Source organism: Labrus bergylta, chromosome 8 (assembly GCF_963930695.1).
Source record: "Labrus bergylta chromosome 8, fLabBer1.1, whole genome shotgun sequence".
Taxonomy (NCBI): domain Eukaryota; kingdom Metazoa; phylum Chordata; class Actinopteri; order Labriformes; family Labridae; genus Labrus; species Labrus bergylta.
The window spans coordinates 13,651,261-14,620,415 of NC_089202.1; the positions used below are offsets into that span (position 1 = coordinate 13,651,261).

The following is a 969,155-nucleotide window of genomic DNA, read 5'->3' on the forward strand; positions in this document are numbered from 1 at the left end:
AGCTGCTGTTACATTTAAACACTCTATCTCTCTCTGTGAGGGTTTATACAGAGTGTGTGTGTGTGTATTTCTGCTGAAAGGTTAAACCCCAATCATAAGATCATAAGGAGTAAACCAGTTCACATTCTGCAGATGATCTAAGGGTAACTGTAGCTTCATTGATTTGAGCTGATCCCAGATCACACACAGAGAAGAGAAAAGGAATGATGACTGAAGGGAAGATAACAACACATTTAAAATTTAACGTCCTTTACACCTTCTGTATCCCCCAGAGATTCACCTTAGGATGAAAGAGAAGTGTAAACAACATAAAATCCAGCAGCTTTTTGTCAACAGATGGTTATAAAAAGTTACTTCCATATAAATATTTGATTTCAGCTCTGAAGCCCAAACATGAGGAGTTCACAAACTCAGCTGCAGTGTTGTGAAGCCTGCATGTTCCCTGCACTCCCTGCAAGCTGCTCACACACGATCACTGACACGCTACTGTAGTATGGATTTCTCATTCACGCGCACACGCGCTGCATCTCCATGCAAAGATGCACCGCCGGCAGGGTGACACTCACATGTGGATCCACAGACGCTCGTGTGGTGTGGCGCCTCCGTTTTGCTTGGAGAAGCAGAAAGAGGCGATAGGAGGGAGGCATGAGGGGAGAAAAAGGCAGGACGGCCAGGGAGGGAGCCAGAGATGGATGGATGGAAGGATGGAAGGATGGAAGAAGGGGGGGAGGGAGGGAGGGGAATTGCAGAGGGAGGCGAGGGAGAAGGAGGGAGGGAGGGCTGGATGGGTAGGCAATGAGAGGGCTGAGTGGTTCTAGTAAATATTTATATTGCAGCATGATACGCACAAGAGTGAAAGGGGGGGGGGGGTGAATGGGGAGATATAGAGCGTCCATCCCTTTATTAATTTTATTCCGGACCGCTAAGTTTAGCATTCAACACGTGTCGCCAGTGATGGAGAGAGGGAGGGAGGAGGGAACGAGAGAGAGGGAGAGAGAGAGGTTGACGGTTGCTAGGTGACGGGGCGCATATACTGAATTTTAACAAAAGAACAGGGAAAGAGGGAGAGGGAGAGAGAGTGTGTGAGAGAGAGAGAGAGAGAGAGAGAGAGAGAGAGAGGAGAGGAGAGAGGGAGGGAGAGAGGTAGAGAGATCGGAGAAATTGAATACATGTAGAAGAGATATATATTTAGAGATATATTTTTCCCCCGCGTGCGTGTCTGTGTGTGCGTGTGTGGTGGCGGCGGTCGTGGCGGCGGTGTTTGTGGTGGTTGAGAGGGGGGACAGCCGCAAAACGGATACCTCAAAAAGGAAGGATGTGAAAAAGGATGGAGGGACGCAGGAAAAGAGGGGGGAAAGGCTGGTGAAAAACAGTAAGTACCTACATTTATTTAAATGATATTTGCAGTGCAGAGGCATTTCACCCCGCGCGCACACACAGAGTCTGTACTGCTGAGATGAATTGCGACTCGGGCAGTGAGCGGGTGCTACGCGTCATTGAGACAGGCATAGTGGGTTCGGGTGTCGGCATCTGGACGGCCGCTGGTGATGGAGAGACGGATGGCCTGGGATGGGGAGGTGGAAACGGCCGGCGCACGGGAGCTTTGACCCCTCTGTCATTGCTGCGCCTGAAAACTCACAAGCCTCTTCTTCGCTTCTTTACGCATAGATTCCTCACAGCAGCCGGCTTAGATATCCAAACCACACACACTTATTTTACCGGCAGTTCAATTAATCATATGGACTAAAGCTTTAGGCTGTGATTTTGTCTGCCAGGATTTTCCCTACATTATTAATAAAAACAGAGTTTGGGTTCCGTTTAAGTCTCCAAACATCGGCGCTGGCTGCAGTTTCCTCCTCACTCTGCTGCGGCTGTATTAATTGAGGTGATCATATCTGTTGATGCTCATTTTCTCAGGCTGCGTGGTCAGTGTTAGAGACTGAGTGTGTGTGTCTGCCTATGTAGCCACAGCTAAACCCGCAAGATTGCCGATCAGTTTTCCCTCTTGATCTATTTATATCCCAATACGCTGATTTTTTTGGGCGTATGGCGGCACACAGTTATCCCTCTGTTGCCACCGAGGAATCTTCCCCAACGGACTGAGTTGCCTCAAACACTCACAGACAGCTGGAACAGGCGGTGTTTTTTGTTGTTGTTGTTGTTGTTGCTGCTGCACGGGTGAAGGAGTGTGTGAGAGACTTCACTTTGTAGGTAGATTCCTAAATTTGCATCCCCTTTGGGTGCGCAGATAACTTTTGTTTTTGCCTTGCAGTTAATACAAGAAGAGGTGAATGCAGGAGCAAAACACACCAGCATAAAAAAAACAAGGCCTCGGTTCATAAGACCACCAAAGAAGAAGCTGCTGCTGTTGACATGTTAAACAAAAAGCACAGTGTTGCTTCACTCGCAGATTTGCTGCAGAGTCCAGAATCAAATACACTGTCCTGCATTGTGAGGCCATTTATCCACATGGAAATTGGAATTAATGAGTTATTTGTTTTTCCATTTCTGTGGGCTGTTTGGTGCCTCTCAGCTGAATTTTCAAGCTGATATCCATTTCAATCAGCTCTTTCACCCACAGGTGATGCTCTCAGTTCAGTTTATAATTTCCCTCTGAATTTTACACACAGGCGAATACTGCAGCAGTGTTCTGCATGCACTGCTGCCTGTGAAGTGTTGCCTTCAGTGTCAGCAAAGCCAATCTGTCCTATAGTTGCCCTGAGAGATCTTTACTGTACCAGCTGTGAGAAGGGGTAAGGAGGGGGGGGGGGGGGATTGATAAGAGAGACAGAAGGTGTGGAGGAAAGGGAGATGAGAGAAGGTGTGATGATGAGGAAGAGGAGGTGGAGGGAAGAAGGCATGAGGGGAGAGAGATTGGAAAGGAAGCAAAACGAAGGGGAGAGTAAAGAGAAGGCTGGCTGGAATTGGATATCAGAAGGGGGACATGGTTGGAAGGCTCAGGAGCCCAGATGAGAGGGAATAGAGTCAACATTTGTGTGCTTGTTGTCTCCAACCCCCTGCTCTTCATCAATTTCACCTCATTGATTCATTGACGTTTGCAGAGAAAACCTCCAAGCTTAGCTCAACCCCCATTTTTGCTCATCGCTTATTTCTTCTGCCAATCCCCCTGTTTCTTCTCGCCTCAATCCTTTCCGTCTCTTCACCCCTGCAACCTGTGACTTCCTCTGCACTGTTTCCTCTTCCCCCTCATTCCTCATTCTCCCTCCTCCCCTTTCATCATATGTTTGATGCAACATTAGTGGATGGTTTCCTCAATCCTGCCGCCCACCGAAAAGCCCCTCTACCACCCTGTGCACCCACTGTTCTTTTTAATACCACTAATTAAGGTAAAGCCCGTTAACACAGAAACATCAATTAGTGTTTAACGAGATCAGAGGCTGGAGTTTTGGAGCGATTACAGTGCTCCCCTTGCCCAACGTTCCTCTCTGGTCTCTACACACAGTGTTGTATTGATGAATGTGTTGCATATTCACTTTGGCCTGCAGCAGTGGTGAGCCAAGAAGTGTGTGCATGTGCAGGCAGGGGGCTGTCATGTGATGCTTGATTAAATATTTCAAAGAATGTTATATTTAAAAAAGGTCTTAAGAGATATTCACAGCAAAACAATTCAAATGGTTTACTAGAAATGTATATTTTCTGTTGTAGCATAGAGCTCATTAGATAAAACCTGTAATTTCAAGACAGAATACCCTCCATTTAAATCAGCAGGGGACACTGTTTATCAAATTTACTATTCCCTGAAATTGAGCACTAAAGTTTAAATTGCACACTTAGGTCTAATGTAATTCATGATTTGACTTAGTTTTTTGAGCAATCAGGCTTCCAAAACCTCTGGGGTTTATTTGTTGATGACTTGATTGGCCAATCGACAGAAAATTGATTAGCACTAATGATTTTTGAATAATCCCTCCAGACATTTTAGTAAAAACAGTACTAAGATGGCAAATGGGCTCTAGTGTGTTCACTGTCACAGTTGCTGGTGTTCTCTGTTTATATTATACACATTTGAGTGTTTTTCAGTGCTATATAATAACACTAAGTATTGCATGTTTTTTAAGGTTTATTTTGTGTTTTTTTTTACAATTCTATTTAGAGATAGGACAGTTGATGAAATTGAAAATCAGGGAACGAGAGTGGGGAACAACATGTGTGAAAGGAGCCACAAGTCGGATTCGAACCCGGCCGCTAGTTTGGAGGACTATAGCCTCCGTGCATGGGGCACGCAAACAAACCACTAGGCTGCTGGCGCCCCTGTGGGGGCATGTTTTGACTGTTCTTGACATTTAATAATCTCAACAATATATAATGGGCTGATGAATCAATAAAAAAAGTACTTGGCATCTCACAATGGATTACTGTAGAGATACAATTTAGTGCAGTACTAGAGACTTCCAAACTTCTGTATTCAAAGAGACAGTTGTACTTTAAAAGACAATTTGATTTGAAAATGATCTGCTAGTCAACATTAGCAACAAACACCTTCTTTACTACTGGTGACACTTCAGTACATTTTTAGTTGATGCGTTCGCTGTCAAAGCTGCAAGTAAAAAGTGACAACTGAAAGTACAGAACACTAATAAGATGTAATAGTCACATTATGACAAGTTGGAGAATAAATAAACATCTTGTTCCGTGAGGGGGAAATGAGCATCATCTGTGTAATTCTTTGACTCCTGTGTCTCAGAAGAAAAGAGGGACATGATTAATTCACAACCTGATCTACAGCGACCTATTACTGGGTTGTGACAAATGACTTTCCACTGAAGAAGTTCTGCTCAAGGTTTCTGCCCTTCAAAAGAAGGTTTTCTTTGCCCCTGTCATCTAGTTCTGCATGAGTATAGGTTTGAGAGCTCGTCTAGACCTGTTCTAAATTGAGGTTACTTCTGTTGTGATTCAGTGCAAAATAAATGTAAGTGATTGAATGATTGACAGGTTTTAATTCTGCTTTAGGTGTGTTGAAAAGGCTTTTTTAAAGACTGAAACATCTTCTGAATTTTTTACCTTAGTGTACTGTAAGGCCAAGTTAATACTTTTTGTTTAATCATGCATTTGCGTACGTGACCAACTGTGTCATGAGTGTAATCGTATATAGACTTGACTTTAGGTGACTGTGTGAAGGTGAAGTGTTACTGAAGGATACCACTAGTGGGCACACCACAGAGCTCAGGCCTTATATACCTGATGTGTGGGATGTAAACAACAAACATGGCGACACTTGGACAGGTTACTATAACGTTTGTTCTGAGATCAGAAAGAAATTAAATATTACCATCAACAATCACCAGTAACACCAGATGATGTCCAGTGTCGGAGCACACCTTTGTCTCTGTCTGCACTCCGTCGGTCCGTTTTCGGTTCAACTTGTGACAATGTTAACTGATACCTTTCAGTGGACTGTGTACGTAGATGTCGTAGTAACAGCATCTGATGGAAAAACAGAGTACTTGTGAATTCTGCTTTTAGTTTTTCATTTTAATGTCAGATATGTATTTAATAAAAAACTATAAAAAAAACGATTTTATTTTTATTAGTTGGACAGTTTCAACTCAGACTTCTAAAACATATCACCTCGACTTTAAAACTTTCATCCAGAGTTCTCCCTGCTGCTGTGTTGACTCTGTCATATCTCCTCTGACTCAACACTGCCCCTCCTCTTAATGTGTATACTGCAACTCGCATCCATGGCATGCTAATCTTTGAGAACATTTAGAGCCGACGCGCCAAACGGACACAGCGAACGCGAGGCAGCCATCAAGCGTAGTTAACAGCAAGAATATTTCTGGTGTAAGGTAGCAGGTACCTTGGTTTTGCAACCCCTGAGGTGAAGCCCCAGGTCCCATCACAGCCGAACTATACACCAGGACTAGCAAAGAGAGTCAAAAACATGGTGTAGATGGAAAGACAGTAACTGATTGAACAAACAGGCAGAGAGAAAGGCATGCTTGCAGATAAGACACATTCATAAACAAAATCACACAGACAGGTATGAACCTGCACGCAGTAGTGAGGGAGAATTTAGCCTGTACACCTTGCACACTTGACTATCAAACAGGTGCACATACACAAACACATACACACAGATACACACAAACCGGAGCCAAAGCCCTGCGGCTTGTTTTGGGAATACAAGTCTGGAGGCAGCTAGCAGGCACACAGCTTCACATGGCTGCATGCAATACACAGTCACACACACTTTCAAAAAATACGTTCAGGCATATACCCATGGGTACGCAGGCACATACACACACATAAACACACACGCTCGGCAAAAAAAATTGAATGGCATATTGCGCACAAACACCAGTCACAGTTTTGGTTGAGAGGGGACCTTGGGACCTGGCCCATGGGATTTGCACACATACAGAGGCTGTACTGTATATATACATTTACGAGTGCACACTACTTATTACGGAGAGAAGAGGAGAAATAAAGAGCATGGAAAGACGTGCACATTTTTTTTTATGCTGCATGTTGCAGCAGTGTTGTTCGCTCTTGATGATGGATGGGGTAGAAAGTGACAGCATAAGTGGTTATTAAAAAGTGGAAATGAGGGCATTTATTAAAACTGTGTTTGCCCGTATCTGCGTCCAATGTCTCATGTCACCCTGGGTTGCTGTGTCATGCCCCCTGATCTGTGAGACAGAATGTAGGGGCAGCTTTGTTTAAAACCCTTTGTCATTCTCTTCTTAGAGAACCTAGCAGCTGGCATTTATAGAAGGCTTTGTACCAGAGTGACTGTGCCAGATTTATGGGTGCAGGTACTGGCTGCAAAGTTGAAGCTGTTTAACTGCCTTATCACTTCTATGTAAAAATATATTTTGCTCTATTTCCTTTCAAGTTTGAATGTGAAATTCCCTCATAAACAGGTGTCGACTATACAGCTGTCACAAATGCAAATATGTGCGTTTGCACCTGAATGGAATTTGCACAGTGTGTTATCTACAGTACAGCGAGGAGGGGAAGACAAGAGAGGGAGAGGGAATGTCAGTACCGAGATGGAAGAAAGCCTCAGATGGAGATAGTTTGATGTTTCTGGGCTCCTGTTAATGTGCTTCATCTTTGCATGTAAATAGCTCCAGCTTCTTAAACAGGCCTTGTGATTCAAGACAGTCTCACAGATCCTCTCCGGGTTTTTGACGGTGAAAAGAACGAAATGTACAATATGCCTGGATTGCAGGTATTCTGACTCAGGGTCGGGATTAATTTGTTCTCAATTCCCCTTGTGAGGTTTCATTATTCAAATTGGAAATTTTTCAACATCCAAGTCTTCTTTAGTCTATCTTTTGAAAGGTGATAAGGAATGAATGCTCTCTTCTCAATTATGTAATAACAATTTCAATCCATATTTTTGAATGAGCCAATAAAAGTCCCCAACCTTGGCAAGATACTGATCAGGCTCATCAAGTTGATTGTTATGTGATGTGCTCAATGTAAACTTTAGCATATTCTTCATCAAAGTCTTCAGCATTGAGAAATAAACACACATATTCACAAGTTATGCACCATGAAGTAACGGGGGGGGGGGGGGGGGGGGAACAAGGACATCAACAGTTGGCAGAGGATGTTCCCTGTCATCTATCTCCAGATATGAAGCCTGCTGATTACAGCACACGGTGATCAATAGGCAATGTCACTATAAAAGACTCTTTTCTGGCAGTGTGTGCGTCTTCATGTATCCCCTCATGTGTTGTTTGCCCTTTGTGTGATTTCAGTCTTAATAGTGTTGACTCATTTTTGAGGGTCTAGTGAACTGCTAATGCTGCATTCATGCCATATTGGCAAAGTGGTAAGAACAGGAATAGCTGTCGTTATCTTTCCAACTTCACATGTTATGAAAAGATAATCAGCCATGCCAAAAACAGTTTAACACTTATTTCGAATAAGCTTGAGCATATGTATTTGATTTTATTCAGATACAGCTGTCACCGATGGCTTGTTTGCAACCAAACAAGCCATCCCCTTGCATTTTTACTTTTGTATTTTCTTTTCTTGTTGCACAAAATCCCATCAGCTAGTCAATTCTGATATGTAATGTAATGTACAGTTCTCTCATTCTGGCTGCTCATAGGTGAATTCTGCACAACGTGGCCATCTCAGACGACTAACACCTCTTTGATGAGATTCTGTTGCTTCATGTGTCAAGACATTGTGGAAAAAAAATACACGAGAAGCCTTTTTTTTTTTTTTTTGCTGTGAGAAATAAACATCACAGGTTTAGTGGGCTTCTTGATTCTTCTGTGTGAAGACAACACGGCAGGGTTTCGACATTCCCTTCACCAACCTTTCACCACCTTATACTCCTGAGGATCCTCGGCTCCATTTAGAAAGCCTTCAGTTGTCCCTGAAACTCCTCTCCCTTTTTGGGATTCTGTCTGCACAGGAGTGAATTTCCTGAGCCAAACTGTTCCTCCAACATTTATAGGACAGGCTGACAGAAGTGTTGTTAACACCTTTGGTTATGAGGGGAGACAGAGCCAAATGTGCTGTGAACGCTGCTCAAACCAGTATACAGCGTTGTAACATAGCAGCGTTCGATATTTTTTTAAGCAGACACAGCCAGGTTTCACCTAAACAACATGTTGCACCTGCTTCTGAAAGACACCAACTTCCCTTTTTTCTCTTATTCAGTATGTTGTCACATGTGTGAGTATGCATGTTAAAATGTGACAGGGTGTGTTTGTACACATTTATGCATCTGTGTGATGTTTGTACATGCATTTCTGCTTGTGTGTGTGCAACTGCTTGTGTGTGACCTTGTGCAAAGGCGTGATACATGTGGGTATCAGTGAAGGTTTCCCACACCAGTTTAATCTGTTTATCCTCTGAATAAGATTGTGAATCATTATCATGCAGAGCTATAGCTGCTTCTATCTGCCGAGAGGCTTCTGCTGCTTCCTAGTTTTTACTTGTTACAGAATGTTTCACCTTACGGGTCTTGAAGGGCTGCAGTGTCGGCTGCTATTCATCTTGCTCTTTTAATTAGTGACTGATTTAGATCTGGCTAGGTGATCCCAGTGTCTGGCCAATCAATGAGGGAATTAATGGAAGCGCTGGTGCAGGCAGAGTCGAGCAGCACGGTGGCTTTGCGACTACTGGCTCGAGATGGGATGAAAAAATAATTCAGTTAATGTTATTGTGTAAAAAAAAAACCACAGTGTTCTGTGCCTTAAAGTGATCCTGCTTAATTCTGAATGTTCCCAGACTTACTTCTACTATTTCATCACATCTGCTGGAAATATTTCATCCAATTTGTAGCTGATTTCAATCTCAAAGCCTGCTTGAATATAAACAAAATCAAAACAACAATCAGCTATGCATTTCATTTATGAATGTACAGTAGATTATGTAAATGCACAGAATGAATGCAGGTTTATTCTCAAATGATTGCTCTGCATTGATAGCGCCAAAGATATTAAAGCCATTTTCCCCAAACCACAAACACCTCACAGTTTCTAGATGCCTGTAAATAGGATGAGCTTTGAGAAATAATTCCTTTTAAAACAAACATAATAAGATAATCCCACCGGTCGTGCGTTGTAAGGACAGCTTGACAGAGGGTTCAGGGAAGAAAAGCAACTACGGAAAACAATTTATATGTACATTAGATCCAGTAAATTATGTGGTATTATAGTCAGCCAGGGAGCAGAGAGGGCCGGCCCAGAAGCAGTGCTGAGGATCTCTGCTCCTCGCTCTAATAGATGCCAGGTGGTTGAGCAGGAGAAATGAAATATTCCCTCTCCTTGGCCAGCCTTAAAGTACGTAAGCGCTTCTATTAAACAAGCATTGGCCTCACAAACTGTGAATCCTCCTTACTATAAAGGCTTATTGAAATAATACACTATCTTACATAAATTGTTCATGCCCGATCCCCAAAGAACAGCCTTTCCACATGAAAGATTCTGACCTGTCTATAGACCGTATACAACATGGATGTAAGGGTTGGCAATATAGAAAAAATATCACCTCATGTTTTGTTATGGCAGGATCACAATCATGATCTTTTCACAATTCTTTCTCATATTGCTTATAAGTTAACAATATTTGGCTGGGATTCAATATTTACTCTAGTCCGGATTCTCTCTCTGTCACTCTCTTTTTCTCCTCTTAGCTTCATCTATTACTGTCCTCTTCTGTGTCTTAGCCTCAACCATTGTATCAAACAGTACAGAGAGGGCTGAAGGCTGCTGTGTGAACTAGGGCTGTAAAGCCGTATGCCCTTCTCGTGAGATGACCGTGGCCCGCTGCAGTATTACATAGTGCTAAGGGCAGGTGACTCTGCATCTAATCTCCTCACTGTTAGACTCTCAGCATACTGTTTAGTTTAGGATGCTCTCTCTTAAGGTTCTTATATATTATTATATGTATATTATTGTTTCTTAAAAAAAGAGGTATAGTCCTTTTTGGTTTTGGTTTTCATTTTCAGACATGAATCCTGCCCCCTTGTGAAGGAAAAGGGGAGGGAAATACAAAATGTCAACACTAAACCTACAGTTTCCAACTGTGTGTGTGTGAAATAAAACAGAATAGCAAATAGTGTGAGCATAGAACTGCAACAGCAAGAAAGTGCACTATAGCCTCGTCAAATTCTAATCCTTTGACGATCTAATATTGTCCTTTCAATCACCCTGACATGGACACAGACTGTTTCGTCACCCAGTGGTTTCTGAAGTGGAGTTTCGAAGCCATGATGGTAATGCTGTTTCAAACTAACTTTGAGTCCACCTACAGTGGACACAGGCAACTGGTTGAGCTGAGCAGGGCCTGTAGCCTGCTGGAAAACAGCTACAACGATCAGAAACAATCCTTATTCAATAAAATCAAAGGGATGGGTTATAAAATCAATTCATCCCCTGTACAGTGTGCGCGGGTGAAGACATGAACTGTTCAGACCGAAACCTTTTTTGCACCAGGCTTTAAACATGTTTATTTCTGCTGTCAAAATGGGCAATTTAATATATCTGCTTGGGCCGTACAGATATTTATGTCTGAACGCTCAGGAGGGTAATAAACCATTTGTAGTCAATGTTTTCTGAATGGATGTGTGCATGTTTGTATTTATGTGTGTGTGTGTGTGTGTGTGAGAGAGAGAGAAGATAGAGTGAGTGCTCTGAATTATTTCTATGTATTTTTCAAACACACATTTATGTTGTTCATGCACCCTGTATCTCTCATAATTCTGTGTGAGCTTGCACTGTCTTGAGGATTAAATGAATGACAGGGGGTGAACAGATAAAACATATACACACTCATACACACTCATACACACACACACACACACACACAAAAGTGAATAATTCAAGAAGCCCAGGCTGTATTACTGAGCAAAGTGAAACAACTGAGGCTTTTATTTTTAACAGCTGATTTTCCTCTCAGGTTATAGGAGTTCATTTTCGAGCATTACTGTAATTACTAGACATGTGTGAGATTGTCTTGAAGCAAAATCAAACACATTCTCCACAGAAGTAATTATGCACCTTGAGCCGAATGCTATCACTTGACATGAGATGTGAATTCAAATATTTCAGGATTTGATTTCCCGTCACTTCTTTTTGTGTCTGATGTGCCAGAAACCACAACGGCGCTTACAACTAAAGCATTTTCTTTTGTTAAGAAATGAGGTCAGGGAATTGTCAGCTCTATACTGAGGCAGGTTCCAGGGTCAGCTTCATCTCATTTCCATCAATCCATGGAGGGAAGTGAAACAAGGAGTGTACTCCCATTTAAGTAATGAAATTTATCTCCTGAATGTACGGAAGTGAAGTCCAATTAATTGACACTGTCTCTTGGCAGAAGTGTTTAATCCCAGCCAATGAAAAAATATTAGAATTAAAGGCAAGATACTTTGAACTTTGGAGTGAGAAGCGTTTTTTTGTGTGACCGCACGGAAATTAAAGGGACTTGAAATGTCAGAGTAAAAAGCTGTTTTACTGTGAAGAGACATCAAAGTGAGATGTCAAGGTGACTGTTTCATTGTGCTCTTGTGAAAGGTTACAAAATACAGAAAGGACAAATGGAGACTGAAAACAGGTGTAATGCAGAGTCAGTAGAGGTTTCACTTACCCCTCTCCTGAAGCACTAGTGTTTATACAACATCATAGTTTTTGAGGCTATAGATATGGTAGGGAATGTGAAGGCCTCAAGGTACAACAATGAAGTTTCATTTCAAAACCTTCCTAAGTATTTCCTTCAACAGAATCACTGAGAGAAGAGAGGAGAAGCCATTTTTATCTTGTTCTTGGATAGGTAACATACCTTTAGATATTTGTTTGCCCCTGTGCAAATGTCTCATATTTGTAAAGCACAATTTATTTGTCACACTCGCTATCAGCAAGCCCCTTAAATTTAACTGTTCCACATAAAAAATAGTGTCACATTAAGGAAAGCGACCGGCTCTGCTCTTATCAGCCTGTGGCATGTGTAATCTATGAATACCGCGTGTTGCTTTTCCCCGTGAGGACTTGGTGTCACAAGGGTTTGATAGATGGCTCAGACTGTGCCACTAGAACGGCTTATGATGGCCACAGCGATCAAGTCCAAGGGAGGCAGCGGCAGCAGAAGCAGCAGCAGGCTTAACTACTGCTGTACAGCCATGCAGTAAAAACACACAGTACTGTACGCCCTGCTGCTGCACGCTGCGCTACTCGCCGATCACTCTGCACACTCTGCACAATGGGAACAAGAGCCGCCGCCTGCCTGGTGGCTCTTCTTCGCAACAGGAATCAAAGACATAGAAAGAGATAGAGAGAGGTTGAAATGAGAGGGAGGAAGTGAGGGAGGGGAGGAAGCGGAGAGTGAAAGAAGTGCAGGACAAAGACTTGTGCGGAGGGACAGAATGGGGTATGGGTAGGGAGGAACAGACAAGGAGTTGTGGATGAAAGAGAGAGGAGAAAGAGGAGTTTGGTGGAAGTAAGATGGTGTATAAATGTATGAATGAATAAATGGATGAATGAACGAGTGACCAAATCAAATGAGTGAGACAGACTGAGTGAAGGAGTGTGTCTGGAAGTTTTCTCTTGAGTGAGTGTGTGCGTGTGTGTGTGTGTGTGTGTAAGCAAGTGGATGAGTGGCTGAACAAGTGCAGCAGGACAGAGAGAGAGAGATAGAGCAAGAGAGAGCGAGAAAGAGAGAGAGTGAGATTGGGAGAGGGAGAAAGAGAGGGAGAGAGGATATGTTTCGTCAGAGAGGACACACTCCAGTGGCTGTGATTGAAGTATGGGCCAATTAACACGAGGAGCATTGAGCTACAGCTGCACTCTTCTCTTCATTCCTCCGCTCCCCCACACTGCCATATTACCCCGCACGCCACGCACACACAAACGGACAGTGATACACTCGCATATATACACACTGTGGGCACCACACTGCGCTGGCACTTTATCTTATCTATCACTATGGTGCAGCAATGGAACCAAGGAAATTACACAGGCTACATGCAGCAGTGTTCTCGAGCACGCTGCAGTCTTAGATGTGGACAAATGGAGGGAAAAAAAAGAAGAGAAATTGAGAGCCTTCTTCAGGGGAGGGTTTTCGTATTCTAGGCACTTGCGGTGACTCATAGAGACACTGCAATTTCTTCTAATGGTTTACAGTAGACTACATATTAGCCTGAATATATTTCAGATGTTTTGTTTGCTGTGAAAAACTGGCCTGGGCTTATTTAGTGCATCTGGTGCCACAGGCAGCAGGTAGCAGGTCCATTACTCTGCATGACAGACTGGAATGAAGCAGCAGAGCCCCGATGTGGAGCAGAACACAACCTCTGAACACTGCACATCCACAACTTCCACACTCTAGACTCCACAGGCTCCCTTTCCCATTCACATCTCCCCAGCAGAGCCGATGCAGCACAGACCTGGCAGGCTGCCTCTGCTGGAGTTCAGAGGGAGAGAGGGGCTCAGAGAGGTGTGGATACCAGCAACCGGCTCACTCCTCTCTTGTGACTCGCTCTTCCAGAGTCACCGCGGGCGCTAGCTGCAGCTGTATCATGTACAGTTAATGGACCAGAGGGGATATGAAACTCCTAAATACTGGGATTATTTTTCTACCATCACACTGACAACCAGAATCAATTTTTCATTTTTTGTTTAGAGGCTATACACAACTTTTTATTCTTCTTTGGTGTTTGCAGGAGTAGCATAGGCTTCAGTGTAATCCTCTACAGAGGACCATACCTTCAAAGTAGCTGATTCGCCTTCAGCAAATGAAAACTCCAAACCTGTTTTTATATTGTTCAAACTGGTGAATAAAATGTTGCATAATCTGCAACCACAGTAAGCATTAATTCCTACAGGTAATCATTTGGAATCACTGTGAGCTCATTATGCAGTGTAAATGAAACGTTAAAGCGCAGATATGACGAGACGTTGACTGATTGAGAAGGGCTGGCTATTTTGGACGAGAGAGAAGAGGCTGGCTCGCCTGCGTAAATGTTTTCTCTCTCATCTTCTTGATTAGCTGTCTCTGTCAGCCGGAGAATATTCCTGCTCTTAAGTGCTCGGTAAATATTCCTCAAGGTGTTTTTAGTTTGCTTCTAACAGTCACTGGCATGAACGCCTGCTTTTGTGCTGCTCAAAATTCCACTTCCTTTGCTTAAGAAGACAAACTCAACAGACTCAGCGGAAAAATAATTGTACCGCAGATACAGTGAGCTTCTCATTACTGAGATCAACAACGTGAAATACAAATACTCTAATGTAAATGTTAATATTATTTCATGATTAAGAAAGCAAATAATTGAAGGTGAATGTGTCTTGACAGATTCATTATAAATCATCAGAGCAAGATCTTTTTTTAATCACAATTTGAAAGGTTTCCACTTCCATTTTGTTGTAGTAAGTGGAGCCATAATAAAGAAAATAATATATTACAATATTATTATAGTAGTGAAGACCTAATTATATGTGCCTTATAGCTATTGTCTAAAATACAATTTCATGTGATGCTAAGATCTAAGGTAACGCTCCTATTAAAGCACAACGTTTAAAAATGACTATTCAAAAACCTGATTCCTTACCTTAAATTCTATTCAGGGCATGATACGACGTCGATGCCCTATTTTGATCTCAAATAAACACATACTGAGTTGTAGGCAGTCTCCTTACAAATAAAAAATATACACTGAACTGAAATAGCAGCTGCTTTAACAACGGGATTGTTTGTAAAAAGAAATGTAAACATTTGCATTTTAACAAAAGATTCATTTATGGTAGAAAAATCAAATGGAACTTATCTTTTTTCCTGACTCCCACTCTCCTCACCCTTCTGTGTGTTTGTGTGTGAGAACACTGTGAACCCCCTCACTGTACGGGTTTTATGATTCGGTTTGCAGAATTGGACCACATAATGATCTGTATAGTATATAGGTATATTTCGATGAGGATTTGATTATAATTGACTTGTACGTTGCTTTATTGCCGTCTGCACTGCTGAGATGTTGCACTTGCATGTTCGATTACAGGAAGAGACACACTGTGCAGGGAAAGTGGATACTGTAGATACTAATACAGCGTGTTCACACTTCCCACAAGGCCCTGTGATGGAAGGACACAACGTAAACACCTCATGAGAGTGAAATACAGAGACAGGCCGAAAAGTAAATGGCTCAGTGCTCAGCACTCTTGAAAAACAGCTCCAAATGATATGATGTACCGTATTCCTGCAGCCTCGTCTCTCGCTCTCTCATTTTCTCTCTCCCGGTCTCTGCGTCCTCCCCATTCCTTCCTGCCACATCTTCCTCGCCTTAAAGAAAACAAAAAAACAACAAAGCGCTGTTTTTCTCTCCTCTCCCCTTCATTATTACCTTCTCCTTTTCCCTCTCTCCTACTAACAGGTCTGTCTCTTCGTATATCTCCATACCTCCATCTCTTTTCTTACCCGTATCTCTCTGTCTCCCCCCTTTTCGCCCTCTCATTCCATCTCATTCCACCACTCTGTTCCTTTTTTCACTGTTGCCCCCCACATCACACACATAGTACCCACACCTAGTCCTGTCACTCAAAGCAGGTTTGGCAGTGTATTTGTTTAGGCCAAACACGTATACACATCCTGGTAATCAATATTTCTTTCCTGCTACTCTCCTCACATGTTTTACGGCACCTCTCCACATCCCTCCCCATCTTCTCTCCTTTTCTCCTTCTTTTTCTTTCAGCTCCTTTCTTTAATCAATCAGTTAGTCAATTACAAGCCATACAAACTACTTGCATTACTTATCTTCAATTCACAACTCTCGACTTCTTCCCTGTACTCCTTTTCTCCCCTTACTATATAACAAACAGAAAAGGTTTGAATGAAGACATGGGAAAATCATGGGGGGGGGGGGGGTTGAGGCACAGTGAAGGAGTGTGACTCTGGAAGGAATATTATGTCAGCTGGCCTCTGTTAATCAATGCGATTGTGTTTGGTACCTGAAGCCATGAAAATTGGGAGAAGAGATGGGGAATATGAAAAGCCCGAGCCGAGAGATGGAGCGAGGAGAAAGTGAGAAGGAAATGGAGAAAGGGAGGGAGGGCAGTTGGCACCAGAAGTAAATTGAAAATGATGTGCTGTGTTTTGTGTGTGTTTGTGTGTGTGTGCAATAAACATATTAAGCCTGCTATCTCTCAGGTAGTCATTATCTTTCTGTTTGGTTGTTTGTGTGACTGTGTGCGCACATGTTTGTGTGTTGTGCATATAACCCTCATATCTCTAAATCATTAAGCTGCACTATGGGCAAAGTGTAGCCATGCACTTATCTAGGAGCATGTGTGAAATTTCAAAGGCTTGCATGCATTTGTCTGTACGTTGCTGCAGCTGTGTGAGGGCGAGTGTGTATACAGTGATCTTAATTGTTGTTATCATTCATGCAGCACAATAATCACCTCCGCCCCCATCTTTGTCTCTGTCTGCTATTAGCTCTCTCTCCCTCTCGCCCTCCTACCCTCTAACGGCCAGTTTCTATTTTCCTCATGTTGTTCTTTCTCAGCCTGCAGCCTAAATAGCAACCATTTCATCTTCTCCAAGTCTTGCTTTCTTTGCCTCTTCTCCATTGTTTTTCCCCTTTACACTTCCACATCGTCCAGTATTTTCTCCAGCCAAAGCCAACTTTTATTACCTGATGATTGAATTCAGAATTCATTACAGTCTTGCCTGTACGCAATCTCTGATGTGGATATTTCTATGTTTTATGTCTTCTCTTGAACTCCTTTTTTTTGCTTAACTGTTACCTCCGTCCTGTTGATTCCATGTCCCCTGTACTGAATATTATTCACACAAAAGAAAAACTTAAGTCTAATCATGTCTCTTCTTCTCTTGCTTCTCCTTTTTCTTCTTCAACTTCTTCCTCTACTACTTGCTGTATCTCTTTCTTTTAGGCACCCTCTCTTAGTGCGATACATATCTGCCTCCCCCCTCGGCAGGTTGCCATGGTCGCCATACCTACTCTCTCTCTCCTATTGGTCCTGGCAGAGTGGGCAGGTCTGGTGGACGCCTCCCCCCACCTCCTGCTTCGGCCCAGCCCGCGGGAGCGTGATGCGGGGGCCATGATGAACTTCAACATTGCCGTGATCCATGCCGGTGCTACGGTGCAGGCGGAAGCTGCAGTGGCGGGGCCAGGGGGAAGGGTGCTTTACCCCGGCTTTGGTCGGGTGTATGGCTCCCTGGGGGAAAGCGTGGTCACCCAGTGGGGCTCTGCTAACGTCATCTGGCTACAGGTTGGAAACTGCCTCCTTAACCTCCTGCTCATTCAGTCTTACTTGAAAAAAGCGAATTCCAATGATGATCATTATTCCTACTCATTCCCATTATTTGAGTTGGAAGGGCAGCACAGCTGACTGAGCTACCTGGGCTGACTGGATACCTCTATTAGTCTCTTTCTTTTCTCCTCTTTCATCATTTCGCAGGTGAATGACAGTAGTCCCAAGACTGTTCTGTCCCAGCTGTGTGAGCTTCTGGCAGCGCGGCCTCTGCAGGGTCTGGTTTATGAAGAGGAACGGCCCCCTCGCACGGCCTGGGGTCCTTTGGCCCCCATGCTGGAGTTTGTCTCTGCACAAACAGGACTGCCCATTGTGGCAGTAGGAGGGGGAGTGGGGCTGGGAAGGATGCCACAGGTAGGAGTTGGGGGATTGGGGTTTGGGCGGGAGTGTGAAGAATGTGTGTATTTCTGTTTTTGTGTGTGTTAGAAAAGGAGTGCAGATGTCCCTGATGTGTGATTGTGTAGGTCCAAATGTGAGGCATGGCAAGGGGAACAATGCTAATAAGTTGTTTGATGTAAATAAATCACAATGGAAGGGTAGCACTATGAGAAAAGTAATAAGGGAGAGCTGCTTAAACTGCCATAACCAGGGAGGAGCATTTACATTAATTTCAGTCCTCGAGCAGATCCCCTTCTCCTTCTACAGTACAAAACTTAATTGGAGCATATGTCCAGTCACCAGTTTCATTATTGGCAGGTGAATCTTCTCTGCTCTAGTATGATCACAATATCTGCTAACAGGGCTAGCAAAGATGTGATGTAAGGCTGCCTGTTGTCTGTCTCCGCTGGTTTCTCCTTGAGCTTTAAGCTCATGTGGTTAAGCGTCAAGCAAGTATTTCTATGATATGCACATTACTGTCATCTTTTTCTCAAAGTCCTTCCAGACATCACTTTTCCTGTTCACGGCTGACATGGTGCATGTGTAACAGACTGTTTTGTTTGTCACATGCCTTTTGATTAATGTGTCCCTTGAGAGTTGCCTTAGTTGCATCAAAGCAGTTGCTGCAGTAATCCGGCTCGCTGTGCAAATACAGCCAAAGCCGTGGCCAGAGAAGTTATACCTCTATGTACCATTTACTAGTTTCTTACTTTTTTTCACACCAAGTATATAAGGAAAGTTCAGTTACACATGTAACACTAAACGAGTTGAACTTTTGTAGCCTAAAATGATGTGTGCGCATTGTGCAAGTAATGTAATGTTACTGGAGTAATGACGTCCAGGAGTACTTGTACCCATCCCTAGCCATAACATCTTACAGTGTCACAAAGTCATGAATCCTCTCTGCGAAGAAGAGGTTTGGGGAAGTGCCGGTGGGATGGAGGGGAAGTTGAAGGTCAGGGTCGCCAATCTGCAGAAACTCTGCAGTGTTTGATCTGTAAATGGCACCAACTGGGGCTGTCACTCTACCTCTGATGTTCCTGGGAGAGAGGCAATGAGCAGACATAGATGTGTGTATGAGTGAATAAGGATGTGGGTGTATGTGTGCTCTGTTTATGTAAAAGTGTGCATGTACCAGAGAAACAAGTTGCACATGCTTTTCACCACCAAACAGGGAAAAACAGAAACAAAAAGCATTGCATGTTGTGCTTACAAATAACTGTTTTCACCATTTACTCTTGAGGAATTAAATTGTAGCACTTTGATGAACTTCCTTTGAAGTTGTACCCTCGCCATCCTCATCCCCTCCCATTCCCTGAACAGACTTTTTAGAAACACTCCCTCCTGGACGTCATAGGAGAATTTAAGCAACAATCCTAGTTGCTTTAGCCCTGCAGCTGCACAAGTGCTGCTTTTCCATAAAAAAAAAAAACTTCAAGCCCCGTGATGTCTCTTTGCTGTGTATAAAATGCAGCAGTCTCAGTGAAAATGTAGTTTGTTACCAACTTACTGTACTGTAGCTGCATTTAAGACAGCACAATAACAGAGTATTCATTTTATTGTGAGATTTAACACCAAATCTGCTGCTCTCTTCCCCTAATCAGGAATCAGGTTCCATCTTTCTCCAGTTCAGCTCCTCTACTGCCCTCCAATTAGAGGTCATCTTTGAGGTGCTGGAGGAGTATGACTGGACAGCCTTTTCCGTGGTGTGTACGCGTCACCATGGCTACCAGGACTTTCTGTCTGTGGTGGAGGGCCTGACGGACGGCTCGTTCATCGGCTGGGAGAAGAAGAGTGTGGTGATCCTGAACGTGACTGATGACCCTGGGGGGGCACGCACACGCAGGCTGCTGAAGGAGAACGAGGCGCAGGTGAGAAAGGGGGGAGGGAGGGGGGAGAGGGGGGAGGAAAGGGGAGGAAGTGCTGCAAGTATAATTGGGGGCCCCCTTGACAAACAGGTGGCTTCCCAGCTTTTTCCTTCCTTCTTCGTCTCTCCCTCTGTCCCTCCGGATCTCTCTCCCCTCTCTCCTCTATCCCTCTGTTCTTCTCTTCCCCTCCCATCTGCCTAGGCATAAAGAGTTCAACGGTACAACAAAAACCACGAGTCAACCTGATGTGCTGGCTGGTTGATGTGCAACATTGCATAAGAGTTATGTGAAACCGGCTGAAGAAGTAAAATCATTTTTATACAGTTTTCTCCTTATTTAACATCAGCAAATAACTGGCAATAGAGAACACCCCGTGCTTCCAGTTTGATCTTATCGTTGCACCTCCGTACAAAACCTAGCCAAGACACATATAAAGACAGACAGAGCCAAAAAAAACAACCACAGGCTTGAATTAGTTTTTTAGTCCAATCTGAAGTGTAAAGAAGGCCAGATGAATGTTGGTGTTGAATACTCTCAACAAGCCTTAGATCCCTCTCCATCGAGTGGACCCCCAATGAAGGTTCACTTTTGTTTAACCTTGTTTTTCTACCATGTTTACACTTTGTGAACTATTCATGGCTGAATCATTCCATCAAATGGCAATACTCAAAACGTTTCGTTCCATTTCGGACATTGTTGTAAACTTGGAGCTCTCAACTAGCCTTTAAAAAAAAAGGTCTGTGTGTTTGAAAATATTCTGCCAACGCACAATGTTTTGCTAGTAATGCTGCAGATCTTAAAATAAATGCTATGTGGAATGACAAAGCTAGCAAACTCCCGCTGCAAAAGACAAGCTTTTTAAAATTTGGATGGTGCATAAAGCAAGCCTGCTTGGTTCTTTCGGTAATTTGAGAGACTGAGCTATGTTAGGGGCAAGGCTCACCTCCCGATGTCCAAATGTTCCACGAAAACAAAGTCCCCCAGGCACTTATTCAAATACCATGTGAATAACATAAAAATAAATAACGGAGGGGTTATGATGTGTTCCTGAAAAAATGTCACCAGCAGCTCTAAAAGTGTAGTGATGTGAAGTCTGGCTATACGAGACTCGTAATGTAACGTCTTTTCATAATTTCTATTCTACCACTTTATCTCTTAACTTGAGTCTAATTTGTCGACCTTCTTTGGAGATATCTATCCATCTTTGATGATAACAGCATCAATCCTTCTTAGAATTTTTGAGAATTAAAAAAAATCCCCAATACAAATTCACATTGATACTGAACAGAATGACTTGTGGTTTTGACTTGTACCTCAGGTGTGTCTCATTCCTACATACTGTATGCCTGATCCCTGACCTGCTCCTCTAGCTTGCTCATTCTTCACTTGTTTTCATAACTTCTGTAAAACTTTCATTCTTACTTCCTTTGCTTCTGTTTTTTTTTTTTTTTAACCATATACTCGCCTTGACACTTCCTTTATCTTGTCTTTTATCCCGGTCACCCTCCTTTAAACCTCCTCTTTGACCCCATGATACCCCTGCTAAATTTTAACTCATCTCTGTGTCCTTACTGGCTACAACATCCCCCACCCCCCACCTCCCCTTCCTGCATTTCTTTGCCTGGAGACAAGCTCACTCTCCTCTGCTGCTTTCCTGTTAACCTCCATCTGTGTTTGGCTCTCTTTCATTCCTTCACTTCATATGTCCATCCCTCTTGCTACATGTCTTTCTGACCACAAACTAAGCTCTGTGATGGCTCAGTTTAGTTTGGGTATCAATGTCATTGCTTATGTCCCAGCATGGCCACTGCAGCTCTGTGTGTGTCCGTGACTGTGTGTATTGGTATCTGTAAGTGTGCGCATGTGTATTCGATTCCTTTGCACTACTTTACTCTGCAAGTGTCTTTGTTAATATAACATACTGCCTGCAGCAGGCTGCCGATTCGCAGTGCTTGCTTTCTAACCTTCTTGCTTCTCACAACAGCCCCCTTCTTTAACATTTCTGTACTAAAGGGCTAATAAATGCTTTTGATTGCTTAGCGATGCAGTGTTTGTTTGCATTACATGCTCTTTATTTCTCTCTCTTTCTCTCCGCCACATACGGTAATGTCCGCTGCATTGTAGACGGCCTTATGCGGGTCTCTGGGTCAATTTCTGCTCAAATCTCTCACTGCCTATCTTTCATTCCATTCCTATTCCAGCTTCTGCTGTGTCAGTATTTCTTCTTCTGCGCTCTGTCTCTCTGTTGTATATTCCTCTCTCTCTCTCTCTCTCCATTTCCTTCTTTAGATATTTTGTGTGTTTATAACTCAGATTCTCTATTTCCCTCCTTAATTCAGTCTCCCTCTCTGTCTGTCATCCTCGTTCTCCGTCCTTCCCTCATTTCTCCTCCTCCTCCCTCTGTCACTCTCATTCCCTGGCTAATTCACTGGAGGTTTATTGGCATACAGACAGGATTGTTTTGCCAAGCCATTACAGTTCAAAATTCAATGAAGGCACAATCCTCAAAATGTGCTTTCAGTCCGTTTCACTGACTCCCCCCCCCCCCCCTCCCCTTCCTCTTCCTTGTTTTGTCCTTCGATTCCCCTTTGTCTCTCTTTTCACAACGTCATTTTTCACGTATTTCGTATTTCTTAATGCTCTCACTATCATGCTTCTTGGGTATTTGTCAGCATTTGATTCCCCCCCCCCCCCCCCCCCACCACCACTGGTCTTTCTGCTCAGCTCAGCTTCATCTTCTTCTTGTCAATCTCTTCCCACTCTCTCCATTTCCCCTCTAACCCCTTAAAGCCCTTTGGTCAATTTCTACTCTCCTCTCTCTCCTCACCCATCTTTACCTCCGGACTTGCAGCAGAAAGCTTGTGCACTGTCTCTGCGCTATCTTTCTCAGTTGTATTTCTCTCGTTAATGTTTTCTTCTCTCTTGCTGGCTTCCTCCAGCCTCGCTCCATCATCCCACCCCTCCTATTTTAAATCTCTCTTATCTTCACAGGCTTCATTTCACCAAAATATGGCATCCTTTGCTTTTCTCTACCATCCCCATCTCCTCTTTTATAGTATATCTTCTGCTTTCCACCTCTGATTAATTCTCTACATCTGCTCATTTAACCCCCTTCCATCTACTCTCTTCTCAAGGTTTTTTCTCCATCCTGATTTAATAACATATGTCAGAGTTTAACCTCTTCCCTCTTGTTTTCCCTCAGGTGTGTTTGGTCTTTAACTCCCCCACCCCCCTCACACCCTCGCTTCCTCTCTTTTCCTGCTCTGCCATTTGCAGTTGTTTCCTTATCCCTTCTCCTTTAACTCCAGTTTTCATTACTCATCACTGTTACCTGTCCCAAGCTCATTACGTAGTGACCCCTATTGTCCCAAAAGAAAACCTGGTTAGCACACATCGTATTCAGCCATGCAGTTTCCCCCCTTTCTGGTACTTTTCTCTCTGAATCATTGCCCCACTCCAATAAACCTTATCACATCAGCTTACAGCTATCTCTCCTCTTACCTCCTTGTTTCCTCTCGATATGGCCTTTTCCATCCAACCTCTTCCCTCCCTGTTCAGGTACACCTCTGCTCCAGCTCTATCTGTCTCCCCTTACTTCTCCCACCCTCTGTCTCTCTCCTCCACGTCTCCCCTGTCCCCTCCTTATCTCACTAGCGTGTATGTGTGTGTGTGTCTCCCCTCATCCCCGTTCCCTCCCTGCCTTCCTAATGTACCTCCAGGTACGTTTGCTGTACTGCTCCCAGGAGGAGGCCGAGATGGTTTTCCGTGCCGCCTGGGCTGCAGGTCAGGCTGGAGCCTCACACATGTGGTTTGCCGTGGGGCCGGCTCTCTCAGGTTTGGGCATGGAGGGCCTGCCTCGGGCTCTTTTTGCCGTGCGGCCCCAGGGGTGGAGGGACGAACCTCGCCGGAGGATTGCTCGGGGTGTGTCTGTGCTGACTCATGGGGCAGTGGCGATGCGAAAGGATTATGGAACCATGGGAGGGCCAAACTTTGTCACCAACTGCATGACAGACGCCAATCAGACCCAGAGACTTCGAGGCAGGATGAGGTGAGAGGGATATGGGAGGAAAAAGGAAAGCTGGGAAAATGTGAGGAGGACGGAAGTGGAAGTTTAAGGTTGTAGGGTAGTTGTCAGGATCCAGGACAAGGAAGTTGTCAGGATCCAGAAAGGTCTTGCGCAAAGGGATGAAAAATGAGGAAAAAAAGAGACAGGATAAGCCAAGGCGTATTCTATTAAATGAGTTGGTTCTGATCCAGACTGAGCTGCAAGGTATATGGGCGGAGTTGGTTGAGTCAGTGTAAGGGAGCAGGCGCAGAGGGGATATCTGAATTTGGAGCTGGCTATCATCCATGCAAAATAGATGTTGTTGGTGCATGTAGTTGTGAGTTGGCGAAATTACCCCAGCATCTGTAGCAAGTGGACCATGTCTCATGTATATTGATGAGGCCACTTTAATATATTCCTCGTAGGCTGTGCAAACAGACAGCAGCACACTCTAACAGGTAGCACAATGGTCCTGGTTATCATCTTAGTTCTTTTTTTTTTTTTTTTTAAAGATTAAGAGGCTGCTGCAAGTTAAGTCAGTGTTAGCTAAACTTGTAGTTTTTGTAAATAGAGCACAGCAACAGTGGGCCAGTTAAAGGAAAATGATAAATGGATACTTCCTTCTTTGCTGATAAACTATCTCAAAGAACAGAAGAACAGATTTTTTTGCACTGCTACCTGCTGTTCACTATATGTAACTACAAGCTGCTGATCCAATGAGGCTTTCTATCACGTAAAAAAAAACAAAAAAAAACTTTCAGGTTTTGTGTTTTTTTGTAGCAATATGACATGAGGAAAACAATTAGAGGGTGTCTCCTGTGTGATTTCAGACAAACTATAGAGATTGCAGCCTATTCTGAGAGTGACAGTTGTTTGACTTCAAAGAGCCTGACGTTTCTGTGTGTCTGATCATTTGTCTGTATATATGGCTAATAGACAAGCCCTCATAGAGGTGTTGTGACTTTGTTTCAAGAGGAAAAAAGCAGGGCAGACTTAGTGTAAAAAAACAACAACAATATGATTTTGATTTCTCCTCATCTCCTCAAACAAAACACGGCTTATTGATTGCTGTAGTGTGTCTTACACTTACTGTCTGCCCTCTTCTTTGGTCTCCATCCATTGCCATGCAGGTATTTCAGCAACATCACACTCGGTGGTCGAGACTACTCCTTCAATGTTGACGGTTATCTTTCCAACCCCTTCCTGGATGTAATTTCCTGGACACCTGGACGTGGATGGGAAGATGTAAGGACATGGCTTTAGTTCTTTATTCCTGCGCTTGCACTCTGAGTCTCCTTTCTAAGAATAATTTCGGTTTACTCATATCATCCAACATATTATTATATTATTATATTTGTGTGTTCAAATGTGTTCATGGGAAACTGTAATGCTGTCCTCTGTGAAGAACTGCAAAGACAAGGCGCCCAAAGCAATTGAACCGGGAGCAGGTTTTATGCTGATTAGAGCAACATTCTTGGGTCTTAACCTCTCCATGTGAGCTTGAGGAGCATATCTGTGCTGCACTGGGATCTGAATAAGAATATAAACCTGACAGTGAGGAGAGTAAGATCCCATGGCTTCATTTTCATGTAAAGTTCACTGTGGCTCCTGGTGCCTGAGGCAAAGAAAAAAATGCTGGCTGTTGACCGTGCTTTGTCTGCTTCCCCTGTGCTGATCAGCTTCTGCTGTCTCTCTAAACCTTTGCTTGATACTAGTAAAGCACACTCAAACTACTGTAACTCAAATGCACACATGCACATGCACACACACACACACACACACACACACACACACACACACACACACACACACACATCAATATTTATAATGCTTCCCAGCTGTTACAAATGAAGATGTACTTATCATTGGGAATTCTGTGCGTGTAGGTGGACTATTAGTCTGGACAAGCAGGTAATGTAAAGGCTTGACCATGTGCCCTGACATATTGTGATTGGGCAATGTTTAAAAATGAATTCAGTCAGAAATCAGTATAAGATTGTATTCGATAAATGTACATATTTTTAAGTCTGTTAATACAACCTCCGTTGTTTGATTCCATGCTTAGAGATGAGGTGGTGGAGAAAATATGAGGCGTTGCAGTTTGTGTTATTCAAATCAAGAGGTTACTGTATAAAATGGGTACAGTCATTTACGTTTAAAATTCCCTTTATTTGACTAATACTGTATTCAGTATTAGATGTATCAGAGGGATCAGAGGGAAATTTGTACATAACCTTTAATAAAGGACTGTAGATTATGTCCGCCATCACTGACATTATTGGAGCGCCGCAATGAATGGTCAGTATATAGAGTAAGACTTTTTTATACTTTATATGCAGATATTGGTGTATGATAATTGTATTTAGACAGGCTTTGAAAATGTAAATCGACCTTTGAATGGACAATGAAAATAATCAATAGCTGCAGCCCTGCAGTCAGGTACATCTAAGCTCACAGTTCATTCTGCAGACAGCAATGTTCTGGTTTTGCTCGGTTTCTCAGCCCTTGCTGATTTGCTGCCTGTTTTTTAAGGATCTTAACTGTAAAATGAAATGCAGATTTAAACAGTTCTGCAGATTTCTGGGTGTCATTACCATCTGGTTGTAGACCATTGTTTTGCGTTTTGAGTGTCTTGTCTACATAACCATATTCACAGTCGAGCAAGCACCAGTACCCCTGGCATGTCATGCATATTCTATAAAGCTGTGGCTTGTTCACAAATCTTGAATATGAGCCCTTTTCACCTGTTGGACATGTTTTCCCTTTAATACGTGGGGATTTTAGCTTGTCAGGTTCGGCGGAGAGAGAGAGATGCTCATTTTCTCAACCACACAGTAGCACCTCCACACCACATGCATAGAGACCCACAGCATCCTCACAACATATACTCTGCGACAGCACATAATCACAAACATTGCACCGTTATAAATACGGATGCACCCCCACATAAGATCACAGACAACATACGCATAAATACACACACTGGTGGTTCTCAGCCTCCTGCTGGTTTTAACAGCCCACCAGAGTCCAGTCTCAGCGTGTCGTAACATGCTGACTCCTGCCATATCTCTCAAATCCCTTTCAATTAGAGGCTCCTGTGCTGGTCCTTCGACTTTGTACAAACCCAGGGTAAAAAAAACCCGCCCACATACACACACATTCCAACACTCAGAACCTACACACAGACATCCACATGTGTGCACACAAATTAGGACACTTAGTTTATGCCTACACATATAGGGGTACACCCTTCTTGCATAAAACCTATTGCATACACACACACACCCCCACAATGAGGATAAGCGTATGTATCTGCCTATTATGCACATCCACGCTGTTGGCTCCCCCTGAATATTTAATGTTCTCTTTACAATGACTGCACCATTACCTAGAGCCCGGGAGCATCCAGCTTAGCTTACTGAAACACTGCAGACTAGTGTTGAAGGTTGTCCAGCATTAGCATGGCTTGTTTCAGCAACAGATGCAGAATACAGAGGTATGTTCCAGGATATTACTCAAAATGAAAGATCATTTATTAATTTTGCCTACAGCTGCCACAGGCTAACATTATATAGTCTAAAATTGTTACTACTAAAACTTTTACTCCAAAGTAGAAAGCTCTCTCTATGCCGAAAATTATTTCAGCAATCGCAAGAGTCTGAAACTGTGATTTGGCTGTTCTTATTCAGACATTTATGTGTACAGGTTTTTTTTCAATAGCTATTTGTCTGATAGTAAGTAGTGTTTTCTTATGTAAGCACTATCTGTTTCCTGTCTGTGTTCCCTGAGTGTAGAGTGATTGAATGTCTGTTGCAAAGCTACGGTCGAAGTGCAGTCAAAATACTCTCATTGTTGCCACCTCATTCTCTTCTCTCTGCCAGCGCATGCACTACACAGACAGGCGGGCTGCAGAAAGCTGCCAACTCTACTTTACCTTACTGACCTGCTTGGGCTCCACTTACATTCATGAGTTCTATATTGTAACTGTATATTTTTAAATCATGTTTTGTTGTTTTTCTATGAGTTTACAGATTCTAGGAACACTTTGCTTTGCATTTGTGCTTCAGATACACGTGGCATCATACTTAGACAAGACTTTATCAGGTGATCATGCCAAAGTGTGTCAAGTTATGCTGCTCGAAGAAGGTTGACTAAAATAAAATAAAATCCCAAACTCTGCGCTGAATCTTTTCAGTTGTGGTTTTGATTTGAGCTGCTTTCAAAATGTCTGAAAGTGCCAGGCACCAGCACCCAACACATGCAGAGTGCGTAAAAGCAATGCAAAAAGAGGATGAAAACAATGATAGGGCTGGAGGGATGTTTGACAGACATTTTCAGGTCAACAGTGGACACAGAGCAATGTTGTCTCCGGACATCAATCCAAAACACATTTAATAAATCATACAGAAAGGACATGTGAAGCCATGGGTATATTCCCTCTGTGTATGAGCCAATTCAATCATTAAACACCTCAAAAGCATTTTCATCAGAATACTCTTAAATTAAATTAAACAAACTCAATTCTATAGAGGCCCAGATTTGACTCTTACCACAGCATTACAGTAACACCTGTTGTTGGTGCAAGCATGAATCTATGAGCGGAGCTACTGTATTTCCTCCTACTCAGAGCTACTACTACTATTCAATATATGTAAATTATTATTATTTTGTTAAATGTGTGATTTGACACTAGGGTAAATGACTAGTACAAACATATCTGTATAACTGATTTAACCCCATCAAACAATGTAGCATTTGAACATGCAAATGCATGTCAGATAATTGCTTCCAGCCTACACCAATGAATATTCAGGACATGGTGTTAAAAAAAAAAAGACAGAGTGGGCACAATTCACTGTATAATACCTATATAGATAATAATGCATTGGGTAACCATAGAATACAGAAAAACTATTTTTAGATTTTCAATCATGGGGCAGGCTGTGGTCTAAAGCGGGCGGCCTGGGTTCACATCCCACCTGTGGCCTCTTTCCCGCATGTCATTCCCCACTCTCTCTCCCTGATTTCTGACTCTATCCACTGTCCCATCTCTCCATTAAAGGCATAAAAAGCCCAAAAATAAATCTTAAAAAAAAAAGATTTTCAATCATCTCAGACACTTCCAGACTATAGATTGTTATACAGAATCGTGTGTGTGTGTGTGTGTGTGTGTGTGTGTGTGTGTGTGTGTGTGTGTGTGTGTGTGTGGTGGGGGGGGGAGAGAGACAAATAAAGCAGTACAAAACACTAATAATTGCAGGCATTTGTGTAGATTATGTCCTGAAGGTGTAAAAAAAAATATATATAGGCTATATATAATGGATGTGTTTGGTGCACAAGCCTGATGTTATTTATTCAGCAGCTACAAATATGAGACCCCTTACACAAAGGTTAGGTTACTCAGCACAACTTTCATCAAAGACGCTTCCAAAACAAATCCAAAGCTTCCGCGCCTCCTCCACACTCTGACAGACAACCACAGTGTAAAAGCCAGGTAATACCAATACCAATGTTTTTGTTTTGTTTTTAACTCACCATCAATAGCTAACAAGCGAGATGATTCAGGGTAGCTTCCCAAACAGCGCCCTCGAGTGAAGCCTCGGTGTTGTGGTGGTGTCTATACAACCGCAAATTAAAACCAAAAACCAGGTGATTTGGGGAATTTGGTCAAACAGCTACTAGTTTAAAAAATGAGAAATGTAAGTGAGACGTAAGTTAAACGTCTGTAACCTCAGCACACCTGTTGGGCCGTGATTCGGTCACACAGCAATCCTTACACAAGCCTAAGTGAGGCCAGTCATTTTTTCAATAACTTTAATTACTAATAAGGTTTTCACAGATATGCCAAAAACCACAAATAGAAGAAATCTCTGATTGTTTTCACTTCCGATATTTCCAGTGCGTGTTGATATAGCCTATATTTTATAGGTTCTTCATAGGTTAGGTCCAGGTTAATATATTGGATCAAGGTACGAAACAATAGATTTGTCCCCCTGTAGTGTTAATAAGAAATGCTATTCAACTGAATTACAGAGTTCTGCGTCACAACAATTGGGCTGCGCCATAGTGGATGCACACATTAAAACGATAAAAAAAAAAAAAACCTTAATTTTAAATTTCGTTTCTTAAGTCAACAAGTCGAGCTGGAGCTCTTAAAATTGTGTGAGAAAGTGTAACAGACACGGAGAATAATAACCGTAATACAGTTGTTTTTGGAGGCTATATTCAATTCTAACTATTGTAAAAAAAAGAAATAAAAAAAAAATAGAATTGTCTTTTATGAATTTGAAATGCTTTGGCTAATAATTTGAATTGTTAGTTTATATGAGAAAACTTTTGGCAACTTTATTTGATGTTGTCATAAACAACAAAACCAACACAACATGTAAAGCCTATAATAATTTAAATGCTGTGAAACCAAGAACATGAGGCCTATAGTCTCAGTCCACCATGCAAAAAAAGACCTATTATGAACTATCAAACATGTCAAGCATGACACAATTCAAACACTCAAAGTTAATGCAACTTCTCATTGAGGTACTGATTTTCTCACACTCTCAAATCACTGTAGCAAAATAGATATCTGTTCCTCAGCAACATTACAGCCAAGTAGAAAGTGTAACATGCAGATGTTTTCAGCGTGAGGAAATATTGTTGATTATTTAGTACTACTTTCTCATTTTTGTTTTGTTTGTTCCCCCAGGTAGGCTGGTGGGAGAACGGTGTGCTGAGACTTCGGTACCCAGCCTGGTCCCGCTATGGGCCATTCCTTAAACCACCTGATGATGCCCAGCACCTGCGAGTTGTCACCCTGGAGGAAAGGCCGTTTGTCATTGTAGAGCTGGCAGACCCTGCATCTGGGACCTGCATCCGTGACTCAGTGCCCTGCCGACGACCCCTTAATGCCAGGTTTGATTTATTTTGGATTTAAGTAAAACCCATAAATGAGAACACATTATTACCTAATTTGAAATGATAATGGTTCATCCAGAAATATTATTTAACAAGTGATAATCAAGAAGATATAATTTTTTAAAATGTAATGGAAAAAGGAAAAAAAGAGTAGCTCTCTCTCTGTCGTGAATGGAGTTCATGAGCTCTCATGATGCCATCCAATTGAGGAGACATCAATCACCTATCAAAACTGTGGTCTTTTCACTCCCCGACCATAATCGATAAGAGACTGCTCTCCAGAGGATCAGCGGAATGACTCAGGGGTCTGGAATCAGATACGGCCACAGTAGAGCTTTATGGTTCATCAGCTTCTGAAGGGATGACAGCAACTATCCAACATTGGTCGATCAGACCTGTCACCAAGGGCTTCACCACAATATTCCGTCATGTGACCATTTTCTCCTTTTTTGCTACCTTTCATTTCTTTCCTCTTGAAATCCATTCAATATTAAGAAGGCACACTTAGATACCTGGCAGTGTGCAATATTTGCTTTTTTTATGGACTCCTTCAAATTTATTAAAATTGTTTTAACTTCTCTTCAATTCTTCCACAGTGCCATTCATGAGGGCGTGGCTCCCATGAAGCAGTGCTGCAAGGGCTTCTGTATTGACATCCTAAAAAGATTGGCCAAGATTGTTGGCTTCACCTATGACCTTTACTTAGTGACCAATGGAAAACATGGGAAGAAAATTGACGGGGTTTGGAACGGCATGATCGGAGAGGTAAGTCATTGTTAAAGTCTGTGTGTGGGGTGGGGGGGGGGGGGGGGGGGGGGTGTTGTTGACTGTGGTTCCGCCTGTCTTCATTTGTGAGCAATGTGTACTCAATATTGGTCCCGTGTCACTTGCCTATGTGTGAAATGTGTTTTTGTGTGTGTTTTTATTTTGTGCCTCTTCATACTTGTGTTGCATTTTCAGTCAACAAGCTGCAATGTAGCATTCCCCAGCCTGTGCTCCAGTGTCCTGGGTGACCAGTTAAACGCTATGTGTCACATCAATCGCTGTGAGAGTTATGGCCACTTAAGCACTGCCAGCAATCGGGCAGCTGTCATTTATTACCCACATACTGAAACGAATGCATACACACACAAATCTGCAGATAAACATTATAAAAGTGAGCAGAAAATGTGGAGTTAAACTAATTAAATGGTCTTATTTACCCATTTGTGTTGATTACAACATGCTCTTGCCAGAACCTTTATGCAATATGTGAATCTGTAGACGCATCCTCATTCAAATAAGATGACACACTTATAAACATTGTCAGACACCCCCTGCCTAGTTGTGATTAGTCCTTGATATTCTCTTGGCATCACTCACTGAAGTTCATGATCCCATAGCAAGAGAGACACAGAAATGCTGGCACACACAAACGACAAGCATGCACACATGCCCACAGATATACTGAGATCGATACAGGGGCTGCTGTGTCACTGAAGCACCCTGCCGTTTCTGTCTTTGTCCCGGAGGGAACTTGCCAAATGCCAGTTGTCACAGGTTCCAAAACAGTTCCACAGAGCTCTTCTGCTTAATCATGTATAACTTGAGCCCGGGCCAGTGGTGTCTGTTGAATCTGTTTTCCCATGCAAAAGGCCAAGTGAATTTTGTTTTCTCAAACTAATGTCTGTCTTTGATCAGATGTTCCAAGCCTGCCATTCTTTGATCAGGTAATCCAGAGACTTGGCAGAGTTGAGGGGAGGGTTGCTTTGCTTTCCGCTTCACTTCATTTTTCTGCTGATTTGCTCTGAAGAGCGGATGTGCCATGTCTAATGTAGATTAACATTTCACTTGTACAATCAGCAGACACAGCAGTTTTCAGGTTTTCTAGATTGTGGCAGGGAGGAGACGTGCCTTAGCTCATTTGGTATGCTAAAGAGATGCACAAGAGACAAGTGTTCAGTATTTGTACCAGATTTAATCCTTGGCCTTTCTCACATTTCCACGTGCGAGCGTACAAAGGGTCAGGGGACACAAATGGCACTTTCTCACTGTGAAACTAATCTATGCAGACTGTAAAACAATGCCACTGTTCATTTAAAACACTACAGGAATCACTCATAATGATATTCCTACTTATTCTCGTCCCCTTTAGGTGGTGTACAAGCGAGCGGACATGGCCATTGGCTCGCTGACTATCAATGAGGAGAGATCAGAGGTCGTGGATTTCTCTGTCCCTTTTGTGGAGACGGGGATCAGTGTAATGGTCTCCCGTAGCAATGGAACTGTCTCACCATCCGCTTTCTTAGGTAAGAAGCTCTGTTTATGCGCGGGCTCCTAGGTGATGTACAGAATCTAATCTAATTGTAAAGTGTTGAGTTTGCATAAAATGCCCCAGTCTTTGGCTGCCGGTCCTTACATCTAGATTAGCTGTTACTTTTTCTAAGCTGCTAGTGTCTTCCCAACTCGTAGTTTTACTCTGTCAGCAGACTCAGGCTCCAGGGAGAGATCACTGTTATTGGCTTATAGAGTGCATTGAGATGATTGTAAAAAAAAATGGAAGAAGTTTATGGACTTCTTGAGAATATGTGTGCTCTTGTGGTCTCTTTTTCCACTGCGCACAAGGCTTATCTCTGTTCATATAGAATATTATAAGCCAGGAAACGTCCCTTTTTTATTGATAATAATGATAATACAGCTATTAATAATTGTTTAATAATGCTATTTCAATCTTTTTCACAGTTCCTTATGCTATGTGTCAGTTTAAATCTTCTTTTTTGTCTCTACATAGAGCCCTACAGTCCAGCCGTATGGGTGATGATGTTCGTCATGTGCCTGACCGTGGTTGCTGTGACGGTCTTCATTTTTGAGTTCTTCAGCCCTGTGGGCTACAATCGCAGTCTCCAGAATGGCAAGAGTGAGTGATGGGTCTAAGCTGTCTTTCTTTCTCAGCCTGATCGATGGCTGCGCGTGCAGTCCATCACTGTTGCTGCACAGGTCAAATGGAACAACTCTGAACTCACTCCTGGACGATGTATAAAAAATATCAAAATGAGTTTTTTTATGTATTAAGTAATAATTTATTTTGTTGTTGTCTGATTGGTCATATTTCACATCAAACGTGCTTGTGCTCATTTTTACTTTTGTACATTATGAATGTGCCATCCTGAATCCTTAACTGTGGGTTCAGGGAAGAGGAAATTATACCTCCAGTGTGAACTGCATCCAAATATCCTCGATATTGAAGCAGCCATTTATTATTCAACAGCATAGTTTGTACCCCTGTGATATTCAGTATGCCTGATGCCTTGGTCCAATACCCTGTCTGACTCGCCTCTTTTACTGCATGATTGCTGCGCTCTACATAATTTTACCTCTCTGTCATCCTCCCATATATCCCTCTCATTCACTCTCATCTCTCTCCTTCCTTTCTCCTTAACTCCGGTCGTATAAAGGTGTTTGAGCCCTCTGAATGGTGATTTGCACAATGCGGTTTAATTATTTGTGAGCTCACGTAGCAGCTGAGTTGAGAGCTGTCAGCCTGGAAACGTATAGTCAGTTATGAGCTTTGGTGTCAAAAAGCCTGCTAGGTATATTCATATGTCGCAAAACCATTTTACAGATCAGCCAGTGAAGTTTCATTTGAACCTGCTGCTTCATCTGCACTCAGACAATGTTGATATGAAAACCCTTCTTCTTGTTCTCTCTCTCTTTTCCCTTTGTCATGTTTTGGCCAGAGTCTGGAGGGTCTACTTTTACGATAGGGAAGTCTGTATGGCTTTTGTGGGCCATTGTCTTCAACAACTCAGTGCCAGTGGAGAACCCCAGAGGAACCACCAGCAAGATCATGGTGCTGATCTGGGCCTTCTTTGCTGTCATCTTTCTTGCCTCTTACACTGCTAACCTGGCTGCCTTCATGATCCAGGAGGAGTACATTGACACAGTGTCAGGCCTCTCGGACAAAAAGGTACCTCACTGCTTGAATGCTGATTAAGTGGGGAAAGCAGGAGGGGAATTAAAGTCTTAGGGTGAGCCAAATCCTGTGCATTTGAATGTTTAAATTGATTCAAGCACAGGAAGTTAGAAATTAATAAAATCTCATTTAGCGTCGCTCAATTACCACAGTTCTCAAATACTTGAATAAGGCAGTTAAGTCCACAGACTGTACTCTTTTAAAGATTTGACTGTGCACACAGTGTTTTAAGTTAGTCTGAAATGTGGACAGAAATAGGTCAGACAGCTCGGTGCACAGCCTGGTGTGTCTCATGCCCCCTTCTGTCTCCCTCTCTCGCAAACCATTGCTCCGCTAGTTTCAACATCCAGAGGAGCAGTACCCACCTCTGAAGTTTGGCACAGTGCCCAACGGGAGCACCGAAAAAAACATCCGCTCCAACTATCCAGATATGCACCAGTACATGGGCAAATACAACCAGAGAGGGGTGGAAGATGCAATACTGAACCTCAAGACCGGGTATGTGTGCTATAGAGCAAGTGTGTATTCATTCCCTGACTTTTACATTCATCTTTGTCTTTCTTCATGTCTTTTTATTTTCCAGTGGCTGATTTTCCATTAAGGCAGGCTTGCAAATTATTGTTTGATAAATTAAGGAAGTTGTTAAAGTCACTTAAACTTTCCTCTGGCAATATAAAACAATATTATGCTCTGCATGACTTTGTTTTTATGCTAGCAAGACACTGAATAACATAATCAAAATGCTCACGTGACAAATTATGAAGAACAGATTTATCAGTTAAAAAAACATTTGACAAGACTCAATTTAGCAAACAGAAATGCCCTGGCATGAAGAATATGTTGGTACTTGGTCTTAGTTTATTGTTTTATACACAGACAGACAGAACAATCTGCTTATAAAATGTGTTAAATGAATTCATTGCCTTTTAACTACCTCGACAAATCAGGACTCTTCAGATTATGTTTCTTGATAAGTGTGTCCCTACGAAACAAAAAAGGATAAGCTTGTCATGATCAGAGTTAACAATTTAAATAAGATTTTTTTTACATGAGAATAGATTCAGAAATCTTTTAAATCAAAGTATCCATCCACACCCATGAAGTTCAAGAACATGCAGTGCCATTAAAATGGTGGAGATTTTTTCTGTGTTGTCTTCTGATGAAATATGATGAAACTAAAAACTCCGACCACAGGCCATAATATAATCTGATTTGACATTGGTTTGCAGTGCAATCTCGCCACAAAGTCATTCTATAAATGTGTGGGAGGGATTGTATCACACAATCTGCTTAAAGACGATAAAGTTGCCAGCTTCTCATAGCGCTGTAGATGTTTAAATTTCCTTCTGTTTATGCAAGAGAAGGATTTTCTCCCTACATTAGGTTTGCTTAAAAACTGTCCTTATATAAAAGGAAATACAATCAAGAGTGGCGATACCGAAACCAATTCACTGCTTTTTCATCAATGCATCTAACAAAAAAATATGTCAGGGTATGGTATATATGCAGGGTTAATGTATTATTTGGTTTTGGTGGAGACATATTTACGATTTTTTTTCTTTGTGTTCTCGCTCTGTCACTAGCAGGCCGTCACACACACCGGCATTCTTTTCAACTCTGAATAACATTTCACATCTTCTGTCACACTTTCTGCTTTTCCTGCACTGATTCTCCCCACCTTTACTCTCGCTCTGCACCTTCACTGCTATTCCCCCCCCACCCCACCCACTCACTGCAAGCAGCATTTCCCTCTTCAGTTTTGTAGTGGAATCTCTATCACCCGTCATGTGTTGGATAATCCCAGTTTACTTCATCCTAAGCTTCTGTCATGATGTATCCCTCCCCTGTGCCTCTACACCACAATTATTACTCAGTGTTAGCATGCACAAAAATGAGAAACTTTTTCTTTTCTCCTGCTGTCTTTTTTTTTTCTTTTTTAGTGCTTATCTTATTCTCTCTGTCAGTCCTCATCTGCCCTCTTATCATACCATTTCTTTTGTCCTCCCCTTTCTTGGTCCATTCTTTCCTCCTCTCAGTGTGTCTCCTCGGTGTGTCTGTATTTAAACTTTATAATCCTCATCACTCTCTGGCTCTATCCCATGTCTTTTCCCCCTGAAGTGTGTAAATCTGCCCCCCCCCCCATATCCCTGTCACTGCACTCTCTACACAGTATAAATTCCCCACCCCCCCCACTCCTCCGCTTCCACCACCACCTTCCCGCTCCCTCTTACTCACACATCTTTCCCTGATATCTGCCTTATTTTATTCTCCTTGTGTCTTCACTCTTTCCGCAAAGCCTGCTTTACTATTCCACCCTTCCTCCCTTCTCTTGTTATGATTTAACTTTTCATGCCCTTTCTATCATTCTCTGTGCCTGTCAGCTATATATTTCTGCACCCCAATTCTTTTCCCAGGTACATCACAGAGAACCACCTTCATACCTCCTTCCCTGTCTCTCCATCCCTCTGCTCCCTCTCTCCTATTAAATGATGAATGAACTCTCTCTTGATCCCTTTACAGGAAACTGGATGCTTTTATTTATGATGCTGCAGTATTGAACTATATGGCCAGGAAGGACGAAGGTTGTAAGGTAAGGACTTACTCACACAGGCACTTGTGCTTACACACTGAGATCAATATATGTTTGCATCTCGATCAGCTTTTTTTTTTCTTTTTTTCTTTTTTTTTTTTTACATCTGCACATTGTCCTTTTTCCAAGGTGATGACCATAGGCTCGGGGAAGGTTTTTGCCACCACAGGCTACGGTATCGCCCTGCACAAAAACTCACGTTGGAAACGTCCTCTTGACCTGGCCCTGCTGCAGCTGGTGGGAGATGGTGAGTACTGTGGGAAGGGGTTGTGAGAAGGGAAAATAATTAGGACAATGGAGGGGCAAAGAGAAGGTTATGGGTAATATGGCAGGAGAAGAAAGCGACAGAGAGGCACAACGCTGAGGGGTGAATGGAGGACACAGGGTAGATGAATAAGAGGATCTTGAGCAGTGGATGGGGGGATTTAAGGTGAACAGAGGGATGGCCGTAAGTTGGTTTGATTGTGACAGAGAGAATAATGGTGTGTAGGAGGGCGCTGGTGTCAAGATGAATATCATCTGTTTGTCTCAAGCATTGCAGATATGATTCTGTTGATCAATGTGCACATGCCCCCCCCCCCCCCCCCCCCCCGTTCTCAGTATTCACAATCTATCCTTTCACTCTCTTTCCTTCTATCCTGCTCTGGCTGTTAAAAAAAAAAAAAAAAAAAAAGGATTTAGTTTTGTGAGTCAACGTTATAAAAAGGATCATCTCAACTTGTGCTGTGACAGATTTACACTCATTGCAGATTAGCTGAGACTGGCACAGAGAGTGAGGAAGTGTGAAAAAAACAACAGAAGAGAAACACCTGAAAATACTCTGAATATAAGATGTGAAAAGGGTGCACTGAAATAAAAAAGGAGATACTGAAAACACATGAGATAATTGAATAATTTTTGTGAACGTTATAAATGTGCTATTTTTTGTCCTCAAACAATTGTGTTTAGGATTAATCAACGGGGAGACGGTTCTGGAGAAAATCTGTTTTTAGCACTAGTTGTCAGTACACTAATTCTTGATTGTCATTTTACACAGTCCGCCACACACATATTATTGTCTCAACCGGATGCTGCTTGTTTGGCTTTTCCTCCTGTTTTAAATAAGCTTTGCTTATGGCGTGGCGGACAAAGCCCTTTAGCTGCTTCTGGCGTGCAGACACTTTAGCTGCTTACACACTGATAATGCCAATTTGGTGCCAAGATCTCTTAAATAAGGCTGGTGTCTGGAGCTGAATTGTTGGACCTGGGAAAGGGTGTGTATGTGTTCGTATAATAACAACAAGAGAGCCCAGACAGCCTTAACATGCTGTGCCTGTTGTTTCCTTTAATTCCTGGTGTATGCCCCTGTCCTTGCTTCTGTTCTGTGTTGCAAAAACCCTAAAACCTCAGCTGTGTATGCAGGATGAATCTAGTTAAAGGGTGGTTTTGAATGCGGAGGGTTGTAGTTGTATGCAGGCATTATTTGAGTGGATTACTTAGGAAGAGGATTAGTTTGTTTGGATGTGGCGGGAGCGAGGGAGGGAGGAGGCTCAGCATGCCCTCAAAGGCTGTATCTCAAAAATCGCCCTGCGGCTCAAGGACCTGGCATCACACCTTTAGCTTTGCTTACCGTGTCACGGTGTTACATCACTGTTGTAACTGGCAGTGTTGAGTAATATCGAGCCGTATAAGAGGATAGAGGGACACTAGAAATGTCCGGCATTGCTTTGTCAACCCTGCGAGTGTATTGTTCTTCTTGTTGCAGTCTCTGCTGATTCATACCACAGCTTTAAAAGGCGAGCCATAGATCTCACTACATCCTGTTTCTTGATAAAGGCAGAACTGCTGAGTAGCAAGATTTCCCTTTTCCCTTTTATCAGATCCTCTACTATTTTTTCTGCATAGTATTGGGATTTTGATTCCAAGAATATATTATTCAGTGAGCAGATATTAGAAAAAATGTGAGAAGCGGGGTTTGCAGCTCTTGGCTGGCAGGCTGTTTTTTTTTTCTTTTTTTTGAAATCTTGCATGCCGAGAGGTTTGTCATGTTGTGATAAAAGGAGAGGATTGTACGGGTCATGGTTTACTGCTCAACAACAACTGTGGAGCTCAGCGTCTCTGAACATGTCTGGCTTCTCGCCCACATCTGGCCCATTGGCAAAATCCAGAGCATGCACAAAGTGACTTGCACATTAGCATATGCACAAATGAAGACACACGACTACAGTTTCATTTATTGAATTATGTCTTTGTTGTGTACGCCAGCTCTGTGTTTGCAGTGTGCCAGCTATACCTGACCTGACCTGCCAGGAATGACAGAGGTGGAGTGTGGATTTGACACACCTGTCAGATTTGGCAGGCTTGAGCTGGCTGTGACTGAGAGGTAGAGACAACTGCCATCACACAGGACTATGAGAGGGAAGAAACAGGGACCATGAGAAAGAGTCAGGTGGTAAAAGAGGGAGCACAGGATGAATCACTGGAAGTCAAATGGCAGGGAAGCCAGGAGATAAGACTTACAGCTTAGAGAAGGGATTCAACTGGGGCTTGTGAAGTGGAGATCAGACATGATTCTACCTATTTATCTTTACCTCTCAAGAAGACACTTGCTGTTTCACATCAGGCTTCTGTTTGGATATACAGCTGCGATTGAATGGCAATCACGGCAACAGTCTTCAATGGGGCAATAATCTGGATTGAATGAAGAAGACCTACGTCTCTGAATGTATGAGTGTATGAGTGAAACTGGAACCAGGAGTTGATACAGGAGTCTGCCAGTGGGCTGCAGCAGTGTGTTCATCTGTTGCTTTAGCTGTAGGCCACAGCTGATTGGCTAATGATGTTCTACAGTAGACACATTAGCTGGATCACACAGATGACTGAGTCTGCCTCATCTAAGCTATGCAAGCACAGCTATTGACGCCACAAATTAAAAGCTAGAGCTTGAGTTTGCGGAGCAGTTCAGTGTTGCGAGTGAATGTGTGACTTTTCAGTTTTTAAACCATGCTTTAGCCATTGGAGCCTGCAGTGTGCAGGTTATTATAGCAGTGTTGCACATCCTGCTGTTGCTGCTATTGTAACAGAAAGCTTTTTCAATACATGTTGCGTTGGAGAGTACTCCTCTTTAATTCCATCATGAATCATACACTGCATCTTCTGGCTGTCCATCACTATGGTTACACCAGCGAACCTCACAGCCAATCTCAGGTTTAGCAGGGCAGCCTGGATTCATTAGGCCAGTGAGATTCTAAGAAATAAGACAGAGTAGTTTGTGAAGTGGTCTTGCCTGGTTGCTGGTAGGTTAACAGATGGGAATCTTGGATCCCTCAGAGCTTACCACCTTGATGGAGATTCCGACTAACTCTCCAGCACAATTAAATGATTAGGATCTTCTGCCTCTGCTCTTTTCCATCCTATCACTTCTCTCTCTCTTCACATTTTCTCTCCTTTCATTCTCTTCGAGATGAAGAGTGTTCCCACTGTTTGTCATAATGACACAATCTCAGCCTCTCGCCCTCCATCTCTGCTTCCCTGGTTGCAGCTTCATCTAACTCCCTATGTCTCTGTGTCTTCTCATGTCCCCAGACGGGCTTGTGGACAGGGAGAGAATGCTGCTCCCTCTCTGTCTTTGTAAAATATTCTTACCAACTTTCACATTACCTCTCTCCCTTTCTTCAACGCTTGCTCAACCTATCCCACCATCTCACTGTGGCACATGGTATCCCTTTCTCCTCCTCTCCCCATTTACTCTAGGTTACAATGTTGAGATTAGGTTGTCAGTGCCATTTTACTTCTCAGTTCTACTTCATTGTTTTAGACTCTCTCTCTTTGTCTCAGTCCCCTTCCTTTTTGCTACTTTGGACACAGCGCTGCTTTTTGTATTCTGGCCCCTGACCTTGAGGCGTCACCTAGATAATGGGAAAGCAGCAACCAATAATGTAGACCTGTGCTTTAGTGCTTATTATTAGCTTGTGTGTCACGTGTCTCTATCTATCTATCTACCTATCTATCTATATTTCTATCTATCGATCTATCTATCTATCTACCTATCTATCTATCTATCTATCTACCTATCTATCTATCTATCTATCTATCTATCTATCTATCTATCTATCTATCTATCTATCTATCTATCTATCTATCTATCTAGCTATCTATCTATCTATCTCACTATCTACATATCTACCCATCCATCCATCCATCCATCCATCCATCCATCCATCTATCTATCTATCTATCTATCTATCTATCCATCCAGGTCAATCCTTCTATCTCTCTATATCAGAGTACAACCATGACATAACCCCAAGCTTCAGTGTCTTTATTTGGTTTTAACCAAATGAGAAATGATCACTTCTCACATCTCTTAACCCTGTATGTCTTGTCTTGCAATGTCAACTTTCCTCTCTACTTTTCTCCCTTTTAACTTTGTCCATTTCCCTTTTTCCTCACCGCTTCCTCAATCTTCCTCATTCCCTCTCCCAATCCAACCCCTCTCCAGATGAGATTGAGATGCTGGAGCGCCTCTGGCTGTCGGGTATCTGCCATAATGACAAAATTGAGGTGATGAGCAGTAAACTGGATATTGACAACATGGCTGGTGTTTTCTATATGCTGCTGGTGGCTATGGGCCTCAGTTTGCTTGTGTTTGCCTGGGAACACTTGGTCTACTGGAAGCTTCGACACTGCATGGCCACCAGTTCTGGCAAATTGGACTTTCTCCTGGCAATCAGCAGGGTAAGTGTTTGTGTCTCTGTGTGTGTAGTATTTTGTGTCCTACCTGAACATATGTTTTGCTAATTGACAGCCTTTCTAAAGTATCTTAGTGCTAAAACATTGCATAGCCACATTTAGTATGTTAAATTATGTGACCCATCAACAGGACTACGTAATTGGATCCAAAATCAGATGAACACTTCCTTTGTAGACACACACATGTGTAGGCATGTGTGTTCCTGTCTGTGTGCCCTTATCTGTTACAGATAGTAAGTGTTAGAAAGTGTGAGGTCCAGGGTCAATTCAATTCCACTCAGTCAATTCGGGAGATTAATTGAAATTCAATTCCGCTCACACCCTGGATATCCTGTTCCTTTGACAGTGACCTTGACAGAAGCAGACTCCACCATATGCACATGATTACTGTAGCTTCACTGATAATCATTTATCTTTTTTCAGTCCTGTGGTTGTAATTTATGCATTTATGTATACAATTTTGCTAACCAAACAATGCACAGCTGTACTATAAATAGGAAGGGATGTTTATCTGAAAAATAGCAATCTTGCATTTCTTTTGAAAACTGGAACTTATTGGATTGCTGTTTTATTTTCATTTTATCCACTCCAGTCTCATTTTACTTCCTCTCAGCCTCTCAAGCACATACAGAAATACAAAGTCTTATGTAAAGTACAATTTCTATTATGAGATTTAAAGTCTACTGACTGTAGACATATGTTTTTTCTTCTTCTGCCAATGTATACCTGCATTTAAAAAAATCAACAAAATCTTATTTTTCATGTCAGGAAATAATGTTTATTTTGTTGCATTGCGTGTTTCTTCAAAAATAAATTGTGAATCGGATTTTCTGTTTGTTTTCTTTCTTCAGGGTATGTATAGCTGCTGCAGCTTTGAGGATGAAACAGCACCAGGTGGAGCTAAATCTTTGCCTACCCATCACCACACTGCAATGGTGACAGTCCCGTCACAGCCACATGTTGTCTCAACATCCATGACCAACCCAGCCATTGCCATGGCGCAACAGCAGCAACCACCACAACAGCAGCAACCGCAGCCCGTATACAAAACACCTCTACCAGGCTCTCCTCCCACCGTGGTGCATTCTGGGACAGCACTGGGTCCGTCCAACAACCCCATTTCTGGTGCACCCCTCCCTTGCTCCACCTTCCTGCCCAGACCAGATCGCAGACTGGCTGTGGTGGATCGTTGGAGGCTGCCCAAATCTGCTACAGCCACCAACCCAATGGCTGTAAGAGGGGCCATCACTGACATGGGACCCTTTGCTCAGAAAGTCCCTCCAAACTGGGCTTCAACTGCTGGAGGGGGTGGGGGACTTGATGGTTATAAAAGATACTATGGTCCCATTGACCCTGAGGGACTGGGGCCCTGCATTGAGCAGCAGGCAGGGTCCCAGACCCCCAAGACTATGCCCAGGGGCCATCCCCAACCTCCTCCAGCCAGTGTGGCCTTCTACTCTGAAAAGGGCATGGACCACGGGGTGGGGAAGAGGGTGGTGGGAGGTGGCAGCGGAAGTCAGGGGAAAGGGGCCGTTAAACCTCTGGGCACTCCCAGACTGCCTCTTAAGAGTCAGGCCCCTCTGCCTCCTACACCCCCGCTGCCACACCCCTCTCCCCCTCTCCCCTCATCCTTCTGGAGGAAGCGCAGGCCCAAGAAGCCCAAAGAGCCTGGAGGGCCACTGTACGAGAACATTCTGCCCCTGGGGCGGAGGGGAGGAGCACGAGAGGGAGTGAGAGAGGGAGGAGGGAGGAGGGCACGCCCCCTCTCTCCCCCGCTCTCACTTCCTGTGCCAGTACCCCTCAGCCCCTCTTACACGCCTCCTTCTCCCTCAGCATCCTTGCACTATACGTCATCATCCTCTTCGTCAACCACCTCATCTACATCCACGTCGTCATCGGCCTCATCTTCTCGCTCCACCTCTCCTACCTTCTCTTACAGCTCCTCCAGGAGCACAAGAGACAGGACTGGAGGGATAGATGGAGAAGATGATGATGACGATGAGGAGCTGACAGAGGAGTCAAGCCTTCTCCTTGGCAGGGGGAGAGAGAGGGAACGCTCAATCATCCGGCCTCGTTCCCTCAGCCACGGGCGCCTACCACCACCCATACCCCCAAGGAAACCGCGCACATCCTGGGGTGACAGAGAAAGAGAGAGGGACAGAGGGGGAAGCCAACTGTCTCAGCTCCAAGAGTGGTGGGCAAGCTGGAGCGAGAGAGAGAGGAGTGGAGCAGGTGGAGAAAGTGAGAGGCAAAAGAGGGAAAAGAAGAGGAGAAAAGAGAAGGAGAAAGAGAAGAAGAAAAAGAAAAAGAGCAAAAAGAGGAAAAAGAGGGAAGAAAGGGAAGAAAGGGAAAGAGAGCGAGAGAGAGAAAGGAAACGGCGAAAGGTGAAAAAAAAGAAGAAGAAGGCACTTAAGACAAAGAAAAGAAAGAAATCGACTGGGGGAAGACGTTCTGAGCCAGAGGAGGGAGATGTAGAGCCAGAGAGGGAAGGAGAGGCAGAGGGAGAGAGGGAAGGGGGAATACAAGACTACTCTTCATTTTCTGCTCAGTATCGGAGCTCATTTGCAGAGAAGGGTCGGGATTCATGGGAAGGAGAGAGGGAGAGAGGAAGGAGAGAGGGTGGAGATGATGGAAATGACAGGGAACAGGAGGACAGCAGCAGAAGTAGAGAGAGGCGCCCTAAGTCCTCACGCCCTCATTCAAGACATCATACCCCTAGTAAGCGCTACCCTAACCTCAACAAACTCCCGGCATCAGTCAAATTTTGGGTTAATGGAAGAGGAGGTGATTCTAATACCCCTCCAACATCCCTTCATCCTCTTCTTCCATCCTCCAAGAGGAGAAGAAGTGGAGGGATGGACAGAGACAACAGTAGTAGACTTGGGGAGCGGCGTCCTTTGTTAATGCATTATGAAAAAGAGAAAGCACAGACAAGAGAAGGGCCGTCCTTCCAGGAGTGGGACTCTGAGGATGATGAGGACGATGATGATGATGAGGAAGAAGAAGAAGAAGAAAGGGAGAGAGTGAGAGAGCGGGTGGAGGAGAGGGGGAGGAGAGCAGGTAGAGGGGCAGTTTCTGAGTCAGAGAGGGACAGGTCCAGGGCAGAGGAAAGCTATTCAGATGAGGGCTCATCAGGGGAGTTTGGTCGTTTCGAAAGATACTGGGAAGGAGGTGCAGGGGGTAGCAGCACTGGAATAGGAGGCATAGGAGGAGGAGGCTGGTTCTTTGGAACCTACCCCTCTAGAGAGAAAGGGGGTAGTATTAACAGCCGGGATGATTCCTTACTGGGCACTCGAGCAGAGGGATGGATTGGTGCTGATTTTTGGGGTTCAGGGCCAGGAGTAGGTTGGGGATCAGGGGGAGGGAGTGGAGGACTCGGCTCACAGTGGCCACCACCTCCTGCGGCCTTCCCTCCTCCAAGAAGATACTGGTCCATGGACAAGATCCCTGTAAAGGGAGATAAAAAGTGGAAGAGTGGTGGAGGGAAGAGCAAGGGGCGTGCAAGGGACAGAGGAGAAGAAGCAGGTCGGGCCACAATGTGTTCCTGTAGCCTTTATCCCCAACCACATCCTTACCCACACCCCCACAGGCGCTCGCACACCTCCCACTCCAAGAGAGGAGCTGCAGTGCTTTCCCACAGCCAGGAAGAGCTTCTCCCCCACTGCCACAGCTTCAGCGGGGGTTCTCGTCCAAAGCCCCTGCCCCCCAAACCCGATCCCAGTCAGGCCAAATCAGGCAGCCAATCTAACCTCAGCCTCAGCACACAGCCCACAGACCATCCACCACAACCCTCACCGTCGCCGCCCCAGCAACCGTCCATGTCTCCCACCTCCCTCCCAATGCCCATCCCGCCTCCCCCCTCCTCATCCTCTGTTTCACCACCAGCAGGGGTGGGGATGTCAGGCCAGGGCCAGGCTCAGGCTTCAGCCAGTGCCAAACTCCAGTATCAAAGACTGCGCTCTGTGCCACAGCCACGAAGGTTCTACTCCCCCCACCTGCCACTCAAAGCCAAGAGCCTGTGCTCACGCCGAGGGTCAGCCCACTTCTCCAGCCTGGAGAGCGAGGTATGACAGGGGGAGAGGAGAGAGGGAGACGTGGGAGCGAGCACCACTGCTACTGATAACCGTGGTACCATTGCAGCAGAACGCAGGGATGACAGCAGAGAATTGGCTGCCTTGGTGTCCATAGGTAATCAATTAGCCACCATCACTGCGGGAACTCACATGGACAGCATTTCTAATGCTAACACTGCTCTGTGTGAGAGCAACGCTAATGCCACCCGCTCAATTGTACGTGTTCTAGTAAGGGCAACAGTAAGACGTCACACAAGGGTGAGCTACATTCGTTTAGATGGTTCCCATGATGAAGAGAGTGAAGGCGAGGCTGCATCACTGGGGACAGCAGCTCCTGAACTTCTACTCCGCTCAGAATTGAGCTTTGTGATGTCATCTTCGGTACTCCTCCCCTCCCCGAGTCACAACTAAGGATAAGAGTAATCTCCAACCTGTGAGTAATGATGTCATATTTGTACACAAACATGCACGAGCACACACACACACACACACACACACACACACACACACACACACACACACACACAGATTTATGCTCGAAACGTCTCCCTCCCTCTGGCTTTGAGAACACATCTTGGTGGGAAGAGGAGAGATCCATCCTCTCCTAAAAAGGGACCAGTGTTTGGTCAACGAACTCTGGCGCCATGTCCACATTGGCTGGTTTTTGAACAGATTGGTGGACTGATTCTTGGTGTCGGAGAGACTGCCCCTCTTTTTTCCCCTTTTGTAAAATCAGTTGGTATGAAAAGCAATGCAGTCAGCTCTCATGCACTCTGTCTGCCTGATCACCTTTCACTGGGCAGCAAGGACAGTGCTGGTTATTTGCCCAGAGTGACCTCATGACAACATCAGACCCATCTAGCTCTACCCCAGGACCATCTATGTGATGTCATGTTTTACTAGAAACCCTTTTAACCAATCAGACTGAACAGGAAACACTTTTTCTCCTCCTTGTTGGAGCTTGTCATGTCACCTCTGGTCCAACCAGAGCTCGAACACAGTTTAAGTATTTGAAAAACAAACTGAACTTTAAAAGAGAAATAACAATAAGAACAAAAAAAACATGTAGCAGTTTTTTTTTATGTCTGTCTTTTCTTTTCTTTCTTACTCAGACGTTTCTCCTCATAACCTCTTTTTTATGCTATCAATATATTTCTCTCACTGTGTTAGTGTTTTAATCAGGAGGAGGCTGGATGTGGCTAGTATTGGAAGTGGGAATGATTAAATCGCAGTGCAAATTTTCCACTCAAGAGCTTCTGAGCAAGAGTCAAGAAATGTATTTTCATAGACAAAGCCCCTTCATCTCTTCCCACATGTGAACATCGCATAAATCACCATCATGTAAGTGAATGAAGGGGATGATTGGTGCAATATCTGTAATTGGCACTAGATGGCTGCATAATATTCAAATAAGCTTTTGGAGACACCGGTGCAAGAGGCTTCTGGTTAGTTTAATAATTGTAGCTACATGATGCTGAGGAAGAGGCATGCATCTAAAACCTTTATTATTTTTATGAAAGTGGCCAGTCAGGATTTATTCAGAGGAATGAAGGGAATTAAAACAAAGTGCAGTGTAATGTAAAAGGTCTCTAAGGATATTGATATTATTATATTTCACTATTACACTGTACCTTGGCTGAATTTATAAGTCTTAGACTGTACAAAGCACAATTCTATATTGTATTTTTCAGACATTTGTGCCACAGTGTAGCTGCACAAATCTACAGGAAATATATTTTAGGTGAAAAAAATGTGATTATGTGTTAAATCATGTTGCTCCTATTGATTACAAAAAACACATAAAGTGCGAGTACCACAGACACTTGTGTTGAGAAAATGATTTTTTACATGAACTATTTCCTTCTGGAAGATATGACAGACTTGAATGCTTTGAGTTCCAATTTTTAGATGCATATACAGTAGCTGAGACTTCAGTAAATGCAGTCAGTAATAACTCATGTTATCAAGATTATTTGATGACTGTTTGACTTTGAGCAATATTCCCACCTTCTATGTGACAGAGATGCAATGGCACATTCGTTTGCTGCTTGCATTGTAATTGTTTTTTCCTTCAGTTTAAAATGAGGTCATATGTTTCAGTCAGAGACAGATGTATCACATCTTCAATGATTTTGCTGGCGTAGCCATTTAATTTGGTCAGATGTGATTAAAATGAACCAGTGAAAGTCCACAGCACCTGGCTCTGGCTGACCAATATGAAAACCAAATGCTATGTGTTCAAGAGAGAGCAGTGAACTGTAGCATTGTACCTCCCGTGAGCTGTGCCAAAAGCCATTTACTGTGTAAACTGTGCCAGTGTTGCCAACATTGCAATGCATACGCCCTCCATTTTCATTAGGTCAACATATACACCTCATTTCTCACACTAAGACCAGCCACAGCCCAGCTCTTCTTCTTTTGTAGTTGAATGTAGCTTTGACATGATGTAGCAAAAGAACACTTACTTTTAGACTTTGTAGCTTTTTGGATGCTGTTGATGATGGCTAGAAGGAGGGGGTGGGGGGGTTGACCTGCTATGTGAGGGACTTGCGCGGTGTTTGTGCATGTTGTCACAGATCGAAGAGTTAGTTGACCTTCTCAATTCCCCTTTTAAGTCCTTTGCCGTTCAGTTGAGGCAGACTGTACTTTTATCTGCACATGGATTGCTTTGTTTCTAGGTCTGCTTGGGGCTATTTTTTAATACAATCTGTGATTTTAAGAGAAATGCTTTTGCCTTTTCCCATCTTTTGGAAAGCCCCAGAATCATTGCATGTTTAGCTGAATGAAACCTCAAAGATTTGTGGTGGGAGGGTTGTGTAGTTCAATTGTAGCAAATGCTTAGGACCCAGGGTAGCCACCTTACAGTGTGGTTGTATGCTCGCTCTACTCTGCACCCCAACAGTGGAAACCACGGCAACAGTTTGGCTGCTTTCTGTGTAGTTGAACACAATCATTTTCAACCAATCAACAGGGCTTAAACCTGGTATGTCATTGAGCATTCTTGATTTCAATTGAGGCGCTAATACTTAAGTCTGTGACTGCATGAACAGAAGTGACTCTTAAAAACCCTCTGGCTTATTTTGTTTATCTATTTTTATTTAATGCTGAGAAAAAAAGAATATATTAAAATATACTATGTTTTTGAGAATGTACCATGTTATACTGTGATTTAACTGAGATATTTTATTGTACTCAATTATCATTTGAATTCTATTATTTATCTATAAAGAAATATATATGTACAAATAAATATATACATATATATACATACAGGTATATATATATATTAGTTAAGTTTGGTATATTTGGAGGAAGTGTTAGATGAAATAGTTTTAAATGTTTAGCTTTGTAGCGATTCTAGACACTGAAATCATTTTTGAATTTCGATTCCTCCTATATGACTGTGAAGACATTAGTGCCTGTGACAAAAAAGACAAGTAAAAGTCTAAACTCTCTATTCATCTGTATCTACTATAGCTATCAGTCTGTCACTCCTCTCAAACTACCTAACATCCGTTTTATTCACTTTCTGCTTTTTCACATCACTATGTTTCTCTCACTTAGTCTGATGTCTCTTTTGCTTTCTCCTCCTACTTTCTTTTTATTGTTTACTTTTTATAAACAAGCTTTTAAAAAATTCTCCACCTCTCCTCTTTTTAATTTTCACCATACGTTGATAACATCTCTTTATTGATGTTCCCATCCATTAAACCTTTGCTTTGTCCTTCGATCACTTCCTTTTTTAAATCCGCTCATTCCTCTGTCCGTCTCTCACTTAGCAAAAAACAGAGACCAGTAGATACTGTGTTCTTGCTCCTTTTGACTGATTGTTGATGATGATGATCAATTAATTGATTGATGAAATAATTAATGAACAATGTTACTATTACTGATGTGACTGAAGTGTGTATCTGACGACCATGCCACTGTAGCAAGTCTGGGCTGTACCACACCACCAGCGAGCAAATGAGGCCACAGTTGCTATGGTGTTGCCATGGCATTTTCATGGCGTTGCCATGGTGTCCTCTGCGCCGCCACCACCTGGTGCCTGCTGGGTAATATAGTACAATGTCCTTCACTTTCCCAAAAGCAGTGGTCACAGATCTGTTATGCTCCCCTCTGCTCAGCCCTGACCTTAATCTTCAGGAGGTGAAATATTTAAAGCTCCTCACTTTGGAGGAGTGCTTAGGGGCAACATGGTGGTGACAAGTCTGCTGGCTGAACTGTTCTAGACTGGACTGGTTTGATTGGAAGTGGCTATGATAAAGAATTGATATGGTGGTGATCAAATAATCTTTCAATAATCTCAAACATTTTTTAGTTTGTGCTGCCCTGCATGTTTTGCATAAAGCTTCATATCACTCCCTGATAGCCTCAAACCAGTCAGCACAGAGGTGGTTTCTGTGTCCATATTTGTGTCATTCTAGTCATGAATTTGTACGTTTTTATGTTGAGAGGATACGAGTCATGTATGAGTATTGCATGTGCAATGATCATGCAAAAAAAGTGCAAACTGCAGCATGATTCTGTTTCGCTCTTCTTCTCTCTCCTTCTGTTTTTCAGAAAAACTCATACACACTCACTTCGCTGTGCATGCATATTTAACACACAATGCGTACATCATTCAGCCAATGATCCTCATCTTCCTCTAGCCATCACTAAGCTGCGATCTAAAGCATTGCTTCAAGTAGTCTGATCATCCCACACAGGCATATGTGTGGCTTTGCAAACATTTGCACACAATGCAGACCACACACACACACACACACACAAAATCCACTCTAATTTTGTGAAATGCAGTTTTTTCTTCTTAAAATTAGTTAAATCACAATCACGGTTCTGCTCCATTTGAGCGTTCTGTCTATCTCCCTTTATTTTCCTGCACTCTGCTTTGCACTGCCTTGACTCTACTAATCTATCAAAAACCTGTTTGTAGGAGCCACATTCAGTTTGCTTTATTGTGCTTGACATGCTCCTATTTTGATTTACCTTGTTGTCCTAATCCGCTTTGATTTATTTCATTTTCTGTCTGGTCCAATATAAATGAACAGTATGAATTGAACAGTCCAGTCCAGCCTAGTGCAGCGTGCTCCAGGCTGGTCTAGTGCCTGATACCCTTTTACAGCCTCCAGTTCATCCCCTCTTTCTGTCAGCCGATTCCCTGGTAAGCAATGCGTGTGGTGCTCCAGAATTCAAACAGGGTCTTCATAGGCTGTTTCGGCCATGAACTATATCAAGGAAACACAGGAGCACCACACGTTGCTCTCGCCAGGTCTAAGGTCTGCATGTTGCACCATGAAAACGTATCCCACCACAGTGACAGGGCACATTTACCCACAGAAACCAGTGTGTGTTTTCAGCTTTGTACAAGGCCCAGCTCTGCTGTAGTAACCTCGCCAACTCTAAAGGCCTACTTACAGGTTGCTAAGGCGGGTTGCTAGTAGGGTGATGTTGCTCCTAGCCCAGACTGGTCTGGTCAATGCCCTAATTTAAATGTGTTAGTTTATTTGACATTGTCTGTCTGGGGTGGGGCTGGAGGGTCAGTGCTGCACTTACTTCCTGAGAATTGCTTCATAAAATCTGATTCTCTTTAATTAATGTCAGTGGTGATGTGTTTCCTTGCAACTTTTTTGTCACAATTTGGATTATAAAAAAAAACGACTTTTAGATGTGTTTGTTCTGTGTTTGTGTGTTTTGAGAGATGTTCCAATGTCTATTCCGAAAGAGATTTGAGTATGGGGTGATACAGATTATCACCCCAATAACATTTTCATTGAAAAAATATACATTTATATTGGTAAAAAATGATTTGCTGACATTTTCCTACTTTTGACCAACATTACTGTCTCTGCTAGGACCACACTGTCGGTGTTCGTCATCGACATACAATCATTTAATCCAGTAGATTTTTTTCAGACTAATGAGTTATGAATACTAGAATTGGTATTGGAACAACTCTAGTGTTTTTGTGTGTGTGTGTGTGTTTCCTTGTATGACACTATTTTCCATACAAGCTATTACCCTGTCAGATCTCCTTCAAAGTAAATTTATGGAGAGCTCAAAGAGTAGTTCCTTTGGCAATCTGACAGGCAGTCCTCTGCCAAAGTTTGTGTGTGTGCATGCTTGCTTGAATATATTTCTCAGAGGTTTCTCAGTTCTTGTCAAACTTTTACTTTGATCTGGCCGGAGCTGACCTAACATAATCCACTTCATTCACTCTCAAAGAGAGACACACACCTAACACTCTGCCTCAACTCTCCACCTCCGCCAACAGCAGCCAAGTTGGAGCTGCCTGACCAGCAGCTCTGTAGCTACTACAACAAACACATCCGTTCAGAACCGAATTTTAAACAGACTTGATCTTGATGTAGCTTCTTGGGAAGTCATCAATAGACCTGTGTTAAAGATATTTACATTTTAGTTTTAGTTTTTTTTTTTTTTACTTTTTGTTTGTTTGTTTGTTTGAATAATCTTTACTATTTCAGAAAAAGGTCAAGTCAAATAGCATTGAAAACACAGAGAGGGATATGGAAATCAGAATTTTTTAAAAGTTATACCTTTACTTTATCGAAAATCTCTTACCTTCTTCCTATAGCTACTTTTACAGTTAACGTTTTCAATGTATAAATACAACTTGTTTCTCTGAAAGCCTGCTCAGCCAAGCATGAGAAACCTCTAAACATCACCTGACACACGATATTCTGTGAGAGTGTTGATGGGGATATTAAATATGTTTTGTTCTGCTCCCTGTGTGCCTGCGATCTGCTAATTAGCCATGCTTTGTCAGTGTGATGGGCTAATGGCTAATTGCATTGTGAGGCCTCTGTGTGTACATGCGGTAATGACTTAACGCTCTAATAAGATCGAGTTACAGGCAGTTGGATCAGTTGGTCTCCCCAAACACTGATCTGAGGTCAGTGTTATGCTTTCCTCTCCAATGGCTATGATGGAAGAGAGGCGTGGATAAACTGATCCTTTATCGCCCGTGTGGGATTTCTATCACTCGCATTGTTTTTGTTTTTTTATTATTCATTATAGCTCACAGTTAGATGCCAGAGGTGATGTCGTTTTTTTCTTAAGCATCTTCATGGATATCAAATACAGGAATGCAATTTCAATTTGATTAGAAAAACATTCCCTCTACCAAATGATTCTCAACAATGCTTTTATCTTGACATTGTAGATTATGTATGGTATTTATTGGTCAGTTGATAAATATCCGCTCCCTGCCCTGCTATCTATCTGTTTAATGCTTTCCCCCACCTGCTTCATTCTCTCCCTTTCTCCCTGCAACAGAACCTCCCGGTCCTCAGTCATTTCTGTTCAAGCTCCACGGTCACACACATAAACAGGCATTCACACACGTACAGTAGGGTGACACACACTCATGAGCAGTGTGTGGGAATGGAAGAAGTGCGCCGCGTCCCTGCTGAGGTGCAGCAGATTGATCCTGTACTGATCTGCCACTGGGTCCCTGGGGATTTGTAACGCATGTCTGCAGCGCAAGGCTTAACACTTTCTATCTCTTTCTTTCTGTCTTTGTCTCTCTCTCGTCCTGTCTATCTGTGGCGGCATGAGCGACGTCTCTTGCTATGCAGCGCAGTGGCCCCCATGCTACTACACCCCTCAGCCTCCATCTTACTCAGTTTTTGCCAATAAGAGGTTCCTTTCACCTTTCTGTTTTTACTTACCTCCAATTCTATTTCCTCAGACTGACTCTGTCATTTCATTTACGCCCTGCTCTTCTCTATCCCTGCTTATCCCTTCCTTTAAGTCGTCGTTGTCCCTGAGGGTTTCCATTTCTACTGCACTATACTGATCAAGTCTTTCACCTACTTTTTTTTGTCCTGTTGTCTTTCTTGTATATGTTCATGAAAATGTAACGTGAAGTTAAATCTATATGTTCATCGAATGCTTTATACTTGTTCATGTACAGTACATGTGGAAGGACAGCACTGTTTCTTTCATCATGTGTGCAGTGCTGCAGGGTTCTACAACTCATCGGCTTGATCTCTGGAGTAGAAAAAACACCCGAGCACCCTTTCATCTCATGCCTTTTTTTTGTCCGAGCTAAACAGCCAATTTCTCGCTTTCTCCACACATGAGCCACACAGGACCACTACCAGGGAGAAATTAACTAAGTGAACCACACCTTATATCGCACTTGTTGTTTGTGTGGTGTTGTGTGTGTGAGAGAGAAGATACCCAAATGTGTCTTTTGGTACTGTTACATGCAGTTCCAACCATGCATGTATGTTTGCATGCTTTTGATTTATGGTTGTAGTTTATAATCTGTGTGTCATTATGATGAGCACAGAGTATAATAATATTGTAAAACCAATTTCCGATGCAAGGTTCTGCAAATTGGTTCTCACAAGGATTTGTGTGGATGTTTTGAGAGTAGCCATGCTGCATCCATCACATCCACCACCCAGCAGAGGAAAAACAAATCACAAATATTTTCTAGATTATTAAAAATATCTTTAGTATTGTATTATTGATCAGTTGAATTATCTGTTTGTACTATACAGTATGTACGCAAAAATTGGCCATCACACTACCCAGAGCTCATGTTGAAATCTTTAAGTCTTCATACCTACAGTGGAAGTCTTAACTGAGGAAAGCAGCAAACCCATAGATGGAATCTGAGATTTAATTTAATCCTAGCTCTCTCTCGCGCCAAAAAGAGAAAGAGAAAAAAAGTTCTATGATAAAAAATGTTGTCTGGTGAGTTGCAGATTTTATGTAAGTCCATTGTTTTTACTTTTTTGTATAACCTTGTGATAGATTTGTCTCTATTTTCCTTTTGCCAGAATGTCAAGTGATAAGAACTGTAAGCCCACAAAGCTATTTATTGTTAAGATAAAGCAGTGACTTCAACAGAAACAGAAGTTCGCTGTGCTGCAAAAATATGTTTAAAGCAATATTACCATCACATCTGGGACACAATAATTATTCATACTACATCCTTGTTTGCCTCCATTTATAGGAGAGAGTGCATGTGTGTGTGCATGTGTGTGTGCCACCAGCCGAAAGGGAATTCATCCTAGAAACAGGGAAGAAGATTAAGATATCCTAAGACTTTACCTTGTTCTCCCCTCGCCTCATTATCCGATCGCCCCTCTTACCCTGATTCTCCTGCCCTCCTGCTTTCATCCTTCCCCTTGAGCATATTTTGTAACAACCTCCTCTTCCTGCCCGCAGCAGTACGAAAGCTTTTCCAGCCTACAGCTGACGCTTTGAGTTCTTGTTAGTATTTTGCACATACTGTGAATAGTAATTCCTTCAGCTCACATGCCTGTTGTGCTCATGTTAGTAGATGATCTATTGGCTTGGCCATGGTCCCAATCTAATTATACTCCAGGCCTGTATCTGCACCTGCAGTGGAATCTCAATCCACTAAACACAAGTATTACTCTACCTAGTTCACAACTGAAGAATTGATCACAACAAATTGTGTTAATTAAATGCAAAGATATATTTGAAAAAAAAGAAAAGAAATAATAATAATGCACTTGTCTTAAAAAAAAAGAAGCTACAATCAACATTTTAATATTAATAATGGATCTATTGCTTTTGTTTAACAGCTGGCTATTTTGATTTTCTTTATTCACTCTCATTGCTCTAATACACAGTTTTTGTGTGTAGCTGTTATACAACGTAGTTTTTTAAGACCTTAAACTGAACTCTGTATCCTTTCTGCTCTGCACCAAAAACAGACCAACACAATTAGCAATTAGTGGGTGAGTGGAGCATTTAGAGCTAAAGAGCAGGATATTTCCCTCAGGAGCTAGTAGAGAAAAAAATAACAGAGATAAAATGAAAGTGATTGTTGGACTTACATTTTTCAGGTGGCCAGAAGCACAGGGCCAACAAAATAATAATAATAATAATCATAACTTTATTTATATAGCACCTTTTAAAAACACAGGTTTACAAAGTGCTTTGACAAACAGCAAGAACAAAGCAAACTAAACCAAACACAGAAGAACATTAACAACAGTAAGAATATAACAGATGCAAAATACTAAGAATAATTAAATACAATTCAACAGAAAAGAACCCAAAGTGCACGATACCCAACAGACATATATAACCCGACCATCACAAGAACCATCATAAGAGCCCAGGCAACACAAGAACCCAACAGCACGAGCTGAGACCAAGAGGAAAATGGTGATGTCAATATGCAAATGTTAAAAGGCAACTATTAGTAAAAAATATTAATTGAATGAATTTAATAGGGTTCCATTAGGGGGAATACTGTGCAGCTTCTGCAACGAAATTAAGTAATGTTCGCCACGGAGCCTAAACAAATACATTAAGTGCACCTGTTGAGCGAATAAACAGGCCAAATTCAAAAACAAAAAGACCCATAAAACCAAAAAAAAAACCTGCAAAAACTGATTATAACTGAATTCTCCATCCCCCTAGGCAGAGCACTGTTTAAAAGGCATGAAAGATATATTCAAAGCTCTGATTCTGAATTATTTAGTGTTTATCAGATGACAAATCAGAGGCAAGACACACACCTTCAGAGAAGAATGTGTCTTGTGCAAGGTCTCATAAACTGCTATGCAAACACAATTAAAAGTTGGTAGGGGGAAAACAATTATATTAACTGATTTCAGTTCTTAGTTTCTCAAGTTATTTTGGTAAAAGTTTGAGCTAAAATAAACAAGTAGCAGACTTTCCTTCATGCAACAGCTTAGAGCATTTAGGGGTATTTGGTGGTTACACCTTGAACTACCACAGGAGCTATGAGCTGCAGGGACGTCAAGGTTTTCAAGCCTGGGGCAGAGTATCATAGCCAGGAGATTTCAGGGGTTCAGCCGAACCTGACAAAAACACCACACCGGTGCTGTATTCCCTGTTGTCAAATTGCCCGGTCACGCCTGGCTAGCATAGAGTTTTTCTGTATGTCATGCAAGAAGTGAAAACTCTCTTTATCATCAATGTTCTAAAGTCTTTATTTCTTAACCTTCAAGTCCTGATTCAGTGTGCTATGTACCATAACAGAGGGGTGACGAACAAAAAGAACAGAATTGAGTAGTACTAGTGGTACAATCCAAAACTTGCCAATGGAATTGCAGAAATAATTGAACCATGCTAGTGTGTAACAAACTGGACTGTAGTGAACTGGAGTGCTTTGGGGCAATAAGTGCCCTTTAAACAAACCAATCCCAGCCCCATCCTTTTATTTAGATCTATGTCACACGTAAACCATGCGTATGACTTTATGTGATGAATTTAAGCAGTATTGGTTGTTGTAACGAGAGGCAGGTCAGCAGTAAAAAATAAATGGAGCCTGTTTTGCTTTAGTATTGATAGTTGTAGGCCATGTTGATAGGCATTGGTTGCCTGCTAAGTGCCTCATCTGACTACTTATAGCATAGCCGACCATTCTTCATTAAAAAGCCGATATGATTACCTCAGACACCACTTCTCCCCTGATTCCACAAACAATAGCTAGGCAAGTCAGTTTGCCTTAATTTCATTGAAGGAGAAAGGAAGCCAGCCAGCCAGGTTGAAGCCTGTGCTTGATACGAGTGAGCGCTCGTTAGACGATAATGGATGCGTGTAATTGGTGAAGTGCTGATTGCTCTCCCAAAAAAAGATCCCATCGCAGGAGAATTTTCTGTTTCATTAAGCCATGGTCAGAAATAATAAGATAGCCATCTGTAGAGAGAGAAAAGGGGAGGGGAGCTAGCTATGGAAAGTGCTCATGATCAGAAGTGGCAGCAACAGCTTCCAGATTCCATCATATTAAGGTTATAATGTAAAGTCGCTTATAACGCACAGATTGTGATTTTGATGTATCCTCCTTTTCCAGTATGCTGTTACCTGCCATACTGGTATCTTCCCTTCTGTCTATGTTTTAGTTCATTGTGCCTTTGCTCTTAATCATGCTGCAGCATCTTTGTGTTTTTCCATTGTTCAGCATGTGCACGTCTTCTTGGTTTACAGCCTTAATGTATCATTTGCTGGCTGCACAGCCGTCTGCTTTTATGGCCCAGAATCAAACAGTGTTAAACATGCTCTGAAAGGCATGCAACATAGACTGATACAGACACTTAAGAGCTACAAGTGCTTACTCATCACACCGCATGGAGAGGAAGTGTTGCGACCCATTCATGTGCTTTGTTTTTTAATGCCCCGATTACTGAGGAGTGGATGGTCAACAACTCATATTTTTCCCCTCTTTCTCTTGACTATGTGAGGACATGTTCCTCATGTATTTGCAACAACAGAACAAGAACATGATTCATTCAAGATAAGACTGATTATGGGCAAGAAAATGAAGTCAGAAATGACTTTCTTGTAGAGAAGGGTCTGCTTTGTTTGAAGGAAAGCACCCTATCATTTCCAATCAGCTGCTTGTTCTGCATGACTAATGCTGAAATGACATATATCATTGTCAGATAGGGCATGTTTTCACAGCTGTTTTTTTTAACCACACGTAATAATGACAGGCTCCAGCACACACACAGACATAACACACATATGCACAATAGCTTGCTCTTATCTTGCTGGCTGACACCATTTTGCTCTCTAACAATCTTGCTAATTATAATTGTTAATTAATTCTCTGCCAGTGTCCTCATCAGGAGACTAATAACCTACATTTCCATTAATTAGACCTTCAACCCTTCGCTCCCTCTACCAGTCTCTCCATCCCACTCCAATCCACCCCTTCGTCCCCTGCCTGCCTTCATCCCCTCTCCCACCTGCTGCATTCGTCGCCCAAGGTTGTCCATAGAGCATGTGCACATACGGAGTGTGATTAATTGTGTGTGAATGTGTGTACTTGTATTACATATTTTTCAGGGACAAACATCTGTTACCACAGTCGCTGAATGGGGACTCATCTTATAATGAAGGACAAACAGCAGGTCTCCACAAAGTATGTTGTAGGGTTCAAGGGACAGTTGTTTTTCTTTTATGGATACATGCCTATTTATTTAATTGCTGAGTTGTGAATGACAAGATTGATGTCATCCTCAAATCTCTAAAATTCACAGCTGAAGCCAGCAGGGGGTTAGCTTAGCTTAGCATGAAGGGGGAAACACCTAGCCTCACTCTATCCAAAGGTGAAAATAAATCAGTCTACCAGCACCCCAAAGCCCACTAATTAACACGTTATAGTAGTCCAGTCTCTGTCAGTTGCCTGGCAACTGGTTCCAGCCAAGAAACAGGCTGGCACATCTCCCCCTGAAAAAGAGCAAGTTGTTGTTTATACAACAAAAGGGATGTAACATGTTCCTCTGTCGCTGTAACAGAGCCAGTTAAGCTGTTTCCCTGTTAACAGTCTATTTATGCTAAGCTAAACTAACCATGTGCTGGCGCGCTAAAAGCAAATTTGACCTGCTTTCGACATGAGAGTGTTAGCAGTTTTCTCTTCTGGCTCTCTGCAAGAAACAAAAGTTGAGCTATATCTTTAAGACCAGTCAATGCAGTGTGTTTCTTAGCGATAAAATTGTGTGTGTGTGTGTGTGTGTGTGTGTGTGTGTGTGTGTGTGTGTGTGTGTGTGTGTGTGTGTGTGTGTGTGTGTCGCCTTGACGGTATGTGGGCAATCAATGGACATACAACCCCTCTCTCTTGAAAACTACTCTTCCCATCAGGCTCAGCTGACCTGGTTTCTGTGCACAGTGGAGCTGTGTTATCATTTCACCATTTGCTCTGATCTCAGAACAAATTGGAAATGCAGTGAACATACTGTTAACTGTTGCAGAAAAGATTAACAGAGATGTTCATTTTACAGGCCTGTTGATCCTTCAGTCATCTGGATCTGCTGCAAACTCCCAAGACTTCTAACGGTTTCTTTCCCGTGTTAGCTCTGCTTAACAAGCCATTTGTTAACTCCTCTGAATCTTTTGTTCTTTTTTCCAGATTGCACGCTCTCTGGTTTCTTTTCCTTTCTTCTCTCCTTCTGGCACTAGAGGAACTGAGGGACAGTTGGCACTTGCTTCTCCATACTGTATCGGTAATGGCAAAATGGCATCTTCTGTCTCATCCGTCCTTCTTCCTCACCCTCTCCTGAGAGAAGTAACCCAGATTTCCAAATGAATCGCTGCCTATTCCCCTCAATCTTTCTCCTCTCTCTCTCTCTCTCTCTTTCTCTCTCTCTCTCACACACACACTCTCTCTCTCCCTCTCTCTTTCTGACTCCCTCTCTCTCTTTCACTCTCTCTCCATCTCTCGCTCTCTATCCATCTCCATCATCTTCTACTTGGTGAAAAGAGAACCAATCTTGGAAAGAGAATACCACCTCTCTATCTCGTCCTCCTCCTCACCCTGCCTCTGGGTTAACGGATATACCACTTCACTTTTCTATCTTTGGTTCCTAGAAAGCTTGAATCTTGCCAAAAGCTTGTTGCTCTCTTTTTTTTTGTTGTAATAGGTTTTTTTCTTTCATTTATTTTGGCTGATCCTTTTCTTCTTACCTGCCATAGATCTGCTGCTGCCTTTTCTTTCCTTCTTTTTCCTTTTTTTTTTTGAGGTGACCAGCTACAGGTGTGACACCTTAGCCTTTCCTTTGAAGTGAGCCAAACAAGGAGAAGAAGAGGGGGAGAGTAAGAGAAAAAAGCTGTCCTTAAGTCACGCCTTTACTTCAAAACCACCACAAATTAAGGTACTGTGTCTTTTTTCATCTTTGCTGTATGGGTCAAAGCAATTTTAGAACATATTTCTTTGAATTATTTATAACATTATTTTACTAAATAGTCAGAACTGTGACTTTTATCATTGTCCTCTTTTATCCTTTTGAGTTCTCCCTGCTTCTTTCCTAAAACACCGTTGTTGCATCACATTTTTAACATGTTTTTAATAGTCTTTTTTTATACATTAATTCTCTGTTGCTGTTTCATTTATCATTTATTAGTATGCAAGAACCTCAACCACAATCCCTCTGTGTAATATTTGCGTTTTGCACTATTTTTTCAGCACACCTGATTTGCTTTAGACATAAACGATGCATATTTTTCTAGTTTAAACTTTACTTCGGTAACGGGACTACTTTCTTATGAGGGCAGGGAGGAAGTCAGGGAAGGATACATCCTCTAATATTGGAGCAGGTGGTGGGGGTGTTGTTAACATGGCAACAGGAGGTACAGTTGACATGACGGCTAGGGGCTGGAGGGGGGTTTGTATTCATAGCTGCGAGGGAGATATAAGGGGCTAAATGGACAGGCAGTATGTGGGACACACAGAGAGTTGCAATAATCGTTTAGCGTCTCGGAGGAGCGTTCTGTCTCTGTGTGTGAATTAACCTCCATGTCTCCCTCATTACACATCTATTTTCTCCATCATACTCATGCGCTCCCTCCGTCTTCCTTTGCACTTCCGGTTCCCTCTTCCTTTCTCGAACTTTCTCTCCTTCACGTCACTCCTCCACCGCTCCCCACCCTAGGTCCCATGTGCCATTAATACAACTCCTGTCTCAACAATGACCCATTACTCTTTTCATCTCTCCCTCTCCTCATCTTCCATCTCCCTGTCCTTGCTTCCTTCACTCCTCCCTCTCCTGCTTTCAAGGTCTCTCTCCTGTACAACTCAATACCCTATCTACTGACGCTCATCATCCTCTCCCTCCCTCTCTCTCTTTCTCTACTGTATCCTCCAGGCATCATGTCCACCCCGGTCTCCCCTCCCCCTTCCCTCTCACCGTTGACACTGGCGTCCCCTACATTGGTGACCTCCCCCGGTGCCTCCCCTCTACCCTCGCCGCTCTCCCCTCCACCCAGAGTGCCCGTGTTCCAGCGGAAGGGAGCGCTCAAACACAAGAGGATTGTGGAGGTGAAAGACCATCAGTTCACAGCCCGCTTCTTCAAACAGCCCACCTTCTGCAGCCACTGCACCGACTTCATATGGTAACACACACAAACACATACACAAGCAGCCCCACATTTTCACAGATACCAACCCTGTCGGTTCATAAGCCGCCTCCTCAGGCATCCCACTACTCCATCTGACTTTGACTTTCGTGGAACGTTTTCTTTCTTCCACCAGCTCGAGCTTCCTGCTGAAGAAACAGCCTACACTGTGTAGCCACCACACTGACCTCATCACATAACCTCACCTCCACATGCAGCCCACACCATACAGGAATTAATTTAGGAACTTTGTGCAACCACATGTAAGAATAACACATACAGTATGCACATCACTTTATTTTTATTTTTTACATGTACAAACTCACAGGGGTAGCAATGTAGGAGGATTTATTCAGATATTAAAGCGTTACTCCATTTATTTAGCAAGTCACTTCTGTAGAGTTGGAACTACTCTAAAGTGTGAGACAGACCTCCTGTGCAAAATCTCCAACTGAAGTTGATATCTGGGAATTTCAAATCTCATAATGCCTGGCAATCGTGTTGCCATTCTGTGCTATTGTTTTCTGTTGAAAAAAATACTTAAGTGTGAAAAGAAAGTTGGAATGGCCAGATCATAACAACAATAGTTAAATTAACTCTAATATCCTGACTATTAGTCTGTAGGACGGAATAAGATAAAATATGCCGGATTGTTTCATTCTTATAATGCTGCACAGTAGCAATTTTCAAAAGATCCTGCTATACTGAGTAAGCTAGAGGACTGTTTTTCAGGCTTTTGGAGGCTCCTGCAGAGCAAGAATAATGATGAATGTGTTCACAGGCTTATAGTACTCATAGTATTTAGTAAACTAGAATTCAGTCAAATCAGTGAAGCCAAAGCATAAAAAAATTTGAATGAATTCTCAAAACAAATAAACGGTTTGATAACTGTTGGATAAATCCTGCCAAAAATGGAAAACTATAAGATGAAGAATGTGTTGTAACAAAGCTGTACATAGATGATATGTTCTTTACCAACTACTCATCTGCAAAGTATTAACAGGTCAATGCAGTGGATAGGATCTTCTGAAAAAAAGAATGAAGTTTAAAAAAAGCATTAAAAATGCTAGTTTCTTACATGTGTGGACCAATTGAGTCATCGTTCTTGTTTGTGTAGACCGTTGACATGCAGGCACCTCACTGGTCATTCAGAAATGCATCCACCAAAGAGACAGTCGTGCATGGAGCTCGTTTCATCTAGTAAAACAGTAGCTGTGTATGTGTGAATCTTTCTGTGTGCAGTGCAAATGTGTGATTGCGTGTGTTGGACATATGGTGGGGGTGTATGTCGGACGCAGGGCGGTGTGTGTGCCAGCAGCCTCTGGGAAGCTTTCAGGACATTTCTCCAACTGGCTGCTGTCTTGGCTGCAGTAGCAGCACTTAGCTCAGGGTGAAAACTATTTTCCTTCATGCAAGATTTCAACCTGGGTGTGGAAGCCCTCGTAGGGATGTTTGGATTAATTAAAGACTAAGGAAAGATGGTTGAAACGTAAATATCTTGTTTAATCAGACACTAAAATGGAATTGGTTGTTCCTTTTATGGCTTTTTTAAATCATCAATTGAATGGGATTTACTCAAAACAAAAATATGTTATCAGTGTCACAGTTAAAAATCTTATTTGTGGAGAGTAAGAAACTAGCCATCCAACTATGTAATTTAGTGTTTGTATACATCATATAGAAACTAAAATATATATATATTCCATATTTTTCCATTTATTCCATAACTTTCTGATTCAGACTTAGTTACTCTTTGGTATTCATTATGGAAATAAGGCAGATCATTTAACCCTATCACAGGAGTAATGGTGATGTCCTTTGGCAAAGTATTAAATGCACAGTTATCGACTACAGACATCAGTTCCAGCTGCCAGAGTAATGGGCAGTAGATGATCTACATATGATCTAATAAACAATATAGCATAGCTAACACTATTATGTTGATAGTATCATGTTTTGTTACTTACCATTCAGTAACTAGTGTCATGATTGAATATCAGCTGGCAGGCCTTCTGCTCAGTCTTCTCAATCTGACTCAGACCACACAAACATACGCATTGTCGTTGTGTGCAGCGCCAGGGTGATGTGAATCAAAATGTGCCATGCCAACATTAAAATAAGATGTATTTTAACAATCAGAATCAGCTTTATTGGCCATGTGTGCTCACACACACACACACACACACACACACAGATAAGACCTGAATAAGTGCATATAATGGTACATTATACATCTATATACTACACTGTCATAGTAGGGAATGCACAGGCGTTACTCATGAATGATGGAAATAATCTGCTCAAGTGTCTCAGTTAGCCATGACAGTGTAACGGTGAGTCAGCATACACCATATCCTGAAACTGAGGCCTCTAAATGCAATCCAGACATCATAAAACTTTGTAACTTTGTATCCATTTTAAAACTTTGTTTTACACAGTTGTGTTTTTCAACTGTAACATGTCAGAAAATGAACCTGAAAAAAGGCCATTGCCAAGACAAGGATTCTTTTTGAATGTGTTGCATTTCTTTTACGTTATTTATTTGTAATTTTATACTCAATGCTAGATCGCCCAGGATGTATTGAGGATTCATATTCTGATGTTTTTTTGAATGGCACCTGTTTTTGAATGGCTTGTGTCAGAAAGATGTTTCAATGCATCATTCAATTTAAAAATGTAGTGAATTCCCTCTGATATCTGTGCAGGCAGCAACACTGCCGATTCCCTTAAACCCATCTCTGGTTCTCTAATGCTCTCTGCTGGTCAAAAATATACATACACCTCATTTTGCCTACAGAGGCTTCTGTTGAATGCTGATCAAGGATCAGATTACCCTCTGCAGCTCTCTCTTTAATTATTACCTAGCCAGATGGTGAACTGATTTTAGATCAGTGATTATGGTCAGTTTTCCTATGAACCCCCGGGCCTCTGCAGGATGATTGTGGAGGAGCTCTTGGCGGCTTCTCGTTCATCTTCTTTTTCTAAACCTCCTAATCAAAACTTGATTCACAGCAGGCAGGCCGCTGAGTGGACTCTTTACTCAATCAATGGCTTTAATTATTCAATTAAAGCTCTAAGGAGATACTGGAAACGAGCCAACACCGCAGTTCTTGAAACAGGAGCATTGTGTTTATGCGTGTGTGTGTGTGTGTGTGTGTGTGTGTGTGTGTGTGTGTGTGTGTGTGTGTGTGTGTGTGTGTGTGTGTGTGTGAGAGAGACAATAATTGAAACTATTCCACTTGACCTGGTCAGCAGTGTGGCTTATAAGGAAAGATACTCAAACTTAATGCATAATTACCTTGTTTATCAAGTCTACACAGGTAGTGGAGTTTGTTTTTTTATTAGACAGACTTTATTCTCTTCCTCTGTCTGCATATCTTGGTTTAAATACAGAATACAATAATGCAGTTGCCCTATCTTAGTCTTGGCAGCATTATCTGTACTCTTCTGGCTGAGAAACAGTCTCACAAGCAAAATATTTCACCTTAAAGAGAAGTAGAGAAGATTGCATTCGTGTCTTAATCCAAGTGCTTTTTTTTTCTCAGGGGCATTGGCAAACAGGGATTCCAATGTCAAGGTAAAGATTAACCAAGTTATTGAATTTTCCTGCAGTGTAAAATCTTTCTTGGATGATTTTCTCAGCATGACTTGACTATTTTGGGGGTGGGGAATGTCTTTCTCTGTCTTTTCTCTAGTTTGCAGTTTTGTGGTCCACAAAAGATGTCATGAGTTCGTGACCTTCACTTGTCCTGGCTCTGTGGCGGGCCCAAATCCAGATGTGAGCAGATGTGTCTGTTTTTCATCCCTTTTCCTTTTTTGTATTCCATTTTAGGCATGATTTACCCCTTCGTCATATTTAGCCATCAGCTAGTTGCCAGTATCACGTGTGCATGACTCATCTGTCAGTCCATACATCCTTGGCATTATGCAGCCTTGTCAGCTGTGTGACGTCTGTGACGTCTGTGACGTCTCGTGTCATGTCATGCTACAAGGCCGTGCAGATGCAAGGAGTTGGAGACAGGGACTGGAGGGAGGGGGGGGTGTGTACAGGTGGAGGGTAGGAGGTACTGATAAGACAGGAGAATTACAGGGGAGAGAGAAAGACTGGCTCAGTTTTCTTCTCTGTTGCTTTCAAAGACATTTTCACTGTTTCCTTGCTGTCCAAATAAACTGCTCCAGAAATGAGGGCACGGGGAACATGTGTGTGTATGGGACTGTTTTAGTGTGTGAGAGTGAGGGGAACACACAAACAGGAAGAGAATATGGGTGACAGAGTTTTTAAATAGCTGCTCAAAGGGACGACAGAGGGAAAACAGTTTGGGAGAAGGTGGTGTGTGGGGTCCAGTGCAGTGAAGAGAGATAAAAATGATTCATCTCTCTCTGCAAAGAATACACACACCTATATGCACACACACACACACACACACACACACACACACACACACACTGATATACACTCAAACACAGCCTTGCTAAGATGCACTCTCATTTATGTCCTCTCCCAGCAGAGAAATCTAATTGGCTTGTCCATGAATACCCTACTCAACATCTCTACTAATCATACCGTGTGTGTGTGTGTGTGTGTGTGTGTGTGTGTGTGTGTGTGTGTGTGTGTGTGTGTGTGTGTGTGTGTGTGTGTTCACTGTCTCTTTCCTATACTCGTTCTAAATGCAGATTGTTTCCGTTGTATTTTAGGACCTGAAGAGTCGACACACATTTAAGGTCCAAACTTACTCCAGTCCCACCTTCTGTGATCACTGCGGCTCGCTGCTGTACGGACTCATACACCAGGGCATGAAATGTACCTGTGAGTTTCACCTGAGTGGGATAAATCTGTGTGTAGTTAGTAGTTGTAATGATCGCGTTGTAGGTCAGTAGGTCAGTTATATATATATATATATATATATATATATATATATATACACACACACACACACACACACACACACACACACACACACACACACACACACACACACACAACATTAAAGTGTTTTCAGGAGACGTCAGTTGTACAAGGAGATAAAAACAGCATTCAAAAATAACAACATACTAATTGATTATAATTATAGGTTTAAAATGAGAGTTCAGATTTTTTTTTCTTAATCAAGACTATAACATTGAAAAGAAAAAAATCTTGTACACTACTCTTGCTGAGCATCACCAGTTTATTAGAAATAAATCACAACGTTTCGGTCCCTCCGAACCTTTGTCAAGTGTTTTATTAGCAAAGTTTCAGAGAGATAGAAACATGTTTTTTTCTATAACATCAGTGATGCTTAGCAAGAGAAGTGTACAGAATTGTTTATTTTCAGTGTGACAGTTTGATGTCCTACTTCATGGGATAGTTGATGAACTGCTCCTCTGTGGTTTGGATCAGGGTTCAGAAATGTGCTGGGTTATGGTTAAGGTTGGGGTTAGTCTATTGGGAATTAATGTAAGTTGATGCTTTGTCCAAAACTTCCCGTTATTAATCAAATTTGTATTTGACTGTCGGATTGAAACCATAGAGAGAGGAAGCATTATGACAGCCTACAAGACTATTTTGGAATCGCCATTTCTTACGACGTATTTTATGATGCATGTTCCATTTTGGCTCATTTGCATGTGTTTTGATGTGTTTGTGTGTGTGTATCTTCTACGATGAGGTTGTGACATGAATGTCCATCGACGGTGTGAGACCAGTGTTCCCAGCCTCTGCGGCCAGGACCACACAGAGAAGAGAGGCAGGATCCACCTGACCATTAAAGGAGAGTCAGAGGATGTCTACGTCACAGGTAAGAAGACAAAGAGATCTTTTTTTTTTTTCTTTTTTTTTTTTAAAACATGATTTTATAGGTAGTAAAGGATTTGTTCCTCCTTTTTCTCTTTGCTATTTATCTTATTTTCTAGTACGGGAGGCTCGTAACCTAATGCCTATGGATCCAAACGGCCTTTCAGACCCATATGTGAAACTGAAACTTATTCCAGACCCAAAGAGCCACAGCAAACAGAAAACCAAGACCATCCGCTCAACACTCAACCCTGTTTGGAACGAAAGTTTCATCTTGTGAGTCCTTGTATACTTAAATCTAATTGAAAGCATCCTGAAAGATGAGGAATAGACTTTTGAATAAAGGTTTGACGGTCCCTGAATGTGTAAAACAGTGTTAAAATGTTGCCCTTAGGTTTCTGATGTTCAGTATATTAGGAAATTTCCCGAGACACCTGGAATACAATCATTCTTGTGTCTTTGTGCATTGTTGTGTTGCTAATACAATAAGCAAACCCTCCCCAGTGATTTGAGCTTAGGTGATTATCTCTCTAGCTCAGTGCGAGGTCACCAATGGGACAGGAGATTGTCTGTGGAGGTGTGGGACTGGGACCGCACGTCCAGGAATGACTTCATGGGAGCGCTGTCATTTGGAGTGAGCGAGATCTTCAGGCGTCCCATCAGCGGTTGGTTCAAACTGCTGGCTCAGGATGAGGGAGAGTACTACAACATCCCTGTGCCAGACCCCGACCTGCAGGTAGGAAACTAGCTACAAAAATAAGCCATCAGTCGGTCGTCAGGCTGAACCATAAGTCAGTGCTGATATTTATATCTCTATCCAACCAAGTGGAGCAGGCCTTTATTTTGTACCTTGAGACTGACCATTTATCCTCGGGCCTTGGCAAGGCCTTTATCGGCTTATAATTCCATCTACATCTAATAAACAGCAGCTGCCACTGCTCACTCTGGGTCAGGAGGATGTTTAACTTACTATTCTATCAAGGGTGGAAAAACCCAGAAGATTAATGTCTGGAGTTGAAGCTAAATAATTAGATAATAAATTATATAGAGTCCCCTTCCTTCTCTGTTACCCACAGTCTCCAGCAGGGTGCATGATTGTTCTGGCTGACTCTGTCCTTAACTAGGGGGTAGGAAGTTTGTTTGTTTGGTGTTCAGGTCTTGTGTGTCTATTGGACTGTGTACCTCCATTCAAAAATAAATCTTTCCACTTTGATTCTCCAGGAGCCGCAGCCAGATGCTATAACCCCCTCTTTGCCTCAAGCGATACCCATCCCGTTGTCTGAAGGGTTCCCAGTGGCCCTGTCTCCTACCCCTGTGCCATCCTGCCAACCTATCCACCAACCGGGCCCAGCCAAAGTAAAAGTGGGCATCCATGACTTTAACTTCCTTATGGTGCTGGGCAAAGGCAGCTTTGGCAAGGTAAACACAGCAGCCACAGAGAGGAAATGTCATCTATTCTACACTCAATCAGCACCTCTCATCCAACAGCTGTAACAGAAATCAAAGAGGCTATTCATGCTTAAGACAACGCAGATTATTCCTGGCTTTAAATGGTTTCCTCTATTGATGGACTTGACCTTCAAGTGGCATTTCATTCAGCAGCTCCAGGATAGAGCAAGGCAGGAGAGAAACACCCTCTTTTATACTAACATGCTCATTGTCTCTCCTACAAATGATTCATTTAACCCTTAGCTTCTTCAGTGCTGTCAGCAGTCGTGAGCTTGGGCTGGCTTCCTACATGACACAAAGACAGGCACAGACAGTCCTCCTGGAGGTGTTCATTTCAAGCAAGCCTCTGCTCTCCATTCTCTCTTTAATTCCCCAGCAGATGAGGCATAATGAAGAGAATGGAGTCTCGAGTCCTCCTTCTTCCTCCTCTGAAATCCCCCTGTGCTGTTTCATAACTGTCAGAGCAGTCTACAGAGGACAGGAGAAATAGACTCGACTTACGTAAGATGTGAGGGGAAAAAATAGGACCCAAGAAAGGAGAGACAGACCCTGGGGCTGCTGACTGAGGGGAAGTGAGGAAGAGAGATAGAAAGAGAGAAAAGGATTACTGTGCAGCAGAAAGTGACAAAATGACCAAAAGGAAATGGGATAACATGAGCGGAAAAAGAGGAGACAGTACATGTGACTGTTCGTGAGATTTGTAATAATCTGAAGGGTGATGTATCCCACTTTTATGGGAGTTAGTTTGAGACCTCGGGGAAGAGCATGAAACAAAGAGGACGGCAGGATTTCTCTCAGTGACTGGGAGCTCATTGATACATGCACACATATACTGTATATATAGAAACACAGCCTCCTTCACAAGCCCCTTTATGTAGTCGCATTGAATTTTGAAGAATGAAACCGAGTAAAGTTCTCTTCCATTCATCACTATATGAAAGTAAAATGAGCTCTCAGCAGGCGAGTGACCATTACAGCACAGCGCTGCGGTTAGACCAGGCAATTTGAAACAGTGTTGTTGTCAGCAGTTTCCATTGCTCTTTACCATATCTTTACCACGCTAAATCCTGGTTCATGCAGCTCTCAGTGGAGGAAATTACAGCATCATTATGTCCACCCATAGCAGCCGATTTCAAAGGAGTGTGAAATAGCCACCGAATGTGTTTTAAATGTCTGATAAAATCACGAGAGCCGCTTTGCGTTTCATTCATGACACAATAATGTGTGTGGAAACCTTCAGATGTGGAGAAGCTTTAATTAAACTCAGCTTCAGTTATTGCACAATGAGATACATGTGCACAGGAATGATCTTTTTCAAGCATCCGTCCGTTTCATGTGATCACTCTTTTCTCTTGCACTACTATATTGTCCTGTGATTATACACACATTTCAATACTGAGCATCTGAAACAAGCTTGGCCTGGCTCTAAGGTTTTCTCTCCAACTTTTCCCAACGGCTTTCTTTTGAGTTCTCATGAGGAGGGTAATGTGTCCCATCTCTATTGTGGATGGAGGATTTGTGATCATCCATGACGAGGGCTGCTCAGTTGAACATAAATTCATAGTTATAGCGATACGAGCATTTACAAGAAACACATTACAAAAGTCTGAATTTATCGCAATAAAATTAGAAAAATAAATTCAAGTAAACGAGCAGTACTTTCAAACTCAGCATGTACATATCATGTATCAGACAGAGCCCTGGTTATAAAGGCCATGCTTTTACACAGTTTTGATGCAGTCAGATGAAGCTAAAACTAGCTATTAGCTACCCTCAGATTAATTGATGTTAAAAATTGCTTTTTGGATTTATTTTTGAATCAGGATGTTCAAGTTTCAAACACAGATATTATTGTGTAAACACATAAAGAAAAGCAGGAGTTCTAGCTATTATGCACTCTTTAATATGAATGTATTCATCCCACTTTATAGAGTCATGATAATACTGAACAATGAAATAGCGCATTGCATATTTTTCTCATATAGAGCAAGCATAATTGAGACTCAGAATACAGTGGCAGAAGAAATCTTATAACTTATAATTCGTTGCAATTTGACGCAGCACAAGTGGAGACCCAAATCATTGCAAATAATCAGGCAAGATGTCAAACATCCAGTGAAATGTCCTTGTGTTGTGTTGATGCAAAGGAATGTAACTGGGTCATTACAACAAGCATGTCAGAATGTGTTATTTATGTTGTGAGTAGAAACTTTCGTGGAGTGCAGCTTGTAAATAACAGTACAGTTATTTCTGTGTAACTTACAAGAAGTTTGAAAAATATGGAATAATCAAACGTATAACATTTCCTAGGTGTGCTTATTCCTACCCCTTGTGGTGCCATTCTTAGGGGGCATAAATAAAGTCACCCATACACATAAACTAGGGGTAAGGGGCTTGTTTGGGATTCGATCCGACTGTCAGCCACGAAATCTCTAAAGTGTTGCAAATATGCCTCAAAAGCACTTCAATTTAATAAAACAGCAGAAGTAGTGTTCTGCTAACTGGAGCACCTTGTCACTCATTACACAATGACCTAAAAAACGTTCAGTACTGGCAGAGTTACTGTACAGTACATGTATCATTCTATCTGGAGCTAGAGAAGAAGCTGGGGGGACAGACACTGTTGATTTTGAACGCACTTTGTGTCAAAGAAATGTTGAAAAAAAACTTTTCCTGGTTTGATGCACAAGCTGCTGTATGCCGACTTTGTGAGGCATTTTTAAAAGAAGTGCTTAAAAGAAGGATTTTTAGCTGTTGCACTCATCCTCCTATTTTTTCTGCTTCCCTTCTGGTCGGTTTAGTGTTGTCTATAAATAGACTTTGTGATTATTTATAGCAGTTAAGTACATGCAGATACTCCTTTAAAATGTAAGAGTAACTTTCTCTCCTCTCTGTGTTTCGTTGCAGGTGCTGCTGGCTGAGGAGCGAGGCAGCGAGCGTCTGTTCGCCGTCAAAGTGTTGAAGAAAGACGTTCTCTTTCAGGACGAGGACACGGAGAGCGCCCTGGTGGAGAGGAGGGTTCTAGCGCTTTCCTCTCGCCCTTACTTCCTCACATCGCTTTACTGCGCTTTCCAAACTGAGGTGTGTGTGTGTGTGTGTGTGTATAGAGGGTACACTGGGATAACCTCCATCAAATTGTCCATAAACCTGCCTGACATTTTGGCAGCGTAGTCCTCCCAGGAGTTGAGTTTTCATTAATAAAATTCAATAATTAGCTTGCTTTCTATAACAAGGCCCTGTGTCCTGGAGGAGAGGTTTTAACAGATTGCTTTTTAATACAGACACAGAGGTGATTATGTATGGAGAGCGGGTATGTCCGTGTGCTTTTCCTACAGGACCGTCTGTATTATGTGATGGAATATGTCAACGGCGGAGACCTGATGTTCCACATTCAGATAGTCGGCAAGTTCAAAGAGCCTCACGCAGCGTATGTAGTCAAAAAGCTCTTTTCTTTTGCCTTTAATCACAGTCCTCATCTGCAGCGTGTCATTTCCAGCCTCTCTCTGTTCTTTTGCATACACACTCGTCTCTTTGCTTTGTTCATTATACACAGTGAGGCATCAAGAAATCATCAACTCAAGTCGAGGCCCCCTTCCCTTTTCCCCGACTTTCTCCTCCCACCAATCTCATCTTTCCATCTACGTTTCCCCCCCTCTGGCTGTTCATCTGATCAATAATCTTTGATCAATCATCTCAAACTAGTTCTTACCCTGTTGCTCATTTCCAGATCTCTTTCTTCATCACTCCGCCTTTCATCTTTTTGGTTACTTTCCCTTTCATCACCCTCTTCAGCCCCATTCCCCTCTATACTGGCTGACAAACCTCTTCTGCAAGATAAAACAACTAGTTGTGACCCCCGTCCTCCACCCTACGCCTCCTCTTCTCTCCCTCTCTCTCCAGGTTTTATGCAGCAGAGATAGCTGTCGGCCTCTTCTTCCTCCACAGCAAAGGCATCATCTACAGGTAAGAGGAGTGGGACACTCGACTAACAAGACCTATAGCTTGGTGCTGTCACCACCCAGCCAACAGACGTGAAACAGATTTATCTGTGTCTCTTATAGCTAATGACTGTTATAAAGATGTTATCTATCAAAATGATTCATGCCATGTGATCTGTCTCCTTTCATCTCAGGGATCTGAAGCTGGATAACGTGCTGCTTGACAGCGAGGGCCACATAAAGATAGCTGATTTCGGGATGTGCAGGGAGGGCATGTTCGAAGGCGATACCACGCGCACCTTCTGCGGCACCCCCGACTACATCGCCCCTGAGGTACCCTGAACCCGCTGCCCTCACTTCATGGTCCTGAACTCCCCTCATTTGTTCCTCAGAGCCCTCATTTCCTCTCGTTTCACCCCTGTCTTCCCCTTTTCATTAGCTTGACCTGTTTTGCATCACTGTAAGACGAGTGAGTTGCTTCGCTGCAGATCCTCTCTTCTCCTCCGTCCTCTTTGACCTTGTCAGCATTTTTGAATAATTAACTTCCCATGATTCTATTAGCAGTGGTGTGTGTGCTTGTGTTATCTGAACGTGCATAGTAATCCCCCCCTTGTCCTTCAGAAACCTTGTATATGCAGTTTTTTTGTATAACTTAAGGTGTAAAGCTCCCCTGAGAAAAACACACTCCTGCAAGCTAACTTAAAATTGTATTTTTAAGGCAAAATTTAGGCTGGAAACAGCTGTTATGGAGGTTAAGGTGTTTTTGATTTGTGCACATTTTTGAGATACAAAACATTATTACTGTATGCTGCATGTTTGCCTTACAAATACTTTAAATAACAATGTATGTGTGTCCCTGTAAAAGCCACAAAGAAATTAGATTTAAGAAAAAACAAAAGGTGATATTCAGTAATTTTTTGGAACTTCTTCTAGACAGCTATAGAGAGAGACAGAGAGAGAGAGAGAGAGAGAGAGAGAGAGAGAGAGAGAGAGAGAGAGAGAGAGAGAGAGAGAGAGAGAGAGACAGAGAGAGAGACAGAGAGAGAGAGAGGAGAGAGAGACAGAGAGAGAGAGAGAGACAGAGAAAAAACAAAAGGTGATATTCAGTAATTTTTTGGAACTTCTTCTAGACAGCTATAGAGAGAGAGAGAGAGAGAGAGAGAGAGAGAGAGAGAGAGAGAGAGAGAGAGAGAGACAGAGAAAAAACAAAAGGTGATATTCAGTAATTTTTTGGAACTTCTTCTAGACAGCTATAGAGAGAGAGAGAGAGAGAGAGAGAGAGAGAGAGAGAGAGAGAGAGAGACAGAGAGAGAGAGAGAGAGAGAGAGAGAGACAGAGAGAGAGAGAGAGAGACAGAGAGAGACAGAGATAGACAGAGAGAGAGAGAGAGAGAGAAGATGTGACGTGTTTCTTTGAAAGTGTAAACCATGCTATGGCACCCCTGGGTATTGACTGGCTTATGTAAACACCCATTGATTCTCTTGCATCTGCCATTTTGGAGGGGATACAATATATTTCCCTAGGGGCTGGGAATTGTTCCCTCGTGCTCCTCCCACCTCCCTTCCTGTAAACACAGGATCACATACACACAAACACACACACAAAACAGGGAAACAAACACATGTAAACACACAAACCCAAAGTCATGTTCTTCTTATTATGAGATCATTCATACATTAACCGCTCACTTGTGCCGTGCTCTCACTTTTTTCTCACACTGCTTTTTTATTTCTGCCTCTTTCCGGCAGCAGCAAATCATCCGAGCTGCCACAGCTTTACTGCCTTCTCTGTCGCAGCTTGTCTACTTTTACTTTCTTATCTCACTCCCCTGTATCCATTTTCTCTCCATGCTTTTCAGATTGTGGCATATCAGCCCTATGATAAAGCAGTAGACTGGTGGTCCTATGGAGTACTGCTGTATGAAATGCTGGCAGGACAGGTAACATTTAATCCGCACAATATACCCGTGAACACAGACGTTAAAGCCTGCAGTACTCGTCCTTTGTAATAACTTCAAAAGACTTTTGAAAGAATTCCATTTCAATATATTTGCCTTTAATTTGCTCTCAGGTCTTTATTGTTCCTTTTTTTCCTCATTTCTCTCTCTCACTTTCTTTTCCCTTCCAGCCACCGTTTGATGGTATAGATGAGGAGGAGCTGTTTCAGTCCATCATGGAGCAGAGCGTCTCGTACCCCCAAAAGTCTCTCTCGTGAAGCTGTCGCTATCTGCAAGGGAGTAAGTTACCACTTCATTTCTTTCTAACTCGTATACCGTTGAGCAAAGACATTTAAGATTAAATTAATTGACATTTTCTCACATTTCATTTCTTAAACATATTAGAATACTATCCCAAAACGCTTAACTGTTCAAACTTTGGACCCTGTAAATGAATAGTTGAATGCCTTTTTTTCTCAATTTGAGAACTGGGTGAAAAATGGAACCACTTTCATATCTGCCAGTTAGAAATCCAGCTAGATCTAGCAGCCATTAGCTGGGCTTAACAAGCTAATGGCTGCTAGAAAAGACTGTAAACAGGGGGACAAACCTGTCTGTCTTCCAGAGAGTCTTAAGCTCACTTAAATTATACCTCCTTGTGTTTTTAGGAAAAATGATCATCTCAGTGGGTTAAACCGAATGACTGTTAAGGAGTACTCCTGCACATAAACGGCCTTTAAACAACATACCGTTAAACGTTGGCTTTTGTCCCGTTTTTTAGAAAACATGAAAACAAATAAGAGAAGATTAAAATATGCTGCTACTATTTGTGATATGACTTGCTACTTTTACTGTTACTATTCTTAAGCTGAGCTAACATGCTTAAAGATTCTTATCTTAACCTCATTGATCACAAATAATATAAATGCAAATGTAAATCCGGGAAAAAAGTAAAGTAAAAGGAATTGAAAAATATTTTAAATTTAGTTTTTGTTTTTTAAATGAGCAAAGCTCTCCATACACATTGATGACATTTACAGCAAAACTGTTTCAGACACAGAAATCACACACCTGTGTCCTGTGACTGACAAGATATTTTTCTTTTCTTTATCCTCTTTTTCCCAAGCTCCTAACGAAGCATCCTGCCAAGCGTCTAGGTGGAGGAGAAGACGCAGAGTGAAGAGATCAGGGAACATCCCTTCTTTCGTTGGATTGACTGGGACCGTCTGGAGAGACTGGAGCTCCAAACACCATTCATACCCAGAACTGTCAGTGGAACAGATGGACTACACAATTTACTGACTTTATTTCTTTCTTTTTCTCTCCTTTCTTTCTTTTTTTCTTTCTCTCTCTCTCTCTTTCACTCTTTCTTTCTTTCTTGTCACTCACCTTTCTACTTCCACTTTCTTTCTTTACTTTATCCTCAGTCTCTCTCAGGACACTTTAAGGGATTTGAAGCTGTCACTTTATGCCATCTGTCTCCTCTCTCTCTAACTCCCACCTGTCCCTTCATTTCCCAGCAATGCATCCGCTCTCTGTCTGTTGGCCTTTTCAGTCCGTCTTCTTTTTCCCTCTTTCAAATGTCCCTGTCCTTACCTCCGTCTCCCCTCTTTTCTCTCTTTCCCCCTCTCTTTTTTGCTGCTATACCTAGAGACAGAACAGTCATAATAGACAGGAGCCTCTGGCCTTTGGGTCCTGCCTACTCCTCCCATATGCTAATATATGTCATCATTAGCCCACCACACACCAGTTTGCAGCCCTGCTGGCAAATGGTGAGGTGAGCTGAGTGAGCTCAGGGGTTAGAGGCCAGTCCCCATTAGCCAAATGAGATTCATATCATGCAGCAGAGCGGCTGTCATACACTGTAAAGGAGGAGGGAAAAGAGGCGTGAGCTGCTTTCTTCCTACAGTAGGTTTGGTAGAGAGATCCTGAGAGAGAAAACGAGGGTGTGGGTGAGAAAAAAGAAACACGGAGGTGGAGGTTTTTTATAGTTTTAACTCTTTTTATGTTAGTCAGGTGGGAGGTAATGGTGTTTGCAATCAGTATTAAAGTGTGAATTTGCATTCTAATCTCCTTCTTCTTGTTCTTTAGTGGCGGAAAAATGGTGAAAATTTCGACAAGTCTCTTCACGGCAGCTCCGTCAGTGCTCACTCCCTCAGACCCAGACTATACTAGCAGCTATAAACCAGGAGGACTTCGAGGGCTTCTCCTTCCTGAACCCAGGACTTTGCCCCCTCGCCTCTCACTGCGGTTTGAAAACGGCTACAACAAGCTCCGCTCCAAGTGGCATCCCCAACTACCCTGTTGTCTCCTTAAATAGTAGTTTTTATAACAGAAGAATCTCAACATGACTATTAAAGACACATCTCATAACCAAATTCTGTTTACATGACAATGCCAAGACACCTTCTTATTTCATGCACTCTCTTTGATGTATGTGTTTAATCTCGATAGACACAGAAAGATGGTATTATTCTGTAGAGCTGCATCCTGAAGTTTTTGTAAGACATTCCTTAACTTGATAGAGTGATTGAAGAGTACTGTAGTATGCACCTGGTAAATGAAACTATTTGCATGCAATGTCTGTAGAATGAAATGCTCGGAAAACTAGTTTTCTATAGCGTAGATGATCGAAGAAGATTTCATGTATAACCAATACAGGCAGTGTATTGAAAACTCTTTCCTTTCTTTTAAATCCCCCTTTGAATTCTCCAGAAGTCAGGTTTCTCCTTTTCACTTTGAAGTCACTAGCCGCTCAAACACATGACTACAAATGTCTCTTAACAGGTTTATTCCACTGTAACATTGAATTTCTGCACAGTTGAGTGATTCTGCGTCAAGCAAGTCAGTTAGTAGCCTCTTTTTCCTTTTTGGTTTAGACTAGCAGCTCAGTCATGTTCCCCTGGCCTGGCCCAACCCCTGGTTTCAAACGTCACACCAGTGACCCCAGATGACCCGCAGAGAGCCTGAAACAACACGGCCAGCACAGTTACTGTGACAGTTAGTGTAGGCTGCAGTGCTGCCCCCCAAGCTCAGGCCCACTCTGCTACACTATTATCACATTACCGCCGCAGATCCAGTTGCATCTTTCTGTTGATCTGTTACTATTTTCTACTCATAACTATAGTCCAATAAGCCCACTTTCTGCAGTCTTAGTAAATGTGCCCCTTTATTGTATTTCCTCTGTCTGAAAGACGAGGCTTTTGCCGGAATGTTGTCATCTATGTGATATACAATGAAGCTTTTTTGCTGTGTAATGACGAAGTCACAGCATTGATTCAGGGGTAATTAAAAGTGAGGCTTACTGGGACTGTTCAATACATGGAAAAAAAATTGCAGCGCTGTCTTTAAACATTATCTGAGCAGTGCAGGTGGCTGCAAACGTCCAGTTTAATAACTCATTTCAGTGCTCCTATCTCACAAACCAGTTGCAGACATATGTTTTAATTTCTTTTAAAGCATCTTTATGATTTGTTTTCTTTATGGATTTTTGCTAACCATAAACTGTTTCCCATCCAGAAGAGCGAGATCACAAATCTCCTTTACGTGTGTGTCACTAGAGCTGTGGCCAACAGTCACTTGTTAGAGCAGTAAGTCTGAGCTGATGTCACAACACTTCAATACAATAGATATGCACTCAATAAAAGATAATACAATAGAGGATTTATGCATTTATGTATCTGTTTCTTGAGCTAACTTCCTGTTTTCATGTGCTGGAGAAAAAAAAAACAAGCATTGAAATAAACACTACTGAAAAAATCATTAACCAGTGACAGCCAAAGTGTTTTTGTGTGAAGCTTCTGAAAAACAAACATGCACAGCCTTTCGCTTTGTCTCCTCCACACGCTTCTCTCTGTCACGCTCGCTCCCTCTTCCTCACTTTCACACATACTCACACTCAGAAGTGCAAACATGTGCACACACAAACACACACTCTTACAAACACACACGCACACACAGACAGAAGATGCTGACCCCTCTATTTACTCTGCTACTGTAGTTGTCGAACCAGCAAAACCACCTCTCAGGCATCTCACTTTCACTGCCTCCTCCTCCTCCTCTTCCTCCTTTCACACTCCCTCCTCCGGTTGGTCCCACCCCCTCCTCGAGCATCATGATGGGATTACTATCCCCACAGAGATCTCAGTTATAACAAGTTGACCTTCACATTAAAATCTCATCAACTCCTCTCTAACTCCCTCCCTCTCCTCTGCTTTATCTGCCCTTCATCTCTCTCCTTCTTCTTCTCCTTCTTCTTCTCTGTTTGTCTTTCCTGTCGCTGCTGCACTGTAAATCCTTTACTGCATTATTTTGTGTCATTCACTATAAATCATGTCAGGATTTACTGTTGTTGCTATTATCTCTGAGATAACCCCCCCCACCCCCCACCCCCTACGCTGGTGTCTGTTGATAAGAGAATCATGTCTTGTTTGTTGCTGCCTCTGCTTTTGTGTTACGATCAAATTCCACGCTCATATTTATAAAAAGATATCACCTTTGTATTTATGTGTCTGCTGACATTGTTCAGGCAGTGAAAGAGGGATGTCATAAAGGGCATACAGGTTTTCTCACATTTGAATTTTTACAGATATCAATCTATATAAGTGTTTCCTCAAAGTCATGCCTCCACATTTTTAAATAACACATATTTTTGTTTTAATACAAAAACATCACTCAAATGTGATTTTTATTTTTATTGTTTCTTTTAACTCATGTGAAGGCAAAATTAAATTAGAAACATTTTTGAGTGTCAGATAAAGGGTCTTTAAAAAAGTAACTCTAAAATATAATTAAAAACATGTAATGACACTTTTTTCAAAAGATACATCTTTTAGTTTTTTAGTTTTTTAACATGATATCCATCTGCTGTCGATAACTTCAACTCTTCAGCCTCACCGTTACTCCAACCTTGAGAGTATTTGACTTTGTATAACTGAACCTCCAGAGTTGCCTGTCAGGAGTCTTTTTTTGTGTGTGTGTGTGTGTGTGTGTGTGTGTGTGTATGTGTGTGTGTGTGTGTGTGTGTGTGTGTGTGTGTGTGTGTGTGTGTGTGTGTGTGTGTGTGTGTGTGTGTGTGTAGTCCATCACTCACTGTCACTGTGACACAATATCATCCCTCTTCTTCACTGCTGCTTCCTCTTCCTCTCTCTTCTCTTTATATCTCGCCTCACTGTCTCATTCACCCCCCCCCCCCCCCCACTCCTCCCCTCCCCTCCCCTCCTCCCCTCTTGCTCATGCCCTGAGGTCAGAGTGTGCTGTAGACTATTGATATCGTTACTAAAAATATAGGATCCCTCCACCAGCGGGCTAAAAATAGAACGAGGGACATGGACCACTAGAGACAAAGGAGGAGGAGAGGGATGGAGAGAGAAAAGAAGACAGTGAGGTTACTATCCGTGCCATTTTACTGACATTCATCTCCTCTGATACAATAATGTGGGGTTAGATTAGAGTGTCAAACTTGATTAAACTCCAGAGAACAGGCCATAGACTCTGGAGTCTGTGTTTGATACTTTATATTGTAAAACTTAAAAATGTAAACTGCAACCCTTCATAAATCTAATCAAACTCAATGCCATCTTTTTTTCTTTCTGACTCTAAAATTCATTCAATTGTACTTTATAGCCATAATCATATGTAGGTACAGTATTGCAAAACATGTAGTAAAACTTAAAGTGTAAGTCAAATAATGTTCAAAATGTAAAGGATTAAATCATGAATTGTTTTAATTATCAATAAAACAAAAAGTTTTTTTTAAATGTTTTTTATAGATGTTAAAAAAGGTGAACATGAAGTAATCTGAAACTATGAAGGAGAAATAACGCACGATGCACATTAAAATGTATTCAGAAATTGCTAAAAAAAACGAATTTTAAAATGTTCTCATGAAATAACTGCGGGGCATGTTATAAAACAAAATATATGTACAGTGCAACATCCAATATATCAGCATTACACTGTAGGCTGCTATAATGATAGAAAACCAATATTTGTTAAAACATACATATGATATGGTCTTAAATAGAAGTTTCGCATGATCCCCCCCTTCTTATCTCTCTCTCACTTTTTCTCTCTCCCTCTTTCTATCTCCCTCTCTCTCTCTCTCCCTCTCACTCTCTCTCGCACCCTCTCTCTCTCTCTCCCTCTCACTCTCTCTCTCCCTCTCTCACTCTCTCTCGCTCTCTCTCTCTCTCTCGCTCCTCGCTGTGTCTCTCTTGTAGCCAGAGTAGCTCGCGCTGAAACCGATCCACCGCAGTACCTCGGACAGATTGAGTGAAAAAGAGAGGAGAGTGAGGGATTTAGAGGATGGGTAAGGGGGCTTAAGGGAAAACACTGAGGATACAGAGAGAGCGAGGAATACAGAGAGAGAGAGAGAGAGAGACCAAAACCCAGCGAGCCTCCTGCTGTGAGCTTTCTTGGCTACTGACGTGTGCGCACGACTCTCGTGGCAGGGTGAGTAATGTTTTCCATTCTGAACAACTATTGTGTGTGTTTCTTGGCTTTTATTGCACCAATGACGCCTTTTCAACCGGAGTCAGTCTTTTATCAATGTTATGTGAATGCGTGTGTTTTGAGGACAGCAGCATTCATAACGTGTCCTCGTGTCGTGTTAGCGTAAAGACAGCCGCACGTCTTACATGAACATTTGAATGCAACCTGAACACAAAGTCGGCCAACAGCTCTTTGTTTTGTCCATTTTATTCTGTAAATGTTGCTGTGTGGGTCGCTCACATGTTCCCTGTTCTGTTTATCATCTCCAAACTCCGCGTGTGAGTGTGTGACAGTGAGGGGGGGCTCCAAACAAGCCAATGCGCACATCGCCGCCTCACTGTCAGCCCTGTGAGAGAGGATCACAGTTGAACATGCGTGTAGTTTTCAGAGAATATCACCTGAACGTTTCACTGTCAGCCCGACTCTGTTAAAATGGTTTCGAGTTGTGTCTGCGCAGCTGAAATGCTCCGAGAAATCATGAGCAAACCCACCCGTTGAGTCACGATATCCACGTTAGTCATTATGAAGTCATTTTTTTCCCACTGAGTGACTCCTGCGTCCCCTCATGAAGGCTCGTTTTTGTTTTTTGTTTTACTGAGACGCTGCACAGTCAAGGTTGGGTAGTTAAACACAGGTGTGGGTGCATACCCGTCCTAGCGCGTCCATGTTGGGTACTCCTTTCATTTTTTTGGGCCAAGGTCTTTACCTGCATTGACTTCAGCTTTCCCCATCTCAAAGACTCACTCTTAAGATCCTTTTTCCTTTCCTTTTGCTTCTTTTTTCTTCCTTTTTTACAGCAGCAGTATCCACATCCTCACCTCCTGTCCATCACTACTTCTTTCTTTCTTTCACCACTATGAGGCTCTGAGGTGATGACAGTCTCTAGATTGTGACAGATTACACAGAATTAGACCTTTTGTCCCCCCTTGTGGCTCCTATCTAACCCATCCGATTGGCTCATTACTTTCTGGGTGAGGAAGCCAAGGGGCCTGTCTCGGAGCACTAAAATGGGATTGTTATCACATATCTATCAGGCAAACCTATTTCTTTTCGCTCAGTCTCAATCCAGAGTTCCTACAGAAGTGGTCACAGCTCTTTGAAGGACTTTCCGGGGATAAAGAGTTGAATTATGTCCTCTCACTTTACGTCTCAATCCATTTTTATAAACCGGCAGCTTGTATTTTGTCTGCTTCCTTGTGTTTTCTTTGTGACGGGCGGCCTCTGAGGGTGCTGTCCGTGGTGCTGAATGAGCCTGCAAGAGCCACTCATCCACAACAACTCATTTCTGCTGTGCTGCAACTCCAATTGATTCCCCCTCTTCTCAGACATCTCCAGCACGTCCTCCAGCTGCTGTGAGGTGTGATTGTTCATCCCAGAGCCCCACTCTTCTCTGCTCTTTGGTCATCTTTGAACCCCCCCCCCACACACACACACACACACACACACACACACACACACACACACACTATGCCTTCGGTCATTTCAAGAAGCTGTTGGTGATTTCATGGAGACTACTTCAAACTCTCTCTATCTTACTGGATCAAGCTTATCCACCGACAGTCCCAAGAGTCAACAGGAGCAGCAACAGAAACAGCCACTTCTGGGCTGGTCACAACCTTTGATTAGAGAACAGAAAGGTAGATAGAAAACGGAGCAGCAACAAACTGAATACAAGTCTTCAGTTGTGCTTTTGTTTCTCCAAATTTGATGGCAGTTCGTATACTTTGTCAAATTGCCATTTGGTCACTTAGATTTTAAATCTTCTATCTGTCCTGTTTGCCTGACTGGATCTTTCCCCTCATTCGTCTGACCAATCAACAACTCCCCGCATACTTCTTCAGCTTTAACATGGCCCAACTAGCCATTTCTCAGAGAATTTCTCTGACGTGTAACCATCTGACTCCAGCCTTGCTCACAAAAGAAACTCTTTTCACTCCTGATGCTCCTCAAAAGACTGAAGCAACTCCTATAGTAGATGTGTCTCACACAATGGCAGTCCATACTAAATCTTTTTTAAAGGCTCCATTTCCCACTAGAATGAATGTCTCTACAACCATACTATTACTCTGCTTTTGGAAGGCTCGGAGTCTTACTAAGAAAGTCCAGAAAAAGAATGAAGTGCTTCTCATGTTTTAGGAACTCATTTGGCATTGACAAAGCCCTCTTATGTGACTGATTAATGTCCATTGTTAAATCAATCAGACACCCTAAACGTGATTGATCCACCTTATTTTTTATGCAAATAGCTCGATTAATAACCGGGGGGCAAGAAGTTCAGAAGTTCAGTGTCTGCTATATTAAAACAAAACATGTGGAGATTATGGATTTTCCGAGGATGATACGAGAATCTATATGAGAAAGATCTGCTCATCTGCAGAGCGTTGAACATTTTTATTAATGAGGGGCCAACCAGCAGGCCACTATGCATATACCAGCGCTGCACACAGTGACATGCAGAGGAAACACACAGACACATTACACACACAGACGCGCACATCTTTTCCAACCTTGTAGCAGCTGTGTTACATCAGCAGGAGAACATGCCTGATTTCCCACGTGTCAGTGACTGTAAGAAGAAGGCGGTGAAGCTCGAGTAGTAACATGATTGCTGCAACTGGACAAGCGCAGAGTGAAAAAACATTCTCCTGCTACAACAAATATCACAAATTTCAATGAACCTGGATAAGACTTTGATATAAAAGCTCCATTTTGCCTCCATAGTTTAGGCAGAACAGTGTGGGTAATGATGGTGGAAAAGTTGTCTTGGTACTCACTCGGCCAAGGTTGTAGTTTTGAATGTCTGAACAGGCACATCACTTTTTGGTCATAATTGGGCTCTTCCGGCCAGTTTTTAAAGTGTCATGTTTCATTTAAAGGGACTTAAATGTACTTTAATAACCTGCACACACTCTGATATACAATATGATTTTCTCAGCAAGCATGGAGCAAAAAGAAGACTTGCAGCAACGAGAGCTGTAATTGTGAACTGAGCTGCTGAAATGATAAGGGTTGGTCCTGTTGTCCAAGCAAGCAGTGGCTAATTTAATGAGCACCATGTTTATAATACTGCATAAGATGGGTGATCTTATTTACATATTGCAAAAGTCAAGTGTATGTGGATTAACAAGTCAGTCAGCAAAGATGAGAAATGGAAGGGCTATACTGTATTGAACAAAACACCAAAACAATGTGAAAGTGAAGCTAACCCTCTTAGAAATAAGGATTTGGGTTGAAACTGCAGATGAGCTGCAGCACAGTAATGATCCTCCTTCAGGAACTCTGGGAAATATTCAAAAATGTGGGTGCAGAGAGAGAGAGAGCCAGTCTTTCCTATGACCTCATATTAAATAATGTAAAATCTCTATGTTTTTGTCTGTTTAAGTTGTATTTGTCTGGGGCTTTTTGCCTTTATGAGATAGCACAGCTGAAGAGAGGCAGGGATTGTTGAGAGAAGAGAGTGGGGGATGACATGCAGCAAAGGGCCGAGGCAGGATTCAAACCTACGGCCGTTAGCCTCTGCACATGGGACACGCGACATAACCGCTAGGCTATCACCATACCAACCGTCATGTTTCTCGTACTAATTTTAAAGGCAAAAAAATGTATATCTCACAATTACCAAGAACATTTTTACACACATTTTATGATGTATTTCACGTACAACCACACCAACAGCAAACTTGAACACCAACATCAGTGTATTTCCAATAGGTTCCATGTTAAAACAGCAGCAACATACGTTAATATATTGTATATTGATGATAAAAGATGAGCAAGTAAGCTTTAAACCTTTCATGCTTCAAATATTAGTCAGCTACATTTCTAAATCATTTTAAAAGTGGGACAAATATAATAGATTAGTTGATGGTTTTTATTTGAGCAGATTTGGGGGTTCTACTTTATTGTACAATAAACAGCATAACTCTACTTAATAAGGGTTATTCTAGGAAACGCAGATCCTGCTCTGTGCTTTCACGTGCCTTTGTTCTCTATTAGTGGTCCAAAATAAGCAGAAGCTGTTAACAGAACAGTCACACAAACACATCACAGAAAGCTAACTTTAGCATGCAAACAGCACGCTCAGAGGACTTGCATAGAAGTCTTTCCCAGCCAAGCAGAAAGACCATGTGAGTCACACAGGACCCCTCCTCCCTGTCCTGATTCGGGTGCGTGTGTGATAATTATCTCTCCGTTTTAGTTCAGTTTAAGTTCTGCTGCTTACCGTGAAGTTATCGTTTCTTGCTCCTCTCTAACCTTTAACAGGATTGGTTGCCACTTGATGTGTCACCAACTTATCTTAAGTAATAACAAGACAGGAGGACGGCCTGTGGCTGCATGTGTGCACATCACATGTATCTTTTCAAATTGCACGTTTCTAATGACCTCCCTCCATGACCCCATCCAAAATTACCTCCATATTTTCTAATGCAATTTTTCACGTGTTATACCTCTTCTCTTCTCCCTCATGCACTGCCCTCCAGATGAGTTCGTGCAGCAGCCGTGCGTTGACCATCCTGTCGACAGTGTTCGGAGCCTGCGGGCTGCTGCTGGTGGGGGTGGCTGTGTCCACAGACTACTGGCTGATCATGGTGGAGGGCATCATCCTGCAGCAGAACCAGAGCATGGAGGTGAAGATGGCGCTGCACTCAGGCCTCTGGAGAGTTTGCTTCGTGGCTGGTAGGAAAACACAACACACATGAATATATAAGAATGAAAGGATGTATGTAGGAGAAAAACTATACATACATATCCAAACAATCATGCTATGTCCACAACATCACAGCGAAAAACACACACAGATTAAACCGAGTGAGAGAGCAGTGAAGGGAGGAACGAGAGAGAGAGCAAGAATCATAGCTGTCACAAAACATGATCGTTACCTGTGAGCAGGACTGCACAGACCCTCACACTTTTTTTTTTCTCTCCCAGATTTGTTTTGTTTCTTCATGCATCACTGACTCTGATCCTAAAAGCAAACCCCCTGAACATTTCATCCTTATTGTTCTGTGAATGTGTGTGTCTGTGTTTCTTCCCAGGATCAGAAAACGGTAGATGTGTTGCATCAGAGTACTTCACTGAACCCGAAATAGAGATCACCACGGAAAACACTGCAAACATCCTCAGTGAGTAAAACATGTAACAGCACATCATCTCCTGTGTCAGAGTCTGCAGTACTGAGGAACTGAACAGTCCCCCTGCTGACCAACTCTGGGTACTGCAATCCGTACATTTTATAGCTGCAGCTACTAATGAATCTGCAGAAAGTGTACGTGCAACTGTTTTGTTGGGAAAACATTTGGATGTTGCAGCTTCTCAACTGTGAGCTTTTCAATGTCCTGTATCACTGTGAGCAAGATCTCTTTGGATTTTGTACTGAGTGTTGGACATAAGACATCACCTTGGACACTGGTTGGATACACTGAAGCTGATTTGTGATGTTTTTAAGGCTAAAAAAGCAATCAAAACAATAATAGATGATTAGAATGCATGATAACTAACAGAATCAGAGATAATACTGTATAAAACTAAGTGAAAAGCAACAGATCATGCTCATAAAAAACATTTTAAAGAGATATACTGGTTAAAGTTTAAATTGAGATAGAGAATTACCCTTTTAAAAGTCTTCTTTAATCCAATTTACTCTTTAAAGGAGACGGAGGGGATGCACTAATGTATTGTGGACACAAAATTCCATCTTAAATTTAGAAAAGAGTGACATTGTTATATTTAGTTACTTTGCTAATAAGTTAATCCCCAGCATTGTCTACTTCTTTTCCTATAATGTTGATGTAACACATGATTTTGTGTTACGCTTCCATCATTCTGTATTTCGCGCTCTGTGCCTTCTATTGAGCATTCTCATAAAATAATAATTGAAAAGCTGAGATTGAGTGATGTTTCTCTGCAACCTTACAGGTTTACAGCCATGTTGCAAGTTTTGCATCACATATGCTGTTCAAAGTTAAGCCTCTGAAGTTGAAAAGTCTTGACACACTTCACCAAATAAAATCCATCTTTTTGAAATGTGTCAAAATAATATAAGAGCAGACCATAATAAGGGAGGACTGCTGCTAAATACTTTATATTACAGATCATTCTGCCTGTGATTGTGTTAACCTAGACTTTATAAGATCCATAGACATTAACATCCACCACGCTCTGCATTTTAAGGTCATCTCTGTGTAACACTGTGACCTCTCCTCCACACAGAGATGGTGAGGACAGCCACGCCCTTCCCCATGGTGTCCTTGCTTTTTGTCTTCACTGCCTTCGTCATCAGTAACATTGGACACATCCGGCCTCAGCGCACCATCCTGGCCTTTGTTTCCGGCATCTTCTTCATCCTCTCAGGTGGGAGCCATTAGTCATGTCGGGCTGTCACTCTGTGATTGATTACAGCGGCCTGATGTGTCCTGTATGTGGAGTCACTCCACCATGGCTCTATTTTTAGTATTTGATGCCAGTGTCAGAAAAGTGAATGGATGTGATTTCAAGGATGAAGGTGAAGGTTGGTTTTCTGACCTTTAAACTTCCTATTTCTAACATTTGTAAGCCTTTATTTGCATTTGAATGATATGGAAAAGCTCAATTATAAACTCCTAACTACCCTTGGAAGGTTTGTCCAGCTTGATTCCCTGCATTAGTGCAGTTTACCTTCTTGAACAGCAGGTGGCTGTAACACTCCCAAGTTTCTCCCTCAGTGCTGACTGTCAGGAGCCAAACTGCTCCTTTTCGCTAAAGGCGGTTTCACTGACATGTTTTGAGAGGGAAGCAGCGCTGCAGAGCTTAGAGGAAACATCAAACAGATTCTGCTGCGGCGGCTCTGACTTGCTATAGCGGGGACCTGCCGATAAAGGGTGTAGCGGAATAATAAGTGTGATGTAACAGGGGGTTATGTAATGTTTATATCCGCTGCTGAAAGTGGCGCAGTGTTTTACTTTATGAGGTATTTTGATAATAGGGTGATAACAAGGGGCAAGTGTATCAAATTGCTTTTCTGCGGTTGGATATTCTGCTGCACTAAGCCTCTCTCGCTCTAAACACTGCTTTACTCACCCCCTCTCACTCCCCCCCTCTCTTTGATTTTTCCATTTCTCCCCCCTCTCTGTAGCTTTCATCACTTTCATTTCCGTCTTACTGCCTCATTCAGAAATGTTTCTATCCGTTTACTGCACGTGTTGAGGTGGTTTTTTTTAATACTTAATATGGAGCCTGTTGTGCTACAGCATTACTGAAACTGTGTTCTTCTGAATATTGTAGTTTTAGGTTGACAGAATTCAAAGGCTCAGAAAATGAACCCTTATTGATGTACTTGCAGGGACCTCATTTCCCACACATCACATTTTCTCTTCCACTTCTCTTCATGTGCACATGCATGTCTGTTTCACTCCATTTCCTGGTGTTACTTATTTAGATAAAGATGTACCTCCATTCAATGACTGACAGCAGCATGCTTTCTGCATCATGCGTGCGTATCAATTTGAAAACAACATAACCTCTCAGCTGTCTATGTAAAGGACGCAGCAGTTTGACAGCCCTGTGGTGCATTTGAATGATGCAGTGAAAGCTAAAAATAATCATATTTGCTGCTAACAGCATGCTGCATCATTTGAATATTGATTCTTCGATGTTGGCCATATGTTCAAACTCATGCATTTAAAATCTCTAAGGCAGCATGGAAGCATGATAATGTACTTAGATGAAGGGGGTTTTAATGTTGTTTGTGATGCTGCCTATGGGGGGAAAGATGCACTCTTTCCCTTTTTGAAATCCAATTCAGAATGTTAACAGGGCTAACTGTATGAGGCTTCTAACTAAATAGTCTGAGCTATTTTAACACATGATTTATTTTCATTTATGTTCTCTTCCTTTCTTTAAAATACGTATTTTCTGTGGTTGTCAGGGAAAATAATCATGAACAAGTTCAGTAGGTCACCAAAATGAGAACTTTTTAAAGAAATATTTTGACCTTCTGGGGATCTGACAGGAATAAAAAACGGTGTTAAAGGAAAATAATGGATTTATTTAACTTCTTATTCAGAGCTGCAAATGTTCACAGACAATTCTGTTTTTTTTTACAATATCCTGCAAAACATTATCTTCTCCAATGGTCAATGGTTACTTGAATCCTGAGAAAGGATGAGTTTAAATTATCAACAACTAAACGTGACCAACATTTCCCCCTTCCTGTTGACATTGTGATAATAATACCTGAGTTACACTTCCTCTGCACTTCTCATGTATATGCTCAAAAGGATTTGTTGCTTGTTAGTTATCATGCTTTGTTTAGCATGAGACTGAGTTTCTCCAGAGAAAGCTGGAGAGGACATTTAACCTGGAGCCCTTCACAATATAAACACACACATCAAAAAGGGAGAGGGGCATTTTAGCACACACCATGTGCTAAAATGCCCATTTTGACGGTACAAATAAACATGTTAAAAGCCTGGTATGAAAACATTTTATTTTAAAATAATAAATCTATTTTGATTTTATAAAGGAAGAAGTATGCATAATTAGGAGCGTGGCTGATATGACTGCAAGAGGGCAGAATGTAGCTGATCACCAGAGGCTTAAGGCCCCCTCTCAGCTCCACTTTGTTTCTAGTTTTACTAAAAGTTAAGTTGAGACAGCATTTTCAATATGGTGACCTCCATCTTTGGGCTTCAAAGTTCTCCTTCAGTAACAAATGGATGATGTCACTGACACTATGTCCATGTTTGATACATGTTTTATACATAGCATGTTATTTTTAAAGAGGTGCTAGCTAAAGTTAGTGTAAGACCATGTAAACTCTGCTATCATATTGAGACCAAGCTCGGGAGTTTGGTGACCAAGCCCTTGGAGTTGTCTTGTTGAAAGCTCAAGGTCATAGATCTGTAGTCGAGCTGTAACATGGACTTGAAACCAAAGCTGTAAGGAGTGAGTTCCCAGATCTCCCCAGAAATACTATAAAGGTTCTCATCTCCTTCACCTTCACTTATCTGTGCGATGTGGGTTTTCTGCACTGGAAATGACCAAAAGCAAGAACCCATCAAGACTGCAGGTGGAAGGCGATCTGAGTTGATTCCTTTATACAGTCAACCACATATGCGCATCAAAGATGAAAAAACCTGAAAATGATTTCTGTTGATGTTGAGACAGTGGTATGAAAAGCAGCAAAAGATATTTTTCAGTGTCCAACTGCATTTGATTTGTTAAAAACGTACAGTATTTAATCAGAGTTAAAACACAGACATTCAAACAACCTTGAAAAATTAAGATAAAGATCTATGAAATTAATTTTTCCGTAAAACTTTGAAAAGGAAGGTTGTTTTTTCTTGTTCCTTCAGGTGTAGCTCCATTCCCGTAACTTTAAAATCCCTGCTCTAGAAAACTGTTAAAAAGTTACTCCAAACTGTTTCTTTGTTACATTTAGATATCATCCATTTATTTTCTGGAAAAAAAACTTTCTTTCAATAAACTCTAAATGGTCTGTGGAACTTCTTTTTTGGAAGGCAAATGTTTCCATTTTTCCAGTAGAAACTCCTATCCGTCTCTTTGCTCTCTCTCACTTCTTTATTAATGTTAGGTTTTTGGAGACGAATAATCCCATCCGTCTCCCTGGGCACCAAGTGCAGCAAATCTGGATTTTTGTTTGATGCCTCTCTCACTCTCTCTTAAGTCATCCTCTCTTCCTCTCTCTTCCTCACTTTCTTTGTTAACTTGCTTTGTGCAGGCCTCAGTCTGGTGGTTGGGCTCGTGCTCTATATCTCCAGTATTAACGACGAGGTAATGAACCGACCCAGGGAGCCTGAGCAGTTCTTCAACTACCACTACGGCTGGTCCTTTGCCTTCGCTGCATCCTCCTTCTTACTCAAAGAGGTCAGTCAGTGTGAACATCTTCTAAAAATGCAATTCATTTTCATTTCAATTGGCAACAGTGTTTTTTTCTTTCTCAGGAGTATTTCTTGCTGTGTGCAAACAGGGTCAATAATTAGGCTATTATGTGAGGAAGCACTTGTTTTGATGCAGATCTGCAGGGTTTCTGTGTTTTTTGTGCATCCATGTGTGCTGCAGTATCATGTGAATCCTCTGCTCATATCCCCTCCTCCTTTCTTCCCTATGCTCATTCTGCCTTTCCCCCCCATCAGCAGCACTGCTCTGTGGTGCAGTGGACACTTCAGTGTGAACTCACCTCCTTCCCTCCTGTATGCTTTCCTTGTCTCCTCGTTTTTTTCTCTTCTAATCTTTTATATGAGATATAAAGAGTGAATGTATCCCTATTTTCTTAATCCTCATTGGTCAAAAACGCATACTTACAACTTTCCACCTTGTACTTTGCTTTAAACACTTCTGACTTTCCCCAATAATCAATTGAAACTCTATTTTATGAAAATATATTAGTCTTTCGTCTTTTTTTCTCCTAATCTCATCCTACTCTGTTTTAGGGGGCCGGCGTGTTGTCAGTATATCTGTTCATGAAGCGCTACGCTGAGGAGGAGATGTACCGCCCCCACCCAGCACTCTACCGCCCCCGTCTGTCAGAGAGCAGCGACTACAGCGGCCAGTTCCTCCATCCAGAATCCACCTGGCCCCCGCCGAAGCGAGGCCGCAGCACCTCCGAAGCCTCTAGCGACATCTCAATCCAGCTCAACCAGGCGCCACCAGCTCCACCCAAAAGCAACCACCAAAAAGGCGGCCAGGGCAGCCCCCCCTCTGGCTCTTCCTCTGCAGGGAGCTACCCACAGTCTGCCGGGAGCTACCCACAATCTGCCGGGAACTACCCGCAGTCTGCCGGGAGCTACCCGCAGTCTGCCGGGTACCCTTCCACCCACACCCTGCCTAGGTCGCACTCCTCACACCCTCAAGGCCAAGCTATGCCCATGGCCATGCCTCCATCACCTGTACCCCCCCCTCACTATCATGCACACATGCACATGAGTGCCTCCCCCTGTTAGGTAGGGGGCGACACAGATCCCACATAATCATGTAGACTGTACATTTAGATGATGGATGGGCTTTGGGCACAGATCACATGAGCTCTGGAACAATAAAAAAGAAGATTTAAGAGATTTTACAGAGACTGTGATGGACAGAAAATAAAAACAAGCTAAAAGTGGAGAAGAAAAATGAATTCAGGTGGTGGAAAAAGTGTTTCCTAGAAAGACTTAAGCTGTGAGGTTGAGTGACAGAGGAGATATAAGGGAGGGAGAGTGAGGCAGGGTGAGCGAGGTGCTGCGGTATAAAACCAAGATGCTGCAGTGCTGCGGGAAATTTGTATGCACACTGATCACTGACGACTGAGGATGCACATAGATTTATACATCCATAATTCATGCCAATACATGGACTATGCTACTTTTTTACCAAAGGGTAAATGTGCTAAAATATATTCGTCTTCTCTCAATTTCTTACATCATAAATCCAGTTTCATAACTAGCAATGTCAAACTAGTATTAATAATATTATTAATTACAAGATATAAGTTAACATTATAGTAATTCTGAATTAAGAACACTGTATATGAATGTTGTTATAAAAAACAGACAGAAGTGGATGATATTCTGTGATATCATAAGAAAATAATAATGATTTACATATTTGTTTAAGAGACACATTTTTAACGTCCTGTACATAAAACTGCACATGAGGACTTGTGTATAGATGTTGTAAATTATGAATGAAGCTTTGGCACAAGTCAAATCAAGAAGACTCATTCTGTCTTGGACAAAGACTCTGCAACAGGCGAAACTACAACCAATGATAACAACACTTTCAACTTTATTGTCCCCAAGGGGAAATTTGCTTTGCAGCCCAGTAAAACCATATGATGTAGAAATCATAGGCACATAGACTGTCCACACCATCCTGAGTGCAGCTGCATGCTGGTTTAGAGGAGGATCCACCTGACACTGATGCAGGGGTCTGATGCCCCCTATTGGCCACTGATCTGCACTGTCGCTGCACCGGCCCTGACCTGCACTTTGTCGTGGTGCAGCACAGAAGAGTTAGTCCAAAGCGGTAGTCCATCCAGAAGATGGAGTGATGGTGAATGTCAGGAGGAGCAAAGACATATGCTTTAAAGACGGAGACTGGATTAACATTTATTTATCTGGATCTCACACAACAAAATATTACATTTGCAATTATTGCTCAAAGTGAAACCCCACTGTTTGTGAAGTGCAGCAAACAATGCTGCTTTATTCCAATGTTAACACTTTGTGTGCATCATGCAGAGGGTTTCTAGAGTATCTGAAAAATGATGTTCTTATGAAATATGACATGGAGCTCTCTTGTGTCTAAGGCTGCAACTATGACTATTTGTGGCATTAACCTATCTGCTGATCATTGCCCAATAGTTACTGTTTATAACATGTCTGAAAATGTTGAATATTCCCAATGTTATCCTCCAATCTGAGATGAGGCATTCAAACGTTTTGCTTTTTAAGGCCAATTTTGCAAAGATATTTAGTATTCCAACATAAATCACAAAGAAAGGCATCAGATGGTCAAACTACAGGAGCATCAGCCAGAAAGTGTTTAGCAAGTTCACTTGAAAATAAGTCAATGTACTACAGTATTGGCAGAATGGTGCTGATTATTTTTAGTTGGCAAAGGTTTATATTATTATCTTTTTGCGACTCCAAATGTCTTTTTTTCAGCTCTCTGTTCCAAAGTAAAAGGCAGGTTGGATACTGCAGACTATCTCAAATATGAAAAGTGATTCCCTCTGATAAAATGCTGCAGCAGGTATCAGGTGGGTCTGAGTAGCACTTTGTATGTAGCAGGTTGCATGAGAGTATGTTAACACTTTTCTGTGCAATTTATCCAATAATAAGATACATTTTCAGATGCTCTAGAAACTAAATGGCCCTTACTAGATGATTTTTTTGAATACCCTGCAGTATCTGAAAGCTGCAGAATATTATTCTTCTCCACACAAGTAGAACCCATGTTTGAAAAACAAGAGATGATTCATATTTTTACTTGCACAAGTTTTTTTTTGTTAGAGTTTGTTTTAAGATATAGATATGTTGATATGATATATCTCTGGAATGAGAATTAAACCAGAGTCATTGTGTAATGGCTGGTTTTCATTATCACTGTGATGCTGCAGAGAGAGAAACACGTTAACATGGGAGGGAACTCCTAAAGACTTGCAAGGTGAATATAGCGTGATGTCGTGAAGATATCATCATGTTTTTATGCAGGGTTCTGTTGAGCAAGCATGTTTTGTTTTTACAGTGTACTGTTTTTGTTTATGTACTCATATTTGAGGTGAAGCCCAGTGTAACTGCAGTATTTAATACTGGCTTTGCTGTTACAGTTAGGGGGTTAAGTGCCTTGCTCAATGGCACCTCGGCTGTAGCTGTTGAAGAAGAAGAATTCCCCACTAATGGACATCTAGACCTGCATCCACCTGTCTAACCGTCAGACTGCTGCTGACTCAATCGTGACAGCTGAGAACTGTTCCTTCTGTTTCTTAATCTGCATAACACATTTCCTACAATCATTTCTTAAACTGAGGTATTCCTCTTTTTTTTGTCTCTGTACTTCTTTTTTTTTGAGCTCTCTACCCAATGCTTCTCTCCTTTGCCCCTACATGAAAATATAGAAGGGTGTAGCTGCGTCTGTTTTTTGCATAAAGACTCGACTTATTGCACATGTCCCCTTCAACAACTACCTTGTAAAGAATAAAAATAGCAAAACAAATGCTTTAAAAATGGAACTGATGCTGTATATCCTGAGTTATATAATTCAAAAGCAATTTTGATAAGATCACTGTTTTAAAAGTGTTGACATCTGTGTCACACTTTCTTAAATACATGAATAAAACTTTCAACATGGGATTATTTCACCCTGCCTGCACTCTCTGGTTATCTGATACTCAATTTACGTCTATATATTTTTATGTTCATGAGTGTAACATCATTTTTATTTTGCAGGTTTTGCTTTTAAAAAGTTTAGCATAATGAAGACGGAATTATTTAAAAAAAAGTAAGCCCTTGTTTTACGTCATAGAGATAATGGTGTTTTTTCTGGCTGGTCTGTGATGGAGGGGATGTTGTAAGTGGGTGCACACTGCACTGCGGTGAACCACTGGGTGTTAACCAGCTCCCTCCTCAGTCACGGAGATCTACCACAGCCTGAGGCCAACCATTGATCAGTGTGTATACGTGTATATGCATTTGTGTGCATGACTGCTTTCGTTGTCATATGTTTGCATGAGGGTTTGCATGAAGGTTATATGGTGTACCATAACAATCACTCAGTCTGAGACTTAAAAAATGTACATTTTTAAGATTAAATTGTGATTTGAGGTAACATAACTTAAAGAAGAGTTTCATGCAGCCATTGTATATAACATCGGGTCTTTGTTGCATGGATTTACTTTTATATTTACTTCTTTAAAAAAGAAATAGGAGAGAAGGATTAAGACATACAGGTGATTTTTTAATACAACAAGGGGAACATAACAGTTATAATCATCAAACTTTAATTAGTATCAGACATATTTATCAGAACCAAACAGAACTTAAAAGTAGGATTTTCAAAGATACTAAAGTAAGCGATATCTGTGTGCTTTTGTGTGCGCGGACAGGCAGATAGTTGGAGGCGAGAGGTGTTACATGGGGAAATCAAACATCCACAGGTCAATAACAATAAAAAGTAAAAGCCTGAGCACTCACTGTCTTACTTCAAAGTGTGTGTGTGTGTGTGTGTGTGTGTGTGTGTGTTTGTGTTTGTGTGCGCCTCCTGATGAATGAAGCCTGACTTCTTCCATTGTGGAAATAAGCGATTCATCTGAGACTTACAGTATGGTTGTTTTGTGGACTCTTTAATAATGTGCCTCTCACTGTGATTTAGTGCATGCATTTCTGTGTTTGCTTCTGCTTCCTTCTTTGTTTGTCAGTGCCTGTGTGTGTGTGTGTGTGTGTGTGTGTGTTTGTCAGTGGGTTGAGTGGATCTCTCTTTTCACCATCACCACTGCTGCATGAAAGACCTGTCACTCTGTATTAGCTCTCTGCAGCTCTCCCTTACTCCGCTCTGTGTATGCGATTGTGATGTGTGCGTGTTTGTGTGTATGTGTGTGTGTGTGTGTGTGTGTGTGTGTGTGTGTGTGTGTGTGTGTGTGTGTGTGTGTGTGATGGGGGGGGGGGGGCAGAAAGAGGTGAAGTGGGCAGTAAAGCCAGTTTTAGAGCTATTGAAGGTCATTGTCCATCAGTTTTGTGCATCCAGACAGCTGTGTGCCACCAGCAGCTCAGCTCTATGTTTATAGCTCTTTGATGACATCATCTACATTTACATTACCTTCATCTATTAAGTAGTCTATGACATTAAAGTCAATTAATTATCACAATTATTATACAGCCTCTGCTAAATATCTAGACAGAAATATTGACCTGTGGATATCTGACTCCATGATTATTAACATCTCTCTCTCTCTCTCTCTCTCTCTCTCTCTATCTCTCTGCAGGGTTGCGATCGTGCTGCATTTCCCAGAACTACCAGCGCGGCCATCATCATCAGCATCAGCATCACCACCATCAACACAGAGGAAACGTGTCCCACTGGCGCTCTATTGATGGCTCCCCAGTTTAAAAAAAAAAAAAAAGAAAGAAAAAAAAAAGATATACATCCGCATCAATAACACATGCAGGCGCACGCGCACACATAATGTATATATAACCTGGTCATGGCTAATAGGTTACTTACAAACGCACAGCCCCAGTGCGCCCGGCACACGCTCCAATAAGCACATCCAGACCAATTCCCTCAATATAAGAGAGAGAGAGAGAGAGAGAGAGGGGGGGGGGGGGGGGGGGGGGGGGAGGGACGGAGGGGAGTTGGGTGAGGGGTTAAACCTTCCTCGTGAACTCGCAGCGCAACATATTGTAGTAGATTTCATGTCCATTCTGACATTATCCGTCATCGTTCACATCAGCGAGGACTTCTTTTTTTTTTTTTTTTTTTGCTGGGATGCGTCAAGTTGCTTGCGTCGCGAGCTCCGTGTGGGAGAAATGTAGATAGAGGAGCAGACAGGCGCGAGCGCTCGTCCAACCGGAGGGAGGGGGAGGAGTAGAGGGCATGGAGGAGGGGGGGTGGGGGGGGGGACGCATTCTCCCCGAGTACTCACAAGCAGCGGCCACATCCTCTGTAGACAAATCCGTTTTTTAGTGACGTGTTTTCTATTAGCCTGTTTATTCTTTTTTTTTTTAATTCACGTTTAAGCCTTTGCCTATAAGTGGCTGATTTGGATTAATATCACTGAGAATCCAGTCCCTCGCGTGATTCTTATTGCCATCAAATCCCATCATCCCTTTTTCTATTTATTTATTTATTTGTTTCTGCCTGGATCGACCCGTTATTCAGCCCATCCAACGTCCACCCCCTATCTTCCTTTTCCCCCTCCATCTCCTCCTCTATGGGAGTGCGACGCGCTGAGAATCTGTGAGATAAAAAAAAAAAAGCCTGCAGGTAAGACCTCAACCAGCTTCTTTTTTTGTTGTTGTTGTCTAATAATCATAATTACACCGTGTCACTGTTGTTTGTACTTTGCAACTTAACGAATCATTGTTCATCCTGTGTAATTTACACGCCACATTGATTTGTTACACGTTGCCTTGTAACTTAGCCCACTACTGGCAGTGCAGACATTGGCAATAGCTGAACAAAAATAAGGATTCTCAGTCCTGTGCCTCTTCTCCGATTTAATGCTGAATGATTATTTTCCCTCCTGTTTTCTGCGGGCCTATAATTAGCGTCTGCAACGTCTAATATGAAAATGAAAGCCTTATAATGACTCGTTTGAAGCTTTCCTTGCTTCCCTTACTGCAGGTGTTGGGACTAAAATATGTATTGTATGTGCTGAAACGATGCCACTATCAAGACTTGTTTGTATGATTGGGTGTCTTTTATGTTTGATCTGTGTCCCAGTCCACTGAGTGTCTCTCTATACCGGCCGCTTGATGCTAGGCGTCCATTTTCCACCGTGTAGCCTCTGCAGGCAGGCTTATGTGTGTAGCTTCCTCTATTAATGAATGCACCGCAGTCTGCATCACTATACTCGAGCTTTGCATGCGTTCAGCCCCTGATCTCTGAACCCGCATGAAGCTTCTGAGACGAAGCAGCTTCTGCTCCTCCGCTGCTGGAGCCCTCATAGAGCAGGGCCAAAATCTTAGCTTCATGTTGGACTTGAGCCACATCATCATCATCATCATCATCATCATCATCATGTTATCTTATAGGAATCATTTTCACTGCCCCCTGTCTCCTCTCACTGGCCAACCTGAGCTCTGTGATCTCACCGATCCAGAGGAAAAAAAGGCACCAAAACATCTGGCACTGAATCAATCTTTCATTTTTCATCACAGCTCAGATTACAGTTGGGCTAAAGGTGGAATGAGATGTGTTGAAATGCAAAGCCTGAAGGAGTGAGGACTGCAGCACTCAGGAGTTAGCCTACCTGTCCACCGAAAGTGAGTTACTGTCTTCACTATAGGCTGCAGCCCATGACAAGTAGCCTCCAACTCTAAACCTTTCCTTTCTAATTTTAACAATCAGATGTGGAATAAAATGTGGTCACTTGCAGTGAGAGAGGCTTAAACCCTCTGAGCGGAGCTTTTGATGCAGGTGTTGCAGCCCTCTATCAGGAGGGGGGCTGTGTTTCCTTTTATAAAAAAAGCACAAGAGTCCATCGGCACCTGCTCCTTTATGTCTGTGATGCAGAACTTTTTTAGCTCTCTCTGCATGTGGGCAGGGTCACAGGGTTGATGTTGAACTTTTTATATTTAAATCATAGCCCCTGTAAGTCAAGTGCTGGTTTCAATATGTGATTTCGGAGGATATTGAATAAGTAGTTGTTTTCTATTTTTTGCAATTGATAAATAGACAATTGTAGATGATAACTTAATTAATCAATGACATTCCTCACAATTTAGTGATTTTGTTGCGCCTTAAAGGGTATGTAAGGTAAATTATGAGCAAATATACATCAAACGTGTGACCAAAAAGTGACCGAAGAGTAACAGTGTCAGCATCATAGCGTTGCTCACTTGTCCATTAGTGATTAGTCAATCTTTCATGGAGGTGTGTCTGGCCCCCTCCATCTGTTGACCACGCCCCCTCAATCCCTCTGCCTCCCACTTAGTAAACACCGTCTGTACTATGTGTGTGATGTGTGCCTGGCCTTGATGATCGTCTCTGTAGATTTTGGATTACTTTCAAAACCCCTCAGCCGGCGCTAAGATCTGCTGTTTACGCTGTAAGGTGACTCATTGCAGTCAATACTGGTGCGTAGCCCACACAGGCTGTAGTTGTTTTTTTTTAGCGCTGGCCAAATGATAATCATCTAATAGACCCGAGCAGTCCAGAACTATTGAAAATAAATTTGGTAGTTCCTCATTTTGTGCTTTGATGTTTCCTGTCCTTTGGCGGTCGGGTCTATTCTTCTCTCTTTCACTCTTTGTTGCTTGAACCTTTTTACACCTGTTATCATCATGTTGTTCCAGTGATTTGCAACCAGACAGCACTTGAGTAAGAGAGTTCACACTTTGCATTAACAGTGAATGGAATTGTACTGATGGGCAGTTGTGCACTCGATGTCGCAGACTCTGCCATCAGTGTGAATGTGGGCATGTAGTTTAAAAGCACTTAGATAAGTCAAAAGACTAGAAAAGCACTATTACAAGTCCAAGTCAGTTTACCATATCTGTTTACAAAGTGTCTTCAGTGACCACTTGTATTCAGATCTCACTTGCCTGCTGCAAATGAAAATAAGTACCCGCATATCATTTATGTTTAAAATGATAAACTATATCATCGTTCTCACTCACAGTTCTCAACAGCGCTACCCTAAGAGGACGTCATGTAAGGGGGTGGTCCTTAATGTGCCCCATGACACATGACAGTTCACACTACTAAACTAATGTGGACTAAAGCGTCCCAGACCACCTCCATATGAGGCCGTCCACTTGTGATTCTCTTAGAAGAGAAGCAAGTCTACTAATATTTAATACCTATTAACATATTATATGATCTCTGCACCAATATCAATAAAAGAAACATTTATGATAATGTGTATGAGTAAATTTGAACCTGCGATTGTGTTATAATTCCAGCTTGGCCTTCATGTGTTGTAGAGGTAACCATGCTCAGGCCTGGTTAGTCCTGGAGCAGTGAGTGCAGGCCAGTGGGGGAATGGGGAGGGGCAACAATCGTGCTTTAGCACGTTATGGGACAACTTTGCCTTTGTGTGAGTGCGCCCTAATAGACTCCTGTCTCAGTGGCTGGGACCCATTCATCAATTAACCTCCAGCTTTGGTGTTTGTAAGTGCTTCACTCAAGTTAGCACAGCCTCTGAGTGAGAGCAGGCGTGTGAGAGCCTGTGATTGAACTGCATGGGTGTCAGTGATATATTCGAGGTAATGTGTCTGTGCAGAGGCGTGCAGCGTAAACATACAGTGGAGAACAGTGCTAGAGTGTCTGAGTGAGCAAACTGGACTGGAGGTACATAATATGTGACCAAAGCCTCTTCAGTCATCACAACAGGCTGGAGGTGTGTGTGGGAGAGAGTCTCAGAAAAGTGTACATTATTAAAAAACTGTTTTTTAATCCGACACTCTCATCTGCAGCTTTTCCCTTTAAAAAAAACTGCTCAGTTATATAATAATTAATAAGTTATATGATTATTTAAATCCAAGCTGCAGGTGCTTCAAGAACATGAAGGAGATCAGGAAGTCATTTGAATAAACAAATTTGACAAACCCGTTAACCCGTGTGTTTGCACTTAAAAGATCAATATAAGGACTAATTAGTTTATTGACTGTAAATCTCAGCAACTTTGATTGCCAAAGATACAAATGACTCAACTCTTGGTCTACCTTTTCCACATTTTCAGTTGTTGTCAGTTGTTATTGGATAAAAATTCTACATCAGAACCTGAGACCAGGGTGAAAGCCTTAAAATAGCTAATAAGCGATGCTTGAGTTGAGGGAAAAGTTGGAAGATTTACAAAACACAACTGTCACTCAGCATTAGTTTAAAAGATTATTAGTGCCCATATATCAGTGCACTAAAAGGAAGACCCCTTGGTGTCATTAAGCCTACCTAAGCTTAGTGACACTAAACACTAAGGCTCTGTGTCCATCTAGCATTTTTTTTTCTGTGAACGAGTCTTTTATTTGTCAATTGTTTCCACTAAGGGCAGAGGGTTTGCAGCAGCAGGCACCCGCTCTGAGAAAAATCGCAGCGCCCGGCATCATTTTTTCCAAGGGCACCACCTTTTTGTGCAGCCAATCCAAGCGTTTTGAGATCAAAATCTTCCAACTTTTAAGGAAGGTCGTGTTGACGTCACCGGTGCCGTTTTCAAAACGTATAATATACCCCTTCATTTTTGTCTCCTACAGATAGTGTGATGTACAACATCCTCCTTGCTCCGCGTCTGATCGAAGCGCTGTTATCATATCGCGGTCTTCATCATTATTAACCTTGTCACCCAGACGAAGTAGGAGGGCAAGTGTAAACATAGTGAATTAAAGACAACGATCTTAAATATAAAACATAGGCAACAGTAAAAAGCAGCGGAGCAGAGTCGGTCATACAGCGGCAGGTCCTTTTCAAGAGACTTTCATAGTGTCAAGACGCAGGTGCAGCACTTTTATTCTGAGCGCACAAGTGCTCCATCAAAGTGCTCCAGAGCGCACAACCTGCACTTTTCTGCCCTGCTAGGGGACAGTGCCTATTTAACCATACAAAATCAATACAATTCAGCATTTTCACTGAGGGCGCGAAAAAAGCCCTCAGTGTCAGCTTTATGGCGCTGCGCTTACAGCTTACTCAGATGAAAACAGTTCACTTTTTGTAACAACGCTACACTTGTCGATGTCACTCCTGCCTTACTGACCAATCAGAATCAAGAACAATCTTACTCGGCTTTTCAACGATACAATTTCCAGATCTAGAGCTACTGCTAATGCCAGGACAGGATTCATTTACATTATTTTCATGATTTCTTCCAATTTCTTCATTGAATAAAGGAAAATATTAAGCAAATGGAGCTATTAAAACCAACCTAACGATCACTACAGAGGGAAGCAGAACTTTAATTTCATAACCTGGCAACAATGAGCACCAGTGAGAAGCGCACTGAAACTGAGGTCGTGGGCACTGCCAGCGCAAAAAGAGCCGTCAATGGACTTGTGTAAATAGGTGTACTTCTAGTGATGAAAGATACAACAGAAAACTCAAAGTATGTGGTCTTTTTCGATTCTCTGATTTTTTTTTTTTTTTTAATTTTTAGACACTTCAAATCCATTTGTGAAGATTATTTCCTTTTTAATATAGGGAGTGAAGGTAACAAAACTCTCGAAGACTGCCTGATAAACACGTTATATCCCATTCATTGAAAATACAAGGAAATGTAACTCCAGGAAGTAACCGCACCCAACAAGTAATAGAACACTAGATGTCAATGGCAGCTAGCCTAGTTTAGCACAAATGAGTATTAATCTTCATTTCTTAACAGAGCAATCAAAGTTTACAATCATTTAATGATACAGATACTTTGGTTCACTGCTTTCTATGTCAAACATACATTTATATTTAAGCACAATAATGTACAATGAAAATACTCCTTCAAGTAAATAAAATGAATTAAAAATGTTCCTTGCTTCTTAGCAAAATACATACAGTGTTTTTTTGAGTTATGCTCAGAGAGGGAGAGATGAGGAGCAGGGTGAAGAGAGACAGACAGTGAGAGGAGAAATAGAAACACAACATAAACTATATGATAAAAACAATATTCTCTCACCCTATGTTTCTTTAAATATATATCTTAAAAACTGAATATATTTCCCAGCCCTACATCATAGAGGACTTTACTCCTCTGTTAATGGGGTTGTCTTAGTGCATGGTGTGTGTATTTAAGCATATGGTTAGGTCTTCCACAGACACTTTATTCTAGGAAACCTTTTAGACCAAGGTGTTTCTGTCACTTCCTACTCTGGCTGTTCAGCTCAGACAGGCAGAGAAATGGTCACTTGCAGTGTGAGGATCTTGTTGGACTCCTGATATAGTCATAATGGCAGACCTGCTTAGCTTAGACATGCCTTTTAAAGATGACCTACTTTATGGTTTTATTGTCATCATTTTGACAGTTGTTGAGGTTTGAGGCTGCACATGTGCTCTCATGCCAAGGTTTTTTTTTTATTGCATGTTCATGTTTTTCCTCTGCACCTGCGTGTGTGTCTGGCATACATGTAAGTGTATGGAGATGCACATGTGAGTGTGCGTGTGTGCCAGCTGTGGGATCTCAGCAATGAGCTCAGGTGTGCAGCCGTTCCTCATGATTAAGGAGAGAAATCCTCTCAGCTACCAGGAGTCACTGCTCTGAATATTAAGCCATGTTTTCTTAATGTTCACTGCTGTCATCTAGCACTCAGAATAGAATACACTGCTTTTATTTTTAGAGCTGTCATTATAAGTAGGCCCAGTGCACATTTTTTCTTCTGGTCAAGCATTAGCTCATATCATTTTCACTTCCTTTTCTCTCCAGGACATCCAACAGTTTATGAAGATTTTTTTTAGTGTAACTTAAACTGAAGATATTCCCACATGCCTACACAGGACCTGTGCTTTTCAAACGTGTGGAAATACTTATTAAAATATGTTATAATTTATTCATTTAGCAGTTTGGTAGTTGATTTATGCAATGAATAGCTAATGGAGCAGCTGCTACAAAATTCAAATCTCCTGTGTGATTTATGGCTGCTTATTCGAACCACAACTCAATGGGTGAGCTTGTATTTTATATGAGGTGTTCTGTCATGCTGCGAATGAGTCACACAGGTAGATCTGATTACAGCTGAAGGTTTCTGACAAGTGAGGGCCTGGTCCTGTAATGGTCCCTCTAGCAGTTAGCTCCTAAAGCTTAGCTCTGGCTTTCATTGCCGTGGTACATGCTGCTTCAGCTGATTGGCCTCTGGCAGGCCCAGAGTCATATGGCTGTTACAAACATGTTATAACGCTATCACAGGGAGGGTTAGTTAGCTCTGGAAAGCTCAGATATATGGACAGGGCAGACATGGTCCTTTTTTCTTTAATTCATCCATTGTGAAACCTGTAATTACCCAACACTTCTAAGCAGCCTTGTCAAATGCCATAGGACTGAATGGCATTTAGAAAAAAGGTGGTGAGGCGGGCTAAACCATACTTCAAAAGGCATGACCTCCACAGAGCTGCTAAAGAGCGCTGCAACGACTTCATTGGACTCTTAGGGAACTCTTTTAAGAATAATCAAAATCAATGCAGCACAACAAAAAATAGTATTTTCTATTCGTCCTTGTCTAAACCTGGTGCCTACATTACCCACAAGCTGACTGCTGAAAGTCAAGTAGGAGATTCGGTTTTGTGATGTGTAAAGTGGCTGTTGAAGCCCCCTGCCTGCTAGCCTCAAGCAGACATAAGGAGCAAGCTGCAGTGAACTGTTAACATGACTTCTCTCTGAGGCCACAACTTTAGTGACGTCACTTTACATGAAGCTCTCTTTGGAGATACGAAAGAGTTTAATATAATTTATTTCACATAGTACACCCAAAGTGCTGTAAACAGACCAGTACACACAATTACTAGCAAGTTAAACAAATTATACATATTTTAGCCCTCTATGCCGGTCAAACGTTATTCTTAAACTGCAACGTAGACAGGGCTGTGACCATGTTGGCTGTAGCTCTAGTTCATGGGTCTGCTCTCCCTGCTCTACCGGGATGTAAAGAAGCACAGTGAACAGATAGCAGCACTTTGGCAGTTTTTTGCTTTAGAAAATGGAGATAAAGATGTATATAGATCTTAGATCATGAAGTACTAGAATGCATTTACAATCTGCCAAAGCGTGAGAGATCATAATATAGGGCTCCAGTACATTCTGTCTGTTGCGGTGTCTATGCTCATACACGGACGCTTCCCCTCCACTTTCGCTTCACAATGGAGCAGGATTCATGGCTGAAAATGAATACCTTGGGGTTCATTAATCCCTAATAAGAACTATATCTTGTTATATGGAACTGCTTTGGATTTTTCCCAACCAACAGGGTGTAAAAAAAACGTTTTTTTGCTAAGTTTGCACAGATAAGGCTCGCACTTTGGATGGCAACACAACAAACATTTTTAACAACCTCAAGAGTAATGTAATAAGAAGAATGAGAAGTGATCAAGAGACAGCATCCTAAACAGTCTGCTGACAGTCAATCAGCAAGCAGATCTAATCCCGTTGTTTTAATTGTTGCTGCCGATGTTATTTTGCTCTCTCTTAGTTTTGCCAAGTCATTTACAAGCCTATCCACACGTGGCTCACCTGTTGTGATAACCAATGGAGAAAGAGACAACTTTATGAAAAGGAGGGAAGTGATGATATCTCGACGGCATTGGAAATTAGGGAAATCTCAGTGTCCTTTCGAGAATAAATAATTGTTTGAAATGAAAACTATCAGCAAGGTCCTGACCTAGGTTGTTATTATTAAAACTTTTTTTAACAGTATAATCATTGATTTCCATGCATGCTGCTTGAAGTGATCTCAGTCAGCAGCTCTCCTCTCATTCTGTGCAAAGTGGTTTGTGTGTGTATGTGTGTGTGTGTGTGTGTGTGTGTGTGTGTCAATGAAATGTTGTGCCAACAACTCTATGAATGAAAATCAAGATTACAGTTAAGGTCCCTTCTTTACTGAATGTCTGTATCATAGAATAATATCACTCTCGATTCTCTTTAAATGAGCTTATGTTGCCATTCTAACCTTTCTATAAAAAATACATAGTCACACAAATTTCTACAATTAATTTAGTATTAAATTGACATATGCACAGAGGCTACTTGTACAAAAGTACAGCTGTAGGAATTCTGCAGGCCTGAAATAGTGCAGAAACACAAGAACCCTTGAAGTCCATATGATTCCAAATGAATATCACTGTGTGAAAACGTGCCTGATGAACACTAAAATAGATTTAAGACACAATAAATCATTATAACAAATTGGTGCAGAAAATGCACACATTTCTATAAAAGTTGAACAGAATGCAGGAAAAGAAATTTGAGGTGCTAAAAATATTCTCGGTGAGACCTCCAGACCAGCTGTTACCTGATGGTGCTAATAGTGACAAATATTTGGACTAGACTTAAGCACAGTATGTGTGCATTTAAAAACATTCTTAAATCTCAAATAAGTTAAAATCAGTAATGATGTGCAACACACCAGCACACAGGCACTTTACCTCCTGTCTCTTTATTACTGGTGTGTTTTGAGCAAAACTGCATAGCCACTTTTTGCATTGTTATACGTGTCTTTGTCAACTAGGTTGTGTTTTGTGGTTCTACATTTGTATACGTGTGTACCAACAACCTGCTGGGGGGCTACAGCTGGAAATCAGCATATGCTATAATCTGGCATATTAACATGTTTATTTTCATTAAAGTGCACTGTCCCTATTTAAATAAATAACAACAATATTAATACATAAGAATGAAAAAAGATTGTGATTAAATCCTGATTGTTATGCGGGCATAAAAAAATCATGATATGATATTTTTTACATATGGCCCACTTGGCATGTCGATGTTAAACTGCAGGGAAAATGGAAGGTCTGCAGTGAATGCCACACTGGGCAACCAAAATTACATTGTTTACCTGAAGACAATTTATTTATAAATTGTGCTCGATTCGGAATTTGAATTTTCATTGAATCAAATAGTTAATAGGTAATACTGGGAACTGAGAACCTGTAGTTTGTTGCAAAAAAACCTAAAAGAATCTGATACCCAGTGGCTTAATTTTTCTGAGATTGAGGAGTTTTGTACTTGTTCTTTATTCAAAATCATTTCATAGACTAAAAATATAAATAACCCAAACTGAACTGGGTAAACAAGTATAGGATAATGATTTGATGTGAACATTTATTTCATAATGAACTTTATACCAATGTGAATATAATTAAAAACGTTATAACTTTACGACTGCATTACAAGTGATTAGTAATCTAGAAAAAATCTACATTCCTGGATTCATTCTCACCGTCTTCCATTCTCAATCTCTGCACACTTATACTAGCAACACCTTCACGACAAGTCAATATTACATTGTATTACTGCAAGTGAACCCCTGTTTCAACCCTAACATCTGGAAGTGTTTGAAGTGAGTGTCACCACCAGTAGTCTCATGAAGTAAACCCTTAAACAGAGACAAAACTGTCAGCCTTTTGTTTAATGTTAACATTACATATATTACAAAGGACTGATTGTGAATTCAGGACAAAAAAGACCCTCTTTAGCCAGACTACCCTACCTTAAAATGACAATATTACCCCTTTCTGACCCCCTCTCTCTCCCTTATTACATTTTGTACAGTCCTTTAGCTTAACTCATTTAGTAAAACTCTCTTTTTTCTTGCCCTCTTGTTCCTTCATGCTCTCTTGAGCTGGTTCCTGTCGTCCCGCTCTTTCTTAATTATTGGTTGAAAATAGAAATTACAGATAATTAAATGACAATTATGATCTCCTACACAGGGGACTTGCTAGGGGGAATAACTTAGTAGGTTATTGTAAAGGTCATTCATTAAATACCGGAGTCAAAGACCACACGCACACATGCACACACACACACACACACACGCACACACACACACACACACACACACACACACACACACACACACACACACACACTTTGCTCGGTTGCTAGGCCTTAGAGATAGCATTATCCCTTCTGGACACGTATTTTCCTCAGGGAAAGGCAGTATGTTGATAGGGTTGGAAGGTCACACTACACACACATACACTCACACGGCCACATTCACTAGTTCTCCTGCACATATGAACCCACAATGTGTAAATAAGCCTCAGATGCACTTGAGAGGAGATCTGCACACACGCATGTAAAACACACCGTCACTTCTTCCATCCCTTGTTCAGTCTCGGAGGCGGCTCTGTTTTGGGTCTCACAATGCAAACAGGATGTAACCTATTTTGATCACGGTGCCATATTGCATCATCAAATATTAACAGACTTGACTGCGCTACATTATGCCTGCTTAATAATGTTTGTGGGATAATATGTGCTGACTTGTTGTTCTATCCTCATGTTTCTTCTTAATCCATCAAGAAGCGGCTTCGACAGAGGGTCTACTTCTCATTCCCTCTACCGTCACTGCTGTTTTATTCCGTGTGTGTGTGTGTGTGTGTGTGTGTGTGTGTGTGTGTGTGTGTGTGTGTGTGTGTGTGTGTCTGGGAGCATCTGTGTCGCCGCAGTCTCACACAATTCTATTGATAGACCATTACCGCACTGGTCTGTCTGTCTGTCTGTCTGTCTGGGTTTCAGAGTTAACCCTCCTGATAGTGGTTTGAAACGTTCCCCTCGTTTCTCTTCCATCTCTGTTCTCTCTCCTCTTTTCTCTGTTTTGCTCTCCCTGCCTCTTTCTCCCTCTATCTCTTGCCCCCCCTCTCGCTCTATGCTGATCCAGACTTTGGAATTCAATGTTGCTATGGTAACAATGTCGGGTTGGTCCTCTCTGCCTCCCCCTCTTACTCCTCTTATTCAGGCTAGATGCAGCACAACTCGCTCTAGAGTCATTCTGTCCTTAGCCTGAAATACAGTCACTTCTGTAATTACTCTAATCGGTATTTACATTGATGAAACATGGTTCTACAGCATTTAATTACAGCATCTTCAGACTGGAATGTAGAGATTATTCATATTCTTGAGCTACAGAAAAGTTATCTGCACTATTTTCATTATGGATCACTTGAGGCTTAAAATGTCACGGCAATGCAGGAGGAGTAGAGAAGGCCAGGGAATCACTAAGGTCACAGTAATGAAGCCTCTGAAGACCATGAATGTCTGCTTTCTTTTGTCATGTCTTGATGACTGCTGAAGATCTCATTTCCATCTGGATAATAATAAAGTTTAGGTGGAGCATGACAAAGAGTTGTTGAGATATTTCATTCTGACTATAAAATGTCTGAGTTGTGGGGTAACCCTTCTCACAAATCTGTGCACATCAAACAGAATGAAGAGCAACATCTGCTTATAAGTGCTTGCATTTAATTAATATCTCACTAGATTTTCACTAACCAAAAGATACTTCTTGGATAGACAGTAACTGCACAGAAAGGCTTAGTATTTGTCTTAGATTTTCATGAAATAACTCCAAAAGTACAAACGCAACAATTTAAGCCAATGGGAACTTTAGCTTCCAACCTCAATAAGCCACTCATGGAACTTCAATCTTTGGCACTTTTACATCTTTTCTTTTATAGCCTTTTACTTTTCATCTGTCTTTTAGTGGACATTAGTCCACTATGTCAACTAATAAAACGTCTGTCTTTTGCTTTACTTTTTTGCAGCAGCAGGGCAGTGACCATGGTTTCAGTTTCCTGCTAGCAGCAGGCGGACAAAGAGCAGGACAACTGCCCAAGCCACAGCCTCCTCCAACAACAGCCTTCCTGTGAGAAAGAAATAAACTGAGAGAGAAAAGGAAAGAGGCAAAAGAGAGAAAAACGAGTGTAAGAAGGGGAGAGGGGAGCAGGTGAAAACAGTCGATGGATGCTGTCCGGATTGAGGGGACAGCACGTTCTTCACTGACGAGGAAAAGAAAGATTTCAAAATGGAGTCGAAGGATAGAAACTCTGCCTCAGGTAAGGGTTAGCTCTTTGAAACCTTCCAACAAATACAGCCAATTTCTTGGGCTTCCAATGAAGCGCAGGAATTCGGATAAGCAATAACGTTTTCTGGGCCTGGACCTCCTTTTGCATGAGCTCATCATTTGTCCTTCACGTATTGCCAGTTCAAGGCGGGATGTTAATAATAAAAATTACACTGCATCTGTTATCTGTAATGCACAGATGTGGCAGGGCAAGTTGTTGTGTAATCAACTATAGTAACAGAGGCGAAACATGGGGTAGACAGTGGCAATAACAGTATGGCAGAACAGCACAATGTGTGTGTGCATGTCTGAGTGTCTTGAGTGCTCGTGTATGTGGAGCTCTTCATGTTTGTTCCCATGTCGTGCCTCCCATGCTTCTGCAATCCCTTAATGAAAAGTAAAATCACACGACACTAATAGTATGGCGCAGCTGATGTCGTGCATGAGTGCAAATTCGTAACTACTTACAGTGCTTTTTCAGAATTACAATATGTAAACAGCTATTTTTTTTTAAGTTGCAATTGCAATTTAAGATGTAAGGACTAGGTTGGAGTTGAGAGAAAACAGCTACGTTTGGATCATTAACAGCATCTGAACACAGATGTCTGTTTACTGAGATTAATATAGCTACATGTGAGACAGTTGCCAATGAGCTTTGGGATTGTATTCACAACATTTGAATGCAGTCAGATGAAACACAAGCTATCTCAGATTTTATCAGGGCCAATTGAGTGATGGGAAAAAAATGCTTTTGGGATGTATTTTAGATTTCAGGAGGGACATATTGAAAAACCCGGATACTGTAAGCTTGCTAAGAAAACATTTAACTGTGGGTATTAATTTATATGCATTCTTTAAGATACGTTTTCATTTATCGCACTTCACAACATTATGGCAATATTGAACAATGTAATTGCAAACTGAATATTCTTCTCATGTTATGCAGACCTGATTTTCAATGAGAAATGCCACATTTCTCAAATATTGCCAGCTCTTAGTAATGTTTCATTCTTTACTAGCAGTGGGCTATTGTTTTTGATATTTACAAATAATCAATTACCTGAAATAAGTTGTTAATTGGGGCAATAAGCTGCAGCAATAATAAATCTGTTAGGGCAGAGCATTGCAATTTGTGAAGTCAACTGTTTTAGAGCGACTAAAAAAGATATCTGGTGTGAAACGCAGATTTTTTTCTGAAGTTCTTTATATAACGTCATCAGTATATTGTAGGGGTGGGAAACACCAGGGCCCCACGATACGATATTGGCACGATACTTGATCCACGGTTTGATATTATTGTGATTTTAAACATTTTGCAATATGATGAGAATTGCGATACAATATACCGTATTTTCCGCACTATAAGGCGCACCGGATTATAAAGCGCACCTTCAATGAATGGCCTATTTTAGAACTGTTTTCATATATAGGGCGCACCGGATTATAAGGCGCATAGAATAGAACGTGTTTACGACTGAACAAGGCTGGGAGATATTGTGAATATATAAATATAAATACGTATAAAACGTAGTTTTATACGTAGTGCATTCACAATAACTCAACGTTGTTCAAACGTTAATGTGCATATTCACAATATCTCCCAGCCTAGTTCAGTTGTAAACACGTAAAAGAAACACAGTCTGATACCGCTAATTCAAACGTTAGTGCATAACTCAACATTGTTCAGTTACGTATAACACGTAAAGCTCACTTTTTCAGTTCATTCCCCGTCCACGAATCCCTCGAATTCTTCTTCTTCAGTGTCCGAATTGAACAGTTGGGCGAGTACGGCATCCAACATGCCCGGCTCCCTCTCGTCATTATCCGAGTCAGTGTCGCTGAGCGCCGTGTACAACCAGTATGGATCAACCAATTAACCAATTGATCCATATATAAGGCGCTCCGGATTATAAGGCGCACTGTCGTTTTTTGAGAAAATTAAAGGCTTTTAAGTGCGCCTTATAGTGCGGAAAATACGGTATTGAAATTTGCAATTGTACTTGCTAACAGCATAGTATGTCCACAAGATTAAATTAAATCAAGAACTGTTTTATCAAATAAGAAAACATTCCCAGTCTATACATCTCACTTCAGTCTTTTTATTTCTACACAATGGGAGTCAAGCCCACGGACTGCCCAACACTAAAAGTAAAACCCTATAAAAGGCTGCACGTTTCAAAATCTGAACTGTTAGTATTTCAGTCTAATCGAACCTAGCTGAACACAAACATGTACGGACGACTGTACAATTGCTGTAATTTTCTACAATGCAACTTGTTCAAAATGATTTGTGAAACCCTTACAGCAATTAAAAATTAAAAAAGCATATTTACTATTGATATAATAAAAAATATCGATACTTGCCGGCCATGAGACAATGTAACTTTGCCCCGCAAAACATCGCGATACCATGCTGTATCGATTTTTTTTCCCACATCTAGTATATAGGGTGTCTTATTATTGCCCATACAAAATCTGTAAGATTTTAGGTGTTATTGAAGGCATTTCGTTACAGGAATCAGTAACAGACTCACTCTTAACTAATAATGACTGTAACAGGTACAGGGTGATCTCATGTTACATCTATATGTGTGTGTGTGTATGTGTGAGAGTGTGTGTTATGTATTCATCTCCAGGCCTTCTCATTCTTAGGGGAAAATGGTGTCAGGGTCATGAATATGGAGTAGATTGAGATTGCAAGGGTGTGATCCATTGTGTTTCACATCAATTGTATCTTGTTAAGCAGAGTCAGCAGAGTCATCCAACTCTCCTCCAAGGACACATCACACAGTCACTTATGCACCTCCCACATCTGCCTCCTCTCTCTCTCTGCTTCACCTCCTCTTGCTCCTAAGAAGCTCACCTGACTGTTCACTGTCTTCTACAGAAATCTTCACTATTTGGATTATTGTGAACACATTTCTGCCAGTATATTACGTTCTTTCTTGCTCTTGAACTCCAAAATAAATGCTTGTCTGTCGGTCTGTCTCTCTCTTTCTCTCTGTTATTCTTCTCTTCCTCAAACCTTCCTCCTCCTATCTTTTCACTCTGAAGGCATGGTGTGTGAGAAGGGGATCCAGATCCTCCTCACCACCGTGGGGGCATTCGCTGCCTTCGGCCTGATGACGGTGGCAATAGGGACAGACTACTGGCTGTACTCCCGTGCCCTCATCTGCAACAGCACAGCCAACGTCAGCCAGGATGATCCCCATGCCAAGGACAAGAAAGATCCTGGGGCGCTCACGCACTCTGGACTGTGGAGGATATGCTGCCTTGAAGGTAAGGTAAAGGTTGTTGGAGGAGATTTGGGTCTATTGGTGGGATTTGGACTGACCAGGTGCTTTGGATGAGACTGTTATATGAGTGAAAACAGCGTGTACTTGTTCAGGACTGGAAGGGAACCCAGGTCGACAAGGGCAAAAGCAAGTGTAGCTCAAGCGCAACAATTTCCTTTCTTGCTTTGAGTAAGATAAATATTGATACATAAATAAGCAGCCAAGGCAAGAGGCCAGTTAGCTTAGCTTACCATAACATTTCAAAACAGGAACAAACATGTAGCCTGGCTCCTTGTCTAGGTAAAATATTTCTATTAATAGCTCTTAAGCTCACGAAACAACATTTTATGTTTAAAAACCTTAAGTGTAAAAACATTAATAAGTGGATGCAAAGGAGGGGAATTTCAAACTGTTAGATAGCTAGTTGCTCTAAATTGTTTCCAGTGTATGTGCTAAACTATTCAGCCAACAGATGAACATATTACTCTGTGGTTAAGCTCTGAATCTCTGCTCTATTTCAAAGCTCTAAAGATGAAACATTTCTGTTTGTTCTCTCTGTGAACATGTGTTCACAAAGAGCAAAGCTTGAAGTTCAGCAGTGCCAGTCAGCCTTTAATTCATCTGTTGAAACTTTGTTTAGAAAGCTGCAGCATAGCTGTAATATCAGTTAGCGTTTGAAGCGGTCACGTGATACTGTAGCGTAAGCCTTACTCAAAACAATCCCATTAATCACTGGGTTTGATTCAAGCTGTGGTCTTTCATTTAATGGCTAAAGTAAAAGGCTCACGTTCACCCTGACTCATACCGTCCTCTCACTCCAATTGGCAGGAAACCTCAGAAACTGGCAGTGGCCATCTTTCGATCCTCAGTTTGTCACTGCAACACAAGCTGCTAATTCATTATACATTACTCTGCCTGGCTGACACTCAACAGTAAAGGCTGGGATGGAGTTAACAGTAAGGCAGCTCCAGCCAAAGGGGTGCTGCGAGTTAGCAGTCTGTGCCTTTGCTCACATACAGACTTCAGTCTCCAGGAAAACCTCTTGGCTTTCCTCATAAAGCATTCAGGCCCATCCTTTGCTTGGTCATTGTACAAAGCTAATTTGTCCTCATCTCCAAGCTCCCTGATAGCAAAGCAGCCAATTAGAGATAAGCTCCAGCCCTTGCAGCACTGCTGCAGTGCACCCCCACCTATTCCCTCCATTGCCTCACTCTTTCAGTCTCCCACTTGCTGCCCCTCTGTCTCACTCCCAAAAACATTTAATCTTTCTCTGGCTTCTCTCCTTCTTCCCCTCCTTGTAGCTTCCTCTCTTTCAGTCATCTCTCTCCCTCTGTGCTGCAGTAAAGCTGATGTCAGTGCCTTGGCATGGCTTAGAGGTCAAGTATCCTTGATGTCTTTGGAGTATTGGGCTAAGAAAGATGCTCAGTAGCTGTGCAGTGATGCAGTGAGGTGTAGCTGGGGTGGATATGCAGGACATGCTAGCTCTAAAAGATTTATGCCCGTGGGTGGGTGGCATATTATGCGAGATGTATCCTGTCCTCCTCTCTAGCTCCTCTGCAGGTTTATTGGAGCAGGGGTTGCTTTGCATCACCTGTCTATGATTTGTTTTCTTTTGGGGTTTCTGATCATTTTTACCAAAGTTCCACAACTTTTTGTAAAGCCCTTTCAGCTCTGACAGCTGTTCACGTGTAGATTCTCGTAGATGTACAAAAGATTATAAAACTCTATGCAAGTTTACATTTAAGTTAAACTTTTTTTGTCATTGTAAATTTCACATGTATACTACCAGAGGCACAAACTCAGCCTTTTTACCTTTGACTTTCAATTATCTATATATGAAATATATTAAGTTTTGTCTTTCTATTCCACACCAGTCTTAATATTTGTATGGACTATTCACCTATATAGTAGCTTATCTATTGCTTTGAACTATTTATGTTGAACATTTTTCCATAACTTGTTGCTAACTCTGTTGGCTTGGTAACTAGTTTTCACACTCTCAAATCAAACCAGAGTGGATACATATTAGAGACAAACCAATTTGTGGAGTGTTTATATACCTCTGCACTGATATAGCACATAAGATGAGAAGATGGCACAGAAGCCAAGGCACAAAGGTTAAGTTTATGTAGCATGCAAGATAGTAGTGGATGGTGATGTAGGGCCCTATCTTACACCTGGTGCAGATCTATGCTCGTCACAAGTCATGAGATACACTGGTGTCATTGCTATTTTATCCAGTTTTCATTTTAATGCACAAGACTGACATTGTGTAAGTAGCAAATACATGTACCCCCACCTTAATAGCACCCATGAGTGTGTTTGCCTTTAAAACCAGGTGTGGCTTATGGGTGGTATATTGCTATCTTGAGGCAGCAGAAAGGGTTCGCGTCATTGACCAACAAAAACATAGTCCTGGTATTTAAAGGATGCATCATGCACTACTGGAGAAAATAGCTGCAACTGCATCAGATTCTCATGATACTTTGCAGCTGCTTCTCACACACACACACACACACACACACACACACACACACACACAGAGAGAGAGAGAGAAGAGAGAGCGAGAGAAAGGTACACCCAACCAGGTGTATTGATACGATGTTGCTGGAACACCTATCTTTAATTGCATTTTTTTTAGTGGGGTTTTCAATTTAGTGATGTATTAATTTTTCTCCATTATTGACACTGGTTAGAAATGTGTATTATGGTTGCTGATAAACAGATGTTGTTGGTAAAAAAAAAAGTATAAACTTCATCCTCCTACTTTTCAAACATGTACAGTTTGCATTGTGTCAAATATGGCAGTAGATATTGGTTAACCTCTATTATTTTCTATTGCCTTTCTTGTTTAGTCATTTATCTACTTTTGTTTCATACATGTTATAAATAAATAAATCAACCAAGCACTATGAATCATTTCAATATGGTAGAGAAAGTACAGTATTTGAGATGCAGTAAGTCATTGCATTGCATTGAAAACGAAAGAAAAAAATTCAAAACGCAGATTTTGTCGAAGCGTCTTTTTGAATGTATGCCACCTGAAACAGTTAGTTGAACCTCTGCCTGATGATGATAACACTGATCCCTGTGGCTCTGACGCCCCCTCCCCCCCTCCCCCCTCTGTACCTCCATCTGTTTCTTTACAGACCAACCTGTGGAGTAATAAGAACAGTTAAAGAGACCAGCTCACCCCACATCTGTCCGTCTCTCCCTCCGTCTGTGTCTCTTCATTCCATCACTTCCATCCATCTCTCTCACAGTCCATCCATCAGTAACAGTGGTGCTGTCATCATTCTGCGTGCCTCCCTCCATTCGTCTGTCTACATGCAAGACCCTGGCGGGTAGTTATCTGTCTGCCTGTGTGTCTGCATTATGTTTCTATTTACATGTCTCTTTGTTTACTATTTGTATCTGCTGTTACTAACATGAATGTGGAGGGACCATTAATGTGTGTTATGTTCTTGTGAGTATGCTCGGATTCAAAGAAGAGATTTTCAAAGAAAGACTTGACTGTGCTCAACTGTCAGTCAGTTTGTCCCTCAGGAGGATATTAGATGCTCTCTTTTCTTATATCTTTGAGTTCTTGACTTTTGCGGTGTCTGGTCACCCCTGTTTCTCTTCTCATATCTCAGGAGTAAAGAGAGGAGTGTGTTCTCAGATCAACCACTTCCCAGAGGATGCAGACTTTGACCATGACGGGGCAGAGTACGTCCTACGTAAGTCAATACCAGCACTACTTGGCATGGATGATGAATGAAGTCAATAAGAGAGGAGGCTGAAATTGTCAAAAAAAAAAAGTTAAAATAACCTTCCACTACTTTTTAAACATTGTGTTTTATTGCTAATTCTTCTGAAGACTCTCTCTGTTAGAAACAAACATGTGACTATGTGCTGCAGAAAATCAGGGGAGCTGGGGTGCCCTAGATTGTGCTCAGTGCCCTGCGGTGATATCTTTCTGCTCTATGATAGGCTTCATGTGTGCCCGTGCATACATAAAGAAAAGCCTGCTTTCTGTTTATTATGGTGCAGAGGCATTTTGTTGGCATTTAGGTGGCATTTTCTCTCCAGTGGCCTAGTTCAGGATGAGTGAGAAGTGTTAATGCGTGCATGTGAGCTCGTTTGCATGTGTGTCTGTGCGCATGTGCGTTGTGCATGTTGAGCATCCTAGTGAAATCACTGAAGGCCACACAAAGAATGTGGCTAAATCCTGTTCCTATAACTCATTTATTCACTAGAAATTATTTAAAGTTGTTGTAGTTAATAGTTCTACCAGTTTTTATTTCTTTTTTATATTGATCTGCATTTTCATTGCACGTTCCAAACTTGGTTTTAGATGTATGAGTTAAAAAAAATTGATTGGCAATTGATTGATTTTTTTTTGGCTGTTTGACTGTAGGCTACTTGAAACACAGGTGGTAAAAAAAAAAAAAAAAAAAGTAATTATATGCGAGCTCCTTGCAGCTAGTAACAGTGCCAGGAAATCGTAATAGGGAAAGCTATTCCTTAAAAAAAAGGGCATTCTCTATTTTGATAACTGACTCACTTACCCTGTAACTAATAAGCCTTTTACTGATATATCGCAAGCACAGTTATGTTAACGCACACATTGCAAATAAAAACATAACACAATCCAACTCCCAAGTCACCACAAAAAGCATTTGTGGGTTTTGCAAAAGATTTCGTCTCTGCAGCGCTGCTTCGGCTAAAAACTTCAAAGCTCAAAGCAGATTCAGCTTCTGTCACCATGGAAACAGCAAGCAGTAGGCTAGGCTAATACACAACTCGTGCTAGCTAACCACAACTTTCCGTTGGCCCGAGGCACACACAGTGTTGACAGTTAGCGTCCTCATGGTTAGAATAAGCAGTCTGTGATAATATCCACTCTCCCCCGTTCCTTATCGATAACATAGATAACGCGGCCCACAGGTAGCTAGGCATGAACTAATTTAAATTCACCGAAACAATTTCCCTGTTTGAAACCTTGACTAGATACTTTTTCGTCTATTTTATCTTGACAGTTTTAGATAAGCCTTTGTTTTTCAAAACGAACGCGAATAAAAACGAACGCCCCAACCAACAAGCAGCAAAAGTCTACCCTTCATTAATTGGGTCACTGGTACGTCATTACGTTAAAAACGCTAAAGTGGTTATGTTACGTTATTTTTCCATGTAATACTATAGTTTAGTGTTTAGTACACGGCTTGTGCTGTAAAAAAATAAGACCACAGAAACTATTTTAAAATGGGCTTTTAATTTCATGATAATCTTAAGAATGATAATTTATAAAGAATTCATTATTTGAAATCCCATTTTGTTGTACACATAATCATACTCTTTATCGTTTCTACTTTTTTATCCATGTTGTTCTGTGTATAGGGGTAGTCAGGGCTTCCAACATCTTCCCAATCCTCAGTGCCATCCTTCTGCTGATGGGAGGGGTCTGCATCGCTGCTAGTCGTTTCTATAAGAGCAAAAGGAACATCATCCTCGGGGCAGGGATTCTCTTCGTGGCTGCAGGTAATATGGAATGCTGTGTGTTGATAAGTGATATATGTTTATAGTTGAGAGGTGGTCTGGAGAATATTACTTACCCGTCAGTTTTGTTTGAGAGTGTCTTGTGTTTAGACTCTTCTCTCAGTTCAATGGAGGTTTTACATTCAAACCTCATTTTGGCAGCTGCCTTTTCTGTGAATGTCACAAGTCATCATGTCACCAGATTTGTTTATAACCACTGCACGTTGGTCTGTCTGAGTTTATTTATCTCCTTAGTAAATATCGTCCTTTTTTTGTGCTTTCTCAGGTCTGAGTAACATAATTGGTGTGATCGTGTACATCTCTGCTGCGCTGGGGGACATCTCTCCAAAGAAGGATGAGGATAAGAAGTGGCAGTACTCCTACGGTTGGTCCTTTTATTTTGGAGGCCTGTCCTTCATCATGGCTGAGATGGTGGGGGTGCTGGCTGTCAACATCTACATAGAGAAGAACAAGGAGCTGCGCTGCCGCTCGCGCACCGACATCTTCAAGAGCACCACACACGCCATGCTCCGTCTGCCTAGCTACCGCTTCCGACGCCGGTCCCGCTCTTCATCTCGGTCCACAGACCCCTCTCGCTCCCGAGACCCCTCACCTGTGGGCGGCGGGGGCAAGAACTTCGGCCTGCCCCCCTCTGCGCTGCTCTCCCAGGGCCCCATCTCAGTGTCCACTTTACCTAACCCCCACTCTCGCTCGCACACAGCCTTGGCAGGAGGTGACATCTCCCTCTACACGTTGTCCCGAGACCCCAAACTGGGGGGTTTGCCCCCCATGTACGGAACGGTGGACAGGGCCACACTCTACCAGCTCCACAACTGCTTTCCAAAGGATGGAGGCGGCGGTGGGGTGATGATGAGTGGTACACTTCCTTCGCTTAAATCCCACAACCCTTCTAATTCTTCCAACTCCAACGCGCAGATGCCCAACTCGGTGGGCTCTGGCCCTCCACCTTTCACCTCGTCCACGGTGGACAGAGAGCGAGGGATGGGGACCCTGGACAGGCTGAAGGGAGACAGGGAGAGTAACTCTAACACCCTCAATAGGAAGACAACGCCTGTGTAGAGAGAGGGGGAGAAGGAAAGCAGAGGAGGAAAGTGAGTAGGAATCAAAGAGGGAAGATAGAGAGGAGCTCTGTGTTGTGAGTCTCAACAAGAAGTAGCAATGAAATGCTAAATCTCTCCCTCCATGTTCACTGTTATTTAGTTGACTCAACCTCACTGAGAGCAAAAAGAAGAAGAGTAATAACAGAGTGATAATAACAACAACAATGAACTTTCACAATAAAACTATTTTGATATTTTAATGTGCTAGAAATGATTTATTTTGTTAATGATCAAACGCAATTAACCTTGGGCTATTCTGAAAATGTTTCACATACTTTCTTTTGTGCAATATAACTGCTAATTTAACCAGATCATCATTAGTGTCAAATTGTTGTTGTAATTATTCTTAGCGTTATTACAGGCTAGCCGTATTCGCAAACACTATAGTTTATAACAAAATACAGATTTCATGTTTTGTTTTTTCACTCTGATTTTAGAACTCGACGACTTTTTACTGTGAAATTCTTCCATGCAAAGCCACTGGGACTGTCAGTGCGCTGCGTGTAACTGTGTCAAGGTGTCAAGCATGAGTGTGCACAATAAGTGGGAGAATGAGGGCCTGTATTACTGTTTTTTAGCCTCATATGATATGATTTCCATTTGTAACATGAAGTCAGATTTGAATACTGTAAATTGTCTTCCAATATTGATACTGAAAGAAATGCAACAATAATGTGCGTGACTGAGACAAACTGTCAAACTTCATTGTCATTATGAGTCTGAGTTTTTCTATTGGCCTCTGTTCGTCTTCTTTCCATTCTAATCAGTGTAAACAGTAGTATTTGTAGCTATAGTCGTGTTGAAGATGTTTGTTCTTGGGCATTAACAGAAACCTCTGGCAGGAGGATGCAGAAAAAAGATGACATAGAATAATACATTTGTACAGATTCAGGTTCAAGTTACTGCCTGAGTAAAAAAAAAAAAAAAAAAACAAGAACTTAATCATCTTTTTCTATGAAGAGTCCCAAAGTGAGACATGCAACTCATTTTGAATGGCAAAAAAACACAAAATGTATATGTGGGTTCTGAGGGTTTAAAAAACACTGCAGATACAAACTTTTGAAAACAAACATGTACATTGTAATTTACGCATACATATATTTGTAAAGTCTATAGATATGTTTTTGCGGGACCACTGTTCAGATACATCTTGGGGCAGGTTTGGATGAAATGTGTGATCCCGGTGCCCCTTAATGGACTATTATTGGGTGGTTTTATCCAATGTGCCACCATTACTCCCCCCCCCCCCCCCCCCCCCCCCACAACCTGCCCAATATGAAGACACATGATCAGTGTTCCCCTCTTTAAAAACTCGACCAATAAAAGAGACAACATCGTAACCTCCCCAAAGACTCTCTTCACTGTGCTTCCCCCCCTGTGACCGCTGAGTCTGGACTCTGATCTGTTTATGTTGATGAGAATGTAAACACATGTAAACACCCCTCCCCCCTTCCCCCCCTTTCTGAGCTGCCCCGAATGACTGCAGATTCGGATGGAAACAATGGACACACAGCTACATGAAACAATGAAGAAACAAAAGAAAAACAACCAAACGCTTCCAGATTCTCTACTTTTTTTTTTATTCTTTGATTTCATTTGAGAAAAAGAAAAATGTGATAAAACTGCACACAGATAGCATTTATGTGGGCAATATGAATAGTATGTAGTTGAGAATAGATATATCTAGACAAATGATTATGGTTTATCTAAATGTGTGATAAACTTACACTGTATTGCACGAAGTTTATAAAAAAAAAACAATAACAGACCTATTTACAGACTTTTGTCTTTTGTTGCTTTTTTGCAGAAAAAGAATGAACCCTCAAATAAGAGCAGGAAGTGTGTGGGTCCTTTATTTTAAGAATGAATGAATCAACGTTTTAATAAGGGAAGTGTAACGACAACGTTGGATCAATGTGTCATTAAAAAAAGAAAAAGGCTCGCTTGTAGTGATGTGAAAATGATGACACTTAACAGAGACGGGGACATTTCTGGGGGCAGCAGGCAGCTGTTCACAACCACAAAAGCTTTAAAAACCAACATCCCACACTACCTCCTCTGAACCAAACAGACAGACAGACATTGTTTAAGACTAGTTGGTGAACAGTTGTGATTTTAGCAGAAACATTATTCCCTCAGGTGTTGGTAAAGACCAAAAAAGCAAAGCTAAAGGACAGCGAATATTGGACTTTAATTGATCAGGTGGACAGAAACACATCTCCAAAAGAATAATGATGTCTTACTGTGACTGCAGCGCATGAAAGGCAACTGTGACGGTTCTGATTGGAACTTGTTTCATAGAAGTCTAAATCAAACAAACAATATCATTCTTAACAAGCGCGCTTTTCCAAATGGTCTTGCATTTATAATTTTACCCAAAGTTCCCCTCTATTCCTGAGAGTGTTTTTTGTTTGTTGTAATATATCTTGGATTATCTTTGACTTCAGTATGCAGAATGAAGTTTCTCTCTCAGCTCAAACTAAAGCCGGGGTTTCAGTTTTATGTCAGAGCATTATTTTACGAGCCACTTCAACAAGCGTGATGTGAAAGCCTAAATCTGTTGTAAGATATCCAAAAAAACTATTATTAATTCAGTTACATTACATTTTGTGAAAAGTATTTATTTAGCTAATTCATAACTGAAAAACATAACAGATGTTTCTGCTCATAAATGTCTGATTACATGTGTATAGTGTAAAAGTAGACATTTTTAATTACAGTCAACAAACTGCAACTGACGTACAGAAGTTGAGAAATTGCGTAAAGTTAGTAAAGTATAAACAAACATTCAAAACAAGTACAGGCAGTGGTCTTCGTAGTTCCTTGAATCTCAAGGTCTCTCGGCTCATCTTCGCATCATGCTGTGATCCTAAATAGACTTCGACCTTCACTGTCAGACCTGAGGCTAATGCTTGCTAATATATGTGTAGTGCCAGATGGGAGGTATCTGCAAAAAAGGATACTAAGAAAAGCAACTTTCAAAATTAATTCAGGGAACTTTTCTGCGACCAATGCCCTACCTGAAACCATCTTTTGTGTTTTTTTTCTGATGAGACCATCTGGGACCTCCTGCATGTTTTTACGTTAAAATGATTAAATTCTGACAAGGTCCCACTGGGCAGGTTTTTTGCTCGTCCTCAGTGTAATGAGGGAGTGAAGTTGGAATACTTCCAGCAAGGATTGAGCTGGAGGAGTCCCTTCAGAGGCAAGAGATGATACTTCTGATGCATTATGGCAGAGGGAAGCAGTGTCACATCCCTGTCAAGGGGCCTGAGATTCCTAACAGAGCTCCTGGACCCTGAGGATTAACACTCAGAAGTGCTCTACCCTGTTATTTTCATACCTTATCCCTCCTACAATATACAAATGGATTTAGAAATTAGAGGCTCATGTTCACTTCAGAGGCCCAATTCTTTTTTAGTTACTGTATACGACATAAAGAATCGTATTTTGGTAATATTTTGAATTACAAATGGGATTCTTTTGTCATTATAGGAGAATTTTTAAAACTCTGCTTCCACTCACAGACTTTCAGTAAGTGTTGTACATCATTTTTAAAACAGTCTCAGTAGAACTATTAACAGCTATATATACAACCAGGATAGTGTGTCATGTGGATTCGGTTTCTGCCCACTGAGAGTTTAAAGTGTGTGTGTGTGTGTGTGTGTGTGTCTCTGTGTGTGTGTGTGTGTGTGTGTGTGTGTGTGTGTGTGTGTGTGTGTGTGCGCGCACGTGCAGGTGGTCATGTAAGTGTATGTGACTGTCTGGATGCCAACAGATTGGGTGTTAGAGTAGTTATTGGGCTGTCTCTGATCTGATCAGGCAGTTGTCTGTGTGTCTGTGCATGTGTGAGCAGGGCGGGGCAGGTGGATGTGGTGTGGAGGAGAGGTGACTGCCACCTTCCCCTTGGAGACAGCAGGGAGCGTGACGCACAGAGGTCAGGGGTGGAGAAACAGAGGAGAGGGCACAGCGATATGAGGATGGGCTGCTGGGGTACATAGTTGAAATTCAAGGATAAGGTTTCTGAACCTCTGCAGTGAAACGCATTACGATGAGCTCGGGTTTAATTATAGAGAGGAGGGTTTCGGGGGGGAGGGGGGTGTTTGGCAGGGAGGTTAGGAGTCGGGCTGAAAATGGGTGAGTGTCAACTTTGAGAGCAGGCTGGGTGTCATGTCAGCGAATAAAAGGGAGGCAATTATTCTACGTCAAATCCCTTTAATGAAAAGCAAACCTGTGGAACATACTGTAAATATATGTGTATTTATTTACTGCAGAGATATTTTACATAAAGTGAGTGGAAACAACACCACAAAAACAGTGACCACTCATTCAATATAAACTCATTCACTCAGATTATGTACAAAGTTGACCTTACAAAGTGAGTCCATACAATTCTCTGATATAAAAAACGGTATTTTAATCACTTCTCACACTCTTTTTTTCATCCAACAAACATTCAGCTGGTGTACTAAAGTAAAACACACAGGTCAGTAATAAATAATGACAACCAAAGCCTCTAGTTTAACAACTAGATTAATATTGACACACTGATTCCTTTCATAAAGCAACATGAGAGGTAATATAAAGAGGATCATCATTTTACTTTATCGCTAGACTGATGGTGATACACATGATGCCGCTTTAGAAACTTGAACTATGAAAAACAATTCCTGCCTGAAATAATTCGATGAAGATTGAACTTACATTAGGAAACAACAATAACCATGGTATGCTACAATAATGACACTGTAATCTAAACTTTCTGTCATGTTACCTTTCATCTTGATGTAGTGTTATTTCAGTAACTGGATCATAAATAACTTGTTTAGGTTCATGTGATAGAATGAGTCATTGAGGAGAAGAAAAAAAGGAGGCTTTGGAAACAAGGAAAAGCTGTCTATTTCCTGTTTCCAACTGAAGGCCTTTGCACACTGAGTCCCTTTTTTTTTTTGACCGAAATCGACTCACGCTAAAAAAGAAATACGATCTCATGTTGTTTCGACCATGTTTGCACACTGACTCTGAAACTTTTCATTTTAATTTTTTTCAAAACGATAAATTTTCTGTGATTTTAATTGACCCAGCCATTAGTGTGTTTGTGTGTGTTTGGGTGGGTGTCCCTACCTCAAACATACTGCAAGCTGCTGTTATGGATCAATTGCTTCGCGGAAGTTGGCATTCTTCTTTTTAATGTATGGTTCCAGTAAAGCTGGCAGCGTATCAAACCAGACCACTGACATCCTGAAATACACCTGGGAGTCATGGGGAGAATTCTGCAGCTCCTTATCAAGAAGATAAAACTCTTCTTTATTGACAGGTGAATCTCTCCTCGCTCTTGTCTTGTTTTCATGTGAGACGGACTCTGTTGGGTTTTTTACATCCTCTTCACTGCTTGATCACTCTGCATGATGAGTGCCAGACATCTTGTCTCATACTGCGAATTTTCACAATTAAGAGAAAACTAAGCGCATCGGACTCAGTGTGCAAGGTGTCTGTGCGTAACTTTTTTTTTTTACAGATTACGGATCCAAAAAAAAAGGAGATTGAGTGTTCATAGGCCTTTTAAGTCATCATAATGTGATTATCAGACATTACCACGTTCCTTCATACAACTCACTAACCTGTTTATTATCGTTACATAAGCAACCATGACAAGTAAACCTTAGTTTACTTACTGTATCTTAGTAAACCAAACCATGCTGTTGAAATATATAAAACATTTTTGCATTTGTCCAAGTCAATATTTAATCTTCACCACTGGTTTGAAAGTTTTGAAAATCACAGACAAATGTGCTCCTGGTACCATCAGATCAGAGAACAGACACTTTGACCTTTTCAGAGGACATGGAAAAACAAAACATTTTGGTAATTAATTTGTCATGTTGATTATTTTTCTTTTTTCATTCTTGGCAGAAACGGGCTCCCATAGTAATCTGACTTAATGCACTGTCTTCATGCTAGCAAAAATGATAGATGTATGCATGACTGTACAGCAGTCTACCAAGCCTATTTGTGACGCATTACGCACTTAGTAAACACAATACAAAACTCAAAATCAGCAGCATCCCTTTGGCTCAATCACTCTATTTTTACTAAAAAAAAAAAAAAAAAAAAACTTATAATAATCCAAAGGTTTTGTTGTGTGTTGCTGATTTCTCATCAAACATTTGTTTAAGACATATTAGGACTCCTCTGACAAACTAAATGCCAAGAGCAAGTAGTCACAGCCCTCAGGATACAGACTTTTCCACTTGCTCTGAAGACATCAAAAATACTATTTTAGCATACGAGTGCTAGGTAGCACCATTCTTGTGTGGAAAGCACTTCTGCCAGGGGCTGAAAGGAAGAGAGAGGAGCATGAAGAGGAAACCTCCGAGAATAAGTATTCCTCCTGCAGAGCCCACACAGGCCACAGACCAGGAGAGCTCGTGGTGTAAAGTAACAGAGTGATCGCTGGACAGCAAGGCCAGCACGGACCGATGGAATACCAGGACTGAGAAGAGAACTAGTACACCTGCAGAAAGAGAGAGAGAGCTATATATATACGTACAGCTGTTTAAAAGAACCACAAAATCATGTAATCCGTCTTCTTGTGTATCCTAGATGTATTCAAGATTAACTTAATTCGTCCCACAAAGTGAGAAATTAGCCTTGGGCTCTTTTCCCATTCTGCAGCCATAAAAGGACAACAATCAACATCATTCACATGACACATAAAACATTATTAAATAAGATTCAGAAAAGTTTTAATTATATAAACATAACATCAGGTTCTTAAAATACCGATGCAGAAACGGAAAGACAAACTTTAGCCCAGTGGCTCTCCTCTCTTATTTGCCATTGTATTTATAATATAGCAATGTGAGGTCTCACCTGACAGGATGAAGCAGAAGGAGGCCGGTTTGAGAAAGAAGGGCACTCCCTTGCTGAGGGACATGGCGATACAAATTGAGCCCATCGCCATCATGGTCAGACTCAAAAGGGCCAAGATAGCTGCCGCTAGATTCAGAGCTGTGAAGGAAAGCAGAAAGAAATACAAATCAGATATACAAGTATGACAATCTACTGTTTATATATCTGTTTCTGTTTATCTGTTGTATACATTCATCTGATTAGCTACTGTGTGAACATTCAATCACAGTCTGAATTGTGTCACTGGCTCCCTTTAATACTGATTGTTTTAGCTTTGAAAACCTGAGCAGGTGCAACCTAAAAATCTGATAAAATGATTTTTTTTTTACTCCTAATCAGACAGAAATTGTTATTATTTAATTCATTAAAATACTACAGATACGAGGTTTCTGAATGGGCTTTGTTGGGCACAAGAAGAAGGTGAGTGAATTTCAACTGAAGCAACATAAAAAGACTGTCAGCTGTTTGATTTACACTTTAAAAGCTTTTCTTCATCCTGCATGGCAGACATTGTGGTTAGTGTGTCACCATTAGATCATTAAATGAACCTGCACATTTAAAACTCCTGTTGTGCCTGAGATGACTCACTCCTCACAGTAAAGACAATGTGTGGGTTGTCAAAGTTGTGTAATTTTTATTCATCACCTATTACACTTTTGATTACAGACAGACAAACAAAACTGGTGAGTAAAAGACACGCTGGCAGCTTTGTTTAGCTCTGCAGATTCACATGCTTACAATGACAAAACTAACATGCTGATTTTAGATAGATAGCACACTAACATGTACACTGTCTTAGTTTATGATCAAATATGCTAACCACAATGGAATCTGAATGTGCAGACCTTAAATTCAATAGTCTGATCAGCAAACACAATGTACTGTATGTGTGGATTTATTTCAAAATGTGTTGTGACGTGCTGAAACTTCACTATTTCAAATGTTCCTCAGGTTTAGAATGACGAATAGGACAGTTTGTTACTTAAAGCAGTTGATACAAAGCTGCCATACGATAATATTATTGATCAGCCGGATTCTGATTTTGGATTGGTTACAAATAAGCTTATTTCTGATCATGAAACTTGCCCTTTAAGTAAATATGATCATTTTTTAGCAGGAAAGTTTAGGGGATCGTTAGGATACATGCTGTAAGAACCTTGAATATTTGTGCAATACCAATAGCAATTGAAATGCTTAAAACAACATCCTATTGTAAATATCTTCAACTGATGTTTGCTAAGGGTTTCTGTCATGGTTTGATTTTTTTCTTGCTGCCTTTTTATAGTAAATGTCTGAGCTCCCTCCCATCAATTCATCAAGGGCCTTTTGTGAACTATATCCATGCAAAAAAAAAGTTTGACCCAAAGATAGAGGTGATTATGCCCAGTGTATTATAAGTATCAAGTCTCAGCCACTAACGTCAACCTGCAATGAAACCAGAAGCTACCAGACAGAAAAGTCAACACATGAATCAGTCCGATCTCTTATGATATTCTTTACAAATAGAGCTGCAGTGGAAGTTAATGGGCTGAAACATGCAAAAAAAAAAACAACAACAACAACAGCACAGTCCTCTCAGCATGTCTTCATTGATAGTAGCTGCTATGAGACCATGTTTGTGAGTGTGTTGTAAGAGGGGGGGGAGAGAGAGAGAGAGGAGTGCAATGTCTCACTCTTATTTGTTGTCTTCTTAAATATGACTGCATTCTCCCCAGAGGTAAAGAATTTGAAGTAGGTGCAGTTGGATTCTGTGGGAAAAGGAAAAGCAGAAAAGATCAGACACACACACACACATGCACACATGGAAACACACACTCCTATGGATGGCTGCTGGCCTCCTGCTATGTGCCTCCTATGCATCCATGCACCCTGTCCTTCCAGGCATCATTTCTATTTATATCCAAGTGTTGAGCATTAGCTGGAAAACTCAGGGACACACACCGCTCCACACACACACACACACACACACACACACACACACACACACACACACACACACACAAACACACACACAAATACAAACACACAGACTGCCCGGCACCGCACATATGGCACCGCGTCCAGAGAGGGTGTGAGACTGCAAAAGACTGAAGGTGCATGTCGGGGGAGAAGGGGCAGATGGAGGATAGATACAAAGATGAAGAAAAGAAGAAGAAGAGAAGCTACATGGGGTGAGTGGAGGATGAAAGGGTAGTGCAGGAAATATGAAGAGGAGGGATAAGTCTGGGGCAGATAGAGGGGTAGCAAGTGAAGGGGAAGAGAGACACAGATGGAGAAGGAGGTGAGGGGAGCAGGAGATGTCAAAAGTGGGAGGAAACACAGAGGCCTTGGTTAATACTGCATTAGACACACACTCTCCCTCAGTCCCTGTCTGTCCCCCTCCTCTCTCTATATTTAGACAAAAACTGTGAAGTAGTCAGATTCCACTTGGCTTCACAGGCGCATAGTGATGACTTTCACCCACTGAATATTTTGTAGTCCAAAAGAGCCACACTGCACAATCTCACACACACAAATATGTTTGTGTCTAAGTGAATTTGCAAACATTTTCTTGGAGCAGAAACATCATTTATCAGCCTACTAATCCTTTTAACACATTATGCGTTCACAGTTTTTTGCTCTCGCTTCCCCTGCCGAGGTTATAATCATTGAGCTGTCATCCAGCAGGCAGAGAAGACGGATAGCTGGTCTTGAGATGACAGGCGCGGCCAGCATCAGCGGCGGCCAGCATCAGCGGCAGGCAGCGTTTTTGCTCGGGATGGGAGCCAGAGGCGAGTAAACAGGGATGTGAAAACAGAGACGCAGAGATAGCAAAAACAGTTGTTTTTCTCCAACATGACAAGCCCACGGCCATCTGCGACAGGGGACATTGGCCAACAGTGTGAGGACGAGCGAGGAAGATTGTCAGAAGCATACTGGCCGCTCTCACACACCAACAAAACCATCTCAGAGGCACAGATTTATATCTGCTATGACAGGAAGATGAATTAGTCCCTGATGCTCTGGTAGAAACTATGTATCTATACATATATAGATTTACATGTATATATATATATATATATATATATATATATATATATATATATATATATTTACATATATATTTGTGAATTGTGATTAATCGCATTTTTTAAATTCTATAACTTTGAATTTTTGAACTGTCTAAAGCTGAGAGTACATTACTTGCTGTTTGAATTCAACCCTGCTTTTATTTTTATATAAGGTAAGGACCAATCTAAGGTTACGACATTAATTTGACCACGGAAAAAGAGAACTGATCAAAAACTAAATGAAAACAGCCAAAAGGAATGGTAAAACAAATGTTTGATGTCAAAAGATTGATATCACTTTTGACTCATCAACTGAGCTGTTTAGAAGTTGTTTTTTTTAAGTGATATGAGACATTTAAAGATGCAGCATTGTCGTTCTTTTCCATCACTGTGACTACAGGGAGACACTGTGGAGGCTTATCCACGGTGCGCCTAAAGGGACAAAATGACGTGATTAATTTCAGACCTATCCAGTTTATATATATCAGATAGATTTAGAGGGATGTATAGGGTCCCTCTAAATCTTCCCACACCTTTATATCTATCTCACTTATTTCTTTCAATAGCTGCCTACTTTTGATCTTTAGACTCGCTTTTTAGACATAAAACAGTCATTGTGCTGTTAACAGATGCTATCCGGAGACTTATGGTCAAATGGAATAAATGTCTTTAGAAAAAAGCTTTCACAACACCGAACACATATTGTATACATCATCGCAATGAACCTCTGGTTTGGCCTTTTTTTGACTGTTTTAACCGTGCATAATAGACACATGAAGGTTTATTCTCTGGTGGGCCCACCGCCCAACAGACCTGTAGTATTGCTTAATATGTAAATTATGTAACCTGAAACTTGGTGATTGGGCAGCAAGTATAGGTGAAAACCTTTAAAATGCTTCTTTACGCTGATGATGTAACAACTGACAAAGATTTTTCTGTATGCTACTACATGTGCAGAACCTGCATGCTGCACTGTGTTGTTACAATAGTATGAATACTGAAAACAGCTTCACTCTGGTCCTGCACGTGCACCGTTTCACAGCATCGTATTTCTTTAATGATTCAATTTGCACATTATCTGTAGGATGACCTAGATACATATGTATGCAGGCAGCTTCACACACACACACACACACACACACACACACACACACACACACACACACACACACACACACACACACACACACACACACACACACACACACACACACACACACACACACACAGCTATCCTCTCTCTATCCCTTTCCAAGATTACACAGGGTGCACATAAAAGAATGCAATATGGCTTTAAATGTGGTGTGCATCAAAAAACACAAATATGTTGCTAAAATATCTCAAGATTGTGTGGGGGGATTTTTTTTGCAAAATAAAATGTTTGTATAGCTTTCCTCAGTCCCTTATGAACGTATTAAAGACCTACAGATGTTTGCATATTCCCAGGGGGGATTCATCATATTAGTTATGCCTTCTCCCTCTGTTTACACATCAGTGGTGAAGGCAAAGAAAAATTGTGGTGATTAACTGTACATGCATTTTCCTTGGTGATGTTAACAACTTCAACCTCTCTATTACACCTTTTGAACCTTTTTCTACTAATTCGCTTTAGTACTGCAGCAGAGTGTCAAATACAAGAAGCCTGAATGTTGACTTGCATGGCCAAGGAATTCATTTTTCAGAGAGATAGACAAAAGAAACAAAACAGACACATCCCCTCCAGAAAGCTCACCTGTTCACCTCCCAGACAGCGCAAGAGCACACAGACAGATGCACACAAACTCACACAGACACACAGCAGCCAGAAAACTCACCTCCAGGTAGCTCAGCTGGGCCGCAGCTCGTCCTCTCCGGGTCTATGTCAGCCACCCACAGGGTGCGGATGCAACCCTTCCACAGGCCATAATGGGCCATCTGGCACGTCTGGTTGCCACTAAAATTCTTCGATTGGGCCAGCTCCACCCAAAACTCTGTCCCCATGCCCAACACTGTCAGGGTCACACCGATGATAGACACAAAGAAAGCCAGCTTGATCTTCCCTTCCTGGCTGTCACTCATCCTGTGGACCCTCCTCTGTCCTCTTGCACCTTTTATTCCTCCCAAACCGCCGGCTTGTCCAGCCCCTGCCACCCCAATGCGGCCCTCCTCATCCTGCTGGACGAAGAAGTTGGACCACATGCTGTAATTAAATGGTCAGGATCGAGGTAGACCAGGGGGAAGGATGGAGCACTTTGGTATATGATTGGAGGGGCAGATAATTGAAGAAAAAATGGAGGGAATTCGGGGAGAGGGGTAGATTTGGAAATATGAAAAAAAAAAAAAAAAAGAAAACCAGGAGACTCAGCGATTCCAATGTATTGTGGTTGAAGGGAAAATTGACTGAAAACAGTCAGAGTAAACAAAAGATCAAGTAAGAATAAGTGGGCTGAATGATGATATAAGACAAAAAGAGAGATGAATGGAGCTAGAATGAAGTAGTGGGCGGATACATTTGGGAAGCTATAAAATGAGATGGCTATGGAGGTGAGGACCAGGAGAGTTGTTGTCTGTTTTACGTCCAGTCCTGTGGAAAAATACAATACGCAAGGATGAAAGAGCAGCCGGCATATGCTTTACACAAGCAAAATCCTTTCATCACCAGGGTAATATTTAATTTCCAACAGCTTTATTGGCATCTACTGTTATCCCTCCCTAAAAGACACACCACATGCTTTCTGCCAACAATAGATAAGCCGTATGTGGTTTCCCTGAAAGGCATGTTTTCCTTCACATGAAGAAACAGTTGGGCTGGATGAGCGGTGCAGGGGTCAAGGTGAACGATAACACCACTGCGCCAGACTGGACCACCTACTCTTTGTTTTTTCCCAGAGGAATTTGCAACAGAGCTCTTCCCTGAGCAGGTACACTTTTGCTGGCATTAACACAGATCCCCCTTTGATCTGAGGGGATAATGTGATGCCACAAATACTTCCCAGCATGCATTACGCGCACCAACAAACACTTTGAATCGGCAGCCATGACTGTCTCATTTTAGGCGAGCATGTATGTGTTTGTGTTCTCCAAACTGTCAGCGAGGGGCCCTTTGGTGCCCCGTACAGGGTGCATGGGAGGTGATAATTCATGTCTGGACCCTCTGACAGACAGGGGGAGGGGGCTGCAGTAATTAACCCTGCCGTGTGGTCCAACAGGTCACGTAGTGGAGGCAGGAAGCCAGCCAGTTAGGAAGGCAGCAGCAGCAGTTGGTGGATCACTTAATTCAGAGCTTTGCACTGACAGCATCACAGGTTTTATATATATAGGCAACGCATGTGAACCCACCAAGCTCAGCACCTTTGTGTACAGTAATTTGTAGAATATGGATATAAGAGGAGTCTAAAGGAATACAATTAGAGTTTGGGCTAAAACAAATCTGATTCATATTATAATAAAGGCCGCAGGTAAAGCATAGGTATGAATAAAAAGTGAAACAACATTCACTAGTATGGGTTGACTGTTAAGTGAAAAGAAGACTGATCTGGAATTACTTTTAATAGTCAGTTTCATTCATTTTGGATTTTTGGAGACTCTAACCATTTTCCCCCCTTTCTTCTTTGTTTCCTTACTGATTTTAATTTTTTTTATTTCCTGTTTATTTTTTATTATTTGTGGAACTCCTGTTGTATAATCTCATACTATTTTGCTTCTTATTATTAATCATGGTCTTCCTCACATTTCTCTATTTCATTTTTATTTTGTAAAGCACTTTGTAACCCTGTTTTGAAAAGTGCTATATAAATCTAATATATATATATTATATATATATACATAATATATAATTATTATTATTATAATTATCATCTAACTCCTGTTTCTTTGGTGTTAATACTGAAAATCTTTGGGTTTTTGGATAATTTGTCTGAAAAATAGAAGTTACTTCATGACATCACCTCAAAGCTTGGATTGATCAACTTTGAAAATGACAGAAAGAGTAAACTAGATTATAATGGTATCTTAATTCTAAATGCATGCCTCACTTCGGTGCTGGGAGAATTTACGAGTAAGGATAGAGCATTCAAGGCCAACCTGCCTGTGATACTTTAAGCTTGTTGGAGACTGTGCTTATGCACGATAAGCTCACCTGCAAGAATGTGTGAAGGTGGGACTAAGCTGGAAGGTAGATAAGACAGGTGTGTAGCCCAGCTGATTATTTGGAGGACACTCATTACTGGACTGCAAGACTAAAAGCCACCAAACTGTTTAATTATTTTCCAGAGAATTTAATGTTTGCTGCCTTGATATGAAGAGAGTATAACTGTAGCACAACGCTCATGGTATACAAATGGTTTATCCTACCTTTGAATTCTTAAAAGTAGATTCAGCTGTTAGTTTAGTAATCATATAAAATAATGTGCAGATCCATTATGATAATTGTCATTATCCCAGGGTTTATGAATAACGATCAATCCTTATTTACAGCCAGCTCAGCACAGAGATATCATCTTTAAAAGAAAATAAATCCTTTCATCGACCAAAGCTTTCTAACATTACCCATGAAGTACACTCCACAAACTTGAACTATAATAAATAATATCACAACTGCAGCTGCTGACGGACAAGTTATAAGTAATAGAATTACAAGCCATGATCAGTTTACATCCATATTAACCAGTGAATGATCAGAGGGGTCAAATCACACTCACTTCCCAAGCTTTGTATAGCTGACATGATCGTTTTTGAGTTTGATAATGCTGCAAAAAAAATTGTTTCAAGTTCTGTGGCAGCTCAAAGGATCACAAGCTTGGACAAACAGTTCATTTTATGTTGGAAAAATGTGGACCGCTCTCCATAATTTAACCACAGACAGCCACATGTGTCACATGTTGGCAGATAATGAACCAAAAAGCAGCTTGACTGCGAAAGAAGAATAAATCTGACCTGTTTGGTGTGTTGTTCAGTTCAGGAGTAAGAGAAGCTTGAAACTTAATAGAGGGGGTGAGCGCTGATGGGAGAGTTAGAGAGGGGGGGAGAGAGGAGGGGTGGAGGGAGGTACGTAAGAGTTATGGAAAGTGAGTGTAACAAGGGAGGGGGGGCTGCAGCCTGGTTGGTTAACACTGTTGTCGATTTAATGTGTGTATTTGCCCTTAAGACTTCACCTACAGCGCATGCACAATCTCCCCCTTTTCATACTCATGCACTAGTTTGTATTTGGAATCAGTGATCAGTGAGGTGCTGCAGGGTGGTCTGATCACATGACCTCAGGCCTGCCAAAATGACTAAAAACATGTCTGTGTCTGTGACAGCTTTACTGTGTGTGTGTGTGTGTGTGTGTGTGTGTGTGTGTGTGTGTGTGTGTGTGTGTGTGTGTGTGTGTGTGTGTGTGTGTGTGTGTGTGTGTGTGTGTGTGTGCAGCCACGTTCGTGCGTGTCTATTTTAGACAGCCACCTGTTAATGACATTAAGGAGGAGCCTGTGTTTATAAGCGAGGGACCAGGACAGCGTTTTACAGAAACACAAGATACTGTGAGGAAAGTGAGAATCTGACAGAGAGAGAGAGAGAGAGAGAGAGAGAGAGAGAGAGAGAGAGAGTGAAAGTGAACTGACAGTGGAAGTAGAGGTAGAGAGAAGCAGATAAAAGAGGGACTACATAGCAGATAAAATAAGAAACTGTAACCCCTAGTTTCGTTCCAAAATGAACAGGGTCCAAAGAGATTTCAGCGAAGATATGTGGAAAGCTTTAGTCTGAGCCCGGCCCTCTGCATGGCTCCTGCACAGTTTGGGTAACATACGTGGCACAACAAGAGAGAAAGGGAAGTGGAGGGGGTGGAGGGAGGTGGGGGTCAGGGGGCAGCAACACTCAGGGGGGAAGGGGAGAGGGGGAAGGGGGAGAGAAAGAGGAGGCCCTGATGGGAGGGAGGCAAAGTGAAAGTGAGTCGGGGACAGTTGAGGAGAGAATTGGAGAAAAGGGACGAACCAGGCTGCAGGCTGTGACAGGAAATTAAACACCTACAATGTCAAAAACAGTCAAGCAAAGTTACAAAGTTATACTTTTTTAGGAGATATTGTTGGAAAGCCACAGTGCAGTAAAAAGATGGACTATCTCATCAGGAAAGAGACATATTGAGCCTATGACAGCCCTGATGAATTAATAAATGTGGAGGAGAGTCATCTGTTTTAATGCACATATGTGGTTCTATTCTTTAAAAATGAATCTGCCTCTAATTACAGCGAAGCCTCTCTCTGCTCCTCCATCACATGAGATTGATAGAAAGTGTCTGCGCACAGTCCGAGGTCATCAATAATCTACAGTATGCTGATGTGAACAATCTTGTCCTCACATCATTCAAGTGGCTCTGTCAGCAGTGCAGATTTCTGCTTGAACTCACTAAAGTGCACACATAGTACCCTCATAGGCAGCCATGCATGCACTGACCACACTTATAGCTGCAAGTGTCTCGTACTGTGGTCACACTGGTTTGGACAACATGACCAATGCATTTTCATTTCTGTTGAACCCAAAATCATTTACTTGTGACTTTTGAGTGTAAAAAAAAAAAGAAAAAAAAAAAAAAAGAAAAACAACGAATGCACCAAATCTGCAATGCATGACAGAAATAAGTTGAGAACCACTGCCTTAATAAGCTTTCAACCGTTGATGATGGCCTTTGTTTCGGGGAAATATCTTGATTTGTTGTAGTAAGAGCAAACGTCCCTGTAGACGCACCAGTGAGCCTCAATGAAAAATGACACATTTTTTATTTAATGTCCTTCACCTGTGGTCTTGTTGATAGGACACACCTAAACATATTTAAGCAGATCTCTCTCTGGTTAATGTGGAGATGTTTTTTTTTGTTTGTTTCAAATCTCTTTTCCAATGTGAGGTTTACATTCTTTAATCTCTCATACACCCTGATGCCATAGGTACACAAAGTACTGCATCCATCCAACCACTGCTGCAGTGTTCTATCTTTCTGAATGAGGATCAATGGGGAGGCACTGCCCAGAATGACAATGACCATTACTAGAGCTTTACATCCACCACTAGAGGGAGGTAATGTATTTACAATGTTCACTGCAGCACGAGGCCTTCAGAGGGCTGCTGTAATAACATTTAACAGCTCTCATGTTAGGAAGCATCGTGTAGAGGTAGGGTCAGTTTGAAATGTTTCTTCTGCTGGACTCGGCCTTAGCAGTCTGGGAGAGCTGCTGTTTTATCTGAGCCCTCGGGGAACGACTGGGAGGAGAGTGCTGCATCAGTGTGGCCTCACTGCGGGGGGTGTGTGCAGCGGGGTGCAGCGATGCAGATGGAGACAGGCAGCAGAGAGCTGACACAGGACATTATTTCATGTCAGAGATTTGTTGCTTTTCTGTTACTGTTTTACAGTAGCTCCCTGTTGGATAAATCCCAGGTGGACACATGGTTTGTAGCTTTTATTGCTGCTGACCAAGACTGTGTGCTCATGTGGACTGACTGGAATATAAGAGGAAAGGCCAGATGAAAAATAATTCCCTTGGTTTTGAAGGTGAAGTAAGCATAGATGCTGCACCATCTTAGGGAGGAGACAGAAACCATGTACATGTACAGTACTGGATGAGATGTAAAATCTATTTTAATTTTCTTTTTAGTCTCCCCCCCCCCCACATCTTTTTATTTTCATAATGTGTACATTAGCCAGCACCCTGATACACAAATAAAAATACAATAGTGCACCGTTCTTCTCGATACCCTTCCATTCTCACCCCTACCCAATAAATAAACCAACAACAACAACAAACGTACAGAAACAAGTAATTATCAAATCAAACTAATTCAATAAAACAAAAGACAGAAAAGCTGGTGTTCTTGCACACACACAAAACCTGCATATTTTAAATAGAAATAAAACACCAAAAGCAAAAACAGCGACAAAGTTATGTAAGCAGTAACATATTACGTGTAGTTGATGGTATACCGATCTTTCCGTACAAACTTGGGGCCTTCACATTTTTCCAAGCTATGTTAACCAAAGCTCTTTTTTGTCTTACAATGATCTCTGCATGTGAGATGTTAGACAAGAGGACTGGATAACAGCACTGTTGAGATGAAGTGTATCTCTGATTAGAAATGTGTTATATCATTTAGATGTTTGGAAAATATCATCATCTTTATTGGCTTTTTCAGAGAAGGGAAATCTTAAAGTTGTGGAGGTGCACTAGCACATGTATCATGTTGCAGTATGAAGTCATGTAATGAACCAGAGGGAGAAAATCACTAGATTAGCTATGGTTTAATGTGTCTACCATAAATGTAATGTTCTGAGTATTTACAGTTTCAGATTTCTTGATATCCCTCATCAATTTGTCTTTTTTATTTATATAAATATTAAAGGTTTATATCATGTATGTTCCTTTGGTTTATATAAATAGTATCAAAAGATTGAATTCCATTTCAATCTGTTTACAGTGACTGTGAAATGTCTCCATCGTTCGGACATTACAATTAACTACAGCTGTGGATAAATCCTGCCATCAGCTGAATGAAAGTGACTGAACATGGCTCCAGTCTACTCTGTTTCCATAATTAACTTGAGAATGACATCACCCAGTGGATTAAAAAAAAAGAAAGAAAAACATGCTGCAGCGAGGTGGGAGTGCAAAAGGAAGGAAGCAAGCAAAACATAAAAAAGGCTTCATGTAAATTTGGTTTTTAATCAACATTTGAAAACATATTGGACAAATGAAAGACTGTGTTTGCCTTTATAAACTAGATGTTGTTTTTTTTTAGGTTTTAAATCATTTAAGAAATCACGGTTTTTTTTCGAGAGAAAAAAAAAAAGAAAAATGACAGTGACACTGAGAAAGCAGGTTTTCAGAAAGTAGGGAGTAACATCTCATAAGTGTTATCAATGACACAATTTGTCTTCAGCGCCATCCTAAGCAAGCAGTTTCAAATGAAAGCAGCCGTACAGTGTGAACATGTGGTCCTCAGAAGAATCAGGGGCAGACGATAAGGGGAAACGAGAGAAAAGCAGGTTTTGTTTCAGTAGTTTAACATCCCAACTAACTAACCCCATAAGCTACAAGAAATCAATCCTGAACAATGAACACTTGATGAAATGAAATGCTTTTACTTGTTTAAATCAGTGATATTCTTTGCCTGCAGTTCTGCTTTGATTTATTCACTTCAAAACGACCTGTTGTGTATAAGGTTTAGTTGTAAATCTGTAGCGTTGACAAGACATCACATCCTTTATGGAGATATTTTTAACCAATCAGGGCAGGAGCTCACAAAAGTTTTGGTTTCACTCTGCAGTACACCACCATGAGCCGTGGGTCTTAGTCATGTGTTTATTTGGTCTTGTCAAAGAGGTGAGATGTTGCACAGAAACACAACCGTGTCCAACACATCTTACATCCCAAATCTGCTGGGAAACAAGGAAAGAATCCAAACTGAAGCTTTCAGTGTATGATAGTGACATTTATAAACATACAGGTATCGTTAATGATGGAAGGGGCAAGCCGAATTTTTTTCTGTCAGCGATGTGACATGTAATAGCATTAAGGCTTTTTGGTAAGGAAGAGATCAATCTTCAATTAAATACCAATCTGTTTGTCTCTCTCCGTGTTCTTCTGCCCTTGAATGAAACCAGGACTAACCGCCGAGACAAAAACCATCTCACCTGTTAAAACGCTGTGCAGAAAAGATGGACACAAAAAAACAGAAAACAAACAAAAAAAAAAGAAGAGAAATCTAACAGGCATTAATGAAAATGTTCCTTCTTGCAGTTTATGTTATTCTGCGGCTGAATACAAGGTGATACTACAGCTCAAATCAGTGAAGCTACAAACAGTATGGGGAACATTGACAGTTAACATTCAGATAAGAGTCCAATAAACAACAGATTCTCAAACATCTCCAACAATCATCCTGAGAGGGGGAGGGGGGGGGGGGCGCAGAATGATGGAAATGCAGGAATGGAAAAAAAGAAAATCAAGTCCAAAAATGAAAAAGAAATCTGAAATGAGGCGTCTCCTCTTGCTTTTCTAATGATGACGGCAAAACTGAAGTGGATGTTACAGCTAATGTGTATCTACATTGGATGGTCAAACAAAAAGGCCCTCATCTTTCTATCCCCCCCCCTCCCCCACACACATACACCTCCCCTGTCACTAATGAACACCTCTGTTTTCTCCATCTCTCTCCTCAATCACAACAGTCCAGATAGTTCCCTACAGCAACTCCTCCCTAATGTACTTAAAACAGGCTACCTCCATTTAAATACAAACCTTAAAGTGTGGCACCCCCCCCCCCCCCCCCCCATTCCCTCCCATAACATGACATCCATGTCTCACAAAGTATAAAAAATGTTGACCCCACCCTGGACCTATTATTACACACATTTCTCAAAAATGATCTCCCTCATCCGACGAGCTACACCCTCACCACCAAAACCTAGCCCCCTCTGTTATGGCCCTGGACATATATTCCTTTTATGCTTTTTCCAATCCCATTTTCTAGCGGCTGGACACTTTCTGAAGGTATTTAAAAGGTTAATTTGATGTTGCCAAATGATGAATACATCCAGATCTACCACATTAATGAGGGGGCTGATTTTAAAATGGCTGGTACAAGTTCCCTCCCCTTAAATTCTCCCCCCCAATTCCTCTTCTCTTCATGCCTCTTCTACCAGAAGTCCCGGCGGTGATAAGCGTCTGGATCGCAGTATTTGGTCACCACCACTCTGTTAGCAAACTTCCTTCCTGTCAGCCCCTGCATGGCCTTCTGGGAGTCAAAGACTGACATGAACTCCACAAAGATCTACAGGTGAAGGAAAAAAAGAAAGTTAACAGTGATGATTAATGTCACTTTTCATGAGGTCTTATTCAAGACACTGAACTAAGTTTGACGACTCCTACCTTGCCAGTTCCGGGCACCTCCAGGCCGTCCACAGGTCGGGGTATCTCGATGCTCTTCACTTGGCCGTACTTGCTGCACTCATCCCTGACGTCCTCAACAATCTCCTCGTATTCGTCGTCATCCAGCAGCTCCTCTGGGGCTACCATGTTCATCAGACACAGCACCTCTGTGGGCAGGCCACCCATCTGAGTCACCGAGCTGTTCAGACCCGGCACCTGCAGCGTCACCGGGGTCTGGTTTATACTTGTCTGGAGGGACAGATACAAAGTTTGGACATGGTTAAATGGGAGATTTAACATAATGCAAAGTCTCTACATTGTCCTTTATTGAATACCTTATTGGCCAAAACATTGGTGAAAAAGATGTCAGACTTTCATTTTTGTATAATGAAATACAACAGGCCTGTCTTTCTGCTTTTAGGTCCCACTGTACCTAATGTTATAAACCCTTTCAAGTATCATTCACATAGATTACATAACATTTTCTTTTATATTTGGGTTTAATTCATCTTACGGTTCACCGACCATTTAAAACTCACTCATGACTTATGCGTATAGTTGTTATGATCAGATTTCCTTTCCCCCCCCAGATGTCTTCCAACTGTTTTAGCAATTCATTAAGAGCTTCCAGCCTCCCACCACACAGCTGTCATCTGTACAGCCAATAGACACTCACCAGGGTGGCGTTCTTGGATCCCACACTGGCTCTCTGCACCAGTAGCTTCTTGTCTCCCAGCTGCATGCCGTTTAGCCCAGCTATGGCCTGTAACGATATCAAGGTTTTTCAAATCACGTTTTAGTCACACAATCTCTTAAAAAAAAATCGCTGATCACAAACATGACACATTAACACTTTTCATATTGCATTGGTTACCTGGTCATTAAGGTTGACATCAACATATTCACAGAATGCGTATCCTTTAGATAAGCCTGTGGCGCTGTCCTTCACCAGGTTGAAGGCCTTCAGGGGGCCAAATGATGTCAGCAGCTCCTTCACCTGAAAAGCGCACAACAAGAGGTTCTAAACATTTCCCCTGACACTCGTGAACAACAGAGCTGAATGTTTAGTAGTGCCATTGGTGACACAACTACATCCCTTCAATCTTGACACAATATCACCGTCTTTTCTTAAACTGTCATTCTGTTAATGTTTTGCTTGTAGTGGAAACTAAATGCAGTATAAATGTTTATAATAATATCAATGTGTGTATCTTTAGACAAGGAATTAGCAGTAAGTCGTGTGGTACATTCACTTTGATTCAGTTTGGAGGCAGAGCTTTTTGATGAAGAAACACTGACCTGGTCATCATTCAGGTAGTTGGGCAAGCCGCCAATGAAGAGCTTGTGAGCCGAGTCAGGCACAACTGTGGACACCACACCTACAGGGGGCACAAAGAGGACAAAAACCAACATAAACTGAGAAGTATCGCGAGCTAGCTGTTGTAGAGAATGAATTATTGATGCCTTATGAATTATGCCACAAGTACATAAGAGTTAAAAACCATTAATTGTCTGTGTACCAGGCACATAGACACTGGGGTTCTCGCTCATGCCCGGCAGTGGCTGGTAATCGTGAGGACGACGGATCTTGAGACTCTGGCCTTGAAATATGATGCCATCAAAGGCCATGGCCTGAGTCGTTTCATCCACTGAACGGAACTACACACAGACGCACTCAAGGGTTATTCAATTCAAACATTCAACATGGTGACCTCGTAATACTTGAAGACAGCAGATGACATTTTCATTAAGGCGGTTATCTCACCTCAAGGAAGGCAAAATTCTTATCCTGGTTGATCTGTACTGCGAGGACAGGGTTTCCAGGGGCCTGAGTAAGACCACCCAAACGCATCTGGGCATTAAAGAAGTCCATCATGGACTCCTACACAGAAGAGAGAGAGGAGCAGATATTTTGATTAATTCCTTTGATAAATAACAATAAGCGTCTCTATGAAGTCCACACATTAAACGATGCTAAATGTTTATACTTCAAAGAAACAAAGGACAGATGCTGTCCTGTCCCTTACCTCTGTGATACCAAATGGGATGTTGCCCACATAGAGCCGACGGGCCTGCCGGGTCATCTGGCTGCCCACTACTGGCACAGGGGTGGGGGTAACAGCCAGGCCATCTGGAGTCATGGTTGGCAGGAGGGCTGTGGCAGGGATCTGGCCTGCAGCTGAAGATTATGGAAAAGGACAAGAAACAGTTAACAGTGTAATTGAGTAAAAAAATTTGACTTTATGTTGCAGATTGATATGCATATGTAGGTATGGTTGCTATAACTACTAAAGGCTGTTAAAAACGAGTCAAATAGAGAAAAATGTTACCTTGCATGGCTTTGTACTGCATGGGAGTGATGTGTTCGAAACCAGGGGGAGGGACATCCCAGTACTTCTTCACCTTCTTCTTCTTCTCACGGTGTGGAGAGCGGCTGCAGGACGTGAAGAAGACAGGTGAATCACACGTAGAACAATCAACTATCTAAAAGATGTGTCTGATTAGCTCAGCAGTAAACTACCAGATCTGCTGATCAGTTTGTCAACTGTTTAACATGATGGTAAAGGGACTAGAGGGAAGAGAAATCCTCATCCAGGCAGGTATTTACAGAGCGAATCAGTAGTACATCAAATCAGAGGGAGGGCATTAAATTGCAGTTCTTGCAATAATGCACAAACTGGCTTTGTGTTAGTTTGCTGTATTACCTTCCAGCATTGTCCTGGGGGAAGCTGGTTGGTGAGCTGAAATGACATTGGAAGGGTTTCACATTTCTCTCAAATCAACCATGACATTCACCAACAATTCTACTTAGAAACATTAACGTCTTGAATTCTATGACCCTAACCGAATACGAAAAGCTATCAGCAGCCTATTCAATGTGTGTGTTTCTAAAAAGCCTGAAATCCTTTCCAGTTCAGGTGACACTGCACTCAGAGAGCCACACAGCTGACATGCCATGCCACTCATCAACCAAAACCTGTAACTAAACATGCAATGAAACCAGAAAGGAAATCCTACAGAATAGTAGAGCAGCTGCAAAGCAGAGGGGTCAGATTTAACATCTTCTGTTCAAGTGCTTCTGATAACATGTTACAAATAGCACTGCAAAACAAGGCGCAAGAGTCCAGAGGTCAAATTCAAAACATTCAAAAAGTACAGAGCTGTCAAGCTTAAAAAAGTCAGAAACGTTGTATACAAACAGTTGTTAAAGGCATAAGTTATTTAAAGCTGTAAAGATGTGCCTTATTTGACTATTTATAACTACATTAACAGATATGCCACATCCTTAACGCTTTCGATCGTGTTTAAAACGTGTCCAAAAGTCAGCATGATTTCCTGAAATCAGAAGGAAAGAACGTGCACATGAATTTTTTCATTTATTTTTCTCAGCCACAAGCCTAAGAAGATTTGACCAAACATGCAGCACAGACGCATCAGCTTGAGACAGACAAACATCCTGCATGGCTGCATGTGCCACAGACACCAGAGGTTATGTGTAAACATAATCTAAAATGACAAAGCATTTCTTCACAACTTTATTAATATAACACTTCCTGATTTTTAATTCAAGCATGGGTCTGGAAATGTTTGTAGACTTATTAATTTGGTAGTCTTGGTGTTCTGTTGTGTATGTTGTTCTGTGTTTAATCATCTGGAATATGACACAGTCTGCAGCAGCTGATGCTTTGGGTATTCAGAGGTTTCTTTCGTAAGCTTGAGGAAAAATTACTACAATGCCATTAGCAAGTGTGAAAGAGGGCTTAGGGAAAGGGATAAAAATAACATCATCCAAAATAGACATTATGAAAGAGTGAATTCCATTTTTACTTGCATAATTTACTGAGCTGAACTACCCCTTCTAAACTCAACCTAAATTGATCATTGTGATCTACTCAGAGCCCCCTTAGAGACAGGTGGCAACATTTGTGAATTTGATCTATTGCTCAGAGTTGCATGTTTATAATAATATTACATTAGACTTGCATAGCACTTTTCTGAACACTCACGTTTAACATAGATTATATGGGCGAAATCAACCAAACATATTGAATAGGTGATGTGAGCAGGCTTGATCGATAGAGTTTAAGTTGGGTTTTTAATCCTCTTATAGATCGGTTTTGTTTCCCCGAATAAATTTGTCAAGAGTCTGAAATTCTCAAGCTCCTGCAACACAGTCGGCAACTGCTTAGTTCATCGGGCTATGTGTCGTCGTACAAAGGGACTAACCTGCGTCTGTGCCTGCGCTCCTTACTGTCCCCACGGCGGTCCCTGCTGCGTCTGTCCCTGTCTCTGCTCCTCCTTTTTCGCTCTCTGCTGCGGCTGCGGGAGGAGGACCTGCGGTGGTGACGGTTCTCCTTGTCCCTTTCAGCTGTCGGAATAGAGAATGGTTACAGAGCATTTAAAACCTCTTAATGAAATGCAATTCACCATTGAGCAATGAAAATACAGCAATTCACTGATACAAACAGTCAAGTGAAAGACCCTTACAGCTAAAAAATCACAATTACTGTGGTAAAATAGTTGCCCTGGAAATTATGAAGACAATGAGCAATGACACCGAGTATGAATCCCTCTGTTCACAAAGTAATAATAGAGATGGTTGTTAAATTAATGCACGAGTTCATTTAAGTTCAATCGAAAACAAAATAATCAAAATGTGCAATGAGGGCAGGCTTACACTACTAAACAACTAGCTTTTAAATATTGTGCCTTGAGATTAAATGTAAATAGAGAGCTTATTGTCATATAAATGTAGTGGCTGATTGGTTGCAAGACCAACTCAGTTAAAAAAAAAACTAAAAGGTAATAGTTAGCAAAGACGGTACAAATGTTTTCTGGACACAACAGCTGCAAAGTATGAATGCTAACTCCCCCAGTCAGCTGGTACAGTCAGGAGGATTACCATGATATAGACCCCCCCATGTTGCAGAACCAATACAAGTACAAGTAGCATTAAATGTTACAGTACAGCCACATCTCTTCTTGAATAGTAAACTTGACGTTACATTTATATGTGACCCTCACGGTGATCAGACCTGAGTGCTGTGGAGAAACATTACATTAGGAGTGATGGGCACTTCAGCTAACAATGTTCCAGTTCATAGACGTATCCTGGGTTGCTCCTATGATGGCGGCAATTACATTCAAACGTCTCGGCATTTTTCCTGTAATTGGCGTGTAACTGATTAATTTACCTTGTTTGTTTTCAGATAGCTGTCTTTCGAATTCGTCAAAGTCCGACATCTCTGGGAGTTGAAGGCTACGACCCTTGCGGCGACTGCGTTGTTCAGTTAGCGACAGCTAGCTTAAGCTAGCAACAAAGTGAACAACACTTAAAAAAAAAAAAAACACAAGTCCCCGCCGATGTAGCCGGAGTAAGTTTGCGTCACCTAGCAGCCTACTTAACAACAGAATTTCCAATAAATATTAAACAGCGCAGACATCAGCAGTGTGGTTTGTATTTACAACGTAACAGACAAAATCATTGAGGAAAAAAAAAAACGTGTTCGCATGCGTTAGCCTGCTAATGCTAGCTAGCCTGTAGCAAAGTCCAGAAGAAAAGGCCTGCTGCTCCAGACGCTCCTCAGCTCGCTGGAGGGCTAGCTAGCACGAAAGACGAATGAATGAGACCCTTTTCAGAACAAAAATGTAAATCCAAGGGGGTCAATGGCCCGCAGTTCGCACTTGTTTGACCCTACTTGTCTAATGTGTAGGCTTTCTAGAGCTTTAAAGCCAAGCGAAACCAATAAAGATTTCGGTATGCCCGCTTTTTTTGCTCCGTCTCCCAGGTACCCCGTGACACCGGAAGTTGATGAATAACAGGTTTCCGGGGGAAAAAAAGAAAGAAAGAAAGAAAGAAAAAGAGTGAAAGGACACTTCGGGTTCTCTGGATGATCTAGACCAGGGCTTCCCAAACTTTTCAGGTCGTGACCCCCAAAATAAGGGCGACAGAAACTAGCGACCCCCCCCCCACTGTTCTTTAAGGTGGTTAGTTAGGTATAATGTAGCGACAGCCACGCACACACTCTAATAAACCTATCCAAAAACTGGGAACACAAAATAATACAACAGCCTAAAAGAATTAAAAATGTCATTTCCATTTCACTTAATGATACTGTCTTATATGACAGTGGACTACTTTTTGTATATTTACAAAAATGGTAAAAATATATATTTATGCATTTTTAATTTTTTTATGGAAGGCATCTCGCGACCCCCCTCTTGGTGGCTGGCGACCCACCTTGGGGTCCCGACCCCCACTTTGGGAACCACTGATCTAGACAAGGCAGTCATTTGCCTAAAACTAGATAAATCTCCTGGCCTAGATGGGCCGAGTGCCAGTTTTTAAAGACCATATTGGGATTCGCTCAGATTGTTATTTTTCTTTTAAGTCTTTAGAGAAGCTACAACTAACTTACCAGTCAAACAGCACGAAACAAGGCATGATCAGACTAATACACTAAACATGTGAAGATAATAGGATTTTAGATAGTCCAATTCACTATGTAACGATGATTCAAAATTACTAACCTGTGTATGTAAGAACAGATTAAAGGGAGGACTTGATCAATTAATAGGCAAAACTCAAACAGGATTTGTAAGCAATAGGTCAATAGGTCAATACATAACAACATAAGACTAGTACAAGACCTTTTAAATTACATTCATCTAATAGAAGACAAAGGATTTATATTAGTCTTCTCCAAAGCTATCGACATTCTCGAACACCAATTTTTAGTTTACAGTCATGAGAATATAAGGATTTGAACCTTCTGTCTTTGTAATTATCTAGGCTATGTGGAGAACAGGAAGTAATTAACCAACTTGCCAATAACACCACAATCTTTCTCATACATTTAGAACACATTCATTAAGTCTTTAAGCTACTTGATACGTTCTCTAAAGCATCAGACTAAACACTCAATCATAGTCAATGTGAAATAATGTCCATACATGACTGTAACCTCACAGAGGCCAACATCACCAACAACTCCTCAGTGAAATACCTCGAAATCCATGGAACCAAAGAAACAACTGTAAGCAAAACCTTACATATACAAAACAAAACTATTAGCTGAATATGTGGCTTCAAAGGGACCTGATTGTATTTGGAAAGGACGACTGAAATGGAATCTTTATCTTTCATTATCAATAGCCATGCCCAAGAAGTTTATAAAAATCATCAAACAATTAAACTTTAATTTTATCTATAAAAAAACCCATCCCATTAAATAAAAAAACAAATAGTAAATGAAAATAAAGGCAAATTTTAATTGGTGTCCTCTCCCCAGATGTTTGTTTAAAAAAACAACAACAGGGTTGTAGAGTTAGTTATAAAATGTAACTTTCAAAATAAAAAATGTCCTGTCAAACTGTCCTTATTTCACATTCAGGTACTGTTTTTCTGGAAACTCACTTACACACTACTTTACAAACTCCTATTTGGATAACAGAAATGTGCTATGTAACAGTAAATCTCTGTAGTTACAGCATTGGATGGATAGAAATGTCTGGTCAATAACCCATCTAATGGATGGCCAGAGATGCTGGTTATCTTATGAAAACTGCTTCAGATACAATATAATCTGCTCATGCAATCAATTTGATAAAGTACTTAAAGCAATTCCCATTTTAGTAAGATTATTAGTTGGAAACATAGGCAAACAGTCACATGTTTTAAATTGATCCATGCTTCACTTTAATGGTCATGATTTTCAGGCTGAGGGACAAATAAACAAAATGCTACACAATCACTTGAATCATAAACTGCACCAATCACGTCCCAACAGAAACTGCATTATGCAATTGTTTTCAGATGCAGACATAAAAAGCTGAGAGCAAAATTTATCAAATAGCCTTAAAACAAAAGAGGTCCGTGTATAAATTCAGAATAATATTTATCCATCCAATGAACTGATAAGAAAAAGATTTAACTGCAGCTTTTGAGATGCTGAAATCCAAACATCACACCATCTGTTTTCCTGTATGTACTCCATGACATTATGGGAGATTTGAAGGACTGGTTCTCACCCAATATCTCACTAATGGACCCTCTCATTGTTTATAGTGTTGTCAGTCTCGTTTCAAAACTTGATGAGTCCAGACAGGCCAGTTTAAAACTATTTATCTGGAGATTTACGTAACATATTGCAATTCAAGGTATTTTTTGTTATTCCAAAATACTAAAACCAAATGGTTTATAAACTTAACATGGTTACACACTCACGGCAATTAGATCACATTCAGTATTTTTCCGCTGAGAAGGAGGTGTGACTACTTCAATTGAATTGCTAAATAAAGTGCTAAAATTAAAGACTTTTTTGCAGCTTAAACATTTCCTGTATTAACACATTTTTCTGAAGCTAAACGAGGTACAGTATCATTTTCTCTCAAATGTTCTGCATGCACAGGTCTCTACAGACAAGCTAAGACATACAGTACGACACCAATCTGGATCACAACTTGAAATCCACCAAATGATTGAAATCAGAATGCATTCATGATATTTGAGCTTGCTATGAACTTGAAGAATGAAAAACATTGTTTCAGTGAGATATACACAGATATGAGACCTAAATATGACATTATTGTTTGTATGAAACACTATCACCTATTATGATTGGTCAAAGTTTGCTTATAAGTTCCACTGCCTCTGAAACTGTTTTCTTCATCCAAAAATCTCAGAGTGAAAACTGTCTTAATGTTCCTGTGTCTGTTTTGTTAGAGACCTCCTCCTCAGAGCCAAGGAAGTGTGGACAACAGGAACGCGAGGAATACAAAGGAGAAATCCTTCCAGCATCTTATCCCATTTTTCTTAACAAGGAGTAAGGTCTTTTTACCTGCTCTTATTGTAAAGCGCCTCGAGAAAACACTTGTTATGAATTGGCGCTATACAAATAATGATTGAATGTTTTGATGGATGTTAAAGCCCAGAGTCTCTGTATTTCATTGTTAAATCTGTTTTAATAAGAAACTTCTATCATTTAAACACAGCAGTAGTACAATATATTTTCTACTGCTCTTAAAAGTTTTAAAGACATGCCTGTTAGCTGTTTTTGGAACTCACACAATGACACTGTATGTGTACTACTGTCCCAAAAGTATCACAAGAAACACAGTGCCAGAAGAATAAAAAGTGACATTTAGGGTATTTTAGTGAAGATCATTTCAAAAACTGTTTCGGTACACAGTGAAACAACAGACTAATGCTGCAGTACTGACAGAACAACAGGTGTTATTACTTTTATTTCACGTCACACACATACAATATCACCAACGTATATTTGTGTATGCCTTTTATTTATTCATTTAAATGAAACAGCTCTTATTGCCGAACTTATGTCACTGTCAGAAACACATTTGCACCACATAATATTGTAGTCACCAGATTGCAATTTATTTCACCACTGTCCTTCTTTTATAGAATTTCTACCCCTCCTTTAGAGCTAAGACAAATGGAGACTTAAATAAGGTAGGTTTCTAGAGTGAAACAGTGATCAACTATTTCACGTCTCAGCAAGGAAATCACAAAAATTAGCATTAAGGCAAGTGAAAACAGTAACGTACAAAAATCCAAGTAGTGCAACACAATTTGAACACACAGAAATCGTGATTGAAAACTACCATAATTGACTAGTATTGGATTGTATTAAAATAGCACACACTTAAAGTGACAGAGGATTGCTTAATTTATAAAACATGTAGACTGAGAGAACTGAAATGATCCAGACAATCAATCAATCAATCAATCAATCAATCAATCAATCAATCAATCAAATAATGGCCGCCAGCTGATCCAGATGTTAAGATCCTAAAGCTCTTTGTCTCTTAATGTCATCGCTGAAACATGAATAAGCTAAATTGGTTGCCCTCATTCAATAATCCCTAACACATAATCCTGATAGCAATGACACAGTGTGATTCGAACAGACATGCAATTTCGCTAAAATCATGTTCTTCCCTTCCCAGCTACATCGGACAGATTGTTGCTATTATTACATTTATTGTTTGGGATTTGCAGAAACACGAAAAATCATTTACAACATGATGACAATAAAATGTGGAGTGACATTATTATTTGAGTGAAGACCAACGGACATCAGACACAGTTTTTCATGGCCAGATCCAGGACACTGAGATGGCATAATATTTCTCCACGCCTGTCCAATAATCTTTGACATGACTGGAGCTGGCCTTGAGCAGAAGAAAACAAGGTGCCTCACTGCTCCTTAAAGTTTCACAGAGGCACCTTCCATTCTGCCTTCTTTCTCCCCTTAATGTCTGAACCTGTAGGATATGGGCAGAAGCAGGTTGTTCTTTTTCAAGGCCTGCACCCTGCTGAGTGTCTCCTCATCCAAAGCAGTGTAGCAGCGGCGGGCATAGTCCAGCAGCTTTTCCTTGGATGGGTCAAACTCACCCACCTCTGCCACCTTCTCTGGGGCCACTAGCAGCATCTCGGCTATGGGTGTGGTGGAAGCCACTGTGTTGCGGTCCACACCATGGATTTGGAAAGCTTTCGACATATTTTTCAAACGCTGGTATGTAAGCAGGATCTTCTTGTAGCGAAACAGCACCCCAGCAGCATCTTTAACTGATGAACAAGCATGTAAAGAGAGTTAGCCTCACCAGTCTTATGACACTGCATGGGGAAATTAGGAAACTGAGTGGCTGAGATTAAACACAAAATCGTTCTCCTTCACTTACCTCTCTGCCGCTCTCGAGGGACTCTGACGACCCGCCTCCTCTTTAACTGATGTCTGTTGCTGTTTATTGTATTTGAAATTACATCTTCCCCCGATATCATATCCTCCTCATCCAGGAAACCCTCCTGCTCCAAGTACTCATCAGATTCTCCCAAGAGTGAAAGTGAATCTAACAAAAATATAAAAAATAATCAAAACCACTAGGCAAAGCCATCGGTAACATTTCCCTTTCCCCCCTTCTACAGTCAATTACAATAGTAGAAAATTGTATGTGTTTTTAATTACCTTGACCAACGTTGCTGTGTCCACTCATTTCACTTATGGATGACCGTGTTACGCTGTTGCTGTTTCCACTGCTGCCCCCGGCTGTGGTACTCGGAGTGCTGTGGCTATGGCTTTGCATGAGGGCCTGAGTTTGTGTGGAGTTGAACAGAGCATTGATGGAGGCTAGCTGATTAGAAAGAGGATTGGAGACATGGTTTTTGGAGGACACCATGGTTGGAGGAACAGACCTTCGTTGGATAAATTGACGTGAGGGGAAATGTTGTGAGTCTGTCTTTTGTTGCTCTGTGAAGACATGATTAAAAACATTTAGCATACACAGATAAACCACAAAAAAGTTGCAAAACTATATTCTAGCATGGCTTTTTTTTTTTTTTTTTTTTTAACTTTTATGTTTTAATCTTATGTTTTTACCAGCTGGATGATCTTCCTCTCTTCTTCCCCTCCAGTTGAATCGTCTAGGATTATAACCTTTAAAAAGGCAAATACCAAGAAGCAAGAATTAGTTTTCCATCATCAGTCATTACTTGTTCTGTTTCAAATCAAAGTGTACTCCAAGTCTTCTTGGACAGGTTGCAAACGCGCACCTGTCCCTTGTCCTCACCATTGCTGTACTGGCTCTGATTTTGCTCCTGTCCCTGGCTCTTTGTGGAAAAGATGAAGCGGTCCAGCTGGCAGCGTAGGAAGTCCCTCTCCTCTTCCAAGTCTTCAATTCTTTTTTGCAGCCAAGAGTTTTTCTCCAGAGAGATCTGAAGCTGGGTCCGCAGGTTAGTGATCACCATGTATGAATTGTTGACTGGGGCCGGGGCAGACGTTTGGGGCGACTCTGCAGGGACAGAAAAGGATATTTGACATATTAATAAATGTTGCGTCAAAACATCAATTACATTAAATGCATTATCTTAAATAATTATTATTAGATAAATTATCATGCATCACCTGATTTGTTTTGTTTTAATTTGATTTCTGTATCTTAAAAATAAGTTAGATGAATCTTTCAATGCAGTATTTATGTGCGATTACACATTTGCACACATGAATAAAATGTGTTCAGTGCAAAGCAGAGTTACTTTCTTTCTGGGTGGTAAGTCTGCTAGAGTTGTAAGTCAAAAAATAATGAATGAATAACAGTAAAAATAGAAACAAAACAATCTTATTAGATAAATGATCATGTATCATCGTTGATCGAATCAAAAGTGAATTATATGCATCTGACAATTACCTTCAAAGTTTTGATCACTCTGGTTGAAGAATCCTTGCTGCTCAAAGTTGCTCTCTTCATAGGGGATGGCAATTTCATAGGTGTCCTCATTCTTGGGAGCTGAACAAAGAAAAAGTCAATTATTGCTGATGTTTGACTTGAAGTGTAAAAACCACATGTATTTGTAGTTCTTTAAAAACCTTACTCTGCAGGTGGAGTGAGCCTGCGTGGCTCTTGGCTGTTGAGGCAGCATCAGTCCTGTTTCCGTCCTCCATCTCACACACCAGACAACCAGAGGAGATTTTTTTATTTAGGGCTTGGAGAGGGCTCACTGGACTGGCTTTAAAAACAACAACAAAAAAACACTATAACACTGTTCAAACGAGTTCTTTACATCTGTTGATTATTATTACGTTTAATAGCAGCAGAGTCACCACCACTTAGGTTTCATGTTTGGGCTATCGTACTTTATGCAAGATCTGACTGCAAAAAAAAAAGTGCCAACATGATTACATAGCTATTTCTCTGGGCATGCACATAAAAAGTTTAACAGTTAAACTGCATGTGTTGCAAACATTTTAGTTTTTCAGATACATGATAATGCAGAGGCTGGATTACGTCAACGTTAGCGCTGCACTGCTTTAGCCTAGCAACACGTTAGCAAGAATTGAGCTACAAATATATAAAATTACAGTTCCATCACTTCTCAACACTTGAGTGTTTAATTCCGTCATTCTGGTATAACACGAATCTCTTGCTAACATTATATGGTGCAGAAATTGTCACATACCACTTTAGGGTTGTAATAACTTAATCGTGCACATGTAATAAGACGTTATTACTCTGTCATATCCCCATTCCCGAGTTCGTCTGCTAGCTAACAAGCTAACAATAACAATTACATCTGTTATTTTTTTTTTGTTTTTTTAAGTGTATTACGTCATTTCCGGATTTAGCGAGATAAAGAAGTAAACTGTTTGATCCAGTCAGAAAATAAATTATTCAAGTAAAAGAAAACTCAAGCTTACAAATATCTTAAATTGCTGTCTTTAAACATTTTTTTTTAAAATAGAAATTATATAGTTCTACTATATTAGTTCTACTTATAGTTCATGATAATAGTCATTTGACAAATCGTGCACCAACATGTCTATCAGCTTTTCGACACATGCTGTCGTTAGTAGAAAAAAAAAAACTGCTGGACAGGTCGAGCAGGTGAGGAAGAGGTGTCATATTACATTGTTAACTTTGTCTTCACAGACCCGACTCAGAGAGACTCAAATAAAACGCACGAACTTCATCATAACAACGTTGGAATTGTGAATCTTCAACAAACCGTGAAGGTAAAGGTAAGCTGGTTTTATTTGATTCATTTTGTAATAAAAAAAATGACTCATTATTTAAAAGATAACTTTTAGGAAGTACGGGACAGGTGTGGCACCTGTTTTGACTGTATGCAGGTCGGTGTGTACACATTGAAAGACAAGCAAAGCCTTCTGTAGTTGACAGCAAATGTAGACTACTTACACTGTGTCGGTTCATGATAACATCTTTTTGGTGTAGTGGAACAAATCACTGGCCTATTGAACTGATCAGCTGAGAAGTAAGCTATCATGAATCGGTTTAATATTTGATGTATAAAGCCAACATAACACCCTCCCCTCTTTTTCAGTGAAATCATGCCACCCAAATATGAGGGCTTATCCCACTGTAAGCTGGCTCTGGTGTTTGCTGTGCTGATGGACTTGCTGGGTGTGATATCCCTGTTGATGGGGGTCTTTGCTCCACTGGAGATCGAAGGCAGAGACTTTGGGGATCTTCTGGTGTACACGGGGGCCCTGCTGGTGCTCATGTCCCTGGCAGGCTGGGTCCTGTGGTACAGTGGCAACATCGAAGGCCTGACCTCCAAAAGGGAGTTGGGGGGAGCTGTGGGTGGAGCTGTGGACCGTCTTGCTCGCTCCTTGAGCCGCAGGATACGGATCCCCAGGACTCACAGCAGCCCAACATAGTGGTGGAGCTCAAATAATTCTCCACAGACTTGGAGCCTTGAAGGACTGACTTTAACCTGGTGGCAGGGAAAATGCCTGAATCAAAGGACTATCGTGGCTGTTTGATGTTCTCTTCAGAAACACTTCAGGTGTGAAGTGAACACACGCCTGGTTCACATGAACATTTCCCTGTCAGTTGTGTTTTTGTAAGACACTGAATGTGTATTCTGTCTTTGTAAAAAGGTGCATGTGGACTACTCAGGATTGTAATTTTGGCACAGCAATAGTTTCAAGTGTTTGAGGATTAAAGTGATTAATCTGGGGTTTTGTTTCTACTTTTACTGTTATTCATTCATTATTGTTTGACTTACAACTCGAGCAGACTTACCACCCAGAAAGAAAGTAACTCTGCTTTCCACTGAACACATTTTATTCATGTGTGCAAATGTGTAATTGCACATAAATACTGCATTGAAAGATTCATCTTCCTTATTTTACAAAAGATACAGAAATCAAATTAAAACAAAAACAAATCAGGACATCCAAATATAAAGCAAACAACTGATGGAGAAAATAAATAATTTCTCATGACAAGCACACACAGTCATCATTCAAAAGATGGGTTATCACATATCTTTATACAGACAGACATTTAAATGTGACTTGTTTTGGTACCACATTTAATGTGAATGAGAAATTGAATATAAATTGCAAAAAAACTCACAATCAATCAAACCAAGTTATGCCCATTGTTAATGCTGCATCAGGAGATAAGAGTCTGATTGTCTTTATGCTGAGAGATCAATACCTGTTTCCAGTTCACAGTAATTCCTATAATATGTAAACAGCAGCTTCCAGAGGTGCCACATTAAGTCAAACTAACTGATCAAAATCCGTATGACAGAAACACCCGTTGCCCCCTTGAAGGAATAAAGATATGTTGTACATATAACAAGGACACTGAATAAAAACAAAGCAGCAGAACCGAGAAATGATATACTTTGAGATGAAGGCCTGTGGTGAGGGTCATCCAGTCCAAAGATAGATTAACAGTATGAATGAGGTGAACAGCATGTTGTATGTTCTTAAGAGGACCCTTTCATGGCTGCCGCACTGAGATGACGGCTAATTCAGTTCCATGAAAGCATCATCTCCAAAGTCGTTTCAAGCATCGCTGGTGTTCGGCTGTTGTCTACTCCCATCTTTATTTTGTCCAGAAAGTGCAGGAGATGAGTGCTGTCAGAGGGCAGGGCTTGGCACAGAAAGTGAGGGATTCTGCCAGATGAACATGTGACTGCGCTCAGACCGTTGAGGTGAAGATTGGGACAACTCAGCTGATTCATCACTTGCATCGTCTCCTGAAAAAGCGTTTAACCCAGTTAGGTACTAATCAAATCAAGCATCGTCTAAATGGTTAAAAAAATGCAGCCCTGAAGCATGAATTCAGACACTATATATATATCAATTCACCCATTCGGAAGTTGATGTAGCCCTCTCCTCCACTGAGGATAAGCTGAGAGGTAGTGACAGTGCCGCTGTCAGGACAGGTGATCAAGCAACCTGCAGGGTAGAGATGATATTAGGGTCACTAATTAAAGTATTTAAATACTCTATGGAGGAACTCCCTAAATCAACAGGTTTATGAAAATATTTGGCACTTGATGTTACAGACAGGTTCTTCTTACCAGGAGCAGCAAAGATGAACCTGACAGCTTGTCGGTGTCCATGGTAACACAGCTGGGCTGATGCAATGGAACAATATGGGATGGAAACAGCTTCTGATGCTGTAGACAATCATTCATATTGTTTATGCATGATATCTGAAATTTAGGGCCAACATTTATACTCTCAATCTAGACTAAACTCACTTATGGATAATGGGATGGAGAAAATGGCCCCGCCTCCAGTGCCCACCCACAGACGTCCAGATATGACTGTTAGAGACGAGATCTGGAGGGGTGAGAGAGAAAGGAAGGCTGCGCCTACAGAGGGAGACAGAAACATGTTGGGTGAGCTGCAGGAAACAGTTAAAGTCCCTATGAAATGACAAATACATTTTCCCGATTCTAATTTCAGCATTCCTGTTTTAAATGGTAATTTATCTGCCTAATATTTTTCAATAAATCATTCACTGAGTATTTTTACATCAAAATAACCTTAATTTCTCGCCCTGTAAAATGTTTCAAATGTCTGATGACTCATCGTGCACGTTTACACATTTTTCGACGAATTAAATAGCTTTGTAGTAGCTAACGATCCAATCCAATACATTTTAACAGTAAGTCCCGCCTTTTATGTTGTGATTGGTTCTATCCTGTTTCAGTGAGAAACACTTCAAGACATGGCAGTGAGACACACTCTCAGTTTAAAGTTCTCCAACAAAAAAACTACCAAAAAACTTTACTTACTTTACTTTTGACATTTACATGTGGGATTTCTAGTCAGTCCACTGACATTCTTCCTTTATTCCAACAATAAGTGTTGCTACTTTATCTTTAGATAGTTGTTCATGATCAACCTGGCCAGTTGATGCCACACAAAGACAGGAGAACAATGTTCAAACAAAAATGTTGCTTATAAAGTTTCTGTTAAAGATAATAAGTAATATACACAGATAAATTGGAATGATTTTTGTTCCCTGAATGAGAAAATTGTAAATAGGAACTCATAAAGGTAATGGGCTTCATGAGCTTAGGCTGTGTTTCATTACATTGTAGGGACATTTTCACTTTTCACTAAAACATCCTTATTTTTAGTACCTAAGGTTTTAGTGACCAGAGCAGTTAAATCGACTTCCTGCAGCGGCCGTCCTGTGGACCAGTCAAACAGTCGGAGGATCGGGTCGAGTCGGCAGGACGTCCAAACACCACTTCCACCAGCAGACAGGAAACGGACCTGCTGCTCACTGCGCTCAGACACTGTGAATGTTTGCTGTGAGGGCAGATTAGGAATTATGATGCTGAATTTTAGGACAAGTGTGGTTATAAGATATACCTAATGATTAGTAGGTATGTCGCCTGTTTCTTACTTCAACCTTCTTGCCGTCAATGTCAACCACGTGCACTTTGTTCCAATATCCCACCCACAGCCGGTTTCCTTTTGCAAGGCAGCAGCGAATGGGCTGCAGAGGGTTTGACCCCAGAAGCAAAATAAAGTGTGACAGTAGATTCCAGCCACCTGTCAATCACAGCATTCATTACAGACACCACTAAACATGAAGTTATGTGAAGCCTGCCAAATGGAGAAACATACTAGAACTGGGACTTAGAACTGGGACATTATCTTGTTGATGAGCAAAATGGATTTCGAAAACAGCGAGCCTGTGCTGATCATATACACTCAGTAACATCTATAATTAGAACTAGAATGGCTAAAGGTAAACCCACTTTTGCATGTTTTGTTGCTGGTGTGGATGGTAGATTCTATAGAGCAATCCAGAGCCTTTATAGATGGCCAGTTGCCTGTGTTGAGATAAATGGTATGGCCACTGGCTGGTTTGAAACACATTTTGGTGTTAAACAAGGGGATATTCTTTCTCCGACTGTTCGCATTATATAAGAATGATTTGGCTCTGAAGATTAGGAAGCTAATTTAGGTGTGTCTCTGGATGATATTAAGTTAGGTATGTTTCTATATGCAGATGATATAGTGTTACTGGCCGAGTCTGAGCCTGATTTACAAAGCATGTTAAATTTAGTTAAGTCCACACAAATAGTGCACTTTAGAAATAAAGGTATCAGAAGAAGCACACAAATATTTAGTTTTGGTTCAGTTGACCTAGAATATTTTGGGCGGATAAATACTTAGGTTTCTTTCTTGATGAATTTATGACATAGGAATAGGATGTCTTGATGTTGATTCTGCAATTCAGGGGGACATGGACTGGGTGCCAGGGGTGCTACTTCGAAAATATGAAATGATCCGATTGTGGAATCGATTAACCAAAATGGCAGAGGACCGAATAAACAAAAATGTATTTAAGTGGAGCAAAAAACATAACTCTCCATGGGCGAATGAGCTTTACTCAATCTTCAAGGAGGTGGATATGACTTATATTGACATGAATAATCTATGCTGTAACATTAACTCCATGAAAGATAAGCTCTTGATCAAGTATGAAGAAAAATGGTTTGAAAACAATCTGTCCAAGCCAAAACTAAGAACATACGTACAGATCAAAAATAATTTTATGCCCGAGTTATATGTAACGTGTCGTTTATCTAGAGGCCAAAAATCCTTGGCTGCACTGTTAAGATCTGGTATTCTCCCTCTGGCCATTGAAGTTGGCCGATTCAAAAATATTCCAGTAGAAAACAGACTTTGTGAGACGTGTGAGTTGGACGAAGTTGAAACGGAGTCCCATTTTCTTTTGCATTGTACAAAATATGATGATTTAAGAGAATTATTGTAGAGTAAAATCAGAAATATTGGGGCGGACAGATGTGCAGAAACTGGAATGGCTGTTTAAGTTTGATGTGTGAACTTGCTAATTTTGTTTCAAATGCTTGGAAAAGAAAACAGGATATTCTGTTAAATTAGTTTGACTTGCTTTTGCTTTCTCTTTTTGTTTCTTGAGAATGAATATAGCTTACCTAGTGCACTCTGATCCGGGAACGTTTTTAATTTATGGTGTCATGTAAGCCCATGCGGGCTGGGCATATGGATGTATGTGTGACACTACTTTGAAGAGGATAAAGAAAGACATTACCTGAAGTGTGTGAGAAAAATGCTAAAGTCCCATCAGCTAAACCAGCGAAGACTTGACCCTGGGAAAACCTGTTACAATGAGTCATAAAAAATTCATATTTTCAAAGATGTGTGGATTAAAACATAGAGATGTCTCAAGAAAGAACTGATCCAAATGCTTCAAAGTGCATCAAACAAAGCCTATACAACTCACGTGAGCGAATGAACACTCTCTGAGAGGGATACAGACTGCAGACAGCGCCTCCTGCCAGCAGAGGCAGAGTGTACCAATATACTGGGAGAAAGAGAAGGGGGGGGGGGGGTAGTTAAGAGTGCTTTGCCAAGTTTTCCACTTAAAGAGCATGTCATTCATTGAAGTGAGCTGCTTATTCAGCAGAGACTACCTTCCTTCCTGAGTTCCAATCCAAACAGTTCCTGCAGAGTCACCTGACAAAACAAGACCGGAGAGATTGTGTCAAAAGGAAAAAGCTTAGTAAGCAGTGTTGATTTCAGAGTGCTTTCAATATATCACAAGTTTGGTTTGAGGGGATAAAAAGAGCACATAATGCATAAGAGAAGTAGGTTGTATGCAGCTGCTGCAGCCCTTTGTGCTGGCACTGACCTATGGGAGGCACAGCACAGATGCAGAGGACGGGAGCTGTGGGAGGGAGGCTGAACTGATCCAGAACTGTGTTGGAGCGTCCTGGATCAATCACTGTAATATCACTGCAGGAGGCAGGGCCCGACACTACCCACACAGAACACTGACAGAGAAGGATGTGGAGTGACATGAATCAACTTGTCCCTAGGTTCACTGTTAGTTATGGCTGAATGGAATTGTAAGTGGTGATTAGAGTTTGGCGAGTGGTGCTATGAAACCAGGATAATAACAGACTTACCGTGGCCTCTCCTGAGATCTCAGGTGTCACGGCAACTGCACAGTTCAGCTGAAGGGAAAAATACGTTCGTTTAAATGCACAGAAGGTCTGACGCACAGGCTGCAAGGTTGTTGTGTTCAAGAGTTTGTTTTTTTCCACAGGGAAAAGAGCTACCTTGGCTGTGGAGTCTCTTTGATCCAAGAGTCTGAGCCGCACTAGAACAGGCACATCTTTAGGCTCGGGGACTGGTTCTTGGGATTCCTTCAGTAATGACAGTTTTACAACGGGATATATTGTTAGGGTTGCAGAGATGTACCTTTCTATGAATGTTAAACTCTCTGTAGGTTTCAGCCGTCTTTCAAGGACAAGTAAGGACGGTTTATTTCAAATAAATGCTGTCCGTTAAATAAACATGCACATATCAGACTCGTATATGAGCCATAGGCTGTACTCTTTTATATTCCCTGTCAGATTGCTTTCTGTGCATGAAGGTGTGCGTTTTCTTCTACCTGTGTGTTGGCCAGTGGTGTGCTCCAGCCATGTATCTGCCGTTTGCCAAGCGATTCCCAAATGTGTGAGCGGATTTCTCTGTAGAGTTCTCGTTTCCTGACACGAGGGGAGAGAGCAGCGGGAGAGGCAGATCTACAGAGAGTGCTTCTGATGTTAATCAGCTTGATTGAGTTTTAGTGATGATTAAATTATGCTGCAGAGTGAAATCGTAAAATAGAGAAGCTGATTCATGAGCGTTATGGAACAAAATAAACACTTTGCTTACTCCACATTTGTTTGACTGACAGCTGGTCTCTGCGGAGGAGGGCGAGTGAGCGATGGAGACATGGCTCGGGGAAATGCAGAAGCAGAATGTGGGATTAAGGGTGACTTGGTCAGGCCCAACAAGCGGTTGAACCTAAGAAACCAAAAAAATATTTTCCATGTTTTACAAAACGTAAATATCTTATAATAGCTTCAGTATGAATTCAAAAACAAGACAACTCTTTAATCTCTGGCATTTAGTTTAACAAGATATAGAAGATACACTTTATTCATCCCGTGAGGGGAAAGTCAATTATTACACACAAACAGGATCCTAAAACATTATAACATTATTTCAGTTTCACCAGACGGCTTCATACCTGCCTTCTCCTCTGTTACACATCTGTGATTTTTAAACTGTTTGTGTGAAATACTTACTTTGTCCAAACACTTGACCTTTTGTCTACGGTGAACCTCTCCTCTTTTGTTGCTCTATAAAAACAATTACAGAAAAGAAAAACATAAAATAAGTTAGGTGGGACAACAACTTGAAAAATGTTGCTTTAGTTTTGACCAAACTCTTGACAAAACATATTCAGAGGTATGTTATATATATGATTTTACATTGAGAAACATTTTCTTGAAGTGTTGCACTATTTGCCAGCACAGTATTTCACTGAGTGATTAACCCCTTCACATCCTTACTCCAGATACACTCAGCCTGTCTGGGGTGCTCATTAACATGTTCCTAGTCAACCTAATGAACTGGAAGATGTTCTACCAGCTGTTGCCTTTCAGCTTGTCTAATCTTTTTCAGTCTTCTGTTGCCACTGTCTCAACTTTTCTGAAAGGTGTTGCTGGCCTAATTTTCAAAATTGGCCTTAAATGTTCCTAAAACATTCCTTAGTTTCAACATTTGATATATTGTCTTTGTGCTATTTCCAATTAATTATGGGGTTTCAATGTTTGGAAAATCATCACATTCTGTTTTTATTGTCATTTTGCACAATTTGGAATTGGGGTTTGTAGTTTGATTCAGTCCTAAGTTACCTCAGAGTCTGACTGCGTCTTACTGCCTCCTGAAGCTCAAACAGACGCTGCTTGTATTGGTTCTTCTCCATCACCACACGAGCCATTTCAGACCGAGAAAACTGGCGCATGGTTATGGGTAAAGTTGCCTGCATGGAGAGAAGTGTGTTAATTAATGGTGTACATATTTCAGTTTTATACATTGTAATTAAAATGCACAGGGCTTGGATTTATAAAAAAACATCTTTGGTATTCTGTATATATAAGAAAGATTGCTTACATCAGGATCCTCAGACTGCCATGCTTCCAGTTCTTTCCGAAGTCTTTGAAAAACAGTGGATAAAAAACACGGACATATTGTAATTGCAGTGCATGTACAAGATAATAGCAGCAATAATTAATGCACTCTGCAAAATGTGAAAGCCTTGACAAAGAATATAAATGGGAAAAACTCTGCACCTCTTGGTTTCCTCTTCCTTCTCCTTCATCCGCCCCTCCAGACGTGAGACCGTTTCCTGCAGAGAGGAAACTTCCAGGTGAAGAGTCGAGCGGTCATCAGTCAGCTCCACCACTCGAGATATTACAGACTTACGGGCAGCTTCTACTAACTCGCTGAAAGACATGAGCAAAGTCCAAGTTGAGTAATAATAATAAAAATCACCTTTGATTTATTGAGAAGAGAGTTACAGGTTCCAAAACTAAATGACAATAAAATCCCCTTCTCCATGATTTGTTTGAATGACGCAGGATGTATTTGGAACTGCACCATCAAACAGTCACACAGGAAGAGTCAGAAAAATAAACTCTGGGACTCACTGGGTGACTTTCAGTTCCTCATACTGAGAAAGAATCTCCTCAAACTGGTCCGTGCTACCTACACAGAAAACAAAATGAATTAAATATTTGAACACACAAGCAGATCAAACTCAGATAGAAATACGTCTAACTGCTGTTATTATTTAGTCTTTAATCACATCCAAAACAAAATGGAATATGGAGGTTGAGAATTGGTAAAAAAAAAAAAAAAGGAAGTGAAACTTCATGAAATGTACAGTATGAGATACTATTTTCTTATACGGGGTATTTATAGTTTAGCACCAGTGCAGATTAAATATAGGAAACAGCCCTCTGAAAGTTACAACGTCTGTGATCACTAACTTTGTGTTTCAGTGCTGCATCACACACTACACAAGCGTTGAAGTAGAGGAATGTGTTAAGTTCTGCTGTTCGATGAATGCTAAGCTAATTGATTGAGGATTAAAAAAAAAATGCTAATTGCTTTATAACTGTAAGATTTGAATCAACCTCTGGTCACTGTGAGGTAATAAATCAGCCATGTTTGATGATGTATTTTTGTTTACCTCTGACACTGGCCCCTTGGTCTACACTCTCCAGGTAATCCCGACTCAGCTCCGATAGCTCAGAGAAAACAGAGTCTGTGTTGCGCAGCTCCCACTCCATACCATCATCTTCCTCCCCCTCTTCCTCCTGCTCCTCAGCTTTTCCCTGCCTTTCTCCTTCCTGCACCACCTCTGCTTCGGGCTCCGTCTCCTCCACCTCCCCGATCTCGTCCTCCAAACTCTTTTCCGAGTCTTTCCTCAGAGGCTCTATGGTGTTTGGTCCGGTTACCGGGGTGCTGCTGATGACACAGATAAAAATAAGGGCATAAGTTTAATTTTGTGCTCTGTATGATCATGTCCATGAAGTAAAGAGAACTTAGATTTAGTAATGGATTACACACTTTTCACTGAAATCTCCAACTGACAGAAATAAGTGAATGCTTTCAGATAATTACCTTGCATCCTTACAGCAGTGGAATTGTCTGAGCTCAGGAGTAGAGCTTATGATGTCATTGACAAAATGATCTGTGGGCTTTTCTGTAATATCAATCCCATTTAAATCCTTTGTTACCAGACCCTCCAAAGTGGGCGGACCAGAATTTGAATGTGGTCTTTGAAGCATCTGCACACAAAAAAATAGAGGAAACAACGATTACATTTTACCACAGACACATTTTATGAAAATGCTTTGAAATGTGCAGTAGAAGAGTGAAGTGAAAATATGTTTACCTTTTCATTAACACTGCTTTCAAAGACTTGGTTGGATGAAAACTCAGCATTCTTGGGACGCAGATGATTCCTAAATCCAACATGCAGTGTCACATAAGAACAAACAGTATCAGTCTGTGGGATTTTCTTACATGTCGCACCACTTTCTCACAGCATTGTTAGCATAACTCTTTTATTTGAACCTTGATTGTTATCCAACACCATCTTAAAACTGCTATAAGTTACCATTTAACACATGTCTTCAGAATCAATTTCAAAGATGAAATTATACCTGTACATATCAAACGTTAACCCAGATATCACATTACAATATCCTCTGATACTTTGTGCAATAATATAGGGAACTTACTTGGTGCAGTAACATAACTTTATGTGCACTGTGTGCATGATAGTCTTTCTTTCTATAACACAGGGACTACATTTGTAACAACTGCAGTTCTGTTTTGACTTCTAAACTGTTTTTAGTTTTAATTAATTATGAACGGTGTGCTCTTTTTTTTTTGGCTCTTCTTGCTCCCTGCTGCTGTAACACTGTAAATGTCTCTGTTGTAGGATGAATAAAGGTTGATCTTTTCTTATCGTATACTGTTATATTTCTGCAATGCTTTGCTATTTTTATGGTTAAGTTAAGAAATGTAAGCTGAGATGTTTGTGATATAGAGACAGGCTTAGAATTATATTTTGTATCAGGTCCATAGAAGCTGTTTTATGGCTCACGATAAATCTGCTGTCATCATATAACGTAATGCTCACTGCAGAGATAACATCATAATAAAAATCATTATACCGGTAGATAAAAGAGTTTTGAATAACCTTAGAGGAGAATCTCTCTCAGAATCTCTTCTCTTTTCCAAAATATCCCGATATGTATGAGCCAGCTAGAGAAGAAAACATCATTGTTGTAAACAATAATGACATATTGTGTAAAAGCAAACAAGTTCTTTGATTAAAAATCAGTATCTGACCTTGTTGTGAGTGTGCTTCAGCGTGCTCAATTCTCTTCCCAGATTACACTTCTGCTCCTCCAAGGCCACCACTGCAAGGAATGAAAACACGTTACCTTTTATTTCAATCTATGAATTGCACTCATTACGGGCACAATTACAACTTACACAATCAGCAGGGAAGAATTAAGCTGAAGTAAATATTCAAATACTCACACTGATCAGCTTGCACTCTTGCTATCTTCTCCAACTCTCTCTCTCTTCGTTCCCTCTCCATTTCCCTCCCCCTCATGGCTCTCCTCTCTTGCTCGATTTGGTCATCTAGCTCTAGATACCTCTAAAGGAAGCACACTGCTGTAACAGGCCCGGACGCATGCAATCACCAATTGACAGTTAATAGATTCACTTAAAATAAATAAAAATTCAGCATTCTTGGGACGCACACCTCCTGACTGTCTTTCCTGAGTCCTCTCTCTGCTTGGTATCTCTGCAGGATTTCTTCTCGCTCAGCTTTCTCCTTCTCTACCTCTTCCTCCTTTTCCCTCAGCTGAGCTTTGCAGGTGGCCAGACCCTCCAGGACCCACACAAATATGGGCACCAACGACTCCACCACGCCTTCACCATGTGTCTCTATAACGGTCTGTGAAAAGGCAAAGCAGCGAAGTGAACACCGTAGAAAATGTATGGCCACATCGACTCAAAATAAACAACAATAATCGATCATGATCTGCTTTACCTGAAGTTCTGAATACAGCTTTCCTGCCTCTTCACTCACAATGTTGGGGTCCAGCTCCACCTCCCCGATGCCACATAGCACTCTCTCACTGCACTCCATCCTCTAATATTTTGCTGTAAAACTCTCTAAAAATGGTTCACCTAGCTCACCAAAGACAAATGATCTCTTAATTCTGCTCGTGGATTCTGTAGCAAAATGTTTCTCTTTGGATTTTACCTCCTAAACAACTAATAAAAGTAGCTCTTCTATCTTTGGAACATTTCACCCATCCTTCACAACTTTCCCCTGGTCCTGTTTGGAGCAGCATATTTTACTGCCTTCAATTAGCAGATTCTGTTCTGCAAAAGCTCATCTGATATCAGGGGGAGTTTTAGGGTCCATCCTGGTAAAGAAAAGAAAAAACAACAAGATAAAATGATAATCAGTCTCATCCACACTGGAGCAGAGTTTAAGCACAAAAGTAGAGTCAACTGATTATGTGCGACACTCAAGTTAAGACATGCATTTTTCTCTCCTTTTCTTCTACACCTACTTAACATAAGCTTATAATTGGCAGATGTGGTCATGTGGTTTTCTGCTATAATCTGTGACTAACTTGGTTTGCTTAACAGGAAACCAAAAACAAAGCAACTACTTTGTAAGGATAAAATTTAAATTCCAATGGTGGGTTTTAAGTCAGAAAATGGACTTAACCGTACATTTCAGATTACAATCAGTCAAACCTTAAAGACTTGAAGGATTTTCTTTTGAGGTGTGATTCTCAGACAGTAACAAGTTTGTTGTGTGTTGCTCATAAGAATAAGTACATCCACGCCCTTGACCTTCCCACAACTAAAGTATCATTACCAGAAGAGCTGTAACAATATGTTGATCATAGAAATCATCAGCAATTTCTTGTTGATTAAAAAAAATGCATTGTTGAAGAGGTTTTCTGGTAACATATACAACATTCTCAGTTGTAGCTCCTAATTGTTAGATTTTCCTTTTTAATTATTCTAATGAAAATGCATAACTTCTGGCTTTGAACTGTTGGTCAGGACTTTCTACATTTTCAAATAGTCCATAGTCAATAAGTGTCAAAGAGGGAGATCGTGATTCCTAAAAGCGGGAAATGATATTTTCAATCAATCAAACTTTATTTATATAGCAGCTTTCAGACAAATTAAATTGCAGTTCAAAGTGCTTAACAAGAGTGCAGAAAAGTTGTTGACAAAAAGTTGTTTATAAAATCATTGAGATTTTGAAATTCTCTTTTTCAACCAACAGTCACAAACCAAAGATATTCTGCATATGATCAAAAAAAGAGAAACAAGCTAATCATTGCATTTGGAATCAATTAATTTCTGTTTTTTTTCTTTAGTGTATCAAATAACTATTTGGTTATCAAGTGAAGTTAAATTGTCCTAACTTAATTTTTAGAATGCAACCTTCAAATTATAAAAGATGTCACCTTAGAATTCAAAAAGCTGTGATGGGAATATTTAGCTTTTTCCTGACATCTTGTCAACATAATGTGCTTTGATCATGAAAACAATCACTGGTTGAAACTACATTGATGAAAACATAATGCGTCCAGGGACATTTTGTAGTCTCAAAGTTAGACTTTGAAGTCATGCTGATATGATTTGCTTTAAAGACCCTGACATTTAACCTACATGTGACACAGTGGTCACTCTATTCATTAGGCCTGAATAGATCAGTATCTTATAAAAGGACAATGTAAAGTGAAACAAACAGAGACCAACAGAACGAGCACCTGTATTTTGTGTTTTTGTGTATTTGCGATTGTACAGCAACACTACAGCCTACAAATGTTTAAAGGGTAAAACATGTAAACACACTAACATGACATCTTAGAAACCGGTTCAGGTCGTATTAGACTAATGTATGTTGTTGGTTTGCTAGAGGCATGAAGCTTGGAAAACGAAACACTTGAATTGTTTGACTGTATAAATAAGTAACATGACTGACAGTGGACACCTTGTGATATCTTGGAAGCAAGTTCACAAAGTCTTAACTTCGCCAAAAAAACAAAAACAACCGAGTCGCTGCGTCGCCCCGCTCCTGTCCTTACAAACTCACCTTTAACTGCTGACTCGCCCGAAACTTTCGTGTTAATTCCCCAAAATAATGACTGTCCAGTCGTTTCTTCAGGGAAAGGGTTCAATTACACATAAACGAGTAAAAAAAATAAGGGGGTGTTGTTTGATTCTGACGTATGTAGAAATGTTCTCACTTTGGCCAATCAGAGTCCCAGCAACTATACGCCTTAACCAATAGACGGGGAGAAGAGGCGGGACTTGGACAGTTTTGTTTTAAGACGGGGAAAAAAAGTTTCCTGAAACTTGAACGTTGACACGTGACCAAAGAGGTTAGTGCCGGGAGTCAGGTGATTCGAGCTATAGACTTTCAGGTCTGATACCTGTCGGTCGAAATACCTCACATACCTGAGAAGTAGATAGTCTGTTTTTCTGCGTCACATGAATGGGAACAAATATCAGCAAGGTTTGCATTATGAACGGTGCATGCAGGTTATGGTTTATTCAGGTGTCAATGCGAGAATGTGAACAAGAGATGACTGAGCCAAATATTATTTTTTATAAAGACATAATTGCTGAACCGCTGTCTTTATTACATAAAACTGTGCAGTAGTAAAATAGTAAATCAATAGTAAGGATTATGTTTACACAGTGACATTGGGAAACAACTCTCATGGTGAATCATGGGAAGCGATGCCGCTGGATGAAGTAAAGTTCGTTTTAATTCCAGCAGATGGGGCACTTCACAAACAACTTTCAGCTCTCCTTTCCATGTAGACTCCTGCTGATGGTTTTGGTCTCTGTGCCTGGACTCAGTGGCCCTTAAAGCTAAGTCATTGCCTTATCACATACTCGGTCAACACAGAGGCTTATAATGTAGATTATTCTATTATTCTGTATTATCTATCTATAAATCACTTGTAAAAAAAACAAACAAATTTTTATCGTAAGGCCTTCTTATAATCCTTGTTTCATCCAGGATGTTTTATTTGTTTTACTGTTAACTTTAACCAATCTTTGTCTCGGTTGTTTCTCTTTTCTCTGTTAATTGAGTGATTGCTGCACTGTTGTTTTATTTTCCATGCTTTTAATAGGATTTTATTGTTGTGTGTTTGTTGGGATTTTTTTTTCTTTTTTCTGTAAAGCACTTTGTGACATTGGTTTTGATAAGTGCTTTATAAATAAACTTTATTGTTATTATTATATTATTATTATAAGGCTCTGGGTCAACGTGCACAGGTTATTTTGCCACCAGCGTTCTGTTGCCAGTAGCAACAGTCCTATGCAGTTTTACCTTCAATTAACCTTCAATTTTTCAGTGAACAAATGTCAATGACCTACGAATGCCCTGGCTCAACTTTAATCTGATGAGTTCCCTACTTTATGGTTTGCCTGTTGTTGTAGTTTGAGATACTTAATTTGTAAATTGGTTTCCTTTAATATCTTGTAGACTTTTAACCAAACTAGAAAACTAGCTATTTGAGGCTTTGTGTTCTTTTCACTTTTATTCGTTCACCCTGTGTGTTTCTTTATCTTTCACTGGTGGGTTCCTAATCTGGGATAGGCTGCTTTATACATAAACCAGCATAATGTTTTCAGTAACATTTGTGCCTTTTCTCAATGACAAGTAACCAGAAATAAACCTAAAATACTGATGGCAAATACAGTACAGGAAAAACAGAAATACTTTCAGCTGAAGGTCCATCAAGTAGCCTAGCTAAAATAAAGTACAGACGCACAGTGCAGGAGATTGGATACCTTTAGAAAATGATTGTGGGCCTACTCGATTATATTGGGTATCGGCACTAATTTAATGGATATTTCATTCTTAAACAATGTTATCAATAATACCTTGTGAACATTTAAGATCTTCTGTTTTATTTGAAATCTTGATCATCAAAGCAACAAGTAACTATCACAGTTTATCAGTTGATGTAGTGGTGTACAGGTGTAGTGGTTAGAAGTAGTGCAGTAGAAGAATTAGAGTAAATTAAAATAAATGGAATATTTATTTCTTGGTAAACAGGAGTGGCATTTCTACACAAGTTAGACAGAAGATTAAAGGTAACAGCAGGATGTGTAATGTGATAGGCTATTGTGCTGACATGAAGTTAAAAGATAGTATTTCTTGTCTGGGTATGGCTATGTTGTTTACCTTTTAATGTTTTTTATACTGTGACTTTTTTAATCACCCTCTCACTCTCTACAAGAATCTCCTTTCCATCCTCTCTCGCCGCTCTTCTCATCTCTCTCTTCTTCTTTGTCAGGAGGTAAAAAGCCACCACACTTCCCACCACCAGCAAACTTAGGGCCAGAATAACAAGTCCCAGTGATAGTAGGTGAGAGATTTCTACTCTGGACTGGTTCAGTTGGTCCCACAGCCCCACGGCTACACAGCTGAAGCCAATGATAGTCCCCCATGAACCAAAGGCCAGCATGCAGGAACCACAGGACAGCTCAGCACCCCCCGTCACCACAGTGATGCCCGCCAATGAGACGACTCCTCCTGGTAAGGTCACTGTGTCAGCTTTAGGGTCATAGGTGACAGTTGAATTAACGTCTGATAAAGCTGATGCGTCAAGTGTCTCCATCTTGGTTGCCATTGTTGGTTTTGATTCTTTAGCTTCTTTCTTCTTCTTCTTCTTCTTCCTTGTCACACCTACAACATGGCACATAGTACTGATTAAAATCTATCCAGTTTTTTATTTCCTCTCATGTTACTTTAAAATTGTGTTATCTTTCCAACTTGTCAATGAGGCTATATGATACGTACACTGACAGAAATCTTCACAAGTAAGAATACATGGCATTATTTTACTACAGCAACATTTCCTTAAAGATGTCTAGTGTCGCATTGACACACATTTTCCAAAACAACCTGAAATATTTAACACCTTATAGTTAACTTTTTGGTTGTCTTAATTAAAGGTCATGAGGCAAATCATAACATTGTAATGTGACATAATTATGTAACATAGGTAAATTAAAAAAAACATTCCAAAGCTCCCTGGATTTAACTTAACTGAATTAACACACTAAGCTCTTGACTTAATTCGAGATAATAATGCATGTGTGTGTAAAAAGTTTTTACTGGCCTCTCTCGTTGTATGTCTAAGATTAGATAATAACTTATGTATTGTAACTTGAGTGCAGGAAACTGTGATTAAGTCATAACATTAAGGCCATGCATATCTTTATCTTTTTATATATTTAAGAGGAATATGAAAGATACGTTACCTTGCTTAAACGAGAAAGTTAGACTGATAAATATGTTATTGCAAAATGAAAACACTTTATTAATATGGATTCAGAAATTCTTAAATTAAATAACATGTACAAAGTAGAGTTTTGCTTACCCCGGTGTTGAATCAGAAGCTTGGATGTCAGTGGAAATAACATTCATTGAAGGTCCTTTATTTCTTTGATGTTATTTATTCTCCAGCTCTAAGTGATGTTAGTGAAAGCCTTAAAATGCTGCTGACTTTCTCTCGGCACAGTGGGTGTCCAAATGGTTACATGGGGCTCATGTGCTGGTACCTTTATCATACATACGACACAACATGAGGCCTCACAAGATGGTGGACACAATTGCCAGGATTGTTGGCATCGTTTGTTTGTTCCTCTCTTTCCTTGTGTTCAGAAGGAAGCTCTTGTCTGTCATTACGCATCATTATAACCCATTACCAGATATTTATCTAAGAGCAACTCCCTTCCTCTTTCCCTCTCTCTTTCAGTCTTAAGTTTTGGGTTGTTTCCCACCAAGGTATTGTTTTGGCTGAGAGTGGATTTTTCTTCTTAAAAGCATTCTCCTGTTTGACATTCCCATTTCTCAGGACACATTTAGTGAGATGCAGATTATTTTGTCATGGGATCTTACTCCTAAAATTTCAGGACTATTTTGGAATATGATTGGGAATGAGGATTAGGAGTTTGCTGCTGTTGTAGAGAACATGTTGAAAATTTCTGTTGCCGTAGCAGCTCATTGGGAAATAACCACCAGTAATCACGCACAGATGGATAAACAGACTTTCATTACAAACTAGTTCCTCATTTCCACAGTATACCCCCTACACGAATGAGTTGGCCTGACCTCCTTTGTTTATACTTAGTGAAGCAGATTTGCGGTATATATGTCAGGGCTGATGTTAAACTGGCTCCCAGGTTGAAGCTTTAACACAGGTGAGATTTATTCTGCCAGTAAATAGGCTATCATGCTGCCAAGCCAACTGGGATGTTGCCAGTGGTTAGTCAGTGACCTAATTACAGCTTTTTAGATGTGTTGAATTCTACTATTGATAAACTCTCACCTCTTACTGACTGCAAAAGCTGTATATATTTAATATATACTGTATGTTTAGCTCTGAATGTTGCAAAGCAAAGTGATGGCTGCTCTAAAGATATTACGAGTGATTAATTGAATCTTGAGCAGCATTATTGTGCTTCAATGCTACAGCCTGTGTTCAGACTTCGACATTATATGGCTCCTCACCTTCTACACAAGTAGAAAGCATTTCCAAAGGGACGACAAATCCTTGCTTGCCCTAGCTCTCGCAATTAGTCGAGTCCAGGGTATAGGTCATATGTCAGGGATTTTTTTGTGGAGAGGAGGGGCTAATTCTATTGGGCATGACTTTCACAGGATGAAGATGATGGTAATTGGCTAAGTGTTGGATTGGGTGGGACAGGGCGGGGCGTTAGTAATCCAATAGATGGACTCACTGAGCATATTTATGGAACAAAGCAAATCCTGACGCACAAATAACACACAAATGATCATTTTACAGTGTAATAAGCAGCATATGAATTCCAATAATGCTGGTTACCTATATGCCTTGTCCTTCTCTCACCATACTTATCTTTGTGCGCATATATTACACAAACTCTGCATATTCCTTTTCCTGCATGCAAAGTCTAAAACAACAGTTAAGACAATCAAGATAATACTTTAAGTCAAGCAGACACAAAGACCTGCCTCATGACTTAAATGTGTCAGCCAACGTGTCATGAAGGTAATTTGATGTGCTGATTACTGGAAGGTGATGGGGGGTGACAATGTGGATACTAAAAAACAGAAAAAGAACCAAAGGCTCAGGACTACAGTACATGGAACTGGGAGAAAAAAAAAAATCAAACCAATTAAAAAAAAAGGCAAATCATGACCGTGCATGTTTATATGAGTCAGAAAGAGACAACACTCTTTTAAGTATTAAATCTAACCTGGGACCAAAAAGGAATTGGGCAGTAAAACATCACTGTGAAAGAAAAGAGGCAATATTACAGCTGAGGTTGGACAGGAAGGAGGTCATGCAACAACAAGGCCTGCAAAGATGATGCAAAGGGGCATACTGTAGGTGGGATTGAAGGTGGAGGTGGGTGGGAGAAGGGAGTTAAACTGCCTGGACAGATGGTAAACTGGAATTAGATGTCAGTGGTCACCTAAACCCATTGAAAGGCCAGCACAGAAATAGCAGTTGTACTGGTGGAGAAGCTGGTTTTTAAAAGCCACCTGTAGATATGTTTACAAAAACATTTCTACTTATCTGTTGAGTCATAATTTTTTATGACTGTTGGACTCAAATACGTCTCAATATGATTAAAAGGTGAACTCAAATAAAACAGTGAAATGCACTGAGCCCAGGTTGATAGATAAGTATTGAGTTATGAAGTCATTAAAAAATACACCTCCACAAAGCACAATCATGTTAATAATATAACAGAGGAATTGATTCAGCACTGTCATTTTTGAGAACTTTCTAGTCTTCAAGACCCAATAGAGGAAATTAGTATCCGGGGGTTCATTTTAGTCTAAAGCTCAGCCACCTTAAATCCCGCATTAACAGAATTATCTCGGTCATCCTTGGTAGGAGTGTGTTTTCCCCTGCCCTCCTTATCCGTCACTGTCTTACTGTCGAGACTCAATCCTCCAGCCATCGCCTGCCCTCACAACACACAGGTAAGCTTTGCTGACATTTTTCATCATCCTGACAGTGTCATTTACTTCGCAATATCAACTCATTGTCATAATTGTCATTGTCAGTTTTTTCTTTCTCAATCACTTGCAATTTACTCTCCAGCATCCACAAACAGGAGAGCTCAAGCTGAGGAACAAAACATTTTGATCACAGAAGAAGCGCAGGTGGCAAAAGAGAAGATAACAACTCAGGTGGCAAAGATTTGCCAGTGAGTTTGTCGGAACTGACATACTGCTAAAACACTTAAAGCAACTACAATGGGGAATTCCACCAGTAGCGCACTATCAAAGGAGATCCTGGAGGACCTGAAGCTCAGCACCAAATTCACTGAGAATGAGATCAGCCAGTGGTACGAGAACTTTCAGAAGCAGTGCCCGACAGGCCGCATATCACCCGAAGAGTTTGAGCAGATTTACACACGTTTCTTTCCTGAGAGCGATGCCAAGAGCTACGCTCGACATGTGTTTCGCTCCTTCGACACCAACGACGACGGCACATTGGACTTCAAGGAGTACATCATTGCGCTGCACATGACCTCCACCGGGAAGACGACCCGAAAACTGGAGTGGGCCTTCTCGCTGTTTGATGTCGACAAGAATGGATACATCAACAAGACAGAGGTGACGGAGATCTGCCAGGTGAGGGTGATGCATGTGTCATGTTGAAGACTACAGCGATAATAATGAAAGGATGAGACGGGCAGTAATGTTATCCACTACAATGTGATTATTTATCAGATAAAGATAATCATTTGTAAGCATTGCTCTTCTCTTTTGGAGATGTTTATCAAAATAGGTTGACAAGGTGCAGTAAAGACAGACATGCTAATTTGATAGTTAGGTTCTTTTGCTCCTGCAGTGTAATCATTTGGTGTCAGGGGTTCAGGCTGTACTGCTACTAAAAGTCATCAGGGAAAAGATGTATTCTAAGCTGTCAAAGCTTCAACAGAAGACAAACTGAGTAATAGGATTACTTGACTTCACCAATCCAATCCAATTGTGCCTCAGTTAGCGCTACTTTTCTCATATAATTTTAACATTTCTTGGATTTGAAGTGTTTTTGAGTTGGAGATGTGACTCCAGGGGTTATTTTTTAAACAATTTTGAGTATTGTGGGTTGTTGTACTGCACAACATTGTTGGGTTTGCACACTCACTTATTTGTCCCTTATAAATATAGCTGCCTTTTAATGTAAAGTGGTGGTCTCTCTAATGTTATGTAGGTCTTAATACTAATCGGTGGCACAATTAGCAGTTCTATATTAGCCTTGACGTCCTGATAATCTCTGTGATAACAGGTTTAGTTCTGATACAATACAGGTAGTCACACTCTTCAGTTAGACTGCTCTCATATTCTCTGTCAGTAGAAACGCTGCAGATAATTCAGTCCAATCCATGTTTTCTTTATCATCCATGTGGCTAACTCTTCTGAATGCAGTTTATTTATATTATTAGCTTTCTAATTGTGGTGGTCCACTGTTTTAATATAATAATCAAAACTCAGTCTGATGTAGGTTCTAAAGTGTCTTATCTTCTGTTTGATGATAGATTAAATTGTAATGTAAGAGGTTTGAATGGACCCGCTCAGCATTCAGCTGGAACTGTAATGGGATTAAAATCCTGGCCAACTGGTCTCTGGTCATATCCACTATGTTTACAGTCACTGTGCAAAGTGGCATTCATTTGAAAGCAAAAAGGTCACAAACACACGTCTAAATCAGAGTCAGTGGAGAGGAAGGCAGGCAGAAACAGATGTTCTATATCTAGAAAACATCATTACATAATTTTTACAGAAACATCATTTAATGATATCTGTTTTCATGTGTAGGTTTGAGATGGGATAAAAATTAGTGAGAAAGGCAGGCTACTTATAAATTAAGTTGAGTATGCTTTTCTGATAAACCTCGATTATTTAAGGGAGGATATAAAACAAATAATTTTTTTTTATGTATTTGTAACTATTTGTCATCTCAAAGAGACACCACAAGAGAGCAGAGGAAGGCCAAGATGAAGGGTGAGCGCAGGCAGGCAGGGAGGAAAAGAAAAGCCATCTTGGTGTTTGGCCTGTGGCCTGAGTCTTGGCACTAATCCATGTTAATCTAGGTGTCTTAAATGTGGGAGATGAGTGCTTCCTCTCTAAGTGGGACACACACTTAAAATCCTGAACCCAAAGTGCACAGTCATTTACAATCTGCTTGAATCCAAGTGGCCCATTGAAGATCAACTCTCTCTGAAAAATGTCACACAGGCCGGATGTGCAGCTGCAGGCTTCTGAATTATTCATTTTGACACAACCTGACCTGTGCATCTTTAATTTAGATATTTTTTAATGCTAATATATTATATATATATATATTGTGTTGACCAAGCACTCAAGGATTGCTCTTGTGGCTGCATTTGGTTGGCAGATCTGCTGTCATATGGGGATTGCAGGGTAAAGTTTGTATGTTAGATTTAATTGTAGGTTACCACTACTAATCCTGATTTAGCTTTGTTTTTGTTTGATTTTCAGCCAAATTGCACCAAGTATACCAGATGTAATACGTGAGGTAGTTGGTGCAAGTACTGTCTTTTTTGCAAAAGAAGGTCCATCAACATCAACTATGCACAAAACACTAATTAACTTGAAATGTATAGTCTTATTCACATGAAGAAAATTAGCTGTTAGCTTACTCAATTGTCCTAAAGGCTAAATGCTACTTTGTATGTTCACATTTGTTTTTACCTGCTGTGCTGTATGTTCCATACATTAATTGTGTAACAGAAATGGGACTGCTTTATCAACGATCTTATACCCAACCCCCTCCTCAGGCCATATTTAAGCTGATCCCCAAGGAGGAGCAAATCAAGTTACCGGAGGATGAGAACACACCCGAGAAGAGAGCCAACAAGCTGTGGTCCTACTTCGAAAAGAAAGACAACGGTGAGAGAGAACGCACACATGGCACACGTGTGTGTACAGTATATGTTGCATCCTGACGTGCAGGGCAGAGCGTTCTTACCCCTATGGATTTATGTTGAGGGGAAGATAAAGTCAGTATAAGCTCTTACTACCTTTCCTCAGCAGCTGCTCCTACATCCTCCAGCAAAGATTATATGCTACAATCAGCTGTTTTGGCTTAATAGCAACACAAGCGGTAAATCCACCTGGAGCAACATCCCCAGTTACAGCATCGCTTTGTGTTGTGCAAGTTTTATTATGTATGTAGTGAAACCTTATGTGACTCCTCTGCATTGCATGCCACTCTCACATAGCACACCCACACAGGAGATAAGAGGGGATTTCTTAGATAAGTCATTATTCAACTACATCTTATATATATGGCTTGATTACTATTTTTAGTTCCTCATGTAACGTCTCTTCTTTATTTTCCCTCACAGAGCGACTGGCTGAAGGAGAGTTCATCAAAGGAGTGATTGAAAACGAAAATGCAATGCGACTCATTCACTACGAACCACTCAAACAATAAAGTCATTCCTGTTTTATCCCCCTCTTCTTCTTTTTCTCTCGTTAGGCTGTTTCCTTTCTCTTAAGCCGCTGTTTTCTCCTCTTTCCCTTCTTCCTCTTTAATCCACTCAACTCCTCTGTGTAAATACTCGTTTCTGCAGTGTCTTGGTCGCAACTAACGTTTCAGTAAGTTTCGTTCCTGTCATGTTATTGTTTAACTAATGTTTGTCAATCATCACGCTAGTCATAGCGTAGTGTTTTAACTGGTCCAGCTAAAGAAGAGTAATGGTGTCTATATTGAGGCAATACATAAACTATATGTATCTGGAGTTTTTATGATAAATATTGTCTTATTAACTACATTTGGAATGATTAAAAGGAATTTGGGCTGTGAAGGAACAAACAGTTTGACAAGTATTAAACAGCTTGTTAGGGTTTTTTTTTACAGAAACTTGACATTTCATAATAGAGAAGTAGCTGGAAAGTGTTGAACTTTATTCACTTTACAATAAATAAAAGGATTTCTCATACATCTGCGCTTTGAAAATCCATTTATTTATCTTTCCCCACATAACAATGGACGTGCCTATGACCATGAAACGTTTTAAATAATATCACAACGTCAGTTGACAAAAATTGCTGCTGTTGGTCTTAAAGTTCTTAATGTTTCAGTTTTATTTATCCCTGACAGTAAATCCAGGATTATCCCAAATGTATAACCTATGTACAGTACGGTGAATGTCGATATCTCTTTGGCTTTATATATTATTGAATGTGTAAGTTCACATTCAACAGAGTAAATACCAGGCTGTGATATCCATTTTGGAATAATTATGTTCCTTAAACTGTAATGTTTCACAGTGCAGCTTCTTTGAATGTACAGTCTGTGGATGCACTCCCCCCACTCCAACCCCATCCCTTAACATGCCTACAGTCTCTCCTCACCCTTATTCCTACTCCATCCCATCCAACTCGGGATTACTGGTTTACACATAATCTTCTGTTCAACATCAGAGAGCAGACTTTTCAAAATCTCTGTAATCTTTCTTTCCCGATGTGTCTATCTTACGGGTTTGTCTTTGCATCTGCAGGGAGAGGCTGTTTGATGAAGATCAGGCCATACATGAATTGAATTGAAATGCTGTCACTGTCAGAAGTTTGATTGATTGTTCCGCTAAAATTAATGAGAACATAATTCATTTTTGCTCTAAAGGGGTCGACTGTTCAGGCAGAAACATCCATCTCATCAATGCAAGAAAACAATAGAAAGAGATAACATTGCATGTTTAAACATAAATAATACAATTATATTAAGGTTTATAATAATTAACACGAAGAGATTATTACTTAAAACCATGAGGCACTGAGAAATACCCAGACGACACGCAGACTTGCATGTCAGTGTGACCTCTACATATATTGTAGTCTTTAGATTTTGGCCTTCCAGTTCAGTAAGTTTCTCCCAAATTCTGTGACAGTCCAGTCATTGAGAGTCAAAGAAAAGAAGAAAAAGATCTTTTTCCTCACACTGAACATCATCCAGCAAGGTTCTTTCACTTTTTCTGGTTTATGGATATAAATGATCCTCTAGCAGGGTGAATCAACCCGGTCCATGGCATCCTCCATCTCATCCATCTCCCTTTCACAGTCTTCACACCCGTCTGGCCCACAACCTCCCACCAAAACCAGCGTTGGTACGTCCCCATTTCCCACTCCGACCACACTGCCATTCGGGGCCCAAGCTACATCGATCATGCCCTCTGGGCACTGCAATAGGCCGCTTACTGAGTAGAGCCCTCCTCCTGTAACGACCTCATCATAAGCCGGAGCATGAGTGGCGGCTCTTGCTTCCTCCAAACGCAGCCTCTGTCTTCGTCGAAGCTCGATGATAGTCTTTGTATAGGAGTTGAGTGTGACCACAGCAGCACCCATACAGCAGCTGAAAGACACCCAGGCCAGACTAGGTGCAGAGAAGATATGTCATTATAGCTTTTGTATTACAACTATTGCATGTGTATACTTGTAAATTACAGGTTTGTTTGCTCTTCGTCGCCAAAGAGGAGCCACGTACGCAAATGACCAGCCGTAGTCCCAGGACTGAGGTCTCCAGTCTTTGGGTCCCACAATGACAGTCATCTGAAATACTGTGGTGAACATCATGTGGGCCACCATCCCAAGAAGACCTGCAGGGAGGATGCAACAAATAAAACAGAGAATAAATCGAGAAAAAACAGATTAATAGACTATAAGATAATTATATTAGGCAATATGTGGTCACGTTAAAGTCTATAATTGAAGGGCAAGCCAATTCTCACCTGATAACACAGTACAGATCGCTGCATATGCATTGATTTTGAGCGAGTGCATCTCTTTATGGGAACACAAGAATTCGAGCCACATCAGCAAAAAGCCCATCCCAAGCAGGCCGATGTATGTAAACTCTGAAACAACTGAGAGCCAGAGCACACCTGCAAGATATGAAGTAAAAAATAAAAAACTGAAACACACATTTATTAACACACACGTGACTGCACATAAAAACAGGTAAAGTAGCCAGAAACAACTCTTTAATGGTTTTTGACTCATACTCTACTCACCTTGTGTCTCTCCTGGTGTTAGATCTATAAAACTTCGACATTTCTCCCCTGCAAACAAAATGTTCAGGAAAATGAAGGGGAAAAAACGATGTTTGTCAGGTTTTGAAAAGGACCTTAAAATGTGTTAAAACACAGATATACAAGTGTAGCTAATACTTTTTGGATGTGCTTTGTGAGTGTGCTTTGTGGAATCACCGTCATTGTGTTTCTCACAGCTTTCCCAGAAACCAGTGTGGAAGTATCTGAAAGCAAACTTGTCTTCTCCTGTCTCCCAGATGTAGTGGACCGCATTGGCCAGCTGCCTCTGTCTGATCTTGGCCAGCTCATCCCTCCTGGCAGGAGACAGGGTACGATTGAAGGGGTTCTGAGTGGGACTCTCTGTTTGACAATAAGAGAACCACATTAGGTACATATATGTGCCTTAATCCTGAAATGGATAATCGATTTGGTAGCATGAAAATTGTTTTTCACCACTTTAGACATAAAAACTCCAATGCATTCATGCTCACAAACATATTTAACATTTGAACCAATTAAGACTTGCATTTCTTCGTAGCGTGCAAGCAAAACCATGTGCACAGGAGTATTGCCGTGAAAAGGCGAGACCAGATACAAAGAAACAACTGATTTACTCTGAAAATAATTAAAACACAAATGTACAACATGTGCATGAACAAGCAGTCACGGAAACAAATGGAAGTGCAAATAAACAGAAGTAGAATTCTGTGCATGTGTATGCACATGGATGATCTATAAAGCCAATTATGATCCCTAACATGGGTCTGATGTTTAACAAAGATTGTTGACACACATATACATGATGGATTCTTTGATATTTTCAAACCTTGAAAAATTAATGCTTTTTAAAGTGCATTTTGCAAACAGGTTTGAGTTAAGGAGAAATGCTGGAGCTCCAGTATGGTCTTTAAAAAGCATTCTGGGATACAAATCACTGCGCATAAAACATGCGCGGGTCGGTCCTCAATAGTGACATGCTTCTGTTCAGATTCGGGGCTGTCAGACGACCACCTTCTCTTCCCATTTACGTCATTTTTATGTAAAATTGTGGAGTAATATCTGCCACAGTAAAGTTAGTTATTTCTATATAAGTACTTAAAGTACATGAGGGGATCAAAGATGTGTCCTTTATGCAGGAAGAGCTGTTAATGTCAGTGTGGATTAAGCGTATCTGTTGACAAATTAAAAAGCATACAGCAGGCAGTGTAAACCTCCCCTCGGTGGGTGAATAAACCTTTGGTAGCTATACTCTCAAACTCCAGAGATTAACACTGAGCCAAAATTAAGTACACTGTGGTCCGAAAGGTATGGGCAAAAAGAGATTATAAAAACACTGAAACCAAGGACAATCAGTTTGTAACAGGTGGAGAAGCATGTCATATTATCCGGTCAGATTATTTTGAGGTATTGGTTCAAAAGTCAAGGCCAAAACTCTGGGATAAGTCAGAAAGCTGCATTTTAAATCTTTACACCATTTGAAGTGATTTATGTCAATAAAACAATACTATCCCTTCTGTCAGGACCTATAACCTGAGCTTGGAGTAACCTCAGTTTGTCTCGAGGCCTTGAACAATTTAAGGTAGAATATTAGCAACTTTTAACATGGACCATATAGCTCATATTTTTGGGGCCTAAATTACTTATTGGTACAAAACATTTCGGAATTGCTCCACTAGATTGCTTCAGTCAGCAGCAGTGAGACCTGTATGGCATCCTGTTTTTTGTGGGGCGGCTGAGGTAGAGTGGGTAGTCTCTTAGCCAGAAGGTTGGGTGTTTGATCCCCAGCTACTGCAGCCACATGTCCGATGTTTTCTTGGGCAAGACACTTAACCCCAAGTTGCTCCTGCTGCTTCAGTGTGTATGAATGGGTTTAGCTAATACTAATGGATACTTAACACAGCAGCCTCTGCCATCAGGGTGTGAATGTGTAGGTGTGACATTCAATTTGTTAGAGTATTTTTTTTAAGTGTACCTTAGGAGTTTTGAGTTGAAATATGAACATGTTGCCACAGATATCAGTCAGCAGGACACTTTTTGGTGTAGCTGTTTATATGCTCACTATGGTTTTATCCACCTGTTCTTAGCAGACAAAGGGACAGCTTTAAACCAAATTAAAGATTAATATTCAGACACACCCCTACTGACTCAGTTAGATAAAACAAAGTTTAGTTTATGTTCTCATTCAAGTTTAGAATTTTCTATTTATACAACTGCATAAATGTCTTTCACACAAATATACAGCATGTATGAACAACACAGGACATATTATTCCACTCAATGTATCTCACTATGATGTAAGGTCACATTTTTATGTACTTTGTTGCTATTTGCATACTTAATATATTCAATGTTAGCTAGAAAACAAAGCTTTTAGAGCTAAATCTCAAAACTCCATGTAACATACCTGGTTTGGAGGTACTAACACCTAAGACTTATGCTCCTGAGTTTTTATCAAAGCATGCTGTTCATTCTCAAATTTAGTTGAAAACTATCAGAAACTTTCTGCCCCCCCTCTGTGTTTATGAGTGTGGAGCTGAAGGACAGAAGTTTAGAAACATTAAAGGAAACAAGTCAGCAGCAGAAATCCCCAAATAACCCTCAAACATCTTGGTAAGATGAAAGACAATGAAATATCTCTGTACCTGTGGTGTAAGGCTCACTGTTGTTCTGACCACAGTTCTTCATTTTGACAGGCGACAGGCAGAGGGGCTTCACCACCTTGTGGGTGCCCTCACACCAATACGAGGTGCAGAGAGCCAGGATGGAGAGAGCCAGAGCCAGAGTGGTCAAGGTCAGGGAGAGCAGGGAGCGAGAGCGACGGGACATACCCTCCAGCATGGCCACGCAGGGGATGGGGGAGGCCAGAGAGAGAGGGAGAGAGGAAAAGGTGAAACAAAGAGAGGGGCGAACAGCACGTGGGGACAGGACAAACGGGACAGAAGGTAGGAGAGCCGTCACAGATGGAGCCGAGAGGGCAGAACAGATGCTTTGGGGAGGTTTTAAGTTGTGATGTGCTGCCAGGTTTAAAAAGAAAACAAAGATAAATGTGATGTAATAGTGAGGGATGAAGATGACTAAACACAGATGACGAAGCAATACTGTAATGCAGCGTGACAGAGATAAAGAGAGGGAGAGAAGGGGGAGAGAGTGGGATGAGATGCTCTGAAGTTGATACACGTGGGAAAGGAAGGACAGATGGGAGGAGAAAATAACAAAAAAGGGGGATTTAGGTGGACGACGGTTTACACTGGGAGAGAAAAGTGGGATGCAAGGACATAACAGTATGCAGGCCAATCAGCATTAGCATGATACCCTGCTATGATCCCTATGGTGAAAGATGTGGCCAAACATCACCTATAGGCCCTCTTGTTACACGTTTTAGAGCAGTGTGGCCACACTGAAGCAGCATATGGTCATTTAAACGAACTGGAATTTATCCATTTAAGTTGTACATCTAAAGAGGGGATAGAGGACATTCTTAAATTCATTACCTGACTATTGAATAGGGCACAAAAAGGACAAAACTACAGCGTCCATTTGTCTACAAGAGTCTCAAAACTTCCTGAGGTTACAGAAGTCCTCCAGCTGTGTTTACAAAGGGGTTGTATGGAAATGGAAATGTTGCATCCAATGCTATGAGCTAAAATAATAACTCCATGCTTCCTGATTAACACACTCAGGCCTGACCCTTCTGCGCATCATGAGCTCAAATGCTGGACCCTCTGCAGGAGACAAGACGGAGAGGGGAGCAAAACAAGAGATTATTTTTATGATGAAATAATGGATAAAACCACAGGTCTAACTGGATTTCTTGTGCACGTAATCCCTGATAGTCTGTTCTAATCTGTTTGTATTAGGTGTGATTTAGTCTTAAATTACATTCTGACCATGTGTGCTGTCTGTCTCTTTCTGTCTTTCAGGCAGGGTCAGCCGACCACCCCTGAGATACAACAGAGCTTTAGTAAAACCAAGAGAAACTAGCACAATCCCTAATCTGCATGAGAAGAGATCCCTGGTGGATGAATAATAATGACAAAAATACATTCGGAAACAACTTTGACATGAAGGGACTGAATAAAACCTAATAAATGCTCAGAGGGAAACCACTGTTGCTGCATAAGGTCAACAGTATCGTAGCTAAAGTCAGTAATCTGTTTTGACTTTTCCATTTCTGTACGGAGATGTTTCACTGCATCTTTAAATCAGATTTTTAAAAAACAAATGTACTACATCCTAAATATTCTCTCCAGAACATATCTCTACAGCCTCTAGATTTTACCCTCTTATTTCTCTGTGATTTCTCTGTGATACCATATTGAGCCACTATGTTATGTTATGTTAATGTGACACATGAACCCCGAAAATGATAAATTGTTCACAGGTTTCTGAGATCAAATCTATTTTGTTTCAGATGCATCAGTATTTTGCATATCTTGAAAAATAAATAGAAGTTCATTCAAAGTCGACATACATCATTCAACCCGCAGTCATATGCAAAACTATTTGAAGGCTGTGTGTTTAATATATGAAAATACTCAGTGAAGTAAATTAAATGTGTTCATTTCAAGGCTGAATGTAAGGTTATCTTGATGTAACATCTAGTTTATACAATTAGGGAAATAGTGAAAAATATCTTCCAGGTAAACCCTAAATAAAATATATTTTATTGGAATATTGGTCCAAAACAAACTGATCAGTTTATTATCATAAATGGCGACTACAGTGGCACTCTGTAGGATGAATTTGGATATTAAGTTTTCCTAAGTTAAATGATTCATCTCAGTTGAAATATGTTGCAGCATCTGTTGAATGAATTCTGAATTAATTTTGAGCTTGAGTTATTTTTTTTTAAATGTTGTTGGCAGTTACCTGCTAGAGTTATTTTCCTTGTCCCTTGTTGTACCTCAGGTCAAACACGAGGTAACTGCGACAGTCGTACAACACTTTTCTCTTTCTCCTTCAATCCTCTGTTATCTCTGCCTTCTCCAAGAGCCCTTAATCAAAAAGCTCCTTAGGAACTTGATTTTAGTTTCTCCATCTTGAGCCTCCGTGTCACTCCCCTCTTCATCTTTCCCCTCTGTTTCTGTCAGCAGAACACCTCCTCCAGGACGAGCGTCAGTGATCCTTACCGCCACAGCCGCACTCCCTCATTTATCCCCACGTCCAGCAGTTAGACGGAGATACTCGACCGATGGAGCGGGTGGGTGTCTGTCTCCACACCACTCTGGACTCTGTTTTCTGTCTTTCTTGGGAATTTATGTCACAAACCCATCCTGAATCGTGTAATCCCTCTAAGTCCATCTGTTCTTGCACTGCCTCCTCTCTTCCAGTGTCTGTATCTTTGTAAAGGTGCTTCCTTTTCAACCCACCCACAAACAAAACCTTCAATTTACCACCACTTTCCACTCCTCCCTCTCACTAATTTGCCATTATTAGTTATGGAATAAATACACTTAGAGGGTGGATAAAAGTGTGAACAAATATAAATCCTCCCCCTCTCGCAAGGATTTGGCTTTGCACCCACGCTGCGTAAAGCCAAATCCTGTGCCCACTAAGTTAATTGTTTATATTTGGGTGCCAAATGTGGCGCCTTGAAAAACAGTGCAAAGACCTTTGCATAGTCACAATCATTTATTTACAATACGTATGTACAAAAACAAAAACAAAAAAACACAGAAAAAAGGCAGACACAAAAAAACATTTGTGCATGTTCGGGGGGGGGGGGGGGGGGGGAGTAGTTTAACCCCAGGCTTGAGATTTACAGTAATGCAGAACCAGTTTCCCATCGCTGCCAAAGCACTGAAAAGGACACATAAAGAGAGAGAGAGACATTTTAATTTATGCTAAATGTTTTTTTTTAATACAGACCTGTGAGAGAAGTTAAATGATCAAATGGAAAATCTGGACTTGCATGCCATTGCTGTTATTTAGGAAGACTTTTAATCAGTGGCAGTAGCATGCAGCTTCTCGCTTATTGCACCCTCTGTTGGTCAAAGCTCCACATGATCAGTCAATTCTATGTACTGAGCAAAGTGACTTTAAAAATGATATAGAATACTTCATTAAAGGCTGACAGACTAACCTCGGTAACAGAGATTAGGGAGGTGTCAAGTGCCAGGCTGGGCTGCTGACCATTTCTAACAAGCAGGTCCTGAGGAGAGCTATAGTGGTCTGCTCCCATCACCCACTTCACAGTGAGTTTGAGCTTTTACCCTCAGGTCATCATTTTAGAGCTCCTGTGAGGAAAACTAAAAGACTCCAGGTCTCATTTGTCCCTGTTGTTATTAATATATTACATAACAATTCGCCCTTAGGTTGCTCTTTTACTGCACATTTGCACACCAACACTTTACTAACTTAGAAGAAATTCCCATTTTGGTATGAGCTCTTGACTTATTGTATTGCAATGTTTTATATTATGTTGTCTGAGTTTTCTTTTAACTTTGTTTTAATTGAGTTTTACTGTGATGTTGAAACACGTAAGTCACAGGGCTTTGAAAAAAGAAGGAATATGTACTTACATCAAAAAGGATCCCTACATCTTGATCTGGTGATGGGGCAAAAGACTGGTTTACATAAATAAACTGAAAAAGAGAGAAAAGCTGTTACACATCAAAATTAAACACCATAAAATGTTGTTTTAGCCATCGACAAGACAAGACAGTGAAAAAAAACCTAATCCTTACCAGCTGTTCAGTGGCTTCAAGTTTGAGGAAGCGGGAGATGAACTGACCAAGGGACTGAACCGTCCTCCCCCTGTCCACTGCCCACTTCTTTGTCTTCATTATAGGAGTATCTCCCACTGCCTTCAACAACACATCAACTGAAAAAAAAAAGAAGAGAAACTAGAAAGTGAAAGTGTTGTTGACACCATCCAAACTGTTAAAGACAAGTTTAAACATGAAGTGGAGGATTTATGGAGAAGTGACACAACAAACTGATTCCTATTATTATTCTGACTGCTATTTCAGTGGAGAAACACAAACTACAATGACGTGCGTCTTCTAACTTGGGAGTGGGTCGTGCAGTTTTATGTCGCTCTATAATGAGCTGGTGCAGAGCAGACACCAATCATTTTGAGCAACCCGACAATTCCCTTTGTGAAATAATTCCTTACTTCATATACTGATATAATCTATTTGATGCCATATGTAAACGTTGAGATTCAATATTGCTTAACATTTGTCTGGTCGTGGATTCACTGAAAAATATTGAGTAGATTATTTAAAACTCTCACAGGACCCGACACCTGTGAGACATGTGAAAGACCCAAACATTTAGAAAACATAATAAATGGATCCTCAGGCATCAACTGAATTGTTAAAAGGTTAAGAATTTACAATCCTACGCTGCAATGATCTTATGATCAAGCTTTAGCTTTGTTATGAACAGTACACAACAAAATAGTTCCTCTACAGTCTCAATGATTGCAAATACAGAGCCATGTTAATGGTTACTACGATTCTGTATGTAGCAGGAATTATTACATTTCTTAATTTATTGAGTAGTATTTATTGTGTACCACAGTGTGTGATTACTTCAAATCTTAAAACCAAGAAATACAAATGAGGATTAATGGTCAGAGTTGAAAGTGTGAATCGCATAGATCCAACGATTGAAACGGAATGTTGTTAATAGAAAGTAAAATGTAAAACTTTTTATAACAAGATATAAACAAACTGAGATGGCAGTCTGATAGTTATGAGCTAACCGCAGCTTATTACTTTAACCTTAATTAACAATAAATATGTACAAGATTGCAACTAGCGTTAGACTAGTATTTAAATAAGTACGGAAAAAATGCAGCTCCATTGAGAAAATCTGCTTTAAATAGCAATAAAATTATATGTTGACTTTACAAAATCTAGCATTAGCTTTCGCCACTCTCCATACCACCAGTACCTTCTTTTTTTTTAAAAGCTAAATGCTTATTGGCTAAACCGAAGAAAACTCGATTCCTATTGGCCCAAATATCTGCCAATTGTCTCACACGTCACACACCCGGAACTACTTCTCATCTGACTAGTAACATTCCTTCTTCAACAACTTTAAAATACTGAATAACAGAGTGAAGTTTAAGGTGTGTTTCAACGCCTTACTTTTTTTCTTCTCTTCGTTCGTCGACGAGTCGTCTGAAGGTGGCTGTGACTCCTCTTTTTGTGTTTCTGTCGGGGACTCAGCATTGTCAGACATCTTCAGCTGACCACTTTCGGGTGGCTGTTGTTCCCACCCCACCTAAACAAGCCAAATGACTCGCGGTAGATGGACAGTTTCTATTGGTCCAAAGAAACGTCAATCTCCAACATGCAATTCTATTGGCTAAGCGCTTCTGTGGAGCCGTGTAAGCAAGGAAAGGCTGCTGAACTTGTGTCTTCTTGGCTACATGCTAGGTTAGTCATAGTTTTGACAAGCCTATTTGGTTTTTGATTATTTTTTTCATAATTAACGCACATTTATGTTGTATATGCTATTTTTATATGAATAATATGTTATGAAACGGGTAAAGGGTTGCATGTTTGTTGGTTTACAATCACACAGGAGGCGTCACCAGTAGTTGAACTTTTTACAGCCTGGGTGAACCTGCTGTCACTTCTTCTCTCAACTGGACCATTCAGGCACAGAAAGTAAGTTAACTTTCTCCTGATTTAGTTTGCTCTTTGCACCCTTTAGCTAAGGCAACTAGTATTTTTTGTCCAATCGTTATCAAAACAAGAAAATCATTCCTTAATTTGGCACAAATCTCAAGGTGGAAAAGTGCAATTGGTGTCACCGAGCTTTATTGTTCAGAGCGTGTGTGCAACTCTAATGTCCAGTTTCCCTTAATCTTAATACTGTTTGTCTTGTGAATTTATCTGAACACGACTTGTCTGTCTTTCCCTGTGACCTTGCTCTTGCAGTGGCAAACCTTGGTAGGCTCGCTTCTGAGGATGCGGTGCTCTTTCTGTGTGACATGCAAGAGAAGTTTAGACCAAACATCTTCCAGTTCAATAACATTGTCAGCAATGCAGCCAGATTGCTTCAGGTAATTAATACTCAACAACAACAATTATTACCTTATACAGTGTTTATAGATTTTAACTTATCTGATCAAATCTCCTTGTACGCTTCTCTCTCTGACAGGCCAGTCGTGTCCTCGGTATCCCCCCAATTGTTACAGAACAGTACCCTAAAGGCTTGGGTCCCACAGTACCAGAGCTGGGAGCAGCAGACCTGAAAGCTCATGCGAAAACTTCTTTCACCATGATGATAGAGGATGTAAAGAAGGAGCTGGATGCCCTGGGAAACCCCAAACAGGCTATACTGTGTGGAATAGAGGCGCACGCCTGTATTGCAGTAAGACCACATAATCATTTCTGCGGTTAATGACTTAAAATCCTTTGCAAACAAAAATTACGATACACAGAGAACCGAAAGTTCTGTCTTATGCTCTTACATGTGCAAAATGCATGATTTAAAGTGCAACTGAATGGATGGGTTTTTGTTGTATTAATTAAAATTATGGTTAGGGTGTTAACATGAAAGATGATTATAGATATTGAGCAAATATGCTGTTTAAGGTTATCTCATATTGTTATTATGTGTACCAGAGTTTCCAGACTCAAACAATGAAGTAAGACCTCTGGTTATTCTTCTCCACAGTGTACAGCATTTGACCTGATTGAAAGAGGAATGGAGGTTCATATCGTGGCTGACGCAGTCTCAGCCAGAAGGTATCTCCGCGATACAGCACTGTAATGACCTAGATTTAAAATATTGTGTTTCTGGATCTTCATACTAATGTGTTACTACTTCTGTGTCTCCCTCCACAGTCAGACAGACCGTCTGTTTGCACTGTCCCGACTGAAGCAGAGCGGAGCTTTCCTCACCACCACAGAGGCCGTTCTGCTGCAGCTAGTCCAAGATGCTAAACACCCAAAGTTCAAGCAGGTGCTTACTGCAGCTGCTTTCTGTTGCACTCATGTTACTCTAGTGTGTGAAGATGTGTCACAAATATGCTAAAACACAAAATGAAGGCAAGATATGATGTCTTGTCAGACTAGTAAGAGACGAGACGAAAGTAGTGCTGTAAATGAATAGTCGGTTCACAGATTGCAGCTTTAAGTTTGCAAAAATCCTACAGTTTTGAAAGCCTGACCATCATGTTACTAATGTTGTGAAGGGTGGTTTTCTTCAGCCACCCATTTAAATAACTTCAATTCCCACTACACGCGACAGGTTAACTAGAAGCAGCCCTCAGCCCCATATGTTTCCCTCCATTGGCTGCCTGTAAAATTCAAACATTAACTACAAGACCATTCTGATTACTGATCACCTTGTTCTAAAGTCCACTTTCTACCTTTCAAATAGTCATTTTATCTATCCCCTGCTCCAAAGCAAATAGCTGTACTGTAGTTTTAAGAGTTCTGGAGGGTTGTCTTATTGTCTTTTTCAAGCAGCGTCTAAAAACCAATTTTAAAGGAAATCAAGTTTATAGATCATTCTTCATATCTTGTATTTTGGTCAGTTTTGGTTTGACTGTCTCTTGAATAATATTTCAGTGTTTCAGAACATGCTAAATACATATAGCTTTACTTTTGTACGTTACAGATATTTTTTATTTGTTTGTTGACAGATCCAGCAGCTCATGCTCCACCCGTCACCTGACACCGGCCTCCTCGCCTTCTTCAGCGCTATGTAGACAGATCCTCACCAGATATTCTGCTCCATAGATACTGTACAGAATATGACTGCTGGCATAAAACTGTTGAAGTGCTTCAATAAAGTGATGCTGCTACTTTAAATGTGTTTCTGCTGTTCTTTTGTATTTCTGTGTCTATTGAGGCCCAAGCCGCAGAAACTGATACTTCCAGTTGTGACCGGCTGAAGAGGTGGGATCAGTTCACAGAGGCGGGTGCAAAGAGTGATGTCACACGGGGGGGAGGAGTGGGTGACGTTATTCTGGTGTAGTCAGAAAGGGAGGGGAAGAAGAAGGAGAGGGAGGGAGGGAGAAAAAAAGGAAGCTCCTCGATAAGTTTTCTGTGTATATTTCTAAGAAGTTACACAAACTTTCACAAACTAAGGGTGTGACTGGAAGCCCTGTGGACATCAACATGTGGAACAGAGAGATCTGTTGACGGGGACGGACACCAGTTTGTCTAAAGCTGTGCACAGCTGATGACTACATCAAATATCAACACTTTTTAAGGCCTTGGGCCTCGAGTGACTGTACAGGTAAGCAAAAACACTGATCTTCCTCATAAAATAGAAACTGTAGGTAGAATATGCAAACTAATACACTGTGATGCAGTTTCTGTGTGAACGTGAAGTTTCCAGGGTAGAACAAAGTGTCTCTGTGTGAACTTGTTGGTTGCTAACTGAGGCTTGTTTTAAGTACAGGAACACAACTGTTTGACAGTGTTACATTAGAGACCGAGGGGGGGGTCCAACAATCTTATGTCTCAGTGTTTGTAATTGTTCAAAGTAAACAAAAAGTGAAAGGCTGTGTTGACCTGTACTTCCTCCATTGATCCCTCAGATCCTGGACAGACAATCAGGAAGACAATGTCCTCAGAGTTGGACTCCAGTCTCACCAGTATCGACTGGCTGCCTCGGCTGGGATTCAGCAGCCTGCGCTCGGGGAGGGAGAGAGGAGGAGGAGGAGGGGAGAGGGAGAAGAGGAAAGATCGAGGGAAGGAGAGAGGAGATTTTTTACCCTCTGTACCAGACCCCTCCCCTTCGAACTCGAAAGGGAAACCCCCTCACAGCTATGCTACTCTCATTGCCATGGCAATAGCAGCTGCACCTGAGAGGAAGTTGAGTTTGAATGACATCTACACCTGGATCAGTGACACTTTCCCCTACTACAGCCGAGCTGGCCGAGGATGGAAAGTAAGATAAATGTAGAACAAACATGTTAATATATCACTAGAGTTCTATAATACTTACAGCTTTATTACAGATGTAAAAGTTGAGATCACCAGCTGTCTCAATATGTCATCTTTTTCTGAATGTATGTGATTCACAGAACTCCATCCGGCATAATCTGTCTCTTAATAAATGCTTCAGGAAGGTTCCTCGGCCACAGAATGACCCTGGCAAGGTTAATTACATTTTATATGATACTGAAAAAAAAAACATGCTTTTTTTATAAGAATTTTCATCATGGGAAATGAATAATACTTAAAGCTTGAAACTGTATTTCTAGGGCTCCTATTGGACAATGGATGGACCTGCAGAAGCCAACCAATTGAGGGCCCCTAAACGTCCTTATCCAGAGGAGGAAGAAGAGAAGCACAGTGTATGGTGTTTTATCACTCGTTTGTTTATTGACCATCAACTTTAATGAATATCGACAAAATGTCTGTTAAAAACCAACCATTGAAAGAAACCGCATCAAGAACAAGTTTTGGATTTTGGCATTTTATCCTTATATTTAACTTTGAAAATTTGAATCTTAAACAATGACTTTTTTTTATAATGGGATAATCAGCCGATTATTTCCATTGATGAATTGATTGGTTTTTAATGGATATACAAAATACTGCATAATACAGTTCTGTTTGCATGTCTATAGATTGTAAAGATGTTATTTGTTTTTGTTATGTCTCCTGGAAAAGTCCTGAAAAGGCCATCATTTCAATAACTTTGAACAGCTTTCCACTGTTATAAAGTAATACTGTGCTATTACAGGTTCCTCTGATAGAAGGTACACAGGCAGAGAGAGGACATTCTCCTCACCAACAACAACCAGCCTCCATCACAGACCTCCATCTACTCAACGTAGAGCCTTTGGGAGCCGTTCATCAACATCTACGTGGTCCTGCCTCCCTCTCTCCTCCCCCATGCAAGGTAGAGTCACTCTCTCCCTCCTCCTTCAAAGCCAGGCGTACTCTCTTAGTGTCGTTTTCTTATAGCACCAAATTGAAAATCTTTGTCTTACAGCAATCATCCCCCTACATGCCAAGTCCAGTGTCCAGTCTCCCTGTCCCTCATCCATCTGCTCCTCCTTCAGCGGAGCTCCCACCAGCCGCCCCCATCACCTCCACCAACTCTTTCCAACCTCCTCACCCACCTTGCTCCACTTTTTCACTCCCCGCTGCCTCTGCTCCACCTCTGTCTGCTTCTCCATCTGCTTCCTCTTTCTCTGATGCCCCTCTCTCCTTTCCTGCTATGTCAGGGCCTGTTTCTGTCCCCACTTTCTCCTGCACCCAGAACTCAGCTCCTGTGTCTGTTTGCACCGTGTCTGGACCCTCTCACCCCTCTGTATGTGTTACTCCTGCATCGCTCAATGCCCCGCCGGCCTGCTCCCTGAACACCTCCACAGATCCTCTGCTGCGTTTCACCTTCGATGAGCTGAATTTACCAGACTTGTATGCATCTTTCAAGTCTATTTTCAAGACCATGCGGGACAGAGGAGGCTCTCAGTGTGAGTTGGATTTACCTGTACCTGTGATTTTGTTAAAAAAGTAAACATTACACACATACATATGTACACCCCTTAATGAGTGATTGTTTTTGTGTTCTTTTCAGCTGATTTTATTCCCCTGACTGGCCTTACCAATGACACTACTCCTCTACACACTCCAACACTTCTACCAATGTCTCCTCACCCTGCCACTGCCCCACCCGCTCAACCTACACCCGCTGCACTGCCTCCACTGCCTCTACAGCCTCCACAGCATCCTGAGACGGAGCGTGTCCCACAATACAGTGAGTCTTAAAGGACCTGGTCAACTACAGACATTTCTTGTAGTAAAAAATAACAGAAAAAAAAAAAAAACACAACAGAGACCAGTGATTACTAAAGTGTCTTTCTTCTCCCCTTAGCAGTGCCAGCAGATTGGTTCAGTAATCCAGATTCTTTGAAGGAGAGCTGCCGCATCGCTAGCAACATCGACTGGGCGAATATCGACCTCTCCGGTCACCCAGGTCTGCAATCTTTTATTAATGGGAACTTTACCCATATGACTAAAGGGATCTTTTTTTTTTTTTTTACCTTGTAGTTGTTTGGATTTATTGTGGTTATTAAGTTATCAGTCTCAGATCTGTAGTTGTAGATTGACCAGAGTAACGCTCAGTATTTACAGGTCATTACTATTTGACACTGAAGTTGATCTGATCTTTCAAGAAAGCCTTTATTTTGCAGTTGATGTAACAACTACAAAGATTTTGTCAGATAAATAATCAATAAACATAAGAATTGCAGAGAGATTTGACAATTGATTGAAAAACCATCAATGTCTGTTGGTCTTGATAACTTCTGTTCTAAAAACCCTCTCTCTCTGTTTGCAGACCTTTTGGAGAGCATGCGGCAGGCGGAGCTCTGCGACTGGGCCCTGGACCCGGCGCTCTTCACCTCTCTATGCGACTCTTTGAACCGCTTCTTCACTCAGAAAGGAATGATCACCTCTGGGAATAACTCCCCTCTAGCTGTTGGTGCTCCTCACTCCCAACAGGTCTCCCCCTTCACCTCAAACCCGCCCCTTACCCTCGCCAGCCTCACTCACCCCTCACCCCTCCCCTATTGCCCCATTCTCCCCCCGGCCAGTGGAGCACAGCCGCCCCGGAGGCCTCTGCAAGGACAAGGATTGCAAAGACCGCAGTTCACACAACCTGCAAACACAACCGGTGAGACACTGACGTTCTGTTTTACATTTACAGCAACTCTTTAGAATAGGTTCACATTCAGAGTATTGTGTCTGCAACACAGCAATATACTGAACTTTATTCTCCTCTCTGACAGATCAGATAGCTATTCATTAGCCCTTTACTCATTTGGATTCTGCAACAGCACTGTAACAAACTTCCACCTTCCCATGCACACACACTCAGGCATGCACACCCACGCACACAGCGCTGTTCACACATTACCACCAACCTCCTGTTATTCCTCTGTTACTAACTCTGATGGCTGGTCACAGGCGACGTCGCCCCACCATCCTGCATCAGTGTGTTACACATTGCAGGCATGGCGTTAACAGGTGTAAATATCCCGCCTTGAACTGGCAATAAAGCAAGAGAAGATCACAATTATTGGGGTGGCCAATCAGATTTCAAGTGGGCCCATGCTAACCCAGATGACCCCTGACCATGCCCCTGCTCACATGCCTTTAACACTTAAATAAATAGCCACTGGTTGCTGTAATCATTCCTCACATCTGAAGAAGGGTGTTAATTATGTGGGACACAATTGACTTTGTGTAGAACTACATATAGAAAAATTAGCTGAAGCTGATTTAGGCCTCAGCGGTTGCAGCTGTTCCTCTGTTTCTTACTATTACTCCACCTAAATTGTATTCTAACTTGGTGCCTTTATCCCTGTGTGTCACAGCCGGGATGCAGCCGCAGTCTATGACCCCTCGACAGCGTCCTCCACTGAGGGGCCTGCACAGCAACAGCGAGGAGATCCAGGATGACTTTGACTGGGATTCTCTGCTCGCTTGACCTCCGCTGTCTGCGAAGAGAAACGATTAAACTGAACATTTCAAGAAAGTGTCTCTTCACAGCCATCTGTACAAGACTGTGCAGGAACTATTCAGCCTCTCAGAGAGTAAGTCTGGGATTAAGCTTCTCTTTTATAATTGAATGCTGTTCTTAAATATTTTTCACTTTAATTCAGATTCATATGCTGTAATCATTTTCATTGTGTATCTTTTGCAAGTTGCGGTTAGGGTGTTTATAATGTTTCATTGCAGAGTTATGAAGCTTGTTCACCAAAGAAAATAAAGGCCAAACATATTGTTGACATAAAGCAATTAAAAAAAAAAAAAAACACACAAATGTGGGATGAAAATGTAAAGCATTAACAACAACGCAAACATGAAACAGGCCAAACAAACCTCCTGTGTTTTTTATTTTATTTCATAAATTCCTTTTGATTTTTTTCTCCATTTTGCTTTTCCAATGTGAATGTTCACAGTCATCACCACACAAAAAAAATCAACCTGACCTGGTAAAAGGGATTTTTTTTCTTGTTGATATAAAATAACAATAAATTCATCAAACTTAATTAAAAAGAACAGCATGGAGCTTGTCGTCAAGTCCCCGTTTTCTCTTTCTTTCATTCATTCATTGAGTAATTGTCTTTTTTAAAGAAGCATCAGTATGTCTCCCTCCCTGAAGGCCAAGAGGGACCAAACCCAGGACAGTGGTGGCTCTGGGACCTCTGTGTACCAGGGATCCCATATGAAATATTTGATCGGGCAAAATAAGAAAAAAATAAATAAACTTCTGATTCATCAAAATAAGATTGGCAGAGAAATGTGTGACCCTTATCATACCTCATTTGAAATCCCAACATTACACTGTATTAATACAAGTGACAATTTTTAAAAACAAAAATATTTGATGTCATTTCTTACTTTCTTTTTGAGAAACTGAAATAAGATCGGACACAAGAAAAAAGAAGACAGATATTAATACATTTACACGGAAACAGGCATTTTCACGAATGCATACTTGCACACTCACAAATGAGCATCACATTCACGCACACATACAGCAATACATCCCATCATTTCCCCCATCGGACCACAGATGTCAAAGCTCTCTTTAGTTTTTCTACAATAATCAGAAAGAAAAAAATAAGCATTTGATTTAAATGGCATCGTCGTGTGATTCTTTTTCTTGTTTATTTGTTCCCAAAAAATGGAAAAAAATAAATTACATTTAACATTAAATTAAATTAAAAGTGAAGAAGTTGAAATAATTTTCACCACATTGTGCCTGAAATGTTAATGCGGGTGTTGCAGTCCGTATCTCAGTCTGGAGTTCATTAAAAAAAACCTTCCTTCATGCACTGGTTTGATTCAGAGATTCAGTGTTTGTCTTCATTCTTGAGGGAGAAAAGAGGAAGAGGCAGGATCAACAGTTTCTCTGTTCAGTTAGTTAGTGGCTATAATCCCCTCTCCCTCCATCTGTCTCTCAGTGCAGTAATGTTAGAACAGAGTAGAGTGACACTACTGAAAAAGCCCCCCCCGCTCTCACAGACTTACCTTCATCTCAAGACAGGACTGAAGAAACGAAACAACATGAAGAACGATACAGAACAGAAGAGAATTAAAACAAGCAAAAAAAAAATAAATAGATCTCTATTTCCCACCCACAAACAACCCAAACTGAAATGAAAGGAACTAAATGTGGAAAATTATTCTGAAATGAAATAATGCTTTCGAAGGGAAAGATAAACATAATTTTTGATTTTTTTCTTTTTTTCTTTAAATATAGAGATGTACACATTTTTCTTTTTAGACACAAAATGTGTTGGGGAGGGGCTGGGTGGATGAAGGGGGCAGCAGGTATGACAGAGGAGGTCCAAACAAGTGAGCAAAGTAGTGGTGACACTTCCTCAAAGAAGAAAAGGGTTGGTGCTTGCTCCCGTTGCTCCTCCTCCTCCCACTGCTCCTCCTGCCCCAATCACACCCCCTGTTCCAGCGGGCCCACCCAAAATCAGCTGCGGAGGCGCTGCACCTCCGGGCCCAAGCAGAGTCGAGCCAGGGGGGGCCATAGGTGAGAGGCTGCTATAAGGTAGGCCCATGGGACTGGCCTGCATCATGCCCATCATTCCTGGACCTCCCATCCCCACACTCATCGACCCCATGCCCAGTCCTGGCTGCACCATGCTCAGCATGGGATTGGTAGGAATAGGACTGGAGCGCAGGCCGCTCAGACCCAGTGAGGAGGGCTGAGGTGAGATGGAGGTCATGGTTGGAGCCACGCCGAAAGGGTTGGAGGAGGCAGGTACTGGAGAAACCCCCCTGCTTGAAATGGTGCTGCCTGGAGTTACTGCAATGCCAGGAGCAGGAGATGAGCCTGAGGGTTGGAAACAGACAGAGCTCACTATGATAACAGTGATTTAATATTTGTTTAAACAAGTTCAATACTCCTCTTCAAAGACTTTCATCTAATCAAAACTTGAGTACGTCAGTTTTTCTGATCTGGAGACAGCATGTAACTCCACCGGTGTGCTTGTTTGGTCATTTTTTTTACTCCAACAATGCCAAACATGAATCAGCTTCAGTTAGTGAAGGGTGAAGCGTTGCTCCTTTTGTGAATCTTATTCGATGATAAGCTGAATTTGTAAATTGGATAAAACAAGACATTTAAAGTTGTTGCCTTTGGCTTCACAAACATGATCGTTATTTTTCTAATGATGTTTGAAAGAGACAACAATCCATCTTTGAAATAATCTAATCACTGATTGTAATTGTGATTCAAAGCCCCAGAACAAACTGTTGCAATAATGTACTCATACTATACTGACTAGCTTTGACAGGTTTATTGTAAAGCTTTACAACTATTACACTGGTTCACAGCAGTTATTTTGAATGACCTATCCTGTACTGTCTGTCATTATTGGATTTGCATTGTCCCACAAAGGCTTTAGGTTAGTGCAACTCAAGGACACAGTATGGCTCCCCTTCAGGTCATCACAGAGCTTTAAATTGTTTTCTGTCTGCTTTCAGTCTGGGTTGTTTTGAAGAACTGACTTTGATCCAGCTAAACTAACTTAATAGTCGGACATTTAGTCTGAACATATTTTTGCTCAGACATTTAATTTGATCGATGTTAAATCAGGTCTGGATTGTATTGTTGAGAAAACCACTGTTAATGATGGTATCTTAAACTGTGGGATAATTTGTACCTACATGGTCCAGAGACCGGATTAGACATTGTAATGGAGGGCAGTTACACAGTTTAAACCATACTGTATATGTAGCTCACCTGTGTTCTGTAAGAAGGGGTTGTGCGCTGAGGATGAAGAGATGGAAGGAGGCGGTGGCTGTTTGGGTTTGGGTTTAGATGACACAAGAGAGTCGAGATCAACGAGTGCTGCGTTGGGGCCGAGGAACGACTCAGGAGTCTTACGAACAGGAAGTGAAGAACCAATCGATGACAGGTCAAAGGGCACCGGTGAGCCTGTACTGTCACAGCCCAGTGCTGGGGACCCTCGTCTCTCTGGGTCTCCTTCAGGAGGGAGGCGCAGAAATATGAAATCAGACACAGACTAGAAAACAATTCATTATTTAAAACAAAGACAAAATAGGAACACATTCCACACAAACTAGAGGAGGATGAAATGTAAGACAAGACAACTGTTGTGTGCGTGAAATTGAAAATCTGTGTGTACTCTATGTACCAGGGTGCACCAGTACCTCAGTGATTATGCGTCCATGTAGCTTTAAGTGTGAGTGTACCTGTGCCATTAGTGTGTTTGGCGGTGCCACTCCAGATGTCAGAGGTGAGAGGGTCAGAGGCAGGGACAATCCCGTCCCCTGCCCATGGGTCTACTGGCCCCCCCGAAGAGGAAGTGCTGGGTGGCACCGGGGGGCCCCAGGGGTCGGCACTGGGGGGAGTCACAGCTACAGGGGAGGGGAAGGAGACGCAGGGGTGGGGAGGGTTAACACAACACCTTACAGGTACAATCCACAATAAGGAGGAAACAGGAAGCTGGGCTGGGTATCAACACTGTTGCTTCTCTCCTTGACCTCTGCACAGGTGACAGGTGAGGTCCACCTTATTACTTTTTAAATATAGAACATCTGAAGCTCAGAGGAGGTAAAGGAGAGATAAAAAGAGGCTAAAAAAAGCACAAAAGGGCAAAGGAGGAGACATCTCTGGTTGAGACACAGCCACAGTCAGTCCTGAGTAGAAACAAGAGGATACAAATCCCTGATTTAGACACAGAGGGAGAATGGATTTAGCATGCTAGCTTTCTGCATTACAAACTGAAAGCATATGAGGGAATGAGAAGACATGACAGCTTGGTGATATGATGAAAACTGAAACAAGGGTGATCTGAAAACAGGAAATGAAACAGTGGAGTGAAGAGGCTTAAAGGTTGAGAGGTCTTTACGTCCTCTTTCATCCAAAGAGCGGGGCATGCTTGTCTTTTGACACTCAGCCATGTGAACATTCCCACCCACCTGATTGGCCACAGAGTTCACATGTAGAGCCTTGAATCTGCTTACCTGAGCTTGCCCAGGGGTCCACGTTGTTAACTCTGTTGGACGTCTCCGCCCAGGGGTCTGGGGGAGGAGCTGCAGTCGGAGGTGCTCCCCCACCCCAGGGGTCAGAGCTTGTTGGAGATGTGGGCGAAGCTACCCCCCATGGGTCTGGGGCAGCAGCGGTTCCCCAAGGACCAGAGGCCGCAGGGGGGGGAACTGTGGGTGGAGGCGAGGGGCCCGCAGAACCCACAGTGGCGGCAGCAGCGGCAGGGGCCCCCCAGGGGTCTACGGCACTCAGCTCCATCAGAGCGCTCTGAGCAAGAGAATATGCCATGGATTAATGTTTCCACAGCTTCACTCAGGACGAAATGTACAGTAAGTACGTATTCACCCACGTATGCAGAGGTCAGGTGCTTTGATAAGAGGAAATTCACAAAACTGAGAAGTAAAAGGACACAAAGAGTTGCAGACCAGATAAAGACATTGAATAGACAGTTTAAAATAACTGCCACACAATTTTGAGTATAAATATTGAACTTTAAAATAAACTACTTTGAATTTATCTTTGATATATTCAAATTGAAAGTTGAGCTGTGACATGCTTTCTTTTCCCAGCTTTTAATGTCACACACACACTTCTTCTGTTCATTATTGCAGAATCTATCATTCAGACTCCAGATGCAGGCTGATTTATGACACCACAGTTAATACCACCAAGACTCTGACAGCATAAAGAGATAATTACAGCTGATATAATCAAAACGTGGACACATACTGTAGATATATCGTATTTCTAATTCTGATCAACTTATCTGAAATATTAAACAGACACATCCATTGATCTACATTAAATGGATGTTTGATGCACTAGCCAGAAGGACAAAGTTTCACAAACAAATCCCAAATTGAAGAGGATTTCTACAATCAGGCGTGTTTTGAAAGCGGAGGAGTAGTAATGCAGTAATCAGTGTATCTCATGAAATGTCAAAAAAAAAGAGTCACGAACATGTGTAATAAAAGGGAGGACACACACCTCCTCAGGTTTTGTCTTCTCTCTCCTGCTCTCCTCGAGGGCCATCTGCAGCCTCAGGTCGTCACCTCTGCGCAGTCTTTCTTCCTGCCAATCACACAAACTGTGATGTCAGCAACCTGAGACCCACAACCTCAGAAAGATTAAGGCTCAGTTTACAAATTGAAAAGCTTAATCGGTGGGAATGGAGGTTGAAAACCTGAATAATTAAAATATGATTACATAAAACAATTAAATCTTTTTTCTTTTTTTTTTAAACACGCCTTACTCTCAACGTTTTTGGTAAGACAAATTGGACCAAAACTTTAGTGCACTTTCAAACAGGAATAATGATCATCCAAAGAAGCAAGGGCACCAAAAAGCAAAACTGAGATGTGTTGTGGCAAGGAGGTTAGGACATGGCTAGGATGTGAATCCCACTGTAATCAAAAAGAAAATCTAAAGTTTAATTGCAGTTTCCACCAAAGCAGCTCTTTAGAGGCAGAGACAGCTGCAGAAGCAGCTGTGGTTACTTTGTTTGTTGACACATGCTGTCAGTGTGATTATTTAATGGAAACTGCTGGTTGGTTTTAATCTGTAAGTGCTGCTCCTGGTAAAACACCGAAGAGGAAAGTACCCGTCCTTAGCTTAGTCTTTAACATAATAGAGTTTCTTTATCATCCAGCCTACCTCGAGCAATAAAAGTTAAAATAACAAAGAGGGTGGAAGTGGACGAGGCTTTACAAAACTACAAACCATTCCTTTAAAAATGACCTGTGCTCTAAGATAAAGTCAATAAGCCACTGTCTTTGATAGTCATGAGTCTACAGACTAAACTAATCTTTTTAGACAGAACATGCAGAAATCAAACCTTTTGTTTACAACAAGCAAAAACTGAAGAAAAAAGAAAAAGACAAACCAGCAGGTAAAGAAAAGTGAACACATCAAGTGAGAATATAATTGAGTGCATGCTGACAGAGACAGGAAGTGAGAGGAAAAAATAATCAGTGTCTTTAAAAAAACAACTAAGTGTTCAATTTAGTAAATGATAATACATATTTTGCCAATGCCATGCAAATTCACCAATTTCATAAGAGTCTGTAATTTCTGTTTGTCATTTCTGTGTGCCAACTTTTATGCAGTTTTACACGTCTTGACAAGGATTTGAAAAGCACCTGGCACTCTTAAGGTTGTAATCACTTTGAAAGAGTGCCACACAGTACAGCAAACTGAATTATGTCGAGAGTATTACAACGACCTGATGCAAATTTGTTTCATGAAGAAGATTTCTTGAGGAAAATCACAAATGAAATATAAGGTGATGTCAATTATCTTGATTGATTGATGTGTGTTTGAGGAATTCCAATTGAAAGAAAGACAGATGACTGGTTGGCCAGTCAGCCAGTCACACTCTCTGCCCCTGACCTTTTGTAGCATCTCTTTGCTGAGTGTGAGAGCATAGCGGAGCTCTGCGTCCTCCAGAGGGTCTTCACTAGTCTGGGGGAGGTCAGGTGTCAAATGGTGAGAGCAAGGCTAGGTGTATGTAGTGAACAATACCTGTAATATACCTTTATGTACATACACAGATGAATTGACTACAAACTTAGCTACAGTTAGTTATAGTTGTGCTTTAATCCTTAGCGTACAGAGTTTCAATATGGCTGTTTCTGTCTTGAATAGGCTGCTTTGTGTTACCTGCTCAGCCTCTTCTTTACTCATGGCCAAAGCAAGCTGGAGCTGCAGATCTTCCTCTCCGGAGCTCTGCGGCCAGGCTTGCTCAGGGTCTGCCCCTCCAGAGTGGGAGCCCACTGACAGGCTGCCCCCCAGGCTGGGTGCTGATGGAGCTGATGAGGCTGGAGGAGGAACATATCAGCATGTGTGGTGTTAAAGCGAAATTGACTCTCAATCACTAAAATAAGAGTGATGAGACCCTTCCCTTGTTTAAAGTAGTGTAGCTTTAACTTTGTGTAGACCCTGTTACGTTAGCCATCTCACCACTGGAGGTCTGTGCCATCTTCTCTTTGGTTTTGAGGGCGTGGATTCTCTCCTCTCGTAGTCTCTCCTCATCTTTCAGCAGTGTCACCAGCTGTTTGGCTTTCTCTCGCACATTCACCCCCTGGAAAAAACAAATATAAAAACACTTAAATGTGCTGAAAATGAAAGCACCATTCAAATACTAAACATTAACTGAAAACATGTAGTCACGTAAGAAGTTGAGTTATCAACAAACCATAAAAACTTTACAGCTGGCTCGGAGGTTTGCACAAGAGGTCATTAAAAGTTTATTAAAGGTTCCTGAATAAATTGCTCATAGCATGTTTGACAATGGGCCCTTGCATTCCTCAACAGTGCACCTTACTCATAAATCACTTTAACTTTCTACAAAGCTTTGTGGACATGGGCGTGTTTGTGTACCTGGTCTTTGCCATCTCTGTCTATATACTGGAAATCCTTGAGGGTCTGAACCGCGTAGATATTCTCTCGGCACTGTTGGGCAACACGTTCTGAACCCGTCTTGATCAGGTACTCCATAAGAGTCATAGCCTGGTAAACATAAATGACACAACCAATGACCAAAAGTATACTCAGTTTTGTCACATTAATAATATGGATCTGATTTTGGATACATCCTGTTGAGAGAGTATCATTACATAACTCTGCATACTGTAATATTTGTTCAACAATTACTCACATCACAGACACACACACACACACAAACCTTGTACACATGTCTCCAGTTCTTGCCGTGATCATTGAGGCGTTTCCACACCATGCTCATGATTTCCGAGAAGGCCACTACATTGTAGGTCAGATCAGCGATCTCTGACATAAGAGAGCTGCTGGGGCCCCACGGGTCATTGGATGTCGCCTCTCTTACCTGGAAAACAACACAGCAAGAGAACAACTTGAATTATCCTCCATCAATACTGTCACTGATAAGAATAATTCAAGTGTGACAAATTAACAATCCACATTGTTCTAAGTTGCAATGCAAACTCAATCATGATAAAAGCTGGAATAATGAATGGATAATTTGATTAAGCCATTATGTGTAATGAGGGGAAAGACTGAAGAGGTGTGTCACAGTAATATTAGATTATTAGCATGTATACTAACTCATTATGTCCTCTGCCCTGCAGAGATACATGAGCTAAACTGAAGCCGTGGACATATGGAGGGTGTGGGTGTAGAGAGGGAGAAAAGCTGAATAAGCAGAGGGACACACAACCTTGATTTCAGCCTCTGAATAGTTGTGGACGATGTTCTTTACTTGTCGCCGTAGCGATGAGGTCGACATGGCAACGGTCTGGCCGTCGAGTTCTGTTGCAATCTGAACAGCAGGTGGAGAAGACGTGTTGTAAATTATAGTTAGTACAAACAGCAGCAGGGGAAAGCACATTGTTATTTCAAACAAAGACAAGTGATAATAACACTATTAAAAAACTGCAAGATGATTAAGAGTTAAAAAGACTGGATGTGATGAATAGGAGAATGAATGAAAGAGGAGACCTTGAGAAGAACAATCAGAGTGTAAAAGGTGGTGTCTGCACCAGAAGTAAGTCTTAAATCATGTGACTGCTCATGCACACCTGTTACACGAGAATGGTGCAGAATAAGGGTCTCTCCTTTTGGTGTGTCTTTGTTTCTTTCTGGCTGGTGAGCCACTCATTCACGGAGCGCTGTGTCTCAGTTTGTGTGTTTCTTCCCGTGGCAACATTGGGTCTGAAACCAACGGCGTAGGGAGACTGAAACTGAGGAGCAAGATTGAGATTAACATTGAGAAAAAAAGAAGCCATACTAATGAAAGAGACTAAATCTAAATCACAACAGACAAAAAAAAAAAAAGGTTAAAGTTAACATGAGTGCTATTTCTAAGGAAGTCATTATTAAATGAGGACAAAGGAGATATTCAGCAACAGAAATCACATGATTTGTTGCTGATCCACACACGGCTCATAGTCAATTTACAATTTATATACTTAATCTTTCTTATCAAATTCAAGGCTCTTTGACTTTAATTCCAGATGAACAGAAAATTATGTTTTTAATGTCCTTGGAATGAGCAGGTAGTGTTAACAGACTTATCCTGCAACGATTAAAGCAAGAAGGATGAAAAACAGTGTGGTTGTTTAAAATATATTTAAAAAAACATCCTTGTGTGACTCTCTTCATTTGATACAGAGGGTTACAAAGATTTAGACGAGTCTCACGTAGCCAAACATTTTAGGACTAAGGCACGCAGAAGAACACGTTAAATTAGTGACTCATTGAAGAGAAAGACATTAATACCTTTGCATTTGAGAAAATCTGAATATCAAGCACAATGGTCAAATCAAGTTATTTGACAGCGTCATGGAAGGAATAACTGATCTCGTTCTGAAAATGTATACAGCAAAAAGCGAAATTAATCTAATCCACGTAAAAAAAATGGCCCTATAATTGCCATCTATGTTACATCCAGTAGGTTGAGAATTAAACAACAACTGATTACTAAAAAACACTTTAAGGGGTCAAAGCTGGTCATGCTTTGAACCCAGCAACACTGGGTAAAGGCTTATTGCTCAACATTACCGGGTAACTGTGTAAGTTTGATGTTTGTCAGCTATCATCAAGAGGTCAAGCGTACAGTGAGCAAGCTACTAACAAACCCTGAACAACTGACAAGAAAATAAAACCTTTGTTTGGTGCAACAAATGAATCCTAACTGGTAGCTGAATTTGACATAAACATCATGAACTGATGCTAGCTGCTGCTGCTGGTGTTCTGGCATGCAGAGAATGATTTTGTGGCACAATATTGGATCCCTCGGTACCTACTAAGCATTGTTTGTATATGATTGCTTGCACAGCAGGCTGAAATGTTGCTGACTAGATGCATCCTTTCACTGCCACAATCTGCAATTTCTCACCAAATAGATCCACGCTCTCTCTCTCTCGCTCTCTCTAAGGCCATTTCACCGAGCAACAATGGGAAGAAACAGTATAAACTCCTCCTTTCATGTGCGCACTTAAGTTTGCTGTCCACACCTACTTTAAGAGAATTCTGTTAAAAAGTAACTATCCAGTTCCAGATTCATCTGTTCTTTAATAACACTAAATTAAGATCACTGCTCAAGTGGTGCATGTTCCTCTCTCTGGATACACAAACTTAGAGGAGATATTCGAGAAGTCAGAAGCATCGCCTGAAGATCTATTTCAAACAAAGAATTATGGGACGAACCAGAGCAGGAAGGTGCAATCTCTTTACGAAGAAAGATGATAATTCAATCTGATCCCTTCATGAACTTTCCTCAAAGTAGGTAAAACAGGCACTTAGAGGCTTAAGTAGGCTGCTACATTCTTTCCCATGGCTCCTGCAGTCCTGTCTGACTCTATACCATCAGCTCTGATATGCAGGACAATCTAAGAGTTAGGGCTGTTTAATTATGGTAAAAAGCGTAATCACAGATATTTTTGATGGATATTGAGATCACGATTATTATGATAACTCGTTGATTTTAAACACAGACATCACGTTCAAAAACACAATAATCATCATATATGAATAAACACACATGTTATTACTTTTATTTTACATTTTATCTATTAATTTGGTCATGTTCTTTTCGTGTCAGGTTTAACATAATCTTTGGCAAAACTTAAAATCAAATCAATGCTTATGCTGAAGACACAAGTTGCATTGAAAATAAACACATGCAGCATGGCATACTTTTCTAAATTAGTAGGTCATACAAATATGAGACCATGTTGCATAACGTGACATTAGGCAACCATTACAGAAGTCAGTACAGACACTCTTGAATCTCTGTACCAAAGTACAGATAACTAATCGCAAACTTATCTCTGATAAGGGACCTCACATGCCTTTCGTGCATCAGGCTTTCTTTTGGGCCGAATGTAATCACAACCTCTGATACACAAGTTTATATGAACCCCATTTCTGTCCTGTTTGACTGGAAACTACACAACCCCTTCATCGTGTACTCTGACAGCCTTACAAAAGACACAGATAACTAGTCCAAGCCAATAAGGACTGATTGTGAATGAACTGTTTTAATGAGATATTTAGTCAACATAACTTGTTCCTGAAGAAGTGAACCCACATCCTGTTATCCTAAACAGAGATACTACTCTCTCTGTCACACCTACCAAGTTAAAGAGAGCACTAAACACTGCCAACCAAACATCCACCTGAAGCTTACTAACAAAAACTTTGACACACTGAAGATTCAGGAGTTAATGTGCAGCCTGACATTACACAACACAAGTAATGTCAGAGCACACTTGAGTCAAAAAGTCTGCAAAAGAGAAGTTTAGAAGAAGAAATAACTAGCATCTGCATCTGTCAGCTTACTTTGGGCACTTAATAAGTAAACTCTGCCACTTTCAGGACACACAATGTGAAGTGTAGTTGAGCACTGTGACAGGAGGGTGAAGTCTAATACAGGTTGCAGGAGGTTGTTACTAGCTCCCAAGTGGCTGTCAAACTTACTAAACGTCAACCAAGAGGTGATGTTCTCGTCACAACATTGAACCCACAGCAGACTGCAGTCGTCATTTAAAGTTAACAGATTAAATAAATCACTTGCTGCTGCTGCTGCTGCTGCTAGAAAAGATTAGCCAGCTAGCTCGCAAGGCAGCTGTTAGCTTGCTAGCTCCTTCCAGTTAGTTCGCATCTGGCAACATGACTGTACAGTCTTTAGTGAGGACACACCCTGCAGCGGGACAACTGTGAACGCACACGCTTGTTTTAAGAGCCAACATGTCAAAAAAAACACAGGCAGCGAACAACAATATATATATATACAAATGAAGTGTGTACTGACCCTGTTGTAGCCTGAATGTACGAGGAGATGGCCGAGCTTCCGCTTCCGTTCTCGACGACAGGAAAGACCGCACCCCCCTGTAGCTTTGTTTTCCTAGGTTGGTAGTAGCAGGCTCATGAATAATGGGATTGATTATTTAAAAAAAAAATATATATATATAATCTAAAGTCCCAAGTGATAGCTGTATAAAAGAACATTTTCAATCCGGAAGAGAGATAATTAAAGTGAGTCACCTCCCACTGTCTCTGTAAGGGGAAGAAATCACATCCTCTTTTCTTGTTTGTTTGTTTGTTTGTTTGTTTTATTTGGATCCCCTAAGCTATTCTTCCTGGGGTCCGCAGTTTGTATTGTGACAATACATTTTACAAATTCACATGATATATTATTATTTTCACACTGCACAAACATTACACAACATTTCTTCAGTAACTAAAAATAATAGACAATTGACATAAATGAACAAAAAAAAACCCCAAAAGAAACAGACAAACACAGAGGCATCCGTCTGATTTACAGCATCTAAGACAGGGGTGGGCAACTGGCGGCCCCCATCAACCCTCAACGTGGCCCTCAGGTCAATTTTTACACATCAATTCATCGGGAACATGAAGAAAACATGACAAAATCTGCCATGAAATCATGAAAACCAGAATTATGTCCATAATTATATTTGATCACTTGCATATGTTGAGTTAAATTGGAGACATAATTGACTGTAATCGTTTTTGTATACTACAATTTGGCCCCCTGGCAGTCAGAATTAAATGAATGTGGCCCTTGCCAACCAAAGTTGCTCATCCCTGATCTAAGACATAACATGGTGACACAAAAAAAAAGGCCCAGTAGTCCTAACAGTACTGACTAAAGTTTCTCTGTAGATAATGTTCTGTAAGACTTCTTTTTAAACTGTATACAGTGCTTTGGTGTTTAACATTATTTGTTCTTACATTGTTCTGTATGTTACTGAACGTTGAGATGCTGATGTTCTTGATTTAGGAAGAGTAAAACAACCTCCCACAGCATGCCTTGTTGGATAATGGTGTGTGTCTGTACTGAAAGATAATCTTCTGTACAAGTTAAAAGGAGTTTTTGTTGTTATCATGTTCTGTAAGAAAACCATGAGTGAATATTATAACCTATGTTTAACTTCCAACCAAGAGAGGCATTCGTGCATCTTACTGACATTTGATCTGAAACCACATGAGAGAGCTACTCGTGCAGCTTTATTCTGGACCAGTTGCCAGTTTTCCTTGAGGAACGCCATGTTTCACAAGTTTCACATCTGGAAAAACTTCCATTAAAATACACCGACTGCTTTCTATCAGTCAAATAACTTTTCATCCACAGTCATGCAGTTTGAGAAAAACCATAACATTTCAATTTTTCCAACATTAACTTATGATCAATAAAATCAAAAGCTGCAGAGAAATCAAGCGTAACTCTATATCCTTAGACCAGTCATCAACCATCTGAGTCAGGGCAGTGGCTGTAGAGTACTTTTCTCTGTCTGCATGCTGAAAATGTGTTATTAAATTATTATTTGAAAAATAAACCTGAATTTGTTCACAGACAATTCTTTCCATTATCTTACCCAGAATTGGTAATAAACTTATTGGTCGACTATTGGAACCAGAGAACGGCTTTCTTTTATCTTTTGGTATTAGGAAAATTTTTGACATTTTCCATGATTGCAAACATTCAAACGGCTTTCATTAAAACATTTGTTTATGATGTGTGCAACCATAGGATCAATTATTGAAGCTATAGGTTTTAGCAGCTTGCTGTCAAGATAGTCAACCCCTGGTGGTTTATTTTCACAATTCATAAGAAGTAATTCCACTTTAGCAACACTGATATTCTTAAATTCAAAGCTTCATGTTTTACTTTCCATTATCTTATTAATTCATTTGTTTGATAGATCAGTCTACTGTGGCTGTGCTGTATTTTTAAGTTTGTCTCTCTTGGTTATGAAATAATCATTTAAATGATTTGCTATGTCTTTTGGTTTAGTTAAAAAATCACCTTCAGTCTTCATATTCGTACAAGTGGATTATTTTATAACCTCAACCTAAACATCCATGTGTGAGCAGTAGTGATGAGAAGTAGCCTATCTTCACTTAAGCACAATTCTGAGCTAGGCTACATGAACTCCACATGATAACTTCCATACTTTTCTTTTCCACTCTAATTCAAGGTATGTAGGCCTATTGAATATTTAATCCACTAATTATTTGACAGTTTTAGTAATTAGACATTAGTATGTCACAGATTAGCCTATACATATAAGGAAACATGTAAAGAAGATACAATTCACAAGAGTTAACTTGTTAGAATTTGAAATTGAATCCCAAATTTCCTCTCTTTTCCCTCTTTTCCCCTCTGGGGATCAATAGAGTATTATCCTATCCTAAATTAGCGACATTTACTTGCCACAAAGTGTTAAAAATTGTACTGTATTACTTCTTGTGGGGATACCCGGGTTCACACTTTGTAACATACAGCCTAGTGGTACACACATGCACCAACAGGAGCAATAGATGTGTGCTACAGGAGAGATGTCAGAGTGAGGGGCTGCATATAGAGGGCCCTTAAACGCTACTGGGTGTATGTTCAAGGGCTCCTCAGCAGGAATTGAACGCCCTCTCCAGCAACCCCACCAATTCCAACACTTTGGTCCAGACTGGGACTTGAACCCTCTGGTTCCCAACCCAAGTCCCTATGGATTGGACTGCTATATCTGAATACCTTTACCAACACTGAAACTAAGACGTGCTAAAAATACAATTCTGATGATATCCTGATAGCTTATTACTTTTGTTTTTATTTTAATTATTTTTTAGACTGTTATTCATCATCTGTTTATTTTAACTGAACATTGATTAGTATTTTTTGATTTAGGGGACATACCACAATGCATCTGGTTTTAATAGGATTTAGGTTTTTATATCTTAACTTTACATGCTTTTAAAATGTTGCCCGAGGTTCAAATGAGATATTGTCATAATCTGAAAGCTGTAAACACTTGATATGTTCTTTAATGTTTTAAGAATCATTAATAATAAATATTATCGGAGCAATCAACCATATTTTGAAATAATCCCTACCCACATGGTTATATTTTCTCTTCATGTTTGTAATACACTTGCTTTAGTTGGGGAGTATAGAGAAAGATGCCATAAAGTTGAAATACCTTTTCTTCTTCATGTAATGTAAACATTATAAATCATAGATTCTCCATGATACTTTTAATATTAGGTGGCTGGTTGATTACCCACAGTGTTTTTCTGTTTGTTTGTGGTCTTTCCTCTCTAATGCAATAGCACAGAACTTCCACAGAGAGGCAATGTTGAACTACCTCCAGCATGAAGTGGAACCAGACTGGCCTCCCTCCTCAGTGGAACCATAAATAAAACCCGGTAAGCCCCGTAGATCAGAACAACACAGTAACAGCTGGCATGCATGTGTGGTACAAGCTCCCCCTTTTATCCAACATCCCTTTATCCTTTTATCTTGGCCCTCTCTCTGGGGAGGAGGGAATGGAAGAATCAGTCCAGTGTGACTCAGGCAAACTATTTAAGTGAAATGCTCTGTTGCACTGCTTTGGAAACACTAATCTCATGTAGATAAACAAAGAAATGCAGGTGATTATGACAGGCATAAAAGCTATTTTGACAGGTGTTGTTCCACTGTTATGTCACAGAGAAACTTTATACAGCATTTCCTTTATGCTCACTGCCTGCCCATGCTCTGCTACAGGACAATATAGTTTTAGTTCACATGTTTCATGAATATGAAAACAAACAAAGACTCCGAATCAAAACTTTAAAATGATAACAGGAATTCAAAACCTCCAACTAGTTTGACATATTGAAGCTCTTAAAGTCATAAAGGAACAAAAACAATGTTTTATGGTTTTAAATCATTTTGAATTCTATTTTGTTGGGTTATTGAGAAAATATTTGTTATTTTAATATGTTAGATAATGAGTTTGTAAATGAGACAGTTCATTAGATCAAACAAAAGGATCCAAATTAACTAACAGATAAATGATACTTTTTGGGACTGAAATCTAGTCCAGGTCAAGTCCATAGATCTCTGTGCTTCTATATGCTGACTTTTACCTCAAACTTATCACATGATGTTCTTGGAGTCTCAATTCCTCTTTCCTGAAATGAGATGAGATGGATGGTTGTTTTTTTTCCTCACTTTTTACCATATTCAACTTGCATAATTTTCTTGTGTACATTTTGTATGTGCAATATTGAAAGAAGCCTGAAACATAACAAACATAAACATAAAATAAGGCTTATTATGGGATTATATGCTAACTCGTCAAAGTCACGTCAGTTTCCTTTAGAATGAAGAAAAAAATACATTAGTTGTTATTTTTAATTTGCACCAAGATTGTATCTTAATATTTATGAAGTTTATTCCTCATATACCCCACCCCCCCCCCCCCCCATCATTTCTAAATAATTGAAGTTGTGAAATTCTTCACTCTGTTAAAAAGTTTGTTATTTCTATCACTGCATCATTCCTACACCACAAACCAGGGAATTGCGCTAATAGTTAAAGACAAACATATCTGGCTTTTGTGAATGAAATATAATGTCACTTGTATTCTTCTTGTTTAATGAGAATAAAGAGATGATAAATCTTTGTTTAATCTCTTTGTTTAACAACTTTAGATCTTATATATTTAAGAGCTAAATAGAGAAGATCATGCTGTCCCTGAAGTGAACAATTCCAAGTTGTCAAAATTACACAAAAATAAAGAAGTGTAACCATAAAGTAAACATTTAAATTTTGTAACTTGCACTCATCTGTCAGCGAAGTAATCCTACAGAGTGTGTTCATGTACATGTGTGCATGGCCCCTGTGTAGCACATGTCTGCCTGTGTATTATGTACACTATGCATATGCGTGTCTTGAACCCTATATTTGTGAATGAAAGTGACACTCTCTTGGCAATCAGTTCTGTGAAAGTGCTGAAAGTTGTATTTTGGTGGTGGAGTTGTTACAGCAGGGGCTGAGGGACCCTGCAGTGCAAGCACAAACATGGAAGTAGGAATTGGTCTACGTCTGACCGCATGATCACAGCCGCGGTTGTAACCCAACCAGCCGTTGTGATAGCAGCCAGTGTTTGTGTTGCATAACATACAGCCATCAAGCCGTTGGCAATAATAGGCCTGTAGTATGTAGTACCAGGGGATATCTGAGTAGACAGAAAGAGGAGGAGGGTGTCGAGACCAGGAGAAGAGGCTTACTGCTTGACTCTCAGCTGGTGCTAAGTGGGAAACAGAACTGGCATGCAGACAGCAAAGTACAGAATAAAGGAATTTAACAAGGTGAGGTTTCAGCTGTTAAATACGTCAGTCTAGGATGTGAGGACATAATATGCACATGGGAAAACATGAAGACCAGAGAGTGGAAGATGAGGGTGGAATGTTTGTCTCATGTCTCAGGATGATGGGGGAAAAAAACCCTGAAGATGGCTGAAACAAGAGAGCAGAGGATGCATTGAGGAAACTAAATGTGGATGGATATATTTATATAAATATCATGTGACAAAAATAACAGGCAGCACAAGAAGAAAGGGCATTACTAGACAATAAAAGGGTCCCCAAGAGGCATGCTTAACTGTACCCGGTAATCCCAGTAAGAGTGTGGGATCATGGTGTACAGCTTGTTGGCCTATTCCGATCATTCCTGCATACCTGTTGATTAAATGAGGAATCCTATACTCTGGAGGATGGCGGGGGGTTTCACTGACTCAGACAAGCTGAGAGGGTGAGAAAGAGAGAGAAAGACATGGAAAGAAAAGGGGGAGGAGGAAAGAAGTGTGTGTGTGTGTGTGTGTGTGTGTGTGTGTGTGTGTGGTGGGGGGGTATATTTATGAAATTGAGTGACAGCTGAGAAGAAAGGAGGCAGGGGGAGCGATGGGTTAATGTGGTCAAGCTGATTGACAGATTGGAAATGGTGGGATATTAACACTGCTGTGTGTAGTGAGAGGAAGGGAGGGGGGATACATGACAGAGAGAGCGAGGTTTGACATGCCTCATAGCTGGTTCACTCATATTTGCCAGCATAGCAGAGAGAAAGAGAGAGAGAGAGAGAGAGAGAGAGAGAGTTGGCACAAGAATAGGAAAAGAGAGGGAGTGAGTTCAGTGTGTGTCTCCTGGGGAGAAGCAAACAGTTAATATCCAGGTCTCCAGTAAACATCTATGAGCCTCCTCTATAAAACAGCTGCTGTGCTACTGCATGGAACCTCGGGGCAAAGGCAAAATTAACAGCTTCAATTGAAGTGAAATTATCAGTCTGACTGAGGACACAGAGTTGAGCTCCAGCACAGTAGCTTGTTGCAGCAGCTTACCAGGAGTGTCAGTCTTTAGATGCTGAACAGAGCAGAGACAAAGTGAACTGAGATCAACCAACAAACAGAAAATGACAGTAAGTATTGCACTTCATCCATGCAAAGACACAACCTCATTCAAATCCCTACATGCAAACTTCAATTAGTCTTGTGAGTTGTTCATAAAATTGTCATATTGTGTTGTAAAAAACAAACAAAACCATTGGAAACATGCATAAACGCAACTTCTTCCTATGCACATGGTTTGGGGTTTTATTTGTCTTATATTTATATACTCCTGCAACTATACTGTATGATGAGATGACATGCAGGTATGACACAAATGCATTGTCCTATTTTATTGCAAAATTACTCCGATGCTGCAAATGTTCAGTAGATGATGTAAGGGAGAGGATTTTCAGCTTGTTATTGGGAGCACTTGCGCTGAACTTCAAATTTGTTAATAGTATTAGCTTATGCAGAGCCCTCATCAGAGTCTCAGATCAATTGTCACTCCAAGTGACATTTTTAAATAGGATTGAATAAATAATCGCCTCTGTTTATAGGGACAAGGAAAATATCGGAATGCTTCTGCTGCTATAAATTGATGCCCCTGTAGTGAGTGATGACTTAATGAATCCATAATTCAAACGGTTATCAGGATCAAATTTAATTGCCGGACTTTTCAATTCACAATAAATTGTATTCATTTCCTTTTGGCGCTCCAGTGGAATGGAGAGCAGCCGGAGAATGTAATAATGTGATAACCTGAACATGTGTTAACAACTGCGTGCAAGAAAGCCAACAGAGTATTAGAATCAAGAGTTAAACATTGTGCTTTGAGTTCAAAACTGTGAAAATGAGTAGACAAACTGTCATTGACAGTATATATTTTTATATTTTACCATGTATATATGTGCATGTAAGTTGATACAATCTTATTTCCCATAAGATTCTCTGTAGAAACGCAGTGTTTCCAGTTTTTAAAAAAACTCTAGGTTGGAAATAGTCTCAGATGCAGCTTTCAATTAATCTGAGTTCTCTTAGTGTCTGAAAAGTTTATGTTCTGGAGATACAAACTGGAGCATCAATGGAGCAGCTAACATTGGTACATTAAGCTTAAAACAGGCCATTATTTATTATTTTAAACTACAGTTGTTTGGGAAATATCTGTGCCAAGCAGCACTCTCAAACTGGTTGAAACCTGCTGTCTTATTTTTGGCTGCACATCAGATCCATTTGTCAAAACTGATATCCATTCATTTTGCAATTTGATGTTGTGGCATTACACAGACAGCATGATGCACCATTTGACTTCTTATTACCATCAAAGAATTCATTTTCAAAATCTATGGAAATAATCAGGCCCATTATTACATTTGTTTGGGGAGGTAGCAGGTATACTTTAATTAAAATCAATGTGGTTGCCCACAAAGCCTAGTTATGCAACATGTGGAAGGTCAAAAGTAAAAATATGTTACCCTCCTACAATCTCTTTATCTTTTGTGTAAAGCTCTGTGTGGTAACAGTTCACAGCCTCACTAATTGGCGGAGGTATGCGATTGAAGATCCGCTTCAAAGGAGTCTTCATAGACGTGACAGTGAGACATGTGTATGACGTTGGAAACTTAATGACAGCGCCAAATGTTCTGATCGACCTGACAAGACTCCATGTTGACGTCTAAAGTTTACTCCATCTATAGAACAACTGAGATCATGTAGGATCTGTAGAAAGTACGCATAATGTTTCTACTAACTTCTATAAGGAATAGGAAAGGGAAGCATGTGCAGAAATGCTCTTGTCCCCCAAGAGAATAGTATCAGTAACATGTATCTGTTGCCATTAATGGGATATATGAGATTTAAAGTTGCAAGTTGCTTCTTTAAGTAGCAGGTTCAGGTAACACGTCATCATGCCTCAGAGTCAAACTTCATTCTGTGAAGATATCCATCTTGAACATCAACACATGCTGCTCAGCCTCTGGATCTCTTTTCAGTTGACACCACTAAGCCAGTCATCATCTTAAGGTATGTGCAAAGACACTAAATATGGTGGATTTGTTTGTGCGTTTGTGTGTGACAGGCTGCAGCAGCTCAGGAACTTGACGAGCGATGTTTCCTGTCGGCACAGTCCATGCCCAGTCTGAAGGTTTCTGAACACTACCAGGTGGTGAAGCTCCTGGGAGAGGGATCCTACGGAAAGGTCATGTTAGCAGTACACAGAAAGAGAGGTTAGTGCAATACTCTAGGTGAAAGGTCAAGGTCTCAAGAGCCTGTTACATCTATTACATATTGCACATAGTCAGTCTTTAGGAGCGTGAGTGTGAAATTTCCGTGCAGAAGTTTAAAATGTTTGATTAAGCTTCCTCTGCTTGATTTCAAATGGAATATCTCCTCATCAGCAGATTTCTCTCTGGCTCAAGTTTCTTGCTAATGAAGAAACTACATATGTATGTTCATGCCGGGTTGGACCAGTGCTGTAGTATAGTGACGAAAGATTTGTCTTTTCATAGTGTTCACTTAACCTTTTGAGCCTCTGCTGCTGTAATGAAGTACTTTACTGCATTCTCTAAGATAGAGTTGCGTCAACTGGGGTGTAGCTGTGTAACAGAGTCGGCCCAAAGGGAGAGTTATATTTGTTCACAGTGTTAGTGATGGGCAACTCTCACATACCATTAATGATGACAGCTTTTTGACAACATCTGATTAGAAGTTGTAGCATTTAGCAAATGTTATCCCTCTTCCTCCAACCCAGGAACCCCTATGGCTCTGAAGTTCTTCCCTCGTCGGACTACCTCTCTCACCTCTTTCCTGCGTGAATATAATCTCTCTCTTTCTTACTGCACCCATCCGTCTCTGACACGGGCCCTGGGGATCTTCTTTTCCACTCCGTCCTACTATGTCTTTGCCCAGCAAGCTGGTCTTTATGGTGACCTCTACAGTGTGATAGTGTCCGAGGTCAGTTTGGCTGATTTGTGGCATGAAAGTGATGTTAAAACCTTGCATGATATGTCCACCAAAGCCTTTGGCAAACTGTTTCTCGTGAATAACGCTTTGAGAGTGTTTTCTATAATTTCAGCAGAAGAAAATCGTGCATTAATGTTTGATTGGGTTGCAACATATCAATACCACCTAGATTATGTTTTTTATCACCACAAAGGCAATTTTCATTAGAATAAACTTCAGATTCCAAAAATGTTTTCGCTACAATATCTGCAACACAACTTTCCCTCCTAGCAACACATGCATAATTCATTATTTTGTTGTCTTGTTTAGTCACAACACTTGGTTAAAGTTAGGGAAAGAATTTGAAAGAAGGAACATTTAATGAAGACCAGAATTGTTCCCTGACCTTGATTGATTGAAAAATGTTGCCTGTTAGCAAAACCCATGCAGTGAAACAAATGAGCAGTATACAAATGTAATTTCGGGAAGGTTGAAGACTGGCAGCTGCAGTACAAACAAATCAGAGTAAACTGCTGCAAACAGCTCAAAAGCTTTGTACTTGAATTCTGCTGTGTGGCCTTCTGGTTATGCCTGCATGGAAAATGAACCTGCTGACCAGGAGCTTTCATTCCTGTCAGCAAAAACTGAAGACATGCTTGATAAAGGCTTTCAGCAGGCCTACTTCTGTGTCACTGCCAGTAACATAAGAGAGTGGTGATAAGCACAAGTGGGAGTACATGAAGTTAAGCAGGGGTTTCAGAGAGTGTCACCAAAATGCATAGTGGCAGAGTTGTTGTGCCAAACATGTACCGTTCTAACAAGAATGCTTTCCATCGGTCATCTGGTGAAATGTGCTGGCATGTTATGGAGAGCCATTTTTTGTTTTTCATCTATAACTCAGGTGGTCTTTCTGTTATAGATTGGGGTTGATGAAGAGTGTGTTCAGAGGGTGATGTCCCAGCTGAGCGGGGCCGTTACACATTTACACTCCCTGGGCTTTGTCCACCGTGACATCAAACCCGAGAACATCTTCCTATGTGACAGTTCCTGCCGTTGGGTCAAACTGGGGGATTTTGGCCTTGCCCGGGCAATCGGCTCCACCGTCCGCGCTGTCTGGTACGAGTCGCCCTTTTGCACTCCCGAGGTCGAGCCTGCCAAGGCAGCTGAGAAGGAGATGGAGAGGAGGGTATGTGAGGGGACAGAAGAGGAGATGGAGGACATTTGGGTGACAGTAGAGCCCTGTATTGACAGCTGGGCCCTCGGTGTGCTCGTCTTCTGCCTCTTAACTGGCTGCTTCCCCTGGGAGGAAAGCACCCATGATGACCGCGGCTTCTGCAGATACAAGGAGTGGTTTGACCATGAGGCTGGAAAGGAGGAGAAGATCAGTGATGGTGAGTGGACTGCTGAGGAGGACAGTTACACAACTCTGAAGGAAAACCACAGGGACAACCCTCGTCCTTCACAGTTTGAGGGCCTCAGCCCACTAGTTATGACCCTTTTAAAGGAGCTCCTCAATCCCCAACCCAAACTCAGAGGAAGCCCAGAGGAGATCTTGAGTTACCTCGGAGGGCCATGGCTGATGGAGACAGAAAGGGAGGAGATGAGGAAGGCAGAGGAGGCAGAGAACGAGGCCAGAAAAATAAGACAGGGGGGAGGAGTCGCAGAGGAGCTGGTGAGGGAAGGAAGAGGGGAGAGATGAACTTTGTCTTTATTATATTTTTTAATATATAAATTCAACACAAATATACACCGTAAGGTGCTTTATTTTTAATACTTTTTTTTTATAAATAGTGTTGCCATAGTGATCCTTTACTTCCTTTGTTATACATATTCCAGAATGTGTGTATGTTGACTTGTGTGTCCTAATGAAAACAATCTTTAGATAAGAGAGATTTTTTGAATACAAGCTGTTTTATAGTGCCTTTAAAAATGTATTAGAATTATTGTCTGAATAAAATAAAATCCTTGTTTTTTGTTAACTTCCTTGTCAACGGGTTTCAAATACAGTGTCAGATTAGCTTTTACTTAAATAATACATAAACATGTGTCTCTTATCGCAGAATAAGGACAAATGGCATTTTTGGATGGTACCCGAGGCTTGGTGTAAATACATTTTCATCATGGAGTCTAATCTTTGAGAAATACCAAAACACTGTGCTGTCAGGTGAATACATAAACTTTCTCTCTCCTATTGTAAGTTCAAGGGCCAGCTCAACCTGACCTCAGTGTTTCTATACTTTGCTGAATGAACATCGATGTTTCTGATGCAGGACAGAAGGAAATCACAAGACATTTTTTATCTGTTGAAGTTATACTGTCAGGAGTTTTTTCACTGATCTTGATCACAGTTTAAGAGTTGCAAGGATGTTTCTTCCCACTGTTTTGTTTCTGTAGCTAAACCAAAGTTATAAAATTAAAATGTTTATCACTCAAAAAGAAGAAAATTATTAATATCAATAACATCAATTCCTTCTGGCGATGCTACAGATTCAGCCTTTAATCTTTGACTATCCAACAGTTGTGTCTGAGTGTGATACTGATGCCTCTCTATGAACTACAAACACAAACGAAAACATCAGCATTAAGATGACTGTATCTGTTTCTTTATTTTTAATGCCTGTCACTGCACCAGGTCAGATTTCATCAGAACGATTTACAACATGTAGACAGGGGGAGCCTCTGTTTACGTTTGCCATAGTTATACTGTTAAAATACAATTAAAAGGTAAGAGGAGGCTTAAGATGAAATATTTTTAAATGTATTGCTGAACACATTGCTTTAACAAGACAGGAACAGCAAAGAGATGAGAGGAAATGCTTTGTCCGCAGGGGACACCAAAATGTATACAAATTTAAGTTCCTCGTAGCTACTCTAATTCCTTTTAACTAAAAACACTAAATTTTGTAATAAAAACATTTAGAAATGTTTTAATAACATGTTTGATAAAGAAACACAACAATACTCATTACCTTAAAGGTTCTTGTATTAATCAGAAACATTTTGTTCTTGTACAGGTTATTTTTCAACAAACATTTCTTTGACATAAAAACATATACCCGATAATGACTTGTATAATATCTTGTAACAGTTCAACATATGTTTGAATCTGTCAAAGTTAGTGACTAATAAACAGTTATTGAGAAAGTATGAAACTGATATATCTGCCTATGGAAAGATATGACATGTTTGACGTGGGGAAGCAACAGGTGCTGCAGAACACAAGACGCACATCTATAATTGGACCGAACAATACAAGCTGATAGTGATACCATCGGGGTCTTCTTCCAAGTTTGTGCGTTGCAGACCCCTCTCACACTACCTGCAGCAGGACACACGTGGTATTTACTCGTACTGCCAACAGCTTAAATGGCCTTTATTCCAATGTATTATTTAGAAACTGGGACACATAATTCATGGACATGCTGACAGTGAAACTAACCTCACGTGAAATCTCCTCATAGGACATGTTGACCTCCGTACTGTTCATGGGGGCCACCGGTGGCCTAGATCTGTCAGAGAGGAAATGACAGTTTGAAAAATCACCTGCAGTCCCCGAAATGATAGCTTTGGTATTGCTTTGAGCAATCTGCCAAAACACATGCAGCGTTGACTTTGCTTCTACTTCAATGATTACAAACAAGAATACATCATGCATCAGACCAACTGAATCCTCAGTTTTAACTTTTGCATTACAGTCTGCTTAATATCTCTGTTTCAATTTGGAGTGGATCCCTGCTGGTAGCAAGCTGCTAATGTGCAGTGTGGTGTGTGTGTTTGTCAGTTGGGCCAGTGCTAACCCCTGCTAAGGGCCACTCCAGATGGGTTTATAAATAGACCCCAGACCAATCTATTTACAAACCGCGCACATCACCACCTCATTCTGACTATCTGCAATTCGCTGCCCTTCAAATGTATTAATCGGGTTGCATTGGCGTCCCCGGGGCCTTAAACGGCACAATCTTATGGAACACAATGACCCATCTCGCCTTGTCTTGCTGATAACTTTTCCCTTTCTTCTGTCATGCCACTTGGGTCGTCTCTTTCCCTTTCATCTTCTCTGGTCAGACCTTCTTCAACCTTTAGAGCCTTTCTCCTTCTCATTCATTCTCTCTCTCTCTCTCTCTCTCTCTCTCTCTCTTTCTCTCTCTCTCTCTCTCTCTCTCTCTCTCTCTCTCTCTCTGAGGACTTTCTTAGGTCACTAGTTACATGAATCAGTAAGTACTTCTTTGGTCTTAAGGTACAGTTAGTGTACTTTAAAACACTCAGTATAATCTGTGGTAACAACTGTTTTCCAGGAAACAGAGACACAAGGCTCATGTGACACTTAATGGAGGACCACAGCCTGATAAATGGAAACACATGGTGCAGACTATAGAGACAATAGAGTGCCAACACAAAGATGCTTACAGAGGTGCAAATCTGTCCATGGTTCGTGAGGACAGATATCAGGGATGATTAAAACAGGAGAAACAAGGACAGCCATACAAACAGACTGCTAATGCTTAATCAAATCTGTGCAATGACAGGAGTTGTGGCTCATTTAATCTTAAATCATGTCAGTGCTTCCAAGTCATGAGAGCCCTTCAACACTTGTGAAGATGAAAGACACACACCCTTTCAAGAAACCCGAAAGGATCAAATCTAAATTTGTAACATCGAGATTCAGATTTCAAGCCGTTATTGAGTGAAGTTCACATTGAATTCAAACATTTCCACCAAACATGAAGGTCTACATGGTGTCACATTCCCTGCCTATAAAGCGTCTCTAAAATTAACTTTACATATCGTTCTGTCTTAAAGGAGTGCTTTGTGTTTGGTAATATAAATGTGTATTATTTAACTCAGGCTGCACAGATAATGGATTGGTGGCAACCAGCTGGAAAATGAAATCTGTGGTAAATTATACCTAGATGGATATATCTGATAAAAGATTTCACCTGTCGAGAGACTGATAGCTGCAAAATCAGATACCGATACCAGACCCAGATTGATGGTCAGAGTGGAGCAAATTAAGAGTTGATATGGCAGAATGTCTGAAATGAATCCCCACAGTGAAGCAAGGGTCACCATGGCCTTATTTCCCCTGCACAAGCAACTTTCTCTGTCACCTGGCTGCTTGATATAGTTTATCTTCTTTAATGGCCTAACCAGGAGTTGGAGTGATGACTTTGATAAAGTAAAATAGACACTTCTGTAAAAACAGAAGCAGTAATAAGCAAAACTGGATATAGTTTGCAACATGACTTGAGTGGAGTTAAGATCATTTTTGTGTTAATGTCAGAGTTCAGTTGGTTTTTCAGTGCCTGTGTGTGTGTGTGCGTGCGTGCGTGTGATGGAATTGTTGACTTTTTAAGGACCAGAGTTATAAAGTAGTTGTGCATTGTGAGGACATTTTGGCTTTCTGCACCACTTCAAAGTGTTGTTATTGCTGGTGCACTGCACCCAAAAAATGATATTAAAGATTTATTTTCTGGGCTTTTTTTTGCCTTTATTTGTGAGACAGGACAGTTGTTAGAGTTGGAAATCAAGGAAAGAGAGAGTGGGGAATTAAATGCCTTTTCATGTTCAGATTACACAAGACCTTGCATCAAGCTGGGCTTCCAGGGTCCAAGGAAAGAATCATAACAAATAGTATACTCACATGCAGCAAAATAAAAGAAAGTGTGTGTGTGTGTGTGTGTGTGTGTGTGTGTGTGTGTGTGTTCATGCTTGCACTGCTAATTTTGGAAGGACTAGGATCTTAAGGTTATGATAGGGTTAGTAACACTTGTAGTGATAAGTGGTTAAGGTAAGAGGCCAGGGGGGAAAGAATCATGACAAAAACACAAAAACTGTGTCTGAGCTTACATTCCTGTCCATGTGAGGACCATAGTTTTAAACCATCATAATGACGACATTTCTCTATCCTAACTTTTTTTAATCAAAAACTTAAAGGACCATTTAGGTTTGGATGTTTAGGGCAAAATTTTACTTGTACTTCCAGGTTTTATTCTTTGTTTATTAAAGAATAATGCAATGATAAAATACATTTTTGAGTCAGTTTATTTTAAACAAATACAAACACATAATTATTTAACAAATATAAGAAGGTACTGTGAGCAGTTACTTGGGTATTTCTCTCATCTATGTGTAATATTGAATCGATATCGAAGCATTTTGATCGAATCGTGACCCAAAGAATCGAAATCGAATTGAATTGTTAGGTCGTGGACAATACAGCTCTACCGGTTACACATTTGTGTGTATGTGTGGTGTGTGTGTGTGTTTGTGTAAGTGTGTGTGTGTTTTCTTGCTCTTTTATTTAGTGTATTTTCTTGCTTAGGAAACTCACAGTACATTAAAGTAAGTAATTACAGCAGTACATTAAAAATACACGCTAGTTGATATTCATATAGCAAAACAAGTCAGGAGTGTGAGGCATAAGTGTGCTGAGGTAAAAAGGAGGTCAGTAAGAGAGTACCGGTATGTATTGCAGAGCCCAAGCATTGGCATGCCCAAGCATTGGCATCCAACTAATAAACAAGTTGAGATATTATCATGTGTTTACTATCTGGCATGTTTTCCTGAACCATTCTGCATTGCTTCATGGCTCTCCAACCCCCTACACCTTTCTCCATTTATCTCTTCCCTTCTCTTTCCTCTCTTTTTCAGTCTTTGCCCCACTCGTCTCTACTTTCCCATGCCAGCGCAGCGTGCTTAGAGTGGCATGTTGATATGGTCAAAGGATTGATTGTGCCTCTTGGCTCTTCTCCTCGTCTCTTTTGCTTACACTGCTTCCATAAGTCAAGCTGTCATCAGGCTTGCCCGGTTGACCTTGTTAGGGACACCCCACAGACACTCACCATGGAGCCCATGTAGCCCCGATATGTCAAGAGGATGATGAGTGTCTCCGTCTTGAGCCTACTAGGCCTACCATATGGTGAGAGCCAGTGAGAGTTTTGTTGTCTGTGACTTCAGTGGAATGTGTAGCAACATTTATATTAGTCGAGTCCATTGAGGCCACTGAAGGGTCAAGTTTAACTCCCAGTGCACTCTAAGTGGTCCCAATCAAAAGGCTGTTTTAAACAAAAGAACCACCGAGAAAGAGGCTCAGGAACTACAGCTTTATTGACACTTACAATTTGAATTAGAAATGCACTTCATATGTGATGGATAGCTTATATTAACTGATAATTACTCACACTAGGCAATCTGTATCGTACCTAAGCACGCTTCACCCCTAAAGTCAAGTTCACTTGACAAGTGTGAGTGCTCCAATCCGTGCTTAAGCGGTGCACTTCCTTGGCCCTGGCACGCTTGGAAGAGGTGTACTTCAGCACAGTACAGTTCATGCAAAACGTGGACAGCCTTCATTATCGACAAATCCCTGAGTGTTATCGCTGTATCTGACTAATAATGACTAAAAATAAGCCACAAAGTCAGTAACGTAGCTGTCCTGTTCTCCGATGCGCGTTCCTTTTATTTTTTTCCGTCCTCTTGTCTTTTAAACTAAGCACGCTTCATAATCCGATAAAGCCATGCATGTGTTGTATTACGACATTATGTACAAGATGCTCACGCCCGGTAAGTCCTGGAGTTGTGTGAGTGCAGGCCAGCGAGGGAATGTCTGTTATCCCTACAGACCAGTGGTTGACGTTGAGCAATTAACTAAATTAAGCAAGGTGTAATCTGGTGCAAAGTTGTTATTTTGAAAGTAATTGTGCTATTTCTACTTTGTTGGGAAAATAAATACAAAAGAGAGTCGTCTCAGCTGAGAAAACTGGATAAGTACTTTGGTCTTATCATGGAACACAAACTTTTTAGGGGTCCACGTGCTAATGCCTGTTTTCATTAGGAGGTAAAACGTGTTTGTAGAAAGCTGTACTCTTAATGTAATATTTCCACTCATTTTACAAATACCATTTTGAAGGCATAACCTGTGAAGGTACAAAATTCACTCAAGGGAATAAATAAAGAAACTGTATTTATTTATTAAATTGTTCCTAATTTAGTTTAACTTTTCAACGGATTTCTTAATATATTTTAAAGAAATTTTAAGAATCTTTTAAAGAAAAAAGTAAAACATGATTTCTGATTTTTTTAAATTCCCCCTTTTTTTAAGACAACTTTCCACAACCCAGATATATCCAACTTAGAATAATATGAAGCTTAATTCACATTGCCACTAGAGAATATTTGGTGTATTTACTTATTAAACCTTCAATCATTTATTTACCTGTTAATAAATCTTAAATTGGCAGAGTAATTGATTAATCAAGTCAGCACTTATAGTAGGTGAACAAACTGTGTTTTGGAAAATCAAGTCATGCATGTTTAAAATGTGTAACAGCTGACTTGATGAGGTGAAACATGTTTAAAAGATGGCAATGTCTGATTATTACTACAGAGATGACATGGGCTGGAGTTGCTCCTGCTGTTTACGTCACAGAACAGCAGTGTAAGAGAAAACCACTGACAGGCCTCACTTAAAAGTATAATGACTCAGCATTAAGTACAGTTTCATCTCATCTCAGTTGCTTTTTTTTTTGACTGACCTCTAGATGAATTGCATGTTGAAGATAAAGAACAGTGCTCCACCTGCTGGTGGTATTAATTAGTACCAAAGTCAGGCTGGAGGCCCACCTTTGTCTGATACCATTTTTGACTACCTTTTATAAGTTGCTTTTTTTCAATTTCAGAGTTTATATGAAAAAAAGTAAAAAAAGAAAAAAAAAAAAAAACAGAAGAAGAAACAAAACTTGTATGTCATTTTTTCTTAAATTAATTCAGTTTTGTGCTGTCTTTACATTGCTCTTTGTGTTACTTTATTTGGAAAGTTCTGTCAACAGTTAGCTAGAGCAAGAGCACCTTCCCTTTTTTGCTGATGATGAAGAAAGTTTTCCCTTATAAGACAGTGAGACATTTATCAGACAATGGAACAATAAATCTTTACTTTAAAAAATCTCCTCAAGATGAGTGTGAACAACAGAAAAACTCTTCACATTACAGACATCAGATAGCAGCTGCCTGCTATTTTCTTTCTATTTTTTTTTAAGCAGAGTAGGACAGCAAAAAAGTGAAAAGAAAGAAAACGATGATGTTAAGGAGAACGGGGAGGAGGGAGGGAGCAGGGAGGAGAGGGAAGGAGGAGAAAGGAGAGAAGACAAAAGATTCATTAAACTAAAGCAGTTGTGGACGACAGCAAAAGTTGTGAGTACCACTTTTTTTCTGCTTCTTGTTTTTTCTTTCCAAAAATTAACACATCATGTTGGAATACTCAGCACAGCATGTGCTCATGCAGAATATTTCCGATCCAAAAATTTTATGACAGGATACTTCCTAAGAGGAAGTTATTAAATAGAAAGTGTTAAATCTTGGTTGATGTTTTCACTTTAGAATTTATAGTTTTATAATATGTGGTTGCATACTGAGTTAAGTATAATCAGTAAAAAAAAACATGTCAATCTCCTAAACAAATCATAAGAGGCATGTACAGCTGAACCAAGAGTTTTCAATGTTTGGCTGCCCTCGATTATTGAAGCAGAAAATGAACCAGTTGTGACAAAATGAACAAGCTAGTGACGATCATACAGTTGGAAAGTAGTAATATGCACTATGAAAAGAAACTTGGAAAAGAATGTGTGTCTGTATTAGAGGAGGGGTGGAGGGGTGCTCAAATAGGGCACAAAAAAAAAACACATTCTTGAGAGAGAACTCACGTCTTGGACTGCAAAGTTACACTGACACATCACGAGAGGAATGATGCAGGGTGGGAGAGGAGAGGAGAGGAAGGAGGAAAACACATTATTAGGGGAAAAGTAATTAAGTGCATTTCCTTATAGTTGCTCTATTACTGCTTCATGTATGTGTTTACAAGCTGTGCAGAGTACGCAAGAACATACCATAGAACAGAATATTCCAGGGTAAAATGACATCAGGCACTACCCCATAAAGATGACAAGTTATAGAAAAACATAGCCAACTTTGTGTTTTCAGCTGGAGCAAAATTTTAAGGAAAACATTACATTGGCATGGAACGTTGTGAGCATTTATATGAAACATGATTAAAGGAAACATAAACAGCACAAAAATCTTGGTGAGGATATTGAACAGTTCCACTCTGTGAAATCATCCTGACTCTTTTCCTCTTCGGTTTCCTCCAGCTCGTAAAGCTTTTACCCCTTACAAGTTGAAGGAATGGGCAGCCTTCCAGTGGTCCTGCTCCTCTGCAGTTTCCACGGTAACGCTGCCAAACAGAACACACAAATCATCTTGTTTAATTATGGTTGAGTCGCCATGTGTTTGTTTTTATGCTGCAATACACTCCCCTCATGTGGTTTCTGTTCCACAGCACTCACAGCTGTAGCCCAAGCCCAGCAAGCTGGTAATGCTCACCTCCTCATAATTCTCACTTCAGATCAGTTCTTGTTGCAGGACATCTGTCAGTCTGTGAGTCACTGTGATGGCTCATCAGTAAGACGGTTTCCCAATCTGATGCTGTTTTCGTTCCTTGTTTTCAGAGAGCCCTGGGGCAACTGCAGCTGCCTTACCAGCAAGTGAGTGACAGTAGAGCGTAAGATGACCTTTGAACTATCTCTCCAGAGGCCACATGACAGACTGGCACGATGTGTTGTGTTCTTCTCTCCTCTTGTCTATATTCCGTGTATTCTCTGTGTCTGCAGACTGCAGAGAGGAGATGTATCCATGCACCAGGATGTACTCAGTTCACCGGCCCATCAAGAGATGTATTGGTGCTATTTGCATCTACAGGTGAACCTTGTTACTGCTGTATGTTTCCCTGTGTCTCAGGGCTTAAAAGCCCAGTGCTGGCTGCAGAAAGAGAGGCATTTGGAGTTGGGACTGCTGTGCCTCTCAGTCAGCGATTGTCTGTTGTCTTTATTATCTGTCTTTATGTTATCATTAAGTTTGAGTAATTGTAATAAATCCCTTTGTTTTGGCTTTGTTAAGGTGTTTAAAGTATTTTTTTAATGGGTCAATGTGTGGATTGTTGTTAGCCCCATAGGGCCACCTTATGGTGGGTCGTAACAACTTCAGTCTTTGTAAAGCACATCAGAAGTAGAATATGAACTCAGAACTGAGAAGAAATACTGACACAAAAAAAAAAACATGACAAGTTTAAGTCCCACCTTAAGGTGTTCATTTAAATCGCTTAAAATTTGGTTGTGAAGTAACTTACATTATTAGCTATATTATATATATATATAAGCTATATTCAGATAACAGGCACAACAAGAATATAATTGTGCTAATGTTAAATATAAAACAGGTAGTTCTGATCGAGTGATTCAACAAGTGGTTTAATGAGTGTGATTATAAAACTGCACTGTGATTTTGAACAATATTTAAAACTCTGTATCTGGATAGCAATGAATGTTTCATAATAATTATGGCAAATTAAATTTTCTGGATTGTAGTAAACCCAAGGACACTATGAAGGAAATGTTTCCTCTTATAACATTTGTACTATTCTATAAAGTGTATCATGAAGACACATATAACTAACAAAGGCGGAGGTGGATTAGTTGTGTTGGTTTGGTTAACGGAATGATTAAAAAAGAAAAAATTCTTTATGCATATTACTGTTTACACAGCTCTGATTATGTTCCACCTATAGTCACTTGTCTTTGACTAAATCACAGTTGTGTTGATATTCAGTACATCCCTTACTCTCGTGTGATATTGTGTAATAGCGTAAATGTTCTTTTTTTAAACTGTCATAAAATCAGGTTTATTTATAACGGAGCAATACTCATGATGCTTTTATCCTGTTTCTGATGCAGCCTTCCTCGTGTCTATGTCATCAACAACGAGATCTGCATGAGGACAGTTTGTGCTCAGGATGAGTATCTCAAAGGTGAGATATTCAGGTGAAACAATCGTCATGTTCGATATGGTACCATGCATTGACTGTGGATAAATATCTGTGTTTCTTGTACATTACAGCCGAAATGTGCCGAGAGTTGTCTGGGTGGCCCAGGCGTGTTGAGAGGTCAACTCATAGGAAACGCTGCCGCAATCGCCGTAGCAACCCTAAAACCTGGGCAAACAAGGCCTAAACAGCGCCCGGGTCGGCGTAATGACCACCAGTAAGGATGGAACCCCCATAGAGACGCACAGCAGGAATGTTGTTATATAAGCAGCCCATGACACCATAAATCCACCACTCAACAACTGGGGGTCTCCTTCTTCCTCTTTTACATATACACACATGTGCTGAGTCATATCTATGTTCATGTATTAGTCTTTGTGTATGAATTCTGAAGGTTTGTCCATTTCATCTGTGTTGTTGGACACAGATCATGTCTTCCATGGTTTGTGATCCATTTAGGGTACTGTAGTTATGGGCCTATATAGCAGCACTGAGTCACTCCATTGTACAAAGAAAGACCCACTTTGTAAGGTACTCATCGACAATCTGGTAGTATGTGCACTTTTGTAACCAAATATACATTTACACACTTATTTTTGTTCAGGAGTTTTGTTTGTTTATTTATTGACTCGTTCACTCTATTCAGGAGGGGGGAAAAAACAGATTAGAGCACTGGTCATGGAGTGATATCTTTATGTTTTTCTTTGCATATTCATTTACCATATACATTTCCATACACATATACATTTTGAATAACAAGTAACATTTGGGAGGGATATATATAATCAAACTGTAAACAAACACTGACACATTGTTCAGGCTTTACACTCACACTATTTCTGTCTTCGAGGGCTCCATCTTTTTAATGTATTTCATGGCTGATTGATCCCTGTTACACAATTACTGTCAGTCGAAAATTTGAACATGGATCATCGAAATATCTCAAAGCCCTAAGTGATGTCTTTTAATTGGACTTTTTTTTTTTTTTTTAAATATCATAAACAAAGAAGAAAAGAAACAACTTTTACCATTTTAACCAGTTGATCATTTTGGCTTGAAATGTTACAGAAATGATGATCCAGACAATATCTATCATCACACACACTGTCGTCCATCACAACATACGTGCATGTGATATCAACGCAGCATGATCCCCCTCCTTTCAGAGCGTAATATCACAACAAAACACTGCGTCAAACACAGAATAGCTTGGTCTCATGTTGAATGGCTCTGAGTCAGAATACCAGAAACAACGTAACACGGAATTAGGTTCACAGTTAGAACTAGTTTGTACAGTACATCATGCTCCAGTTGAAGTTTACGACCTGATCATCCTCTTCTGACACCAAGCTCGGTCCCCATTGAAATTAATGTTTTCAATGCCGGTATCTTGAGATCACTAGTTAATGTTTATCCCCAAGCATCATTTTTTTTAATGACGTTTTATTCATCAAGTTTATCTCAAGTGTACATAAGGCTGAATCCATGATAGCTTATCTATTGATCAGGTCTTGTGTCACCAATATTTTGTCTGGTGCACTTGCCAGTAAAGTTTCCGATGATGAGGTGATTAAGTCTCAATACAATTTCTGCCTCAGTTACAAATTGATTAAAATACAATTTGGTAGGTTGGTAAATATTGGGCGCTCCCTCAACTCAAACCGGTTGTTACATCTGCCAACAAGCTATCCATGCACCCTTGATCTCTAATAAACTTTTGAGAATATTTGTTTTCTCATGATAGCAATCTAACTATCATTTTATCTTGTTATGACAACATTATTAACTTGAAATCTTGAGATATCAGCATTAAGAAAAAAACAAACAGCGTAATCGCTTTCGTATCTCCCTGTACTGATTGGATGGTGCACTTACACAGACTAATTCATTGAGCAGGACGGAGGTCATGACCGAAATGACTCACCAGTCACAGCTTTGACAGCTGTGCTGAGTAGAGATGATATAACATGTACTAAATACTCTGTTTCCCTTTGAGACCAAGATAAAAGCACTTTCTCCTGCTAGCACACTGTAAGATCCTACCGTCCTACTTCCCTGTCTATTTGTACTGATTTACAGTTGAAACAATGTGAAGATGCCAAGGAACCATTCCCAGAGAGACATTGCGTTCCAACAACTACGGCCCCAATTTGACATCTCACTAAAATAACAGTGCGGTAGTTCCAAAACAGCCCAGTAGAGAGCACTGTACATATCTATATTGCAAATCAGCCACAGCTTAACAGGATTCTTCATCATTCAGTGGTAAACTTGACTTCAGACAGAGTTTTAGATTTGAATAATCCCTGCCTTAAATGCAGACTCTATGCATTAATAACTATGTAGACAGACTACACTGCCAGTCAGTGCATAATGTCAGACCCACTGATGGGGACTTGGAGAGCGATAAGCTACAATACAGTACAGGTGACAACATGTACACAACAATGACCAACTATTATATACATTTAAAATAAATATTCTCTGTACATAAAATGCATTTGTTATTATATTTAGATATACCTTATCAGATGTTTCTGAATTCCTCTCCTTTGATCATGTGTCTATGTTGTGTAGTCTACTTTAGAAATGTGCTAATGAAACACAGAGGAGGAGAAAAAGGGCAAAGGCAGAATTCAAACAGAAAGAAAGAAACCAGAGAGCTAGAGAGGATTAACAGACAGCAAGAGGGGAAAAAATAGTTGTTCTAAATTGTTTGAATTAAGACTTGACTGCGAGGTTTGTGTGTGTGTATCTCTGGCTAGGAATAAAAAGCCACAAGGATGGGAATTAAATCTAACCTAACTAGTTCAGGATGTTACCCTGCTTGGCAGAGAGAGATACAGGACCCCATAATGGGGAAATTAAAGAGCAAAAATAGCTGCATACATTTACTGAGAAACAAGAGGGAGAGAAAAACTAAATGCATCTCTCCTCACTTTGGGGATACAGAGTCAAAGTCTCCCCACAGGTCAGAGCTGGCTGTGGTGGCAGGGTTGGATGGAGCTGCTGAGTTGGAGTTACTGGAGTCCAGGTCAAGTAAAAATCCTGGTGGTTAAAGTATAGAACAAATCAGAAACATTATGCACTTTTGGATACAGTATTGTCCCAGTGTCCCTTGTGTCACAAAGCCAGGTGCCTTCAGTGTCATAAAGTGAGGCTTTATTGAGGCCTCTACCAACACAGGATAATGGAAAGCTACATTATTTAACAAAAGGATTCTTTCTGTCATAGTGATGGTAAGTAATCCATTATAACATTGCACTCAAAACAGAGCTTTGGCATGTACTTTCAATCTGCACAACTCCTGAGAGGCAGTAGCTAGTAAGCACTGGGAATCAAACAGCTGTACATGTCTAGAACAATCTGCAGGTCGTATGGGTAACAGTATCTGACGTTTCCCTTCGTTTACGATTTAAATTATCTTCCTAATGAACTTTTTCTAAACTGTACATACAGTTATTAGTGTTGGGTTTTGTCAAATTTCTTAGTCAAGATAATAACCATGCCATTTTGTGATAACAGATCATAAAATTTGGTATATCCACATTATAAGTAAACAATAAAAGGCTATAATGCAGGAGGTACATGACCTCTGCAGTCAACCATAGTGTAGTGTTATGGTGCATTCATGTGGTGTCGGACACATCAGTAAAAAACAGTTTCCAAGTTGTAAATTGCACAGGAACACCTGCTCAAGTCGGAACAACAACTCGGACACTCGGAAAAGAATTAGGTGCCCGACTTCTCGACATAATCGTCATCACTTGGGGGGGCAAAATGTTTTTTGTTAATGTTAACATACTTTTGATTAATTCACGTATTGCACATTAACTTTTTGCTCAAATATAACCTTTAACAGTTACATTTCACTGATCGTCTTCGTAGTATCAACACTTTTTTTTTTTGCTGTCGTTACAGCATTCCGACTTTCCGAACTGAAATCACGTGAACGCACTTGAAGTCGAAAGAACGACTTCCCAACTCGGAAACTTGGACCACCCGAGCAGCACATGAATGCAACATTACAATTACCTACCAGTGTCACTTCCTCCAGCAGGTGGTTGTGTGTTATGATTGGTAGATCTCGATGAAGGGGGAGGGGCTATCTTGCCCCCAGGAGGAGGAGGAAGGAGCCCGAAGCCACCTGAGCTCTGTGGACGAGACCTATCCTTCTTCTTTGATTGCTGGAATACATAAATTAGAAAACAAATAAAAAAGAAAAGCAAGGTTAGAGTGTGTTTAATAAACAAGTTGAAGAATAGCTCATTTGACGACCTATTTGACCAAATCGAAATTCAATGAACAAACATTTTTACAACATTAGGTGTTTGCTCTGGGGACTCCCGTAGAGAAACTGCCCACTGTGGATTTTTCCTGAGAACTACAGTACATATCTTCAAAGTATTTTTTTACTTCAACATTTGCACTACCAATAGGAACGCTGCAGAGACAGAGCTGACCCCACTTGATATAGCAACAACAACGCAGAGGGTTTCTTGGTCAGAGCAGGATGGTTGTCTGTGTGCATAGGTTTCACAAAATAACAGAGTTGGAAAGAATAAATGACAAGTTACGCTTGACTGCATATCTATTTTGCTGTGTTTTAGTCAATTAAGGCTACTTTAATTAGCTTTCTCAAATGTTTAATTAAAAAAGTGCATTCATTCATGTCTTTGACCTATCACCAAAAAAATTAAGTCTGGACCAATCACTATAAATTAAGTCACTCCCAGTTCTTCTTGTATTTGAGTAGGAGCTAAAAGCTGATCCACTCAACATTCTTATACATATTATAGTTCTTCACATTCGCATTACAACTACAGACAAGTTCCTTGGGTTTGAAAATGCATATTTAGATTGCTTTCAGACTCCAACTGGGAGATATTTTATTCAAACCTTTAAAAAAAAAAAAACATTACATGTATGTTAATGTAGCGTTACCCCAATATTGAGAGTAATTGTCTGTCCTTCTTTGAAGCCAAGGTCCAGTTTAGGAGTGTTGTCTGGAGCCTGTGCCTGCTTTGTAAATTCATCATCCTGCTTTACCCACCTGAAAGAGATGAGGAGGGAGACAGGGATTGCAAAGGATTAAAGAGAGGTTTATAGACTAGAATTTAAAAAAAGAAGAAGTTATTTTTAATGACACTCTATGAGATAGCAGCATACTTGAAGTGGTCTTGAAGTGCAACATTGAAGTCGAAGGCATCGCCTCGGTCTCCAAATCCAATGCCAATGAACGCACTGCGGCCTGTGAGGGAACTCAACATGTAACTTAATACACGATATAGTTGACTAAATGATGCTAAACCTCAAAGTAGATTACAGTAACATGCACACTACAATAGACCAATATGTCAAAAACAATGTTTTTTCCTGGAGTTAACCTCTGAGTCAATTTAATTATGAGCATATTGACATTATAGGTTTTGCCAAAAAAATAAAGTTTATCCACCATTGTCATCCTGGATGCGGAGCACAAAGTATCGGCTTGAGTCACTGACTGTTTCCATCGCAATGCCAGGGTACTCCTCCAGCGGTGCTTGGGCAAACAGCTCCCCTGTAGGGCAGAACAAAATCAATAAAAAAAAAAAAAAAAGACTTCAGTGAGAAACAAATATTTTGCTTAATATGCAAGATGGACCCAACTTCTAGGATTCAGATGAAATAAAAAAAAATGTGTCTATATAAGTCATACTTTTAGAACAGGAAACAGATCATTACTTTAAAAAAAACAATTTGTTTTAAAATAAAAAAGCTTGCTTTGACGTGGGCTTGGTCACCTTGGAATGGATGAGTAACAGAGAGGGAGATGGCGAGCAGGAGACTACACAGTGAAATGATTTACAACAGCAGGAGTGCCAGTAAACAATGACATTGGTCTGTCTGCATTGTCACTCCCTCACCAGATATTTTGTCTTCCAATTTCACGTAGGCCACTTTGCCCAGGGCCGTCACACGCATACGTCCCGTCCAGTCAGGAGCATCTAGCTTCCAATCGGCCGCTCTGGGATACAAACACACAAGGCAGACAGGGAGACTGTGTGAAGTAGGCGAAGTGATGACAGAGGCAGAATATGCAAGGTAAACAGGATTCAAGACGGGAGATCTGCTTTTAATGTGCATATAAAAAAAGTGTGTGTTATTGTCATGATTGGTCCAACAATGAGACACATAGTAGCTCTTCGCTTTAAATGTGAAAGAAACGTGACTAAGGCATCAGTCGGGCAATTCACTGAGACCTAAAAGGCTGAATCATTACATCATCACTATTACTCACCATGAATATGGTCACTGGTTAACCAATCAAGTGTCTCATGGGAGTCAGGCCTATGCTACTGTTTGGCTGGTGTGAAATCCACTCATATGCAGCTGGAGCAGGTCAAACTGGAGCACCAGCCAATACAAATGGGGTAAACAATTCAACGTCAACAAACGCCACAACAGTTTCCCAGAATGGGCTCCTAAAATATGGATGTACGAAATGAAATGTCAGGACAACAAATTATCAGCGCATCCCAGCTTGTCATCAAACAGCATCTCCCTCGCCTGAAGTGTCCTTGAGCAACACTTATTGACAGCTTCAGAGACACTGCTCTAATACCAACAACTGAGAGGTCAGATAAACAAAATGTCAATCTGAAATGGGCAGGCTAACCTAAAAGAAAACCCACTTTTTAAAACGGTTTAATCACTATCGCATGACCTGCCACTGGACGATCAGGCAACACGTAAACACACCGACAAAGGAGTGTAGCCAATCCAATTCGTGGTAATGAGCTAACGCAGTGCAGGTGCATCCGCCAACTTAAGTGCACTGTATGTTACTATAGTAGTGACCTTGTAAAATTCACAGCAAAAACAACAAAGCAGGGGAGGGAGGGGGGGAACTACGACCACCGCCGCCTCGGGCTGCGTTAGAAACCCGGGGATGAGCTCGGGTACGTTTGGGTCGCCGAGGCAACGGATCCTAATGGCTGTAGCTGGCGGATGCTGTGTCAGGTAAGCTAGCACGTCAGGCCCCTTCCGCCGTCCTCACCTGATAGCCCGGTTGGATGCTCTCGGTGGGATTCGGTAAACGTTGACCTCGGGTTTGACACAGAGGATCGACTCGTACTGACCCTCGGTCGCCATCTTGACTCTATGCTCAAGTCGTTGCACGCCGGTGGTGGTGGTGACGACGACGACGGTGTGTGTCCGTGCGGCTTTAACGGGCCACGGCTGTGTGACCGTAATACACTGTGTACATGCGCACACCCCGGCGACTGTTTCTAATACTACGATTTCCTTTGCACACTTTTATCAATAAAGGTCGGTTAAAATATCGTAGGAGCACAGTTTGAAGTTAGATAAAATAATGTTAGGCTATTCAAGTTGCAGCACTCACCAAAAAGTATTCGGGGTTCGGGCTTTGGGATAATAATCTTTTATAAATTAGGTGTTAAATCGATATTTCCCCATATTGCAGTGCAGTACGATAGCTGTACCGCTGCTTCAATGAATACCAACATTTTCTGTCCCACATTTATGAGAAAATAAGACCTACTCTTCAAAGATTCGACCTATTTGCAGCAGTTTCCTGAATACATTACAAATGGATAGTTCTAGTTTGATTTTAAGGCAGTAATTCTTTATTTTACATGGCAGTAATGCTTCAGAAACAGAAAGTAGCAGCAATGTTTAAGTGAAAAGCCTTGACAAAACTTGAAAGCTATTTTATGACAGTTTTTTTTCTCAGTTAATTTCATTCTCAGTTTTGGCAGTTGTAGTGAAGGACTAAAACCAACTTTTCTTTTTTCTCTATAAAATGAATGACTTATTGAATAGTAACACGAGGAGGTAATGGGGATGTTTCACAGTCCAAGAAGCTTGAAGGCATCTCTTAAGTCTTCTGTTTCAAGGGGCTGGGGGAAAAAAAAAGAAAGAACCACATTTGTCAATTTGATGTAAATCACAAGTGTTTTCATCATATCCCTTGTCTCTAAGAAAAAGCATGAAATGTGGAAAATCTACCTGTAGGATGCGCTTGAGTTTCCTGGAAAGACGAACAGAGTTCTGGTGCAGCTCTCCCCATGCCTTGAAGCTGCTTTGCTTACAAGCCACAAATGTCCGCCAACAATAGAAGAAATCTGAAGAGGGAGGAAAAACATAATCCTTAATTTCCTCATGAAAAAATAAACACATTTTTGGATGGCTTAATCTTCCTAAAGTTGATCCTAGATAAATCAGAAAAATGTCTATTCTCTCTTTATAATTCTGATATTCAATATTCACTACTCCAATTATTCCTCCACCTTTGTAACTCATGACTGTGATCTGCACCCCGATGTTTTTCAGCATTCTTAATCCCTCTCTTTCACGGCTATCCTCCATATCACAGAAGTAAAGGCGAGAGACGAAGATCCGGAGGCGAAGGTTGGGCAACCGGCTGAGGAACTGGGACAGTCTTGTGGAGCAGTTGGCACATGGAGACCAGGAGCAGAACCAGGTGATAGAGTAGCTGAGCCTCTTCTCTCCAGGGCCTCCATACCCCAATAAACCAGGACACAAGGCCCCCACGTAGCGCAGGAACAGCAGCTTTTGAGTATTAGCAGACAAAAGAAGATGTTATGGATGCATCATTGTTATTTTAAGTCTCTTAACCGAACAAGCCCTTTTAATTTCCCTCCCCCATTTTGCCCTAAGTTACTTACCTCCACATGGCAGCCATTGCGATTGCGGAGGTGACCAAAATCAAAGGTTAAGGTGTCCGGCCCCACCCGTCTTTTGATTACAAAGCAAAGGTATGTCTCATGCCGGCCCTTTGCCCAGCGCATGTTTTTGTAATGGTAGATGAACTTCTTTCGTGGTAAAAGCACACTAAGACAAGGGAATATAGATATACTGTATTTTTAGTGTAAAAGTTGTTGAGGTAAAACAGCAAAGTCCACAACAATCAGCATATACACCTTACCTAAATTGCTCTTCTATGCTCTAAAACAACATTTGTTCACAAAACTTTTGCTCAAGATTTATCAGTCAGCATCTCATCAGTAAAAACGCTGTTCTAAAAAGTGTTGCGGTTTTGTAAACCAACAGCAATGGTTACAGATGATCTCTGTAGAAGTCAGTCATTTAGAGTTTAATGGACACTAGACAAACGCTTTTATTACTTGTCATTCACATGACTCAAATTGAGATCAAGTTTGAATTAAGCTGTGTACCAAAATGAAGGGATGTAAAGTCTGTGGTTAAAAAGCGTGAGTGATGGACACTCAAAAGACAACTAACATTCACTTCTTTTGTCTCACTCTCAGTTTCACAAATGTTAACGAAACTGGGACAGTTGTTCACCGCTCATTAATACTTAACACACTATTAATTGTATTCAAAGATGGCATTGTGGCAAACCTATTAAAAGAGAATTCCAATGAAGAATATTTTATTCTGTTATTTAAGAATCACAATTCAGATAACTACCAGTTTTTTTCTGTTTTTAATAATTGTGTACAAATGTTGACTTCAAGGACATACACAACATATAAATAGAATGTGTTGATTTTGCTCACCTGTCGAGCTTTGTATTCATTTTGAAAGACGCGCCACGTCTTTGTCACTCGGCAGGATGGGTATGAAATGAAGGTAATGAGAAAGAGCGAAAGTGAGTGTGTGTGTGTGTGTGTGGGGGTGTGTGTGTGTGTGTGTGTGTGTGTGTGTGTGTGTGTGTGAGAGTATTTGGGGGGTTAAAAGGAGGGAACTGAGAACATATACCTCTAAACATAAACATCCTGCATACAACAAAGACAGCCTCTGGTTGGTCAGAAAGATATTTCAAAGTTATACAAAGGACAGTGGGCGTTATACAAAAGACATGGCTGGATCACATTTTCTTGCTGCAAAACAAAACAAAATAAAACTAGCAATGAATTTTACATTTGCCAAGTTCTTGTTAATGCAATGATGCATTTTTATTTTTAAATTAACAAAGGTTTTTATAATGATTGCCAAATAATGATTTGCCAAAAGCAAAACCCTTCTTGTTCCATGCAATTAAACATTTAATTGTGGGAGCAAGTACACAACAATGATTTCACTAAATAACCTTAGCGACCACACATGAGAGGACGAGTGTTTGACGTGATTTGCAACCTCTGGAGGTTTTCACAGACGTCAATAAACTGAGCCAACTGGCTGGAACTTTCCAAACACTTAAGACTGATCCAGCCACAGGCGACCTTCACTTTGTTTTTCCCAGATCATAAAAATAAAAACTTCCAGATACCTCCTTACCTTGATCCACAATGGGATCCCCACTGACTCCTCCTGCTATTCAACCTTTCCACCTAGTTAGTCCAACCCCCCCCCCCTCTAGGGCCCCCAGATTTGGTGGAGCCATAGGCGTTCCCAGACCTCGAAGGCCCTGACACCTACTTCTTTCTCTGATCTGGGTTTTCCCAAACTGTGTCAGTGTAGGAGCATAGCTGTAATCGACCTCCCTCACCATACGTGTCTGCTGGAGCGTCCAGCCAGCTGACCGACCACAGTGTGTGTGGATAATTCTCACTCATGAGCCTTTGAACTATCAGACGCTGTCATCTATACTTGCGGAATCAGGATGTGTATTATTCTGCTTTCGTCTTTTCTTTGCTCTGTCTGTTTTAGCTCTGGCCCAGCCTACTTACCCAGTGGCAAAGCATGCAGGCATCCTGCGTTCCCATGACTCCCCTCACCCTCTCATGCACTCTGCGGTTTGGGGAATTCACCGTTCCCAGGGTAGCTGTTTTTGGATCTCATCTGTGTGTGTATGTGTGTGCTAGAAATCTGTATGAGCATGTCATTAACACAGTCTATATGTTTTACATCATCTGGAACAAATCTATCTAATATATCCTATGATTGTGTGGTGCCCCAAAATTTTAAATGATTTGTGTGTGTGTGTGTGTGTGTGTGTGTGTGTGTGCGCCTGCTCTGAGCGACCTCACATCATATTACATTACTCTGACGGTGCACAAAGCCCAATGTCTCTGCACATTTGATCTTGTGCATGTGTCTTTTCTGGACAAGAGGATGATCGAAAGCCAAACTATATGTAACCACTTCCCACCCAGCTCTCCGGGTTTGACCACATTTGACCAAGGTCATCTCACAGTCACACATGAACGCTCACGTGCACTTCCATTCCTTTTTTTTGCACTTACTATGTGTGTCTATGTGTGTGTATATGCGTGTTGTGGAGCAGTACAGTATGGCCAGAAATTCTGGTGCATTTAACCCGTAGTCAGGGGCAGAAACCGGGTGTAGGGAATGCCAAGTCATACTTTCCGAAACCCACCCGCCCACACCCTGCACACGTGCACACGCAAACACTCACACACCGCCATACCGTGCAGACACACAAGACCACAGTCACAAACAGACTTTCTTTCCAGTGTGTGAACTCACATCTGTTTCCTGACAACAATAATAGCTACAGATCAAGCTGGTATACGAGGCTCAGCTAACAGGTGTCTGCTCTTTGACAGTCATGAAGAAATAACCTGATGATGACCAAGTCTCAAGTAAAAGTACAGACTTCACAAGGTGAAAATGACCCCATCACACACTTAACCGTGCATGTTACAGCTTTGTTATGTTGCTGGGTGTCTCAGCTTTTTCATCATAGTTAATTAAAGGACAGTGATTTTCCACTACAGCTCAGAAGATGAAGAGTTTGCAGTAAAGTGTAGGCCTTCATTTGCCTCTTACGATCAGGTGAGATATTCTTTCCCACACACTTTAACATTGTACAAACATCCTGTGATGTTTATCTGTGGCTGCCATTCTGACACACTTGAGGTTAGCAGGAGGTAGATGCGAAATGTGAGCGTGAGGGGCTGCTAACCATAGTAGGGTCAGCCTCAGACTGAGTCCGTTTGCATGAACAATCACATTAACCGGCATTCACCTGCAAACCACACACATTCTTGAGTCAGAGTACCAATGCATGTAAAGTGTCAAAGATTGCATGGCAGGGGAGTTTTGAGATTTGAGTAAAAGTAAATGTGTGATTCAGTTTGCTCTGTTGTACATTCAATATTAGGGCTATATATAGGGCTGCAAACAAGTTAAATCTGCATAAATAGTGTTACCTTAATTTGGATTGCTCCCCCCCCCCCCCCCAAGTAGTTAATACCTAATTTCAGATGTTGTTACCATACTTTTTTCCTAATTTTAACCTTAAAAAAGCATTAAGTTATATGATAAATTAATCATTTTAGTTGAAAGTTGTAATTGATCATTTATACAGCTAACAGTTTCAGAGCTAATGTGTTTTTGAAACCGTTAAATATTGAATTCAGAATTCCCACAGAAATACAAAAATAACACAAACAAGTGGAAGAACAAGATAGCCAAAGAAAAGTGAGGTAGCAGTGTTTTCTGCACACTCATAGACCCACATACTGTACTTTCAGGAGAGTGCAACATCAGCCAAAGAGCAAAGAGAGATAAAAGTGAAGAAATTTTGCAGATTCACATTAACCACACGTACTTCCTGTACAGTGACTCCTACACATTGGTATGGTTTCATGCACAGCATACATTCAAGCCCACGCACCATCAACTGAGGTTGATTAATTGAGACTAGAACCACACTAAAACATCTTTGTCAAACACTTTTAACGTAAATATTTTAATTAGATACAACTGATAAGAGAACACATAACTATGAAGCCTTGAGATGTCATTTAAAATAAACACATGGGGAGAGGGATTGCTTTTTATGTCGTAAACAAAAAGTATGTTCAAACATACAAAACAGCAATCAAAAGTATATAAATACTGTCATAAATAACATACAGTAAATATTCAATAAATTATTTCACACAAAAGCCAAACATGTTGCGGCAATGACACATTTTAAGCAGGGATTGCACGATGTATTGTTCTCTTTTTAGACGCCCCTTTGCATTTTTTCAGAGTCCATCATTAACTAGTCACAGGTCTTTGTAAAACACCTTAGTGAGTGGGTGTCCCAAAAAGCCTCTTTCTGGTGTCTCCAGGTTCATCTCAGTGTCTTCTTCTTCATTAGCCCCCTCCCCAAGCTGTACATAACCTATCTTCCTGAAAAAGGCCTCTGCCACCTTTGATGGGTAGGGGACGTGTGCGTACACTCTATGGGCGCTGTTGTCCCTCTCTCTCTGCTCCAGACTCTGGACAAGCAGCCTGCCCAGGCCCTCCCTGCGGTACCAGCAGCCTGTCACCAACCTGCAGATCCTCCTGATGTGTGCTCGATTCTCACTTTCCAGGAAGATGCAGCCAATGATCTCCCCCTCACAGTCTGCCACCCAGACCTGCCCTGCTGCCTGCTCCCTGTCTGGGGTGACCCTCTCAGTTGACGTGTCTTTGTCTTTGTCCTTGTCCTTGATTCCGATTCTGCGCCTTGGCTGAGAAAAGGGAATAAGATTACTCAGCTGAACATTTGTTCTCTACAATTAAGAGAAAACCACAATGAATTTGAAGCTAACCTTTTTGGTCACTGGGGCTTTTCCACTGATCCTACAATACGGATTCTGCAGTTTCTCATCCTGTGACCCTCTATAGCTGCTACCCACATAGTCCCAATAGGGGCGGCTGCTACCCAGAACCCCTGTGGACCGTGGCATCGTGATCTTGAGATAGATAATTAGCAGGAAGACAGGAATAGCAAGTGCCAGGATAAAAGAATGGACAAGGCAGCGGAGGATTGAGGAGAAAACAGCCAGGATGAAGAGGCAGAGCGGACGGGTAAGGATGTGGAGGATGAGACGGTTTTCTGTGCCCCCGCAGCCCTCCTGCAGCAAAATCATTGCAAGAGAAAAAGGAAAAACATCAGTGCAGTCCTCAATTGGAGTAATGTCTTGAACTTGATCTAATTACACAAACCTTGATGAGGGCTTTGACCATCTCTATGTCGTCCTCCTTCATCCTCCTCATCTCCACCTGATCCAGCCCTAGCCTCACCATGTTTGGGCTCTATGCTGTCATCGACAGTGTACACAGTGACCCTAAAATGCACATTTAAAGGATGTCAAGGGACGATGACATAGCCTTCATCTTTGTGATGACTGACACTAAATCATGAAAAAGAAGAAAAAAAAAACAGTTGACGGTCGAAATGGTTTGGGTAAATAGGTCAGTGTATTTCCAACAATCATATTATGCAATGCTGTGGATTTAGTAAACAGTGAGCCAGTAGTTTCAATGTAACATTACTCCCACGCTGGCACCAAACGACAGACAGACGGGGATTATGGAGGATTTGTAGCACGCATATCACCATTATTGTGTACCTGGATCATGCACGATGCAGTGGGAAGGGAAAAAAACATCGTTTTAAAAATCCTTTTAAGGTTATTACGAACCACTGCGGTCTGTCCTGGCACAGCTAGACCCCCCCCACCTCCGTTTGTGCTTCATAACCCCCACTTCCGCTTAACTTCAGTGGCACTCTGCTCGCATAAATACAATAAATACAAAGTATATTTACCTCTTAAGGTTGAGGCTGATCCCATGCAGGCTCGGTACGTTTTGATTGAATGGCAACAAATGTGATTCTTGCGTAGAGAAAGTATTCAGAATACTAACATGCTCCTTTTCCGTCCCGTTGAACGACGCTTGACTCCACCGTCCACGCCGTTTGCGTACGTGCAAAACCGCACTGCGCAAATGGTCGTGACTGGCAAACGCAACGTAGCAGCGTAAAGTACGCTGTAAATGTGATGACCTGTGCAAGTTTAGTCTTTCAAATCGATGTCATTAAAAAAAACAAACCAGAAAGCAGAAAGCCGAGGAAGAAATGTATTAACGTATTTATTAATAATTACTATTTGCTATTATGAAGAAAGTGGGCCATGTACAATTTATATTCACAAAATGTATAATAAACAAACTGCCAATAACAGTATAATTTTAACTTATATATTTAGGAATACTTCCAAGGTCCATGTACAGCCTATTTGAATGTATAACATTTCTAGCATGTGGCACCATGGGAACACATTTACCGGTATGTTCTCCAACAGTATAAGGAAAACTCAAATTGACTAAAGTGCTACCACACTGAGCCCACAGAGTGAGAAATTGTCTCTCACACACCTTCTTCTTTAGCACACACATTGATTTTAGCTAGAGAACTGCACCTCTTTAGACTTAGGTATGGGTCCATTTCTTCTTGTGTCTTCACTTAAAGTCTGTACTTCTGTATTGTCTGTAGAGTTCACTGACTTTTCCTTGGCCTCCGCAGGTTCACTCTCATATTTCTCCTCACTACTTTGTGAGATCTCTCCATCCCCTCCTCTCTCCATTCTTCCGTCTCTTAAACTACTGGTGCTGACCTCAATTATGACAATTTCCTCTCCACTTTCCAGCTGAAATAAACTGTTCACTGCTCCTCCACCCTCAGTAGCCCTACTACTGGTTGTAGTGCAACCTGCCCCTTCTTCTCCCATCATTCTTCCTTCCCCGTCTATTAGGGCTATCATCTGCATACCCTCATCAGTATCCTGCTCCACCTTGGTCTCACCCCCAAGTTCAAACACCACCTCCTGCCCATGTAAAGGCACCAAACTTTGGTTAGGTGTGCAGGAAAGCTGCAGGCTGGTATCCTGCCCTTGACTGAAGGTGGCACTGGATGGGCCGCTTTCCTGTGCCTCAGTGTGAAAATGAAGAACATAAGACTCACCCTGGCTGCCCTCTCCTGTCTGTGCCTCCACTTGCTTTTCTCCCCCCCATTCACGCAGAAGTGACATCATCCCTCCCTTATCTTCCCCCTTCCCCCCCTCAACTTGCCCATTTGAGTTGAACTGTAACACAAGTGATTTTCCCTCCCCATCCACTCCCGCTCTTGATGCATCTTCTCGAAACTGTAACACATATGACTTCCCACCCTCCTCCATATTGATCCCCTCCTTTGCCTGCCCTTCATTATCAAAACACAACACAAACTGTTTCCCTGTCCTTATTTGCCCCACATGGGAGTGAGGTTTCCTTTCCAGAGTATCGAGCAAAGGAGGAGAACCTGATGTCGTGGCTGCTGTTGTTGCTGGTGTAACCATGGTAACAGTTGATGGGGGTCCTGAGGTGTCCACTGTTTGGGCTGTAGTGGCAGACGATAAAAGAATTGGGACGGTAGTGCAAGTTGTTGACAGCGTAGAGTGGGACACTGTGGATAAAGATGATGGTGGTTGTGTATCTGTTACAGTTTTAGCAGCACTTACAGTCTGTGTGAGACTTGTCATATTACAGTTTGTTCCTGACAGAGCTCCACCTGCAGCCTCACTGACCATAGCTGATGCAGATGTCTGAAGGGCAGCTTTGGGTTTGCGTCCACGTCTGCCCCGAGCTGTCCGGGTACTTTTCCCTAATATGGGCTTGGTCAATAGAGGGTTATTTAGGAGACTTGGTGTAGCAGCATGGGTGTTTGCATTATTATTGTTGGTGAAAATGATCCTGGTCTGTTGTTGCTGTGATATGGTCTGAAACTGGGGTATCTGGGTCTGTGTTTGGTTTAGGACGGGCTGGAGTGTTTGGATTGTCTGAAGCATAGGGAGGGTCTGTGACTCAGTGGCTGGTGGAGAGTTGTTCACTGTGGGGACGAGGATCAAGTTGGACTGGCCTCCATTGTTGGAGGGGCACTGTAGAAGGAAGAAATTTTGGGACAGAGGTGGAGGGGGGGGTGGAGGGGCTGGTGGAGGGGATGACAGAGGAATTAGCTGCAGGCCGCTAACTGTCTGAATCATAAAGTAGTTCTGGGAGGTATTCGGGGGGATATTGAGTGCTGGCTGTGACACAATCAGGCTGCCATGGTTTCCTGAGGTTTCAAGGGTGATGGGGTTGAGCAGGGTTGTGGTGGTTGTTACTCCTCCGACACTGGCATTCACTGCGACTCCATCCTTACCTCCACCACCAGGGCAGGGCAGGGGGACACTGTTGCCATGGGTTCGGATGTGTCTCTGCAAGTAGGAGTGCATGACGAACTCTTTCGAGCAGTATGGGCATTTGAAGTCTTTGCTTGAGGAGTGTGTACGAAGGTGCAGCTGGAGGTTGGAGGAGTGTGTAAAGCTTTTACTGCAGTGGGTGCACTGAAAGGGTCTCTCCCCAGAATGGGTGCGTTCATGCTGCTCACAGAATATAAAAGGGGAAAAAACAGGGAAGACAAAAATAAGAAAACAACCTATGAGACGTGACAGATCAACTGAATTTGAAAAGCTGAGAATCAAGAGTTCATAAATGTACTGACCTGTTTGAGGTTTGACGTCTGCGAGAATGACTTTGAGCAGATGGAGCAGATATGAGGCCGCAGTCCAGAGTGCATTTGACTGTGTCTTCGCAGGCAGCTGGTGTTTTTGAAGGACTTGCCACACTCCTTGCACACATACGGCCTCTCCCCTGTGTGCTGCCGCAAGTGGTACTGGTAGTGAGAGCTCCATTTGAAAGTGAGAGGGCAGTGAGGGCACTGGAATGCACGGACGCCTGTGTGAACCTGGGTAGGATCAAAGTGGAAAGAATTTTCATTTATACATTTTGGCATTACTTTTTCTCATGATCTAGCACTCAATTATATTTATAGCTGAATAACCTATAATTATCTGCAGGGCAGTTTGAGGTTGTTATTTGATAGTAGAATTAAGTCTTGTAAGTGTTCATTTAAGTGAGAAAATTTTGAAGTGCAGTGAAATTCAGCCCAACCCAAAGCCCAAGAGTGATAACCAGGAAGTTATGTCAATGATGCATCAAAAGTAACAGCTGTTACAACTGAAGTGTTCTGCGGCAACAGCCTCTCTGTCAAAGGAGAGTTTAAACTACTGCAACAAAGTGAGGAATTGAGATGAAACGTGTTTATTGCTCTTTGGATACATCTGTTGTAAATTGCATTCATCTGCAGGGTGTGAATCAAACTAAGCAGCTGCAGTCCCTGTGAACTGGAGAAATCATAAATTCTTAGGTGACATAAATCATGAAAACTTAGATCTCAAGCGATTAAGATTTCTCATCTGGAAAATGAACTTGTGTGTATAGTTGTTGCAACAGAAAAGTAAGTCTTACCCTCTGATGGATTGAAAGCAGTGATGACCTCTTGAAGCTCTTTCCACACTCAGTGCAGCGGTAGGGCCTTTCCCCAGTGTGATCCCTCATGTGGTATTTCAGCCCTGATGAACCTTTGAAGGCTTTTCCACATTCTGAACAGCGGTATGGCCGCTCTGTATTTAAGTATTTGAAAAAAAAAAGAAGAAAGACATAAAACAGTATAGTCAGAATAAAGGTCATCTTGAAAGCATTGTAATAATGTTCTGTTGAACAGCTGTATATTCTAATCTCCAGTGTCCCCATGTAAAAGGTATTGTTGTTTCTCTCATGTTAAGACAATGTCTACCTCCAGCAGCAGCATTCTTGCCGGTTGCTGTCTTTTTGGGAGCTTTGGCTGGTTTTGCAGGTTGTTCCTCGTGCTCCTCACCCACAGTGATGATGTTGACATGGATTTCCCTCTGGCCTTCCTGCTGCTTGTCAGCCTGGCTCGGAGAGGAGGGGAGGGGGAGAGAAAGAGAAAGGGAAGGGGGGCACACTATCTCGGCCTCGGCCTCAGCCAGGAGTCTTTGCTCAGGGGTGTGCGAGTGTTGGTGGGTGAGGAGGGAAGAGAGCAGGGGGAAGGAGCGGTCACAAGCAGAGCAGCTGAACTGGGAGCGGGACTGTGATGAGAGCGAGTGCATCTGCCCACAAAGAAAGGTGAAACACAGGAGGGAAGATTGTTTTAAACACAAGTAGATCCCAATTGTTGTGCATGTCAAATAAATAAGTAAATATTAATGAAAGTCTTTCTCACCAGTGAAACATGTCTATTGAGGCCTCCACTGGTCTTAAAGGTCTTATTGCAGTACCCACAGGACAGCCCTGCCCATGTAGCTCTGGCCTCTGGCTGAACGGTCTCTGAGCTCTGAGTCACCTCAGTGAAGCTCTGCAGTAGGTCAAACTGGGCCTGGGCGGTGCCTACATTCTGAGGAAATACAGGAGGACGTCATGCATATCAAAACAAAACATCTTCTCCGATAAAACTGAAGCACTTTGAAGGCTAGGCAGGTCTTTTTTAGATCAATTGAAATTATATTTATCGGATGGTTTCTGTCTTGACCTTGAAGAATACTGTCATTCCAGCCCTTACCAACCAAACAATATTTTTTACTTTACCAAGTAGTCAGACAATAGTCAATTCACAAGAATGAACACCTTTTTTCACTTATTACACTTTGCCTTATGTTGGACTTGTTCACTGATATTGTCTTAGTTCGGCCTTTGTTTTTCCTAAGACAAATCCACTACCATCTTTTTCCAATGTAGCGACTAGAATCGCTTATGCCACATATTAAGGGTAGGGGTGACAGTCATCAGTCAGGACAGCAATAGGCCTATATAAGACGCTGGCTGGGAAGTCTGTAACATACTCTATAACCTGATTACCTCTACTTCTCTTTGTTTTCTTTGTTTTTACTGCAATGTACCAGGGTGTATTCTTCTCTTGTCTTATCACACCGTTCTCTAGTCACATCAACCTGTTTGAACTGATCACTTACTGCATTGCTTCCATCTGTCCCCTCTGTCAGCCCAAGGAGCACCTCCGTCGTGTGTCCATTTTCAGCCACTGTTGTCGTCTCCACCACCTCCTCGAAATCCGCCAGCAGGTGTCCAGCTCCATCCAGCCCATCCCCAACCTCCATCCCTGCCCCATGACCCGCCTCTGCACTAGTCCTGTGTCCCCCTGGAGCCATGTGGATGGCCTGGTGTTCCTCTAGTTCTGTTCGTGAGCCAAAGGTGTGGCTGCAGCTCCCACAGCTGTACAGCAGCACACTGGCCCCAGTATCTGTGCTAAGGTGGACCTCTGTCCCGATAGCCCTAGATGCACACACGTTCTCCCCAGAGGTGAGGGTGAGCTGGGGCAGAAGGCTGGTATTTTGATTAGACGAGGAGGTTGACAAGAACACTTCTTCCATCCCCACCCCGACTCCATCGGATCCTTCCTGACTCACAAATCCCACCATGTCTGTCAACATGGATGACGTCACTTCCTCTGTCCCTACCACCACTTCCACTATCTCATTTCCTTTCAATGCATCCTCCACCCTCTTCCCCTCCTTCCCTCCTGCGTTGAGGTGAGAGTTCTTGTGCAGGGCCAGGTTGGATGAATGTGTGAAGCTGCGTCCACACTCGTTGCAGATGTAGGGCCTCTCTCCTGTATGTATCCTCATGTGCTGCCTCAGGTTGGTGGACTGAGTGAAAGATTTGTTGCACACTGAGCAGGTGTAGGGCTTGAGACCAAGGTGGACATTTTTGTGTCGCCGCAGACTGCTCGAGTTCTTAAAGGCCTTGGGGCAGGTGTCACAGGGGTATGGACACTCTCCAGTGTGCTGGCGCAGGTGATACTGGTAATGAGAACTCCATTTGAAGGTCAGGGGACAATAGGGGCATAAGAAGGTACGCACTCCTGTGTGGACACTCTGATGGACCTTGAGATAGACAGAGAAAGAATTGTGAAATATGTTTCTAATTTGTATCATTTATTTTCCCCAGACACAATGCTTGGTTGTAAAACTACTTAGTTGGACACCTCACCTGAAGCAGAGAGGAGCGTTTAAAAGCTTTGCCACAGTCCTGACACTTGTAAGGCTTATCCCCTGTGTGAGACCTGCGAAGCAAAAGTCACTTTTCAGAAAGAAATCAAATTAATTATATACATATGTGATAAAACCTTTTTAACAAAGCCTTCTGCTTGTGCTTTTAGTTGTGTTAGTTGCTTAGTTGATTAAATTTGTTTTTATTTCTATTTTTTCTTCCTGTAGCACTTTGAGATTTTTTTGCAAAAATGTAAAGTGCGTTACAAATTAAATGTATAATTATTATTATTATTATTATTATTATTATTATTATTAATAGATGTAATACATTATTAGTCCTGGAATAACTGCAATTCTTTTTCACTAAACTGTTTATATAAAAGAAATCAAAGTTGAGCCAATATGGGATCTTTAGACCAATACTGCTAACCATGTGTGAGGGACAGATAAGGCCATAGTCAAGATAAAGTAGTAAATAGGGATTATTAGAGCTAAAAAAAAAAGGCTTGAGACTGGTTTCTGAGACTTATACTGGCGTTCCCCGACCAACCTGCAGAAAAACCCAGAAGAAGAAGAAGAAGTTTAAATAATGTGTTTTTATGATTTTTTTTTTACCTGGCCTGTGTTTGGTGAAACTTTTTGGTCCAAATGTAAAATAATGTTTGCTTTCTATTTTATTTTACTGGCAGCAATTTTTAGTGGGAAATAAATCACAGATTACTACCATGGATTAAAATGTACTTTCCTGAATAGATAACTTCACTGAAGAATTTGGGAAATGATTAAACATATTTAAAAAAAACAATCAAGTGGAAGCAAAATCTGCTCATCTTTGACGCTCTGCTACATTTGCTGCAGACGGTGTTGAAAGTATTGTAAATGATGGATTCGGAAGTGGGCTTTTACTCAAAAATCTATGTGCTCACACAGTTTCTAAACCAGTGGTTCTCAACTTCTGGGTCGAGACCCAAAACTGGGCTAATGTGCGTCTGGGAAAAAAAATATTGGGTCAAAAAGTGTGTGAAGTTCTTTTAATCATTTATGTTTAGGTCAGATTCTTTGTTCCATCACATTTTTTGTACCTTCTGAGGCCCAAAATGCCTACATTTTTTATTCTTATTTTAATGATCTGATATCTGTTATCTGTTGAAGAATATCACAAATTTGGGTAGCAATTTTTTCATGAAGGAGTTAGTGGTAGGTCCTGAAGCTGAACCAGTTGAGAACCACTGTTCTAGACAACCCCATTATTGCATTACATATATGCTGGTACACATAGATCTGTCGTAAACCCACATTGCACCATGAAATTGTTTCTATTATATCGGCAGACCGATTCATAGGTGAAGTTGTAGTTACAATTACAAGGATGGTAATAATGTTTATTCCTGTGTACCGTAGGTGATAGAGCAGAGCAGAGGAACCCTTGAAGGCCTTGGGGCAGAGGTTGCAGCGATACGGTCTCTCATTGTTGTGGCTCCGTTGGTGGTGGGTCAGCCTGGACGACCACCTGAAGCTCTTCCCACAGTCCGTACACTGAAAGGGAAGATCCATCTGCTCCGCTTGCTGGGTTTGCCCTGACACAGATGACGTCACCATGTCTAGAACCACCTCTTCTCCACCCTCTACAACTCCCTTGTCCCCCTCTGACAGCTCCCCTCTTTCTCCATCGTCCTCAGCATCCTCTCCTGGTCCGAGGAGGGACGGGAAAGGAGAGAGGGGGGTGGTTGACTGAGACGGTAAGAGTTCGGCCTGAACCACTAAGGCCACTGAGTTAGCCATCACAAGAGCACAGATGAGAGTATCTCTTAGAAGGAGGTGTGAATCAGTTTTGGTGCAGTATCTGATTTTTCTTTCACCTTTCTGTCGTTCATGATTTCATAAATTCCTTCCATGTAAGCCACGGGGAAGGCCTGCTTTCATCCCAGGATAGGTCTGTCCTGAAGTGAAATGGAAATAAAAATTAAGTATTATAACTTAGAAACTCCGCGTGAGAAGATTCCCTTTTAATGTCAACCCCTCCCTCCTGTGTATGACGCTGCCCCCCCTCCCCTCCCCTCCCTCCCTTCCTGCTGTCTTTCCCCTGGCCGTCAGTCCGGTTCTGTCCGTCCCCGCAGTGCGGTGCTTGCTGGTGACACACACACAGAGGCTCCTGCTGAGGTACAAACCAAACTTCTTTATAAGTGCATAACATAACCGGTCAGCTGTACCAGCCAACAGGAAACCCAACCACACAGAATATCGGTTTTTACAGTATCAACAAAGCAGCTAATGTCTTCATTTAGAGCTAATCTGTCCTCGCTAATGCTGAATAGCGTCATTAAACTGCTGGGTAAGGATGCACATTAATACAGACGGAAGCACTACTCACCGCGTATCTTATACTAATCTTATAGTTATAGTGTTGATATTATGGAAAGGAGCTGGGTACCGCAGTGCTAATCCACACAACCTTAACAATAAACACAGCACAAACTAACAGCAGTTCTCCACCCGATGCCGCCTTCTAAGAACAGCGACGGTGATTGGCCGGTGACTACAATACATGAGCTACTACCATTGGCCGGGAGCTTCTACAGACAGCTCGAGGATTTCTCACCGTACGTTGAAATATTTCTTATAGCTAATTGAAACGGATAGAACCTGTCAGCTTTGTACCTGAACGCAAAGATATTTAAAAAAAAGAAGAAAAAAAACATTATAAAGGCGATTTTACAGCGGAATTTTATCGCTTCTTGGCTGACTTTGACGCACAGGCTTCTGGGTAATGTAGTACATGTTTGTAGTACATATTTGTCAGCGCCTTGACTGCCCTCTGCCCCTGTTGACTTTCCTTGCTAGGTGGATTCAGAGCCTTTTATAGGGCTTTGAGTGGATTATAACAAATGTATCAAAGATATACTCAAATCCATTGTGCACATTCTTTAATATTTATTTCACCAAGGCACATATTTCACATTGAGGCCAATCAGTGTGTGTAAAAGGCATCTTGATGTAACAAAAATAATTTAAACATAATGATATAATAATAGTAAATAAGAATAAAAACTGTATAAAAGTACAAAAAGATAGGAGGCTTGCTCCACCAACACAAAATAAATAGTTCCACCAAGTCACTTAAATAAATAGTCAATACTGTACCAAATACTAGAATAAGAATGAACAAAAATGTATAGTGATAAAATTGGTAAAGTAATCTGTATCATATTGTAGAAAACAACACAATAAACAAAAGTACTGTATACAACAATTTACATTCTTGTACACTTATGTACACATGTACAGAACATAGTGTCACAATACATAGTATTTTAAGGCTTTGGGTGTTCAACTAAAAATAAAACAACCTTTTCTACCCAAAAGCACAGGTTTAAAATCAGCCACCTCACTCATCTAAGAGGCTAATCCCAACAAGATTGTGCAAAGAATCTAATTAGGTTCATCAGTGCTCAGCAACGGGGCACATTCATTCAATTTTACCACAATATTACAAATGCCTCCTCTTTTTAAATGCAAAAAAAAAAAAAAACAGGCAACAAAATAGAAACTCTGCCTGTGGTAAAAAGAAAGTAATCACTTCTCTTTGGCTACTGTTTTGACATTTTCATATAAATGCAATCGCAAATTAACATCATGGATCATTGATTGATACATTAAGACACGGCAAGTAGAAAAGAACATTTACATCTTTAAAATGCTTACTTTAAGGACACTGTGAGAGAGAGTGAAAACCTTGGCAGTCTCAAATGTATGCTACATCTACTGGAAGAATGTTTGGCTAGAGGAATACACAAATAAAAAATAGAGTCAGTTTACACAAAGAGGAATTATCAGAGCTATAGGTTCAGCAAGTGCTACTGTGTTTTTTTTTTTTCATGAGGGTCAGTGATACACAAGACATAAAAGAAGATTACAAAGATGTGAGCAAATAAATTCACGTACAGAAAGTCAGAGTGAAACATTACAACTTCAAATAAATACAATTAAATAAATTATTAAAATCAATAAATAAATAAATACATAAATAACATAGTCATGAACAAAGCCCTTGGAGGAGTTTGGGGAATCATGGTGTTTAACTGGCAGGTTGCTTTAATGCAAATCTTGATGGTTATAACTGGCTGCAGTGTAGTGCATCCTTATTATCGCTGATGGAAAGACACATTCTTCAACACACATGTCATTAGTTGACGTTTGGGCCGATCAAGGCAGGCTATTGACTACAGTGCACATTGACATGCTCCTGATTCCCCCTTTGGCTGAGGCAGGACTCCTCACTGGCTCTGCTGCCAAGCAGTTGTAAGGGAAAGAATGAACGAGCTGGGATCATCATTGTACTGCAGATACTTTGGGTTTGAGGGTGATAAATGCTCTGTATGCCCAGTCACAGAAGAGCTTGAAGTGTTGAAGAAGCTCATGGCTGGACTGCAGGACATCAAACTGGTAGGGAAGGTTAGGGGGGAGGGAGGGGGTCGCCGGGGTCAACCTGGGTGCTTCAACTCTCAGCATCTGTAGGTGCAAAGACAGACAGACAGACAGATTAGAAAGTGAATTGACAGACAATTACATACAGTATATCAATGAAATTCAACAACAACCAAAAGTCAAAAGTTTGGATTACGCTCTTTACCTGACGATGCAGCATGGTGATGAGAGATTTCATCTCCCTGATCATCTCCACCAGCTTAGGCACAGCAGGGTGGTGGTGTCTCTTTGAAACCTTGTTGAGCCACTCAAAGTGGTGCTCATACAGCTTCAGGTCGGCATGTAGCTGAGAGAGTGTGGGCTTCAGCTGGAAAATACACAGACATACTTTAGAGACTTAGCATGGGTGTGGCAAGATGTAACTGTGTGAATAGAGACAGACCAGACAGACAGCATGCACACACATTTACACACAGTTACATTATCAGAGCATTACCTCAAGATTATTGAGGTCATTGGCTGATCTGTTGCTCATTTCTGGCAGAGACCTGAACCTGTGTGGCTCCACGTCTGAGTCAAAAGCGTGCTCCCTCTGAAAGAGAAAGCAAGACATGTTAGTAATTTGCATCAGCGCAATTTTTACTCATCCTGAGACAAGTCACGGCAACATGAGGAAAGTATTAGTCCAGCACCTTTGATTGGGTGATTGTTTTCTGTGCTTAGAGACAGTAGCTCTCAATGACGGGAGTGTGGTTGATCAGGTCAGTGTGAGTTCACCCATATTCAGCCACCCCAAATGTCAACAATGAGAGCAAATGACCTGAACCCACAGGATGTTTTCTACAGGGAGCGAGGATAACAACATATGCAGTGACTAAGAAAGCTCAGAGTTCTACAGACAACACAAGGCTGAAGGGAAACTCCAGGGTCACAGCTATAAAAAGACGAAATGACGCAGGGCTGCTGCCCAGCTAGAGTTTTGTCTTGTAAACTATGTCCAGACAGCAGATGTAGGGTTTATTAAAACCACTAGAGGGAGACAACAACCTGACTGCAGGTCTATGGAGTTCTACCTTACAATTGCAGTTGTGTTCATCAGTTTTGGTTAAAGAGGTATGCCTGATTCAGTAATGAATGGGGGATAAATGAAGATGACTGATGCGTCATTTCCAATCAGTGGAGGAACATAACAGCATTAGAACAACAAGTGCTGACAAATGTTTTGTGTAAACATGTTGTGTGTGCTTAATGCTTCCATAACCTGTTTTTCAGCGTGTTCCTTGCACAACTTTTTATCTTCAGTTGTTTATGTTGTTGTTTTCAGTGATGAATGAACCGCTTTGTCTCCCCACGTCTCTCCATCAGCCTTCATAAGAGCTACCTTATGCTTGCGGTCTAATGTTTTGTCTCTGTTGCTTTTGTCCCCTTCCGTCCCGTTCCTCCCCTACCCTCGTCTCTCTCCCCCTCTCCTCTCCCTCTCCATCCAGGTGCACAAGCGCATACAACATCACGTGCACATGTGCATGCATGCTCACACATACACAGCTGGCTTGTCATCTAGTTTGCTCTCTGATCTCTTCATCTCTTGTGGTTTTTCACTCCATCTTCCTCAGCCTTTAATTCAGCCTCTTATCCCTTCTTTTCTTGCTCTCTCCATCATAGATCATGACCTCACCCCACAGTACTCAGCATCCAGCCTTTTTTTCTTCCTGAATGCAAATACTGGAATGTGATAAATCTTTTTGATTTTTATCAAGTCACTTTGCTGTGGCGACCAAAGGTAAAACACTAAACACCACACCTACAAAACCATGACTATTTACAGATCCCTCAATGCACACACACACACGGCCACAAAAATGCATACACAGAAATGCATGCACGCATATATACATTTGCACAAATACTGTATGCACATTGACACACACACATACTTAGTCTTACATATACAAAGTGGCTTTGGAAAACTTATATAGACCTATGTGTGTGAACACACACATTTCTCTCTCTCTGTGTAAAGCAGGAGTTTCATTGCTTTATGCAGGGACTTTCCATGGATTCACATTCTATTTATCTTTCCTAACCTTGACCTCGCTTTGGTGGAATTCAACACAATATGGAAAAAATAATTAAAAATATACTTTTTCCATTTTATTAAACACTGTCGAATACTGTCTCCAACACTCTTTGATATTACTGTTTTTTCGCTTTGGTTCCGAGGGTTTACTGCAACACAAATGCCAACAGCTTTGTTTTAAAACAACAAACACAGAGTCACACACATTTTGAATACTATCTCCTGGCTAAGACTAGAGAGAGTATGTGGCTATTTTTGATTTAATCGCCTGAACAAAAGAGTTCTGAGATTTGCATAATGCAAAAATAGACTTTGTACCAGTCATGTGAAGTGAAAGATGTCGTGATAAGATCCTGCTTTCTTTTCACCTCTTTCAATACAGTGTTGATACTCAGTCACCACCTGGAGAAAACTCTGTCTTGGCAAAGTTTTTTAAACAGGAATTCAACAAAAAAAGCATTTTGGCCCAGAGATTTCAGTTTTGGCAAATACCAATATAAATAGGCTAAATGCCCTTACACTCCATCTTTACTTCATGTACGTATATTTACATTAACAGTCATGTGAAAGACATGCTTGGCAGTTTTCTGTTAAAATAAACCTCCTAAGGTGTCATGTTGGGAGATAATAAGCTGATTCCTTGAACTTTGCTTTGTACTTCTATCACTTCATACACCTTTTGCAGACTATCACTTATGTGTCTACCCTCCATAGTTTCATTAAACTTGATACTTGATCTCCACTTTATAGAATGAAAGGACTGTCCCTGTCACCAACCTCACTGCTACCTCCACCACCAGAAGTCAGGCGACCTGACAAACTGGGAGTTTGCTGAGTCAGCCACCCCCTCCCTCCCGAGTCTAGTTTGGATTAATAGTGAGATCACTCAGTCAAATCTACCCTGAGTCTTTCGGTGCCCTGAACTAAGCATACAGATGGACTCCAGCCATTCTGTCATCATTGAAAGCAGCTTATGTCAAACTGAATCCCGAGCAAACGCATTCTTGCATCAGCCAATAAGAGTTTCCACAACAGTGATTCAAGAGAGACAGTGTAATGTTACCTAAATGAAAGGTAACATTACCATCCAATTCAGGAAAGGTCAATCAGTGACTTACATCCTCTTTCTCCCTCACAGTGCAATTCAATTAGCAAAGACCTCATCTGCATCTCTTCCTATCAATAGCTGCGATTGGTAATCAGCGTGACGACATCTTCACTCACCAGCAGCTCTTGGGTGATCTTCATTAGATTTTTGGTCTGATTGGACAGTTTATCCATGTCAGAGGGCCTCCGCTGGGGCACAGGAGAGGCCGATGTGAATACAGGCAGCTGGGCCAATAGCAGCGAGATGAGGAGCGAGGAGGAGGAGTCGAGCAGCACTGCAGGGGAAGAACAAAACGGAAGCAATTAGTGGAAACGTCGCTGTCATCTCGCCATAATGATAATGACCTCAGGCCACGGCTGTCAGCTCGTTGCACCATAACATAAACAATAGCTCCAGACTCCAGTGTCAGAGTCATGTTTTCACAGGATGAATGCAAATCATTAAATCATTAAAAAAGGCCGGGCTTTGACACTGAATATCACCATCACTCCTTCACCATAAGCAACGCAATGAATGCTGCTGATTGTCACACCTGCAACTGGATAGGTAGGTGAGCTGGTGGTATAAATTATATAGAGGCAGCCAAGTCGACTCTCTTAACAGTAAGCTCATTCATTCTTCTCCTTTCAAGTTCAAATACAAGGTAGACTAAGTATTAAAAGGGAACCACAGCGGCGTTGAAATGATGAATGCTTGATAATTACAGGTGAACCACAAGAATCGCAGCCAAAATAACACTGCAGGAGCATCTGAGCTCTCTGTCCTTGGGTTAACTTTTACAGTTGCAGAAAAACAGCGTCAAAAGTCAAGTTAAGTTAGAAGGCTAACTTGTTAAGTGCTTAAATAAATACAATCAATTAAGTCTCTACAATCTCTGACAGTAACATACAGGCCAACACGTTGCGTTAAAATAAGAAAAACTGTAAAAGCAAATTCATTATTATTTATGAATGCAATAATAACATATCAATAATTTTCAAACACTTACATTTCATATTGTTTCGGTCCAAGAGCAACAAACGCAGATAAATAAATAAATAGAAAATTAATAAATAAATTGAACTCCGGATATTGTCACGTGCTCCGGTTTCTTCTTCGCACTCGTCAGTCAGAGTGAGGAGGAAAGTTGTCAGGACAGGAGAGGATGAATGAGACAGGACACAGTGATGCCTGAACCACTCACTCACAGACAGGGAGAGTTAGAAAAAGAAGTCAATATCGTCAAACTTTTCTGTCTGTAGTAAAGTTTGAGATGAGCCTTTGGAGTCTTTATGGAGTGCTGACGGTATAAAGAAACACTTAAGACAGTTTGGAGAGAGAGAGATAGAGAGAGGCAAAAGACATGCAGAGAGAGGGATGCGAGTGTGGTAAGTCCAATTTTTGCGCGCAGTGAAGTGTTTAGGCTTGTTTAAAACTTCCTTTATAAAGACGTCGGGCCTATGACACATCGGCAGTGACTCACTTCATTCATAAAAACACACACACACACAGACACACGCTCCCTCTCTCTCTCTCTCTCTTCCTCTCTCCCTCTCCCTCTTTCCTCCTCCCCTCCCTGCTGCCTGTCTCCCTTTGCGAAACTTTAAAAAAAAATGTTCCGTTGTTTTTTTTTCTTTCCTCTATCACTTTCTCCCGTCCTGTCTGATATCTCCAGCACTTCCTCCGTCGCATCCCACTGTACCTGCGCCAATCAGTCCCATCTACCTCTTTTTTTATCTTCCATCTCAAAATCTCTTCCCCCCTCTCCCTCTTTCTGTCTCTATCACTGTAGATGTTTTAAAAAGCCCATTGTTTTCATGGTGTATCAGCATATCTCATGTAACCTTGTATCATTTTAGAGCCTTCGGCTTGACCTGCCCTGGCTGGTGTTCAGTGTCACAGAAAATGTGTCTTTGTTATTGTTTTTTAATTTATGGTCGGGTTATTTGAGACTACACATGCTACATTCCCTGTATTATAGTTAATACGCAAAGCAAACACCTTTTCGCTCCCATATTTCTCTCCCTCCTTTTCTCACCCTTTGCTCTTTTTTTTTCAGAGCCCCACCTGAGACAGCAGCCTGTTATTTCCACTGCACCCCCCCCCCCCCACCCTTCTTATTTTCACTCCTTCTCTCCCTCTCCAGGGTGAAGGAAAGAGTGAGGAGTGAGGGACGGATAGGAGCAGGAGAGAGGTGTTGTCCAGACCAGAAGGGGCCTCTGAAAGTGTTGCATAGAAACAGTGAGTAGAGACACACACATACAGTACACACAACAGGACATTAACACAGACCCACGTTGTAGGTGTAGGGGGTGATTGAAGGGGTCAACCCTGCAGACACACATGCACAACATGCACATGGATGCACACACACGTTGGTGTCGTAGAAAAACACATTGCTATAATGAACCGCCAAAAAGCCACTCACTAGCTCTGACATACACTCAGACATATGCAGTAACATAACTGTCTACTGTACACACATCAACATGATTTCTCACACTCTCTTTCTCACACACACACACACACACACACACACACACTTGTAGAGTGGGGTAGTCTGGAAACACTCTGTCAGGTGCAGTAAAGCGTGGCCTACTACTGCAAAGGGCAAGAATGAGTTTCCAGTGATCACACAGGGACAGTTGATGCATCATACTGTAAACATACTGTACATCAAAAAGAGGTCATTAGGTTCAATGCTCCTGTTTTTTTTTGTATATTTTCAATTTTTGCATAAAACACATGAGTTAAAATGCCAAAATAAAAAGAGCAAAAACTTTGGCAAAAAGACACGTTGCTTTGTTGAAAAAGTTTCTGTATTGCTCAAGACTGAATGCAGGGAAATACACTCGGCTAATAACTTTTGATGTACATGTGACCTAAAGCCAAGGGTGTAGCAAAACACGTCTTCTCTTTATAATCAGTCCCCTTTTTTTTTCTTTGAACCCCAGTCTGACACTTCTGCTTGAGCCAGGAAATAAAAAATGGCCATTGAAAAACATCAATTACGTGTGAAGTTAGAAGGAAACTCTGCCCCCCTTATTCACTTCATATATGAAGACAACAGAAATGCTGTTTTTAAATCGTGATTGTATCTTTTTTTTTTCACTCATTTCTGGTATAATGGCACCTGACTGGAGAATCAGTGCCATACAATACGCTTATCTGAACAAAATCAACGAGTAGTATTTGTTCAACCATGGTGGTTGGTTCATTTGAAATACTTTTGGCTTATTCATATATTGTTAAATATCTTTTTCTATTTAGATGTAGAGACATAGCTCGAGTCTCTGCCACACAAAGGCAGAGATAGTGAGGAAGAGAACGTGTTTTGAGTCTGGGTGTAAGATTAGGAGACCCTCATTCACAGACATACACTCATGGTGCGGTTACAAAATAATTGGTGGTCGGCCTTGTATGCGCACACTCGCACACTCATTCACATATACACACAGAGTTGCCAGTCCGGCGGTGGGCCTACACAGACAAACAAACACCCTTCAAATGATGAGGGCCCGGTGGCAGCGAGTGGGTGGCGGACTTGTTGTGGTTAAAAGGGGTCATACTCTGTTTTCTCGGGTCAACAGTAGAGAAGAAAAGCCCGGTGAGGAGGAACTTAGGAGAAGAAGGAGAGGAAATAGATGAGTGCGGTTGGACGTAGGGAGATATTGACACACTCGCTCTTTTTAATTTCCCACATCAAAGGGCCGTTTGAAGACACAGCTGGGGAGAGAAGAAAAGAAAAAGTGAAGTTAGTCACTCTCCCTCATTCCCTCTCTGGGCTGCGTCTCATGATGGGGGTCTCCTGGGTGGTTCTGAAGCACACAGCCGTATGTTAGGCCATCCGCCAGCACTGATCACTCACACACTATGACACCGGGGTGGGTGCTCTTTAAAGTGTGTGTGTCTTTGTGTGTGTGAATTTGCAGAGATGTCCGTAGGCAAAATAAAAACGGTTACGCATCTTTGTTTAGATTTTTGTTTTTGTGTGTGAGAGAGCGAACACTGCGGCGGTGCATGCTTGTTGGAAAAGGGGGAATCCAGGGTTTGTGTAAATGGGTGTGCATACAGTATATGTGTGTAATTATGGGTATGTGGTGGTATAAGTGCGGTGTCTGTATATTGTGCATGAGCACCAGTGTTTGTGTGTGCGTCTGCTTGTGTGTGTGTGTTTGTGTGTGTGTGTGTGTGTGTGTGTGTCTGTGTGTCTGTGTGTGTGTGTGTCTGTGTGTGTGTGTGTGTGTGTGTGTGTGTGTGTGTGTGTGTGTGTGTGTGTGTGTGTGTGTGTGTGTGTGTGTGTGTGTGTGTGTGTGTGGCCTTCATATGCTACCCATTACATCACCAATCTGTGTAAACCACCATAGGAGGAGAAACAGAGTGAGACACTGAGACTACGACCTCAAAGACATCAGAGAGGAAGGGGAACCTGTGACAGGGCCTGCCAGGCCCCGCTGCCAGACAAACTTTACTCACACTAGTTTCACTCAATCCCTTCATGCTGTACACTAGGTTTCCTGTGCGCCATGGCATGTATTCACACATTATTACACAGGCTTCAAAACATCTGAGTGCCTCACACTCTTTGCTCACCCTTTGCCGGGTTCATAAAGCACTAGATTGCGCAAGTCATTTGCACACAGTCAGAATCTAAATGTTATCTTCTTCATAATTTATGTTTACTGACAAGGAAGAGCTTGAGCAGGAATATATTTTTATACGACATTGACATTTGTTCATTGTTTACTTTAGTGTGATTAGAGTTGTTGTCAGGTTAAAAGAACAAATGCCAAATCAGCCATTTCTGTTTAAGAGGGGTTTTCCCAAAAGTGTTTGCCAACTGCTGTTAATAACCATGTTCAGGTAAATGATAAAGTAATCTTGTAGATTTTAGGGTTAAGTCTCATGTTCTGCTTACCTCAGAGTGTCATGTGCAAACAGTGAATTGCTGGTCGTGACGCAACGCTGCTGCTTCAATGGTAAAAAGGATTATGGGACAAGGAGTCGTAATAAATTCATCATCATATGTTGCACCCTCATTTCCTCTAGGGAATTCCAGCAGGGCCTGTATAAACAAACGTGAAGATTACGTTCAAAGGGAAAGCCAGAAGTCTGACCTATTACTGTTAATATTTGCTTTCCTATAACCGGACACTTTCAAGTTTCCCTATGACCTCCTCTCCCTCCTGTCTTTTTCCTTTCTCCTCCGTCATACCCCCCCCCCCTTCGCATTCTCTTCCAAGTGCATGATTCTGACGGGGTATCCTATCTGGGGAATTGTCATGGTTACCTTACCCCAATTTGTTATTCACCGCCATTATAGCCCCCCCCCCCATTCTCGGCTTGCCCCCTTACTTTAACCTACGTCAGAGAGCAAGTGAGTGTGTAAATAGTTCAGGGGGGGGGGGTGGGGAAAAAATAGTGACACACAGGAGGGGGCTGCAGTCATTGGGCAATAAAATGACGTCTCTAACCTTCTCTTTTCTCATTGTCAATTATCAGTTTAAGAACTGTTATCCTCTTTCAAATAGATATATGACTAGAGACCCTCCTCCCCTCCGTCTCCCCTCTACTCTTTACTTGAGAAAAACCTTAAATGGACGTGATTTGCAAATTAAGCATGCCAATTGCTCACTTCCTTTTTCATGTGAGCTGCCTACTGGGGGCAGATATGGCTGTTGCGCATCTGTTGCTTTGCCTTTTTTTTTTTTATTAGACCATTAAAGGGAGACATTAACCAGCATCATTATTGCAGGTTTCCTCCACTGGCTTAGCTCACAGAGCAGTGCAGAGGGCAGGATGCAGGGATGAAAGGGAGAGCATGAGGCAAACGTCTCTCCCTGCAGAAACTGTGGGAGCGAAATGTTTAAATCAGCCCTCTATTAAACACACATTTACAAGGCTTGTTTGGAAGCCAATCCATGCTATGTGACAGAACACAGTGTTTGTGTGTGTGTGTGTGTGTGTTTGTGCACGTGTGTGTATGTGCGTGCATGTGAGTCAGCCAAAACCCTCTCTCTCTTGCTGACTCTGTGTTGCTCACCTGCTCACGTTTCCTCTCACTCTCACTGCTCCCGAGCAGCTTTAGCGTCTGCCAGTGAGGAAATCTCTGAATGAACTAGTTGAAGTAATAGGTCACAGACAGAGTGTGAGAAGGAGAAGAGGAAGGAGGAGGAGTGGAGGGGGGAGGGGGGGGGGGGGGGGGGGGGGGTACATCGGGAAGCAAGCAGCCCACGCAAAAAGGAACTTTTTACTGTGCAAACACTGTTTCCATCTCCCCTGCTTGCTCCCTCCATCTCAGACGGGTGTTAATACACTTTGAGAGCCCAGGCCTGTCTCAGAGCTCCCGTTCTCTTCTCCGGTTCTCCCCCCTTACTCCTCTCACCGCCATTCTCAGTCGCCCTAAACATTCTTTCCTCTCTTGTCATTGCGTGTCCTGTCTGCATCCCTTTCTCTCTCTCTGTACTCGTCTCTTCCTTCTTTCAGAGTGCCTCCCCTCAGCTCACTGGCCTCAACTCACTGACTTCCACTTACATCCCTCGCTCTTCCTGGTCTCTCTGTTTTCTCCAGTTGCAGAATGATGCACAGGAGGATCAATGAAATGTAAATCAGAGCATATGCAATGAAGCATGTGCACGTCAATGTGATATATCTCTGCACTATACGGAACTAACAGTAAGAGAGTAAGTGTCGTTCCTATTTTGGGTGCATTCCCCACAGTGTAGAATAGTTTTCCTGGAGACGCTATTGCATTTTTGTCCTTTTGTTAGTCTTGCACCGTTTCTGTGGTGAGCTACTACATCTGTGTTTGTGTGTTTGTCTTCGAGTGATGTATACTGTATCAGAGCTGACCACTACTTGCCGGCGCGTCGTGTGTCTGCGTCAGCCAAACACTGAGCCTGTTGTTGTGTTATTCGACGGAAGCTGAGAGCTGCTGACAAATTCAGGGGAAACGGGGAGGGCTTTCTGTGTTGAGTGTGTGTAAGAGGGCAGCGGGTCCTGGAGAGACGACGGGAAAAAAAGAGCAAGGAGAGCGGGAAGACAAAAGGAAGAGGACTTGTGTGACGTCGCAGTTTGCCCCACGGAGGGACTTTGTCAACGTGAAGTGACCTCAGTCACATGGAGGGGGGGGGGGGGGGAGGCGGGACAGATGGACACACACACACACACACACACACACACACACACACACACACACACACACACACACACACAAACAAACGCACAGAAACAAACGCACAGAAACACATATGCTTACGTCTGTTCACTCAACCTTTAGACAGTTCACTCAAGTGTTTAATACAATTTATAACCCCCTGCCCCCTTTAACTTGACATGGCATAGCTGTTACTGTCAACGCTGACGCACATCAGGCCTCTCAATCACTGGCCTTTCATTAAATTAACGCTTGTTACATGCTGACACTCATAAATCAACCTCCCACAACAATGATAGCAGATAACACAACTTATAACAGAGCACATGGGCAGCTGTATTGATTCTACCGGCGTTTAACTGACCACTTCCTGTGCGTCAGCCGTGTGGAGTGTGTAAATTTCATCATAAATAAGAGCAAACACAGGAAAGGAAATTTCATATCCGCATGCTGTCACTGTTTATGTTTTGAAATATCATACGGACAGGGACCGGGAAGCTCCAGACAACAGATTGGAGGCAGAGTGCATTTAAAAAGTGGAAATCAAAAAAGGGCTTCTCTCTACTTTCAGTAGGTTGTGCTTTGACCACACAGGGAAGGGAGGCGGATTCAAGTTCACTGAAATGTCAGCTGTGGTTTGAAGTGACTTTGAAAACATGGCACAAAAGATACACTGTCATTCTCTTTGAGATTGAAATTTATGCAGTCGTCATATCAAAGTATTTTTTTTTTTTTTTTTTTCTTTAAATCATTCTCTTGTGGAAAGAACATTTACCGTAACTGTTTATATAAACTGTGAACCATCTTACCCTCATTCTTCTTGGACATCCTATCTTATCTTTGGACCATTCAAAGTAAGATATGAAAGTAATGTGTTTGCGTGCATTCTTCTTAACCACCATTATCATTATCTCCAGCTGACTGGTCTAACTGCGACAGCCATCTTTTTTCTCGTACATCTGCACAACTTGTCACAATCCCAGCCTCAGTTTTATTTTCCTGACCTTTGTTCATTGTGGGAACTTACAAAGACTTTTTTTTAGTGTGCAGTTAGAGGACCACCTTTTTCCTTGGAGGGCTCTGACTAAGAGGAATGACATGGAAGTTATTCTGATCTCTCTATTCTTGTTCCCAAAGTTTATGTGCACTCTGACCCCCATGCTGTTTCCAATTAGCTACAAACTGCTCTTACGGAAGATATTTAAATGCCTTGCATGTCTCCCTTTATCAATAACAGTCTGTGAGTCAAGGACTAAGAAATGAAAACTATCCAGAATTTTCTATTTTTGGCACCAAGTTCACACACATAACCGTTACACCCTGCCGCAACTGTCTTCTTTAGTCTTCCCCTCCCTTTTCTCCATGGCTCCTCATCCTCTTTCTGTTCTTCAATCACTACGTCCATTCTCATCAGAAGGTCACCGCCACTGGATGTATGAATGGTGTCAGTTGGCCCCGGTGTCTGCCTTGTATTACAGACGCCCTCGCATCTGGCTGGACCCCCGGCAGTGCCAGGAAGCATCCCAGGAATGCAAGGAATGGCCCAGTGAACGATAAGAAGGAAATTCCCCGCAGCAGACTGGACTGAAAGCCCAGAAACAACAGGCGCATTGGACAATCACAGGGGAGAAATGAAAGCAATGACGACAAAAAAGTGTGAGAGAAAGGGATGAAACAGGATGCCTGGACAGTCATGGGTCTAGCAGCAGTGGTGATCCATGTAGGAGCAGAGAGTGATGACAAGAATGGGATGGCATGGGATGAGATGATAGGAGAGAGATGAGATAGTCCCGGAAAACAACAACTCTATTCACACAGCAGCCTTTTTTTTTATCTGACATCAGACTCAGCATTATAAGTTCAAAAGCTGAGTCCTAACCAATTAAACGCTTCCTTGCTGATATTTCTATTACCTAAGAAGTGGCGGATAAGAAAATGCTTAGAAACTAGAGATGTAAGCCATCATACAACACCTTCAAAAGTTTCAAATGTTAGCATTAGCCTGTTCTCAAGGCATTGATTCCCAACCTGGGGTCCTTACCACCTGGGGGGGGGCAAATACTTTTTCTGCTTTGAGGTTTTCAAAAATTAGATTGCCCATATTGACTAAAGTCCTGATAACACACTTACCTGGTAAGAAAAAGTGTGTATTCTGTTGGGAAGGAAAATGTTAGGCTTTTACTAAAAAAGAGACCTGGAGGGCTCCGCTTTTCTTCAATCAAGTAGGAGGGGCTCCATGGGAAAAAGGTTCAGAATCAATCTCCTAGATCACTGTGTTATTAGCCAGGAAATGGCTCAATGCTAAAATTAGCTGCTGAATGATGTCAGCAAATGGGTTATCAAGTTTGTAGTATCTCAGGATTTCCGTTATGCATTATTATTTTAGTTCAGGCCATCGTTGTAAATAAGAATCTGTTCTTAATGACCTGCCTGGTTAAATAAAGGTCAAATAAAAAAATAAAATAGTTGTGAATCAATCAGGAAATTGTGAAAAAATAAGAAATAGTCATATTCCCTTTGTTCATACAATTTACAACCTGAATGTAGCACACTACAGCATATTTAACTACGTATAGTCGAGCTTCCCACCCTGCGGATGATGTCATAGGAAAATGGCCGGCATGTGAATATAGTGAATGACCAACAACAGAGCTGGGATTACAACAAAGAAAGTGATTCCATGGAAGAGGACGACGAACAGAGATAGCAATGGTAAACACGTAGAACAGACTATCACTGAATGGGTGTTTGGCGAGAATGGGGGTCATCACATGGACAGGAAGAGGGCGCGAGATAGAGGCTTGTCAGAGGAAAGGCGAACCTCTTTAATCAGTGGGTGACAGTAAATGGAAAGAAGAGGTCAAGCACACACACCTCTCAGGCATACTTCTAGCTGGATCTTTGACTGACAGCACTCCTTTATGACTCACTGGCCTGACTTTTCTACTGTCTCCCACACGGTGCCATCTGCAGAGGCCTTTAAGCTCACTTTGAGTTCAACGTTGCCAAACCATGATCGAGATTAGCTTCACCTCCGTAGTGACCTAAATCTGACTTTAGGTCATTTTCTACTAACAAGCCAAGTCTACAGCCAAGTTGTCTCACTACCGGTGGTGATACAGGGGCAGCACGTGGCTAATTGTTTTGAGCTCCCAAATTGCACCAAAAGGGATTGGATTACCTACCACCAGGGTAGTTTCCCCCTTCTTGTTTCCCCTGGATTACATCAGAGGATAGACTCCACCGTGAGTAAGCACATACCTCAGAGTCACAGGGGAGGCCAGAAACATACCTAGTGTGTTAGAACAGAATGGTGGATAATCGGATATGGAGGAGGGCAGGAAGTGAACACACTCCTTCCTGTACAAGGTTTTCAATCCCTCTCCAATGGAAAGAAAAGGAGGTGTAACGGTTGATTCCAGGTAATTTAGTTTCTGTTAATGCATGCGAGTGTGTGCATGTGTCCTTGTTGCTTTCTGGCCAGGCTTTTGTTTATTCAGATAAAAAATAACAGCCGATGATGAGGAAATGAAATATTATCTGTATAAAACTCTCCAGGGTGTCTTATCTTATACAACAATCACTCATTCCTGTAATATCATGTTAACAGCATAGACATTAGCCAATTAAATCAACAAAAATGAGGCAATGAAAACATGTTCACACCGCAATCTCTGGGCTTGTTATCTAAAAAAATCGACGCACTGATTGATCTTCAAAGTGGAAAAGCATTCTTGCGTGACACTGCAAGTCTGCTGCACACTGACTGTCCAAGGTCAAATCAATATTGTTAAAGCTTCCAAGTAGCTGGGATAGACTGGAAGCATAGCACATTGTGAGGGGGGTGTAATACATGAGAATTTATTTGCCCTTCATGATGTGGTTGTACAGAACAAATGGGGGTCCGATTTTGCTTGTACATGGACAGTTCTGCCTCGCTCTCTTTTCTGTTTAGATCAAAGCCAGCTACTTTGAATTTGACTGTTCTGAAACGGCTGACACAAGGCAGATAGATGGGTGTGTGAGTTTTGAGGTGAGGCAGTGAAAGGCAGACAAGGAGAGGTAACTGTTTTTTGGTAACTACATTAAAACGAACCCCTGGGAGGTTTGGACGACTGACAGCTGAGGTGGAGCCCGGGCCAGCAAAGCAGGAGGGAGAGTGTTTTCATGTGTTTATGTGTGTGTTTTCCTTCACTACTGGGACTTATATATATGGCTGGAAGGCTGTCTCTCAGATCTGCAGCTGAGTGTAATGGGCCTTCACTTGGGGGGGGGTGTATAGGAACAGGGCCTGGGATGACCTGTGGAACACCCCGTTATCCTCCAGGGAGCAATGCTTTTGAGGTACGCTCCGCCACCACCCTTCACCTCCAATGTGCCGAATCAGTGGAAGGCAGAAAGCCACAGAGTATCCCTGACACTAATATGGAAAAAAGCCTGTTTGGAGCGAATATAAGGGCAAATATTATTCTTCCTGAGCGTAACCACGGCGAGCACCTCTGACCTGGCAGTGAAAGTGCTGAAACAAAAAGCCCAAAGACTTTTTCTACTCCATCAAAGGAGAGCTGCATAAAATAAACATGGCCATCAGATTACCACGCTGAACACGGGGCCACGTTAGCCCATGCCGGCCTCCCTGCCGCCCAACCCCATAGCTCTATGGGAGTTAAGTGTGGGGTCCGCTCAGTCAACACCATGACGCAAAATGGAACAAGCCTCTGACAGAAGCCCCAGGCTGATGGAATAAGGCCCCTACCCACAGGCCCACAGGCCCCCCGGCCCGAGAGAAATATACTGAGCGAGAACCAGAGAGAGGCAGGAAAACAGGAAGAAAGAAGAGGAAAGAAGGGAAAAGATAGATGAAGGCATTTTGGAAAATAGGAAAAGACCTCCAGTTCCAAATTGGTGGCACTGTCCCTGTTCCAAATTGAAAAGCACACACATAAAGCTAGCGCTGCCCCAGAGAACGGGCATTAGCAGGCCAGGACAGACAGCCGCCAGTGGAGAGAAGGCTGAGGCAGGGCAGGGCAAGGTAAGGGTACAGCGGTTGGTGGTGATGGTTGTAGCTGCCAGTGAGACTGCGAGGTTCAGCTGGCCATTCCCTCTAACAGTGGACAGCCTCAGCCCGTTGGATCTGACCTCACAGGGGTTCTTTTATATCCCTGCGAGTGCTCGTGTGCATTGATGTGTAGGTGCTTGCAAGTGTGCACCAAAAAAGTTTGTGTATTTATGTGCGCATTTCACGTTCAGGTGACGTAACCAGGAGAAAACAGATCTGCCCCTTGAGGAGGACCAAGGCTTTTCTCTTGGCCTTTTAGTTATCTCACTGAGGCCCCACTGTACATTTCATCCACCTCAAGTCGTCAGCCACAGTCTGTCGTCTGTCTGCTTCTGACTGATTTCCCTCCCAGCACCTCTGACCTTCTCGTGACTTGTCTCAAACCTCACGTGGATTCCTACTCCCCCGGTCTGTCTTTTTGTCTGTCTGTGACCTAACAGAGATTCCCCTGATCCCTTGTTTCTTTCCGATGCCAGAAGCCATGCACAATATTCCACTCTCACTTTGTTTCAGACGGGAGCTGACTCTCTATGACTGTGTCTCAAACTACCAGGTCTTTAAATGTTTTCAGTCTGAGACCCAAAATTGCTCTCCTTGCCATGTGAGACAAGGGTAAAGAAAACAAATTGAGGTCTCCACTGGTATAAAACAACAAAAAAAACCGGATCCAGCATCATTTGGTAATGATGACTACCTTGGACTTAAATCCTCACAGTTTCCCCTCCGGTTTCCTGATAAAGAATGTTTCCCAACCTCCATCAGTAGCCTTACAGTCCTGGTATTCTGCCTTTTCCCCTGACGTACGACTTGAAAACCCCTCCTTTTACTGCTCAGTTTTAGGATGACGCAGGTACAGGTAAAGTGTTACCAGATAACAAATAGAAACTGAGGGTCATTCCATGCCAGACTGTAGTTTTTAGCATTAGGTGTGAGAGCCATGGGCTTTCTATGGTTCCTGAAAATGACTCCAGTGTGTAACAACAATGAACACAATCACTGTGGTCCACTGGGCCTCACACCAGCAGCATTGCATTACTGTGCTCGCCTCCCTACTGTTCTCCTTTTCTTTTCATCCTTCTCTCTTCTCTCCTCTGACTCAGCTGTTTTGTAGGAAACTCCGTCTCTTTGAAGAATGGAAGAATCTTTCATTACTCGACAGCAGGGGGAGAGCAGGAGATGATAGGGAGAGAATAACTGCCCCATTGTCTTCACGCACACACCCTCCATCCACCAATGATAATTGTGTTGAGCTAATTACAGAGAGCTGCTACAACAGGTGTGGGACTCAGCACCTGGGTAAAGAGTTCTACTAAGTGTGTACGTGTGTGAGTGTGTGGGACAGAGAAAAAGGGATTATGTGTATGACTGCACAACCCTGGGTGAAAGTGTGTATGACATTTTGTCTGTGCCAGTGATTGAGATCACAGAGATCACAGAAAACCGTGTGTGTGTCACATGCTTACTAAACCCTACATGTTACTTAATACCACTCATACATTGGTCACCGTATTGTATCACAGACTACTGTAATATGACACAATCAACATGGACCTATACCAGTCTGAACTCCATCTGTGTTTAATTATAAATCTACAGACTCCATCTGTTTGACATTACTGGAAAGTTGAAATTAGCACACAAACACAGTCTCACTCTCACTCATACACCACATTGAATTTCAAATGAGAGTGATTACAATCACTTAATTGATAAATGTGACCACAGGGAGCCTCCTCAAATGATTCATAATCTATAAGTGGTCTTTCTCAATGGCATGTTTTTTTGATGTCAGTACAGTAAGAAATTGGGGAGACAGAACTGGAGGGAACAGTGATGATGTAAGCAGGGGTCTCTCACGGGACTGATGTTTTCTAAGCTTTTTACCGTAAAGGCCTTCATCCAAGAAGCTGACCGTAACAACGGAAGCCGCTTGGCCCGGCGCCAAGGGAGGAGCCTGATAACTTGAGTTTGCTGAGACGTCATAGAGCTTCACTCTGAAAATAAATAAAGTGGTGAAATGTTTTATAAAGATGTCTGGCTGACTAGACAGTGAAAATGACTGGAAATTACAAATTTGTGTCATTTCAAGTTCAAGTGAAGCTGTTACTCACTCCTGTTGATGATATCACCTGTCTACTGTCTGTTCATGACAGCCTTTATGCTTAATGAGCTGGGTGGTTTATAGGGCTAAGAGATTGCACCACACATGTTAAATGGGAAACCCTTCCAATCAGACCATTGAGTGTGTCACATCAACCAAAGGGAAATTAAATTCTCCCCTTTATGAAGGCTTACCTTGCTCAAGGAAACCTTTGTGTTTGATCGTCACAGTCTTATTTGCTTGCTTGAGTCATGGCCCTATGTACGGTAAAATGCCACCATTAATACAGGAAATGAGAAGATGTCTTTGGAGCAGATTGTAATGTAAGTTGTATGATCACCCCCTTACTCAAGCGATTATACCTGCACACTCATCATTTAACGTCAGAGGGGAATGAGTCCTGCAATGCCACCTTGTGGAATATTTCTTTGCTGTTGAAGTTGAGCCAAGCCCAAGGGGCCCTTCTGTGGGGAACAAGTTGTCAAAGATCAAACAGACACTGCAGGTCTTTCAAACTTCAGTGTTTTATTGGAAACGAGAAGTTAAAAAAACATACATGAAAGCCAATTCAAACAGTCACATAAAGCTTAACACTGTGTGACAGAGACATGAGGCTTAACTTCCTGCTTTAAAACAAATTTATAAAGACATACCAAAGCCAATACATTTCTTTTACTTGAAAATATCTAAATGAATAAATGAATTGATATGGAAATGCCAAAAAAAGAACAACCAGACAACAAAATGCCAAAAGCATATTGAGTGTGCAGTTAGTTTGCTGTTTCTGGTGCAATTTTTTTTTTCTTTTACAAGATATCCTAAGTGATACAAATATGGGCTTCCTCAAAGCCGAGTCCTCTGATTGGCAGGGAGCTCATCCTGGTCAAGTCCCCACAAGAAGGTGCGGAGACGTGTCACTTCCTTTTGGAGCTCAGGACTTGGGATTGGCTGGGAGAGGTCAAGGCGTGGAGTCTCATTTGGCAAGATTAGAGGAGGATGGTCCAGGAAACTCTCAAAGATGTCTAAAAGAAAAAACAACAAGGAAAGACAATTGACTGTGACATATTCACTGATTTTTTATTAATAGCTTATAGCATAGCTTAATTCTCAAGCATGTTTGTTGATAACTGTTTTACCTCCACACAGCTCTGTTCCTGGTGGAGGGACCCAGGATGCTGGTGGGGCTCTGGTCGGACCCAGCTTGTAATGGTCGAGCAGGTGGTGCAACTGAGAAGGGCTTAACAAGGCATGGTCCTCCTGTAGACTGGTCCAGGATGACTGAGAGACGAGACATAATAGAAAAAATGAATGTTTTGATTCCTGGGTTTTGACTAAGAAAACACCCTGCTCATGTGTCTGTGTTACCTGGATTAGTCGAGTCTTGGGAATACACAGGAAGTTGACTGTGATTGACAGTTTCTTCATAAACTCTGAGGCTATGTCACCTAATCCAGCCCCCTGTAGCCAGTCCAGAACCAGGTCCAAGTTTGTACGGATCTGGACCGCTCTGGACCACGAAAACAGCCCATCTAAAAAAAATTTTTAAAAAAAAGAAGTGGGCATGCAAGAGAACAGAAACAAAAATGTGCGATTTTTCAGAAAACTAGAAGGAAACTCTGTTATGAACAATAAGACAGGATACTTTTTATTTATAAAGGAGAACACTTATGTTAGCTGTTTTGGACTGTAATCATGTATCTGTGCTGACACTCATTCTCACTGCTCTATTGAAACAAGCCCCTTATGTCTACTCTTGTGATATAGAAATAATCTGCTTTGACTCGACTTGGCTGTGGTTTAAAAACTATTGCAACATAAACTACTGATTAATGACACTAACTTTACATTTTCACAAGGGCTGCTGGTGAACAAATCATGGGTCCTGCTCCCTCTCACCTCTCTCCAGCAGAGTATTAAGCAAGGAGGTGTTGGTGAAGAAGAAGAGGTAGCCAAAGGTTTGGGAGGTTAGCGGCGGGGACAAACACGCCTCGCGCGACAGCATCAGGGAACACCGATACACTTCCACCAGCCCAGCAACTTTAGGTGGTAAGGCAGACACGTCATCCACCTCTCCTTCCCCTCCTCTTTTCTCTTCTCCCTCTGTATCTCGAGCTCCATCTTTCTCCTTCTCTTCGTTGGAGAATGGATTGGTGTCCAGAAGAGCTGGAAGGAGCGAGTAGAGGGTCTTGGTGGAGAGAAAGGACAAGTACTAGTCAGTTCTTTAAAAAAAAAAAGATATGAAAAATAGGAGTATTGCTCGAATAATTGACGGGGAGTGGACGGATCATGTTGGATGGATTAAGATGAAGAGGATAGAGCACATGATGGAGAGTTGTGAGAGGTGTTTCAACGAATACCATATAGGTTCTAATAAAGTTTTAAATGTAGTCTGTAGTCATTAGCCCCAGAAGATGGATCCTCCTCACTTATATTACCTTATATTAAGGCAGTAACTGCACAATGAGATTAACATTTGTGGTTAAGACTGATATATCTAAACAGCTTTTGGATGGACTTCCATGCTGTTTGGTAAACATTAAAGTCCATCTAAGGATACATTCTAATAAAGTTTCTCAGATTTCTTGCCCTAGAACTAGTATGAAATACCCTGAATGACCACAATACTCATGACTTCCTATTAATTTCAGCTGGTCTTGTTGTTTAATGCCAACATTAGGATATGGATTATACCTGCTGGGCATGTTTTTAAGGTTGTTTTTATTTACAGAAAAGGGAAAAAAGATTAGTGTGGTATTAGACTGCTTATTGAAGACAGTCAGTTTTTAAATGTGCTGTTGATTCACACTTGTCTCCAAGGATGCAAAGCTCAAAGGAAATTCAGGAGCTGCACACAGCTGGAAAAAATTAAAATAAATAGTTGGTGGTTGTGAGAAAGCTTCAGAAACATCTCGGAAAACAGCAAACAATGTAATGAGCCCTAAAAAGAAGACATTTTAATTTCTCTTTAAGAAGTTTAATTTGTGGTGGTTTTCGACATTTGCATTTTGACTGAAATCTGGCGCCACTTATATAAAATAGTAAAGTTTGTATTTTTTTACGTATGCTAACTTGTAGACTGTGACTGTAAGTAGGTACCGTTGTGTATATTGTATGTCGTGTGTGTGGCACAGTATTTTCTTGTTTTTTTGTCCTTTACCTTGGTGAGGTGATATACACACTGTTGGAAGGTGTGCATAATGACATCATCCAGCTGTGCTAGAGCTTCTGAGCAGGTGTCCATGTCAGCTGTTAAAAGTGGATCTCCTGGGGCTTCAGAGAAACAGTTAATAAGATGAATTAAAAATTGTATCCACGTTAAATTCTATGAACTACAAAAGTTCTGTGGTACCTCATTAAACACTCATATCATCAAAAGGAAACATTTTACCCGAATTAAGATAGATAGATTTACTTTATAGATCAAATAAATTTTTCCTCTAGAAATCACTCTCACCTTCAAACTCCCACTCTTTTTCCATAGCCTCAACTTTGACCTGGAAGAAGTTTAGGAGTTCTGTGGCATTTGACATCCAGAACATCAGCGGTCGAAGGTCAGATGATAGTTTCTGGACATTTGGTGTGCTGATCTCACCTTCCTGCTCTGTGGAGCTGCAGACATTCATGTAATGACAAAGTTATTTGAGCTGTAAAAGTTTGTGAACATTCTCCTGTCAGTGTTTTGTTTATGCTTAACAGGGGAAATACACCATGCTGTGAGTAAAAATAGACTCACAGTATGGTGTATTTAAAGTGTAAAAATAGTTTTTGTTACACAACTATATTTGATCCTCTTTTTCACATCAGTGCTTCCATCATACAACAAAAATGTACCAAAGACATAACAGCACAGGCACAAATGTATCATGAATCACTTAGCAGGCGATCTCTAAACAGAGGAAACATGACGTCGAACAAAAATGTTCTTACTTTTGCGTGGGATGCTTATCCCCAAATTCCTTAATGTTATCCTGTAAAGAGAGTTGGAGACAGAGGAGAAGAGAGACATCTCAGCTTAGTGTGGGGGTGGACAAGGGGGAGCAGAGTCTCACCCTGCAGCCAGGACAATTACAGCACATTTTCCAGCAGGAGGGCAGTGACATCAACTCATCCTCGCTCCTGTCCACAACCTAGCAGGCCACAATGAATGGCATATGTCTGTCTAGTTGTCTGGTTTTTCTGTGCGACTGAAGTTGCCATCAAAATCTGCTTATTTGATGTTTTACTGCCAAACTTATTTAATTGTGGTCATGGCCCTATTTTAATGGAAAGGTTCATGGTCCAAATGTTTCCTCGCTCCACAGATTGACCTTAATGCTCAACCCGGTGAACTTTATTATAGTACATGACATGCCAAAGCCTGTATTACATTCTATATTTAGTGTAGTTGTTTCTCAGCTAAGCTGGTGGGAGGGCTCTCGAGGGCGCCATGTCAGTAGTTCCTCTTAGTTGCTTCAGGCTGAAATACCTCAAATATATCGAATTTCTAGATGGATTCGTTTGAATAGTTCACAGAGGATGAACATGGATGACTTTGGTTATCCCCTGGACTGTCTGCTAGCCCAACTTAGAAGTGAAATGTTTGTTGTTTTGAGGTAAATATTGTGATGGTGTACCAGATTTTCCAGTCATTTATGTTCCCTATAGCTCGCATTGTATCAGCTTCATTTCTTTAATTCTGAACCATCATCTCTATAACAATGTCCAAAACTTTGGTTTTATGAACAAGTACCTACAACGCTTAGGCATTTCTTTTAGCCTCCATTATCACATTTCTTTAATTATCAACTATTAGTGTGCTAGAACTAGGTTGGTGAAACATTGTGAACATTAGAGGGGCTTAACATCAACAAGTTAGCATGTTACTGTTAGCATTTAGTTCAAAGCAGCGCTTAGCCTCAGTAAAGGGTTTTCTTACTATTTATTGGAACTTTTTATGAGTTATTACATATCTAACTGTAGAAAAATGACAGTGAGAGAGACTTGAGTGGAAATTGGACGCAGCCAGCAATAGTCCTGGTATTTGTGATGATTCATTGTTTTCCAGCACAAGTATTATAGTATTCTTTATTTTATATTTTATATTTACTCACCCAGACAATTTCTTTAATGAGATTTGCTGACTTTAGTAATATTTGGGGTGTAAGAGCGGGGTCCAGGTGCTTGGAGGCATGATCAATCATGATTGACAGCAGATACGCAGGAGCTAAAGGTCCGCCACAAGAGTCTGGAGAGGAATTTTTGGAGATTATCTCCTAAGAGAAAATGAAGGTAGAAACACGATGTAAGGAAATGCTTCTATGACACCAGATAAATAAATAGTTTGTCAGAGCTTGAAGCTTCTTTGACTCCCTGTCTCACCTGTAACAGGGAATCTGTATGACGGGGATGGAACTTCAGGACTGCCTCTGTAGATCCTAGGTACGTCCTCAGTGTCTCCTGTCTGTCTACCATCCCTGAAGGGCAGCAGGTAGTGGAGACATCAGCCTGCCATGGCAGAGTCAATGCCAGAGGCGGAGCTGGAGTCACACGGGGGTCGCGGTACAGAAAAAGGAAGTGGTTCCCCAAACCAATCACATCCCCTGGCTTCAGGACAGTTTCCCTGTAAAGGGCCACGCCGTTGTGTGTGACTGCGCCTCCTCTGAAGGGCCGCATCAAAGCTACAAGAAATTTGAAATGACAATAAGGTAGACTTTAACAGCAGGTGCACCATGGATTTGGTATGATATGATTTAGGGACTGCTTTTGTACCTTGTCCAGTGGGCGTTTCAGGAACAGCTGAGTTTCTCCTGACCAGTAAGTGTCTGGCCAAGAGGTCAGGAGCAGAGAGAAATGTGTCCACCTTCAGAGGCCTCTTTCCCTTCCTTTCTCTCTCTCGATCCTTCTCCTTCTCTCTCATTGTGGGCTTTCTTCCAAACACATGCGTATGTCCCGCCATGATGTACAAAACAAAATCCTGGGAAGAACACACAGTGGAGGGCAGAGCAAAGTCAGGGAGGTCTGTTATCTTGTAAGTATCACCGTTTACATCAATCTTCCATCTTACAGATGTTAAGTTGAACAGAGGGCGGCTGATAAGGAATGAAGTGTGTCACAGTTTGTGACAATGGAGACCTGTGTGAGGTCATTGTGTGAGATGAAGTGATGTACACAGAGGGGTTTGTTGCTATCGTTGGGTTAATTGTGATGCTCTGGGGCTGTTTTGTGCAGGAGGCTGAATGGGAGAGGCTTGTGGAGGGATGGAAACCCTGATGGTATGTGACGATTGCAAACATGCAGGTATGATGTCATGTGCAGGGTGTGTGCACATATGGACATCCGTGCAATCCTCCACAACATGCCTGTTAGTTCACATATAGTATGTGCACATCAGAGTGTATGATGTTCACAATGTTTGTGTGTGTGTGTGTGTGTGTGTGTGTGTGTGTGTGTGTGTGTGTGTGTGTGTGTGTGTGTGTGTGTTTCTCTTTTTATTTGTTTAAAATAGTATACATAGTCATATGGGTGATGTTTATGAATATTTGTGTTGCGATATCGTCTGCCAGCATGTCTTGCCTTGCTCTGGTCGTAGCCCTGCAGCAATAGAAAATAGGGTCGATCTGTGGGTGGAAGGATTAAACTTTGTGACATCACTTCCAGGTCACAGCTGGAGTAATCCCTCTCGTCCTCGACTGGCTGGTTTGTCCATCCAACCTTTGCTTCAGCTTTTGAAGCTCTAATCTGAAAAAGTTGTTCAACAAATGACAGTTAGAAAACAAAATGTACAATAGGGTCCATTTTTTTCTCACCCTATGATTGTCTGTACCTCTCCTGGCTGTGGGTTGATCATGCTGACGATATTCTTCCTGTCCTGCACCGCTGCATTGTTGTTCGGCCGGTTGCCTGGACCACGTTGGTCTTTACTGACGTGGTTGCCTTGGCGACGCCGCAGACTCAGGTTCATGTCACTGATGCTCCTCCTGAGCTCTGTGTTTCTTCCTCGATGACCTCGCTCACTCTCCTCTGGTCCACCCCCTGATGACATCCTGCTCCGCCGCCAGCGCACACCTGTTGCCCAGACGATCAACAGTCTGTGTTAACCAAAGACATATAATAAACATATAAAATGCTGACATACCTACCTTTTGAACCTTAAATGTACCTTGATAGTTCTCTCCTTCCCTCTCACGCTCCTTCTCCCTCTCCATCTCTTCTCTTTCATAGTCCTCCTTTCTTTGGATTTCAAAGCGCCGTTCAAATCCTTCCTTAGGTCGCCACATGTCCACTAACAACAGGGGACATTCCCATGGGGCAACACTTCTCCGGCACTCTGTCTCCCATTTGATAGCTCCATCTGGCTGCGGGATGGGCTTTCCAATGACATCACACAACAGGAAGTCCTCGGGGCTGTGTTTCTGGAGAACTAGAAGGTAATGGAAGAAAGGGGGATGGGGTGGGGGATAATTATTTTTCCATAAAACTGCAGTTTATTTTATTTCATATTTTTATATTAGGTCATTCCCAATTTGGTTAACAAAATGTAAGCAAATGATCCCTGTAATATGTCACAGCAGAGGTTAAGTAAGAGAGAATCTCATACCTGCGTCATCTGTCTCTTCCCTCTCCCTCTCAGTGTACCGAGTGATGACCTGGGCGATGAGCTGCCTTGCTGTAGAGTGGATGTTAGCCAGCAGGGAGCGGTAGTTGGCCCCGCTTGAGAGGGCATCCCCGTAGATCTTGATCAGGCCGGGGGCAGAGGAAGAGGCAGGAGGGAGGTAATGATGGGAGGATGAAGCAGCTGAATGAGCCCAAACCTCTCTCTCCCTTTCCCCCACCGCCCGGTCCCGGTCGCTGTTGGAGCGCCCTCGCAGGAAGAGATGGGAAAGGCGCTTTGTGCGGGACTGGGGCCCAGCAGGCCGTGGCCTGAGGAAGGCCGGGGAAGGGGATGGGGATGGGGCAGGGGAAGCCAGCGAGGGGGTGGAGGTAGAAAGGGAAGAGGAAGGAGCAGAGGGGGCCTCGTGGAGAGAGGCTGCGTCAGAGCTGGTGGTTGACCTGGGAACAACAGAGGAGGAAAAGACAGATGGAGGAGAGAGGAAGGAGAAAGGAAGGGACCAGTCAGCTGTGAATTATGACTGACAAAACACATACAAACAACAAGGACTAAAATAAAACAAGGAAAGGATACAGGGTTGAAAGGATACTAATGACAGTGGAAGGAAGATAAGATGCAATCAGTACATAAACTGTTTTTTAAACAATTAGTCTTATCAATCACTAAATTCTGCCCTAAACTGGCATGCAAGCTGCGTAAATTGAGGACATATACAGATGACATAGAATCAAAACACAGGTTTTAGAGATCTTCAGACTGACTTGACAGAGATAGCGCTCGGCCAGCGACCCCCTAGCTTGGCAAAGTGTTTCCTCGGCGAGTTGATCCAAAGACCCACAGGGAAATGGAGCTTTCTGAAGCGAGGACTGCCAGACCCCTCCATCTTACAGAGGGAAAGGAGGAAAAGATGCAGAGATTAGGAACAAATGTGTCTTCCCCATTCAAAATCTGAAAAATGTGTAAATTTGACAGTAAACTATAATTGTCGCTTTTCCTCTTATCTGCTTGATCTACCTCCACACTGTAGCAAGGATTGTGTCAACAATGTCAGGATTGAAACAATATAACAATAGCATGATGTCACCATCAAAAAATATCAACAGGATGCTTACAGCAGGTTGTCAACATGATGAAAACAAGAAATTATGTAGTGAAAAAAACATGGGCCCCTGGAAATTGAGGCATGAATTTCCCATCTTTAAACAGGAAGCGTCTTTTGGAGGACTCAGATCCAGCTGTCGCACTGACAGGGAAATACCCTCTCCAGTGGTCAATGAATGTCCATTTACAGTGTTCATTTTACATGAATTACCATCAAAAGTTAGAACATAATGCTTGCAAATGTCATGCTTGTCAAATCAAATACAAAATTGTATTTCTCTGGAAAGTCTCATACTTTGAAGTATAATCCTGACAAGACTTAATATCTTTGTGTTTTTCTGCTCCTTAATAATGCTGTCATGAAATGACAACTAAGGCAGCGTTTTAAGTGTGCGTCTTGTTCTTTATGTTGAGGATGAAATATGCTGATACCATGAAGTCTGCTTTTAAGAATCCGATTTAAAACACTTACCCACAGTTGATTCTGATCCTTCTATTGTAAGCTGATATGATTCTTCCGAAGCTAAATGTAAATATGCAGCTCAAAGCAGCCTTATAGCTTTGCGTATTTCCTTTTTCCTGCGATAAAATTCCATCTTCTTAATCCAAGGCCTGTCACAAATATACTCTAAAGTCTTTATTTCTTAACATCCATTAGGTCAGTCTTTTGTCAACTAAAATATCCTTGTCTCACTTAACCTACAAGTTACGCTCCCTCTCTCTCGCTCTACTTCCCTGCCTCTCTGGGTCTATAGATAGAGAAACAGGCCCATTGTTCTAAGTGACAGAATTTCCTTCCTTTGCAGTGGACAACACCTATATCCTGACTGAGTGAGAGAGACAGCGAGAGATTGGTGGAAAGCAGAGAAGAGTGAATTTACACACACACATGACTTTTTTTTTAGACCTTATTAGGAATATTACATTTGTAAACAGAAAGAAACATTTATACGGTGCTCTGTCTGGATTCAACAGAAACTTGGTGTCACTGTTTAGATTAAGATTAAGATTTGCTTTTATTGGTCCCCGCAAGGGGAAATTCTGTTTTTACACTCTGTTTATCATGCAACACACAAATAGGCTGAAATACACACATACACAAACAGGACCCTAAGGACATGCACTAATGGAGAGATGTCAGCGTGACGGAGCTGCCCACAGCGGGCGCTCCTGAGCTGATGGTGGGGAGGGGATTTGGTGCCTTGCTCAAGAGCACCTAGAGTTTAAAGATATCATAGAGGTCTCATAACTGTGAGAGATTAACAAGAATTTGGCCATATAGATATGAAACTACATTGTGATTTCATTGCGATGCTTTCCAAAGCACACATAGAGAGACCAGTTTGAAGTTTTGCTGAAAGGAGAATGAAGGAAACACATGCAGAGAGACAGGAAGCTAGAGGGAGCAACAGTGACACCTGTGATCTTTGACCTTGTCTTCAGCAGGAAAATGGTTGATGGACAGAGAAAGATGACTGTCACTTGGTCCCAGTCGGGGGGGGGGGGGGACTTTGTATGTCCTAAATCTGAATTTCAAGACCAATCAATACATCAAGAAAGGCCAGTAACCCTTGACCCATTTATACAAAAAACACTGACTTACACTAAACAGAAGCCTCAGTTGCATGTGGAAAAGGCAAAAACACAATACAGGGCAACTGAGTGATGTAGTCACATATAAGAAAGAAATGTTTGATTGCTTTAGTTTTAAAAAAAAGGATAATAAAACTTTTAACACTTTGTTCATCGAAATAAGATACATTTTTGTTTTTATTTTATATATTTGTTTTTTGTTTTTTTTATTTTATATATATATATATATATATATTGTCTGGAAATAGCCATTTTCATTATTGATCATGTTTGTGTTTTGTGTTTTATTCTATTCCGTTAAAACGACAATTATCTTCTTACACAATAAGAGTAGAAGACAGGCTCCAGGCCGTTCAGTTGTTTGTTTTTTTCTTAGTTTTAGAACAATTAACCGGATTTTAGAGGCTCGTGAACTCAGGTTAGGGTGAGACACAGGAAGAATACACGACAACAGGCATCCCAGAATCCTTTGCGGCTCGACGGGGACGGACATCTTTCTGTGGTGAACCGAGGACACATCACGAAGCACCTCAAGGTTAGCTTTGCGTCTCTACTTTTTTACGAAATTCACGTTATATTTGTTGTGTTTTCTCGGTCTGAATTATCCCGTTGTCTTTAAAAAAGGCTGTTTTCGTTTTCAAATGTGTCGAGTATTCTGAGATATTCATGTGATATCAAATCAGCGGCGAGCTAGCGGCTAGCATTAGCAACTCCAACTGGAGACTTCGCTAACTTGTGTAGTGAATATATTCATGTAACAGTTCTTATATTTGTTTTTTTATTAAGAGACCAATCCGAGTTAAATAGCCACCTTCTTGGATTTCTCCAAAGGGTTTCTAACCAATCAATACAGTATCTTGAAAAGCGTAAACAAAGCTTAAAGTAACTCTAATCACAATCCTATTTTTATCTTAGCCAGTAAAGGTGACTCCAGCTGACAAAGTGTTTTATAATCATGTTTCTGCTGTGCATTAATATATTCCCTGCTTTGTTTCAGTCTCGTTGAGTTGAATTGAAGGTCGTAGAGATGGCTGAAAACATTGAGGAGAAGATTAAGTCATACAGGACTGCTCCCTTTGACGCCCGATTCCCCAACACCAACCAGACCCGCAACTGTTACCAGAACTACCTGGGTGAGGAGACCCGGACCTGGACCCGGACCTGCATGTCATTACTCACTTTTAAGACTGTTTAGAAACTGTCAAGATAAGAGACTGAGCTGCCTGACCTTTTTATTGTGTGTTGTGTACAATGTTAACTCACTTTATGTAACATTCACAATGTTTTTCCACTCACTGCAGAACTTGTGTTTGTCATTTAGCGAAACCCTTTTTTTCATTTTTAAAAGCAGCAGCGATTACATTAATATTTAACGGGCATGTTTCTTGTTGTTTAATTAAGAAACATAATTTTTAACCTTTTCTATAAGCTCATATTTCATGGTGCAAATTCATGTTAAGATTGCCAACAGAAGAGAACCTTTAAAAACTGGTCATCGTGTTGTTATCGTGGGCAGTGTCACATTAAGACATGTTGAATATGACCTTCACATGACATTGGCTGTATCAATATAATGTTGTGCATGTTATTCCCCATGTACACCAGTGCACTCAGTATTTGGCGGATCCATCCATCATGATAGCTAATGAGAAGTGGTTGTTACTTTCTGCCTCATCTCGCTGATAAAACAAACTGCAGATCTTAGATAAGGACTGGTTGTACTCTTCAGTTGTCGAAACTGAACACTGTCTTCCTGGTACTGTTTTTCCTGGGATCTCTAATCACTTCTTTTTTCTTTTTTTTACCTTTGATGTTGATCTTAATTGTTTTGTGTTTGGGCTCTAGACTTCCACAGGTGTAACAAGGCCCTGTCAGCAAAAGACCAGGATGTGGCTCCCTGTGACTGGTACCAGAGGGTTTACAAGAGCCTCTGTCCCATGAGCTGGGTAAGTTTGTGTTAGGATTTGGTTCTGATTAGTTTCCTTAGTATGTTCAGGTGTCTTTTGTTTAGGACCGTGGACAATATTCATGCTAAAACCTTGTTTAAGGTGCTATATAGCAAAGGCTGACTGTTGGAGCACTTACAGGGTCCTTGTTTGGCTGTTTTGTGTTTTTTTTTCTTTTTTTTTTCTTGACGCCTCATTTAGTTCTGTGCTTGGCTTTAGATTTTTCCTCTATGCAGTCTGATGTAGTTTGAGATTCTCTGAGACATTAATCTGAATGCATTTAAATCTCAGAGTTGGTAATCAAACCTTTCAATTGAGTTGAGATTTGTATTAGCTGTGAAACTGTTCTAACACATCGTCTCCCAGCGTCAAGAACAAAGGATACCTTAGCATGAGTATATTCAAAGATAGGGCTAATGTTTTCTCTTATCTCTAACAGGTTTCCAAATGGGACGAACAGATAGAGAACGGAAGTTTTGCGGGAAAAGTCTGAAATAGCCGTCCGGTTATAGATCAGGACAGTCCACTCTTGCACATTCTGTTACGTGCACCTATACCTCTGTTGTGTGCCGAAGGACATCTTCAAACAGCTACATCATCATCATCATCTATGTTAAAAACACGCACAACTTTTTAACCTTCATTTAAAGGTCGGAAATTTGCATCGTGTGTCAATTGTCAACATTTCTTGGTGGTAAATCAATAAATAAACGTTGGATTTCATTAAAAGGCTCTTGTTGATGATTCATTACTTTATCATATAGGATTACCTTATGAGGACTTTTTACACACTACACATGGATAACTCATTATTGTCAATCTGTAGCACACTTTTAGTTTGGCTGCTACTGTTGCTCAGGCTGTTGAGTACCGTAACTATTTTACTCTATGAAAACTATTCATATCACAATTGCAAGCAGGGCAAAGGGTCATGGCAGAAATCATACAGATGGGCAAACCTATTGTTAAAGTGGATGTAAAAAAAAATATCCTTAAACTTAATTGTCTCTTTTATTCCAAATCCTCTTTTTATTAATGAATACTACAACAATAATATTTTTTATTTAAGAATGAACCAGTCATCTCATTTGTTGCCATAAAGTTTCTCATTTGCAGATTCAGTCACTTGCTGAGACCTGCAGTAGCTCTGGATGACTGAACAAAGCCTCTGACTATCTTGGTTATTATACTGTAGTGATACACAGTAATCTGAAACATTGTAAACTAAATCTTCTCCTTTGAAAATTATATATTGTGAGAACTAAGTTTTTCCAGAGGGTGGCAGTGTTGTTAGAAAAACGAAATGCCTTTTTATATGCAATACTACAAGTTTACCAGATGGTGGCACAATATCTCCATTGACACTATCTTGTTGAGATAAAAGTCTGTTGATATTCAGTAAGTAAGCATATTGTGGACTTGCATCTGAGTTTTTGGATGTTTCAATCTTCTGAGTCAGTGCTTTGATTTAATGAGTTGCGTGGTGTTACAGTTGGTATGATGGCCAAACATTGGCACATCCATCTTCATTGCACAGTCATAACCGCTATGTGATTATTATCATGTAACCATATCCTTCTCCTCTTTCAGTCTGTCCAGACTTGCCAGAGAGGGTGTGTTCTCATTTTCTGCATTTATTTGAGGATCACATTAAATCCTCCCCAGGCTCTGGTTGTTATTTACAGTCTGTCTCAGCTGTGGCTAAATAAAAAGTTGAATAATATGGAACTTCAAGAGAGTTAAAAATTGCATTAAACAACTTTGATTAGTTTGTGACCACATGAAAATTGAGTATGCCATGTTCAGAGTTTTCTCTTTCAGGTCTAGTGTCAACATGAGTCAGTGGCAAACACTAAACACAAGATGGTACTGCTGCGCCACATTTAAAAGAATCAAACTGCTGAAAACTCAACGATGCATCGTCCCTCTCTCACAGATCTCCATCACCCATTAAATCTTTAGGAGGACTACATTACCACCATGTTGACCCTAAACCACACGAGTACCACCCAAAAAAAATGATTTTAGAGGTAGAAACGCAAACAAGAACTCATGTTAGACACGTTTGTTAAAATCTGAACGTAACAGAGATGTGTTCAAACTTAAAAAAGAAACATTTTGGATTTTTAAACATGACTTAAATGATTTTCAGAATCACAAACACTTTATTGATCCCAGATGGAAATTCGGATCTAGTACAAGCCAGACCTATCGGTAATTAAATAGATTTAGTGAAGAGTGGAAACAGAATTGTTTTTCAAACAAATGTTTTTTAACAAGTCAGGTATATATATATATATATATATATATATATATATATATATATATATATATATAAAAAAAACATTGTTTGTGTACCACTATGGTCAAAATAAACAAGAGGAAGACGCTCCTTGTTGACTAAATCCTATAGGAAGCTACCAGCCTGCAGTAAGAGACAGCTAAATTAACATATATATTGAGTGACTGAAATTTTTTGATTTAAGCATGTGTATTTTCTTCTTGGCAACAGTTCACTACATACACACACGCCACGTATTCTGCACCACAACAGGAAGTGGTTTGTTGTGCGTAACCAAGTGAAGGAGATGGAGAAAGAGTGAGTGCATACCTTTCTTTACACCCCCCCCCCCCCCCCCCCTTTCTGTCTGTGTATCTTTCTTTGTGTATCTATGTTTGCAGATGTCTAATCATTTGAGATGCTCAAGCAGTCCAGGTCACCAGAGGGGATCCTTGGAGACAGCTCGAAAGATCCAGATTGGATGACGGGACAGAGATGTAGAAAGTTGCTTGTGACGACTGAAGAGTGTCGTAAGCACTGAACCTGAATCCCATCTCTCAGTTAGTTCCTCTTTTTTTAGATTTACGTAAGTGCACGTCTCTCATGTCATGTTTCAATGAATTATCTGATTACCAAATGAGCATGGCAGTTCTAGGGAGAGGCCAACAGGGGCCAGTGCCCCTGTAACACTGAGCTTAGTGCCCCCTGTGGCCACCCCTCCAAAAGGAAAAGCCCCCCTCATAACACATACACAGTATTTGACTCACAATCTAGTATTAAATACTGTTACTGAAACAAATATAAATCATGGTATTTTATGTTGTGGTATTTAATGACGTGCGCTTTTATTTGTCATAATGTTTTTGTTTTTTTAAAGCGATAATCTTTATCTATTTTTCACCTGGGTTTAATGTACCCCTCTGACAAAACAACTGGCCCCAGTTTGGCCCCCTCAGTGAAGGTAGTCTAGAACTGCCACTGCAAATGAGACTCTTACGCACAGAAAGGGAAGGAGCTGGACACCTCTAACAGAACTTTTTAATGCAGTGACTAAACATTGTTGTATCAGGGTGACTCTTTTCCTGTCATGACCACGTTTCATATGAGGTCAGATACAGTTTAAAACCCACTTTATTTAGATGATCAGCAAATATGATTCTATAGTTAAAGTAGTAAATTAACAATTGTTCACTTAGTTTTGTCAAAATGTTTATGCTCAGATCTTAACCAGATGTATTTATGTTCTTATTCACTGTGACTTCAGGATTACAGTTTAACTGTTTGATTTAACTAGAAAACAACCTAAAAGTGTTGGCCCCAAGCATCAGGTACAACTGAGTCAAAAATCCCAGTTTTTAGTCATTGATTCAGATGAGTAAATATCAACGTCCATAATAAGGTTGAATAGGTAGATATACAAAAAAAGGAACATATAATCTATACATATAATCTATATGGTACGAACAGGCTTTCCAATTTGAAAATATTTTTTCTTAACAGAGATAATTTTTTCAAGAAAAAGAAAATGAGAAAATGACTAAAGCAGAGAAAAATATTCTATTCAACTTTAAATGCTAACTTGTCCAAGCTTAAACTCGAGTACCTGGCTTCCTGACACCTGTCAATCAAAAACATTCAAAATGTAAAAAGCTGCTGGAAGAATCAAAACAAAGCAGCATCTCAAGTTGCTCTGTAGGGGATTTAAAAATGAGCCTGCAGGGCCTCTCGTATTTCTGGAAAACCTGTCAAATTCCTGACCTGGATTTATGTGGGCTGTGAAGATTAGACATAGTTGATGAAGAATTAGGAGGGCTCTCCATTTGTTTGCCACCCACTGAGCCGGTCTCATGATTTCTGCATGACCAGGCTTTGTATCTGAGCTACGTGCACATTGCCTTTTGTTCTCGCGCCCCCGGCGGCCGGCCGACGGGCCAGCAGCAGCACAGAGACTCCTTTCACCCGAACCGTTTGTTCTTCATCTCTGGTCCGTACTGTACGCCCGCCCGGGCACGTCCCCCCGCTTCAGCTGAGCGGAAATACGCATGCGTCGCTGCCACACACATTACGACACCAGACGAGAGAACCCGAAGTGACTCGGCCGGATGGGAGGTTTGGCGTGCGTCTTTTTACGCACAGGGGAGCTTCCAAACATGAGTAATAGAGAAGTAGAGGCTCTGAGACGTGCCGGTGAAGTTGTATCAGTTATTATAAAAATAGGAATAGGAATGGGGACTTAATAGGCTTTGTATGTCACCAACAAGGGAGGATTAGACTGGTTTACTGGGTACACATAGACTGGCACACTTCGCACATAACGGTAAACAAACATTTATTTGTATTCAATGTATTCAGTTAATGATGAATACTATGCACCATTAACTTCTGTTGTTTGTTTCCTTTAAACAATTTTCCCCAAATGTTAACTCGATGTGTCTAATTCAATTTCAAACTTTTATTGTCATATCATTGAAATAAAAGGTGACTATTACGCGTACTTTAGCATGTTAAAAGTCCAGTTTGTCAACAGCATCACCTGTACGTCGCACATTGTGGGTTATAAAGATAAAGATAAAGATAAACTTTATTGATCCCCCATGGGGGAAATTTTTGCTTTATTTAAGTCTCTTTAGCCAATTCAGAGGCTTTGTTTTGAAGAACAAACAAAAATGAGTAAAGCGACAGTAATTTGGTGAAAAAAGGGAGTTGTATCACTATTTTCTTTAAAATGTATAATTGGAGAGAGCAGAAGAGGAGGGTGAATACGGAAGCAGAGGGAGGGGTTTGCTGTCATTTTGGGCACCGAGTCCTGTTGAACGTAGTGAGTTCAGGAAAGTGCTTCAGCTGTTACAGTGTTCTACAACATCGGAGTTCAGGTCTGTAGGATTTTTAGTCTTTCTCAGTATGACTTGTAGAGTCAGGGTATTATTACAATCTACAGGATCCTGTTCTGATGCTGAAGATGCATCAACTTTTATACTTCAAAAAATAAAACACTTATTGTTCATGTGTTTACTGTTATTTCAGGTTGTCCTGCTGCCTTTCCCCCACAGAGGTGTGTCTCATTAAGGTCTAACAGACCGCTCAGTCTGAGAGGCTTCAGATCTGAAGTTCCCTTCAAGTTTCTTCTGAATATTTGCTAAATCTTCTTTCGAGCAGCTAGGATGGAGCGAATGGAGGATGAGAAGGTAAATATAAATATTACTTACTTCTCTCACTGCTGTTTTAGAAGTGTACTTTTTGAAACTAATTTCAACCCTCAAACCCTTCACATATGATCCTGCTGTGTTTCTGTCTGTCATATTTCCAACTGTTTCCTGAGGAAACAGTGTTACTCTTTTGAAAGTGCTTCTTTTATGCACAGCTTCCGTCTTGTGCTGAACACCTCCAAATAAATGAGAGCGTGTTATTTACGAGTCAGTAAGGCAATTCTGTATTTTTCCTATCTGGCAAGAATAGGAGTTGGTGCTGGTGGTTAAGCACTTCAGGACATGACTAATAGAGGCAGAGTGGGAGACGAGACCGTTTGGTGGCAAGTTTGAACTTGAGCGTGTTGTACTTTCTTGCTTTTTTATTTGTGTTCTGTGTAGATAGGAGGGATAAGGAAATAGCAACACAATGAAGGAAGACGGTGAAGCAAAGATAGTACGTCTTAAAGCACATAAACAGTCCAGAGAAAAGGGACATACTGCTAGTGATAATAGGCTACACTGGGAGTATAATTAGTCAAATTGTGAATTTGATTATGTATCTGATATCTGGAGTGACTTAACATTTGCCTCATGCCACATGCTTTTGAAACCCTTTCCTGTCGGTTGTCTTTTGAAACACACTGCAAGCTGTTCCTGAGTTTGCTGAGTGATTTCTTAACGTCCAAAAGCTGTGTTAATGCGACAACACACCAAGTCATATTTAATATCAGCCTATACTCCAAAAGATATTTGTTTGTTGTTGTCCAAAAGATTCATTTGTTTTTACTGCACTGAGGCAAAAATGACGAATCAATAAAACAGAAGGAGGCAGGAAAAGTATGGAGGGAAGAATGTTTCAAAACTGAGAGAGAGATGCAGTGTGACGTAAATATGGAAGTTAAGTGTTAGAGAAAAGGGATGTGTCCCTGTAGAAATACAGAAACTGCATGTTGTTTGGAACCACACAGCAAATCAGCAGATGAAGAGAGTAGATGGAGAGGTTTAAATTCAATCAGAAAACAGCAGCAACAAAAGATTTGCACTGCACGGTTCTTTTAGTAGCTGTTCTGGAGCTATCAGTCAGATCACATTAACCTAACGAGCAGACAGAGTTTCATAATTACATTGCTTTGTGTTTGCTTGAATGTCCATATTGTTTGAGCAATTAAAACTCAGCTTAAAAAGTTTGAGTGGCAAGTCTGTGCGTTACTTTTATATTTCTAAAGATTTATCAGTAACATTTAGTGTTGATAGGGATTATAAAATATACCATAATACCAACACTCATATGAACCACCTTAAGTAAGTATATTGAGCCACAGTATTTGCTTGACTGGCTGCTAGACAAGAATGAAACAAACACAAATGTACCAGAATGATTTCTTGTCTGTGGATACGCGTGATGCTTCTCATTCAGCCGCCCCCTCCCTTATTAGAGTGAGCATTGTAGCAAGAGGTGGATTAAACATTGCTATAGTCACAATCTTACTCAAATCTCCTCGAGTACAAATGTGCCACACCCCAGACGACCTCAGGTTCCATTATATGACGTGTTCTTGGGATTTAATACAAATGTAGCAGTCATGGGACTATCTTTCAATAACAGATTCAATATGTTAACGTGAACCCAGTCTAGATTGTTGGATCCCTTCTTTCCATATTCTACTGTCTCTCTGTCTTCGATTACCAGAGCTTTGTATTTCCTCTTCATTATCACTTTATCAAAGTTTGCAGCGCTTCCTGCGTCAATGTGTCAGTCCGTTCACATGACTGTGACAACAGTATGTTCAACTCCTTACTATACAGGACAAGGCCATGATGTCCTTCTTACAAACAAACTGTGGCCTGATTACAACTGATTATCACTATCTCTTTGTGACAAAATATTCTATTATCGTGTATTTAAAGTCATTCATTATCACTACCTCGTTCTGACCCCTTTAATTATTTATATTGTCACTTAATGGAACCAAATAGGAGCCGCCGTAGATACCGGGCACTTAAAACACACTTTTAAAAGAAAATAAAAGACCTTATGGTCTCTGTTAAAGGAGGAAAGAACAAATCGTTTGATTCTGGAGATCTGATCATTTTGAACTTGCCTGTGATTCTAAAATAATGATTATAGTGGGGGGAGAGTTTCTGTTTCATGATGTTTGATGTTTGAGGGGTTGGTCCTTTAATCTGTGCAGATAGTGAAACAATGTAGACTTAGACATTGGGACAAATCTCATTGTTCTTGTCTTTGTTTTGACTTTAATGTGATATCATATTAAACTAAGATTTCAGAAACACAGGACAAGATGTAGAAAATACCTTATGTGTAAGCACCTACTAAAAGTGTACCTAGCTGGGGAATGTAGACATAGAGGGGTTTTCAAGTGGGCACCCTCCTTCCTCAACGTTTCGTTGATAAGCCCACGACGTCTCAGGAGGGCTCAACAGTGAATTCTGGCGTCCCAGAAACACCCCCCTCTGTGTCAACCTGGACTGCTACCTTGGGGCCCAGCAGGAGTCTTGCCTCTTCATCCACAGCCACTGGCTGCTTCTCTCTGCTTCCTCCGACATAGCTTTGGTTGCTGCCTTCAGGATCTGACCTCTGATTCCTAGGTCTCTGAGCAACCTCATTGCAGATGTCGCTATGAACCCCCTGCACCCCAGTGTTTGAGTGTTTCACTAGAGTTGAATAGTGGAGTCAGGCTTCAAACAGGGGCAGATTTTTAAAAAACAAAAAAAACACAAGGATTAATATGGACGATTAAAATGGATTACCCTTCATTAATGAGCCTCAATATAAGACATTGACCATTGGACTCTACATACAAATAATTATCTTTACTAAACTTCTTAGAAAGTTTATGTTTGACACTAAAAAGTGATGTAGTCACTGGGTTAGCTGCTAAATCGAAGTGAAACTTTGATTGGGGATTTCCATTTTTGGCAAGAAGCCTACACTTGGTTTACTGGAACATATAACCTCATTTAAATCAATTTCTCACTTCAGGTTTGCCTGGTTGGATACTTTCACATATTGTAAGTTTCTCCCCTCCTGCAGGCCCTGCGTGTAACAGATTAATGTCCACTGTATTAGCTTGTTATTATGAGCTAAGCCAACTTTAATTCTCAGACCAGCAGGGAAAAAACGCTCACAATAGGATTCAGTCTTATTCTCTCAGTGTGTCTTTAGCTCCTTAACTGAGAAATACCTCAGAGCTGCAAATCACGGAGCCAGAGCGGTGTTGTAACACCTAGCTCCCTCACAGCAGTGGTGCAGAGAGCTGAAAACAAGGAGGGAGGGCAGATGTAGAAAGGCTCATTGTGTGGAGTTACCAGTGTCACTATAAACAACAGGAGCTTTGTAGAGCCAGGAACAGGCCACATCCAGCACACACACTGAGGGCATGATTGTACATAAACCCCATCCCACTCATTGTTTGAATTCACCAAAACCATCTGTGTTTTTGTCTCCAAACAGCCAAAGAAGAAGTTGACAGTTTACCTGCTCTACTGTGTATCCACTGCAGTCATTGGCTCGCTGCAGTTTGGCTACAACACCGGGGTCATCAATGCACCAGAGCAGGTGTGTTTGCATGCACGTGTGTGAATGGGTGTGTGTGTGTGTGTGTGTGTGTGTGTTTGCAACATGCTGGCCACACATCTTAATAGTTACTGATGTTTAATGTTTCATTGCTCAATGACTTTGGAAAAACTTTAAAGGAGTGGGCATAAATCCTGGATTAATAAGAGTTGCAAAACCACATCTTCTGTCATTTTCTGATAATTATAATAATGTTCTTATCGTGATCGCTTTTTTGTGAGCACCGAAGTGCTAATAACTATACCGCCCCCAAGTGGCTGTGTCAGGAATTCCCCAAAACACACAAAGTAAAAGCTCTTTAGCAACTACAGTACTACACCTTAGATCAGTGGTTCCCAAAGTGGGGGTCGCGGCCCACTGGGGGTGTCGCGGAACACTGTTAGGGGGGGGTCGCGAGATTCCTTTCAAAACATATAAAAATGGAAAATGGTTTAAAATTGGATATTTCACCCATTAATTTGAAAATATATTCGGTAAAAAAAGTAGTTTCTTAATTACAAAAATAATATGATGGTGCCAGTGTTTTGACCTAGTGCGTCAAATGTGGGGTCCCAGGTATCTATCACCGTCATAATGGGGGTCGCAAGCTGAAAAGTTTGGGAACCCCTGCCTTAGATGATTTACTTTTGTCATAAACCACATACAACTTTTTAAACTCTTTACCACTCTCATCTTTGGTTTTACAGAAACTACGGAGGTTTTTCCAGAATGTGTCCACAGAGCGGTACGGGGAACCTTTCAGCCCAGGAACAAACACCATGGTGTGGAGTTTTGCTGTTGCAATCTTTAGTGTGGGAGGAATGATCGGGTCTTTCTCTGTTGGAGCCATGGTCACCAAATTTGGCAGGTAAAAACATTAAATGTTTTAATGTATGATAGCAGACATTCATTTAACCAAGTTCTTTGAAGGATTATTAAACAAATTCTCTTATCAGAATGTGAGATTACGTTCTTTATTTGGTAAATAAGATAAATCATGTCAGACATTTATCATCAAGTTCAATTACAAACATTTAGAGGGTTCAGACTCGAAAAGATGGTATGCAAATGTATCTATTTATTAATTCATTCATTTATTTGTTGGTTTGATTGTTTTTTGCTACAAATGAAAAACTTTGACTTTGGACAAAACAATATGTTGATGCCACCTAAGAATCCATCCAGGAAGTTATGATGGGCACTATTTTAACATAATCTGCAGGTTAATTGGTAAAATAAATATTTTGTTGCACTGCTCATTCCCCTCAGCAAACTATCCAAACAAATGTTTTTATTGTTCTTTCCTTTCACTAACCTTTCCTTGCCTCTCCTCTCCAGGCGTAAGTCCATGCTACTGAATAACATCCTGGCTATCATTGGCGGAAGTCTGATGGGACTGTCGGTTGTGACTCAGTCTTTTGAGATCATCATAGTTGGTCGGTTGATCATCGGCGTGTTCTGCGGTCTGTGCACCGGCCTGACCCCCATGTACGTTGGCGAGATCAGCCCCACAGCCGTCAGAGGAGCCTTCGGCACCCTGCATCAGCTGGGTGTAGTTATTGGCATCCTGGTGGCACAGGTACGATATTGAGATATGGTGTATGTTTTTTTATTTTGCATTGATTATATTATTGGTGCTTTTGGTATACGGTGGAGCAGAATCTGTGGAGTACTCAAGTACTCAAATCTTCTCCTCATCTAGGTGTTTATAGATTAAAGTCATAGTAATGATCATTGAAATACAGGTGCATCCATACATTTTATCTACTCCATGTTTGTGTTAACAATTTTCAGTTGTTTTCGACTTATTTATCTCATACCCCTAGAGTTGCAAAATCACAAAAATACAACATAGAAATAGGCTATCACAATGACCAACCAATTTTTTTGTTTTTTAAAATCCCATTATTATGGGAATAATTGGATGATAAAAGAATCATTTGTGATCTCGATGAAACAACCAGAAATTACTTCAAGAGAATGTAGTTTACGGGGCGCTGGTGGTGCAGTGGTGCAGTGGTTAGTGCGCACGCCCCATGTATGGAGGCTGTCGTCTCAAGCGGGCGGCCCGGGTTCACATCCCACCTGTGGCTTCTTTCCCGCATGTCGTTCCCTACTTTCACTCCCTGATTTCCGACTCTATCCACTGTCCTATATCTCCATTAAAGGCCCAAAAAGCCTTTAAAAAAAAAAAAGTAGTAGTTTATAAAATGTATGGACCCTTGACCATTTAGGGCTTCCGTTTTGAAAAATAAATGGAAGCAGAAACGACCTCATACATTTCTGATAAATGATAAAAAGGTTTACAGGAGACGAGCTTTAGGACTTTTTTTTAGAGATAAACTGCCCTTACTAATGTGCACCTCTGCGGTTGTGTTTGTTAACAAAAAGAAGACAATCAGAACTATATTTAATGAGTTGCTCTCTGTGTGTTTTAGATCTTCGGTCTGGAGTCTCTGCTGGGCTCAGACAATCTGTGGCCTCTGCTGCTCGCTCTGACCATCCTGCCTGCCATAGTGCAGACCATCATGCTGCCCTTCTGCCCTGAAAGCCCCCGCTACCTGCTCATCGTCCTCAACCAGGAGGAAGAGGCAAGAAAAGGTTAGCTTTAAAACAGTTTACATTACATCAAGAAGACATACAACTTCAATTCTTAAGGTGACTAAATCAAAAATGACTTTTTGTAAGAGTCCCATCAAGCTTTTTGTTACATAATATTTACAACATATATGTTCTCACCCTCTCTTCTCTATTTATCAATCCTGTCTTCCCCCTGTAGCACTGGTGCGTCTGCGCGGCTGTGAGGATGTGAGTGATGACATTCAAGAGATGAAGGAGGAAGGGATGAAGATGGCCATGGAAAAGAAAGTGACCATCGCTGAACTCTTCCGCTCTCCAAACTATCGTCAGCCCATCATTATCGCCATCATCCTGCAGCTCTCTCAGCAGCTGTCTGGCATCAACGCTGTGAGTTCACATCATAATATACTGTATCAAAAAACAGAGTGTTTGCAATGTAATTAACAAGTGTCAGCCAACATGAAGTGATTGGGCAATCTTCAAACATGGCATCTCGTAAATCTTTAAAGGAGCACTCACTGCAAGGATACAAAAGTTTGTGACAACACACAACAAGAGCTTCATCATCGCTTCAGGCAGTGTGAGATTGAGTGGAATAAATTAGGCCACGGAGGGTCAATGGAAAGAGACAACACAGTGGTATTTAATAGGTGTTTGGTTAATGAGGTCATGTAACCCGGCTGACTAAATGTGTAAGCTGTTGCTGCGTCTGACCTGACAATCACAGTTAAGCTGCTGCTGCCTGCCGCTAAAGGCTGCACTATCGATTGAACCAGAGACATTAACATTCATGAGCAATGCCAACGAACACCACAGCAGCTCGTACATAAAGCAACTTGTGGAAGTTTCCTCTGTGTAATTATTTCAAAGGGTTAAAGCTGCATCACATTTTTTACATTACAGAGCAAGTTAGCTTCTTTGAGGTAGCTGTTATGTTTCCACGGCCAACAACCTAAAACAAAAATAGAGAACTGTTCTAATTTTCTCTCATCTCTTCGATTTGCGACAGTTACACATTTACAAAATGTTTAAGTTAGCTAAAACGCTCTGAAAATCGACTGAACACCACCAAACCGAAACTAAACAAAAGACAGACAAACTTAGTTAGTAGTTAGCAAACACAGAAACTAGTTATTCGCGAGCAAACACAGTGGAGCATTGAGCTGCAAGAGTTATTTCTGTCATAATTCTGTTAGGAATTGGTGGCGAACGAAGCAGAAAAGAAATAGAGTAAATATTGGACTTAGATAAACTAGCTAGACATAAACACAACCCAAAATAAATGCTAATGTTGCTGTTTGCCTGCTGAATTTGTAAACTAGCAACTGTTTGCTAACATGCTAGCATTTGCGCTTAAAGTCAATAGCAGTGAGTTTTCGGTTAAAAGCTTGTTGTTTTGCCTCAAAGCAGCAAAAGAATCATTTACTCTGGGTCATTGTAATGTCATATTAAACGTATTTCTTTCACATGAGTAACCTCTCATTTTCTCCCTTTTCAGGTCTTTTACTACTCTACAGGTATTTTTGACACTGCTGGTGTTACTCAACCCATCTATGCCACCATAGGAGCTGGAGTTGTCAACACTGTGTTTACTGTCGTCTCTGTAAGTGGCTGAATGCTTGTTTCTGTGTCTCATTACAAGGCAGCTTTTTTAAATTATGTGATTATTAATACATCTTTTGTTGTTTGGACTCCAGCTATTCCTGGTGGAACGGGCAGGCCGAAGGACGTTGCACCTGATTGGCCTGGCTGGAATGGCTATATCTGCCCTCCTCATGACCATCTCGCTTTCTTTGGTGGTGAGTCATGGTTGAATGATTGATGATGTTTTTTTTTTTATCAGAATAAAAAGTGTCCCCATTTCTGCCTCATTACATCCTTAATCTTTTGTTTTTCTCTCTGAGCAGAAGACAACACCCAATCTGAGCTACTTGGCCATTGTGGCTGTGTTCGCCTTTGTTGCCAGTTTTGAGATGGGTCCAGGTCCCATCCCATGGTTCATTGTGGCTGAGCTTTTCTCCCAGGGGCCCCGACCTGCTGCAATGGCCATCTCTGGTTTCTCAAACTGGACTGCTAACTTCCTGGTGGGGCTTGGTTTCCCTAAACTCGAGGTATGAAGACATTCTCAATAAAATCTTCAGAAGTAGAAGCAGTATGAAGTTTTCATCACTCACAAATATCCTTCTCTTCCTCTCTCAGGAACTGTGTGGTCCTTATGTCTTCATCATCTTCATGGTGCTTCTCATCATGTTCTTCATATTCACCTACCTGCGAGTGCCTGAGACCAAAGGAAGGACCTTTGATGACATCGCTCAGGGATTCGCTTCAAGTGCCGGAAAACCCGCAACACCTCTGGACCCTGAAGCTATGGTGGTCAGCCTGCCAGAGAACAAAGAACCTTCACCCATGTCCCCGACAGAAAAGGTTCCCATGGTGGATCTTCCTCCAGAGAAGCCCTGAGAGAGGAAGAAAGACTTAGTGTGTGACATAGAGAAGAGGGTCCAAGCATATAGATATTATAAGGAGTTATATTTTGTAACTCACAAATGATACAAGAGAAGTGTTGTGTGTTTAGATAAAGCCAACTCAGTGTTTTAACACACACGATTTTAGTTTTTAATATATGTTTTAGAGCACTTTTAAAAAATTACATTGAGTGTTTTTTTAAGGTTGCCTCGTCACAAAATGCTTAAAAAATAGTCAGAATCCCCTGTAGTCCTATTTAAACACAGGTCAAACTTAACTGAATTACTTGTACTTAATATTTGTTGACATTCCCAGGGCTAACTGCACGCATATTGCCATATAAGAGGATCAACATATGTTCAGTGTTAAGTCCCAGGTCCTCAGCTACCCCCAGTGTTTAAAGGTTGCAGGCTTTGGGGGGCGGGTTTATGTATTGAGGTCAAGCCTGAAAAGCCGGTTTTTGAGCCTTGGTAGGTTGACCCAAAAAAAAAAGAAAAAAAGAAAGACTGACTTGCTTGCTGTCCTGTGTGCCTGTCTGATGTGCCTTGCTACTGAGGGTTAGGGAAACATGTTGCTTAAGGTGGACAATAAAAACATGGAGGAGGTGCTGCCTACTATACCTAAATATATTTAAGCATGTAGAGGAGAACACATATTTATTCTCAAGTGTGACACAGCGTCCTCTGAGAGAAGCGGATGCTTGTGTTTGTTTTTGATTGTTTTTTTTTAATCCAGCAGCATTTGAGCTGATAAATAAGTAACAAAGGACAGTTTGGTTAACTGGAGTTGTCTATATCAACTACATTGTTGATATGAGATGTATGTGAAGTCTAGCACTGCCCAGCCTTAACAAAGTATTGCTATATACTTTCTACTCTAAAAGAACACAACCTAACCTCTTGTTTTTTATGAGTTTATTACAGGGTAAAGCCAGAATGTCTACTACTGTTTATAGTACCATTTACAGCTGTTGGATAAAGAAACTCAGGTGGTCACTTGTGTTCTACTGTACATTTTGCATCAGACCATTACAACAAAGAAAATGCATTCATCCATCCCTGTACTTGAACCTGTTATGACATCGGCACAAAGCAGTTACTTTCATGGAATAAAATATCTTACAATCTATACAATAATTTTACATCAAATCAAAAGTGCTTGCCCGTGTTTAACAGATGTTTGAGGAATGTATTGACACACATTCAAGTCTACTGATAAATGCAAACCCCCACAGATTTCAGTTTAAGAGATACTAGCTATGTGGGATGGACATAATAACACTAAATGAATTGTATTTTCTTTGATGGTTAACGCACAAAAATGCCTTTTCATACATATACATATTTGTTTCTAATTATCTGAATCATGTGTATATATTGTACAATCTCCACTTATTGCATTGCGATCAACTGTTTCAGCACAGTTTACATGCTTCTAAAGTGTTATGCCAGTGTTTGGACATTTGCATCTTCCTCTTGCTCTCACATTCACACACTGGAAGCACTTTTCAGTGTTCAAACTTAGCAGTGTTCTCATTTGCACTTTTGCAGTCTGTCTTCTTTCAAATGATTGCTTATGTTATATGTTGCTGCTGTTACTTGTAAATATACTGTTTGTGTTCAGGTGTGTGCATTGTTTTAGTCATTCGTGTCTCATTATACTGTTCCATCTGTTACATCTACAGATTTTTCTTGCACCCTGGAACTACCGTTACAATGGTAAATGTCACAGTAGGCAGAAGTGAGATGTGACACAAGTTGTTCCTGAGACTCAGAAAAAACATGACTTTTACTGTTTTTTTATCATAATATCCTCTGTTCACCTGCTGTAATAATATGAGTGATGCTTGCTTTGAAAACTGAAAAGGAAATAAAATGTGCCACCTTTTAAGGGAATGTGTGATCTTAATTATTAGCATGCAGTTTATTTTCTACCATGAGTCAAAGCAAATTCTCTTCTCATAAATGTTTAATTTAACGAATTTGTCCCGTAAAAATGCCAAAATAGCAAAAAGTATTTCCTGTGGATAAATGGTCAAATACGTGTAATAATATCATAGACTGTAATATTATTTGTAATAATATCGCTGGGTTAGTTGGGCTCCTGAATAAAACTTAAAAACACGATGAGTTGGACGGAAAAACATCAAGCAAGTGTAAGTCCCACTAACCAATTTGTTTATTGTATCTGTGTGTTAAGATTTCAAAAAGTTTTACCAAATGTATATCAAATATCAAAGGAAACTCAGGTGTATTTTTTAACTAGCCAATACTTATAAGTGATAATGACACTTACTTATGGGGTAGGCCTATGTCTTTCTCACTGGCACAGTGAAAAAATTCTTGCTGAACAAAATTTGAAAGTTTTAATTGCACTCTTAATGACTCGAGGACCATAATCCATTCCCCTCTTCATTTCACCTCCTCTACCTCAGCCCCTCGGAGCAAAGAGCCCTGGGTCAAAGGTCCCCCGGCTGGATGGGAATGGGGCCATCTCATAACTATGTCAAGGCAAGAGGCTGCAACATCTCTCCCCAAGAGTCTACAGAGGTCTTCTTCATTGCAGTGAACTGGGGCATGAAGCCCATCAACAAGCTGCAGTACCGCGGTCCGTCCAGCGAGTGGCGTGCACGGGCTACATGGCTTTGCAGCTCCGTGAGTTTGCAAGTGTGTGTATTTATTGGTGCGTGTCTAGATGCTGTCTGGATGAGCAATGCTGTGTGGTGAGAAGTGTGTCTGAGAGACAGAGAGGCGAGGGGAGGCAGGAGGAGGAAGTGGTGGTGGTGGGGGGAGGGGGGAGGGGGGTGGGGGGCACAGGCAGCTCAAACCACATGAAAGATGGAAAGCACCCAAAAGTGTGTTTAAATTAATTTCCCATAAAAGGTAGAGCTAAGAGAGATCAAGCAAAAAAGGAAGTTGGGCACTCTCACATGCCACAGCTTGAAAATGCAAGTTAGCTCAATGTCCAGACATGCGAGTGATGCCACAGTTTGTGTGCCAGACAGCCTTCAAGAAATGTGTGTGAGGAATTAGAGGAGAGCTGGAAATGCTGTCGTTAGGCATGTCTAGACAGTTGTTGAAACACAAGGCACACTTGTTTATTAATGTTTCCACCTCCTTCTCCTTCTGTCACTCTTGTCTTGTTGAATCAATTTTGCCTTCTATCTGTCTTTGTTTTTCTCAAATAAAAAATCTAATCTTTCTCCCACTCTCCTACTCTCACTCTTCCTGAGTTCTTCCTCTCTCCCGTTGCTGTGACAACAGTGTTTTGTTTACTTCTTCGGCTGGCAGTGTACTTGTTGTATGTGCTGCTCTGTAAATATTTTTCTCCTTCCCTCATCCATTCATTCATCCACCCCCATCCTCTCTCTCTCCCCTCTCTCTCTCTCTCTCTCTCATAAAGGGAGCAAACAGACTCCACCCCCTCTCTCGCCCCCCTCTCCCTCTCTCTCCAGCGCGTTCACACACACTCACTCTATCTCCCTCTTTCATGCTCTCTCCCTCCCTCTGTCTCTCTGTCAGTGTCATTCTGTAGTGGCGATGTGGAGTGTCTTTCTGTCTCTCTGTCTGTGTTTCCAGCCTAATTCAGCTGAGGACGGTAAGGACGAAACTTTTTACTATTCACATTTAACACTAGGACTGTGTGTGTGTGTGCGTGTGTGCGTGTGTGCGTGTGTGTGTGCGCGTGTGTTTGAGGGTATGAGTGGGATGGAGAGTTTGCACAGCGCTCCCATCACATCATGTGCCTGTAATGAGCCCACAAGTCAAGGATGGACTCTTGGTATGCTTCTGTAAAAGCTCTCTAAGAATGTGGCTCTCTGGGAATGCTGGACACCAAATAATGTGAGAATCTGTGGCTTAAAAGGCAGCAGGAACACCTTAAAAAACTCAGATTTGCTCCAAACTTTTGCAGGCTGCACCTCCAGCTTGGGATCTCTGAATATTTACCACCTTTCTTCCCTTGAAAACACAGCCTTGTGTTTGAGTTTGATTTGTGTTCTTTATGTTGTGTTTGAGTGTGTCTTAGTGTGTGTGTGTGTGTGTGTGTGTTTGTGTGTGTGTCTGTTTGTGATGCTTGTGTGCTGCACTTCAGATGGGACTTTGTTGGCTTGGAAGTGCCAGGTGCGTGCTGCGGCCTAACAAGCTCTTGCAAACAAAAGAATATGGAAATAAGGCCTGAGACAAATGAATAATAAGTTGCATAACCCTTTTCTCTATGCCTATTTATTTGGCAACCCCTCTGGCCCTCATGTCACTCATGATCTCACCAATGTGACAAGCCAGAGACCCACACACCCGCTCTTTCTCCAGTGCTGGTATCAGTGTCTCTTAAATGTAAGTGTCTCCATCCCTGTGCTCTTGACTCTCTATGAGTGGAAATACTCCTAGAGTTGAGCTGATACTGACACCAATGTCAGTATTGATACGAGCATTGGTCTGCTTCCAATACTTCCTAAAATGCACACAAACATTGTGGGGGAAAGCACCGAGTATAATGTTTTAAAAATCTAGAAGCATCAGTGTTTTCCACCAACATTACGTTCATTTTTCTGATCACACTAGTGTCATATGGTCAGTCGATATTTGCAGATACTCAGGAGACATGTGGTTGGGAAATCTCTAAATATTATATCTCTTAAAAAAGTATTTTTGTTATTGATACTCTCCGGGAAATGTTATTCTAGATCATTGTGGGCTGACTTTAGAAACCTGGTGATAAGTTGATGGCTCAAAGTGCATATGTGTGTGTGTGTGTGTGTGTGTGTGTGTGTGTGTGTGCGTCTCTAGATACACTTGTGTGTTCTTATAGGTGCATGCATGCTTAAGCGTCTGCCTATACATAGCTCCTGCTCCCACATCCTGTCCCCAACACTTTAGAGGGTTCCAGGAGTCAGCACGCAATTACTTCCAAAGGATCCGGCTGCAGCATATTGAAAGAGCTGCACCTGTTCACGCTCATCTCCCTTTGGCTTTAGTTTACTAGCGAGGTGTGTGTGTGTGTGTAAGTGTGTGTGTGTCAGTACAGTCTTTTACAGAGGTAACATATATGTCCTCCTCATGCCTCATTATTAGGGCTGCGTCTGAAACAGATGGCCTGGACTGAGATGAGACAGAGCGACAGAGACGGAGGCTGCACAGTGTTACTGGCCTACTGACTCTGTTTGTGTAATTGAAATAGAGCTCCTGTAATACAGTATTAACCCAAAAGCATAGAAGTCCATACAAATCCACATGAATTGAAACATCTAGTTATGTCACATAGGAGGGATTTTGTTGTCTGCCTCGGCTTTGATCACCGCAGATTACTTGTTTTTCTGGACCGTCAGGTTAGCTTAGTGTTTACTTTCTGTTTTTCTATTGTTTATTGTCTGCTGTCGGTGAGCACACCTTTAATAACTCCTATTATTGTCTTTTTTCACATCTCAAACCATAAAAAAGACAGATTTAAAGCCATCATTTGTTGCAGTTAAGAGTGTCAAAAGATAGTTTTTCTGCCTTTTTGCATGCAGACAAATGCCAAAGCTTGAAGAAGAAGAATGACAGGGGGTTTGATTCATCACCCTCACATGCTGCCTGTGTGAGTGTTGACGAGTTCGCCCACATGCATTGTTGATGTGCGGCGTTGCTGTGACGCCTCATGGCTGGCTCTGAAATTGTCGGATCTTTGTCGAGGATTGCGTGTTCACTTTGGATGAACACACGCTGACTGAAGTGGAGGTCTGTGCAGGAGGCACACCTGATGCCCCTCCAGCTATTCTCGTCATGGATGAGCGGAGCTGCGGTGATGCTCACTGAGCTATGCATGTTCAGAAATGAACCATGTATCATTGGTGGAAATGATGTCACAACCTGGAAAATAATATTCAACCTGATTTCAACCAAAAGAGGCAAGCTGTACCAACTGTAGAGTGGGGGTTGTAGACTCACAATATATTATCATCCTAAATGCTGTGATAGCATTACGGAATCACTGGTGCCAAATATCGATAATTGAATTTTAAAAAATGTGCTCCAAAAACACTTCCCTGCCAACTCGTCAAATTGAGCCGTGCCAATTGGATGTCTCACCACTTGGAGACTCCTCATGGTGGTACTTATGAACGAGGGTAACATAAATGAAAGTTAATTGCCAAAAAAAAGTAGATGACAGCAGGATAAAAAACTGACAAAACTGGAACTGACACCAAATTGCAACAAATACATAATTTAATTTGCATACCTTTCTATGGGAATTTATATTCTTCAGTGAATCAGATATCAGGATATTTCATTATGTTTGTCTTGCAATATATCAATTATCTCAAGACCACTGTAAAAAAAGAAATCTAAAAAAGAAATCTAAAAAAGCTCGACATCTTACAGTTGCAATATCAACCTGTCGGTGCTCTCTGGTGGACACAACATATAATGAAAAGACTTGTCCTCAAATCAAGTTTGGCAAACTTTTGTTCATCAGATACTTAATAGTTTAATCAAACGTTTTTTGGCCAGTTTTCTGGCAAAAGAACATCGCTATTGTAGTGCTGAACTTGAAATTCTTTGACCTCTGGTTATCTGACACCAGGCAGTATAAACTTGGGGCCAACGTTCTCACGTTTAGGTCATCTGGGCCATCTTTCCTGTCCCCACTGGTATTTGGCTCTAACTGGGTATGAATTAGGCAGATTATCGTCCTTGTCCTGGGTGTAATAATCCGCCCTTTCAGGACAAGATAAATTAGAGAAAGTGTGATAAGAAAACAAAACCCATGCTTGTCACAGCAGGATGGATGCCACTAACAGCCCTGAAAAGCTTCCTGTTGTATCCCTTCAGCCTGCATGTGCACGGAGCTACAGAGAGAGAGAGAGAGAGAGATAATGTTCCTGAGGGAAGTGGAGGAAGCATCCCCATTACTGACACGACAACACTTAACTGTGACCAGAAGTTATTTTTAGCAGCGTTTTCTCATGTGATTTTCAAAAGAAACATAATTTCCAGTGGCTGTTGACAGCAAAGTAATGTCATTAGGCCACTTTTCCTCAAATGAATCAGAATCACAAATCTGCCGTTTTTGATACAAGAGGTTGAGGCCCTGCAGCCGCTGCGAGCCAAGACTCTCTGTTTTGAGTCATTCAGCGTCATGGCGGATAGCGTCGCAGATAATGTGCTTGTGGAGACAGGCAGTAAGTTAGAGGAAAAAATTTAGGTGAACGATGAAGTGTGGTATGGTCTGCTGTGACACAGTGGAATGTAGTTAGCAGGGTTAAATTTCATATTAAAGCCGCACTTGGCAGTTTGCGTGTTGGCAGTGACTGAACAGGGGGAGAGTTTGATTGTTGAAGGCTTAGTATTTAGAAATAACTCAATGATAGTGCAGAAAACTGATCTCTTCTCAGATTGTACATTCCTCCTGCCTTCGTGTCTGCGGTCTGTGGAGTTGCTGTTGACATTGTTCTTGAACCAGGGTCTGTCTTTGATGGTAATTCTTCATTTCTTTGAATGCACTACTTAATGCTGCTTAGAAGCAGCGTTTCTATTCTCCATATTTCCACTCTGCACACATTATTTTCCTCCAGTGAACAATTAAGCAGAGGGAGGAACACACTGCTCTGCTGTAGCACCATTGAGGATTATTTCTCCACAAGATTTTTGGCCTTCACATTTATTGGGTCAGTCTCATTACATCTGCCAAGACTGCTTCTTTTATGACAAATCCAGTCGCTGTTAGGTCTAAGTCTTTCATCCACAATGTGTCAAAACTGTTCTGAATAAATGTTTCCTCTGATCAAAGACGTGGCAAGTGTAGCAATACCTCAACAGGGTAAATGAATGGCTCCACATTTTTGGAAGTACACATATTTCCATTCTTGCAGATGAGAAGAGCAATTCCACAGTCAAGACTATGGGTTATAATAAAGCCACTGAAAGAGGCATTAGCTTAGCTTAGCTTAGCATGTGAGCTGGAAATAGAAAGGAAACCAGCTCTTTAAAACTCCCTGATATATATGCACTTAGTTCAATCAAGAAATATGGAAAAGTAACCTTTTTTTTGGTTTCTTTTTATGACAGATTAGAACAACAGTGTATGTAGTCCCTCTGTCGTAGTAACTATGCTAAGCTAACCTGTTTTTAGGTCATAGCTTATCATGTTACTTCAGCATATTTTGCACTATTCACCACTGCACTGTTTAATATTTAGTCATGATGTAAATATTAGTCTTTTCTTGTTTATTGTTGATATTTAATGTTGTACCTGTACATAAGAGAGCACAGTTCACCGAAGTTAAATTCCTTGTGTGTGTAAGCATACCTGGCCAATAAATCTGATTCTGAGCTTCCTGTTTTGCCAACAAACATTGACAGTAGTATTTATCTCCTCAGTTTAGGATGTCAGTATCTTCCATCAGAACTTCTCATTGAAGATTAAACGGCTCCTTAAACCCCATTTCTCCACATTAACTTCCAGATTTATGTAGCTACTGTAACCTTCAAAACAAGCAGTCTGACTTCACACCAACTTCACAGCATGATTGGCCAGGCATGATGCAAAGGTGTGAAAGTGAGCCAGATTTGGACTTTTCTTGAGATTCTTTTCTCATTTAAATGATTTATCTCACCTTTCTGTACACAAATAAGTGCAACATCAGGGATGCAGTCCAAGAACGACTTAAAAGTGCATTATTTGGGTTTTCCTCATATTTAAACAATAAGAGTGGGAGATGAGAGGGATCTTTTGGCAGAAATAGAACATGTATTATATGTTTCCATGAGTACATAATCTCTTGTGAAAACAATTGTGGTTTCTTTTACTCTTTTCTTTTTAATGATCTCTTTATATTCACAGAGAGAGGGCATCCCCTGTTTTAGAGTTCACCATGTTTCGACAGTAGCCCAGAAAGGACAAACAAAATACTGGCTCTAGAGGAGGCCTTTTGTGTTTTTTTTTTTTTTAGTTTTGCTGTCCTTCAAAGGGAAGTTTAAGTGAGGGTTTTAAGTTGGATTCCACCAAATCGAATCCAATTGTTCCTTAAACGATTTGGAGTCTCCCCGTCTCTGTGACGTTTGGACTTTCCCTTTGCCTTCGAGTTTAGTTGATTTGGACAACAAGGTCAGACAACACAAAATACAAACCACTTTCATATTTACATCGGCCTGACTCTGCATTAAGTGAAGAATTTTTCCCCAAAATGTTTTCAAACCAGTTTAAGACGTAATATCCATAACTATCCCCGTGACGACAACCTAACCAATCTTCTTTTTTTTTTGCATGCCTTGTAATCAAAGAAGAGTCAGTTTCCGTGCAGTGTCCTCCTACCTGTGCCTGTTGCTGCCTGTCATCTAACTTGGCTTAAGTAGTGTTTGTTGCAGCTGCACTTTCATTCAGCTCAACTTTCCGAGAATCTTTTGATAACTCCCTTTGACATGTGCATGCTTATTTCTGGAATCGCGTTAATCCCCCTCCTTCCTCACTGCTCTGCCCTCCTCCTCCTCCTCCTCTTGCTCCCTCTGTGTCTTGGCGTATCACTCTCTCGCTGTGGTTGTTTGTAATGATGGTTTGGTGTAGGCCTGTCCTTGACTGACTGTCTGTGGGCGGGAGAATCTGGAGCATATAAAGAAAGGGCGGATTTGAGTGGACAAAAGACAAAAACACAGCTCAACCGCTGCTGGAAACGCTTGCAGACACTGTGGGAATTTTTCTGTGAAAATGTGCGTGCATGATACTTTTGTTACCTTGCGAGCTCTGCTGCTTTGCACTCTTTGCAGGTGCATTTACTCTGGTGTTAAGGTGTATTACACGCTCACACACTCACGTACCTCCAGCCTACGTTAATATTAACACATGAATCCTTTGCTGAGTGTCAGCGGGGGCTCCATCGGCTGGTAAAGAAGCCTACATGTGGTGTCAAAGAGGCGTGACATGAACAACGGCACTACACTTAGCGCTGGAGAGTGTCAACGCATGCATGGCCACACAGAGAGGCAAAGTGTCAGGCAGAGAGAGAGAGAGAGAGAGAGAGAGAGCGAGCGGCGAGAGGGTCACTCAGCTGAAGTGAAAGACTCGAGTGGCAGAGGGGACAGCCGGGAACTAATGCAGGTCCCCTCTACACAACAGAGAAGAGCATCTACACCCACGCTATTTCAAGAAAAGAGCACATTCATATGCACAAACACAATCCTATCATCCTCCTCTCATTCCTCTGTCATCATCCTGCCCTTTTCTTCCTTTGTCTCCCCCTTTTACTTCCAAAGCTCTTTTCCAAACAAACAGCAGAACATCAATAATGGAGCAGAGTATGTCCTTATTCAACATACAGAGATGTCACTTTTTTAGATGAATAATACACACACTCAGAGAGGGACAAGGGACAGGATGGAGGTAAGGTATTGAGAGATAGAGTGAGTAAAAAAACCAAAGAGGAGCAGGAGGACGTGAGGGACGGCGTGCATTAACAGCACTCAGGTCCAGATTGCAGACTCAGCACTTCTCCAAACTGTCAGGGACAAACTTTGAGTGTGTCGAGCCTGTAGATGGACCAGTAACAGAGATGCTGTCGTCTCAGAGTTAAATAAAGGGGCTTTTAACTGCCTAGTGGACCTGGCAGCAAACAGTGCTCCATGTCTTTTGTTCAACTTTGTCGCGCGCATGAACACACACACACACACACACACACACACACACACACACACACACACACACACACACACACACACACACAAAATCCCGTCCTGTTGGAGCTAATCCTTGGAAGACGTGTGTAACTCCGCACTCAACGCTTCTTCTCTGAGGATGTCGTGGTGAATTATTCAACATGCTAATGTCACACAATGAGACATGCATGAAGCTCTTTGAACACCCTTCCATGTAATCCTCGTGTTCAGGTTTGTCGAGGGGAGAGCAGAGGCAATGTGAGGACCCCATGCTCCCTCATGGCTGCACGGCAAGAAGTTAAACAGTAGAGGCATAAATATTCATGTCTAAATAGTTGGCTATATATAATTTATATTTTATTTATGCATGAATGTGCCCTGGAGCAGAGGGTTAATTGAATTTGGAATGGCACATGGCACAATTTGTCTATGTGTGTTCTTGTCTGATATAAATAGGCTTTCGATTAATTGGGTCAGAATAGCGTGTCACATGTTAGCATAAATGATTGTTACGTTCAAAAAAGATGTAACAAGCGACACACAACTTTGAAAGTAACCAACAGGCTGTTTTGATGTTGTCACACTGTAATTATTTGTCACCCCAACCTCTGATACTGCCTTAAACAGCATGTACTGTAACAGGCATCAAGGTAGTGATCAACTGGTTTCAGGTTTATTACTGTGTGACAAAAACTAACAAGTTTGGTGCTACTGTAGGTATTGACAAGATGGATGAAGTTGTGCCCCCTCCAGTTGTACTAGAATGAACCAAAATACCCCTGATGATAGCCTAGATATTGCACAATTGCAGCCAGAGTTTGCATAGTAAAGTAAAGTAAATCCATACTATATGTCAGTCTAACCTAACAGCCTACATATAACTTTATACATAAATATACTGCTAAATTGGCTGCTGCCACTACTAGATGCCACCTGCTTATATATTAAAAAAACAATAATAATTTTTCGAGAGAATAGCGAGAGTGATAATGTTTAATCGTTAAGTCGACAAAAATCGCTCAGTACAATACAGTCAACAGTAGTATGGGAACATCTCAAACCAAAAACATAAAAAAACATTATAACTTTGTTGAAGGAGCATTGCAGTTGTGTTGCAGTAGTTTTCCACCAATAAGCTGTCATCTGAGTGCGTCTTCTGTTGCATCATCAAACAAAGCAGCAACAATGTGTCACTAATGGAAAATCATTATTCTTCTGAAAGGATTTAAATATCCTGGCCTGCTGGATTTAGCTCTCTGACTATGGCTGATTTTGATCAATCAATGAATCTTATCTGGATTTGTATTGCACTAATTCATAACAAATGTTATCTCAAAACACTTTAGAAACACAGGTCTAGTCTGTACTCTCTGTTATGTTATTCCTAAAGACCCCACATTAATCCACCAGGAGCACAGCACTAAGCTAAATGTTGTTTAGTGCTGTGCTCTGAGATTCAAGCTGCCAGTCTGTCCAGACATTCGCCTCACTAAAAACTATTCTGAGGCCTGTGGTTGCCCATAATCCTTTGCTGTCACAGTCAGTTTATATTCTTTTTACTGATACAATGCATATCACTCCTCATCCTTTAGCACGTTCATGGAAAATGTGTGAATTTACTTAGATTGACAGACAGACAGTGGGTGAAAGAGATAGACAGACGGGGTGGGGGGGGGGAGGGGGGGGGGGGGGTTGCGAAAGAGGGACATGAAGGATTGGAGGACAGATTTGCAGGGTCTCCATCTGTGAGTATAATCCTTAAAAAAAAAATCTGTTTAGAGCACAGTGCGAGAACAGGGAGCTGCAGGATGAATACAAGCCATGAAAGATACCAGTATCCTATTATTTGTTTGATTTGAGACAGGCGGAGGGATTCAGTGTGTGTGCACAGGCTTTTCCACCTGAGAAATAAAAAATGAGCCCAGTCACCAGTGAGACAGGATACCTTTTCAAATGACCATTCTCCTGTGTGTGTGATGATTGTGTGGATAATGTATCTCTGTCGCTTTTTGTGCAGTTGTCAAAGAGAGAAAACGAGCCTCCTTTTCTCTCCCATGAACCATTGTGTGACATGAAATGGAAACCACAGTATAAAAATTGTATGGCAAAAAAGAGAGAAATTATTTATTTTTGTAAACAAAGGTGGATGCCTGCATGCATTTGTGCCTAATGCACTTCAGCTGTTTAGTATTGTGTTTGTTGAAATCAGACAATGTGCTTTTTTTTCGACCACAGCTCCATCTGAGAAAGTATCCTAAACCTGAAGTTGTATTTTCTTTTTACCTATGTGTGCGCGGCAAACTTTGGCGTGCTTTATGTCAGAGTCTCCTCAACAGAAATGCACCCGAACCGTGCCAGACCGAAGAAACAGCAGCCACCACTGTTAGGAATACTAATGGAAAATTCAAGGGCTTCAGTTTCGTGTGGGAAGCTGCCATGTGTCAGCACGCAGCACTCAGCATTAAAGTCACCCCTTGTGTGTGTGTGTGTGTGTGTGTGTGTGTGTGTGTGTATGTGTTTGTGTGTGTGTGTGTGTGTGTGTGTATGTGTGTGTGTCATATCTTTGCCAGCTTGCTTTTTAAAGCACTTAAACCTAAAAGCAAATTATGCGAAATAACACTCCATCATAAAACTCATACGCTGTCCTTGTGCTTTTACTCCACATCATTTGAAATGAGCAAATGTGTGCGTTAAAAGCCAAAACAAAAGTAAAGCCAACACTGGACATAACATGGAGAAGCTCCTCCTCGTGCCAGACTGAAATACACATGAGCTTGCTGAGTTTAGACAACATGTGACAGTGACTGTTATGGCCTTTTAAAACTTGGAAAATGTGACCTTTAATCATAGTGCCCCCATCAGGTCAATAAGTTTAATCTTTTTTTCTAAAACTAGAAAGTTGTGCCAGAACGCTTCATGACTCGGAGTGGGTAATTGGGTTTGACAGATGCACACAGCTGGAGCCCTCCATCATTTTATTGCATGGGGAGGGGAATCAAAGAGAAACGTAGACAAAGCCTGGACCTGTTCCACCGACACTAGACAGATTGCCAACTCCTTGTGGTTTTTTTAATTGTAATCTTCTCGATTTCAACTTCTACATTTGTTTTAGTCACAGAATCAGTCTGTGATTCACACCTTGAGAGAGTGTCTCATGATTAGAAATCCTGTTTCACAGCCACTTCTTGTTTAAACCACTCACTCTGTTCATGTTTAAATTCTCCAGTAGGAATCAATAGCATTTAACTCAAAGCGGCTCATCTTGTTTGTCGGTTTTCTCACCTTCTCTGTGTCTCTCCTCTCAGTGATGCTGCTGGACACAACAGAGTCTACCTCCGAGCTGGGCTGGACCACCTATCCAGACACAGGGGTGAGTCTCCAAACTCAATGTGCTCCACAGCTGTCGGAGCTATAAAGGGTTCTTGTTGGGAGGCCAATCAAATGGGCTGAACACATGTTGTTGCATGAGGTTTAACACAGGGAAATAAGCACATTTCTTTACACAAACTTTGCTGGTATTCTATTAATTGTTAGCTTTGTTTTGGGGCTGCAACTGAACATTATTGTAAGCTCATTATTTATTGATTACATGGATTGGTCCTTAGAGGTGAGAAAATAATATTGTGTAATACTTTGCACCAGTTCCTGTAGCCCAAGTTGATATGTTTACATTTCTTTTTATCATTATCATTATTTTAAAGGTTTTTTTTGGGGCTTTTCATGCCTTTATTTTTTTAGAGATTGTACAGTGGAAAGAGTCAGGAACTGGGGGGAGAGAGAGAGAGAGAGTGGGGAATGACATGCAGTGAAGGTCGGATTTAAATCCAAGCCGCCCGCTTGGAGGACTAACCACTAGGCTACCAGCGCGCCCCTACATTTCTATTTCTTGGTCTGACCAACAGTCAAAAACCCTTTTTGTTTATTATTCACAAAAACAAAAAGGAATCAAGGGTCACATTTGCAGAGCTAAAACCATAAAATGTTTGGTATTTCTGCTCTAAAATAAAGAATTCATTAATCAAAAGAGTTGCACAGGTATACATGTATCACCATTCATGGTATGACATTTGTTTTGATTAAATGTTAATTTGTGCATCTGAGTTTATCAAGATCTATGTTTTGGAAAAGTTCATATCTATAATTTGCTGCACCAAACAAACACGTTTCCATTCCTATCAGGGTGGTTCTAAAAAATAATAATAATGATTATTGTGTAACTCAGTTTACCGTAATAACGTGAAACCATAACATGATCTGAAACGATTACCCCACCATGGAAATGTCTTACTGATGCAACCTTCTGACTAACCCTCTGACTAAACTTCCACTAAAGGTTAAAGGCTTTATCAATTTTTCACACTTCAATGTAATAGAAATCAAGCATATCCTCTGAAAATAACAATTAATAAAATCACATATAAAGCCTTTAAGGAAGCTGTCGTAGAGATTTAGTCAGATGATGATAATGAGTATGTCTGTGTAATGGGTTAATTATGGATGAAGTTCCTGTATGTATCATTCAACTTTAATTACACATACTATATATTTAAAAATTCACTTGCACGTGAAAACTATCCTCTCTGTGCTTCTCAGCCATTCATAATTAATCCAAATGATAGATAATGAAACACAAACATGAGCATCTTATCTATTTCCTAACTGGGTTGTCAAAACACAAAAACACATTTATTGTGTCTCAATACTCTGCTCTGTGAACATTTTGTTTCCTGCTCACACGAGCTCTTAAAGTCTGGTTAGAGCCAGTATAATACATCGAGTGGCTTTCTTTTGCATGAAAACAGTGGCTGAAATAAACACCATCCTTCCATGAAATCTTCTGGGTTTAATTTTCCTGGAAAACTCAGCATTGCAGAAAATCACAGTATGCAGAAAGTTTCTGATCTCAGCGTGAAGCTTTTTTTTGCTTAGTTATGGATTATGGTTATGGAAAGTGTGGTATCTGACATTGATTGGAGGAACTTTTTCGCAGGTGCCAAAGATAATGAGCAATGTCTCGCCTCGCCTAAAAGACAACCATGAGGGTTAAAATGTTTTATTTTTTCGGTTAGCCTCTGCTGTGTGTCTGCATCTTGGAGGAGATTACAGTGATTGACCCACAGACCTCCTATTCTTGAGCTGCTTTTTATTGAAGATGTCGCATCGCCTTGAGCTGTGCAAATATGTGTCTGTGTGTGTGTGTATGTATGTGTGTGTGTGTGTGTGTGTGTGTGTGTGTGTGTGTGTGTGTGTGAGGGCAAGTATATGTGTGTCTATATTTGCGTGACTGTGCCAGGGTCAACTCTTGGGTCAGTTAAATTCATTCATCTGTGAGTGATTGTGGCTCAGTTCTAATATGGCTCATAATTACACACACACACCCCACACACACACACACACACACACACACACACACACACACACACACACACACACACACACACACACACACACGGTCTTCATTGTCACCATCGTTGAGATAATCAGTCAAACTATGTGAAAAACTATAGAAACTGTAGGTCACTACTCGTACATGTTTCTGTGGAGGAAATTCCTTCATCAGATACTCTACTGAAAAAAAAACATATTTTTCTGAGACTCCATCCATAAATGGACAATGAAAACAAAACCTCTAACATATAAATGTAGAGTCACTGCTAGCGAAAATAATACATTCAGACATGATGGTTTTTTAACAGTGAGGGAATGTAACTCAGTACATTTACTGTAGTGCTATAATATATATATATATATATATATATATATACTGTAATTTAGTACACATTTAATGAATTGGGTAATTTACATTTTTGCAAGTTTATGTGTAGCTTCTTTTAAATTCATGTTTTCATCCATTTCATGTCCAATTTGACACCACCTGTCTCCAAATTGTTCTTTTTAAATGTAGTGATAAACTGAAGGAGTAAGTCCTTCTTTAGTAAATAAGTAAAGTTAAGTCACCTGCTTCTTCAGACAACATATTTAAATCCTCCTTATTCGGGCTTTCTTCTCTGAAATTATGAAAACAGGACTTTCTAAAGATATGTAATTCACACAAAACAATGACGGTCTTGTACAACATGATGCTTTTCTCTACATTAAACTACCAACTACATGTTACTTGTAACAGGGGAGCAATAGTAGCTCAGTCTTAAGAAAGGTTGGGAACCAGAGGGTCCCGGTATGGATCAAAGTATGCAAACTGGGACTGGTTGCTGGAGAGCTGCCACTGCACTTCCTGGGTGCTGCCGAGGTTCCGAACTCCAAACTGTTTAAGGCACTCGTCTATGTGCAGCCCCCTCACTCCTGAATCTCCTCATTAGTGCATGTCCCCCCCCCCCCCCCCCCCCCCCCCCGATGATTAATAAAGTATTCTTCTTCTTCTTCTTCTTCTGAAAGTACTTTTAAGTGAGCCAAGCTTTAAACATCAATAATACAATGCAACATACGAGTCAGTACAGCTGCAGTCTCTGAACCAATCTGCTCTCAGCTGAAAGTAATGTAACCTCTTGGATTGACAGACAACCTCTCGGGGCTTCCAGTGTAGCAAGCGGTTGGAGATAAAGGATTTCAGGTGAAGACTTCCTTCTTTCTGGGTGCACTGGTTTATCTCAGTCTGTAGAGCAGGCACCCCTTATACAGAGGATAGTCGAGGATGCATCGGTAGCAGGTTCCACTCCATGCCTCGGCACTTTGATGCATGTTTACCCCACTGCCTCCTCCCAACATTTTCTGTATTTCTTCAGCTGTCCTATCAATAAAGGCAAAAGGTGTCATTTTTTTCCCAGTATTTTCTTTAAAAAGACTTAATAGTGATTTAATACATTGCTTTTTGTCACCAAATGATGGCAGATGAGATCCAGGATTGTATTTTATTTCCCCTGTGTCTTCAGAAAATGCTAGTGGACAATACTTTTCAGACTGCAAACAGTAACCAGAATGTTTCTGACACCAAAGATCTTTTCCCTGGCCATCAGACTTCAGATTCTGCATTCACAAGAGAAATCTTCATACAGGTTAATGCTCCATAAATATTGACCCATTTGGCACATTTTACTTCTGGTACTAGCAAATATTTTGCTGGCAATATCGACATAATTTTCACGAAGGTTTGCAGTTAGGCACTTTTGCGCAGTCTTTTCCTACTGTGGTATTTCTTTCCTTCTTTCTTTGGTAAAGAATCTGAATACTCGACCACTAACTTTGGTTTTAAAAGGAATCCAACTATTATAACAAGTTATTATCAGAGCCAACGCTGTACGTTGGCTGCTGAACAAGTAGGGTGGAAACCATCAGTAGTCTTCAACCAACATCTGGCAAACAAATGCGCACACTCATGAAGCCTTTTATCTCACTTTACACTTAACTTTCTCTTTCTGCGTCACTATCACCACAGCTGGCCTCCAGTGTCGGCCCATAATCAAACATGATGTGTGATTAATCAAGGCCTCGTGTGTGTGCAAGGAAATTTGTGAACCATGATGGCCGCTGCTAACGAGAGGCCATCCATGTGTGTCAGTGTGTGTGTGTGTGTGTGTGTGTGTGTGTGTGTGTGTGCCAAAGCAAGTCAAGCATTTGCATGATTTCTTTTCCTTTTCATATTATGGTCCCTGGATGAGAAGTGCTTCTGAGATGGAGATATGGTTATTTGACCCAAGGCAACAAGCTGAGAGAAGTAGAAAGACAGACCACGAGAGGGGGAGAAAAGAAAATGTGTGTGTGTGTGTGTGTGTGTGTGTGTGTGTGTGTGTGTGCGCGTGCGTCTTCTTTTTTTTTAACTCTTTCCTCACTTTTCTCTTCACATTCCATCTTTTTCTCTTGCTGGAGGCTCTCTGGATATTCTTTTCTGCGCTCTCTTCCTGCTTCTTCATGCTCTCTCATCGTCTATCCCTTCTCTTTAATGTACTGACAAGAAGCTCCTCTGCTCCTTTGTCTCTGCCTCTCTCTCTCTCCCTCTTTTAATCTTTCTTTCCTTTGCCCTTCACAGACCCAGTGCCACTGGGTCTCTGCTTCATATTCTCTCTTTTATCCCCCAACTCTATCTCCCCTTTGCTCCCTTGGATTTCCCCTCGGTGTCAAACCGGTGCAGACTCCAGTAGAATTCTGGAGTCTGCTGCTTTTTCCCCTCCTTCCCTTGATTCCATTTGCTATTCTTCCATTGTGTTTGCCTTGTGTGTGTGTGTGTGTGTGCGTACATGCATATGTCTTGGGGTGTCTGTGTGTGCCTTTCTCAGCTTCTCCAGATATGTGTGTGTGTGTGTGTGTGTGTGTGTGTGTGTGTGTGTGTGTGTGTGTGTGTGTGTGTGTGTCGAAGGCCCTGCCCCTCCCTGCCCTCTGTCACTGGAGAGATTGCTCTCTGGCTCTCTGGCATTTCAGTTCAAATTAAATCATGAAGATGAGTCGTCCCTGTTTTTGTCCTCTTCCTTCCTTCCTACCAATGCTTCATCCCTCCTTCCTTCCCCCAATCTGCCCTCTTTCTTCATTAGAGAGGGAGAGAAAAGAGAGAAATGAGCGTTAAAGGAGGGGCATGAAGGGAGTAGTTTGAAGTTTGGGGTCGGAAAAAAACAAAAAGAAAACGGAAGCAAACTGCACGCAAAGCCACAAAACAGTGTCCAGCGGCGACAAAGTCCTCATCATCCGGCTTTTTCTGCAGCCACCTCACTCTGTCACACACAAAAACACACACAAATACACTCTTTGCTGACTATTTACCCGATTTTTTTGTGCCATCTGCATCCCTCCGTCCCACCATGTGCTCCCTGTTGTCCCCTCCATCTCCCTCACTTGTTCTCACGTATGACAGAGAGGGAATCACAGCCTGGGGGAGAGAAAAACTGTCCTTTCACTCCATTAGACTGGCAGCAGCTCAGACTCGTTGTATCTGCACACTGATCTTATTATTATTCCAATTGGACCAGATATGAATGCACTCTCTCATGTGTAATGCTACTAAGATTTCTTTTTTTTGTTCTTGATTCTGGCTGTCAGAAACACACAGAGAAAGAGACATGAGCATGCCGAGAACATACACAAACACAGACACATGCTGTAAGGACCCTGATAGGGTGTCAGGACCTTTGTCCTCTTGCCATTGTTGCATTAGAATAATTATGATGAGGCTGAATACATAATTCCTCTGTGTTACAACAGAAAAGGCCCTGCTTGTCACTCAGGGCTACACAGGCTTAAATCAGAGCCTTTTCATCCTCAGAGGCTCCGTACTGTATAATCGGTGAAACTAAACCCTGCCACACATTTACATTTTGACTCAAGTGACAGTCTTATTCACAGTCGTGTCTTTGTGCTGCTCCCATTTTCTCCCTCCATGAACGTACAACTCGTCTCCAAATCCTTATGCGCATCTACAATTAAGATTTCCTTAATTATGGATCAATCTGCTTGTTTCATTACATAACAGTTTCTTCAAGTGAGACACAAGAGTGTTCACCACCGTCACATGTGAACAATGAGTGCATGAAAAAAATGGACCAAATACGTCTCATAAAACATAATAGTTGCTGTATGATTTTTCTATTGGGGGTTGAAACACAGGAATACAGGAATTAACAATCATTTCCACAATCATGAATAAGATAAAGAAATCGATACAACATGCACCCAACGTACATCAGACATACCACATAGCAATCAAACAAAACAAACATTAAGATAATAAAAATATATCGAAACACATACAGCCACACTAGAGATCACACACACACACAAATACACACACAAACTCTCAGAGAGAGAGAGAGAGAGAGAGAGAGAGAGAGAGAGAGAGAGAGAGAGAGAGAGATGGATGGGATTATTTTTTCCCAGAGGCTTGTTTATGACAAAATCCCTGTAAACCAAGTGGAATTTAAATCTCAAAATGCTAACAAGCTAAACTGAGACACTGAACATGGTAAACACTGACGCTAGTAAACAGCAGCATGTTATCGATGTTTGCTGACTGCTGACATAATTATGCAATTCGCTCAATGCACACACCTCACAGGGTTGCTAACATGCATATAGACTTTTGCACCAGAATCAAGATTCGATTGATCTCCATTGGGACACACACATTTAAAAATATTTGATTTATCTAAAAACCAGTAGAAGTAAAAAAAAAACCTTTTGTTCCTCTGCAGTATCTGGATCATTACAGGTTTGTCTTGAAATGTGTTGTGATCTGAATAGAAGGTTCAAGTGGTTTAATTAACAACTGGTGTAATCATGGACTACCTAATTAAACAGTTGTGAATAACAAAGACGCAGAGAGGACCTACATTACTGGGGTCACTGAAGAACTGCTTTCAGTCGTGAGTGCAATCATAGTGTGTGTGTGTGTGTGTGTGTGTGTGTGTGTGTGTGTGTGTGTGTGTGTGTGTGTGTGTGTTATATTACAAAAAAAGTACTCTGTTTTTCTATTTCCCTATCGAGCTGAGGATAAAGATGAAATGGATGCAGTGTTGTGTTGGCTGTTTGACCCCACACTGAAGATGAACTCGTTTACCTTTTTTACAGTTTAATCAGTTTGTTCTTGGAGCTCTTTGCTTAAGAGTAAACGTCTTCAACTATCACACACAGTAAAAAATATCATGTTTCTGTGTTTATCAGTGGGATGAGGTCAGTGTCTTGGACGACAGAGGGAAGCTCATACGAACCTTCGAGGTCTGCAATGTCAACCAAAATCCCCGTCAGCAGGACAACTGGCTGGCCACGCCCTTCCTGTACCGCCACTCTGCTCCACGGGTGTTTGTCACATTGCGTTTCTCGGTGCGTGACTGTGCCAGCCTGCGATCACCGTCTCCCTCCTGCCGAGAGACACTCACACTGTACTACAAACAGGCCGACTCTCAGAGAGAGCTGGAGAGGACCTGGGTAGCTGAGGTGAGCACCAACATCACAGGATGTGCCTACATGGACTATTTGTGTAAAGCAAGTAGCATCATCATCATCATCGTGCAGGTTTGAGTTTCACCAGGGAAACGTTGTGATAAGACAATCCAAATGAATGAGGCTGTGCTCAAGACATTACTAGTTTAAGTACTCATACAATTTGCTTTTCCAGCGTATTGCGACTTACCTGCCATATAGTTTAAACATATATAGTTTGAGTTTAACACACTCTCAACCTTGATAATAAATAAACATATACATTTCAAATATAAGTGTTGGTTAAGTGTCCAGTGAAGGATTCCTACAACCATTAAACCTGCTCTAGTTTCAGTAAAAAGTGTTAAAACATGGAAATAAAAATGTCTAGCGCTACTCAAACTATTTCTTCCATGAATTAAGGTTTTAGAAAATATTTTCCTTGAGTAATTGACTGGGATGTCACTAACACTTGCTCTGAAACTAGCCTCCTGGCAAAAATACAGTAAGCATGCTAATAAATCACCCCAGTAGATGAGAGAGTTGGTCAGAGCTAAAAATATTTCTAACAAGCGCATTGCTAACTGAATTGGCTAACAGACAATGTTAATTAGAACTAGCTTATATCTCCCTCCTGTAGATTAAAGAGCAGGTTTAAGTAGATATTTACACCCAGTAGCTGACGGAGATGTTGCAAACAGCTGCATCGCTAACTTATCAAGCTAACAGACAAATGTAATTTTAACTATCTTATATTTCCCACCTTCTGTGACACACAGACTAGATAAGTACAGTACATTTACTGGATACTATTTTAAAACTGTTAAAATCCTTTATCAGTGTGATCTTTCTGCTTTAAAGGTTCTATATGTAACTTTTTACATGTATAAATCGTTTTTTTATCGCCCATTAATAAGCGAACGGTTAACTGATGTGAAAAAGTAGATGTTAACTGTTTATCTGTGTTGCCTGTTTAAATTTTTTCCCCGGGTCGTATTTTCCGCGAAAGCTCCAGGAAGTCACATTTTGTGCGCGTTCTCAACGTCCTCCTCACTCCCACTTACCTCCTCTGTAAACATTATGTCAGTAAATATCCAGTGTTTCGCGGCCGATGATGATGCTCGTTTGTTTACGTACGAGCACGTATGACGAGCACGCGAGGGAGAGCGAGCAACAGGTCACTGGTGCAGTTCACCTAACGGCCATGCGGTGTCGCTACAAACGCAGTGTTTTTGAAAGTTACATACAGCCCCTTTAAATAACAGGTGGCGCTAACACCGTCACTAAGCTGCTTAAGTTAGCATCATCAGTTTTCTTTTAACCAGATGAGTACTTCTAACTCTGAATTACAGTTTCTAACATGCAACTACATTTATATATATAAACATAAAGTATACTTTATTTTAGTCAGATTCGCTATAACTTAAACACATGATGAATTAAAACTGTAAATGTTTAGCAGCTAAGATGCTTTAATTAAGATGCATGTGATTACAACTGAATTTAACAAGGATTAATGTTGATTTGCTTTTTCACCAAGCAGCCTTGAGATAATCATAAAGCATTAAAACAAAGAAAAATGATTCTTCTTGAGATGAGATTAGATGAAAAAAAAAAGATGTTTCGTTCATGTTTTACAGAGACAGAAAAACGTCTCATCATTTTAGGAAAAGGATTAATGACATAATCATCGGGGTTGCTCTTAAGAACATAAATGACGGCAGAGACGTGCTCCTTTAATCAGTTGCATTTTAATCTTATGAAGGACATTTTTGAGAACCTCATATGTTATCAGTGAAGCAGTTAACATGCTTTAAGTCACTGACACTGACTGCCCACAGATGTGTTACTTATTAATGTGTTTAGTTTTAACTTTCCTTTTTCTGGGACACTTTGAGCTACTGAGGCCTGAGCCACGTGCAGTCGCAGCCACGGAGAGAGAGAAGTAAGGGGAGGATGGGTTGCGGTATTTGTATAGATGAGCACACTTCTTCCTTAGGGATGTGAGATGCTGTTTAAAAATGCAAATGAAACCCTGATGAGGAATCAGAGGAGAATCACAGGAGAGCAGGAAGCACCGCAGCGCTGAGAGTCTTTGCAGGGACTTGAGCACGATCCCCTGCTGGGCCTTGCATACATCACAGTCAACTTTTACTCCTCTCATGAATCTTTTTCACATTATATATATTCCTTGGAATAACACAGCTTGTTTTTCATCTTTTTCTTTTCCCATGATCCCTCCCTCCAATGTCTTCTGTACTACCTGCAGCCATCCACCGGAGAGAAGGACACCAGGGAGGGCTGGGTGAAGGTTGACACCATCGCAGCTGATAAAAGTTTCTCCAAGGTAGAGCCCAGTTCACCTCACCAGTATCAACCCAACAGATACAAACGAATCAACATCAAGACACGCAGCTTTGCCCCGCTCACACGCAACGGGTATTTATCACTGTTCTATGTTTTATAGCTCATGTATCAACGCCATAATCTTACTCAAGAGGCTTTATATTTACATTTAACTTTCATCTCAGATTTGTCTTGGCAATCGTCGACAGTGGAGCTTGTGTTTCCCTTATGGGTGTCTCAATCTTTTACCGTCGCTGTCCGGCCACCAGCCTCTACTTGGCATCTTACCCGCCAACCCCCTCAGGAGCCGAGCCGACCGCCTTAGTCCCCGTGGGTGGGACATGTGTCCCCAACAGTAAACCGCAGGGAGGCCCACCCCCTCGTATGCACTGCAACGCTGAAGGCGAATGGATGGTTCCAGTGGGAGGATGTGTCTGTGACGAAGGCTACGAGCAGAACCTCAATGGATCTGCCTGCTTGGGTAAGTCTGAGGACATGTGATCACCTGACTCATGTAGAGGTGGATAATCTCTGCATCATGTCCATTCAATTTTCCACATGTAGTAGCAAAGTGCTCCAGCAATTTGGTAATGCACTTGTATAAATTGAGGTGACGTGTGAGAGACGTATTAAAAAAAAAGCGTGACAGGCTCCAAAAACACTGGCTCGTACTCTTCTAATAATGAAACTAGATAATGTCTTTTTCATTGGATCTGTTCTTTACATGTGCTGCCTCTATAACACTCTGCTATTAAATGTTTATCGTCTGAAGCTCCGCTTGGTGGAGTTACACCAACGTTTTTATTCTATTTTACAAAACTCCAATCAAACTAACAAGACATCACACAGCTGTGTTCACAGATGTGGGCCAGGGTCTGCCACAAGTAAACTTCAGTTCAAACTAATTTTAACACATTGGAAATTTGTCCATTTAAACTTGATCGTCTTGCCTCATCCTGATCAACACTGCAACATTTAAATTCGTCATGCACTCAGCCCCATCCATTTTTTTTTTTTACCTCACTTTTATCCACTGGTGTCATGGTTATCTTTTTCAGTTTGCTTTGGTAGTGTTATATATTTTCTTTAAAACCCTTGTGATACTGACACTGTTACCTGCATTATTACTGATGCCACTTTACGCTAAAATTTAAAATAAAAGAAGTAGTTACTCTACTCTACTTTCTAATCACTTCAAAACTACGAAGTCAGAAAAATCAAGAATATGGAGGTCTTTTACAGTAGCGTGAAAAATGCTGCAGAGAGAGAGTTTGTTTTATAATTGATTCCGTAAGAATGACCATAATTTGTCAACTCTCAGGCCAATCGCTTCTTCCTACAAGTTCACTTCTTTTTGTATTTCCTGAGATACGAAGCGTCTGGATCAATACAGAGACGAGCTGCTGTCGCTCTAATACACAACTGTGTTTGATGAAGAGTGCTGTAGGAAACGAGGGCAAACAGGTCAGGAAGGGATGAAGTAGTAAGAAAGAGACTCTATTGTATCAAAGGATTTGCGGATTTGTAGTGATGCAACATTTGCACTTATTATCTGTCATGAAGAGAGTTGTGTAGACATACATGCAGTAGAGCTGCTTAGGATCGAGAGTCAACATTTGCATAAAACAGAGCAAAAGCGTTTCCCCCTCTCAAAGTATGTGAATATTGGGAAGCGACAGAAAAAAAAAAAGGAAGAAAAAAAAAATTTGATAGATGCCCAGACAGACAGGCAGAGAAATAAGCGAGGGAGAAAAGGAGGAGTAGGAGGAGGAAAGAGAGGGAGAGAGAGTCATAGTGGGAGGGATGTGACACATTTAGGTCATGGCGATGTAATGGCCACTCGTCTGTGAACAAGTGACAGGAACCGCAGGGGGAGAGAGGCGGTATGGAGGGAAAAACAGGGAGAGGTGGAGGGAGAAAGAGAGAGATAGGAGGATGCCAGTTAATGACTTAAAGAACTGAGCGGGCAAAAACAAATCTGAGTGTTTGAAGGGAAAAGAGTGGACGGAAGTGTGTTTCTCCTGGATGTGCGAGTATCTTGTTTTGAAGCTCGTGTGTGTATTACACTTGTGTTTTAGGATGAAAAAAGCAGGATTACAGCAACAAAAAAAAAAGAAGAATTTCAAGTCCCCATAATTGCTCAACTCCCTCACACGGGGGCCCTCAAAGTCTAACTAACTCCAACTCAATTAATCCTGCAGACCTGCCAAGTCAGCTGTGAAATGTGCTCATGCTCTTTTGCTTTACATCTTGTGTTTGTCTGCGTTTGATTGATATTTACTGACAAATCAGGCCTTCAAACTGCTCACTGGCTCCCACTGACTGCCTATGAAGGCAGAGCTGCCCACGCTGTTCAGTCTTTTTGTTCCGGGCGCTCATACGATTGTGTTTTGTTGATCACTTCACCGACTAATGATGTGCACTGGCATCATCGCATTGTTGTCCTCCCTTGCTCCCTGGGAATGTGGAGAAAAGAGGCAGATGGTTAACTGGCGGTGCAGTTGTCGAGGATTATTAACAGAAGCTGATCCTCATTCTAACCAGAAAGTAGAGCGCAAACTTTTCTCAACCTGAACATTTTGTTCTTGTTTGAATTAAATACCAAGGGCGTTTAAGAATAGCACAAAGAAAGAAAATGATAGGCTGCACAGCGCTCAACTTATGCATAACTATGAAGCCATAATTAAAACAGCATTCTGCAATTTGCTCATTGTTTTCTGCACTTCAATACTTCTAATATCAAGATGTTAACTGACATTTATTTCCACTTATCGAAGGTCATCTCAGCCCACATTCTTTTCATTTAGCATAGTACTAAGCAAACTATCCAGCAACTTTTAAGTATTCATTGAAATAACCCCATTTCCTTCAGTTCTTATCAACCTTTTTGCTCCTTAAGTAATTCACTGCAGTGTAAATCCGTGCTGTAAAACCCATGTGAGAATACTACAGCCAGCACTGCTTCCCAGCCTCAAGCAAGACATCGTTTTTAGAGACAAATAAGGGACTCCCTCCTCCTCCTCCTCCTAGTCTCATGTGAAAATGAATTTCAGTGCTAAATTATTGCCTTTAACTACACTCAGCTTTAACAGCTTTCTATTTTAAGATCGAAGAGGTCCAGAAGACATCCATAATGTATTTCTTGTGTTGTGGATTATTCTGGCAAGGACTTAAGAATGTCATTAAGAAAGAAAAAAATGTGCAGAAGTGAACCATAATTTTTGTCTCAGTAAAGTATTTTTATGCTGCATTTATTTACCTTTAAGTGTCACGACCAGCTCAACACCTGCGACAAATAAATAAATAAATGGAGGAGACAAGGAGTTACTCTCAACAATACATTTAAGTTTATTTACATGACAGCAATTGTAACCAAATAATAATGAGCATTGGGGAAGAGCCTCTCTCCCCAATCTCTTTCTCCAAGTCTCCCACTAAGGAGGAAGTGGGGCCAGCTCTTATGGATGGAGAACACAGCGCCCATTTGTTCTCAATCCAGGATGACCAAGCCACACCCACTGCCACCTGAAACAGAAAACAGCAGAGACAGCAAAACAAGGGACCAGCAGGGTCGTCACATAAGTATGACACAATTGTCCCAAAGAAAGGGTATTTATCAGTTCTTTCATACTTTCAGTGTGGCTCGCTCTAGATGGTTGAAATGCAGCTTTTTAAAGTCAGTTGGTCTGTCAATTCATCAGTTTCTAAATTAAATACTGGAATTTGATGACATTTTATACAGACATTTATTGTTTCCAGAGCATGAAAAAATACTGATTTAATTTCCTGTTCATTTTCCTGGTACCCCCGTGATACCACTTTGACGTCGAATGTTGAGGTTTTGAGTTGAATTTCTCGACAGCATTTGGATCGATTGGGATGAAATTTGGTACAAGTATTCATATCTTCTCCAGGATGGATAATAACAACTTTGATGATGAATTCATTTTTGATCTAGCACCAGCATGTAATTTCAGAACTTAAGGATTGTGTCTCTTGCTCAGTTTGAGGAGTTTAACTATTTACCATTAATATCATTGATGGGTTATGTGCTCTCTTGCTTTAGCGAGCTCTGTCTATTAGCAAGCAGTTATAACATTCCTAACACAAAGTCTCCTAGGAACAGAAGGCACAGCTGTGAAAATGTCTTCATGTATTAACCAGACTGTGTCAACCAAAACCATTGAACAAAGCAGTAAAAAAGCAATGCAATCTATTGTGTGAAATACCCCAAACTGTCGAAACATTAGTGTAAAATGTATTAATATTAGACCTCAACACGCATAATAAGATGCTCATTGAGTAAGGAGGATTTCAGGGCTTTTAAAATATATTATATCAGCTTTAAAGTATGATTTGAAGAACTGTTTTTCTACCTGCTGTACAATCAACAGATCCTGTCAGTTAAAACAAACTATTAAAGTGACAGCAACACTTTGGAGAAATAAGTCTGTAAAACATTCCTGTTCAAGTACTAAATCATGATGCCTTATTATTGTAATAACTCTAACTCAACAAAAACAACACGGCACCATTTGGACTGATGATAAATTAAAAAGCAAAGTGAGACATCAAACACTTAGAAGAACACAGGCAGCATTTTGGCAGACAGAAATTAAAAGCCCAAACTTCAATTATTTACAAAGCTGTTCACTCAGCGTCGACATGATCACTGACATTCAAAGCTCAGCGTGGGACTCGTCTTCAGTCGCTTGAAAAAATGATAAGGACAGGGATGGACGACAAACAGCAGCTGTCTGCTGTTATTTTATTTTTCTAGACAAACAGCAGAAGGACGCGTTTTTTGCTCTGACATTTACCTCCCACATGGAAGGCAGAGAGGCAGAGGGCACAGGCAGAAACATGACTGAGCATGAGACACAATTGCACCTGTTCAGCCAAACATGAAACGCTCTTTTAGTTTTTGGGCTCTCCGGGCAAGCTGGTCCGAGCTGGCTCAAGAATAAGTTTGATTTTTTTCCTAAACACTAAGCAGCAGCCACTGTCGAGGATTTGGGACAAGAGATTAGTGCTGAATGCTCAATGGGCTCTAATTTAATTTGAACTCATGTTAGATTTTTTTTCTGTGGCGTGCGACTGTCAGGAAATATTTAACTTGTCAGATTGTCCTGATTTATCCCCCGGAGCACTCACTCTACGCACAAGCACAACCACAGAGGATCCGGAGGCTTGTTATGGAGGGAAAACAAGAACATTTGGCCAGCGGAGTAAACCCGAAAGTGTGATATTATTCTGAGTGTGATGGGTGACTGTTCACTGGTCCAAAAATGAAAAAATTATCACCAAACAGCCTGAATATCTTCCTTAAATCAGACAGCAGGATTGGGTTTGTTCATTTGTCCTTTCAGATAAAATCACCTCTGTCAGGTTTTTTTTCCCCCTTTATAATTGTTTCCCACGTTGATATGTCAACTGGAAACAAATTGGCAGTGTTGACATTCAGTTGCTTTTCCAGTCTATTATTAAAGGTCAAACTTTGAGCAAAACACAGTTGAGCTTGATGATCAATGAGGTGCAGTATTGACTTGTTGGCTTCATTGACAGTGTTGTTGTCAGGGAGGAGCAAGGCAATGAGGAGAAATGAACCGGTTGACACCCAACTACACACATGACCTGCCTGCATCATCAAATCTAATGAGGGGGCCCCTGTGGCCAAGTGGTTAGCTTGCGTGCCCAATGTATGGAGGCTTTAGTTCTCAAAGCAGGCGGCCCGGGTTGGAATCCATCTTTCCCCACTCTCTCTCTCTCTCCCTGATTTCCAACTCTATCCACTGTCCTGTCTCTCCAAGCGACAGGCACAAGAAGCCCAAACGTAAATCTTAAAATCATATCTACTGAGCCGGTTTGATTATCAGAGCATTTTATTTGTCTGAATGTATTTTTTTTTACTTTTAAAATCAAGCTTGATTTGGAAAAAAGAAGGAATTCCAGGGCAGTAGTTCTGATTTTATAAATATTGAAGTCAGGAGTCCCCAACTGCTTTGGTCGTGACAAGCCAACTTTTAAAAAAAACTCTTGAATCTCTTGTTTTTACAATATAAAAACTTTTCTGCTCATTTTATTTTCCTTAATGATCATCTTAATCTTAACTTAATCATCTAAATTCTGCTTCATTGGGTGCTGTAGACCACCAGGAATGTAATAATGCCTAAAAGCATTGATATTATAGGGAAGCCAATTACAGCCATGCCGCTCATATTTTTTTTATAAGTCCATTGTCTTTTTTGTGTTCAGATAACAAAGGTTGTGTCAGCATAACGTTATCTACTCTCGAGACAACAAGAGACGGATTTCCACAGGATAGTTATGGACAATTTAGTGCCTGGTTTAGCCTTCAAGATCAATGTCATGAGAATAAATACTGATCACTGTCATCAATAAGCAGTTGTCAACACGCCCTATGCATCCTGGCATGAAAGTCATTGTTTTGTGTGGAGATTTCAAAGCTCTTTTATCAAGGATGGGTATAGTGAACTCCTGAGTTTGATATAACCATGTCCTTTTATTCTGTACATATTAAAACCTTAAGTTATCAACTTTTATAGAGGTAGAGCTACGCTCAGCTCTTTAATTTGGCAGATTTACTGTCATAACAGTTAGCAGCTGCATGTCATAGAAAAGGATAAGTAGTCAATGAGAAATGTAATCCCAAAAGAGTTGAATGAGGTTTGGTTTCAGTTAGGGAAACATCAATGTAAAGAAAATATATATATTTAGTGGTCCACATAGTTTTTCATCTCAAATAGATGTTTGCCAAACTAACTTTGGTGGTACAAAAAAACTGCCTCTTCAAACTTGCAGTATTCAGTGAGTAGGCTACAGAATGTTTCTAAGATTTTTGTAAACATGAAGGATTAGTGGGATTTGTCTAAAGCGTGCTCTGGAGTCTCAATATTGTGCACGAGAGTTTTTTTTTTTTTTTTTTTAGATCTCATTTATTCCTCCACAGTATGGGCTGTGAACTGCTTGACCATGCGTACGATTTAATCAGCGGATAATGTACATTTTAATTTGTGTTTCTGCTCTCTATACAGATGTATAAAATTAGGGCACATACGATTGTATGTTTGTTTCAATGATGCAGTGAAGGGCAGAAAGCAGAAAAAACATAGAAATGCAGAGGAAAACATTTACAGTTTGAACCATGTGCCCTGTGTCTATCTGTGACTGTGTGTGTGTGTGTGTGTGTGTGTGTGTGTGTGTGTGTGTGTGTGTGTGTGTGTTTGTGTGTGTGTGTGTGTGTGTGTGTGGGTGTTGGTGCGTGTGTGTGTGTGTGTGTGTGTGTGCGCGTGTTGGTGCGTGTGTGTGTGTGTGTGTGTGTGTGTGTGTGTGTGTGTGTGTGTGTGTGTGTGTGCACGCACGCACGCGCGTGTGTATGTGTGTGTGTGTGTGTGTCTGAGAAACAGAAAAGAGAGAGAGAGAGATTACGCTGGAAGCCAAAAGAGGGAATGAGTGCATGAAACAAGTAGAGGAAGAGAAGAGAGAAATTGGGTCAGCCATCTACATACCAACATATTATGTTAACCTCAAATTACTCATTGCTGTCTTGTTGTTTTATCTCCATTGTATGTCTTTAAAAATATATATTATATAAATATATAAATTTATATTATGTTATATATGTTTTTCTCTTCACATGGTTTAATTTTCTTTTTTGTCCAGCCTTTGCAAACCTAATCCTTCCCCCTTGTCTGTATCTATTTACCAATTTGAAATTGGATACACATTAATTCAAAGGAAAATGAATGGCTTGCATTTTCATGAACAATCTTTCTTTGTTTTTTCCCTTCTTTCTTTCTTGTTTTTACATTTATGTTGTAAAAAATCGTGATAACATTACTGAGAAAGTACTTTGGCAGCATGTCAGTCATTTGATTCCAGTAGCTCCCAAAATGTGTTGGTAGGGCGGCAACTGATGAGTATTTTCACACATTTCTCCTCAGAATATTTGTATTGATATTTAACACATTCACACATTTTCAAAATGTACAGCAAACTCTGTATAATTACCAAAGATACATCCATATCGCATTCCACCTTCCATCCCATTCTACCAGCTGGGTTTTCATATTAGTTTAGTTTAATATGTCTACACTGGAGTAAAAACAGGTTTCCTCTTAACAAATGAAAGAGCATGAGTGATAGAGTAGAGTATAAGTAAGCAGGTATAAAAAAGGAAAAAGAAAATAAATTATAACATTTTGATGAAATGTTTTGTCATTGGTACAACGAAAGAAAATAGTAGAAAATAATCATTTCTTTTTTCCAGATCTCAGCAGGAAATCTTCAAATGTTTGTCTAACCATCAGTCCATAACCCGAACACATTCAATTAAAGTATAAAACAAAGAGACAAAAAATAAGAAGTCAACTTGGAGAAGCTTGAACTTTCTGATTTTTTTTGCATTTCACTTAAACATGTCTGAAAATATGATCCAGTCATCAACCTCCATGTGGATCATTTGGTCAGTGAGCTCACTAAACATGCATCTCTTATATAAGTCATTGTTACAGTAAAAAAACATCACATTCATCCCCCTATGTCTGTTTATCATCAGCCCTCACTGTTACTCATCTGTACTTCATTTCACCTTCTTCCTCTCCTTGTGTGTAAAGTGTGTGATCGATGTAAAGCCACGAGTGTGTCTACATAATGACCATGAGGTGTCTTCTTTATAGCCTGGAGATAGAGTGAAAGATGGGTGGATGGATGCAGCCGGCTGGACGGATGAGGGGCAGATCAAATGAGAGGGCAGAGGGCTTGCACTCTCATTGGCTGCTGTAATGCATTGGATGAGGACTGGAGGGAGGGGAGGTTTTGGGGGGGGGGGGGGGGTGTTGCTAGAGCCCGCTATTGCTGCGAGGGGCTTTGTAGCAAAGTCATGTTTCGTGTCAGAGCCGTATGAGAACACGTCTGGTTATATGCAGCCGGGACATTAAAGATGGAGGAAGCTGCATATTTCCCTCCCCTCTGCTCCATTGTTTTTCACCCATCATCTGGCGCTCATATACATAATCCCACTGTTCATCCTGTGCCTCTTAGACCTTCCACCTCCATGTTCACTTATCCTACTTTATTCTCCCTCTGCAGTCTCTGGATCCTTTTACTTCTCTCCCCTATTCTTTTTTTTTTTTTTGCTCTTCACACCTGTTTGAAAGCCAAGTCGGCTCCCAGAGACAAGTGAGAACACAGAAAACCTTTTATCTGTTTATTTATACACTTCTTATACTTTTTGATCTTCCACTCCCACACTGCCTCAATCCCATCGAGAACACACACACACACACACACACACACACACACACACACACACACACACACACACACACACACACACACACACATATATACAGACCGTATATACAGCATGTCAAATCTGAAGCAGGGTGCATGTACTTGACAGGGTTATATAAATAAAGTGAGGGGTTCACTCTAACTGACCATAACACAGACACAGACACACACACACACACATACATCCTCTCTCCTCCACCAGCTCTTGGTGCATGTTTAAAAGGTGTCATCGTGTGTGCCATTTACACCTTCAAAGGTACCAGAAAGAAGCCTCACTGTAAGAGAAACACCCACTTTACATTTAGCATACAGACGAAGAGACTCCTTTTTGAATGATGCAACCTTTAGATGACACTACTTTTCTGGCCCTAACACAAAGCGTGTGAAAATGTCAGCAAACCAGCCCGACGGCAGTACACTCAGTGATCTTATAGTCCGGCTCAGGACGATCTCTGGAGGCTCCGGCAGCCAGCAGCATGAGCAGTGTGTGTTACCTTGACCTCGCTGCTCAGCTGTTCTGCTGGTGACATTAACAATTGGCACATTTCACAGATTTTCCACCATAAAAAATGTGGGTAAAATCCTGCAGCTGCAAATAGTGTTGTAAGTGTGTGTGTGTGTGTGTATGTGTGTGTGTGTGTGTGTGTGAGAGAGAGAGAGAGCAATAAGAGAGGGGGACATACTCATGCTTTGAACTTAACTTGATGAAAGGACTATCATGCATTTATTATTAATGTATCCCAGTTGGGTTTCTGCGCCATTTCCTGTGTATTACTACGTAATTACACATACTGTTGCTGTCCTGTGACATTTATATTTTGTCTAAAGATAAACTAAAAGACTACATTTTTGAGATAATGCTCATACTTCTCATAGGATGAGTTTGAAATATTTGGAAAAAGCACTAGCTCGCCTTTCTGCGGCAAGGATTAGATGAGAGGATTGATATACTACTTTCATTTTATCCATTGAATTTAAGGCTAAACAAGCAGCTGGTTCACTCAGCTTAGCATACAGATTAGAAAAACGAAGGAACAGCCTGGCTTTAACTCACCATCAGACAGTGAATCAGCGCAAACATCCCAAAATGTCAAATTTGTCAATTAATATTTAAGACTGTTGGATAATCTAAAAAAAACAACACTGTCACATAAAAAAGAGGTTTTAGCTCATATGTTTATTTTTTTGCCTGGGACAGCAACAACATGGCACTCTCACAAAAAGTTACACTTGAACAAGTTGAAACAGCCAAATCACACTTGGATAAGTCTAGAAAAATAGAAGCCCCCGTGTTTGTTAAAGTATAAGATCTGTGTTGCTTACATCTTAGTTATATACATGTTAACCTGCCTTATAATTTGATGGCACTCTGTACTTGCTGTCACACTGACCATCTTATTTGAATGTCAATAAACCACTATAAAACAAACAAAGTACAAAACTGACAGACTGTATCAAAGCTATGCAAATAAGCTGCTGGGTGTTACTTCAAAGTGGCTATGAAGCTAGCTGTTCCTCCTAGTTCAAGGGGTTTTTGTGTTGCCTTAGCTAAACTAGGCTAATAAGCTATTGAGTGTAACTTGATATTTGTTGACAAACCTGACAGTTAAACGTATCTTCTTCTCGATACCCTTTGAGAGGATAGAGAGAGTTTTTTTGACGATTGGATCATGAAAGATTTACCCCAAGATGGCAATAATATAAAACTCACAAACTCACTAGTTTTTACTGAGCTATAACCATATCCAATGTCTTAGCCAAGTGTGAAGTTGAAACAGTTTCAGGTCTTACCAAAATAATAGTTAGACCCTACTCTATATCTGTATGCTATATGAAGCCAAAACAGCAACCAGTTAGCTAACACAGGAAATGTTTTCTGTCTTCTAAAGCTTATTACTTGTTTGATATATCGTTAAACAACCCAAAGTATAAACATTACAGATTGTGGCTAAGCTAGCTGTTTCCCCTGTTATATATTTGTTATGCTGAGCTAAGCTAATCAGCTGTTGGGTGTAACTAAGTGTACCTAAGTGACTGTTTATGTACAAAACCTGAGAGTTAAATGGATCATCTCCTCAAACTCTTAAAATAAGTGTTTATTTCCCCAATTTCTTTTGAAAGCACTGAAAAGGGTCAGTGTGACCATTTGAACTTTGTGTGACTGATTGTTTGGCTGCAGTCTGAACACAAGCCACTTCCACTGTAAACACAAGGAAATGACTGTCCTGGGATACGCCAACAACAAACAACAAACCGCTATGAAATTGATGCTTTACCCAAAAATAGTATATGGTGTGTGATTTTTGTTCTAGACGGAACAGAAAAAAAGACAAATTAGAAGTATTTAAATTGTGTTTACACAAAGAAAACTCCCAGTTTGCAGAAGTTCACAGATGGTCTTCTGCTGCTCTGTCAGCTGATACTTTGTAAGATTTGTCGGGTCCTCTTAGTAAAATAAAATAAAAATGTAATCCTTTTTAGTGATGCCCTTTTCATTTATACTATCTTTTTTCTTTTTAACACCCCATTTGTGAACACATTTCCTTATCAGTGACATTAACCAATCACTGGTGACAAACATTTTTAAAGGTCCATTCACTTACTATTCGATCACAATGTCATAAACTGCAATTTGTGTAAAGTGCTTTTTCTAAGATAAACTAAAATAACTGTGAAGCTTCAATACTGTTACTAACGCTAACTAAATAATTTAAATGTTTCGGCTGCGAAAATAATTACTCACAGTTTGAGTTTTGTCCTAATAATCATCTGGTCCTGTTTAATCTTTATTTCAATTAAAACACCAAAGCTTTAATGTCAGACACAATTGTCAGTGTTCCTTCTAGTTTTGATTTCAGACTGAATTATTTTTTCTCTGAATGGCATGGTGCAGTAATAAGTAAATCCAACTCAGAGAGACAGTTTTATAGAGCGTTGCAACGTCAAATTCTAGGTTCTTGACATCACTGACTCAGATTTACTGATTCTTTGATTTATTTGATCACAAACTGAACTGAACCTCATCCCTCCTTGTGTCTCTTCTCTCTCTGCAGCGTGTCCTGTGAGTTACTTCAAGTCTGTTGCGGGCTCTGTTCCCTGCTCAGTGTGTCCCCCTAACAGCAGAACCAGCCAGGAGGGATCCAGGGTGTGTGAATGTCGCAGCGGCTTTTACCGAGCAGCCAATGATGCCAACTCCTCTGCCTGCACAAGTGAGCTTTGTCTGTTTGTTTTTGTTTGTTTGTTTTATTTATTTCGATCCCCATTAGCTTCAGCATCGCGAGAAGCTATTCTTCCTGGGGTCCGCAGTTTATATTGTGACAATACATTTTACAAACTCACATTATATATTATTCTTTCCACACTACACAAACATTCCACAACATTTCTTCAATAACTCAAAATAATAGACAATTTACATAAATGAACAAAAAACAAAAGAAACAGACAAACACATAGGCTGCATCTGATTTACAGCATCTAAGACATAACATGGTTACCTGTCTGTTTGTTTGTGTCTGCCTGAGTCTCTGTGAAGACCTCAACAGGCCTCATTTACTCAGACTGTGAGAACAAAAACAAGTCAGTCATTTGAGTCAACCCTCCTTAACACAAAGTTATAAAAATTTTACACCAGCATTAGAAAAAACGGTTAAGTATTTAGTTTAGTCTCTGCTTGCTTTGTTTAAATAGCTTCACTACCAACTTTTGTTCTTCCATTACTTTACTTGGTTTAACGTCTTTGTCAGCAAGAAGCTTCTTTCATATCTTCAACTTTTTAGCAGATGCTTCCATCTAAGTGTCTCCCGCTTACATTATGAATGTCGCCCCTCCCGTTCTCTCTCTGTTTTCTGCACAGCTCCTCCATCTGCGCCCATCTCTCTGTCCTGGGAGTACGAGAGCGGGGACGGTGGCGTTTCCTTAAGGTGGCGCCCCCCTGTGGATATGGGAGGCCGCAGCGAGGTGTGGTACGGGGTAGTGTGTCGAATCTGTCCCTCAGCCACTTTCACCAACCCGGCGTCGTGCTCCTGGTGCGGGGAGGGCGTCACTTTCAGCCCCTCTAAGACCAACCTCAAACAAACCAAGGTCACCCTCAACAACCTGCTGACAAGAGTGACTTATCTCATACAGGTACTGTGGAGAACTGTCTGTTAAAGGAACAAAACACTCTGTTATCACCTTGTTATTAGTCTAAGACTGTGCTTGGGGTTGATTATGCTGCATTAAATGTCTCAACTTGCTTGTCTTGCAATTTTGGGTTATTCCTTTCGACTACATACATTTTTTTAATTCTGTCATAATGCAACACTTCTTGTAGCTGCAGAGGAGATAGGTACTCCTTGCTGTATTATCCAATAAGCTCCACGTCAGCAGATACACCGTAACATTTATTATTTAGCGTTTGGTAGCTCAGCTAAATCATATCTTATTTCTTATTCATAATGTGCCGATATTCCCCATTTACCGGTGTTTGTTGACTGGCCAACACAGCTGCGTGCATCCGGCTTTGTTTCTCCAAAACACGGCAGCATGTCATGAAAGAAAAACAGAGGGGAAAAAAGCTTCAAATGTCACATCTGTGTGTTCTTGTTATCAACAGGTGCAAGCCATGAATGAGGTGTCAGCTTTGAGCCCTTTTCCGGTTCGATACACGAGCATCAATTTCACTACGAGCCAGTCAGGTGAGCATGGGACAGAGGATGAAAAAGATTAGATGAAAGAGAGGAGATGATCTGAGGATATTGTTTGGGTAGATACTGTATGTATGTGTGTTCGGGTGGGGTCGCTCCATCTTTTCTTCTACTGCTCTCTGGACAGGAGGTTGCTCGAGGTTACAATATCCTGTCAGATCCCATCAGAGTCACTAGGGGGGAAGAAAGGGACAAATGAGAGATGATCAGACAAAAAGACAGAGGGAGAGGGAGATGAAAGTAGACGAGTGAAGAGAACGGAGAAAGAGGAGAGGAGAGGAGAATGGAGCATTGTGCAGACAAAGTACACTATTATATAATTTTCCTAACTGATCAAGATTGATAAGAACTCCACATGAAGCTTAATTATCTAAAACCGTCTTGTGTCTGCTCCCAGTGTTTGTTGACAGAATGGGAAAAAAATGCTGAAAAGTTCCCTTTAACTGGACAGGCCAGCCCACACTGTGAATGTAATGAGATCCTGCTCGGTGCTCCATAAAAACTCCACATTCACGCTCTACTTAATATCCTCCACAGGTCCTGTAACAGTGCTCCCTAGTGGTCAGAATCATAACATCATAACTTCAGTGATTTGTTTTAGCAGGATGATTGGCATCTTACATGAATGATGACGGATCGATAATCATCACACAACACAGCTAATAGTCCTCTGTTGTCTCCCACAGTTCCCAGTACAGTTCCCATGATGCACCAGCTGAGCCGAGCCCCAGAATCCATCACTCTATCGTGGCCTCAGCCTGACAGACCCAATGGAGACATCCTGGAGTACCAGCTTAGATATTTTGACAAGGTAACCTCATTGGACATATCCAAAAAGTGCTGCACAAAATACTGACACATAACGAAATTCACCACCACCATGCGCCTCCTGTTTGTCTCTCAGGGTTCAGACGTTGACAGTGCAGCGAGTGTTTACAGCGAGACCAACACGGTGACCGTCAGCTCTCTGATCCCCGGTTCCATCTATGCTTTCCAGATCAGAGCTCGAAATGAGCGAGGCTTCGGCCCCTACAGCGACACCATCTACTTCACCACACTGCCGCTGGGTACAACACTCATTTCCTGTGATACCAGTGAATCTGTCAAAGTATATTACAGTCATTAGGACACAACAGAGCCCCACTAACGATGGGAGGCATTGATGATGTGCAGAAATAGGATCCTTTATGATACCAATACAACTCATTTATTTCAGTGTGCCAGTTATTAGTAGTTAACCTTAAAGGCTTTATAAGCGATTTTTCACACTTAAATACAATATAAATCAAGTATATCCGCTGAAAATAACTGTAATGACTGTCTACAATGGGTGTAACACCCGAGTCCCACTGTCTGTGATGTTTTCCGAGTTTTCCGAGTCCTATCTTCACTTTTTTTACATCGCCAGGACGGCCGGCTGACTCCTCCCCTCGCGTATAAAAGTTGTTTAATTGAGGGACTGGAGAAAAGAAGAACAACAGACTGTACTCACTGCTTATTTGAATGTCATGTCAGCGTTTTTAGATCACGGTCATTTTGGGTAAATTTACATGCAGTGTGAAGATACGAGCATAATAAAGATCGCTAGCATAATAAAGATCGCTAGCATTAGCATGCTAACACAAAAATGCAGCGCAAACGTTGTTTTGGTTTCATGCTGGTGCTCAAGGGCGACATCTGCTGGATCAAAAAATCGCATATAAAGCCTTTAAATCTTAGCTAGAAGAAACATTGTATTGAAATGCAGAAGAAAGAGTGAACAATGTTATATAACAATAAACTAGAATATAAGAAGGCTAGAAGTGAAATCATTGTGTCGGATTTAACTCAAAAGCAGCTTTTGTTTTTTTTTAAGTCTGCCCCAGAAAACCCAAAGATGTTGAAAGAATGCACCAATTTAGTCTTTACTTTCCTACGCTGCTCCCGGATATTGTGGCATCATCTTTTTTTCATTAGAAATCTCCCTGAGTCCAATTCAGCTCAATTCAGTCTACTTTATTTCAAGATTCTTCTACTTAATGAGTGCATTTATGTGCATGCCAGATGTACCGTTGCTAACTGTTGTGCATGTAAACATCTAACCAAAATCAGAAACCTGCAACTGCTACCTCATTAATGTCAATAGACTGAAGAATACTGCAGCATGTAAAAAAAACCTTTCCAGGTTTCAGATCACTCTTTGTTGGTACAAAACATGTACTGTCTGATCATTTTACAGATTGTAAGAAAACTGGATGTAATCATTATTTTTTTTAACAAATGATATGAATAGCAAATCTCTTGTGTCCATGTAAACATCACAACTTGAATAAGATCAAAGCAGGATAAGGCTTAAAACTGGGATACTAATGAGTGTGTAAATGCGCTCCCTATAAATAGTCTTACCTGGGACTCTCCAGAGATTACCTTTAAAGAGAAGAGGTGCAAAGCAAAGAAAAATCTCTAACTTTGTGCTGTTTTCCTCTCCGTCTCTCCCACAGAGGAACATTCCCAGCAGATCCAGAATCGGCTTCCCCTGCTGGTCGGTTCGGTGATGGGCGGAGCAGCATTTCTCCTTGTGGTCGCAGCAATTGTGGTTGTGGTGGTATTTCGCAGGTACAACAGGGTTTTTAAAAAAGTCCATTCCCATGATCTGACACATAATTTATCTTTTCTACATACATGCATATTATTCTCACACTTTGTTTTTACATTGCAGCAAGAGGAGGGAGAGTCCTTACAGCGACCGGCTCCAGCGGTACATCAGTAACCGAGGTAAGATTCAGTAAAGTCAAAAATCAGTCTTCCTTTTCAAAGTAAGGTTTTGCGGTGTGCCGAAAAAAAGTTATCACAAAAACAATTGAAACGATTAGGACTCTTATGCAAATGCATAACTTGAGGCAGCTGTAGCTTAGTTGGTAGAGTTGGTAATCTCCAAACCAGAAGGTTGGGGGTTCAATCCCCAGCTCCTGCTGCCACATGTCAACATGTCTTTGGGTAAGACACCTAACAGCTGTTCATTCTGCTACTGCTGCTTCATCATGTGTGGATGGGATCAGTTACTTAGATGGTCATTTTACATAACAACCACTGCCATCTGTGTGTGAATGTGTAGGTGTGACCTGCACTGTAAAAGCACTTTGAGTAGTCAGGAGACTAGAAAAGCACTATACAAGTCCATTTTACTTTGTCACAAAAAATGTGGTTTCCAATTGTTTCATTTGATTAGTTTAACAAACATTTTAACCAATGTGTGTTGTCTACAAATTTAAAATATCATAATAGGGTGACAGGACCTTATCTTGAATTGCCACTTCCCAAACAGACTAGTGATTATTCTTTTTAATGTGTCTTTGTATCTTTGGTGATGTACATTTGAGTCTGTGTGCTGCAGTAAAGTTCATCCTGACATTGCTGGAATGACAATAAATGTCATTAAAAATCCTGTATTTCCAGGTGGAGTTAAATATTATGTGGACCCCTCCACCTACGAAGATCCCAGTGAGGCCGTCAAAGAGTTTGCCCGTGAGATCGATCCCACTCATCTTAAGATTGAGGAAGTGATCGGTGCAGGTAAGCCTGGTTTCCTCCATCTCTTAAATCTTATCGTAGTTATGTGATCAATATAAACAATTCCTGCTCCACATTATCTTCACTCCAGCCCAGTTTGGTGAGGTTTCTCGGGGCCGCTACCGTCCGCTGGGGCGCAGAGAGGTGCTGGTTGCTGTAAAGACTTTACGGTGGGGGGCGTCTGACAGAGAGAGGGGGATGTTTCTGAGTGAAGCAGGAGTCCTGGGACAGTTTGACCATCCAAACGTGCTGAAGTTGGAAGGGGTGATCACTCGAACCCCCCCGGAGAGGATCGTCACTGAGTTCATGGAGAACGGGCCGCTAGACGCCTTCCTCAGGGTGAGACGATTTTCCTTTTTCTTCATGATTTCAGAGACTTCACATGTTTTATTACATTTCAAAAATCCCCTCTCCTCTCTGTGATTCTCCTGTTTCTGCCTCCACCCTTCCCTCTTTCAGGAGAACGAGGGTCAGTTCAGTGTACTGCAGCTTGTCGGGATGCTCCGGGGTATTGGTGCAGGGATGCGTTACCTCTCGGAGAGAAACTTTGTCCACAGGGACCTGGCTGCCAGGAACGTGCTAGTAAACTCCAACCTGGTCTGTAAAGTGTCCGACTTTGGCCTCTCTCGTCTCATGAGGGGCCTGGACCACAACATACCCACTTACACTGCCTCACTGGTACGAACTGGAAACCTGAGCTTCTGTGGTTTTTAAACTCCTGATTTGTGGTTCCAGGGTAGTCTAACACACTGGTTCACTGTCTGCCTCCATCCATCAGGGCAGCAAGATTCCTGTGCGGTGGACGGCACCAGAAGCCTTTCAGCATCGCAAGTTCAGCTCGGCTAGTGACGTCTGGAGCTTCGGGATTCTCATGTGGGAAGTGATGTCATATGGAGAGCGTCCATACTGGGACATGAGCAATCAAGAAGTGAGTATATAGGAGAATGTGGCCCGAGCACAGGAAGTGGTAATGAATTAGTGATGCCAATGCACTCACGTTTAACTACTACACTGTAATAAAATGCCATTAAAAGGAGTTAAGGCACCAACCACCAACCACAATGTTCACTGTTTGCATCCTGCCAGACGTTTTTGTTGTCAATCTGTGTGTTTCTCCTCTTTCCTCTCATCTCTTTATGGCTGGCTGACAAATAGAGGCATGAGGACACAGTAAGATAATAAAAAAATTATAAACTTCTATTTAAACTAATAAGAGAATTATTATTTGTCATAAAAATGTCCTCTTATTGAAGATTTCACTGCTCCTCTGTTGCACCTTTTGTTTGAATATTGATTTTGTTTTTTTCTTGATTTTGATCGTTTTCTGTTCAAGTTACTTGACAGTAGGAGTACTACTGTTTGACAACGTTTTACTTTTTTATTCTCTTCCTGTGTTCACTGTTTTTAAACCTGAAAGATAAACTCCCGCACACGGTCTAACTTGCAATCAAACATTTGTTGGCAACGTTTCGGTACTAGACCTTCATCAGGCAAAAAGTCTGTCAAAATGGGCATGACATCTTAAATAGGAAGTGGCTACAAGCCTGCAACCAAGTGAAGTGGATGTATGAAGGTTTTTTTCTCATTCGAACACTGAAAAACCAAAATACACCAAGATACATTCCTTGTGTGTGTACCCACCTGGACTGAATTCTGGTTCTGATTTTTTAAAAGGGCAACACATTCTCATTATTATATTTTGTTTACGTAACAAACGGTATGAGTTCATTGTTTACAAGTAGAAATCTGCAAAGTAGCCACCATGAAAAAGTAGTGTAATGTCAAATATTTCCTTTTAAGTCTTGTAGAAAGTAAAACTAATATACCTTAAAGGATAATTCTTTAAAAGGCTTTTAAATAGTGTAAAACTCCTGTAAAACATTCACTTGCTCCCTATCACCTCCTCCTTTACTCATTTAAATGATGACAAAATGCCATGCAGCTTATATTTGCATATTTTTTTCTGAGTCACTCTCACAAGCACTCAGTGGTCTGCGACTTTTAATGTAGGGCAATAAGAGTAGACTTCTCACGCCATCTGCCTCACCACTATGTTCATATTGTCTCTCGTTTCTCTCTTACTGCAGGTGATGAAGGCCGTAGCGGACCAGTATCGTCTTCCTGCCCCCCACAACTGCCCTGCTGCCCTCCACTCTCTAATGCTTCAGTGCTGGCAGGCGGATCGAGGGGACCGGCCAGCCTTCGACTCGGTCCTGTCCTCTTTGGACCGGCTCATCAGGCACCCTGCCTCCCTCAAGGCTGAGCCAACACGGTGAGACAGATCTTCTGGCTGGTACAGAACGTGTCAGATCAGCAGGTGATGAACAGTCTGCTGTGTTTGTTGAGTCTCATGATCCCAATTTTGACATTTTCCCCTACAGAAGCTGCTCTCAGCCGCTGCTTAGCCCGACGCCCACAGACTTAACGGCAGTGGCAACAGTCAGTGATTGGCTGAAGGCGCTGAGAATGGAGAGATATCAGGACGAGTTCGATCAGGCCAACCTGGACTCTTTAGACAGAGTCAGCATGCTCACAATGGAGTGAGTATGGATTTTAGTTTAACCATCTATTGATCTCTTACTATAACTGAATATAATGAGATTTTCATCACAGTTTAACACTTATGTCTTCCCTGCTGCCGTGTTTTCAGGAAACAGCTTGATAACTTTATGTTTTTTATTACAGATTTCCTTTTATATCAAAAGTATAGGAGAGTTAAATCATGTTATCATCTCAAACTGTTCCAAACTGTAGTTTTTTTAAGTAGTTACAAAACTCTTTGCATTCTAAAAAAAAGGCAGATAAAGATATTGTCACAATTTGTGAAAAGATTTTTATAATCATTTGGGAGGGCAGTGGATAGAGTAGGACGCTGGGGAGAGAGAGAGAGTGGGAAATGGCATGCGGGAAAGGAGCCACAGGTCGGACACAAACCCCGGACCGCCTGCTTGGAGGACTACAGCCTCCGTACATGGGGCGCGACCTAACGGCTCGGCCATCTGCGCCCCTATTGTCATCATATTTTAGCTGATAACAGGATAAATGAATAACAAAACTCTGAAATTCCTCAATCCAATCCAACGTCCAATCTTTCCAATCCTGTCTCCTCGACATGACTTTTTTATCCTTTGAAGCCCACGTCTACGCACAGCCTGAGCTACCGCAGCAAGTGCATACAACAAGCTGAAGTGTTGAACTAACCCATGTTCACTGCTCTCTCTTCAGAGACGTCCAGAACCTTGGGGTGAGCCTGCTGGGACACCAGAGGAAGATCTTCAATGCAGCCCAGCAGCTCAGAGCCTATCTGACGCAGGGACAGGTGGAGGTGTGAAATCCACCCACATCACACCCTGTGCCATGGACTTCTGTGGTCTTCACATTCCTCTGCTTGTTGTGTCTGGTTTCTGAAACAGTTGTAAGGAGCACATTTAAAGCCAAAAAAAACAAAAACTTTTTAAGGAAACGCCTCGACTGCAACTCTTTGCATTCTGAAAAAAACACCCGTTTAACAACCACAAGGTGAGAAAACGAAGAGACCAGTCTTCCTGCCGGCCACTAAAGACAAATAACTGAGGAGATTGCACTACTGGAGCTGCAGTCCCTGTCAAAGTGAGGGTAGGGAGTCACTGAAGAGGAGGACTTTGAAGATTGCTCGATTTTCTCACTAAAATTTCACTTTATTGTTGTCTGCCTTCTTCTCCCCTCACCCATCTTAAGTCCTACCTCTCACCTCCTCTTCCACTACTGTCCCTTTTATATCGCCCCCACCCTCAACGAGTACAAGAAAACCTATAAAAAACGTGTTTTATTTATTCTCATGGAGAACTCTCCACACAAAGAATTGCGTGAAGACAATCAAAGCCTTTTTCTACAATTTTTTGACATGTTTGTAAAGTTATATCACTCCCTCTCTACTTTAAACGCCGAAATGCTAAAACCTGTATGCAAAAAAAAAAAGAGAACAGGGTACTGCCTAGCAGCTTGTGTTTCACCGTGAGCTTTTTAGATACGTATAGTTTGTTGTATGCTGTAAATAACGACTGAGGTTAGACCAAGATGGCTGCCATGAAATTAGAAACACACTTTGACTGTAAGCCATGTATTCCCCTCTTTAAAAGACGTATCAGCTCTGTTTGTACAGCTCGCTCTCACTACGAGCAACGACAGAGCTCACGTGCTGGGACACTACAAGCTTCACCTCAGCTGCAAACACGAACGTCCGTCTGTGATGAATACAGAAGAAAAGAGCACGACCTTTATGTGTACATTTCACACTTCACCTCTTTTTGTTTGACTGCAAGAGTAAAGACACTGAGTCATTAAGTCTTTGTGAATGTGTGAAACAGGAAAGACGGACAAAATCTGATCTGATTAACACTTGAAGGAAGGAGGAGAAATGCTTTGTTAGTATGTTCCTGTGTGTGTGTGTGTGTGTGTGTGTGTGTGTGTGTGTGTGTGTGTGTGTGTGTGTGTGTGTGTGTGTGTGTGGGTTTGAGGCAAGTGTGTCAGGCTACACACAATACTGGCTGTGTTTACTTGTACGAGTGTTTAACACTTCTTCATATTTGTGCAAATTTGTAAAATAAATGATATGATTTTATTTAAAATGTTGAATTTGCTTCTTATTTTCCAAAATTGGATCTACCATTATCAGTTTTTTCACCTTCCTTTCAACATTGTTTTATTTTTTTTATTTAAACTAGGCAGTATTTTGGGGACTATTTCTATTTTAATAGTTTTCAAAGAGAAAATCATGCAAACAAGCTGTTAATGTTGCCCAGATTTAAAAGTGATTGTCATTTAGTTTACACTGACAGAGTCATAACTGTTGGGACAAATGAACAAAAAGAGTTAAGTGGATGCAACAGAAAGACATTTTTATCACACATTTAAAATTGGAAGCAGAAATCCAGACAGCGCCTCTGTGAGGTTGTAGATAAAGATGTCAGTGTTTTTCGAGCTAAATGCTATTTTGACATGCTACTCAACATAACAATGTGAATATTCAGAAATGTAAAAGTTGTATTTTTTTTTTTTTACCATGTTTACAGTCCAAGTTTAGTTTTAGTTAAATAAACTATAGTTTCTAAGATTAGCTAATTAGCCACTGACTGAAAGTTCAGGTCATGCTGATAAAAATAACACGTGGGAATTTAATCGTGAAACATTGAAACTTTCTAGATGAGAAGTTTTGTAGTTAAACACATTTTCTTTTGGCTATGTGCTTGTGCCAAAAGTCCTGGAAATCAATCCAAGAGCTGTCAGACATTTTACTGAAAACCAATCAATTCATTCAAACTAGTGTGTGATGCTGAAGGCTGTGATCCAGAAAATGTAAGAAGATCACCTTATTGAGTTTGTCTCATTCCCTGGGGATCATGAATGTCTGCACAGAATGTGATTGGCGATCTAATCGATAACTGTTGAGATATTTCACTGTCGGAACAAATTGGTGGAGAGACAAAGCGAGGGAGAAGCATTGAGAACTTTGTGAGCACCAGTTTAAGCTTTTATGCAGCCACACAAAAAAAAAAAAGATAATTTATTCACCTTGATGTACTTATATCACCTTCACAGCATGACACGGTGTACTAAGTGTGTTTCAGCTTCCACAGATCAGCAGGTTTGAGTCAAATCGGAGTTTGGGATCTGCATGGATCAGCAGTAGTGCGAGCACAGACATTGGTTTCCCACATGCCCCGCTGCTGCTGATATCATCATCATCAGATCTGACTGATAGTAAGACCGCTTACACAAACCCCCGTATTACTCTGCCAGTCTGAGGCAGCTGGCACTTTGTCCTATTTCTGACATAAAGTGTAATCACTGGTTTTACTGTCCCAGTGTCATTGTGCATTTTTATATCGATTGGTCAGGCAGAGTCTGAACCTTCAGAATCTTATTTTTCAGATCATGATGTTTCCAATATATCATATATATATATATATATATATATATATATATATATATATATATATATATATATATGTTGTGTTAATATGAAATCTTTTAAGACAGTTATGTCAATAAATAGATCCTTAAAATACAACTGTTTTTAAAGGTAGACAACATTTCTTTAGAATGTTCTAGAAACTAGTGTTTTCACAGATTATGTCCGTTTCCTGCGGCACATGAATTATGCAAAAGTTAGAAATAGTCCATGGCATGCTGAGAAAAGACTCATGATTCAATATGGTGAATACAACAACGAAGAATAAGAATAAAGAAATAAGAAGTAGAGCTGTTAGAAAAGCAGAGTGTAGTTAAGATACACCCTGGTGGAGTGGAGTAGCAGTAAATAGAATATACATGTTAAATACACTACATCAACATTTAGCATAAATCTCATTGATGTAAATAAACATGTCATCCACTGTTGGATACTCTTAATAACACTTAAAGGACCTTCAAATGTCTTCAAACACTGATATTATCATACAGGTATTATAGGAAAATCTAAGAATTAGTCTTATGTGGAATTTTTTCATTTAATATGATCGTGCAGTCAGAAAAAAACATGACTTTAAGATGACGTTACTCCATGGAATCCTTTTTTAAAATATCTTAAAATGTGTAATTGAGTTCAAGACTTTCAACTGAGCGATCAAAGATGAAACTGTTGGAACGTAAGTCTTCACATTCCAGTATGAGTGTTGTTTTTTTAAATAAAAAGATTAAAATATGTTAACCAACCCCCCCCCCCCCCCCCCCCCCCAAGAAAAACTTCTGAATTTATCTTCTACTGATTGGGAGCAGAATCTACAGTATTATTGGATGGTTTTGTTTAATGAAGCTCATCGAGCTCTATTGTATTAGGTCACTCTGGCATAAGAGCGCCTGTCATCTGGCATAAAAGGAGCAGAGGTGTCAGTAATAATTGTTTGCTGTTAACAGTGTTGTGAAAGAATTAGTGTTCAGAAACAGAAGACGGGCCGACCGCAGAATCATGTTTTTACTCTGTTATTGTTTCTCTATAAAGACATTAACAGAGTGGAAACCACTGGTCTTTATGAGCCGACTTAAAGATGGTGCTCTGCGTCTGGTAAACAGCTATTATCTCCACACTACTGAATGACTGCCACATCTTCACCCATTAGCAGGGCCTCCTATACAGTCTCCTTAAACCATGTTTATCCTGCAGCTGACCGGCCCGTTAGTCACAACCTATAAATGTTGCTGCAAAACACCAACATGCTACATGACCAGAGATGTTATATAAGTTGACTGATTCAGCAGTTTACAAATCATTCATTGATGTGTAGAAAAAGAAAATGTGTGATTCAGATGAAGTCGGTTTAAAAATGAAATAATTCGGGAATAAAGATTGAGAATTTTACAAAACATTATTATATGTGTCATTATCTTTGTTTTCCGCCTTGAGGAAAGTTACATGCTGCTGGTGACCTACAGATGATCATTATGGTCTTTGTCATGTGGCAATTATTGTGTTTGTGATCATTCCTGTTGACACATCAATGGTGCTCAACATTAAATCATTGTGAATGAAACTTGTTCTGCATACAAAATGCAACATGTTAGAAAGTCATACATCACATCCATTTTTACTCCACAAAAGAAATCCGGTTTGACCAGAGAAATTAGCCCAATTATAGAACAACACATTAAAAAATGCATCTTGGACTATTGTCCATTAATACCAGTTTTAAATGACAAATAATACATCATTGTGAACTAAACTTGTTCTATCTACAAGATGTGGCATGTTTGCAAAATATCCCAGTTTCACAACTAGAAAACTGCAGTTGGAACTATCTTGCTTTAATATCAGGTTTAAATTGCAAACCCGGGTCCAGATTTACAGTCTTGCAATTTCCAAACAGGTTTCCTTCACGGTTCACCAGAAACAATGACCGCAATGTGTTGACTGTCATGATGTTGCAGATATCTTAATAGTGGCCATGCAGGTTTTGGTGGTAGTTAAGAGGAATGCAGACAGGCCTGGTGATAGCAGAGACATACTGGGATTAAGGGACTGGACTATTGTGGCTTCACTTCTGAGGTGACAGAATACAGGCGATAATTTCACATCAGAATGATAAAGGAGTTCCTAATCTGACGGTGAGTTGAATCTTTAAAGTGTAACTTTCTCTTTGGGATTCATGACCTGCGGTGAGAGTCTACCTGCTCATTAAAGCCTCACTCTCTCTGTCCTACCTGACCTCTCCACCCATTCCCTCTCTATCCCTTCACACGTCTCCTCCCTCATGGCTTGCTCGTATATATTGGAGACACCTCTGGGATTTCACTTCTCCACAGGAACATTTTAAAGGTGTTGTTTCCCATTTTGGCTGTGTGTTATGACTGAATATGAGCAGACATTGAGGAATTGGACTTTTACTTTTTAATGGTAAGGTTGAGACACTGTCATCTGTTTTTATTCCTTTCCCTTACTGTATTGTATTGTTTATTTCAAAAATGAATAAGATATCAAAGTAATCCATGTTTAATGGACTGAATGACTCCTGCTTCTACCTTTTAATTCTTGTAATGTTTTCCTCCTTCAGCGTGGACCTCACCTTCTCTCCTGAGTTCCTTCCAGTCGAACATCAGGTGTCAATGTCTCCGTCTCTGGCCAGATCTGCTCCCAGCGAGCTCAACCATTGGTGGAGCCAGCTGAGGTTTCGCCTTCAGAACAAGAAAGGATGGAATGAGATGTTGGACGAGACGTTTCTGCTCTACACCAAATAGTAAGAAACTTATAAGACACTGTTTTGACCACTTTCTACAATAAATGAGATTATGTATTAATTAATGTTAAGGAGATGTAAAGTAAAAGCACTTTGAATACAGTATTCATGTTTTTTCTGTTCTTCTCTCCTCAGTATAAATGATATTCCTCTCTTCTACGCGGCTAAAAAGAACAGTGTTGGCTGCATCAAGAAACTTCTTAGTTGTGCATCCACTAATATCTTTGAGAGAGGTATGACTAAACTGTGATTTTGCAGATTTAAATTTTCTCTGTGCTGTGATTTTAGTGCAGTCTTAGTTTTAATCTGTGGAAATGTAATCTTGTCCCTCAGGAGCTCTGGGTGAGACGGCGCTTCATGTTGCCGCAATGAACGATAACCTAGACGCGGCTGAGGCTCTGATGGACGGAGCGCCTGAACTCATCAATGAACCCATGACCTCCGAGCTTTTTCAAGGTTGACACACATAAATACACTGACACAATAACCCTATATTATTAAAAACGATGAGACAAACATATATAACAGATGAATAAATTGTCAAAAAAAATTGACTGATTACAAGCCAGTAATTCTACTAATCAAAAATCGTTTGATGTAACTGACACAAAAAAATAAACATGAGAGCATCAAAACCAGTAAATGACAGAATAAAAACACAAAGACTAGCTGTTATTGAACTTTGATGCCAGTTAACCCCTCATTAACCTTTCTTACTGCATTTGAGTCAAAGTTAAAAAACAAAAAAGTGAATTATCAACAACAACAAAAACAAGGCTCTGACTAATAATAACACAGACATCAATTTACAAGTCCCAAATCTATACGGCCTCTTTTTGTTATAAGAGAGCAGGACACAGCTACATTAAATACAGAAAAGAACGAGTGTCTTCCTGGATTGGTATGTACTGGAGCTTGACCGATTAATGGCCGATAATATCGACCGATATTAGCTTATCCAGTGACTATCAGTATTGTCTAATTTAATCGCAGATATGTGCTGATATTACTAGATTAATTCACCAGTAAAAAAAAGCATTTCATTTGGTGTCATTGTATTACACTAGCAGTTTTCTTTCTGTCACCAGCAGAGTGTGCTATATGGACTATAACAAGCATTATTACTCTCAAGAGTGTCAAGCTGTGACGCACGTACATGCACAGTTTCTTTCTAGTTGAGTGACCTTGTTGTCTTCAATATATTGCTTCTCCACAAGTGTTTGATTTGCATTTGTGTGATCAACGCAATAAATCTACAGATTGAACATCTAAGAAAGATATCGGTTGCGGATTATTTCCGTCCCCAATATTGATATCAGTATCTGCCCCAAAATTCTATATCAGTCGGCCCCTAGTATGTACAGTATCTCATTACATTTACTTTATTTACTCCAGTACAATTCTGAAGTAGTTCACTCAAGAGGTGAAACTGATGAAATAAGTATCAGTTATTTTACAGTGGACTGATGTATGTATGCGGATCCACTGCTCTGTCTCAGGTGTTACTCCTCTCCACATCGCCGTGGTCAATCAGAACATCAACCTGGTTCATCAGCTGATCAGTCGTGGGGGTGACGTGGCCACACCTCGAGTCACCGGTCTATACTTCAGGAAGAGGATAGGAGGACTCATATATTACGGTGAGTCAGCAGGCCTAAAGTGAAATGTAGGGGGTTTCATGTACACACATGAATGTGTAAGAAAGACTAGAGGAAGCTATTTTGGACCAGAGCTTCAGATTAATGATTGTAATTTATGCTTTTATGGAAAGTGATGGACCAATGTTGTTTATAAAATAAACATTTTGTCAACAGGGGAGCACGTCCTGTCTTTTGCTGCGTGTGCAGGGAATGAGGACATTATCTCCATGGTAATTGAAGCAGGGGCCAGTACCAGAGTCCAGGATTACCGTGGTAGGAAATACTTCCTCCTTTCCTTTTTTTAAAATCAATGTATTAGTCTACATTTTTGTTTTCTCTTCTCCTTTAACGTCTGTCTCTTGTTTACACCCCTATTTTCCTTCTTTTTTTTTCTCTCTAGGTAACACAGTGCTTCACATTTTGGTTCTGCAGCCTAACAAGACGATTGCGTGCCAGGCCATTGACCTGATTATGGCACGCGATGTAGAGCTGGACCAGTCAGTGCCACTCGACATGGTGCCGAACTTCAGAGGCCTCACACCTTTCAAACTGGCTGCCAAAGAAGGAAACATTGTGGTGAGAGCAGGGTGGGGACGGTGGGACTCGCAGGGTGAAAACTCAACATGAAAGGTGGAGCAGATTGTTTCTCTAATCCTGTCCTCACTGCCATGATTCTCTCTGTGTCTCCATCAGGCATTTCAGCACCTGGTTAATAAAAGGCGTGTGGTGCAGTGGAGTCTGGGTCCTTTGACTTCTAACCTGTACGACCTGACAGAGATTGACTCGTGGGCCGATGACATGTCGGTGCTGGAGCTCATCGTGGGCAGTCACCAGAGAGAGGTAACAACAGAAGGGGAAATCTGGTGAAATTACAGAGAGGAATAAAGACTTTTACGTTTACCTGAGGAGACATTTAAGTGATTATTTTGTTGGTATCCAGGCCAGAGGGATCCTGGAAGTGACCCCTGTGAGGCAGCTGGTTAGTCTGAAGTGGAACCTGTATGGAAAACATTACTTCAGGTAACAGTTAGTAAGTGGAGTCAAACATCTGAACTGTACACACATCAGATCTTTTTCTAACTGTGTTTCTTTCTCTTCTTCTCTTCTGTTAGGCTGCTAATGTTACTGTACCTCCTGTACATCGGGACCTTCACTCTGTGTTGTGCATATCGCCCTCTAAAGGACATTCCAGAGAACTACACAAAGTCAGACATGGATAAGACCATCCGAGTCCAGAAAACACTCAATGTATGTTAAAATTATGAACACCTAAATGTGATTGATAGCACGTCATCATTTAACTATGTAGTCATGCTAAAGAAATGCAGGACTATTAATAGTTTATATTTACTGAAGAACAATTGTTGTAATCACAGTAACTAAGAAATCAACATCATGTGTATTGAACAGCAGCAGTTTAAGAATCAATCAAATCTCTACTCCGATAACAAAACATGACTTTACAGGTAAAAGTCTGACATTCAAATCTTACTAATTTATTCACCTTATTATAATTTACAACTGATTCAATACATGAACAATAAATGGCTTTTGCATAAAGGATTTTACTTTCTACCTTAAAAAACGTTACTAAATTTGAATACATGACTTCTACTTGTAATGAGGTTTTTTTTTATAATGTGCTGCAGATCTCAATACTTTGTCCTTCCCAGGACCTTAAGTGGCCTTTTATTTCAAATTACCTTACGGAAAGGAGAGTTTAAACATGCTTGTGGTTTAAATTAGAATACAATCTGTAAGGTAAAATTGAAGAACAACCTAAATATAATCACAAAAACATGACCATACTCGAAGACTGTTTGGGCTTTGGCTCCTAATTTCCTTTTCACTTATTGTGTGTATGTGTGTGTGTAGATGTGTGCACCTGCACATGCCACATTGTACATTAATATGCTCTCATAATAATGTGCTTTTAATATTAAAGCGTGTGTATTTCCTCTCTGTGTGCCTCAGGAAAGTTACCTGACATATAAGGACAACCTGCGGCTGGTGGGTGAGATCATCAGTGTCTTGGGGGCTTTAGTCATCCTGTTGCTGGAGGTGAAATTATCAACTATGCTTCTAACACACTGCAGGGTATGATTTAAGGGTTTTCACTGATAACCTCCAATGTGTTATCTTTTACACCAGATCCCTGACATACTGAGAGTGGGGGCAAGGCGATATTTTGGCCAGACAGCTCTCGGAGGCCCCTTCCATGTTATCTTGTGAGTAGAAACACTTCTAAGCAGTAGAAACAAGCACATTGTTCCTCGTAATATAATTAACCTTAGTGCTTTTTTTTTTTGTTCTGTCCAGAATCAGCTACGCCTGCTTGGTGGTGCTGCTGTGTGTGTTCAGAGCATGTGGGGTGCAGGGAGAGGCCGTGGTGATGGCGGTGTGTCTGGTTCTCGGCTGGTGTAACGTCATGTTCTTCGCTCGTGGTTTTGAAATGCTCGGCCCTTACGTCATCATGATACAGAAGGTAGGACGTCAGCACAGACACAGTGGTTGTAGATTATCCCACCGAAAGACAGTCTGACACTTGAGCCGATGATTTTAAGATTTATAGTAAATCCCCAACTAACGTAAGCGCAGGTAACATAACACAGAAAAAGAAAAAGAAAAAAAACGTGTTACCGGTAATACAAAACCAGCTTGAAGCTGTTATTCTTGTACATAAATGTGTGTAAACAATATCTATGTCTAGAAACTACAAAAGAATACGTAGAAACGTACCGTTTTCCTCTTCGGGGGTGCTGCGACATGAAACATTCTCCTTTTTTTATCTTTAATTGTAGCCTACCATTTCCCCTCTCTTGAGTTACTATTGAGATATGTAGGAATTATTCTCTTACTTGAGTCGTTTCTAAATGTAAGCCCTTTGTTTAAGTAACAGGAAGTTAAAATTCATAGACTTAAACAAAATTCAAGTATCTCAAACCAGAGGTGTGGACTCGAGTCACAGATTTGATGACTTTGGACTCGACTTGACAAAATCATGAAAGACTTGCAACTCGACTTGGACTTCAACACCAGTGACTTGGGACTTCACTTGGACTAGAGCCTAATGACTCGAAAATACTTGAGATTTTAATGTTATTTTAGGTCCCATATATAATTTCCGCGATGCGCAAAACACGGACGGAATCACGGAGTTTTACAATGAACATATAATGATCTGTGAACAGAATATCGTGGGATTTGCCTCAAAGTGTTTTTATAAAATATATGAGGAGTTTTACGCGCGTTTGGTACCTGCAGCTTCTCACTGCTGCTCCTCTTCTGTTTACATACATGTTGCAGGCGCGAGCTGACACGTACAAACACACACACACACACACACACACACACACACACACACACACACACACACACACACACACACATGCACGCATGCACGCACGCACACACACACACACACACACACACACACACACACACACACACACACACGGACGCACGCACGCAGACACACACACACACACACACACACACACATAAATCTCCTTCAGATACAAATTCTCTCCAGATGTACACGTTATAAACTTAAAGGAGCAGTATATTATCTCTGTCCTAGTTACGTCAGACACGTCATAGTCCCCCTTTCGAGACTATAGTCTCGCTAACGAGAAAAATGGGACTTACGATGTTAATTAGCCTCATAAGAATCACTTCTGTACATGCTTAACCTTAGCAATATCGTAAATTTTTTATTTGTGGAGTGTGAGAGCGAAAAACCCATCAGGCAACTATCTTTCTTTATTATCCATCAAACAATCTAGACAGGAAAACTCTCTCACGGTCCCTCTGCCCCAGGCAACCACCTATAGTACTCCAATCCAATTAAAAAGAAAAAGGGTTCTGAAAACTCTATAGGATGATTTATAAATTCATACATTTAAAACCTCAGAAATAAAATCTAAAAATTGTCCAAAGTCAGGCTGGTCGACCCATCGCACCTTCCAATGGACCTTTCCCTACCTAACACCACTTTCCCTAAAGATCGATAAAGAAAGAAAACACCTGAGGTCCCAACATATGCATCTTATACAGTTCCAGAAATACTATCAAATACTAATCCAAAGTAATATGTCTTGCTAAAAATATCTACTATAGAGTAAAACATACATAATATTTATCAATAATACAAGTTACATTGTAATAAAGAAAATCCAATACTATAAAAACATACATATATATATATCAAACTGTTGCTTTTTAGCAGCATCAGCTTCTACTGTAATAAACCCTCAATTATTTTTCAATCGAAACCCCTCATCATGATGTCTTCATTCAGGTTTCCGTTGTCCACTTCCATCCTCCATTTTCCTAAATTTGGTTGTTTCAAGTCCATTAAGCTGGAAGGATCTCTGGACAATCAGCCACCCTCACATTGGTCTCCCAAATATCGTCCTGGGAAGAAAAATCTACAACCAGTATCTTTGCACATACAAAAACATCAAAAATATTCATTTTTGTATCATACTTTCACATTATTCCACTACATGATTAACATATACATGATTAATATACATGATAAACATATTCAATTTCCCCCCTTTTAAAAATGCACTTCCTGTTCAACATTATAGTGAGTCAATGATGAATTCAGATATTCAAAATGGATATTTCTCCTACTCGCTCTTGTCCCATCTCTATGACCTCCTCATCTTTGCTCAGGTCATTACAACTCAGTAGCGTCAGAATCTAAAACACTATAGCTCCTACTGGTCCTAATTGTGATTGCATCCAAACATTCACAGACCATCCTGCTCCTTCTGATGGACCAAATTAATTCCTTATGAGTTTCAATGCATCTATGACACTAGTCATATTGTCAGCAGCATCAGGGATCAAAGTATAACAGTCGTCTCCAGTTCAATTTAAACTTTGACCTCTGCGTGGCTTTAATCAAAACACCATTAGCACCAACAAAAGCACCTTCATCAAATTCAGACCTATGTGTTGGCAGATTTTAACAATACAATTTTTTTTTTTTTAACACATCATTCATTTTTTTATTTTTTTAGTTTATTCACAAACACCTTGGATTTGCAGATGATAAACAACTCCTAGATGTTATTTAATTCCCAATTTTTCAAAATTAGTCTGACTGTTTTATTCACAAACTCTTTGCCATTATCTGAAGATATGCAATCTGGGAGTCCCCACCTGCTTATGACCTCACAACACAAAAACATTTTTTTTTATTTCTTGCATACTTTTATATACTTTTTTCTTTTGAAGCTTCTAACAATTTCTGTCCCTCATTTTCTAACAACTGCAGAATGCCAAGTTCAGTTTGTTTTTTCTCCTTACGTCTCTTTCCCTTTTTGCCTTTCTTCTGACTTACCTTATATGTAGACACAAGCACCTGTATTGTTTTAATCACATCCGGGTTCAAAGTCCCTTCCACTGGCCAAGGTTGGTCAATGTCAGGCCAATGCTTGCTCCATTTTTACGATACTTTTGGAATATTTTTAACAAGAGGATTAGTCTTCTGTACTACATCAACAGGAGTGATTGCTTTTGTAATTTTGGTGTCCATCTTTGACATTACAATGACCCTCTTAGTTCCTCGTATTGTAAGTCAAACTGAAATAGTTAAAAAACTATTTAGAAAGTATCGTGTCACCACACTTGAAAGTGAATGAATTTGCCGAGACCAAAGGTTTCTTACTATATAAGCAAAAGCATTTGTTTATCACCTAATGCATCTAATCACACTTATTTATCTTAAAATTATGGAAATAATGTCAATGTTCCATCTCAAAATAGCCCAGGTCAAGCTAGACCATACTCAGATAATGAAACCAGCATTCACAGCATTTGAATCAAATCAACTTTTCCATAAATGATCAATCAAATCAAAAATACTCCATTATTGAACAAATGCTTAGTCAGTCTTTTGCAAAGACTTCCTCCTAAATAATTGCAATGTGATATATAAGAAGAAATAATGTAAGCCTATATGTTCCTGACTATAAATTTAATATACATGATTAACATATTCAATTTCCCCCCTTTTAAAAATGCACTTCCTGTTCAACATAATAGTGAGTCAATGATGAATTCAGATATTCAAAATGGATATTTCTCCTACTCGCTCTTGTCCCATCTCTATGACCTCGTCATCTTTGTGCAGGTCATTACAACTCAGTAGCGTCAGAATCTAAAACACTATAGCTCCTACTGGTCCTAATTGTTATTGCATCCAAACATTCACAGACCATCCTGCTCCTTCTGATGGACCAAATTAATTCCTTATGAGTTTCAATGCATCTATGACACTAGTCATATTGTCAGCAGCATCAGGGATCAAAGTATAACAGTCGTCTCCAGTTCAATTTAAACTTTGACCTCTGCGTGGCTTTAATCAAAACACCATTAGCACCAACAAAAGCACCTTCATCAAATTCAGACCTATGTGTTGGCAGATTTTAACAATACAATTTTTTTTTTTTTAACACATCATTCATTTTTTTATTTTTTTATTTATTCACAAACACCTTGGATTTGCAGATGATAAACAACTCCTAGATGTTATTTAATTCCCAATTTTTCAAAATTAGTCTGACTGTTTTATTCACAAACTCTTTGCCATTATCTGAAGATATGCAATCTGGGAGTCCCCACCTGCTTATGACCTCACAACACAAAAACATTTTTTTTTATTTCTTGCATACTTTTATATACTTTTTTCTTTTGAAGCTTCTAACAATTTCTGTCCCTCATTTTCAAACAACTGCAGAATGCCAAGTTCAGTTTGTTTTTTCTCCTTACGTCTCTTTCCCTTTTTGCCTTTCTTCTGACTTACCTTATATGTAGACACAAGCACCTGTATTGTTTTAATCACATCCGGGTTCAAAGTCCCTTCCACTGGCCAAGGCTGGTCAATGTCAGGCCAATGCTTGCTCCATTTCTCTGATACTTTTTTCCCAATTTTTCAAAATTAGTCTGACTGTTTTATTCACAAACTCTTTGCCATTATCTGAAGATATGCAATCTGGGAGTCCCCACCTGCTTATGACCTCACAACACAAAAACTTTCTTGGCAGCAGACTGAGCATCTTTCCGCTTGGTTGGACAGGCTTTAAGCCACCTTGAAAATCTGTCCACAACAACTAGCATGTATCTTTTACCTCCTGCCGGTCTTATCATATCAACAAAATCCACAACTAACTCACACATAGGACCTATTGGTGTCCTAACATCGTTTATTTTTACAAATAGTACACCTGCTTATGACATAATCATGGGTTATGTACATTTCTTGTATAAGTCTATTTTTTAATTGCACAGTTTAAGCTTGTTTCATCGAGGGGAATTCTTTTAAATCTTTTTTCGGGTTAATATATATGTATGAGAGAGGGGGTTGGTTTTGTGGTTAATTTGTAACAAATGTTTCATGTCATGTACGTCTTTGTAACCTGCTACTGGATGCTTTGAATTTCCTTCGGGATCAATAAAGTATCTATCTATCTATCTATCTATCTATCTAATCAATCTGCTCAAGCAAATATTGTAACCAAAAACCATATTCTTTCGTAATCTTTCTCCTAACTCCCCCCTTGCACATGGGCTAAACCATGTGCTTCCTGAATCATCAGACCAAGCAGGTCTAACAATTTCCTTATCTGAGCATTCCCTTAATTCTCTACTTCCTGAACCTTCCTATCTGTGGTTGGTCAAAAACTGACTGTGGAAAAGATGCAGTGGGGATCATGGATAACAGCTGAGGTAGCTGAAACTAGATCTAGTCATGCTGCGGTTGTGGTGGTAATTGATTTGGTTGGGACTGACTTTGCATAACCACAGCTTGTTTATTCGCTTTCTTATTGTCCACCAGCTGTTGGTTAAGTTTTCTAAGAGTCTCCTGGTCCTGTTTTTTCTTATAAGGCGGGGGCTTTTTTGCTGATGCAGTATGTGAAAAGGGTGTGTTAACCTTCTCCATTAACTTTCCCGCTTCCTTATCATTTTTTTTTATTTCTTGCATACTTTTATATACTTTTTTCTTTTGAAGCTTCTAACAATTTCTGTCCCTCATTTTCTAACAACTGCAGAATGCCAAGTTCAGTTTGTTTTTTCTCCTTACGTCTCTTTCCCTTTTTGCCTTTCTTCTGACTTACCTTATATGTAGACACAAGCACCTGTATTGTTTTAATCACATCCGGGTTCAAAGTCCCTTCCACTGGCCAAGGCTGGTCAATGTCAGGCCAATGCTTGCTCCATTTTTACGATACTTTTGGAATATTTTTAACAAGAGGATTAGTCTTCTGTACTACATCAACAGGAGTGATTGCTTTTGTAATTTTGGTGTCCATCTTTGACATTACAATGACCCTCTTAGTTCCTCGTATTGTAAGTCAAACTGAAATAGTTAAAAAACTATTTAGAAAGTATCGTGTCACCACACTTGAAAGTGAATGAATTTGCAGAGACCAAAGGCTTCTTACTATATAAGCAAAAGCATTTGTTTATCACCTAATGCATCTAATCACACTTATTTATCTTAAAATTATGGAAATAATGTCAATGTTCCATCTCAAAATAGCCCAGGTCAAGCTAGACCATACTCAGATAATGAAACCAGCATTCACAGCACTCAGCCGCATTTGAATCAAATCAACTTTTCCATAAATGATCAATCAAATCAAAAATACTCCATTATTGAACAAATGCTTAGTCAGTCTGTTGCCAAGACTTCCTCCTAAATAATTGCAATGTGATATATAAGAAGAAATAATGTAAGCCTATATGTTCCTGACTATAAATGTAATATACATGATTAACATATTCAATTTCCCCCCTTTTAAAAATGCACTTCCTGTTCAACATAATAGTGAGTCAATGATGAATTCAGATATTCAAAATGTATATTTCTCCTACTCGCTCTTGTCCCATCTCTATGACCTCCTCATCTTTGCTCAGGTCATTACAACTCAGTAGCGTCAGAATCTAAAACACTATAGCTCCTACTGGTCCTAATTGTTATTGCATCCAAACATTCACAGACCATCCTGCTCCTTCTGATGGATCAAATTAATTCCTTATGAGTTTCAATGCATCTATGACACTAGTCATATTGTCAGCAGCATCAGGGATCAAAGTATAACAGTCGTCTCCAGTTCAATTTAAACTTTGACCTCTGCGTGGCTTTAATCAAAACACCATTAGCACCAACAAAAGCACCTTCATCAAATTCAGACCTATGTGTTGGCAGATTTTAACAATACAATTTTTTTTTTTTAACACATCATTCATTTTTTTATTTTTTTTATTTTTTCACAAACACCTTGGATTTGCAGATGATAAACAACTCCTAGATGTTATTTAATTCCCAATTTTTCAAAATTAGTCTGACTGTTTTATTCACAAACTCTTTGCCATTATCTGAAGATATGCAATCTGGGAGTCCCCACCTGCTTATGACCTCACAACACAAAAACATTTTTTTTTATTTCTTGCATACTTTTATATACTTTTTTCTTTTGAAGCTTCTAACAATTTCTGTCCCTCATTTTCAAACAACTGCAGAATGCCAAGTTCAGTTTGTTTTTTCTCCTTACGTCTCTTTCCCTTTTTGCCTTTCTTCTGACTTACCTTATATGTAGACACAAGCACCTGTATTGTTTTAATCACATCCGGGTTCAAAGTCCCTTCCACTGGCCAAGGCTGGTCAATGTCAGGCCAATGCTTGCTCCATTTCTCTGATACTTTTTTCCCAATTTTTCAAAATTAGTCTGACTGTTTTATTCACAAACTCTTTGCCATTATCTGAAGATATGCAATCTGGGAGTCCCCACCTGCTTATGACCTCACAACACAAAAACTTTCTTGGCAGCAGACTGAGCATCTTTCCGCTTGGTTGGACAGGCTTTAAGCCACCTTGAAAATCTGTCCACAACAACTAGCATGTATCTTTTACCTCCTGCCGGTCTTATCATATCAACAAAATCCACAACTAACTCACACATAGGACCTATTGGTGTCCTAACATCGTTTATTTTTACAAATAGTACACCTGCTTATGACATAATCATGGGTTATGTACATTTCTTGTATAAGTCTATTTTTTAATTGCACAGTTTAAGCTTGTTTCATCGAGGGGAATTCTTTTAAATCTTTTTTCGGGTTAATATATATGTATGAGAGAGGGGGTTGGTTTTGTGGTTAATTTGTAACAGATGTTTCATGTCATGTACGTCTTTGTAACCTGCTACTGGATGCTTTGAATTTCCTTCGGGATCAATAAAGTATCTATCTAATCAATCTGCTCAAGCAAATATTGTAACCAAAAACCATATTCTTTCGTAATCTTTCTCCTAACTCCCCCCTTGCACATGGGCTAAACCATGTGCTTCCTGAATCATCAGACCAAGCAGGTCTAACAATTTCCTTATCTGAGCATTCCCTTAATTCTCTACTTCCTGAACCTTCCTATCTGTGGTTGGTCAAAAACTGACTGTGGAAAAGATGCAGTGGGGATCATGGATAACAGCTGAGGTAGCTGAAACTAGATCTAGTCATGCTGCGGTTGTGGTGGTAATTGATTTGGTTGGGACTGACTTTGCATAACCACAGCTTGTTTATTCGCTTTCTTATTGTCCACCAGCTGTTGGTTAAGTTTTCTAAGAGTCTCCTGGTCCTGTTTTTTCTTATAAGGCGGGAGCTTTTTTGCTGATGCAGTATGTGAAAAGGGTGTGTTAACCTTCTCCATTAACTTTCCCACTTCCTTATCATTTTCCTGTTTTTTCTTATAAGGCGGGAGCTTTTTTGCTGATGCAGTATGTGAAAAGGGTGTGTTAACCTTCTCCATTAACTTTCCCGCTTCCTTATCATTTTTTTTTATTTCTTGCATACTTTTATATACTTTTTTCTTTTGAAGCTTCTAACAATTTCTGTCCCTCATTTTCTAACAACTGCAGAATGCCAAGTTCAGTTTGTTTTTTCTCCTTACGTCTCTTTCCCTTTTTGCCTTTCTTCTGACTTACCTTATATGTAGACACAAGCACCTGTATTGTTTTAATCACATCCGGGTTCAAAGTCCCTTCCACTGGCCAAGGCTGGTCAATGTCAGGCCAATGCTTGCTCCATTTTTACGATACTTTTGGAATATTTTTAACAAGAGGATTAGTCTTCTGTACTACATCAACAGGAGTGATTGCTTTTGTAATTTTGGTGTCCATCTTTGACATTACAATGACCCTCTTAGTTCCTCGTATTGTAAGTCAAACTGAAATAGTTAAAAAACTATTTAGAAAGTATCGTGTCACCACACTTGAAAGTGAATGAATTTGCCGAGACCAAAGGTTTCTTACTATATAAGCAAAAGCATTTGTTTATCACCTAATGCATCTAATCACACTTATTTATCTTAAAATTATGGAAATAATGTCAATGTTCCATCTCAAAATAGCCCAGGTCAAGCTAGACCATACTCAGATAATGAAACCAGCATACACAGCACTCAGCCGCATTTGAATCAAATCAACTTTTCCATAAATGATCAATCAAATCAAAAATACTCCATTATTGAACAAATGCTTAGTCAGTCTTTTGCCAAGACTTCCTCCTAAATAATTGCAATGTGATATATAAGAAGAAATAATGTAAGCCTATATGTTCCTGACTATAAAGACTATATGACTATATGACTATAAAGAAATGTATACACATATAGATAAATGCAGGTGTTTGTTGAAAGAGTTTGTGGATAAAACCGCATTGGCCTTGATCAAGCTGGATTCAGGATCCCTACGTGTTGTTATCTGCAAGCTTCCAGTGTTTGTGAAGTACTGCCAGGTTTGTGGATCTGCCCTTTGGACTGATCCAATTCAGACACAATCCATCTGTCTGTCTTCCCTTTAGCTCTCACACAGCATAGTAAAAACAGAGAAAACAGAAAGAAAACAAAACAAAAGTTTAATCACTCTGAATTCATATACACAATGCATTCATATACACAATGCAATAACAATTCCGTAAAATATGCACACATTATCTGTCATCCTTATCTGTTGCAAAAGCTGCCTCTCTGACACTTCATCTGCATACCGTATTTATCAACAGTCAGCACATTGAAATTAACGTCTTCACCCACACTGTAAAAAAAAGGGGGGAGCAAGGGTGGCCTGGGCACTAGGCATACCTTTTAGAAAATAAATAAAGGCGTTCATTTATATTTAAAAATGTCTCAATTTCCTAACATGATCTAATAAAATGCCCCAAATCAGTGATCTGATCTAATGGAACATAACATCAAACACAGAATTCAGTCAAATAAAAATGGAAAAAACAGAATTTAGGAAAAATAAACAAAACAGAGTCAGTCACACTGGTACTGTTATTTTATTTTAAGAAGTAGGCTTTGCTAGAATTTGGTGAAGAGAGCTAATGACTTGTTCAGGACTCAAAATTCAAAGGTTAGGACTTGTGACTCGACTTGGGACTTGCCTGTCTTTACTTGGGTTGACTCGGGACTTGAGACCAAAGACTTGAGACTTGCAAAGCAATGACTTTGTCCCACCTCTGTCTCAAACAACAGTTTCATTAGGTCTTTTCTGTAGATCTAAAATGTAAAATAAATTCACATGGTACATGGTGGCCATGTTCATATGACGTCATTCTGAGGATTGAATATTTACTATCTATGGGAGGGATATGATGTCTTACTGTATTCCGAGGTATGAGTATAAATGGTTGGAATATGAAAAAATATTTATCATTTATCATCAGTTGAAGATCAACATAAAATTCTGGACTTGTGGCCAAATTAAGAGGTAAAAGAACATTTTGAACTAAATGCAATATATTTAATGTCACATTATACTTTTTTTTTTTTAAACAAACACAAAACTATTTCATGAAATGCAAACATTTTATTAAAACATTAAAATAATTCTTAGGTAAGGTAAAAGTAAAAACATTTTGTAAAACACGAAGACATTTCTTCAAAGGCAGAAAAATGAAATGAAACTAGAACATTTCTCTTAGTGTCTTTGTGTTTCAAGAAATGTTTTTGCATGTCACAAAAACTTCATGCATTTCAGGAATTGATGGAACTCAATTGATGACTTTTTTGAGTTTAGTGAGAGGCTTTTTGCATTCATTGAAATGTTTTGGCAGTTGACCTTCAGGGCCACTGTACAGCTAATGCTAGTATTAGGCTGGTATTAGGCCACTAACCAGATAATATTGTTAGATTAATGTTAGCAAGGAATTTGCTAAAAGCAGTGCAATGATCAATTTCTGTATATTTAACATAGATGTACCCACAACCTGGAAAACAGCAGTACATCTTTAACACAGCATTTTAGCTTCCAACCATAAAGTCACACAGAAAATTCTGCTGCATGAATATAGTAGAAGGGAGCTCATGAGTCACGTACAGTAGAAATGGCAACTTGTTCCACACCTGTTCTGAAATGTTATGGAAGTGGATGTATTTAGTTTTTCTTCTGGGTTTGAGGTTCACCTATTTGTGTTTGCAAGCTGACCCAATGTCTGTCTCATTTCCCCCTAGATTATATTTGGAGACCTGACAAAGTTCATGTGGCTGAGTTTCATTGTTCTCATTGGTTTTTCCACCTGTGAGTATATTCTTGGCGACATGCACATACAAACCTTTAACCCTCACAAAGCCTGTAAGGGAAGAAAGTATTGAAATGTTTTAGATTATTGAAATGTTTTAGACTTTTCCACTGCCTCACAGACGTATAAATCTTTTCCTCTCAGCACTGTGGATGGTGTACATGACCCAGGAGCCCGAGTCCATCCCGTCATATCGTTCCTTCCCTGTCACCCTCTTCTCCCAGTTTGAGCTCAGCGTGGGCCTCATAGATCTGCCTGTGGACCACACCATCGCAACCCCACCGATTGTCCATGTGCTGCACTGTGCCTTCTCTGTGGTCTCCTACATCCTGCTACTAAATCTACTTATAGCCATGATGAGCGACACACATTGGAGGGTGGCTCAGGAGAGAGATGAGCTCTGGAGGACTCAGGTAAACAGAAATGTTCAGAGACACCTCATCATCCTGTCCCTGTGGTTTACTGTATCAGAGTAACAGCTGTTATGATGTTGTTCAGGTGGTAGCCACGACATTAATGCTGGAGAGGAGGCTGCCTCGCTGCCTGTGGCCTCGGCTCGGGGTTTGTGGGCTTAACTACGGTCTGAGAGAGCGTTGGTATCTCAGGTAAGACAGTACGTCAACAACAGAGACAAAAGTCTTGATGCGAGAGAAAAAACAGTTTTATATGAGGTTATTGATAGGTTTATGTTTAGGTTAATAAGTGTTAAGGGGGCACCAATATGATACCATGGATATGTTTTAAGTCCTATGATTGCTAAACAAACTGTTTATGGCTGTGTTCGAATGGAGTATGTCACCCAGTTCTTATTGTAGATACCCAATGCCATGGTAATAGTTTAGAGGTTTCTGCCAATTCATTCTTTTGTAGGTATCTTTTAAGTCCAATTTTAGGAATGGTGTAAAAAAAAAAAAAAAAAATTTGGAGTATTCCTAAGAATACCATGATCCTCTGATAAACTTTAAAAGCTGCATCACTGTTTTCTTTGCAGGGTTGAGGACAGAAACGACCCAATGTTCCAAAAGATGCGGCGTTACATCAAAGCTTTCTCCAAAGAGGATGAACAGAACGAAAAGACGGATGCAATGAAGGGATCGATGTCAGGAACCCCCAAGCTCAGACCTAAAAACAGAGGAGGTTATAACAAGAGGAGGTCTCTGACAGGGTGGCAGATGATCCGTCACAGTGCTCTGGGTTTTGAGATGGAGATGGAGGAGCCAGAGGAGGACATTAAATTTGTTTAAGTAGAGACACTGACTGGACATTTAGTGATCGTGAGTGTCAAAAGAAAAAAACTTGCAAGAAGAAGACTCAACTGGTTTATTCTGTTTGTATAGAAAATGGTGCAATTATGTCTGCAGTATTATGCTATGGAAAAGAGCAAGTTATTTTTGTAGCAGTAACACAAAATATGTAGCATTAACTATATGCTAATCTAAAAAAAAGTTTAATTTAGACATTAAACGTATTATATTGTTAATAAGACATTTTTATATGAGAATAAAAATCTTGTTGAAAAAAAATTGACTTTCTCTGTTTTGTACAAAGTCAAAGAGCAGTTAAGAAGCATGCAGTGAATTAGACAGAGGTACCTTAATCAGCACTTATGTTCCTCTTAAATATTTGGAAATGAGTACGATCAAATAAAGCTGTCTTAACAAATATTCAAGCATCAAAATATGAAATGCGTCCCCTTTTTGCTGTATGCTTATGATTGAGTTGTGAAAGAAGAATGTAGATTGTTACTGAGGAGTTGATAAATGTAAGGAGAATTGGGGTTTTCTCAATATTCTGTTAAAAGAAATGTGATGCTCTCAGTATCCCAGCTGACAGATGAAGTATGAGGAGGCTTGGCAGGGAGCTTTCAGCCAGTTCTTCTCAGCAGGTCGTTCACTGCCGAGGAGCCCACAGTTCCCTCCAGACGTAGCATCCGTAGCCCAGTAACTACAACAAGAAAAAAGTGTATTGTTATTTTTTTTTTTTTTTACAGACTAACATAAAAGTCACCATAGCCACTGGACATCCCCCATTGGCTGTTTGGCTAATGGTTGATGGGATGTGACCATATTTAGACAGGAGGATGGAGCTGAAGAACAAGGGGCTAGTAAAAGCTAAGTTAAGAGCTAATAATAGTGCAAACTTGGTTAGTAAGGTGCATCGGTACTGATATTAATAGTGATGACCTACAAAAGCGAATGAGGCCATCACCTTCAAGATTCACTTTTTCTATAGTTATTTTTAATACCTGAAATTGCTGTTTGGTGTGAGAAGGATTAATAGCACACTGAAGTTAGAGCTATTTTTAAAATGTACATAACAAATGTTCCTGATGAGTGGTATATTAAAGTGTGTAATGAAGCAGGGGCAGATTTTACACTACATAACAAGACAGAAAAAAGTCGATATGAGACACTGCTTGGTCCACAGGGGGCACCAGCGTTGATCCAAACTGAATGTTCCTCACAGGAGCTTTAACTGAAATATTCATTTGGATGTTTATTTAGGCAATCTAAAAACAGGCATTTTAAACAATTGTTATTGTTAAATAAAAAAAGCTGACCCGTTTAAGTTTCTTTAAGTACACTTAAATGCTACACAAGGTATTTTCAGGTAAATACGGGGGCTTCAACCACCAAGAAAAAAAAGCTGAGCAAAATGTTTGCAAGTGTTATGTTTGTAGATTCAATCCCCAATGAATCCCAATACTACTTGACTTCTTTAAACAACCAGGAGAGTTGCACAAAGAGCAAATTGTTCTCTTCCCTCACCAAGATAGCGTTCAGAGAAAACAATAAAAAGCTATGGAATCAAATATTCAGAGACCTTCATATCAACCTTGCAGATATGAACCAACAAACGTGAAAAAGAGAGCAGGGACAAGGACACAAAGGAAGAAGAACGAAGGCCACACAGATCAAATGTTATGTGAGACACATCAAATGTGCTGTGTACAGTGTAACATCCTGTTACTGAATAATTTAAGACATTTTTCAAGAATCACCTCTCTGTCAGTACGGTGTTGTTGACCCAGGACCATGTGGAACCACTCTGTCTCAGTCCAATCCAGTAATTCAATTTACCCTTCATGGTCAGAAAAGTCTTAAAGAGAGAAAGCAACAGTCACATTCACAAAATATTGTCAATGGCTTTACGCCAGAGTCAGGGAAGGAAGCGATCTCACATCTACCTGGGTCTCAGGGCTGGAGATGACGGCCAGAGATCCTCCTCTGGAGCTGCAGTTTCTCTGGCTCTCATCCCAGCTCAGTCTGAAGGTGGACAGGTAAAAACAAGACCGGCCAAAAGTCAGCCAATCGTCGGCACACTGTCGGCAGCCCAGATCTGCAGAGAGAGGGATCGTATTAAAATGAAAAATAAAATAGAAACAAACAAAAAAAAACTAAAGATGGTTCTGTAAAAGTAAATTAAGTGCACATGTAAATAATGAAGACAAGGCCATTCCTTCTTTTTCTATCTTTGGAAGGTGTACATGTGTGCCTGTGGGGAATCAATCAAACATTTCAAATCAAGATGAAATGATAAAAAGGTTATCTAGTTTTAATTTGAAAAATTACTTAAAAAACAAGCACATTCAACATCCAACTTCCTCCAGGGTCTGTCTGAGCAGCAATTATAGTGCGTGTGAAAGCAGAAATGACTCTAAAACGACGGTGCCATTTGTCCATCTTTGATCTTGTTTGTTGTTTTGTTTCTTTGACTTGAACAGGGGTTTTCTGCGGAGCATTTTTCACACTCACATTGGAGCTGAACATTTGGAAACAGAGCCTGGCAGTGGCTGTAGCTGCAGGTTGTTGCTGCTCTCTGCTTGGTGTCTGGTGCGGTTTCCTCGCTCTCTGGGCACAGTGTGGATCCAGTTTGGGCTAGAAAACAGAGACAAGAGGGAGGAGTTCTAAGGGTGAAGAAATGACGCCTGCAGGCTGCAGCAGTGAAATTCGACACGCTTATTGTTCTTGTGTTATTATGGTCTGTTTGAGCAAAACAAGACTAAAAGTAACAGGCATCCTGACATAAACAGTATGTGTCTGTTTTTTCTTTAATTTCTACACTGCTCCTTTAATAATCTGGTCAGGAGAGGATTGTTTTCATAGTCCTGACATATGGCTGCAGACACTCACGTTTCATACTGAGGAGGATGACGACCAGCAGTAGCACCAAGCTGATTATTGTGAGGAACACACACGCAATGCGGTACAGACGTACGTTTCCCTCAGTCTTTTTACCTAAAAAAAGGAAAAATCAGTTAGTGAGACTATACAAAACACAAACTACAAACAAGCCAGGATGAAAACACACTGCTCTGGCCTACCTTTCTCAGCCTGCAGATCAACAGATAACTCAGACTCAGGTGATAAATTTGCTTCGGCTTCGTCTTTTTTAACCCCGCCATAACTGTGCCAGAATTTGATGTACATGGCGAAAAGAGTTCTGGGACTTGTTAAGGGTTTTCCTGCTCCTTCTGTCTGATCTGCCAACTCAAGTCTACTTGCCCTTTTAAGACACCCCCCTCCTCGTCTTGTTGCCATAGCAACATGACATCACTGATTACTAAATTATTAAAGGAACACAGTGCTCAGCTTGTCCTTACATTTCCCAAAACTTTTCCAGAATCTGTGTCCTGCTTCCTGTTTAAGAACGAGGGAGAGTGAGAGACACGGACAGACAACAAAGGCCTGCAGTCGATAGACTACAAAAAACAAAAGATAGGATTTCTGTCTCAAGGCCATTTCAGATTAGTGTTTGCATCAAAGACAGGTCAGAGACAGCACTGATACAGATTGAAAACTTTAAATATGCTTTTAAAGTACAGGCTAAAGTTAGACTGTTCAATTTTTGTCTTTGTTATAATAAATCAGTGTATTGTCAAAACAACAACACTCTAAGAAATTGCTGTACACTTACAAGGAACTGTCAACAGTATGATCCTGTTATGTCTAAATACAGGACATGTATTTAGATGTGTTTATAACTGTATTATAACGTTTTATAACAATATTTTACTGTATTATTGCTTGAAGGAAACAAAACAGTAATTTACTGTGGTTTTTGCCAGATTGTCATCCATCTCCATCCTGACAATTAAGAGGTGAGTGCCTTACTGCTTTGATAGTTAGAATAGGCAAAAACCATCACTTACTAAGTTTGAAGTCATTTGTAAGATTAAGGTTAGCTAGATTTGGAAATTACACAGAAACAGTGCAGGCAGACACACACGCAGTGAGTGAATTCTTTGCCAGCTTACATTAGCGTGAAATACAGAGCTTAACAGTTGCTAAATGGGACAAAAAACAAAACATTTTCTTGTAATGTAGTTAAGTGGGCTATAATGAACTTGACTTGCTTGCCTGGTGGTACTAGAATGGTAAGGTTAGCTAACATCAACAGTCACTTTTTCAACTGACACTGACTATTGATTGAATATTGAATTAGAAATGATGATTAGCTGGGCTCACTAGGCAATATGGCCATAGCATAAATAGTATAATATACAGTATTTGAAAATGTATAAAAGGAAACTTTAGTGAGACTGTCAGAATGGGCCTGAAGCATGTTTTTTGTTTTTTACTGTTTTAACACATACAGCTTCTGCCATACATCCTGAACTCATGTACTTTCTAGGACTCATTTTTATTCATATTAGTTTTTCTTCATACTTTCACTTTCCTTCTTTGTATATGGAGAATATTCAGAAAGGATTGTCCATATGACAATGTTCACTGTTCAGCTGGAGCTGCTTTTGTTCTAATGTTGTTTTTTCCATTTACAGAATCCTTGTGGCAGTTTCAGTCTGGAAGGAGAAATCAGAGGGAGGTGCAGGTCCAGGGACCCAATTTCCCTCAGAGGACAGGTTGTTTATTCAGTTATGAATTTTTTTCACTTCTTTGTTTAAAATGTATCTACCAAAACTCTTTTATGCACTTTTTATACATTGGAAATGGCCATTGCTAAATGTCTTAATGTAAATATTTGTGCTAGATATTTTGCCTATTTAACCTTCATGTTCTTAAAGTGTATTTTCTTTGTTTTTGTTACAGTTTCAATAAAGACAGATGTGGTTTGAGAAGACACTTTGAAGTTTTATTATTTGTCTTAACATTTTAAGTTGCAATTTTAAAGGCACTGTTTATTTATTATTTTAAAACATGGTGTTTCATAACCTGACATGCAAGGATTAATTGATCAAATCACTAGGTTTAGAAAATAAATATATTGTGTCCATTTTGGTAGAAGGAAATTAATCTATAGCTAGGTGTAGTATTTACAATTCACAGTAAAAATCTGCAAATATACCTCTTGTGAAGAAATGTAAATAAACAGTATTAAACAGTTAATTCTTTTAACAGTATTTTCCTGTTAAGGTTTAAAATCACAACTTTTTGCTGTATTTACAAAAACGGTAGAAAACTGTAAATTTCAGCAACAGCAATATACCGTTAATTTTATAGTAACTTCCTGGCAACCTTGCTGCCGGTTGTTTACCGTTTTTTAAAAGCGGGAATTTCTAAGAGTGCAGTGCTATGAGGCAGTGTCACTGTGTTCACTCTCTTTTTTTTCTGGTGAGATAGATAAAGAAGTCATAAGACTGTCTTAAAGGTATCAGATAAAGTTTTTAACAGCACATGCAGAAACAGACTTTGTTTCATTTTCCACAGCAAGGATTCTTGATGAGTGATACATTTGACTGGTTAAAGAAATCAGGCTGCGATCTCTGGCTAATGCACTGCTTATGATCAAACTATGAAGGGGCTTCTTTAAATCTTTGTTTGGGTTAAACATACAGGAGCGAGGGATAGCGGGTGTTGTTAGATGTAACACATTCCACAGTATTAAAAAGTACCACAGGGTCTGCCAAAATCAAACTGAAATGTTCTCACAGGAGCTTTAAAGAATGGTGGATGTTTCATTACAAACAGAGCAGCAGTGTATGATATTACACAAAGGGACGGTGCGTTACTCTGTCTAATAACAGGAAATAACAGGTAAATGGTGAAATGTAACTTACTTGAAAACACAGAAAACACAACATGGCTGTATTTCAGATATTTTAGCATAGTTATAAGAGCCTTTTGATATTTACAGTTTTAACTTTGTTTTCATGTTGGAAAATGTTACATCAACATTTATGACTAAACAAGTTTAAATTTAGTGTGACATTAACTCCTTCCAAATAAATAGAGTTAACTTGAAAATAATTAAAAATATGAAATGTATTACTAGTTGCTATCTTTTATCAGTTTGTGTATTAATTGTAATGCAAATTTCAAAATACATTTCAAAATTGTATACATTTAATTAACTTAATTAGAAACCCCCTACATTGAATTGTTTTCACTTTCTTAAATTTGATCTTTTGCAACCTTTCATTCAGTGAAACAGTGACAGTGAAATAGATGTTTCTCATTCTTCCCCTCGATAAGTCTAACAGAACAGACTTCAAATTACTATCAACATTGTGTTTAATACAGCTGGTTTTCTTAGTGAGTAGATCAATGATTGCAATTTTTTTTTAAATAACCTTTTTCTGAGGTTATTCTTTTAATGAATCTTAGAAGATTTTCTCAGTCATCACTGCAAAAAAAAACATGTTTGAATTTCCCCAAAATGACTCACTGATTTAAACTTCTGCTTTCTTTTTATTTATTTTTTCCAAGAAGCATTACACTTCTGGTGTAATGAGTCGTGCTTTCAGACGAGCTGAAACATGTTGTTTCCGTACCTTTCCATTCTTCATTTAACAGCAGACACTCACTTAATAAAAAAATGTTACCTTTTTCTGTATTAACCGGAGTGCGTCCATGAAAAGTTTCTGCATAGATGTTCTCAGATGGTCTGCATAGTCTAGCATAGTGGTATGGTTTTTCTTCCTCTAACACTAAACAGAAATACATATGAAAACATTGAACTGAGACATGAATATCTGTGATTTGCTTCAAAAATATCCAACACATTTTGACCTTCAGTAGAGCAATATCACATCAATTATAACTTTTTGATGAAATATTTTTTAATTAAAATGTTTCAATTTGTGTGTATTCTAAAAACTGCATTCCTTCATGTGTTGAACAGTAATCATGAGGTTTGACCTGATTTAGTTAAATTTGCATTACCTTCAGTTTTGACACTTGCTCCTTTATCCTCTTCTTTGCTCTCTCTCTCGGTGTTAATGTCTTGCATCTCCATGACTCTTTTCTTGTGTGTCTCTGAGTTTCGATTCACTGGGGAAGTCTTCCAAAGTTGCCTAATCGACTGATAATAAAGTTATGTAACGTCTGCAAGTCATGCAGAAGACAATGCAGACCAAACAACTGTTGCAAGAATTATGTGACATGAAATCTGTAACTTGTCAAATATATATATAGATATATATATATATATATATACCAAAAATATTACCACACCTAAAAGTGACCACATCATCAATATAGGGACGGCTGAACACTTCCCCATTAAGATTTCTCTTTCTGTCGTTTCTCATAAAGCACATGTCTGAAGTCATGGTAACCTTAGGGGAAGATAAGAGTGTAGCCGTTATCAGCAGCCACATTTAAAACTCTCTGCCTGCAGGACTTCGGACTGTGGATTAACATGTTGATTACTTTTACCAAGGAACAAAACAACTGTCAATGATTTAAGTCTCCCTCTCAGACAGGATGTTTTGAACTTTTACAACACTTTTACACTTTTACACTTTTACAACACCTGGAATAACACGAAAAAATAATCCCTCCATTCCCCCTCAAACCCCCACACAGGACTACCTCACTGGACTGTAAAATACAATATAACGTGCAATATATTTATCTGTATAGTAATTTTACTCATAGTTTTTCTTTTTATATCTATTTATATCTGCACCTTATTTTTATTTTTTATATGTAAATACATGCTGCTGCTTTTATCCTGCACTACAACGAGCCAAATGCAACGAAATTACGTTCTTATCTGCACTGTAAAGTACAAGTTTGAATGACAATAAAAAAAGTCTAAGTCTAAGTCTATAAACAACCAAGCGGAAACAGAACACTCTGCTATCTATTAATTGACCCCAAAGACATAAACTGTGACCGAAACCAGTCTCTGCAAAGTCGTAAAATTTACCATCTGTTGAAGGACTGCTGAAGAGCTGAATTAAACCACATCTTCAATTCTGCATCAAATGAACATTTATGTCTTTCTTCATCTAGATATTTGTAATTGTCACATTGAATGTATTATAATCATCTTTTTAAACTCAAAATCGGATCTTCAGAACAGCAATAAGAGTTATATTATGTTTCATAGGAATTTGACGTGGAGCGCTATTGCCACATAGTGTTAGAATATCCATGAATACGTAACCTTCATTTAGACGTGTTATAAAGCATACTCTTTGATATTAGCTATAGAAGGTGTTATTTAAACAATTTATTGTCCTACTTTATTAATATGTCTTATTAAGAATGTTGACTGTATAACATGTTTTTGTTCACCTACAGGCTGGGATTAACTGAGGATGTTCCCAGATGGTGTGATTTGCATCTCAACATGAATCTGATAGAAATGTTTGTTTAAATATATGACGTGAACCTACATCAACGTGGATCTGATATAAATAATATCAAAATGAATGTTTGGTGACATATATATGTTTAGATTCTTATTCTTAATCTTACTGAGTAAACTCGGTTTAGTTTAAACAATTGTCCTCTGGTCTTCTTAGTTTTGGTTTCTTGAAGTTTAGAGCTTCAGCTCTTGCTCGCTTCTCTTTGGACTTCGGTCCGAATCACTTCTTTTAAGTTTGTGCCGTAGAGACGACTCTCTGCCGAACTTTCTTTTTCACGCACAATTTTTGGAAACATCAATTCTTTCTGGCTCAAGCAAAGGTTTTTGAACTTTCTTCTCCAAAGTCTTTGCTCTTCAATTTTGAACGCCAATTCCGTAGTTTGGATTCATCAAGATGGCCATCCGGTTAATCTGAATTGGAAATCGACGTATCAAAAGACTCTTTAATAATTTTTCCTGTTGGATCCTCTTGGAGCTTCTGAGACGACGGCTGAACCGACGTACAATCTCCATCCCAGCTACACACTCCGACCAAGGTGTCAAGGCATCTAATCTGGCCCATGGACCTCTCTGGACCTGGAAAGAACCGCTTGCCAGAGACTGAAACGCGGGACCAGCCGGCAGAGTTCAATTGAACACATCTCACATTAAGACTGCTGGTGGCAAGGGGTGTTGGAAGATTAAGTAATGAGTCATGTCTATTCAGAGCCCTCCTTTAAATCCAAATAGAATCCCAAAATTCTTTTATCAACTTTTTCTTTTTGTCCATTTTGTCTTATCACATTACTAAATATATAATGTCACCATACATTATAACTGCATTATCCTGATCACAATAATCATATTCTTTATCTGTTTCATCTATACATTATTGTTTACCCCTTTTATATAAAATTTTACACATAAAATTCAGGACTTTGTGTTTTCTTGTTTAACATGTTGTTTTCTTGTTCCAGAACTTACTTCTTTCAAGATATGAAACTGACTGATTAATTAATTAACTTATACCATTAAAGTTATTTTCTTCCTTTAACAGGAAGTGGTGCCCCTTCTTAAATCCGAGGTTAAATAAAGATATAACATCTAATAATTTAATTACGCTACAAGAGTGTCTGAATTTCATCTGACATTACTTCATATTCTTTATAATTTGTAATGACCACTATTGTGATTCAAATGTACCACTCTCTGCTCTAAAAAAGCAGAATATATAAAAACATCACACATGAATCTTCCTGAAGGATTAGAAAATTGATCATAAAAGTCTTACAATGAAAATGTTCGGATTAAAATAAGAGTTCTGTCTTTGTGTTGACATCTGAAACTTGAGGCATGCAAACATTCACATTCATATTTACATGATATGAAATCATCACAAATATTTTATGCATTTTCATTTTTATTTTCCACAAAAGTTTATGATATTAATTTACAAAAACAAAATACTATTTGCATTAAATACAGATGACTGAGAAAGATAACGAGAGCCCCCATCAACATAATTTTACGATGCTTTTTTTTTTGTCCTTTTTATTCATGCTTCCTGTTTCTTCTTTCACCAAGTAAGGAATCATCAGAACCTGTCATGTTCTACAAGGGTACTACATTTTATTACACTCACCCTGAAATACTGTCAAAGGTAAACCCATGTTCAGCCCCTCTGCCTTTTAATCCACCTACACTGTAGTTACTTATCATAACCTAATATAAAGAATAATAGTGGCTTGAAGCATTACAAACAGCCTTAACACTTTATTCCTCAGACTGTCTCACTTTTTCTCCTCTCATTCTTGCACTCTCTCTTTCTCTGGTCTTTTGTCCTCCCTCAGGCACCGTACACGCTCTCATTACTGTAAGTCATGTAGAGGAACAGGTCCTCTTCGTGGTGCTCCTGGAGAAAAACAGGAGCAGAGAATAATGTAAGTTAAGTAACTTCAGTAACACGTTTACTTAAGTTTGTGCACATGGACCTGCACCCACAGAACCCCATTATTACTCCAGATACCAACCCAAACTTGTACATTTTGATATTAGAGCTAAGGTGGAAAAGTTATATATAAAAATGTCTCATAAAATGAGCAGGGTTTAAAAAAAAACAACAACATAAATTCATCTCACAAACTCTTTCTTCTGTTAGCTGCAGTTTTTTGTTGTTTATTTCACTTTCAGAATGATTATTCATCAAGCGGATAAGCTTCTTTTTTTTTCTTTCTGTTTCTGTCTAGTTTACAGTCAGTCTTGAAATAAAAAAGGGAAGCAATAATGCTTTCTAAGCTCATACGTGGCTGTGGGGACATTTTGGGTGTCAATGAGGAAGGTTTAAAAAAAAAATGTCTGTTAATCTGATATAGAGCATTCATGAGGCTGTTTGTAATTATGTTTGTACTCATGCTGGTGATTCTCAAGTGAACATGGGTGCACAGTAGGAGACCGCGGTTACCTCATACACAGCAGAGAGAGGGGAGCTGGATGGGGGGAGGGAGTTGTTGACGAAGAAGAAGAGTGCCTCCTCCGGTCTCAAAGACACCCGCTGACGGATCAGGAAGCACAACTGGCCCACTAAAAAAAGGAAGCAGAGAACGAGAGTGAGGTGGTCAGCAAGTGTCAGGATCTCCAGTTTCATTTGATGTGGAGAGGAAGAAAACAAGAAACTGTAGGGCATGACCAGTACACTGGTCACATGGGGACAGGAAAAAAGGTTTAGTAGGAGAAGACAGCTAACATCAGTGTCTTCCGAGAAGTAATGAAAGCAACATTTTGAATGTTTCTATGTCATAGATATTTTCATAGCAGAGATTTTGTACTTGTGGCAGCAGAAAAAGCAAATGTTGAATAAATAACATCGACTCATGAGCAGACACGAGCAATAGGACACATCCTAATTAGAATGTAACAATCTATAATGTTTTAAATACTTACGTTTCGTGACATCATAACAGGAAAAGCAGAATACTTTCCTGCTTTTCCTGTTATGATGTCACGAAACGTCTGTGAAAAAAGGGTTTATTCATCCACAGCTAAGAAAAGGTGTGTCTGTAAGATGTAGATATTCTAATGGAACTGTCATGCTGCCACATGCATCACAAACAGCACGACTGCTCATTGTTTGTTAGCTGGACGCTTGCTGAAGAAATTAACCTGAAGCAGTATTGTCAAAGTCACAGGTGGCCAGGAGAAATACTGTATATTGTATGGCTGATCTAAGGAACTCAATTTAGAAATCAGGTATTCACTTAGATTGTAATGTAAAAAACATTTAGTGACAGCAATTTCATCTTTTGTCAAACAGAGAGCACCGACAATTTTTGTCTGTTTATGTTGTGTGTCAGGCCCACGTATTTCATTGGTTGTATAACAATTTTTTCCCTCCAAACATGATCTCAGTAAGGGTCAGAACAACTAATCTGTCATGCTGTAACACTCATCAATAAGACAGTTCACATGTCAAACAGAGCCACCTTGTCTTTAGATTCTGAAAGCTCTGGGAGGCTGAATATAGAAATATGTGACCTCTGGGTAGTTTGTGAGACATTTGATGTAATTTGACAGATACACGAAAGGGTTTAAGTTATGTTGCATGTTCATTTGTGTAATACCTGTTAAATCTGAGGGCACTAAGTATTTCTTCTTGTCCAGCTCAGGAGCTCTTGACCTCGAGGCCCTCTCCACAATGATCTGGTTAAAAAAGAACAAAAATAAATTAATCCTCGTGAAAAAGAGGGGCTGTATCTATGTGCAAATAATCGATTCAACAACAATTAAAGTCATCATAAGAACTAAGTTTTAAACTGAGATTTAATCATTAAAGAATGGTGTTAAAATAAAAAAAACTAGAAGACCATGACTACAAACATCATTTCATCACAAAGTTTCATTCACTACAGCTCACTAACAGTACATTCATCTTTGATCTGATTGTCATATTTACCGGTATCTTGTCAGGATGTTTGGCCCGAACTCTCTCTCCCTCTGCTCTCCTCACCTCTAGTGGTACTGAGCGCTGGTACTGACTGCCCATCTGAAAACAGCCCCAGATAACATGAAGTCCCTCACAATAGCATTATTTACCAAGAAGACAAAGGAGAGAGAGCACTGGCTGACTTCACCAACCAGTGCATTCAGGCAACAAGTGATATTGACCTCCTGAAGAGCACATCATTGTTTGCTGCACGATGAGATGGAGGCATCTTTTCATGAAGTGTTCTGCTGAGGCCATATTAGGACTGGATGTTTTGAGAATATGCATTTGCCATCGGATATTGCACTATTGCTTACACAAAGAAAAATCTCCATATATCGGTTTGTATAAAGTTAGCAGGGACCCTTATCATTGCTGGACTATTTTACAACATTATTGGAAAACAGGATTTGTCAGCAGTATAATGAAATACATTGATCGTATCAATGTTTGTATTGAAGAGTAAATTATTGTGTAGGCAGAAAAAAAAATATTTGCTTTTATTTTGACTTTTTCAATTACATTTTAATCAAACAACAGGAAAATAATGCAAAACATTCTTGGATTCCAGTTTTCGTATGAGAAGATTTTTGACTTACATACTTTCCTATATTTATTCATATTTTAGCTTTAAATAATTTCAGAGGATTTGCCCCAAAACACTTGATTAATACTATTAATATTATTATTACTATTATTATTAATATATAAAATGTGTATAACATGGTTGAAGATTAAATATATAGTCAGAAATTGTAGTTTTAATGAACACTTTATCAAAACATCCGCATTACTTTACATCAGATACCCCTAAACCACTGCTGCTGTGCGCACTGTTTATAACCAGTGATAATGCTGAAATAAACAGAAAACTGAAACTCTCGCCCACATTATATCACACTTAGTGTTCAGCCACTCCCGAAAGTGAAACACATTTCCCGTTTTTTAAGCGTATCTATAAAAAATAAAATAAAAAAGGTTGTGGTTAGGAGACATCAGTATCTGAGGTCACCGTGTTTCTGGGTCATCGTGGACTGAGGCCACGTCACATGAACACCACTGAATCAGGACCACTAACGCATACCTCCTCGGTCTGCTTTACACGAAACCACCGAGCCCGACACTATACTTTTCAAAGAGTCGTTTCAGACAACTCCACGTTTGACTAAAACAATGAAATGTAGCCTTAGCTCACTAAATAAACATGTTTGTGATGCTAGAAAACAACAGCAACTAGTGCTAACGAGTGACGCTAACGCCTCAAAGAGACGTTCCTGTTCACATACCTTTTTAAAAAAAGACAAAAACAAGTTTCACTCAAGACAGGACGAATACAGAAAACTCCACTAGTCGCTTGGGCTGCCTGATGTACCAAATGGTTTTCTTGTTTGACATATAATAGCGGAAATTACAGTTATAAAGAAAGGGAATGCGCTCTATGCCAAAGATGTCGACTGTTCTACTGCTGAAGGAAAACAACAACAAATACTGCAAACCCCGCCTACAACATCTGTGACCAATCAGAGACGAGTTTTCACACTGACAGTGGGACGTGTCCATTCAGAAGGGAGTAAAGGCAGGACTACGGTGCTCTTATTGGATAGTTTTGGTGTCAGCTTACATTTTTTGCCACCCAGTTTTCTGTGAGTGACAGCAGTTAGAACCAATAGCAGGTCTTTGAAAATGGACCAGGTCACGCCTTTATACTGACTACGTGCGCATCGTGAGTGCCTTGTTTCATCATGTGTTGTTTGTTTTGTTCTGTAAACAGCTCCTGCAGACAAATGCAATTAATCCAAGCAACACGCACGGTAGTCAACGTGCAACTCTAGTAAACGAGTCTGAAACACATTTTTTTTTATAGAAAATAAGCCACAGTTCACTCTTAACATGGAATGCCTTTTTTTTTTTTTTTAAATATGATTTTATTGTCACCAAGCTGAAATTATTGAAATGTCCTTACCTTGAAAGATCTGTACATCTTACATTTTGCATTGCTTCTGTTAGCTCATCTGGTAAAACTCTTCATTAGACATGCATCATTCACCCAACATTTAATCCTGTTCAATATACACAGATAATAACACATTTCCCAAACTAACCTTTCTGGGAATAGGAGAAGTCGCTTAAAATGTAAGTTAAACTATTATTTTAAAACACCAGTTTATTGATGTATCATAGTATGTAGTTAATAGTCACAATGTTCTTTCTTTCTGTCTTTAGGCAGACCTCAGCATTTCAAACATTGCACGAGAACAATTTATTGTTTCAGTGAGTGAAACAAATGAGACTCAATGCATCACTCACTTGCACTTTCACAGCATTTCAATTTCTGCTGTGTTGCGACCCTACAGCAGATATTCCTATTTGGAGCACTGGATGTGTGTCATCCCTTTTACAGCCATTTGCAGAAAAATAACAGTCTTATCCTTGTGGTGCATTCAGGTCGCTCTCTGTTTAGTCCCAGTCTGAGTGTCATGGTCAAACAGCAGCTGTGGCCGTTGTCAGTTTTAGAGCATCTGACAAGTTGCGTTGTCGGACTCTAGAGTTGCTTATCGTATCCAAATGGGACTCTGGCACCCATCCACGATGCCTATCAGACAGGCGGGTCCCCTCCACCCAATCTGTACAGATGAAACGATCCAACACAAACTCAATCAATGCTTATTCTGTGATGGGTTCAGGTTAGTTTTACAATGTAATATTGCACAATTGAATGACACGTTCAACCAGGGAAGTAGTGTGATGGTCTTACGGTCACTGCTCTGTTGGTGCACTAGAATGATGTCAGCTTTTTCCAAGGACAACTCATCAGGCTGCTGAGCCACAAAGGCTCGAATGCACTGCATCTGTGAAAAATCTGTACAGATAAAAGGTGAGAGGTCAGACCTACAAACTCATAAAAGACCACACAGAGAAAAAAGTAAATAGTGAAAATTTAGTAATGCTTAGGGAGTGAAGTTACATTTTTCAAGACCATGAACAAGTTGAGTGAAAATAGTTTTTACAGCACTGTCCAGTCCTGCAGTCAACAAATGTGTCTGACAACTCTTTTTACATGTGCAAAGGTGGTGCAACCTTTATTGTCCTATTTAATACATAGAAACATGTTATCATGACATTCCCTCCACCTAACATGCACCTGACTGTGAAAAGCCTTTTGAGACTTAAAAAAAATCACATCTTAATGGAAACATAGTCAGAGATGTAATTTCAGTGATGAATCGACATCCTCTTTCCTATTAGCAGTGAGAGTGAGAGTGAGAGTCTCCACTACAGTTGCGGTAATATTGTTTACATTACAGAAAGCATGACTTGGGGTTGATATACATTCCCTATTAAGCTCCATAAATGTAATAAAAACAAAGCTGTCTTTAAACATGTATTTGTTAAGGTCCTGATAGTTTGTTTTTTTTAGGGTTTTTTTTTAGAACAAACTGCATTTGGGGTTAACGTGTCAAAAAGTCAGTCATGTAATTTTATGCTCACTTTGTACACAAAATACTTTTTTATTAGCCGTGTCACTGTTCGTTCATGAGTTTTTGAAAATTTCAACAGAGTTTACTCATATATTTTGTTATATATACACTACTTAAGAGGAGCAGCATAGATGACTATCCCGATTAAATCCCTCCAGGGGGTAGCACACACAAACCAGGTACTTGGAATTGACTCATACATTTAATTTGGCTTAAAACTACAGCCAAGTTATTTGTCCGTTCTATAGTATGCTTCATTCATGCTCATGATGGCAGAATGTAATAAAAAAAGAAAATGTCCTTGCAACTTTTGGTTGTTCACATGCACACTGAATAAAATAAAATAACCTTAAAGCATCAAATAGTAGGTTAAATCAAATACAGGGTTTGTATCTCAACTTCAATTCACTGCATAAATCGTGCTAATAATAATAATAATATATGGTTGTATTTGTATAGCAACCAGATGAAAGTGGGTGTGTAGTCAGTTATTTTGGCAGTGTGGGGGATTTTGTCATAATCAGAAATTTCCAGACTGACACCACCATGTTATTTTTTCCAGCAGGCTGCTAATATTTTCAGTATGAGAAGAGATATGGCGAGACCACTCTAAGAACTGCTACTGCTTTCTACACAGGTCATTTAACTGATCACTGTCTGTGAAGGCTCTCAGTGGTCCTGCTACTGCTAATCAACATTTCTACTTGACGACTGAAGAAGCAATTCCAAGCCAAAACGTCTTTGAGGACTTCAACTAACACCAGTCCAGTTACATTTTGGATTAAACTTTGGATATACTGATTACGAGTAATAGAGTAATTCTACAATTCCACAATTCACTTAGCATCCAAAGCGACGTACATCAGAGAATAAGTACAACACTAATCCATTCATACACTGCCACGAAGCAGCGGGAGCAATGCAGAGTTAAGTGTCTTGCCCAAGGACACATCGGACATGTGGCTCAGCTGGGGATCGAACCCTCCTTGACCTTCCGGTTGAGAGGCGACGACTCTACCAACTGAGCCACAGCCGCCCGTAATGTCTGAATTTAAGTGAAAATGTATGCATGTATGTGACTGCACCAGTTGTTAAAGCTACAAAATGCATGAAATACTTCACCTTGTGCAGCAGAAAAATCTACTTCTTGGTGTGGCCGGGAAAGAGCCGATATCCAGCGTAGCTTATCACTCCTGAAGGAAAGAAAGGAATTAGCAAACTTTTTTCACTTTTAGATTCAGATGCTCTCTGCCACAGTCTCAGTCTCTTACTGTGCGTCAGTCCGGAGCAGCAGGGCCTTGTTGGACATGTGCAGCCGGATCAGGTTCTTCTGGAGAGAGTGGAGTTTAACACGACAGTTCTCTGCACGCACTTCTGATACAGGAGCATGGTCGATCACAGTGAATCGCCCCCCTCTGGAGGAAACAGGCAGCAAAGAAGAGAAATGAGGTGGAGGAAGGAGGGACTGTGATAAGATGGAGGGGATGATAAGGCACGACAGAAATGAAGGAAAACAGGATGTAGCAAAACAATAATGGGAGAGATGGATTATTCTGAACATACTTAACATGTTTGCTGACTTACTCTTTTTGTAGTGAGAGTAGCAAGTAGTCATTGAAAAGGTGCATGTAAATATTCCTCTCTGTGTCTTTTAGAGAGAAATCCATCAGTTCAGTGACCGGCCCTTCTCGCACCAGCCTCCGAGACTGACTGATCAGAGGGAGAGTCTGTAAAACACACCAATAGACAGAACATATGAAACGAAAGATAATAATGGAAGTTTATTTACAATTATTGTGGACCTTAAATGAAGCTCATTTAATACCCATATCATCACATTCTGATTATACTGCTTTTACTTCAGCTATGTTAGTGGTTACTTACCCTACACTCAAAGTCCACCTTAGTACTGAGAGTAACCAGGGACTCGATGCTCTTCATCTGAGTGATGCTGTCATTACTCTCCAGAATCAACTAAAAAAAGAAAAGCATGAATCTTGGTTAATCTCTAAAGAAAATCCAGGAAGTTTTTCCATAAATATTGAAGTATTTGGTAAATGTTACTGATGTGGATGTACCTTCTCCAGAAGTTTCAAAGCTTTGATGGCCTGAGTCGCCTCTGGAGTACCAGGAGTTGTTCTCTTCACAATATTCTGCAAAGAAACAATGAGTGCGTGCTAAGTGAGATACAGGTTACAAGACTGGAGATTGTTTTTGTGAACAATCAACATTAGATAGTTCTAGACAGGCCACTGACACACACACACACACACACACACACACACACACACACACACACACACACACACACACACACACACCTGAACCAGCAGCTTAAGTCTTGTGATTCTTTGGAAGGGCAGGACGAGGAAGGATCGAAGGGGAAGCCTCTGACACACAGGACTCCTCTCTAGTTTATCCACAATCCGCTTGAACCCTTGATTCTTGTTCCTGGAATTAAAAGAAAAAATGGAAGGTGAAGATTCAACAATACAGTAGAGATTACAAATAAATGCACAAAACATTCCTGCTTCTTTACAATCTTTTACAAACATTCCAAAAAATGGATCCTCAAAAATACAAATTTTTTTAAACGAAAACTTAAAAAGGTTGGACTGAATAGCTTACATGAGTCTTTGGTAGGTGGCGTCCTGATAGGACTGGTTAGTGAGGTAGGGCACATAAACCATTTTGAAGCGCTGACAGTGGCGAGCGATGATGTCACACACAGTAAACTGCATGATGTCAGATTCCACTTGTTCTTCCAGTTTTGATAAAAAACTAAAACCAAAAAAAACAATGATAATTTAATAATCTTTTTCTTTTTTTGTGACATAAATAGCATTGATTATCACTTAATGAAATCTTGATGCAGATCTAGCTCTGAATAAAGAACTGGCTCTCTATAATGTGGAACATTTCTGACCTGTGGCTGATGGCACGGACGTCAGCCAGCCTGGAAAACAGCCAGTTCCTGTCTTGAGTGGACAACAGCGCCCCCAGCTGCTTGCACTTGACAAAATGTTCAACAACGATGTCCAAACTGCGACAGTAGGAGGCCTCTGAGGTCACTACTTCAAATCTCACCTAGAAAGGGGAAAAAAAGCAGAGCGATACATGAAAGAATATTTTTTCAGTTTTTCAGTTCTCTGGAATCTGGGACCTTTTGTCAAGGATGTGACTAATAGAGGAGATTTCACAATAAGCAGAAGGGTTGCAGCCAAAACAAGTGTCTGTTTCAAAGTTTACAAGTAGACACCTACAGTTACAGGAAAACACAAGATCTTTACTCAATCCTGTCTTCCTGACACTGTTCTACTTAACAAAACACTGATGGGAGGGTTATTCTGCAATGATGCAAGCCTGTATATATATATATCGTATGTTTTACGTAGTAAGAGGTGTGATGAAATAACAGTCTGAAGCTGAATCATGTAAATCACACCATTTCCAGTTAATAACCTAAAACATAACCTAAAAATAATGTCCAAACGATTCGTTAAAAAAAAGAGGAAAAAAGCATGGCGCGGTGATTGACTTGAAACTGTGATTGAGTAAATTTTACCTGAAACTCCTGCACATTAAAGTGAACAGATAAGTGGAGCTGAAGGAAACACGTATTTGCATGTTTTGCTTGCCTGGAGGATCCTGTTCTTATTAAGACAACAGTGCTGTGCAAGAAAAAAGTGAAGCACAAACCTTTCTGCTTTTCATTCCTCTGTTGGATATTTAACGGACATAAAAGGAACTATTTTGGCTTTACGGGTCAAAAATCTTTGTGAAATCAAATCTAAAGTTCTTCATAGAAGCTTGATAAAAATGTGAAGTGCAGAACAAGTCAAAGTACACAGTCAGTCTTTTAGTCATAGACAGGAATTACCTCAGTATTACTTGTGTGGGACTTTACATAATGCTGCCTGTTCTTTGTTAGACATTAGATCTGGATTAGATCAGACGTGCTCATTTAAAGTTAAAGGCTGTGTTTATTGATATCACTGTAGAAATATTCTGGCCTCCAAAAATTCAGCGAAAAGGAAGGCAAAGTTCTTCTAACCATCTGTTTAAAGAATGTTCTGCAATAAAACTACATTTTTTGACTTTCACAAGTGCAGAAGTCTGGTTTTTTTTTTTTATACCTCCTGTAGTCGTCTCTGGTCCTCTGTAAGATCCTCCAGCTCAGTGGTGTTTGTAACGCCCGGCAGCTCCCTCCACAGTGTGGCCGTCTTGCTGAGAGAGATGGACAGACGTGGGGAGGAAGGCCTGCCCTCTCTTTTTGGGGGCTCGGGGAGAGGCAAGTTTTTAATACTGGTGATGGAGGCTGTGTGGGACACGGAGTGGAGGTGCGGCAAGGTAGGTAGTGGAGGTAGGGGTCTGTGGGCAGGAGGAGGCGAGGGAGCAGGAGACCTCGAGAGGTCTTCACAAATGGAGATGGCATCTGAGGAGCGAGCCTGGCGCAGGATCTCAAAGTTCTGAGCGGCTTCACTGTACTGCTGGTAGAGCTGGGCAGCATCTAGGAGGACAAGAAGAAGTTAAAGAAAGACAGACAGCACAACAGAAGAGGTAGCAACAGAAAATCATTGAATACAACAGGAAGCAAAGACAAGCAGAGAGCTACAGACAGGATCACTTTTAGCCAAGGGAAGTTGTTTGCACTTGACATTCCTTTTACACGTACTTGTAGGAATGCAAAGTTGCAGCAGCAGCTGTTTTTCCTTGAAGTTAGAGAATATGATTGCCTGCACAAACCTGTCTGTGGCTTGCACAGACACACTCAACATACGCACACACTCCTGTCCCATTTCTCGCAATATCAACGTGAATCATAGGTCAAGTAAGCCACTGCCATAAAACTTGTTTAAAGTTTCATTTTTGAAAGGGTGTGAGCCAACTGTAAAGTGAGCACAGATTTCTATTCAATTGTGTGTTGCATTTCAACTCTGAGCAAACATTAGAGATAAACAGTTAGTGAGGATGTATTAACACATGGATGAATCATGCAGACTAAAGGGAAATGTTCAACCACGTCACGCTTTTTCTGATCTCAGCCAGAGTAGATAAGATCTGAAGGAGCGTCACTGGGTCGCCTACATATCCTTTTTTCAAATGAACATTCTTAAGATTGAGACTGAAACAACACGGTAAAGCTTCCAAATGAGTCACATGGTGCACGCTATCCCCACTCTCCATTCTACATTAACAGTCTGTTTTAAGCTGTCACTATTCAGTGAAGTCAAGAAATACGCCAAAAAATAATATTCTCAACAAAAATATATACTTGAAAATAATATTAAAGCGTCAAAATCAAATTTTTAAAAGTCATCCATACCAGCATTTGTACTTTTAGAAGGTGCATGACCTGAAACAAACAATACTAAAATGTAAAAATGAGATACTCACTAAAAAACCTTGAGTTCCTTTTCCGCCTGTCGATTGTGTCCAAAACATTCCTACAATGCAAAAAAAGAGTGACAACAGCATTTTGTTTACATCAGTAAAATCTGTCTGAGACTGCTTTTTTTTAAGTTTAGGATCTCTTAATTTTCAGAAAAACAACTCTTCTAGGTGATTTAAAATGTCTTTCTGAACAACAGAAATGTAGCATTATCCCACCATTAACAACGACTGTTATATTCAGGGACACGCATTTCATTAAAGAGAACTGTACACAATGTAGTTTAACATGTTGGCTGTTTAACAGTTTAAGGTGTTATTTGAGAAGGTTTTCTCTCACCTCAGCTCAACTTCTCCCCAGCTTTTACTCCGATCGTCTTCGTCTGGAATAAAAAAGTATACATTTGTCGAAATGTCACACAAAAGCATACCTGTCGGTGAACTACAGTGACGGTTTGAATAAATTAAAAATGAATAAAAACAAAAACATATAAATATGGCTTAATAAATTAAATAAAAGTTGGTTAACCCAGAAACCCAGTTAAAATCAGGATTACAGAAAAGATTAGTGTGTTTCCTAGACTCGTGTGTCTCATGTAATGTCTCATATCAGGATGAAGCCGAGCCTTTTAGCTCATGTTACTTGTTTCTCTTTGCTCTCCCCTCCTCCACTTCTCTCCACCCACTACCTGTAACCACAACAGTGTGACGCAATTTCCAGTTTAGGGGAAAGTAGTGAGTCCACTGAACAAGTTCACTAGCAGATGTCTGAGATTTTGGCTTCTGTGTTGATGTAACAACAAAATGATGCAAGAATCTCAAGCACTGCAAAACAGATGATATGACTGGAAGATTGTCTGTGATTGGAGGAAATCACACGAATGAAGTGTTTTGACCTCATTTAGAGTTTGTTTTTTTAAACATCCTCTGTGGGCAATCGATGCTGAAGGAAGTCAACCTGATTCGACAACAGAAAAGAGAAACTAGAAAGAAATGAACCATTGAAGTCAAAGATTAGGCAGTTATGTTGATTTCTGGAACTGATTAAAAGCCAGTGTTTTAATCCTCCATCTCCACTCTTTACCTGTTGTCGAGAATATTCTGGTTCTGCGATCCCTTCCAACACCTTCCTCTCCTTCCTCTCCTTCCACTTCTACAAGCTCTCCGTTTCTTCTTTGAGTGGTCTTACGGATCCCCCTTCTCCGTAATCGAGCCTCAGGACCCAAATCTCGGAAACTGCAGCTGCTGGTCAGCGTTCCGCCATTTATTTCCCCGTCTACTAAAACCTCTCCCTCCTTAATCTGTTCCTCCTCAACTGCTGCACCCTTCTCGTCTGGCACTATTCCCTGCTCTTCTTCTTCTTCTTCACTCCCCTCTATTCTCTCTGCTACCTCCTGCTCCTCATCCTCTCTACAGGAAAGGTGGTCAGACTCCGTGTCATAGTTTAGAATGGGGCAGCTGTTCGGCTTGTACAGCGTGTTGCTCACAGATAAATACATCTCCACTTCCTTCTTTCTTTTTGCTCGGTCCCTTAATTCTTGCATTCTATCTTCATCACCCACCTCTTCACTAATTTCAATCTCTATATCTGTCTTTTCTTCAGCCTGTTGGTCCGTTTTGTGTTCCTCCTTCCTTCCTGTTTCTAACAGTGTGTCAGAGTGAGTGTATGTGGATGTGTCACCATGCATAGCCGAGAACTGGTCAGCATGCATGTCGGCTCGGTGCTGCCCCATACCTCTCAATTCTTCCACCTCCAACGGCTCCTCCTCTTCCTCCTCCAGCTCGGGCTCTGAGTGCTCCCGGTCTGACTTCACAACAGTCACCTCTTCAACCTCTTCCTCTCGCACCTCTGCAGTAGGCTCCTCCAAAGTCTGTTCCTCCGAGCGTCCCAGGATTTCCCGCACCACACTTTTAGCCCATTTAAGGTGGGGGGCTTGGGAATGCCGCTTTGGCTCCTCAGACATGCTCCACGCGCCGCTCATTCGGATCCGAATGGCCTCCACTTCCTCCGGACTCATCGCTGCAGTGTTGAGTCCTTCCAAGATTGGTTGAATTTGCTCGAAATCCACTTGAGAGAAAGTGTCAGCGTAGGGATTAGATGGCATTGGCGAAATATTCTCGCTCTCTCTTTCCAACCCTTCTTTGTTTTTCTCTCTCCACTCTATGAGGAGCCTTTCAGTCTGTGAGTCTCTTTTAATGGTCCCAATTTCTTCATAAGGATTCTCCACTTTGCTCTTGGTTCCTTCTCCAGTCTCTGCAGTTTGACGATCTGATGACAGTCTGTGTCTGATGTCAGATGTTTCTGCGCCCTGGCTGTTGACGATCGGGTTGTCGTCATTTCTGCTCAGGGTCGGATTCATGTCATCCTGTCGTGTGGTGTCATCTCTTTCCACTCCCTTTTTCTCATGAACTTGTGATGATGACATGTCCTTTGCCTTTGACCGGGGCAACGTTTGCCCAATCACACAGAAGACAAACTTTGGCTGCTTTTCCCTCCCCTCCCCCTCTCGATCATCCATCTCTTCTTCCCTCTCGTTAACGTCCTTAAAATCAACAGGTGAGTGTCCATCACACGACCCTCCACTTTCCCAGGATTCCTGACAGTCTTTGTACTCTTCTTCTTCCTCCCTTTCATCTTCCTCGTCTACGGTCACAAATCCGTCCTCTCCTGAAAGCGTTCTATTTCTCTCTAGCTTCCACCCTGTCTCACTTCCTCCTTCTTCACTGCCAGAGCGTGCCCAATCGTTGCTCCCACCCTCACTCCCACTGTCCTCCTTTTTATCTGTCATGTTCTCTCCCTCTGCATCCCTCCACCGGCTTCCCTCTATGCCTCCATCGCTGTCGGACAGAAGTTCCTTCCCTCTCTTATCTAGTTCTCTCCAGACTTCACCCACCTCCTCTCCATCTACACTCACAACGTCTGACTCCCTCTCTATGTCTCTACTGTACTCATTCCTCCCCCCATGTCTTCCACTGTACTTCTCATCTGGTTCCCCTTTCACTCTCCTCCCCTCCTTTTCCCACTCCGCCTGCGACTCCATCCTCTTCTCTTTCTCCCTCGAGTGTCTCTCTCCGTCTTCAAATTCTTCCTTACTATTCTTGCCCCTCTGCGGCTCTAACCACATCCTCCTCTGCTCCGTCGTCTCCCCTCGCTCACTTCTCGTTTGCTCCTTTTGACTTCTCTCTGAGTGTCTCTGTTCTTCTACAGCTCTTTCACTTTCTCTCTCTGGTTCCCTCTCATCACAGCTGTCTCGGCCTCTTCTATGTCTCACCTCGCTGCTGTCCATGTCGCTGCTCAACTCGCCGCTGCTCTGGGCTCGCGGAGGCACCCTAGGAGCTGTCTCTTTCTGGGCTTGGCTTCTCCTGCCTGTCGTATCGTCCCTCCTTGGATCTGCTTGTCTGTCTTTTGTTTCTCTGCTCCTCCTCTGCTCATACTCTCTGTTTCTGTCATCCCTCCATCTTTCTTTCCCTCTGTCTGCCTCTCTGTACCTCTCCCTCTCTTTCTCCACTCTCCTTCTCCTCGATTGATCCGCCTCTCTGTCTCTGTATCTATGCTCGTCCTCTTCCCTGTATTTCCCCCTCTCCTTTCTGCCCTTGTTGTCCCCCTCACTCCTGCTTTCTTGATATGTCAACTCCTCCCTCTCTCTGTCCCTCACTATCTCCCTCCTTAGCTCTCTCTCATCGCTGTCTCCTTCACTCCTTATGTCTCTCTTATTCTCATTTTGTGCCTTTTCTCTCTCATTCCTTTCTGGGTAAATGTCTCTTTCTCTTCTTCTATTCGGAGAAGGTCTTCTGGTTTCCTTGTTTCCCACATCAGGCCAAGGCTTTTCTCTTTTTCTGCCTTCATCCCTCTCTCTTCTGCTCCATGTATCACCCACATCTCTCCTCCTGTCCTGAACACCAGACTCCTGAAATCTTTGCCTTGGCCGGGACTTCTCCGCTTCAATAGGTCTCCGTCCATCTTCCCTCACCCTATCATGAATCTCATCTCTTTCTCTGTCTCTGTCTCTCTGCCATGCTCTCTCTCTCTCCCTCTCCCATTCGTCTCCATCCATTCTTTTAGGCCTCTCTCTCTGCCTTCGCTCCCCTCTTTCATTCATCTCTGTTGAGGATGTCATTCTTCTTCCATTATCTGGGCTGCTTTTTCTCATTCTGGGAAACGTGTCGCCTTTCTTCATCCCCCTCTCGTCTCCTTTCCTAGACTCCCACTCTAAATTTGACAGCGGCCTCCCATGTCCTCTCCTGTCATCTGCTTGTCTCCTGTCTCCCTCCCTCTCTCTCGGCCTGGGCGCAGGAGCTCGGTCTCTGTCGTAATATCTCTCTCGTTGGTCAGATTCTTTATATCTCTGCTTGTCCCTCGTTTTCTCTGCATGTCTCTCTCTCTTCCAGTCCTCTTCTCGTTCCCTCTCTCGCTCCGACCGGGCGGTCATCGCCAGTCTGGGACTCGGATCACGGGAGACTTTCCTACCGGGCTGGAGCTTGTGGTCTGATGTGTTTATGTTAGATGTGTCAAAGAGGGTGCAGCTGGGCCTTTTGGTCCCCATAGTGTCATATTTTGGAGACCCTAGAAGACAAAAACAACACATTTCACCCAGTTAGAAACCAGACAGTCTGTCTGTCTTGTTTTAGGGGTAAAGTAAAGCAGAATGAGAAGATTCTGGTATTGGTAACACATTTCAAAACTACATATCATACTTCAGACTTAAACTTCTATTTATCCCCTTTCTTAGCTTGATTTTTTTTAATTAAACGGTCGTCCCTTTAATATTTTTTTAGAACCTTGATGTTTTTTGTATTCAATGTGTATTTGACGCTGTTTTGCATTACACTTTTTTTGCACTGTAAAGTTGGACATACCTGGTAACAGAACTTGTTTTTGGATTAATTAATATATATCTTACATTATCTCATTTCATATTACTAAAGTTACTTCTATAAAAATGTTAAACAATTGAGCATTTCAGCCTTTTAGTGTATTTTTTTTAATGTCATCCAATATGCTCATCTTCGCACTTGAACTTTGGATCCAAAGGCAGTGTGAAAATGAAAGGTGGATCTGGTTGTACAGTAACTTAATAGTACAAAAGTAAGATGTAGGCCTGAAAAAAATCCCTAGTACAGATCTACAAGAATGCAGCACAGACCTGCAAAGCACCACATACCAAAAGAAGCCTTTCAGAAAGTGAGGGCCTGTGACACATAGGCACGGCATGTAACATGTAAGCCACAACTAAGCTGGATCTAGGTCTGTGTCCACACCAGAGGCAATCTACATAGCTTGTGTGCTAATCAGAAATCCATGAATGATATTATAAAGCAACTTACCTGAACAGAAGGAGATCTCCTATCTTCCCCGGGTCCAGTTCAAATAAGCATAGGATTGCGCAACTCACAAGAATGTATTCCCTGCATTCACATTGGAATCTACATGACACAGCAAATTGTCCTCCTTTTCCCAACTAATTCCAAACTTCCTTTTTCTTTTTCTAACAATACTTCAACTCTTGTTACGAAACGTAATGTTTATGCCTGAGCTCTCCTTGCTTTTCACTCTTGCTGCCTCTCTCTCCCCTCCTTCCTCAAATTCCCAAACAAGTCTGAACAGATTGACACTTATCTTTCTCCTCCTCCTTTCTCTCTGCCTTCTCCTCTCAGTCGCAGTAGGTGAACAGTGAACTGAAGGCAGATAAATCAAGCTAAAGTATTTTGACTCCACTACTTAAGTCCTTTTCCGTCCCCTCTTGCTGCTGACTGTGTGGACCCCCCCCCCCCCCTCTCCGATGACAAATACTTAAAAAAGTTTATTCTCTCCTTTCTCCTGCCCCATTCTTCTCTCACATAACACAGGAAGTACACCTCCTTGGTTTCTCTGTCTTTTGAGCCACGATTGGCTGACACGGATAGGTCAGGGTGTGTCTGCACAACACACAGGTAAGGTAAGAACAGTGATCACACACGGGAGAGTGGGGGGAGGGGAGACAGACAGAGAGAGAAGATTGAGAGCGCACACAAATAGTGGAGAGCCTACTGAAGCCTATAAAAACTTTCCTACATTCCCCTGAGAGGTAGTAAAGAGGGGAAAGAAAGGGAAACACAAACTCTCTCAAACATTCTGAAGATTTCAAAAAAAAAAAAAAAAATTACAACATTGAGCAATCACAGAGCAGGAAACCAAAGGAAGGGGCATTTCAAGGACGGTCAGTTTGTGATTTGTAAAACAATGAGTGCTCTCCTATGTTGATTAAGTACTGATGGGACCTGAGATGATAAATGTGGAGTACCAGGACATTAGCATTACTAAATACACACATGAAAACCTTTCAACCACACTTGTTGTTTCATTGTACTGCTCAACACAACTCAGGTTACATTTACTTTGCCTTTACTCACTTTATATAGGCCTACAGACTTCTATTATTAGGAGCAGGGCCTTTTTTAATATAGATGAATGTATATTTAAAAAAAAAAAAAAAAACATCTAAAGCAGCAAGTGTGTTAAGAACTACTTGCTCAAACTATGGAAACCAAAACAAGTTAGCTTGTTATTTTTAAACTTGTACTTTGAGGATTTAGGTTCTTTGTGGTTTTATTACATTGTATTGCTTCATACACAGAGATGTTTCTAAACACTAAGTCCAATCACTTTACATAGATAGGGGCATCAGTTTTAGCTTGGTCATTTCAATAAGCAGGCTATTAGTTTAGCATTGTTTGGAAATTACCAAGCTTGTCTCTAAATATATAGCAGACTCCAGTGGATAAGTTTAGCTAAAAACACAGAACGAGCTAGCCTGGTTGGAGCCTAATGTTCCAAAATTCACTAAAATCTTTTAAAGTCAGTCCTGTTGGACAGAGCCAGGTGGCTGCGTTCACTGTTCCAAGTCAAATTCATTGTAGCTCTGTATTTAGTGACACTATTTTTGATTAGTTTGGAGTGGACTAGTTTAGCTAGTGGTGTCAATCCTCCCATCTTAATCCTGCCATGTACGTAAGTGAATACAATAAGTGTTTTTTTTTTAATCTCATCCAACTATGTTTCCCTAGGTACAAAAGGGTTGTGTTAAATGGAAACAATATGCTAAAATATACTTTCAGATACTAAGCCAGTTCTACCTATGGTAAATGAAAACAATGTGCCTGACCACACTCAGAAACCTGATGTTCTTTTTTCATTAATCTTTAATGTCACTTTTATCAGTGCTTTTAGAGAATTTCAAAAAGGACTGTGATTAGGAGAACAAGGTATTGGTTCAGCTGAATCAGTCTGGTCAGCTTGTTTGCAGGTTAAAGGTAGGTTGTATTGAAAGTCCTAAGATAGGCTACATTGACAGGATGAGGAAAGCATGCATAGAAAATGAGCTTTGTACTGTTGAAGACTCTCTAAAATGTTGAATGTACATTACTTAAGTTGTGTCATTGTTTGGTTGCACCACACAAGGTTCATCTTCAGTAGAGTACAACGTCCTAGCTAATCAAAATATTGTCACAGAAATTACTTTTTAACTTTGTGTGACTGATCAGAGAAAATCGTTTGTCTTAATGAAGTGTTTGGTACAGTGCTGCCTTCCTCCTAACACACTAACAGCTGAAAAAAACATTTGTTAAATGCCCTTAATCCACAAACAGCAACAAAGGTAAATTATTAAATAGCCTTTTCATTAATGCTTTTAACACCCTTAATCCGAGTGTGAAATAACAACACTGACAAGGAGTGGAGAAACTGTCAACTACAACATAAGGTTATTTAACAGTACTCTATAAAAGGACAGATTCAGTTATCTCAGCTAATATAAAACAAAAGAGGGAATAAAAACAGTCATCATGCATTTCTAAGGGATGTAATCTCGCAGAGGACCCATAGACAACACTGAACAGCAGTTAAACCCTCCTCCTCAACCACAAGATTATCCCATCATTCAAACAATACACTAAGACAACCATGATTTACAGAGGACACCTAAACTGGCTAGGCGTAAAATAGAAATTGCAACTTAAGCCGATGTTGGAACTATCGCAGGTGGTGCAACACAAATTGTTAGTATTGCGTAAACCCTGTCCTATATTAAAAATGATGATCAAACTAGGCTATGTTTGAACTTTCACACAGCTTCTCATCTGTGTCTGTGTGCACCATCCTTTGTATTTAGTTCTTATCAGGTCTGAATCAAACAAGAGAATGTTTGGGTTGCTTGGCAACAGAGAAGTTTCAAACTAGCATCATCCAAAACTTTTACGAGACCTGAGTCAACAGCTCCCTCTCTTTCTCTCACTCGCTCTCTCTCCTTGCCTCGGTGGTACATAGAGCACAAAGGTTGTGTGACTGTGGAACACACCTGTTGCTACTTTTTAACTCAGGATGTATTGATCAGCTGTCAGTGTTTCTTTCTACTGAGTCTGACAAATCTTGCCAAGTGGAACAGACAGTTTGCAGTGATGATGGTAAGCATGCATTACATTGGAGTGTTCATGTTGCATACTGTCACCATAAATCACATCTAATTCAGGTCAAGGATTACAGTATGAGGTCGTAAGAGATGGAAGATAAAGAAGTTCGTTCAGGTGATTTAGAGACATCACGGACCACAACATGCATAAACAATCACTTTAAAGTCAATAACATCAACATCAATAAATTAATTATTAAAACAAAGTTTTAGGCTCTCCTATGTATCCAAAATAGTTTGGGGATCTCTTCAAGTTTCCTTTTCCACCAAATGTGGTTTTGAATGTCTCAACAATTGCTGGATTTATTGTCAAGAAATTTGGGTCAAATAACTCCACTGATAATATTCCTATCCTACGTAGCAATAGGGAAGCAAACTGAAATCTACAACTAACGCGGAGAACATGATTAAACTGTGGCTTAACCTTCAGCATAAAGCATTCCTAGAAAGAGGCTATATTGTTTAGCTGTTTACATGTTCAATTCATGGCATTGTGTACATTTGTTTTTGCATATTATTCATATTCCTTTGCTGAGAATTGTATTTATTTTCTATGCACCTTTTTATACTTAGTACCCCACAGCAACTTCGACACCAGTTTTCCTTACAGGCTAACTTGTCTCGTCTTAGCATGGCTTTATTCATATCTTTCATATCTGATTGTGGACTTCAGCAGAGGACAGCAGATGGATTACACCCCACTGAGAATTGATGGGACGCTGGTGGACAGGGTGTGCAGCTTCAAGTACCTGGGGGTGCACATCTCTGAGGATTTAACATGGACAACCCATATAGACAGTCAGGTGAAGAGGGTGAGGTAGCGCCTCTATAACCTCAGACAGCTGAGGAAATTCAAAGTCTCTGTGAAGGTTCTGAAGACTTTTTATTCCGGAGCGGTGGAGAATATGCTGACTGGAAACATCACCCAGTGGTACGGGAACAGCACTGTACATGACCGAAGAGCCCTGCAGAGGGTGCTGAAGTCAGCAGAGCGTACCATGGGTACAACACTCCCCACCCTCCAGGACATCTTCACAAGGAGGAGCACAGCCAGGGCAAACAGGATCATGAGTGATCCCCACCACCCAGGTAACGGACTGTTTACGCCTCTGGCAGGCGCATTCCTCAGACTGTCCGGACTGTTAACTCCACTCTCCTCAGTTAAAAACATAAACAGAACTGTGATTACATGATGCACACACACCACACATTCCAATCTGCACATTGCACTTTGACACCCTGGACACTTTACACACTGACACTTTACACTGTTTACATTATTCTATATTTTGTATATTCAAATATTTATTTTTAAAATTTTACATTATATTATATTTTACTGTATATATGTGTATTAGTAATTTGAGATTTATTGCATGGCCTTGCGGAACAGTCTTTACATTTCATTGCACATCTGTATGAGTATGTGACACAAAAATCATGAATCTTGAATCTTAAATCTTCTTAACAATGAGACAACTGAAAAAATATATAGAGACTATGAATAGCCTATAAATTCATGTGATAGGCTCACTGGAAACATTAGGGGTAGGATATTTGATGGAAAATTTATAAAAAATACAAAGAAAATGTATTTTTATTTGTATTCAACCCACCCATAGACAGTTCCAATTGTAAGTGCATTTGTGGATAATTTTAAGATTTTAAAAATATGTCACTTAAGGGGGAAATGGCTGGGTCCAGATGTATGTAGTTAAACGACGATTAACTGAATGTAGTGTTTGTACAGCGTGAGAGGTACACACACACACACGAGCAAGTGGCACACAGTTAACAGGTAGAAGGTAGGCTGCAAGCTGGACTCTTTAGTAGTGGTGACAGAGAGGAGGACTCTGAACAAACTGTTATCCATTATGGATAATCCTGGTCACCCTCTGCACACCCTACTGGACAAACAGCGGAGCAGCTTCTCCAACAGACTGACACAACTCTGCAGTCACAAGGACAGATACAAGAAATCTTTCTTACCGAAGGCCATGACTCTGTACAACAGCTCACCTCATACAAGCAGAGAACTGTCATCATGATAATATCTGTCTCTCCATATGTTAAATTTACAAATTATCCCTGCACTCATGTTCACTTCATTTGGCTGTCTACTCGCCGTTATATTGTCTAGTTTCTGCTGATAATATGTCTACACTCATGCACTTTAACTTATGTCAATACTGTCCATTTACAACTCTGTTTTTGCACATTTACATTCAGTCTTCCATATTTAATCTTCCTATTTAAGACTAGTAATGCTTAGTTAAATCCTAGTTGTATATATTCACATTCATCCTTAGTTTTGATATTTTTTAGTATTTATTTACTTTGCATTTAATATTATATTGTGTTTAGATTTGCTAACATTGTGTTTTTTACTGATATTGTGTGTTTGGATAACCTGCAGCTGTAACGCCACAATTTCCCAGTTTGGGATCAATAAAGTTATTCTATTCTATTATTCTATTCTATTATTCTATTATTCTATTCCATTCTATTCTATTATTCTATTATATTCTATTCTATTCTATTCTATTCTATTCTATTCTATTCTATTCTATTCTATTCTATTCTAGAAAGAGACATTTCCGCTGGTCATGTTTTTAACCGGCCTGTCTCAGGTCAGCTGATGCGGGTCAGGGCGGCTTCATCGGAAGCTCATTGGTCGCGCTTCACTTGCACGGTCACATGCGCGCGTTGTGTGTTTGGTTTCACTTCCGCACTCCGCTTCTGTCTTTAGCCTGCTAGCCTTTTGGATGCTCTCACTTTGACTTGACACATTTCTGCGGGGGGAAAAAAAGTCGGTTTTAAAATGTAGAACAGAAAAGCGTGAAGCCAGCAACAAGTATTTGGAACTCCGCGCCGTCTGCAGAATCACTTTATTTAACTGCGCAACATAGAGCAGCGTTATTGCTCTTAAAGTCAACAAGGAAACGAGGTTAGCGTGAGGAAGCGACTGTCACTTTGTGTGTGTGTGTGTGTTCAAGTGTAACTTCTACAAAAAAAAAGTGCTCCCGCTCACGTATGGGACAAGACGTCATGAAGGTAAGTGCAAAACGTACCAAGAAATGTGCCACAACTTTGTGCACCTCTTCTGGGTTCATCTTCTACAGTTTTCTAAGGAGAACTTATTGCCTCATGCGGAGGATGAACAGACATTTTGCATGAACATATTGCACCACAATAGCTACGTTTGGTTAAGGCTATACATATGCACATTCGCAAAGTGTAATTACCAATGAACACGATGAGTTAATGTCGTTTGTATCCCGTCTCTTGTAGCCTACAATATCTAATTGCAACAAAATTGTTTGCAATTGTGCTGCATTTATCCCTAATTTTAAATGCAGACTAAGTGCATGAATAAGAAAATTGCTAGTGGTAATAAATGACATGGCGTCAGTAATCTCTTTTCAATGTCATTATGTACCAGGTGATGAACAGACACAGTGGAGGGTCCTTCCCGAGGTGGACTCTGGTTCTTCAGCTGCTCCTGTGTGGGAGTGGAGTTTACACCACCAACAGCACCAAGAAATGTAAACTGTACTCTGACTCTGAATCAGAGCGGGAAGTCCTCAATCGGCTAGAGCCACTCGCACACATGAAGTAAGAAGTGACTCAGCCATATGACATTAATATGTTTTTGGGGTGTCCTGTCATCCAGCAGGAGTCAGCTCTACTTCTTTATGTCAACTAACCATGGCAGAAGCATTTAGCCTTTTTCGTATTTTACCGTTCATTTTTGTTTGTTTTTTTTTCCTTCCAACATCTGTCTCTCACTGTGACGTGTTGTCATGTTGACAGCTTTACATTGGAGGTCACCAAGGAAGCTGAGAGTTACACATACGTGTTCCAGTTGTGTGGGGATGCATGGGGCGTTCCAGGAGCCGGGGTAGTTCAGTTGGACAACAAAAATAAGGAAGGGAAACCAACAGTGATCGGCTCATACAACGGAACACAAGCGTATGGAGGAAGTACGTCCCTGAAATGATGTTTGCATTAAGAACTCGTCTTCTTTTGTTTGTAGTACTTTGAACTTCGGTGTTATTGCATAGGGTAGTTAAGAACAATATTCTGTTTAAATGTCTGATTTTACTCTTTACTGCTTTTGTAGGTGACTGGGTGATGTTAATCTACAGAGATGGTGAAACATACGATACCCACTGCTCGAAGGAAAAGAGGAGAGCCATGTTCATGATCTCTTGCAACAGAAACATGGACGTGGTAAAAGAAATACACCACATTCAACATCTGAACAAAAGGGGGCATAACGTCACCCATTACTTCCAAATTTTGCTCAGTTCATTAAGCCTGGGTAACCTAGCGGCACCCGCTTGTATACTGAAGTACCATGCTGTACATTTTGCAGAATGTGAAGCCTTTAGGAGCCCCAGAGTTTACTGTGATGTCTTACTAATGTTTCTTGTTTGACATGTGTTTATTTTATGTTTATTTGTATAGGGACAATAATGAATAAACTACTGCCAGCCACCACAGCAATTATAAACTAAGTTTATTTGCAATGCTCGTTCTTAGGTGGGCCTTTAAAATATTTCAAACTCAACAACAGATACACAAAAAACAGTATCAGACAAGCAAGACAATAAAAGGCAGAACAATACAGGATAATAGCTATCTTACAAACATGCAGTTTAGTTAAGTGTAGAGATTTATATTTATCCTTTTCTGCTCCATCTCACTCTCAGGGCCGAATCGTGACGGTGCTGGAAGACAGGGAGAGGGACCAAGACTGTTTCTACCTTTTTGAGCTGGACTCCAGTGCAGTCTGTCCACCTCTGGAGTCCAAGCTCAGTCCTGGATCCATCATACTCATCATGTGCGTAAAGACTGTCTTATACAGCTTAAAAACCTTCCTGATCTTAAAGTAATATGCTATTCTAAATGATCTGTGCTCATCAGCCCTCTCCTCTTTCAGTGGCCTCTGCATTATGGCTGTCTACCTCATTGGAGGTTTCCTCTACCAGAGACTGATTGTTGGCGCTAAAGGGATGGAGCAATTCCCCAATTATGCTTTTTGGGTGGAGCTTGGCAATCTGACAGCGGTGAGTCTCCAGTATTTGATTAATAATGTCATTACAAGATTAGACTGAAGTTGCTTTTTTAGTATAAATATCTAACTCTCCTCTCCTACAGGATGGCTGTGACTTTGTGTGCCGGTCAAAGAATCGAGAGGAAGCTCCCGCATACAGGGGCGCCGCCACAGAACCGTTAGAAGAAGAGCCAGAGGAGCGAGATGACCACTTACTACCAATGTGACCTAAATAAGTCAGAAATGGGACCGAAATGTACTCTGTGTGACGCATCTTATTCTTTCACAGGTTAGCTGAACTTAGACACAAGTCTTGTTTTTCTTGTGCTGGTTTAAGATTAGGACCTGTTGATACTATGTGTGTGTTTTTCAGACTTGTGCCTAGAACTACTACTGTGTGATCTGCTCGTCACTTCTTAGGGAATGTTATTGCGAGGCTGGAACGCTTGTCTCCTCCTCTTACCCCATGCATCAAATTCATTTGTTTGGTGTCAAACACATGAGCGATTAATACAAGACTCCAAAGTGACAGTTCAGAGTGACTTTTGTTCCATGAATATCTAGCAGAAAATGGAGGATTTAAGAGTTAGTCTTTTTCATGATTTCAACTTCATAAAATATTGGTAATGATTGTTTTTGAAGCAGGATTCAGCAATGTGTTAATTCTGGAGTACTGATTGTGTGCACTGATAGACGCAGCTTACAGATCACGGCTTTTCTTTTTTTCATTTTGCTTTAATGATTTCTTCTTGTTTTTTATTTTTGAAAGTGAGAGATTTTGGCACAGCGTAGTCATTTCAAGTGCTTACAGACATGCAAAATAAGTTAAAAAAAAAAAAAAGACTGCAAAAACCAGAGGTTAATTGAAGTAAAACTTTAGTTGGGTGTTTGTGTTTCTCCTACATTATAGGAAAAGGCTTCTCCTAATAACTGCTTGTGAAGGTTTGATGATAACAGCTTCCTGACTGTAAACCAAGCTTGAGAGTTGTAGCTTAACATCCTGCTTTTTATTGGAAAGGTCAAACATGCTTTCACTTTTATGTGGGACACGATGAATTCAGTGTCTGAGGCAAAGCATCCAGCTAAAATCTAAAACTAATTTCCTATAAATCCCTCATATCTGCCTTTAAAAACTTCTTTATAGAGGCAATCTGAGGGGATTTTTATGTAAATTCCTGCTTTTCTTATTTATGATATGAAAAAGGTTTGGTATGTATTTAGTAACAGTACTTGTGTTTTCATGGAAAATATGTTTAAAATTCCAACCAATCTAAACTATATTCACTTCTATGAACTACCAACATCAAACTGAAGAGTAGATCTACATTCATTTAACCAAATGTTTAAATTGACCAAATATTCAGGCCGCTTCATGTCTGATAATCTACTTCTTTTTCAAGATAGAGCAGCGATGAAAGCACTTGTTTTTCTATACACCTGCTGTATATTACGGTTGTAAATGTTACATCATGAACTACCTTTATAATATTTTAAGACATTTCAAACTTGAAATGCTAAGAATTAAAGCTGTTTTTGTGATTTCTAATGGCAACATGATGTTACAAGTTTGTTTTGAATCAAGTTACAACATTACAGTCAACATGATCACTTCAGTTTGTTTTGCTTTAAATGTTTCTACATCTGTTGTTATTGTGAGTTAATTACAGCGGATATTACTTTTCTTTTTTTTTTGCTCACAATCTATGAAAAGCTGATTTGGAGGTTGTAGTAATTTACAATACCTCTACATTGTTAAAAAAAAAACTGTTTAGTTCAAGGACAATAAACAGCAACAAAACAAAGTGTTTGTTTTATGACTCTATCAAATGTAGGAGATGTTTATGTTTGTGTTGAACTCAGTACACACCAGCAGGGACTGATGGCTCTGAGATTTCTAGGTCTATGGAGTTCAGCAGAAATTCATGTTCACTAATGTTTATGAAAGCATTGTCAGATACGGGATAACAGCTTGGTATGGTCTCTTGATTGTTTATTTCAAATCACAGATTACTCATCTTGTGCACACTGCTATGAAAACCATGGGTGTTAAAAAATCTTTATCAAATTAATGCAGCGACTCTGGGAGGAATTAAAACAATCGGGGGGGGGGGAAGGGAGGATTGAATAAAAAAATGCATTTAACAGGAAAACATCCATCAGGTTTGTGTCAATGTGGACGAGAACAGAACTCTTGATGAACATGTAGTCTGTTATTACATACATATAAAACATAGAGAGAAAATCTAAAGAGTGAGCAGAGCAAATGTGAGGTTGGAGTAGTAGAAATACAAAGCCTTACGTTTTACAAGATAATGTAACAATCGGTGCACTGGCAGTAGGTGGCGGTATTGCACATTAAACGCAAGCTGCCATTAACTAAAAAAGAAGGAAGAAGAAGAAGAAAAAGGGGACTGCTGAAGGGGCGGGGCTTTGTTGGAGGCAAAACCATGAAAGGGGGTTCACCGTGGCTTGCATGAAAAAAAAATAACAAGATCGCAATATTGACTTGATTGCATTTAACTGCGAAAAGGACAAAAGCCTCAAAGAAAGGTAAACACATAAGCACGTCGAAAAACACTGACTGTTACCATGTGTGAAGGGTGATAGCCAGCTTTTTGTTGCTAGCTGTCTGCCAGAAATGCTATTCAGTTAGCTTTTTCTACTTGTTACGTTTAACGTGAGTGTTTGCACAATAAATCCGCTTTACCCTCTCTTATTTAATATTATGCATTTTGTGCAAGTGGCGTTACACATTGTAATGAATTCTAACCGCGTTTTGTCCGGCTTTTCTGAGATAAATGTTAGCACCACAGTCTATTGTAGTTAGCTGCAGATGGCTACTCGTTCTCCTGAGCTTCTTCCTCCATGTTGTTCCTTCTCTCGCAATCATCTATCATGTTGACAACTGGGCTGCTCATGAAAACAAAAAGTTGTGAGTGGTTTAGTGGTGAACTCAGCCAATGCTCATGTGTTGCTAAAGTTAAAGTTAGATGGTGTGAATGCTGGGTGTGGGAAGCTGTGATTTGTTTTGTCTCCTCTAGTGAAACTTTTTAAGTGTTTTTTAAAGATGTAACTTCACCAGTGTTTGTCTCGACTTTGTCTTGCTATTAATGCCAGCAGTGACCTTTTTGAAACATACTGACTCTGAGGAGTTAATGTACTTTATTACATACTGATTATCTTACTTTTGACATTTTTTTAAACTTTTATAAAAAGTGAGTTTTACTGTGTTGCTCAAGTGATGTGTGCTTAATTGCATTTTCAGTTTGATCTTCATGCCGAGGTATTACTTTTACGATTTTTGCTATTGATAAAATATATTTAGTATATATGTTTTTTTTTTGTTGCATGAATAACAAGATTTGGCTTCTGTGTTTTTTAAAAGGTACCATGGATACAGGGGAAGACCAAAACACAGGCACCAACAATGCAACTCCTCAAACAAGTGGGAACTCTCGTGCGCCCCAAATAGCCCACATGTCTCTGTATGAAAGACAGGCTGTGCAGGTATGCATAAATAACAACAGAAATGTAATCCAAAAAAAAAAAAAAGTTTGACCTGAAATGTGTAAAAGTATCATAGTAAAGATTCTTGGATTAGTCTTCAGACATCATGTGTTTGTGTGTTTGTGTGTCTAGGCGCTCCAAGCACTGCAAAGACAGCCGAATGCAGCTCAGTACTTCCAGCAGCTCATGCTGCAGCAGCAGATCAGTAGTGCCCAACTCCACAATCTGGCTGCCGTGCAACAGGTAACAAGACTGAAGACTAGTAAATACATTCAGTTGAAAAGTAATGTAAGCTGACATTGTACACAACCTCACTTTATTTTATTTCTTGAAACCAGGCAACCCTTGCAGCTAGTCGACAATCCAATACCCCTAGTAACAGCATATCCCAAGCGACCACCACTGTAAGTATCGTGTTAAAAAAAATGAAATATGTGTTGCACATGTAGTTATTGAAAAAGTATGTGAAAGATTTGAATTATCTGTCCCTCCCAGGTCAACCTAAGCACAACATCTGCGGGAGGAACTATGACCAACCCCCGTCCTCACGGCCCGGCCACCTCTGCAGCTACAACAGCAGCTCTTAACCAGTCGGTGCTGCTGGGTGGAAACTCTGCAGGACAAGGACAGATGTATCTAAGGGTAAGTTTAAAAAAATAAAATAAAAAAATACATATAAGGTTTGCACTTAGTCAATTTTTAGTTATAATCAGTTAACTTAAAGCATATTGCTCCTGTCTCTGTCATAAATCTATATAAAGATATTTATTCAACCTTAACTCTGCTTTTTCAAAAAAAATCAAAAAGCTTCACAATGATTAGCAAATAAATAATTTTCAAATGATAGCGTATTTACTATAAACATTGATTTAAGTGTATGACTGATTACCTGTCTCCCACGTCTCACAGGTAAACCGCTCTCTCAGGGCTCCTCTTGCCTCTCAGCTCATCTTTATGCCGGGTGGCACAACAACAGCAACTGTAACAACAGTTGCCCAGGCACAGCCGCAGCAGCAGCAACAGCAACAGCAACAACAACAACAACATGAAGCTTCTGCCAGTAACCAGTCTGACAATGATCAGGTTTGAGCACCTTAACCTAACTGTAACATCAAGTTTGAGCTTCTTAGAATAAACAGTAATAAATGTTTAATAGTTTTCATTGGCAAAAATGTAATAGGAGGACTTTTTGACTCTGCCTACTACAACTTCTCCTTTTAGCTCGTACATTTCATAACAATCTTTTCCCTTCTAAAGGTGCAGAATCTGGCCTTACACTGCACCTCCACTCCCAGGGCTGTTGCTGTCAAGTCTGAGCATCCAGAGAGGAAAGATTTTCCTCTTGGTCAACAGCAACAGACTTTTACTCAGACAGGTCAGCAGCAGCAAATGCAACAACAAATGTCCAAAGGCAACTTTACTCAGCAATCCAACACTATGACTGTAAAGACTGGAAACCAGGTTGCCATGACTGTCACTCCTGCTGCATCTGTAGCTCCATCCTCAAGTCATGTCAACTCCTCTCAAGCACTCCCTCTATCCCAACTCCTCCTCTCCACCTCTGCTGCCCCAGTGATCCTTGTGCCCACCTCAAACGTCACTACCTCCACCCAGGGCTACCCCATCGGCTCTTTGACTTCTAAGGCAAACGTAAACACACAGACTTTGGTGGTACAGCCGCTACAGCAAGCCAGCACTACCGCAGACAAAGGCCCTGTGCCAATCCAGCCCAAGACAGCCCAGGGACACCGCTTACCTGTGCAGCTGCCCCCTCGACACCCACCTCCCATTCTCCCTGCACCACCAAGCAACAGCCAGGCTACGGCTGGGGGACACAACACTCCCCACATCCCAGTGCAGCTTGTGGGAGCGAGGCAGGGCTTGGCAGGAAACGCACAGGTTGTGGCTCTGGCACAAGCACGATGCAGCATAGCTCAGGAGGGTGTAGCTGGTGGGAACGTAAACATGGTTTCCAACAACAGTGCAATGGTAAGATTACTGAAACTATCTTTGTTAAACTGTTAGGAAAACAATCTGTGTTTTAGGAATGGTAACACTTTTGTAACACATTGTTCTCCTTCACACAATAAGATAAAGCCTGTCATCGGCTCTCTGAAAAGAAAATCTGACTGTGATGCTTCAAATGAGATGGCAACAGATTCCTCTGCACCAATGAAAGACTCAGCTCCTCCCTTATCCCCCGCGCCGACAAAGGACTCGGGTATGTCAGATTGCCCTATCCAAACCAAGCATGAATTACTAGTACAAGTAGTAGAAAATTGTAGCTATATGTTCAATTCTCATTATTTTCCTTGTGTCTTTTCCCACCTCATTAGCTCCTCCTGTGACAGCTGCCTTCACATCTCCTCCCACCCTGTCCCTGCCTCTGCCCTTGTTAAGAGGTGTCCATGGGGACAAAGACAGAGCACCAGTGCCCCAGGCAGTGGTCAAACCCCAAGTCCTCACCCACCTCATAGAGGGCTTCGTCATCCAGGAGGGAGCTGAGCCCTTCCCTGTAAGTATGCCATTCTATAATAACAGAGATTTCACATTAACTCAGAGATTAATTGAAGTTACACTTTGCTTTGCATGTTTGTGTGTATCAAGTTCCTTACTGTCAGGCTTGTGTTTGATATGACAGGTTGCTGGGCTCCTCAAAGACAGAGACTATGCCCTGGTTGGCCGATCAGAGAACGGTACTCCTTGTAAGTGATGGAATAACTTTTATTTTTTAATTAAAAATGTTCAAAGTTTTACTAAATTTACTACATTTGTGACATGGTTGTATACTTGCCTTCTCTTTTCAGTGTTGAAGTGTGAATACTGTGCAAGCCTCGCCCCTGCCAGCCAGTTCAGAGGATCAAAGAGGTTCTGTTCAAACACATGTGCTAAGAGGTATGATTCACTTTAGCCTCACATATCTGCATTGATTTACAATCTGGACTCTCAAGAAACTGCTGCTGTGAATACATAAAGGTCTGGTTACCATGCATAACAAGGGAGCTAGCGAAAGACCATACAAGAGTATGCCTCTTATTAGAGCTGAAAGACTTACTGTGCACATTGGGCTTGAGATTTTGAAAAAACAATCTTGCACACGGGGGTTTAAAAAAACCTGAAAATGTCTCCCTGTGTACTCACTGTGCTCTTGGATTCACAGGTATAATGTCAGCTGCAGCCAACACTTCAAAACGAGCAGAGGGAGAAGTGGTGCAGGCGTGGCACCTCCTCCGGCCCCCACTGAGATCGCTGCCAGGCGAAGGGGTCCCTCTCGCAGGAGCAGCTCTAATATCCCCTGTAATAAGTTATCGAGCAGGCATCTACCTGTCAAGGTAAGACATGTGATGTAAAAGGTCAAGTTGGTCATATTCTCTGTTTTGGCAACAAAAAGGTTACCCTGCATTCAGTTGGTGTAGACCACAAAGTTACACTACAGGACATGTTCTTTTCTTTCTTGTGTATTATTGCACAACTGAAGATAGTCCCTTTAACAAATGCATTTCTTCTGTTTTGTTAAGAGCTGCAGTTCTTGGCTGTTTTACGAAGTTATGAGTGGCTCTTTAAAAAAAACTTCACACTTCATCTTTTTATAAGTTCATGTTCTGTCGCTTTAACGATTTGACAAGAATTGAAATGTGCTGGAGACAGTTGAAAAGTCATTTTAAAAAAAAAGAGTTTGGCTTACATATTGATTGGTTTTGTGTTTTTACTTGGATTTTTTTGATCACAAGAAAATATGGAAAATGGCTTCCTTATGCTTAACATCAATTTGGTGGCATTTATCAACAAATGCACTATACTTTCTAAAGTCTTTGTTTAGCCGTTCTTTTAAGTATGTTCCTCTTTCGTCGTAGTGTCACTCTGAGTCCAGCCGCTCGGATGATGTATCCAGCGACGGAGAAGAAGAAGAAGAGGACGAGTCTCCTTCTCTGTCCCCGAGCTCTTCTCACTCCTGCTCGAGAGCCGGGCACAGCGCTCCTCCCTCTGACAGCTCTGCTCCACTAGAGGGCGCTAACTTTCTCTCGGCAACTCCTGCTCAGTGGAGCGTGGAAGAAGTGTGCAGGTTTATCTCCTCACTTCAAGGTCAGTTTTCAGTCAGTAGAAAACAGTTTTATTTGAAAGAGCTCGGCCTCCTGTTTTCATTTGTTTTTAACTGTCCCATTCTGTCGGGATTCCTTCAGGCTGTGAAGAATTGGCTGCTCAGTTCCTGTCGCAGGAAATAGACGGGCAAGCTCTTATGCTCCTGCGAGAGGATCATCTCATATCTACCATGAATATCAAGCTGGGTCCCGCGCTTAAGATCTGTGCCTCCATCAACACGCTGCGTGAGTGATGCAGTCCAGCCGAGGAGCAGAATAAAAAAAAATACTACAATCTTTGATGACATGAGTTTTAACAGTTCACTTTTATAGACATTGAATGTGCAAAAACTTGTATGTATACTTTTACGTTTGTATTCATGTCAGTAGTGTTTCTTAGTTTATTCTGTTACTGTGAGTAGAGAGCGACGTCTTTATGTATACTCCTGTGAAACTGTGCAAACCTGCCGGTGTGCAGGACTAGGTGCTAGGTCTCCTGTCTAGGACAGTTCACCTCTTGGGGGAGGGGAGAAAGAAACGTTGCCTTCTTGCTGGATTTCAAACCGGTGCTTTAACTTTGGTAATATGTTTCAGTCTTTTAGTAGTTACCTGTTATTTTAAGATAGATGTTCAACCCAGGCTCCAACCACATCAAGTAAAGGACACTCGTAGAGCCTGAGGTTCATTTTACCTGCCTTTAAAAGTTTAGTTTTGTATCTTTTCCATTTTGTACTACAATCAAAGCTATTTTTTCATGGATAAAAATATAGTTTTAGTAGCTTTAACCAACTTAACTACCTGAAAATAGGTATTTCTAATGGTTTGCTCTCTTCAGGGCTGAGTGGAAGTACTCTGTGTACACAATTACACATGTTCTACCCATAAAAAATACCTGTTAAAGGATCTTTGAATCTGTGTGTGTGTGTGTGTGTGCGTGTGTCTGAAAAAACGAAAGATCATTGTTTGATTTAAGATATTTTTATTAACATAAAATTGAGATGATAGCATAAATACAAACATGTTCCCTTCATTCATTTCCATAACTCAGCCTAATAAACAATCATACAAAAGGTGGTAAAAATATAAATGACATCTTCATTCATGTTGGCTTGAGATTTTTAAACATGATTTTTAAACCATCATATATTGACAGTATCAGCTACAACTGAGGGATGCAGCACCTGTACTTGGTCAAGTTTACATATCTTACAAGTTCCTGTTACAAATCACTGGTTACATTTCCCTAAACGAACCTTAAATATTTCACTATGGCAGAAGGAGTGAGAAGAAGGCACTGTATCAGGTAGATAAAAGAACATTTTTCAGAGCCTGAAACACTTATTGCACTTGAAAGATACTGTTTTGTAAAGTGCACCACTGGGTTGGTTGAGAATAGTGCAATTTATGTTTTATTTTGTACGGGTCCGAGCAGGGATCAGAAAACAGTGTAGCTGTTAGACTCGCCATATCCTGCTTCCCGCAGGTACTGCTCGATGTTCACCGCTCCCGACACCTTGAGGACTTTGTCTGATGCACCTTTCTCTCCTGAGAGCAGCTTGCGACTCACCTCGGCCAGAGATGGTCGATCCTGATCCTTCCACTGGCAGCAGCCCTTGATGATGGAGTGTCTGAAGGACAGAGGAAAACAGTCTGAGCCTTAAAACATTATATGAGATTATTAAGCAACATCCTCTGGTTTGGTTGTGCGTCTTATAAGAGGCATGTAGTAGGTTCTTACAGCATGTTGGAGCAGTTTGAAGGTTTTTTCAGACTTTTGCCTCGTTGATGGAACTGCAGAAGTTCATTCACTGAGATTTCTGCAAAAGGAGCTTCACCTGGAGGGAAAATAGAAAATCTATGTATGGATACAGAGCTCTGTCAAGGCAATGCATGTGCAATTTTCAACTGCAATATCAGTAGTTTAATAGTAAATGTTCTGTTAAACAAAACAAAGAGGTTGTATATGGGAAGAATAATCAGATGATGTGGTTTCTGGGTACTCCAGGAAATCAAATGGTCGTATATGTAGCTGCAGGAGCTGGGGATCGAACCCCCTCCTACCTTTCTGTTGAGAGACTCTACCAACTGAGCCACAGCTGCACTAAACTTGTTGATAGTATGATCAATTATATGTCAAATTTCTGACAGTTTGGAAAGTTTTATTCTCAGTCTCAAGCTACAAATAGTTACTTTATAAAGTACTTTGTTTTTTTTTAGGTTTTTTGGATCATCTATCACTAATTTCCCCAAAAGTCAAACATTTACTTACCTAATGTTGCCATTTCATACAGTAAGATGCCAAACGACCAACTAGGGAGGGACACACAGATGGAAGTTATGGTCAGCTAATAACTAACTCAGTAAATTCCAAAAATGAATTGCATCATCCTTGTATTGAAAAAAACCTACATATCGCTGCTCTGACTGGCAGGTCTCCGGGCTAACAGCTCTGGTGCTTGCCATTTCTTCATGCTGGCATCATCTTTCTGAGTGGTCCCCTGGCTCTTCCTGGTGTAGACCCCATGCAGGCCCCAAAGCTTGGCCGTGTGCTCTTTACTGACCAACACGCTGCGGGCACGGATGTTTCCATGGAGAAGGTCTTTGTTGTGAAGGAACTCCTGATGGAGCAAAAAGATGAAACCCATGATGAAACATCTAAACCTCTATTTTTTTTGTTTTAGCTGTAATATCCGTTTAGCTTAGCTAGATCCAGTGATTGAATGCATGTAGAGAGTTTTTGAAGGTAAATGTATTCACGCTGTTTCATCTATGGTGGCCAAAATACAAAAATATATAAAGAGTAAATGATGGTAATAATTGACAGTTTTTTGGATCCACTGCTTTAAGCCAAACTCAGAATTCAAGTTAGCTTTTTGATGAGATGATGAGATGAGATGAGATTCAACTTTATTGTCATTACACATATACAAGTATAGAGTAACGAAATGAGGTTTGGCATCTCACCAGAAGTGCAAATAAGCAGAAAGTGCAAGAGTCTGTGCTATGTACAGTAATTACAAAATTTACAGATGTAGACAAAAAAAGTGAATTATTAGGTATATCTGGATGGCTGGATTAATGGGATGCTATAAATATAAATAAATGCTATAAATAAGTAATGCTACAAAATAAGTGTATTCTTAGGATTATAATATACAGATTAAGGTGCAGTGAGCATGCTATACTAATAATATACAGATTAAGATGCAGTGAGCATCATGATGGATTCATGCTCCCCTGAAGTTAAATCCTAATGAATTTGGTGAGACTCAGACTTTTTGACTTTTCCTTTTTGTTCCTGATGAACCTCCAAATGGTGCTAAATCAGTTGAAATCTTTCCACCATGTAACTTTGGATTCTTTCATCACCCAAACCCAACACAATTCTGACATTCCTCGTGAAAATTAATGTCATTAAAATCTGTCACATTTAGGGTCTGGTGGAGGAAAACCCTGTTGACAGGAGATGGTGTCAGGACAGGGGGTATATTTCTCTGTGATTTGAAAGTCAAACATTTTTTGAAAAGGTGAGGGCATATTCATTAGCATACTAACCAGAGCTGAGGCCACCTGTTTGGCCATGGTAAATATTCTTCTCTCTGTCATTTCACACGGTGGATTCACATTTTCCTGAAAGAAAAAGGACATACACAAATGACTTTGCCATCTTGAAGATAATATAATCATTGTTTTGCTCCATGTATTTTCTGCTTTAAATGTATGGCTTGATGCCTAAAGTGAGCTAATGCACGTAGTAGAAGGATTTCCTATTTAAAGATTCACCGTACCTGTCTGCATCGCCACAGGTAGCTGAGCAAGTCTCTGTTCTCCAGCTCTTCTACAACAGTTACCAGAGGAGCTCGAAGTGAAACCACTCCAAGAAGCTCTGGAAGGAAAGGGTGAGGTCCCAGCTGGGCCAGGAAGGATGCAAAGCCTAAGAAGTTGTGTCTTTCATTGGCATCAGCAGAATCTGAACATAGAGAGAGTAAGAGAAAGATGAGAGAGAAGAAGTTACATCAGATGTCAGAGTCCAGAAAAAGACTGCAACCAACCATCTTCTATTAACTTCAAGTTTAACATTCTCACCATTCAGGACTCGCAGCACCACGTTCCTGTTCTCCATGCGGGCCCTGTAGAGGGACACAGAGGAGTCGGAGCGCAGGGAGAAGGCAACCGGCAGAGGGGTGACCAGATTGAAGGACTCGGGCAGCCTCTGACGGGGCAGCTCCCTGGGCTTGACCACAGGAGTAAAAGTGGGCTGGAAGGTCTGCTGAGGGGGGTTGGGCGGGATCGAGGGTTCAACCACAGGCGTGGTGAGGCTTTTGGAGGGGTAAGTCGTTGCGGTGTTGAAGGTGGAGTAGGAACTGGGTACGTCCAGAGCGATGCTTTCATGTTCCAGGACATTGATACCAGGTGGAGCTATGGACAGAGAGAGAAAAAAGGGACAGAGAGGGAGAAAGGGAATAAGAAAAGTCCAAAAGTGCTAACATTTACATGATAGTAGATAAACTAAGTCGTATGAGTCCAAAAATGTATCTGTAAAACACAGAGAAGAAACTATTTTTTACACATACAGATCAGCTTACTGAACATGAGCTTCAATTAGCTACACTTTGAAAAATACAAGAACAATAGAAATTCAATGGCCTTCCTTTATCTTTACTGACAATGTAGAGCCACTTTGAGTCCCCTGATATGATTAAGCATATTTGAATCACAATTATTCTGCCTATTCCAGTGTCTTACCATCAATGCCATGCAGCACCCTCCTGGTCGGCTTTGAGGCCTGCGGACGGATCCGATCGACTTTTTCTGGACAGAAGCGCAGCAGTAAAATGAAGATCAGGGTGACCAGGAAGCTGGACAGCAGCAGGATCGGCACAATGATCACCTCCTGCTCATAAGTACGGATCTCTGCACACATGAAACAAACACACTCTTAACATCACTCAATAAGTCTGAGAAACACTGACCTCAAAGGTTGCCTGCTTGCCTTGTCTGAAGTTGACAATAACAAATCCTTTTAAAGGCCAGAGCAGGTAATCGACCACAATGCTCCACCGTTAAAACTTACCACAGATTGTATCTCCATTGTTACAACTGAAGTCTGCGTTTGATGTTGAAGACATCCTGTTTGATTAAAAAAGAAGTGAGATTAAAATGTTGTCCAATCTTTGAACACCATTCACATGTCAACAACTGGTTTCCATTATTTTTGTTGTGCGTCAACAGATAGATGTAGATGATTTAAAACAACAGTTTACTTGACAGCAGTAGCCTGACACCCATTAAGTCTCTTTGGCTGGATCTGCAAATAGTAACATGACTCTTTTAACAAGATATCCAGTTTGAGGAGGTGTCTGAGCGACTGGTAACTGAGAACAGAGCAGTGCTTCCCTCTTAAAGGTGCCAAACTGTTTCTTACTTCCACATACGACTTGCACTTAGAATAAAAACACTCTAAAACCTTTAGGAATACATTTCCTGAAACAACAAATCTTAATCCTCGAGGACATACAGCACAAAACATCAATGGTAAACAGTCAACTTTACGAAGAATTAACACTGTGAAAGCCTTCACCTAAAGGTAAACACAGCCTTCACCCAAAGGTAAACACACAAAAAGATATCTTTAATTTGGGAATGTTTACGTTATCTAAATAAAGAGCTTCTCTGAATGCAGTGTTAAGGAACAGAAATGACACTACAGCCACACTGAGGAACTCTCCCACCACCTGATCATCCTGATAGGTCAGATCCAAGATCTCTAAACCTGTTCATCTGCATTTTTTCCACTCATAAATGCTGGTGTTGTACTGCACATATATATGTGACGAAACAGCTCCAGCTTGTGTACTCAAACTCATAAATGACATGTCATAATGTCACATGACAGAAACCTTGTTCCCGGAGTGATTTACACCGTTAAAATAAATATTAATATACATGAGCTCATTCTACTTCAGGGCTGCCACCACAGCAACATTTTACCTGACTTTAAAATGTCAAAGAAAAGACATGAAGCATTTTAAATTCTTACCTCAGCTCCTTCAGTATTGTCTTGTATATTAAAGAAAATCCAGTTATTAGAGGCTCATGTTTCCCTTCTTCACATCAGTCACACACATATTTTATACATCCTCCCAGCTGAATGTGGAGTCCGGGTTCATCTGAGCTCTTCAGATCTTGATTGTCTTGTTTTTCTCAGGCGATTAGTTGGGCTCAGGGGATCGCCGCACCACTCTCTGTTTGTCTAGGTTCCACCTTCTGTTTTTCTTGACTCCACCCTCCTCACCTCCACCTTATCCCTCTTCACCTCTGTTTACCTCTTCCTCCTTCTTACTTGAAGAAGTGGTGCATCATGCTGGCATCAGGTTTGTAACCCACAGTCCTGCCCTGCCTCCTCTCTCTATCTCTCTCTCTGAGTTTGCTCAGCCACATTCTGCAACTCCTTTTTTTTTGTCTCTTAAGTCGAGGTTACCGCTGGCTCTGCCTCTCTCCTCTTTGTTTTGGAAACTGGTCCTGCAGCTCCCTTGTCATTTTTAGTTCACAAGTCTTTTGTTAAGCATGTTTGGCCTTCACCATGCTGGAACTCGTATGACAGGCTCTGCAGTAGGTGGAGCAGGAAATATTCAACTGCTTATTTGTTTAGATACTGACATTAGACACAAGTAAATAATAATTACAAACTCTAAAAAAAGATATAAATTAGTGTCAATTAGGATAGTGCCGTGCTGTAAAATCCAACCATTATCCTTATATAAGACAAATACAAAAACAACAATGCAAAATAACTAAATGACATTTAAATTTAGTTATAAAATCCACATAAGAGTATATAAGTGAGTCATGATGCAGTGAAATGGCCTTTTGCTAAATCATGTGTGATAATTGTGTAATTACTGATGCAGCAATGTATTCCTAATATTGTCATTTTGTAGATGTTTGGGGTGAATAGTTAAAAAAACATTATAATGGGGTTTTATTGTAGTAAGTGTTAATAGATGGATTGTAAGGCCCTTTTCTAGGATCTTGTCCATTTATTAGCTCAGTATTTTTTTAAATATAAGCACATTTTTGTAAGACAAGCTGTTGTAAGACATTTGTTAAAGACAACTTAGGCACAGTTTTTACAAGTTATAAGTTTGACATTATTTTTGTAATAACCTTTTTTAACTAAGAAAAAATCTTCCTTAATTTAAAGATTCTATAAAAGCCTTGCATCATAATCTTACAGAGCACACAGAAAATTATGTCATCATATGAATCATGTGTCAACTCCTCAGAAAACTTTTCACCTGTCCTTTCATTTTCTTCTGTTTTAAAGTAATTATCAACAATATGTTGTTGATTCTTTAGTTTGTAGATTCGGACTGAAAGAAAAAAAGTCACAAAATCCACTTAACATGACTCAGCATATTTTTTATTCAACTTAACATTTGAACTCAGATGTTGTCTTGTCAAACAGGCCTCTTATCTTTTCCCACATCCTAAAGTGATTCGATGAAGCAAAACATATCCAGGCTCACTTCAGGATAGAGGAGGGTTACACCCTGGAGCGCTTATTCTGCTATCACAAATCAAACAAAAGGTCAACCACATCCAATCTAATATAAATACCCATTAGCAATTTAGTTTCCAATAGACTACACCTAACAGGCTTATAGTAGCAATGTGGGAGAAAACCTGTGCAGAAAAGATAAAACAGGTTCAACTCAGGAGCTTCTTTTGAGGAACACACTGAGCTGAAGTCGGGTTAATGATCACAGCTTTAAAAAGAAATGCCTTATTTAAGAATAGCTATGAAATAATAATGGCTGTTGTTTCATAAACATATTTGTTTTTAAATGTAGCAAATAAAACATGGACTTTCATTCACCACATGACATCTTAGCAGCCAGAGTTGTTACTGAGGTCAGTTTTAGTTTGAGCTAAATATTCTAAGCTAATGTTAGCATCTCAGCATCTCCACAAAAACAAGTGAACATGCTGATACATCTGTTAGCATCTGTAATGTTAAACATCTTTAATGTTAAACATCTATAATGTAAAGCATCTGTAATGTTAGCATCTGTCCCATCACACACACACATGATGTAGTTTATGTTGTGAGGTAGTGTGGGATCATGGGAGTTGTTATTTTCTGTCAGTAAAATCTGATGTAACTAAAAAAATAGCGTGTTTTAAGATTGGGCATGTCTATTTTTTTCATGTTTGGTTAAGTTATATTTAAGGACACCATGTTTTTTAATAATAAAAAAAAACTGCTGCCTCAGAGACTTCCTTTCTTACGCTGAGAAGTATCATCTGCTGTTTCCCAGGTTTCAATGGAGGACAAGTGACCCATTGAAACCCCCCCCCCCCCCCCCATAAGGATTTCTCTGAGTTATCTGAACATCGGTTGAAACATTTGGAATAATTTAAGTGCACAGCTCAACAGAAAAAGTAGCAGATTCATTTTTGGCATTACACGTAAATTATACATATTGTACCTTTAACATGGCTCAGCTGAGGAGGACAGGGATTCTATTTGTTAAGCATGCTTCACTTTTGAACAGAAGTAATTTGGAAAAGATTGCATTTTGGACGAATGATGGTGAAAAAGATTTACAATTCATCCTGAGAACACTTGAAAGTTTGTTTCACACGTCTTGGCTATCAGTCTTATAATTATAGAGACATTTCAGTGAAAGCAACAAATGTCAACCTCAAGGTGGCGCTACATGAACAGTCAATTGGAATCTTCCAGTTGGAGCATGAACGTTATTGAAGGATAGTTTTTAGTCCCAACCAAATGAGTTAAACCTCTTCTCCCAATATGAGACACCTAACAAGCCTGACTAAGATAACGATGAAACAATGACATCCTTTTCACGTCTTTTTTTTTATTTCAACAGAAAGATGACGAGCTGATTTTTCTGCAAGTGGTTAAAAACGTTTCTTTTAATAGCCCATAATTTGTATGTTACAATATTTACACTGCAAAATGTTTTAGTTACATTGGATATATTCTGAATAGTTTCACAAGGCACAGCACTGAAAATATGAAACTGAAGAATGAAGGAAAATGATAGACATTGTTAATACATGATGCAAATTAGACAATCTGTGAAGGTAGCTCTCTCTCTCTCTCTCTCTCTCTCTCACAGTTTGGCAGCTGACTTGTCAGGCTGAGGTCCCAGCCACTTTTCGCCTATAACAGAGAACAAATGAGTCCGGGGTGAGAATCACAGTGAGATTAATTAGAAATGTGAATGAGAGGATGAACATTTAACAAACAATAGAAACAAAGGAGAAAAGCTGCAACATAGTTTTCATCATGTAAACGTAAACTGTCTGTCTCCAGCTAACATACAGCTTACAGTATTCACATGTTACGCTCTTATCAAGGGTGGCTTATGCTGTAGCAGTTGATAAAGAATATGTTAAAGTGATATTTTAATCTTTAGGGTTACTTTGACATCATGTGTTTTTGAATAATATATGGTGGTACATTACAATATTTTTCTCACCGATGCAGTTAGCCATGAGCTCAAATCTGTCCGATCCAAAAAACATCTCTGGCTTGCCATTTACATGACACACAATCATGGGGAATCCGAATGCCTGGAAAGGAGCAGGAAGAGTTCAATATATTGTGATTTCTTGGCTGAATCTACAAGGAGAACTGAGGGAAACTGACTCCATAATCAAGTGCATCCTCTGAAGAGCTTTTCAGCTTGTCTTTGATCTCCTGTGAGGTGTATATATTCAGCACTTCTTTAATCTCGCTGTCGGACAATCCTGCTTTCAGCGCTGCCTGCAAAAAAGTAGAAAAGTTCACACTCTGACAAAGCTGAAAAGTGCTTTTTAATATTGTCAGATACGAGCAGCCAGTCAGCATAAGCTTGTACCTCAGATAATGATGCAGGTTCAGTGATGTCTTTGTCCTCACTCCAGATTCTTCTCCACAGCTCCCGGGACACCCGCTCCACCTGCTCGTCTCCTCCCTTCTGCCTTTCCTGTACCGCTGCTACAAATCGCATTGCAGACAAAGAGCCTAGGAACAGAAATCAGGACGACAGCTAAAATTCAACTCTTCATTGGTCCTGCTTGATAAAAGAAACAGCCACCTGTTATCTGGATGATGACTTAAAAGAGGGCTGACTTCGCAACCAACGCTCGTACCTTTTTTGAACATGACCTCAGCCGGGTCGGATGGACTCTGCAAGGGAACATTAAAATACTTTGCCAAGCGGGCCAGATCCTGGGTCATGTAGAGGAATTTGTTTGGAACCAAACCGGGGGGCTTGTTGCCTGTCATGAAAGATTAACATTTTATGATATATAACAGTACCAACATTGACCACACGAGTGCAAACAAGTCACCCATCCTGCAGCTGACTAACAACACCACATTGTATTCTGAATCTGCAAAGTCATTCGTTGAATTGAAAACGTGGTAATAATGGTAATAACAGAATTGCACTCAGTTCTTTGACTTAAGTAATGCACTTGCTGCTGCACTTTGATTACCTGATCCTTGCATGATACCACCAAGAAATGCAGGGCGCAGTTTGAGCTCTATATTCCACACATTTCTATATCTGCACATGACCTGTGAACACAAAAACCATCAGTCAAGTCTCAGTATGAACAGAGTCTGTGACAAGAGCCCATCGAAAAAACAAACTACACTGACCTCAAAGCCCAGCCAGGAGTAGGGAGAAACCACATCGTAGAACAACTCGATCACTTTCTTGGATGTCATCTTCAGATCTTCAGAAGGTCGGTGGCTCTAACTCACAGTGATGAGATGAAATGTTTACTTCCCTGTTCAGAAATGTTTGAATAACCACAAAGCGTCTTCACAGTGTGCCAAAGTTCAACTAACCTGACGCAGGGCTTCTTGATGCAGTGACACGTCAAAGCAGCAACTCCACAAAAACTCAGTATGAAATGAATATAGTTAGTTTAAGTCAGCTGGAATCGTTGTTGCTATGTGTACTATTTGACGTAGCTTTTAGTAATGGATAGGTTCATAAACAATGTCTTTACTGCAACACATCAACACGGTACTGCCCTCTTCTGGACCCACAGCTGCTTGGTGAACCTTTTTCTTCCTTCTTCATTTGGGGTTATTGGTGTTTGGCAACCCGCGCCAAGGTGCGTAAACGCCACCTACTGGACTGGAGGATTGGAGAAGAGAGACACGGGTCTATTATTTGTGTTTCTTTTTAAAACGACATGAACTCATTTTATATTTTACTAGTTTTAGTCCCCAGAATATTCTGTACAGTGTAGTTGAGCTTTAATTATTTGATTGTTTTCCCTTAACCTTCTTATCTTGTTGATCTTGATATCTCTCTTATATCTGTCGCCCTCATTAAAACTACAATCCATTAAAACGTGCTTTACTGATTCTAGCTGATCACATTTAGTACACAATCCAGTTGTGTGTTTACCTATCATGTGAAGTGAAGTTGGGTCACTGCCTCTTCTTTTGGGTTTCTGCTCATCTTCCTTCCTGTACCAACCAAAAGATGTCTCCCAGTTTCACATACCTTACAGAATTCTTGCCATATTTGGTGAGTTTGATTTGAGTCTTCATATGGTTGGCATCACAGCGTAGAAGTGCATTACCGCTTACTATTTGACAGGAATAGAAATTTAGTTTTTAAAAATCTAAAAAGCCTGTTTCTTTTAAATAGATAATACATTCATATAGTTTAATTTAATTCAAAATGTTTTACCTGAAAACACATACACACACACATAATAATATGTATCTCTTCTCTTGCAGTACAGAGACTTATAAACATCTTGTTTATTTATTCATGCATTCATATGGAATATTTCAAAACATTAACATGTTACTTTAAAAATGATGATTTGAGCAGGACACCTAAATGCAGTGAGCATAACTTAAGATATCACTAAACGCGTGTTAATTTGAACTGAAGACTTTTTCAGTGTTTGCTAGAGTCCTGTACAAAACTTCAGACAGGAACTCATGCTGACAAAATCTCTGCTGTGAAAAAATCCTTTTAGCTTCCAGATAAGCATTTCAAATGCAGTATCCCAAAGTCACACTTAAAAGAACATTTTTTTATCTACTTGATTTTTGTAAAGCAAAACTAAATATTTACCTTGACTACTTTGAATTTGTAACTACACAATTAAGATTCTTCAATCATATCTGCAACAAATGTACATCTATTCATAGCATCATACTGTTACGGCTGTTTGTTCCTTCTCCACATCCTGTTGTCTTCAGCTCTGCCCAGGTGAAGCTACTAATGACTCAACCAGCTGCACCTGGCCTCTATGCTTTAAAGCCCAGTACTGGATTCAGGAAGTAGAGACATTTGGAGTGCTGTTGGGAGTACTAGTGTGTCTGTTAATAAATCCATTAGTTTGAATTTGTTTAGGTGTTTTAGATATTTTACTGGCATCACAGCATCACCTTTGTTTCTAAAACCTTTTATTTTTAAATAATGTTTTACTGGTATAATATAACCAGTCTTCAAAGCATAAGGAATCCAACTTTCCCTGCTTATTGTAAATCAATTCCCCCAGCTATTACCCATCTGTCTTGTGCCCGTTTCCTCTCGTTACACTCATCGATGGAATCGTCGATTTATTGATCATATAAAACACACAACTGTAAACTCTGTCAAAACGTTGAGCCTTTCCTGGCTGTTTAATATATACATTTAACATTTCACAGAATGACATTGTAAAGATTTAAATTGATGTCATGATCACTGCTATGACAGTAAATAATTACATTCTCAGAATTACTCTTTACTTTTACATTCTATTTACATAGAAGTCATCCACAAGGATAATAATGAAGCGACCATATAGGCTCATTATGTCTATATGTGTATCCACTCCTAAAATCTACAAAACGATATTTCCTTTTATGTTTCTTCTTGAGGACTAGTTTGATCCTTGAGCTCAGCTGGTCCTGAACTGTCAGAGAGACCATGCATAGGTCCAGGAGATTTGTCACTAAAAAAGGACAAGAAATAATTATTTATGTGGCTTACTCAAAATATCAAAGACATAGATCATTTTTGTTCTGTCTTACCTTTCTCCATCTTTGTCTGTCTGTGAAGGATGTTAAAACAGAATATAAGCTCAAGCCAATCAACATTATTGTTTTTTTATTAAGTCAAAGCATTAGATTATCTTGTGATTCTTTACCTTAGGCCTTTGTGATGCACTGACTCCAGTCTTCCTAGGAACCCCGAGATTCTCAAAGGAGTGGCTCCGCACTCTGATGGCTCTCTAATAACAAACAAGAGTGAATGTTGAATCTAGATAATAAAGCCAGATCTGTAAATTGAAGTGTGAAGAAGTCCAATATTTACCTTAAAGTTCTCAATGAATCCTCCGCTCCCTTCAGGCACCCCCCGTACTCCCTCAGAAGAAGGAAGAGCAGACAGTGCTGGATCTCCCATCATGCACTTGGATTGAGTTGAGAGTTCGGCTTGCAAGCACTCAAGGAGCGATGAGCGAGTTCGCAGCTTTTTTCAGAGGAAGACAGGAGAGCAAACATGGCAGAGAGAAATCAGACAACAGGCTTGTGCATTCACACATTAACATCATGAATAAATACAAATTGTCCTCCACCTCTAGCCTGCTGAATCGTTGAGCTTTGTAGCAGGAAATCTGTGCATTGATGAGTTTGGTCAGAAGGAATTCTCTCAGCAGGGATCGCTTTAAGACAGGACAGAGACAAACCAAGACCGCTGTTAAGAATCTCAGTCAATGATTTATACTCAGGTTAGCAACATGTGGACTTAGATGCTCTCTGGGCGTACAAGTGAAGTAATATAAAGTTTAATGAGTGGAGGATAAAAGACACAGATCATATCCAGGCAGGAAATAAACATTTCATAACGATCAAAGACCGAGGCAGACAAGAGCAAGAGACACAGGGTGTTCTTCAAGAGCTCTGTATTTATTTATTTAATTATACCTTTTCTTTTTGAAGAATATATACTATATAATTCAATTTTACACTCTGTTGTTGAACATGCTACACACATAGGCTGAAATACACACACATGCAAACAGGAGTGAGGGGGCTGCCCACAGCGAGCACTCCTGAGGTGGTGGGTGGGGGAGTTTGGTGACTTGCTTGAGGGAGGAAGTGCTCAGGAAGTAAACTGCTACCAGACAAATTTCCAGATTTGGTCTGCTGCAAGACCTGGGACTTGAACGGGCGACCCTCCAGTATCCAACCCAAGTCCCTACAGACTGAGCTATACAGACTGGTGCATGTCATCCTTCCTGGACATTAATGTCCTAAAGACTAAATAAATGACAGTGGATTTCAGGAAACATCCCTCTGTCATTTTCCCTGTTTTTATTAACAACCAGGCTGTTGAGGCGGTGCACCACTACAAGTACCTGGGGACCATCATCGATGACAAACTCACCTTCGAGCTCCAAACTGAAGCTGTTTGCAAAAAAGCTCATCAGCGTGTGCACTTTCTAAGGAAGCTTAGGAATTTTAATGTTGACCGCAACAAAATGCAGAGCATTGTTAAACTGTGTGTCAGAATCCCAGGATTGTCCCTTTCTGACCTTTCTCATTTATATAGAACAAACTGTTTTAAGAAAGCTCAGTCAATCTTGGCAGATCAAAGTCATCCTTTGTCCAAGGATTTTAAGTTGCTGCCGTCAGGCCGCAGATTCAGCCTGCCAGCATGCAGGACAAAGAGGATGAGAAACCATCACCTTTTTAAACCACTAACTGTGTTGCCTCTGCTTCCATTTGTCTCTTAACTATTGCATTTATTTATTGTCCATTCTATGTTGTTTGCTGATCGCGGGCTGTATGTATGTATGTGTTTTTCTGCTGAATGCAAGACAAATTGCCCTCTCGCAGGGATAATAAAGACAACCTTGAACTTTGAACCTTATACCGCCCCGATTAGCACATAGCCTAAGGTAATGAGTTCTATTGAAATTCTAAATGCCCAGTTGTGGGTGAACACACAGACCTATTTTCTGTGCAGAGAAAAAGGGCAGGAAAAGTAAGTTAAAGTAACATAATTAAGATTACTTCTGGCTGTATTCCAGTTAGGTAAGCCAGTTCTAGGTGGATCGATCATCGTTTAAGATAAGATAAGTTAAGACAACACTTTATTGTCGGTTTGCACAGAAATTTGCGTCATTGACACCTGTACTTTTGCTACAAAAGTACAGGTGTCTCCATATCTCCATATAATTACAAAATGTCGGCCATAAATAAGGAACAACAGCTGGAAAAGAAGGGACCAACGACTCTGAAATAATGATACATTAGTCATTAATAGACTGATAATTACAAATGATATTAGTAATTATGATTCGATAGCTGCTCTACTTGTATTTCTTTGAGTAAAAAAAAAAAAAAAAAAGTTTGTTGACTATGGTAGGTTTCTTACGTCTGTGAAGATGGGAGGATTGGGGAGAATCGGACCAAAGGGAGGAACATCCTCTCTGGCTGTGACGGACACCTGTGAAGAGATGAAAATGATCCAAGGAAATTATAGATTTCTTTTCACTTGATTAAATTTCTAACTTAAAGTAAAAAACTTTTTTGATGGTGATGATGGTTACACCTGGTAAGCAGTTCCTTCTGTCTCCTCTTCACTCTGAATCCTCCTGACCACCAGGAAACAGTGCAGGAATTGAGACTTGATTACATCAGCGAGAAAGGGGGTTTGGCCCTCCTGGTAGACCAGAGCTACGATATCATTACCAATGTGTCTTTTCCTTTGTAACTGTAGGATAAAAAAAAAAAAAAGTGAGTCATTGTTTTCTTCAGAAAGTCATCACAAAATGATCCTCAGAAAAACTCTATCCTGTCTGACCTGCTGTGGGTCTCCCTCTGTGAACGGCAGCTTAGTTGCGACATGAAACATGATTTCTCTCCCATGAAAGGAGGTGTAGACCGCTTCACTCCCTGTCTGACCGTGACACACATCCAGCCCTCCTCTGAACCTGAAAGAAAGGAAGTGAGGGAACACAATCATGGGACATTGCACACTGCATGTCTCATCTGTTCAATTGCATCAAAATAACACACTTTACCCGCTGAAACCATGCAGTTGAATCGTCTCTCCAAGAATAGAGATGAAATCTTTAAACTCCTCACTCTCCTCGCTGTTACTCAGAATGTCCTCCTCAGTGAACTAGACACAGAAGAATTTTGTCTGAGTGGGGAGGTTATGATTCTGAGTGGGGAGGTTATGATCTGGTGCCATTTTTCAGACAGTTTTATAAATGCACAACATTTTATCCATACACATTTCTCACCTGCCCTTCTTTTTGGTACAAAACTCCAAACTTGAAGTTTGGAGACACACGGTGTTCATCAAATGCTGTTATAAGTTCTGGAGCCTGAGGGATGAGTGACAGAGAGCTTTTAATAAAATCAGTATAAATTAAGCTGTGTAATTATATAGTTATTGTTTATTTTAGAAGCATTACCTTGAGGTGGCCGACCACTTCAAACCTTGAGACGCTCACTCTGTCGCAGAGCATCTAGAGAGCATGTGAGAGATCTTATAAACATGTTTTACACTTCCTGAGGTCACATGTTACTGATTACATCTATCAAGTACAGTAGAATGTTTTTGAAGGGGTTGTGTTCAGTTTCTATGTTATATGAAATTACACCTTTATTTAACTATATTATAACTGGACATATTGTACTTTTAATACCATTTACATTTATTTAACCACTTTAGTTACTTCTTAAATTGGTTGTTTTCATAAAACAGTACATAGCAAGTCTAGATTGTAGCTAATATTACCTCCATGGTGACGAGCTAGCACTAATCATGCTTAAATCATGCTTAAGGCCTATCAATGATAATAATTATCATAATAATTTTATTTGTATAGCGCTTTTTAAAAACAAAGTGCTTTGACAATGCAGAAGAAAACGTAACAACAACACATAAGAACCCAAATCACAACAACAACGCAGCCCACGGAAGAGACACCCAACCAACAACAACAACAACCTCGACAGTAAAATACCCCCAAACAAAAAACCTGACCAACATCAGAACCCAAACATCAGAATTCTAGCAAGAACAACTCATAATAAATGTTGATGCATTAATTCACAGAAATGCAACATTTGTGAATGTTTATTCTTGGTACTTTCAATGTTTCTATAATTGGTTGTGATGCAGATCATTTACAGTGTGGTACTGCATCCTTCAGTGTAGTCTCCATATTGTTTAAGAACACCAGAATGAACAGTTTCCTACCTTTGCTAACTCGACAGCAGACGGGATGTTGGGGAAAAGTGAGAGGGAGAAAACTCCATGCAGAGAGCTCTCTTTCATCCTGTTAGACAAGAAACACAGTGTCTGTGTATAAGTGATGCAGTATTGCTTCAAATAAACTGAATATAAAGATCAGCCTTAGACATGTTTAAAGACGTAACAATTCACTGTTGAATTTGATTGATGAGTAATAAATGTTAATAATAATGTTTTCCTACACGAAAAAGCTCATACATTGATGAAAATGACTCTGCCTCTTTGATGTAAAGAAATAAGAATGTATTACAGGGTACATGTATTAAATTAAAGAGGTTTCCACCTTAGTATGACCCGCAGCTTGTTCTCCTCTTCCTCCAGACACACAGACAGAACCAGAGGCCCCAGAGCCAGATCCACTGCTGTGAATGTGTGATGGTACTAAAGAAGGAGAAACATAAGAAAACCTGAACCCCGACCTAGGAGAGATGATATATATCTTTAAGATTGCGTTTAAAGTTTCCTCACTCGTGAGCGGAAGAACTCATGGTAGATTTTGGCCTCTCCGTCTCTCTCCATGATGTCATAGCTCTCTGGATCTGGGCCTGAGTGGGATGAGGTGGGACTCACACCCACAAGCCTCTCCAGAGGGGGGTCTATCCAATAACCCCCTGACTCTGAGGGCAGGATGAGCGGCAGGTCTCCACCTATCGTTAACATCTGGGACTTAAAGAGACACAAAGGAGCACCTTATGATGATGCAGTTGTGTTTTGACAGTTTTTTGTTTTTGCATAAACAAATGTCACAATGCTCCTGGAAAGGTCGGCGTCAACACCCACACACACAACACACCCACACACACACACACACACACACACACACACACACACACACACACACACACACACACACGCACATGTGCAACTAAATGTGTTTTTTTTTTCACCTTCAGACTGAAGACTAACCTTCAGAGGAAGAGGGAACTCACACCGCTGCTCATCGATCCTGCTGCCCTGATGGACAAGGGGGAGTATTGATGATATGAAACTTCCTTAACACACACATGCACTGCTCGAGATCAATGGATGTGTAACTCACCTGCAGCTTTTCAATGATTTCAAACAGCTCAGTGTCCTGATACAAACAACAGGCAGCAGGGGTCAGACAGAAACACAGAAAGAGAGAAAGGGAAGAGGAACATGACACATACTTCAGCAGCAACTTGACCTCTCGCAGAGGCAGCATATTGAAATACTTTAAGAATGTTGAATTAAATTTAGAGAGGTGAGGTGCATGCTGAATATGATAATGAGACCACCCTCTGGTTGCTGCTGGTGGAGAGGAAAGGCTTGCTCTCAGTGGCAGGGGAGTGCATGATGTCCAGGATGCGCTCGCCTGAAGATTCAGGTCTGCAGCAACAGGTAGAAATGCATTAAATGTAGCATTATTCATTACTTGAGTTTCTTTTTCACAACAAAGTTGAAGAATGTTGGCTGCAATAAAAGAGAAGATACAACCCTCACCTGGCCGCGTCCCCACATGCGAAATTGTCCACACTGTAAACAAGGAAGTGAGAATTATTAGAGAAGAAAACTTACATAGAGAGGATTAGATCTAAAGAAGACATTTATCCAGCTTCTCAACCAACTTGTGTTAAATGTCAGTTCAAATTTGACACAGTCAGTCTTTACTCACCCTCCATATGCCCCGAAAGTGAAACTTCTCTTCCTGGAGAAAGATGTGTCATTTCTCTTTTCTCTCTCCATGGCTTTGCTGTCACTGTGGTTGTACATGCCAGTTTGTGACCGAGTCAATCAGAGCTGGCTAAGGTTGAATTAATTCACTCGATCACTCTGTCACTCCTCCTCCTCTTCCTCTCTGCCCCCTGCCTCTCACTCATTTAAGCTTCCCTTTCCTCCCTCTGTCCTGCTGTCAGACACATAGGCAGCATTAACCCGCTGCTGTTCGCAGGTATAGCAGCTGCAACAGGGTGTAAGAAAAAGAAGACAGACACTGCTTCAAGACGTAGATCCTTATGCGCAGATAAACACCTGTTTGGTTTCTCAGGCTCCCAGAACCTGAAGATAGACTTGAGGAAATGGGTGAGGAATAAATGAGGAAATGGGTGAGACATTTTCTCCTGGAACTGTTACCCTTTGAGTCAGTGAGATCATCAATTATTGACAGCCCACACAGTTAGGGTGAGGAGAGAGACAGCAGGGGAGGGTGAAGTAAGCCAGAGGAAAGGGGGCGAGAGAGAGAATGAGAAAGTGTGTGAGGGGTGGTGGGGGGGGGGGGGGGGGGGGGGGGGGGGTGTAAGGAAGAAAGTGAGGGGTTTAAAGTAATAAATCCAGGAAGTATGCACATTTAAATGCTGAATTTAATTTTCATTAACTCTGTGTATTACCTTATATGGTTGCTGTACTCATTAAATGAAAAAAGGGAACATTTGAACAAAGTCTTCACTATTATGCAAACTTCCCTTTGAAAAAGTCCCGGACATTTTACTTGAGTTACGAATCCTACAATGACAAAAAAAACCTCACAATAATTAGTATTTAATTAAAATCCTGCTTGAGTAAAAAAACAACAACTTTATCATCGAAGTGAAAGTAACTGTTCCAAAAATAAATTATAATGTTCATCAAGTTTCAACTGTTTATTATTTCAGTGCAAGGTCATATCTATGAATGTTACATACATTGCTAGTCATAATTACTTAAATATTATAGGCAGTTAATATACAAAAGTTAAAAATGTGTAGCTTTTGCAGCTCATTAGCTTAAATGAACCATTTATCCAAGTCAAAATATTATTTTTCAGCTGCTGTAACTTTTCTACCTGAACAATCCAGTTTATGTTAAATTCACATTAATTTCTGCAGGATATGTTAAATATTTCTTGAAAACGTTCTCGTTTACAGAAATTATTAAAGGCTTTACCTGGAATTAATATAGGTCTCTCTGCAGGCAATATAATTGTGTTGTATTTCACATTTATAAGAATGCTTTGAGGGGAAATTAATAAAAGCTTATACAATAGGAGGATCAATAAATTATACTGCACTTGATACACTTTTACTTAACTTTACTTTAATCATATAATTTCATTTTAAGCTGTCTACGTTTTTTTTGTTAGCTATGATCATATGTGTTTTAATTATTTTTCCCCCATTACATTTCTTTTCATATCCATCTCAAACCAATAACAGTCCACCCTCTTCAAATGACATGTGTTTCAACAACATACAGTATCTCCCAAAGTCCTGCTTATCAATCGGCTACTTATTTACAGAAAACGGATTCAAATTCAAAACGCTATCTCCAGTTTCACGGTAGGCGGCACCAGTGTGAAGCAGAATCAATTTCATTGGAGACTCTTTACGCCACTCAAAATTTACTGTAATTTCATTGGTCAAAATCCAAAAACAGTGATGCGTGTAGGTCTGTCTTTTCTCAATGCAGCCGTACATGACCCGCGGAAGTTGGTTTGTAAAGTGAGAGATATGATGTTATTTAGCGTCAAAACAGTTTGAAAAGCGTCGATAGTTTTCCGTGGTGTTGCTGGACGTCTCGGTTACTCTTTTGCATAAGCAGACGGACTATAAAAAGTAGGTTTGGAAGGAATTACATTCCGCACATTAAATGCAAGTAGAAAAGAGGCAAGCCGAAGTTAGCTAGCTAGCACCTTAGCGTCGTCTGATATATCGGATAAAACATCGAACTATGAGTTGGAAAACAGTCTCTTGCATTGTAAGGTTGATATATGTGACTCCAGTCATTTTGTCTGGTTGTCCTATACACGCATTGGTTGGTTGTTTCTTTGTGTTCAGCGGCATTGTTCAACTAGCAGCCTTAGTAGTTGTGTTTGTGATAAATAACTTTACTGTTAATACGTTTTTATCAGGTGACACACTTACAGATGTTTTTTTTAATTTACTGTTTTGTTTAGCGACAGTGTTTCGTTGACACATAAAGCTAGTTAAAAAAAAAAAAAAAAGACCACTCTGTGTGTGTCTGGTAATATTACACTGGAGTTGATGACATTGTGTGACATGTTGTTGTGTCGTGTTTTTAACATCTGTTTTGTTTTTATTTAGCGTGTCTTTGTTGCCTTTCCTGTTGGGGTCAACATGTTGGAGTGCGGCATGCTGGAGCAGGACAGGCGGGCTCTGCGGAAACGCTCTGCTGTTCTGTGTAAGCAGCTGGTGGTGGACGAGCTGCTCATTCAGTCCTTACAGGCGGAAGAAATCCTGACAGAGAGCATGGCAGAGAGCATCATGGTATGTGAGCACTCAAGCAGAACTTCCTCTAAATAAACTTTATTTCACGATGTTATCAGCAGATGTGTCAGACTGTCCACAAAAAATGTATTGCATGTTATTGTTATTCGCTCACTAATGGCGGTTGCCTATGCTCTTGATGTACATAATGCATGTGGAGGAAATGTTTAACATTTTCACACTCAGGACTCATTCTTTGATGAGGGGAAACGGTGAGACGCATCGCTTCATTTGTTTGAGGTTCATAACCCGAACATGTATGGATCTACAGGGATATGCATTTCATAAAACTTGTAAGAGCTGAAATGGAGTGGCATTTGATTAAGTCTCACACGGCTAATAAAATAGCAGACAGTAAATGAAATGCTTACGGTTGAGAGAAAACAACTAAATCCGTTGTATTGTTACAATGCATTTTTGTCGGTGATCTTGAGTTTTCTGACCTGACCACCTCTCCTCTAGGCCGAGCAAACATCTCACAAACGAAGCTGGCGTTTACTTCTAATTTTACCAAAGCGAGGACCAAGAGCATTCAGCAGCTTCTGCTCGGCCTTGCAAGAAACTGAGCAGCATCACCTGTATGACCTGCTCACACGATCACCAGAAAAAGATGGAAAAGAGACACGTGAAGAGGTGAGTTTGTAACTACATTGAGAATCACTGCAAAACACCAAACGACTGATATGCAGCAAATTCTTTTACCAGAGGTAGATCAGTTCTTAGACTTTTTTTTTCTGCTAACAGAGAATTCAGCCTGAGGAAAAGCCAGAGAGAGAGGCAGGTCAACTGGTAAAGCAGACAACAGAGAAGAAGAGAGAGGTGAGCACTCTGCTCAGAGTCCCTCACCCAGAAATACTGCAATCAATTGACATTTTCACAAAACAGTACTAAAGCTAATATCCACAAAACTTTGTATAACTCGGTATGTAATTCAGCTTTCATAACTGTCAGCTAAATAATTATTGTTCATAATTCGACTCGAATAACAGTAAGTTCAGTTACATGGTCTTCCACAGACATCGTCAGTAGACGGTGAGGAAAGCAGTGACGTTAGCAGCACGTCCTCATGCCTGCCATCAGACTCAACATTCAGAAGGTTGATAGTCCAAGTCAGGGATGAAGACAGGGAAAGAGAAGGACAGAAGACAAAGAAAAGAGGAAGATGCATGAAGACAGATGTGAGCATTACAAACCACATCCTAATCATTTTAGATAACCAGGTGGCTTACTGAGGTAGGCAGGATGATGGAAGGTTTCATAATAGTTAAGTCATGATTTAGGTATTTGTAGAGCAGTAAACAGCTGCTTCTGCTTCTATAGTAAATATAAAGTACCTTAGAAAAAGGAGGTAGTTATACGTAGGTGCAGTGCAAAACCAGCAAAACTGAGGAAGAAGATAGGTCCGCATACTTGCTCAAATGCCACAAAGCCTGTCCTCTTCCTCATGTATAAAGTTCCTCTCACTTTGTGTTAAGCAGTTGATTTATTGTCTTTCATAAGTAATTTGCTCATGATTTTGAATTTCAGAGGTTATGGGACTCTCCGCTTCCCCTTTCCACCCAAGAGGGAATTGCTGCCAAGAGAGCAAGGACACAGGGTGAGTTCAGGTTTAAAAAGGTCTATGTGTACAATGTTGTTGTCAATATTGTTCTGTTTCTGTGGAGATAAGGGGTGGTGCTTGTTGTTCAGTTTAAACAGACACGTAATTGAATATACTTCAATGCTAAAACGTCATGTAGATATCAGCCGCTTTTGTTAGTTGTTTATTTTGTATTCATATCATTAAGAGAAGTGCAGGAGTGCAGCTTCTTTAACCTTCAGCTGTTGTCTGTCTTAGTCTACCTACAAGCACAACGCCCAAAGAGTGACTCATCCACAGCATTGTTTTACAAAGTTTGCTATCGCAGCTGCTGGCGGGAACACACAATGATTTGAAATCGTGTGTTTATGTGTGTGTTGCAGAGTCCATGGAGTTTAGTCTGGATGCAGATAGTCCCATAAACACTCCTGTGCTCCCGTGCACGTCTGACTTTTACCTCTCACACTGCCAGCAGGTAAAATACATCTCCTCACCAGGTCAGCTCAACAGGTTTACAGGAACTTACTGAGTTGTGTTTTACCTTTGGCCTCATTTTGGTAATACTTATTGCCAGTGTCAAACTACTTATCCCTGGATATGGGCAATTTTAGGGTTTCAAAAAGTAGATATGTACATAGTTGTATTAACTGTGTGCGTATTAGTAATAATAGACTTTTATGGGACTAATGTATATTAAAAAAATCAGCCGTATTCATAAAGCTTCCCAGTACGAAGATTGTTCCTAGTGACACATTTATAAATGTCTAAAGATTCTCTAAATACATTCTCAAACATTTTTAGGCTATATACTTTTGTATATATAAACAAATATGTTCATTACATAAAAATAGTGTTCTAAATGACACAATGACTGGATTCTATGATTACTATGATTGATTTCAGTCTCCTTTAAGAGCATACCTTTTAACAAGGTCAATCATGCCTCTCACTGAGATAAACATTTCTGTCTGTCCCTTCCTTGCTCAAAGTTTCACTGAGAGTGTTCCTCAATCACTCCTAAGCTAGGTCTCCTTGCTGGAATATTTTTTAAGATAATTAAGGAGCTCCCTGAGAGTATTCCCAGATTGTTTGTGAATATGGGCAAAGGTGTTGATGAGGTGAGGTGTCATGAGGTTATTTTGGACTCATTCATCCTTTCTTTTAACCTAAATATTGCACTCTCCAGTCCTACAGAATGAATTCATCCCCTCGGGGTTTGGCCTTGGTGATCAGTAATGTGACCTTTGATCCTCGCGCTGCACCTGACCTTGACCCGAGGAAGGGAGGTGAGGTGGATGATGAGGTTCTCAGGAAGGTCTTCACAGAGCTGGACTACCTGGTTACAGTCCACAGAGACCTCACTGCTCAGGTAACACACACACACACACACACAAAATGCATTTTTAGGATGTTATTTGAAACACAAACCATCCATCTCATACAGCTGCCAAGACTAGGAAAAGGAAGTTGTGTTTGCTTGTTTGTGTGTGCTTGCGCGTGCGTGTGTTTGTGTGACCTTGAATCCTCTGAGAAAGTCACCCAGCCCATGCTTGTTGAAACGGTGCTCTCATTTAAGATCTGTTTGATAGATTTGTTCCAGTCTTGTGTGTTTTGTGCCATTCAGAATGAACATTCAATCACAAAGCAAACACATTTTACATTTGAGTCTTAGAAGCTTATTCTGAGAAACTTGGCTTTGTAAGCATCTGGGCTGCCAGATTCATATTTAAAGACACACTGCAAAGTGTTGGTACTAGCTATAACCACAGTATTGCATTACAAATCTGTTCAGTATTTAAAAAAGCAAAAAAATCTTTAACTACAGTTTCTATTTTCATTGTTCTTTCTGCAGGGTATGAGGACGTGCATTGAGAACTTTAGTCGACGGCAGGAGCACCGAACAGTTGACAGCTGTGTGGTGTGTCTGCTATCCCACGGAGTGGAAGGAGCTATATATGGCACAGACGGAGAGCTCATGCAGGTGTGTTAGTTTGATCATTTACTTTAATGATTTATGCAATGCTATCAAGGGTAAATACATTTAACATGTAACATGTGTGTCTACTTTGTTATTTTCAGCTGGACTGGGTGTTTGAGGCCTTTGACAATGCGCACTGCCCCCTGCTACAGAATAAGCCAAAGATGTTTTTCTTTCAGGCCTGCAGAGGAGGTGAGGCTGCCTGTCATATACTGTACACTTCTTGATCATCATTAGTTTTACAATTAACCAAGTAATTAGGAAAATCAAATGAAGTTAAGTTTTAGGACCATATTTAAAAATACTTAGGTTATTATGATGAAGAACTATAGCTCCCAGAGCTCCCATTGTGTTCTGTTGTAATTTGTGTCATGCTGGATGTCACTATCTCACTAGCTGCAAAGTAGCCGACAAGTAACCTGAACCTGAACCTTGTTATAAGGTAGTGGAGGATTCTCTTCATATTGAGGAAAAATGTCAACATGTTGGGAGGCAATATTTCATATAAAAGTGAGATGTTCTTTCCGATCAAAAGGCGTCTAAGTTGTTTGGAAGTTGTTTGGTTTAAAGCCACTGTACGCTGTTGAATTAGTCTTAAGTCTGTTTCAACTGAAAGCAGCAGCACGACTCATTTATTTGAGCATGTCTGACAGAGGCGCACCGCCTAGTGGGAGACGTGGGTGGCACTGTCAATTCAACATGACAGCGACAGCCTGAAAACACCTGTCATAGATCAGATGGCACCAGCAGCATCAAAATGATTTAGCCCGTAAATCAGTTGTGATGAAGAAATAAATTAGATCAAAATTTCAGTCCATAATCCATATCACTTATCCCTAGTTTCAATTGGAACCTACAGAAATGTTAAATAGCAGCCATACCATAGAATGATAATACTGGAAATACAAGTAGCTAACATAGTTTTTCTTTATTGTGAGTTTGGACTTCAGTTGTTCAGGTGGATCTCAGAATACAGCCAGTCCTCCATCATGTGTAAAGAAGACAGGAGAGATACTACTGAGGTTGTGTCTTAGGCCCCTATCTGTGGAAATGGTCATGGCTTGTGCTTTTGTTGTGAGACATCAGTGCAGATAACAGCCTGTCCCTCCACATGTCCAGATGTTGTCTGCTGTCACCTTCCTGGCTGTAACCATGGTGACACTTTCACAGCTACCCATCAGCCAAAGATGACAGGTGTTGTGGATGGATTTACAATATGTCAAATCTCAATCTTATGTTGAAGAAGTTAATAACATAAAACAATAGTTGGGTAGATATAGGTTCCTAGCTAACGAGTCTATCTCTGTCGAGGTTACTACATGGCTGATGATGCCCTTGACAAACACTTTGATTTATCAAGATCAATTCGTATCATTCTCGCACACGCCCTCGCCTCACCACAGAGCCCACCACAGGTGACCTGCCAAAAGGCCATTAGATATCTGCCTCTACTAATAGATCCAGTAAACAACAATTACAGTTGTGTTCAAGTACTCAGGAATATGAAAATCATGTCAACGATTACATAATAATACCATGAAGAATTTTATGAAACTAAGTGAAACTAATTATTTGTCCTGCATATGGCTGCAAAACTCTCTTTGAATACTAGTCAAATGTTTTGGACCAGAATCCTGTTAGTAAAGGTCAGAATAAGAAGTTTGAGACAGTGTGCTCTCTGGAGCTTTACATCTGGGAGAGGAGTGGAATCAGTGCCACCTGTAATTATAGTACTGCACAAGGTGGATAACCTTAAACAGGAGCAGGAATGTATCATATATGAAGTCTCATCTCGCATGTCTTCAGAAAGTTGTACAGTTTATTTAAACTGAGGCTGAGGCAGTTTTCTTTTCAGAGATTTTTTCCAGCATCTGTTTAAATTCAGTCCCTGTTAAAAACTGAGGCAGAGGATGTTTGAGGTTAATGCGAAGCTGTCTTCTCTTCCAGAGGAAATGGACTGTGGGGTGGAGCAGATAGACGGGCCAGTGAGGACCTGCTCACCAAGCTGTGAACAGCGAGATGCTGGGAGGGAGGGACAAGGGGATGCAGACTCCAGGCAGAGAGGGGACATGGGTAGACCCAGAATTAAACTGCCCCAGCGTTCGGACATGGTCTGCGGATATGCATCCCTCAAAGGTCAGAGAATTTGTAAGTTTGTCACTTTTTTTGTTATGCTGGGTTGGACTCAGTAAAGAAATGTTTTATTTACCTGAAGTATGAAACATATTTAAAAAAACAAACAGCCATGTGTGAGAAAAACATGTAGCAGTATTTCATGCAATAACAAATGAGAGAATGTTGTAATTTTAAGCAGCAGAAACAAATGAACTGTCCTTTTCTTCTGATGGTTTGTCCTGCACCTTGGACCCAACTGTTGTTGATGTGACCTTGTTTTTAACTAGGGGTGCTTGCAGCCTGCACTAAAAAATAACTACAAAACCAACCTATCAAATGGAGCTGAATTCCAAAAGATTTCTAAACTCATCAGTCTTGACTCTTGAGCGCACACTCCTGTTGCCAGCATAAAACCCACTTTTCCAATTGAACTGTTTGAGTTGCATTGTGGGTAATGTAGGCTGTAGGTTCTCACAAGGAGGAAGAGTGTGTCCAATACAAAAGTCAGCATCTCTGGTTCTGTACCCAATAATTCTGACAGTGTTATGGAAGAGAAGTTATGAATTGTTGAAGTACAAAACAATAACAACACATGATATTACCATTACTTTAAATGTAGTGTTTATTTTATAAATACTTGATGGATCCTTAGTTTGTCTCAATGTATTCATCCTTTATTTTTTTTTTACTGTTGATCCTTAAGGCACAGCAGCCATGCGGAACACTAAGAGAGGATCCTGGTTCATTCAGGAAATTAACACGGCTCTCCGCCTACATGCCAGAGACACACACGTTGCAGACATCCTGGTGCAGGTGAACATAAGTGCACTATACTTCCAAATACTGAAGCTCCAGTGTAAATTATGCATTTTCATTCTGTAACTTTTTCCTTACTTTTTTTGGTCTGTGTCTCAAGGTCAACGGACGTATCAAAGAGCGGGAGGGTTTCGCTCCTGGCACCGCCCACCACCGCTGCAAGGAGATGTCCGAGTTCACCAGCTCATTGTGCAAAGACCTCTACCTTTTCCCCAAGTACCAGCCTCAGTATTGACATGCAAATATGCACATGTACAGACTAACACACAAAGAGCATTCCTTGTATTAAAGCCTCACCTTAATGGCAGGGAACAGTTTATCCCACGCTTTCACTGCCACGCACTCGCACATTCCTGTTACAACAGCACCTCCAGACTGAGGATTAATTCATTCATATTTTCTGTTTGAATAATGCCTCCTCAAACCACAGACATGCCCGCAAACTCACCTGAATATTGCAACAGAAAAAGCGGCATTCTTATGTTAATCTACATGGGAAATGGGCAGCGTATAAGCAACAACTTAATGTGTATCCGACTGTTTGTGTCTATTCCAGAGCGTCTATGTCAGGGTTTAAATGTTAATCCTTTTATATCAAACAGAATTGTATTTTTGTTCTCCTTCAGTACAGCTAATTGGAGGTTTTCAATCTCTTTTTAGAAATGTATTTTTTACACAGATCTATTTTTGTGGCTTTATTTTGTATGAATTGTTTTTATAAGCATTTTATTCCCATTCTCTTTATTGTATGTAATGCTTGATGTAAAATGTTGTTTTTTAACATGGTGACAGGCAGGGGGCAGCACAGCAGAGACAAATGCATTTTATCATCTCTCATCATGTAGTTAACTATGATATTTGCTCTCGTGATTGCAAGCATGTTTTATTTCAGCTGTAACCAGCTGGAGTTGTGGTTAAACTGTAAAGCCTGCAGCAGATTTTTATTTGTCCTCAGCTCATTTTCTTTCCTTAGTGAGAGGGGAAATGGCTACAAGGCAGCTTCAAAACAGGATCTTCAATTGTGTCTGCCATTTTTGTTTTTTCACTTTTCCTTGTGAATGTTCAGTCAGGACTGTTGATTCAGAACAACCTCTGAAAATGTCTCTTTTCATCTGTGTTACTGTAGATCTGTCCCTGTCAGGGTGGTGGGCTGCCTGGGGAATGTGGTGCTACTTGTGGGGTCATACAACTTAGGTATGAACTCCGACCTTTCCACAAACTCTTGACTGCTAATAGTCTCTTCCTACGTGGGAGGTGCATATTCTCGACAGTCTCTCTACATGGTTTTTGTGATATTCAACTGTATGTGTTACAGTAAGGACAACACATGTATTTAATATGTCTTCCATTAACAATATGCAGTTTTCTACAGCAGCTAGTGCCATGTGAGGATGATTAGATGCATTTATGACCATGGAGCTTTCACAGTATATTGTGTCACCCCCTTTCACTCCCGACCCCACACAAACTACAAAATCAATTTATCAAGGCTGTGTGAGTATTGATGTTTCCCAGAAAAGCCCTGAGCAGGCAAAGTGTGTTTAGTTACAACAGTGTTGTAGTGAGGAAAACAGAATACATGGTCGAAACAGTATCGATTTTAAACCATCCGTAAACAAAGACACTTTTAAGTAAGTGTGAGGAGCTTGTGGAAAAGGTAACCCTTATTTTGAAGGTGCTTACCCTTATCCTTGTGGTTTTTGTGATTGGGAAATGTAACTTGAAAAAGAAAACCATTGAAGTGGTATGAAAGGGTAACTCTCATGGGACTGAGAAGTTTTGAAGGTTGATATTTGTTGCCAAGCTCTGCTGAGGTGCAGTGTTGGGGGCCAGGAGAGATTTGATTTCTGTCAACTGAAATGACTGCCAAATGTTTTCTACAATAAACAGGCCTTGATTTTTTTTTAACAAACAGACTTTTGATGTATTTTTTTTCTCGTGTGTTCATTTGAGTGTGACTGCATTTTGCTTTGTTTGCATTTTTTTGTGCATTCTTGATGTTTGGTTCCAGCTGTATCCTGCACCGGGAGGCCTCTGCATGAACGGCAACTCAAATGCGTGCTCCACTTTATTTGATCCTCCTTGTTGCTGTGTTTGGCTGTGTTGTTTTCCAGCGTACAGCCCGTCCTCTCCGCTCTCAGGTATAGTATAACTGGCTCCCCACTATTCCGCTGTGCTCAGGTCTCCCCATGCTGTGACTGGGACGCATGTATCTCTCTCACTGCCTGCCGCCCAGTGATAATGTTCTTAACGTATCAGATAGAGGCCCAGCCAGCTGTCCACAGTCATTCTCCTTTGACACACGCTCACACACACGGCAGCGGTCAGAGTAACACATTTCTCGCTGGCCTCCGGTGTAGCTGTGAGATTAGGCTGTTATGCACTGGCGTGTGGACCACAAAGCGGGGCGGGGTTAATGGGGATCTGCGCGGGTCTGTGTGTCTTTGTGGCTGTCATAATGGCTGCCGGTCTCATCACCCTGAGAGTGGGAAGAGTTAGAGACATTTAAATGAACTTATCAGGGTGGGATGTTGTCTCTGGGGGGGGGAGGGGGCAGAGCAGAGCAGGTGTAGTTCATCCTGTTGGCCTGTGAGCTTTTCTACTTCTAGTGAATGATGTGCAGCATGTTTATGTTAAACCTCCTTCCTGTTTTTGCTCCTTTGAACATCTAAACCTTCTGAAAGGGTTAGGCAATATGGAGATTACTTTACCATGCTCAACAGTGGGTTGACGAGCATTTTTTTTGGGGTGGGGGGATTTCTTTCCCCCTAAGGGAGGTCTGTCACAGCATGTGAGTGTTATGGGGATTGCCTTGCATCATTGGCTGATTAGGTGTGAGCTGTCAGAGGGGTGTCGTGTGCACCTTCCTGCTCACGTTGCAGGGGCAACCCTATGGGGGGTGCCCTTCCAGCACCCCCACTGTCCAAACAAGAACAGTCCATCCAAACAGACACACATGCACCTAATGGCCGGCTGGCAGAGTGGGTGCTGCTAAGGGCAACAAGTTGAGTGTGTGTGTGTGTTATTAGGTGTCTGCAGTTCTAATAAAGGAAAGCACAGCGTCCTTCACTGCCTCATCAGATGGCTTTGCTCTGCTTTGTCTGCCTGTCTGATTGTCCGTGTGTCTGTCAGGTCCTCACTGGAGCTGGATGGCTCTCAGCCCCTGGATCATCTGGAGAAGAGCACGATCAGGAAGGACTTTATCTTTGTTTTTAATTTTTTTTCCGTTTAACGAGTGTGGTTGAGCGTGAGTTTACAGGGGGGAAAACTTTAGGAGATGTTTGTGTGTTTATTTGACCTGGTGTAAATACATTCAAGAGTGAGTGTGTGTGTGTATGTGTGTGTATGGTATTGCCCATGCTATTGGAAATGCTGGGGTGTCCAGCAAGGTTATTTTTGGATCAGTGACAGCGTGTCAATGGCTGCAGATGCGTCGCAAAGGAAGGCTCTGAGATACCAACAGACCCTGGTAGGTCTTTCCCGAATCTTCCTTTACCTGTCCGTCTGTCTCTGTCCTTTACATAAATTCTCCACCTGCTTCTCCCTCATCTCCGCAACTATGTCTGTTTTCCAACCATCCATCACTGTTACTCATTCACTCTTTAACCTTTTAGTTATCTTCTTCCACGACTCCTTTTGGGTCACTTATTTTCATCTGCTTACTCCTTTTATTTTCCTCATCCACCAACAGTTCTCTCTTTTGTCTCCTCCTCCGTTCTGTTCACTTCTTGGACATGATTTATTCAACCTAATGTCAAGTTTATTTGCACAGTCTTCAGTAACATTCACAGTCTGCGCTGGTTTCACACCGCCCACACTATGAAACACTGAAGGCGATAAATGGAAAGTAATCCCTGCAATAATCAAGGATATAATTATGTATTTTCGATTTCTAACACTTATTCAATCGCCTGCATTTTACTGTTTTTTTTAGTTTTTGCTTTGCAAGATAACGTTTTTTGTATGGGACCATGTCTATCTCTTCAAGCTGCAGCCTTGTAAAGTCATTGCTGTTTTCATGTGTTGCTGGATATAAATACCTATATACCGGAAACCTGAGTAGACAGGTTAGATGTACGGGTTGAGATGAAGTCATGTCTCCATATCCTCCGCTTCATCTGTTTAAATGCTCATCCAGAACCATGGCCATTCCTCCCAGGAGCATCATGTCTGCTTTTTTTTCTGTTCCCACCTGCTCTACGGACATATGACTCAACATCAGATTGATTAGATACAGAGTTATGTCCAAAGGTCAGATGAATGGGAATTATAAGACAGGAAAATGACAGATACATGAGCAACAGAGTTTTGAGCAGCTGGGGTGTTTGTATATGTGTTAGAGCAGCCTGAGCAACTGACAAAATGAGGAGGAGCAGTGACAGCGTCTCTTCCTTCTCCTTGTCCTCCTCTCCTCTGAGACATCAGCCCAAATCAAATCTTAAGTTCTCGTGAAGCTTCACTGAGGCCTACAGGTCAGATATAAATAAGAAATCTGGATTAATCCCATGACTTAGTGGCTTTATGTCTCCATGCAAAGTCTCACATCTCTAAGGTGTGAAAACGGTGACGATGTTTGTCTGTGTGTGTGTGTGTGTCTGAGAGAGAGAAAGAGAGAGGAAATTAGAGCCTTGAAGGATTTGAGGGGTTTATGTGAAGAGCTGTTAATAGATCATATAAATATAATTTGTTCATTGATCAGTAGCAGTGTGTATTTCCAGCTTGTAGTTTTCTTCACAGATGCTGCAAGGTGACCACAGATGTCTCGCTTAAATGTCTTAGTTACATTTGTGTTTGCAATAGTTTAGCTTTAATATTAATGTTCCAACTGCATTTGAATAACTGTATTTCATGTTTTATATCCAGCTTCTCTGTCAATTTAAATTTCACAATTGCACAATTAAATATGGACATGTGAGAAAAATAACAAAGTTTATTGAGAAACAAGGATAGAACAAAAAAAAAGCTATTGTACAATGCTGTAAATTCCAAAAGAATACTCTAGATAGTTTCCTGGAAAGAATTATTTTATGCAACAGGAAATTAAATGTTCATCTGACCGTCTGTGGACCCACTTAAAGAAGTTAGCATTGATAATAAACTGTTATTATTTAGTTATCAATGTATTAATGGAACGATTTCTATATGTTCTCTGTAAATAGTAAAAACTTTACTGTGCATGCTTTTTTGTGCGGCTGGTACAAAAGTTTTGGTGACAGCTGATCTTCTAAGAAACTCGTTAATGTTGCATATTTATTTTTAGGAAACTTCTTGAAAATCGTTCAGTAGATGTTTGACCTGTAAAATAAATCAGTTAAAAAAAGGCCAGCTGACAGGGCGTCTAAAAAGGTTTTAATAACCAAATTGAACCCAGTTTAACCTCAATATTTCAGCCTCTCTTAACCTGCAAATCACCTCAGCACTGAATGAGTGCTGGGTCTGTAAAGTTGTGTTAATTGCTTCCAAGTCACACCGCTGTTGTTGACCTTTGACCTATAACAAGAAGGAAGTGCCCTCTGTGGACTTGTGTGTCACTGACAGAGGGCTGCAAGTGTGCATGCTGGTGTTAGTGCGGGTGCCTGTTTTGATACAACTGGTTGTGTGTTGTAATTTCTCAGATGGATGCAGATAAAAAGAGGTTGTGGGAGGAGACAAGTCTCGATGGGTGAGAATGTCAACAGCAGTGAAACAGATCTCAAAAGTCTCAAATGTTACCGGCTACTAAAAAGGATCGTGTTCACCTGGCATATGTCTCACAGAAAGGAATGACTGGGATGTAGACGATTAAGCCATTAAATTTCACATGATATGGCAGTCACTTGACATGTCATTGCAACCTCAGAGGTAGCTTTAATGTAATAATTAAACAGTTAGTAGTCACAAAAGTGAAACGCCTTGTTAACGCTGAGAAATAGTGTCAATAACTTGTCATTGTTTTGTGTAAAGGTTAAAGCCCTCCATCTGTCTGAACAACAGGCCTCCTGGGAGAGAGAGGCCAAAGGAGACAAACACCGTGAGAGAGGGAGAAGTGCGGAGAAGTGTGTCAGTGAACATTGGGTCACACTGCTGCTAAAATTATCCACGAGTAAGGTTTCACCTCAGGGGCGGGGGGTTGGATGGATGGGGACAAGGGGTGGTGAGAGGGAAAGTTTCAGGGGGGAAAGATTGAGGGAGAAAGGTGCAAAGCTGCGCACTAGAGTTCAGCAGTAGGTGAGAGGGATTGGAAAAGTAGGGAAGAAAGTCTATTTGTGGAGGGGGAAGACAGAAAATCTGATTTCTGGTGTAAATTTAACTTTTTTAACTTTACAAATCGGAAAACAGATAGATGCTGCATATAAACATAGGTTTAAATTCCACTAAATGCTATGCAATAACTTGCTAAATTTGCCGGCATTTAATGTTGATGTCCAATCAGTGTTGTTTGTGAATTTAGTCAATTGAAGCAACAAAATTCCTCAGTGGTTGCTACAACTGTCCGAGAAAGTATATTTTTGCAGTGCCTACGTACCAGGATTCATTCGATGTGAGGAGCTTCAGCCTTGCCTTTCCTCTTCTACATTGTTTAGTCACATGCTGAATGCTGGGGGAAAAAAAAAAATCTGACAGCACCAAAATTATCCATGTTCTGTCAATCCCATTTGATTATGTCATTTTCGCAGTTTGTATTATAGTTGTGTTGCAATTTTGAAGGGCAGACCATAAATCTGATCTTAAATCTCCTTTAGATTGTTCAAGCTGCACCCAAAAAAAACATAAACAACAATTGCAACATCTGCGTTTCTTCAATGCATGTGTTATATCATGCAACAGGTAAAAGACAGGGAATCAGCCTGGTGAAATCAGACACATTTACACCTAATTTGCCTACAAAGGGTTTGGACTGAACTTAATGTGTGTTATTTTAAAGCTGATGAAACCACCCAAATAGTCAGTTGCCGTAGTAACTGCAGATTATTAACTATCAAGACTCACAAAGACCATACAATCCACCAAATTGCCGTATGTTTTTCACTCAGATCTCAGAAAAATGCAAATGGCTACATGGTGGAAAAGAAACCCAGCAGCACTGTGGTCCCCAAAGACTCAGAAACCACAGAGGTTTCAACAGAACAGACAGTGACCCATATTAGGTCCCATAGGTGGAGAAAGGCTCGACTGAATAAATGTAAAGAATAGAGCCTAGCTGATGCAACTGCAAGCTGATATCACAAGCTAAAACCAGCTTATATTAAATAAATGAGTTGTGTTTTTTTTAACTGGAAAATATGCGCCACACATTAATTGTACAGTTTCCATTTGATGTAATTTGGTCCTGATTGTGTGTTAGTCTTTTTATTCACATTGTTCTTAAAAAGATTAACCTTTAAAATGTAATCTTAGTAAATTTAGTCACATAAAACATCCAAATCAATGTTAGAGAACTAGTATTAGTACTAGTATTAGATGGAGCCTAATCAGGCTTTAGTAAAGCATGTGATATATGCAGAAGGCACTTCAAGTACAGTACAGTATTATCCATCCTATCCCACACAATGTTAATATGGTTATGGACTGCTCTCAGTCAGCAGGTATCGTTTTCATACCTTAAGCTCGTGCCCTGCTGCCTGCCTGCCTAGTATCATTTATGATCTGGCTGTAGGAATCTGCTGGATCGGCCTCCAATCTGAGAGTCTACCCGGCTGAATTAAGAGCTGCTGACAATTTATTGTCAAGCTTCAAGTGGCTGTATTAACCTTTACAACTTCTCCTTGTGTGTGTGTGTGTGTGTGCGTGCGTGTGTGCGTGTGTGTGTGTACGGAGGCAGGTAGCAGGTACAGTCTGTGTCCGTCACACTGGCAAAAGACAGGAAAGGACAGATGTAAGACACAGATATCGAAGTACAGGTTATTAAAGACACACAGGGACAACGTTAGCAGAAAGCTGCATGAGGAACAGCTGAAAAGATGGGAGAGCGGATCAACACTTTTGAAACTGTACTGAATATAGATCAATTCCTGGTAAGGTGAATTATTTCTTCTATTAAGATTTTTTTTTAAAGTTAGCACAGTGTTTGTAATGACAAGTTGTGAGATTTTTTTATAAAGTAATATTTTCTGATGTGACAATGTGTTACACACAGATCTCATTCAGGAGAAGATGTGTTGTTTTTTGTGGATTACTTAGTATGAAGTTGAAATACGGGTTCATTTGTAAACATACAACTTTACAGGTTGATGTATTTTCTCTTTTAGCCATAGACATGATTTTATATGATTTCATTAGTGCATGGCAGCTTGAACTGTGCTTGGATGGGGCATATAAATGTTTTTTTTCTGGTTAATTAGTGTATTCATATGAAGACAAGTGATAGTGAAGCATGTGTATGTGTGGTGGGAGCGAGTATTGTGTGTGTGTGTGTGTGTGTGTGTGTGTGTGTGTGTGTGTGTGTGTGTGTGTGTGTGTGTGTGTGTGTGTGTGTGTGTGTGTGTGTGTGTGTGTGTGTGTGTGTGCGCGCGTGTGCGCGCGCGTGTGTATTTGAGAAGGGGGGTAATCTCCTGATCTCTCTGTCAGTGAGCGGGTCAAATTTTATCATTAACCTTGTGTTTTAGGACAGGCCTTTACTGTTGTAAGGCCTCACCACACAAACAAAAACATTGTTTTCACACACTCATAAAAATGCACAAACAAACTTAGCATGCCCATGAACAGTATAAACACACACTTACATATTTATGAATATGCAGAGCTGACTCTCTCTCTCTATCTCATGAGGGTGCAGGAATGTGCTATTATTTTTTTTAATTAAGTCTCAATGTCACACTGCCCTTCAACCCCGACATCTTTTAGCAGCTCTCACTAAAGCTCCCCCTCCCCTCCTCTCTGCAGGCTTGTTTCTGTTTCTGTTGTTTTTCTGTTTTTTACCTTTCTGTTTTATAGTCGTATCACCTTGTTTAAGTGGGCTCATAAAGGGCAGCTCCATGAATGAATTCACAGCTCTTTGACAGCCAACCAGCATAATTTAACACAGGCTTTGTATTTGTTACAAACCCGAGGGAGGAGTGGTTTGCATTTTTTCATTTGCTTCATCCTGTGAGGCATGCAATAAGCACAACATTAGAAGCTGGAGTTCTAACAGCAGAGCACAAGAAACTAATAATGAGTTGTGCGAGTGTCAGTGCTGTGCCGTAACGGCCGACTACTTTCATGTGTCCACAGAGAGTCAAGTGCAGAGAAATAATCAGAGCCACGAGGGGAGGTGGAGAGAAACTTACTGCGAGTAAATGAGTGCGAAAAGCGGGGAGGCATGGTGATGTTTCCTCTGGTGCTCTTGACTTGAAGAGGGAAGGTCATTTTACAGTTAGAGAGTCAAATAAAGACAGCAGTGTTACAAAGTGTGTGAACCTGGGGAAATCCCAGTGATGCCTGTTTTTAGTACAAGGTTACACAGTGACACAATAGTAAACACAGCATTGAGAGATGGAGACACCAAAAGTCCCCTAATATCAATTTATCTCAGCTTTCAATGTCTTTCTCACCCTGTCAGTCGTTTGTCTCATGTCTGCCTCGCTCTTTCAAAGTTATTTATTTTTGATGATTAGTTCACAAGAAAGCTTCCCAGAGCCAATAAAGTGACTTCAACAAATGATGTTGCAGCAAAATGTCTTAGTACAACAATATAAAACAAAGAAATAAGCAGATCAGAATTCTTAATCATAAAAAATGTCTAAAGGGAAGGGAAGACAAGAACTGCTTACATTTTTGACAATAAGTGAAGTAGTAGGTTTACCATAAATATTTTAAAAACAAAGACTTTTTTTAATACCAATGACCAAGTTTAAGTATTACAGAAATAACAAAACATGATAAGAAAGCTTCACAGACTTGTTAAGTCAGTTTTTCATCTCTGCTTGAGGCTAGCAGATAAAGTTTGTTAGCCGCTACTAGCAAAACAAACTCTGGGGGGGGTGTGATGATACAGCTCACGAGACGAGATACGATACACGATACATGGGTCACGATGACGACGACGAGAACGAGACGAGAGTTTAACACTATTTTTCAGAAAACTTTGATGACAAAATATCGACTGGTTAAATAGTAGATTGTGTATGCGCTGGCTGCACCTATAGCGTTTGTGAGTCAGACAAAACAAACGTTTGTCAGCAACTATATCTTCAGTTTTTGGAGAAAACACGAGGCTCTGTGATGGATCACATGCGGTCCAAATGGTGGAGGATGATCTCAACAGATCCTGGATCAGCTGTGACCATGTTTATCCACTGGCTGCCATACAAACTTTAAAAGTGGTGGGGTCATTTTCTTTGGTAATTTCCAGTTCAACGTCAGAATCCACAGTGATGGTTGCTGTGTTTTGTCTATGTAGGCTACTGATAAGTGAATTGTAACAATGATATTGCAAGACAGTTTTCACCTCGGCGAGAAATATCGTCATTTTTTATTATCGCAACATCTTGTTGCACGAGATCACTTCACACCAGTCACACGGGTGTCATAAAAAAATGCAGTATTTAATTATTAACTGAAGACAGTATGTTCAAAACTAATGTCTTGTAAAATGCTACCCTCCCAACACAGAAATAAGACTGACTGCACATTCATTTTGTAAAATTAAAGCAATTTTACATCAAAATAAGATCAGTTGAATAATACAAAAAAGTCCCCATGAAATGAAGAAAACACTTTCCCAGTTTAAATCCAGCGTTCCTGTGTAAAATTCTCATTTATATGCTAAATGTATTTCAATAAAGCAATATCTGAGTATTTTTTACATCAAAATAACCATTTTTTGACTCATCGTGCACATCATGTCCAGCCGTCTATCTTGTGATTGGTTCTATCCCGTTTGAGTTGGAAATATGTCACAATACATGGGGTCATGTTTGTGCTCCCTTGATCCCAAGTTCACTTTAAGCCACTGTCAGTATGACTCTTAATATGACACATTACAAGGCTTTTCAATAGTTGCTATGTTCTCAGCAACTTTATTTCTAAGATCAAATATTCACATTTTATTTCCCTGGGTCAATATATTGAAATTGCCCTTCTTTAGCTAACTAATGGTTTTCTTTTTTAACCCACAGCTTCAATTTTGTGAACAGTCCGTGCTTTAGAACAGATTTCCTCACTGCGTATACTGGGTTCTTTCCATTTTAAAAACCCTCCTTTGTTCTCTTCTGGGCTGCAGAGAGCCATTACTGTTTTCTCATAATGCTATTAAATTAAATATTAGACCCTGTAAAATATGGGCTACAGCCCATTTCAGGACAAGGTTAGGGTTAGGATTCTAATGGATTGGTTAATACAGAAGTAAACTAAAAGAACATGTTTGTTCAAAACTTCACTTTCTATTATTTGTCTATAATCTTCTGGTTGTTTATAATGCATGGGAAGTAACATTTGAAGGGCACAAATCTGCCCCTCTCTGTGAACGGTGCACAGGTTCCTCTTGTTCCTGTCCCTGGTTTTGATGGCGTCTGGTGCCAGCGTCTGTTTGATGATGTTGATGGATTGGTGCTTTGGTGTTAATGTGTAGTGCAGTGGTGGTGCTGAGGTTGTCTGCAATGTGGGACAGGAGGCAGAACAGGAGCAGAGCCTGCTAACAAACCATGCTTCAGACATCTGATGAGGAACAGGTAAAGAGGACCAGAGGCTGCTCAGAGGTCGGGGTCGGGGGAGGGGGGGGGGGCTTTCTTTTTTAATCATCTTTTGGAAGGAGTTAATGCCACTGTCCAGGGTAGTTATGTGTATTTTTCTTAAACCAAGTGGATAATTTTATTTGTTTAAAAATACTTCTCTCTTTTTCTATTATAGCCTCAATGTGTTATTTATGCAGCTAGACGCAGTGCCTTTTTGTGATCGTGTTTCTCTTAATTGGATTATTATAAGACTATCAAAACATAAAGAGGACAACAATACAAGGTAATAGCATAAACAGCATTATAATCAGCGTTTGTTTAAAGTTCAACCACATTTTATAACTTTGATTTTAGTACAACATCATATGCTGGGACTCCAAAACAGGCATTCAGTTTTGATTTTTTTTTTTTTTTTTGCCTCGCATGCTGTTTTGGTCACATTTTACAAATAATCTCCTAACTCGTGTGGAAGGAAACTCCTTTCAAATAATGCTTTGCTATTTTTTTGACAGCAGACTTGGCTGCAAGACGCAAATAGAAGTAATATCCAACAGGATCTTTGCATAGCGCCAGGAAATTAAAATAACTAAAAGTAGTTTGGATTCCTTTGTATAATTACTGGCTTGCTCAGGTTTTGCAGTAAATGCACCACACAGCCTAATTAACACACTTAGCTTTGCTTTGTATAATAATATAGCTTGCTAGTTAATTTTTTGGCATGAGAAGTTTTAGGAGCCGTTTACAGTGTAAGTCCTAACGCCTTACTATGGAGGGTATTTATGTACTAACTATATACTTCTGTTTCAGGCATGTAATGTAGTGACTCCTATATTACAGTCAACTGACTGGAAAGTAAAGGTTTTTTTTTTTGCATTTATAGGGCAGAAGGACTAATGAAAAGACAGATTACACAAGCTGTACTGTGATTACTGAATCATGTTCACATCGGATGAGACTGTTGACTTGTTGTTGTTTAATTATGAGCACTTGGCTTAGCTTTGGTTCAGGTCTCGGGCCTCACGGTTGGATGTGTCAGCTCTTCTTTCCTGTGTGAACATGAGACAGAAATGTGTGGCAGGCAGCCCTCTGTATGATTTAGCTTTGCTGTGTGGAGGGATGCATGTGATCTGTAGGTTTCAGTTGCACATCGTGGCTGCACCTGGATCCGCAGTATTTTACAGCTTCTTTGGTTTACACGAGTGCAGTGCAAACCGATCACACTGGATTACAGGAGGCTAGGTTGACTGACCAAGTGTGTGTGTGTGTGTTTGTGTGTGTGTGTGTGTGTGTAGACAGAAAGGGGAAGATGTGGAATGCCCTCTCTTCCACGATCTCTTCCTCTGGCTTCTCTCCAGCCCCTGCCTCCGCTCAGGGAGGGGTTTTTCCGATCTCGATGCCCGTTTTGTCTATTTCTGTCTGACAGGGTATTCAAGTTGGTGTGTATCCCTTACACACACGCCGCACATTCCCCTTTGCTTTCTCGTTATCTCAAGACTCTTCACACTGGATCTAGTTTTATCCTTCTTCTAAGTCTCAGTTGTCGTCTCCTTCTCTAGCCTGTCTCCCCTCCTCTTATCTGGCCTTTTGTTTTCCTTCTCTTGAATAGTGAATAGTTAGTTCTGTACCTTTTTATTCCGTAGTGATTATCATTGTTTCTCCTCACATACAGCTGTACGGTGAGTACAGGGAGCAGCTGGGAAACTTTGCCCGACGGGAAGCTGCCCGTTTGCTGACAGAGAGACAATGGAGGAGACAGGCGGGGGAAAACACAAGCAGCTCTCGCAAAGGCCTCGGCCGGCGGCATCATCATCATCATCACCACCACCATCACCCTGTGACCTTGGAGTCTCATCACAGCCACGCCTCCTCTACCCAGAAGCCTCGCTCCTACTCCAAATGCCAAGGTGACCTGAAGGAATGTGGAGATTTTCTATTCAAATGTCATACAAAAGGTTTTCTGAGTCCCTCACCAAGAAAAACAGTTGCCATGGCCATGCTTTAGTTGTTGCCATGACACTTCATGTGGTAACATGGAAACAAAAGTGCAAATGAACAAATTTCCTTTGATTTCACTGAACACTATTTTCGAGGTAAAGGCGCTTCACATATAACCTTATAGTTTAATCACATTTTCCAGGAAGCAGCATCTATCTGATGGCTTCAGTTACTGGTAACTTTGCACATTTTGATTTTACATGCAACATGAGGTGCTCATAAAATATGATGCACTGCTACAGTTTAATTAGACTCTCATGCAGAATATGATGCAGTCCGATTTAGCACCACCTGGTTTAAGGGCTGTAGACAGGATTTAAGGTCAGCACTCCTTTAATGTCTATCATCCATATATGAAGACACATTGTTAACAATTTTTGAATAACAATATGAATATGAGGCTATTTCAATGCAGAAATGTCCAATTTAGGTTAGTGTTTGTTTTATTAATATGTTGTACTACCTTCATCGCAAACCTGGACTTCCTTAAAGATACTTTCGGGTCAGTGCATGGAAAAGTAAAAAAATATACTTATTTTATGAACTACATCAAAACATCAGCATGTTTATTCTCTGAAAATGGAGAATGAAAAACTGCTGTTGTTAACAGGGGTGTGTCCAGAGGGGTGGCCAGTATTGGCCCCCCTTGAAATCTGATTGGCCAACCCAGGTGCACCCCAAAATCAAAATCTATGATTGGCTATTTGCTATTTGACTTACTTAAGAAAAACAACAGACTAGTGGTAATACTTTCAGTTGTGAATAAATACTTTACCCTTAAAATAAAAAATTCCAAGCAAATACATGTGCACACTGTCTAACTTGAAATGGACTTAAGTGTCAATAAATGTGTATGTTCAACAATTATTCTATCACTGCTAAGGACTCCATTTGATAGAAATTCTGCAAATTCATATAGAAATTCAGAATATAGGCCAGGAGGGCGGTAAACTACAACAAATAGAACTGGCTCAAAGGTTCTTGAGACTGAATGTGAAAGGCTAAGAACAAGGCTTTCAAAAAGAGTATAATTCAGCTTTGGTCGAGGATTAATTAGAAGACTAGAATTAAAAATAGCTGCTACTCCACCACCTCGGCCAGTGTCTTAGAATGACTGGGAGAGGTGTATTCATTTAAACTAATATATAAACTACTATTCATCTTGACACAGCCAGGTTTCAGTTAAACAAAGTAAATCAATTTGATTATCTGATATCAGATCTCGTAATAGATATTTAGATGCTAAGGATCTAATGTTTAAAAGTATGCATTTGATTGTCTGATTTTTTTGCAAAATCGTATTCATAGTTTTAATCTAAATACTAAACCTTTTTTATTTATGTTTGGATTACTTAACAGGGTAACAGGGACAGACACAGTACCATATCGTTTAAGTTTAGTTGCATAGGCATAAGTCAGAGCCAGGTGGGCCACCATAGTTCAGTCTGGACACGCCCCTGGTTGTGAAGGAGAAAGGTTAGGACCTTTATTGTAAAAAAAAACTTCCTGCACTGAAACAGAACGACTTTATCCATTGTGTCTAAAGTTGATCAATCAACAGAGATTAAGGCCATTTTAGGGTTGTGTGTGTTGAATTGAATAAAATTTATCAGGTATATTTAAACAAGGAGTAATAAAAAGGATATTGGAAGTCACTGGAATCATATCACTTTCTGCACAGATGACAATTTATTATTATAATTATTAGCCTTCTAGACTACACATATTCACTGATGGCCTGTGTTATATGCAGCCTTCAAATGCAACTTGTTAGCAAATTATGGATGCCCAAAGACTACCAAGCATTCAACTGTATTGTGATAGAAGAAAATATTTTATATTTATGTTGGGAATATTAGTATTTCCTAAGAAATATTACAAGATGACAGAGAAAATGAAACTTTGAAATATTCACATACCAACCAATGAAAAATGTTGCATATGGACTCCATTCCAAAATATTCCATTGAATTGAGTCAATTATATTTTTGTGTGATCAAAAGTGTATAGGATCTTTTTTTTTAGCTGCCGATGTATAAAGGATTCAAATTTCAAAGCAGCAACAAACTATGTTTTTGTTGGCATTTTTTTGCATTACTTAAACCTATTTTTAATCAACAGTACTTTTAACTATTCAGATCATTCTGTGCATTATAAGTATCTTTATGTAATGCTGTAACAAGGCACCCACATTCACTCTGACTGATTCCCTCTCAGGACTTGCTACAATAACTAACTGTCTGTAATTAAATCAAGTGATAAATGGATTTGAGATGAGTCATTAATTTAATCTCTCCGACCCAGATTGTTTGGCTCGTGTGCGGCGGTACATTGTGACCAAGTTGGGGGAGGATTGGATTTTCCTGGTTCTTCTGGGACTGACTATGGCTCTGGTCAGCTGGAGTATGGACTATGCCAGCGCCAAAAGCCTGCAAGGTACCACGAGTCATAGACTATCACTGTTAAATCTGTAATCTGACAATGCAAAACTATAGTCCTACTGTATACATTTTCCTTTTATTCTCCTGTTTGTGATTCACTATCACTGTCCTCTTTTCTCTCTCTCTTTCTTTTCCTCTTTCAGCCTATAAGTGGATACATGGGGAGCTCAAGGGCAATGTGGCGCTCCAGTACCTCGCCTGGGTTACCTATCCTATGATCCTTGTCATGTTCGCCTCACTCTTCTGTAACCTGGTTTCCCCACAGGCCATCGGTAAGCTCTCCTTCAGCTGTCAGCATCTGTTATCCCCCCTAGTGACTCCTTTTTACTTCAGTCTGTTTCCAGTGTTTGAGGACAGCAGGATTTTAAAAGTTTTTTATCATTCAGTTCATGTCTTATCTGTTTTTCCCATCTTTCTTCTTTTGTTCTTTTCAGGTTCTGGTATTCCTGAGCTGAAAACCATCCTGAGAGGTGTAGTACTGAAGGAGTATCTGACCCTCAAAGCCTTTGTCGCTAAAGTCATCGGGTTGACCGCCGGCCTGGGAAGTGGGATGCCAGTGGGCAAGGAAGTAAAAAAAAAAACACCTCCTTCTATCTCTTTTCTATTTGTTTTACTTTGAATTATCTGTTTGGTACCACTCTCCTCCCCCTTCCTCTTTTCTTTCCTCCATCATTCTATTTGCTTCTTCTCCAAGCTTGGAGGATGATAAATCATCTTCTGTCATGTTTTTCGTCCCTCCTCTCACGGGAATGAAACAAATTATTTCTCAGCAAAGGAGTTCATTCATTTTCCCCACTACAGTAGCAGGGCAACTGTCACATCCAGCAATCATACAATGATTTATCTGTTCTGTTACAACATGTCCTAGTTTAGGCTCCTTGTTTTGCGGACAATAGTCAGGGTCCGTGTGCATAACGTTACATGTCGCTCATCTGTGTCTGTGATTTCCTCCTGTCACCTTCAGGGTCCCTTTGTCCACATCGCCAGTATCTGTGCTGCAGTGCTCAGTCGATTCATGTCCATCTTCTCTGGAGTCTATGAGGTAAGCTGCATTATTACATTACCAAAAAGAAGCCTCATGTCCTTGTTCACCACAGTCAATGCAAAATGGAGATGAGGAAAATGGGACTACGTTCATGTTGTTGTCATTGCTGTGAAAACAGGGTTCCCACTCATCCTAACAAAAATATCTGTATTGTTTTAGTAAAGTGATTGTTTCTGATTTTTTAAAAATAAAGTAGAAGCTGACGTAACTCTGAAACATTATCTGGTTTATTTTCATTTTGACTCTTAATGACACCATAGTTTACAAAATGATGTTTGCGCCTAGTGTGGAGTAGTAGTGGCAGTAGTGAAGTGTCAGATCCAGGGGCTCGTCCACTTCTTAAATTAAACTATGATGCATCTTTTAGCATTCAACTTCAACTACAATTACTGTATGGCTAAACAATGTTTCAGTTTACCAATATGCCAGTTTTGAGTCGATAAAACGTTTTGCAAAGTTCCTTGGATTTGAGAAAGAGAAAGTGGGAATCATGTGACTGTTGTCATTCCTCATCTGTTCCTCCCGAGTCTTTGTTTTGGCTCGCCCCCTCACACCTCGTCTGTGTTTGTGTTTCACTGTATTAATAGTGTGATGGTAATGTCTGGCATGTGTATTAACAATAACCTCCCATATCCCTGTCTCCCTCTTTCCCTGCTCTCTCCCCTCGTCTTTCCCGTTCGTCCCTGCTCGTTTGTGTCGCCTCTCCTCCCTCCCTATCTGTCTCCCCCCCTTGACCCTTAACCCCAGAATGGCACCCATAACCAGGACCTGTTGGTGTGTGCGTGTGCTGTGGGAGTGGCCACCTGTTTTGCTGCTCCCGTGGGAGGCAAGTGCTGCCCTGCTGACTCGCTTTGGCACGGGGTCTCCAGTCAGTTTTGCCCTCCTGAAATAACATCAGCAGCATAAACACGGAGGTTAAGCTTGACCAACCCAGTGTTGTTCATCACAAGTGATGATTAAACTAAGTCTTTCAAATGAAGATGCAAATTAGCCCCTTCTAAAACTGAGCCTGTCATATGACTTAAAAGTGACCTTGAATAATTAAATATTTTAGTAAATTCACTTCTCACTTTCTGCTGAGAATGTGATGAATGTATACATACCACTCCTATGTCTGAATGCTAAATATTGAGCTAAATCCAGCATGCACTTAGCTTTAATATTAAGGTTGAAAGCGATTAGCCTGGCTCTTTCTAAATGTATGAAAATCAATCCAGTAGCACCTTAAAAAGCAAGTATGTAATACATATATATGTATTAAGTAAATATCATGTAGTTTAGATCAGTGGTTCTCAACTGGTGGGTCTGGACCTCTGGGTCAGTGGGTCGCGAATGTGTGCCTGGAAAAAAACTTCTGTAAAAAAGTCTGTGAAGCACTTCTTAAAAATGTTTGTTTTGTTCAGTTTCTTGTTTATGTCACATGTTTTGTACCAACTGAGGTCCAGACTGCACAATTTTTCACTAAATAAATCTGATTGGTCGAAAAATTTCCAAAATTTGGGTCGCGATTTTTCCTGGAGGAGTTGGAGGTGGGTCTCGAGACTAGACCAGTTGAGAACCACTGGTTTAGATTATAATATTTTGGCATTTTAAACAAACTAATTAAAGATGATGTATTATTAACTTTTAAGAGACGCTGGGAAGCAATTTATTTTTTTAATAAGGCCAGGTTAACGTTTATAACCCTTTGCTTCTGGTCTTTTATGCTAAGCTAGGCTGATTGACAATTGTAGATAGCTGAATTTTTTTTGTCTACAGATGTGAGAGTTCTTTCAATCTTAACACATAAATCTCAAGAGGAACTAGATTTGGTTTACGATTAAGAACTGTAATTAAGCCTTAGATTTTAAGAAAGCTCAATCAATCTGCAATCAATTTCCATTTGTGTTGCACTGAATCATAGCAAGTGTTATCTCAAGACACTTAACAGAAAGAACAGGTTTAGAAAATACTCTTTAGTATATTAATTACAGTGTACGTGACAGAACCTTATGATTCAAGGTCATGGATATTCAGTTGAACTATTTGTGTGCTATCGGCCTGCAGTTGGCTGCAGGGCTGCAGGGAGTATGACCACTCTGTCTGTCTCCTATATTGTTTAATTTGCCTCCTCTAAGAATGATGACTCTTACTGGCATGTGCATCCTCTGCTTCATACCCTCTTGATGTGATTTTTTTATATCCTTTCTTTATGACTTTTTAAACTCACACTCCAGTGATCATTATTTATTCACTTTATTTCATTTTGCCTTCCCTCTCTCAATTCTCTCCCCTGTGGTTCCCATCTTGTCTCTCCTCCTTGATCTGGTATTCTCTCTTTCACGGACTCCCTTTCCTGTCCTTCTGTCTACTCTATTGTTCCTCCTCACTTTCACCCCCCCCCCCCCCCCCCCCCATCCCTCTTGTCTTCACCCCTTCGTTTTCCACTCGTTTCTCCCTCTCTGTTTTCTGTGTCAGTAGAACCCTTATGGTTACACAGATATTCTGACTGTTGGCTGTGCCGTTGGGGTTGGATGCTGTTTCGGCACTCCACTAGGAGGTACTGTACAACCTACACACCAACATCTAACTGCACAAAATATCTCCTTCTCCTGGATCAACACAGCACTGAGGCTGGACCTGATCTTCTCGAGTACTCACAGAAATGTGTCACAGAGCACAGAGAGCTTGCTAGAATCAGAAGATTAGATAATATGATAATGTGTTTGTTGCATTGTTGTACTCCTTATTGAATTGAGAAATGTACTTTTAATATTTGGGCAAAGGTCTTCTGTAAGACATCATGAGGAAGTGAAGCCTGATATTTGTTTTTATTGCCAATACTGATAATTATTGTTTGAGTTTAAAATATTAAATAAGCTGACAATGATTATTTTGTTTATATCACCAAGATATATTTTCTTCATATTAAGGTTCATTTTGGGGCTTTTAATGCCTTTTTTTTAAAGAGATAGCACAGTGGATAGAGTCAGAAATAGGGTAGAGAAAGATTGGGGAATGCCATGTGGGAAAGGAGCCACAGGTCAGGTCAGAAATCTTGGAGGACAACGGCCTCCGTACATGGGGTGTGGGCACCAACCTCTACACTGCTTTGGCTGTAACACAAATAAAGTCTTATTGATTGATTGATTTAAATTGAAAATGGGCATATACTTTTACCAAAATAATGCATTTTCTCCTTTTTAACATTTGGTATGTTCTCTTTATTCTACTTTTAATCAAATGTGGGGTTTCAGTGTTTTACAAGCCTTGAATTATAAGGTTTAGTCTGCAAAACAGGGTTCCAGTGAAAAATTGAACCTTTAAGTTATTAGCACCCAACCCCTTCTGTTTCTCCCAGCTGTATAAACAGGGCTGTACATTTGTGACAATGCAGACATCTGACCACACCAAACCAACCAATCAGAGAAGAAAAATGTTTAAACTCACTCTATTGCAGCCTGGAGTTACTGTTGAGCTAGTCTTTACACACTGATGAGTCATTGAGCCACATCTTAAAATGGAATGACCTTGTGATAATAAAATATGTTTATATTTATCAAAATGAGGTGTTAAAATCAGGATGAGATTGGATTCAGTTTTTAAAAGAAAGTTATTTAATAAAAATCTGTATGAGAAATGTGTGTGTGTGTGTGTGTGTGTGTGTGTGTGTGTGTGTGTGTGTGTGTGTGTGTGTGTGTGTGTGTGTGTGTGTGTGTGTGTGTGTGTGTGTGTGTGTGTGTGTGTGTGTGTGTGTGTGTGTGTGTGTGTGTGTGTTCTGACCTTGCCTACTGTGAGGGACATATTTCAGACTTAAGACCAGGTTAATTTAAACCACCTTGGGGTCAAAAGCTGAGTTTTGTGTCACGGGTTAGAGTTCAGTTTATGATTGTTTAGAAAATAATTTAAGTTTATAAATCCTTTTAAGAGTCAGTAAAGTAAACATGCGAGAGTGTTTGTATGTTTTCTTCATTATGTGTATGTGTGAGTGAGCGTCTGGTAGTGTTTTAGTGAATGTAATCACTCCCTGTGGCTCTCCTGTTGTGTATAATTACACCCTCAGCTTCAAGTGTTTTTGGATTCATTTGAACTAATTTCGGTCATCTCTCTCCTTCTCTCCTTCACTCGCTTTCTCCTCTTTCTATTTTCTCTCACTCTCCTCTCTTCCTCGGCTTCTCTCCTCTCACACTATCCATCCTCATTTTCCCTCTCTTTTTTAATCCCCACTCTCCCTCCGTCCTCTCCCTCTCTCTCTCACACTCTCTCTCTCTCTCTCTGTCTCTCCCTCCATCATCTCTCTCCCTCTCTCTCTTATACCACCAGGAGTGTTGTTCAGTATTGAGGTCACGTCTACCTACTTTGCAGTGAGGAATTACTGGCGGGGATATTTTGCCGCCACGTTCAGCGCCTTCATATTCAGGGTGCTCTCTGTTTGGAACAAGGATGCTGGTGAGAGGCAGACACACACACACACACACACACACACACACACACAGAAAACACAGTTTTTAAAGACTGCTGAGCTGACACATTTCATGGATAGAAGCTGAATAAGACAGCTAAGCAACATTTGCTTCTTGAGATAAACCAGAAATATTTCAAGTCATCACATACAGAATATTTTAAATCCCATGCCACCAATGAATGAAAATGTCATCTTGCTTCTAAATAACTGCAGCATATATCTGTGTTTTTTTCCTTATCAACTTCTTACAGTTTAAAGTAATAGCTTTTCAAATATCGTATTTTGTGTAGCAACTTCTTTTTTTATGTCTTATATCCAAGAAATCAACTCTCTAACTCAACCTGACAATCATCTTTCTGTAACTGTCCTTACATCTTACAATCAGACGTGATTATAGCTTATTTGAATGTTCTACAAGTATGTAGTTAAAAAAAGGGTAAAGTCACAGGGATTGATTACTTGTTTTAAAGGTTTATTTTGGGGCTTTTTATGCCTTTATTATAGGACAGTGGATAGAGTCAGAAAGCAAGCAGAGAGATATTGGGTAGTGACATTCTTGAAAGGAGCCACAGGTCGGATTCTAACCTGGGCCGCCCGCTTGGGGGACAACAGCTTCCATACATGGGGTGCATGCACTAACCACTATGCTACCAGCACCCAGTGATCAATTACTTTTCATATGAGATCACAACTCTCATTAGACAGTAACTGTAGCGTTACTGTTGAGGTTTTAAGAAACTAACTTGGACTCTTTTAACTTGAATAAAATAGTTTCTTTAGTTAATTTGGCGCTGTTGAGACGCTAAGTGTGTTAGCCTCCTGATGACAATTTCCATTACATGTTAGCACTAAGCTAACAAGCTAAGATCTACATGCAGTTTGAAGTTCAGACAAAAGTGGGTCAAAATATTTGTAAAATCTGTTTTTTTCCCGACATTTTGAAATTGTCTTAATATTAATGTAATTGTTGATTAAAATATGGAATAACTTTTCCTCTTTGCACAGTCACTGTATGGATCTTGTTCTATTGTATCTTGCTCCAAAAAATAAAACTCAAGTTCAACATATGGAGGTCATAAATAGGAATTGAGATCACATGTTTGATGTTTTTATTTAATTTTTTTTTTTTTAATCACATTTCTCTTCTTTGTTTTCCAGTTACCATCACAGCTCTCTTCAAAACTAACTTCCGGATGGATTTCCCCTTTGACCTGCAGGAACTACCTGCATTTGCAATAATAGGGTGAGGATACACGTAAATCCATGTATGTAATTGTGTGTGCAAAGTTCATTTTTTTTAAAAACGTTTGTTACAGAAATTGGTCTTTTCCTTAATCCTTGTGTGGGCTGAATTGTTTTTTCTTCATATTTTAGGATCTCGTGTGGATTCCTTGGGGCGTTCTTCGTCTACCTGAACAGACAGGTGGTCCTCTTCATGAGACGGCCAACAGCACTCACACGCTTCCTAACCAGACAGTGAGCTCCCGGCACACCAACACACAACTGTACACTCACTGCTGTTGTGGGTTTATGGGGTGTTCGCACTGAAACAGCAGTGATCTGTTCGCAGATGCTGTTCCAAAAGACTCAAACCATTTGTGCATTCAAACCCAATTCCTCTTAATGTGTCTCAGCTCCACTCTCCCAACTCATCAGTCTCACAACACTGGCCAGAACAGCAGCAAAGCCTTAACAACCTTTCAGCCAGTTATTCACTCAATGTGGAGATTCACTTATCCTCAGAGACTGAGCAGTCAGGGAACATTAGCGTCCACCATTAGAGACGAGCAGCAGCAGCAGGAGAGCTGTACAATCAACAGAGCTACACACTTATTTCTGTTGCAATCTCTAGTTATCATGCCATATTGTGGGTATAGGAGTGCTCTGATTCCTGTTAATGACTTTGTGTTTCTCTCTCTTTCTCTCTCTCTCTCTCTCTGTGTGTGTGTGTGTGTGTGTGTGTGTGTACGCCCAGTCGATTGATCTATCCAGGTGCAGTGACGCTGATCATCGCCACTCTCACCTTCCCTCCTGGATTTGGACAGTTTATGGCTGGGGAGGTTCGACTAAATCAATCTCATGCTCTCTGACTTCGTTTAGATGTCTGTTCATTAATATTTATGATATTTTAGAAAAAGGAGGTCAGTGAGGTTTGTACCGTGGGTTTGTCGTGTTCTGCTGCATATGAGAGCACAGGAAGGCCTATATAGTTTGAATTTTATATGCAATTTAAAAGAAAACCCTACAGAGTTTACACATCAAAGTATGGTTACAGGATTGGTCCTATTGAGTAGTCTCGGTTTATAAAAACCTTTGGAGCTCACAGGGGATATGTCAAGTCTGAAAAATTGTCTCAAGTGATGTCATTTAAGGGCAACCTTAGCGAGGAATTCAAGTTTTGAAAATAAAATAAATAGTAAGGTGGTCCTGTGGTCGTTCCATATCGATATTTGTAACTGGCAATTCAAGGCTACATCAGCCAATAATAGCATAATTCTGAGCTACGGTCTGATACATCACCAGAAACCCCTCTTGAAGGAAGTCAAAGATCCTAAGAAAACAACTTCACACCAAAATAAAATAAAATGTGTTTTTTTCTTTCTGCTAGCTGATGCCCAGGGAGTGTATCAACTCCCTGTTTGATAATTTCACCTGGACCAAAATCTCAGGATCCCCCCTCCCGCCCGGCCTGGGTCGCTCTTCTGCATGGCTTCATCCTCACGTCAGCGTTTTCGTCGTCCTCGTCCTCTTCTGCATCATGAAGGTATCCCTTCCTCTCCCTGTTTACAGTAGCTGTTGCCTCTTTTAAGTAACTGTGATAGCAATTACAATAATAAAATAAGAACCTCTGGGTGTTCTTGGTTTCTACCTTAATCCTGTTTTGTGTTGCAGTTCTGGATGTCAGCAGTTTCCACCACAATGCCCATCCCCTCTGGTGCCTTTATGCCAGTGTTCATATTAGGTAAGAGGATTTTTATAATGCAAGCACAGTATCTCCTGCTGAGCTTCAGTTCAGTGTGCCTTTACCAGCATGTTTTATCTCTGTCCTCAAGGGGCTGCATTCGGTCGCCTTGTAGGGGAGATCATGGCCACTCTTTTCCCAAATGGAATCCTGTTTGATGGGATCGTTTACCGCATCCTGCCGGGAGGTTATGCTGTTATTGGTCAGTCTACTGACCTTTGTGCTGTAGTTCTGTTAAGGGCCTTTATAACTAAGACTTGTTGATTGAGAAAAAATATATATGTCTGAGTGACTGACTTTTCAAAGTGTTTGAATGATGAGACAATGATGAAAATTACATCTTTAAGTCAATCAAAACTTGTGTTTTTAATTAGACTTTTATTGGAGCGACTGTATTTCTTGCCCAATCTGTGTTTGGTATAAGAAGGCTTAGCAGTTAAGATATGTATGGATTTGATGGATATTCAAAATACATCAAACTTTGATTTCTGAATCATGAAGACTACAAACATTGTTTGATTGTTTGACAAAATTGTTAAAAAGGAATCAGATGGAGGAACAATACTAAATGTCCTCTCTTAATCTTACTTTCAGGTGCGGCGGCGATGACAGGAGCCGTCACACATACCGTCTCCACAGCTGTAATCTGCTTCGAACTGACAGGTCAGATCTCCCACATCCTGCCCATGATGGTAGCGGTCATCCTGGCAAACATGGTGGCCCAGGGTCTTCAACCCTCTCTATATGACTCCATCATCCAGGTGAAGAAGCTTCCCTACCTGCCTGAGCTGGCCCTCGGGCACATCAGGTGAAGTTTAACAGCGAGAGCCCTTATTCTGTATTTTGATGTCACACATACTGTAAGAAAAAATGTGTTCACTGTGGTACCTTTGCTCCCTCAGCAAGTACAACATCTTTGTGGAGGACATCATGGTGCGCAAAGTCAAGTTCCTGTCTTCTCAATCCACCTTTCGTGAACTGAACTATCTGTTAGAGAACTCAACCCTCAAAACCATCCCTCTGGTCGACTCTAAAGGTTGGGTCACTTACATAATCATATCTGTTTTAATGCTTCTTGCTAACCCGATAGATGCACACACTTGGTGCTTAAGAAGTAGTTTAACATTATATGAAATACACTCGTTTTGTGGCTAAATGAAAACTGGTTCTGGGGAAATTAGCTTAGCATTGCATAAAGACTTATAAGAGGGAGAAATAGCAAGGCTAAGCATAGCTCTGTTCACATAGTGAGAAAAACTGCATGTTTAGGCCAAGTAGCTACAAGTTAAGTCACTAGTTTGAACGTGTTTTCACATGAAAATAATATTTTACACTTCACGTTTCTATAGATAGATTAACACATTTTGTAATGAGCAGATTAAGTGAGCTTCGGCAGGGCAGATTGACTCATTTCTTCTAACCCCTAGTTAGCTCTTACCCTGTTTCCATACTTTAAGACAAGCCAAGCTAAGTCCCTGTTGGCTGTGGCTTCATATTTGGCTAGCAAACATGGAAGTGGTATATTTCCCTTGTTTTACTGTACTTCCTGAAAGCTTCCAAATAAGCAGTTTCATTTTTCGTTTTCCCGCCTCTCTCTTCAGAATCCATGATTCTTCTAGGCTCCATCGAGAGAACCGAGCTTCAAGCCGTGTTTGACTGGTGGCTCTCTCCAGAAAGGCGAGTCTTTGAAAGAGGTCAGAGCTCACCAGGCCATGGCTCCAAAGTCAGCTGGGAGTCCTTCACCTTTGTAGATGAGGAGGGTGCAGAGGAGGTGGGGGAAAACAACCTGAACTCACTTACAGGGAGAAGTTTAGCTTGTAAGCTTCAAAAACGATATGATGCTGTTGCATGTTGTTTCTGCAGACTGCTCAGTTTGAGGAGGAATGCAATGGACCTGTGCCGTCTCCAAAACCTCAGGAGCTCTCCACCAACCACACAGGTGACAATAACTTTGAGCGACACATTAAGTCCACACATCGCTTCCTCTCCTCTTATACGTTTCCATATCCTACCCTCAGACAAGCGCAGGCTGCCGTCTGTCAGGAGGACCCTTCAGAGACTCTTCTCCTCCACGTCTTCCTCAGGACAGACTGAAACTCAGGTGAGCATGCTCATCAGTTTGACCCCAAAAGCTCAGGGCGCATCACCGATCTGCTGTCAAGATGTCAGTGACAGCTCAGAATCTGTCCAACATGGCAGTTCAAGCCAGCCTCGATCACGCAATGGGACGAGCATGACATTGTGCATAAAGAAGCTAATATGTTGTTCAGTGGATCATCTTGTAATTTTCTGTATATCGTTTTTCCAAAGACTGAATCACCCTCCATCTGTCTTTTCATCCCCTTTCTTTCCTCAGGAGACCACAGCCCCTCCCCTCACTGACACCCTGTCTCCAGAGGAGGTACTGTACATTATTGATAACACAGCCAACAATGAGTCAATCAAACCATACCAAAAACATTTCATTATTAGAAACTGCTCTGAGCCCAATCCTCTCATTCTGATTGGCTGCTGCAGATCAAAGCCTGGGAGGAAGAAGAGCTCAATAAACCAATCGATATGGAGCAGATACGTATAGACCCCTCCCCATTTCAGCTGGTGGAGAGAACGTCTCTGCACAAGGTAACGACAGCAACGCCCGCATCACATGTCAACACATGCAAAGATCATGTACAGACAGTGATCATGCAATCATCAGTCATGCACAATTACCATCATATATTTCTAGCAGCAGATTTAAAGGGATAGTTTGACATGTAGGGGGAAATGCTCAGTTAAGGAGTATGGTTTGTGATGTAAATAAATGTAATTATAACTTTTGGTTAAACAAACAAGATAATTAGTTAGCTCTAGACTGTGCTCAGACTGAATGTGTTGCAGTGTTATGGCGCACTAATAAGCTTTGTTGTGCATAAATCTGGAAGGTGGTAGGTGGATTTTGATGTCTTGGATGCAGTTTTTTTTTTAAAGCTTATATACAGAAAGTGGTATACATTTTTGAAAAAAAATTTTTTTTTACTAGTTTCTTCGTTCTGTCTGTTATAAGTTCAAAAGGCCCCCATCTCAAATTTTACGTATCAAGTTATTTGTGTGGAAAAAGGAAACATCACTCAGGCATGGAGGGTTTAATGACTTCCATCAGCGTGTATGGATGAGGATGCAATGTTTTCACCAACACTTAATACAAAAAGTCAGGATGTCTCAGCCACTGCTGCTCTGTTCCGACAGTTTAAAGTTGGTTTCAGTAAGGACACAAAACTGAGTATTATGTTGTATAGCTCACAGAAGCTTACACTCTGTTTCTACCCCCATAAAGCTTTGCATCCTCAATTCTGAATGTTATGCTGTGTGACAGAGCTATACTGTATATTCCCTTTTACTTTGAAAAAAAAAGAAGATGTTTTCTGACTTACAAAGCAGCCCTGCAAGTGGAGTACCGTCACACATCAATACATTCAACACTGACTGGATCATGTCCTGCTGTCTCTCATTTCTCAGACACACACCCTGTTCTCTCTGCTTGGGCTCAGTCATGCCTACGTCACCAGTATTGGAAAGCTGGTGGGCGTTGTGGCTCTGAAGGAGGTAAAAATCATTTCTTTGTTTGATTCCATCTTTCTGTTTTATTGGCATGTTTTTGTCCTCTCCTTTGGTTTGATCCTGTAATGCGGCGTGACAGCGAGATGTGATGATCTCAGTTGTTCTGTCGCTGGGTGCATCATGCTTTACGCTCTGATTCATGTTGTTATTCCATTAACCGCCCACAGCTTTTCCCTACAATGGCACTTCAACATGTTGATTTTTCCAAGCCTCAGCTTGTGTTTATATTATGTTTTCTCTTTTTACAGTTACAGAAAGCCATAGAGGGCTCTACACGCAGTGGGGTGAGGCTTCGTCCCCCTCTGGCCAGCTTCAGAGATGCCAGCAGGAAATCCAAGAAACACCAGCCCCCCTCCTCCACCCCATCCTCCCCTACTCGGGACAGAGCCCTGTGGGGGGAGGGGAGCAGGAGGGAGGGGGATCCGACCAGGATGGAGTCCAAGGAGGATTGCCAAAGGACATCTCTGTCTTCCAGAGGAGCTCCCGGGAGTGACACTGCCCCTTCCTCCCCCAGCAGTTCCCCCACCTCAAGAGGAGCTGAGGCTGCTTCAGAGGAGCCGGCATCCCCCTCCACCTCCTCCCCTACCTCACCTTCCCCTCCCACCTCCCCTGGGTCACCCACCAGTCCTGTGCTCACACTATCCTCCCTGCAGGAGGAGAGGGACAGCGAGGAGTCAGATGAGCCTATATAGAGAGGATTTAAGATAACAGACTTCAAATCTTTTGATTTCACTCCTTTTCTCCCAGAGATTATGTCTGGGTGGAGGAGTCCAGCTCACCTGCTAGCCCCACAGACATTCTGCTGTCAGCGGACGGGATGAGCTGGTGCACACAAAACTCCTGAAACTTCTAGAACTGGATTTTTTTTTTCTACTCTTACAACTATCTCACTATTCACTCTCAGAATCTCAGGTGTCTCCCTGTGTCTTTTGAACTGCAGACTGACAAACATATCTCTGTCGGTCAATGTCCATCCATATCATCTAGGTTGAATGTAGCAGTCCATCATATATCGATGTCTTTTTATTTTATTACGTGCCTTTGATCAAAAAGGACCTGACAGCAATGAAATGTATGAAAATGAAAAAGAAATTGATGAAAACTTAAGTAATTTGACCCAAGGGTCAAACAGATCATGCATTTTAAGTTTACTGATTGAAGTTAATTTTAAATTATAACTTACACTTATTGTATATTTGTTTTATGGTAAATACTCAAATCATTATTACCAGTCTGTAATTTTTCAAATTAATAAATATTTAAATTGTCATTTAGCTTTTTTATTATTATTATTTACAACATGTATCCACAGCCAAATGCTTAAGTATGCTTTAAGGTGTTTAGCAGGTGAAGTGTTTACAAGTCAACAGTTGTAATTGCTGTATGGAATACTATATGCTAACATTAGCTAATTAGCGGGGTGCATCTTTAGTTTGCAAATTATTGATTTCAGCCAAACTTTAAAAAGAAAAGAAAAAAAACTTGAATGAAGCAAGTTTAGCGCACATGCATTTAAAGTCACATTCTTTCTGGAGTACTCTGTAGCATGAACACTGCATTTCTACTGGTGAGCATGTGATACTTTAGACCATTTTTAATATAACTGGCACCATGATAACTTTACGGAGCCAAAAGGCCCTGTCTCAATACAATATGAAGCACAGTGCATGGTTCTGGTAAGTGACTAGTTAGTCATTAAAGCCAATCTGTATTGTGATTCAAACCACCAGCACAGCAGTGCATTGTTTTAAAGAGGGCTATTTCAAGTCACATTAGGTATCAATAACTTTTTATAATTTTAACTTGATGCTGGCACTCGATGAAAAGTTTGGATGCTACCAAGCTATAATAATGAATCCTAAAAGACTATGAGTATCTGTACCAGATCCCATAATATTCTACCAGGGTGCAACCTCTGCGTTTTGAAAAATGAAACCAAGTTCGAGTCAAGTTAAAAAAAATTGCATTTCCTTGAGAGTTCACTTGAGGTTGGCACCAAAAGACCTGCCCCATTAATATTAAAAAAGCCCATTTTACAGCAGAAATAAAAATGTTAACAGACTAATCAAAAAGTGACTTTGGTATGAATAGCTCATTTCTTGATTGGCACACACTGTGCTTTTCTTGTAGGGGGGAGGGAGTTTTTTTTTTAGAACTCATCCCTTTAAAGTATAATAATACTATGTATTTTTTATAATTAGAAGTGTGGCTGATCTGACCGACAAACAGTTACATTGTAGCTGTTTGTAAGAAGGCTAAAGGCCTGCCCGCGTTGGACAAATGCTTGTTTCTAAATTGACCGAAAGTTAGTTTGAGACAGCATTCCAATGTGGCAATGGCCATTGTTTGACTTCAAAAATATTTTTAAACCAATAGGTGACAATACTGAGACTATGTCCATGTTTTATACAGTCCATGTTAATCCATCCTTTAGGGGACAGATGTACTGACAGACAGATACAACAATAGTGTTTTAAAAAAGAAAAAAATACGATCAGCGTTCCAGCATTCAGGCTCAAAAGAGAAATTTGTATGAAAATATGAACATTTGTTTGTGCTGTGAAGGTCAACAGTGAGCTTCAGTCTTTGATTCATATGTGAGCTTGAACAAATCAGCAGCTCGTCCCCACAGAGAAGGACTCCTCTCTGAGCATTTGTCATTAATATTCTCCTGGCATAAACCCTCTGATAAAGACTGGAGAGGAATGTTTTTGGGAAAGCCAGACGTGCTGGATTCTCTGCTGTGCTGCCAGTTCCTTAGTGATTGCTGTGTTTGTTTGACAAGCACCAGCTAGTCGGCCTGAGATAGCTGCCGCTGCCAAACAGAGTTAAAAAAAAAGGTAAATCACGTGTTTAGGCTCTCAAGATAAAAGACGTGAACATTTGAGGATCTAATTTACACCCTGGGAAAGATATCCACACATCTGCACAGGGAATGCCATTTGTTGGTTTATTTGCTCTTTCTCTACCAGAGGAAAAGAAGAGGAGACAGGTAAAGGAGCTGGAAGAGGTGTTGAAGGTCTGTCGTGCAGGAAAAAAAGGGGAAAGGAAGAGAAACAGGAAGGAACAGAGAGTTGTTGACAGAAGAGGATAAAGGAAGGGGGGTAAAGGGGGGGGAGGGGGGGGACCCCGTGGAAGAACCATCCTGTGACAACCATCCAACTAGCATGCATAGGTGTGAGTGTCATGAGTTTACACTGGTATCACCAGTCACACTGCCCCATTTTTAAACAAATATATCCAATTTTTACAGACTTTTACAGAAGCCATTCAAATTTTTTACAGCATTTTTTTTTGTACAGCGGTTACTTTTTTTTTGCCACACATGACCAAATTATATCTATATTACACGTCTGATTGCCTCAAAATCCCCTTTGGTTTATGTGAAAACATGTTTTTTTTTTCAGGCAGTGATTCTTCCAAAAAGACAGCAGACAACTAACTCTACACAGACAGACGGACGAACAGACAGACAGAGATATACAGAACAGGTACAAAGAGATAGAAATAGAGAGAGAAGGAGAGAGGCAGAGGACCAGAAGCCGATTTTGAGTGTCATGCCTGCTGACAGTTTACCGTAACTCTTGGAAAATGGCAGTAAACTCATACAAAAAGAGGAACCCATTTGAAAACCTGTCAGTTAACAAAGATGTGATCAGAAAACCTAAACATCCACAGGAATATATTTGGCTTCTCGTTATTAGTTTATTCATTCATTTAAATGCTGATAAATTAAACAAACAAGAAAAGAACCCCGATAGAAGCAGTGTCTTTTCATCAAGTTTAGTCGCTTGTTTTAGTCAAACTCAGACAAGACACAGCCTTTCAGATGACTCATTGGGCTTTTGAAGAAACAGATACTGCTCCCAGAAGGGTTTATACCTACATGAAATTAAAAACTCTGTACAAGCTCACATTATTCCTTCCCCGCCGAGTAATTGTTCAATAAATAAATGAACACATGCCATTGTGTAAAGACATTCTGTTTGCAGTTTTGAGCCCTCTAGTCCTCATAAGTCATTAAACAGGGAGTTTTAATGTGAAACAAAATGATTTCATGATTAAGAGCTGCCATACTTCCATCTCTAAACAAAAGTTTCAGAAAGGTGTTTTTTTTTGTTTTTCTTACTGTAAAGTGCTCAAAACCTGCCAGAAACAAGACTGCTTTACAACATGGACACCTATTCTAACTCATACCGGAGGGGATTTTAACAAGTCAGTAGAAAAATAAACATTATCCCCAACATTGCATAAAGAAGCAATCAATAAATAAAAGTCATTCAAGTCAATGAACCATTTAGATTTGTTTGTTTTTTTTATCTTGAAAGTTTCTCACACAATCATCAAAGTGAGAGGAGAAGGTGCTCCCCGACAGAGACAAGATGGAAATAGTGGTTGTGTGTTGTTGTACCGTTCCCCAGTGGACGTGCACACAGTCCAGTCCATGTTTTTAGAACGGTTTCTTCTCAACTCCGCAACGGAAAAACACCCGTACCTCCTCAGGCAAACAAAAAGTACAAAAAAACCCCAAAAAAAACATGCTTCCTCAAATATTGTTAGAATCACTATCACACTCTAGGCAGCTGCTTCACAGTAATCATGACAAGCAGGAAGACACCGATCTATTCGGCTCCAGTGTTCAGTCCAAGTCTTCTGTTCGGTTCCCTGATTGGCTGATTGAGTGGCACGCAGGCTGTAATTCCCTCCTGTGAACTCAGACCTACTACTGTTGAATTTTTGTGTCCCCACTGATGGACTGATGTCACAGAGTTGATGTTGGCTCTATATTCAACACAAACATTCCTCCGTTTCATTTGTGGTGGTTCACATGAGAGAAAGAAAAAAAATGAGAGGCCAAAAAAGCTTGGAAGCAATCCCAAAATAAAGTGGGACTAAGAGGCGTAAAAAAATAAAGAAATCATACTTCACTAGAACAGTTGCAACTTTAAGTGAGAGGCGATTTTTTTTAATATACTCAGAATATATTTACATCTGTGTGACAGAGCTTACACTGGTCACGAGGCCAGTGTTGTGCCTGCCTATTGCTGGTTACAATTTAGATATTTATGTGTGTTTTGTGTGTATGTGTGTGTATGTGTGTGTGTGTGTGTGTGTGTGTGTGTGTGTGTGTGTGTGTGTGTGTGTGTGTGTGTGTAGTGGTACTCTAGGCGAACAAGCAGTGAATCCATATCCAGCAGCTTCCTTCCTTGCTTCCTTCCTTCCTTCCTTCCTTCCTTCCACAGTTTAAAGACTTATGTTTGATTCTGTCCCATGTGGACCGTGAGGAGACATAAAAAACAAATGCTTGTGTCCTGCCGTCTATCTTCCAGTACATTCAAATAGTGGTTATCATCCTCAATTTATATCAATGATGTCTCTGACACAAAAAAAAAACAAGCAGCTGAGGGTTTTGTGTTGTTAAGTGGCTCGGTTTTGGTTGTCGATGGTGCTGAAAGCTTTCAGAGTGGGAACCAGGTAACATGGACCGTCCGAAGGCAACCTCTGATCTGTAGGATTGCATCAGTGCAAAAGAGATTTCGCTTAAGCAGCTCTGTCTTTACATCTCCGTCACAAAATTCACCGCAGGCCCACTGCGGCCCCACCTGGGTTACTATGGTTCAGTGCAAAGTCTATACAGTGCTGTATAGTACAGGTACTCCATAGTACTCTGAAGAAACATGCATACAGAGGGACAGAGTAGGAAGCACACTATCTTACAGTACAATCCTTATCTGTGCAGGGTTCGGTGTGTGCAGTCAGCAGGACAGGCCTGTCCCTGGGTTGTGCCTCGGGCATCCAGGTGCCATAACATCGATTTATTTCTGAGGATTAATCTGCATTTCACTGAAATGCGGACATTTTCTGAGCCTACTTAAATTACATGTGGAATTGTTTGGGATTGCATTTTAAAAGTATACAGAGTGTGTTTGATGCGACAGGGAAATTAATTTGATTAAACACTACCATGTTGATTTACAGCTGTAAATAGAGTAGTTCTCCAATAGGAAAACATTTTATCTTATAGTACACTTATACATAGATTTTTCTCTTTTTTCTCTCTCTCCTTTTTTGATTTCTTACAAAATTATTCCTATTATAATGTTGTCTTTTTCCTATTATAATGGTCAATTTTCGTTATTATTATTATAAGACGATGACAGGGTCAAGTTGCTTGTCTTCACAAAAAGCATGCATGTTTCTGTTCCCCTCTTCTGCCTCTCAATGCATTTTCATTTCTCTAATGGAAATGTGTCCATCATTGGGTGCTCCTCTAACTCCTCCTCCTCAGTCACTGTATCCTCACTCCTCTCCTCGGTTACCTTTGGGATGTAAGGCTTACAAAGAAATGGGTGTCCTTTGTTGCATCAGCTCGTGTCTCATTGTGAGTCCACTTTTAAATCCTTTTCTCACCAGTTACCAAGAATTTTTCTCGCAACCAAAAAGTCGTGTTGTTGATACCTGAAAAGGGAACAGATTAATAGCTATATATTGTGTTATTACGCTCATTCCTCGCTGACTCCCCGGTCAGTTTTTGTTATAAGGAGTCCCATGACAGCCAGGAGCTTAGTTGGTTGCCATGGAAGCGGCGGGTCCGTCCTCGTCCTTCTCCACTAGTGTCTGAACAAAGCCGGAGCTGACATCGGAGGCCTTCCGCTCTGTGATTGGCTCTGAAGGCGGTTGCCCCGGACTGCTTCCACCAGAGGCGTCTCCTTGTTGCGTGGGTGGAGTCAACATGGCCGACTCTGGCTCCATGCACAGTGTCAACTCCTCCTCCTGCTCAATCAAACACAACAAAAAGGTTCAGTCGGCTAAGATATAACACAGATGCTGTGCTACAATAGGTTCATGTCCATACATTACTAATAAACCCACAAATTCATTTGTGATGACGCTGGTTTAAACTAAAATAATAATTTACATTAATTCAGTATCTTAAAGAAAACAAACCAAATTGACAACATGAGGAGGATGTATGAATGTGGTACTTTGTGCATTAAAGTGGAACTTAAGTAACTTAATATTCCAAAAACATGGGGACTCACTGAAAACCAGATTTTTTAAATAGGGGTCAAATCAACAGAGGTCAACAGATTGCTGATTTTTGGTCTGTAGTATTTAAGTCTCAAGATTTAAAAAACTCTGGATCCCATAATACATCTCCTCTTTCACCAGACCCTCCCTGTATTATCAACCCTTACTTTTTTAACCAAAGTGATCCTCACTGTATAATACAGATTTTATGCAAACATCACCTCTTTTAACCAAACTATAAATCTCACTCACAGACAGACATCATTTTAACTGTTTAACAGATTTAATAATGTTGCTTTTAAGAGGTTAACCACTAAGTAAAGTCATTGATAACGATGTGACAATTTGATGTTTAATGAATGCTGCTATAATAATAATAATAATAATAATGTGTCAACAAATGCATAACCTATAAGATATGCAAAATTTAGGACACATTTTACTACACACACACGCACGCACGCACGCACACACACACACACACACACACACACACACACACACACACACACACACACACACACACACAGTGCCCTATGTGACTAAGACAAAGAAAACATAAATAAGAAAAGCTACAAATTCTCACATGAGAAACAAGATGTTTTTAATTTTTTGAATATTTATCAAATATTTCAAATGTTTAAGTGTACCAATAACTAAGCAACTAATCATTTCAGCACTGGTTCTTATAACACTGGCATGAACTGAAACCAACCCAGAACCAGACCAGGGTGACTGAAAATAAACTTTAAAACTTAAGGATTTAAATCAAATACAATGCGACTAAATGACACATCATTTGTAGAAAAAAAAGAATACAGCCAGCATTCCAACCACTAACAGTGCTAGCTCAGCAGCGAAGAGATTAAAAATTAAACAGCAGAGATGTAATTTTATGTAATCTCACCCTGCCTTCACCTCACCTTGACCTCCTCCTCTTCTTCATGCTGCTCCAGCAGCGGGGAGTGTTCCGTTCCCACCATCTCCTCCCCAGTGGGAACACACAGGCTCGGCTCCACCACCGCCGACACACCCATAAAGCCTCCGGCCTCTGTCGGATAGGTCTCCATCTGCCCCGTGTTCCACAGATCAACCAATGGAGGGTGAGCGGAATGGACCAGACTGTGGATGGTGCTGTTGGGCGTCGCTTGCAAAGAGTGGTTGGCACTGTGCAGCCGCTGCTCCAGTGACTGCAGATAGAGAGAGGAGGAAGAGTCAAAGACAGAGCTGAGATCTGGGGCTTGTTTACGTCAGAGGTTACTCAGCATCGAATAGTTTGACGGAGTACACAAAGCCTTGAGATGACAGCAGAGGGAAAAGGATTAGGAAGGCAACAGATTTCCCATTTTCTGACAATGCCAGAAATCAATAAGTTTTTCATCTGTGGAGGAGGAGAGAAGCATCTTTTGTATTTGATGATTATATGCTGTACGTTTTATCGTTTCCTTTGCACTTCAACATATTGTAAAGAAAAACACATCTTTGTATGTGTATGTAAGTAAGTTAAAGAAGTCCTAAGTTAAGAGCTTATTAAGCTGTGCTGAGTTTATTATTGCAAGAGGAATAGCTTTTAAATCAATTCTATCTTTTAACCAAATTAGACTTCAATTCACTTTAATCTCTGTTGAACTGTATGCAGACACGGAGACACATTTTACATTTTAAGATTTTTAACTGAACACTGTGCAAAAAAGAATATGGAAAGACATGGAGAATCATTGAATTTGGAGGTTAGGGGTTGACAGAGGCTTCATGTTCTTTTCTAAAATGTGGCAACATCATGCAAACATCTTTCAACTCAATTGCTTTCCACACGAGACTCAACTAGACAAAAAAAAAAAGGCGTTTTTTCAGATTGTCAGCGTTGACTTGAATGATCCTGGCCATATTTTCCAAGTAAGAGCCACTCAGAAGGCAAAGCCCATCTTGGAAGACCCTCAGCACCCTCTGCATTCAGAGTTTAGACTTCTGCCGACAGGGACGAGGTTCACTTATGGTAGGAGGGCCAAATCTAACAGATACCTGAGGTCGTTTGTCCCATCAGCAGTTTGGTTTTTAAATAAGCTGTAGGCATTGTTGCCTGTACACTTTTACAATGTACTGTTGGTCTTATCTCACTCACATCCATCATCATGATGTCCACAGTAGTTAAGTTTCTATGTGTATGTATTTATGTCTTTGTGCTGTTTTTAGGATGTATTGCCAGTATGGACCTCTGCTGCAAACCAAATTGCTCCTCAGGGACACTAAAGATTTTCAAAAAATCCAAATCCAAAAGTGAGTGCACCACACGCACCTGTTGTTGCTGATACTGTAGGAGCTGCTGTTGCTGGTAGTGCTGGATCTGATGGATCTGCTGCAGCTGCTGGATTTGGCTCTGCTGCTGGAGAGTGAACTGCTGCTGCTGCTGCTGCTGTTGTTGCTGCGACAGGAAGTGAGCCGCCACCTGCCCATCATACCCCTCCGTCCCCATAACGAAGGATCCAGCAGGGGGAGACGCTACACCAGAGGGATCATTGTTGATGGGCTCCCAGGCGTCGGAGGAGGAGAGGCAGTAGTGGCCCTGAGAGACGTACGTGTGAGGCCACACCTCTGCTGAGGAGTGGTGTAGTATCTGATCTGGAAAACATGAAGGGAAAGCAGCTGCTATTAGTGCCCTTCAATTCGATTTAATAAAAAGGTAAGATCAGGGATTCAAATAGCTCTTCAAAGTATCAAGAAATATAAACCTTAGAAAGACCTCATCATCTCACCCGGTTGATTTTTGGGGTTTTAATTTTAAACTTTGAAAAATAAAATACCTCCTGAACATATCATTGGTCTGGGAAAAGATCAGGATATTTTGAGCCACCAAAGACCGACAATATACCCTCTGGCAATGCTATGTAGGTTTAGGAACAATTCACATGGTAACAGGGTTTCATCTGGTTTCATTTTAAAAAGCATGAGAGACTCTGCATCATCTGTTTAATTTATGGCTTTGATCTGGACTTCTGGACAAAAAATGTTTTTTCTATTGCAGAAATGCTTCACTAAAGACCTTTAAAATGTGAAATTGATTTGTTTTGTCACAGCCTTCATTTTGCACTGTTTATGTAAGGGTATAAATGGGGCCCAAGAGTATACACAGCTAAACATTTTTACACCCTGCTCAAAGTTTATTTAGCTAGAAAATGATGAGATAATTGGAAAGTGTGTGCCATATCCTCAAGGAGTTTAACTAATGACTAAAAAGCAAATACTATAATTATCTGCAATACTATCATTGTAAAATGTCTTCAGATAACATTTGTTAAGACTTGGCGCTATATAAATAAAGGTTGGTTGATTGATAACTTCCTGAGCAAGAAAGCTCTACACAGAGAAGACGCTGCTAAGGTCCAAAATCATTTTGAACACAGATGCAGTGAAATGGTCAGTCTATTATCCTATGAGACCCCCCCATAGAGACCTCTGAAAGTTATAATTTTCCACAGGATTACCAAGTATTACACACCCAAACAATCTGAACAACCTCAGCCAATTGACGATGCCACCAAATCAAGACTTCTGAGCAGAAAACAAATGCAATCTAAAAAACAGAACTTGAAAGTTCAATCATTTTATTAAAAAAACCACACAGTAAACGATTTGGAACGAAACAAAACCCCAAAACCCTGAGTCCAAAATCCACAAGTGTCCTGAAAGTTTCCTGCTTCTTCTGTCTCTGAGTCATGCCCTACCTTTTAGTAGAATCCATGAGTAAATGGTAAATGGACTTGAGCTTGTATAGCCCTTTTCTAGTCTCCTGATTACTCAAAGCGCAATTACACCGCATGTCACAGCTACCCATTCACACGCTGATGGCAGTGATTGTTATATAAAGTGAGCATTAGAAGTAACTAATCCCATTCATATACATTCATACGCTGCCGATGAGGCAGCAGGAGCTATTCGGGATATAGTGTCTTGCCCAAGGACACATTGGACTTGTTGCTGCAAGAGCTGAGGATCGAACCGAGAGACGACCGACTCTACCATCTGAGCCACAGCCGCTCACCGGGTGTTTTGGAAGAAGAACAAGACAGGCTTTGCACTGAAACTGTGTGTTTTCATTTTGCATACCACATCCCTTTCTGTGTCCTAGAGTCCCTTTACTTGACTGGTCCTCGGTTTGTGCAATAGCCATAGGTGTGTGGTTGTAGATAGATAGATAGATAGATAGATAGATAGATAGATAGATAGATAGACAGATAGATGATAGATAGATAGATAGGTAGATAGATAGATAGATAGACAGATAGATAGATAGATAGATGATAGATAGATAGATAGATAGATAGATAGATAGGTAGATAGATAGATAGATAGACAGATAGATAGATAGATAGATAGATAGACAGATAGATAGATAGATAGATACTTTATTGATCCCGAGGGAAATTCAAAGTATTGTATTGTATTGCCTCTCCCCTGAGCTAAAGTCAAGTGGCATTCCCATTAGCTGATCTGCCTATAGCTGATGCAGATCATTATGAGTGTGTTTCAGATGAGCTTGGTGAGGTTCCTGGAGGGGATATGGCTCGCTTCTCCTCCTCTGTGGTATTTGCTGGGATGTTGAAGGTTGGGTCTCTGGGACAGAGGGTGGAGAGGGTTCGCTTTTAAAGGTGGTGAGCTATGATGGAGGGGATACTTCTGGCTGGTCAGGGGGAGATGGCCATCCTCATATTCATTCAACCTGTTGTTGATCATCATCATGCACCCTATAACATGTAAAAATAAATACATTAATACAAGTACTATTTGCTGGGTTATAAGCTCAGTATCTTTGTCAAACACACAGAGACAAACTTCCTCGGAAGACTAACACCATCCCTCCATTTGTTCACCCACAGAGGAGTTCTGGGATTGAATTTACTAAAATAAACAACATACAGTAGTAAAAGGCGTATTTCAAATAACTGTTACCCTACACTATTCTACAACAGTAGTGTGTTTATTTTACACAGTATAAATGGCTTCAGCATGCTCTGATGATAAGTACAAGAATCAGACAGCTTAATCAATACAGGGTAATGGTATGTCTGTCTGGATAATTTGTTACACAAATGTTTTCCTATTTAGCAAAAAGGCAATATTTTGAGTAATCCAAAAATTATATTTGCATATTCCATGGCTTTCACCATCCATTACAATTTAGATCATTTGGAAATAGCAGTACTTACAAGAATCTCCTCTAATCCTCTGAGAATTAGGACTCGGGCGCAGATCGTCGTCATTTTCCTCAACAACCAGGATTTGAAATATCAGCTCCACACCTCAGCTCTGCTAAGAATTCTGCTTGCCGCCTTGTTCCTTTCTATATTTTAAACTTTGATCCACTCATCGCAGTAAACAAGTTCAAGTTCAGGATTATTTATTGGCATGAATGATAAACAACTTTTGTTGCCAAAGCAAAGTTATCAAAAAAAATGAGCTGCTGTTGGTGCATTCCATTCACCTCGGAAGTCAAATGTTCGAGCTTGGAATGACGTCACACTCGAGGTGACCATGGAGTTCTGAGTTAGAGTTTTGAGGGAATGCACTATTAGTGTAATTATGTTCCCCGGCTTGCCGACTTGACATCATTTTTGTCCTCACATGGGGGGCGAAATATGTTGTTGTAATATGAAGATACTTTTTATTAATTCAAGTATTGCACGTCAACTTTTTGCTCAAATATAACGCGTAACAGTGACACTCCACACATTTTCTTCATAGTATGCACACTGTTTTTTGCTGTTGTTACAACATTTGACTTTCCAAACTGAAAGCACATTAACACACTGAAGTCGGAAGAACGACTTCCCAACTTGGAAACTGGGACAATCCGAGGGGAACATGAATGCAGAAAAAAACAACACGGGTCTAAACCATGTCTCAGCACTCTGATTGGCTGCAGCAACCACCTGAAGAGCCGATAGGAGTGCTGCATTTATGTGCTGCTCCGGTGGTCCAAGTTTCTAACTGGGAAGTCGTTCTTTCGACTTCAGAGTGATCACGTGATTTTAGTTTGGAAAGTCGGAATGTTGTCAGAACAGCAAAAAAAAGCGTTGCTACCAAAAAGATCTGTGGAATGTAACTGTTAGAGTTATATTTGAGCAAGAAGTTGATGTGCAATACGTGACTTAATAGAAAGTATGTTAACGTTAACAAAACATATTTTGCCCCTCATGTGATGACGCTTCTGATGTCAAGTCGAGAACTCAGGCACCTAATTCTTTTCCGAGTTTCCGAGTCGTTGTTCCGACTTGATCCAAGTGTTCATGTACATTTTACAACTCGGAAACTCGTTTTTACAATGTGTCCGACAACACATGAATGCAGCAATCATCAATGATCAACAAAGATGGTGGATTAAATTAAGATATATAGATGCACTGCGACTGATTAGCATTGTCAACAGGTCAGACTATCCACATATTTTACAACTTCACGCTTTAGTTTACTGAGAGAAGTAAAGCTCTCACACAGACATGCAGGAGCTTTCCAGAAACCTCTGTTTCTCTAGTTTCAGAAGAAAAGAACCGCACACCTCTAGCTCAAACTTCCGACGAGTAATGACGCTCTAAAGATCACATGATTTGTTGGACCGTATATGACCCCGTTGATCTCAGAGGAATAAAAGTCCATGTAAGAAAATGTGAAATGGATGATGAGAAAAGCCTCCAGCCTTGAGAGAGGAGATTGAACAGTATGTTCTCATTACTAAGCAGCATGACACATGCTATACCAAAGGCCGCTTGTCTACACCTACACAAACATTTCACACAGCTGTTATAACGCTGTCTGCTCATATGTGGTTGAAAATAAGGAAGTACATGTACTCAACAATTATGCTTTAGTATGGTTTTAATGTTCTTGTACTTCATTTTTCTAATCTACTACATTTTAGAGAGAAAGAGTGTTGCTTCCTCGGCTCAGACAACTATAGTTATGAATATCTTGTGAAAAGAATGAACTAAACATATAATCAGACTAAGCAATATGATGCACTGTTTTTTGATAGCCCTACTGTGCATTAAGAAGAAACAAATATTACTATAGCTACAAACTGAATCCATTTTTGTAGTCATTTGTAGTCTTTTACCTCGACTGGTTATGCTCTCCTGGTTGACCTCGCTCAGATGAGCCACGCTGCCCTGGTTTGAGCCCGACCGCGGACTGTCTCCATCCATCGATGACCAGGCCAGGAGTGTTGCCTCCGAGATCGCAAACTGCTGCAGGATACCTGAGGTCAGAGTTGAAAGGACCAACAGGGATCAATAAATATTATAGTGAAAAGTAACATAATTCTGCTGATGTCATTAAACAACCTCAGCTGTGTGTTTGAATGAGTGTGTGTATGTTTCAAACCTGCAGTGAAACGGGCCTCCTTCTCTCCGTCACTGAGGTCGCTGTAAGCATCGTTCTCCAGCCGACGCTCCTTTTCCCGCTCCTGGGTGGTGATGCGAGACTGGGGGATGCCCCCAGGACCCACCGTCGTCATGCTCCAGTTCTGCCATTCAATCATGTGAGCGACTCGACCCTGGGCCATGGCTGTGGGCTTGGTCACCCGCTCTTTCATAGTGCGTGACACACCTGGAGGTGGAGAAGACGATGAAGATGGGACATGTAGAGGCAAGGTCATGATCACAGGATATGAGGGAAGATTTGCTGTGTTGGTTTATGACACTTTTTGGATATCCAGTAGGGATTGACTGATAAACTGGTTTGTCAACTGAATGATACAATTATATATATATAATGTAGTTATTTTAATAAGTTCTTCAATGAATTGTGTTTTTTTTTTTACCATTGGGCCTGACCTGCTTTTTGGTTCAAGTACATATGAATATGTGAGATCACATTTTGAGGTGTAATTAATAGCAATTAAAACTTTTTTGGCAAATACGGAAATAATGAATACACTTCAGATGTTTGAGGCAAATAAAAAGAATATTGAATATTTGCTTAAAATATAAAGTTTTGGCCAATTCAACAAGAAAAACCAGCATAGAAACATTATCAGTCAAATCCTCAATGAAATGCCTGAAGCTTAATGAGGCTCCTCATGAACATGTATAATGACAAAAGCTAAATGTAGAGGGTTGTGAAGGTGGCGTTTATGTGTTTAATGAGTCTAAAGCATCGCCTGCACAGGCAGCAGGGAGAAGAGGAGTCAACGGATGGGTCTTGTCTGATTACGGTGCATCATGGGATGGAACAGGTTAATTGGGGTGAGGTGGCTGTGTGGCATGAGTAATGAGAGGTTGGCTTGTTGACATGATCGTTTTCACACCTCTGCTGTGCTGTGCTGTGTAAGCAGAAAACTGTTCTTTTCCTCATCTCGGTCTGTCTGGGAACTTTGATTCATGCGAACACTGAATAACATACATTTTTTGACAGAATTTTAATTCCTGCTACTAAGCTAACACCATTTGCATGATATTTCATGTGACCAACACATGATGACACAAACTGTAAGTCCCTGGACGTTTAATTCTCTCTGATGGTGGCGCATGGAGATGAGATTAATGAATAAATTATGGGAATAAATTATAGGATGAATCTGTTCCACACCGCACAGTGCAGCAGCTGCACTACACTTCACTGTACTGAATACAATTCACTGCACTTAATTCAACTGCACTGGACAAAACAGCTGGATAAAACCAAAACCACTGCACTCCACTACACTGCACTGCACTGAACTCTGTTTAACACATAACATCCATACTAATACTTGTTCAGGACACCACAATTTCACAACCACTTAACATTAAAAAAACTACACTTCCCACTCATCACTCACCTTTTCTCGGCTGTATGACTGAGCATGTATGTGTGTGTGTGTGTGTGTTGTGTTTTTTAGGTTGAATAATTCCGTCAATGACTCACAGGGGGCCATTGACAAGTGTTATCACAGCGGGGAGAGGAAGTGATTCAGGGGAACCCGAGTGGGTACCATGCTGACTCGAGCACCCTTTGAGGGCGGAGCCAACATGGGGTCGATTTACCAGTTACAGCACAGACACACACCTGACACACCTGACAGAGAAGACTTAGCCAAAGCCCCGATGCCGTAAGCGTTTGAGTTCCTCTTGAGCCGTGGCAGGATTGATGTGGTGTCTTCCATAGACAGCTGGAGGGAGAGAAGGGATAGGCATGGAGGAGGGGAAAAGGCGTGGAGAAAAGGATAGTATGGTAGGTGTGACAGGGCACACATCAGGACAGTGAGGACGGTGTGTGTTAGAGAGGGGTGAGTGGAGAGGTGATGGAGATGTTGGATTAATACCAAAGATAAAATCTGCATTACCAAAATCCTAATTCCTATACTATTTTATTTTGTGATTCTGATTGTGCTCACTACTGTGCACCACTACATTAAACCGAAAAGATCATCTGTAAAGCCGAAGTGGAGGGGAGGGATCTTTGAGGGAGAAAGAGCTGATTGCTAAAGGGTGAGTTAAATCAAAACAGGGGAAAGAAACATAGAAAAAGAGGAAAGGTAGTCGATGAAGGAATGGTGTCACAACACTTACATTGATTCCTTCCCATGAAAATTCTGAACGTCCATGCTGAGGAAGAGAAATAGGAGGAGAGAGGGATGGGGAAAGAGTAAGAGAGTGACAGGACAGAGAACATTGACATGCATAGGAGGGGAAATGGCAGAAGACAAAAAGAGGAGGGATAAAGGGAGGTTTACATGTCACACATGCAGAGGAAAAAAAGAGAATTAAGAGAGAGAAGAGGGAAAATAATGAGGGACAGAAACACAGGATTTTCCAGGAACGAGGAAGGCAAGAGTCAAGGACCAGAATGACAGGGAGAAAGGAGGGGATTAAACAGGGATCAGTATATTTCCTTAGTTATGTATAGCAGAGTGAATACGCTACGGATGAAAGAGTCCCCTCTCTTGTTACATGTGCTGCCAAAAACACTGAAAGCCAGCAGAAAATCGTGTGTGAGCAAGAGAGACAGAGATGTCAGTCCTGTGTCGAACAGTATCTGATGTCGTAGACAGACAGGGGACTGAGGCTGACAGCAGGAGTGTGTGTCTTTACATGTGTGTATATAGGCAGATGTGGGGGAACAAAGTAGATAAGCCGCAGCCTCTGCCATACAATTTCACTCTATCAGCAGGATTGACACTAACTAGACCGGGACACTGACGGGTTAGTGGCTGAGCTAAGATGTTTTCACTCCCTGTCGACCTGCACGGACAGTCAAGCTGAGAGAAGATAGACATTGTAAATAAACAGAGCTAGAAGAAGTCAGCTGGTCCCCTTCAGCTGCATTTTTTGAATTTACCAAGCCTGTCGTGACAGTGTCAACATCTTTTTCAATTACTGAGACCTACCCAGGTGTTTTACATGAAGGTATACTCTGTCTGTTTGCAGGGTAGATATCAGGCTGGAACCAGCAGTTAGTTAGCTTTCAAAGCAAAAAGACTGAAAACAGAGGGGAACAGCTCGGTTGACTCAGTCCGAAGCTTTCACAATTGACCTTCTCTCACCTCTAAGCTAACTTATTAGCACAAAATATTTTGTTAAATATAAACAAAAATGTCTTCCTATATCAAAATAGTCTAACATATAACCCCAGTAAAATTAAAACATGACATTTCTAACATTATGCTTAAAGTACTTTTTAAACAAAGAGTAAGTCAAGTGAGTAAGTGTGTTTGTAAGTAAGCTGAATACAGGCTTGTATGTGGGTTTTGTTAGCTAAAATAGCTGTTTTGTTTTACCCTGTTTCCAAACTTTTTGCTAGCTACCTGGTAGCACATTCTACGTAAAAAAAAAAAAAAAGACAAATAGTTTTTTAGCTTCCCGGCTCAGCTCTCCCTACAATTATAAAAACTGTTTTATGACATCATGTGAAAAAAGAATGGTTAGGAAGTGTTTTTGTTATTACTATTTTATTTATCATTATAAGGGATTGTCTAACAATATCGCCATTAGCCACATGCAGCATATAGTCTGTTTCTCAATACCAGCCTCTTCTAGTTCTTCACTGCTTTTTCTTGTATATTCTTTGCTCTCTCTTCCTTGCTCTTTGACTCTCTTCTCATCTTTCACTCGCTCTTTCTTTCTTCCTCTCGCTCTGCAGTAGTGGGTGTGGTGAGAGATTTAAAACACTTGAGTGGTAGAGCTGGGCTTATTGAAGCAGCTTTTCCTATGTTCCTTCCAATAGCCCTGACATTGCTGATGTGTGTGTGTGTGTGTGTGTGTGTGTGTGTGTGTATGTGTGTGTGCGTGCGTGTGTGTCTGTATGTGTGTTTCTTTTTTCCTCTCCACAGGACTGAAGGGCATTCTGGGGCACGGTGCATAAATAAATGATGAAATCAGTACACACAGTGCATTTGGTGAAAAGTGGAGTTCTCTATATTTTAGTCCAAAATGGCGCCTTCTCCTGTGTCCTGTCGCAGAGGGATCAGTTTGAGAGAAGGGGATCAGTAAAGCAGCTTGAGAAGAGAGGTAAGGAGAAATAGGGCAGGAGGATGTGGTGATGGTGTCCAAGAAGTTAGAAAAAGGGAAAAATGATGCCTCTGCTGTTTTGAATTGAACCAGCACTGAGCAGTGACTCTGTGAGATGGACATCTATTTAAGCAACAGACGTCACAGCAACAGCAATGAGCCAACAAAACCAGCTTTCGCTCACTCTTCCAGCTACACCATCCCATCTTGCGCATGGGAAGAGTAGTGGAAGTAAGGTGACTGACAATGACACGGCATGTGCTAATACTATTATTAATCTACGATGCTTAAGCACTGGCACTTACAGAGTGTGTGTGGGCTGAGCTGCTGTAACTTATAACAAAGCTGCATGTGAATCCTGATTTCAAATCAGAAGCAATGTTGGTTCCTCAGGTGGAGCAGCAAAAGTCCATCTCCAGAGGAAGTCAACAAGAGAGGTGAGCCAACGGGATCACTGAAGACTTACCTGCTCCCCATCCTTCTGGACTGGCACGCCATCCGCCGCTGAGAGCAGGGGAAAGAAAGAGACAGCAAGAGAGGAGAAAGAAGACATATGTTAGTCTCAGTATTGGACTCAATTTTCAATCGAATAAGAAAAGGGGTCTTCCCACATAAAATATTCACTATCCTACTATTACTACCATTCATTCTCTTCTCACATGACTGGCAATTTCTTTCAATTTAATCATCTCTATCACTCCACTTCTCCTATGTTGTCAGAGTTCCTACATTCATCATTCTTTTGTACTTCCTCCAAGGCCTCTGCTGGTTCTGGATTATTGGCCATTCACTGAGTAAAAACTCAACATGGTGAAGCCACATTTAGCATCTATGCCTCTCAATTGTGGAACAAGTTGCCTGAGGAGCTAAGACATGAAACGATGCTAACCACTGTTAAATCCAAGCTTGGGGGGCGCTGCTGGCCTCGCCGTTATAAGCATGTAGCATGTACAGAGTCTTGAGTTTGACCTTTCCCACATGTCGTTCCCCACTCTCTCTTTCTCTCATTTTCAACTCTATCCACTGTCACCTCTTTCAAATAAAGGCACAACAATCCCCTCAAAAAATAAAAAATAAATCATGGCTCAAGACTCACCTGTTGAATTGTTTTTAACCTGAATATGTTTATTCTTCTGTTTTTTCTGTGTTTCTTGTTGATTTGAACTAAGCCTATTTGTTTTTGCAAAGCACTTTGGGTTGCCCTTGAGCATGAAAAGTACTATATAAATACATTTTGCCTCGCCTTTTATTAAACACCAGATAATCAACACACACAAAACAATAAAACTCCCATCAACAAAGATTCATACAAAGGATTGTTTCAAAGGTATTCAGGTCATGCAAGGAAGGTCAAATGATCAACAACAGCAAACAAAATAAACAAAAATATATTTATTTTTTTTGCAGTGTAACATCCATGAATCAACACCAATATACAGAGGGAGATTACTGTATCTCCAGCTAAGCTGACTGGCATCAACCCTGTTCTTAGAAATCTTTTTGTATTATTGATAAGAGTTTTAAACTTTGTATTAATACTCTCCAGAATTGATGGTCAAGGTTCCTACAAAATATAGATATACTCCCAGGCAAGTTTACTTTGAAACATACATGGAAGTCCTTCACCCTATGATTTTAATACATAATAATTTCCTTCTTTCACACTGGAGAGAGACTTGAGACTGGTAAAACAAATTCTTCCCCTGCAGTCCTTGTGAAGTAGCAAACAAAGATCATCCTCCAATTTCCCTACTATTTCACAACACTATTATTTGTGTCCACATACCTGGAAACATTGAGACCAAAGACCTATTATCTAGACCAACTATTTTGCAACCTACCACTAACCCCTCACCACCATGACCTCCAGGATATAAAAAAAGATACGACTGAGATTTCCAATCAACCACCTGCATGTTTTACTCATTAGGCACTGCAGCTAGACGCTGAAGGATTCTTTTTTTGTGAACATAGGCATCCTTTAGTAATAGAGTCTGCTTGCCAAGATCCTTAAAGAACTTTCTCTATATGCAGATGACACCTGTATTTCAGTATTTCAGTAAATAGTACAACATTAAAAGTCCGTGGCAGATCACACACAAAGCCAGCCACCCAGCGCTCTGTCGATGGGAGTCATGAGAAATACATGCTCTCAGCTGGATGAATGAACATTATTATCCCTCCTCCTCTTTCCTGGCTGTCCAAATCCTAATTAAAACATTGGTTTAATTAACAAGTCTGTACTGGTAATGGAGTTTAAACACAGCCCCAGTCTCTAGGTGCATGCTCCGTGTATCAGAGGGTCCGTGCTCTCTGAGTGTGCAACTCTCAGGGGCTTCACTCCTGTATCAGCACTCTGTGTGTCCGAGTGTGTGTGTGTGTGTGTGTGTGTGTGTGTGTGTGTGTGTGTGTGTGTGTGTGTGTGTGTGCTGAGCCAATCATGTTTTTCACAGCTGCATTTGGCAATCATTTGCGACTCCTCAGAGAAACACAGAGAGTTGTTGGCTGTGTGGATGTCCAGCGATGTCTGTGACCCACTGACCCAGTGATTCAGAAACATCAACTCCACTCTGTCTCTGTTGATATTACCCTTCCCTCTGAATTCCATCCAGTCGCATCAGATCACTGTGAGGGCAGGAGACGAGGGACACACTTCATTCCAGAAAAACTGACCCTCTTTACTCACACAGTAAAGGGTGTGCCAAACCCCATGCCTTGCCTCATTTGTACAGTTTATACCCTTTTTCACAAAGGGATTTTCTCAATTCAGTGGTTGAAAATATTGTAAAAGTATTATATTTCTTCAGCCTGTGATATCTAAACATTCCCAGCATTTCATCTCTCCTTTTGTTTGCCCCAGTTTTCTTCAACCTACTTTGTGTATTTTTCCCTGCAGTAAGCGTTTCCCTAAATACTTCTGGACATCACAGCTGAAGGTACATACTGTTGCTGTATGTATTAATAGTTGTTTGGTTGTAAATTAACAGGCTAAATGTGCCCTAAAAAGGGACACTCCATAGATTTTGTGTGTGTAGAAATCATTTCACTTTGCACAAGAAGTAAGCTACGATAGAGCTTAGAAACAAGTCTAGATTTTGTCTTCTGAGATTCAAGCAAATTTACATTTTGGAGAGTACAGTGCAGATATTTAACTTGTTTAACAACAATGTTTGTATAGAGTTTGAATTCATTTTGACTTACATATTCTACTGTTTGTTTACTGTCAGTACATTCTTCTATTTGTTCACTTTCAGTACATTCTTCTGTGCTGGTGTCTGCTGGATGCATGTTTTTCTATTGTCTATATGATGCATTCTCTGAACAACATCTCAGACAGGAAGATACGAAGGGAATATCTTCATATTTGGGCATACATCCACATGGACTCAAAGAAGATTTGATTTGATTTTTTTGGCCAAAGGTCACTTATCTTAGAAACACATTTGGCCATAACTCAAAAATCACGAGGCTAAGCATGACACAATTTTCCACAAATGCCTTCTACGATGACGTAGTGATGTCATGTCATTTTAAGACTAAAATGTAATTGGTCAAGACATTACAATTGCCTGGTAAAACATTTTTTTTTCTGGCCATTATTTCTGTCCTATTCTTTAAAATATTTCCAGATGACCTGAATGGACAATGTTTAAATTAGGCACAGACATCCATTTGAAGTCAAGGTAGAAATTATAAGATTATATTGTCAGAAGGGAAAAGTCAAGGTCACTGTGACCTAACATCTGCTCATCTGGGTTTATTGGACTTATTTTACTCTCCTGAAACATTAAGAGAATATCCTCTTGTTGGAGAAAATGTTGTTGGAGAAAGTATCCAACTCAAAATGACAAAAACAAAAGTTAAAATCTAACAAAAACCCATGATGACAACAGTTTTTCATTTATTTTTTCTGCCTGTTTGCATTAAAGTTTAATAAGGTCTGTCATTCTGTCATGCGATTTGACTGGTTCAAATACTTCTCCCTCACTTTACAATACATTTCTCAACTAAAGCAAGGAAAAATACTAGTAATTATGTGTACAGTAGTGTGTTTGAGCTGCATGGACATAACGTACTCCCTGCTATGCTGTAAATCTACCTATTTGATAATAAACTGTTAAAAGTGTGAGTGTGATCAAGGTGTTCCTTGAAAGCATGGCAGTAATTAAGAAGCTACTGTGCATCAGGACTTGCCCTTTCCACAGAGGGTGGACAGAATTAATTCAAGCGCTACTTTCATGATTAGAAACAAACTCTGTGTGACCTCTGAGGGATTAGTCAGTCGTGTTTGATTTTTGGCACTGTGTTGTGAGATGGTTACTTATTGGCTGATACCAGGAAGACAGAGAGATGTCTCATTTTCTGCCGGGGCGGGAGGGAGTGTCCCAGATTTCTTACCCATCTGGGTTAAAAATCTGCCCTGCAAACACAAACACTATGCGAACATATATTAACGCCCACATACATATTCAGGCCTACAGCAACATGCTATATGAAGCACAGGGACCCACACGGAGTGTCACTTCCCCCCTTTTCCTCTGTTTCTTTCCGTCTCTTGGCTTACTCTGTCTCTCGTCTCTGCATCCCTCAGCTTGTTTGGCCAATTAGTAGATTAGCAGTCACTCTCTCCCCACATGAATCACAATATGACCCAAGAGTTCTCTGGACTGCAGCTGAACAAACTCAGAGCAGCAGCTTGGGGCACTGGGACACCCTGCAGCCTTTAACAGCAACTGACCAGAAACATTTAATTTGGAGTTTGTACCTTATGTAGCTGTTTGTATATTATCTAGTGTCTATTAGCATCATGTAAGATTAGATCAAAACATGTGCTGTCTGTGAAGTGAGCCACAAGGGTTAAGATGTTTTAATGATGCTCTGATTATTCATAGTTGTTTGTGCTTCTCAGATGATCTCTATATATGATGGGTCAATTGTCATTATCCAGCATCTTGGTGCTGTCTTAGCCGCTGTATGCTCTGCATTTCTTCACCCGTGTAGGTGATTTCCTGGCCTCTCAGCGGCGCAGTAAGTGAATGCGTAATTCTGCTCCTGAAGAGGCAAGCAGGATCCCTCCTTGAGGAAACAGCAACAACAACAAAGCACATCACCGGAGTTCTGAGCCAGCTTTTCTTCCCCTGGCGCGCTCCCTTCTCCCCCCGCACACACACTGCACACACACACTGCACACAGCGGTTCAGCTCTGGATACCCCCCCTGCAGTCATAGGGGAGCCAGGCTTAGCTCAGCCGAGGAGAAGGAGTAAGAAGGAGTGATAAAGGGAGTGAGAGAGGGGTGGGGTGATGGAGGAGAAGGAAAAACAAGAGGGAGCAGCGCTGCCGTGCGTAACGAAGAGCCAAAGATCTGCAGCGGCTGCACTGTCAACTCCAGCTCTGACTGGAGCTGCTTGATGACTCCGGCTGAAATGGAAAGCATTTGAGTGTCATCTGTCCTTTGTAGTCCCAGTGCCCTGCAGCAATAAGAACCAGGGTGCTGGGTGCTTGTTCACCATGACAGCTGCAGTAAGGCTGGTTGCCACGGTGGGGTACCGGCTTCAATGTCAGAAGTCTTGCAGCGACATGAGCAGATGCCGAGTTACTGAGCTCCAGAGTTCAGCGAGAGCAGCTGAGGACCAGAGCCCAGATGCAGAGTGGAGGGGAAACGAAGCTAAGTGTATCTCAGGATGTTATCCACACACATGCAAAGGCTCTGACACACACTGAAAACACGCACACATAGTTACTGCCATTCATTTGACGAAATGGGATTCCCAAGCTACATGCCCCGGTCATCAGCTGGCCACACACGCCTCATTAATCTGTTTAGGCATGAATGTTGCTGCCATCCTGTGCAGGTCTTACCACTGATGCAGGGCAAAGCAGTCTTTGATGCACCCATTGTGGTAACTAAGAGTCCACGGTAGGCAGAATATTTGCAGAGGAAGCTGTAGCCTAGCATCATAAACCTTATCGCTCCTGTAAACATCCTAATAGCCTGATAAATATATAATGGACATTTAGCCCTTGTCGGAAAAAATACCGTCTCCTGATTCTGCACTTGTAGTGAGAAAGCAATCAGTTAATCCTACAGATATCGTGTGCAGGAAACTTAATTTTCTTGTGTTTAACATTCAAAGACCGTTAATAGAAAAAAATACTATTTTTCTTTATCAGCTTTGAAGTGGTTAGTAGCAACAGATGGATAACACTGAGACAATCAAAACTGGTCGTGCACTGATGCTGAGTGCATCCTTAAATTCACACACACTTTCACAAATCTACTCGCGCACACACAGGAGATCAAATGGGAGGGATGGAATTCTCTCTTTCATGGCATTATGTTTCAATTTCATAACACACTCTGTGGCTGAGTCACCCTGTTTACAGAGACACCTGCCATCATGTGCCCACACACAGGCCTCGTACTTGTGATCTGCCACATACACGTACATGGTGACAATGATATGCGAACGGGCACACACACACACACACTCATGAACATGCTAATCAATTCCTCCCCCCGATAATGATCCAGCCTTGTGACATGGCATCCAGTGACAAGGCAAACTGTGCTATTACACAGCAGAAATATGACACAGAGGAACACACACCCATAAATCTGTGGCTAGAGACTTAATGCCATGTATGCTACACTGAAGTCCTTGGATGTATGAGCACAAACACATACACACACATTCTCACACAGGTAAGGGTCATCAGGTCCCACCGTGTCTCATGGGTACTACATCACTGAGTTATTCACCTTGAATCCATTCATGTGCGCAAGGCTTTTCCAACCTGGAAAGAAGCCAATCGATCGGCCTCCACCACTGTCTGCCAGATTTTAGAGTTTGATAGTGAAATATTGGACGTTGTATCTGAATGGGTGTAAGGGCAAAGTCAGCAGGGGAGTTTTTATTTATTTAATTAAATGGCGGGGGAAACTGTGTCTGTAATGTGGCAAATTCAAATTCAAATCCAAACGTTCATCCTCTTGGCCTCTCCTGACACATCTCTTTATATATAAATATCATTTTAAAGAAGTGCACCATAGTAGCTCACCTGGTAGAGAAAACATCCTTATACAAGACTGGACCTCACTACAGCTCTGTCTCTCTGCAGCTTCACTTGATGTCAAAAAAACAAGTCAGAGCTCTTAAATATTGAATGTTGTCAAAGATCAGCTGCTGTTTTTAAAGCTTTACGTCCTTCAAAAAGCCTAAAACTGGCTCCATTTCGATTGAAATCTGGGACTGTTTGATCAAAAAACAAGCAAACAAGATTCTGAATATGACTAAATATGTGGTGCCAGCAAACACACACCGAATGGGCAATTAGTGCTTTTTTGAATCAGTGACTGGAGCGTCAGCAGTGGCTTCAGAGAGTAGAGAGAGAACGTGCTTACAGGCAGTACAAACAGGTGAGAGTTGTCTTAATGTCCCACATTCATATCTAGAATTTCACCACTGCAGCCTGAACCATATCAGTTATCTCTACACTGCACACTAAGCCCTAATTAAACAGAGATCACTGTTCCCAGCACTCTCAGGTATAGTGCAGTCTGGTAACTAGATCCAGCAAACTGCCTCTGAAGTGAAGCTTTTAGTACAATAATGAGTAATCCCATTATCAACGCTACATTTGGAGATGTGATCAGAATCATACAGCTGTTACAGAATTACTAACACTGTAATGGGCAGATGAATACATTTGTTCTCAGTGAGGCATGCATTAGCTGTGAACTACACACACATGCTGAGTCACTGGCAAAAAATATGGTTTGTAGTTATTTTGCAGTAGATCTCTTTGCCGCTCCTCGCCGATGAGGTGAAGTAGAATGTGCACCGCCCAATGACTGCTTCTCAAGGCCTTTGCTCACCGGAGCGGTGATGGATGCCGACATCTCATCTACTGTACATCACTGTCTGTCCGTCCGTCTTCACCTGACCTACTTACAGTTGGGGTGGTGGGCAGCTGATGTTTAAAGGTTTGGGTCCAGTAGCTTCTTGTAAATCCGTTTAAAAACAATCCCAAATTAACCATTCCATAAACAAAATGCTGTACCTACTGCACTGGAATGATGACTTTGGATTTGTAGACTGAAACAGTTTTAAACTAAACACTCTCAAGGTGAACGTAAGGCCTAACTAATTTTACTCCAATCTTCATTTTCCTATCTGTTCACCAAACCATATATACACACACACACTCAAACTGAAATTTGCAACATGCTTTTTTGTTTTAGAGTTTTTTGTAGTCTGAGGCTTTTAAAGTTTAACTTACAGACCCAGAATTTCTAAGTAATGTGAACAATGAAAGGGTAAATAATTTTCCTTTCAAAATTAAGAGTGTTACTTTTCCTACAAAATGTTGCTACTTCAGTCTGTTTTGTCACGTCAAATATTAAATCAAAACAAAGCTAAATGTACTGTTTCCTACATTTGTAAGAGAAAAACACTTTGTCAGGCTGCTGGGCACAGACCTGTGAAACTGAGGCATTAATCTTTGCTAAGAAAGGTACTTTAGAAGTGTATGAGTACAAACGGATATCAAAGTCCGACCACAGAGTACTCTCCCAGATATGACGGAGCCAGGAGTGATAGTGTTACAAGCGGGGCAGACAGCTACATCAGGGCTACTCCCATACACAGACAGATCTGGTCTTGCTTCTCCTCCTGTTGATCCCTGCTTGGCAGCGTGGACTGCAGTTGAGAAGGCCGATCAATAGCACACACTAAAGCCATTCTCACCCAGGATAAACACAACCCCGCCTCTACACCGGCAGCACTGCTACCGATTCAGCTTCTCACAGACTCAGACACACACGCTGCTTCTTAAGTCTTCATCTTCTTAAGTGTTGCTCATTTCCATATGCATGCTGGACTAAAGCTCAAGAAGTAAAGGATAACATTTGCAAACTGAAGAGACGTTGATTAAAAAAATCTCCATAACATACCACCGACGGACTACAATGCACTTCATCCCTCTTCATCAATTATCCCTGATTTGAAAATGTAACTCGCAGCATTATTGAACCCTTAAGCTTCTTTCACTTCGCTTATATCACTTATACAAAAAGAGTATCAGTGTTCAGCTCCAAATCAGATGAACATGACACCTTTCCAAAGCCTTCATTCACGTAATATTCAGCAGCTGGAGTCGCTGGGCTTGTATTAGGTCTCCTGTCTTGACCTGTAGTGTTGACAGAGTATCCCAATCTCCTCCTCTGCTCTGCAATGTGTCAAATCCCGTCTCTGCCTCTGCTGTATTCAGTTCACACCTGCCTTCCTAACTGTGTCATGTAGTGCTCAGTCTGCAGCACTTGCATAGTCTGTATATATTTTTAAAAACCTCTTCATCAAGTATTTAAATTTGGTTATAAAAAAAAAAGATGCACATGTACACATGAGATCCTATCTGTAGCCTGTGTTGAACAGTCATGACCCCTGTAGAGGTTATGCACTTTAGACACCGGCGTTCAGGCCAGGGCTTTGCCGTAAATATGTTGAAGAGCTGCATGTGCTAAGTGGTTCATTAATATTTAACACTAGAGGAAGGCTTTGTTTATTTTTACCTTTGAGTGTGAGTCATACTACATAGGATGCCAGACCTGCATATTGACTGCAACATGTCTGACTATCTGCAAGCAAACAACTGATTGTTTAACCGAAATGATTTTTACACAAACATTCCCCAGTGTACCTTTATAAGCAGCAGTGCTGGTGTTAATCTACTTAAACTGTCATTCAAAAGGCTCCTCACCTGAAAACTCGCATCAATCCCACACACCCTCCGCTGCACGTATATGCCCCTCCCTCTCCCCTCCTCCCTGCCTGCCTGCCTGCACTGAAATTCTTCCTCTTTATCCCGCTCTATCCCTATTACTCCTGCAAATAATAACTGTACAAACGCCCCTGACAATGGCATTATCCCATTTCTCTTTTTCCTCTCTTCCTCCAAGCCACATCGCCCTATAAATAAGCCTATCCTGGCGTTTCCCTCTCTGCCTCTCTGTTCCATCCCTCTCTTCCTCCTACTCACACACATATACATACTGCCAAACAGCATCATAAATCAAGAGCTGGGAGGAGGATGGGAGGGAGGGGAGTTGGGGGATGCAACCACACACACACAGTGGCACATTTTTAACACATATTGTCTCTGACATCTTGCCTGTATGCTGTGTGTGCACCCTCTGTTAGTATACATCTATAGCTTGCTGATAGGCTACATTGAAAGACAAACAAATACAACAGAAACACACACACGTTCAGAAAGCTTGTCTGGAATATCATCACAAAAAAAAAACACCTCGCTCCTGGCATGGCAAGACCCCCATCCTCCTCCTCACCACCCCCTACCTCTTCCACAAAACCCCCCTCTAGCCTGCAACGAGAAAGAGAGAGAAGAAGAGAAGCGGTGCTTACTCAGTCTCCTGGAGCCAATGCATCCCATGGTGTATTCACAAAGGCCCTGGATACAAGCGTGGAAGTGTTACCCAGACACCGTGCATTCTCCCTCTTGCTCCTGCGACTCTCTACCTCTCAGCTCTAGCTTCTTTTTCTTGCTTTCCTGCGCTCTCTCCTCTTCTCTCTCCCTTCTGCTGCGCTTACTCGATCACACACAATTTCTCTCTCTCTCTCTCTCTCTCTCGTCCTCTCCCTCCCTCTCTCTCTCTCTCTCTCTCCCTCCCACTCCCTTTCTCCAGTGCAGTGTCTTAGAAGAGATCCGGTTAGTAAGTCAGTATGCCTGGGGGAGATAGATTAGGACTAAATAAAGATGTAAGGCATTAGTTAAAAAAAATAAATAAAGGATTTTTTTGAAGGTAGAAAAACCCTGATATGTTACAATGTTATATTAGGTTAATGACATCCATAAACAATCCCTAAAACCTAAATAATCTGGGTTTGTGGGATTCACAATGATTACACAATTGGTCAATTTGTAAAGCACACAAACCGAAACAACCACAGGCATTAATCTAATGAGACAAAAACAATAATTAGCCTGGCTGTGTGTGTATTGGGTTGCCACTACAGGATCAATATCACAGTGCTGAGAGTGCCGGCTGCCATTGTTGTAGATATCTCTGCACTGCTGTAATATTGTTGAGCTAAAATGGGGGATTCTCTGTCTCTCTCTCTCTCTCTCTGTCTCCCTCTCCCGTGTGCGCTCCGCCTAACAATGCACTGCAGCGGTTTCCTCGCGCCTCTCCTCTCCTCATCCCCATCTAGCCCTCAATCACCCTCCCTCACACTGATCGCTGAGGGAAATGCACGCACACACGCCAATACCAAACAATCCCGAGGAAGAAGGAAAAAAAAAAAGAGAGAAGAGGGTTTTCCTTCACACTCAAGCTGGTGCCGAGTCTCCACCTCTTCTCTCTGTCATCTCTCTGTATTGATCCGCCCATTAGTCATCTCTGCACCTATATCTTGTCTCCTGTTCTCTGAATCGCATCACCCCTTATTTCCATGTTGCTACCTCCACCCCCTCTTTTACGGGGAATAATAAGAGGAATAACTCTTTATCTACATCTTAGTATCCCTCCTCTCACTTGTATATTTACTCCTGATAGCAGCACATCTAAATCGTTTACCTTCCCTCATACTCCACCTGTCTCACTTCTGTTGTATATTTACATAGCTTCTTATCCTTCCTGCCTGTCTTTCTTACTCCTCTGACTCTTCCTCTGTCTAGCCCCACTCTTTGCTGATTACAAATTTATGTGAGCTGTGTCTATAAGTGTTTGCCCAGCAAGTGACGCAGGAGCAGTCAGGACAAGTGAAGAGGGTATGTGTTTAGGGGGTCGGTATGTTTATGTGTATGTGTGTGTGTGTGTGTGTATATTTTTGATCACTCATGCTTTGTTGACTTTACATAGATTGGACGAAGAAGAAAGAGATGGGGAGAGCCATGACAGATGGAAGGACAGAGAGACAAAGACATGGGCAGATGGGGGGGGGGGGGGGGGGGGTGATGGGACAGCAAGGAACAGTTGAGTCATGTGCGAGAGAGGTGTGGAGACGATGCTGTGTGAAATAAAAATTAGCACTCCAGAACGGCCTGAGGACAAAGACTAAACAATCAGATCACTCAGTTTAAACATGAAACCGAAGAATAGATGTCGAGGCATGAATGTGATTTAGACACAGAGGCTTTTAAAGTGGATGTTTGACCTGCTAGACATAAATCGTACATAATCCAGCCAATCCCTGCAATGTGGGTTTTAAATATAGATGAACGTCAGCTCGCTCTGATGGGTTCCCACAAGAGAGGAGGCTATAGGTGGCTGCAGGGGTCAGCTTCAGGGGATGGGGGGGGGGGGGGGGGGGGGTGGTTGGATGTTTGCTCACATCGCTTGAACGTGGTTGGAAAAGGAAAACAAAACTCATCCCTCTGATATGTGTGATTTCAGACTGAGTATGTTGCCTTCAACTCCTTGTCTCTCTCTCTGGCTTTCAATATGCCTCCATTTGTCCATCACTTTGTGTGAATCACCACCAAGACGTCTTTATTATCCTCAGTCAATCTCTTACTTCTAACTCTGTCATTCTAAATCAAGCTTTTAGCTTAAACTCTAAGTTAATCAAGGCTTGCCTGTCCTGATTTACTTTCATTCAATTCTTTCAATTCAATGTTGTTGTTTTATTTTTATTTTGCATGAATGTAGGAGATAATATTGATCAACTGATCATCATCAGATAAAAAGAAAAAGAAACACAAAATAGAAAGGGGAAAGAGTAGTTTTAAAGTTATTTATAAGGTTATTCCTTCATATTCATTCATTCGTCCGTATGAAAGATGAGTGGGTTAGATTTCTTAGACCGAAAATAAATCTTATTTTTATTCAAAAAAATAATCTATAAAAGTTTTGATAATAAACTAAATCTTCTTGCATCCATAACTATAAACCGCCTATAACCTGATGGTTAGAGTATCTGAAAGAGAAGACTATGCTGCATAGACTGAGTACTTAAATGATTAATTAACGTGGATACAATTATTTTATCTAAATAATCAATGTCAGTTAGATATAACGCATGCTTCACATGAATACTATATACTGTACTTTGACAATGTGATCTATGATAAGGACCGTCAGTGCACGACAAGGTCAACCACAGAGGGAAGAATTTCTTGACACTAATCTCGCTCATGATACATGGGCCATTCACAAAGAAGACTGCTTCTCAGCGCCTTTTGTCCCCTTCTTTCTAACTCTTACACACAGACACACAGACACACACACTGGTTTACACCTATTCTAACAAAGCATGTACCATGATATGAAACCACCTTTTAACACACGACACAGACAACTTCTATTATGTTGCGTCAGTGCGTCTCTTGCTCTCTTATCTGGGGTGACGCTCCTGCTCTGAATTTAAATGCATCGGTACCTGTTTAATATTATCTCGGGGACCCACACGCACTTCATTCCTGTAATCAGTGACTTTCATGTACCTGTCACTATCTGTCTATCAGCTCCTGTCTGTTATGTAGGTTGCAGCTCAAGGATAATGAATACCAGCTTTGAAACCTTCTCGTTCAGGCACTCTAAAGATGTTCTACACTGATGAGTAAAAACGCCTGTTTTCAAAGTCATTCTAAAGGTAGGAAATTGTCTTTCAACTAGGTCAGATCGGTTTTAAGATTCCAATTTTCCATTTCATATTGTCTTTACTACACCGCTGCCCACTGCTTTCAAAGTATCTTCATAATATGCTCGACTAACATTTTGGCCAGAGGTCCTCTTCAGATAAAAAATGATCACCTGAAGAAGACCTCCGGTCGAAACCATGTGATGATTTAAAACCTTTTTTGGAATTAGAGCAACATATCTTCTTCCTCAGTCTGCTGGTTTTGCACTTCCCTGCACCTATGTGATGTGCGTATAACTACATCCTTTTTTTAATTAACTTTGTTTAACCCAGTTGGAAACAGAGTTTGGGGGTATTAATAGTAAATGCTTTGGTCTGGCCGTTCACCATTTTCAGCTTGGGTTCTCATGCAGATATATTTTTTTTTGTCTGTGTTTGTGTTTGTGCACTCTGGTTTCTATACAAAGCAAAAGCTAGCGTACAGGGAGTTCCCAACTCTCTTTCATTATTTACAACCCTGTGTCCTTCTCTCCTGAAATTACCCTACATTCTCGCTCAGTCCAGCCCTCCTTGTCAAGACCCCCTTCAGTGATGCCCTGTTTATCCCCAGTGATGCTTTTGTGTCCATCCTCCTCATCAAGCCTATCGCTCAGTATCTCTGGGTTTTCACTTCACACACCCTGCTGTCCTTTATCACATCTCTAGCTGATGTGGATTTGCTTGCTGATAGAGATTCTTGAGCAATCTTCTGCCCTCGAGGCATTTCAGTCTGGCTGTGCAGTAGACGTGCCACAGTAACATGTGTCAGTCTGACACCTGCTGGGGGAGCTGGAGAACTGCACACTAACGCTGGCTTTGAATTAAAGCCAGTTTGGCAGCAGAGAGAATTTTCCTCTGAGTGCTGAGTGATCAGACCTTGTTCCCTCACAAATATGCAGGTTCCCATCCCCTCTAAAGTATGGCTGGAATCTTTCCTTGATGGCTTAATGGTTTTGTTTGTGGGCACAGCTGTCTACCTTGCCCTTCCATTGCAGGCTTCACTGAGAGGAGAGGTGTGCATGCTACAACAACTTGCCTCACAACTTTTTACCATTACATTCCAAAGACTACATAGAACAAAACCTAAAAAATGACGAGAACAGTGTTTTAGGTACTGAAAATAGAACTTTGTCCATAAGAGAATTTGGCATTTATTGGTTATTAATTAATATTAAGGATTGTTTTAAAAATTAGTGTAATGTAATGTGTTGACACAGTGTATAGCAATGACACTTAACTTCAACTCTGCTCTCTTTACAGTTCAATCATTATCTAAATAGGGAGAGTAGTGTTCCTTTTACATACACTTCTCTATGTACTTATTTGTTGCTTCTCTTTAATTTATTACATGTGTATTTATTTATTTGTGTTTTATTATATGGAAATTGAAACGCTTGAAAATAAATTGTTTAGCAAAAATTTCTGTGTCCAACATTTGATTTAAAAAAAAAAGGGAAAATAATGTTTTAATCGTGGCTCCATCTGAATAATTGCCTTTTTAAGGGTGTCATAAGAGCAAGAGACTGCCTCTGGACACATCAGAAATGATCCAAGACTTTCTTTGAGCACTGGGGAATACGGAGCAGTCACTCACTCATGAGCAGTGGGAGGTAGAAAAGCAGGCGTTAGAAGAAGGGGAAGGAACGAGTGGAAATGAAAGTGCAGCACACTGAGGGTAGACTTAGAGTTGGAGAGATTGAGGGAGAAAAGCGGTGAAAACTGCATGATGAAAAAGGGAGAGGGAAAGAGAGAGAGGAAAAGAGAGAAATATAGCACCTTAAAGAGGGAGGGGGAGAGGGACCGTTCATTCCAAGGTTTGGCTGCATTCCAGGCTGTCTGGCTCTGATTCTGACAGCCTCCTGTTTTTTTTTTTTTTTCATTTACCTCCAGACTGACTGGACCCCAGAGCTGCCTTCTCCCTGCCTGATGCAAACTTTCCAAACTCCAGGCATCATTGTGTCATCTGATGTTTGCAGCTGGCTGAAAAAAGGGCAGAAGAGGATAACACGTGTTAGTCCAGCTTCTTACAATCTTCACAAATATAACAGAAAACTAGCTCATGCATTGACTCCTTCTCCTTTATGTCACCTAAGTGTGTCTAGCAAGGACAGAATGCGCTTCTTTTTTTTTTTTCATCAGTACCAGAGTTGCAGTGGAAGTGGAAATTTGACACATTTTTCTTTCCTAGTGGAACTAAGGAGAGACTGGAAACATTCCTTTTGGGACAATAGGCTATCAAAGACCCCACTGACCACTCCCTGCAGTTCAGGGACATGAATCAGGCAGGACAGGTTACACAACAGCTGTTGCAGAGGTTTGTGTGTAGGAGAAGCCTGCTTATGGTTTCACAACCTGATTTTAAGTGCAACTCTGCTGTGACTCAACCTAAAACTAGAGATATGATCCACTTTTTTCAGTTCAGTTCCGATTCCGAAAGGCTACATATTTAAGCCTACCAATACCGATACCGATTCAGATTTTTATTATCGTTCATAACTAATAGTACTTATAGTATAATAATAATGTTATTGTTGGTATTATATGTAAGGCTACACAATGCTGTAGTAAACCCGACATTGCATTGCATTATACTGGCTTTGCATACAAACAGGAAGCAGCAACAACTGTCTGGTTTTTGATTCAAATCTTTTAAACTGAAGTGTAAGAGTTCTTCTTTTGATCTGAGCTGTTCCATCTCGGACATCGTCATGGAGACGATTTGTGGACACTTCTCAAAGTTCAGTCTGGATGTCTTGAAAGACAGACTCTGCGATTTGAGAATGTTTAAAGGGCCCAACCATCTTTCTTCATCAGTGACGTGGATCGGCGCCGTCAGTCCGATATCCGATGCGTAAATGACGTCAATATCTGACCTGAGAGCTGTAAAAGATTTTTCAATGACTAAATCATTTATCGACTAATCATAAACGCTTTAAACCCAAAACAAGCCTTTTGTAATGCAAAAGTGAGGTTTTAAGTAGGCCTATGTCAAAATGAATAATAGAAATGTTAAGAAAAATGTCACTTATTGTTCAAATAATGACATCTAGAAGTGTTATAAGACTGAAGTGAGTGAACAAATAAAGGATGTGTGTGTGAGAATAGAAGGACACTAAGTAATAGAGGTGGCCGATGTGCAGGATGGGAGGTGTCATTAAACATCAGTCCGAGGGCGATCACATGGTTACAGTCAGGATGAGCAAATAAAGCAAGCAGAGACAGGGAGCAATGAAATGTTTCCTCTCTGTAATCAGGTGTACTAGTCGTGTACAGAACAGCCGTCTGAGCCTTTGCATGTTTACTGTCTTTGTAAAATAAAACAAATAAAGATGTGGTGACACACTCTGCAACAGTTTAGACACAACACCGCTGTTACGATCTGTTCCTCAGCTTTGCCTGTTGAGGCAAGCGATAAAAACAAGGTCAATCTTTCCCTACAGCTTAAGCTGAAAGAAAGATGCCTACTCCACAGCCCCGAGTTGTTTGAACAAACTTTCTTCAGCCTGCTGTATCTCCTTGTGTTTAAAACCCTGCAACACTTAAGTGTCTGTGTCTAATCAAGCCTCTGGCCCCATTATCTCTCCCTCCCTCTTGCTCCCTCATTCCCTCAGTCTGACCTTACAAGGAGAGGCTACAGGGTTGATGTCATTGATTGAAGAATGCTGCAAGAATCCAGAGAGAAAAAAGAGCGTGGAGGAGGAGGAGGAGGGGGGGGGGGTTTACTGGACATTTTATGAACACACACACACACACACAGATTAACAAGAGAGAGAGAGAGAGAGAGAGAGAGAGGGAGAGAGAGAGAGGGAGAGAGAGAGAGAGAGGTGCTGTTTACATAGTAATACACGAGTTCTGAGCCAAAGTCAAACGAGAAAGAACTTGTTCGGAAGGATGGTGTCATTCCTTTTCCAGACTGAGAAGCACAGGGGGAGGGTCTAATAACTGGAGAGGGGAAGAGAGAAAGAAAAGTTACCATTACAGTCAACTCTTACTCAGCCTGGACCTGAAGAGAAAAAGAAGAACAAAAGGAAGAAGGGGCAAGAAAAGGGGACATCCACATTACAGCTGCATTAACAGGGTAAGTTACTGCAGCCTACTTGTTTTAAATCAGTAGCCTACACTAGTTGACAAATCTAATTTATTTTTGGGTGGTATTAAATGTTACCTAATAAGGTTAAGCATCGAGATAGCACAGATCCAGTGATTACTCACTGTGTGGGGGGGAAGTAACCTACATCTGTGTAATGTGTCAAGGCTAATTATGTCATATGGTAGTGGTTTAAAACACATAAAAAAATCTAGCTGAAAAGTGCCTCTCGATGGGTGTTGTCCAGTGTGTTAATACTGTGGTTGAGTGTTCGTGAAATTACAATGAACTGACCACACTGGAGTCGGCTACTCCAGCTGACGATAAGGAATTATCTAGTATGCGGAAGCTCATACAGGAAGTCCAGCTGAAAAAAAAAAAGTTTACCCAGCTAGCCAGCTAGCAACGAAGCTGTGCCTTAAGCGTGTGTGTGTAGTCCCGAGAGTAGAGAGAGAAAAAAACAAAAAACATTTAACTCGGATACAGCATAGTTCAGAGAGGTCGTCATGGTTTGCCATATGAGGTAAGACGACGAAGAAGAAAAAAACGGGGCGGCGTTTGCGGGAGATACCGGAGCGTGTAACATTTTGTTAGGGGTGTGTACGCGCGAAGCTAACATCGCCGTGTTTAGTGGGTTACTTTACCGTGGACAGGGGGACGAGCTTGTAGGTGACTGGACAGTCTTCATTCAATGACAGTAAGTATCTGCGTTTCTGAGCTGAGGTATGCTGAAATATGAAGCTAAATAGTAACGCGATTCAACTTGGTTTACGAAAAGCTTACCTTGTCGAATGTCATTGAACGCTTCATTCGGTTACATGAAGACACATGTTGTTTTCATGAAGGCGCATGTTGTTTAAATGAAGGCGCATGTTGTTTTCATGAAGACACATGTTGTTTACATGAAGGCACATGTTGTTTACATGAAGGCACATGTTGTTTACATGATCGAGCTCTAAGCACTAAAGCTAACTAATGTTTTCAACGCCTAGCTTCAGCCTAAACCCTTAGTCTACCCGTGTATTCTGCTTATTGGCGAAGAAGGCTTGTGTCTAATTGTAGCTGTACTTTTTTTTAAAATGTATTTGTTATGTTTGTGACTGCTCACCATCACCCATGGCTGTCACCTGTCAAAGCATTGATTACCTAGCTAGCCCTCACTGACCAAAGGGGTGCCAAAGTGGGTGGAGCACCAAGGTATAGGGTACCTTTCTTGCTGATGGTACCCACAGACTGCACATATTAAGACAGTACCGTGTTAATAGAAATCTGTTTTACTGGTGTGCTGTGGTCTAAAAGTGTGGCCCTTTCAAACGTCTCCATGATTGAATGGCCCATTAACCCATTTACCCAGTTTTGTCTCATGTCATGTATGAAAGGATGCTAAGAGATCTGTCACTGTGCACTAATAAAGGATGCTTGGTGCATACATGACAATTATGGCAATTTAAGACCAGCGTTTTTCTCCAATTTGAAGAATGTGAAAACACTGTTATTACACGTGTTTGTGCCTTGCTTCTCTGATATGCCTTTCATCAGCTAGATAGACGGGGAGCCTCAACCCAAGGCTACAGTTAGCTGTGTTTAGGAATATCTTGTAGAATAAAGCTCTGGCTCTGGTTAGCCTGGGGTTAGTGTGGTGCTTCTGTTAGAAAAGACTGGGATTAGTCACTGACGCCTCTTTTAGCTGGTTAGGCAAATTGAAATCTGTGACTGAGGATGATGATCTACAAATGACTGTATGCTACCCTTAATGACTGGGGTGAGGAGGAATCCTCCCTAATTGTAGCCTCCACGAGTCAAGTCAAACAAGCTATTTCGAGGCATCTCTTTGCCCCACATCACTGCATGTCTAGCGCTTTGATTTTGTCTCTGACTGTCTTGTGACTCTAGTTTGGCTCATATCGTTCTACTATATGTCAAGCAGATTTGGTTGTTTGGTTGAGAGTTTGAAACAGAGCCCGTTGGCTGATGTTATTACCGATTTGAATGTTGGCTGAATAAATCTTCTAACTGTAGTCTGAGAGAGAGCTGGTGCTCAATGCATGTCCACTGACCTGTAAGATTGGGTTGTTTGTTCCCGCATTAGTGACCCCCGGCCTAGACACGCTTTCCCAGAAACTGGGTGTGCTATTAACATCAGAACAATAGAGAGTTTCATCAACAACACACTGGTTACTGATCCAATGACTGGCCAAACATGGAGGAAGTACAGTCAGGATTTTTGCTCTCTTAAGGTTATTTGGAAAATGAAAATATCTTTATTCTTTTTTTTTTATTGTTTTAATTATATTTGTACTTCAAATAGATATTAAGCGGGCAAATAAATAACCAGCTCATTACTGACTTGAAACCTTTACCAGTGTTTTTCTTTTTCTGTTTTATTAGGACAACTTCCACCCCAAAAAAGGTTTTACTAAATTCATGTGATCATAGTTGTGCTTGGAAAATAATACATAGAAATATAGGACAAAAACAAAGATTGTTGTTAAGTGAGACACACACCATGCTGTTTTACTTCCATCTGACCTTATAAAAATAGTGGTAGAGTATATAAACCTTGTTTAGTTCCACCATAACCACAAAGTAATGAACCACTGCTGAGTTAAGCAGTTTTCCTTTGAAAAGTGTTGTGAAGTCCTACTCATCAGTTCCAGCATTTCATAGTCTGTGCCCTCTGTGGAAAGTGTGTGTTTTTATGAAACTTCAACACTTAGAAAAACACAAATGGCAATGGAAAGTGTGCCACATGAATAGCTTAGCTTTTTATCTCCTCATTGGAGGAAATGTGTCTCAGGTTCATGGTCATGCTAGTTTTTATATCCCTCTAGTTTGATTACTTTCACCTTCTGTCCTGTGCACAAACCCTGGTACTAAGCAAACCAGGGTTTGTACACTAATTTTTCTTAGTTGCAAACGATGTCTATGTGGAACTTGTAAAAGAGCTGCACAGAAACGTATGGGTTTATTCTAGGCCTGTATCTAAAGCTACACCATGTCATCCATCAAAACTATAAAGTAGAAAATGATTAACTGCAGCCCAGAGTGATGTCACTGAGTTCATGTGGTGGCTGAGAGATGAATGATGAGAAGTGAAGGAAAGCATAAAAAATAAAGATTGAAAACTGTTTTGATCTTCCACAAAACACGCGTCTGTACATCAGAAAGAGAGTCAGAGCTTAATACAAGTACTAAATCCTCACTTATGGAGTAAAACAAGACAAAGAGGGAAGCAGGAAAATGCATAGAAAGAAAGGCTAAATGCAGTGAGAAAGAAAAAGAAAAAGCACAAAAAGGTGATGTCATTGAGTTGGAGTGCCAAAAAGTACCTCAGCTGAGGGTCTCTCATCGCAAGGATCAGGTTTCAGGATAAATTTGCTGTAGGACCTCTGAAGCTGAGTGGAGAGCTGAGCTCATCGTATTAAATCTCTCAGGACCGTATCAAGGAACAGATGGAACCTGACCACAATTTATCATCATTGAATAATTGAGAGGACTATTGCATATTGTCCCTTCTGAAACAATGTTCCTTAAGTACTTAAATATCTAAATCACAGTTGTACCCATCCTTGTCACATACTCCTTTTAGAAAGCCTCAGTTTAGGCCCTCTGTTAATATTCAGACTTCAAACCTTATTGGAAGACATGAGCTGTATCCTGACAGTAACCTGTCAGTCTGTTTTTCATCAAGTGCCCACTCCATTTATCATGAAGGAGGCCTGAATACTGGTTTTATGATTGGCCAACTTTTTTGCCAAGACAATTCGTATTATTTTCTTTCCTTCTCTTGTTATTTTATTTTTCTATTGGTGCAAAGTGATCCCCCAAAATGCCTGCAGAAAGTTTGCAGCCAGAGCAGTTGGCACCTCCTTTAGAGCTGCACCATTCTTTCCTTTATTGATGCATGCAGCAGTTTTCTGAATTATTTAAGTGGGAAAGTGAAGCAGAGCTTTTTCTGTAGGCTGATATTTTCTTTTTTGGAGCTCAGTGACATGGGAGAGGTAATCTTATGCTATTACATTGTTGTTTTAGGATCTACTCCAAGTTGCTGTGGACTATTATTTGAAAGTGTCTTATTATTATTTGACATTAAAAAGCTCAATAAATTGTGTTCAAAATAATGCACAATAATGTCAATACACAGAGGAGAACATAAAAAGCAAATATGCTTCACTTGTGAAATACTCTAAGATCGGTAAAGATCTGCCAGCCAATTCTGAACAGGCGATTCTGAATGTATTGCTTTGCATCAGATGCTGAGCGATAGCTTATGTTTGCAGCAGCACGGCTGACAAGCCAGACCAACACACCCCATGCTGCATCAGTGAACCAAGGAAGGTGGAGAGTGTGCATGAAAGAAAACGGCAGCAGCGGCTTTCTTGTCCTCAAACTGGTTGCTGGTGAAAATGTACTTAGATCTAAGAAAAAAATACGCTTTTGGACGTTTTGAATCTATTCAGAATATTAGGAATTGAATGTGATTCTGATGTGAATTAATTTTATTCTGCACCACTATGTCTTATCTAATGACATAATGAAACATTTATAGTGTAACATCCATGCATATAAATCTATCAGATAACTATTGACACAATTTGACTACCGGTAATTGTCATGTCTTTGTATGGATACAATTCTGTACAGCCATAATCTTAAATATCTGTGACTCATGATTGATGACTTTGACTTTCCAGTGACTCAATAAATCAGTTGATGTGTTCACATGCAATAGAACTTGGCCTTGAACATATATGGTTAAAAGGGCTTAATGCCAGTGCTCTTGACATAAAGGAAACTGACACAAAAAGCAGAAGTGAAAAAGTTGCACTTCCAGTCAACAGAGAAGCTGGTTACGTGATAAACACCACAGATATTTTCATGAGCTCAAAGGGGTTTCTGTCTTGTCAGAACTTGATGTGCTGCCTGTTTGTCCCAACAAAGAGGAACAAGTTTGAAAACCTTACGCTTTCCAAGGTAGAAAAGATTTTATCATAAACTATGATGGGGCTTTAACGTCTCTTTTTAAAGGTTTTTGAGCTTTCTTTTAGTCATTTACTTTTTATGTGATTTTGTCCAAGTCCAGCTGACAACTACTCAGTATTTTCTTTCTTTGGATGTGTAGCTTTAAAAGGCAAAGACACAAGACTACTCATAGTTGATTTCAAAGACACACAATAAGTACACCTCTGCAGTTGCTTGATATTTTGGGTCTAGTTTCCATATTGGGTTCTGTATTAGTGATTCATAAACAGTTACCTTTTACTGAGAGGAAACCTTGGCAACACGGTTAACATACAACATTTTTATTAACATTTGTATGCCCATTTGCTGGGACAGACAACATTACAGTTCAGTCAGTAAAGCTCGTTGGAAGGAAATGAACAGAACCTTAATCCTTGTATTGTAACTGAGACATTGCTGGAGGAATAACTGCAAAGAGAGACTAACAGCATACTGTTTGTTCAGTGGAAAAAGTTATTTCAATTTATCTTCATAAATATACCACCTGCATCACATTCACTTCCAGGCTATACGTTGTGGTTGCATAGTATCTACGTGTATCTTCAGGATGTTAAAGACTGTATTTCAAACACTGGTGTGTAATATTTGCTATATCTGTTATATAATATAAGTTATACTGATATTATTAGGGTTTTAGCAACTATTTCAAAGCTTCAAGGTAGGTTAGTTTGTTAAACAGCAAGGAAGTGTAATTTAGAGTAAATATTTGTGTGTTGGCGTAGTGGATCAGTAGTGCATGCGTGCACAACCCAGTTTTTGAGAAAAGGTCATGTTTTAGGCCAGTGGCCTTCAGGGAAATATGTTCAGACTTCAGATTCTGCCAAGAATCTCCAGAGAACATCAACATTTGTGTAACCACAAGCATGTGTGAGGTAAATATTTGAGCTCACCCTCTTTTTGACGTACCTCGCATGAAAGTGCTATGATAGTTGCCCCCCCCCTTTCACAAAGTCCTTCTATGGAAAGGACTTGCTATCATCTTGTTTTTACGTCCCCATAAACAGCCATGTGTTATACATCTTGTAAATTGTCTCTGGCATCTTGGAGTGCCACTGTGTCTGCTCTGTCAGCTCTGTATACATGGCCTGAGGACATTTTCACACATTCTTTCTTTCATTCCACTGTAGACCGTTTGCCAAAGCTTTTGTATTAAAGGAGCAACACTGGATTTGTTGGTTGCCTGGTTGTTTTCTTTTTTTTAAGGCTATTTCACTTAGAACTACATTTTAAGACACACTGAAGCGACAATAAACTCAACTTTTAATGAGTTTACAAAGACTTAAGGAGTCTTGGCAGCTGTCTTCCACTATTAAATGTACAATATGAAATCTACAGTGCGCTGTCTTGGAAGCTTAAAATAAGTCAGTAATAACAGGAAATGGTCAGCAATAAAAAACAGATTGAATCAATCAAACTTTAGGAAGTTTACTTTTGTATTTTGAATTCTTCCAGGAGCTGTCTTACTATTTTTATTTTTTGGTAGCTGCTGCATCCTTTTTGCAGTGCACTGAAAGACAACTATCCATCAACAACACTATCAAACATTGTAATTTATTATCATATATAGTTTGAATTTGAATGTGATAAGTAAAGCTTTTCAGTGTAAATGACCTTAACTGATACTCTGGTTACAATTAGTGTGTAGTTGGATCAAACCAAAGTGTTTTACTGATGTGTCATCACAACTGATTCTCCAGCAAAAGAGCCGACATGCTAACACTGCCAAGGAATGCGATCCCTTTGACATTAGTCAGCTGATGAATGTTTGTTTCAATGCATTGGGTGTAAGAGCTAGTCTCCTGGGTCTGGAGTTGTTTGAACATCACTACAACCTGTTTTATACAGTTTGTTACACAGCAGGTACTCTTGTAAAGATAAATATGATCCTGTGCTGTGTCTAACTGGTGTCCATGATGTTTCTTTTTTGTGTTCTTTCATCCACAGATAAACAATCAAAATGGAAGACTCAAGCAGCAGCAAGCCTTTCATGGTGACGTCCTCGATAAACTTCAAAGTCACCACTCCATCCTTTTACAACCAGCCAAAAAAGTTTGCCTCTGTGGCACCACCACGGCCCAAAAGTCTGACCCCACCCTCAGCTCCATCACCAACACCAGTTGGCACAGGTGTGATTGGTCGAGTAGGAGATCTGCCACCGCCGCCGCCTTCGCTCTGTGATGGTATTTGCATTATTTATGCTATTTGCTGAACCATTTTGTGACTATCTTTTAGTTTTATCCACCCAGCCCTCCCAGATCCCAAGTCCTGCTGCTTTTAAAGCTTGAGCATGCACAGCTTCAGATATATCAGTTGGAATAATCAATGGTTTTCACATCCCAGCTGTCATTGGGCAAGATGCTGGGTTCACCCTGGACAACCAGTCACACTCACAGCCACACCTACGTACAACTAAGAGTCACCTATTAATCTAGCGAGCATGTCTTTGTACTGTGGTAGGAAGCAGGAGCACCTTGAGGGAACACATGCATGCTTGCGGAGAACATACAAACTCCACCGAGAAATGCCTTGTCCGATGGATAGCTGAACCCGGAACCTGTTCAGCAACAATGTACACTTAATATAGAAAGTCATGGATAGGCATATCCACATCTCGCACACAGGACTTGGCTCTACTCTTTTACTCCCATTTTCAATAGACACATATATGGTCAGAAGCTGTCAATGCAACATCTTCAGGTCATTAAGTAAATCACAAACTGCTCAAGTTTCCCCCAGTTTTTGTTGCTTTTTACTCTTATTGTAGGGTTTGTTTGTTTTCCAGTCAACTTGGGATGTTAAAGCACTCAGTATAACTGTTTAATGACTGAACAATAATTTAATCGGATGACTAGAACAAGTTGATTGTCAAGAAACCATGAAGTTATCACTTTTAACCAATCAACCCTCCTCATTTCTGTTAGAATTTCCGCCCCCTCCCCCTCCACCACTGGATGATGAGTTACCAGCCCCTCCCCCCGAATGCCAAACTGTACCCACTTCCTCTGATGCCTTCCCTCCTGCCTTCCCCGCTCCACCTTCAGTAGCTGATGACCTTCCTCTCCCAGCTCCCCCTGAAGAGAGTGCCTGTCCACCCACCTGTCCCTCTCCCCCTCCGCCCCCACCCCCGCCCCCACCCCCTCCACCTGCACCTGCTTCCAGTACCAGTGCTCCCAATCCTGCTGTCAACCCACAGGTAAGTTACAATGGCTTCATTACAAAATTGGGTTAATAGTTGCTTTGCCTGTCTGCATGTCTCTTCGTTGCGCTGTATTTAACTGTACATCAGTTTAATTTGATAATCAGTCGGGACACTGGAGGCCATTGTTGTGGGATCATAGTGTGTCCATGGAGAGTTGGCAGGAAACACTGTCTTTAGAGATTTTCCCACAAATCATATTAGCAATGGTCTGGGGCAAATTACCCAGTTTCATGCTTCTAACAGGATTGGATTCATTAATGTAACTGAAATAGTTTTAGACATGCATCTAAAAGTTTATTATAAATATATTCACTTAAGGACTATACTGATTGCAGCTTGTTTGACAAGCAAGCAACAATGTAAAAGAAAATCACAGACACTGTAAGCCACTGCTAAAAAGTTAAATGTTACAAATAATGGCTGGAAAATTATGCAAATAACAATGTTCTCCACGTTTGAATGACCAAAGAGCTTATACTAAATGCCTCCCAGTGAAAATGTAATAATTGAACAGTCAGTATTATCTTTAATCCAATTGGGAAAATAAATAATTATTTATTTTCATCATAAATTAATTTGTTAGGTTTGTTAGTACGATTAATTCCCTCAGACTTAACTCTACTTAACTACTTAACATAAGTAACTGTGCAAGTCCAACTTAAAGTCTCTATCACACATGCAGTCTGTGAATAGTCATCATCACATCATCCACCTTCATCATCTTTTGCTTGTTTGTTATTTCTTTGTGTAGATAGTTGTGCTTTAAATGACAATTTCCACCTCCCTTCTTTTGCCAGAGACTGATGGAGAAGCAGACGAGCTTTGATAGACAGCTGGACTCTCTAACCGACTTATTGTCTGAGATGGAGACCAGGGGACCTTTCAACCCCAAGGTACAAAGCACAGAGGGTTGTGAAATGCACTTTTAAGAACAAATATAAGACATTTGGAAAACAGATAGATATACAAGCTGGCAAAAAGACAAGAAGAGAAAAGACAACAGGCTTTGACTCAGGAATCCTCACTGTAGAAAAAGAGTAAGAGCCACATAGAGGGAGGATTGAAAAAAAAAAAAAAGGACAAGGTAGGTATGGCAGGGGAAATAGTTTAGATAGATGCCAGTTTGATTTAGATTTAGTCTCTTTGTTCATCTGTTCAGGTTGAAAGCCCACTGATAAGTGAAGTGCACATACAGCACAAGAGAAAGAGAAAACAAAAAGTGAGGTAGCTGGTGATTCACACTGTGAGAGGAGACGCTTTGAGTGAAAGAGAGAGTGATGCACACCGAATAGAGCAGAGAGCATGAGAGTGTGATTAAGCCAAAGTGTGCTGCCAGAGACCCAGTGAGAGGGCCATAAATGGAGAGCATAATCCAACTGGGAGGAACTGGATCAGGGCAGAATAATGTTGGCTCAAAACAACAAAATAAATGTCAGGAAGATGAAGCACATCTGATAAGTTTGCAAACAGTGGAGAACTTTGAGGTTTACTTTAAATTAAAACAAGTCATTCGATATGATTAAAGAGTGGGTTTGTAGCATCTTGGTGTGCTTCATGCTAGATATTAAGCTCCCTCTGTTCAATCATCATGTTTGGTTAGTGGGTGGTTTATGATGCTCAACAATCTGAATGTGTGTGTAGTCTCGAAAGATAATTTATTGTGGATGTTTTAATTGCAGTTACCAAGCCAGTATTCTTCAGCACCAGCACCCAAGCCTTCAGCTCCTCCCCCAACTGCTCCTAAACCAGTTCTCTCCTTCCTCCCACCCCCTGAAATGGGAGACCGCCCGCCTCCAGCACCCTGGGCAGAAGAACTGAAAGCCAGAACGAACCGACAAGCCAATCACAACTCTGGACCAAACTCTGCTGCTCAGACGTTCGCCAAGGCCCCGGCCGTGGCTCCCAAGTCTGGTTTCGGAGGGAGACCGACGACATCTTCGGCCTCTCTGGCACAAAAACTGAACCAGAACCTGAACCAGTCCACAACCCCAGTCACTGGTACACCAAGACCAGCACCTCCCTCTGCCACCAGCTCTTTCCCTCCAGTTCCCACAGCTCCGCCGGCTGCACCTCCTGCTCAACCAAACAATATGGCGGCTGCTCCGGCCTTTAATCAAATAAAGAGTTCTCCTTTTGTTGGTCAGGTGAATGCAAACCAAAACCATCCTGCTGCTGTGCCTCCTCCTGCTCAGCCCAAGACAATAGTATCTCCCCCCTCCTCTTTTAGCCAGCCGATGAAAACTCCTGCTTCATCAACAGTATGTGTATTCAGCTTCATTTGAGTTACTTTAAGAGCTTTTTGCATTGAATGTTCAGAAGAAAAACAAAGTGTATACATATACTCTAGATGAAACATTGCAGAATCATGCATTTATGGACATGTCCTAAGAGTGTGTGTGTTCTGTAAGGCATGTTGTTTGGAACTGTGTTAATAATGTATATGTATGTACTTATGGCTCTGTGTGTGTGTTTGTCTGTCCAAGCAGCCCTCACCGCCTGGACCAATTGCTATCCCCGGTGGAGGTGTTCCTCTGAACATGAGGGAAGTGGAGGAGCTAGAGAGAATGACAAAGGACTTCATAAAAGACATGGACACACATGCACCTGTCATCACCTCCCCTCCCACAGGTTCATACACACACACACACACACACACACACAAAAGCAGAGCAATGATGTAATATTCATGATAAAACAAGAAAGAAAAGGCTTGATCAAAGGGTTTTATTGCTGCCTGAAAAATATTCATGATTAGATGCTAAACATTCTCATTGTTTATTCTTGTATTCTTCAGTTTAGGTCTTTCAGGTTCTTTTTTTTATTCCTGCTGTGGGTTTTTTTTAACTGCAGAGGTTCAAGATCTATCAATCTTGTAGAAATTCAAGCTACTATAAGTGTGCCAAGTGTCCTCTAAATGTTGCTTATAGTGTGTCTGTACATCTGAGTTTATCCATAAGGGTTTAGATCTATGTTACTGACTTCACATCATTTTCATCCTCATTAATAATTAATAACACTGTAGGGCACACAAGCAAAGTTAAATAGGAAGATTTGATGCTATTAATGAATAATCTGTTGTTTGCTTTTTCAACTTTATTTTCCCGTGTCTTCCTCCTCAACTCCCTCTCCCTTTAACCGCTAAAGAGGTCTGTGGGAAATGTGGCGAAGCTCTATCTCGAACACAGCCAGCAGTTAGAGCCATGGATAAACTCTTCCACTCCAACTGCTTCTGTTGCATGAGCTGCCATCGCCCCCTGCAGGGCATGCAGTTCTATGACAGGGATGGAGCACCTCAGTGTGAGGACTGCTATGTGGTGAGGAGATACACACAGATTGTTTCAGAGTTGACATTCATATAAAATATACACTTAAGTGTATGTTTATTCAAATGTTTTATTTTAAGTTAAGTCATTGCATGACCATACTAAATACCATAAGCGCACACACACACACACACACACACACACACACACACACACACACACACACACACACACACACACACACACACACACACACACACACACACACACACACACACACACACACACACACACACACACACACACACACACACACACACACACACGATCACTGGATTGCCTTTCATCATTTTTGGCACACAACCCCCATTTCAAAATTTATGTGTTTAATTTCATTTATTTAATCAAAAGCTACCTAAACTGCACACCTCAGTCCACATACTGTTGAATAACCACCAACAGTGAGAAGTGTTCAGTGCATAATATTTTTATGTGTAGAAAGTGCTGAACAAGATCTACACAGCTAATATAGCATCCCCCAGTGTGCATCCAGGTTGTTAAGTACTTTCATATCTCCATCTCAGTTACATGTTATGTTCATTCTGCTCATCAGAGTTCCCTGGCGGTGTGTTCCCGATGTGGGGAGAAGATAACTGACCGTGTGCTGAAGGCGGTGGGCCAGTGTTTCCACGCCCACTGTTTCCGCTGCAGCACCTGCTCCTGTGTACTAGAGGGGGCGCCCTTCATAACTGATGACAACAATAACCCTTATTGTGTCCAGGATTACCACAGGTAGCTACTGGGTGGAAAAGTCTCATTGATAATCCGAAACAGATATTACATCTATTTATTTTTACTGGAGGGATTAGTTTCCACACTTCTTCCACACTTAATTTGGAGGAACTAAAACTTGTTTCTCCATCAAAAGCTGATAATTTGATGATCTGTGCATACAAATTGGGTTTTAAAAAGTTGACAAATCCTAAAGATCACTCGTTGACAGGCACATTTAATTAACTTTTTCTGGAGTACTTTACTTTTTGAGCTTCTTGACTGTCAGGTTAGCTTCTAGGTAGACTGTATCAGAAGGCCATTGGCAAACATCCATCTTTCTACCTGTGTATCCTAGGCGTTTCTCCCCTCTGTGTGTGAGCTGTAATGAACCCATCATTCCAGCACCAGGTAGCGAGGAGACAGTGAGAGTGGTGGCTCTCGACAAGAACTTTCACCTAAAGTGTTACCGTTGTGAGGTAAGAGAAGAAAGACAAGGACAGCGTTTGAGCAAATTATATGTATCAGGTAGTTAACACGTGCATTTTTGCTCTGCAGGATTGCGCTCGTCCTCTCTCCATAGAGGCAGATGAAAATGGCTGCTACCCACTGGATGGTAGGATCCTGTGTATGAAGTGCCATACCCAGCGAGCCAAGCAAGCAGCAAAGTGATTGGCTGACGCAGCATGTCACAGATTAACTATGAACCAAATCTAAAAGCACAGGATTCATTTAGCTGCCGTTTTGCCTTTGCAACAGGGCTTTATTCAGTATATGTGTGCAGGCGTGAGGGTGAATGTGCTGTGTGAAAAGATTTGTTTGCATGCAGATTCAGTGTAGTATTCCCCTGTCTCTGTTCACTTCAGTGCAGAAGTAATGTACTGCATTGAAATCAACTCCACTCAACTTTTACTCCAAGTCCCTCACTCTCTTATCCCTCATCCAGCCCTCTTTGTGTAATAGAACATAGTTTTTGTGCCAATTCCATGTTTACGCTAAAATTTAGAGCAAAACTTGCACACATACAGTTTGTTCAAAAGAACAGTCTGGTGAATATAAAGTTGCCTTTTTTTTATCTCCTCAATATTTTTTGTAGCAACAAAACTGATATTGATCTCAAAACATTCACTGAATGGTCTCTGTGAGCATTGTGACTACACTGAAACAGATAGTTACCACAGGGAGACGAGTACCAGGGACCTACAATTTGAGCATTTTGCAGATTAACCACTCTGGTTGGCTGTAAGTAGAAAATATCTCAGAACTTTGGCAGTTGTTGTGCCTGCAAGCATGGTAGCAGCTATGATGCATTCTTAGCAAAAAAAAAAGTGCTTCATATCAGCCAATCTGCTCAGATAGCTATTTTAAGTAATCTATGGCTAAATGTTGACTGCAAACATGAAGAAAACAGTGAATGTTGCTCCAAGTTGAATCGTGATGTGAATCTGTGTATTTACAGGCATGCCTTGATGTATGTCTCATTTCTCTCTTATTTGATCAAACATGCTGTATAAGGGCACGATGAGAACAAAAGTCGGTCGTTTTCTTCTCAAAAGTAGTGTAGAAATGATTAAACATTGTATTTTTAGATGCATGCTTTTTGGATGCACACATTGTGAACAAAAACTGAGCACAGCGCCTTCCAGGGAACCTTACATTTAAAAAAGGTGAAGTTATAAATGTCAGCTGCATGGCTGAAAACAGGACCTAATATGTGATCATTGCACACTTCCCTAGTGAAATAAAAAATATTGTTTAGGTGTCACTTTGACTCTATAGCTCCCGCACATGATCAATTCAGTTTAAGTAAAAACCTTCAAGACATCAATGCATCTTTTGATATGCATTTTCTTGAAATCTTGCTTTAAATTGAATAATTGCAGGACCTGTTTTTCATTAAGTATTAAGGTTATTTTTCTACAAGTACTGAAATAACCTCTCCCTATTGTAGGATCAGTAGTTATTAGTTCTGAGTTTTAGATAACGGATGTTAACACATAGTGACCAAACATTAGAAAGCTGTTTGTAAGATTGTTAATGTTACAGTAAAATTGGATTCAGTGTTCTGTAAATCATGTTTTTATCACAGTATCTGTTTAAGCCCACTTTTTTCTTCCTCATCTAGTCTCATTTTACAGTAAATACCACTATTCTTTCCACTATTCATCTTTTGTACTCAAGCCTGTCCATATCTGTTTTATACTATTATATTCTCTTACTGTACTGTATTTCATGATGATACCTACATTTATTTGGTCTCATGTTTAACCTAGATTTTGTCTTCTCCTCTGTTGTATTCCATTGTTCCTTTTGAATTGAGCCTGGTTTGCAGCCACACAAATTCATTCCATTATAACAAACAGTTGTAACTTGTGCTTACATTGAGCCTGGTGTAGTATAACTCCAGAAAGACTTCAATGGCAATAGTTACTCAGCATTGCATGCTAGCTGTGTAGGTAATGGCATTTCCTGTAATATTAAGTGTTTTGTTTGCACCAACTTCTCCACCTTAATGGCCCTGCCTTTGACATCACTCTGTGATCTTATGACAATGCCTTCACACTTAAGTGGCGTTTTGTTGTGCGATATTTCCCATTGTATTACACGCAGTTGCCTTGTCTTTTCATGTAACTTTTTAAAAATATAAATTTCTGTTTGATATGTGTGAATGTGTATATGTTTAAAAACTTTACTTAGCCTAAGCCCTTCCCCTTTGGCTGTATCAAAAGATAAACAAATAAATAAAATGCCAAATACAAACCATTTTGTCTAGTTTGTCAACTGTCTGCTGAACAACTGAATTCTGGACACCTACAATACACAGAACATTATATCCTTTATAAGTCGGCATACAAGAATTTTAGTTGCACATAAAGTTTGTAATTTTTTTCACAGACATAATTTCCCCCGGGTTGGTGTCAATGTGACGTCCAAAAATGTGCCCTCCCAGGCTCTTGACGATGTGCTACACTTGTAAAGGACGTAGAAGTGCTCTATCAGTTGTCAACAGCCATATGTTGCACTGATAATGACGCCAGCTGACATGTGGTGCGTGTGCATCATAGAATGTTTGCTTTCCAGGAAGTACTTGACCTCATTTAATGCAGCCTTCAAAATGCAAAAAACAAAACTAGCTTTCAACTTGCCTGTCCAAGCTTTTGAAGGAGAAGACGGGAGGTAGAGTAAGAACACAAGAACAAGTCTTGATGACAAGTTTCTCCTGGAATCACAAACCGCAAAATATCCACATGCATGTCCCACAGTACAACCAGAGTCTGGACTTGATTATCTGGTAAGGAAAGTAAGATGTGGCCCGCAGAGTTGTTTTTATCAGCGTCAGATGACGAGAGAAGTGAGTGATGAAAAAAGATAGGGGGGCTGAGATGACATCTGTTTGACTGCAGGAGGGGGGGGCACATGTGAAATATCATATGTGAAAGACAGAGGATGCAACAAGCTGGAGAAACACAGCAAGCCATCCATATACAACAAGAATGAGTGGAATTCCAATTGAGCTTGAGGTAGGATTTTTTCCACAAACCAAAACAGTTGTTTGTGAGGCTGTGTTTACTACGTTCACATGGAAACGGCTAATGTGTTTGTTTTAGTGGCTAGAAACTGACGCAGAGCCATGCAAGTTCCCTGGGAAAATAGTTATGATTCAAATCATGTGGTTTGGTGAGGCCTGGAATGGGCTCAAATTTGGATGCCAAAATTTAAACTAATAGTTTTTATCTGACTTTTCTTGTTACTTTGGAATTTTTTAAAGTAAGAGAAAATGTACCATACATACCTAAGTGGCTTTCAAATGCTCATGATAAGAACATAAAGTAAGATTCTTCAGAACTGCAACAACAGATGGGTCAAGCATGTATCAGTGGAGATAATTAAAGTATATGTGATCTCTGGTTAGGCTTCTGTCATTGTGTCTGCTGTACAGTTGTCTGTATATCTCCTTTGTATTGTGCAGTATGGGACAGCCTTTGATGTTGAAGTTTAGTAACAGGCACTAAACATGGACAGAACAGTTTGTTGTTAGAGAGAACAAAAAAATCCCTACTGGCTCTTTGTAGAAATGTTGAGGGGCCTCTCATTTTTTGAGCAACAGCTTATTAAAGGTTAAGTGATCAAATGTTGTGATGGTTAATCAAGGGAAAGTGAGATTCTGGCTCTCAAATGGTGGATCTGGACCCAAAAGTGGGTCGCGGAACTGTTTTCATGGACATTTTTTTTGTCAAAAAGTTCTGTCACGTCTTGTACTGTCCAATTTGTATTTTTTTTTTTCATTAAATTAAACTGATTGGTTGAAAAATATCAGAAATTTTGGTTGGCAATTCTCATTAAGGAGTTGGTGAGGGGTCCTGAGGCTGGACCAGTTGAGAACCACTGCCTTAGAGTATTGATGAGATGTTGTTGGCCAAGTTCTACTAAGAATCTATAAATGGGACACACCCTGTGTGACACTTTTTTAAATAATCCTGCTCAGTTTTGATTTTTGTTAGCTGGACCTGTAGGTTAGCAATGACACAACCTATCTTTTATCCTGGTTATTGTCACAACTGAGAGAACTTGTTGTGAGTAAAAGAAGCTACCTGGGTTGCTCTTATCGGGGGATCTGGGCCCTCAAGAACATGGCATGATATATAAATATAAGAAAACAGTCACACGTTTGTTTCATCTGCTTTTTCTTTGCTTTCCTTGTGACATTGAAGCAGATGATTCAATTTAAACCACTATATATGGAGGTCACTGATTGGTTAAACTGCCCAGAGCCTGTAAACTGAGACACCTGTGATGAGTAGTGGCAGGAGTTTTTCTAAGTTTGAAAACAATTGGCAAACAGAAATGGCTGTTAACCTGCAATGTATTAGTATGGATGCTTCTACTGGATTGTCAAGGTCCAGCTTGTATATTCCTTTATTTTTTCTGTTAGAAAACATTTTGGAGCAATTTTATAGATAAAACCTTTGTCAAAATGTTGATGCAGTCACATTCTACTTTTACCTCCTTATATCTAGCTTCAAATATCAGTCCAGCCATCATCACAGCCAGAACGTGAGAGCCAGATTCAGCCTCCACCTCTGTTTCAGCAACACGTCCCAACCCAAGATCCCCCCCAGCCCCCACGAGATCAACAAATCCAGCTCCAGTCTGAGCTACAGCAACCAGAGTCTAATTCAGAGCACCAGCACCGAACAAAGTCAGCGTGGATTACCCTCCGGTGGCTGCTCCTCCTTCTCTTGGGGTTCTCCTTCGGTGCTGCCATTCTGGGAGTTATGTGCTACATGTATCACAATCTTCAAAACAGGAGCAAAAACCTAGAACATACTGGTAAGCCTCCAGAAAAACAATGGTTCCAAAAATTCAATATATGACTTTTCATCTGCCTCTTCTCTCACAAGTGTAAAAAAAACAATAAAAACAATGACATTAGTATTTACATGGATAATATAGACACTTCTTCTCTCTTTCCTGTAGAAACCCCATGTCTCTCCCAAGCCTGTCAGAGGGCCTCTGCCCGTCTGTCTATGTCTGCCGATCCCTTCAAGCAGCCCTGTGATTACTTCTTGTTCACATGCGGATCTGACAGACTCTCAACAGACAGTGGGGGGAGACAGAGAGGTCAGGGCATCCCTGGACATCCACAGAACCAGAAGGAAAGGGCTGTCTGGCCAGAACGAGGAGGGGGAACTAAAGCAATTCAAGACAAATGGCTGAGAGAGGAGAAACTACATGACAGGAAAACTACACTGCTGCAATATCTCAGAGAGATTTTGGGTAAGAGTGTGCAACCAGGAAGTGCATTTTATGGCTTTATCCTGTCTTTTTTTTCAGTTTATGTGAGAATATGATATTATATCTTAATTAATACTTTCTTCATCTACTTAGAATCAAACGACAGACCAGTCGGTACAGCAGTGCAGAAGGCCAAAGGATTCTATCGTTCCTGTTTAGACACCAAATCCATAGAGACTGCTGGAGCAGAGCCATTCCTTACACTCATCCAGAAAGTGAGCTAAATATATGATCTTGAACGAGGGCAGAACACTCAATCTAAATGAATTTCCTCCAGCACCGGCTCTACCTTGAGCTCAATGCAAATCACCAAATGTGAGTGAGCTAACAGGCCATCACAAGATGGCGAACATGTACTGGTAATTGTTTGTTGTAACATAAAAGCATTTTGAATCAGAACCTTGCATTTTGTTGCTGACAATTTGAAATTGTTTGCTTAATCTTTAAAGGACACACTGAGCTGTTTTGTTCATGTTAATACCAGAGCCTGTTCTCTTGTTCCTGCTAAGGCCTTCATCATCTCACTCTATATTTGCAGCTAGGAGGCTGGGCGGTATCAGGTCAGAGGAATCAGACTGATTTTAACTCCACCCTGAGATTGCTAATGAAGGACTACAGCACCTTTCCTTTCTTTAACCTCTATGTGGGCAGAGACCCAAATGAAACTGTCCATGGGACGACCAAAAGATACATACAGGCTAGTATCCATTAGGATAACTTGTCCTTACATGCTGGTGGGAGCACTGCCAAGAAAAAGTAGGCTTTGTGTTATTTTTAACTCAAGTCTCCTCTTTGTCCACAGATTGATCAGCCAGATCTGTTGATCCCGATTGAATGGAACAGCAAGACACAGAAGTCACAGGCTAGGACTCAGGTTGATGACTTAGAAAGACCTGTATTGATTAAGGAAATATGTTTCATGAAAGCAGCAATATCAATTCATCCCACTAATGCATTCTTCTGTCATTCCCCTGTCTCTTTTCATCCAGACATTACGTCCCTTTTTGGCATCTTGTCAGAGGTACTTGGCTTTGTTGGGGGCCCCACCCAAAAGCATCATGATCCATGTGGGCATGTTCATCTCTCTGTCCTCTGAGTTTGCGGTGGCTGCCTCACCTCTGCACTATCGCCTCTCAAAAGGCCAGCTATATCAGCGCATGACCATCAAACAGCTCCAGGTACTGGAGGAGGATGATGTGTCGCCACACACGTACACCATGTCTGAATCCTCAGTAATAACTGACTTGTTTGTTTGTGTAAATATGCCAACAGAGCCAAGCCCCTGCAATTGATTGGTTGGGCTGCTTGCAAGCTGCTTTACATCCACTGCCTCTCACAGAAAATGAACATGTCCTTCTGCATAACTTACCCTACATCGTGCAAATGTCCCGTATCATTGGCAAATGGCTGAGCAGGCATGAGCTAAGCACCAGGTACTGTAAGTGACAAAATACACCACAATTAGACATCTCTAACTGTCCCAGTCTTCATTTTTGACCTTTTGCAGTTTTATTTTTTCCTGTGCAGCAGCCCGCTTCATACTTACATGGTCCTCAATCTTCTGCACACAATGATGCCTGCTCTGGACTCCAGATTTTATGAAACAGCGAATAATTTGTCCGCATCCCTGGGTAACACAGATGAGGTGAGACAGTTCAGATGCATTATTCTGCCATTTTTCCAAAAGTTCACAGCCATAAGTTAGAGTTTTGCTTAAGATCTTCATTAAGGGTCTTTTTTACCAGGTAGCTCCACGCTGGACACACTGTGTGTTAGAGACTGAGAGAGGATTTGAATTAGTTCTTAGAGACCTACTAAGTCAAAGGACAGCACACCGAGATGTAAGTAGCAATAACTGGATTTGAATTTATGGGATTCAAAGCAAAAATATTGAAGGTTTCTCGTGTTCAACAGGTAGAGGAGATTATTCAAAACATATTTTCTGCCTTCAAATCCAAACTACATGAATTGAAGTGGACAGATCGGAATACTCTTCAGCAGGTCATGTATAAGGTAAAGACAAGACATGCCATGAATGTACTTTTCTTTTTGAAACTCCAGTGTTTTTGTTTTGATATCAATAAAGGTATTTCTTCCTCCAGGTTCAATCTTTAAATCCAAGACTTTGGACTACAAAAGAGAAGTCTGAGGAGGCTGAGCTTGACCTCCTTTTTTCAAAGGTACATCAATGATCTGAGTAGGCTCTAGCAAATGATTTATTAACCCTACTTCAACCCTCCCTTAACTGGAAACAAAGAATGACTGTAAGACCTGTGTGCTTTCAGGTTATGGTCAAAACAAATAGCTTCTTCTCCAACTATGTCCAGCTACAGTCATTGTGGCGAAACAGACGGACTCAGCTCTTGACTCAGCAGACAGAGGCGCCTGATATGTAAGTGTCTAACTTTTAATCCTAAAGTTGAGAAGTATGAATGTTTCAAAGATACATTTAATATTTTCTTGTTTTCTTCTAGTCTGTCTGTCACACCACTCCTTCTGGATGATGAACTCCTCTTTCCAATGGGAATGTTTGTCCCTCCTGTCTTTCATCCAACCTACCCTCGGTATGGAACCGATGATTTTAGAGCACTGTTAATATACTTCTGATTAAAAATTGCAGTTCTATATATTGTATTTTTCCACAGGGCGATGAATTATGCTGTAATAGGCTTTCTTATGGCCAAAGACATGCTCCATATGCTTCTACCTGACAGTAAGAAAAGCTTGAATGTTCCTACTATCTTAAAAATCATGTGCTCCTTACATTCTAAGTAAAAAACCTTGATAGTATACAGTTTTTCAGACACAAAAACTGTACACCTACAGGTTATGTATTGCATTATCGTATTAATCTCTCTGTTGTGGCAGTTTACTCTCAGAGTGAGACGGTGCATGCTGTGGGGGAATGTGTTTGGGCTCACTATCTCAATGTGGCAGAAAATGCAGAAAGAGGAGGGGGGGTTTCTCTCTCAGTGTTGCAGCAGCAGGAGGTCTGGGTGCAGTATTCTGCACTGCAGATAGCATTGCAGGTAAGCAGCCATCTTCAGTCTTTATTCTCTGTGTACAATATGAAACACAATACTCACACGTCTAATACAACCTGTCGTCATCTTTCCTCAGGCTTATAATCAGGCTGTAAAGAATCATCTGCGTGAAACCTCCATCGCTGGACTATCACACACTCGTCTGTTTCTCACATCTTTTTCTCAGGTACAGTGCTTTATCCGGTTTCAATTTTTGTCTTCACATTTAAACTTTCAAGCCAATGTATTTATTAAATGTATTCTTTTACAGCTTAAGTGTGACACAGACACTTACCGTGAAGTCATGCCCTTGGAACCCTCCTTCTTGATTACAGTCTTATGTGCCACATCTGACCTGTGTCCTACAAGGCTACAATGCACAAGTAAAACCCAGCAAGTCTCATTAAAAACCTGCTGAATTCATCCCTCTGAAGAACAGAAGGTCTTTGTCGACCTGTAATATAGACATTTAACACACTGTGGACACTATTAAAGATGTTTAGGATAAACATGTACAATAAGAGAACTTACAGTAGCCTATGTTGAACCAAGAAAACACTGACTTCCTATTTATCTGTGGATATTAATATGATGTGTTTGTGTTGCTATATATTGTACAGGATGTTACTTACTCATGTTATTAAAATAAACATTTAAAAAGTAGTTTTCTCTTAATATTTTACTTTCTACAATGCAGTGGTGACACTGGTTCTGGAACAGCTGTTACAAAGCAACTAAATAATTGTTATTTTTCAAGATAAACAAATACAGTTAACAACCAGGCCATAATTGCCTGTTACACTTTCCGACATTTAGCTGGGTGGTAGTATTGACATTTCTTTCTGAAATATGAAATAGGCTTACAGCAAAAATGCGAGGAAAAGTCGGACCAAACACAGCCTCACTGAGGGACACACGGGGAAATGTTCATAACAACACTAAAGCCAGAGAAAATAATAACTCAAAGGTTATAAAACCAATTCTGAAACCTACTAAAACCCCGACTGGGAAGGGCCTCGGAAAAGCAGGAGCCAAACGTTTGGGCCGACTTCTGAAGAGAGCCATCCAGGTCCAGGAGGAAGAGTCCGCAGTGAAGGGAAAAGCAGCTCTGCCGAGTGAGTAAGCAGTTAGCTATTCAAAGCATCAAAGAAATGATCATCTACAGCAGCAAAAAGCTTCTACGAAGCTTGTTTTTTTTTTTCTTCTTTTCATGTGGTTTTGACAAACTAGTATTTTTTTAAAGTCGTATTTTAACTTGTTCCAGCCAAAATTAAGTGAACTAACTAAACTTTGGATGTAGAAACAGAGGGGCTACATTTACTTGAGTACACCAATCTAACGCTAAATAATTTGTATTGTTTTTGAGACTCACAAGGCAAAGTTTTTTTTCCCAATAGAAGTGCAAATTAACGAAAATATATTCACCCTGAATCTACTGGAGTAAACTTTTTTTTTTATTGTACCTTGTTAACTCTGCAACATTGTCAACCCTCTAACATTACTATTAAAAAATGGAAAACTATACAAAAATAGAGATAATGACCTCAGCAATGACTGGACTATACCGATTGCGTTTGTATCAAACTATAATACATTTTATAATTATCCAAGGATTATATATTTTTTCTTAAATCAACAAGTCAAATGCTGTCTTTTTTCAACAATATTTCAGAGACTCCTGTTCGCCTTTTTAAGTATCAGGTTCAAAAAGAGACTGAAAATGCACCCAACACAAAGCCTGCAAAGCCAGCATCGTCTCACATCTCCCAGCTCATCCTTAGTGTGGTTTGCCAATGCAAACACCGAGGTGGCATCTCCATGGCAGAGCTCAAGCACACACTGGCTGCAGGAGGGTACGATGTCACCAAAAACAACAAGAAGGTCAATGTGGTGACTAAAAGGCTGGTAAACAACGACAAAATTGTGCGAACTACAAGGAATGCATCATTCAGACTCAACAGCAAGGTAAAAGATGCTTTGCCTTTATAATTTGTCGACATGTTTTACTGTAAAGTTGGGCTTTTTAAACAAGATGCAACACTTAATGTCAAACAGAAGGGTGGGACATTGCTATCACAATGCTCTTTAGATGTTTTACAGTACGTAGTTTACATTGCGTAAAGAGGAATGTACTTATACGTTTCAATACATAGAGCCGCAGCAGTGTTCTCAATGTGAAGTGTTGTTTACCTTTTTTTCAGTGCTCAAAGTAGGGACTCAAAGGTTTTTCCTTTAAATACTAATCCAAAATTATATTCCAATTCTTTATTTCCCAAATAAAATCAGAAACAGACTGACACAAAGCAAGCAAGGACAGGTGGTGCGATACCTATGAAAACAAAAGGAGATCTGAAGCAGAACAAAAGTGCCAGCAAATCCCCCAAAGGAAAAAAAAAGTCACAGAGACCAGCCAGGAGGACTACCAAACATAAAGGCAAATCCAACAAACCAAAAGGCAAGGCTCAGAAAGCAGCAGCCAGACCACACAAACCAAAAGGCAAGACTCGTAAGCCAGCGGCCAAATCCCACAAACCAAGAAGAAAGACCCTCAAAGCAAGAGGAAAAACTGCAAAACCAGCAGGGAAGAAACGCGGATCTGCGACAAGCCGAGCAGCACAGGTTCGAAAGACTCCAAGGAAGACAACAAGGACTCGAAGACGTCGACCAAAGCAAAATCGTCTTCCTTATAAATCTTCACGGATAAAGAAACCACGAACAAGACAAAGGCTCACTAAAACCCGGTTAAGAAAAGCACCGAAACGTCGGGTTGCCGTAAGAAGAACTTACTACTACTAGAATTAACATGAAGACAAATCCATTTTGAGCTGTAATAAACTCCAACCTGATCAGCAAAGTGAAATCATATCTTTTCTGTTGATGTAAAAACTGTGTTGAAGGTTTTCCTGTTACCATTTTTCTCATGGAATTCATGTAGCACATAATTTCATAAAATGTTGCATCAATTTAAGATAAACATTTGTTCTAATCTATATAGAAGAAAATCACTCATTGTTTGGTTATATATTTCAATATAATTGCACTGATTCAAAACTCAGCAGTAGCTGAAACTGATATAAAAAAAAAACAGCCAAGTGAAAATGAAAAGGGAACAATGGATACAGAAACATTTGTTTTTCACAACATCAGTGTGTAACATGATACTTTTTTGTAATCCACATAGTATCACTAGCAAAATTGTCATTTGGCCAACTGCTTGCAATATATCCATTCTGAGTTCTAATGTCCATGTTTCTCTCTGCCTGGTAACCATCAGTCGTTCTCTGACAGTTTGTCACAGGACACCCCACACTTCCTCAAAGGCAGAGCACATCTTGGCACAGGTCAGTGCCCCTGAAAGTGGGTAGTTACTGATAGACACGGTCTTCTCTGTGTAGTCCACATTCACCTAATAAAGACAAAGAAATCAGTAAGACAGACAAAAATTTGGAAGCGGACAACAGTAAATCATAATCTGGAGATTTTTTTCTCACCGCTCCATGAGCAAATGCTCCGACCACCACTGCAGCTGGTCCATCCGGCACTAAAGTCCGAGGGCAGACAGCCTCTCCAGCAGAGAAGGAGGTGGTAATGCGTGGGCAGCCAGGAGGCAGATGGTCAGACACTGGGTTTTTAATCATCCTCAGAAGCTTTTGAGGACCATCAGCGGCCCTGACACTCAGCTTGTGCAGGAGCTGAACTGAGATGGAAAACACATTTGAGTAAAATTGACTGATCTAGATATTCTATTCAATTCAAACATTCACTTAACATTTAACATTGGTAGTTTACCCATTAGGCCACAGAAACGAGTGAAGGTTCTTGGGATGCGTGTCTGTGGGTTGATTTCTATTAAGGCGTTTTTCTCTGTGTGGATATAAACCTGCAACAGGCCTGCCCTGTTCAGTGGACTGTCCATCAACATGAGCAAGCACTGGGGAAAGAAAGAACAATCATTTAAATGTGCTCATATTATACGCTCTTTTATAGAAGGCAGATCTTTAACTTTAAAGTAAAAAAAAAAACAACTGTAAAAAGAAAGATACATCATTAGGTTATTTGAAGAAAAAGATATGTATATATAAACCCAAACAAGAGTCCATTAACTCAATAAGCATGACAACACTCTCGGATGGTTGTCATATTATGTAATGACGACCCTTTTATAACCCACAAAGGTACATAAACACTATTCGTTTGTCTGAAATCAGAACTCACCTGGTGGGTGATATCTGGTCGTATGTGTCCCGGATTCCTTCCACTTTTGACGATTATATTTTTGTGTTGGTCACAGTTTAACAGCTCAAATGTTTTTCCAACCTGGGAAAAAATCCAAACACGCAACAACAACATGTTAAAAGTTAACGTATTGTAAAATCAACCACACGTTAAAGGCATGGTGACTGAGGTGAGCAGCAGCAGGTAGATCACAACAACACTCAAACACACTCTTTTACCTTCACTGTTTCTAACGAGGCTCCCTCCAGAATCACAACCAGCCTCCTCTCTGCCATACGGTCATGTAGGCTGCGAAGGTGTTTGGCTGGTTTTGGTTCATATTCGTCCAAATGTTCAAGACCACGCTTCTTCCCATCAGGAGCCGCCATGATTCTTTTGAAATCGTTTGGACTGTCGCTGTATGTCTACGTCACTGTAAAGCGCGTGTTCACCGAGTGGGTACTGCCAAAGGTACGACTAAGTTGATTATTACTGACTTTGCCCTTTCCACTAATCATAATAATAATGTGATAACGTTAAACTTTGTCTTGTATATTTTGTTAAATTTTGTTTAAACCATAGACTGTATAGACCACATGCGCGCGCACGATCGCGTTGTCCTTGCGTCACTGCCGCGCGCCGGATGTTCTTCCACAGCGTGTGGAGGAAAAATTCACGTGTGGTGGTTTTTTTTGCTGTTCACTGCGTAGAAATTATATCTGAAACAAAAAACAAAAAAACAACGGATTTATCGGTGAGTATGTGACGTTTTTATCTGAGCTCATGAGACAAAAAAAACCAAAACGTGTTAACTCTGATAGTGTTATGAACGTCTTGTTCTTGGTCGACACTTCAAAACACGACATGCGGAGTCGGGTCCACTCGTGTTCCGTGTGTAACTCGTCTTTTCCGTCTATTCTGTCATTATTATGTCAGTGCGAATCTGCAAAAAGTGTTTGAAATCCGTGTGGTTAAACATCTGGAGCTGTGTATTCATTTACGTATGCAAGTCCATCAAAAAATAAATATAAAATATAAAGTAGAGGTTAAAATAAAACACGTCATTATGTTAAACAGACAGGTATACTGTTGTCAAACTTTATGGCATTTCTCTTGATTAATCCTCAATAAACCCTTTCAAAAAGCGTCTTGACAAAGGGGAAAAGTACCACAATAGAAGACATTGAAGAAAAGTTATTAAAACAGGCCAGAAACAAATGGAACAAGTTAATTTATTAAGACAGTTAAAAGAGTCAAAGTTACAGAGCAGTTGTATAATTAAAATGAATTAAATCATTCAAGTATATATATATTTTTTTAATCAGAGGCAGCTGTTAACTGTGTTTCAGCCGACCTGCAGATTTCTGGACATAAAGCTACAACAATGATGATAACCTCTTATTAGTCATGAGCTTTGTTTTGATTGCCCTAAATAAATGCAGTCTTGGTTTCTCTACCAAAAACAAACTTCTTCGTGTTTGTGGATTTTTTTAAGATAAGATAATCCTTTATTTATCCCACAACGGGGAAATTTACATTGTTACAGCAGCAAAGAGCAAAAAGTGAACAGAGTACAATTTAAATAAGAAAAGAAAAATGTACAAAAAAGATAGATACCACAATAACAAAACAAAAAAAATAGATCACCTTCTGTCAGTAAAAGTCCATAAACAATTAACTGCTTTGTCTAAGAAAAGTCGTGGTGTTGTATTTGTTGCTCTTCACTGGATTAATTACAGCAGTTAAATTGTCACATGCAGGCTTTCATCTGAACATATCTCACTTTTATTTTCCGTTGAAATGAACATGCTTGAAATTAAAACCACATGCAAAATATCTAAAAATGCAGTGTTATTAGTTATTACTATTAAAGGAATGGGATGAGACAATGACAGATTGTGGGATGTGTTGATGTTAAACACTGTATGGTGTAATGCACTGCATGTTTTATATGTTTAGGTACATGTGATGGTTTGTGGTTCACTGCATGGGGCTTAGGTCATCTTGGAAGCGAATCAGTCCCAACGGAGCCGAGCTTGATCTAAAGGCAGTGCAAACAGTGACCTCTGTTTATTTTCTATTCTTTAAATTTTCAGCTCTGAGTCATGGGTCGAAAGTTGGATCCCACCAATAAGGTGAAAAGAGGGCCCGGGAGAAAATCACGAAAGCAGCAAGGAGCTGAGACAGAGCTGGTTAAGTTCATAAAAGACGGTAATTATTCCACCCTTCATCTCTGCTATTTACAAAGACTCTGGACATCTCTGTTGTCTAGTTGTACAACTCTCTAACTTGCAGACTGCATAATCATAGTTGGTGTTTTTCTCTGTTTGCAGAGGAAACCGAACCAAAACGCCTGTCAAGTAGAGGCAGAAAGAGGTAAAAAGTTGAATGATTATAAACCACTAAATAACACAACTCTCTTCACAAGATACTAATTTGTTTTGTCAATTTCCAGAGCTGCAAAAAGAGTTCAGACTTCGAAAAAGCCTAAAGATGCTGCAAAGGAACAGCCCAAGAAAGGTAACCACTTTATTGTGACATGGTTGGGATGTTTTTTGTGTACAGAAAATCATGCAATACCTACCAAGCATCTGAAGAATATAACGTGTATTTAGCTTGCATCACATTTTAACCACACTGATGTTAAGTTTTCAAGTCTATTGGTGCGTTCCATCTACCTTGGATTTTGAAGCTGGGAATGACGTCACACTCGAGTTAACCCTGTTCCAGTTGCAGGTCGGACAAGCAACACGGATGCCTCCAAGAGTACCTTTGTATTGTTAACTAATACCTGACGAAAACAAAACACTATGTGATAGTTTGCACGAAAAGAACCACGACAACATGTCTACTGATAGAACTTGCAAGATCGTTCCGGTGTGATTGATTTAATTACACAAAAAGTGGACGAAGTTAAACGTTACTGTTGATGCACATAGCAGCCATGTTGGATTTTAAGTCAGACTACTGAAGTTGCTCTGAGTTTCCGAGTCGATATTTCCTTCAAGGAGGCGTTCCTGATGACGTATCAGACCGGTAACTTGGAATTTCTACCTCCAGGATCAAATGGAACGCACCATAAGATATCTGCAGTTTCTTGTTAGCATTTTAAGAGAGAAACATTTTATTTTTATTTTCTAATTAACAACCTTCATTTTCAGATAAAGTCCTTGGATTGTTTGTTATTCTAAATCATCCGTTTTTTTATTTCCCGTCTCTGTTGGACTAAAGGATTCACTGACGAGAACAGTAAATGGTTGAAACCCGTGAAGAGGAAGCGCAAACTTGATGAACCTGAAAGTGAGGATGACAGTGATGAACACTGGGAGGAGGATGATGATGAGAATGAGGAAGAGCAGCAGGAGCAGAAGGGAGAAAAGGGAAAGAAGGGTTCCAAACTAGCAGTCAAAGAAATGGAGGATGAGGAGGATGAAGAAGATGATGATGATGATGAAGAATTGGTTGATGACTATGGTACTCTCGAAGATGGCAGTGGTGAGGAAGAGAGTGATGGAGAGGAAGTAAGTGTTGTGAACTTGTTGTGAACTAAAGCTTTGTTTGATGTATTGAATGATGGAAATGATTAAAATTGTGATTCAGGCGTCAACGTTTAACTATGAGAAAAACTGATCATTTGGCGGTTCAGTCCATGATTTCAGAATAGAGACTAAAAAAACGCCCACCCCTGTTGATGGTTATAACCAGGCCATTGGTTCTCGCGTTCAATCTGAACAGTGTATCTTTCACAGACGATGGGGTTTTAATGTGCTGAATATAAAGTTTATATAAAACAGTGACTAATGTCCTTTTATTTTTCATTCAGCTTCTTCCCATTGAGCGGGCAGCCAAGAAAGCCAAAAAGCAGAAGGAAACATTGCCTCTTGGAAGTGATGATGATGATGATGATGATGAGGAGGAGGAGGAGGAAGATGATGATGATGATGATGATGATGACGAGGATGGTGAGGAAAAGAAATCCGATGAGGACATGGAAGAGGAAGACACAGTTCAAGCCAACATGGATGAAATGGACCTGTTTAGACTACCGGGGGCAGAGGAAAGTGAGAAAGAAGGTGAATGAGTTTTTTTTTTCTTCTTTTAAATCTCTCAGATTTTTTCCTCTTTTTAATGCACATAATTGAATATACTAAAACAAGGTCTCATCTTTATTTGTTTACATTTTAGGTATCCTGCCTCTCGACCTGAAGACGATCCATCAAAGAATAAAAGACAATATTGACGTGCTTTGTAATTTCTCGACAAAGAGGGAGGAAGGGAAAGAGAGAGCAGAGTACGTCTCTCTCCTGAAGAAGGATCTCTGTATGTATTACAGCTACAACAACTTCCTGATTGAGAAGTTAATGGACCTCTTTCCTCTCTCAGAGGTGCGTGAATGATTCAACTTTGATGTTCTCAACATTCCTGGAACTTTTCAATGTAGCAAACTGAAATATGTATCTGTTGTCATGACCTGATTGAAATTCTCAGCTGCGTTAAATAACTTTTTTCTTGTTCATTTTTTATATTTTGCCTACAGCTGGTTGACTTCCTTGAGGCCAATGAAATTCAGAGACCTGTCACTATTCGGACCAACACACTGAAAACAAGGAGGCGGGACCTTGCACAGGTAACTGTTTTGATACTTCATATTTCTTCACTCTGTAATAACTGCAGAGACAAGAATGAAACAGTCAGGGTAATCATTTCAGAGTAAAAGTGACGGGCCGTGGGGATAAGTGAAATAGATCATCCAGGTTTAGCTTCAGTTTTGAATTTGTCATAAACACATTCATGATTTAAAGGAGAGAGTCTAATAAACCCATGATGCAGATAGAATTGTTCAGAGTCAAACGCTTTATTCATGTGCTCTTACTGTTTGTTGAACTCTAACAAAATTTGTTTTTAGGCCTTGATCAACCGAGGGGTGAACCTTGATCCACTGGGGAAATGGTCCAAAGTGGGTTTGGTCATCTATGACTCATCAGTTCCAGTCGGTAAGTTTCATTACATTCAAGTCAACTAAAAAATCTCTGTTTGATAATACAAACCTGTCTCCTGAGAATTTCTGTGAAATGTCAATAATTACAATAAGTGAGGATTTTCAAAAACATTGAAACCCCATGTTTGAATGAAAATAGCACAAAGGCATCATATCCAATGAGAAAGCTGAGAGATTATTCCATTGTTTTTTGTCTGTAAAGTCTGTACCAATGTTGAATGTGACGTCAGCAACACATTTAAAAAGAAGTTCCTCCCTCTCCGAGATGCTTTTAAAAAAATAACCTATCATAATAATAATAATAACCTGTTGCCAGTTAACCTAATTAATTATGAGATGTTCCATGGAGTTTTTATTTCACAACTTTTCCAGCCTTTTGTTTACCAAAGTCCAAACTTTATTTCAACTTTTTGATGGTTAAAATGAACATTGGGCGTATAAGTTTCCAAAACGATGACATTCTACAGTTTCACCAGTTCTCATGTTCTCTTTGTTTTATTTTCGGTCACATACGGGGTTTTATTTACATTTGACACAATGTCTCAACTCTTTAGGACATCGATTGTATCTAAGGCGGCTGACTGTAGACTCATGAACTTTAACTCTAACTCTTCCTGTGTTTTTTTAAATCAGGTGCAACCCCAGAGTACTTGTCTGGTCAGTACATGCTGCAGGGAGCCTCCAGCTTTTTGCCGGTGATGGCGCTCTCTCCACAGGAGGGAGAGTTAGTGTTAGACATGAGCTCAGCTCCAGGAGGCAAGACCACATATATCGGTAAGATGTGCTGTAGTTACACTTTGTATTTGAATGAGCGATTCCATCCTCTACTAACAGTTATTCAGATGAGATCCCAACATGGAGTTTCAAACTCTTTCATTGGTCCAATTATCAGTGTAAAGCACAAAAACACTCCGTTTGATATCATATGTGACAAAGAAATGTTTTAACATATGAACTACTGAAAATTGAATAGAAGCCATTCTTGATTATCAAAACAGTTGCACATGAATTTAAAGAGAAATAGCAAATAACAGACCAATGCAAATCCAATCTTTTCTCACATGTAGAATCAACGTGTTTAATGATGTATTTGTTTGTCCCACCACCAGCCCAGCTCATGAGAAACACTGGAGTGATCGTTGCTAATGACGCCAATGCAGACAGACTAAAGAGTGTGGTGGGAAACATCCACCGCCTGGGGGTCACCAACACTGTTGTCAGCAACTATGACGGGAGACAGTTCCCAAAGGTAACATTTACTGAAATACTTGGTTTACATTAACATTAAGAGTTTGTCAGTGCACTGACTGGTGTGTGTTTTTTTGCCTCCTGCAGGTTATGGGTGGGTTTGACAGAGTGCTGCTGGATGCTCCATGCTCAGGCACAGGAGTCATCGCTAAAGATCCTGCTGTGAAAACCAGCAAGGTAAATCCACTCACTCTTAATATTTACACGCATACTGTCTGTGTCATAGCCTTAGATGTACATAGTATTTAATCCCTCTTCTTTTCCTTCTATTACCTAACAGGACGACGCAGACATCCATCGTTCTGCTCACCTGCAGAAGGAATTACTTCTGTCTGCCATCGACTCGGTCAATGCAGAGTCCTCCTCAGGAGGATATCTGGTGTACTGCACGTGTTCAATAATGGTATGTTCTCTACATGTAGTTTTTATGTTTCATGTCTTTTTCATTCTTAGATGTATTTGTTTGTAGATGAAAGTGTTTAGCAGAAAGGCTTTTGCATTAATAAAATATATATTTCACCAGGTTGAGGAGAATGAATGGGTGGTGGACTACGCTTTAAAGAAAAGAAACGTCAAATTGGTTCCCACAGGACTTGACTTCGGCAAAGAAGGCTTCACAAGGTAAAAAAGAAAATCTGTTTATGTTACTGAAAGGCCGGTACTTTGATCTTCAATCTTAAAATGTATTTTTCTCCTTTTTTTAAGGTTCAAAGAACGTAGATTCCATCCCACTCTTCGCCTGTCCAGGCGTTTTTACCCTCATTCCCACAATATGGACGGGTTCTTTGTGGCCAAGTTTAAGAAGTTCTCCAATGTTATTCCGACTGCACCAACGGGAAAAGGTAACACTTTCTATCACAAGCAAACATGTCCACGTCTATCATAAAGGTGTCATTGTTTACCTCAAACTGAACTTCTCTTGTTGTTATTTATTTAGAAGAAGAAAGTGCAGATGCTCCCGATGCAACAGTTGTTCCAGACTCTCCTGAAGAGAAACCCTCCAAAAGTGACACAACGAAGAAGACTGTCGCCGGCAAGGCAGGCAGCCTAAAGGGGAAAAGCCAAGCCAATGGAATGACGGCCAAGAAAGCAGAAAACGTCAAGCCAAAAGGCAAGAAAGACTTACCTGCTGGACCGAAAAAGGAGAAGATGGCCAAAATGGATGGAAAGACGGTAGAAGGAGCGAAGGCCAAGAAGAAGACTGCATCAAAGACTGCAGACGGAACAAAAGAACAAAAGGCTGACAAAAAGGACAGCAGCAGATTTGAGAAAAAGCAGGGCATAAACAAAAAGTCCCCCATGAAAGCAAAAAAACGAATTGGAAAAAACAAGTTCAGAAAGTTGAAAGTCTTGTTAGGAAAACAAGATGTAGAGTGATGTGTACAGTGTGATGAAGTGATGAGGGTCCCTAAAGACCCTGATCACCTGAGTTAACAAGTCATCAGCTCGGTTGTCTCTGTTATTTAAGAGCAGTAATTCTGAATACGTCAGTCAGATATGGTTGTAATGCCTGTGTACAAATGATTTTTACTGGTTAATGATGGTGTCACTTCAGTAAGCTCCTACGTTCCTCTGTTTGTATAACAGAATGTTCGACATGTTTGTATTAAATTGCAGAATGGGATGTCCTCCAGTAATCTGTGAAAAAAATAAATGTTTTAAGACAATTTTTTTTCCAATCACTTGTTTGATTCCTCATTTATTGGTCAGTGTGAGGTTTAGTTGTCTTAAGTTCCTCTGAATCAGACTTGCACGATTCATTGACATACCAGCATTAAGCTGACCATCTTTTATTAAATGTAGACCTTAAATATTCATATTTTCACTTTTTGGTTTAGTTTTGAACAGACATTTTTAAGTTTTGGATATCTGTAAAAAAAAAAAAAAACAACAACAATTGTTTGTAGTTTTAAAAATTCAATGTGTCCTTACGTTCAGTTGAAATTTAGTATTTTTAAGTTAGTATTATGGTTTTATCTTTATCTTATTTTATCTTAAATAAGAGTTTTTATTTGTTAGTATGTAAACAACAAAAAAAAACGAGAGCTTTGCATGTATTTAACGTGTTACTCATGAAACATATTTATTTTTCCGCTATAAGAGAATACCATAGACTGTAAATATTAAGAAGAAAACCATATTAGTAAGAAGCAGCTCTCGCGGTTCTCTTCTCATGTTGTTAAAAGTGTGGAAACAACCAATCACAGTGGTCCATTTTGGACCGGAAGCTGTGTTGTTTACATTTCTAAGATGGCGGCGGGGATGTATTTGGAGCATTATTTGGACAGTAAGCTTTTTTTATCATGACTTTTAAGTGTTTGACATTACACAACCCGTCCTCGCTTTTTTAATGGGCAGTGTTGCAGTTTGTAATGTAGCTCTAGCTAATCATCGCGCTTAAAAATACAATGCTTCACCCGTACTCCAGCGGTCTGTGGGTCTGGGCTCAGTCTAATTGCTGGGAAACCAGATCGCACCTTAGTGAAGAAAGGATGCTGTTTGAGATTCAAAGTCACATATATGCTACTAAGCTTTAGTAATATACTTTTTCATTTAAGTGCAGTTTGTACATTCTGTGTGGCCCTTCCTGTTTACTGCTTTACGAGAACAAAGCGTTAATTGCAGCGCGTTTGATGAGCCAACCAGAGTGTTTTCATTTCCCTGAATGTTACATTTTGATTCCCCTTTAAATGCAAATTGGCTTTTTTTTTTTTTTTTTTTTTTGTCTCGCTGTAGGTATCGAAAATCTGCCATTCGAGTTGCAGAGAAACTTCAATTTAATGCGGGATCTCGATCAACGCACAGAAGGTGAGAACATCTAACAATGTCTTCACTAAATGGATTTTATCTCTTTAAAATCTCTTAATCCAATTTATTCTAATACAGGATTATTTTTTTCTTTCCCCCCCATGATTTTCCTTTTATTGTGTTGTGATGTAGTCATCCTTTTTTATACAACCAATGCTTAAACATGTGATGTGAAGCTACAAGTAGGCATTTGTTCATTTTAAAGGTTAAAAAATGTTGTTTTGTGAATCACTGATAAATAGTTCAAAACTGAATATGTCACAAACCTACCTTTACGGTCTATACTTATTAAGAAAACACGTTTTGTTATCATCTCCTTTGTCTGTGTTTAAGTTGAGTGGTGTTTCAGTGTGTTCAGTATCTTTCCCTTAAAGCTCAACATGAACTGTTTTGCCCCTTGCTTCTCTTGCAGATCTTAAAGGACAAATAGACTCTCTGGCCAAAGAGTACACAGCCAACGCTCGGACTCTTTCCTCAGAGCAAAAGCTGTCCATACTGAGGCAGATTCAGCAGTCTTACAGTAAATGCAAAGAGTTTGGAGATGATAAGGTACAGCTGGCCATGCAGACCTATGAGATGGTAGGTATCTTAAGAGGGGAATGGTTTATAATTACCAAGAGTGGTAGAATTTGTGTGTACACGTGAACTGGCACATCAATCAATGCGCTGATTTTCTGTTTTCTGCAGGTTGACAAACACATTAGACGTCTTGACACAGACCTGGCTCGGTTTGAGGCTGACCTGAAAGAAAAGCAGATTGAGAGCACAGACTATGATTCCACCTCAAGCAAGGGGAAGAAAAGTGCGTAGACGTGTATCGTATTTGCTAGCTTTTTAAAATTATTAGTATTATTTCCGGGCGAACGGTTTGAGCCATGAAATACTCAAATAAGTGTATAATAAAAGTAATTGTGTTGTTTCAGGTGACTCCAGACAGAAGGAAAAGAAAACGGCTAAAACAAGGTCTAAAGTGAAGAGCTCAGATGAAGATAGCAGTCCCAAGACTGCACAGAAGAAAGTCAAACTCCTCCAGCCGTAAGTTGTGCATCTACCTGCTCATGATGGCGTGGTGTTTACTTTGATGCTCAAAGTTATTCATCGTTGTTTGACTTATGATCATGGCAGCCATTCTGTTTCTCACTTGCAATTCGTCTTCCCATCAGAGGAGAATTCAACAGCCCAACGGCCAATTTTGGGAATGTGCACCCGTCTGATGTGCTGGACATGCCGGTGGACCCCAACGAACCAACATACTGTCTGTGCCATCAGGTCTCTTACGGCGAGATGATTGGATGTGACAACACTGATGTGAGTTTTGATCAGTCAGTCCTGAAGATACCTTGAGATTCTTATTTATTAAAAAACACTTTTATTTTTCTCTTTAAAATTTCTTGTGGTGGAAGTTAGAATCCCTTTTAGAAAATAATATTAATAGATTTACTTTATATAGCGCCTTATAAGGGACCAAGGGTGCTTTACATGGTGCAGGGACCAAACAAAGAAAATGAAATGTTCCCTGTTGCTTGTGAGTTGAAATAAATCGTAAAATAGTTAATTTTATTGTTTGTGAACTTTCAAAGATACCTCAGAAAAATAATATTTTACAGAAAGAGACTTGTGGTCTAAATGCATGATTTTAAATAAGGTTGTGACATTGAGCTCATGAGCAATTATTAAAACACAAAGCCAGAGAATGCATTAATCATAGGGCCATTTAGTTTCAAAGGCCTGTCCAAAGAAATTATTTGTATTTTTTTGAAATTATCACATTTATCTTTATCAATAATACTGACTGTACAGTGAGTACAAACACACCCACCTCTACTTTAAATACATTTCCTGGATGCCAAAGTAAATCAATAAAAAAAAACAAGAGAGCATATAAGTCCTGTTTTAAATACAAGATAAACCTCTATTTAACCCACAACGGAGAAATGTACGGTACATATATAAGCGCCATGTCTGTGAGTGAGTAAAGTAAAAAATGTAAAATAAAAATACCTATTGCCACATGACATTGTGTTGTCATGGTTACAGAGAAGTCAGCAAAGTGCTGTGCCATTGGTATTTAACCATTTCGAGCCCTTGCAGCCTTGTGCATTTAATCACTTTCCAGGTGATGTCAATTAATTCCATAAGGGCTCAGGGTTCAGGGAGGACATGCTACAGTCTCATGAAGCGTCCACTTTGTAAAAGGTCACAGAGGTTGGAGCAAGTGCTTAATAAGACAGATGCCACATAGCAACCATAAAAGATTTGTGTTGATGTGGTTTTTTTTGTTTTGTTTTTTTACAATATTTCATTAGTGCCAAGTGCTCAACTCACAGGAATACCTAACGGTACTTTCTTTCTTTACTCCAGTGCTCCATTGAGTGGTTCCATTTTGCTTGTGTCGGCCTGACAACAAAACCAAGAGGCAAATGGTAAGAAAGAAAGTAACAAAATGGACCCTGTAATGTTGTTTCAAATAAAGGTATGAATTGTTTCTGTTGTAGAAATATGTCATACTGTGACTGTTGTCCTTCATATGCAGGTATTGTCCACGATGCTCTCAAGACAGAAAGAGGAAATAAAAACACCTGGTTAACCTGGAACTAAACATGGACTCTGGGCAGATGGAGACGGAATATTTCTTCATTAGTTACTAGTATTTTTGTTCTCATCTTCCTTAACATTTGGTGCTTTTTCTTTCAGTTTACATAATTTGCCTTGGTCTAATGCAGTGTGTGTGTGAAGGAGCTAAGTGGTTACAAATGTATTTAAATATTGTTTTTTTTTTTTCTTTCGTTACTTTTGCTGTTAACTTTATTTTTTTAAGTTCCCTTTGGTGCTCTTATTGTGACTTTTTTTTTTTTTTTTTTTTTTTTACAGGTGCAAAGTAAACACTAAAACTGCTCTAAATGGTTAAACTTTTCTAAGGTGACATTCAGCATACACATGTAAATCTCAAAACAGTCTGGACATGAATATTATTTTTGCTTTGTTGAATGGTTAGTTTTTTGTGCTTAGCCTTGGTACACTAGTGTAATGATTTAGATATGACAGGAAGGCAAAAAATGAATTTAAATGCTGCATAATGACAGTATTAGTCGACTGTGGTAGTGAGTTTCACCATTTCATTTTTAACATTTGATTGAGTGCTGTATAGAAAGTAAGACATTCAGTGAAAAACATTGTCATTTCTGTAGCTGAAACATTGGTACAGGGAGAGGGGGTGCTTGTGTTGTCAATCATTTGAATACAGCTACTACCTCAAAAATCTTGCATTTGTGTTTCTTTGTCCCTGACGTCTTCATAATGTGAGTTTAACCAGATAGCGTTGAATCCATGTTGTAATGTTCTCTATTGTCCAATGGGTGGCAGCGTCGTGTTAAACCTCTCTGGTGAGACCGTCCCCACCTTGTGACGTCAGAGTGTCGAGGCTTTGGCGCGATGTGCAAACAAATTTGAAAAAGCTGCGGATTCAAACCCGCTCACACACGGTAACGTAGAGAGGACTGTACTGAAGTTTTAGGACGAGAAAGTCGTGGCTGACGGAGCAGCAAGCGCCACAGGTGAGCATGAAGTTTCCAAATCGGTCATAGTGAAGTATTTGTTATGTTTAGCTGGTTTTTTTGTTTGTTTTTTTTACCTGTTAATAAAGTTGCTCGATGGAAGCTAGTTAGCATGCTAACTCAACCAGCAAGGACTGTGCTCACAATAACAAAGCTGCACTCAGTGTTCAGCTACGTCTACATTATTGTGTATTGATTTTAAGCTTCTAGACTAAGTTTGAAGAAATTACTAAATAATCTTGTTGATTTAAAAAGATCGAGGTTTTGACTTTACATTGATTTGTGCCAACATTTAAATAATACTTTCACTCTGTTCAGCCTTCATAGCTCTCGAAAGTTGGCACATTACCAGATTGTTTTTTTGCAGGCAAACCTATTGTTTCTTTGTTTTTGTTCTTCTCTTGACGAAAGGCATGTCGTGGGACTTTTGTGTACCTGTGTGCGTGGGTGACTTGGTTAAAACCGGGGGGATCAACCAGTACGTGGTTCAGGATGTGGTGTCCCCAAAACAGCTTCCTCCCTACATTAGCAGTAAGTAGTCACTTTTAAAAGTTCTGAGGCTTTCTCTTTGTCACACATTTTCACTCTAGGCTGCTCCGTTTCTGACATAAGTGTCTTCTCTCTCTCTCACACAGAATTCAAGGCAGCATTGCGAAGCCAAGGTCCTTTGTGTATACTGGAGCACTTTGATACAGGCTACAGCGTGCTTCAGTAAGTATTGATCATTTCATTGGGACATGGCTTGCTTTTTTTGTTGTGCTATTAAAACCCATAATTCAAAATGACTGTCTTACTTTTTCAGGCACTGCAACTCAGCAGAGCGGGCTGTGAAAGAGGATGCTTTGGAATTACTGGTGCAAGGTAAGACATTTATATTTTCGTGTCTCAGTTTGTTAAAATTATAACCCCCTAAAATGCTGAAGGTGAAAACACTTTTTTTTTTTTGATTTCTTTTCTTTTCAGTGGTTAGTGGCCTTGCCGCTACGCTCCCCTCGCTTTTTGTCTCCACCTCTGTCTCTGCTGCAGAGCGCAAAGAGAACCTTAATGCAGTTAAAATGAGTGTCTACCTGCTCTGCAAGCTAACAGAGACCCTTGAGAGTGAATCCCACAGACAGAGTATAATCACAGCACCTGGGAAGGTAAGAACTATAGCCAACTTTCAGTTTGACGCCTATGAAAGTGTTTTGTGTTTGAACCATTTTTAATGCCCACTGATGAGATTATGGCAAGTTTGATGATCTACTAAGACCAAGAGATTGTGGACTCTTACCTGCTGATTGATGGGTAGTCTTGGTAGTGTGATGGAGTTTTATTGCATGGCTGTAAGGGCCCATCCACAGTGAACTTGTCGCCTTCTGCAACGTCTGCCTCCCCAAGAGCAATGGGACTGGACAGTTGGGAGGTGTCAAACAATGTGCAAATGTTTGTTTGTGTCTGTTGTTGTATGTATGTATGTATATGTATCAGCTTGTAAGGGTCTATATACTTGGTCTCACAGAAATGAACTACTCTTTGGTAATCTGAGGGCATGTATGTAGCATTCAATTGTGTCAATCCACACTTTTATTTGGTCGACTATCTGAGTCAAGTTTCTCTGAAGCCCAACTGTTATAACTTTAAAGTGTTTTTGTCTTGCACAGGGAGGTAAAAAAGGCAAAGGTGGTGGAGAAGGAATTCTGCAATGGGACTCTGAGAGAGAGACGGTGCTGCAGGCCCTTGTTCAGCTCCTTCAGCTGGATATCCGTTCCCTCTGGAACCTCTCCCTTGTAGAGGAAGAGTTCATCAGGTACTCTTTACAGAATGGGGAGCTCTGGGCAAAAGTGTCAGGATGAGCGGTCTAAATTCACTTAGCTGGTGTCATTTCCCATTCTCTTCTCCGGATCTCTGCCCAGCATTGATAGCATTGTCGCCTTAATTTGAGTTTATGTGAAAACTACCCTTTCCTCGGCCTTGATTATGCCTCACCAAATCTAATTGGGTCAAAAGATCTTGGAAATGGTTTCCATTGTTATTATTTCCCCACAGCCTTGTTATTTAAAACCAATCACTAAGAATGTTAAAAGTAGTTTTTAGTTATTTAGTACAGGGAGGTCTTAAATATGTAATCTTAAACCCCATCAAAAATCTATATATTGTTGTGCAACATTTTTTATTAGCTACATAATATTGTTAATAAGTTATTTTTTGTGCAGGATTTACCACAACCAAAAATGTGTTCTATGTTCTGCTTCCTTTTTTCTTAGTTGTGTGACCTGCTGTTGCTACAAACTAATTGAGAACCCAACCATCAGCCATGTCAAGAGCAAACCCACCAGAGATGGAATAATCCACCTTCTGGGACTGCTTATCAAGAAGTACAATCATCTCTTGGGTTAGTTTCTCAGTCACATTGTGAACTGTTGGGGCATGGGAGTCCTGATTTATTTAAGAATGTAATGTTGTAATGTGTAATGTTTCGATCTTTGCATAACTCTTACAGGAGCAAGTGTGAAGGTGATCCAGTTGCTGCAACACTTTGAACAGTTGCCATCCGTGTTTGCTCAGGCAGTGTCAGTGTGGAGCACCGAATATGGTGTCAGGGCTATCATAGGCGAAGTAATACGGTCAGTTAACATTACTTATGTGCATTTTAAGTTTCCTATCAGCATTTCTCTTTGAAGTCTGTTTCCAGGGCCACAAATTAAGAAATTATTACATTTTGTTATTCTTGTCTCTTCAGGGAGATTGGTCAGAAGTCAAGTGAGGAGCTCGCTAGAGAGGGATCAGGGGTGAAAGCTTTTGCATCCTTCCTTTTGGAGCTCGGCACTCTTGTGCCTGAGCTAATGATGCCCAACATCAGTGTGCTCATCACACACCTGGAAGGAGAGGTACTGCACATTTTAACATCTTTCTGCTTACATTCAATCATTAATATAAAGCTGCTGAAATAGAACGTGTAGGTACTTTAAATGGAAAATGTGCTGTGACATTGATATGGGATAAAGGTTGGTCAGTGTTTGTAAAGAAATAAATCACTTTGAGAGCGCGCACGCTGTTTTCACGATTTGTGAGAATTCAGTTGCCCACAAATCCCCTCTCTTTTGTGTTACAGTTTAGATTTGCCAGTTTGGGGGGACTGGGCAGTCAAGTACAGCCATGTCATTTAGTGCTGTTTCAGCCCTGTTATCATCCTGTCTTGTTTAATGTCGAAGTGTATAAAGAGAATCAGAAAATAAGGGTTCCTGTATTTCTGTTGGTTTTAAATGGAAAGGGCATTAATGATTTCCGCTTCGGCAACAAACAACCAGCTGCAACATTTTCATCCACGGCTCTGACTTTACAGCAGAGAAAACATGTTAGAGCCCGTTTGCATTAACCATAAATTGAGCTCAAAGACACACATCAGTAATCAAAGTTTAGAATATGAAGACAAATGCTAATTAACGGATACAGAACAAAGATAAAACCACAAACCTGCTGATTCTTCAGAGAAACATCCCTTTCATACACAGAGCTTGACTGCGTTCTTTCTTCTGAGTTCAGTCACAGTGTGCCCAGTGATGAGACCAAGGCGAATACGAGCTAACTGAATGAGAGTTGGGTTCTTCTTGCCTTGACTGGCAGGTAATCTTGGCAGTGCAGGGGAGTTTTCCTGCTCTGCTGTAAGGGCCTGCCTACAGTAATTTAGCCCAACCCTAATTCTTCCTCTGGAGTCGGAGTGAAGTGATGCTGGGATGAAGCTGACAGTGTGTTTGTTGTGTGTGTGTGTGTTTGTTGTGAGTGTAAGAGGCAAGAAGTACACCCAGCTCTCTTTTGCTTTCAGTAAGCGGTGAGTTCCTTCTTTGGTAATCTGAGGGTGCTGTCAAAAAACTCATCTGAACTTCAATCAATGTGTTTACACTTAAAAAGGTTTCTTAAATATTGTCTTGTAGTTCTACTTCACACATTAATACTCAGTTAAGATGTTTTAAAGAGTTTGTTGTTGATAGATGAATTAATAATTTCCACCCCTTTTGTTTCCCCCTCAGAGCAATGCAATGCGTATCGCTGTGTGCGAGGTGCTGGGAGAGATCCTTGTGCGGGTGCTGTATGGTGACGGGCTGGATGAATCTGGTAAAGCTGACCGTGACCGCTTCTTTGACATACTGCAGGAGCATCTGCATGACACTCACTCTCATGTCAGGGCACGTGTGTTACAGGTCTACACACGTATCGTCAACAGCAAAGTATGTAATCAATACGCTAAACCGTATCTATTGGCTAATATTTTAAATGTCTCTGTTTGTAATAAGACTTGCGATCTGTTTAGGCCCTGCCTCTTTGTAGATACAGTGAGGTGATGGAGCTCGCTGTGGGACGATTGATGGACAAATCTATAAATGCAGTCAAGAGCGCCATCCAACTGTTAGCAGCCTTCATCGCACACAACCCTTATAGCTGCAAGGTGACTTTCATGAACATGGTCACAGTTAAAAAGGAAAAACGGGACTCATAATTGAACCAGAATATGTTTTTGTTCCTCTCAGTTGAGCAGCGCTGATTTAAAGAACCCACTGGAGAAAGAGACCGCTAAACTCAGAGAGATGAAGGAAAAACTGGAAGGGAAAGCACCAGGTGAAGATGAACCCCCTTATCTTCTGACTGAATAGACGCCCTAGTGTGTGTACGTTTGTGTTCAGTCACAGTGTGCCCAGTGATGAGACCAAGGCGAATACGAGCTAACTGAATGAGATTTGGGTTCTTCTTGCCATGACTGGCAGGTAATCTTGGCAGTGCAGGGGAGTTTTCCTGCTCTGCTGTAAGGGCCTGCCTACAGTAACTTAGCCCAACCCTAATTCTTCCTCTGGAGTCAGAGTGAAGTGATGGTGGGATGAAGCTGACAGTGTGTTTGTTGTGTGTGTGTGTGTGTGTGTGTGTGTGTTATAGACAAGGAGTTCACCCAGCTCTGTTTACTGTTCAGTAAGCGATGAGTTCCTTCTTTGGTAATCTGAGGGCAGAGTTTTTTATTTAATTTAAAATCACAGCGAAAGATGTCCGCCTAAAAGTTGTCTGACATTTCTTACATGAAGCCAAGGTTCGATTTATTTTATTTTATTTTTTTATTCTAAACTGAGGATGCATCACAGTGCAAAAGTCTGAATTTATCACAATACATTTTATATATATATATTTATATTTCAAGAAAAATGAATCTCACTCTGTATGTGCACCTTTTACCTGTTGCTGTTGATGGAGACCCAGGTGTAACGGCCATGCCTCAACAACATAGCTGTTAAAGATTTGGATTTGGGAGAAACCATAAGTTTTGTGTAAAATGATGACCAGCTAATAGAAATAGTTTACTTACCACTCCTAAATAAACAAAGTAATCACACAGGGTACACCTTTCTAATATTCTCTAATGATAGACAATTGACATTAACAGCACACATGTGATTTTGTCAGACCGTCCCATAGGCTTCACATTTATGTTTAAGATGACGCTAAAGTCAGGGACATATTACCTTACCTACTCTACCTAAACCTTGAATGTGATGACAATCGGGAGCAGACACTAAGTCTACCAAACAATCCAGATGTGAGGGGAGACACAAAGTGTCCTTAGTTGGCAGAGTCACAGCTAACCCTATCAGCTCTGACTGTCATCAGGGCCGAGGAATAAGCTGAATAATATTGTAGAGATACTGAAATTCCATCACAATGCAAAGCTAATAGGTACATAAAAAGCTGACTGGATTTACATGGTTAGATTTTTCTATTTTTGTTATGGCAGCATTTATCACAGATGTAAAAGATTTAGCTATTTCTTTCCCCAAATATCACCCGGCACTAGTCAGAAGTCTGAATAATAAGGTGCAATTGTACTGTTTGACAAAAGACATCTGCACAGAGCGCTCTCAATCTTACTCGGAGAGAAAGCATCAGTCAGTAGAAAATAGAAATCGGTATTATGTCAGTTGTTTAAATCACTTAAATGAAGCAAAATTTATTTCAGCATTGAACCATTAAAGTAGTAGTTATACGTCTGCACAGCTTGACAGAACCCCACGTTATCTTTGTAAAATACACTCGTTTTAGGAGGATTCATAAAAATTTTTACCACTGCCAGTACCCAATGCAGTTCTGTCACTAGCTTTTTCTTGAGCGTAGTCTGCAGTTTCTCGTAGAGAAACAGAGCTGGAGTACAAAGACAACAAAATATGACCAAATGTAACGCCACATTATAATCTAGATTTATAACCATATGTGTATTTCTGTTACAACTCTGTCAATCTCCTAAATTATTCCTTTGGTAATCTCTTCTGTCAATTATTTTTAATTTTCTTCCTGGCTGACTTTTTACTTAACATAATGTTTTGATTTATGCAGTGGCGGTCATTAAAGCATCTGAGCTGTGGGCCGCCATGGAGCCTGAGTTGCTTGTCACTGTCAGGACAGAGCTAGAGCCCACAACTGAAGATGAGAAGGAAGAGGAAGAGGAGGAGGACAACAGGGAGGAAGAGGATGAAAGAGCAACTGCAGTGCAGATAGCTCAGTACCTCCGCGTCAACAAGTACAGGTGATGGTAAAAAAACAGCGTTGGTCTGGACACAAGCTGACTCGAGTGTCACTCACCTTGAGGGGTTTTACTCACCTGCACTGTCAATTAGCCAACAAGATGATATTCATGATTTGATTTCCTCCCCCTTCTACAGGAATGCGGTGCGTCTTTGTGTAAGAGCCCATAGCTGCTTCCCCGAGTCTGAGATGTTCGCTTCTCTGTCTACTCTCAACGCTGAGACTCTGATGCACACGCTGGCTCTGATTTTTAAAGGTAAAGCCCGCGATCACTTCCCCCAATGCACTTGCATCCAGACGTACTCACCAGAAGTGCTTGGATGTAAGTCTTAATGAAAGTGAAATTGGACACACTTAAGAGTCAGTTTTTAATATTTCCACTTGATTGGACTGTATGCATTTCATATTATCTTTCTCTCTCAATTCATTAAAACGGACTTGTCTCTAATAGTTGCCTTTACAAGAGTGTGAGAAGAGGTTATATTGAGCATGAAACACTCAAACATATTTCATAACAATGGAGTGTGACACATCTCCGCCAACACTGTGCTGCAGCTTCAAAATGATTGCAGATACACATGTTGAAATGCTACAAACGTTTTATATCATTACATAAAATAAAACATGAACTTGTTTCATATCACTGGTTGACATAAAATTGGACTCATGGCATCCCCTCTTAAAATATGAACAATTTATTTCAAGCAGTTTAGGTAGAGATCGTGTTAAAAGTCTGTTGCTATGCTGATTGTGTTCATCATAAATAAATAGCTTTCATATTCTTTTGATAATGAAATTATAATCTGTAACTAAATTGTTCTGTGTTAATTGTTTAGCACCAATACACCAAGTCAAATTCCTTGTAAGTGTAAATGTATTTGGCAATAAAACCCGATTCTGAAAAAGTAAATGCAAAAAAATAAAGTGGGATGGGGGATAACCTTCTTTAATTCTGCACTTTGAATAATACAGAAAGCAAGTGCCATATAACATGAATGGAACAAGATCAGCAATAGCAGCATCACAGTCAACAACTTAAAAATAATAAGAATGTATAAACTTCTATTGAAGGCCCAGATTGGTGGTTATTGTTTAATTTAGAAGTTTGTCTGCCGTGAATGTCGTGACGCGTTTCCTGTCATAGTCCAAATGTGGTTAAAAAAACAAAAACTAAATTGCATCACACGGACAAAGCACTGCAGAAGAACAAATGCATGAGTATTGTTTTGCATATATTGAAGATTCACTTGGCCCTGGCCTGCAATACTGGCAGAAATGGGGAAACAAGTGTGCAAAGGCATTTCCTTAGTATGCTGTTAATGTGACACTTCTCTGGCCTCCTCACATGCACGTCAAGCAGAAGGATTAGATTGAACTTAACTACTGTACAGGAAGTGTTGAGTAATTGACCAGCAATGGAAATTTTCTCCTTAATTATTCTCTTGTATAGCTTTGTAATCCTAATTTATTTTCTATCATACGAACCTTGGTTTTTTTTTTCCCCCCCTCAGGCACCGACGATGACGCCTCTGAGCTCAGCCAGAACCTGCCGCCAACCCCTCAGAAAGAGGGGGAGGGGGAGAAGGAAGGGGAGGATGGGGAGTTGAAGAAGCAGGAGATGTTGGTTCAGTATTTAAGGGACACAGAAACCTTCGCCTTACAAGTGGAGAGAGCAATCTCTGTCATCAACTCCATGCTCTACTGGAAAACCACTACAGGTAGAAGGCTATACACAGATATGTTCAATATGAGTAAAACAATGTCAACATGTAATCAGTGAAGGATATACAATTATTTTCATATGACAATTGACTTCTCTTGTCTTAGTGGTCCAGGAGGCTGTGCAGTTTTGTGTCACAGTATGTGAGTTCAGCGTTGCCAACTCAGTCAGTGGGGTGAGGAAAATGTTGCCTCTGGTCTGGTCAACTGATGCTGCAATTAAAGACGCTGTGGTTAATGCCTACAAGAGGCTGTATCTGAACCCTCATGGAGACACCATCAGGTTTGTGAAAGTGACACACACGCACAACTGATGTGTGCATAACCTACTAAAAAAATTGATTTATATATTGAGATTTTAATGTATGTTTTATGTACTAATACATTTATTCTGATGTGATATTTAACTTTTTTTTTTTTTTTTGATTGTGAGTTCAGTTTAAGATCACAGTAATGTTAGGCTCGTGTTGTCATCTTAAAAAAGTATCTGTCACGTTTCTTTAATTAGGATGAAAGCCCAGACTCTTGTGGACAGCCTGTCTGAACTGATGATGGATGCATCTCTGGGTACGGTCCAGTGTCTTGAGGAAATAGTGAGTAAACTGTCAAATTTGGATCATGCCTGTATATGATGATCAGTAGTAGAAAAAAAACAACTATGCAGAATGTAAAGGACACATTCGTACCAGACTTAAATGTATCATGAACTTTCTTTTCCTGCTTGTCGACTGTATTTTTTGAATGAGTAACTTTGTAATACAACTTGTGGGAACTCTTCATCAAACATGTTTCTTGTGGTTTCCTCAGGTTCAGGAGTTCTTTGGCAGTACAAGCAATCTCCAGTCCACTGTGGTGCAGGTCTTGTGGGAGAGGTTTACAGGCAAACGAGACACTGATAACCTTCACAGGCGAGCTGCAGTGTTGCTGCTCGGCATGGCCACACGGTAAGAAAGAACTTCGGATATGCTCATGAGAAATAAACTGCTTATACCTTGATGAGGAAAGAGGATTAAAAGACGAGAGCTTCTTTCTCTCCTTGCCTTTGACATGCTGGTAATTTTGGGCCAGTGACTCAACTCCACCTACTCTGACCATGCAGAGTAACATAAAGAGAGGTCTGATAAGTGATCACGATGTGTTCCTGTTTGTTCAGTTGGTTGTAGTGTACACATAATGTTCACAGGGACATAAATGTACCTCATGTTTCTTATCCTTCTTAAATAGAGTTGGTATAAATCATTATAACATAATTTGAGGTGCAATGCTGATTGTCAGTGGCATAAGAACTTTCATAGTTAATGTCATAATATTTGGATCACAAGTTCACCTTCTTTTTCTCTATCTTGAGCTTCACAGATCTCAGAGGAACTACTTTGCAAACTGGATTTAAAGAGTTTACTCCATCTCCCGTTTAACTCTAATGGGCAGGATTCTGGTCAATTAAACGTTTCATAATATACCCATAAAGTTGTCTGACAGCCAGCAAGAACTCTTTCAAAAAAACATTATGTAAAATCTGCTCTATTCCTCACAGCATGAAGGCACTTCCTCTTGCGTGTTGGTTCTGCCTCAGCTACTTGATATTCAGCGAATCCTCTCATTAGTCAGAAAACAAGCTCGTCCTCGGCTCCTCTTCATTGTAATCTAAGTCACGACCGTAAAACTAGGCTCCTTGCCAGGGCCTTTCACTGTATACATGTATATATTTTTTTAACCCTCAATCTACCTCAAAGACTGCTGCTGCTGTGGGGAAGAGCGAGCGCAGGGGAGAGAGAGTGAAGAGAGACTATCTGCAGTCCACCCACACCGCAGCCTCCATCCAGTCAGCAGCATTCATAACCTATTAATTCTAATGTGCTTCTACTAACCCATCCTCCTACATGCATTATCTGGGCAGCAGCCTAGCAATGGCAAGGCCAGCTCACAGAAATGCTAATACTTCACTTAACATTCTCATGATCATAATCACATGAACATTTAGGAATATAAAATCTTGACATACAACTCTTGTTTTTGTGTATCTTTACAGGGCAGAGAGGGAGGTGGTCCTCAGTAATCTGGACACCCTCTGCTCAGTGGCTCTGGGTGAAAAAGTGACTGAAGACTTTCTTCTGGCCAGAGACACAGTCATCACCATCTGCAGCATCACCGACCATGTCAGGGTAAGAAGGGTTTGTTTGCGTTTGCTTTCTAAACCTTTATTTGTTACTCGAGGGATAAATTGACTTCAATCTGTTGAATGCTTCTTCTAACGGACATCTGATGTTCATTTTGAACCACATCCAGTGCTCACACATCCAGTATTAACTACTGGTAATGTCCACCTTTTTTATAAGACAGGTGTCACAAGTTCATCATGGGTTTGCATTTTCCTGCTGTGAAGCATTTCTTTCCTACAATGTAGGCTACATATCTACAATCTGCCGCTGATTAATCCTAAAAGGATGAATATAAAGTCAAACAGGCATAGGGCTTTAACACAAAGTTAACCACATGCACTTTGTGTCAATCAGCAATCAAAAGGTGCTCCCTTCAGACTACCACAGGACCATCAGCTCTTCACTTGCCTCACACAGGCCCTCGCTGAAGGTAAGTCTAGACTAGATTCTGCTTTGTTTCTTTGTCTTTACCTTCACCATGCTTGGTCATTTTCTCAGACTGAGTCTATTGGTGGCTATTTCAGGTGTGGTGATGGAAGACCCTTACTGGCAGAGCTTCATGGAACAGGCTGTCCGTCTCATCTACTTCCTGGCTGAATCACCTGACCAGCTGTGCTCCCGGCTGATCCAGCGCAGTGCTCGCCTCTTAATAGATCAGGTTGCAGAAGGTGGAGAAGTCAACAAGGATGCTAGCCAAATGCAAGATGTATCTCAAGATTCCACCGAGCAAGGTGAACAAGGTGAGTCCCTGTCTACATCTGTCTACATTCATACAGTGCAACCCGTCTACTGCTCAGTGCTTTATAACAGTACTCTGTTGTGTGTTACTCTCCTGCAGTGAACTGTGTGTGCCTTGCCCAGCTGTTGGCTCTGTGTGGCTGCGTGGCTTTCTGGCAGGTGTCGCACCTTGAGCGCAGTGTGAGCGCAGAGTTGCGGAGGAGGAGAGGAGAGAGGGAGGAGAGGGAGGAGAAGGAAAAAGGCCCGTCCAGCAAAGCAAAGGTAATGTACATGACACACAGGTGAATTTTATGGGTCGAATCGTTGAACATTTCCTTATCAATTGAAAACACTTATAAAGAAGAGCCAAGGTCCCACATGCTCAAATTTCAGGATTTAATAATCAAAATAAAGTCATGCTTAATTGTTGTAGTACTATTTAAGCTCATACTGCACACACTGAAACTGTCCTGTAAGCCCTTATTTTGAGTTGTCTGTATTCAAACACTAACACTCTTTAAAATCAGTGCACTAGCATGATCGGCGATGCGTCAGTACCTACGGCTGACACCTCTGATGATCAACATGCAGTGCTACAGTAGCTTGTTCAAAAATCAGGTTTTAACAAAAATAATAAATTAAATCATTGTGTTTAATCATCAAGTGTTTTTTTTTCTGCTGAATTTCTAGTTTAACAATGAAAAATAAACTCAAAACAACAGCCCCCTGTGGGGTTAAATCCCAACAGGAGGGCTTGATGAGTTTCATATCAGTGACACAGTCAGATGAGTGATAGCTCAAATTTGTTCAGCCCATCAGGGAACTGGAAGATAATCATCTCTTCAATTAGCACAAGACATGTTTCATTTTTTGTTTTTCATTTACTTTTTCACTGACACCTAATAGAGAGTGGAATTAACAACTTCTTCACGTCAGCCTTAAATATGAAATGTCACCTGGTAGAAAGAACCCAGACAAGACTATTTTGGTATTAACCATAAAAAAAATGCAACATTCGTGATGTGAAAAGACAGACCATCCATTAACATGTCACTATTGTGGCATTTTCAGGTATATTGGCAGTACCTCGTATTAAAAAAACTCTAATGGAAGTATAATTTAATATCCCTTTGAGACTAAGAGTAAATTTGACCCTGCTTGAAATAGATTTGGTATGGTGTTGTTAAAAGCAGGACACTATATTGTCTTAGTTATGGGTGTAAACAAACATGGACAGCAGGCGTAATAAAGGCAAACAAAAACAAACCTTTTATTGTCACCATCCATTGACTTAACCTCGACCAAATTCTATGCTGCTTGTACCAGTTCTTCTCAGGACTACAAGACAAGAAGTCCAAAAATATTACTTCCATAATGAGAGATAAACCTGATGGTTGGTGTCTGACAAAGCGGTTAGATTGTGTGCACTGTGTACAGATGCTGTTGTCCTTGAAGCGGGCAGCTGGGGTTTGATATACATACCGGTATGTGTGTTTTCCTCGCAGCAAACAGCCAATGAGAGTACTATGGAGGAGGAGCTAGGGTTGATTGGTGCCTCTGCTGAAGACACAGAGGCTGAACTCATCAGGAAGATCTGTGAGACTGAATTACTAGCTGGTAAGAATATCTTGTTTTCTAGTCTAACAATATGCTGCCTTAAAACTCACATTCAAGATGTTTTCACATTTGACACCCTCTCCCCTCCCACTTGTCTATTGCCTCTGTCTGTTTAGAGGAGAACCAGCTGAGTGCATTCCTTCCCCTGCTGGTGAGAGTCTGCAGCTCCCCAGGTCGCTATTCCCACCCACAGCTCACCACAGCTGCCTGTCTGGCTCTCTCTCAGTTCATGATGATAAGGTAGACACATGTCTTATCTCATAGTCCCCTGTTTCATAGGGAAAGCTAGTTAAAACAAAAAGGTTGAAGTATTTTAATTGGATCTGCAGTTGCTTCAATCCATATCATTCATGTGAATTAGTGGAGGTAAAATAACAAAGTCTCTCTGCACACACTTTCAATTAAAATTGTGTACATTAAAAAACACATTGTGGTAAATCAGTATTTCTGTAAGTGATGATGTACAGTTCGGGGGTTAGAACCTGTGCAGGGTGAACAGGATCCCAATGCAGTCTTGTCTCAACCTGAAGGGATTCCTCCTACAAACCAATATGCCATATAAGGAATATATGTCTCCAAATATGCAGATTTTTAATTAATTTCTCAGTAGTTTTTCTCCCTTCTCGGACTGATCTGAGTTATTGTTTGATTTGTTTTCACAGCCCATCAGCCTGTGAAGAAAACATCCGTCTAATGTTCACCGTGCTCGAGCGTTCTGCTCTTCCTGTGGTCAGGGCAAATGCCATAATAGCCCTGGGAGACCTCACCGTCCGTTTTCCAAACATTTTGGAACCTTGGACTCAGAATCTTTATGCCAGGTAATGTAATGAATGATTAATTAGCAGGACTATATAAAACATTTTATTCATCCCAGCAGTGGATCCTCATCCCCTTATTGTCATGCTTATTAGTCTGGCATAGCCACACTTGTGTCTACAGTTTGTTTTACATGTAGCCCTGTACACACACTGGAGAAATGTCTGGTATGATTTTGCATAAAGGGGGAACACACTCTGGGTTGTATCTCTCCTTTTTTAGGCACAATTATCTTAGGTGGTGCTAAGCTCATGATGCAGCAACTGTGTCCGTATCTGTTTTGTAGGAGGGGAGATTTTTTTGTGTTAAAACATTTGTAAGTGGTGGTGTGATCTGTGGCTAAAATGGTAAAATAAAAGTAAACAAAGGACAGCACTCCAATTGGTCTTTTATTGCCACAAGGACATTTTGAACAGACCCCCTTCTTCAGTGTGTATCCTACAATCACATTGCCCAATTGATACGTCCGTTGGCGTGCTGTCCCTATCGTATTCTTATCTGACATTGATTCAGGATTCAGCACCAAGTTATGTGCCGTTATTGGTAACAATTTTATAAAAAGGCAAAATCGTTGAAACTGCATTGACCTAGCCAGCCTTATCTGACCTTCTCCTACGACCCGAACCCTCACACGGCACACAAGCTGCTTGCTTTAGGTTGCTGGACTCTTTGTCATTTCACATAGCAGTGAGTGTTTGAAAAACATAGCATGCAGATAAAATTAGGGGAGGAGAATTAAGTCCAAAATAAGGCAGCCCGTGGCAGGCTTATACACAGTCTCCACATCCTATGAGTCAGACTTCACGCTCATTAACTCTTTTTCCCATTAGATACGCATTATCATCATGTACGTCAATTTGTTTTGTTATTTCAACCAATATTATAAAGCACGGCCTACGCCTGATGGCTTAGCCAAGTGGGTGTAATGTGAATGACATTTTATCACGGGCAACATCTCTCCCCTTTGCTGGTTTCCAGCTGAATCCCACCAGCAGCAGCATGTCTCAGTGTGTTACTGCTGTCATTGAGGTGAAACGGCTGTCACTTTGCTCCACTGAGCCACAAGATGGGAAAAGTTAACTCTCTCCATCATGACTTGATAGGTTGACAAACTTTGAGATTAGCTGTGCGGGCAAATTCTGATATCTGACTTCTGCGTTTGCCATAGAAACCAGCAAGTGCTTTATGGCTGTACAGGAAACCCACCCCCAACTCCCGAACTGGGGCGGTGACTTGAACTGGCTTAGACAAGAGAGCTGTTAGACAACGAACAACTTAATTATTAGTGTGTTACAGATTGTGACTAGAACCAATGACTCTTGTGCTGTAATTACACAGGACGGGTGAATGAGCAGAAGGGGATTATTATCAAGTGAAATCAATGGTCAAAGGGCTCATGCTTCTATGTACATTTTCATTCAAAACACTTTATGGTTTGTCTGTTTCTCGTGCACTTAGTTGCACTGCTCCCCAGCAGCCAACTTAGAGGCAGAAGCTGCTCTTTTTGATGAAGTGTGGTTTTAATTATAAGGGCTGATAAAGTGCACAATGAGGTGTTTCTGACGTGTAAAACATTCTGTTCTTTTTTTCAATGCAGCATTTCTCTTCTACTGTTTTCTACCTGATAAGCCTTTCATAGTGTTCCCTAATTGTCTCCCACACACCAACACCTCCACTCTTCTTAAGGCTGCTGCCCTGAAGCCTCCTGATAAGCGTGCTAAGAATTAATTACCCTGTTCGTTGCTGTTGTAAGCCCCTGCATTGGCATGTGGAAGTCCCATGTATAAATGTCTGATCCTTTGCCAAAGAGGCTTGCTCTCTGGCAAAAATGAGAAATGGTTAATGAGTTTCTTTTGTTCTGGGGTTTTGGGAGTGGGTAAGACTAAATTGGTCTTCTTATGCTATCAGATTGCCCTGCCACAGCCTGTCCAATGCCATTGTGTTAAACCCAGGCTGTGACCGTTGTTTTGGTTACTAATCCCATCTAGGTGGAACCAGTCTTTACACAAAGCTTAACTGACTAGGACTGGGAAATTATGAATGTGGAGGTGGCAAGAATGTTTTTCCTACTCATTTTATGTATTTATTTGGCTGTGGGGATTCAGGACTGGAAATGTCCATCTGCACAACAGTTGAGCGGATTGCTGTTGTATATAAACGTTCATCGTGACCAAAATACTGAAATGTTCAGACTTTGGTTATCATCTTTTCCTCTATTGTCACAAACGGGTATTCATATTTAGGCTTTATTGGATTGGTAGGCATGATAATTTGTATAGATATACATTTTACCCTAAGAATGAAAAAGTCATATCTAGGGCTGCACATTTCATCAAAGTATTTTCAAACTGCAACATGGCCTAGTGCAATACCCAAATCACCAAATCTTCAGTTGGAGACAGGTCCTAAAAATCTTGTTTTCCAATTTTTTATTTTTTATTTTTTTTAATAGTAGTGACTCAACAAATGCCCCTTCCTTCATTTTTTTTATATAAACATTCCTACTTATTGCCATCCTATTGCCAATATACCTGTCACAATATCCACATGTTGCTGCCCTTGTTTTGACTTTTACTGCACTGTCCATTCATCTAACCATAAAGACTTAGACATTTGTTTGTGTGACAACAGCTATTTTAACATTGTTGCTATGAAATGCGGCATTAATAATTATTTTGCTGAATGAATGAAAAACACTTTTGAAAGTTGCAAAAATACCTACAGTGATGTCTTTGGAGTCTGTTTCTACTGAAACCTCAAGGAGTAATGAAGAGCCACTATCTCTGTAGATATGAAGTTGCAGGTATCAATGCTCATATATTCAGATCATCTATTATTTCTGACTGAAAACCAACCCATTTCATTGATCAGGGCTGTGTGGGTGTGATTTAATGACATTTGATTGACTGTACGGCAACATAAGCAAAAGCTCCACACGAGTCTTTACAATTTGAACCGTTAACTGTTGATAAATTAAATGCAACCAAACAGACAAACCACTGAAGAATATTATATTTATGTACGACCACATAACTCATTTAAATCCAGTTCAGAAAATCATCTATTTATCCAGAGCAAGCACCAGACTCAAGTGAATAACATTTCCAACAGCCTCAGCTATACTTAATATTTATTGCTAATGAGTCCAAAGTGCAGCCGCACAGAAGGTAGAAAATGAATTCTCCAGACATTTCACCCTCTGTTCTCGTCCAGGCTCAGTGACGAGGTGCCTTCAGTACGACAGACAGCTGTGACGGTTCTAACTCAGCTGGTGCTTAAAGATGTCCTCAAGGTCAAAGGACAAGTCAGCGAGGTGGCCGTGCTGCTAATTGACCCTGAGCCTCACATTACCAGCCTGGCACTGAACTTCTTCAATGAGCTGGCCTCCAAGGTACACACACACACTCGCACACACACTTCCAGCACTCTTAAAGAAGACTGAATAATTAGAACGGTTTTCACTCTTTCTTCGGTGGTTTCCATCAGGACAATGCAATCTACAACCTGCTCCCTGACATCATCAGTCGCCTGTCAGACCCAGAGAGAGGCATGACCTCGGAGGACTTCAACACCATAATGAAGTGAGTTTCATTGCTTTTCATCATGTGTCTGGTTTCATCTGTCCGCAGAGGACATTTCCATACTGAGCACGACTCTGCAGGTTCATATCGTGACTTGTTCAGGAAGCTTTCCCAAGAAACTTGGGAGCTTTTCTATTTTGGGAGCTTTGTTTAGAGGCTGTGTTTTTTTTTTTTTGTGTCCTCAGACAACTCTTCTCCTACATCACTAAGGAGAGGCAGACCGAGTCTCTGGTGGAGAAACTCTGTCAGCGCTTCAGGACTGCCAAGTGAGTAAACTTCCACCACTTTTTTTTTTTTTTTTCACATCTCTGACCCGCTACTTTTCTTTCCCTTTATTATTCTTTGTTTTCCTGCTCGTTTCTGAGCAGCAGTATTCAATTTGTGAGATGAAGGGGCGGGTGCATGGGTAATTAGTGGGTGTGAAGAGAGAAAAAAGACAATCAAAGAGTTCACAGTTCATTTCACCCATCACATCTTATTCACTCATTTGATAATGGAAACACTCTTCCCATGAAGTTGGGGAATGTAGTCCGAACAAGCAGCCTAGCCAGACTTCCTCTGACTCATACTTAATCTATACTCCAAGGAAGGACATTTTATATTACACAACGCTAAAGTGAATTTAGGTATCTGGGCTTCAGGAAAATGAGATTTTGTCCAAATGCCAGGGCAAAGCTTTATACATGAGTAATGAGGTCTTTTGTTGAGCATCAGAATCCAGTATACGGGGGGAAAAGCTGCCTGACGGGAGATTTTACAAACAATCTCCTCCACTGAGAGAAATGTTGTCTATAACAGTGGCACATTTTAATGACACTATACCATCATAAACACTCATCTAAAATGTAGCTAACATACATTCTTCACAAAATCTTACTGCAGGATGTCCCATTGTGTAATGTTTTATTTTTAAAACATGATTTGGAGCAACACATGTTTACATAATTGGTCTGTGACGAAATATACAAAAGCATTCTTAAGCACTAGGAATACGTTGTGAGGCTGACGCATAGCCTACATATTTTCTCTTATGACGTAAACCTTTGAGAGCCTGGGACACACATCGTACCTCGACCTGTGTGTTACAGCTACCTGTGTGAACTGCTGTGGGTTGCATGTGTTTGGCATTGTGTGTGAAAACCTGCCAATCAAAATCTATTTTACAAAAACAAAGGTTTCCAGATGGACCTTAATAAATAGTGGGCTAGCAACTGATGCTCATAGAAAGACTGGACTCGTTGCATTTTGTAGTTCTAAATCAGGTTTCTGTGAATCTTATTGTACCTCTCTCTCCTCAGGACGGAGCGTCAGTGGTGTGACTTGGCCACGTCTCTGTCTCTTCTGTCCATGTGTGAGCGTGGTTTCAAGAGACTGCAGGAGTGCTGGGAGTGTTACAGTGACAAGTTAACTGAGCCTGGAGTCTACCAACCCCTCCTCTCCATCACCGCCAAGCTCCGCCGCGGGGCCAAACCCCAGTTTAAGGTGAAAAATACATCCTCAGTTTAAAGTAATGTATAATTTATTTGGATGCAGTCTTTGTTAACTGATGGAATCCTTGTCCCCACAGGCCCAGGTAGACGAGTTTGAAAAGCGTCTGACTGCTGTTCACACACGTGGCCTGGAGAATGTTGAGAGTCCAGAGATGGATGCGGAGAACCCACAAGAAGGCGGGTCCGCTGAGAAGACCATCATGCGTACACCGCAGCCAGCCAGAGGACGGTCAAAGAGAGGTCAGCACTCAGGATTTCACTAAAACAATGTCCAAACGCAAAAAAAAGTTTTTGATTTGATAACAATTGAACCAATAAAAACAAACAATTTATTTTGTTTTAAATATAAAAAATGTTTCTGTTTCAGGTCAAGCAAAGCCTTCAGTTTCTAGTCGAGGAGATGGCAGTTTCGTGACACCTCAGAGGTCTCGCAAGTCCAAGAAGCCTGTGATCACCTTCAGCAGTGATGAAGAGGAGGATGAAGAGGGTGAGTGCTTAATTCAAGGATTCTTCTACCTTTTTTGAAGAACTTCCTTTAGACCTAAATAGATCTCCTTAATCCTTATTTAAGGAACACATTTAAACTTTGTTTATTCATGGCTACAACAAATTATTATTTTACAATTCTACAATAAATTTAGCAGAAGAACATCAGAGTATTTTAATGAACAGCTTTACCTGACTCCATTATTCATTTTGCCAATGACGTCTCAAAACTTTGGGGAAAAAATGTGACTTAAGATATTCAGTAACAACAAGAGACACAGCATCAAAAAGTCACATTTTTGATAGCTGGAAATGGGGAATGTTTGGCATTTTGTTTTTGCAAAAATTTAAAAAAAAGATTCAAAATTCTTGCCTAACATTTTCCAGATTTCTGTTCTTGACCAATGAAATTTGTTTCTGCTCTAGGTATTAATTGATTATTTTATCACGAGTCAGTTCTACTCTTTGGATCAATACAACAAAGTTCTGGGTGTTTGTAGCTCTGGGCTGAAGAAGATTTAGGACCGATGTGCCCCAGTGGCTCTTAATTACAGTGAACTGTGTGCTGCTGTGTCACTAATCCACAATCTGGGGATCAATTTGAGAACAACTTTCAGGGGAAAAAAATCTACCGTTTATGAACAACTGTAGATAATTTATACAAAGATTTTATTGAGACTGTGCCTTTTTGTGAATTGTTTTTACCGGCAAAGTCTTCTTCAAATTTGATTTCATTTTGATAATTATCATTCCTTCAGCCAGAGAATATAGCCGTAAAAATCGTCATCTTTTTTACTTGAAGGGATACTTCACCCATTTGCATTTAGCTTTGTATCATTAGAAACCTGGCAGTATTTTTGAATGGTCGTGCATCCCGCCCTCGTTTTCCCCTGAGATGGGAAATCTTTGTATTTCTAAGTCTGAAGAGGAGCTTCCAGTGACGCAAAATGACGATTTTTGCATCACTGGAAGCTGTTGCGTTTAGTTGGGTGAAACTACAACGCTAGTTCCTCATATTTTTGACCACTGACGCTACAGACCAATCACAGATCAGTGGGTGGGAACTCACTCCCAGAATCGAAACTTAACATCCGCCATATTGCTTGGAAGCTATGCTAACAGGCTCTATGGAGAAAGCTGATAATGGCGAAAAAATATAAATATAACGGCACTGGTCGCTAGCCACCGGGGCCACCACGACACCAGACTGGCCTGTTGGCAGCAACCGTCTCGCGACTATATTGCTAGCCACTGCCGACTGATCAGCTGAGACATAAGGCCTGCCTGTCAGCGGCGGTGAGGACGAGGAGCCCGGGCCGGCTCGAGCTGGGGCGGACTGGTAGTGTCGGTGCTCTCACTGTTTGCCTGTGGACACAGACATAGAGTCTGTTTTCTGCCAGGAATTTCCAAGATCAATTCTGGAAGAAATCTCAGAATCAGTTGAGGAAATGGCCTCATGTGTTGAAGTAAATATGTCTGTAAATGTTTTTATTACTATATTTCTACTGCTATATTGTATATTTTGGAGAAACTGTAACGATTGAATTTCCCTCTGGGATTAATAAAATATTTCTGATTCTGAAATAGAGGACCTTAGTGGGAGTGGCCTGCGGTGCTGTGCATTCTGGGATTTGGTGTCTTTCATTCACAAAAATAAACTTTCTGCCTTTTCTCAGCCAAGAAAGCACCGACTTCAAAATGTATTTCACATTATATGACCCAATGTCAATACAGATTCATGTTTCAACGGGTGAAGTATTCCTTTAATAGTTTTTTTTAACTTTGAACTTAAAAAAAAAAGTCAGACAGCTGTCCCATCCTGCAGACTCCCTCACTTACAGACTTCAGCATGGCTCCAATAGTGACTGTGCCCCTTGTACGGACCTCTTCATAAAGCATGATAAAGGAGCAACTTGAACAGGCTGTGCAACATAAATAAACTCTTTAAAAAGGTTTAGACTGGAAACTTTTTGTTGTTGTTGTAGCTCTATTGCCTTCTTTAACAAGTCTCAGATCATGTGGCCTTTGTTCCTTTATTAACGTCTAATCTTCTTTTTCTTCCCCTCAGATGCCGTCATGGAGGAAAACGAGACCCCGAAAGTTACCACACCCATCGCCCGCACGTCCAGACGAGCTCGCCTCAGAAACTGATCTGTCTTCTGATTTTCTTTCTTTGTTGTTTCCTTTTATCTGAAACTTGTATTTTAACCTATTTTAACTTTTTAATTTCTGTATATTTTTAAAGATATTGGTAACATTAGTCTGATGACGTTTAATGACAGAATCGAGGTGATTTTAATAAACATGCTCGTTGTTTTGATAAAAACTCTACAGCTGTCTGTCTCTGTTTGAGCTGAGTCACTCACCGTCTCTGCGCGCTGAATGCTGACATGCACAAATGTGTGAAGGGCTGGGTATCTTCTGGGTTATGTCAAGTGAATTTATACCGTCATTACAAGCAGCTTTGAATGTCTGCTTGTCCGTTGTGTTTGGACAGCGATGTTTAATGGATCGCCACAGCTTGCTGGGACAGTATTACTACCCTCCGTGCTTCTCCACTACATTTTCCTCCACTTGTTAAAACACTTCTATACAATCAGTTTTCTGTCTTTATCACATGAGAAACTTTGATTTCAAAATGAGTATTTCTGCTTCTTGTTTATTTACTTTTTTTTTTTCTTCTGTCTGACACATTTGCTGTTGCCTAGTTGGCCGCCTCTCTTCTGTAATCAATCTCTTTTGTAGGGCTCTCTCAGCTCTCTCCCTCCCATCCTCCTCCTCCTACTCACCGTCGCTTACTTTCCCTCTTACAGCCCTCCTCTCCTGCACGCTAGTTTAACCCCCCCTCCCCTCCCATATCGCTAATCTCTCTCTTTTTTTCGCCTACTCCCTCTCCCACACGCTGTCCTCTCCGAAAAAGATGAGAGGGGTACATTTCTGTATCTGTGATTGATGTGTTATGTAAAGACACTTGCCAACAACTGGCGAACAGTGTGATTGCAGCAGCACTTAGGTTTTTATATGAGGATGAATTGGAGTTAAATGTTTTCCGTGGGTGTCCGGTACGCAAATACGAGTAAATTTCCCCAGTTTATATCTATTTAGAGTTGGTGAAGAAGAATTCTACTTGCCCATCCTCTCGATATTCAAGAGAAAATATTCTCTCACTTCCTGTGTATCCGACATCTATCGCTAATTGCTGTGGTTTATTTACTTGAAATAATCAGTGGCTGCTGAACTTTGAGGTGGCTGTGTTGGATCATGCAGCTCCTGCTAGTGTTGTAATTTGGCGGCGGGGGGAAAGGGAGCAGATGGCACTGACAGACTGTAACTTATCCAACCGAGAGGGGAGGTCAGGGCATGCTGGGAAAGACCACAGAGACAATGAGGAGAGAGAGAGGCTAATAATCATGAGGGGCATTGTTAAGTATTGAGGAAATGTATAATTCTGATTAAGGTTTGACACAAAACGTGTGAATCTCTCCAGCCTGTCGCTGGTCTCATCGATGTGCTGACCACTGCCCTGTGACCTTGCCTTGTTGCATCTTTATGGAGCACAGAGTGCAAAGCGCACACAGTCACCTTGGCAATGACAATCACTCTTCTCAAAGCTATGACATCACTCCAAAGAAAAAGGAGATGAGGAGGAGGAGGAAGATGTAAGAAAGGGAGGGGGGGGGGGGGCATCTCTGGCTCTACAAAACCTCTGCAACATCCCAGCTGATGCCCCAACATTCAGCTTCTGCCAACAGGAGAGACGCAAGAGGAAGAAAATCATCCTTTCAGTTCCATCACACAGTGAGGAAGAGGAGGAGCCAGCCGAGTGAGATAGTGATGCTCCCCCCAGCAGGTGCCAACAAGTGAGAGGTAGCCGAGAGAGTGAGGAGGACGCAGGACATGGAGAAGAGTCAGTGAGAGAAGACACCCAGAGCTCTGAGAGGTAACCAACAGGTGAGAGGCATAACTTTTCTTCTAGATGAATTATGTTGAATCTTTCAATCCAAGCTTTCGTCTATCCATTCTTATAACTTTTTCTTAAAGGATCAAGTTAAAAATCCTGTTATTTCAATGCTTATTTCTACATCAACATTTGGGGAAAATGTATCAATTTTAAATCTAAATTGATAAAATCACTTTTTTTTATATAAATTGATTTATAACAGCAACTTTTTAAAGATCTTTTTGACTTCAAAGTTATAAAATGCCCTAAACTCAACAAGGGTAATGCCTCTTTTTAAAAAAAAATAGATTAATAGTTATACTTGCATATTAACATTTAGTATATTTTATTTTAAAATCTGTCCTGGTTTTAATTTAAGTGATTTGTTTATCAGTTTTAATTTACATTCTTAAATCCTGAACTGAAATTAAGATGTTCAGATCTTAGAACACACTCGACAAAGGTTCAGAGGGACTGAAATGTTGTGATTTATTCTAATAAATTGGAGATGCTTAGCAAGAGTAGTGTACAAGATTTTTTCTTAGTGAAATCCTAAGCAGGAGAAGTGGCGGCAAGTAAGCTGACCTCTAATTCTTTGTACATGAAAAGATAAACATTCTCACACCCAAATCACAAAGAAGTAAAAACAATTCTTCAGTAGGGATGTGGGTATGTTTAACAGTGTTTGTATAAATGTGACAAGTATGCATCTTCTTTTTTTTTTTCCATCAGAGATTTTTTTACTAACTCACCTGCAGTATTCAACATCTAAATAATATCCATTTTATATTGTATAGCACCAAACAAAGTCCACAAAGTCTTTTCCATAAAATCAATAATGAACATTTTTAATTTCTCCACGTAAAATAAGTTAATCTTTTTTTTGTGTGTTTCACAGTCTGCGTACATTTAAAGTCGTCCTGCTGCAGTTTTTTTCTCGTCAGTCGTCTCTGCCACCATGCTGTTTCCTGTGCTGCTCTGTGCCGCTCTGCTTCTCTTCACACCGCTGGAGATGACAGAGGCTCGCGCTCTGCACCCTTCTCCTGAAGCCGCGCAGGTACTGAATGGAGAAGAGAAGGGGGTTGGGGGTGAAAGTGTATTGAGGAGAATTCAGAGTGGATGAGGGATGTAAGAAAATAGTCCAGAAAGAGGGGAGGAAATGGAGGGGAGAGTAATGAAATGTATCTCTGATTGAATTATTCCTCCTCATACTCTCTCTGACGATTAAATTGAATCTTTTTTTTTTTTCTTTTATCTTGCTGTAGTTCATGGAGCAGTTTCTGGAGCGCTACAATGACCTTTTGACCCTGGACGACCTGGAGAACCTCTTGAACAGCCCTCCGGAGGAGCAGTCTACCTTGTCCTCGGGGGCCAAAGCAGCTGAGTATCCTAAATGGGCTGACACACAAACGCAAGCTGAGACCCCCTGGCTGCGTCTGCTGAAGGGGGCTCTGACCAATCAGAAGCGAGCAGAGCCGGACCGGTCACGGAGGGGATGGAACCGAGGATGCTTTGGGCTCAAACTGGATCGGATTGGGTCCATGAGCGGACTGGGCTGTTAGTGAGTAGGAAAACGGGACTGATGGCATCCTTCTTAGAGTATCAAAAGAAAGAAAAAAAAAAAAAAAACCCGCAAAGAAGGGATGTTTACATGTGTGTAGACTACATGTAGTGTGATGTAAACTCGCAGCCTTACTTATGTGGTTTCATCCAGCGTAGGTGCCATAGATCAGACGCTTCACACTATTGTGGCTGTTGTAACAGAGCAGCTAGATTATTCCATGTGTAAGAATTAAACTGAATATAAAAACTATGAGCTATGTTTACATCAAAAGATCATCTTTGATTGTTGGCCTTTTTTTTTTTTTTCTTCTTACAACAGCATTTTGTGTATTTCCAGCTTTGTTTGCGTGCAGTACGTGTAAACCTGTTTAGACATTTTGTGGCTGGGGCGGGGGGTTGCGTGTAAAATCAGGTGTAATTATCATGAAAATCAGAACATGAAGGCACCTGTAGTTCCTGCTGTTTGCTTTCGTTTACCTATGATTTGCATGAATAAATGGATTTGACATTAGCAGTTTCTTTTACTCAGGAATGAATTATGTGTTTGTGAGATTCTACATCCACACATCTATCCCCTGTGTGAGTTCCAGATGTTCCGTCTCAATCCACACGTGTCATCTCAATTCGTCCTTCAAAGTAGAGCTTTAAATTCTACTGACAGATACTTCTTCCCCATCAAGGTGGTTTATTGAATCTTTCCATGGCTGTTCAAGTCAGTTATTTTTCCCTCCCCATCATGTTGGAGTATGGGTGGCTCATCATAAAAGCTCCGCTGCATCCTAACCTGATTTCATTCTATTCAAGCATCAAGCACGCACTCTATGAAATAAAACTGTATATACAGACATGCTTTTTCAAAAAACCTTGATTAATATACCAAAATGATTTTCAAAGGAAGTCTAAACATTAATATTATGGAATAGACATTTTCAGAAATTTGTACCAGCAACGTTTCTAATTTAAGAACAAGACATGAATTCTTCTGAAGGAAATGTGCTTTGGTCTGTATTCAAATACCCAAAATGAAACTTTCTAAGCTGACAAAACACTAATATGCAAAACATTTTTCATCCTATAATACAGATAGTTTGCTCAAGTGTCAAAACTAAAAGTGTATTTCAAGCATCTTCATAATTTTGAAAATTAATAAAAATTGGGGAAGGGGCTGAATAGGGGCCTAAATGTTGTGAAAGTGTGAGGTAGAAGTTGCTCTGTAATATAGACTAAAGGACATTAAAACAGTCACCCATTCTCATCCTCTGAAACAACAGTTTAACCTTCAAACCTCAGGGTTTGTTTACTAACTGCACGACAAATTTTGATAAAATCATTTGATCCTAATCAGTAGTAGACCCTTGTGCAATTTTTCTACCTGGTCCATAATAACTGAACAGACTGCAGATGAGGATTATGTGACGTGACAAAAAGTTCCAAAACTACTAGAGATATATTGTCATATGTTGACCTTGAGATGGGACTGTTTTGTCAACTGATGTTTCAAAGTGAAGGAATCTTGAAACACACCAAAACACACACAGAAACACATGTTGGTAGGAAATAAAAATCTGCAGGAAAACAGTGAACTTACTTTTTACCATCAAGAACCAAAAGCAGTACTTAATGATGTTGATGTTCAATAGCTCCAGATTTCTAATAGTAACACTAGATGGCAGTGTCACTCCATCTTGTTCTTCAGCAGTCAAGAATCACACTTCAGACTTTGCACCAGACCTTAGTTCAAGCCTCACACTTATTAATGTTGTCAAATACCTCTTTTACCGGTACAGGCCATATCATGGCAATCTATAGATTATGTATTTTTCTGTTAAGAAAACCAGAATATAGTCTTTTTTTTTTTTTTATAGGTACGCTGATACAACATTGTTTAAAAAAAGAACAAAAGTAAACATCAGAGAGCCATCGTATCAACTAAAAAGTAATAACCCTTCATGTTTTATGTGCTGGCTGCAGAAACGAGATCATTTACAGTACTGAGAGTGTAACAGGGACCAAGTGTTGGCTGCCCGGTCTAAACTTAGCCTGACCTTTACTTCCCCTCTTTGACCTTAAGCTGCAAAGCAGAGGCCAACACATGGCATGCAGGCAGAGTTGTGGTAGTTCAGATATGCTCCGACCACTGGACTGCTGCCAGAAAACACAGCAGCACTGTCCAGTGTCGGTGCAGAGCTGGAAAACAAGGGCCTGAATATCGTCTTTGGTTCAATTTCAGATGTGCTGTAGGGCTGCTCAATTATGGCAAAAGTCATTAATCAGAATTATTTTGATTGATATTGAGAGCATGATGATTAAACACTATTACTCATTGACTTTACAACATCTGCATCTATCCATCTGCATTTATCATACTTAAACACTCTTAACACTTTAGCATTCTGAACACTTTGAAAAACAAACAATAACTAAAAATAAACAAGTTAAAACATAGAAACGTATAAATGTCTAAATATATTATAATAATCAATACATTGTGTTTTTGAGGTAGTGGTGATGAACTCTTGTCACCAAGATATCATGACAAACACTTTGAAACATTTACCTTGCATGACAACACCTAAGGAGAAGCCAGAATGCAGCACAGGAATCATTTAATCTCCATTATCTTGTTTTTATGATCGTGGGAAGCCAAAATCTTAAATTGAAATTGAAACTCTGTACATTGGCCCGCACTTCTGCTTTGTGTTGCATGTTCATGGTCTGGGCAATGGCATACCATGGATAAGGTTTCAGTTCCCTGTCTGGACTGTCCCTGCTGCTGAGGCCCAATATAGCTACAGCCAGGAGGATGTCCCACATGACTCAACTTATATTGAACTTACATCCTCATTGTTCTGATGTAACTTTTAATGTCACCCTCTCTGGCTCATAAATGGACATCTGACAAGGCCTATAGACACAGAGGGGTCTGTGGAAACCAGAGAACATTTAAGGGACTGCTAACAATGTTGTTGGAGAGATGATATAACAACCTTAAAGAGCAACTTTGAGACACAAATCTATTAAAAAGACTTCAAAATGGACACAAATACACAAAGAACTATAAGGAAAACATCAAATCTGAAAAGACAGAAAAGGCATAAAGGACAATAAAAGAATGGCTTCCAAGAAACACAAAGCAGAAACAAAAACACAAACAGGTAAAATACACTAAACAGTTTAAGGATACAAACAAGTACAGAGAAACAAAACCTCCAAAAGACGGCTGACAAAAGAGACAAAAACAACCACTTAGTAACAAAACAATTACAAAAACAAACAAACTGTAAAACATCCACAGAGTCACAAATGAGTTCAGAGAAACACAAACGCACCATAAGAAGACAAACAACCACAAATGGATAAAAAGCTAAAAAGAAACACAGAAAAAAAAGAGATTAATAAAACCCCACATAATAGGTTATTGTAAGTTTTTCTTATTTGTAGGACAGCTGCACCTTTTTTCCACTCAGAGGCCATTTAGGTGTCTCATTAAGCTTATTCACATGAAGTGCTTTCCAGACAAACGAGTCAACTGACATGTCCAATCACAAGTTTTGGAAAATTAACAAGTGTGTTGCAGCAGCAGAACTCTTTGCAAAGACCATTTTTATCCAGACAAAGGAAACTGTCTGTGGATGAAATGTTTTTATGCATTTCTATTTTAGAGTCAACGTTCTTTCAATAACCTATCAAAGCAACCGTGTGTGTAAATGGATTCATTCAGAGAGAAGTCGTCTTCTCTGCTCATGCGTAATGATCATGAGTTTGCAACCAAGACTCAACTTTGACTTTTGCCGAGGTCATAGAGAGGCAGAAGAAGACAGGTAGCTGTGGAGAGTGTAAAAGTGAAGGGTCGTGGTCTTTGAACATCAAATGTCAAGGAGGATGACAGAGATTTGATCCCTCATATGCCCCTCTTTGCCTCTGTGTGTCTGTATTTACAGAGAAGGTCAATGAGGGACCCCTATCCTTTTCCCCTCTACTATCGGAGGGCTTTAATATCAGAGTGTCTAAATCTGGACCTCTTAAAGCCGAGGAAGGTGGGAACACCAATAAAGATGGATGTAAAAGAAAAAAAAAGTTTCATATTTTAATGAACTTTTTGCTCAAAATTAGAAAATTGGGGAACTTTAAGAGAGAGGCTTATGTTCGTTCACACTCACATGTAGTCAAGTAGCAGAAGTTTGCACATGCTTCTTATGCAGGCTGACGACCTTGACATTCAGAGGGGGCGGGGCGAGGAGTAGGGACCAATGAGGGGGCGCGGCTTTAAACTCTGGTTAATCATAAAAACAAGCTGCTAAACTTTGCTCTTCCCTACTCACACCCGGAGTCGCAAGACAGACAGAGGCTTCTCACAAACGGTAAACACCTTTATTAAGAATCTAATGTCAGGCAGAGTATGCCAGAAACCTGCAGGGCCTGAGCTACAGGCTGCAAGAGCAGGTCACTTCATTTAGATCAGCTGTGGACAATCTGCAAGGGCTTGATTCAAACTAATTTCAAAGTAAATGTGCATGGTTACCTAGTTTGATGCACTTTTTCTGCTTCATAGACTTGTTTAAATGTAGGTTTTTGCATCATATGATGTTGAGAAATGTTTTAATCAGTGACATGTATTGTGTTGTAAAAGCAGATTTACATTGAAGTCCACTTGGACTGTGGTCCCAGATAATGGATATCTTATCAGTGGAATATATGAACATGTCTTTATGTGTTCAAAGATAATCATCTTAAATGCTCTGTTATCAAGTGAAAGCTAATGTATATCACCATGTTGGTTTATCTGTAGTTAATATTGGTCTTCTTTGTTTCTCCTTCCAGAGGACTAGAACTCAGGCAAAATGGTCAAAGTTGGTATCAATGGGTAAGTGCTCATTTCCACTCACTTGACAGAAATAACCAAATCCCCTTAATCAGCACAACTTAATTAGCAACACACATTCAGCTTGAACACTTGCTTCGTGCCCCCCCTCAACAAACACCGCCACACCCCTCTGATCTGTGCACACAGAGTGAATGACTGTGTCGGCTCTTTTACTTGTTAAAGCTTATTTGATTGTTTGTTCCGAATATAATTTTAACAGGCGAATGTACACCGAGATGTTCACATATAATCAGAACACTTAACTATACATTAGCAGATATAAATGATACTTCTGTTTGTTTCAAAGATAAAGATGAGATTAAACCTGCTTGTTTCTGAAGCTGTACGCTTTTAAAGCATACGCAGCGTTTGCAGTCCCAAGTGTGGACTAACACTGACTGTCCTCCAGCTCGCTCAGTCTTGTTAAAATATGAAATGATTCCAACATATCTTGACCTTATGCTCTGACTAGTATGAAAACTGCACACTCTGTTGTGAAAAAATAGTCACTTTACAAAATGAGATTTGCTTTTTAATGGAGGACATGTATAGATGTATGCACACAAACTGTCACCAGAATGTCCTCATGTTTTTCTTGATCTTTGCCCTTTGAACCTCTCAGCAGATAACAATGTGGGCAGTGGCTATGACATGGGGGTCATTGAACAATGGATTGTTTTTCTGTCTGAAACAGGTGGAAGAGGACCTGCGTAACTTCAATATTACTGAACACACATAATGTTACGTTAGAGTCTACCTACGTGCTCTTTATCTCTCTGCCCCTTCCTCCTCCCTGCAATTATCTGAGGACAGAGTACATCTGTGCCAGGATTTTGGACCCCAGGTTAAACAGTAACTTAGTTGCTGATCAAACAGTGTCCTGCCGTCACAAGGATTACCACATTAGAGGCCAATATCGACTTTAGCCCCAAGAGAGGAGAGAGTGAGAGGAGTGCAGCCATAAGCTGAGCGGTACACACCTCCCTCAGCACCTCCTCTTGAACTCTGCCCTTTGGGGGGGTGGATGTGGTTTCAGGTCTCCTGGGGAGTTATGTGATCTAGATACAAGGGATAAGGCAACAACAATAACGTGACATAGGCAATGCTAGAGTTGGCTTGAATGCTAAAAGCTGAAAATAACATGACTGATGTTCAGGTTATTTATTTCACTTTCACAAATGACTGGATCTACATTTCACTCACTGTAACTCTGAGACTGAACAGTTCAATCCAGTGACTATGTTCAGTCTTAAATAGTATCATACTGCCATCTAGAGACCAAAATAAAAAACAGCACTGTTCACATTTCAGATTCGGCCGCATCGGTCGCCTGGTGACCCGTGCTGCTTGCACCTCCAAGAAGGTGGAGATTGTGGCCATCAATGATCCTTTCATCGACCTGGAGTACATGGTGAGCACAAAAGTCATCACTACTAATGTTTCACATTTACATCAATCATTAGCAGCATGCTTTTATATCAAGAGAAACAGTGGTGATGGTTGGTAACTGTTTAGTTTAATTAACGAGTTGGAAATCTCTAAAAAAAAACATTTAAATCTAGCAAACTTAATTTGCTTTGTTGCTAAAATAATCGTTGTATGCAAACTCATTTGTTGTGTTTGGGTGAAAATAGGTCTACATGTTCAAGTATGACTCCACTCACGGCCCTTACAAGGGTGAGGTCAAGATGGAGGGTGACAAGCTGGTGATTGATGGACATAAAATCAGCGTTTTCCATGAGTAAGTTAACTTCACTACTGCCACAATTTCACGTCATGCGTGACACAATGAGTTGTAAGAATTTATTGTGAGAAAATGCCTTTGTTTTCCTCCCCTGATTTCTCAGGAGGGACCCCGCCAACATCAAATGGGGTGATGCTGGTGCCCAGTACGTTGTTGAGTCTACTGGTGTGTTCACCACCATTGAGAAGGCCTCTGTACGTACTCATTCTTCTCCTGAACACTATGTTAAAAATAATGACATGGGCTTTACCATTCATGAACAGGGACATAGATTTACTACCATTTCAAAACCCATTGCAGGCTCACTTGAAGGGTGGTGCCAAGAGAGTCATCATCTCTGCTCCCAGTGCTGACGCTCCCATGTTTGTGATGGGTGTCAACCATGAGAAATATGACAATTCACTCCCAGTTGTCAGGTAAGAAACTGATAGTATATCAGAGGGTGTTTGTTTCTAAAGCTTCTGCTCATCTGGGATGGTTTTTCAAATGAGATATTCTGTCTTGGAGGTGTTATGGAAATGTGTCCTTCACAAAACCATGCACCCTGTATACTTGTTCCATTAACAACTGATAGAGCAACTAACTCTTCCCTCTTAACTCTTGTACAGTATTAAAGAAGTTACCGAAGCAAAGAAAACATATGCATGATCAATAAGCAATTATGAAGTATTTGGAATTACAATTTCTCAATGTTTAAGGTGTTGTGATTAAACATTTGATATTAAAATACAAATCTGAAGGCTGTATTTTGAGCCCATTCTCATAGTGTCAATTGTTGTACATCTGTCTTTAAACTTTCACAGAACCTGTATTTGGCTGTTTTGATATGGCTCCTTTTCATTTTTTTAGAAGCTTAGATCACTGATTCTTTTTTCTCCCTCCTGCTCTATAGCAATGCTTCCTGCACAACCAACTGCCTGGCTCCCCTGGCCAAGGTCATCAACGACAACTTTGGCATCGTTGAGGGCCTGATGGTGAGGATTAAAAATCACTTCACCAGGGAACAATATGGCAGAGCGACACTAAGCAGCTCCCAAAATGCTTCAATGACATTATAAAGTTAGCTTGATTTTAATCATCCCACCTTCTCTTTCGTCTTTCAGAGCACAGTTCATGCCATCACCGCCACACAGAAGACTGTGGATGGTCCCTCCGGCAAGCTGTGGAGAGATGGCCGTGGTGCCAGCCAGAACATCATCCCCGCCTCTACTGGTGCAGCCAAAGCTGTTGGCAAAGTCATTCCAGAGCTCAATGGGTCAGTGACAACTTTACTTGTATTCTGTTATTGCAGGATTCTGATGTGAATTTAGTTTGTGACCTTGACAACTGTATGTCCCTCTTTCACAGCAAACTGACCGGCATGGCCTTCCGTGTCCCAACCCCCAACGTGTCAGTGGTTGACCTGACAGTCCGTCTTGAGAAACCAGTAAGTGACCACAGGTTAAAACGTTTAAAATTTAAATCAAAAGTATTTTCACCGTAAGTTTAGTGATAGCTGTCCACAAAATCAGTGCGTCCCAACCTGCAGTTACATCTTTTCCCCATGTAAATAGTAGTGCTTTTGTTGATGGCAAATCAACCACATTCACATGATGGCCATTACCCTCCGAGGTCCCCCTCAGGGTAGAAATATCAGTAGTGTCTTGATTTTCATACTGTGTTTTTAGGTTTTCAAATCTCAATATAGGGAATATGACAAATTGTTAAATTGTACTGCTTCTAATTTGATCAGCAGCTGAAAAGATTATAGGCCTACTGGAAATCAGAAAGGACATTGAAACACCTTTTATAAGTTTAAAGAACTTAACAACTTCATAATTTATTAAATAACTCATTTAAATCCAACGTCTAGTCACAGCGGCAAACTTTAGCATACAACCGATTACTAAATCAATGTTGGCCAGAGAATATTCTTTGCTAACTGTTACTTTCTGTAAAATAACCACAAGATGTTTACTGTAAACTACATTATGTTGCTGTAAGCTAGCAATGTTAGCCTTTTCTATTTGTCATGTACTGTCAAAGAGTAATGTTAGCTAAAAGTGGTGCTAGCATTAGCTTGTGTAGGCACATTGGAACAACTTTAAGTTTCAGCAACATGTTAACTCAAAGTTTCAACATCTAGCCACAACAACAAACTTAAGCTTTCAACAAATTCCTAGCTACCATTGTTGTTATAGATAATATTACTGTCTACAAAGAGGAATTTAGGTCTTTTGTATCTGTTATCAAAAACTAAATGTTTGCTAGGAATTGGTTGAATGCGAATATTAATCTCTGACTAAGGGTAACTTCAAAATGATCAAATAGATTTTAACTTGAAAATGTGTATTAACTGTTCGTTGTTGTTTTTTGTTGCTGGTCAATTAAGAAGCTGTGAAATGATAAAGCTGATGACGATTCATGGTATCAATAATGGCTTTAACAAATCCAGATGACTTTTATCACAGCTTTCAGAAGTTGCACTGAATGTGTATCAATCTGTAACTGACAAGAGTCCCTTGAAATTTTTCCATTTAGAGGTCAATTTGACAAAAACTACATTAGCTAGTTGTTTGACGGTTACTCAGCTTGCTTATTCAGTGTTTCCATCCTATAGCCTTTAAACATTTTGGCCCAACACTTGTCTTTCATCAAAAGATGATGTATTGCTTTCTTTTTAAATCTTTCTGACATGCATTTGAATGTGAGCTGCATGCATAATCAAGCATTTATCTCCACTCTTGACAACCACACATGCATCACATCCAGATAAAATTGAATTCACATTATCAACCTACAACTTGCTCTCTCTCTTTTTTTTTTTTTTCTTTTTTTTTTAAATATATTGACTAATTGTAGTGTATGTTTAAGCTTTTTATTATCTCAGTGTAACATTTCGTTTTTTCCTTGCATATGTATGCCTGAAAGATTTTTTTTTTTTGGGTAATTGAAATTGTTTTGCTGTTTTTTTTCCTACTACACATGGGTTATCAGTCTTGAAAGATCTTGGGTTTTCAAAATTGTATTCTTACGAAAGAGAGTACAATTAAAATATTTCCATAATTAAGATGAATAATTATGTTATGTAGCCTACATTTAACTGGATAAAACTCCCAAGTTTCTTTTCTCAACAGGCCAAATATGACGACATCAAGAAGGTTGTGAAGGCTGCAGCTGATGGACCCATGAAGGGCATCCTGGCATACACAGAGGACCAGGTATGTGTTGTGTCCCTCAGTCTCTGGTATTTCACTTATTTGTTCAGTGTTTTTGTTGAACTGTCTTTCTTTTTCTCTCCTGCAGGTGGTCTCCACAGACTTCAACGGCGACTGCCACTCCTCCATCTTTGATGCTGGCGCCGGCATCGCCCTCAATGACCACTTTGTCAAGCTGGTCTCATGGTGCGCCTTCAGCATGAGTTACTTTCATATCCTCCTGTTCACTTCCACTGACTTGTAATGACTCCTCCTCTCTGTTTCTTGACCAGGTACGACAACGAGTTTGGATACAGCAACCGTGTTTGCGACCTTATGGCCCACATGTCCTCCAAAGAGTAAACCAACCAACCAATCTGCTGCCAGTGCACTTTGCCACATTACCCACATCCTCCTGAATCCAGAGTTACACGTGTGCAATAAGACATTGTGTTGATTGTGACTCTGCCTGGTTACTATCAGATGGTCGACCCTCATAAGATGCCTGAGAAAAGACCCAAAAAAGAGCAAACAAAAGAATCCAAATTGGTGACCAATTACTTTTTTTTGTATTTTCTTAACTCCCTGTTCTGTTCTTGTGAGATGGAGTGAAGGTGTGAGACTTGTCTTTCTGTAGTGATGAAGTACTGCAGTCAGACATGGAATAAAGTCCTCTGTGAGAGTCATTGCCTCCCTTTCTCGTCTGTTACGACACAGGAAAAAATCTATACAGAAAGTGCTTCTCTGTAGAATATCGGTGGATGGATTCTTACTTGAGCGTCAGTTACTTGAGCAAAGCTTTACAAGAGATGTCAATGCATGTCTGTGATCAATTCCTCCCTGTGGGAAGGGACATGCTTAATTGCCTGAACTCATGATTAGGTGGACTCGATGAGGTTCTTTGCAACAGGTTTTGCCGCTATAATCAAATCTTGTAGAAACAGATTTTATGCAAACGGTGGCATGCAATTTTCTTTTTTTTTTTTTTTTTTAAATTAGGTTTCCCTCTTTCTCCTCTTCCATATTTGGTCTAGCTGAGTAGCTATGAGTACTGAGGAACGGCTAAGACAATATACAGTTTCTTTCATCAAGTCATCTTGCATGTTTTAGTGTTGATCATCTTCTATCACGAAGACTGACTCAGACAATGACATCATGAATCTTTCAATTATTCAAGTCGTTGGTTATAATGCAAGAGGGCTGTTCAAGCATAGATACTTTAATATAAAAAGGGAAGGATTTAATCAATAACCACCATAGAGATATATGTGGGTACATGCCAAACAACATGAGCAGGTAGGAGACTGTCCTTTTACAGATGCTTATTGTGAACTTCACTTCCACCTTTTTTAGTGAAAATTCTGTGAATTATCATGCTTCTAAAGCTTAAAAAAATGTATGGCAATCCTGTGAACCAATTATTTTCTGTGAGCTGGGGGGGAAAAGATGATAATTATATTTCCTCTGAGAGGGTCCTGATAAAAATGAGACAGGTCTCTACAAGAACACTGACACAGTTGTTCAATCGAGTTATTTTCGCAACACAAATAATCAAAACAGTGTTGAATTTTGATGTCACTTCTGAATTTAGTCCATTTAAAGATCGTCTGCAGGAGTTCACCCTGAAACCTTCCGGTTTATTTCTGATGTTGGTATTTTTCTGTACTTTCTGAAACAACAACCTTCAATTGTCAAAACAAAGCCATTGTTCCATGTTAGTTTCACATTTATACTGCTTGTAAAGGCTCATGATTTGAATGTATTCAAATGATTTACTGTCCACTGAGCACAGAACAGTGAAAAACTATTTATACCACAATTACATTGTTGAGTGGAGGACCCCGTTGATGGCTGTGGGTTTTCAGAGATTATGGATTTAATATCAAAGAGAATGGAAAATCAGTCAAGGAGATGCAAGACTGAATGGAGGTTAAAGACCATCAAATATCCCCCTCCCCTCTTCCTCTCACTCTCTCTCTCGCTCGCTCTCTCTCTCTCTCACACACACACACACACACTTGCCTGCTTCTGTTAATTTCTCAACCAGACTATCAGAAGCAAAATTTCTCTCTAGCTCTCAGAGATGCCACATGGATTTACAGATTAACATTGTATAAATATCTTGAAGCTATTTGCTTGAGAGACCATCTGAGAGCGCACACTAAGAACAAAAGGACGGTAAGTCATGCCATTTTAAGGATTTTTACTGAACAAACAAAAAAGCTTTTGGGGATGAGTCATTTTAGTTCAGAGGAAACAAATGCTCTAAGGCAATCTCTGTTTTGTGCTTCCACTTGCATGTTATTAGACTTTGTACGTATATTATTTTATTTCTGAGTTTATCTCCCAGGAAAGTTTCTTGCTGCTCTTGAGACTCAGCTGATTGCCTGCTGGCTTCATCAAAATATAATAGAGCTCGAGGGAAAATGACTCAGGAAGATAGTATAGTTTGTTTCCTTTTAACTGCTGGTTTTGCAGGATAATTAAAAACCCTGTATTTAATATAACCACAAATACATTTAATTCACATAGCAGGACACACAATTCTTACAATATATTTAATGTAAGAGAGCACAGCACTCTTGATTCTTCATTATATCTTTTACCTTCAGTGTCTCTCTGAAGCTTCGGGACTGATCTATCCTCTCATCTCCTCTTTGTGTGCTGCTGTGGGTCGGTGCAGGACACTCATGGGAAATATTGGCTCACAAGGGGGCTCGCCCATTCACCCAATGTTCCTCTCCAAGCTGCCCCCCTCTGCAGACCTGGCTGTTGCAGCCTTCCTCACCTTTACTGGTAGGCACAAGGACACTTTTATCTTTTGGAGTTTTTCAGGGTTTTTTCATTGTGGCAAGTCCATAGTTGCAAACTCATGTCTTAAAGATGTACAAAACCCAAATGAATCATTCCATATTATATGTAAATTGAAAAACAACCTTTGATATGAGGACACAAAATATTTAAGTGACTGAGGAAGTCAGCCAGCAAATAGAATATACAGCAACGTAATTCCTAAGATAGATAAAAGTGACATCATTTCTCGAATGTTGTTAAAAGTCACGTGCTGTTAAACCATTTCTATTTATGTACTTTTAAAAATTATAGTGTTATGACAGGTACAGATCATAGGTTCTGCGTGACTGACTTGCTATTGCTAACATAAGATGGGGAAAATTATTTTTTTCTTTTTTAGATTACAAGTCAACACAAACCCCTGTTTCAGTAAATGCAGCACAATTCAGACTGTGAATAAAAAAGACCTGTAATGGGCTGAACAGTGTGCACGGCAGGGAGGCCTCTGACTCCTTCAGTATTTGATCTACTCTCACGGTTAAACTTGTTCATATGCGTTAGGCTTTTTCTGGCTTCATTCGCTCCCTGTGGAGCAGCATGAGTGTTCTGCTGCATGGACAACAGCTGATTAGTATATGTGGTTAATCAGGAGAATAGCTGAAAAACTGCATTGATCCAGTTTGAGGCACTCTGATCCAGCTCTCTTTAACATGCACAACCGGTGCATGAAGACCACATGTGAAGTCACTTTGAACTAACTATGTGTTTTTTTTTTTCTCTCCGTCACAAATATTCAATTGTAAGGTTTGACATCAGTGCTGGGAAACGGCATGGTGTTATTGTTCTACTGTAGAAAAAGAAAGAAGCTCAGACCTCCAGAGCTCCTCACCATCAACCTGGCTCTATGCGATTTTGGCTATGGCCTCTTTGGGGCGCCATTCTTCATCATTTCAAGGTACAAAATACAACTAATGAATACTAAGGCATTTATTAATGTATTCCCCTTTTACACCCTGTACAAATTCAAGATACTTTTACTTTACTGACATATTTCCATGTTATGCACCATTACGGCAGTAGCTCAGTCTGTGGGGACTTGGGTTGAGTCCTGTTGAGGACGAAGTATACAAATTGCTTTGGTAGCAGGAGAGGTGCCAGTTCACTCCCTAAGCATTGCTGAGCTGCCCTTGAGCAAGGCACCAGACCCCAAACTGCTCGGGCGTTCTTCCGTGTAGAGCCCCTCACTCTGACATCTCTCCATTAGTGCAAGTCCATTTGATCCTGTTTGTGCATGCGAGTGCATTTCAGCCTTTGTGTGTGTGTGTACTATGTCTCAATTACAGAGTGTAAAAAGTAATTTCCCCTCATGTGATGAGAAAGGGATATCTTCTTCTTCTAAACATCTCTCTTCTTCATCTCAACGGCAGATATCTTTATCTATCTTTTAGATCTTTTTAGATCTTTATCTATCTTTTAGATCTTTTTAGATATCTTTTTAGGGGCAGCAGTAGCTCAGTCTGTAGGGACTTGGGTTGGGAATCAGAGGGTCACCAGTTCAAGTCCCGGCATGGACCAAGTCTGGTAGCTGGAGAGGTGCCAGTCCACTTCTAACCATTTGATATTCAAAGAGAAACTGAAAATAGGGCTGCTTTATAATCTTATTTAAATTAGACTTCTTAGAGATATTGTTCTCAGAGAAAAACAAACATAATGATTTTATGCAACATGATGTGTGCTGTATATCAAAATACAGCATATATAGATTATTTCAAATAATCGAAAACATCATTAGAACTAAAATTTAATACAGACATTAAAGAAGCAGTGACAATCATCCAAAAATGTCACATTTAAAAATCAAACAGTGACAAATTAGGGTAACACAAAATACTGAAACAGCAATATGTCATCATTCCATACTCCAGAAGCACTGGAGCCTGACATCAATATTTTAATGAAAATAATAGGGAGCTCTAAAAAAGAGTTCACTACCAGTTTGACCCACTGCATCACCACTTCATGAATCCTCACGGTAGCACATGTGGACGTGAATAAGACTAATGTGAACAAATGCTCATTGTCCAAAGAAGATGACAGCGAGTTAATGCCAGACATATAAGAAGTGACAGGGTGAAGTGTGATAGGAGGTGGAACTGACACCAAATTGCAGTGAATAAAGACATTCATCCATGCACTTCATCTTTTTAGGGGCATTTTGTATTCAGTTCATTAGATATGGGGATGTATCTTTATAGGTTTGTCTTACAATGTGTCAATTATCACAGAATCACTGTAATGTGTTATTGTTGCTGTGGGCCATGTATCGTACCTTGAGTTACCCTGCAATTCCCCTTCCTAATGACCAAACAGGGGACAGTTTTCTGACAACACTGTCATATATTTACCTAAGTATAGCTTTGAACACAGGACTGTAACTTGCACTTAACTGTGTCTATAACTTGTCAAACAATTACTTTTATTATAGTCAATGACCAGAAATCTTTCTTCCACCCCATGCTAAAACACTAACATCCATTCCAGTGACAGAAGGAGATGATTCATTAAGCGGGGCAGGAGACTAAAGTTTTTCTGTCCCTCTGTAAGCCTGTGCCATGCCTGGGTGTTTGGGGAGACGGGGTGCCTCTGGTACGGCATTCAGGGCTTTGTGTTTGGCATCGGCTCTCTTCTCACCACCTGTCTCATCTCTGTGGACCGCTGCCTTAAGATCTGCTGCTCAAGATACGGCAAGTCTCACATGATCTTCCAACATCCAAAAAAATGTACAATCCACAGAGGCATGACTGCACTGTATATTCACCTGAATCAATCTCCATAAAATGATACATTTCTTTCACACGTTATATGGACACAACCCTCTTATTTTGGTCTTAAGAGCCTACTTTTCTAGAACACATTGATTCAAAGAGTTATTGATTTACAAGCCATTCGCTGATTGCTTAGGTAAACCCCAAAGCCAATTAAACCTGCTGATGTTTCAAAAAACTGCCAAATGTCAAATGTCAGGAATTCTCTTGAGGATTGAGAGCACCTCATTCTTACACATACACATGATGCTTGAGACACTCTAAGTCCAATAAGTGGTTTGCATGCGTATTGCCTCTATAGGTCAATGGGTTGAGAGATGCCATGTCTCTCTGTCCATATTGCTGATGTGGATTTATACACTGTTCTGGGCCCTGCTGCCTGCTTTTGGCATTGGAAGTTACGGAGCAGAACCTTATGGGACCAGCTGCACCATCAATTGGTAATCTCTGATGTCTTTTGCATTTGCTGCTTGATGCCCTGTTGTTCACATACATAAAAGTCTGCAGAGATGAGTTGTCTGGGATTTCTCAGATATGAGTGATTACCTTTCTATCTATATCTCTATCTCAAGGTGGAAAATGAGGTCATCTCTATATGACAAAACTTATATTTTCCTCATCCTGACATTGTGCTTCGGACTGCCAGCGCTTGCCATTGTCATTTCATATCTGGCAATCCTGCTGACGGTGAGGAAAACTGCTGCATCATAAAACAAAATAGAGGATCTAGGAGCAGCATCTGTATCTGTAATTCGTTTTTGTATGTACCAGTCACTCATTTACACCCACTCTATGGGGAGAGTAATACGAATTGCAACTTTGGCACCTCCCAGTGGTAATGCTGAAAAATGCATTGCGGAAGCCAGAATTGAACACCGTTGACGTCACCTTCAAGTCTGAAAAGTATAAGCTAATGTGGAGGTATACTGAACCTGCAATCTTTCTAAAAGACAGCAGGGGATGACTCATCTAAAAAAGGATGTCAGATTGTAAAGAAGAAGAAGAGGATATGATCCTACTTCTTTTACAATTGGCTCCAGAAATCAAGAAAGCGACGCCAAAATACCAAACTTGAGGCTTCACTGTGGAAGTGCAAAAAAGATTGGGTGACGTTATACTTACATCAACATATTATATAAAGGTGTTAAGTGAGAAAATACCCTATTGGCCCAGATGATCACAGGCCCCATATGCCCTAGATATTTATGGTTTGTAAATTTGTTGGTGACAATGTTATAAATTGCAAATTTCTTAAGAATAATGCCTCTGTAATTAGTTTTAGTGCCAGTTCTTGAGGCAAAAGAGTTGCAAAATAAAGCCTCTTGAGGTTAATAATCCTTCATGAGCAGTTGCTTTTTATTTTTAGTTTGTATTTTTACAAACTTAAAAACAGATAAAAACAATTAAGATGAGCCACAATGAACAGTGTCCTGGGGAAAAAAACAACAACCCTGAATTTCAAGGATCTTCCAAACAGGAAAATTAGCCCTTGGCTGGCTAAACAGCAAATAACAAATCTTCAAAGTTAGAAATAGTTCACATCAATCAATTATTATCAATCAATCATTATTTGTATAGCGCCAATTCATAACAAGTGTTGTCTCGAGACGCTTTACAAAAGAACATATGGGATGTTGTCCACCCTTCCTTGCAGCTGAGGTGGAGGTCGGAGCAGGCCGTGGATGAATGAGGACAGAGGTAGTTGTGGGGACGACACAGTCTGATGGTGGAGGCTGGGTGTCACACATATACACTGTGTTAAAGTGCAATATAATTTGTTTCAAGTAGTTTTAAAATCTGGACCCAGTCTAAATCAAAGTGCCTTGAATTTATGGTTTCCGATTTTGTCCCGTCAATAGAAAAATGAGAAATACACAGAGGCCTGCTTTACATATCACATCACAGCCCCCCAGAATAACAGCTAACATTATCCACAAGCTTCATTGGCAGCTAAATTAGAAATCCCAGATCAGTGAGCATGAATAAGTGCTTTCTTGGACAGCATGTGGATGAGCTGTAGACAAAGAAGTTACAAAGGCACCAAACATATTATCATCAAAATAATTCAAAAGACTATTTAATTGAAAAAATTTGTCACCTGGGTATTTATCTTTGCAGAAGTTTGATGTCCAATAGTTATGATTGGAATAAAGTGATTGTGATAATAGCAGCATTAACTGTTGCTTCTGCTTTCAGGTCAACAGATCTAATCGCAATCTGGCATCTATATCGTCCTCATCTGTCAGTCACACCAGCAAAGAAGTGAAATTAGCAAAGGTAGACCTGAGTCAATGATATCTTGATACATATTCTTCAACAAACAAATGAACTGTTTTTTATTTATTTCAGATGGCAGCTGTAGTGTGCAGTAGCTTCCTCCTGGCCTGGATGCCCTACGCTGCTGTGTCTCTGATCTCTGCACTCCTTCCCAGACACCAAGAGGTAGGAGGCACTTTACTTTCTATGAAGGAGGAGACCGCGGGTCCTAATGTTCCCAGGATCTTTGATGTACCCTCTTTGCTCAACTGGACTACTGCAGAATATTACACACAAATCCACAACAATCCTGAGAGTAATCGGAGTGAAGTGAGCAGCACCACTTCTGCCTCCATCACCGGCCTGAGTGAGAAAGAAGCTGAGCCAGTGACCACGATCCCGCAGTTGCACTCTTCTCTGCAACCTGTAGTCACCTTGATCCCTGCTTTGTTTGCGAAGTCTCACTCCATGGTCAACCCTTTAATCTACCAGATAATGAACAGGGCGTTCAGGGATGATGTCTACGTCATGGTGTTCGGCCAAGAGACGGCAGGGAGGAGGCGCATGCAAGGGAGGAATCAGAGTTTATGTGAAAGTAAGAAATAAGCTGAAACGTCTATTTGAAAGTTAGTCAAAGTTTTATGTATGAAACAACTACCAGACAATGCCATTTCTTCTTCTTTTCTCTTTTAGGCGGACTCAGCAGTTCGTATCGCCATAGCTGGAGGAGGAACAAGAGTATGGGTATGTTTGTAGAAAGAAAACACATAAATTTGAAGAATACAGAAGAACACAGCCACCCAGGGAGCAGTAGAGGAAGATCAAAGTCGTGGGCAGACAATATCTCAGTCAGGACTGATGCTTTGGACTCTTTGGAGACTGCAGGAGATATGGAGAGACACTTCACTGAAGTTGGACAGAAGAAATCCAGCAATGACTGACAGATTGATTATAGATAGACAGATGGTGCATGGATGGATAGGTGGGTGCATGGATTGAGAAATAGATATACAGTATATATAGATATATATATAGATAGATAGACAGACAGACGGACAGACAGACAGAGGAATGGATGGATAGATGGAAAAAAAGAAAGTCAAAGATTTGCTGTGAAAACAAACTATGGACTAAAGGCAAAATAAATAAAAAATCAACCTGTGCTACTGGCACAGTAAAGGCGTTTGCTATATTCAGGCCAAAAAAGTACATCAACACTACATCAAAAACATAGTTATTTTAGTTTAGATTATGTTTATAAATTATTGTTCTTATATATTCATATGTTCTCTTTTTATTTTTGTTATTGCTTGTTTTTTTGTGATCACAATGTTAAAGTATTAAGAGTTAAAAAAAAAAAAATGTGATGCATGTGCTGTAAAATAAGTAATCATGTATAATAATCGTGATCTCAATATCATTCAAAATAATCTGGATTTTTTGTTGGGGAGACTTGTGCATGTTTACCAGGTGAAAAGTAACAGTGCTTCAATGAATGCTTATTCCAGTCCAAATGACAAAACAATTGGCTTTTTTCTTGTTGTCTTGTCATTTTTATTAAATGCTAAAAAATGCCTAAGGCCTCTTCCATTTTCTTGGCCTCACAAGTTGCCTTTGTAATTTTATTTATCACAGAGCAGGTCAAGAATTTAAATAAATATGAACAGGAGTTTAACAGGAATACTTTTTGAATACATTTAGCCTTTAATAGCTTTCCTAGCGTTTGATATGATAAGCAGTTGCTAGGTGGCAAATGGAGAGTTACTTGCTTGCACATTGTCAAACAGCAAGTTACACAGTTTACAGACTAGACCAGATAGATATAAAGCATTAATAAGTGAACTGCTTTCAGGTCGATTTTCTTTCAGAGGACATATAGTCAGAAACACTGTTTGCCAGTAAAGCTAATGTATCTTAGCTAAGCTATCCAACCAAGGTGTCTTTTGCTTATTACTGTACAGTAGGGCTACATGTTTGAGCCTGGTAAAATCGTAATTAATAAGGCCATTATCTAGTTGGTTGATATTGTAAGTGTATAAGCTCCTGAGCATTTTAAAATCTCAAAACGACAGAATACGAGTTTACACACTAAAAGTTTAACAGCAGCCACATATTCAGTGGCGATTGATTGTCTGGGCCCTAGGCAAAAACTCATTTGGGGCCCCTCCAAGCAGCTTCCATCATTATAATGTCTGACAGATTCCCGATGCTTACTCGTCTCTGCCTTTTTACTCTTTCTTTTTTAACCACCAGACGGATAATTACTCTTCATTTTCCTTCGTTGAGTTTCATTGACAATAATGGTTTTCACAGCAAAATGTGCATGCCATGCTTGGCAGAAGAAGCGGAAGTGCTTTCAGGAGGAAGTGCTTTCAGGTTTCATTCTGTCATTGCAAAATTTGCACATTTTGAGCCACTGCTGTGGTTGTCAGCCCTTGTGGGAGGAGGGGGGGGGGGGGGGGGGGGGGGGGCTTTTTGGCCTAGGGCCCCATGCAGTTGCCTGCCTTGCCTAGTGACATACAGCACCTCTGCAGGTTTGTAATCCGGTCTTGAATTCTGTCCACTTTAATTAGCCACCTGATTCAAATATTTATTTTTACATCGGGATCATCACCATTAAAAATTAAAAATTGGCTCAAAAGTTTCCCTCGATCTGTAGGCTAACGTTGTTTATTGTATCTGTGTGAGTGAGCATGTGTGTTGGTGTGTGTGTGAGAGGAAAGAGTGAAAAACAAAGGTGAACCCTTTGCCTTGTAAATTCGCGGAACACAAACAGTTAAAGGCTCAGCGCCGCTCTCTTCGAGCACTTACGGTAACCGTGCTCCTCCAATCCGCAGTACTTTCTCTGGCTGCGGTCACCTCTTGTTGGCAGAACTTCAGTGACGGGGTGATACTGGATTTATATGTTATTCATCCACGCTATGCGCCCTTTCTTCGTTTTAATGCGTTTATTTTTTTTGCAAGGAATGACACTGAATCGCGAGTGAAGTGTTGCCGCATTTTGCTTACTTGCAATTCATTTGGAGTCGCACCGGGGTGTCTTCTTGTGGAGAGCTAGACAGCACTTGTACATCCTCCAACGTTAAGACCTCTGAGCTTTAAGGATAAGATTCTTATTTAGGCACGGTGACATAATCAGGTAAATACTGGCGTTTTGTTCGTACGCTGTCGGGTACATTTTCCTTCTAGGTCATTTTCTAATCACTGTATTTTGTTGTAGAAAGAAAATTCCCGTTCGTTTTCATGCCCGATCTGCAGCGCTTTAGTTTTCCATATCATAGCATGAATCCTTTGTTGGGGGCCAATACGCATCTCCAACAACATCCGCAGCAGAGCCCAGCCTCCGGACATCCAGACTCTCCCTCCGGCCTCCTCCCCGACGCCGTTTTCGGTGTCTCGGACCCGACATCCTTTCTACTTGGTGAGCTACCCAGCCCAGGCCCTGATCAGCCGGGGCCTGATTTCACCGCACCCTCACAGACCTCTCCTTTCCTCCACCACAATCACAGCAGTCATTACCAGCACCGCGTTGTGCCGCATCCCCCCGCAGCCATGGCTCTTAGAAACGACTTGGGATCCAACATCAGCGTCCTTAAAACCCTAAATCTGAGATTCAGATGCTTTTTGGCAAAAGTGCACGAATTAGAGCGCAGAAATAAGATTTTGGAGAAGCAGCTGCAACAGGCTCTAGATGCCAACAAGGGCTGTCAAGGTGGATGCTGTGATGGCAGGGCACATACCCAGGAAGCATGCGTGCAGACCGGATTTGTTGGCACCATACCGCTCAGGCCCGGCTCCCTCCTCTTTCATAACACCAACAACTCAGCCAGGAGGCCTACAACACTGTTCCCACCAACACTCTCATCCAACCTACCACCTGCAGCCGCTGAAAACTCCAGTTCAACCCAAACAAACACCACGTCCAACCCAGCCATCACAATAAGCCAGGCCTCTCCCTGCGTGGACTCCCCTGGTTCTGTCTCTAAAAGTGTCACCAACACCAGTGAAGGCCAGGAGAGATCTACCAACCCTCCTCCAAGGTTCCTGCCGGGCACCATCTGGTCCTACAACCACACCCGCAAGTTTGGACCAGGTGCAGAGCGTCTGACCAGTCCAGGAGTATCCTGGGTGCACCCTGACGGAGTCGGGGTCCAGATTGACACCATCACCCCTGAGATAAGAGCCCTGTATAATGTCCTGGCCAAAGTGAAGAGGGAGCGGGATGAGTATAAACGCAGGTAAACCATTTTATTACACCTTTAACATGCATTTATACTGAGCATGTCGTTCGTTTGAGTGTGTAATGCACAATCTGGAGTGAGCAGAGCTGTAAACAGCTGCAGACCAGCTGTCTCCAACACAAGCAGCAGAGTCAGCACAAATCTTCACCATCCATCACTAACCGCCTGACTGTGCATCCACTCCATGTCTGACCACAAACACAGGTGCTGCTGCCCGAAATACAACCAAATATTTAACACATCACAAGCTAAATATAAAGAAGAACAAAGGTCAAAGCTTAGTCAAAACATGTGAAGATTAAAACAAAATATCACGAGACCCTGAGTCATAGTGTACATGTCCATGAGAGAAAATCCACCCTGGAATAGGTCTAATGTTAATGTTCCACTGACTTTTATTTAAGAAATTGAACAATTCAAGATGAAAGATGTCAATTTAAGGCCAGCCAAGGATTATTAATGTTAAGACTGTGGACCACACAACATATTGGAATTACCCCATTGGTGTTTTACTGCAAATATGAACATTAACATTGGACTAGGAGTTGACACATTCAGTCTTTCATTTCTGTAACCAACTAATTATTTATGTTATATTTGCTATTGTTTGCTATTGTTTCTGTTTCATCTTTAGCTACAGCTATTTAGGTTTTTATCTGAAAGCAGTTTGAAGACCTCACTGCTCTTGAAAAATGTATGTTGTGTAATGAATATTACACAATGTATAGACAAAATAACCAGTTCATTTATCAAGAAAACGATTAGCAGATTAAATGGTAAAGGATTTTTAGTGTTTATTGCCTGTTATTTAACTTCTCTAAAAAATTTAAAAAAAAACGAAAAGCGTACAACTCTGTGTCAAATAATGACATCAACAGTTTAAATTTAGAGAGACAGCTGTCTGTTTGGCAGATCAATGTGAAAGTACAATGTGAACTCAAAGGTCTTACTTTCTCTTTAAACTCTTTAAACTCTTTAAACTCACAAATTGTACATTGTGCTATACATTTCGAGGACGTATGCCAGTTGTGGTTTACTTGTCGGTCCAGAACCTAGACTGTATATACAAATGGACAACATGCCTCAGCCTCCTCCTGTTGGACAAACATGAAGCCAAAATATCCCCGTGACAAGCGCTGACCTATTGTGAAATTTGCAGTCAGGGATCAGCTGGAAGAGCCACCTAATTGACGTCTTGTCGCTTCCGCTTTCTAAACCCACATTTAGCTTAGTGATAAAACATCAAAGAACTCTCAGCTAGCTACAGTCTAAAGCAGAACAGATTCCTGTGTAGGTTTGAAGCAGACACTCACAGTTATATATTTAATTAAGATTTTGTTATTTTTCCCATTGCAGTTTCTGCTCTACTCTGTTAATCCGGTGCATACAATGCCGCAGTGCATACGTTCGGTTCAACTAACTATGATGAAGAAACCTGGCTTGAATAAAAATTTATTTCACCACTGTCCCGTCTGTTAACTTGAAGGATATAGGTTTATAACCTATAATGCAGCCAGTCAGCAGGGGGAGCTCTAAATGTGTCTGCATCACTTGAGGCGACTCAGACGAGGTATTCCACTGTCCATCTTTATACAGTCTATGGTCCAGAGTGAACTTCAGTAGCCCCCATGTCCCAGCACATTCAGAGTCGAATTCCCTCAAATTAAATCCAAATGAGCAGCCATGCGTTCTTCATAGAGGAGGAGATCCTGAGCAGCACAGGATAGAGGCTTCTTTGTGAGTGAGGGGACAAAGATGGCACTAACTGCCCTCGAGTGTTACATCAAACACTGGGTTTGATTGTGCTGGAACCCGAGAGGAAAATATTTACAGACCTCTTGTCCTGGAAGAAAACTTTTTTTGTTTTGCTGTGAATATACCTCCATCAGTGATCAAATCTCCTACTGTCTGAACTTTTCTTTAAGAGGTCGGGGCAGATTCTCGACCTCTGTGCACTTCCTTTAGCTTTAAGTTGACCTTCGGACAAGGAGAACGTTAAGACCTTTAAAGCCAAGCGAAACTCACTTCTACTGATTCATGCCATCATATCTATGCATCAGAGAGTTACAGGATACACAGTAAATGATGAAATATCATCTTGTTGCCTTAGTGAATTGTTTTCATATTTTCTTTAAATATGAGCTATTATTTAATTCATCTTACAGCTTGGTGCATTTTGCTTCATTTTTTAAAATGTCACCCTCCTCTAGCTCTTTTACCCATGTCACTTTTTTTTTTAAATTCAAGGACAACTTTGCCCGCCACACATCACACACTTCCTGTCTCTCTCTCCTGCTCCCTGCCTCTCTTCTCTCTCACGGCACAACCCCCTTTCCACTCTCCACACTTTATCTGCAATGCAGCATGCACTGCAAGCCGTTACTGCTGGATATGGGATTGGCATCTCTGCCTCTTGCACGCTCTCACCTTACTGATCAAACAAGCATCCTCTAAGACAACAACAACTCCTGTTTCATGACTCAGTTTCTGTCAGATTTAGTATTCCCAAAAGTCAAGAAGTGCTGCAGCATTCTGCATTTCTTACAGCATGTATATGAGAGGCCACCGACTCAGCGTTGAGTGGATTTCTCCAGCGCACTGGTGATGTGTGAAGTCATCTGAGACCAAAAACAGGATCTGTGCTCAGGCTTTTAAATGTATTTAAGTTCAGATTCATGGGCCAATCGTTTGAGCTGCTTGTTAGATTAAATTTTATTACAGATATTTGTCCCTGTAAAGTGCAAATCCAGGACCTGACAGCCTTACGTCATTCCTTCTTTACAAATGATTATAAAATATGAAAAGTATGTTATATAAGGCAATTTTAAAGTTGCGCTTTTTATTTTTTGGAAATAAACATAAATCAAATGCGCTGTAGAACAACCAGAGGTCTATTCTCCACAGGGAATCTTTAAGTTAGTTTAATTGAAATAGTTGTGTGTATTATAATAAATACAATTTCGCATCACAGAAATGTCAAATTAATCTCCAGTTTATCCCTACGACAGGGTTAGGGTTAGGGGTTAACAAACTCACTCAGCAAACAAACCTTAGAGGTTTTTATTAAATATATGTTTTTTAAGTAACTCCGATATATCTTATACTGATTTAGCAAAGTGCAGTGATCTCTGCTTTAGTAAAGGCTCCTGCTATTTAAACTATGATGGTTGTTTAAATTAATCTTGGATGGCAGCCTCTTGTTTTGTTGTGCATGGATGAATTTGACTGTCATCAAGTGATGGTTTGAAGGCAGATGCACTTAAGTAGTTGATATATGGGTCGATTTGTACTTGACCTTCCTTTCTAAGTAACTCCACAAGAGACATGGCTGAATAATCTACATTAGCACAACTTCAGACAAACAAATGATTTCTCCTTTGTGTTTGATTTTTAGATGGGAAGAAGAATACACCATGAGGATGGATATGGAACAGAAAATGTCAGACCTACAAGAGGTAACGATCAGCTGGCCTGTGTGTGATTAAATGTGTGTGATTAAATGTGTACGTGTATGTATGTGTGTGTGTGTGTGTGTGTGTGTGTGTGTATGTTGACATGGCGTGAGACCAACAATGCAGTGTGTCTGAACAGAACCATTTTGGACTCTTTACTTTACACTTTACACCGGCCATCAGCCAGACTCATCAAAACAAGTTAAAGTGATTGATAGGGGAAACTTCAGTTATGGTTTTGCTGACATAATACCATGAACATACATAATGTGTGTGCTCGGCCTGTCAAGGGTCACGCTAAATCATATAAGTTGACAGTTTTCATTAAGTGGATAACATCAGGAGGAGTGAGTACAGATATGAAGAATACTACAGTTGATATAGCAACTAGGTTGATTGTGGTATTTGTGGTAACCTTGTGGTTTGTTGATTTCCTGCTTATATGTGTTTGTAGGGTTGTTATTTAGGTGAGCGTGTGCACAAGCATACTTTTGGCTTTGCGTGTGTACCTTTGCCAGGAATCTTTACTGTATTTAGCAGGCTGCGCCACAGGAGGACCACACTACACGCAGAAAAACATTAAGGCTTAAAGATGCCTGACCAATATAGTAGGCCATATGAATCAGTCAACAGAGAGAGAAGGGAATTTATGATGCCATCAAACACATCTAGCACTCCCAAGAGGAGATCATGCTTTTAGGATGTACAATGTTTGTGCCATTTCCCAATATAGACAGAGATGTGTGTGTGTGTTTGGTGTGTTTACACTTGTTGGGTGGTCTTCATGTCTTCCTCCATGTGTTCAGGACCTGCAAGAGAGTGAAGGCTGTCAGGACGAGCTGGCTCTCAGAGTTCAGCAGCTGAAGGGCGAACTGGTTCTCTTCAAAGGCCTCATGAGCAATGTGAGCGCGACACATCCCACACAGTTACATTCTAGTCATAAAAAACAGTAATTGTACATTTCTCTGACTGCATCATTCAACTCTTTAGATTACTCATTACATCACTTTTATTTATTTATTCTAAAGGATCCCATAAGATGTAACGAATGATGTTAATATCATATCTGAAACAAAATTCATAACCATTTTACTGGCATTTTCAGAATTTCAGTGCCAATGGATCGCTTACCTGATTTCTTTTAGAAATTAGTGATAAGCCAACAATAAGAACAACTTGGCGTGTTTTATAGTCATCGTCAGCTCGTTTCTTTAGCTTGCCCTGTATTAAAGGAATAACCCCTTCAGATGTGTCATCTCGTTTTCCAGGGGATCCTTGAATACAGATATGTACAGCATATAGACAAGACAGGAGAGAGAAAAAAACCCAGAACTAAACAATAACTTGATCAAATGATGATGAGGCATACACAATCCAGGGAACCTACTGAAAGCAAAGTATGGAGTGGACGCTCCACTCACAGATACAAAAAAACAACAAAGTAAACTAGACAGTGAAATATATACACAACATCTATTATAATATTAAGGTGTTGAAGTGGTGTTTTTATGGACAGTTGCAAACGATTCTGAAATAGGAAGACATTTTTGAACAGTTGGAGAGATCATATGGACCGAATATGCACAGGTACATTATTCCAATCTGAGGGAGCTTTAAACATGAAGGCTTTCTTGGCTCTTTATTTTTGAGGAATTTAAAACAGAGCTGTGTGGAGTGTCTTAATTGGTGATAAGAGGAGAAAAGTACCATGGACTGTTTTAGATAAGGAGGGAAATCAAAGTGTGTACATTTGTATATGAACAGTTTGACAATGTAATGTCTGGATAAGGGCTGTAGAGCATCTGGTTCCTAACTCAATTATCTCACACCTACACAGATCAGTGACTCTTACAGCTGCTTACTATTTTAAATTAAAACATGAGTGTGTTATCTTGATGTTTTTAAGAACCAAGATTGTTTTTGCTTATTACCTATCTATTAGTCATTATTAATTTATTATTAACAGCAGAGTGTTTTTCTGGTGCGTTTTCCCTTCCGTCTATCTTATCTGACTCCTGCTTTGTTCTGTAGAACTTGTCAGAGTTGGACAGTAAGATCCAGGAGAAAGCCATGAAGGTGGACATGGACATCTGCCGCAGGATCGATATCACGGCTCGTCTCTGTGACGTAGCTCAGCAGAGGAACTGTGAAGATGTGATCCAGATGTATCAGGTACCAGGACCACAACTTCATAATTAATGTTCCCCTCCTTGTTCCCGTGTTCAATCAAAAACCACTGAGTCATTTCTTGTCAAAGTTTGTCCCATTTTCTGACAGTGCTAGTCTTGATTGTGATCATATCTCTGCAGGTTCCTAACAATCAAACATCCCTGAACTACCGCCGGAAAACAACTCCTATTTCCATCAACGGGAGTGAGTGTGACGAGCCTGTCAGCACCTCTGAGAGTGATGGGGGCGTGGTCAAAGAAGAAGAGCACTGTGGCTCGTCAGCCAATCAGATCAATGAGGAGATGCAGAGGATGCTGAACCAGCTGTGAGTTTTTTGACTCTTTAATGGAAGTCTCCTCCAACTCTGAACTTCCACTAATTATTATTATTCAATCTGTGTGCTTCAATGTTTTCTGAAGGCGGGAATGTGAGTTTGAGGATGACTGTGACAGTCTGGCGTGGGAGGAGACTGAAGAGACGCTGCTTCTTTGGGAGGACTTCCCAGGATGCACTCTGCCCCCTGACCCCACCCACCCACCAGGAGAGGTAGGCTGTAGACACAGTTCTGCTTCAGTGTGATGTCTGAGCTCCGGTATTTAAAGAAGGTGATGAAAAAATAAGGGCTCGGATGTGAACTTGACTTCTTGTAAATATGATTTCTGCGAGAGTCAGATATGATTGATGGTTATTGGTGGATGTTTAAAATTGAAAAAATCAATTCATCTTTTTATCCTTTTCATTGAGAGAGAGAGAGAGAGTACTATAACGATATAATGGAGTGTGACCATTTCCACAAGTCTGTGTCCTCTCTGGATGAAGGACTCTGAGATAGAAGTGTTTGTGTGTAATGGGGCTCTGTGCCATCAGACAGCCTTTTGAAGTTCTGACGTCATGTGTGGATCATATGATGGTCGATACAGTTCTTTTTCTCAGGGGATGACTTTAACTGACCTTCACTGCCCTTGTGGAGAAGGGCCACTTAAGGACAAAGCACTGCACTGCACACACACACACACACACACACACACACACACACACACACACACACACACAGACGCACGGACAGATTGTCTGGCTTGTGTTGCTGTAGAGTGTGTTTGTTTCCAAGAAACCCATGTAGGTATTTGTTTCCAATCAGCAGCTGTGATCAGCCTGCTGTCCGTCTGAGGGGGGAGCTGCATTAGTCAGTGAAATTTGAGCTGATCGGAGCAGAAAATAAAGAGCTCTGATTTTATTGTCATGGTGGTTCAGTGAGGGTCTGATAGTGCGTAAATAATCACATGAAACATTTTCATGATAAAGTCTTTGTACTCGTTTTCTCTCTTTCAGGACGACTGTCTGGAAAAGGTGATTAATGACACAGAATGTCTGTTCAAGTCCCGAGAGAAGGAATACCAAGAGACCATTGACCAGATTGAGGTCAGACATTTTCTCTGTGTTTATAAATTACAAACCTTTTTAATAATTTCCCTGTCCATGTGCCTCTATATTACACAAGCCTTCTGTCTTGTTTTCTCTTCCTACAAATTCACTAAAACTAGTGAACATTATGACTCAGCAATAAATGACATATAGTCTTTCTGTTGTTGATATGTCCATCTTATATTGGTGTATCGTTTTGCTTTATGAGTTATTTATATATTCCCATTAATGCATTTGTCCCTCTTGTTTCTGTGACATCACATCGTACTGTTGATTTTCTTAAAATCTTTAACTTGTCTTAACAAACATTTCTGTGTTCATGTTGACTAAGACATTGTTCATAAAGTTATCGGCCCTGTATGTTACCAGAACCTCTTAGTTGTACAGGACTAGTTACATGTTTTATGGTAAACACACATTCAGTGTTTGTGATTGAACATTATGTCTGACTGCATGTTTTGTAATCCCAGCTGGAGCTGGCCACAGCAAAGAGCGACATGAACCGACATCTGCACGAATACATGGAGATGTGCTCAATGAAGAGAGGCCTGGACGTTCAGATGGAGACCTGCAGGAGACTTATCACACAGAGTGGAGACAGGTAACACATCCTTCATACTAAAATTATACCTACTTTTCGGTGCCCCAAAAAGTTTGAAAAATACCTTTAAAAATGTTATACAGTATCTGCTAACAACAACATTGTTGTGTGATATATTCATTGTTTATATTGTTTTTATTGTGTCTATATAACCTGCTGTCAACATAATAAAATAACTTTCAATCATTTATTGAAAATATACAAACTCTATGTACTCTGTTTTAAATCATTTTGACCAGAAGTATTTACTTTGTATGTCACTTCCCTTCTGGAAAAAAGTTTATTGGAAATGATGACCTGTATGAGTATGTTGCGTTTTGCATGTCTTAATTTCCTGCATGTGTTTGTACGCCTCACAGTAACCCTGCAGGGCCTGCGTCCTCTGATCACAGAGAGTCAGGTCAGAGAGATCACGATGGTTCTTCAGCGTCTCCACCGTCTTCCTCCAGCACAGGGAGATCTTGACAGTCCCTCACTCCTGCAACAGTTCAGGGCTGTGCTCATGAGACCTCCGCTACATCCAGCTACAGTGCTACAGTAATATGCAATACACACCTGTAACTATGGCAACACCTTGATATGATCATCTTCATTATTTATTTTTCAGCTTTGGTCTGAGGAGACTGAGGACAGCTTTGAAACTATGACTGAATGGCAGAGCTAGTTTTTTTTTTTCATTACTTGTACTACAGATGTCACTGCCCTGCAGAGGGAAGAGGTCCTTTTGTAGCTGGACCTTGTTGTCAGACATTTGTCACCAATGGTTAGGACATTAGATCTTTAGAAATGATTGTTCTGTAGATGTTTCCAGATCCAGAATTTGCTGTGAGTAAACGGGCTGATGTCTTGTTAGTTCAATGTTGAAGGCTAAATTAGGACTCCATACACACATATATGATGAGTTGCACATTTATAGCTAATCAAGCAAATACCAGAACCTCATATAGCTCATGCTAAACAAATTTACCAACCCTTAAGCCTAATTGACACTAGGGGGCATCTTAACAGCTGCAGGTTCAGAGCTTGCTTTGTTTATGTAAAGTATCAGATTAAACCGCTGACAAAGCAAACCCTCAAAAACATATAAACGAGGGATTTATTTATTTAATTTAAAATAGTGACAGTGCACATTAATGAACATAAACAGATTATAGCGATAGGCTAATGTCCATCTGTAGTCCCTTGGCAGGTTGTTGGTAAACAGGTAAACAAAGTAACATAAAACCACAATGACAAGCAAAACCAATACAAAAAGTAATGACAAAACAACAACATATACTTTTGGATTTAGAAAAACATAGTTTTGTCTCTCTGACTACTGACGTGCCTCCTCCCTTTTTGTCATTATAAAGGTCTTTCTTAATAACAACAATCAAAGAATGGGCGCTCTTCTTCAGACCCTTACACTTTGCATGCATTAAAAAAAATGACAAAGATCAGCTGACTAACAAATAGTTAGCTCACTATTTAAATTTGCTCACCAGTGCTTAGATAATAGGTTGGTGCACTTTTGCTGTGATGATAAAAAAAATTCTGGGACTGTTCGGTTTCGTTATCCTAAATTTCACATTACCGTTACTCTGTCAAATCTACAAATACAGCCTACATGCACCTCATCCTGTCACAATAATGTCACTGCAGTCACAATAACTCTCAACAGAACGACACAGTGGTGGTGAACCACAGCACCAATATTGAAGTTCTCATGAAAAGAGAAATTCCATCACAAATGTGTTAGAGTTATCTGGACAATAACCAAGTAGATGTGAATAAAGCCATTTGAAGTGAGCTGGAAAACGTTCAAGTTAACCTACATCAGTTAATGATAAAACTGATATGCATTGAAAATAGTTTGATCTAGGATATTTATATGACTGTGGCAAAAAAAAAAAAAATGTTCAAGATGACAGCAGAGAAGAAGTGTGTTGTCAAATAGACGCAGGTTGGTTCTTAGTTGTAAATGCTGTGCTGTTAAAATTCAGTCTGCACTCTCTTGAGTCTGATCTGGGGTCAGTGTTGTCTCTTTATTTTGCTTTCTGTGTCGCTGACTCTTATAAGTTCTTATCGATAACACGCACTGAAGACCCAAGTGTCATGAAGATGTTTAAATGAGTAAAATTAGGAATGCTGACATTACAGTCAGGGTCCTTCTGTCATGTGAACAGAGCTGCATGGCTGAGCAGGAATCTCTTCAAGGATATTTACATGAAGAAGAAAAAAGATGGTCATGGACAAATGTAAGGTAGCCATTGAGTGCCAAAATAAAATGGTCAGATTGTAAAAATCCACAGGAAAACTGCTGTTAAAAAAATGACTTGATATAGCTGCAGAAACAGCTTTTCACAAAGGTGCTTGATGTATATAACAAAACCTATTCTATTTTTGAGCCTGTTAAGAGTTTGCACATAGAAAGGAAGAGCTAAGCAAAAATGTATATCAAACAAATCAGCACTATTACTTGTAAAACTTTAAAAAAAATTTAAAAAAAGTTGACTTGCTGGAAATAGAAAATGATATGTCTTCATCTTACATGCTGGAGGTGCGATACTAGACTCATAAATTAACACGAACACATACCTCATTTTGACTTTAGTCATGCTTCTCGGGGCACATGTTAGCTTACTGTAGGAAATCATTCGGGGAACTACTCCCTCTGTCACTGCTCCTTTATCAGACATTGATATCTGAATATAGTCCTGGCTGCATTTTCTTCAATATGGTCGAAGCAGGTGAAGTGTATTTATTCTGCTTCCATGACAACCAACCTTTCCACATTTATTTTTTTTCCAGTCAAAGAAACAATGATAGGACACACTAGAATCGTATGTAAACTGATGCATGTGTTGGAATTAGCTGAATGCTAATTGCAAGTGTTTGAATACAGGAGGAGGACGTCATAAACTGTGTGAGGTTTCAAACACACCATTTCCCCTTGTGTAGGTTTACTTTCACACACAGAGTGTGTCTCTATGTATGCATGTGCCAGTGTGTATGTTTTCTTTTTTGAGTGTTTTGTCTGTACAGTGAGTGTTTTTAAAACGACTTTGGCACATATACAACATGAAGAAGAGGGAGACTGAATAAGTACAATTTGATACATCGGATAAAAGAGACATAATCATTGAGCTGTCTTTGGACAAAATCACCTCAAAAAATGTACATATGTAAATCTAATGGAAATACTTTTCCATTGTTACTTGTCCTTTATGAGTATATGTGGTTGCCAATTAAAGTCAATTTAAAAATATCTCAAGTAAAAAAAAATTACTGAAATATAAATGCTTAAGCGAAATGACTGTATGATGGCTTTGATAATATGTGTAAAGGAAATATAGCTTTGAATATATACTTGTGTTTCAAGACTGCATTAGAATAATATTGAGAGTTACACACCTGGAAGACACTCGTGAAATCATTGAATTAAGACACAAAAACTTTGTAATGAGACATTTGGAAGTCAAAGACAAAAGGGATATTGTCTTGTGAAAGCTCTTCACAGAGAGCAAGTCTTTCCTCAAAATATTAAACTCCTTTATTGTGGCACAAAATGAATCATGTACTCCAGATGTGTGACGAAGCAGCTTAAAACACAAAGACAGTGATTTAAAAAGAAGCTTCAGTGCAGAGCTGCAGTATGTCATGTGTAAAGAGAGACTGACAGAATAAAAGAAACAATGAGCAAAAAGATGGTGTGTTATTATTTTCTATTCAGCCCCTTCTGTTGGAATTACCATTCAAGAGTCCTTAGACACACACACACACACACACACACACGCACACACACACACACACACACACACACACCCACACCCACCTACACACACACACACACACACACACAAACTTGAAAACAATATAACACGACACAGGTCTGCCAACAAAAAACAAACATTTAAATGATGAGTATTATTTTTTATTGTGTATGTTTGTGTGTAGTTCTCTGGTTGAATTCAAGTTGGATCAGTATCTATACTTTTTTATCATACATACAGATAGCCTACATTTGTTGTTTTGTTTATTATTAGGGATAAATGAGCCCTGAAATTAAACTTCAGCGTCCGTAGATTTTTCCCCAAAAACTTGACTGCAGTTATAACAATGTGTTGTGAATCAAGTGACATTTTATTTTTTGTATTTTTTTATTTGTGCTGTGAACATTGCTTCATATATTTAAAACAAAGTAGATGGCATACATACCAGTTTCTAGCCATGGCTTTAAAGATTTAAAGAAATACAGAAACAGTGATGCTATACAAATACAGACATTATAAACTCAAGACAAAGAAACTAAATAAGACCAGACAGTAAAATGATTATTCTAAGAGGAAACGTTCAATGCTCACAGACTTGCTTCAGTTTCAGCCACTGTTTTACTTCTTAAAGTGTCTTAAAAACTTTGAACTCTGTCAGTTTTTTAAATTCCAGATGATGTGTTCCAGAGGTGTGTTCCTCTTACTGAGAAAGATGACTGACAATATGTAGTTGCTCTACAGTTTCCACCTGAAGTAGCCCTTGTTCTGATTGCGCTGTTCTTTAAAAACGATTGAAAAACTATTACCACAAAAATAGCTCCTTTCTTATCCATCACATTTTTGAAAGTTAACTGCACAACACTTCTTTGATTCCTTCTTCGTCAGTTATCACAGTTTGGACGGAAAGTGACGAGGCTCTGTGGCAGAAATGGTCGAGTGCGGATGAGCAAAGCATAAACAGAGCAGAGCTGTGTGGGCGAAGAAAGAAAGGAAGATGTAAGCAGGTAAGGAAACAATGACACCGATGATGGGCTGAGAGAGAGAGAGAGAGAGAGAGAGAGAGACAGTCACACCTTGAGGAAGTTAACTAAACAAAAGAAAGAGAGCAGAAGTCACATCATATAGAAGGTAGGATTTGGTTCTTTTGATGAATTTCAATTAACTTTTTGACGTCAAGCCTTACTGAAGACAGGAGAAATGAAAACTTTACAAACATGAGCTGCCTTTAACTTTGTTTGAGGTTTGAACTCTTACATGGCATTTTGTAAAAGTTGTTTTCTGATGTCTGTCCACAGGATGCAATGTTTTCTGATTGTGTTGATGTTCTTTGCACAGTTGCTTCCTATCTCACTGCAGGTAAGAAATTCACATCCACTTCATTTGATCTGCTTTAAGAGTGGTAACATTTTAGACCTCAAAACATTTTTCTCATTTGCTTTTAAAGGACTAGGAAGTGGCAACACTGAAGTTGAATGTTTCACTATTTCTGAACTAGTTTATCAGGACATATTCGAGATGAGTGGATCCGCTTTAATTGCTTTAATGTGTGAACAGGAGGCGGACATGTGGTACGAAAAAGAAGAAGGGGGCAGAAAGTGTAAACTGTGTCCTGCAGGTACAGAAATGTTCACCTGGCTTGAGCTGCTTCTGTTTTTTCGTTGGTCTTTTTCAATCAATTTTCCGTCCGTCCCTCTTGAAGCTGTGACTCTCTGTTGAAATGAATGAATCAGCAGTTGTCAATAACATCTGGAAATTACTATGAAGCACTGACGCATACTTCATCATTCTTTCTCTCTCTGTCTGTATTCCTTGCACGTTTGTTCTGCCTGTCTTGATGAAAAAATGACCACATCCTTCATTAACATACGCTCTGTTTGCTCAGCTTGTCTTCCGGTTGTTCTCATTTGTGTCTCTCTTTTATGTTAGGTGAGTTTCAGATGTCTTGTACAAAGTGCAAGCCTTGTCCTGCAGGAAGCTACACGAATCAAACAAGCGCAGAACCCAGCTGTCATCGCTGCTTTGGAGACTGCAAACCAGGTAGAGAAACAATGAGTCATTTCTATCTATTCTAGCAGTTATGTGTGTGTGTGTGTGTGTGTGTGTGTGTGTGTGTGTGTGTGTGTGTGTGTATATATATATATATATATATATATATTCATACATATATATATATAGTACATTTATAACCTTTTCATCCTCTGTCTTAGATTACAATCTGAAGGTGGTTCAGATCTGCACCAGCAAGTCTGATGTAAAGTGCATCTGTGAGGCCGGTTACAGATGCTCTGACTTTGTCCCCATATCACAAAATTGCAGATATTGTGACAAGATCAAGGAAGCATCCTCAACTGGTAAATAAACTGGTACATTTTCACATTGAAATGACCAAAAACCTTCCCACATCCACTTCAAAAGACAGGTGCGTAGGAGAGCAATGTATCCATCAAAACTTAAAGATAAACTCCTGCACACTGTCGAACTTTTCGGAACTAGACCTTCATCAGGCAAAAAGTTGCTAATAAATGTTTGTTTGCAAGTTAAACAGTGTGCAAGAGTTTATCTTTAAGTGACATTTCCACATTGAAAAGGCCTTAACTTCAACCAGCAGGGGGCGTCATTACAAACAGAATATACCACAGAGGTTTTTCACTGACTGTGGCTGAATGACAAATAATGACACCAGAAACACCTGGAATACAGTTTTAAAAGGGCTGACCAGATAAAAAACACATACAGATAGATAACTTAGATAATAAGAGTACAATGACAAATACAGCATTACTTCTTGTGGTCAAGCATTAAGTCCTACATGAAGTATTAGCAGAACTATTGAAACACTAAACATATATAGATAAACTTGATTACTTGAAGAGATAAAATGTTTTTTTGAAAAAAATAAATGAATAATATGTTGTCTTGTTGGTTTGCATGCTAGTTGAAAAAACCCTTACCCTTTCTAAGAGCTACAAAGTGCATTGAAGTTTGGATTTCCTGAAAGTTGGTAGTCTGAAGGTCCTGTGAAGAAGGTTTGGTGCCCCCTGTGGACCAAGCAGAATATCCTATCTCTTTGCTAATCCTGCCTGTGCATGTGTCAGTGATGTTTCCTGAGAGAAAAGTCCTCAGTCAAATATATGACTCATTGTCAATATGTGCTGTGGGGAAAAAAAGGGCTGTTAATCATCGAGTCTGACACATACCCTGGGGCAGCAGTTACAGACATTGAAAATTAGTTAGAAATAGTCAGGTCAAGAATCCCTATTAATGTTAGTCAGTTTATAACCAGTTTATAACTCCTCATACAAGGCTTTAGGGATTTTTTTAAGTATATTATCTGCAGGAATGTGTTTGCTTTTGTCATAAGACAACAGCTGAGAGAGCACAGGAAATGAGGGAAGAGAGAATGATATGCAACAAAGGTTCTTGACCGGACGCTTAGCAGTGCAGGTCAGTGGCTTCACCCCGGGAACGTAAACAACATTGTTTCTCGATCTAATTTCCAGAGAAAGAAGAAGGATCTTAAAATCTAACCCAGTTATAAATTACATCTTGTATTCTGCTGATGTGAAAACTAAACCTTACTTTGAAAGTAAGTAGCACAAGAACAAGATGTCACAAAATGGAAATAATCAAGTCCCAGTGTCTAAAAAACCAGAGCAGGATGAGCGATGACGTTTCCAATATATGCGGTTTTGACATAACAGCACCTCTTATTGTTTCTGCTTCATTCCTTAGAAGTTACTTTCACTTACTCTTCTGTGAATTTGTCCTTGATGTTCTCGTTCTCCAGAAGCTGCAGCCATTATCTCAGGCCAAGATAAACACACACCTTCCTCAGCTTCCTCAGGACATACCAGCACTTCTGCCAAATCCTGCAACTTTCCCAAGTGAGTTATGGATAATAGTGGATGCAGTACCCAATAAAGACCTCACAGAATGGAGTCTTTAAACAGTGGACTTACATTGAAACCAAAATATTAAAATGTCCACAATTAAGAATGGTTTAGTATCTTGTAGAATCTACAGACATTGCAGTGTGTCCTTGTTTAATGGGTCACATGTTTGAGATACCTGAGATACTAAACTTTTTATCTCACATCTCAGGTGTGGCCCTCCGTCCTTCCCACAGGCAGGAAATGACACACATCTCAAAACAGGTAAGTGTGTGTTTCAAAATTAATATGAAAATAGTACAGGGATCGTATCCATACTTTTATTTGATTTTTGATTTTTTTGAGACATTAAAGTCTGGACAAATGCACTTTGTCCCCAGAGGATGAATCCTAAAAAATAAATAAAATAAAGGCAGTAGGGTGGTGCAGTGGTTAGTTCTGTTGCCTCACAGCAAGGAGGTTCCTGGTTCAAATCCACATCAGACAGGAACTTCTCTGAGTTTGTATGTTCTCCCTGTGCATGTGTTGGTTCTTTCAGGGTAATGCATGTGTGGGTTCTTTCAGGGTAATCCAGCTTCCCCCTACAGTCCGAAGATGTACTCATTAGGTTAATTGGTTACTCTAAATTGCCCATAGGTGTGAATGTGAGTGTGACTGGTTGTCTGTCTCTATATGTCAGCCCTGTGATTGACTGCTGAACAGTCCAGGATGTACCCCGCCTCGCACCCAATGACAGCCTGTCAGTGGTATAGTTCATGTATGGAAGGATAAAGACAGCTGCTTGGATTGTATTTGAAGCTGGTGCATAGTATCATCCTTATTTACATTAATTATTCCATACCTTTTTCTATTGTGTTACCAGCAGGTTAAACTCTTTTATGTACTACATACTGTGAAAATTCTTAGTATCTGTCGGTAAATTATATCTTAAAAGAATTAAATCAGCAGGGTAGAAAAGTTGTATTGACTTTGATGATTCCCTTTCATCTTGCCACACCAGGAAGCTAATGTATGAGGTTCTATATGAAATATTACCTTGTAAATATTATCTGCTACACTTCAGCATTAGCATTTGAGTCAGGTTGGGTATCTTAAGCATGCGGTCAGCCCTATGTTCCCACAGCCCAATGGTCCCACAGCCCTATGTTCCCACATTTCTAAGAATTTTCTCAAAATTAGGCCCTATGTTCCCATAGGGTAGGGTCTGGATAGGGGGAAGGGTTAGGGTAAGTTACCCTTACCCTAACTGATACAAATTTATTAAGAAGGAAATGTGGGAACATAGGGCCTAATTTTGGAAAAGGTCTTAGAAATATGGGAACATAGGGCTGTGGGAACATAGGCACGCTCCCATGTTAGCATTTATGTAATTATGAGTATGTTAGCATTTAGCTCAAAATCCCACTGTGCCCAAGTGCAGCCTCAAGGTTTTTTTTTTCTTTTTTTCAAAGACAAGACGAACAGCCGTCTGGCGGCAATCTTGTGTCCAATTGTTGTCATCGGATTTTTGGCCCTTGTCATCCTGTCCGTTGTTCGTTGCCATGGAGACGAATCTTGTTTGAAGCAAGGTGAGGTGGTGTGTAAATTAGGGACATAGTCATTTTCTGGTGTAAAAGTTAATGGTAACACTCTGAGGAAACACTGAACAGTTTACTGAAAGCTTTTTTGGAAATTACTTCAATCTGAGATGTGTCATTAGCTTTGCAGAAATTATAAAGATGGTTAGTGGCTTTCTAAATCATACATAGGTTGATTCAACATGTGGACAAGTGTCCAAAAATTACTATTGATTACTAATTTCCTTACCTGCTGTTTTCCAGCTATGTCAAAGCTATGCAATGAGGTAAGCAGAGCAACTTCTGAGCTTAACACTGTCATGAACCTTCATATACCGGATCATTTATTTTCTGTTTCCCTTAAACTGATGACAGTTTTCTTTTTTAGGGCAGTAGAGAAGGTTCTCACAAGCTGAAGGAGCCGACTCATCAGCTACCCAGAGACTCATTCAGTGCAAAGCAGCAACCATCGTCCCTCTTAGCAGCCAATCTCGGTACTGATGAGTGATATAAGACGTTCATGTGAAATACTCATCTCACTCTTTGGGGTCATACAGATAAAAACTGTTACAAAAACAGCTGTGTTTCTGTTATGAGTACAGGATTAACATAGTTGTCCTGCTATGACAAAAAGGTCAATAAGAAACTTTGCTTTAAGCATACTTGTTGCTGTTTTTGTTTTTTATTATCTCTGTAGGGCCAGTCCATGTCCACAATCCAAGGACGGTCATCTTCAGCTTGTTCAATCAATTCACAGACCAAGTTGGTTCAACAATTGAAGGTGTGAAGACAGTGAAGAGGGGTTGCAGCAAGGAAGAAGACGAGAGAGACTGTCCTGTCTTTCAACCCACACCCTCAACCAGAGTTCATCTCTCTGAGGAGGAGAGGAGTGTAGAGATGGACAGCACGTTCCTCCCCTCTCAGGAAGAGGGGAAGGACTGCCACATGTCAAAAGAAGAAGTTCTGTGATGAATCAAATCAATATTTTGTTTTGGTGGCGATGACTGCCGACATCCAGGACTGATCCAAAGACTTTTAAAAGAAGAAACTGTGAAACGACGGAGCAGTTTGTGCTTCAGTGAGGTTCACAGAGACATTTCAATCTGCAGTTTCTGGAAAAACGTGCAGTCGGAGCAAGTAAGAACTCAAACTCTGGGGAGAACTACTAGATGGTGATTTCCTTTGATACCTCTAATTCAAAATTGACTTGTAAATTCTGCTTTATAAGCTCTGCTCTCTAAGGTAATGAAGTAGACATTTTTGCATGAAGTAACGTTTTGATAACGAATAAATTTTATTGAGAATGAAAACCTGGATATGTGAGATGAAAACATTCACTTGTGATTTGTACAAAGTCTATTTACATAAACACTTAAATCTTAAGGTGTGAAATTAATTGTTGTTAACATAGTACATACCTCCATTTAGCAACATGCTGCACATTCAACTCATGCACAACCACAGTCTTACTATCTTAACTGGATCTATGTGCTTTAAAGGGGACATATTATGAACATATATTTGGGTAACCTGAGTGTCTACTGACCCACTAAATGTGAATTAAACCCATCAAGTCCTTTGTTTGTGGTCTGCATAAGTCCTACAACACAGAGAAAAATGCTCCGTTTCAAATTTGCTCTCCTTGTGACATCACTGTGGGATTCTGGTAAAAAAAGAAAATCCCCTCCCCTCCCCTGATATCTCCACCAATGGATTCCAACCCCAGCCTAGAACAAAACGTTTGCGCAGGTTTGCCATTTTTATTCTCGCTAGCGAAGGAGTGATGTCTACCGGGAAAACTCAGGGGAGGTTCATTGCATTTAAAGAGACACACACCAAATCGGAGCGTTCTGAGAGAGCTGGTTTATACAGGGTCACAAACCTCCTCTAGTGCTGATTCGTGTTATATTTTGATCAGAGCACAGCACAGATGTTTAATTTAGACCACAGGAGACTGTTTTAGGTGAAAAAAGTAACATGTCCTCTTTAAAACACTTTTATCATCTCAATGCCTCAGATTTCACACAATCCTTCCTCTGCCAGGAGACCCCATCAGTCCTGTAACAACCGTTCTCTGTGGCTCCATTGGATTGAGAGATGTTTGCCTCTGTCTGTTGAAAAAGTCCAAAGCAAGGAGAAATGCTTTCCATCTGATGTGTGGCTTTAAATTTCCACCTGTAAAATTGTGTCTCTTCCAGGTCAAGCTTCTTGTATTTAACTCAAACATCAAGGAGTTTTTCACACTTTCCACACACTTCCTGGATAGGCTTTGATACATTATCCTCTGAGCATGTAGGTACAGGTACAGCCTTTTCACAGAAGATGTACCCTGAGCATAAAGACAAGACAGAGAGGTTTGATTCAGGAATTAGATTAAACTGTGGGACAATAATAGCTTAAGATAATTCAATTAAAAAAAAGTGAATTAATTTTATAAATCTATAAAACAGAGGTAAATTGAACATATACATTTACTCACCACCAAGCTTGTTTCTGATCCAGCGCTGGAAAGAGTAGATTTTGGCAACGACAATAATTGCAAAAAATCCACACAGGACGGCGACTGTCACCAGGAACCACGTGCTATCTGTGGGAATGTGAAAAAGAGGGATTAAACACCCACTGAGGAAAGCGATTAATCACTTCTTGTTTTTATCGGCACAGGTAGAACTAGATCATTTAGGACTTGAGGATATATCAAAAATTAAATGACCAGGTGGGTGTTGTTAACACTTTTAAGAGTTCAGTGGAAATATAAAAACAGATTATCAGATTAATCAGATTAGACAGTGAGTCACTCTGAAGTCCCAGAAAGTCTTAAATATTAAAAGATGTAAAATAGCCTTGGCCACTTTGTGTGTCTGATCTTGATCTGAATAGATGCTGCACATTAAAAACTTGCAGTGGCTGAGGTTATAATCAGTTAGTAACAAATAATCACAATGTGAAAAACAACAACTCAATTCTCAAATAACAACTCATGTGAGTCTTTGAACTTACATGTTAATGTTTTAAATCAAAATGATCAACTAGAAATTCTATTAGGAGTATTTCCTAAAACTACAAATTGTGGTTCACCCTGAACAATTTCTCGCAACCGAAACCAAAATTTGTTGCAAAAAGACCACAAATCCGACCTGATCATACTGTGATGTCTGTTGAGGTTCAACAGATGTTAAACCAGAAAGGCTAAACAAACGTTTTATGGCTTTTTGGTTACTATGTCAAGCTTTTATCCTGGTTTGTGTTTTCAAGCAACTAAATGGAAATGATGTTGATTAGAGATTGAAAAATGATCTTCCCTGAAGGGACATCAGCTTTAAAAATGCAACTAATATCCACACTTTTCCAAACATCCAATAGCAATGCCCTGCTCTGAAATGAGCTGTGATTGGTCAAAAAGTGCCCGTCACGGTTTAGATATTTGAGAATTTCAGAATCCTGAATACAAAGCCAAGAAGAGCAGCTGAGTGCTGATTCGATTTCAGACCACAGTACAACAACTTCACCGGATATCATGGAATTTTACCCAAATAACACCAAAAATAAATGTCATACTACTTTGAGCCAAACTATAAGAACCCAGCTCAAGTTAACACTGCAGTATGTTATAATTTGTATAATTTCTTGTTGTTAATGTCTGGTTTTTGTTTTTTGAAAAAAGTTAAACAAAATTATCAGCAACATATATCATCTTGCGATGCCCAATTTTTTTGTCTGTAAGATTTAGCAAGTCAGTTTGTTTGTCTGATAATGAAACAAATGGTTTCTTTATGGCTAATTAGCTATGATGGTATCAGAATTTAGCTTCAGACTTCTCTAGCAGAGCTCTTTCATAATTTTGGAAAGGCAGCTTTCAAGTCACGTTATGTAAATACACTCCTGAAAACCTCCCTTTCACCTTTCTGTCTTTAAAATGTGACGGGGAAATATTTTACAAAGAGAAAACATTGTATAGCATGTGACAAATTGGATTAAATGTGTGAAGAGGGCGTCAACCTTTAGTAGACGGGTAGATTTTGGTGAAGGTGGTGGCGGTGGTGGAGGGTGGATGGAGTGTGCTGGCGATGGTGGTGGTCGGTATCTGTTCACACTTTGTGCAGGGTTGGTCTTTGCATCTGTAGCCAGCTTTACATCTGCACACAGCATCATGAGTGCTGTTGCACTGTGACTCGTACTCGATGTTTGCTGTAAAAATATAACAAACATTTGTCAAACAGCTGTCATTGAAATATGAACTGTTGTGATGATTCTGAGTTTGTAAGTGTGTAACCAACACAAAATGATCTAAAGTCGTCGTTATAATGTGACATAAATCTGAAAAAGAGAAATGACTCACAAACTGGGCATGGCAGGTAAAGACTCTGGTTGTAACTGATAATACTGTTGACATTTCCCTTTTGAAACGTTACTCTGTATGGACAGACACCTCAACTTTCTCAGTATTTAAACGTTACTTTGACTGTTTTTCTTTAGAAATACCTTTTATTGTATTTCATTGAACGAAAGAGTGACTAAGGGTCTGAGTACATTCAATGTTACAACATCATTAACAATCATAGTTTTATAAGAAAATGGCAAAAAAATGATTTGATAGACCATGCTTACATTGTTCACCATCTACATCTATCTCATAGGTTGTACTTGTCCTTCACCCACAAACAAACAAACATATTATATAGTTATCCACCATATAAACAATAAGAATTACTATTACAAACAACACAAAAACACACACAGACACATGCATACACTTACACTTACATAGACAACAGGGCAGGTTGAGGGGTTCCTTAGAGTTTTGGGCTCTATTCAGTCTGAGCTTCATATATTGTGCTCCATATACTGTGAAACTGTTTCTGTTCTTTCAGTACTCAAATAATATTTCATCAATGCTTTCCTTATTTAAAATGTAGGTTCTTCCTTAATTTTCTCGTTTTGCAATATATACGGTTTTATAAACTAATGGTGAAAATATCTTTATAAATACCTAAAAATACACAATTAAACACTTAGCTTACAGATATAAAACATTGGCATGAAATGAATAGTATATTTGAAGGACTCATGAACTGATATATCAGCTCATGCAGACAGCTGAAGTTAACTTTTAACATGAGACCTTTTCAGGATTCTTTGGATGAAAATGCATCCATCCTACATTATGATCTGCAGTACAAACTTGCTTTGGCTACATTTGGTTGTTTTCCAGTCCGCATAATGAACTTTCTCCACAATTACTAGAACAATTGAATACTTAAATAAACAGATTATCCATTCTGCAGGTGTATAGTACAATCTCACATTTAACAATGTATGGCGATTGTCTTTCTGCTACGAATCTAAAGATTTTGGAGCTGGAAGGGGTTCTTGCTGAAAGGCTCTGGAAGGGTTAACAGTGCAGCTTTGCCTTTTTGAAGTGCAGTGAGATTTTCTTTTCATTCTCTAAATTCATATTTTTCATGGGTTTCTACATCAGACTGCTTTAGGACATTCACAGGGGAAAGAACAAAATACAAAATTTCCCTCGGAGTCCCACCTTCGAGCAGTTTTCTAATAATCCTGATATGACAGTTGTAATTGAAGGGGATTTAAAACCTTAAAATATTAGTAAATAAGTTTAATATATGTGGCATACTTCAAACTCCTGTTTGCAGCTCTGAATCCTTGCAGCCTACACACCTTGATTAGAAAGAATTATAACTTAATATTCTTTGTATCAACACTGCTGAACGACACAAGCACCGTGTAACATTTTTGTGTGGGTTGAATCATTTCCATCTAAATAATTTTCCATTGCAATAACTGCTGTAAAGCCCCTGCATGTGTGGTATAAGACGTTTTAGGCATTTTGAACATCCACCTTCATGCACAAAAACTGCAAAAAGTGCATATTTAAAGAGACAACTACTCGAGATTTTTCTGTGAGAAATGTCAGATTTAAAGTTGCGGATTAAAGCTGCAAGGTAATCTTAGACAGAAATGTGTTAACATCTTTATTATAACATGTAAAGAAAGTGTTTTGTTGAAACCATTCAATGTGTTTTACATGTGATCACACACTTTGTCTCATGAGTGTTTTCTGTCTTCTATGTTTTCCACAGTGACATTTTAAGTTAGCGCATAACAGGCTGTTTGTGCTCACCTGTGGTGCACAGACCTGAGTAATGACATTTTTATCTTTTGCTCTTTCCGATGTTTTTCTCTTTTCTGTGTTTTTCTTTTTATTTCCGATGGCCTACTTTCTGCACCTCCTACTTTGTTTTGCACTCAGGGTAAGCTTTGCCTTTGATGCTGCTGTTATTAGCATGTTAACATGAACTTCTGCTGCAGAATCCCACTCTGATAACCCCCCCTCCCCCAAACTGGTTCACAGAGGCAAGGCAAGACAGGTTTCTCAGACCTCCCCCCAATCCCCCCTCCACTTTGACATCTCTCTCTGACTGTATCCGACCCTAACACACACTGAACGGGAAATCCCCCTTGTATGGGTGTTTGACCTTGAGGTTTCTGTATGGGCAAACTTCTCTGAAATGTTAATGTACAGAGTTGAGTAACATCTCAAATAACACCATTCTCTTTTCAGTGTTTGTATTTACAGGACTGAAGATGATTCACAAACCCATCATGGACAAAAACATAGAATCACAGACACAACAAACATGACAGAAAACACACACACACACATGACAGAAAACACACACACACGCACACGCACACGCACACACGCACACGCACACACGCACACACACACAATAAGCAGGCAACCACAAACATGGACCCCCTTAGGTCTACTACTGTGCTCAGCTCATTTTTTTTTTTAAATCCTCTTTATAATACACTATGATAATCGTATTTGCATGTAAGTTATGGAAATACATTGAACATATATTTTCTGATGAGGCATGGATAAACAGAGAGCAAATTTCCCTCTGGGATTAATAAAGTATTTCTGATTCTGATTCTGAAATTGTCTAGGTAAATGGGGTTTTAAACTGCTTGTATTGGCAAGCAGGAAATCAGGATATCAGGGACCAGTTGCTGTATTTAATATACAATATAATATAATATAATAATTTATATCTGTCACCAAGGCAATATTTCTACTGTAGGTCTAGAATAGTATTTTTACAGAGTTCAGGTCTCACACATCTCAAACAACACCTCAACCTTAGAATTAAAGCTGTAATGTCACTTACCTTCCTTGCATTCTGTACAAAATTGGCAGCTGGGGTCCAGGTTCCAGGTATCGCTGTACTGGCTTATTAAGCAGGGCTTACATGTAATTCCACATAACTCAGGTAAACGCTTGACCATTCTTTCACCTGAGAAAACACACAGCTATTTATAGCTACTATCTCCTGTTTGTATTGAAAGTTCAAAACCCAGAGATAAAGGAGTCATTGTACCTGGGGGGCAGCGGTTACAACAAAACAGATGTGTTGTCCTCGGCCAGGCATATTGTGAGCTATTGCACTGTATGGAGAGCACAGCAGAGACGAAAGAGAGGCTGCACATGAAAGTAAAAGACACAGAATGGAAAAACAGCATCTGGGAGGAGGAGGAAGAAGAAAAGGAAGATGAAGAGGATGAGCAGAAAGAGGCAGGAGGGAAATTGAGATTTCTTTTATCATATATTTAACAAATGAAAATGACACGTGATGTGTCCTAACAGACACAGACTTTGGAAGTTCAGCTACATAATATACTGCATATACATACATTTCAGATTTGAAATAACTACATCAATACACACACACACACACACACACAGAGTAAAGTCAAACCAACATATAAATCTTCCAATATAACATGATAGGAAACTTTAGTCAAATGTAGTCCTGTTAAAAATGTCTCTTAGAGTCTTTACTTACTGTTGAGGAGAAGTTGATACTACATGTGTCCTGGGACCCTCTGAGTGTGAGACTGAACAGGGGCCCAGAACAGTGTCAGGGGATTATTCATAAAAGGTCATGATGAGTCATTATGATATTTTTTTTTTTTACAGATGCCTTTGAAAGCTCTCTACACTGATCTCTAACCAAGTATCTCTCTGGCTTTTTGTAGCGACCCCCGGCTACATAAAAAATGGTCTCCATCAGCCTCCACTACTTTCCACTGGCACCATCACTCTCGTTTCATCCAAAATCAAAGTTTTGTCTGAAAGCTATGAACACTTTCTGTTTGTGAAACTACCGGAAAAAAACAACTAAAATAAAACAAGTATGCATGTCTGTATGTGTGCAGATGCATGTATATGTATCTCTGTATGCAAGCATGCATTCTATTTTGGCCACTTCCCATATTTATGTATATATGATAGATACAAAGATATGTAAACATACATAAGAGTATGTATCTGTTCTGGTATAAACTGTATGTATGTGCAAGTGAAGTCATGTATTTTCGTCTAGAGGTTCAATCCATCTTTTGTATCTTTGACTGCTTCTTAAAACTGGATGACATAGTTGTGTCACCAAAATTTAAGCCACTCATCTAACTCTTAGAGAAAAACTGATGAGAAGATAAACATCATGTCAAGAAAACATCCTTATGCTGAAAAGCCACATCCGTGTGACACACAGCCTTAAGAAGAAACTCATTTTAATAATTACAAATGAAAAGAATACATAAGAAAATTCTAAAAGGTGAAATTTGTCAGCTCGTTGTGAATGTCATCTGTCTGCATCGAGATGAAGTGACATGAGAGACATTAGGAGGAGTAAAGTACATTTAATTTGTTTTAAAAATAAAATGCTAAAAAACATAGAGAAGCGTTAATGACCGATATCTATTTACACTTCAAACCAAATCTTTGTTTTATTTTTTCAACTCTAAAAATCTCGTCCAATTTGATCAGATTTTTCATGACAAAATGGTATGGCTAAAATAACTTGCTACGTGCATGGTTAATATGTTTCGTTTCAGACAGTAACAGTAACAGTTGTCCTGCTGCTCTGTAACAAAGATACTGGTTACAGCGCTGAACTTATTTATGGAGGAAAGTCTCTGCCTTTATCATCACTAACGGCGACTGCAAACAGTCTGATATAGGCTCAAGGAATTCATTGTGGCATCTTAAAGCAGTTGTACAGCCTCTGCTGACCAAACGCACAACCTGCTCTTGTTTGTGAAGAGATGCCATGTTTTAAGTTTAGTTGTGCTGTATATTGTTCTGCAGTGAGAACAGGACCTGTGACTGCTTGTGTGTTTCACATACATTGGTATGGAGTCGAATCCTAACTGTCTGGTTGGATAAGTAACATTATGCTTACAGAATTTAGACCTGCTTGTGATACCTGAAGTCTACCAAAGTATTATGGGAGGCACAGTCGTCACTTATTCTCTTTTGGAATCATCTACCAGTCTGTGCCTGAGAGCAGACACCATCATGTCTTATAATGGTACAGTAGGCCAAACCCTTTCCTGATTCAGTGAAGACATAACACAACATACTACATTTTGTGATTTATTTCTCTTTATAATAAAATGTGTTGCTTCAGAAACATCCTTATCTTCAGCTGAAATAGACACTGGGTCAAAGCTCATCCTTTTTTCAGCTGTCATGTTTTCTTCTAACACTCATGCTAGAAACCACATCACGTGACATTCTGTAACTTCTAAAACAGGGTCTTTGCGTGATGAAGCAACATCTTGAAGGGAAGGGGCTGCCATGTGAGCCATGGTGTGGCTGGGGGATCAGCAAACAGAGTACAGAGATGAGTGTGAGAGAGATGAAGGAGCATCAGAATCACTCTAAGCTGACTTAGAGCAAACCTGCTCATGCTTATCGTCAGGTTTCAGTTTGAGGCCTATTGACTGCAAAGATTAGTATGTGCGATTAGAACTTCAGACGAATCTTAACCAGAAACATGTCAACATTGGTTTTCTCAAGTAGGCTTACACATTAAAAAAGTCTTTACTGGACGTGATGACAAATCTTCATGCAGACTCTATCATCATCTATCATTAAGTCATGCACTGTAAGGTCCTCACAGGCTGAGAGAAACTCAGAATGTTTGCACATGCATGTCAGAGAAGACCTACTTTTAGTGTCTGCAAACAATTGGGTCCTTGTATAGTTAATAGGTGATAAAAGCCCTTATAAGACGCTTATAATCGGTTGATAAGACTTTGATTGTGTTAAAAATTGTATCGTATATTCATTTTTCATCTCTTTGTATTTATACAAACTCTATTGTGCATTTACACACATCATGGATTAACCGTTAAATAAGCTTTTTTCAGCTTTACTATTCTCTTCCTTAGTTTATTTTTTAAGTATTGTTCTCCAGCAATCATGCCTGTTTTAGATTTGGGGGTGTCAGCAGTAAGGATTGCACAGCAGGTAAGGTTACAAGAACCTTGAAATTGTTTACAGTTACCGTGCTTTCAGACCTTATAAGGAAGACTTTGTAAGGTCATTTTACCTATTAACTACTTCTTTTAAAGACCTAAATATGAAGTGTGACCATGCTTTAGATACTGAAAAGATAGAGGAGGAGGAGGAAGAGTAGAGAGATTATATCTTGGTTTGCTGACTGAAAGGAAGGAAGTGGTTTTTCTGAGGAAGCACTTGTCTTGCTTACTGAGCTCAAGTCATGTGAGACTACACTCTGCTGGCCTACTGGATAAAACTCTAGCCTCTTAGTTATGGTGCCTGTGATTACAGGCTTTACTATTTACTTTACTCTAAACAGTACCGTAAATAAAACTGAATTACAATGGCAGTTCATACAATTTTTCATGTGAAATATGACAGTATGTCTGACAGATGTTTACTTGTTGGATTTGAAAGACGAACAATAAATTACTTTGTTCTTCAGTTAACTTGAGATTATGTTTAAATGGCAAAGTCATTCTATAATATCCTTGCTTTCTCATAATAGTGAAATAAAGGTGAACAAAAGTTGGTTAATGTCATGTTACAAAATGCTGTTGCAGCCTATTATTATTATTATTATTATTTTTCGTTCATAAGCAACAAATCAACATATTTTCTTCATTCTAAGCTGTCACATCAGACATGTTGAGATTTGTTTTTGCCCAAGGCTTCTTGTTGCCCAACTCTGTCTCACAATTCCTTGAAATGGCCACGTGACGCAGCGTTTTCCCGTATGAGGCCGCCTCCGCACGAGCTCAGCAGACCAGAGCGAACGGCGCCGCCACATCAGCCTGCTGTGAAACAACAACTAGCCCTAAACTAAACTTCATTTACATTCGTGTTGGTACATGGAAGTGAAGTAGGCCTAAAGAAGATATCCGTCGGTAGTCGTCCAGGTAAGTGACGGTAAAATACTTACTGTCGTAAGGATGTACTGTCTGTGGGAAGAGCAGATTCATATCAGACTTCAGGCTGTGTAGTGGGCGTTGTGGTGTGAAGCCGAGTGAAAACGAAACCAATGACGAAGAAACAAAAACAGCTAAAACTTTACAGTGTATTTACTTCTAACATAGGTCAACGATACATGTAGGCTAAATACGTAAATCGCCAGACTTATTTTTAAGGTTTTAAAATCGTTACAGAACAAATCTCTCAACATCCGACAGTGAAGTGGGGAGGAGGAGGAGGAGGAGGAGGAGGAAGGGGGGAGCTGCGAAACAAGTTGCGCAGAAATATATAACAGTCGATAAACCAACTTGTTTATTGTGCGCTAGGAGCCATAAAATCCTTATAACCTTACATGTTTCCGTACCATGACCTTAATCTCTTACAGGTGATCCACGGTGTTGATAACACATTTACACTGAAACGACCTCAGATGAGCCAGGTCATTCCTTCACACCGTTATAAAAAATAAAAAAAACAGCTAAGGATGACGCATACAACAAATAGAGTTCATTTAAGATATGACATTTGGCATTCAAATAAAATACTTCGACGTTTTATCAGATTAAAAAGTAACTTACCTGTGTATTGCTTGTGTCATTACAACCTTTCTGGTATTCTTGTTCAGTTGTTGAGGAAAAAAACACCTCTGAAACCTAAGCCCCCTCCCCAAAAGAATATCACGGTACTTGACTTAACCCACAGAGCCACAGGTCTGAAACTGCTTTTATTCAGACTATTTGTTATTAGTCAGAAAGTAGTTCCCATAATGTGTGTACATAGCTAAGTGTCCTGATCAATAACTGGAGCATTGTTTGGACGTTGTTTTGGGTTTTCAAACTTTGTTTTTAAGCTTCGAGCACCTCAAAAGGAGTTCTCTTCACCTTCGTTTCAAGGGAACATTTCTGGATGTCTTCAGTGGTTTGGGTCTCTTGAAACTTGTAATTTGGCGTATGCGTATGAATGGGAGAGCTAATGCTGACGACCACTTTGCATAGCAGCCTCTGCCGTCAGGGTGTGACTGGGTAGGTGTGATATGCGGTGTAAAAGTGATATGAGTAGTCAGAAGACCGGAAAAGTGCTATACAAGCTCAAGTCCATTTACCGTTTACATGCTGGAAAGGAACCGGTCGGGTTAGAACCCTGCTCACCCACTCAACCCTACAGCCCCTGTCCATGGGGTGCACAAAGTAACCAAAAGGCTTGTCTTGTGTCCTCAAATGAAAACAGTGTATAAACCCTTATAAAGCGTAATTTCTTTCTTAACCAGCAGCTCAGGTCACTTGCTAGTTGTTAGCTCATCTCCACACCTCAACAACAGTGTTAAAGGATGGGCAATAGAGGCAAAGCTTAACTGTTCTTCATCGTTTGCACTAGTTGGTCAAAGAAATGTAATGAGTTGTAAACTCTGTGTGGACACTAATCTGAAGTTCTCTGGTCATTTTCTTGCAGGTGGCCTAGGATGGAGTGAAACCTTTGGGATAATGGAGGGAGGAGTTCACACAGGAAAATGGATCCCCAAAGCCTCTGCTGGCACCATACTGCTCCTCATGGTCAGAAATATGTTACATGAAACATGCATGAATACATGAAGAAACTGCCCAGTGATGCAAGTTAAAGTTGTCTTTGTATATTCAGTGTAACTCTTATTTTGCAGTGCATGTTCATCCCCACTTTGACAGCTTTGTTACAACTGTCAGAGGAGCTGAAGTGTCAAGATGACGAGTATCTTAATGAAGAAATAGGAGTTTGTTGCAACAAATGCCATCCAGGTAATCTAATCTTCCTTCACCACACATGAATCAAAGACAGAAACAGACTTCTACTTCTGCTATTAAATCTCGGGGTGGGAATCGCAGGGTAACTCACGATGCGGTACCGGATACAGTATGTGACCCTCATACATGAATTACCGTATATGTCGGACACCAACCTCCTGCTGGTCCGCTATGTTTTCTGCAGCGTGTCGTTCATCAGCATATTTGTAGGACAGCGGTCTTCCAAATCCGAGTTGTGAATGAGATGACAAGTGACGTTAACATATGACTCTGCGCTGACAGCTGTGCACATGTCTGTAGGAAGAAAACAGACACTTTGCTGTTCTGCACAATTCTGCTGTATCTTTCCCACCTTGTTTTTTTTCCATTTTATGTTCGTTTGATAGGAACAGATACAATGTACATAGACAAACTGAATACAGCAATCCAATGCAAGTCTCGTAGTGTGGCTAGGGGATGCTTATTTGCAACACTCATCCCTGGTAGGGCTCTTAAAACTGTTAAAAAGGAAAAAGAAAGAATAAACTGGGTACATCAACATTGTTGTCAGCCGTGATGGTGGCTTCTACACAGGCTAGACAAATGCCATCAGCTCTCAGAAGCTCTTCCTTTTACAAATCTTATTTGGAGCATATCTACAGTAGCCATTATTTGGTTATGAGCTTGTCTGGACACAAGGCGTATGTTCTTTGCTCTGGTATCATCACAACAACATGTGATGATACCATGTGTTAAGAGATGATGAGATGCACACTACCTGTTATCTGTCTCCGCTGGTCTCTCCTTGGGGTGTAGCCTCATGCGGTTAAACATCAAACTAGTATTTCTATGAGATGCAAGTTTAATGCCACATATGTTGTCCTGTACGTTATCGTCATCTTTTTTTAATTTATTTTTTGCTCTAGCCTTTTGGAGTAATGTGTCCCCAGAGAGTTACACTACCTGCCGTAAAGCGTTTTTTTTTTGGTTGCCATGATATGGCTCGCTGTGCACATGTGGGAAAGTTGAGTAAAGCTGAAGCTGTATCTGGAGAAGTTACACCTCTGTGTACCTTTCATTACTTTCATACTTATTGTCTTCAGTCAGGCAAACCCAGAAAGCTCAGCTCCACTTGTAATGCTAACAAAGTAAACTATTGTAGAGTATAACAATTCATGTGCAGGTTCACAAGTACCGAAACGTTACTCATGTAATAACGTCAACAAGTACCTGACTACCTAAGCTTTTGTATTCATCCCTAATCTATATAATCATTCACGCTTCATCGCTTACCGCTGGCAGTCATTCTGCTGCTGTCATCTTCATTTATCACGTCGTCAACTTCTCTTTTAGATTATCATTTATCCTCCATTCATGTGAGACTCATTCAGGTCATAAGTGGGGACATCAGAAGTCATGAAGAAGTGACTTGGCGGGGAACTTTGCCTACAGTGTGGTTTTTGTTTTTTTTGTCAAATTGTGTCTATAATTGTGTCTATAATCCAATGTCTATAATTGGCACCAGTGATTCAGTAACTGTATCTACTATTTTGTTAATGGCCTGCAAAAAAAAAGACTTAACTGTGGTGTTTGTGTTCTCCAGGTTTTAAGCTCGTAAAAATGTGTCTTAATAAGGACCAGAGGAGTAACTGCACCGCCTGTCCTAAATCACAGTTCAACGAAGAGAGGAACTACACCCCAAACTGCAGAACGTGCAAAATCTGCAGAAGTAGAGTCACATTAATTAATTAATTTATCAGTTTACCTCATTGATTTTCCAGCGTTTACCACATAAGCTAATGTTTTGTTTCTTTTTTCTTTTTGTTCATCTGTTCTGCAGAATCATGGCATGAAATAGAGGAATCACCGTGTGACACAAAGCACAACACTGTTTGCCGCTGTGAGGACGGTTATTACAAATCAATCATCGACTCTGAAAATAGCGAATGTATCCGATGTTCACGATGTGGGCAAAATAAGAGGGAAAAACAGAAATGTGAGTCCATGAACCTGTAATGTCATGGATTATGTTAATGCTGGTACTTTATTTTATTGATTCTGATTCTGAAATGTTCCTCGTTGTGCACAGGTACACCGGAGAAAAACACTGAGTGTGAATGTACAGAGAACTACCAGAGTGTCAAGAACAGGTGTGAACCCTGCAAGAAGTGAGTATACTCAAGTATATGAACATGCAGTATTAGTGTCCGGCTGTTTGGGATGGGTGTATTTTAAGCTGTTGATGAGGAAGTAAGATTGCTGAATCGAAACTTGCAGTAAAATGTCCGACTTTGGTCAATCTTTCCATTTTTTTTGCAACTAAAGAGAGAAGTTACGAGACACTCAAAATTTGCCACTGACGTTTTAACACTTACCAAACATCTTTGTAAACCTCCACAGGCTTCTGTTGAAACCATTGAATGCGTGTTTCACTGAATATCTAGAAAAAAAAAGTTCTCTTACTGTCTTGAAAAATATCATTGTAGCTGTGTGAAACAAAGCGAAGGATTGTCATTTTGGCTGGAGAGTGAAGAAAAACAGCCTTTGTTGGCACTATAAGAATAAGAAGCTTGAATAAGGGTAGTGCTGAAGTGCTCTCATTTTTGTGAGCAGTAATTAAGCTATGTATTATTCAGGTAATAGGTCATAGGTTAACATACACCCAATAAAATATACAAACAGGGAGTATATCCCACAATCCTCAGCTCCTCTCTTGTGCAAATGAATACAGCCTTTAATATAGATTTTTATAGATGAACGTTATCTCTCCTTTAACTTATTCCCGTCTCCTGTGTATCAGTAACAGTTCTACTGTACTTAAAGAGTTAACATACACTTGTTTGAACTCATTTTCTGGTTTAAAACAGCAACTCAGCCTTTGAGTTCATCACTTCCTTTTTTACATGTGTGACTTCCTCCTTAATCTTGTGAAATGTCCTCTCTGTTCTCCCCAGTTGTTCCGCCGGGTGCAAACATCTGTGTCCTCAGACTACAAAAAGTGAGCACTTTTAAAGGGGTTATGATCATCCAGCCCTGCTTTTATTTTGAAAAATGAATACACTGGTTACCACATAATGGTACATTTTCCATAGGAATACAGTTATTCACTTAGACTGTCGATTCTGCTCTGCTTGACTGCAGAAATACTGAAACTTATGGTTGGAAAGTGTAAATGAAATGAGACCTGGTTTATCAATATGAAAGGCCGAGCACTGGTTTACTGTCCAAAGAACATAAAACACTTTTTATTTCAGATGTCTTTAATAAAAAAGGATCAGGGAATCTGCTGTGATGATGATATGTGGACACTTCTTACAGTTCAGTCTGAACGTAGTCTGAGCGAGCTGAGAAAGTTTAAAGTGCCCAATGATCTTTCTTGATCAGTGACGTGGATCAGACGTCAATTGGTGGTCCGATACGTAAATTACATCAATATCTGACCCGCTACCGATATAAGATCAGATTGGTCCCATCTGTAGTACTAGCAGCAGTAGCGACCGTCTGAGAAGTGATAATGAATGACAGTCAGAAGTTGGTTTTGTTATTGTTAAAGCATTGGAAGACATCAGGATTTAAAGTTGTTTTTGCTTAATATAACCAACATCATTCAGCTTATAATATTTAAAAATGTAAGCGTTTAGCGTTGGCTAACTAGTCTTTGCTGCTAGGTCATGCTTTTACAACTTTATGTCGCTCTAGGCAAAAATGTCAACAGAAACAACATTGTTGAGAAAATCCATCAAATCAAATACTGAATGATGAAATATTGACATTAATAGAAAAAAAACAGTTCAGTTCAGTTTTGTAAAAGTGATTTTGCACGTGTTTTTAGCTCTAGCAATTGAATGTATACTAAATGTCTACCATGTGCCCCTTGGGAACCCTTTGCAGCTCCTGAGCCCGGGGAAAGATATCTTGTCAAAATATTAGGAGTATTTTTTGCTGTTGCTATGGTAATGTCGGGGGTGTTGGTTGCCATCACCTACATTGCAACAAAACGGTCCACGAAGAACAAGTTGCTGAAGTCGTCCTCCGAAACATCTGATGACTCTCTGGACTCGTGTGAGGTGTGTTGACCTACCTGTCAGGGTTTACTTTCCTCTGCTGGATCTTCATCTACAGTCTATGAAATGTATTCTGCCCTTGTTTTGTAGAGCGGCCTGATATACAAAGAGCAGCATTCTAACAGCAGTGTTGAGGCTGCCCCCATAAGTCCTGTGAGGGATCAGGAGAGGTCCGATCTGCTGGGCAGCCCCCCTCTGGAAATCAAGAGTGAGTTTTCCTGTCCAAAGGATTCATTGAACCTTTAAGTCAAGTGACTTTAATTCAAGCAGCACAACGTCAAACATTCAGATATCAAGAAAACATCCTGAGAATTTGTGATCCAAATTCTTAAGGAAGTTTGTGATCTGTTTTGTACAAAGATTGATCGCTACCTCCAACAAAAACAAACAGATTTTCAAATGTATTCTTTTTTTATTGACTGAGTGTTTTTACTCTGATAGCAGCGCATTTTACAGAGCAATGGTCCTGAGTTTTACGGCTCAGACTTACAGAAACTATTGTGTTAACTCTTATCTCTTCCACACAACACCCCCTTTCCCTCCTCTCTCTCCTCTCTACCTGCTGCAGTCCCTGACCTGATCTACATGGTGCTGGATCTTGTTCCTGTGCTGAAGGTGAAGCAGCTGATGCGCGCTCTTGGTGTAAGGGATTCAGAGATCGAACACGCGGAGCTGGATTACAGATCCTCCCGGGAGGCTCACTACCAGATGCTGAGGGTGTGGGCTGAGAGAGGGTCCCGTGCAGGTGGCGGAGGATGTGGGGGAATGCTGCACAGGCCCCTGCTGCAGGAGTTGTTGGACAAACTGAGAGAGATGAATCTTGGACGGGCGGCAGAGGAGCTGGAAACAAAGTACGGCATTCAGTGATTCTGCGACAGGGTGAAAAAGCTTATGAAACCAAGTATTGTTCTTTTCAGAGACTCACTTACGGTGCTACAATTAGAGCAGTCATTTCACAGCAGCCAGCGTCACTGAGCACTCTACCTCTCCTCCTGCAAGTTACTCGCTAAGATGCCAGATTCAAACTACTGAGAGTGACGGATGAAATGGTTCAGGGAGGAGGTGTCACCGAAAATGTGATTTTGCACTGATATATTCTGCTTAAAATGTGTCAAGAGCTTTTAGCATTTTGCATGTTTCTAAGTGATCTCAGAGGGATAATGAGACCTTCTGGGAACAAGGTTTTTTCTGATTGTGCACAGAGCTAGATGTTGTAACATCATCTGTAAATTAAATAAGCCCAGCAGCCAGTTAGCAAATTTAGCATCAAGACTGGAAACAGGAGGAAACAGCTAGCCTGGCTCTCTCCTAAAGTAGAAAAACAACAACCTATTGATACGTGTGAACATGTTTGATCTGAACAGATACAAAGTGTACTGGCCAAAATTTGGAGTTTTACGTGGAGTTTCATCCTGGAGCTGTGAGCTATAGATGTAAAAGTGGCCTGAGGAAGGATCAATGTGATCTCTTTGAAGTTTCCAGTTTTTAAGCTAAACTAGCTGAGCTAACAGACTCCAGCTTTGTAATGCCAAAACAAATATGAGTTTGGATTTCAAATTTAACTTGTCTAGAAAATGACTGATTATATTTCCAAAAATGTCCAATTGAATCTTTAAAGCTGGTGAAACCTTTTCTAGACTGCGCTGTTTAAGTATCACTTTACTGTAAATTATGCTTTTGGGAATAATGGGGACATGGAGTCATATTATTTCATACTGGACTGTTTATTTTTTATTGTAAAACATTATGATGTGATGACTGTATTCTGTCCTTTATATTTATGTTGCTTTGATTGACCAGCAACCCTTAAATCAGTGGTTCACAAACCTTTTTGGCTCATGACCCCACTTTGACTTCACCAAACCACATACAGCTTTTTACTCAAATGAATTTGTTTTCAATCACGTAATAGATTTTCTACTGTGTAGGCTTTATCGTGTATATTATTGTGGACAGAGGAAGACATGCTGGGAGGACATTTCTACACAATGGATGACAGACAGAGACTCACAAGTTCCTTGTTTTCCATTTGCTATGGCCCTCGGGTAGCCTGTGTTCAGTATATTTAAATATTTAGTATATTTTTTATTGATCAGTTAATACAAATTTCAGGCGACCCCATTTGTATGGGTAGGTAAAAGAATTGCATAGTCTTCTTATTTAAATAGAGGGAACTGCATAATCAAATGGTTCCATGTGAGACACAAAGTTAACAGGTAATGTTTTAAATAGTTCCTGTATAACTGTGGGAAAGGTTGTAGTCTTTTGGGAACAATAACAAAGCGAGGGAAGTCTTTAGTTCCTACTCAATGTGGGCCTCTGTTCGCAGCCACATTAGCATTCTTTTCAGCACTATTATCCAAGCATTATTCACGGCAGTTAAAGGAAAGAGGACACACCTTGTCTCAGTACGCCTCAGCCAAAACAACTTTTATAATATCAGGCACAGCCTGTAGTTCGAGATATGAAACGGTCGCTCACAGACTGACTGAGGGGTCGTTAAAAAGCTCCTCTACCCTTCTCATGGAAATGAATTCAAACCAAATGTTGTATACGAGTGAACAATCAATGTTGAACACTGTCACATGTACAAGACCGTGTATACATATCAGAACTTTTAATAAATGTGTCATATATCTTGAGTGTATCTGAGTTTGGTTTGAAGTTGGTGTTTAATGGAGAGAATTCATGTGTGTCAATGAGGATGTTAAAGTGTCTTAAACATGAGGCACGCTGCCAGTCTGCATTCCAGCTCACTTCCCCAAACTTCTGATCACATTTGCTTTGATGTCTTGTGTTTAACCGTCGTATAAATGTATTTGTGTGACCTCACATGATCTTTTCTTTCTTTCCCATAGCTACATTCTTTTGGTTTGTCCACAACCCTAAAGCTAAGCTAGTAACGTTTTCCATTACACTCCACTAATCAAACACAAGATTTTCATACTTCATTTCACATCTGTTTTTTTTTTTGATGATCTGCTGCATACCAGCCCATTAAAACACCCCTTCCTCCTTCTGAAATGACTTCCCCAATGTCAGCTCAGGCTGATCAATGAGCCTGATTGACGTGAGACAACAATAGCTCATCCTGAAAATAAAACAGTCACCACCTCCGCTCCTCTAAACACTTCTAACTGCGACACATTAGCCAGGCCTGAACACTGATTTGTTGGCTGCAGAATCTCGTCGTTCCCGTCGGGCCAGTTGCATAGGGCAGGGGTGCAGGTGAAAGGGAGAGAAGGGGCGGGACGGATCCCGGCAGCAAGAAAGAGGAGGAGAAAGCTCACAGAAAGCAAAAGATGACTGGGTGAAACAAAATGGATCCAACCAAGCCCAGGTAAAGTCTATCATTTGATCTATTTAAACGCAGAGTAAATAGTGGGAGAAGTTGAGGGTGTACAATGCTTTTGTCTCTACTGCAAATCACTTTTCATGTTAAAGCTGCAGTTTTAAGTCGACGAGCTGTCCTCAGGCATTTGTGTTGATTAACTGAGGATTCAAATCCAACAGAAAACCTGTTCTTATGGACATAGTATCAGTCTTTGAAAAGGATTCCACTTGTAGTATAACATTAATGTCAGACATCCTTGCTGTATTATTACAGGATACGGACAGGGATTGTAAACAGGTATGACACCGTGATGAAAGCCCTTGTGTTGATCCTTTGAAGTTTGACAGGAAAGCATGTGAAGATTAGCTAAGTGTACCTGTCTGTAGAGTGTTTGCTTTTAGAATGACTTCTTAATACTGTTTAAATATGTTGTTAAGGTTTCTTTTTGTTGGGCTTTTCATACCTTTATTTTAGAGACAAGACAGTGGATAGTGTCAGAAATAGGGGAGAGAGAGAGCGGGGAATGACATGCAGGGAAAGAAGCCACAGGTGGGATTCGAACCCGGGCCGTCCGCTTGAAGGACTATAGCCTCCCTACATAGGGGCGCGCACACTAACCACTAGGCTTAGGTTAAAGCAGTAATCCCACACTGCATTTACAGTATGCAGTATTTCCTTACTGCAGTGACACAGCAGTGTATGAAAGTGTCACTTTTACGATGGCTGTAACAATCTCTGAGTCCTTTCTGTGAGAAACAGTCACTTTAAGAGTGTCGAGACACATTCTTCACTGTAACTTAAATCTGCAGCAGGACGTTCCTCAAGTTCAACAGTTGTTGGATATGTGAGTCCTGGAGTAACATTGTTACCCGCTCAAGAGAGTAACAGGAGCTGAAGCCGTGTGAATCTTCTGGTGTCATCTTAAATCAGTGCTGCTGTCACGGTCATGAGCTCTGCTTCTCTGACTTGCTCTTTGACAAGTCCTCGGAAAGTGAAGCTCAGAGTAGTTGGACTATTTTACTACAGGAATTTAGTTTATTTTTTTTGTCTTGTTCTATTTTTGTTTTTATTTTGTCACTATCCCTTCAGCTTGAAATGCTCCGTTTTGAAAAGTCGTTTGCACATTAGACTCGAGTTTCCCAGCCTTGAATTCAGGTTTGTTGGTTTTATTAACTTTCATACAATCTTTGTTTATTATGAATGAGTGACTGGATTATTGGAGCTCTTCACAGCTCTTGTTTTGATATGTCATCATACATTTAAAACTTGGACAAGACCTCATGAATATTATATTCTGAGGAAATTAAAATGTTTTTCATGGTTTCATGAAATGCCAAACAGCCTACAGGCTCTCTGTGTGGACCCTCTCAGGGTTCCTGGTCCAGAAATGCAGTTGAAAAACTTTAAGGCGCACTCAAGAGAATCTTTATTTGGACATTGTTTCTATTCAGAGGATCAATATGTGGAAATCACAACCCACAGATGTCTAAACTTAATCTTTAAAAACGCAACTTTTTTTGAGGAAGGATCCCTTAGATAGTCATTAAAGATTTGATGCTTTCATTAGAGTTGAAATGTCTTCAGCATTTTTTTTTATAGTTTATTTGTTTTTAATATATCATCCCCTTGAGTCTCATACCTTTTTAAGCTTACAATGGTATGCAGATAGCTTAAGCATAAATGCTGTGGCATGTGTCATGTCACGTTAAACTTGTCTTTATCAAAACAAATCATCCAGCTATAAATAAAACAAGGGAATGTATCCTTAATGAGTTTTAATAACCAGTAAACACAGAAAACAGGCGGTCAGGAGACATGTTTTATTTTGATGACTGGAAGCCAAAAAGCGAATTTTAACAATGAATGAATCCTTTTGTGCATTTATAGTTCAGCTAATAATCCAGCTTTTGTTTCTCTCTTTGTTTGTTTGTCTATAAAGATTTAGTCTTTAAAAGAAACACTTTAAATTGAACACAAAGAACACAATGTCCCTCCATTCTGTCCTCCACTTACTGCTCTCTTCTGAAGCCTTTTCTTCAAACAAGCTATTCTGTCTATTTACTAACACACCTTTTTGTTGGCAATGAGTAACCTGACGTGCCTGTCCTCAGCCTTTCCTCAAAAGCACCACATGTGAATGACGGCTGGTGGGGAAATTAATCAGTGATGGAAGAAGCAGCGCTGCCATGGCGAGACACTGTGAACGGGGAGAGACACAGGGACACAGAAAGCAGAGTGACAGATGTTGTGGACGTGATGACAGCAGCTGCAGAGACAAACCAACACCACCGGGGGTCATCAGACAAAAACAAGTTCAACACCATAGGCTATCAGGCAAGTGAAACAGGACAGAAATGTACACACATCACTGATGGTGTGATGCACTTTTACTGCACTTCTTTTATCTAATATGTTTTTGTTTTTGTTTTTTAATAAGTTGTTTAGCAGGTTACTTTAAATTATAACCATCTTAAACTGATGCAAGACCAGAAATAAATAAAAAACTCCCCTTTTTGATTTGATCTCTTAGATTAATTTCCCAGTTTAAAAAAATCTATCAAGGTATATTCCTGTATTGTTACAACACATTTGATTTGTTTAGGTTATCTTACAAATCAAGGGCAGCAACAATGCATTTATCTTCCTTTTCAATAATCCAACAATCATTTATGAAACATACTGAAAATAAGCTATTTAAGTGATATCAGTTTGACATATTTTCAACTGCACCTCAAAACAAAGTTGTCAAACCTTGTTATTGACATTCATTGTCCTCATAAAATGGCAGAATTGTCTGATTGCAGATCTATGTCATAAGATGAGGTGATGAGTCTGACTTACTCCTGCACACGGTCTAACTTGCAAACATATATTTATTGGCAACATTTTTTGGTATATGTGCTCTTAATCAGGAAGCTGGTGTTTATTTTTTTTTGCGGATAAATCATCACAATAGTTTATTAAGAAGTGGCCCAAAATGCTTACAATGCACAAGTGATGAAATATGCTCTATATCACACCAAAAAGAGGACTATTTGGCACAACAGGGGCCTTTTATTTTATTTTTTTTTATTCATTTTGCTCATTACACTTTTGTACTTTGTACATATTTTCTAATGATGACTTAACCTTTGAATGGAGTGTTGTTTTACATTATACATCAAATGTTTTTGTAGGACACTTAAGGAAATGTCAAAATTCTGTTACACCGTCATTGGCCCTGGCCTTTTGCTTTCTGCAAAACTCGATAATAAGCATAAACACAGTTCAGATTGGTGTAATCCTTGAATGTTTTTTATCTTAAAAAAAAAAAAATTGTAATTCACAATAACTGTAATTAATTCTCTGGTGCTTTTTCATGAAATGCATAAACTGAGGTTTTCTATTTCGCGTGTCTTTCCAGAGGAGAACCAAGCAGAAGGTGGTGACTGACTTTGCCACAGTGAGTAAAGGAACATCTGCAGGAGCCAAACCCAGAGCTGCACTCAGACAGGTCCTGTTCAACCAGGGTGTGTCTGAGAAGAACCCGGCATCTGAGGTATTATGTTTGTCTCAAACTCATTAAGCTACACGCTGACATGTTGAGAAACAGTCAAGACTTGCTCTAATCATTAACCCACAATCCAACAACTGAAAAACCTGTAGTTGTAGTATGACTTAATCTGCTCCACTGGTGCACTTTTAAAAGTAACACATGGTTCAGTGCAACATCAGAAATAAATTATTATTCCCTTACCTGTGTGTTTTTACATTCTTATCATCTCAACTTCTTAATTTGGTACTACCTGTCCTAACAACCCCCCCAGGAGCGAGGTCAGCTGGATGTGCTGAAGCAGGATCTGGGGACCTACGCTGTGCCAGTCTGTCTGAAGTGGAGGTGGGAGGAGGAGAATCAGGGAACAACACTGGAGAAGAGCTGGACAGATATAGTGCACTCTCATTCGGTACGGGACCCTTATAGGATAACTCAACATTTTTAACAGTCATAAAGTCAATGAAAGATCCAAAAATATTCTTTATAGCCTACAACATGTTTGGAGGAGAGAGCCAAGTCTTCTTAGCGAGCTAACCAGGCTAACTCTTACCAAACCAATTTCTAGATTCAGCATTCATGGAGATCAGAAGATGTTCACAAAAATATATTCTTTAAATTAGATCTAAATATGTATTTTTAAGCAGGCCTACAGCTTTGTTTAAAAGTGTGTCTATTGTAGGAATGATCTACAAACTGTGGAAGCCAAATCCATTTAATACTCCTTGTGTGTTTTTTCTGTAAAATTCCTGCTAAAAAATATGTATTTTTCACATCATTTTAATCATATGTCCTGTTTCCTCCTCTGCCTTGTTTTTATTTTCAGACAATGTCTAAGATGCAGAGACACCAGCAGGAGGCGCTGTGGGAGTTTGTTCACACCGAGCTCACCTACATCAACAAGCTAATTATCATCAGAGACGTAATATTCCATTCTTACCTGCTACCTCATTTGAATACAGACTTCGTTATGTCAGAGCTGAGAAGGTATTTTCCACAGACTGTTCTGACAAATCTGTGTCTGCTCCCCACAGTTGGTCATTGCAGCTCTTGTCAACCTGCACCAGCATGGATTTCTCTTAGAGGTCAGTCTGCTGAGCATGCAGCCTCATTTAGACTGGAAACACTTCTGCACACTTCTACATTAATGAGGCCTATTTTCCACTGCTCTGCATACCACTGACACGCATTGACTGACAAATAGAGAACATCCGCTCTCGCTCAGAAAACAACACACGAGTGGAAAATGGAGCACAACAATACATTTCCATTGAGAAGACAAAATACCAGAAAGCAGGGGAGTTTAACTTTTCACACTATTATTTTTGTTTTGACTTCCCCCTGTGGCAGGTGACCCCTGAGCTGCTTTTCTCAAACATCCCCTCTGTCATCATTGCACATCAGCTCTTCTGGCAGGAGGTCATCTATCCCATGTTACAGGAAGTCCGGAAGACAGGCAAGCCCTTTGACCCCATGGGGTTAGAGGCTGGCTGCCTGCAGGTATGAACTCACCGTCTGCAGCACACATTACCAACATGTTCAAAGGTGTTTTTGCCTGTTTGAAAGGGGAAACAAATTAGTTTTTAATTTACTCAAGTCTATTTTCTCACATGCAGTACTCTGCAGAGGTTGTTCTTTTAATTTTACTTTATATTCAAGTGTATAGTACTGTGCTTCTTCTACCTTATATGGAGATACTACAAGTTATTTTCAGTTTAAGTTCCCAAGAACCTGTTTAAGGATGTCAATTATAATCTATTGTTACAAAGAAAGACACTGCAAGTACCATAAAGCACATTAATCATGATACAAAAAGCTAAATTTAACTAGATTGAGGCTAAAAGTTATGAATACAAGTTGAAGTATCAGAACAATAAATCCATTATATAATATGTAATCATAGCCGTTCTGCATCAGGAGCACCTTCACTTTGCACACGGTGTTGTCAGTGTATTTGGCTGATAACGGTTAAATGCTCTTAATTAGATACAGTTTTCTTCCAGTTCTGTTTTAATCCAATGCTTTGTAGATATACAACCAAAACCGACATCAAAGACAGATACTGCACCTTTTTATTAAATTTTCAAGTTGTTGTCTTCAGCCATCCCCTCTAGACTCTGACATCTCTTGAGTCGATCTATCAGAGTCTCTACATCTCCTTTAATTAAAGGCTCTTTACAGCTTTCTGCACATACAGTAGATGCATGGAGGTTTTAACACATTGTCATCATTAATCTGCATTTTGTTTTTGTCCACAGTTCCATGAGCGCTTCTCCTGCTATCGACATTACTGCTGGGAGGAGGAAAACAATCTAGAGTTCACACGCAGGCTGATGGAGAGCAGCCCTCACTTTCTCACTTATGTCCAGGTACTCTATGACAGCAGCAGACTCCTGTTCTCTTTACAACACGCACTATGAATAAACAGGAAGTGTCAGACGTGAGGAAGACAACTCACAGTGGAAATAAACAAACCTTTACACACAGACCATCATTACCTCTGAGGGCAGCGGAATATAATTCAGTGTAAAGACTACATATCCTGTTGTTAATGGTAGTCTGTGTGGTTAGTGAAGTTTTCATAACTTTAGGGGCGACCTGTCATAGTGACTTGTCACACCAAAGTCTTCTCCAGATCATAGAGCCTTGGCAGCAATTCAAATGAGTTTTTTTAATGTTAAAAATCTGAAAACAGGACATCTATAGGAACAGTGAGCATAAGATAAAAAGTCTGGCATACTAGAAGAGATTTTTTTTATTGCGTTATGATTTAAACATGGATCCCTCCAATTGACAGCAATGTCTTGTTTACAGACCAGGAGCCTTTACTGTAAATGTGTTTTTTAACACTTGCTTTTTCACTTGTGTCATAACACCAAACTTGTCACCTTGAGTGGGAGGCGATATGCAGTAATGTGTTTAACAAAACAAACCAAGGCCCCTTTGATGAGGAAAGGGTACTCAGTGGGTGTTTAGAGGGTCTACACTTTCAAATCAAACAAAACAAAAACACTGGTAAAAATTAAGCCTTAACTATCTGCATCCCCAGATAGGACCTACAGTAGGTTACGTCAGGATGTTATTAGGCTCTAATTCTGGTGACATGATCATTTATATTCACTCTGTTTTTACTCACAGTTTAAGGTCAATATAATAAGAACCCCTCTTTAAATCAAAACCATTGACTTGAGGCAATGCTCCTGTGTTTCTGTCCTGTCCAGTGGGTGGAGACTCACCCTCAGTGTGATCGGATGCGTCTCGGGGACATGCAGGCCAAACCCCATCAGAGGATCACAAAGTACCCTCTTCTACTGAAAGCCGTGCTGAAAACTACCCATGATCCTCAAGTGCAGCACAAACTTAGAGGCATGGTGAGAAACTTTTAAATTGTGAGGAATACATTAATATGTTAAAATCTAGCATTTTATTTTCAAAGGATATCTCAGATTAAAAGCAATACAGTTTTTTAAGGGTATTAATTATTCATGTCTTGTTAGTCAAAGGGAAAAGAAAAGAAAAGGCTGAAGTAAAATTGAAATTTCAACATCTTTCTCTCCCTTCTCTCCAGATATCCTGTGTTATCAGTTTCCTGGAGAGTATCAACAACTACCTGAAGCATAAAGATGAGGAGCTTGCTCTCGCCATTTCTGCTCAGAGGGTGGAGGGATACGAGGTGGAAGGAATCAATGAAGAAATAGACAAGGTAAAATATGACTGTTTCTCACTTACTAACTCAAACCTACTGTATAGCTGTTTTGTTAATAAACCAGAGTTGAAAAAGTTCACTAATGTCTTCTGCATACAAGCTCGACACCCAGACTGTTGAATCCATTATTGGTGGGTTTTACTTTGTTGCAGGGAGCTAAATTGTATTCAAAGGATGCTGATTAGCAGCTGGTGTTGCGCACAGAGGAGGTCAGTCTTTTTTAATATGGTAAGACCTTGGTAACCCCTTTTGGCAAGACCGTTGGGAACGCGTGTAATTGTATGTTTTTGAGTAATGGGATAGTATTGTTGTTTTTAATAAATGGATTTGCATATCTGACCTGAACTTTATGGCCTCATGAACATTTGTTTTGAATGATGATGCTTTTTGTACTCATGCCAGCTACAACACGGAGCTACACATAAAACCCGGCCAGACAAAGCATGGTGCGTCAACACAGACTAAACGACCTCTCTTACATTACATCACAAATACACTACGTTAAGATATCATTAATTATACCTGAGGATAAATTCTATCCTATAGTCTTTGATTTGTATATTGTTTTGTGTTTCTTTTCTATTAGTTTGAGTTTCTATATAACAAAAACATAACAATAAAGTTTGTTACAACATGATTATGATAGAACACAATAATAATAGGATCCGACATGACACAGTCGATACAATAAGATAACGATAGAATATGATACGACACAATTGATACAATAGGATGAATAGAATATAACACTATGGTCGCTGTAGTACAACACAGTTACATTAATATTAAATACAACTATGATACATAACAATATGATGTTTTATCATAACATACTGTCCTTGCGGGTAAATTTGTTTTGGGCTGGACCGACAGCCTACGAGGCCTCACTTGACATACAGTCTGAAAAGGCAAAAATCAACTGTCCTACCAGCATTTAGCAGGGCAACAAGAGGGAGGTCGGTCAGATGGGTATCCCTTAGGGAGGTTTCCTATACTGTCATTGCAAAATAAGCACTTTTGCACATTTGCACATTTACAGCTGCTGCTTTAGGGCCCCCTAATGGTCTGGGGCCCCGGGCAGTTGCCTGCCTTGCCTGTTAACAAGCAGCACCTCTGTTGACACAGTATTGTTTTAATTTCTTCCTTAAAAATCTATGGTACGTGCGGCGCTGGTGGCGCAGTGGTTAGAGCATGCGGCCCATGTACGGAGGCTATAGTCCTCCAAGCGGGCGGCCCGGGTTCGCATCCGACCTGGGGCTCCTTTCCTGCATGTCATTCCCTACTCTCTTCCTCCCTGATATCCGACTCTATCCACTGTCCTATCTCTCTGCACAAAATGCCCAAAAAGAAAATCTTAAAAAGAAAAAAAGATAAGGTACAAGGCAGGATGTTTAATCAAGATAATACATTTGGGATGTCAGGCTATAATATTAATAATATATATTATGTTCTGCTACTGATGGTTACTCAAGATGACTTTTCTTGACAGCTAGTCCGTGAGATCTCCCAGTTTGACCTGACCTGCCCCATCAGAGGAGTGGGTACGGAAGTGGTTCGTAAACTGCTCCTGGAGGAGAACCTAAAGATTCGGGGGAGAAAAGACAGCAAGGTGAGGCAGTGCACTCAGTAGCTGTACATTTACATCTGTTTCTTCAGAACCTTGTTGTCATTACTTATTCTAAACGTCTTGTGTTTCCTTGCGTGTGGTATTTAGCAGCTGGAGGTAGTGGCTCTGCTTTTCTCAGATGTTCTACTAATGACCAAAGTCCAGAAGAAAGGAGAGCGGTTGAAGGTAGTACGACCCCCTCTGGCCCTTGACAGAACATATTGCTTACCATTAAAAGATGGCTGTGAGTAACACTTTTACACAAAAGAAATAGAAGGCGCTTAGGTTCTGTGCATATTGCAGATCCACTAATCATTCCTCCACCTCTCTCAGGTTCTTTTGTTCTCGTGGAGGTAGGCGAGCTTCAGACTGCTATGAATGTCTACATATTTGCAGCCAGCACCCCAGAGAGCTGTTCCAAATGGGTCACCACCGTTCAGCAGGCAAAGGTAAAAATGTGCATTTCTGACAAAGTCCTGTAAAATAATGGTAATGGTCTAATATAAGAAGCTTGGCTTCAGGGATAGCCATGTGTCCATCTGTTGATGGATTGCGTCTTAAGCACTTTTGTCCAGTCTAAATTATACTTGAACACTAATGGACGGATGGCCCTGAAATTGTGTAGTGATGTTCCAATACAACAAGAGAATTGAATGATACTGAGATCCCTATAGGCTACTAGTAAGATAAAATAAACTGTTATTTGCCGTAAAACACTAATTAGGCACTTTTTGCCCGCTTTAACACAAATATGGGAGCACAGTACTGGATCGCTTCCGTTATCATCATAGGAAGCGTCGGAGGCTGATTCTGGTGTCAGAGCAACTTTATAATGTGTACAGACATTAATGGACCCCAGTGAATAAACCATACTGACTTTTCCCCAAAAGACACAAACAGGCCATATAGTGCGTTTCCAAAATTTTGTGAACTTTCTTCACCTCTGTTGCGTGAAATGACAGAAAAGTTCCACCCCTATCACACTCTAGTTCATACGACCTCCTTCACTCTAGTTCCACCCTTAAGCCAGTATTTGAATTTGAATTTCATCAGTCCATCACTTTGTGTTCAATGCTAATTAGCAAACTTAAGAATGCTAGCATGTTAAACTAAGATGGTGACTGTAGTTAGCATTATTCCTAACTACCTAGCTAACGCTGCACAGGAATGTATAAGTTGAGCATTGTAGATCTGCTAGCTTGACTGAGGACTCTTAGCTTTATGACATGAAACAGACTTTGAAATAACTATTATCTCAATCATTGTTAAACGCCTTACTTATTCATTTTTGTTGTTATATTGTCAGGGAACACTGAGGAGACTGAAAGAAACAGAGTACATCAGACAACTGGAAAAATGGACACTCCAGCAGCTGGAGACCAAACCTGTTTCAGATGCTAAAATGGATTATTTGGAGACCGACAAACAACCTCTTACACAACCAAAAGGAGGGACTTTTGTGGATGAACTTACTGAGGAACTTATTATGCCCACATCAGAAAATGGGATGTTGGCGTCCAAAGAAGCAGAGGAACAGTATGAATCTCCTGATAATGTGGCCACAAACAGTACTGGTGTGCCTACTGTGCAATCCCAGCCCTATAAAAATAACAATAGATTTTCTCTTAAGGGCTTTGCTGGTCAGCAACAACCAGTCAAAGGATATGAATGGATTGAATTGGGAGTAAGAGGAGAACAGTTTGGAATGAATCCAGAGGAGGAGGAGAAAATTATTGAATCTGGGATTACAAAGGAGAGAAGAGGGAACCAAAAGGTGCAAGCTGCTCCAAATCTGGATCATTTGCATCACAGTACTTCAGCTAACCCATCAAGATACAACACAACAGGACCGCATGTTCGCTTACTAGGTGAATATCCAGATATTGACTACCCAATGAATGAAGAAACTTCTCCACAACCGCCTTACAAACCGGCAGTTACCTGGGAGGGGACTGAGTCTTTCAGACAACCAGGAGAAGAAGGAATAGCTACAAGGAGATTCTCAGATTCCCAGTCTGTCAGGCAGGAAACAAAGAGGAATTCCACTTTAAGTCATACTGGAGATTTGGAAACACCTCCAGGTGTCTGGGGTTTCTCCAAAAATTTGAAGTCACCTGGTTTACGGAGGAGGAGGCCGGTCAGCATACATCAGGGCTCCTCTACTCAGATGTCTAGGCACTTTTTCCAGGACTCATCTAACAACTACTCTGACTCTGAGTACAACCGAAATATGAAGAGAAACTCCCTTTCTTCTGGCAATAGCTCAGATACACTGCGGGTGCTTAAACTGGGCTCCCTAAAGCCTAACCAGGGGATGTTTTTGAACATGCATGATAGAGACTCTCCAGACCCACAAACATTTTCTGAACCTGAGCTGCCTGAAGTAAACTCCTATGAAAAAAGGCCCATAATGAAAACCAAACGGAGTGCCTCCATCCCTAACATCATCATCGAAGGAAGCCATGGACTCCGTCATCAATCCAGTCTAAACTCACTTCCCCTTGCAGAAGATGCACAGCTCCCACTCTCACCCCGAAACGAACAAGCCTCGCCCCTGGAGGGTCTTCTGGAAAGAGCCAGGGAAAGAGATGGATTAAAAAGAAATAGATATTTGAAGGTGTCTCATTTGAGGTCAAGGAATCCTCCTTCTCCTTCATATTCCACCACACCGTCACCACCACCCAGTGATGGAGATAGGGACACAGAGTGGGAGGAGGAGGTGGAGCTGATGAGACACAGAGCCCCCACAGTGAGTCAGGGATGGAAAGAGCAACTGGTGGACGGGGATGACGATGATAAGAGATACAGGTGAGTATAGCAAAGTTTGCAATTGCTCTCGTTTTTGAGAAGTTACATTTTTAATTTATTTTTGTAGATTTCAATATCAAACCAAGGAGATGACATTCTGTATTAACAACACACTCTAAAACTGATACACTTCACCACTAACAAAGACACACATTAGACTAGTTCAGTATCCCACCATGCCCCTAATTAAAAAGCAATATCATGTTATTTGCAAACCTGATAAGCTTCACTCTAGAGTCCCATCATTTTATTAATTAATGAAGAATTCCAAATTTAATTAAAAAAAACAAAAACAAGAGTAAGTTCATAAAAATGTATTAAATTGATGATCCAGCTTCTAATGTCACCCAGATACTTAAAGGTTCAAGTTAAAAAATACATTTATTGTTTAAAAATAATCATCCCTGAAGGGCGATTAGTTTTGCAGCAAAGCATAAAAAGGAAAAGACAAAAGACAAAATACATGTAGAAAGCTAATGAGTAAAAAAGGTAAAAGGGAGAGAGGCACTGAATATAGCAGCCATGATTCTTGACTGACACTGTTGGCAGCTTCCATTACAGACCAAATAAAGTGCTGAGTCAACAAGAATATAAACAGGTCACTGTTAAATATTCATCACTACTAATACAAGTCCCAAGTGCACATTGTGCACACAGTCAAATGCATACTGTAAAAAACCACAAAAATATCAGCCCACATACATAAGAGAGTAACTGCTCACAATGTTTCCAACAGAAATGGACCAAAGCTACACAAGCAAAGGTCAGATATAAACTGAAACACAACGATAGTATTAGCATCATTGACAGCATAACCAGCACAACTTTCTCACCCCTGACTTGAATTCAAAAAGGATGGCACTGGGATGTTAATGAGCAAAATAATGATTTATTAATTAACAAATAAAAAAAAGATCCAAAGCAAAAACATCAAATCAAATGCTTCTTTTTCCATTTCTTCTCTAATTATTGCAAACACATGAAGACATTTTTGATTTACTAAATATTAAAAAGGCAAATACTTATAAAGATGAATAGAAGCTTCATGTTATCCTTTTAATAAAGCACAGAGTTCAGAGTTGCAGACCTGAAGCTTAAGTTGCTAATTGTCACTTTTAACAGCATTTTAACAAAAGCTCAGGTTGACACACAGGACCTTCAGAGGAGCTCCTCTTCTACTATCACAGAACGTATTCTATGATATCACATAAAGTCTGTGTCATAGCTGATTATCCACCACACGGTTACAGTCTCCACTTGTTGGCTTTGCTGCATATCTTTTTTTTAATGCCCTAACATGTCGAATGTTTTGCTTCTTTTGTTTTAAATCATAGAAACACGTCACTAGGCTGGTTATTTAAAATATGCGTTTCCACTTAATCTGGAAATGTATATTTAAACTGTCAAATCTCTACTTCTGAGATGAGTTTTCATTGCTGAGTAGGCTGGTAATGGACAGACTGCTCTGTAAGAATGGAAACTTACATTACCCTGTCTTTAATATCTCTGAATTCAAAGCCTACAGTTTATATTAACACGAGGGACGCATAAACACTGGTTATTAATGTTTTCATGCTTGCCTGTAATTTAGCTTTTTGGAATACTATCTTAACATCTATAGTAGTAAGTTGTAGGTGCATACAGAGAACATGTTAAAAGACAAACCGTTGTTAATGTGCTTTCCTCTCATTCTTTAGTGTTATCTTTACGGATGGTGTCAATGTGGACTGGTCAGGTTGGTGCTTCGATGACGATGAGGTCATGGATCATTTACAACCCAGAGCTGAGGGGCTTCTTGAGGGCATCCGCCGATCTTTGACATTATGGGATCCTCATGAACCATCAGAGCAAGATGTCGGGGAGGTCATCCAGATGTAACACTCAAACTGCACTACAGAGTCCTGAAGCCACTAAGTGGGTTATAAACTAGACTTCTAAACAACAACCTAAAGTTCAGTCCATGAACGTGAAGTACAGGCGGGCGGCACAAGGACAGCAGGTGATTTTATTTCATGAGTATCTGAAGCCCACAAAAATGTTGAACGACCATCTTTCATCCTGGCCTTGTAGCCTATAATAATGATTGTGATCAATGATGATTGTTTTTATTTTACTATGATTTGTTGTCAGTGTTTTCTGTAAATATAGTGAAAAAATATTTTTATAGAAATGTCTGTATATTATTTATATCTGTATGTATTTCACCCTCTAGTAAGCTCTTAGGTTAACTAGAGTCTAGTTGACCTGAGAGCTTTAATTGTACATAATGGAAAAAATTAAAACAGCTTTATTTCTTGCAAATTATCTTTATTTTTTTATTTACATTCAGTTTTATATTTGGAAACAATTACAACTCCAGCAAGCAAAAAATATACATGCTTTCAAACAACAATGGTACTGCTACAATGTCTGCTCTTAAAGTAGCTGAATTTAGAAATCTGTGCAAACTTAAGTCTCCTAACATATTGCAGGCGTGAAAAGAAACTACTTTTCAGTTCATAAATGTGTTTTTACTTTTTTCCTCGGCTCCTTTCTCTCTCCTCCTGCTGATTGGAGGCCGTATGAACGATCGTCTCCAGTGCTGGGTACTGAAAGATCCTTTTCCTCTGTGGGAGAAAAGTAGTAACAGTGAGAAACAATGAGATTGCTTCAAAGTTTAAGGAATACAAAAATGCATGTATGCATGTTTCAACAGGGGAATTAATGTTCCGCATTGTTATTTTTTTATTGTTGTTTTCCATTAAACAGAAAAAAAACAGTGAGATACGGACATTTCTTCCCAGCAAAACTTATGCAAAGAATTTTCTAGACACAAAAAAATAATTTCCCTAGTTCAAGATTTTAAATCTTCTATTTAAAACAGAATTTTAAATTTAAGAAATAATAAGTTTGTAAACTGAATAATTCACATTCAAGTTTCCATTTAAAAAAACAGGTTAAAGTTAGAGTTTTTGAATGATCATTATCTTCACATTAATTTGAAGTATTGTCGATCTTTACCCTTTGGTGGTTTTTGTACATTTGGGCCAAAATCAGCAGCAGAACCAGCAGGAGCAAGCTGAGACCGACTATGGCAGCGATGTTAGGTGAAGCAGCTGATGATTTTTCTCCAGTCAGGCCACCTTCAGGGTAAAATAGCATATAAACAGTCAGAAAGAAATAACACATGACATTCTTAGTACATTATCATAGGGGTAAGCTGGAGGAGAGCACTTACTCGTTATTTGAGAGTGATGTGTTACATTTCCCAAGATGCCCTGTTTCCCGTAGAAGCGGCAAACCCATTCATCCCAGTTTTCCTCAGACACCTCGTTTAAAATAAGAGTCTTGCCTTTCTTGATGGACCCAAACGACTGGGTTCCGTTAAGACCATAGACCACATGAACCCATTCATAGTCTGTGACTTCGCTGGTGTCCGTCAGCTGGCAGGTAAGAGTCACTGACCCTTTTTTCTTTGACACAACGCTGCTTTCAACTAAAAGAAGAATAAGACAATATAATGTATCTTTAAAAGAAAATAGATTTTGTATTATTCTAAGTAGGCCTAAATGGAATCAATGAAAGCTTACTTTTTGCAACGACGAGCTGCATAATTCGAGTCAACTGTTGTCCTCCAATGGTCGCAGAACATCTATACTTTCCTTCATCCTCAAACTTAACTTCTTTTAAACTAGCAGATATGTCCCAGGGCGTCTGGGACGATGGTGAGGATGGAGAGAAAGTAGTGGGAAGGTGACCTGTAACAGGTTTGAAAAGGGACCTAGGTTTCAGTTTCTCCCAAGCTGAGCTGGAGAGGTTTAAATCAGGGGACAACACACAGGGGAGGTAAGCCTCAGATCCCACAGCAGAATACAGTTTAGTACTGTCTGTGGATGGGTTGATGATTCCTGTGAGAGAAAGAGGAGAGTTTTAGAGCATCGGCTGTTAATTTCTGAAGAAACGTCAGATTTATTTGGCTAAGAATCATACCCTTCACGGTCAGAGTTGAAGAAGCTCGTACTACTTTTCCTTTGTAGTCCACGGCACAGGTCCAGTTTCCAGTTACTCTCGAATTTGCCTCTTCCCTCAGAACCTTTTTAGGTGTCTGTCTGATGGAGTTCATTTCAGCCTGATGTACAAATGGGCTGTTGTTCAAAGTCCATTCCACATTGGCTGCATTAGGCCAAGGAGTCACGTTACATGTGATAGAAACATCCTCCCCCCATATGGCAACCGGTGGAGAGATGGTCACTGTAAAGGAATCAGGTGCCGATGAGTTTATTGACACACGTCGTTTAGTAAGTTATATCGTTTCTAAATGCAGCTTAGTGTTGTTAATGTATTCCTCAATCTGTCGCTGGTTATATCTCTGTTATGATATTTTGAATAATTTTTCAGTAGTTCCTGTTTTGACTATTAAATACTACAATCACTGAATGATTTATTATTAAAAGTCTTATCAAATTAATTGCTGAGTTCCAACACGCTTTTTAACTGTCTTATTATATTGGATCTACTGCACTGATTTAACAATGGAGTTGACAGTCAAAACAGTCAAAATATCTGCATCTTAAATCTGTGTTTCTGTGCCTTTACCTTTTATAACTCTGAGCAAGACACGATTTTGGGGGACTTGGCCTCCTGGACTGACTCTGCAGGTGTAATATCCTCCGTCCTCCTCCCTCACACTGTTGATTTGAAGGCTGTAGTCGCCTATTTCAAGCTGGGAGTTGGTGCATCGTGCACGTTGGATTCCTTTCTGTGTCCAGCCAGAGCCCCAGTACTGCATACCACTCCTTTCCATTCTCCATATTGTGCTGGGGGAAGATCTGTCGCAAACAATACAGTGTCATCAGCATATAGATGCAAGATTTTAGTTTGAACTTGAAGGATAGTAGACAGTGAAACTAGTAGTTGTGGATTTTCTGGTGTTTTGAGCTTGACAAAAGGGAAATGGGAATTGAGAAGCGTAGACTGCAAAACAAAATCTTTCTTACCCACTGTTGGCTTTGCTCCAGATGATGGCACGGGGAAGGGTGGATGAGGAGCTGCATTTGCAGGGTAGTAAAGCTTTAGAGCCTGCTTCCGCAAACACCTCAGTTGCCTCACACTGAGCCCCTGTAGAAGAAAAATGAAGACAAAAATCACGTGAAAATGAGCATGTTAAACCTCACAAATAAAAATTCACAAGTACACCTTATTATCAAAAAGAAAAAACAGTGGTACTATAATAGAAATGTACCTTTCATAAAAAGGGTAATCATCCCAAGGATTAAAAACTCCAACCGCATCTTTGTGTTGTTTTACTTTGTTCCTCGCTTGAACCTCTGTCTGATCTGCTCTCTACTCTATCTCTCTTTCTGCGATGTGTTCTCTCTTGTGTTTTCAGGTTGATTTGGTTTTTATATGAGCCGTGGGTGCTGATAATGGAGGAGCATGTATGGTGGTTTCTTCTCTGATCATGTGATTTCGCCTACAAGCCAGGCTTTGATGCGGTCTGTCAGTGTCATCTTGGAAACTGAAGAAAGAGATGTAAACACGGGGACCCACTTCCTCCCACGGATTCTCTCTGCTTTGCTCCGTTCCCTTTTTCGTATCACGTACCTTTTGTCACAGTATGTAACCTGTTTTAATGTGCAAGGACTACATACTGCATGAGTAACATTTAAAGTAGGATATTGTGTATTTACCGTTCAAAATAAAATATATATTTTTAAAGATGCTTCTTTGCAAAATGAGAAGTGAGCAACATCCACTCATTGATGAGAAAGCTGCTGACTTAAAAATGAGTGTGACGTGAGTTGTGAGTGTACACAACTATTAGTGTTTGCCAATAACTCCATGAGCATTCAAGGAAGCTCTAGTTGCTTGCTTAGAAACTGAGATAGCAAAAGTGCGAACACAAGACCAACCCATCACTCCCTCTTCGTCACTGCCAGTCACTTACGTTTGCAAGCCTCTGAGAACGCACAGCTCTCACCATAATAATCATCCTAAGCAGTATGACGAGAATGAGGCACTTTAGTATGGTTTCTGGTTCTGATAGATATTTGTGAAAGTGAATCATCCCCTCCATTCTCTCACTTCTTTTCCTTTACATCAACTGTTACCATTATCACCGCATTAGAAACAGGCATACGCTGCCTGTCAATATTCTAGTAAAGGCCTATACCATCAGATGTCGAGCAAAAGTAATGTAGTTTATTGTAAATGCAATAATAGATTCAATTTCAATAAAATATGTTATAACATGTAGAGAAACCAACCCATATCAGAGACTTCAAAAGCTTCTGTATTTTTATAACAAGATTTGTCATGTCAACCAATCGTGATCACTGAAACCTTTGTATAGAACCAAAGTTAATGTATCATGTATTTTTTACGAATATGAATAAATACCAAACTGTGAGGACTTTTTTATTTTTACTTTTTTTATGTGTTTTTTTAAATCGTCCTGCCCAGGGACCAAAGAGGTCAATTGGCTACAGCTAAAACTGGCCCCAAGTGTTGTGTTATGCATGGCCCCTTTCAAATGAACTAATAAATCAAACTGTTTTGAGACTGTTTCTGTAATTAGCTGTCAATGAACTCATCTGCACCTGATTCCTTTACAGTGACCATTTCTCCATCCGTTTCCATATGGGGGGGAGAATGTTTCTGTCATCTGTAACGTGACTCCTTGGCCTCATGGAGCCAATGTGGGGTGGACTTTGAACAACAGCCCATTTGTACCTCAGACTGAAATTACCTCCATCAGACGGATGGAGAGAGGCAATTCAAAATAAAATTCAAGACACTTGTGAAAGGGAAAAGAATGTATAAGTAGAAGGCAAATAAAAAAGCTTTTCCAACTTTTTTTTGCAATTTTAAACAAAGTGAAATCTTGTAAAACCTGCTAAGAGTGTAAATCACAGATAGATACAGATTGATAGTCACATAGATATACAGATGGGCCTCTCCCTGGATATGCGTGGGTGAAACCAAAGAACTGTTTCTTCATCTTTTAGAGACATTTTCTCTGCATGGTAGCAGCCATGTGACTGCTGGGGGATGGATACATTTAGTATTTTCATGTTCCGCAGAACTTCCTCCTCACACCAAACTCTGTCAGCCAGCGAATGTAAATCCCTGTCAAACTTTTAAAGCACAGCTTTGGGGGCACAAGTGTGTCATTGTGTGTGAGGTGGTCTTTCCTCAAGCTGATGTTTAGTCACCTCCACTGTATCTGAATATGAGGTGAAAGTATGCGAAGGAAAGTGCCCCTCACATGGAAACTACTGAGCTTTAAGCTTGAGGGAATCCAAAAGATCATGTTAATGAAGATGATCTTGGAAAATAGTCAAATCAGACCTTTTCTTTAGAAGCAGAGCATAATGAGTCGTTTTTTCCTTTTGTCAAGCTCTCATTGTATCTTGTCAGTAGCATGTTAACGTGTAAAAAGGCAGCACCACATTAGTGTCAGACTTTGTGACTGACCATAAACCAAGCTGCTGTTTCATTTTAATAACTGGTGTGATGTTATCAGAGCATTCTGGTCTATATGTGTAGGTGATGAAATATAGTGTTCCACTGAGTTTTACTGGCAGAGGAAGCAGAGCACAGGTTAGAAAAAACAATGCTGCTCTGCTGAGAATTTTCTAAATTTTGTCAATTCAGCATTTCTATCAGCACAGTGATGTTAAGAGCTGCATGGAAATGTGAGTTTGTATTGATGAGAAAGCGTTATGCATTGTAAATGTTTATGTTGGAAATTATGACAAGGGAATATAGCCTAACCTAACGCATCAATTCTCTTTCAGTAAATGTAGAGGATCCATTCCTCTCTATTATTTATTATTTGTACTGTGCACTTTTCTTTCTTGCAGCATAATCTCTAACATTACATTTAAGATACAAACACACTGTGCACAGTAAACCAGTAACTTTGCAGCTTAATCCAAAGGCAACTGGACCAAGATCTTCAGCCACTCCAGACCAGTGGCCTTTGGATCAAGCTTTGAATTTTTAACTTAACCTGGATGACTTGAGGACCTACACAGACATAAACAGTAACTCTTCTCTGCACAGGTCACTGCATTGTTTGGTTAGAGTTAAATGGAATCTCGTGTTTAAAAATGGTTTGTCTCGTCTCAATTTCCAATTTTTTCACTGATGTTTTTTTTTGTTTGTTTTTTTTAGCAAAAATGAAAATATGCAATGATCAGTTTGGGTCACACTTGTTTATTCCCCAACACAATATTCCACCCAGTTCTTTACATCAGTAAGACTGAAAGTATCAGTTTGTGTGTGTGGAGAGAGAGAGAGAGAGAGAAAGAGAGAGAAAGAGAGAGAGGACGAGTGAGAAAGAGAGAGAGAGAGAGAGAGAGAAAGAGAAAGAGAGAGAAAGAGAGAGAAAGAGAGAAAGAGAGAGAAACAGAAGAGAAAGAGAGAGATGAGAAAGAGCGAGAGAGAGAGAGGTAGTGAGAGAAAGAGGAAGAGAGAGAGAGAGAAAGAGAGAGAGAACGAGGAAGAGAGAGAGAAAGAGAGAGAGAGAGAGAGAAAGAGAGAGAGAGAGAGAACGAGGAAGAGAGAGAGAGAAAGAGAGAGATCGTGAGAGAGAGAAAGAGGAAGAGAGAGAGAGAGAAAGAGAGAGAAAGAGAGAGAGAGAGATGAATCAAACTTGAAGTTTGAATGCTGATCCAATAAATTTGATAATATCTCTTTGGTCTTTAAGAGATCTCACCAAAAGGGTATTGTATAAAATGCATCCAAGAATTAATTGTAAAGAATCGCTTGGGATTCAAATATATATATATAACCTTATAACCTTTTCAGTAACAATCTCGTTTATTCGATGGATTTTGCCCTCCGGTGTCGGTAACTCCCCCTACCGGTTAGAGAGGGTTGTGAAAAGGTGCAAAGACCTTCAAGCGATTGTTTGTGCGCCACTCTACCGACAATACGGTACAGCGCCGCTATGCATTGTGGGACACAGAGTAAGATGGAAGCGGCCACTAGGAGCATGTTGACGAAGCCCCAATCATAATAATAATAAAAAAAAATACTCAGTAAATCAACGCGTAAGACCAGACTTTATGTTTTGTTGGTGTCATAAAAGGAGATCATCTTAGCACACGATTGCTGCTGGACCCTGAAACAGGTAATGTTCATAAACTGCGTTTAAAGTAGCCAATGTGTTAGCAAAAGCTAAAGCTAGGGGTCAATGCAAAGATACACGAAAAGCTGAAGTCGTGTTTGATTGTAAAGAGTACCCGACCAGCGCACACATTTATTTCGTGTAAAATAATCACTTTCCACTTTTTCACTTTAGTAAACTGAATACTGAAAACTGTGTTTTTCTACTGTAGAACATTTGGAAGATGTTTGGACTTGGAGGACTTCTGAAAGCTGCAGGGTCCATCTGTCAGTCTGCAGGGTCACTGCTCCGCACATCCAGGACCATTTCTACTAGTAAGTCCTGGTTTCAATGCGCTGCTCAAACCCGTTTGCCTTTGTCTGTTTTGCAGGAGCAGCATTTTATTGTTTCGACATGAACAGCAGGAACAGGCCACTTAAAAATCCAATAAGAGCACACCTAAATAAGAAAACTGAGAGTAAAGAAAGCTGTACAATAAATATAAATGGTAACATAAGATCAGTAGATGCGCATTAATCAATTAGTAAGGCCTGGAAAGGTGCTTGTGTTTATTTTCATTTTAAACAAGACTAATTGTTTAAAACATCCTATCTATGCTTTGGCTCCTGTTAACATTGATACAAATCAGTAAAAGCGGGATCAACATCACATTTGACAAGGTGGAACTTACAAGAAAATGATGGCCATCTTTTGTTGAGTTTTTAATAAGTGTAGTACTTGTACAATGTGATGTGTAGACGATGACATCAAACTTTGGACTCTCTTCAGGTACATGCTGCCAGATCAGGATGCATGCCATCCCTGAACTGAAGAAGGTGGACAGATGGACTGAAAAGCGAAGCATGTTTGGAGTTTATGATAACATAGGCATCTTAGGTAAGTGTCTCCAACCAGTAAAAAGCCTATTAGCACTATTTTGAAGCGTGTTTGTTTGAACATGTTTCATGAACATTTTTGGTTTTAGTTGATGTCACAGTGTGTAAGACGACTTTTGGATAAGCGTCTTTAGATTCAATTTCTCATGTCATTAGTGGAGTTGGTACAATACCAACACATGCCATGAGAGTGGTGGGGAAGAACAGATTACAGAGAAAACAATAATGTGTAAACAGAGAGTCTAATGAAAATCAGAGGTCAAATGTGTTCCTAGATATATCTATTGAAACTCTTTCTTAGTTATAAATGACAGTCACAACATAGAATAAAATAAAGTCTTATCAAATTCATTATGTATTTATCTAAAATAAATACCTACATTCCACCAGTGGATAAATGGTTCAAATTAACCAGCCACTCAATTGTTAAATGTTATTTTGAGTCTTAAGAATAACAGCCACTTTCTTATTTAATCAGTATTTAGCTGGTGCTTATTTTAAAACGTTCTCTTTTTGTGTATGTTTAAAAAAGTTGTAAGCTAAGTCAGGGGTCAAGACAACAAGACTGATAACAATCATATCAAACTGAAAAAAGGTTGGTACCGGTCATATGGCTTTAAACATTAGGAATGTATATTTTTTTCCCTTGCACTGGTGTTGGATTTGTGGTACCACACAGTTCGAAAAGGTAAACTTTAAAAATGAGAAAAATAAATTCCAAACACCTTAAAACCAATGCTCAGATTTTCTCTGTTGGGTTTTGATTTTAATTCCAGCCCTCAACCTTTTGATAAACTTTGCTTTCCCCACATTGCCACGTTTTTACTCACACACACTTTTCACTGGACAGAACCTGACGTCATCACTTTCTCTCTGCAGGCGACTTTAAGGCTCATCCCAAAGATCTCGTCCTTGCTCCCTGCTGGCTGAAGGCTTTCAAAGGCAATGAACTGCAGCGTCTGATTAGGAAGAAGAAGATGGTGGGAGACAGAATGATGACCTTGGACCGACACAACTTGGAGAAAAGGATCAAATTCCTCTACAGACGCTTCAACCGCTACGGCAAACACCGCTAAAGTGGAACACAGAGTACTGGAAAACACATTTGACCAGCCTAAAAGGACTGCTGGAGACTTGTTGAGTGATTTCATGTAATTAAAGTATTGTTTATTTCCAATTTGTCTCAGTTATGTCATTCAAATATAAATTCATTCTATTCTACTCCTGTTCATTGATTGTTTATATCATTGTTCCGGACAAACACCAACATCATATAAAAACCTAAAAAAACATTGAAGAGATGCACCTAAAAAGAAGTGTTACTTTATTCCTTCCAACATAAACTCCCATAGCTCTGATAAATGCTTTGATCGTTTTGTTTAAATATCTCAGAGAGAAGAAACTCCATCTCCCAGAGTTTGAAGGTCAGCAATGGAGCTCCGACTGAAGGAACCATTAAAACAGAAGATTATTGATTTTTCATAATCGTGGTACACAACAACAGAACTGTTAAAGTTGCGTATAAATCCATTTTGAAAGCATTCATTTATATTTGTACAAGTATTTTTTTCACCAATTAGGACATGCATATTGTATACAAAGCGCATGTGAATGGAAAGTCTATGTTATCTTCCACAGAAAGACCTCCTCTTTTATTTCATACCTTTGCTTCAGGGATACAGGAGCATATCCCCACATGAGCCAGGAGCCCAGCACCTGCTGGGGATCAACACACCTTGGTTGATGTTGAGGTCAGGTTCTTTAATACACAGTCTGGAAATCCATTTATATAATTTACTGACTTTGTGCACAGGATTTCTGTCTTGCAGGAACTTTTTTTTTTATTATTGTATGGGGAAAAGCTGATCTCAGCCTCCAAGTATGCCCTACGATAAATCTGAGTAGTCATGAGATGATAAAAACACAAAGGAGGGAGAATGTTTTTTTATAATTCATAAATTTGTGCTTTTTACTGTGAAAGACTGCAGCTATAGAAGGTTCTTTTTCCGTTTTTTTTCAAAAACAGATCATGAAATAAAAGTCATGGTTTAAGTGATCCCAGTATTTGGTCACAAATATCTGTGTGTGTGTGTGTGTGTGTGTGTGTGTGTGTGTGTGTGTGTGTGTGTAGCATTAAAATAAGTAGGTGTGTGTGTGGGGGGGGGGGGCATAAAATGTCTAGTAATGTATTTATTTCTCTGAACAGGATCACAATTGACTATGTTTCCTTTCCTCCAGTGGCTCCTTTGTCCTGAGACTTTTACCTATTTTTAAAAACTGACTTCACCCTCTGACATACATCAGACTAAAGAATGATAATGGGCAAACAGAAGATGTATTAGTCTCAAACACATGACTATAGGAATAAAACAAGGATGATTGAAGGGGGAAAATTTTAAACAGAAGAAGCAGTCGGAGGAGAAGTGTATTGGGAGAATCCCAGGTAGCCTGTGAGGAAACAGTCGAGTCAACACTGTAGAGCATCCACTGTACCGCAGTGTCTTCATGCCGCCCTATCCGACACAGAGCTGCAGTACTGCAAAGTGTGAGAGGAGAGGAGAGAGAGGTGGGGGGAGGGGAGGGGAGGAGAGGGGGGGGGGGGGGAACCGCACTGTCGTTACGAGTCCAAGTGGAGGAGGGAAGGAGGAGAGACGCATTATTGCAGTAGCCTACAGAGCCACAGCACTTTGCACAAGACGCACACCGGAGAGAAAGAGAGGAGGGGGTGACAGAAATCAGAGACAGCTGATTTCACATGACTGGACTTTTTCTTTTTTCTTGACCTCACCTTTATTTTGAAATTGCGTTAGCCAGAAGCTTTTGGTAGAAGCAACTAAAACAGACCAGCCAATCAGCGCTGCATCTCTGGTAAGGACTCAGCATCTCTTGGAGGAGCAGTCCTGCAGGAGTCAAAACATCCGTGGATTTCCTCTTGAGTGGATTATCATTCAGAAGTACTTTTCTCTTGAGCTCGCGCAGCTCTGCTTCACTTCCTGGTGAATTATTACCGACTCGTTTACGTGCATCGGTATTGCGGTACTTTGCTGACGACTAGCAGTCGCCTATAAATGCATCGCTAGAAGATTGGCTCCACTGCGCCACGACCCCCCTCCCCCGTCATCTTCTGTTGCTGTCTGCACGGCACTTTGATCACTTTGTTCTCTGAAAATTTGGACTTTTATTAGGACCATTGCCTGAAAATTCCAGTCTCTCTCTTTTCTCCACAATCTTGCAGTTTTTTTCTCTTCTCTTTATTGTACTTCGGAACCTCCCTCTCCTGTCTCTCAGCCCGTCACCCCTCCTCCTCCTCCTCCTCCTCCGCTCCTGCCGTGAGTCACTTCAAACAGCTGCATAGAAGATGTGAGTATTAATGCGGTGATTTTTCCCGTTAACAAATGCGAACTCTCTTTCAGACTGTTCCTTGTAATTGTAAATTCTAACCAGCTTATTTCCTTGGATGTTTTTTCCCCCTCCGGTGGAAGGCTAGTGGTCCGAAACTGAACTGATTTTTTCAGCTTGATTGTTTTTTTGCTGACGCAAGTGAAATTTTCCGTCACAGCATCACTGAATAATGTATTCAGAGGTTGACTGCTGCCTCTCCACAGCCTTGCATAGACTGAAACTAAAGCCACATACACAGTCAAATTTAGTTGTTTTAGATCATTTTACCTATGGCCATATTTTAAAAGAAATATTTGTTTGTGGTTAATTAGCCAGAGTTTGACGTCACCATCATCTACTGCAGAGTACTGAGCAACCTTAATGGTAAATGCATGATGCTTCAGACATTGTTTTGTCCTGCAGTCACTGTAAACTGTCCTCCAGGAGTCGGTAGCTGCTCCCCTGAGAAGCTTCTCAGGAGCGTGTTTGCTCACTCTGCAACCGCATGTTCTCATTCCTCTCCCCCCCTCCTGAATTAACTCTTTCCCATTTTTCTGCACACCACTTCCCTGACTTACTTTTTTCATTTCTGTTTGACCCAAAGAGCTTCTCCTCTCTTTGTCCCCTTCCTCCCAAATCCTCCCTCCTATCTTAAAACGAGTGGTCTTCTGAGATCTGAGATTTATCTCTCAAGCTCCCCATCGGTGGCCTGGATTTTCTCTGTTCCTATTATATTTTCTTGCCCATTGACCCCTTTTTTTTTTCCACCACCATCTGCTAATTTTTCAGCTCTTTCCTCCCTACTTTACTTCACCATACATTTCCACCCTCCCGAGCATAGACAAGCAGGTTTAGCGTTTGCTTTGTGCTGTCTTCACTCTGTTTTATGGAACAGTTAATACGTATTTGAGTCCTAAAAAAAGCCTTTGATTGAAGTTAAGTGCTTTCTACCATTAGCATCACATATAGGAATATAAAATGATCTCCTGTACTCTGAAGTTAATTCTTCCTCATCCTCAATGTGCCCCATCTCAGGTCCGCCCCTGATGCTGCACCAGCTGGAGCCCCTGGCGCCCCAGGAGCCCCAGGCCCAGATGGAGCCCCCGGCGGCGGACCTCCCGCCCCACCCAACACCAGCAGCAACCGCAGGCTACAGCAGACACAGGCCCAAGTGGAGGAGGTGAGCTGGACTGTGCTAGACTGACTTTCTGAGCCAGAGTTAGATATTAGATCAATAAAATCTGAATATTGAAATGTATCAGTGACAGGAGACAAGCAAGCATGTAAAGATGCTTTGTTGATGTTCTCTAATATTGTACTTTTGAATACTTAATATGCTCTGCTGTAATTTGTTAATGGAATGCCGCTACTAATTTACTCTCATTAAAGATATATAACCTCAGAATAACTTGTCTCACAGTGCCTGTCATCCTCTGTGTCCCCTCCTGTGCCAAATGCTCTCTCATCCTCACCCCTGTGTTCTAGGTGGTGGATATCATGCGGGTGAACGTGGACAAGGTTTTGGAAAGGGACCAGAAGCTCTCAGAGCTGGATGACAGAGCGGACGCTCTCCAAGCTGGAGCCTCCCAGTTTGAAAGCTGCGCAGCCAAGCTAAAGAACAAGTACTGGTGGAAGAACTGCAAGGTGGGCACATTAGTGAGGCCCCATTAAGCAGATTGTTGTTACTGAAAGATACTCTTAATGGAGTCTGAAAAAAAAGGATACTCCTTGTAGCATATGCAGTGTTGTCCAGAGATTTCAAATGTAAGCTTGTAGGAATGAAAAATACGTATGAACAAGATCCGCAGCTCTTTAATTTAACAGCGTATATAACACATTTTCATGCTGAGGCAAACACACTGTAGCCATTCATCTGTTAATGAGCTGCTGTGGAAGTATGAACAGATGCTTTAGATTAGAATGTTAGAGTAGAAATGCCCCTACGGTATATGAACTACCCAAGACATTATAGAATAACTGAAGCATAACACATGCAAAGAATCCAATGTTTCCCTTTCTATAGATGTATTTATAATAGTCTGTATTTAAAATCTACATATAGTAACACTACGTCTTTAATTCCTTTATACAAGTAGTTCACAATATATAATTTCTGTTCTCTTTTTCTTGCAGATGATGATCATGATGGGTATCATTGGAGTCATTGTGGTCGGAATCATATTCTGTGAGTAGAATATTGTTTTATATTCATGATAATCTAATGCCAATATTGATCCCTGTGCTGACAGATTGACTGACAGTTAATACAGGTTCTCGTATAAAGTGCTGCTGTTAGTTAAAAAGCAGATGATTAAAAGTGTTTTCTATGGTTTTGTAAATCAGGAGCAGAGGAATGTGATGTAAAGATATAAAGAAAAGTACATTTTGTTAAGGGAGATGTATTTTATATGGAGTAGGTTGGTCAGTATACATTAGTGTTGATGTGTGAGCACTTTTAATTTAAGCAGGAAATGCACAGATTTTTCTTTTGCCTCTGCTAAATGACGCTCGTGGCTATATGAGGCATATTATATGTATTTCTGCTCAAACAACCTCATGTCCAGCCATCTTACCACTCCTCTGATTTTAAATTAACCATGACTCCTTATTGCAGTAAATCATTGATATAAAAGCAGTTCGATGGGTTATTGTACGTAAAACAAACCTGAAAACAGGACATAAGAAGTAGAGCTCAGCTGACTGGTCTCGTTTTGCCTGGAGTGATTTACGGCCAGATCCATTAGACTAATGACCTCCTCTCCCTCTCCTTCATTGGCAGTGTACTTCTTCTACTGAGCTCAGCCCATCAGTACAGATGGATACGGACTTAAGAAAGAGAGAGAAGAGAGAAAAAAAAGAAACCCAAGTGTCCCCTGTTATCCGTCCTCTCCTTCCTCTCGCCACACAGTCTTCCATCAAACCATCCTGCACTTAAACATGACAGCAGTGTCTCTAGGTGTCTCCGCTCTCTTTGTCCCTCCCTTCTTCTTGCTTTCTTCTGCTGGTTTGGTCTTCGCTCACTCTCTCCTGTCTCTGCACCTCATGTATTATTGAAGGACGTGGCAGGGCCGAGCGAACGGGGAAGAAAGAAAGGGAAGGAGGGATAGAGAAAAATGTTGTGACACGGGAACACACAGGGCTGAACAAAGCTACGGGGGAAAAATTGTACGATGTACAGAAGGTGAGTGTGTCCAGGGGGGGAAAAAACAAAACAAGTGTTTGCGGTCCTTTTTACTCCAGATACGCCAAAGCTTGTCCATGTTTCCCTTTTTGAAAGTCCTACATTTGTAAATTGATACCAAACTAACACACTCCTTCTGTCACAACTGCTAGCATCATTACTGACAAACAGTCATGTTAGAATAAGAGTATGGACATGTTTTTGTGTGTGTATTTGTGACCCAATCATAATAGCTGATAGCATTTATTATGTTTAGCTGATAGCTTTATTTCTAATGTTTTTTCCCTACCTAACTCTCTTTCTTAGTCACTCTATTTCAGTTTAGTAATAGAGAGAGAGAGGGAGAGAAAGAAAAATGCCAGGAGACCGTACGAGAGGAAAATAAGATGTGTTTTAGGGAAAGTTAGAAACAATAATGCATCCTTTTATTCCTGTAAAAAAAAAAAAAAGAGGACAAACTTGATTCTGGACTCATAAGACTTATTGATGAAGTAGATGTTTTTAAACTATGCTTTATATTTGGCATAGTAACATGCACAGTAAGACAAGCAGCCACTAACAGACAATCTCCTGTGTTCATGAGGAAGAGCGCAAGGTCTCTAAACTCTGACTTCAGCAGAGTCACAGCCATAGACAGATGAATGTGTCGCGTCACATTTTTTGAACAGGTTCAAGGCCAACTTATTTTGAAAGTTGTGCAGGCAAAAACGCATTTGTTTGATTGTTGTTTAAGTTGTCTTGATCTTCAAAAAGAAAGGAAATGGGAGGAAGTACATGACTCAAGAAACCAAGAGCCTCACCCGCATCAACACAAACTCACCTGTCATTTGCAGTGTAACAGCCAACATGAGGTGTTTGTTTCGAACTTGCATGGCAAACGGTGTCCATAGTTTTGCCTCTTTGTGTGACCTGTGTATCTGCCATTTCTGAATCTAACTGCCGATTGTATATTTTCTTTTGTTAGTGGTCGAAAGGGCCTGTGTATATGTCTTTCTGATCGGATGATTACTGCTTATGCAATGCAATGATGCTCAAGAGTTTGCCAAATTTTGTTGAATTCTCTTGTTTTGGAAAGAAAAATACTATTCAGAGACTGCAAAAAAACTGCTACTGTAGTGATCTGTCAAAATCATGTAGTATTGTATGGGTAGAAAAGTAGAATCAGCTGTCAGACTACACTCCTGAAAATGTGTTTATAAATCCTTTCAGGTTTTTTGGGAGGAATGTTGGACTTCAAGGAAAGACTTTCTTCTCTTAGAACTGATTTTAAGTTGAAAAAAAAAATGTTATGTGCAAAATGCACTTAATGCATAATTGTAGCAGTTTGCCATAATTATCTGATGATACTGTGCAACGATATCATGAGGTAATTACCGGACATAGAGAGGGATATGAGAACAAGATTTGTGATTTACAACCTGATATGAAGTAAGAGATGCAATCGGATTTGCAAAAACAAATGCATGCTTACCACTTTTGCTGATGCAAATAAACGAAATCACCAACAGAACTGAGTGCTTATGTTTATTTTAATGTCTGGACACAATCATTCAATTTAGACCATGTTGGAAAATCTGCCTGAAATTAAAAAAATATATTTTTCCTTTTATTAAAAAATGAAATTCAAAATGTACAAGCTTTCATCACATGCAACGCATAAATCATTTTCTGCTGCGTACTTCATTTTCAAAAGGTGGACTACTAAAGAGTAACATTAAAGGCAAGGTTGGTAATTTTTGAAAACTAGCATGATTTTGAAAGTAGCATTTCCTCAGAGCTCCGTCTACACCCACCGCCCCCCTCAGTGCTCCCTCAAAAGCCACGCCTTTGTGTAGAAACTACCTTGTCATGTCTCATTCAGCAGTAAGTAAATACTACAATTTTACATAATACAGGTTTCAAAAAAAGAGGACTATTTTACCACTCACAACGGCCAACGACTAACTCACAGTATACACGCTTGTCATCGGTGACATGCTTAGTGCACGCAAGGGCTAGAGAGCGAGCAGGGAGACAGGGAGGCGTGATTGGTTCATCAGATTGGTACCTCATGGCAGATAATGATCGAAGTTTTTACATGCTTACAACTGCTACAGATGATGGATTTTCTTGGGTGCTTCTTCAGAGCACACAAATTATTAATTTCTGTCGGCACTTGAATACAATTTCTTTCTTTTTTTTAAAAAGATTTATTTATGGGCTTTTTGTGCCTTTAATAGTGACTTAAAATGTGTATCTCAACCCTGCCTTTCACAAAATCATACAAAAAACAAGTAAGAACATCCCATAAAGAAATTCAAATGCAGCATTTGTACTTTGTAAAGTCGAAACCTTAGAGCGAAAAAACAAACAAAAAATACAAATGAGAAAATAGAACATACAGCGGTTTTTACCAAACTATAGATTTTTTTCTTTCAGTAGAAGAGTGAGAGGAACCAACGACCAAGAAACAAAATAAGTTATACCGTTCACACTAACAAATGACACAAGGCTCAGTTTCAAGTCTGGATGATCTGCTAGAATCTCTCCGCCTTACTTATCTCATGACTTGGATGAAGAAAAGCACGGTGACGATCAGGAAGCCCAGAAACCACAAATAGGACTCTGTGGAATGAAGGACACGAAGAACAAGGTTAACATTGAGCGCCATTACTATTACTATTGTTTTGCAGATCAACAATCCAAAGACATAAAAAGTTTCTGTTTAATGCGTGAAATCATCCACGATTTTTATTATGCCTCTAAAAATTGTGGTGCCCTCTGACATGATATAGTTTCAGCCAAATGTGAATTTGACTCACCTTTAATAACTTGGAGGCAGAGACACAGAACCACAAAAAAATATTATTTTTTTTTACACAAGATAAACTTTTGAGATAAAGCACTGATACTAGTGAGAATAAGAGATACTGGTAGGCAGATTGTGTCAGTACCCCTGTTTCTAGTCTTTATGCTAAGCTAAGCTAACCAGATGATTTTTAGCTTCATTTATAAGTTAATACAAAAGAGTGGTGTTAATCTTCAGGGCTCATTTTTGGCAAGAATAGGAGTGATTTCGATTTGTAAATCTTTTTGTGAAACAATGCAGCAAAAAGACAGCAAAAAGCAGCCACGTGTGAATACCTGTTTGTGGACTTTCAACCTCCACACTGACAGAAACAGGAGCGTCCAGGGCCAGGTGTGAGACCCTGCAGATGATTTGAGTTCCAGGCGAGACATCAGTCGGCACAGTGAGTTGAGACGAGAGGGAATAAGTCCCATCACCGTGCTGCCGATGGCTGAACAGAGAGCCCTGATCAGGAAGCATTGAAGGCTCTGAGTCAGCAGGAGAGAGGGACAACCACTCCATCTGAGGGGCAGAAGAAAAGACAACAGTACCCAGTGAAACAATCAGTTTAACATTATTTGTAAAGCAGCTTCCATACGGGTGCTTGTATCAATGTGTTCATGTTGAGATTTTATAAATGTAAAGAGTAGAGGAACACACCAAAGACATAAACCAATAAAATAGATAAACATTTAAATGACAGAAAAACAAACATATGAAAATACCGATACTGGACCAATCCTCAATGAAGATGCTCATTCTTAGGCTGTTTCATTTTCTAGTGTATTCAATATTTTATTTTTAAGCTTTACGTTTGGGCTTTTTATGCCTTTGCTGGACAAACAGGACAGTGTATAGAGTTGGAAATCAGGAAAAGAGTGTGTGAAGAATGGGGAATTATATGCAGGAAAGGAGCCACAGGTTGGACTCGAACCCGGGCCACCCAAGTCGAGGACATATACGATTATTTATATACTCTTATTTGCTTGTAAAATAAACAACTCTGGCTTTGGGGTGTTATTAACAAAACAATTGCTCAAAGATTTAGCTAGAAACATGCTAGCTACTGACCTGAACATCCAGTGGGTAGTACTTAACAGAGTGGCAGATCAGTTTTGATGATGTCTTCAAAACCAACTTCTCCTCTGAGAGTGACACAATAGGGGGCTCTTAAAACAAAGAGTAAACAGGAAGAATTAGTAGAACATTTTGTGTTATAATTGTCTTTTTCCACAGAATAAGTGCTCAGGGTGAAACTTACGGACAACACGGAGCTGGATGATCTGCTGGGCATGAAAAAGGCCGACGCTGACGGTACAGATGTACGTCCCCTCATCAACAACCTTCAGCTTGGTCAGAGTCACAGAAGCATTTCCCTCAGTAACAACCAGCGTGGCGTCCACGCTCGAGCCTTTCCTCTCTGCATGCACTGAGGAAAGAAATTTCAACAACTAATGCTCATAGTCTAATCAGATGGTCCTCATAAGCATATAGATCAACTTTTCTCAGGTGGAGTTCTGAACCTCTCTTGAGCTTCTCAGCCACTTTCACTTAAATAGCCGGTACCCTAGTGGTTAGTGCGTGCGCCCCATGTATGGAGGCCCCCCGGCGACCTTTGGCTTCTTTCCATCAAAATAGCATCAGAAACACTCTCGATACCAGAAGAAGTCTTCCTCTGTATTTAAATCCTCCTTAAAGATGAGAAAGAGGAGACCAGACACACAGATCTTACCCACTTTGCTCCCTTCTGCATCCTCTGGCCTTGTCGTCATTTCAAACACTTTCTGCCCCTTTCCCCTGTGCTGCAGTCTCCATTCAACCCCAACCTCCTGTGCTAAGGGCATCTCCTGCTGCTTGAAGCCACAGTCGAGGAGAACGTCACCTCTCAGATGGGCAGATACAGACTTTATGTGAGAAAACACCAGGAATATCACTAAGAGGAAGGAAAGAGACAGACATCATTAGAGAGATTTATGGGACTGATGATATTTCCTACCTAAAGAATTTGAAAGACTTAATAAAAGGAGGAATGGGATCTCACCCTCAGTCAGAAGAGTTCCTGATTGGCTAAGAGGCAGACCCAGTTTGTTTTGTATGAGGGTTGACTGGTCCGTCGTCACCGGCAGAGTCTGCAGGATCAGTGCAGTGCCGAAGTCAACTCCCTCCACATTCAGAGACACCATGAAATAAGCTGCATCTGAACTCTCCTGGGATCCATGAGGAGAGAAGCGACTCATTTCACACATCACCTCTTGCTCATTGCAGTCCGCATGGAGCAACAGGTCTGCGTTTGGGATCTCAGGTGATGACACTGCCAGAGCGATATGAGAGGAGAAGCTTTAAACTGGTTGGGTTTGAATCAAACCAACTTTCATGACTAGAAAATGTAGAGAAAAACCTTTGGCTTCTAACAGGATGGCGTCTAGATCAGGAACCGAAGGCGGTACAAACGGGGTGAGTGTTTCCAATGATTCATCAGGAGCCACAGGAACATCTCTTAACACAAGAGTGGCTGGAATCCGTGAGAAAAGAGCATCCCCACCCATTCCACCCATACCCTCCTCCACCAGGGTGCAAGAGAGCACTACATCTGCAACACCATCAGCTGAAAAAACAAGGGAAAGAATATCCAATTCATTCAAATCGAATTAATGTGCTAAGTTTTCATCTGGAAGTTGCATCTTTACAGAATTAAAATTTGGGGATTAACATGTATTTAAAAGTTTATGATTAAGAATTATTACATAATGTATTTGTGTAATAATAATAATGTGTTTAATAAGAAAATGATTTGATATGATATACATGCAAACAATACCAGAGATCTGAGACTTACATTTGTTGTGTTGTTGAAACTATGAATTTCAGAATGATTTGAAAAACAGCTCCATTTGAACTCAAATTCATTACTTAATATATTTACTTTTAGAGTAATAAATTACCTGACTGAAAGACTTTACGTTCAAGTCGATTGGCAGTTAATGCAATTGATTCAGTTTGAGGAATATGAAGTGAACCTGTAGCCTATTTCTACAACAGGTACTAAATAAATGTTTTGTTCAGGAAAAGTCCCGACATTTAAAGAGCCATAACTAAGCTTTACTGGCAGACATTAATTGAAAGCTTATTGGCCATGCATTCATTTATTTTAAATGATCCTGTTAGCATCAATACGGCATCAAAATGTCAAACATGAATGCTCTTACCACAGATGCACGTCAGGAAGCTCCCAAATAAAATAACTTCAATATTCATCACGGCGTCTCTTGGATTTTCGAAGCTTTTTTTAGACAACGTTTAACCTTACAACAACCTTTCATAAAGTGAAATAAGTCCTGATAACACAGTCACCATCTAACTTTCACTTTTGATTTCAACGACTAACAAAAACTCATTGTTTTGCTCCAGTGCTGGGTAAGAAAGCCTTCCTAGGTGCAATGATAATGTAAGCCCATCAAAGCTGTAGAGAAAAAAGAACAAAACCTAATTCAGAAGTTAATCGTCGTAGAACATAGATGTACGCTTGTCTACTGCGCATGCGTGATCTTCAGCAGCGAAGCTGCGAAAGTGAAAGTAAACATACGAGACCGTCCAATGAGAGAATTGCAGGGACTAGATCATCAGTCGCCATGGACACAGACGAAAACGTTGTCACTTAAATCATGAGGTGAGAATGATTGAACTGTCGGAGTACACTACAATATTGTCTTTAGACTATGTGGCCTAATGTTCACTAGTTTGGCTCAGCACACAGATTTTTATAAATTTAGTAATGAAATTGACTTCCCTGAGTTGCAGTAGAAGTAGTAGACATGTCCTCTGATCAGAAGGCACAGTATCAAAATCACAGAGAAACACATTTTTGGATGAGGGGAGCAGAGAAGGTCAAAAAGGTCCTCAGTGCCTCCCACACTGTCCTGAGGTGCTGAAGGCCTCTGGACTTTGTTGTTTTGTCTTGACTGGCCAAGACAAAATGAAAGTTGTTCCATACGGAAGCCCTAAATGGACATGAATCAAGACAATCTTTTAAATTTTCCTGCGCTAACAAGTCATTTCTGGTTGTTTTCTCGAGATCTCTTCTGATGTTTCTTGTTATCTCAGTATAAAGCTGGTTTTCCCATTATTACAGATTCATTTATCTCATTATCTTGAGATAATAAAGCTTGTTTTCTCGTCATAACGGGAATATTTTGACACGCCATGCCACTATTTCCAACACTGTCTGTTTTTGTGTTTTGAAACTTTGGGAAGTAGGCTAAATGAAATGTGTTGATGCATGTCCGATTACATAACCTCATGGTGTAACCATATCTCTGTTTTTCTGCAGTTTTGGGCCAAACTTATCAAATGGACCTTTTTTGTTCTTCAACCCCCAGGACATTAATGGTCTAATATCTTTTACATTAATATACACACTTAGCAGTAGAAGTTAACCCAGGACATTTTTTAAATAAATGCAAGTATGAACTTTCCAAGAACATGTTTGACCCGTGAATTAGTAGAATGAGGAGTACCATTGTGTTTGTGGATGAGTTAAATATAGTGTGCAGCCCCTTCAATATAAAAATAATTCACTACGAGTTTTCAAACGCTACTATTCATGTTTAAAAGAAACTTACACATAAGTAATGTTTTCTTTCATTTTATTTTAAATGTTGTTGTTTACTTGTGCTGCATCAATATCTTCACATCACATTTATTTTAACTGATGGTTTCAGTTCTCCTTCAAAACCTTGTTGATCCAGTCAATGTAGTTGAGGACTCTGGTATACACTCCGTAGGTTTCTCGGCGTCCACAGTCAACCCCCCAGCTGACAATCCCAGCAGCCCAGAAGCGCTCGTTGTCCATCAGGGCGAAGGGGCCTCCACTGTCACCCTGGCAGGAGTCCTTCCCACCCTCAGGGATTCCAGCACAAAACATGTTATTTGTCAGAGTAGGTACATTATTCCTTATCCTCTTCACCTTATCGATTGAATCATGGCAAATCCCCTGTTCTACCAACGGGAGCTCCACATATTTTAGCCTATTTGTCAACTGCCGTCGGTTTTCGGTTTTTATTTGGCCAAAGCCTGACACCACTCTGTTAAAAAAAAAAAAAAAGAACAAAAAAGAGAGTTGGGTTCAAAGATACAAATCAAGTGACAAAGGAATAGTACAACTGAGAAACAGGTCAATGAAATAATATAACTGAATAAGCATCATACAGCCTTAAAAATTCATTGAAGCTCAGCAGATATGTAATTACCCGACTATGCCAGTGACATATGTGGCATCATCTCCTGGCAAACATATTGGCATAATAGATGAGTTGAACGTGAGTGGGTTCTGCAGTTTGATCAAAGCGATGTCGTTGTTGTAGTCTATGTTGTTTGGGTTGTTGTAATCAGGATGAATGTGGACTGAGGAGGCATTCACCATAGAGCCCATTATGTCATTAACAAAATTACCTCCCATGTAAATCTGCAAAAATGAAGAAAAAAATAATAATTAATAGGAATGGATGCAATTGGCATGTGGTGAAAACCAAAGGTAGTCCGCTCACCTTTATAGATGCAGTTGATGCTGTCTCTCTATTTCGTTTTAGGACATGAGCTGCAGTCATAATCCATTTGTCTCCGATCACCATGCCTCCTCCTCTTCCTCCATCCACGTTTAATAAAACCTGCCAGGGGATGGTGTTAGCCGGAGCGTCAACGCCTCCAATGATCCTCTGAAAGTTGGAAATATCCTCTGTGGGCTTGCCGCACACTGGAGTACACACGTGCACAAATAGATTAATAATTCGGAAACATATCATCTTCAATTAAAAAGAACATTTTGTAGACTAAAATGTAGATAAGATTTCCTCAAAGTATCATTTTCAATCTTAAAAAAGGAATACCTGGTATGCATGCTGGACGTACAATAATGTTGTTGTTTGATCTCCAGTTTCTGTCTGCTTCACAAGTGAAGGTCGCTGAAGAGCAGAAAGAAGACTACAGCAGGCGGTTTTAACATTCAAAAGCTAGACTGCATAACGCACTACAGATATCTGCAATTAAAATCTTTCCAGCCTACATGAGCATTTCAGATATCCATATATATAAGATTTTGATGTAAAAAACAAACACTGATATCCCCACTTAAACTACATTACCACAAAATAATAATGTAATACTGACTGATACAAACTGATGTAAATGAATGCATTTCACCATGATGGATGATACGATTGAGCCTGTTGTAAATGTTAGTGACCTGATATCGAAATCATCGATGTTCTTACCAGTTACACCGCCAAGGAGAGAGTAAAAAGGTTCATTACAGTTATACTGAACTACAGAGAGGTACTGATTCTGAAATCCAGACAGGAAGGTCACGCCTCCATTCAACAAAGGTTCAGGTTCTCCACAATCAATTACTGCAGAGGAACAAAAGAAGAAGACATATTTGTATTTTGTCAGTAAGACTCAGGAAAAATCAATAAAATGTACTTTGTGGTTGAAGCATGATAGTTTTTTCATTTATAATAAAAGATATTTGGTCTGAGCTTAGAGGTGAAAATACTTTGACATTCTGGCAGCGGGAGGTGCCACTGTCCGTTGTTTTGGCACATGGCAGAGAAACTGTCAATCTCTGAACCACTCTGTTGGAGGAAACATCCCAAAAGTTATGTCCTGTTTATTTGAAGTATTAGACACTGTTAAAGAGAAGTTACATTTCATCTTACCATCATGAGCTTGTAGCCTTGGTCACAGCGCACAGAGATGTAGTCTCTGTAGAAGTATTCAGTCAAGATAGGAGTGACCCTGCCCTTTGCGAGATTACCAGGAAATGGACACTTCACTCCTGAAAACAACATGGACAAACAGACATGGAAAATCACTTGCAACTCTCCTTTTATATCCTAGTTTGACCCATGTTCCATCTTATCATATGGAGGAGTTTTGGGGAGTGGTCATGTTGTGCAATTTTATATACATGATTAAGAACACTGTTAGATGTAAACCCCTCATTGGCAAACCCCTCCTCACTGTGTGTGCTGTAATCCAGGCTCCAGCCGAGGCTCAGGCCGTCATCATCAGTGTGGTAGTCCAGCCTCACGGTGTTGGAGTTTGTCTCTATCACACCTGGACTCTTTCCACCACACAGCTTCACAGGCTCTCTGTCTGGAATGGTCACCTTTACAGAGAGAAAAGTATAGGTAATTTAGCTCTTTAGTTGTTTATATAATACCCTTAAACTGCTATGTTTGATAAATGCACATGTATAGTGTTTGAGGGATGTTTATTTTTTTACCTGCAGCCAGTGATAGAGACAGTTTGGGCCTTGCTCAGTGTCCATGCTCTCGATGTGGAAGTTGTCAGTGAAGTTAAGAGAGACGACAAAGCCATGTTCTACTGAAATGATGTACTGACAGGACACAGCATGAAGGGGGGGCTTAGGGTATCCTGGACTGAAAAGATGTCCCTCTGGCTCGTCAAATATACCACCACCGCAGGATACTGGACATTTGGAAAAAGGAAGAAATAATTTGGTTTAACCCATTAATAAAGATTCAGTATTAATCCTCTCAATTCTGTCAGCTTAAGGACAAGGCAGCGGACAGTCATTAACTATCTTCAGGAGTTGTTGGAAAACAAAAAAAACAAAAAAAGTAAATCTTGCACTTGGATCCATCAAGTGGTCAGAAACATGAGTCCAATTAAGGCTATCTGTATCAGATTTTAATAAACTAGTGTTTGGTAGCAAGTTTACAATCCCAAGCAAAAAGGTGGCAGTATTTTAAAGGTCACATATTTTATAGAATACACTTTACCATGTATTTCTAATAATATCATATGTCCCTAGTCTGTCTACAAACTATGGTGCAAGAAAGCAAGAGCCTTCCAAGAACTTCCAGAGGGGTGTGTTTGAACACAGCTCATTTGAATTTTAAGCTACAGACACAGAAACAGCCTGTTCTGAGCAGGGCTGAAAGAGAGAGATTTATAGGGATGATAAAATACAGGATCAGAGTGGAGTATTACCAAGAAACTTTACAGACATGTTTTAGGGAGCTCTGAGACTTATTTACACTGGTTGAGAAGGAGGATAGTATGTGATCTTTAACATTGTCACAGCTTTTTAGCCCCTACTGGTTTCCATTGGTATAAGGTCAGTTAATGCAGGTAAGCAGGGACTCTATTTCTGATTTGTAAGGTTCTTTTATTTTGTGCTCTTATACAACGATAGAATTTTGAAGAGCTGTGGATTCAACCTGTCATTTTGAAAGATACACTTTGTAGTGATGTTGAATTATATTGCACTATATACAGAAAGGAATTTCTGTTATGAAACTACAAAACAGAAATACCTCTCTGTATTTTATAATACTGTCCAATGGCTCTACAAAATTATTCTAAAGTACAATTGAAACACAGTTTATTATCTTGGTGGTAGGATTAATTTCAGGAGTGTTGTACAAAACTAGGCTGCACGGTGGGGTATTAGTTAGCACTGTTGCCTCACAGTGAAGAGGTTCCTGGTTCAAATCCCTGTTGGACAGGACCTGTCTGTGCATGCGTGGGTTCCCTCTTGGTACTCCGGCTCCCTCCACCAGTCCAAAGACATGCTTGTTAGGTTAATTGGTGACTCTTAAATTGCCCGCAGGTGTGAATGTGAGTGTGGCTTGTCTGTCTCTCTACTGTATGTTAGCCTTGTGATTGACTGGCAGACAGTCCAGGGTGTACCCCGCCTCTCACCCAATGACAGTGACCCAACTGACTCTGGATTGGACTGTAAGCTTTAGCTATGGCGTACGTGTAAAAGCAGGTGAGTTAAAGTAATTTGAAATTGTGTCCCATGAGTTTGTATTAGCACACCTCTTGCTTGCTATACCCGGGTAGTTGTCAAACTTAAATACCAGAGGGTGTGTATCGGCCCAATACTCACACATGCAGGACCGTTGGTCTGAACGGAGCTCGTAGCCATGGTGACAGGAGCAGAGGTACGAGCCAAGGGTGTTAAGGCAGATCTGAGAACAGAGTGGACCGGAGCCGTCTGCAGGTTCAGGTGCAGAGCACTCGTCTATGTCTGGTAATAAGCAGGACAGTAAGTCAGTGGAAGAGAGTGAAGCAGTGAAGTGAAAAGGAAGCAGACAGAAGGTGGATGAAGTTACCTATAGCCTGGTACTGAGCAGAGAAGCCCAGGTTCTGGTGCCGCTCTGGGTTACTGTTGTCTGACTGAAAAATGAGGGTGAGTTTGTTGCCTGGAGACAACATGGGCTGGTTGCCAGGGTGCTGCACATCAGCAGAATTCTCATGGCCACAAAACTTCCCCAAAACCTTTTCATCATAAAGGACCTGAAGAATGAGACAAGGGGTGAAATATTTCTCATCGGGAGACAGACCTGCAGGCTTGTCTGAATGCATTTACAGAACACAGTATTAATGGACTTATTTATTGTAAAAAAATATAGACAAGGAACAGTATAGGGCAAGCACTTATCAGGAACATTTTATATTGTAGTTTTTCAGTCAATTATTCCAGCCAATTTAAGCCTAAACTCCACTCAAAAAAATGCAAATCTTTTAGGATAATTTTTGGGCATCTATTGATTGGACAGCTGAAGAGATGAAGTGGAAGACAGGAAATGTTGGGAGGAGAGAGTGGGGTAGACATGTATCAGAGGGCCGAGGCCAGGAGTCGCTGCCAATGTGTTAAGGACTTTGTCCTCTGTACCAGTGCCCTCTAAGGTTCTGCTGTATATGAGAAGCTTATTATTGTTAATAATTACTGATTATTTGGGACCCAGGTCCCCAAAAAAGTGTTTAAACAACAAAAAAGACACTGCCTAAATCTTGGAGGGGAACCCTTATGTGAGCCACTAGTGACTAAGCAAGAAAAAAAACTTTGTACGGCAAGGAGAAAAGCTGAATTATATGCAATACCCATGCTGCATTAAGATATTGAAATAAAGTCACCAAATATTCAAGCCTTGGTTAAACTATCAAATTGGCACTTAAGCCATGCTTAGTTTAAGACATTGAAGAGGTCAAAAAGCTCAAGCAACACAAAGACAGAGCTTTTGACCTCTTCAAGCCTTTCAATCTCTCCATCAGATTACAACAAAAACACTGGTCTGTTATTTTTGAGATGATATGAGGCTCTGACTGTTAGGGCATCATAATGGCATTCTGCAGAAGCTTCAATGTCCAGGTGTGTGAAGGTGAGTCTGATCCGGTAACCCTCTGGCACTCTGAGGTCCCACTGCTCCAGCATGTTAGGAGGGTAAGGCTGGGGGTACTGGGGGGACTGGACCTCCCCGTGCATTGGAGGGTCTGGTTCAGGCAGTCGCCAGCACTCACTCATTGACAAAAACAGAAACCTGGAAACAGAGAGTTCGATCTGTTTATCAGCTTGTGATCATCTGAGCTCCTGGTCCAAAGTTGATGCAAACAGAGGAAGAACAAACACAGAGACACAACCAGCACATTCAATGCCAACCATATAATATTGTGAGATTTTTATGTGGCATATAAAGAGATGAAGCACTCATTCAACCTTAAACACTGATTAGCTGCCATGAGATATTGTTTTTACAGAAAATAATACAACAATAACTATGCTTGCACACATAAAATTTATCAAATTTTGGAATCAAACTAGAAATTCAGGCCAAAAACTATGTACGTATGACTTTAAAATATTGTTTCAATTCCATCTAAACTTACCAGATGATGCTTGTCATCAACCCCATCTCGGCATTAAATATCGAGTCCTTTAGTGAACTGATATGCAGAGCAGCGAATGACCCGCTGTCAAGTGAAACTTTAATGTCACAAAGTCTGTCTTTCAAGAGTGTAGCAACTCAGCGTGTAAATGCCGGGAATAAGCCTTGTTTGTCTTGGCAAAATAAACCGAACTCTTGCTGAGTTTCAATTTTAGAGAAAGTAGAAGTGTCAATGCTGGAAACAATTCCTCTCAGATAGAGAATGAAGACAGCTTTTGGATGACACCTCCAATGATAAACAACTCGTACATTTTATAATCACATCATTATCTCAATAAATGGATTTTGTTTTGAACAGCTCTCAGGCCTTTTGCCCATATTGAAAACAAATGCACAATTCTATCTCTACCACAAGAGGGAGCTATTGGATTTTTCAGCATACTCAAACACGAGAGCATTTGCAAGGACTTTTAGTGATACATTTGGGTATTACAAAATAGGGTGAAGCGGCTGATAAAGGTTTTTGGCACCCAAGGTATCACATAGAAGCATTTGAGTAATTTAGGCAATGTTTAACCATGCCACTTTGATACCATGATGAACTCAAAATATATGCCCTTCCCCCTTGTTAACCAACAGTTCAAAAACAAAGAACCCCTAACACATGATAATTAATCCTGCAAAATAACAAAATCTAATGTTAGTACTAGAGATTACAGGATGAAAAACAAGATGTTATAAATCATTTGATACATTACTGACAGAACCAAATGGTAGTTTTATCCAAATACTGCAGCCACACAGGAGGAAGTGACATTACAGCTGTTTAAGGCAGAAAACAAACAAAACTGTATTTACTTTAAGTTGGATATAGAACATGTAGGAACAGTGTGTTTGATTAAGTGCTTAATCAGTTTAACACACCAAAAATCATTACAATAATTCTTTTTTAATTCTTTTGCTAAATTGCTATCCAAATAATTAGTGGAAAAGGGGCCTATATACAGTATATATATATATATATATATTTCACTGGACTTTAAATGTATTTCCTTACATGCACTCTGTGAGTAGATTATACACTGTAAGATTTATTCTCATTGTCGAGTACAAAGCTCCTACACCTTTTGTACATTTTGTGTTTTTTATTTTCTATATTGTAATTGCTTCATATAGCCTATTTTATTATTGAAGTTGTTGCTAGTTCTGCTTTATTTCCTTATTAATTGTTTAGCACCAATACACCAAGATAAATTCCATTTATGTGTAAATGTACTTGGCAATGAAACCTGATTCTTATTCTGATATCTTCCAGCCCTAATAGCCATAACGTGTTTAAGACACATAAATTGGTCTACACTGAGGACGTGCAACTCCAGAAAATGTGTCCATATAAGGTGCTGCAAGTCTAAACTATTATAGAAATTAATGAGTATGTCGAATTTACACTGTGAAATAAATATGCTGGTGTTTGAGGCCCTAAAGGCTTATGTCTGTTTAAATTGTTGCTTAATAGGCAGTAATACAGTATACATTTAGTTGGTTAAAACAAACATTCTCTGATGTTGATTTGCAAATGTTCTTTATTACAAAGTGAAGTATGAAGTCATTTTGTGATCACAGCACAATGTTATGGATGTTAGCACATTTGATTACAAGATTATTGTTGTTTTCCTGAACATTTTATTTCAGAGATTTGAATCCAACTTGAAATGCATTACACAATTTAAAGGTCACATATGATACTCCTTTTCAACGAGTTTAAATGAGTCTCAGAGCTGCCCAAAACATGCCTGTGAAGTTTCTTGTTAAAAATCCACTCTGATCCTGTATTTTAGCATGTCTATAAACCACAATATTCTACAGGCTGTTTCAGTGTCTGTAGCTTAAGATGCAAATGAGCTGTGTCTGACCACGCCCCCCTGGAAGGGCTTGGGTGGCTCTGGCTTTCTTGCACCTTGCCCTATCATTTATGATAAGAAGGCAGACTCAGAGGGCAGAACAAACACCTAGCTGTGGGAGTCTCATCCATCTGGGGGAGGGGTTACTGCTCTTTGTGATGTCACAAAGGGAAAATCTTCAAACAGCCTGTTTGAGCACACATTTACCGAGAAGAGGAGCAGGCAAAAGACAGAGAGGATGGACTTTTCTCATAATTGGGGGGGGGGGGGTTGTTGACAGACTAGGAACACATATAAGTGTTAGAAAAACAAGTGCCATTTGCATAATATGTGACCTTTAAGTATTTAGTTATGGATTTCCCCCTTTCCTACCTTAAATGATAGATGTTTCTACTGCATCTATGGTTGTTTTAATCCAGTCTACATAATTTTCCACCTTGGTATAGTAACCCTTGTACTGCCTGTCCCGACATGGGGGTCCCCAGGACACAATGCCGGTCAAATAATACGGCCCCTCTTCACTCAACACAGGCAGAACAAAGGGACCTCCACTGTCTTTCTGGCAGCTGTCCTTTCCTGTTGCTCCGGCACAGAACATGTTGTTGGTGAAAACGGTGCGTTTTTTACTTTTTGTGTAAGGTGTATCCTGACACTGTGCGAGGGAGTAGACCCCAATATCGACATATTTTAACGTGCTGGACTGATGGAAACCTTGCGGCCCTTCTGTCATCCCCCAGCCTGATACTGTGCCCTGTTCATTGTCCAACAAACCTCTGTTTCCTTCTGGAAGACATATAGGAAGGATGTTTGGGCCTAAAGCTACCCTGGAAGCCAATCTGATGAGAGCAATATCATTGTCAAAATTGGTGCGATCTCTGACGCCTGTGTTGTAGTGGGGATGAATAATGATACGCTCTATGCCCATCTCAGCTACATTTGAAAACCTGTTTGTCATTGCCTCTCTATGAACCAGTCCCCCAAACATGCGCAGTGCGTTCTGCTGCACATCCTCCACAACATGAGCAGCAGTCACAGCCCAGCGGTCATTTATCAGTGACGCTCCTCCTCTTTTTGGTTCTTTTATTAAAAGATGCCAAGGTATTTCTCCCAGGTTTGCATCCTTACCACCCAAGATCCGGCCCGCACTAGCAGTATGTTTTTCAGGCGTCCCGCAAACTGAAATACACAAAAAGGAAACGATAGATTCATGTCTAATGGAAAAAACTCCAAAGAACTGAGAAGTAATATGAGAGTTTATAAAGAGCTCTACCTTCAACACATTTTGGCATCTCCATCTTGCCTCCACTAGATACCCATTCACCGTTAGCACTACAAGTGTATGTTTCTGAAAGATCAGAGAGAGAACATAAGTGAATAAAACTCACAGAGCAAAACTAAATCTTTCAAGGTTAATTTAAGCTTCTTATAATCACCATCTCCTTCCAGTTTGTAATACTTGGAGCTGCAGTTGAACGTGATCTGGGCGTTATACTGAGTTTCTGTGATATCTGAGCCTACCAACTGAAGGATGCCATCGTCTGGGATACTAGGAAGACTACAATCCACAGCTGAGAGAATTTATGAAGAAAAAAGACAGTGTTGAAATAATGTGAAAAAAACAGAAAAAACATGAAGTCTTAAAAAAAAAAAAAAAAAAAAAAACAGAAGTCAGAATTCAGACTCACGTTCACAGTTGTAATTGGGAGTCCATACGCCCGTGTTCTGACATGTAGTCTCGTACTTTGTTGACAGGTCCTGAGTCCCTAGCTACTTGGAGAAATGAGAATGTACTTAGCATAACAATGACTAATAAACATATATAAAGTGCTTTGGAAAGAAAAAGATTTTCTGTAGACTCACAGTGTTTACAACATAGCCGAGATCACAAGTGACTGTCACAGTTTGATCCTGAGGATATTGTGTTTGTTGAGGAGACGTAGTGGAGTGTGGTGTCACCTCTGCCAGACAGACCTTGTCTAAAATGAATTTATTAGAAACAAAGGATTGTTGATTAGCTTTTATCAAAATTCATCACAAGTATTATTTTCCTGTTGTATTATAATAGGTAAGTACCTCTGGTTTGAAAGTGGAGAGAGAAGCCTTTGTTGGTGCCAAAACTATCAGAGGTGAAGTGGATTTTGACATTACTGGAGTGAGTAAGGAGGGGAGATGGGGGAGGTGTTTCTCCGCAGAAAGGCCCCAGAGTCCGAGAGGGAGTCTCAACCTGCAAACAGAACAACATGGATATATATTTCTACACTTCCTTATGTTGCAAAATGTGTGTAATTGCTCACATAGATCCATTTTGATTTGGGGTTTTAAAAGTTTCTAACTTTTAAGGAGCAAATCCTATAACACAAAGACGGAGAAACCTTCCAAGCAACTCAATAAAAAGCTGATTTTCAGGGTTGGATAAAGGGAAAATCACAGGTTTCTGAAAATATCTTGGAAATTGGTGGAATGAATCATTTAGAAAAATTAAGGCAAAGCTGAAAATATGACCCTGGAGACCCTAATCAAGAGAGAACTCTTTAAGTAGTTCTAAATATGTAACACAAAAAGGCTTTAAAGGGCCTTGTCTGGATGTTTACCGACCAACTCCAGGGTTTCAACACTTGTGTCATTACTTCCTCTTTTTTTCCTGGTCAATGGAGTTCACAGTTTTAGCGAGACATACTTCCATGTGGTATTTACAGATTCTGAATCATCACCTACCCTCACTGTGTCTATGCATTGACCGTCAGAGTTCTGCTCCACGTCGAAGCCATCGGAGAAATGAAGCTCCAGCTGCAGGTGTTTCTCCACAGACAGGGTGTACTGACAGTTGGAGTTCTCTGCATATGAAGCTGGCCAGGAGGGGCTGGAGACATCCCCTGTTTTCAGCCCAGACAGATCCTTAGAACAGCTCACTGTGTGGAAGAGAGGGGTTTATTACTGTGATCAGTTTAATCAATAAATTCAAAAGTAATATACAATCAGTTGAAATGTCCCCTCTCTTCCCTCCTTCGTCCTCCCCCCACATTTTTTACTTCCTCTTTTTTCCCATTTTCACTTCATGTTTCAGTTTTGCTGCATCTTCCGTGATTTGTCTTCCTCTAAATATGGACTGTGAACTCATCACTCTTAACATTGTATAACAATCCTAAATCAACGAGCTTCTTGTACCAGTGCAAGTGTGCTTGTCCTTATCCAGGTGGTAGCCATGGCGACAGGAGCAGAGGTATCCTCCAATGAAGTTGTGACAGAACTGGGTGCAGCCGTTGTCTGGGTCATCCTCACATTCGTCAAAGTCTAAGGGATATTGTTTAAGATCAGATGTAGAAAAGCATGGCACAGAAAACACATATGGGAATTATATGCTGCTCATGCTTTTTAGTGGGTTTTGGGTTTCTTAAAGCAGGTCATGAGTTAGATGAGCAGGAGATATTTAAAGAGACCATCCAGATCTGAAACTGGGCCAAAAAAGTCTTCAGACTTCTTTACATAGTCATCATTTTGCCTTTAGAGCCCCAGTATTGAGTTGATTTTTTTTTCTTGATTATTTTAACGTCATAATTGTTTTTTTTCTTGATGATTCTCTAATTTAAAGTTGCCTTTCTTTAACATCCAGACATCCTCATTCATCAACATACCAACTTCAGGCAATAAGCACCCATCTTATCACTCTTAAAGGAATAGTTTGAGATTTTAGGAAATATATGTGTTCACTTTCTTGTAATGAAAATATTGACCCTTTAGATTAGATTAGCATGAAGGAAACAGGGAAACAGCTAACAACATAGGCCTATATACCCACCGGCTCCTCTTCGCTCACCAGATAAAATCTTATATTTCTATTTGACCATTCAGCATTTGAGTAAGCCTGTTTTGTTGCGTAGAGGGGAGAAGCTACAGTTCTACATAAGTCGTTGTTATTTGCTAACCTAACCATATTCTGGCTGAAACTTCACTTTTAATGGACAAACATGATAGAAGTATCAATCTTATGGTCTTATTTAAACTTGGTAGCAACGCCGCACATTTTTACAAAACATCGAATCATTTCTTAACATGATTCTACCGTTAAAATGTGACCTGTTTTTTGGTATGGGTCAGCAATGGTTTTTTAACCTTTTTCCTGCTTTAAATGGCTTCATGTTGGACAATACAGGATCGATTGTATTAAGACATCAGACACCTAAGCCCTCTCAAATCCTCGCTAAAATTAAAAAACAAAAACAATTGTAAAGAACTCAATGCTAAAAAAAAAACTCTGAATGTGTGTGCTTTATTTGATTCATTTTGGCATTGCTTCACAATCACTCAAGACTTTGACTCATGAAAAAAAAAATGAGGAAAAAACAGAATGGACTTTGGGGGGGATAGGTTTAACTCAGTATTTTAATTGTAATTAATTAATTAATTAATTTTTCTGTAGGGCTCACCTTGATCGGAATAAAAGCCTCTGAAGCCGGTGTGCCTCTTTGTGTTAGAGTAGTCCGAGTGGAAAGACAGAGAGAGACAACCACCAGGGGAGGAGAGCAGTGAGGGGTTGACAGTCGACTGAAGCTCCTCCAAATCCTTTTTGCCACACAGTACAGAAATAAGATTTCCATCGGAAAAGACCTGGAAATAAAAAAGAAAATCACAACAATATGGTTTGATAACTGGTACTGGCAAAAGTTAAAAACGCTGACTGTGTTGAAACATTTGCTGTTTGTCTTGACCTCTGACCTTCACAGCGTCGTTTTCACAGTCCCGGCTGTCCTCCAGGTCCAGGTGGATGAACCTGATGGAGATGGTGTGACCTTTGGGGGCACACCTGCTCCAGTTCAGACTAGCATGGGGCAGATACCCACTGGGATACCCTGGAGACTCCACCCATCCCAGCAGGGTCGAGCGGACAGTGTGTGAGAGCAGAATGAGCAGGAGACTGAGGGAAAATGTGAAACACAGAAAAATAAAAGAATAAAGAAGGCCACATTGAAAGGGAAAGGAGGAGTGTAGAATGCAATGGCCACAATTTTGCTTTTACTCATATATGCCACTTCCAGAACTGACAGTTACAGGCCTATAAAAACAATATCACGAGCCAGGTACGTTTTACTAAATAGATATGAATGCTCGTAATTCAATTAAAGGCATCATGATGCAGGGTGGCAAAACAGCACCAAGTACAAAACTGAGTACAGCAACCCCTCCCCCTTCTTATGTAATATTGTTTTAGTTTGTGATCCAGAGATAACCCAGCTATACACTTAAAGGAGCCAAAGTCGGCAGAAAGTCCAAATAAATACAGATATATCACAGAAAACTCTCCCTATGATCCATTACAATAATGTCTTCTTACAACCAGCCTTCCTGTTTATAGAGGCAGTTGTAGTAATGAGATAATATTAAAACGCATAAAATCCAAACCCACCTTATTCGTAACATCATGTTCCGATCAAATCTCTTCACAAATAAACCATATCCACCCTTCCCCTTTTCTTAAAAAAAATACTTTCTTTTCCTCCTTCCTCCTCTCTCCCTCACATTTTATGCAAACGCTGGCATTTTATAGAGCTGTTTTTTTGTTTTTTTTTATATGATTACAGGACAAAAGTGCAACTAGGGGGTAATCTGGGTACCAGGAAGACAGAAGAGGTCAAAAACTTTCCAGATGAGCTGTAAGTAGTACAAAATCATTTTGCAGGTTTAGCTCCATATGCTCCCTGCACTGTGCCACCGAGCCAAAGGTTCAGTGAAAACAATTGAGATGGAGAGAAAGGAAAGGGCGTAGAGGGGAGAGGAAACGTCTTATTGTGCTGCAACAACAAAAAAAACCTTTGGGTCTGAAGAAGTACGGAAACACACATGTTGGTTACCTTGCACTGAGAGGGTTAGCACAGGAAGGAAACAAGGAGAGAGAGCGACGGAGAGAGAGCGACGGAGAGAGAGCGACAGAGAGAGAGAGCGCGAAAAAGAGACAGAGACGGAGAGAGAGACAGAGACAGAGAGAAAAAGAGACAGAGACGGAGAGAGAGAGAGACAGAGACAGAGACAGAGAGAAAAAGAGACAGAGACGGAGAGAGAGAGAGACAGAGACAGAGACAGAGAGAAAAAGAGACAGAGACGGAGAGAGAGAGAGAGACAGAGAGGCAGAGAGACAGAGACAGAGAGAAAAAGAGACAGAGACAGAGAGAAAAAGAGACAGAGACAGAGACGGAGAGAGAGAGACAGAGACAGAGAGAAAAAGAGACAGAGACGGAGAGAGAGAGAGAGACAGACAGAGAGAGAGAGACGGAGAGAGACAGAGACAGAGACAGAGAGAGAGAGAGACGGAGAGAGAGAGAGACGGAGAGAGACAGAGACAGAGACAGAGAGAGAGAGAGACGGAGGCCACTGGGGGTTTCCACTGTGTAGGATTAGAAAGCTTTAGAAGTAAGTAAGGCTTTAGTCACAGACAGATCAGCAAGAAAGAGAGTCAGGGTAGAAGAGCGTAAGGTTGACACAAAGAGAGGAAAGGAAACGAGATTGTATCTCGAGTGATGCTCTGTCAGCTTAGATCAAGTGAACAGCTTTAATTTGAAAGGTTAGGAGCAGGTTTAAAAGAAAGAGAGTTTTCATAGTCTTGATTTGAGATATTTTTCTAACATGAACTGTACAAGAGAGGATAAATACCTCAGAGATGACAGATGCTGCGATAAATGCGCTGCAGGTCAGTTGACTTCACGTTTCATATGTTTTGCTGTGATAACAAACTTCTTCCGCAGGACTGTGAGGACCTACTGTGTACCTATTTTTAAGAAACTTTTACTTCACTTTTTTTGCTCTATAGCTAAGCATTTTACATCTTACACATTTCTGCCTTCTGTCTTTTTTAGGATCTTATGTTAGAGCAGAATGTGACAACACAAAGAAGACCGAGTGTGGCAAGTGTGGACGTGGGTTCTTCACAGCCACCAAAAATTACATGTTCAAATGTCTACCCTGTAGGAACTGCAGTCTTGGTGAGTCACAGACAGGCATACTTACCAAACACACAGATACTTCAGGTCAGCAAATGCAGCCCCCACACCCCCCACCCCCAACCAATTTTTTTTTAAAGAGTTGAGACACATTTTGTAACAGTTCTACTATAAATCTTTCTCATTTTTTTGAACCCCTGACCTGCTGCTCTGCTTGGGAATTGTCTATATAGATATCTCTAATATATTCATTTGTTGATGCAACCATCACATAGCCTACTTCAGTATTCAAGTATGTCCCTCAACAAACATTTTACGGCTCCATTTAAGTAAGGGGACAAGTTTATGGATAGAAAATATGATTTAGACAGTAATCACAAACATCACCAGCTCTAGCCTCTTGTATTTTACCTGAGATTCAACTTCAGTGTTTATGAGGTGATGCAATTGTTTTGTATTGTCAGTAGTACTAACCAACGCAACCAGCTTAAATTAATATTTTCTGTGTTATTACCACTAACATCAATGTTCACTGGTAGCAAACCCAAATTCCTCCCATTGGACACTGATTGGTGTGTGAATGTGTGAATGTGATGTGAATATGTGAATGTGATATTTAGTGTAAAAGCACTTTTTAATTGGTCAAAAATTAGGAAACACCCCTGAGTGCAGGATCAGTCATCAGACATTTGACATGTTGTACAGGAAGAGAAGATTTAGTTTAAATACTCCAATAATGCTTTATTGAAATATATGGCAGTAAAACCAACATTGAACACAAGAGCGCTGGATTTTAACTGGGAAAATGTGTTTTTAATTTCATGGGGACTTTTTAAGTGACGATTAAGTGAATCTTACTCAGTCAATTTTACATTTTCAAAACTATCGAGAAATAATTGAAGTGATTGCTCAATTTGAGTTCTGTTAACTACTATTGAAAGGAAACATAAAACAGATCTGTAATAAGAGCAAGAGAGACTTCTGTTTGAATGGGTTTACATGAAGCTGTATTTGTCTTTGACTCTTTCAGAGAAGAACCGAAGGAAGGTAAAGGACTGTGATGCTCATGAGGACACAGTGTGTGAGTGTGAGACTGGTTTCTTCTGTAAAAATGATCAGTGTGACCACTGCCAGAAAGTTAAGACCTGTGGTCTGGGCCAAGGTGTCAAAGTTAAAGGTAAGCTTTCACTCCACCAAGCGTTCACATATTGACAAAATACTGCTAACATGGTATCTGAAAATATGTTTTGTGCCTCCTTGCAGCCACTCGCACAAATGACACTATTTGTGCAGACTGTGAAAAAGGGACCTTCAGCAACGTAACAGATTTCCACTCAGCCTGTCAAACACACACCAGGTCAGACTGCTTCTCCTCGAGTGTTGTTTTGTATTCATAATTCTAGTCCTCACTTTCTGATGAATATCCTGCATTTTGTTAAAAAAAAAAAAAAAATCCCACATTTAAACATTTCCTGTTTTTTGACATGATATTGAAGTTATATGTAAGCTTTTATATTTGTGTGATTAGTGAAACTTTGTATTCAATTTTCATGCCAGCAAATCAGGAGTTAAAAACAGCAAGCAAGCTTACATAATATACCAGTTGGGCTAAACATTCAAATATTCAAGTTCCACTGAATAAGGTGGTAAATTTACCTACGATTAGTCATTCATTACACAGCGGCAATTGCGTTTCAGTTCATTGAGCATGTGAGATCTTCTTTCTACAAACTTTACCTCCCACATCACACTTTCGGTGACTATTTCATCCACAGTGTAGGAACTATTTTAAGAGCTTCGAGCTTTTAATAAATCCAAAATGCAGCAGCTAAATACCTGCCCAAATAAAAACAACTATTTCTATTGATTTCAAATTTCTAAAGTATATCCTGTACAGTACATGGATTTTTATTGTCCGTCCTTGTTGTCAGGTGTGAGGACTTGGGAAGAGTATTGAAAACTCCAGGAACCCCGAAAGCTGATGCCATCTGTGGTAACTTCATATCTGGTACGTCTTGATCTTTTTCTTTTGTTGTTTTGGGCTTTTGTTTCAAACTAAATCAATCTTCTGAGATATTATCTTTCGAAGAAACCAATCACTTGAGCAGTCAATGTAGCGGATCGTCTTATCCTGAATGACTTAGTGAGTGAATGATGATCTGCAGCTTGTGTTTGTCAAATGACGGGTTATTCACAGAGGAAGTACAGGAAGTGCAGATAGGAAATCAAGAGGAGATAGTGGTTGGTTTGGTCGTTGTGACAGGCTGAAACAGTTAATATTACCTTTATAGAATAAATATTAAAGCTGCAATAATTGACAACAAATCAACAGTGTAAACATTGTGAGAATGAAAAAGGGTCTATTGTAGAGCTGCCTGGGCAAAACTCGACGATTTGATTTACTCTCCCTGCTCTCATAGTGGCTATTTCAGCTAAACTATTAGCTCTGCATGTCAATATAAGCCTACCTTTTGTATTAATTTTTATTTTAAAGTAAGTTTTTTTGATGCTTTAGCTTTAGTATAATGACACCATGTTCCATTAGCCTCGTTTTCACTATGTAGTAACTTTGTTTGCTTGTGGGGAAGGGAAGGCTCAATTTAAGGCCCAAGGAAAGTGGGCCTTAAGGAAGTATATGCTAATAATGCTAATATGCTAATACCAACATGTTTAAAAAAGCTCTGAGACTGCCAGAGCTGAGTTTACCATGTTTAGGGTAGCAACTGAACTTAACTAGATTTCAGTCAAAACGTTTTAAAGTAAGTCCTCACTTTCTGATGAATATCCTGCATTTTTTTTTTTTTAAATCCCACATTTAAACATTTCCTGTTTGATGATATTGAAGTTATATAGGAGCTTTTATATTTGTGTGATTAGTGAAACTTTGTATTCAATTTTCATGACAGCAAATCAGGAGTTAAAAACAGCAAGCGAGCTTATATAATATACCAGTTGGCCTAAATATTCAAGTTCCACTGAATAAGGTGGGAAATTTACCTTTGACACATTTTGATCTGTAAACCAAACTCAATCTCAGTCGTTCATAGAAAAACGTTATCTGATCCAAAGCTGCTGAAGACTGTGACACTTTATTATAACCCTGCTTATTTATTATGATCATCCAGCTGTATACCTTTTAATCCACCTTACTATTTATGACGGTCTGTTTAAAGAGTACCAGGATATCATTTGTGAATGTAACTGTACTTTCATTAAAATTGTAACTGTAATTGAAACCTTCCTATAGATCATTTGTACATGTCATATTAGTAAATAATGCCTTCTAGTGACCAGCTATGACGCAGGGTTATGGAGCATAATGTTTATTTAAATAATTATATTCAGGATCTTCTCTAGAGGAGTTACACTGTTGACAGATGCATAAATAAACCCTTAAAATAGATATAAATGATTTTTAAGAGTGTTTAGACTCCACTTATTCAAAGTCACAAAGGTCTTTATACATGTTGAATGTAGCTGTTTGGTATCATAAGCACTTCTCTGACAGATAACAACATTAAATAGAAATTGAATGAAAGTTAATTCATAAAAGATGCTATAAGTGTGTTTATAGTCAGTGATTTCAGTCTTTTTTCCCCCACTTGATTTCCCAGAAGACACGTGTGTGAAATGGTAATTACAATGTATTTGGGTTCCTCTGAAAACCCCCTCTGTCTGTGTTTCTCAGATTGTCACTGGATCATTCCTGCAGGCCTGTGGTCAGGACTTGTGTTGACGGCACTCGTGCTGTTTGGTCTCATCTGCTGGAGATCAAAACGCAAGTCATGCAGATCAGGTGAGAGATATGTGCATCACCGGTGTGTTTCATCATTGTTTTTCACACTTGTGATGTCATACTGACAATCAGAGTTAAAAAAAAAGTCTTCCTAAGAGGCTACAATGTGACGTACGGAAATGCCTACTCAATGGTAACTACGCATGTCATTGGCCACATCTGAGGCACAAAGCTTTGAAGTCATACAGTTTAAGGTCACAGCTTTTCTCTGTCAGTCATTCCCTCCCACTGTTTCCGTTACAGTGAAAAATATCTTCTTCCTTTTTTTAATCCTAATCTTAAACAGAACTCACTTCGGTAATTTCTGCAGTTTTCTGTTGGGTTTCTTTTGGCCTAATGTGGATTATGTAGTTAGTGGTTATGTGGAGTTAGTATAACCCAGACAGGTTAAATAAGAAGCTGTGTAACATGGTGCTCATTGAGCTTAATGACAGACTGAATGGGGGAAACCACATCCGGTACATATTCAGACTGACACAGTTGTTTGGTTTGATGTGACGCACAATTCACAGGCAGCAACTCATTCTGTGAAACAGGTCTTGTTTGCGGGACGCTGTCCCATAAATTATTTCTTTTGTCTGCCGTGTTGTATTTAACTGTTATTTACTATGTGTTTCCAGTGAACCTATGTGCCACTGCCGGAATTTACTCAAAAAATACAACTGGTGAGGATGTTTGGTTTTCTGATAGTAAGATGTATGCAAGGTGTTAGTTTTACAGGATTGCTGTGGTTTTACTGCAGCATAGAGTCATTGTTCTTGTTTCATAACTCTGCATTTCTTTCACATCAGTATGTATTTATAAATTCTAAGAGTTAATGCCACTGAAATACTTTATCAGTGTCGTACTTTCCGTTTTTTGATCAGCTTCAAAGTTATTTATTTCCACGATCTCAACACATAATAAAACGTGAATAAAACAGAGACACTTGTAAAATGACTCAGTAACTGCTGAGTTTTTTTTAAAGAGATTACTTTTGGGTCTATCGCTGTTTTCAGTAATGCACTCATGAAAATGTATAGAACATTTCAGACAGGCTGCCCCTGAAATCTTTTGCTGTTACTTCTTATCACATGCACCTCACTTATGTAGAATACCTCGTCTCAAGTGAAGACAGCAGCAGGATACGTCATAAGCACAAACTCCAAAATCAAAATGTACATCAGACACATTTTTTTCAAACCCAGTATGGTTAGTTATTATCGTGACATTTACTGTTCAAGTCATGTTTTTTCTGAGAACTCTCTTTTTAATTTGTTATTTGATGCTATAAAAAGTAGTGTACATGGTGCCATGAGTGACAGCTCTGTTGACGAATAGAGACGGCAGGAGAAAATGTAGCAAACATTTAGCAAACAGGAATCTGTTCCACTGTGGACTGTACCAAGAGATCTTTGCTGTTTTTATCCGATCCCTACTGCAAGGACTCTGGTCTCTGAAATTCACGATATGTCAGCGCCGGTTCTAGGGGTATTTTGGCTTCATCTTTGTCAAATGGGATTAGGCTTAGACACGCTGTCCATTTGTATATTCACCTCATCAGCAAAATAAAGGATAAGAACATACTGGTGAACAGACAACACAATGATGCAGTTTCATTACGTGCACAGAGATCACAGATAGCAAGATATAAAAGTCAACAACCCTTTCCACATGCTCACAGTGAATTTTCCAGAATATCTCCTGCTTCTTACATTTGCTCAGAAATAATTTGAGGTAAATATGGAGTAAAAAATGTAGTTGTCTGTGTTCATACAAGCAGCTCACTCTGAAAATTCTGTGTATGTGTGAAGGCACTACATGTTTGTTCTAATTAGACACAACAAGGCCTTCACTGGACTGCTCGACCGGTCAGATAACGATGCACTGAACATCTTGAGCCCTTTAAATTTGCAGCCATGGATATTTGCAATGAATCAAGTTAAACCAGATGAGTAAAGAAACACAGAATCTTTTAGGCCCCTGCAGGTCCACAGTCACAGGGCATTTTCCAGCTTTAACTGGTTCATTTGGCACTTCTACATCTGTATCTGTTCAAAGGTTGTAAAATATTAACAGGGTCACAGGGAACAAACTGAGGGTCTGTTTTTATCATGAGGATTTCAATCCATTTCAATATTGCCATTAGAAACACATTAAAAACGGTGCCTATAATGGCTCATAAATAGCTGGAAGATACTGAGCAGTGAGCACTTTACTGCTGCATGGGTTGACTGATAAGATTACATTGAATCTTTTATTTTTCTTCCACCTTCAAAAGTGAGACCATTGCTAAGTCAGTCAACACCAAATTTAAAAAAAGTCATTTTGACAGCCATAGTAAGTCTAGAGGGGAGATGATCACTTTGTTGTTTTAATCCAGACTGAGCTAAAGTACATTTTAATTTAACAGATGTATCCACATAGAAGTATGAAGATCTTCTCCTCACAACAAATTGGCTCAGCATATCCATAAACAAATAGGACAACACCTAATGAGCTCATTTTTTAGAATATATTGCCTCCTACAGGCCAATCAATATCATTACAGATGATGAATTACTAAGAAAACATGAATTCAAAGTTGTCAATCTGCAGAATGCTTGATGAATGAAACGTATTCATCAAGCTCCTCATTGTGATAGTGATGTGAAATTATCATTTCTGACCCTCTCTGTGTTGTGTGTTTCATATACAGCCAGTCCTGGTGACCGTGTTACCTATATTGAAACGATTCCAGCAGATCCAGTCAGTCCTCTGAAGCTGCCGTTACCGTCCATTGAGCAGAACGGTCACTGCCCAGAGAGCTACATGGAGGAGGGCTGCAAGTTACCGCTTTTTACCACAGGTGATAAATCACTGAACACTGCTGCATGCTAACAAACACATCATGTTTTTAAATTGCTGTTTGAAGTGCTGTTTGGATCTTCTTTTTTTCAGTTAAGAAATGAAAGAGAAAAATCAGCGACTTTTTGGTTCCAGTCCCCCTTAAATATTACTGTACCTGTATGGACAGTCTGAATACTGTACATCCACGTCTGCTCATATAGTCATCTCAGAAAGTCACTGACTTTTTTCTCACAGTTTCCGCTCCATGCATTTCTCTGCTCCAATACTTCAAGTTTTGAATGGATTCTGAGAGATGATAAAAGCTAAAAAAATATATATATCCAAATAACGATTAAGGGTATAAACTTTATAAAAGAGTGGTTGAGGATGTATGTAGACTGATGTCTAGCAGCTCTGCCTACGAGCACTGAAGCTGGCCTGAGGTCAAACACTATATCAGATTTTCTTTTAATTTATGCATTAAGTGTGATAAATGTATTCCTTCTGGGTCTGTATTAATTTAGTTAATGCTTCAGCCGCATCAGCTGGGTCTTAAATCAAGCCTCACTGAGAGAGAAGTAGGTTTAGTTACACATTCATTTAAAAGATGATCACACTGGGCATTGATTTTTATTCTCCTTCTTAGATGATAATGTGGTCAGTGTCTGCACAGAAGACAGCGTGGACAGCAGCCTTCCTATAACTCCACTGAAGGCTTCGGTTTCCTTTGCTGAATCAAGCCAGGGCAATGGAAGTGCTGGATACTGCGCGGTAAACTACCTCAGGACGCACTCAGAGCCTCAGGAGGACGAGTGGTGTGGGACTGAGGGGTCATAACAGGACTCTGACAGAGCTCAGAGTCCATGAAAACTATTTTTTTAATCTTGCAACTGGATTTATTTATCCTGGGTTGAAAAAACAGTTTCTCTGAGATTAGAGATTTGAGTTTCTCTGTTTGAGGAGAGATTACAGTGGTCGATTGTTTTACTGCCCCCTGCAGGATGTTAAAGAGAACTTCAGCTCAAGTTATGTGATATTTACAATGAGAGGTGATTCTTCGATGTCAAAAAGTCCTTAAAAAGGAGTTTATCAAGTGAAGGCAGGGATGTCTGCCATGTTTCGCTTCATGCCTTTTTATCTGTCTCATCTTATTCTTGACTTTGTTTTAAGTTTAAGCAAAACTCATGTACATTTATGAATGTCTGTGTAGCTGGATGTAGCGTATTCCTCTGGAGATTCAACGTTGAAAAAACTATATCACTTAACTACAGAGACCCTGAAGTTCAAAAATGGAAAAAAAAACATGTGTGTACACAAGTTAATTAATCAATCATCATAATAATTCAATCATTTTTACTTTTTGGAACTTCAGGGTCTCCATACTAAACCACCCGATTACACTGAGTAAATTAACAACCATACAGATAGACACACCTGTCTATTTTGAGTCATTCCCACGTTTAGCTGCTGACAATTTGTTCTTTCACATTACATTAACCCAACCCACAAATGGGCCAATATTTGCTAACAACCTGCATTTCTAAGCAGCTTTAAAAAAGTTTCTTTTGAAAATAATAAACCTACACGACTTGTTTTTGAAAAAATGTATGCAGGAGAAAAAAAGTTTTCGTTTGAGCACGTAGGATGAGAACAAAACAAGAGCACAACATCGTTCTACTTTGAGAAAAAAGAAACTGAAGAGACTGTAAATGAGACAAAAGAAGGAAACTGAATGATCCTTTAATCTAAGCTATTTCTTTGTTATTATGTATGAAGGATATTTTATTTAATTAATTTATCACAGTAAACTAGTGCAATGTCTGCCATCAAATGTCTTTTGACGTATTTTGTACTTGAAGTTTTGAGGGTGAAATACTTGTACTTAAATGGCTGTATATAAACTTAGAGGGATGCAGCAGTTATACCCACTCACATGCCACAAACATCTGAAACATGATGATGTGTTAATGATGCAGCAAAGACGCCCAACAGACTGAGGAATGATTTGTTTATAACATACTGGAGCTAGATAGTGCAATATAAGGGAGTATGCTGGGAATGTTTACACAAGCCTCTGTGGTCTGGTCTCACTTAGCACCATCAGGCTGAAACAACATGGACAGAAATTCAGTCAAAATTATTGTTGATTATCAAAAAAAAAAAAAAAAAAAGATTCACATGAATCAAATCTTGTACCAATTTCTCAAATGTATTCTATTACGAACACATTGAAGTCATTCACCAAAAGCCTCGTTCAGCTATTCACTCAGCCTTCTTGAAGACTTGCTTGGCAACGATGCCTTGAACTCTCATCTCCTGCAGAGAGGAAGGAGGGGGGGGGGGAAGAGTAGGAGAGGAAGGGGAGGGGGCGTTAATGAATCACTAAAACAGCCTGTCACATCAAATGAGAATTCAATGAGTGATACACAAACCTGAGATTGTAGCCAAAACATAATCCCATTTCTCCCTCTCCTTTCTCCTCATCCTTTGACCTCACCATCCGTCTCCCCGTCTTCCCCACCCCCCTTTCCTTACTCCTCTCTCACTCACTCTTCATTAGCCTCTCTCTGCTTTTGTGCAACCTTTAAAAAGCCTGATCCTCGCTGGCATTTCTTTCCCAATACTCTCCTGAATGTGGACATCAACAACACACTGCTTTGTCCAGAGGGCCACAGGGGACTCAGGAAAATCCCAGAGAGCGCTTTAGTGGAACAATACTGATTGTTTCAAATCTTAATCAGCATTGACAAACTAATCTATAAGCTGTCGTACAACCCAAACGAGGAAAGAAAATCCTTTCCCTGGGTCCTGAGTTACAGCTACACTTGATTCTAAAGACGTGCATTCAAAAGTCTTATGTGCCTTTAGTTGTTTTTTTCCCTTTAGGCTCCAGAAACCTTTAAATACAAAACTTTTCCAATACAGACAGCAACCAAATAAAGCAATAAAGAACTACCACTTGCCTGATTTTCATGATTTCCCTCAATTAGCATATCAATTTTAGCATCTTTTCCTTTTAGGTTTGCATTTTCCTTCTACCGTTTCCCCTACTTCCCCCCTCGGTCTGCTTTTTTCCTCCATCCGTACACATCCTTACCAAATGCAGCTTGTTGCCCTCCAGCCAGTGAGTCCAGCCCCTTCCGTCTTTCTCTCCTCGCTGTACACAAACCAGGTTCGCACCGTCCCAGCTCACTGTCGTCTGCAGAAAAAGAAGAAAAAGCAGAGATGCGGGGTCACTGTGTGCTATTAGTATGTAAAGTAGCTCTCAAGCTGGACCACAAGGTCTTTGTTCCGTGCAAAGGCTGCCCATTGGTTCACAACCTTTTTTTCATTGCTTGTTTTTGTTCCATTTTTTGGTTTGGATACACTTTCAGGTTAACTGCTAATCTGCATTCTTGCACTTGTAGAGGTTTTGGTGTTCGTTGCTTTCTCTTTCTCACAAACATAACTCATTGTTGCTTGAAGTTGGGATGTAAGCAGCAGTGAGTCGACTTCAAACAAAAAAATCAAAGCCGCAGGAGGGTCCGCTTTCTTTACACATTCCAGATTTTACCACACAAAGCAAACCTGTATAACAAGTGATGATACTTTATGGTCCCTTTCATGAGAAGAGCCAAACTCCTGTCCCAACAAGCTAATATGTGTATTCTGATACAAACGCACACCCACCTGACAGGTTCGGCCGTCTACTGGGCCCAGATCTTCAGTAAACTCTTTCCCGATGGTGAAATCCATGTTGAAGTTCTTAAAGGTGGTGAGGGTGCGGATCCTCATGGACCCTGTAGCCGGGTCGTGGGTGATCTCTTTAGTGGGCCTCAGCAGACACACAATCTTCCTCAGAGCAAAATTTATATCTAAAGACAAAAAAAAAAGATATAAAAAGAACAAGAATGATAAAAACAAGCTCTGCTTTGTAGTTTCTTGATATAAAGGGTCTCTCCCACTGAGTGCGGACATTGAATATGTCCCCTGAGTGTGGGTGTGTGGGTGTGTGCGTTTGGGGTCATGTAAAGGACGAGGTGGTGATTACATTTACTTGAATGTGCAGCTGCAGAGGAGGAAGAGCCACAGCATGACATCAGTGATTGAAGATGACTTCAAATTATTGCGTCAAAGCAATAGATCAAAATATAAAGAAACAAATGGGAAGAAAAGCCTGAATGTCATATGAAAAGAAACGATGTCTTTGTACACCCAAAATATAGGCAACAAATTATGCATTTTCCATAAAGTTTGTCTCTTTGATCTCATAAGATTGTTTTTCTTTTCAAGCATCTCGACAGAAGAAGCCTTCTTTTCACTGTGTGTGTGTGTGTGTGTGTGTGTGTGTGTTCTGCTCCAAAAACACAACAAAGACAAATCCATTGTTATGTTTTAACCTCCTTCAAAATAAAGGTATCCAAACTTTATATGTGTAAAGTTGGATCTTACCTAAAGCTGCCAGGTATGAGTCCATGTTCTCCTGCTCCATCATGTGGTACGTGCCAGTGAAATTCGGTTTCGACATTTTTAGTCTATCAAAACTCCAAACGGGCTGAAATTTGAACTTTTTCTTCGAGTCCAGTCTGAATCCCAGAGATCAGCTGCCGCCCGATTTGATATCAGTTGCACTTACGCAACTTCTTCAGACAAGATCTACAGGAATGCGCCTTGAAATGTAGCTGTCTTTTGACTTGACGGTGTTTGAGGCTCGCAGACCTTTGGTTACTCTTCTTCTCGGGTGCAGACTCCACAAGAGGTTTTGGGGGAAGTGTTTGCAGTTAGCTGTGAGTCAGCCTTTGCTCTGAGTTTTTCTGCAGGAACACATGCAGGGGGGAGGATCGTGGATCTCCTCTAAAGATTTACTCACAGGGATCAGTTGCAGAAGGGGCGGGGCTTCAGGGCACTGAAACATGTGGCGAGGTGGGGGCGAAAATGTAGCAGACTAAATGAAAATATAGTAGTGCTAACAGCCCAGTGGGCCCATCTAAGTACTTGCTGCTTTTGCTTTCAATAAAAGAAGGAAAACTCCAGGAAAAGACAGACCTGTATTCAAATGTATCTTTATTAATGTTTTATTAATATCTACTATTAATGAAACAGAATGAAATTGATGTACAATTGGTCTTTGTAGGTCCACCTTTGGAAGGATTGATTTATTCTAGATAGGCCTAGTTATGTAGGTGTCATGATTTGGTCTTATGTAGTGTGTATTTTCAGTTTATGTTTCCTGTGTTTCTTTGTCCCAATGTGTATTCTTTGTAATGTTGCATTCTTGAGTTCTGCGTGTCTTTAGTGTTTCATGATTTAGTTTGTAGTTGTCCTCAGTGTTTCTTGTATTGTATTCTCTTCACCGGTGTCGTTAGTCTAACCGTAAGGCGTACAGGGGCTAACAGACAGTATCCATGGAGCCTGCCGGGGTGAGAACAGCGCTTCATATCTGCATGTGGGTGTATGTGGAGTTTCAGCTGTTTCTCCAAACACTAGCTTCTATAATGCCGCAATGTGATGTAACACTGTAACACCGTAATAATGAATATAGAAACACATAATGACGGAAGAGCTTCGACACAGCGCTGTTGTGGTATTGCACTCTGAAAAGGCCTAAAGTCATTCCTCCTGCAAAGCGGGAACAGCGCCGTGTGTGTGTGTGTGCATGCCTAACTATTTGTGTATGTGGAGCTTCCACTGTGTGCTTACCTGCCATGCCTTTATGCGCTCCCTATCTGCATTCTGCAACGTCATAATGCAATATGAATTCACACACTGGGACACCAATGTTATGTTGTTATGGATGCAATGTGTAAATACAAATTGGGCTTACTGATGACAGAACTGTTGCAGAACTGCAATCTGTAAGTGGCTCTGGTGATTGACTGCACGCTGCTCCAAACAGCACGTATATGTAAAGGACAATGTTAACAAAAAGAGAGGTACGTAAGTTCCTCACTGGAGCCTTAAGTGGAATTTTAAGCATCTCAGTTTTTCTAAAAGTGCAAACATGCAGCATGGCCTACTTGAGATTTACAATATTGTTCAAGTTAATTTAAATATGAAAACAATCAGTGTATCACTTCGATTTTGCAGCTTATAAAGGAGAAGATTTTTTTTTTAACCTTTCATACTGTACTGGAGGTCAAGCAACAAATTGTGATTTTGATGATTATATAAAAATGATTTGGTTCTTTAGGCCTATATAGACTTAAAAAATAAAGTTTAAAGTCCATTCCTGAGTTCCTGTAAATTAATTAAGGGAAAAGTGAATCCATCCCTCTTCTAACATTAACTCTGTTATCATTAAACTGTAGTTCAGCTGAACTAGAATCATGCTGCCTCTCAGAATGCTAAGCTATGAACACACTTAAGTTCAGCTGTTATGAAACAGTCTCAACGTAAGATGGATGCCTCCATTCAACCTGCAGTACAAATAATAGTTATTGGTCGTCAGTGCTGTAATCGGGTCTGATCCAGATGAAGAGATTTACTGAGAGCAAACAGAGGAGCCTTTGTTTACATTCTTCCCTCGGAAAGTTTGGCAGTGAGCGGCACGTTAGCAAGATAAAAAGAAGCAGGAGCAGGTTTTTCTTCAGAGATTTTTCACACACACAGGTACCACAGGACAGGATCAGTAGAGATGTACAGCCTTATCTGTAGAATCTCACAAAGGTTGCTGTTTATGCTGATGTTTTCTTTATTAAATACATAGCCAGACAAAGTTGTGTATATCAGAATCAGAAATACTTTATTCATCCTCGGTGGAAAATCAATCACTGTCACTGTCTGTTTCATGAAAATACAACAAGATACAGAATTGAGGTTTGAGACTTTCGATAGAGGATTACATCATCTTAAAGTGAGCGAGAGAGAGCTGATAATTCAAAGAAGCTTCCATTCAAAATATCAAAGCTTTCTAAATGATGTTGGTTTACTCGCCCAACAACAAAAACAGACAATTAAAAAAACAAACAAGGATTTGCAATAAGGAAGGCTTTATTTTCATCAAATGCATCCAAGCATTCATGGGACATTTCAGAAGACATAACATTATCGTTTCTCTGATTTCACACCTGATTTGGGGTTTTTTTTCCACTCAAATAAAAGCCTCCATAAAACAGTGCCTGCTTAAATATAAAACATGACGTACTTTGGTAAATATGCTCAGTCTCTTCTATCTTTTCCTCACTGAGCCACTTTTCTTGTCTGATTTTTGCTTCTTCACATCTTTCTTTCCTTTGGACAGATTCTCGTAAACGTCCTCTGTGTTTCTGGAAATAGAAAAAGCTGATTAGTGCTTTCATCGGTCCTGTATTTATTAATAAAGCGGTCACCATTCATTAGACACAGCTTAGTTAGAAGTGATTCTCAGACACTGGAGAGGTTAATTAACGAGCCATCTGCATGAGAACAGTTTTAAACAGAGCAACCAACCATGAATCAATCACTCAAAGCTGGCAGACATCTATTCAGCCCTGCAAGTGGGCCAAAGTGGGTCAAAGTTCACAGTGTTTGAGGGCTGAATTGTCCAGTGTCCTGTTTGATCTCTGCTGACTACTTCATTTGAGTATTGCTCAGGTCGTACATGAGGGGTGTCCTGGCTCAAAGGTCACAAAAATGTATTCAAACAATAGACCAGAGATAGAGGTGGTCAAAATTAGGAGGCGCAGAAACCCTCAACTTTATTTATATAGAACATCACACACAACACAGTCGATCCAAAGTGCTGAACAGCCCAGATATCTAAATGTCTTTGTTATGTGTCATGTTTTCAGTGATTCAAAGACAGTTTGAAATCCCATTCAATCACTCTGAATGTAATTGTTATTACAGGAATGATAGAATCCAGCATTTTCTGGAGCTTGACCCGAACTAGAGACTATGACTCCTCTATAACAAAGCCTGTTTAAGACAGGACCGTCAGGCCTCTGGTACGCCTCTCTGTCTGTCAAAACAGTGGCAAAGCCTTTGTAACGCATCGGACGAAACAACAGGTGAGAACAAAGGTGAAGTGTATCAGCACCATGTGTGTGTAAAGCTCATGCTGTTTGTTGACATGTGATGCCTCTTTTGCCTCCACAGCGGCGATGAAAAATCACGCACCGGGACACCAATATGAAGGTTTTTATTGGTTGTAAAAATACTAAAGTGGAGAGACAGCAGCAGCTTTGTTACGGCGCTGTGGTGGATCCTCTGTGTAAAAAGGGTTTTATAATTCTGATCTGTGTGTATTCTGTTGTTATGAATGAGTCATAAATGTGTATTGAAGTGCCATAATAATTTACTGGAGTGCCGCTTTAACAACATAGAAATTATACATTTCCTCGTCTCTGCCTCAAGTTTCATGAAAACTCCTGCTGAGAAATGCTCTCAGAGATAAACGCTCAGATTGCCTCAGATGCCCTGATATCCTGAACTGTTTCATGCCAGCATAAGCACCTTAATGGTTTCAAAACATTGGGACAAAGGTCTGCAGTGGAAAATTAGCAAGCTGGCTTACACTGGCACTCATATTAACAGAAATGCTGATTAATGTGCTTTCCCCCCAAAATAAACAAAGCTATGCTGGATTTAGATTGAGAGAGGACACTTAGCAGAAGCAGTGCTACTGTAGTGTGTGTGACAACAGGCTCTTTTTTATGCACATTTCATGCCAATTTATCTAAAATGTTTATACATATATAAATATATATATATATATATATATATATATATATATATATATATATATATGTATTTAGGGATGAGAAAAAACGTTGAAATCCAGGCAATCTATACGGCCGTTATTGAGTAACTTCAGTCTGGACTATACTAAAAAAATTGAATTCTTAGAAATTGCGTCATGCTGATCCAGTTTTAGAGCTACCTGTAAAGAACAAGGTAGCAGTACAATCTGATACCATCATTCAATGTAGCAATAGCTCTGTGCTTCTTACAGTAATCAGATTTTATGCACAGGTTGGATTTAATTAATGGCCTTTAGCACCTTGAGGTCAAATCGGAACAGCAAACCGTGTTTTTTATATGAACATTATTTTATGACTCAATGAAATGGTAAATAATGTGTTATGGAACATTTGTTCATTGCAGTGTATTTTGGAGGTAAAAATCTAAATCATGAAACTTTCGTGGGGTCCATCTGTTACTTGAATGCATCCTCCCTCCACTAACACCTCCTTCTCTCTGACATGAGGCGAAAGACACTGACTAAGTCATATTTTCTAAAAAGAAAGTAGGGCGACAGTGTGAGGTTCAGAGGGGCGATGTGAATGTTTGAGAGACATCCAATTTGCACGCGCACACAGACACACACACACACACACATTTTGTGCCATACAGCCACACACACCGCCTCACTTACTTTGAGACCTTCCTGCTGGCTGGTTGGTGTTTGAGTTGCAGATTTCCATACTCTGTGTCAGCTTCCTGTGGAAGAGAGAAACAGAGATTTGTTCAGAGATGACTGGAGGATCTCTCGAACACAAAGCAGTCACATGGCTGGTGTTGTCTGTGTAAAAGGTTGTTTTCTTTTGTCTCGGGGTCAACGTTCACCAGTGATAACATATCATTCTGTTAGCATTCAATAGGGTTAAATCTGGTGTTCAAATCAGCAATCAAAAGTGCAAAGGCCTATTGACACACATATCTCTATTTAGTTTGCTGTAAACGCTCCTGTCTTCCTTGTATTTATCTGTACTTCAGCCAAAAAAAACTCTTATCAGTGGTGTATTCAGTAGTCTGTCTTGGTGTTATTCCTGGATTTTCTGTGTTTGTTGCTCACCATGTAAGCACAGTCTTTGGCCTTGGTGGTCTGAATGTACTGAGAAACAGCCAGATAGATGAACTTGTACTGAGCTTCTGTCTGCACCATGCCAGAGCGCTGCTCTCGCACCATCTGGATGTATTTGGGGATGTCAATGTCACAGTCTAGACCTGCAGAGGGAAGTCAGATAAGAACATATTGGATGGAGGCAGCATGGGAAAAATCTAATCGTGTAGCTGTATTTGTAACGGTTGTGTTTTGTAGTCAATATAAACTGGTATTTAAAAAAAAATGTTTTACCAATAGTGTCAATGGTCTCGATGATCATGTCAATCACCAAGATGGTGCCTGTTCGACCAATCCCAGCGCTGTAAACATTTACAGAGCAAACACAGTTAGTAACTCTTTTAGTTTTACTCTTCTAGTAACTCTTACAGCACTAAAGGTACTTGTACAACTTCCAGTTTACCACACTCATGTTTACCAGGTACAGTGTTAAATTAATAAAAAAATGTTCTGATACTGTTCTGGTGGACAAAACATTACATCATGCTGCATAAGATGAGAAACAAGAAAAAAGAATATATATATATAGAAGAATATATCACTCTGCTTATCATTGTGACATATGAAACTTGTGAAGTTGGGTTGTAAGTAAATGTTTTCCCACTTTAAGGGGTCAAATGTCAAATGTCACAACAGTTGTGTTAAGAGGAACCCTGAGAGATCATGTTAGTGAGATTGAGACTTTGTTGTGAACATGCTAACATACCAAAAACACTTACACGAGCGTCATCAACAAACAGCACGCGGCCTCAGTATCCCTCACATCACACGGGCAAAATTCCAAATGGATAACCCGTCAGTTGACTTTAAAGCTTTTGTTCAGCTACTACTAATCTTAATCCTGAAAATATGATCACCTTAATCTAAAACTTCTGAGTGTTACATCCTGAGTTTTGATTACCAAACCTGGCCTTGTTGTTATTTGGATCCAATGTCACACTAAAACAGATCTAAGAACACATACTCTGTTGTTTATTTTGAAGATTTATGATCCCTGAAACGTGATGTGAGCCACCATCTGGAAAACATTTTGTTAAACTGAGACCCCTCCCATCTTCAAATGAGATTTCACTTTAACTGAGAATATTTACTGTTTGGATTTGTCCGTGATGCATAGTGCGCTGGTATATTTGATCCTTTTTACGACATCTTTAGTGACTGATTAATCAGTATTATTTTTTCTAAAGAAGGGAATTATACCACCACACTATTATTATTATTATGTTTTTATATCATTATACTAGGCCTTCAGCCGTGTCTCATGAAAAATGTGTGCTCTAGCCTTGTGGTACCTGCAGTGGATGATCATGGGTCCAGCAGCGGGATATTCAGACTGTTTGGTGTTCACTTGAGTGAGGAAGCTGAGGACGCCACCCGGCTCCTGAGGGACGCCATGGTCAGGCCAGCTCATGTACTGATAGTGCCAAATGGTACGAGAATGTTTAGGCTGTGAAAAAAAAGGGAAAAAAACTATTCAGAAATGTAATAATGTAGACAATCCTGCTTAAAGTTCAACCTAACAGGGCTGCAGAAGCAAACCTTGTCCAAAGAAGCCATCTCCAGAACTCGGACTTTGTAATCTGCAGCTTCCCTCTCTGACTGACACTTCACCACGTATGGACCAAACTCGTTGGAGCAGTCAGGGTCGGGCCAGTACGGCACACATTTATTCTGAAATCAAGTCAAAAATAAATCAAGTTATTACAAACGTAATCTGCTGAGTTCACTTCATGTACACGTTCAAAGCTTTTCATCTTTATGTTGCTCTGAAAATATTCCTTTGTGTCTTATTGCACTGTTTAGGGGAACTCATCAAGGTGTTTGTCACAATGGGAATACATTGAGCTTACTGAACTCCACCTAACTTTATAACTATGTCAACTCTAAAGGTCAGAAAGACACGGCATCTCAGGTCCTCTGGCAGGTTACATCAGATGTGGTAAAAGTATTCAGATCTGTATTTGAATTTAATTTTTAAAAAATCAATACTACACAGTGAAAATACTCACATTCAAACTCACATCATTGAATTCGTTTGCATAATGCTTTAATGTGAATAATAATGTTTGTTCAAGGTAGCTCTTCTTCTCATTATGCTGTCAGGTGATTTAATCTACCACTAAACCTTCTGGTAGACCTTTATATGTTTGTCCTCGTCCAAAAAAAACTTCATTAAGCTTTGTTATAATTCATTTTACAGCTGATCCAAGAAGGGTTATTGTTCTATATTTCTATGAGAGGTGCGAGAGTTTTCACTACTTTGAAAGGGACACTACATCTTTAATCTTATCACACACATTTACAACACAAATCCCCAAATGTGGAAAGACACGGTTTTCACTGAACAGGAAAAGGTGTGAACATTTGAAATCTGCTAGCAAACAAAAACTACAGATGTAAAAACAAACTTAGTGGAGTATAAAGTTGAATATCTCCTTCTGAGATGTTAGTAGTGTGTAGTAGTGAAATGAAGCAGTTTGAAGTCGTGTACAACACTGACTCTAGTATAGAACAATAATCTAAAACGTGAACTTACGTCATATTCTGGTCTAAAAGGTTGAAAGTTAATATTTATGTTATCACCTTTTCATCATTTACATCCTCTAAACACTGAGACATAAAAGCTCACTGCTGTGCAGGTCTGTAATCAGACTCTTGTGTTGCAATTATTCAAATGAACCACTGTGGGTCTGAGGCCTTGGAAACCTTTCAGAGAAGAAGGACTTTAATGTCATCTCTGAGTGTGATATTTACTGTGCACCTGAATCAAATACTACAGGGAACTACAGGCCAGACTCTCCAATAAAATGACAAACACTGTGTGACCCTTCAAAGAGGGAAGTTATCTCTTGTTGAAATGTCATTAAAGGTGCAGAGAAATAACTTCAATACTTAGAGATATGAAGATGTGCTTAATATCCAAATCTGCTGTCATGAGTGTTTTGGTACTGACCCGGCCTTTCTCCACCTCTCTGGTTGTCATGACAATCACCCTCGTGTTCTCCTGCCAAACCATCTTCCAGAAATCGTTGACAGTTGTTGCAAGGCATCCCTGGGTGGCAATGTACATTTTCGGAACTGCAGCCTCCCACAGGGTGTTCTACAAACACACAACAATGACAGCGAGTTTTGTTTAATGTACTGATATCATTTTGTGACACTATGAAGTCGGGGACTCTGGATACTTACTTTCACGTAGTTGGCATTAATGTAATCCGAACCTACGACATCAGGATCAGTGTCCTGCAGGGCCACCCTGGTGTCATTGACTGGAGGAAACCAGAAGACGGAGGGAGGAAACCGTGGGTAAGATGCAGAACAAAAACGTTTGGTTAACGTCAGTGCAATAAAAACTTGAATATACTCATAGGATTTGGTTAACTTAGATAATAGTGGTACTGAGAAAATGAAAAACTCACAGGGAAGAATATTCTTGTATCTGTTTTTGCTTTTATTTTCAGGCCTCTGGCCCTCCTCTCGGCTCTTTTTCACCTTCGCCTCCAACTTTTGAAGAGCCTGGTGGGAGAAAGAGACATCGGTGTTATATATTCTGTTTCTACATATTCTCTGCACTGATATTACACTCTGATTTTATCCTCTAATTCAAACAGAATCTGTTGCTGTTCGAGAAAGTATTACATAAGTCAATCCAACTGTAACGTTGTAGTCTGAATAGCACGCCATGACAAGGAGAGGGTAATTTTTTTTATATTGATGAATTAATTCATTTAATCAAAACCTCATAACAGATTAAAAGTGTTCAGAGGTTCTAAATTATGTTTTTAATGATCAGTCTGGAGATTGTTCGTTGCAGCAGGTGCAGAAAACCTTGAAGCATTTCTTCCCAATGCAGTGCAGATTTTGGAAATGAATTGCACAACGTCCAGAGAACGGAGGTCTTGGTTTCCATCCTTCAAGATTACGAGAGAGGATAAGTAGGTGGGAATTTTTCCCAGAGGGCCTTAGTGATTAAGAAAATACTAGTGACTGAGATGGCATGTGCTGAAAAGCAAGCCAAAATAGTTACAATACCAACAACTTTAAAATAACTTAATCTAACATAAAGCATGTGCATGAAAACCCCAGTTTGTATTGAGCTTCAGTTCGCTTCAAGCTGTCTTGTGTATGAAGACTATGAATTGGAATTTGTAATAAAAAAAATTCAGATGTCAAGATTTTATAGATTTAAAACATTTTATAAATAGTTTTTCTCTTTATCCCCACAGCAGTGTGTACTTTTGTGTATGTCTTTGCACATACTCATGCTTACTTTCTTTGCTTTTTATATTGAGTATGTCCCCGTTGTTGTCATGTTTATAACTTTAATTTTGTTTTCCATTTTAAGCACATTTGAGTTAACTTGTCATTAAATGTGCAATCTGAAAATACATTTTCTTTGCCATTTTTAAGCCAAACAACCTGCAACTGATTTTAATTAAATGTCCCATTTCCTCTCAGTGAAAGTGTTTTTTAGTTTGCATGATGAGAGGTTGAGTTAATATGGTCAGCTTGAACCCACACCGCTTTAAAGCCTGCTTAGAAACATTATGTAATACCGCCTTGTGACATTTAGCGTATTCCCCCACCACAAGATGATAGTATTTATCACTCTAGTTGTTTTTTTTCTATCACTGTGAAGAGTTTAAAGGCTTATAAATGTTTGTAGTTTCTTAGTAACGAGATGATTAATGTATTACAGAGGTTCTTATACCACAAATCAAGCATCATGGTAAGAAGCAGTTGTATTAAAAATATTCAAGGCTGTTGACTCAAATCTTACGTCAAACTCTTCCCAGAAGCCCGCCTTGTTCTTCTCTCCCTCGCCCTCCTTCAGCTGCTGTGCAGTCTCATCCAGCTGTCTCACTCTGCTGTCGATGTCTGCTGCGTTCACTCTGGTGGAGTAATACGGCTGCAAGGAAGACAGAAACAAAGAGATCAAAAGTAGATAAATATTATAATATTATAACAGAGGTGAAATAATACAACCATGAATATAATGCACAACATTATCATGTCCACGTTAATAGACACTCAGAGGTGTTATATTTCCTATCTGTGTGCTGTGCATCTTACCTTTTAAAATAACCCACAAAGAGAGTTTTTATTTCATTTACAGCTTACTGACATTCACTTTGTTGACTTTGTGCAATGAAATGACATCTGAATTAATCCGTCACATCACATAAAATCCAGCTCACCTGTCTTAAATACACCCAGTTCCCCGACATCTCCTCGATGCCTTGGCGTCTGTAAAAGTCCACCAAGTCTGTCAGCGTGTCAAACATCTCTGAACATCCCACTGTGTACCTGTCGTTCTGGACACACACAAAACATACAACATATCACACAAAACATACAACATATCACACAAAACATACAACATATCACACAAAAAATACAACATATCACTGAGGTATATTTTCTGATGAGGATACAGAAAAAGTATTGAAAAGAAAAACTAAAAAATGACCATGCCACAAAATTCAAACAAGAGTAATTTGATTAAAAAAAAGGGATAAGCAAGGTATTTGTTAAGTGAAGCCCCTTTAATGTAAATGGGAATAAATCTTTGTAATTAATTTATTGAAATATTTTTGTTAAAGAAAACAGCATGATAGCTCCAAAAATGTTCATTCGTGAATAACATAAACAAACACACACAATTAAAAAAACCGACGGAGTTATATTACCTGTATGTATGTAGGAAAAAGGTCATTTTTTTGTGGTGGAAATTTTCAAGAACTTATATCGAAGAAATAACGCTTTGTGGGCCACAAGATTAATTTCCTGCATGCAACAGGTGTGACTGTAAATGTATATATCTTCTCATAGATTTAGTCGCGACTGCCGTGAACAGACTCTGAAGGGAGAGCAGAGTACGGAAATTTCACCTGATCTTTGCCACGTGTTCATGAAAAGGCCTTTGTAACCGTTCCAGTAATCTCACATTAATCTTCTGCACAAAAACAATGGCTCACATTTAAATGAGGCCTGAGCGCTGTTTTCTATGAGGTGAACCACTGCTAAAAATAAAAAATGCAAAGACTGTGATGATATCTATGAAAATGAGAGGTGCTGTTGAGCGGGGGTTGATGAACACGTCATAACGTCAGAAGATGATTATTATGGTTTCAGGTCTTTTGTAGTTAGGGTTTTGTACCTGATGGGCATGTGAACATGTTTTAACATTAATTAACAATAGCAGAGCTGCAACTGCTTTTATTGAATAAATCAGGGGACGTGAAAATTAATCAAAGAGCTGATTCTATACTCTGAAAGCAAAGAACTAATCAGATACAAAGCACTCATTTCATGCACATATGTAAATGGTAAATGGACTTGAGCTTATATAGCGCTTTTCTAGTCTTCCGACTACTCAAAGCGCTTTTACACCGCCTGTCACACCCACCCATTCACACACTGATGGTAGTGATCGCGATGTAGTATCATCCATCAGAAGTAACTAATCCCATTCATACACCACCACTGAAGCAGCGGGAGCAACACAGCCGCCCCTATATGTATCTTGCACTCTACACAAATGCAGAGTAACACACTGAAACAAGTAAAAGCCCCACCTGACACATGATCTTGATGTGGGAGACCCTCTTTCCTCCACTTTTGCTCTTCTCATCTGTCAGAACCGACAGAACAAAGTCTCCAGGTTTGGACAGCGACTCTCGGACAAGAAATGTCCCCGAATCATCTCGAGCACTGAGCAGTTTCTCTGCATTGGGCCCGGACAGGTGACCGTGGTACCACCTGAGACACAGAAGCAAGAAGGTATACGGGTTAGTTCTAAAGACAGTCTTGCCCTGAGGTTATGTCGAATGCTGAGAATATTAGAACTTCATGAATCTTATGGAACGATAATTCAGACTTAAACAGAAAAATATTCTATCGTTTCATCTTTGCTTATTATTCATGTTTTAAATCATATTTTTGTTTGATCGTTTAGGTAAATTTACAACGGAGGATCAGGGCCATGTTAAAAAAATAATAATAATTAAAATCGGAAATTTACGAGATTAAAGTCGTAAATTAGAACTCTTAAAGTCTTTAAAGAATAAAGTCGTTATTTTAGTCTAGATCAGAAGAGTAGCAGCATCCTGTTCTCAAATGACAAACATGGAGCATCTTGTCCTAAAGGTTTCACTAATAAGGAAATAGGCTACTTCCTTGTGTAGTTGGTAAAAACAGTTATTTCAAGAGAAGTTTTCACTTCAACTTGCAAGACCTTGTTTATCTGTAAAATGATGAACAGGACACAAACTGTCTCTGCACATGAGACACTTTAACAAGGCAGACCGATAACAGACACAAATAGTTGTGTTGGGGCTTTACTTATGCATATATGAAACTACAAATGCTTTTGGCACATAATTATCTTCACATTGTCATAAAATATCAGCACCATGAAAAGATACTGCAAGAAACTGTGGCTTTTCCGAAGAAAGAACCACACTGACTTGGAGGAAGTTGTCTGCAGAGGAAAGTACAGAGTTCAACTTTCATTCATTTAATTGTCACGCAGGCTGGTCTCGAACTCGTTCATTTAATAATTTAATCCTCCATCGTATAAATTAATGCAGGTGTCAAAAGAAAAAGGTGTCTTTTTTTTTTTTTCTTGTGATGTCATCAGTCTGTGTGCGGCTGTGACACATTAAATTTTATGTAGCAGAGTCTGAATTATGAACATGTGTCTATAAAAACTTTAAAGGCAACAAAACTGTGAAACTATTAAAAGGACTCTTCAGAGAAAACAGCCGGCCTTTTTAAAATCTATTTTTAAACTCTTGATGAATGTCCTTTACATGTCCAAACTCTTTTTTCTTAATTCATTTATTAATGAATTGACTTTGACGACAGCTTGACCAGATTACTGTCAGAGCTCTGAGCGACTGTATCAGCTCATTAAAGATGAACGGTTGCTGACACTCCCTGATGTGGTCGCACTGGACTGTTGTGTGAACGGTTCTCTGAGTAGAAATAGAAAGCCACGACAGAATTAGGCACGTTAGGTGAAGGGTTTAAAATAGCATGTTCAGAAGTTGCTGTTACACACAGATGATATTTCTATTCGCTGTCAAACCGTATTTGTGTGTGTTTGTGTTTGTGGAACGTGTGTGACTTGGTGAATGCAGCCTGTGATCGGGTTGACTTAATTTTAGGCACAGTTCTCGATTTCTTCTGCTGAACTTCCTGCTTTGCGGTTGGAAAATTTCTGATGACAGATTTCGTGGCTGAAAAGGACAAAGTATTTATAGACTGCCCCCCAACCCCCCCGCCCCCCCCTCCCCGTGCACCATCCACAGACACCCCCCTGCACCACCTCCCCCACCCCACACTGCTCTAGTTAAGCCTTCTGCACACGCTTTACTACTTTTTTTTTCTCAGTTTTTTGGTTTACTTACTTGTCAAATCACAGTTTATGCTTTTATAGCAATGTGTAAACTGTGTGTAATATATTTAGAGCAACTGATATTGTGCACCACATGATGGTTTTTCAATAGCATCGGGTTACTTAAAACAAGAGAAAAACAGAAAAAGGTCGTTTCTGTGCACAATTGCAGAAGTTTGCAAGCAGTATGTGCAGAGGAAAAACTGTGCAGGAAAAACTGCAAAGTATTTTAAGTATTTAAACATGTTTAAGAGAACAATTCAACCATGCATAAGATAAACTAAATAATAATGCTGTCAGTATGGGAGGCTATATGTGAATTCATTTGTGACACAATGGCAACCAGATAATGACCTGAGAATATTCCTGAGAAGTGATGAGCTCTCAGAAACTTAAGAACAAATGCAAACCCAGGGTGACCTGGTGAGGTGTTGATTATAAAACTGTGAGATGACGGTGAGATTAGGGTGTGATGAGGAAGACAGTAAGTGAGCAAGAACATGATAGAGTGTGCAATAGAGGAAGATGAGAAGGGTCTGGCCATTGCTTTCAAAAGTGTCAAAACTTAAAGTTTCCAACCGCAGAAACAAAAGGGAAGTTAAACAACTGACAGAGAGAGAAGGACGAGGGGGGGCAGAGGGTAGCGCTTCAAGCTACAAGTTACACACACACACACACACACACACACACACACACACACACACACACACACACACACACACACACACACACACACACACACACACACACACACACACACACACACACACACACACACACACACACACACACACACTAGAAAAGTAGTGTCCTTAATAACGTTGATTACTCACTATAGGTAAGACATTAACCTACTTTTAGCAGCCTACAGTGGCACAGTGCATTAACAACATAACACCACCTACAGCTGCAGTGTGAGATGCGCAATGTGAGAAACTTAGAATAAAACGTCAACATCACAGGGTCATTAAAAACCTGCTGTAGGCAAACAGAAAATAGATTTATTTGATCAGATTAGCCTTTGATGTTGAGGACGCTGCATGTGGACACAGATGTAAAGATACACTAAAATAGAACTATATAGCGACCACACAGCTGTTTTTAGCAAACAGATGCTGCAAGATACAGAGAGCTCAGACGGGTTTTCAAGCTACAGTAAATCTAGATGAAAGAGCAAACTCTTATAAATAACAGTGTTGTTCAACGAGACGTATCACGATTAAATACATTTCAAAATCAACTACATTTGGCATATGTTTAGTCACAAGTCCGGTACTGAAATATTTTATTAATAGAGTAATTACCATAAAAACCCAAAATGTTTAGGAATTGGAATATAAACTAACAGCAGTAATATTTTACATGCTACAAAATCTTCTAATAAAATTCCTTTTTGTTTTAAAGGGTTGAATGTACAATATTGATTTCCACCGTGACCATTAATTACAGCTGACAGACAGCCAGTAGAGAAAATGTCCTGAGGTAAAAAGGATCCATACTTCCCCTGAGGATTAGAAGGGGAGTACTGTAAATGAATGAAAGAAGCAGGTTCTCACATTAAATATTGAAACGCTGCTGTTTCCTTTTTCTGGAAATGACTTGTGAAACCTTTTGGCAATTTGACAGTCACTCTGCAGAGAAGATGTGCAAACTAAGACAGCAGAATGTTGTTTTTTGTTTTTAGCCCATATTATTCAGCTGAAGAGAGAAAGTTTCTCTGTACTCCTAAATCTGGATTTAACATGTGCATGAACGAGCTTAAATTAGGGATTTCAGAAGTACTTTGGAGATGCATTTTACAAATGTGCAGCTAATGATACTGACCTTCTCCAGATAAGTAGGAGATCTCTTTTTAAGCAGCTAAATCACTGAAATGTGTTCTATTTTAGTATTTGTGGATCATTTTGGATTAAAATGAGAACCTACAAGTTTCGGTAATTTGACTTCTTTGTGGTAAATCCTGATCAGATACCTGTTATTTAAGTCTTACAACATGTCTGGAGGAGATCATGACTAAAAACAAAGGTCTGTAATGCAGCAGTAAAAGTAAAAATACATATACAGTAGTCTCATGAACTGGAAACCTCCAAGAAAACCACAGTTGTAAGCCCCGAGCTACAGCACCGATGCAGAGAGAAGAATGAAGCCTCGACAGTTGTGGGCTCTTTTTGTCTCGAATGTGGGTGTTTGTATTCACTGACTCACAATCTGACAGAGATGCTATTACACCAGAATTATTCAAAAGCAGCTTCAAATGAAAACACTCTCCCACCCCAGAGGAAAATGTTTCAACACGACAGAATATCAAACCTACAAATGGGACTAATTAACCCCAGGAAACTAAATGTAAGAGGAAATAGTGATCGTCAACTAGTCGACTGAAGTTCATTTAACCACCTAATAAAGTAGTGTTACATATAGTGTACGAGGAGGCGGCTCAGAGAAGTCAGAGGGGGGTTAAAAAGCAAGGGTGGAGGTAAGAGTGAACCCACCTTTCTGTGGTGGGGTCAGAGCAATTCAGCGGGTATTTGAGCTCGATGACGGTGCCATCTTTGTCCTGCAGAATGCCGTTCTCTGCCGTGTAGTACTCAACCAGCTCAGACAGGGTGGCAAACTTCTCCCCACCGTATAGGTCGTAGAAGTCTCCTGTGTTTTGGATGCGGATGTGGGTCACCAGCTCAGCCACCCTGAGGAGAAAAGCCAGCAGAGTCACTCGAACAGTCAAATTATCCCTGACAAAAACGTTCTGATGACAGTAAAGAGATTATCTCCATGTCTGGAGTTTGTAGTTACTAAAGTTATAACAACACAATAATGTTTCTTCAACCTTTCAGGCTTCAGACGCCAAGACACACAGATTGTTTTTCAACAGTTTTGGGACATGAGTCTGGTGAGTCTGGTCTTCAACTGAGCATTATTGAATCTTCTTAGATTCTGCAGCTGAACACCGACTATGCACTACAAAGTGTATTTTCTGTATTTGTCCGACACAAACATGTGAGCCTTCAGTATTTCACAGACTGCAATAAATACAGAAGCATTCTGTCTGGTTTTATCTGAGTTATGAAAGAGCTTTTCTCAACTAATTTGGTTTCCTCTAATAATTATGGACCAGGAAGTGCGATAATGTGCTATAAACTATAACCACGCAAGGAGAAAAAAATACAGGCTTAGGTAAAATATTAGTAAACGTATGATGAGTCATGATTCTTGCGGGTTTTCTGGGTTTGTATAATCTCAGAGAAAATGCCAGTATTGACACATACTTATTTGTAACAAAGCAAATTCATGACGTTAATGCAGATTTGAAAGTGCCCATGATGTTTTTGTCCTTTGGACATGTACAAGAACATGTAAGTGTTGTTTCACTGTGAGGGTCAATGACGATATCTTTTCTTTTTCTTTTACTTTTTGAGCTTTTAGTTACCAAAGATGTAACTACACGGCTACTTGAGAACAAAACATCAACACAGGAATAGTAATAATCGTTTTTTACTTTAAGTAGCTCTGTGGTGAACTGGCCTTGAAAATATATACGATACAATATGTCAGCAATAGATAAATAACTGAATTAATACAGACAGTGACTGTAACTGCTGAAGTACACATGCACAGTTACTTATTTAAACATTTAACTTTTTGTAGTAGACTGCTAAACTGGGAAAATTTAAGGACTGGGGACGAGGCTTAATGAATGAGCTCAGGCTTTGAATGCTGTTGTGTGTGGTAACGGTTTACTTGCTCCATACTTGTCTCTATACAAATAAACATGAAATACAGTAAGACATAACACGGAAAAAAATTCAGACGATTCAGTGAGTCCAATACGACATTTCATCTATTGAGTTCAAATTATGATATTTTAAATTATTAGCAAATACTTGATGATTCTGAAAATATTTGTATTTCTTTGTATTCCCTCAGATTGTGAATAACAACCCATATATGTTTTTGTGCTAGATAAATAAAGCATCATCAAATGTATCTGGAGCAATAAGACATTTCTACATTCAAGATCATAACCACAAGGTGCAGTGGAAAGTTTGATCGCCGTCTCTCTCAAGTTGTGGAAACGTTTTGTGAGAAATCAGTTAAAGATTAAAGGCAGATAATTAATTCAGGAGTTCTTATGAGGAAACAAAGAATACAATTCATTAAATTAGGTTGATTTATGAAAAATAAAACATTAAAGGTAGATTCCCAGTATTTGCAGCAGGGTTTGCAGAGTGGAACAAGATGTCTTTTTTTTTGCCATGTATCTTCTGCATTAAGATTTATTAGTAAAAGGAGACGTGCGGATTGGCTTAGAGCACAATTGAAAAGGAATAACAATTTTGATTTCTTCTCAGCAGGTTGGTTAGGACAGGTAAAGATAGTTTTGCAGACATAATCACCTGACAGACAGTGAGAAATCTCCCACACTTTTCTTGCTGGGTCGAGCTAAAAAGCTGCCATGTATGCCTCGGTTCTTGAGCATTTCCTCGGCCTGCAGGCCTGTGATGTCTCTGTGGAACCACCTGCAGTGACACACATGTACAGAGTCAAAAAAATAACCAACAGACGAGACTCGTGTCAGAGAAAGAATAGCACATACACATTTATGAACACTGTTGTGCGAGCTGGAACACAACACATGCAAAGATATTTGATGGACAAAATACAAAAAAAAAAAAAAGGAAATAAAGTACTTTTTGCAGAAACTTAACTGTAGTATTTTTAGTAGCGACTTGTTATTAAGTTAATTTCCAGAGGCACGTCCAATCAGAGTGTTTTCAATTCATCATCCAGTCTACTAACAACTGATTCTTATATCTCACTCATTATATTCTAGTGAAATAGTTGTTAATAAAAGACTACCTTTCCATCTCTCTGAATTCTTCTGTGTTTTTTTAAACCGTAAAGCGTCTCTTTTAACTCATCACTCTGGTGTTTTTTAAGTTGTTGCATTTCATATGGGTTAGTATCACTGATATTCAAAAAAATATTCAAAACAGTCTATTTCTTTAACTATGAAGTCTGCATCCTTTACTGTGCAGGTTTATGAGCAATGAAAGTTTTGATCAAAGCCTAGAAAAAACTTGAATCACAAAAGAAGTGTAGAAACCTTCATTTTAAGAGCGTGATCGACACCATTACCACAGGGCCACGGACGGCGCACGAGTCAGAAATCAATTCCACAGAAACCTCACACATATTAGATATTTTTACAACTATAATACGTATAAAAAAGTAAATTAATCTTTTCATCAACAACTTTGAGCTAAAGTTTTCCTAATATACTCTTACAAATGAGTTACTGTGACATGGCACCATTAGTTCAGACTGAGTATCTACTATGTTATCTGTTCCTGGAGCTTTTATCATTTCATATGCAATTAGAATAAGTGTGCTATGGTCAAGCTCGGCTCACAGCCCCCCCACCCCCCCCAAAAAAAGTTTTTTTCCTTAAATTTCAATGATACAAAATGTAAATATTCATCACCCAAATGTAGAAGATGGATATATCTCTTTTCAGTTTCCATGTTACACAGCCTTCAACTTTTAAATGTGATATTTAATAAATCTGTTATAAATGTCTCAACTTGTTGACAATGAATCTGAATAGATTTGTCTCGCAGTATTAGGGTTAGATAATGCAACATAAAGCTTGAACTGTTCCAAAATACATCTTTATAGGCAGTTAACCATACTTTTTTTCAATAATTAGTTTGAGGTTGAAGAAGCGATGTGCTTCTCTTTCTACTTCTGCTTGCCGCACAAGAGATTGTATACAATGGATGCTCGTGCTCATTCAAAGGATGAAGGACAGACTGGAGCTTGATCAACATAACACTTAAACATCATTTATGACACGTTTTCTTTACGCAAACAGACAAAAAGGGGGCACATCAGAAATCACATGATAAGAGGAACAGAGCAGGACGAGTCGACAGCTGGGGAAAGAAAGAGAAGGAGGAATGGAAACAGAGAAGTTGTCATCACGCCTTGCAGAAAGAACACAAGAGTTGACTAATGGAGCATGAAGCTGTCCGGTGGGGGGCTTGACTCACCGAACCATGTTGTCTCTTCACTTCTTCTGGGACCAAGAGAAGGAGAGTGATCGGTAAGTGTCACTTCTTCCTGCACATGTTCACACTCAGAGGCATAAGTACAGTATTTCTAGCTCTAGTTTTACAAAGAATCAGCCAGGTCCCAATTACTTCCTCACTTTACAACAGCATACTCGCTATGATACAACCAACTCGCTGTAATTTCAGCTTTTCCTCTTTTGTACACAAGCTTTACCTCTGACACTCACATATATTCATCTGATACAAAATCCTTCAGCTCTATCGCTGAACTAAAATCCACAAAACAACTGTCAAACTACCCGCTCTCAACCTCCCTCTCCTCCCTCCAACCAAATCTCTTTCTACCCAACCCCTCTCTGTCCCAATAGAAAAGCAGGCAAACACTTACTCTTCTCAGCTGCTTCTGGAAACAACTGACAGTCACCGAGATGCCTCACTTGTATACTCGTCTGCGCCTCCTCCCTCACTCGCTCTCCCCTTCCTTCCTTTTTATGTCTCCTTTCACAAAATAGTGAAAGCAAGACAGGAACCTAAATAGCTGACGGGGCCGGAATTCCTCAAACCGATAGACACTCAGTGTTTTTGTTTGTTTGAGAGACAACCTAAACAGAAACTCATCATATTAAAATGCAGAGTGTCTTTAAACTCTGGAGACTTGCTCTCGGATGCTCCAACGCATAGTTTTCTTTACAAACACTCAAACAATGAAGCAGCTCAGGTAGTTATAGTGGTTCCATGCAGCAGTAAATCATGAGCGAGAGAGTCTGTGCTGTAGTTCCACCATGTTTGAAGGAAGAAAAAAAATCAACAAATGTAAAAGCTTCATGAAAAAGCCCACACTGCCTTTGAGTCAGCTACATGTAAAGCTTTCCCCTCCGTCTGCCCACCTGTCTGCTACTATTGTTGTCTGTTTGCGCTTTACTTCCAGGTGTGTCTGAGTCTGTGTGTGTGTGTGTGTGTGTGTGTGTGTGTGTGTGTGTGTGTGTGTGTGTGTGTGCGTGCGTGTGTTTGGAGCGCAAAAAAAAAAAAGGTCAAAGTCACAGAGCACTTCCTTATTTGCACTTCAACCTTCCCCACTCTATATATATACATGTGTGTTTTTGTGTGGAATAGTGCTGCTCTCAGCTGGTAAACCATTAGCAACTGTGCACTCATTATCAAATTACTGAAGCAGAAAAGCTCAAACTGTGACGGAAGACTGGTCTGAAGCATAAATCTTTCAAATTGTGTAGAATTTTTCTAATGTTGCTATCAAAAGAAGTATTTAGAGTCTTGTTAAGAGGCACTTCATGCATCCAATTTCCTATAAAGAACACTCTGCAGAAACAGCATGTGAAGTCACATTTTAGAACCTTTGAAACAAACTGGGACAAATACATTTAACTTGCAAATTGTTTTCCTCCAAGTGGTATCAGTGTATCGATATGTTTTGAATTTATGAAAAATACAGTATGTCAGTATTGGTCCACTGCCAACATCATTTACTTCATTCAACTCTAAGAAGAGCAGTTTGACATTTTAAAGGTAAAAGGGAAAGTTGTTTTTAAAGCTAAGATTAAGTGGAAATCCTTACAAACATACAGCAGAGTGTAGCTCCAGCCAGCCTGTTCTCTCACACTCATGCATAGACAGACACACACACACACACACACATACACACACACACACACACACACACACACACACACACACACACTACTGCAGGTGTCATTTATCGTGGTTAACAGCCGCTACTGCAGTGTGCCATATACTCAACACTAACATGTTTAACAGTCGACTCTGGTTTTTCTTCTCTTCCATTTTACAACAAAGATGTTTCTTCTGGCTTTGCAAGCATTTCAATGTTGTGACACATCAGACATTTTGCAACGCACTGAATTGTGTCTGTTCAGATAGATGTGCTGTACATGCTCTGTACCTTTAAAACATGACAGTAATGGTGCCGACGGGGACTATACAAGCCTGTATGTGATGAGGGCGTCACAGACTGAACAGCCCCGGCTGTAGGAAAAGCCTTTAGAGTATACATGTTACGGGGTCCAGAATTTCTTGCTACGCACCGGAGAAGTGAAGAAATTAGTCAGTTAATCATCCCATTCACTGCTTCCTTCTTCTTACATGTTAGAATCTGCTTCTTCTCTCTTTTGTTTTTATCTGTCAAGTGATTTTCTGTCATTTTGAGGCCGTTTATGATTTGGGAAACTGTTTCGGTCGCACTTCTCTAAAATGTTATTCTGAGCATTTGGTTTTGTTAGGTGTTAACAGTGAGATGAGAATATTTACATTTTTTTTTCCATGCAGCTTCCTGGTAGTGAGACTCTTGAATCTTTCAAGTTGTATTAAGCTGCTGTGGACAACCGTAAAGCTACAGGGGTCTATGACCAAAACTGACTTGTCATGCCTGTTTCATGACATTATCACATTTTATTCCGCAAAGCATTTAAGTTTAGTGTTAAGAACCCAAAACATGATCAAAAACAATGTTAATATATATGGCACTATTGTAATATAAAAGTTTATGCTAAAATATTTTAGAAAACTCTAATATTAGGTTTATTTTATTTGTAGAACGATATATTGAATTATTAAATCTGCATCTGGATTCTCATTTAATCACAACTCCTGAGTTATTGCAAAGGTAGTTACACGCACAAACATTTACTATACTTTACACAACAGTGGATACTCACCCACAAGACATGGTCGGGCCCCTTGCAGTAGTGACTCAGTCTTGGCTCTTCTGCACTCGGATGCGAAGACTCCAAATGTGTCTTGTTGTTTATAAAGATGGTCAGTATGTTTCTTCTTCCAAATATCCACACTCACTCAGAGTCAGGTTACACTGACAGCCACTCCAGGTCTGCTCCCTTTGTTTTTTTTTGTTACTGTCGAAGTTCACTTGTGCTCAGCCTCACTCTGAATTAGCCTCTCTCTCTGTTGATAAGATATCAGGCTTCATTACCAGCACAGCCGATCCTCCCGCCCTGTAATTTACTACAATTTCCTTAATTGTCCAACTATCTACAGTAAAAAAATGTGCCTGTTCCTTCCTTCTTCTGCTTCTCGCCCTGATCTCCCTCTCACGACCTCTTCCATGTGCAAAGACTCTCCGGCTTTTCCATCCGGCCACGCAAAATCAACATTTGCATCAATGTTTACGATACCTCGTCTTTCAAGGTTTTCATGCAAAGCACATCACACTTTTTCATTTGAACAGATAGTTGCTGGACAGACATTTGCATCTACATAGTTATTCTATTCTTATCGAAAGAGAGGTATCTAATAAAAGAACATAAATATAACAAATGTAGGGGTTAGTGGATGGTTTGAGCCTGACACTCACAACCAACAATTCTTAAACCATTAAAGACTAGAAGAGAGATAAACACATTTACAAAAAAAAAATCTTTCTCCCCTACATCATTTAAACATGAATGAGGGAACATTTCCAAACACGCTAAGTTCCTCCCCTTCCCAAAGAATGAATGCAGAGGAGTGTTCAAGCTGTTCTGGCATTAAATGATGTTATGGATTATGTTGCACTTCTCATTGTCACATCATTGAACATACTTCAGGTTGAGCTGGAGAATTGAAGTTTGGAGCTAACGAAGCCAAACGATGAAAAATCCCTGAAGTTAAATTCATCATAAAGAGAACATGACTCACATACATCACTGAGGGGTGGCTGTGGCTCCTGCAGCAACATGTCCGATGTGTTCTTGAGCAAGACACTAAACCCAGAATTGCTCCTGCTGCTTCGTAGTTGGCGTATGAATGCACATAAATGGGATTATCTACTTCTGATGGTCTCACTATGCAGCAACCATTGCCATCAGTGTGTGAATGTGTAGGTGTGACATGTAAAAGCGTTTTGAATAGTCAGAAGACTAGAAAAGTGCTATACAAGCTCAAGCCCATTTACGGAAATCTTTAAAATATTATTATACTTTAAAAACGGTTCACTTTTTATTGTAGTCCATAAAAACAAACAGTAATAATAAAGGTGGTAACCATAATAATTATATTCAATCGACAACATAACAAAAGACAGTAAGAAATTAAATTAACTTAAGTTTTCTGTCATTCACAAAACCATCCCATGTAGCTAAAACATGTGGGGCTGTTACATGTCCAAAGGAGAGTTTCAAAGGAGCAAATCTGTGGAGTAGTCTGTTAGGAATGTCAAGGTTTGTTTTGTGGAGCACAGAGAGCTGATCCTGGTTAGAGTCACCTGACGAGAGACGAGTAAATGTGGGATGTAAAGTAAGGTCACAGAAGGAGGTCACAGTCTCAGTGTAAAGAGTCTTTCTGCAGTAGCAGTGCACATGAATATGCCTTATTTTACAGAGAGGAAATCGTTACTCATATGTTCTCGTTTTCTGTCTGCACACACGCACACAGATGAGGACATTAGACTTGAACTACCTTTAAAAAAAAAAAAAAAAGCTTCACAAGTTTCTAAAAGTGAAAATTAGCAAAAATCCCTTGAATTCTTTAATAATCTGACTACAAAGCACCAGGAGACTTCAGACATGCTGCTTTTTCTCCTATCTAGCCTCTTCAGCTTCATGTTACATAAAGTTACAAATAACAGTTTGACCCTGCTGTGAAGAAAGAATCGGACAGGTCGGGGAAGCGTCCCGCAGTTTGACAGTGCTCAGGATACAGGAGTGAAATCGGAGTCCCGGTGGAGGAAAAAGAATTGTCTCTGGTCTGCCACAGAAGGAAGAGATTTTTCCTTCAATCTGCACCTTAAGTTCCAGTATGGAGTGAAGTCAAAGTCCAGCAGCAAAGCTGATGCTCTCCTGAGTCCAGAAAGAAATTGTGGGTGCAGAACGAGAAGGACTAACCTGACTGTGCTGTACATGGTGGTTTGGGGGGGGGGGGCTGGCCTCTGAGAGAGAAAAACGTGCAACGTGATTGGTCAGCGGGGCACCTGCATCTGCTGCTGTGAGGTCTGTGATTGGTTCTGTGAGGTGACCTCTGGACCCCGGCTGGCTAATCGGCTGAGGATGTTTCTCTCAGACATTTGCAGCCGCACGGCCACAGGGGGTATCCTGGCGATGGTTGCAGGGAGACGCGTGACATCAGCCTTCATGTCGCTCAGCAGTTCCTCCAGCTGTTTGAGAACTGTAAAAAATATATGACTGGTTATACTAATGATGGACTATTTTAGTTCTGAAGGATTCAAAATCAGTTGCATAAAGACAGGATACCGCACTGCAAAAATATTCTCTCATCATAATGCAGCAAAAAGCACAAAGGAACAAGAAACAATAGGAGTACGTTGTTTAGCATGACATGATTTAAGGCTGCTCCTTTCAGATGTAGGTAAACATTAACACTATAATGTGTTCTATAGATTTCAATAAGGTTAAAATTTAAAATAGCTACGGGTACTTTAATCTAGTTTAAATGAAAAGTAAATGACAGCACTTCACTTCGCAGTTACAAAGCCAGAGCAAAGCCTGTGCAGCTATTTTGTCCCTATCTCCTCCCTTTCTATCAGAGATGAGACTCTTTAATTGTCAGATTATAATCTGATATTAAACAGCTATTATCAAAATGTATTACTAATATTTATTTCAATAAACTAAAAGTTAGACTTTACTGAAACCTAAACCCTTTCAGATATTTTCAAGGCCCATGACATCCTTACAATGCATACCTTGGTTTTTTCCATGTCTCACCTTTATGCAGGACTGCATTGGCAGGTTTGTTTCCAGACATGGACTCCTTGCTGAGGTGTTGGTGGGACTCAGCAAGACACTCCACTTCACTGAAGCGAGTGTTGAGGGCCATGGACGGGTGGGCCGGGTCCTCTGTCATGTTGAGGTAAGCTGCTCTGCGCAACTGCTCCTCGATCACTAACGCCTGCTCTAATAACTAAGCAGGAAACAAGGAAAGACAAGATGTCCAGTAAGATATGACAGAAACAAACATAAGCCATTTTAACATTGACGATTTCAGGTGGACTGCCTCTAAAATTCTCCTGATCTGGTTGCTCAGGCATGCACCTCAAATGGACGAAGCAACAGAGTCCGCTATACAACACTAAAATTATAATATTTTTCCTTCATATCAATGCTTTATGTAGTTCAACAGAATCACAACATCAAAAAAAGAGCAGAAAAGAACATCCTGGCTAACTGAGAGCATAATGCAGCGTGCACAGAGATCACACTGGTCTTATGCAGACAGTCTAAGCACCATTCACCGATTGAAGGTATTTAACGTCACCCCACTAGCTCGCAGTGCATTCTCCTGATTATATCCTGCTGCGTTCTCACGTCAGCTCACTTGGATTTCACACTAGGGAGAAAAATTCAGCTTTTTGCTTTCACACATGCAGCTCAAGTGCTTCAGGAGTTGTGAGGGACTTTTGTGCCAGTGTGAAAGCAGCTATACATGCATACTTGGAGAAACACGAGGGCTCTTCACCTTGAACCTGCGAGCTAGAAACTTGTTCTTGATCTCCAGGAAGTTGCCTCTGCTCATCTCCCCTTTGAAAGGCTCATTGAGAATGGCAAACCTCACATCGTTCTGCACATCCTGCCACCGAGCATAGCCGTGTCTGAGAGAGGCAGAGGTCAAGTGCAACAACATAATTCTCAAGAGTCATATCATCATTGCCATCTTTTTCTGCAGCCTATTGTAAGGGTAATGTTGATGATACCCTTGCATGCATAACACTTAACTTGAGGGCCGAATGGCATGAAGGCTGTGCACTAAAAATCAGTTATTTAAAAGCTTACTACACAACCTCAAGTCCATCATTCTTACATCATTGTTAGCAGTTACATAAAAAAGAACCATAAAAGAAGAAACCAAAGGTGGAGAAAAAAATCAGTGCCTGGATGGGCTTCATAAAGGTAGATTGATCAAACTCAGTGAAGTCATATGGAGCGGTAGCTTGCGATTGATTAATTTAATGATTAATGTGCTGAATATTAATTTCTCAAAAAAAATGGCTTTGTTGACAAAACATTGGGAAATAATGGAAAAAGCCCAAATTACAACTTACTGAAGCCCAACCTGCCCCCCTACAAACTTCAGTCTATGATATGCTTAATAGTAAAGAGAGTTTGTTTACTTCATGAGTTAACAAAATCTGCAAATAATTATATTTGAGGAGTTTTCAAACAATCATACATGAAACGTCAATAAGGAAAGGATACTGTATGATTCCAGCCAGCAGCCAGTAGTCATGGCGACGGTGCCATATCTCAAATGTTTTCTTGGTGACAGTGGCCGCCCGCTCTTCATTCTGCCACAGAGAGTGAAGCTCTGGAGAGGTCGAAAAAGAGAAAAGAGAAAAAGTTATTTTGGTGTTTTTGCAACAGTTAGATTGTGCGTGTGTGTCTCTGCATATGCGTGTGTGTGTTCACCTGTGAATCCTCCATCAGCAATGTTAAACATGAACCTCTGCTTGGTGGCTTTTTTCTTCTCCTCGCTGACGTTAACCACGGGAGCAGCTGTTCCTCCTTCTTTGGTGTTTTCTCCGTTCTGCAGTTTACCAGACTCGTCTGTTTTCAAACAATCCTTCTCCTCTTTTTGCTCTGTGAGAAAAAAAAAAAAAACATTTCAAAAGGAAAGCTCAAGTCAAGACATCCTAGCGCTTGGAATACGGCTAATAGTCAAATGATAAGTGATCACATTTCTTAAGCTTTTACTAATCTCAAACTATTCAGACTAGTGATTGGTTTGAGTGTTTTATAAGAAAAAAGCATCTAGATGATGATGTTTGGTGTGTGTGTCAACATTTGTGCACCTTTCTTCTCCTCTGTTGGTGAACTTGTGTCCATCTTCTCTTCTTTTCCCTCCTCAGCTGAAACAAAAGGAGCACCGTAAGAGAATTAGATAAGAGGGGAACTAAGGCAATGAGACAAGTGAGACAACGAGAAGTGGAAAAAATAGTTTAAACACCACACCTTTAGACTTGTCCTCATCTGAGTCCTTGCCCTCCAAACCTTCTCCTTTGACCTCAGCAGGACCATCTTTCTCAGTTCCTGAAGTCTTGTCCTTCTCTTCCTTCTCCGCGTTTTCAGCCTCCTTCCCCTTTCCTTCGTCTCCATTTCCTGTCTCCTTCTCTTTATCCTCTGTCACTTCAAAGGAGTCGCCCTCTCCTTCTTTCTTTTCAAGGACAGGAGATTTTTCAGAGTCATCTGGGATTTCAATAATCTAGTGGAGAGACAGGGCAGCAAGTTTAAAACTAGAAGAATATGATGCTCAGAACTTTTTGGACTGAAACAAAAATGTGTGAAATGGATATAAAAATCTGATTTACCTCCGGATCATCTGCCTTTTTGACTCCTCTGACATCCTCAGCCTCCTTCTTCAGGTCTTCTTTGTCCTCTGATTTTGTCAAATCCTCTGTATAAAACCAATACACACATCAACGACAGGAATAAATGGTGTTTTTTTAAGTCCTGACCAGTCAATAAATAAATCATACTTTAGAAACTTAAAGGTTAGAATAAGACAGCAAACAGTATCTTCTGGCTAGCTGTTACGGTACTTTGATCAAATATTAAGAACCTGTTGCCATGACTCCAGGGGTTACTTTAAGATTATAACATGGAGAGAAAGACTAGACTTTATTTTTTTGTTTTGAATTTAAATTAGAGTTTTGAATTTAAATTAGAGTTTTGGTAATTTAGGATGAGTATAACGTGTGTTTTTTTTTTTTATGGGAGTGTGTTCGTACCTGGGACAGGAGTGTTGGGCTGTGTGTCTGCAGGGGTCCCAGTAGAAGGAGTCTTTGGGTCTTCACCTGCTGCCAAAGCTGCAGCTCTTTTGTTTTCCTCCAGCTCGGCCATCCATGGCATCGACCACTGACCGTTCACATGCTCAAACTCCTGCACCTATTTGTAAACATGTAGATCAATCAGCCAATCACTAAGCTACATGTTTGCATAAGAGAGCAGTTACATGATCAAGACATGAAAACTTTCAGAATTTGATACAGGTCACATGAACACTTTATTCCCTTTCAATAATCCAAATCAGATCTTACTCCCAACACAACATTTTCCAGTTTAGAAACGCCACATGTATCTTTTATTGTTTTATTGTACATTAAATGCAGAGTGTGTGGTTGCACAGAAACTTTATTAACGGAAAATTGACATAATCAAATCAGAGTACGAATGAGTAGGAATACTTTGGGCATATACAAATACTAACAGAGTAGTAACTTATATTATGAGAACACATTTTGTACTGTTTTGGTTTTGAACTGGTATACCTTTTTCCTTATCAGTGACATCACACCAATACGGGTAAGCACATGCTGCCTGGAAAGCCCCTCACGCGGGACGCCATCTGCAAAGGTCTCAGCTCCATCAGCCCCAGGCTCACAAAGGTGACGCATGAACAGAGACACGTAGGCCCTGAAAACACGTTGAAGAAGAAGATTCAGGGACAGCATCGTCCAACCTCTGGAAGCAGTGCTCACATTTCTCAGAAGGGGACGGGGAAAATAAATTTGCTCACAGCTGGAAACCCATAAAAGGCTTGTAGTAATTTCACATTGGCAATAATATTGCCATATAATAATGACCCCTATGTTTTGGTCTCTACACTGTAGCAGTACCTTCTAATTATATCAAAACATCTATTATAATGCAAGCTTCACTTCTCAAATGCCGCCTGCTGTATGAACCTTAAAGGACAAAGATGAACTTTGCCTGAATAAAATGACTGAAATCCTCTAATGAAAGGTTGGGTAGAAAAGTTTATGAATCATTTCATGCTAACTTTGGTGCTTTACATCTACTGGCAGACCAATGTTGAGACTCACTTGAATTCCTTCTCAGACTTCCCTCTGAGGTCCCTGACCAGCCACTGGTTGGTAAAAGCATCCTGGGGAGGCATCCCATAACGCATCACTGCATTCAGGAAAGCCTTTCTCTGCCTTGAGTTGAAGCCCAAAACCTGACAGGGAAAAAATGCATTAAGAATTATATTCTCTAGAGGCGGCTTTGGAAGTTTCATCTCATCAGTAGGAACTCACCTCAATGTTGCCGCCCACTCTGGCCAACAACGGAGGTAGTGGTTTGTCCCGATCGTTCCTTAGCCCTTTGCGGTTTGGTCTGCGGGCGTTAGCTAAAACAAATTAAACATGGTCTAACTATCTGGGGCTGACAATGAAGTTTCACTTAAGCCATACAAATGAAACTGAAAGTTGTTCGATTGCCATCTGTGCTCTTCACAGCCTTACTTTGCTCTTTGATTGTGTTCCACTTACAGTTCATCACAGCAAACTCTGATCCTGCTGAAGCTGCCCCTCAGCTCTCTCTCTCTCTACAATAAACTCTTCTTCTTCCAAGTGTGAAGCTTTCAGAACATTTACAACTGAAAGCAGTACTGTGGTACGCTTCATTTAATAAAATAGAAGTTACAGAACCATAATTAATTGAAACTGAATAACAGTCAACACAAAATAAATGTATTCTCTGCACTTACAAATAAAAAAAGTCAAATAAATAACAATGATGAACTGAAAGAAAAGAATAAATACTAATGAACAGTTTGTTGTGAAAATAATACAAAGTGCTTTTTGGAAACAAACCTTATCAGAATAACTTAACAGTTGATGTGAACACAAACAACCTCTTTAAAGTGCAGCTACAAAGTTCAGCTGGCCCTAAAGCCATTGATTTTCATTGTTTTCCCCTGTTTTCGCCTTCTCTTCTTTTCCTTTTTCCTTTTTTTCCTGTCTTTTGTTGCCTCTCTACGCTGAATGCAGACGATGCAGCGACAACTGCTGCTTCCTGAGTAGATGTTGAGCTTGTCAGTATGGATATCGTAGCTGACGTCTGAATCTGAATAAACGTCTGTGGAGGTTGTTTGAAGGATGTTAGAGGATGAAAAAAAACGAGGGTTCAAACAGTACTGAGGCCTTGTCAACAGGAAGTTCCACAATCGTGTCTCAAGCAGTGCTTGGACCAAATCTCTGTAGATTTAAACAACCTAGAAAACATATGTGCAGTCCATCTTAAAACCAAAGCACACATCTCGTCTCTCAGTGCAGAGATGAAGACTGTGAGCCCTTACCTTCACTCCGTTCATCAAAGTCCTCGTCTCCCTCCTCTGAAGCCACCGAATAATCAGACTGGTTATCAGACTGATCCTCCTGCCAGTCTAAACGGAGCATACACAGAGAAAAGTTGAGAGGGGATACAAATGGAAAAAAGAAAACCCTTCTTTTGACGGAAAAGAGAAAGAACATCCTAACTTCTTATGGAGCTGCAGAATCTTTAAATGACTGACAACATATTCAGACAGCAGGGGGAGCTGCTGCTTAAGAGTCATGCTTAACTAAATATCAGTAACAGTGGAGTTATCAAATTTTAACATCACTGAGATGCTAAGACTACACCAAACATACAACATAACACACATACACACAAAACATTTCACTCTGATTACAATGATTCCGATGGTTTCTCCTCACAAGTTTAAACTAAGAATTGTCTTTAAAATGTTCACTGCATGTCTATAAAAAATAAAATTGTTAAAATCTTTTAAGTCACAACATTTAAAAAAACATACTTTGGGGTTAAGTTATATTCATTACAATTTCTGATTTCTCTATTTTAAAGGATGAACTGATTTGCTTATTTCTCGTTTCTTGTGTTTAGTAGTTCATGAAAGCATTTTTGAGTTTGATTTTACTATCATGTTTGCATGTGTGGACCCCAGGAGGAATAGTTGCTACCTGGTTACATAAATAAATAAATGAGTAGGAACTTAACCCACAATTTCAGTTAGTCTTCTTCTAGTTATTTTTTGTGTGGCTACTATAAATCACTCAACATATGAGAGGATTCTGGGTCTCATCCGGAAACAATGACCCACACAATTTTGTAACTTTTCTTCATGAAACTCTCCCGCTGGATTCAAATAATTTTGAAACATGCTTTGTCTGAGGAAACCCAAAACTAACGTTTCTAAATCAAATCTCAAGCCACAAAACGACGACAAATCATCATGTAATGCACTCACTGGATTTTCTACACCAACACCACACAAACAGAAGTCCACCAACAGCACTGCACAACAAACACAAGAAAAGGTTTCATTATATGTTGTTCTGTACCCTGTCTTATACCTCGGTCCTCCTGGGAACCGTCATTGTAGTTGACTGGCTTTCGAGTTCTTTTGCCTTTGCCCAGATTTCGGGCGAGGTCCTCCTGCTGCTGCTCGTAGTGGTGACGAAGCAGCTTCTCCCAATAGTCAGGATCAACACTTTCCTCCTGCTTAATCACCTCTCTTTCCACCTCCTCCTCCTCAAACAAAGGCAGAAAATGAATGTGATATACAGATATATATCTATAGAGCTTATCAATAAAGCTAGATCTAAGTGAAAGTGGTCAAAGCCTGGAGCTGCTGTTACAACTAAAATTCAACAGTGCAGATATTTTTAGACTTTTACAACTACTGCCGATATCTCATTCATGATGTGTAAAAACCTGTTAAATTACTAGTAAAGTTTTTTATCGATAAACACACACACATTTTGAAGACACTCCTACCTCATCGTCTTCATCTTTGACCACATACTGGGCCACTTTAAAGGAGCTGAGGTATTCGTTCATGCTCTGAAGCTCAGTGTCATCAGTGGCGTCCTGGTTCCTGTCCAGCAAACGGTCGATTGCCTGGTCATCGTAGTGGATCACACTGCTGTCATCTTCCTTGTTGTCCCCTAAATGCAGAATACGTCTTAATATATCTTTCTACCTCAGTCTTCTGCAACCAGTGGTAGGATTCTACTCATCCGCCTTAGTTTTATGTGTAGCCTAAAACATTTAAGTTGGTAAGCGTATCCTAGCCAAGAAAGCCAACCGTTTGACAAATCAGTGTGCATTACAGATTCTTTTGCGGGGGGAAAAATAACATTTCAACAAATATCGCAGCAGCCTTCATTTTAAATGAAATGAAGAGCAGTAAAACCTCTACCTGTTCTCTTAAAATATGCCATGCAAGTTATGGACTTTTTTGGTTAAGTAGAGGATAATAAGAATGATGGATAATATGCAACATTTCTTTAAGCTCAATATGACCAATACCAATTTTTTTTTTTTTTTTTTTTTACATGAGCTATGTCCTGGTTGCAACATTAAATCTGAAGTGAACATAGCGGAGTATGGTACAAAGCAAGGAAGAAAGGGAATGCAACAGCAACATGAGCAATGAGCAACACTCACCTTCTCCGAGTTCATCCTTAAACAACTCCTCAGTTCCAAACTTGAGGATGTCATCGAGCTCCTGCTTGGACATGGAGCCTGTCTTTGAGCCCAGACCAGGACGCACCACCAGATGGGTGAGCATCATCTTCTTCTTGGCCACCTGGTAGAGGGTTAAGAGACACAGATTTATCGAAATTACACAAACTAACGAGCACACACTCCTGATATAGTTGATACAATTTAAGGAGGTATATGTAATCTCACAGACCTGTGTGATCCTCTCCTCCACAGAGGCTTTGGTAACGAAGCGATAAATCATCACTTTTCTGTTTTGCCCAATACGGTGAGCTCTGCTGAAAGCCTACAAAGCACAAACATGAAGCCAACAGCATAATCATCTATCATTTCAATGAACCATCGTACTGACATGAATGTGAGGTCATAGTCAGGGGGGGTTGCATACCTGGATGTCATTGTGGGGGTTCCAGTCAGAGTCATAGATGATGACAGTGTCAGCAGAGGCAAGATTAATGCCCAAGCCTCCAGCTCTGGTAGAGAGGAGGAAAGCAAACTGTGGAGCACCAGGAGCTGTTGGGATGAACAACAGAAAAAGAAAAACAGGGACAGAAGGAAATTATAACAAATATGAGGCAAAGGCAGCTTCTTTTAGGCATTACAACCACTATATGTAAATGGCTCACCATTAAAGCGGTCGATGGCCTCCTGCCTCATGTTGCCAGTGACTCCTCCATCAATTCTCTCATATTTGTATCCCTCGTTCTCCAGGAAGTCCTCAAGCAGGTCCAGCATCTTGGTCATCTGTGAGAAGACTAGAACTCTGTGGCCTCCTTCCTTCAGCTTCCTCATCATCTTCTGCAGCAGCGTCAGCTTCCCTGAAGACTTGGTCAGAGCGTTTCCTTCATACATGCCATTTGGAAGTTTTGGTGCCTCCTGCAATCAGAGATAATATTAAATAGATATCTGCATTTCAAATGTGTCAACACACAGAGATAGCGCAACACGCATCCCTAGAAGTTGCTTGTTCTAAAATATTAGTGTAAAAAGCATGAGATCATACTGTAGCAGCTGCAGGAAAGAGGTAGGGGTGATTACAGCACTTTTTCAGGTCCATCACCACATTGAGCAAAGAGACTTGGTTTCCTCCTCCACGGATGTTCAGAGCCTCAAAATTACGAGTAAGAATGAACTTGTAGTATTTCCTTGTTACAAAACAAACATAGTAAAGAAACCCAATTAGGACTTGAGATATGAGATAAAGGAAAATGTACAATACGTAGACCAGATTGATATTCCTCTGCTCTACACCTACTTCTGCATGGGGCTTAACTCCACTCTCACAATGAGCTCAGTCTTTGAAGGCATGTGTTTGAAAACATCTGCCTTAAGCCTCCTGAGCATGTGTGGTCCCAACATGTCATGGAGCTTCTTGATCTGGTCCTCTTTGGCAATGTCTGCAAACTCCTCCAGAAACCCTTCCAGGTTGCTGCACAAAATAAAAGCATCAAAACAGTGAGTCAGTGTGTGTGTCCCTCATAGTATCCTTAATTCTGTACAGCTGTGCATTCTATGTCTGCTACTTACTGGAATCTCTCTGGTGTTAAGAAGTTCAGCAAGTGGAAGAGCTCCTCCAGGTTGTTCTGGAGAGGCGTGCCAGTCAGAAGCAGCTTGTGTTGCAGCGGGTAGTTGTTCAACACTCTGAAGAACTAAAACAGAAAGCCAGAGAAATCAGACTTACATTTAAAACACAGGATACAAAAAACATCTATATGAAGTTCTCTGTATATAGTAACCTTGGACTGGTTGTTTTTGAGTCTGTGAGCCTCATCCACAACCAGACAGGCCCACTCAATGGATCCCAGCACAGCCTGGTCAATGGTGATCAACTCATAGGATGTCAGCAGGACGTGGAACTTGACTGTTGAGTCTTTCTGCAAGACATAAAGAGAGGTGGACTTTATTTTAGCTTCCAAACAGAGACATAAGCAGAAATATATTGATTGGGGTTCAGATGGTTTAGGATAAGTACTGTTTGTATAAATTTGCAGTATTCATACTAATACTATCAAGTGTTGCTGTGTTTGGCGCAATACAAACAGAAAACACAAAATCATGTAAAACATGTAACTGATCTGGTTTTTAATACAAAAGGGTCAAAACTGCAAGGAAATTCAAGTTGTTTGACCGGAGCCTAGGGTCAAATTTGAAACTGAGTTTTTGTTGACAACACTTCTATCTTCACTTTTTCTTATTTTTTCCCTTTAGTCTTTCCTTACCTTCATCTTGGATGCCTTTTTCCCACCTCTGATGGCATTTCCCTCAAAGGAGAACTCGTTCTCTCTGATGACAGCCCTGCTGTCTTTGTCCCCAACGTAGGTCACCACATACATGTCCGGAGCCCACATCTCAAACTCTCTCTCCCAGTTTATGATGGTGGACAGGGGAGCACTGACAAGGAAGGGCCCTTTGGAGTGACCCTATAAAAATGCACGACAAAGACAACTCTCGTAAGATGTTGTAGATATATTATCAAAGCATTTATAAAGCACTTTTGTCCAAACAATTCGGAACAATTTTGAGTGTGGTGTCTGGCTCAATAACAGAATGTACGTCAACAACCTACAAATCATTTGCTAAAACAGCGTTTCTTGTGTATTTAAGAGTTCTTCCCTCAGAACTTAGTTAATTTCTAATTTCCTTAACCATCAACAATGATTGACAGGTAAGGCCGACTGAACAAGTAAAGCCTCAGGGCCTGGAACTTAAGCGTAAACATGTTTTAAAAATGTTATAATTACAAATATTAAATAATTATTATGTATTCTTTCATTTTAAACTAAATTATACTTTACTTACCTCTTTGTACAAAGAGTAAAGGAAGACAGCAGTCTGCACAGTCTTGCCTAACCCCATCTCATCAGCCAGGATGGTGTCTGTGGCCTGAGCCCATGAAAACCGCAGCCAGTTCAACCCCTCCAGCTGGTACGGATGCAGAGTTCCTCCTGTGCTGTCCAGGTATTCCGGCTGTCTATCGAACTTGCTGGTGGGCTGGAAGGAAGAAATCAAGATGGATATCAATTCCTCATAGGTCCTTATTCATGTTACTTTTCTTTTGCCAGGGCACTCTTGAAAAGGAGATTTTTAATCTCAACTATTTTTGTTCCTGGTTCAATAAAGGTTCGAGAAAAAAAGAAAGAAAGAAAATCTTGACAGCATTGCTTTGTAATAAAAAAAATGTAAAACATTGGTTTGTTGTAAATAGGGCAGAAAAAGTTCACAATAACCAATGTTGTGATCGGAAATAAAAATCAGTTATAAAATACTTACATCTACAACTGGATTAGCTGGTGGTCGATCAGCTTTCTTCACCTTGACTGTCTTCTTCAACTTTTTACCAGGTCTGCCCTCTTCACCCATCATCAACTCTCTGGAAAAAAAAAAATTGTGAGATAGAACATATCTTCAAGTGTGTTAAAAAAATAATCTTCATCATTTTATTGCATACCTGTGATTCCAGTAAGTCTGTTTGTAGGTGTCAAACTCTGGGATATCCATGTCCTCACTCTCCCAGGTTGACTGGTCATAGGCTAGATCCCTCCACTTGATTAAGTAATGCACGTTGTTCTTTTTATCAACACTGACATGAAGAGAAAACACAACAAGAAAGAGGCAAGTTGTTATGATGATGTGCTATTACTGTGAAGGCTCCCAAGGTGGTATGGATCAAAATCAAATCTTTTCATGTAAACTTTTGTTATTCAAATATTTACCTCGGCCCACCTCATAGTTTCACTAATATTTCTGATTCATATTTTAACTATATTGTAATTATACATTGCCTCTGTAGTGTCAAACCATTTCCATAAACAAACACAAAGAGCAAGTAACAAAAGCCACATACTTCAAACAGCAAGAGTATTGATAGAATTGATAAGAGATTCAAGTTTGGCAAACCTGTGGTTGAGGACGCGGTGGATCATCAGCCACTCCATCTTGACTCCATAGCGATAAAACTCCTCCTCCATGTGGACAAAAAGAGGATCCTTGTTCTTCCTCTTGGTGCTTTTGCCATCATCACCTTCACCTCCAAAATCCACAGGTGGTGGTTCGTCCATGTCGGTCTTTCTCTGGTAGTTACGGAACATTACCTGGCAGTTCAGCTCCAACTAGGGATGAGCAATGTGACAAAGAAAAAGGGTCTTAACATGCAGGGCGATTAAGTTTGTTTGTCTTGTGTGTATGTGCTGAAAGAGCACAGAAAAACTGAGATCCTTGTCTATAGGGGGCATTCAGTTTCAAAGATTGTGGTACCTGAAGCTCCAGCACCCATGAGCAGTGCCAGTAGGACATATTGCACCATTTGACAAAGAACTCCCTCTCCCTGCGGCCTGCAAGCGGTGGGGGATCAGGAGCATCAGCAGAAAGGTCAGCAGGCCGAGGGACAGGCGTGGAAGCTGGCGGTTCCCCCCATCGCCATGTTAAAACCTTCTGGACTTTGCCCTTCATCGGTGGACACTGTTAGAAAACATTAATTTAAAAAAGCATGACCATAGGTGAGCAGTTAATTGCAGATAAGAGTATTTTTATACAGTATATATGGATGGTGGCTCTTTAGGATGTAAAATAGCAGCAGAATATATACTGCATCAAAGACTGCCAGGTTTATCCAAAATACTGTGGGCGTGCACAAGATGGAATCTGCATTCCCATGCTCACCCACGTAGGCACATGCACACATAGACTTATACGCACCAGTGCACTGCACTCACCTTGCAGCGGGGGCAGATCCATTCTCCATTGGGGATTTCCGGTAGAGGAGGGTTGAGGCAGTGGATGTGGTAGGAGGAGGGGCAGGTGTCACAGCAAAGCAGCTCCCCTCCATCCTTGCACACCCTGCAGAACTCAATGTGGTGGTCATCTTCTTCCTCCACCCCATCGTCCCTCCTGTCTTCCTCATCCTCCCCTTCAGCCTCAGAGAGTTCATCCCTGGCCTCCCACTGGATCCCTTCCTTCTCCTGGTGGCAGAATTACAGACAGAGGGAGGGAGGTGGTGGTGTTTGAGTGTGTGTGTGTGTGTGCGCGCGCGCGTGCGTGCGTGAGTGGTGGGTGGAGGGGGGGCAGACAGGCAGGGAAGGTATGCGGAACGGAGTGAAGAAAAACAGGGGAGGGGTGTGGGGTGAATTCAATCGCACAGGGGGTTGGTTGGATGTGTGCATTGCGTGCGTGCGCATATTTGCGTGGAGCCATGGTGGAGGGAGGGAGAGAGGGTGTGGGGGGGAACGGGGGGGGGGGGGCAGTGACACGTGTGTTGAGAAAAGGAGAGGACATACAGGAACACGGGGGGATTAGAGGACAAAGAGAATTTGAGAAGACAAAATTGTGTTACAATCACCTTTGAATTAAAGACCATTCCCAACAATCAACTGCAACTTTAAAGATTCATTACCATACAACCATAGTTTATGGACAGTTAACATTTTTGCCCTGCTCAGGCCAAATTTTTCGATGATGCAACATAGGGGCCTTCTCTGAACAGCAGTGATAAAAAAAATAAATTTAAGGTACTCACGCAGTGTGGGCAGCTCCACTTGCCCTCAGGTGCTTTCTCCATGTCAGGGTCCAGGCAGACCATGTGGTACGCACGTGGACAGGTGTCACACAAAATGATCTCTCCACCCTGCTGGCACACCTCACAGTAGTCCTGGTGGTCTGTCTCGTAGCCATCGCCGTCCTCTGTTTCCACTGAGAGAAGAGATCCACGGAATATTTGAGAAATTTGACACAGAAATTCAGGACACATAATAAGCAATGTCCTTCATTTCGGCCTTGACTTTGATCCAGCTCGATGAAGCAAAACCTCCAGGTTTAAGCTGCCGTCTGTTCCCAAATCTTTATCCAACACTAAGGCACAGAGGAAAGTACAGACTTTTGTTAAGTGTTTCAATGCCAACCTTTCTTCTTTTTCTTGGCACTCTTGGGTTTCTTCTTTGGACGACTGCTTCGGTTTGAGCCATCCGACACGGAGAAACTCCCATCGTCAAAGTCACTGTCAACATCGGGTTCATCTTCATCGCTCTGCCAGAGAAGCAGTCAAAGAGATGACATTTGGAATAAGTAAGCCTGGTTGCATTATAGTACATTGTGGACATTACTGATTTAAGTGTGTGAAACTGGCATGAAAGTCTCTTACAGAGGAGCGCTTCCTCTTGCTGTTGAGTCCCCCTAGTTTGATCTTAAGTGGAGCCACCTTCTTAGGTTTGGGCTTCGGCTGAGGTTTAGGCGTTGGCTTCGACTTCTTGCGTGCGTTTGGACCTAAGAGAAAACAGAGATTTAAGTAAAATTAAAAGAAAACTAACTTAAGAAGTTAGAAAAATATCCAACCAATGGCTAGTAATCATGTCACACACTGTTCTTACATTACCTTTGCCCTCTTTGGTCTTGGCTTTGCGGAGTGGTGGTGCAGGGGCTGCTGGAGGAGCAGCAGGTGTTGGGGCGGGGGCAGGGGCAGGGGCAGGGGCAGGGGCAGGGGCAGGGGCAGGGGCGAGTGTGGGTGAACCAGCAGCACTGGTTTCTGCCACTCCGTCTGTCCCTGCCACCACCATGTTCTCAACAGCTGCAGCCACATTGGCAGCTGCCAAGGCTGCATTGGCAGAGGCACAACCCTGCAGGAGGACGGAGCACAGGGTGAGAAACTTTTATCTTTAATACACATTTAAGGACTTGTGAATGGCAAGTCTCATTCACAAGAAGTTGCACTTGTAATCTTGTTCAGAACTGCAATACCTTCAGAGGGTTGTTGGTGCTGAATTCTCTCCACTTGGCCATCATTAAAGTCATCATCTTGGAGACAGCAATTTTGGGGTTCTTGGCTGCAATTAATGGCCTACAAACAACATTTGTACAAGAAATATGGTAACTAATTATATTTTTCAACACAGATATTTCCGTACTAACAAAAGTGGAGGTGAATAATAATATCTACAGTTGATATCAAAAGTGATCCTCACCTAACAAACTGGCTGAAGGACTTGTAGTTGGTGAGGGAGCTGTAGTCTTCCTGAGTAAACACATGGTCAATGTCTTTCATGCCCCAGGCCTCCAGTAGTTGTGTCGAGCTTTTAGGCTGCAGGTGGAGAACAAGTGAAGCAGGTTAGTTTTTCATGTTATTCCAGGGGGAATTCACTATTCACTCATAACTCTTTATAAGTCTGAGTGAGCTTTTACCTGGCAATCATCGTCATCATCCTCGTCTTCTTCTGGTTCTGGATCTTTCCGTTTGCTTTTAGAGTTAGACGAGCCTCCTTTCTCTGCTGCTGCACTTCCTTTCTTCTTTTCCTTGGCAGAGCTGGAGCGCTTCTTCTTTTTCCTCCCCGGGGCATAATCACTTCCTTCACTCTCTGACCGCACACCTCCCTCCTCTGCATCTCTCTCTGCTGCTTCTACTCCAATCAGGCGCTCTGGGGAGCTGACGGGCAACTCCTGCACGACAAAGAGCCACTTAGCAAATAATGCAAAGACATGGGTGCTTATATACATTTCCTATATCTTTTACATCAGATGTTTTAATGCCGTCCTTTGTATTTAGTATATAGTTCAAAATAATAATGCACCATAACCAAAAAGGGGAGCTTGGATGTAAAGTCACAAAGACTTGTATCTGTTGGTTTATCTATTGTTAATAGCTAAAAGATTACTTAAGAACAAATATCAATACATATTTTTTACTCAGAATTAAAGTAAAATCACAAAGAATCCTATTTTCAAATCAATTATGATGTATTTATTTTTAACAGTTGCCTCACTGTCTGTTGTCAATAAAATGTAGAAGCAAGTGACAGCACTTGGTAGCATTATTTATAACCAAGTAGGTTATTTTAATTCATGATTCAATTCTCAGTAAATTTTAATTAAGATTTGGGAGATCAAAACTTGAATGTACTCAATGTACTTGAATGTGTTGTGTTGGTCCACAACCCAAAGTTATACAGTCTACTGTCACAGAGCAACCCCTATATCCAAATGGAAGAGCTCCACACAAGATTTTCTTTCTTTCTAAACTTATTAGTGAACCTAAATTATAAATAAAAAAATATATACATGAATTTGATATAAGACAACTAATTAATAAATCAAATTAACCTTGCAGCTAAAAAAATTAGACAAAATTAAAATTATTGGGTCCTAAATTTGAGTCAAAGGATTCACAGATGCCTCTATTTAATATTTAATATTTACAGCTGGCAAAATAACAATATATCAAGTATTTCACTCCTCTAGATGTGACCAGATTCGGTAAGTTGACACTTGTTTTATCGTGTCACCACTCAAAAACAAGGACAATCATCAGCCATAATTCTGTTATAGTATCAGAATATGAAAAGTTTTACCAAAACAGCAAACTTACCTCTCTGATGGGTCTTTGCCTTTTGCTGCTCCTGCTCTCTCGGCTGCTCTTTTTACCTTTCTTCTTCTTCTTCGACTTGGGTACCTCGTCTACGTCAGACACAGCATCCTCCTGCTGCTGCTGCTGCTGCTGCTCCTCCTCACCTGCGCGGGATGACAGACTTTAATTAAGCGAGAGAATACGGCATCGTACACAGCGACAGGAGGAGCTTTGCTGCAGGCCAAGAGGGAGGAAAAAGAAGCAAGCAGACCGCGCGCACTGGCACTGGCACGACTTGGCACATGTCCGTGCGCACGTGCACGCGCGTCGCACACACACACGAGCACACTGAGTCCAATGTTGAATGCCACAACAGCACAGGTTAAAACTTGTCCGTCTTTGAAACTTTCACATTTCACACTTCTCAATCTCAAAAGCACGTGCGAGGTGTAAGGCGTATGAGGGGTCATAAACACACAACATAAGACTGTAAACACTTGCCTGACAAGTTAGCTAACTAATCTATTATGGCGAGTGACGGGGCGGCCCGCACTGACTAGTCCTGACTAGCTCAGAAGCTAATGTTAGCCTCGGCGAGCTCAAATGACAGCAAGAGATGGACCTTCTTCGGAGGAGGAGGAGGAGGTTAAAAAAAAAGCGTGCTTACCGTGAAGAAGTGAGTGCTCGTCCGCAGGTCCGAAGTCCTCCCTCTCATCCTCGCTGCCCGACATTTCCCCCTGCGTTTTTAATGTTATTCCTTACTGGTCGATTTAATCCCCCCCCCCTGAACCTTTCTGCTCCTCGGTCGGCGTGGGAGGGAAAAATGACGTGGGACGTGTCGGAGAAATGGACCGGGGGGGGGTGTCCAGAAAGGGAGGGGGGGGGTGCTGGAAAAATAAATAATAATAAAAGATCCCGGTTGGTAACTCATCCTTGCTCGTCTCTTAATATCCTAAAACACATTTAACTGAACAGCTGCGTGCTCAAATAAGTTGAATAACTGTATTATGCATGCTTTGACATTATTATTATTTTATTTTTTTGACAGGTAGGTGCAGCCTATTTCTACACAGCTGTGAGGGAATAAGTGACATCAAACCTGACTTCAAGAATGAGCGGCAAGTCCGCACTGTCGAGTGAAAACAACACATGAAGGAAAAGTTTAAGCATCGAAAGCCTACCTTGACACATTTGAAACTTACTGTACAGTGTTGGTCCCGGGTCGAGGTGTGTTCTGTTTGGCCGCGAAAAAAATGAACACAAGTCAGGTTGTTGGTGCGGCTGTTGTTGCCATTAAGTGTTTTTCATTAAGTCGGCTGAGCCAATGATCGGCGAAATTAAAGAAGGGTGCCGTCACTGACCCCAAAACACGTTGCTCCGTGCCCCTCTTCTCTCTCCCCCAACCTCACAGGCACAGCTTAGCTAACATCCTCACAAACACACAAAGGGGGCAGACATCCCATAATAATCCCCCCCCTCCCACACTCACACAGGACTCTGCATAGTTACCTCGCAACGGACAGACCATAATACTCAGCCTGCCCCCACCCCCTCCACCACGCGCGCGCGCGTACGCACGTACACTACCAACCACTAGACATGCATTGCGCGAGGCTCGTAGCACGCACACTCCTTCCCCTTTCCACTAGTAGTCTCAGCCCCCTTAGCAACCCCGTTGTCATGGTGACACCCCCTCCCTCTTCTTCCCCGACAGACCATAATACTCCAGCAGTAGCAGCATACATCCCATAATATGCAACTCTTAAAAAAAAAAAGACAAAAAAGAAATAAATAAAAAATAGTCACATGTTCTCCAAGGGAGCGCAGGTCCACTGGTGACAGACCATAATACTCCCCATCATCCACCTGGGAGTGAGCAATGAGCATGAGTATGCCAAGAAGTCAAAGAGCCTTCCATTTTGTTCTCCTCGCACAGGTGGACTGTGCCCACAGCACTGGGTGTAGATACCACTCATGGATTCACAGAACTTGATGTGTGTCAGAATAGGCTGCGATGACAATGCCAACAATGTTGCTCAGCATCACAGAAGCCGGCCGAGGCCTCCAGTCACTGTGTTGTCATCACTGATAGAAACTGCCACAACACTCAACTCAGTCTTCTTTGTTTTATTGACCAACACAATTGGGTTCTGTGTATGGTTTAGTCTTGTCCTTCAACTCTAACAAAGGCCAACAGGTGTGCAAAGATGCAAGAGTGGTTGTAGAGTATTGTACTGAGTGTAAAATCTTGGTCTGATGTAGGATACTGCTGGATATTGATTCATTAAAACACACAACATGTTGCTTTCGAGTTATCTTTACAATGCATAAATAAAACAATGAGCTACTGCACATCAGAAAACCATGAAAATAAACATGACTAAAAGGCTGATTTTCTAAGAATTTTCCAAAAAATCAAGGATATTAGCACAAAGACACCACTGCAACTGGCAATTATACTGTGAAAAAAATGTTTCGAATTGACTACAAGATCTATCAGAGTTCTAGCTGCTCCAGGTGTACTTATGCCTGCTGAGTAATAATATAAATAATATAAATATAATATATATATATATATATATATATATATATATATATAAATAAAATAATACAATTGGTTGCTAAAATGCCATGGTTCACTAGGGTTAATTCTGTTCGAATTTGAAACACCTTCAAACAAGCAACATGTCCAAATAGGTGATTGAAAGTAACTTTGAAGCCACACTGTATTTGTTCTGAATACAAACTTATTAATGCAAATGAGTGTGCTGAGTCACTCCCTGAAGGCCCTAAATGCATGTATGCACTGTGAAAAGTGGAAACAGTATTTCAAACATAAGGTTGGTCTTCTCCTGCACAATTGTATCAGTGATGGCATTTCCTGTACAGTATATTGGGTTCAGCTGGTATGGTAAAAGAAGAAAGGAGGAACTGTTATTCAAGCTCAGAGGCCTTCCATTACTTCCTCTACATGTATGGCCACTCTGCGATATTCCCCACTCTGCAGTGCATGCAGATCACATAGCAACAAAGGCCTATGTCTGCCCGTTGTCTGTTCCTATCGCTTGAATGGCTCTTAGACATGCATGTATGCTCACGCTCACGCACACGCACAACTCCGTCACCAACACCTCCTCCTACTCCCGCCAACCCATATGTACAGTTATCTTTCCACTTCACACGCACTGCACACCCCCCCCCCCCACTACCACCACCACCATCATTCCATAATATTCATGGATCGTCCATTCCCTCTGCCCCCTCCCCCTATGTGCACGAAGCTCACCGCCCACTCTGCCAGCCCCCCTTCCCTGCCTGACAACACCACTGCTTGCCATCCCATAATATTCATGCACATGCTCCACACACATTCATACACAGCAGTGCATTCAGCTTTTTGTTGGCAGAGATCCCTCAGCAATGTGAGCGTGCACCACAGGCGTGCACATGCACAGCGTTCTTGTCTGCATGCTATGACTTTAATCAAGCCACACCCAGGTTGTTAAAGCAGGTAGCCACCGAGTGTGAAAATAATGCAAAGAGAGCAAAAGGTGAGGGGTCACATCTCTGTCTTTAATGACCTTGATGGAAATATGTCCCCCAAGTCCAGAGTCTTCCTGCGGCATCGTCTCTGAATAAGGCAAGTTATCTATCCTTTTGCAAGCACCATTGGACTAAGTAAAATCAGTTTAAATAATTCCCTCACCTACAGCAGAGTTTCTAAAAGTCTGCTGCTGCCTCTCAATATAACAGGGAATGCGAGTCATCTCAACGTTTATGTCATGCTGAAGCTTTAACAAGCTTCTCTTTTGGCTCTGCGACCCAGCTACAGTCAATCAATACTGGACTGTTTCAGCATGATAAAATGTCCACAAAATAGGGGAAAGATAAAGATAAAAAAAAGGAGGGAAAGTTATTTACGAGAGAGGGGTGAAGGGATGAGCACAACAGAGGCGCCGGACATGACAGTGGCCAGCTCATCACCATGGCGTTGCTGTGGGAGACAGAAGAAGACGTCACTTGGAGAAACAGGGGACACAAAGGAGGAATACAACATGAGAAGGACAAAAAAGAAGGGAAAGGGGCCTTCAAGAAACCTGTCTTTGCAGATATGGAAGAGAAATATTTGTGTTTGTGTGGGATAGAGACAGAGAGTAGAGAGAAAGGCTGTGTGGATGGGGGTGACCATTTACTCATGAACCTGGTGTCAGAGGGTTCAGGTAAATGGGCCACCATATCCCAGACAGGGAGTGTAACATGAGTCTTGATCCAAATCCTGACTCATCTGATACAACAAATGAGGCCTAGGAGCAATAAATAAGTTTCAAAAGGTGCGAGGCAAAAAAGTCTGTAGGCAACTTCAGCGATTACAAATCACCGGCCTCAAAAGAAACTCAAGGTTTGACTGCTATAAAACTAACAAAAATATGGATAGGAATTAAATACAAATTAAAAAAAACAAATATATCAACATGAAACTTAATAAGTAAGGCAAAGCAACAAATCTGTCAAATTTGAGCAATGTCAAGAGTAAGCTATAAGTAGGCTATAATATTAGAAATGATTATGCCATACAAAATGGACCTAAAAGGTCAAATGTTTGCTAACATTAGCACCGCTAGCTATAAAACTTAAGCTAATTTACCCAGTTTTAACCAACCTGTCTCATGTAATTGCAAAATTGAACTCAAAACAAACATTTAGTTACTGAATCGTGTATGTTTCGAACTAATAAGACAGTATATTACTTGCTTTAATCAAACTAGCCAGAATTAGCAGACAAGGAAAACAGCCATCTAGCTAGAAGCTGAAATTAAATTATTTGGTGAGATAAAGGTTAATTTAAATCATATGCTGAAACATTTATTCACTGTTTTCTCATTGATTTACACAAAGACTGTGACAATTACCTTGGCCTATGTTTTTGTTTTTGAACTTGTGCATAATCAGCCGTAAATGGCCAGTTCAACAAATCAATCGATCAAAGGTAAAGGCTATATGCCACAATAAAAATAACTCTTTAAAATACAGAGTCAAAATAAAACTGAAAATGTAAATTACTTTCTGCGCATCTGTTTATTGTAGTTTAATTTCCCTTGGAGAATAAAAGTGAAATAATGCTAGAAACAGTAACAAAAATACTGTGAAATAAAGTGAAGTGAAAGTGAATTAAAGCAACGACACTGCTTTTATCTAATTCTTTTGTAAAGTCTAATGAAGTTATAGAGGTTGATATTCTAAGAAGTGTGACAGGAAAGGGACAAAAGGGGTACACTACAAAATATGTAGAAAATGGCAATTAAGTTGAATAATAAATCATTCAATCTGTATTAGTATAGCGCCAATTCATGACAAATTTTACTTTACGAAAAGCAGGTAAAAGAGCCTGCTCTTTAAATAACTAGGCCTAATTGAGGATCAATCATGCCATATAGCTTATATTTTGTGCTATTTGTTCATGCATCAACAGACATTGAGAGTATCTAAGATGCTCTTCTCCACAATCAAATATCTACAGAACATTTTATTCACCTTTTTTTATCACGTCACAAATGATTTCTTTACTGCTTTCTCCTAACCTCAGTTTAACACCCATCCGCCTTCTCCTCATGCCCTCTTTTCCCTCCTAACTGGTGATTTATTTGCCTCAGTTCCAATATTTGTCGGCACTGTGTTTTCTTCCCCTTGTCTAAATGTCACCCCTTCTTCTAAGACAATATAGGGAGTGGGAGAGAGGGAGAACGAGAGGGCAAATGTGGGGGAGATGGAGGAAGGGTGGGGGTGGGGTGGGGGGGGACTCGTAAAATGAGCAACAAAGTTTGGGAAAATTAAACATTAGGTAAGACACTTTTTCACATGAATGTATGTACATATTCTTGGAAACAGAAATGCTGTGTCACAGTTTTCGATTGGATGATTAAATTGATCAATATTATATATAGAGGAAACAAAAAGCTTTAGTTTGTATTGTCATTAAGTATTTCTCAACTGCAAATGCACACTTACACAATCAAAACCCACTGTAAAAAAAAAAAAGTGGTAAGTACATTATCTCAGGTTTAGGTTCAGATTTGAGGTCTAATGTTGAACAAACATCAGAAAGTATACTTACACTACAAATACAGGGGTAATACAACTATTCTCATTCCCAAAGCCTCCTCCTCCTTCCCTCTGCATCACGCTTCTCCTCTCTCTCTCTCTCTCTCCCACTCTCATTCTCTACCTCCTTTATAACCCATCACTCCCATCTCACTGCTCTCACTCATTCTCACTGTTTCCAACTGGAATGGACATTTGTTTTAATGGGAACCAAACTGAGCACTTGCTGACGAAACGTTATGCTGCTTTTTTGTAAAGTTGAATTTTATATGCACTTCTGGACTTGCTTTTTGGAGGAAGTCTCTAACTATAGGTTCAGATAAATTGGACATGTGGATTAATTATTGTTTGTAAAGGATGAGATTTTCTTGCAGTTTGTAAAAGAAATTACTGCGAGCATGCTTTTACAATCAGTGACAGCACAATTGAAGAAGCTGATCAACAACTTCAACGGTTGAAATTGGGATTAAACTTCAATTTGATCAAGTTATCATCAAGAAAGAGGAAAAACTGGATATCACAGGACTATGAACTGGTAAGAATGTGCGCTCTTTTTGGAAACACTTTTTCAACACTCTTGACAAATGTTTTGTTGCCTCATATTTACATCTTACAAAGCTGAAGCAGTGTGATCATATAGAAAGTCTTTGTCATTAAATGTATGTTTTTAGTGTGTTAATGAATTGGATTTAAAATCAAAAGGTCTATGATAAGGGTGACCCCCTTCTCCTGTAGTGTTTTTGTGTCTGACCTGTTAACTTGACCTTTTGACAGACATGCGGGGATCATCCCCAGACTCTGCTCCACAAGCATAAACGAACACAACAACAACAAACAAACAAACAGACGGAGCACTTCAACTGTGGAGGCGGGCCAGCCTGACGCACGGAGACGGACAGACAGACAGACAGTCTGATGCCAACTGTCTTCACTGTCAATCTCACGGCACCACTCCTCCTCCTGTTGCTATGGGCAACCCACCCCACCATGGCAACCAACTGGCTGTAAGTCTAGCGTGCAAGGGGAGGAAGAGAAAGAGGGAGTTTGTTTGTCATGCTATAACTTTTAAAAGATGGTGACATGTCTCTAAATCTCTTTCAGTCGCTCCCCTCTCTTTCTTTGTCTCACTCCTGGTGACCTTTTCTCTTTTCTTTCTATCTGCCTTCAATGTGTCTTCTTACCCCGGTCTTCCCCTTGTTTCCATCCTCTCTAGAACGCTGCCTGGTCATTACCTCTCCATCCTTTTTCTTACCCTCTTTTCTCTTCTTCATGTGCTCTTCCTCTTTTACTCCTTTTCTTTTCTTGAATAGACTCTTTTACCCCCTTTCCACAATAACTTCCCTTTCCAAAAGTTGCCCAGACTTACTATTACTCTCCCGACCTTTTGTGTCCCAGCTCCCTGGCGAGGCTGCCTCGCTCGAGGCCCGTGTCAGGTGCTTCTCCATGTGCACGCCTACGGGGCCTAACCCCGGGGCAGGTGGGTGTGTGCAGGGCGCGAGGGGAGGTCATGGAGTCCGTACGAAAGGCAGCAGAGATGGTCATAGAAGAGGTATGGTCGGAAGGCAAAAAGTTTTAGAGCTACTTATTTCATTATGCAATATCAGTAGTGTGTTGTAGGTGAATCATTTTGAATACTTAGTGTTATGCATGTCACCATCAAACTTAGTGCCAACACCAGTTCAGGAACCGCCGCTGGAATTGTTCCACCACCCCACGTGGGATCAACGTATTCGGCAGAGTCATGAACCAAGGTATCCTCACAAATCATAGGGAATATCTTCCTGAAAATTGGGGAAAAATCCACACATCCCGAGGCTTTTATATAATTTATAATGTCACCTTTTCTGGTTTCAGGTACTCGTGAGGCGGCCTTCGTGCATGCTTTGTCTTCAGCAGCCGTGGCGGTGGCTGTGACCCGAGCCTGCACCCGTGGGGAGCTGGAGAGGTGTGGCTGTGACAGGAAGGTCAGGGGGGTCAGCCCTGAGGGTGAGCTCTGATTATATTGCATGAAAAAAAATTGCAGTGATCTCACAGCAGGTTTTATCCAAGTGGCAACTTACAGTGTTGTAAAATTAAGCCAATGGGTGTTGCAATAAAATTGTAGTTCCTCAATTGTCCCCATGAGGCTGACTGCAAAAGCCAAGGAATACCCATTGGGTCCCATGCTAAAGATATAAACTTTTGCAGCAAAAAATACATGTTCACAGCCTGTTTCGAATACGGATTTTCGAAACGGTTTAACAGCAATTTTTTTCAGCCCTATTCTAAAATATTAAACTGTGTCAAAGGTACAATAATCTATCGCATTGTTTCTCTGTCAACCTCAGGTTTCCAGTGGTCAGGGTGCAGTGACAACTTGTCCTACGGTGTGGCTTTCTCTCAAACATTTGTGGATGAACCAGAGCGGGCCAAGGGGCTTTCAGCAGGGCGACCACTCATGAACCTCCACAACAATGAGGCTGGACGAAAGGTGGGTGGTGGCATTCCAAGATTGAAGACCTACCTCAGGTATTTTGTCATCTGCAAGATTAAGTGACAGTTCATTTCTCTCCTCCCGTCCTCAGGCCATCCTTCACAACATGCAGGTGGAGTGTAAGTGTCATGGCGTCTCTGGCTCCTGTGAGCTAAGGACCTGCTGGAAAGTGATGCCTCCATTCAGGCGTGTCGGCGTTGTGCTCAAGGAACGCTTTGATGGAGCCACAGAGGTATCACAATACATGGCAGCCTTATCTAAAACCTCTAAAAGTCTCAGGTCTGTCTAGCTCTCTTGACATTGTCTTCCTCTTAGGTTCGCCTGACTCGTATCGGATCCAGGACAGCCCTGCTTCCCCGTGACCCCCAGGTCAAACCCCCTGCTGCAAGAGACCTTTTGTACCTTGCACCCTCCCCAGACTTCTGCCATCTCGACCCTGACAATGGTATCCCTGGAACTGCTGGAAGAAGATGTAATGGTAAGATCAACAAGCAAGACAGACTCACAAGAGTGATCCAACGTATCAATAAGAACAGTTGCAGAAAAATTATGTCTCTCTCTCTTCCAAAAAACAACCAGGAACCTCTCGGCTAGCACCAGACGGCTGTGAGCTGGTGTGCTGCGGGCCCGGGTACAGAGCAGGCCGGGCTGAGGTGGTACAGCGATGCTCCTGCAAGTTTTCCTGGTGCTGTTCAGTCCGCTGCCAGCAGTGCAAGAACACAGTCACCATTCACACATGCAGAGTGTAGGAGGAACCATGAATGCCCCGACCAGAAGAAAGACCTGAATAAACTACTAGACTGACACTTGTAAACACCAGACAGGACAACAGTTTTGAACTTAAAACATTTGCTCACTTCACATTAAATTCTGGTCCAAATGCAGTCTTACATTTTTTACTGAAGCTCCAAGGCTCTGGTTTGATGGATCTGTTGGAAAAGCTATTAAGTTAGTAAAAAAAAGGGCAATGAAAAAGCTTCAGAAGTAAAGCAAAAACATAAATGGACAGGCAAGCATGAACACAAATATACACAATGACAGTCAACAGTTAATCTCAAATTGAACTGACAAAGCCTCTAAGGCTGAACTTAACCAAAACTAACAGGGACATATTACAGCACTATCTATTTTATGCAAACTATTCCTGTTGTGTCATAGACTAGCTGGTCATTGAACATGTTCTGTATTTATGTTTGCTTCTCGATTCTGGTTTATTTATTTAAACATCTGAGTTTCTGCCTTACTTCAGCATCCAGCAACTTCTTAAATAGCAAAAATAACTTTTACTTACGTCAGTGTCTTGTGTTTTGTCACTCTTCTTTATGAGAGTCTTCTGTCTGTTACTGCTCAAGAGGTGTTTTTATTTCTTTTTCAAGAAATCTAATAAATACGGTAGTTTTATCCAAAATGTGTTTTAATGAGTTTCTCATTGACCAAAAATGTCTAAGATAATGGTTAAAGGACCCCTGTGGAGTTTTTCACCACTAGAGGCCGCATGGAGCAGGGTATTTAAAGGTCGACAAGCCATGCTGTGCATAAGTGAACATTTACTTTTGAGAGATTTTATTATATCTACACTTTTTAAATCACTGTTAGGGAACACAGTTACTAAGTTTGAGTTGTAACATGACAAAGCACAACATTTATTAATTTTATTTTGACCCTTTATGCACCACAGTCAGTGCCAGAAGGAACATAATACCAAAAAACATCTCTCTTGTCAGTAGAGGAAGGTTAGATATCCCACTTAGAGATAGAACATGCTGTTGTTCCCTAGTCAGGACAAAAAAAACTCTTGGTAATGAACTTTCATTACTACAACATTTTACCCAAATTAACCTTTATGTGACATGGTGTCTTATTGAGAGTAGGCCTGTGAATCAAGTTATAGCAACAATGATTTTTTTTTTGGGAGATCACAGAAGACTGATGCTTTGATCCAAGTGGCTATATGTGGAAGATGTAGTAAAAAGTCCCTTCAGGTGATGTTGAAACTTTAAATTCACGAGAATGGGGCTGACGCAAAGTCAAAGAAACCTTGACCTCTGACCTCCATAATGCAATCAACTGTCCCTCAGTCCAATAGGATATTTTTGCACGATTTTCGGATAAAATGGTGTTCACAAAAATGGGATGGACAGAAAACACAAAAAGTCTCCAGTCACATCTGTTGATGACGCAAGGTAGCACTTAACGTATGCCACCATCTATTTCATTACATCTCAAAACGTCCCTCTTCCTATGGATCTTGCTGTTTGTGCAGATGGGTTGCCATGGTGAGCCTCTTTAAATTTAGAACAGGAAAGATGCATGAAAGAGGTGCAGATAATTTATTTTTTGCAAAAATAAATCTTAGATCACAAAACTGTTACCTCTCATATGACCTCACCTGTGTGTTTGTAGAAATATAGCAGTTTATTTGCGTAGGGATATTTACTTTGCATATGACAAATATCTCACGGATAAGATCACAGACAACCTCCAACATGGTGGCAGACAGTTGGCCATTCTTGTCCCGAACAAATGAGGCTTCAAAATGTACATGGGCTTGTATTAGCACATGCTACTGAACTCAAGAGCACTCGATTATCGAGGCCTGAACTTGTGTGTTTTTGTGAGAAACAGAATCTAAAAACAGCTGTAGAAAATCTCTGCATGACAATGCAAAAACTACAACTGCCCATGTCATTAAACCATTTTATTAAAAATATCCTGTGATTACAAACACCCAGAAATTAACTAGCAAAGTTTATCACCTCAATCTCTATTCATATTCAGACATATTCAAAATATTACAACTCCATTTGTTATATTATCCAAATATGGTAGTCTAGCTATAAAAAAAAAAAAATCTATCTCGATGACATAACAACTCAAGTTTCAAATGAAGAATTGCTTACAGTTTCCCAAAACAGAGTCAAAGAATTATTATAATATTCACAAAAGAAGAATAAAATTTATATTTAGGAGTCAACTGAAGAAGGGAATTTGGCAAAAAAAAAGCACTTGGCCTCCTCAGGAATTGGGAGAAAGTAACCATTACAGACATCTACCTTTATTTTTGGAGTGACAATAAATCTCTCGTGCTTTCATTATTCAGCTCATGAGGGAAGTTAGCACTTAACGTTAATGTTAAAGTGTTGCCCGTTCTTAAATTCCCACACAGGCCCAAGAGGTAAGAATAAGTGAAACGCAAAAGAAGCCAAAGGCAACTAAATAAAACTCTTTCTTAAAAAGAAAAAAAAAAAAAATCAAGCGACAGGCAGAGGGGGGCCCGCCCCTGGAGTATTTGTAGAGCAAACACTGCAATTTAGAAAGCTTTCAGACTGGGGGACAGGTGACACCTGCTGCATTTACTGCACCCTCCAGTTTTCCTCCCTCAGCCTCTTTTTAAGTTTATTTTGAAGGCACAATCAGTGTACGAGTGTACGAGAATAAGTCTCATAGCCATTGTACCTCCCATCCCCTCTTGTTTTGTCCTTTTCCCCATAATGGCCATTGATCTTTCTGACGTTTTGATTCGCCCAGCCTTATTTCTTACACTGTTTCATGTCACTCTTCTGTTGATCATCTATAGCAGCACACACTTGCTCTTCTTTTTGCACTCGGGAGGCTCCAAGGCAGCCAGGATTGCCTCATCAAACACATTCTTAAGCCCTCGCTGGTTGAAGAGAACAGGAAACAAGACAGAGGTCAAAACTAGAATTGTGTATTTTTGTAAAACTGTATGATTTTGTTTTCAACTTAACAGTATGATGAAAAGTTAACACACCTGTGTCAGAGCAGAGCACTCCACGTATTTGACAGCCTTAAGGTCACGGCCTAGCTTTTCTCCGATGTCAGGCCCAATAGGGCGCTGTTTGTTCTTTGCCAGCTTGTCAGTTGTGTTGGGGTCGTCCCTCAGATCCACCTGTGTGCCCACTAAGAGGAAAGGTACACGTGGGCAGTGGTGAGTTATCTCAGGAACCCACTGAAAGGTAAGAAGAAAAAAGAAAAATTCAGATCTTCTCAGCTCCTCTGTCATATATGGTCACAAGTAACTCAACATATCTTTGATACTAAACAAGTGTGTTTTAAACTGTCTGGTAGTAGGCAATAAAAGTCAGAGTCATTGCTCATAAACGTCACCTTTTATCAGACACTTCCTAATTCAGACAAAATGAAGATAATTTAAGATGACTGCATTGATTTATATAGTGATCTGTGTTTAGACAAGGTTTACTGTTGAGAACTTAAACATGAAGTAAAGAAAATAAAAATTATATTTCTCAATTTCAGAAGTGATCGTTTAAAGTATCCTTTGAGTTCTAGTATGAAACAAACAAATACAACAAGCCTCAGCCCTGGTCAGGTCTTTAGGTAAAGTTTAGTCAACAGTTGAGTGTAAGTATATGCAGTTATAATATTCAAATATTAATAATCAAATAAGTTTTGTTGCTAAAATGCCAAACTTTTCCTTGTTCAAGCTTTTCAAATGTCATGTTTTTCTTACTTTTGGTGAAGCCACAGTTTAGTATCTTTAGTAATTGCAAGGAGAAAACTTTATCAATGAGAAAATATTGTACTGATGAATGTTATTAAAAGAACTGGAACTCTAAATGTCTGTCCAACCGATTCTGCAAAATGGCTCTTGAAATGTATTTCACAACAAAAGCCAATCTCATGTTTTCACCCAATTAATGAAAGAATGATTCGAAGACTGACCTTCTCTTTGACGTTTTCAAACGATGAGGGGGAGACGACAGAGAAACATACAAGGAACACATCAGTCTGTGGATAGCTGAGAGGACGCAGCCTGTCATAATCCTCCTGACCTGAGAATGACATTACCAAGTGAAATGAGAAATTTGTGATTCAGAGTTAAATGAATTAGTTTTCAAGTAACAGTCTTTCAAAGAACATTTAGGTCACCTGCTGTGTCAAATAGTCCGAGTGTGTAGGGCTCTCCTCCAATCATCACTGTCACCGCATAATTGTCAAAAACCTTTGAGCACATACACAAAAACAGGGGGATACGATTAGACGATGAAACGGAAGCATGTTTTAATTGTATTGTTCTTGAGCATTGAGGAAATAAGAAGTTAAGGTGGTCAATATGTTAAAGGAAGAATGCAATTGCCTGTGGTCTGCATTGTTGTGTTCGCAGGCTAATGTTAGCACAATTTTGGTTAGCTCATAGCTTCACTGTGAACATAAATTGACACAGAATGACCGTGATCTAAAGACACAATATGTGACATCCAAGTAAGAAGTGAGTATGCTGTTCTTCTTTTCTCTAGTCCTTGACTAAAACAGCCTGTGATGTTAACATGATGTAAACATGGCTCCGACACAGCACAGCCAGCGGGACTCACACTTCTCGCTCATTGTTGACAGTCATGACTCAGAGAGACATTTACAGAGGAAATACTCGATTTCTGCTGTATTTATGTGTAAAATGATGCACAGTCCTCCTTTAAGGACGAGGGACTTTGAAATATGAAGTTTTTTTACCGTTGGCACATATTCTGAGGGGAACTTGTTGGTTGTGTAGGAGATCAGTAGGCAGGTCTTTCCTACAGCACCGTCCCCTACCACTACACATTTTATAGTCTGCATCTACAGGGAGAAAGACAACAAAGGAAACGTCATTAATGTGTTTGAAAGATGTACAAATTAAATCACCCAACGTAGTTAAAAGCAGCTAAAAAGACTGTTTCTTTACATCTCTGTATTGTGCACAATTATTCATCAGTACTGGTAATTCAAACATTATGAGAAAAAGTATTACAACACTCAGAGGGACATTTTGACAACTTTGACTTTTGATAATAATAGTATGATTATGATATCAATAATGACCAACACTTGAACAACGGCACAGTGGATATAGTCAGAAATGAGGGAGAGAAGGAGTGGAGAATGACATGCAGGAAAGGAGCCACGGGTCAGATTCGAACCCGGGCCGCCCACTTGGAGGACTATATGACCTCTGTACGTGGGGTGCGACCAATAACCACTACCAGCACCCCAGCAGTTTAACTTTTTGTACAAATTTCGACAAAGTGATATGAAGAATAAAAATGTGTTTCATATAGCACTGCCACAATATTATGATGGTTCTTAAATGCATTATATTCTTTTTTTTTTTTTTTTAACAAATGCAACTATTTAGGAAGCTACCGTTATTCATTATTTTTTAGTTTAAGATTTTACATGTTTAACATGCAAAGAATTAACATTCAATTCTTAGTATTTGAGGTACTACGACTAAGAGAGACTAAGACAAAAGTCCTTCAATAAATTATATTTAAAAGTTATAATGTCTGTTTCTGCGTTCAACTTATTGGCCTTTCTAGATAATTCAGTTTGCAGAGCTGCTGTATCGAATGTATGGAGAGATATTTTTCTGTTAAGAGGCTCACCTTCACTGGTATAAATGGGATAAGCGATCAAATGAAATACCTATCAGTAAAGGTCTCATAGCTTCTATAAAAGGATTTTGAGTAGCACATAAAGTTTTAAACCTTTGCTTTTTTTTTTTTTTTTTGCCTGTCAATGAACTACTCTTGATTAATGCTCTGTAACATACAGGTGCACTGCAAAAACCAAACAGGCTTAATAAAAAACATGCTGCATATAATGACACATAGGAAATGTTTCTGCTGTGTGACAAAGAAAAGAAACAAATGTAGAATATTAAGTAAATGTAAAGGATTAGTATCAGTCTACTACATACTGGTATAAGTTGCTTAGATTCTACTTAATTTAACTGATTTTGCGATATTCTAGATAGTTAGCACTGCCTGAGTTATGAAATCGTCTTTTAAGTGGCATGTGCATGTAAAAAGATAATTGATGACAGTGAGTCACTTCCGCATCGGCTGCATACCAGAGATCGACGGCCTATTAGCACAGAGTGATTTAGAAGCCGACACTAAAAAGCACGCCAGCTGAATAAGCAGTTTCTTAGATAATCTGAAGGCCTAAATGTATAGAAACTGTAAAAAAAACAAAAACAAAAAAAACAGAAAAGTAAGAGATATAAGTTGAACAAAGAGCGATCTGTTAGAGATGAGTCTGTTTAAAGTGACCTGAGGGACTGTGTTAGCCCTGATAGTTCAAATCAGAAAACAAAGTGTTACCGTGGCTGACAACTTTTAAATCGTTTCCTCGGTTGGCTAACCTAATAAACTAGCAACAGCGCAATATATTAGTATAAAAAACACACACAACACACGCCAATCGGTGGTGATAATCTACAGTCGCGACAACTACATTAAGCAGATTGATGTTAGCCAAAACTGGATTAAGCTTTGTCGTCAGGAAACTTAACAAAAAAAATAGATAATACACAAGATTTTCCTTTCGGTGTGAACTTAATGTTGTAAAGAGGACTTAGCATCATGTCTCCCATTGTGTAATAAACCATATATAGTTATTCGAGATTGTTTTTCTAACTCTACTCACCGTTTTTCTTCACACAGGTTAGGCGTTGGTTACATCCGGGTTTGAGGGTCGAATTACTTTAAGCGCAGGCGCAGAAGAGACAAGCCGCCGTCACAGTTTCAGAGATGTTTCAGAGTTGAAACACCGCCGCTTACTGGACAACACCAAAACCACGGTTCAAACTCAAGTTAAAAAAAATAACTTCATAAATGTTTCTTAAATATTTGTGTCAGATTTTGGTTATATCAAGATTAACTCTTGGATATGTATTATCGCAATTTAAATTATGTTTTATTATTATTATTATTATTATTATTAAAAACCTAACAAAACAAGACACGGAACATGATACAATTATAATAGGCTACATCAATGACAAAACCCACATACTAACAGAAATCAAGTTTTTTTTAAAGGAAGATACAAAGACACAAAAATGAGTAAAAACCCTTGAGAAAACTAAAATGATCAATTTATTTCACTTCAATCTTAATAATTTTTGTTCTATGAAATTAGATTCAGTTCAATTAAATTTATTGCAATCATTGCCCAGAAAAAGGCTAAACGACACATAGAAAGACATCAGGTTACATAGAAATCAACAAAAGACACTACAGGACAGTTGATTCTCTATCTATGCTTTGTATAACAATGTAAGAAGGAAGGAATAGATACTGTTATATCATTGTTGTTTTTTATTTGACAATTATATATTTTTTTATTATTATCATCACTTTTCTTTAGTATTATTATATTATTTTTGTGTTTTTTTGTGTTTTTTTTATCTTTTCTATTTATTTTTATTCTTTTTTGTGTTTTGTGCTTGTCTTTTCTTTTTGCCCCCTGGTATGGTTATGTTATTGTAATTTATGTGTCTATGTGTGTGTGCATGTCTGCGTGTGTGTATGTATAAGCGGGGAGGGGGGGGGGGTATGTGTCATGCTACCAAAAAGAAAATTGTCCTTAATGATTATTGTATCATGATACCTGTCAAATTAATAAAGAGATATTGGAAGAAAAAAAAATCAACAAAAGCACAATAAAAGTTAGTAATGAATAAACTGGATTTATAAATAAAGAGCCTATGTAACTATAATCTTTAAAAGAGGCATATGTTCCTCCATAATTGGGACTGGTTGCATGAGTGGGAACACTACTGTATTTGCAGGATCAAGATGATTTCATTCAGAGGCATCAAATAAGCAAAGAAATGTAGCCTAGCCTACATAAGATTTTTTTGATAGGGCAGTCACAAAAAATGCATAGGTTATTCTTGCACAGGTCTAATAAAATAAATATAAATAATTATATTCATGAAGAATATTCATAAACTCCTTAGGAAATGCTTAAACGAACTGTAATAACATAGGCGTAAATAAACGCATTTTTTTTTCTTCAAAAGGTCGCAAAACATAGGTTGGTCGTTGTGTTTATATATATATATATATATATATATATATATATATATATATATATATATCGCCTTTCAATACTCGACATTTTAAATCATTATCATTCGGATGGTGCTGGCCCCGGGACATACTTTATTTTGAAGAGTACGCAGACCGGAAGTCCCAGTTGTTAGCTCTGATGCTAAGCTGACAGTAGTGTCGCTTCTCTTTGTCAGAGGACCGACTTCCGTTTTCATGTTTGGTCCAGGTTTCTGGAATTTACTATCCAGTGAGCCTGTCACCTGTCTGTTGCTTTGATAAACAGCAGTGGCGATTTAGTATTTTGGCGTGGGAGCCAGTAAAAGGTCCTCTGTTTCGGCCTGACAAGACTTTGATTCCTTCATTCTGTTTTATCCTTGAACAACACGACTGTTTACCTAGCTAGCTGGCTAGCATCAGCCAGCTGAGTTAAATCACCTAGCATGTTTCGGTACTTGAATGACGTTGATGACGACCCCTACATGATGTAAGTAGTCATATCGATTCAGTCTGTTTTTGACGCTGTTATCTTTTAGAGGTTCTTTTAGAACGATTTAAAATGTAATGACTGTATTTTAAGTCACGTTTCCCTGTGTGCCTTAAGCAGGTACATAACGTTACCCTAGCCAGCTGTGGGGGCCTACAAGGGTCCACCATGTTGGATAGACAATAATAAAAAATAAAAAAAATCTGTCAGCTCAACAGGACTTGGTTATCCAAACAGTTGCAAAAGTGACACATTTTTAATCTCTCGTGTAACTTGTTTCCCCCAATTAAAGTTTGAGATTGTAATTCAGCTAATTGGTGACAGGTGGCAAGTTATTTAAAAGTCAAGCTCCCGCGGGACTTCTTTACGTAACAGAAGCTGCAGAATAATCCTCACATAGGACCAGTGCATACGGACAATTGCTGACCATTTCACTGTTTGCTAAATAAAATGGCTTCAGATGGCATTTGCAAGAAACTGCGAGGAATAGGTTGTTTATATGTAGGTCCAGGTTGCTTTTACAAACCTGCTGCATCAGCATAGTTTATTATTGTTATTTTGAATTCACCTGATGCACCTGTGATTTTCTGATGTAACTATAGTTTAACCCTAAATGTCTGAAAATAGAGAACAGCCTTTGTGATATCTGTCCAGAGTTGCTTTTTTTTTTTCTACTATAGTTTATACTTGTCCTCACTTGAGTGGAAAAAGAAAAGAATCAAATTCGAGACACATGTGAAGTTGCTAACACAAAGTATTATTAGTAGCATTTGATTGTCAAGTTAAGTGTTAATTAATTTTCTGTAGATTTCATTATTTACTTATAAATGCATGTCTGATTTTTATTTTTAGCTCCTTCCATAATCTTGAGAAGAAAGGAATAGGAAATCCAAACCTATATATGTAATTTGAAATAAAACAAGTAGAAATAACTTTATTATGTACATTGAATGAGGTGGTTTGATTTATCAGTGAATTGACGTAAAGTCAATTTGCAATAATTGCTCAAACAATTACCGGTCCCAACCCGATAAATGAGATAAATTGCTGTCTCTGTATGTTTATTTTATTTTAAAATAATTATCATAATATTGAGATTGTATAGGCTGTTCATTGAATGAAAAGGGAATTCAATAAATTGAAAGTTGTTAGTTGCCATGTTAATCTTTTATAGCTCATCAAATGCTGGTTCGGGGGGAATTCTGACTTGGTTATCAGCCTCATGCCAGGTTCAGACTGTACAATTTTGGGCTGTCGCAGACGAAAGATGATCAATCAATGGCAATATCTGTGGTCGTGGCTCCAAAACATTGGTTCTACGTCGCACTGTGAGGGAGGACACAGAGCCTCTTTGTAGATCCTGCTGTTCTTCAAGACTCTGGTGAAGTGGACAGCGCCAGGATACCCCACAAAGATGTTGATGACGAAACCCTCCCCTTCGCATACTGCCTGCAGCTGTATGGATGGGAAGAGCTTTCTGTTGAGGTTATCCTGGCCATTGGGTCCCCGGGGGGGGGGTCTTCATGTGGACATGGCACCCATACATCTGTAGAACACTGCACTGTCGGCCAGGCAAGTAAATGCTTGGACAACCTCATCCAGGTCTCCAGCAGTGGGCAGCTTGATGACCTCCCCGGCAAATGGCTGCTACCTTCTCTACTCAAGAGTGCATCATGTTGTGGACTGTAGACTTTGAGACATAAAAAGACCCGGGCCACCACACGGTATGACAAGCTGTGTGCATACCAGTAGACGGTGACCAGTACATGACAGTGACCAGTACATGTACCTAACAAGGCCTGTGAGGCGTCAGTAGTCAGCCATGAGGTCCTCTTGGCCATCAGTGCACATCAACGACTGGCACATGAGGAGTGATGTGTGCATGTACAGGTGTTCTGAACTCCAGCTACGGAATAATGGAAAGTGTGTGAAACATTTTCTTCATGAACACCAACTTTTGACCAAGCTACCTAAACTTATAACTTGTAACTTATTCACAGGCTTTGATGTTGCCTACTTTCCTCCACTTGGCCCAGATGTTGTGTGTGTGTGTGTGTGTGTGTGTTTGCATGAGCTTTAGCTTTGTTGAGCATAATTTTAAGATATCTGATCAAACAACCTACAGCTATCAATGAGTGCTGAATTTGTGATGTCCTAGGTCGGATAGGTTGGTTAGTATAAATACTACATAAGGCATTAGATTAGTATGAGGACTACCTCTAGTGAGGAGTGTAGACACAATGCAGTTGTGGCTGTGCTGTGCCTTGAGGCCTAATGGGCCTCATGCATCATACGCCACCTGGCATATAATTCAACACATTGCTGCACATTGTCTGTCATGTTTTCCTATAAATTTGGTCTGTGATTTTCTGACACTTTTTATATGCTTGGTATCTGCTTAACTGGCGAGCTAAAGCTGAGAGTTTGTGGACACACCTGCCTTAACCCACATGGCGTGGTCCAGTGATAGCCTACATCCAGCTGCAATAAAATTAAATCAATATGGCCTACAATCAATAACAGAGATTAGTTCTTGTGTATGAATATCCAAGTTCACATGCACACATGGTAATGTCAATTTTATTTGGAAAGCACCACAATGAAAGTTACTTACTAATTACAAATAAAAAAAGCAGCATGAAATGACGCACTAATTAGCGCGATCACAAAGGTGTTGAAGCCGCCGAAATCATAGACTAACAATAACGTGACTTACTTCAAGCGCTCTTTGAAACACTGGCATCCCAAGTGTTGCCACTACCGTGTCCATATTTTTCTATTTACCCTCTTTTTCTTTTATTCTGTAAAGACATAAACGCCAAAATGGCAAGGGCTTTCAGTTGACTGCCATGGCAACCTCAGCTCGATCAGGTTGATTCACACTGCAGAGACTATTGACGCTGCGTGTTGACCTGCCTAGCGGTCTACGATTCACTCGGTACCTCATAGCAGTGTGTACATGCATGCTGTAACCAACATTATGATATCTGTGTCGCACAGTGTGACTTGAAATAAACGTAAAAGAATGTGAAGGAGTCTGTGGGAGGCATAAAGGGGTTCAGATAAACCTGTTACAAGAGGTACGTGGGTGAAGTATCATTTCATGTTTTGGTCAGCCCCAATAGAAGAAAAGGATACTTTGTTTACATTGCCTCACTTTGAGAAAGATACATTTTGTTTAAAAAAACAAAAAAAAAACAATGTTACTTTTTACAAAATCAATTGTCATTAAAAATGTAGCAATACCAATACACCAGACTTATTAGACACAGTTTATAAATGATACAATTATAAGTGACACTATTCATTTTTAGAAATATTTTACTTGGGTCAGAACAGAATTTAGTGTCTCTATTCAAGCCTATGTGAGTTCTGTAATTATGTTTGACAAACTTTTCCCCTCACATCCTTTTCAGTCTGCACTCACAAACCCGTGTGATTCTTCAACCCGGTCAATTAAAAAGCATCATAAGAAGTCAAAAAGTTTCACTAGGAACTGTGCTTTCTTCCAGGGATCCCTTCGCAGCTCACAGGCAGCAGATGAGGGTTCTCTTTGGACCATTTGGCATGGACCCCTTCGCTCTTGCCCCCCAAATACAGCCACGTGCACCTCGCAGACAAGTAACGGTGTGTTTTGTTTACAGAATGACCCCTTGTTTGTTTGTGTTTGGTTTGTTTGTGAACCTCAAAGTTTATCTGATATATTGTAAGTTTTTATGGTGCATTCTTTTTCTTCTAGGCTGGTCCACTGGCCCCCTTTGGCATGATGGGAATGGTGAGTATCTGCCTCAATGACCTGTCTTCATATGTGTAAAAGCAGTCAATGTGTTTTAGAATAACTAAAACAGGGTGGAAATCTAGATCCAGCTTCAGGTGGGCCTAGATTATGGTTCAATCAAAGTTGGGGTTCCCAGACTTTACAAAGATATGCTCAGTGTAAAAGATCAGTTGACTTTTCTTTCCTTTTTTAATCACCATCACCCTATTTTCTTTTACTAGAAATCAATGGACAAGCAACCAATCGTTTATTTTATAATCAAGATGTTTGTTAGGGCATTAAAGCTGTATTTAATGCATCTTTTGACTCTGGAGATAATGTGGTGACCTTGCACTGACAGACCTTACACGTGATTGTTTCATTGTAATGAACATTAAGATGTTTTCCCTCATTTATTTCCGCAGGGTGGAGGAGGATTCATGGATATGTTTGGCATGATGGGAGAAATGATGGGAGGCATGGTGAGAAGTTATTTCAACCAATATCAAATAAACAGAAAGTAATTACCCTCATGAATGAAAACTCACAGGACACCACCTCACCTTCTGTGTTTCTTTCTCTTCTTTTTCTTCTTAAAGGAAAGAATGTCCGGTTCCCCAAACTGTCAGACGTTCTCCTCCTCAACAGTGATCTCCTACTCGTCCACAGACTGCGGGGCTCCTGAAGTTTATCAGCAGACTAGTGAGACAAGAACAGGCCCTGGAGGGGTGAGATTAACTGACAGCTGTTAAAATGATTACAGTGCATGCTGGGAGTGTTTTTGGTTACTTCCACGTAAGTAGACTTGAAGAGCAAGCCTGAGTGAACATGCTGACTTCACGCTTTGTTTGTTCAGGCATGACTGAGGTGTTACGGCCTCATTAACACACAAGATCCCATGTAAATGTAGTGACAATAAATAGATCATGTGTAGTATAAATAACATTGTGTTCATGCAAACACTTCAGCATGAGTTCATTCAGAGTGCCAAACATCCTGATGGTTTTAGTAAATGTAGTTTTTTTTTTTTTTTTTTACCTTAGATCCGAGAGACGCGGCAGTCCATGAGGGACAGTGAGAGCGGCCTCGAGCGTCTAGCTATCGGCCACCACATTGGAGAGCGTGCACACATAATGGAGCGTTCGCGAAATCGCCGCACTGGAGACCGCGAAGAAAGACAAGACTACATTAACCTAGATGAGAGTAAGTCATTGATTCCAGACAGTGACTGTTTATTGCCATTCTTTTCAAAATCTTATGAGAATTTTACCTGTGTTTTTTTGGAGGATAATTAAGTAGGTGCACAGTTCATGTGGCTGAACAATAAAGGCCTGCTGTGTTATTTTAATATATCAAAGGTTTATAAAGCTGCTCATTTGTTTCCACCAGCTGATGCTGCAGCATTCGACGAGGAGTGGAGATGTCAGGCAGGAAGATACGTTCCCCCAAACGCACGGGCACTTGAGTATGGCCGAGATCGACGTGGAGGAGGCCAGCATCTGGCCCTTCCTGCCCCTCCTAGCTCAACACCCCCAACAGCCCATCGGCACGAGTCCCCCAGACACCGCCAGCCCCAACCCCGCCCACGTTACGACTGGTGAGAGGTAAGGGAGAGCAGGAGTGCAGAATATTGATAACCTTGATTCTCCGGTCAGGAGTGAATAAAGTCAAGACTGATTGAGGATCTGGCTCTCAATTTTGAACACAACAATTACTCGTACGATCAATAACTTGTGTATTTAGCCGTGAAAATTTCCAGAGAATTTCAGGTGGACTGCTCCTGAAATCCTTCTGATCAGGTTGTTCACACATGTTCCTCGCAGCGGGAGACTATCCAGGTCGGACGGGAGTCTCCTGAGGCAAGACGTCATAGAATGACGTGATAGTGGCAGACGAAGCAACAGAGTCCGCAATGCGACGCTATAATGAGACTATTTGCCTTTATATCAATTCTGTCTGTACTTTGACAGAATCAGAATATCAACAAAAGAGCGTCAAAGTCCAAGAGCAGAAAATATAGTTCAGACGTTTAATTTCGTACATAAAGATCGTACCAGTCGCATGCAGACAGTCTGTCAGCTCACTGGGACTTTCTGCAGAAAGAATACACGGGGGCTGGCAGGAGAAACTCTGTATAAAGTCTGAGTGACAGTTTGTGTTCCTACATGCAGCTCCTCCTGCAGATATCAGGAGTGTTGTGTAGGTGTGAAAGTACTGTTGGTTAAAGTATGCAGACCAATAAAAGCAAAACATTTCACAAAAATTGACACAACATATTTATTTATTTTTCTTTTCTCTTTAATCAAGAGCTAGTTAGCTAGCTATGTTATTTTAGATTTGGATCTTTGAATGTCGATCAGTTTTAGAGTATTGTCCTTTTTAAATAGAGCCTTGGCAAGCACCTTAATAATAATACAATGCTGATTCTTTATGGTAAAACAATGTACTTAGAGGCTCTTATACAGTGTACATTAAGAGTAATCGTGCATGTTTAATGACTGAGTCGGTAATGAGACTGGTCTCATTAACTTCATTGCGCTGATCGATACACATTTTGTAGAATTTCTGCATTTATTGCATGATGAATATTTGTACAAAGACTGTGCTGCAAATGCAAAAAATGTGTGTTATTAATCTATACCCATCTTATGTTTTGGGTCATAATAACAGTCAACATATGAGAAAGTGCTCCTAAAGTTTTTATACCGTCAGAAATGTAACATAAGTTTTCTGTGATTATCATTTGGCATTCCTTTCAGTGCAAAACACTCTGCTGATTCTACCTTTGCTCTCCTGTCTTTTTAAACACATTGGGCCTTGGTTGGCTCTCCCTGCAGGTGTCACACCTTGGCGACCAGATGGAAGGAGTTGAGGGAAAATCACCTCGATGCTGTGAACCACGCTTGAGACGGAAGTTGATGAACTTCACAACTGCCCCGTCGTAAATGTTTGATATGACTGGACTGTCTCTACATAAACACAGACACACAAACATACCACCAGACCACACACACACACACACACACACACACACAAGTGATAGTTACATTTAAAGCTCTATTACTCAGACACAAACATGCACACACAGTGGCACCCTGGTGCAAACATGGGTCTAACTACACTCACTTTATATATACTCATTCTGAAAACTTGACATGTGTTCTGCCCGCTGCACTAAAGTGCTTCAGTATACAGTACATCTGCTGTACAGTCCATTTTATGTTTGTGAAGGCACTAGTGTGTCAGTGAATTGAATTGTATACTGTTAACTAATTAATCTAACTAAATAAAAGTTCATTAAACATTGTTAGATAATTACAAATGGTGTCTCTGTTGTGGCTGTGTTTTCAACTGCATGTCTGAAATGGGTGTTTTTAAATACTGAATTGTTCAATTTATCAATGTACAGTTTCAAAGCCATTCTTATATATAATTAAATCATTCAAGCGAAGGTTCTTCTTTACGCCTACATGATTGTTTAAATTATTTTTTTCTCGGCAGCTGTAAATTCTGCTAATCTCTTAATCTGCTGCTGTAGATGAATATTTTCCCCCATCTGTGTGTGCATGTGTTTGTGTGCTCCCTCTTCCTTGAGTCTGCTGGGGATGTGACATCTAGGTGGAGCACTGAAGTGGATTAGCCAATGAAAAGCATACTCTTGACAAATCACTCCCATAGCAGGCTCCTTTTCTGCCTCCTTCTGTTTTATCTAGCTGTATCTTTAATTATATCCTGGACTATTTTTAAATGCACGTCCCCGCTCCAGCATGCACTGCTCCTGTCCCCTGTCTTCTTGTCTGCTTTAATCCCCATCACAAGATCTCTCATGTTCTCCACCAAGGTAGCTCACTTTGTGCAGCTGTCTCTGCTTAGATATATCCCTCTCATCATGTCTTTCTTTGGATATTTTTTGCCTGTCAACCTCATCTGAAGTATACACGTGTTCATCTCCATATTTTGCTCTTACCTTTTCAGCCAGTTATGTCATTCTCTGCAGGAGAATCGCATAGTCTGAATTTGTCAGCAACCACAATTTAGCTTTTCATGTTAGCAGTTTGCTGAGACAATATTTGCACACGTCATGAGTGATTTGGCGGCTGGTTAGCAAATTAGCAGATGTACACACAGCAAGCAGTGCCAAGTGAACTGCAGGGTTTGCAGGAAGTGAGGATGATGATGTTAAAAGTCTGAATAGGAATCAGAAAAAAAGAGTGCAATCACAACACATCTTGGCTAGCTATTCCTCTGCCCTTTAATTCTCTGCATCTTTGAAAGACAAACAAAAAAAACCCTGTAACCTCTGCTATTCTCCTCTACCCTCCTTTCCACCTTCCCTTTTTTTTCCCCTCCTCTCCTTGTTACGCTCCCTCCCCTCCTCTCTGCATCTTCCAATGACTCACACGTTCCCCCTCCCCCCGGTGTGTCATATGGTTTCACCCCTTCTCCTCCCACCTCCCCGTCTCTCCATCTCTGCCTCTCTTTCGGCCACAATCGCTCACTTTCTCCACAAGGCTTCTAACACGCTGCAGGTAACGTTCAAAACGATTGATCTCTTTCTATATTTCCTCTCCATCCTTCTCAGCCTCCTCCATCTTCATCCCTCCCTTCTGCTGATCGCCTGTTTTCACACCACCTCATCTCCATTGGTCCGTGTTCTCTGTCACTGACAGAAAATTGAGTTGTGTTGTGGTCTGGAACATGGTGACAGTAGATGCATAAATAGGTAGGGGTTATTAGCTTTTGATTTATATTCTATTTATATTCTCTTTGCTGTATATTTGTTGTTTGTGTGTGTATGTGCAAGCATCTTCCTTGAAGCATCTTTTTGAAATGGCATCCATCCTTAAGGCTGCGTCACTATCATCACAGTGTGTGTGCATGTGAGGAAGAGAGATTAAAATAATCGTCTAATATGAAAATAAGGCACCTTAACGCTGCAGTATTAACAGTGAATTTGATGTGTGATATTTTCATCCGTCTCTGCATATGCCTTCCCTTTCCCCTACTTTCCTGTTTTCATGAAATATAGAAAAAACTAGTACAATTTTTGTGACTGAGCCTTGACATGTAATGTGCAATAGAAATTGATATATAAAGCTTTTTTTTTTTCCTTTTCTTTTTACAGGATGTCCATAGTGAATATTGTTGCCAGGGAGATCCTGGACTCCAGGGGAAACCCAACTGTGGAAGTGGATCTGCATACTGGCAAAGGTTAAAAAAGCTTACATTCTAAAGCATTATAAACACGTTGTATAACTGTTTACTTTGCTTTATTGTCCCACCAGGGCACACAGAAGACAACATAAACAAGGACAACACTGCAGTCAAATCAAAATCAAAAACAGAGTTCAAAAATCTGAACAAAACAATATAAAAACATTGCAGTAAAATAAATGAAGAGCTCATACCAAAATGGATATTTTTCTATATGTATTGATATGTAAACCTACATTCGCCCCTGCCTCCTCAACCTTTCACTTTTTTTTTTCTCAAATTCCAGGTCTGTTCAGGGCTGCTGTGCCCAGTGGAGCGTCCACTGGCATCTATGAGGCTCTGGAGCTCCGTGATGGAGACAAAACCCGCTACAAGGGCAAAGGTGAATACTTGTCAAAAAACACGACATATGTGTCTTTCTTTTCATGTTCTCTCTCTGACTGTCACTGGTTTTGCTCTGAGGAAAATATGAGTGATATTAGGTGTCCCAACATATCCCCTTCTGTCTCAGGTGTAACCAAAGCTGTAAATCACATTAATGACACCATTGGACCTGCACTCATCCAGTCTGTAAGTAGTAGTGCAGATTTTTCTTAATGTAACACAGAAATGTGAGAAGGATATAAAATAAACCTGTTTGTCTTTCAGGGGATTAATGTGTTGGAGCAAGGGAAACTGGACAACCTGATGATTGAAATGGACGGCACTGACAACAAATGTAAGCATCATTCACATCTTCTGTACGCTGGTGACATACATGTGCAATGGCATGTTTCTGCACCAGTGGCCACTGACTGCTTCTGCCTTTCTCCCAGCTAAGTTTGGGGCCAATTCTATTCTTGGAGTATCACTGGCCATATGCAAGGCTGGAGCAGCAGAGAAAGGTGTCCCCTTGTACCGTCACATTGCTGATCTGGCAGGAAACAGCGAGTTGGTGCTCCCAGTTCCCGTGAGTGTAAAAAATGCAAATCTTATAAACACAAAAAAAACAAAAACAGAATTGCATCTCACTTATCTATTCCTTATTTTAGGCTTTTAATGTGATCAATGGGGGCTCACATGCTGGTAACAGGCTGGCCATGCAGGAGTTCATGGTACTTCCTGTCGGGGCGGAGTCTTTCCGTGATGCACTACGTGTAGGGGCAGAGCTCTACCAGACACTGAGAGGTGTCATCAAGGAGAAATATGGTCAGGATGCTACAAATGTGGGAGATGAAGGAGGGTTTGCCCCCAATATTCAAGAGAACAGTGAAGGTAAGTGCATCCTAAATCTAAATGATTTTTCCTGTATTTCCATTGATGTTATCTTACACCGATCTGTTTCTCTCCTTCAGCTCTGGAGTTGATCAAGACAGCCATAGAGAAAGCTGGCTTCACAGACAAAGTGGTGATAGGGATGGATGTTGCCGCTTCAGAGTTTTTCATCGAGGGCAAGTACGATCTGGACTTTAAGTCTCCACCAAATGCAGCCCGCAACATCAGTGCTGATGAGCTGGCGAGCATCTACCAGGGATTCATTAACAACTACCCAGGTGTGTATTCTGACTTGTATATGTGACAGAATTAGTTCAATATACTTACTATTTCTTTTACTCATGGTAGAGTTCCACAGAGCACATGATGTGGACAAACTGTAATCAATATGGACCTTTATAGGACGATCTGATTTGACGAGAGGCATTCCATGAGCGCTGATATGGAGTGTAACAGCACTGGGACTCTTGAGTTTATTTACAGAGTCTTATTTCACTGATGCACCATAAAAAGAAAGATCCACAAAAATGTGTGTAAAACAAGAGAGCTGATCTGCAGTAATGTGTAGACAGAAACAAAGTAGCAAGAGTGCAGAATTATAATTTTCTTCAAACGATTTTTTGGGCCATTTGTGCCTTTACTAGATGTGACAGGAGGGGACATGTGGAAACTGTCAGGTATCAGACCCGAACCCGAGATGACTGTGAGGACTTCAGGCTCTGCACATGGGACGCATGCTAGAACCACTAGGTTTAACCGGTGCCCTAAATTGTTTATTTTTTGACTGGCAACTGACCAGTTCCAAAGTAATAATATCACACATTCTGTTGTACTAAATATCAGCACAGCTGTAATAATTATCTATCCTATGACTGACCTTAAGCCTTGCTGATATTCAGTTTAACTGCACAGCATCGCTTAAATAAGGAGAATATTAAACACTGACCTCCAAGCATAGATCCATAGAGAGACTACATCAGTGTCAATAGCTGATTGATTCATTACCGGTAAATGGATACATCTGTTTATTTTCCCACATTTCTACAATCACCTTCTATCTTTCATCACCTCTGCGGTCAGAGAAACTGAGAGAACAAGAGAGCCTGATGTCTCCACAGCCTGCTCTCTCCTCCTGACACTTGTGCCTGTTAAAGAGGTTTTAATTATGCGCTACAGTGCACATTTGGCAAGCGGGGACCCACTCTGATGTGGCTCTTTACCCTGTCAATGGTGTGCTTCCTGCTTGTGTGGGCAAGAGCGTGTGTGCATCTGGGTAATGTGAGTGCCTTTTAAGACATTTCTCCCATTAGAACCTTTATTGCCAGTGTCAATGGTGCTCGAATCCTATTGACTTGTAGGTTAGTAATGAAAAAAATTGCCATTTTCAAGCAGCTCATATCATTAGAGGGATAGCAGAAAAGAGAACATTTCTGACCTTTTCACTTTTTTCCTCAGTGGTGTCTATTGAAGATCCTTTTGACCAGGATGACTGGCCTGCTTGGTCACAGTTCACAGCCTCAGTGGGCATTCAGGTAAGACACACATTTTCCTTTCTTTTTTTCAGTTGAGATGGTTCCTAAAGGAGAACTCAAGCATTTGAGTGTTGCACTCTCATCCAAGAAAAGGAAGGATACTGTGGAGGTTAAGATGTCTAAATTTTATGGGCTAGAAGCACTGCAAAAGCTGGCCTTTTTTTTAAATTAACTCTCCATGCGTGGTGAGTAACAACTTCACCAAACTCACAACTCAGACAACAATCGGATCTATATGTTTAAAATCTGTGCAGTTATCTATTTATATCATTGGCTTATGCTGTAAATGTGAAAAATCATAGCTAGATGCATCTGTACGTAGGGAAATCACAAATGTTAATATTTTAAGTTAAGTTGATTGGACTGCATACTTAATTTTACTCTATAAGTCAAAAAAATGTGCCTCATTGTTTCCTTGACCTTGTTGTATAAATTGTGCAGGTGGTTGGAGATGATCTGACGGTCACTAATCCGCGCAGGATACAACGAGCAGTGGAGGACAAGGCCTGCAACTGCTTGCTGCTTAAGGTCAACCAAATTGGCTCAGTAACTGAGGCCATCAAGGCGTGAGTTGAGTGTGTGTGAGTGTGTGAGTGTGTGAGTGTGTGAGTGTGTGAGTGTGTGAGTGTGTGTGTGTGTGTGTGTGTGTGTGTGTGTATTTGATGCATAGATATGGGCAGAAGTATGGGTGTGTGTTCATGCCTGCATAACCTTTGTTCTCACCCTGCCTCTCAGATGTAAGCTGGCCCAGGAAAACGGCTGGGGTGTGATGGTGAGCCACCGCTCAGGAGAAACGGAGGACACTTTTATAGCTGACCTGGTGGTCGGTCTCTGCACTGGACAGGTGATCTTCATTTGAGTCATTGCAATGTACATTTGTAAAAACAAAACAAAAACGACATTTTCTGGGTAAAGCAACAAAACACAAATCATGCAGAACCTTGCACCTCTATGAAATGAATACTTCTGGTGGCAATGCATTCCGAACATACAGAAGTTTTACAGACTAATTAAAAAGTTTAGTGTTCACACCTCAAACTTTCTTTGGTGTTTTTATCTCTTCAGATCAAGACTGGAGCTCCCTGTCGCTCAGAACGTCTGGCAAAATACAATCAGCTCATGAGGTGCGTATTTTTAAAAAATGTATTTGATTAAAGATACATGCAGATGATCTTGTCATGACTTTGAGTTTCTTTCATATGTCTCTTCCTTTTTCCTTCTTTGTTTCATCTGCTCTAATGCTCTTCCCCATTTCTCTGCTTTCTCTACATTTCTCTCTGTTTTTCTTCCCCACATCCTCTACCTCTCAGGATTGAGGAAGAGTTGGGTGACCAGGCCCGCTTTGCTGGACATAACTTTCGCAACCCCAGTGCCCTTTGAGTGCCCTTAGCAGTGGCAAACAAGAAAAAATACATACATACAAATCATATATATTTCCCTGACAGATATATAATTATGTAATAACACTTATTTCAGCAGAGCTTTTAACAAACTAATCTATACGTCAGAGAATTAAGAATAATTAGTTTTCACATAACTGAAATCACTGAAGTGCAATATGTTGACCTGATGCTTCAGTAGCTGATAACTGACTAAATCTGGTTGCAGCAAATCCTACACCAAGCTTTGAGGCGAAATAAAATCAGTGTTTCACCTTCAAGCAGACGAGCACTTTTCCTGATCCCTTTGACCCTCTCACTGCACAAGTGTGTTTTTGAACTTTAGTGTCCTGTGTTTCCTCTTTTGCCTCTTCCATTGCGTGTGTGTTACTTTGTCTGCTGTTAAGCTCAATAAAGAAATGGACATATTAACATGACCCAAAGCTTTCTGTGTTTTAATTAAAATGGGAAGAACTGCTATGTAACCTCCTCTCTTGCTGAGAAGCTAAAAAATAACTGAGTCATGTTTGGCTTGAATCCATAACCCTCCTCTGCAGTTTCCCCTTAAAATATAGAACTATTCGAGCATGTTTTACTTCTGGTTATGCTAAAATTGGATGTCACAACAGGTTATCCAAAAAAAAAAAAAAAAAAAAGTATAGGCCGTTCCAGCTTATATATTTCTGCGAGAATGGTCTTCTTTTTTTTTTTTTTAATCTTGAAGGAATATCTAAGAATGTTCTTCTGGAATATGCTGTGATAGTTCCTGCATGATTCCAGCAACAAAAGCCATAATCCATCCACCTGCTCTTGTCATTTTGTGAATGCAGGTTCATGACTGTATAGCTAAGGATCTATAAAAATCTATGATATCAATGAGTCACAGTCTAATGTACTTGTAATGTACTTGCCGTTTTACAGAAAAGCCGTAACATAAACTCACTCACTCACAAAAAGAAGAGTGAGAAGTACAACAATTATTAACATTGTCAGTGCTGCTCTTTATATAACTCAAAAACTGTGGCTACAAATTGTCTTAAAAGCTTCCTTTGTAGCATAAAAGGAAACATATTTCCACTGTAAGAATACATTGAATAGGCTAAAATAAGAAAAAAAAACATTTAACATTTAGTTAATATGACCTCATTTCAAAATGAAACCAGAAGACAAGAGATGTGAATTTATGCATAATGTATATGACATTTTTGTATATACAATTATAGATAGATATATATATTTTTAAATTGGCTGTACTATAATTGTTTAAGTTATATTGTGTTTATTTCTACAATCTACATATAGGCTAATAGGAGAAACATGAGCTAAAACCTGTCCATGATTAAAAACAAGTGCGTCATCTGCATTGCAAGGTTGCGCCCAAAACTCATCAATTATTAGCATTTTATTATCAATTATCAGCTGCACGCGCTGGCCTGGTCTTCGTTGCACGGGTTAAGCGGCAGAGGGAGCGCGAGCTGGGCTGCTGGTGATGATGATGATGATGATGAAGGAAGGCTGGAGCCGCGCAGGCGCAACCGATACAGTCTCCGGCCCGGTTCCCATGGTTACAACACAATAGGAGACGGGACAGGGGGCTGCGTGAAGGGGAGAAAGAGAGAGAGAGAGAGGGGGGGGGGGGGGGGGGAGAAGCGGAGGGGAGGAGGGGGAGGTCTGCAGAGCCGCTTGACTGGACACACCGCTACAAGCTTTTCACAGATAGACAGACAGATAGGCAGACAGACAGACAGCATAACAGTAGGCCCACGGTTTAATCGTTCATATGTTGACCAATGCTTAGTTATTCCACACGAGTTGGAGCTTTCTTTGTTGAGTGGTTGACATTGTTATTAAAACGCTGGCACAATTAGGTAGGCTTCAAATATGTTATCTTCTTCTTTTTTTTTTTGCACCACCTTACAGTATGCTATGCGTTTAAGTAAGAGGGGCCTTCACAAACAAAGACCTAAGGGACATTTCCTGCTCTTCTTTTTTTTTAAAAAGGCACAGAGCTAGTTATTGTGTCTAAAGCATAGCCTCTCCATACAGTAAAGGTGACTCTGGAGGGACTAGGCAACAGAGACGGAGAGAGACCCTCCCTCTTGATCCCCTCCCTCTTCAGAGTTTTGGCCCTCTCTCTGCGCCTCTCTTCCTCCTTCTCCTCCTCCTCCTCCTCCTCCTCCTTCTCTAGCCTCCCCCTCTCTCCACATGCAAATCACGCCCTCTCCTCTCTCCCTTTCTCGCACCCGACGTGCATCACTCTCTACAGCTCACCCCTCCGCTAAAAAAAAAAAAAATTGTGACTGTAAGACCGGAGAGGGGGGTATAAAAAAAAAAGTGCAAGTCGTCTTAGAGGAAGAGGGAGAGTAGGTAGGGTGGGAGAGGGGGGGGCACAAAAAAAAAAGAAAAAAGGGGGCGAAAGGGGGTGGGGAAGAGGCGAGGGTACGCATCAATTTGTAGTCTTCAGTTGGCACCCCTGTTTTTTCTTTCCTGCAACGAATAGGAAGAGATTTTCTTCTGCATTATTGTTATGATCGGAGCCCGTTGCAATATGAGCCTGCACGAGCTTCTGTTGACAGACGCCTTGACTGTGAGGTGTGCGTGTCAGCGTGCAACATAAAACGACAAAACAGAGGGAGAGAAAGGAAAGGGAGAGTGAGAGCACGCATCGCTGGATATTATAGGTAAGGGGAAGAAAAAATGGATGCTTATGCTCTGTGTTTGGAGGTATTCCTGTTGGCCACGTTTGTGCTCTCCCTCCCATTTTTTCCTTTTTCCTTTGTGCGTTAATTATTATCATACTCCTGCGTTATGGCCGATTATGTCCCGGTGAATTAATGCTGGTAATGTGCACGACGCGCAACCACATTCCAGCAAGGAAAGGGAAAGGAGAGCCGGTGCGAAATGCCATGATTCGCCATTCCATGTCATCTTTCTTTTTTTTTATATGTGCAGCGTCTACAAACAGCACTGCTGCTGCTGCTGCTGCTGCTGCTGCACATGCATCTTTTCTGATTGTGAAACATGTATGTGCTGCCGAACACGACTCCCTGTGTGCCGCCGGGGTTAGTCTGAGGCAGCCTAATAGAGAGCAGCTTTGGCCGGTCTCCTCTGCATGTGTATCAATAACATTCGCAGGAAGAAGAAAGAAGAAAGAATCGTTGCAGTGCCTGCTCGCTGCTGATGTAAGCACAGCAACTGCATGCTGCTGCTTTGCATCACATGCAGGGGACAATTTGTTGAGAATTCATGCTCCTATATGCATGTTTGTGCGTGCAGAGGGGCAGGTGATGTTAAAGCAGTGTTTGCATCCTATTTGTTTACTGAACATGCCTGAGGACCTGCCAATGGACCACAGACGGGCCAGTGGCTGCCACCTGTAACTGAGAAGCTTCATGTATACAGTAACCCACTGGGCACCCAATGTTGTCTATTCATGTGTGATTAACTTAGTTATGAGTTTGTTAAATACAGGCTGACATGCATAGCCTGTAAATACATGTGTCATCTTATTCTATTATGCACATGAAGTGTGAAATGTGAAGATTTTACTCTTCAGACTGACTGAGTCAGTCACTGCAGCATGCACTATTAATTAATGCATAGCCATGTGTAGTGGAGCTGCTACAGGATTTACAGGAGCTTGTCTGCTTTGAATCAAACACACACGCATACAAATCTGTGTAGCTACTGCATATAATGCTGCATATAGAGAGCAGCTCTACTCGCCTCTCTGCCAAAAATATCTTTTTTTTCATCCAGTGGTGTGCACTATTTTTATCCTCATTCAATATACATGAGCTATTTTTTCATCATAGAGGTACATGAATGAATGGATAAGACAGACACTCACAAAGTAGTCTACATGTGTTGTCATGCACATCCAAATAGATAAAGGATCTTGTCATTGTGCATTTCTCTAATGGCTAGTTGGCTGGATAAATAAGCATGTGATGATGCTGACCATGAGCAGGGTCACCGGGGTTAACCACAAGTGGCTGTGGGTTTGGGTTGTTGTGGTGAAGGTGGAAGGAGGAGGGGGTGTGGCCCTGTATCGCCAAGATGTTTGCTGGACGCTTCTGCAAACCTACTGCTAGCATGGAACACACTAGTCCACACCCTTTCTGCTCGGATCTTAATTACTATTGTTTCAATGTTACACCTATCAGTCAATCACACCAATCAGCTTGTTGGTTAACCTATGGTGCCTGTGGTTTTTTTTTTCTTCTGTGGTGGAGAAAGAAGGCAGGGAGGAAACAGTGGACAGTGAAAAGCAGTTTTGCCAACACATTGTGAAGCATGCTGGGAATATGAATATTGTAACAGTGCATATGTGGTTTCATAGTTAGAGTTTTAAAAATGCTTGCCCTCCACCAAACCTAAATAAGGCTTAACTGATGGTTATAGATAGATAGATAGATAGAAAAGAAGAGACAGACAAATGTACAGAAGTTGTACAAGGACAAAAAGAGAAGCACTATGTTCTAAATTAAATACATACTGTAAATGAGCTATAGAACAAAGGCAACATAATCAATCAACCAGTTGTAATCTTCATGTGAGCACTGTTGTTTTGATTTCCTCCATTGTTTGAGTCCTCTGTTCAAAGCATCACTAAAAGTCTGTCGTTATTAAATTAGTAGACCGAGAGTTCCAAAGTTTTGCCCCCTTTGCAGAATGAGCACACTGATCGAAAGAGGTCTTGTACAATGGGACAATACATTTTATAAATATAGTGTTTATGGAATTTCATGCTCTATACTGGAGCTTTTTTTAATTGCATTTTTTCTATCACATAAAACAACATTACTTATTCCTTACATGATTCTTTTGCAAAATAGTGAATTGTCTGTTGGACATATATGCTGATAAAGACTGAATAATGCCTTTATTGTTTTTGCTTCTTTACAGGTTTTGGTAGCTCTCATGGTGTAACACATAGCCCAGTCAGTAAGCAACAGAAACCAGTTCATTGCCTGCAATGGCTTGTGTCGTAAAATGGACGTTTTAAAGAAGAAAAAATGAAAACACGGACACACAAAGAATCGGTATGAACTAGGTCTTTGTCTATTTTCCCTGTGATGTCAGGGATTGTTTACCTGCCTAATTATTGTTACTTTGGCTGACTCATAATTAGTTCAGTATGTGATATTATTTAAAAAAATAACCAGCATGACTAACATGTAAATTATTTTTCTTTGGTTGTGAGATCCCATGTTGATATTTTACTCTTTCCCACTGCTTAAAAAATCTCCTGTCTTCTATGTGTCCTCCTGCCTTCTTTCTATTCTCCCTTGTGTCTCCCCCTCCCATTTTATACTCCGCTTTTTTTTTGCCCTTAGTGCATTCCATCTTGAATTAAATGAACTTGACATTCCTTTGGTTTGCGTTTACTCTTTTTTACTACAATCCCCGCATCTTCATATTTTTGTGCATACTGTCCTGCTCTAACATTTTATTCTGTCATCTTCCCTCCTTATTTTCCTTTTCTGCTGGACTTTTGGGTTTTGCAGATGCCCATGCGCAGTGGGCGACGGCGGGGGACAAGTGAGGAGAGACGGGGAAGGCGCCCGCACCCCAGTCCCACTCGCCCTGAACGCAACGATAGACAGACGGTTAGAGCTTACCTTTTTTTTTATCCCTTTTCTTCCTTGCGTTGTTTTGGCCATGGTTTTATCTGTGTGCATGCAGGTAAAAAGTCAAAAAGAATACAGAGCTGCCTCAGTGAATAGGATTTTGTGTGTGTATATGTGTGTGTGCTGTCTGTGTATGAGTCATCAGCATGATTGCTACAGACATACCCTTGCAGTGTCAGTATTGTTCAATAGTGTGTTTTACAGCTTAGCACTTTGAAATCTTTTTATGTTTCATGTTTGACATAGCTGCTGTGTGTGTGTGTGTGTGTGTGTGAGAGTGAGTGTGGCTTTGTTCTAAAAACAGTCAAGGGCCTGTTAGGGATTCAGAGGCATCACTACAGAATTAAAAGTCTTGTGTTGTTTTAGCAAAGAGGTGCTGGTGAGGAATTGGCTGGAAATCGCTTCAGTCGCAGATCACAAGGGCATGATTCATCAGAGAGTGAGGGGGAGGAACTTGTGTCTCCTCCAAAGAGGCAGAAAGTTCAGGTTTGTGTTACATTTCTTCAACCTGTTATATAAAGACTAATTATAAAGCTTTGATTAAGCTAAATCATTTAAAAAGGAGCTGTCTATCTTATTCAGTGTTACATCGTTTGCTATAAGACAGCCAATATTACCAAAGTTATAAAATATTAATTTATCCTCATCCACAAATTATCTCTTTTGTCAGGATCCGGCCTCTACCCCTAACCCTCCTACATCAACACACTCGACTGACAGCTCAGCCCCTTCCAATGTCCCACCTCCAACTTCAGTTACCAGCCAATCCCGGGAGAGTGACAATGAAGACGGCCAATCCCAGGGCAGTAGGAGTTCAGTTGTAGGGAGCCTGGCCAATAGCAGCAGTAGTCTGAGCAGTGGGAGGGATATAGACCAGGACAATCGTTCCTCATCCCCGAGTCTATCCGCTTCCCCTCTGGGTAGCCTGGACTCTGATTCCGATGGCCCTGACTCACCAAAGCACGGAGAGAGGGAACGAGAAAAAGGCAAGGAGGGAGGAGTGGGCAAGGTGGCAGGAGAGGATAGGAGAGTGCTAAGAGAGGGGAGAGGAGGGGAAGAGTCCTGTGGAGATGGAGAAAAGCGGGAGGTGGATGCACGTAATGAAGACTGTCCATCTCTTAAGCCCCCGTCCACTCCTTGCTCTTCCTCGGGTCTGACTCCCTCTCTGCGCGGAGCTGGGGATTCATCAAATGACAGCAATAGTGGGAGAAAGTCCTATTTTTCCCTGGACTCCAAACTGATGTGTAAAGTTGAATATGGCGGACCGACGGGCGTTGACAGAATTAATTCCAAAGCCAGTTCGCAGTGTGTGTCCAAGCCAGCTATCTCAGGAGGAGATTTTTCTCATAGCAACCCCAATATTCCCCACCCTTTGCCCCCTCCTCTACCTCCTCCACCTGCCCTGAAGCCCCTGGAGCTTGGGGGACAAAACCTGCCTGCTGAAGTAAAGACAGAACGAGACAAAATAGAAAAGACAGACAAACTGGAGAAGTCCAATCCTCCATCTCTGTTGCCTCAAACCAGCCCCCTTCCACTGTCCCAGTCCCAGCCTCAAACCCAATCCCCCGCCCACCCTCACCATTACAGCTCTACTAGCTGGCAGAGTGGCACACCAACGGGTTGCCAGGTGAACTGGGGTTACACTCGTTACCCCGGCAACCACCACCCGCACCAACCCCAGCACCAGCCACCTGTGCAGCAGCAGCAGCTTCCCTCTGTGTACAACCCTCCGTCCTCTCGCCACTCCTCCTCCCACCCCTCTTACCTTCCCCATTCCCACCACCATCACAGGGAGTACCTTCCCAGGTATGCTGGGGGGGGAGGGGACAGAGAGAGGGGAGCCGAAGGGGAGAGGGAGAGGGGAGTGAGGGGGGAAAGTGGGGGGAGGGAGATCAACAGGGAGTTCTCTGCTCCTATTGGCAACGGCAGCAACAATAGCGGTGGGGGTAATAGTAATAATGCTTGTGGCGGGATCGGTGGGTCTAACAGCATCCAAGGCAGAGAGTTTGGGGGTCACTCAGTTGGTCGGAACCGGGACTTCCAAGGTTCTGGCAGAGATGGACCTAATTTGGGCCCTGAAAAAAGAGACTTTGGTCCAACATACAGAGAAAGAGAGCGAGGGGGGGAAAGGGAACGGGAAAGAGAGCGAGATACAGGGAGGGACTTCCCTCTGCCAAACCAAAACCAGAGTAGAGACTTTGGCCCCAATGGAACTGGAGGAGGGGGGCAAAGAGACAAAGATGGAGGCAAGTGGGGTGAGTTTGGGGGGCAGACTAGAGAGGTGGTTAGCACCAGTAACCAAAACAACAACTCCATTACTCCAAGTTCAACCAGCGGGCTACCTGTCACCCCAATGCTGAATCGAGACCCCCCGGCATCACCCCAAAACAACCCCAGTCACACATCCCATTCCTCCCAGCCTCCACATCCACACCCACATCCCCCAAACCCATCCAACCGAGAGTTCCCTTCTCCTATAGACCAAGCACAAACTCCCTCCTCTGGAGCAGACCACTTTCACAGAGAGTTTCCTCCCACTGGAGGAAAAGACTTTCCTGCTAGTGCACCATCTTCCACTGCCACAAATCGAGAGTACCTAAGCCCCCCTGGGGTGACTCCTAATCTAGGACGAGAGTATTCAGGACCTGGAGGAACCCATCACCCCCACCAAACTCACCCCCACTACCAGTCTGGGTCTAGAGACAGAGAAAGAGACCCCAACATGCGAGAATCTGCTCTGTACCAAAACCGTGGAGGCCCAAATCAACCTCCTACACTATCTCCTTCCTCTTCCTCCAGCCATCATGGACACCCTCTGAATGCCCCTTATCCCCCTCCACCACCTCTACCCCAAAGTCAAACCTCCCACACCCAGCCACCTCCATCAAATATGGCCTCCAATGTACGCCCCCCACACTACCAGTCCTCCTCCCAGACCCCTCCAACACCCTTATCTCCATTACCCAGCCAATCCACCAATCAGATGGGAAGCTTCTCATCTTTTCCCCCTGGCTCGTCCTCTGGACCCAGCGTGCCGCTTCCGGGTTCAGGTGTGTCATCCAGCTGTTCACCTGGATGTCGGCCCTCCCCTTTCCATGGCACTTTGAACAGCCAACCTCCATTCAGTGGAACGTACCACTCCAATGGGAACAGTGGCAGTAACATAGCCAACAGCAATAGCAACAGTAGCGCACCGAACAACAGCAATACCAACTCGCAATCTCTCTCGCCTCAAAATGTTTCCAAAGGACCCCCGCCTCTTAGTAACTCTGCAAACAACAGCATTTCCATCCCAGCCTCAAGCTCTTTGCTCCCTGGTGGAGATGGACACGCAGATTCCGCTCCACCTCCCACACCTGTGATCAAAGAGGAGCCAATAGAAGACAGGGAAGAGAGTGAAAGTCCACCCGTGCTGAGAAGCCCATCTCCTGAACCCAAACCTGTAGACATTCCCATCCATGCCAGCCAATCAGCAAGGTAACATCAAATTGACATCATCATCCTCTGTTTAGTCTTTGTTCGATCAGATGTAATAGACAGTAATAGTGATGATGGTGATGGTGATTCTGACTCCTGACGGTTGTAGTAATGATGTTTTTACACCGCTGTGTCACTCATGTCTAGATTTCACAAGGTCCTTGATCGTGGCAGCGGGAATTCCTGTGCACGAAGTGATGTGCTTTTTGTCCCGTTGGACGGCTCCAAACTGTGGAAGAAAAGGAACGAGGTTATTGAAAGGGCACGTAGGGAGGTGGAGCAGCGAGCCAGAGACCTGAGAGAAAAAGAGAGAGAACGAGAAAGGGAGCGTGAGCGTGAGAGGGAACTGGATCGACATCTACAGGTGTGCACATTTGAGCGTGATAATTGTGTGCGATTTAATGGATTTGATGTAGATTGTATTCATCAATTTAATGGGCGGGGAGTAAAGCAGATCAGGCCAGACTCAATTTATTATCTTTTACTGTTTTTCTCACACAGCAGCAGAAGGACATTAATGCCGCCGGAGGAGGTCGCCAGGGCTCCACTCTCTTCTTCCCCTCCTCAACTTCTATCATCCTCGATCCTTCATCTTCTTCCTCCTCTGCCGCGGGGAACTCCGTCTCTCAACCTCCCCCTCACCACCAGCATCATCACTCACACCCGCATGCTCACCTTACTCAAGCACACCATCTCCACCCCAGCCTTGCCCACTCTATCCCGCACTCCCTCTTACTGCCCTCAATGGCTGGGGCCTCGGCGGTAGTTGGAGGCCCCCAGGGAGCCCTAGGAATAGGTTTAGGAGGTCCATATCTGGGTCCTGACACTCCAGCACTTAGGACCCTGAGCGAGTATGCCCGCCCTCATGCGATGTCTCCACTTGGGGCAGCAAGTCGTGCTCAGGCTCACCACGCTCAAGTTCACCATGGCCATCCCCATGTGCACCCTTCATTTTTCCTTCCTCAATTCCAAAATCATGGTTTAGGCCACCCACATCACCTGCCCACTGACGCAGCTACAGCAGCAGCCATATTGGGCTTTCTGTACGGCGGCAGCCTTGAAGGGGGTCATGGTGTCGGAGGCCATCCTGGGATGGCAGGAGGCCCAATACCTGGAGGGATTGGGGGCGGAGGGTTAGGAGGAGTTGGATTTCCTCATGCGATGGCTGCTCATCGAGAACGTATAAAGCAAGGGTTTGAATTTAAGAGCGATGAGCGGATTTACCCACCAGGATCCATACATGATCCTGCAGCTCTTGCCCTTGTTCACTCTCATTCTCATGCTCATGCTCATGCTCATGCCCATGCCCATGCCAATGCCCATGCCCATGCGCATGCGCACTCTCTGCTCCTTGGAGGAGGTGCAGCAGGAGCAAATGAGGTGGCACTTTATGGCACTCCTCCTCCGCCAGCACCGCCTGGCCCCCCACACCTCCAAAATCCATCTCTGGCCCCAGTAACTCGACCTCCCAACCCAACTGCCCCTCAGTCCCTGTCCAATCCACCTCCCTCTTCTCTCCTCCCACCCTCCATTCCCTCTCACCAATCTTCTGCCCCGCCAGCTGCCCCCACAGCCCCACCAGGCCCTGCTGCTCCACCACCCGCTCCTCCTCCTACCCAAACTGCTCCACCAACCTCCAATGCTGCCTCACTTCATCACCCTGTCCCTCATACTTCTTTTCCCAGCTCCCTATCCTCTCATCTGCCACCAGCCCCTGCCCAAGCCGCTCCCCCGGAGACCTACCCCACTCCAAGCCGCTCTCCCACCTCCTTTGAGCGAGAGAGGAGTGGGGAAAGAGAGCGGGAGAGAGAGAGAGACAGAGCACCTTTGCCTGCTTTTGGTGAAAGAGAGCGAGACAGAGAGAGGGAGAGAGAAAGGGGAGGAAGTGGTGGAAGTGGAGGAAGTGGAGGAAGTGGAGGGGGAAGCGGAGGAGGGGGAAGCGGAGGAGGAGGTGGAGGAGAGAATCTGGGGCGTCTGCAGATGTTAAACGTGACACCTCATCATCACCAGCATTCACACATCCACTCGCATCTTCACCTGCACCAGCAAGACACAGGTACCCACTGATACTAACACAATTACACAAATGTGCATATCCAAAAACATTTTCCAGTCAAAATGTATTTTAACAGTCATTTAAATGTGTGTTGTGAAGAATAAGGTGAGAAATATTACAATAATAGCAAAGATCAGAAAACTTAAGTACTGGGTGCTGAACAAAAAAACATGAGAAGATAGAAAAATACTGAGTCAGCACACCAGAAGCTGCTCCAATTAAATTAAATTTAATGGAAAAATCACAACATGTAAAGTTTCGGGCCCTCGTCCTTCTTCAGACATAGACATATTACATTGTATTCAAATGATCAAACAAAGACACTTGATGTCTTAAGGGTGGGCTTGATGTCATGATGACACAAATGGCTTTAACTCAAATACAAATTGCTTTTTGAAGTTAACTTCAGCATTAAACAGGATTCTTTCAAATGTTTTCTGAACAATTTGCAGGTTCACATGTCTTATCACAAATGATTGTTATCTCTCATGGCAGTAATATTATGGAGCAGAAGATGTACAATGAAGAAGTGAAAGCTTTAGTCATTCTGAAAGATTTCCTATTTATTTACAGTACGAATCTGAACATTATTACCTGTTTCACATTTACATTGAGAATAATTATGAAGTGATAAATCCTGTTATTTTATTCAAAGAACAGTGTGTAATTGAAAATGTTTTTTTTCCACTTATACATGTTTGCGTATTAATTTGGTTCCCTCATTTTTTTAAGAAAATCTATTACTGTTCATACACTGCCTTTATTGGAAACTTCAGCAAAAGTGTAAATAAATTAAACTGCTTTATCTAGAGCCCAGATCGCTCATATTAGTATTCTCAAGATGTTTCTTCCCTTGAATCAAATGTTATAAGTATAGATAATTTTTCTTTAGAATTCCATGTTTTGACTCTTATTGAATATATCCTGTATTTCCTATTACATCACTGGCATCCAGCGACGGGCGGGGTTCACCCCCTGATGGACCCGTTGGCGTCGGGGTCTCCTTTGGCACGCCTCCCTTACCCAGGAGCCACACTAGGCACCCCCATCCTGGCTCACCCCCTCACTGACAGCGAGGTGCTCCGCCAACAGCTGTTCGGTGAGGAGAAGGCTCCTCGTCCATGTACTTGTTCAGTTTTTTCTCTAAAAACTCCACTGTGCTTAAAGTTTATGAAAAGTTTTTTTGAATATGATAATGATGACTGACCAAAGTGCTTTTTCCCACTTTATGTTTTCAAACAGGTGCTCCTTTCCGTGACCTGCCCCAGCCGTCCTCCCTCACTGGTCCGATGTCAGCAGCCCATCAGCTCCAGGCCATGCAGCAGGCCCAGAGCGCGGAGCTGCAGATCCAGAGACTGGCCCTGGAACAACAGTGGATCCATCACCATCACCACCACTCCCTCACCCAGGACGAGTATTACAGGTACAGAAAGTAACTGCCCGTCTTATCTAACGTTTCACTGCTGAAGGAGTGTTAACAAGCCTTCCTTTAGTGTGTTACACCGCACCATGTTCACATATTTTATACTGCTGTGTTCATGTTTGCAAATCATTTAAATGAAAGGAATGAAATACATGTAGTTTTTAATCATTTTACCTCATAATGATCAGCAACTTGAAAGACACACGACTGAAAATTTGAGGGGACTTCAGGCCATACTAAAGGTCATAATTATCAGCTTCATCAGACTACAGCTCATACTAGCATTTAGCGACCTCCTAGCTAATATCAACAATATATATAGGGAACTGAATGTTTTCATTACTTTTGGAGGATTTTGTTGATTTTACACAATACAAAAAGAAAGGCATAGATCCCTGGCGACTGGCGTTAGCTTACAAGGGGCTGAATGCTTACATCAGCCTTTGTCTGTTGAAAAATAAAAAGGAGTCAAATATGTTGGTCTACCTTTAAATATAAGCTATTGTCCCTCTGTAATGTATTCATTTTCTTTAAGTTGCCTATAAATACAGAACGGGTCTAAATTGATGAGTCAGTTGTCAGAATCTACCATCCGGCAGTAGCTCAGTCTGTAGGGACTTGGGTTGGTAATTGGAGGGTTGCCAGTTCAAGTCCCAGTGTGGACCAAATCTGGAAATTAGTCCCATAGCTGGTGTCCCTGAGCAAGGCATTGAACCCCCACCTCCAACCCAGAAGTGCTGGATTAGTGCATGTACTGTTTGTGCATGTGTACGTGTATTTCAGCCTATGTTTGTGTTTCATGTTTCCCTTTAAGTATATCTAAGAATTTACAACCTGGAACACAGCAGTACAACGTTAAAATCCATTTGAGCTTGCCAGCTTGTGTGTGATGTCAGAGGAAAAATACCTCCATGTGAAAAATTGTCCAGTGTATTAAAAAAAAGTTGGAATGCATCTTGTAAAAGTAAGCTCTGCTGTTTGGAACAGGGTTCCTCCCCCCCCCCCCTCTATGTCCAAGCCTCAAAATATATGCATTAGCTTCAAAATATTAGCCTTTGCTGTGACCTCTGTCTAACCGTGTTCTCTAACTTGGTTTCTCCTTAACTTTTCTTAGTCACCTGAAGAAAGAAAGTGACAAGACCGTGTGAGGGAGGGGCAAGACGAAGGGCAGCATGGAGAAAACTGAGGGAGAATGTGTGTAAAATTATACGCAAAACTTGGGGCACTGAAAAAAAAAAGAATGAACAAAGATTCAAGACAAAGGCTAATGGACGGCAATCCAGTGAAGAAAACACAACTTTAAAGGATTTGCAAGAGAGGAAGGAGGGCGTGAAAATGTTGCACACTGTCCCTGATAACTGCACCACGTCGAGGAACAGACTTTAGCGCTTCCATGCGTAATGTTCTTCAACTCCAGTCCTGTTTTGTATTGTGCTCTGTACAGTATATTAGATGGGGGCTGAAACAGTGAAGTATGGTATGTGTAAAATACTTGATGCCAGGAAGGAATGTGTACATGAGTCTCTTTTATGTCATTGCATGTAGTTAGGCGCTTATTCTGATCTGGTGGAACTTTTTGTTCTATTCTTAGTAACTACCCCCTCTTTTGTATCTGAGGGGTGTTCAATATGCATGAGACCAGCAATTTAGTGTTATGTTCATGATCAATAGTATTGTTATTATGATTAATGTTGTCTGTTTGTTGATAATGATATAATTATATATACAGTACATATTATTTGTATTTTTTTACATTTTCTTGGTATGGCAGTTGGTTTTTATTTTTATTTTTTATTTTCAATTTACCTTGTGAAACAAGATGCAAATGAAGGACAAAAAATCTGGAAATAAATTATAATCTTTTTTGCTAGCTCCTTGCGTATTCATGTGTGCACTATGTTTTCTCCTGTCTCACATACATTCAGAGTATTTGCCCCGTCTTTGTTTTATACAAGTCACTCATGCACAAAGCATATCAAATTCCTCTCTCCTCCCCCTCCCCCCTTTTTCTCTCTCTCCCTGACTCCCCCTCTTTTTGCTCCTCGTCAGTCTGTCCCTCCTCCTCCTCCTCCTCCTCCTCCTCCTCTCTTGGTGTAGCTAATAGGAGACACATGGGATGAGTGTGAGACATGGGAGTTGAGCTGCTCCAGTGAACAGCAGCCACCCTGTAGAGCAAGCATTCCTTACTGCACTGTAAAAATGAAAGGAGAAGAAAAAAAATGTAGAAAGAGAAAGAAATGAAAGGAGAAAAAAAGGAGGAGCTGTGAGAGTGTGATTTACAGACACTGTTGGGCTGTGTTAGGGTGTGTGTGTGTGTGTGTGTGTGTGTGTGTGTGTGTGTGTGTGTGTGTGTGTGTGTGTGTGTGTGTGTGTGTGTGTGTGTGTGTGTGTGTGTGTGTGTGTGTGTGTACGTGTGTTTGTGTGAGGGTTTTCACTTGTGTCCGGCTGGAGGAATCTCCTTCAAACGGACATGGATCAGTGAATACAGTGCTCACGTTCAGGACAAATCACTGCAGGCTTGCAGATTTGGGGATGTTCAGATCTACCCAAACAAACTTTACAATATTACAGTTTTCATTTTTTGCCCTCTGTTTATATAATATCCCTGCAAGCCATTTCTAGATACCTAAAGTCTGCAACCTTTTCATATTTCTATGCAAAACCTCCTCTTCCTGATGTATTGTATCGTAGTTGATAGTCCTGTCAGTCAGAAACATTTCTAGAATAGTAATATTGAATTGTGAGGTGTGTCAGTGCTTTTGAAACTGGATGGAGCATGCTTATGAGTTAGTATGTAGGCTATGTGTCACTTAAAGTCACCTTGAATAAGTGTGTCAACATAATGTAAAGTATCTTCTAACAGGACAAATGTGATTTCCCTCTCTGGTGACATCACATCTGGGGGATATTCTTAGCACTTCATCAGACCTTTTCATCGGTCCGCTTGCAGGGTGAATGAGGATGTTGTGAAAAGTGTGGATGAAGGACGTGGTTTCAACACTGCATTTCATATAGACCTGCTATTACAATCACAGTCTCTCTCAGTAATATCTGATGCAAAGTGAAGATATTATTAGCAGCTCCTGTTTTCAAATGTAGGACAAATATTTCCAAATAATTCTTATTCTGTCATACTGACCTACTTTTGGCAGCACATTTGAACTGTTAAGTTTATCATGATAACACACAGTCAGGTTCATCGTAAATACCAGGACTTGCACAAGAGCATCCCTGTGGTTTATGAACTTATCTGTAATTAATTGTATCGTAATTAGGGACAGGCGTCGATATGGTAGCAGCAGCAGAACTGAAACGCAAATGGTTTGTCAACAGGTTTGGTCCTACATGTGAAAGCAATTAGCATGAAATAAACTAAACAAGGCCACAGATCAACACCCTGCTTTTATTATGTGATGATTAAATTGGCGCTCGCTCTCATCTACTTAGGCTCAGTTTTAATTACATTGTAAAGATTTCATTTAAGAGGTTGAGCTAAAGTCATGCAAGCCACATAAAATCCAAAATGTTGCCAAAATGTGACTCCTTTGCTTGAATACCCTTATAAACATGCACAAATACTTAACGAGCTAATGAGTTATTTTAAATGAGCCCTTCAAAGCTGTTTGAATCCCACAAGGCAAGTTGTTAGAAATGACTTAAAACTAAAACTATATTACAAAATCTGTTTCCTGTACCATCATTTAAAGAAAACAGGCATTTGTTTTTGTTTTTTTATAATATTTTATTTTGCATTTTCCAATAAAAATAATACACACATCACAAATCAACAGTCTATAGCAACGAGGACTTACACAATCTCAATAAAGGGACAACACACACAAAAATAACACACACACACACCCCCTCACAAAACATAACAAAAATGGAAGAAAAAAAACACATCTAAGCCACATAAGAAAACAGGAAAAAATAGGCATTTGGACATTTTAAAAATAAAAAATGTGACACACTCACTCACAAATGTCAAGATATAAATGCCATTAATTCCATTCTTGTTTTGTTTTGTTCTTTGGTTGCAAAAATGTTGCATCAACAGCGACTCATTCAGTTAAGTCCCTATTTCCATAAAACCATTAATTTTGCCATCTTTTGGAGATGTTTTGCTCTTCAAAACTCTCCCTGCAAAAAAACATTAACCCTTCATTGCCTTTGTCGACATTCTCTTTGCCCAAGCTCTGACTTTTTGCTGCTGATGTTACAGCAGAGTTGTTACACTCAGGACACTTTTGGAGTTTAACATTGTAGCCCATGCTGCTTGTTTCACTCATTTAAATACAAAATGTTTTTCTACGCCATGGAGGGATGTGCAGAAGGTGATCCAATGGAATCATCTCAAGGTCACTTGTGTGATAAGTGTTGTCCTATAACCTTTCTCTCCACAAGCACATCTGTGTTCTGAGCAACCCTTGAGTCCTCGAGTTCACCACATGATTTGGAGCAACACAGTTGACCTTCATTATAATCCAGATTTTCAATTTCAAAAAAGATATTGTGTCATCATTTTAATTGTACACTCTGCTCACTTGTTGTAAGTGGGGTTTACTGCACAGAGAGCCTGCATGTACATGAGAGCTCTCAGGAAATCGCTCTGCAATAAATGAGAGCACCCTGAAATAATAATCCACTTCACAGAGATATTCTGCTTTATGAAGCATGAATGAAGTGTAAGGTGGAGGCCCTTCGCTGCAGTAATTTTCAGCATCTCAAGAATCTTTTCAATTCAAGCAGTCTAACACATGAATAAAGAATATATGAACTGAAAAAGACTACGATTTGAAACGCGTGTATTGGCTCCTTGAACCTTTAAACTCAGTATACTGTATTTTATAAATAGAAAAAATGACTCTTTCAAGCAAAATGTATTACTGTCACATGAGCACGAGACCATTCAAGACTTGTCTTATATTTAGAACAAAGAGCATCACTCTCATCTGCTCCTACATGCACACACTACGGCAAACATGACTTACAGTTCCAACATTACAAATCCCGGTTTCATCCCTGAATCTAAGTATAAGCTTCATGATGAGCCCAAATATAAAGGGCAGCAGGTAGGAGTCGGACCACACTCTAAGATATGATAGGAAAGGATAGGATGGGATAGGATAGGGAAGGGAAGGGACGGGACAGGACAGGACAGGACAGGAAAGGATATGATAGGATAGGATAGGATAGGATAGGTTATGTTATGTTATGTTATGTTACCATCAGTTCAATACATTATGACATAATACCACACCATACTGTAGCATATGCAACACTTTATTGTCCCCTTGGGGAAATTTGTCCTGAACTTCCAAGTGTTGCGTACAGTAAGCTGCCTCCACTGAAGTATTAATAATAAAAAACAGCAAACAAACAATCCATTTGTTAATAGAGGCGCACATAGGATAAACAACATACAACAAATTGCACATTACTCATTTTTTGAGGAGATATTTTTACTGTTTCTTGTGTGAAAAAAAAACAAAAAACCTAACTACTAACCCCCAAACGCACTAATGCCTTACTCTGACCCCAGGCCCCTTACCCTTAACCTAAGCCCCGAACCAGAACTCCTTACCCATTTCAAAACAAAATTAAAAAGAGTAGGCATCAAATTATATCTTTTTTGTACTCAGGATGAAGAGAAAAAATTATGATCCTCTTATAACATTATTTTTTGATTTGTCCGTCAGAGTAACTGTCATGTTGCACTTGTGGCTAGTTTTAGTAACTTTATACTCTACCATGTCACTGTGATTTGTTTGTTTTATTCATGTTTTACAAATGTGGTTATTAGAAGTTTAAAGCCACCTAAAATGAAAAATACTCAAATAAAAGAACATTGGGTGCTTCAGATGGGTAAACATATTTAGTTTATTTTAACCATTAGGATTCTATATTTACAAACTTAACATTTTAGATGTTTTGCCTGGACTCTCTCTATTAAGATCTGCTGTGAGTGTGAACTGCCAAATACTGATGGATGGGAAATTGTGAATGGGATGATGGTACTGCCACCTACTGGAGGACTTTACAACTAAAAAACATAACCGAAAAAAAAAAATCAAATATTCACATTTTATTCTTTAGACAATACATTGATGTTCATTTTTAAAATAAAATGAAACCCATCTGAATGTATTTTTACACATATTACCTGCAGCCAATGTTTCTACCCACAAGGCTACATGAGGTCCATGCACATTTACCAAACCTAAACATAGAAAACAGACATTACATTATGTCCCCTCCACTATTAAATACAAGTCATAGGCCCACAGTAAAAAAAATGTGTATACCTATTGGACATCATTGTAATTTAAAGATTCACTCAGGAATGTTTTCTCTCTTGTGCACACTTCGTATGTGCCTGCCGAGAGACTCCATCCATTTAAAGGACTTCCCACAGCAATTACAGACAAAGTGTTTGCCTTCAGTGTGTATCGTCTGGTGTCTGTTCAGGGCGCTTGTTGTGATGAAAGTCTTTCTGCATATTTCGCACATGTATGGCCTCTCTCCTGTGTGTGTCCTGATGTGAGCTGCGAGGTGGGAGCAGTTACTGAAGCGCTTCTCACACACGGAGCAGCAGTAGGGCTTCTCTTTGCCCTCCTCTCCACTGCTGCTGCTGTTGTTGTTTATGCTGTTCATGTTTGGATGGAAGGGTAAAACGGAGTCGTGCAGACTATTTCTGAGGCTGGAGGGGGATGAAATGAAGTCTTTGATGTCCGATTCAAGGCTTTCGAGCTGCTCCGCCGCGTCTTGTCCCATCCAGAAATCCCCGTGGCTCTTCTGATGCTCCTTCTTCACCTGCGAGGGCTCTAGGTGCTCCTGCTCCATGCTACTGCCCTCTTCTTCCTCCTCCTCACAGTGCTGGGACTCCTCCGCCGCAGGGGCTGAGTGATGATCCTGAGGTGGAGGAGGGGGAGGAGGTTGATGGTGGTGGTGATGGGTGTGCTGCTGCAGCTGGGCTTCAATGCATCTCTCCAGCCTGGGCTCTATGGATACAAAACAAATCGAAATATCGAAATCATGCAGTGTCAGTAAAAAATAAATAAAGAAAACCTGCATGAGGTTTGTTTGCAGGCATATTTCACTCAAACCCACCTGACTTGAGAAGCTTCAGCTGCATCCTGAGACGACTGATTTCCAGATCTTTGGAGCGATAAATCTCCTCTTTGTACTCGACTAATGTCTTTTCAACAGCCTCAAATATTTCGTCTGCCGCTACCATCAATCTGTCGTTGAGAAAAGCTCTCAGCGACAACATTTTCGCCGTTAAAAAAAAAATGTAAATTTAAAAGCTTTCAGTCAACGTTACGTTGGAGGACGTATTCTTCCGAATCTCTGCACGTCACGCTTCGATTGTAAACACGGACATGAGCGGGATCACTGCGGGGAACTATCGCCCCCTGCTGAGGCGGAGTATAAACACACACACACACACACACACACACACACACACACACACACACACACACACACACACACACACACACACACACACACACACACACACACACACACTCACTCACTCACTCCTACCCATATGCACACACACAGCTGCAAACTGAGGAGGATTTATATAACAAAATACAAGGCAATACATTTACAAACGCTGGCTTATAATATTATGAGGACAAGAGAAAAATATATCATCAAACTTTTGTAGTTTACCCTACTGGAATGTTACACCGCCCCTTTAAGGGGAAACTAAATTTAATTTTGCACCCAGTCTGTGCTCAGAATTTAAGAGTTTATACTACTAATATATCCCAGCGCACAAAACTAAGTAACATTTTATCGATGCAGAATTTACATCCATCAGGGGGCAACTGATCGAGGACTCCTAAGGGTCCTGAACTCCCTGGATTACTTGAAAAGAAAGCCTTTGTTTTGTGTGTTTTATGGCAGTATGTGTGACAGTAAGAAACAATTAATTAGGACAATAAGAAAATGTAAAAGTGGCTTAGGTGCCATAGATGAGGCTGGTGTGTATTTGAATGATTCTCCCCTCTAAGAAGCAAACCCGTGCTGCCACAAGTCTTTGTATGACTATGTACAGTATGTCGACTATTTACTTTACTATAGTATGAGCAAATATGTGATTTTTTTTTCATGTTTTGTGTTCCATTTGTTTATAGAAATTCCAATTCTAAAGGAGTATGTTATTGAAATACATCATGTTCCTGCTCTTTTGACTCTTTATTTTTTTTATAAAAGCATTATGTTTCACAGCACTTGATTCAGTCCTGTGGCTGTTTCAACACCGACACATTATAAGGAAGACAAAAGACACCAGGGTAGGCCAAACATTTGGTTTAAACCAAGTCTTTGCTCAAGACAGACATAAAGATTGTGACAGAAGTCTAAAATTCCTGGACTAATCTGCATTGCCAAAAAAATCAAATACTATGTTACACCTCTGTTTCCTCAGTCATAATTATAGACTGCTAGCTGCATGTGTATAGTTTATTCATGCTATCATTTTTTTAATCAACCAAATATTATATAAACTAGCTTACCCTGACGCGTAAGGGTTAAACAATCCAGCTCCAGTGAGACGGGGGAAAACCTTAAGTATCCATAACAGCATAGAATAAAGATCTGACACTCTTAATACTTTTTAATAGTCAATTAAAAACTCTTGGATTTTGTCTTAAATTTTAAAGACTAACATTCTTTACAAATTAAAGACTTGCCTAGCAATAAGGACACAAACTACTGGAACTGCATTGTGTCACTGTTACACTTCTGTACTGGCCAGGGGGACTCTTTCAGCATCTCACACCTTTGTGCAACTCTTCTCTCAAAATTAGGAAATACATGATCTTGAATCATTTTGGTCATCATCAAATAGTCCTCGTGGATTATTTAGGGGACTTCAGAGAGATACGTTTATTCTCTTGCCCGGTTGAGAACTATAAAATATTTTATAGTTGTTTAGGATCCAACCAGGTTAAGTTGGGTTTTTTTCTTGCAGTAATTAGATCTGATTAGGAAATAAAAAACTTTTCATAACAAGGCAAAGATATTGATATAAACTACACTTTTCCCCTGATACATGAATCTGTCTCTGATGTGTCCGTTTCAGTGTGGGATATAAATAGCAGTGAAATGCTTCTCTGTATGGTATTGTCTTAACAGGAGTGCTCTGCTGTAATGAGATACTCTCTCCCTGCCATCCTGAGAATACCCCAGAGATTACAATCACACAGCAGCAGACTGAAGATGACTGCTCAATATCCCCAACTGGTACCCTGTAAATATGGGAAGTTGATTTGGAGATTCATGAAATAAAGCTCATTAAACAAGCAGAACAAGACTCAACACTCAGTCTCTAAAGCGTTTATTATGTTACCTTACAGCCTTCAAACCCTTATACCCATCGGCCATGACACAGTATGATTAACATGTAGTGAACGCTCTACTCTCAGCCAAACAGCCGGAGAGAGAGCGGATCATGCACGTCTACAGGGAGAAAAAAAAAAAGCCACAGATCATCATAATTACACAAAAGAGACACCCATATTACAAAGACAAATACATCTGATTGACAAGAGCTGTGACATTGTTTACAGAAATGTTTTTTCGCAAACTTTTCAAGTAAAGGCGAGGACTGGCCGTCCACCTCAAGGTGTAATTCTTGTCAGTCTTTACAGCTTGAGCACTCAGTGTGGAAGTTAGTACGCACAAGGTTTATTCTCAGTGGACTTAACTCTTTTTCAGTGCAGTACAGTGCACGTGTCAACCTGCCCTTTTCTTTTCATGTCAAATATACCACAAAAAAATAAAAGGAAAAGCAGGGAATGACCTCAATACACAAATACTTTGAATGAGGAGGGAAGAGGACAAAGTGCTGACAGTGAAGGATGATGGAGCTGAATCGTCTGAATGGAGCTGGCCTCTAATCTGGACTTGGTCTCACTGCAGTTTTCCAGGTTTTTCTTTTATGCCTTGGCGTTGATGATTTCGACAAACTCTGGCTTGAGGGAGGCTCCGCCCACGAGGAAACCGTCGACATCCTTCTGGGAGGCGAGCTCTTTGCAGGTACCACCGGTCACAGAACCTGAAAGAAAAACAGATTAATAAAAAGGAGCCAGAAAAACTAAATTTTACACACAAACGTTGTCTCTCCCAGTTGACTGACCTCCATAGATGATCCTGACAGAGTTGGCTACAGCCTCAGACACGTTGGTCTTCAGCCAGCCCCTCAGCTTCTCGTGCACTTCCTGAGCCTGAGATATCACACAGGAAACATTTGCATTGTGAGTGGTTACATAAAGAGATTGTAGTTATCACTTTCTGTGGTTACTCATGTTTACCTGCTGTGGGGAAGCGGTCTTGCCTGTGCCAATGGCCCACACAGGCTCGTAAGCGAGCACGACCTTGCTCCAGTCCTTTACATTGTCTGTGAAAGAAACGTGTGATAAACAGTGAGTTTCACAAGTTTTCTGATTTACCTTACACTCTGGCTTGCATAAACTGTCCAGGAAATGTGATTTAAAACATTAAGCCTCATTCTTCTGTGCATTTAAAAAAAAAAAAAAAAAGTCATGTACCTGCGATGACCTTGGTCTGAGCAAAGACGACCTTCTCGGTGATGCCGCCCTCTCTCTCGTCCAGCTTCTCGCCGATGCAGGCGATGACACCCAGGCCGCTCTCCAGAGCGTGTGCTGTCTTCTGACCGATGAGCTAATAAAAGAAACAAACATCAAATCACAAAGCACAGGACGAACTGTTGAACTGTCTCTTTTGTGTTTCCTACTCATGTTAAAGGATGCTGCTCTTTTGGTTAGTACTTAGCGTCATTACTAACACGATATACTTGACAAAGTCCTCTAGAACATCGTTTCCATACCATTATTCCTACCCACCCCCCTCCCCCTCCCAAGTTTTGTATCTAAGAAAAGCTGAGCCTTCTCCAGGACGAACATCGAAAAAAGTGATACATTGCTGTCAAAAAGTAACGTCACACGTTTTGAACTAATAATCTAGAAATACCTCATCACTCTCTCCGAAGACGTGGCGCCTCTCAGAGTGTCCCAGAATCACCCAGTTCACGCCACAGTCCTTGATCATCGCAGGGCTAAAGGAAGATAATATTCAGGAAAAAATCTTATCTTTCAGTTACAAAACCAGTGATAAGAAGGTTTTTTTTTTGTGTTCAATTGAGCTGCCTTCCACTTATTTATCTTTATTTGCTTATCATCAAACTCTTTTATTTACTTTTAAGGGTCACACAGTGTACCTGATCTCCCCAGTGAAGGCACCCTTGGGAACTTTGTAGCAGTTCTGGGCCGCCACGCCAAACTTGGCGTCCAGGTTGGACCTGGCAAAGTCCAGGTAGATTGCTGGGGCACCGCACACAACCTCTGAGAGCAGAGAGAAAGGAAACAATGATTTCAGGGTTTGTGTAGCCCATCATGTTATAAGACTCAGATGTATTCTTAAATAAAAGACATTTTTCACCAACTTCCTGAGTATCCGTTAGGTAACTGCTTGAAATGTAGTTTTGATGGACTGATACAAAAGAAATAAATTAGTAATGTGGGTGTGATGACTCGACAGCAAGAGTGTTTATTCTGCATGAAAAATATTTGAACATTAAAGTAACCTTTATGAAAAGAGAATGAAAAACACAAGCGCACAATCACAAACAAGGTGAAAAGTAGAGGTGGCTGTCGTCATGACGAACAGGATAACTGTCCTAAACTGCTCCTAGACTAAACAAACACATTGACCCACAGCATGATAACACAGGGGATTGAATTGACAGATTCACAACCAGTCCAGTTTTGTAATATCCTGATAAAAGTCTTAATCCAAACAAACTAAAAGTACACAGAAAAGGTCAGCTGAAACCAAAATTCATAACAATTGACTACATACTGGAATCACTCTGAAATCTGCTGACAGGTCTTCAGTTTACAAATGTTTAGTCTCAACTTGAAGTGTTTTTCCTTTCAATATTATTCATGGTGTAGCTCTTTGAAATGCATGTTAATTGTAATGTATACAAGCACAAAATGTTTTCCCTTCTTGTGCAAACAATATTTGGCCAAAATCAGCAGCACAGTAGAGTCTACATGGGTCAAGCAGACTACAGTAGAGTCAAGATACTGACATTCAAAATGTAACTGTATCTTGGGGGTTAACCAGAGTCTATATTAAACACTCCTGTTATTATTGGTTTGGTAAAGGTCATTCCTCCCCGGTCACCGTTTAAACCCTCTGCATTAAAGGTCTGAGTTCAGCCTCCTAAAGGGCGCACACATGGCGGCATTCTGCAGAGGTCAGAGAAAAGTCAAGACCCTTTAAGTTTAGAGGGCCAAATAAAAGGACAAGTTTAAATAGGTAACATAAAGAGGAAATCAGTCTGGGGAGGAAAAAGTGTGACTTTGCATGTAAAGGTCCAAGATAACCAAGTGGGAATACTCAGAATCCCTTGGTTTGGGGGCAGATTCATTAATGGAGCAAGGTCCAAGGCTAGTCTGCACAGTGACAGTTCAGGCCTCAGACTGATGTACCAACATACACACACACACAATACATTACAGTTGTTGCATAACAACCTCTGTGTAGCAGGAAGAACAAATGGGATGGTGAACAGGCCTGGACAAATTCAACACCTCCCTGCTTGTATCAATTTACAACAATGTGTGAGGCTCTGAATTGAAAAAAAAAAGGGAAAGAAACAGCTAACAGCAGAGGCCGTTGTTAGTTTGTCTTCAGTCAGCAGGAAGCAGACAGCAACAGGGCAAATGTCTACTGCTGCTGCATTCAGGTCATACTGTGAAAAACCCGTACACAAGAAAACAGTACACAAGACAACTAAAATATACATTTAACCGTGTTTTCACTGGCGTAGCTGCATCCACAAGCTAAACTTAAATGACAATTTGCGAGAGAAACGCATTAAAGACTTTATTCCGTATTAGTTTGCAAATGAAGAGTCTAAAACGAGTGGCATTGAACGCACCGTGCACTTCCAAAGACAGCAGAGGCTGCTGGTCTACGTGCCGCTGCAAACGCACACCCACCAACACCATAACCCACATTACTGAAAACCTGCCATCCGTATTCCCACTTTGATGTCCGTCTTTGTCAGGATGTAGACTCGGTAAAGATGAAAAGTTCACAGTTCACGTTCAAATGTTACATTAATAAATAAAAAAGAAGCATAAAATAAAGCAGAAGTAAGTCTCGGATGCCGTCGGTGTCATTGATTTATTAAATGACCGAGAAAATAAAAAAAGGACAAAAAAACGAACTCGAAGTGACAGCAACTGGATGTCAGGTATAAAACCGGCTTTAAGGGAGAAAACATTTAAATTAGGTTTGATCTAAGGGTAGTCAAAAAAACGCACGTACCGACATTGGAGTCGACCGTGGCTCCATTCATGGTCTTGATGAGCTCCCCGAGGCTCTTCTTGTCGCCGTTCATCTTCCAGTTTCCACCAACGAAGAATTTCCTGCTCATGGTTGCGGGGTTTTTTTTAACTGTTTTGCTGCTGTTTTATTTGAGAATTTAAACGGTACCAATGGCCCACAGGGAGGTCTGCCTTGTCTGGGGTAAGAGAGAGCGGGTCGTGAAAAAGCAGCTCAGGGTATTTATGAACATGGAGATTTAACCCCTCCTCTCTCTCGGCTCCATTGGTTTGTGGCGACACGCCCATAAACGCGTCTTCCCCCCCCCCGTTTCATTTGAGGAAGGGGGCAGAGCAATATGTCATGATGCGTTCAAGTGCGACTGCGAAACTTGGTCAAACCATGGATTAATCTGTTTGAGCTGGGCCCGAGGCAAAACTACGGAAGCGTATTGCTGCCACACATGAATTTAAGAATAAGGATGCAACGTCACAATGTGATAAGATTTATCTTATATCAAGATGATTCTATGCTATAACGTGATCACTTACAGCCTATGGTAACATACCATGTTATGATGTCATGACTTTTAAAATGTAATAATTTTATAACATAATGACTAAAAGACCTATTGTTTAAATCTAAAACCCTTGCAGAAAGTTGTGTGGAAGGAAAATAGAAGATTTTTTTTTCCATACATGGGGCTGTACAGAAAGAAGAATGAGGTTGCATTGTTTCTCATTGATCAGCCGGATGGCCACACTACACCATCTCAGCTTGGTATGCTGTCACCTTAAGTACAATGCGACATTTGTTAAGATGTCTGGATCCCTTGGTGTTAAGCAAATCACCTAGTTCCGTACATATAACCTGGTCCTTATTTTGTGTTATCTCATCCCAGTGAGCAGTTTACAGTTTACAAGACATATGAAATACGTCCATGGCCAGTGTTGAAAATAGTTTCAAAACAAAAGAAATCCTCTGGAAGGTTAGACTCAGTCTTCCTTTGCTACAGCCCCATGTAGACCTATATGTTAACATTTATTTTAAAAACCTTGTAAGTGTATGCAAACCTGTCACAATATCATCCAGTGCTAAATAACAGCAGAATCTCACTATGTCTCAACCCAAGCATGAAATACTATTAAACACAATCCAGTAAATGAGCCATGTTCATCAATTATCAAAAATTAGTTTTCTGTTATAACAATAAAATGATCATGTTATAACATGATACATTTTATGTTATGACAATACAACTATGTTATAACATGATATGTATTGTGCTATTATAACACTTTACAGTTATCAAGTTGGGTGAAACATTTTAATGTTACAACAAATAAGTTATATACTATAAAGCTTATCACGTTATAACACAATATTATTATGTTATAACTATAAATTTATCACAGAATAATGGGATTTAAATATTTGTTTTATAGCAAGTAGCTTGTTCCAGAGAAAAGGACCACAGTAAAGGCCCCCTCTACAGCCTTCAGTCTTATTCTGGGAAGACCTTTACTTGATGACCTGAGGTCCTGGGTTGGGTTGTAGTCTGTGAGTTCACAAATATACTGAACCATTGAATGCCTTATGGACTAATAATATATTGGATTTTCAAAGTGATTCTGGATTGAACAGGGAGCAAATGGAGTTTTGTTTTATGGCCAGGGTCAAATTTTTTAAATTAATGCATGGACTAATTTCTCTGCATCAGTTTGGGATATGAATGATTAGAGTTTTCATATGTTCTTTAAATGGAAGAAGGCTGTTCAAAGCAAAGGTTGGAACCCAAAATAGTGCCAAGATGTCTGACTTGCTCACTGTATTATATGGACATTGATTTGAGGTGTATGGATTTTCTGTCTATATGTCTGGACATTGCTTCAGTTCTCCACATTTAAATGAAACATGCTGCGAAATACTGTCCTAAGTTTTATAAACCCATCACACAAATTTTGCTTTTTCATATTTTCCACATGGCAGAGGCAACTTCCTGTTCCATCCTAGAGTTCAACTTCTAAGGTCAACATGGTGGATATATTTAGTTTCAATGGTTATGGTTTTACATGAACAACTACTACACTTTCAAAATAGTCAGACCATTGCTACAAAAATGTTGACTGTAAGTGTTTTCATTATGATCCTATTACATCAATACTTTTTTGTGTTTTATTATTTTTGTCACAAGAATCTAAATTTAATAATATTTTACTTCAACATAAACTTGAAATAAGCTGTAACCCTAATGTTGTTAGAATTACAGGCCTACATTTAAGTTAGCTGAAATATTTACAATATAAACTAGTATAAATGTATTCAACAAAAACCTTACACTCCAATAATGGCTACTACAACTACAAACAAAACATCTTATATTCAGTATCGCTAATATCGATATCTACTGAAATATATATTTCTTTATGGAGTACGAGCTTGATTTGTGGCAGAAATGGCAAAGCTATGAGCATTGATCGTTTGATTGGCTGAGATAATACAAGTCCCGCCCTTCTGGTTTCAGATCTCGATAGGAGGTTTCTAATTGGAGGATGGTAAAGCTTGCTCTTCGTACCCAGCATGCACTGCGAACACATAAATGTCATACTTTACCACTAAAGTTAAAGTTTGAAAACGTCTAGATGAAATTTACCCTAGAAATATAACGATAACATTATATATGTTTTAAGTCGCGTAATGACAAAATCACACCATGGTAAAAGTATACCTTTGTGGGGTACTAGTATTACCCCTGTGGCTTACAGTCAGTAGGAATTACGCTCTTTTATAATTGTCCAGTAGGTTTCTCTTAATGAGAAGCCCCCAAACTGTGTTGAAATTAATAGAAAACATTCCCTACATGGGTGTTGTCTCATTTTGATCTATTTAAAAGATAGATTCTTAATCGACCTGTGTGTTGGATGGTCCAGTGTGCCAGATATACTCGGTGTTATCATAACTTATTGGTGCTTAAGTTAATCTCGGGTAAATGGTTTTGTTGAATTGCAGGAGGGGTGAATGTAACAGGTCGTTATTGACGACGTATGAATTTTCCCAAAACACTGATTTTTCATTTTAAATCTAATTGTTTTCCATTGTTCTCCTGCTTGTTTATTTTGGTGTCTGTGTGTGTGTCTGTGCGTAATGACGTAGGTATGTGCGTGCTCTGGCCAGAGCAGATACAACTTTGGTTTGTAGGTTTATGGTGATCAATGCTCCTTCGATAAATTCAATTAAAAGTATTTTTTTTTAATAGTTTACATGTAATCAAACTGTGGTGTTCGGTTTATGATCATAATTGTTTTATTCTGTATCAGTTTTGCAACGTTTTGAGTATTGTACATAAAGTTATTAATTAGTTTCGTCGTAAATGTTAACAGCTAATGTACAGTGATAAATTAGTGTCTCTCCATAATGATGCATTTGTCTTTAGTCAGGGGAGATGCTCGACTCTGACAACACACACACACACACACACACACACACACACACACACACAGGACTGATATGTGCTTTTATCTGTTGAATACAGGTATGGAGAGGTTTTTTTGTGTGTCTCATTAATATATGTAAATATTAAAGCTACCAATGTGAATTTATATACTGTACATAAATGCTAAATGTAAGGGATTTTTCTGGCTCCATATTATTGTTGATTTTATGTCTTATTGTATAGTTTATTTGGGTTAGTTTACTAAATATTTTTTTTTACGTTGTATTTATTATGCATCTATTTATTTTAACTTTATTTTGGATAATATAGTTTTTTAACAATTGTGTTTATTTTGAAGTGCTGTTGATTTTATCACATTATTTTTGAATGAATGTTTCATGTGTGAATGTAAACAAAGAGGAGAGCCGAGAGGGGAGATGCTCGACTCTGACAACACACACACACACACACACACACACACACACACACACACACACACACACACACACACACACACACACACACACAGGACTGATATGTGCTTTTATTTGTTGAATACAGAGAACCAGAATCCAAGAGCTGTCTCCTGATGTATTTCTGCACACAACGCAGAACACACCCTTTACACACAGGTTACATTTGACTCTTAAGTGTAAGTGGAGTAAATTTAAGGGTAGATTCAAAATTCACCAGTGTAGATATTGTGTCTGCCATTTTTTTTTTAATTGTCCTGCGAAGATGCATGCAACCCTCGACAGACATGCATTTCTCGGCAGTCACCTCGTTGCCTTTTAACAACCGATGACTACAAGATTAATAAAAACAATTAAAAAATATCACAAAGTTGACTCCAACAACTTAACAACTTTCTTCCATATTTATTCTGATTGACATTGACATAGTCATCATCAAGTGAGACTCCTAACTACAAATGTTTAAAATATTTATGAACAAGGATTGGTATTCCAAAAGGTTACCACACGGGGGCACTCTTACACCACGGTCACGTCTGTATGGCTTAAAGAGTTAATCTCTAAAAGCGAATCCTGTACTAGTTAACTAGGTTTGTTATACTTGCAGCAGTCTTCTGCAGAAAGCTTATTTTATCAGTCTATTTATCGCCTTCCTGGTAAAGCAACAGCTCATAAAAGTGTGCCGAAAAGGGATGATGAGTGCGCATGATTGGAGGACAGGTGGGAGGAGGACCACACCGTCTCGCTTTGAAGGAGGTGACCGCGAAGGGGCTTTAAAAAGCGGAATGTACATGTGTGGATGATTCCGCCCGTGAGTCAGTAGAGTTCACTGAATCGTTGCGAGGAACGTTTCCGCCCACAAGAAAGATGGCGGCTCCCTTGCTGGAGAGTCTGTCGGAGTCCTTAGGTTCACCGGAGCCAGCGGTTCGACTCATTTTATCTATTTTAATCGGTGAGTTCCTCTTTACCAATAAGTTACGAGTCATTCTGGTTGTTGGGGGAAATGGTAGCCGTCCCGTTGCCACGCTGAAGTGCTCTTACAGCCCTGTGTAAGTGTGAAGTTCCCCTCACTGCTAACATCAGGCTCAGTCAGGTACAAACCGTGACACATAGCTACAGGCTGCAAACCGGTTGTTTTGATCTAGTCTACTACTATCAAGGTAGACAAATTAAACCCTAATAAATAAATCACGGGCTTCCTCGCATCACCTGATGTGTTTAAGAAAACAAGAGGTTTTAAAGTACACAAATCAAGTAGCCTGTGTTCCCAGTCAACCATCATAACCAGTGGCTAACCTGTGACAATAAACTTACAGACAGGGGATTTATTTTTGTATGGTGCCACGCTACTTTAATGCATTTAGTTATTAATAGTCGGACAATTTAACACACTTGGCGTTCAGGTCTGGTTAGCTGGACAGTTAAAATCCTATCTAAATCTAAATACGACCTCCTTAAGTTGGCTGAAATTGTTTGTGAGCTGTAGAATTAGCATAAATCTATGTGAGGGGTGTTTTGTGAAAATAATAGCCTCAGTGATGTGGGGGGGGGGGGGGGGATTTGCTTTGACAAGGACACTGGGCACAGGCTGCCAAAATATGTCCCCCCCTCAACCCTCCATTTTCCACTCCACTAGTTGAGTTGAGGGGAGGCTGACTGAACTGGGCTAAAAAAAAAAAAAAATGTTGGAACTAGGCCGCAGTTTTTTGAATGCTTTTATTTGAATGTAAAAGTTTTTAAGTATTCTGCTGTTTCAATTTTGTTTGCATTACTTTAAGACGTGTGTGTGTGTGTGTGTGTGTGTGTGACGCCCTCCATGCTGTCCTCTCTGAACTTTGCTCTCACACGTCAGTTTCTCGATTTAGCCTCTCGCCATAGTACAATATAATAGTCACAACGTGGCCACTCCGATCAGACTTCGGTTGGCTAATGCCAGGAACCCGTTAGTCAGGGGTGTTACATGCTCCTCACAATGTTGCCCAATGTGTGTTGCATAATATTGTATAGTAACTGCCTTGTCTGCAACACTAGAGCCTGAAATACCAGGCGGTTTTGTCAGTGTTCCCATGCAATGATTTATGTCTTTGTCTACCAAATGCTTTAGCAGGAAAACAAACTACACAGCAATGAACTGTGTCTGTGTGGGACTTTAATGCACATATCATTCTGGATGGTGCTTAAAACACACCAACACAACTTTGAATTTGTCCCATTAAAGAGACTTGCACAACTCGAAGCATACACGGGACTATAGATGTGGTTTATTAAAATGCAAAAGTTTTTTTTTTTTCCTAATGTTCCCAAATCAAGCGGCAGGCGACATATTTTACTGTGTCTCTCAATATTTTGTATATCCCCACCTTTTTTTTTTTTTTAAAGGAGACTAAAAGTGTAAAGCACTGCAAGCCAACATTAATTGCCTGACTACCCAGACTACTGAAAATATGTACCCTGCTTGTATAAAGATGCACAGAAATGAATAAAGGCAGCAGCAGGCAAAACCATGCAGGCTTTATTCAAATAAACTACAGTGGCCCCTTTCATCACTATGAAAGAACTCGTCATGCAGTGTGATTGCATGGCCCGTTTGGGCAAAGAGGTCTACGGCGAAGAAGAATCCGCTGTATCAAGAATAGTTTCATCAGTTCTTTCTTTGTCTTGGTCTTTTCATTTGTTGTAAATAACACAATCTTAAAAACTCCATAGTGGTATCCTTACAATGAATCTGGAGTGTTCCTTTATATTACAGATCAAATGAGATTGTACTGTACTTGATATCTATCGAGTAATAATGTATCTCCTGTAGTCCCAGGGAGAACAAAGGTGCAGAGACCAAGTTACGTCATCCAATCAGAAGAGTCCCATCAATTTACAGGCAAAGTCCTTCTCGTTACAGAAATTAGCAATGAACTGTTAAACTGTTGCAGTGTCACTGCTAATCATTTTTTAAACATAATGTGAAATATGCCCATTGCAGGTAACTTTTTCGATGTGAATGGACAAACATCATACATACAGTATGTGTCATTTGTGGCATATTTTCAAGGGATGAAAATGAATTGAAAGAAACAAAAAGTCAGCATGCAAAAATGTAGGTTTCTTTTAATCTGGGTAAACAGCAACAACAACAGCAACGGATGTGTTTCGGCGCTGGGCCGTCATCAAAAATGAATTGGCGTTTCTTGATTGATTACTGTCTGTATTTTTTTTCTTTTCTAAATATGGTCATATAAACAAAAGAGAAAAGACTTTGCTCCCCTCTGCCGGGCTGTTTGGCCCCTCAGTTGCTCAATTTTCTAAAATAGTTCAACTTAATAGTCAGATCACAATTCAGATATTTTCATATAATACAGAAATTAAAAATCTTCACATTGTGAAGAAGGACCAGTTACATTGATCTGCCTGACTTAACCTTAACCTTGATCCTGGGTGAGTGTTTGTCCTTAGCATGGTTCGTCTTCGAACGCTTCTTGTTCTCCTTGAAATGCAAGGTTTGCAGCTACGTGTGCTGCTGTGTGTGTCGGTCTGTTACCACAAGGTCAGAGGTGTTGATACTAGGAGGAGGTGTCAACAATGACTGTCAAAGAGCTGATATGAAGTCAAGGAATGAAGCTCCTTTAACATTTAAATTTGTCCTGTGTTTCTGTCTCTCCTGCAGGGTATCCCTGTGCTCTGGTGTACCGCCGGTTCCTGTTCTACCAATCTACCACAGTCATACACTTGTTCCATGCAGTCTCAGGACTGGCTCTAGCAGCATTCAACTTTGGTGAGATGAAGCGAGGGGTGGATGGACTGCATAGACATAATAATATTAATATCATCATATCTAAGTTCTCTGTTTTAAATCATCTCACAGTTCCGTATGTGTTTGGCCTTCATTAAAACTTTAAGAGGAAGCTTTAAAGAGGAAGTGTTAAAAAAATGCTGTATTGTGTTTTCATGGACAAAGGTTGTGTCTGGATACACTGCTGTACATTCTGTTCATCCTTGACATCAAACATGAATGGTATATATCACTCTTTGTCGATTTGGGAAGAGTGCCGCTCTAACTAGCGTGTACAGAGAAACTCTGTGTTTCAAGTCCTGAGAATTGAGCATATTAATGACCATCTTTGACCATATTAATGTCATGCTCTTCTTTCTAATGAGTGACTCTCCTTAAATTATATTGAAAAGCTGTAAGTAATGCATAACTGAATCCTAAAGTATGGTTCGGTTTAAAGCCTTTAACAAAGTTAGAAATTCAAAACGTTAAAGTCCAGAACAAACTGCTGGACTGAAACAGAAAGCTCTCTCTCTCACATTTTGGTGACGAACATGACGGCTGTTGGTTATCCAGAAGATAACCATGAATTATCAACTAGTGTTTAGTCATTTCTGGTTTTGAGGAGGAAGGAAAGTCTGCCTCTCTAACAGACAATGGCAGCAGGCTGGAAAGTTGAAGATTAAAAGTAAAGGTTGTTTAGACACTTTCAGCCCATACTCTCTTCCTGCTCAGCTTGATATGAAGTACATTGAGTGATTTACTGGCTGCAGTTAACGCCTGTTTTCAAACTTGATTAATCAGCCGATTGTTTTCACACTTTATTGCATTCGTTTGTTCCATTAAAATGTTGGAAAATAAACAAAAAATATGCTTGAAATGGTTGTCTAGACAACAAAACAAACAAAACCCCAAAACTAAGATCTAGTTCTAGTATCATAGCTACATTATAAACAAATAATCTGAAAAACGTATTTCTCCTTAAAGTCATTTTTCAAATAAAACTGCAAAGTTTTTGAAAATAGTACAACATATTTTCTTGTGCTTTGGTAAACTAAAACCGACATCTCTGTTTTCTGACACTTAATTGACACTTTCTCAAATCCTGGACTGTCATCGCTCTGCTAATGACTTCCTTGCTGAATCATTATTGTTATTGTCACACATCACTTGACTGTAGAGAAAAGTCATATTTCTAAATTGACCACAATAGTTGAAGTATCCTCTGAATAAAAGGATAAATGTTTGAAAGTTGACGCTTCCTTGGGGGTTAAAATTTGGCCCGCTGGACTAAAGACAACCAGCTAACATTGATCTCTCTCTTCTCTTTATTCTGTCTTGGCTGCACTTGGATTTTACAGCAGGTCTGTTGTGTTCTCTTTCTTCCTTGTGGAATAATTTTTCTTCCATCCCTGTTTTTGAAAGCTTGTTTCCAAGTGGGCCGTGTATCATGGATTTGCCTTGTTGTACTCTCTCCACCTCTGCCGATACTGAAGTGTGGAGGGAAAATGCTGTTGTCATGTCCAGTCCTACAGGTCACACTTGACTGCACTCACCGTCATCCCCATCCCCCCACTCTCTGTCCGTCTCTCTCCCAGGCGCTCAAATCTATCACTCTGCAGTATGCATCCTCATCCAGTTCCTGATGCTGAGGCTCATGGGAAGGACGGTAACAACTGTCCTGTGCAGCTTTACCTTTCAAATGGTGATTAGTCCCACTGTCTTTTTTTTTATTCATTCTCCCCATGTCTCCAGGCTAAATTTGTAGCATTAGCTCCAGTTAGTCCTGTGCTGCAGCGGTGCAGGTACAGCCAGTTTGTCTGCACAGTTTCACATCAGGTATCTGCCATTTAGTTTATTTGACTTGTTATTACCAACCAACTTTTTTTTCCCCCATGTAAAAAGGCCACTTACAACATAGACATACACATACATGTGATGTAGTCACATGATTCCTGTGGGAGCTCCTTTAGTTTTGCATGCATTTGCGTTTATTGCTCACAGTTACTGAAACTACTGTACTGAAACCAAGTTAATAAACAGAAATGTGCCCACTTCACATTTTGAAAACGCACTGCCTGTGATTTTTTTTTTTTGCCATTCACTGTTTCTTTTCTCTCTTCCTGCAGGTTTACCTGCTGGCAGGTTATTACTACACCGCTACAGAGGAGTATGACATCAAATGGACCATGCCTCATTGTGTGCTCACACTTAAACTTGTTGGTGAGTTCTTTTCAACTCTCTTTACACTCCACAGTTTGACCAAACCCAGTTGTTTCATAAAAGCAGATGTTTTCTCATTGTGGTTGATGGTTATTTCTTTCTGCTACTAGTGATACAACAAGCTCTCAGCACTCTAGTGAATGGTTACCAATTTGATGAACTGCTGACTCATCCTCTGATTGTTTTAAGGTTTTCACTGGTATCATCATGACGGCATTAGTCATCCTAACACTGTTTCTGACGCTGGTTGTTTTTTTCTGATTGCAGGTTTGTCATTCGATTACTATGACGGCGGGAAGGAACCTGTAAGTTGGTTGATCTCTCTTGCTCTCACCTGTCTATCGTTAGTCAGTATGCCAGTGTGAATGTTCTGCTCATTGCTTTTCATCATGTGTGACAGAGAGGTGGATGAGGTGTCTCATTTAAAGAATATCTGCAGCAGGAAACCAGTAAAGTCAGCTCAGCTGCCTGAGTCCAGACACACGAGTCAATAATCAGTTAATAATGGATCCTCAACGCAACAATGGCTTGTGCGAAGAAAATATAGGACAGACGATACTTGCATAAAGATTAAGAAGAATTATTTTGATCAATCGGCTGATTATTTTCCTCAATAAATCAATTCACTGTTTGGTTGATAGAAAATAATGAGAAGTGCCCACTACTACTGGCCAGAACACAGAGCAACCAAGTCACTCTGCTCTCTGTTTGGTTCCTTTCTGCTACAGCTAGCTTGTTTGTGACAGCTGCTCATTTTGCCTTCTGTTGCTTTCTGTCATTTCATTCTTATTGGGTTAAATGTGGTGCTTGTGGTATTGTGTTTTCAATACATGCCAAGGGTTACTTTTAAGTTTCAGTTTACAGAGTGTTCCTCACCCTCCATTATGAGTTTGTTGAGTTGGAGCACAAAGTTTTCAAAGAAGCCTTTTGTTTTGAGCTCATCAACATGCTTCTAAAATGAATGATTTGCTCTTCTCTGGTTTCCACCTTAACCTCTTTTACCCTCTGTTCATTTCACTCTCTTATTATTTTTCATTTAATTTCCTCAAACTTCAGGATCAGCTGAGTTCAGAGCAGAGGAATGCAGCCCTGCCGTCGGTGCCCTCTCTTCTTGAGGTGTGCGGCTTTTCCTACTTCTACGGAGGCTTCCTGGTGGGTCCCCAGTTTACACTTCGCAGCTACCAGAAGCTGGTGGCAGGGGAGCTCACCGACTGCCCTGGAAAGCCTCCCAATAGGTGAGTGGACGAGAAAGTGCTGAGTGATAAAGAGTTATGTCCCAAAGCCCTGCAGTTAACAACATTATCTTCCCCCTTTCATGCTCTTACTTTGTCTTTCTCCTCCAGTGTTATCCCAGCGCTGAAGAGATTTGCTTTAGGTTTTCTCTGCCTGACGATATATGCAATATTTAGTCCCTATTACACAGACGGCTACTACTTAACAGATGAGTATGAGGTGAGAATGACAATACGTTCAGAACTAATCACCCTGTGTATGTTTTTGATGTCTCTGGATATCTTTTAAATCGCCTAAAATGTTAAACTTTGTTCCCACAGGCTCAGCCTTTCTGGTATCGCTGTGTGTTTATACTCCTCTGGGCTAAAGTTATTTTGTATAAATACGTCAGCTGTTGGGTTATAGCGGTGAGTAACCTCTTCATTGGCAAACATTTGCATGACATGTGGATGTTGGCAGTCCACTGATTTGTTTCCCAAACAAACCCACATTCACATGAACCCTGCATTAACACGCTGGCTTTTCTGTGAGAGCACATGGAAATTAAACTCTGCCCTCGACACATACACTCATAAATGCAGGAAGGCACACCCTGGTCAGGTCAGCCCAGGTTCATAGTTTCAGTCCCAGTTTATCAGGTTCTTGTGCTGCATGGTGTGATATTACGTAAGCAAGCGACTAAAATGACTTGTGTTCTGTGTGTTGCAGGAGGGTGTATGTATATTATCTGGTTTGGGCTATAACGGTGTAGTAGATGGTGAGCACCAATGGGACGCCTGTGCCAACATGAAGGTGTGGCGCTTTGAAACCACGCCGCTCTTTGGAGGAACCATCTCTTCCTTCAACATCAACACAAACGCTTGGGCTGCCAGGTGAGTGCGCAGGCTGAAATCTGTGACGGCCCCTGCCTCGTATTCAAAGCTGTGTAGTAAAAGTTTAATATTGACTTAGATGATAACACTGAAGCGGAGGGATTACAGTTCAATATGCATATGAGGCATTAGGCATAGCTTCACAAAGTAGGAGGAGCCTGTTTTTACACCAGAGGAATCTTTACAGGGAGAGGGGCAGACGTCCTGGGAGGGGGTTAAAAGTTTGCTGATTTCAGACTAGCAGGAGCATGTGACATCATTTCTATTATGACCACAGTGAGCAAAGCAATTTATTGAACATAGACTTTATTACATGGTCCATTACAGCCCAATGCAATGGCTTTCTGAGCTTATTTTCACTTTCTATTATCCAAAACTGCATGAGGCACCCAGGGAGGAGGAGCAGGCACAGTGACCACTTTCAGAAATAAAAAATACCAATGGTCCACTTTTCTTTGGCAATTGAATCTGCAGGTTGTAATTTTTTAATATTTTTTTTATTAGAAAACAGCTGAACTGAATACAAATCTATGTTCTTAAATTTTTTCAAGTTTAAAAAAACAAATAGCTCACCGAAAAGACAATGGTCAGGTAACAACACAAAGGAAATAAAGCTGAATAAAAAATAAATAAGTTTTCTGAAATAGGACCGGGGGGGGGGGGGAAGTAGAATGAGTGAAAGAATAGTCACAGAGCTGACTTCAGAAAGTGGATTCATGAGTGTCAGTTTGTCTTAGTGAAGAAAGATTAATTACATAATGTAATTATCAGCTGCCATCTTTGATAGAAATGTGTAGATGAATGTCTTAAGCAGAATTTCATCTTCTCATTCATTAGAATCTGTTTGTTTTTAACTATAATACTTACGTCCAAATATGGCTGCAGGGCTGGACCTTCATCATCTCAGCTGCGTGTTTATTATGAACTATGAATGTGGGAATGTTTCGCATGATTATTAGTTATTCATGCATTCTTTAAAAAATGTAAAGTAATGGTTATTATCATGTTTATATGCAAACAGATCGTTCTTTCTGAAAGCCAAACACAGTCACAGCATGTGGCTGAGCAGAACCAGACTCATGTTGAACAAAGTGTGTCTTAGCCACTGTTACTAAATGTTGCTTGGTGCTCTGCTTGTGGAGGATTAATGTTGGATTTTGTAAAAAAAAAATGGAGTCTGGTCTAGACCTGCTCTTTTTGTGAAGTGTCTTGAGATAACTTAAGGTGTGAGCTGATACTATACAAATGAAGATTTATTGATATCCAATGCTTAGACTGAAAATACATCCTGAACATGCCATTGTGATGTCAAAAAACTGTTGCTAAAACTGTTTTGTATTTGTAGTTGTTGGGGAAGAGAATCTGTGATCAATTAGAGACCAGTGGTACACTTAAGTCTTTATTATGGCTTTTTCCTGAGTCAGATTTTCTCAAGGGTCCAATTTTCCAACCGTCCAACATGTTTTTATGTAAATCAGGCCAGTTGTTTCCCCATAATCTTCCTGACAACATATTAACAAAGAGAATTTAAACTATTGGCTCCTTGGTCGGCCTGTTTCGGTAATTTTAGAGTAGACAGTTAGGCTGGCCTAAGGCGAGTTTTTATGCCCTTGGTAGACAAAATACTGTTATGACATTTGAAAAGCTCTCATTGTTTGACCTACAAAGAAAAGTCTATTTATAGTCACATATGCAGCACTTCTGATTCTCTTGGCACACATTAAAGCTGTTTTACATAAAATGGGGTTAAGTTTGATATTGTATTTCTAAAGCCGTCCTCCTCTGGCACACTGGAAGCTTTATAGAATAATAAACATGGGTTCTTTAATGTACGGCCTTTAACGTCAGTATACAGCACCAGTGTGACTCCGCAGGCTTGACTGATTAGTATGAGGACAATGTTTAATATAAGGGCGTACAGTATGCTTCAAAGGAAACACGTTGTGTGAAGTGTCATATGAGGTCCTGCTTATAGCCTCTCCAAATGGCCACATGAAAAGGCAGCATGAAAAGTCAGCCGTCAGCAATAAGATGTAAAATGAAAGTCTTTCCTGGAAGGCGTCCACAGGGCTGCTGTTGAAGCATGAAAAAGAGAGCTTGAGAGAGAGAGAAGCTCAAATGCTTCACACTTTCTCACCTTAGCACCTGAACAGTTGCAGAGGCAGTAATCAAAAAATACTCCCCAAATACAATCAGTGTGTCTGTCTCGTAGGTGCTTTAAATAATCTTACAAACATTTTGTTTTGAGGGCCATGGGCAAGGTTTTGCAGCAGCAGTACGTCGTGTACTTATTTGTCTGACCCTGCTCTCTACAGCTAATAACACAGCTTGACACGATTGTGCTGTGAGGGGGGAAAAAACAAACAAACACGGGTATTGGGATTGCAAACATAACAATTTGTGTGAGCACTTCTTTAAGATATTTAAAAAAAAAAAAAAAAAAATGGTCTGGCTCTGCATTGAATTCATGAGTACCCTCGCAGAACATTTAAAGTTGTTGCAATGCTTTAATATAGCCTCAGTTGCTATGCAACAACAACTTCCAGGTACGTGAGGGCTTGCCATGTAGGCAGTGATGGATGATGTTTTAAGCAGTTCTGAATGAGTAACAGAGTTTGTCCACAATTCTTAACGGTTGTTCTTTTCTTCCTCTTTTTAAAGACATGTCTTCAAACGATTGAAGTTCCTGGGTAACAAGACCCTTTCTCATGTGGCCACGCTCCTCTTTCTGACGGTCTGGCATGGCCATCACTCCGGTTACATCCTGTGCTTCTCCATGGAGTTCTTCATCATCACAGTGGAGAGACAGGTATGCTGCAGATGCAGAAGCAATATGTGGAGAACAGAAAATGTATGTGCAGGAAGCTCAAAAAGTATAAATATGTATTTAATTAGATGGAAAATGAGTTGTTTACCTCTTCGTGTTAATCATACTTTCTCATTAATGTAAAGTTGCACTTTGATTGCATCATACAAACCTTATGTTTACTTTTATTATCAAGAGACAGACTCTTATTACTATTGATCAAATGCACCTCACTGCTGAATGAACCTGTAATTACATATTGACTCAAGTCACCATTTTATTGTTTTATTGATGTATAACCGTATAACCATTATGAAATGTGTGTGTGTGTGTGTGTGTGTGTGTGTGTGTGTGACAGGCCCTGGCACTGGTGAGAGACAGTCCTTTGCTGTCAAAGCTGGCCAACAGTGCGCTCTACCCTCTCATCTATGTAGTCCAGCAGTTTTTCCACTGGCTCTTCATGGGCTACCCGTTAGTGCCATTCTGCCTCTTCACCTATGACAAATGGCTCAAGGTAACTCGCCGCTCACAGACATCACATGGCTTATGATGAATATGTTTTATCTCATATTTGATATTGAACTCTTGCTACCTGTGACCAGTTTTGATGCATCAGTAATGCAGACGACACGGTTTCAATAACCAGGTGTTAAGACTTAGAACAGCGTGTGTTGAAATGCAATCTCAGAGCCTGCTTCACCAAATTTTCATCACGATATCATCAGTTTGCGATGCGAGATCATAAACAAATCTCTTTCATTTTACATCTAGTCCAAACACACACACAAGAGCATGCAGAAGATCTTTCAAATCTAAAATGGAACTGAAGTTTGAACAGCCATTTGTGAAACAGGAGTTTTGCCTCCACACTGCAGTTAAGATCTTGAGTTATTTTAACGGCACATCACTTTAGTATAAACATGCCCCGGGAGGACTGGTTTCAGCTAAAGAAAGCTTATCAGATTCGCAAACACTGCACAGCGGTTTATCAAACTGTGAGACAGGATTTAACTTCCCCTGGCAGATATCAGTCTGGAAATCATTTCTCATTTCTTCACGATAGATCAAGTCAAATGAAGTCTTTATTTATACAGCGTGAATTAGAAATGTGCTTCTGGAGGCTTTGCATTCTGCACAGTGTATGACAACCTTCTTACATTTTGGGGGGGAAAAACTCCTTGAACAACTCTTGATATATAGGGAGGGGAAAAAGAAACACCTGCATTAGCCAGAGAAGAAATGTATTCAGTAATGTCAGTGTTGAGAATAAACTGAACAAGTGACAGTAAAAGGACCACTAATACTATTCAACTACTGTGCAGCTTTTCACCAAGTAGGGTATCAGGACAAGCATGATCATCTTATAAAGAAGTCTACCTGGAATGTGCACATGCAAGCATCTGATTGGACAACGCAGTGCTTTGCAGACATAACGTTTTGCACATGTATGGAAGCTGTCGTCTCAAGCGGGTGGCCCGGGTTCAACTCCCACTTGTGGCCTCTTTCCCGCATGTCATTCCCCTCTCTCTCTCTCCCTGATTTTCGATTCTATCCACTGTCCTATCTATCCATTAAAGGCACAAAAAGCCCAAAAATAAATCTTAAAAAAAAAAAAAAGTCTGTGCAAAGTGTTATGGAGACAAATCAGGTTTCATATTATGAGGAATTAAAGTTAACTTCTCTGTCTCTTTTATTTTTCAGGTGTATTCATCCGTGTATTTCTGCGGTCACGTATTTTTCCTCGTAGCCTTTTTAATCATGCCATACCTCCGGAAGGCGCTGGTGCCGAAGAAAGAACGGAGCCAGAAGCAGGATTAAAAGTCTTAAAGGTACTAAGACCTGGCATGGTAAGCAGGTGCTTCTGTTCAATGATGTTCTAGAAAAGGGAAACAAGACAAGGATGAATGTTTGAACATATCTATGTGTTTTCCTCCAGGTCTGTCTAAGGCTGAATATCCACTGAAGGGAAATGTGACTTTCAAGGAGCAGAATGGAAAATATTTTAAGGCCTTTAGTAATATATATATATATGTCCATGTAAAAATAAATTTCTATATATTTTTGTGTTTTAAATGGGAGGGTGTTTTTATAAACATTTTGAGAAATGTTTACAGGAAATGACCATCGTGCCACATGGGGTGAGCCAATCGGGCGGTTTCCTGTCAGTTTTTCTTTCCTCCTTTTTTTTGTTTTATTATTAAAAAAGAGAACTTGAGAGACTTACATGCTGTCGACAAAGATTTGCACTCACCAGTCACGGGTTCAGAGTCTGTCATTGGCTCTGATGTTTTTTTTGTTATTGTTGTTGTTTCATTTCTGTCTCAAATCACCCAAAGCACCCACATCTATTGAGCAGCAGCAGGTTTTCACAGGAGTTAAAAGCAAAGCACACTTTCTGATATAATAATACAAAAGGCTCCAGCTTTCTGCAAAACTCAGACAATAATGATCGTAATAACAGTAATCAAAGGGTGTTGAAAATGGCTGTCGGTGGTTATAAAGGCACTGTAAATCACTTACTGAACACTAACCCCTGAGTCAAATGGCCTTGTATTAATGAATGTTTTTATAGAACTTTTGTTTTGGTTATAAATTGGTTTTGGTGACGAGAAAAAAACAAAAAAACACTTGATTTTTATAGCGTTTTAACAGCTTTTATGAAGAAAAACAAACATTTTGTAGCTTTGGATAAGATTTCATGAATGAATTTACATTGTTCTCCTGCCTTTTCCTGGTTTCATCTTTCAGTTTTTTGTACCTTCTTCTTCGCCCTCTGTTCAGCTCTGTGATATGCAGAAGTATAAAGTGGATCATTTCATAAGGAAGCATGCAAACTGCTGAAAGTACAGCCACCACAGTTATTCTGGCTCATCATGTATTCACTTCAATTTCCGTGAATATCGCGGTTTAAAAAAAAAAAAAAAAAGAAAATCAAGGAATCATCTCATTTTTGAACTGGAAACAACAAAACAAGACGGACAAACGTGAGACTGAAAATCCACTTTTGTGTTTCACCTATGGCCTGTTCCTCTGCTTCAACAGCAGGCAGTGATTTAAAAAAGAGAGTGAAGTGGAAGCATCCCATCCAACCGTGGGGATGCCTCTTTTTACGCTGTGTAATTGAATTGTTTCTCGGGCAGGAGGCTGGATTGTCTGATCTGTGTCAAGCTGAAGGAAGGCCTGCCCGGCACACACATGGAGAGGATGGACCTCACTGTAGCAGCAGTCCAGATCTTTTTTTTTTTTTTGTAATATTTATACATGACATGGTGATTATTAATTGATGTGAATTGCTATTTCAAGAGACTACTTTTTGCCTTATTCCTTCCAAATGTACAAAGAAAAAGAAAACTTGGAATAGGGAGGAATGTGTGTGTGTGTGTGTGTGTGTGCGCGCGCGTGGTTGGGGGGGGGGGGGGGTTTGGGTGGACTGGGTGGACGTAATTTTCAAATACAATTTTATAATGTTCATTAAAATGCTGCATTTCAAGCGAAGAGGCCTGTGTGTTGTCATTGTGTAAAGGGTTGATGTCCCAGGAGTCTGACTAGAGTTCTGTAGGGCGAAAAGGGGGCGATATGACGTCATCTTGCAGTCTCGTTTTAAAGGCAGTGGGAATTAAAAAAACAAAAAAAAAAACAACAACAACCAAAAACAACATTTGGTCATTACCGGAGGAAGAGGAGGGAATGTGTCCCTTAAGAGTTAGAGTCCTGTGCCTGAAAAGAAACGTGATGATGAGATGAATTGCTGTGCTGGGGTCTGAGTCACTCTCAATGTGCGTTCAACAGCAAAAAACAGTCAGAGCAGCAGAGAGAGAGAGAGAGAGAGAGAGAGGAGAAGGACGCAGTGTGGGCGGGTTAAGAAACGCCGAGAGGGAGGGGACGCCAGCGTAATATTCCCACCGTTTTTTTCCTCCTCTGTAGAGCAGAAAAAAACAAGGGCATCCATATCGCTCTCTTCGTCGTCCTTACATCTCACCAGCCTTAAACTAGCCATTTTCTCCTCGGCTTGCTTGCTCTGTGTGTGTGTGTCAAAGAGTACCCGTGTGTGTTTGTGTGTCAGTGTGTGCCCTCCTCCCTACCTGGAAGGTTCGGAGAGTTTTGGGGGGTTTTTTTTGCAGGGGGGGGATCACCGAGCCGAGAGAGGCGGATGCTGCGAGCGTAGAGAGGCAGGGTACCAACCAGGAGCATCACCGCACTCACCACGGTAATGTCAAACCTGTCTCCGTCTAACCTTCATTTCTGTCCTCTCTGTCTCTGTGCTCCAGCAGAAGCTCTCTAACACGACATAGGCGGCCATTGGAGCCCAAGCTGGTTAAATGTGTGTCAGCAGCAGCCTCATTATTGTCGCATAGCATGTTTCTCTGTGTAGCCTGAACAACCTGTGCACTAGATGGTCTATCCTGTTGTATATTTAGTCCTGTTTTAAAGTACTACGTGTTTCCCTGTTGCCTTTACAGGACTGCAGCAATGTTAGAGGCTGTTAGTGTCAAAAGAGAGCAGACAAAATACCTCCCCAAGGACTCATTTTTCAGTTGTGACCACAGGATAAACAGCAGCTGCGTTTCCTTTTTAACCTTAAAAACCACAATTAAAAACGTGAGGAAACACCCCTCACAACGATGAGCAAAACCCATTACAGTGTCACACTCACGTCCAGACCAGGTGTGTGTGTGTGTGTGTGTGTGTGCACACGCTCCTTTTAGGCTGGTCTAGGATCCGCAACTGCAAGCTGTGATTTTGAGGAAAGCCAGAAAGCAGCATTATGGTAAAACAATTATCCATGCAGATCCACATACACCTCACTACGCAGGGCTTTATCTCACCATATGTAGACATGTTACTCCCATGCACATACACGAATACAACAAGGTATAAAGAAACCCCTATCTGTGCACCATCTGAAAGGCCTGACCTGTCTCTCTCTCTCTGTGTGTTACTACTTTACCTGTCTCTTCCAGTGCGTATCGGTTAATGCATGTACTGTTCCTTCCTCACCCCACCCTGTTGCCCCCTCTACCTTTGCCTCTACCTCTCCTTTCCTCCCTCAGATGGACAGAATGAATTTTCTCTCCTTCTTCCTCCTTTGCTTGACTTCCGTTGCCACTGGCAACAAAGGTCAGTTCCTCATCGTTTTGATTGTTAATTGTGAAGTGTTGAGGTGATGGTCATTTCGTCATGATTTTCATCTTGTAACTTTTTTTTTGCGATATCCTAACTAAATCATTTTTTACTTACTACAAAAACAGCTTTTCATGTGACATACATACATGTTCGTTCATTGAGTGTCTCGTGACCCCGTGTGTGCATGTGTCTGTCTGTCGCCCAAGCTGTCACTCTGAGAAAGATGATAAATCTTTTTCCCTCCTCTGTATCCACGACTCTGATTCAACATCATTGTTTCAATGATTATCACGCTGGGGGAAGGAGAACGACACAGACAGCAAGGGAAGGAGAGTGTCAGGAGGAGGTGGAGGGAAGGACGAGGAGATTGAAGGAGGGATGGGATGTCAAGGGGAAACAAGAAGGGAGAGAGAGAGAGAGAGAGAGAGACGTTAGGACAGACATAGGAGAGGGAGCCGTGACAGGAGAGGAGAGGACGTGGTCGAAAAAAGATGCATGGAGGAGGAGGAGGTGGTGGGAGAGGTGGTACGTGAGATCAGGTGACACGAGGGGAAAAAGGAAAAGATACCAGAGTGCGTGTGCGTGTGTGTGTGTGTGTGTGCGCGTGTGTGTGTGCGTGTGCGTGTGTGTGTGAGGGAGACAGACAGACAGACAAGGAGGGGTGAGGGGGGGGAATAGTTGTGGAGCGATAGAGTGACAGAGAGGGAAAGAGTGCCAGCAGAGACAGAGAGAGAGATGGAATGGGTTGCCTCTCAATCTGTAATCCTGTGTGTAATCCACAGGCCTGATGCTCAGATTAATGCTATATAGCAGGGGAGGGAGGGAGGGAGGGAGGGAGGGAGAGAGGGAGGCGGGAGATCAACTGAGGGGACAGAGGGCACGAGATAAATGACCAAAAAAGAGACATGACAGTTGAGCGTGGAAGTAGAGGAGGAGGAGACGATGTCACTCCGGACGTTTATAGGAGAGGATGAATATCTGAGATGAGATCTGGGTATTGAACCTCAACTCTATAAGACCCTCGGTTTCAAAAATAGTCTGATAAAGAGCAATCGGTCAAATTTGTGCTCTAATACTTTATTTAAATCTGCCCCCCCCCCCTTTCCCACTTTTTTATTTAGGCTAAGTACTTGTTCTACTGCGTGATTTTGACATTAAAACCAAACCAGATGTCCAGCATTGAGAGTTGTATTAAAAATGAGCTACATAGAAAAAGATATTGGAAGAAAAATTTAGATTTTGTTTTCACTCAAAGGGCTTTTATTGATTTTTCTGCTTATTATTTTCTCATTTTATGGTCTGTTACACATCAGATTATCCTGAAAAAGTCCTGTTATGGTTTCAAAGAGCTGAGTTATTGTAACTTAATTGTATTTTTTATTTTGGCTGGCCAGCAGTACAACACCCAATGATGTTCAATCATTAAGCATGTTGAAGACAGAAAGAAGAGACCCCATTGGGGGAAGATTAGCTGCTTTTGATTTTTCAGTTTTGTCAGTCACCTTGATTAAGCATCCTATTGTTTCCTCACTGTAGGAGGCATAAACTTAGTATAAAAAATACCCCTGATTACTGCTCTAATACATTTAAAATCCTGTTATTAATGAAATCTGCTAAAAAGTATGAAGTCATATTCATGGTAGCACAAAGCCTTATTTTAGATTTGCTTATGGAGTCAATCAATGTTATAGTTGTTACTCTGTAGCAGCATTTCAACGTGGTTGAGGTTTAGACATTTTTATTTTTTTTATTTTCTTCATGTAAAATCAGTGTAGAATAAGAAGTACAAAAGTTTCCAGTAAAATGTAACAGAAGGAGTTTGAATTAAAGAGAAATGTGTTAGCACACTTATCTTGATTAAATGATTTATCATCTATATTTATTCCTAAGGAAAGATGCCAAACATTTGATGGTTCAATGGTCTGCAGTGTGAGGAACTTAAATCCTTTCAGTAAGACACTGAACATGTTTAGGTTTGGGACTTCCTCCAACATTAGAAAAGCTGTTTGGCTAATTCTTAGAACATTTTTTGAAGTTCCTTTGATGTGTTTTATACCAAAACTCTAATCGAACACCCAAAAAAACAAATCGACATATTAATCAATAGGAAAAATAATTGTTTGGTGCAGCCTTACGTGATAGCTCCAGTTGACTTAAAAACAGAGCTTGAGTTAAAATACTGATAGCAGCTCAGATATCAACCTAGTATGGTACTGGCTCTGTAATCGAATTTTCTCGTAAGACTCTGCCCTGCTTTTGAAGATAGAAGTCTGATCAGATTCAGAACCGGCAGCATTTCTCTTTTGTTGACTCTCCTCTCACAGTCGAGACGGCAGAATTAGTTCCAGTCAGATTTTGTGGAAAATGTTCAGTGTCGACAACAAAGCAGCAGCTAAACACAGGTCCTGTTCCTCTGTCTGATTTCAAACTCTACAGCTTCAGTTTCACTGATTGAGGACAACAAAGGGGGGGCACTCCGGCTTTTTTTTTTTCTCTTCTTCTTCTTCACTTTGCTGGAGTGTAAAATCGTCATCCTTCTGGCTCATTAACTTGGCCTTTGATCATCCGGCACAGAACATTCAGCACAAAGATGAATAATTAATCTGCAATTAAAGGTTAAACTCACAGTAAACCTCAGGCATTAGATTTGGCTGTTTTTCAGTGCATTATTGTGCGGCGCCTGTGGCCGGCCAGTTTGGCTGATTGATATGAGCAATATAGCTCCCTGTGTGTGATAAGGTGAGATCAGACCGGCTTTAATTATACTGCCAACCAGGGAGGAGAGCAAAGGGAACAAGAGAAGGTCTGCATGGAGAAAGGGAAGAAAGAGTGGGGAAACTATGCGGGTGTGATTAAATTTGTGTCTTTGTGGTCACACACATACATTCATTCTGTATTTCTCTACTTATGCACGCTCTCACCACATCCTCAGCCATAATGGAGGGTTAAAAATAGACACATTGGTCCTTTATAATTGCTCCGTTTAACCCACAGCCTCTCTGGTCTCTCTCTTCTTCTTCTTCTTCTTCTTCTTCTTCTGTGCCGTTTAGCCAATAAGCACAAGCCATGGATCGAGACAGAGTACCAGGGGATTGTCATGGAGAACGACAACACGGTGCTGCTCAATCCCCCTCTCTTTGCCCTGGACAAAGACGCCCCACTACACTATGCTGGTAACGCAAACAATGACCATAGGATGAGAAAGAGGGAAACAATAATGTATGAATTTGCTCAGGACTTTTAGAAAAAAGGTCAAAATAAAGTGCTTGGCCAACCAAATGAATATTATCTCACCAGGCCTTATTAGTAAACATGATTTTTTTTTTCTCACAGAGAGGAGTTAGGAGCTAACAGATTGCTGCCATATTTCCCAAAAGACAGTCTGAATATTAATGGCAATGTATTCAGTCACAGAGTCCCCCTATTTTTAGCCCATCATAGTGTAATTCAACCCTTCATCTCAGGGGCAATCTGCAGCACTCGCCCTGCCTCTGCAGCCTGATGAAATAAGGTTGTCATGTTTGCACTCCTGGAAATAACCATGTTCAGTCAAATTATAAGAGTTCTGCTAGAATTACTCGAGCTTGTGTCAAGAAGGAGGAGAAAATTAGCTGTTTGAGCAAGAACCGGTGTCAAGAAGAAGGGAAGATCAGCCGGCAGGATTTATTTGGCGCTCGGCTGAGGTCTATTTTACTCTGTGCTTAAAATGATTGTGAAAATTAAGTATCACTTAAAGGAGGAGTGCAGGATATCTGTGTGCACTCATAATAATAATCTGAAAAGAGATTTAAATTTGAAGCTACTTAAGAAGAAAAAGATATACTTCATTAATCCTGCGAGGGGAAATTCAATTACAAGTTACAGTCAATTGTTTCAATTACTTACTTACATATATAGAATCTGATTATCCCCTCGAAATGATAGGTGATTTCTGTTTTTTATACAGAATGACAACTTAGATTGTGAACATTTGGGTTGGACTCTGGGCTGATTGGTTGATAGAATTTCGGGCTTTATGTCACATGTTTTTGTGTCTCTGATGATATGATGAAGGCCATTTTTATTAAGATGTCTTTTAGTAACAAATTCATACATCTTCACTGAAAAATGACAGAAAGAGAACCTTTAATAACACAAATGATTGGGACAATAAAAAACTGGAAAGGCAATTAAAAAGTCAAATGAATGTTTTACTAGAAAAGAAACAGAGAAATCCCTGAGGTATAAAGAATCATTTTAGCAGAAGTCTGGGACAGCTGACAGACATTACACACTCATCATTAGTTTTTAGTCCAGACTGTGGAGTTGTTGTTTTTTTAACCAGGATGTAAGGTTAAGTGCAAACACCTACAAAATATGCTGGAGGTTGATAGCATGCTTGAAAAGTAATTTGAAAAATCTATCCTAAATCTACTAAAGCTAAAGCCAACAGGAAGCCATGCAAAGGGCAAATGTGCGGTTTTATGATCTCTCTTAGTCGTTTGTTTAGGCTGCCAATCAGACAATAGAGACATTGACATTATAATATATCAGAAGAAGAATAAAAACCAGAGTAAGTGAGAAAAGTCTACCATCGACCATGTTGACATTTCAGACGATTGATTTATGAAATAAAACTGATGATATGACATCACTCTGTTTTCACAGAGTCTATCATTTGGTCTGTTTCAGCTTCTTTCCTCACACTCGTCTCTCTCCTCTCTCCAAGGTGAAATCTGTGGCTTCCGGGTTCACAATGGCCCCTCAGGTTCGGGTTCGGTCCAGTTTGAGGCCGTGGTTCTGGACCGCTCCACTGGAGAGGGTCTGGTCCGATCCAAAGAGCCGCTGGACTGCGAGAGCCAACGGGAGCACAGCTTCACCATCCAGGCCTACGACTGTGGAGAGGGACCCGATGGAGTCAACAGCAAGAAATCACACAAGTACGTTCATCCTCTTCCTCTTTTCTCCGACGATGGAACTCTGCTTCTGTCACTTAAGGAGGAAAATCTGATTAAATGTTATTCCTGACTATAAACATTTCATAGTAAGCGTTAATAATGGGATTAAAAAGTCAGCTTTATAACGTTAAAAAAATATCAAGATAAGCAGATAAGAGGCATATTTGTGAGATAAAAAGTCAAAATGATTCATGTTAAGGTTAAAAATGTGAGATAATAAGTTGTAATTATATTATATGTATAAAAAGCCTTAGTTGTGAGCTAAATTCTGTGAATAATGAGATAAAAAAAGTAAAAGTGATTAGATAAGATTGAGTAAATGAGACGAGCAGTTAAGTAAGATGACAAAAGTATGAGGAAAGTCGTAATAATGAATCCATAAACTCTAAATAATGTGATAAAATGTCAAAACTATTAGATGTAAGTCATAATTATGAGATAAAAAGTCATCAAATGTGGTCCTATAATAATGTTTTCTTTTTCAATCTTCTCTTTCATATCTCTATTTCAAACTACTGATTTACAGTGGCAATATCTTTTGGACCCATTTTCCTCTCATAGAGTTCTTGTATAGCACACATGGGCCTCCGTGTCCTCCCCTCTAAAACAGATATTTTTTTGTTTTAAACAACAATTACAGCCTCTATGTGCTGCTCCTCTGGCTGTGCGCTGTAATGACCATCCAGCCTGTTCTTGCCTCCTAATGTGACGCTAATAATCCCTTTCCCTCGGCTTGTGTTCTGCCTCCCACCCCTCTTTCCCTCAGGGCCACCGTGCATGTTCGTGTTAACGATGTCAACGAGTTCTCCCCCGTGTTCGTCGAGCGTCGCTACGAGGCTTCGGTCCCAGAGGGGCGTCTGTTTGACCGGATTGTGCGTGTGGAGGCTCTGGATGCTGACTGTTCCCCTCAGTACAGCCAGATCTGCTTCTATGACATCATCACTCCCAATGTGCCCTTCGCTATTGACAATGATGGTGAGACATGTTTTCTTTCTACCTCTTGGTGTTTGTATTTCTCAAAACCCCATCAGTGACCGTATCGTTTCCTTTTTTTTTTTACACTGTCTGAAATCTCTGCTCTATATGGCCTCGGTTAAAATAAATCTGTCATATAACTGCATTTTTCTTATCATCATGTTACTTCAGCATCTTTTGCGCTATTCACCACTGCACTGTTTCATATTTAGTCATGTAAATATTAGTCTTTTCTTATTATGTTTATTGTTGATATTTAATCTTGTACCTGTTCATAAGAGAGCACAGTTCACCGAAGTTAAATTCATTGTGTGTGTACGCATACCTGGCCAATAAATCTGATTCTGATTCTGAAATCATTAAACACAATATTCAGCTCAGTTTTCAACCCCAGCTGTTCCAATTTCATGTGGAACAAAAACACACAGACTGCAGATGCAGCGGAGGTGACAGAGTGAGATCAGCTACTTAATATCCTCACAGGTAGAAACCAAAAAGACGTTAAAATAGACCCTGTGTGGGCGGACTATTGTTCTGTCTCTGCATAAAAACACTGCAGCAGCTGTTCTGTTTTATATAGCATCAGTTCTTGTAGCTTCCCTAAAATCTTCTCGTTACGTCCATTGACCGGCTGCTGGGAGATCAATTGAAATGTGACACAACAGCCGAAGAGGGCCGTGTTTAAGGATGACTCTGCAGAATTGTCCTGGCCTCACTTTTAAGAGGATGAAACGGCTCCTTTCTTTCTGGTTTTTTGGGTCAGACTGGTACAGCAGCAGCAGCAGCAGCAGCAGCTCAGAGACCTTTTGTTCCAACCTTGTTCCGATGCTGTGGGCTTGTCATTGTCTATTTTCCTTTTTCCTTACTTTGTCTTTTGATATCTCTTTATCCCTCTGTTTCGCCTCTCGCCATCTCGCAGCATCATCTGTTGTAACTATTGTTTGTCAGCTGGCATGCTGAGCGCTGTCAGCCAATCAGCCTTTATCTCTAAAAAACAGCAAAAAACCTTCATATTTTATTCTCTCCTCTGCACATTATCCTCCTCCATGTTTCTTCCGTCTATTCTTGACTTCAGCAGAACAGGCTCTGTGTACGTGCAGAAAGAGGCTTTATCAGTTGGTGTTCATTTGTGATGGGTTTTTAATTATGCAAGCTTGTTGTTGATGACTAACGCTTCTATTCCTGTTTCCATTTTGTTCTTTGATTCATTCTTTTCTCATCCTTTTTTTTTTTTTTCTTTGTCTTGCACCGTCTCCTAGGTAACATTAAAAACACAGAGCCTTTGGATTCCAAACATCAGCGTGTTCACACCTTCTGGGTGACCGCCTTCGACTGCGGGAAGAACCGGGCTCAGGCTGATGCCCAGGTCGTTGTCACCGTCAAACCATCATGCAAACCCGGCTGGATGGGTAAAACACAGCTCTCTTTGTGTCCCAATAATCCTATTTAGAAAACTTGCGAGGCTTTAGGGATGAGTTTTTAATAATGGTATCACTGAAACTGGAATGTGCGTGGGCAGGCACTCAGATGAATCACCTTCGCATGTTTATATATCAAGAGCAGAGTTTTAAAGAGGAAGAGCTGCAGCCAAGTTATATCAAGGCAACCCAATTAGAAAAACTGTGAAAATATGTTGATACAATCATACATATTACTACGACACTCTCACTGACATTAGATCTCTCTACAGGATGAGCAGGGACTGTTTACTGACAGACTTTCAAGTTCATGCATTTGACATGTTGCAATTTTATACATTCATTTATTTAAATATAAAATCTGATACAGTGGGGCGCAGATGGACTAGCGGTTAGGTCTTGCCCGTGTACGGAGACTATTGTCCTCCAAGCAGACAGCCCGGGTTCAAGCCTGACCTGCGGCTCCTTCCCCACATGTACTTGCCCTCTCTCTCTCTCTCTCCCAATTTCCTTCTCTATCCATTGTCCTATCAAATAAAGGCAAAGCCCCCCCCCCCAAACAATCTAATACATTGCCAAACAACTGGTATTGGTATTTCTCGCTATTTCTATGTTAGAACATGAAAAGAAATTGCCTACTCAGGTCCAAGTTGAAGTGAGTGAGTTGCTTAAATTGTCCATGCTGGATGATCAGAGTGGCAGCATTCAAAACAAGCAGCAGCATTGATTTGAAAAGGTCTATGTGAGCAGCTCTCAGAAGGGCAAAGCAAATTAATTTCTCCAGCCTGCAGCAGTCGGTTGAAGTTGAAGTATTTGATAGTGCATTGAATTGAATTGTATACCCATATTTTGTAAACATTGCATAAAGTTTTCATTTTGAATCTGGGTGTTGCACAGTGAAGTGTCTGGTTGTGTTCTACGTGTAATATATCGACGCACTGATTTTAGGATGGACCAAGCGCGTGGAGTACACGCCTGGGTCTGGAAGCATCCCCCTGTTCCCCAGCCTTCATCTGGAAACCTGTGAGGAGACTGTCTGGAACATCCAGGCCACCGTAGAGCTCCAAACGGGCCACATCGGAAAGGGCTGTGACAGAGACAGCTACTCTGACAGATCAGTGCGACGGCTGTGCGGTGAGATCTTGTTTTTACACCTCAGACCTCTTGATTTATTGGGTGACAAAACCTTTCTTTATCAACAACCTCTCTCTCTCTCTCTCTCTCTCTGTCTCTCTCTCTGTCTCTCTCTCTTTGTTGTTCCTCAGGTGCTGTGAGGGGTGAGGTCGACCTCCTCCCACCTCCGTCCCCCGCTGCCAATTGGACAGCTGCTCTGCCCACTCTCCCCTCCTCTGACTCATCTCTGGTCTTCTCCTTCAACGGGTCAAACCACGTTGCAGTGGTGCCCGATTCTGTTGTCTCGGCTTTATCGGGCGACCACTTCACCCTGCAGCTGTGGATGCGAAGGGGCGGAGCCAACATCCAGCCTGCGACCACCCAGACCAGAGGAAACCGCAAGGAGGAGGAGACTATTGTGTGCAGCACTGTCAGGAACGGTGTGTATTCTCCTACATTGAATGCATTTTGAACGTTTTTTAAACGTAAGAGGAATATTTTCAGAGTTAATTTGGTAAAAAAAAAAAGGTGAAAAATAACTGGCTCCACCCCCAGAAGGTGACCCTGGGAACATCTGGGAAAGTAAAAAAAAAAAAAAAAACAGCTAGTACCAAGGTGCTCTTGGGAGCGTCTCTGAACCCCAGTTGTTCCACTTCAGCAGCCAAGTGGACTGAAAACACTGTTTTCTGTAACTACTGTGTTTGTATCATTAAAGTGTTTTCTGTGTGACTTTGAGGGTCCCAGTGCTAAAATTACGCTGTTTCAGCAAACTCTCCCTCTTTGAAAAACAGACAGCTTAAAACATACTGGAAGCTTTAATTGCTTGTTTTAATTACTTACTGTGTTTATGCTCTACATTCAGATGTTTTCATAAGACCACTCTGACCCACTCACTTTTCCTCTGCACTGTAGACGACTCCTTCTCCCACTACTCGCTCTCCGTCCACGGCTGCCGTCTCTCCCTCTTCTACTGGCCCGACGTCTCCGCTGCACGGCCCGTCAAGTTCCTGTGGAAACTGGAGCAGGTACTTTGGGAACTGCAACACTTAGGCTTTGATGTTCTCACACTGTTTTTTTCTATTTTATTGGTACCTTTAAATGAGGCTGAAATGGAAGAAAAAGAATAGTTCAGTTTTTATATTTGTGCTTGCAAAAGTTGTGGCTCATAGCCCCGAGGGATTACAAGACACAAATATTTAACGTAACATCCATTTTCAAACAAAAAGAAGAAAAACAACAAGAACTTTTCAAGTTATGCAGGAACACTTCACCTGAACTCTTTTCTCCTCTCAAGGCTCTCTGAAAAATACATACATAAAATGTTTTATGCATCTTAGTGTGCCAATCTCTTTTCACCAAATCAATTTATGTTTTTATCTTATGAAGTGAAGTACTCTGCAGATCCAAATAGGAAGGACAATAGAAAACAAATTGGAAGAAATGTTCATGTCATTCAGACAGATCACTGAACATGTCAACATGAAGTGGTGAAATATTTACAACCCTGATTTCTTAAATTCTTAAATATATCATCTTTGAATAATGATAGAGGCAAAAAGTTACATCCCTGCGTGTGTGTGTGGTTGGGTGTTTTTGAGGGCTAAGAGGGGTTAAAGGGGGAGGTTTGTTTTGACTGGAGCCAACGTTTCCAGACAGATTGAAGCAGCATGGATTAAAGGATGTTGAGCTGATACAATGAAGATTTGACAAATCCCTCTGTCTAAACCACCATATCTTATTACCCGGGTCTGTCTTTTCTGACCCTCTGTCTCCATGATTCCCTCGTCTTTCCTTTTCCTAATTTATAAAGAGAGATGAAACGTGTACACAGGCATTCACATATATTCCTACTAGTTTTTTAATACTTCTAATACTTAAATAATGTACTATATCTGACAGCTAAAAGCACATGCTACTTTGCAGATGAAAGTTTTTCAAGATGTACTTCATTAATCCCACGAGAGGGAATAAAACTCTGTTATTGAGATATACTGCACATGTAGGCTGAAAAACACACACATGCACAAACAGTATACTAGGACATGCATAGATGGAGTGATGTCAGAGTGAAGGGGCTGCCCACTGCGAGTGCTCAGGAGGTGAACTGGCACCATATCTGTTCAGCACCGGGACTTGAACCAACAACCCGGTCCCTACAGACTGAGAAAGTGCCACCACCCATCAATGTTTTAGAATACACGGATTAAACCAACGGCTCAAAACAGTCTTCAATGTAACCCTTTTTTTTTGGAAAGTCAAGATGGGGCCACTTTGTTTTTTAATCTTTATTGTCAAATAAAGAGATAAAAGTGTGATGTTATTGGAAAAAAAGCAAAGACATCATCCATTAAAGGAAAGCAGAACTTCTTCTTTTCAACTCCTTCAGTCATCTCATGACGCCTGAAGTTAATCAATCAATCATCGAGTGTTTCTTGAGAAGTGCTCAACCCTTTGGTTGGAAACCACAGGCCTAAACTTCCTAACATTACAAACTGTCGTTAAAGGAGCTCCTGGACTAGCATAAGCAACGGATCAGAGTGCTATTCGATTCTGTAAATTTATGTTTCCTGTAAAAACAGAAAGCTTTAAAGGTTTTAAGTGCACAAGTGCTGTGTTTCAGGAAATCACACACTCCAAAATGCTATTAAGAGTACCTACAAAACATCTGGTTACCGGCATAAAGATGATGATAGAATGAAAAATTATTTGATAAAAACAAGCAAACATCAATCTCAGCCTAACTAGAACTTAACAAATAAAAATTGTAACATATTAAATCTAGAATCCATTTTTTTTTCTGATGAACGAGTACTTAAACTTTCGACACTTGAAGCTAATGTTTCACAGCTACAGTACCTCTGTGGGCATTGTGAATATAGGACTGCTAATTGCAATAAAATGTTGGCCTTAAATAAAAGATCTCAGTAGTTTTTCCTCCACTGATTTCAATTCCAACTTCATCATCCTTTTTTTGAATCAAGGTAACACCATAAAAGCACACAAAAAGCCAGGCCCATAGACTCAGCTACAAACACATAGAAACACATTGATATGCAGGAGGTATTCATTAGGTGACAACAGGACATGTAGAGTATTTAAAAACATCAGTCAGCTGATCAGGAAAGTGCTTCACTCTGCGACATCATTAGAATGAAGTAGTTTGATGGCCTGCGTGATAAAAGACAGTGAGTCAGGGTCCAGAGCTCACCCCTTTAGAGATGTTTTAATTGTGTCCTTTCTTTTCGCCTGTGTTGACTCATTATTCTCCGTTCAACAGGTGTGTGACAGCGAGTGGCATCACCTTTCACTCAGCGTCCAGTTCCCCTCTGTCACCCTGTACGTCGACGGTGTAACCTTCGACCCTGCCCTCATCCATGACAACGGAGCCATCCCCAACCCAGCCCCCCGCCAGAGGATGTTCATTGGCGCCTGCTGGGGTACCACACTTAAATTTATGCTTCATGAATCCACAACTGACACACATTTCCCTCCAGCTTCATGATGGATTCTGACAGAAATTAATGCATGCAGAGAGCCTGCTTTTTTTTTTTTCTTTTTTCTTTTTTGCATAAATTCTAGGAGATGAAATTGTGCAGTTTGAATTCCTCTGTCGCTAAAATGTCATTTAAATTAAATCACACTTCACATACAAGAGCAATACTGCCAATTCTGGTGGAAGCACCGACAACTCGCAAACCCTCGCAAGGCATTACAATCTGCCGAGACGTTTTCCCCCTGTGCCATTCACTCCCTCGTTTCACTCACTTATAATTTGGTTGATGCATTTTATCTTGGAGGGCTAATAATATAACTGACTTTATCAATTATTCAGGGCACACAGCACAACACGAGGGCCAGACAGCTATCAGCCACTTACACCCGAACCGCTGGTTAAAATGGGAAACTCTGGCTGCCAATTAGCTGTGAAACACACACACTCACACGCACGCACGCACATAAACACACATATTTCAGGGCCTTACGCTCCACAGTGAAAGCTGCTCTGTTGCCTGCTTGGCAACAGCTGCTGGCAGATAATGAGGAGACGGTGCATTTCTGAATTTCATCAACGGGTTTTCTTTTGCTTGCGTTTTCTCACTCGCTTTTTACACGTGTTATTAAAAAAAAATCATTCTTTCTGTCAGTCTCTGGCACCCTCAGTCCTTCTCGCACTTTCTTTTTATACCTAGTGTTTTTCTCAGTTGTTGTTTTTTGTTTGTCTCTGCTTCCTGGTTTTCCCTGCAGAGCCAGAAGAGAAGCAGAAGGAGATACTAAACAACACCATCCCAGAGGGTAAAGACTCAGGTGACCTCCCTGTTTTCTGTTGTGAGCATGAGACTCTGCAGTCTGTTCTCTATTATTTATAGGCCTATTAGAATATAAATGTGCTGTTTCATAATGCACTATCTTTGCTCTTTAGTGAAGTATGTGGGGGGGTACCACGGCCTGTTGTCGGGGGTGACCGTGCGTCCGGGCAGTGTGGAGCCTCACAGTGTGGTGGAGTGTCTGTACGCCTGCAGGGAGGGGCTGGACTTTGGAGACCTGGAGACTCTGGGCTCCGGCATGAAGGTAAATACACACTGGACTGTAGACGGACACATTATGGTGGGACAAGAGGTCCATCTTTAATTAACAATTGAATCAAATACATACAGTAAAAATGACACCTCCCTTTGTGTTTGAATAAATCCTCTTTGCTACTAAGTGCTGTTCTCAACAGATCTTTTGACCATCTTGAAATCATTTTTCTAATAAAAACATAAGAAAATACATTATTCATTAATTACAATACAAATATAATAAACCCTCTATATAATATTTCAGCCTAGTTTTTCCAACTTGTTTTCTGTTCTTTCAAAAGACTCTTTATCTAAAAATATTTTTTATTTCCCGATACTGACGGATGACCAAAGCCAGTTTCAAAGTCAATCTTTTGTTGACTTATAGATAAATTATCCCTCATTTATGTATTATTCATATTATCCTCAAAGGATGAAGCTCTATTTTGTTTTTGTGTAATCCTCTGAGCTCTCCGTCTGTGACTACAGATCTAACGCCTCATTACTCATTTAACTCACTCTGGTTTCAAATTTCCAGTTTAGATCAGTTTCAGTTTCATTTTTTAACAGTTAAAACATCATCACTTGTTCCACATGTAAATGTAGCTCGACAGCCTTTCTAATTTGAATTCTTCATTGTTTCTCATTGATTTGAAACTGAGTGATACCTACTCACTATGTTACGTTATTCACATGAGGTTTTTATAGTTTTTGAAAAGGGACTTTCATATTGTAACAGAGAGAAATATAGAAAGGAAAACCAGAGTCAATCCTCCCATTGGGCAGGAACATTTGAACCCTTTAAACACAAATTGTATTTATGTTGCCATGTGTTTTTAACCTCCTCTAGTGGTGTGGTGAAGCACTTACACATATACATGTGATTTTTATGTATGGTACATATGATCATGAGTCTTAAAGGAACCAGGAGGCAGTACTATTCAACTCAAATGAGTTTAAGAAATATTATCCCCTTTCCAAAGTTTTCTTTTCCATGTTGATTCTCGTTAAACTTGACAAAAAGTGTGACATGTCCAGTTGTGTCTTGGTGATATTATACATGAGAGAATGATTAGGAATTAGGCTAAAGGAAATAATTCAGATTTTCAAGCTTCTTCTTTGATTCTTGCAGGTTCATGTGAATCCCAGTCAGTCAGTGTTGGTGCTGGAGGGAGACGACATTGAAAGCTTTAACCGTGCCGTGCAGCAGGTCACCTACAGAAACTCTCTACGCTTTGCCACCCCTGGAGTCCGTCCCCTCAAACTGACCACCTCACTCAGGTACACAAACGCACACATGTAACACACATGGTAAGGACTTTTCTTACCATTGAAGATGAACTATATTTCTTATTGTATTTATTCAGTTATTTTTAAAGGGACAATGTACATTCATCAATATTCAGATGAATGTAATCTAGCAAAGTTAGCCAAAAGGCTAATTTCCCCTCTGACAGATGTTGTTTGGCAACTCGGAATTTAATGTAACACAACATTTTCAATAGAAAAAACACAGACATACAGTATATAATACAATTAAATAACGAGAGCAGTGAATCTAAATCTAAAGGAAATATCCAGTATGGAAAGTAATGGGATGATACAGTTACAGTTACAACAGGTAAGTAGGCTACAGCATGATTGTTGACATTGTTGGTTCACAACATTATATTTAAATGAATGATAGGATAGTGACTCTCTGATTGATTGCAGTATTGAATTCCACTGTTGTGATGCTCTGATGGAAAAGACACCCTGGCTAGATGTGCTTTATCTATGCAGTCCTTGTAGCTGCACCTCTGATGGTTTGAGAAGCAGAAACCATGACTTTTATTTACATGCAAAGTAACTTCACTGGTGGGGTGCAGGATGGCCTGCCGGTTGTGTCGAGCGCTCCATGAACAGAGACTATAGTCGTTGTTGCAGCTGCTGTTGGTTTGAATCCGACCTCGGCCCTTTGCTGCGTGTCTTCCCCCACTCTCTCTCCTCCCGCTCTCTCTCCTCCCGCTCTCTCTCCTCCCGCTCTCTCTCCTCCCAGCATGTACTGTCTATTTCAATAAAAGATAAAATGGCCCAAAACGAATCTTTAAGAAAAAAACAATTACTTAAAGATGGTTATCAAGATAGCTGCCAAGTAAAATGTTTCTATTAAAGATGTAGTAAAGTAGAAGTACAAGGTTGATTGAAAATTAGAGAAAGATTTACACATTTCTCTAATAAAGTACTTCAGTACGCGTCTGAGGGGGAGTACTTTGTCACTTTTTAGCACTAACAGAATACAAAGCGACTGACCGTTCAACAGAAAACTTGGCTCACGAACTATGATTCCATGTCATAAAAAATGTAATTCAAGACACTGAACCGAAGAGGAAGAAGATTTAAGTAAAGTGACACAACAAACACGCAGGAAATGTCTAAACAGCACAGATGTTAGATCAGACAGTTGCTAACAGTTAAGCGTAGTATCTGAGAGTGTCGGAGTAAACGTTGATCTGTGGACTGCGTGGCTGCTTTTGCATTGAACTCATAAAACATGGACCTTGCCTTGCTGTGATAAGGACTAGCGTGGTACGAAAGAAACGATTACATAGAGAGTATGTCAGAGAGAGATAAGAAGGAACATCTTATCTCTTTGTTCACTCACTCGCCTCCAAGTAACTTTTGCTTTGATGGAGTACTCTGCAGGTACTGCTGTCTGCCTGCGTTTGTTGCTGCTTAGCTTGTTGCAGGTTCTTTTTTGGCTCATTCCCTTTAAGTGAACACAGATCTGTTATCATGTTGCTCACTTACTTTTGCCTGAAAAAAAAAAAGAAAACCCTCATACTACCGAGATGTTTTTTATTTGTATTCTTGAACGCTTTTAACACATTTCTTCAGCTCTAAATGATCCGTGAATCCTTGATGCAGCTCAGCGAATCACCTGGCTGTGAAAATAAAAGCACACTAACTCTGTTTGCGGGTCAGCGCTCAGTCATGCTTAACAACTGTGAGCTGGCTTTCTGGCTTTAGCCACTTTTAGCTGATCAATTATTTATTCATCTTGGGAAGCACAGTTCAGCACCTTTACTGTGGGCTGTCTTGTATTTACTGTATACTCAAACTAGCCAACAAAGAAGATCTCATCAAACTGTCAGGCTATGTAAATCTTCTTTTTACTATCTTTACGGACTGTTTTTTTCCCCCATGTTTATGCAATTTCACTGATTACTAAGCCAGGAAAAAAACTGGGCTGGAGTTATTTTTTTTCCCCCCACTGTTTTTAACATCCCAACGATTCAAGGTCATGGAGAGATTTTTTTTCTGACTTGGTTTCTGCTCAAGTGTACCGGAGTTCTTTTTTTCTTTTACTCCAGCATGTTTTATTGCGTGTGTGTGAAGATTAGACTGATTTGAGGCCAGGAGTTTCCCAGATGGCTGAACAGCAGGCCCTTCTGGAGAGGCCGATACAAGCAGCTGCTCACACTGAAAAAGTAACACACACACTCTCTCTCTCTCTCTCTCTCTCTCTCTCTCTGCTTAATCCCCCTTCAAATATGACCCTAAATTATAGTGCAGATGAATAAATACATGTAAGCAGCCTGCCCAAAATCAGATTTTCTGGCAGTAAAATTAAACTTTAAGCAGAGCTTGTGTTTTTTTTTTTTTTTTTTTTACATTTACTATTTTCAGTGTCACAACAGATCAATGCTAACCACAGCCATGTTGGAATAAGGGAACCAGACAGAGAAACTATAGCGCTAGATTAAGACCTTTTTGTTCATGATTGCCTTGTCAGCTTTCTTAACAACAACTCACACTAACTATGTCATTTTGTACGATGTAAAGAGTCTACAGCCATGCGAGTGGTGCAAATAGCTGAAGCTTTCAAAAGAATGCTAACATGCTCAAATGAAAAAGATGATGATGATGTGTAATGGTAAAGATTTTTACTTTTTAAAGTTAGTTTAACAGAGGAGCATGACTATGTATACAAACTAGAATTTATCAAAATAAGCACTGAAGGCTAATAAGAAAATCACTTTGTTTGCAGCTACGAGTATCTGTTCAGAAACCTCAGCTATGGAAAAAAAACTACAAATTAAACCAGAATGTGACACTAAATTAAACTTTAAAGGGAAACACATTCTAAACAATAGAGTCAGGATAGTGAGGAGCATCAGTGTACAAACAAAGAAGGTTATATGAAACCTTTTGTGACTCCAGAGCATTGCCTGTATATAAATATGGACAACATGTCTTCCTCTCCTTCATTTGTACAGAACAAGAGTGCTGCAGTAACAAGTCCTACTACACAGAAATGAATTAGCATTTTTGCGTAACTGGTTTCATTGTCTCAAAGTCTATGGGATTTTTTTGTAATTCTTTTTTTTAAAGATTTATTTCTGGGCATTTTGTGCCTTTATTGAAGAGATAGGACAGTGGATAGAGTCGGAAATCAGGGAGAAAGAGAGTAGGGAATGACATGGATTTGAACCTGGGCCGCCCGCTTGGAGGGCTACAGCCTCCATACATGGGGCACGCGTTCTAAACACTGCGCCCCACCAGTGCCCCAGTCTATGGGATTTTTGAATGAGTTATGGTTAGATGTGCAAAATAAGGTTTGTGGTAAACACTAGCTTAAGAGATTTTCAAGTTTTTTCCACGACACAAAATACATCAGGAAGTGCCCCACTTGTGAATTTTTGATCTTTTTTTATAGCTTACAAAAGACAGTTGCTGACACCTGGCTAACTAGGACTACAGAGTTTGTCAGTAAGATTAAGCGTCATCATGGAGCTTAGTGGTGATGACATTAAAGTCAGTTGACTGTGGTGTAGTTCCTTTATAGCCTAGCATTAGCATTTTACTTACATAGTTTGCGTTAACACTTAAAAAAATTTAAAAGAAGGTTCAGTTGTGAAAATTATCTTGATGAATGAAGCATGCAAGAGTCATAAACTTTTTTATCGCCACTGAGCTGATTTACAGCAATAATTCAAGAACCCATAGATTTTATGTTGATGGAACAGGCACGATGCTAACTTTCGGGTTGGCCTACAAATCCCTGCAGCACTCCAAACACCCGTGGCAGGAGCTGTCATATTGTGCTGGTGACATTATTTGTAACCAAGACATACGCAGAAGGAATCTGGTTGTTGGAGCCCCACAATGAAAGCCGCGCCCCTTCTGCTAACCAAAGCATATATAACCTTTAAGAAGGCAAAGATTCATCAAGTCATTATGTCTACTGCAGAACAGATTCTTGTGTTGGTTTGAATCCTGCACTCACTCGTGCAGGCGTTGGGGGGAAAAGTAGAATAAAAATTACCTGTTTCTGGTTCTGCTGCATCAATTCTGGTACATTTGTTGAAGTGTCCATCATGTCATACTGAGTCACAGATGTCAATTTTTCTATGTGATCATCAAAATTCTAATAATTCACCATGATGGAAAGCCATCAAGTCTGAAGCAAATGTCATGGCAATTGTGAGACATTCAACTTTAGAAAAAATTGCAACTTCGAAGAGGCATTTGAGAAAATTCTTGCATTTATATCAGGATTTATTTTTTCTGAAACCATAAATGTGTATCTCCAGACAGACAGCCTGACATTGCCATCCCTTGAGTCACATCATTAATGTTGTGAAAAATTCTCTTTCTGACAACGCAAACCCCTTTACTCTGCGCCAGATGTTTCAATGAGGAGAGCTGCCTGTCCCTGAAGCAGCTGGAGGGATACCTGGTGGTTCTCCAGCCTGATGCCCCGCAGATCTCTCTGTCTGGGGTTGGACCTCATCTGGCCCGTCCTGCCCCTGAGTTTGAAGGTCCCCGTGGTGTCCCACTTTTCCCTGAGCTCCGGATTGTGTGCTCCCTGTCTCATGCTATCAACACAGCTGCACAGGGCATGGAGGGAGGAGGTGAGTCACACAAACCGTAGTCCCAATGCGTGTAGATTTTTAAGATCTCTATTGATTTTTGTCATCTGTGTCTATATTTGAATGTTTTTTTTATTGGGTTAATGATTTAGACAAATCCTTTCTGTTGCCTGTTAGCTCTCATGTCTGACGCCGTGGCTCACACTCTGGACGGCTGTGAGGTCCAGCCACTTGGGGAGGAGCTAAACCCTGAGAGGGAGGAGCTCCTGGTGGACATGGATGTCGTGCGAGAGAGGGGACTGGAAATCATCAATACTACTGCATATATTGCCATCACAGGTACTGTGCATGAGGACATTCTGAATAAATTTAAGACTACCATAGAAAACTATTTGTTTACTTTCAACTTGTGGAGTTTGATTAAGATTTCATTAAAAAACTCTCAGCAAACACAACTAGAGAGACCTAAAGATAGTACAAAGTATGCCTGTTGTTGTCGTGTAATGTGTATGAATTAATGAGCAAGGTTGAGAGATAACATTTTGGCAAAAACATTTTAAGGGTTTTGTAAAAAGAAAGTTTAATATCTAACCCAATGTGCTGCGTCACGATGTGAGGGAGCACGTTGCTTTATTTATTCACTTATCATATTTTATTCATTTATTTATCAGGGTTAATAAAAGGGGAAAACAATTGTCCTCAAATTGTGAGTGAAATATGTCCTCATATCTGACGTAACACAGAAATACATCATGTCAGCTTTTCCAGTTAAAAACTGTAAGAAAAACACAAGTAAAACCATTAAACTGGAGAATAGTTAAAACTGCTTAAACTTATTCCTTTTACTACTTGTTTTCCGTATCACAAAGTGAGGCCCATTTTTAGATTAAAAAAAAAAACTTTACATTTTTACACTCAGGTGTAAGACATGAAATTTTGTAGATTACCTTTGACTTCAAAAGTAAAAGTCATCCATCCCTTACAGCCACGCTCTCAGTAAGTACTTGCAGTCTCGTTCTCTGTTTTCTTCTTCCTGCTCTAAACTCATCTTCTCCACAGTTTTCATCCGTCAACGACCTTTCACTGACTCCCTCTCTTTGCTTTTGTTCTTCTCTCTTGTTCTGCGCTCCCTCCAGGTGCCGAGTCCATCTCAGTGTACGAGGACGTCCTTCGCTCAGTCCGCTACCGACTGGCCAAAGGCTCGGCCCGCTTTGAGAGACGTTTCCGTCTGTCTTGCTCTGAGATGAATGGCAGATACACAAGCAATGAGCTGACTCTGGAGGTGAGAAGAAACGTCCTTCACATAACATCTCTAAAACCAACATAAAGATGACCATATGCGTTAGATCATCATGGTTACATTCTTCTTCTTACTTGATATGAACAGACTCATTAGATTGCAGATTCTGTGTATTGACAGTTTAGCCACGTAAGCAGTGAGGTCATTCCTTCTCTCCTCCTTTCCCCCTTCAGGTAAACTTCCTCCACTCCCTGGACAGTCTGTACCATCCGTCCCACCTGCTTGCCTCCCAGCAGCAGTTCCTCCATCCATCCCACCATGCCGGAGAGCTGAGTGGACACACACTGCCCAACCCACACCGCAACTCAGGTGACATTTCCCTTTAATCAGCCTTTACTATCCTGCACACTTCCTGTGCTATAAAGTTAAGGTACAATTCATTACCACGTTTCCACAACAGAAGCTCAAAAGTGCTTCCTGATGAAAGATAAAAAGAAACAAAATACAGTCACATCATAGGTGTGATTGATAATTCTGGTAGCTTAATGGGCACATCACTCTGAACTGCAGCATCTGTGCTTTCATCTTCTTTTACAGCTTGTGTCATGTCTCAACACTATATCAATTAAAAATCTTGAGTAGACATGGTGATGGATTAAATAATAATTTGCTGCTTATCTTTAAGGAGATCCTGATTTTGTTTATCAAGTGAAGGACACAGTATGAACGTGTTCACAGGGCTGATGATAAACACATTCTGATCAAGCAGTGTTACTCCACTAACACCACAAAATATGCAGCAATGTGGCAGAGCAAAAGAAGTCTGTAAAATAGTTACCAAGGATGTAAACAGTGCTGGATTTTAAATGCTTAAAAAGAGAGAAAATTTTAACCTTGTGGATATGCCAAAGTTACAGTCTTCTTTACTTTTGAGCCTGGAGTGAGAGGCCACCAAAATACTCCAATCAGAGACCTCAGAAACATACTGGGGATGAAGTGCTGCAGCAAAATCTTAATGCAGGAAGGTATCTGAACACCGAGAGCTCTAAAAGTAATCACAAGACCAACGGGAGGAACCGTGTATGTGATGGGTTGGCTAACTATAATTATTATATAATGGTCTGCTGTTTATTTTCATCTACTGCTACACAGAAGATAGCATTATTATTATGATGATGAATCCTGTTGCCCACAAACTCAAGTAAAGGTTTGATAAGACATAAACTTTAAACACACAGTAAGCTTGGTTAGTTTTGTTACTTTTTACTTTAATATCCAGAGTGGTGCATATTTTTGAGCAGATGTTTTTAAAGTTGAAGGCATTCTGTATTTGGGTCAACATATGTTCAAACTTGAAAACAGCATCCCTGAGTTAATACACTCTGGACTTGATGAGAAAATGGGTTGAATTTGACAAAATCTGCCTTTTTGTGGTGAACTTTTGGTCCTGTACTGAGGATTTATGTCTAAAGAAAGTTGTTTATTAAATTGGGTATAATACACTACAGTGCCTTTGGTTATTGTAATGAGAGAAAATGTCATTGTGGCTTACTCATACAGCTGTGGGACAACACCGAAGCTCTATGGCATTGATGAATGACCTTCATATTTGTTATTAGGATCAATTCATTGCTGTTTTGGTACCTTAAAAGTGGGTTTTTAATGATAAATATAATATAGATGATCATAAAATCTGTATCATTTCACTACATACAAAATCACTTTGTTTTATTTTCTTTACAGTGGTACCAGGAGCAGCCACAGTCATCATAATGGTGTGTGTTGGTTTCCTGGTTGTCATGGTAATCCTTGGAGTGTTCCGAATCCGTTCCATCCATCGCCGTGGGGAAGGTTCCAGGGGCGGGGCTAAGGAGGGTAGCAGCCAATGGGACGACTCCGCCCTTACCATCATTGTTAACCCCATGGAGGTAAAAAAAACAAAAACAACCCCAGTTAGTTTTTTATTGTTAAATGATGAAGAATAAAAGTAACCTCACCTTTTAATCTCTTGCTTTTTACCTGCACACAGTCCTATGAGTCTCGCATGGGCATCTCTGCCGACACGGAGGGGGAGGGGGAGGAAGACGAGGAGGTGGCTGAGTCACCTGACGATGCCAGCGATGACCAGCGAATCATCATCAAGAAAGAGGGAAGGGACGGCAATGCCCGTCGCTATTGAGCCGCCAGTTCTCATGGAAACCACAAACCGGCTCACCAGTCACATACGCCCAACACTTTTAATATTGACGACTGCTGACACCACTAGTATGAGGAATGTATGCTTACAAACACAACGCACAACACAGTCACTGTAATACTCTCGTACTCTGCGCCATATGTGACCTATAGCCAACAAAGGGCAGATGTTTCCACCTAAATGTTCAATGGCACAATGTATACAGTTAATGTAATTTAACCGCCTGAGCAAAACCCCACCAAAATTGTATGTGATGCACCAGTTCTAAATCACAAGATGGTAATGTGTCTGTATAGTGTGTTACTGGTTGAATGAGACTGCTTTTGTTTAAAAAAAGAAAAAAAAGATTGTACTTTATCTTTTATTACTGAAAACAGAATGAAATCTATACGAAATGAAACCTGGAAAAAAAACATGCAAACAACAAGATACAAAGCCTTGATTCTGACATGTGTCTGCACTCCCCAATAAGACTCAAGAAGTCTGTGCACAAGCTTAACACCTCAACATATTCCTCTACAGTTGCAGAGTGAAGAAAGTAGATTCTGAAATTGTCTCACAAAAACAATAAAAACACTTTGCTTGCAGGAATTTTTAATTTATCGTGACTTATTTAGTGCTTCAGCTCCAAAATATGTTTTTATGCGGGGCTGGTGATTAGCTGACAAAATTCAAGGACTATCAACCACACACCTCATCCTTCAAACAGACTCTGCAATACTCCATAAATACAAAATAAAAGGCCTATGAGTGTCGAGTCCATGCAGCATCGTAAGGGGTTCAAGTTGGAATCTCTGCAAAGTTTCAGCTTGTGCCACTACATGACAAAAAAATCTACAATAAACCTGGTGCAACCTCACGTCTAACCCACCCCTCACAGTGACCACAGGAATGTCTCTAAATGACTCACACTGCACTCTTTCACTCACTGCAAACTGCTTTTACAATAACTGCAGGACGTCACATGCAAAAAAAAAGGAAAACCACACACACACACACAGATACTACACACTCCATTATGCTACTACCCCTGCTGTTTCCAGAATGTCCGCTCAGCTTGGGCAGTTTTGATTGTATTGATTGTAATGAATTTTCTGTACATACAGTGATGAATATAATGATATTATTGTTATTACTATTATTATTGCAGCCACACTTTAAGAGGGAGCAGATTATGACTTTTACTTTGTACCCGCTCCATTATTTGAGTAATCACCTTTACAGCATCAGAAAACAGTATATTATTAATGATAATAATAGTAGTAGTGATAAGGATGACAATCCCTGGCTTGATGAGTGTCTCTTACTTTGTGTGTAATATTGTTGTAATTTAAGAACTTGTCGATATCTGAATCACAGAAAAATGGAGGGCACATTGTTGTGATACTCACACACGTCTCACTCATTTCACATTTCTTGGACCTTTTTTTTTTTTCACATGTCAAAAACAACACCTTTTTTAAAATTTATTTTTTCACACCATGCAATATCTTTGGTTCAATGAATGTACAACTGTGTGCTTCTCCTCACCTAACCCACCCCCTCTGCCTTTTCCCTCCACCTCTCCCTCTGTGTCTTGCTGTCTGTCTGTGTAGCCTATCAATGTGCAGTGCTAAATCTGTCAGTAAATAAAGCCTGTCGTTTTTGACTGTGATGTTAAGAAGGAATAAACAATGCATTGATTAATAACTTATATTATTACTATGTTACAATTGGAACATTACCTGTAATTATTGATACAATTATGACATGGATTATGCTGACTTATTGTTATTGAGAATTGTCAGAAAACATAACAAAATTCATAATAAAAACACTATATGACGTCTCCATTAGAAAGCTTTTTTGTTGGACTATAATACACACTGAAGCGCTGACATATTTGAAAAGAAAATACTGTTTTTTAAATGTACCTCTGAGTAGACCAAAACAACATTACAACCACACAGTAACTATTAGTCTATATAAAAAAACTAGTTACTTACAGTATATCAAGTACCAAATGACCATGTGAGATTTGAAACATAAACATCTGAAACTACTCATCCATTGACAATACACTTAGGCTAATGGATCACCATGAACGTGACTTTTGTCATCTGAATGTCACCAACAGTGTTAGAGCATGTAGTACATACTCAGTTACAGCGCCAACATGTGAAATTCTACCTGTACTTAACTTGAGATTTCCCTATTTTCATACTTGTACACCTAGCCTTTTAACATCGCAGTGGACAATATTGTACTTTTTACAATTTTTTTACACTAATTACAAGTAAATATATACCATTATTCTATGATTAAGTCAAACCAGTATATATATATATTTTAAAGCTAGTGAAGCTGGATATGTTTTAATTAACAATATATTGATCTACACACTCCACAATGTCTCCCTGATGATTACTCACATTGATTAGGGGTACAATACATAAACTAATAGCCTATACTGTTTTAAACAATCATTGTGAAATTCCTTATTTATAGAGTTAGTATAGTTATGTCTAAAAATTGTATTGAAGTAGAAAAAAGTGTGAGTATAAAATACACATACTCAAGCAAATACAATTATTGCCTATGGTAAAAACACTTCAAAATTGTACAGCCTACCTAAGTACTAAAGGGAGCAAGTTCTACTTAAACTCTTAAAGAACCCTACATTTTTACAATGTTATTTAATTACATATTCTAGACAGTAAAAAATAAAGGTCAAACATAGTTTAAAAGCTGCATTTAGGACTGTTGCTTGTTTCATTTTTGGCTCAATAAAACAAGTGTAATAAGCTTTCTCGTGTGAGACAAACATCAATGGCATATGTAAATATATATAATGTATAGTATACGTTTTTAATTTAATTGTCTTTTTTTTTTTTTCTTATGGACATCTACCACACCACTTATCTTCTGGACTTTGGCCTCCTGCTATTTTTTTTTTATTAACGTAAAATCTTTTGGCAAAATAAGTAAGTAAGCCCTGCCATCTTCTTACGTAACTCCGTTGGGGAATACGAAACCAGCGTGACGTTACGAGACACTCCAAGCGATCTCTGCGCTTCAGCGTTTTGTGGGTCATGGAGGAGGAAGGTAAATAAAAGGCAGGCGCTGAAAACACACACACAGCGGCTTGTTTCGGACGATTGCCAGGGGTAGGTTTGATGCCGAGGCTGATTTTCTTCTAATACGGTTGTGAAATCAGTGGAAGCACCGGAGTGGAGTGGACCGACTCTCGTTTGGGCTACCAGCAGCAGCAGCAGCAGCTGTCGGCGGTAAGATGAACATCATGTCTATCCGTGTCTCGCTTCATACTACAGGAATGATCTCTGCACTGGCCTTACTGTAGCTAGTGCGCTAGCACCGTGGGCTAAGGGGAGCTACACCCGCTATTGTTAGAAGCCAAAAGGCGTCGTTCACGCTTTGTGTCTTTCTGCGTTTACATTTAGGCATGTCTGCTGTATTAGAGAAAAAAAAAACGTGATGAGAAACATTTACCGAGCCTATGCAGCAGTTTGTGACTGAAGCCACACTTAGCTTTGTGCAAAACAGTGCTATCAGTGACTGAGTTGACAACCATAGACTGAACCTTGTTGACACATGACAGGAGTTAAAAACCTGCCGGGTTGCATGCAAAAACATGAACTGGATTTCATTCAGGTGTAATAGTTGCATTTTACTTAATTACAATGTATATTATTTTCACATGTTTGACAGTAAACGCGTTGTATATGTGCATGTGCAGTGGGGGAAATAAAAAAGCCTCTCACAGGTAGAGTTTCTTGTTTGGATTATGATATGTAAAATGATGATACAGACAGTAACCTACCTGGGATAGCTTTGTGTTAATGTCTTTATGCAATCCTCTTACATTAAGCCCCATCATCATCCAGAAGCTGCTTGAATAAGTATGAAATCTACAGCCTAGGTATGGCCATAAGAGTAGTGGAGAAGTCCACCTGTAGCATTTACACTTTATTAGGTAATATTTTGTGATGTATTTTAAGGTGAAAACAGCTTGAGCAGAGTGGATAAATCAAGGAACTCAATTTTCTATTCTTGACAGTTCATAACAGGGATTTTAATGGTGCGTATCCCTGCAGGGGGTTTAGTGGAGTTGAGAAGGCCAGCATGTACAGCAGTTTGTCATCTGTTCATCCCTGAGCAGGGATGTAGGTCAGTCAGTGAGCCGAGCAGCAGGGTTTCATCGCTGCTCAATTATTTTCAGTATTTATATCTGGGCACTAAATCTGCAACAAAGGTTTTTTTTTTTGTTATATTTTGTGAGAATCAGTTGAGTGATCATCAGATGAGTGAGGATCAAATAGGACGTCATGCAAAATGTAATATTAAGTCTTCTTTCTTTCTCTTTTACACAAGCCCTGATACAGTACCCAGATTGTTTTGCACTGATACCATTATTATTTGCTTTTAATTTACCAAAAATAAACAAAGTAAAATTAAAATACACAAACACAATACTTTCAGTATGAGGTTTGTGCTATTTGTTACGAGCCCGATGTTTTTGAGGCTTGCTCTACATTAACATTACGGCTCCATAATGTTCTCCAGAATGCTTACTATAGTCTGTGATTTTAGTAATGAGTTATGGCAATGCAGCTTTAAATGCCGTGCATTCATAAGCTGAAGTCCTCTGACGTCAAGAGACTAACTGAGTGAAATGTTTGCAGCGTTTGTCTTTGCCCATCGGTCCATCACATCCACATTATTAACAGTTCACTCTAAGCCAGGAAATGACACGGAAAACAGCAGATGGAGCTTGATGTGGGTTACGTGACATGAGACTTTCTGTGTAGTAGTTTTTGGACACCCTGAAGATGTCGCCTTATTTGGCATGTCGGCTCTTAAATAGGCCAAAGGCATTAAAAGATGATCAAGAGGTGTTGAAATACTTCCCACTGGATGATCTGCACAAAGACATTTTCATAGAATTATTTTTTGCTTTCTCAGAATGCAAATTTTTGCTTTTCTTGGTTGGGCTCAGGATAGTTAATTATATCTTTCAGAAGGGAAGAAATAGATTAATGCGTGTCTTTTAATTTGCTCCTCAGTTCTCAGGTGTTCTGATTGGGTTTCCCTCATCCTTGAGTTGCCATGGCGATGCGGGAGTTGGTGGAGGCAGAATGTGGTGGATCCAATCCCCTCATGAAGCTGACCGGTCACATGACCAAGGAAGGGGGGGCATGGCGGCACCGTGCAACACCTACAGTGAGCATTTTGTAGATTTCCACTAATGTATCAAATATCAGAATTTACCAGCTGACTCCTTTCCGACAAAGTGCAAACAGTATTTCAGTCTTTCTAGTGAAACTGAATTTACCTCATTTTATCCTACTTTTTCCTCAGATTCCACCCGCTGCTATAGAAATTGCAACTGAAGAAGAGGTTAGTGCTTATGTTGAGCAAATCGTGTTGACTGATTCACTGCAAAATGTATAACAAAGGTTTCCCACTCTGTTTAATACCTCATTTGAAAAGTGTCTTATCAGTCAAATACTCTTTGATAGCTCTAGTATGATTTTTTTAATTGTTGCCCCAGCTCGTAAATGAGTTCCTTCAGGCCCCCCCTCGACCTCCACACACCTTTGACATGGGTCAGCTGTTGGAGGAAATGCAGCAGATCGACCAGCAGAACTACAGACAAGCTCCACAGAGGGGTACTTTAATATTGTTTTTTTTTCTTCTCATGGATGTTGTTCAGCAGTACTAGGAATCATCTGCCGTGTTTTGTGAATATTTGCTGCACTTTAAGCCCCACATTTTTCCATGTCACAGCTCCAGATGTGGCAGCGTTGGCCCTCTCTGGTGACTGGACGGCTGAGTTCCTCTCAGGTCCTGATGCTGCCTCCGCGCCGGGCCTCAATGCTCTTGGCGATGCAGCAGATGCTGATTGGACAAGAGAATTTATCGCTGAGGCTGCAGGTAGCTTAATTTTTTATTTTATTTTATTTTATTTTATTTAATTATTATTATTATTATTATTATTATTATTATTATTATTATATTAAAATAATTTCTCTATCTGATATTCACTTCATGACTCTGAAATCATCGACAGTCCATCATGTGTCATCAGTTTTTCTTACATCAGGCCGAACTTGCCTTTGAAGAAACCTTTTTTTTTTTTGTCTTGTATGTCATTTTGCAATAAGCCCACCAGCTGTGTTTTTTTTTTCTTTTTTCCTTTGCTCAAGATCCTGGACGCTGGGCAGAGGAATATTTGGAGCAGTCAGAGGAGAAGTTGTGGCTGGGAGATCTGGGAGACAAGGACAATGAATGGTTAGAACATACTAGGATGGGGGATGTGTGTGGTCTTCTTTAATGTGTTTGAACTTATTCCAGAATCCATATTGTGTTTTTCTCAATACTTTCTTTTAGCTTTTTAACTTTGCATTTCCAGCTCACGTGGTGTCATGTCTTGCCTTGCTATGAGCTGCTGAACTTACAAGATAACTCCAAACTTTTAAGAATAAGATTTACTTTATTGATCTCTGCAAGGTGAAATTTCTGTTTTTACACTCTGTAAGTCATGCAACACACATGCTGAAATATACACACACATGCACAAACAGGATCCTATGGACATAGACTAATGGAGAGATGCCAGAGTGAGGGAGCTGCCCACAGCAGGCGCTCCTGATCTGGCACCTCTCCAGCTACCAGACCAACTTCCAGATTTGGTCCGCACCGGGACCTGAACCGGCGGTTCCCAGCCCAAATGCCTACACACTGAGCTACTGCCGTCTCAATGGCAATGGGGCGGCAATTTTAATGTAGATGTGACGCAAAGCCTTCAGTCTGAATGGATTAGTTTCCGCATACACATTTAAAATAAGACAGAATGGGTTTTTAAAATTCTTAAAATATGATATTAATAGTTTTTGGTTGTCGATCCAACAGGACAAAGGAGTATCAACCAGGAGAAGAACTGAGGCAGACAGCCAATGAGCTTGTCTCAAAGGTTGATGATCCAAAGTTACAAAACACAGAGGTGAGCAACATCTTAATGTTTACCTGACAACAACTGTAACCATGTTTAATTTCCTTCTACATATCTCTCACCATATCTTTCTTCTTCTGTTTTTCTTTTAACACTTTTGTAAAGTAGTTTTTTTGAAGAACAGTTCATTGGTAATGTTTTTATTGGTTGTAAAGGTTAATCTTTGAGTCTAAAGAAAGATGCTGACTAAGAAAGAAACTTGCTGTGTGTTGTTAAAAACTTGACCTGCTAGTTCTGATAATGGTACATGCTTTTATGCTGTTCCTTTTTTTTTTTTCGTTTTGATGTAGTTCCTTCGATTCATTAGGCAGATTGGAGAGGGAAGTGTGACAGTGGAGAGCAGAACAGACAAACAGCTCACAGATAAAGCTCAGGCCCAGGAGGCTCAGAACTGGGCCTCCAACCTCAACCAGGTACGAGTCTCTGCCCAATGAGGAGGGGGGCACGCTTGACCACAGGATTACTTGGGGAAGCACATTGGTTCACAATGCACAGCAGAGGCTGTGCACAGTGTCTCATCAGCCCAGCATCCAGTGAAGAGTAATATTTTCCAAAAGCAGCCAGTCCATGTAATATGAAGCTCGAGGCAGAGCAGCATTACAGATGGAATTTGTTTGGCAAAGAGAAGATTCTTTTAACTATCTGCCTCTCTTCATTTTAAATGTGTATCGCCAAGCTCTGGTTATTCCCATCTTGTCTTAGTTTTTCAGTGGTTTATGATTTAACTCGGGTTTTAAGTAATTTCTATGACTTCATTTATACGAAACAGAAAAGGGCTGATGCCAGATTTGGGATTTCAACAGCTTTTCCCCCTGAAATCAGTTCTTTGGAGGTCCATTTCCACCAACAGATGAAAAAATGTCAAAAGTAAGATATAACAAAAACTCCATGGATCTTACAGTTATGAGATTAGATGTCCAAATTATTTTTGGTGTTTTCTTTTACTAAAATGTCATTTCCTGTTAAGCACTTTGTACGCTAGTGTCATTAGTCGTCTTTATCCAGATGTGGCGTTAACACACATGGCGGTCTGGAATGTTTTGGTTTTGACCTTTTTAGAGTGCTTTAATTTTCTTTACAAGCTGTAGGAACATGTTTGACCTACTAAAGTAGGTCAAACATGTTCTTGACTATGTAATGACTTTCACCATTCAGCCCTTTTACTTTCATCATGCCTTACTTTTTCATCTTCTTTTTTTGTTTGGTGGAGATGGGCCTCCATGTACTACTGTGAGCGTGTAGCTCTCAGCCCTGTTTGTGATTGACATGTTCACCATGGCTCCATTGTACTTTCTTGCCCTCTAACACTGACATGTATACTTCCCAATCTTTTTAACCTGCCTTCCAACTCTCGGCTTCCCATCCCCTTAAATAACTGCCATTCATCTCCTCCTCCTACTTATAATGACTCTGCCCACCCCTCCAAAAAAAAAAAAAAAAAAAATCCTCTCCACCAACCACTCCCCTCCTCAAAACATTGCCCCATTCCTCATTGCCACCTCCTCCTCGCCTCCTGCCATAGTTCCTGACGGAGACAGGGGGAGGCAGTCTTCCCTTGGAACCCACAGAGAGGGATCCGAAGATTGAGAATGTTAAAGCTAAACAAGCACAGCAGTGGGCCAAGGTCATCAGGCAGGTAGGCCCTCTGTGGTCTCTGCAGCGATAGGTGTTAGAGTTTTAGGCAAAGTATTGCATATTTAAGTTTGCTGAAAGTATTCAAATTTCTCAAATGCATAAGCAAAAGAATACACTCAGCTTTAAGTTATTTTGTTTGTTTAAGTGTTTTTTATCAGATAACATTTTTGAGTTATTTAGGAAGACATGAAGGAAATGAGAGAGGAAATTAGCTTTTCTTCAGTTTTTTTTTCTTTCATCTTTCCCTTCTTTCCACTCACTTTCCTCTATATTTTTCCTTTTTTAACGTCACCAACCTCAGCTTTAACAACATTTTTTAAAATATCTAATGCATGTTGACTCAAGTGAACCGCTGTCATTGCTTTATTCAGGTGTCTGAAGATTCGGCAGAAGCCTGGGTAGATGAGTTTGCCACAGCAGGACCGGATTTCCAAGAAGCTAAAGCTGCAGTGGAGGTGAGGGACGAATGAAAGAGACAAAGCTCAAGCACTAGATATTAGCTTTGAGAAGTGTTATTGCAGAGGTTAGTTGCTTTGAAAACAAACCACCATCTCTGTCTTCAGACATCAAACATCATGAACACGCTCTCATCTGTCCATTATGAGGTCAAATACATTAACAACAAAAGAAAGACTGATGTATGATTCAAGGTGACAGAGGGATAATGATTTTTATCTGTCATTTTGTCAGAGTGATGTGGATTTCTGGGAGAAGCTGCAGCAGGAGTGGGAGGAAATGGCAAAGAGGGATGCAGAGAGCCACCCCTGGCTGTCTGACTTCGATCAGCTACTCAGCACTTCTTATGACAAGGTAGCTGTCTTCCTGCTCAGCAACGGCAACTGCTGAGAAATCGTTTATCTTCACATGTTTGAGGATATCAGCACTCTTTTCTTTTTCTATTTTCTTCTGACCAACTTTTTATTTATTTTGACAGCCTTTATAGGTGTATATCATCCAATAAATTCATTTGGTAGTAATTCATTTAAAAAAGCGGATGTGGAAAAGCACTCTTTTCCACATACAACTCAAATGCTATATTATTAATAAGGCTTTTGCCTTTTTGTTTTCATTGTGTTTGTTCAGGGTTATCAGTTTGAAGAGGAAAACCCTTACCTATCTCACCCAGACCCTCTCTCTGAGGGAGTGAAGAGGATGGAGGCAGGGGACATCCCTGGCGCTGTACGCTTTTTTGAAAGTGCGGTACAGAGAGAACCAGAAAACCAGCTGGTGAGACGCTTTCCTTTTTCTTTTTTCAAATTTACCAAAATGTATTTCCACAGAAGGATATTAATGAAGCAGTGATGTTTGTATTTTTCTTGTCATTGAATTGCAGGCTTGGCAGTATCTGGGAACATGTCAGGCAGAGAATGAGCAAGAATTTGCTGCCATCAGCGCCCTCCGTAGGTGAGAGATCAGAGTTGCAAAATGCTAATATTACAAAAGAACAAACTCATAACAATTGCAAATCAAAACATTGAAGAAGTGAATGAATGAAAGACTTTATTTTGAACCAAAAATTTAAATAAAATAATAAAAGAAGTTACCGTGTCTGAAAAGGAGTAGGTAAAAGTCAAACCTATACATCCCTACCCCTTTCTCGCTTTTCTTCTATTAGTTTATAAAAATTAAAATGTGAGAATTTGTTTGAATAATTTATAAAGTCAGCTGTTTTCCTGGTTTACACTGTTTGAACACTATAATGTAATAATTATCTTTATACTTCTGTAGATACAAATGATCTTGATTCACTTATTTGTAGCACAACAACAAGCTTAATGGCTTTAGGGGATTCTTCGGTCTCTTTAGATCAGTGGTCCTCAATTGGTCTATCCTCAGGACCAGCCACTAACTCCTTCACTAGAAATCATGACCAACATTTCTGACACTTCTCAACCTATCAGATTTATTTAATGAAACGTATTGCAGTTTGGACCTCAGGCGGTACAAAACATCTGACAGAACAAAGAGACTAAACAAAATAAACGTTAAAGCGCCTCAGACTTTTTAACAGAATGTTTTTTTTCAAGGCACACATTCGAGACCAACTGGAAATTGCTTCACGACCCACTTTTGGGTTCCGACCAACCAGTTGAGAACCATTGCTTTCGACTAAACATTCATGACAAATTCTAGAAAGTTGCAGAAAAGGCTAAAATGGAAGTCGATTCCATCCTGTAGTTTTATTATAAAGAGTGTTTGTGCATTGGCTCGCTACACATTTGCATTCCTCTTTTGACCAGTTCATTTTAAAATAAAATAACTAAGTGGAATTGAATAATCTGGAACTCTTAATTAAGTTCTCAACAATTTGCGTTCTCAACCAAGAGCATGTTCTTGTGAAATGGAAAGAAAATGTTAAGCCTGCTGATTAATTTTTTCCTCTTCCTGTGCCGGTCTTCTCTCATTTAGATGTATAGAGCTGAAGAATGACAACCTGACAGCTCTGATGGCGTTGGCTGTCAGTTTCACTAATGAATCGCTGCACAGGCAGGCCTGTGAGACTCTCCGGGATTGGCTAAAGCACAACCCAAAATATCGCTCTGTGTGGGAGCAGAATGAGGGCGAACGGCAACAGGATGGCGCCAGAGAAAGGGACAAGGAGAGGGAGAGGTTCGGGTCACTGCTGCCAGAGTGAGTTGAACATACATGTGGGATTCATAAAAAAAAAAGAAGAAAACAAACAGAACCAGTACTGTTTGTGAGATAGTGGGTTTTCTTGTTGTTCTGACTCTTGTGTTTCTTTTCTCTCTGCAGATCATTGTTTACTGATGTCCAGTCCCTGTTCCTGCATGCAGCCAACTCAGACCCGGCCCAGGTGGACCCTCAGCTGCAGTGTGGTCTGGGAGTTCTCTTCAACCTCAGTGGGGAGTACGACAAGGCGGTGGACTGTTTCAGCGCTGCTCTCTCTGTCACACCACAGGTAAGAATCCAGAGCTCAGATCCAGCAGTCTGTCTTCACACCGCATGCTCTGTTTCTGAGTCCTCCTCCTTTCTCTTTTGTCTCCATCAGGACTACCTGCTATGGAATAAGTTGGGTGCCACGCTCGCTAATGGCAGCCGCTCAGAGGAGGCAGTTGCCGCCTACAGGAGAGCGCTGGAACTGCAGCCTGGGTTCGTTCGTAGCCGATACAACTTGGGAATCAGTTGTGTGAACCTAGGAGCACACAGGTACGAGACTTGATGGTGAAATGTTCAAAACAAGGGCAATGTTCTTAGTAGCAGTTACCACTCAACCAAAACGGCTAACTGGCTGCTTACTAATCATGAATGATCCCATGAATGATTACTACCCCTTTCAAACCTTCACAAAATTATTGAATCAATGTATAACACCCTTCTTCTAAAGGAAAGGTGTGAAAACACATTTGTCTAATATATATATATATATATATATTTAAAAAAAACAATGTGGTCTAGCTAACCCACTCTACCTTTAACAATGATACGTCTTTATATAAATAGTTGGGAAAAACAGTGCATCATATGCTGTTTATCCATCATGTTTGTCATGTGTTTGTTTTTTAATTAAAAACCAGGAAACTTAATTTATTTTGTTCTGATACTTAAGAGTCGATGTGTGTGCTCTTTATGTCCTGATATCAGAATGTAACTAATCTGGTGCAATGCAGTTGCTTTAATTTCCACTAGATGGCGATTGCTGTTTTGTAACACTAAGATGCCAGTTTTTTTTTGTACCATTGCTTGAGACAATGCCCTTAAAAAAAAAATCTGTATTTTGAAATATTTTACTTCATTCAGCTTAATGAAAATGTAAGAGGCTGGTGTTCTTTGACCTTCTACTATTTTATCAACCCTGATTACGTACCACACGATCTATCTGGAAATTGTTTGATTTTGAGTATTGCATTTGATTCTTACCCCTAGTATTATGTTGTGCTAGCTTCTGGTTTGGTTCAAAGTATTTGTTAAAGCTTTTTAAAATTAATTTGTTTATATTCTAGCTCAAATATCATATTTTTCATTCTTGTCTGGCTATTTCTCCTTTATCTTCAGAGAGGCGGTGGAGCACTTCCTCGAGGCTCTGTCTCTTCAGCGTCAGGCATCCGAGGGCGGAGCAAGAGCTGCGAGGGGACCAGGAGGTGCAGCAGCCACCATGATGTCTGACAACATCTGGTCCACTCTGCGCATGGCTCTCAGCATGATGGGAGAGAGCTCTCTGTATGCTGCTGCTGACCGACGGGACTTGGACACATTGCTCGCTCACTTTTGTCAGAGAGAGGTGGAAGGAGGGACCGAATGAGAACCAGCCAGGGGGGAGCTTATCGAGTGTGAGTGTGTTGCACTGGGAGGAAAATGTTTGGGTGACTGAATTAAGCAGAGGGGAATCAGTTATGCATAGAAATGGAGGAGGAGGAAGACACTGTGAATAATCAACCAACCTTGAGAGGTCATCTTGTGGTTAGTTTCCCTCAAAAGACTTCAAATATTGCAGTATTAGTTTGTACCTGGGAGATGCAGCCAACAGTAATACAGTCATGTTACTGTGTTCTACATGTTTGACCGTCCTCGCCTTTCCTACTACTCTGTTGACCTGGAGAACTGGGTATATTGAAACGTCACTTTGATTTTAAATGTGTTCTCAATGATGGAGAATGATTGATTTAATTATGGTTTCAGTTGAAGTTTATGCTTTATTATGACACTCAATGCCCTCACAACCCGTGCTTAACAGCAGCTTGAACTGTACAGTCACTACAATGGTGTAGACATAAGGTACAATATTACTTTGACGTTGAAGGAGTACTGCTTTGTATCAAAAGTGCCCGTAAGAGAAGGATCAGACCGGTCCACAGAACAAACGCTAATCATCTTGGCTTCAGTGGCTTTTGTTTTCTTTTTTTTATAATCTTTATTTAATTTTATAGTGATCATATATCAGCCAAGATAATGAACTGACAACCAGCGGGACTGTTTCTATTAGAATATGTTGTATGTGTACAGTCTGTGTGTGTGAATGTGTGCTTTTGGTTTGGATGGATGATCATAATTGGATGACTAGTTCGTATAAATGTAATCATCATTGAGAATGGTTTCTCTGGGCTCCTCCCTCTCCTGCTCTTTTTCATATCAACCTTGTAAAACAATTTGCTTCATTGTAAAATAATGCTATATGCCATATTGTGTATTGTAACATAATTGTTGCACTATAATTGTGTTCAGGCTAGTTAAATCCTGACTGCAATGTTTAATATAATATTCAGCAATAAAGCTTTAATTCCAAAAAATCTGTTTTGTGTTTTCCTGAATGAATAAATGAACAAAATGGTTTTGCTTGAGCGACTTAAATAAGGAAAGCAGAGATGTTTAATAAATAATTAACAGATGGAAGTATGAAAGTTGAAACGCTTGCATTAGTCATTTAAACCAATATTTCTGTCTAATCTGAATAAAGGCAGTGATGTAGAAAACTGACTTGAATTACAGCTGCAAAGTCTTCACTAATAATGAAAACAATAGACATGTTTAAAATGATCAGCTTAGCGAGCCTGTTTACTCATAATTTGATAAATAATTAAAATAAATCCATTCCACGCTTTTCCTCAAATAAATATAGAAACAATGTTATTTTCCCGATGGTCCTAAAAATATGTTTATAGCATCTGTCTTGGTTTGCCTGTGGTTTGCCTGTGGTTTGCCTGGGGAGGAGGCGTGTTTCAGGATGACTAACGTAACATTTCATTTTCCTCCAAACGTGACAAACAAAACGTGCATTCATTTCAACTTTCAAATGTGTTATCAGCAGAAAGACACTCCCCGTTCCAGAACGCCGAGCTCTAAGCCAATCGGCGCCGAGGAAACAGGGAGGACGCTACAGCTGATTGGTTCATTCAAAAATAACACACGCGCAACCCCGCCATTTAAATCTTTTAAAAAGTCGTGGGGTTTCCTGTATTTATCTGAAGTCTCTCTGTGGAATAAGTGAAAAGAGTTTTAGCAGCACGCCTGAACGAGTGTCTTCGTCTTCTGTAAGGTAAGCCAGAGAATACATTTAAAACTGTGAACTTTAGTCGTCAAGTGCAGTAGTTTGTGCGCTTTTAAACACATTGCGGTCAAATGTTACTATCACAACCCTCTAACTTTACATTAATTTAAGAGTAATAAATAAATATCATGCGAAGAGACTTTGGCTTAACTACTCACTACTTTCAGCAACATTTTAAGAACAATATTTTACGACATTTAATGGTACGTTTACACATGATTAAAACATTTAAATGTACACTTGCTTGTTATTTAAAAAAAAAAAGTTTGAAACCATGTTATTTATAAATGTTATACGCAGTTAAAATTAATTATAGTAAATAGAATACATAAGCAATCGTTTAACGAGGTGAAGTAAGTAATGAGTCAAATCGTGCAACAGTGTTTCTATGATTTAATTTTTAATGGAAAGTTGTGCAAAGGGTCATTGTAGTGATATAATAACGCTGCCTAGCAACAGACTAGAGTTACAAGGGGAACATATAATTGTCAGGAAATTGGTTGTCTGGCACAATAAAATCACGATAGAGGCCTCTAATGTCTGTCTTGTGACTTGTCTGTAATGAGCATCATGTGATCCGGGTTTAATACAGATCCTGTTTATGTCTTCTCTGTTGCTTTTATATTGCTATTGTCTGCTGAAATGTATTAAAATGTGCAATTCTATTCTTATGAGGCAGTTAATCTTTGATAAGCATCATGGGATCCAGTGAGAGCAAGCCAGCTGTGTCTGCACCAGTAAAACCAGAACCAGCTGTTAAAAACAGAGTCTTACAACTGGATCCTCGTTCCCCTTCAACAGGAATTGATCGTACACCCATTCAGGTAGGTGATTTGTGGCGGGAGTTACTGGTTTTTTTTGTTTTGTTTTGTTTTCTAGGAGGAAAACATTTAAAAAGATACTGACCATAGCAACTATTTTTCCTAGGTTTGTGGGCCTGTGTCCAAAGCTGTTGCTGAGGTTAAAAGTGAGTGTCCACTGGCGTTCACCGATCCCCGCTCACCTTCTGTTGGAGTTTCCCGCACCCCTGTCAGAGAAGTCATGCGAGGTAACTAGTTGAAAAAGGATCATTTTTACCCTGGCTTTTCTCAACTGCGAAGTCCTAACATGATTTCCTTCCATGTGCCCATACAGTGACAGTTGGGTCCTTTGCTCGCCGCCTGGGCATTTTTTTACATAATGAGACTGAAGGTACCGTCCCTCAGAAGTGCTTCAGTGAGTCTGTGGAGGAGGAGGAGGAGGTGGAGAGTGAAGAGCTGGTTTCAACTGATCCCCTTTTGTCCCCTAAACCCTCCCTTGTCTTCAGCTATCTGGCTGAACATGCTAACCTTCTGGCCACTCCTCAAATGTCTGTTCCCCAAAGTGCCGATGAGTCCACTCCCTTTGTGCATCTACATGAGCCCCAGGACGAGGTGGAGGTAGAAACTGAGGCAGACTTTAGCCTGGAGGAGGCTGAAGAAGCAAAAGAGTCTCCTCTTCACAAGAGACTGAGCATGAGCCTGATAACTTGCCACGAGGGAGCAACTTCATCCCAGGTCTTTGCTGAGGTGCATCGTGATGGTGCTTCACCTCCAGCTCAGATTGAGAAGGTGGAGCCACTTGGGGATGGTGTGGATCATTCATATGTTCTTCGTTCAGTCACTGTTGAACCAGAGTCTCTAGTTGAGTCTTCCCTACCCACTTGTTCCCAAGAGTGCCCAGCTGAAGTCTCCTCTGAGAAGTCAGAAAAGCAAGCAGAGCAATTGCCAGCTTCTGAGGAAACAAAGGAAATTGTTGAATCTTCTTTGCCTTCTGCGTCCGCCCCACCAGAGCCACCAACTGCTACCCACCCAGAGCAGCCACAGCTCTCTACCGGCATCCGCTGCCCCACCTTTGACTCAAAAAGCCCAAGTCAGGCTGTGTTCAAGCCGCAGTGGTTAGGAAAAGGTTTTGGAGCCACTGGGCTAAGAGCTAGAGGACCACAGGGTGGAAAAAGTGGCTCTTCTCCTCTTGCTGTCCGTGTGGCCGTGAAAAATATAACCAACGAAAACAAGCGACAGTCTGGAAAACTGAAGAAGAACGGTGTGTAGAAAGTTTGTGGCTTCTCATTATTTGTTAGAAGATGTTGTCGCTTGACCTTTCTTTTCTTTTCAAGGTACTGAAGGCCGTTCCCCGCTGCAGATCCTGAAGACGACCAACTCGCCCAGGGATCAACAGCCTCAGGTACTGCATATAATCATTCACACCCTGATACTGATACATTGCCTTCATTTACTTCATTCTAACTTGTTTTGACCTTTTTTTTGTAGTTGCTGTTGATTGATTCAGTTGTCCAAAAAGTGAATTGCAACATGGAATGACAATGAACTGTTGAGGTAATTTGTTCTCCCCTCTTTGCAGATGAAGCTGAAGGTGTCCACCCCAGATAAGCAGAGGCTTGGACAGGTGGACCGCAGAGTGTTGGCAGCGTGTTTGAATAAGGAGAATCGATGATTCACTGTAACACTGTGTACAAGATTCCAGCCACTTTCTGCTTTTCTATTTCTTTACTCAGGCTTTTATGTGTACAGCTCTCTTAAATAGTTTGTTCTGTATATATAACTTCCAGTTTTCTATCCTGTTTTATCTCCTTGTAAATACAAATAAAAATTATTTGCATTAAATGTTCAGCTTCAATTCTTCTTATACAAGTTCTAGATTAGTTTTCCACTTTCTATTGTTCTGTTTTTTGAGGTACCCATTTTTTAAACTTTTTTTCGACACGTAAACTGTCCGTATTAGAATCAAAATTTGTACAGGTTAAAAAATATTTTCATGTTGAAGCTTCAGTATTAAAACACAAGAGGGAGCCTGTAAATAAGCCATGTGAATCCATGAAAAGACAACCTACATTTGTATGCTTTGATTAAACCTTAAATTACTGAATATATTTTTTCTAAACATTTGCACTGACAATGTTGACATTAAATCTTGATGTCATAAACTCAATTTAAAGTGAAATCAGCACGCCAGAAATGAGGCTTGTTCTGCAGAATCGTATGTTTATTAGACAGTCTTTAAGAAAGGTAGTATTGTCTTACTATAGACAGAGTGTATCCAGTGTTGGAAAAGAGGCAGTCCAAGTCCCAGTCAGATCTTAGAAAGGATTTGCGTGAGTGTGTATGTACATAAACTGTCCTTCAAGAGTAACTTGTACCGTGCCACCAGAGGAAAAGTTAAGCGATCCTATCCAGATTCAGATGTATTTCTCATATGCACACAATAGATTGTATGATCCGCACAACACTCAAACAACAAAAGCTCCTCCTGTTCTGAGACAAATGGGTCATCATTTTATGTAAGTGCTCGGTGAACCATGAAAACTATTTTATTATCCCATCTGTCAGTTCAACAGTTTACCCGAAGCACTTTTCAGGTCTAGCTACTGGCTGATGGGGGCAAATAAGGACACCTCAAATCCTGTTAAATATTGTCCATCAATCACATACAAAACAACTCAAACACTATTTTATAGTGTTTGAGTTGCAAACTATAACTATAACTATAACTCCTTTTTAATTAAGATTAGAAAAAACAAAGTAAATGTAAGCGTCTAGGGAATCTACCAAAACTACCAACAAACAACAGTCTGAATCAGAAAATGCTCATATTGTATCATATAACTTAACTTATGCTTTGATATAAAACGTAGCATGTTAGCATAGCTAATGTGAACCTACACAGGCTGTAACTTGACACATATTCAACTTTATCCCATCCAGTGTGCTACCATTTCCATTTGGCAACTGTTCTCATTGGGTTATCTCTGAATTGCTGCAATAAATGTGCATAATGTCGATTTAAACCGCAATATAATAATCTATTAAGAGGAATGATCGTTTCCAAGACCCCCACCCCCAAATTCCCCTATAATGTGAGAGTGTGATGTGACAGAGAGAGGAGAAAATCTTCACATTACAACCTCTCTCCAACATTAGAATGGACTTGGCACAATTAAAACACCCTCCTCTCACCCTGTGTGGCTCCTCATCCCTCACTCAAACTCCAATTGCTTTTAAAACAAATCTTCTACACTTTTCTCCCAGGCGGATGTTTACTGCTCTCTTTCTGCTCACTGGTGGGGAACAGCCTCAGTTCCATATCTTGAGGAAGCTGTCCCAGGATCCTGTGCAACACGCCATGCCGTCGGAGGACACACCGATACAGCTCACTCTGTTGTCATGACCAGCAAGTACTCCTGAGCCAAGAGAGAAATGGAAAGAACATGTGAGAGCAGAGCAAGGTGCCACTGAAATGAAACCTTGTGCAAGACAATCCAACAACTTCCAGCTATCTTTCAAAATACAGGTTTTAGATGGTTTGGATTCAATGCTGTATGCATTTTTCTTATCTTTGACTTCTCACCAACTCTCTCAGCTTTAAGTGCATCCCAGATGTTGACGTTGAAGTCGTCGTAGCCGGCCAGAAGCAGGCGTCCAGACAGGGACGGGGCCAGAGAGGTCACCCCGCACATGATGCCGGAGTCCTGGTAGGTGATGAGCTCCTGGTCTGCTCTCAGGTCGTACAGCTTGCAGGTGGCATCGTCTGACCCTGTGATCACTGCGTTACCATTGGGGAAGAACTAAAAGAAGAATAAGGGATTACAAACAAAGATTAATTAAAGTCAAATCCCTGGTAGGGCAGTGAGGTAGAAATCTTCCTGATCCTTACCCCAATTGCATTGATGTCGCTCTCGTGGCCTCCAAAGGTCTGTCTGCATGTGCCCTCCCTGATGTCCCACAGCTTGGCTGTGAAGTCGCACGCTCCTGAGATGAAAAACTTGAAGTCTGGGGACACAGCCAGAGACATGCAGTCTCCCTGGTGTCCTGCGAAGACGGTCTTTTGGGTCCCTGTCTCAATGTCCCATAGTACGCTAAAAGGAGATTTAAAAAAAACAAAACAATTATTAACATTTTGACTATAGAAAGGAAGGGTGACACACAGTTTAGTCCCAAGTGCAATCAGTTTTACCAAGTGCAGTCTCCAGAGCTGGTAATAATCTCACTGTCGCTGATGAAACGACAGCAGGACAGGTAACCTGGGCAACCAAAAGAAAAATAACAAATGAGAAACCTGGAGCCACGGTGTAACTTAGGAGGATTCATTTACGTATTGCATCAGCAGCGTTAAGAGATTTTCATATCCATGCTGCGTTGTCCATACCTGTGTGTGCTGCCAGCTCACGCATGACCTTTACGTTCCCATCCTTGCCCTTGAGGTTATAGATGGAGCACATGTTATCTAGACCGCCACAAGCCACCATGTTCCCTGAAGGTGCATAGGCGCAAGTCATCACCCACGAGGACTTGAGAGGGATAGCATTCACCTGGAGACACACAGAAAACCGAGCAGAGTTGAATCACTGAATCTGAATGTAAGCCACTAACACTTTAAGGGTGTGTGAGGGAACTCTTTAAATCGGCTACTAAAGGAGACCAATAGGGTCTTCTGTAAACAACTCATTTTCTGCAAGAAATATTTTGATAGTATAACATCTGATTGTTTTTTCCCCCTCAGTGCTGGCAATGATTCTATTGATGGGTTGTTTGCACGGCCTGCTCCGACCTCCACCTCAGCTGCAAGGAAGTTGGACAACAGGAACGAGAGGAGTACAAAGGAGAAATCCTTCCTGCTTATTATCCCACATGCTCTTTCGTAAAGCGTCTCCAGATAACACTTGTTATGAAGTGGCGCTATACAATGATAATGATAATGATTGATTGATTGTTCAGTCAAATCTTAACACACACTGTCCAAAAAAAGTAGCCTACATTAAAGATGTTTGCAAGTTTAATGTGTACATTTACTAAATTATACATAAAGATGCCTTCTAAAACTTTAATGGTGGTTTCTTCAGTAAACTTTATATTCTTTATTCTTAGGTATTCAGGTGTTTTTTTTTTTATGTACATGAAGCTTTTGGCCTCAGTTATCATTGTTATTGCGTCATGGTTTACATTTTCCTCTCATCTATCATTCTGTATTCATGTTCCACCTCCTCTTTGCTTTTTTCCTACCTTGTTGGTTGTAATGCTGTCCCACACTATGAGTTTTCCATCTTGTGAGGCACTGACACACAGCCTGGCAGTGAAACAAAGAGGGGAAAAAAAGAGATATGAAAACAAAAAAAACATCTGAAACAAGCCATGTGTCCATTAATCCAGCAATCCCTGACAAATTCAATACAACAACCAGAATTCTAGCTCCCTCTCTTGCATTTTTTGGCTCCTCTTACTCTTAATTTGATCAGATTTTGTCTGGCTGTGAAATAGAAAATAGCAGATGTTCCATCAATTTGTGAACAATAATATTTTGTGTATTTACGTGGAGTCAGTGCCCCAGTGCATGGCGTAGATCTTGGCAAGGTGACCCCTTAGTGTTTTCCTGGTCTTCATCTGGACTCGGCCCACCACGGTGATCCCGGCCGCTGCTTCTTGAAAAGTTGTGTCCTGCACCGCCTTTCGGGCCGCCTGCAGAGCAAACACACACAACAGTTTAGTCAGATTACTGCTGGTGTTGATTTAAGATGTGGTTATGAATCATAGATGCAGATATTTGAGGAGGGTAAAAAAACAGCCACATAATGATGTCAATGATAAATACTGTTGACAGCCAAACAGTTTTCTTAGTTAATTGCCTACTCACAGTGATCTGGTCTTTCAGACTGTCTGCCTCCTTTCGCAATTGCTCCATTTCACCCATGGCGATTGTTGTTAGGCACTGTCACCAGTGGAGACAGGTAGAGATGGAAGGGAAGATGATAAACCTGAAATTAAGAAGAAAAATAAGAAAAGATTAGGACCAAAAAAAAAAACAGTATTTAGTAAATAAGATAAAGCATGTGATCCGAGTGTCTTTTTCCGTAAAATCATTACATGCTGTAATTGTACCTGGACCTACCTGAGCACTTTTTAACCCTCCCTAGCTCCAGTCTCCAAGTGAGTGCTATTTTGCAAGTCAAACTGGCCCTCGTCTACTTTGCAAACTTTCATAAACAGGCAGGAGCAAACACAGAAACCCACAGAACACACCTATACATGCATCCACATATGCGTGCACACACACACACAAACACACACGGACTGTATGAATATTCAAGCAAGGTATTAACAGTGAAAGTATTTGCTCTTCAGATGATGTGACACTTGTTCAGCACACATATCCTCACCCTGAATGTACACACAAACCAGTATGTCCTGTAATAATGTCATCAGTGTGTATCTCGCTTCAAATTCACAACAGTGACAGACTGTTTTGTGCCATTTGACACCCCGGCGAGCTCTCACCTAATGTTGATGGCTATTGAATTTGGTAATGTGGTGATTAAATGGGCAATGTTTAGCAGCAGAAGCAATCACCTAATGGACAAACTCATACATGTGTGACAAATGGAATCAAGGCAGAGTCATGAACACAAAAGCAGAGACTAACTTTAGAGCAAAGCAGCAAAACAGAACACCCTCATTTTCACTCTCCACACTAACAGATATTGATTTTTATGAGCCTGTTTTCATGGTGCTATTTCCTTTATCTTACCTTATAAATGTGTAGAAGGGAATACCTGCGTTGATCTTATCGTATATGTCCCGGCAGCAATCTCTCCTTCGCTCTCTGATTCACTATTTGAATGTGCGTCCCTGTCAAAACACATGACCAGGTAGATTTGCCTCTAATTTGTTTTTAGTGAGAAGGAGAGGAAGGGAGTGAAGGATGCAGTGACTCTTTTGAAAAGAAAGAGATTTGCTTGCTTTTGATAGAGATGTTTGTCACTTTTGCCATTATTCCTTTATAAAGTGTTTGAATGAAGTGAAAGTGCTGATTTATGGTCTACACTGTAGCTCAATGCTCCAAACACACAAGCAGCTACAGTAAGGGTGACCTGCCTTAAACAGCTGATGGCTACATTGCCCCTGATGTTGGTGACAGGGGATTTTAGGCATTTGTTCCAGATGGAAAACTGCTTTGATAATGAGTGTTGTAATGAATGCTTTAGTCATGCTATTACCCTTTTGCCATTCTGTCCCTGTGACCCTGCCATTGTTCCATGTGATTAAATGACTGCTGGAGGTTTGCTGGATGGCAAAATGCATTAACACAGCCGAATAGAGAAGAGGGACGGGAGGAAGGGAGGGAGGGAAGGGGGAGGGAGGATGGAGGGTAAGAGGCGAGGCAGGAGAGTGAGTTTTAAATCCTACTGGCTGAGATTTTAAGGGAAGCCTTTTGAATCAAATCTGCTCTCATCCGATTACTGACTGCTCTTTGCATCTGGATAAGAGATGGAGAAAAGGGGAGGGGATGGGACGGGAAGGGGGGAGGGAGGGAGGGAGGGAGGGTGGGGGTTGTGGTGCAGGTAGTGGGATGAGACTGAGGGAGGGGGCAGATGGAGGAGGTGCAACACGGGAGAGTTGTGAGAATGGGAGCCTGTGAAAGATGGAGGCTTTTGTTAGTGGGACTCGGCCTGTGAACTTGAGTTTAAGCTGTGACTGTGGTCTTCTGCAGTTTGCATCTTTATCTGAGCTGAACGTAACAAAATATAACTTTTATTTTTTGAATAAAATGACTTCAGAATATATGAGTTCAACCATTTGTTTTGTAGCTCCTTAGAAGTCCTGTGTGGAAGGTGCACCAAGCTACCATGCTGTGTGCCAAAGATAAAATGATGATAAACCTTGAAAAGTGATACATTTGTGTAAATTATTACGCGTTGATTATTCTGCACAGACAAACTTTTGATATCTCTGGTGTTGTTGTAAATGTTTTAAATGAAACAAATATAAAGATTGATTTGTGGAAACAATGAATTGTTCTTTCATGTACTTAACTCCCTGCATGGGTCCAAAAACGATCATTCTGGTCTAGTTTGTTGATCCAAAATCAAGAGTTTCCTGAAACCCTACTGTAATAGAATAATTACATTCAAAGCTTAAACTAACAAATCTTTCTTTACTTTCGCAAGATAAGGCCGAATGTTTTACATAAACAGGTTATGTCTGACAGTATTCAGTATCAGACAACAAAAGGAATCATTTTGTCAGATTATCAATCCACATGACAAAACCAGCAGTGTAGGCGGATCCCGTGTAAATCCCTCTGTCCTGTGTGCCATGAACATGAGAAAATGTAAGTCGCTAAATGTTTGTCAATTTAGGTTTAAATGGCATCTCCACGTTTTGTATTCTAACATGTTTTCATCTACATGAGCCACTTAAAATCACAAGTAGATAATATTTAAGCAGGCATGGTTTAAATGGTATTTTTAATTCAATAAAGATTTTGTTTGCTTAAAAAAAGTTTTGAAAGCTGATAAATGTGTTTTTAGCCTTGAACCCAAGTTGTATCAAACAAACATGACGGATGGACGCCACCTTGATCTGTCATCTGAGCACCATGTCTCAACTTCACAGCTTCCTTAAACAAAAAATGCAAACAGCAATAACACAACCATCCACTCACCAATAAGGAGTCTCTCTTCTCGAGGTGTTTTGTAGATATTGAGTCAGTGTTCCTCCGGCGCTCTCTCTCTGGTTGTTATCATAAGTTCAGCCTGCCTTTTCACTACACTTTCTCCCGCTCATTCACTTTTGGTATCACACACAGTGTGCTATTCCTCCGTCACTCACTCTCTCCACTGCTCCTATGAGGAACAGATGAGGATTGGAGGGATGAAGGGAGATCAGTGATGAAGGGATAAACCCTGGGATGGACAGAGAGAAAGAGGGCTGGGGGGAAGGGGGGTGGGGGTGGATGTGGAGAAGTGGTGTGCAGTGGGGGTAAAAGAGACAAAATAGGGAGAGAAGACCGTGGGGGGAACCAAACAAGGTGCAGAGCGTGGCTGCGGGGTCACAAGACATGAGCCGGGGTGAATCTGAATCAAAAACTAAGAGATGGAAATCATGGAGGGGAGGGGAAAGAAGATAAATACAGGAGCTGGGAACATGGCTTTTTATGGTGCTGAGGTGGTCTTAAAAAGATCTGGGACTGGCAGGAGGGTTTGTGTTTTGTAAACTCGAGGTGAAGCTAATATTAGAAGCTTTATGGGCAGAGATCAGACAGGGTACTGAAGTGATATTGAGAATAACTGCAGGATCCAGGAGAGAGGTGTCTCTGGTTCAGCACTTACTACACAAACACTACCACCACGTATGGTTGCATACTTACAGTGTTTTACAACTAGAAACAAAAGGTTCATTCTTTTATTTTTTGCCCTCGCCCCTCCCAGTGCACACCTTACTCTTGTTGTGTATTATCTAACAACGTACATCACCTGTATTCGTTATGAAACAGCACAGCGCCCGTTATTGTCAAGATAACATTTCCAGGCCAAAGGATGGTTATCTGAGTACTAGCTGCCTTTCATGGGATAACAGCTGTGATGGCAAAGCAAGCATTACCTAAAATGCTCACAATGTTTTTTTGATAATAGACAAATCCTCCTTAATGTTAGGTACAATTTTAGCCCTATATAATGCCCATAGTGAGCAGTGCATGTGGCTGTGGTAGATTAAACATGGTGTAACAAGTTATCAATATGTTGACAATGTTAGTATTGCTCCTCTAGGGGTAAATAAAATAAATACAGTTTGCAAAATAGGAGTCATATAAATATAATTAAAACACACAGTATGTTATTTTGCTGATATCGGTAGTTCTTTGTTATGCTGGACTTAATTCTTTGCTTTTTAAAGGGGACATTTGTGATCAGGAGAAGCCAAGGAGAAAAAATGTAAATGAGACATGACAGGGCCTTAATGTTCAACAGCACCTGGGATGCTGCTGTAGCTGATTGTGACCTTTGACCTCCCAGTGTAAAATGGGAAAAGAATAGTACTGTTCATTTGTCAACCTTTAACAACCAAGATTTGGACTTTTTAAAGGGATCAATGCTGAGTGTTTAGATGCTCTTTTGTACCCTGGTTTTCAAGCCTCTTCCTGGCGTGGCTCTTATTCAGAACAAGATCTTTAAATGGAACCTGAGAAATCTGGTTATTAACATTTGTGTTTATACATGATCATAACAGAAACCAGCGTTTAATTTAAACTAACCAATCTATGCACACTGCTGAATGTAAGCACTGTAAAAAACTCATGTAAATTATCCCATCTGTTGCATAATTACATTTTCTATTATCATGTTTATTTCAGCATTTCTGCACTACGCAACACTGCACTATGTCTTATTTCCTTTTGTTCATATTAGTCTTTGCTTATTTTGTGTTTATGGTTGTATTTAATGTTATACATTTGAACATAGAGAGCATAGATCACTGAAGTCAAAGTCCTCGTGTGTGTAAGCATACCTGGCCATTAAAGCTGATTCTGATTCAGAACAGCCGTCTGCAGGTTTGTCTTACTTAACTTTTCAGCCACTTTGTTCAGAACAATGATTGATAAGACACTGATATAAGGCGTCTCTCTAAGAGGTCTTAGAGGTCTCCAGGTATCACGGCATCTCAAAACCAGGATAAGGCCTTTTTTAGAATTTCTGCAACCACTGATACAATGTTTACATGCACACCACATAACCAGGACATTAAAGCACACGATAACACAGTCTTTGTGATTCATACAATATGGATAAAAACACACTAAGGTTTCTGTTGTGTGTGTGTGTGTTGTTTTTTAACGTGTGGCCTACTCCTTGTGATCATTTTTAGATTTAGTGTGGATAAACTGAGTTCTGTAGTTCAACAGCGTTGACCTTAGCTCACTTAAGCACAGTGATGACAGAGGCCGGCTGACCTGAGCCTGGATTTGTAGAAATGGAGTTGGGCCACTGCAGGCTGTGAGAGAAGATGGAGCGTAAAGCTGAGAGAAAACCTGAATGAGTGAAGGACGATTTGCTAGCACAGACACAGGCCAAGATAAAGGCAGAGAACCAGTGTGTTATATTTGTGTGCTAAAGAACCTGAGATGTTTTTATCTTGCATTATCTGTCCTATAACATATTTTATCTTTCCATTTGTAGCTTACTTTATCTGGAATTTTAATGCCATTGTGTGGAGACTTTGCCTTTTGTGTTCTTTAAAGCCGGGCAAAGCCCCTCTTTTATGAATAAAAGGGGTAAAGTGGGTGTAAGTGGGTGTGGATTGGGGTTGGGTCAACGGATTAAATGACATGTCAGTCTGTCAAAAACAACTATTGTGACGTGCATATATAGTAAATAACTGAATGCTATCCTCCTATTGAATCTTGTGTTATTATTACTTCAAAAAAAGGCCATCATACAGGAATCATCAGAAGATGCTGTTTGGACCATAAACAGAAGGATAATGAATGTGTGGAAGTGCAACAATAGGGATGTGTGATCATGTCTACTACAGTAGAGCATAATTACATCAGGACGCAGTGATTTCAGTTTATAAATAACTACGCCATTAGGCCTTACATCATTTCTGCAAATGATATAAAGTATGATAAGTTGACGTCATACAGCTATAAATTTCACACATTCCTGACAAGTAGTGTAGTCGGAACGATAGATTGCCTGGGTGCTTAGTGTGAGGGTATCCAAGAGGCATTATATAGAAATAACACCTACTTAAGAGCAGATTAATGCAGACCTTTAGGGTGCAGCGTGGTTCTAACGTGTGAGGGAGGGAAAAGGTTAAAACCAAGGCTCCATTAAACAGGCCTGCCGACCCAATTCTGCATTAGCAAAGGGGGGGGATTATAACACAGGGAGGGGGGGGAGTGAGAGTGTTAATATCAGCCATAAACAGTACTTGACTCTGTACCTAATGTACTGCACGGAAGCAGAGTAGGGGACTAAAAGGAGACACTGGTTTTAATGGGGAGGATAAAATGGGAGTGTCGCTCCGACCGACGTGAATGATTAAATGATCTCCTGCTGGATTAATATTCCATATTCTAAATGGGAGATTTTTTAAGCTTCGTAAACAAATGCTCTCATTTATGAGGGATTAACAATAATCTCTCTATTTCTATCCTTTTTCCCTCCTGTGCACCTCTCCATACCCCCCCTCCCCACCTCCCTCTGTCTCTCTTTCTCTGTTCACGCGTCTCTCTTTTCTGCCTTGAACTGTAGTTTCTCATGTTGTTGCATAAAGGTAACTACGTTTCCTAGAGCTGCATCACTGTCTAATTGCATAACTTATCACGTGCTTACACTATTAAAAGACATGAACACAGTGACGTTTTTTTTTTTTAGTTTGAGCCAGCCGGAGAGTGTGTATGTTGATCACTTAACAGATTACACATCCTTCCTTACTCTTTTCTGCCCCTTTTCTGACCTCTCTTTGTCACTTAAGTACTTAAGGTCTCTTATTAATGTAGAAATACTACAAAGTACTAATGAGAAACTGTTAAAGAGTCACATTTATTTGTTCTTTTGATCTCTTACTTTTTTAAGGAAGTGATATTGGTCCATAAAGCTGCTTAAACACACATTGACATTAGAGAGAGGAAATGACAGTGTTTCCCCCGCTTATCTTCTTCATGTACAGTATAAATATTCTATGTATATACTTGTGCAAGCAGCTTTACATAAAAGAGGCAGCAATATGAATGTCTGTGTGGAGAAAAAAAAAGGAGAAAAAAAAAAGTTCATGGTGTTCATGGTGGGAGAGTGTAATGGTCCTATTATGGGAGTGGACACAGATGAGAATGTAGTCCAGTTTGGGGAGTTTCAGTCAGTCTGGATATGTTCTCACAGCTCATCTTTCCCCCCCGTCACCCTTCCTCTCCCCCCTTTGCCTCTTTCCTTCGATGCTTGGCTCCGCGCGTTCCTGCCGGCGGTGCCCTCTGTCTTTTCCTCCTCCTTTTTCACCACGCTCTGTCCGTCTGCAGCCCACATGTCCTCCGCCTTCTCTCGTTCCTGCGGGACGAATACAAAAGCATAGTAATGACGGATACAGGTTTGGGTTCTTCAGCAGCTCCTGTAACATGAAAGGCAAGTTCTGAAGTGACTGATTACAATTGTTCAAATAAAGAGTCAGCTCTTCTCTAATTCTAATATTTGTCTCATTTTTTTGGAAGCCGGTTCATTTTCATCTTCCTGTGGTAGGTGATAAAACAACAAGGACGTGAGACTGTGTCTCCTTTAGGTGGGCCCCATTGGTGATATCTTTAATAAAATAGTATGACAATATAATGTAGAAGCCCAAGAGCAGTGGTGTAGTTCAGGGTATACGCAGGTTTATGAAGTATATATCTTTTTTCAGTCTCCTTCAGGTATACCCACTTCTAAATCTCCTCTGATTCACACCAATGATCGAGTGACAATATCCATGGTATGCTGCAATTTTTTGCTTAAGGTGGTGAAGGGATGATTTTCCCTACTCTGCCTCTAAAAGGCCAATACACACTAACTAAAAATTCAAAATGTCACTGTTTTTTACTTTTACAAAGATTCACAACAGAGGCCGTTTATTCTCTACTGGAAGGGCCACATGAAAGGAGGGGATGGAGGTTAAGAGTGTACCCACTTCTTTAGGCACCACTACACCACTGCCCAAGAGCAACATTGATATAGTTAGTCAACTGACTGAGTTGGTTCACATATATGGTTCAGCAATACCTGTGTATTTGCCGACACTAAACACCATAAGGTATTGCTAATTGAGACGGATCAGCAATGTGCAATGACATTGTTCAATATTACAATGACAATAACATTTGAGATAAGCAAACATAAATTAAAGAGTTCATTTTAGCTTGAACTTGCAGTTCATATTTCTGTATGTTGTTCTTCATGTTTTATTTTAACTGCATCATAATGCTGTGAAAGGATGGCCATTACACACCCAGGCCTCCATCCAGTAGCTTAAATGTACACATGCTGAGTGGAAAAAGTGTTGCTTGATAACACAAAATATTTTGTTCTCGTTTGAAGCGTTAAATTGAGATGTTTTAAATGAGTTCATTGTGAATGCGAATATCGTGACGCTTAAATTGCTGTAAATTGTGCAGCTCCAGTATTTATCATACAAGATAAGATCTTTTCCATGATACAGACTGCGATGTGTGCACCATGCAAATGTTAGCCATTACTAAACTGGGCACGTTAGAGGAACTCTTTTAAGATTATTTTTAACTGAACAAATAAGCCACTACTTGATCGGAGGAGACACTTATGTTTAATTTATTCTTGCAAAACGGTTCATAATCCTTTTTGCTCCAAAAATCATATTTAAAAATTTTGAATTGAAATTGAAATATACCACATTATTGTTTTTAAAAATCCTTATTTTTTCACAAATTAAAAGGGCTACTGAATGGTTCCTTGCAGATATACATTCAATATATAGTAAACTGACGTAGTTTGAACCCAGACTGACAACAACATGCAGATTTGCATTTCACTGCAGTTGGCCTTGTTATCCAACACTGTTGTCACGACAGCCACACTTCGATGACTGCAGGAGACAGGTCAGACCTGAGGTGAAGGTTGAACAATGGTTCTCATCACTAATACTCACCATGTCCCTGTAGAGCTTCTCCGTTGTGAACCAGAGGGCCAGAGCGCACCGCCGGCCTCTGGTCACCGCTGTCACACCGTGAGGGTTTACTGGACCTGAGGAGAAGCCAACCAGTCTCCCGCAGCTGGGTTTTACTCGAGCCTGGGGACATGGGGGTTCAAGTTGCCTTTAGCAGGTTTAAATGAAGTGATCTCAGATAAAACCTCAGTCTAAGGTTTAAAAGTAACTTACTGTTACTGTCTTTGCGTCCATGTTAGTGAAAAACAACTCTCCACCATCAAAGTTGTCATTCAGGTAGAGAATGGCACTGTGGATGAAATAATAAATAACCATATTGATATATAATATATTGTAAGCAAGTTCAGCAAACACTCTGTTAGGATGCTGTGTTTTCCTGCTTTCCCTGACTGATAGTGATTATGTTTGTGTACCTGAGTTCTCTGTGTGTGAAGGCTGGTGGTTCCCTCCAGCACTGCTTGGTCTCTGGCTCGAGGAGACAGTTGTCAACATGGACAGGATGAGACAGGTCCAGCCTGCCCTCCTGGTCACCTGAGGCCATAGACAATCAAACACATGACTTCTCTGACGGACATGTTGACAGTGAAGAAGTCTGTGAAACCTCACAGTAGGTTTTTTTTTTTTCTCCTCGTGATCAGCCCTTTTTGCATTTTTACATAGAGTGATAATGATTCCCGCTCCTGAGGGATTTGAATAATGGTTGCTTTACCTGCGACAGCACTGCGGCAGACCAGGTGTGTGAAAGAGACGAAGAGTCCTGAGGGGCTCCTGAAGTACGAGTGAAGCAGAGTTCTCACTCTCTCGCCCAGCTCGTATAACAGCTTTGCATCTGATTGGTTCACCAAGCCATCCTGAGACAACTGCAAAAAGAACATGACCACATAACACAAATCCTCATTAGAGATCATGAGATCACCACTGAACAGCAAGATAATAACGTTATTTTTTTAAATAATTCAGCAGGTTAACAAACTTTAGGAGCTGTTAATTCAGAGTTAAAACTACCTTTTTCATTGTTGAATAATTTGATGGTTATTTCTTCAAATAATATGTTACCTGTTTGGTCTAAATGATGTCAGAAATGGTGAAAACATTGATCACTATTTTCCGAAGCCAAAAATAATATCTTAAAATGTCCCTTTTTGTCAACAACCCAAAATATGTATTTTTTAACTGGCAGAGATGATTAAAGACACTAAAAATAATTCCCATTTCAGAAGCAAGAACCAGAGAGATGTATCTATTTCTTCTTTTAGAATGTACTTAAAAATGATTTAAAAATCTAAATATTTGCCAATTTATATGCGGGATGACAAATAATAAATTAATATTTTTTCGTTATTGCTGCTCGAGTCAAATCTTTTTCTTCTTCCTTCATTGTCTCCTCCTCACCCACCTTCACCGCCCTGAGGACCGTAAGGCCTTCAAACGTCTCATGAGGCGTGTGCGGAGATCTTCGGCCTTGATAACCATCTCCAGCCAAAGCTGCAGCCTGTAGGCGAAGAGATTGATTTGTACGTCAGAGAGGGAACTGATCTGAAAAGGCAAGACTTTGAACAAATGTAAACTTACAGATGCTAACTGCATTATCTTGTCACACTCCTTCTCAGTCATGACTCCATCCAGCACTACGCGGTTGGTTCCATTCAGAACCTCGTCGTCCATAGTGATGGTCACGCCCACCTGAGGGACTGGACCACCTGGAGAGACAGTGAATGAGGAAGGATTAGTGGGGAAACTGGTCAATTCTTAACTGCATCAAGCGGATAAACTAATCCTACCTGCATAAAATCCACTGTCATCCACTACCTCCTTCTTCTCTTCCTCTTTTGTTTTCTCATTAATTTTCTCTTTTTCAGCTCTGAAATTGAAACATAAACAACACTTAGATTACTTCATATTGGAAAAACTTTTTACTCAGAATGGATTTTCTTCTGTTTATCTCACTTCCAAACACCCCTCATTGATTCTGGTACAACGTCTTCTGGAGTCCAGAGATCCTGAATGGAGGGCAAACGTTCAATTTTTTAATTCAACATTTGACATGGAAATAGTGATTTTGCCTGAGTACTTACTGGGTCAGTGAACCTGAAGTCAAGGTTCTCCATACCAAAATACAGAAGCTTTTTCTCCTGCAGAGAGCGACTGACATACGTGACAAACTCCTGTATAAAAAAAAACCACACAAAATGAAGTCAGGTAGAACAAAAGAGTGAGTTTAATTCTTGATGAGTGAAAACAGAAAGAGAAACTGAGATAATAACAAACAAATTTGTAATTTTAATTTGAATGTAATGTCAGGTACCTGAGCAGGCTGTGTGCCCTGTGACTCTGTGTCTCCACCTAGTGTCTCAAAGTAGAGCTGCAAGTTGTCTAATGATTCCTTGTCAGTGGGGTAGAACAGGAGAAGAGAGCGTAGAGTCTGCACTGCTCCACTAATATCACCAGCTGGGGGAAAGAAGGGAAACAAAACAAAGGAAAAGTTGTAACCAATGGTTCAAAATGAAAGTGGGTTAAAACTGAGCTGAAGAAACACATACATTGTGTCATTATATTGAAAATTCCTGAATAATGTACAGTTTAATCTCCAACCGCAGACCTTTAAACTGTGCAATATGCATGTGCTCCAGCTGTGAGGGCAGGAAATCCTCCTGTGCAGAAATCCTCCCAGGTCTTGTGGCTATCTGAGTTACACAGGACTGTCGGCATGACAGCAGGGAGAGGGAGAGAGCTAGACAGAAAAACAACTTTAGGCACTTTTTTTTTTTTTGTTGCTGCAAACATGTCAAGCTCCGACTGTTGTTTTGTACCTGCGGCCTGCTCGAAAACACCGTCAACTCCCCTGTCCTCTGGCAGCCGCTGGGAGGCTACCTCACATTGCACCCTGCACTCCTCCATCTGACGCAGTGTTTCATTCACACACGCTTTCCATCTTTCTGCAGTCTGCACCCAGTCAGAGGAGGCCTCATGCTGAACTGCAGAATCATACAGAACCTGAGTTGGAAGAGAGAAAAAAAAAACTTTCAAGAATTTTTTTTTTTGCTAGCCTAGCTTTATTAATATAAGAAAATAAAAGTACAGTTTTTGAAAACTTTCGTCGCATGGTTACATGCCTACATGAGCCCTTTATGCCTATTTCAAACAAGCCTAATCATGTGAAGGAAATTGCTACTGAATAAAAAAAATGTGTGGCTCAGGCAGAAGATGTCAATGGGTTACAACAAGCTTTGATTCAGTGGTAGGTTGAGAGAAAGTGAACATAAGCAAGAGGAATTCAGTCCCCCAGGCCGTGGCTGTCTCTGTAAACTCATTTCTTTTTAAATGCTTCTCCTGAGCGGTCAACATAATCAGTTTTAAGCACTGCTTTCCCAAATGGATTGCACAACTTTGAGCCTTTGGATATTGATCATTTGAAACACAAAATTGAGATGTTAAACCCCTTTTCTAATAAATAGTAAACATTTAGTAGCCTATGTACTGACTTTATCCCCTGCTGCTCACCCAGTGTTTCTCATTCTCTATCTCTCTGTCCTGGAAGGCGTCCTCGGACACTCCTTCCATCCGTCTGTACTTCTCGATGTTGTTCCTCATCTCCAGGTGATTAGGGTTAGCCACAAAGTATGTATGAGCTGCTGATGCCGCCTTCTGCAACTTTTCCAACTGACATGCAGAGATTGAAAAATGTGAAATAAGTTTGTCAAAAGTAAACATTTGTGAGCTGAATTCAAATTAGAGTTGGAGAACGACAGGATAAGTATTCAGCTGTTCGCCCCAATTGCTTATTTGAAATAACATGAAGTGTATGTCCATCAGCAAGATCAAGACATTATTAAATGTTCTTTTAAACCTTCAAGGCTTCCAGAAGATTAGCTTACCTTGTAGTATGTGACTTGCAGGAAGTTGTAAGGGTTGCGACTACCGAATTCATACTCTATGTCTGCAGAAACAGGAAGCTGTCCTGCAGGTGTGACTGAGCGTCCGATGCAGAACCTCAAACATTCAGCTCTCTGCTGCACCCAGTCCAAGGCCCAGAGGTCCCACAGACTCCCCTTTTCAGAGTCTAACAGCACAGAAAACAATGAAGGAGTTTTTGAAAGTGAAATATGACACTAAAGCATTGTCTGTAAGTTAAACAAAATAACAAATTCAAAATAACAAACAAGTGCAGTACTGAGCATCCTGTGTTTTAAAGCTTTTGACTAGTGACCATAACAATTTATAAATTCATTCAAAGTATGAGGTATTAAGTAACTTCCCTTCATCGTATTTGTGTTTTTCTAAATCAGACAGTGGGACAGTTGCATATTTGGGCCAAACACTCAGGACCTGAGAGTCAGCAAAGCTGCCTGTGAGTTCACAGCCAGGTAGTTTCACACTAATATTAACCATGATCCAAAGCATGATGTCTGGTGTACCGGTAATTAGTTTTTTACGAGTACACAAATTGATAAATAAAAATATTTGTCAAGGGTCAGTAGTTACAAATTTGTTGTTGGGAGAACTACAAACATCACAGGATCAACCTGATGGATTACAGGATAATACAAGAGATTAAAAGAAAGTAAAATACTTTTAGGTTGCACAAAATGTTGCTTTAACCCTTTCACTGTAAATGCTGATGGTTTCACCTCAGTCTGCACCTCAATTTGAGAAATAAGAAAAAAAAACACTCTCGATGAATGACTGCACACCTTATGGCAATGATTTAAGGGTTCACTTGTAAACATGCCATCAAAGGGTATATGGCAACCAGATTGGGAACCACAATCATAGTCTATGGTGAGTTTAGAAAAGTCAAGTGTGACTGTTTACAACTGGTTTGTCTTGTAACGTGAATTCATTCATTGTTTATGTAGCTTGAGGAATTGTTGCACCAGGCCATAATATGAAACGTGCCGTTCCCCCGTAGGACACACCCAGTAAAAATCACAACATTTGATTATAAATCACGACTTACTTAGCTTATCAAGAGCCTCTTCCCCTGCTGACACACAGTCTTCATGACACTGCCTGCGGACCCTGGACAGTGATTCTTTGGCGACGATGGATTTCTCCAGCAGCTCCGCAGCCCTCACCCACTCCTCACCAAAATATGAACGTACCCCACTGTAATACAAATAATCATACGGCTGCAGAAGCGACAAGACGTGAGAGCTGCCACGACCTGAGGCTGCAAAGGCGAAATCAAGTATTGTTGCAAAAAACAAAGTAAACGCCACGTATGCAGTGAAATGGTTGCAGTTGAGCGCCATGGTCCCACAACCAAACACTGTGGAGGAGACGGAGTTTGAAGAAGAGGAGGGACTAGGGGGAAATATTCAGGGAACGAAGGAGAGTGCCATCCGGGGTTAGGGTTAGTTCCTCCTGTTTGAGTAAAGTAGAAGCGCTGTTTTTCACTTTATGTATTAATAAAATGCTTCTGGTCAACGACTGATTATATCGTCTATTTAAAATGAGACACTGGTAACTTCTTGACTTTTGAGCTTGTTAAATTAGATTGTGTGATGTGTGTGGACTCCACCAACATTCACCAATTCGTGTTGCAGTACGCCCATTTCACCGCTAGAGGAACCCACTACCGTAAATATTCTAATAAACTGGGTCGATATGTTATAGATTAAATGTTACTGAACATGTAAATTAAGTAACAATATAAATAAATCGACTACCCACATTTAGAAATAGTCGAAGCTGTGACTTTGGTTAAGTTATTGTGATTCGATTGTTAATTTACTGTATTAACAAAATCACAGTGTTCATAAATTAACAAGCAGTCCAATGTGGAGGGAGTTTGACTGGAAAGTCAAAATGCGATACTTTAACACTCCATCCATCACCTCAAAATACAGCTGTACTTCTGAGTTGTGCTGGAGGGGATGTGGATTTTACACACATTTTTTGGGACTGCCCAAAAGTTGTAGACTTTTGGAAAAATGTACAAAAAGAAATAAGTCAGGTTCTGGGCATCAATCTAATCTTGGATCCTTCACTCTTTATTTTAGGTATAGCTCCTGATATCAACATGGACAGAGACTTTTGATTTCCTTGATTAGAATTTTACTATTAATAGCAAAGAAAACAATAACAACATCCTGGCTGAAACCACAGCCTCCCAACATAAATCAGTGGAGACAAAGATTAAAAAATGTTTTCATCATGGAAAAAATCACAGCCAGATTACAGCTGAAAACAAACAAAATTGATGTAAGATGGGCCCCAGTGATGCAGATAATGCCTGGGCTCTAGTCACCGCTTAATATAACATTTCATTATATTACACTATATTGTTCATATTGCACTATATTATATTATATTATACTACATTATATTATTTAACTGCACTCTGCATTACTGTGGTACAACACTGCCTCTCTTCTCTGCTGTTTTACATTACTTGCTGCTATTTATCATACCAAGTCACTTTAATCATCACTTGTCACTTTATCTTGTCATTCTCTGCAAATACTGTCTCAATTCTCAATTCTCAATTCCCCCCAGTTATCTTCATCATTCATTTTGTACTGTATACACCCCCCTGTTTTTATTTTTATTTTTATTTAATTTAATTTATCTTATCTATTCTGTTTAATGTGTATTTTGAGCTTTCTTGTCTGTTTCTTGTCTTGTCTTATTTTACTTTAAATGCACTTGTCTATTGTATAGCAAATTACCAGTATGTTAGCAGAAGTTGTTAATCAATCAAGGAAAAAGGATTGAAAAACGATGTGAAGGCTGCCATATGTGTGGTTATATGCATGTATGTAAGTCTAATCTAATGCAGGTATGAAGGAAAGGACTGTGTGGTTATATGCATGTATGTAAGTCTATGTCTATCTAATGTAGGTATGAAGGAAAGGCTGTGTGGTTATAATGCATGTATGTAAGTCTATGTCTATCTAATGTAGGTATGAAGGAAAGGCTGTGTGGTTATAATGCATGTATGTAAGTCTAATATAATGCAGGTATGAAGGAAAGGACTGTGTGGTTATAATGCATGTATGTAAGTCTAATATAATGCAGGTATGAAGGAAAGGCTGTGTGGTTATATGCATGTATGTAAGTCTAATATAATGCAGGTATGAAGGAAAGGACTGTGTGGTTATAATGCATGTATGTAAGTCTAATATAATGCAGGTATGAAGGAAAGGACTGTGTGGTTATAATGCATGTATGTAAGTCTATGTCTATGTAATGCAGGTATGAAGGAAAGGACTGTGTGGTTATAATGCATGTATGGATATGGATGTGTAGCTGTGTGATAAAATGACATGTTAGGATTTCATGAGAAAATGGACACGTGTAACTGAAGTTGTATGTTTTATCTGTGCACTAAATAAATGTATTTATTGTGTATATTGTAGAGATTACGGTACCGAGCCGCAGCCCCATCGCTCGGCCTCCTCTCGTCTCATGATTCATTCAGCAACACACAGACAAGCAGCACACGGCTAAACGACGGACACGCTTGGTGCCGGGGAAATAAGAGGCTGGGGGGGTCCAAACACAAAAAAACAGCAAGTGTCCCACTGAAAGGCGGAACCAGCTAGCTTGTCATGGCAGATGTTGGGGAGGTTTTGATGTCGGTTTTGTCCACAATTCGGGTTCCGAAGCCCGGGGACCGAGTCCACAAAGACGAATGCGCCTTGTCATTTTCCTCGCCGGTGAGCTTATTCTCCCTTTTACACAAATCACACGTCAAACACACACATTGTTGTTCCTTTCCGCGTAACTGCACACTCCTCTCTCTCGCCTTTGCCTCGTATAATGTTTTATTACTTTAACGCGCTGGCTTCCTTTTTGGATGTTTCAACTAACTAGCACGCTAGCTCGGAAGCTAAGCTAATATTGCACTGTAATGGAAACTTTAGCTCCTGTAGCTTTGTAAGCTAGCTGCGCTGGTGAGAAATGTGTTGTTGTCAAACCAACCAAGGATGCTAACTTTGTTTTCTTTTCCGCAACTGTGGTTATTTTTGCAGGACTTTTCTGTGTGTAGATTATCAAAGCGTGCGCATACTTTGAAGTTGAATTTGAATGTTTTTGCATGTCCACATTAAAACAATATTTAAGCTGATTTGCATCCATCAGCCGGCTACAACATGACAGGTGATGTTGGTTAAAACATCCACATTGCCTCCACCTTGCACTTCCCAGTGTCATGTCATGGTGTAGAGAGAGAGAGAGAGAGAGATAAAAGACTTGCTGTGATATTAATCTTTACAGGAGAGTGAAGGAGGCCTGTATGTGTGCATGAACAGTTTCCTGGGCTTTGGGAGTCAGTATGTGGACAGGCACCATGCTCGGACTGGCCAGAGAGCTTACTTCCACATCACCAGGACTCGAAAGGCTAAGGTGATTCATTCATTTTACACATTTTTTATTTTATTTTTAAGTCTGTAGCCAATTTCTCATGGTCACATATACCCGCCCCACCCCTTAACATGCCATGTGAACCACTCTTAATATATCCTATTACATTTTTTTTTTTTATAGAAGGAGGACGACAATAACTCTGGATCTGGGCACCCGCCGAAGAAAAAGCCCACCAGATTGGCTATAGGTGAGTTTCAGACAGAATACATATATAAACACAGAGTATACAGTTTTCTTTTCCAGAGACTGACCCGAGTCCCTCCGCACCTTCCAGAAAAAGCCAAAGACCCAGCTCTTTCATGAATACCTTCTAACTTAATGATGATGGTCTTCATATTATTGATGATGATGGTTGTGACGATTGGTTTTTGTTTGATAACGATGACTTATAAGATGGTTTCTATACTGATTAGAGCTCTCAAGAACTGCCGTCAATGTTGTGCTTTGCCTCTGGTCACTTCCTGTCAGCACCTGTGTGTCCAATCAGACTCAAAGCTGATCGTTCGCTCTTACTGACATTGTTCCCCTTTTTTCTAGATCCTTGCTTGTGTTGTACTTACTCTCTGATGTACGTCGCTTTGGATAAAAGCGTCTGCTAAGTGAATTGTAGAATTGTACACCTCCCCTCTTGTTTCTGGTCTGTTCAGGGATTGAAGGAGGTTTCGATGTGGAGCAGGAGCAGTATGAGGAGGATGTCAAGGTGGTCATTTTACCTGACAGACAGGAAATCACATCAGATGACCTTGCTACCATGCCGGATGTTGTGAAAGAGCGGGTAAGAAATTGGTTTGTGTGTGTTTTTCTGGCAAAAGATATGTTATTGTTCTGTGAGGGTTCTGCCAGGTTGGTCACTTGAACTTTTACTGCCCTTAAATATAAGAGACAGGGGCAGTTTTAACACAACAAATATCACATTGTAATTTTTTTATTCTTTAAATAATGTAATGCTTTTCGTCGTAAGTAAATACTTAACAAAACAAGGCTGTAGTAAAAGTGTTTGGTGCACTGTGAATATGGCAATCTATTCCTCATATATGTATATATATATATATATATATATATATATATTCCTTTATAATAGAGTTTATTGGGGCACATACATATATATAGGCATACACTCAGTGTTGGTTTTGTTACCTTCAGCAGTCAAGTAATCGAGAAGTCTTGTTGTGAGCTGCAAGTGAGGACTCATTTTTCCTGTTGATTCATTTGCCTCCCACCAAGGTGTCCCTGTCGATGGCTGGTATCATGACAGCAGACTCAGTTTCTCATACCTTACAAGTTCAGCAGTGGGATGGAGAGGTGAGACAGGAGTCTAGACATGCTGCTGACCTTAAACAGCTTGACAACGGAGTCAAGATCCCTCCCAGGTGTGTAATTTGATCACAGCTGTCCCTTAAATAAACCAATCAAAAAGTTCCCGATAGAAGAACTGTCTTTGTGTCCTGCTGCAGAGGTCTAGTAATTGAAGTGAAGAAGATTTCAAGACAATAGTGCTTTAGCATTACATCTATTCATCCATATTGATATAGTTCCACCCGTAATTAATTCTACTGTGTATATTTTTTTTATTTTTGAAAAAAGATAGCTGTTAACAGTTTGTGTTTCTTGCATTTTCTATGTCATAGTGGCTGGCGGTGTGACGTTTGTGACCTCCAGGAAAACATTTGGATGAACCTGACCGATGGCAAAGTCCTGTGCGGTCGCAGGTATTTTGATGGCTCTGGGGGCAACAACCACGCCCTTCTCCACTTCCAGCAGACAGGATATCCACTGGCTGTTAAACTCGGTACCATCACTCCTGATGGAGCAGGTACGATTTAAAAAAAAAAAAAAAAAAATGCTGACATATACATAAAACATTTTTTAGATAAAATGTATTGCTAACACCTCGCTGAAGGCTTATGGATAGTACCCTGGTCAGCTGTATCATATTAAATAGCACAGAAAAGTATATGCAAACATCAACTCAGTCCACTTAGATGCCAGCGTAGCCCTCAGCAACTGTCTTTCCAAGTCTTGTGAGCCACAGAGTTGACATTTTCTCTCTCTCCCCTGATGGCTGTTGTCAGTCAAACACAGACACCAACACTCTGCTCCATTCGGCTGAAACAAAAGGATTTCTGATAATTCTCCAGTGACCTTGTTTCTAACTTTTAGAAAACATGCAGTTTTTGCTTGCAGTAAAGGACAACAAGAAGGGTTTTGGACTGGACTTTGAGGGCATAATATGTTGAATACAGTAGATCTCTGATTTATATAATAGTTGAACAATATACAGTATGTGCATTTGTTTGAAGTTTAGTGCTGCTGCTCAAAAAATGTCAACACTTTTTTATGTCCAGATGTGTATTCCTACGATGAGGATGACATGGTGCTGGATTCAAAGTTACCAGAGCACTTATCTCATTTTGGCATCAACATGATGACCATGGAGAAGGTAAGTCCTGTGTTAATTGTTTTCTCTCATTTACCAAATCAAATCTCCCTGTATTTCCTCATTGATTTGCTATGGTCATTCTCTGTCAACTTCTCATAGGCAGAATTATTGCTCAACCTTCCGCCTTAGGATTGAAGTGTGATGAAGTAATTTAGAAATATTGGTATTTGTCTTTCGGCACACATCGAGGCTGTTATGGGTCTCACTGCTTCAGAAACAGGCTTTGGCCTAAAATTCAGTTTTAGTGTTAGAGAGCCTGGAGTTAGAAAAGGGATACAACATTTTCATCTTGCTCAGTAATTGACAGTCTGTTCTGTAGTAAATGTAAATATCAAAAAACATTCATTAAGTATTGTTATAGTATTATTATGGACATATTATAGAGATACAGTCTCTGTTTATGAGTTATTCTCTAGACATATTGTATCTGCCTACTTTCTGTGGTCTAATTTATTGTCCTCCACACCTGTTTCTGCTCTCATTCGCGGCTGCCATTCATTTATTTGCCACCTGCTTCTTTTCGAATGCAAAGTGCCGCTTACACAGTTGACACAGTTGTCACAGTTGCAGATCTCTCTACCTCTCACTGTTTTCTGTAATGTTGTTTTTCTCACTGCTAATGTATTGCTGCACACATAATGATGTTACACAGACAGGGGTAGGAGGGATTGTGCTTTGGTCGACTAGAAGACTACATGCAGCACTAAATGTTGTGATGATCCTTTTTCTCTAGTCTTGCCTTCATCTTCCTGCTGTCATTTCCACAGCGAATTGGCATAGTTATTCTAATCATTCTCAAAACATGTTCTAAATAGGATGGCTGCCACACGGAATCCTTTTTGCTTATACCTTATATTCCTTATTTTCTTTACCCTTTCACTTCTCTGCGCTTAGACCGAGCGAACGATGACGGAGCTGGAGATTGCTGTGAACCAGCGTGTGGGGGAGTGGGAGGTGATCCAGGAATCAGGGACCACCCTCCGGCCCATGTTTGGCCCTGGCTTGACTGGCATGAAGAACCTGGGCAACAGCTGCTACCTCAACTCGGTCATGCAAGTGCTCTTCACCGTTCCAGACTTCCAGAGCAAGTCAGTACCCTCTTTAACTCAAAGCCCTCATCCTCCTGCTCCGCCCAATTGATCTATTGACCATGTTTCTCCCTGTGAAAAAAGATAAAGTTAAATTGCTGTTGCCGACTGCCATGAAAATATTGCTAACAAGCAGGCTATCACAGCCTCAGAAGTGAAAAAAAACTATATTTGAAATATTAAAAAATTTAAAGCATTCCATCATGACCGAAATTTGTACTCATGCCTTCCAGGTACGTTTCTAACATTGACAAGATCATTGATGAAGCCCCAAGCGACCCCACCCAGGACTTCAAAACCCAAGTGTGAGTGTCCACTCATGATGTCTGGTTGTTTGATATGCTCTTGTACTACAATTTTAAACCAATAATCATTGTTGAGTTGAAGTATGACTGAATGGTGTTTGATAAAAGTATATAAATCCTCACATTCGCATTCATCAGCAGTCATCATAGATGAGTCATAATAGATCAAATATTCCATCCACATAAATACACACAGGCATACTGAGGTTATCAGCTGTCAGCCAGAAGAAGGCTGCAGACTTCTCTCACAGCAGTTCCATGTTTAAATGTGATTTTCATAACTTTTGTTATCCTCCTCCTGGATAGAGGAGTGTAAGGAATATCTACTGCTGCACGATTAATTGAATTTCAATCTCGGTGCGAAAATGTGCAATTACATAACTGCCCAAAGAATGCGATTGGCATTTTAAATAAATAAATAATGTGTGTCTGTAAACATTACAGTCAGGGTCCGAAATTAACTGCCACCAAGTGCCAAATTTTGGTAGATTTTCTGTTTGGTGAGTATATTTCAGAGAGCTATCTAACACATAGCGGGTAAATGTTTGTACAATTATATCCATGTATAAAAATCTGCTTTTAAGTGTTAAGTTGGTTTGGTGAAGCTGCAGCTTCTGTCTCCTGCTCCTCTGCTGTCTTCATGTTGGGGCGTCACGGGGTGTGCTGACACACACCAACATAAACTGATTCCCATACACCCACAGGAACACCAACCACCACACAGGAACACAGCCCTTGATCCATGCAAACCAAGTCTTTAAGTTTGAGTACGCAATTAATCCAGTTAAATGGTCGGTTTGACTTACACCTTTTAACTTAATGTTCCAGCGTGTGATTTCACATTGCATAGCGGCGGGAATTTCAGGAGCGCAGCAGGAGCTTCACATACATACACACTATGACATGCCTCTCACACAGCGCTGTTTCGCCCTGGTGTCTCCAAGACTTATCGGCCTCGTACTGCAAATACAAAAAGATGCTTTCTTTTTTTTCAAAATCAGAAATGTATCAGGCCTTGATGGGGAAAAAAAAAAAAAAAACTTTACATGTTCTCCTGTCTAAACCATTTTTTGATTCCCACAAGAGATGGGAAAGGATTCTCCCCTATTTTATTTGAAAGCCAAAAATATATCCAGGCCTACATCCAAATCCTCCTCCTGTGTGAGACTCTGGTTTATTGTTGGATGTTCAATGATGTCAGCTTTGTTTGTTTATTACAGAGCCAAGCTGGGCTACGGTCTGCTGTCAGGAGAGTATTCCAAACCGGCACCAGACCCTGGAGATGAGAATGGTGCATCTGAACCCAGGGTAAGAAAAAAGTGTGTCACAGTGGATTTACAAACATTAGGTTTGAATCAGATCCATGGCACATGTGGAATTTGCACTCAGAGATGATAACTTGTGTGGTCTACTTCATATTAGTCTTGTTGATAAATCAGAGAATTCATGTTTTTTTTCCCAGGGAGACCAAATTGGCATTGCACCACGAATGTTCAAAGCACTTGTTGGGCGGGGCCACACAGAGTTCTCAACCAATCGACAGCAGGATGCTCAGGAGTTTTTGTTGCACTTCATAAACATGGTGGAGGTAAAGTAACACTATTACTTTTCCTATGTTTTGTTTGTTTTGTCCGAGGCTTATCGTGGATTTTCATTCACAGAGGAACTGTCGCTCTGGCTCAAACCCATCCGAGGCCTTCCGGTTCCTGGTGGAGGAGAAGATTGTGTGTCAGCAATCACAAAAAGCCAAGTACACACAGCGGGTTGATTACATCGTCCAGCTCCCTGTGCTGATGGACCAGGCTACAAACACAGGTGAAGGGTTGACATGATCACATGTTTAATGTAAGCATAGTGTTATGTGACCAACATGCCGGGCAGCCGTTAAGCTTTTCCATTAAGGGGAGCTTCTAAACTGAACTACAAACCGTTTAATGTCAATGTGCATCGAAGGTCATAAAAATAATAACAGACAACATTAAAAAAAAAAAAAAGCAGCAATTTATAGAGCAAGGACAATGCAAGTGATCTGGTAGTCAAAGTTTCATTTGTTTTATCAGCTGTTTTAGGTGGTTAGGTTTACTAGAAGTATTTCATAACCAAGTAAGGAAATAGTATTTGTTTTCTTGAATGTACTTTACTTACTTTTGGAAAGTGTCTGAAGAGACGAAGATGACCTAATGCAACATGTTTTTAAGACAGTAAAATGATCTTCATGTCTAAAATTGTGTCACTGGTTAGATTAGGGCTCTGACATGTTCCTTAAAATCTCTTTCAGTCACAAAAACGTGTCCTCAACCTAAACACATATTTATGTCTTTTATAGTGTGTACATTATCATTCTTACAGCTGTTGATTTTGATATCTTACCAAAGTGGTGAAGTGAAGTTTTTGTTTCTCAATTTTCTTTTGTTTATCTTCCCAACAGAAGAGCTCCATGAGGCAGAGCGCCGGCGTGAGGAGGGGGACTCATCAGCTCCTACAGTGCGCGCACAAATCCCCTTCACAGCTTGCATGGCGGCTCTCAGTGAACCAGAGATCCTCACAGACTTCTGGAGCTCAGCTGTGCAGGCAAAGACGACTGCCACCAAGTATGAACCAACCACACACACTGAGAGCATTTTATCAACACAACTATGAATATTTATTCATCAGGAATGGGATTCTTTGCATTTAAATGAATCAGAATGCAGAAGAGGAAAGGAAATGTTTGTTGATAAACATTTTCAAAAGGGGTCTCCCAGACCCCCCTAACTACCAACATGAAGACACATTTTAAATAAACTTAAGATGTTGGCACAGTATTTGTGTATTTTAACATTGGATATGTTTTTTTTTGTGGGTGTGTACATCTGTGGTGTGTTTTTTTTTTTGTTCATACATCTCTGATTTACTAATATGAGCTTTTGTCTCATTTCATTCCAGAACAACCCGCTTTGCCTCTTTCCCAGACCACCTGGTCATCCAGATTAAGAAATTCACCTTTGGTCTTGACTGGGTGCCCAAGAAACTGGGTGAGCAAAGATATTATTAGTTGTTTGGGTTGAGAGATGAAAATCTTTCTTGCTTAACTACAAAATTAGTATTGTGTGTAAAACTCTAGGCCATGCTATTGCCCAAAGGATTTTGTATTTTAACTTGTAATTCACAAATAACAATTCATGTTGCAGAGGCTCACTGTCATTTTTATTCAGCTCTTTTTAAACAAAAGTGAACAGTACCTATTATTGCAATACTGATGTCGAGGGCTACTGTTATCTTTACTGGTTAAACTAAAATAATAGCAGTGCTTTTTGTAGTGTGGGAGAGCACACTCAGGGGAATTGAAACGTGTGATTTGTCTCACTATTGTTGCCTTTGTATTGGTTACAAACACAAGTTAGTCTTGTGTAGAACAGAGTCATGAAAGTAAACTCACAAGCTTGAAGGTAGACCCACAACCTTTGACATTTACATAACTCAACATCAGAAGAGCTATGAACTGAATCCTGATGAAATAGCTTTCAGAGGCCGAGGAGTACATCTCCGCATGATCTGTAAATGGGTGCAGGTCCCCAGTATTCACCACCCAATAACAGGAGGGAAGAGGAGATCTTTTAAGTTAAGGCCCACACATCCTGAGGAGCAACACTGCACACATTTAAAGCATTTTAACAGTGAGACATTCACGAATGAGGGGATGTAACTGCATGTCAGAGGACAATTACATAACATCAAACAAAACACTTCCTACAAAGTACTCTAGGGCTACTTTTAAATCCCTCCGCCTTGCTAGAAAACACCTCCGGTCACATAAGTAGTTACTGAGGTGCAGGTGTATATTGAGTTTGATATTTTTGTCTAAAATGTCTTCATATAGAAAAACAATGAAGTGGGTATAGCAAACACAAGTCCTCTTTCTCATGTCTTACTCAAAAGTGTCCATCTACCAGGACAACTTGGGTACTCTAGCCTTTCTAAGAATACTGTCAACAATTGTAATAGAAGGTCAAGATATGGGGGCGTGACAAAAAAACACATTTAGATTAGGTTGATGGTAGATTTATGATGATATTTGATATTTCTCTTTGCAGACGTGAGCATTGACGTTCCTGACACTCTGGATCTGAGCGCACTGCGTGCAACCGGCCAGCAGCCAGGGGAGGAGCTTTTACCAGAGGTGGCCCCGCCCCCACTCATGACACCAGACGTGGAGGTTAAAGGTATCCTGGGTTTCCATGGCAACGAGGAGGACGACTCGCTCTACTCCCCACTGCTGTGTTAGTCTATCTGTCTTTCTGCTCTTTGCCTTCCTCCCCCTCTGATGCTCTTAGTTTTTCACCTTTATTTCCTCCTTTTCTTTCTTTCTGCCTTTTCTGTTTCCTGCGTCCTTCCGTTGCCATTTTATTTTTACTTTTGCATTTTGTGGTCTGAGTTATGTGTTTTGGAATTTATTATTTGATGGTTTATTATTATTTTCATTTTATTAATTTTTTTAAAACCTTTTTATCTTTTTTTTATTAAAATGTTCTTATAATTCAAGAAGCAAATTGAAATGTAAACTACACAAAGGTCACAAAGGCCAAAAGTAACTCAACTTTTTCCTCACACTCTCGTAGCTCCAGTCCTGGATGACTCCACAGTGTCCCAGTTATGTGAAATGGGATTCCCTCTGGAGGCCTGCAGGAAAGCGGTGTACTACACTGGGAACACTGGAATTGATGCCGCCATGAATTGGATCATGAGCCATATGGATGACCCAGGTGTGCAGAGCTGGGGGAATTGACCAGAAAACAGATTAATCCATCAGTCTGACTGCTCCACTCACTCTTCATGTTCTCTTTGTGGTTGGTTGCAGACTTCTCTGCCCCCCTGGTCTTGCCAGGCTGCAGCTCCGGCCCGGGGACCACGCCCACAGAGAGCCTCTCCGAGGAGCACCTGGCAACCATTGTCTCCATGGGCTTCAGCCGAGATCAGGCAACCAAAGCACTGCGAGCCACGGTAAGAATCCATCTCTGTCCAGCAGGAGATGGGGATATGACTAATTTCACTTGCCACTTGTCTGAAAGTAGAACTGTGCCAAAACAGGCACAGCTGCTGCTTTCTTAATTCAGACTCTTATGTTGCCAAGATTTTGAGATTCTTGGAGACTTACCAGAGCTTTAATGTCTCAAAGAAAATAAGGAGCAAGATCTGACTAAAAGTTTTATTGAGCAAAGCTGTGCGAGAAACTCAGGGATGGGGTATGTCTCAAATGTTAATTACTGTATCATTAGGATTCTTCATAATTATTACCATTGTTTACCCAACATTTACTTTTTTTGCATGAATGTCAACAGTTAGAATCAGAACAATGTGTTTATGGACGAATCACTTTGTTAAAAAAGAGACCATGAGGAAAAGCCCTATAACCATCTTTAAATTCATGTATGGCTTTTTTACAGACGTCCCTACAGAAAATCATTAAGTGCATTCATTTATGGACACCTGATTTAGTGTAGGTTAGTGTTAGTTTAAAACATAAACAGGTGCTACTTGATTAGTAAACCAGTTAGGTAAAGAGCTGCAGGTAGCAGCTTGGTTGACCCTCCAACCTCACCTTAAGATGATCAAGGTAAGCAAAGCTTTTCTTCTTTCCTGATGATCCATCATTAGCTCGGTCTGGTGTGGAGGCGGAGAAAATACTCTGCTCTTCCTGTTTTTGTATGTGCAGAAAGAAACAGACCCTGTTGACTAATGCAGTTGGCAGTTAGGTTAAAGTTCCCAACAAAGAGGTGACCTTGAATGGTATTGAAAACTCTTCATCGACGTTCACAACCAAACTCATTAAAAGTAAACTGCCATCCATTAATGCCATGTTAAAAAATAGTGCCACCCATCTAATAAATTATGACTTTATGCTACTACGATTTGATGGGCAGCCTTGGAAGACATGGCATCGGCTGTCTTTGTCCATATAACTTACTAAAATATTACACTTCTACTACAGAAACTAAAGACTCCGGAAAGTCCATTTGTTTTTTCCTCTTTTAACTGGTGTGATCTACAGAGTAACGTCCTGGACCGGGCTGTGGACTGGATCTTCTCCCACCTGGACGACCTGGAGTCCATGGATGTGTCTGAAGGCGGTCGCTCAGCCGCAGAGAGCGAGGGTGGCAGGGACCCTCCCCCGGGGCCCCGCGTCAGAGACGGACAGGGCAGTAAGTCATGAGAAGGCTTTTTAAATCATCCTTGCCTCAGAACTCGTCCCAACAAATAAGCTGCTGGGATGTGTTTAGAAGATGGCAACATCATTCAAATCTTCTATAAGAAGTCTAATCTACCTTTAAGCACCCTCATATGATTTCATTTCTCCTTTCTACAGAGTATGAGCTGTTTGCGTTTGTCAGTCATATGGGGACAAGCACAATGTGCGGCCACTACGTCTGTCACATCAAGAAGGATCAGCAGTAAGTGTTTTTTTTCTCTTTTTACCTATTCTTTTCTCTTAAATTGATGTATTGCTATTAAAAGCATCAACGGGTCATATTTAAAAGAAAGATTTAAATCTTAAAGTACATCTCTTAAAGTCTCACTTCCTGAAGAAAATAAATGATATACTGATGTTCTTAAATAAGGAGTCTCACAAATAGTATTTATGCCATCTAAAACCCCTTCTTACTGTCATGAAGGAGCTGGTTGTATGTTGCCTCAGCAGGGGGCACCATACTCCAGGTCTGGACTGAACAAAGAGAGCTGCTGAAGTAACCTGTGAAAAGTATTAACCTGTCATAGAAACACATTTAAAATTAGAGTTATGCCTCCTTAGCAATAAAAAGTCCGATTGTTTTATATTTTGAGCCCATCTGCCTTATCGTTTTTGTGATAAAATGCCCAACATGTCCACTATCAAGCCGCTCTTTGTAATCTTAATGACATCTTTGTTTGACAGGTGGGTGATCTTCAACGATCAGAAGGTTTGTGCTTCTGAGAAACCTCCCAAAGACCTGGGATACCTCTACTTCTACCGGAGAGTGGCAGATTGAGACGAAGGAGTGATACACTTTGGGTGAATTTAAGGAGAAATGTGGACGCTAACACAAACACACACACACACACACACACACACACACACACACACACACACACACACACACACACGACAACATTCATAGCTTCACCCCACCAAGCTTCTTACAAAGACCCTGGCACGCTTCAAAACTGACAGATGTGTAAATAAGTCTCTCAGATTGCATAGACCGTGTTCACAGTTGAATAAATGGATGCAGATGTACAGATAAGGTGTTGGGGCTGGGGAGAGGTTTCTTTTGATTGTAAGATTACAAGCAATGGGCCTGTTGTTGGAAGCTTATTCTGTTACTTATCTGGACAACTAGGCTGAATAAAACTGAGAGCTAACTGAAATCTATTAAAACCTCTGTTCAAGCTTGACAAATGTATCCACGTAATTCATCAAACCTGCTCCAGAGACCAGACCTCAGACATCAGAGTGACTTTGGCTGCTGAGTCCACTCACTCTTTATAAAAAAGGTTCCTTAGATATCATTGTTAATCCATGTCCTGACTATTGATTTTCATTGCCGTCAGTAGTCACTGCCTCTCCCTGTCAGCACGTCCGCTTCCTGCCCACTCTTCTCTTATTGGACGGTTGCACTTATGTGTCACCAGTTTACCTCGGCACCACTTCTTCCTCTTGCCGTTTCTGTGAGGAAGTAAAACTGTATTATCCCTGATGAGAGGCAATGTCAGCAAATCAAACAAATAAAAAAAAGAGCTCAAATGTGTGTTTAAAAGAAGGAAAGAAAAAAAGAGTAAAAAAAAACACTGAATCAACTTGTATTTTTCTTAAGTTTGGTGAGGTTGATATCTGGGTAATGTTTAGCTTTATTTTGTTTTTATTTTGCAAACAAATCCTTTGTTACTTTTGCTGTGACAAATAAAAAAAATGTCTCTGTCATTCTGCCTTTGTATTCTTTCTGACTTGAGCTCACAATCACTCCTCTAAGTCCTTTTTTCATTTTGATATTTCAACACAGTAATTCATAATTAGTGATGAGTCATCACCATCCAGTGAATTATGGGTTTATGCTACAGTAAATGCTCGTGATTTTGAGACACTTCGCAGCACTTTCCGTTTTCAACGTCTCTGCCCTGCTTTGCAAAGAGGGTGCAGGCGTGTGTGATGTACAAACCCACAAAGAACTTGGGTTCGCATTGGCCTACAATTTTCCAAAAGTGCAGCTTTGTCTTCAGAAGTCTTCTGCATTTCTACATTCCTTGTGCTGTTTTGACGTGAAGTATCGAGAGGACGGGGACACATTTTGGCCTTTTATAGCAGCAAAAAATAAATAAAAGCCAAATATTGAAGGTAAAATCTCAAACTATATTCTGAAATCAATTGTGATATACAATGTTTAGATTTCATGACCATTCTGAACTAATTTCTCTTTAGTTCTGTAATGTAGTTCAAACCTGACATGTTCGTGAAGTAAACCATTATGTCGGTTTATTATGAGTATATCTGGTCTGTGATTGAAGCAGATTGCTTTAGACACTCCATTTAATGGGGAGACCTCGTTGCTTGAAAAAATGTGCTTAACTACAGTCAAAGGTTGATGTTTCAAACGACCGGATTCTAGGAGTTAATGATTAATGGTGATATCAGTTTATAACTTGTTAAAGTCAGTTATGTGGAAACATTACATTTGTCAAACTCAAAGTTTTAGGTCCATATTTTTTTTTTTCCAATATTTATACTAAGTATGGTGTAGTTAGATTGTAATTGTTCTATTTGAACTGAAATTAATAATCAGTTTGAGCTTTAAATGAGAAAATCTTCAATGAGTAAGTACTGAAGTTTAATGGGGTTATCTCTAAAACTGTGAAAATAAATGTAGTATATATATATATATATATATATATATGCTGTAATTTTCCCAGAGACATTTCCTTCAGTTTTTATTTTCAAGTCTTTGAGGCTTTTTTTCTTAAATGTTTTTTGACAGAACAGGCAGCGGGAAGAAGGAAGTAGAGATCTAGTTTGGTGGTTGAACATTACACTTTCTTCTCAAACAAAAGCCGAGTGGGATGTTTTTCATGCTAGAAAGTTAGGTTTCTCGACATGAACTTCATTTAATTTGTTTTTGTGTTCTGTCTTTTGTCTTGATAGAAACAAACTTCTGTGTTTTCTATTTCCCCCCATAGATCCGAAGTTCAGCATGAAGACTATAACGTGGTTTGGTTTTGGTAAGTAAATATACTACTTAAAAAAAAATGTAAATGTCCCTTTAAATAAATGAGTTACAGTGACCTATATCCAATTATGTCCTTCATGTTTATAAAATGTTAGAATCCACCTGGGAGAATATCCCAGATAATAGCTGTGTTGATACATTTAAGAAACTAAATTGAACTTGATGAATTGTCCTTTGCTTCATTTTCACTTTATGAGTTTCAAATATAAACTAATAAGAATATATACACCATGTCTTCAGTTTGTCCTTGTCTTAACACTCAGAGTTACTGGTATTCTCATGTGGGTATATCTTAATAAATGTGATCTTCTGTCTTCAGTGCTGGGTGCACTCTCTGCTGCCGGGGAAGTGATTTGGACAAAACCAGGGCAGACCGCCATTTTCAAATGTCAAGCCGAGTCCTACGGTACACTGGAGTGGCTTCATCATGGAACTGAACGGATCATTAGAGTTGATGGGAGGACTGGCCAACAAAGCAAAGGTTAAAAAAAGGGTTAGAGTATAGCAGCATAAGTTATTTAAATGACTTCACTTTACAGATAACAGTATTTGTTTTTTTGTGCATTAGCTCACAGTGATATCGTAAAAAGGTCAGCAGCAAGTGAAACAACTCTGACGGTCTCTTCAGTGAAGGAAGCAGACGCTGGAAGGTTCACTTGTAAAGTAGACAGGAGAGTACAAGAATATACGCTTCTTGTTGTCTCAGGTGAGCTTATGACACCAAGAAACGTGTCTGCAAACATCCTTTTTCATCTGCTTTGAAAACAGAGTGATTGTGGTTGGTTGACCAAGGTTAGAATAGTTCTGAATTGTTCATTTGTTTTTTATATGTTGTTTTGAGATTTTTCAATTTAAGTATGATTAAAATTTGGGTTTAATGCTTTAATGTTTTTTTAGTTTATTTTTTATTTTTTTACTTTTTGAAAATGCTTAGTTTTAGACCTCATACCATTTCAAAAAATATATTTAATATAAAAGAACAACAACTGCAGCCTTCCACAAAAGACAAACCATGAAGGGTAAGTGTCAGTCAGTATGCCTGTTGCATTAACCCAAATAAAAAAAATCAACAGAACAGTAATCTTAAATGTGGGGACAAACGTGAAAGAGACAAAGCCTTAGGTATAATTTTTAGTCTCAGTTATCATTTTTTAAGCCTTGGTGCTGACAACATTTTTTGGACAGTCTTGTTTTTAAGTTGTTTTTTAATGATATTAACCTTGCAGGTGACCTCTTTTATTACCTAAGGATTTTGATTCAGAAAAAAAGAAGGGCATTTTGAATTTACTGCTTTTGGGGATATTCATTGTGTTGTGTTGACTTGAAATCCTCCCCATTTGCACATGTAGGGATTGCATCGATAAAAATAGTATTTGATCTGAAGAGCAGTAATAGGTATAATTTTATTTGACCGCTTACTCAGACTTGAAACAGTTTACTATCACAAGCCAGATCAGGCTATAACTATTCCAGCCATTTAGATCAAAGTAACCATTTCAGAATTAGTTTTAGGAAAATGAATTTTGTAATATATTGTTAAAGATTAAAAAATAAATATAAAATTACACAAAACAAGTCTTAAAAGGGATTTTCAGGGATTCTAGTCCTGCATTTTCATCAACTTTGTGGTTTCCCAAGAGAAGCCGCAAAGGTTAAAATATCCTGATTCCAGTCCCAAATAAAGCTCATAAGCCCAAAATACTGCAGGATGGATGCTATTTTCCCTATAATTTTAGTACATCTACCCTCCTATACATAAAAAAAAATCACATAAGATAAAATAGCATACACCTCTAATTATCCCACAACGGAGGAATTTACAGTTACAGCAACAAAGATCAAGGATCGCCAAAAAAGAGCACACAGCTAGAAAATAGGCCTCCTAATAACTTAGGCCTCTTATTTAGAAAATGAAGTCCCCCAGCACATTTATTCAAACTTAAGAAATAAACATATCACACAACTGTTTTCTCTAGCTGAGAAAGCTGTTAATGGACTTGGACTTGTACAGCACTTCTCTAGTCTGTCAGTACTCAAAGTGCTTATTACACTGCATGTGACATTCATCCATTCACACCACCCTCACACACCGATGGTGGAGGCTAAAAAATTACCCAACTCCCCATCAGTACGATTCCACTAATATTCACACGACTCAGACTGAGTGGAAGGCTACCTCTCAGGAAAATGAACCTACATGTTTAAAATCAATCAAGTGGCTCTTAATTCTCCCACTTTTAGTCTTTAGAGCTGTCTTAAGTAAAAACACATGCTATACTTTCATTTTGTTCTTCCTGTCACGTTCCTCTTCTTGCTCATGGTATTTCTAACTGTATTTTTTCTCTTATCTGCTGTCAGTCCCCTCTGGTGTTCTCCAGGTGGGCAGCACAGCTAAACTCCAGGTAAAAGGTAAGAGCTCTAGCACCTCAGTGGTGCAGTGGAAGGGTCCAGATGGACATCTCACAGATTCCGAGACGATTCAGCTCAATCCGGTAGCCCTCTCCCATAACGGGACCTGGGAGTGTTTGTTCACACTAGACAAAGTGACCCACAAAAAAAGCCTTGAAATCAAAGTCGAAGGTAGGACTCTTCTATAAAACCTTTGCATATGGGTTTCACAATAACGAAAGCTCTACTCGCTTGGCCGGAAGTGGAAGCATGACAAGTTTTTTTCTTACAGTACCAGCTCCTGAAACAGCTGCACCATTACCTTCGCAAAAATCAAAGGACTGCCACAACTGTGAGTATACTGCTGCTGAAAATCCTCTAATTTTAAGAACAAATTGCAGGTGCTTCTTCAATGTACATGCCATTGATTCTTTATTTCATGCTATTTGCCTGTTGGCTTAAACAGGTGTTACTAACCCTCAACCCAAGGAGACCCCGCTGCTGCAGGAGCTCAGCTGGTGGGTGTGGGTTGCACTGGGAGTTGGCTGCCTCGTTGTGATTCTCCTGATTGTCTTTGTCATAGTTTTGTGCGTGAGGATCAGAAGAAGGAAGGTAATAGAGATTATTATCCAGAGAATCTTGATTGAAATTATAGCATGTGTGATAACAGAGGATGGGTTACTGAAGTGAGGGAAAAACATAATGACATGGATTTCTTTCTGCTGCAGAGAAAATATCAGAGGAGGCAGAATGGCCAGCAGCCACTGAAGCCCCGACAGTTCTGCCAGTGTAACCGGTAAATGTTCTTAACTTTCTTCTATCTAGTCAAAAAATTACTTTATCCGCTCTCCAGTAATCTCTGCTCACTTTACAGATGCTTTCTAATAGACTCTTTTCACGTTATATTAATAACTGTTTGACCTTCATCTTTCACTGTGCCTTTTACTGAGTCCTTCATTATTGTGTCATAATTAGTGTGAAAACTTCTTCTCTTTCCTCTCTTTATCACAGCCCAACAGCTGCAGCCAAACCGCAGCAAGGACGCCGGCGAGAGAAGCCATTGGCCCTCCCCCGGCAACCCCTGCTAATGGAGTGACATGAAAGGCAGATCGAAGAAAGGCGAGATAGAGGGGAAAAAAGAAAGAGGGAGTGTGCGAAGAAGTGAAAGAGAAGGGATAGATAGAGATAAAGAAAGAGAGAAGTGAGTGAAAGAGAACCCCAGTGTGAATACAGCATGCATTTAAACGGGCTTCTGAATGTTCTTGATGAAAATAAAAATCAAATGTAATGATGTGGGCACTTTGAGCTTTTTCCACCAAATATAACAAGTGAGCTGAATGCAAATAAGTCCTTCAACTGCCAGAGAGAACAGCAACAGTCTGTATTTCTTTCTTTTTTTTTGCTTGTATTATGAAATGTTATGCCTATCCTTGAACAAAGCATGGTCAACTTCTATTGTCCTCCATTATCTACTGAATCACATGTTCCACTGTGGTTCACTGTTTGATGTTTATGTACACTTGATCTTCTTTTCTGTAGGTTGTAAATAAAATGACGAGTGCACTCTCTTGTGTATCTTTTCTTCATATATAAATCACAAAGATACACAACCGCAAAATAAGCAAAATGATACAGTATCTCTGCTCATATTAGAGAAGAAGGCTTCTTTCAATATAATAGAATCACAAGAATGAAACACTGACATGATTCTTTTTGGTGACTATGAGAGGGAATTAAGATGGTTAAAAAGAAAAAGAGACAAAAGTGTTACTATAAAGAACTTCAAAGAGGTATAGGCTTTTAGGATAAACATTGACAAACTATTTTAAGTCAAAATGTATTTGGAAGAATAAAAATGTTAAGAATCACATTTTGCAGCTTGTTCAACATGATGTCAAACATCTTTTATTCTATAAAGATGTGTTAAACAGCGCCTGCTTTGGCTACAGTAGTCCCCACAATTGGTGCAGGACAATGCAGCTGTTGACAGCGATGCAGTGCTACATGTATAGAAACACACAGTAGACACCTGTTACCTACCATCAAGCAAGATCACAATGACATACTAACATTCATACTTATCTGCATATATGTAAGGTTGAAAGAATATAGTATGTCTTTATGAGTTAGGTTTCTTTTAGTATTTTATAATGTAAGTGTACTTTAGAAAACTTCTTAACAGTGTGTGTGTGTGTGTGTGTGTGTGTGTGTGTGTGTGTGTGTGTGTGTGTGTGTGTGTGTGTGTGTGTGTGTGTGTGTGTGTGTGTGTGTGTGTGTGTGTGTGTAATCTATGCCATTCATTTAGTACATAATACAAAGGATGGGATCATAGTGGTGTCTGACTTCCTGTGTGTGTGTGTGTGTGTGTGTGTGTGTGTGTGTGTGTGTGTGTGTGTGTGTGTGTGTGTGTGTGTGTGTGTGTGTGTGTGTGTGTGTGTGTGTGTGTGAGCGAGAGAGAGTATGACAGAGACACCTGCATTTCTTACAGCCTACCAAATGTCAGTGAAGAACTCTTCGCAGCACTGAAAACATCACGTGTAAGTACTCCTTAACACACTGTGTGTATGAAGTTGTTAAAAAGCTGATTTAAAGGTTTTTCTTATGAAGGGATTATACATTCGTCAGAAAAGTGATACGTTTGTCTCTAAGGGCACAAACTGCTTCTAGAATTCCTGACAAGATTTCGGACGCTGCCAGAGACAGACGCAATGGGCCATTGAGGGACAAGGCTAAATACTCAAATCTGGTCTCGTCCGAGGCCAGATTTTTTGAACTCTTTGTCTTGTCAGCATACTGATCTGTTTCAGCCTTGGTCTGGTGTTGTCTGTCTAAAACTTAGAATTTGCCTCAGTTACTGACACAAGTTGCTCTGTGGTATTTAGCACACAGAAACAAATGAATTTGTTCAAAAATACGTGCTGAGGATTTTTGAAGTCATCACTGACTTCAAACAATGATGATGAAATCTTCTCTATCTTTAGATCCGACACACACTGACATGCATTTACGTCTTTTTGTTTTAATGTACCTGGTGACAACCATGAGAAGGATTTTAAAATGTCAAATCAGAAATGCTTAAAATAGAATTTTCCTAAAGCCCAAGAAGAAAGGAGATATTTAGTTGTGCAATAATGCCGACCCCATTCTGTTGGTTTTGCAATCCTTTGGGGGATGAGAGTCCTTTTTGCAAGTGTAAACAAACTAATTATTTTTCTTTTGCAGCAAATCTCTATTGTTCCAACAGTTGGTAGATAAAGTAGTCAAGCTTTATGGCCTGCAAACAGCCCAAGTATGACAAACGACTTTGTTTCAGATTTTTAATCCACTTATAAAAATGATTCACTGGTTTTCAGGAGCACATCAACATAACTGACAAACTAAATCTCTTTTATTTGGAGGAGTTCCACTTGATGCATCATTAGTATTTGTTGTGAGTAATTAAATATTCAGAGGAGCAGACAGAAATCTTTGAATTTTTAAACATCGCTACACAACAGTGGTTCATTTTTTACTTGAAACAGACTTGAAGAGAGGCAACCATGATTATTTTGCATTCATATTGTCCATAAAACATTTGAATGTGTCAAATAAATAAGATCTACGATATGGCAGACAATACACATCCAGGGTCCTGCTTATTGTCTGTTCAGGAAACCAGCAGTGGACAAAAAGTATCAATGTGCTCTTAAAGCAGCCTAAAGGTATTCTGTATTCAATTTATACCCGTTCATGCTTATCGAACTGCACATATTTTATGTGACTTTAAGCGGTATGTAAAATTATCTCTCAAATTTTCAACAAGGCACATAAACATTGTATGAGCGGGTGATTTGTACACATGCTTTCATTAATTCTAACACAATTCATTGTTCTGCTTTTATCCAACCCTACATTAAAGAAATAGACGATAAACCACTGCTCTAGAGTCCATGTTTAGTTCCAACTAACCATGACAGGCTGCGACTGGTTTACCAAAAATCTGAAATAGAACAAGTGATTAGTCAGTATGAAATTATTCTAAAGCAACACCACGCACTGATAGCTGAACCCAACTTTATTTTGGAGCCAGAAAAGCAAAAAATATATAATTTGATGAAAGTATCAATGGACCGTAACAGTCTGTATATTATTTACATATTGTTTGACTGGCATAGTTTTCTTTTTCCTTGAGGACCAATAAAATAAATGATTAAATCAAAGGCAATACTAAACACTGATGAAGACCTGACTGAACTAACACGGTTACAGATATCACTCTCCTGGGGTATAATATACCGACACAGTGTCTGTACAATTCTGCCAAATGTTTTTTAAAGAATCGCAGAACAACAGATAGTCTGTTTTGGGGTACCTGTGGGCTAGTGGTTAGCTTGTGTGCCCAATGTACAGAGGCTAACAGTCCTCAAGCCGGCAGCACGGGTTCAAATCCATCCTGTTGCTCCTTTGCCACATGTCATTACCCCCTCGCTCTCTCTCTCTCTCTCTCTCTCGCGCCCTCTGATTTCCAGATCTATCCACTGTCCTGTCTCTCTAGATATGAATTATTGATCATACTTCATGTCCAGGTTATGTACCCTTGCTTGTGCTCGTGCATGAGACACTGTACCGTGCCGATGTTCACCTCTTCCATTCTTGCTAGGGCCAAGGAAGTGTCCAGTGCTTGAGCATGGAAAGCAGCATCACACTAGTCAAATGAACTGGACTTTGGGGGTCAAACGTGCTATGGCTTGGTACAGATTGCCTAGTGTTAGTGCAACCTAATAAATGCTTCAAAAGTCAAAAAATAAATCTTGGAAAAAAGGCATAGTCAGTTGATGAATATGTGGATATGCATATGTTGAACATTTTAAAACAATGTTCCTTTATGGTGTTGGCCTGTTATGGACTGGCAAACACCATTAACCAGGTTTATTTAAGCTTTTTTTCAATCGATTGAGACGCTTTGTGAGAAACCTTATATCATATTTGGATAGTTTTTTATGTGCGACTCTGTGTATACTCAAAAAGACCCTTGAGGCACATACAAAGTATTTGAAATGGAATTGTATTAAAGCAAATTTGCTTTACACTTTAATCCAAGTGCCTTGATTAGAATTGTTTAACAACATTAGAGGTCACAGGATAATCAGATAAAATCCTCAGTGTGGGTCTATGTTTTATTCAGGCCTACATTATGTTGTACTGTGTTTTAAAGAGGACAGCATGCGTTTGTCGTTATTTTGTCTTGTGCACAGTTAATTTTTGTACCTGTTGGTTTGTAAGAGTCTTGGTCAAAGTTTCTTGTAATTGTTATGGACAGGGGAGCATTAGTTTTTCACTGGCTTGTTGTTTGGATTTTTATTCAATTGTTTGACCCTTTGTTTAAATATAGGAATGTCCCGTGTCATGAACTATGTGAAAAACAATCTGTCTTTAACAAGTGGGGCCAAAATGGATATGTCAAATCACACCTTCAAAAAAACATCCTAAATAGGGATATATGCAGTATTCATTCTAGATGTAAATGATTTTATGTATATTACATTTTGGTATCTTACCAGGTGATGTCGTATTGTATTTGTGCGGCGTCATGCCTTGCTTGTCTTTATGACTTTTCACATCAGTCCGGTCTTCTGTAAATAGATAAACAGCTGTAGTGACTTCTGCTCACTGACTTCTTCAATAACATAAAATGCAGCTAAAGACAAAATACCTGTTAACGACCATTTTGCATTATGTTCCTAAAATTGAGAACACTACGAATGAGAAAGCGCTAGGCTGTACACACCTCAACACCAATGACATTTCAAATCAACTCTTTAGCCTCCTTTCTATCAAATCCAGTATTTACCAGTTACTTTCACTGCCATGCTGACGATATACTGATTTATCTGTCCATCAAACCATGGCTTTAAAAAGTTCTTCACTTAAACTCTGATAAAACAGACGTTCTTAGCATTGGTCTGAGCACCACCGAAATCAAGGTCAACCAATGCTCTGTGCACTCGAACAAGAACCTCGTTGTTATCATTATCATCTTTAAGTTGGACAGAATTACAAGCACTTGTTTGTTGAACACAAACAAGTGGTACAATCATGTTTTTATCACATTTGCTTTATCACAGAAAGCTAGACAAATATTATCTGTTAAAAATACAGATGAAATAATTAATTCCTTTATGTCCTCATGTTTGTATCACTGTAACACCCTGTTTACAGCACCAGATATGTAGCAGAACGGCAGACTGCGCAGAACTCACCATCCAGACTCCAAACATGTTTGTCTCATCACTCCAGGTGTTACCTCTCTGCTCTGATTACCTGTCCATTTTAGAATCCATTTTTAAATCAGACTTTACACTTACCATGCTTAATGATCAGGTACTGGGGTACATTGGTCAATTTTTAAGCCCATATTGCCCCAAAAGGCCTCAAAAATCTGCTGTTGTAGAACTGCTGGTTATTCTGTAGACCAGGTTAATTTAGAGTCGAGGTTCTCTTAGTCTGCTTGTATTATAGGGTGTATATGTTTTAAATGTATACCTTTTTATTGTGCTGTGTATGGAAAGCTCGTTGTGCTCCTTGCTTGAAAAGCGCTATATACAAAGACTTATCATTATTAATACAAAGTATAGTGGATTTCTTTCTCCCTCTCAGAGTGATGGTTAGAGTGATGAGAAATAAGGCAACGTTCATATTGAGATGCTTAATGTGTATTTTCTGTCTATTCTTTTTACAATCACCAGGCTGTGTTTTCTCTGAATCTGTTATGAAACATAAAGTCTCTGTCACACTGGAGGTGTTTTCAAATGAGACAATAGGATTCCCTTTTTCATGACTATTAGTCAGTGCTCTCTCTCATTGTTTTTCCTACTCAAATGAACGTATATACACAACCATACACAATCATATCAAAGTGAAACTGAAATTTCTGAAACAAGGCTTGTACCTCCCACTTGTATTTCCATTTAGCTATAATTCCATCAGTCTAAAACACCAGGAGCCACATTCAGCTCACAGACTCCGAGAAACCTTATATTGAACAATTAATAGTCTTTGAAAAATGTTACATAAACTCCTGGGGAAATTGTGTTACGTAACAAACTTAATATCAGGAGCATTATCGGCTGCATACAATAAGAATCAATCAGCACAAATACAGAGCAACAGGAGAAAGCTAACTGAGCTCCAAACAGTCATCTGAGCTCACACTGCACACAGAACAATTCACAATCCTTCTATTTAAAACGATCTCCTGACAGGTGATTTCCCATCGAGTAAACCCCCCTCTTATGAAGCCTCAGCTCTGCGCAGGTTTCAGTTGTCTGTAGTTACATTGTGATTGGTGAAGCCCGTGTTTAAACAGCTTGTACATTGTGACTAATCATTGCTAATGGGAGTGAGCTTTGCAGCTTTAAAGTTAAAATGCTTAACAAGAAGATGATTCCCAGTAAGCCAAGGGTAATGTGCACTGAACCAGGAAATGAAACAGGATTAACTGTTCTAAAGCTGTGTCAATGAAGTCGTGTGCAGTGGATGTCTGCAGCTGTGTTTGTCAGTCACTGAACCTGTTCTGTATTTCTTAATAAGGTTGTCTGTTTTATGCACAATGAGCATGCTTATAATATAAGAGAAATCTGACAACAGTGTGTAATTAATTGATAAATATGAAGCGACTGATTGATGCTGTTTTTAGATGTAGATGTTTGTACATTTGCAACAAGCATAGTGTCACTAAAGCATGCCGACAGGCAGCTTAACTTCCTGAAGTGGAGCATAGTCATGTCTAACTAGGGCTGCACTGCTGGTGATCATCATCAACCAAAATATTAAATATAAGTGAAAATTCCAAATCACTATAGCTACAATTTTACATTGCTTTTACATCACAAGTCACACCTGCCCATTCACACACTAATGTGAGAGGCTGCTATGTAAAGTGTGCATCAGTATTAACTATTCCATTCATACACATTCACACGCCGCCAATGAAGCAGCCGACACGTCGCCATGTGGCTGCAGGAGCATGGGGACCCTCGGTCTTACTGTTGAGAGACTCTACCACTGATCTGCATTTGCCCTGAAATCTTCTTAATTGTTCTTTAAATTTACAAAAAAAAAAACATGCCACTTCATTCTGATTTTAAAAGTTTCTACATGTGAGTATGGAAATAGTACCGCAATAAATATTGAAATGTTATCACTTTGTTGAGCCCTTACTAGTACTACTCAAAAATTTGAACTTTAAGCTGAGTAACACAGTTATAATTCTACACAGACACAACAGTGAATGTGCTGCCTTTATTTGATAGTTGACAATACAGAGCCAGACAGAAAATAGACTATGAGATGAAACAAAGGTCTTCAGCTAGGACTTAATTTAGGAAGTCACGGCTTAATGATGAGCCTTGAACATTTACCATTGGAGCCAATCTGTCATGGTGTCAAAACTTGTGCCTTTAGATCAACTTTATACTTCAGTATGTGAACATTTCTTTAACGTAACACGGAACATAAAGCATAATGTGAAGCTGGATGAACATATACTCCAGTTGAATGTTCTGTTATTCAGCAGTATCAGAAGCGTTTATAGATGCTGTGAAAATTGAAAATTGATTTTTACTTGAGGGGGTTGCGGGGAAGATATGTCAGAAAGACATATTGCATGGATGACTAAAGAGTTTTGATTATCAATCTGTGTTTTGTTTCAATGACTGCGTTCAACATCTGGGTGGTAGAAATGGTCAGCATGTATATTTACAAATATGTAGTCATTTCAACTAGAGAATCTCAGCACTTTAATAAACATATGCACTTCATGATATTATTAAAGGCGATAATGATGATGATGGTTTTATTTGATAATGACGATTTTAAGGGTTGTTTTGATGCTGATTAGAACTCTCAAGAACAGCTGTCGATGTTGTGCTTTTCCTGTCAGCACCTGTGTGTCCGATCAGACTTAAAGCTGTTTGTTTGCACTTACTGACGTTGTTTCCTCTTCTCTCGCTCCTTGCTTGTGTTGTACTTACTATCTGATGTACGTCACTTTGGCTAAAAATGTCTAAATGAACTGTAGAATTATAGAAACTGTTTTTTCTCTGTACATGTTTGTAGACACTGTGGGCAGTTGTTCCACTAATAACCAACGTCATCTAATTAAACTATAGCAAATCAGCTGTATGGAAATGACAACTTTCCAGTAACAGCATGCTTTAACATGAAATCTGCTGAACTATGATTTAACTTTGCTCTGTTTGCATTTCTGAGTCAAAGTAAACAAACATGACTTGATATAAAGAACCAGTTTATTTTTTTGACAGTCCCACTTGTCTTTTAAAAAAGAGCTGACTGGAAAAAGAAATCATGAAGTATTGATTGTTTCCATTCTGATGAAATGATTATGCAGCAGCTTAAAAAAACAATACAGTCAGTAACAAAAATCACGCAACCATCAATGTGTACCAATGATGGAGGTGAAGCGATAAGTGGGAGTCGTGTTCTGTTTCACAACTCTGAGGTTTCAAAGAAGTTTGAATGAAGTTCCCCTTGTTGCAAACAAACTGCTCTCATGTCATTGAGCAGAATGTCAATAGTTTCTGAGTCTTAACCTCTTTTCCACTGACATTTTGTTTATTCCTGAAACATCAGAACGGGCTCTGACACCGACACGTTCAGTACCAACATGTCACCTTTCGCTTACTGCATGATGTCAGACTTCCTACATGGGTTTGGCTCGCAACAGCACAACTTATGTCTAAGATTTGACAGCTAGTAAAAGACACACACAAAAAGAAGTCAAAGATAGAAAATAGAGTTGTCTTGTCGAGGGAAACCCTCTGTAGGAGATCATGGAGGCTGAGGAAACTCATGAATCACTCCATATTCTTGCTTGTGGCCCACACTTTTTTGTTGTTCTCTCTTTCAGTGATGACTCGATGTGGTAGAACGCTCTCCCTAGGTGTGTGACTAATGAGGGATTCCTCACTTTCAGGTGTTCTCTTACCAAATCACAGCTCAAAAACAGACACGTTCCCACAGAGAAAGTTGAGTATTATTCGTACCCTTTTTTTTTAACGACAGATTAACGTCTTTAATTAAACATTTGTTTGCACTATAGGCTGTAAAAGTAAATGTTTCTGTTTGTTATCTATAACTTGAAGGTTCTGCCTCAGAGGAGAAACAAAAAGTGTCACTGTTATTTCACTTCTAGCTCAGAGGGAACAGTAGCAGGTGTGAGCCCTTCATGACAGGCAGTACAGAAGCAGGCAGAGAAACCTCAGAGAAACACATGAGACGTGTGTGAGATGTTTGTTTTGTCCTTGTTGTGGTTCATGTCTCTAAACCACGTCGGCTCTGAGTTTCTACAGCTCCAGTCCCTCATCTGATCCCTGTAGCTGTCATTAGTTAGCTTGGGACAGGCTGAAGCAAAACAAGTTAATATTGCATGAAAAAGGATTTTTCTATTAGGCCTTAAACCTCATATATCAGAGTGTTACAAAAAAGATTTGACTCAGGTGAACACAGAGTCTTCACTGCTTCAAGCTTTATTTGGATTAGAACGTTGGTTTTTTTTGATTTCTGATGCAAAGCTTACACTTTATAAAAGCACTGAAGTCATGCAAACTTTCAGTCAGAATTTGAGATCTCCGGGCGTCCAGGGTTCGATAACCGACCTGAGGCTCCATTCCTGCGTGTCATTCCCCGTTCTCTCTCCCGATTTCCAACTCTATCTAACTGTCCTATCTAAATAAAGGAAAGAGGCCCAAATGAACAAACATAGACTATTCCGTAATCACAATTGAATTTGCCTTCTGTCACCTTTCGGTTGATGAATAAACCTTGCAATTGGCTGCGATTGGTTTAAAAGTATAAATAGTTATTGAAGGATTTTTCTTCTTAGAATTGAACTCTCATACTTGTATCACAAAGCGTAGTGTAATAGCAGTGTAATAACTTTAACATAGTGTGTATCATTCTAAAAATAACAACAATAAGTTAAAGTCAGAATCAGGTTTATCGCCAAGTATATTTAAACATAAAAAGAATGTGTCTTATTCTTTTAACAAGAACATGAAACCAACCCAGACAGCAGAGAAACGCAGGTGTGATTTAACGGTTGAGTGCTGAAGACGCTTTACATCAGGTTTTGAGGGGAGATAAGCACAAGCAGATATTTGGCTCTCACACAGGTGTGCATTTACAATCATCCCTTTATAATGTAGCATGTGAACTGAATTTTACATGTGATTAGAGTGAATTAATTTCCTTCATATCTCCATTCACTCAATCGAAGCAAAATGAAAAACATGCTTAAATAACAATTCTACAGCGTAGGTGAACATAAGCTAGCATACTTGTTGTACCTTTAACAAAGAACAGCTTCACAGAACTCGTCTTTATTATGACAAAGCTTAACTTTATCTAAACATACACATGGAAGAAGTATTATAACCGGGTCCCTGGTGCAGTCTGGACTAGAGGTTAGACACGGCCGATTGAGCATAAAGACAGCAGGCCGTTCGCTTCAGAGTCCAGGTTTAGGCAGCAGACGCACTTTGGACATAGATCTGATTTTGCTCAAATTTTGAGTTACATTTTTTTGTCTACTTACAGCTTCATTTTTGGTTTTGAACAAAAACATAAAAAAGTTGAGCCAATCTGAAGTCATAGGGATATGAAGGTGTATTAAAAGATGCTTTGACTTGGTGGGAAATAGATTGAATACATTGTCAGTGGATATTTTACTGAAATGTTCTGTGTCAAGAATTTTGTAACTTTCCAAGTTAGCTGACTAAAGACAATTAAGGAATATAAATTCAGTCTGCATTTAATGAATTCACTGTGGCAAAGACGTTGTATATAACTGAGCCAAGGCTGTTCATTCTCTGGAATTATCATTAAACATGAATTTAATGACATCAAAAAAAAATAATTAGAAGAAAACATTAAGTGAAAATCTTTCACCTCGTCAACCTTCACGTCCCATTTGATGAACTCGCTCTTTATTTAGTTTGAACCCCAAAACCTTTTTTTTTTTTTTTATTCAAACAATATTTACTCAAATATATCCAGTGTTGCATGATGAGTTCCTTGTTATTTTAAAATTATGCACATGAAGTTTGGTGTGGGGATTAAACAACTTTTGGTGTTAAATGTTTGACTCAATAGCAGTGCGCTCTTCATTAATGAAGCGCTGTAATGCAGATACAGATGACCTCTGTCAGGTTACCAAAGAGTGAAGTAAGAAAGAATCATCTGAGTTAATGGTCGGTCCAAAAAGAAGATTAAAGAGACCTTGCTTGTCTCTATCTTTTTTTGTTTCTTTGGTTGATATTAAAACATGATCACATAGGAGTTATTAAACTCATCTAATTTGTCTGGAACAAACTGGTTTCTGAGTCCGCCATGTCTATTTGTGTGTCAGGAAAAGATGATTGTCTCCGCAGACTTTAAAGAATTAAAACGGCCATTAATCCTGATGTAAATTTAGGACTATAGAGTACACTGTATATTTCTCCCAGCGTCATTATCTTTATTTTGTATTCATATGAAACAAACATGAATCCTGTCTCTCTCTCTGCCTCGATGAGACAATTCAGTATTCCCCCCGAGCTTTCAGTGTTTAACCTGTTTTCTTTTTTAGTTAATGTTACATTCCTAATTTGCATTTAACAACAGCTTTTATAAAGGCTGGCCCATTAGTTCATGGTTTAAATTTTTAGAACACTATATGAATAAATCAGTGCAATCATAAGACCCGGGGAAAATCAACCCAGCAATTATAGTAAATTGGGCCGTGAGCTGCATGTATGCTATTTAGAACAGGCCAAAGATAGATAATGAGTCCAGTGAGACCCCTCTCAAATTTTGGTTCTTCTGTTATCAGGCAGCAACTCAAAAAAAACAATTTTAGCCAAATAAAATTAGCTTTTTGTCCGTGTATGTGTGGACCAATAAAAACAGAAACAGAGTTATATCATAAGTACATTTAAATCTCCTCATTGAAATAAGGCACCATTACTCTGACCAAATGGTTTGTTTTTTCATCTAATAGAACAATACAGAGGATGTATCTATGTGCTGAACAACACTTTTAAGATATAAAATGAAAAACATTGATGACCTCCTGCCCTCTTCCTCTGTCACAACCAATCACAGGTCATTATTCTGGTTCTGGGTTTGATCAGCAACTGTTTGCTTCATTTACAGACCAATCATCAGCGAGGGAGGTGCAGCCACGCTTAAAAGGAGGGCTCGTTTGATAAATATTCTGCATTTCCATCCGACTCCTGATCGCTGAACACAAAAGACACTCAGCTCTCAAAAACAGCTGTAAGTATGCAGTTTTTTGTTGTTGCTGAATATACTTAAAAAAACATCAACTTCTGTTTACATGCAGTGTACGGTGTGTGTTTTCTTTCTTATACACGATACTAAGTTTAAATCATGGACTTGTGTGACCTCAGCGGGTTACTATAGGACCCAAAATATGTGAGTGAGATTTAAACATAAATCTGATGACATAATCTGTATTCATCAAGACACAAGATACAATTCAACTGAAAGAAGTGCTAGAATATTAAACATTATAATAACCAACAACACATTTCATAAATAAAGAAATAAGGTTTTTGATAAATGTTCAATTATATTGAAGATTGTTGTGATTATTACTTTTTGCTGGAACCATATGATGAATCACAACTCAACGGGCAGGTGATCATTACAAAATGAACTTCTGTTATACTCACACATTTACTATTTAAAAAGGTATGAAAGGTCATTTGGGCTGAAATTTAAAAAGTGATTGTTCGGTGTTTATGTTTTCCAAGAACATTTGAACACAGTCTGACAATATGGGCAAAAGTACCGTTGACTTTAATTAGTGTTCATAGTTTTATTTTGTTGTAGAAATATAAAGAACATTCAAAAAGTTGTACATTCATTCTTTACGTATTTCTGTAAAGTATATATACACTGCTAAAACTACAGTATATGAATAAGTATTTCCATAAGGATCTAATAAGACATTAAGATTGTGTTGTACGTATTCAGTCTAAATTCAGACATGATTTAATTGGTAAAGACACCTTTCATTTAGAAAACATTAACTCTTAACTCACCTGTCTTGTGTTTTGCAGTTTGCTGTCCCCACCTTCATCTCTGCCGTGTTTGACCCTCACCTTCCTTTGCCCTTCCCCCTCCCCCGCTGCTTGTTTTTGAAGCTCCATCCTGACTGCAGATACGATCGTCTCAGTTTCTGGGTTACAGCTCCACAGGTGTGCTCACTTTGAATGTCTGTTTACCACAAATTTTACTCTGTGTTTGATTCCCCTCTTTAGAATTTTTTTTTTTTTTTTTTTACAAACTCTTATCACAGTTGGAAGATGAAATTAAACATTATTGACTCCTAGACTAACCTCAAATGTTGAGGTTTAACTGAACTAGCATATGAAACCTTGTAGACACTTTACAAATGCAAACACTTTTCGCTTTCAGAACATTTTTGTCTTCATTCATTGTCCCATATTTACATGTCATGATAACTGAGTCCACATTCTGTCAGTGTAAACGCAGATGAATGTGAAAAAAGTGTTTTGTATTTAATTTTTATAATTTTTAATTGTTCTATCAAATTGGTCATATCATACAAAGTTTGACAAAGGGGTCGCCCAATCTTGAACCTCAGGACAATACATCCATGGTTGGTGCCCTAACACCTCGATCACCAGGGTGCCCTCTGAGTTAATCTATGATATATATATATATATATATATATTCAATACAAGGAAAATGCAGTCAGTGCAAAGTGGGGTTGTAAAAGTTTTTGAGGGTATAAATAAGACAACTGAAAGTAATTACTACAATGACGTTTCTTAATAGGTAACAAGCGTAACTTATGTTGGACTCAAACCTGTTCCATCAATTGTATTGAAGGCCAGTACAAATAAAAAGCGTCAACAGTTATTCTTCTATTTATATAATAGTATTAATCTAACAGAAATAAATATCCACATTAGTCAGTCATTTTTATACATTTTATAATATATTTGTACATTTAGCATCCCATTTTTATTCTTCTGCACTTGTTTGGCCATCAAGGTGTCCCAAATGTACAGGACCCACTATTTGTTTCTCTATTGTGAGAAAATGTCTTTTACGTACAGCATACATTTATGAAATCATATTTATTAATTATTTAATTGTTGTTAATCTTTTAATTCAAACACAGTTCTGATAATCAGCATCTTTTATCTAAAGAGGCAAACTCAACATAAAAGCAACAATTAAAGATGTCTTTGTGCTATCATGACTTACTGTTTACACAAAAGAGAAAGAAAGTGAAGGGAGAAAAGAGAGAGAGATAAGGGAGTGACACAGGGAGAGAGAAGAGAGAAATATCTACCTTAAACCACAGTCTAGGTGTGCTGCTGGTGCTGTGGTCTCTTTTCTTCTCTCCTTTTAAGCGAGGAGAGATCCGTCTTTCGTGGAACAGGGGAGGAAGAGAGGGGGTGTGAGAGGCAGAGGGGAGGCTTGGGATAAGAATCTGCACCTTAACTAAATCAAGGCCCACCACAACGCAGCGTATGCTTTGCGTCTCTTCCCTCCAACATTTGTCTGTTTCTTCTCGTTCAAAAACCCACCACAGGCCGCCTACTCTTGTCTCTTTCAACTCTTCATCTTTTATCTTCTCAAATCTCTCCAAATCTAAGACCACCTCAAACCCCTCTTTGCTTCCTGCTGAATGAATTCTCTTTGCAGCACAATTTGATAGAAAATTATACGTCTTTAACATTTGTAAAAAATTTACTTTTCATAATTTTTTTTCTTTTTTTTACCAGTCCATAACTCATTTTGTTATCATTTTATGTATCTGTAAGACACACCTTTTGCAATTTAGTTTAAGAACCTTGCAAGGAATCATCACGGTGTTGTTCAGCTGAATGTTCAGAAATGATCTGCGCTGTAGCGGAATTTCTGATATCTGAGTGGTTGAAATATTCTGATTGTAGTATTTTCCACTAATGGCTATACAAGGGAAATGTAATGTAAAACAATTATGGTTGTTATATAATTCTATAATCATTTTTAACAATAACATACAATGAAGACCAGGACAATATCACCGCAAAACAGGCCACAGAAAAGAATAAATCAGTTGGATCAACACCTATTTGATACCGTGTCAATAGAAAAGTCCAACATTGACATTCACAAGAATACACTGCAATGATTATAGAAAAAGATTGCCATTCAGTGTTAGTATATTTAACAAATTGATGAAGTATAATTCATCTATAAGTCATGGAGAATTTAGGATTTAAAAAAACAGATGAACAGTTACCTTAGTAATAATAACAGCTTGATCAAAATCAATCAGACCACAGATATATAAATAGTACAGAACTTCAAAAATTATAGTCTTAAATGAGGTCAGAATGATGGTGTTCCACAGGGCTCCATAATTGGGCCAATCAGTTTCCAAGTGTTCATGCTGCTGATTGGCTAAATTATACAACATGGTGTGTATTTTATTACCATCATAGCAATCGGCACAACTTACGAGTCTATTTCACTGAACCCTGGACTATCGAAAGCATCATTTCTTGGATGACTTAACTTTTTGTTTGAATCAGACAAAAGTTTGAGTTCTTGGGGTTTTCACAAATATTTTTCAAAGCAGGTTCAATGTGAGGCAAAAAAAAAAAAAAATTTAATTTAACAAAAAAGTATTCATGCTTTGGTATTCCTTTTTTTTATTTTTGCGATGTGCATTTTTGTGGGCTAATCTACAAAATGCAGAGACTTAAGTAAAACAGTGCACATTCCTTTTCACATCATTACACATTGTTTTATACTTCTTTTTTTTTACATCGGTTTTATTCAAACTGATGTAAATACTATCTTTGTTTTCCTTTATTTAATTTTCTTAGAGACCTGATGACTGAGATGAAGAACTTTATTCAAGCCATCCTCATTCTCTCTGCTGTGCTCGCGTCATCTACGAGTAAGTTACATTGTTGATTGTTGATTTCTTTATGTTGACTTGTTGCTAGAAAGTTTGGGTTCGAGGATTAAACTCACCAACTCATCCTTCTCACTCTCTCAGAGGCAGAGGAGGTGATATATGCTCAGGTGGGAGACACAGTTACCCTCAAGCTGCTGAATAATTTACATGGAAATTATCTGCACTGGTATTTTGGTGACGAAAGTGGCGTTCGACTTGCATGGAGTAATCCCCTTGGTGGAAAGGATTTCATTAATACAGGTCTGAATTTTACAAAATCTAAACAGTTCATTTTAAAATGATGTCATTTTCATTGGTGGTTAATTCTTGTCTTGCAGAACATTGGAAAACTAAGTTGTCTGACGACTCATCACTGATCATCAATGACATCAAACAAGAAAACTTTGGAACTTTTGTCTGTAAATCTCTTTCTGAAAGTAACAAACTCACATACAGACTGCTTAAAATCAGCGGTAAGAGTAAAACAAGTCAACTTTCTGAAAAGCCAACATTTCAATGAGTTTTTTAAAAGTCAAACTCCTGAATTATATTAAAAAAAGAAGCAATATCAATTTTATATTTTCTTCAACCTGCTCAAATTGTGTTGTAGTCACTATGGACCGAGCCTCTCCTCTGGTGCCGGGAGAACTTCTGACTCTGACTTGCATAGCAGAGACTCCTCCAAATGCTCAGAGTCCAGAGATACACTGGCTGAATCCACGGGGGGAGAAGGTTGAGACCAAACAAGGAAAGCACAAAGTGAGAGTTACAAGCCAAGACCATGGCCAGTGGACATGTGTTGTGACAAATAATAAAAAGGAAAACCAAGCCAAAACCTCTGTTACTGTTGTGGGTGAGTTACACGTATGCATACATCTAATTTACTTAAATGTACCGTCATCTTGAGGTTACTTTATAATTATTTTTCTTTTCTTCATTATTTAGACCTTTCCCCAGCTCCTTTAGATCCTCTGTATACATCTAAATCCACGCCTCTGACCGTCCCCTGTTCGTTTCCCGCTCACATCTCCTGGGAACAGATCAAAGCTGTGGGCCTCCAGGAAGTTAACTGGCACTTCAATCCTCAACCTGGATCAAATAATGTTTCTGGTTACCCACAGAGACTCTTCTTCCTCTCCCTGGGTGATCCGCCGACTTGGAAGAAAGACCAGGATAGAGATCTGACTCCTGTACTAGACCTCAAAAAAGGCCTTCTGTCTTTGACCAGAAAGCAAGGGAGGGAACATGACAAAGGAGATTACTTTTGCTCCATGAAAGTTAGAGATGGTGTGATTCTGAACAGGACTGTTCATGTTAAGGTGCTGCAAAGTAAGTCAAAGCAACTCACCCAAATATGTATTGCACTCTTATGTGTTCTGAAATTCTCTTTCCTTTTCTTTATCTATCATATGTCCTCATTTTTCTTTTTTTGATGTCCACTTTCTCGCTCCTCAATTGTCATTCGTAATAAATCGGAGACAGTTGTTTCTTTGCTACCTCCCTGCTTGGCTTTCATCTTCCTCCTGCAGAGATTATGTGGAAGTGTCCCTGGTGTGATGTGTGTCTAATTCAGTGGCTAATACACTTTTCTAGCTCCACTTGTTTTAATAGAGAATAACAAGCTTCCCCCCCTGCCAGGAGAGTCTGATAACACAATGAATTTTAATAGCCCTCCATGTTTTCTGGATTTATGGTGTAAAACTACAAATTCTCATTATAATCTGAAGTAATATTTAAGCAGTGAAAAGAAACCAATACAATAGACTTACGTATACTCAAGACGAGGTAGGCTATATCTAGTAAATGTTGGTCCCTTTACTCGGTTTCGATCTCCCTGGTTTAACCAAACCCCACTGGATTCCTGCTGCAATTTGTCTGGTTCTTTTCATTGTTGCCCTCCTAAAATCACTGTCTCTACTCTGTGATACAAATTACTAATTTTGGTCTGCTAGCTGAAATTAACAAGCCAACACCTCAGAGACATTTTAGACTGCAGTTTCACTCAGGTTTCTGAGAGTCAGTCATAAAATGATTACCTACTATAAATTAAAAGTTAGATCTACAAATGGCTTTTTAAATGTAAACAGTTTCTTGTTCACTTTGTACAAAATAATAGGTGGAAACCAATAATCCAGTGGGGTTCAACATAAAATAAATAATGACTAACAGGGTACTCCATGCACAGCCAAGCTACGTTCTCAGGTGCTGGTTGGTTGCAGGAACTTTATTTGTCACCCAAGGGCGATTGGTTTTGCGGCAAGGCAGAACAAGACAGTAAAAAGACAACAAAAAACACAGTACATCTAAAAAGCCAACACGATAAAAATGCAAGAGGCACTGAACAAAGCAGCCTTCGAGAAACAACCGAGATCATTGACTGAGGCTCTTAGGCGAAGCACATTGTTCGCTCACAATAAAGTGACTGTAAAGTAGTTTTCAATGTGCCAACGTTTATTTATAATGTTTTCATAAAATAAATCATATTAAATTTATTCTATTACATATATACTTAGATCTTTAGTTCATCAGACAGAACAGACATTTGAGCAGAAAAACAAGTATTCAGATTTGGGTTGCAGGCAGAGAAGGTTTGACACTTTCAGTGATTTGTTTTATTAATAACAATCTAATGTTGTTGTTTTTCTGTCCTCGATATTTATCCTAAGTGGAGTGTGCATTTGAGACTGATGCTGTCTACTTTTCATTTTCATTTAAAAATATGCAGCTTAATTTTATTTTAATTGGCAAGTTTTGCTGGCACGCAGCTGCACCAGAAGCCAATGCTCAGTTGGATTTGAATTGTAAATGTTGAGAAACGGGAGCTTTTTCTGAGTTTACAGCATTGCCCCAGTCTGTCAAAATTGGTGTATTTTCTCAAGCATTTCATACTGATTTGATATAACATTTCTTAATTTCCTCATCCTTTGTTTCTGCCCCTCTTCGCTCCCTCTGCAGTCACTTCCTCTGCAGGAACCGAGTTCATTTCTGGCCAGCAGGTTAACCTGTCTTGCAGCGTTGGCGAGCCTCTGCCCTCTTCCCTTAGACTAAAATGGGTCCCACCTGAACAATCGTCTCTTCTATCTCTGACAACTGACCATCACCCTGCCCACCTCACCATCCGGGGAGTGGGGGCAGGAGACGGAGGAAGGTGGAGGTGTGAGCTGTGGCAGGGCAATGTATGCCTGACGTCTGCTGTGATAACACTCAAGATCGGTGAGTGCAGGAAGTGAGAGCGGTGCAGGAAGTGTGACATGGGCACGACCTTGTGGCTACAATGTTTGAAACTTGATGAGTTTTTGTCACTGTTAAGTGTTTGATGACTGACTGTTTCTCTAAAAGCAGAGCCTAAGCTGAGTGTGTGGATGCTGGTGATCATATGTAGTGTCACAGTCATCATCGTCCTCCTCCTCATACTTGTTTTCATCATCTGCAGACGCAGACAAGTACGGCTAAACCATTCCTATATCTTTTCGATAAATCACACAATGGAGGATTAGAGTGATATTCAGAGTACTCATTATGCTCTTACTTTGTCTTTGTCTCTCTCTTTGTGTCTTTGTGGCTGACATTAGCGGAAGACGAGTCACCTCAGACATCGGCTCTGTAAATGCAAAAAGTAAGTAAGAACCATTTCCTGCACTCAAGCACACTCTCATTCATCATCAGTGAATCTGAATATTTAAAACACTTATCAGACACATACATTAACAAAATATTTGCTTTTAGCTTTTTGTGGCCTGCATTTCTTTCCAACACTCAAACCGAAACCTCTTACTTTTCTGTTACAGCCCGAAGCCCAAAGGATTCTACAGAACATAAATCTCACACAAAGACATTTCCAAGAGGACATCGCAGCCAATTTAATTTATGTCCAGATAAGATGGATTTTTTTGTCAGATCCAATAAACGGGGACGCTCTGTTTGGTGTTTATGACGAGGGTCTGAAAGTTCAGTTGTTCTTGAAATGTCAGACAAGAAATATATATTTTAGATCGTTGTAGATATCAGTTTTGTTTTTATATCTCTAATGTAACATGTGATTGATTTCTTTGGGATTTTAAGAAATTGCTCTGTGAAGGTGTACTTCCATTTCAAGTGTTTTTTTTTATTGTTATATATGATTAAAGATTATTAAAGATATTTTTATGTTGTGCTCCATTTAACCATTTAATGTGATGTTCGCTGTATAATAATGCATTTCAAAGCTTGGTTAAATCCTTTATTAATATTTAGAAACAGTATTTTTTTAAATGAGATATAATATTAAACTAAATATACCTACTTTACTACTTCAATCAAAACAGGACGGATAATTCTTCTTTGAATGATGATGAAACCTTCAAAAACACTGTCTATATAAAGTTTTAAATAAAGACTGTTAAACGTCTGGTGTCTATTCATTTTATTTTTTTAAAGTTTATTTTTGGCCTTTTCTGCCTTTATTTTAGAGACATGATAATTAATAGAGTCAGAAATCAGGGAAAGAGAGAGGGTGGAGAATGACATGCGGGAAAGGAGCCACAGGTCGGATTTGAACCCGAGCCACCTGCTTGAAGGACTATAGGCTCTGTACATGTGGCATGTGCACTAACCACTAAGCTTACTTTACTATTAATGATGATTCCTGTAAGAGTTAACACACTTTGACAATATTGAGCATCACATCTGTTGCATCTGTTCAACAAGGATGAGTCACGCTGAAAACCTTCAAGTTCTTGGCAGATTCAGTAGACCTGTCTTGATCACATTTACTGATTTTGATCCTCACGTTGGCTAGGTATGAGTGGGTGTATCACACACAAGGGCAACATTTCTACGATATATAAAATGTGCCTTTGTTACCAAGTGGTTCAAAATTTATCTGTAAATCCTTCAACCTCTGGTTCTCTGCAGGCAGTTGTTGCAGCTGTAGTCTCAGTGTTGCTGGTGATAGTGGAACATTTATATGATTTAATTTTCAATTGACTGACATACAGCATTTTTGAGTCCTTACAGAAAAAAAAAAATCTAATTATGACGATACAGATTTTTGAGAGTTGAAATGTTTGTCAGCTGATCACAAAGTGTCTGTGAAGCACACCAAGCCCACTGCTTTACTTTTCCATGGCTTCCTTGAAACAAGTTGCTCTCAAGACAAAGTGTCAACCATTACCATACACAGAAACAAACACATGCTTATGTCCGGTATTCAAAATCCCAACATGGCTGCCTTTTTCTGTGCTCCTATTTATATCTGATTTCACTTCTTTCTTCAAGGCTTCTAAAATAAGAATTTGAGCACTGGGGAGTACATATGCTACTCAAATTAGAAGAGTGTTGTTAACTAAGAACAGAGACTCAGCCAGTTTAAAGAAAAATGCAGAACACATGTTGGATTAAACACTACCTCTATAAACAAATGATTATCTACCCATCTGCTGCAAGGGGAAAGTACTGTAGCAGAGCAGCTGGTTGGCAGGTCGGTTTATTGGTTATAAAGTTATCTGTAGCTTTTCATCATAAGATCTAGTCTGATCTTAAGAGAGGACACATCTCCCTATGGAGCGTCTGCAGCTTGAGACAATGCGTCAACAGGCCGAGGATGGTGCAACCTCTGATTCCCAGGGTGCCTGAAGGGACAGACAGGGTATTAACTCAGATTTAGTGCAAACAGACCAACTAAAGACAACACTTGCACACACTGTAAAGATCCTTATACAAGTTTAACATCACAAACGTTGTCTTTCTATCTGTTTTTGTTTTCTAGAGCAGTTTGGGTACTAAAGGGTAGAAGCAGAGGTGTGTCCAGACTTTTTGGACTGGGGTGGCCCAACTGGTGTACTGACTTATGCAGGGGTGGCCTGAAGTGTGATGTGCACCATTACTATCTACTTTGTAACACAAGATAATGGCAACATACGTATATTCTTATCTTAATTCTTTAACGACACAAAAAGATGTATTTTCAAAGTCACAATTCAGTATTTAAGTATTTAAACAATTGCACACAAACATCTGCACACTGTCTAACTTTCAAAAATACATTAATTGGCAGTTTGTTAATTGCAAGTAAGACAGTGTACATTACTTTCCTATGCACCTGCATAATGAAATAGATGTGGAACGTATTTAGTGACAATTTAAAGTACAAAAGAAAAAAATTATGATACACTGATATATAAAGAAAATGTTATACTCAAATAACCAATCATAATTTAGGGTTTTTGGGGTTGCACCTGGGGTGGCCAATCAGATTTCAAGGGGGGCCCTGACCACTCCTATGAGTGCACCCATGGGCAGAAGAAGTGCAGATTGCACAAATTGACCAGAAATGTTCATCAAAGCATGCAAACTCAGATAGTACAATATTTTGTACCAAAATCCTTGATGGTCCACTGTCTTGGATTTGCTCTGGCAATGAAGCTCTGGCATTCAGGTTTAGAAGTCTTAATCATTATTGAGCTAGTTTTTCTTTTTAAATACTGGCAAAGATGGAGGTCAACAAAGTGTGACTGTTTGTGTGGATTGTGTGTTGAGAGCAATTTGTATTCTCTTCCTTACTAGAGCAGCTGCAAGACAAAATTTCACCTTTACACCATAGACACACACACGCGCACACACACACACGCACACACGCGCACACACACACACAAACACACACAGATAAACACACATACAACAGATGCCCCCCTATTGCTCCAACAGACTGTCAACTTGGTTTTTTGGGCGTATGTCCCATTAATTTATTTTTTTCTTGGCAACATCTCCCCACAGCTATTGTCATATCCTCTACTTCACAAGTTTTTTGTTTATTCAAACCAAAGTAATTAAAGCAGAGGGGGAATCGTTTGGGTTTATATCTCTGTGGCTGCTCAACTACTGAGCTATAATCTTTGGTTGTGTATCACCACTAATTTTGATCATCTGAAACTCTGGTCTCAAGCTAATTTAAAGCTTTTTTTAAACACAACACACACACACACACACACACACACACACACACACACACACACACACACACACACACACACACACACACAGCTGTAGTCTGTTTTTCTCTCAACTTTGTTGCAGTTCCAAATTTAGTCGTTTTAATTAATTTTAGGAAGTTGAAGGTAATTATATTTTCCACCTATTTTCAAAGACTCCTCTCTCTCTGTTATGAGTCACACACACATAATGCACTGTGTCTTCTATAAAACATCTGTCATATACAGAATTAATGTTTCTCTTCAAACAGACTTTGAGAATGAAGACAGAAGTATTATGCAACACAGAGAAAAGTTGACAGTAAAACATCACAGCAAGAACGAGAAATACCAAGCATCCAAAAATATCAAGCAAAGCAAACACACCTAGAAAAAATAACTCCCAGTTTTCTTTTAACGGTCTCGTCTTCTCAGGAAACGCCTTAACGAAAAGATAAAACTTTAAATTGTAGGTTTCGAGATATTTTAACTACACAGTATTTCTCTGAACACATTTGTTAGAGAGCTGCGGCAGTGTTGCAGGCAGGGAGACATGCCGCGATAAATCAACCAGCAGGAACAAATTCAATTTCAAGGAGAAATATTGCTGCTTTGGAGAGGCGATACTGAAGCCTTTAGGGAGCAGAGAGAGAGGGAGAGTGTAGAGAGGGGAAATAGCGAGAAAGAGTATCTTAACAAGGACATCACAGCCATGGAGGAGGAATAAAACTACAGCAGCCTGCAGGAGATCTCAGAGGAGGGGACACTTGAAAAATGAGGCCTTTTCTCAAAAAAATGTCCAGAGGTTTTTTTCTATGTATATGTTATTAAATATAAAAAGAGATTGAAAGTATTTTTAGTAAAAAGAGCGATACTAATATGACCCATGAAAAGTAGAAGTTCTGTGTTAAAGATTTAATGTATGTAAACATACAGAGATGTTAACAGCAATATGTAGCTAAAGCATAGAAATGAATGTGCTATTAAACTATTAACAATGATCCATGAGCAGGTAAGCAACATGTTGACCCTCATATCAACCATAACTGAATAGCATTAAATGCTGCTTTGTACATTAGTTTAAATAATGAAAACATACTAGTAAACATAAGTTATCAAATGTCAACAAAGACTAATAAATCTTGTTCTCTGAGTACCTTTGATAGATATTGCATAGCTGATTCTGTGTCTGTACTTTGACTTAAAGCTACAGCAGTACGACTTATCTCTTTACTGTTCTGTCCTGTTCGTGTGAAATTTTTTCTTTGATCAGTCAACTGTATCACTCGCCATGAATTTTTGGAGAAAAAATGACATGGGAGCATTCTGTCGCCAGAAAACACCTCATCTGACACCGGCTTAATGACAGCTAAAGTAAAGAAGCAGTATGAAAATGATCAAACTTCTCGCTGATGGTTTCCTTTGCTGTTTTAGATCATATAAAGGCATCACTTTTGATTCCAGTCTGTTTCATACCCTGCTAAAAAAGTACTCAAAGTTGGTTTAAGTTAGACTTTGAATGGAGAAATGCAGGACTTTGAAGTGTATCATTGTTACACTTGATGAATCCGTCATCAAGTGGCTGAATCTGTCCGCTTGCATATAAATAGTAATGTGTTTGTGGGTATATTGAACTGAAAACATGACAACTAAATAGAGTATCCACCTAACCCCACTTTTCAGCAGACTTTCAGTAATACCTTTTGGGAATAGTAAATGTTATGAAGCTTAATGTTGGTCAATTGGTTCTGCTCTGTTATCTCCTTTTACTTAAAGTGTGAACTCTCTGTTACACCAGAGGATAATAAACGGTGAATGGACAGCATCCATGCTGTGGGCTGTGCTGTGTCTAATCAGGCTCCCTGGGACTGAGGCATGGTATTTTGTGTTTGAGGAGTCGGACTACTCTCCTGATGTTTTATTGGCTTTTTGGCCTCAATTTGAGCCAACGTGGTACTCACTGCTCTCTGAGTGTAAACACAGTCTCTTCCTGTCCTCCAGTTTGTACAGTACCTCCACCTGTCTGCCTCTCTGTCTCACTCCACTCCTCACTCTAGCTGATTATTCTCTCTTTATTTCAGCTCAGTGTGCTTTCGGACATCTGTAATTGGCAATAAAAAAGATTAAGCACTTTCTTCAGTCCAGTGAGGGTCATGTTATAGAAAAAGCACAAAAGTCCATAATAGTGAAATATTTGTCCTGCAGGGCCGGCAGGCTCGGGCAGGCTCGGGCAGCTCAGCCCGATAATGTGCTTGTGAAGACACTCTCTCATTTAGAACAAACACCACAGGGGCTGTATGTGCTTCATCTATTACCACACACACACACACACACACACACACACACACTATCGAGCACAAAATTATCCAGGCAAGATTAATTTCTTCCAGCAGGACAGGGAAATAAAACGGAACATTCAACACTTTCCTTCAATGACAGCTGGATCTGTAGCACGTTGTAACACTCGTAAAGAAAAAACAACATGTAATTCTACTTTATGAATATTGCATCAAGCATTATGGTCTTTATAGAGATAAAGTGGCAAATACTCCTAGCTGATAGGTGTTGCTATTTTGGGTCCGGTGAGCAGGTCATAATTCCTCTTTACTTTACTACGCTGCTCTTTATTGCTGTGTAAAGGTACATTAGCTTCACAGTAAACCACATCAGGTGAAAATGACGTTTTAACATCATATTTCACAGATATGTACAGTTATTATTTTAAAGTGCTCACCGTGGGATTTTTGTTAAATGTTTGTATTAACCACATTTGACATCACCACGGCTCTCGCAGCTGGATTTTTACATCAGCAGTTTTGGCAGGAAATGTTTTTTTGTCATTAGTTTTATCAAGAAGAACTTTACATTACAACACCTGCTAACTCTGAACCACAGCAAAGATTTCAGCTTACAGATGCTCTGAGCATGATGGTGATGAACTTGTACCAAATTTCCCACTCATCTTGAGATAGCTTTTAATGAAAGCCATATATATATATGTATTATGTGTATTTATGGCTCATATTACATCAATAACTCTTCTTAAAATGCATCATTTCCTAGAACATTGAAAAATAGGCCTTTAAGGCATTTACATAAACAGAAAAAACACAATGTGGAAAAATATCTGTTGATGAAACCGATGAAAGTTTATATTGTAAATGATAATACTTTAGAGCCACAAGGGAGCTCATATAAACTCAATTATTCCAGCTGCAGCAGCAATAAAGACTCTCAGAGATTCACAGACTGCACAGAGAATCATCATAGTGTATGTATGCACAGGGAGAAGTTAGTGGTTATTGGTGGAAGAGAAAACACAACAGTATAAATATTAGATCAGTTTACTTGCAGATTCTACTAGTATGAATCACCATGATGTGTTCATAATCAGTTGGTTCTTTTTGGTCTGACTTTTTTCCTTGCCTTTTGACATTTGTAGCTTTGGGTGTCTCATAATTTGATGGATGGATGGAAATGAACTTGGTTTAGAAATTCATGTGCGTGAGTATTACAGTTTTTTCCAATTGCTAACACACTAAAATGACACGCATAGCACAGTTATTTAAACTGACACACAGAGAGCAAAACCTCTTCTCAAGTCTCCAAAAGTGTAAACACATTTTCTGCTTTACACACATTTTGCAATTCAAAATGGCACTTTTTAAATGCACTGAACACTGTTCTCTGCATAAGACACAACAATCTGACATAAAGTCACATGTTTGCCATTTCAAAACACTGCCATTCAAAATGACACTACATGAGCTAATTGGCCAACGTATGTGCCACCTGGCCAAACACCTCAATGGTTAATTGTTATCACTTCAATCAGGAAGTAAGCACGATGAAAAGACCACAAGTGAACACCTTTCTTTTGACAACAACAAGGGAAGACGTTGCAGAGAGAGGAAGAGGAAGAGGGAGGGTGAGAATGAGAGGGGGAGGAAGATTGAGAGGTAGTGGTAGAGCTGGTAGAGGAGTTCATGGCCAGAGAAGACAACAACTTTCAAATGAAGTCAGAGCAACCTTAGTTGATCGTGTCATCAACCATGGGCTGACAATGCGAGAGGCTGGACAGAGAGTGCAGCCCAACTTTTTACTGTACTGGTATATGTTGCACTGACTTGTTTGGTGAAAAATAAAAAATAAAAATGTTTCAACAGCATGTGTGTGTATCTGCAAATATTTCTGTGCATGTGAACAATCTGAAGAATTTTCTACAATTCAAACTATTTTAGTATTATGACAAAGCATACTAAAGATGAGAGTGCTTTTCATAATGCCCAACAGTGTGTAGTTGGTTAGACAAAAATCTGGTAATATGAATGAAGTGTGTGCAATTTGGTGCAACAGTTTGATTTTGATAATGCTATATGTAGTTTTGGTTGCAATGCTTCATTTTGCAGAATATATGAGGTATTTTGCAGTTTGGGTGTGTGGTTTTGTGAATTGTGTTAAGTATTTTGATAAAACCAGCCGAGTTTGCAAAATTGTGTTTTAGCAATTGGAAAAAACTGTAAGAAGTAGCCCATATCATTAGTTGGCTTGAGGGATGTCAGGTCATCATAGTGAATGGAAAACACATATTGCCCAAAACTAAAATAATGAATGGGTTCCTTACAATGAATTATGAAGAGGCTGATATACTGGCAAAAAAAGAACCTGACAAAATATTTTCTCTTCTGCTATATATACTTTACCAGTCTATTTATCTGTCTGTCCTTATGTCTGACCGTCCGTCCGTCTGTCTGTCTGTCTGTCTGTCTACACCCCTGTACAGGTTATGTCTTGTAGGATGTAACTGTTACTTTTAGCAGTGATGACCTGGACTAGGTGAAGAGCACAGGCAGCTGTGCAGAGATTGGCAACCATCTACATTTTGCACACGTGAGTGTGTTTGTGCATGTAAGTGAGAGAGAGAGTGACAGACAGACGGGAAAGAGTGTTTTTACCGGGGAGCCCTGCTGACCAGCACAGGTGTTCCTCATTCTCCTTAATTGGGTCGGTTACTGTGTGCTGTCTGCAAGAAAAAAAATCTTACACATAAGGTTGTGTGAGTGTGTGTGTGTGCGTGCGTGTGTGTGCGTGCGTGTGCATGCATGCTTGTGTGAATATTAAAACAAAAGGGCATCCTTGACTGCGAAGGTCACTTTTGCCAGGCTTTACTTTTGCAAATGCAACTTTAAGGTAAGAACTTCAGCTAAATCCAAAACAGGCCTTTTTTACAGTGAATATTTTGACATGTCATGTTTTCACTAATAACATCAAGGATTTGAACCTGTCACAGTAAGCCAAGATAGTGTGACAATAATATGCCAACATGCTGAATGCAAGGACCCTGAGGCTGAAGCAGCTAAATGAAAATCTGTCATTATTAATTCTATTATCAACATGTGTGATTTCCCTACTGTGAAATGTAATCTTTGACAAAGGCTTCTACATGATCTAAATGTTAATTGGAAGAAAATTTAGAAGAAACTATGAAGTACAAAATCAAGCACATCAAAAGCTTTGGTTGTCGGTAAGCAGTTTACAGTCTATATACATTTAAGTTACTGGCATTGAAAGGATAACCATGCAGTTTTTGCAGGTTCTTATATGTTACCGTACAAGCTATGAAAGAGACGGTTATGTCTGTCAATGTCTTTTGGTTGTTATCTGTAGCTTCACTGCTTGATCCAGTAAATTATATGTTTTAGGCTAGGAAATGTTTGTTTATGTTTATGAATAAAGAAGCAATCAGGGATGTTTTTTTTGACATCTGAATCTGACATGTAGAGAAGCAGACCGGAGATTGGTGGACAAGACAACCATCTAATTTTAATGTTAAATGCACTGAATTACTTAATTTGTTTATTTATGGGACTTTCCTGCATTCATTTAAAAATTTTACGTTACTAAATAACCTGTCCAGAAAGAATCTAAACTGTCAAAGTATAATAACTGGACTGAAAATCCTTCAACTGAATAATGTGCAACGTCAAAGGAAATATTACATTTATTTGCAGAAGACATACAGCAATGTACCAAAGCTTCAGATGAATCAGGGTGCAGAAGTCGTATCAATAAATCAAAGGCTTGGGCCAGGTGAGCCTGTTTTCCACATTTTTCAGAAAAGTCCACACTTGTTATTTATAGCGCTCCCTATCTATCCGCCTCCTCTCTCTCTCTGTCACAGATATTGGGATCAGTGGAGCTCAAAGGCAGATAACCAACAGTCAGGAGGGCAACATGTAGAGGACTGGGCCATTCAAACAGCCTCTCAAAGACATGATTTGACACTCCATGTAGAGATATACCCTTTATCTCGCCTGAATATTCACAGAAAATGCTGTAAAACTGGAAAACGGTTAGCTTAGTTTGGTATTGACTCTGATCAACAATGACCCCAGGAGACAATGTCTGTTTATAGTGTCTTTTTAAAAATTAACTTGCCTATTATGAAATTAAGTTTTCGCTTATTTCACCCAAATTGCTCATTTGAATATAAGCATCTTTAATTTTATATTTATTTATAAATCTCTTAAAAATGGTGTCCTTGCTACTGATCTCAGCAGTAGTTCAGTCTGTAAGGAGTTGAGTTGGGAACCTGAGGGTAGCCGGTCGCCGGTCGCCGGTCGCCGGTCGTCAAGTCCAGGTGCGGACCAAATCTGTTAATCTGGTAGGTTGAGAAGTGCCAGACCAGGTATCATTGAGCAAGGCTATACTATTGTGTATGTTACATTCTAATATGTGTGGGTTTTAAGGTCATATTTACAAATTTATAAACTATCAAATATATGTCCAACATGTATCAGATTAACATCCTTTTTTTGTGTGTGTGGGGGGGGGATTTATTGAGTCTGTAACAATCAATCCTTTAGATTATTATTAAAAAGTACAAAATTGAAAACAATTAAGATAAGATATTTAACATATGGAGTAAAGTAAAAGGACAACACATTTCCAGCTACTTCACGATTATTGAGTAAATGTACTTGTAAAACTGAGAAAAGAAGCTGTGCTAACCCGAACCCGCAAGATCTACTTGGCCCTATAACCTCCAGGTTATCACTGCTGATTCACATCAGGCCTACAGGTCTCATTTGTGTTAACCAGATCACCGCCAGATGACGCTCTTCTCTCTGGTCCATCGACAGAGATGATGATAGACAGCTACTCTATAGTCCCGCCCATTTCACTGTACTGTCCAATCACGGATTACGTTGCTTTGTTGTCGTACGTGAGCTGACGGCGGAACTGAACAATCGTGAGAGAGGCTATCTGCTAGAAACCTACATAACAAGGTAAATCTATGTACGCACAGACTCATTTAACACTTAAGTTAAAACTTTCAAGGATGCATCTTGTTTCCCGGTTAAAATGACACTGTAGTTGAATTATCTTTGTTCGAAGAAAGGCTTTAAATTATCGGAGGCCTAGCGACAACGGCTAAGCGAAGCCTTACGGTTACGTAGCCGTTAGCAACCGAGCTAGCATGACACACTGAGCTTGAATACTTTTTAATATTTATAATAATGTGAACATTTCAGCCAGAGAAAGCTGCAGCGGTAGACGTTTAAGCACTTTACTTGCAATTTTACACGACTCTCTGGTGACAGTCACTGAGCTTTAATGTTGGCCGGCTGAGATTAGTTTAGTAGCGAAATGTCACCAAACAGTGTTTATGTTGAATAAATCTGAAATCACAGGACCTGTGTGACGGTACTACTTGTTCATGTTTGTGACATGAAGCCGCTAATGTCGCAATCATCCTTCACAGGGGCAATGTGGAACATCTTATGTTATAATATGTTACTGAAAATGTTTCCAATTTAGTATTTACATCTGACGTCACAGGCTAAACAAAAGGTTTCTGCATTTCTCTGCTTTATGGAATAAAAAGTAGTCTAATAATTCATGTTTTTAATTTTTTATAGACTTAATAAACAAGTAGAATATATCAAAATATACCTTTTGAAAACAGGGATGTTATGTTTAAATTGTTTTCTGACTGACTTTTGTATGGACTCAACTATTAGTCAAACAAGTTAAAAGATAGTTTAAAGATAACTTAATAATAATAATAATAAATTAGATTTATATAGCGCTTTTCTAAACACTCAAAGACGATTTGACAGGAAGCAAAAAAAAAAAACCAAAGCAATAACTAAGAGAACAATACAACATAGAAATAGTGTCAAGGGAAGAGGATGAGAGTCAGTGGTTGTAGGCGGTGATGAAAAGGTGAGTTTTTAGGGATTTCTTGTAGGAAGTGAGTCTATGATGTTTTTAGGGAGAGAGTTCCAGAGGGTGGGAGCTTATTATATTTTATTATTGAAGACATAACAATTTTTAATCGTGCAGTAAATCAATGATTTCTCAAAATGTTTTCTTATGTTGATTTTTATTGATTACACTACACACACATCTTGTTTTATACAGCTATTAATGTCATGTCATATAATAAGAGATAACATTGAACATTTCTAATAGATTTTGCTCTGCTCCCATACATTTTAAAACTGTTATATCTTTAAAAAGTGACTCTGCAGCTGTCAACAGGGACATTGCATAATTCTTATCACCACTGCCCACATTCAGTTAATCCCTTTACACATAGTTTTACCATTTGATTTTCTTTAAGTAGCTTATATGAGCACGTTTGATGGAAAATTCTGTTTTCTGTAACAGCCTGTTTCAATTTGTAGTTTTAAAATATGTGACGTTGACACTAAGTGATGGTGCTTCTGATGTAAGAAGAGGATTGGCTCAAATATGCTAGGTCTGATCATTTCATGTTAAATTGCTTATATCATATATTATATTTCCAAATATGGATCAAAACATTGCTAAATTAAACATTCAATTAATTCACCAAGTCGCACTTAATTTCAGTAAAATAGCTCCTTTCAGAAGTGGCTCAGAAGGGACATCTTGGCTGGTGGAGTTATAGGAAAGAAAGATAAACTCATTAGAGTTGAGAGTTTTTTGAAGTGAGTTCTGCTCCAGTAAATTTGGGGAATTATGTACAACAGACTTTGGAAGTTTACAGCTGCCAAATCCAATTTCAAGTTGTTTTGTTATCTTTCTTGTCGAAGCCTTGAAGGTTTTTATTATTTTATGAAGTGTTTGATTCTGTTTGCTTCTCTAACGCTGTTTTCAATCTTTGGTTCCATGAAACTGTACAAATGAAAAGCCACTACAACAAGAATAATAATACAAATTAATATATTGTGGATACAATACAAAAAAGAACAGAGGCTTGATGTTTGATAACAAAAAAAAAAAAAAATGTACTTTGCATTATGTTGGCTTGGTACACATCATACAACAATGATAGGCTTAATGAAATAAGACGAAGGTAAAGCACCAATAATGTTGCCAGTCATTATCTTGAAGTCATAACTGCACAAGTTAATGTGTCCATTTGCATTCTGGGATCCCTTGAGTTATTATTTCAGATTTATTTAAGAAATGTATTTTAATTTCCCTGTTCTTAGGGGTACCATGTAGCTGAACATCTGCATCCTGCATACTTTGCAGCCTCTCCAATTCCTCTCGCAATCTGTCATCGATTTGCAGGCAGTTCATTCTCCTTATTAAATCAGTTTAAGAACATAGATGGATCCAATCCAGCCTGACATGTACTACGTAATTAGATTTTAACAGGTTTCTGAATTTAAAAGAGTTACTCTTCTTAAACAGAGTAAGTTAATTTGTTTGGCTGCAACACATGCCTGCTCATCTGTTCAGCTTGCCAGAGAAGATGATCTTTACACCTCCTTGATTGTTGTCCAGTGGGACAACATATGGAAGATGTGCATGAGTGAATCTTAATGTATCAGTTAAAGGATTATAGAAGACATCAGTGCAGTAAGCACTCACTTACTGAACCAGTCAGACTAGTCTTACCTCAGCACACTCTCAGTTGCATACATTATAAGAAAACAGCCTTAGATAATAGAAATGGTCTGATGCTACTGATTATCGGTTTCTGTAGAACTACACTTCCCTTGTGTCCTGGATTGTGTCTTCTGGGATTAGGATTTTAACAATTTCACATCAAATCAAGAGGAAACCTCCTCCTCACACTGTTTTATACAGTTTGGCTCTTTTGAATTGGGAGAAACACAACAAGAATCAGACCGACATCCTTTCTGAAATATTTTTCTACTAAGCTCATTTTGACTATGGAGCTTGTGATTTACAAAGCTCTAGTCAGACCAAAGTACAGGAACAGTGACAGAGATTTAGCATCAGGAAGTGGTTTTTCTCTTTTGTTCTTTGGGTTTCACTGTGTGCAGACTTAATGTCAGCACAAAGGCTAGCATAGGCATTTTACCGTCACTACTTACCGAAGGTAATTATTCTGTCATTGCCTTCAGCCCCCGGTGCATTAGCATCATGTTTCCATGTGGGGAAAGGGTTTTTGATGGATAAATATGTCTGCTTAGTATTCATCACACTTGTTGCTTGTGTTGGTTCTACAGATAGCAGCTGCTTGTCCACTATCTGAGTGGCTCTCCAGGTAATTTGAGGGTTAACTGCTTTGGTCAAGAGTACTTGGCTGTTGGAAGTTAAATAAAAAGGACATATTGTAACTTAAGTTCTATGTGCTTTCAACAAACTACAAGTGGCTGGACTATGTTTTGAGGGGCAAGATAAAACATCCTGCTGTAGATTCTTCATCCATTGAGCTTTGGTATTAACAATGGAGTATTTATTGACGACAGTGCAACACTGTCCCTAAACAGTATTTTCCATCACCTTAATAAAGAGGCAGAGCCAAGGCAGTAACAAAGATGTATTACTTCCTTGATTTTTTGGGGTACTTGAACTCTCTACATTGCTCTGCTGCTCTCATGAGTCTCTGTAGTACTTATGTCTAACCTGCTTTCCGTGTCCCTGTCACCTCTGTCCCCTGGCATCAGATGGAGGTGGAGCAGCTCCTGTCTCTGTCAGGCCCAGCGCTGGCCCAGGCTGTCAGCTCTCTACTGGAGACCCCAGGACTCTATGTCTTCTCCGACATCCTGGAGCTACCAAATGTCAGAGAGGTAAACACATGCTCTCCCACTTTGTCTTCCTCAACCTTTGTGTCTGTTGAGACCTTCTTTTTTTCAAACATTTTTTACAAACCTGCCGTGACAAAAACCGTCTGAATCCCTGCTTTGACAGTTCATGTCACAGATTTTTATATATCAAAGACACATGGAGAATCTGACTATCAACCATCAACCTAGGGTATCCATAAGCCACTTTGGGACACTTTCATTATGTGTGCAAGACAAGTGGCAATTAATATATACACATTTCTGCACCAATGAAGTCATTAAAGTAACACATCCAGTCGACACTGCGGCGTATAGAACTCTTGTGTGATGCTGCTATCTTTTTCTGAAAGTACATCACCAGCCAATTACGATAGTTATACGCTAAGCTTAAATGAGATTGAGCGGTTAACACCGCATTTTAGAAGTGAAACGCTGCTGTTAGAGTCGTGAAGGATTCAGAAAAAGCTCAACCACAGTGGACATTATTAAAGATCTGTGCAGCTTTTACGCATAAGTTAAATTTGTCTTTATTCACTTTAAAGACAGCACCAAGGTTTTGTAAAGGTAAAACGGTAGACAATCGTGAGGAATACATGTAGAAGATATTGCATCTGAAATTTAACTTCTGGGAAAAGTAGCAAGTGTGAGACTTCCAGTTCTTTTTTCTTTCTTTTTTTTTTAAGAAAAACACTGGTGGAAAGAGACAAACAGAGAAACATTGACAGAGATGTATCAGACTGAGTGACCTCAGTACAGAATATTACAGCACATTGAGAAGAAGTATTACAAGTCACCTTTAAAAAAAGAGCAATTAGTGCAATATTACCTATAAGGATAATAAAAATCTTATAATGGAAAGGTTTCCCTCAGCGCATATTGGTTTATTATTTACTAATTTAATGGCTCAAAGCAGGTCCACTCCAGCTGAATTCGAATGAAACAGTCAGTTATACTTGCTGAGAAGGCCTGTTGTAATATAATTTTCACTTTACAGCAACAGTCTATTGAGAGAAGTTTATACAATCACAAAAAAATTGAAGGAATTGTCACGTTATAACACCAAGTCAGTAAAACCTTAAGGGATATTAATCTGTCCATTTAGGAAGAACAAGTGATTGTGAAACAATTTCACCTGCTTTGGTGCAAATTAAAGTGACAACAGGTGCAATGGAGAGACAAAAGCAAGACAACCCCCAAAATAGAAAGGTTTGGCATGGGGTGATCACAGACAAGTGCTCTCTCCTTATCCTTCCTGACTGATTCCTCTGTACTTGTTCTGGCGTACTGCTAGTGTCCTTGTCACTTCTGGTATCTTGAGGCGGTACCTGCAGCCCTGACAGGTTGCACACAGGTAGTCCAGCTCCTCCAGTAAGTCACATCCATACTTGCAGCTCAAAAAGGTTTGTTGTGTCTCTAAGCACAGTTTCAAGAGCATGATATCCAGGGATTTCTGGTGTGTCTTTGAATCCAGCCTTGCATGGGCTGATGATTTCTGTTTCCATTGACCGTTGTTATGTTGTTGTGTTCTCAACAAATTATACGATGTGAAGATTTTCAACTTGAATAATTCAAACATCAGGATGTGATGTGTCAGTTAAGTGTTCCCTGGTGTTTTTTGGAGCAGTGTAGTTTTGTCAAAAATCTCTCAGAACATGGGACTTTTAAGAAAAATCCTCACATACAGCCTCCCTCTCAGGGGATGAATAAATGCTCGCTATTTCAAGTGTTTTCTTGTCAAACAAGATTTTTTTTGGTTCAACAGCAGAGAACACTTTCCTTGCTCGTTGCTTTCACGACATCTCACACTCAAATCATATCTGCACAGTATTTATAGAAAAAGAAAATGCTGTTGGCCTCATTTACGTCTTAATGGAAAAACTGCGTTGATGCAACATTTTGCACCTGCTTGTGGTAATGTCTGCTGAACTTAGTAGCTGTTCTCCAAGGTAACAGAAAAAGCAGTTTGGAAGAGAGTAAGAATCCATGGTGGGAAAAGTTACTATGCTTTTTTAACATCTCACAACCATTCAGAAATGAGCTGATGGATTCAAGTCAGCCATAAGGAAACACAGTGGTAGTGATTCATTTATATAGATGGATAAATAGATAGATAAAGATACCAAATATTTTCAGGATCAATTCTTAGTCAATGAAGAGTCAACAGTGCATCCTGAAGTTGCTTCTCTTGTCCAACAAACTGTCCAAAACCAAAGATTTACTCTCATAAATGACAAAGCCAAGAGGCACATTGTTACATTTCAAATGTTGAACATTTTACATCAAAGTTTTTATATTGAAAATGTCTGAAACTATTTCTTTTTATTACCACTTTATTATCAGTAGTTAGCAATTAAACGTCAAATGATCAAAAAAAATGAATGTTGCCGCTCTCTCTTAATGTGATCTTCTCTACTTATCTCACCAAGCCTCAATTGAACCTCAAATAACAGATACAATGCAGTTGTACATTTTTTTGTATATAGGAGTCTCATTACTTGTTTGTTTTTTCTCTGACCTCATCTGCACCTCTCAGCTGGAGAACGGCCCACACGCACCTGTGTACCAGCTCCTCAACCTCTTTGCCTATGGAACCTACTGCGACTACAAAGGTATTGCAGTGACAGCACAGTGTAAATAAGTAATAGGGCAGCCCAGCAACTCTTTTATTGTGAGCTGTACTTATTTTCTGTGAGGCAGGCACCTTGACACAGCGGCCTAAATCTCTGAAATACTGCTGGCAGGTTATTTACAGAACAAAATGACTGATTTGAGCTTTTTGGCCATCTTCTCATTGAGTGTTCTTATTTGCAGCTGATTGTGCTGCAGCAGTGCTGCCACAGACGGATAAACGAATCTTCTGTGACTTCATTTGCTGTCTGTGTTATGCACCAGGAAGCTTCAACAAGAAGTGGAATGTTAATTATGTCTAATTTTATGCAGAATATCAACCAATAGCCTGGAAAAAGAATCTAGCCTACTTTATTGTTGCCTTCCCTTTGGAGTCATGCCAACAGGGAGCACATTTCCTTTCAGAGAGCTGTGTAGTGGAGCCCTTAGAGGAGCTGTCAGAGCTGCTGTCTCAGAGGGTCTCAGTCCCATCACCAGGGGAGCATGGCAGCAGGAGACAGTCGCTGGAGAGCGACCTCCTCCTAACTCTGTTCTCTGACTGCTTAAACAGCTCCACACTCACCTACGTGTCTCTGTATAGCATCACATTTCAAAGTAATAAGTAGTGCTTCAATAATGTGTGACTGTTTGACCCTTAGCAAAGTGACACTTGCACACCGCTCTGCTATATTATTTTCAACGTGTCACTTTTTTCTTTTCTTTTCTTGTTCTTGTCTGCTGCGTTAGAGAGAGCCGCCTCTCTTCCAGAGTTGACCCCCGCACAAAGAAACAAACTGCGCCATCTGTCCATCATCAGCCTGGCATCTAACCTCAAGGTACTTCACTCTTATCTTTTTACACTTTACAGAACAGTGCTTGGGCAATAATGTTGCATCCATCTCAGGATTGAGTAAAAAAAATCTAATATTGGCAGGCTTTATATTTAGAGCTTGACCAATATATCATTCGGCTGGTATCGGCCTCTCCCATTCATATTTGTACAGTTTTGAGAACATTTGATGCAGAAAACAGATTGCGGTTGGATTGGAGCCTAACTCAGAAAGTGTCATGAAGAAGTTTGTCCACCTGAGCACACTTCAGGTTATAATGGGCCCTTCAGAATTGTTTGAATTATTCCAGCTAACAAAAAGAAAGACCACATCTGTATAGTGACGTAACGCTGTAGGCTTCTTTAAGTAAGAGATTGATAAAGTATCAACAACACGCCCTTTGAATATGGCTCTGCTATTTTGTACTGATACAATTTTCTTAAAGTTCATTTAAGGTTGGCTGTGATTTAAGCTTGTGGCTGTTTTTTTTTTTACATCAATTTAATTAAAACCACACATCAGACAAGCCCTTCAATCCCAAGTTTCTCCAGACAAAGTCACCAGCGCAGCTACAACCGCTGATTAGAGACGTCTACCCCTCCCTCCCCTCCATGTGCGTGATAAAGTATTAAATGTTCGTTTAAAAGTCATCTCTCATTTGCACCTTCCAACCATACTGCTTATGCCTTTTTCTTTCCCTGCTGCTGATAAATAATTGATTCATTATTCTCACCAGCCCTGTTCTTTTTTTTTAAACACTTAATCTCACTTTCCCTTACCATTGCTCCTTTCTCTCATGCTCTCTGTTTTTCTCTTTAATATGTCACTGCTTTCCTCCCATAGAGGCTTGAACTCTCTAATTGCCCAGTAGAGGATTGTTAAATTGTCCAAACTCTCCTCTCATCCTTGTTTGTCAGTGACATTTGGACAAATGGGCAATTTCACAGAAACATTTGTTGTCATTTTCCATCAAGCTGTTAAAGTGCCTTAAATTATCCGCTTGTATACGCTGTATAAAAAAGGGAGAAAGAATATTAGGGTTAAAGTCTCCTTGTCTCTTTTCCCTCTCAGTGCCTGCCATACTCACTGCTCCTACAGCAGCTCGAGCTGAAGAATGTGCGGGAGCTGGAGGACCTGCTGATCGACGCCGTTTACTGCGACATCATCCAGGGAAAACTGGACCAGAGGAACCAGCAGGTGGAGGTGGACTGCAGTGTGGGTCGTGACCTTGGCCCCAACGAGCTCCCAAACATAGTCAACACACTTCAGGAATGGTCTGCATCACTTCTGTGTGTCTGCGTGCACACTTTAGATTTATGGCTCAATTATCTGTTACTCACGATCCGCTTTTTCTGTCTCAGGTGTACAGGCTGTGAGGCAGTTCTGTGTGGGATTGAGGAGCAGGTCTCGAGGGCAAACCAGTACAGAGAGAGCCAGTTAAAAGTCAAAGTCCAAGTGGAAACAGAGGTCAGTCCATCACCACTTCTGCCTGCAGTTCTCTCACTCTTTCCCCCCAAGGAAATACAGTAAATGTTACTCTTCGCTCCTCCACATCTCTGTTTCTTAATGCTCTCAGCTATATGTGATATTTTAGTTTTGCACTGACTTCACATGTCTATGTGTTGTCTATAAGGGTAAAGTCTTCATTAGGGTATTCAGTCATGCATATAACCTTAAAGAAAGATTTCACCTTGGTCATAGATAAAAGTCACTTCCATATGTTCTGTTCATACCATTCAGCTGGTAAAGGAAACGTTTACAGTCATGTTTGTGTCCAAAGAAACCGGCGAGCTTCCACTCTTCAGCAGAAAAACACTGCCCTCTCTGTGAGACACAAACAAGGACATTATACTAAAATAACTGACACTCACTTTGTGACTGAATCAGACTGCTGACACGTCCCATTAGCACATTAAGAATGATTTTACAAAGACTACTAGGGACTGTGGGTTTTTGTCCCCCCATCACTTAGATTAGAAGCAGAATTAAGGGGTGAGAGAATGCCCAGTAGGAACAATTACAGCACAGAAATCTGTTTAAATGTTTAAACGGGAACTCTGACTTTTTGTCTGAGGACAGACTTGAAAGATTGTGAATCCTTTAACACACATCTCGCCTCCTTTAATCTTTAATTTTTTAATCTCTTCTCTTTTTTCCCTCAGGTCTCAAACCTACAGAAAACGTTAAAGGCCAGCGCCGCCTCTCCGTCGTCAGGCCCCGCCCCTGCTGGAGCTGCCTCCAATCAGGACGCAGACCAGCCTGCAGAACCCAGAGACCCCGCCTCTTCTCAGGAACCACGACAACCAGGCAAAAAAAGTTCAAAGGTGAAAGGGTAAGTACGGTGACATCACCTTTACATTATTTTTCTGCTTGAGTGCTTGGTTCTTCACACCAAGGCAGTGAAATATATGTTCTGTATGAGTTATGCTCTCTGAACAACTCTTCATATACTGTTTAATACGGACAAACCACTCCGAGTTTGCATAGAAATTGCCTCCGTTTTTCTTAAGCTTGGCCAAACATTTCAGAAATGAACACATAAAATATGTTTGGCCATGTAGAATAATCACTGAAGGTTTGTTTTTTTAAATTCAGATTTGTCGCTGCACTTTTAAATGTAGTTGACGTTGAGGTTTTTAAACCAAGAAACAAGAAAATGTTGTGACTGCCTGTCACAAAATTGGAACAAAAAGCTGCATGCCGAAGGTCTTTTTCCATTAGGTTTCTTTCATTACTGCTCTTTCTTTTTGTGATGCATAGCACTCGTGGTCTTTGAAAGGTGCTTTATAAATCTGAATTTGCCTAGTTATAACCACGGCTCTAAAAAGACTCCACATCAAACACAAAATAAAAGACATTAGTCCAGGGTTCTTGTCGAGAACTGTGTTAATTTAACACTGAAATGCATTTTTTCATTAACATATGCAGCCAGCTGCCGGTGTAATTGGTGGATCTGTATGTGAGTGTTTGCATGAAGTGGCTTTATTATCGGGTTCACGTCTATGTTTCGCAGCGATTTCCAAACCCTGCTATCAGGGCCTGTTCTGCCTCCATACAGCCAGATTACCAACGGCTAATTTCACTTCTGCCTCTAGAAAGTAGAATGTCACCAGCTATATTCCAATGCCCGCTTGGTCCCCTCCTCCTGAAAGAAATGTCTCTCCCTCCAGTGATCAGGCGAGATGCTTTGCTCGTCGTCTGTTTATGTTGTTGTAGCTGAACGGAAAGCTGTCATTATTTTTTGTCTGCCTCTCGCATGTTGATGAAGCGTAGAGGCCTATAATTTTCATCACTCAGCACCGCTCTTCATTCAAATGTAGATCCACTTAATGTTTTGGAATCCAAATTAATGACAGCTTAACCTCATTCCTCAAATTAAAGGCGTTTTGACACCATTTCTTCTTCGTAAAGCTATTTAAAGGAACTGGTAGTGCAGCAGCTATTATTAGAAATGGCTTCTTTTCAAAATACAAATACAAAATTCACCCTGACCAATTTCAATGCCGACATAAATACTGATTGTAAATAATGTGTTACTGTTGTTCTAGAAGCACTGATGATGTGTTTGTTCCTGGTTGTTTCCTGCTCAGGCTGCGTGGCAGTGGAAAGATCTGGTCCAAGTCCAACTAAAGAAAAAGGAGAGTGAGATGTGGACAGCGGCACTGATGGACACTCTGGCAGATTATTGGACACATGAACACATTGACGGACAAACGGATACATTAAACAATGTGACCAATGTTCAAGGACACCTTTGTCTCACACACACAAAAGCACACACACATTCTCTTCACAATAAAACCAGGAAGCTTAATGGGAACTGTTTTTTTCTCACCAAATCTCACCTGGACCGATTCAGAAACACACACAGGTGTTACATCCACTCTTGTAGTTCTTAATAACCTATCAGGCAGACCACAAGTGTAGACACACACGCACACACACACACACACACACACACACGCACACACCACTTCTATCACATCAAGATCAAACAGTCTGCAGCAGGAGTCGGTTGCCTTTGACCAGAAACAGGATCGGTGTATTTGACGCAGATGTGTGTATCTATTGGTTTAAAAATGTTCTTTTGCTTTAGATTAATGTTTCTTTGTATTTTTTCTCTCTGCTGAGTTGAGACATGTAAAAAAAAAAAAAAAAACAGAATATAAATTGTCGGGAAATAAAAGGAAGCCCTGTACTTCTCCTGACTGGCTCATTAATGTCACTGTCACTTCTTTTATTAAATGCTCTTCAAAGTGCATCTCTGGAGGGTGCACAGCTAAATGTTAACTCGCAGAAGGGGGCTACCCGTTAGGAGGTCAAGCCATTAATTAGGGCATCTCCCAAAGAGACTAATGTATTATAGAGCTGAGGCTTCCCCTGTGCGCAACCAGCATGGATACATTCACACACAGATACACATGCCATGCGCATTCATATTTCATACAAGCTTTTTTGCCCACAGCTTCTATTTCAATGTCAAACTATGCCGTTGAAATGGCCGGGCCAGCCTCTCCAGTACCACTATCACGCTGTCAAAATTACCTTCATCATCCATCCCTCCCCATCTCTCTCTCTCTTGTCTTTTTGACTCTGTTTTCACTTAATTCAATGCTTTCCATCGTGCATGACATTAATAGTGGCAATTAAATGACCAGCAACTGCAGCGAGAGGGAGAAAGACATGGAAATTATGATCCTGTTTCATTTTTTTTTTAACCCTTCCTGTCTCCGTCATCTCCTCCCTCCTACATCACTCCCACCTCTATTATTAGGGGTGTTAATTTCACTCTGTAAATGAACCGTATTGGTTGAGTTTTTATCAGGCGAGAGCTGTGAATTCTAACAGCTGTACACCTCTGAGTGTCGTGAGGGTTAGAGAGAAAGTGGCAGGTGAGCCCTGTGTGTTCATTAAACGTGTGAGCATGTGAGCGATGACTATGCATACGCACGTTTACACCTAACTTCTGCTTTGGTGTTTATCAAGCGTGTTTGCAGATTGCTGCAGTGTCTGCCGCTATGTGTCTCATAACTCCAGGATCATTAAAACTTCAGAGTGGAATGAAGCCAATCAATTACTTTGATTGATCAGTGAAGAGCCAGAGGAGATGGAAACGGTGTGTGTGCAGCAGACTGAGGGGAGGATCTCAATACAATCAGGTGGCATTTCTCAACTCGTGGCCACCTTGATTTTATTGACATTTGTTTGAAAAAGCGTACACAGAGGAAATTCTTGCTTAGCATTCTGTTAATCTTACTGAAGCAAGGGGAATCCATATGAGGTGAGGAGATAAGGGAAAGCTTCACACACACACAGCCGCCTTATTCTTCCTTTTCTCAGCTGCTGCTCGATGTTAAAGACATGATTGGCACATGCTGGGCTATTTAATGCCAAGCTTATGGTTCAGAATCAATGCAAGGCAGAGGACTAAATGTTCACTTCAAGGAGAAAAAAGATTAGGATACAGGGGTAGCTATTAAAATGCACAGTGTAGGCTTTGTCAATCCCATAAAGCATTGCAGAACGTACCGCTCCCAGGGGAATTCATTCAATATGCACAGAAATAAACAGACACAGAGCTAAAACGCCAGTCTTTATTGAACTTCCATGGTACAGAAAGACCACATTTATACAGAAATGCTACTAAAAATCACAAGACTTTATATCTGTAGGTTTTTACACGAGCCACGCATGAAGCCACCAGCACTATGTCTGTAGTGGAAATGTGTGTAACTGGAGGGGATTCATGTCTCAAAGATGCTCCGAAAAGTTGCAAAATGCAACCTGACATTTGGCTTCAGAAGATTCTTTAAGATTTAATTCACTGATAGATAAAATAGACATTTATAAATTATAGATTTGAAGCGACTCTTACAAGTTTTCTTACTATATACATGCAGATTCAGAGAGGCAGAGAAGATGCTCCTTGATGTACTTCTTTCCTTTGGATATGTAGTTTTTTGATGCTGATATGAAGCAAGATTTTTGTGGTTTTGTTTTCCAAGTTAAGATTCTAGGCTGTCCACTGAAAATAAAATCCTTTTTGTGGTACTTGTCAGTCCTTTGATCTCGCGTACAGTTCACAGATGCTCATTTCCATGACGAAATAAATCTGTCTTTGTTGTGTGCAATCCGAAACCTTTGGGAAACATTGATTTTCAACAGGAATGTCTCTTCCATCCAACCCCCTTTTGCTTTATGTTTTTTTTTTTTTTTTTTTTTTTTTTTTTAAATCTCCACCAGTGGAGGTTCTCTATGCCTAACACACCTCTACACAGTCCAGCAGGAACAAAGGGTGCTCCACAAAGGGGTGAACGTCAGCCACATAATTAAGAGAACAAATCATGAGGGAAAAAAAAAACTAAACAAAACAGACTCCTGCACACTCTGCAGAGGGAAAAATCCACACTATTTGCATTTCAAGCGCCCAAAGCGGGGGGATAAACAGCAGTTTTTGGAGCGTGACATGTTAAACACATTGCCTGTTGGCCAGAGCTGTGCCAATGAGCTTTGTGAAATACCCCGTTCAGTGTTTGGAGATGCTGTGAAAGGCTTTTTAACACTATACCCGCCAGATACGAGGCTGCTACACTGAACTGAAAATGAGTGAAAGAACAGTCGGCTGCATTAGAGCTAATACTGAGTTATTGGAAACAGTTGTGGAAGCACAGGTAGGGCATTTCATGGGTAATGAGATTCTGCATGGCTGTTAAACTGCCTGTTTGTCAATTAGTCAAGGCAGGTCGAAACACAGAGCGGTTGGGTATTTTGGCAGAGCTTGGGGCCATACAGGGGATGGAAAACAAGGAGCAGGTTACAGTGATGCAGAGCCACATAAAAGAAATTAGCACAGAGCATAGAGGAAGGGAGGAAGGAAGGAACCAGGGAGGGAGCAGCAGGGAGATGATTTTAAGACCTCAGGGGAGCCAAGGAGTTTTGTGATGGCTGGATACCTGGGATCCCTGAATTCATTTCACAGTTTCAGAGAAAATAAAACGACGCTGCGGGCACACCCTCTGGTTCGTGTTGATGTTCCTCCTCAGGCCTTGTAGAAATGTTTACCATATGGAAAAACAGTCACCTCAGAGGTTCACTACTGGGATCCTGACACAGCAAGAGACACAAGAGAAGAAGAGTGAGAGTGAGAAGGAATATAGGGGGGGAAATAAAAGAAGAAGAAGATTGTTGTGGGAAGCTTGGGGAGCCCTGGTACTGGTAGGAAAAAAAAAAAAAAAAAAAAAAACAGAAGACAAGGCGAGCCGAACCGAGAGGCCCGAAGCTGAAAAAGTGGTGTAGACGCAAACGGAAAGCTGCACCACAGGGGACCGAGAGGGCGGCAGAGGGAAGAGACAGAAGAGAAGGAGGAAAAGGGTGAAAGGAAAAGCTGATGGGGGAGAAGGAAGGACGGAAGCGAGAGGGAGAAGTGTTAGTTCCCTGACTGAGATTAACTTTGAATACCCTTAAATAAAAGCATGATTACATGGACGGTGGCTGGGCCCATGATGACTCATCTGGAGAGGGAGTTTAAAACACAGAGACTTCTTACAGCAACACTCCAGCCCTGAGCACTCCTTGGAGAATAGCACTACCGTCCAATTATTCTACATGTTCATGCACACTAAAGGTAAAAAAAAAGGGCTGTTTTACACACACACACTAAGAAGCAAACTTTTATCCAGAGCTACACACACATTAGAATCATATATACCCAGACTGTGCCGAGCTGCCGAGGCGACTCATTACCTCTCCCTGTCGGTGAAGGAGGAGGAGGTGCTGTGTAGCGTCTGCCGGCTGTCCTCCGAACCCAGGGAGCGAGGGAGCGCAAGGGAGAGGGGGGGAGCCACGCCACGGGAAAGCGGGGGCGGATGCTGGGAACAGCTGCGATCATAACTTGGAGAGAAGGATGGTGGCACAAAAAGAGGAAGAGAAAGACAGAGGAGGAGAGGGGATGGAGAGAGGCAAGAAATTGGGGGAAACAAGATTGGGGATAGAAGAGATGAGGATGGAGAGAGGTTGATAAGGGATGGGGGAGTGGAAGAGAGGGAGAGAAAAAAAAGATTGGTGGAAGGACAGAAAAAAATAAAAAAGGATGTTAAAAAGAGACCAAGAGGAAGTGGGACAGGAATAGAAACAGAGATTAAAGGACACAAAGAAAGTTGGAGTTTCAGAGAGACGGATAAGTAAAAGAAGGTTATAAAGAGCAGGAAGTGATTGAGGAAGGAGGTTGAAATTAAGAGGAGCAGATAAGGAAAAAAGGAGGGGAAAAAAAGGAGGGGAGAGACGGAGAAACAAAGTCAGAGAGCATCAAGAACAGGCGAGCCATTTAGCATCAGCGAACACATTACACTGCCACTGTGAGAGAGAATTAGAGCACTCATTGGACTCATTAAAACGCTGTCAGGGGGGAGAGGGAGGCAGAGCGAGGAATGGGTAGAGGAGACAGGCACTGTGGGGGAGAGAAGAGGGAGAGGAGGGAAGGAGTCTGATGGGGTGAGGTAGGCAGGATGCAACAAGGCGAGGAAATAGTGGTGAGGAGAGTGAGTTAAGGAAGACACAGCTGGGAGTCACAGGTCCAGGCTCTTAAGGATACTTAGACATCCAGCAGAGGTGTTCTCGCTGCCATAAAAGCCATCCTGCACCCTCATTTTCCCTCAGCAACACCTGTCTGACTCCACACACCCCTCCGCAAACACACTTTTACACACAAAAATGCTTGGAAAATTAGCCACACTGACGTTTTTAGGTCTGGGAAAATCACTGAGCACATATGCTGCGCTTCTATAATCATAATGAACTGGACAGTCGCCAATTTCCACTATAGGCTATCATTTCAGTCCATCTGTAGCCTCCCCCCCGCTCAATCCCCAGCACTTTCTCCATCTAACACATGGTGTTATTTACACATTTATGACACTGAAGCATGAGCCAGTCTATAGAGAGGGGATTGCTGCCACGTCTCCGGTCTGAACCCCGGCAATTCTCACTCTTTTATGCAAGGCCACTTGCATAAAAGGCAGAGTTTGGATTTTCATCCATAGCTAGTGTAGATGAAGTAAGTTATCGAAACAACAGAGCAGGCCAGAGAGAGAAAAAAGGGGGGGGGGGGGGTTTATCATGTATCAGCTCAAAGCAAGCTGCAGGATTATCTGTTGATCTGCAGCCGGACTGGCAGTGCTGGGAAAGATAGGGAGACTGGCGGAGGAGATAAGAGGAGTACCAGCTGTACAAAGACAGGCGGTGTTAGAGTGAGGCAATGATGATAACTGGAAGTAAGCGAAATAACCCGAAGGGAGAGGGGGGTAACACAGGTATTTAGAGAAAGAACAATTAAAAAAGGGGGAAGGAGAGAGAGCGGGGGAGATAATGTAGGAGTGTGAGAGCAAATCTGAGATTAAGCGAGAGTATGAGAAAAATATGGAGGAGAACAAATTATACAGATTCAGGCAATGCAATGTAAAATTATAACATAATAGGAACGTGGGTACGATGATCAGATAAGAGAATTACAGTAAAAAAAAAAGGGGGCAGAGCGAGTATAGATTAGTGAGAAAAAAGGGAGAAGGAGAAGAAAAAGCAAGGTGATGGGAGCAGGAGGAGAAGGAGAGGAGTCCCAGTGGTCAAATAAACGAGGTGTTATTGGTTTGATCAGCAAAGCGTAGCAGTGCTCCACTACATCACATAGATGACTCCCCATTTCCAGCTAATGGCCATGAGTGCAGTACTCACTTTAAACACATACAGAACCCACCCTGTGTTTAACCCACCCTTTGTTTACCCCGTCCCTCTTCTTTACATGCTCCCAGAGCTTTGATGGCCGTTGAAGAACATTGACACCACTGAAGTTCTTCTATCGCTATGACAACAGGTTTGTTTCTGCATCCTGTCACATCCCATTGGTTACAGGGAATATTTAATAATTGCATGTCTAATGGCACAAAATGACACATCTGCACGACTTTCAGGCCCACAATGATGTTAGAAATTCATGAGTAAGCAATTACTCAGCTCTAACTAGAAAGGAGGATGAACGTATAGAAATGATGCAACCATAAACATGCACATTCACATTCAGATCTGCCAAAGCAAAAGGTCTCATCTTTAATGAGGACCAAACATCTGGCATCTTCATTAAACTCACACATCTGGTGCCAAACTGATTTACATCTTGGCACATTAATTGGTAAGAATTGGCACATCTGAAGTTTTCTGTAAAAATGGAAATTACCAGCACATTTTTCTTTTTTCTAAATGTTGTGACCGCTCTACACCTCAGGACACTCAATGAATTCACGTTGATCATATTCTATCAGTCCCTTGTAAAACAAATTCCAATAGTAAGTTGTCTGAAAATCAAAGTGAACATTGTATTCTGATGCTATGTTGCTTACTATCTGGGTACACCATTAGGTTTCTCTTCTAAAACCCAAAGGAGGTCCTGACCCCAAGGTTGGTAACCTTTGTTAAAAGAAGAACTATAATTGACCAAAACACATCCCTGCTGTAGCTGAGTTTGATGTTATTCAGAAGAAGAAAGTGTTTTCTAAGAGCAACAATAATTAGATTAACCCTCCCAGTCTCAAAGTGTCCAGTTAAAAAAAGAATTGACACCAAAATGCATTTTGCATCTTTTTCCACAACATTCTGAAATTGGGAGAATCAGGACAAGTCCTTACTTTATATAATGTGACACACACACACACACACACACACACACACACACACACACACACACACACACACACACACACACACACACACACACACACACACACACACACACACACACACACACACACACACACACACACACACACACACACACACACACACACACAATTATTGAGAGAATGGGTTCTTACCAGAGTTTTGCTGTTATGATGACTGCTGTCAGTATGAGCAGGGAGGAGATGGTCACAGTGACATAAAACTGAGGGTCCACTGTAACAAAGACACACACACACACCGTTATTTATTTCTCCCACCACGACCATGTATCATTGTATCCAGAACAAAAGAAGAAATAAATGAAGCCGGCTGAAACATGACATTGAATGTTCAGAACGTTGGCCTCCAACTCTAACTCTAATCTGATGACGTCTTCTGTGTATCTTGTAATCTGACAGCAGCCGATTCCTGCTGTGAGTGATGAGAACTTTATTAGGCATTCCTCGCCACAGACACAGCCGGCTGCACACAGCTCCCCGTCACCCTGCTGACAGCTCATTCCCTGGAGGACTTGTGGCTTGTGTGTGTGTGTGTTCACACGGACTGGCTCGTGGACACCTTTATTTACAAATCCTTCATGTGCAGATCCTGATGCCCACCTTCCTCAGGCTCCACCTCCATTTCTCCATCGTCCGCTCCCTCCTGGTCTCTAGACTCGAGCGGTGCCTCCTCTCCTGGCTGCATGCTTGAACTGGGAAAAGGCCAATTCACAGATATGGCGGAGCTGTCCTCCTGCTGGCTCCCGTGCGGGTGCAGGGGGTCAGGTTCCTGGCTGGAGAGAAAGTGGTAGGTCTCATCCTCCAGAGGTTGCGTGGGACCCCAGACAACCGCCCACAGAGGAGTGGGTGTGACCTGGGCTGTGACAGACAGCTGGACCGACAGGGTGTCCACCTGATCCTCCTCGCCCTCGCTGTCGTCACGGTTACAGGTGGAGGGCTGTGTCACCAGAGCAATAAGGAGGAGGGAGATGAGGCAGCGGAGGGCAGTCAGTCGTGCGACAGGAGAGATGGAGCTGGAAGAAAAGTGGAGAAGAAAGGATGAGAGGTGGAGGAGTGACAGGGAAGTTGTCTTTCTGTCTACAGGTACCCTGCACGACCTCATCAGCACAGAAAATGATGCCCGCTATCACTCAGAATGACATTTTAAGCATCTGCTCCCCCATACATCCATCCTTCAGCTCAGATACTTTCCATCTTACCATCTCTCCATCGCTTCGCTCTGTTCACTGAGACTCCGCTCCTCCGATCATCTCTCTCTGTATGGAAGGACAGAGGGGCAAGAGAAAGAGAGAGAGAGAGAGAGCGAGAGAAAGAAAGGGGGAGGGTCCAGCTTTTTTTCTTCTTCAGTGTTACCAGATAAAAACATGTAAACATGTAAACATGGCAGAACTGTCATTACTTACAAAACACACACACATGCAAACGCACCCCTGGGCTTTTAAATGTAACACTCAATTATGCACCACATGTTCATCCACATCTGCACTCAAGAACACACAAAAGTACACACACATTGTCCGTTCTGCTCTGTCACACACACTCAAGGATCACACACCTGAGCGCAGCAACATTCATCATCATTAGAGGCGTCATGCACGGAGCCAACACTTTCTGTGGCACTTTGAGCAGAGAGAGGTAACTTCCTATCTACAAGCGCTGCCTGAATGCCACAGAAATGTCACTCATAGACACACACACACGAAGACGGACAGAGACACACAAGCGCTCCGACACATATCAGTTATCATTCCTACCTCTGGCAGTGAAGAGAGGGAATGAGAGAGGGAGACAGAGAGAAGGGGGAGATACAGAGAGCAAGGGAGGGGAGGAAAAAAGCATTGGTTGCCGAGGCAACGGAGACATGTAGAGTCTGCTAGAGTAAGAGAGGAGAGAGAGAGCGATGTGAGGAAGGCAAGCGACTGTAGGAAAGAGATTTAAATGCTAATTATGTTTTGTTTTTTTAACGCTTCAATTAAATGGACGCAGAGGAAAAGAAATGGATTTGATGATGCAAACAGAAATGATACCGAGGACGACATTAATAAGCTCATTTTAGAGGCGGGAGGTTTTTTCTTATAAAAAAAGAACTCTTCAATTATGTTTACAAAAACAGGAAGGACACCCCAGAGAGAAAAAGGAGGGGGAGGAAGAAAGGAAGGAGCCGAATAAAGATGGAATAAAATGTCATTTACATTCATTTACACAGAGAGAGAGGCGAGCTGGTGTCTGAAGAAGAAGCAGGGTCAGGTTGATGTAAAAAAAAAAGACAACAAGAGAAGCAAATTTGGAGGCCAGAGTCACACTGTGACAGCTTTATTGTGTATGGAAATAATATTGACATAGAAAAAAATCTGTTTACACACACACACACACACACACACACACACACACACACACACACACACACACACACACACACACACACACACACACACACACACACACACACACACACACACACACACACACACACACACACACACACACACACACACACACACACTTTCTCCATCCATATGCTCCCTCTCTGACACTGTCACACTCCACTCGCCTCCCTCGCCATCACCCCTCCCTCTCAATTTCTGCTCCTGTCTGGAGGCGGTTGGGTCCTCGGCGTGAGAATCTGTCTCTCACTGAAGAACACAGCGTAGCCATGAGGCAGACCCTCCGTCCTCTGTGACATCACACCCACTGTCTCTTCCTTCATCGCTGTCTTTTTCTTCGTATTCTAAATTTGACAAGCAGGTCGAAAGGATTCGTCACGACACACATCTTCTATAATTAACATGATAGTTTAACAACGATTCCACGGTTACTCATCGAGTATTTGTCAGTAAATGAAGACATGAAAAAGGTCTGAAATTACAGCGTGTGTGTGTGTGTGTGTACCATCAGTCTCCTCGTCATCCTCTGTGTCCCCCTCGGACTCCAGCGAGCAGGACTCCAATCGACTGTCTCTCCTGGCTGTGACATCACCCCTGAAACAATCATTCCTAACTTTATTTAACACCTAATACCGGCAGAAGTGTGTGTCAAGATATGTTAATCCAGTGGCATATTGAAAGTCCCAGTATAGTTTAAGAATTAGCAATGCTCGTGACCTTGGAGGAAATGATGAATATGCAAATAAGAAAAATGATTTAGTAGTTTAGACTCAAATCTTTTAAACCGAGTAGTATTGACACTTCTTGATCTCACCTCTGCTTTCCAGAGCTTGGGAGCTGCTCCCATACGATGAGGTCTCGACCTCCAGTTACCCACCGGTGGTCTCCGCTACCTGTGGTCCACGTCGCAAAGCATAGGACTCTGGTAGCATGGGGCCAGGTCAGAGAAGCCAGGTACCGACACTGAGGCAGAGAGAAGACTGGGGGGGGGAGGGGGGGTGTGCGGGGAGGGGGAGACAAAGTGGTTTAAATGTTTTCTTTAAGTGCTTTTCACTACTCAGAGTGGAGTGAAGACCTTGTGGTTGCACATGGTTTGCTCTGCGACTCACTGTTCAGCGAGCTCTCTCCATTTGCCACATCATAGCAGGAGCCAATTAGGAGGCCTCCTGTCTGGTGAACACAATCTGTTACCCCGGTGATGCTGCTGTGATTGGTCAGTCTGGACATGGTTCCTGTGTTAATTGGACAGATGTTAGGTGGAAGGATTATGCAAATGTTCCTGCATCTGCCTTCAATTTTCAGTCTTTCTATCTGACACGCACACCCACAAACACACACACACACTCACACACACACACTCACACACACACTCACACTCACACACACTGCCAGTCTAATTCCAGAGCTCACCGCTCCTCCAGTGCAGGTTCTTGAGCCAGGCTCGACCATGAGCCAGGAGCACTCGGTCGCCCCGCGGGCTGAGGGTCACGCGCCCCCCTGGCCCCCCTCCGCAGCCTGTCACCTCACTGCTCCAGTGATGCAGCAGCCTCAGGGGGTCTTGATCCGAACAGCGGTTCTCCCACACAGACACCCCTCCCTCAGTGGAGCCGCTGAACACCAGCGGACCCTGAGACTGTGGAGGGCATGGGATACACGGTTGTCATGGTGATACGAGTCTTTACCCAGCTTGTGCATGTGTGTGTGTGTGTTTGTAAATGGAGACGTGTGTGAACTGTTTCAAAATGTACTTTTCTGCGCCACAGTTGGTTATAAATGGATTGTGTGCTTTGCATGATAATCACAAAGAGGATGACAATGATGTGCTGCACTTTAATGCTTCGGGCATATTTTGATGATTGCAAATTGAAAAAAAGCAGTGCATTTGCAGCTCAGGATTTCAATATTCATAAAAAGCCTTTTTGCTCCAAATGTGTACACTTTGCTCTATAATTTGCTGAGCCCCACAGCCAACATCTTAACAAATATCTCAGAATTTGTTTTGCGGCAATAAACAAGAAAAAACTGTGTGAGGATAAGAGTGAGGAAATATACCTTTTGGATTTTACGGAGAACAAGCTATTAGAAAAGTTTCGAACCCACTTTAGAGAGATTTTACTCAGAGAGAAACGTCGCCAGGGTTGTGCAAAACATCCCCTCCCTAACAAAGTTTGTCATAAAAAAAACAACTTGAGCTTCTAATATTACATGGCCAGTGCTATAGAGAGTGACCGACCCACCTGGATTGAGGTGACTGCTTCCTGGTGAGCGTTGATTGACTGGCAGTTCTCGAAAGTGTGCCAGCTCCAGGCTTGAACTTTCCCCCCGTCTGAGGGAGAGACAGAGTGTGAGGTTAACGTGAGCTGACAGCTGGCTGGCAGTCATTATTGTTGGTCACGGTTCGACACACCTGAGCCTGACTGCCCTATACTCTTTGCCACCATCCTTCTGATTTAGCTCGGTGGCCCTACTACACACACACACTAACTCCCTGGAAGAGGACTGCAGTGTGAGATTCAAGCATATATACTAGAAAACATACATGCACAGGAGTACAGAAAAGATAAAAAAATATATATATGATGTGATTAACTACCTTTTTTTCCACACAAAAAAACCCACCTGACCCAGTGATGATGTAGCCGTCTTCCTCTGGCACAAAACAGAGCGCAGTCACAACGTTGAATGTGTAGATCGACTTCACACACTGCCCTGAAGGTAACAGGGGAAAAAAATACTCATTTAATTACCAGAACACTAACTACAAGTCACACAGACATTTATTGATTACAAAGCATGTGCACACGTGTTTCCAAGTCAGCGCCCTGAGGCTCCATCAAGTTTAATAAAACACGTATACAACTTTAGTATGTGTGTGTGTGTGTGTGTGTGTGTGTTTGTGTGGTTCAGCGTACCAATGCTCAGGGCCCAGATCTTCACATAGCAGTCTGCTGAGCCGCTCAAAATAAATCTCTCCTTGTCGGACAGAGACAGGGACCGGGCTGGCGAGAGGGCAAACACAGACAAAAGAGCAGGAGGGGAAAGAGGAGGAGGATGAGAACAAGTATGTGGAGGAGAAGGGAGGAACGGGGATCAGAGACAAGAGAGAGGGAGAGGAGAGGACAAAATAGATTAAGCCGAGAGGGAAGCTGTAAATAAGTGATGATGTACAAAATGAAGAAAGAGACAGATTGTGGGGAAGAGGCAAAGGCAGAGACAGGATTTAAAAAAAAAAAAAAGAAACAAATAATTATATTGATGTACACAGTGTGACTAAAGCAGCATCATTCATGTGATGCAAACTCGACTTTGTATTTTAAGTTGGGCTGTGTGTGTGCCCCCCCCCCCCCACACACACACACAGTGTGGGAGGGGAGACGTTGGAGTTCAAGTGATGGAGGGCTGCCTGCTTCAGACAGACACCAAGCTCTCTAAAGTGTCTGCTGAGGTTATCTCTCACTGGGCTTGATCTGATGAACTGCTCCTATAATTACCAGACTGCAGGACACAAGAATTACTCAGCTGTAGTACATGTAAGAACTTGTGTGTGTGTGTGTGTGTGTGTGTGTGTGTGTGTGTTTGTTTGTGTGTGTGTTTGAGTGTATGCGAGTCCTCACCCAGCCTCCTGCAGTACTCAGGAGGAGGAGCAGACAGACAGGTGACCCCACCAGTGTGACCCCCCAGGTTCTTGTGCTCCGTTGCTGTGGGAACGTGCCACACCTTCACTGTCGTATCTCGGCTTAGAGGACAAGGAGGGTAGAGCGGGGATGGGAAGACAAAAAATGCAGTTACAGTGAGTCAGAGGAGGCAGCGTAAGCAAGCAAAGTTAAAAGACGTTAAGCGGAAATCGCTAGAGATTTGCGGCGAGCAGTCGGGTGGGGGTAGAAAAACAAATACATGTCAGACAGCGAGGGAGAAAGCAGGAGCATATTAAGGGATAAATTAGGTGAAGTGTTCACTTTGCACATCCATTATGCAAATCGAGGCCTCGCTTTACCTTCCAGAAACAACTAGGTTGTCAACAGCAACCACGCAGGTGACTATGTCATTGTGGCCCTCCAACAGCCTCAAGCGGAACTTCGCCTTCTCCCAAGACGACTGCAGGGATGAAAATTCTGCTTCTGCAAGAGAAAAATGATTTGTGCAATTAGCAATGTTGCCTCATCAGCGCCCCAGCTTGCTCATCTACACACTTCTTCAATATGGATTAGTTTGCTGAGGCGATGGGTGGCGCTAATTTAGCTCCAAGGAAGCAACGCCTGCGTCTCGTCTTCAGGGAAACAAGAGCCGTCTGTTGGTTTAAACACTGGCAGTCATATGAGTGTATTAGGACTCCTCAGGGCATTAATGTATAATCTGATTTTAGATGTTAATCACAAATTAGGTCACTGCCTCGTACTTTTAACTGTAATAACAATGTTATAACGGCTACTATTTAAAGAATTAGCCCACCTTCCTGTTGCACTAGCCTCTGGTTGTCAGAGTCCGGACTGCCTCCTGACACGTCTGGGCTGTGAGCTGACACCTCGGCAGGCTCTGTCCTCTCCTGCCGTCTACCTGTCTCTGCTCCCCCTCCTGTCTTTCTCGGCCTGGCAGCCGGCGCTGGCGTTTCTCGAGGTCTGGACTCCTCTTCTCCCTTAAGGATCTTGGAGGCTGGAGGCGTTTGTGATGGAAGGGCCTCGGGGGCATCCTCCCTGTGCCAGTGCAGAAAGCAAGAGCTGAATGAATAATCAAGATGCAAACTGCACACAACATCCTACCTGTGGAGGAAGTCGCACACAAACAAAAACATTACTCCTTAATGAGCCGGGTTTCAGAAAGAATGCTCGTGTTTCATTCGGGTGGAAGAGGAGGAGGAGCTTTAATAGGGGGGAATGACATCCCTGACTGATATTTACATGACACATGTTGAACTGTGGAAAGTTCCCTTTTTTGTTGAAGCGTGACAGCATTTGACTCAAAGTATGTTTGGTTAGTCATACAAAAAGATCAAAGGCTTCAGAGTGAATGTTGTTGCTTTTGAAGAATTATGCACCCCCCCCCCACACACACACACACACACACACACACACACACACACACACACACACACACACACTCCCTCCCTCCCTCCCTCCCTCCCTCGCTTGTACCTCTCCCTCACTTCCTTACACTTGTCTTTTCATCTTCTCCTTTTTTCCGTCTCCCACAATCCCCAGAGTTTGCTGCGGGCCAGAAAGCTGCAGCTGAAGCTCAGCCAATCTGGAACGCAGCTCCGCCTTCCTGGAGATCTGAGAGGGGAGAAGGCACGAGATTGGTTGTGAACCAAGCTGCTAAATCCACAAGTTGTTTATATGCACAACCAACATGCTCAGACTGTCGAGATTTATTAGGCTGCTACTGGCAACACACATAGAACTCCTGCCTTAATGTGAGTAATGAAACATGTCCAAATTAGTGAATCAAGCATCTCTCCTTGACATCAAGGGATGTTTACTTCTGCTAAAGGAGCACTCCGCCAATTTGACACAAACAGATCTAACATTTGATTGTGAAAACACTTCTAGCATGTGTTTTGTGGCTCAATTAGATCTATGTTTGACCTGTGAAAATACTCATGTTAATGTAATAATGATGTCATAGAGGTTATCTTGCATTAGGCTACAATTCCATAAGAAACAAGTGTCATGGAGTTTATTATATTGGGGCAAATAGTGAAAAGGTAGCATCTAACAATGGAAAGACTCACAGACAGTACTTGTCACTAAATGGATTCAGTTACAACAGCGAGCTTTAAGACAAGAATGTGAAATCCTATGTTCACAGCTTTCATTTGTAGATAAGTTATTGTAATCATGTTGACCTCTACTTTAAAGAGATTTAGTTTTGGTTTTGTTAAACATTCATTAATTGGTCATTTTAGTGTCTTTCGCGATAATGAATTTAGGATATGGAACTTACAAAATAAAGCATAACAGAAGTTGTCACCACAAACTCCTCTCAAGTTGTAGGTGTGAGCATGGCCAGCCTTACATTTTTTTTTTAACTTTAGCCTGAGTTGCATATATCATATATCAAACTGTATTGTGGGCTCATGTTTTTTTGTATGTGTGGGATATGTATGTATATATGTGTTGTGTTGTGTGTTTGTATGTATGCTGGCTGCTGGAACACCTAAATTTCCCTGCTGGGATGAATAAAGTATATCTTATCTTATCTTATTTAAGTGCTTCTTAACAGTGAATGCAAAAGGGGAAGTTCTGTCAAGAAAATACACTTTTGTAGGGCATGGCCATAACTTACAACATTCAGATTCTGCCCTTTCACATAGTGAGGCTCTCCTGAGGCTCCTGATCATTATTTTGTCTGATGCACTCAGCTCAGAGTCTGGGCTTCTGATCTCTCACATTCCTAAGGCAAAAACTGTCAAATTATTCATCCCAACTTTATCTTTAATTCATGCTAATCACATATTTTTCTTCTTTAAGAGAGCAAAATTGTTACTTCTAGTTTAAGAAGCCTAACTTCAAAACTTCATAACGCCATTAAAATGTCATCTTTATTTAACCAAGTGAGCTTGAATCCTTTGTGCCATATCTGATGTGCTGTGATAAGCCTACTTCAATGCGCTGTTTTAATATGCAACTCTACCTTTCCTACTGATCTTCAACGTGTCTTGGTGAAGATTTGTTCTTGAGTTTTATTTAAACTTAAGCCATGTCTGTGCTTTAGTAAAGTCTGAGCTGCAGTCACAACTCGGTTTCACACCAAAGGGGGAAATCTTTTCAGGCTTTGCCAGAGTCAAACAGGTTACACAGATCATATTAACAGGACGGGAAAGGAAGATAAGTGTTCCCGTACCTTGAACCTCTCTTCTGAGGTAAGACTGATTTTTATTTCCAGATTTTCAATCTGTCTTAACTTCTTCTGCAGCTTCCTCACCTCCCCCATTTGAAGCTCCGGGCTTGACTAAAGCGCCGCAGGTTATGAAAAAAAAAAAAACTTAAAACGAACTGGCAGAGTCTCAAAACGTCAAAGACACAACATTTCTCATTTATGAAAAGTCTGGAGAGGATTAAATAAATAAAGACGTCTGCAGCGGTTCAGCGCTATGTTTGAGAGACGTGTCGCCGGATGTTTACGGCGGAGTAGACGTGTAGTACTGTCCTTACAGCGCCACCGTGTGGGCCGTGAGAGAACTGCCTTCAGAAACACTTTACATGCCGAGACATTTTTAAATACATGAAACGTTTCCCTTGGGCACCACGGGAAGACGTTATCGTTTGTGCATTTAAATCTCCGATGTTTCATGAATACACAAAGTCTTGCTAATGTCAAATAATTACGTCAACTGTAGAGCTGTGCTGCATTTAAGTGCCAGTCAACTGGCTCGTATTTTAAAGACTCCCAAGTCGTGAGACTGAAAAAAACAAAACTGCTCCACTTTATAAAGTGCTACAGAGTGGATATGTGGCTCATGAGCAAAATCAAAGATGGACAATGAAAACCATGAATAATTCTATATATAAACTAATGCAAAGGTTTTTGTTCTACTCCATAATTACTCCACTCTGTATTAAAAAGTCTATACATACTACTACTTCTGATTAGTTCATTGGCAAGTTAAAAGCATAAAGTGTGTAATAAATCTTATACTATCAACTTTTGTGAAGGCAGTCCATAAACGTTTTATTCTTTTGCAAAACTATTTTATTTTGTTCCAATAATAAACACCAACAATAGATGTACTGTGTTGAAAAGCAATGTGTGACAATGTTTGGTATACTCAAAGGTTTATTGTGCCATTGAAAAAAATAACAAAACAGTAAGTGCATGTGCTGCATCCTCTAAGTGTCTTTGTCACTGCCATAACATTAAAAAAGAAAATATACTTCTTATTTATTAACTGAAGAACATTGAAAATCCATAAAGTGTCACATTTGAGAATCAGTAAGCATTGAATATGTGGCATTCATTTTGGCACTTTATTTAAAATAGCTCAAATTATGAATTGATTATCAAGATAGTAGTCGAACTTTTCTCAACCTGATTAATCAAATAAACATTGAAGCTACGAAGTGGACGTTGTTTGGCCTTAAAAGTACCACAATAACCTTTTTTTTTTCCTTTGGCAAAGGTGTTGGATTAATAACAATTTTCTATCTCCAGGGCCTCTCTCCAGGCTGGATTACCAATGGGGCAACAGCAATGGCTGCAGGGTGTTGGATAGCGGGGGTCCCATGGAGCTTTAATTCAATCCTCCACGGAGCCCTAGGCTTTTGGAGGCTCCCCCAGGTAATCCACCCATGCTTGGGAGACGACACGAGTTTACAGTACCCTACAGTTATTCATCTTGAGTGTAGTATGTATAGCCTACAGTACATTTCATGTTACACATCTTCTATTCTCAGGAATACACAATACACCTTTGAAGAGTACATTTGCATATTTTTTGGGGGGAAAGTTCGTTAAGAGGACAATTTCGCAATATGAGGTGTGGCATTTATATTGAAGGGAAATCTGGCAGAGTGATAAATAATTTTGTCAATGCCCTGACACCTCTTTTGACTGTGTTGCTTTCCGACGGCATTTGAATGCGGCATTCTGGCTTGAGGCTCAAACGAAACCAATTAAGACCAAAAGTCCTGTTTTTATGTGCTTCAAATCCGCGGAGATTCACAATTTAGCTGCTGTTTTACGGATACAAATCGACAAATTGATACGATTTCAAGAAAGTTAGCCAGTCCACCAGCACAGGAAGTGACATCAAACTACGCTCTTCTTTGTCTGACGACCTTATCCGGAGGAAGTGAAGCTTTAGATGAGGCAGCTACTTCACTGGGAGGAAAAAAAAAAAAACTGAAAAAAATTGCCAAGAGGGGAAAAAACTTTGCTGGTTTGGAGGAATTTGAGGCCGATTGAAAAACTGTTTCCTAGGAGTCTTGGTCCAGGGGAGTCCCGGGGAGGGAGACGAATTCGCCGTAATCGGTAAACGCCACTATTCTTCATGCATTCGGTTGTATTTTTTTGGTTAGGTTTGCATGACTCCGCTGTCGTCTCTCCACCCGTCTCCACAGCCGGAAGTCTGTGAGGATTGTCTATCGGTTTTTTTTCTTTTCGCTGCAGTTTTTTTTTTTTATCCTTTGGTTTTTTTTTTTTTGCATTTGCTTGTTATGTTTTTTTCAAAGCAGGAGGGCACTACAGACACACTGTGCTGTCTGCGAGCTAACTGTATGTAAATCAGCGCGTCGGGCCTGATTAACTACAACATGAGAGGAACCGAAATGGAGTCCTTGTGTTTAGCTGCTGCTTTTTGTCAACACCGTGACTATATTATCTTTGGTGTTTTTAAAGTGAGCGATAGTCGGTAGCTGGTCTACATTAAATGTAATGTCAGTCTGTCGAGTCAACTTTAACATTAGCGGACAAGTTGAACCTGCTGTATATACCATTATGTCATTACAGTACTGTAACTTGGCGCTAAAAACCATTAAAGCCATTTGTTACAGTTGCGTCGCACATCGGAAGTTTAAAAATTACACCACATAGACGATAGCGTTAACATTTATGGAGTTAGTATTTACTTTATTGTATTAGTATTTATTTTAATGTACATTTTATTTTAACATATACATAGTTGAATATCTCTTTTTAAGCGTGTCAATTTTTTTAATTTTTTTTTCTTATATTATTTTGCTTCCTGAAGGGTTGGTCCCAAGACTGCATTACCTGTCACAGATTCAATGTGTGCCAATTCGTTTGTAATACTTTAATTATAGGCCTTTTCAACACAGTGGAAATGTTGAGTGTTGTAAATAAAACATAGTTGGGACTGTGTGGTTGAAACTATTTATCTTATTGCTGTTTTTTTCTCAAAGCACTTCAATCGAAAATGGAATTGTATTAGGCCACATGTAAATTAATAAAACAATTATAATCTGAGAGAAACCAAATACAGATGTGTACATACAGTATGGTTTATGAGCTCGAGGAGTTAATTTGGACCAATTTTACAGTTAAATCTATCCAGTTTGGTGTTCAGCTAATCAAAAATTGGAAATGTAGGTTTGTATTACCTACATGTGTAAACAAAACTTGTTTGCCAACATCTGTCAGTTTACATTTGTGGGTTGAGTTAAATATTTGGATCACAAAATGTAGTGTTGTGTTTAGATGCAATTCTTACTGTGCCTTGAACTGTTATGGCCTGTGCAAGGTTGTTTATGTGTTTGTAGTATTTCTATGACATTGTACAAAGTAACCAGGGGTTGTACTAATGAGGTAATTACAGGAATTAATAAAAGCTGCATTTGTGTCATTGCAGAAATGATGGAAGACTCTCACTTCAATTCATCATACTTTTGGTCTCCAATCCCCACTGTATCAGGACAGGTATGTCGGGGGGGAAAAATCAAGAGTTTGTCACTTCTTTATGAGTCATATAAGATGTATCTTTTTTGAGGAGTGTAATGGGAGTTTAAGAAAAAGATGAACCAGTCTAGTTGCTCAAGTGAAACATGTCCTTTCTACTGACAGATTGAAAATGCCATGTTCCTGAACAAAGTGAAAGAGCAACAGGAAAAGAGTGCTTGCTTCTCTCCTTCTCCTGCATCACACTACCAAACCGCTCTTCTCACCATCCCCACTCATGGGACAAAAACAGATGGAGGAGGGCAGGTTGGGAGTGTGGCACAACTCCACCCTCCTCACAGCACCCAGAACATGCTGTCTGTCCCCTCCACGGGCATCATGACAGCAGGTGAGTCAGTGTCTGCGTAGCGAGAAGCCTCTGGGTCTCTCTCAGTGGGAGGCTGTTCCTGTTTATTCCATGATACATTCTAAATAATATCTTACAAAAGTAAAGTTTCTCATCTGAACCACATCAAAGGTTTAGGCTGGATTAAGAACTCATGACTTTAACTCTAAACTATAGGAATCAGTGATGTACTCAATTGTTAAGTTGATGAGAACAAATTAAATCTGAGTCACATGGGACCTCAAAGCTCCACAATGGGCTAAGGGTAGGTGCCAGAATAACAATTCTGTGTCCTAATTCATGCTACAACCTCAGGGCTTTCTACAAACCGCGGAGAAGAAGTGCTGTGCTATTACACTCTTTTCTAGCACTAGCCAAACACCTCTGGCTAGTAGGTCGCTTAATAGTATGACACAGTATGTGAAAAAGTGAATTCTAACAGTCTGATTGCTGTCCTTTTTTTTTCCTGTGACTTTCTCTGAAGCGGGTCTGGTCATCACAACTCCTCAGGGAACGTTAGTGTCACCCACCTCGTCTCAGTCATTTGTCTCTGGTCACCCAGCAACGACCATGATTGTTTCAGCACTCCATTCTGCAGGTAAATCACACACAGAAATATTTCCATGCCATATGTCTCTCTGGGTTGTGACAACAGCTACAGCTCAGACTAAAGAAGTACAGTTTAACTTGCCCCATTCAGTCTGCATGTCAAAGTGTCCTTGGGAAAGTCAGTGAACCCGAGGGGGCACCTGAAGGCATCGTCTTACCTGGAATTTGTTTTTTTTAAACGACAATGTTAACTGTTTTTTGTCATTGTCTTGATATACACTTATGTGCAATTATCCTTTTAGTCCTTCAATGAGCAGAAGAACCAAAATCAAGAAGAAGAAAATCAATTGTTTTGTAATCCATTAAGTTGTTGTAAAGATTTGTAACATGGCCGCCCCTGTTGTCTTTTCTGAGTGTTATTTTCACCATGTTCAGTCCATGGTATGAGACAAATATAAAGAGGTTTTGTTCACTTGTCTTTTTTATAAAATCTCTGAGCAACAACCCAGTTCTATTCTCTTCAAGCACATACTGTTTTCAGCAGTTGCATAGCAACAAATCAGGGAAAAGTAGCAACTTTAAATTTAATGACTTATCAGTGGCAGTGCCAGTGACTAATTGTTCTTCACTTTTAAATGAATCAGTTTTCCTTAAAAAGAAATGTATCCTTCACATCCTGTCACAGCATTCCAATAAATGATTGGTGTGTTTGTGCATTCTTATTTATTTAAAGTTGTTTACATCATTATAGGAGCTTTATGTTTAAATATCTAATAAGAAATAGCTTAGTTTAACACTGATTTTCTTTGTCCTACCTTGTTTGAATGTACTTAACACTTTAAAGAATATGCACTTTTATAAACATGAGAATTGTCCAGCGTATTGGCGAACACCTTCTGCAACTTGATTAAGGATGATTACATCCTTCTAACCTGGAGCTTTTGATTCATTTGTAGACAGAAAAGAAGGCGATGGGTCTTCCCATGTGGTCGTGATGCCTGCGGCCTCCAAGCGAGGCAGGAAAAAAAAGACGGCACTTTCCAGGGTCGGTGGAATGGGTGGAACAGGAAATGAAACGCTAATACTGGCTCACCTGACAGCTGGCGGACAGGTAAGAATTCAAAAAGGGAAGAGATTCTGACAGAGAACTATCGATAATAAACAGGATGATAAGTTAACTTTGAATACTATTTTTGACAGTTGGCATCTTTGCAACATCATACTGGAGACCCATATGACCTGTCAAATGAAGAGGAAGACCACGGCACAAAAGATAGCACTAAGACCTACAGGTACAGTGTCAAAATACACCTGCTGTGCATCCCTGTTTCGCCTTGCGCTAGCTACTGAATGTAAGCACACCTCTTGCTCTGTGTCCTGATACAATCAGCATAGAGAAGACCAGCTTGTGTAGATGAGCTTGGCTGGCTTGATAAAAAAATATCTGAAACACACACACACACACACTCCTTTGATTGCCCTTCACTGCATGTTGTGGCAGAACATGCCTGCTTCTGTAGAGGATAGTTGATTCCTTCCCCGAATGTATTTGAACTACAAATACATCAGTGCTTCGTAGATGCCCTTTTTGTTTCCGCACACTGGACATGAATTGCTATCTGGTCGCTACTGTCCTCTTTGTCTTTGTATTGCATGCTCTTGGAGTTATAAACTCTCAAGCACTCTTTTTACTTTTTCAAGTATCTTAATACCTCTCCGTACAACTTATCCTGTGTTCACACGTCTTCTACATTTGATTTACCCCCCCCTCCCTTCCTGCTTGCATTTATATATCTTACATGATCCTTTTTTCCTTTTTATTTTGAGTTTCATTTTCCATCATTTCTCATTTCTTTCTGTGGGTCAATGCTTCCTTCCCCTGTCTCCTTCTTGTCCATTTTACTTTCTTCCAACTCTCTCTCTCTTCTGTTTACTTTTCTATATATGTGTCCCTCTCCTTCCTTCTTGTTCTGTCCGTCCTGGCCCCCCCCTCCCCAATTCTGTGTCTCTCCGCCTGTAGGTGCCGGATGTGTGCGGCGACCTTCCTCAGTAAGTCTGACATGCAGATCCACTCCAAGTCGCACACAGAGGCCAAACCTCACAAGTGTCCTCACTGCGCCAAGTCATTCGCCAACTCCAGCTACCTGGCCCAGCACATCCGCATCCACAGCGGGGCCAAGCCTTACACCTGCTCCTACTGCCAGAAATCTTTCAGGCAGCTCAGTCATTTACAGCAGCACACACGGTACTGCAGACCCCACCTCCCAGCTACCAACCCCAAACCCCCTGTCCTTTAACTTACTCTGCAAAGTGACTTTTAGAAGCCCAGACTCCTTTTTTCTTCCTCCTGGGGAAGAGGATGGAGTGGTGTGCAGATGCTTATTTCACAGCCATTTAATGTTGGCATGCTAACACTTCCATCCAGAAGTGACCTTTTCAGAAAAATGGAAGTCAAATGATATCTTTCTAAGTTCACATGTTTTCATAATTTATACCATCATATGAATGGGCATTTGAAATGCATGGAGCTCTGTTATATTCATTTGATATAATGAGCATATTTTGCCCATTCTTTCTTTTTTCATTTGTGACTGTGCTTCTCTTTGTGTAGCTTGTATTGCATTTTTTTCTTTATGTTTTTTTTTTTTCTTTTTGTTTGCATGTTCTGTCATTTCTTCTGCCAGTGCCTCCCAAACACACACAACTCACATATACAGAATAAGAAATACATGTCCAAATACAGACTTTGTTCCATTGTGCTTCCCATTCAAACTGTCCAGTTATTGTCTGGTATACTTCCTTGTCGATGCTTTTTTTTCTTGCTTTCTCCATTGAATGGTAAATTACTACAGAATTCCTTTGTTACCATGCTTTGCTTTCCTGCTCTCTGCATTCATTTGATTCTAGTCGTCCTGTTGCTTTTCTTCTTGGCTTGTCTCTTTCATCAAATTATTTGAAAGAAGTTTGTGGCGGCACAAACTAACTAAATGGGTGCATTTATAAGACCATTCAGCAAAATTATTACATTCAACATATCTTTTTCTTCTTGACTTCCAAATCACCCAGAGCAGAATGACATGCATGAAAGGACAGTGTCATAATAATTCACACTCGTGCTTTGTCACTTTGTGATTGAGTGAATTTTAGAGGTTAATGTTAATGCTTATATAATATAATAATAATAATTTGTAACTGATACTAAGTGGCAACATTTTGTTTGAGTTAATTTTTCTGTGCTTCAATCTGACAGGTTTTGATAAATTGAGATGATCATTTTCTATACTTTCATACACATTAGCAGATGTTTTTTTTCAGTATACCATAACTATCTGTTTTCCTTTCTCATATCTGCCCTCATCAGGAACCACACAGAGTCAAAGCCTCACAAGTGTCCACATTGTACCAAGTCATTTGCCAACTCAAGCTACCTGGCCCAACATGTCCGCATACACACCGGAGTGAAACCTTACTCCTGCTCGTACTGCCAAAAGAGCTTTAGACAGCTCAGTCACCTTCAGCAGCACAACAGGTAAGTCAATCACTGGTCTTGGGTTTCTCACTTGCATTAGCGTCTTCCTGCGCGCCGATAGATCACCATGAAAGTGCTAGGAGTCTGTGAATGTATATGCATATGTTTTTTTGTTTTTTTTATTCAATCCAGGATCCACACAGGAGATCGTCCCTATAAGTGTTCACATCCAGGCTGTGAGAAATCTTTCACACAACTTTCAAATTTACAGGTGTGTGATAGTTTTTAGCTTCTTGTTCATGTAATGTTATTATCTGGAGAGCCCTTTGCTCTATTGTGAAACCTTTCTTTCCAATTATAGTCTCATCGACGTCAACACAACAAGGACAAGCCCTACAAGTGCACCAATTGCAATAAAGGATATGTAGATTCAGCAAGTCTGGAGGTGCACATGTCCACACACACTGTCAAACACGCAAGGATCTACTCCTGTGGGCTCTGCAACCGTACTTATACCTCAGTAAGATCGATGTCCTTTTCTGAAGAGCATTTCTGCATGAAAAACTATGAATCGCCTCTCTGGTGTCAGACAACTGGCAGCTACTTTACACCGTGTAGTCATGTGTCCACTGTTTCCCCTCTACCTATCCTCTCTTCATCTCAGGAGACGTATCTGGTGAAACACATGGAGAAACACAACCCAGACCAGTTGAGTGCAGCAGCAGCACGGTCGACACAACAGAACCAGAACCACAACCAAAGCCAGGCCCAGGGTCAGACTGCAGCTCAGGGCCAGGTGGAAAACGAAGAAGGAGGAGCGAGCCGACTTGGGGGAGCTGGGAGTGGAGGAGGCCAGCAGGGGCAGAGCCAGAGCAACTACCCCCAGACAGAAACCATTTCCTGTCCATTTGACCTGCACCAGTATAAAACAGTCTCTGCCAGTGACATCCAGTACAAGCCAGTCAGTGTAGCGGATCTAACTTCCCACAAGGACCTCTGTCTCACTGTGTCGGCCTCCACCATTCAAGTGGAGCACCTCAACTCTTAGAGTTTTATAAGAGGAATGAGTTTGGGCGGTGGGGAAGCGGAATATTGTTTTGAAATATGGAGGATGAAGAAAAAAAGCAATAATTAAATGATAAAGGAACTTTAAAACACAAAAGACTGTGCCTGAACAATGGTTTGAGACTAACAGGATAAGCAGTGTGGTAACACAGTTCACTGAAGATTTTGTTGAATTTTTTTTTTTGTTGGTTTTTTCTGCCTTGTTTTTTCCCCCGTTGCTAACCTGTTCCTGTTGGAGTAGAAAATAGATCAAAAGATTGCAATAAAGTATCTTTCAGTCCATCACAGTGATGGTTTTATGATAGGGAAAAGACTCGAAGAGACATTTCTTCTCTTTATTGTTTTATCACTTCAGATTCAGTCAAATCAATCTAAGGCCTCTCTGTTTCAGAAAATTGGCAATCGACTGTGAAGGTACATTTTTATACTTTCGTACAAAGACTTTTGGTGTTTTTTTCTAAGTGTTAAAACCTCTGCAATGTTGTAAAATAAATTCCTGAAATAATGAAATAATACTTTCTAACCATAAAAGGGACATCAATGTTATTTCCTTTTCAGAAAAGAAAAAATAGCAGTCAAGTATATATACTTATATACAACCAGTTTATAAAGTATGATTGTTCGTTTAAAGGATGAGGTGATCCTTATAACCCATTTAGATCCATTAGTGTGATTCACATGGTGTGACTCACATACTGAGTCTGTTCATGTTTCATGTAATCCTACTGTACAGCTTTGTGTGTATGTCCTAAAAGTAATGTTATCCAAATGTGTTGCTATTATACTTCCACAATAAGAATGTGTATAATATTTCTTTACACACATACCGCACACACGTTTTTTTCCCAGCTTAAACTACAATAAACCCTCAGAAATTATTTTCATTGGAATTTTTTCAGATTCAGTAAATGCTTTGATAAATACGATAGATTTTCCTGAAGCACTGCACTCACTTTGAATTAATACAAAATATTCGAATGAAGAATTAAGAACTATTCATAAATACTCAAAAAAATACAAACACTTGACATTTTCCAAGATTTGAAAAAAAAACATGTGAAACCTATTTTTACAGAAAAACTATCGACTACATTTTTGTGCTATAAACCTAATGGATAACATAATCTGTTACTTCTGCCTGTGTAACGCATGATATCAATGTTGGTATTGTGCACCCAAATGTATTTATTGTTTTAAGCATGTCTGCTCTGCTGGAATGTGCAAATAGTAGTGCGGTGTTTACAAAAGTGGCCTGTACCATTAGAGAAGAGGGGTTTAATGAAAATATTACCAGCATTATTACGGTACCGGGTTTGTTTTATTTTAACATACAAGGGGCAAGGTGGTTACATGGCGCAAAACGTGTTCTTAATATGACTGCTTAATGAAGGGTGTCAATCTTATCTACAACCTAAAACACATTGCGAACACGGAAAAGTGGTATCGTCCACCGTTCTCTGCAGTCTGCAGTAGATATGGCGTCACTGAAAAGTGTAGGAGTCGAGAAACTTCCCCATGTAAATAACGCCAACAAGAGAACTGCTTAACAGAGTTTATAGCGCTTAGCTTATATATATTTACCAGCTTATTTTTTAAGTATGCCAAGGAAAAAGCCATTTAGCAACAAACAGAAGAAGAAACAGCTACAAGTCAAACGGGAGAGAAAGAGAGGTAACTGCATTTTCTATTAGCGTTACCATGCTAGCGTTAGCACTGAGCTAACGGTTTGTGCTGCTCAGACAAATGTGACATTAGTGAAGCAGCGAAGTGTTTTTGGTGACTGTTGTGTTTGGTTACGTAAGATGTACAAGTAGAGCATGAGATCACTTTGAGCCTGTGAAAGAAAAACACAAATTGTCTGTCAAGTCAGGCTAATTGCAAAAACAAGCATTGTAAAATAACTTGTAACTTGGTATCACAGGCATGAAACGGCATAACAATTATTTGTAGTCTTTTGACCAGGTACAATTGAGTGCTAATCCAGCAGGGCAGGTGTAATCTTACCTACAATGACTTTATAACAACATTGAATGGTGATGACATGTTTGCTGAAAGATAGTTGGTTATTCAAAAGCAGTATATTCAGGTACATTTCTCACCACAATATACAATAACCAGCTTGAACATAACATTTTAATCTGTCGATATTGGCAAAATATTTAGAATTACAGTCAAATCAGTTGCTGGTTTGTGCCTTCACCAGTATATTGAGTCAGTATAGTCAAGCTGTAAACTTGTCAAAACAATCTAAATGAAACTTTTTTTTTCCTTCTATATTGGAAACACTTCACTGTTTAATTTCTCAAAAGTTGTTGGCCCTTTTCAAGGTAAAGATACCAGACTTTCTCATGGATTAGGAATTGGCTGAGCCAACGCACAGGATATATTGATATCTCTAACTACTAATAAGTGAAAAAAGTACCGGTATATCTGTATGATATAAGCCTGTGTTTTATTGTGACTCCTGTTCCTTGCCTCTGCCGTCCAGGTGACACAGGTTCTGGGCCAAGCAGCCGCAATGCCAGCGTCGAGCGAGGAGAACGACAATCGGACACCTCAGACAGTGAGACCACTGATATTAGGAGACTAAATCAACAACCCTTTAGCAGAGAAGGTAGATATGACCCCAACAGGTGAGTTATCAGTTTAAATTTCTTTTTTTGTTTTTGTATTCTTTTTTTACGATCTGTTGATTTAAATACATGCAAGCTCCCAACAGCCTGGCACCCCTACATGTTTGACCTTCCCAGCACACAGTTCCCCACCACATTCCTAGTGGTGTCCTCTCCTATGCAATCATAGCACCTAAGCTATAGAAATATCTCTCACTCTTCCTTAGATATTGCCATTACCTACACCCAATTAAAACTCAACTTAAACTTACTTTTACTTTCTTTTCTTTGAGGCCTTTATTTTACCCTCCTGTTTCGTTTTCACATTTAACTGTCTTTGTCTAGGTTGTGTTTTCATGTCATGACAATAATTGTCCTTCATTTTTCTGTTTCGCTTTTACCAATACACCACCTTTTGGTTACTCTGTTGTTTACCAGTATGCTCTATAAGCTGTCGGAGTGATTGATTTGACAAAATGCATTTTCTGTTGCAAAAAAAAGTTGAACTACCAAAAAAGCTGCTGCTTGGTAGTCTTAAATAATTAATTAGAGCAATATGGCAGAGTATGACGGTAATAAGAGAAAGTGACCAGGTGTTCAACACTGCTATTAAGTGATTTTATTTTAGTGGACTAAGCTTACATTATGGTTGTCTATAGAAAACAATAAAATGGGATTAAAAACATATTCTAAACAGAAATTGACTTAGACATCTGGTTTCTTAGTGTGTGATATGAAGTGACATACATAGAAAAAGTAAATTGTCTGTCAATTTTGCGTGGTTAGTCATCCACTTTTTGGATATAACAACCAATTCTAGCCAAATAATTTTATAAGCTGTATTAATAACCCTCCTTGACTGCTCCCTCAGGTTCCGACTGCACTTTGAGAAAGAAAGTAAAGAAGAGGTGGAAAAGAGGAAGAAGTTGGCCATGGAGAAGGTGCTGCAGCCTATCTCAGACAAAGAACTTGAGACAAACATCCATGACATCTACCCCTCAGACAAAGGTCTGCTTAACTTTTATGCTTTACACATGACCGTCTGAAAATAAGCCAAACAGATGAACAGAGTGAGTCACCGCTTGACTCATTGAAACTTGATTATTAACTGCCAGGTCTTGGTTTCCCACGACGACCGTCCTGGAATTATGAGATGACCCGAGAGAACCTAATGAGGAAAGAGGAGAAGTCATACAGAGAGTACCTGGATGACCTGCACTCTAGAAACCCACCTGGCTCTCTTAGCCACTTTGAGCACAATCTTGAGGTTAGTGCCATCATTGATTAACTCACAAGGTGCCATTTGGCTATAAAATTGGCAGGTTAGACTATGAACTCATTCTTTTCATTAATTCTTTTTTTGCTTCTGGGTCAGAGTAATCTATGTCCCTTGGGAGCAGCTGTTTTTCCAACTGCATACTGTGTTCAACAGTAGTATGAATGCCAGTCTGTGGTTATTTTGAAGTATGCCAGTCCCGGCTAAGCTGGTTTCCATCTTGGAATGCGGAAGTAAATCACAGCTCAGCTGATAGCAACGCTGTTGAAGTCTAGCATCCACTTACAGTCTGAAAAAAAGCTGACAAGTGAAATTGGTGGTATCTTTATGTGGTTTGGTCTCATTGTTATGATTTCCCCTGTTACTATGGCCTCTGCTGTCTGTCATGTCAATCTCTGACCTGGCGCTTTGCATTGTGGGAATCAGTAGGTGAGGGAGACTGCTCTGATGCATACTGTAGATATTTCCAGAAGCAGTATACATCAGGTTAGTTTTGGTATACTGCAGATCTCGCATTTGTTTGCATACTGCATTTTGGACAAATAAGTGTATGCTACAAGTATAGTAGGTGGTTTCAAAACAGCCATCGTGTTTTCAGGTGTTCCATTCCTTGTAAGATTATGGATGTCTCGTCCATCCCATTCTCAGGAACAATTAATCTTCATCAGTCCTCTGTACTTACAGTTCAAATAAATTGCCTTCAAATACGTAATATCTTTTCATTAAATTCCTTAACATCTATGTTGTACACTATATGTGTCTGAGCAGGCCTGGATGTAAACTGTTGCTTAATGGACTGAGAGGGGCACACAGCTGCAGTGTTGTAACTTGCTGTTTATATAAGTTACATTTTTGTGCTGATATTTTGCACTTGGTAGTTACTAGTGTGTGTTTAAAGTCCCACTCCAGGTAATTTGCAGTTGTTTGTCTTGGCAGTGAAACCAGAAAGTTCAAATCTGCTCAGTTCTTTTAAACTACACAGCAAGTAATGCAATACAGGTCGGACCTCATCAATTTGCTTGTGCACCTGGATCAGACCATTTATTAACCTTCACCTGTGTGCACACCTGCTTCGACCCTTTCTGCCCCCACTAGTTTTTATTCTAGTAGGTTTTGAATGCAGCCTTTTGACACATCTTTGTTAAATGAAGCAGGTTTAAACGGCTCAGACTTCAGCACCTTTTCTAGGCAAAATCAGTATTTATGAATCCTGTTGAACCTCTTGGCAGCAGACACTGCATGAAGCAATCTTGCTTGTTAATGAGCTTCCTGTAAATTTATGAGTACCTAACTGACTTTCTGTCTTCCAGTTTATGTCTCCAGGATGTAGCATGTAGTGAATATTGAATTGTGAGAATGTAAGATCATCTATATGGCCTATTTTTGTACCCATGTATTATCTGATATTTTTCTCTGGGGACAAGGTACCATCATATCTTACATGCTGTGTAATGCTTTTTAGTTTTGCTAGTTTTGGCTATGAAAATCATTAAAAAAAAATGTAAGTCGAAAACCTGCAGATAATTTAATTTCAAAGCGTGGGCTGAGCTCAGGAGGCACATCATCACAGCAGTAGCAGGGCTTTAGCAGCTGCCGGTGTGATAAGTGGCTCTTGGTAATCTAGAGATGATGGCTTTATGAGTGCAGCCGAGGATGAGAATGATGGAAAAATGACACGTATATGAAGAAGCTGCTTGTCTGAACAGGTTGCTTTGCTTGTTGAACTGGAGTTTGTTTTAAAACATTAAGATAGATAATGAAAGTAGAGAGAAAAGTCTATATATTCAAGAAAATGTCTAAGAAAAAGCTTGTTTTCCTAATAAACTGTCATGCTGAGAAAACTGAAATTGTGCATTCCTAAGGATTCCCTCTCTACCTTTACTTTTTTCCTCTCTTGTAGACATGGAGGCAGCTATGGAGGGTGTTAGAAATGTCAGATGTCATCCTGCTCATTGTGGACATAAGGCACCCGGTAGGTGATGTTGGAAACAAAAGCCTGCTGGATAAATGAGACCACTAGATGGTGACAATTCAACTTGAATTTGTAAATATCTAAGATAATTGTCAACATTATATGAACCCTTATTCTATTCTAAAAGAGAAATCATGAACAATACTCAAACTAAAAACTCTCGATTCTATAACTCTTGTACTTTACTCTTATACTAATGTTTTGATAGTTATCTGCTTTTGCAAGTGAAGTTAAAGAACAGTTGGCTTTGATTTTAGACAATTCTTACCTCAATTGTGTTACTATGATTAAATGACCATATTTGGTTTTTAATTTGATCGTGACATTAGAAGTTCAAATCAGAAGTGTCTTAAAGTATATCACTTTCCCATTGTTTCCCTTCTCAAGTGTCTCATTAAATATTAATTATGTTGATTTAAATGTTCTTTTTGATGATTTAGTTATATTTAATGAGTCTGAGAAAATGTGTGCATTCATTTAGCGCAGGGTTCAATATATATCTGTGTGATTGGATACCAAGTTAAAATAATATTTATAATACAGTTCCTTGGTTCTTGGTATAAGACATCAGGCCTTGAAATACTTATTCTAACAACCAACAAGCTAGAAATCTGTAATGTGAAGTGAACTCAAGTCCACTGTTTAGATTGTTCATTATTAACATAAAGCTTAAAACAGCTTATGTGGTATTGTTCATATTTATAAGGATATGATCCTGTGATTTACTGTATAAATGAGCTAGATATACTTTCTAACAAGAGGTGTCCTCATGTAAACCACCCAGGTGCTGCAGTTCCCTCCTGCCCTGTACCACTATATCACAGGAGAGCTCCAGAAGCAGGTGGTCCTGGTTTTGAACAAAGCTGACCTGTGTCCTCCTCCACTGGTGATGGCCTGGAAACACTACATGACCTCCCAGTTCCCCAACCTACACATAGTCTGCTTTACCTCCCACCCTGGGCAGCCCTACAGCACAGGTGAGGAGTGGAGAGGTAGAGTGGGGGGAGGGTAAACGTAGGCAGAGAAACTGGGGAAATATGAAGAGGAATGTGTAACACAAAAAAAAAAAAAAAGGCACAAGATTGTTGAAATGGAAATAAACCTGCCGTAATGTTGATTTAATTTGGGTGAGATTCACAGTCTGCCTCTTTCTTCTGGCTTGTAGTGCTCCAAAAGAAGAGAATGAGAAGGAAGGCTGACTGGAATTATGCTGGAGGTCCCATTGATATCCTGAAGGCCTGTCAGGAGATCACTGCAGGCAGAGGTGGGTGTCTGTCTACTATAAATCTTGCAAACCCATAAAGAAAAGTACACTAATCAGAATATATATTTTTTTATTGTCAAGTACATTTACACATACAAGGAATTTGTCTTGGTGTATTGGTGCAAAAACAGTTTTATATATATATACAAAATATCCTTAAAATTGCCCTTAAGCCTTGTTCACACTTGCACGAACTTCAAAATACTTTTTAGTTTGTTGGCTGAGCTGCATGTGTGAACGCAAACAGCCGCAGAAAGTCGAAGTGAGCTGATATTAGAACTTGAGTAAGTGTGAGGGAGTGTTGATGATTATTCCCTGCAATCGGGGCATGACTATAGAATGTGTGCACACGGCCGTTGTGATCTCCATACACGTGAATAAACTGCATTATGTTTTCTCTTCACCAGTAAATTCTTTTCGGTGCTTTTGTTGATATTGTGATTCTGAGGATATACACATAGCGTAAATATAAAGGGCCAATATTCTCATTATAGCATCGCATAGAGGATTCTGTCGCTTCGTCTGCTACTTCAGCGTCTCTCTTTTTCCATGATGTTTTGCTTCCCCATCTGATCTCGCAAGGATAGTCTCCTGCTGTGAGGAGCATGTGTGAACAACCAGATTTTTCTGGGGCAGTCCAACTGAAATTTTCAGGAGTGCATTTGTGAAAATGACTATACAGTTGTACAGTCTGTGAACGTATTCCTTGGTTTGTACATTTTTATTGATTTTCTTACTACAACCTTCTTTTTTTGTTGTTGTCAAAGTTGACCTATCCAGTTGGGAGAAGAAGATTCAAAGAGATGCTGTTGCCGAGCGCCTGGATGGAGAGCGTCCAGATGAAGGAGCAGAGTCAGTGCTGGTGGAGCATCAAAGTGACCGGGCTATGGATATGAGCAGCCTATCCCAGGAGCTCTACAAAGATGGAGTCCTCACAATAGGATGCATAGGTAACCATCTGAGTTTTCTATGAGCAATTGGACCTTGTAGCCAAGTTCAGTGATTTATTTTCTTGAAATAATTCCAAACAAAATCATGAAAAGAAATGCAGATTTATTTCTTAGAAACCTTTTTGGAGTTCTTTAAGATCCTACACTGTATTTTGTGTTCTTTGTGAAGAAAACTGCACCCATAGATAACAACTTTCGATCCAATCTACTAGATAAAAGATTTAGCAGAGATTGTGAGTCAAAGCCTATCCGTGAATCTAAAGTTTTTTCACTTTAATGGGATTTAGAGAGAAAATATATATTTTTGGACCTATTTAAAATCCACTGTTTTTTAAACTAAGCTATAAGCTAAAGTAGAGCAACAGGTTGGTAAATGAAAACCAGACGAAATCAGCAAACTGAATTAGGAACATATTTTCTTGATACCAAACCCTTGCTGTTTTTCCCCCTACAGGCTTTCCAAATGTTGGTAAGTCTTCAGTTATAAACAGCCTGGTGGGAAGGAAGGTGGTCAGCGTGTCTCGAACTCCAGGCCACACCAAATATTTCCAGACCTACTACCTCACCCAGACAGTCAAACTCTGTGACTGCCCTGGATTGGTTTTCCCCTCCCGCGTCGATAAACAGATACAGGTATAAGCTCACACTATGGTACTGGAAAGCAGATGTGACTTTGAGTTTTCTTGCCTGTTTAGGCTCAGTAGAAATGTAATTGTGTTAAACAGCACACGCACAGAGATCTGGGAAAGTGCATTATTGATTTTCTACAATCCTGCTCGTTATCTTTCAAACACTCTTTATGAATTTCAAAGTACTTTTATATGAAAGCTACACTTTACAAACTTTGGGAACTGTCTTGCAGTTTTCAAAACTGGGTTTGAACTTTTGTTTGATTTTGAATATTAATGGGGTTTTTTTTCCATCTTACTTTTGTGTTTTGTCTTTAACTGTGTTTTTATTTCTCTAGATTCTGGCAGGCATCTACCCAGTGTCTCAGCTGCAGGAGCCCTACAGCTCAGTTGGTTATCTGTGTGAAAGAACCCCGTTTCTTTCTGTGCTGAAGCTGAAACATCCCAAATTGCTGGAGAGCAAACCCCACCAGAGAAACGAGGGGTCTGAGGAGCTCAGCTGGACTGCCTGGGATGTGTGTGAGGGTAAGCCAGAGTTTGGTTGGTACAGTTGCAATTCATAAACTTCACTACAACCTCTGTTCACCAAAACATTGACCTCTCTTGCAGACACCAATGTTATCGGCCTAGCTGTATGAAATGTAAATAGTTGTTTACATATAAGAAGCCAATCCCCACTTTCAACCAGTGAAGGTTTAGGCTGGTATTAATGTGTCTGCTTATTGTCACCTACAGCTACAGCTATAGAAATATAGCAGGGTTAGTATAGCACAGAAACACTCTTAAAGTCCACATGTTTTTAAAAGAACGTATTTATCACTGTTTGAAAGTGTGACTCAAATAGATTCAAAAGACACAAAAGGGGACACAGTACTAGATCGTAATTATAAAGAGGTGCAGAAAATTCATAAATTGATCTTATGCAGGGAAATAAATGCTTGGTGCTAAAAAAAAACAAAAAAAAACAGCACCCCCTTACCTGTGCAAACTATTAAAAGTCAGATATTAAACCAGTCATGCTTTAACCAACAGGTGAATATTATGAACAGGATCCTAAAAAAAGTCATATTGAATTATTTCTGAAGTGTACACACCTAATTAAGTCAATGTCTGAGTACTTCCCAACTTCCTTTTCCTATCTGATATACTCAGTACCCAACCACTATCACCCATGCTGAGTTTAATTAGCATTGTAATGATCTAAATGGGTTTTTGCTCACAGTACACAGAAATAAGATAAAATAGTTACAGGCTAAATTGACGATACTAAGTGGAAGAATCCATTGATTTCTCTGTTTAATCTTTCCATGTAATTTGTTTGCTTCGAGGAAAAAAGGAATATCGTTACACTTTTCCTTTAATTATGACTAATACAATAAAACATAGTAGTATGTTTTTATATAACTAACATTTAAATACGGCCTCTCTGTCCCTGTTTTCTCTCTTTAGCCTGGGCAGAGAGAAGAGGCTATAAGACAGCAAAAGCAGCTCGCCACGATGTTTACCGGGCAGCTAATAGTCTCCTGCGTTTGGCCATTGATGGCAGACTGTGTCTCTGCTTAACACCACCTGGCTACAGCTGCCTGAGAGGTAAAGTGTGCTCCTACACGTCAACATTTCTGTTTTAAGGGAATCTGTAAGGTTCAAACAGCAGGAGGGTAGAATTGATTTGTTCCTGGGACTATTCATCGTCTACAGAGCATTGGGAGAATCACCCTGACTTGCCGGAGATTATAGCCCTCCAAGGTAGGACGACAGCGGAGGAAGGGGCCGGAGAGAGGGACGATGACGATGATGGAGAATCCAGCACAGAGCCCGAGGAAGAGAGAGACCGAGATGCAGACGATGATGAGGACGGAGATGATGAAGATGAAGGGTTTGGACATCCTAGAGGGAAGGAGGATAAGCCCTCTGGCTTTACTGTCAACATGTACAACGTCCTCCGGGAAAATGAGTGCGTGTGATAACATATGTTGAGCGCGAATACATAAGTTGTTCCTTTTCCCAAAGTGTTCCCCGTTTCCCCCAGTTCATTCTTCATTCCTTTTTTCCCCAAATCTGCATTCCTTCTCATTTGTTCCTGCATCTCCACCACTCATGTCAATATCTTCTCTGTACATTGACATGATCTAATCTAATTAATTCAACCTGCCCTCTATATTATACAGAGCATATTCATGTATTCATGCTGTGCCTCTGCTCTGCTAGTTCATCCATAAAGCTTTTTCTTTAGTGTTGCTTCTAGAAATTGGTTTGGATTGGTTTTATTTAATCTTTGTTAATTGCATGTAGTTCTCTGAGAAAAACGAACAAAGTAAGTTCCTTTAGCCTGAAACAATCATCATCTGACTGGTTTTCGATCTGTTTATCAATAAGTGACTTCACAGCTGAGATGCCAAAGTTCAGGGAGCGACGACAAAACAAATCAGAAGCACTGTCATTATGATGTCATTGACTGGAGCCACCGCTCGACTCTCAGAGCAGCTGGGGACTTAAGCACAGAGGCTCTAAATCTTCTTTACAGACCGGAGTTAGTCAAAACTTTGGTCAAGGGTGTGGGGTGGGATAAATGAGATATACAACCATTAAAAATGGTATGCATAAAACCAACATGATCACTCATACTTTAGCTGAACAGTTTCACAGCTTAGTCAGAGATCATTGATTTACACTTTGTTTTATTTTGATGAAACTGTAACTGAGAGTGATATTTAGTTTCTGTGGTTCTACATAGCAGAAAGTTTCATAAATATATTTTGATGGGTTTTGGTTGACAGTGGAATAGTTAAAAGTTGTTAAAAAAAAAAAAAAAAAATCCTGTATTGCTGTTTGAGGTCATTTCAGGAATTTAACCTGTAGTTTTTTTTTTAAACTATTCCAACAATAATCCTTCAATCCTAATAGAGCTCTACAGTATTAAATGCAGGATGGTTGGTACATTCATTCAGCAGGTTTTTATTTTAAAGGGCAGTGTGTTGGATTGACACCAACTGAAACTGCTTAAAAATCAGTTAAAGGGATAGTTTGCCAATTTTTGGACAGTCACTTATTTATTTCTTATTGAGAATGTGAAGATGGATGTCACTCAGGGGACAGGAGAAGGTTAGCTTTGTGTAGCACAAAGACTGGAAATGAGATATCAGCTATTCTAACTCTGTAAAAGGCAACAGAAAACACTGAATTTGACCTTTCACGATCACTTTGCCGTTGACATTACTCGGTTAGTTTTTACAACAAGGCAACAAACCCTCTATTTTCAATCAAAGTGTTCTATTTTAACATTTCTTGCAGCAAATTCCTGAACTCTCTGCTGGTTGTCTGACAACTTCAAGACTATTAAGTCACTGCCTGGCTAAAACGAAAATGTCTAGCACCATCTGAACTGTAGTCCTGTATACACTGTTGTCACTTTGAATTCCAGTCTTTGTCCTGAGCTAAGCTAACAAGCTGCTGGTTGTAGTTTCATACTTACTGTCAAGACACGAGAGTTAAATCAATCTGCTCACACAACTCTCCTAAAAATAAACAAGAGTCTTTAAAATGTCTCATTGTTCCTTTAACCACAGAGAGAGAGAGATCGTCTATCTTAGCTTCCATCTGTCCATCCTTAGAGAAAACATTATTAACATTACACTCCATCTTTGCTCTGCTACTCGCTTTATGGACTATAAATGACGTCATAGTTTTGTAAGATATTTGCGATACTCAAATTTTCTCTTCAAACTTGAAATTTCTCTCTCTCTCTCTCTCTCTCTCTCTCTCTGGCCCGCTTCAATCCTTAGAGCTGTATTTTTCGTGTGCTGTTGCTTTACCTCATTTATTCTGTGAGGGAACTCTACAGTGCTGTGTTACTGTGTAATGCATCAGGATAGAGCCACATGCAGACATTTCTACCAATGGTACAGTTAGAAGCACTCACCGGTAATCAACAACGACATTCTGTTAGAAAACACAACAGACATTTAGTTGTGATGATGTGGATTTATGGAAGTATTAAGACACGGTGTCTGGTGAGTGTAGTGGGAAGGCTTGAGGTGTATTCAGGCTATTTGCTGCATTCCTCATTTCATTCCTATAAGTATGCCTAATGATGACTGGATGGCTTTCTGCAATAAAAGAAATAGTCATTAAAACCTCAATGCTGTCTTTGATCGTTTGATTTTTTTGTAAGATATTAATTGTAACTTGTGTGGGATAATGAGTGAAGGTTATTAAATGTATTTTCAGAGAAATATATTTCACAGATGAACCCTACTGATTTCTGGTTTTACTAAAAAGTCATAACACATGATGGGCCAATGCCTTTTTTATTTTTTTTAATGCAACTCATTTAAGAGAGAGCGGATGATGAACTTTTTAATTGTTTACACCAAATATTAGAGGAGATTTGTGATCCGTGGTCAGCCTGGTCATATTTGGATGGGCTCTGTTAGACTAATTACTCCGTGTGCTGACTGAATGCCAAGCACACAGAGTTATGAAGTTATTCTCATGGAGATGTTTGTGTTTTATGGTTTAAGTTGTCTTGTAATTAGTCTGGGGATTTTCTTCTATCAGCACCAATGACTAATGAGATTTACTGATTCTGAGCTTTACTCAGAGCTTATTAAAGTCCTCTTAATGTACTTCATTAATTTGCAGAAGGACAAGATTTGAAGTTTCAAGCATAAAAAGAAGCAACAACAAAATAATTCTCAAGAAAGAATTCAATGTATTGGCTCCTTTTAGCTCTCTCAGTATACCTATTTTTGAATGGGCCTCTTAAATTACATACAAAACAAATGTTATGTTTAACTCTGCGATGAGTAAGTGTCAGCTGTTCTTATGACCAATGCATTACTGAATAGACATTTATAACTGGGAGGTTTAGAAAATAGAAACGTAGAGTCAAACATGAAAACCTTTTTGCTTCAACGACACCAGTGTGAGACTAGCTTTGAGTCTGTTTTAATCATAATGGGGTTCACTTTAACCTTTAATTAAACAGGATATGTATGGTAGAGAGAAAGAGAAACATTGTCCACTTTGCCACTGCTCTTATTAACCATGGACCATGTGGAATAAATTAAAAGCTCTCCCAACTTCTAATAAAACGATTTCCATAGCCATGTGTTAGAAATTTGAAGCATATGCGTGACATTTATCTGTCACTTGAGTGCTGTATGTCTTAGTCTTTATGGGATGGCTGTGTTGACGTATTTGTTAAATATTTCACACTTCTGACGCCTATCCAAGCCTCTTGTTAGGCTGTTCCAATTATCTCGTTATGTTTATCATGACCCATTGGGCACCATTCATTGGCAAGTAAGACGCCATGATGATAATCACCGCTGAGCATTGCCATAATCATTATTTACGGGATGGAAGTGGGTGGAAGTCCCCTGGTTGTATAATTTGGATTCAGTGCCAACTTGTATTGTACTCAGAGATGCTATTTGCTGACTAGATAAACTCAGAGGGGGGAAGAGATGGAATCATCTGGAATTGTTTCCTATTCGCAGCCGGAGCCATAAGCTGCTTAATTTCCCCTGCTAGAGCTCTGACTGTGTTGTGGCCCTCAGACCTGTATGGCTGTAATTAAAGCCAGACAAAGGACGTAGATTTACTGGAGCATGACACCATAAATTTCAAAACTGTTAATTAAATTCTGCTGCGTTAAATGTCTTTACTGTCTGCACTGGTCACGCCTAAGATGCTCATGTGGTTTGAATTTAATCTAATGTTTTTTCTTTTTTTTTCTCATGACGCCATAACGAGGTTCAGTGGACTCTTGCCCCCTCTCTCCCTCTCCCCCTCTCTAATTTGCCCCATTTTTTCTCCCTGGGTGACCCATGATAACATGGAGGCAAGACCAGGGACCAATTACTTTTTTTTTCATGAGAGCCAGAGCATAAGCAGAGTTGAAAATAATCATTAGTCTAGTTTTATATGCTCCCATGGGTGCTGCATACACACACACACACACACACACGCTCCCACACACACACACATGCACGCGCACTCAAACAGGTGAAAGAAGAGAGTGAATTTGAGAGGAAAGTTGTAAAAAGAACAACAGCCAACGTGAGAGTGTTTCATTTACAGACAAAAAAAAAAAATCTAATGTCCCAGTTGGTTTTGTATAAACAACCAAACTGCAGAACATCTCATTATAGTAAATTGCAGTGATATATCTGAGTTGGCAGGTACACCTACGTGGTCACTAGAGGGCTATCAAAGCCAGCAGTGGTGTACGTCTGTGCTGCAGTTAATAGTCAGGTGCACAGAGCTGATTGTGCACAGGCTTTTCATTTGTGGTGTTCATAGTAGTTATATGTATTATGTTACATGATATAACAACCATGTTCAGTTTGTAAGAAAAAGTGGGTCCCAACTTATTATTAGAATCGGAGAGGTGAGTATTTCATGTTAGTGTCACACATTTAAAACCATCTATAAAATACACCATCACATGTATCTTCCTGCTAAATCCCTCTATCATTTAAAGTAATAAAGATAAACCTACTAAACTATAAAAAAGCAAAATCAATCATTCTGCAATAAAATCAATCATGTGATGTTTATTTATTACAGTGCTGGTTAAGGTAGACCTACTTTTACATTACATATGGTTCAAAAGTAACTCCAGCTGTTTTAAAAATGCAGTGGATTTCCCTCAAAAATGTAGTAAAGAAGAAAAAATCCCCAGAGTAAAGTCCCAGTGCCTTTACAATTGTTCTAAAATACAGTGCTTGATAGAAAGTACTTTTCTCACTGATGAGGGTTTATTCTTGTTAAAACAGGATCACAGAGTTGTTGTCAAGTCTTCCTGGAGTGTCACCTCTTAAAGGACCAAGTTAATGTTTCTTTATTTTGAAGGTTATCCATTACAAAGTGAATAACAGGCTTATGAGCACATTCAGACTAGTGATGTCTGAGAGCTCTTCTGAAAGGACTGTTTTTTTCTTGCATCAATCAATATATTTACTGACCACCAATCACAACTATGTCTTGACTTGTTGCAGCTTCATGCTGTAAATCATGTCTTTAATGCCTTAAATGTCTAATCTAATCTTCAGACAATTTCCCATCGTCATGCACCTTGGCAGTAGTTGGATATGTGCCAGACGACCACACACACACACACACACACACACACACACACACACACACACACACACACACACACACACGCACACACACACTGATTTACAGCTTGGGCAGTTGCCATGTTCCTGGTGCTCTAGCAGCGCTGTGGGGGGTGACTGACCAGCCTGCAAGTTAAATATCCTGATCAGCTTTTTCTATAACTTTCCACAACCATCATCTGAACCTGTAGAACATCACTAAAAATATTTACTGAAGTACTATTTTAAAGCTATTCCTATTTGGCTGTGGATCTGTGGATCTGTGGATCTGTGTATCTTCCAATACCGATAAGTTCTTAAGGGCACAGCTTTTAAAAACGAGTATTTTAATAAAGTTTTTGAATTGCTGATTAGAAACCTGATTTTAAGGTCTGCTCACATCAGTGCTTTCTTTGTCAGGCCGAATGGGTACAAAGTAGAAAAGATTAATCTATAGTACTGGATGTCATTACATGTCAATGTAACATAGGAACTCTGTCAGGTAAGCACCACGCCCATAGGGTAAAAATGTCTCTGAAAACTGAACACATTATGATGTAAAAACAATTCTTTCTGTCTCTCTGATATAATCTAGGTGATCCATGCTTGGCAAACTGTCCCAGTATTACATCATCGTGAGGCAAACTGAGAAACAATGTTTTCTACAGTTAGTATTCAACATAATGTGTACAGAGCAGCTTTCCCATCTTCATCTTGCAGAGGGTCACAATATGGCAGCTGAGTTTGTTTGCTCAGAAGACTTGTGTGGAGTGAGGAGAGGCCCATGGAGCTCTCCTAAACACAAAGCACTGCCAAGGCAAACTCAGATTGATTCAGTAAAGTATACAACAGTTATACTGCTAAAACTGGTGTTTTTGTCCGATTGAATTGTGACATTGAAGGGTCGTATACGTGTGCCTGTTTTCATATGAAACTTCTCTGCCTGCTGGTGTATGAATGAGACCTCTTTGCTCACTGGTCCTATATGTTTGTGTTTGTGTGTGTGTGTGTGTGTGTGTGTGTGTGTGTGTGTGTGTGTGTGTGTGTGTGTGTGTGTGTGTGTGTGTGTGTGTGTGTGTGTGTGTGTGTGTGTCTGTGTGTGTGTGTGTGTGTTTGCCTGTTTGTGAGTTGGAGCCCATGTGTCAATAGGTATTTTTAGCACCACCTCTCACTGCATTGCCATGGCACTCATTTGCACCCCTCTGAGTCTCCCCCCCCTCCCCATCCTCACCCACCCACCCACCCACTTTTTTTCGTACTTCCATTCTACCACAACATTCACTCTCGCTGGAAGGAGCCAGCAACAGTCAGTCTGAAAGTTTCTTTAAAAATATAGGGGGTGGAAGGAACTTGGGTTGGGGGGTGGTGAGGGAATGGAGACGGCGGAGCAGATCAGACTTTGGTTCCTATGGCAATACAGCCAGTCTTTAGGCAAGGCATTTTTAAAATTACTCCAGTTTATTAGCTGAGTTTGTTTTTCCCTTGAGCTTTGGCCAATTTGAATATTAATTAAAATAATTAAAGGATAGCTATAATTATACGTCTACACACACACACACACACACACACACACACACACACACACACATACACACACACACACACACACACACACACACACACACACACTGGGAACGTATTGTGGCATCCATCAGCCGTGTTAAACTATTGTCTGTGCTGAACAGGCGAGGTGTGGAAAGGGTAAACATATAATTGGTAAAGACAGAAGGGTGGTGGGCCGGACAAAGAAGATCAGATTACATCTGATGATGGGTAAAGTCAACAATTCCCAAAGCTCTATTGTTAGAAACAGAGAGATGCAAGAAGAAAGGGAAGCCTTTCATTCAACGGCTGGTACAAACAGGTGAAAAGGGAGGAGGGAGGGAGAGCGGGTGAGGAGAAGGGAAGTCAAATCCTAGAGGGTACTGGAGTGACAGTTTGAACAGAGGGCGACAGTTGTAGAGAGCCTCCCAAATGCCATAGCAGAGGCTGTAGTCCTCCACACTGTCAGATGTGTGTGTGTGTGTGTGATGGTGTGTGTGTGCAGATGAATAGCAGGGGGTTTCTGGGTGGGGGGGAGAAACCTGACACCCAAAAAAGGTCTATACCCCCCCTTCCCTCCCTCCTTCCCCCATTAGGAAAAGGAGGCACAAGTGCGCTGCTACAGCTGAGAGGGTCTCCAGGGACTCCTGACTGTGTGAGGGGTCATCTCTCCCCCCCAGCACACCAAAACCCCAACAATCCAACCTCCCCTGCCTCCTGCCTCCTGCCTCACCCTCTCTCTCCCCACATTTTCCTGACAACACTGAGCTCATCACACCTCACACATATACATCCAGCTGTGTGATCGAAACAACCGTTCAAGCAGGATTTGATTTGTCCACTTTTTACTTTTTTGTTTGTCGTCACATTAATCAATTAAAAGTACCTTTCTTTGTGTGCATATGCAAATTTTAGGTTTAAAAGAGTGACAAGATGGACTTATATAGCGCTTTTCTAGTCTTCTGACTACTCAAAGTGCTTTTACACTGCACGTCACACCCACCCATTCATACCCTTTCACACACTGATGGTAGTGATTGCGATGTAGTATCATCCATGAGAAGAAACTAATCCCATTCGTACACCACCACCAAAGCAGAGTGAGCAATTTGGGACATGTTGCTCAGCTGGGGATTGAATCCTTAACCTTCTGGTTGAGAGGCAACGACTCTACCAACTGAGCCACAGCCAGCTTGAGTGTTTGAACAGAATCTGCTTTTTGACAGGTATACTAACTTAAAACTTTTGAATTATCACTTCAAAACGAAGACCTTGATGTAGGCTACTAGTTTCGAAATGTCAGTCCACTTCTTTGGTCTCAAATGAACTGAAATATCTCAGAAATTATTTGTTTGGGAGGTGGAGGTTTGTATCATTCCTCTTAGAATACATGAAGATGTCACAATCAGGTCTAATCACAAAAGACATTGCACATTGTTAATAATGAAATCTCTCTGTTAGTACTAAAATTAACCATTATTTACCATTTTTTAATCTGCATTGTAGCCAAAATTGTATTATCTTTTGTTGTTATTGTTGACCATGTTTGTTTGTCTCTATCTCTCTCTAGCTTTCCTTCCTTTATCCCACTTTGTTGAACCATACATTCACAGGATAAGGCTTTTTATCAGTTTCTGCCTGTTAAGGATTTGTTTCTTGCCTCTGTTGCCAAATGCTTTGCTCATGGTGGATTATTGTCTGGTCTCTCTCTCAGTGGATTTGCTCAGAGTTACTCTTGATTCGATTGCTCCCCTAAAACAGAAGGTGATCAAAAAGGCAGAGACTAGCTCCATGGTTCAACTCAGAAACCTGTACTCTAAAACAAACGTCACAAAATTTTGAAAGAATATGGCGCTCTACTAAAACGGTAGAACCTCGTTTATTCTGGCAGGATAGTCATAATAAATATATGAAGGCTCTACGTCACGCTTGAGCTGCCTACTACTCCTCTCTAATCAAGGAAAAGAAAAGCAATCCTAGATACCTTTTCAGCACTGTAGCCAGGCTGACAGAGAGTAATAGCTCAATTGAGCCTTGTATTCCTTTAGCCCTCAGCAGTAATGATTTCATGACCTTTTTTAACAACACAATTCTAGACATCAGAGACAGAATTGGTAACTTCCTGCCCTTACCTGGTGCAGATACCTCTGATATGGCAGAAACAGTTCCAGGACCTGATATTAACCTCGTCTGTTTTTCTCCAATCAACCTTTCAGAATTAAATTAAATTATTTCTGTGTTCTTCTTTCTTCAGACAGGGAACTTCTCTCTGTGCTCGTTTAGTTGGATCTTAGTGCTGCTTTTGACACTATTGACCATCAAATCCTATTACACAGACTAGAACAATTACTTGGAATTACGGGGAATGCTTTAAATTGGTTTGAATCCTACTTATCAGATCGATCTCAGTTTGTACATGTTAATGATAAGTCCTCTATGCACACCAAAGTTAGCCATGGAGTGCCACAAGTTTCAGTGCTTGGACCAATTCTCTTTACATTATATATGCTTCCTCTGGGAAATATTATGAGGAAACACTCCATACATTTTCATTGTTATGCAGATGATACTCAGCTTTATGTATCAATGAAGCCCGATGGCACCAGTCAGTTATGTAAGCTAGAAACGTGCCTTAAGGACGTTAGGACCTGGATGACCAGAAATATTTTGCTACTTAACTCAGACAAGACTGAAGTTATTGTGCTAGGCCCTAAAAACCTCAGAGAGACTTTTTCTAGTGATTTCACTGTCCTTAATGACATCAGCCTGGCATCTAGCACCACTGTTAGGAATCTAGGAGTTCTATTTGATCAAGATATGTCCTTTAGCTCTCACATCAGGCAAATTTCAAGAACAGCCTATTTTCACCTTCGTAATATATCTAAGATCAGGAATATCCTGTTGCAAAATGATGCAGAAAAACTAGTTCATGCATTCGTTACCTCCAGGTTGGATTATTGTAATTGTTTGAATATACTAGCATGAATTCTATTCTAGATTGTATAGGGAGCCAGTGCAGAGAAGCCAACACAGGAGTAATGTGGTTCCTTTTCCTAGTTCTAGTCAGTACACGAGCTGCAGCGTTCTGGACTAGTTGAAGAGTCTTTAGAGACTTACCAGAGCAGTGGATTTGTTGTCGGGGTTGGAGAGTGACTTTCAGAGTGATAGCAGACCAACAGTGAACTCAGTCTGTGGACCATAGGACCTGTAGGATCTGGACCCGGGCTGCACAACACTCCACACACCTGGAGGAGGAGGAGGAGGAGAGAGGAGCTGTGCTGAACAATGTTTTTATGAAACTGAAGTGAGGATCTAGTGATTTAAAAAAAAACTCTTTGAAAGACAACAATCAGATTTTTTTGCTATGTTGGTGTTTTGTTATGCTAAAAAAATATCTTCAACTAGTCCAGAACGCTGCAGCTCGTGTACTGACTAGAACTAGGAAAAGGAACCACATTACTCCTGTGTTGGCTTCTCTGCACTGGCTCCCTATACAGTCTAGAATAGAATTCAAGATCCTTCTTCTCACTTACAAAGCTCTAAATGGCCAGGCACCATCTTATCTTAAGGAGCTACCAGTGCCGTACTGTCCCTCAAGAACATTACGGTCCCAGAATGCAGGCCTACTAGTGGTACCTACAGTCTCTAAATGTACTATGGGAGGTAAAGCCTTCAGTTATCGGGCTCCTCTCCTCTGGAATCGTCTTCCAGCCGGGGTCCGTGAGGCAGACACACTCTGTATTTTTAAGAATAGACTTAAAACTTTTCCTTTTTGATAAATCTTATAGGTAGGGCTGGTGCTGGTGTAGACCAGCTCCTAGTTATGGTGCTATAGGCTCAGACTACCGGGGGAACTGGCACTCCGAACTCTGAACTGAGAGCTCCCCTCTCTCTCTCTCTCTTTCTCTCTCTCTCTCTCTCTCTCTCTCTCTCTCTCTCTCTCTCTCTGTGCATATACAGTACATCATATTACTGCATGTATCTATCTGTAAATCTCAGTCACTAACCACCTACTTTCCTGGGAGCTCTTGAGCTCTCTTAGGCTCCTTGAGGTTGACGGTCTGCCAGAACAACCCCTTTGTTTAAATATCAGCAAATCTACTCAGACATCCCTGTCAGCTTCAAGTTAAAATGTTCAGTAGAGATAGAGATGTTGTGCCTAAATACAGCAACACAGAGCTGCTTCTATTTCTGTGGACTTAAATCTTGTGGAGAGAATACATCAAAATCTTGAATCCAAAAGTAGGGAAACAACAGGGACGACGAGAGACGACAGAAAAGTCACAGAGCTCTGTGGAGGGACTGACATGAATGTTTCCTTCACTGAACACCTAAAAGGAAAGCTCCAGGGCTGTGACGCCCATCCCGACCCCCAACCAGAGACCTCCCCCTTGGGGCAGACGATGACCTGGTGACCCCAGACACCTCCACCCGCTCCAAGATCCTCTCTTGGGGCCAGTCATACACAACCTGCCCTGTGCCTTAGATACTGATACTGAAAGAGCTCAGACAGTAAGCAGACATTAAACTGACAGACAAATACACACTTTCACACATGCATACATGTATGTTCAAACCAAACCTGGACCTCAAGTCACACATGCATGCGGTTAAGAAGGTTTGTGGCAAAAGGAGCTTAAGGGGCCCTTTAGGGGTCTTGTTGACTTTCACAAATCGGAGGTATTTATTGTTTTTGGATTTTGGCAGTGAAAAAGACAGTGGCAGAGATGTTTCAGGGGCTAGTATGCTTGGTATGTGGTTTTATGCTGGTTCCCAACATGCTGCAAGCTTCGCATTCTGCAACTGATCTGTGTTGTCTGAATCCTGCAGGCCTGCACAGCTGTCAGCCCATGACAGGGGGTGGAAAAGCCGCCTGTGTGTGTGTGTGTGTGTGTGTGTGTGTTTGTTGTCCCATGCCTTTGAGTTGAACACTTCCATCTGAAATTCAGATGTTTTTTTTTTTTTTACTACAGTGATTTCAGAGAGGTGATGAATTCAAGCTACATATCCAAAGTGACAAGGCAATAGATCATATGTCATCCCTACTGAAAAAGCTTCTGATTAAAATTGTAATATTCTGCTGAATGAAATAACCTCTTCAGACAAATTAACACTTTATTTTAACTTTTAAACACACTTTTCTCTTTGTTGAAACCCCCTGTCTTATTTGTGACAGACTGTTGGCATTTTGGTACGTTTCTCTTGATCACTCCTCAAACCAAGTGCTTTCTTGTACTTGCTGACTCATACAGTAAATCCGACACAACTTGAACTTCTCTCTTTCTGTGTTAGTCTCTGTCTCCGAGTGAATTCCTCACAGGATCAGACCTGCTTTTTATGCTCCACTGGTTTTCACTCAAAGCAAGAATAAGTAGAGAGGGAGGAGGGAGAAGAGAGCGAGCAGTGTCAGTAACAACAAACCAAAACTCTATGGATGTACTAAGGATATTTTGGCAGAAAATAAAATATGAAAAAGGATCAGGGTGAAGAGAAAGTGAGACACAAAAGAAATAGAAGAGAGGAGGCGTGGGGTAGAAAGGAAATAATACTGAAAAAGGTCATTATTTCTGCCAGGGGATTTGCAGTTGCCCCGACAACGAACAAAGCAGAGCTGGTTGGACGATGTGCACTACAGAAAAGGCTGAAAAGAGAAAGGAAAATCTCTGGAGAGTGAGAGAACAAGAGCTGAAAATTACTGTGCTTATCAGCAGGATCATTTCTGTGGATCAGTTAACATTTTGTCATTGAATGTCAGGGATAATAACTCTCACATATCCCTAATGATTTCTTCATCACCCATTCAATTTCAGCCTAAATTCATCAGCGTGTCCTTAATTTCCTTTGCAAAATTGGAAAATAAATTTTAACGAAAAATGCAATGCCTTCATGAAACAGAGTCCAAACAGAGATAAACATGAATAAATCATGATCACATTGCAGCTAAAGCAGGAAAAAAGCTCTGTGCACAAGATTCTCTTTCCAATGCAGAGGGCTGAAGGAGAGAGGGAAGCTTAACCATTAAACACAATGAAAAAGAGAGAGAGTGTGTATTTGGGTTTGGTCGAGCTCTGAATTGAAAAGTGGTGAGAGAATGTTAATGATATGCAGAAAGAAATGAGGCCAGGCCAAATGAAAGTCCAGCTGAAGTCTTTATAAACACAAGGAAATGTGCAGAGAGAGTGAAGAGAGGGAGAGGGAGGGAGGGAGGGTAAAGGGGTGAGGAATAGGGGGAAGTGCAAGGGGCTGGGCTGCAGTAAAGGCCGCCTGAATAAATCATAAAGAACAGTTATTTGATTTTCTTAAACATTTTTATAGTTATATGGTTACACACACACTAGAAACAAACACTAAGACACACACATTGTACATATTTTAGCTATGAATGGTTTCATAACAAGAGCTGTATTTAACTATTTACTTCTTAATTTAATGATTTGGTAGGCTATTTAAAAAATATAACTTTTACTATTTTGAAAACACAACCAAGACCTTAGCTGAAATATTTATGTAGAAGTGTGACTAGTTCCCTCTAAGATGTACAGGTTTTTTTTAGCAATCTTTTTTATTGATTTACTTGCTTTTGCTCTGTTTGAGTAAAAAAACAAAAGTCATTCAACTACATGCTTTGATGACATACTGCGTCCACAAACACAAACTTTAAATCTACACACAAGAAAGTGAACATTGGGCAGCCGAGAGTTTATCAGTGTTCCTCTTCCCTGTTTATTCAAGGTGGAGCACACTGTTAAATGACCTTATTGTCCATGGCTGCTGATTGAGTGCCTGCTAAAGTTTCCCTCCTCTCCGGCATGTACCAACACATACTGTAACTCCTGCACCGCCTTTTTGTTTCAGCCTGACTTTTCATGAAATCCAGCATAAACACACACACACATGTTGCTCTTTTAAAACATGAATTCCCATCTGGCTTCTTCCTTGCCTTAGGGGCTCATATCAACAACTCTGCTGGTTCTAGCTCCATCGCTGTTTTTTTTTTTTTTTTTTACTGCAAACCCTTCAATCTGAATCATTATAGCCCACGGGGCAGTAA

At 40.4% G+C, this 969,155-nt stretch overlaps 82 protein-coding genes, 2 long non-coding RNA genes and 4 other non-coding genes across 159 annotated transcripts; 51 read left to right on the top strand and 37 right to left on the bottom strand.

Annotated features, from left to right (window-relative positions):
* Window positions 1-953: 953 nt before the first annotated feature.
* Window positions 954-60,857, top strand: LOC109993686 (glutamate receptor ionotropic, NMDA 2D). Of its 2 annotated transcripts, XR_010666814.1 has the most exons (17): window positions 954-1,372; window positions 17,370-17,708; window positions 17,898-18,104; window positions 19,733-19,999; window positions 23,716-24,044; window positions 25,172-25,286; window positions 30,745-30,950; window positions 31,550-31,718; window positions 33,088-33,241; window positions 33,724-33,849; window positions 34,670-34,899; window positions 35,243-35,403; window positions 37,426-37,495; window positions 37,625-37,742; window positions 41,976-42,211; window positions 43,078-46,732; window positions 60,191-60,857. XR_010666814.1 is itself a non-coding variant. In XM_065958207.1 (16 exons), the coding sequence occupies exons 2-16, from the start codon at window positions 17,421-17,423 to the stop codon at window positions 46,294-46,296; spliced, it is 5,895 nt and encodes a 1,964-aa protein (XP_065814279.1). In that variant the 5' UTR covers window positions 954-1,372; window positions 17,370-17,420; the 3' UTR covers window positions 46,297-51,893. The 2 variants fall into 2 exon arrangements, 1 of the variants encoding a protein (XP_065814279.1); XM_065958207.1 differs by lacking the exon at window positions 60,191-60,857 and having other exon boundaries at window positions 43,078-51,893.
* On the top strand, window positions 60,470-79,034 carry prkcg (protein kinase C, gamma). Its single transcript, XM_020646731.2, is given in 22 exon segments — window positions 60,470-60,932; window positions 61,923-62,169; window positions 65,718-65,749; window positions 65,868-65,950; window positions 66,868-66,979; window positions 67,821-67,949; window positions 68,065-68,221; window positions 68,480-68,681; window positions 69,167-69,364; window positions 72,302-72,475; window positions 72,730-72,821; window positions 73,295-73,357; window positions 73,527-73,665; window positions 75,191-75,271; window positions 75,460-75,525; window positions 75,527-75,568; window positions 76,395-76,445; window positions 76,447-76,536; window positions 77,360-77,389; window positions 77,391-77,435; window positions 77,437-77,487; window positions 77,489-79,034. Coding segments are annotated over 21 exon segments (2,115 nt in total). The 5' UTR covers window positions 60,470-60,932; window positions 61,923-61,927; the 3' UTR covers window positions 77,525-79,034.
* Window positions 79,035-81,450: 2,416 nt separating this feature from the next.
* On the top strand, window positions 81,451-95,600 carry cacng7b (calcium channel, voltage-dependent, gamma subunit 7b). Its single transcript, XM_020646786.2, has 6 exons — window positions 81,451-81,721; window positions 86,242-86,437; window positions 86,797-86,883; window positions 87,971-88,111; window positions 91,479-91,624; window positions 92,191-95,600. The coding sequence occupies exons 2-6, from the start codon at window positions 86,242-86,244 to the stop codon at window positions 92,698-92,700; spliced, it is 1,080 nt and encodes a 359-aa protein (XP_020502442.1). The 5' UTR covers window positions 81,451-81,721; the 3' UTR covers window positions 92,701-95,600.
* Window positions 95,601-97,849: 2,249 nt separating this feature from the next.
* Window positions 97,850-122,112, top strand: cacng8b (calcium channel, voltage-dependent, gamma subunit 8b). Its single transcript, XM_020646765.3, has 6 exons — window positions 97,850-98,221; window positions 110,129-110,419; window positions 113,482-113,706; window positions 117,338-117,421; window positions 119,082-119,222; window positions 119,506-122,112. The coding sequence occupies exons 2-6, from the start codon at window positions 110,389-110,391 to the stop codon at window positions 120,297-120,299; spliced, it is 1,275 nt and encodes a 424-aa protein (XP_020502421.1). The 5' UTR covers window positions 97,850-98,221; window positions 110,129-110,388; the 3' UTR covers window positions 120,300-122,112.
* A 2,423-nt stretch (window positions 122,113-124,535) lies between these two features.
* cacng6b (calcium channel, voltage-dependent, gamma subunit 6b) lies at window positions 124,536-135,331 on the bottom strand. Its single transcript, XM_020646782.3, has 5 exons — window positions 135,217-135,331; window positions 132,117-132,865; window positions 128,926-129,000; window positions 127,214-127,351; window positions 124,536-126,854 (listed from the first exon to the last, which is right to left on the bottom strand). Exons 2-5 carry the CDS (start codon window positions 132,478-132,480, stop codon window positions 126,634-126,636), a joined length of 798 nt encoding a protein of 265 aa, XP_020502438.1. The 5' UTR covers window positions 132,481-132,865; window positions 135,217-135,331; the 3' UTR covers window positions 124,536-126,633.
* A 3,614-nt stretch (window positions 135,332-138,945) lies between these two features.
* Window positions 138,946-146,983, bottom strand: u2af2a (U2 small nuclear RNA auxiliary factor 2a). 4 transcript variants are annotated; one of them, XM_020646723.3, is made up of 12 exons: window positions 146,369-146,983; window positions 145,401-145,542; window positions 143,879-143,914; window positions 143,504-143,607; window positions 143,201-143,352; window positions 142,939-143,055; window positions 142,694-142,832; window positions 142,473-142,552; window positions 142,048-142,170; window positions 141,850-141,936; window positions 141,174-141,422; window positions 138,946-141,075 (listed from the first exon to the last, which is right to left on the bottom strand). In XM_020646723.3, exons 1-12 carry the CDS (start codon window positions 146,415-146,417, stop codon window positions 140,941-140,943), a joined length of 1,413 nt encoding a protein of 470 aa, XP_020502379.1. In that variant the 5' UTR covers window positions 146,418-146,983; the 3' UTR covers window positions 138,946-140,940. The 4 variants fall into 4 exon arrangements, with proteins under 4 accessions (XP_020502379.1, XP_020502378.1, XP_020502381.1 ...); XM_020646722.3 differs by having other exon boundaries at window positions 142,676-142,832; XM_020646725.3 differs by lacking the exon at window positions 143,879-143,914.
* A 3,418-nt stretch (window positions 146,984-150,401) lies between these two features.
* ccdc106a (coiled-coil domain containing 106a) lies at window positions 150,402-154,298 on the bottom strand. The gene is made up of 8 exons (XM_020646719.3): window positions 154,150-154,298; window positions 153,565-153,699; window positions 153,381-153,479; window positions 152,763-152,984; window positions 152,573-152,629; window positions 152,162-152,443; window positions 151,878-152,045; window positions 150,402-151,764 (listed from the first exon to the last, which is right to left on the bottom strand). Exons 2-8 carry the CDS (start codon window positions 153,632-153,634, stop codon window positions 151,448-151,450), a joined length of 1,215 nt encoding a protein of 404 aa, XP_020502375.1. The 5' UTR covers window positions 153,635-153,699; window positions 154,150-154,298; the 3' UTR covers window positions 150,402-151,447.
* Window positions 154,299-155,759: 1,461 nt separating this feature from the next.
* On the bottom strand, window positions 155,760-168,649 carry si:dkey-17m8.1 (C-Jun-amino-terminal kinase-interacting protein 4). 3 transcript variants are annotated; one of them, XM_020646717.3, is made up of 28 exons: window positions 168,525-168,649; window positions 166,443-166,824; window positions 166,152-166,346; window positions 165,923-166,043; window positions 165,728-165,798; window positions 165,576-165,640; window positions 164,763-164,832; window positions 164,489-164,655; window positions 164,055-164,329; window positions 163,510-163,567; window positions 163,153-163,305; window positions 162,974-163,016; window positions 162,715-162,842; window positions 162,103-162,156; window positions 161,687-161,818; window positions 161,421-161,553; window positions 161,086-161,172; window positions 160,933-160,980; window positions 160,656-160,797; window positions 160,438-160,480; window positions 160,248-160,328; window positions 160,056-160,123; window positions 158,376-158,524; window positions 158,107-158,278; window positions 157,216-157,329; window positions 157,033-157,131; window positions 156,818-156,907; window positions 155,760-156,705 (listed from the first exon to the last, which is right to left on the bottom strand). In XM_020646717.3, exons 2-28 carry the CDS (start codon window positions 166,539-166,541, stop codon window positions 156,587-156,589), a joined length of 2,976 nt encoding a protein of 991 aa, XP_020502373.2. In that variant the 5' UTR covers window positions 166,542-166,824; window positions 168,525-168,649; the 3' UTR covers window positions 155,760-156,586. The 3 variants fall into 3 exon arrangements, with proteins under 3 accessions (XP_020502373.2, XP_020502374.2, XP_020502372.2); XM_020646718.3 differs by having other exon boundaries at window positions 161,421-161,517; window positions 164,055-164,332; XM_020646716.3 differs by having other exon boundaries at window positions 164,055-164,332.
* A 2,000-nt stretch (window positions 168,650-170,649) lies between these two features.
* LOC109993676 (transmembrane protein 100-like) lies at window positions 170,650-172,140 on the bottom strand. The gene is made up of 2 exons (XM_020646708.3): window positions 171,838-172,140; window positions 170,650-171,140 (listed from the first exon to the last, which is right to left on the bottom strand). The coding sequence occupies exons 1-2, from the start codon at window positions 171,878-171,880 to the stop codon at window positions 170,650-170,652; spliced, it is 534 nt and encodes a 177-aa protein (XP_020502364.2). The 5' UTR covers window positions 171,881-172,140.
* Window positions 172,141-174,339: 2,199 nt separating this feature from the next.
* Window positions 174,340-178,429, top strand: rcvrn2 (recoverin 2). The gene is made up of 4 exons (XM_020646707.3): window positions 174,340-174,434; window positions 174,556-175,091; window positions 177,263-177,374; window positions 177,833-178,429. Exons 2-4 carry the CDS (start codon window positions 174,711-174,713, stop codon window positions 177,919-177,921), a joined length of 582 nt encoding a protein of 193 aa, XP_020502363.1. The 5' UTR covers window positions 174,340-174,434; window positions 174,556-174,710; the 3' UTR covers window positions 177,922-178,429.
* Window positions 178,188-186,028, bottom strand: LOC109993674 (germ cell-specific gene 1-like protein). The gene is made up of 7 exons (XM_020646705.3): window positions 185,384-186,028; window positions 183,157-184,236; window positions 180,692-180,874; window positions 180,497-180,544; window positions 180,215-180,367; window positions 179,971-180,082; window positions 178,188-179,859 (listed from the first exon to the last, which is right to left on the bottom strand). Exons 2-7 carry the CDS (start codon window positions 183,350-183,352, stop codon window positions 179,487-179,489), a joined length of 1,065 nt encoding a protein of 354 aa, XP_020502361.1. The 5' UTR covers window positions 183,353-184,236; window positions 185,384-186,028; the 3' UTR covers window positions 178,188-179,486.
* A 104-nt stretch (window positions 186,029-186,132) lies between these two features.
* atg12 (ATG12 autophagy related 12 homolog (S. cerevisiae)) lies at window positions 186,133-188,743 on the bottom strand. Its single transcript, XM_020646702.3, has 4 exons — window positions 188,614-188,743; window positions 187,201-187,337; window positions 187,036-187,098; window positions 186,133-186,313 (listed from the first exon to the last, which is right to left on the bottom strand). Exons 1-4 carry the CDS (start codon window positions 188,705-188,707, stop codon window positions 186,254-186,256), a joined length of 354 nt encoding a protein of 117 aa, XP_020502358.1. The 5' UTR covers window positions 188,708-188,743; the 3' UTR covers window positions 186,133-186,253.
* A 10-nt stretch (window positions 188,744-188,753) lies between these two features.
* On the top strand, window positions 188,754-191,295 carry isoc2 (isochorismatase domain containing 2). The gene is made up of 7 exons (XM_020646701.3): window positions 188,754-188,904; window positions 189,053-189,138; window positions 189,412-189,536; window positions 189,635-189,847; window positions 190,154-190,224; window positions 190,324-190,441; window positions 191,127-191,295. Coding segments are annotated over exons 2-7 (594 nt in total). The 5' UTR covers window positions 188,754-188,904; window positions 189,053-189,137; the 3' UTR covers window positions 191,193-191,295.
* A 184-nt stretch (window positions 191,296-191,479) lies between these two features.
* Window positions 191,480-196,521, top strand: foxj2 (forkhead box J2). 2 transcript variants are annotated; one of them, XM_020646714.3, is made up of 10 exons: window positions 191,480-191,725; window positions 192,030-192,382; window positions 192,519-192,593; window positions 192,699-192,791; window positions 193,184-193,342; window positions 193,436-193,919; window positions 194,024-194,203; window positions 194,324-194,422; window positions 194,786-195,121; window positions 195,825-196,521. In XM_020646714.3, the coding sequence occupies exons 2-10, from the start codon at window positions 192,056-192,058 to the stop codon at window positions 195,935-195,937; spliced, it is 1,866 nt and encodes a 621-aa protein (XP_020502370.2). In that variant the 5' UTR covers window positions 191,480-191,725; window positions 192,030-192,055; the 3' UTR covers window positions 195,938-196,521. The 2 variants fall into 2 exon arrangements, with proteins under 2 accessions (XP_020502370.2, XP_020502369.2); XM_020646713.3 differs by having other exon boundaries at window positions 191,481-191,725; window positions 194,321-194,422.
* On the bottom strand, window positions 196,336-208,409 carry epn1a (epsin 1a). 3 transcript variants are annotated; one of them, XM_020646710.3, is made up of 13 exons: window positions 208,275-208,409; window positions 205,039-205,200; window positions 204,678-204,779; window positions 204,168-204,326; window positions 203,864-203,992; window positions 203,444-203,564; window positions 203,144-203,301; window positions 202,874-202,945; window positions 201,473-201,556; window positions 200,464-200,752; window positions 199,690-199,854; window positions 199,217-199,459; window positions 196,336-198,304 (listed from the first exon to the last, which is right to left on the bottom strand). In XM_020646710.3, exons 3-13 carry the CDS (start codon window positions 204,744-204,746, stop codon window positions 197,841-197,843), a joined length of 1,953 nt encoding a protein of 650 aa, XP_020502366.2. In that variant the 5' UTR covers window positions 204,747-204,779; window positions 205,039-205,200; window positions 208,275-208,409; the 3' UTR covers window positions 196,336-197,840. The 3 variants fall into 3 exon arrangements, with proteins under 3 accessions (XP_020502366.2, XP_020502368.2, XP_065814395.1); XM_020646712.3 differs by lacking the exon at window positions 202,874-202,945; XM_065958323.1 differs by lacking the exon at window positions 199,690-199,854.
* A 5,964-nt stretch (window positions 208,410-214,373) lies between these two features.
* Window positions 214,374-219,519, top strand: sbk3 (SH3 domain binding kinase family, member 3). Its single transcript, XM_020646698.3, has 4 exons — window positions 214,374-214,724; window positions 216,710-216,857; window positions 217,382-217,584; window positions 218,492-219,519. The coding sequence occupies exons 1-4, from the start codon at window positions 214,719-214,721 to the stop codon at window positions 219,269-219,271; spliced, it is 1,137 nt and encodes a 378-aa protein (XP_020502354.1). The 5' UTR covers window positions 214,374-214,718; the 3' UTR covers window positions 219,272-219,519.
* Window positions 219,520-226,688: 7,169 nt separating this feature from the next.
* On the top strand, window positions 226,689-230,034 carry mfap5 (microfibril associated protein 5). The gene is made up of 7 exons (XM_020646742.3): window positions 226,689-226,761; window positions 227,715-227,791; window positions 227,903-227,935; window positions 228,072-228,107; window positions 228,234-228,321; window positions 229,353-229,426; window positions 229,516-230,034. The coding sequence occupies exons 2-7, from the start codon at window positions 227,749-227,751 to the stop codon at window positions 229,626-229,628; spliced, it is 387 nt and encodes a 128-aa protein (XP_020502398.1). The 5' UTR covers window positions 226,689-226,761; window positions 227,715-227,748; the 3' UTR covers window positions 229,629-230,034.
* An 83-nt stretch (window positions 230,035-230,117) lies between these two features.
* necap1 (NECAP endocytosis associated 1) lies at window positions 230,118-236,685 on the bottom strand. The gene is made up of 7 exons (XM_020646740.3): window positions 236,481-236,685; window positions 235,348-235,448; window positions 234,897-235,001; window positions 234,611-234,692; window positions 234,386-234,494; window positions 233,481-233,628; window positions 230,118-232,489 (listed from the first exon to the last, which is right to left on the bottom strand). Exons 1-7 carry the CDS (start codon window positions 236,573-236,575, stop codon window positions 232,377-232,379), a joined length of 753 nt encoding a protein of 250 aa, XP_020502396.1. The 5' UTR covers window positions 236,576-236,685; the 3' UTR covers window positions 230,118-232,376.
* A 127-nt stretch (window positions 236,686-236,812) lies between these two features.
* aicda (activation-induced cytidine deaminase) lies at window positions 236,813-241,928 on the bottom strand. Its single transcript, XM_020646741.3, has 5 exons — window positions 238,990-241,928; window positions 238,135-238,300; window positions 237,736-238,018; window positions 237,455-237,570; window positions 236,813-237,345 (listed from the first exon to the last, which is right to left on the bottom strand). Exons 1-5 carry the CDS (start codon window positions 239,007-239,009, stop codon window positions 237,295-237,297), a joined length of 636 nt encoding a protein of 211 aa, XP_020502397.1. The 5' UTR covers window positions 239,010-241,928; the 3' UTR covers window positions 236,813-237,294.
* A 143-nt stretch (window positions 241,929-242,071) lies between these two features.
* On the bottom strand, window positions 242,072-244,084 carry nat14 (N-acetyltransferase 14 (GCN5-related, putative)). 2 transcript variants are annotated; one of them, XM_020646770.3, is made up of 4 exons: window positions 243,927-244,084; window positions 243,323-243,444; window positions 242,926-243,231; window positions 242,072-242,844 (listed from the first exon to the last, which is right to left on the bottom strand). In XM_020646770.3, exons 2-4 carry the CDS (start codon window positions 243,401-243,403, stop codon window positions 242,395-242,397), a joined length of 837 nt encoding a protein of 278 aa, XP_020502426.1. In that variant the 5' UTR covers window positions 243,404-243,444; window positions 243,927-244,084; the 3' UTR covers window positions 242,072-242,394. The 2 variants fall into 2 exon arrangements, with proteins under 2 accessions (XP_020502426.1, XP_065813874.1); XM_065957802.1 differs by having other exon boundaries at window positions 243,323-243,510.
* A 139-nt stretch (window positions 244,085-244,223) lies between these two features.
* On the bottom strand, window positions 244,224-252,551 carry znf628 (zinc finger protein 628). 2 transcript variants are annotated; one of them, XM_020646743.3, is made up of 9 exons: window positions 252,413-252,551; window positions 251,438-251,981; window positions 250,040-250,112; window positions 249,004-249,933; window positions 248,259-248,429; window positions 247,812-248,145; window positions 247,484-247,638; window positions 246,678-246,920; window positions 244,224-246,555 (listed from the first exon to the last, which is right to left on the bottom strand). In XM_020646743.3, the coding sequence occupies exons 2-9, from the start codon at window positions 251,821-251,823 to the stop codon at window positions 244,561-244,563; spliced, it is 4,287 nt and encodes a 1,428-aa protein (XP_020502399.1). In that variant the 5' UTR covers window positions 251,824-251,981; window positions 252,413-252,551; the 3' UTR covers window positions 244,224-244,560. The 2 variants fall into 2 exon arrangements, with proteins under 2 accessions (XP_020502399.1, XP_020502400.1); XM_020646744.3 differs by having other exon boundaries at window positions 251,438-251,976; window positions 252,413-252,544.
* Window positions 252,125-279,728, top strand: LOC114920967 (uncharacterized). 2 transcript variants are annotated; one of them, XR_003809257.2, is made up of 4 exons: window positions 252,125-252,201; window positions 259,777-259,871; window positions 279,147-279,352; window positions 279,556-279,728. It is a non-coding gene; the product is annotated as an uncharacterized lncRNA (long non-coding RNA). The 2 variants fall into 2 exon arrangements; XR_010666754.1 differs by lacking the exon at window positions 252,125-252,201 and adding an exon at window positions 252,504-252,641.
* Window positions 252,951-259,028, bottom strand: il11a (interleukin 11a). Its single transcript, XM_020646745.3, has 5 exons — window positions 258,640-259,028; window positions 257,768-257,925; window positions 254,963-255,058; window positions 254,672-254,833; window positions 252,951-254,550 (listed from the first exon to the last, which is right to left on the bottom strand). Exons 1-5 carry the CDS (start codon window positions 258,644-258,646, stop codon window positions 254,371-254,373), a joined length of 603 nt encoding a protein of 200 aa, XP_020502401.1. The 5' UTR covers window positions 258,647-259,028; the 3' UTR covers window positions 252,951-254,370.
* rasip1 (Ras interacting protein 1) lies at window positions 272,453-281,371 on the bottom strand. Its single transcript, XM_020646700.3, has 16 exons — window positions 281,108-281,371; window positions 280,296-280,417; window positions 279,523-279,974; window positions 279,085-279,345; window positions 278,749-278,990; window positions 278,499-278,663; window positions 277,695-277,899; window positions 277,305-277,603; window positions 277,037-277,198; window positions 275,874-275,914; window positions 275,401-275,555; window positions 275,104-275,216; window positions 273,843-274,131; window positions 273,312-273,475; window positions 273,083-273,224; window positions 272,453-272,968 (listed from the first exon to the last, which is right to left on the bottom strand). Exons 2-16 carry the CDS (start codon window positions 280,415-280,417, stop codon window positions 272,790-272,792), a joined length of 2,991 nt encoding a protein of 996 aa, XP_020502356.2. The 5' UTR covers window positions 281,108-281,371; the 3' UTR covers window positions 272,453-272,789.
* A 1,247-nt stretch (window positions 281,372-282,618) lies between these two features.
* Window positions 282,619-284,903, top strand: cox6b2 (cytochrome c oxidase subunit 6B2). The gene is made up of 4 exons (XM_020646735.3): window positions 282,619-282,763; window positions 283,226-283,361; window positions 284,074-284,174; window positions 284,614-284,903. The coding sequence occupies exons 2-4, from the start codon at window positions 283,256-283,258 to the stop codon at window positions 284,665-284,667; spliced, it is 261 nt and encodes an 86-aa protein (XP_020502391.1). The 5' UTR covers window positions 282,619-282,763; window positions 283,226-283,255; the 3' UTR covers window positions 284,668-284,903.
* A 4,269-nt stretch (window positions 284,904-289,172) lies between these two features.
* Window positions 289,173-300,156, top strand: slc2a3b (solute carrier family 2 member 3b). Its single transcript, XM_020646733.3, has 11 exons — window positions 289,173-289,328; window positions 289,480-289,640; window positions 293,119-293,223; window positions 293,928-294,088; window positions 294,559-294,799; window positions 295,659-295,821; window positions 296,000-296,187; window positions 297,299-297,403; window positions 297,498-297,599; window positions 297,708-297,911; window positions 298,000-300,156. The coding sequence occupies exons 2-11, from the start codon at window positions 289,617-289,619 to the stop codon at window positions 298,258-298,260; spliced, it is 1,554 nt and encodes a 517-aa protein (XP_020502389.1). The 5' UTR covers window positions 289,173-289,328; window positions 289,480-289,616; the 3' UTR covers window positions 298,261-300,156.
* A 1,553-nt stretch (window positions 300,157-301,709) lies between these two features.
* On the top strand, window positions 301,710-344,266 carry ephb6 (eph receptor B6). The gene is made up of 19 exons (XM_020646747.2): window positions 301,710-301,863; window positions 312,200-312,264; window positions 319,497-319,769; window positions 322,024-322,193; window positions 322,286-322,581; window positions 334,469-334,624; window positions 335,272-335,543; window positions 336,013-336,094; window positions 336,790-336,914; window positions 337,008-337,170; window positions 338,584-338,698; window positions 338,802-338,857; window positions 339,539-339,655; window positions 339,744-339,991; window positions 340,112-340,330; window positions 340,431-340,580; window positions 341,740-341,924; window positions 342,034-342,192; window positions 342,878-344,266. Exons 1-19 carry the CDS (start codon window positions 301,806-301,808, stop codon window positions 342,981-342,983), a joined length of 3,015 nt encoding a protein of 1,004 aa, XP_020502403.1. The 5' UTR covers window positions 301,710-301,805; the 3' UTR covers window positions 342,984-344,266.
* A 3,910-nt stretch (window positions 344,267-348,176) lies between these two features.
* Window positions 348,177-357,074, bottom strand: LOC114920968 (uncharacterized). The gene is made up of 3 exons (XR_010666731.1): window positions 352,740-357,074; window positions 350,902-352,583; window positions 348,177-348,298 (listed from the first exon to the last, which is right to left on the bottom strand). It is a non-coding gene; the product is annotated as an uncharacterized lncRNA (long non-coding RNA).
* On the top strand, window positions 348,227-365,083 carry trpv6 (transient receptor potential cation channel, subfamily V, member 6). The gene is made up of 16 exons (XM_020646748.3): window positions 348,227-348,360; window positions 348,496-348,593; window positions 348,694-348,816; window positions 349,860-350,000; window positions 350,175-350,273; window positions 350,401-350,576; window positions 350,694-350,840; window positions 350,941-351,020; window positions 351,113-351,248; window positions 351,975-352,061; window positions 352,152-352,228; window positions 352,320-352,485; window positions 363,529-363,595; window positions 363,741-364,009; window positions 364,095-364,201; window positions 364,588-365,083. Exons 1-16 carry the CDS (start codon window positions 348,230-348,232, stop codon window positions 364,838-364,840), a joined length of 2,157 nt encoding a protein of 718 aa, XP_020502404.1. The 5' UTR covers window positions 348,227-348,229; the 3' UTR covers window positions 364,841-365,083.
* si:dkey-26c10.5 (uncharacterized protein LOC563797 homolog) lies at window positions 364,903-371,858 on the bottom strand. Of its 3 annotated transcripts, XM_020646749.3 has the most exons (7): window positions 371,720-371,858; window positions 371,380-371,484; window positions 367,730-367,834; window positions 367,352-367,474; window positions 366,784-366,935; window positions 366,598-366,695; window positions 364,903-365,540 (listed from the first exon to the last, which is right to left on the bottom strand). In XM_020646749.3, the coding sequence occupies exons 1-7, from the start codon at window positions 371,790-371,792 to the stop codon at window positions 365,411-365,413; spliced, it is 786 nt and encodes a 261-aa protein (XP_020502405.1). In that variant the 5' UTR covers window positions 371,793-371,858; the 3' UTR covers window positions 364,903-365,410. The 3 variants fall into 3 exon arrangements, with proteins under 3 accessions (XP_020502405.1, XP_020502407.1, XP_020502406.1); XM_020646751.3 differs by lacking the exon at window positions 371,380-371,484 and having other exon boundaries at window positions 371,720-371,832; XM_020646750.3 differs by lacking the exons at window positions 371,380-371,484; window positions 371,720-371,858 and adding an exon at window positions 367,921-368,284.
* Window positions 371,859-374,535: 2,677 nt separating this feature from the next.
* zgc:92606 (uncharacterized protein LOC100000242 homolog) lies at window positions 374,536-378,576 on the bottom strand. Its single transcript, XM_020646789.3, has 5 exons — window positions 378,399-378,576; window positions 377,083-377,172; window positions 376,751-376,829; window positions 375,595-375,713; window positions 374,536-375,045 (listed from the first exon to the last, which is right to left on the bottom strand). Exons 2-5 carry the CDS (start codon window positions 377,170-377,172, stop codon window positions 374,980-374,982), a joined length of 354 nt encoding a protein of 117 aa, XP_020502445.1. The 5' UTR covers window positions 378,399-378,576; the 3' UTR covers window positions 374,536-374,979.
* A 436-nt stretch (window positions 378,577-379,012) lies between these two features.
* arhgef5 (Rho guanine nucleotide exchange factor (GEF) 5) lies at window positions 379,013-391,755 on the bottom strand. Of its 2 annotated transcripts, none has more exons than XM_020646758.3 (15): window positions 391,308-391,755; window positions 387,067-390,546; window positions 386,323-386,365; window positions 385,989-386,038; window positions 384,728-385,101; window positions 383,518-383,678; window positions 383,220-383,372; window positions 382,913-383,042; window positions 382,670-382,744; window positions 382,476-382,565; window positions 382,176-382,318; window positions 381,863-382,006; window positions 381,714-381,784; window positions 379,868-379,972; window positions 379,013-379,736 (listed from the first exon to the last, which is right to left on the bottom strand). In XM_020646758.3, exons 2-15 carry the CDS (start codon window positions 390,524-390,526, stop codon window positions 379,594-379,596), a joined length of 5,142 nt encoding a protein of 1,713 aa, XP_020502414.1. In that variant the 5' UTR covers window positions 390,527-390,546; window positions 391,308-391,755; the 3' UTR covers window positions 379,013-379,593. The 2 variants fall into 2 exon arrangements, with proteins under 2 accessions (XP_020502414.1, XP_020502415.1); XM_020646759.3 differs by having other exon boundaries at window positions 387,718-390,546; window positions 391,308-391,753.
* Window positions 391,756-397,147: 5,392 nt separating this feature from the next.
* Window positions 397,148-401,287, top strand: m6pr (mannose-6-phosphate receptor (cation dependent)). The gene is made up of 7 exons (XM_020646788.3): window positions 397,148-397,480; window positions 397,869-398,041; window positions 398,240-398,409; window positions 398,550-398,659; window positions 399,142-399,272; window positions 399,372-399,498; window positions 399,590-401,287. The coding sequence occupies exons 1-7, from the start codon at window positions 397,460-397,462 to the stop codon at window positions 399,710-399,712; spliced, it is 855 nt and encodes a 284-aa protein (XP_020502444.1). The 5' UTR covers window positions 397,148-397,459; the 3' UTR covers window positions 399,713-401,287.
* A 604-nt stretch (window positions 401,288-401,891) lies between these two features.
* phc1 (polyhomeotic homolog 1) lies at window positions 401,892-407,986 on the top strand. Of its 2 annotated transcripts, XM_020646791.3 has the most exons (15): window positions 401,909-402,035; window positions 402,751-402,768; window positions 402,871-402,992; window positions 403,125-403,235; window positions 403,331-403,396; window positions 403,488-403,634; window positions 403,902-404,075; window positions 404,250-404,981; window positions 405,084-405,213; window positions 405,329-405,507; window positions 405,634-405,697; window positions 405,800-405,887; window positions 406,153-406,324; window positions 406,847-407,075; window positions 407,174-407,986. In XM_020646791.3, exons 3-15 carry the CDS (start codon window positions 402,876-402,878, stop codon window positions 407,323-407,325), a joined length of 2,361 nt encoding a protein of 786 aa, XP_020502447.1. In that variant the 5' UTR covers window positions 401,909-402,035; window positions 402,751-402,768; window positions 402,871-402,875; the 3' UTR covers window positions 407,326-407,986. The 2 variants fall into 2 exon arrangements, with proteins under 2 accessions (XP_020502446.1, XP_020502447.1); XM_020646790.3 differs by lacking the exon at window positions 402,751-402,768 and having other exon boundaries at window positions 401,892-402,035.
* A 44-nt stretch (window positions 407,987-408,030) lies between these two features.
* Window positions 408,031-413,491, bottom strand: styk1b (serine/threonine/tyrosine kinase 1b). Its single transcript, XM_020646793.3, has 10 exons — window positions 413,112-413,491; window positions 412,146-412,201; window positions 411,818-411,985; window positions 411,158-411,490; window positions 410,860-411,041; window positions 410,627-410,701; window positions 409,481-409,689; window positions 409,341-409,381; window positions 408,810-408,906; window positions 408,031-408,699 (listed from the first exon to the last, which is right to left on the bottom strand). Exons 2-10 carry the CDS (start codon window positions 412,198-412,200, stop codon window positions 408,507-408,509), a joined length of 1,353 nt encoding a protein of 450 aa, XP_020502449.2. The 5' UTR covers window position 412,201; window positions 413,112-413,491; the 3' UTR covers window positions 408,031-408,506.
* Window positions 413,492-415,996: 2,505 nt separating this feature from the next.
* On the bottom strand, window positions 415,997-418,161 carry LOC109993704 (glutathione S-transferase kappa 1). The gene is made up of 8 exons (XM_020646756.3): window positions 417,945-418,161; window positions 417,753-417,848; window positions 417,587-417,668; window positions 417,239-417,367; window positions 416,965-417,110; window positions 416,754-416,870; window positions 416,584-416,677; window positions 415,997-416,264 (listed from the first exon to the last, which is right to left on the bottom strand). Exons 2-8 carry the CDS (start codon window positions 417,819-417,821, stop codon window positions 416,215-416,217), a joined length of 687 nt encoding a protein of 228 aa, XP_020502412.1. The 5' UTR covers window positions 417,822-417,848; window positions 417,945-418,161; the 3' UTR covers window positions 415,997-416,214.
* A 1,568-nt stretch (window positions 418,162-419,729) lies between these two features.
* Window positions 419,730-426,482, bottom strand: rap1gapl (RAP1 GTPase activating protein-like). 2 transcript variants are annotated; one of them, XM_020646755.3, is made up of 19 exons: window positions 426,026-426,482; window positions 425,854-425,886; window positions 425,649-425,739; window positions 425,429-425,464; window positions 425,296-425,343; window positions 424,858-425,055; window positions 424,673-424,770; window positions 424,336-424,414; window positions 423,545-423,598; window positions 423,371-423,454; window positions 423,146-423,246; window positions 422,926-423,055; window positions 422,674-422,835; window positions 422,497-422,568; window positions 420,692-420,778; window positions 420,430-420,585; window positions 420,263-420,346; window positions 420,147-420,166; window positions 419,730-420,067 (listed from the first exon to the last, which is right to left on the bottom strand). In XM_020646755.3, exons 1-19 carry the CDS (start codon window positions 426,121-426,123, stop codon window positions 419,977-419,979), a joined length of 1,722 nt encoding a protein of 573 aa, XP_020502411.2. In that variant the 5' UTR covers window positions 426,124-426,482; the 3' UTR covers window positions 419,730-419,976. The 2 variants fall into 2 exon arrangements, with proteins under 2 accessions (XP_020502411.2, XP_065813764.1); XM_065957692.1 differs by lacking the exons at window positions 425,854-425,886; window positions 426,026-426,482 and having other exon boundaries at window positions 425,429-425,832.
* Window positions 426,483-427,748: 1,266 nt separating this feature from the next.
* On the top strand, window positions 427,749-437,012 carry casp2 (caspase 2, apoptosis-related cysteine peptidase). Of its 7 annotated transcripts, none has more exons than XM_029279858.2 (13): window positions 427,749-427,826; window positions 428,430-428,612; window positions 429,075-429,245; window positions 429,357-429,431; window positions 429,629-429,790; window positions 430,140-430,209; window positions 430,575-430,666; window positions 431,378-431,560; window positions 432,044-432,172; window positions 432,271-432,361; window positions 434,117-434,317; window positions 434,988-435,097; window positions 435,201-437,012. In XM_029279858.2, the coding sequence occupies exons 1-13, from the start codon at window positions 427,764-427,766 to the stop codon at window positions 435,333-435,335; spliced, it is 1,665 nt and encodes a 554-aa protein (XP_029135691.2). In that variant the 5' UTR covers window positions 427,749-427,763; the 3' UTR covers window positions 435,336-437,012. The 7 variants fall into 7 exon arrangements, with proteins under 7 accessions (XP_029135691.2, XP_020502336.2, XP_020502338.2 ...); XM_020646680.3 differs by having other exon boundaries at window positions 434,117-434,305; XM_020646681.3 differs by having other exon boundaries at window positions 427,771-427,940.
* Window positions 437,013-438,021: 1,009 nt separating this feature from the next.
* Window positions 438,022-464,490, top strand: clcn1b (chloride channel, voltage-sensitive 1b). Of its 5 annotated transcripts, none has more exons than XM_065957629.1 (23): window positions 438,022-438,569; window positions 448,403-448,637; window positions 451,033-451,164; window positions 451,313-451,441; window positions 451,604-451,737; window positions 452,134-452,211; window positions 454,675-454,753; window positions 456,517-456,642; window positions 457,817-457,901; window positions 458,033-458,134; window positions 458,634-458,718; window positions 459,267-459,422; window positions 459,551-459,620; window positions 459,712-459,822; window positions 460,215-460,428; window positions 460,523-460,656; window positions 461,222-461,391; window positions 461,484-461,559; window positions 461,639-461,721; window positions 461,977-462,021; window positions 462,138-462,242; window positions 463,119-463,205; window positions 463,469-464,490. In XM_065957629.1, exons 1-23 carry the CDS (start codon window positions 438,519-438,521, stop codon window positions 463,910-463,912), a joined length of 2,931 nt encoding a protein of 976 aa, XP_065813701.1. In that variant the 5' UTR covers window positions 438,022-438,518; the 3' UTR covers window positions 463,913-464,490. The 5 variants fall into 5 exon arrangements, with proteins under 5 accessions (XP_065813701.1, XP_065813700.1, XP_065813699.1 ...); XM_065957628.1 differs by lacking the exons at window positions 438,022-438,569; window positions 454,675-454,753 and adding exons at window positions 442,660-443,094; window positions 452,962-453,040; XM_065957627.1 differs by lacking the exon at window positions 438,022-438,569 and adding an exon at window positions 442,668-443,094.
* A 2,411-nt stretch (window positions 464,491-466,901) lies between these two features.
* Window positions 466,902-492,359, bottom strand: fam131bb (family with sequence similarity 131 member Bb). Of its 8 annotated transcripts, none has more exons than XM_065957635.1 (9): window positions 492,158-492,359; window positions 482,199-482,236; window positions 479,795-479,830; window positions 479,301-479,394; window positions 477,627-477,851; window positions 477,361-477,501; window positions 472,549-472,871; window positions 471,176-471,442; window positions 466,902-469,994 (listed from the first exon to the last, which is right to left on the bottom strand). In XM_065957635.1, exons 1-9 carry the CDS (start codon window positions 492,183-492,185, stop codon window positions 469,785-469,787), a joined length of 1,362 nt encoding a protein of 453 aa, XP_065813707.1. In that variant the 5' UTR covers window positions 492,186-492,359; the 3' UTR covers window positions 466,902-469,784. The 8 variants fall into 8 exon arrangements, with proteins under 8 accessions (XP_065813707.1, XP_065813706.1, XP_065813709.1 ...); XM_065957634.1 differs by having other exon boundaries at window positions 479,292-479,394; window positions 492,158-492,357; XM_065957637.1 differs by lacking the exon at window positions 479,795-479,830 and having other exon boundaries at window positions 492,158-492,358.
* A 6,814-nt stretch (window positions 492,360-499,173) lies between these two features.
* On the top strand, window positions 499,174-514,478 carry zyx (zyxin). Of its 4 annotated transcripts, none has more exons than XM_029281601.2 (10): window positions 499,174-499,451; window positions 506,427-506,662; window positions 507,404-507,675; window positions 508,479-508,574; window positions 509,361-509,939; window positions 510,165-510,309; window positions 510,826-510,995; window positions 511,558-511,736; window positions 512,074-512,194; window positions 512,274-514,478. In XM_029281601.2, exons 2-10 carry the CDS (start codon window positions 506,440-506,442, stop codon window positions 512,385-512,387), a joined length of 1,899 nt encoding a protein of 632 aa, XP_029137434.1. In that variant the 5' UTR covers window positions 499,174-499,451; window positions 506,427-506,439; the 3' UTR covers window positions 512,388-514,478. The 4 variants fall into 4 exon arrangements, with proteins under 4 accessions (XP_029137434.1, XP_065813554.1, XP_020511419.2 ...); XM_065957482.1 differs by having other exon boundaries at window positions 499,176-499,451; window positions 510,168-510,309; XM_020655763.3 differs by lacking the exon at window positions 499,174-499,451 and adding an exon at window positions 499,827-500,157.
* Window positions 514,479-514,606: 128 nt separating this feature from the next.
* Window positions 514,607-521,197, top strand: kel (Kell metallo-endopeptidase (Kell blood group)). 2 transcript variants are annotated; one of them, XM_065957481.1, is made up of 18 exons: window positions 514,607-515,236; window positions 516,734-517,046; window positions 517,194-517,493; window positions 517,605-517,726; window positions 518,050-518,208; window positions 518,314-518,385; window positions 518,501-518,689; window positions 518,784-518,944; window positions 519,039-519,156; window positions 519,242-519,352; window positions 519,426-519,524; window positions 519,614-519,691; window positions 519,797-519,903; window positions 519,986-520,075; window positions 520,157-520,224; window positions 520,380-520,540; window positions 520,632-520,721; window positions 520,806-521,197. In XM_065957481.1, exons 1-18 carry the CDS (start codon window positions 515,210-515,212, stop codon window positions 520,950-520,952), a joined length of 2,412 nt encoding a protein of 803 aa, XP_065813553.1. In that variant the 5' UTR covers window positions 514,607-515,209; the 3' UTR covers window positions 520,953-521,197. The 2 variants fall into 2 exon arrangements, with proteins under 2 accessions (XP_065813553.1, XP_020511424.2); XM_020655768.3 differs by having other exon boundaries at window positions 519,257-519,352.
* Window positions 521,198-521,975: 778 nt separating this feature from the next.
* On the bottom strand, window positions 521,976-525,172 carry emg1 (EMG1 N1-specific pseudouridine methyltransferase). Its single transcript, XM_020655767.3, has 5 exons — window positions 524,989-525,172; window positions 524,750-524,851; window positions 524,324-524,465; window positions 524,026-524,231; window positions 521,976-523,940 (listed from the first exon to the last, which is right to left on the bottom strand). Exons 1-5 carry the CDS (start codon window positions 525,136-525,138, stop codon window positions 523,827-523,829), a joined length of 714 nt encoding a protein of 237 aa, XP_020511423.1. The 5' UTR covers window positions 525,139-525,172; the 3' UTR covers window positions 521,976-523,826.
* Window positions 525,173-525,364: 192 nt separating this feature from the next.
* Window positions 525,365-532,663, top strand: nop2 (NOP2 nucleolar protein homolog (yeast)). Its single transcript, XM_020655761.3, has 16 exons — window positions 525,365-525,503; window positions 526,846-526,960; window positions 527,083-527,125; window positions 527,205-527,269; window positions 527,981-528,270; window positions 528,573-528,822; window positions 528,935-529,134; window positions 529,287-529,376; window positions 529,656-529,743; window positions 530,382-530,522; window positions 530,858-530,997; window positions 531,084-531,173; window positions 531,277-531,399; window positions 531,520-531,617; window positions 531,702-531,838; window positions 531,934-532,663. The coding sequence occupies exons 2-16, from the start codon at window positions 526,855-526,857 to the stop codon at window positions 532,371-532,373; spliced, it is 2,301 nt and encodes a 766-aa protein (XP_020511417.2). The 5' UTR covers window positions 525,365-525,503; window positions 526,846-526,854; the 3' UTR covers window positions 532,374-532,663.
* A 537-nt stretch (window positions 532,664-533,200) lies between these two features.
* On the top strand, window positions 533,201-537,063 carry ing4 (inhibitor of growth family, member 4). The gene is made up of 8 exons (XM_020655756.3): window positions 533,201-533,283; window positions 533,733-533,804; window positions 534,217-534,383; window positions 534,492-534,606; window positions 534,728-534,839; window positions 534,968-535,112; window positions 536,166-536,227; window positions 536,338-537,063. Exons 1-8 carry the CDS (start codon window positions 533,247-533,249, stop codon window positions 536,375-536,377), a joined length of 750 nt encoding a protein of 249 aa, XP_020511412.1. The 5' UTR covers window positions 533,201-533,246; the 3' UTR covers window positions 536,378-537,063.
* A 144-nt stretch (window positions 537,064-537,207) lies between these two features.
* ncapd2 (non-SMC condensin I complex, subunit D2) lies at window positions 537,208-558,811 on the top strand. Its single transcript, XM_020655755.3, has 32 exons — window positions 537,208-537,358; window positions 537,770-537,889; window positions 537,994-538,069; window positions 538,161-538,219; window positions 538,322-538,497; window positions 538,999-539,144; window positions 539,602-539,729; window positions 539,838-539,961; window positions 540,078-540,225; window positions 541,366-541,563; window positions 541,647-541,781; window positions 541,864-541,951; window positions 543,707-543,896; window positions 544,033-544,151; window positions 545,407-545,613; window positions 545,723-545,897; window positions 546,123-546,207; window positions 546,422-546,558; window positions 547,644-547,776; window positions 548,128-548,203; window positions 548,298-548,513; window positions 548,612-548,772; window positions 549,996-550,107; window positions 550,224-550,347; window positions 550,770-550,925; window positions 554,137-554,314; window positions 554,410-554,504; window positions 554,690-554,770; window positions 555,803-555,986; window positions 556,072-556,234; window positions 556,362-556,481; window positions 558,549-558,811. The coding sequence occupies exons 2-32, from the start codon at window positions 537,772-537,774 to the stop codon at window positions 558,629-558,631; spliced, it is 4,191 nt and encodes a 1,396-aa protein (XP_020511411.2). The 5' UTR covers window positions 537,208-537,358; window positions 537,770-537,771; the 3' UTR covers window positions 558,632-558,811.
* On the top strand, window positions 538,565-538,887 carry LOC114921493 (small nucleolar RNA U85). Its single transcript, XR_003809788.2, has one exon. It is a non-coding gene; the product is annotated as a small nucleolar RNA U85 (small nucleolar RNA).
* LOC114921492 (small nucleolar RNA U85) lies at window positions 540,890-541,196 on the top strand. The gene has a single exon (XR_003809787.2). It is a non-coding gene; the product is annotated as a small nucleolar RNA U85 (small nucleolar RNA).
* Window positions 542,026-542,333, top strand: LOC114921491 (small nucleolar RNA U85). The gene has a single exon (XR_003809786.2). It is a non-coding gene; the product is annotated as a small nucleolar RNA U85 (small nucleolar RNA).
* A 1,402-nt stretch (window positions 558,812-560,213) lies between the features above and the next one.
* Window positions 560,214-562,494, top strand: nppcl (natriuretic peptide C-like). The gene is made up of 3 exons (XM_020655765.3): window positions 560,214-560,431; window positions 561,319-561,477; window positions 561,686-562,494. The coding sequence occupies exons 2-3, from the start codon at window positions 561,379-561,381 to the stop codon at window positions 561,980-561,982; spliced, it is 396 nt and encodes a 131-aa protein (XP_020511421.1). The 5' UTR covers window positions 560,214-560,431; window positions 561,319-561,378; the 3' UTR covers window positions 561,983-562,494.
* Window positions 562,495-566,228: 3,734 nt separating this feature from the next.
* gapdh (glyceraldehyde-3-phosphate dehydrogenase) lies at window positions 566,229-572,449 on the top strand. Its single transcript, XM_020655754.3, has 12 exons — window positions 566,229-566,344; window positions 566,805-566,847; window positions 568,159-568,258; window positions 568,482-568,588; window positions 568,695-568,785; window positions 568,892-569,007; window positions 569,484-569,565; window positions 569,695-569,846; window positions 569,939-570,017; window positions 571,708-571,791; window positions 571,877-571,974; window positions 572,061-572,449. Exons 2-12 carry the CDS (start codon window positions 566,825-566,827, stop codon window positions 572,128-572,130), a joined length of 1,002 nt encoding a protein of 333 aa, XP_020511410.1. The 5' UTR covers window positions 566,229-566,344; window positions 566,805-566,824; the 3' UTR covers window positions 572,131-572,449.
* Window positions 572,450-572,589: 140 nt separating this feature from the next.
* Window positions 572,590-581,215, top strand: opn9 (opsin 9). The gene is made up of 8 exons (XM_020655760.3): window positions 572,590-574,563; window positions 575,365-575,515; window positions 577,165-577,304; window positions 577,687-577,825; window positions 577,958-578,072; window positions 579,582-579,662; window positions 579,735-580,236; window positions 580,335-581,215. Exons 1-8 carry the CDS (start codon window positions 574,458-574,460, stop codon window positions 580,580-580,582), a joined length of 1,482 nt encoding a protein of 493 aa, XP_020511416.2. The 5' UTR covers window positions 572,590-574,457; the 3' UTR covers window positions 580,583-581,215.
* Window positions 581,216-582,451: 1,236 nt separating this feature from the next.
* iffo1b (intermediate filament family orphan 1b) lies at window positions 582,452-595,213 on the top strand. The gene is made up of 9 exons (XM_020655759.3): window positions 582,452-583,879; window positions 587,277-587,337; window positions 588,141-588,236; window positions 589,366-589,506; window positions 589,644-589,828; window positions 589,923-590,049; window positions 590,833-590,922; window positions 591,396-591,526; window positions 591,886-595,213. The coding sequence occupies exons 1-9, from the start codon at window positions 582,885-582,887 to the stop codon at window positions 591,989-591,991; spliced, it is 1,932 nt and encodes a 643-aa protein (XP_020511415.2). The 5' UTR covers window positions 582,452-582,884; the 3' UTR covers window positions 591,992-595,213.
* A 1,021-nt stretch (window positions 595,214-596,234) lies between these two features.
* si:dkey-260g12.1 (tumor necrosis factor receptor superfamily member 5) lies at window positions 596,235-602,107 on the top strand. 3 transcript variants are annotated; one of them, XM_020655748.3, is made up of 11 exons: window positions 596,250-596,406; window positions 596,574-596,634; window positions 596,833-596,893; window positions 597,205-597,315; window positions 597,486-597,629; window positions 599,066-599,162; window positions 599,380-599,432; window positions 600,620-600,736; window positions 600,989-601,011; window positions 601,113-601,218; window positions 601,422-602,107. In XM_020655748.3, the coding sequence occupies exons 2-11, from the start codon at window positions 596,575-596,577 to the stop codon at window positions 601,691-601,693; spliced, it is 1,044 nt and encodes a 347-aa protein (XP_020511404.2). In that variant the 5' UTR covers window positions 596,250-596,406; window position 596,574; the 3' UTR covers window positions 601,694-602,107. The 3 variants fall into 3 exon arrangements, with proteins under 3 accessions (XP_065813760.1, XP_020511404.2, XP_065813759.1); XM_065957687.1 differs by having other exon boundaries at window positions 596,350-596,406; window positions 596,614-596,634; XM_065957688.1 differs by lacking the exon at window positions 597,486-597,629 and having other exon boundaries at window positions 596,235-596,406.
* On the bottom strand, window positions 601,995-612,651 carry cd27 (CD27 molecule). Its single transcript, XM_020655750.3, has 6 exons — window positions 612,635-612,651; window positions 608,134-608,275; window positions 607,924-608,049; window positions 604,724-604,912; window positions 603,204-603,311; window positions 601,995-603,053 (listed from the first exon to the last, which is right to left on the bottom strand). Exons 2-6 carry the CDS (start codon window positions 608,273-608,275, stop codon window positions 602,944-602,946), a joined length of 675 nt encoding a protein of 224 aa, XP_020511406.2. The 5' UTR covers window positions 612,635-612,651; the 3' UTR covers window positions 601,995-602,943.
* On the top strand, window positions 611,679-620,521 carry tnfrsf1a (tumor necrosis factor receptor superfamily, member 1a). The gene is made up of 10 exons (XM_065957685.1): window positions 611,679-612,004; window positions 613,506-613,606; window positions 613,711-613,825; window positions 615,414-615,539; window positions 615,651-615,806; window positions 615,900-615,978; window positions 616,765-616,808; window positions 617,702-617,877; window positions 617,965-618,082; window positions 618,443-620,521. The coding sequence occupies exons 2-10, from the start codon at window positions 613,538-613,540 to the stop codon at window positions 618,739-618,741; spliced, it is 1,182 nt and encodes a 393-aa protein (XP_065813757.1). The 5' UTR covers window positions 611,679-612,004; window positions 613,506-613,537; the 3' UTR covers window positions 618,742-620,521.
* Window positions 620,522-620,960: 439 nt separating this feature from the next.
* Window positions 620,961-635,170, top strand: plekhg6 (pleckstrin homology domain containing, family G (with RhoGef domain) member 6). Of its 3 annotated transcripts, none has more exons than XM_029281606.2 (15): window positions 620,961-621,214; window positions 623,320-623,542; window positions 624,612-624,746; window positions 625,015-625,152; window positions 625,567-625,662; window positions 625,775-625,825; window positions 626,091-626,240; window positions 626,999-627,109; window positions 627,962-628,111; window positions 628,309-628,443; window positions 629,936-630,055; window positions 630,164-630,296; window positions 630,386-630,501; window positions 631,359-632,860; window positions 634,558-635,170. In XM_029281606.2, the coding sequence occupies exons 2-15, from the start codon at window positions 623,375-623,377 to the stop codon at window positions 634,736-634,738; spliced, it is 3,186 nt and encodes a 1,061-aa protein (XP_029137439.1). In that variant the 5' UTR covers window positions 620,961-621,214; window positions 623,320-623,374; the 3' UTR covers window positions 634,739-635,170. The 3 variants fall into 3 exon arrangements, with proteins under 3 accessions (XP_029137439.1, XP_020511426.1, XP_065813755.1); XM_020655770.3 differs by having other exon boundaries at window positions 620,962-621,214; window positions 630,161-630,296; window positions 634,558-635,169; XM_065957683.1 differs by lacking the exon at window positions 620,961-621,214 and adding an exon at window positions 621,953-622,363 and having other exon boundaries at window positions 630,161-630,296; window positions 634,558-635,169.
* LOC110000487 (vascular endothelial growth factor receptor 1) lies at window positions 635,147-643,783 on the bottom strand. 2 transcript variants are annotated; one of them, XM_065957684.1, is made up of 8 exons: window positions 643,681-643,783; window positions 637,837-637,957; window positions 637,436-637,668; window positions 636,830-637,090; window positions 636,430-636,747; window positions 636,078-636,335; window positions 635,861-635,982; window positions 635,147-635,466 (listed from the first exon to the last, which is right to left on the bottom strand). In XM_065957684.1, exons 3-8 carry the CDS (start codon window positions 637,641-637,643, stop codon window positions 635,371-635,373), a joined length of 1,263 nt encoding a protein of 420 aa, XP_065813756.1. In that variant the 5' UTR covers window positions 637,644-637,668; window positions 637,837-637,957; window positions 643,681-643,783; the 3' UTR covers window positions 635,147-635,370. The 2 variants fall into 2 exon arrangements, with proteins under 2 accessions (XP_065813756.1, XP_020511428.1); XM_020655772.3 differs by lacking the exon at window positions 643,681-643,783 and adding an exon at window positions 638,082-638,313.
* On the top strand, window positions 641,797-644,027 carry mrpl51 (mitochondrial ribosomal protein L51). Its single transcript, XM_020655769.3, has 4 exons — window positions 641,797-641,978; window positions 642,187-642,289; window positions 642,744-642,851; window positions 643,730-644,027. The coding sequence occupies exons 2-4, from the start codon at window positions 642,199-642,201 to the stop codon at window positions 643,924-643,926; spliced, it is 396 nt and encodes a 131-aa protein (XP_020511425.1). The 5' UTR covers window positions 641,797-641,978; window positions 642,187-642,198; the 3' UTR covers window positions 643,927-644,027.
* Window positions 644,028-645,477: 1,450 nt separating this feature from the next.
* On the top strand, window positions 645,478-650,922 carry vamp1b (vesicle associated membrane protein 1b). Its single transcript, XM_020655758.3, has 5 exons — window positions 645,478-646,210; window positions 647,267-647,411; window positions 647,717-647,875; window positions 648,365-648,416; window positions 649,011-650,922. Coding segments are annotated over exons 1-5 (375 nt in total). The 5' UTR covers window positions 645,478-646,208; the 3' UTR covers window positions 649,028-650,922.
* Window position 650,923: 1 nt separating this feature from the next.
* On the bottom strand, window positions 650,924-655,788 carry tapbpl (TAP binding protein like). The gene is made up of 8 exons (XM_020655757.3): window positions 655,446-655,788; window positions 654,638-654,844; window positions 654,281-654,550; window positions 653,972-654,172; window positions 653,501-653,668; window positions 653,311-653,408; window positions 652,536-652,761; window positions 650,924-652,016 (listed from the first exon to the last, which is right to left on the bottom strand). The coding sequence occupies exons 1-8, from the start codon at window positions 655,492-655,494 to the stop codon at window positions 651,949-651,951; spliced, it is 1,287 nt and encodes a 428-aa protein (XP_020511413.1). The 5' UTR covers window positions 655,495-655,788; the 3' UTR covers window positions 650,924-651,948.
* A 1,077-nt stretch (window positions 655,789-656,865) lies between these two features.
* On the bottom strand, window positions 656,866-670,390 carry c1s.2 (complement component 1, s subcomponent .2). The gene is made up of 24 exons (XM_065957878.1): window positions 670,236-670,390; window positions 669,548-669,746; window positions 669,259-669,439; window positions 668,000-668,125; window positions 667,550-667,743; window positions 666,908-667,058; window positions 666,695-666,810; window positions 666,520-666,601; window positions 666,268-666,402; window positions 666,105-666,179; window positions 665,210-666,010; window positions 662,935-663,070; window positions 662,375-662,588; window positions 661,380-661,563; window positions 661,154-661,294; window positions 659,519-659,724; window positions 659,254-659,401; window positions 658,950-659,068; window positions 658,787-658,865; window positions 658,506-658,640; window positions 658,122-658,196; window positions 657,783-657,988; window positions 657,486-657,700; window positions 656,866-657,320 (listed from the first exon to the last, which is right to left on the bottom strand). The coding sequence occupies exons 1-24, from the start codon at window positions 670,250-670,252 to the stop codon at window positions 656,954-656,956; spliced, it is 4,302 nt and encodes a 1,433-aa protein (XP_065813950.1). The 5' UTR covers window positions 670,253-670,390; the 3' UTR covers window positions 656,866-656,953.
* A 286-nt stretch (window positions 670,391-670,676) lies between these two features.
* Window positions 670,677-681,322, top strand: LOC109995405 (tumor necrosis factor receptor superfamily member 5). 2 transcript variants are annotated; one of them, XM_020649123.3, is made up of 9 exons: window positions 670,677-671,513; window positions 671,680-671,805; window positions 672,794-672,940; window positions 673,027-673,120; window positions 673,695-673,771; window positions 675,452-675,559; window positions 676,180-676,224; window positions 678,237-678,386; window positions 679,014-681,322. In XM_020649123.3, exons 1-9 carry the CDS (start codon window positions 671,450-671,452, stop codon window positions 679,202-679,204), a joined length of 1,002 nt encoding a protein of 333 aa, XP_020504779.1. In that variant the 5' UTR covers window positions 670,677-671,449; the 3' UTR covers window positions 679,205-681,322. The 2 variants fall into 2 exon arrangements, with proteins under 2 accessions (XP_020504779.1, XP_020504780.1); XM_020649124.3 differs by lacking the exon at window positions 676,180-676,224.
* Window positions 680,359-683,193, bottom strand: rbp5 (retinol binding protein 1a, cellular). Of its 3 annotated transcripts, none has more exons than XR_002278467.3 (5): window positions 682,799-683,192; window positions 682,037-682,221; window positions 681,465-681,566; window positions 680,564-680,683; window positions 680,359-680,472 (listed from the first exon to the last, which is right to left on the bottom strand). XR_002278467.3 is itself a non-coding variant. In XM_020649126.3 (5 exons), the coding sequence occupies exons 1-4, from the start codon at window positions 682,872-682,874 to the stop codon at window positions 680,630-680,632; spliced, it is 417 nt and encodes a 138-aa protein (XP_020504782.1). In that variant the 5' UTR covers window positions 682,875-683,193; the 3' UTR covers window positions 680,359-680,472; window positions 680,610-680,629. The 3 variants fall into 3 exon arrangements, 2 of the variants coding, with proteins under 2 accessions (XP_020504782.1, XP_020504781.1); XM_020649126.3 differs by having other exon boundaries at window positions 680,610-680,683; window positions 682,799-683,193; XM_020649125.3 differs by having other exon boundaries at window positions 680,359-680,683.
* Window positions 683,194-685,062: 1,869 nt separating this feature from the next.
* ptpn6 (protein tyrosine phosphatase non-receptor type 6) lies at window positions 685,063-705,522 on the bottom strand. 4 transcript variants are annotated; one of them, XM_029280270.2, is made up of 16 exons: window positions 703,030-703,561; window positions 702,621-702,643; window positions 700,965-701,087; window positions 699,063-699,257; window positions 694,748-694,931; window positions 693,368-693,484; window positions 692,950-693,078; window positions 691,589-691,685; window positions 691,359-691,438; window positions 691,123-691,269; window positions 689,709-689,840; window positions 689,462-689,616; window positions 688,404-688,471; window positions 688,122-688,273; window positions 687,702-687,766; window positions 685,063-685,611 (listed from the first exon to the last, which is right to left on the bottom strand). In XM_029280270.2, exons 2-16 carry the CDS (start codon window positions 702,626-702,628, stop codon window positions 685,515-685,517), a joined length of 1,749 nt encoding a protein of 582 aa, XP_029136103.1. In that variant the 5' UTR covers window positions 702,629-702,643; window positions 703,030-703,561; the 3' UTR covers window positions 685,063-685,514. The 4 variants fall into 4 exon arrangements, with proteins under 4 accessions (XP_029136103.1, XP_020504761.1, XP_020504760.1 ...); XM_020649105.3 differs by having other exon boundaries at window positions 702,621-702,646; XM_020649104.3 differs by having other exon boundaries at window positions 702,621-702,690.
* Window positions 705,523-706,594: 1,072 nt separating this feature from the next.
* Window positions 706,595-725,657, bottom strand: chd4b (chromodomain helicase DNA binding protein 4b). Of its 5 annotated transcripts, none has more exons than XM_020649074.3 (40): window positions 725,438-725,655; window positions 724,903-725,122; window positions 724,257-724,399; window positions 723,077-723,331; window positions 722,860-722,975; window positions 722,636-722,735; window positions 722,274-722,514; window positions 722,043-722,164; window positions 721,804-721,927; window positions 721,422-721,594; window positions 720,622-720,867; window positions 720,164-720,367; window positions 719,807-720,018; window positions 719,358-719,489; window positions 719,180-719,279; window positions 718,709-718,900; window positions 718,129-718,329; window positions 717,646-717,783; window positions 717,437-717,558; window positions 717,165-717,338; window positions 716,913-717,054; window positions 716,536-716,785; window positions 716,298-716,422; window positions 716,103-716,195; window positions 715,853-715,994; window positions 715,181-715,350; window positions 714,757-714,934; window positions 713,700-713,786; window positions 712,657-712,748; window positions 712,444-712,577; window positions 711,889-712,033; window positions 711,349-711,505; window positions 710,929-711,014; window positions 710,573-710,822; window positions 710,413-710,469; window positions 710,030-710,200; window positions 709,820-709,928; window positions 709,083-709,215; window positions 708,332-708,527; window positions 706,595-707,771 (listed from the first exon to the last, which is right to left on the bottom strand). In XM_020649074.3, the coding sequence occupies exons 2-40, from the start codon at window positions 724,964-724,966 to the stop codon at window positions 707,566-707,568; spliced, it is 5,982 nt and encodes a 1,993-aa protein (XP_020504730.1). In that variant the 5' UTR covers window positions 724,967-725,122; window positions 725,438-725,655; the 3' UTR covers window positions 706,595-707,565. The 5 variants fall into 5 exon arrangements, with proteins under 5 accessions (XP_020504730.1, XP_020504731.1, XP_020504729.1 ...); XM_020649075.3 differs by having other exon boundaries at window positions 714,757-714,931; window positions 725,438-725,654; XM_020649073.3 differs by having other exon boundaries at window positions 714,745-714,931; window positions 725,438-725,654.
* A 4,743-nt stretch (window positions 725,658-730,400) lies between these two features.
* Window positions 730,401-734,215, top strand: wnt4b (wingless-type MMTV integration site family, member 4b). The gene is made up of 9 exons (XM_029280276.2): window positions 730,401-730,869; window positions 731,109-731,338; window positions 731,730-731,883; window positions 732,001-732,085; window positions 732,189-732,320; window positions 732,662-732,804; window positions 732,899-733,039; window positions 733,123-733,285; window positions 733,387-734,215. The coding sequence occupies exons 2-9, from the start codon at window positions 731,250-731,252 to the stop codon at window positions 733,554-733,556; spliced, it is 1,077 nt and encodes a 358-aa protein (XP_029136109.1). The 5' UTR covers window positions 730,401-730,869; window positions 731,109-731,249; the 3' UTR covers window positions 733,557-734,215.
* A 1,275-nt stretch (window positions 734,216-735,490) lies between these two features.
* cdc42l (cell division cycle 42, like) lies at window positions 735,491-740,369 on the bottom strand. The gene is made up of 6 exons (XM_020649108.3): window positions 740,257-740,369; window positions 738,301-738,405; window positions 737,719-737,791; window positions 737,512-737,621; window positions 736,580-736,777; window positions 735,491-736,468 (listed from the first exon to the last, which is right to left on the bottom strand). The coding sequence occupies exons 2-6, from the start codon at window positions 738,403-738,405 to the stop codon at window positions 736,379-736,381; spliced, it is 576 nt and encodes a 191-aa protein (XP_020504764.1). The 5' UTR covers window positions 740,257-740,369; the 3' UTR covers window positions 735,491-736,378.
* Window positions 740,370-741,846: 1,477 nt separating this feature from the next.
* Window positions 741,847-749,231, top strand: mlf2 (myeloid leukemia factor 2). 2 transcript variants are annotated; one of them, XM_020649080.3, is made up of 8 exons: window positions 741,847-742,152; window positions 745,665-745,779; window positions 745,892-745,927; window positions 746,335-746,391; window positions 746,509-746,637; window positions 746,953-747,112; window positions 747,299-747,506; window positions 748,747-749,231. In XM_020649080.3, the coding sequence occupies exons 1-8, from the start codon at window positions 742,109-742,111 to the stop codon at window positions 748,814-748,816; spliced, it is 819 nt and encodes a 272-aa protein (XP_020504736.1). In that variant the 5' UTR covers window positions 741,847-742,108; the 3' UTR covers window positions 748,817-749,231. The 2 variants fall into 2 exon arrangements, with proteins under 2 accessions (XP_020504736.1, XP_020504737.1); XM_020649081.3 differs by having other exon boundaries at window positions 741,848-742,152; window positions 747,299-747,513.
* Window positions 749,232-749,508: 277 nt separating this feature from the next.
* Window positions 749,509-755,725, top strand: LOC109995378 (gamma-enolase). 2 transcript variants are annotated; one of them, XM_020649079.3, is made up of 13 exons: window positions 749,509-750,438; window positions 751,035-751,120; window positions 751,410-751,505; window positions 751,635-751,693; window positions 751,772-751,841; window positions 751,939-752,072; window positions 752,155-752,377; window positions 752,458-752,655; window positions 753,833-753,909; window positions 754,351-754,475; window positions 754,645-754,753; window positions 754,975-755,033; window positions 755,220-755,725. In XM_020649079.3, exons 2-13 carry the CDS (start codon window positions 751,036-751,038, stop codon window positions 755,287-755,289), a joined length of 1,305 nt encoding a protein of 434 aa, XP_020504735.1. In that variant the 5' UTR covers window positions 749,509-750,438; window position 751,035; the 3' UTR covers window positions 755,290-755,725. The 2 variants fall into 2 exon arrangements, with proteins under 2 accessions (XP_020504735.1, XP_065813609.1); XM_065957537.1 differs by lacking the exon at window positions 749,509-750,438 and adding an exon at window positions 750,569-750,632.
* A 1,981-nt stretch (window positions 755,726-757,706) lies between these two features.
* On the top strand, window positions 757,707-769,747 carry atn1 (atrophin 1). Of its 5 annotated transcripts, none has more exons than XM_020649092.2 (10): window positions 757,707-757,969; window positions 760,197-760,333; window positions 760,799-760,900; window positions 761,288-761,407; window positions 761,592-764,398; window positions 764,546-764,762; window positions 764,900-766,454; window positions 767,410-767,577; window positions 767,697-767,877; window positions 768,992-769,747. In XM_020649092.2, exons 2-10 carry the CDS (start codon window positions 760,307-760,309, stop codon window positions 769,023-769,025), a joined length of 5,211 nt encoding a protein of 1,736 aa, XP_020504748.1. In that variant the 5' UTR covers window positions 757,707-757,969; window positions 760,197-760,306; the 3' UTR covers window positions 769,026-769,747. The 5 variants fall into 5 exon arrangements, with proteins under 5 accessions (XP_020504748.1, XP_020504750.1, XP_020504749.1 ...); XM_020649094.2 differs by having other exon boundaries at window positions 767,410-767,553; XM_020649093.2 differs by having other exon boundaries at window positions 764,903-766,454.
* Window positions 769,748-773,345: 3,598 nt separating this feature from the next.
* Window positions 773,346-777,059, bottom strand: LOC109995413 (zinc finger protein 250). Its single transcript, XM_020649135.3, has 2 exons — window positions 774,988-777,059; window positions 773,346-774,878 (listed from the first exon to the last, which is right to left on the bottom strand). The coding sequence occupies exons 1-2, from the start codon at window positions 775,148-775,150 to the stop codon at window positions 774,211-774,213; spliced, it is 831 nt and encodes a 276-aa protein (XP_020504791.1). The 5' UTR covers window positions 775,151-777,059; the 3' UTR covers window positions 773,346-774,210.
* A 154-nt stretch (window positions 777,060-777,213) lies between these two features.
* tpi1b (triosephosphate isomerase 1b) lies at window positions 777,214-781,472 on the bottom strand. The gene is made up of 7 exons (XM_020649133.3): window positions 781,255-781,472; window positions 779,132-779,255; window positions 778,885-778,969; window positions 778,443-778,575; window positions 778,206-778,291; window positions 778,031-778,118; window positions 777,214-777,949 (listed from the first exon to the last, which is right to left on the bottom strand). Exons 1-7 carry the CDS (start codon window positions 781,361-781,363, stop codon window positions 777,831-777,833), a joined length of 744 nt encoding a protein of 247 aa, XP_020504789.1. The 5' UTR covers window positions 781,364-781,472; the 3' UTR covers window positions 777,214-777,830.
* Window positions 781,473-784,021: 2,549 nt separating this feature from the next.
* Window positions 784,022-784,076, top strand: LOC114921058 (U7 small nuclear RNA). The gene has a single exon (XR_003809360.1). It is a non-coding gene; the product is annotated as a U7 small nuclear RNA (small nuclear RNA).
* A 1,872-nt stretch (window positions 784,077-785,948) lies between these two features.
* On the top strand, window positions 785,949-798,985 carry lpcat3 (lysophosphatidylcholine acyltransferase 3). Of its 2 annotated transcripts, none has more exons than XM_020649113.3 (13): window positions 785,949-786,109; window positions 788,816-788,923; window positions 790,519-790,625; window positions 791,050-791,143; window positions 791,411-791,448; window positions 792,200-792,378; window positions 792,487-792,595; window positions 792,697-792,783; window positions 793,085-793,248; window positions 795,910-796,057; window positions 796,413-796,568; window positions 797,756-797,883; window positions 797,991-798,985. In XM_020649113.3, exons 1-12 carry the CDS (start codon window positions 786,025-786,027, stop codon window positions 797,870-797,872), a joined length of 1,392 nt encoding a protein of 463 aa, XP_020504769.1. In that variant the 5' UTR covers window positions 785,949-786,024; the 3' UTR covers window positions 797,873-797,883; window positions 797,991-798,985. The 2 variants fall into 2 exon arrangements, with proteins under 2 accessions (XP_020504769.1, XP_020504768.1); XM_020649112.3 differs by having other exon boundaries at window positions 785,950-786,109; window positions 797,756-797,901.
* A 921-nt stretch (window positions 798,986-799,906) lies between these two features.
* Window positions 799,907-825,300, top strand: clstn3 (calsyntenin 3). 2 transcript variants are annotated; one of them, XM_020649087.3, is made up of 19 exons: window positions 799,907-800,261; window positions 801,106-801,172; window positions 804,229-804,351; window positions 805,887-806,097; window positions 806,882-807,090; window positions 808,350-808,499; window positions 809,457-809,642; window positions 809,774-810,061; window positions 810,534-810,646; window positions 812,899-813,058; window positions 813,867-813,914; window positions 814,042-814,190; window positions 815,313-815,461; window positions 819,851-820,077; window positions 820,213-820,374; window positions 821,172-821,317; window positions 821,509-821,644; window positions 823,019-823,203; window positions 823,305-825,300. In XM_020649087.3, exons 2-19 carry the CDS (start codon window positions 801,106-801,108, stop codon window positions 823,452-823,454), a joined length of 2,859 nt encoding a protein of 952 aa, XP_020504743.1. In that variant the 5' UTR covers window positions 799,907-800,261; the 3' UTR covers window positions 823,455-825,300. The 2 variants fall into 2 exon arrangements, with proteins under 2 accessions (XP_020504743.1, XP_020504742.1); XM_020649086.3 differs by having other exon boundaries at window positions 799,909-800,261; window positions 813,867-813,926.
* Window positions 825,301-826,494: 1,194 nt separating this feature from the next.
* pex5 (peroxisomal biogenesis factor 5) lies at window positions 826,495-837,367 on the top strand. 3 transcript variants are annotated; one of them, XM_065957920.1, is made up of 17 exons: window positions 826,495-826,738; window positions 828,536-828,692; window positions 828,831-828,869; window positions 829,024-829,141; window positions 829,260-829,406; window positions 829,679-829,763; window positions 830,385-830,475; window positions 830,775-830,897; window positions 832,007-832,120; window positions 832,491-832,574; window positions 832,810-832,929; window positions 833,203-833,346; window positions 833,453-833,523; window positions 834,529-834,750; window positions 834,874-835,039; window positions 835,130-835,287; window positions 836,134-837,367. In XM_065957920.1, the coding sequence occupies exons 2-17, from the start codon at window positions 828,579-828,581 to the stop codon at window positions 836,378-836,380; spliced, it is 2,043 nt and encodes a 680-aa protein (XP_065813992.1). In that variant the 5' UTR covers window positions 826,495-826,738; window positions 828,536-828,578; the 3' UTR covers window positions 836,381-837,367. The 3 variants fall into 3 exon arrangements, with proteins under 3 accessions (XP_065813992.1, XP_065813993.1, XP_065813994.1); XM_065957921.1 differs by lacking the exon at window positions 832,007-832,120 and having other exon boundaries at window positions 826,496-826,738; XM_065957922.1 differs by lacking the exons at window positions 830,775-830,897; window positions 832,007-832,120 and having other exon boundaries at window positions 826,497-826,738.
* Window positions 837,368-837,973: 606 nt separating this feature from the next.
* cdca3 (cell division cycle associated 3) lies at window positions 837,974-840,765 on the top strand. The gene is made up of 6 exons (XM_020649128.3): window positions 837,974-838,111; window positions 838,803-838,947; window positions 839,051-839,171; window positions 839,258-840,184; window positions 840,258-840,325; window positions 840,503-840,765. Exons 2-6 carry the CDS (start codon window positions 838,822-838,824, stop codon window positions 840,593-840,595), a joined length of 1,335 nt encoding a protein of 444 aa, XP_020504784.2. The 5' UTR covers window positions 837,974-838,111; window positions 838,803-838,821; the 3' UTR covers window positions 840,596-840,765.
* A 358-nt stretch (window positions 840,766-841,123) lies between these two features.
* Window positions 841,124-847,806, bottom strand: gnb3a (guanine nucleotide binding protein (G protein), beta polypeptide 3a). Of its 3 annotated transcripts, XM_020649069.2 has the most exons (10): window positions 847,595-847,806; window positions 845,678-845,778; window positions 844,787-844,907; window positions 844,466-844,611; window positions 844,159-844,222; window positions 843,305-843,467; window positions 843,113-843,179; window positions 842,813-843,014; window positions 842,507-842,723; window positions 841,124-842,339 (listed from the first exon to the last, which is right to left on the bottom strand). In XM_020649069.2, exons 3-10 carry the CDS (start codon window positions 844,841-844,843, stop codon window positions 842,233-842,235), a joined length of 1,023 nt encoding a protein of 340 aa, XP_020504725.1. In that variant the 5' UTR covers window positions 844,844-844,907; window positions 845,678-845,778; window positions 847,595-847,806; the 3' UTR covers window positions 841,124-842,232. The 3 variants fall into 3 exon arrangements, with proteins under 3 accessions (XP_020504725.1, XP_020504724.1, XP_065814170.1); XM_020649068.2 differs by lacking the exon at window positions 845,678-845,778; XM_065958098.1 differs by lacking the exons at window positions 845,678-845,778; window positions 847,595-847,806 and adding an exon at window positions 845,042-845,600.
* Window positions 847,807-851,458: 3,652 nt separating this feature from the next.
* On the bottom strand, window positions 851,459-858,897 carry p3h3 (prolyl 3-hydroxylase 3). The gene is made up of 16 exons (XM_020649122.3): window positions 858,554-858,897; window positions 857,472-857,656; window positions 857,098-857,256; window positions 856,407-856,590; window positions 856,196-856,327; window positions 855,902-856,044; window positions 855,672-855,761; window positions 855,544-855,596; window positions 855,378-855,457; window positions 855,169-855,296; window positions 854,993-855,088; window positions 854,306-854,456; window positions 854,010-854,127; window positions 853,810-853,885; window positions 853,579-853,719; window positions 851,459-851,975 (listed from the first exon to the last, which is right to left on the bottom strand). Exons 1-16 carry the CDS (start codon window positions 858,846-858,848, stop codon window positions 851,808-851,810), a joined length of 2,199 nt encoding a protein of 732 aa, XP_020504778.2. The 5' UTR covers window positions 858,849-858,897; the 3' UTR covers window positions 851,459-851,807.
* Window positions 858,898-861,011: 2,114 nt separating this feature from the next.
* On the top strand, window positions 861,012-873,735 carry usp5 (ubiquitin specific peptidase 5 (isopeptidase T)). Of its 2 annotated transcripts, none has more exons than XM_020649101.3 (20): window positions 861,012-861,257; window positions 861,817-861,945; window positions 862,087-862,153; window positions 862,614-862,741; window positions 863,191-863,336; window positions 863,595-863,779; window positions 864,312-864,406; window positions 865,301-865,494; window positions 865,728-865,799; window positions 867,020-867,107; window positions 867,262-867,387; window positions 867,461-867,614; window positions 868,228-868,390; window positions 868,725-868,813; window positions 869,873-870,058; window positions 870,398-870,541; window positions 870,637-870,779; window positions 871,828-871,978; window positions 872,143-872,227; window positions 872,710-873,735. In XM_020649101.3, exons 1-20 carry the CDS (start codon window positions 861,150-861,152, stop codon window positions 872,801-872,803), a joined length of 2,547 nt encoding a protein of 848 aa, XP_020504757.1. In that variant the 5' UTR covers window positions 861,012-861,149; the 3' UTR covers window positions 872,804-873,735. The 2 variants fall into 2 exon arrangements, with proteins under 2 accessions (XP_020504757.1, XP_020504759.1); XM_020649103.3 differs by having other exon boundaries at window positions 861,013-861,257; window positions 869,873-870,001.
* A 167-nt stretch (window positions 873,736-873,902) lies between these two features.
* On the top strand, window positions 873,903-878,983 carry cd4-2.2 (CD4-2 molecule, tandem duplicate 2). Its single transcript, XM_020649127.3, has 9 exons — window positions 873,903-874,146; window positions 874,983-875,024; window positions 875,352-875,513; window positions 875,601-875,738; window positions 877,391-877,612; window positions 877,713-877,772; window positions 877,887-878,032; window positions 878,149-878,216; window positions 878,432-878,983. Exons 2-9 carry the CDS (start codon window positions 874,997-874,999, stop codon window positions 878,514-878,516), a joined length of 909 nt encoding a protein of 302 aa, XP_020504783.2. The 5' UTR covers window positions 873,903-874,146; window positions 874,983-874,996; the 3' UTR covers window positions 878,517-878,983.
* Window positions 878,984-879,822: 839 nt separating this feature from the next.
* Window positions 879,823-898,797, top strand: cd4-1 (CD4-1 molecule). Of its 2 annotated transcripts, none has more exons than XM_020649070.3 (12): window positions 879,823-879,957; window positions 890,612-890,734; window positions 891,544-891,681; window positions 894,337-894,410; window positions 894,513-894,671; window positions 894,749-894,883; window positions 895,021-895,263; window positions 895,356-895,739; window positions 897,366-897,623; window positions 897,750-897,853; window positions 897,983-898,026; window positions 898,199-898,797. In XM_020649070.3, the coding sequence occupies exons 4-12, from the start codon at window positions 894,344-894,346 to the stop codon at window positions 898,227-898,229; spliced, it is 1,425 nt and encodes a 474-aa protein (XP_020504726.2). In that variant the 5' UTR covers window positions 879,823-879,957; window positions 890,612-890,734; window positions 891,544-891,681; window positions 894,337-894,343; the 3' UTR covers window positions 898,230-898,797. The 2 variants fall into 2 exon arrangements, with proteins under 2 accessions (XP_020504726.2, XP_020504727.2); XM_020649071.3 differs by having other exon boundaries at window positions 879,824-879,957; window positions 897,753-897,853.
* A 9,716-nt stretch (window positions 898,798-908,513) lies between these two features.
* On the top strand, window positions 908,514-920,028 carry cops7a (COP9 constitutive photomorphogenic homolog subunit 7A). Its single transcript, XM_020649137.3, has 8 exons — window positions 908,514-908,646; window positions 912,274-912,396; window positions 914,927-915,002; window positions 915,748-915,836; window positions 916,902-917,104; window positions 917,192-917,297; window positions 917,993-918,162; window positions 919,421-920,028. Exons 2-8 carry the CDS (start codon window positions 912,274-912,276, stop codon window positions 919,458-919,460), a joined length of 807 nt encoding a protein of 268 aa, XP_020504793.1. The 5' UTR covers window positions 908,514-908,646; the 3' UTR covers window positions 919,461-920,028.
* A 1,382-nt stretch (window positions 920,029-921,410) lies between these two features.
* Window positions 921,411-928,781, bottom strand: pianp (PILR alpha associated neural protein). 3 transcript variants are annotated; one of them, XM_029280268.2, is made up of 6 exons: window positions 928,309-928,781; window positions 927,754-927,810; window positions 927,155-927,567; window positions 926,690-926,768; window positions 923,574-923,720; window positions 921,411-922,934 (listed from the first exon to the last, which is right to left on the bottom strand). In XM_029280268.2, the coding sequence occupies exons 2-6, from the start codon at window positions 927,762-927,764 to the stop codon at window positions 922,913-922,915; spliced, it is 672 nt and encodes a 223-aa protein (XP_029136101.1). In that variant the 5' UTR covers window positions 927,765-927,810; window positions 928,309-928,781; the 3' UTR covers window positions 921,411-922,912. The 3 variants fall into 3 exon arrangements, with proteins under 3 accessions (XP_029136101.1, XP_065813885.1, XP_020504796.1); XM_065957813.1 differs by having other exon boundaries at window positions 923,539-923,720; window positions 927,754-928,781; XM_020649140.3 differs by lacking the exon at window positions 923,574-923,720 and having other exon boundaries at window positions 927,754-928,781.
* A 138-nt stretch (window positions 928,782-928,919) lies between these two features.
* si:ch211-154o6.3 (uncharacterized protein LOC563854 homolog) lies at window positions 928,920-936,147 on the bottom strand. The gene is made up of 13 exons (XM_020649136.3): window positions 935,776-936,147; window positions 934,087-934,205; window positions 933,388-933,629; window positions 932,933-933,056; window positions 932,553-932,674; window positions 931,851-931,937; window positions 931,558-931,647; window positions 931,176-931,264; window positions 930,349-930,571; window positions 930,048-930,170; window positions 929,753-929,918; window positions 929,444-929,532; window positions 928,920-929,282 (listed from the first exon to the last, which is right to left on the bottom strand). The coding sequence occupies exons 1-13, from the start codon at window positions 935,863-935,865 to the stop codon at window positions 929,185-929,187; spliced, it is 1,662 nt and encodes a 553-aa protein (XP_020504792.1). The 5' UTR covers window positions 935,866-936,147; the 3' UTR covers window positions 928,920-929,184.
* A 1,406-nt stretch (window positions 936,148-937,553) lies between these two features.
* Window positions 937,554-945,631, top strand: znf384b (zinc finger protein 384 b). Of its 3 annotated transcripts, XM_020649110.3 has the most exons (11): window positions 937,560-937,902; window positions 939,239-939,306; window positions 939,451-939,673; window positions 940,155-940,268; window positions 941,176-941,330; window positions 941,420-941,511; window positions 942,240-942,464; window positions 943,581-943,748; window positions 943,881-943,959; window positions 944,050-944,208; window positions 944,353-945,631. In XM_020649110.3, the coding sequence occupies exons 2-11, from the start codon at window positions 939,241-939,243 to the stop codon at window positions 944,734-944,736; spliced, it is 1,665 nt and encodes a 554-aa protein (XP_020504766.1). In that variant the 5' UTR covers window positions 937,560-937,902; window positions 939,239-939,240; the 3' UTR covers window positions 944,737-945,631. The 3 variants fall into 3 exon arrangements, with proteins under 3 accessions (XP_065813884.1, XP_020504766.1, XP_020504767.1); XM_065957812.1 differs by having other exon boundaries at window positions 937,554-937,902; window positions 944,050-945,631; XM_020649111.3 differs by lacking the exon at window positions 942,240-942,464 and having other exon boundaries at window positions 937,562-937,902.
* A 584-nt stretch (window positions 945,632-946,215) lies between these two features.
* Window positions 946,216-957,595, top strand: gnl1 (guanine nucleotide binding protein-like 1). The gene is made up of 12 exons (XM_020649106.3): window positions 946,216-946,424; window positions 947,242-947,386; window positions 948,237-948,373; window positions 948,481-948,632; window positions 950,542-950,613; window positions 951,398-951,590; window positions 951,779-951,877; window positions 952,645-952,827; window positions 953,282-953,460; window positions 953,795-953,981; window positions 954,906-955,046; window positions 955,155-957,595. Exons 1-12 carry the CDS (start codon window positions 946,352-946,354, stop codon window positions 955,418-955,420), a joined length of 1,827 nt encoding a protein of 608 aa, XP_020504762.2. The 5' UTR covers window positions 946,216-946,351; the 3' UTR covers window positions 955,421-957,595.
* Window positions 957,596-969,155: the final 11,560 nt, after the last annotated feature.

What these genes read in the sequence shown, in the direction of transcription:
- phc1 (XM_020646790.3), top strand. Translation starts at nt 402,876, where the DNA reads ATGGATACAGGGGAAGACCAAAACACAGGCACCAACAATGCAACTCCT. An exon ending in TATCCCAAGCGACCACCACT is followed by an intron (nt 403,397 to 403,487) that starts GTAAGTATCGTG and finishes TGTCCCTCCCAG; the next exon opens with GTCAACCTAAGCACAACATC. An exon ending in GTTTATCTCCTCACTTCAAG is followed by an intron (nt 407,076 to 407,173) that starts GTCAGTTTTCAG and finishes GGATTCCTTCAG; the next exon opens with GCTGTGAAGAATTGGCTGCT.
- trpv6 (XM_020646748.3), top strand. Translation starts at nt 348,230, where the DNA reads ATGTCTCCGTCTCTGGCCAGATCTGCTCCCAGCGAGCTCAACCATTGG. An exon ending in AGGAGGACTCATATATTACG is followed by an intron (nt 350,001 to 350,174) that starts GTGAGTCAGCAG and finishes TTTTGTCAACAG; the next exon opens with GGGAGCACGTCCTGTCTTTT. An exon ending in CAGAGTCCAGGATTACCGTG is followed by an intron (nt 350,274 to 350,400) that starts GTAGGAAATACT and finishes TTTTCTCTCTAG; the next exon opens with GTAACACAGTGCTTCACATT.
- cd4-2.2 (XM_020649127.3), top strand. Translation starts at nt 874,997, where the DNA reads ATGAAGACTATAACGTGGTTTGGTTTTG. An exon ending in ATCAAAGGACTGCCACAACT is followed by an intron (nt 877,773 to 877,886) that starts GTGAGTATACTG and finishes TGGCTTAAACAG; the next exon opens with GTGTTACTAACCCTCAACCC. An exon ending in TGAGGATCAGAAGAAGGAAG is followed by an intron (nt 878,033 to 878,148) that starts GTAATAGAGATT and finishes TTTCTGCTGCAG; the next exon opens with AGAAAATATCAGAGGAGGCA.
- arhgef5 (XM_020646758.3), bottom strand. Translation starts at nt 390,526, where the DNA reads ATGGGGACCAAAAGGCCCAGCTGCACCCTCTTTGACACATCTAACATA. An exon ending in CAGAATATTCTCGACAACAG is followed by an intron (nt 386,366 to 387,066) that starts GTAAAGAGTGGA and finishes TTTTTATTCCAG; the next exon opens with ACGAAGACGATCGGAGTAAA. An exon ending in GTCCGTGCCATCAGCCACAG is followed by an intron (nt 383,373 to 383,517) that starts GTCAGAAATGTT and finishes TTTTGGTTTTAG; the next exon opens with TTTTTTATCAAAACTGGAAG.
- cox6b2 (XM_020646735.3), top strand. Translation starts at nt 283,256, where the DNA reads ATGGCTGAAAACATTGAGGAGAAGATTAAGTCATACAGGACTGCTCCC. An exon ending in CTGTTACCAGAACTACCTGG is followed by an intron (nt 283,362 to 284,073) that starts GTGAGGAGACCC and finishes TTTGGGCTCTAG; the next exon opens with ACTTCCACAGGTGTAACAAG. An exon ending in GCCTCTGTCCCATGAGCTGG is followed by an intron (nt 284,175 to 284,613) that starts GTAAGTTTGTGT and finishes TATCTCTAACAG; the next exon opens with GTTTCCAAATGGGACGAACA.
- epn1a (XM_020646710.3), bottom strand. Translation starts at nt 204,746, where the DNA reads ATGTCGACCTCATCGCTACGGCGACAAGTAAAGAACATCGTCCACAAC. An exon ending in AGAAGACAAAACCTGAGGAG is followed by an intron (nt 200,753 to 201,472) that starts GTGTGTGTCCTC and finishes TCTCTTGCTCAG; the next exon opens with AGCGCTCTGATGGAGCTGAG. An exon ending in CCCCTTCTTACAGAACACAG is followed by an intron (nt 198,305 to 199,216) that starts GTGAGCTACATA and finishes TCCAACCCTCAG; the next exon opens with GCTCATCTCCTGCTCCTGGC.
- mfap5 (XM_020646742.3), top strand. Translation starts at nt 227,749, where the DNA reads ATGGGCAGCCTTCCAGTGGTCCTGCTCCTCTGCAGTTTCCACG. An exon ending in AGCCCAAGCCCAGCAAGCTG is followed by an intron (nt 227,936 to 228,071) that starts GTAATGCTCACC and finishes CCTTGTTTTCAG; the next exon opens with AGAGCCCTGGGGCAACTGCA. An exon ending in GGTGCTATTTGCATCTACAG is followed by an intron (nt 228,322 to 229,352) that starts GTGAACCTTGTT and finishes TTTCTGATGCAG; the next exon opens with CCTTCCTCGTGTCTATGTCA.
- cacng7b (XM_020646786.2), top strand. Translation starts at nt 86,242, where the DNA reads ATGAGTTCGTGCAGCAGCCGTGCGTTGACCATCCTGTCGACAGTGTTC. An exon ending in CATCTTCTTCATCCTCTCAG is followed by an intron (nt 88,112 to 91,478) that starts GTGGGAGCCATT and finishes TGCTTTGTGCAG; the next exon opens with GCCTCAGTCTGGTGGTTGGG. An exon ending in CCTCCTTCTTACTCAAAGAG is followed by an intron (nt 91,625 to 92,190) that starts GTCAGTCAGTGT and finishes ACTCTGTTTTAG; the next exon opens with GGGGCCGGCGTGTTGTCAGT.
- LOC109993686 (XM_065958207.1), top strand. Translation starts at nt 17,421, where the DNA reads ATGGTCGCCATACCTACTCTCTCTCTCCTATTGGTCCTGGCAGAGTGG. An exon ending in TGAAGGAGAACGAGGCGCAG is followed by an intron (nt 20,000 to 23,715) that starts GTGAGAAAGGGG and finishes ATGTACCTCCAG; the next exon opens with GTACGTTTGCTGTACTGCTC. An exon ending in ATACTGAACCTCAAGACCGG is followed by an intron (nt 35,404 to 37,425) that starts GTATGTGTGCTA and finishes ATCCCTTTACAG; the next exon opens with GAAACTGGATGCTTTTATTT.
- gnb3a (XM_020649068.2), bottom strand. Translation starts at nt 844,843, where the DNA reads ATGGGTGAAATGGAGCAATTGCGAAAGGAGGCAGACAGTCTGAAAGAC. An exon ending in ACAGCATTACAACCAACAAG is followed by an intron (nt 843,468 to 844,158) that starts GTAGGAAAAAAG and finishes GTGTGTCTCCAG; the next exon opens with GTGAATGCTATCCCTCTCAA. An exon ending in GCGACATCAATGCAATTGGG is followed by an intron (nt 842,724 to 842,812) that starts GTAAGGATCAGG and finishes TTCTTCTTTTAG; the next exon opens with TTCTTCCCCAATGGTAACGC.
- nat14 (XM_020646770.3), bottom strand. Translation starts at nt 243,403, where the DNA reads ATGGTGAGGCTAGGGCTGGATCAGGTGGAGATGAGGAGGATGAAGGAG. An exon ending in TGGTCAAAGCCCTCATCAAG is followed by an intron (nt 243,232 to 243,322) that starts GTTTGTGTAATT and finishes ATTTTGCTGCAG; the next exon opens with GAGGGCTGCGGGGGCACAGA. An exon ending in AAGCCCCAGTGACCAAAAAG is followed by an intron (nt 242,845 to 242,925) that starts GTTAGCTTCAAA and finishes CCCTTTTCTCAG; the next exon opens with CCAAGGCGCAGAATCGGAAT.
- isoc2 (XM_020646701.3), top strand. An exon ending in AGGCGCACGCCTGTATTGCA is followed by an intron (nt 189,848 to 190,153) that starts GTAAGACCACAT and finishes TCTTCTCCACAG; the next exon opens with TGTACAGCATTTGACCTGAT. An exon ending in AACACCCAAAGTTCAAGCAG is followed by an intron (nt 190,442 to 191,126) that starts GTGCTTACTGCA and finishes GTTTGTTGACAG; the next exon opens with ATCCAGCAGCTCATGCTCCA.
- iffo1b (XM_020655759.3), top strand. Translation starts at nt 582,885, where the DNA reads ATGCCCGATCTGCAGCGCTTTAGTTTTCCATATCATAGCATGAATCCT. An exon ending in CAGAGGATGCTGAACCAGCT is followed by an intron (nt 589,829 to 589,922) that starts GTGAGTTTTTTG and finishes TGTTTTCTGAAG; the next exon opens with GCGGGAATGTGAGTTTGAGG. An exon ending in CCACCCACCCACCAGGAGAG is followed by an intron (nt 590,050 to 590,832) that starts GTAGGCTGTAGA and finishes TCTCTCTTTCAG; the next exon opens with GACGACTGTCTGGAAAAGGT.
- tapbpl (XM_020655757.3), bottom strand. Translation starts at nt 655,494, where the DNA reads ATGAATATTGAAGTTATTTTATTTGGGAGCTTCCTGACGTGCATCTGT. An exon ending in CATCCTGTTAGAAGCCAAAG is followed by an intron (nt 654,551 to 654,637) that starts GTTTTTCTCTAC and finishes TCGCTCTGGCAG; the next exon opens with TGTCATCACCTGAGATCCCA. An exon ending in GGTTGAAAGTCCACAAACAG is followed by an intron (nt 652,017 to 652,535) that starts GTATTCACACGT and finishes TTCATTCCACAG; the next exon opens with AGTCCTATTTGTGGTTTCTG.
- pex5 (XM_065957920.1), top strand. Translation starts at nt 828,579, where the DNA reads ATGGCGATGCGGGAGTTGGTGGAGGCAGAATGTGGTGGATCCAATCCC. An exon ending in GGAGACAAGGACAATGAATG is followed by an intron (nt 829,764 to 830,384) that starts GTTAGAACATAC and finishes TCGATCCAACAG; the next exon opens with GACAAAGGAGTATCAACCAG. An exon ending in CAAAGTTACAAAACACAGAG is followed by an intron (nt 830,476 to 830,774) that starts GTGAGCAACATC and finishes GTTTTGATGTAG; the next exon opens with TTCCTTCGATTCATTAGGCA.
- clstn3 (XM_020649086.3), top strand. Translation starts at nt 801,106, where the DNA reads ATGGACAGAATGAATTTTCTCTCCTTCTTCCTCCTTTGCTTGACTTCC. An exon ending in ATGCAAACCCGGCTGGATGG is followed by an intron (nt 808,500 to 809,456) that starts GTAAAACACAGC and finishes CACTGATTTTAG; the next exon opens with GATGGACCAAGCGCGTGGAG. An exon ending in GTTCATTGGCGCCTGCTGGG is followed by an intron (nt 813,059 to 813,866) that starts GTACCACACTTA and finishes TTTTCCCTGCAG; the next exon opens with AGCCAGAAGAGAAGCAGAAG.
- cd27 (XM_020655750.3), bottom strand. Translation starts at nt 608,275, where the DNA reads ATGCTGTTTTTCCATTCTGTGTCTTTTACTTTCATGTGCAGCCTCTCT. An exon ending in TTGTACAGAATGCAAGGAAG is followed by an intron (nt 604,913 to 607,923) that starts GTAAGTGACATT and finishes ATATTTTTACAG; the next exon opens with CAAACATCGAGTACGAGTCA. An exon ending in GATCAGAAACAAGCTTGGTG is followed by an intron (nt 603,054 to 603,203) that starts GTGAGTAAATGT and finishes CTTTATGCTCAG; the next exon opens with GGTACATCTTCTGTGAAAAG.
- emg1 (XM_020655767.3), bottom strand. Translation starts at nt 525,138, where the DNA reads ATGGCGGCTCCTGATGGGAAGAAGCGTGGTCTTGAACATTTGGACGAA. An exon ending in GACCAGATATCACCCACCAG is followed by an intron (nt 524,466 to 524,749) that starts GTGAGTTCTGAT and finishes TTCTTTCCCCAG; the next exon opens with TGCTTGCTCATGTTGATGGA. An exon ending in GAGCATTTGCTCATGGAGCG is followed by an intron (nt 523,941 to 524,025) that starts GTGAGAAAAAAA and finishes TGTCTTTATTAG; the next exon opens with GTGAATGTGGACTACACAGA.
- LOC109995378 (XM_020649079.3), top strand. Translation starts at nt 751,036, where the DNA reads ATGTCCATAGTGAATATTGTTGCCAGGGAGATCCTGGACTCCAGGGGA. An exon ending in GGACGGCACTGACAACAAAT is followed by an intron (nt 751,842 to 751,938) that starts GTAAGCATCATT and finishes CCTTTCTCCCAG; the next exon opens with CTAAGTTTGGGGCCAATTCT. An exon ending in AAATACAATCAGCTCATGAG is followed by an intron (nt 755,034 to 755,219) that starts GTGCGTATTTTT and finishes TCTACCTCTCAG; the next exon opens with GATTGAGGAAGAGTTGGGTG.
- ptpn6 (XM_029280269.2), bottom strand. An exon ending in TCTGACCCCACCACAGAAAG is followed by an intron (nt 694,932 to 699,062) that starts GTGGGTTCACTC and finishes TCTGTGTCTCAG; the next exon opens with GTGGTACCACGGTCACCTGT. An exon ending in GCCAGCAGGAAGGTCTCAAA is followed by an intron (nt 685,612 to 687,701) that starts GTAAGTGAGGCG and finishes TTCTATTTCCAG; the next exon opens with AAACACAGAGGACGTTTACG.
- cd4-1 (XM_020649070.3), top strand. Translation starts at nt 894,344, where the DNA reads ATGACTGAGATGAAGAACTTTATTCAAGCCATCCTCATTCTCTCTGCT. An exon ending in TCATGTTAAGGTGCTGCAAA is followed by an intron (nt 895,740 to 897,365) that starts GTAAGTCAAAGC and finishes CTCCCTCTGCAG; the next exon opens with TCACTTCCTCTGCAGGAACC. An exon ending in CGGCTCTGTAAATGCAAAAA is followed by an intron (nt 898,027 to 898,198) that starts GTAAGTAAGAAC and finishes TTTCTGTTACAG; the next exon opens with CCCGAAGCCCAAAGGATTCT.
- cacng8b (XM_020646765.3), top strand. Translation starts at nt 110,389, where the DNA reads ATGGAGTCGAAGGATAGAAACTCTGCCTCAG. An exon ending in GAGGATATGCTGCCTTGAAG is followed by an intron (nt 113,707 to 117,337) that starts GTAAGGTAAAGG and finishes CTCATATCTCAG; the next exon opens with GAGTAAAGAGAGGAGTGTGT. An exon ending in GATTCTCTTCGTGGCTGCAG is followed by an intron (nt 119,223 to 119,505) that starts GTAATATGGAAT and finishes GTGCTTTCTCAG; the next exon opens with GTCTGAGTAACATAATTGGT.
- c1s.2 (XM_065957878.1), bottom strand. An exon ending in CCTGGATTACAGCACACACA is followed by an intron (nt 659,069 to 659,253) that starts GTGAGGAGGGGT and finishes TGTTGTTTTCAG; the next exon opens with GAGTGAAGTGTCCATTTCCT. An exon ending in TCTCCTTGGCGGTGTAACTG is followed by an intron (nt 658,197 to 658,505) that starts GTAAGAACATCG and finishes TCTGCTCTTCAG; the next exon opens with CGACCTTCACTTGTGAAGCA.
- opn9 (XM_020655760.3), top strand. Translation starts at nt 574,458, where the DNA reads ATGGGAAATATTGGCTCACAAGGGGGCTCGCCCATTCACCCAATGTTC. An exon ending in AGCCTTCCTCACCTTTACTG is followed by an intron (nt 574,564 to 575,364) that starts GTAGGCACAAGG and finishes TTCAATTGTAAG; the next exon opens with GTTTGACATCAGTGCTGGGA. An exon ending in ACCAGCTGCACCATCAATTG is followed by an intron (nt 577,826 to 577,957) that starts GTAATCTCTGAT and finishes CTCTATCTCAAG; the next exon opens with GTGGAAAATGAGGTCATCTC.
- rap1gapl (XM_065957692.1), bottom strand. Translation starts at nt 425,782, where the DNA reads ATGAATAATGCTACATTTAATGCATTTCTACCTGTTGCTGCAGACCTG. An exon ending in AAATCATTGAAAAGCTGCAG is followed by an intron (nt 425,344 to 425,428) that starts GTGAGTTACACA and finishes CTTGTCCATCAG; the next exon opens with GGCAGCAGGATCGATGAGCA. An exon ending in TGTACCAAAAAGAAGGGCAG is followed by an intron (nt 423,247 to 423,370) that starts GTGAGAAATGTG and finishes TTCTGTGTCTAG; the next exon opens with TTCACTGAGGAGGACATTCT.
- clcn1b (XM_065957628.1), top strand. Translation starts at nt 443,041, where the DNA reads ATGGGAGAGCGGATCAACACTTTTGAAACTGTACTGAATATAGATCAA. An exon ending in GGATGCCAGTGGGCAAGGAA is followed by an intron (nt 451,738 to 452,133) that starts GTAAAAAAAAAA and finishes TGTCACCTTCAG; the next exon opens with GGTCCCTTTGTCCACATCGC. An exon ending in TCCTCTTCTGCATCATGAAG is followed by an intron (nt 459,423 to 459,550) that starts GTATCCCTTCCT and finishes TTTGTGTTGCAG; the next exon opens with TTCTGGATGTCAGCAGTTTC.
- m6pr (XM_020646788.3), top strand. Translation starts at nt 397,460, where the DNA reads ATGGGACAAGACGTCATGAAG. An exon ending in TGGGACAAGACGTCATGAAG is followed by an intron (nt 397,481 to 397,868) that starts GTAAGTGCAAAA and finishes ATTATGTACCAG; the next exon opens with GTGATGAACAGACACAGTGG. An exon ending in GAGCCACTCGCACACATGAA is followed by an intron (nt 398,042 to 398,239) that starts GTAAGAAGTGAC and finishes TCATGTTGACAG; the next exon opens with CTTTACATTGGAGGTCACCA.
- cdca3 (XM_020649128.3), top strand. Translation starts at nt 838,822, where the DNA reads ATGGGATCCAGTGAGAGCAAGCCAGCTGTGTCTGCACCAGTAAAACCA. An exon ending in TTGATCGTACACCCATTCAG is followed by an intron (nt 838,948 to 839,050) that starts GTAGGTGATTTG and finishes TATTTTTCCTAG; the next exon opens with GTTTGTGGGCCTGTGTCCAA. An exon ending in TGTCAGAGAAGTCATGCGAG is followed by an intron (nt 839,172 to 839,257) that starts GTAACTAGTTGA and finishes GTGCCCATACAG; the next exon opens with TGACAGTTGGGTCCTTTGCT.
- gapdh (XM_020655754.3), top strand. Translation starts at nt 566,825, where the DNA reads ATGGTCAAAGTTGGTATCAATGG. An exon ending in GTCAAAGTTGGTATCAATGG is followed by an intron (nt 566,848 to 568,158) that starts GTAAGTGCTCAT and finishes TTCACATTTCAG; the next exon opens with ATTCGGCCGCATCGGTCGCC. An exon ending in GCATCGTTGAGGGCCTGATG is followed by an intron (nt 569,566 to 569,694) that starts GTGAGGATTAAA and finishes TTCGTCTTTCAG; the next exon opens with AGCACAGTTCATGCCATCAC.
- LOC110000487 (XM_020655772.3), bottom strand. Translation starts at nt 638,130, where the DNA reads ATGCGGTTGGAGTTTTTAATCCTTGGGATGATTACCCTTTTTATGAAA. An exon ending in CTTGCTCAGAGTTATAAAAG is followed by an intron (nt 637,091 to 637,435) that starts GTAAAGGCACAG and finishes ATTCCTTTACAG; the next exon opens with TGACCATCTCTCCACCGGTT. An exon ending in TTCAACTCTGACCGTGAAGG is followed by an intron (nt 636,748 to 636,829) that starts GTATGATTCTTA and finishes TTTCTCTCACAG; the next exon opens with GAATCATCAACCCATCCACA.
- rcvrn2 (XM_020646707.3), top strand. Translation starts at nt 174,711, where the DNA reads ATGGGGAATTCCACCAGTAGCGCACTATCAAAGGAGATCCTGGAGGAC. An exon ending in AGGTGACGGAGATCTGCCAG is followed by an intron (nt 175,092 to 177,262) that starts GTGAGGGTGATG and finishes CCCCCTCCTCAG; the next exon opens with GCCATATTTAAGCTGATCCC. An exon ending in CTTCGAAAAGAAAGACAACG is followed by an intron (nt 177,375 to 177,832) that starts GTGAGAGAGAAC and finishes TTTCCCTCACAG; the next exon opens with AGCGACTGGCTGAAGGAGAG.
- foxj2 (XM_020646713.3), top strand. Translation starts at nt 192,056, where the DNA reads ATGTCCTCAGAGTTGGACTCCAGTCTCACCAGTATCGACTGGCTGCCT. An exon ending in GAGCTGGCCGAGGATGGAAA is followed by an intron (nt 192,383 to 192,518) that starts GTAAGATAAATG and finishes TGTGATTCACAG; the next exon opens with AACTCCATCCGGCATAATCT. An exon ending in GGACAGAGGAGGCTCTCAGT is followed by an intron (nt 193,920 to 194,023) that starts GTGAGTTGGATT and finishes TGTTCTTTTCAG; the next exon opens with CTGATTTTATTCCCCTGACT.
- tnfrsf1a (XM_065957685.1), top strand. Translation starts at nt 613,538, where the DNA reads ATGGAGGGAGGAGTTCACACAGGAAAATGGATCCCCAAAGCCTCTGCT. An exon ending in TTGCAACAAATGCCATCCAG is followed by an intron (nt 613,826 to 615,413) that starts GTAATCTAATCT and finishes TGTGTTCTCCAG; the next exon opens with GTTTTAAGCTCGTAAAAATG. An exon ending in ACTCTCTGGACTCGTGTGAG is followed by an intron (nt 617,878 to 617,964) that starts GTGTGTTGACCT and finishes CTTGTTTTGTAG; the next exon opens with AGCGGCCTGATATACAAAGA.
- il11a (XM_020646745.3), bottom strand. An exon ending in ATGACCTCAATAATCTTGAG is followed by an intron (nt 254,834 to 254,962) that starts GTAATGCTCTGA and finishes TGTATTTTCCAG; the next exon opens with CTGAAGCCCACACTCTCTCA. An exon ending in TCACCATGCTGCATCGTCAG is followed by an intron (nt 254,551 to 254,671) that starts GTAAAGAGCGTA and finishes TTGCACCTACAG; the next exon opens with ATGCTGAGAGTTGAAGCACC.
- mrpl51 (XM_020655769.3), top strand. Translation starts at nt 642,199, where the DNA reads ATGTTTGGACTTGGAGGACTTCTGAAAGCTGCAGGGTCCATCTGTCAG. An exon ending in ATCCAGGACCATTTCTACTA is followed by an intron (nt 642,290 to 642,743) that starts GTAAGTCCTGGT and finishes GACTCTCTTCAG; the next exon opens with GTACATGCTGCCAGATCAGG. An exon ending in TGATAACATAGGCATCTTAG is followed by an intron (nt 642,852 to 643,729) that starts GTAAGTGTCTCC and finishes TTCTCTCTGCAG; the next exon opens with GCGACTTTAAGGCTCATCCC.
- ing4 (XM_020655756.3), top strand. Translation starts at nt 533,247, where the DNA reads ATGGCGGCGGGGATGTATTTGGAGCATTATTTGGACA. An exon ending in AAAGTCAAACTCCTCCAGCC is followed by an intron (nt 534,840 to 534,967) that starts GTAAGTTGTGCA and finishes TCTTCCCATCAG; the next exon opens with AGGAGAATTCAACAGCCCAA. An exon ending in TTGGATGTGACAACACTGAT is followed by an intron (nt 535,113 to 536,165) that starts GTGAGTTTTGAT and finishes TCTTTACTCCAG; the next exon opens with TGCTCCATTGAGTGGTTCCA.
- cdc42l (XM_020649108.3), bottom strand. Translation starts at nt 738,405, where the DNA reads ATGCAGACTATAAAATGTGTAGTGGTAGGGGACGGTGCTGTAGGAAAG. An exon ending in CCTCAGAATATGTGCCAACG is followed by an intron (nt 737,792 to 738,300) that starts GTAAAAAAACTT and finishes ATGTGCTCAAAG; the next exon opens with GTTTTTGACAATTATGCGGT. An exon ending in AGTGCTCTGCTCTGACACAG is followed by an intron (nt 736,469 to 736,579) that starts GTGTGTTAACTT and finishes CTCTTCAACCAG; the next exon opens with CGAGGGCTTAAGAATGTGTT.
- fam131bb (XM_065957632.1), bottom strand. Translation starts at nt 479,565, where the DNA reads ATGCAGATTTTATCTTTGGTATTAATCCAACATCTCCATCACCTCTCC. An exon ending in TTCTCTGTCAGGTGTGTCAG is followed by an intron (nt 477,852 to 479,291) that starts GTGTGTGTCTGT and finishes CTCCACCTCCAG; the next exon opens with GTGTGTCACGCACTATGAAA. An exon ending in TACAGTATCAGCAACAACAG is followed by an intron (nt 471,443 to 472,548) that starts GTGCGTGTGGTG and finishes CTCTATCTGCAG; the next exon opens with TCACTGGAGCAGCGGCTGCA.
- LOC109995405 (XM_020649123.3), top strand. Translation starts at nt 671,450, where the DNA reads ATGAACTGTACAAGAGAGGATAAATACCTCAGAGATGACAGATGCTGC. An exon ending in CTGTAGGAACTGCAGTCTTG is followed by an intron (nt 671,806 to 672,793) that starts GTGAGTCACAGA and finishes TGACTCTTTCAG; the next exon opens with AGAAGAACCGAAGGAAGGTA. An exon ending in CTGTGGTAACTTCATATCTG is followed by an intron (nt 673,772 to 675,451) that starts GTACGTCTTGAT and finishes TGTGTTTCTCAG; the next exon opens with ATTGTCACTGGATCATTCCT.
- cacng6b (XM_020646782.3), bottom strand. Translation starts at nt 132,480, where the DNA reads ATGTGGTCCAACTTCTTCGTCCAGCAGGATGAGGAGGGCCGCATTGGG. An exon ending in TAAGAAGACAACAAATAAGA is followed by an intron (nt 127,352 to 128,925) that starts GTGAGACATTGC and finishes TTTCCTTCACAG; the next exon opens with CTCTGAATCTAGCGGCAGCT. An exon ending in CTTCTGCTTCATCCTGTCAG is followed by an intron (nt 126,855 to 127,213) that starts GTGAGACCTCAC and finishes CTCTTTCTGCAG; the next exon opens with GTGTACTAGTTCTCTTCTCA.
- rasip1 (XM_020646700.3), bottom strand. Translation starts at nt 280,417, where the DNA reads ATGGAGGGGTCTGGCAGTCCTCGCTTCAGAAAGCTCCATTTCCCTGTG. An exon ending in GATAAGCATCCCACGCAAAA is followed by an intron (nt 275,556 to 275,873) that starts GTAAGAACATTT and finishes GAATGTCTGCAG; the next exon opens with CTCCACAGAGCAGGAAGGTG. An exon ending in CCAAGACTCGACTAATCCAG is followed by an intron (nt 273,225 to 273,311) that starts GTAACACAGACA and finishes CTCGTCTCTCAG; the next exon opens with TCATCCTGGACCAGTCTACA.
- ephb6 (XM_020646747.2), top strand. Translation starts at nt 301,806, where the DNA reads ATGTGGAGTGTCTTTCTGTCTCTCTGTCTGTGTTTCCAGCCTAATTCA. An exon ending in TGAGGAAGTGATCGGTGCAG is followed by an intron (nt 339,656 to 339,743) that starts GTAAGCCTGGTT and finishes TCTTCACTCCAG; the next exon opens with CCCAGTTTGGTGAGGTTTCT. An exon ending in CCACTTACACTGCCTCACTG is followed by an intron (nt 340,331 to 340,430) that starts GTACGAACTGGA and finishes TCCATCCATCAG; the next exon opens with GGCAGCAAGATTCCTGTGCG.
- wnt4b (XM_029280276.2), top strand. Translation starts at nt 731,250, where the DNA reads ATGCCAACTGTCTTCACTGTCAATCTCACGGCACCACTCCTCCTCCTG. An exon ending in CAGAGATGGTCATAGAAGAG is followed by an intron (nt 731,884 to 732,000) that starts GTATGGTCGGAA and finishes CATCAAACTTAG; the next exon opens with TGCCAACACCAGTTCAGGAA. An exon ending in CGGCAGAGTCATGAACCAAG is followed by an intron (nt 732,086 to 732,188) that starts GTATCCTCACAA and finishes TTCTGGTTTCAG; the next exon opens with GTACTCGTGAGGCGGCCTTC.
- tpi1b (XM_020649133.3), bottom strand. Translation starts at nt 781,363, where the DNA reads ATGAGCAGGAAATTCTTCGTTGGTGGAAACTGGAAGATGAACGGCGAC. An exon ending in GCCTTCACTGGGGAGATCAG is followed by an intron (nt 778,970 to 779,131) that starts GTACACTGTGTG and finishes ATCTTCCTTTAG; the next exon opens with CCCTGCGATGATCAAGGACT. An exon ending in TCTTCGGAGAGAGTGATGAG is followed by an intron (nt 778,576 to 778,884) that starts GTATTTCTAGAT and finishes TTCTTTTATTAG; the next exon opens with CTCATCGGTCAGAAGACAGC.
- rbp5 (XM_020649126.3), bottom strand. Translation starts at nt 682,874, where the DNA reads ATGTCGAAACCGAATTTCACTGGCACGTACCACATGATGGAGCAGGAG. An exon ending in TAGACGGCCGAACCTGTCAG is followed by an intron (nt 681,567 to 682,036) that starts GTGGGTGTGCGT and finishes CTTTTTCTGCAG; the next exon opens with ACGACAGTGAGCTGGGACGG. An exon ending in AGGGCAACAAGCTGCATTTG is followed by an intron (nt 680,684 to 681,464) that starts GTAAGGATGTGT and finishes TCCTCTCTGCAG; the next exon opens with GAGATGAGAGTTCAAGGCAT.
- ncapd2 (XM_020655755.3), top strand. Translation starts at nt 537,772, where the DNA reads ATGTCGTGGGACTTTTGTGTACCTGTGTGCGTGGGTGACTTGGTTAAA. An exon ending in TAATCACAGCACCTGGGAAG is followed by an intron (nt 538,498 to 538,998) that starts GTAAGAACTATA and finishes TGTCTTGCACAG; the next exon opens with GGAGGTAAAAAAGGCAAAGG. An exon ending in TGAGACTGAATTACTAGCTG is followed by an intron (nt 550,108 to 550,223) that starts GTAAGAATATCT and finishes CTGTCTGTTTAG; the next exon opens with AGGAGAACCAGCTGAGTGCA.
- plekhg6 (XM_020655770.3), top strand. Translation starts at nt 623,375, where the DNA reads ATGGAAGAAGCAGCGCTGCCATGGCGAGACACTGTGAACGGGGAGAGA. An exon ending in AGAAGAACCCGGCATCTGAG is followed by an intron (nt 624,747 to 625,014) that starts GTATTATGTTTG and finishes CAACCCCCCCAG; the next exon opens with GAGCGAGGTCAGCTGGATGT. An exon ending in GGGGGAGAAAAGACAGCAAG is followed by an intron (nt 630,056 to 630,160) that starts GTGAGGCAGTGC and finishes TGTGGTATTTAG; the next exon opens with CAGCTGGAGGTAGTGGCTCT.
- u2af2a (XM_020646722.3), bottom strand. Translation starts at nt 146,417, where the DNA reads ATGTCGGACTTTGACGAATTCGAAAGACAGCTATCTGAAAACAAACAA. An exon ending in GAGCGCAGGCACAGACGCAG is followed by an intron (nt 143,915 to 145,400) that starts GTTAGTCCCTTT and finishes ATGTCATTTCAG; the next exon opens with CTCACCAACCAGCTTCCCCC. An exon ending in CCCCAGGACAATGCTGGAAG is followed by an intron (nt 143,608 to 143,878) that starts GTAATACAGCAA and finishes CACGTCCTGCAG; the next exon opens with CCGCTCTCCACACCGTGAGA.
- chd4b (XM_020649072.3), bottom strand. Translation starts at nt 724,966, where the DNA reads ATGTCGGGCAGCGAGGATGAGAGGGAGGACTTCGGACCTGCGGACGAG. An exon ending in GGCAAAGACCCATCAGAGAG is followed by an intron (nt 723,332 to 724,256) that starts GTAAGTTTGCTG and finishes TTTGTCGTGCAG; the next exon opens with GAGTTGCCCGTCAGCTCCCC. An exon ending in TTAACACCAGAGAGATTCCA is followed by an intron (nt 717,339 to 717,436) that starts GTAAGTAGCAGA and finishes TATTTTGTGCAG; the next exon opens with CAACCTGGAAGGGTTTCTGG.
- aicda (XM_020646741.3), bottom strand. Translation starts at nt 239,009, where the DNA reads ATGAATACAAAGCTCGACAG. An exon ending in ATGAATACAAAGCTCGACAG is followed by an intron (nt 238,301 to 238,989) that starts GTGAGCAAAATC and finishes CCCTTGTCTTAG; the next exon opens with TGTGCTTTTACCACGAAAGA. An exon ending in CACAGTCATGAGTTACAAAG is followed by an intron (nt 237,571 to 237,735) that starts GTGGAGGAATAA and finishes CTCCCTCTTCAG; the next exon opens with ATTTCTTCTATTGTTGGCGG.
- usp5 (XM_020649101.3), top strand. Translation starts at nt 861,150, where the DNA reads ATGGCAGATGTTGGGGAGGTTTTGATGTCGGTTTTGTCCACAATTCGG. An exon ending in ATGGTGCATCTGAACCCAGG is followed by an intron (nt 867,108 to 867,261) that starts GTAAGAAAAAAG and finishes TTTTTTTCCCAG; the next exon opens with GGAGACCAAATTGGCATTGC. An exon ending in GAGCCATATGGATGACCCAG is followed by an intron (nt 870,542 to 870,636) that starts GTGTGCAGAGCT and finishes GGTTGGTTGCAG; the next exon opens with ACTTCTCTGCCCCCCTGGTC.
- LOC109993704 (XM_020646756.3), bottom strand. Translation starts at nt 417,821, where the DNA reads ATGACATCCAAGAAAGTGATCGAGTTGTTCTACGATGTGGTTTCTCCC. An exon ending in AACCTGCATCATTATCTGAG is followed by an intron (nt 416,871 to 416,964) that starts GTACAAGCTTAT and finishes ACTTTTTTGCAG; the next exon opens with GCAGCGCTGAAAGCAGGATT. An exon ending in GCTCATGGCTAACTGCATCG is followed by an intron (nt 416,265 to 416,583) that starts GTGAGAAAAATA and finishes TCTCTGTTATAG; the next exon opens with GCGAAAAGTGGCTGGGACCT.
- LOC109993674 (XM_020646705.3), bottom strand. Translation starts at nt 183,352, where the DNA reads ATGCTGGAGGGTATGTCCCGTCGCTCTCGCTCCCTGCTCTCCCTGACC. An exon ending in CAGTGAGCCTTACACCACAG is followed by an intron (nt 180,875 to 183,156) that starts GTACAGAGATAT and finishes ATTGTCAAACAG; the next exon opens with AGAGTCCCACTCAGAACCCC. An exon ending in AACACCAGGAGAGACACAAG is followed by an intron (nt 180,368 to 180,496) that starts GTGAGTAGAGTA and finishes CATATCTTGCAG; the next exon opens with GTGTGCTCTGGCTCTCAGTT.
- LOC109995413 (XM_020649135.3), bottom strand. Translation starts at nt 775,150, where the DNA reads ATGTTGTCGCTGAGAGCTTTTCTCAACGACAGATTGATGGTAGCGGCA. An exon ending in GCTGAAGCTTCTCAAGTCAG is followed by an intron (nt 774,879 to 774,987) that starts GTGGGTTTGAGT and finishes TTGTATCCATAG; the next exon opens with AGCCCAGGCTGGAGAGATGC.
- sbk3 (XM_020646698.3), top strand. An exon ending in AGCAGTACACAGAAAGAGAG is followed by an intron (nt 216,858 to 217,381) that starts GTTAGTGCAATA and finishes CCTCCAACCCAG; the next exon opens with GAACCCCTATGGCTCTGAAG. An exon ending in ACAGTGTGATAGTGTCCGAG is followed by an intron (nt 217,585 to 218,491) that starts GTCAGTTTGGCT and finishes TTTCTGTTATAG; the next exon opens with ATTGGGGTTGATGAAGAGTG.
- atn1 (XM_020649092.2), top strand. Translation starts at nt 760,307, where the DNA reads ATGAAAACACGGACACACAAAGAATCG. An exon ending in CACGGACACACAAAGAATCG is followed by an intron (nt 760,334 to 760,798) that starts GTATGAACTAGG and finishes TGGGTTTTGCAG; the next exon opens with ATGCCCATGCGCAGTGGGCG. An exon ending in CATGCCAGCCAATCAGCAAG is followed by an intron (nt 764,399 to 764,545) that starts GTAACATCAAAT and finishes ACTCATGTCTAG; the next exon opens with ATTTCACAAGGTCCTTGATC.
- necap1 (XM_020646740.3), bottom strand. Translation starts at nt 236,575, where the DNA reads ATGGCGACCGAGGGTCAGTACGAGTCGATCCTCTGTGTCAAACCCGAG. An exon ending in CCGCATCCAGGATGACAATG is followed by an intron (nt 234,693 to 234,896) that starts GTGGATAAACTT and finishes GTTCCCTCACAG; the next exon opens with GCCGCAGTGCGTTCATTGGC. An exon ending in CAATTACTCTCAATATTGGG is followed by an intron (nt 233,629 to 234,385) that starts GTAACGCTACAT and finishes TATGTATTCCAG; the next exon opens with CAATCAAAGAAGAAGGATAG.
- mlf2 (XM_020649080.3), top strand. Translation starts at nt 742,109, where the DNA reads ATGTTTCGGTACTTGAATGACGTTGATGACGACCCCTACATGAT. An exon ending in CCTTTGGCATGATGGGAATG is followed by an intron (nt 745,928 to 746,334) that starts GTGAGTATCTGC and finishes TTATTTCCGCAG; the next exon opens with GGTGGAGGAGGATTCATGGA. An exon ending in CAAGAACAGGCCCTGGAGGG is followed by an intron (nt 746,638 to 746,952) that starts GTGAGATTAACT and finishes TTTTTACCTTAG; the next exon opens with ATCCGAGAGACGCGGCAGTC.
- zgc:92606 (XM_020646789.3), bottom strand. Translation starts at nt 377,172, where the DNA reads ATGGGCAGTCAGTACCAGCGCTCAGTACCACTAGAGGTGAGGAGAGCA. An exon ending in AACATCCTGACAAGATACCG is followed by an intron (nt 376,830 to 377,082) that starts GTAAATATGACA and finishes TTTTTTAACCAG; the next exon opens with ATCATTGTGGAGAGGGCCTC. An exon ending in AGTGCCCTCAGATTTAACAG is followed by an intron (nt 375,714 to 376,750) that starts GTATTACACAAA and finishes TCCTTTTTTTAG; the next exon opens with TGGGCCAGTTGTGCTTCCTG.
- nppcl (XM_020655765.3), top strand. Translation starts at nt 561,379, where the DNA reads ATGCTGTTTCCTGTGCTGCTCTGTGCCGCTCTGCTTCTCTTCACACCG. An exon ending in CTTCTCCTGAAGCCGCGCAG is followed by an intron (nt 561,478 to 561,685) that starts GTACTGAATGGA and finishes ATCTTGCTGTAG; the next exon opens with TTCATGGAGCAGTTTCTGGA.
- zyx (XM_029281601.2), top strand. Translation starts at nt 506,440, where the DNA reads ATGGAAGACTCAAGCAGCAGCAAGCCTTTCATGGTGACGTCCTCGATA. An exon ending in GCCGCCTTCGCTCTGTGATG is followed by an intron (nt 506,663 to 507,403) that starts GTATTTGCATTA and finishes CATTTCTGTTAG; the next exon opens with AATTTCCGCCCCCTCCCCCT. An exon ending in CATCACCTCCCCTCCCACAG is followed by an intron (nt 510,310 to 510,825) that starts GTTCATACACAC and finishes TAACCGCTAAAG; the next exon opens with AGGTCTGTGGGAAATGTGGC.
- kel (XM_065957481.1), top strand. Translation starts at nt 515,210, where the DNA reads ATGAGTGGAATTCCAATTGAGCTTGAG. An exon ending in ATATCTCAGAGAGATTTTGG is followed by an intron (nt 517,494 to 517,604) that starts GTAAGAGTGTGC and finishes TCATCTACTTAG; the next exon opens with AATCAAACGACAGACCAGTC. An exon ending in TGACCATCAAACAGCTCCAG is followed by an intron (nt 518,690 to 518,783) that starts GTACTGGAGGAG and finishes ATATGCCAACAG; the next exon opens with AGCCAAGCCCCTGCAATTGA.
- nop2 (XM_020655761.3), top strand. Translation starts at nt 526,855, where the DNA reads ATGGGTCGAAAGTTGGATCCCACCAATAAGGTGAAAAGAGGGCCCGGG. An exon ending in ACGGGAGACAGTTCCCAAAG is followed by an intron (nt 530,998 to 531,083) that starts GTAACATTTACT and finishes TGCCTCCTGCAG; the next exon opens with GTTATGGGTGGGTTTGACAG. An exon ending in GGCAAAGAAGGCTTCACAAG is followed by an intron (nt 531,618 to 531,701) that starts GTAAAAAAGAAA and finishes CCTTTTTTTAAG; the next exon opens with GTTCAAAGAACGTAGATTCC.
- znf384b (XM_065957812.1), top strand. Translation starts at nt 939,241, where the DNA reads ATGATGGAAGACTCTCACTTCAATTCATCATACTTTTGGTCTCCAATC. An exon ending in CACGGGCATCATGACAGCAG is followed by an intron (nt 939,674 to 940,154) that starts GTGAGTCAGTGT and finishes CTTTCTCTGAAG; the next exon opens with CGGGTCTGGTCATCACAACT. An exon ending in CATTTACAGCAGCACACACG is followed by an intron (nt 942,465 to 943,580) that starts GTACTGCAGACC and finishes TGCCCTCATCAG; the next exon opens with GAACCACACAGAGTCAAAGC.
- si:dkey-17m8.1 (XM_020646716.3), bottom strand. Translation starts at nt 166,541, where the DNA reads ATGGAGTGCAGTGAGAGAGTGCTATGTGGCATCGGGGAGGTGGAGCTG. An exon ending in GAGAGTGTTCATTCGCTCAC is followed by an intron (nt 160,124 to 160,247) that starts GTGAGTTGTATA and finishes TCATTGTAACAG; the next exon opens with GTTTTCCCAGGGTCAAGTCT. An exon ending in GTTCATCTTTGCTGCTCCTG is followed by an intron (nt 156,908 to 157,032) that starts GTAAGAAGAACC and finishes TCTACCCTGCAG; the next exon opens with GTTGCTTGATCACCTGTCCT.
- si:dkey-26c10.5 (XM_020646750.3), bottom strand. Translation starts at nt 368,137, where the DNA reads ATGGCAACAAGACGAGGAGGGGGGTGTCTTAAAAGGGCAAGTAGACTT. An exon ending in CATCCTCCTCAGTATGAAAC is followed by an intron (nt 367,475 to 367,729) that starts GTGAGTGTCTGC and finishes TCTGTTTTCTAG; the next exon opens with CCCAAACTGGATCCACACTG. An exon ending in TCTCCAGCCCTGAGACCCAG is followed by an intron (nt 366,696 to 366,783) that starts GTAGATGTGAGA and finishes TCTCTCTTTAAG; the next exon opens with ACTTTTCTGACCATGAAGGG.
- cops7a (XM_020649137.3), top strand. Translation starts at nt 912,274, where the DNA reads ATGGAGGTGGAGCAGCTCCTGTCTCTGTCAGGCCCAGCGCTGGCCCAG. An exon ending in GTCAACACACTTCAGGAATG is followed by an intron (nt 917,105 to 917,191) that starts GTCTGCATCACT and finishes TTTCTGTCTCAG; the next exon opens with GTGTACAGGCTGTGAGGCAG. An exon ending in AAGTCCAAGTGGAAACAGAG is followed by an intron (nt 917,298 to 917,992) that starts GTCAGTCCATCA and finishes TTTTTCCCTCAG; the next exon opens with GTCTCAAACCTACAGAAAAC.
- ccdc106a (XM_020646719.3), bottom strand. Translation starts at nt 153,634, where the DNA reads ATGGAGGACGGAAACAGGACTGATGCTGCCTCAACAGCCAAGAGCCAC. An exon ending in GAGTGATCAAAACTTTGAAG is followed by an intron (nt 152,985 to 153,380) that starts GTAATTGTCAGA and finishes CTGTCCCTGCAG; the next exon opens with AGTCGCCCCAAACGTCTGCC. An exon ending in ACACAGCAACGTTGGTCAAG is followed by an intron (nt 152,046 to 152,161) that starts GTAATTAAAAAC and finishes TATTTTTGTTAG; the next exon opens with ATTCACTTTCACTCTTGGGA.
- vamp1b (XM_020655758.3), top strand. An exon ending in CACAGGCCCAAGTGGAGGAG is followed by an intron (nt 647,412 to 647,716) that starts GTGAGCTGGACT and finishes CCTGTGTTCTAG; the next exon opens with GTGGTGGATATCATGCGGGT. An exon ending in ACTGGTGGAAGAACTGCAAG is followed by an intron (nt 647,876 to 648,364) that starts GTGGGCACATTA and finishes TTTTTCTTGCAG; the next exon opens with ATGATGATCATGATGGGTAT.
- si:ch211-154o6.3 (XM_020649136.3), bottom strand. Translation starts at nt 935,865, where the DNA reads ATGGGGGAGGTGAGGAAGCTGCAGAAGAAGTTAAGACAGATTGAAAAT. An exon ending in GAGAAGATGAAAAGACAAGT is followed by an intron (nt 933,630 to 934,086) that starts GTAAGGAAGTGA and finishes GCACTGGCACAG; the next exon opens with GGAGGATGCCCCCGAGGCCC. An exon ending in GAGGCTAGTGCAACAGGAAG is followed by an intron (nt 933,057 to 933,387) that starts GTGGGCTAATTC and finishes TTTCTCTTGCAG; the next exon opens with AAGCAGAATTTTCATCCCTG.
- LOC109993676 (XM_020646708.3), bottom strand. Translation starts at nt 171,880, where the DNA reads ATGTTATTTCCACTGACATCCAAGCTTCTGATTCAACACCGGG. An exon ending in GCTTCTGATTCAACACCGGG is followed by an intron (nt 171,141 to 171,837) that starts GTAAGCAAAACT and finishes GCCATGTTGTAG; the next exon opens with GTGTGACAAGGAAGAAGAAG.
- slc2a3b (XM_020646733.3), top strand. Translation starts at nt 289,617, where the DNA reads ATGGAGCGAATGGAGGATGAGAAG. An exon ending in CTGTGTTTACTGTCGTCTCT is followed by an intron (nt 297,404 to 297,497) that starts GTAAGTGGCTGA and finishes TTTGGACTCCAG; the next exon opens with CTATTCCTGGTGGAACGGGC. An exon ending in TTGGTTTCCCTAAACTCGAG is followed by an intron (nt 297,912 to 297,999) that starts GTATGAAGACAT and finishes TTCCTCTCTCAG; the next exon opens with GAACTGTGTGGTCCTTATGT.
- atg12 (XM_020646702.3), bottom strand. Translation starts at nt 188,707, where the DNA reads ATGTCTGACAATGCTGAGTCCCCGACAGAAACACAAAAAGAGGAGTCA. An exon ending in TTGAAGCCACTGAACAGCTG is followed by an intron (nt 187,099 to 187,200) that starts GTAAGGATTAGG and finishes TCTCTTTTTCAG; the next exon opens with TTTATTTATGTAAACCAGTC. An exon ending in ATGTAGGGATCCTTTTTGAT is followed by an intron (nt 186,314 to 187,035) that starts GTAAGTACATAT and finishes TGTCCTTTTCAG; the next exon opens with TGCTTTGGCAGCGATGGGAA.
- casp2 (XM_029279858.2), top strand. Translation starts at nt 427,764, where the DNA reads ATGCGTGTAGGTCTGTCTTTTCTCAATGCAGCCGTACATGACCCGCGG. An exon ending in GAAGATGCATGAAGACAGAT is followed by an intron (nt 429,791 to 430,139) that starts GTGAGCATTACA and finishes TTTGAATTTCAG; the next exon opens with AGGTTATGGGACTCTCCGCT. An exon ending in ACAGAGACCTCACTGCTCAG is followed by an intron (nt 431,561 to 432,043) that starts GTAACACACACA and finishes TTCTTTCTGCAG; the next exon opens with GGTATGAGGACGTGCATTGA.
- gnl1 (XM_020649106.3), top strand. Translation starts at nt 946,352, where the DNA reads ATGCCAAGGAAAAAGCCATTTAGCAACAAACAGAAGAAGAAACAGCTA. An exon ending in CATCTACCCCTCAGACAAAG is followed by an intron (nt 948,374 to 948,480) that starts GTCTGCTTAACT and finishes ATTAACTGCCAG; the next exon opens with GTCTTGGTTTCCCACGACGA. An exon ending in TGGCTACAGCTGCCTGAGAG is followed by an intron (nt 955,047 to 955,154) that starts GTAAAGTGTGCT and finishes CATCGTCTACAG; the next exon opens with AGCATTGGGAGAATCACCCT.
- si:dkey-260g12.1 (XM_020655748.3), top strand. Translation starts at nt 596,575, where the DNA reads ATGCAATGTTTTCTGATTGTGTTGATGTTCTTTGCACAGTTGCTTCCT. An exon ending in TGCTTCCTATCTCACTGCAG is followed by an intron (nt 596,635 to 596,832) that starts GTAAGAAATTCA and finishes ATGTGTGAACAG; the next exon opens with GAGGCGGACATGTGGTACGA. An exon ending in CGAATCTTGTTTGAAGCAAG is followed by an intron (nt 600,737 to 600,988) that starts GTGAGGTGGTGT and finishes GCTGTTTTCCAG; the next exon opens with CTATGTCAAAGCTATGCAAT.
- styk1b (XM_020646793.3), bottom strand. Translation starts at nt 412,200, where the DNA reads ATGTCTTCAACATCAAACGCAGACTTCAGTTGTAACAATGGAGATACA. An exon ending in GGTGCTGCATGGCATTGATG is followed by an intron (nt 411,491 to 411,817) that starts GTAAGACACTGG and finishes CTCTGTCCATAG; the next exon opens with CTCCACCTGGTATCAATGTC. An exon ending in GTATGAAATGGCAACATTAG is followed by an intron (nt 408,907 to 409,340) that starts GTAAGTAAATGT and finishes TTTTCCCTCCAG; the next exon opens with GTGAAGCTCCTTTTGCAGAA.
- p3h3 (XM_020649122.3), bottom strand. Translation starts at nt 858,848, where the DNA reads ATGGCGCTCAACTGCAACCATTTCACTGCATACGTGGCGTTTACTTTG. An exon ending in ACTTCAGGTTCACTGACCCA is followed by an intron (nt 855,597 to 855,671) that starts GTAAGTACTCAG and finishes CCCTCCATTCAG; the next exon opens with GATCTCTGGACTCCAGAAGA. An exon ending in AGAAGCTCTACAGGGACATG is followed by an intron (nt 851,976 to 853,578) that starts GTGAGTATTAGT and finishes TTCGTCCCGCAG; the next exon opens with GAACGAGAGAAGGCGGAGGA.
- znf628 (XM_020646743.3), bottom strand. Translation starts at nt 251,823, where the DNA reads ATGGCTAACTCAGTGGCCTTAGTGGTTCAGGCCGAACTCTTACCGTCT. An exon ending in TCAATAGACATGTTTCACTG is followed by an intron (nt 248,146 to 248,258) that starts GTGAGAAAGACT and finishes CTTTGTGGGCAG; the next exon opens with ATGCACTCGCTCTCATCACA. An exon ending in AGACGTCAAACCTCAAACAG is followed by an intron (nt 246,556 to 246,677) that starts GTCAGTACATTT and finishes TTCTGTGAGCAG; the next exon opens with CATGAACGCACCCATTCTGG.
- pianp (XM_029280268.2), bottom strand. An exon ending in GGAGGTGGAGCCTGAGGAAG is followed by an intron (nt 926,769 to 927,154) that starts GTGGGCATCAGG and finishes TCTTTGTTACAG; the next exon opens with TGGACCCTCAGTTTTATGTC. An exon ending in ATCATAACAGCAAAACTCTG is followed by an intron (nt 923,721 to 926,689) that starts GTAAGAACCCAT and finishes CTTCTCTCCAAG; the next exon opens with TTATGATCGCAGCTGTTCCC.
- lpcat3 (XM_020649113.3), top strand. Translation starts at nt 786,025, where the DNA reads ATGGCGGCTCCCTTGCTGGAGAGTCTGTCGGAGTCCTTAGGTTCACCG. An exon ending in GCTCACACTTAAACTTGTTG is followed by an intron (nt 791,144 to 791,410) that starts GTGAGTTCTTTT and finishes TTCTGATTGCAG; the next exon opens with GTTTGTCATTCGATTACTAT. An exon ending in TCATCACAGTGGAGAGACAG is followed by an intron (nt 796,058 to 796,412) that starts GTATGCTGCAGA and finishes TGTGTGTGACAG; the next exon opens with GCCCTGGCACTGGTGAGAGA.